This window comes from Mobula hypostoma, chromosome 4, assembly GCF_963921235.1.
Source record: "Mobula hypostoma chromosome 4, sMobHyp1.1, whole genome shotgun sequence".
NCBI classification, from domain to species: Eukaryota; Metazoa; Chordata; class Chondrichthyes; order Myliobatiformes; family Myliobatidae; genus Mobula; species Mobula hypostoma.
Genome location: NC_086100.1, coordinates 39,213,485 through 40,366,917, shown reverse-complemented (window position 1 = coordinate 40,366,917; position 1,153,433 = coordinate 39,213,485). Strand labels below are relative to the sequence as shown.

General features: G+C 41.3%; 8 protein-coding genes and 1 long non-coding RNA gene across 20 annotated transcripts; 5 read left to right on the top strand and 4 right to left on the bottom strand.

The window, feature by feature from the left end:
* The first annotated feature begins 36,563 nt into the window (after positions 1-36,563).
* On the top strand, positions 36,564-188,311 carry LOC134345273 (endothelin-converting enzyme 2-like). 5 transcript variants are annotated; one of them, XM_063045678.1, is made up of 20 exons: positions 68,208-68,387; positions 69,357-69,470; positions 76,167-76,253; positions 78,827-78,971; positions 84,962-85,177; positions 117,574-117,698; positions 125,336-125,482; positions 125,807-125,872; positions 126,616-126,804; positions 129,384-129,526; positions 150,660-150,774; positions 154,189-154,299; positions 156,092-156,190; positions 163,753-163,830; positions 167,367-167,470; positions 170,306-170,416; positions 170,516-170,583; positions 172,374-172,564; positions 178,622-178,717; positions 182,393-188,311. In XM_063045678.1, the coding sequence occupies exons 1-20, from the start codon at positions 68,385-68,387 to the stop codon at positions 182,567-182,569; spliced, it is 2,385 nt and encodes a 794-aa protein (XP_062901748.1). In that variant the 5' UTR covers positions 68,208-68,384; the 3' UTR covers positions 182,570-188,311. The 5 variants fall into 5 exon arrangements, with proteins under 5 accessions (XP_062901749.1, XP_062901748.1, XP_062901750.1 ...); XM_063045677.1 differs by lacking the exon at positions 68,208-68,387 and adding an exon at positions 68,398-68,495; XM_063045679.1 differs by lacking the exons at positions 68,208-68,387; positions 69,357-69,470 and adding an exon at positions 36,564-36,962.
* Positions 188,312-234,437: 46,126 nt separating this feature from the next.
* On the top strand, positions 234,438-573,138 carry mcf2l2 (MCF.2 cell line derived transforming sequence-like 2). 2 transcript variants are annotated; one of them, XM_063045674.1, is made up of 35 exons: positions 234,438-234,614; positions 332,501-332,584; positions 374,365-374,479; positions 381,520-381,610; positions 384,952-385,071; positions 398,477-398,593; positions 400,591-400,740; positions 404,574-404,698; positions 411,875-411,989; positions 416,283-416,402; positions 417,299-417,490; positions 417,581-417,772; positions 421,130-421,307; positions 426,311-426,414; positions 428,313-428,401; positions 454,863-454,929; positions 457,166-457,281; positions 461,264-461,333; positions 465,021-465,113; positions 466,006-466,098; positions 475,025-475,150; positions 479,697-479,918; positions 481,443-481,535; positions 484,105-484,183; positions 484,729-484,795; positions 495,641-495,750; positions 542,420-542,515; positions 548,079-548,153; positions 552,541-552,615; positions 558,430-558,510; positions 561,047-561,165; positions 561,430-561,542; positions 568,072-568,175; positions 568,513-568,670; positions 570,460-570,581. In XM_063045674.1, exons 1-34 carry the CDS (start codon positions 234,536-234,538, stop codon positions 568,527-568,529), a joined length of 3,687 nt encoding a protein of 1,228 aa, XP_062901744.1. In that variant the 5' UTR covers positions 234,438-234,535; the 3' UTR covers positions 568,530-568,670; positions 570,460-570,581. The 2 variants fall into 2 exon arrangements, with proteins under 2 accessions (XP_062901744.1, XP_062901743.1); XM_063045673.1 differs by lacking the exons at positions 542,420-542,515; positions 568,513-568,670 and adding an exon at positions 248,170-248,262 and having other exon boundaries at positions 570,460-573,138.
* Positions 435,159-450,419, bottom strand: b3gnt5a (UDP-GlcNAc:betaGal beta-1,3-N-acetylglucosaminyltransferase 5a). Of its 2 annotated transcripts, XM_063045676.1 has the most exons (3): positions 450,159-450,419; positions 440,496-440,632; positions 435,159-440,396 (listed from the first exon to the last, which is right to left on the bottom strand). In XM_063045676.1, the coding sequence occupies exon 3, from the start codon at positions 440,291-440,293 to the stop codon at positions 439,160-439,162; it is 1,134 nt and encodes a 377-aa protein (XP_062901746.1). In that variant the 5' UTR covers positions 440,294-440,396; positions 440,496-440,632; positions 450,159-450,419; the 3' UTR covers positions 435,159-439,159. The 2 variants fall into 2 exon arrangements, with proteins under 2 accessions (XP_062901746.1, XP_062901745.1); XM_063045675.1 differs by having other exon boundaries at positions 435,159-440,632.
* LOC134345271 (uncharacterized) lies at positions 532,916-598,335 on the bottom strand. Its single transcript, XR_010017646.1, has 5 exons — positions 598,256-598,335; positions 597,756-597,829; positions 584,469-584,556; positions 535,752-535,985; positions 532,916-534,469 (listed from the first exon to the last, which is right to left on the bottom strand). It is a non-coding gene; the product is annotated as an uncharacterized LOC134345271 (long non-coding RNA).
* Positions 598,336-601,132: 2,797 nt separating this feature from the next.
* Positions 601,133-643,197, top strand: lamp3 (lysosomal associated membrane protein 3). 3 transcript variants are annotated; one of them, XM_063045670.1, is made up of 6 exons: positions 601,133-601,287; positions 604,605-605,161; positions 609,684-609,800; positions 611,869-611,929; positions 616,988-617,161; positions 642,542-643,197. In XM_063045670.1, the coding sequence occupies exons 1-6, from the start codon at positions 601,248-601,250 to the stop codon at positions 642,676-642,678; spliced, it is 1,086 nt and encodes a 361-aa protein (XP_062901740.1). In that variant the 5' UTR covers positions 601,133-601,247; the 3' UTR covers positions 642,679-643,197. The 3 variants fall into 3 exon arrangements, with proteins under 3 accessions (XP_062901740.1, XP_062901741.1, XP_062901739.1); XM_063045671.1 differs by lacking the exon at positions 642,542-643,197 and adding an exon at positions 632,695-633,463; XM_063045669.1 differs by lacking the exon at positions 642,542-643,197 and adding an exon at positions 619,698-620,127.
* A 13,828-nt stretch (positions 643,198-657,025) lies between these two features.
* On the top strand, positions 657,026-737,419 carry mccc1 (methylcrotonyl-CoA carboxylase subunit). Its single transcript, XM_063045668.1, has 19 exons — positions 657,026-657,285; positions 684,756-684,799; positions 685,788-685,927; positions 696,318-696,413; positions 697,478-697,599; positions 703,203-703,350; positions 705,430-705,551; positions 705,806-705,917; positions 707,580-707,661; positions 710,215-710,342; positions 713,705-713,888; positions 714,029-714,138; positions 720,632-720,848; positions 720,934-721,020; positions 725,187-725,236; positions 726,400-726,537; positions 727,385-727,492; positions 731,871-731,942; positions 735,754-737,419. The coding sequence occupies exons 1-19, from the start codon at positions 657,227-657,229 to the stop codon at positions 735,868-735,870; spliced, it is 2,136 nt and encodes a 711-aa protein (XP_062901738.1). The 5' UTR covers positions 657,026-657,226; the 3' UTR covers positions 735,871-737,419.
* Positions 737,420-751,323: 13,904 nt separating this feature from the next.
* On the bottom strand, positions 751,324-789,685 carry LOC134345265 (uncharacterized). Its single transcript, XM_063045665.1, has 8 exons — positions 789,327-789,685; positions 788,320-788,478; positions 782,022-782,147; positions 778,236-778,376; positions 775,254-775,381; positions 763,001-763,133; positions 761,787-761,940; positions 751,324-761,121 (listed from the first exon to the last, which is right to left on the bottom strand). Exons 1-8 carry the CDS (start codon positions 789,670-789,672, stop codon positions 758,826-758,828), a joined length of 3,483 nt encoding a protein of 1,160 aa, XP_062901735.1. The 5' UTR covers positions 789,673-789,685; the 3' UTR covers positions 751,324-758,825.
* On the top strand, positions 789,273-873,295 carry dcun1d1 (DCN1, defective in cullin neddylation 1, domain containing 1 (S. cerevisiae)). 2 transcript variants are annotated; one of them, XM_063045667.1, is made up of 7 exons: positions 789,273-789,430; positions 811,388-811,604; positions 841,938-842,106; positions 845,167-845,297; positions 859,002-859,084; positions 864,204-864,300; positions 865,062-873,295. In XM_063045667.1, exons 2-7 carry the CDS (start codon positions 811,430-811,432, stop codon positions 865,139-865,141), a joined length of 735 nt encoding a protein of 244 aa, XP_062901737.1. In that variant the 5' UTR covers positions 789,273-789,430; positions 811,388-811,429; the 3' UTR covers positions 865,142-873,295. The 2 variants fall into 2 exon arrangements, with proteins under 2 accessions (XP_062901737.1, XP_062901736.1); XM_063045666.1 differs by lacking the exon at positions 789,273-789,430 and adding an exon at positions 795,156-795,618.
* A 593-nt stretch (positions 873,296-873,888) lies between these two features.
* atp11b (ATPase phospholipid transporting 11B) lies at positions 873,889-1,049,969 on the bottom strand. Of its 3 annotated transcripts, XM_063045662.1 has the most exons (31): positions 1,049,789-1,049,969; positions 1,026,077-1,026,193; positions 1,021,245-1,021,334; positions 1,019,360-1,019,440; positions 1,016,212-1,016,319; positions 1,012,435-1,012,563; positions 997,555-997,658; positions 997,378-997,425; positions 994,875-994,939; positions 989,712-989,793; positions 985,839-985,974; positions 976,478-976,675; positions 976,007-976,156; positions 973,780-973,952; positions 962,971-963,039; positions 962,170-962,243; positions 961,657-961,760; positions 953,563-953,744; positions 948,861-949,064; positions 947,390-947,543; positions 943,362-943,464; positions 942,395-942,540; positions 941,395-941,454; positions 934,401-934,528; positions 930,082-930,223; positions 929,176-929,241; positions 922,018-922,121; positions 917,306-917,471; positions 901,276-901,361; positions 884,665-884,798; positions 873,889-877,630 (listed from the first exon to the last, which is right to left on the bottom strand). In XM_063045662.1, the coding sequence occupies exons 1-30, from the start codon at positions 1,049,813-1,049,815 to the stop codon at positions 884,705-884,707; spliced, it is 3,390 nt and encodes a 1,129-aa protein (XP_062901732.1). In that variant the 5' UTR covers positions 1,049,816-1,049,969; the 3' UTR covers positions 873,889-877,630; positions 884,665-884,704. The 3 variants fall into 3 exon arrangements, with proteins under 3 accessions (XP_062901732.1, XP_062901731.1, XP_062901733.1); XM_063045661.1 differs by lacking the exon at positions 901,276-901,361 and having other exon boundaries at positions 873,891-877,630; XM_063045663.1 differs by lacking the exons at positions 873,889-877,630; positions 884,665-884,798; positions 901,276-901,361 and adding an exon at positions 913,612-913,822.
* Positions 1,049,970-1,153,433: the final 103,464 nt, after the last annotated feature.

Sequence of the window (1,153,433 nt, the reverse complement as noted above, 5' to 3'; positions counted from 1 at the left end):
AGCCATGGGAACAGGTGTGACCCCCAGCTATCCCTATCTTTTCGTTGGCTGCATGGAATAGTCCATGTTCCAAATCTTAATTCGTAACGCAACTGCATGCACACATGCTGAGCTTGTAAATTTCATCAACTTCTTTTCCAACTTCCATCCTGCCCTAAAGTTCACTTGGTCTCTCTCTGCCACCTCACTCCCCTTTCTCAATCTCTCGGCTGCAGTGATGCCCAGCTTTGCGCCTGTGGTCTTGTAAAATTTACTCAGCTTTGTGATGAACTGAGGCTGTGGTCTGCTCCAGCTGCAGTGATGCCTGGCTTCATGTTTGTCGTAAAGCTTCCATTCTGAAGCAATTTGCTTACTTGTATTGTTTGCACAATTAATTTTTTCCCTCTCTCTCTACATTGGGAATTTGACAGTCTTTTTTAAAATGGATTGTTTTGAGGTTTCTTTGTTTTGTGGCTGCCTGTGAGGAGACAAATCTTACATTTATATAATGTATATATACTTTGATAATAAATGTACTTTGAACTTTGAACCTACCTTTCCCCTCACCTCGCCTTACCTATTACAGCCAGCTTGTACCCCTTCATTTTTTAAATTGGGCTCCTTGGGGTTTCTGGTTTTGTGGCTGCCTGGTAAGCAGAAGAATCTCGAGGTTGTATAATTTATACACTCCTTGATAATAAAATGCACTTTGACTCCTATCATGCTTCTTCACCCTTCCTTTCCAGTCCTGATGAAGTGTCTCAGTTCAAAGCGTTGACTATTCAAACTTCTCCATAGATTCTGTCTGAGCTGTTGAGTTCCTCCAGTATTTTGTATGTGTTACTCATCTTGGTGAGGAAGAATTCTGGCCTCTGCAGCATCCACCTGTAGCAAAAGATCTCAGAGAGTTAGTGGACCACCATCTCCTCCATCTTCTTGGATATTCAGGCACAGCAGGTTATTGGCTTGGATGGCGCACATAGAGCCATAGAGAAGTACAGCACAGAAACAGGCCCTTCAGCCCATCTGGTCCATGCCTTAACCAGTTAAACTGCCTACTGCCATCGACCTGCACCCAGACCATAGCCCTCCATACTCCTACTACCCATGTACCTATCCAAACTTCACTTAAACATTGAGATCAAGCTTGCATGCACCACTTGTGCTGGCAGGTCATTCCACACTCTCACGAATCTCTGAGGGATGAAGTTTCCCCTCATGTTCCCCTTAAACTTTTCACCTTTTACCCTTAACCCATGACCTCTGGTTGTAGTCCTACCCAACCGCAGTGAGAAAAGCCAGCTTGCATTTACCCTGTCTATACCCCTCATAATTTTGTACACTTCTATCAAATCTCCTCTTAATCGTCTACATTCTAAGGAATAAAGCCCTAACCTATTCAAACCTTCCTTATAACTCAAGCCCTCCAGACCTTGTAAATTTTTCTCCTTGTAAATGTTCTCTCTACTCGTTCAACCTTTCCTAGAGGAGCAAACCATGAGAAGGGCCTGATGGACTCACACCTACCCCCACCCCTCTCGATGTACGTATTAATATATGAACCACAGACTGCTCTCAGCTACAGAAGTTGCAGGCAACCTGGGAGTCTGAATCAGCTTAAAAGCCGTTACATGGTACTGTTCTGTGCAATACTCTCCATATTATGCTTAAGGATTTCACTCAATGTGAACAAGTGCAAATGTCTGTTTCTCATAGTGGAGGAAATAGCACATAAAAGACAGAATAGTACAGGCCCTTCAGCCCATGATGATGTGTCAATCTTTTAACATATTCCAGAATCAATCTCAAACAAGAGAAAATCTGCAGCTGGGGGAAATCCAAGCCACGCACACGAAATGCTGGAGGAACTCAGCAGGCCAGGCAGCATCTATGGAAAAAAGTACAGCTGAAGTTTCGGGCTGAGACCCTTTGGCAGGTTCCTGTACTTTTTTTCCATCGATGCTGCCTGGCCTTCTGAGTTCCTCCAGTATTTTGTATGTGTTGTCAGGATCAATCTAATGCTTCCCTCCACATAGGCCACCATTTTTCTTTCATCTATGTGCTTATCTAAGAGTCTCTTAAAAGTCTCTATGTATCTGTCTCTACCACCATCCCTGGCAGCGCGTTCCATGCACACATCACCCTCTGTAAAAGAGATTTCCCTCTATACTTGTTGTGAGGTGCACCCAATCACGCCAGTTTCTGGGGTTCAGATGCTCTCACTCTCCGAAGTATGGATAGCTGCTGTGGCCCCTTTAAGAGTTGAAGAATGTCCCGCTAGTTGGCAATCATGTTTTGGGCACCAAGAATTCAGTATTTAAACAGCACCTGAATGGAGCCTCAGTACTCAATTGTGAGCCTTATTAGAAATATTGCCTAGCATTTTATTTATAGTCAGTTCTCATTCCAGCTTTATACCATGTCTCGATCCTTGCCTCGGGTTACTCCAGCATTTGGGTCCTAACCATTCTTACCAAGGTCTCTCATCACAATACTTTCCTCCAGTCACCTTAAAATTATGCCTCCTTGCGTTTGTCATTTCCTCCCTGGGGAAAAATGCACGAGCTGTCCACTCTATCTATGCCTCTTAACATCTTATACACCACCATCAGGTCACATCTCATCCTCTTTCACTCCAAAGAGAAAAACCCAAGCTTACTAAACCTATCTTCATAAGACATATTCCCTAATCCAGGCAGTATCCTGGTAAACCTCCTCTGCACCCTGTCTGGAGCTTTCACATCCTTCCATGAGGTGACCAGAACTGAACACAATACTCCAAGTATGGTCTAACGAGAGCAACATTACCTTGCAATTCTTGAACACATTTTCCTGACTAGTGAAAGTGAACAAACGATATGCCTTTTTAACCATCTAGGAACTTGTGCAACAACGTTGAGGGTTGTATGGATGTGAACCTCAAGATCTCTCTGTTCCTCCACATTGCTAAGAATCCTGCCTTTGACCTTGAACCCTGCCTTCAAGTTTGAACTTCGGATATGTATCGGTTCATACTTCCCTGGCATGAATTCCACCTATCAATGTCCTGTTATACGCCATGGCAACCTTTTACACTATCTACTACACCACCAACCTTCGTGACATCTGCAAACCTACTATCCCGCCTCTCCACTTCCTCATCCTAATCATTTATAAAAATCACAAAGAGCAGGATTTCAGAACACCACTGGTCACCAACCTCTAGGTAGGATACACTCCATTTACTACCACCCTCTGCCTCTGTATGCAAGCCAATTCTGAATCCATACAGCAAAGTTTTCCTGGATCCCATGCCTCCTGTCTTTCTTAATGAGCCTATCATGAGGAAACTTGTCAAATGCCTTACTAAAATCCATTTACACCACATCCTCTGCTCTACCTTCATAAATTTGTTTTGTGACTTCCTAAAATAATTCAATTAGGCTCATGAGACACAAAGCGCTCCTCACAGAGCTATGCAGACTATCCCTAATCAGACTATGCTTCTCCAAATGCTCATAAATCGTACCTTTAAGAATCTTCTCCAATAATTTGCCTACCACTGAAGTAAGAATCACTGGTCTATAATTCCCAGGGTTATCCCTACACCCTTTCTTGAACAAAGGAATAACATTTGCCACCCTCCATTCGCCCGGTACTACTCGGACAGTGAGGACACAAAAATCATCACTAAAGGCACAATAACACACATAAAAGTTGCTGGTGAACGCAGCAGGCCAGGCAGCATCTCCAGGAAGAGGTACAGTCGACGTTTCAGGCCGAGACCCTTCGTCAGGACTAACTGAAAGAAAAGATAGTAAGAGATTTGAAAGTAGGAGGGGTAGGGGGAGATCCGAAATGATAGGAGAAGACAGGAGGGGGAGGGATGGAGCCAAGAGCTGGACAGGTGATTGACAAAAGGGATACGAGAGGATCATGGGACAGGAGGCCCAGGGAGAAAGAAAAGGTGGGGGGGGGGGGAGAAAGCCCAGAGGATGGGCAAGGGGTATAGTCAGAGGGACAGAGGGAGAAAAAGGAGAGTGAGAGAAAAAGAATGTGTGTATATAAATAAATAATGGATGGGGTAACAAGGGGGAGGTGGGGCATTAGCGGAAGTTTGAAAAGTCAATGTTCGCGCCATCAGGTTGGAGGCTACCCAGATGGAATATGAGGTGTTGTTCCTCCAACCTGAGTGTGGCTTCATCTTTACAGTAGAGGAGGCCGTGGATAGACATATCAGAATGGGAATGGGACGTGGAATTAAAATGTGTGGCCACCGGGAGATCCTGCTTTCTCTGGCAGACAGAACGTAGGTGTTCAGCGAAATGATCTCCCAGTCTGCGTCGGGTCTCGCCAATATATAGAAGGCCATATCGGGAGCACCGGACGCAGTATATCACCCCAGCCGACTCACAGGTGAAGTGTCGCCTCACCTGGAAGGACTGTCTGGGGCCCTGAATGGTAGTGAGGGAGGAAGTGTAAGGGCATGTGTGGCACTTGTTTCACTCACAAGGATAAGTGCCAGGAGGGAGATAGGTGGGGAGGGATGGGGGGGACGAATGGAGAAGGGAGTCGCGTAGGGAGCGATCCCTGCAGAAAGCGGGGGGGGGGGGGAAGGGAAAGATATGCTTAGTGGTGGGATCCCGTTGGAGGTGGCGGAAATTACTGATCCGGAGGTTGGAACCGGAGGCTGGTGGGGTGGTAGGACAAGGGGAACCCTATTCCTAGTGGGGTGGCGGGAGGATGGAGTGAGAGCAGATGTGTGTGAAATGGGGGAGATGCGTTTGACAGCAGAGTTGATGGTGGAGGAAGGGAAGCCCCTTTCTTTAAAATCTCCTTCGTCCTGGAATGAAAAGCCTCATCCTGAGAGTAGATGCAGTGGAGACAGAGGAATTGCGAGAAGGGGATGGCATTTTTACGAGACACAGGGTGAGAAGAGGAATAGTCCAGATAGCTGTGAGAGTCAATGGGCTTATAGTAGACATCAGTAGATAAGCTGTCTCCAGAGATAGAGACAGAAAGATCTAGAAAGGGGAGGGAGGTGTCGGAAATGGACCAGGTAAACTTGAGGGCTGGGTGAAAGTTGGAGGCAAAGTTAATGAAGTCAACAAGCTCAGCATGCGTGCAGGAAGCAGCACCAATGCAGTCGTCGATGTAGTGAAGGAAAAGTGGGGGACAGATACCAGAATAGGTTTGGAACATAGGTTGTTCCACAAAGCCAACAAAAAGGCAATCATAGCTAGGACCCATACAGGTGCCCATAGCTACACCTTTAGTTTGGAGGAAGTGGGAGGAGCCAAAGGAGAAATTATTAAGAGTAAGGACTAATTCTGCTAGATGGAGCAGAGTGGTGGTAGAGGGGAAATGGTTAGGATAAATTCACTAAAGGCACAGTAATCTCTTCCCTCACTTCCCATACTAACCTGGGGTACATCCCAGCTGGCCCCAAGCGTCATAACCACGGACTCTGCTGCGGGGTCTATGCAGGTGGGCTGTGCTGCAGGTTTGGCAGTTGTGAATACGTACGTTCCAGCTAATTACTCTTTCATTATGGTCGTACTTAACTCCATTATTTTCATTGTCGTCTTGTTGAGACCTGGATAAAAGCAGGCTTACGCTTTCTGCTTACCTTCATCTTGTCAGAAAGAGAATTACCGGTTTGACTGATGCTAGAAAAGAGCAGTATTTGTGTAGTATTTAGAATAAGGGTTCCTAAAATTGTCATAGCCGGGGGTGGTGGTGGGGATAAGCTCCCACTACCTATAAAGTGCTCCAAATGGTGTGTGTCTTTAAGAGCCTTTGACAACCAAGTCCAACTCTTGGCCTTCACGCGTGGCTTAGCTACTAGGCCCAGTGGAACTGGTTCTACTGACGAGAAGGGGCAAGGGCGGACCACTGGCGCCTCAAAACCAGTTGCTTCAGGCAGGTGGGGCTCATCAGCCTTGGACGGAATGCCTCCCTAGGAGAAGGAAAACTCAAGCTTTAAACCTCCGCTGCCTTGCGGCCATACCCATCCATGGGAAAGGCTTCGGGAGTAAACCCCGAGAAAGAAATCTGGAGCCAGGGTCCCTAAGGCAGTTTGATGTTGCTTACAGCTTCACTCTGGCACCCTCTGTGATGACACTGGTTCGAAGCTGTATTGGCACTTGCCCTTCCCTTGGACTACATCAGTGACATGGAGAGGGGGAACCTTCTACATGAGCAACAGCTGGTTCTTTAAGTCTTCCCGCCCAGGGAGAAGACACAGTCCACCAGAGGCGCAAACCCATGATCTCCTGGGATCAACAGCTGCCTACTAGATATTCCTTTTAGCTGTGGTGTTGGCATTTTACTTTCATTCTGAGAGTTTTAGTTAATGGTTTGGATGGCCTAGCGCTTATTGTTACCCTTTCCCTAAAAATTTTGCGAAGTTCTCATTAAGGTCAGTGAACTGTCAACCTGCCAGTCTCTCTCTCTGTCTGAATTTGGACCATATCTGAAAATTCTCCAAGCAAGTTTTGACCCAGCAGAGAGAGAACAGCTGACATTGGCCCTGAGATTTCATTACCCAGTGTGAGCTGACTTTCCAAGCCCATCCTGGTCACTTTGGTGAGGATGTGCGTAAATAGGTGTGAATGGATGCACCCCCACTCAGCCTGTTCAACTCTCTATGGTTCTCCTGCTGCCCAGTTGTTTTGTTGCCAAGTTAAGGAGTATCTTTGACCTTTCAGTATGGGGTCAGGAGGTGGCCCACTGACTCCTGGACCTGCACCAAGACAGAGGGACGGTGAGAGCCTATATAGTCAAATTCTGCATGCTTGCAGTTGAGATGCGATGGAACAAGAAATCCTTCATCACAGCCTTCCAGCACAGACTGAAAGCAGGGGTCCGGCATGAGATTGCTGTCCATGATGAGCAGGACAGTCTAGATAGAGCATAGAAATACAACATAGAAATCTACAGCACCTTACAGGCCCTTCGGCCCACAATGTTGTGCCAACCATGTAGCTACACAAGAAACTGCCTAGAATTACCCAACCACGTAGCTCTCTATTTTTCTAAGCTCCATGTTCCCATCTAAGAATCTCTTAAAAGACCCTGTCGTATCCGCAATTAATAAATCAGGATGACCTGATATATTTGGCTGTTTGAGTTGATGACTGGGTAACTGAGTGTCAAAGGGAAAGTAGCCCTCCCTGTGGCCGGCTCTTTTCTCTGTCTCATCCAGAAACAAGAGTACATCAAGGAGGCATTGGTCTCGGGGTTTACCCATCTGTCAACCTCACCAGCAGGAGTGAACTTCTTTTTAGTGAGCAAGGATGGCCAGCTCTGTCCGTGCCTTGATTATCGGCCCCTAAACAACATCAGAGGGTTGCTACCCTCTTCCTCTGTTTGCCTCTGCATTTGAACATCTCCAAGGAGCAACCATATTCTCCATGATAGGTCTGTGCAATTCTTATAATCTGGCTCATATCAGAGAAGGGAATGAGTAGAAGACAGCTTTCAACATCTCCACTATCCTTTATGAGTGCTTTGTGATGCCATTTGGTCTGGCTAGCACCCCAGCTGTTTTTCAGGGCTTGGTCAATGGTGTGCTCAGGGACATCATTCGTTTTTGTGTGTTTGGATGACATTCTGATCTATTCCTGTTCTCACCAGGGACACTTTCAGCATGTCCGGCGGGTTCTCCATCAGTCCTCAAGTGTAACCTGTATGCCAAACCCGAGAAGTGAGTTCCATAAATACTAGGTGTCGCTTTTGGGCTATATACTTACCTCTTCCTGTGTTCAAGTAGATCCGGGTAAAGTTCAGGCAGTAACAGAGTGGCCTAAACCATCTGTGATCAAACAGGTGTGGTGTTTCATGGGTTTTGCGGACGTCTATAGCCACTTAATGCGAAATTTCAACTATATCATGGCTCCCATGAATGCACTCACCAGGAAGACTTCTGCAGGATTCTATGGGACAAACAAAGCTGACCAGGCATTCTCAGATGTAAAGCAGAACTTCATCGATGTCTGTACTGGAACTGAGCCATCTCAGGGCCCTTTTGCAGATAGCCAGCTGCACCCTTGTGCCTTCCTTTCCTGTTGCTTCTCTCCTGCAGAGTGTAGCTATGATTTTGGGAACTGAGAATTTCTGGCTGTCAAGGAGGCCCTGGGAGAATGGTGACACTGGCTGGAGGGGGCAGAGCATCCTTTTTCGGTTTGTACAGATCACAAGAACCTCTTCTACAGTTGGGAAGCTAAGACTTTACTCCCGTCAAGCCCTTTGGACTCTCTTCTTCACCCAGTTTAATTTCATCCTTGTCTAGTGTCTCAGCAGCAAGAATACCAAGTCTGATGTTCTCTCCCGGCAGTTCAATGGGTCTGAGAGCAATGTCGATTCATAGCCCATCCTTCCTTGCTTTGCATTGCTGCTCTGGTGATTCAGGAATAGAGGCAGAGGTGAGGGCCATCCGACAGTCGGATCCAACCCCAGGTGGGGAACACAACCCAAACTCCCAACTGGCTGTTTGTCCCTGCTATAGTGCACTTCAAAGTGTTAGAATGGGGTCACTTCTCCCACCTAGTTAGCCATCCTGGAATTCAACAGACCCAGGAGTTTATCAAGGGACAATTTTGGTGGCCATCTATCTCCCAGGATGTCCATGATTTTGTCTCTGCCTGTAGCTCCTGTGCTCAGAACAAGACATTGCACAGTGCCCCACGGGTCTGCTGTGTCTGCTGCCTCAGTGGATTGCATCACTGTGCTGCCACCATCTCATGGAACATTACCATTCTGGTCATTGTGGATCGATTCTCCAAATCTGCCCACTTCAGTACTCTCCCTTAGCTCCCGTCGGCTGGTGAGACTGCCACCTCATAGTTCAACATGTGCTCAGGCTGCATGGCTTCCCTCAGGGCATAGTGTCTGATTGAGGACCACAGTTCATATCCCACTTCTGGAAGGTTTTCTGTTCTCTGGTAGCAGCCATGGCCAGCATTTCATCTGGTTTCCACTCCCAATCAGCTATCAAGACTGAGGGAGTGAACCAGGAGTTGGAGACAACCCTGCGCAGCCTTGCCTCTTGCAGAACTACTTCCTGGAACTCCCAATTGGCTTGGGCAGAAATTGCCAACAATGACCTCCAGTCATCCTCCACTTGTATGCCCCCCTGTTGAGTGTGAGAAGGGATTCCAGCCACTGCTTTTCCCTGACCAGATCAGTGTGGGAATTCCTGCTGCTGTACAGCTGATCCAACACTTCAAGTGCACTTGGAGATGAGCCAGGGCTTCTCTGCTATGCACTCAAAACCAACATGCCCTACAGGCTGATTTGCTCTGCTGACAGGTGAGGCCTTTCAAGGAGGGAGAGAAAGTCTGGCTGGCATCAAGGGATCTTCCCCTGAAAGTCAAGAGCCGCAATTTGGCTCCACGCTATGTGGGACCATTTGTAGTGGAAAAGGATGTCAACAGGGTCTTGTATAGATTGCGCCTACCAGCATCAATGAATCAATGTTCCTACCAGCATCAATGTTCCATGATCCCCAGCCCACACTGGTTACCAGACCAAACATCCTGGCTCCAGTCACCCCACCTCCCGCTCCTCCTCTCTTGGTAGATGGTTCCCTGGTCTGTACTATGCAGCACCTCCAGGCATCTCGCTGGGTACAGGGCAAGGTCCAGCACCTCATGGATTGGGAAGGGTATGGTCCTGAAGAACGTTCTTGGATCCCAGCAGATGACACCCTGGACAAGTCCCTCATCTGGGACTTCCAGCAGGCACAGGTCTGAGGCACTTCGGGAGCTGCGTTGGTGGGGGGGGGGGGTCCCATCACAACCATAGACCCCCCCCCCCAGGCCTCTTCTGCTAACCATACACCCCCCCATCCCCACCCTCCACAGGCAAGTTCGGCAATTGCACTCGTGAAAAGGCATGTACCAGCTAATTACTCTTTAATTATTAATTTTCATTAATGGCTCCGTGTGTCTAAGTAGACAATGGATGCGCCGGGTTTAGGACTCAATTGGGTGTGGAACTGCGTCGGCTGTGGCTGAATAAGCCGATTCTTGAGCGGCAGTCCTTGGCACAGCTGCTGCACACGAAAGCTGATGACTGCGGCTGGGTTGTCACTGCCACAGCTTTCCTTCTCTCTCTTCTGTCCGACCACAATCAATTTCGTTTTTCCTCTGTATTGGTAATGCCTGTACATACAGCCTGTTGCCAGGTGCAGTGATTTGCAGCTGTCTCTTCCCAAGTGTCCACCCTGATATCAGCAGACTTAAGGTCACGTTTACAAACGTCCCTGTAATGCAGAAGTGGGCGCCCTATGGGCCAAGATCCTGCAGTGAGTTCTCCGTATAGGATGTCCTTGGGGATGCGACCATCCTGCATGCGGCAGACGTGGCCAAGCCAGCAGAGTTGTCGCTGCATGAGAAGGACATACATGCCTGCCATGCTGGCCTGGTCCAAGAAGTCCTTGTTTGGCATGAGGTCTTTCCAGGAAATGCCCAGGATCTGACGCAAGCACCGTAGGTGGAAGCTGTTGAGGCAGTGCTCTTGGCGTGTGTAGGTTGTCCAACTCTTGCTGCCGTAGAGAAGAGTACTCAGTACGCAGGCTCTGTACACTGCAATCTTGGTGGCTGTGGTGAGCTTGTTGTTTTTCCACACTCTCCTTGACAGCTTGGCCATAGCAGCGGCGGCTTTCCCTATTTGCCTGTTGAGCTCTGGATCGAGTGACAGATGGCTAGAGACTGTCGATCCTAGGTACTGTAGGTGAATTCATCTACCGCTTGCAGGGTGTGGTTGCCGATGCTGATGCTGGGGGCTTCGCTGACATCCTAGCCCATCATCTCTGTCTTTTTCAGACTGATGATGAGGCCAAACTCTTGGCAAGCATGTGCCAGAGAACTGACTAGCCTCTAGAGACTAGGCTGTATGTGTGACGTCAGGGCGGCATCATCAACGAAGAGTACCTCCTGGATCAGGGCCTGACGCACTTCGGTCTTTGCTCTGAGGTGTGCAAGGTTGAATAGCTTGCCGTCCGACCTAGTGTGTAGGTACACTCCATCATCAGATGTCCTGAAAGCGTACAACAGTACAAGGGAGAAGAAAATCCCGAAGAGCTTCGGGGCAAGGATGTGACCTTGCTTCACTCCGCTTTGGATGGGGAACGGCTCTGAGGATGATCCATCGAATTGCACTGTCACCTGCATGCTGTCATGTTAAGAGGCGATGAGATTCAGCAGCTTTGAAGGGCATCCGATCTTCTTCAGGAGTGTGAAGAGGCTTCTTCTGCCAACCAGGTCAAAAGCCCTGGTCAGATTGATAAAGGCAATGTACAAAGGCTGTCTCTGTTCCCGGCTCTTCTCCTGTAGCTGCCTGAATGAGAAGATCATGTCGACGGTGGATCTCTCTGCTCTGAAGCCACACTGAGACTCAGGGTAGACACGTTCTGCCAGAGTCTGCAGTTGCTTCAGAACCATTCAGGCAAATGCCTTGCCAATGGTGTTGAGCAGGAATATGCCTCTGTAGTTGTTACAGTCGTTTCTGTCTCCCTTATTCTTGAACAATGTGATGATGTTTGCGTCTCGCATATCTTGGGGAACTGATTCTTCCTCCCAGCACTGGCAGAGCAGCTCGTGAAGATGGCTTAGCAGCACTGGTTTCCCACACTGGATCACTTCTGCAGGGATGCCGTCTTTGCCTAGTGCCCTGCCGTGAGCAAGCGAGTCAATGGCCTTGCTGAGTTCTTCCTCTATTGGGAGTAGGTCCAGCTCTTTCATGACAGGTAGGGCAGGGATACTGGCAAGGGCTGACTCAGTGACCATGTTCTCAGTGGAGTACAGGTTCTGGTAGTGCTCGGCCCACCTCTCCATCTGCATGGCACGGTCTTTGATGACTTCACCATCCATGGACTTCAACGGAGCGACCTTGCTAGCAGTGGGCCCGAAGGCTTTCTTCATCCCCTCATACATGCCTTGCACATTGCCACTGTCGCTGCAGGTCTGGATGTTCTGACACAGGCTCTGCCAGGAGTCAATTGTGCAGCGTCTAGCCATCCTTTGAGCATTGTTTCTTGCCATTCTCAGTGCAGTGAGATTCTTCTCTGTCGAGTTTCTTTTGTAGTTGATCAGAGCTTCTCTCTTGGCATCGATGACAGGTTCCATCTCAGACAGGTGAGATTCAAACCAATCTTGGTTTTTCCTCTCCTTCTTCCCAAGGGATGACATGGTGGTGTTGTAGATGGTGCAACAAATGAATTGCCACCTCTCCTCCGTGGTTGTGGCTGTATTTGCTTTGAAAGCCTGTTCCATTTGGTCGTTGAGTTTCGTGCGAAGTTCTGGGTTTGCTGCCTTAACGGTGCGTGGGCATCCTTTCTGCTTGGAGTGGTGGATCTTCTTTGGTTTCAGTCAGACTTTGCTGCACACCATGGAATGGTCCATGTTGCAGTCTGCACTGTGTAAGCTGCATGTTAGAAGCATACTGTTGAGGGCAGCTCTTCTGGTGATGATCATGTCCAGCTGATGCCAGTGTCCGGACCTTGGGTGTCTCCAGGAGACTTTATGGCGAGGCTTTGTCTTGAAGAATGTGTTGGTGATGCACAGCTTGCAATAGGAGTTGGCCGTTGACGTTCATCTTGCCAGCGCCAAAGTGTCCAAGGCAGTCTGGCCATGAGCTGTGGTCAGATCCCACTTTAGCATTGAAATCACCAAGCAGAATGATGTGTTCAGATTCCGGTATTTTGCTGATGGTAGCATTGAGGTCCTTGTAAAGCTGATCTTTTGTTTCTTGAGGTGAGCCCAGCGTTGGAGCGTAGACACTCAGGATGTTCACTTTACCGGGCGACGTTGAAAGGTTGAGGGAAAGGATGCATTCTGACCCACCGGTGAGAGGAACTATCATGGATAGCAGGCTGTTCTTGACAGCAAAGCTGGCGCCATGCAGTCAGGGTTCCTTGGGTGGTCTGCCCTGCCAAAAGAAGGTATTGTTCCTCTCCCGCAGCACGCCGTCTGCAGCAAGCTTGGTCTCTCGCAGTGCTGCTATGTCGATGTCCAGCCTCCTCAGCTCAAAGTCAATGATTGTTGTTTTCCTGCTGTCGTTGATCTGCTGCAGGTCATCTGAGAGGCCAGGGCACATGGTCCTAATGTTCCAGGTGGCCAGTCGTATGACTGGTGGTTTCTTTCTTCTCTGTGGTTTGCCTGGTGCAGTGATAGCCGTCTGCTTTTCGATGCAAATCTAAGCGCCAAGCACCCATTGAAGCAGGCAGACAGTGGCGAATCAGCACCCAATTGTCCAGGGGCTGCCCAGATTGAGGTGGGCGGTAGCTGATCAGTGAGATGCAATGACCTCTCCCACTGTCAGAGGCAACCCGTAGCTCCTGTACCTTACGCCAATCAGGTTGGACTTATAACTCATAACTGCTGCCTCCCGTGTTGGTTTTGCTGCTTTGCAGCAGCACCGGAGTGACCTCTCCAGGGCGCAGACCTGGGCGATGAATATGGAGATCCTGGGCTGCCCAGACATCAAGATGCCCCTCTCAGCCTTGCGGATGTGGTCCAAAAGAATGCAAAGCAGTACATTTGGCATCAGCTTGGCTGCAGGAGCTGCCGCGAGGTGACTTGATACGTCATCCAACCACCTTAGGGGCTCCACTCCGATTTTGTGTAGGGTTTACTCCTTAGCCTTCTCTTCTCCCGAAGATACCCACAAGGCAGTGGGATCCTTAACCCTGGATAGGGGCCCATACCGGGTACTGTCAGCTGGAGCCAGCTGAGCCCGGGACTTGTGTAAGGCAGGGTCGTCACGCCCTGTAGTAGTGACATATGGAGCCACTACCCACTACCTATAGCCTCTGCCCACTACCTATAGCCACTACCCACTACTCTTTCATTATGTAGGTATTTAATTCCCTTATTTTTGTTGTAGTCTTGTTGGGACTTGAGCAAAGATGATACGATATTTGCCTGAATTCTTCTGTGAAATAAGGACCTCAGTTAATTGGCTGAAGAACTCGGGTTGTTCTTGGTGTAACGATGGATAGTGAGGTGAAATCAGAGGCATGTATTTAAATTAATGAAGGCAGAATAGGCATTTTGAAACTACTGCCATCAATGGAAGGGTCAAAAGTGGAGGAAAAAGATTTCCTACCTTGGTTCACCCAGTTGGACATTTTGGTTTAATTTGCATTCCCTGGATTTAGAAGTTGGTATTTCACAAATTCTATCAAAAAGCATGGTATTGCGGAGAAGAAGCTAATAAAAATGAAAACAGAAAGCTGGAAACAAAAACACAAGACATAGCTGAAAGATTCAAGGTACGTTTATTATCAAAGTTTGTATGCAGTATACAACCCTGAGATTTGTCTTTCTGCTGACAGTCATGAAACAGAGAAAAGCATGGAACCTGCTCAAAGAAAAATATCAAACCCCCAACATGCAAAAAAAACCAACTTGCACAAATGCAAAAAAAAAAAGCACCAAACACAGAATATAAAGCATGAAGCCACTAAGTCATCAAAACAGTCCAGGAACGTTCAGTTTCAGCTCATTCTAGCGCTGTGCTGTTTGTTGACTGCAGGCCTCAGAGCAAGTCCACCCCAAACAAAATCGCACAAAATAGCAACAGAAAATCGAGCAACCTGAAACCAGAAACAGATCATAATATGAACTATGGAGTCCAGTTGACAAACAGCATAGATTAAACCTTGCCCAATACTCCGGCAGCAGCGAGCAAGTGGGAGGGGGAGAGAGAAATAGAGATAGGGGGAGAGGGGGAGTGGGGGGAGAGGGAAGGGGAAGGAGGGAAGGGGAGAGGTAGAGAGAGAGGAAAAAAAGGGAAAAAGGGAAAGATATCAAACGCAGGGACCTTCCTCCGAGAGCAGTAAGCGAGATGGAGACCAGTTACTCGCGGGCGGGCGGCGCCAAACATCAGCTTGCATACACTCTCGTCCTCAATGTTTTCAATCTTCCTCGATCCTTTCATTGGAGAGATCGGTGAGAAGGAGGTGATCATGGGCTTGCGCCCCGTCTTCAGGCTGCACACTTTGCTCAAAACATCATCGAACTCCCTCGGAGACTGCAAAGTGCCAGATTGTTCAATCAACCTGAAAACACACCATCAAAATGTAGATCACAGGCCCCAGTAGTATCTGAATCATATTTGAAAGAAGAAGAAATAAAGGAAGCAAAAGAAATAGTTTCGTAAATTGTTTCATGAACTGGCTGAAGATTGTCACCTTTGGTCGCATTGTTCACTGGCGCCATCTTTTCCATATGACCCACACTGCATTCATTCATGGTTAATCTTTCACCTCAGCCCCCTTTTTTCTGTGCTGACTCTATATCCTTTAATTTCTAGAAAAAAAATTATCTTTTTCTTGAATAAATTCAGCAACTCAGCCTCAGGAACCAAAGATTCTTTACCTCAATGCAAAGAAATTCCTTCTCATCTGCTTCAAATGGCCAAATGCCAAATTGAAAGGAAGCATCGGCTCCATATGAGCATAAGGGTCTGAAAAAAGGCTCTAAGCGTAAATCAGGAAATTATAGGCTGGTGAGTCTGACATTAGTTGTGGGAAAGTTATTGGAAGGTATCCTAAGGGGCTGGATATATAAATATTTGGATAGGCAAAGACTGATTAAGGGTGGTCAACATGGTTTTGTGCATGGTAGATCATGTCTAACTGAGCTCATAGAACTTTCTGAGGATGGTACCAGGGAAGTGGATGAAGGCAAGGCAGTTGATATTGTCTACATGGACTTTAACAAAGCATTTGACAAGGTCCTGTGTGGGAGATTGGTCAAGAAAGTTCAGTCACTTGGCATTCAAACTGAGGTAGTAAATTGGTTTTTGTGGGAGAAGCCACAGAGTGGTAGTAGATGGTTTCCTCTCTGACTGGAGGCGTGTAACTAGTGGTGTGCCACAGGGATCAGTGCTGGGTCCTTTGTTGTTCGTCATCTATATCAGTGATCTGGATGATAATGTGGTTAACTGGATTAACAAATTTGTGGATGACACGAAGGGGGGCAGTGGGCAGTGAGGAAAGCTATCATGGCTTGCAGAGGGTCCTGCATCAGCTGGAAAAATGGTGGTTGAAATTTAATGCAGACAAGTGTGAGATTTTGCACATCAGACCAACCAGTATAGGACTTGCACAGTCTCACGAGTGTGGAATACAGGTCCATAATTCATTGAAAGTGGCATCACATATAGATAGGGTTGTGAAGAAAGCTTCTGGTACACTGGTCTTCATAAATCAATATATTGAGTTCAGAGGATGGGATATTGAAGCTGTTTAAGATGTTGGAAGTCTAATTTTCACTTGTGTGTAGTTTTGATCACCTACCTATAGGAAAGATGTAAACAAGGTTGAAAGAGTACCGAGAAAATTTACAAGGAGTTGCCAGGTCTGGAGGACCTGAGTTTTAAGGAAAGATTGAATAGGTTAGGACTGTACTCCTAAAAATGTAGGAGATTTGATAGAGGTATACAAAATTATAAAGGATATAGATAGCGTAAGTGCAAGCAAACATTTTCCACTGAGATTAGGTGGGACTACTGCTACCCAGAGGTCATGAGTCAAGAGTGAAAGGTGAAAAGTTCAAGGGGAACATGAGGAGAAACTTATTCACTCAGAGTGTCATGAGAGTGTGGAATGAACTGCCAACATAAGTGGTGCATGCAAGCTTGATTTCAACATTCAAGCAAATTTGTACAGGTACTTGAATAGTAGGGGTATGGAAGACTATGATCCCAGTGCAGGTTGATGGGAGTAGGCGGTCTAAATGGTTTAGGCATGAACTAGATGGGCTAAAGAGCCTGTCTTTGTGCTGTACTTCTCTATGACTCTTTGACTCCACATCTATATTCACCCCCTTCTCTGAAAGTCGACAGAGTATGGGCCCAGCCTGCTTAATCTATCCATTATCTCTCAAATAAATCTGGCACTCTCTGCTTCAATTATATGCTTCCACAGATAAGGAAATAAAATCTGTGTTATGTTTTGTAACTCCAAACATAACAAAACGGAGCCTTGCTGAAGGGTCTTAGCCCAAAACATCAGCTATACTCCTTTCTCTTGATGCTGCCTTGCCTGCTAAGTTCCTCCAGCATTTTGTGTGTGTTGCTTGGATTTCCAGCATCTGCAGATTTTCTTCTGTTGGTGATTGGTACCACGGGTAACTGGATTCATTTTGTGGAAATGATCTCCAATGATCACATACTGACATATATGTGATGGGTCCTTTGCTTTATTTTATTTGTCATAGCTTAAAATATTTTGTCATTATAATTTCATTCCAAGTTTATACTCGTGTGGCTAAATTATTGCTTTTGTTGAAATAAAAAATCATATCTATCCTAGACTCATTTATTTACTGGAAGTGGCCCTTGCATTGTGATTCCCATGCATTGTAGAGTAATATTGCTCTTATTTTATATTCACAGCTAACTCATTATGAGCCTACGGTGAGAAGGTTACATAAACTATAAAGAATGCTTAATCAAGCAATATATTTACCATATTACTGAAATATTAAATCCACAACACTTCTAGCCATAAACTCCAACTCAACATAGAATGTATCTCAACTTATATACGTATGTACTGTATATGCAGTATACTATATAATACAACTGCTATGTAGACATCTACAGTACAGTACATTTTAAATTGTCCCATTCAGGCCTAAAGATTTAATTGCGGTTGAGAATTTCTTACTCTAGTGGGATAATGTCTTTCCTGACGAGGTATATCACTCTGCTCGGCAGGAGAGACTGGTGGCTGTGAAACAATCTCAGGTTCTGGGGCCTCTCCCACTGTGGTTGTAGGAGTTGACTCTGGGACTGCAGGAAGAGGTTCTGATGGCTCTGGACAGCCCTCTTCTAAAACACTTGAGTCCGCTCTCCTCAACTGATCAATGTGTTGTTTCCAGGTAACATCAGACGCAATCTCCGCTGTGTAGAGTGGTCCAGTTCTGTCCTTAGTCTTTCTAAGTATCCACTTTTGATCATCTCTGTAGTCCCTCACCAGGATGCTTGTCCAGGAGTGAAATATCTTTTTTGAGGAGCCCTCAATTTGTCTCGGCTGTTTGTCCTGCATACTCCTTCTGAGACTGGGGTTTGAGGAGATCCAAGTGTGATCGCAAGGGACGACTCAGAAACAGCACAACTGGTGAGTTGTTAATTATGGCGTGTGGCGCATTGTGATATGCAAGGAGGAAATTGGCAAGCTTCCGATTCAGTGTCAGTGTAGTGTGTTCTGCTGATAAGCTAAAGAAATTTGGCCTGTCCCCTAAAACCCCCATTAATCTTTATAGATGCACTGTAGAAAGCATTCTTCTGGGGTGCATCACAACCTGGTACGGAAGTTGTCCTGTCCAAGACTGGAAGAAGCTGCAGAAGATCGTGAACACAGCCCAGCACATCACACAAACCAGTCTTCCGTCCTTGGACTCACTTTACACTGTATGCTGTCTAAGCAGTGCTGCCAGGATAATCAAGGACATGACTCACCCAGCCAACACACTTTTCATCCCTCTTCCCTCCAGGAGAAGGCTCAGGAGCTTGAAGACTCATACGGCCAGATTTGGGAACAGCTTCTTTCCAACTGTGATAAGACTGCTGAACAGATCCTGACCCGGATCTGGGCCATACCCTCCAAATATCCGGACCTGCCTCTCGGTTTTTTTGCACTACCTTACTTTCCATTTTCTATTTATGATTTATAATTTAAATTTTTAATATTTGCTATTAATTTGTACTCCAGGGAGCGGGAAGCACAGAATCAAATATCGCTGTGATGATTGTATGTTCTAGTATCAATTGTTTGGTGACAATAAAGTATAAACGTATTGCTTGCAGTGCATCCTTTAGACTCTGGATAAACCTTTCCACCAAGGCATTTGTAGCTGGGTGGTATAGTGCAGATGTAATATGTCTTATTCCATGCATTTTCAAGAATGACTGAAACTGTTTCACAACAGACTGTTGTCCATTGTAACTGACTAAGTGTTCTGGAACATCAGCCATTGAGAAGAGGCTTCTCAACACATCAACAGTGTGTGAGGCTGTTGTGAAGACTATTAGGAAAACTTGCATCCACTCCAACCAAGCAACTCATGGCCATGAGCGGTCCAGCGAAATCCACATGAATCCTCTGCCAGGGTAATGCAGGCCATTCCCAGGGATGAGAGGCGCCGATCTTGGCATCTTCTGGATGTGTTAGCATCCTGAACAGTGCATAGCAAGGTGCTCAATCTGCTGATCTATCCCAGGCCACCAGACAAATCTTTGAGCGAATGCTAACATTTTGACCATGCCGAGATGACTGGCATATAGCTCCCCCAACACGTTGGCTCTCAGCTTGGATGGTACAGCACTCTCATTTCGACATAGGGCAACCCCCATCAAGGGCAAATTCATCCCAGCACAGGTAAAAATAGGGGCACTGGGATCTCTGCTGCACATTCCAGCCATTTCAAAGATTCAAAGTACATTTATTATCAAAGTATGTATGCAGTATTCAACCCTGAGATTCATCTTCCCCACAGGCAGCCACAAAACAAAGGAAAACCATGGAACTGCTCAAAGAAAAACATCAACCCCCCTCCCCCACATGCAAATAAAAACAAATTGCAAAAATGTCAACAACAAGAATGAGTGAAAACACAGAATATAAACACAAAATCAAAAGAGTCCAGTCTGAGGCAACACACATCAAAGTTGCTGGTGAACACAGCAGGCCAGGCAGCATCTCTAGGAAGAGGTACAGTCGACGTTTCAGGCCGAGACCCTTCGTCAGGACTAACTGAAGGAAGAGTTAGTAAGAGATTTGAAAGTGGGAGGGGGAGGGGGAGGGGGAGATCCAAAATGATAGGAGAAGACAGGAGGGGGAGGGATGGAGCCAAGAGCTGGACGGGTGATTGGCAAAGGGGATATGAGAGGATCATGGGACAGGAGGCCCAGGGAGAATGACGGGGGGGGGGCGGGAAACACAGAGGATGGGCAAGGGGTATAGTCAGAGGGACAGAGGGAGGAAAAGGAGAGTGAGAGAAAGAATGTGTGTATAAAAATAAATAACGGATGGGTTACGAGGGGGAGGTGGGGCATTAGCGGAAGTTAGAGGTCAATGTTCATGCCATCAGGTTGGATGCTACCCAGATAGAATATAAGGTGTTGTTCCTCCAACCTGAGTGTGGCTTCATCTTTACAGTAGAGGAGGCCGTGGATAGACATGTCAGAATGGGAATGGGATGTGGAATTAAAATGTGTGGCCACTGGGAGATCCTGCTTTCTCTGGTGGACAGAGCGTAAGTGTTCAGCAAAGCGGTCTCCCAGTCTGCGTCGGGTCTCGCCAATATATAGAAGGCCACATCGGGAGCGCCCGACACAGTTTATCACCCCAGCCGACTCACAGGTGAAGTGTCGCCTCACCTGGAAGGACCGTCTGGGGCCCTGAATGGTGGTAAGGGAGGAAGTGTAAGGGCATGTGTAGCACTTGTTCCACTTACAAGGATAAGTGCCAGGAGGGAGATCAGTGGGGAGGGATGGGGAGACGAATGGACAAGGGAGTCGCGTAGGGAGCGATCCCTGCGGAAAGCAGAGGGGGGGGGGTGGAGGGAAAGATGTGCTTAGTTGTCGGATCCCGTTGGAGGTGGTGGAAGTTATGGAGAATAATATGTTGGACCCGGACGCTGGTGGGGTGGTAGTTGAGGACCAGGGGAACCCTATTCCTAGTGGGGTGGCGGGAGGATGGAGTGAGCGCAGATGTGTGTGAAATGGGAGAGATGCGTTTGAGAGCAGAGTTGATGGTGGAGGAAGGGAAGCCCCTTTCTTTAAAAAAAGAGGACATCTCCCTCGTCCTCGAATGAAATGCCTCTCCTGAGAGCAGATGCGGCGGAGACGGAGGAATTGTGAGAAGGGGATGGCATTTTTGCAAGAGACAAGGTGAGAAGAGGAATAGTCCAGATAACTGTGAGTCAGTAGGCTTATAGTAGACATTAGTGGATAAGCTGTCTCCAGAGATAAAGACAGAAAGCTCTCAAACGCATCTCCCCCATTTCACGCACATCTGCTCTCACTCCATCCTCCCGCCACCCCACTAGGAATAGGGTTCCCCTGGTCCTCACCTACCACTCCACCAGCCTCCGGGTCCAACATATTATTCTCCGTAACTTCCACCACCTCCAACGGGATCCCACCACTAGGCACTTCTTTCCCTCCCTCCCTCTCTCTGCTTTCCGCAGGGATCGCTCCCTACGCGACTCCCTTGTCCATTCGTCCCCCCCATCCCTCCCCACTGATCTCTCTCCCAGCACTTATCCTTGTAAGCGGAACAAGTGCTACACATGCCCTTACACCTCCTCCCTTACCACCATTCAGGGCCCCAGACGGTCCTTCCAGGTGAGGCAACACTTCACCTGTGAGTCGGCTGGGGTGATATACTGCGTCCGGTGCTCCCGATGTGGCCTTCTATATATTGGCGAGACCCGACGCAGACTGGGAGACCGTTTTGCTGAACACCTACGCTCTGTCCGCCAGAGAAAGCAAGATCTCCCAGTGGCCACACATTTTAATTCCACATCCCATTCCCATTCTGACATGTCTATCCACAGCCTCCTCTACTGTAAAGATGAAGCCACACTCAGGTTGGAGGAACAACACCTTATATTCCGTCTGGGTAGCCTCCAACCTGATGGCATGAACATCGACTTCTCTAACTTCCGCTAAGGCCCCACCTCCCCCTTGTACCCCATCCGTTATTTATTTTTATACACACATTCTTTCTCTCACTCTCCTTTTTCTCCCTCTATCCCTCTGACTATACCCCTTGCCCATCCTCTGGGCTCCCCCCCCCCATCTTTCTCCCCGGACCTGTCCCATGATCCTCTCATATCCCTTTTGCCAATCACCTGTCCAGCTCTCGGCTCCATCCCTCCCCCTCCTGTCTTCTCCTATCATTTTGGATCTCCCCCTCCCCCTCCCACTTTCAAATCTCTTACTAGATCTTCTTTCAGTTAGTCCTGACGAAGGGTCTCGGCCCGAAACGTTGACTGTACCTCTTCCTAGAGATGCTGCCTGGCCTGCTGCGTTCACCAGCAACTTTGATGTGTGTTGCTTGAATTTCCAGCATCTGCAGAATTCCTGTTGTTTAGAGTCCAGTCTTATTCCAGTTCAGCTCCGTGTTCATTATCTGTAGACCGACCCGATTTAAAACCGCCCAAAAAATCTAATGGCGCATTATAACATGATCTACAAAGTCCAAATCACAAACTGTGATGATTAAACCTTGCTCCAGCACCATCCTCTGAATGCACTGAGGGAGAGAGAGACCATTCCAATGCAGAGACCTTCCCTTGGGAGCAGCGAGCAAGAGGGAGAGAGAGACCATCACTCACTTTCACCAGCAAGAGGCTGGTAGACGGTGCTGAACACCTCCCTTCCTTCTGCACTCACCTCAATGATTTGAATCTTCCTCAGCACTTTAATCAGTGAGATCAGTGAGAAATAGAGTCGATCAAGGGCTCGTGCCCTTTCTCCAGGCTTCTGGGCCTCCAGGCCACATGCTTCTCTCATAGCCTCATGGGACTCTCACGGAGACAGCAAAGCGCCACGTTGCTCAATTGGCCAGAAAACACATCATGAAAACATAGATTACAAGGCTGAACAGTAGATCATGGGCTCCACTTGTAGCAGAACCACATTTAAAAGGAAAAGAAGATGTAAAAGAAGTAGCTTCATGAACCATCACCCCTGGTAACGTTGTTCACTGGCGCCATCTTCTTCCCACTATATTGGGTGGCCATATAGACCTGAGACAGTGTGGGGTCCTTTCTCATCTCCTTTTGGATCATCTCTGCATAAGTGGGAGACTTTCAATTTGCATTAGGAAGGATACATCAGGAGGAGTGTCCTCTTTTATAAATTTTTCAGGTGTTCGAAGGGTAAACTGGACAATCCAACAGCATTTCCATGATTAGTTGTCCTCTTGGATTGTGTCCTCCAAGAAACCGAGCCCATCTCTGCATTGTTGCTGCTGTTGATAGTAGAACTGTCAGTACCTCCAGTTGAACTGTCCTTTTGTGTGTTTCCCCCAGCTGCCAGTCTATGGTTTTGTATCGCCATGTGCTCCTGTCCACACTCTTGCTCTACTCTGGCCCCTGTATTACTGAGTACTCTCTCTCTCATCTGTTTCTCATTATTACCTGTATTGCTGCCATCTGTGTCTCATTGTGCTCCACCTATCATCTGCCTCTCTGTTTATTGCTCAATGTATTTCAGCCCTGTGTTTTCACCTGTTTGTTGCCAGATTATGCCCGTGAATTTTCCTGAGCCTTTCCAGCATTTGTTTGTGTCTCTCTGTCTACTCTGCCTGTATCCTGATTCTGGTTTTTGGATTTCTGTGGATGTTTGATGTCTGCCTAAACTTTGACACTGACTTTGTTTGCAGCTTGGGATTTGCTACTTAATTAATATCACTGTGTGCACAGTATTGGGTCTGTGATTGGAACCCTGCTCCAGTGCCCTGACAAGAATGCCTTTCTATGGACTGAAAATGGACCCTGGTATTGCTGATCAGTAATGAGGGTAAACTCTCTTCCAAATAAGTAATGGTTGAAATGTTTTACACCACAAACAAGACTTCTCTGTCAAATCTGTGTTTTTCTCTGCAGCAAAGGCTATGGGGTGTTCACTTCCATCACTCATAACATGTGATATAACTACACCCTATGCTTTAAGGTGAGGTTCACAGGCAAGCTTCACTAGACAGTGTGGATCATAATGTGTGAGTACATTGTTTGATGTCACCATTTCCTTTACCTTTTGGAAAGCCACCTCAGATTGCTTTGTTATTGCCATTTCTTCCTGATCTATAGTGATGATTTCAGTGGGTGGAGTATGGTAGCCAGGTTTGGCAGGAACCTGACAATTCCTTAAAAAGGGACCACAACTGTGACACATCCTTTGGCTTTGGGGAACACACCACTGCTTGAATTTTCTTAGTACACTTATGTAATCCTTGTGAGTCAATGGTGTGACTACTGTAAGTGATGCTTGGTTTAAAGAATCATACTTGTTGCCTTGTGCTTTGAGCCTATAATTTTCTAATCGTTATAATGTTGTCTTGAGACTTCAGAGATGTTCCTTGCCAGCCTCATCAGTAAAAATGACATAATCCAGGTAAGAGTGCCTGGGCAGCCTTGTAGTACCAGGGCCATAACTTTTCGCCAGAGTGCAAGTGCACATGGTACTCCAAAAATAAGCCTATTATAGTGATAAAGTTCTTTAAGCATTTATGGTGAGATACACATTGGGCTCTTTTTCCATCTCCATCTGTTGGTAGGCTTTAATTAAGTCCACTTTGCTGAAATGTTTTCTTCTCGGAAGATTTGTAAAGGTATCCTCTATCCCGGGCAGAGGTTATTAACCTACTTTCAGTACTGGGTTAATGATGACCTTACAATCACCACAGATCCTGATAGACCCACTCTTCTTGGCAACTGGAACCACTGGTGTTGACCATTGACTCTATCTTGGAAAGAATTCCTTCAGCTACATTGCCATCCAGCTCACTGGCTACTTTATCACAGATGATATAAGGAACCAGACGGGCTTTGTAAAACTTGGGTGAACATTTTCATTTAACATTATTTTACCCTTGATATGTTTGATATCCCCCCCCCCCCCAGTGCCATCCTTGAACAGTGCTGTGGCATTATCCAGTACCTTTCATTCACTTTCAGTTGACTCAATTGCAGGGGGTGTGGCATGCAAGTTGTGGATGGATCTCCAATCAAATTGTAGCTGACTCAGCCAATCATGCTCCTACTAAGCTGACCCTCCTGCTGTCATTTTAGTTAATTTGCTGTTCACTTCTGGTGTCAGCCATATTGCTTGTCTCTTGTTAGCTTTCAGATTGTAAATATAAAGGTAACTCATTCCTTTGTCACTCATTAGTATCAGATTTTTCATCAACAGTATTTGAAACAAACTTTATTTTTGTTTTTTTTTTCTCTTCCCTGTGCAGTTTATTTGTCTGCCCAACATTATCTTTGTACGTGTCATACTTTCTGCAAGTTTGACCCTTGAACCTGCATTGATCTGGTGTATGTGAGCCCTTGCGATAACAGTAACACAATCTGATTGCCCAGGCTGGTTTCTGTTTAAACCTTGCAAGATTGTTCACACTCACTTTCATTTCTGACTGAACTCAGTTGTATCTCTATCTGTTTCCATTGATAGTGATTTCAACCATTCTTTTAAATGTGAGTTAGGCTTCAGGTTTTGAATGCTTTCTTGTAAGATTCCATGAACTAAACAATCTCTCAGTGTATCATTAAGCCCACCACTGAACTGATAATGCTCAGACAATCTCTTGAATTCAGCCACATATGCTGAAATTCACTCCACTTCCTTTTGATTCCATCTATGAAATGTAGAGCATTCTGCAATCAACAATGGTTTCAGTTTAAATGTTCCTGCTTTACTTTCATGGTACCAGCAAAGGTCATTTCAGCTGGTTTGGTTGGAGCATTCAAACTCCTAAGTAAACTATATGCACTTCCACAAATTACATGCATCAAAACTGGCATTTGCTTTTCATTGGCTATTTCATTTGCTTTAAAATATTGCTCAATTCGCTCACTATGTATCAGCCAGTTATCAGATGTGCACTCAAATGCATCTATCTTTCCGATTATAGCCAGTCATTTCTGCCCTTCTTTAAAATTTATGATTATCGACTAGTACTCACTGTTTACGAACCCATGAATTTGTCCATTTTCTACCTTTTTTTAAACTCAAATGTCTCACTGCTCTTTTTCTTTCAAGTCAAACATCCTGCTGTGATTCAACAGGTGCTGTAAATAGTAGTCTTGGGTTTGTTTAAAACTTCCTCATCACCACTGTTAAGATTGTAACACCAAAACATACAACTAATCAAAAGAAAAACATGGGGAAACCATGTGCTTCTTAGTTTCGTTTTTACTTCAAGTGTGTCATACACTTATGATGCAGTAGTGTAATAACGTATCCCATTCACATACTTTTACATATAACCTTTAATGAATTGTATAAACAACAAAAATACTTGATCAAACAATATATTTACAATATTACTGAAATATTAAATGCACAACAAACTACATAACATCTCACCAGATTTCTACATAATTTGAGAAAGACATTGTATTCCCACACTGACATCCTCATGCAACAAAGGCCAACATAGAGGTTACCTTCTATGAATGGAATTGAACAATTGACATCTCGACGCTGTCATCTCAATAGATTCTTTCTCCAGGTTTGGCTGCTGAACACTGCACTCCAATTCTGATTTATAGCATGTCCAACATTATCATTATTGTACTGTTATCTATATAGAACTCACTCACTTTCTGTCCTTCATGGCTTGCTAATACCATGTATATCTTGATTTTCTGAGCTAATATACTTTCACTCTGCTGCCTTTATGGGTTGACTTTATTCTCAAAGTTACCCGTCTGTTCTAAAACAAGTGCCCTGGGATATTCCCAATCTTGATTCTTGGCAAATGTACCTTTTCAGACTTTTTAGATCGCATCCAGTTATTTCCATTTGTGTTATTAATTCATTTACATTGTTATGAATGCTATATGTATTCAGAAAGAGAGCTATTATTTTTTTCTCTGCTCTGTTTAACCAAAAGTATATTCTTAATGTTTGCATTCATTTTCTCCTTCTGACGTATTCTATCTATCTCATTTTGCTACTCAGCACTTCTTTGCTTTGCCATTTCTAAACTTTCTCTCATCAAAAGCTCCACCTGCAACTATTCCCCTGCCCGCACCAACCTATCCAATAGAACAACTCCTTATTTTCTCATTATGGTGTTAGTGTCTTGTGGAATATTTAATATCTAATATCTCTATGCTGTGATGTGGCAGACTTTAACATTGTAAATCAGCGAGTTTTTTTTATTGTCTTCATAGTGTCCTCTCTCACTGTGTGACACCTCTCTGCACTTTTATTGGGGGAGAGAGAGAGCCTGTGGTATGAAATTGTTGGGTGAACAATTAGATTTTGTTGTACTACAGATCATGGTCTTTGCGGCTTTCCTATTGCTTGGTGGGTAGAGGGTGTTGATGCGGAGGGGGGTGGTGATGCTTTGCTGCTACTTGTGTGTGGGAGGGGGGAGTAGGGGGGCTTTGGCATTCTAACATTTTTACTGTCACTCATTCTTTGGGGACTCTGTTTTTGAGGATGTCTGTGAAGAACAGGAATTTCAGGTTGTGCATTTTATACATTCTCTGATATTAAATGGAACTATTGAACTATAACTCTATAACACGATCTTTTTCGGATCAAAGTTCAAGAAGCTTTAATTTTATACAAAACAGAAGTCAGTCTTCGACGATTCTGTGAGAGCAACATCCCTAAGGTCAAATTCACAAATGCTTCTACACATCACATCCTCTCAGGGTATCCCATTTGTTCATTTCCAATTGCTATTCATTATGTCATAAGAAATAATTATAGTATCTATCAACTTTTGAGGTGGATTATATTGTCTTTATGTATATGTGTCCTTGGGTTGTTTTATCTAATACTTTGTTCACTCTATTTCAAGCCCCTTGAGCGTGTTAACTCTAGTCTGGGCCTCTTAGCTTCACCAATTCTAAGTCGCTCAGAATAGGCACACGATGTCAGCACCAATTCATATTCCTTGCCATGATGTGGTAATTATGTCTTATGATGGATTAATCATCTCTTGTACAATTTGTTCTTGTTTGCAACTTGATGTTCCTTAATATTTTAACCCCTTTTACACCACGTAAACTGAAATCCATTCCCATCACACCAATACTTGAGCCATGCGTTCAATTCTTTGATCTTAGTGATGTCACAGTAACTTGTAAGTGACTTTGGTTGTAATCCAGAGTATATCGTCTTTGTGGTGCTGCTTTTTAATTTAGAGTCCAGCTGTTCATATTCCTGTAGCAGAATCCCCTTTTTCTTGGAGTGGAATTTGAAACTGGAAGGATTAATAATCCAAAATTATTGAATTCAGTGTTGAATCCTGGAAATTTCGATATGCTGAGTCAGAAGCTAAGGTGTTATTCTTCGAGCTTGGTGTTGAATTTAGAGCAGGATAGGATGTCAAAGGCAGCGATGCCAGAGGGGTGTGGAATGGAGGAGTGTAGAAACTCATTGACACCCTTTCAAACTAAATGGAGATATTCTGCAAAGTTGGCTCTAAATTGGAAGAAATACATGTAAATTGTTGCTTCACCTGAAAAATATGCCTGGGTCCCTGGAGAACAGGCAGCCAGCAGTAAGGCAAACAAGTATTTCCTGTGGCTTCATTTGAAGTACCATGAGAAGAGTGGGATTAGAATACTGTAAAGGAGACATTCCCTTCAAAATGTGAAAGGAAGGAGGGGGAAAGATCTATCCAGTGTTGGTATCTCACTGGAGATGTTAGAACTTGTCGAGAATGATCTGCTGAATGTAGGATAATATAGATGGAACAAAGAGAGCCTTATCTTTATTCTGAATGGGGGGAGAGAGGGGGAGAGCAGAAGTGCAGGAAATGGAACATGTGGTTGAGAACTCTGGCAACAATAATTGTGGGAAAACTATAATTTTGTTAAAAGACATAGTGGAAGCACTGAGGAAAGTGCTGCCATTAGAGCTGATGCAATGAAAAAATAGGAACAGGAAGAATGAAATGGTTGTGAGTAAGCAGAGTTAAGGTAACTGTGGAATCTGTGACTAAGTACTGATTACTGGTCACTAATCCCTGCACCCCCCCCCCCCAACCCTTAGATGGAAATAGAGGCCAAGAAAGGGAATGCATGAGCTGGAGATGTGAGGTAAAATTTATAGTACAAGGAAAGCTGGCAGTAATAATGAAAACTTCTGAGCTCCTTATAACTGCAGAAAGCAGCACTACCATGTACCAGAAAAAGAAGAGTCATGGAGAATGTCAGAGTCACATTGAAACAAGGAATGTTCACCTTATTTCACCCCTTCCCCATTATAATGGTCAAATAGATAACTCACATGAAATTCCACATCTAAAACTAACGTACGATGTGTTAACACAGTAGATACTATTAATCATTTCTAATCATTCTTTCTGAAATTTTACTAATATTACATTTCTATTCTGTCAAATTTGCAATTTAAATTTTAATTGGTAACTGATGTAAAATAGGAAAAAATGCACTTGTAGTAAAATATAATTATTGAACAAGTGATGCAATAATCAAATTAGAGACAATGTCTTTGTAGCTGCAATATCTTCTGTCAGCTCCATAGGTGATCGATATTTCATTGATGTTAGATTTCAATTTCCTGTTTTGTTGTTCCACATCTCTATTATTTCTGTGTCTCATCAATATTAATAACAGATGGATGGCTGTCGAGTGAAGAACTTCATGCTATTTAAATGTCAACTGATAATGTCAGTAATAAACTTTGGCCATTCTAATGGAACATTGCACTATCTAAGTAGGTATTCTTTGTACGTTGGCTATCAAAGACCCTTTATATTTCTCAAGACGAATGAAATTTTCTACAGTATTGACCAATATTTATGCTTAAAAAGTCAGAGCGATTAGGCATATACTTCATAGCTGTATGTAGCACTTGCTGTAGGTAACTTAGTTGTCAGAGTTCACTAAGTTTCTGCACTTGTACTTTAGTTGCAAAATCCTTGGGACATTGTAATTGCTTGAAAGGGTAGGTTTGTTTGATATTTCACAGGTTTTATTAAAACAAAATGTGAACTAATAGTTACATACAAAAAGCAAATGGACCACGAAACTAACAATAATCTGCTTCATAACACTTCGTAAATTTTTTTTTTTGAAGAGATTCTGTCGTCGAATTTATTCAAATCGTTTATATTGTTCGTGTATTTTGATTGTCTTCAGTTTGGCGAGAGGCGAATTAGTGCGAGATATCCTCATGGTGTCGCTCTAATTCTTCCTGTTCAAGACGAATTCCAAAGACAATTCTGTTATAAAGAAGCTCTTTTTATTCCTAGCCGAGGGCCAAGCTATACTTTGCTGTAAAATCAAATCCACGTAATGTCCCTATATTAGAGAAGCAAAATGGCATATAACTAGTCAAGAAGAGAGTGTTTTATTATAATTGGCGATAAACTTTGCGCTTAGAAACAATGTACAAATCACATATCCATTTATGCTCATCAATAGCAAATGCAAAGGCTTCCAAGCAAAAACAATTTTACGCGTTGCTGCTGCCCTTCGAAAAACCGTCTCTTTAATAGTTTGATCCCAGACATGTTTTCTTTATTATTTGAATATGTAAAAATATTGGCTTCGTGGGCTACACATTCCTACAAGATTAATCAAGTACCGGAAGCTGCTGGTTTTTCCGCTACGGTAAAATAGAATATTCTCACATTAAATTTAAATATGGAAGCGGTGACTGCTCCCAAAGTCTGGTTTGTTCTTTTCAAATATGTTTGTAATTCAAGATAATTATCAATTGTAATTCAAAGGTTAACTAATTCCAAATTCGATTGACATGAGGTTTCACTGAACTTTGAACCTGTTCGATAAAGCTGTTCTTTTTTTACCCACCGACGTATCTGCTGTAAATTCTTCGCGATATTCTGAAAGGTCGAAATCAGTTGTTCATAAATTTGCAAAACGAATTACTGCATCACAGCAAAACTCATATTAATTTGCTGTGAACTGAATTGCCCATAAGTCAATTTATATCTTTTCCTCGGGCATCTGCTGCTAAATTAAATTATATAATTCTCCATTTTAAAGCTGCGTCATTAAAATATCACTAACTTGCAAAGGCTTCATTATAGTACTTATAATCTCTCATCTTTTCATCATGCTGCACACACAATACTCGAGTATTTCAGCTCAGTAGTGGCTTTAAAATGTAAAAGCTGCATTTCATAAGAGAGTGAATTAATTTTGTTTACGTGGGAATACGGGTTAGTATTTGAGAGATAACAATTAAATATGACTCTTTCCAGTGGTTTTATCATCAGCTCTGGTGCTGAAGTTTTGGATCAAAAAATTTCATTTGTTTTCAATTTGATGTTAATCCAGGTATGTACCTGGCTTTTTTTTCCACTTGCAATTGGTCTTTTAAGATGGAACATTATAACACATTTTCTGCAATAATCTGATTTATGTGTTTCAAAAGATATAAAACAATGACACAAAATGAGGCCATTCTATCTATAGTCCATAGGCCGGTCACAAATGGATTTCATGATATTTCTATCTCTCAACATGTAGTCTTGCAGATCATCACAAGCAGGTTTAATATCACTGGGCATATGTCATGAAATTTGTTAACTTTATGGCAGCAGTACAATGAAATCCACGATAAAAAACTGAATTACAGTAAGTATATGTATATTAAATAGTTAAATTACAATAAGTTTAAAGATTCACTTATTATCAAAGTATACAACTCTGAACAACTTCTCCAGCTAGCCACGAAACCAAGAAAGAAAGGAAGGCAATATGATCATCAACCCCCAGATCCCCCCTCCTTCCACAAAAAAGCCAAACAAAATGGAAGAGGCAGATTGACCCACAATCCCCCTCCCTGCACGAAAAGAAAGAGAAAGATTAGGTGAAAAACACAGAATATAAAAAAGCCTATCATCGGCGTAAGGTCGCATCTGAATTTCCAGTTGGTGGACGATTTCCCTCCACGCCACTCTGTCCCGACACTTGTCCACAACATCCCTAGTCTTCTCCACCTTGGTCCAATCCTTGATGTTATCCAGCCACGTTGTTCGATAAGACTGAAAAAAGTCTATAGTCCAGGTCCATATCCAAATCGCAGAAAACCTGAGTGACATTCTCTGGGCATAGTGGCAGGCTCTCCCCTCTCCAGTGGCAGGGCAATCCCACCGGTAATCAAAAGGCAGGCAGCCAGCACGTATCTTCCACATTCGCCGTGATGTTTCAATCTCCTTACATCGCTTTAATGGGCGCACAATGGAAGCTTTAATCAGTGAAATGGAGTCAAACATCTTGCACCCATACTACAGCCTGCTCACCATGAGGTTCGTGCATGCTTCCTGTGTCTCCCAGAATTCTCTTGGAGACTGCAGAGCATTGAAGCACCCAAAGATCTCTGAACTTCTGCACTTGCCTGGATGTTTTAATCTCCCTCGTCGCTTTAATCGGCAAAATGGAGTCGAAATTTGGCTTGCACGCCATCTCACAGCCTGCTTGCCATGAGGTTCATGAACGCTGCCTCTGTCTCCTGGAATCCTTGGAGACTCAGAGTGCTGGAACACCCCAAACGATCTCCAAACAGCAAATCACATCCAAGACGAAAATCAGACATAAAAGACGTAAAATGTATTCTTTCATGACCTATCCAGAAGATGTTGACCGAAGGAGCATTGCATGGAGGCACCAACTTGACCGGAAGCAATGCAAAAGACAACTTTTTTTAAAAATGTAGTTCATGGGTTCAGTGCCTATTTATAAATCAGATGGCAGAGAGGAAGAAGCTGTTCCTGAATTGCTGAATGTGTGCCTTCAGGGTGCTGTACCTCCTTCCTAATGGTAACAATGAGAAGAGGACATATCCTGGGTGATGGGGGTCCTTGATGATGGATGCCGCCTTTCTGAGGGACAGCTCCTTGAAGATGTCTTGGATACTACGGAGGCTGATACCCATGATGGAGCTGACTAAATTTACCAGTTTCTGCAGCTTATGTAGGTACAGCAGGCAGGGAAAAAGGCGAATGGTATGCTGGCATTCATAGCAAGAGGATTCGAGTACAGGAGCAGGGAGGTACTACTGCAGTTGTACAAGGCCTTGGTGAGACCACACCTGGAGTATTGTGTGCAGTTTTGGTCCCCTAATCTGAGGAAAGGCATGCTTGCCATAGAGGGGGTACAAAGAAGGTTCACCAGATTGATTCCTGGGATGGCAGGACTTTCATAGGATGAAAGACTGGATCGACTAGGTTTATACTCTCTGGAATTTAGAAGATTGAGGGGGGATCTGATTGAAATGTATAAAATTCTAAAAGGATTGGACAGGCGAGATGTAGGAAGATTGTTCCCGATGTTGAGGAAGTCCAGAACGAGGGGTCACAGTTTGAGGATAAAGGGGAAGCCTTTTAGGACCGAGATGAGGAAAAACTTCTTCACACAGAGAGTGGTGAATCTGTGGAATTCTCTGCCACAGGAAACAGTTGAGGCCAGTTCATTGGCTATATTTAAGAAGGAGTTAGATATGGCCCTTGTGGCTAAAGGGATCACGGGGTATGGAGAGAAGGCAGGTACAGGGTTCTGAGTTGGATGATCAGCCATGATCGTACTGAATGGCGGTGCAGGCTCGAAGGGCTGAATGGCCTACTCCTGCACCTATTTTCTATGTTTCTACGACAATCCTGTGTAGTAGCCCCTCCCCCATACCAGACAGTGATGAAGCCAGTCAGAATGTTCTCCAACATACAGCTGTAGAAATTTTTGAGTGTTTTCAGTGATAATCTAAATCTTCTCAAACTCCTGATGAGATATAGCTGCTGTCTTGCCTTCTTTATAGCTGCATCGATATGTTGGGACCAGGTTAGATCCTCAAAGATAATGACACCCAGGAATTGAAACTACTCACTCTCTTTACTTCTGATCCCTTTTTAAGGATTGTCTTACCCTTTCTGAAGTCCACAATCTGCTCTTTGGTCTTACTGACATTGAGTGCAAGGTTGTTATTACGACACCACTAAATTAGCTGGTATATCTCACTCCTGTGCACCCTTTCGTCACCATCTCATAGTCATAGTCATACTTTATTGATCCTGAGGGAAATTGGTTTTCGTTACAGTTGCACCATAAATAATTAAATAGTAATAAAACCATAAATAGTTAAATAGTAATATGTAAATGATGCCAGGAAATAAGTCCAGGACCAGCCTATTGGCTCAGGGTGTCCGACCCTACAAGGGAGGAGTTGTAAAGTTTGATGGCCACAGGCAGGAATAATTTCCTATGACGCTCAGTGTTGCATCTCGGTGGAATGAGTCTCTGGCTGAATGTACTCCTGTGCCCAACAAGTCCATTATGTAGTGGATGGGAGACATTGTCCAAGATGGCATGCAACTTGGACAGCATCCTCTTTTCAGACACCACCATCAGAGAGTCCAGTTTCATCCCCACAACATCACTGGCCTTAAGAATGAGTTTGTTGATCCTGTTGGTGTCTGCTACCCTCAGCCTGCTGCCCCAGCACACAACAGCAAACATGATAGCACTGGCCACCACAGACTCGTAGAACATCCTCAGCATCGCCCGACAGATGTTAAAGGACCTCAGTCTCCTCAGGAAATAGAGATGGCTCTGACCCTTCTTGTAGATAGCCTCAGTGTTCTTTGACCAGTCCAGTTTATTGTCAATTCGTATCCCCAGGTATTTGTAATCCTTCACCATGTCCACACTGACCCCCTGGATGGAAACAGGGGTCACTGGTGCCTTAGACCTCCTCAGGTCTACCACCAGCTCCTTAGTCTTTTTCACATTAAGCTGCAGATAATTCTGCTCACACCATGTGACAAAGTCTCCTACCGTAGCCCTGTACTCCGTCTCATCTCCCTTGCTGATGCATCCAACTATGGCAGAGTCATCAGAAAACTTCTGAAGATGATAAGACTCTGTACAGTAGTTGAAGTCCGAGCTGTAAATGGTGAAGAGAAAGGGAGACAAGACAGTCCCCTGTGGAGCCCCAGTGCTGCTGATCACTCTGTCGGACACACAGTGTTGCAAGCACACGTACTGTGGTCTGCCAGTCAGGTAATCAAGAATTCATGACACCAGGAAAGCATCCACCTGCATCACTGTCAGCTTCTCCCCCAGCAGAGCAGGGCAGATGGTGTTGAATGCACTGGAGAAGTCAAAAAACATGACCCTCACAGTGCTCTCTGGCTTGTCCAGGTGGGCGTAGAAACGGTTCAGCAGGTAGACGATGGCATCGTCAACTCCTAGGTGGGGCTGGTAGGCGAACTGGAGGGGATCTAAGTGTGGCCTAACCATAGGCCAGAGCAGCTCCGGAACAAGTCTCTCCAGGGTCTTCATGATGTGGGAGGTCAATGCCACCGATCTGTAGTCATTGCGGCCGCTGGGGCGCGGCGTCTTCGACACAGACATAAGGCAGGACGTCTTCCATAGCATGGGAACCCTCTGGAGACTCAGGCTCAGGTTGAAGACATGGCGAAGTACTCCACATAGTTGAGGGGCACAGGCTTTGAGCACCCTGGTACTGACACCATCCGGGCCTGCAGCCTTGCTTGGGTTGAGATGTTTCAACTGTCTTCTCACCTGTTCAGCTGTGAAGCCTACCATGGTGGTTTCGTGTGGGGAAGGGGTATAGTCATGAGAGCAGGGTGGGGGACTGTGAGGAGGGGTAGGAGGGGAGAGTGGAATATGTGTTGGTTGGGGGCCAACAACAGATGAATCATGTGGGGGATGGACAGGGGCCACAATGTCAAATCTGTTAAAGAACAGGTTAAGTTCGTTGGCCCTGTTCACACTGCCTTCAGCTGCTCTGTTGCTAGTTTGCCGGAACCCCGTGATGGTCCTCATCCCACTCCAGACCTCTCTCATGTTGTTCTGCTGGAGTTTCCACTCAAGCTTCCTCCTATATCTGTCTTTAGCCTCCCTGATCCTGGCTTTCAGGTCACTCTGTATTGCCCTCAGCTCCTCCCTATTTCCATCTCCAAACACCCTCTTTTTAGCGTTCAGGATGTCCTTAATGTCCTTTGTTACCCATGGCTTGTTATTTGAATAACAAAGGACAGTTCTTGTCGGAACATTGCAGTCCACACAGAAGTTGATGTAACCAGTGATGCACTCTGTGAGCCCATCAATATCCTCTCCATGTGGCTCACAGAGTGCCTGCCAGTCTGTCACCTCAAAACAACCCTGGAGCGCCTCATAAGCCTTCTCTGACCATTTTCTCACTGTCCTCGAGGTTGCAGGTACGTAGCAGGGTTTTAGATGCACCAGGTTGTGATCTGACCTTCCCAATGGGGTGAGGGGAGAGGAGCTGTATGCATCCTTAACGTTAGCATATATCAAATCCAGAGTCCTCTCCCCTCTGGTTGATCAGCTCACATACTGCGTGAAGTTGGGCAGTGTTCTAGCCATGGTAGAATCTGAGATTCTGCCAACAATAGTTGTATCATCAGCAAATTTATTGCTGGCGTATGGTTCATGTTGTTAAAGCTGAGCATCCTTCACTTACTCGAAATAGTTTTAAAGCATTAAAGCTGGAATTTGATATGTCTTTAGTAAATGAAAAATGCCCACTGTTTGTCAGGTATGATGGCGATTTTGAGGCAAGACATAGGGTGGGTTCCATTTCATTACTCTAGGTTCAACAGGAAAGTTGCAGATTTTTTTCAGAGTGAGTTTGGACTTTCGGATTTGCCAAATGAATAGCAAAAAATAGTACACTGGTCAGTTTGTAATACAAGCGCTGGCTTCGCCCTTGTCCGATCTAAATTGACTCAAGGGTCATAAACTCAATTGGCGATAGACTTCTCAGCACTTCCATTGACGGGTCAATACATCATCTGAATTTAGCTGCCAGCGTTCGCGGCTATTAATGAAGTGTAAAACAGTGTTGCGTTTTCATTTGAATAAATCATGACCAGAGAGTATCGATTAAAAAGCAAGTGCTTTTTTTTTTGCCCACCTGATGTTGCCGACTCTTTCCCAGCCATAACAGATTTCTTGTCATAGTAACCAATGCGCAATATGTGATTGGAAGAGAAGCTCAGCAGACTGCTGGGCCTCCAAGGCGCGGCCATCCTCAATCTTTGCACCCCAATTCTCACTCACCATCACGTCGCGTTATTTTTTATATATCTTTGCTTTTGTATATATAATAGATCCAGGACCACTTCTCATCGGGAGCAATTGTACGATAAGCCATGTCGGCGATTCTTGTTTATGTCGCTGAAATGCTTGCGGCTTGATAGATCAAGATATATTTCCAGAATGAACGTTGCGCTACAAAATCTCAACGATAACGTAAGTTCCACTACGGCTTTATAGCACATAAAATGTGATGCGATAGATAAAGTGAACGACGCGGACTATAGCCATTATGTGATCATGCATATGAAAGAGCAATTCACTTATGAAAATACCCTCAGAAATAAAGAATTCCAGCTTCTTGTGCTTCTAATAAGTATTTTAGCTCTTTATCTTAAACATTCATTGTTAGCACTATTTAAATAATTACGACTCCCATAAATGCGAAAGCAGTTTTATTGCACAAAAATGCTAACGAGATTTAATAGAAAAGTACAGTTAGTACGGGTTGATACGTTGTTTATGCTTTGGGCATGAAGAGGGTCCTTATAAATTCATTGTTAATGTTTTTTTTCTTTTCACAAACCATAAGGGACATTGTTGTAATGTTTGAACAAACGATAAGTTTTTTGAAATTATAACTATATTCATTTTGCTGGATCGCATATTTTTTCAATCCTACGTAAAACGGATCATTCTCGATGCTATATAAAAAAAACGAGGTCTGTTATCAATTTAGTTTGACACAATTCAATATAACTATTAGTCAAGATGATAATACACACTGTCAAATAAGCATCTTAATTACACGAATACACGTCTGTATATAAACGATCACAAGGTCTGGGGTTAATGGGCTCCAGGGTGAGTTGACGTGTACCATACCAATCACCTTAACGTTGCATTTATTTTGGTTAACGTTAATTGAAGGTCTCTGCTCCCTCGTTCATGACCAGATTTGTACTACGGGATAGAAGGAACTTGATGTAAAGTGAAGGTAGATTCACAAGTTACAAATGCTGGTAGTTCGTGTAACAGGTTACCATTTCCAGGGCTGCCATTTTATTGCTATTTAGAATCTCAGAACGGTTACTATAAAATGAAGACATATTAGCCATATCTAGTATTATTATGATCTGATTGCTTTTTGTCTAGGACTATAACACCTAAATAGTAATTGAATGGCTGGAGTAATTGCACAGGTTTAAGGATTTCGAAACGACCCCTTTTCAACTTATGAACATTTTGCAACTCATAATTTAATTCTCTGTACTTTCAATGCTTTGATTTATTTTTTCTTCAATGAGATTATCTTGAATAGTAAATAATTAATAACTTTTTGTAAAAAAAAAGACATGGTTTAGGAAATCATATATCAATGAAAACTTGGAGAAATAGCATATTGTAATTTCTGGATGAGCCTGATGCATTACATAAATAAATATTCTTAATAAATGTCTTACCATTTGCAGCCATACTTACTTAAGCCTGTCACCCCTACTGGGGCACAGGCTGCTGATAGCACCTTGCCAGAGTCCTCTGTCCTGGGTCAGTCTTTCAAGTTTTTGCTAGGTGCAGCCCATCTTCAAAGATCCTTCCCCTTCGAGGGATGAGGTCAGGAGCTTCTGTTGACATTTCCGTAGCTCTGAGTTTTTATGGGATGGGGTTGCTAGATCTGTGCCAACCGTCCTCCTTTTGTAGCTGGTCTTGGGACAGAGTTGTTTGTAACCATGCCTATACATAAATTTTAAAAATGTTTTATTATCTTACTGACTTGGAAAAATGAATTAATATAATATTCTCTTATAAGCAAAATACTGCCACTGGTACTTCAATACACAAATGCGTCAGGGTTTATGTGAATACGTGACAAAGATGCAAATTTGTCAGAGGAAGTGTGTTTGATTAATATTAATACAAAAATTTTCACTCCTATTGTGAATTAAATAAATTTAGAGAGAATGGAGCTCTATTCTGAATATCGTTAGACATGAGGTAGGATATATGATTAGCTTGGAAATAAAGTGCATAAATCCAGCAACAATAATACAAAAACGTCAATTCATATAGCTATTTTATTGAGTCAACGGTGTCTGCAGTGCTTCATGGTAGTATCATTAAACATGAAAAAAAGGGAATGTCAAATAGGGGAATATTATGATTGATGGTGATGTAATTGGCAAGAAATTTAATGCAGTGCTTTAAATCAGAAAGCAATAGCTAGAGAGGTGGAGAGGGTTTAGAGGAGAATTCTCAAAACCATAATCAGGTTTTTTAAAAAAATACTTCCTTATATGAGGCAAAATTGATATCTTAATTTTGTAACAAGCAACACACATCAAAGTTGCTGGTGAACGCAGCAGGCCAGGCAGCATCTGTAGGAAGAGGTGCAGTCGACGTTTCAGGCCGAGACAAATTCCTTTTTAAAATTGTAATGAGCACTTGGTGTCAAAGAAAACATTGACTCTTAAATAACAATCCATGAGAAAGATGAAGAAGCTGTTTGTTATATTTATACAATTTGGAGGAATTCCCTGAATGACATGGCAAATGCACTTGTGCTAAATATATGATAGCAAACAAGGAAAAATATTTCTGAAGTATTCATTCCAGTATGGTTTCATCTATTCTAATGGTGTTCTGTTAATTATATTAATATTGTCGATATAGGCTGCAACTGTGCATAAGAAGTGGAGGAACAGAGAATGTACTGGACAAGATGATGCTGTATTTCTTGAATGCTATTGAATGGAAACCCATTTGGGTAAATGGAGAGCATTATTGTTTGTCAGTTATTAAAAACCTTTGGGAATTAGGAGGCAAGGCTCAACCCCCAGCCTTTGACCAGTTTATCTAATCGTGTTATTTGTGGCTGGAGCAGTTATCTTTCTGATCAATGCTGGTTTCTAGGATGTTAATGGTGGGGGATTCAACATTTAGTATTGCCATTACTGTAGAGGAAACATGGTTAGGCTCTCACTTGTTAAAGATGGTCACAGCTTAACAATGACATGGTGTGAAATTGTTTGTTAAGTATCATGGACTAATGTCTTTAAGGAAGAAAGATTTTAGCTTGGAAAAATCATGATGCAGAATCATTTGTGTGGATAAGCAACAAGGGGAAGAGCAGATTAGTAGAGTGTCATCTTTCAAAATTAGATTCTGAAACGGCTTCTACCAAACAGACTGTAACGGTATCCACATTATAGTAGAAGGTAGGAAAGAAGAAAAAGACAATACCAATGAATACCACTGCCCTGTGGATGAAAGGTGTGAGTTTGTGTATAATTTCAGACATTATTGTCCAATGGCCTGAATGACATCCCTCGTGTTGAATGAAACATGATTCTGGAAGAATATTTTGCAAAGACTGAGTGCTTTGTTACCACTGTTGATTCTGGTACTTGGGTTGAGTTACATTCACTGTTCTGTTTTGTCCTGCTTGGATTTTATAATACAAGTTTGATATATGCAAGTTGCTTACTCTACACTTCAGAGAGCGGTTAAGAATCAAGCTGAGGTCATGTATAGACTAAGAGTAGCAAAATTGGCAGATCCCCCTCCACCCCAAGTTAGTTACCAGTTGGATTTTTCACCACAATCATTACACCGGAAAGTAAGTTTAGCTTTTTTTCCATATGCTCTGTTTTCTTCCCTCTCAACAAGAAACATTCAGAAAACTTATTCATTGGAATTTGAAACATAGTAGTTGATTAACATTATGGCTCTGGCAGTGATTTTGATACTGCTGGTGGTTTTGGGGAACAGGAAGTGCAGTGGGGTTTATCTTCAAAAATTGATACATTATTGGAAGCCCTTCCCTTAAGTTTTGAATGTAGATATCAGCTACTCAATGGAAAGTGATATTACTGTTGTATAAAATGTTATATTGATAATGAATAGCAGAACTAAGTCAACAAATTCAGGACACTAGATTCCTATGGAGTATTTGATTATGTGCTGGAAAATTTGGGATATCCCTGCAAAATGTCTTGTGTTCAGAGACTTGCAGTCTGAAGCTCTTGAAGCAGAGATTAACTGGTTTTATTCTTGTATGGTGTGGCTTGCTTGGAGGAAAGCTACAATGTACACTTATTATTAGGATTATTGTAAATGGTCATATTAATAATAGGCTCGGTTTTTCTGGAGCACGATGTTTTGCTCCATATTTTATTCTGACCTCAATTTCAATTTTTTTTGGTATGTTTGTTACTGGAAGTTTAAGCAGTTATTCTACAAAGTTAATGAGGCATCTAAGATCTGGTGAACAAAAGGACAAATTAATTATCCCCTTAAGAGACTCACAGCAGAAGGATGGTTACAGGTGACTTACTTTAAAATCAATTTATATTGTTCTCCAACAATAGAAGTCCACAACAAAACCTTCTAAAATGTGGATCACATCTCAGACTCACGCGCCTCTCAGCATTAGAGGCAGATATTGATGATGAAATTCATCAATATCTTCATTGTGTGACAAAACCAATGAATATCTGATGAAAAGGGTGTTTGAAGATGAAGACCTCAAACCTGTTACAAAATGCCTGGCCTATGGTACAACAATGACCCCTGCCTTTCATCTGCTTCGGAGACTTGGACTACCTACAGCAGGTAGCTAAAAAAAAACACTGGAGGGATTCACCAAAGTTGTGTTTGTAAAATCCTTCAAATTGACTGAGAGACTAAAGGATCCATTAGCATTTTCTTCTAGGTCAACATCATGGAATTAAGGTCCTAATGGCACTTTTGATTTGATTGGGCAAGCCACATTTTTTGCATGCCTATACCACACTCCTGGAATGGATGCTCTATTCTCTGTATGGAAACAAATTACATAATGGACAGAGAAAAAGGCTACAAGGATGTTCAGAATCATTCTTAGAAATAGGCAATATTTCAGGCACTGGATCACTCAAAACAGTGAATGATCATTTAGCATGACACTGAAAGCTTAAAGTCTGTGTGTCAGGATTATGCAGAAGCTCTGAGGAAATAGCAGAAGTACACCACTTCTGAAACTATGCTGTCCCATGCCCCATCTCTGGCAAAATTTGTAAGTCCCATATTGGTTTCATCACTGACCTTGACACCCCACAGAACTGGAATGGGAACATTTTTGTCGAGCCCCAAGGTCTGCCCAAGAGGGAGGTTGGAAGAAGGGAACTTGCCAAGAGAACTTTGGAATAGTCAAGCCCAGAGGTGATGGGCATAGATGAGGACTTCTGCAAGAGATGACCTGAAGCTTTATGGAGTCCAATACAAATCTGTGACAGTTAAATATACAAATGGTGTGTAAAATCTAATGAATTAAATAGTTTCCAAATTTTCACGAGCATTGCAGCAACTAGAAAGATAACTTAGTTTGATTGTATCATCTCTAAGCTTCTTCAGTCACTCAGAATCACTGGAAAAGGCTGATTATGGGATAGTGCATTTTGAATACTATTTCCAGTAATCTCATCAAACCTTCAATAAAAGTCTACAAAATCACCAATATTTTCTTATAAACACTAATAATGTTACACATTCATGTTTCTTCATAAATGCATGAATTATTTGCTGATTTATTTGTGCTTTGAAGCATCCTTCACCTTTTCCAATGCTCGTGAGACACAAAGTCACATATGAAACAATGTCATTCACATCTGATTTGACTTCCACAGAATTTGGCCCGAGGCAACAATCAACAATAATAGCCACAAAGGATGGTGAATCCTCTGACAAAGGCAAACTGACATTATTTAGTAAACATGTGCTGCCTAGTGAATAGCAGTGAGAAGACCCTTCACGTGTAAACAATCATTCTGGCATTTCTCTAATGCATATCATTACATACAGAAGATGACAAAAAGAAAGCAGGAGGACAAAATATAACTCAGTCACCAGAAGGAAATTTAGGCTCCTCAAAATGTTTATCACTAATTTAATCCAGAGCTTTGTAAACAGGAATGTGCATCTACTTGTACAGGTAATTTCTGATATCCATATCAATTACCGATCTGCCGAATGACTGTCGGCATACTATGAACTTGCTTGTTATGAGCCAAGCATTATTGCAGTGAAAGCCAGCTAGTTGTTAGAATCAGTGAACAACACCAACTCATGCTTGAACAATGTAAAGTTTACCCCGTACATTTTTAAACGTATTCCCACCTAACTTGCTGTACAAGTACATTTTCAATGATATACTGATATACCCTGCATAATTTTTTTGCGAATAAAGTTACCTTCTGTAATGCTGCATTTCCTTGTGAAGATTTTTATTCCAGTTTAAAAGTGTCTACAGACTGCTCGATGAAGAACAATGAAAGATAATGAACTAAATGTCTTAGTGGAAGGTTTGCACAAATTAGGATTGTATTCATTGAGGTCAGGGGAGAGAGGTACTTGATTGAAACATAGAAGAACATGAGGGGTCTTAACAAGACAGCTACTACTACGTTGACTCAGGCCTAGGGGGCTGGCGTTGGGACCTATCGATGCTCGTCACTAAAATCGAGGCGAGAAGACCGCAACTATTGGGGCACCGTCTACGCCACTCCGAGCTACCTGCCAGCCTAGTCATCATATGGGAGCCCAAGCATGGGAGGATGAACCCTGGGCTCCCTCCCAAGACTACGCTCCAAGAAGACAGCGGCGCGGCTAATGTAGATGAACTGAACACACCGATGAGGGAGAAGTGGAGAGTCCGTCATCGTGCCTGATGCCAGCTAACAAGACAAAGTCAAAGTAAATTTATTATCAAAGTACATATATGTCACCATATACTATTTTGAAATTCATTTTATTGCTGGCATTTACAGGAAAATAAATAGAATAGAGTTTTTGGAAGACTATACGTGAATAAAGACCGACAAACAACCAATGTGCAAAAGAAGACAAATTGTACAAATTATATACACTGAGACCATGAGTTAGAGTGTGCTTGATAGAGAGTATGTAGGTGGTAGAATCAGCTCAGTGTTGAGGTGAGTGAAGTTATCCACTCTGTTTCAGGAGCCTAACAGTTGAAGGGTAATAACTGTTCCTGAATCTGATGGAAGTAGTGAGAAGAGGTGGGGTAAAATATCTCTTTCAAAGGGACATAAATATGCTGGACATTGTAAGGCCAAAAGATTTCTTTCCTTAAGTTTACTCTATAACACAGCCTTTCTCAACCTTTTTTGCCCTGAGGAACCCTTGAAATAAGTTTCAGGTCTTGGAGAACCCCTGCGTAACAATTATATCTACAGCTCATGTTACGTTAGCGTGATCAGTAAGTTGTAGATATAATAATCCAAAAATAATTGTTAATGCTCCTTTGAGTAGAGAATGAATTTTAGTCAAACTTTCTTTGGAAAACAAAGTTTGTTAATCTTAGCTTACCTTTCTTGAAATTATTCTCTCTCTTTCCCTTTCATAAATTTTTAAAACTCATAAGGCCAACATAACAAATTTCTGATAAATAACTGGCTGAAGTCAAAATGGGATTTAAATAATCTAAAGGTAGGCTTGGTATATTTTATTTAAATAAAGGCTGTAAATTGATTTTAATTAATGCTACTTACAACATGAAAATTTATTGACAATGTTGAATAGTAATGTTACTGAAAACCATAAGCCAAAGAAATGTGAATAAAAATATAGCCCAAGATACAATTTTACACAAGACGTTGAAAAAGCATTTTCTTATTAACTGACATGATCAGGCTCAAATATAGGCCTAGCATGTGAAACACATGCTTGCTTTTTAATGCACAAATACTCAATTGTGGGTCAAACTCAAGATAAGCACACACAGATTTCACCTTCAGTGGAAATGAGATGATTTCTATCCTTGCTCTTGACGCAAGAAAAAGCTGGCTCACACACGTAAGAAGTTGAAAACTGCCGCAAAATGTTATCTGCTTTCCTATGAATGGCAGGATACTCTTCTTTCACAGAAATCCAGAACTTGCCCAAGGGCAGGTCAGCAAATCTCATCTTGAGTGCCACGACCAGACTGCAGTTCACAACATTCTTCCTCTTCTCTCAAAGACAAGTTCTTAGGCTGAGCAGAAGATTCAGAGAAAACTAGCTTTCATTGTAAAGATGGACTTTTTTTGTGTCTGTTGTTGCACTAGTGCAGTAAAATGACTCAGAAGATTGTAATTCTTCATCATTAACCTTGTCAGAATTGTCTGTAGGTCTCGGCCTAGAATCCTCCTCTTCCTTTTCACACCTCCTCTTCAAAAATTGCCACATTGCACCATCAGACATGTCTGTAAAACACAGGGGTTAATAAAATATCAAACATATATAAAACCAAGTAAACACGGTCCTACTGCACACTTCCATATTGGGCTGAGAGATCTAACGAGGTTGCTAATGGGGCTGCTTGGTCACTGACCACTACTGCGAGCGTGATACAAAAACAATGTTTTTATTCAAATCATGATCTCTTAGCGAACTCTCGTGGGACCCCAGCTGAGAAACCCTGCCATAACATCTTGGTTACTGTTTTTCTAGTTCTTCATTTCAGCTTGTATTCACTGAAATATAAGTTCCTTGTCGCCTTAGGGGTTTTGAGCTCTTGACCTTGGGTCAGAGCCCAGGTCTTTTGATTCTTATTGTAGTAAAATAATGCGTTTGCTTCCCTAACCAAAAAAAAACACACACCAGAATGTGTTCTTGATTAATGAAATCTTAATAATTTCTTGCTATATATAATGTGACACTCATTCTTCCCTTAGCATCAGTTTGGGAGTATTCTGGAGTTAGGTGAATACAGCAGATATTAGTTCAAACAAGAATAAACAGGCTGGTTCACAGACAAAGAGATGTGTTTTGCAAAATGGTGTCCATGAGAGATTTGTATAAGCATCAGCCAAACATTAAGACAGTGTGGTTCTGTCAATAGGCCTGCATCAAACCAGGCAACATGGGCTAAGTAATTTGCACCATTGTGACCTGAGTTCATGTTGGCAGACCAGACTGATGTCACTTAGCATATCAAACTTGGTCACAGGTATAGGCCATCTAGTTTTTGTGACCTCAGGATATTTGTGTACTCGGGACTTCCGGTAGAGCTCATGGAGTGAAGTCGTGTTCTTGACTCGCTCCATTACCTCTGAGTTTTTCTTCTTATGATCAGCTATATTTTAATTAACCATTAAGGCATCGACTTTTACAATATTTTGAAATAAATTGGGCTCTTTGATAATCGGATGCGTTTAAGGTCTGCTATGTCTAAGAATGGAAAAAACAGGAAGGACGACAAACCTCCGTTTAGACCGAAAGGTACCGATTTTCCTCCGACTGAACCACCGCTGACTTTGAAAGCTATATCGGAGCTAATTCAAAGGGAAATTTCAACCTCTGTTACGGAGCTGATTCGTGCGGAAATTTCAATTAATTTCCAGAAAATTGCTGATTCAATTGATAAGATACAAACATCTATTATGGAACATCAGTCGGCTATATCTGATCTTCAAAAATCCACGCAACAAAATGAACTCAAGATGGAGAAAATCGAAGAAACAATTAATGTAATGAAGAAGAAACTTGACTTTCTGACCTTTAAAAACTCTGACTTAGAATCCAGAATGCGACGGCAGAATCTTCGAATGATTGGGGTGCGTGAAGCTGTTGAATCTGATAACCCCATGAAGTATTTTTCTCAACTTTTAAAAGATGCATTTCCTACTGTATTTCCTGACCAACCACCGTTACTGGATCGTGTTCACAGAGTTCCATCATACTCGTCTAAGACAGATAAACCTCGACATGTCATCTTACGCTTTCATTACTTTTAAGACAAGGAGAAACTGTTTCGTTTCGTTCGATCTAAAGGTTACATTGATTTTTTGGATCTTAAGTTCCGATTCGTGGAGGATTTCAGTAAACCAATTCGGGATCAACGGGTTCGTTACAGATCTGTGATGTCGGAACTCTACAAGATGGATTTAAAACCAGCGCTGCTTTACCCTGCACGTCTAAGGATTCGTACGTTGGATGGAGCCCTCCGTTTTTTGAATCTCCATCGGATGCCCAGAGTTATCTGGATCAATTTTCACCTTCAACATCTTAATCGTAATTTTTAACTATCTCCGTTTGATCGGAGGTTGTGAATATGTCAGTCTCAATTTTCTTTTGCCTTATATGGGCAGAAAAGTTTTTTTTTGATTAATTAATATGGTTGCTAAACTTTTTTTCTATCTGCGTCATTCCTTTCTTTTTCCCAGGGGATTCTGGGTGGTTATTCCCTCACCGTCATTCTACGTATTTCCTTTGAGGCCTTAAATTTTGTAGTTTTTAAATCTACTTCTTTTTGTAGGTTTTCATAACTAGTTTATGTTAACAATTTCATTTCTTTTTTTGTTTGCTCATAGGGTCTGGGGTTTGTTGCGGTTTTTTTTAAATATTTTCTGGCTTTTTCTCTGTTATATTAAGTGTTTGTTTTAATTGATTTACCTTTTTTTATTCTTTTACTGTTTTATAACTAGCTGATCTTTTTTATATTTACACTTTTTTTAGGGAGCGTATACCGGAAGTCATGGGGGCAGTTTTAGTGCTTGCTTCTTTCTGGCTGGTCTGCGTTAGATTTAGCCTTGGGGTCAAGGGGTGGGGGGTGGTGGGAGGGGCTTCACGTTTTAGTTTCTTTCTTCTTGGGCTATGTACATTATTGAAGTATTGGTTGCGTTCTCCTTCCCGGTATCTCTTATTTGTTCTGTTCCCTTTCCGGGTTCATGGGTCGAGCCTATCGTCAATCCTCCTTGTTGCGGGTTGACTTTAGGGGTTATGGAGTCTATTATTAATTTTGTCTCCTGGAATACTAATGGTCTTAATCATCCTATTAAAAGGAAAAAAGTTTTTAAAGTGTTCCGGAGACTTAAAGCACAAATTTTATTTTTACAAGAGACCCATGTGCGGAGGGGGGACAGACTACGTTTTTTTAAATTCTGGAAGGAACAACAGTTTCATTCGAACTCCAATGCTAAAATTCGAGACGTCTCTATTTTTATAGACTCCTCAGTTAGTTTTATACAACATGATATTATTTCTGATCCGAATGGTAGATTTCTACTGGTCAGTGGTCTACTATTTAATAAAAAGGTAGTTTCGGTTAATGTTTATGCTCCTAATATGGACTGTCTGGAATTTTATAAATCATTATTCAATCAGTTCCCGAATTTGAATGAGTTTTCATTGATCTGGGGCGGAGATCTTAATACCTGTTTATCTCCAGCTTTGGACCGTTCGGCTCCTCTACGGACCTTACCTAATAAATCTGCAACTTTGATTAATCCATTCCTCTCTGATTCTGGGTTGACGGACATTTGGCGTTTTTTGCATCCTCAGGAAAAAGATTTTTCTTTTTTTTCACATGTTCACCATTCCTATTCAAGAATTGATTATTTCTTTATTGACTCTCGTCTTATTTCTTCAGTGATTAAATGTGATTATGACTCTATAACCATTTCGGATCATGCTCCACTTAAGCTTTCTATTAAAATTCAGGCCAATACACAAAATAATAGACAATGGTGTTTTAATTCGCTGTTGCTTCAGGACTCGGACTTTGTTAACTTTATGAATGAACAGATTGATCTTTTTTTTTACAATCAACTATACAGAGGATATTTCTGTGAACATTCTTTGGGATACTTTTAAAGCTTATATTCGTGGTCAGATTATCTCGTATTCTGCTGCTTTGAGGAAGAAGCTGAAGCAGGAGGAGTTGGTAATTGTGGACAAGATTAAGGAAATTGATAAGAAATATGTTATAGCTCCCTCTGAGGAGTTATATAAACAAAGAACTGAACTTCAAATGGAACACAGTTTATTACTTTCGTCCTCAATTGTAAACCAATTAAAGAAAACAAGAAGTGAATTTTATGTACACAGTGACAAAATTGGCAAACTGCTGGCTAACCAATTGAAGTCTAATTATGCTAAATCTCAAATTAATCAGATTTATAATCAAAATGACCAACTAATACTTGATCATGCGGGGATTAATCAAACCTTCTGTGATCTTTATTCTTCCTTATATCAATCAGAGTCTCCTCGAGACTCTAAATATATGAATGATTTTTTAGATAACCTAGACTTCCCTGAGATTTCACAGGATATGACTTCTATGTTAGATACTCCCATTACCACTGATGAGATTAAGAATGTTATTTCCTCTATGAATTTGGGGAAAGCTCCTGGCCCTGATGGGTTTACCGTAGAATTTTATAAATGTTTTGCACCTTCATTAATCCCTTGGTTCTGTAGGGTTTTCGAGGCTTCATTAAAATTTGGTAAACTTCCCGAATCTTTCAATAGAGCGTCAATCTCTCTAATATTAAAGAAGGATAAAGATCCTGCTCAATGTGCACCTTATAGACCAATGTCTTTATTAAATGTTGATTCTAAAGTTTTTTCTAAGTTATTAGCAAACAGATTAGAAAAAGTACTTCCTTTTATTATTTCGGAAGACCAAACGGGTTTTATTAAAGGTCGTCACTCTTTTTATAACATTCGCACACTGTTAAATATTGATTATACCCCCTCACAAAATGTTCCTGAGTGTGTTATCTCTTTAGATGCTGAGAAAGCTTTTGATAGAGTAGAATGGCCTTATTTATTTAAGGTGCTTGAAATGTTTAATTTTAGCTCGAAATTTATATCCTGGATCAAACTGTTATATCATTCTCCTGTGGCCTCGGTCCGTACTAACTCTCTAAGTTCACCTTTTTTCCCTGTTTTTCGAGGTACTCGACAAGGTTGTCCTCTTAGTCCTTTATTATTTGATATTCCATTAGAACCTCTTGCAATTGCCATTCGAGAATCTCCAAATATTACTGGGATAACTCGGGGCTTAAAGTCCCATAAAATATCACTCTATGCTGATGACTTACTTTTATATATTGCTAATCCTCAAAAATGCATCCCTGCTGTTTTAAAGTTATTAGCACAATTTAGTCTTTTTTCAGGTTATAAATTAAATCTTAGTAAGAGTGAACTTTTCCCAATTAATAAACAACTTCCCTTATATCATAATTTTCCATTTAAATTGATTAATAATTATTTTTCATATCTTGGGATTAAAATTACTTGTAAATACAAAGATTTATTTAAGATTAGCTTTTTACCCTTAATTGACCATATTATTCAACTTTCATCTAAATGGTTTCCTTTATATTTAAGTTTGATTGGTCGTATTAATGCAGTTAAGATGTTTTTTTTGCCAAAATTTCTATATATATTTCAGGCATTACCAATCTTTGTTCCAAAATCTTTTTTTGATAAAGTTGACTCAAAAATTTCTTCATTTATTTGGCAAAATAAAAACCCGAGACTGGGTAAAATACATTTACAGAAAGCTAAGAGAGAGGGAGGTTTAGCATTACCTAACTTTAGATTCTATTATTGGGCAATTAATATTCGACATATGAAATTTTGGTTACTTGACCAGGATATACTATCCATTCCTAAATGGGTAGCATTGGAATTACAATCTGTTCAGGGCTATACACTTGGCTCTATTTTAGGTTCCTCTCTTCCTTTTGATTTGAAACGCCTTAAACAGGTATCTAACCCGATAGTTAAATATACCTTACGTATTTGGTTTCAATTCAGAAAATTTTTTGATCTTAACCAATTTGGGCTAGCGATTCCTATTTTAGGTAACATATTTTTTCCTCCCTCTTTTACGGATCGTGCTTTTCAAATTTGGAAGATTAAGGGTATTTCACAGTTTTTGGATTTATTGTTAGATGGTTCCCTTATGTCTTTTGAACAATTATCTAATAAATATAATTTATCAAGAATACATTTTTTTAGATATCTACAAGTTAGAAATTTCCTAAGTACTATACTTTCTTCTTTTCCAATGCTTCCTCCTACATACATTTTAGATACTATAATTAACCTTAATCCATGTCAAAAAGGTGCATCGGCTATGATTTATAATATTATTATGAAACTTAGGAAAGCTCCATTTGATAAGATTAGGGTAGATTGAGAACAGGAATTGGGGTCTATCATTTCCGTGGATGACTGGGGGCAGATTTTACAATTAGTCAATACTTCCTCTATCTGTGCTAAACATTCCCTAATTCAATTTAAAGTTGTTCATAGAGCACATATGTCCAAAGATAAATTAGCTCGCTTTCATTCTCATATTAATCCTTTTTGTGATAGATGTCCGGGGCGGATAGCCTCTTTAACTCATATGTTTTGGTCTTGTCCTACTCTGGAAACTTTTTGGAGAGACATTTTTAATATTATCTCCAAGGTATTGAATATAGATATCTCTCCTCACCCTATTACTGCTATCTTTGGACTACCTAAAATTTCCAGTAATCTTTCTCCTTCAGCCCGTAGAATGATTGCATTTCTTACTTTAATGGCGAAAAGATGTATCTTACAACATTGGAAAGAGCTTAATGCTCCAACTACCTTTTTTTGGTTTTCTCAGACGATATTATGCTTGAATTTGGAGAAAATTAGAAGCAATCTTTATGATTCCTCACTTAAATTTGAACAGACCTGGAGATCTTTTATTCAATATTTTCATTTAATGTAATTTTTTTTCTCCTCTTTTTTTGCTCCATATTTATATACCCTTCCTGTTTTTTTTACTGTTTTTAATGGAGGTCGGGATTGAGGACGTGATTTTAAGTTTAACTCTGTTTGGTTTCAAGTTAGCCCATTGCTTTGCTTTGCTTTTAGTTAGTTGCACGGTGGTTTTTTTGGTTTTTTTTTTCCTTTTCTCTATTGATATATATATAAAAAATAGTATACTATTATGTTACCTTAGTATGTTATGTTTAAATTACATTGTTTGTAGTATTTTTTTTGTATTTCCTGTAATTTTATTATATTCTAACAGTGTATTAGTGCCTATATGGCTTACCTTTTTGTATACTTATTCAATAAAAAGATTTAAAAAGAAAGAAAGGATATTTGTGTACTCAAAGACGGCCCTAACAATATTAATTTTGGGTGTCTGGCTCTCTGTCTTCAGAAGATTTTAGATCATTTGTGTGAATTATTTTGCGTCAAAGGTGTTATAAACATTCAGAGGTATCTCCCACCATTGTTATGTAATTCAAATGAAGAGTTGTCAACCCAAAAATATTGAAGTGAACTATGTCATTATAACTTTTGAAACTGTATTGAATGACCTTTGATCTTAAGGGTATAAAAATGTGATGTACTTCTGGGTTTGTGAGGCTCTACTGAGAGGGTCTCCAGAAGAATGCCTGCTTGTTGTGATGAATAAAGACTTCTAGATTACTTGCTTCAGTGTCTCTCTGGTGACTTTGATAACAGTCATAACAGCATTAAGTCAAATGATAAACTTAGATAATTAGCAAGAGTAGAAAATACGCTGAAGGAGATAGATGCTGTATATAAAAATAAGCTGGACTGCAACGTGAGATAAAATGCTGGCTGAGTAGTGAACTCTATACATTGTAGGCAAAACTACAGGTTACATTAAGCAGCCAATGAAGCCAATCCTTGTAGTTTTTCATAAATTAATTATAATTGCAATTTATTATATGACATGGCAACTAAATACTCACTTCAAATAGTGTCTCTCCTTTGATGACACCTGCACCCCACCCATGTAAGGCAATTTCCAGGAAGTAATGCATTTTGCAATGAATTTGCAGTTGACAGACCTAAAAAGATTCAGTAAAGTTCACCGTGGGCTGGAATGTCTGGATTTTTACTTGCGCTTATTTAATACAATGTGTACTGCCTAGCAAACCCTTGCCAACTCTGTTGAACTTGCCATCCCCTCTCACTGACAATTGCCCTGCCTTGCTGTTGTAATTGGTTTGAAATGTGAAGTCATGTTTTTGAACCTTGCAAGTGTACCGTTGATACCTGTGAAAGGTACACACACCCCTCTCAAAATATATATTTTTTGCCAATCTCACAAGTCTGACAGCTACATTTCTTTACAGTTAATGAAAGTGGAAAAAGCCTTATTCTGGCTTCTGACCCCTTTCTAGTCCTGATGAAGTGTCTGGGCCTGAAACTTTGACTGTTTATTCCCCTAATAGATGCTACCTGACTTGCTGAGTAGGTCCAGCATTTTGTGTGTGTTGTTAAACAAAATGCCAATTTATTTATTTTATTTGGCTACAATACTGGAAACAGGGGAACATTGTAAAACATTGGTGAATTTGATTACTGCAACGTGTTACCTTGTATAATATTATGAAACATGTCATATTTGTGTATTCTCTACTAGATTAAAAATCCCTGCAAACGGTTATTGCTCAATTAATTCTACAACTACAAACAAGGGCAACTCAATATAATATTCAACTCAGACTATAATATTAATGGTATGACTCTTGGCAGTGCGGAGGAACAGCATGATCCTGGGATCCATATCCATAGGACACTCAAAGCTGCTGTGCAGGTTGACAGTGTTGTTAAGAAGGCATATGGTGTGTTGGCCTTCATCAACTGTGGGAATGAGTTCATGAGGTAATGTTACAGCTATATAAGACCTTAGATAGACCCCACGTGGAATACTGTGTTCATTTCTGGTCACCTCATTACAAGAAGGATGTGGCTTCTATAGGGAAGAGTGCAGAAGAGATTTACAAGGATGTTGCCTGGATTGGAGAGCATGCCTTGTGAGAATAAGTTGAGTGAACTTGGGCCTTTTCTCCTTGAAGTGACGGAGGATGAGAGATGACCCGATAGAGGTTCACAAGATGATGAGAGGCTTTGATAGTGTGGATAGTCAGAGGCTTGTTCCCAGGGCTGAAATGGCTAACACGAGGGGGCACAGTTCTAAGGTGCTTGGAAGGAGGTACAAGGGGGATGTCAAAAGTAAGTTTTTCACACAGAGAGTGGTGAGTGCGTGGAATGCACTGCCAGCAATGATGATGGAGGCGGATACAATAGGGTCTTTTAAGAACTCTTAGATAGTTATATGGAGTTTAGAAAAATAGAGGGCTATGCGCTAGGGAAATTCTAGGCAGTTTCTAGAGTAAGTTACATGGTTGGCAGAACATTGTGGGCCGAAGGGCCTGTAATGTGCTGTAGATTTTCTATGTTTCAATGGTTACTAGTAAAATAAAACTACATTTGATATTTTCTGCATCAGTATTATAAGCAGTGAGGTGGGTATTGGTGCAGTGTGTCTTCACTACGCCTGAGAGTTAGCTATTGTTAAGGGTTGTGTTGTGGGTAGATGTAGAAAGGCCTGAGGCTGTGTGTGATACCCAATTGGTCTGAACTGCATTCAAAATTATTCATCATCTGCACATATCTCAGATTAGTAATTAGCCTAAAATATGTCTTGATCATTTCTTGATTAAATATACATTTTGCTAGTTACAAGGAGCTCATTCACATCTGTCTGCATGATGTAAATACATTAAGTAGCAAGTTTCTCAAACTCTAGCTGCCTCTGTGCGGTATCTGCCCTCCCCATCCCACGAGTCAGTGACAGAGCCAGGGTACCCATCCCTTCCTGGGACCCCACTCAGCTTGAAGCCTCCAGATTCCCAAGTTCTGTCATGTACCAAACGATGATCCTGAATGACCTGGCGACCTGGATACTGCTCTCTGATCAGCCAGCTCTCCAGTCCCCATGTCCAAACCTCTCTGCCTCTTCACAGACCTCTCTATCGCATCCTTACTAGTCTTACTCTCATTTCACCACAGAAATAAAATGTGCTGCACAGAGACTTGCAACTAATTTTTATTATTTGTACAGTACATGGGTTATAGTGGATTTTGTGAGATGATCCATGTAAGTACCCCACCTAACTTTGTCTCCACTGAAACGGACAGAACCATAAGACAGTGACAAAGGACCCTCCATGTCTGAATTTCCTCTATTTGCTGGATCTGATGAAGTCGCAAAGTAGCTTTTATCAAGTGAAGATAGTGTTTGAATCGCTTGTCTGTTTAGTGGACTAAAACCAAAATCTGAATTTCAGCTCTGCACCCCCCTTTGGAAAGATGCTACAACTAGATAGATACCTAGGTCCTTTACAGCATAATTACTTGGAGAACAGCTCCAGTTCAGTGATAGCAAAAAGCAACCCCTTCTACCTTTGGAAGTGATTGGGTTATTAAAATCAGAAAGAAACAGCAGGAAGCACTTAGCTTTGTTTCCTTTTTAGGATTTATTTGCAAGGTAAGATATTTATTATTAAGTTTTCCATTATGATTTTCAGTACACCAGGGCTTGTTTTTGCTTCCTTCAATAGTTCACCATTCCCTAGTTTCAGACTAAGCCATTGACCCTGTTCATTACCCAGAGTTGTATTCAACTGGAGGTTTTCTGAAATTAAGCAGTCTTATTGCACTGGGGTATTTTGGTAGAGCCTGCATCACCAATAGCAGAAACCAGTGGCTGCTACAATGGCTCAGAGGTTCCAGCCCCCACTGGTGAGATACGGAACTATCTTCAATGATAGGTGAGTAGTTGAGGGGTTCGCAGTCCAGGATGCTGCAACTGACTATGCTAATCCAGCCAACACAGTTATACTTGATGAAAACTGGAAGCAGTCACAGGAGTAACTGCAGGTTGGATGTTGTAGTGTTTCAGCACTTATTCCAGAAAGACTACTGTATTGAACAAAATGTATTGATATTAGGTAACTCAAGATGACTTATTTTTCCTGTATTCTTTGTAAGGAATTGTAGCAATACTATTGTCACCAGGTTGAATTCAGTACTCAGCATGTATGAGGGTTCAGTATGTCTAAGGATTCATTGGCATGATCTTAATTGTACATTCGGATTTTAGGAACACCTTTAAATTTATTCCTTATTGTTAGCACATTAAAAGTTTAGAACTAGCTAAGCATATTCCTAAAATGTATTTTACTTGGTAAACTTTTGGAACATTATGATCAAAACATTAGATTATAAATAGTCCATTAAATCATTTTATTGCACCAACTGTTTTGGAAAATCGACCTCGTCATGGGCCTTGTACTTGATTTATCTACTTGCACTGTATTTCTCAGCAGGTAGACAAATATACTAACACTATATTCTGCATTCTGTTTTTTTTTGCCTTTTTGTACTACCTCAATGTACTTATAAGGCATTGGATCAGAAATAGGCTGTTTAGCCCTCTGAGTCTGCTCTGCCATTCCCTGATGGCTAAGTCTTAATCCCTCCCAACCCCATTCTCCCGCTTTCCACCTGTAACCTTTGATGCCCTGACTAATCAAGAACATATCAACTTTTGCTTTAAATATACCCACTGACTTGTCCTCCACAGCCATCTGAGGTAATGAATTCCACAGATTCACCACCCCCTGGCTAAAGAAATTCCTCCTCATCTCTGTTCTAAAGGAATGTCCTTCTATTCTGAAGCTGTGTCCTCTGGTCTTAGACTATCCCACTATAAGGAACCATCCTCTTCACTTCTAACCTATCTAGACCATGTATAGAACATAGAACAGTACAGCACATTACAGGCCCTTCAGCCCACAAAGTTGTGCCGGCCCTCAAACCCTGCCTCCCATATAATCCCCCATCTAAATTCCTCCATATACCTGTCTAGTAGTCTCTTAAACTTCATGAATGTATCTGCCTCTACCACTGACTCAGGCAGTGCATTCCACGCACCAACCACTCTCTGAGTAAAAAACCTTCCTCTAATATCCCCCTTGAACTTCCCACCCCTTACATTAAAGCCATGTCCTCTTGTATTGAGCAGTGGTGCCCTGGGGAAGAGGCGCTGGCTATCCACTCTTATCTACTCCTCTCATTATCTTGTACAGCTCTATCATGTCTCCTCTCATCCTCCTTCTCTCCAAAGAGTAAAGCCCTAGCTCCCTTAATCTCTGATCATAATGCATACTCTCTAAACTGGGCAGCTTTCTGGTAAATCTCCTCTGTACCTTTCCAATGCTTCCACATCCTTCCTATAGTGAGGCGACAGAACTAGACACAGTACTCCAAGTGTGGCCTAACTAGAGTTTTATAGAGCTGCATCATTACATCGCGACTCTTAAACTCTATCCCTCGACTTATGAAAGCTAACACCCCATAAACTTTCTTAACTACCCTATCTACCTGTATGAAATGACCTTTCTGAATGCATGCAAACAAAATAATTTTCACTGTATCTCGGTGCATGTAACAATAATTAACCAATTACAAACAATTGTCTTTCCTATTACAAATATTGTAAAATTATCCAAGTAGCCATCTGCTCCATTGTCTATCTATACAGATCTTCTTGTTGGTTTAATAATTTTTAGCCAACTGACTGCTGATGTGTGGCAACCTATCCCTCTGTCTAGGAACATCAAATTGTAACAGCATTTTCTTGCAAGATTATTTTTGAGCCAAATTGTGGAGAATACCAATTTGGAATGAGAAGACTTAGTAAATGATAGCTGACATGGATTTGTCAGAAGTAAATCACATCCAACTAACTTGATTGAGTTGTTGAATGAAATAATGGGCAGCTTAAGAAAGTAGTATTGTATTTTAATTAGTTGGGGGATCACCTTGTCAAGCACTTCTGCTCCATATGCAAAAAGTGGTATTTCCCAGTGGCCAACCACTTTAATTCCTATCCCCACTCTGACATGTCGGTCCGTAAGACATAGGAGCAGAATTAGGCCATTTGGCCTATTGAGTTTGCTCTGCCATTCAATCATGGCAGATCCTTTTATCCCCTCCTCCTCAGCCCCATTTCCCGGCCTTCACCCCGTAACCTTTGATGCCATGTCAAATCAAGAACCTATCAATCTCTGCCTTAAATACACCCAATGACCTGGCCTCCACAGCTGCACATGGCAACAAATTTCATAAATTCACCACCCTCCAGCTAAAGAGATTTCTCTGCATTTCTGTTTTGAATGGACGTCCATCTGTCCTGAGGCTGGGTCCTCTTGTCCCAGACTCTCCCACCATGGGAAACATCCTTTCAATACCTACTCTGGTCTAGGCCTTTCATCATTCTAAAGGTTTCAATGAGATCCCCCCCCTCATCCTTCTATATTCCAGCAAGTACAGACCCAGTGCCATCAAATATTCCTTGTATGATAACCCTTTCATTCCTGGAATCATCCTTGTGAATCTCCTCTGGACCCTCTCCAATGCCAGCACATCTCTTCAAAGATGAGGAGCACAAAACTATACGCAATACTCAAGGTGAGGCCTCACCAGTGCCTTATAAAGCCTCAGCATCACATCCCTGCTCTTGTATTCTAGACCTCTTGAAATGAAGGCTAACATGGCATTTGCCTTCCTCACCACTGACTCAGCCTGCAAGTTGACCTTTAGGGTGTTCTGCACAAGGGCTCCCAAGTCTCTTTGCATCTCAGATTTTTGGATTTTCTCCCCATTTAGAAAATAACCTGCACATTTATTTCTACTACCAAGTGCATGACCATGCATTTTCCGACATTATATTTCATTTGCCACTTTCTTGCCCATTCTCCTAATCTGTCCAAGTCCTTCTGCATCCTACTTGTTTCCTCAATACTACCTGCCACTCCACCAATCTTTGTATCATCTGTAAACTTTGCAAAAAAACCCCATCTATTTCATCATCTAATCTAAATCATTATATACAGCATAAAAAGAAGTGGTCCCAAAACTGACCCAGTGGAACACCACTAATCACTTGCAGCCAACCAGAAAAGGATCCTTTTATTTCCACTCCCTGCCTCCTACCAATCAGCAAATACTCTAACCATATTAGTAACTTTCCTGTATTACCATGGGCTCTTAACTTGGTAAGCAGCCTTCTGTGTGGCACCTTATTGAGGGCCTTCTACAACATCCACTGCATCCCCTTTATCTATCCTACTTGTAATCTCCTCAAAGAATTCTAACAGGTTTGTCAGGCAGGATTTTCCCTTAAGGAAGCCATGTTGACTTTGTCCTGTCTTGTCCTGTGTCCCCAAGTACTCCATCACCTCATCCTTAACAATAGACTCTCACATCTACCCAGCCACTGAAGTCAGGCTACCAGGTCTACAATTTTCTTTCTGTTGCCTTCCTCCTTTCTTAAAGAGTGGAGTGACATCTGTGATTTTCCAGTCCTCTGGCACCATGCCAGAGTCCAATGATTGTTGAATTATCATTTCCAATGCCGCCACAATCTCTAACATAGTTCATCTGGTCTGGTTGACTTATATACTTTTCGGTCTTTCAGCTTTTTGAGCACCTTCTCTCTTGTAATAGTAACCTGCACCCACTTCTCTTCCTTCACACACTACAACATCTGGCACACTGCTAGTGTCTTCCACAGTGAAGACTGATGCAAGATACTTTTTTAGTTCATCTGCCATCTCCTTGTCCTTTGTTATTATTTTTCCTGCCTCATTTTCTGGTTGTCCTATATCCACTCTCATCTCTTTTTTTTACATATTTGAAAAGGATTTTACTATCCACTTTGATATTATTTGCTAGCTTGCTTTCATATTTCATCTTTTCTCTTCTAATTATTCTTTTAGTTGCTCTCTGTAGGTTTTTAAAAACTTCCCAATCCTCGATCTTCCCACTAATTTTTGCTTTGTTGTATGCCCTGTCTTTTGTTTTTACATTAGCTTTGACTTTCCTTGTCAGCCATGGTTGTACTATTTTTCCATTTGAGTATTTCTTCATTTTTGGAATACACATGTCCTGCACCTTCCTCATTTTCCCAAAAACGCATGCCATTGCTGCTCGGCTGACATTCCTGCCAGCAGCTCCTTCCAATTTACTTTGGCCAACTCTTCTCTCATACCCCTGTAATTTCCTTTACTCCACTGAAATACTGCTATGTCAGACTTTACTTTCTCACTCTCAAATTTCAAGTTGGACTCAATCATATTGTGATCACTGGTTCCTAAGGGTTCTTTTACCTTAAGCTCCCTAATTGCCTCCGGTTCATTACATAACACCCAATCCACTATAGCTGATCCCCTAGTAGGCTCAACAACAAGCTGCTCTAAAAAGCCATCTCTTTGACATTCAACAAACTCACTTACTTGAGATCCAGTACCAATCTGATTTTCCCAATTGACCTGCATGTTAAAATCTCCCATGACGATCATAACATTACTCTTTTGACACGCCTTTTCTATTTCCTGTTGTAATCTGTGGTTCATCTCCCAGCCACTTTTGGGAGGCCTGTATATAACTGCCATCAGGGTCCTTTTACCTTTGCAGTTTCTTAAACTCAATCCACAAGGACTCAACATCTTCTGATCCTATGTCACATCTTTCTACTGATTTGATGCCATTCTTTAGCAGTAGAGCCATGCCTCTCCCTCTGCCTATCTTCCTATCCCTCCAATACAGTGCGTAACCTTGGACATTCAGCTCCCAACTACAACCACGATTCAGTGATGGCCACACATCATACCTGGCAATCTGTAGTAGTGCAGAGGTCCAGGGCCTCCTCTTTGGCCATGATGAGGCCATTCTCGGGATGGAGGTGCAACGCTTCATATTCTGTCTAGGTAGCCTCCAACCTGATGCAGGAACATCAATTTCTTCTTCTGGTAACTTTTTTCTCCCTCTCCCCTTTACCTCTTCTTTTATTCCCCATTCTGGACTCTTATCACTTCTCCACATCTGCTCATCATTTCCTTCTCCTCTTTCTTCCTTGGTCCACTCTCCTGTCCTATCAGATTCTTTCTTCTCTAGCCCTTGCCTTTTTCATCTACCACCTTACGGCTTCTTACTTCGTCCCCACTCCACCACCCAGCTAGTTTCACATATCACATTACTAGCTTGTCCTCCTTCCGCTCCCCCATTTTTTAAATTCCGGTATCTTACCCCTTCCTTTCCAGCCCTGATGAAGGGTCTTGGCCCGAAACCTTGACTGTTTAGTCATTTCCATTAATGCTGCTTGAACTGCTGAGCTCCTCCAGCATTTTCCGTGTGTCTTTCTGGATTTCCGGCATCTGCGGAATCTCTTGTGTTTGGCATTGAACTAGGGCTCCCAAAAAGCTGCCTCACTATTCGTTGTAGATTGTAAGCCGTGCTTTACTGTGATTATGGGAATGGAATTTAGAGGAAGTGGGTTGGGTGACAAACAAGTACACTAGTTGAAAAACTTTCTGTACATCTTAATAGCAATATTTGAACCCCTCCAAAAGGGCTTCTGCTCCTTTACACAATACTAAGCCAGCCCCAATCAAAGTCAATAATGACATCAAAAGGCATACAACACCTCCTTGTCTTTCTTGATTAACAGCAGTCTTTGAAACACTTTACTGCTCCATTCTCCTCTGATTTCTCTCTCATGTCATTCGGCTTGATGGGATTAACAGCTCTGCAAGTGCTTTCTGTTGCCTCAGTGTCTCCTCTTCAGTATATGTTTTTGCAAATGCTGCTACAGAGATCCTGCAGCTATCTAAATGAAGACAGTCATTGCATGTCTTAACTTGGAGATCTCTTGAGAGGTGGATTTATGTCTATGTTATGCTACAAGTGCTATGCTACATTTCTAACAGAAAAAAATAGATGAGGCCACTGCAAATTAGAGAGTAAATCAGATGGGTTCAGCTGTGGGTATCTGAGTCAGTCTATCTGATTACCAGTTGAACATTTTCACAAGTATTCATTCTATTAACAAACTCAAAGGGGTTTCAGTCATCTTTAGCTCAAGATATAAATTAAGTTTTAACAGAGGCACAGAGCAAATATCATTAATGTTTGATATCTTCTTTTTCTTTCATTTGTTGGTTCAACTTATCAGCAAATCCCAAAGCATCCCTAGAATGTGTGTTTTTTCCAGCTGAATGCCATAATCTGTTAGCTGTAACAGACCATGTTAGGTCTACCTCTCTGGATATTTTTGACAATCTCGAACGATCTCTAATGATTTAAACTGTATTTATAAAAAGCATGCAAAACAATGACATTTCTGCTCATCTGGTGCTTTGTCAGACAAATAATCTGACAATTTATTGACAATGTAGTCCAGGGAAGAGTGAGTGAGTGCGTGTGTGTGTGGGAGAGAGAGAGAGAGAGGAGAGAGGGAGAGGAGAGAGAGAGAGAGAGAGAGAGAGATCAGAATTGTGTTTATGGACAATATATCCAAGAGGCAGTATGTACATGTGAAACAGAATGGTAACCAAGGCTGTATCCATGGGAAACGGGAGTTAGTGGTGTGCTCAAGGGAAAAGAAGCCCTTATGCGTGATTGTGTGACTATAATTGAATGGAAAACAATGTGGCCAAGTTGTACAATCCCACTTTCCACACCATCTGTTTACATCCTGGGACAATTGAAACACACCCAATTCAAAATGGCATCAGACCAATATCAAAAACATTAGACACAGCTAAATAAAAGCTTGTTCTGCACCTAAAGAACAGTATGAGTAAAAGATCAAGGTCAGTACCTTCAAAATGGAGCTGGTGCAGGTTTAAACCATTACTGAAGCTGAAAAATGACAAGATATTTTGCAATATATTTATAACCAACACTTTTAAAATACATAATCCAATTATTTTCTTCTACAGAAGGATGCTGAACCTTCCATATGGGGTACTGTATTATTTCTAAAATTAAAAATATAAACCAGTGCAGAACAGGAACAGGTCCTTTGGCTCATTTGTTGTGTCAAACTAATTAAGCTAATGATGTCTGATTAAATAATTCCTTCTGCTAGCATGTGGTCCCTACGTCTCCATTCTCTGCAAAGTCATGTAGCTATCTAAGAGCCACTTAAACACCTTTATCATATCTGCCTCACCACCACCCTTGGCAGTGCATTCCAGGCACAAAACACTCTCTTTCTTAAAAAGACATTTGAACTTTCCCTGTCTCACTATAAATGCATGCACTCCAGTATTAGAGATTTAGATCCTGGATAGAAGATGCTGGCGTCTATCAAAGCCTCTCAGAGTTATAAACTCTTTCAGGTTGCTCCACACCCTCCCCTGCTCCAGAAATACACGGTTTGTCTAACCTCTCCTTATAGTAAATGCCATCTAAGTAGGTAGCATCCTAGTAAATCCCTCCTGCACTCTTTCCAAAGCCTCCACATTTATTCTATAATGGAGGGACCAGACCTGAAGCCATACTGTCGATGTAGCCTAACCAGAGTTTTATAAGCTGCAACTTGACTTCCTGAGTCTTAAACTTAGTGCCTTAATTAATAAAGGCAAGCATGCAATATTGCCTCTTTACCACTCTTTTGACTTGTGTGGCCTATCAAATGAAGTCTCAACCGGGGACCACTAAGTATTTTGTTGTATTGCTCATATTTAATTGCCCTTGAAAATATGGTGATGAGTTACCTTCTTGAATTGCCATAGTCCTTCTAATAAACGAACTCCACAATGCTAATGGTTGGATTTTCCTGGATTTAGTCTCACCATCAAGGAATGAATGGCAATATATTTCCAACTCCAGTTTTTACATGTGGTGTGGGGCAGCTATGAAGTAATTATTAACAATATTACAGGTGTCCCCCGCTTTTTGAACGTTCGCTTTACGAAACCTCACTGGTACGAAAGACCTACATTAGTACCCTGTTTTCGCTAACAGAAGGTGTTTTCACTGTTACGAAGAAAGACAGCGCGCGAAAAAGAAATCAACGCGCGATAAAAGGCAGCGTGCGTCCTGAGCAGCCACTCTCCCCCAGATTCGGATCGGCATTCTAGCCGGCATTGCTTAAACATGCCTGTGAGCAGACATTTGCAAGATGAGTTCTATGGTATCGAAAAAGCCTGAAAGAGCTCGTAAGGGTGTTACACTTAGCGTAAAACTAGACATAATTAAGCGTTTTGATTGTGGTGAACGAAGTAAGGACTGAGTGAGTTTGGCTTGTGGAAGCTGACGAAGATGATGTTGAAGAGGTTTTGGCATCCCATGACCAGGAACTGATAGATGAAGAGCTGATGCAATTGGAAGAGGAAAGGATAACAATCGAAACCGAATGAGTAATGATAAAGTATGACTTTAATTTTGAAAGGGTACATCGGTTTAGGGGATATTTGCAGGATGGTTTGAGTGCTTACAAAGAACTGTATGATAGAAAAATGCACGAGGCTCGGCAGTCAAGCAAGCCTTCCACATCAGCCACAGCAGACGATGAACCTCAATCTTCGACATCGAGGCAGGCATTCATAGGAGAAAATGAGCTGCCTGCTCTAATGGAAACAGACGACCAGATGACACCCCAGTGTCCCACCACCCCAACCCCCGGGCAGTGAACTGATACTGATTCGCGGAGAATGCAGCAGTAGCCGGGAGACACAGAGCACATCTTTAAGAAAAAAGCCAAAATAAACATGCTAATTAATTAGGTGCCGCCCAACACGTAATTGTCAGCCCAGATCAGAGGCGATGCAATCGGCAATTGGCACTGATCTGGGCTGACAATTACATGCCGGGCGGCACCTAATTAATTAGCATGTTTATTTCGGCTTTTTTCTTAAAGATGTGCTGTGTGTCTCCTGGTTACGGCTGCATGCTTCGCGGATCAGTATCAGTTCGCTGCCCAGAGGGTGGGGGCCACTGCACCACCCAGCCTGCGATGACTCAGTCTAACACACCATCATCAGTGTGCTCGGCGCTGTCCCGATTCCGGTAAGTGATACTACACTGTACATACATTATTTATACTTTGTATCGGCTGTGTATTTTTACATGTTATTTGGTATGATTTGGCAGCTTCATAGCTTAAAGGTTACTGGAGAGCGCTTGCACCATGTTTTTGCCAACAGCGCTTGCGTGAGATTTTCTGCCGATGGCGCTTGTGTGAGATTTTCGCTACGGAGAACAGTTCAGGCAATGATTGTGGGAAAGTATTTCTACTTTATATAAGCTGTGTATTTATCATATCATTCCTGCTTTTACTATATGATACTGTTATTTTAGGTTTTATGTGTTATTTGGCATGATTTGGTAGGTTACTTTTGGGTCTGCGAATGCTCACAAAATTTTCCCGTATAAATAAATGGTAATTGCTTCTTCGCTTTACGACATTCCGGCTTACGAACCGTTTCATAGGAATGCTGTACCTTCAGATGGCGGGAGAAACCTGTATAGAATAAACAAAGAGCAAAAAAAAAGACAAATGCTGGAAATCTGAAATAAAAACAAGAAACAATGGAAATGCCCTGTAGATTAGGCGATCGAGCAAAGAATCGAGTTAACATTTCAGGTCGAAGTATTTTCATTGATAAAGATTATCAGTCTGAAACATTAACTCTGTTTCTTTATCCATAGAAGTTGCTTGACATATTATGTATTTCCAGTGTTTTCTGGTCTTATTATGTAAGCATTTACATTGTAAATAGCCCCTCAATGGGAGGTCAAATTAAATTTCATGTGCAAATACACAAAATTATCTGAAAATAATCATCCTTATTAGATTCTGTGGGGCAGAAAAATAATGAAAATCCAATTTATAAACAAAAGATTCTGCAGATACAGGTGCACATTCCTTTATCCGAAATTCTGAAATCTGAAAAGCTCTGAAAACTGAAGTTTTTTTTGCTGACAGCTGACATCACTCAGGTGTGACGTGGCAGCACTAGCAGAGGCTGTCAGACGTCAGTTGTGGCTCAGCGCTTGTACTGGTTACACATGCATTTGCTGTTCACTGATATTTTGTGTTCACTGTTGACTTTGTGTTTAATTTCACTGTGAAAATGTCAAGAAGAGCTGCAGGTACCCCTATGGGTAACAATGAGAAAAAGAGAAGGAATCTTCTCTATCAATAACGCAGAAAGTGGAGTTATTGCAGAAGCTTGATCGTGGTGTGTCTGTGCGGCGTCTTACCGAAGAAAATAGTGTCGGAACTACTCTACCACTGTATATGATTTAAATAAACAGAAAGACAAGTTACTGAAGTTTTATAGTGACAGTGACAGTGACATTCTACGTTTATTCCAATAAGTCATTTACCATGTGTTATATTTGGTTTGTTTGAAGCTGTATATTTTTATGTTTTATTGAATGCTTTTGTTGGAAATAAAATTTCTTCTTGTCATTATTCCCTAAACAATACAGTATAACAATTATTTACATAGCATTTACATTAGTTATTAGGTATTATAAGTAATCTAGAGGTGATTTAAAGTATACGGGAGGATGTGCATAGGGTTGGTGCGCCGCCGGGTTCTAAAGTCCACTGCACTGAGACAGGTTAAATAAAGGACTTGAGCATATGTGTTTTTTGGCATCCGGGGGTGGGGGGGTCTGAAATCCGAAAAATTTTGAATGCCAAAATGCAACTGGCTCCAAGGATTTCGGATAAGGAATTGTGGACCTGTACTGGAAATCTTAAGCAACATTCACAAAATGCTGAAGGAACTCAGCAAGTTAGGCACCATCTATGGAGGGAATAAACAGTCGACACTTTGGGCTGAGACCCTTCATCAGAATCCGAAATGTTGAATCCGGTAAGATGGTGACATGCTTGGGCGCAGCGGCTTGTCTAGGTCCAACCAGCGGTGTAATTATTCATTCTTTTGTGCCTTTTTTCTGATCGCAAGGCACTGTTGGATATTGAAAACATCAAGAGTGGCAGCTCTACCCCACTAGCAAGTTGCTTGATAGCGATGGAGCTGGACTCGTTGCACAGCCTGCTTCAGCCACTCAGGGGAGAAGGCGTAGGAGGTGGTGCATGATCCAACAAGTGGTGAAAATAATTGGCTTGGATGTTTTTATTGTGATTGCAAGTCCCTGTTGGATATTGGTAATGTAAAATACTGCAAGCCCGATTCACTGGTTCATTGTTGAGACTGATGGTGTGTGGCCTCGGTTGTGGGCCCAAATCACTAGTTCATTGGCAAGACCAATGGCATGTGAGCTGTGTGGCCTTGGTTGTGGCATGGACCAGGCTCTCATGCCTTGGGGCCATCTGTTGCGGCTGCCAGGAAAGGAGACACTGGAGCTGGCTGTGTGTCGCTGGATTCCACACTGTGTTGGGGGCTGGCGCCTCCCATTGGTGCAGACTCTAGTGTTCAATCCCGAGAAGAGAAGCTCGATCATATTTGTCTGGCGCCTCCCATTGGTGCTGACCTCTAGTGTTTAATCCTGAGAAGAGAAGCTCGATCATAGTTGTCTGTGGCTGCACTTGCACGAGATGGGAAATTACTGCGGGCTGTTCTTGCTGAAACGTGGTTCCAAAATCATCCATGTACTATCAATTGACAAGCCATGTCGTTCATGGACTTGGGCTGTGTGTGACTGTTGCAGTTTTGCATGTTGCTGACAGAGGAATGCTGTTTCATTTGGCTGTTATCGTGTATAGCTGAAAGACAATTACAGTAAACTTCAACCAATTCCAATCCATAGAAGACCCAGTTTATAATTGCAGAAATCTTCCTCAGCTTTCCTTTTCACTGCTTATCTCTTCTCATATGAACTGTATTGGATGCAGTTTAATTTAATTGAATACATAATTGGTTATAGTGTAATAAATATGATAGAAAATATGTTCAACGTAAGTTGAGAAGGGTGAGTTCAAAGGAGATGTGCAGAACAAGTTTTTCACACAGAGTTGTGAGTGCCTTGAACGTGCTGCCACAGATGGAGGTAGAGGCTCTGAGGCACATGAATACACAGAGAATGGACATTGTGTAGGCAGAAGGGATTAGGTCAGTTAATGACTAGTTTAATTAGTTCAAAACAACATTGTGAGCTGGAAAGGCTGTTCCTGTGTTTCACTGTTCTACTTTCTGTGTAACTGAACTGGGATTTGGGTACTGTACTGCACCATTGAACTGAATTGAAAATTGAATGTAGTGCACTAAACTGAACTGAAAATAGTATCTTTGAACTAGGTAGGGAATTGTGTACAATATCTTAGAATTGAACAGGGAGTTGTATGGTTCAGTAGGATCGTTGAACAGAATAGGAAATTAGGCACAATATTCTAGAACTGAACTGAGAACAGTATCATGGAACTGAACTGGAGATGATACACATCCTTACCAAGTATGTAGTCCATGTGACATGTATGGTCTGTATTCCTCTCCAGTATTTTCCCTGTCGAACGATCGAAAACCCAGTCAACGTGGTGCTGAACAAAGCCTGTGTTTTATACCTATGCTCTCTGACACTGGCACACAACAGATAGGTTATCTGGAAATTGATTGGTCATGTCAATGGATCTGTATTTGTAATAAGATGCATTTTATTGTGTTAATAAAGCTTTAATGCTTTAAAAATAGACATTTACATTAAAAGATATACTGAACAGAGTGTGATATGGTAAAAGATTGATCTGATCACCAGATTAAAAAACTCAATTGAGCAAGTTCTTGGAATGTTTAGTTTAAATTTCACTCTTTGCTTATTTTATGTGCAAAAAAAAAGTACACGCGCCGAGCAGTCTCTATCGATTTCTGACCTACGTATCTCTCCAGTGAGCGCAACACCTCGCATTACCTTCCGCTTCCTCGAGTGCAATCTCCCTATAAGGCCAAGCTTGCGGTGTGCTAGCGAGGTTTGTGCGCCACCTCTCAGTCCATTGGATAAGAGCGGGAAAAGGAAGAATTTTTTTTTCTCTTCCTTCTCTCCCCTCCCGCCCCCCGCCACCCCGTTGCTTACACGAAATCAACGAAAGTCATTGGGCCGAACCAAACCCAGACCCTCTCTTGACACAATAGCTGGGAGCGAGGAATTTCTGACTTCCGCTTCGGGTCTTTGTAGCTGGTGCGAGTGTGGAATTGCTGCATTTGCTGCACTCGGAGTCCACAGGCACGGATCGAGATGGTGAGTGGAGCAGTCACATTCTACCTGATGCCTGCAACATTCACTCCCCGACATTTGCTGCTAATTTGTTGTCACAATTGAATTGAGATCACGAAAAATAGTTACATGGTGAGGGTCTATCGATCTCATAAACTTTGGTATATATCGTTAATATAAGCGTCGAATTTAAAAATTCTGGACATCAGCATTTTTCTCCTGTTTATTCTTTGGTGTATTTACTACATAACAAGCAGAAGAAAATTGTTGCACTGATTTCTATTGGCATCTCAGCGATAGGTAGAGAGTCAGTGAACTCTCGTGATTTTCTGGGAGCCCAAAGACGAACTCGGTGGCAGGCAAATTGTTTAATTCTTTTTGTCGTACCCATATTATGGGCTTGGCACTTACTTATCGTCCTTCGTATTATCGTCAGCTGGGGAGTACTTATTATTATCGCTTGTGTAGCATGCACCGCCTTTCCGCTTTAATGGTTTCAGCCCGCTTGACGATTCGGCCTGGAGGGAACAATGGCAAGCGGGTAGTGCGATATTTTCTGCAGCCGCAGTGAGCTCCCAACATTTCTGTTGAAGAACTTTCCCGAAGTGGTGTCGAGCGGTGGGCGGCTGGCCAAGTGTTTGTCCCCGTACCGGGCTTTCGGCATAGGCGCCCACCTTTTACAGCTGAGAGGTGGAGAGGGAGAGGAGGGGGCGTTGGAATGAGATCGGCTGCTTCCCACCACCCCTCCGGCTCGCTTTCTTTGTAAGTCTGCGGCGGCAGGAGTGATGTTTGCGGAATGCAGTCAGTGTCTAGGCGTGTGATCCGCTTCTTGTATTAGTAAGTGGTTACCAGCATTTCTTTCTCCCACAAATACAAATGGACTTGCTTTTCATGTGGGAAAACGCGAGGTGGGGCTGCGCGCAACAGTAGCTCCCTCCAACTAATTTAATTGTCAGAATTCACACATTGCTTTAATTTCCTGATGGTGACCAGGAAGACGACGGGCACAAGCTGATCCGCAGCTGTGCACTGTCAATCCCGTATCGTGCTTTGGCACCATTCCGGATGCAGCTGTCTTCAGAACGAAGTTTTGTGGAGCCGCTTATGGTAATACAGACTTATTGTTTGAATTTCCGTAATTTAACTAGTGTTACCTTGCGCAGAAATATCTACCGCTCGTTGATATCCCAGGCTTCCTAACCCCCTGCTGTTGATATTCTTGCTACTTTAAAATTTAAAACAAGGCATTCTGTTATAAATCACCATTTACATTTCGTTGGGAGACTTTTGAGATAATTTAGTTAGGCGCCAGGCTTAAGCATTTTTGTTCAGAAATGAATTGATCTTGCATCAGCATGATAGAAGTTAAGAAATTTATTATATTCAGCAAAAACCTTTCTGAAAAGTTAATTCCTTTCCGAAGAAGGGATCTCACAGTAACCCAGCTGGTCTAGATTTCTAAGTACAATGTCCAGATGAACCTGGAAGTAATAAATTCTACCAAATAACATCTATTTTTGAAAATGGAATGAAATTGGAAATGGGTAGGAACCTTATAAGTTTGGCTTGTTAAGGCCTGCCTTAAACAAATTGTAATAAACTTCAAGAAGAACATTTTTATCTCTTGAGAACTCATAAATTAGCATACATCTTCTGGCAAAATCAAACAGCGAAATAAAACTGCAGATGAAAATCAGAAATAAAAGCAAGACAATGCTTCAAGTACTTAGTAACACACACACACACACACACACACACACACACACACACACACACACACACACACACACACACCATGCTGGAAGAACTCAACAAGCCAGGCAGCATCTGATACAGACATAGAAAACTGCATGGCTCTTTGGCCCATCTAAACTGCTTAGTTTCATTGACCTACACCCAGATCCGTACCCCTCTCATCCATATTCCTATCCAAATTTCTCTTAAACATTGAAATCAAAATCACATCCCCCACTTGCGCTGGTAGCTCAGTCCACACACTCACCACCCTCTGAGTGAAGAAGTTCCCCTTAAACATATCACCTTTCACCCTTAACCCATGACCTTTAGTTGTAATCTCAGTGGAAAAAGCCTGTTGGCATTTACTCGTCTATACCCTTCATAATATTGTACACCTCTATCAAATCTTCCCTCAATCTTCTGCATTCTAGGGAATAAAGTTGTAACTTAGTCAATCTTTTCCTACAACTCAGGTCCTTCAGTCCCAGCAATGTCCTTGTAACTTTTCTGTGTACTTTTTCAGTTTTATTTAGATGACCAAAACTACACACAATGGAAAGGATATCTTGATGAAGGGTCTCAGCCTGAAACATTGACTGTTTATTCATTTCCATAGATGCTGCCTAACAGGAGTTCCCTCAGCATTTGATGTATGTTGCTGTGGATTTCCAGCATCTGCGGAATATCTTGCATTTATGATTTGCTGAAAATACTTAATTCAGGCAGCATCGGTGTAGAGAGAAATGAGTACCCTTGGATCAATGACTTTTAATCAGAACTAGGAAATGTAAGGAAAAGCCTGTATTAAATTGCAGAGAAGAGGTAGGGGGTGTTGGAGACCAAGAGGCTGAATAATGCAAATGGTGGTGGTGTCATCTGCAAGAGGATGGTGAAGACTTATTAATTGCAATTCATCTGAATAGAGGAGATGTAAGTTAGAGGAAGATGAATGAGACAGAGAGGAACACAGGCTGGAACTGTGTAGTACAGTTTAGAGTCAGTTATACAGCACAGGAATATGCCCTCTGGCTCAAATTATTCATGCTGAGCATCTGCGCTAGTCCCATTTGCTTATGTTTGGTCTATGTCCCTATAAACATTTCCTGTCTATGTAACTGCCCAAATAGCTTCTTAATCAAAAGTTTTAGATAAAGCAGAATTTGCTAGATGTATTTAGGAAGGGTTCCTGACAGAATGTGCTTTCAGGCCAACTATAGGAGAGGTAATTGTGAATAATGAACCCAGACAGATGACAGATCTCTCGGTGGGAGAGCATTTCAGATGCAGAGACCATATCTCCCTGACCTTTAGCATAGGAACAGATGATATGGGAAAGTATTTAATCGGAGGAGGGCCAATTATGGTGGAATTAGGCAGGTGTTTGGGAGGACAAATTGAGGACAGATGCTCTAAAGGAAATGCACATCAGAAATGTGGAGGCTGTACAGGGGCCACTTGCATGGGGTTCTGTATAGGTTTGTCAGGTAAGAGGATGCTAGGGCGAAGAAACCATGGCTGCCAAGAGAGATGAAACATTTAGACAAGATAAAGAAGGAAGTGTACTTATGGCTTAGGAAGCCAAAATCAGACAGGTCTCTTGAGATTTTTATGGTAGACGAGGAGCTTAATAATGGATTTAGGGGATTTAGAAGGGGCCATGAGAAAGCCTTGGTGAGCGGGATTAAGAAAAAAACCCCATTCCATATGTATGTGAAGAACAGGAGGATGACTGGAGTGAGGATATGACCACTCAAGGATAAAAGTGGAAACATGATCCAGAGGTGGAGAAGGTAAGGGAGTTCCATATTGATTTTTCACATCAGTGTTTACTGTGAGAGGGACCTTGATAAAGGTAAGGTCAGTGTAGGACAGGCTAATGTGCTGAGGTTAAGAAGGAGGCAGTGTTAGACAGTGGATGTTGGTAAGGCGTTTGTCAAGGGCTGTATACTTCAATAACTACAAACGGTACTTCAGTGCTCACCAGGCAGAGGGACTTTGATCACTATGAAGTCAGTGTAGAACAGACTAATGTGCTGGAATATGTCAAGGTTAGGAAAGATGATGTGCTGGAGCTTTTGAAAAACTTTTGGACAGAAAATCTACAGATGTTGAAAATCCAAGCAACGCACACAAAATGCTGGAGGAATTCAGCAGGCCAGGCAGCATCTATGGAAAAAGTACAGTCGACGTTTCAGGCCGAGACCCTTCGGCAAGACTGATAGATAAGTCCCTGGTGCTGGACAGGTTATCATCATCATCAGGTGCCGTGCCCAGTTTGAGCTTTGACTGCCATGGCCCACACACTCCTGTTTCGAGTCAAGTGGATCAATTCATTGGTATTCATTTCCAGTTCTCTGGCTGCTGTCTGCATCATCATTTGTCTTTGTCTTCCTCTTGCTTTCTTCCCTTCAATCTTTCCCATAATTACCATGCATTCTAACTCCTCTTTCCTAATCACATGTCCAATAAAGTTACGTTGCCTTTTCATGATCTTGTACATTATTTCTCTTTTTGTGTTTGCTCTGTTCATGACATCCTCGTTAGATATTGGTTTCGTCCATGATATTCTTTGCAACTTCCTCAAAAACCACATCTCTGCTGCTTCAATTTGTTTCCTCATGTTACTAGCTATTGTCCAGCATTCTGAGCCATATAACATAACTGGATAAAAGTAACATTTCAGTACTCTGAAGCGGGTTGTCATGCCTAGTTTAGTATTGGTCAGTATACTCTTCATTCTCGTAAAAGTGTCTTTTGCCATCCCTATTCATCATTTGATGTCCAAGTCGCACCTGCCATCTGATGTCACCCAGCTTCCTAAGTAGCAAAAGGATGTACTCCAGTTTATTATGGGACCCAAGGGAAGAGATTACTGTGCCTTTGGTGGTACTCTTTATCGTGCTTACTGGCCACAGGAGTAGTACCAGAAGACTGGAGGATGGTAAATATTGTTCAAGAAAGGGGTTCTTCTGGGAATTGTAAACAACAGTGGTGGTAAACTGATGGAGTGGATTTCATAAGGGCAGGATTTATGAGCATTTGGAGAAGAATAGTCAGCAATGGCTTTGTGAGGGGCAGGTTGTGCCTCATGAGCCTTTTTTAAGGAGGTGACAAAACAAATTGATAAAGATAGAGTGCTGGATGTAGAGCAGATGGATTTTTATTAAGCTATTTGACAAGGCTTCCCATAGTCAGCTCAACCAGACTGTCAGGAGGCATGGAATTCAGGGAAACTTCGCTGCATGGATTTGGAATTGGGTTGCCCAAAGAAGACAGGATGGAGCATGTTCTGCCTAGAGGCTGGTGACAGCTGGTGTTCCACAGGGATCTGTTCTGAGATCCCTGCTCTTTGTGATATTTTTTCATAAATGACTTGGATGAGGAAGTGTAAGAGTGGGTTAGTAAGTTTGCAGATGACACAGAGTTTGGTGGTGTTGTGGATGGTATATAAGGTTGTTGTAGGTTATAATGAGACATTGATATTTTGTAGAGCTCGGCTGCGAAGTGGCGGATGGAGTTCAGTTTGGAAAATTGTGAGGTGGTACATTTTAGAAGGTCAAACTTGAATGTGGAGTAGAAGGTTAATGGTAGAATTCTTAGCAGAGTGGAGGAACAGGGAACTTAGAATCCAAGTCCATAGATCCCTCAAAGTTGCAGGCCAAGTTGGTAGGATAGTTAAGAAGGTGTGTGGTGTGTTAGCCTTCATTAGTTGGAGGATTGAGTTCAAGAGCTGTAAGTTAATGTTGCAGTTCTATAAAACTTCGGTTAGACAACATGTTGAGAATTAATGTTCAGTTCCTCCATAAGTTGCTATCCTCAGCTCTCTTCTGTACTCCCTGTACACTCATGACTGTGGCCAATTTCTACTTTAACTGCATTGATACATTTATAGATGATACTGTTGTAATGGGCTGTATCTCCGATAACGATAAGGTGGAGCACAGAAGAGAGAAAGAGTGCTTAATAGCATTGTGTTGTGACAACAACCTTTGCATCACTGTCAGCAAAACAAAAGAACCAGTCCTTGACTTCAGGAAGGGGTTGAGGTTGAAAGCTTCAAATTCCTAGGAGTGAACATCACTGAAAGCTCATCCTTGCCCAACCACGTAGTTGCCATGGCAAAGAAAGCTCATCAGTGCCTGTAGTTCCTCAGGAGGCTAAAAAAATTAGCATGCCCCTGATGATCCATACCAATTTTTATCAATGTCTTCTGAAAGCATCCTTCCTGGATGCATAATGACTTGTTACGACACCTGCTTTTCATGTGACCACAAGAAACTGCAGAGAGTTGTGGACACAGCTCAGCATATCATGGAAACTAGCCTCCCCTCTATGGACTCTCTATACTTCTCAATACCTCAGTAAAGCAGTCAGCGTAGTCTCTTCCCTCTTCTGTTGAACAGAAGATGCAAAGGCCTGAAAGGTGAAAGCACGTATCCCTAATAGACAATAGGTGCAGGAATAGGCCATTCGGCCCTTCGAGCCAGCACCGTCATTCACTGTGATCATGGCTGATCATCCACAATCAGTACCCCGTTCCTGCCTTCTCCCCGTATCCCTTGACTCCGCCATCTTTAAGAGCTCTACCAAACTCTTCCTTGAAAACATGCAGAGAATTGGCCTAAACTGCCCTGTGAGGCAGAGCATTCCACAGATCCACAACTCTGTGTGAAAAAGTTTTTCCTCAACTCTGTTCTAAATGGCCTACCCCTTATTCTTAAACTGTGGCCTCTGGTTCTGGACTCCCCCAACATCGGGAACATGTTTCCTGCCTCTAGCTTGACCAATCCCTTAATAACCTTATATGTTTCAATCAGATCCCCTCTCATCCCTCTAAATTCTGAGCTCAAGAACAGCTTCTACCCCGCTGTTATAAGATCATTGAACAGTTCCTTAGTATGATAAGATGGACTCTTGAGCACACAATCTACCATTCATTTCTTTTACTTTACTGTTGACCTGCACTACACTTTCTCTGCAGCCATTGCACTTTATTCTGCATTGATATTGTTTTGCTTTGAAATGCCTCAGTGCACTGCATAGTGATTTGATCTGTGTAAACAGTACGCAAAAGAAGCTTATCACTGTATTGTGGTACATCTGACAATAATAAATCAATGCCAGTACCAAATCTGATTGCTTCATTAAATTAAAAAAAAATACAAGCTTTAGAGAGGCTGCAGAGGAGATTTACCAGGATGCTGCCTGGATTAGAGAATGTATCTTCTGAGGAAACATGGAGCAAGCTGGGGCTTGTCTGTTTGGAGCAAAGGAGGGTGAGAGGTAACTTGATGAAGATGTGCTACATCAGATCTGGAGTAACAATTATTTTTGCGTTCCTTTACACTTGTATACTGGAAATGATGTTAAACAATCTTGACTTCTTGGCATAAAATGAGAGACGTAGTAGAGTGTGCGGTTAGCTTTTCTGCTGGCCATTAGCTCTGTTCAGATACATCAAATTCAAACTAATTTGCAGTGGACTTGTGCAATAAGCTACACAAAAGAGAGGTGATGTCAAAAAATAGCTTCTTCTTTGCTGTTCGATTTCTGAATGTTCTATGAATTCAGGAACACTACCTTGTTAATCCTTTTTTTTGCAGTTTGTTTGTAATTGTGGTAATTTATGTCTTTGCGATGTACTGCTGCTGCAAAACAAGTAATTTCATGACCGTGATAATAAATCTGATTCTGAATACTGGTGCCAACCCTTTCTGGGCCATCAGTATTCCCAAAAACTTTTCACACAATAGATTATCATTTACAGTTCAAAGTACATTTATTATCATAGTGTGTGTACATTATGCAACCTTGAATTTCATCTCCTAACAGGCAGCCACAAAACAAAGAAACCCAAAAGAACCCATAAATACTTGTTCAACTTTTAACTTTTTATTTCCTTAGATAAATAACAGCTCTTTAACTCGAGCTGTTATTCATAGTTCCAAACACTGTATCCATTTGAGATGCGTCCTTTAAGTGTAGTGCCTTCAGCTTAATATATTGTTTTCTGTGCGAGATCACATTTATTTAAAAGAATGTTTTTTTTTATCCTTAATCTCACAGATGTCAAACTATAAGCGTGCAACTTTAGAGGAGGATGATGTCACAGATGCCATTGCAGACGGAAATGCCTCACCAGAAAGCATTGAGGTTTGTAGAATAGACTGGAATTAAAATGTTATTTCACTTAAACATTGTTTTATTAGGTTAGTGTTCATTTCCTTTCTTGTATGCATGTTGAAAGTTTAGGAAGTTGTGTTATGATAATACTGTTCCAGTTTTTGCAACAACAATATACACAAAAAGTACTGCTTTTGCTGTGGCGTAATCATGAACAGTCACATTGCCTTAATTTGTTCGCTATTGAGCATGAACACAGTTTCTTCTTTGATATATAATGGAATTCCATTGCGTGCAATTGTATTTCAGTCAAGAAAACAGGACAAACCTTAATCTGACAAACCAATAAGGATGTATTTTTTTCTCTACTTCACATGAGCTATTTTTATAGTGTTCTAAATTTGGACAAATTACTGACAATATATTTCTCTGTACTTGAGCTGAAATATATCAGTTTCCTGTTGGGGACTATATCCAGGTGACCCTTCTCACTGTGAACTTAGAATTGATGAAATGTTTAAGGGGAACATGAGCGGGAATTTTTTCACTCAGAGGGTGGTGAGAGTGTGGAATGAGCCACCAGTGGAAGTTTGATCTCAGTATTTAAGAAAAATTTGAACAGGTACAGGGATAGGAGGAATATGGAGGGCTATGGCCAGATGCAGGTCGACAGGACTAGACAGATTAATGGTTTGGCACATATTAGATGGGCTGAAGAGCCTGTTACTGTGCTGTAGTGCTCTATGACTCTACTCTATCGTTTGAATGAATCTATGTTGCACTCTTCAAGCAAGTAAATCCCTCTCAGAGGTGTGGTCCCCCCAGAATTGTACACCCTGCTTGTGGACTGAACAGGGCTTTACATAACAGAGATTCCATCCTTGTTCTGAGGCTTTGGTGAGAAAGGGCTGCATGTCATTAATTTGACAAAATTATTTTCTGAAAAAATGCATTATTGTTTAATAATCATGCAGGTCTCTTTAGACTGCTACTGCTTTCAGCTTTTTATCACTTAGAAAACTACTATGCCTTGCTTTTTTCTAGATTGAAATCTATTGGCTAGTTTTGCACATTCATTCAATTGTTTTACTTCTAAAACATGGAAGGAAGCTAATTTGTACCAAGTCAATGCAAGAATATTTCTGAAGTTATGGCATTGTCTTGACGTAAACAGAATGTAACAAAACAATAGTATATATATTATTGACATACAGTGTGGAATAGGCCCTTCCAGCCTTTCAAGTTGTGTCACTCAGCAATTCCCCAATTTAATCCTAACCTAATCACAGGATAACTTACAATGACCAATTAACCTACCAACTATTATGTCTTTGGACTGTGAGAAGAAACGCACGTGGTCATGGGGAAAATGTACAAATTATTTGCAGGCAACGGTGGGAATTGAACCTGGGTCGCTGGTACTGTAAAGTGTTGTGCTAACCGCTATGCTATCCCTGGCATGATTAGTGAATTGAGTGGTTGCAATAATGACTCAAGATTTTGGTTTCAAAAAGCTGTTGACAGGCATTTTCTTAAGAGTTTGGATTCTATGATGATGATACCACAACATGTAATAAATAGATCTGAAAGTTGGCCGTATATCCCTTACACCTGCTCCACAATTCAAGAATATTATGGGTAACCTTTTAATTTCACTGCAATATTCTTGAACTGATCTTGATTCTCTCAACATCCCAAACTCTCTTGATTTTTGTACTTGAATAATCAAGAGTAGCTCAGCCTGTGCAAATCTCTTGGGTTGAGAACTCCAAACATTTAGTGCTCCTTCGGTGAGGAAAAGAGCATTAAGTCTAGGAATACTCTCTGAATGGCCTTCCCTTATTTTGAACCTGTGACCTGTGGTTCAAGAAAAATTGTATCTGATGAGTGAGATGGGCCAAACACAGGCAAATACATCCAGCTCACTTAGGCACCTTAGTTGACATGGATGAGTTTAGCCGAGGGGCCTGTTTCTGTGCTGTGTAGCTCTAGAACGCCAACAATCTAGTTAGTCCCAATCCCGTGCATTCTCTCCACTGTCATCACAGGTACTTGCCTAGTTCCAAAATGAATGCTCCAATTGAGTACATCTCCACTGCTTCCTTGTGTTGCCTTAGGTCCTTTCACCAATCTCCTTCAGAATACGTCTGCTAATTCTTGAACCTTTTGTCAATGAAGACTATTTTTCTCTAGCTACTCTGTCGATACAGTGCACAATTTCAAATATATTAGCAGATTGGCTCTCAAACTGTGCTATTCCAAAGAAAGCAGCCCTAGTATCTCAAGGCTGTGCTCATAACTGAAGTCCCTGATGCTTTGGATAAAAGATCTTACGTGTTGTAGTTTCTTAAAAGAAATCAGAATTTTTATGTAGCTGCTTCCACAATAGACAAATTCAGTTAAAGATATCTTTGTGCTATGATTTTTTTTCTCTCTCTGCTTTGTATTTCATTGATACTGCATGGTGATACACATTAATTTCCTTACCACAAATGTAGCCTTTGGTAAAATGATTAGCTTTTAGTTTTGACGGTAGTTGATGTGATGAATCTTCATTTGTGCCGAAATGAAAATAACTATTTGTCTGCGTTTTTTTTTAATAGGTTGGATTTAGAAAAGGTAAATCACTTTCTTTGGGTCCAATTGGAAGAAGAACGCAGCTGGAACTGACCTTGTTAGTTGTTCTCTTTGTCGTGGTTATGGCCCTGGCTGGTTGTATAATCACTCTGGTGATAAACAATAACCAAGGTAAGATACCTTCTGCCCTCACAGTGTGTATGTACACAGTTACTCAGTGAGTTAAACAACTTATCAAAAATCACCCAGCAGAAGCTTTCTTCAGGGTTTTTAATGAGATTTCTTACTTTCCTTAGTTGTGAAAAGATACTGTTCTTTCAAGGGCAAATAAAGAGTGGATGGAGATGTCATTTCATCATGCTTCAAGTCAAATCAAAGTTAACCTGTGCAGGAAAAGGTATTTAGAAAAAAAAAACAACTTATGTAGAAGAAATGATGTTCTTACAAAATGAACTGAGCCTGTAGGGGCCAGAACATTCCCTGCCTGGCATCCATAGGATGTCAAACTTAACTATGGAAACTAAAAGTCAGATGATTATTTCAGTTTTTGGCAAAAGAATGGTAGTTTCAGAGACTGGCCTTTAATCATTCTTTGAAAATGCTGACCTCAAAGGGATACTTGCTTGTGGTAATGTCTAGTGAGCAGAGAGGTGACATTAAGTGCGCCCAGAATGACGATTCAGCAAGTTACCTCTGAAGTGAGTGTTCTTTATATGTCCTCTGACTTGCAGTAGCCTTTTAAAGTTAATTCACTAAGGGAACTTTGCTTAGGAAGTTCCTGCTTTGTAATGAACTGCACTTCCTCTGCGTAAAGCCTGTCTTTGAATAAACAAGAAAGATTCTAACCTTTGCCCAATTCAGTTGCTCTGCCTTGCAAGTTTGCTTACAAATGTGCCAACCATTGCAAAGGCTGCCATTGGCTATTCCTGTAAAGGAATGAGCAATACCGTGAGAGCTGGGCAATTGCTCTGGTAAGCAACTTCCAGTATGACAAAATGCTGAAAGCATGCACTGCCAAGTTAGAGCAGTGATAAACGAGTGATGTTGGTCGACACTTGACGTATTTCTACATCTGCCTCAGGATCAACCAGATTGAAAGTTGCTTGCAAATTGTGTTCTTGTTAATGATCAACAAGAAATGCTGGGCCGGTTAACCATGAAGAGAGGGAGAGCTGGTAAGCTTGGAGCCCTCTTGTGGCATGGTCTGCTGGGAGCATAGGAGCATAGTTCCATTTGGTCTTCTGAGTTGATTGCCTGGTACATTGGATCTTATTAAACACATAAACAAAGAATCTCCTTGTTTTCATTAAATATATGATCAATAACAACCTTGCTGATGGTAAAGAACTTGATATCACTTAGTTCTGTGTCCAGCTCTTTGGTTATCATCTTTGCCATCTCAACTGCTGGAAAAGCAACACTGAGTTCAAGTCTTGGTATGGTGAGATCTGGTTTGGGAACAAGCTTTGCCTTGCCCAGGATGAATCCAACTTCACTATATCCAGCAGAGTCTGTGACCTTCAGGTATACAGCAGCAGCCATAGTTTTAGTTGACACGTCACAGAAGACGCAGATCTCTTTCTTTTGGGTTGTAGATAATGGAATTGTTGTGTAGGTTCTTGGAATTTTAAGATCCTGATGTGAAGAACACCACTGCTCATGTTTCTCTTTGGGGATGGGACTCCCATGCACAGGTGTCTGAGGTCAACCCTCTTAACATGAAGCAACCCAGGATGCTGACTGGAGCAGAAAATCCAAGAGAGTCAAATAGGCTGTTGATAGTCTATGGTACGCCACAACACATAAAGGGTCTTTTAGTAAAAGATCAAGATTCTGTTGAGGTTTGGCTGGATCTTCAAATGGGAAACTTTGCATGATCTCAGCACTGTTGGATGTGATTTTTGTCCAGCCTGAGATTAGGCTTTGCCAACATGCCTGTGCTGCTTTCAGCATGCTGACTGCTTCTTCTGCACTAGAAAGTGATTTAAGATCATCAGCAACACAGAAATGCCTTTCAACATATCTCTGTGCTTTAGTCCCAAATTCTTTCTCTCCCTTGATAGCTGTACTCTTAAGGCCATGGATTGCTACAGCTGGTGAGGGACAGCTACCAAATGTATGAACTCTCATGCAGTACTCCAGAAACTTGTCCAGTTGGTGGTCATAAAGCCACAAGATTTATATACTTCCCCCATATATACACATACACACTCTTGTGTAACACGTAATGCTGGAGGAACTCAGTAGGCCAGGCAGCATCTACGTAAAAGAATAAACAGTTGACATTTTGGGCTGTGACCCTTCTTCATGACTGGAAAGGAAGGGGAGAAGTCAGTAAGAAGTTGCAGGGAGTGGAGGAAGAAGTACAAGGTGGTAGGTGATAGGTGAAACTGGTATGGGAGGAGTGGTGAAGAAAAGAGCTGGGAAGCTGATGGTGAAAGAGATAAAAGGCTGGAGAAGGAGGAATCTGATAGGAGAGGATGGAAGACCATGGAAGAAAGGGAAGGGAGAGGAGCACCAGAGGGAGGTGATGGGCAGGTAAGGAGATAAGTTGAGAGGATGGAAACAGGAATGGGGAATGATGAGGGGGTGGGGCAATTTGTGAAAATTCAAGAAATCTATGTTCATGCCATCAGTTTGGAGGCTACCCAGATGGAATATTAAGTGTTACTCCTCCAACCTGAGTGTGGCCTCATCATGGCAGTTGAGGAGACCATGGACTGACATGTTGGAATGGGAATGGAAAAGGGAATTGAAATGGGTGGCTACAGGGAGAGCTCACTTTTTTTTGTGATTGGAGCGCAGGTCTCATCAACTGAAAGTGAATTTTAAAAAGTACTGGATGATGCCACATCTGTCTTTATGCCGAATACCATGAACCATTGCCCAACAGAGGGCAAACAGGTGTTGGTGCCAAACTCTGACTGGACCAAGGAAGGACAATGCTGCTCAGAGGAATCGTGAAAGTGTCGAAAGCAGTGTTCCAACTACAACAGTTTTTGTAGGCAACATATCTGAGAAGCTTCTGATTTGTTAATCAGGCAGTTACTTGCAAAGTGTGGCTTTGTTTTAAGCCAGAATAGAGCTCAAGGAGTTTCAGGGAAGTTGCAAGCATCTGGCTTTTGTGAGTAGTTATAAACCAGAATCTACTCGGCGTGTATTAAGGTTATTGCATGAACGTCAAGTGGGGACATACAGCTGCTTCTAAAAGTAGATACAAAGACCAAAGCTCAGCTGGAAGATTGGAAGACCAAAAAGGAAGGAGTCAGTAGAGATATGAAAAAAAGGATTTGTCAGATGATGTGGATGAAGTAACCAAGAGGAGAGATCAGATTATAAAGGGAACAATCAAAGGATTAATGAGCGAATACTCCAGTAAACTAAGTGCACCTTCCCAAGATCATGATACACAAACTAGAAGAAGAAAAAGGAAGAAGAAAGGTGGCTACCACTGTCGGAACCACTTCCTGCAGTCCCAGAGTCAGACACCACAACCACCACGTAGGAGGCCCTAGAGCCTGAGACTGTTTCACCGCCAGAAGTCTCACTGGCCAAGCAGAGTGATTCCCCTTGGCAGGAAAGATGTTAGTCCACAAGAGTAAGAAAGTGTCCACAGGGAATAAATCTTTAGTCCCGAATGGGACAATTTAAAATTGACTATGCTGTGGATGTCTGTATGTGGTAGTTTTATTATATAGTATACTGTGTATATAGTTGAGATGCATTTTCTATTGAGTTGGAGTTTATAGCTAAGCAGAGAGGAATTGTGTATTTACTATTTCAGTAATCTTGTAATATAGTTTGATTAAGCATTCTTTGTTTAAATAATTCATTAGGGGTTATATGTATCAATACATGAATTATATAATCATCACACTACCACATGATAGGTGCATGCCTCGTTTAAAGTAAATGTTAAGTTAGAGTCACATTTTGGACTCACTTCTTTTTAATTAGTTTATTGCTTTGATGTTACAAAACATAACACTAGGAAACTGTAGAACATGTGCTCAATTTCTACCATCACTGCGACAGACTCACTTCTGAAGCACATGAGGACGCCAAGCAGACTGTCAGAAAGGTCTGGATCCTGCAAGAGTACATTGTTCAGTGATGTACCTTTTAACTGTGCATACGAATCAAAGACAATTAGTATATGTGCATGCCCCTGGAGGTGGTAAACACCAAATCTGGTCAAATACCAGTTTCCTATGTTGGAAAGAGTCTCTCCATCGAATGATCTTTCATTTCTTGTTACCTTCTCAATGTATGACTGAGGGACATGAGTCACTTGAGGGCCTGCTTTCTGTTGTTTGGTAGGAGTTGTTGTGGTGAGTGAAAAGGAAGGGAAGCTACCCAACTGTTTGACTTTATTCAGGATTCGAAGGAAAAGTTCATCTTTGATGGAAGGTGCCAGCTTATAATCATCTTCTGAGTGACAGAAGACTAGCTTGCCTAAATCTGGTTGAGCGGTAAGCATGTTAGGGCACTTGGTTTGTCTACCTGTAATCTTTTTTCCCATACAGCTTCTACTCTCATAGAATCTGCAATGACTTGGATGTCTTTTCTCCAGGACATTAGCCTTAAATGTGGGCTGATGAGCACCATCAAGATAGACTTCACCCACTATTTCCTAGCTAGTTAGGGGTCTGAGTTCAAGAGCCACAAGGTAATGTTGCAGCTCTATAAAACTGGGTGGACCACATCGAGTATGGTGTCCAGTTCTAGTTGCCTATTATAGGAAGGATGTGGAAGCTTTAGAGAGGGCGCAGAGGAGATTTACCAGGTTGCTGCTTGGATTTGATGAAATGATGAGTGGGCTAGGGCATTTCTCTTTGGAGCATAGAGGATGAGAGGTGACTTAATGGAGGTGTATAAGATTAGAGGTATAGATCGAGTGGACGGACGGTACCCTTTATCCCAGGGTGGAAATGGCTAATCCAAGTGGGCATAGTTTCAACGTGATTGACCGGAAGTGTAGGGGGATGTCAGAGGTTGATATTTCTTTACACAGAGAATGGTAGGTGTGTGGAACACACTGGCGGGGTGGGGGAATACGAAGGTGGTGGTATAGGCTGATAATTAGGGCTATTTAAGAGATTCTTAGATGGGCATATGGATGAAAGAAATGGGCTATGACCCATTCATAATTGATTCATTAATCCATGAATCAAAGCAGTGTTGGAGAGCCTTCTCACATTCTTTATTCCTGTAAACAACACCATTAAAAATGAGTCACTACTTTAGTTCTAAAACAATTTAGTTACCTGAAATACTTCGATTCATGGTTAATTTTTGTCTTGCCTGAGTGCTTAAAAGTTAAGTGCTTATTGCAAAATTTAAGTTTTTATTAATTTTGCAATTTAGAAAGATGGATCAAAAATGAACATTTCACAAACTTGACATTTATTGTAATTGAACATTATACTACAAATTAATGTTAAAATATATGTTATTAATACAAATTTCACCTCAACTTTCAAATTTTGTTTTCTCATCTTTGCTCTTTTGCTATTGAATGTCAATCATGGCTTCATAAGTACTTGCCATTGATTCAGGAGGTTGTATGCTCAAAGCCTGTTCCAGAGACTTGGGAACAGAATTAAGGCTGATGCTGCATTCAGCACTGAGACAATCCTTTGAATGAGATAGTGTCTAGTCTGTGCTTGAAGATGGATGCAAATGATCCTATTGAATTATTTTGAGTGTGAGTGGGGGAGTCATTCTGATGTGTTGACCAACATAGATCGATTGCTCAACATCACAAACAAAATAGCTGGATTATCTGTTAAATATCACTTTGTCCTTTGTGGGAGTTTGCAATTCACATTGGCTGCTGTATTTCAAGCATCACCATAGCAACTACTATTCAAAACTAATTTTTGCTGCTTCAGGCATTCTGAGGTTATGAAAAGTATAAAATAAACACAAGTCCTTATTGTACTTTTATTTCATTATGATTGATCAGTCTTCATTTTGTCCTTCTCTCTCAGTTAATTGGTTTAGTTGAATGATGCCGTGCATAAGGATCATGTTGCAATATTTCAGTTTTGTTTAACCACGCCTCAGGAAAAAGAGCAAAGTGACTCAAAAATTAGCTTTGGTTTGTAAATATTGATTTATGAATTTGTATGATGAAAATGTCATCCTTTTATTTGCAGATCCTTCGCATAAATATTGTCTGACTGAAACGTGCATTACTGTGGCTGCTAAAATAACAGAATCACTGGACCGCACAGTGGACCCTTGTCATGACTTTTATCAATATGCCTGTGGTGGATGGATAAAGAAAAACCCATTGCCAGACGGAAGGTCACGCTGGAATACATTTAATAGCCTGTGGGACCAGAACCAGGCCGTCATGAAGCATTTATTAGGTAAACAATTTAAAAAAAACACTACTAATCTTATTTTGACATCATGCATATTTGAACAATTAGTTGGTCTGTATGCTTATGACACACTGATATGTTAGCATATGATTTTTGTTGCCTTTTTGTTACTTTCTCATCTATGGTGTTATTTTTTTATCATTTAAAAGCATTTGTGTTTATTTTTCTATGATTTTAAAAAAAAGAAGGCTACTTGTTGGTATCATTATGTTCTGCAGTACTAACTACAAAGCATGTATTTTTATAAATCATTGTGACAGTCCCATCAGTTTCCTAGATCAATTTCAGTGCTTCTTTTATTAATTAGTAAATGATGGAACTGAACTGATTATAATGTTAGTTCTAGAAGTACAGTTTTTATGCTAAATAAAAAAAAGCACATAAATGAACCAGTTATTGTTAGCTCTCCCATGTGAATCAGAAGTTCTATGGTTTAGTGTCATTTAATATGGACAATTCAGAAATTGTGAACTTTGTCATTTGAAGTTTTCTGTAACTGATTTTAATTAAATATTACGTAATGAAGAGGAAGCAATAGCGGGATTATGAATACAGTAGATTCCTGTTACTTGGGCCATCAGTTCATTGGGGCAGCCACCTACTTGGGACAAATTTTACCGAAGGAAAACTTACAAAATTAGCTGGGCTTCCCTTCGTTTATCTGGGACAGGAGACTGCCACTGGACAGTTTCTAATTTGCGTTAGTCACGTGCACTAGTGTGGTGTTAAACCTAACACCATGCTTAGAGCAACTAAATAGCCTCAGTTGCGTATGTTTGTGTTCAAAAAGCAGAGGCTTTTGTTACTGATAGTTGGCGAGAAATAAGCAGTACGACATTTTGGAACTGTTTTGCTCACTGGAGTTTCAAGCATTCAAGCTTAGAGATGCCAGAAACAGCAGGGAGTGAAAATGAAATGAATTTACTACAGTTTAGGAACTACGAAGGAGTTGAAGGTGTCAACAATAATCTTGAATGTTAAGATGAAAGTGAAGCTTTGGAGGATACTTGGAAAGTATTGTATGAAGGTAATTCACTATTTGCATTAAGTATCTTTTGATTTTGTTCATTTACAGTCAATCAAAAGAACACAGCAGCATGCACTGGATGAATTTCTCCATCAATAGTTATTGGGAACTAATACACAGTTTTGTAGTTCTGTAGTAGTATTGGTAGTGTTTTAACTTGTTCTGTATTTCATTTAAATATATAACTTGTTACTCAGTTAAATGGTAGTTTGTCTTTTTTGTACCTTAACTTTTTCCATGAAATTTTGGCTAACTGGGCCAAAATGTACTGGTCCCAATGTTTCCGAATTGACTGGAATCGATTGTATATGGTAAAATATTCTGTGTGCAAATGAAGTCTTTTCACAAGCTATGTTCTGGCAACTGTGTTTATATCTTCAAAAGGGCATTCTTAACTCTTAATAGTATGAACATCATTGATTTGTTTCATGTGTTAATCTAAACAAGAGTAATAACTACTTCAACATTGTGTAGTTACAGTGGAATAATTTAATTGCAAAAGAAGTTGTCCTTATGACAAGCAATCCCTGCCAAGTTGGAGTGGCTGATATTTGTTGTGCAAAGAGTTATCATCCCCAAGGCTCTCAGGCATAAGAATATTTTCAACACAAAAGCTTTATCTGTACAGCTGATAAAAGGGCAGATTCAGTAGCAGTAGATATGCCAGTGATTTTCATGCTTTTGCTAATTCAGTTGTAAACAAGTTGAGGCTAATATTTGTCTGTTATTCATCCACTGAAAGTGGGGAGGAGGAGTCTTAAATGAGTTGATGTGGTGGTTGAGAAGGATGTGGAGAAAAAGGCACTGTTAAGATCTTTGAAATAATTGAGGAATGTTTCTAAGGTAAATACTGAACTATTTCTAGAGCCAGTAAGGGGATAAGATGTGATCAGTGCTGCATTCACTTGGAAGATCATGTCATTTTTCAAGAATTAACCTCAACCAGTTTTAGATTGTCAGAAGTCTAAACTGAATTTTGCTAGGAAAGTTCCTGTCTAGTTGAAATGGAGAACTAGTTTATATCTCTTCAACAAACTTGTGATAAAGTTATCTGGATTTGGTGACTGGATTAATACCAACTTGGCATTTCTTCCCATCTGATTCGAGGTTGGAAGATTGTAGGTAGCACTACAAATAAAGTATTTCTGAGTCAGCTTACTGGAAAGAAAAATCACTGCTGCATCATTTGTCGTCTTTGAGAGCACCTCCTAACTCTGCAATCTCATACCCTGAAAAACTAGAGGATGTATGGAAAAGCTCCCACTTTCAGGTTCTTCTCCCAGTTGCGCCACAAGCCGACTTGGAAACATTGCTATTCTTCCTTTACTGCAGTGTTTATATCCTGAAGCTTCCAGCTTAACATGTCTGAGGGAGCACTTAATTGATTGAAACAGTTCAAGAAGGTAGCCACACATCACCTTGTCAAGGAAAGTTAGAGATGGGTACTAATGCCCACTTTCTATAAAGCTACAATTTCATATTTGCTTTTAATTCTTTACAATTTCTTGAATCAGTTTTGAACTATCCCTGCTTAGCTGTGATTGGATGCTAATCAATTTGTGGTATGCGAGTTGCTCTTCAATGCTTAATAGTACTTGTGTACTGGAACTTCCAGTGTTTGATCATGAGTCTTCAGTTAACGATGTTAATAACTGTGTGCTTATGGACTCAGTAACTTCACTGTTTCCTATAGTTGCGTGAGTCATATCTCAAAGAATGATTGAACTGGATCATACCATATAGATCCAGGTCCCTAAATGATTTACCTACTTTAAATTCAACAAATCTGCAGTGGCAGAGTCCAGTTCCACTCGCTTTTGTAGGTATTCACTCTCAACAACAATAATTGGTTAGGCACAAAGAGAATCTATATTAACTGACAATTACCTGTATATTTTTTCAGTTTAAAATAAGTACAATACTAAATATCTGTGTGCACACTCAGTAAGTTTCTCTGACCCCCACTGATGAGTCAAAGAATAGAAAAAGTAGAGCCCAGGAACAGGAGTTTACTCTAGTCAGGCATTGCTTTTGATCCTGATATAATCTCTGTTGAGTCACCTACTTCTGTGGTTGGTCTCCAGAGTTTCTGCTATGTCTACACTCAAAACACTCTATTATTGTTCCCTTTATCATACTGAACTATTGTTTCAATTTTGTTGGTTATTTGGCCAGCCTATGTCTAGTCTCTGTCTGCTAGATCTGGCCCGAGGCTACAAGCAATGTTACTTAATTGTTCTTTCCCCGGATTTGTGCTCATGTTACTTTCTTTGTTGTTCCCTAGTCAGGCTAGGTTAGACCAGGTCAGTCAATCGCTGGGTTCAGGTTACTTAAAGTCACAGGCTGTTCTTTCCACTAATGTGCAATTTCTACCTAATTAAATAAACAGTTCATAAACAACTTAGTATTTGGAAATAATCTCTGGCTGAGCTGATTATCGATAGGAACTTCATTATGTCCTCTTTCAGTTGCTCTGAGCAAGAACCATTTCATAAAACCGTTCACGTAATGGTGACTGCAAGAACACACTCACAAAATGGCAGCCTCCGTTCCTTCCACCACATGGCAAGAAGTAAACAATCTAGATATTTTTGCTCCTCTATCCTCAAGTCATTCCAGTTAGATGTTTTGCAGTTTTAAATTATCTTATGACCAATTCTGCCAAGCCCCTGCTACATTTGTTAATAACTAACGTAACGTTTAAAAACATCATTTGTCTCAGTAAAGCAACCCCATTACACGTCTAACCTGCTCATTTTTTTTTACTATGATTAATCTGATTTTCAATAATGTTTGCAATAACTTGTTTTCTTCAGCATTAGTCAGAATAAAATTAAATCCACCATATAAATCTGAACTTCATAGGATGGCTTTATGTAGAATGGCCTACATTTTAAAGGCGGCTTTATGCACTTAAGTATCAGAAAGATTTAAGCAAAAAACAATTCTAGTTGGCTCTTCATTTGAAATCATCCATTTGAGATGAGAAATCAAGGGCTAAATTCTGAGCTAGTTTTTTAAATTAGCTTGTGAATGGCAGGAAGTTGATCTGGTCCTGTTAAATGAGCATTAGTCCGCAAAAGAAAGGAGCTTGTTGTTACATTGTCATTTTTGACACAGATTCAATTACATTCTGCCTGTTTGGTCATTAAAATGAATTAGATTTGACCGTTAGTCATGATTGGGTCATGGTTGCTGTTTGTTCCTTGCTAAAGCCTGTCACGTAGTCAAAGTTTATAATCATATACACAAGTACAACCTCAGGTGGCTTGTAAAACTTATTTGCAGCAGCACCATAGGCATGGAGCATTGCACAAATTGCATTCATAAGAAAGCCATAAATCACCTGCTGTTTTTTTTAAGCAGAAAGAACACAATTGCAGGAACACAGTTAGAACAAAAGTAAACTGAAGTCCAGTTTAGTGCAGAGTGATCAAAGAAGTCACAGAGTTGCTTGAACAGTAATAATTTGAGGTTGGTTCAGGAACTGAATGGTTGAAGGAAAGTTAACTCCTCTTGAACCTTGTGGTATGGCATGTCAGGCCTGTCCGCTGCCTGACCGATGGTAGTTACGAGGACATAGCATAGCTTGGATTGTGGGGACCTATAATAGTTGTTGCTATCACGAGGCATCATCTGCTGTAGATACTACCAAAGGTGGAGAGGAATGTACTGAACACCTTCTGTACTGAGAGCTGACTGCTGTTCCTGCACACTTGAATTGCCTTACTAGATCTTGATACAATCAGCCAGAATATTTTCAACAGTGTGTATGCAGAAGTTTGTTGGTGTTTAGTCACAAGCTAAACCACCTGATAAAGTAACAATGCTGGCACACCTAATAAAGTAAATATGCAGAAATACCATCCTTGTGATTACATCTGCGCTGTGTCCAGGCAAGTCAAATATTAACACCGAAGAAGGTGAAAAAGGTAACTTTCTCATTTCACCCACCACTGCTCCATCCCAAATGTAGACAGGCAGACGTTATCCCTCCCTACACTTCCTGAAGTCAACGGTCATCTCTTCAGTTTTACTGATGTTGAGTGAGAGCTGGTTACTGTAGCTCCAGGTGTCCAATCTTTCTCCAATAAGCTGAGTTATCACCCACTAGCACTTGTCTAATAGCAGTAGTGTTCTTGGCAAATTTCTCTATGGCATTAGAACTGTGGTAGCCACACATTCGTGCATGTGTGTATAGAGGGTAGAGTGTACTAAGAGAGAATTTGCAGATGCTGGAAGTCCAAGCAACACACAAAAAGTGCTGGAGGAACTCAGCAGGCCTTTTTTCTCTAGTCCTGCGGAAGGGTTTCGGCCTGAAACGTTGACTGTATATTTTTCCATAGATGCTGCCTGGCCTGCTGAGTTCCTCCAGCATTTTGTGTGTGTTACTTCATTTCTACTGACTTTATTTTGCCTTGGTGAATAGGATCAGTGTTTTCATTTAAATAAACTCATTTTGCCCACGATGAAAATACAATGATTAGTACAAGCAAGGCTTGACATAGGGAAGTGTAACTTAAGATGGTATTTGTAGTTACAACCTTTATAGTTACATTAATTTAAAGCTCTGCCATCTTAGTAAATGACGATCCGGTGAGCACCCATACAACACTACGGTAGTGTAGTGGTACGTGCGGGGCGTTCTGGAGTTCAGAGTTCAATTCTGGCACTGTTCTGTAAGGAGTCTCTGGGTTTTCCCTCTGGAATACATGGGTTTTCCGCGGGCACTCCGGTTTCCCCCCATGTATAGGGTAGGTTAATTAGTCATTGTAAATTGCCCCCTGATTAGGTTAGAGTTAATCAGGTTTGTTGGTGATTGGTGAGATGGCATGGCTGAAAGGGCCCGATGGGCTTACTCCTACAATGCTTAATTGTACAACTATTAACATTTCAGATAAAAACATCTCACTAACTGACACTACTTCCAGCTACAGTGTGATCTGGAATATGTTAAAATCTTTGCTTTTTGGATTTGTATTTTCGATTCAAGCTTGAGGAAATTAGATTTCAATAGTTAATTTAAATTAAAAAAAACTTGTTCAAAGTGTTGTTGTGACTTCAGTATAAAAAGAAAATGAGTGGTGTAAAAATCAGGATTCTGATTTGACCACATTGTATCAGCTTTTGCCAAAAGGAATTGGAGAGTGGATGTTGAATATGGGATTTTTTTTTCTCTCAAGTTTTCTCTGGCAATTGTGTTATGGCTGCAGATCATCTCTTGGCAGCTGTGAAGTTTGAACGTCAGTAAATCAAGCTTCCAAGATACAAACTTCCCATGAAAAACATGATCTTTTGCATGGCTGCTGCAAGATAAACAAATGAAAAATACTGTTTTTTTTCCATGCTTCCTTCATAATAGAAGTTTGCATTTCATATTTCTATCAAGCAGGCTTAAATATGCAGTTGCAGAAATGATTACTGTATTCAAGTAAAATTTGTACTCTCCAGAACCTGGTTCATGAAACTATCATCATACTCCACAAATGTTTTTGCCACTGTTTAATATTTCCTTAATATATTATATTTTGTTAATGTATATTTTCTTAATAAATGTTTTGAAGCTGCAGTAGATCATCTCTATGATAATGAATGCAATAAAATACATGCCCCCTGAATCACACCTAAAAACCTTAGTACGTCTGTTCATGTTTTGGAAAAAATGCCTTTGTCCTTCCATTTGAAGTTTCTATTGTTTACTTGCACACATAACGTGATAGCGAAAGAATGTTTATTGCATTCCATGGAAAAGGAAATGATTAATTGAATTTATCAGTGATTTTACTCAGATTAGTTAAGCATGGTGTGCTGTAAACTTGTGTCAGCGTGTTCTTGAGCAAAGTGAAAACTCATACCAAATCTACTTACTGTTTTAACAAAGTTGTAGGTGAACTTCCTTTTACATTTTAAATCATGCAAAGGGGAGACCGATTTGTCATGTTGCTTTCCATTTCATTGATTTTTATAATTCTGCTTGAGATTGAAAGTAAATGATTCTTTCATTTTAGATTCAGAATAACTTGCCACATGTACATTCAAACATGCAGGGAAATGTCCTTTGCATTAACAACCAACACAACCTAAGGATGTGCTGGGGAGCAGTCAGCAAGTTTTGCCATATATTTCAGCTTTGGCAGCAGCATAGCGTGCCCACCACTTTCACAGAATGATTCATGCAGCAACGGCAGCAAAACAAGCCCCATTCCTCCCTCTCACCCACATGTATGCACACACTGGCAGTCCTCCAACCACAGGGCAGGCTGACTTTGGCCTCCATTTTCCAGTGGACTCATAGACATTGGACTTTGGACTTTTCCAGAGGACTCTCAGACTTGTAAAACCAGGGCTCCAGCTAATTGGCTTTGACATCTGGACTTTCTATTGACCTTTGGGCTTCGATTTTCAGTATCACCCAGGATTTGCCGGTGTCAACAATGAATGAGGACTCTGAACTCCAGGCCTTGACCTCTGAGCCTGCTAATGTGCATACAAGGGGGCGGGGGGGGGGTCACAGGACCTCATTCTTCCGGCCTGATCTCAGAATGGGTGGACGACTAGCCGACCCAGAGGAGGGGCTGTCACCAGCCCTTGTCCCCACTGGCCTGTCAGCCCAATATCCTTAATTCCACAACCACATCCCTGGCCTTCAAGCATGGAGCAGAGGTCGAGACTTCAGCCTGACCTCTAAACACCACCCCCTCCAACATTCCTGTCCCTAAACCCCAACCTGACCCATAACTCCCCTTTCTGTCCCCAAAACCTTCCCTACGAACCAGAAGAAACACGAAATCTGAGCCGTGACCTCGATGGAGACCACAGCTAGGTCTGGAGAGCATTTTGACTGCTCCTTGTCGTAGTGCTGGCATGGCTGTCTGGCTGCTGTACTTGCTTTGTCATAAATGGCCACTTAAAAGAAACTTCGGCTATTTGCTGCAAATTAAAAGAATGTAAACCAAAAGAAGGATTGCAGTGAACAACATAATGTGATTTCGTGTTTTTCGATCATTGGAATGGGATGCTTACATATTATTAAGTTTGCTTCTTGTTGCTTTAAAATTAGACTCCAGTCATCCACCTATTCATTGCTCTTGTCTTTCTGATGTTTTGTAAAAAAATTATTCTATCCTGTAAATACCCACATACTTTACTATGTTCAGTGTGGTTTCCTCAACCTCAGGGACAGCTTACAGAATTTCTCTCCTTTAATTCTACCGCCAGTAAGAAAATTATGATTTCTCCCCAAAGTATCATGGTCAAGGATGTCTCTGATCGCGTGCACAGCATTCTGAAGTGGGAGGGTGATCAGCCTGATGTCATAGAACATAGAACATAGAATAGTACAGCACAGTACAGGCCCATCGGCCCACAATGTTGTGCCGACCCTCAAACCCTGCCTCCCATATAAGCCCCCACCTTAGGTTCCTCCATATACCTATCTAGTAGTCTCTTAAACTTCACTAGTGTATCTGCCTCCACCACTGACTCAGGCAGTGCATTCCACGCACCAACCACTCTCTGAGTAAAAAACCTTCCTCTAATATCCCCCTTGAACTTGCCACCCCTTACCTTAAAGCCATGTCCTCTTGTATTGAGCAGTGGTGCCCTGGGAAAGAGGCGCTGGCTATCCACTCTATCTATTCCTCCTTCTCTCCAAAGAATAAAGCCCTAGCTCCCTTAATCTCTGATCATAATGCATACTTTCTAAACCAGGCAGCATCCTGGTAAATCTCCTCTGTACCCTTTCCAATGCTTCCACATCCTTCCTATAGTGAGGTGACCAGAACTGGACACAGTACTCCAAGTGTGGCCTAACCAGAGTTTTATAGAGCTGCATCATTACATCGTGACTCTTAAACTCTATCCCTCGACTTATGAAAGCTAACACCCCATAAGCTTTCTTAACTACCCTATCCACCTGTGAGGCAACTTTCAGGGATCTGTGGACATGTACCCCGAGATCCCTCTGCTCCTCCACACTACCAAGTATCCTGCCATTTACTTTGTACTTTGCCTTGGAGTTGTCCTTCCAAAGTGTACCACCTCACACTTCTCTGGGTTGAACTCCATCTGCCACTTCTCAGCCCACTTCTGCATCCTATCAATCTCTCTCTGCAATCTTTGACAATCCTCTACACTATCTACAACACCACCAACCTTTGTGTCGTCTGCAAACTTGCCAACCCACCCTTCTACCCCTACATCCAGGTCGTTAATAAAAATCATGAAAAGTAGAGGTCCCAGAACAGATCCTTGTGGGACACCACTAGTCACAATCCTCCAATCTGAATATACTCCCTCCACCACCACCCTCTGCCTTCTGCAGGCAAGCCAATTCTGAATCCACCTGGCCAAACTTCCCTGGATCCCATGCCTTCTAACTTTCTGAATAAGCCTACCGTGTGGAACCTTGTCAAATGCCTTACTAAAATCCATATAGATCACACCCACTGCACTACGCTCATCTATATGCCTGGGCACATCCTCAAAGAACTCTATCAGGCTTGTTAGACACGATCTGCCCTTCACAAAGCCATGCTGTCCCTGATCAGACCATGATTCTCTAAATGCCTATAGATCCTATCTCTAAGAATCTTTTCCAACAGCTTTCTCACCACAGACGTAAGGCTCACTGGTCTATAATTACCCGGACTATCCCTACTACCTTTTTTGAACAAGGGAACAACATTCGCCTCCCTCCAATCTTCCGGTACCATTCCTGTGGACAGCGAGGACATAAAAATCTTAGCCAGAGGCTCAGCAATCTCTTCTCTCGCCTCGTGGAGCAGCCTGGGGAATATTCCGTCAGGCCCCGGGGACTTATCTGTCCTAATGTATTTTAACAACTCCAACACCTCCTCTCCCTTAATATCAACATGCTCCAGAACATCAACCTCACTCATATTGTCCTCACCATCATCAAGTTCCCTCTCATTGGTGAATACCGAAGAGAAGTATTCATTGAGGACCTCGCTCACTTCCACAGCCTCCAGGCACATCTTCCCACCTTTATCTCTAATCAGTCCTACCTTCACTCCTGTCACCCTTTGTTCTTCACATAATTGAAGAATGCCTTGGGGTTTTCCTTTACCCTACTCGCCAAGGCCTTCTCATGCCCCCTTCTTGCTCTTCTCAGCCCCTTCTTAAGCTCCTTTCTTGCTTCCCTATATTCCTCAATAGACCCATCTGATCCTTGCTTCCTAAACCTCATGTATGCTGCCTTCTTCCACCTGACTAGATTTTCCACCTCACTTGTCACCCATGGTTCCTTCACCCTACCATTCTTTATCTTCCTCACCGGGACAAATTTATCCCTTACATCCCACAAGAGATCTCTAAACATCGACCACATGTCCATAGTACATTTCCCTGCAAAATCATCATCCCAATTCACACCCGCAAGTTCTAGCCTTATAGCCTCATAATTTGCCTTTCCCCAATTAAAAATTTTCCTGTCCTCTTTGATTCTATCCTTTTCCATGATAATTATAAAGGCCAGGGAGCAGTGGTCACTGTCCCCCAGATGCTCACCCACTGAGAGATCTGTGAACTGACCCGGTTCATTACCTAGTACTAGATCTAGTATGGCATTCCCCCTGGTCGGCCTGTCCACATATTGTGACAGGAATCTGTCCTGGACACACTTAACAAACTCTGCCCCATCTAAACCCTTGGAACTAATCAGGTGCCAATCAATATTAGGGAAGTTAAAGTCACCCATGATAACAACCCTGTTATTTTTGCACCTTTCCAAAATCTGCCTCCCAATCTGCTCCTCTGTATCTCTGCTGCTACCAGGGGGCCTATAGAATACCCCCAGTAGAGTAACTGCTCCCTTCCTGTTCCTGACTTCCACCCATATTGACTCAAAAGAGGATCCTGCTACATTACCCACCCTTTCTGTAGCTGTAATAGTATCCCTGACCAGTAATGCCACCCCTCCTCCCCTTTTTCCGCCCTCTCTATCCCTTTTAAAGCACTGAAATCCAGGAATATTGAGAATCCATTCCTGCCCTGGTGCCAGCCAAGTCTCTGTAATGGCCACTACATCATAATTCCATGTATGTATCCAAGCTCTCAGTTCATCACCTTTGTTCCTGATGCTTCTTGCATTGACGTACACACATTTCAGCCCTTCTACCTTACTGTCTTTACACCGTTTATTCTGCTTCTCTTTCCTCAAAGTCTCTCTGTATGTTAGATCTGGCTTTACTCCATGCACTTCTTTCACTGCTCTATCGCTCTGGGTCCCATCCCCCTCGCAAATTAGTTTAAACCCTCCCGAACCATGCTAGCAAACCTACCTGCAAGGATATTGCTCCCCCTCGAGTTCAGGTGCAAGCCATCCAATCTGTACAGGTCCCACCTTCCCCAGAAGAGATTCCAGTGATCTAAAAATCTAAAACCCTGCTCCATGCACCAACTCCTCAGCCACGCATTCAACTGCCATCTCTTCCAATTCTTACCATCACTGTCACATATCGGTACCAATGAGGTAGGAAGAAAGAGTGAGGAGGTCCTGGAGAGTGAGTATAGAGAGCTTGGTATGAAGTTAAAAAGCAGGACCTCGAGGGTGGTAATCTCAGGATTGCTACCTGTGCCACGTGCCAGATGGTGGATGAACACGTGGCTGAGGAACTGGTGTAGGGGGCAGGGTTTCAGATTTCAGGATCATTGGGACTTCTTCTGGGGCAGGTGGGACCTGTACAAGAGAGATGGGTTACACCTGAACTACGAGGGGACCAATATCCTTGCAGGGAGGTTTGTTACTGCTATTGGGGAGGGTTTAAACTAGATTTACAGGGGGATGGGAACCAGAGTGCCAGAGCAGATAGTGGAGCGGGGGTGAAAATAAATGATGTTCAAAGTTCAAGCAAAGTCACAAATAGAAGGGTTGTGTGTGGTGGTAATAATCTTCTGAGGTGTGTCTATTTCAATGCAAGGAGTATTGTGGGGAAGGCTGATGAGCTGAGGGTGTGGATTGACACATGGAATTATGATATTATAGCCATTAGTGAAACTTGGCTGCAAGAGGGGCAGGACTGGCACCTTAATGTTCCAGGGTTCCGATGTTTCAAATGTGATAGAGGCTGAGGAATGAAGGGTGGGGGGGCGGTGGCATTGCTAGTCAGGGAAAATGTTACAGCAGTGCTCAGGCAGGACAGATTAGTGGGCTTGTCTACCGCGGCCATATGGGTGGAGCTGAGAAACAGGAAAGTTATGACCACATTAATGGGCTTGTATTATAGACCACCCAACAGTCAGCGAGAATTGGAGGAGCAAATCTGCAGAGAGATAGCAGACAACTGCAGGAAACATGAAGTTGTGATAGTAGGGGATTTTAATTTTCCACATATTGATTGGAACTCCTATACTGTTAAAGGTCTAGATGGGTTAGATTTTGTAAAATGTGTTCAGGAAAGTTTTCTAAATCAATATATAGAGGTAGCAACTAGAGAGGATGCAATATTAGATTTCCTATTAGGAAACGAGTTAGGACAGGTAACGGAAGTGTGTATAGGGGAACAGTTTGGTTCCAGTGATCATAACACCATTATTTTCAACTTGATCATGGATAAAGATAGATCTGGTCCTCGAGTTGAGGTTCTAAACTGGAAAAAGGCCAAATTTGAAGAAATGAGAAAGGATCTAAAAAGCGTAGATTGAGACAGGTTGTTCTCTGGCATGGATGTGATTGGAAAGTGCCTTCAAGGGAGAAATTTTGAGAGTGCAGAGTTTGTATGTTCCTGTCAGGATTAAAGGCAAAGTGAATAAGAATAAGGAACCTTGGTTCTCAAGGCATATTGGAACTCTGATAAAGAAGAAGAGAGAGATGTATAAAATGTATAGGAAATGGAGCAAATAAAAGAGATGTATAACATGTATAGGAAACGGAGCAAATAAGGTGCTTGAGGGTTATAAAAAGTGCAACAAAAAAAAACTTAAGGAAGAAATCCAGAGGGCTGAAAGAAGACATGAGGTTGCTTTGGCAGTCAAGGTGAAGGATAATCCAAAGAGCTTCTACAGGTATATTAAGAGCAAAAGGATCGTAAGGGATAAAATTGGTCCTCTTGAAGATCAGAGTGGTTGGCTATGTATGGAACCAAAAGAAATGGGGGAAATCTTAAATGGTTTTTTTGCGTCTGTATTTACTAAGGAAACTGGCATGGAGTCAATGGAAATAAGGCAAACCAAATAGTGAGGTCATGGAACCTATACAGATTAAAGAGGAGGAGGTGCTTGCTATCTTGAGGCAATTCAGAGTCGATAAATCCCCAGGACCTGACAGGGTATTCCCTCGGACCTTGAAGGAGACTAGTGTTGAAATTGCGGGGGACCTGGTAGATATATTTAAAACGTCATATCTAAGGGTGAGGTGCCGGAGGATTGGAGGATAGCTCATGTTGTTCCATTGTTTAAAAAAGGCTCTAAAAGTAATTCTGGAAATTATAGGCCAGTAAATTTTACGTCGGTAGTAGGTAAATTATTGGAAGGAGTACTAAGAGATAGGATCTACAAGTATTTGGATAAACAGGGACTTATTAGGGAGAGTCAGCATGGCTTTGTGCATGGTAGGTCATGTTTAACAAATCTATTAGAGATTTTCAAGGAGGTTACCAGGAAAGTGGATGAAGGGAAGGCAGTGGGTGTTGTCAAGATCCCGCATGGGAGGTTAGTTAGGAAGATTCAGTCGTTAGGAATACAGTGCTGGGTCCACTGTTACCTGTCATCTATATCAATGATCTGGATGATAATGTGGAAAGTTGGATCAGCAAATTTGCTGATGGTACAAAGATTGGAGGTGTAGTGGACAGTTAGGAATGTTTTCAAAGCTTGCAGAGGGATTTGGACCAGCTGGGAAAATGGGCTGAAAAATGGCAGATGGAGTTTAATACTGACAAGTGTGAGGTTTTGCACTTTGGAAGGACAAACCAAGGTAGAACAGACAAGGTAAATGCTAGGGCAGTGAGGAGTGCAGTAGAACAGAGGGATCTGGGAATACAGATACAACATTCCCTAAAAGTGGCGTCACAGGTAGATAGGGTCTTAAAGAGAGCTTTTGGTACATTGGCCTTTATAAATCAAAGTATTGAGTATAAGAGTTGGAATGTTTTGGTGAGGTTCTATAAGACATTGGTGAGGCCGAATTTGCAGCATTGTGTTCAGTTTTGGTCACCAAATTACAGGAAGGATATTAATAAGGTTGAAAGAGTGCAGAGATTTACAAGGATGTTGCCGGGACTTGAGAAACTCAGTTACAGAGAAAGGTTGAATAGGTTAGGACAGCAGTCCCCAGTCACTGGCCGCAGACCGGAACTGGGCCGCAAAGCATGTGCTACCAGGCCGCGAGGAAATGATATGAGTCAGCTGCACCTTTCCTCATTCCCTGTCACGCACTGTTGAACTTGAACATAGGGTTACCAACTGTCCCGTATTGGGCTAAATTGGTTTCTCCCATACGGGACTGCCCGTGTCCTGTATTTGCCCCACTAAGGTAGAGCGTTCCTATGAAACCTTTCATGGCGTAAAGCAAAGAAGCAATTACCATTAATTTATACGGGAAAAAATTTTGAGTGTTCCCAGACCAAATAACACTAACATATAGTAAAAGCAGGAATGATATGATAAATACACAGCCTATATAAAGAAGAAGTAATGTATGTACAGTATAGTCAGGAAGATTAAGCCAAAACTGATCTGTGGAAAAAAATCAGCATGTACGCGCAGGCGTACGTCACATATGCGCACGTCACACATGCGCACGTCATGCATGCGCACACAGGTGCCTGCACAAGGCTTCATGGTCATGGTAGGCTTTCCTGGGGTAAACACAAGTGTCCTGGGATTTGACTGCTACTTTTGTCCCTTATTTGGGAGTGAGGAAGTTGGCAACCCTAACTGTGAAAGACATGTTGAGGTGATTTTCACCCTACTTGAACAAACCCCCGCCCCCGTTCGGCTGGTCCGCAAGAATATTGTCAATATTAAACCGGTCCGCGGTGCAAAAAAGGTTGGGTACCCCTAGGTTAGGACTTTATTCCCTGGAGCGTAGGAGAATGAGGGGAGATTTGATAGAGGTATATAGAATTATGATGGGTATAGATAGAGTGAATGCAAGCAGGCTTTTTCCACTGAGGCTAGGGGAGAAAAAAAACAGAGGACATGGGTTAAGGGTGAAGGGGGAAAAGTTTAAAGGGAACATTGGGGGGGGCTTCTTCACACAGAGAGTGGTGGGAGTGTGGAATGAGCTGCCAGATGAAGTGATAACTTTTAACATTTAAAAAAAACTTGGACAGCTTCATGGATGAGAGGTGTATGGAAGGATGTGGTCCAGGTGCAGGTCACTGGGCCTAGGCAGAAAAATGGTTTGGCATAGCCAAGAAGGGTCAAAAGGCCTGTTTCTGTGCTGTAAGGTAATATGAACCTAATACTTCCTAATTATAAATGCTGTGTGGATAGAAAGTAACAGAATTCACTGTAACCCAATTGAACTAATAATTTCTGTGAGTTTACACATTTCAAAGGATTGATTTGTGCCTTTAAAAAAAAGATTCTTGTTTTAACGGATGCCAAGGTTTCTGAGATTTTGTTAAGACATGAATTTAGTCTGATGATTGGATCACCTGTTTTCCCAAGGCAATGAGCCTACTGCAAATGGTATTCTAAGGCAAATTCCTAACTAGTTCTGATCAGGCCTTAACTGAAAACAAACAGAAAACTTTTGCATCTCATAAAAAGAAATGGCATCTGAGTATGAGGGAGTATATTTTGATTTCCACTGTTTTCAGAAAAATCATGGATTAGAGGTTGAATCTGACACCGCATCAAACTAAGGAGCTGTAAATATGAGCAATTATTTTAACTGCAATGAATGCCAAAACGTACAAAAGAACAGGCAAACTAATGGGATTTCATATTTAGAAATTTAATACTATTCTAATTGATATTTGTAAGGTCAGATTACTGATTTAACTTGTAGTTGTTAGCATTTCATATACATCCTGTACCTAACAAAGTGGCCACTCTGTTTTATTTGTATTTTTTTGCTGCCAAAGCCCATCCACTTCAAGGCTGTTCTGCGCACCACTGTTGTAACACGTGGTTATCTGAGTTACTGTCTCCTTCGTGTCAGCTTGAACCAGTCTCCTCTGACCTCTCATTAACAAAGTATTTTCACCCACAGAACTGCTGCTCACTGGATGTTTCTTGTTTTTGGCACCATTCTCTGTAAACTCTAGGGACTGTTGTACATGAAAATCCCAGGAAATCAGAAGTTTCTAAGATACACAAACCGCCTGTCTGGAACCAGCAATCATTCCGCGGTCAAAGTCACTTAGATCACATTTTGTCCCCATTCTGATGTTTGGTCTGAACAGTAACGGAACCTCTTGACCACGTCTGTGTGCTTTTTTGCGTAAGAGTTGTTGCCACATGATTGCCTGATTAGATAATTGCATCAATGAGCAGGTGTACAGGTGTACCTAATAAAGTGGCCTATGAGTGTATATCCTCCTTTCCATCAATCTAAAGCTGGCAGCAGTTCTTTGAAAAGTAGTGTTTGGAAGCCGTTCTTTATCTGTAGCATGCAGTCACAAGGAGTGGTTGATGCAGAAATAGCTGTATTTTTAAAAATATGAAATCTGTTGCAAAGGAAGAGAGCATTGTGCATGGGATGTTCCCAGCAGAAACCATGTTGAAGGCTTGTGATTACCTGATGTAAACTGTACATATTTGATTTATAGATGACTTGCAAATTAAAACGATTAAATATACAGCATCCTGGAATTCCGGCATAGATGAAATAGTCCTTGGGTCTGCAGAGAGCCAGAACAGATCTTTAAACAGCAACTTCCTGAAAGTCACTTGTTCAAACCTGGTCAGTGAGGCATACCTCAGAACAAAGGGTCTTCCAGCCAAGAATTACAAATGGTTACCCATGCATTCACTGACTCTACAATCTTCAGGCAAGGAGCCTATCGTACCTGATATTATTAGGTAGTTCTATCTTGTACTGACTAAACATTAACTGGATGCACACAGAAATACTGCCTCATATGAAAGAGTAAAATCTATGTACAGTTTTAACAACCTATGTGAGGTTAGTTAAAGAATAAGTAGTCTTAAAATTTTAAATATTTATGAATCTGATATTTAATCAAAAGCATTTAAATAGTTAAGTCAATACCAATCAAAATAAAAATATTGAAACTTTAGAAAAGACTGGCTAATTCAATTAATTTCAATAGATAAATTAGATTAAATTTCTAAGAATTGAAAAGAATGGCGGCTTAGTGTGCAGATTTAATTTAGCAGTGTAATTGTTGAGGAATTGCAGGAAGTTGGCTCTGTGTTGAAGATAAATTGCATGTTGGCCTTTATAGGCAGAAGATTTGAGCACAAGGTTAAAAATGACCTTAAGTTAAGGACATGAAGCAAAAAGTCTTAACGTATGAATAGGAGGAGGCATTAACCTCCTCCATTCTCTAGAGTTCAGAGGAATGAGGGTTGGGTGGACCAGTAAGTAGTGTAGCGGCCATTATAATGCTTTACAGCACCAGCGATGGGAGTTTTTTCCCACCGTTGTCTCTGACCATTGTATGTTCTCCTGCATTCGCCCCCCCCCCATTCCAAAGCCATAAGAGTTAATGAGGTCTAGTCCATTGTGGGTATGCTATGTTGTTGTGGGAAGCATGGCAACACTTGCGGGCTGCTCCTAGCGCATCCTCGGACTGACCTGGTGGTTGACACAAGCGATGCATTTCGCTATGTTTCAATGTACATGTGACATATGAAGCTAATCTTTCTGATGTCATTGAAATGTACTGGATTATTAGAGAGCCTGGCGGAGTAAATGGGAAGAGAATATTCCTGCTAGCTAAGTAGTCCAGAAATATGGGTCACAATCTCAAAGTAGAAAGGTCATTCAACGTGCAAATGAAGAGGATTTCTTCAGGCAGACAATGCTTATTTTCCTTGCTTTCATTTACACAGGAGATAAGGATTTCATAACTTTCAGAGAAGTGCAAGAGTTGAGGGTCCTCCAATGCCACCTTCTGGATTCCCAACCCTCACACTTATCACACCTACTTGCCCTTGTATCATCTGCTCTAAGCACAGCTGTATGTCTTGGCATGGAATCACTATTTTAATAAAATTAATTGATCTTTTTTTTCAACTCTTTAAATGCAAATGTGCACCATTGCTTTATCTCATTGAACTCCATTAGTTTACACACTGGAGTGTGTATATGTATATACAGTGTAAATGTGTGTGTGATATATATAATATGTACTGTATGTATGTAAATATGTATGCATGATGCTGCAAGATGATTGTGGTGAACCACTTTGATGTTCTGTGGGCTACGTAGAATACTTCTAAATATAGCTCATTTTGAATTATTCTTGCTGCAATCTGCAGCACATAATTTCCCTTTAAGCAATGTACTTCTAAATCAACTTAATGATCTCACAGAGTTCACAATTTTCTGAAGGAATTGTTGGACCAAGCAGGTACAGCACCTGGAAGCAGACAAAAGTTCATCGCCATAGCTGAGAAGGAGGCAAAAGGTGGGGTACTCCAAGCCAGGCTGAAAAGCTGAGTGAAGAGCTCCTCTCTACCCAGCATCTTGTTAGTAAATGTGCAGTCACTGGAGAACAAAATTGAGGACCTGAGGGCAAGATTGCTGAATCGGAGCGAAATGAGAGATTGTTCTATATTTGAGTGAGACATGGCTTTCTTCCAGCATGCCAGTTACAGTGTTTGGACCTGTAGGCTTTTTGATTTACCAAATGGACTGAACTGCTAATTCGGAAAAGGCAAAATGTGGAGATGTGAGTTTCATTATAAACTCTCAGCGGTGCTCCAATGTGGTAGTTTAGTCAAACTCGTGTTCCCCCAACCTTGAACACCTAATGGTCAAATGCCAACCGTTCTATTTACCAAGGCATTTCTCCTCCACAATCGTAACTGCAGTTTACGTATCACCAGTGGCCGACTATAATCAAGTGCTTGAGATGCTGCATGATGCTGTCTCCAAACAAGAAACAGTCCATACCGAAGTATTTCAAATCATAGTCGCAGACTTCAACCAGGCTTATTTGGAAAAAAATCCTTGTCTAATTACCATCACCATATAACCTGCAACCCCAGTTACTCTCAGATAATGAATGCCTACCGTACCACACACAGACCGCAATTCAGTAAATCAGATCACTTGGCTGTACTTTTCCTACCTGCATATAGGCAGAGGCTAAAGAGCAAAGCTCCAGAAATTAGGACAATAAAGAGGAGGCTTACAGGAGGTAAAGGATCATCTATCGGATTGCTCTGAGTCAGTGGGTTGGGACATGTTCAAGGACTCATCTGTAGGTCTGAATGAATACACCATGGTTGTAAGGGACTTTATTGAAACAGTTGTAGATGAGTGTGTCCCCACAAAATCATTCAGTCTTCCCCAACCAGAAGCCCTGATTGAACCATGAGATCCAAGATCTTCTGAGACCCAGATCAGAGGCATTCAAGCCTAGTGACCAAGAACGTTTCAAGAGATCCAGGTATGATATCTGGCAAGCTTTCTTGCATGCCAAGTGGCAATTCTGGTCTAAACTTGAACCAATGAAGGATGCTCAGCAGTTGTGGCAGGGCTTGAATGCTATCACCTCTTATAAAGTGAAATCAAGTGATATAGATGACAACAGGGCTTCACTTCCAGATGAGCTCAATGCCCTGTATTCCCGCTTTGACTGTCAAAACGTGGAGGAGCCATCACGAACTCCCGCAGCCCCCGATGATTCTGTGATTTTAGTCTCTGAGGCAGATGTGCAAGCAGCCTTCAGGAGAAGGAACTCTTGGAAAGTAACTGGCCAAGTACTACAGACCTGTGCTGATCAACTGGCTGGAGTGTTCATTGATATCTTTAACCTCTTGCTTCAGCAGCCTGAGGTACCCACCCACTTCAAGCAGGCTTTTATTATACCAGTGCCTAAGAGAATAATGTGGAAACATGCCTCAATGACTATCGTCCTGTAGTACTTACATCCACAGTGACAAAGTGTTTTGACAGGTTGGTAATGAAATATTTTACCTCCTGCTGGAGAAATGGCTTTGATCTTCTCCAATTTGCCTACCGGCACAACAGGTCCACAACTGATGCCATTTCATTGGCTTTTCACTCAACACCGGAACATCTGGACAGCAAAGATCCATTCATCAGGATTCTTTTTATCAACTACAGCTCAGCGTTCAATACCGTCTTTCCCTGAGGACTAATCAATAAACTCAGAGACCTTGGCCTCAATACTCCCTTGTGCGATTGGATCCTCAATTTCCTCACTTGCAGACTCCAGTCAGTTCAGATTGGCAATGACATGTCCACAGTCTCCAACACAGGTGCAGGCTGTGTGCTTAGCCCCCTGCTCTACTTGCTTTACACTTATGACTGTGTGGCTAGGCTAAGCTCAGCTCCAATGTCACATTCGAGTTTGTTGTACGCCGAGTCAAAGGTGGTGATGAATCAGCGTACGGGAGGGAGATGGGAAATCTGGTTGAGTACTGCTGTAATAACAACCTGTTACTCAATGTCAGCAAGACCAAGGAGCTGATTATTGACCAGGAGAAGAAAACTTGAGACTCATGAGCCAGAGGTGGAGAGGGTTGGCAGCTTGAAACTCCTCGGTGTTTTATTTCAGACCTGTCTTAAGGCCCAGCACATAAGTGCAATTACGAAGAAAGCACAGCAGCACCTTTACCTCTTTTGGAGTTTGCAAAGGTTCAACATGGCATCTGAAACTTTGATATATTTCTGTAGGTGTGTTATAAGAGAGTATGTTGACTGATTGCATCACAGCCTGGCATGGAAGTACCAATCCCCTTGAATGGAAAATCCTACAAAAAGTAAAGGATACAGCTCAGTCCATCACAGATAAAGCCCTCTCCACCATTGAGCACATCAACATGAAATGTTACTGCAGGAAAGTAGCAACCATCACCAAGGACCCCCATAACCCAGGACATGCTCTCCTCGCTGCTGCTATCAGGAGGGTACAGGACCCTTGGGACCCACACTACCGGGTTCAGGATGTTACCACCCCTCAACCGTCAGGCTTTTGAACCAAAGGGGTTAATTACACTCAACTTCACTTGCTCCATCTTTGAAATGTTCTCACAACCTATGGACTTGCTTTCTTTTTTTTTTAATTTTATTTTCATTTGGATAAGGAATTCACAAATATCATGTACTTTTTTCACACATATAACCTTTTCCATTTTTTTATATGTATAAAACTACAATTATTTATACGTTCTTAAGTACACATTGAGATGATATAAAAGGAAAATAAACACTTAAATAGATAATTACGTACTGTGGTAAATCTAACCTATTAGGCTAAGTAATGGTATTAGTTGTTAAGAAAAATGGTAATAATAGTTTCCATATAACCCTTCTGGACCATTTCCACTGGTCCAAAATGTTGTATATAAGCCTATGTAACAACCATTGTAGGTGTTTATATCCTAATTTGTTCATGCTTGCTATGGACTTGCTTTCAAGGGCTCTTCATCTCATGTTCTTGATATTATTTATTTTATTCTTTCTTTTTTGCATTTGCACACTGTTGGGTGAATGTCCAAGTTGGTGTGGTCCTTCTGTTATGGTTATTATTCTATTATGGTTTATTGAGTATGCCCAGAAGAATATGAATCTCAGGGTTGTATGTGGTGACATATATGTACTTGAACTCCACACCCATTTGTTAATGCAGATACCTAATCAACCAATCGAGGCAGCAACTCAATGCATAAAAGCATGTAGACATTGTCAAGAGGTTTAGTTGTTGTTCTGACAAAATATCAGAATGGGGAAGAAATGTGATCTAAGTGACTTTGCCTGTGGAATTATTGTTGGTGCCAGAGAGGGTGGTTTGAGTATCTCAGAAACTGCTGATCTCCTGGGATTTTCACGCACAACAGTCTCTAGATTTAATGGAGAATTGTGTGAAAAACATCCAGTGAGCTGCAATTCTATCAGTGCACAAAAATGCCTTGTTAATGAGAGAGATCAGAGGAGAATGGGCTGATTGGTTCAAGCTGACAGGAAGGTGACACTGACTCATTAATCGTGATTTAAACAATGATGTGAAGAAGAGCATCTCTGAACCCACAGCACATTGAACCTTGAAGTGGATGGGCTACAGCAGCAGAAGACAACAAATATACACTCAGTGGCCACTTTATTAGGCACAGGAAGTACTTAACCGAGTGGCCACCAAGAGTATATCTTTAAAATAAAATTGGTTTTTTTACTCATGTAAGTCCACATTCCCAGTCATGACACTGGATGGCCTCTAAGCATTGTTGAACGAGTGAAAAATGTAGGTCATACATTGCTTTTTATGCAACAGTTTATGTTATTATTGAGTAAATTCAGTTGTGCACATCACATTTGTAAATATTGTAGAAGTTATAATTGTGGTAGGCTGCATTCTGCTTGAAAATGACTCTGTCAATTTCCTGACTATGAGACTTCAATAGGATGTTGAATTTACACTTCAAAACATGCACAGAACTATGTAAATATACATTTCATACAGAAAAGGACCCGCAGTTCAGTCCATTTTCCAAGTAGCTGTGTTGAGATGTTGGATAATGCCAGAAACTTAATATTCAAGTTTATGCCCTCCTGGTTTAAAACATTTTCAGTTGTGAATATATGTGAGCAATTTAATCAAATAATTTTCTATGATTTTAGAACATTCTTCCAGTGATTGACCTCTCTAAAAGTAGGTTCTGTTGTGCATGTATAGGTGCAAACTTTCTGAGCAACAGTGTCTTTTATCTATTGTCGTTGTTAGCAGTTTGCCACACTCTAGGTGATGTTCCAAATATGATCATGTATTCAGTGCTCATTCAGTAGTGTGTACAAGATCCCAGTGCTTTGAGGTCAACATAGGTGAATGAGCGGTTTCTGTGCAGTGGAACTTTGTATAGCAAGATACATTACTTTTCTGTGCTTTGATTGAGATGAATGTACAGTAGAAGGCAGGAAGATCTCCACGCTCTTCTAAAAAGTGTCTTGAGGTCTTGGAGCCTATCTACGACACAGAAACAAGTCTCTATCTTGTCTTTTATTCTTTAAAATGAACCTGTAAAGATCCCTTTGGACTGTAATCTCTGCCTTTTTGCCCTGGGGGTGGGGAGGGGGGATGGTAAGGAAACCAGACCGACAACTAAAGTGCATTTTTCAGTGTTTTCAGAATTGTGAGGAATGCTTTTTTTTACAAATTCTTTTGATATTCCTTCGTAATGATCTTTTACAAAGTTTTACTTGCTTGGGTATTAAAGCTATTCAACATACTAAGGGTGTTGTAATTTGTATATACTGCTGCTATTGTGATGTTAGCTTCAGCATATTCTTGGTGGTCATTAACAAATACGTTGACACCTGTTCCTGCCCTGTTTGTTACTCGTAGAGGATAAGTTAGTAAGGCTTGATTTTTTAAAGAAAATGTCAAGTGGCAATACAGTGCCTTGAAAAGGTGTTCAGCCCCCAGCTCTTTGATGACATAACTAAGTATTACAAACAGGAATTTTGATCAATTTAACTTGAGAATTTTTACTTGTGAAACACGTGCTCCCCCCCCCCACTGTAGACCCTAAAAAAAATCAAGGAAATTTGTAAAGCATGGAAAACTAAAAATTCAAAACCTGAAGTCTCAGCATTTCAAAAGTATTCATCCCCTTAGCTCAGTACTTGTTGAACCACCTCTCACAGCTATTACAGCCAGTGGTCTTTTTGGGTAAGTCTCTGTTAGCTTTGCACAATGTGATGGAGCAAGATGTGCCCATTCTTCCTCGCAAAATTGCTCAAAGATCAGGACTCTGTGGTTAGTGTTGTGTATCTAATATTTCAATAATATTTGAGTAATCTTGTGTGTGTGTGTGTATGTGTATATATATATATATATATATATATATATATATAAATAAAAAAAAATATATATATATAAATATATATGTTGATTAAGCCTCTTGTTCATTTACAAATGTTTGTAAATAATTCATTACAGATTATATGTATAAATACATGAATAACATACGTTAAGCTACCATGTGGTATGTGCGTGCTTTGCTTAAAGTAAACGCAAAGTTAGACCCGCATTTCGGACTCCAGTGTCTTCCTATGAATTAGTTCAATATTTCTTAGTTACAAAACATAACAGTTAGTAAGTGCTTTATTGTCATTGCTGAGATTGCAGTGCTAGTCCATTCAGTCCAAAGCAGCATACTGACAATTCAATTACTAAACACACAGTGACTAAGTGTTGAATAATGTCTGAGCTATTTAGAATGACATCTAAATTAGAAACAAACAACTCTTAAAATTAAAAGGAGCAGTGGCTGCCGCATCAAAGTGTTGCACATGCCCATGTTATTAAATACAATGATTAAATATGAAATAGCATCAAGAGCGATGCCTATGTATTGCACTTAGAGGTTGTCCATAGTACCTATGGACTATGGGTGGTGGTGGGTGCAGGTAGCATTATTCAGTTGCACGATATTCCTGGGGAAAAAGCTGTTCTTCAGTCTGGATGTTCATACAGAAGTGTTTCTGTACCCCTTGCTGAATGGTAGGAGATTGAATAGGTGATTACTGAGGTGGGCTGAGTCCATCGTGATTTTGCAAGAAAACCATAGACATTGTGAGTTATGAAATGCTTCCATATCTGGCAGTTGTGACCCAGTGATGTTCTGATCACTCGTTGAGCTTGTTGGATCTAGTGGACCATACTGTCACGCAGTAGGTCAGTATGCTCTCAGTTACACATTGATAAAGTTTTACCAGTAGGTCTTGGCGCAGGTTTGCGTTCTTTAAACTCCTGATCCTTCCCTACTATCAAGGAGATGTTGGTGGTCCAAGAGAGCTGCTCTGTGATGTTCACTTTCAGGAACTTGAAACTGAAGACTGTCTCCACTGCTTCAGCGTTTATGAGCAGTGGAGCTTGTTCATACCTTCTTGATTTCCTGAAATCAATAATCATTTCTTTGTTTTTTTTATGTTGAGTGAAAGGCTATGGTTATTGCACCATTCAGACAATGTGGACCTCTTTTCTCTGTATGCTGTTTATTTGTTATTTGTAATTAATCCAGTCACTGTGGTATCTTCTGCAGATCTGACGACAGAGTTGGTGCACAGTCATGGGTGTAAAGAATGGCTGACTGGGCCACTCAAGAACATCAGTTTTCTTATTTTGAAGCCACTTCTTGATTGCTCTGACAGTGTGCTTTGGGTCATCGTCCTGCTGAAGGACAAGCTTCCTTCGTTGGTTTTGTTTTTAACCGGGATCTCTCTGCATTTAGCAAAATTCATGTTCCCAGCAACCCTGACCAGACTTCTAGTCCCTGCTATTGAAAAGCATCCCTTTAATGCTACCTCCTTCATATTTTACAGTAGAGATAGTGTTACCTGGCTAATGCACAGTATTAGATTTATGTCATTTAGAGGAATTTCTTTAGCCGGAGGCTGGTGAATCTGGAATTCATTGCCACAGACAATTGTGGAGGCCAAGTCATATTTACATAGAAACATAGAAAATAGGTGCAGGAGTAGGCCATTCGGCCCTTCGAGCCTGCACCGCCATTTATTATGATCATGGCTGATCATCCAACTCAGAACCCAGCCTTCCCTCCATACCCCCTGACCCCTGTAGCCACAAGGGCCATATCTAACTTCCTTTTAAACATAGCTAATGAACTGGCCTCAACAGTTTGCTGTGGCAGAGAATTCCACAGATTCACCACTCTCTGTGTGAAGAAGTTTTTCCTAACCTCGGTCCTAAAAGGCTTCCCCTCTATCCTCAAACTGTGACCCCTCGTTCTAGACCTCCCCAACATCGGGAACAATCTTCCCGCATCTAGCCTGTCCAATCCCTTTAGGATCTTATACGTTTCAATCAGATCCCCCCTCAATCTTCTAAATTCCAACGAGTACAAGCCCAGTTCATCCAGTCTTTCTTCATATGAAAGACCTGCCATCCCAGGAATCAATCTGGTGAACCTTCTTTGTACTCCCTCTATGGCAAAGATGTCTTTCCTCAGCTTAGGGGAACAACACAGCCCCCACTAAACAAGGTGTGGTCTCACCAAGGCCTTGTACAACTGCAGTAGTACCTCCCTGCTCCTGTACTCGAATCCTCTCGCTATAAATGCCAGCATACCGTTCGCCTTTTTCACCGCCTGCTGTACCTGCATGCCCACTTTCAACGACTGGTGTATAATGACACCCAGGTCTCGTTGCACCTCCCCTTTTCCTAATCGGCCACCATTCAGATAATAATCTGTTTTCCTATTTTTGCCACCAAAGTGGATAACTTCACATTTATCCACATTAAATTGCATCTGCCATGAGTTTGCCCACTCACCCAACCTATCCAAGTCACCCTGCATCCTCTTAGCATCCTCCTCACTGCTAACACTGCCACCCAGCTTTGTGTCATCCGCAAACTTGGAGATGCTGCATTTAATTCCCTCATCCAAGTCATTAATATATATTGTAAACAACTGGGGTCCCAGCACTGAGCCTTGCGGTACCCCACTAGTCACCGCCTGCCATTCTGAAAAGGTCCCGTTTATTCCTACTCTTTGCTTCCTGTCTGCTAACCAATTCTCCACCCACACCAATACCTTACCCCCAATACCGTGTGCTTTAAGTTTGCACACTAATCTCCTATGTGGGACCTTGTCAAAAGCCTTTTGAAAATCCAAATATACCACATCCACTGGTTCTCCCCTATCCACTCTACTAGTTACATCCTCAAAAAATTCTATGAGATTCGTCAGACATGATTTTCCTTTCACAAATCCATGCTGACTTTGTCCGATCATTTCACCGCTTTCCAAATGTGCTGTTATCACATCCTTGATAACTGACTCCAGCAGTTTCCCCACCACCGACGTTAGGCTAACCGGCCTATAATTCCCCGGTTTCTCTCTCCCTCCTTTTTTAAAAAGTGGGGTTACATTAGCCACCCTCCAATCCTCAGGAACTAGTCCAGAATCTAACGAGTTTTGAAAAATTATCACTAATGCATCCACTATTTCTTGGGCCACTTCCTTAAGCACTCTGGGATGCAGACCATCTGGCCCCGGGGATTTATCTGCCTTCAATCCCTTCAATTTACCTAACACCACTTCCCTACTAACATGTATTTCGCTCAGTTCCTCCATCTCACTGGACCCTCTGTCCCTTACTATTTCTGGAAGATTATTTATGTCCTCCTTAGTGAAGACAGAACCAAAGTAATTATTCAATTGGTCTGCCATGTCCTTGCTCCCCATAATCAATTCACCTGTTTCTGTCTGCAGGGGACCTACATTTGTCTTTATCAGTCTTTTCCTTTTTACATATCTATAAAAGCTTTTACAGTCCGTTTTTATGTTCTCTGCCAGTTTTCTCTCATAATTCTCTCATATTTAAAGCAACAGTTGATAGCTTCTTGGTTAATCAGGGTGTCAAAGGTTACAGGGAGAAGGCAGGAGAATGAGGTTTAGAGGGATAATAGATCAGCCATGATGGAATGGTGTAGAAGCTTCGATGGGGCAAGTGGTCTAATTCTGCTCCAATGTCTTATGGTCTTGTGATTATTTTGCCACATATCTGTACTGAGGAATAATTACAGTATCCCATAACTTGTTCGTATATTTTGGTCAGAGGAAACTGGAGCATCATGGGATACATGGATGTTTCTCTGTTTGGCAATCAGTGGTGAGTGGTGCGCCACAGGGGTCGGTGCTGGGCCCTCATCTGCTTACGATATACATAAACGATTTGGAAGAGGGGACTGAGTGTAGTATATCTAAATTTGCTGATGACACTAAATTGAGTGGAAAAGCAAATTGTGCAGAGGATATGAAGAATCTGCAGAGAAATATAGATATGTTAAGTGAGTGGGCAAGGGTCTGGCAGATGGAATACAATGTTGGTAAATGCGAGGTCATCGGCTTTGGAGGGAAAAACAGAAGATCAGATTAAAATTTAAATGGTAAAAGATTGCAGCATGCAGAAGGACTTGGGAGTGCTTGTGGATGAATCCCAAAAGGTTGGTTTGCAGGTGCAGCAGGCTATCAAGAAGGCAAATGGAATGTTGGCCTTCATTGCTAGAGGGATTGAATTTAAGGGAGGTTATGCTGCAACTGTACAGAGTACTGGTGAGGCTGCACCAGGAGTACTGCGTGCAGTTCTGGTCTCCTTACCTGAGGAAGGATATACTGGCTTTAGAGGTGGTGCAGAGGAGATTCACCAGGTTGATTCCAGCAATAAGGGGGTTAGACTATGAGGAGAGATTGAGTTGCCTGGGACTGTACTCGCTGGAATTGAGAAGGATAAGAGGAGATCCTATAGAAGCATATAAAATTATGAAAGGGATAGATAAAATAGAGGCAGGAAAGTTTTTTTCCACTGATAGGTGAGACTAGAACTAAGGGCGAGGCCTCAAGATTCGGGGGAGTAGATTTAAGATGGAGATGAGGAAGAACTGCTTTTCTCAGAGAGTGGTGAATCTGTGGAATTCTCTGCCCAATGAAGCAGTGGAGGCTACCTCAATAAATATATTTAAGACAAAGTTGGATAGATTTTTGCATAGTCGGGGAATTAAGGGTTATGGGGAAAAGGTAGGTAGGTGGAGATGAGTCCATGGTCCGATCAGCCATGATCTTATTGAATGGTGGAGCAGGCTCGATGGGCTAGATGACCTATTCCTGCTCCTATTTCTTGTGTATCAGGGAGAAAACCGGTGTGATCACAGGAAGAACATATAATGCCCTCAAAGGTAGCACCAGGGTCAGGATTAATTGTGATTTTCTGGAATGCTGAGACAGCAACACTGACGCAGAAGGGAAATTGGGAAAGAGTTTTTATGCAGCACTTGGTAATGGTCTGGATGGGGAGAATGGCAGCAATAAACTTCCATGGCTATGGAAATGGTGCAGAAATAGGATTGAATAGATCCCTGTACAGAGAATCAACATAGGCCACATGATCTTAACCTGGGCTGGAAAGTCCGTATGGCTCAAAGGGTAGCAGCTTAATTTCCTGCTTGTGGTGACTGCTGAGTTTCTACTAGCACCTCCCAGGAACTCAGTCATTTCAGTTTGTTATCTTGTTCTGCAGGAGGGTTGTGTGTCTTTCCATGCCTGGATTTCAGCTTGTACCATGACACCTGTTCTGCCAACTCTGGTCTTAAAATGTGTTATGGAACAACCGTATCCTCATATGATCCAGGCATCTTGACAATTTCTGAAATTTAAATACACTTTCCTCTATGTTCCTTTCCAAGAGCTGTGCCCTGGAACATAGTTGAACCAAACACTAAAAGGATGTTGACAATGCCAGTTTCTCTTTGCTGCTACTTGGGAATTGAGAGTAGTGTTAGGAAAGCATACGTTCCTGTACCCAATTTTTTGACAGTACAGGTTTCCCCCGCTTTTTGAAGGTTCGCTTTACGAAACCTCACTGTTACGAAAGATCTACATTAGTACCTTGTTTTCGCTAACAGAAGGTGTCTTCACTGTTACGAATAAAATCAGCATGCGATAAAAGGCAGCGTGCGCCCCGAGCAGCTGCTCTCCCCCGGATTCGGAACGGCATTGTTTAAACACATTGCATTGAGCAGACGTTAGCAAGATAAGTTCTAAGGTATCGGAAAAGCCTAAAAGAGCTCGTAAGGGTGTTATACTTAGTGTAAAACTAGACATAACTAACAACATACATCAAAGTTGCTGGTGAACGCAGCAGGCCAAGCAGCATCTATAGGAAGAAGCGCAGTCGACGTTTCAGGCGGAGACCCTTCGTCAGGACCTTGAGTCAACTGCGCCTCTTCCTACAGATGCTGCTTGGCCTGCTGCGTTCACCAGCAACTTTGATGTATGTTGCTTGAATTTCCAGCATCTGCAGAATTCCTGTTGTTAGACATAACTAAGTGTTTTGATCGTGGTGAACGAAGTAAGGACAACGTGAGTTTGGCTTGTGGAAGCTGACGAAGATGATGTTGAAGAGGTTTTGGCAACCTATGACCAAGAACTGATAGATGAAGAGCTGATGCAATTGGAAGAGGAAAGGATAACAATCGAAATCGAATTCATTAGTGAAATGAACGTGAAGCATGAGATTTTCGCCACAATGATAAAGTATGACTTTAATTTTGAAAGGGTACATAGGTTTAGGGGATATTTGCAGGATGGTTTGAGTGCTTACAAAGAACTGTATTGTAGAAAAATGCGTGAGGCTCAGCAGTCAAGCCTTGCACATCAGCCACAGCAGATGACGAACCTCGACCTTCAACATCGAGGTGGGCAGTCATAGGAAAAGATGAGCTGCCTGCTCTAATGGAAACAGATGACGATGAGATGACACCCCAGTGTCCCACCACCCCAACCCCCAGGCCACGGACAGATACCGATTCGTGGAGAATGCAGCGGTAGCCGGGAGGCACACAGCACATCTTTAAGAGAAAAGCAAAAGTAAACATGCTAATTAATTAGGTGCAATCAGCAATCACCTCTGATCTGGGCCAACAATTATGTGTCGGATGGCACCTAATTAATTAGCATGTTTATTTCGGCTTTTTTCTTAAAGATGTGCTCGGTGCGTCCCGACTACCGCTGGACCCCTGCGTGCTTCGCGGCAATGTATCGGTCGGCAGCCTGGAGGGTGGGGGCCACTGCACCACCCCAACCTGCGATGACTCAGTCTAACACACCATCATCAGTGTGCTCAGCGCTGTCCCGATTCCGGTAAGTGATACAACGCTGTACATACATTATTTCTATTTTATATCGGCTGTGTATTTTTACGTGTTATTTGGTATGATTTGGCAGCTTCATAGCTTAAAGGTTACTGGAGAGAGTGTTTCTGCCAACAGCGCTTGCGTGAGCTTTCTGCCGAGAGCACTTGCATGAGATTTTCGCTACGGAGAACAGTGCCGGCAATGGTTGTGGAAAAGTATTTCTACTTTATATAGGTTGTGTATTTATCATATCATCCCTGCTTTTACTATATGTTACTGTTATTTTAGGTTTTATGTGTTATTTGGCATGATTTGGTAGGTTATTTTTGGGTCTGCGAACGCTCACAAAATTTTCCCATGTAAATAAATGGTAATTGCTTCTTCACTTTACGACATTTCAGCTTACGAACCGTTTTATAGGAACGCTCTACCTTCGGATGGCGGGGGAAACCTGTAGTTGTAGATTGTTTAAACAGTAGTGGGATGGTATCCTTTGTTAGTCACAGATGTTGCAAAGGTATTGGAAGGGTTATAGGGGATGGTATATGGCATCCTATTTGCCAGCCCTTTATCTCCTTCCTGCTGTGAATTGCTTGTAAAACAAGGAACATTTTAGGTCACTTTTACTTGTGGAGCATATGCTGCTTCTTAATGGACTCCTTGTTTTTAGAGGTGGTGTAATTTGCCTACAGTATATTTTAGAATGGAATAGTACGTCATTGTCTTTGCTCAAGATAACGAGATTGCGGTGCTACTCCTGTCCATGAAAAACATTTTTGCAGTGCATGCAGTATGGCTAAAAGAAAATTCCTTTATTTAACGTGCAACAAGTGACTTTGATAGTCAAATGCTATTGGCAAAGTGTATAGGACTATATACTTAAAGGAAGCCATTGCAGCTCTGTTCTCCAAAGTATGCCTCGACTCTACTGGTCTTCCTGCTACAACACACACATAATGGGCACACAATTAGTAATGAGGTTTACATCTAGGTTATCTAGGTTATTCATACTGAAGTACTTGGATTGTTGTTGTACTTTCTCCTTTATTTCTCCACATATGACCTGTGCCATGCAATTTCCTGGTTGGTGTTTATCCCTCAATCAAAAACACTGAAATATAGATTATTTGCTCATTATGATGTTGTTGTTTGCAATGCTGTGCTCAAAGGGATTGCCATTTCAACTTTGCAGCAGTGAAGTTCTTCAAAAAGTACTTCATTGATTATAATGTGCTTTGCAGTGTTGTGACTGTGGTATATAATTGATTTATTTTATAGTGGGTACATAACAGATATCCTAACAAACCTAAAAAGAAGTCGATCAATGTCTGTCTTAATATCTGTTAACTGTTTGGTAATGAAATCAGTTTTGAGGAATATTACCAAAATGGCTGGATTATCTTCTGTTAGATAATTACATGTTCATGAAAACTTACTGTTAACTTTTTTTAAAGTTTGTGTTTGTTTTTTTTTCCCCAAGAACTTTATTGCTGGTGAGAGTAACATGCATTCTTACTTATCATGCACCCATAACTTAAGCTTGTCACAGTTACTTTTATTTTTTCACACAGAAAACACCACTCTTAACTCGAGCAGTGAGGCAGAGCGAAAATCCCAGCGATATTATCTCTCCTGCCTGAATGAGCAAACAATCGAAGACCTTGGAGCTCAGCCTTTGATTGACCTTATTAATAGGGTAAGTTTTGCTTGGGACTGTTAAAAAGATTATTAAGTTATTGTTTCACTTGTAAGAATACTTTACTCTAGAGCTGTTCCCAGCCTGAGGTCCATGCACCCTTGCTTAATGGTATTGGTCCACAGCATAAAAAAGGTTGGGAACCCTTGTTCCAGAATAACACACAGAACATGCTGGAGAAACTCATCAGGTCGAGCAGCTCTGTGGAAATGAATTGACAGTTGATGTTTCAGGCCAAAACCATCCTTCAAAATTGGAAGGGAAAGGTGAAGATCCCAAAATATGAAGGTGGGTGGAGGGTGAGGAGGACAAGCTGGAAGGAGATTGATGAAACCAGGTGGTGGGAGAGGGCAGGGGGATGAACTAGAAGCTGGGAGGCGTTAGGTGGAAAAGGACTGGAGAAGAACAAATCTGATAGGAGAGGCGAGTGGATCATGGGAGAAAGAGAAGGAGGAGAGTCACCAGGGTGAGGTGATAAGCAGGTGAGGAGAAGAGATCAGTGGTAAAATGAAGAAGAGTGAAGTGAAAGGGGAAAAATTATTGGAAGTTGGAAAAATCAATGTTCTGTCAGGGTGGAGGCTACCTGGATGGAATATAAGGTATTGCTTCTCCAACCTGAGAGTGGCTTTATTGTGACATGTCAGAACAGGAATGAGGATGGGAATTGAAATAGTTGGCCACTAGGAAATTCTGCTTGTTGAGATGGAGCTAAGGTGCTTGACAAAACTCTTTTCAACTTAAAATTTTAATGTATACTGTTGAAGACTTTGATTCACTTTGATGTTGTTTAAAGATGGTAGAAACATTCATAACTAATAGCTTTGAAATATGAAGCAAAATTTATCTTTCACTATTTTATGCTGTTGAATTTCAGGGCTTACACAATTTTTCCACATGTGGAATCTGGATATGATTCTACTGTAGTTGAAGTACTACTTTCAAATTAAGGTGACAGCATAAAAGCTATCCACGAACTATATGCTGAGTGCTAACAAGATAAGGATTGGTTTGATTAATGTTGCATGTTTATATCGTTACTTAGGGTAAAGAGTTAACATAGGATGATCATTTTCTTCAGATGTATGCAGTAAAAGTTTGTATCGCAGTGTTTTGCAATCTCCCGTCCCCACTGCATGCAGTTAATTTTGGTCAGTTAGGATCTAAATCAGAATTAAATTAAGTCATTATGATTATAATTTGTATAAGGGTAGAAGTATATTATGTTGTATCTAGGCAATTTTGTTGCAAAGAACAGTGAATTTATTGAGGTGGTTACAAGTTTGTGCAGTCTGTTGCTAGCATATGGTAATATTTCAATTTCTGCTGGGATAGAAATACAATAATAGCTAATGTGGGAATTATATAAAAATAGCTAATAATAGTTAATGTGGGAAAATGCCCAATCGTTTCCATTCTAGCACAAAATATTGATATTGTCTAATGCAAGAGAAAAGATCAGTTAAGCTTGTAGTAGGCGTACTGATATAAGTGGGAGCTTATATGATCTAGGGTTGTTGTGAAGCCTGAGGAAGTTGAAGAGGAATTTTCCTGATAGTAGGATTGGTTTATTATTGTCACAGTAATGAGGTACAGGGAAAAGTTTGTATTGCGTACTGTTGATACAGATCAAATCATTACAGAGTGCATTGAGTAGTACAAGATAAAACAATAATTATTGTTTAAAACAATAATTATAAAAATTGCTACAGTTGAGAAAGTGAACTGCAGGAAGATCATAATGAGGTAGATTGAGAGGTTGAGAGTCTATCTTACTGTACTAGGGAATCATTTAATTGTCTTACAACAGTGGGATAGAAGTTGTCCTTGAACCTGGGGAAGCATGCTTTTGGGAGAGTGGAGAAGAAAGAATTTCAGGGGTGGGTAGTGTCTTTGATTATGCTGACTACTTTACTGAGGCAGCAAGAAGTCCATGGGGTGGGGGGAGACTGGTTTTCATGAGGTGCTGAGCATTGTCCACAACTCTGCAGTTTCTTGCAGTCATGGGCAGAGCATATTAACTATTCTTTTGCCGCTACCGGTGAATTACGTGGCTGTGTGTACAGGCTGAATGGACCTTGGCAGATCAAAAGCACGCGTATTTCGATTATTTTGTGAGTTTATTGTTCACTTATGGAAGCAAAGAAAACATACAAACATAGAAATTAGAAGCAGGATTCGGCCATTTGGCCCTTAAAGCTCGCTGCACCTTTCAACGTGATTATGATGGTTCATCTATGTATATCCGGTGCTCAAAGAAGAAATATTAATTCCTCCTTGAAACTATTTAATAATTTGGCTTCAGCTGCCTGTTGTGGCAGGGACCCATTCTCTAGAACAAATTTCTTCCCATCTCAGTCTTAAATACTTAACCCTTTTCTTTGACCCCTCCTCTGGATTCCTCCATCATCAGGAACATCCTTTCTGCTTCCAATCCATCCAATGTTATTAGAATTATGTTGACATGAACTCTCTTCAAGATCAGTCCTGCCATCCCAGAAATTCCCTGTGTTTCATGGTGAGGAGTCCAACAATACACACAATACGATCTCACTAAGGTCTTGTACAATTGCAGTAAGACGTCCCTACTCTTATCCTCCAATTCTCCTGCGATGAAGGCCAGAGCATTCCATTGCCTTTTTAATTTCCTGCTTCTCCTGCATGCTTAACTATAGTACTGACTGCAGAAGGACACCCAGGACTCGTGGGATAGGCAGAGACGCCGATCTATTGTCCTATAGGTAATGATCAGCCTTCCTGTTAGTGCCACTGCAATGAATAACTTCACATTTATCCACATGATATTCCCCTAATCTTTTCCTTTTCCTATCCAGGTGCCTGTGCAAATGACTTTTAAATGTTACATTTGTGCCTGCCTCTACCACCTCTGTGTGAAAGAATTGTTTTTCTGATTTCCTTTAAATTTCTCCTCTCTCAGCTTAAGTCTACCCCCTGGTTTTAGACTTCTCTACCATTGGAAAATGACTCTGACGTTGAACCCAATCTTTGCACCTCAATGTTATATACCTCTAAAAGGTCAGCTCAGTGAGTTTGTCCAAACTCCAGTAAGTTTATCCAACTTTGCCTGATAGCTAATACTCTCTTATACACTGGACCTTTCAGGTTGAAACCCTTCATCAGCACTGAAAAGAAAGAGGGATTAAAAAGGTGGGTTAAGGTGGGGGGAGTTTGATACACAGGTGGGAAACTCGCGCGTGACAAGGATGTGAGAAGCTGTAAGCTGATAGGTGGAAGTGTCTGAAAGACTGAAGAAGATGGAATTTGATTGGAGAAAGGATAGTGGTCTATGAAATAAAGGGAAGGGGATGAGGAGGGGGGACCCATGGGAATGTATGATTGATGGGCAGATCTAGGTTGTTGGGAGAGGAGAAAGAGGTGGGGTGATGGGAGGCTGTAGGATAAGAGGGGAATAAGAAGGAAATAGTGGGGGGGGGGGAAATGCAGGGGGAATGGTCACTGGAAGTCAGAGAAATCGATGTTTGGCTGTCAGGTTGGAGATTTACCGAGGTGGAATATGAGTGCTGTTCCTCTAATCTGTATCTGGCCAAAACTTTGCAGTAGAGGTTGCCACATTGGTGGGAAGTGAAATTAAAATGGTTGGCCAACAGGCAGTCCTAGCTGGTATGACATGAAGGTGCTCAATAAGCAACCCACGTTCTGACTGTACTCATCTTTGCTGTAACAGGGTTTGAGTACAAGTAGAAAAGCATTCTGTTGAAAGGAAATAGAGCTCTGGTGAGAGCAAACACAGAATATAGTGTACATGTCTGATTAACTGGCAAGGGGAAGGATATACTTGCAGTACAATGAAGATTCACCAGATTGATCCCCAGAATAAGGGCGAGAGTCCTACGGAAAGAGATTAATCATATTGGGCCTCTAGGGAATTTAAAAGAACAATGGGTGATCTAATTGATAAATACAAAATCCTTGAGGGGCTTAACTAGGTAGATGTGGATATTGATTGATCTTTCAAAATTAAGTGTCGACTGTTATCAGATTGAGAAGCTAGCCAGTCATATACAGTACTTCCAGAACAAGAGAGCACGGCAGTAGAGGTCCGCAGGCTTCTCAATGACGTCTCACTCCTCTGAAGCCCTGGCGTAAGATTATTGCTATAGATTGTTGTTGTAAGGCTCAGATTGTTTTTTTACCCCAGCGGTAGATACTAATATATCAGTTTTCCTTTGTGTGGGATAACAGAAGTATTAATTACTTAAGCAGCCAAGCTTTTAATTTGTAAATTCTGTAGTCTTTGGCAAATCTAAATAACTTCCCCAAGAATATCCAGAATGTCAGAAATAACAAGCCAATTTGTTCGTGTCATTTGAAGTATCACAGTACATTGATGTCTTTTTCTCTGCCTTGTCTCCACTTGTTCCTGAACAGATGCTTCTTGTTATCTGAAACAAGTCAAAGATGGTTTGGTATGGTGGTTTTGATTAATAGCTGTGCTTGAGACCTGCGCATAGACTGTGGCCCTTGTGAATGTGGTGTTTGCTTGCTGCGTGAAAACAGTTAATCAGTCTGGTGTCTGTAGCCAGTGCAAGCTGGCTAGTTTGTCTGTTTAATAGTAATTTCTTACATAAAAGGGCGTCGGAGAAGATGTGTAGGGTTGAGAGTGGGTGGAAAGCTGCATTCTAAAAAACACAGAAGCTGGCAGTAGGCCATCATTTTCTGGAATTTATTGAGGTACGACTAAGGGCAAGCAGCTGACTTGCTGAGGTGGTGCGGGCTGGCATTTTAAGTGTTAGTGATCCTGGAAGTGTTTGATGTATTCTTTGAGCATGTTTGAACTTGGGTTCTCTGGGAACTAGGCAGTCTTGGGGAAAAGCCATTTTGGGCCAGAAGGAGCAACAGTGCTTTTTTTTTTGCAGCTCACTGGGATTCCCACGGTTGTACCCAACTGCATGTAAATTTCTCTCAGCTTCCTCCATGGTCCTTTTAGGTTTAATTATTGCTAGTTCTCATAACGTGTTTACAAGAATTAGGGCATCAGATGAATTTGAATTGCAGGATTGGTTGCACAAGGAGTGCTCTGTATCCAGAAACACAAAATTCTGCAGATGCTGGAGATCCAGAGCAACACCAGAATGCTGGAAAAACTCAGCAGGTCAGGCAGCGTCGAGGAAAAGGAATAAACAGTCGATGATTTGGGTCAAGACCCTTCATTGGGACTGGATAGGAAGGGGGAAGAAGCCAGAGTAAGTGTGTGGGGGGGGGGAGGGTGAAGGAGTACAAGCTAGGTGATAGGTAAAGCAAGGAGGGTGGAGGAGTGGGGATGAAGTAAGAATTGGGGGAGGTGATAGGTTTAAAAAAAAGTAAAGGGATGGAGAAGAGGGAATCTGATTGGAGAGGACAGTCAACCATAAGGGAAAGGGAAGAGGATGGGGAGGTGATGGGTAGATGAGGAGAAGAGACTTGGGGGGTGTCAGAGTGGGGAATTGAAGAAGAGGGAAAGACGAGGGGGGAAAATGACCAGAAATTAGAGAAATTGATGTTTATGCCAACAATGTCCTTCTTGATTTTATACATTTCTCTCAGATCACCTCTCAGTCTCTTATGCTCTAGTGAATAGTCCTAGCTTGTCCAGCCACTCAATATAACTCAATCACTCAGATCCTATTAACATCCTTGTAAATCTTTTTTTTTTTTGCACACTTTCCAGTTTAATAATATCTTTCCTGTAGCAGGACAACCTAAACCAAACACAATGGCCTTAGCAGCACCTTGTACAACTGCACTAAGACCTCCCAAGGTTTGTAATCAATGCCCTGATTTATTTATGATGGTGAGCATGCCAAAAGCTGCCTTTACCACTCTGTGTACCAATGACTCTACTCTCAGTGAAGCAAGTGTTTGTAGTACAAGGACCCTCTGTTCTGTAACACTCCCAAGAGCAAGTCCTCCTGGGTTTGATTTGCCTAAGTGCAATACCTTACATTTGTCTGAATGAAACTCCATTTGCCACTCCTCCGCCCACTTACTTAGCTGAACAAGATCCCACTATACATTTTGATAAACTTCTGCATTGTCCACTATACCACCTTACGGGAAATCCTTGAAGCCCAATGGAAAAAGAAGAACATGATTCATGTCAGATGGTTCCCCAGTCATTTGAGAGAACGCTTTATCAATAGAACTTTCAAGTGAATGCCAGGACTTTTGTTGCCTGGTCATGTGAAAGGAACTCTCCATTAGATCTTCTGTATATAGCTAGAGTCACAATCCTTGTGCACACTGTCTTTGAGATAGCTATCATCTTGGTGAGAATGTCCTCCATCTTCTGGACTGTGTCTATACCAAGTGATGACATTGTCTTTGTCAAGGTTCATCTTGTACTTTATCCATGTTCTACAGGCTGTTCAGAGATGCATACTGAGACACACATTTACCACTGCTAGGTGATTATTATTTCAGTAAAATACGCACTTTGTTCTACTTGAGGCTTGGTCTTCCAGTGCAAGGGGATGTGTGCACCAGAATGCTGCTTACTGCCGCATACGCAGGTGCCGATATAGTTTTGATATGAAGCTTGGTACAGCCATTGCAAAAACAAGGAAAGGCTACAGTTTAGGGTCTTTGCTGCACTGGACACTGAAGTAGTGAGTCTGTGTAATAACCTTTCAAAATTATTGCTGATGGAAGGTCTGGGGCTGAAAAACTATGACGTGTTGACATTGCATAAATATTGTAAGTGAACGTGATTGCATGCTGACTGTAGACAAAGCATTGTTTTATAATATAAAGCAGTAACATTTATAAACAAAGCATTTTTATACAAAATACAATTACCTGCAGAGGTCATCTTGGTATTTTAGAATTTTACTGAAGTGTTTCAGACATCCCACCTCTCCCGGAACTTCCGGGAGTCTCCCGCATATTAATAGTGGCTCCCTGATGCCCGCAAATTATGTACAATATCACGGAAATTAATTTTTTTGAGAGCGAGTGAGAGAAAAGCAAGAGAGAGCACAAGAGCAACCGTGAGAGAGAGAGCGTGCGTGCGAGAGAGAGCGCCATTGCAGAGTGTTCCAAAAAAAAATAAAACGTACGTCACCCCAGACCACACTAAAGTGTGCCCCTGCCTAATAGGGGTCAAAATAATGACACTGTTGCTCGCTGCACTGTTTGCAACAGTGAATTTTCTATTGCCCATAGTGGGTTAAGACTGTAAAAGACATGTTGAGGTGAGTTTAACAGGTGTCATTTGTTCATTAGCATAACTAACGTTATTTAAACTAGCTGGCCAGCTGCTAAGAAGCTACTCTATTGCAGACATCCCACCTCTCCCGGAAGTCTCCCGCAAATTGATGGTGCTACCTCCCTGAAATGAGTTTTTGCAGGCTGGGATGTCTGGTGTTTAGTGACTGTCATTCCATTAAATTCAGTTCAGTATGCAAGGATGTTCCTTTTGTTGGCCCTTCTCCCAGTGGGAAACTAATGAATCATTTTCTGTAAAGAAACTACTGAAGTGCGTAATGACTGAACGATCAACATTTTTCAAAAATGTCTACATTTTACTCTAGCCTGTCAGTAGAAAATATGTAAAATTAAGTTAAAGCAGTGAAAAGAAATAGAATTACTGCTAATCATATTTATTTTTGTTTGTAATGCAGACAGGAGGCTGGAGTATCACAGGTCCTTGGGATAAAGACAACTTTCTTGAAGTGCTAAAAATAGTTTCTGGGACATACAGGACAAGTCCATTCTTCACAATTGATGTTGGTACAGACTCTAAAAGTTCCAACAGCAATATCATCGAGGTAACTGTTTCTTGTCTTTGAAGCAATTCAAAATGATAAAATATGCAAGATTTGTGAAGTTTTATTTAAATGTACATGCAAAGCATGTCATATAAGTTCACTCACTAAACTATGACGAAGTGATACCTTAAAACCACTTCCTAGAATAAGTTACCAATTCAGGAAATGGAGATATGAAGGGATGCAATGGATTACTAAGCGAACGACAATAACATTAAGTTGTAATCTTTTCTTTAGTTAATGTTTTTTGGATTTTATTTACAGCTCAATAAAGATTTATTTTAACCATCAAAGTGAATTTTTTTTGTAATTTTTGCCTTTCAGATTGATCAGCCAAGCTTGATTCTTCCATCTCGAGATTATTATCTAAATAAAACGGCAAATGAAAAGGTGATGCTTCATTTTAAATTTAATTTGGAGAGTCATTTTTATAATTTTTCATTATTAACAATTCTTAATAGGTTTAGGTGCCTGATGGTTCCTGAACCTGGTGGTGTAGGACCTGAGGCTCCTGTACTCCCTCCCTGATGGCAGCAGTGAGAAGACAGCATGGCCAAGATACTGGGGTCCTTGATGATGGATGCTGCTATCTTGTGGCAGTGCTCCTTGTAGATGTGATCATAGTGGGAGGACATTTCCTGTGATGTTGTGGAAGGTCCCACCAACACTAGATTCAATTACACTCATTCTGGTAAATTATTTTTTTTTCTTCTGTCCTTTGAATTGACCAGAGGTTTGTAGAGTAGCTGCTTGTGTCCATATCAAGGCATCTCTCTTGACGGCTTATCCGGCCAATGGTCATGGATCTAACCCTAGCGTATTGTAATGATAAACTTGCTTGCAGCAAGCCTCTCACTTATACTACATCAAATATACGCATCTTAAGAGGGTTTCCACTGCACGTGCAATACACTACAGGCAAATGAGCAAATAAAGCTCCAAGGGATTAACCAGATTATTACCTAAATGTGGAGGTATTGATGTTGTCTTTTCACTTCTCACCACCTCAGACTAGCTTAGGTGGCCATCTTGGTCAGTATAGAGAGTTGGGCCAAAGGGCTTGTTTTAACGCTGCATTCTGTGTTGTGCTATGTTGTGGTTCCCCTAACAACGTTCTGTTTTTTATTTTGTAGGTACTGACTGCCTATCTCAACTATATGGTTGAACTGTGTGTGCTTCTGGGAGGGGAGTACAATTCAACATGCACTCAGATGCAGCAAATATTGGAATTTGAAACTATTATTGCAAATATCACAGGTTCCCAGGATGAACGTAGGGATGAAGAGAAAATATACCACAGGATGACCATTGCAGATTTACAGGTACACCAAAGGCAGTACTTTTGGATTGAGCCACCTATTTTATGTTACTGTGCCCATCTGCAACCAGTTTGAAATCTGAGGGGTAATTGCTTCAAATTGAACCTTGAAAGTTTTATATTTGAAAGATGATTCTAAAATCTTTCCGATGTGATGCAGAATACTAATCATTTCTGTGAGGCTTCATTTTAATTGTATTAAACTAATGATGTAGTTACTCATAATGAAAGGTACCTCCACACTACTACTGCCCGTGGACATGATCTTTAATTATACTTCTGTTATAAAGCATCTACTAACAGGTCCAAACTGTTAGTCCTTTGCTTTAAGGTGCTTTCTCAGCTTCCGGAGATTCAAAATGTGATATTGTCTTAGATGCTGGCTGCAAACTGGCAAGATGAATTGGAGTCAACAACGACGTCATTTTCAATTAATTGTAATTCGTTTTCATTCTAGATTTAATAAGGACACAATGACACTGGTATTGCTCCCATTTTTATCTTCATAAAATGCTGTCATCAGGCATTTTATCCAGGTGATCTTCTGCTGGTATTGCCCGTATATGATCGGTGTCTTTCCCTTCTACATAGGCATTGCAAATCACCTGATGTGGAAGATATTTTGGGTCTAGCTTTACAAAATCACACAAGACTCACTTTACCCGTGCCCATCCATGCTTCAAGATCCCCTTTAACTGGAAGATCCCCCAAGATATTGAAGTGTTCTAAAAATACAACAATGCTCTAAATTTCGGCCCCTTCCTCCAAATGTTCATATAAGACTGGGATGAAATGCGGAATTGATTGAGATGACAGTATGTTCAATGGTTGATGATGAGAGTGTTTATTTATGGGCACACTATCCAGCAGTTAATAGTAGATTTACCAATGCTGATAGAAGCTCCATTATAAAATAATCCTCAGTAGCCCTGGCCTATTAAAATAATAGAAATCATAGGTTGATTCACAAAAGCATGGCTGTCCAGCACATAATAAATCAATTACCAATTATGCATGCCATGAGGTAAGCCTCCTGTTAACTCTTTCCTGACCCTTCTTTACCACCTCCATCTTTTCTTCTTGAATCCCTTTAGTCCAGACCTCTCATCATATCAAATACTAAGTGCTCGAAAGAGCATGACAGAGTGTTGCTGCAGTGCCTTCATGATTTCCTTCCTCTGAGAATTCATCTTATTATGAAGATAGGTGGAGGGGCAGGTCATGTTGAAGAAGCTGGGAAGGACTTGGACAGTTCAGGAGAATGGGCAAAGAAGTGGCAAATAGAATACAGTGTCGGGAAGTGTATGCTCATGCACCTTGGTAGAAGGAATAAAAACAGATTATTTTCTAAATGGGGAGAATAATTAAAAGTTCGAGGCGCAAAAGAGACTTTGGAGTCTTCATGTAGGATTCACTAAAAGTTAATTTGTAGGTTGAGTTGGTGGTGAGGAAGGCAAATACAGTGTTAGCATTCATTTCGAGAAGACTAGACTATGAAAGCAAAGATGTAATGTTGAGGTTTATAAGGCACTGGTGAGGCCTCACTTAAGTGTTGTGAGCAGTTTTGGTCCCCTTATTTAAGAAAGGATATACTGACATTGGAGGGTGTGCAGAGGAGGTTAAGGGGAATGGTTCTGGCAATGAAAAGCTTATTGTATGAGGAGCAATTGATGACTCGGGGCCTTTACTCGCTGCACTTTAGAGGAATGGGGGGGGGTGCGGAGGGATCTCATTGAAATCTATTGAATGTTGAAAGGCCCAGGTAGAGTGGATGCAGTGAGGATGTTCCCTATGGTGGAGAAGTCTAGGACCAGAGGGCACAGCCTCAGAATAGAGGGAAGCCCATTTAGAATGATGAGGAGGGATTTCTTTAGTCAGAGAGTGGTGAATCTGTGGAATTTTTTTTTACTACATGCAGCAGTGGAGGCCAGATCATTGGGGGTATTTAAGACAGGTCAATAGATTCTTGATTTGTCAGAACATGAAAAGTTGAGGGGAGAAGGCAGAAGAATGGGCTTGAGATAGAAATTGATCAGCTGTGATAAAGTGGCAGAGCAGACTAGATGGGCTGAATGGCCTAATTATGCTCTTATGTCTTATGGTTTTATGAACCTGAAAAGAAGAACAATGTAGATTAGCATGTAGTTATGTAGATGAGCAATTGAAACACAATAGCAGTGCCAGTCAGCATCGGGTTGTCGTACTTAGTGCATGCCAATAGTATCCGGTATTTCTGAGGAAGAGGGTCATTCTTCTTGCTGAGTTGCTGACACAAGGCAGCTTGTCGCCTACAAATGAAAATTCAATGATACAATTGGTATTCTGGTTGTCTCCAGACATCAAAACAAAGTCGTTCAGTTTTAGATAATTGAGCATAATTTATTCATCAATACATTAATAAAGTAAAATATGGTTAAAAGTATAAATGATGGTTTCAAGAGCTATTATCAGTATTTTTAACTTGGTTATCATTGGCAATAAGTTAATTTCTTAAAATTAACTTCAATTTTATTAGAAAGGATAGCAATTATTTAAAATGGTTACAAATGTTCAAATGTAGACTTATTTGTATTTTGTTCTCAGAATTTAGCGCCTGTCATCGATTGGTTGGACTATTTATCATTTGCATTGGCACCTCAGGAACTGAATGACACAGAACCTGTAGTTGTCTACGCCAAGGAATATCTGCAGTTGATGTCTGACCTTATTAATAATACCGACAAGAGGTAATACAGATAAAAGCTGCTTGCTGATTATAGAACTTCGTTTAATTCTGTTAAATTGGACCACATGTATGAATTGGCTAGCTACACTTGATTGCCATGGAAAGGAAAGGTATTGAGTTATTGAACTCAGCGCAAAAAAAGATTTTCAAGGAACGTACCAGATTTCAAACTTAAGCATAATGGGAAAGAATGAACAGACCAGGCTTAAAACAGAATGATTTAATATAGGTCTTAAAGATAATGCATCGCTGTAACTGTGATTTTTTTTTAAATGTGGAAAATGGGAAGCCCCGGGGGGCCCAAAAACCTTATAAAACCATAGGGACTGATAATTTGTATCACAGAGCTGTGAAGAAGATAACCAGGAAAATACTGGATGTGTAGTTATCATTTTCCTGAATTCTCGATTATGAAATAATTCCTGCAGAGAGAAGATTGGCAAAAGTTCAAGCATTATTCATAAAAGGAAGGAAAAACAAAAACCTTGAAACAACAGACTGGCTGGCTTGCTGCCAATCAGTATGTGCTAGAGGGGCTTGTAAAGGATGTGAGAACACGGGCATTGTTCAGTTAACAACAGGATTAGGCTCCTGAACGGAAATTTTGTTTGAAAAATGTCTGGAGTTTATTTTGAAGACATGACCTGTAGTTAAGAGAGAACCAGTAGATATGGTGTGCTTGGATTTTCAGAAAGCGGGGACTTCCGGTAGCGCTCATGGAGTGAAGTCGCGTTCTTGACTCGCTCCATTACCTCTGAGTTTTTTTTCTCTATGGTCAGCTATACTTTAATTAACCATTAAGGCATCAACTCTTACAATACTTTGAATTAAACTGAATTCTCCGACAACTGGATGGAACTTAGATCTGCTATGTCTAAGAACGAGAAAGACGGCAAGGATGGTAAACCTCCGGTTAAACCGAAAGCTACGGATCTCCCTCCGACTGAATCACCGGTGACTTTGAAAGCGATAGCGGAGTTAATTCAGAGGGAAATCTCAACCTCTGTTAGGGAGATGATTCGTACGGAAATTGCAGGCCCTGTTAAAGACCTGATTCATACGGAAATCTCAACTAATTTCCAGAAAATTGCCGATTTAATTGATAAGATGCAAACATGTATTGCGGAACATCAGTCGGCTATATCTGATCTTCAAAAATTCGCGCAACAAAGTGAGCTTAAGATGGGGAAAATCGAAGAAACAATTAATGTAATGAAGAAGAAACTTGACTTTTTGACTTTTAAAAACTCTGACTTGGAATCTAGAATGCGACGGCAGAATTTACGAATGATTGGCGTGAGGGAAGCCGCTGAAGGTAACAACCCCATGAAATATTTCTCCCAACTTTTAAAAGATGCATTCCCTACTGTATTTCCTGACCAACCACCGCTACTGGATCGTGTTCACAGAATCCCATCATACTCGTCTAGGTCAGATAGACCTAGGCATGTTATCTTACGTTTTCATTACTTTCAAGACAAGGAGAGACTGTTTCGATTCGCTCGATCTAAAGGTTTCATTGATTTTTCGGATCTTAAGTTCCGATTCGTGGAAGATTTCAGTAAACCAATCTGGGACCAACGGGTCCGTTACAGATCCGTGATGTCGGAATTCTATAAGATGGATTTAAGACCAGCGCTGCTGTACCCTGCACGTCTAAGGATTCGCATGTCAGATGGAGCCCTTCGTTTTTTTGATTCTCCATCGGATGCCCAGAGTTATCTGGATCAACTTTCATCTCCAACATCTTAATTGCTTTCTTTTTAATTTTCTCCGTCGATCGGAGGCTGTGAATTGGTTGGTTTTAACTTTTCTGTGCCCTATTTGGGCAGAAAAGTTTACTTTCGATTTCTTAATATGGCTACTAAACTTTCTTTTTAACTGCGTCATTTCTTTCTTTTCCCAGGGGATTCTGGGTGGTTACTTCCCTTTTGTCATCTTACGTATTTCCTGTGCGGCCTTAAATTTTGTAGTTTTTGTTTAAATTTTATTCTGTTTTGCTTTTTATAATCACTTTATGTTAATAATCCTATTTTTTTTTTGTTGCTGTGTCTATTCATGAGTTTGAGGTTTATTGTGGTTTTTTTTTAATATATATTTTCCGGCTTTTGTTCTGTTCTGTGTGTATTCTAATTGAGCTAACTTTTTTTTACTTATTTTTTTACTGTTTTACAATTAGCTGATCCTTTTCATATTTATACCTTTTTTTTAGGGAGCGTATACCGGAAGTCATGGGGGTAGTTTTAGCGCTTGCTTCTTTCTGGCGGGTCTGCTTTAGATTTTGCCTTGGGGTCTTGGGCTGGGGGGTGGCGGGAGGGGCTTCACGTTTTAGTTTGTTTTTCTTTGGGCTATATACATTATTGAAGTACTGGTTGCGTCCTTTTCCCCGGTATCTTTTGTATGTTCTGTTTCCTCTCCTGGTTTGTGGGTCGCGCCTATTGTCAATCCTCCTTGTCGTGGGTTGACTTTAGGATTTATGGAGTCTATTATTAATTTTGTCTCCTGGAATACTAATGGTCTTAATCATCCTATTAAAAGAAAAAAAGTTTTTAAAGTGTTCCGGAGACTTAAAGCACAAATTTTATTTTTACAAGAGACCCATGTACGGAGGGGGGACAGACTACGTTTTTTCAAATTCTGGAAGGGACAACAATTTCATTTGAACTCCAATGCTAAGATTCGAGGCGTCTCTATTTTTATAGATTCCTCAGTTACTTTTATACAACAGGATATTATCTCTGATCCGAATGGTAGATTTTTATTGGTTAGTGGTTTACTATTTAATAAAAAAGTAGTTTTGGTTAATGTTTATGCTCCTAATATGGATTGTCCGGAATTTTATAAATCATTGTTTGATCAGTTTCCGAATTTGAACGAGTTTTCATTGATTTGGGGCGGAGATCTTAATACCTGTTTATCTCCAGCTTTGGACCGTTCGGCTCCTTTACGGACTTTACCTAATAAATCTGCAAATTTGATTAATTTTTTCCTTTCTGATTCTGGGTCGACGGATATTTGGCGTTTTCTGCATCCTCAGGAAAAAGATTTTTCCTTTTTTTCACATGTTCATCATTCCTATTCAAGAATTGATTATTTTTTTATTGATTCTCGTCTCATTCCTTCAGTGATTAAATGTGATTATGATTCTATAACCATTTCGGATCATGCTCCACTTAAGCTTTCTATTAAAATTATGGCCAATATACCAAACAATAGACAATGGCGTTTTAATTCGCTGTTGCTTCAGGACTCGGACTTTGTTAATTTTATGAATGAACAGATTGAGCTTTTTTTTATAATTAACCATACAGAAGATATTTCGGTTAACACTCTTTGGGACACTTTTAAAGCCTATATTCGGGGTCAGATTATTTCGTATTCCGTTGCTTTGAGGAAGAAACAGAAGCAGGAGGAGATGGCAATTGTGGACAAGATTAAAGAAATTGATAAGAAATATGTTATGGCTCCTTCTGAGGAGCTATACAAACAAAGAACTGAACTTCAAATGGAACACAGTTTACTACTCTCGTCCTCGATTGTAAACCAATTAAAGAAAACAAGAAGTGATTTTTATGTTCACAGTGATAAAATTGGCAAGCTGCTGGCTAATCAATTGAAATCTAATTATGTTAAATCTCAAATCAATCAGATTTATAACCAAAATGATCGATTGATATTGGATCATGTGGGGATTAATCAAACCTTTTGTGATTTTTATTCTTCTTTATATCAATCAGAGTCTCCTCGAGATTCTAAATATATGAATGATTTTTTAGATAAGTTAGACTTTCCTCAGATTTCACAGGATATGTCTTCTTTATTAGATACTTCCATTACAATGGATGAGATTAAGAATGTTATTTTTTCTATGAATCTGGGGAAAGCTCCTGGCCCTGATGGGTTTACCGTTGAATTTTATAAATGTTTTGCTTCTTTATTGATTCCTTGGCTCTATAAGGTTTTTGAGGCTTCTTTGAAACTTGGTAAACTTCCGGAATCTTTTAATAGAGCATCAATTTCTTTAATACTAAAGAAGGATAAAGACCCTGCTCAATGTGCATCTTATAGACCAATATCTTTATTAAATGTTGATTCTAAAGTTTTTTCTAAGTTATTAGCAAATAGACTAGAAAAAGTACTTCCTTCTATTATTTCGGAAGACCAAACGGGTTTTATTAAAGGTCGTTACTCTTTTTATAATATTCGTACATTGTTAAATATCGTTTATACTCCCTCACAAAATGTTCCTGAGTGTGTTATTTCTTTAGATGCCGAGAAAGCTTTTGATAGAGTAGAATGGCCTTATTTATTTAAGGTGCTTGAAATGTTTAATTTTAGCCTGAAATTTATATCCTGGATTAAACTGTTATATCACTCCCCTGTAGCCTCGGTTCGTACTAACTCTTTAAACTCACCTTTTTTTCCTCTCTTTCGTGGTACTCGACAAGGCTGTCCTCTTAGTCCCCTATTATTTGATATTGCATTAGAACCTCTTGCAATTGCTATTCGAGAATCTTCAAATATTACTGGGATAACTCGGGGATTAAAGTCCCATAAATTATCACTCTATGCTGATGATTTACTTTTATATATTTCTAATCCTGAGAGATCTATTCCTGCTGTTTTAGAGTTATTAGCACAATTTGGTCTTTTCTCAGGTTATAAATTAAATCTTAGTAAGAGTGAACTTTTTCCGATTAATAAACATCTTCCCTTATATTATAAATTTCCATTCAAATTGATTAATAATTACCTTTCATATCTTGGGATTAAAATTACTTGTAAACATAAAGATTTATTTAAGACTAACTTTTTACCATTAATAGACCATATTACTCAACTTTCATCTAAATGGTTTCCTTTATATTTAACTTTGATTGGTCGTATTAATGCAGTTAAGATGTTTTTTTTTGCCAAAATTTTTATATGTGTTTCAGGCATTACCAATTTTCGTTCCTAAATCTTTTTTTGATAAAGTCGACTCTAAAATTTCTTCATTTATTTGGCAGAATAAGAATCCGAGACTGGGTAAAATACATTTACAGAAAGCTAAGAGAGATGGAGGTTTAGCATTACCTAACTTTAGATTTTATTATTGGGCTATTAATATTCGACATATGAAATTTTGGTTACTTGACCGGGATATACTATCTATTCCTAAATGGGTAGCATTGGAATTACAATCTGTTCAGGGTTATACACTTGGTTCTATTTTAGGTTCATCTCTTCCTTTTGATTCGAAACGCCTTAAGCAGGTCTCTAACCCGATCGTTAAATATGCTTTGCGTATTTGGTTTCAATTCAGAAAATTTTTTGATCTTAATCAATTCGGGTTAGCGATTCCTATTTTAGGTAACATATTTTTTCCTCCCTCTTTTACGGATCGCGCTTTTCAAACTTGGAAGACTAAGGGTATTTTACGGTTTTTGGATTTATTTTTAGATGGTTCCCTTATGTCTTTTGAACAATTATCTAATAAATATAACCTATCAAGAATACATTTTTTTAGATATTTACAAGTTAGAAATTTTCTAAGTACTATACTTCCTTCCTTTCCAATGCTTCCTCCTATATATATTTTAGATTCGATAATTAACCTTAATCCATGTCAGAAAGGTGCATCGGCTATGATTTATAATATTATTATGAAACTCAGGAAAGCTCCATTTGATAAGATTAGGGTAGATTGGGAACAGGAATTGGGGCTTACCATTTCTGTGGATGATTGGGGGCAGATTTTACAATTAGTTAATACTTCCTCTATTTGTGCTAAACATTCCCTAATTCAATTTAAAGTGGTGCATAGAGCACATATGTCCAAAGATAAGTTAGCGCGTTTTTACTCGCATATTAATCCTTTCTGTGATAGATGTTCGGGGCAGATAGCCTCTTTAACTCATATGTTTTGGTCTTGCCCTACTTTTGAAACTTTTTGGAGAGATATTTTCAATATTATTTCTAAGGTATTAAATATAGATATCTCTCCTCACCCTATTACTGCTATCTTTGGACTACCTAAAATTTCTAGTAATCTTTCCCCTTCAGCCCGTAGAATGATTGCATTTCTTACTTTAATGGCGAAAAGATGTATTTTACAACATTGGAAAGAGCTTAATGCTCCAACTACCTTTTTTTGGTTTTCTCAGACGATTTTATGTTTGAATCTGGAGAAAATTAGAAGTAACCTTTATGATTCTTCATTTAAATTTGAACAGATTTGGGGACCTTTTATTCGATATTTTCATTTAATGTAATATTTACCCTTCTTGTTTTTTTTTTCACTGTTTTAATGGAGGTCGGGATTGAGGACGTGATTTTAAGTTTAACTCTGTTTGGTTTCAAGTTAGCCCATTGCTTTGCTTTGCTTTTAGTTAGTTGCACGGTGGGTTTTTTTTTGGGGTTTTTTTTTTCTTTTTTTCCATTGATATATATAAAATCTAGTATACTATTATGTTATCTTGGTTTCTTATGCTTAAATTACATTGTTTGTAGTATTTTCTTTTTGGTATTGTTATCTTTTGGAATTTTATTATACTTTAACATTGTATTAATGTTTATATGGCTTACCTTTTTTGTATACTTACTCAATAAAAAGATTTAAAAAGAAAAGGATTTTCAGAAAGCTTCTGACAAAGTCTGTATAAGTCTTGTAGGCAAAATTAAAGTGCATGTTATTGGGTTTGATGTATGGATTAAAAATTGCTTAACGAATAAGAAAAAGTAGGATTTTTTTTTTTGAAGAGGCAAGCAGTATCTTGTGGGATTGGTGCATGGGTGTCAGCTATTGACCAGGTGGGTTTAACAAAAAAAGGCTTCAGAAATGAGTGGTGTTTTGTTTGTAGCTCCCAACAAATACTCCCATACAGAACTAATAGAGCAGAAATATGCACTGTGCACACTGCCAGTAAGTAACATTGTTTCAAGCCACTTAATGAACTACAGATCTTTGCAATTGCCAAACCGCCCAGGGAACTAGTGCAGCAGCTGGAACTTCAGGGAAGTTTCGATTGTATCAGAAAACATGGCTACTTGGGAGGACTGCAGGTAAAACCTCTCACACTCTCGCTGTCTGGATCACTCGCTCTTGCTCTCTCTCTCGCTCTCTCACTCTCACCCTCACTCTCACCCTCACTCTCACCCTCAACCTCACTCCCTCTCTCTCACTCACACTCCTCCTCCCTCTCTCTCATTCACACTCACACAGTCACACATTCACACTCTCTGGAAAATAAAATTGACGACCTCAGAACGACTGCAGTATCAGAGAGATATCAGGGACTGTTGTGTACTCTGCTTTACGGAGACATGGCTCACCATCAGCATTCTGCACACGATGCTTCAGCTGGTGACATTTGCCTCTTTATTAATTCATCGTGGTACACAGACCTGGTGGCTCTGCTCCCAGAATCAGAATCGGTTTCTGATCTAGGACATCTGGGAAGTGCCCTCTATTATATCTCTTGAGGGAATTCTCTGCCATTATCCTGATAGCAGTGTACATTACATACTGGCAAAGGTTAAGTTGGCACTGGAGGAGCTGAGTACCATGATCAGTCACAAGACAATGCATTCTAATGCCATCCTGATAATTACTGGTGACTTCAACAGACTAACTTAGATTATGAGAACACTCAGTCCTCTTTTATTGTCATTTAGAAATGCATACATGCATCAAGAAATGATACAATGTTTCTCTGGAGTGATATCACAGAAAACAGGACAGACCAAAGACTAACACTGACAGAACCACATAATTATACGTATAGTTACAGCAGTGCAAAACAATACCATAATTTGATGAAGAACAGACCATGGGCACAGTAAAAAAAAAAGTCTCAAAGTCCCGCGTCGATCGACTCCCGGGTCCCCGATAGCTGGCGGCAAAAGGGAGAAACTCTCTGCCACAAACCTCCAGGCACCATCAACTTGCTGATACCTTGGAAGCAGCCGACCACAGCCGACACTGAGTCCATCCGTCCGAAAACTTCGAGCCTCTGACCAGCCTCTCCGATACAGCCTCCCGAGCGCCATCCTCTGCGGAGCGCTTTCGACCTCTCCTCGGCTGCTGAAACACGCAAAGCCGAGGATTTCGAGGCCTTCAGCTCCGGAGATTCCGGTTACCACACAGTAGCAGCGGCAGCGAAGCAGGCATTTCAGAAATTTTCCAGACGTTCCTCTGTGCTCTCACATATATCTACATCAAATCAAACTTGAAGGGGTTTCTGATATTCCAGCACTAAAATGTCACCTGTGGAACCAGAGGAGCCAACCCACTTGATCACTGTTACACCTCCATGCTGTGCTATTGTCTCCTTCAAGGTGAAACCTAACTGCATACCTAAATGGCAATGATGCTTCACCCCCAAATGTGCTCAACACCTTTTATCCACACTTTCAAAGGGAGAATAACATTACACCTGTGCAAATCTCCATAGTATCTGGCGACTCTGTGATTTGTGTCTCAGAGTCCGATGTCAGAACGTCCCTCAAGAGCAAGGCATCGGACTCGGATGGTGTACCTGGTAGATTCTGAAAATCTGTGCCTGCCAAGTGGCTGGAGTGTTCAGGGACATCTTCAGTCTCTCACTTCTGCAGTTGGAGGTTCCATCTGCTTCAAAAGGGTGGTAATCTTACTGATACCCAAGATTATCAGGGGAAGCTGCCTCAATTTCAATAGCCCAGTATCATCCTTATCTATTGTGAAGAAGTGCTTTCAGAGATTAGTCATGACTGGAATGAACTTGTGCCTAAGCAAGGATCTGGATGTGCTGCAACTTGCCTACCACCAGAACAAGTCTATAGCACATGCTCTTCATTCAGCTTTGATAGAAAACAACAGCAAAACTTACATCAGACTTCTTTTAAGGGATTACAGTTCAACATTTAACACCATCACCTCCTCGGTACCAATAACGAACTTCAAAACCTGGGCTTGATATCTCCTTCTGCAACTGAATCTCCAACTTCCTTATTGGAGACCACAGTCAGTGCAGATCAGTGATAACTTCTCCTCGCTGATGATCAACACAGGCACACCTCAAAGATGAATGATCAGCCCCTGCACTATCTACGCTCATGACCGTGTGCCTCTGCACAGCTCAAATGCCATTTATAAATTTGTCAATGACGCAACTGTTGTTGGCAGAATCTCGGATGATGACGAGGAGACAAACAGGAGAGAGATAGATCAGCTGGCTGGGTAGTGTCGCAGCAATAGCCTCACGCTCCACATCGGTGAGACCAAGAGATGTCAGGAGAACACACACCAGTACTCATTGAGAGTTCAGAGTATGTCAGAGAAGGAAGGATGAGCAGTTTCAAGTTTCTGGGTGTCAACATTATGATTATGATTATGACAACACACAGTCCCCTTTTATTGTCATTTAGTAATGCATGCATTAAGAAATGATAAAAATGTTTTTCCAGAATGATATCACAAAAACACATGACAAACTGACTTAAAAACTAACAAAAACCACATAATTATAACATATAGTTACAGCAGTGCAAAGCAATACCGTAAATTGATAGAACAGACCATGGCACGGTAAAAGTCTCAAAGTCTCTCGAATGTCCCATCATCTCACGCAGACGGTAAACCTCCAACGCCGCCAACTTGCTGGTGCAGCATCCTGGAAGCATCCGACCACAGTCTGACTCCGAGTCCGTCCGAAAACTCTGAGCCTCTGACCAGCTCTCCGACACCGAGCACCATCTCTGCCGAGTGCTTCGACCCCGGCCCTGGCAATAGGCAAAGCCGAGGATTTGGGGCCTTCGTCTCCGGAGATTCTTGATCGCACAGTAGCAGCGGCAGTGAAGCAGGCATTTCAGAAGTTACTCCAGATGTTCCTCTGCGCTTTCACGGCTGTCCCCATCAAATCTGGATTGGTGCACGGCCCCTAGTTACACATATCGATATTCATTCGGAACGGCCGCGCGCACTGCGTCGCGTCACCATCTTCTCCTCCCTCTGTGAGAGGATCTACCTTGGGCCCAACACATTGATGAAATCACAAAAATGGCACGCTATGAGCTCAACTTCAGTAGGAGTTTGGGAGGTTTGTTATATCACCAAAGACAAGTTTCTACATGGTTATGAGGATTTGGACTGGTTGCATGGAGGCTGCAATCCACAGGATTGCAAGAGGCTGCAAAGGGTTGTAGACTTAGTCATCTCCTATCATGGGCACAACCCCTTCCTCCTCCCACCATCAAAGACCTCTTCAAGAGACGTGCCTCAAGAAGACAGTATCCATCGTTAAGGATCAGCACCACCCTGGACATGCCTTCTGCTCATCACTACCATCAAAGAGCAGTTACTGGAGCCTGAACCCCCAAATTCAATGCTTTAGGAACAGCTTCTTCCTCTCTGCTGTCAGATTTCTGAAATGTCCATAAATCCATGGACACTACCTCATTATTTAGCATGAATCAGATTTAATATTATCGGCATACGCCATGAGATTTGTTAACTTTATGGCAGCAGTAAAATGCAATCCATATAAATAAATATAGAGAAAAAGCTGAGTTACATTCAGTTTATATATGTCTATTAAATAGTTAAAGTCTGAGTGTGAGTCTGAGGCCTCTGTTGGTCAGTGTCGACCGTGGATATTGTGTCCTAGCTATTTAGATACACAAGCCTGGGCAGTATGACATGGAGAGCAAGCTGTTGCCCATGTAGCAGGCTCCCCCCCCCCCCGCCCCGCCCAATGCATCTGAAGAACACAAAGGAATGGCAAAAACTGATACAGTTTAATACCAACGGCATTGCAGGAGTTGCCAGCCAGTGTTTAACTCAAGGTAGGACTGACTTAGAGACTCCAGCTGCGGATTTTTCCCTTGGGTTTTACTCCTGAAGCCTTCCCCATTAGTGGGTATAGGCACGAGGCAGCGGAGGTTTGAGATCAGAGTTTTCCTTCTCCTAGATGAGCTGCAAACCACGGCTGACAAGTTGCATCTGCCAGAAACAATTTGTTGTCAGGTGATATAACCCACCTTTGCCCCTTGCTGGACTTGGTTGTCAGAGGCTATTCGAGGTGCACTCCATCGGGAGCATTTAAAAGTTAGTGGGAGCTTGTCCCCATTACCACCCACAGCTGAAGGAAGTTAAAATAAGCAGTGCAAAATAATAAAAATAAAAAAGTAGTGAGGTAATGTTCATGGGTTCAAAGTCCATTTAGAAATCGGATGGCAGAGGAGTGTTGCTGAATTGCTGAGTGTGTGCCTTCGTGCTCCTGTAGCTCCTTCCTGATGGTAACAGTGAGAAGGAGGCATGCCCTGGGTGCTGGGGATCCTTAATGATGGATGCTGCCTTCCAAAGGCACTGCTCCTTGAAGATGCCTTGGATACGACAGAGACTAGTACCCATGATGGAGCTGACAAATTGTACAAGTTTCTGCACCTTATTTTAATCTTGTGCAGTATCTCTCTTTCCTCCCCGCCCCCCACCATATAGATGGTGATACAGCCAGTGGGAATGCTCTCTCCATGATACATTTGTAGAAGTTTTCAAGTATTTTAGTTGACAAACCAAATCACCTCAAACTCCGAATGAAATATAGCCACTGTCTTGCCTTCTTTATAGTTGCATCAATGTGTTGCGTCCAGGTAAGGTCCTCAGAGATATTAACACCTAGGCACTTTTATTTTGTAAATTATAGTAATTTTGATGCCTTTCTTTGTACTGCTGCTGCAAAACAACAAGTTTTTTGACATACGGTATGTCAATGATAGTCAGTCAGCTTCGCATTCTGGTTCTGATTCTGATCTTGCTGCACAATGTGGATAGGTATGAAGTTATCTACCTTGATAGGGGCTGGCACATAATACAGGTAAATTGGTTTATTATTGTTACATGTATTGAGGTACAGTGGAAAAATGTTTATACAAATCAATTCATTACTGCAATCAAGAAAGTATTCATAGCAAGAGGATTTGAATACAGGAGCAAGGGTGTTAAAATTATACCGGACCCTGGGAGACAAAATTTGGTGTGTGGTGGGTAGTTTTGTCTTTCTTACCTTGGAAAGGATATACATGTTCCAAAGCTAGACTGTTTTCTGGGATGGAGAAGAGGTTAGGTTAGCTGGGTTTGTTTGAATGAGAAGGGATTTAATTGAAACATAGAAAGTCCTGATGGGACTAGGTAAATCAGAAGTGGAGGGATGTTATCTCTGGAAAGTATCTAGATTGAGGGATGTTTTCTCTGGCTGGTAATCTAAATTGAGGCTTCTAGTATCTTAGCCTTGAGTTTCAGAGTAAGAAAGTTAGGACTGAGGCTTAGTGCTGTACCTGTGGAATTTTCTACCACATTTTTAAGAAGGTAACGGATGCATTTCAAATGCAAAAAAAAATCAAACAGTAAAAGTAGAGAATATGATGTTCATACAGATCAACAGCGATTATATTGGCTGTTCTGTTTCTAATTTCTGTATTTTCATGAATGAATGATGATTTAGCAAGACATTGGTTGGTGAATGTAGAAGAAACTACACAGATGGTTGTGAGAATGTGGAACTTCTATTACAGGGTATAGATGAGGTGAATATTATTACTTTTGAAAGGGAAGGTTGGAAGGCATTTGAGGCAAAATGGAGAGCTATGCAGATAAATTTGGCAAATAAAGCATTGCATGGACTGGTAGTACCAAAATACCTTTTAATGCTGCAGGTTCAAGCAGTTCTATGAAATTACTAATGTAAATAATTTTGAATATAGAAGCAAGCTAAGTAAGGTTGCAGAGACAGAAATATTCTTAAGTTTTCACAGATCAAAGTCTGTAACTTTGCCTCTGGATGGATACTGGGGAGATTTTGGGGACATTTATCAAGAGTGCTGCAGACACAGGCCCCTTGGTATTTTTAAAGGTCCCACCCATCCATCCAGCATCCTTTGGCTTTTTACCATCAGGCAGGAACTCTCAGCCACATCATATGTGAAGTGTCACTGGTTAATCTGTTCTGTACCTTTATGATATTTAATATTAGTGCACTTTAGTTTGTTATTTATGTATGATTCATCTGTAGATTTTATCCTTCATAAGTTAGCATGTGTTATGTGTGTTCTTTGTCATACTGTGCTTTACACCCTGGTTCAAAGAACCATTATCTCGTTTCTATATACATTATATAGTTATATGTGTTATATACATGTATATAGTTAAATGGCAATAGACTTGACTTAAAAAGGCAAGGAAAACTCAGCTACTGTTCTGAAGATAACATAATGCTATTCTAGTTCATCAGAATTTTACTGGAGTGTATCTGTTTGTTTGATGTAGTCAGGAAACCCAGTTTCTTTCGGTATAGAACATTCACATGCTACCAGAAGCTTATTTCAAGTGATAAACCATCTTGTAAAGAGAAGTGGCACTCCCTTCAGCAGTATAAAGGTATTTGGGGGTATTGATAGAGATTGCTCATGAGGCTGTTCAATGATGATAAGCTGGCCTTGAGGCTCCATTATGGAGGAGGAAGGTATTGTCTTGGGGCTCAACAATGAGAAGGGAACTACTTTCTTCAAACAAATAATTACAACAGTGTTGGATACTGATGCTTCTGCAATCCAAAGATTCTTCTTCAGTCAGGAATGAGGCATAAAGTGCATTGCCTATGGCTGTTTTATTTATTGTTACAAGAGTAAAGAAGAAGTGTTGAGAGAACAAAGAAAAGACAGGGAAAAAGTAGTCATGGTCATCCATACTCTAACTAAAATTAACAGAAAACTTCAGTGATAACAATGAACCTATAAAGTAGCCAGATTCAAGTGGTGTGACACCTGCTATCGAAAACTCAGAATCTGTTTCTAGAAAGTACAGAAGCAACACTACCATAATTACTGGAAAATTCACTAAACAATTACAGGTGATTATATAAAAATACCAGGCAAGCATAGGAAAGTTAAACTAAAAGAAACTGACAATTCTACATCGGGTATTGGGAAAGCTGACGATTGTAACTGAAGGCCTTTTGTCAAATGCTTATCAGTACTGTACTCTGTAATATACTATCAAGCGTCTGATCATCCCGGGTCACTACAGCTGGAGCCTCTCAAAAGGGATCAATGTTAACTGCCTTTTAAGGTTTGGTATGGAAAAGCCAACTCTGATCTAGTTTAGGAGTGATCTATAGAATTTGATAAGATAGATGAAGAAAGGTTTCAAGGGGACATGAGCTGAAAATTAAATTCAGTGAGGAAGCGCTTGTACACAGGAACTCCACCAACTCCAAAACAATAAAGTCTTGTTCAACTAAAAGTTTCATGCTGGGATAGATGGTTTTGGATGGGCAAGGGTTTTGGAGAGCAAACAAAAACTGATCAGAGTACATTTCCATTGGATGGTAGCCTTGAGGGGCCTAATGGCCCAATTGTGTTCTTATGAAATGAAGTACTTGTGATCTACAGCACCTACCTAATGGTAGCAACTGAGCAGGAGAAAATAAAAAAAGCTATCTGAAAACGTAGAAATGCCTTGACAGTACATTGCTCAGAATAGAATACAGATTATACTGGCCTGAGTGTTTGAGCCTTTACATGCAGATTCAAGTCACATCATCAGTACTTTGTGAGGTTAGATTTTATTCTTTTAGTATACTAGTTGGCTGGATTTCATACCTGGCAAATTACATTTGTTTTGGTGTCTTAATAGCATTTTGAAGGCCTGATTTAAATTTATTTGTAAAACCCAATTCAAGTGATTGTATTTGCCTCTTGAATTAGCTGCTGATTTTAAAATGTTGGTCCAGAGTATTCTGTCCAAACTTTTCATGATTCATCCACACATTATCAAACTGTGCCTGTTGCTCCTAAAGCTGTTATCTTTAAAGAGCCCTTTCTTCTGTTTCGCCAAATCTCTTCTGGGGCAGGAAAACTGCCATCCTTACTGAATCCCATGTATTGCTGCAGACCTACAGCGATTGACACTTCAAGCCATTCGTCAGATTAAGGCTTCCCTGTTGAATCTGAGAAAGGACAAACCACATGGCAAGGATACTGCCACCAAATTCAGACATCAAAGTGCTCAGCTCAGTCAGCCCAGCAAAGTCCTGCTCACAAGTATAGGGGCATTAGTGACTAATTCGAGACAGCCTGGTCAAGCAGCAGCCTAATGTAATTATAGTTACAAAATTACTTCTTACAGATAATGTGCCAAACATTTTCATCGTACTCCCTTTATACTTCTTGCCCAATTATAATATGCAAGCAGAGGTAATAGTACAAAGAGCGAAGGAGTCACTCTGAGAGCCCTAATTTATTCCAGACTTGTAAAGACTCATAATAACAGGCTACATCCTCTCTTTAATATCACGCTTCCCTTCAATTAGTACTGATCGATACTGAGCGGCATTTGAAAGAAGCAATTGAAGTAACAGAGAGTGGACTGTAGATTGATTTCAGTGTTTGGTTGGTACAGTCATTGACCAGCTGTCCACGTCCTGAGTGACATAACTGCCAGACTAGTTCTGCAGTAGGTAGAGAGTGAGTTACCCACAGGATAGACCTAATCAACTTGGCTCTCAGCAAACTATCTGGCAGATATTTCCGACCTTGTCAGCACTGGTATGAGTCAGTGTAATGCAGTCTCTGTAGGAACCTAAATTACACTGAGGAAGCTTCACCTTGTGTGGAAGGCACACAGGATAGGATAATAATAGATCTGTCCTCTCAGAGATGGGCATCGGTGGATCATCAACAATAGGACTACACACCAGTTTGATCTGTGACCTCGTGGCCTGGCATATCTCTGACTCAACGTTTACATTCAAGCTGGCAGATCAATCGGGTGCGGAAGGGCATGTCAGGAGCAGCAACAGGTGTTCCTAAACATGATCTGTCAGCTTGGCAAAGATACAGTAGAGGGCTGCGTGCATTCCTCACTGCGTACTATTGAATAGCATGCAGTAGGCAGGGCTGAGTGATTTCTCAACCAACAGATTAATCTCATCTGTTCTAGCACAGTTAAGTAGCCAGTGCGAGAGGCAAAGCCTAAGATCTGCAAGTATGTCGAGGCTCACTATATGAATATAAGATCAGGCTTTAGTGAACATGTACAAGGAGACAAAATGAGTTGGTGCATGACACCTCACACCAACCTCACAGCATGGATTAATTTTTTGGATGCTGTGTTAATTGCATCTATTAAAGTGATGTGATGCTCAGCTTCTACAGATCTGAACCACATAGCTGACCTGATTTTTGTGCCAAAACAAAGTTTGGCATGCCTGTTCTTCACTTTTTTTAGACCTTGGCATTTAATGTTATTAATACATAAAATGAATCAATTCACATTTCAAAATATTAAACAAGTTGTACTTTAATTCATTCTTTTGTCAAGGTTTTATGTATTTACAATGAATACCTCCTTACTAACTGTTTCTACCAAGACGTTATTATATTTGACTTGACCATAATCTCCACGTAATTATTTTTTTCCAAGCTTGAGTAGTACATGTGCTTCTAAAATTTGTGCTCTGATATTCACAGATAAAGTATAAAGTATAAGTACGAAGATAGTTGCCTATCTGATCTCATGCTGGTAAAGGTCCTGCACTAACTGTGCATTTTCTCTTTTACCTTTTATTTTCCAAAGTGCAACACTTCACAGTTGGCCTGATTAAATTCTATCTGCAATTTCTCCACCAACATCCTGCTGGATCATTTTGCAATCTTCTACACTATCACACCATCATCAATTTTTGTGTCATCTGCAATTTTACTAGCCACCCATCTACTGTATATTTTTATCTATCATTTAGATATATATCATGAAAAGCATAGGACCCAATATGAATCCTTATCGTACAATACTATTTGCAAACCTTCAGCCAGAATAAGACCCACTGATCGCTACTGTCTGTCTTTTATGGGCAAGCCAATTCCATCTCCGAACAGTCAAGTCACTATGGATTCCATGCATCTTAATCGTCCAGATGATCTTACAAAGAGACACCTTGATGAAAGCTTTACCAAAATCCGTGTAGGTAACCTCCACAGCTCCATCTTTATCAGTGACCTTCATAACCTCCTTGAAAATCTCAATAAATTTAGTGGCCATGTCCTATCCTGCGCAAAGTTGTGCCAACTGTCCCTATTTATGTCACAGTTTTCCTAATGCTTATAAATTCTATCCCTAAGAATTCTCTTCAATAGCTTCCATACCACTTCAATGGCCTATAAATTCCCTTCCTGAAACAAAGAACAATGTTATCTACTTGCCAGCCTCTGCAGCTAGAGAGGACAGGAAAGATCTTGGGTCAATTCCCAACAATCTAAACCCCTGCCTAAGGAAGACGGTGAAGAACAGGACCTCCAAGATAGTAATCTCTGGATTACCCCCAGTGCCACGTGTTAGTCAGGGCAGCATTAGAATGATGTTACAGGTGAATGAGTGGCTGAGGAAGTGGTGCAAGGGGCAGGGTTTCAGATTTCAGGATCATTGAGTTCTGCTATGGGGAAGGTATGACCTGTACAGAAAGGATGGATTACATCTGAGCCCTAGGGGGACCAGAATCCTTTGTGGGCAGATTTATTAGAGCTGTTGGGGGAGGATTTAAACTAAATTTGGCTGGGGGATGGGAGTCGGAATGATAGGGCTGAGGATGGGGCATTTGGTGGCCAAGTAGATGCAATGTATAGTGAGACTATAAGGAAGGACAGGCAGATGTTAGGGCAAAATTGCAGTCAGTGGGATGAATTGAAGTGTAAAATGGGGCAGAATCGAAAGGGGTGATAAATATAGGACTGAAGTTGTTATATTTGAATGCATGCAGTATACAGAATATGGGAGATGATTTTGTAGTGCAGTTAGAGATTGGTAAGAATAATGTTGGCATCACTGAGTCGTGACTGAAAGATCATAGTTGGGAGCTTAACATCCAGGGATGCACCTTGTAATGAAAGGACAGGCAGATGGTAGAGGGAGTGGGGCGGCTCTGTCAGTAAAAAAATGGAATAACTTTTTAAAAGGGGTAACATACAATCAGGAGATGTAGAATCCTTGCGGGTAGAGTAAAAATACTCTGATGGGAGTTAAATACAGACCTCCAAACAGTAGCCAGGATACGAACTGCAAATTACAATAGAAGATAGAAAAGGCATGTAATAAGGGCAATGATATGATGCAGGTAGACTGGGAAAATCGGGTTGGTGCTGGATCCAAGGAGATGGAACTTGTAGAATGCCTATGAAATGGCTTTTTAGAGCAACATGAGGTTAAGTCCACGAGGAAAAAGGCAATTCTTGATTGAGTGTTATGTAATGAACTAGATTTGTTTAGGGAACTTAAGATAAAGGAACACTGAGGAGGTAGTGATCATAATATGATAGATTTCACCTTGCAGTTTGAGAAAGAGAAGCTAAAATTGGATGTATTAGTAATACAGCAGAGTAAAAAGAATTACAGAGGCACGAGAGGGAAGATGGCCAAAGTTTGATTGGATGAGGACACGATCAAGGATTACAGCAGAGCAGCAATGGCTGGAGTTTCTGGGGGCGATTCGGAAGGCACAAGATAGATACATGTGAAAGATTACATATTCTAAAGGGAGGGAACCATAGCTGTCAAAGGAAGGTAAAGAAAGCATATAAGGAAAAGACGGGGGAAATAATATAGCAAAAAATAGTGGAAAGCTTTTAAAAACCAACAGAAGGCAATTAAAAAAAAAGCAGTAAGCAGGGAAAAGATAAAACCTGAAGGTAAGCTAGCCAAAATTATCAAAGAGTATACCAAAATTTTTTTCCAGATCTATAAGGAGTAAAAGAGAGGCAAGAGTGGTTATTGAACTGCTGGAAAATTACACTGTATAGGTAGTAATGGGGGACAAATTTAATAAGTATATTATGCCAATCTTTACTGTGGAAGTCACTAGCAGAATGCCAGAAATTTGAGCGTGTCAGGGGCCAGCAATGAGTGTACTTGCCATTACTAAGAGAAGGTGCTTGGGAGGCTGAAAGTTCTGAAGGTAGATAAGTTATCAGGAACAGGAGGACTCTCCCCAAGGTTATGAATGAAGTAGTTGAATAGATTGTGGAGGCATTAGTAATGATCTCTCAAGGATCATTAGATTCAGGAATGGTTCCGGAGAAAAATGTCACTCAACTCTTTAAGAAGAGTGGCAGGCAGAAGAAAGAAAATTATTGTCTTGTTAGCCTGACTTCAGTGGTTGGGAAAGTGTTGGAGTCCGATATAAAGGATGAAGTTTCAGAGTACTTGGAGGCCCATGATAAAATAGGCAAAGTGAGCATATTTCTCTCAGAGGAAACCTTGCCTGGCAAATCTGTTGGAGTTCTTTGAAGAAATAACAGGCAGGATAGATAAAGGAGAGTCAATGGATGTTACACACTTAGATTTTCAGAATGCCCTTGACAAGGTGTTGCACATGAGGCTGCTTAACAAGATAAGAGCCCATGGTATTACAGGAAAGATACTAGCCTGGATAGAAAATTGGCTGACTGGCAGGAGGCAAAGACTCAGAATAAAGGGGGCCTATTCTGGTTGACTGCCAGTGACTAGTAGTTTTCTGCAGGAGTCGGTTTTGAGATCATTACTTTTAATGTTATATGCCAATAACTTGGATGACGCAATTGATGGCTTTGTGGCCAAGTTTGCAGACGATACGAAGATAAGTGGCAGGTCAGGTAGAGTTGAGGAAGCAGGGAGTTTGCAGAAGGACTTGTCAGATTGGGAGAATGGGCAAAGAAGTGACAAATGGAATATAGTGTAGGGAAGTGTATGGTCATGCACCTAGTAGAAGGAATAATCTACTTTCTTAACGGGGAGAAAATGTTAAAAATCAGAGGTGCAAAGGGGCTTGGGTGTCCTCATGCAGCATTCCCTAAAGATTAACTTGCAGGTTGGATTGTTAGTAAGGATGACAAATGTAATGTGAGCATTCATTTTGAGAGGACTAGAATACAAGGGCAAGGATGTAATGCTGCGGCTTTATAAGACATTGGTCAGACTGCATAAGAAGCATTGTGAGAGTTTTGGACCCCTTATCGAAGAAAGGATGTGCTGGCTGTAGAGAGGGTCCAGAGGAGGTTCAGGGAATGATTCCACAAATAAAGAGTTAGGTATGAGGAGCGTTTGATGGTTCTGGACTTGTACTGGCTGGAGTTTAGAAGAATGGGCGGGGGGAAGATCTGGTTGAAATCTATCAAATATTGAAAGGCGTAGATAAGGGTGGATGTGGAGAGGATGTTTCCTATAGCGGTGAGCCTAGTTCCAACGTTCTGTTCCTCACTGTTCTGGTGGACATTGAGGTTTCTTATATAACTCCATCAGAATGCACCTTCCTTAATTTTGAGTTCTACCCATACAGACTCTGTGGCTGAGCCTTCCGTTATGGTCCCTTCCAGCTGAGTGTTACTAGAATGGAGAATGAAAAAGAAAGCTGTGAGTCTGGTGAGAGTTGAGGGAGAATATGGGATAATGGTAGGATTAGCGTAAAATAATGGGTGTTTGATAACTCGTGTGGACTTGATAAGCAGAAAACCTGTATGCACGCTGTGTAACTCCTAGACACTGGGATGATTCTACACAAATGCACAGATGCATGGACTTGTTAATTGTTTAACTTAATGCAACTTGCCATGCATCATTTACTGTAAAATCAAGCTACAATTGTTCAGCGGACTGTTTCATTCCTTCACAAGTCAGATCTGTTATTTCCGTTCATAAATATCGTCAAGCACGTTATGGGAAAAGTGTGATTGAAACTTATGGTTCTAGCTGATTTTTTTCCAAACATATATTGCATGAGCATCCAATTTCTTGTCTGAAATTGTGGATATTTTCTTTGTTTTTAATTTCAATTATAAAGATTCCTTTGTGATTTACAGTAAGCAGATCACTCAGTACATAGTATAGAGACTACAATGTATTTGGTGGGAATTTGGCAAAGGATGTTACACATTACTATAGGTATGTAATGGCAGCAAGTGAAGGAGCCATTTGAATATTGATGTTATAAAATTAATTAAAAGGTAAAGTTTGAAATTAAATGGTTAAATAATTTCTTTGAAATGAATATTTTATTAATTTCAATATTAAGTATATTGTTGATATGGTTTGTAATTTCAAACATTGCATGTAAAACCTAAGTCAATATTTTTTATTGTTTTAAATCAATTAGCATTTTGAACAATTACATGATGTGGAATTTAGTACACAAAACAGCAGGAAACTTGGATCAGCGGTTTGAAAATGCAAATAAGAAATTTATGGAGGCTCTTCTTGGAACAAAGAAGGTGAGATTTCAAAGCTGAGTTGATATATTATTTTGCAGATAACGAGAATGAGAGTTTAAGCAATTTAAATATGAGAATTAATGTTTATATTTGCAGTTAGTCTTAATTTCTATAAATCCAACTTATTCTGTTGTTATTTTGGTTTGTTCAGAATAAAAATATACAATTCATTCTCATTAGCCTGACCACTTAGATGGTTCCAACAAGTATAATCAGCCTTATTGGAAATACAGGCTGTCCTTAGGATACACACACACTACGTACAAATGAACGCTCTTCATATTATTAACTTCAAAAGTCCAATGCACATAATTGCATTCATTCTTACTAGTTCCCTATCTCCATTTTTAGTAATTGTTCATTCTTATCAGTATTATGTTGACTTCGATGCTTTTCATTGCCAATAATATAAACAAGGATATGAAAAGATTTTTTCAGATATATAAAGAGTAAAAGAGAGGTGAGAGTGGCTATCGGACCACTGGAAAATGATGCAGGGGAAGGGGTAGTGGGGGACAAAGAAATAGTGGACAAACTCATTAATTGTTTTGAGTCTCTAGAAGTATGGAGGCTGTGGAAAACTCGAAGTATGCCAGACATTCAAGAGCATCAGGGAACACAAGTGAGTGTAGATGCTATTACTAAGGAGAAGGTGCTTGGGATGCTGAATGATCTGAAGGTTGATAAGTCACCAGGAAGAGAAGAACTTTTCCCCACGGTTCTGAAAAAGTAGCTGAAAAGCTTGTGGAGGCATAATTAATGATTTTTCAACAGTCACTAGATTCTGGAATGGTTCAAGAGGACTGGGAAATCTTAGGAGTACGAGTGTAGACTATTTTCTAGATTCACAACTCAGAGGTGCAAAGGGACTTGTGCAAAATTCCCTAAAGATTAACTTGCAGGTTGAGTCGGTGGTAAGGAAGGCAAATGCAGTGTTAGCATTCACTTCAGGAGTATGAGAATATAAAAGTAAGGATGTAATACTGAGGCTCTGTATGACATTGATCAGACTGCATTTGGTGTATCATGAGTAGTTTTGTGCCCCCTATCTACGAAAGGATGGTGCTTTCACACCAGCTGTGGAGATCATAACAGAATTATTCCATTTGAACTCTGAACAATAGTTGCAACCAGGTTTGTGTCTGTCATACAGGCAAACTTTTCATTGTGGATGTTCAAATAGCAGTCTAACCAAGTCATTCTGACATCTGCAGGCAATAGCACAATAACTTTTGGTTACCTTGTACTCTTATTTGCCACAATGCATGTCAAACTCATTGATTATAAATGATTGTGGATCTCCTTAACATTGAACTATATTTAAAAGCAAACAACAGGAATTCTGCAGATGCTGGAAATTCAAGCAACATACATCAAAGTTGCTGGTGAACGCAGCAGGCCAGGCAGCATCTATAGGAAGAGGCGCAGTCGACGTTTCAGGCCGAGACCCTTCGTCAGGACTAACCTGACGAAGGGTCTCGGCCTGAAACGTCGACTGCGCCTCTTCCTATAGATGCTGCCTGGCCTGCTGCGTTCACCAGCAACTTTGATGTATGTTACTATATTTAAAACTTAGTTTTACTTTCAAGAAGATTGTAATTCCTTTTGATTCACTTGCATATAGTAAATATATAACTAGTTTTAGTAAATGCTCATTTATAAGATTTGATATAACACTGGTACATTAATACTCAGCAAACATCACTGCATCCAGAAACATCCTGGATTATTATTATTAACATAGTGGAATATTTCTGAATCTAAAAACTGCATAACTTGGCATCATAGGATACTGGAGTATTTGGCCACCACCAAACTACTTTGGGAAACAGTCTGTTATTAAGTTTAACATCAGTACATTTTTGTATCTAAAATGTTGAACTCTTAATTAGAATAATTACTGAAACAGAAAACTTCTCAAAATAATCTGTCATAAATTTAGTTTTTCAGTTAGAACTGTTTGGGAGAATGGGTAGCAAGTGACATCATATTATTGTGTTTTATGATCTTACATATAAAACATTCCCTGAAGTTGTTTTCACTGCTGGCTAATGAGTTTCCAGATTTTTCAGATAGAAATAGGAGCATTTCATGCTTGATCTAACCTCTGAGAAGTTACAGATAAGGATACCATCTGTCACTTGCTTGTTACATAGAAACATTTGTAAGCCACAATAGTTCAGACCTCAGAGTAAAATAGCAGAAAGAAATACATTTTTCAAGTTTGAACCAGTGGCCATGAAGTCACACTTCATTATTCATTCAGCTTAGCTGTGATTTGCATACAAAATTTACAGAAAATGCCATCATAATTGTGGTGAAAATTTTTTACATTTTTTTTACAGTAGGATGGGATGACTTAAATTAATGAGCTTTAAAATGAGTTTTTAACACTAGAAATCTGGTTTTGGTATTTCTTGCTGTTTCTTTCTATGTGCAAATGCTCAGTATAAGAGCACTTAAGAGGCTAATTTGCGAGAAACTTTCCTGTGACCTGAACTTTGACATCACTGCTGGTGATTTATCTTCTCAGAGATGCACAAGTTCCTGAAATAGTGATATCATTATAGTAAGTTAACAGTTGTAGTTCATGTGAAATTTATTTGTTAAAATTTGTGGACAGGAATTTCAGCTTTACAGTGTTAAAATAGGCAGGTGGAACCTACAAACACTGACGTGAAGTATTGTCTTGGATTCACTAGCATCTTTATGCATTTTTTTTCTTTTCAGAAGGAAAGACAAATCTTTAAATCTTAATCAACAGGATATCAGTTTATGAAACTATTTTAAACGGTACCATTACAGCTTAGAAAGAATTGGATTTTACAGTGCATAGTGGCACAGTTAGAGAGCTGCTGTCTTGGCTCTGTTGATGTAGACTCAAAGCTCATCTCCAGAGCTGGCTGTGTGGAGTTTGCACATTCTCCCAGTGACCGCATTCTCCAAGTGCTCTGGTTCCCTTCCTATTCTCCAAGATATATTTAAAGTGGATGCTAATAGGTTTGATATTAGTAAAGCTGTCAGAGGTTACAGGAGTAGGCTGGAAAATGGGGTTGCGAGGGAAAATAAATCAGCCATGATCAAATGGGTCAATAGGCCAAGTGGCCTAATTCTGCCCTTGCGTCTTCTGGTCTAGGCTATGCAGGTTGGTTGGTTAATTGACTACTGAACATTGTGTCTTGTGTCTAGGAAAGTGGTAAAAACCTTAGAGATTTATAGAAATTTTTTGGCAAATATAAATGGGTTTCGTGTAGGATTAGGATAAATGGGTGCTTGATGGTTTGCATGGACTCTGATGCCATAGATTCTGTTTTCATGCGGTATGAGTGACTGTATAACTAACAATACATTTCAGGTAGCATTCATTAAGTGTACTGAACTAACAGTAATTTTGCTGAAAACTGTTCTCTTTAGTCCTGTGCTCCTCGATGGCAGACCTGCATTGGAAACACGGATGATACTCTTGGATTCGCCTTGGGTGCTTTGTTTGTAAAGTTTACATTTGACAAAGACAGCAAAGTAATAGTAAGTTGCTTATATTTCCATTTCCATTTAGGTGTACTGTGCAAAGAAAGATACCACTAAAATAACCTCATTAATATTTTTGAATTAATAACCTGCATATAAGTAAAACATCACTTTTTTTCCCAATTTACAGGCTTCAATAGATTAAATATCTAAACTGTATCATTTAATTTCTCTGAAAATTAAACACCATTGTTGCTGTATTGTGAATCCTGATTCATGTTTATTTTGAATTACTCCTGGGAATCCAATGTAAACATGAGCTCTCAAGTGTTTTTTTGGGGGGGGGTGGGGTTTGACTATGAGGAGAGATTGAGTCACCTGGTACTGGCTGGAATTCAGAAGGATGAGAAGACATCTTATAGAAACATATAAAATTATGAAAGGGATAGACAAAATAGAGGCAGGAAAGTTGTTTCCACTGATAGGTGAGGTTAGAACTAGGGGACAGACCCTCAAGATTTGGGGGAGTAAATTTAGGCTGGAGATGAGGAGGAACAGTTTTTCCCAAAGAGTGGTGTATCTGTGGAATTCTCTGCTGAGTGAAGCAGTGGAGGCTACCTCAGTAAATATATCTAAGACAAGGTTGGATAGATTTTTGCAGTCAGGAATTAAGGTTTATGGGGAAAAGGCAGGTAGCTGGAGATGAGTCCATGGCCAGATCAACCATAATCTTATTGAATGGCGGAAGAGGCTGGATGGGCCATATAGCCTGCTCCTGTTCCTATTTCTTATGTTCTGCATCGATAGGCTGAGATTCTCCAGCAATTATGAGGTGAATGGCCCTTCGTTTGTTCTTGTGCATAATTTCATTTTGATGCAATATTTAGTTATAGGTCTTGCACTTATCTTGAATTGAATTGGAGAATTACTAGGATTGAAGTAGGCAAACCACAATTTATGAATTTGGATTTAAATTCATATAGTAACTGGAAACTGAATGCAAATGAGGTCATACAAACATACAAATTGAGAATAGGAGTAGACCACTTAGCCAGTGAGCCTGTACCACCATTCAGTAAGAATATGGCTGTTTCGATTGTAATCTCATATACAGTGCACACTTCCATCAACTCCTGGTAACCTTTACTTACTAAGAATGTATTTACCTTTGTTTTAAAAATATTTAAATACTGTACATCCTCAACCCTTCAAAGTAGTCTCATGACATTGGAAAAAAATACTTTGCCTGATTTCTTTCTTAAAGATCTCTTATTTTTAAACACTGAGCACTAGCTCTGGAATCTGCAACAACAGGAGAATATTCTCACCATCTTAATCCTGTCAAGGCTCCTCAGGATATTGTGTTTCAACCAAATCCCCTCTCACTCTTCTAAATTCCATTGGGTACAAGCCGAGCATGTCCAACCTTTCCTGATAAGTCAGCCTATACATTCTTGGTTTAGTCTAGTAAACTTTATCGGAATTGTTTCCAATAAGTTAATACCTTGTTCAATAAAGAGACTAGCACTGTTCATAGTATTCCAAATGTGGCCTCACCGCTGTTCTATGTAACTGAACCATACTCTCTTTCTACTTTTAAGTTCAGTTCTACTTAAAGTAAAAAATAACATTCTGTTATCTCTCCTAAAATAAACCAAATGACTGCACTATTTACACATTAATTCCGGTTTTTAAATTGTTCTTATTTTATTGACACAGCACAGGGTAAGCCCTTTTGGCCTTTCGAGCCACAGAGCCCTACTGTTTTTTTTTAAATTTATGTGTTAACTGCATTAAACTAGGGGAGCAGTTTACCTTGTTCAATAACTTAGATGAATTTGCTTCCTAGGCCGAGAAAATGATCAATGAAATACGAGCGGCGTTCAAGGACGGCCTGGAAAAACTGACGTGGATGGATGACGAGACCCGCCAAGCCGCTGAGGAAAAGGTTTATTTATCTTAAGCTGTTTATGTTTCCAAGTTCTTGATATTGGACCAGAACACTGTAATTGAAGATTAGAGAAATCTTTAATGCACCGTGAACTTTATCTAAGTGGGGGGGGGGGGTGTTTAGTTATTTTCTCATTGAACTTTACAGTTCAGCTGCTCTTGCGGTCTTGTACTAGTGTTTGGTGTATGGATCTGTGCACCACATGCTGATGATGCCCAGAGTTAAGTACATTCCCTCTAAAGCTTTTCTTACTTGTCTTTCTGTGGAGCAGAGTTGATAAAACCCAAATTATTAGCTTAAAAATTGGTGCTGTAGTATTGCCCTCTTTATTTTTTTGTCAGAGTGCTCCACTTTAAAATGTTGGACGTGATCAGAGATAGATAGACACTATATTGGCCCCAAAGGAAATTACAGTGTCACAGTAGCATTACAAGTGCACAGATACACAAATAAACACATAGTAGAAGAGAAGGAAGAAAGAAGTTGCCTCAAGCAGTCTAACAGGAGGGGGTCATCACTTCCCCAGTTATAGGTTGACTCGTTATAAAGCCTAATTACCGAGGGTAAGAATGACCTCGTATAGCACTCTTTGGGGCAGCACAGTTGGCTTAGTCTATTACTAAAAGTGCTGCTCTGTTCAGCCAAGGTGGCATGCAGAGGGTGAGAAACATTGTCCAGGAATGCCAGGATTTTCCATGGGGTCCTTTGTTCTACCACATCCTCCAGTGTGTCCAGTTTAACTCCTATAACAGAGCCAGCCTTTCTGATCAGTTCAGTGAGCCTTTTGGCATCACCCATGTTGATGCCATTGCCCCAGCACACCACCACATAGAAGATTGTACTGGCGACAACAGACTGGTAGAACATGTGAAGGAGAGGCCTGCATACTCCAGAGGACCTCAGTCTCCTCAGGAAGTAAAGGCGACTCTGGCCCTTCATGTACGCAGCCTCTGCGTTGGTGCTCCACTCAAGTCTATCGTTCAGGTGCACCCCCAGGTACTTGTAGGTGCTCGCCATCAATAGTAACAGGAGGCAGTGCAGGCTTAGACTTCCTAAAGTCTTATCACCATCTCCTTTGTCTTAGTAATATTGAGCTACAGATGATTCAGCTTGCACCATTTGACAAGTCCTCCACCAGGGCCAGGTATTCATGCACATTCAGGATTTATCTTCAGATATGCCATGGCCGACGCCATGAATATGCTTTGAAAACATACACAATTTTCCCAAACCAGAAGCCCTGGATGAACCAAGAAATTCACAGTCTGCTGAGGGCTAGATCTGTGGTGTTCAAGACTGACGATCCAGAACCCTACAATAATAATAATAATAATAATAATAATAACAACTTAATTATTGGACACTTTTCATACAGATGATGTAGTTCAAAATGCTTTACAATGGGATAAAGTGCAAACATGAAAATAAAAGACAAAAAGATGTTTGTTAGAAGCAAGGTTAAATAAACAGTTTGAGCTGGCATTTGAAAGTGTCATTTGAGTCTGCATCCTTTATAGTTTTAGGTACTGAGTTCCACAGTTTAGGAGTGTAGTTCAAAAAAAGCAGACCTGCCAATAATCTTTTGAGGGAGATTGTTTAAATTTAGGAGAGAGATGGAAGAAGACTTGAGAGCTTGAGCAGAACTATAAAACAAAAGTGGTTCTGTGAAGTACTCCATTGAGAGCTTTAAAAGCAAGCAAGAGAACTTTAAAATCAATTCTGAAAGATACAGCAAGCCAATGCAGTATTGTTAGGACGGGAGTGATAATGCTCTTTCATCCATCTAAATGAGTTGATCAATAGATTGCTTTGGAAGGCCAGTAAAAAGTGCATTGCACTAATCTAGTCTATTCGATATAAAGGCATGAAATAGTTTTTCAGCATCAATACATGACAGAAGCGAACATACCTTTGCAATATTTCTAAAGTATAGAAATGCTGCTCTTTCTTTATGTAGAATTTAAAATTTGAATCGGAATCAAGAATAACAGAGAGGCATGTTACTTCTGATTTTATAAGGGGAGCCGGGTTCCTAAATATATCAAGAAGTTTATCTCTTTTGGCTTTGGGACCAACTAGAAGTATTTTAGTTTATTTTCATTTATTTTTAGGAAATTATTGCTCACCCATTTGCTTATTAGATAGGCTGGTATCATCATCACGCTCAACTGGATGTACAATTGTGTGTGATCTACATAACTGTGGAAATCAAGTTTATAGTTTCTAATGATGTCTCCTCAGGGGGGCATGTGTCAGGAGAAAAGTAGGGGATCCTGAGCAACACCAAATGGTACATTGTATCTCTTAGAAAAATGGTCTCCAAGACAGGCTAAAATATTCTCTCTAAGATACAGTATATGAGCAAAATCAATTAAACACACTACCAGAGAGGCCAACCCAGTTCTCAAGGTGATCTCAGAGAACGCTGTCAATTGTGTCGAAGGCAGCACTAGGAGAATTAGAACCGAGGCCCTGTTCGTATCAGCGCTGAGCTTAAGGGTTGCCAGATGCTATGGGGATGACATCCAACAAGAGGTGGTATCCGTCACTAATGACCCTCACCATCCAGATATGCCCTCTTCTTATTACTACCATCAGGGAGGAGGTACAAGAGCTGAAGGACCCACATTCAAAATTTCAGGAACAGCTTCTTCCCCTCTGCCATTAGATTTCTGAACAGCCCATGTTATTCATCTTTTGCACTATTTATTTATATCTGTAATTTTTAATGTCTTGCCCTGTACTGGTGCTACAACAATGTATGTCAATAATGCACCCAAGTCTAATTCATCATCTGAACTTCCTTGTGATCTCTGTGGAGGTTCTTTAACTGAATGTGTTTGTGTGACAATGGTAGGAGAATATCTTATACAGTGTTCTTGCAGTATAATAAAATAAATGTTATGTCTAAGATGTCCTAGATCTAATTTCTCTTAGACTTAAGATGAATCAGATACATGGAAATAAGGAGATATTGGGCAAAAAAAAACTGTTGCACAAGTCCAAAAATTAATGAGCTTTGGACCCTTATGGGAATTATATTCCTCATCCATTTTACCAGGTGCTATAATCCTAAAGGTATTCTCTTAAACACCACTGCAGAATGTGGAGCTCCAGGGACAGGTTACAGAAAGAAGAGGAGAGAGGCAGGATATAGTAGGGACATAGTTTTCAAGATTTCAGCCTTGCCCCACACTCACAAAAAAGAAACTTAACAGATTATAATGTCCTTCTGAAAATCTTTGTTGGGCAGGCAGCACCAAATAGGTAAATAAGGTAGGTTCTGCTCGTACTGCATGAGGAATGAAGGCCACAATTGAACTCTGACATTAAGTGTATACCATTTTAGGCAGCCTAAGGGCAATTGTGTACTGCTTGAGAACATTGTTGTGGTTGATGCATCTGCAGACGTTTGAATAACTTATCCAATTTGGAAATGGAAAAGCCAACAATGGATTATAGGGTCATTCAGTTCTATGCTCTTGTTGGGTTTCTCAAATTCAGGAGGCAGTTAAGACATCAGCAACTCAGTGTGCTCTTTAGATAACCCTTAAACTTCCTAAGTGGAAAGGGCGACCTCTCTTTCAATGTGCAGAACATGTGAATGCATGACATGTGAAGTATCCTCAGTGTTAGTGAAGGGCGAACTTAAAGTTTGGAATATGCTTTCCCCTTCTTGAGCTCTTCAAAGAAGACACACACATTCTGATGCTTCATTGATTTCAGTATCCTGTTCCTCTTTAAATAGCTACCAGTACGTTCATCCTGACTGCTAGATCATCCAGGGTCATAAAAACTAATTTCAGGATGTATATTGTATACATTTCTTGGACATTAAATGTACCTATTGAACCTCACCTTCCAGTTTCAAAGAACTGCAACTGGGTGTTCCTCATAACTGTGTGTGTGTGTGTGTTAGTTAACAAAACCTGAACCTCATAATGAACCTTCAGCTGTTCCAGTAAGTGACAAGCTGTGAATAATTGATGCTGTTAATTTGCAAAGCTTATAGTTGCCAGGACCACAAATGTTAAGTAGCTAAACAAATGTGATTTCTGCAAAATATTTCAAGAAGCGGTATTTCTTTCTGGAAATTCTGATCTGTATATATCTTTAATTGTAATTAAAAATACTGGAATGGCAAGTTGCACAGTAGCATAGTGGTTAGCATGACATGATTGGAGCTCGGGGCATCAGAATTCAGAGTTCAATTCTGATCCCATTTGGACATCTCTCTCAGGAGCATGTGTGCTTTCTCCCATATTCCCAAGCTGTCAGTCGGTTAATTGGTCATTGTAAATTGTCTTGTGATTCAGCTAGGGAGGAAGTGTTCTCATTGAACAGCATATTTTCTTATTTTCTTCCATTTGTTCAGTTGCTCATCATCTTAAAAAGTCATGGTTTTACTATGCCAGTGCAAGTGTGCTGACACTTGCGGGCTGCCCATTGCATACTCTCGGGTATGTTGGTTGTTAATACAAATGATCTATTTCACAATATGGTTTGATATATACATGAGAAATAAATTTGAAACTTGTATCTTGAAATCAATTGCTTTCTCTAGCGTGAAAGTGGAATCTTGCACTTTGACTCTTTGATAGTAATGTTTGAGGATAATGAGACCAAAGCCTCGCTGTAAATTAGCTTTCCATTTGAGCAGGTCTCTGCTAGCACATATAAACAAATCAGCATAGCTTGATGGCGAGCAAATAGAGAGGAGAGTCGGATTAATCAGGAAGCATTCATTATTATATTCAATTTGGTAATCTCCCAGGTTTCTAACTATCTTTTTCAGCAATGGAAACAAATAACAGAGATGATGGTTGTTTTCCCTTTTATTCCTTGTTTTTTTTGTATTTGTTCAAGATACTTTTTTTTCCCTGCAATACTTCACTTAGTGATTTTGGTTGCTATGCAACATGTAAGACAAGCTGAAGTGGCCAAGTAGCACGAAAATAGGGCATCAGAAACCAATCCAAGCATCTTGCAATGGTGAGCAATCTGCGTTTTCTGTCTCTTTTCAGCTAGTATAAACAATTCCTGAATTGGGGCTGAAAGAGGAGAAGAGAATGAACAAACTCGTTTTGTGTTCATCTCCAGCCATGAGTAATTGAACACTGGGTTTAAATTTTATTTATGAGAAACAAAAAAAGTCAAAAATGTGCTAACCTATATGTTTTAAAAAATGATAGTTTATTTCAAAATTTTCCTTTTTTCCATCACTTAATGGCTTGCTTTTGTGCTGCATTACTCTATAGCAGTGACGTCAGTGTTCAAAGCAAATTTATTTTCAAAGTACATATTTGTCACCGTATATTGAGATTCGTTTTCTTGTGGATATTCGCAGTAAATCCAAGAAACACAATAGAATCATTGAAAGATCATACCCAACAGGATTGGACAATGTGCAAAAGACAACAGACTGCAAATGAAAAACAATAATAATAAATAAATAAGCAATAAAACTCAAGAACATGAGATGAAGAGTCCTTGAAAGTGAGTCCAGTCTTTGTGGGAACAGTTCAGTGATGGACCAAGTGAAATTATCCCCTCTGGTTCAAGAGCCTGATGGTTGAGGGGTAAGAACTCTTCCTGAACCTGGTGGCTCCTGTACCACCTTCCTGAGGGCAGCAGTGAGAGGAGAACATGGCCTCGGTGGGGTGGGTGCTTGATGATGGATGCTGCTTTCCTGCGACTGCATTTTGTGCAGATATGCTCAATGATGGGGAGGGCTTTACCCATAATGGACTGGGCCATATTCACTACTTTTAGAAGGCTTTTCTATACAAGGGCATTGGTGTTTCCATACCAGGCCGTGATGCAAACAGTCAATAAACACTTCACCACACATCTATAAAAATTTGTCAAAGTTTTAGATGTCACGTACGATCTTCACAAATTCCTAAGGAAGTAGAGGTGCTGCTGTGCTTTTTTCCATTATTGCACCTGCATGTTGGGCCCAGGACAGATCCTCTGAAATAACACAGGAATTTAAAGTGGCTAACCCTCTCCGCATGTGATCCTCTGATGAAGAATAAATAAATAAGCAATAAATATCGAGAACACAAGTTGTAGAGACCTTCAGTGTGAGTCCATAGGTTATGGAATCAGTTCAGTGTTGGGGTGAATGTACTTATCCTCTCTTTCACAAAAGCCTGATGGTTAAGGGGTAATAATTGTTCCTGAACCTGGTAACATGGGACAAGAGGCACCTGTACCTCCTTCCTGATGGCAGCAACGAGAAGACAGCATGACCTGGGCGGTGAGGGTCCTTGATGATGGACGTTACTTTCCTGCAACAGCGCACCTTGTAAATGTGCTCAGTGGTGGGGAGAGAACAGCCCTGCTTTATGGGGTTGGTTGCACGTGCATCACTTACTGGAGGTAGAGCTCGGCAGGCTGCAATTTGTCCTTTAATATCTGCCAGTCTAGCATTTATGCTTGTTTTGGACTTCAGTTGTTTAATTGGTCAAAGGAATTAGGATGGCTTGTGTGCATCTTGTATACTCAGTGGTTAACCCCTTGTAATAATACCATGGATTATAGTAACTCACTCAGCCTACTGGCATCGTGGAAATAATTGTGAACACAAGAGATTCTGCAGATGCTGCACATCCAGAGCAACAAACACAAAATGCTGGTGGAACTCAGAAGGTCAGGCAGCATCTATGGGGAGGAATAAACTTCCTTTTTCCCAGGGCTGAAATGGCTAACACGAGAGGGCACAGTTTTAAGGTGCTTGGAAGTAGGTACAGAGGAGATGGCAGAGTTAAGTTTTTTACGCAGAGAGTGGTGAATGCCTGGAATGGGCTGCCAACGAGGGTGGAGGGGGTGGATACAACAGGGTCTTTTAAGAGACTCCTGGGTAGGTACATGGATCTTAGAAAAATAGAGGGCTCTGGGTAACCCTAGGTAATTTCTAAAGTAAGTACATGTTCAGCACAGCATTGTGGGCCGAAGGGCCTGTATTGTGCTGTAGGTTTCTCTGTGTTCTATAAACAGTTGACGTTTCAGGCCAAGGCTCTTCATCAGGACTGGAGAGGAAGGGGGAATAAGATGAGAAGCTGGGAGGTGATAGATGGGAAAGTTGAAGTTCTGAAAAAGAAGGAATCTGATAGGAGAGGAGAGTGGACCATGGGAGAAAGAGAAGAAGGAGGAGCACCAGAGGGAGCGGGTGAGCAGAAAAGAAGGGGTAAGAGGGAAGCCAGAATGGGGAATGGTAAAGGAGAGAAAGGGGAGGGGTGAGAAATTACCGGAAGTTAGAGAATTCAATGTTCAATGCTCATGCCATCAGTTTGGAGGCTACCCAAATGGAATATGACATGTTGCTCCTTTAACCTGAGAGTGACCTCATTGTGGCAGTAGAGCAATCCTTGCTCCGACATGTCGGAATGGGAAGTAGAATTAAATGGAATTAATTGCTTATTCTAGTTCCCATGGGGTTCCAGCAAATGGAGATTCATCTTTTAGAACAAGGATTAACTTCTTTTAAATGGTTACTTAATAATATATAAATCTCTCTTCTGATGCATGTTGCATTTATTCCCCTTTTCTGGTAGGCCGATGCCATTTATGACATGATTGGTTTTCCAGACTTCATCTTGGATAGTAAGGAACTGGATGAAGTTTATGATGGCGTAAGTAAATAAAACCTAAATGGTTACTGTTCATGCCTAAAAGTTCATACTGTTCATACCTAAAACCTGAAAGTTACTGAAAAGTAAAGAGTCAGTGAATCTGATATACAGTACTTAAGCATTTCAAGAGCCATGTTCTGCATTATTGACCCAGAAAGCCTAAGGTCTAATGTGCATTTGAGGCGAGTAAAACAGTTGAAATTCATGTTGTGACCTAACATCCTTTGTAAGGTTTCAAGTGTAGGATCTGCATCTAAATAATATACTTCATCTAGAGCAGGGGTTCCTAAACTGAGGTCCATGGACACTTGCTTAATGGTATTGGTTCACAGTGTAAAGAAAAGGTTGGGAACCCCAGATCTAGACACACGTGCAGTTAGAATAACTGGACTGATTTTGGGGACAGTGATGAGTGTTGCTGCTAATTATTAGCACAAATTTTAAACTTTGATGGCTTTCTCCTTGGTATCAGAGTTTTTTTTCAAACCACTCTTTGAGAATGACACCTCTGATTGGAATGCTGAGGGAGACAGATATCCGTCTTATAAAAAAGAGTGGGGGGAAGTAGCATTACTGGTCAGGGTTAGTATCACGGCTATAGAAAGGGAGGACGCTGCAGAGGGAGTGTCCACTGAGTCAGTGTGGGTGGAAGTCAGAAATAGGAAGGGATCAATCACTGTGCTGGGAGTAGTCTGTAGGCCCCCAAGTAGCCCTTGGGACACCAAGGAGCAGATAAGCAGGCAGATTTTAGAATGGTGCAGGAAATACAGGGTTGTAGTTATGGGTGATTTCAACTTCCTTCATATTGACTGGCACCTCCTGACTGCAAGGGGGATAGATGGGCCTGAATTTGTCAGGTGTGTTCAAGAAGGATTCCTGACAGAGTATGTGGACCAGCCAACGAGAGGAGAGGCCATACTGGATCGAGTTCTGGGTAATGAACCTGGTCAGGTGGCAGACTTCTTGGTGGGGGAGCATTTTGGTGAGAGTGACCACAACTCCCTTCGCATCAGCATAGCTATGGAAAAGAATCAAAACAGACAAAATGGGAAAGTGCTTAACTGGGGAAGGGCTAACTATGAAGGGATGAGGCAGGAACTAGCGAGAGTAAATTGGAAACAGATGTTCAAGGGTGAAAGCACAGAAGTAATGTGGAGGAAGTTCAGGGACCACTTGTGCTGGGTTCAGGATAGATTTGTCCCACTGAGACAAGGAAAAAATGGTGGGAAAAGGGAACTGTGGCTGACGAAACACGTGAGGCAACTCGTCAAGAGGAAGAGGGAAGCATATATTAGATATAAGAAGCAGGAAGCAGGAGGGGATCGTGAGAAATATAGGGTAGCCAGGAAGGAGCTTAAGAAAGGACTTAGGAGAGCTTGAAGGGGATATGAGAAGGCCTTGGCATGTAGGATTAAGGAGAACCCCAAGGCGTTCTATAGGTACGTGAAGAACAGAAGGATGACAAGAATGAAGGTGGGGCCGCTAAAGGATAAAGAAGGCAACATGTGCCTGGAGGCAGAGGAGGTTGGGGAGGTCCTAAATGAATACTTGGCTTTAGTATTCACAAGTGAAAAGGACCTTGATCAGGGTGAGGTTGAAATAGAACAGGCCTGTGTGCTGGACAATGTGGAGGTCAAGGAAGAAGAAGTGTTGGATCTTCTTAAAAACATCCAGATTGATAAGTCCCCAGGACCGGACATGATATACCCCAGGTTGCTGTGGGAAGTGAGAGAAGAGATCGCTGGAGCAGTAGCTATGATCTTTGAATTCTCTTTGGCTGCAGGGGAGGTGCCGGAGGATTGGAGAACGGCAAATGTAGTTCACTTGTTTAAAAAAGGTAATAGGGAGAATCCTGGGAACTCTTGACCGGTGAGTCTTACGTCGGTGGTCTGCAAACTATTGGAAAGGATTCTTAAGGATAGGATCTACGAGCATTTGGAGAAGTACAGTCTACTCAAGGATAGTCAACGTGGCTTTGTGAAGGGAAGGTTGTGCCTCACAAGCCTAATTGGTTTTTTGAAGAGGTAACAAAAGAAATTAATGAGGGTAGGGCGGTAGATGTGCTCTACATGGATCTTAGCAAGGCATTTGACAAGGTTCCCCACGAGAGACTCATCCAGAAAGTCATGAGGCATGGGATGAGTGGAACCTTGGCTGTTTGTATAAAAATTTGGCTTACAGGAAGAAAGCAGAGGGTAGTAGTGGAAGGAAAGTATTCTGCCCGGAGGTCAGTGACTAGTGGAGTGCCACAAGGATCTGTCCTGGGACCCCTGCTCTTTGTGATTTTTATAAATGACCTGGATGAAGAGGCAGAAGGATGGGTGAGTAAGTTTGCGGATGACATGAAGATTGGAGGAGTTGTGGATGGAGCTGTAGGTTGTCGAAGGTTACAAGAGGATATAGACAGGATGCAGAGTTGGGCAGAAAAGTGGCAGATGGAGTTCAATCCAGATAAGTGTGAGGTGATGCATTTTAGAAGAACAAACCAGAAGGCTGAGTACAGGGTTAATGGTCAGTTACTTAAGAGTGTGGATGAACAGAGGGACCTTGGGGTTCAAATCTATACATCCCTCAAGGTCGCTGCACAAGTTGATAGGATAGTTAAGAAGGTCTATGGGATGCTAGGCTTCATTAATGGGGGATTGAGTTCAAGAGTAGAGAGGTCATGTTGCAGTTCTACAAATCTGTGGTGAGACCACACTTAGAGTATTGTGTTCAGTTCTGGTCACCTCATTATAGGAAGGATGTGGAAGCTATGGAGAGGGTGCAGAGAAGATTTACCAGGATGTTGCCTGGACTGGAAAACAAGTCTTATGAGGCAAGGTTAGCAGAGCTGGGACTTTTCTCTTTGGAGCGCAGAAGGATGAGCGAGGACTTGATAGAGGTCTAAAAGATTATGAGAGGCATAGATAGGGTGGATAGCCAGTACCTGTTTCCCAGGGCATGAATAGCAAACACCAGAGGGCATATGTACAAAGTTAAGGGAGTGAAGTTTAGGGGACATACCAGGGGTAAGTTTTTTATACAGAGGGGTTATGGGTGCCTGGAATGACTTGCCAGGCATGGTGGTGGAGGCCAAAACATTAGGGGTATTTAAGAGCCTCTTGGACAGGCACATGGATGAAAGAAAAATAGAGGGTTACGGGGTAGTGTGGGTTTAATACTTTTTTAAAGGAATGTATGGGTTGGCACAACATTGAGGGCCGAAGGGCCTGTACTGTGCTGTAGTATTCTAGTGTCTAGGGAGGACATCATACACTGTTAGTGACTGAATCTGCCACTGCCAACAATCGGGCAAGGTAGTGTCACCAAATTATTTAACAGAGCTAACTGCATTGTTCTCCTAGTTTAGGCTGATGGGATGGGAACACACAGTATACCTAAGGAGTAGTTACTGCAGAGGTTTCTTGCAGGATCATGTATGTCAGAGCAAATTGGAAAATAACCATTAAAGTTCAGTTCTTTTTAAATATACATGATTTTTTAAACACAATGATCATCTTCCAATAATCTCTATCTTTCCATTGTTACACCAGTACGAAGTATCAGAAGATTCATTCTTTCAGAATATGCTGAATTTCTACAACTTTTCAGCCAGGATTATGGCAGACCAGCTTCGGAAAACACCTAACCGAGACCAGTAGGTGTTCTGACGTTTCTGCTCACCTTGTTTGTTTGTTTATTTGTTTATTTATTTTTTGTGATACAGAGCAGAATAGGCTCTTCCAGCCCTCTGAGCCGCGCTGCCCAGCAACCCCCCGATTTAATCCTAGCTTAATCACAGGACAATTTAGAATGATCAGTTAACCTACCAAATGGTATGTCTTTGGACTGAGGGGGGAATCGGGAGCACCCAGAGGAAACCGACACGGTCATGGGGAGAACGTACAAACTCCTTGCAGGCAGTGGTGGGAAAATACTGTATTGTAATATAATGGGGAAAAATTGAAGGTAGAGGTCTATACTTTATGATTTTCTTGCACAGTTTTAATTAAACAAACTGTTCAGGTGATGGGATAGATCATGCGAGACCAGAGCCACAGCCCAGACTCATAATGCCCATATTTGCCTTTTCCAAAACAAGCTAGCCTTCTGCACCTAAAATGCATCTATTGTTTAATGCTTAAAAATATTTTAACAAAGTAAATAAATGTGATTATAAAACACATTAAAATGTTAAAAATAGTTGAAACCCTTGATGAACTTGGAATCGTGGCACTTCTGAGGTATGTGAAACAAGTTATAGATGAGGTCTTCCCATGGAAGTCTCTGATAATGAGGCAAGTGGGTCTCTCCCCTCCTACACACACACACACACACACACACACATTTTATAGGAGCACCATTGAGTGCCCCGCCAAGCTGCATCTCCACCTGGTATGTAAGTAGCCAAGCATCAGATGGCAAGTCCCTACAAAGGACTGTGAGAATGATTGAGAGGATCATAAGGGTCTCCCCACCATCCTTCGGGGACATTTATCAGCAGCGCTGCATATACAGGGCCCTTAGTATTATTAAGGATCCCACTCATCCATCCGCCATCCTCTTTGACTTTCTACCATCAGGAGGAGACTCTGAAGCATAAAAACAAGAACGGTCAAGATGAGAAACTGATTCTTCCCCCAGGCTATTCGGCTTCTGAACTCCCTGCCGCATCGCATTTGAAGTGTCACTGTTTAATCTGTTCTGTACCTTACAATATTTAATTGATGCACTTTAGTTTGGTTAATTATGTATAATCCATCTGTAGATTTGATCCTAACTTTCATAAGCTGGGACTGGACGAGATGTACCCCAGGCTACTGTGGGAGGTGAGGGAGGAGATTGCTGAGCCTCTGGCAATGATCTTTGCATCATCAATGGGGACGGGAGAGGTTCCAGAGGATTGGAGGGTTGCGGATGTTGTTCCTTTATTCAAGAAAGGGAGTAGAGATAGCCCAGGAAGTTATAGACCAGTGAGTCTTACTTCAGTGGTTGGTAAGTTGTTGGAGAAGATCCTGAGAGGCAGAATTTATGAACATTTGGAGAGGTATAATATGATTAGGAATAGTCAGCATGGCTTTCTCAATGGCAGGTCGTGCCTTATGAGCCTGAGTGAATTTTTTGAGGATGTGACTAAACATATTGATGAAGGAAGAGCAGTAGATGTAGTGTATATGGATTTCAGCAGGGCATTTGATAAGGTACTGCATGCAAGGCTTATTGAGAAAGTAAAGAGGCATGGGATCCAAGGGGATATTGCTTTGTGGATCTAGAATTGGCTTGCCCACAGAAGGTAAAGAGTGGTTGTAGTGGGTCATATTTTGCATGGAGGCCGGTGACCAGTGGTGTGCCTCAGGGATCTGTTCTGGGACCCTTACTCTACGTGAATTTTATAAATGACTTGGATGCGGAAATGGAGGGATGGGTTAGTAAGTTCGCTGATGACACGAAGGTTGGAGGTGTTGTGGATAGTGTGGAGGGCTGTCAGAGGTTACAGCGGGACATTGATAGGATGCAAAACTGGGTTGAGAAGTGAGAGATGGAGTTCAACCCAGATAAGTGTGAAGTGGTTCATTTTGGTAGGTCAAATATGATGGCAGAATATAGTATTGTAAGACTCTTGGCAGTGTGGAGGATCAGAGAGATCTTGGGGTCTGAGTCCATAGGATGCTCAAAGCAGCTGCGCAGGTTGACTCTGTGGTTAAGAAGGCATACGGTGTATTGGCCTTCAATCGTGGAATTGAATTTAGGAGCCAAGAAGTAATGTTGCAGCTATATGGGGCCCTGGTCAGACCCCACTTGCAATACTGTGCTCAGTTCTGGTTGCCTCACTACAGGAAAGATGTAGAAACCATAGAAAGGGTGCAGAGGAGATTTACAAGGATGTTGCCTGGACTGGGGAGCATGCCTTATGAAAACAGGTTAAGTGAACTCAACCTTTTCTCCTTGGGGCGACAGAGGATGAAAGGTGACCTGATAGAAGATGATGAGAGGCATTGATGGTGTGGATAGTCAGAGGCTTTTTCCCAGGGCTGAAATGGTTGCCACAAGAGGACACAGGTTTAAGGTGCTGGGGAGTAGGTACAGAGGAGATGTCAGGGGTAAGTTTTTTATGCAGAGAGTGGTGAGTGCGTGGAATAGGCTGCCAGCAACGGTGGTGGAGGCGGATACAATAGGGTCTTTTAAGAGACTTTTGGATAGGTACATGGAGCTTAGAAAAATAGAGGGCTATGGGTAAGCCTAGTAATTTCTAAGGTAGGGACATGTTCGGCACAACTCTGTGGGCAGCAGGGCCTGTATTGTGCTGTAGGTTTTCTATGTTTCTAAGTTATTGTGTGTTATGTATATTACAGTGTTTTACACCCTGGTTCGGAGAAACTGGTTTGATGGTATACATGTATATAGTTAAATGACAATAAACTTGACTAATTACATGCTGTAAAATCATGATTACGAACAGATGGAACAACTAATCCTGTAATTTTGTGTATAGATGGAGCATGACACCACCTACCGTCAATGCATATTATGTGCCAACAAAAAATGAGATCGTCTTTCCTGCCGGTATTCTGCAAGCACCATTCTATGCCAGAAATAATCCAAAGTAAGTACTTCCATCGACTTTTTTGTGAGGCGGCATCTTCATTAAATCTCCATTATACCAAGATTGAACTTCTGATGTTTCTTTTTGATTTGACTGCAGATCTCTGAACTTTGGTGGCATTGGAATGGTAATGGGCCATGAATTAACACATGCCTTTGATGACCAAGGTACAAAAAAGATTGAAATTCCAAAAAATTACAACTTCACAATTCTGTCACTGAAACTTTGCAGGCCTAAACTTGTATCTCTTACCAGGGCTCATCCTAACTAAGACAGGGATTATTTAAGTATTAAGATAGATACTCTGGCTCAGTGGACCTCTATTGTTTTGGGGCAATTTACTTTCTTTATTGGAATGGGACAGGCCAAGCTCGTGGAAGATTTGCAGAATAAAAATCAAACATTACTCAGCTTCTGCTGAGTTGGAAATTATATTCCAATTGCAGTTGGCCTATCTGGTATGATTTACCATAGTGGGGTGCACCTGCAACTGGGCTTGAGAAGAGATTTGTATTTATTCCTTGAGAAGTAAGAGATGTAATGGTGACACCACTGGATATAGTTATAAATATAACAAAAGCAGAAAATTCTGGAAGTGCTCAGCAACCTTGGAGAGCAAAAGCTGACTTATTATTAGAAATTATTATTATTATTAAAAGCAAACTTCAGTTCAATTACATATACTGTATCATAGAACCATAGAAATGTTACGGGATGAAAGGAGGCTATTCATCAAGTCTCTGGAATCTTGTCAGTCTCATTTCTCATAAATTAGCAAATTCTTCCCATCTAGTAGCTAACCAGTTATCTTTGAAGGCTCCGATTAATTCTCATTTTCAACGCATTTGGAGGCAGTGAATTCGAGGTCGTAATTGCCCTTCACATTAATAAATAATCCTCTTGTAAATTCTACCAAAAGGTTTAAACTGATCATCTCTGACCCTCAAGCCAGCATCTACATGTTTCAAAAGTCTTCTCAACCTTCTGCAATAAATGGAGAATGTCTAATTCTGCAGCTGAAATCTCCCATACACCCAGCAACTTTACCTTTGAATATAATGTTTCACATAGGTGTGCGGGGAGAAGTTTTCCTCTGACAGAAATTCTCATTGTAAAGAAGATGCTAAATTTGGCAATCGGATTCTGCCAAGTTTTCTGTCGGTATTTTTAACTTGTGTAGCCCCCCTGGCAAGCCTGAGGCTCGCTCAACTCACTGTCGTCTAGCGGAAGCAGCCTTTGGCCCCGCCAAACTGGGTAATTAAGTTTGTGTGGATGCTGTGTGATGTACCCCACCCCGCCAAATAACAGACAATACACCATATACAATTAAATGAATTACAGTTTATAGATATTACTGGAACTATATAATTAATAAAGATAAAATATAAAAGGCGCCACACTTATCAAAGTTCAATCTCTTCGTGCACAAACAGTTGGAGCTCTAGTAACGATCCTCTCTTCACCATTCGATCCCCTCTGATCACCTCGACCTGACGCCTGGGACCAACCACGGTGGTCGACCAGACGCTCCACATGAGTCTGTCTCCGTCTCCTCTCCTCGCCGAAGACCCTGGACCTCGGACTCCTGCTCGGGGTCCGACCCCGTTAACCGGTTCACAGCACCTTGTCCATCCTCTAGCTGTCCATCATGCCTTCTGCCCAAAAACCCGCGCATCACGATATTACAGACACATTAGAAAGAATAACATCTATCCCAATTAGTGCGTTCACTCTCTTATCAATAACATAATCCAAACAAGCTGCTAGTAGGAGAACTTTCTTAGCAGTTAGCATAACAAAGAAGCCGTTTTAATTATAACATAACAAAGAAGCCATTTTAATTAGTCTACGCAGTAACATAAAAGAACAAACCCCTTACACTTGCATAAATGAAGAGAAATTATGGGCCACAGTGTTATATTGGCTATATAGTGTTATGTAACATTACCTTATGCAGGTCGAGAACATGACAAGGATGGCAATTTACGACCATGGTGGCAAAATTCTTCACTTGAAACTTTTAAGAATAAAACCGAGTGTATGATCCACGAGTACAACCAGTACACTGTAAATGGAGAACATATCAAAGGAAAGCAGACACTGGGTGAAAATATTGCCGACAGCGGAGGCCTCAAAGCTGCATATCACGTAAGTTGATCTTTTCTTTAAATATAGGCATACAGATGTGCGTCGCTTAACGTCCACAATATATTCTGTGAAATCGGACGTTGTGTGATTTGGACGTTGCGTGAACACTATTATATTATAATAGCAGACCTATATGGAGTACTGTAGTGTACCTGTATTGACTAAATAGCCAAGAACTTACACTAAAACTGTATACTGTACACTATAATACGTACATACACTATAATTTTTATTTCATTTTAACCTTTTTAGCTTTTTTCACTTTTTAAACTTTTATGTAAACACTTTCTTAGCCTATATCACACACAATTTATCAAAGATGATCAGGATCATCCACATCGCTGTTCTCAACTTCCTCATAGTGTTCCACTGGAAGAGTTTCAGGTCGAATAACCTGCGTTTGGAAGCCATGATGCACTTTACGGTAATATTTTCGAAAGAAAATTGAACGGAGAGATAATGCTACTACACTCGAGACACGCGATACACAAGATTGGTTACGTCCGCTACATCATGTTCTCCGATCAGGACTACGAACGTTTATGCGATCGGACGTTGTCCGAATGGACGTTAAGAGGCGCACACCTGTATTTGAAATTGTGTTGATAGCTGGCAAATAAAGTGGGCCAGAGCTGATATGGATAGTGCTGTTAGGGGAACTTGTTCCTTTTGAACTTGGTGCAAGCAAAGACTTTTCTTCCAACAGTGTGAAACTGGGAGGTGTGGGGGGGCGGGAACAGATTGTATTGGATCTTGAGTGGGTGGACTAAGGTAAAGACGACTAAACTCTTAATGATGTGCAAACTGTAGACTGTGGTATATAGATTATATAGCAAAATGGATTAAAACCGACTGCTTGGGAGAGAAGCATGAATATGGTGTAGACAAGACTGTGAGGAAAAAGATAGGATCAAGTGAGGAGAGAGAGAGGATTAGTAAGTGAGACTGATGTTGGATTGAGGGAGTTGGGTCAACAGTAGAAATCGGTTTGAGGAAGATCAGCTGGGAGAGGGGTGTATAGGAGTTTAACTGAAGGGATGCAAATGGAAAAAAGGGCTAATGGTCAAGATGCCCTGAGAGAGCATTGCATTGAGGTTGGACGTAAGGGGCACCTAGAGAGGTAATTGAGGAGCTGGCCAAATATACGATCAGCTCATCCGATGTTGTTGGCAGGTCAGGGGATGGAAGAGTCTGCAGGGGAGCAAACACTAAGAAAATTATTTCAAAGGGGATGAACTGGGAGATGATGAAGTTTGAGCCCTAGACTTCCTTTAACTTGTGCTGAGGATAGCTTCAGTCCCTCAGTTAAAGGCTATAGCAGAGAACGTTGCTGTTCATACACTTAAGATACGGAGAAGGATTCTGTACAAGCAATATTCAAATATTCAAAAGGATTCAAAGTACATTTACTGTCAAAGTATGTATACAGAGTACAGCTCTGAGATTGATCCTCCTGCAGGCAGCCACAAAACAATGAAACACCATGGAACCCATTCAAGAAAGCATCAAACACCTAACGTGTGAAAAAAGAGCAAATTGTGCAAATGGCAAATATCGAGCGAGCAACACATAGAATATCAAACATCAGACCAAGAGTTCAGTCTTGTTCGGTTTAGGGCTGCTCCATTAGCTGACTGCAGGCCACAGAACCATTCTTTGCTGAAGCGCCCCAGTCCGCATCGATTGCCCTGATGAATCTGCTCAAGAAAAGAGTAAATGGAATCTTGGATCATGTGCAACATGAACCTCAAAGCCCCCAAAACGAGTCTTCAGCCTCGCTGATCAATCCATGCGACGTGAAACCCAAGACTCCTGCACCTTCATCCAACAGCAGTTAGTGAGAGGAAGAGGAAGACTGGTCAGCCGAGGCAGGCAGTGCCTTGCCCGACACCTCAGTGGGAGAGAAGCAGTGGAGTTGATCACGGGCTCGCACCTGGCATTCAAGCCGTGCCCAACCTCACTGAACACCCTTGGAGACAGCAAAGCGCCAAGATCGCTCAATCAGCTCAAAAACATGCCACCAAAATGTGAATCACAGGTTCCAACTGTGCGCAGCTTGGTAGTGAGATCATATTTGAAAGAAGTAAAAGCAGTAGTTTCGAGAACCGTCTGCAGGAGTTGCTGATGGTCGCGTTGCTCACTGGTGCCATCTTGAAGAAGGTGTCAGAGTATGTTTTGATACCATTTTATGACTGTTGTTCTCAGTAGCCTCCAAGTGTATTTCAGTGATCTGCACAGAGGATCCAGAAACCATTTCCTGTGGACTGCTGCACTAAGTGCTTGACTGAGTTCTTGATAAAATTCTGTTGCGCAACACTGGAAAATGCTGTATGATAATGAACTTCTAAGCCAATCAGCGTGATCAGTACCTAAATCAGTTTCAGAAACCATTTCATAAAGTACCATCCTAAGTCATCTATTTTTGAAAGAAGACTTCATTGGCTGAAGGGGAAGATCAGACATTTGTCTGAAAGGATTCACTGCAGAAAATAGTGAAGTACTGCTTTCTTTGGGTGGAGGCGGGGGGAAGAACCGTCAAATTTTTAATAGCTTGGTTAGCAACCATGAAGGGCAATACACAGGGATAGAAGCTCCCCTTTTAAAAGTAATAAAAACAGAATGTATCATAGGTGTACATCTACAGCCCTTGTATTGAAATCCTGGTAGAATGTAATTAAGGATTGTAATTGGTGGCAGTATCTGGCCATATATCAGCAGAAATATTGCAAGTATTTAGGGTGGTGACTTACGAGGAGGAGAAGATGGCGCGACGCAGCACGCGCTGCCTCTCCAGTGATGAATATTTGTTATTTGTCAAGTAGGCTGCCGTGCACTATTCTGATTTGATGGAGGCAGACGTGAGAGCACGGAGGAACATCTGGTGAAACTTCTGAAATGCTTGTTTCATTGCTGCCGCTACTGTGTGATCCGAAATCTCCGGAGGGGAAGGCCCCAAATCCTCGGCTTTGCTTGTTGCTCGGCGGCTGGGGTAGGGTTGAAGCGCTGGGCAGAGATGGTGCTCAGTGTTGGAGGCTCGAAGCTTTCGGACGGACTCAAAGTCGGACTGCGGTCGGGTGCTCCAGGATGCTGCATCGGCAAGTTTGCGGCGCTGGAGGCTCATGGCAGGGAGAGTTTCTCCCTTCTACCGTCTGTGTGAGATGTTGGGGCTATTGGGACTTTGAGACTTTCTTTTTACCGTATCCATGGTCTGCTCTTATCAAATTACGGTATTGCTTTGCACTGTTGTAACTATATGTTATAATTATGTGGTTTTTGTTAGTTTTCATCTTGGTCTGTCCGGTGTTTCTGTGATATCATATTGGAGGAACATTGTATCATTTTTTAATGCATGCATTTCTAAATGACAATAAACGAGGACTGAGTGCCCTCATAATCCAAAAAAAATGAATTCATAGAATTTTATCTGCTCACCGGAAATCAGGAATCTGATTGACAGAGCCAGTGTTGCAGTTGAATGTTTCAAAGACCGAAGGACATCAGTGTCATACAGCCTACTGGGCCAGCTGATGCCAACACAGCAAAAGTGGACAAGATGATAATGGAGAAATCAACATCTGCCAGTCTATGAAGTCAGACTCCAGACTAATATAGACCTTAATACAGCACAGGAACAGCTTCTCCGGCCCATGATTTGAACTGAACCAAATGAAATTCCTAACTAAACCAACCCCTTCTGCCTACACAATTCCTCCATTCGCTGCCCTGTCAGGTGCCTATCTAAGAGAGTCTCAAATACCTCTGTAATATTTGCCTCCACGATGACCCCTGGCAGTGCATTCCAGGCACCAACTACTGTCTGTGTATAACAAAACAAAAGCAACTTGCCCCACACATCACCTTTGAACTTACCCCCCTCACCTTAAATGTATACCCTCTAGTATCAGAGGGAAAAGATATTTCCTGTCTATATATACCTCTCATAACTTTATAAACTTCTATCAGGTTTCCCCTCAGCTCCTGCCGTCCAGAGAAAACAAGTTTATCTAACCTTGTACGGTAATGTAATTAGTGGAAATGTACACAGTTCACAGCCCCTGACATTGAGTTGGAGTTTACTTTAAGAGGCTGGTCTGATGTGATGATGCATTATGCGAAGTTCTGTTACTGCACTTTGTGTTCAGTTTTTGAGGTACAATAAATGTTGCCATTTTTCATAAACAAAAAGTGCTTCACATTGTTTTATTTGCAAAAATCTATGTTGGTGACCTTGATGCTCAGGAAGATTCCAGCATTATTGAACACGTCAGCCAACCCAGTCGCTTTGAAACTCCTTGTTTTGTATTTAAAGAACTTTTCATGCAGGAAATGCCTGCTCAAGTTGGCATTGCCCTCATTAATGCACCCGTGAAGGACTATCGAGAGCTTGTGAAATGGCTGATGGTCTACATTCAACCAGCAACAATGCATAATTACTCCTCATTTCACTGCCTCAGTAAGCCAGCGCATCAAGGCCTCTGACATAAGCGCACAAAATTACCACTACTAACTAATACTGTGAAACAGACACCACTGGGCCTGTGTTTTTACCATGCTCGCTCTGGTACGAATGCTAGGAAGTGTTGACCGCCTTGCAACTTCGAAAGTGCCAGCGCATTGGGACATTAGATGTTAGATGTCTGCGAACACCGTGGATTCCAGCTGCCAGGGGCGTCTGCTGTTCATTATGGACACCCTTTCAGGCCGACACTTCCTATGTGACACAGGTGCTCAAGTGAGTGTGCAACCGGCGTTGCATATTGATGAGAAGGCAAAGAGTGACAAACCCTCACTCCAGCGGCAGCAGGATCCTGACTTGTGGGACATGATGGGTGACGCTCTGCTTCAGCAGACGATGTTACACATGGGACCTTGTACTGGCTAAAGTGGCTAGACCTCTGCTCGGTGTAGATTTCCTGTGTGTCCAAGGACTGCTGGTTGATTTGAAGAACTGTCAGCTTTAGGGTTGTTACCCTGCTCCCTCAGTAAGTTCCTCACAATGATTCTGTCGAGAGCATGCACCACCGCATGTGAGCTTACTCGATCACTGGGTGAATTCCCAGACCTCACCAAGCCCACATTCTCCACTACAGTCATAAAACATGGAATCGAGCACCACATTTCCACAATTGGCCCACCAGTCCATACCCACACATGCAGACTGGACCCAGAAAAGCTGGCAACTCCAAAGGCAGATCTGGTCAACGGTGAAAGACCCGGCATTGTACGACAGTTTAATAGCCCCTGGAATTCACCCCTCCATGTGGTCCCTAAGTCCGGTGGTTCCCATTGATGTGCCGATACCGACGTCTTAACGAGGTCACCGCTCCCGATCCACACCTGATCCCACAATCATCTGTTCTATCTTACCCTGACTGGCACTGGCACCAGGAATTACTACCTCCAAGGTCCTGCTTATCAGGCTCTTCATTAGCTCCCCATTCTTACCGTGCATGACCTCTTTCCCCCTTTCTCCCCATGTTATTGGTATGAATGTGCACCATGACATCAGGCTGCATACCTTCCCTTTAAAAGTGTTCTGCAGCCGGTCTGAGGCATCATCAACCCTGGCACCCAGGAGACAACACCCTATCCTGGCAGCTCTTCTGCTTCCATAGAATCTCCTGTCTATTCCCCTGAACTATTGAGTCTCCTATAATTATTGATCTGCTTGACGTTGCCCTCTTCTGCTCGGAGCCAGCCACAGTGCCACTGACATGACTGTTCCTGTTATGGACATTCCCTCCAAAGGGGTATATTATTGCTGAGAGGAATGGCCACGGGGCACACTTCACTGTCTGCCCTCTCTCCTTTCTTGATTTAGTAACATATAAACTGATTAGAAGCTAGACTGGTGGGAATAATGTCTAGAGGTGTGGATAAAACATTTATGCAACAAATATTTAAGAATCTTGGTGGGGAAAAGGGAATGGGAAATTGAACTGGAGAGTGGCAGGTGAATAAAATTTTCCTGACGATGAGTTGGCATTAACCTTAATATGTTTAGTGAATTTTGACCTACTTTACTGCAACCTTAATCATGTTTCGTGCAATTTTCAGGCTTACAAAGCTTGGGTGAAACGGAATGGAGAAGAGAAACTGTTGCCTGCTCTTGGGCTGAACAACCACCAACTCTTTTTTGTAGGATTTGCACAAGTAAGAAAAACTGAAAATTCAGATAGATTGGACGAAAATTACTGGTTTTATTCTTTATTTTTAAGGACTTTGGTTGACTGATTTCAAAGTTAACATTGAATATAAACTTCTGAAACATTTTTTGAAAATGGAGGTCACTTCAGAAATTGGCCTCAAATAATGTTTGCAGTTGTTCTGTCAGCTGTCTGAATTGGGATAAGGAGGGTGTTTGTAGAGTACTTACTATTGTGAGTAACGTGGGAGTGAGATACTAAAAGGCATTGCCAAAGTTAACACCACTGTAGTTACTCACCTCAGCTACTCCAGTAGGATGTTCTAAACCTGAAATGGAAAAGGCAAAAGTAACAAGCACTGTGTCCACCTCCATCTGAAGGTTTCCCTCCATGTCATACACGTTGTGCCTGGGAAACACATAGCAATCCTGTCTATATGTTCCCTTGTACAGTACTGAGCAAAAGTCTTCAGTATATTCAGTAAGAGTCTTCACCAAAAGGCGTTCGATAAGGTGCCGCACAAGAGACTTATAAATAAGACACGGATGCGTGGAGTCAGAGGAAGTGTATTGGCATGGATAGTGGATTGGTTAACCAATAGAAGGCAGAGAGTTGGTATAAATGAGTGTTTCTCCGGTTGGCTGTCAGTGGTGAGTGGGGTGCAGCAGGGGTCGGTGCTGGGCCAGGAGCTGTTTACCATGTACATTGATGATTTGGAAGAGGAGACTGAGTGTAGTGTAGCAAAATTTGCTGATGACACTAAACTGAGTGGAAAAGCAAATTGTACGGAGGATGTGGAGAGTCTGCGGAGGGATTACAGATAGGTTAAGTGAGTGGGCCAAGGTCTGGCAGATGGAATACAACGTTGGTAAATGTGAGATCATCCACTTTGGAAGGAATAATAAAAGAGCAGATTATTATTTCAATGGTGAAAGATTGCAGCATGCTGTTTTGCAGAGGGACTTGGGAGTGCTTGTTCATGAATTGCAAGAAGTTGGCTTGCAGGTACAACAGGTTATTAAGAAGGCAAACGGAATGTTGGCCTTCATTGCTAGAGGGATTGAATTCAAGAACAGGGAGGTCATGCTGCAACTATACAGGGTACTGGTGAGGCCACACCTGGAGTACTGTGTGCAGTTCTGGTCTCCATACTTGAGGAAGAATATACTGGCTTTGGAGGCAGTGCAGAGGAGGTTTACCAGATTGATTCCAGGGATGAAGGGGTTAACCTATGAGGAGAAATTGAGCCACCTGGGACTGTACTGTCTGGAGTTCAGAAGAATGAGAGGGGATCTTATAGAAACTTACAAAATTTTGAAAGGGATAGATAAGTTAGAAGTAGGAAAATTGTTTCTATTGGTAGGTGAGACTAGAACTAGGGGACATTGCCTCAAGATTCAGGCTTTTTCCACTGAGGCTAGGGAGAAAAAAACCAGAGGACATGGGTTAAGGGTGAAGGGGGAATAGTTTAAAGGGAACATTAGGGGGGGGATTCTTTACACAGAGAGTGGTGGGAGTGTGGAATGAGCTGCCAGATGAAGTGGTAAATGTGGGCTCACTTTTAACATTTAAGAAAAACTTGGACAGGTACATGGATGAGAGGTGTATGGAGGGATATGGTCCAGGTGCAGGTCAGTGGGACTAGGCAGAAAAATGGTTCTGCACAGCTAAGAAGGGCCAAAAGGCCTGTTTCTGTGCTGTAATGTTCTATGGTTTCTATGGGAGAAGATTTAGGGTGGAGATGAGAAACTGTTTTTCCTAGAGAGTGGTGAATCTGTGGAATTCTCTGCCCAGGGAAGCAGTTGAGGCTTCCTCACTAAATATATTTAAGAAACAGTTAGATAGGTTTTTACATAGTAGGGAATTAAGGGTTATGGGGAAAAGGCAGGCAGATGGAGCTGAGTTTATGAACAGATCAGCCATGATCTTATTGAATGGCTGGGCAGGCTCAATGGTCCTGATGGCCTACTCCTGCTCCTATTTCTTATGTTCTTATACATAAAGAGAAATTCTGTACAGTGAAGATGCTTTGCCTTCTGTGGGCAAGCCAGTTCTGGATCCACAAAGCAATGTCCCATGCCTCCTTACTTTCTCAATAAGCCTTGCATGGGGTACCTTATCAAATGCCTTGCTGAAATCCATATACACTACATCTACTGCTCTTCCTTCATCAATGTGTTTAGTCACATCCTCAAAAATTCAATCAGGCTCGTAAGGCACGACCTGCCCTTGACAAAGCCATGCTGACTATTCCTAATCATATTATACCTCTCCAAATGTTCATAAATCCTGCCTCTCAGGATCTTCTCCATCAACTTACTAAACACTGAGGTAAGACTCAGTGGTCTATAATTTCCTGGGCTATCTCTACTCCCTTTCTTGAATAAAGGAACAACATTTGCAACCCTCCAATCCTCCGGAACCTCTCCCGTGTTGGACCTGGGCTCTACCACCACCTCGATTCGGCCCACTCGTGCCACACTGCAACCATACTGCACTTTCGAGACTTCAGTTTGCACCAGAAAAACTCCAGGTTGTACAGGCATTTCGAAAGCTCGACTCAAGGGAAAGTTACAGGCCATTGATGGCAGTGAGAAAAAGTGTGATTAATAAAGTAATTAATAATTGCTTTTGCTGCCAGTAAATCATTGCTTTGCTTCACTGGTGACATCTTAAACTGTATATGTTATTTAACTAAATACTAAAATTTCTCTAACATTTAACTTTTTGGAAAATTAATGTTTGGAAATCTAAAATTTGCTCTTTTCTACTGACACACTAATGCAGAGGACAAAAAATAAATATCTAAAACAAAATTTATATTAAAAATCTAGGGTACCTAAGATTTTTGCACAGTACTATATATTTAAATACCGGAACTTCCTATTCAATTGCATTGTGAAAGTGATTTCATAGAAACACTGCAGGCATTTCAGAAATTGCCTTGCCACATTGTAAGGTTATTTAAGGATAGACGGTAAATTCAGGCATTGCCCTTAATGCCCTCATCTGCAGGTTATTGAAATGGAATAGAGGTAATAGTCAAAAATTTTGTTTTTTGCAATGCAGGCAAATATTTGCTAAAGGTATAAAATAGTTAAGCGGTGCAGATGGGACAAAAGAAAGTGAATCTTGGAGTAAAACAAAGTTGCTGTTTATGGGAAAAGTCTTAAGACTTTTCTCAACCAGAGGTATCAGAGGATAAGGGCCAAGGAGGAATATGTGAAATCAAATCATGGATCATTGGTGGTCATAAATGAGAAAATCAGCAGATGCTGGAAATCCAAGCAACACACACAAAATGCTGGAGGAACTGAGCAGGCCAGGCAGCGTCTATGGAAAAGAGTACAGTTGCCTCTTCCTGCTGAAGGGTTTTGGCCCGGAATGTCGACTGTACTCTTTTCTATAGATGCTGCCTGGCCTGCTGAGTTCCTCCAGCATTTTGTGTGCGTTGTTCAGTGGTGATGTTGCATAAGAGCACATGCTCAAAGGATTACTTCTTCAATGATCCCGTAGCTTTAAAATTTGGCTGCCAGTGTGATAAGCAGTTTAATGAAATTGGATTGCTAGTTATTTTAAATGATCTTCTATTTAGTTCTTCTATTTAGAGTGGTAGAATTTATACTATTTTGGTCATTTACAGGAAATTAATAGTAATTGATATAATTTTATTATCTCACAGGTGTGGTGCTCAGTGCGTACACCGGAGAGTGCACATGAAGGCCTTATTACTGATCCACACAGCCCAGAAAAAATTCGGGTTATTGGAGCATTATCAAATTCCAAAGACTTTGCTGAACATTTCAATTGTCTCCCGGGAACCCCAATGAATCCTGGAAAACAGTGTGAGGTGTGGTAGTTGTGAATACAAAATAATGGAATTTTACACTGGATAATATTTACAAAAAAATTGGAACAATAGTATAGTGCAACACTGATCAGAGAGGAAATTATAATAAACGAAGACATACAATATATTGTGCACTTTTATAACTAAAATGTAAGATTACTTAATGTTATAAACACATAGTACATGTTTGGTGTATCACTAGCCTATGGGATACAAAGGCTAAGCTTTTAAATGGGAGAACAGTCTATAGCTGCTTTCTGAGGAAAGAAGTTGGAATAATTTGATGTATTTTACAAAAAAAATACATGATCCAGGGTATGGGGTGTAGATACAAGCTTATTTCCTACGCAGATTGATAGTGTCCATATCATTACAGAGTACCTTGAAGCTGTGCTTTTTTAATTGAACTGAAACTTTTAGCTTATTTGGCACACTTGGGGATAGATTTTAAAATATTTTCAAGTTTTAATCTAATCATGGAATGCCATTCAGAAACCAGAATGATAAAAATGAATCGTACCTGTTCCTTGTGAATTTGATATTACAGCCTGAAACTGAATAACCATCTAATGCATCGTGCAGGCGGTTTGTATTTTATCTGTTGGTACGTTAACAGAGTATTAAGTTTTGAATTCTACTTTTCTCATTACCTGTCCTTGCTAATATAGCAAGAAAGTGCAAGCATTCAACTGATTTGCATAACTGTAGTAGTGGATCACAGGTCTTTGTACAAATGCTCAATTTCAGATTATAAGGGGGGGGAAAGCAGAAAAGAAAATTCTGTATTTAAACGTAAAGCTGTGGCATATTTAGCGCCCAAAGTCAGAATTGTACTTTGCTGACTTAACAGCTAAAAAGAAATAGCAATCTCGGTTACAGCTAAAATGTCAGCCCAATCTGTGCAAGGTATTACCTCATGTTTTTAAATGCTGTTTGAAAAATATATTAAAAATGGGAATGCAACCAAAATAACAATGTCTAAGGAATCCCTGCAAATTTCAGTTTAAATTAACAATTATGGAAAAGGATTTTTGAAGAGTAGAAAGGCAATGGATAGTGTTTGGTATTTTAAATATAATTATAGAAAGGAGAGGAGTGGAAAAGTTTACAGACCAATGAGATATTTACTGTTACTTTGCCTTGCTAGGTAAACCTATTCTTCAATCGCAGCTTACAATGTGCATGGGCATCACCAGTTATCTCTTACATTGTTAAATGCAACACTTCATCACAAGCTTTAGAACTTCTGGAGAAGTCAACTTATTTTCAAGACCTAGCAGGGTCAAAGAAAGTAAATAGTACTTTGCTATAGACATCATTAGGATAGTTCACATGATGTTATTGAAAAGGAATACCGTGGTAATAGGTGTGGGTGGAGATAGCTATTTAAGAAGTGTTCTTTTGTAATTCATTCCCAATCGTGTGCATTACTGCTTAGATGTAACTTGTAAGAGCTACTTTCAAGTTTATACGAGGATTGATAACTTGTTGGTTGGCACTTACTCTTATTCCAGTGCCTTTATGTGTTTTACCATGGTAATATGGAGAGTTCTGAGTAATTTTGGCTGGAATTGTGCTTTAATCTATGATATTACCCCTTACACACAAGGTTGATGTTCCTCCTTTTTCTTCTGCCATAGCTGTGGAGATTTAGATCGTAATTGTTCATCATGTATGACTTGCCTAATCTTTGGTCATCATGTCATGAATGTTTTATGTTAATTTTGCTGCTAAATACTTATTTCTAAAGAACCAAAGATGTATAACATCAAAGTGATTGACAGTTTATGTCAAAGGAATGATGGAGGGCCAAGAATGAGCAACAGAAAATCAGAACATTAAGTTCTTAAGAGTGATGTCCTGTTTATACTGACTACAGATGTTCAACTTTAGATTGAAGGACCACTCCGCTGAGACTCCTACCTTTATAAGAGAATCCCTGCTTACACTTCTATGTCCCCACCCCAGCCCACTCACTTGCTCTTTAGAGTGCAGAGTGGAAAGAGCAACACCTCAGGCAGTTTAAAATAACCCATAAAGTAGTACAGGAAAGGCTTTCCAGTGTGATTTTTGGTATTCTGTCCCATTCTTAGTTATATGAAAATGTCATTTCCTGGAAACTTTCCACAAAGATATAAGCTCACCTTCTGGTTTTTGATGTGTCATGATGAGAAAATTCCATTGTATTACACAATTTGTATGACCCTGGCTCCTTTGCCCTAAGGACAGATAATGTAATTTTATGCACCCTCACAATAAAATGTCCTTGTTAGTGCTTTTCTTTAGGGGAAGGTATAGATGAATGTAGATAACAGTTTTACATATCTAACAATTCTACACTGTGAAATTACCTTTTTGTAATCACGGGTATAGGTTATTTAGAATCATAGAGCACTGCAGTACAGAAACAGGCCCTTTGGCCTTACCTAGTCCATGCTAAACTTTTATTCTGCCTAGTCCCATTGACCTGCACCTGGACAGTAGCCCTCCATAACCTCCCATCTGTGTACTTATCCAAACTTAAATGTTGCAGTTGAATCCGTATCCACCACTTCCGCAGGCAGCTTGTTTCACACCTTCACCACCTTCTAAGTGAAGAAAATCACCCTCATTTTCCCCTTAAATATTTTACCTTTTGCCCTTATCCCAATCTCAGCGGATAAAGCCTGCTGGCATTTTCCCTATCTATACCCCTTTTAATTTTATATGCCTCCCTCAGATCTCCCCTCATTCTCCTATCATCCAGGAAATAAAGTCCTAACCTATCAACTTTTCCCCATAACTCAGGTCCTCAAGTCATGGTAACATATTTGTAAATTTTCTTTCAACCTAATTGACATCTTTCCTGTAGTTAGGTGACCAGAAATGCACACAGTACTCCAAATTACACCTCACCAATGTCTTATACAACTACAATATACCCTCCCAACTCCCGTACTCAATACTTTGATTTGCAAAGACCAATGTGCCAAAAGCTCTCTGTATGACCTTATCTACCTGTGACGCCACTTTCAAGGAACTATGGATCTGTATTTCCGGATCTCATGCTCTACTGCACTCCTTAGTGCCCAACGAACCACTGTGTATGTCCTTCCCTGGTTTGTCCACCCAAACTGCAACTTGTGTCTGCATTAAATTATGTCTTGACATTTTTCAAGCCTTTTTCAGTAATTCACCAATAGGTCAATAGTAATGAATTGTTTGTAAACAATTCACTGCCGTTGGATATTAGGGATCTTTGATGAACAAGAAAAAGTAAATGAATTTCTCATGCAAGAAAAATCAGCAAATCCGGTAAACATTTGAAAAGATTTAAACAATGGGTGAAGCTGTGCTGAGCGCACAACAGGGGAAGTTACCAAAGCTGTAGGCTAGTCAGTGAACCAGTAATCAAGTTACTGTATATCAAATTTTGTAACTAAACACTGCATCTGGAGGAGGAAGGAAAGGCTAATGGGCTATTGGCGGGCTTTATGACTGAGTTGCAATAGCAAGTTCTGAATTTGGTACTGCAAAGTCTTCAGTGATTTTGGCTCATAATGTTGATCCAATTCAAATCCAAATGGTGGACCAAATCAATCCATGCCTAAAGTCCTGTACTTTACTAAGGAGATTCAATCTATGTGCAGGACTGAAAATTTGGCAATCCCCTTGGAGCAATATGGTGTTGAACAGAGATTAGATGGTATCAGTCTGAAGTGGATCTCAAACAGGACCACAATGTAGCCAAGTCCTCACCTGCCTGCCCCTTCAACCTTTTTCAAAATCATAAAGATGATCTTCTTTCTCCTCTTTTTGGAGTTTTTTCTCAAACCACTGGGAAACTCAAGTTTTTTTTAACCAGTTGGCTTTTGCAGGAGACCATCAAGGATGAAGGTATCTCGGAAATAGTTTATGTGGATGCTTTGAACACTCCCTGTCTTTTCTATTTAAGCTTTCAACCCAAGATATATCACCTGAGACTGGTTTTCAGTGTGACAACCACCTTCTTCCTCCATTTTCCCTCCCTCCATTTTCTTGTCTCTCCCTCCATTTTCTTGTCCAATTTGTCCAAACATATATTTGGGTCAAAGTCCTATGGACTGTGACCTATTCTCATGGAATTGTGCCTTAACTTTGTCCCTAATGGCTAAACTTTCCACCTTAAATTGTATTCAGTTTAGTTTTCTATTCTCCCTATTGTTAACAATCTGAAAAATCAAATATTCAAAATAGTTACAGATGACTATTTTTACTCATCAATATTTTAAGCAATAAATAGGTTAGATCTAAAGCAGATTGATTCAGTAGTTGTATATATAAATGTTTCTATTTTCATTCAAATGCTAATATCCTACTGCACTTCTTAATATCCACTTTTTGAGATCCATGCTTGAAACAAAATCTTACTTCAAATCTTACTTGAAAGCGTAACATGATTGTTGGACATGTAAGCAAGTTTTAAGATACATTTGAGATGCTTTTGAAATATCCTATGATTGAAAGACTGAAGTTGAGCAACTAATATCAAAGTAATTGACTAATTAAAAAATACCGAACCCAAGAATGTAAGCAGTAGGAGTGGAAGTAGGCTATTCAGCCACAAGCCTGCTTTACCATTCATAAGAACGTGGCTGATCTAATACTGGTTTCAGCTCCACTTTTTTGCCTGTTCTCCATTATCCCTGAGCTTCTACAGATCAAAAGTCAGTCTATCTTGTCTGTTAATATATTCAATGATTTAGTCTCCACAGCTCTCTGAGAAAAGATGTTCTTCAATAATCCCAAGTAAAATGCATAACCCTTATTTCTAAAACTAGATTACCCATTGAAAGAAAGCATCCACTCAGCATACACCTTCTTAAGTAAACTCATAACCTTATGTTTAAATAAAATCAGCTCTCATTCTTTTAAACTCCAAAGAGTGTGGGCCCAACCTGCTCAATATTATTCTTCAGCCAGCCTGTTCCTTCCAGGAATCAACTGAGAAAACATTCTGAACTACCACCAATTCAAGTATATCCCAACTAAAGTAAGGATACCAAAACTGTACACAGCTTTACACCAAGTATGGTCTCATAGCCCTGCATAGATGTAGCAAGATTTTCCTGATTTTACACACCATCCCTTTTGCATTAAAGGCCTGCATTCTTGCCTTAATGATTACCTGCTGTACAGCATGCTGTTTTCTTGTGTTTTCTATATGAGGACACCCAGATCCCTCTGTATATCAGTATTTTGTAATCTCTCACTTATTCTGCTTTTCTACCTAACAAAGCAGAAATACAGAATAATTTAATAGATCAGCAATTTTTAAAGTGAACACTTTTCAAGAGGCATTTTTTTGATTGATCTTAAAATTAGAATGGTATTATGAGGGTTTGTGACATGATTAGTAAGCATCAAATACCCAAGTTTTTCACTTTTTTTTTCCAAGTACATAATCAAGATGTATCTGATTTAGGCAATGTGGTGTTTGTATTTAACTCTGGAGAGGCTGAAGATTTAGAAAATGTCATATTTATATGATACTATTATACTAATAGCTGAGACATTTGAAATCACTAATTCATTACCTCTTTGGGCAACTACTCTTTGAATCCATCCGGTTTCTTTTGAAAATGTCATATTGTCAGAAAAGCCTTATCTTGAAGAGAAAATGTTGACTGCTTCAACTTCTGTGGAAAAAAACTATGTGGAGTGTCATTAAAGCAGTATTTATGTAAACATTAATAAAGCACTCTAAATATCACAACTGTGTTGATTATTGAAAAGTAATTTTTGCCATCCAGAGACACTGCATGGAAAATTAAAATGCTGCATTTAAAAGCTACTTAAAAGAGAAGGCGCGTGGACATATTGTACTTCTCCAGAGAGTTTAAGAAAGATGAATAACATTAAACAAAACAGCAAATTTTATATGTTACTGTTACATGTTATTGCTGCGGCAAAATATTCTTCCACTGCTCGTGACAGTATTCTCTGACACAATGGAATCAAAAGTACCGAAAACATTTAGTAAGTCAGTTCGCATCCATTGAAAGAGAACCACAGTTAATGTTTGAAAATGAAGATGTTTTGTTGGAACTAGGAAAGAGATGAAGAAGTAATTTTTTGACACAGAGAAAATGATGGGGGAAATGGAAAATCTGGTCATACGAGTTAATCATGCAGTTGGGGATTGATTTTGCCTCACTGAGGATGATTTTGTTTTCTTGGGTATCACAAAGAGGTGTAATCCCTCTTAACTACCATATTTACCACTCAACCTGATCTTATCCCAAATATTCCATTTCCTGCAATTTAGTATAATGCCTGTTTTGCAGAGATTTTTTTTGCCTGCATTTTCTGTTTTTAAATGTCAGATTTCTGTTACTTGCAATTTATTTTTGATTTTTGTTTTCTGGCATAGTTAAATATTTTCTTGAATATTCGGTTTTGGAAAAGATAATGGAATGAATCTTACTTTACAGTAAAATTAGTTAATATTAACTAATGGACTAAATATTGTTGCTGCTTAAAATCCATTAGGAATGGTATGTCCATAACTTGATACATTTGAATGTTTGATGCTGTAGCCCTCTGGTGGACATTTGAACAATTACAAAGTACAGTAATATGAAAACACAAGACGCTGGAAATATTCAGCAGGTGAGGACACATCTGTGAGCAGAGAAACAGTTAAATTCCAGATTGAAGACGCTTTTCTGAAATGGGAAGGAGAGAAAACAAAAGGTTTAAGATACATGGAGGTGAAGGGGGGGATATCTCTGAAAGGGTAAAACCAGGGTGACCATGAGGATACGTTGTAAACAGAGTTATCTGATCAATGAATGAATGGGAGCAAATGGAGAGTGAGCAAACTATATAGGAATTGTGAAATGCAGAATAGGAAGATGTGACTGCCAAACCAGGCTGGGCATATCCTTTGGGGACCTAATACAGGTGATCCACAAAGCAGTTACCTAATCTGCATTCTCCTCTTATGTAGAGGAGACTAGTGAATCAGTGTAACGAATGCAAGTGAATCACTGCTTCACTTGGAAATATTGTTTGGGACCTCGGATGATGTGAAGGGAAGAAATGAAAGGATGTGTGTTGAGTCATCTGCAGTAGCAAGGGAAAATAAGGAGGGTGGTTGCCGGGAACCATGGAGTTGCGAAGGGAATCATCCCCATGAGCTGCTGAAAGAGGAGAAGAGCAAAAAGATGTGCCTATTGCTCAAATCTCTGAATAAGGCAAATTGTGGAGAATAATCTGTTGAATAACCCACCCAGTCTCTTGTCAGTTACACAGACACACAAGAGATTCTACAGGTGCTCGAAATCCAGAACAACACGTAAAAAATGCTAGAAGAGCCCAGCCAGTCAGACAGCATCGATGGAAAGGAATAAACAGCCAACACTTTGGGCCAAGACCCTTCTTCAGGACCTGCAATGAGTCTACTCCCTTCTCCCCCCCTCCCGCTCCCGTCTCCATCGTATTTGCTCAGGAACCTTTTCAAACAGATACCTTGAAATCTTTCCATGTCCTCTCCTTCAGCATTGTTAGCAAAGCTGTGATGACATCTCAGCAACCTCTCAGTCCTCTTTTGTTGTCCTCTGTCCATCAAGACAAGGGTAGAGTTGCTCCCTGTATTTTACTGATCATTTTTCACAATTTCCACCAATGGGTAGACAATATTTTCCTCCCATCCACCCTTCCCTTTGCTTTTCAGAATGTCAGAGTTGTGGAATCATAGGACACTACAACATGGAAACAAACAGGCCTTGTGTCCCGTCTAGTCTGCTGTCTAGTCCCATATACATGCACCAGACCATACTGTAACTCTCCATACCTCTCTCATGTATCTATCCAAGCTTCTCTTAAATGTTATAATTGAACCCACGTCTACCACAGCAAAGGGGGTGCTGTTGTAGTGTGGCGGATTGATCGCTACCTTGCCGAGGCCAGGCGCCAACCCATGATGCCTTCTCTTTCTTACCCCTTGCAAAGGATCCCACCCTGGATCATCAGGTCACTATCTCCTGCACCATCACCACCTTCGTCAACTCTGGAGATCTCCCATCCACTACCACCAAACTCATAGTTCCCTTACCCCGCACTGCTCGTTTCTACCTCTTACTCAAGATCCACAGACCTGACTATCTGAGTTAGCTCACTGCTTCTGCTTGCTCCTGCCCCGTTGATCTTGTGTCTGCATACCTTGATTCAATTTTATACCCCTTGGTTCAGTCCCTTCCTACGTACAGCTGTGACACTTCACATGCTCTCCATCTCCTCAACAACTTCCAATCTTCTGGCCCTAACCGCCTCATTTTCACCATGGATATCTGGTCCCTATACAATTCTACCCCCCGCCTGCAGAAGGCCTTAAAGTTCTCCACTTCTTTCACAACTTCTGCTCCACTACCACCATCTTCTGTCTGACAGAACTGGTCCTCACGTTCAACAATTTCTCCTTCAGCTCCTCCCACTTTCTCCAAAATCAAGGTGTAGCCATGGGTCCCAGCCATGCCTGTCATTTTGTTAGCTAGTCAAGTCAAGTCAAGTGGCTTTTTATTGTCATTTCGACCATAAACTGCTGGTACAGCACACAGTAAAAACGAAACAACTTTCCTCCAGGACCATGGTGCTACATGAAACAACACAAAACTACACTAGACTAAGTGAGACAATACCAGGCTACACTAGACTACGTAAGACAACACAAAAACTACACTAGACTACAGACCTATACAGGATTACATAAAGTGCACAAAACAGTGCAGGGCAGTACAATAAATAATAAGACCATAGGCACAGTAGAGGACAAATTACAATATAATAATAAATGATGTAGATGTCAGTCTAGTCTCTGGGTATTAAGGAGTCTGATGGCTAGGGGGAAGAAACTGTTGCACAGTCTGGTCATGAGAGCCCAAATGCTTCGGTACCTTTTGCCAGATGGCAACTCTACATAGAACTGTCCATGTTCCAAGCCTTCCCTTGTAATGCCTTCAACTTTCCTGCACTGCATTGGTGCTGATTCATGCATCAATATTGAGCTCATCAATTTCATCGTTTGCCTCCAACTTCCACCCTGCCCTAAAATTTACTTGGTCCATTTCTGACACCTCGCTCCCGTTTTTCAATCTCTCTGTCTCCATCTCTGGAGACAAACTCTCTACCATCATCTTTTATAAACCTATCCTGACTATACCTCTTCCCACCTTGTCTCCTGTAAAAATGCTATTCTCTTTTCTCAGTCCTTCGTCTCCTCTGGGTGAGCTAGTCCTTCCCTGGACATCAGAGATGTCCTCCTCCTACAATGAATGGGATTTCCCTTCCTCTGTTGTTGATGCTGCCCTCACCTGCACCTCGTCTATTTCCCAGCCCTCTGCATTCATCCCATCTCTCTGCTGCTCTGACAGTAGTGGAGTTCTCCTTGTTCTCATTGACCGTCCCATGAGCTTCCGCATCCAAACCATCATTCTCCACAACTTCCGCCATTTTCAACGCGATTCTACCACCAAATACTTTTTTACCTCCCCACCCCACTCCCACTTTCCACAGGGATTGCTCCCTCCATGATCCCCCTGTCGATGCTCCCCACTAATATCTCTCCAGGCACATAGCCCTGCAAGTGATACGCCTGCCCATTCACCTCCTCCCTCACCTCCATTTAGTACTTCCAGATGAGGCAACACTTCAACTGTGAATCTGTTTCAGTTGTCTGCTGTATCAGGTGCTCCCGATGTGGCTTCATCTACAAAGGTGAGACCCGACATAAATTGGGGGACACTTTGTCGAGCATCTCAGCTCCACCTGCTATCCTGGTGGCCAACCATTTTATTTCCTATCCCCAATCCTGTTCCATCATGTTGGTCCGTGGCCACCTCTTTTACCTCAATATGGCCACTCTCAGGGTAGAGGAGCAACACCTCATATTCTTTCTAGGTAGCCTCCAACCTGCTAGTATGAACATCAATTTCTCCATCTGGTATTTTTTTTTCTTTTCCTCTCCTCCTTCCCTCTTCTTCAATTCATCACTCTGGCCTCTTACCTCTTCTTCTCACCTGCCTATCATCTCCCCCAGTGCCAATCCTTCTTCCTTCCCTTTCTCCCATGGTCCACTCTCCTCTCCTATCAGATTCCTCCTTCTCCAGCCCTTTTCCCACTCATTTGTCTTCACCTATTGCTTCCAGCTTGCCCTCCTTCCCCTCCCCTCACCTTTTTATTCTGCAATTATCCCTTTTCATTTCCAGTCCTGATGAAGGACCTCTGCCCAAAACGTTGCCATTTCCACACATGTTGCCTGACCTAGCAAGTTCCTTCAATATTTTGTGTGTGTTGATCTACTGGCAGTTTGTTCCACACTTGTGCCACCCTCTGAGTGAAGAAGTTGCCCCTCAGATACCTCTTAACTATTTCACCTTTTGACAGGTTCAAAGGAGGTTCACAAAAATGATTCTAGCATTGAATGGCTCGGCATATGAAGAGTTTGATGGCTCTGGGCTTGTATTCACTCGATTCCAGAGTGTCAGAAGCTGAGGACTGCTTTATAGTGTGTGATTTACAGGAATGTCTCTCAACAATAAACATCTAACTAACCTCAAAGCATGCAGACTGCCTTAGCAGTGGCCTTTAAGGTTTTGGGACAATTAATCACAATTGAGGCTAAGCACAGTAACCTAAAAGATTAATGAGGAGCAATGTACTGTGCAAGAGAAAATCAGCAGAGGCTGGAAATCCAAGCTGTTGTATCTGTGCACAACTACATGTCAATTAAATAAAAGTACACGTGTGGGAGAAAGCTTTAATTGGTGTATTCACATTGCAGCGAGAGAGAGAAAAAATACGCAAACGTAGACATCAGCACCTGCGCTGAAAACAGATCAATACAAAGTGCTGAGGGGTATCAGTGCTCTAAAAGAAATAGATCCATACCTTACACTTCCTCCCAATTTAGGTTAATGCAACATAAAACTGTATATGTACAAAACGTTCAATTTCCCTTTCATAAACCCATATTCCAAGTAAACATGGTTTCACAATAACAGTCCATAATTAACTTCACAGTTCTAAAGGTTCAGTCTTTTGGGAGGCACTCTGTTTCTTTCAGGATAGCAGCTCTGGGCCTGTGGAGTGGTATCAGGTCTAAGACAATGTTCTCGGTTTCCTGTCTCACATTGTTGTCAGTGACATGATCATCACTGAGAGGTAAATCCAATGACTGTAATGCATCTGTCATTTTGGATACAATTGACTCAGGTGTGTTCTTTGGTTGAGCATCCAGTATCTGGTCCACATGACGTCTCCATGTCTGATTTCCAACATCCCCTGTGTACATCAGTGGTCCAGTTCCTGCAGCTATCCTATCAGGTTTCCACTTGTCTTGGAAATCGCACGCTAGGACTTACTGTCCAATCTCAAAGCTCCTTGTTGCTTCACTTGGCAACTGGCTGAACTGTTTATTCTGTACTTCTCTCTGGAGGTCTCGTTTCAGGAGGTCTGTGCAAGATCTCAGATACCTGCTCATGAACAGCATTGCAGCTGTTTGATTTGTCACTGCATGAACAGAGTTCTGATACCCAAAGAGGAAGTTGACTATGTTGTGCTGTAGAGAAATGTCCTCCTTGTCCATCACTTTAATGTACTTATTGAATGTTTGGATAAACCTCTCAGCTAACCCATTCATTACTGGGTGGTGAGGAGCTGACTTGAAATGTCTGATACCATTTTTCTTCATGAACAGTTGGAGTTCTTCTGACGTGTATTGTGGTCCATTGTCACTCATAGTTTGTTCTGGTAAGCCATTTCTGGCGTAGATAGTCCTCAGAGTGGAGACAATCTTTGCTGGGGCGTTTGACTTCATTGGTATAATCCCCAGCCACTTTGAATAAGCATCCACAGCAATCAGAAACATGGAATCCCTGAATAGCCCAGCACAGTCAATATGTACTCAAAGTGAAGACAGCCACTCCCACAGGTGCAACATTGCCCGTGGGAGTGCATTTTGAATTTTTTGGCATCCTGAACAGCTTTTGGCCAAGTCTTCAAACCATTTATCTATTCCTGGGCACCATGCATAGCTCCGGGCAAGACTCAACATCTTGACTGTACCCAGACGTCCTTCATGCAGATTTTCTAACACTCTGATGCACAGTTTACATAAGAAATAGGAGCAGGGGTAGGCCATTTGGCCCATCGAGCCTGCCCCGCCATTCAATAAGATCGTGGCTGATCTGTCTATAAACTCAGCTCCATCTACTTGCCTTTTCCCCATAACCCTTAAATCCCTTACTATGTAAAAACCTATCTAACTGTATCTTAAATGTATTTAGTAAAGAAGTCTCAACTGCTTCCCTGGGCAGAGAATGCCACAGATTCACCACTCTCTGGGGAAAAAGTTTAGAGGGAACCACAACACGAGATCCACACATCAGTGTTCTTTGACATATTGAGAGTTGGTCTTGTCTCATTGAGAACTCTGGAACCATAGAGTTATTGTGAGCTGGCCATGGTGATTTCATAGACTTTTGACAACATCAGATCACTCCTTGTTTCCATTTGTATTTTGGGATTTTTAACCAGCAACTGATCGACCTTTGAGGTGTGAAAAACTTCTGCTGGGTCACAGTATGAAGATTTGTTTTTCCTTCAGTTGCCTATAGTGGAAAGCGTGACAAGCCATCAGCATTGCTGTGTTGTTTGGTACCCCTGAACTCTATCCCATAAGAGTGGGCTCCTAGGAATAATGCCCAACGTTGAACTGGGTAGTAGTCATCACTGGCATTCCCTTCCTGCGATTGAAAATGGATGCAAGGGGCTGGTGGTCTGTCGCTGGTGTGAAATGTTGTTTGTAGAGGTAGTGATGGAACTTCTTTACTCCCCATACTATACTAAGGGGCTCTCTGTCGATCTGTGTATAGTTGCATTCTGCGCTCGTCAGTGATCTTGAAGCAAACACAATCAGGCATTCAGATCCATCTTTCATAACGTGTGGCAAAATGGCTCCAATGCCATAAGGGGATGTATCACACACCAGTCTGATGGGCAGGGATGGGTCATAATGCGTGAGCAGTTCATCAGATTTTACTAGTCCCTTTGTTTCCTTGAATACTTTTTCACTTCTTTCTGACCATTCACACTTTGATCCTCTCCGTAACAGTGCGTTCAATGGGTGCAGCACTGTAGTTTGGGAGAAACTGGTGGCAGTAATTTTCAAGGCCCAAGTATGATCTGAGTTGTGACACATCATCGGGTTTGGGTGCCCGCAGCACTGCTTCAGTTTTCTCTTGTGACTTACGTAAGCCATGCTTGTCAACGACACGTCCACAATATGAGATTTCATTCTTGAAAAACTCACATTTCTCTCTCATTGCGTGCAGTCCATACTCACTCAGCCTGGTAAACACTTTACCAAGATTCAGGAGGTCTTCATCATTTTTGCCAGTCACGATGAAGTCATCAAGGTATCTTCAAGCACTTTGTCCATTGCTGTTTGCCAAATTGCCGAACCTGATGTGATGCCAAATACGAGATGATTATACTGGAACAGTCCCTTGTGAGTGTTGATTGTGAGGAATTTCCTGCTTGAATCCTCAATCTCCACTTGCAAATAGGCTTGTGATAGGTCAACCTTTGAAAACGTCTCCCCGCCTGCCAAAGATGCAAAAATGTCTATTATTCATGGCAGGAGATACTGCACAGTAAGTAGAACCAGGTTGATGCTCACTTTGAAATCCCCACATACGCAAATGGCTCTGGCCTTCCTTTTCTTAATTACTGAGACGATGGGCATGGCCCAATTGCTCCACTCAACTCTGGAGAAAACTCCAGATGCCTCCAAGCTCTGCAGCTGAGCATCCACTTTAGGACATGGTGCGTAAGGCACTGGATGTGCTTTACGGAATCTTGGTGTTGCTGCATCATTTAGTTCTGGTCTTCATGTCTTTAAGTTTACCAATACACTTCTCAAACACCTTATTAACATTAGGCAGCTGTGACAGTCTCTGGTTAGTGCTACCATTTGGGCTGATGTTGCCTGTTGATGTCACATTGAGAGCTTTGATTGAGTGCCAGTCTAGTTGGATTTTTCTCAACCATTCATATCTGAAAAGTTCTGGCCCTCCACTTTTAAATACATAAAGCTGTTTTGCCTTTGGCCTCCATATGTCGTATTTACTTTCAGTTTGCCTGTGGGGAACACTTTTTTGCCTGTGTAAGCCTTTAGCATCGCTGAGGTCTTTTCTAATGGTATCTTAGAAAACAGCCTGTTGTAGTCAGCCTCTGGAATTATGGGCATAGCTGACCCCCTTAACCTGCTTTATTTTTAATTTTACACCAGACACATATTTTGTGACCTGCTTTGGTTGTACTATGCAGTTCTAGGCATGACTGTCCACCTTTGTCAGATCCTATGTTGTCTGATTCTGTTTTACACTCTGTAACTTTATACATTTGCTTAGTTTTGCATTTGAGACTTTTCACTCGGTTGTGCTTTTCGTCTGACTTGCACCTTCTCTCTATGTGACCTTGTCTGCGACGCTTTCTGCAGACTTTTTCTTTGAACCAACAGTCATTTGCATCATGGGGAGATTTGCCACATCTTTGGTTTTTTGCACCATTCAGGGACATTTTGTACATTTCACATTCTAATCTCCTTTTCTGTAGTTTTGCTGCATCCTTTGCTGCTGTTTCGAATGACATTGCAATTGTTAATGCCCATTCTAAGGTTAGGTCCCTTTCAGACAGTAGCCTTATTTGAGTGCTTTGACTATGCATGCCACATGCAGGCCTGTCCCTTAATGCATCCGGAAGTCCACCTCTAAAGTCACAGTACTGGGAAAGTTTGCAGAGTTCTGCAATGTATTCAGAAAGGCTTTTATCTTTTGACTGGTTCCTTTTGTAAAATCTAAACCTCTCAGCTATTACCAGAAGTTTAGGGTTCAAGTGATTTTGTAAAATTGCAACAATTTCATCATACTCTTGGTTACTGACTTTTCAGCGGTTACTAAGTTGTATAAGAGACTGTACGTCCTTGGGCCCATTAAGCTAAGAATTGTAGACGCTTTTATTTGCTCCTCCAAGTTCACGTTACAATACGGTTCAGCCCTCTTGATGTATGACTCCCAGCCTTGAGTAGCACTATCAAATTCGTCAATTTTTCTGAATAAAGTCGTAGCCACATTATTTTCACTTTAAATTCAGTGTGTCTTTCACTGTTACTTACGCGTCTTTCGGCTTTCTTGTGCAGTTTAACTCTCGCTGTTTCATCCCGTAACTATCGGTGCAGTTGGTGATATTTCCTGACATTCGGGTTTGTACTCGTTGCCAATTTGTTGTGTCTGTGCACAACTACGAGTCGATTAAATAAAAGCACACATGCGGGAGATGGCTTTAACTGGTGTATTAACCCTGCAGCGAGAGCGAAAGGGAGAGAGCACAAAGTGCATGAGCAGTCAACAGATCAATACATATTGCTAAGGTGGAGGGGGTAGGTGGGAGTCATTGCTCTAAAGGAAATAGATTCATGCATTACACAAACAACACACTCAAAATGCTGGAGGAATTCAGCAAGCCAAGCAGCATCTATGGAAAAGAGTAAATGGTTGACATTTTGGGCCAAGACCCCTCAACTCTTCATCAGGAAGTCCTGATGAAGGGTCTTGTTCTGAAATGTGGACTATACTCTTTTCTATAGTTGCTCCCTAGCCTGCTGAATTCCTCCAGCATTTTGAGCAATGTACTGTAACTAAGTTAATCCCTTTTTGCTCCATTCGCTATTAGAAATTGAGATGATTTTATTCGTTCTCCTTTAGCCGTGATCATTAAGTAAATAATAAAGCAGTTCTTTAAAAATGCAAAACTGTTTATTGAATTATTATTTTTGGTTCCCCTTTCTACCTTTGGAAGATTGAATGGAAAACCCATGGCTCAGATCACATTAACTGCTACATAGCTGAACCATAGAGAACTGCCAGTTACCTGCAGGGAATGCATCAACACATTCCAATCTTCCACAGAACACAGAATCCTGGTCAGATGCAGTCACCTTTAATCTCTTGTTCCGCTCTGGGCTCACCATCGAATCCAGGGGCATTCCATAACTTATTGAGGAAGGGGCTGGATATGCTTCATATCAGGCCCATGAACTTTGACCCTGCCATTATTGGCCCATCTAGCCCAGCCCCATCCATATAAAGGGGCCTCTGACCTTCATTAAGATAAATTATGGTAAGTGGTTTGGTTCTTTACTTTATGTCAATTGATATTTTTTTAAAGTTAATTTATTAATTAAATATTTTAAGTGACTTTATTGTTTTTAAACTTATAACTTTTTTTTGTTAATATTTACATTTTTTCAAGTGCCCCATGATCAAAGACATTTGGAAACATTGAAAAGGCCGGCAAACTATGGCATATTGGCCTGATTTGGAATTCCTTTCCTAATGAAACACATTTTCTCCTTTGAAACTGAAAATGTTCTGCAGCTCAGCAAGCATGGCTGCAGAGTTTGCAGCTAAATTCCAGAGCTCAAATAAAAAGGCTGTCCAGTAATGATGTGTGTAAAAAAACAGTAATAAAATTGTCCCTCAGACTTCATAGTTCATGGGAAAGCTTGCATTGTGACAGAGGGGAATTCCAGAATCTGTTAACTACATCCAGCAGTGATTATTTACATGCAGTAAGGCAATCAACAGGGGTTTGTGAAAGATTCTGCCCCAACCATAAAATCTAATTCATGTTCTCTGAACTGTTACAAAATTAAGCATACCCTATATTTACCTCTCTGCATCTCCTGAGACGGTCAGCCACTGTATCTTCTCTTTGTCTCCCTCCAATAACTACTTCAGTAAGATTTAGTTTCCCTCTTGCTCCCAAACCTCTGGGATCTTCTCCCTTAGACCACATGTTTGAGTCATCTACTGGATGCCTTGTGACATCATCCACAGTCTCTAATACATCCCAAAGCATCACAGCTGTATTCTCCATTTGTTTTATGTATTGCTATTCGAATTGGATCCAGAATCAGGTTTATTATCACTGACAGATGTTGTGAAACCCAATTTCCCTTTTCCCACTGTTCTCATTTAAAGAGATTTTCATTGAAAAGATACCCCTATTTTTATTTATCGCTTTAACCATCAGTACACCTTTTACGTGCTCATTATTTCTTCTCTCACCATCTGGCTTTTCCTCTTCAATGTATGTTCGTCTGTGTGTGTGTGTGTCTGTCTCTCCCTCCCCCTCCCCCTGTCCCAAACCCTCCCCCACTCCCCCACTCCCCCCTCCCCCCTCCCCCCCCCCACCTTATCCTGTATTCCCTGTACCTGATCGGCTCCTGTACTCTGCCCTCTTCCTGGTGGTCAACTTCGACTCTACTGTGTGTCCTGAACTTCCATCTTTTTCCTTCCACTCTCATTCCCTTTTCATTTACATGTACCCCTTGTTACCCCTTGTCACTGCTTGGCATTTATTTACACCAGCCTACTTCTATCCTGGTTAATTCACCACCCTGAACTCTCACTCCTCTTCTTGCCTTGCCATCAGCATTGATATTACTAGCTCTGTATATTGGATACAAAGTACAAATTATAGGAAATCCAAAGGAAAAAATTTAAAATGATGGAAATAAATAAACAAAGATTTTCACTAACAGTCAGCAGATCAGGCAGCATTAGCAGAGGCAGAAAGAAAGCTGACATTTCAGGTTGATGAATTTTCTTTAAAATTTTATGACAAAATGGCATCCAGCAGAAACATACGTTCTGCCTTTCTCTTCATGCTGGCTGAGGATTTCCAGCATTTCTGTATATTGGTGTTTGCAGTTCGTGGTGAGGGCTTCCAGCATTTCTGTATATTGTTCGTGGGTCCAGATACATCTCCATTGTCCGCCCCAGAATCAAACTATGCTGGATTAGAACTGAAATGATTTATGCTTATGCAAATGTATCTAAGATTAATTTAAAATGGTTATTCAGCATATGTATTTGCAAAAGCATGGAGAACAAATTGCAGGCTGTAATGGAATAAGTTCACTGGCAAAACTTGCCATAATTAATCTGCATGGAATTAATTTATGAGTGTACAACCTATTTGTGAATGTATTTCTGACATTTCACAAATCTAACTTTGAAGTAACCTATTTCCTTTTAAGTGCCTACCATTTTTTTAAAGGGTGTTTAAAAAATTTGGATATGGAATTAAGAACAACTGCATTAAAATCAATTTAATCATATTTATTCTGCAACATGTAGTTATCACAACATTGATCTTTGAGACATCAGTTTAGGAAGGTGATTTCAATATATATTATTATTTGCATATTATAAATAAGTAATGCTAATTGCTGAGAAAAGCAAAATATATTGCAGATTCAATAAGTCTGTAACTTGGATAAATACTGAATATAGTATTATGTATTAGAAAAAGATCTGTTCCGGCTTGATAAGGCAACTAGAGAAGTCTTTCTATGAATACTTCTGCAGGTAGTTGAACTCCCTGCACTGACAGATACTAACTTGTTATATTTCAATCAAAACAGCTTGACCAGTTTGTTTACAGAATGGGGGAGCTTTAGTGGGATACAATGCCAATAGGTGAAACCTTCAATTCCAAAGAAAGTAATGGATTTCACTTGACAAAATAGTTGATAAGTAGTGACCATGGATTTAAGTTACTAGGCGGAAGGATTAGAGAGCAGTTGAGGTAAACAATCACCCAAGGGGTAATGGGCATCTGAAACTCTCTGCCTGAAAGAGTGGTGGTGACAGAAGAGGCAGCAGAAAGCTGTACATTGAATATGTACCTGGATGAGCATTTGAAAGGCTACAGACTGAGAGTTGAATAATGTAAATACAGCAGACCTCCATCACTTCAGGACCCCCAGGACATTAGCGCTATTGGTCTTGCGGCTTTTCCAGACTATTAGGTGTTACTCCATTTAGTACTAAAAAGCACTTTTAACGTGTCTTCTGTAAAGCTATTACACAGTTGTTTGATGAATTCTCCAGGGAACTTATGGAGAGTTTGTGGAGAATGTGAGACACAGGCTCTGGTCAATGTAAAGGGAGCACAGGAAACAGGGCCTCGATATGTTTGAAAAGAATGCAGGAAAAGGCGCACTTGTGAGTTTAAAGGGAGCGATGGCAACCGGGCCCTGCTGTTTTTAAAGGGAACAGGGGAAATAGGTTACTGATAGGTTTGCAGAGACCATGGGGAACAGGGCTCTGGTGAGCTTAAAGAGAAAGAGTGCAAAATGGAGCACAGGACTTGTGGCCCTTCCTATGGAGTTCTGAAGGGAGTGCTGGAAATGGGTGCTGGTGAGCTAGATGTCAATCTATGGTCAGTTCCAGCAATCAGGTAGTGTTTTACAGTGGCTGCATTTTTGACTAGCATAGTTACAACTGGCCATATTTCGGCACAGAAAATATCCATGACAATGTCTGTTGTTCAGACGTCCAAATTCTTATGTGTCCAAAAGCGGTCATTGGTTACTTTGTCTGAATGTTGGACTGAGGAGGCTGCAGTTGAAATACACCAGCGTACATTTCTTTCAATTTGATATTAAAAATAAATTTTTTAAATATTACCAAACAAACTTGGACAGTAGAAAAAAAGACTGCTCTTAATATCAATTCTAACTGTACAAGCTTCACCTTGCAAAAATTCTTTGATAAAAATGCACTTGAAAAAATTATTCTTGTAAAATGTATGTTTACTTTTTAGCAATACCTGATATTTGTTCAACTTGCTGCATGCAGCATCAAATTCCCTGTATGTGTCCACGTACTTGGCGATAATAAAGGATTCTAATTCTGATTCTGATGCTTCATGGCAACTTGCTTCTGATCTCTTCCATTGATCTTTCTAATTTTCTCAATGAACTACAGTAATAAGGATTGAATTTGATTTGTAGTTAGATTCTGTCATATCACAAGTAAGTCAATTAATGATAATATTATTAAATATAATCTGATACATGCAGGGCATCATCACATGGAGAAACAACAGGAGATAACCTTGCTCACAAGGCTATCTGGCAGTCAGATGCCAAAGGAGAATTAAGCACTGCCACTGCCCGTCCTGATGAGCATTCATCTATCTGACTCAGCCTTTGGTGTAATCACCTCCGTGAAACCCCTGTTGATAACACTCTCTGCCTCTCTCTGCTCCTCAGTGAGTCCAATCAATCCAGGAAGTACGAGTAGAGTGGCAAATGGACACACTTCCTGCAGACAGAATCATCAGGCACACTTGACCATACCTTGCTCTCCCACCTCTCACAGGAGGAGCATACCATTTCACTGACTGCCAGTGAATTGGAAGACTTGAGCAAATGGAAAAGAAATGTTACATTGCTGTACCTTGCCGTTACTCGCTCTCCGCACCCCACCCCTGGGTGAGGAATAAACTCATATCTCTGGTCTTTCTGTTTATTGCTTTTACCATTTATTTCAACCTTCTTGAATCCAGAAAATGGTGGTGGCTCTAAGAAGCAGTACGCTTTTGCTTCAAGGAGCTGTCTAATCAATACTTGAACAGTTAGGCACCTCGATACATCCTGGCTAGTGGCAATAGAGAGGTGGCTGTCCAAAACGATGAGGAATAACTTATCTGGCCTTGATGCTGCGCTGGACACTGTTTACCCAATGTCCTACTGCTGGCAGGTCAAAGTACTTGCTGAGATCAGTTGTGAGCTCTCTTAATGTACAAATCAGGATCCTGCCTGGCACATTTCAGGATATAACTGCATGTTCATCAGTTTCTATTTGTGACTCAGCTGTAGAGAGACTCAGAAAATGGGAGTCTGTTTTCCATTGATCTGAAAGAGGGTCTTCATTCCTTTGAACTGCACAGAAACAATCTGACCTGTACATAGGTAACCTTGGCTGTTGCTTTTCTATACATACGTCCAAAAAAACCCTTCCTCTCTGGAACTTACCAGCTGCTGTGTTCGATATTCAGGAGGTGAGCTGCTCTGAAATGCTCGTTTTCTGTCACTACCCTTCCTCAACAGAGTTCTATACACTGATGATTTTTACCTGAAGTTTCTGCTGGAGAAATCCGTTTCTCTCTACGTCAATCTCATGACTGCAAAGTGTTACCTCTGTGTGAATGTACAGTCTTTCTTCTCATTTTCTCTTCCTCTCTGCCTCAGAAGACTCAGAATGGTGTTGTAACCATGTGGTAGTGGTGCCATCTACCACATGAAGCGACATTTCTCTTGGGATCACAGGTCCAAACAATGACCAGAGATTTTGGAGTATTTTAATGACGGTCACTGGATAGGTGAGGGCATTCTGGATTAAAAAAAACTCCCACAGTGCATGGCATGCCGAAAAAAATAGCATGCTATGAAATGAACTGAAATTCTCTCTTTCATTCCATGTGATTTTATGTCAATGTGCTAATTGTAAGGCTCTGGGACATGACCAGCAGGCCACCAGCGATACATTACACAGACACAAAGGCTCAATCTTTCCCTCTTTTCCTGGTTTACCACCTGCTATGTTGTGGGAAAAACTCAGTCTTAGCTTTAATAATGAAGGGCCAATCTCTGTACTATACTCTCAACTGATGTCTTTGGGAGTTCAAGATCTAAATAAAACTAAGACTAGGTGGGAGAATGACCTTGGTATGGATCTGGCTGAGGAATACTGGGTAAAAGCATTGAATAGGGTTCATTCCTCGTTAATAGACAATAGACAATATGTGCAGAAGTAGACCATTCGGCCCTTCGAGCCTGCACCGCCATTCTGAGATCATGGCTGATCATCTACTATCAATACCCGGTTCCTGCCTTGTCCCCATAACCCTTGATTCCCCTATCCATAAGATACCTATCTAGCTCCTTCTTGAAAGCATCCAGAGAATTGGCCTCCTCTGTCTTCTGAGGCAGCGCGTTCCACACCTCCACAACTCTCTGGGAGAAGAAGTTCCTCCTCAACTCTGTCCTAAATGACCTACCCCTTATTCTTAAACCATGCCCTCTGGTACTGGACTCTCCCAGCATCTGGAACATGTTTCCTGCCTCTATCTTGTCCAATCCCTTAATAATCTTATATGTCTCAATCAGAACCCCCCTCAATCTCCTTAATTCCAGCGTGTACAAGCCCAGTCTCTCTAACCTCTCTGCGTAAGACAGTCCAGACATCCCAGGAATTAACCTAGTGAACCTACGCTGCACCTCCTCCACAGCCAGGATGTCCTTCCTTAACCCTGGAGACCAAAACTGCACACAATACTCCAGGTGTGGTCTCACCAAGGCCCTGTACAAATGCAAAAGGATTTCCTTGCTCTTGTACTCAATTCCCTTTGTAATAAAGGCCAACATTCCATTAGCCTTCTTCACTGCCTGCTGCACTTCACCTTCAGAGACTGATGAACAAGTACTCCTAGATCTCTTTGTATTTCTCCCTTACCTAACTCCACACCGTTCAGATAATAATCTGCCTTCCTGTTCTTGCTCCCAAAGTGAATAACCTCACACTTGTTCACATTAAACGCCATCTGCCAAGTTTCTGCCCACTCACCCAGCCTATCCAAGTCACCTTGAATTCTCCTAACATCCTCATCACATGTCACACTGCCACCCAGCTTAGTGTCATCAGCAAACTTGCTGATGTTATTCACAATGCCTTCCTCTAAATCATTGACGTAAATCATAAGCAGTTATGGTCCCAATACCGAGCCCTGTGGCACCCCACTAGTCACCACCTGCCATTCCGAGAAACACCCATTCACTGCTACCCTTTGCTTTCCGTCTGCCAGCCAGTTTTCTATCCATGTCAATATCCTCCCCCCAATGCCATGAGCTCTGATTTTACCCACCAATCTCCTATGTGATACCTTATCAAATGCCTTCTGAAAGTCAAGGAACACCGCATCCACTGGATCTCCCGCGTCTATCTTCCTGGTTACATCCTCGAAAAACTCCAATAGATTAGTCAAGCAAGATTTGCCCTTGGTAAATCCATGCTGGCTCGGCCCAATCCTATCACTGCTATCAAGATATGCCGCAATTTCATCTTTAATAATGGATGCTAGCATCTTCCCCACTACTGATGTTAGGCTAACAGGGTGATAGTTCTCTGTTTTCTCCCTCCCTCCTTTCTTAAAAAGTGGGATAACATTAGCCATTCGCCAATCCTCAGGAACTGATCCTGAATCTAAGCAACATTGGAAAATGATCACCAATGCATCCGCACTTTCCAGAGCCACCTCCTTTAGTACCCTAGGATGCAGACCATCTGGTCCTGGGGATTTGTTAGCCTTCAGTCCCATCAGTCTACTCATCACCGTTTCCTTCCTAATGTCAATCTGTTTCAGTTCCTCTGTTACCCTATGTCCTTGGCCCATCCATACATCTGGGAGATTGCTTGTGTCTTCCCTAGTGAAGACAGATCCAAAGTACTTATTAAATTTGTCTGCCATTTCTCTGTTTCCCATAACAATTTCTCCCAATTCATTCTTCAAGGGCCCAACATTGTTCTTAACTATCTTCCTTCTCTTCACATACCTAAAAAAAACTTTTGCTATCCTCCTTTATATTCCTAGCTACCTCATTTTTTCTCCCCGTATTGCCTTTTTAGTTAAGTTCTGTTGCTCCTTAAAAATTTCCCAATCATCCGTCTTCCCACTCACCTTAGCTCTGTTATACTTCTTTTTTAATGCTATGCTATCTCTGACTTCCTTTGTCAACCACTGTGGCCACTTTCCTCCCTTTGAATCCTTCCTTCTCCGGGGGATGAACTGATTTTGCACCTTGTGCATTATTCCCAAGAATACCTGCCATTGCTGTTCCACTGTCTTTTCTGCTAGGATATCCGACCAGTCAACTTTGGCCAGCTCCTCCCTCATGGCTCCATAGTCTCCTTTGTTCAACTGCAATACTGACACTTCTGATCTGCCCTTATCCCTCTCAAATTGCAGATAAAAACTTATCATATTATGGTCACTACCTCCTAATGGCTCCTTTACTTCAAGATCATTTATCAAATCCTGTTCATTGCACAACACTAAATCCAGAATAGTCTTATCCCTGGTCGGCTCTCGTACAAGCTGCTCCAAAAATGCATCCCGTAGGCACTCTACAAACTCCCTATCCTGGGGTCCAGTACCAACCTGATTTTCCCAGTTCACCTGCATGTTGAAATCACCCATAACTACTGCGACATTTCCTTTGCCACATGCCATTGTTAACTCCCTATTCAACTTGCACCCAATATCCATGCTACTGTTTGGGGGCCTGTAGATAACACCTATTAGGGTCTTTTTGCCCTTACTGTTCCTCAGTTCTATCCACACTGACTCTACTTCTCCTGATTCTATGTCCCCCCTTGCAAGGGACTGAATCTCATTCCTCACCAACAGGGCCACCCCATCCCCTCTGCCCACCTTTCTGTCCCTTCAATAGCATGTATACCCTTGTACATTCAATTCCCAGGTCTGATCCCCCTGCAGCCATGTCTCCGTTATCCCAACAACATCATAGTTACCCATTCGCACCTGAGCTTCAAGCTCATCCGCCTTATTTCTGACACTTCGTGCATTCAGATATAGAATTTTTAACCCATTTCTCCTCTCTCTGTTTAAATCGCTGCCTATTGTGCATAACCCAGCTCCCCGAACTCTCACCGGGCTGTACGCCCCTTGAAATTTGTTGTCCTTCTTAAATTTACTTACTCTTTCTGCACATTTAACTCCATGCTCCGTCAGACCATCCCTCTGCACATGTATCCTCCTTATCACTCGTTCCGCCTCACCTTTCTCTACACTTAATATCCCGGAACCATGTAGTCCCCACCTGTCCTTTATACTTCATCTCGCTATCCTCTCTCACATTCTGGATCCCTGCCCCCTGCAAATTTAGTTTAAACCCCCCCAAGCAGCACTAGCAAACTTTCCTGCAAGAATGTTAGTACCCCTCCAGTTCAGGTGTAAACCGTCCCGTCGGAACAGATCCCACCTTCCCTGGAACAAAGCCCAATTATCTAAAAGCCTGAAGCCCTCCCTCCTGCACCATCCTCTCAGCCACGTATTGATCTGTATAATCCTTCTGTTCCTCGCCTCACTCGCACGTAGCACAGGTAGCAATCCTGAGATTGTTAACCTGGAGGTCCTACCCTTCAGCGTCGCACCTAACTCCCTGAACTCACTACGCAGGACCCCCTCACTCTTCCTACCCACGTTGTTGGTCCCTACATGGACCACAACATCTGGATTCTTGCCCTCCCTCTTGAGAATAACCTGCACCCGATCTGAGATGTCCCGGACCCCGGCACCAGGGAGGCAACATACCATCCGAGACTCCTGATCTCCCCCACAAAATCTCCTATCTGCCCCCCTGACTATAGAATCCCCTATCACTACCGCTGTCTTCTCTTCCCTCCTCCCCTTCTGTGTCAAGGGTCCAACCTCAGTGCCAGAGACAGGACCACTGTAACTTGTTCCTGGTAGGTCATCCCCACCAACAGTATCCAAAACGGTATACTTATTGTTGATGGGAATGGCCACAGGGGTGCTCTGCTCTCTCTGCCCGCTCCCCCTCCATCTCCTGACAGTCACCCAGTTGCCTACCTCTCGACTTTTCATATGCTCATCATGTGCTAGATTGGGGCTCATACAACTTAAAGTTTTACACAGGGTACATTTAAGTAAAGCCAGGCTTGCTGACATGTATCCCGGGACAGATGCTGGCTGTGACAGGTGTTCCTTCTCTCCAGCTGGTTTAGTGCATGCAGTTTGGTCTTGCCCTCGGCTTGCTGGCTATTGGGCACTGGTTTTTAAAATTATCAGTGAGGTTTTGGGGGTGACACTGAGACCTTGCCCACTTATAGCTGTATTTGGTGTGGCAGATGATGCTTTGTTTAAGTGCAAGCCCATCAGATATCATTGCATTTACATCGCTATTGGCCCGTAGGAGAATCTTGCTGGTCTGGAAATCTGCCACTCCCCCATCAGCTGCTGCTTGGTTAGAGGACATAATGTTTTTTCTGAAATTAGAAAAGATTAAATTCACTTTGAGGGGGTCTGTGAAAAAGTTCTATTCGAAATGGAGACCCTTCTTGTCATATTTTGGGAGTCGTAAGGAATCACCTACTAGTTGAGGGCATTTGATTGTACTTGGGAAGTTGCCTCTGTTTTAACATGCATATTGTTTACCTCTCAGGGTGGATTATGAATTGTAATATGAGTGTATTTTGGATCATCTGACATGTTATGGATGTGTGTGGGCCTTCGTCTTGAAGTATTGAGGGGGTATGGCTGTGATATGTCCGTACTTGTATTTGTGAATTGTTGTATTGTAAATACATTAGTTACCATGGTATGTTCGGGGAGGGTGGGTGAGGGGAGTTTTGTTTAGGGGTAAGATATAAAAGCAAAATGGAGGAAAATGTAATCCATTATGTATTCTGTATTGTGTCATTCCTTCAATAAAAATAAAAAGGAAAAAAACAGGCTCAATCTAGCTTTAATTGCCTCCTAACTGTCATTGAACGGTCTCAATAGAGTGAATGTGGAGAGGATGCTTCCAATAGTTTTCAGTCTAGAGCAAGAGGGCACAGTCTCAGAATACTAGGACATCTCTTTAGAAGAGAGATGAAAAGGAATTTCTTTAGCCAGAGGATGGAAATCTATGTAATTCATTGCCACAGATGGTTGTGGAGGCCAAGTCATTGGGTATATTTAAAGTGGAGATTGATAGGTTCTTGATTAGTAAGGGCATCAAAAGTTACAGGGAAAGGCAGGAGAATGGGGTTAAGAGGGATAATGCCTCTACCTTAAATACACCCAATGACCTGGCCTCCATGGCCGCCTGTAGCAACAAATTCCACAGGTTCACCACTGTCTGGCTAAAGAAATTTCTCTCATCTCCATTCTAAATGGACGTCTTTCTATTCTGAGGCTGTGCCCTCTGGCCCTGGACTCCCCCACCATAGGAAACATCCTCTGCACATCCACTCTATCTAGGCCTTTCAACATTCTATAGGTTTCATTGAGATACCCCCTCCATTCCTCTAAATTCCAGAAATTAAAGGACTAAAGGCCCAAAGCCATCCAATGCTGGAACCTCCTCTGAACCCTTTCCAATGTTGGCACATCCTTTCTTAAATAAGAGGCCCAAAATTTCTCACAATACTCCAAATGAGGCTTCACCAGTACCTTATAAAGACTCAGCATTACATTCTTGCTTTTATATTCTAGTTTTCTAGAAATGAATGCTGACATCACATTTATCTTCCTCACCATTGGGGTGAATTCTATCATATTATGATCACTGTCTCCTAAAGATTCCATTGCCTTAAGTTCCCCAATCAGAACCGGCTCACTACACACACGCCAATCCAGAATAGCTGACCCTCTAGTGGGCTCAACCATAAGTTGCTCTGAAAAGCCATCTTGTAGGCATTCTACAAATTCTGTCTTGAGATCCAGCACCAACCTAGTTTTCCCAAGCTACCAGCATATTGAAATTCCCCCATGACTTGTAACATTACCCTTTTTCAATGCCTTTTCTCTCTCCCATTGTAATTCAGAACCCATATCCCAGCGTTTGGAGGCCTTTATATAATTCTCATCAGGTTCTTTTTATCCTTGCAGTTTCTTAACTGTACTCACAAGGATTCTACATCTTCCGATCCTATGACACTTCTTTCTAAAGATTTGATTTCATTTTTGCCAATAAAGCCACGCCACCCGCTTTGCCTACCTGCTGATTTTTGATACATTGAGCATCTTCGGATGTTAAGCTCCCAACTATAATCCCTTTTGAGCCACAATTCAGTGATATCCATAATGTCATTCCTGCCATCTGTCACCCTTCTTGATTTTGTTTCTCTTTTATTCTGCAACTCATCCCACAGACAGCAATTTTGCCCTATCACCTGCCCTATATATTACCACTTAACAGTTGACTGGTCAGATAGTTTCCAGGAAGAAAAAAAAGTGTTACTGAAATGTGTGAAGACTTTTCAATGCCACAATATAGGAAAAAAATGTGATTGATAAACTTTCTCTCTGGCTCAACCTACTGCATATTGCACGACATAGCTGTTATGCCACATATTAAACTTCACAGACCATGCACTTTGTACCACTCTCTGTTCCTAGGTTTTGTCATGTTGGCCACAAGGCACACATGATATGAACTGTGACTAGATGTACATTTATATCCTGTTCTCAAGCAGTAGAAAATTAATGCTGTGTTGTCAATAATGTATATTTATAGAACAACAATATCTAATATTTAGCACATAGATTAACTAAAATACTTCAAAGTGTTAAGATTGTACTGTATATATTTTGGAAAAAATGTTGTTGTGAAAAGAAAGCATGAATCATGAATGCCAGCATTATTGTCACAAAATATCTCATACTCCACACTATTTCTGTTTATATGGTTTTTAATATTCATTATGAATTACTGCTAGTTCAGGCATATAGGTGATGCCACCAAGATAGTGATCTAGAAAACAGATGCAATGTTTTGAAAGTCATAAAGACAATTGTGCAGAGCAGGCAATGATAGATCAGACAGTGAAAGCAGACACACATGTCTACTACCTGGTGAAGTGATCTGCTGTATCAGTGGTGCCTGGCTTAGATTCTTCAGAGATGTCAGGCATGATTTGCATTGAGGAGTTTGGTGGCAGGAGAGACCGAGAGATGAGAAAATTCATAAGTCACTGAACTTACCTTTGAATGTTAATTTTAAAGCTCAACTGACTGTATAACTTCATGTAGAGTCATAGAGCAGTACAGCACAGAAGCAGGTCCTTTGGCCCATCTAGAACTTGCTTTACTCATGTTCTGACGTCCCATCATCATGCATCTGGACCAAATTTCTCTTAAATATTGAAATTGAACCCACATCCATCACTTTTGCTGGCAGCTCGTTCCACACTCACACCACCCTCTGAGTGAAGAAGCTCCCCCTCAGATTCTCCATAAATATTTCTCCTTCGATCCTTAACCTATGACCTCAAGCTCTAGTCTCACCCAACCTCAGAGGAAAAAGCTTGCCTTCATTTACCCTATCTCTACCCCTCATAATGTTGTAGACCTTTAATAAATCTCGCCTCATTCTCCTGCACTTCAGGAAATAAAACCCTAATCTATTCAACTTTTCCTTGTATCTCAGGTACCCAAGTCCTGACAACATCCTAGTAAATTATCTCTGTACTCTTTCAATTGATGTCTTTCCTGTAAGTAGATGACCAAATCTGTACCTCCGTAAATATATGTGAGGCTACCTTAGTAAATATATTATAGACAAGTTTGAATAGATTTTTGTATAGTAGGGGAATTAAGGGTTATGGGGAAAAGACAGGTAGGTGGAGATGAGTCCATGGCCAGATCAGCCATGATCTTATTGAATGGCAGAGCAGGCTTGATGGGCCAGATGGCCTACTCCTGCTCCTATTTCTTGTGTTCTATGTTCGCACAATACTTCAAATTAGGCCTCACCAATGTCTTACACAACTTCAACATAACAACTCTTGTACTCAATACTTTGATTTATGAAGGCTAACGTGCCAAAAGCTCTCTTTATGACCCTGTTTACCTGCGAAGTTATTTTAAAGGAATTATGTACCTGTATTCCCATCTGCCATTTTTCAGCCCATTTTCCAGCTGGTCCAGATCCTGCTACAAGCCTTGATAGTCTTCTTTGCTATCCATTTCACTCCCAATCTCAGTGTCATCCACAAATTTGCTGATCCAGTTTACCACATTATCATCCAGATTGTTGATATAGATGACAAACAACAACAGACCCAGCACTGATGCCTGCGACACTTCACTAGTCACAGACTGCTTGTCAGAGAGGCAACCATCTACTACCACTCTCTGGCCTCTCCCATGAAGTAATGTCAAATCCAATTTACTAACTCATTCTGAATGCCAAGTGAATTAACATTCTTGACCAGCCTGCGACACAGATCTTTGCCAGAGACCTTGCTGAAATCCATGTAGACATCGCCCAGCGCCTTGACTTCATCAAAAAACTACATGCGAATAACTTAAGTCTCATGCAAGCTTTACTTCCTTTATATATTGAAGCCATTTAGTGCATATGTTTAGGCTTCATTAGTTTGTATAATGTGGTAGCTGTTGTATAGATTGTTGTATCCAGACACTGATGTTTAATCGAAAATTACAGCCTTCATTGAAGGATATTCTATTCATGGTTCTATTGCTGCCCACTTGCTAATGCATACAGCATTAGCAATACTGCAGCAATACATCTATAATGCTTACAGCAGCACAAAAAAAACGCATTGGCATTAGGTGCTCAATCAATAATTTAAACATAGGTGGTTCAATATAACCTCTGTGATTTGGTAACGAACATCTCTATTTATGAACCCTTGCATCCCAGCAATTTCCCAAGATTTATGCACGTATACACTCAGCAAGGATACTGTTCCTGCTTGCCACTTTAATCTGTGTTGCTCCTTTTAATTTTTTTTCTATCACAATGCATGGCTTCATCTTTTTCTGTACCTCGCCTCCACCTATTTGTGCAATCTATAAGTCCACCTACCTCTTCCTGCATCCTCCTCACTCCTTCAACTTTTACGGCATTTGCAAATTTTGGAATCTCGCCCACAAAAAAACCGAATTGTTATATATGACTCTGCTTTCTTATATTTTTATTAATCAATTCTGTCAATAACTCCTTCCCCCAGATTGAAGTGAAATCTATCTCCACTCCAGAATTAAGATCACACAAACCCTAGTCATGAAATTGCAGCATGCAGATGATGCCTAAATATGTACCTACCCTGAAACCAAGTGCCAAGTCATAGTTGACTCCTTCATTAGTCAGAAGGATGATACTTACATTACAAATCCAAAAGATAGAGTTATAGAATCATAGCAACACACATCAAAGTTGCTGGTGAACGCAGCAGGCCAGGCAGCATCTATAGGAAGAGGCGCAGTCGTATATGCTGCCTGGCCTGCTGCGTTCACCAGCAACTTTGATGTGTGTTGCTTGAATTTCCAGCATCTGCAGAATTCCTGTTGTTATAGAATCATAGATCACTACAGCACAGAAACAGGCCCTTTGGCCCTCTGGTGTGTGCCGAACCATTACATGCCTTAGTCCCATTGACCTGCAGACCCAGACCACAGCCTTCCATGTCTATCTCATCGATGTAGCTCTTCAAATTTCTCTTAAATGTTGAAATTGACCCTGCATCCACCACTTGCCCTGGCAGCTCATTCCACACTCTCACCACCCTTCTCCCCTTGGGCTCCCCTTAACCATTTCACCTTTTACCCTTAACCCTATCGCCTATAGCTGTAGTTTCAACCTCAGTGGAAATAGCCTGCTTGTATATACACTATCTATATCCCTCATAACTTTGTATACCTTTATCAAATCAATTGAAGTCAAGATGGCGCCATTGAGCAATGTGACAAATGGTAATGTCCTGCAGACAGTTCCTGAAACTACTTCTCCTTCTCCTTCTAAATATGCTTCTACTACTAAACTGCATGCAATTGGAGCCAGTAATTTACATATTGATGATGAGTTTTCGGGACAACTGACCAATCTGCCGTCTGTGAGGTGAATTCTGCAAATTTGAAAGCAAGGTTGTGAAGGAAGTGTGCAGCCTAATGGCAGAGCGTGAACCCATGATTGGCTCCGTTACTCGCTGATTAAAACATTGAACAAGATTGTAACCGATGAGGACAAGAGTGTAAGGTGAGCAGGTGTTCAGTGCCATCTGCCTGCGTTTGACTGGTCTCACTCGCTCTGCTGGAGGAAGGTGTGGGAGTCTTGGGCAAAGTTTAATCAGTGCTTCTCATGGATCAGACTCATTTTTAGAGGACTCTGTGTTTCATGTTATATGAGTTTCTGGTTTATTTTTTCAATTGCTATTTGTGTGATTTTAAGCAGGGCGCTTTGACGTGGACAAGCTCTGTGGCCTGCAGTCAACAAACGACACAGCACTAAATTGGACTGAACTGAACTTTGCTAGACTGTTTGAAGGACTCTGTGGTTTGATCTTTAATATTCTGTGTGTTATTTGCTTGTTTTTTGCTGGGTGCATGATTTGTTTTTTTTTGTTAGATGTTTGATTTTTTGTTTGAATGGGTTCTAGGGTGTTTCTTCGTTTTGTGGCTGCCTGCGGGGAGATGAAACTTAGAGTGAGGTACTGCATGCATACTTTAATAATAAATAGACTTTGAACCATTGAAATCTCCTCTTAATCTTGTGTTTTCTATGGAATAAAGTCTTAACCTGTTCAACCTTTCTCTGCACCTCAGGTCCTCAAGTCCTGGCAACATCTTCGTAAAGTTTCTCTGCACTTTTTAATCTTATATACATCTTTCCTGTAGATAGGTGACCAAAACCACATACAATACTTCAAATTAGGCCTCAGCAAACTCTTACACAATTTCAACATAACATCCCTGTGTTAGAGTTATTTTTGGGTTTACGTCATTCACACTTAGAAAATGGCTTTGGCCACCAGTCTTGTGTAACAATGCACTTCCTAAAAGCTGTGCATATCAGAATCCAAGTCCATTTGTGACAATGCATTTCCTAAAAACTGTGAAAACCAGCCCAGACCTGCTGGCATCTGTCAGATGAATGTAATCAGGTGTTAAGTTTTATATGTAGCTTCAAAAGAAAGCATTGTCTGTACTTTGTAGATATGGAATTGTCCTTTGTGTGTGTAGCAAATAAATATCGAGCCCCACGTTGGGCAGCAGACCTTTCCACCAAAAGCGTCTCTGTCCGTATGATGCCTGCTGAACCTTGTTTTGTTGAATAAAGAAGCTGCTTTGTATCTACCAGTAACTCTCTCTCTCCAGTGATTTCATTCACGCCACAACACCCTGCTCCTGTATTCAGTACATCGACTTATGAAGCCCAATGTGCCAAAAGCTTTCTTTATGACACTGTTATTCCCAGATCCCTCTGTTCTACCACACTCCTCAGTGCTCAACTCCTCATGGTGTAATTCCTACCTTGATTGATCCTCCCAAAGTGCTAACTTCACACTTGTCTGCATTAAATTCCATTTACCATTTTTACCCAGCCCATTTTTCTTTCTGGTCCAGATACCACTGCAAGCTTTTAAAGTCTTCCTTACTATCTACTATACCCACGCCGCCGCCCCCCCCCCCCACCAATTTTGGTGTCATCCACAAATTTGCTGAACCGTTTTACTACATTACTATTCAGATCATTGACATAGATGACAAACAACAATGGCCCCTGCAGCCCACCACTAGTCATAGACCTCCAGTCAAAGAGGCAACCATCTAAACCACTCTTGGGCTTCTTCCACAAAGCCAACGTCTGATCAATTTTATTACCTCATCTTGAAAGCCAAGTGACTTAACCTTCTTGTCAAATGCCTTGCTAAAGTCCATGTAGGCAACATCCACTTCCTTGCCTTCATAAAGGTAATCTAACAACCTGTCAATGACACACAACACCACTTTCCACAATTTTGGAAAACTCTTGGAAAACATAGATCTTAGGCGCAACCTCTCAACGAAGGCAGACTGTGACGATGGAATTCACCACAGCCCTCAACTTAGCATTCAGCTGATAGAGGGCCAAGAACAACTCCTCAAACCTGGCACCAAGTTCATAATCTACCAAGCTGCAGTAATTTCTGAATCATCTGCATTATGAATAATCAACTGTAAGCATTGCAGAGAGTTGGAGGCATATCATCAGAGCTCTATGCATAATCCTCTAAGTTGATTGGAAGAGAAGTTAGGCCAGTGTCATTGTCGCCAGCCAATCCCATGCCCCAGCATCTAATCCGGATCAGCCAGTTCTGGTGGGCCAGTCACATTATTTGCGTGATCAAAGCTAGACTCCAAAACTCCGAACTTCTTTTAGAGATTTCTAGGAGGACAAGGAAAACATTTTGTGGATATTCACATTACCTCCTTGAGAAAAGATAACATACTTACTAATATATGGGAATCCATGGCCCCTGAATGCTCCAAATGGAAAAAGTACCTTCAGGAAGATATTAATCATCTTAAGTTTTCATGACAGGAGAAGCGTCTATCACAGACAGCCCACCTGTTCTCTTCCTGCCCCAGCAGAGTCTGCAGATCCTGCACAAAACTCTTCAGTTGCCACAGACCCAGGTGGAACATGAGCCAGAGCAAATCATCGTTCAGCACCAACGACTATCCAGGAAGAAGGAGAATCTGTGTAGACTTTGATAAACCATTAGCCAGCAATAATTGCTACCAGATGCACAGTGGGCGGGAGAGACTGCAGAAAAGGATTCATGATTCATCATTTTCCAATCAAAATCTGGCAGGTAAGGAACAGCCTTCTCTGATGTGGTATTTGTACTGAAATCATGTGTTTAAATCATTAAAAAGAAGAAGAAAAAATAGTTCATGTGAAGGGTGGTGAAGTTTTGGAATTCTCTACTTTACAGGACAGTGGAAACTCAATCATTGCCTTCATTGAAGTGATTGCTAGATATTAAAGGAATTAAGGGAAAATAATGCTGGCTAACAGTTGCATCAAACATATTGTTATTGAGTGATTGTTCTCCTTATGAAATGATTGAACTTATCTATACTTTTCTCAAACAGTCTGTGAAACAAAAATGCAAGGAAAGCTCATGCAGTATGCTGCCTGCATCCAATTACAAGCGACTTGTTTGTAGACAATGAGATGTTTAACTAATGCATAATTAATTAATGTTTTAGAAAAGCTAACCATAATTGGTTCAACATGATTCTACCACTGTAAATGAGTTACTATTTTTTTTATTGTGTGTGTATATGTGTGCGTGTGTATATATATATATATATATATATATTTAAAATTTTTAATTAAATAGTAGAAACTAATGGTGACTAACTGGTAATTACATTTTTAAATTTACTTGGAAACATTGGATGAATAACATGGATTAATAGTCAATGGTACATGAGCAAAGGATGTGTGGGTGTAGTGTTAGCCACACGACTAACACCTTAGATCTCTCTTTATTCTTAAAGATATGTACTTAAATCAGAATCACAATCTGTATTTGTGTGGGATCTTCATTTCCTTAACACGTTTCTCAAACCAATGGCATTACATCGTGTCTACAAATTATAGCTTGTGGGTTGAACTGTCTAATGTCAATACCACGCTTTAACAAAAAAGAAACGGTAATGTGGGAAAGGGAAAGGAGATGGTTGTATGTAGAATCATTTCACTGAGGTAATGAAGAACTGAGCTCGAAACTGGAAACAGAAGAAGGAACACAGAATGTTTTGCTCCCTGCGCCCCATCTGCATCATCATTTTGGGAAGATCACATGTAACCTCATGCTTCCATCGTATTGACCTTCAGTATCCATGGCACAGGTATAATTATTTCCTGTGATACTGATTGTTCTCAGACTGCTAGGTGATAGAGTAAAGAAAATAATACCATTAGAAATAAATCATCATCAACATAGTAATTGTTACAAATAAGATTGTAATTGTAGCAATTCAGAGGTGAGATCCGATTTCACTCATTGCTCGCGATGTTCACTCCTCTCTGCAGGGCGCTGGAGCCTTTCACTGTGCAGGTGTCCCCCGCTTTTTGAACGTTCGCTTTACGAAACCTCACTGTTACGAAAGACCTACATTAGTACCCTGTTTTTGCTTTCAGAAGGTGTTTTCACTGTTACAAAAAAAATTCAGCATGCGATAAAAAGCAGCGTGCGCCCTGAGCAGCCGCTCTCCCCTGGATTTGGAATGGCATTCTCGCCAGCATTGCTTTAACACGAGCCTGTGAGCGGTCATTTGCAAGCTGAGTTCTATGGTGTCAGAAAAGCCTGAAAGAGCTCGTAAGGGTGTTACACTTAGCGTAAAATTAGACATAATTAAGCGTTTCGATCGTGGTGAATGAAGCAAGGACAAAGTGAGTTTGGCTTGTGGAAGCTGATGAAGATGATGTTGAAGAGGTTTTGGCATCCCATGACCAAGAACTGATAGATGAAGAACTGATGCAATTGGAAGAGGAAAGGATAACAATCGAAACCGAATGAGTAATGATAAAGTACGACTTTAATTTTGAAAGGGTATGTAGGTTTAGGGGATATTTGCAAGACTCTTTGAGTCCTTACAAAGAACTGTGTGATAGAAAATTGCTTGAGGCTCAGCAGTCAAGCAAGCCTTCCACATCAGTCACAGCAGATGACGAACCTCGACCTTCGACATCAAGGTGGGCAGTCATAGGAGAAGATGAGCTACCTGCTCTAATGGAAACAGACGATGAGATGACACCCCAGTGTCCCACCACCCCAACCCCCAGGCCGCGGACAGATACTGTACCGATTCGCAGAGAATGCAGCAGTAGCCGGGAGACACACAGCACATCTTTAAGAAAAAAGCCGAAATAAACATTCTAATTAATTAGGTGCTGCCCCACACGTAAATGTCGGCCCAGATCAAAGGCAATGCAATCGGCAATTGGCTCTGATCTGCACCGACAATTACGTGTCGGGCAGCACGTAATTAATTAGCATTTTTATTTCGGCTTTTTTCTTAAAGATGTGCTGGGTGCGTCCCGGCTACCGCTGGACCCCTGCGTGCTTCGCGGCAATGTATCGGTTGGTGGCCCGGAGGGTGGGGGCCACTGCACCACCCAGCCTGCGACGACTCAGCCTAACACACCATCATCACTGTGCTCTGCGCTGTCCCGATTCCGGTAAGTGATACTACACTGTACATACATTATTTCTACTTTATATCGGCTGTGTATTTTTACGTGTTATTTGGTACAATTTGGCAGCTTCATAATTTAAAGGTTACTGGAGAGCGCTTGCACCGTGTTTTTGCCAACAGCGCTTGTGTGAGATTTTCTGCCGATGGCAATTGCGTGAGATTTTCGCTATGGAGATCTGTGCCGGTAATGATTGTGGAAAAGTATTTCTACTTTATATAGGCTGTGTATTTATCATATCATTCCGGCTTTTACTATATGTTACTGTTATTTTAGGTTTTATGTGTTATTTGGCATGATTTGGTAGGTTATTTCTGGGTCTGCGAACGCTCACAAAATTTTCCCATATAAATAAATGGTAATTGCTTCTTTGCTTTACGACATTTCGGCTTACGAACCATTTCATAGGAACGCCCTACCTTCGGATGGCAGGGGAAACCTGTATAGGATCTGTTTGGGGAGATGTGAGTTAGGCATCTGAATGACATGACCTATCCGTCAGAGTTGGTGTTGCTTTATCGTGGTGGAAATACTGTTCATGTTGGCCTCTTCTAGTACGTTGGTGTTAGTGCGTTTGTCCTTCCAGCTGATCCTCAAAATCTTTCATAAGGTTTCAGGGCTTTCAGGTGTGTACTGTCAGTGCTTCATGATTCACTCCCAGATAGTAATGTAGAAAGGATAACTGCTCTATAGACCACAAGTTTTGATTGGACCTGTAGGTCAGGATCTTGAAGGACTCTTTTCCTCAATCATGCATATTGCATAGGCTCCCCTACACTGGTCAGGCAGTGATTGATCTCTGAGTCAATGTCTCATCTTGAAGACAGAATACTGCCAAGATAAGGTAAGTGATCCACACAAAATGCTGGTAGAACGCAGCAGGCCAAGCAGCATCTATGGAAAAGAGTACAGTCAACGTTTCGGGCCGAGACTCCTCATCAGGACTATAGCATCCTGAATAAAAGTCTTGGCCCGAAAAGTCAACTGTTTACTCTTTTCCTTAGATGCTGCCTGGGGTGCTGATTTCCTCCAGAATTTTGTCTGTGTTGCTTTGGTTTCCAGCATCTGCAGGTTTTCTCTTGTTTAGGGTAAATGATTTACATTTTTAAGGGTGATATCATGAACTTTTACAGGGGGCTGGATAAATGGCTGGATGGACGGTGGCCGATATAGGCCATGCGTCTCTTTTATATTCAAAACAAGATCCAGGGCTCTATGCCTTGGCAAAGGCTTGTGGGATACTTTGAATGTCTTCTTCAGCGTGGGTTGTGATGCCATTGTCATCTACATAATAAAGCTCCATGATAGTTATGTCATGTCTTCAGACAAATCATGTCTTCAGACAAATTTGCATCTCTTTTTGTCGATAAATAATTGTTATACAAATTCAAAGATTCAAAGTACATTTATTACAAAGAATGTATAAGTTATACAACCTTGAGATTTGCTTGCTCACAGGTAGCCACAAAGCAAGAAACCCAAAAGAACCCAGTTAAAGAAAAGAAATAAAAAGAGCAACACCCAGTGTACAAAAGAAAGGTAAAAAAAACTCAAATCGTGCAAACAATTGAAGCGAACAACAACAATTACGAACCAAATTGAGTCCTCAGATCCGAACCCCGGAATAGGCCCAAATCCTCACTTATCGTAAGACCATAGGGCATAGGAGCAGAATTAGGCCATTCAGCCCATCGAGTCTGCTCTGCCATTCCATCAATGCTGAACCCAAATCCCACTCAACCCCATAGACCTGCCTTCTCACCATATCCTTTGATGCCCTGACCAAACAGGAAACTATCAACTTCTGCCTTAAATATACCCATGGACTTAGCCTCCACAACAGTCTGTGGCAGAGTATTCCACAGATTCATGACTCTCTAGCTAAAAAAAAAAATCCTCTTACCTCTGTTCTAAAAGGTCACCCCTCAATTTTGAGACTGTGCCCTCCAGTTCTGGATACCTCCCGCATAGGAAACATCTTCTCTATGTCCACTCTATCTAGTCCTTTCAACATTCAGTAGATTTCAATGAGATCCCCCCACATTCTTCTAAGTTCCAGTGAGTACAGCCCCAAAGCTGCCAAACGCTCCTCATATGTTAACCCCTTCATTCCCGGAATCATCCTCGTGAATCTCCTCCGGACTCTTATCAGTTCATCATATTAGGGGACAAAATATGATTAGGGGCTACCAGTGATCACGATATGATTGAGTCCAACTTGAAATTTGATAGGGAGAAAGTAAAGTCTGATGTAGCAGTATTTCAGTGGAGTAAGGGAAATTACAGTGGTATGAGAGAAGAGGTGCCCAAAGTAAATTGGAAGGAGCTGCTGGCAGGGATGTGAGCAGAGCAGCAATGGGATGCATTCCTGGAAAAAATAAGGAAGGTTCACAACATGTATATTCCAGAAATGAAGAAATATTCAAATGGCAAAATAGTACAACCATGGCTGACAAGGGAAGTCAAAGCTATTGGAAAAGCAAAAGACATACAACAAAGCAAAAATTAATGGGAAGATAGAGGATTGGGAAGATCTTAAAAACTACAGAGAGTAACTAAAAAAATCATTAGAAGGGAAAAGATGAAATATGAAAGCAAGCTAGTAAATACTATCAAAGTGGATAGTAAAAGATTTTTCATGTTAAAAATAAAAGAGAAATGAGAGTGGATATAGACCGCCAGAAAATGAGAAGAAATAATAACGGGGAACAAGGAGATGGCTGATGAACTAAATGAATATTTTGCATCAGTCTTCACTGTGGAAGACACTAGCAGTATGCCTGATGTTGTAGTGGGTGAAGGAACAGAATGGGGTGCAGTTCCTATTACAAGAGAGAAGCTGAAAGACCTAAAGGTACATAAGTCACCCGGACCAGATGAACTGCACCCTAAGATTCAAAAAGAGGTAGCATTAGAGATTGTAGCAGAATTAGAAATGATCTTTCAAAAATTATTGGAGTCTGGCATTGTGCCAGGTGACTGGAAAATTGCAAATGTCACTTCACTGTTTAAGAAAGGAGGAAGGCAGCAGAAAGGAAATTATTGACCAGTTATCCTGACCTCAGTTGTTGGGAAAATGTTGGAGTCAATTGTTAAGGATGAGGTGATGGAGTACTTGGTGACACAGGACAAGACAGCACAAAGTCAACAGGGTTTCCTTCAGGGAAAATCCTGCCTGACAAACCTGTTGGAATTCTTTGAGGAGATTACAAGTAGGATTGATAAAAGGAGAAGCAGTGGATGTTGTATTATTGGACTTCCAGAAGCCTTTAACAAGGTGCCACACATGAGGTTGCTTATCAAGTTGCCTGTTGTATTACAGGAAAGTTACTAACGTAGTTAGAGCATTGGCTGATTGGTAGGAGGCAGCAAGTGGGAATGAAAGGATCCTTTTCTGGTTGGTGTTGAGACCGTTTCTTTTTATGCTGTATATAAATGATTTAGATGATGGAATAGATGGCTTTGTTGCCAAGTTTGCAGATGAAACAAAGATTGGTGGAGAGGCTGGTGGTGTTGAGGAAACAGGTAGGATGCAGAAGGACTTAGACAGTTCAGGAGAATGGGCAAGAAAGTGGCAAATAAAGTACAATGTTGGAAAATGCATGGTCATGCACTTTGGTAGTAGGAATAAATGTGCGGACTATTTTCTAAACAGAGAGAAAATCCAAAAATCTGAGATGTAAAGGGAGTTGGGAGTCCTTGTGCAGAACACCCTGAAGGTTAACTTGCAGGTTGAGTTGGTGGTGAGGTAGGCAAATGCAATATTAGCATTCATTTCAAGCGATCTAGAATACAAAAGCAAGGATGTGATGCTGAGGCTTTATAAGGCACTGGTGAGACCTCACCTTAAGTATTGTGAACAGGTTTGGGCCCCTCATCTTAGAAAAGATGTGCTGGTATTGGAGAGGGTCCAGAGGAGGTTCACAAGGATGATTCCAGGAATGAAAGGGTTACCATACAAGGAACATTTGATGGCTCTAAGATTGTACTCGCTGGAATTCAGAAGGATGAGGGGGATCTCATTGAAACTTTTTGAATGTTGAAAGACCTAGACAGAGTAGATGTGGAAAGGATGTTTCCCATGGTGGGAGAGTCTAGGACAAGAGGGCACAGCCTCAGGATAGAGGGGCGCCCTTTCAAAACAGTGATGTGGAGAAATTTCTTTAGCCAAAGGGTGGTGAATTTGTGGAAATTGTTGCCAGATGCAGCTGTGGATGCCAGGTTGTTGGGTGTATCTAAGGCAGAGACTGATAGGTTCTTGATTGGACATCAAAGGTTATGGGGAGAAGGCCGGGAAGTGGGGTTGAGGAGGAGAAGAAAAAAGGATCAGCCATGATTGAGTGTCGGAGCAAACTCGATGGACCAGATTACCTAATTCTGCTCCTATGTCTTATGGACTCAGAGCACAGCAGCCGAGGCAGTCTTCATAGCCTTAGCACCATGGAGAGCAGATTGATCATTGCGGAGAGCGAGTGAAATCAGTTCTTGTCCTGGATCCCAACATCCTGCCTTTTCACTCTGGACTGGTGATTAAACTGACCAAACAATGGTACAGGTTTCCCCCGCCATCTGAAGGTAGAGCGTTCCTATGAAACGGTTCGTAAGCCGAAATGTCGTAAAGCAAAGAAGCAATTACCATTTATATATATGGGAAAATTTTGTGAGCATTTGCAGACCCAGAAATAACCTACCAAATCATGCCAAATAATACATAAAACCTAAAATAACAGTAACATATAGTAAAAGCAGGAATGATACGATAAATACACAGCCTATATAAAGTAGAAATACTTTTCCACAATCATTGCCGGCACAAATCTCCGTAGCGAAAATCTCACGCAAGCACTGTTGGCAAAAACACGGTGCAAGCGCTCTCCAGTAACCTTTAAACTATGAAGCTGCCAAATTGTACCAAATAACACGTAAAAATACACAGCCGATATAAAGTAGAAATAATGTATGCACAGTGTAGTATCACTTACCGGAATCGGGACAGCACAGAGCACACTGATGATGGTGTGTTAGGCTGAGTCGTCGCAGGCTGGGTGGTGCAGTGGCCCCCACCCTCCAGGCCACCAACCGATACATTGCCGCGAAGCACGCAGGGGTCCAGCGGTAGCCGGGACGCACCCAGCACATCTTTAAGAAAAAAGCCGAAATAAACATACTAATTAATTACGTGCTGCCTGACACGTAATTGTTGGCCCAGATCAGTGCCGATTACCGATTGCATCGCCTTTGATCTGGGCCGACATTTACGTGTGGGGCGGCACTTAATTAATTAGAATGTTTATTTCAGCTTTTTTCTTAAAGATGTGCTGTGTGTCTCCCGGCTACTGCTGCATTCTCCGCGAATCGGTACAGTATCTGTCCGCGGCCTGGGTGTTGGGGTGGTGGGACACTGGGGTGTCATCTCATCGTCTGTTTCCATTAGAGCAGGTAGCTCATCTTCTCCTATGACTGCCCACCTTGATGTCGAAGGTCGAGGTTCGTCATCTGCTGTGACTGATGTGGAAGGCTTGCTTGACTGCTGAGCCTCGCGCATTTTTCTATCATACAGTTCTTTGTAAGGTCTCAAAGAATCCTGCAAATATCCCCTAAACCTATGTATCCTTTCAAAATTAAAGTCGTACTTTATTATTACTCATTCGGTTTCGATTGTTATCCTTCCCTCTTCCAATTGCATCAGCTCTTCATTTATCAGTTCTTGGTCATGGGATGCCAAAACCTCTTCGACATCATTTTCGTCAGCTTCCACAAGCCAAACTCACTTTGTCCTTGCTTCGTTCACCACGATCAAAACGCTTAATTATGTCTAGTTTTACGCTAACTGTAATAACCTTACGAGCTCTTTCAGGCTTTTCCAACACCAGAGAACTCATCTTGCAAACGACTGCTCACAGGCTTGTGTTAAAGCAATGCTGGCGAGAATGCTGTTCCGAATCCGGGGAGAGCGGCTGCTTTTTATTGCGTGCTGACTTTTTTCGTAACAGTGAAAACACCTTCTGAAAGCGAAAACAGGGTACTAATGTAGGTCTTTCATAACAGTGAGGTTTCGTAAAGCCAACGTTCGAAAAGCGGGGGGACGCCTGTACTCCCTGTAGAAGGAAGGTCTGTGAGCCTCTGGTGGGCAAAGGGAATGCTTGCAAGGTAATGTAAAAATCAGCCTGAAGACATTCAACATTACAAGTAAAAGCTGAGAAGACATTGCACTGAATAGGAAGAAATCTGTTCAAGAGGGAGCAGCACTACATGAGAGTGATCTCCACTGTGCCACAGAGAACAAGCAGGAGCTGTGAAAGGAGAGAATGAATAACCAAAAGATCCAACCACTGACCACAGTCACCAGTTACTCGTGTCCACACTGCACCAGAATATGTGGATCTCAGATTGGCCTCCACAGCCACCTGAGGACCCACAAATAGCCATCTCCTTAGAACATCTTAGTTGACTCAAGTGATCGAACTACACTGCTACAGCTGTAACTCCAAGAAAAGTGCAGGGAGAGCATCAACCTCTGTACATTGCTTTCTGAAATTTCACAAAGATCTTTGACTGCATGAATGGAAGGGGGTTCTGCAACATCTTTTCTAAAATTTGCTGCCCAAATATTCATCTTGCACCTTCTTCACACACACTGTAATCTTAACCAATGAGCTAAAAGCAGACCTAATCTCAGAACATGCCTGTGTTCAGGTAGGCTGCTTCATCACCAGTAGTTTCCTTAGTTGTTTTTGCTATGATTCTGCACTTTATTTCTGAATTGTTTCTAGCTGAAACTGATACAGTCAAATGTGGAATTATTCATCATACTTGCTCTCTAGGACAAAGGTTATCTCAACTTTTGAATTGCCATCCTCTAGGGACACATGCCCACATGGACACTGGAAGGCTGAGTTCCAAGATGTTGCTGGCCTTTGGCTGAAGCACATGAGAATAGTCCTTACAATTAACACCTGCAAGGCCAAGGTCCTCTACAAACCTTCCACTCACTGTAAAATACTGCCTCGATAATAAAAATGTAGGCTAGATGTCAGAAAATATAGACCATTTCCTATATCTCTGGATCCGTTTCTCCGAAGGCCGAGATCAACAAAGGAACTCATCATCACTTCATAATGAGTAAGAGTGCTTGAGATCCAAAAACAGCACAAATTCAGGACATCCACTGCCGCTTCTGTGGGTTATGAGGTGACAGATGAAGCTTCTGCAGGTTTGACCATAGTTGCAACCAGAGATGCTTGACAGGAGGACCATAGGTTCTGTGAGAGCTTGTGTGTTCCTTCCACCATTTTCAGTACCATCCTGAATTCTCTTCTTCTGTTTTGGTTGGTCACTGGGCAGTGAGTCAATGAGTACATAAGGCTTTTATATCCTTTTTTTAAGCATATTTTGAGGGATCCTTGTCTTCCTACTGATCTATTAATGTGTTCTGAGTCTGCTGTCAGCAAGTCAGGATCAAACGTGGTTCACTGGCCATGTAAGATCACAGTACTACCAGCTGCACCACAGTAACTATATCTTGAAATAATATTTTAAGGTTTAATTTTACAACCTCTGATATTATAATGTCAGTGTATGTGGGCAATATACCAGTGGGTATAAGGACTGAATCAGAGCATTACATTTAGAATTATGTCAGCCCAGAGGCTAGCTATCTAGAGCTCCCAACATGTTAACCCACGATATTGCTTTTGCAAGATAATCAAGAAGGTAGATTATGACGCTGAACTGGAAGTGATAAGGTGGGGAATGGAGAGGGCTGGTAAACCCCACATTAGAGATTGGTTATTGGTAAAGAAGCTCTATTGACAACATCTTCATCAATTAGCTAATGACTGAAAGCAGACAGATTGGGTAGTAATTAGCTTGACTTCCATCTTTCCACAAAGATCTTTCAACGTCTCAGTCCCTTTAGCTATCTGTGCAGACAATTTGATTTTCCTTTTCAAATTGCATTAGTGCAACAATTTCCCAGTTTCGGCAAAGGATCCCAGACCTGAAACATTGATTCTGTCTTTTCCTACAGATACTGCTTTAACCTACTGTGTGTTTACAGCCTTTTTTGCTTTACTTCAGATTTCCACCTTCTGCAGTTTTGTATTTATTTTCAATCCAGCTCTGTTTTTGTATCAGTGGAGATGCACCTTTCTTAATTATGTTGTTCAATTGCTTTGCTTTCTCAAATTCCAGACCCACAATTTAGAAGGTAGCGCTCCTGAAATCCAAAAAGAATTGAAGTTCTATGGGAATACTGGAGGAGAGGAGAGTCCAGGATATAGCAGTCATTATAATAATGGTTAAGATAGTAAGCAAGAAGGATAGCATTAGTATAGATGCTAAAGGTATAGAATGGAACAAGGCCAGCTGTGATGGAATGAGGCTGGAGCCAACAATGGAAAAATATTGACAGAAAAACATTGAAACTAAAGTAGATAATACTTTAATATTGATCTACTTTAATAATAAAGTAGATCAATTTAATCAATCAATCAGAACAGATTAGCTTGTAATGATATACCATGGATTACCAAGAAATCAAGCATAAAATTTAATGTTAAGTAAAAGCACGCTGATAATGTAAGTAATAGCGAGGGGATGGTATAAGAGGAATGAGATCAGTTTAGGAAAGAAATTAAGCTGACATTAGGACTGCAGAGATAACACACAAAATAAAATACAAAAAGTAAATAAGAACAATAAATCATAAATAGTAATTGACACACAAGATATGAAAAGAAATAAAGTGAGAAATGTAATGATTCTGGCAGCAGGATACCAAGTATGGTCTTACTCATAAGAGTAGAAGTGGAGACGGAATCTACAACCACTAGAGATGACAGAAATACTGGATAATCTTCCCTTTATGTATTTCCTGTTAATAGTTCTTTCCCCAGCTAATCTGAGTGCCTTCCAGTAAGATAGCCGCACACTTGGACGCAGCAGCCACACTGGGTCCAATCAAAGGTGCACTTGTTCATCTTGTATGTCTTTTTGTTTACAATCGCAAGTCACTGCTGGATACCAACAACATCAAGTTCTGCAGGACTATCCCATCAACAAGTTGCTCAATAGCAGTGGAACAGGACATATTGCGTCCCGTTGTTGTGTTGTCACCTGGACTTGTGTAGCATTAGACAGTACGCAGTGCAACTGTCTATCCTGGACATTTCTATTGTGGTCGCAAGACCCTGTTAGATACTGGTCATGTAAAATACTACAAGTGTGATTCACTGGTTCACTGCTGAGACCAATGGCAGAGAGCTGCTTTGCCTTGGTTGTGCCAAGGATCAGGCCTATGCTGCGGAGTCACCTATTGCAGTCATTCAGGAGAGGAGACAATGAGGTGGTGCTGCCCTCTGGTGTTCTCTTGGTGCTGCCCTCCAGTGTTCTCTTGGTGCTGCTCTCCAGTGCTTGCTCGATGCTGCTCTAGTGTTCACTTGGTGCTGCCTTCCGGTGTTTGCTTAGTGCTGCCCTCCATTTTTCACTTGCTGGAAGAACAAGCTGGACCAAGACAACTCACCATCAATCTAGCTATGCCACACAGGGACTTGGGCTTATGACTCTTTATTTCTTTTCTCTTTGTGACTGCATGTTTTTCTGAAATCATAACCATATGTGCTCTTTGTGCTATGTGCCGCGCGCTGTTGGCAACGTGTTTTGCACTTTGGCCTGGAGGAACGCTCTTTTGTTTGGTTATATTCATATAAGGTTGAATAATAATTAGACAAACCTGAACTTTGTGACTGGAGGGTTGTTAAGATATGTTCCATATTCAGTCCCTTGCTTTTTGTAATATATAGTTTAAATGTGATGGGCTCTGTAAACAATTTTGCAGATGGAAGAAATAGTGAGCAGAAAAGGTCAAATGCAATCTAATCCAGTGAAGTATGAGGTACTGTATCTGGGGAGGTGCAACAAGGGCAAGGGAATATATAATAAATGAAAAAAATGGTCACCTTGAATTGTACACCCATAATTCTTTAAAGATGGCAGGGTAGGTCATATGCTTATAAAGGCATGGCCATCCTTTTTCAACGGAGACCAGAAGTATAAAAACAGTGATGCCATGCTAGAACTGTATCGAATGTTAGAACTGCATAGAATTCCTGTCACTACAGTACAGGGCAGATGTGATTGTATTGAAGAGGGAGCAGTGGAAAGTCATGAGGATATTGTGGGTGCTGAATATAGCAGATAACAGAGAAGACTGCATACACTGGGGTTGTTTACCTTGGACGGGGTTAACTGAGAAATGATGCGTGTAGAGTTATGAAGAACTAGAGAGAGTAAATAGAAAGAACCCGTCTCCATTCACCAAAGGTTCAAATAGAAAAGTACATAGAGTTTTAAAAAATGGTCTAAGGATGTTAGGATGGGAAACAGCTGCTTCCCCCAGGCCGTAACTGCCTGCCACCATGTATGAATCTGATCTTCATGTATGAGGTGCCCTTAGTGTTATACTGTTTACGTTTCAACTTGTATCATGCATGCACCTTACTATTTGTTAACTTATTTCTGGTAATATTACTTTATGAGTTATCCGTGTGAATTATATGTACTGTGTTGTGCACCTTCATTTGGCGGTATACACATGTACTATTGAATGACAATAAACTGAACTTGAACTTGAATCATTACTAGTAGTGCAATTTAATGCCTTTCTGTGCTACTAATTTCACTGGCTCTATTTTCTTAGTAATATTAATTTCCTTTCATTCCTCACCTTCAGTAGATTATTGCTTTCTTAACGTTTCTGGAAATATCAAGTGCCGGAGGGCATAGGTTTAAGGTGAGTGTGAGAAAGTCTTAAGGAAATTTATGAGTCTTTTTTTTACACGGAGTATGATAGGTGATGTGTACCCAGAGTGCACTGCAGATGCGATGGAAACACCTCAGAGGCATTTCGACAGGCGTATGATCAGGCAGCAAATAGAGGGATAGGAACCATGGAATGAGTTCAGTTTGGCATTATGGTCACAACACAGGCAGGATGGGCTGGGTGACTTGCTCCTGTGCTGGACTGCTCCGATTCAGATTTATTTATCACATGTACATTGAAACATACAGTGAAATGTGACATTCGTGTTAAAAACCAGCACATGTAGGCGCCACACATTTTGGCGCCAACATAGCATGCCTCCAATGTTCCACAGAACAACACAAGCAGCAACAACAAAATAAATCTATTGCTCATCCTTCCCACCCCCCCACTCACCCACTCTATCCTCTTTTGAGGAAGATTTAATTGCTCCATCAATTCCCTGTTCCCTGTTGTAAATTCACTCATTTCTAGCTATACTGTAGCTATCCCCACACTTATCTTTTTCATTTCACACATGTATCGAAGTTTGTATAGTCCACTTTTATGTCCCTTGCGAGTTGCTCAGCTAGGATTGTAAATTTCCAAATCTGCGCTTACAAAAAAGAAATGATGCAGAAGGATTTTGTATCAAGCATAATAGAGAAGACAAGGAGGGAAAACACATCCTCACCATAAGTGCAGAGAGGTAAGTTGTACCTGTGTTCAAACGGTGTTGCTCTGAGGATAGCAAAAGAAATGGTGGAATTGTCATCGAGTTATAGAGCATGGAAACAGGTCACAATTGTATAAGTAGGGACGGCACAGTAGCACAGCAGTTAGCTGTAAGATCGGGATTCAATTCCTGTCGCTGTCTGTAAGGAATTTGTTTGTTCTGCCTGTGACAGCGTGGGTTTCCTCCCACATTCCAAGGGCGGTTAGGTTTAGTGCAGCGGTCCCCAACCACCGGGCCGCAAAGCATGCGCTACCGGGCTGCGAGGAAGCGATATGATTTGGCGATATGAGTCAGCTGCACTTTTCCTCATTCCCTGTCATGCCCACTGTTGAGCTTGAACACACACGAGGTCATTACCCACGCGTCATCCATGTCAGTGCGGGAAGGAGATCAACTCCTCGAGCTTGCAAATGATGACGGGCTGGAAAGTATGTTTGACATAACATCTCTGCCGGCAGTCTGGATCAAAGTCAAGGCTAAATATCCTGAGATAGTCAGGAAAGCACTGAAAACATTGCTTCCATTTCCAACATATCTCTGCAATGAATGCAACGAAAACTAAACTGCGGAATAGACTGGACATAAGGAACCCCCTTCGAGTATCGCTGTCTCCCATCACCCCTCAATGGCACCGTTATGTTGCAGGAAAACAAGCCCAGGGCTGCCACTGATTCAGCGATATTGGTGTGTTGCAATGATTTTATATGTTCATACGGGGAAAATATGCGCTGTGTGTTTAATATCCAAACGTTACTTAAAATGTTATGATGCTATTGACTTATATAACCATTTAACAATTACAGCATGGAAACAGGCCATCTCGGCCCTTCTAGTCCGTGCCGAATGCTACTCTGACCTAGTCCCACCGACCTGCACTCAGACCACAACTCTCCATTCCTTTCCTGTCCATATACCTATCTAATTTTTCTTTAAATGATAATATCGAACCTGCCTCTACCACTTCTACTGGAAGTTCGTTCAACACTTACTTCGAGCTCCCCTGATAATTGACTTATCACTATATTCATGCAAGGAAAGTATGCGCTGTGTGTTTAATACTAAATTCATTAGATAAACCCTTTTAGAAAGGAAATTGAGTGTATTAGCCACTTATCACCGATATTCGGGCCGTGATTAACACGCCCCCTCCCCCCCGACCAGAATCGCCAAAAACGATTTATAGAAAAAAGCGTACACGCATGCGCAAGTCACGCATGCGCACTGGTGCCCGCGCAAGGCTTCATGGTCATTGTAGTCTTTACGGGGTAAACCGAGAGTATTCGACTGCTACTCTTGTCCGTTGGCAACCCTACCACCACCACCCCCCCTGCTGGTCGGCCGGTCCGCAAGAACATTGTCAATATGAAACCGGACAGCAGTGCGAAAAAGGTTGGGGTCCCCTGGTTTAGTGAGTTGTGGGGATGCTATGCTGGCACTGGAAGCATGGGAACACTTGCGGGCTGCCCAGTGTAATCCTTGCCAATTTGATTTGACAAGTTTTGCCGTATGTTTTGATGTGCATGTGACAAACAAAGATTATCTTTAGATTTTCAGCATGGTTGTGAGAAAGAACTAATTAGAAGACAGTGGGAGAAGATTAAGTGTCTTGGAATTTCAGGAGGGTAGAAATTAAATAGCAGTTAAAGATGGATTCTGGTTTGACAAGGTAGTTTTCTTAGTTCTTCTGATAATATGCACATCAATAATTTAGATTTAGAGTTAGGAGGACTGTTGTCTACATTTTCAGATGATACCAATTCCCAAAGAACCTGCAGGTAGTTGTGGGTGCCTCTTAAATACCATAGGTGTGGTGGATGTGCTTCCTAGTGCATGGTCCGCACAGAATGTTTGTAGGTATCTATGAATTAATTCCACAGAGGAGGCGTCAATTTGACAATGAGTGTAAGTTGATATCAACTGTGCATGCTCTATGTATCTTGAACCTCGGTGATTGACATGTATGGAAACATGAGGGTCTTGTTATTATGATTGGAAACATGACTGGAGTCTTGCTAAGGCTTAATAAGGCATTGGTCAGACTGCACTTGCAGTATTGTGGGCAATTTTGGACCCCTTATCTAATAAAGGATGTGCTGGCTTTGGAGAGCATTCAGAGGAGGTCTAAGAGGATGATCCCAGGAATGACAGGATTCACATTTGAGGAAAGTTAGATAGCTCTGGGTCTGACCTCGCTGGAGTTCAGAAGAATGGGGAGGGGGTGATCTCATTGAAACCTATTGAATATTGAAAGGTCTAGATGGAGTGGATGTGAAGAGAACATTTTCTTTACTGAGGGAGCCTTGACAGAGGGCACAGCCTCAAAATAGGACGTCCGTTTAGAACAGAGACGGGGAGGAATTTCCTCAGCCAGATTGAGGAATTCATTGTCACAGACGGCTGTGGAGGCCAAGACATTGGGTATATTTAAAACTGATGTTTATAAGTTCTTGTTTAGTGAGGATATCAAAGGTTATGAGGAGAAGGCAGGCGAATGGGGTTGAGAGGGATAAAAAAAATCAGCCATGATGGAATGGCACTGCAGACTCAATGGGCTGAATAGCATAATTCTGCCTCATGCATTATATATTAAACAGGCTATCAGGTCACAATTGCATTTTGAAATCACTCTTAAGATAGGACACAATTGCGTACTGCTTAAAATGATCGTGTCTGAATTTCAACAGTAAAGATTTAAAATTGCTCACTCCAGCACAGATTTGTTCTCCTTCCCTCGGTCAGCATCATTTTACACAGGGATTTCAACTATAATCCTTTCCGCCTTTTGAGCCACTCAACTACAGGATTTTTGTAGGGTAGTTGCATTTACTTCCTGACCAACTTTACAACATCTGTTTGCATTTCTGTTATTTAAATCACATGCTGGTATGCTAATTGGCACATCAGTGACTGATGCATTGATTTCTGCTGTCATTTCAAAAACAAACCCTCGGGGTATTAGAGTCAGGTAGCAGCTGTTTCTCTGGGACTGTAGGAAAACTCTCAGCGACATCTATTCTTCTTGGAGGCCTTGACTTTTGTGGCTTTGCGTAGCTTGTCCATTTGGATTCTGGCAGGTAAGGGATACCCAAATAATACTGGATATTTTCAGCACTCAACAAAAGCAGCAGCAGATGGGCATTTGTTAGCCGAAAATGTTTAATTGTTGTTCATAAAAAGGGAAGTCCGGAGGGAAAACAGTGTGTTAAGTTGATGAAAGATTACCTAAGACTAAAAAGGTTCTTTTCAATGAATCCAGTGTAAACATGAATTTAATTCCAATCCAGCTGTAAAGCAGAATGCTTAAATTGACACAACTAAAACCTGCAGGCCAATAGCTTTTGAAACGCTTTTGCAGTTCCAGTCCTGTGAATCCATTGCTCCGGGATTTGATTTGAAGTCCTGTCACCCAGCATCTCCCGTGAGGCAGGTAGCTGCACACTGATTTGCTACTTGAGCCTGACTCAGTGTTAGTAGAAATGAGCAGCAAGCGGCTTTAATGCAGAATTTCATGTGCTTTGTCCTCACATTTCAAGAAAAAAACCTAGATGCTAAGTGTCCTTGGCCTAACCCTATATTTTTTTCTTTAAAAATAGGAATGTATTGAATATATTGAAGATATAAAAAATAATCTTGTCTAAAATAACTGCATCAGCTCCTGTATCTTGAATGGAATATTGCTGCTGGGAGTGGCACTTGCCTTTGTGTGTTTGAGACGCTTCCATCGGAGCAGCTGTAGATTTGGAGCTGAGGACTGAGATGCTCCTCTGTCTAAGGGAAGAAGAAATGTCACATCAAGAGCTCACACAGCGACTGGTCAATGTCATTACTCATGTTGGTAAGAAACAATTGAATTGTTTAAATTTATTTAGCTCTATGGCAAAGTGTCTGCAGGAGCATCACAGATAAATGCATTTCAAACCTATAGGCTGAAAAATAATATTTCTGCAACATTTGTGAAATTATAGGCAGGGAAGAACATTGGGAAGTATTCGCAAGACATTTAAATGTAGTTGGAATAATTTTTAAAATCAATCAATCTGGTATAGCAGCACAGAGGGGAAAAAGCGTTCTGGTTAGTAATTTCTGGTTAATAATTGAAATACTTCCTGCCATTTCAAGCAACTTGTGCTAACAGAATAAAGATTTATGACTGAGGTATTAGGTTCACAAATCCCGGTTGTTAGTGGACAGTATTTAGAAAAGAAAACTGCTTTGGTGTCATTACTAATCTGCACTTAGTCAAGAGGGACCATAGGGACAGAATAGATAAAAGATGAATGTTACACTGATGCCTATGAGTGAGATCATGGTTGCAACATCTATGTGATGAGAGATTAGATATCTGATCTTTGTTTGCTTTGATTTTGTAGTTCATTATATTATTGGTTTTAAGGGAGAAATATGTCCTGGTTACTAGTTTTTTTTTCCATAATGAATAAGCACATAAAGAATTTTTAAAGGAATATTGTTTCGTGTTTATTCATTTGTCCTTCAAATGATACTGATTTTGAGTAAAAAGACGTTTGCATTTAATTTTATTTATTAAGGTAACACTTAATTAGTTCAGCTGTTAGTTTTCTTGTCTCCTGAAACAAAACAATAGATGGTTGCTAACAACCAGAAGACAATTACCTCATTGGGGGATTCAAATGATGTCATATGAGATAAAGTCACTTATTACACTGTCCTTTGAGCTGTAATATTGGAATATGGTCAGTAGCATTGGTTACAATTTGTATATTTTCTCTGTTCACTAATAGAAATTAAAAAGGCAATATTATATGTTCATACACATAATCAGAGGAAATAGTTAATAATGCAACCTTCCCATAAATTTCCATCTGTTGCTGAAATTATTTTTATGAACTGTACCTTGTGCCTTTTGTCTACGGTGTGGGAAGCTCATGGTTAAAATTTAATTTGTGATTGTGTTGACAACTTCTACACATGTTAAGAGTGCCGTGATGTTTGAAAGGGTCGCCAATAGTTTACTGATCATTAAATCATCTAGTAGCTTGCCCACAGTAAAACAGGGTTATGAAATCCTGTCTCAGCTGGGGAATTTCATCGCATAGATCATAGGCATATAGGTGACTTGTGTATGTTACTGACTTGGGGGCATATTCAGTGTTTAAGTGAGATAATATAGAGTGTTATCATACAAGGAATTACTCTTGCACATCCATAATGCAAGTTGCTGCTTTTTGTTCATTTTGCAGTTGGGTTCCTGTGAATAGGTGAGAAGAGAGAAAAATGGCACAATATTCTTCAGATTATAGCAAGTAGTAAATTATTGGTAGAAAATGTTTGAGAGGACATTTTAGAAGGAAGCTGTGACCACCTCTGCAACAGCACTGAGGCGTATTGTTTAAAAACCTCACCTTTGAGCCAGAAGGTTTCGTATTCACACTTCACTCCAGAGACTGAAGTGCGTATGTTATGCTAGGAGTTCATTGTAGTGCTGAAGGTATACAATGCTATTGTAAATTCTTTTGTATGAGGTGAAAAGAACATGGATCATTCTGAAGAGGAACTGGAGAGTTTTCACAGTAATAACACCCATCCCTGAATCAGCAGCATCACTAAAATGATGATCTTGTCAGCTCCTTTATTCCCATTGCCTCATACTTGTTATGTACTTTCTGATAGCCCGTGTCATGGTGGGTGTTTCTATTTTTTTTACACACACAAAATCTTTCTCATTGATTTTAAAAAAAAACATGATTCAAAATAAATGAGCATCTTATATAAAATGGAAATGCTAGAAAACAGTATAGCCCCTTTCACTGAATTAGCCACAGCATATTTTATCAAATATATTACCCTAGTGCAAAGCCAAATATCAACACTACAATTTCTCTTATTATTTTTGAAATCCGTCTTTCTCAGCTGGTTGAAGAGGGCTTTTACTGCACTTTTCATGCTGAATGATGCAATCAAAACTAACACTAAGGTGCTAAACAAACATGGCTTGTATAGAAAATGGGAAAAATATAAGTATCATAACAGATTTCAGTCTTTTAGACCTGTCAAAATTAGTTTTTCCCCGCCAAATGAAACTGTTTAATATAAACCAATGACAATGCTCTTTCAGTATGAAAGAGCCAGAAATTCTGAAATGTTAGATATTGCTTTGTGTTCCCACCCGGGTTCTGACAATTGTTGGTCTACAGTATGTTTACCAAAGTATTCTTCAAATACCATTGCTGGTTCATCAAGAGCAGATGAGCTGCATGAAAATCTGCCCGAAAGATTGAATCATATTTTTGCAGGTAACTTATTTGATGTTGTAACTGGTCATGCATGGTAGAAATGATTTATGTTTATACTTTTAAACTGCACTTGAATTTTTTTTTAACCTGACAAATGCTTCACATATTTTAAATTTTATGTACAAATTTTATAGGAATTTGTCAAGTACCTTGCCTTAAAATTAAAACGTTTTTAAAAAAAAGTGATAAATTTGATGAGATAAGTGAGGGATTTTTGAGCATGTTTGCAATGTTCGATTAATTCAAGCTGTGCATTGTGTGGAGATGAAAGCGTAGATTAAAGTTTGGTGATTTTAAGTGAACACTGGATGCTGCTATTTCCAGAATTATTATTTTCTTTTAGCCTGAATATACACTTGGTGACCACTTTACCAAGTACACCTGTGCTTCTACTTGTTAATGGTCAAGAGGTTTAGTTGTTGTTCCGAGCAAACATTGGGGTGGTTTTAGTATCTAAGAAACTGCTGATCTCCTAGGATTTTCATGCACAGCAGTCTCTATAGTTTACAGAGAAATGTGTGATAAACAAGTTCTCTGGGTGAGATTGACATCCCTCATTAACAAGGCAGGGGAGAATGGCCAGACTGGTTCAAGCTGACAGTAACTCAGACAAACCATACATTACAACAGTAGTGTGAGCGCAGAACACGTCAAACCTTGAAGTGGATGGGCTACAGCAGTAGAAGACCACAAACATACACTCGGTGACCACTTTATTAGGTACAGGAGATATCTAACAAAGTGGCCACTGAATGTAATACTTATAATAGTTTCAGCTTGAGCATAAAGTTTAAGGAGCAGCATGGATATTCCTCTGACCTGAATGTCAAGAGAGCTCTGTTCAGAAATTAATATGCAGCCCCGTTAGCCATATTATTTAGTCCATGCAATTATTGGCGATAGAAATCAAATCAGTGTGATTTCACTCTGTTGCGTGCTTTCACTCTACCTTATTTGTTGAAACTCAAGCTAGTTTCTCATGTTGGAGAAGTGGGGGGTGATGCATGAATTTTACTTTGGGGGGCCCACTATGAGTATCTTTATCAGTTACTCAGTTCAGGCAGCTGTGAGATACCTGCCAGCCTTGATTCTGGGGCACAGAGGGACCACATCCTTCACTACCTAGCTGACTCTGACATTAACAGACATCCCACCTCTCCTGGAAGTTCTGGGAGTCTCCCGCATATTTATAGCGGCTTCCTGACGCTCGCAAATTATATACAATATCCCAGAAATCGATTTTTTTTTTTTTTTTGAGAGTGAGCGGGGGGGTGGGGAGAGAGGGAGAGAGAGAGACGTAGTGAAAGAGTGACAGAGAGAGCATCCTGATTGGTCTCTCTTTGTGCTAAGTAGACCTATCAGTTTTCTCTGTGGATGGGCTTTACAGTCTCTGTCTCTGTCTCTCTTTCATTGTCCATCAGTTCAGTTTAGTGTCCTGCAGCGCCATGACAGAGTGTTCCAAAAAAAAAACGTACGTCACCCCAGACTACACTAAAGTGTACCCCTGCCTAATAAGGTTCAAAAATAATGACCGTGTTGCTCGCTGCACTGTTTGCAACAGTGACTTTTCTATTGCCCATGGTGGGTTAAATGACTGTAAAAGACATGCTGAGGTGAGTCCTGGATTGTGTCTGAACTAACCTTGAAGGACTGGTGCCAAACTACATAAGTTTTCCAGTTGATGAGTTCTGAGGGAAGCTGTCCAGAGTAAAATCTAAGAGCACAGGGCAGTTGAGATTCAAAGAGCTCTGCCAGTTGATGAAGCTGCTTTTGGTGCTGCCAAATTCTAATTGTGATGTAGAAAGGGCATTCAGCATGGTGCGTCACATTAAGACAGAATTCAGAAGTCAGCTGTCTCACAAAACACTTGTGAATCTGATGTCTTGCAAGATTAACAAATTCATTGACACAGACTGCTATGAGGTTGAGACTTCCCGTTGAGACCTCCCTGAAATGAGTTTTTGCAGGGTGGAATGTCTGCAATAAAGGAAAGAATTTCTAACTACAGTTCTGACAAATGGTTAATACTGAATCATAATGGTACAATATTAGTGATTATTACAAGCAGGACTTGGTAGTTCTGTTGGGAAGCTAACTAGCTATCCTGCTCAATATTCTGTAATAGCTGCGACTCTCCCTCACAACACTGAATGTGGCTGCTGAGAGGCTGCCAACCTCTTACTGAAAAATATAGATTTAGGGGCAGAATTAGGCCATTTGGCCCATTGAGTCTGCTCCTCCATTCCATTATCCCTCTGAACCCCATTCTCCTGCCTTGTCCCTGTAACTTTTGATATCCTGTCTAACCAAGAACCTATCAATCTCTCTCTATAAATTGTGGTGCCCTATTTTATAACTACCCTTTGTGCCAATCTGAAATGGTTGTAGTTTATTTCAATTGTGGATCGGCAAGGTGTTAAAATGGGGTTACCAATGATGCCGTCTACAAATAACTTGAATCCATTGCCCACACTAATCTATTCTTCAACATCTGATCATTGTAAGAACAAATTGGTCCACACTCTTTCCTGAGCCAAGAGTTCACTTTAGAGGCAGTTGTCGTCTGACTTTCTGGTTCACCCGCATGTGAGAAAACTCTCACAAATCAGTTTTGTGATTGTTCCTGCTTTGAATGGTTGGCAGAATATCAGGAAAATGCCACAAAACCTCCCTGAAATTATTGGAAAAATGTTGGCATTATTCACCAAGCACAAGTTTCCCAGGGTTTTATCAGTAATGACTGTTGTAGATAATAAGCTTAATTTTTTCCATTTTTAATACTATAGTGTAATAGATTTTATAACTGTGTGTGATAACACAAACCATGAGTCTAACAGTATGAATCTTCATGTTCTGAGCGGTGCTATTCATAAGTGCACCTTCAATATTTCAGTAGTAAGAAGGAGATATTAGAGACCACACACAAATTGTTGAGCCACATCGTGTCACGTGCAGAGGAACAGTCAAAGAACACTCTTCTCAGTTTCACTTCTATCATCCAAGATCCTGGATTTTCAAAAATGTAGAAAGTGGAAGGGTAATAGTTGAACGAGCTCCCACTCGGTGGCATATCCTTAAAGTATTCCATTTGAACTTTGGAGTAGCATACTCTGTGGTCATTCACAATACCCCTACCTACTTCATGTGGTTATGGCAACATGGTAGCCTATTGGAATTCTATTATCTTGAAGCACTGAGTGACTTGCCATCCTATTTACAACAGTCAAGAGATCTTAAAGGGGTCAAGCTACCACCATCTGCAAATGAACCAGAGCACAGAAAATGAGCACAAGGTAGTTACAGGTTGGCAACGCTGTGAGAATCTGACCGGATCAGACTACATAAGAGAGCAGGTCTTTAGCAGTGGGATTCTTTTAGTAAAAGAAAATGAGGTTGAGATTCTGGATTGGCTGAAAACTGATAAGGGGAGGATACTAGAAAAATTAACTGAATTAGGAAGCGCACCTAATCCAAATGGATGTATCCTAGGTTGCTGAATAAAGAGAAAAACTCAGGGAGTCTGCCGACAGATTAAGGGATGGTGTTTGAGGATTTAAAAAGTTGTTCAAAATATTATCTAGCTATAAACCCAGCAGTTGGATAACACCAGTCTCAGTGAAAGAGAAGTTCTGGAAACAGAAATTGGGGACAGTCAATTGGCTGTGCAGATTGAAAGCCAGCATGGAATTGCTAATGACAAATCATACCTAATTAACTTGATAGTTTTCAAAAGTGAGGTGACAGAGGACCCATGAGAGAGATGTAGATGATGAGTATATACAGTATACTCTTTCAAAGGGTATTTGATAAGATGTGGTGTAATAGATTTGCAACAAAATTGAAGGATATAGAATGAAATGAAGTTTGCTTTTGTAATGGAGGCAAGTACAAGAATGGAATTCTCTAGCAGTTGGTTTGAGGCCTTCTGCCTCTTTAAAATAAGGATTTGTGTGGATGCATGGAGCAAAATTGTCTAAGCACAGAATTTGGAGCATGGTGAACAATGGGGAGGATATAGACGGGGTGGTGGAATGGGTTGGTAGGTACCAGTTAATACAAGAAATGGTACGTCGTCAACTTGGATAGAAAGAACAAGAAGCTAAACTGGTGGAAACACAGAAACATCTACATTTCAAATCTGACCAGTAGACAGTTCAAATTGCAAACTAAAGCCAATTACTTTTCATTTCAATTTGTGTTAAGTTTCATTATACAGCTGACATCTTATATTTGAAATATTTCCTAGCTTTATCTTCAGAATTGGTGAAAATCAGTTTTTACATTTAACTGTTTAAACATGATTAGAAATGTAGGGTTTGCTGTTCATTTCCTGTCTGGTATAGGGACACAGATCGGGAACAGTGCAAAGGGAAGAAAGTCATCTTTGATTGCAAGGTAAACACTTGCAGCTGCTGGTTTTACTTGCCACAGAAATTTGAATTTATTGAAATCTAATGTGTGGAGGTGAGTGCAGTTGATGGACAAAATTCTCACACATGTTATGACCATAAGGAACTTTTTGCCCTTAATCCCAAGAGATTTGTTCTCAGCTGTACTAAACATGCAATAATTTTGAATCTGAAATCTGTTTCCAATTGATTTCATTGAACTAAATTTTGATAATGCAGTTTATAGTGCGTCTGACTAAGAACTGCTTCCCAGCTGAGAGTGTCTTTTGCTAATTGTTTTGCAGGTGTACCTACAATAATGTGACTTGGGTCTAAAATAAAATTCTCTTTTCACAGGAACTTTAGACATTCATTCTATGTGTTAAAGTAAATTGCACTTGGGTCAAATTCTCATCTTTTAAAAAGCATAATTAAAAATATAAATCTACGTCTTCTGAGCTTGGTTATTTGGTTCAGCGTTAGCTTTTTCTCGGACTGTTGCTAACTGCAAATGAAACATTGTTTTAATATCTAGCTCTCAGCATAAGCCCTAGAATGGATTGTCAGAATGTGATGATGAGAAGGGAACTAAATTCAACATTGCATTTTGTGATTAATCCATGCCAATGAATGCAAGAAGCATGGTAATTTGTGGTAATTAACATGATTAATGTTCAGCTCGTACAATTTGTTCTGTTGTGTAATTATGTCTTTCTTGAACTGGCCATTATCGCGATTGGCTGGACTCATCTGATGCTTGTCTGTTCAGTTTAATGCTAACCAGTATTTTATTTAAAGGAGGAGATGCTGGCAGCCATTTTACAAATCATTCTCATTTGAATATCATTAAACAACAGTGTAGGCAGGGAGGGAGCAGTCTCTAAAATTGTTGGGTCTTGTCTTAGAGGACGTGAACAGAGAAAAATATCCTTCATTAATAAGAAACCAGTAAATTCTGTAGGTTTGTTCTCAGAAGGCAGAGAGAGCAGCCAATACCAGGAAGCCAATATCAGAATTCAAAATTTGAAGTTCCTAATGCAAGGTCACAAAGAAGTTCAATGGACTCACTGGGCTAGTATAAGAGATTGGATCTTAAAATGTACCATGAGCTTCAGTCACTTCTTGTTACCCTAACCCTAAAATCCACCCAAATCTGAGAGCATCATTCATATCATTTAATTGTATATGGCAACCTGCGAGTTATTGCAAACACCTTCAGCTCCAGTTTGCAGTAAGCCAGGTGGATGAAAGTTTATTGCTATGGTCATCTAGATAGCAATTGAGATGCCAGTCATCTGGTCCATTCTGCACTTTTGGTTGTGGCTGCTGCAGTAAGGGAGATTTCAGTGTAGGCTTCACTGTGGAAGCATACACATTTCTCCCATAACTTCTTACCCGGGCTCCATACAGGAGAATTTTTCCCTTAACACCCAAGATGAATAGACATGCGGTTACTAATGACCTTTCCTTCTCCTCATCCCTTCTCTTCTAGCAGCTCATTTGATCTGCATCCCCTCCAAACAGTCCTGCATTAGGAACACCAACTAATACAGTAATACCTAAAGTCTTTCTTCAGTACCTGGCATTCCTCTCCCTGTCGACTCCTGCAAAACAAAACAACTGCTGTACATTCCGGTGTTACCTGTGATACTGGTGTGCTTGAGCTGCAGGTGCCAGTTTAATACCCAGCTGGCACCAGCACCCAGGCAAGTTTGATAAACTTGCAGAATTTACAACTGTTTTTAAATGATAGGTAACTTAATTGAAATGCAACATTTAGAAAGCTATAGCAAAAGATGGGGAAATGGGAATCGGTGTCTTTTCAGAAAGCTGGCACAGTTGTAATGCCTCAATATTATTGCATTCAGACCAAATGAGTATACCCAAAATGTGGCTAAACATTTTGTACTTTTCTATTAAATTGTTAAGGATTTTGACATTTCCATCCATTCACTGGTTCCTTTCCACTTGATGTAGAAATCCACTTCTCTGACCTTCTCTACCAAATCCTTTATATTTAAGAATCTTTCTATTATTTTTTTCCTTTGCCTTCTTTGCTGTGAGGGGATCAACCACAGCCTTTCTAATTTCCTATTGTTGAAATTCCTCAATCTTGGCAATCTTCCCTGCATCCTTTCCGAGTCTGTAAAATTCTTTGTGTTATTGTTTAAGAAAAATATCAAAGTGCTGTCCCAGACCAACTATTGAATGAGTGTGATTTCTTTGTTTCAGTAGAAAATTTTACAAAGCTAAGTGCTATTATACATTCTTATCTGCTGTATCAACTTGTGTTCTCCTCAACTAGTATAAATAAGATTGTTTTAAAAAGTCTGCTTCCTGCTTCATTGTGGTGCTTGGATACAACTGTTTTGGTGAGTTCCTTCTCGCCCAGCTTGAATTATGTAATGGTGAAGTGTTGCCTATACTACCTGCCATGAGATTTCACTTCAGCTATTCTGATGGCACTGCACATCCCACCCCAGGAAGACGTGAAGCCTACATTAGTGAATGATGTATATTCCATTGTCAACAGCCTTGAAACAGGATTGGCCGCCTTCATCATTGCTAGTGACTTTAATGAGACCATCTTCAAGAGTGTGTTACGAAAAAAGTACCAGCATGCCTCCTGTCCTTACTGGGGTTCAACTACCCTTGACTATTGCTATGCAACTATCAAATATACCTACTGAGTCAGCCCTCTGCCCACATCAGATTCCGCTCTTCCTGTCTGCACACAAAACAGAAACTGTTTCAGATAACTGATGATCCAGTACATAGAGTTGCACAATGCTGGTCTGAGGAAATAGATGAGCTTCTATGCAGCAGTTTTTTTGAGATGGTCGACTGGCCCACATTCAAAGACTCAGCAGCCACCTTAGACGAGTGTGTCACGACCATCACGGACCTTACCTGCAAATGTGTTGAAGACTGGACACTCAGGATGAACTGGGAGATCCACTCCCTGCTGAAGTCTGGCATTGAGGTGTTTGAATCAGACAACCCTGACCTTCACAAGGATTGAGCTCTCTGGGATGCCAAAAGGCAATGCACATTCAAAATCAAGTCCCAGATCAGCCCTCAGTTGTGATATGGTATAATGGGCTACAAAGTAGGGTCAGGCAGCATCATTGATGAGCCTAATCCATTCTATATACCTTCTTAAATAAAAGGGGATTGGAATGTCACCACCCACCCTGACACTTTCCAATGCACCTGAACCCACAGACACGGATGTGAGTTCAGTCTTCCAAAGAGTGAATCTGTGGAAATTATCTGGCTAGTGTTACCAGCTGTGTCCTTAAATCCTACACAAATTCTGAGGGTATTTCCATATATTTTGAAGGTAATTCAACAATATCTGCAACACCATTGTGGTCCCATCATTTCTCCAAATACTTTAAAGTTATTGGACATAAGGTGATTGATTATGCTCTTCAATAGTGCTCTGAAAATGCGGCATCAAGATTTAATTAATTTTAATTATTGGTATGATAGTCTAAACATTTGGAATAGAAAATACTAAGAAAAAAATATTCTCAGTTTTTTTTTCATAATCTAGCAATAATACATGTAGGGAACAGGTTTATTTTTCTTGGGGAAGGCCCTAGGGTGACGTAATGCATCTGTTACATAGTTGAATAGTGACATAAGAGTCAAATTTTCGAAATTAATTTACTTATTTCAGGGGTACAATGATGGTGTTTCAAACAAAACATTTTGTAATTGGTTTATAATTGTCATTATGTACTGAGGTAATATGAAAAACTTGCTCACTGTTAATACTTATCAATTCATTACAACAGCACATTGGGGTAATAAAAAACAAAAAGAGTGCAGAATAAAGTGTTATAATTACAGGGAAAGTGTGGTGTAGATAGGCAGCAAGGTGCAAATTCATAACAAGTTAGTTGTGATGTCAAGATTCCATTTTATCATACTAGGGAACCATGAAATAACCTGATAACAGTGGGTTAGAAGTTGTCCTCGAGGCTGGTGGTATGTGTTTTCAAGCTTTTATATCTTCTGCCAGATGGGAGGGAGAGAAGATAGAACATCCAGGGTGTGGGGGTTATTTAATTGTATTGGCTGCTTTACTGAGGCAGTGAGAAGTTTAGACGATGTCCATTGAGAGGCAGTTGGTTTCGGTAATGTGCTGAGCTGTGTCCACAACTCTTTTTCAGTGTCTTGAGGTCAAGGGCAGAGCCTTGCCATACAAAACTGTAATGCATCTGGATAGGATGCTTTCTGTGGTTGCATTGATTTATTTATATTTTAAAAAAAAAACTAATTGTGGGTGTCAAAGAGGATGTGTCAAGTTTCTTTAGCCTCTTGGGTAAGTAGAGGCATGGGTGTGCTTTCTTGACCATGCCTTCAATGTGGTTTGATGAGGAAACACAATTGGTGATGTTCACTCCTAAGAACCTGAAGCTTTCAGCCCTCTTGGCCTTAGCATTATTGATATAAATAGGAGTATGAACACTGCACCTTCCCACTTCCTGAAGTCAATAACCAATTCTATTGCTTTGCTGACATTGAGTGAAAGACTTTTGTCATGATGCCATTTCATGAGGCTCTATCTCCTTGTACTCTGACACATTGTTATTTGAACTGTGGTTCACCTTGGAAGTCTCACCTGCAAACTCCTAGATGGTGTTAGCATGGAATCTGGCCATGCAGTCATGAGTGTACGTGGAATAAAATAGGATGAGGATGCAGCCTTGTGAGCACCAGTGGAGAGGATAATTGTCTATCCTTGCTGATTGCAGTTTCTGGGTCAGGAAGTTAAGGATCAGGTAGCATAGGGGGTGTTGAGTCCTTGGTCTGAGTTAGGAGATGAGTTTCATGTGTCTTCAAGTTATTTTTAATCAAGACAATTAGGAAATAACCAATCGTTAAATGATTTGGAAAAACAAGTAATTTTAAAACATTCAAAAATAATGATCCGAAGTCAGATATTTCTACATCACTTGTTCTAGGTTCTTTGGATGACTGTATTTAGTATTTCAGCAACATTTGAATAATGTAAATTTTCTGATTCAGCATACCTTGTTTACACAATTTATTATGGTCGTATGTATGACGTATGTAAATGGTATGTGTTATCCTGCCACTGTGTCAATAGTGCACACTTCTTTTAAGGTTAAAAACAAATGTACACAAATTGTTTCCTGGTACCATGTTTTATTTATTTTGATTAGTTTTGTGTTTCAGTTACAAAACATAACAGCAAACAGTTAAAAGTGCTGTGAGATGTTAGCATTTTTAAAAAATACACCATGTTTTCTTTGCAAGAGAGAAATGGTTGAGTTAAATCAAGGCAAAAAACAGACATATTCACAGGTTCATAAATGGAGAGTACCAGGTGATAATCATAAACTTTTTAAAAAAAAAAGTGCAGAAATAGCTGGCTATGTCAGAAAGATAAGACACATTTGATTGCACAACTGATAACTGGTTCATGTATGCTGAGCAAATTGAGCAGTACTTTGAAGTAAATGAAATAGCCAATGAGAAGTGAGTGCCAGTTTTGCTGAGTGCATTGGGTTTAAAGGCATACAGTTTGCTTAGAAGTTTAATTGATCCAACCAAACCAGCTGAAATTAGCTGTTCTGATATCGTGAAATTACTTCAGGAACATTTAGAACCAAAACCATTACGAAACCTAGTGTTCCGCAAATGGAATCAAAAGGAAGGGAATCCATTTCAGCATATTTGGTTGAATTAAAGAAATTGGCTGTTTAGTGATGGGCTTAATGATGCACTGAGAGATTTATTTAGTTTGTGGAATCTTACAAGAAAGTATTCAAAAATGGCTCCTAACTGAAGCACAACTTGCTTTTAAAAGAGCAGTTGAAATATCTGTATTAATGCAAACCAAGATGCAATTGGGTTGCAGTCAGGAGTGAAAGTGAGCGTGAATAAAGTTGCAACATCTAAACAAACCTGCCTGGCCAAACGGATTGTGTTACTGTTGTGGAAGGGGCTCACATACGTCAGACCAATGCAGGTTTAATGTCAAAAGTTGCATAAAATGCAACAAATTAGGGCACATACAAAGAACATGTGGTGCAGACAAAAATAAATGGACTACACAGGAGAAGAAAAAGATAAATAGTTGTAGTTTTTAAAAAGTGCTAATCTTCATGCAGTTGATGAAAAATCTGATAACAGTGAGACTGACACTGGACTGAGTAGCCTTGAGATTTACAATGTGAAAACTAACAATAGACAAGCTACAAACAACAGGAATTCTGCAGATGCTGGAAATTCAAGCAACACACATCAAAGTTGCTGGTGAACGCAGCAGGCCAAGCAGCATCTATCGGAAGAGGCGCAGTCGACGTTTCAGGCTGAGACCCTTCATCAGGACTAACTGAAGGAAGAGTGAGTAAGGGATTTGAAAGCTGGAGGGGGAGGGGGAGATGCAAAATGATAGGAGAAGACAGGAGGGGGAGGGATAGAGCCGAGAGCTGGACAGGTGATAGGCAAAAGGGGATACGAGAGGATCATGGGACAGGAGGTCCGGGAAGAAAGACGGGGGGGGGGTGACCCAGAGGATGGGCAAGAGGTATATTCAGAGGGAGAAAAAGGAGAGTGAGAGAAAGAATGTGTGCATAAAAATGAGTAACAGATGGGGTACAAGGGGGAGGTGGGGCCTAATAGACAAGCTATATGGAAATCACTAGAAGTAAATGGTAAATTTATTAAATGGAGTTGGACTCTGACTGAGCTATTTCTGTCATTCCACAAAATGAACTTGGCACTTCAGAGATACTAAGTGAAGCCTACAGATATCCAGCTAAAAACTTATACAGGGCAAAAGGTAACTCCTGTGGGAATAACATTTCTAAGAGTGAAATACATCAACTGACAAACCACATTGGGCTTGTATGTGGTTACAAACAGAGGGCCAGCATTGTGGGTACATGAATGGTTGAGAGAACTACAATCTGATTGCAGATTTATCCATTTACATGCCACATCCCCTGCAATGGAGCCAAGTGAATGTGATTTAGGTAAGATGATGATGCTGCAACTCTCTCCATGCTGTATACCATGAGTTGTTGCCCAACAGAGAGCAAACCAGTGTTGGTGTCACCCTCTGTGCCTCTGATAGGAAAGCATATTGGACCAAGGAAGGACCATGCTGCTCAGAGGAATCATGAAAGTAATGAAATCTGTGGTCTGCCTCCAGCAGCTTTTGTAGGCAATGTATCTGAGGAAGCTTCTGATATGTTAAACCAGGCAGTTACTTATGAAATATGGCTTGGTTTTAAATGGAAGAGTGTTTAAGGAGCTTCAGGAAAGTTGCAAGCACTCGGCTTTTGTAAGTATATAGAACCAGAATCTACTTTTGCATGCGTTAAGGTTATTGCATGAACTTCAAGTGGCGGGGGGGGGGGGGAAACAGCTGCTTGTAAAAGATGCAAAGACCAAAGCCTAGTTGGATGAATGGAAGGCCAAAAAGAGTCAATGGATGCACAAAAACAGGATTTGTCAGATGTTGTGGATGAGGAAACCAACAGGAGAGATTGGATTGTAAAGGGAACATTAGGAAGATTAATAAAATAATACTACAGAGAATTAAATGCACCATCCCATGATCAAGATGCACATCTAGATAGAAGAAAAAGAAAGAGGGGGATGACATAAGTGCTTGCAGGAAACTCGCATGAAACCAGGAGAAGGACAAGTTGGAAAGGAGAGGGGAGATACAGAGAAGAAACACAAGCAAGAAAAAGGGCAGGAACGAGAGCGTGATGTGGGTTCAGGACTGAATTTGAGACCGTGATAGAAATCGTGAGAGAACTGACGATAAGGCAATGAAGCGTGACTGAGAAAGGGATTGAGAGTGGGATGAAGAGAGAGAAAGAAGCCGGGACCAGAAGAGAAGCAAGGATCAATGAAGATGCAGAAGGAAAAGCAAGAAAAGGAGAAGAAAAAAATGAATGTCCTGAGCTTTCAGATCAATTTCCTGCTGTCGCAGAGTCAACTTCAACAACCACCAATCCCAGAACCTGAGATTCCTTCACAGCTACAAGTCTCGCGTGCCAAGCAGAGATTTCTCCCACCCCCCATCAGAAAAAACATTATCCCACGAGAGTAAGGAAGTGTCTACAGCAAGTAAAAACTGTTGATGTGGCATAGATCACTATAGCCTTGGAATGGTCTTGAAGTTAGAAAGTTGAGAGTGATGTGACACTCACTCGTGAGGCTAGGTTACAAGCCACATGAAGCCATAGGCTTCAAGGAATATAGCCTGAGCATTGGCCTTTTAGAATGTTGGACGAACATGTGGCATTAGTGAAATGTACTCGTAGAACAGCCATCTGCTTCAGGCCGTGCTGGAGATAAGTTTGGGACGCTACTCTTGACATGCCAGTTGTGTAATGGCATCAGCACAGGACTTCGAAGTGAATAGTCCTGGGTTCGAATCTGGCTGGTCCCTTGCACGCGTTTCATCCATGCTGGGTAGGGTGTCGAGCTGATTCTTAAAAAGAACAAAATGCTAAGGAAGTGGCAAAAAATGCTGCTCATTGTGCCACAAGGTGTGAAAAGGAACAACACTCTTGACATATTTATGGAAATCTCCCAACGGATTTGGGCACACTGTTGGTATGCTCAGAAGTGCGCCAGTTTTCAGCTGCATGGATTGTGTGAAAGGTTTTCTGGGTAATGAGTCTTGTGTAAGACTCCCAGCATCTACAGTTTTGTTTTGTATTTGTACAAAGTTGTGACCACTGCATTATATTTTGGGCTATTTGGAAAGGAATAAAGACTCAAAACAAAAAAAAAACTCTACCAAGATGATTATCTATCACTTGGTCATGACTAAAAAGTTAACATCGTATCAGAATAGTAGCACTGTCTTTGATGGTCTTTAACACAGAAACTCTGAGCTTTGGAACCAAGGATGCCTTTCACAATATTTATCACAGTTAATTTAAAATAACAAATTAATATCTGAGTCGCAGTAAGATTTTGAATCATGCTGTGTAATTACAGCACACTGAACACTAGAAAACAGCAAAATGAAGAAAATAATTTTCACCTGTGACTTGTAAATAGTGCATCCGAACAACTGAATCACAAATAGGCTTGACTGTTTTGGTCTGTGTTCCCCGATGTTTACAATAAGTGTTACAATATTTGTATCACATGTTGTAATCCAAGTAAATCAGGGCCAAATTTGTTACTTTTTTAATATCAGAATTCAACAGTTGCTGAAAAATAGTAAACAACCAGCACTCTGCTCTCTGTTCCTATACTCAGACCTGGATATTTCAAATAAACTAATTATTTCCATAATCTGGCCATTGTTGTGAACATTTATGTGTCCCTGAGATATGGGGAGATAAATAATCATTTCTTAACAGGTTGCTTGAATACAATCTAAAGATGAAACAAATGTTGATGGCTGAGTTTCACACTTATTGAATGTGAAATTTTAAATTGAATTCACTCCTAAATACACTAGTTAATACACCATGAGGAAAGAATTTCTTTTTGGGCTGAGCTACAACATAACAAGTGAGTTTACCATTTCTTCACATTTGTTGACCAAAATTCCAAAATTGGCTCAGCACGGAGGCATGGTAGCTTTACCCCAGCTGTACTCAAATGATAGGGGTTGCCATCTTGGTGGAAAAAATAAGGTAGATTTTTAATGTTTTGATTAATATTCTGTATCAATTTATACCAGCTAAATATTTCTAGAGATCATTTTTAATGACCCTGTACTGGCTATTTTTAACCATTTTTAATTAAGGAAGGTATTTAGAACCGTGATGCCAAAATGGCAGCAGGACTGCAGCGGCAAGGTGCCGACTTTGATTAGGACCGTGATGCCAAAATGTTTGGGGCAACTCGGGGAATTGAGTGCTGAATGAATGTGTAGAGTAAGCTGCGGTAAATATACTCTGGCTGGTTTTCTTGAGATTTTTTCCTAAAGCCTGAACAGTAGGATAGTATTAGTCTTAACTATGAGTATTTAAGTACATAAAAAAAAATAGACATGTAGATGTTTGTAATAATGTGGCAGTAAAGATTATGTAATCTTTGTCCTGCAGCAAATACAGTAGTGCTAGAAAGTTTGTGAATCCTGCAGAATTTTCTCTATTTATACATGAATATGACCTAAAATGTGATTAAAATCTTCATGCAAGTCCTAAAACTAGATTACAAGAATGTAATTAAATGAATAACACTAAGAATGTCATACTTTTTTCATTGAAAAAAATGATCCATTGTTACATGTGTTTGTTGGAAAAAGTATTTGAACCTTTGCTTTCAGTAACTGGTGTGACCCCCTTGTACAGCAGTGACTTCAACCAAATGTTTCCGGTAACTATTGATCAGTCATGTACATCGGCTTGGAGGAAGTTTAGGCCATTCCTCCTTACCAAACTGCCTCGTCTCTGGGATGTTGGTGGGCTTCCTTGCATGAACTGCTTGCTTTGGGTCCTGCCACAACATTTCTACAGGATTAAGGTCAGGACTTTGACTTGGCCATTCTAAAACATGAATTTTCTTCTTTAAAAACCATTCTGCTGTTGATTTACTCTGGTCTTTGCATCATTGTTTTGTTGCATTATCCGGCTTCTATTGAACCTCACATGATGGATTACAACCCTGGCATTCTCTTGTAAAATGTCTTGATACAATTTTGAATTCATTGTTCCCTTGACGATTGCAAGCTGTTCCATGCCCTGAGGCAGCAAAGCAGCCCCAAATCATGATACTCCCTCCACCATGCTTCACAGTTGGGATGAGGTTTTGGTGTTGGTGCACAGCGCCTTTTTTTTCTCCAAACATAGCAATGTGCATTTCTGCCAAAAAGTTCGATTTTTGTCTCATCTGTCCACAGATCATTGTTCCTGAAGCACTGTAGAACATCCAGGTGGTCTTTTGCAAACTTGAGACTTGCAGCAATGTTTCTTTTTTGAGAGCAGTGATTTCCTCTGTGGTGTCCTTCCATGAACACCATTCTTGTTCAGTGTTTTTCTTATTGCAGACATGTGAACAGAGACCTTAGCAAGTTCTAGAGATTTCTGCAGGTCTTTAGGTTCATTTTCACCACCTTCAGCATTGCATGTTGTGCTCTTGGTGAGATCTTTCCAGGATGCCCACCCTAGGGAGTGTACCAATAGCACTGAGTTTCCTCATTTGTGGACAATTTCTCTTACTGTGGACTGATTTCCACTCCCATCTTTAGAAATGCTTTTGTAGCCTTTTCCAGCTTCATGCGTCTCTACATTTCTTGCCTAAGATCTTCTGAAAGTTGTTCTGATTGAGGCATAGTGCACATAAACAGATCTTTCTTGAGAAGATCAGGCCCTGTCAGTAACCTGACTTTGTTTGTCTTTTTTGTGGGGCAGGGCACCTCTACAATCCCACCTCCAATCTCATCTCATTGATTGGAACACTTGACTCCAAAATAGCTGTTGTAGAAGGCATTACCCCAGAGGTGCACATACTTTTTCCAATATTATACAAATTTGTTGGATGATTTTTCTCAATAAATAAACAAGTATAATTTTTTGTGTTATTTATTTAATTGCGTTTTTAACTTTAGGACTTACGTGAAGTTATGATCACGTTAGGTCATATTTGTGCAGAAACAGAAAAATTCTACATGGTTCACAAACTTTCTAGCACTACTGTGTTATAATGTGTTAAGTACCCAGGAAATTATAGACCAGTGAGTCTTACTTGAGCAGTGGGCAAGTTGTTGGTGAAGATCCTGAAAGGCAGGATTTATGGAGCATTTAGAGAGTCATAATCTGATAAGGGATAGTCAGCATGACTTTGTCAAAGGCAGGTCATGCCTTACAAACCTGTCTGAATTCTTTGAGGATGTAACAAAACAGATTGCTTAAGGTACAGCAGTGGAGGTAGTGTATATAGATTTAAGTAAGGCATTTGATAAGGTTCCCATTGCAAGGCTCATTCAGAAAGTAAGGAGGCATGGGATCCAAGGAGACCTTGCTTTCTGGATCCAGAATTGGCTTGCCCACAGAAGGCAAAGGGTGGTTGTAGACAGGTCATATTCTGCATGGAGGACTTTAACTAGTGGTGTTTCACAGGGATCTGTTCTGGGACCCTTCCTCTTAGTGATTTTTTTTTTAAATACAGGTATCCCCAGCTTTACGAAAGTTCGCTTTACGCCACTTCGCTTTTATGAAAGACCTACATTAGTACCTGTTTTTGCTAACCGAAAGAAATCCGAAGAGGATTTTCACTTTTACGAAAAAAGCGCCCGCTTTAAACTTGTGTTTACCCCGAGAAAGACTACAATGACCGTGAAGCCTTGCGCGGCCAGGTGTGTGTGCATGTGTGTGTGTGCTGACATTTTTTCTATAAACCGGTTTTGGCTAAATCTTCCCGATTCTGATAAGTGAAACTACATTGTACATACATTATTTCTACTTTATATAGGCTGTGTATTTATCATATCATTCCTGCTTTTACTATACGTTAGTGTTACTTTAGGTTTTCTGTGCTATTTGGTAGGTTATTTTTTGGGTTGGGAACGCTCAAATTTTTTCCATATAAATTAATGGTAATTGCTTCTTCGCTTTATTCCATTTCGGCTTACGAACTGTTTCATAGGAATGCTCTACCTTCGGATGGCGGGGGAAGTGTGTGTGTGTGTAAGTAAGTGTGAAGTGGTTCATTTCAGTAGGTTAAATTTGAAGACAGACAAAATATAAATGGTAAGTCTCTGGGCAGCGTGGAGGATCAGCGAGATCTTGGACATAGTTTCAAAGCTGCTGGGCAGGTTGTTAGTGTTGTTGAGAGGCATATAGTGTGTTGGCATTCATCAACAGTGGGATTGAGTTCAAGAGCTGTGAAGTAATGTTACAGCTATATAAGACCTTAGTTAGACCCCACTTGGAGTACTGTGTTCATAACTAGTCACCTCATTAAAGGAAGGATGTGGATACTATTGAGAGAGTGCAGAGAAGATTTACAAGGATGTTGCCTGAATTGGAGAGCATGTCTTATGAGAATAGGTTGTGTGAGCTTGTCCTATTTTCCTTGGAGTGGTAGAGGATGAGAGGTGACCTGATAAAGGTGTATAAGATGATGAGAGGCATTGATTGTGTGGATAGCCAGAGGCTTTTTTCCAGGGCTGAAATGGCTGACATGAGGGGGTATAGTTTTAAAGTGCTTGGAAGTAGGTACAGAGGGGGATGTCAGAGGTAAGTTTTTTCACACACAGTGGTAGATCCTTGGAATGTACTGCCAGTGATGGTGGTGGAAGTGGATACAATAGGGTCTTTTAAGAGACTCTTAGATAGGTACATAGAGCTTAGGAAAGTACAGGGCTATGCGGTAGGGAAATTCTAGGCAGTTTCTAGAGTAGGTTGCATGTTCAGCACAACATTGTGGGCCGAAGGGCCTGTGATGTGCTGTAGATTTGTGTTTCTATGTTTCTTATTTATTTATTGAGAAGCAGAGTAGGCCCTTCTGGTCCTACGAGTCGTGCTGCCCAGCAATTCCACAATTTAATCCTCATCCAATCATGGGACAATTTACAATGACCAATTAACCTACTACCTGGTACACCTTTGGACTGTGGGAGGAAACTGGAGCACCCGGAGGAAACCCACGCAGTCACTGGGAGAATGCAAAACTCCTTTCAGTGGCGGGAATTGAATCCGGATCTCCTGTACTGCAAAGCACTGTGCTAACCACTATGTTAAGTTTCTTCTGGACTTGAAGTTTATGGCTCTTACCTCTGACTTACTGTTAGAGGATTAATCTAATTCTAATTGTTGCATTTATTGCAAAATTGCAGGGCAGATTGTTGTATTTGCTTCTTGTAGGTAGTGTTTTTTTTGGTATTACTTCCAGTAAGGGGTATGGGATAAGGAAAAGAAATGAGCACTGAGGTACTGCAGTGATTTTATTGAACGGTGGACCAGGCACGAGAGCCAAGCAGCCACCTGCTTTTATTTCTTACGGTCCATTATGGGGGGAAAAATAGCACTTTGAAGGTTACCTGATTTACTGTGCTCCAGTTTCAAGCATTTGCAGTCTCTTGTTTCCCTATTGTGTGGCTTAGATGCAAGGCAAGTAACAAATTATAGGAGTACACTAAATCCTCCTTGCAAGGTAACTGCCAGTTCTCTACCAGAGGAGGTCCTTCACATTTCTCTGTGCAGAATCCTGGCTTTGCTTTGTCAAGACAGCTGCAGGAAATTGCCAAGAATATCTCAGCATAGGTCTCTGAGCTGAATAAAATGGCATTTCCTAAATTTCAGAGAATTTGTCTGTTTTTCAGTTTTTTTTGACTCCAAAATAAATGAGTTGAATTCTCGAGCCTTCAGTGTAAGGTATTTGGGGATGGCAGAGTCGTGTAGCAATTGGCTTCACACTATTACAGCAGCAGTGACCAGGTTCAATCTCGCTGTACGTTCTCCCTGTGTCTGCGTGGGTTTCCTCCGGGTGCTCTGGTTTCCTCCCATAGTCCAAAGACATGGTGGTTGGTAGGTTAATTGTTCACGGGGTGTAATTAGGCGGTGTGGGCCCTTTGGACCAGAAAGTCCTGTTACCATGCTGTATCTCTATCTCTATCTCTAAATAAACAATAATAAATAAACTCATTTCTGGTATAAACAGCTTTTGCTTTACAGTTGTAACAGCATTGTGAGTAAAAACTGCAGCTGATTAATCATGATTTCCATAACCACTGCTATTCATGAAGAATGACCTCTCCTGCAGCTTTCTGTCTATGGCATTCTAAGGGATCTTTATGTGATACTTAAAAATGTATTCGCAAAGATTTTTTAAAAAAATTGTGGATTTATGTAGGAACTTGGGACATTTCAAATCATTTTTAGAATCAATATAATTCTTTTGATGTATGAATAATGTGGATGAGAAATTGCTTATGCATTACTGTCACTTAGGACAAAGAGAAAATAACTGAAAAATTGGTTTGAAAATAACAGCCTCTAATCATTATGTATGCAAAAAGCTTTTGGAAACTCAGTACCATTTTGAGAAGTGCTCCATATCTCGACTGTCTGTCTGACCCATTAAGACCCATCTGTTTTGCACCTGCTACAGGTTTTCCCAGATGGGTGTTCATCTGTCAACCATATTTAGCAGGAGGTCATCAACCAGGGTGCTGCACACAGACAGGAAAAGTAGGGCTATCCATGAAGTTACAGTTCTGTCAGTTATGCTTCCTAACAGCATATTATCAGGGATTTGGGCATATCTGTCTCGGTGGAGGGCAATTTAATAAAATTAAACCTGCACAATATGATTTGGTTAGACATTTCTATTGTCTAATAGACTAAGGAAATGTATCTTGAGGGTTATAGTAATTTCAGACTTATGAATATCAAGTTTATCATATTTCAGTAGCAAGGAGATGGATGAGGCTGACTTTCTCCAGAGTGTTAATTTCAGAGACCAGACCCTAACTTAATGTTGTGAATACTGACTGATTCATCATTGTCCCTCAGATGAATTATCCTTTTTTAGCTGAACTGCTTTGTACCTCGCTATAAATGCCTGACCCAATATTCTTTAAAATGATTCAGTTTAACAGTACACATTAGCAAAGCAGCCTACTTAGCAGTACACATATCTCAAAGTCAAAATAAAGTTTATTATCAGAGTACATACATGTCACCACATACAACCCTGAGCTCCTTTTTCTGAGGGCATACTTAGTAAATCTATAGAACAGTAACTGTAAACAGGATCAATGGACAATAAACTATGCAAATATAAATAAATTGCAATAAATAATGAGCTTGTAATAACAAGATAAGCATTCTTAAATGAGTGTAATTATCCCCTTTTGTTCAAGAGCCTGATGGTTGAGGGGTAGTAACTGTTATTGAACATAGTGGTGTGAGTCCTGTACCTTCTCCCTGCTGACAGCAGTGAGAAAAGAGCATGGCCTGAGTGGTGAGGATCTTTGATGATTGATGCTGCTTTTCTATGGCAACAATTCATGTAGATGTGCCCAATGGTTGGGAGGGATTTTCCCATGGTGTACTTGGCTGAATTCACTGCCTTTTGTAGGACTTCTAGCTCAAAGGCATTGGTGTTCCCATGCCAGCCTGTGATGTAGTCAGCTAGCACACTTTCCACTACAGAAGTTTGCCAAGGTTGAACATGACATGCCAAAACTCTGCAGAGTCCTGAGGAAGTAGAGGACGTAAAAACAAAACAGCCATGTTCCTGTTGTTGCGTTAAGAGCAGACTTGGCTGATACGGATGGCGCTGTCCATTAAACCTGCTCCACCATAGGCTAAGATTGTGGCTCAGCCTCTCTCCCAAATGCTATCCTCATTTTAATTCTCTTCTGACAAAATCCTGTTAATAGTAAGGGAACCTTACATTTTGTGCTGATCTGTTTGTTGATTCCGATGACTGACTGGTTATAGCAAAATTAGCTGGAAAACACCATAGACAGATTGTTAATCAGCATTGCTCACAGCTTTTGTGTAGCAGTTAGGCAGCAAGCCATCTGTTAATGAGTAAAACCAGACCTTGGGCAAATAATGAAGGTAGGTGCATCAGCTTAAAATCGGTTGTGCGTCCAATCAGCTGAAACTGACAGGATTCTCTGAAGTTTGGCCTTCAACGTTAGCTTCATTTCTGTCTCCAAGGATCTGTGGAATATTTCATCAAATTCATGTTTTCATTTCAGAGTTTCAACGTCTGCAGCATTTTTGCTTCAACTACATTCTCTGACTCCCCATTTTTTTCTTGGTTGAATTGCAGATTGCACGTTTCAAAAATGCTGCTATTAACCAATAGGCCTTGTAACAACAGGCCTCCTTATGCTCCGAAATCAAGCACACTTGTGGAATGTTCAAAAGCCACATTACATCAGGACAATCCAAGGGCAGCAAGTGAGACACTATCAATTTGATGAATGTGAAGCCACAGCCCCTCTGCTGGGTTACTGACCAATTATTATCTATTAACAAACATTGAATACATTTTAGATTACATGAAAAACTAGTAAAGGAATGTTATTTAGTTATCTTTTTGGATTCTAGTTTTGAAAGATGGTTGCTATTGCAATTTTGGCCTTGTTCTTACAATATCTTTCAAGTCAGTTGAATTCTAAGCTTACTGTTTAGATGTGTTAGTAAATCTTTGAGGAATTCAGGTCTGCCAGCAATGCCTTGCTCAATTGGATGGAGATGCATGAGTCTATAGCTCTTATGATTTGGATTACAGTGCCAGGTACTTAACTACGTTCTTCCAGTAAAAATGAAACACTGTGATCTGCATTTGCAAAATGGAAAGAATTGAATATGAATAAGTAAAACCTTGGTATACATTGGTTGACACCTTAATTCCACAGCAAGTGCAGGAGCTTGGGTGTGGTTCCAACGCAGAACCTTCTTTCGCAAAACTATGGAAGATATAAAATAGTCCATTTTTAATCTGGGATTGAACAATTTCTGTATAAAGATGGCCTTTGTCGAAAGAATATCCTTAAGGATTTCTGATTTTCCAGCAAAGCTCACTCTTTGACCCTAATCGAGATACTTGCCTTTGTGTCTCACAAAGAATAGTGTACAATGGGTTTCCAACATGCTGAGTAAAGATTTTTTTCCAAGTTGTATTAAGTAACTAATGGTTATCTATTCTAATAAATGTACATCTGTTTAATATATAAATCACCTTTTTAACATCTATGGTCTAGCACGAACAAGCTTCAAGAGTACACTTTGAATCTTCCTTCTGGAATTAATTTTACTCTTTAATATAATGTTTCATAAAAATCCTAGCATATTTGAGAACATTTCTAGTGGCCATATATAGGAATCACAATGATTCCTCAACTTGGACTCTTATGTTTACTTTGTGCTGCTTTTTCTATTTTGAATTGAGTAACTTTCTGTGTAAAAGTAGTCATAAAATTCTGAATTATGACAATGAATTCCTTCTATATCATCTTTGTACATTTTGTGATGTTTCTTATAACTGTACCCTCACAAATGTAGTCAGAGCAGTGAAAGAGAATTGTGTCTGTAATATCACTGTATTTTTTTTTGTCTAGCATCCTATATGTTGAATATAGTAGCTTTAAATGGAGTGCTTTATAATGTTAGAATTTTAATTAAGTTATTCTTTCTAATTGAAATTGTATTTACTTGCTGTATTCCTTGAATTTGTGCTGCAAGGCTTTATGTAGAGATTTGGATAACATTTTCCATGATCTCTATGCAAATCATGCATATTCCATGGGCAGGGATCATTAGTTTTGTCTCCGATATCTTGCTGTTTCCATGGAGATGACTGCAGTCACATTTCAGTGAGTTCTTCAGTCCTTGTCTGCCAATGCAGTAATGCTGATGTAGCTGCACTGGAAATACGGAAGCCCAGAATCAATGATGGAGGGAATGCACCATTTCATAAATCAAGATCCATCCATCCTTCCACCCACTTAGCCATGTCCTGCCTCGTATGGAAGAGTGTGGTCCCCACATTGACCTCATGAGTCACCTGCGAGTCCAACGTGCAGGTGGAAGCAAGTCGTCCTCAATCCTGAGGCATAGCAGATTAAGAAGATCAGATTTTTCTTCAGCATTGTTCAGATAGCCAGATGTTTATTTCCAAGTAGCTGCTGCAGGATTTTCCTTAATTACCCTTGTGTGAAAGAACAATTCAAACCAGCACAAGCTTTGTGAAAATTCTAATCAAGTACATTGGAACATTTTGACAATTGCCAAGTCATCTGATTTAGCCTAGAAAGATGTGTGTTGCTTCACCATTTTGGTTTAGCCAGGAGTACATTGACCAGTGTTTCTGCCCATAACTGATGCTTTCCAAATGTGTTTATATCAAAAATGACTGAATGTGGATTTCCATATGAATGGAAGTCCCACCAAGCACAGTCAAGTAAAGAATGGACTGATGTCCTAAAAAGGTGACTCCAACTGTATTGCAATATTATTGCAAATATCTGACCACATGCTTGGTATGGGGAATAGATGTTTGGTTAGGGAGAGTATAGGACAATGCATAATGTTCAGAGATCAGAGCTTAGAACTTGTTTCTCTGGAAGTATTTGTTAAGTTAATTGAATTTCAAGTAATATGAGAGTATAGGTGTATTCTTCCTTAAATAAAAGAGCAAAAACTGCACACAATACTCCAGACGTGGCTTCCCCAGCATCCCGTACAGTTTTAACAATGCTTCCCTATTTCTAAATTCCTCCCCTCTAGCAATAAAGCCAATAATGCCATTTGCTTTCGTAACAATTCAATGTATCTACCTGCTAGGGTTTTGTTGGGATTTGTCCACAAGAACACCTGAATTCCTCTGAACTTTGCTCGTGTGCAATTGTTTTCCATTTCGGAGTCTAAAAACAAATAATTTTCTGAAGCTCATGACAAAGGCATGAATCGAAATTCCCTTGCTATTATCATCCTATATTTTCCACCAGAGGGCTGTGTGCCCTTGGAAATCTTTTCCTCACAGGGTGGCAGGTGTAAAATGGGTGAATATTTTGAAAGCAGAGGTAGATGCTAGACTCTAAGCAAAGGGTGTAAGGTTACTGGGGTCAGCAGAATGTGAAGTTGAGTTTACACTGTGATCACCCATGGATTTGTTAAATGGCACAACAGGGAGGGCAGCTGCTAGTGGCTTTTTTTCCTGCTCCTAATTTGTTTGTACAAATGTTAATACTTCAGTTACTTTGGATTAGAACATAAGACATTAGGAGTGTGATTAAGCCATTTGGCCCATCAAGTCTGCTACGCTGTTCGATAATGGATGATTTATTATCCCTCTCAACCCCATTCTCCTGCCTTCTCCAGTAACCTTTGACGCTCTTTCTAATCAAGAACTTAACCCCTGCTTTAAATGTATCCAATGAATTGGCTTTCATGGCTCTTTGTGGCAATGAATTTCACAAATTCACCATCCTCTGGCTAAAGAAACTCCTCCTCCTCATCTCTGTTCTTGTAGTTGTAGGCTGTGCCCTCTGGACCGAGATCTCGCACTTTGCGAACATCCTCTCCCTGTGCATTCTATCCAGGCCTTTCAATATTTGATTAGTTTCAATGCGATTCACCACCCCCACCCCCACCCTCAATTATTTTCAACACCAGTGAGTACAGGCCCACAGCCATCAAATGTTCCTCGTGTTAACCCTTTCATTCCCAGGATCATTTGTGAACCTCTGGACCCTCTGCAGAGGGGGCACATGCCAGCACATCCTTTCTTGGGGCCCAAAACTATTTGCCGTACTCCAAATGTGGACTGACCAATGCCTTATAGAGACTCAGCATTACATCCTTATTTTCATATTCTAGTCCTCTCTCGCAATGAATGCTGACATTGCTTTCACCTTCCTTACCCAGACATCCCACCTCTCCCGGAAGTTCTGGGAGTCTCCCACATATTAATAGTGGCTCCCTGATGCCCGCAAGTTATATACAATATCACGGAAATCAATTTTTGAGAGCGCGAGAGAGAGTGAGCGAGAGAGCGCCATGGTAGAGTGTTCCAAAAAAAAAAGAAAATATAAAACGTATGTCACCCCAGACTACACTAAAGTGTACCCCTGCCTAATAGGGGGTCAAAAATAATGACAGTGTTGCTTGCTGCGCTGTTTGCAACAGTGACTTTTCTATTGCCCATGGTGGGTTAAGACTGTAAAAGACATGTTGAGGTGAGATTAACAGGTGTCATTCATTCATTAGCATAGCTAACGTTATTTAAACTAGCTGGCTAGCTGCTAAGGAGCTACTCTATTGCAGACATCCCACCTCTCCTGGAAGTCTCCCGCAAATTGATGGTGCTACCTCCCTGAAATGAGTTTTTGCAGGCTGGGATGTCTGATCACCACTGCCCTCGACCTGCGAGTTGATCTTTAGGGAATTGTGCAGTAAACTCCCAAGTCCCACTGCAACTCCAATTTCTGAATTTGCTCCCCATATAGTAAACTGTCTATGTCTTGATTGAATTTGTGCTTTCTGATTGCATTTTATATTTCCTAATTGAATCCAATGGGAATGAGATGCTCTATTTGATGAGAAAATACAATACCCAATTACATTCAAAACTTTAAATACTGTGGAGGCACCAGAGTCTGTAGGCTGAGAAATGAGTGTTTGAAATGACTGCAAAAATGAAGCTGCTTGATATAATTTCAATTCAGATTCTAATAAAATAAATTAAAATATCACATTTTCAAAAATGAAAATAATTAAATTTTGTGAGCAAGAGTAGACTGGATAAAATAAAATTGTAACATACTCTATAATATTATTAACCTCATCCGCCTGTAGTTCTAAAATCCTGAGTGGTATGTAGTGGTTATAATCAGAGCTTAGGTTCTGATAGGCAACTGGTCCTCATTTTGTAGATGCAGACAAAAAGTAAAATGCTGTGGAAATGTTCAGCAGGTTCAACATATAGAGCATGTATGCTATCAAAATGGGCCTTGATTACTGGAATTATTTGACTCTCTATAAGAGCAATAGATACAATGAGTTAATTAAATTGTTTGTCCCCTAGTGTAGCCTGTTTGGATTATTTGTCATGGTTTTGGTAAATCCCATCTGCACACCAGATGAATTTGGGTATAAACTCTACCTCAGTGTTTGAACTAAGCAGCCTAGATTTTCTAATTTAGCCATGGAAATGAGGCCGGATCCTCTGCTGTTGGGGGCCATGCCTCTTTTTAAGCACTTTATTGAACTGGTCCAGCTGTAGCTTCAGAATGAAAAGATGAAGAATTTCATTTACTACATCTCTGACAGTAATTTTATGCACTGTCTCTGGACAGCATGGCAGAGCGATGCCACAAAGTTGTGCCACTGCCTCACGTCTTAAGACATCATCAGAACAGAGTTAGGCCACTTGGCCGTTGAGTCTACTCTGCCACTCCATCATGGCTGATTTATTATCCCCCTCAACACCATTTTCCAGAAACCTTTGACGTCCTTTATCTTCACTGACCTGTGATTGATCGTGATCTCTGATACTGCCCCTTTGTGGAAACCCACGTTCTCCCCAGGACCAAGGGTGCTCTGTTTTCCTTTGTCCCTCTGATATGCTATTTGGTAGATTTACTGTAAAGGCTACTGGAAATTATCCCTGGAGTAGGTGGGTTGTAGAGGAATCAGGGTCCATTTGATAGCATTGTGATATTAGGCTACAGGGGAGTAAGTGGAACTGCCATGAAGAGCTGGCAAAGTCTTGTAAAAATCAAACCAGAGCAGGAGTAGGCCATTTGGCCCTTAAACCTTCTTCACCACCCAGCAATACTTGCTCTTTCTCCCTGTATTATTAATCTCTTTTGGCACTGTGCTTGACAGAGCTTATTGCCCTCTGATATGCCTGCCATACTGTGAGGAATATGATATATATAACATAAGCAAGGCACCAATTAAACAAGATCCATTCTTCCACTAAGTTTAAAAAAAAACATTTCACAGGTTAAATACTGAAGTCATCCTTCACTAGTGTAGCTGGCCTCGTATCAGTCATTATGGGGATCTGCTGCACATTGCATTGCTTTGTAGTTTCAGATGATAAATTTTCTCCTGCAAATTATTTCCATCAAGTTTAATGTTATTCAAATAAAATTCAATTGTATGCTGGGTGGAAGAGAACAAGGTGTATTATTTTTAGTAAAATCTATAAATATTAATGACCATATCTCCTTGTTGAACCTGGTATGGAGTTATATTGTATGAGTTAATTTTTTTACCCTTTTTACAGTAGTGAACTGTACTGATTCTGTGACCTGAGTAATGAATTGTATGCATATATTAAGAATTAAATTGCTTCTCCAATCCAGTAATGCATAATATTTGTTATTGCATTATAACATTATTTTAGCATTTTGTCCAGTGATGAATCATTATTGACACTGGAGATAGACTTGCCTTGTATTTCAACTAATATATTAAGTGATTACCTCAGCTTTTTGGTGCACACAATCAATTTGTATCATGTTGTTTGATTTATAGTGTTTAGAATATTTGATGGCTTTATAATTTTATATAAGGAAAATGATAGAGTTTTGTCCCAAAACAAGCCATGGAAGTTGACAAAACTGGCTATCATTCAACTAACAGCTCATAAAAAGGAGTATTTGGGGCAGATAAGTCCATTAATGCTGTATCAGACATCATTAAGAGAGCATGGACCACTCTCTGGGAATAGAAATGTGATGATAAAAGCATGCCAAATGTTAGGGGGTTTATAATGACAGAAGGCAAAATACTGGATTTTGTTAACAATTTTAGGACTTAGTGCCATTATTTTTACAAAGTGTTAAATGGAGAGTTCAATATTTTCATGTTGCCTGTTGATTGACTGACCTCATTGAGCTTCAAACATGCACAATGCTAATTTGAGTAGGGTATTGAAGGACTATGGATATCAGCAAAAGGCAAAAATTCCTCAGCCGCAATGTATCGGAGTTCATCACTCTCTAGGTCTGACTTGTATGAAGCAATTGAAAATTCTGGATTTGTATAATTACCTTGGCTAATTTACCAAATGTCTACCATACAGTAGAAGTCGTACTATTGCATAGCATTAATTTTAAATGCCCTGCTCCCACTGGTTTGTTAATGTCACATGTACCACGAAACAGTGAAGAGCTTTGTTCGCATGTCTTCGCAACAAATCGTTCAATACCCAAGTACATTAAGGCAGTACAAAAGGAAAATCAGTAACTGAATACAGAATAGTTTGAGCCTGGTGGTATTTGTGTTTTTGAGATTTTATATGTTCTGCCCAGTGGAAGGGGAAGAAGAGAGGATAGCCTGGGTGGTAGTGGTCTTTGATTATGTTGGCTGCTTTTCCGAACCAGCTGCAAGTGTAGACAGGTTTAGTAGAAGAGGGGAGGCTGGTTTTCATATTAGGTGGAATGAATGTTCATAACTCTCTGCAATTTCTTGCAGTCTTGGGAAGAACAATTGCCATTTCAAGCTGTGGTGTGGCCAGAGAGGATGCTTTCTAGTTGGTGTTCCTATCTGCCCATCATCCCTCCCTAATAAGGTTTTGTTTGTCTCTTAGAAAACCCTTTGGCTCTACCAGTCATCTCCCAGTGTCCGTTGCTTATCTTGACCCCTTCCTATTCGACCCGGCTCTCCCTGTCCATCAACCCCTCTTCACTTGGACAGGGGCCAATGGGCAAATAAAGGTTAATGCAGGTCTATTGCTTGCCAGCTCCTGCCTTGCTCGTCCCATTCTCCTCTTTATACAGACCATCTTTCCCTACCTTCCTGTTGTAGGATACTCCCACATCTGTTTGTCTCTGCAGATTGAAGGAGACTTGGGTCAGAGAAAAGTGCAGGAAGAAAAGGATTTGGAGGAATCATTTTTGAGTTTGAGCTTTTGAGGCCCGAAACGTCGACTGTGCAAATCTCTCACTATCTCTTCTTTCAGTTAGTCCTGACGAAGGGTCTCGGCCCGAAACGTCGACTGTGCTTCTTCATATGGATGCTGTCTGGCCTGCTGCATTCCAGCATTTTGTGTGTGTTGCTTGAATTTCCAGCATCTGCAGATTTCCTTGTGTGTGTGTGTTTTGAAATCTGAACTGTTTTTGTTGAAGGAAGCAGTGGAGCTGTGGGTCAGGGCAGCTTTGAAATAGAATGATTTGATGGTGTTGCAGAGAGCAGTCAAGAGTATCCGTTTGGCTTTGATCTCTAGATGTAGTGAAAGAAAAGTAGAGAAATAGCACCTTACTACCTCCATCCTTGACACCACTGATGTTCTTCACCAATTTGGGCCATTTCCAGTTCTGCATTATGGACATCTAACTACTCCATTTCTCCAGACAAAACTAGAACAGTACAGCACAGGAACTGGCCTTTTAGCCCACTATATTGCACTGAACTAAGTGAATTAGTAATTGGCTGCCCAGTTAAACTAATTGCTTCTCCCTACACAAGATCCATGTATTTCCCCATTCATGTGTCTATTTAAGAGCCTCCTGTACATTTCCATTGGATTTGCCCCCATACAGCCCCCAAACAAAATATTCCAGGTATCTGCCACTTTTTTTTTTGAAACTTATCCTGAACATCATCTTCGAACTTAAATGCATGCTCTCTAGTATCAGACATTTCAAACCTGGGAAAAGATTGTGTTCACTCTTATCTATGCCTCTCATAATCTTACCATAGAAACCATAGCACAGAAACAGGCCTTTTGGCCCTTCTTGGCTGTGCCGAACCATTTTCTGCCTAGTCCCACTGACCTGCACACGGACCATATCCCTCCATACACCTCCCATCCATGTATCTGTCCAATTTATTCTTAAATGTTAAAAAAGAACCCGCATTTACTACCTCATCTGGCAGCTCATTCTATACTCCCACCACTCTCTGTGTGAAGAAGCCCCCCCTAATGTTCCCTTTAAACTTTTCCCCCCTCATCCTTAACTCATGTCCTCTGGTTTTTTTTCTCCCCTTGCCTCAGTGGAAAAAGCCTGCTTGCATTCACTCTATCTATACCCATCATAATTTTATATACCTCTATCAAATCTCCCCTCATTCTTCTACGCTCCAGGGAATAAAGTCCTAATCTATTCAACCTTTCTCTGTAACTGAGTTTCTCAAGTCCTGGCAACATCCTTGTAAACCTTCTCTGCAGTCTTTCAACCTTATTTATATCCTTCCTGTAATTTGGTGACCAAAACTGAACACAATACTCCAGATTCGGCCTCACCAATGCCTTATACAACCTCATCATAACATTCCAGCTCTTATACTCAATACTTTGATTAATAAAGGCCAATGTACCAAAAGCTCTCTTTACGACCCTATCTACCTGTGACGCCACTTTTAGGGAATTTTGTATCTGTATTCCCAGATCCCTCTGTTCTACTGCACTCCTCAGTGCCTTACCATTAACCCTGTATGTTCTACCTTGGATTGTCCTTCCAACGTGCAATACCTCACACTTGTCTGTATTAAACTCCATCTGCCATTTTTCAGCCCATTTTTCCAACTGGTCCAAGTCCCTCTGCAGGCTCTGAAAACCTTCCTCACTGTCTACTACACCTCCAATCTTTGTATCATCAGCAAATTTGCTGATTTTATAAACCTTTATTAGATCTCCCCTCAGCCTGCACTGCTCCAGAAAAAGCAACTCCATTTTGTCCAACCTTGCCTTTTAGCACACCTCCTCTAATCCAGGCAGCATTCTAGTAAGCCTTTTCTGTTCCTTCTCCAAAACCTTGACATCCTTCCTATATTGGGGAACAAGAACACCAGACCTGGCCAATCTAGAGTTTTACAAATCTATAACATAACTTCCTGAACTTTGAACTCAAATGCTTAACTAATGACTTTAAATATGCTGTGTGCCTTTTCTGCCACCCTATCCATCTGTGTACCACTGCCTTGGAGCTATGGACATGAATCCCAAGATCTTTCTGTACATTAATACTGTTTAAACATCTTGACATTAACAGTGTAGAGTCTCTTTACATTGAGGGTTTTTTCTTCTTCCTTGAAGAAAGGGCTGACCAGTCCTTATCTACTTTCAGCTGTCTCATCACTGGTCCTCGTCTTTCACCAACCAACTTCCATATTCCATGAGACCATAAGATATAGGAGCAGAAGTAGGCCATTTGGCCCATCGAGTCTGCTCCACCATTCAATCATGGGCTGATCCAATTCTCCCAGTCATCCCCACTCCCCTGCCTTCTCCCCATACCCTTTGATGCCCTGGCTAATCAAGAACCTGTCTACCTCTGCCTTAAATACACTCAATGACTTGGCCTTCACAGCGCTCGTGGCAACAAATTCCGCAGATTTACCACTCTCTGACTAAAGTAATTTTCTGCATTTCAATGGACGTCCTTCAATCCTGAAGTCCTAGACTCCCCTAACATGGGAAATAACTTTGCCATATCTAACCTGTTCAGGCCTTTTAACATTCGGAATATTTCCATGGGATCTCCCCCACCCCCCACCATTCTCCTGAACTCCAGGGAATGTAACCCAAGAGCTGCCAGATGGTCCTCATATGGAAACCCTTTCATTCCTCGGATTATCCTCCATAACCTCTGTCACCTATATCAGAATTCTACTGCCTGCACACCCTCACCTCCCCTTTCAGCACTCCAATGCGAAAAGTTCCCTCTGCAGTTTCCTTATTCACCACAGTAGGACTACAGTACAAACCCTTTTTACTACTTCTCTTCCTGTCATTTAAGAAGGGCTCACAGGAGATGCAGACATTTCCCTACTCTTCCTCCAAATGAGTGTATTGCATTTGGTGTATCAGTGTGATCTTCACTCTGTTGGGGAAGCAAAAGCAGATTGAATGCTAAAGTTGGGCTTGAATGTGACAAAAGTACTTTCACATTTGGATATTTTTAACTAGCTTTCTTATCCGTGGCCAATGAAGAGACAATAAAGGATCTTTGTTTAATTGCAATTGAGCAACTTCACTGAGAATGCAAGGATTTGGAGGTTAACTAAATGTCACATTGCACTTTCACATAAAAATGCCTGTTTGGGTACAAGGAACTTCTAAGAAGAGGTATTTTTTCTTAAATATACACTCAGTGGCCACTCTCAGATACAGCAGTTGTACCTGCTTTGGTTCTCTGCTGCTATGACCCATTCACTTCAAGGTCCAATGTGTTTGTGCATTCAGAGATGCTTTTCTGCACACCACTGTTGTAATGTGCAGTTATCTAAGTCACCGTTGCCCTCCTGAAAGCTTGCACCAAACTGGCAATTCTCCTCTGGCATATCTCATTAAAAAGGCATTTTTTGCCCACAGAACTGCTGCTCACTGGCTGTCTTTTGTTGTTTTTTTTTGCACCATTCTTTCTAAACTCTAGTCTGTTGTGTGTGGGGAAACCCTCCAAGTGATCAGCATTTAATGAGATACTCAAACTATCTCGTCTGACACCAATAATCATTCCATGGTCAAAGTCACTTAGATCATATTTCTTCCCCATCCCGATGTTTGGTCTGAACAACAACTGAACCTCGTGACCTTGTCTGCACGCTTTACGCTTCTACCAGCTAGCTGACAGGAGTGTTCAAGAACATCTTCAATCTCTCACTACTGCAGTCGGAGGTTCCCACCTGCTTCAAAAAGGGCAACGATCATATGTGCCCAAGAAGAGCAGGGTGAGCTGTCTCAGTGACTATTGTCCAGTGACGCTTACTTACGGTGATGAAGTGCTTTGAGAGGTTGGTCATGGCCAGAATCAACTCCTGCCTAAGCAAGGACTTGGACCCGCTGCAATTTGTCTACCACCACAATAGGTCTACAGCAGATACTGGAGCAAGATTGATTTGCGGGTTGGGTGGTGTCACAGCAACAACCTTGTACTCAACATCAGTAAGGCCAGGAAATTGATTGTGGACTTCAGGAAGAGGAAGCTGAGGGAACACACACCAGTTCTTGCTGATGGATCAGTTGTGGAAAGGGTGAGCAGTTTCATGATCCTGGATGTCAACATCTGAGTTCTATCCTGGGCCCAATATGTATTGATGCGATTACAAATACAACAGCAGCTATATTTCATTAGGAGGTTTGAGCAGAATTGGTATGTCACCAAAGACACTCAGATGTACCACGGAGAGCATTCTAACTGGTTGCATCAACATCTGGCATGGAGGGGCCATTGCACAGGATCAGAAAAAGCTGCAGGAAGTTGTAAACTCTGCCAACTCTATCATGGCACTAGCTGCCCCAGCACCCTGGACACCTTCAAAAGACAATGCCTAAAAAAGGAAGCATCATTCATTAAGGATCCCCCTCACCCGGGGAATGCCTTCTTCTTATTACCACCATCAAGAAAAAGATACAGGAGTCTGTAGACACACACTAAACATTTCAGGAACAGCTTTTTCCCCGCTGCTGTCAGATTTCTGAATGGACAATGAATCCCTGTACACTACCTCAGTACTTATTCCCTCTTTTTGCACTACTCTCTTGCTGCCACATGATTGGCTGATTTAGACATTTGCACTAACAAGTATCTGTACAGGTGTGCCATATAAAGTGGTCAATAAGTGCATTTTGTTACCTGAAGTGATAGTGCAACGAGAATAACATGATATAAAGTGAGATAATAATCCACTTGCCAATGAAAATCAATTGGAGGCCTCTACAGTTTTCACAGTTGCCTATTTATGTTACTTTTACCAGAAAATTTATAAAATTTACCCATTGATTAATCACGGAAAGATGTCCTCTCCATAGTTAGACTTGATTGAGGCAAAATATTTATCACAGCACTTTTAAAATAGTGCTTGAGCAGTTCATTAATTCCCATCTGGATGAATTTTTGAAGTAATATCTAGAAATTAATTTTCTGAGAGAGAAATTTTAAAATATTGTTAGAATCAGAGGCAGACCTTTCTGAGAGTGTGTGCCTAAATTGGGGATAATCTAATAAAATTCTCTTGTTTGCCATGAAAATTTTCTCTCGAGATTATTAATGAACTAGTAGCAATAACTATCAGAATGGGTTTATTATTTCATGAAATCTATTAACTGAGCAGCAATACAATACAGTACATGAAATAGAAAGAAAAAATTAAGTAAATCAATTATAGCAAATATATAAATAAATTAAAAACAGTGCATAAACAGAAATAGTATATTAAAAAAAATGAGGTAGTGTTCATGGGTTCAATGTTCATTTAGGATTTGGATGGCAGAGGGGAAGAAGCTGTTCCTAAATTGTGTGTGTGTCTGTGTGTCTGTCTGTGTGTGTGTCTGTCTGTCTGTGTGTCTGCCTGTCTGTCTTCAGGCTTCTGTACCTCCTTCCTGAAGGTAACAATATAACAATAAGAAGAGGGCATGTCCTGGGTGATGGGGGTCCTTAATAATGGACACTGTCTTTCTGAGGCATGGCTCCTTGAAGGTGTCTTGGATACTATGGAGGCTAGCACCCAAGATGAAGCTGGCTAATTTTACAACTTTCTGTAGCTTCTTTCGGTCCTGTGCACTAGCCCACCTCCAGACCCCTACCCCCACCCCCAAAACCAGACTATCAGAATGCTCTCCATGATACATCTATAGGTGTTTGAGTGTTTTAGGTGACAAACCTCTTCAAACTCCTAATGAAATAAAGCCGCTGTCTTGTCTTGTTTATAGCTGTATCAGTATGTTGCGACCAGATTAGATCCTAAGAGATCTTGACACCCAAGAACTCGAAATTACTCACTCTCTCCACTTCTGATCCCTCTGAGGATTGAGCGTGTCCCCTTGTCTTGCCCTTCCTGAAGTCCACAATCAGTTCTTTCATCTTACTGATATTGAGTGCAAGGTTGTTGCTGCGACACCACTCATCTAGCTGGTATATCTCGCTCCTGTACACCCTCTTGTCTCCATCGGAGATTCTACCAGCAATGGTTGTATAATCAGCAAATTTGTGGATGGCATTTGAGCTATACCCAGCCACACAGTCATGGTTATAGAGGGAGTAGAGCAGTGGGCTAAACACACACACCTGAAGTGTGCCAGTACTGATAGTCAGCGAGGAGGAGATATTGTCACCAATCCGCACAGATTGTGGTTTTCTGATTAGGAAGTCAGTCCAATTGCAGAGGGAGGTACAGAGGCCCAGGTTCTTTAGCTTATCAATGTGGAAATGATGGTGTTTAAATGCTGAGCTATAGTCAATAAGCAGCAACCTGACATGGGTGTTTGTATTGTCCAGGTAATCTAAAGCTGTGAAGAGCCATAGAGATTACATCTGCCATAGACCTATTGTGGTGATAGGCAAATTGCAGTGGCTTCAGGTCCTTGTAGAGACAGGAGAAGGACATGGATGATAGCGAGCTCAAGATGCAGTATGCTATATGACATGTCTATATCAAAGAGGGACTATTGAAGAGCATTAAAGTATCTTGGGGACTTGTTGGATCAAGTTGTTGAGAGAGGCAAATGAAAAGATCTCTGGGTCTGACAGATCTTTATGTCCTCTTTAGCTGCAGGCAAGGTGCCAAAAAACTTTAGAATAGCCAATGATTTCCTGTTTAAGAAAGGCAGTAGAGACAACTAAGGAATTATCAGCTGTTGAGCCTAGAAACTATTGGAGAAGATTCTTAGTGACAGAATATACTTGCATCTAGAAAAGCATTAATTGAGCTTTAAAGAAGGTGATGAAGAGGGGTAATGACGGTAGGGCTGTGAATATTGTGTACATGGACTTTAGTAAATCTTTTGAAAAGATCCCTTATGGAAAACTAACCAAAAAAGATTAAGGCATTTGGGATCTTTGGAAACTTGGTAGACAGGATTCAGAATTGGCTTGGACATAGAATAGAAAGGAGGACTGTTATTCTGATTGCAATTTTGTCATCAGTGGTGTTCTGCGGGGATCAGTGCTGTTACCTTTGTTGTTTGTGATGCATTTAAGTAAATTATTTAGACAAAAAGTGTCGATGGGATGATTAGTAATTAATGTTTGCATAAACATTGGCGGAGTTGTTGTATAGTGAGGAAAATTGTCAAAGGATTCAACAAAATATGGACCAGTTGGAAATGTGGGCAGAGAAATGGCAGATTGAGTGTATTATGGATACCTTTGACTCGTTGCACTTTGGGAAGTCAAATTTAAGTAGAAATTTAGTAAATGGAAGGATCCTTAGGAGCGTTGATATACCAAGCAGTCTTGGGTTGCAAGCCCCTAGATCCTTGAAAGCAGGAACACCAGTGGTAAGGAAGGAGTGTGGCATAGTTTCTTTCATCAGTCAGGTGCTGAGTACATAAGTTGGAAAGTCATGTTGCAACAATATAAAACATTGGTTAGACCATATTGGAGTATTGTGCGCCTCATTACAAGAAGGATGCGGAAGTTTTGGGGAGCTTTACAAGAGGTTCATGATGATATAGATTTTATTGGAGAGTATTAAATATAAGAAAATCTTGGGCAAACTTGAACTGATTTTTCTGGAATGATGGAGGTTTGACACAATTATGTAAGATTATGAGAGGCATAGATAGGGTAAATAGTCTTTTTCCCAGGATAGAAAAAGCTTTAAGGTGAGAGGGCAAACGTTCAAAGGAGATTTACTTGGCAAGCTTTGTTTCAAACACAGCATGCCTGGAGCATGCTGCTCGGGGAGGCATACTCCTCTATGGGATAGTGAATAGGCATACTCATACTCTGCATCCAAGTCATGTTTAAATGGCATCTAGACAGGCAAATGAACAAGCTGAGAATTGAGAGATTTGGATTATGTGCAATTCAAATTATTATAATGGTTAACAGAGCCATCATGGACCGAAAGGCTGTATGGTTTCCGTACTCTTCTGATTTCCCCAGCATTGGATTTCCTGAGTAGACTGCAATATTGCTTAAAGCCTATCTAGTTGCAGAAAGCAGGTCAGATGTGCAATCATTATCACTTATGAGTTCTTTTCCCCTTCATCCAAATTTCCAAAATGCTGCAAAATGATGAAATGTTGCTACATTCTTGGGGGTGGGGGGGAAGAATGCATCTACACTTGCAAAGTGCTGAAGTGAATGACAATCTGCAATGCCATGTATGCGGCCATTAGAAATTCAGCCTAATACACAGAAGTTCCTTTGCATCCATTCCCTTTTCAGGTTGGAGAATGGCTGGAAATAAAAGTAATCAAACGTGAACAGGTTGGTACAACCACTGCAGTTAAGTACACCTAATGTTGCCCAGAAATACCGTGTTTTATTTTGCAGAATTACTGCAATTAAAAACCCTGTGTTTTATAGGATGAAGGGTAATAATGACCATCTCCCAGCTGCTTGTGGTTTTTTTGGGGGGGTGAAGGAATTTTGACTAAGCACTTCAGACTGAGTCATCCCTGTAACCGTGAAACATTTTCCACATCAGAGTCACAATGGATGATATTATTCTTTATTTTGAAGCAACATGGGACAATACTGTACAGGGATCCGCTGTAGTTGGACACTGCTAGATAAGACAATATCTTGAGTTCATCCTCCTCCAGGCCTGTGCCCACTCTCCATAGCATTGCTTACCCCATTTTCTCTGAGCTGTTAACTTGCGATATCTCAATCGTTATCAATCACTAATTAGCTAGATAGGAATTGCTTTGATCCTTGTGGATAGGACTGGGCAGTTTTCTACTCTGTCACATAGAGAAGGCTATTCCTGAACACACAGCTAGTTCTGGAACATGAACTCAGCACCACATCTGGGAGTTTTGTTCTGGCCTTGTACACCTTGCTGTCTCAGGGGCTCTTGATATTGTGAATTAATTCTCCTCTAAATACATTTCAATTCTTGGCTGAATTACACAAACAGAATTTTTTCCCCCAGAGTAGAAATGTCAAATATTAGAGGGCATGCAATTAAATCGAAAGGGGGGAAGTTTAATGGGAATGTGCAGGTTAGTGTTTGTTCTTGCAGAGAGTCATAGGCACGTAGAACAGGCTGCCTGGGCTGGTGGTGGAAGCAGATATGGATCATGTGCAGGGATGTAGTTTAATTTGGCATGGTGTTTGATAGACATGATCAGCTGGAGGGGCTGTTCCTGTGCTGTATTGTTCTATGGGCGATATGACCCCAAGAAACTTGATTGTTTCTGTCAATAATGATGTTACCCACTTATGAGTGGGTGCCATCGAGTGAGTCATTCTGCTTTCCATCATGTACTTAGTTTGGCACTTCAAACTTGATCATAACTGCAGCTAAGATAAGAATGACGCATTTGTTCTAATCTCACAATAACAGATATAAATTTAAACTAATGTCACCATCGTTTCTTTGGGTTCTGAATTAATATAAAAGTTATTTTCAAAAAGAAACTAATCCCAAAGGACTGCGCTAGAAGAGCAAACCAGTTCTGCTAATATGCATGGACTCCATTTGGATGATGCCGCTGGGCTGAAGTAGTTGACTGATAACAAGCTCGTAAATGCTGGAGATGATTAATAATTCAGACTATCAATCAGAAACATATTTTATGCACTATAATGCTGACACAGGCATCTGTTTCCAAATCATGCACCAAGGCTGCTAACATTATTTTGCAATCTGTTAAACCTTGAAATAGCTTATTAAATATCTTTGCAAAGATCATACAAAAGATTGATCAGATACATGATTCTGTCTTTTTGATTTGACCATGCTTTTGACCAACCAGAAATGAAGTGGAGGCAAGATTGATATTCTAGATCAGGCCACCTACATGTTTCCCAGACAGATGAAAGTTGGCTTGTTAATTCCCTTCTGAGAGTTGTTCATCTAGTAGTTTTGGTAATTCCTTTAAAGAAAACTGGGCATAGGAATTGGCTCATGAGTTTCCTTGTTTCAAAGGAACATTTAATGTCAGAGAAATGTATACAATACACATCCTGAAATACTACTACTTTGCAACCATCCACAAAAACAGAAGAGTGCCCCAAAGAATGAATAACAGTTAAATGTTAGAACCCCAAATATCCCCCCTCCCTCTCGTGCATGTAGCAGCAAGCAACAATTCCCCCCCCCACCAGCAAAAAAAAGCATCAGCACCCGCCATCGAGCACTCAAGCGTGAGCAAGGCAACAGCAAAGACACAGACTTGCAGTACTCCAAAGACGACAGTGTTCACCCGGCATTTGACATACCACAGGCTCTCTCTCTCCCCCTAATAAGGGAGAAAGAGGTGTCTCCATTTCACAGCGGGAGGGGAGACATAATAAACAACTCGCTGGTTTACGATGTTAAAAGTCTGTTGCGTCGCTTTTTCTGAGCTCTATGCCCAAAGATCTTCCATCTCCCACGACACACCAGTCTTCTGCTTGGACACTGACCTCTGATCCACCTGCCTCCAAGCCACGAGATCTCGGTCCTCCGAAGGAGAGCAGAGCTCCTAGGCTGAGCCCTTGGCCGTGCTGAACATTGGCCAGTTGTGGGTCCCATTCCTGCACAGAACCGTAGTCAGCGTGTAACTCCAGGTCAGGGTCTTCTAAAGAACCCTGAAAGAGAAAATTAGAGATATTAAAGATGGAAATAGAGCTGTTTCCAAAGATGCAAGCAAAGGAGTGGCCGTTAGGCACCATTAACCCTCCTTTTGATTTAAGACACATAAATTTAAATATTATGTTTTGGCTGGACTTCACAGCTTGTTATTGTTAATTATTTGGACATAACTTTTACTAATAATCTATTATAAAGAAGTACAGCAACAGTGCTAATTAATTTCTAAAACTGCAAGTGCATTTCACTGAATTGATTGCTTTGAACATTTGGTTTTACTTTTCTTGAGAGGGTGGCCCGCAGTATCATTGCAAATCTTTGACACTATTATAAACTCCAAAAGAGGCACATGTAAGATACCAAATTGCTTCAGTTTCCCTTTTGGTCTAACTCCTATTTCAGTGGATTCACTGTTTATACATGCTGGCATTGAGAAGGATCCTCCTTCTCAGAGTCTTTACACCCAGCCAGTGTGTTGTCACTCTCATAATTTGCTCTTGAGGCTGCAGGGAGGAGACCAACTTCTGTCTCCCTCCAGAGTGTGCTTTTTCCAAAGTGCTTGCAAAGAAATGTTGTGGTTTTTGTTGAGGTTCACACCTAAATGACAGAAAGCTCTGTGATCTCTGGGCTGTTCCTCGGGAGACCTACTGAACCAAACACCTACTGCCACTCAGAAAGATGTACTTTGGTCTGCCCAGAACGAACTGGCTTCCAATGCAAGAGCCTGCCCACAACTAATTTATTTTTCAGATTGGCATATTTCAAAGTGCAGTAGTACCTGCTAATGGATTTGTTGAAGATTGTGCAGCTTCTGCCAAGGTTCTGTGGGTCTGTCCCGTTACTGAAGAGTCTGGGTAAAGTACATGAACCTCTCAGATGTATTGCTGGCAGAAAAAAATTAATGCCACATTGATACAATATAAATATTAAAGGCAACTGTAATGACATAGTGGATTACAACAAATGAATGCCCAGTTTTATGAATCAAGTGTTTTTGGAGTTGGCATAAATTGATAATTTCTTCAGAGATGCGCCCTTAGAAATATGATGCTGATATTAGTCAATGTATTGAAGATAATGGAAGGAATCTTGCAATGCCCTAGAGTGGGTGGGTGTGTGTGTGTGCTGAGCAGAGACTGGAATCATGTCATGAGATTAAAATATGACTTGTTATTGTTAGGTTGCATCTGGAATTTCCAGTTGGCGGACGATTTCCCTCCACACTGCTCTGTCCCGACACTTGTCCACAACATCCCTAGTCTTGTTCAGCTTGGTCCAATCCTTGAAGTTATCCAGCCACGTTGTTCCTTGCCTTCCTCTTCCTGTTTTTCCCTCCACCTTTCCACATAGCAAGTCTGACAGGATGTTATCTCTCTGCATAACTTGTCCACAATAAGCAACTTTTAACTTCATGATCTTCGCCAGCAGTATCCGTGGTCTATCAACTTTGGACAAACCCTCTCATTTGAAACTTTCTCTGTGCAGCTGACCTTCAACATTCGTCGATAGCACCACATTTCAAAAGCATTAATTCGTTTCATGTCATCCTTCTTCAGGGTCCATGTTTCTGATCCATACCTCAGCAATGACCATACGTAACACTCGAGGAAGTGGATTCTACTCTGGAAGTCTACCTACCGATTGCATAGTAGATCTTTTAGCTTCATGGACTGGGTCTTAGCCATACCTATTCTACTTCTGATCTCAACTTCACATCTCCCGTCATCTGTTGGACAACTGCCAAGATAATCAAACTTTCGCACCTGTTCAATGTCTTGTCCATTCACTTGTAATGATACCATCATGAATGAGTCTTTAGTGTTTGTTTTGCTTACTACCATCGATTTTGACTACAAAGCTAAATAATCAACACACTATCAAATTCATCTGCTGTCCCATCCCACCAACATTCATTCATATAAGAAATGGTTGCACTGCCACCTACAGTGGAGATGAAAAACAGACCCAGTAAACCAAAGAGGCTTATCTTAATACAATAAATCTAATGACCCTTTGTTTTCCTCAGTACTTCGCCTAACAAGAGAAAAGATTTTGGTGATTCTAAAATATCGGAAGATGAAATTGACCACAAATAATTAAATTAAATCTTAGGGAAAAGACAAGGAATTATATTTTTATTTCCAGGTAGTTTTAATCTACGAGCGATAAGATTGTATTGAAGTGCCATCTGTATGAACAGGAAGCTGGCCATCTGTGTTGTCTGATACGCAACTGTTGGAATAGTGGCACAGCAGATTACAAGTCAGAAAAGGGAGCCAAAAATAATGCGGAAGCATTTACTATTTTACATTGTCAAAATCACTGTATGTTTTCAATTACCTACGTTCAACTTGATTAACAAAGCTTCAATTTTGACAGTATACATGTAATTAAAAATCTATTGGCTCTGCAAGTATTAGTGATGGATAACACTTGAATAAAATTTGAACATGCTTTTTATAGGTCCAAAGTGATGGCATTTGATAATTCAAGCACTTACTAATGATAAATCGACATTTGAACTTAAATTGGTTAAAATATTTTAATGTAGTTACATTTTATCAATGAATTATATGCTTAGAGAATTGTGAAATAGCTCAATATTGGAAGTCCAAATTGACCATAAGTAACTTGCAAAACTTCTTGTGGGGGGGAAAAATGGCTGATAACTACATATGGCTCTAATTTTTTAGAAAGAGATAGAAGCAAACAGGAGAACAGCTAATTATCCTCGCAGCACTAACCAATAAGCTGTCGGTGAGATTTCTAGTATAATACCTGACCTTGGCTAAAGTAGTGAGAAATCAGATGCCTGTGAAGGATTGTGAGCATTTCCCTCAAATGGTTACAATAAGCAAGGATGTAAATTCTGGGAGGTATTAATGACCTACCAATATTGCCAACATGATCATGTAATTGAGGACTTGCCTTTTAATGTTGTCCGATTTCTGAAGGGGAAATGAAGTTACAAACGTGCCGACATCTGGCATGCACGCAAAACTGTATGTATTTACACACTTGTTTAAAAGCTCTTTTGTGGTGTATTGTGTTGAATTTTGTAAATTACAACATGGATTGGTATTGGTAAAGTTTTTAGAAATGTAACTTTGTGACGTGTAAGAAAAGAACGATTGAAGCAGTTTATTTATGTTGCAAGTTTGGAGCTGAAATTAAATTACGTGAATAGGTAAGGAAAGGTTTTGCCTATGGCTCTCAAATAATCTGTGAATTTCTGCACCAACAGTACTAGGAAGATTAAGTCTGTGTCTTTGCTGTTACTCTGCTGCACGCTTGAGTGCTCGGTGGTGGGTGCCAATGCTTTTTTTTTGCTGGTGGGGGGGGGTGGGATTGTTGCTTTGCTGCTGCTTGCGTGTGGGAGGGGGAGCTGGGGGGTACTTTGGGGTTCTAACATTTAACTGTCATTCATTCTTTAGGGGGCACTCCTTTGTTTTCACGGATGGTTGCAAAGAAAAAGCACTTCAGGATGTATATTGTATACACCTCTGACATTAAATGTACCTTTTGAAAACTTTGGGGTTTGTGAAGTTATTCAGATGTTGCAGAATAATCTGTGGTTGGGTGGTAATGTCTGATGGTCTTAGTAATTATGTTTAGCTTTGACTTATTAGCATTTATTAAATTGGTCTTAAATTGTGCCAGCTTGTATTACTGTTGAATTTCCAATAACTTTCCCCAATAGCAGTTTCCATATGTAACAAAACAGCAAAAAGATTCCTTTAATATGGGTAAATGCTACATTAGTTTTATAAGAAATGATAATAGTGATAGTAATAGAAACAGATTGTTACAGAGTCTAGTGATTCTATTGTTGATTGTTCAGGAACTGTGATTTTTTTCCCCCCCTTTGTCCTCCATCTTCCACCTATTCCAATGCACAAAATTTGCCTTGTTAAATGTTTGACTTCCAATGTTAGGTAACACTAGTTAATCATTAGGAAGAACAAAACAATCAGGATGCCTTGCAAGCATGGGTTGGAAGCTATTAATTCCACACCTTGCTACCGTCTGATACTGAACGTGGCTGCAGCCTCAGCCTTCTATTTGACCCTTTGAAACTTGTTGGCTGCTCAGTAACACACATAAAAAATGCTGGTGAACGCAGCAGGCCAGGCAGTATCTATTGGAAGAGGTACAGTCGATGTTTCGGCCGAGACCCTTCATCAGGACTAACTGAAAGAAGAGATAGTAAGAGATTTGAAAGTGGGAGGGGGAGATCCAAAATGATAGGAGAAGACAGGAGGGGAGGGATGGAGCTAAGAGCTGGACAGTTGATTGGCAAAAGGGATATGAGGCTGGAGAAGGGAGAGATTCATGGGACGGGAGGCCTAGGGAGAAAGAAAGGGGGAGGGGAGCCCAGAGGATGCGCAAGAAGTTGTAGTGAGAGGGACAAAGGGAGAAAAAGAGAGAGAGGAAAAAAATAATAATAAATAAGGGATGGGGTACAAAGGGGAATATTCCATCTGGGTAGCCTCCTACCTGATGGCATGAACATTGACTACTCTAACTTCCATTTATGCCCCACCTCCTGTTCGCATTTTTTATGTGTGTTGCTTGAATTTCCAGCATCTGCAGATTTCCTCGTGTTTGCAGCTGCTCAGTAATATTATCTACGTACACGGCTTATCTTCCCTTGAAATAGTAAAAGTCAATTCTGTTGTAAACATAAAAATTTCCACAACTCTCTGCAGAAGTTTCTGAAGATTTGCTGATATGTTAATTAAGACATTTCCCTCCATCTAAAATGATCAAACCCATATTTTGAGACCCTGAGTCACAATTCTACAATCCCAAGCAAATGGAAGGATTGGTCTAATTTTTACTACCCAGTCTCCCTCTTCTAGTCCAAATGTGGGACAGCTGCCTTGCTAGCCTGAAGCATCCCTGACCCCAGATGCCTGAGTGGCCATTGAGCTGACAACTTTAATAATGAGGAATCCTGGCCCCAAAACACTAATGCAAGCCTTGACAGCTGGCAGAGCCCTTTCTCCAGCTTTTTAATTTCAGTCCTTCCAAAACATTTAAAAATATTTATATTAACTGTATAGTTTAAAGAAGTATTAAGAGGCAAGCTAAAATAAATTTAAAATGTTAAACAAAAGCAAAATATTTAAGATGAGAAAGAAACTTGCTATCCCCTTTATTTTCTTTTTGTAGCCCCATAATCCACTTTGAAATTGATTGGGGTCTCCTGGTCTCGTGGTCTCTACCATGTTTGTCCTACATCAGGATACAAGCGGTTTCCCAAAGGTCACATGGGGAGATCCCAACACGCATGCCTTGTGAAATCCACCACGAAAGCGAACTGGCAAATTACATGTTCCAGATTTACCATAGAACCATAGAAATTACAGCACAGAAACAGGCCTTTTGGCCCTTCTTGGCTGTGCCGAACCATTTTCTGCCTAGTCCCACTGACCTGCACACGGACCATATCCCTCCATACACCTCCCATCCATGTATCTGTCCAATTTATTCTTAAATGTTAAAAAAGAACCTGCATTTACCACCTCATCTGGCAGCTCATTCCATACTCCCACCAATCTGTGTGAAGAAGCCCCCCCTAATGTTCCCTTTAAACTTTTCCCCCCTCACCCTTAACTCATGTCCTCTGGTTTTTTTCTCCCCTTGCCTCAGTGGAAAAAGCCTGCTTGCATTCACTCTATCTATGCTCATCATAATTTTATATACCTCTATCAAATCTCTCCTCATTCTTCTACGCTCCAGGGAATAAAGTCCTAACCTATTCAACCTTTCTCTGTAACTGAGTTTCTCAAGTCCTGGCAACATCCTTGTAAACCTTCTCTGCAGTCTTTCAACCTTATTTATATCCTTCGTGTAATTTGGTGACCAAAACTGAACACAATACTCCAGATTCGGCCTCACCAATGCCTTATACAACCTCATCATAACATTCCAGCTCTTATACTCAATACTTCGATTAATAAAGGCCAATGTACCAAAAGCTCTCTTTACGACCCTATCTACCTGTGACGCCACTTTTAGGGAATTTTGTATCTGTATTCCCAGATCCCTCTGTTCCACTGCACTCCTCAGTGCCTTACCATTAACCCTGTATGTTCTACCTTGGTTTGTCCTTCCAACGTGCAATACCTCACACTTGTCTGCATTAAACTCCATCTGCCATTTTTCAGCCCATTTTTCCAGCTGGTTCAAGTCCCTCTGCAAGCTCTGAAAACCTTCCTCGCTGTCTACTACACCTCCAATCTTTGTATCATCAGCAAATTTGCTGATCCAATTTACCACATTATCATCCAGATCATTGATATAAATGACAAATAACAATGGACCCAGCACTGATCCCTGTGGCACACTACTAGTCACAGGCCTCCACTCAGAGAAGCAATTCTCTACCACTGCTCTTTGGCTTCTTCCATTGAGCCAATGTCTGATCCAATTTACCATCTCTCCATGTATACCTAGTGACTGAATTTTCCTAACTCACCTCCCATGCGGGACCTTGTCAAAGGCCTTACTGAAGTCCATGTAGACAATATCCACTGCCTTCCCTTCATCCACTTTCCTGGTAACCTCCTCGAAAAACTCCAATAGATTGGTCAAACATGACGTACCACGCACAAAGCCATGTTGACTCTCCCTAATAAGTCCCTGTCTATCCAAATGCTTGTAGATTCTGTCTCTTAGTACTCCCTCCAATAACTTACCTACTACCGATGTTAAACTTACCGGCCTATAATTTCCTGGATTACTTTTCAATCCTTTTTTAAACAACGGAACAACATGAGCCACTCTCCAATCCTCCGGCACCTCACCTGTAGACAGCGACATTTTAAATATTTCCGCCAGGGCCCCTGCAATTTCAACACCAGTCTCCTTCAAGGTCCGAGGGAACACCCTGTCAGGTCCCGGGGATTTATCCACTTTAATTTTCCTCAAGACAGCAAGGACCTCCTCCTTTTCGATCTGTACAGTTTCCATGATCTCGCTACTTGTTTCCCCTAATTCCATAGACTTCATGCCAGTTTCCTTAGTAAATACAGACGCAAAAAACCTATTTAAGATCTCCCCCATTTCCTTTGGTTCCGCACATAGGCGACCACTCTGATCTTCAAGAGGACCAATTTTATCCCTTACAATCCTTTTGCTCTTAATATACCTGTAAAAGCTCTTTGGATTATCCTTCACTTTGACTGCCAAGGCAACCTCATGTCTTTTAGCCCTCCTGATTTCTTTCTTATGTATTTTCTTGCACTTCTTATACTCCTCAAGCACCTTATTTACTCCCTGCTTCCTATACATGTCATACAACTCCCTCTTCTTCTTTATCAGAGTTGCAATATCCCTTGAGAACCAAGGTTCCTTATTCCTATTCACTTTGCCTTTAATCCTGACAGGAACATACAAATTCTGCACTCTCAAAATTTCTCGTTTGAAGGCTTCCCACCTACCGATCACATCCTTGCCAGAGAACAACCTGTCCCAATTCACGCTTTTTAGATCCTTTCTCATTTCTTCAAATTTGGCCGCCTTCCAGTTAAAAACCTCAACCCTAGGACCAGATCTATCCTTGTCCATGATCAAGTTGAAACTAATGGTGTTATGATCACTGGAACCAAAGTGCTCCCCTACACAGACTTCCGTCACTTGTCCTAACTCGTTTCCTAACAGGAGATCCAATATTGCATCCCCTCTAGTTGGTCCCTCTATATATTGATTTAGAAAACTTTCCTGAACACATTTTACAAACTCTAAACCATCTGGACTCCTAACAGTATGGGAGTCCCAATCAATATATGGAAAATTAAAATCCCCTACCACCACAACTTTGTTTCCTGCAGTTGCTTGCTATTTCCCTGCAGATTTGTTCTTCCAATTCTCGTTGACTATTGGGTGGTCTGTAATACAATCCCACTAATGTGGCCATACCTTTCCTGTTTCTCAGCTCCACCCATAAGGACTCAGTAGACAAGCCCTCTAATCTGTCCTGCCTGAGCACTGCTGTAATATTTTCCCTAACAAGCAATGCTACTCCCCCACCTTTCATTCCTCTGCCTCGATCACATCTGAAACATCGGAACCCTGGAATATTAAGCTGCCAGTCCTGCCCCTCTTGTAGCCAAGTTTCACTAATTTCTATAACGTCATAATTCCACGTGTCAATCCACACCCTCAACTCATCCGTCTTCCCGCAATACTCCTAGCATTGAAATATATACACTTCAGAAGATTTTTACCACCACTCACAACCTTTCTATTAGCGGATTTGCTTGAACTTTTAACAACATTTATTTTCACCCCAGCCACACTGTCAGCTCTGGCACTCTGGTTCCCATCCCCCTGCAAATCTAGTTTAAAGCCTCCCCAATAGCACTAACAAACCTCCCTGAAAGGACATTGGTCCCCCTGTAGTTCAAGTGTAATCCGTCTCTCTTGTACAGGTCCCACCTGCCCCAGAAGAGGTCTCAATTATCCTGAAATCTGAAACCCTGCGCCCTACACCAGTTCCTCAGCCACTTGTTCATCCTCCAGAGCATCCTATTCCTACCCTCACTGGCACGTAGCACAGGTAGCAATCCTGAGATTACCACCCTCGACGTCCTGCTTTTCAACTTCCTACCAAGCTCTCTATACTCCTCACTCTTCCTTGCTATGTCATTGGTACCGATGTGCACCACGACATCTGGCTGATCACCCTCCCACTTCAGAATGTCATGCAATCGATCAGAGACATCCTTGACCCTGGCACCCGGGAGGCAACAAACCATCCTGGATTCTCTGTCACGACCACAGAACCTCCTATCTGCACCTCTAACTATCGAGTCCCCTATCACTAGCGCTCTCCTCTTTCCCCCCTCCCTTCTGCACTGCAGAGCCAGACTCAGTGCCAGAGATCCGGCTACTACAGCTTGTCCCAGGTAAGTCATCCCCCCTCCAACAGTATCCAATGCGGTATACTTGTTGAGGGGAATGTCCACAGGGGAACCCTGCTCTGCCTGCCCTTTCCTCTTCCCTCACCTGACAGTGACCCAATTTCCTGTGCTCTGCTCCTTTGGCATAACTACCTCCCTGTAGCTACTATCTATAATCTCTTCATTCTCCCGAATGATCCGCAGGTCATCCAGCTCCTGCTCCAGTTCCCTAACGCGGTTTGTTAGGAGCTGCAGCTGGATGCACTTCTTGCAGGTGTCATTGTCAGGGACACCGGAGGGCTCCCTGACTTCCCACATCCTGCAAGAGGAGCATTCCAACATCCTGCCTGGCATTCTCTCTACTCTAAACTATCTGAAGAAAAAAACTTACCAGAACCTACCCTGGCCTCTGCCTGTTCTCGCCGAAGCCTGTTGAGCCAAAGCTGTCCCACTCTGACTCAGTCCACTCCGATGATGGCCGCTACAACAATGGCCACTATATATGGTGGTCTGCTTTTAAACCTTGGCGCACTACGTCACGCGCCTGTGCAGTGCAGACCCTTCTCCCCCAGCAGTGTTTAAAAAAAAAGACTTTTTCTACCCGATTTCTTCCATTCGCTTCTTCAGCTGCTTGCTTCGACTGAAACAAGAACCGTTGAAATTTTCTCTTTTTAAACCTTGGCGCACTACGTCACGCGCCTGCGCAGTGCAGACCCTTCTCCCCCAGCAGTGTTTAAAAAAAAAACCGACTTTTTCTACCCGATTTCTTCCATTCGCTTCTTCAGCTGCTTGCTTCGAAGTTTTCCGAAGTTACTATTATTCAAACTGCTAACACTTTAAAAACAAGATCACAGCCATTATTCACATGCGAACCCCGTCAATTTCTATTTTGTAATGAAATAGCCTCTCATTTCCTAGCCCGAGCTGAGGTCTTGCTGCTGAAAAGTTGAAGTGGCAAGTGATCAAAGCAAACGGTTTCATCTGCATATTTCCTAGGAGAGACCATGCATTGGCAGTGACTAGAATTAGATGTAGCATTTTATTTTCCCTCCCAATGTGAAAAGGCTGACACCATGTTTGTGATCTACTTCAAAACTGACAGTAACTTCACTGGGGTTTGGGTATAAGCCTGATAATTTTGCTTTAAGGAGCCTATTTTTTTTTTTTTTAAGTCAATACTTTCCATGAGATGAAAGACTACCATATGAGGGGAAGAGTGATCAAATTGGGCTTTTAATCATTTGGAGTTGAGAAGAACTGATGTAGTTCAGCAGAGAACAATGCAGATGCAGAAAATCTGAAATAAAAACAAGAGATGCCAGAAAACCTCAACAAGTCGGATAGCACCTGTGGAAAGAGAATACAAACTGATATTTCGGAGAAATCCTGAGGAAGAGTCTCGTCCAGAAATGTCAGCATTCGTTTCCATAGTTGCTGCCTGACCTGCTAAGTTCCTCCTGCATTTTGTGTGCCTTGCTTAATATTCCAGGGTCTGATGAACTTTGATACAAAATGTCAAATCCTTTGGTTTTTCACAGATGCTGGCTGTCCAGCTGATTGCAGTTGGAATTTGTTATTTAAGGTCTGATTTCCTGGTGGAGGCTGATGGAGTAACAGCAATCTGCCATTGCTCTAACTTTAATTATCTTACTATTTCCAACCTGTCTTGAAACTTTTTTTAAGTGTGATATTCTTTCATTATGGCTGGAAGGAGTGCCAGAGGTCCTACAAAGGATGATTTTCCTGCCTGTTTGGATTCTATTATGGAATTGCTGCAAAGTCATACAGAAGAAGCCTCTGAGAAGTTTCAACAATTCAGCACTGAATTTAAATAAGTAGATGGTAAATTGGACTCTATTCAACAAACTCTTAATGAATACAATAAATGTATTAAGAATAAGGAGGAAAATTCGCTGGTTCTGGAAACAGAGGTTGATGAATTGCAGAAGCTTTGTGAAAAGCAATCGAAGTCCAATGAAAAGTTAAGACAGAAGATTATCGATCTAGAAAACAGAAGTAGAAGGAACAACTTATGGGTTCTGGGTCTCGAAGAATTAATTGAAGGTAATCATCCTATGGAGTTTTTTGCAAACTTTTTGCAAGAATTATTTCCGGAGATCTTGATGTCTGTGCCTATGATTGAACGAGTTCACAGACCCCCTGTGTTTAGATCTCCTAATGTTCAGAATCCAAGATCAGTAATAATCTGCTTTCATGAATTTAAAACAAAGGCACTCTTAATTCGTGAATCTCGTCGAAGAGGCATGATTGACTATAATGGTCGCAAGATTAGAATTGTTCAAGGTTATTCGCCTGAGGTTATGTAGGAACATGTTAAATTCAAAGAAGTTATGTCCGAGTTTTTTAATATGGGTTTCAAGCCTTCCCTTCGCTACTCAGCCCGACTCAGAATTACACTTAAAAACATTTCTTTCAAATGGTTCCGTTCGACTATTGAAGCACAGAAGTATTTAAAATCCGAAGGCTAACAGTTTAGTTTCTCCTTACATGAAGACACAAGATTAAATGAGAAACTTTTAGTTCGCAAATCCCGTCGAAGGGGCATGTTTGGTTATAGGATGGAATGTTAAGATTCTTGAAGGTTATTCGCTTGAGGTTATGCAGGAGTGTGCTAAGTTTAAACGAACTCTGTTGGAATTTTTTTTAACAAGGGTTTTAACCTGTCCTTTGGCTACCTAGTTTGATTGAGAATCTCATTAAAGATGGACACTTCGAATGGCTTCATTTGAATGTTGAAGCACAAAGATTTTTTAAAATTTGAAAGCTAATTGCTTAGTCTGTTTTTCCATGAATATATAAGATTAATGTTTAATGTCTATCTGTATGAATAACTGTATCGTGGTAAACCTTTGTAACTAATTTCCTTTCGTATTTTTTAATACTGTATTTTTGATGTACGAGAGCTGACTCTCTTGTGTGGGTTTTGTTTGGTCTAGGTTAGAATATAAATAACCTTGAAACTAATTGGAGCGATCACCAAGTTTTTTGGGGGGTTGTCAGTAGTTTGTAGATGCTGACTTTCTATTGCTTGGTTTTCCTTCTTTGGGAGGTGGGTGGGGTTATGGTTTTTTTCCCTGGAAGCTGTTTTCAAATTTTTAGCCAACTTGTTGCTTGGTTACACACATACATGTGTCCCCAGCTTTTCGAATGTTCGCTTTACAAAACCTCACTGTTACGAAAGACCGACGTTAGTTCCGTGTTGCGAAGAAAGGCAGCACGTGGGGAAAAGCAGCGCGCGATAAAAGGCAGCACGCGGAAAAACCCCGAGCAGCCGGTCTCCCCCGGATTTGAAACGGCATTCTCGCCGGCATTGCTTAAACACGTGCCTGTGAGCAGCCGTTAGCAAGATGAGTTCTAAGGTATCGGAAAAGCCTAAAAGAGCTCATAAGGGTGTTACACATAGCGTAAAACTGGACATTAAGCGTTTTGATCGTGGTGAACGAAGTAAGGACAACGTGAGTTTGGCTTGTGGAAGCTGACGAAGATGATGTTGAAGAGGTTTTGGCATCCCATGACCAAGAACTGATAGATGAATAGTTGATGCAATTGGAAGAGGAAAGGATAACAATCAAAACCGAATGAGTAATGATAAAGTACAACTTTAATTTTGTAAGGGTACGTAGCTTTAGGTCATATTTGCAAGACGGTTTGAGTCCTTACAAAGAACTGTATGATAGAAAAATGTGCGAGGCTCAGCAGTCAAGCAAGCCTTCCACAGCAGACGACGAACCTCGACCTTCGACATCGAGGCAGGCAGACATAGAAGAAGATGAGCTGCCTGCCCTGATTGACGATGAGATGACACCCCAGTGTCCCACCAGCCCAACCCCCAGGCCACGGACAAATACCGATTCGCGGAGAATGCAACGGTAGCCAGGAGGCACTCAGCACATTTTTAAGAAAAAGCTGAAATAAACATGTTAATTAATTACGTGCCGGGTGGCACCTAATTAATTAGCATGTTTGTTTCAGCTTTTTTCTTAAAGATGTGCTGTGTGCCTTCCGGCTACCGCTGTACCCCTGCATGCTTCGTGGATCGGTATCGGTTCGCTGCCCAGAGGGTGGGGGCCACTGCACCACCCAAACTCTGACGACTCAGTCTAACACACCATCAGCAGTGTGCTCGGCAAGCTGTCTTCCCGATTCCCGTAAGTGATACTACACTGTAATACATTATTTCTACTTTATATCGGCTGTGTATTTTTACGTGTTATTTGGTATGATTTGGCAGCTTCATAGCTTAAAGGTTACTGGAGAGCGCTTGCGCTGTGTTTTTGCCAACGGCACTTGCGGGAAATTTTCGCTACAGAGAACAGTTCAGGCAATGATTGTGGAAAAGTATTTCTTCTTTATATAGGCTGTGTATTTATCATATCACTCCTGCTTTTACTATATGTTACTGTTATTTTAGGTTTTATGTGTTATTTGGCATGATTTGGTAGGTTATTTTTGGGTCTGCGAACGCTCACAAAATTTTCCCATATAAATAGTAATTGCTTCTTCGCTTTACGACATTCCGGCTTACGAACCGTTTCATAGGAATGCTCTACCTTCGGATGGCAGGAGAAACCTGTAAAAATTGTAGGTGAATGCAGCAGGCCAGACAGCATCTATAGGAAAAGGTACAGTCGATGTTTCAGGCCGAGACCCTTCGTCAGGACTAACTGAAAGAAGGGCTAGTAAGAGATTTGAGAGGGGGAGGGGGAGATCCAAAATGATAGGAGAAGACAGGAGGGGGAGGGATGAAGCTAAGAGCTGGAAAGTTGATTGGCGAAAGGGATATGAGACGATCATGGGACAGGAGGCCTAGGGAGAAAGAAGTGGGGGGAAGCCCAGAGGATGGGCAATGAGTATAGTGAGAGGGACAGACAGAGAAAAAGAGAGAGAGAAAAAAAAATAATAATAAATAAATAACAGATGGGCTCCGAAGGGGAGGTGGGGCATTAACGGAAGTTAGAGAAGTCAATGTTCATGCCATCAGGTTGGAGGCTACCTAGACAGAATATAAGGTGTTGTTCCTCCAACCTGAGTGTGGCTTCATCTTGACAGTAGAGGAGGCCAGGACAATTAGATCAATGAAATATCACTGTACTTTCTGCAGATAATTGCAAACAGATGGATCAACCCATTTCTTATGAGGAAATAGCTGAGGCTATACAGGTTTCCCCCGCCATCCGAAGGTAGAGCGTTCCTATGAAACGGTTCGTAAGCCGGAATGTCGTAAATCGAAGAAGCAATTACCATTAATTTATATGGGAAAAATTTGTGTGCGTTCACAGACCCAAAAATAACTTACCAAATCATGCCAAATGACACATAAAACCTAAAATAACAGTAACACATAGTAAAAGCAGGAATGATATGATAAATACACAGCCTATATAAAGTAGAAATACTTTTCCACAATCATTACTGCACTGTTCTCTGTAGCGAAAATCTCACGCAAGCGCTGTTGGCAAAAACACGGCGCAAGCGCTCTCCAGTAACCTTTAAACTATGAAGCTACCAAATCATACCAAATAACACGTAAAAATACACAGCCGATTTGAAGTAGAAATAATGTATGTACAGTGTAGTATCACTTACTGGAATTGGGAAGACAGCTCAGAGCACACTGATGATGGTGTGTTAGGCTGAGTCGTCGCAGGTTGGCTGATGCAGTGGCCCCCACCCTCCAGGCCACCAACCGATACATTGCCGCGAGGCAGGCGGGGGTCCAGCAGTAGCCAGGAGGCATCCAACACGTTTTTAAGAAAAAAGCCGAAATAAACATGCTAATTAATTAGGTGCTGCCCAGCACGTAATCGTCAGCCCAGATCATTGCTGATTGCGTCGCCTTTGATCTGGGTCGAAATTTACATGTGGGGCGGCACCTAATTAATTAGCATGTTTATTTCAGCTTTTTTTCTTAAAGATGTGCTGTGTGCCTCCCGGCTACAGTTGCATTCTCTGCGAATCGGTATGGGTCCGTGGCCTGGGGGTTGGGGTGGTGGGACACTGGGGTGACATGTCATCATCGTCTGTTTCCATTAGAGCAGGCAGCTCATCTTCTCCTATGACTGCCCGCCTCGATGTCGAAGGTCGAGGTTCGTCGTCTGCTGTGGCTGATGTGGAAGGCTTGCTTGACTGCTGAGCCTCGTGCATTTTTCTATAATACAGTTCTTTGCAAGGACTCAAACCATCTTACAAATATCCCCTAAACCTATGTACCCTTGCAAAATTAAAGTTGTACTTCATCATTGCAGTGAAAATCTCACGTAGTTGCTTCACTTTCGCTATTGCATTCAGTTTCGGTTGTTATCCCTTCCTCTTCCAATTGCATCAGCTCTTCATCTATCAGTTCTTGGTCATGGGATGCCAAAACCTCTTCAACATCATCTTCGTCAGCTTCCACAAGCCAAACTCACTTAGTCCTTACTTTGTTCACCACGATCGAAACACTTACTTATGTCTAGTTTTACGCTAAGTGTAACACCCTTACGAGCTCTTTCAGGCTTTTCCGACACCATGGAACTCATCTTGCAAACAGCTGCTCACAGGCACGTGTTAAAGCAATACCATTCTGAATTCGGGGGAGAGTGGCTGCTTGGGGCGCATGCTGCCTTTTATCGCGCACTGATTTTTTTCGCGCGCTGCTTTTTTTTTTGTAACAGTGAAAACACCTTCTGAAAGCAAAAACAGAGTACTAATGTAGGTCTGTCGTAACAGTGAGGTTTCATAAAGCGAACGTTCGAAAAGCGGGGGACACCTGTACATTCATTACACTTGGGGAAGGCTCTGGGTCCAGATGGATTTTCTGGAGAATTTTATAAGGCTTTTTCTTCATTAATTATACTGCAGTTGTACTTAGTATTTTGGATTCTTTCAAATTGAGTGGTTTGCCTCCATCTTTTTATGAAGCTTCTATCTCACTTATCCTAAAAAAGAACAAGGATCCAACTGAATGCTCTTCATATAGGCCAATTTCATTTCTTAATGTAGATACTAAAAATCTTTCTAAAGTTCTGGCTCGTAGTATTGAAAATATTTTACTTATTATTTCTGATCAGACTGGATTTATTAAAAACTGACATTCCTATTTTAATATACGCCATGTATTAGATGTTATTTACTCTCCTTCTCAGGAGGTATCAGAATGTGGAATATCCTTAGATGCTGAGAAGGCCTTCGATCGGGTTGAACGGAATTACTTATTTAAAACCTTAGAAAAATTTACTTTTGGACCAGATTTTATTCAATGGATTAAATTACTTTATTTATCTCCCGCTCGAGTTCTTACAATTTTCAGAATTCTAAACCATTTAAACTTCACCGTAGAACTAGACGAGTCTGTCGGTTAAGCCCTCTGCTTTTTGATCTAGCTTTAGAACCCCTTGCTATTTCTTTTTGAGAATATAATGATATCTGTGGTATTTTGAGGTATCACCCACAAAATCTTGCTTTACACTGATGATATACTACTTTTTATCTCTAATGTTGTGACCTTGTTACCTTGTGTACTTTCTTTACTCTCCCGTTTTAGCCAGTTTTCAGGATATAAATTGAACCTACATAAGAGTGAATTATTTCCTTTTAATTAATTTGGTACCAATTAATACTAATCTCCCTTTTATAATTGTAAGGAATCAATTTACTTATTTGGGTGTAACAATCACTAAGAATTACAAATACCTGTTTAAAGAAAACTTTCTTACTTTATTGAAGCATGTAAAAAAGATTATTATTAAATTGGTCACCTCTTTCAATATCGTTGATTGGACGAATTAATTCTATTAAAATTAATATTCTACCTAAATTTATTTACCTTTTTCATGCTTTACCCGTTTTTATTCCTAAATCCTTTTTTGACTCTCTTGAATCTATTTTTCCCTCCTATATATGGAAAAATAAACATCCTCATTTAAATAAAGTTTATCTTCAAAAACCTAAGAAGTCTGGAGGTTTAGCCTTACCTAATTTTAGGTTTTATTACTGGGCAGTTAATATACAATATCTTATGTTTTGGATATATATTAATCGTGTGAACTGTCCAGTATGGGTTTCTTTAGAAGCTAATTCTGTTAATACATTTTCTATTATTTCTGTTCTTGGATCCTCACTTCCTTTATTTGTAAGTAAACTAACATAATTTAATAGTCTGAGGATCTGGATACAATTTAGAAAACATTTTGGTTTATTGAGATTTTCCCTTTCTAGTCCCATTTATTCTATTCTTTAAACCCTCCATGACTGATTTAGTTTTTAAAGAATGGGGCAGGTTGGGTATGAAATGTTTTTGGGATCTGTTTGTTGGAGGATATCTTTTTTCATCTAAGCAATTGTCAGCTAAATATAGCCTACCCAAAACTCACCTTTTTTAGATACAGTATCTACAAATTAGAGACTTTCTAAGATCACAATTATGCACATCTCCTATAAGCCCAGATAAGAATTTACTAGAGGTAATTTTTAATTTGACACCCTTTTATAATGGTTCAATGTCTAATATTTATGGTATGATACTGGAGTCGAGGAATGTTCCTTTAGACAAAATTAAGTATCTCTGGAACAAGACTTACAGACATCAATATCTGATGAAACTTGGAATGAAATTTTTTAAATGGTTAATACGTCATCTCTATGTGCTTGCCAATCCTTCATACAATTTAAGGTGGTACATAGAGTCCATATAACTAAAGATAAGCTATCTCGTTTTTATTCGGATACATCTTCCTACTGTGACAGATGCAATAATGGAGAAGCTTCATTAATTCATATATTTTGGACTTGTCCATGTCTTGAAAAATATTGGAAGGAAGTTTTTCAAACTTTTTCTTTACTTTTCAAAGTCAATTTTAAGCCTAATTCTCTGACGGCCCTATTCGGTATTGTTGCAGGACAAGATATCAAGCTGAAGACATCTGATTTACATATTTTAGCCTTTAGCTCTCTTATAGCTAGGAGGGCACTTTTGTTTAAATGGAAAGATGTTTCTTCTACTCATGCTCAGTGGTTATGCGATGTTATGTCATGCTTAGATTTAGAGAAGATTCGTTGTTCAATTTCTGAATCTCGTCAAGACTTTCAAACATTGTGGGGACCCTTTCTGAATTATTTTCAAAACTTTCAAAACCCTTAATTCGTTGTTTAAGTTTAGATGTTGGCTATTATTAATTTTTATTATACAAGAAGGTATTTTACCTTTTCTGCTTAATAAACAGCTTCAATCTTGGTAGGGGTTAGCTTTTTTTTTGTAAAAAATTAGTATATTTCAATATAACTTTGACTAACCGACATGAATTTGGAGTAATGAGATTGTTATTATGAATAGATATAATGTAATTGGTAGTTTTTTTTATCTTTATATATACTTTCTTGTACTCTATACTTTTATGTAGAAACTAAAACTAATATTGAAAGAAAGGTCTTCAGGGGGCTTGTCAAAAAGATAAAAAGACTGTTTCCTCCAATTGAACTTAATCACAATCAAATATAGGAGCAGGCTTGCACCATTCAACCCATCGAGTCTGCTCTGGCACTTCATCGTGTCTGATCCATTTCCCTCTCAACCCCATTCTCCTGTCTTCTCCCTGTATCTCCTCATGCCCTGACTCATTAAGTTTCTGTCAACCTCTGCATTGATTGTACCCATGTAACGGCCTTTCCCCAACTGACCCCGTTGCCGGGTGAATAGCCGTCGACCCCGCCAAACAGTGCAAATGCTTTGGTGCGGATACAGTGTGAGGCACCCAATGATCAGCCACGACACAAATATCAAACAATATACCAAGTGCGAGAAAAGAATTATACCTTGTAGCAAGTTTTGGTGATGGGTTAGTAGCAACAACTAAAAGAAAAGGCGCCACATAAGTAACTTATCAGTCTTGTGCACATAATATCTTAACACGTTGGAGCTCACGCCTCCGATTCCATCCACAACATCCTTCCGAGACTCTGGCCACCATCTGAACCCCTGAGGTCCGGTACCTGCCGCCCTGGAACCGCTGTCCGTTCCCCGCACGCCCATCCTCTCTGCTCGCCTCCCAAAAAACCCACGCTCCTCAACTCAGCACACGCGTACAAGATAACATAACCTGACTTCCATTGGCTAGCAAATGAATACAATTTCCATTATCACTAAGTATAACCCAAACAAGCTGTTACAGGGAACCCCTTGCTCAGCAGTTAACAGTATGAGAAGCCATTTTAGTATAAATACTTCAGAGAAGCCATTTTGTAATAGGCAATTAACAGGTAACAGTCCAGCTAATATTACTGAGAACCCTAATTCTCCCCCCACCGAAATAAGTCATGCCCTCATGACGTTCAGATAACTCGCCATCCCTTCCTGCAGAACACACAGCCCACTCCACATGCAGAAAGCAGTGATCCAACTCCCCAGAACAGTAGAGATCACACATTGTTCCCCGGGTGCTACATAGGCCAACCTCTCTGGGGGTTTTCTACTTCTCTGAGACCTATGTACCCCCTCGTCTAACTCTTCCGCTTCAGACACTACAGGGGACCCTTTGAAACTACGAGGCGAACCCTCCCCCGAGCGGTCACCGAAGCCCCTTTGCACCTCAGAACCCTCTATCTCTGGTTCAGACCCTGCATCCTCTCCTTCAGTGCCCTCACTAGCCCCGTCTAACCCAGTGGGGGAAAGGCCAGGAGTCTCTTCTGCCATCACGGGAGCATCAGCGAATGGCAGAGTGAACCAACCATCCCAGTCATCATCCTCCAAGTCAGTATACCTCACAGGGGCAGGGCTTGGGCCCGTCTCTCCCAGGGTAGGCATGTTCTCCACCCTGCGGGGATGCAGGGTCCTGGTAGTGGGTGCAGCCTCATCAGGCTCCCACTCTACCTGCACATCTTGCCCCAGGGGCAACAGGTGATTCTGATGGAGAATCTTGACAGGTGCCTTTCCATCCTCAGGCCGTACCTGGAAAACCGGTAGCCCTGGCATCTGACTCTCCATGACATAGGGCGTGGCTGCCCAGCGAGCAGCCAGCTTGTGTTTTCCCGGTAATCCCAGGTTCCTGATGAGGACTCGGTCTCCCGGTAGGAGTTGAGAGAACTTTACCTTCTGGTCATACCTCCTCTTATTTCCTCGATTCTGCCGGACGGCTGCCTCCCCAGCCAACTCGTAAGCTCTTTTCAGTTCTTGCCTCCTATCAGACACATACTTCAAGTAAGGTTTCGGCGACACCTCACCCGCATCAGTCCCAAAACAAAGGTCAGTGGGCAACCTTGCCTCGCACCCAAACATAAGGTAATAGGGCGAGTAACCAGTAGCTTCGTTGCATGTACAGTTGTAACAGTGAACCAGATGCCCAATATGTCGACTCCAACGATTCTTTTTGCTGATCACCAGAGTCCCAAGCATGTCCAGCAGTGTCCGATTGAACCTTTCTGGCTGGGGATCGCCCTGTGGATGATAGGGTGTGGTCCTCGATTTCTCAACCCCCAGCATGCCCAGTAACTCATAGATGAGCTTACTCGCAAAGTCTCATCCCTGGTCACTATGTATTCACTGAGGAAGGCCATCATTCACAAAATACTTCTCCCGTTGCACTTTTGCCACTGTAGTCGCCCTCTGATCCTTGGTAGGACAGGCTTGAGCATACCTGGTGTAGTGGTCTGTGATGACCAAGACATTCGCTGTGTTGCTGGTATCGAGTTCTATGGCCAGGAAATCCATACACACCAGGTCCAAAGGCCCTGCACTCTGCAAGTGAGACAAAGGGGCAGCCTGCCCGGGCAGTGTCTTTCGGCGTATGCAACGAATGCAGGACTTGCAGTACTCTTCAACCTTCATCCTCATCCGGGGCCAGTAAAACTGATCCTTGAGCAATCCATAGGTCATTTACACACCCAAATGTCCAGAATCATCATAGAAGACCTTCAACACAATCTTCCAATACTTCTCCGGCAGGACCAGCTGCCAACACCGAGTTCGGTCCAGGGGTGACATTACCCGGTATGACATTTGGTTCTTCAACCTCAACCGAAGCCATTCTCTCAGTAACAAGGACGCTGAACAGTGCTTAGCCTTCTCCGCCCATGTCACATCCCCCTCTTCCACGGCATGCCAGACAGGGACAATGTCCAGGTCATCTCGCTGCGCAGCGGCCACTTCCCCAGGGCTTAACCCCGGCAGCTGCGTGGTCTTCAGAGCAGTCATGTCACAGTACACTAGAGGCAGAGTGTCATCGGATGCCCCCAGTGAGTCCACTGCTCTATCTGGCCTCTCCTTGTCCTTAGCCTGCACGGTGATAGCAAACTGAAACATGGCCTTCACCCCGGATGCAGGAACACTCTCCCACTCCTCGTCCTTCCCCAACTCCTCACGGCCCCGTCGGGACAGCGCGTCCGCGTCGACATTCCGGCTCCCCGGCCCGTACGTCAGGCTGAAATCGTATACAGACAAGGTTGCCAGCCACCGATGGCCTGTGGCATCTAGTTTTGCCGAGGTCAGGATGTAGGTGAGCGGGTTGTCCGTCCACACCTCAAACTTGGCCCCGTAGTTATAGACACTCAGCTTTTCCACCACCACCCATTTCAAAGCCACTCCAACTTGTGAGTGGGATAGTTTCTCTCCAAGGGTGACAAACTCCGGCTGACAAATGCCACAGGCCTCAGGCCAGTGTCCTGATCCTGATATAGAATGGCCCCTAACCCCTCATGACTGGTGTCAGTATGTAGCACATGGGGCAATCGGGGGTCCGCAAACGCCAGTACCGGCACCTGAGGCAGCATCTCCTTCGGTGACTGGTCATCCCATCTCTGTCCAAAGGGCTCTGACAGGTTCAAATATTATCCAACCTCCCGTCCTTTCCTCCCCTTCCCCCTCTGTCCCAGGGGAGGGTAACCACGCAGAAGCTAGTTCAAGGGATGACTCACCTTGGCATAGCCCTTCACGAATCTCCGGTAGTATCCACAGAACCCCAGGAATGAGCGCAGAGCACTCACGGTCTGGGGCCTCGGCCAGGTGGTCACTGCTTCGATCTTAGCCAGGACGGTCGCTACACCATTCCCCAAGACGATGTGTCCAACATAGCCAACAGACGTCTGGCAGAACTGGCACTTGTCCAGGGAAAGCTTCAACCCTTCCTGCTTCAGCAGGGTGAGCACCTTGATTAGTCTCGCTTTGTGTTCTTCGAAGGTGGATCCAAATACTGTGAGGTCATCCAAATACACTAGTACTTTGAGCAGGTTCATATTTCCCACTGTCTTCTCCATGAGCCTCTGGAAAGTGGCGGGGCCCCCATATGCCCTGGGGCGTCCTTTCAAACTGGTAAAATCCCAGAGGGTATATGAAGGCCGTCTTCTCCTTATCGGCCTCACTCATCGGGATCTGGTAATACCCACTCCTCAAATCCAACATGCTAAACCACTTCGCCCCACTCAGACAGGCCAGCGCGTCTTCGACCCGGGGGAACCGGGTACTGATTAGGGGCCGTGTGCCTGTTCAGTGTTCTATAGTCCACACACATACAAACCTTCCCATTCTTCTTCCGGGCCACTACAATAGGAAAAGCATAAGGGCTTCGGGACTCCGTGATGATCCCAGCCTCCTTAAACTTGTCCAAATGCTGCCGCACGTCTTCCACAGCTGCAGGGACCAGGTGCCGTGATTGTTCCCTAAACAGAGTATCCTCAGTTACCCGTATGGTGTGGCGAGTGCTCCTGGAACAACCCACATCAAACTCGTCAAGGGGAAAAAAACATCTGTCATCGTCAACATCTTCTCCACCAGCCTCCGCTTCCGACCCTCCTGCACAGGTGATGCCCCAAAGTGAAAAGCTTCAGCGGTCAATTTAAGCCTTATTCCTGACAGCTCTCCCCAACTGGCCTCACGGGGGCGCTCTGCATCACCGTCACCGGGAACAAATGCGCCAGAGGCATCCCTCGCGTAAAGGTGACCGCCCATCAGTCGTGTTCCTGGCGATCACCACGAGCCTGTGCGCCTGTACCACCGAGGGCCTCTGCAACTCGGGTCTCACCAGCACCCCAGCAGGGAATCTTGACTCCCCCTCGATCTTTCGGGGTGCCCACTAAAAGGGCTTCAACCTCAGGCACCCCCGGGAATCTCGGGATCCCCATCACTCTCGCTACTTCACCCGGCCATACCACCCTGGGCTTCGACTGGACACACCACACAGTGCCTCGCTCACACGCCGTGTCCAGCCCAGGGCGACCCCATGCTTCCTCAAAAGCAGCTCGGAACACTGGGTCTCCAAAAAGTCTTCACCCGCCTTCTCCTTGCAGGCTCCCAGGAGCCCCCGCACAATAGGGGTGTTGGTCCCCACCAGAATTGACACACTCCCAGTCTCACCGGGGTCTGGGCACACCAGTACCAGGGCCTCGTGAGCCTCAGACACCCCCACCTCAGCTTCCAGGAACTCCAGTTTCACAGACAAATGGCCATCGTACGGGTAATCACCATCACTGATGCCCCAAATTTCCAGTGCACTGAAAGGTGTTGGGGGTAAATGCGCCAGATACTGATCGTAGAACGACCAGTACAGTAATGTGATGTATTTTTCTTTTCTTTCAAAAAAGTAAGCTTTTATTATAAATCAAGCTTTGCTCTTAACAAATGTTCAACTAACTCAAGTAGCCCTCGTGAACTTAAGTAAAAAACAGATACGCTGAGTGGTTTCAATTGCGCTGAATGATTAGATACAGTTGCCTTTATGATTCGATTTTATTGCTCTATTTGGAGAGATGCTTGAAAGATTTTGTCGTACACAATGCCATACTCTGCTTGGGTAATCAGGGGTGAGTCATTCTCTGCAGTTCTGAAAGTAGGATCAGGGATTTAACTTGCCAAATTAAAATTCTGAGCACGATGAATTGTGAAATGTTTTATCAGTTTACGGAATGGATGCAGGAGTGGTTGGCTTTGGGAAAACATCCAGGTGCGTATTTAAGTTTAGTTTTAAATACTGATGGCAAGGAAGTAAAGAAAATTTAGACACTGAGTGCAATTCAGTCGTTTTGTTGATCTGATGTTTGAGTTTGCGGCTTTAACTAAGTTCGTATTCTCCATTTTACAAAGTAAATCGATAAATGGGTATTTTGGCTTTTTTTCCAAATTAGATATACATTTTGACTTTTCTTGATAAGTGCATGTTTTATTTCATTGATTTTTGTTTAGAATAAGCTATTTTATAACCAAATTTTGCTCTTGTTACTGAAGGCAGTTTTGTTGACCTCATGCCATAAATGTTTTATGAGCTCATCTGCAGAGCTCGTAAATGATGATCCTTTATCTTGTGGGAATGATCCTCTGAATCACCTTGTGATGCTGTTGCTATAAATGGAAATTGTTTCTTCTGGCACTTCCTTGTGGAAGTCTGTGTCATCTGCAGCTGGATCTTCAACTTCCTCACAGACAGGACCCAGGCTGTAAAAATAGGGGACAAGCTCTCCTCTACAATCACTCTGAGCACCGATGCCCACAAGACTGTGTACTCAGCCCCCTGCTGTACTCACTGTACACCCATGAATGTGTAGCCAAGTTTCCATCAAACTCAATATATGTTTGCTGATGACACAACAATATTTCGGGTAATGATGAGTTTGAGTACAGAGAGGAAATTAAGAACCTGGTGGCATGGTGCGAAGACAATAACTTATCCCTCAACGTCAGCAAGACGAAGGAATTGGTTGTTGAATTCATTAGGAGTAGCGGACCGCACGACCCAATTTACATTGGTGGTGCGCAAGTGGAACAGGTCAAAAGCTTTAAGCTCCCTGGGGTTGATATCACAAATGACCTGACTTGCTCCAACCAAGCAGAGTTCACTGCCAAGAAGGCCCAACAGCGCCTTTACTTCCTGAGAAAACTAAAGAAATTTGGCCTGTCCCCTAAAACCCTCACGAATTTTTATAGATGCACCATAGAAAGCATTCTTCTAGGGTGCATCACAACCTGGTATGGAAGCTGTCCTGTCCAAGACCGAAAGAAACTGCAAAAGATCGTGAACACGGCACAGCACATCACGCAAACCAATCTTCCGTCCTTGGACTCACTTTACACCGCACGCTGTCGGAGCAGTGCTGCCAGGATAATCAAGGACACGACCCACCCAGCCAACACACGTTTCGTCCCTCTTCCCTCCTGGAGAAGGCTCAAGAGCTTGAAGACTCGTACGGCCAGATTTGGGAACAGCTTCTTTCCAACTGTGATAAGACTGCTGAACAGATCCTGACCCGGATCTGGGCCATACCCTCCAAATATCCGGACCTGCCTCTCGGTTTTTTTTTTGCACTGCCTTACTTTCTATTTTTCTATTTTCTATTTAAGATTTATAATTTAAATTTTTAATATTTACTAATTTTTACTATTTTTAATATTTTAAACATTTAATATTTGTAATCCAGGGAGTGGGAAGTGCAGAATCAAATATTGCTGTGATGATTGTATGTTCTAGTACCAATTTGGTGACAATAAAGTATAAAATATAAAGTATTTGCCGGCAACAGTATGGCTTTCAATCGTTCAGATAGAAAATAATCCCCGTGGAACTCCCATTTGCAAACAAGGAAGCCAAGGACAGGAAATGTAAATACTGTTTAATTTATCTAATGATTTTCAATGTAGAAAAAAGGGTTGAGTTTTCATATTTTCATATAAATCTATTACGTTAGCGTCCGTCAATGGCATTGAAGTACCACTCTTTTGATATGGAAAATTTCAAAGCCAGAGAGGTAATTCAATAATAATTGTTCATTATGCTGTTTAAGACACTCATTGCTAAGAGCATTTGCCTCAACCTTTTCAGCTGTCTTTAGTACGGAATTACCGAATTTTACTGGCTCTCTAACCCTCATTCCCACACTCTCCTACCACGTTTTCCGACGGCTGGCCAATTGCACCCTCCCAGAGTGAAGCCAGCCTATACTCGCCATCATCCGGGCTGCGTTCTGTATGCTGATCATCTGTCACCGTGCCCTCCCCCCCCCCCGTCCCAGCAGCGGTGTTTACTCAACCCCCCCCACCCCCCCGGGTCCCAGCAACGGTGTTTGCTCATCCCCCCTCCCCCCCCCCCGGTCCCAGCAGCGGTGTTTGCTCATCCCTCCCCGTGCCCCCCCGTCCCAGCAGCGGTGTTTCCTCAACCCTTCCCCCCCTCCCCCCCTCCGTCCCAGCAGCGGTGTTTGTTCATCCCTCCCCCGCCCCCAGTCCTAGCAAGCGTGTTTGCACAACCCTCCCCCCCACCCCCCCGGGTCCCAGCAACGGTGTTTGCTCATCCCTCCCCCCCCCATCCCAGCAGCGGTGTTTGCTCATCCCCCCCCGTCCCAGCAGCGGTGTTTGCTCATCCCTCCCCGTGCCCCCCCCGGTCCCAGCAGCGGTGTTTGCTCAACCCTTCCCCCCCCGTCCCAGCAGCGGTGTTTGCTCATCCCCCCCCGTCCCAGCAGCGGTGTTTGCTCATCCCTCCCCGTGCCCCCCCCCCGGTCCCAGCAGCGGTGTTTGCTCAACCCTTCCCCCCCCCCGTCCCAGCAGCGGTGTTTGTTCATCCCACCCCTCCCCCCCGTCCCAGCAGCGGTGTTTGCTCATCCCTTCCCTTGTCTCTCCCCGCCCCCGTCCCAGCAGCGATGTTTGCTCATCCCTCCCTGTGCGCCGCCCCCCCCCCATGTCAGAAAGCCTTCTGACGATCTTCAGCTGGGTCCCTGGTGCTGTTTCAATAGGTACATTTAATGTCAGAGAAATGTATACAATATACATCCTGAAATTCTTCTTGGCAAACATCCATGAAAACAGAGGAGTGCCCCATAGAATGAATGACAGTTAAATGTTAGAACCCTGACACCCCCCAGTTCCCCCTCCCATGCATTAGCAGCAAAGTGACACCCCCTCCCCCACCAGCAAAAAAGCATCTGCACCCTCCACCAAGCACTCCATCGCGCAGCAAAGCATCAATAAAGACACAGACTTGCAGTACCCCAAAGACTATTGGTTCACCCCGTAATTTGACATACCACAGGATCTCTCTCTCCCTAATAAGGGAAGAAGAGGTGTTCCTGTTTCACAGCGAGAGGGGAGACGTAACAAAACAACTGGCCGATTTATAGTGTTAAAAGTCTGTTGCGTCGCTTTTTCTGAGCTCTGTGCCCAAAGGACTCAGGTCTCTGGGCACACAGCCAGCTCGCTGCTTTCGATCTTCCATGTACTCCCTCGACACATCAGGCAGCGACACAAACCTCGAATCCGCCCGCTTCTAGAGCCACGAAAATCCGGCACCCTGAAGGCGCGCTATTCTTTCAAGCCGCGTCCTTGGTGTATTGAAAAGTGGCCAGTTGTGAGGCCCTGACAGCGGGTTCCATTTCCACAAAGTAACGAAGTCAGCTTGTAACTCCAGGTCAGGGTCTTCAAAAGAACCCTGAAAAGGGGAAAAAAAAGGAGATATTAAAGATAGAAATAGAGCTGTTTCCAAAAATGTAAGCAAAGGAGTCGCTGTAAGGCGCCATCATCCTAAGCTCTGGTCTGGTAATATAATTTCTCCAGTGCCCTGGTTGCCATGATCTCTCAATATATCATTGGCTCTAAACTGTCAGAGCCTGTCTTCCATGCTTTTCCGAAACTTGCAGGGCTAGTGTCAACATTCATTTCTCCACCCCCTATGCTTCTCTGACTAGACTTCTTCAAGAAGGGCAAAGTCGCCCAGAGTATGTAGACACCGTCCCCTGTAGGTGCCTCTCCGAGTTGCATGCCGTCTTAAGTTTGAAATATAATTGCTGGTTCTGAATACTGGAACACCTTCACAGCACAGTGGGAATAAGTTCAGTCGGAGGACCATAGTGGTTAAAGGTACAAACTATCATCTCCTGAGTGCAACAGTGCTCAGATAGCAGAAAAGAGAATAAAAATTGAAAAATAATCCATGCTGTTATAATTGCAGTAAATTGCGAGGTGATTGAATATATTTGAGACCTGTCTTTATAAGTACTGTATTGCTAGGCTCCATTGTGTGAACTAATTCACTGGGCTTGCCTTTGTGGGACTTTCCATTGCAGTGAAGGGCTTCCATGTTCACAGCTGTCCCTGCTTATCCCACTTGCCAAACCCCCATCCTACCAGGTTGAATGGAGCCAGAGGAAAAAATTGTAGTGTAGAGATAGGCGACGCACACAAAATGCTGGAGGAACTCAGCAGGCCAGGCAGCTTCTATAGAAAATAATAGGTAGTCGGCGTTTCGGGCCGAGACCCTTCATCACGACTGGAAAGAAAGAGGGAAAAATTGGAGTAAGAAGGTGGGGGAGGGGAGGAAGAGGTGCAAGGTGATAGATGAAACTGCGAGAGGGGGTGAAGTAAAGAGATAAGGGGCTGAAGAATGGGGAATCTGATAGGAGAAGACAAGATAATGGAAGAAAGGGAAGGGGGAGGGACAGAAAGCCATGGAAGAAAGGGAAGCTTCCCCTTCCTTCAGCCGTTTATCTCTTTAACCAGTCAACTTCGCAGCTCTTTACTTCACCCCCTCCCCATTTCCAGGTTTCACTTATCACCTACCACCTTGTACTACTTCCTCCTCCCCTCCCCCACCCCTACCTACTTACTTTGACTTCTTTTTCTTTCCAGCCCTAATGAAGGGTCTTGATCTGAAACATCAGCTGCCTGACCTGCTGAGTTCCTCCACTATTTTGCGTGTGTTGCTTTCGATTTACAGCGTCTGCAGGTTTTCTCTTGTTTCTGATTAAAATAGGTGAATTGAGTTGACCTTGAGGACCCTGGGATCCCTTCATGGCTCCGTGGAGCTTGGAAACAGTTTGCAAGCTTGATGTATACAGCTTGGGATTCAAAGCTGAAGATTTAATATGACAACAAACAAGCAAATTATGGCTTTACAGTACTTTGTAGCAAGTTTGTTATATTATCATTGGTCTCTAATTTCACAGTAGAACTTTTGGCCTGCATGTGCATTATATTATTAGTAATATAATTTCAGTAATATCTATTTAGTAAATGGTTTCACGATGTGCAGACAACACACACGATACATATATCTTGGCTACTGGATTCTAACAACAGGACCCAACCTTGTTTTGAGTTCTAGTCAGGTTGGAAAGAATGACAAAGTGCAGTCCTTGGGCCTGATTGGCTCTTTAATAATGCTGTATATACTAAGTACTAGCATTTACTCCTACACTTTCGAGCCAGGAAAACTGACAAGAGCTGACTGTTATAGGTTCACCTCAGGCTTGCATTGTTTGTGGTTAAATTTGATTTGGATCAACCATGGTCTGGGTTGCACATATGTGGATCTCCAATGTGATTTTCCAGGCAGCATATTGAATTATAAAATATTTGTGCAGCACTTTGCAATACAGTGTCATTTTAAATATCCAAGATTAAATTCTGGATGCTTTACAGAGTAGCGCTGCTTCCTGTCACTGATATGTTACAATGGAAGGCTGGAATAATAACGCTGAACAGCTACCACAACTATTATATAGCAAAAAAAGATTGTACTTGTTTTCCTGTCAATGTATTCTGCAAAGATACTGCCAAGGTTGTATTGGAGAAGAGGAAGGAAATTTAAAATGACGAATTTGCTTCTAACTTGGGAAATAAAAATTGAAAACCAGGTCAGCTTTTTTTCTTTAAGTTCAGAGAGAAAAAAAACTTTGGCTTTCAAACTGCTCCTAAGTAAGTACTCTGCTTCTGAATTCTCTGGATTCTTTTTGTTTTCAATCAGCCTCTTGTAAAGTAGCATAACTGTGATTACTGTGCTCATCTGTGAGATTATCATTTTTTGTCACTTTTCCATGTAAGGAAAATGTTTAGCCACATTTATGGATCTGTTTGTGTTCAAATTCTCATAAAATGTTCCAGGTAGGATGAGTATTATATTGTTTTTGGATTGCTTGAAAATATATTATTGGCTTAGTGCTTTCAACTGCAGTCTGTTTAACCTTACAGAACCTTAACGACTTAGAAGTTTGAGTAAATTGTGTTGCATGTTTCATGCAGAAGTCTGAGACACAGGATCCATGGAAACTTGGTGGTGTGGAGTCAGAATTGGCTTGCTCACAGAAAGCAGAGGGTAATTGAAGATTGAGCCTAGTCAGCCTGGAGGTTGTGCCCAGTGGTGGTCTGCTCTGAGACCCCTGTTCTTTGTGATTTTTAAAAAAAAATATATAAATGACTTGGATGAGGGAGTAGAAGGGTTGGTTAGTAAACTTGCAGATGACATGAACGTTGGTGGTGTGGACAATGAGGAAGTTTGCCTTAGGTTAGTCATAGTCATACTTTACTGATCCCGGGGGAAATTGGTTTTCGTTACAGTTGCACCATAAATAATAAATAGTAATAGAACCATAAATAGTTAAATAGTAATATGTAAATTATGCTAGTAAATTATGAAATAAGTCCAGGACCAGCCTATCGGCTCAGGGTGTCTTACCCTCCAAGGGAAGAGTTGTAAAGTTTGATGGCCACAGGCAGGAATGACTTCCTATGACGCTCTGTGTTGCATCTCGGTGGAATGAGTCTCTGGCTGAGTGTACTCCTGTGCCCACCCAGTACATTATGTAGTGGATGGGAGACATTGACCAAGATGGCATGCAACTTGGATAGCATCCTCTTTTCAGACACCACCGTGAGAGAGTCCAGTTCCATCCTCACAACATCACTGGCCTTACGAATGAGTTTGTTGATTCTGTTGGTGTCTGCTACCCTCAGCCTGCTGCCCCAGCACACAACAGCAAACATGATAGCACTGGCCACCACAGACTCGTAGAACATTCTCAGCATCATCCGGCAGATGTTAAAGGATGTCAGTCTCCTCAGGAAATAGAGACGGCTCTGACCCTTCTTGTAGACAGCCTCAGTGTTCTTAGGCCAGTCCAGTTTATGGTCAATCCCGGTTACGACAGGACGTAGATAGGATGTAAAGCTGAACAATGAATCTGAAACCACAGACTCCAGCAGCAGCTTCTGAGAACTTGTGTTTGAAAATTTGCCTTTAGTTTGATGGGTTGTTTCTGGTTGGCTGCACCATTTTCTCTGTAGCTGCTCCACCTGCAGGTGACATGAGTGTGCAGTACTGTTAGTGGCACACACAAAGTATTTGTAGGAAGATGCCTTTGCACTGTGCATGGCAGTTGGTTTTGCTTCCTGCAAAGCACCAATGGCACAAGAACTTACTAGCTGGATTGAAGTATGATGCAGCATCTCTAAAGCTTGGAGATGTGAGAGATTTTGTTTAATTTATCTCTTCAACTAATTCTCAATGTTGCTAGAAAAGATAAAAATAATTTAAACTATTTATAAAAGTATTTAGGAAGTTGCCTGTAGAACCAACTGACATTACTTTAAGGAGTTTTATTCCAGATTACTATTGAAGTTTCTACAGAAAAGCATGGAGAATCAGAATTATTGTCACTGACATAGGGTGTGGAGCCTGTTGTTTTGTATCAGCAGTACAGTATAAGGATATAAAAAATCTATAAATTATAAAAAGGAATAGTGCAAAAAAATAGAATAATGGGGAAGTGTTTGAGGATGCTTGGACTATTCAGAAATATGATGGTGACGGGGAAGAAGCCATTCCAAAAATCATTGAGTGTGGGTATTCGGGCTCTTGTACCTCCTCCCTGATGATAGTAACGAGAAGAGGGCACGTTCCAGATTGTTGGTGTCCTGAATGTTGGTTGCCACCTCCTTGAGCGACTGCTTCTTGATTAACTCCTTGACGATGGGGAGGGCTGTGGCTGTGGTAGAGCTCAACTTTTCCAGGGTTGGCATCATCCCCTTGTGTGCCTTAATGACTGTCTCCAATTCAATCGTATCCTTCCTGTAATATGGTGACTGTAGTAACTGAACTGCTGCGTACTTCTGGCACTTATCTCCAGGACTAACAAAGGGTGGCATCCCACGTGTCATTTTAATCTCTTATTCACCTGCTCTGCTACCTTTTGAGGATATGTGGATGTACACTCTGGGGTTTCCTCGTCCCTCCAGGTCACTGTAAAGTACCATGTAATGCATGCTCCCTTATCTTTTTCTGCACCAATGGGTACCCTTATAGTGTACCTTTCTGCCAAATGACTAGACATAAGAAATGGAGCAGGAGTCGGCTCTGCATCTTGCTCCTGCCTTGCTCTTCAGTAAAATAACAGCTGATCTTTCCCCTCAGCCCCACTTTTCCTATTATTGGTTTAATATCCAAAATTCTATCAGTATATTATCTTTGTACAGCCTAAACTTTGCTGGTACTGGACTACACGACCATTTTTTTTTGTATCATCTGCGAGCTTCTTTACATGCATTAATGGGATCTTACAAGTTGCAATTTTTGATTGACAAACCATCTCTCTAACACCATCCTCTCCTTTTAGTCGGCTTATTTTTGGATCCAACTTAGCACTCTTATTTGTATCCCACCATACGTATATTTGATATAACTTGTGTAGAAATGTATCCACTTTTAAAAGCTTCAAAACCCTTAATTCCTAACTTGTATGTTTATAAATGTATTAGAAGTTCCACATGTCCTTAAGGGCAACATCTATTATTTCTTTTCTGGCAGTACTATGGTTTTATACGGATCATGTGAGATTTCAAAGGTTCATTTTATTGTCAAACTATGCATATACAATACAACTCTGATATTTGTCTTCTCCAGTTAGTCATTAAATGCAGAAAAACCACAGGCGTTGTTGACAGTAAAGACATCGACTCCCCCACTCCCCATTGTGAAAAAGGAAAGGAAACAAAACTTGCAAGCCCCAAAGCCCCCCACCCCCTCCCTTGCACAAAAAACTTACAGGTTGCCCACATGGAAAACGGCAGCTGGACCATCAAAATCACCAAACCCCTCACTTGAAAACGAAACAGCGACAGTAACATCAAACTGCCAACCCCCTCCCTCACAGAAAAGAACAGTGACAATAGCATCAAGTCCCCTCTCTCACGTACAAATCTAACAGCTAGTCCACACAGGGAAAAACTCCATCAAGAACATCAGACCCCAAATCCCTAATTCCCACCCCTCCAGGAATGATGAGTCTGAGTACAGGAAGGAGATGGAGAGCTTGGTGACTCAGCACCATGGCAACAGCCTCTCTCAGTGTCAACCAAATGAAAGAGGCGGTCATTTACTTCAGAAGGGGAGGCAGTGCACGTGCTCCAGTCTGCAACAACAGTTGAGGCTCAGAGCACTGAGAACTTCAGGTTGCTAGGTTTGAAGATCACCAATATTCTGTCCTAGTTCAGTCACAGGGATATCACTGGCAAGACAACTTGCCAATGCCTCTATTTCCTTAGGAAGGTAAAGAAATTTGGCCTACCCATGTTGAATCTTACCAATTTTTATTGATGCACCATAGAAAGCATTCTGTCTAGATCCATAGTAGATTGAGATGGCAACTGCCCTGCTTGTGACTGCAAAAACAAAACCGCAGAAGGCTGTGTTCACAGCTCAGCACAGCACAGGAACCAAGCTCCTCTCTGGGGATTCTGTCGATACTTGTTGCTCAGTAAAGCAGCCAGCTTAATCAAAGGCCCACCCACCCCAGACATTATCCTTCTCTCCTCTCCCATTGGGCAGATGCAAAAGCCTGAAACAATATACCACCAGGCTCAAGGATGACTTCTATCTTGCTGTTATCAGATTCTTGAACACATTTCTTGTACAATAAGATGGACTCTTGGCCTCACTGTAACGTGTTACAATCTTGCACGTTATCATTTATCTGCACAGCACTTGTTTCAGTAACTTTTACATTTTATTCTTATTATTCTTGTTTTGCCTGGTTCTGCCTCAATGCACTGAGTAAGGATTTGGTCTGTGTGAACAGTATGCAAGATCATCTTTTCACTGTATCTCAGAACATGTGACAATAATAAACCAAAATCAATGCATTAAAAAGGGTTTAGAAAATAAATATATGCATTTGTGTGCTTATAGATTACACATATAACAATCAAGAGCAGAAAAGAAGGTATCTCTTGCCAAAAACATTCTTACAAAAACATGAAGCAACAGTAATTTTAATGAACACTTACATTCCAACTTATTTCTAAGTTAGTCCTGACGAAGGGTCTCGGCCTGAAACGTCGACTGCACCTCTTCCTACAGATGCTGCTTGGCCTGCTGCGTTCACCAGCAACTTTGATGTATGTTGCTTGAATTTTCAGCATCTGCAGAATTCCTGTTGTTATTTCTAAGTTATTATGTTTAAGATAAGTTTAGAAAATTGCCTAAAATTGTTTTGAGATAAAATCAGACGGGCTAGTGTAAACAACATTCCCAGTGTAGCTTGGCAATTGGTGTATTTTTCTGCTGTCACTGACAAACTGTTGACGTGTGGGCTTTTGTACAATTAGTACAACAGGTCAAACTCTCCAGCAAGTTTCTTTAGCTCAGTGGCCTAGTTATGGGGAAGGGCATCCATTTGGAAAATTCTGTGTGGTTCACTCCCTGAACTACCTGCTAGATCTGATCAATCTGCAATGTGATACATGTCTTTCAGCATTGTAATTTTGGATAATATAAACCAGAAGACAGAGTTCAGAGTAAATTTATTACGATTAAGTACTGCAATGTCACCATATCAACCCTGAGATTCATTTTCTTGTGGGCAATCACAGTGAATACGAGAAACACAATAGAATCAATGGAAGACCACAGATAACAGCAATGTGCAAAAAAACCAACAAACTGTGCAAATACATAAAGATAAATAAGCAATAAATATTCAGAACATGGTATGAATCGTTGAAAGTGAGTCCATAGGTTGTGAGAATACTTCAGTGATAGAACAATTGAAGATATCCCCTCTGGTTCAAGAGCCTGATGGTTCAGGGATAATAATTGTTCCTGAACATGTTGGTGTGAGTACTGAGGCTCCTGTACTTTCCTCCTGATGGCAGCAGTGAGAAGAGAGCATGGCCAGGATGGTGGGCACCCTTGATGATGGATGTTGCTTTCCTGCCATGACGTTTCATGTAAATTTGCTCAATGGTGGGGAGGGCTTTACCTGAATAGGACTGGGTTGTATCCACTACTTTTTTGTAGGATTTCCTTTTCAAGTGCATTAGTGTTTTCATATCAGGCCTCGATGCAGCCAGTCTATATACTCTCCACCACACATCTGTAAAAGTTTAAAGTTTTAGATGTCATGCCGAATCTTCGCCAACTTCTGAGGAAGCAGAGGTGCTACTGTGCTTTCTTCATAATTGCACTTCAGTGCGAGGCCCAGGACAGATCCTTCGAGATGATAACACTGAGGAATTTAAAGTTGCTGACCCTCTCCACCTCTGATCCCCCTGATGATGGCCAGATCATGGGCATCTGGTTTCCTCCTCTTGTCAATAATCAGCTCCTTGCTGTTGCTGGTGATGAGTGTGAGGTGTTGCTATGGCACCACTTAGCCAGATTTTCAGTCTCACTCCTGTATGCTGATTTGTCACCACCTTTGATTTGGCCAGCGACAGTGGTGTTGTTGGCAAAGTTAAATACAGCATGGAGCTGTGCTTAGCCTTACTGCCACAAGTATAAAGCGAATAGTGTGCTGAGGAAAATTGTGGAGGAGATATTACCAATTCGGACTGACTGGGGTCTGCAAATGAGGAAATCGAGGATCCAGTTGCACAAGGAGGTAATGAGCCCTAGGACTTCAAGCAACAGGAATTCTGCAGGTGCTGGAAATTCAAGCAACACACATAAAAGTTGCTGGTGAACGCAGCAGGCCAGGCAGCATCTCTAGGAAGAGGTGCAGTCGACGTTTCAGGCCGAGACCCTTCGTCAGGACCTCGGCCTGAAACGTCGACTGCGCCTCTTCCTAGAGATGCTGCCTGGCCTGCTGCGTTCACCAGCAACTTTTATGAGCCCTAGGACTTAATTAGTTTTGAGGAGATGATGGTATTGAGTGCTAAACTGTAGTCAATGGAGAACATCCTGATGATGTATGTACCTGTGCTGTCCAGATCTTCCAGGATTGAGTGAAGAGCCAATAAAATGGCATCTGCTGTTGACCTGTTGTGCTGGTAGGCAAATTGGAATGAATCCAAGTCGTTTCTCAGGCAGGAGTTGATATGTTTCATCACCAACCTTTCGAAGCACTTCATCACTATGGATGTTTGTGCTACTCTGGATAATGGTCATTGAGGCAGATCTGTTGGGTTTAGGAGGATATTAAATTTTGACTTCCAAGTTGAATTCAGAATGTATTCTTCTGAGCCTACAACATTTTAAAACAATTATTTCATACAACTCTATCCTTATGTTTTCAAGTCAAGCAAAACCAGAATCAGTAATACAAATTATAAATGGTTTTTACCTTGTAAGATCCAACAATTACCAAGATGCTAAATTAACTTTGTACTTTCTGCAATTCTGTGTACTACGTGCAGATTATAATTAATATTAGGGTCTAACAACTGTTTAACATCACTATTTTGTAAATACTACTTGTTATGAAAGAGATTTTTGTCTTCTAAGATGTCTTGTCTCAGAAGAGGATCATCTTGTGGTCTGAAATATGGTATCGTAATGAGAAATGTCTCTACTAATTTTTGTAACATGCTACATACGTTACAAGTGTTTAGACTGCTTAGATAACTTCTCACAAAGACATATAATATTTTTCTTCATACTCTGGAATATATAGTGTATAGTTTTCCTGTCATCACTGAAAGAGTCTCTTCCAATCTGCATCTTCTTTGGAAAGCATAAATCTATTTGAGCCCTCTAATGCTGATGGCAGTCACATATGCTTTACAATGGCAAGCAGTGAGAGATCCAAATGACATTATCATGCATGGACAAGGTGGGGCAGTAGCCATTCTAAATCATAATAAGAAATGAACCACAGATAATTTATGAAGAATATGACAAATGATAAACAAAGGGAGGGAATAGCATCTCTGTAATGTTAACCAGGAGACAGATTTTGTAAATGAAAACTAATGGGTGAGAAAGAACATCTAAGATAGAAAACCAAAATAATGATGCAAACAAATTTACATAAATCTTCCACAACAAGCATGCCTGAGAGTTTGATTTAAAATCTTAGCCTGTGCAGAAATCAACTGAATTCTTGAAGTATAAACACTAGACTCTGCAGATGCTGGAAACTTTGAGCAATATGTGCAAAATGCTGGAGGAACGCCACAAATCATTCAGTACCTATGGAGGGCAATAAACCTTTAACATTTCAGGCCGAGACCCTTCATCAGAAATGGAAAGGATGGGGGCAGAAGCCAGTAAAAAGGTGGGGGAGGAGACGGAGTACAAGTTGGTGGGTGGTAGTTGAGTCCGGGTGAGAGGGAAGGGCGGTTGGAGAGATGAAGTAAGAAGCTGGGAGTTGATAGTTGGAAGAGGTAAAAGGCTGAAGAAGAAGGAATCTAATGGAGGACAATGGGCCATGGAAGAATGGGGAAGAGGAGGGGAACGAGAGGGAGGTGATGGGCAGGTGAGGAGAGCAAAAGAAGTTAGAGGATAACCAGAATGGGGAATGGAAAAAGAAAGGGCTGAGGAGTGCATAATTACCCCCTCTCTTCTCCCTGCTGTCATGACCTACCCATCAAATCTCTCTGGTTCCCCACCACCTTCCCTTCCCTTCCCTTCCATGTTCGACTGCTCTCTCCTATTAGAATCCTCCTTCAGCCTCTTAACTCTTTCACCGATCACCTCCCAGCTTCTTGCTTCATTGCCCCCTCTCCCACATACCAGCCTTCCCCATCACCTGGTTTCACCTATCGCCTACCAGCTTGTGCTCCTCCCCCTCCCTCACCTTATCCTGGTTCCTGCCCTCTTCCTTTGCAATCCTGATGAAGAGCTGGAAAGGAAGGGGGAGAAATGTTGACCTGTTTATTCGCCGCCATAGATGCTGCCTGATTTGCTGAGATGCTCCGGCATCAAAAATGCTTCTTATATTTTTTTCTTTATTTTAACTGAAATGAGAAAACACCACAGAAATATTTAGAGTATAAATTGTCAGCACTGTTAAAAACATTTTATAAATATCACTTTAAAATGCATGAATAAAACCTATTTGTAGCTCATAATCCTGATAATTAGCAACTTGAATTCCCATTCTTGGGTATTGGATGTGCTTTACCTATGAGTGGCTTTCTCCGAATTACAGCCCTGCTTATAGGAATCCATGTTAAGTGGAATAACAGTTTGTAAAAACTGTTAAGGTGAAGGGCAATAAACAAATTAGCAAACAATTGAGGTGGATGGTGTACTTTTCCAATCCCACTGCAGTTCCAGCCTGTTAAGTGATAGGGATTTCAGAGAGGATCTGTTTTGACAGATTCCTCAACCCAAAGTCCAGAATCAACGACGTTTCTTTAAAAAAAATCCCGCATCCCATTTGTGTACTGGAAATGACATTAAACAATCTTAGAAAAAAAGAGGTAAATGACAGATAAAGCAATAATGACTATAAACTCTCTGTAGTAATATTGCTCGTCTTTTCACTTGAATGGTTGATGAAGACAAAAGCCTTTAATTTGCCTTTCTGTTTAAGAAGCTGCCTCACTGCATGGTCCTGGAAAATGCAGAAATTTATAAGATGTATGAGGGTACAAAAATGTTACTTGGTTGTGCTTCATTATGCCAGTAATTTCAGCAGCATTGTGATTAACCATTTCTCCTACATTTTGGGTCTGTCTCCCTTCAGACAGTTTTCCCACAGGCTGGATAAGAATCCGTTGTTGTCTGGCTGTGATCCAAGAACAATGGCAGTCCAGTCACAGTCAATCAGTAAAATGCCTAACCTCTTCATATCAGGGGCATACATGTCCTACGTAATCATTGCTTGAATCATAATGAAAATATCACTTAACACTAGTTTGTAAGTAAAGGGACATAATTGTTAGTGGTTCTTTTAAATAGTTGAAGGCTTGTAAAGTATTTCTTTGCTAGGAATAAATGTGTTGTAGCTATTAAGACATTACGGTGCAACATATTTTAATGGAACAAAAGGAAACATTTTAGGAATTCTGAAAAAAAAACAATGCTGAAAATTATAAGTAAATTAGGCTGAATTTGTGGATAGAGACATTTAGTATGGCTTTCAAAGGATTTGAGCTAGTACATGGAAAATATGGATTTAATGAATCAGAATCGGGTTTAATATTACCGGCATGTGTGAAATTTGTTAACTTGTGGCAGCAGTACAGGAGCAGGCTTCTGCGACCCCTTCCTAATGGTAACAATGAGAAAAGAGCATGTGGGGGTCCCAAAGAGATGGTTTGGGGAGGGGTCCCAGTGATCGACCCCGGCTTTTTTGAGGCAGCACTCCAGAAGATGTCTTGAATACTGTGGAGGCTAGTGCCCATGATGGAACGGACTAATTTTACAGCTTCCAGCAGCTTACTTCGATCCTGTGCAGTAGCGACCCCCCACCCCCCATACCAGATGGAGATGTCGCCAGTTAGAACGCTCTCCATGGTATATCTGTAGAAATTTGTGAGTGTTTTAGGTGACATCCCAAATCTCCTTAAACTCCTAATGAAATATAGCTGCTGTCTTACCACCTTTATAGCTGCATCAATATCTCTGAGGACCTAACCTGGTCCCGACATATTAACACCCAGGAACTTGAAATTGCTCACTCTCTCCACTTCTGATCCCTCTGAGGACTGGTGTGAGTTCCCTCATCTTACCCTTTCTGAAGTCCATAATCAGCTTTTTGGTCTTACTGATACTGAGTGGAAGGTTGTTGCTGCAGCACCACTTAACTAGTTGGTATATCTCACTCCTGCACGCCCTCATCTCCATCTGACATTCTGCCAACAATGGTTGTATCATCAGCAAATTTATAGATGGCAGTTGAGCTGTGCCAAGCCACACAGTCATGGGTGTGGAGAGAGTAGAGCACTGGGCTAAGCACACATCCCTGAGGTGCACTAGTGTTGATTGTTAACGAGATGGAGATGTTATTTCCAATCAGCACAGTTTGTGGTCTTCAGGTTAGGAAGTTGAGGATCCAGTTGCAGAGGGAGGTACAGAGGCTCAGGTTCTGTAACTTCTCCGTCAGGACTGTAGGAATAATGTGTTAAATGCTGAGCTGTAGTCAATAAACAACATCCTGACATAGGTATTTATCTTACTAAGTTTTTTTATTTTGGTTGATCCAAAGGTCTAGCCTCATCCGGCAATAGATCGTTTGTTTCTGAGAACCAGTGATGCCAAATATTACAAGGCGCATTGGGGTAGTTATGTAAGTGCTTGTGTTATTTCACACCCAGGATAGCTGCTTTAGTGACTTTGTAATGGAATTAAAAAATGTAATTTTGTTTCAGATCATGAGTGCGATTGCAAATAGACAAACTGATGGTAAAGGTCTAACTTCAATAAATGCTGCAAATTATGAAAATTTTAGTGTAGCGTTAAGGCTCACAAAATGTTTCTGAGGTCAATAAATGTCAATTGTGCTGGTACTGATTGACAAGAATATGTAGATGAATAGAAGGATTTTTACTTTAGCACTCTTCCCAGTTTGCCAATGCACGTAATAAGAAGCTGGAAATTCCACTCTCAATTTTTATTTGATGAAGTTTATGAACAAAGAATATTTAATTAATGAATTTAGCCTTAATGAGAGCAGTGAAAAAATCTCACTGAGGTTCTTGGGTGGGGTCTGGGAGTGGGAGAAAACAAAATGAGAGGCATGGGGTGTCACCCTCTGAACTTTGCCCCCTTTAGTCCAGCTTAATTCTTTTGCTGTCTAGTTCTGAATTCATGGTTGTTTTTCTGTCAGCCTATTCATCTTTGTAAGTTCGGCAATACATACTCCAGGAGCATTGCTTTGTTCATGCTATTTGAAATGGCCATTCTGCCCTGGTCATAACCATCAAAAGAAAATGCAAATTTCTAATAATTTTCTAATTTTGTTCTTCATTCAAATTTCCTTTCTTCCTCCAATCCCCAATTCTTCCAGTGGCCACCAATGGCAAAAACTTTGAATTATCTGAACTCCTTACAGCTGCACTTTCAAATTCCCAACTACAGTATTTCTTGATCACCGTGATGTCTCTATAAGCTGCTGAGTTGCTAAATTATACCATTATTTGATGTATTTTATGCCCTTTGTTACGTACCCCGTAACTGGGTTGCCAAACCAGCAGAAATGGACCACTCAGTTGGAGTCTGGATTACTGGAACTAAGAAAGTTTTATTAAAGAAATAAGCAACACAGTACTCTAATCAAAAGGATAATAAATGCAACAGTTCAGCAATGATAAACACACATGTACACAGAACTAGGATAATAGGATCAATCAAGCTCTATCGCCGTCTAGGGGTAAATGACCAGTTTCAAGTGACGCAAAGTTCAGTTCAATTGAGTTCAGTTCAGTTCGCAGTAATCGCTGTTGTACCGTTGGGGGCGGGGGGGGCGGGAGAGAGAGAATGAATGAATATTCAAATCGGATTCCAAACAGACCTTCGATATTCCTCGCAGTCAGCTTTCAGGCGAGCCCTTTGTAATGTCTTCTGAGGTCACGGACTGTGACCCCTCCGTTCCAGATACGATCGTTCTTTTGCGGTGAACCCAGCACCCAGGCAAGGGCGGACACACACACCAAGTTCCCGCTGATCCGTACCTTTCCACCCTGTGCATCTATGGCTGGTCCCGCGACCAGACCTCCAACAACTCCCACCAACTAGTCGGGGGGGCACACCGCTTTCAGGGTCTCGTTACCTTGTGGAGTCGTGTGTCGTGTCTTAGCGAACCTGCCCCTTTTTATCCCCCTGCTGGGGTATCGCCTGTCCATCACACTTCAAACAGTTCAGGGTTCAAAAGGAGCCGGTCTTGACAATACCCAGACTGTTGTCTCCTTCCGTTAAACATTTCCTTCATTAACATTTCCAAATGCTGCTCCATTGTCTTACTTATCTCTCTCTCTCCTGAAGACAGGTGGCAGATCAACTGTTGATCCCAGGGTTCAAAAGGAGCCGGTCTTGACAATATTCAGACCGGTGTCTCCTTCTGTTAAACTCTCTCGTCTCTTCATTAACATTTCCAAATGCTGCTCCATTGTCTTACTTATCTCTCTCTCCTGAAGACAGGTGGCAGATCAACTGTTGATCCCACTGGTGCTAGCACAGGACAGTTAACATCTTAGTCTATGTGTACTTTTGTAACCCTCTTTCGTCACACCTTGTCCCTGTCTCACCTTGGCTTTTCATCAGATTTTAAGAAATGAAAAGAGGGATAGACCTCTTTCTTCTTCCAGCAAACAATCAGTTGTTATCTAGGCTAAGGTTCCCAGCACTCAGCTCAGTATAGAGTGATTTTTACCACCACTCTCTGTTCAGTCAGTGAGTCAAGTCAGAATCGTGAAGTTCTTGGAGCTGTAGCTCCACAAACCTCTGCCTCCTGTAGAAGACAGATCTCGGTTATAGACCTGTCTTGACAACTGGTCTTGTTCTTGAGGTGCACCTGCTGCAGAAATCCCCTTCTGTCTGGAAAGACTTGAATGACTCGAGTTTTGAGGCGCTGTGTTGTCAGCAATATCTCCTGGGAGGAAGTTGTGTTTTAAGCCTGATCATTTCTGACATTCCTGTGGTTATCCCTTTGCCAGTATTACAGATGTTTAGGCACAGCCATCCACCAACTCTCAGGACACAATCTTCAAGTACTGGATTGAGCTTGAAAATATAATTATTCCTCTTCACACCTTCTCCCCTTTGCAATCTCAAATTCATCTGGAAATCTGGATTTCCATTTCAGCCTTCCTGGGCTCCTCCACTGAGAGACCATTTCGGCCATTCTGAACTTTGACCTTCTCAATTTCTCAACCCAAAGAATACCCTTCATCCAAGTCAGACTGAGTAAGAATAAAATTCAATTGCATCCTCTCATGACTAAGAAAAAAAGAGCAGTTTCTTAACTGGCCACTACTTCAGTTGTCCATCGAAATCCGATGACGATGTCCACTCCTTTAACGGTGAGATCTCTGATACAGGATCCAGTCCTATCCTGGACCCACAAGCTCTATTGCAGGTGGGACATGTATATGTGGTAGTGGTGGCAACCATGGCTGCATTTCTCCTGGCTCTCTTCTGCTGTCTTCTGGTTGCTCTTTCCATCTCCAGAATACGAACCCCGTCCTTACACAGCTGTTGCCAAGTGGCACGGTCAGCAGCAACGTCCTCCAGGTCCTCTGATCTGATCTTGTATTTCCTTAAAGCATTCTTCATCTGATCCTTATAGTGCTTCTTTGGCCCTCCAGCTGAGCGTCAACCATGATGTAGCTGGCCGTATAACACTCTGAGGGGTAGCTGACATGGGGGCATCCTTATCATGTGCCCTAGCCACTGCAGCTGACACTGGGTGATCATGGCCTCAATACTTATGCAGTGAGTCTTCACAAGTATTTCAGTGTGAGGCACCCACTCACGCCAGGTAATTCCCAGGATGCGCTGGAGGCAGCTAGCCATTACTGTCTTCCTTAAACAGCTCCAGTATGAGAAATGCATGTTACCACAATCAACTCCTCTTCACTCTGCACAACATTCATTGTTTTAAAAAAAAATCCTCTAGACTTTCGGATCGTCTGGCAGAAGTTCTCCAGAACCATCGGGATTCACAGGCCACCCTCTTTCAGGCTGAAGAAAATACTGAGCTCCTGACACCCATGTCTTATTTTTAAGGAAAGCCTTCACCTTCAACCCTCAACCCTCTAGAGACCAAATCTGCAGGGTTACTTGAAGTGTACGTACCTCTATCGAGATGCTTGTGGGACCTTAAGAATTTCTGAAACTCTGTTAGTAACAAAGGTTCAGAACCTGCTTATTACCAAAATAGTCTAAACTTGGATTCACTCATGCCACTTTTCTAGCTGCACCACTCGCTTGGAGCATCAGCTATATTTCAATTCAGGGCTGTCCACACATCCACAGCGCTTGTACCAGACCAAACTAACAGCGTTCAATTCAAATGTCGGCAACTGGAATATTTCAGCACTTCAGTAAAACAAAGTGACAAACTCTCAGCCAAACAATACACCATTGAGCAAGTGGTTCCCAATGGCTGAGCAGTGCTGGCCACTCTAAACTGTGTTCAGACCACAAACACGCAGCACGAATCTACAAAAGGTCATGACTTGCCGCAAGCTGCTTTGGCCTCTCGGTGTTGTGATTCCAATTTCGCCAACAGGTCTGGGCAATCCTTCGTCTATGGTGTTTGTTTGGTATAACTATTCTGTTGACAAAATGTGAAATTTACTTTAAAACAACCAAAACCACTCGGGGTTTACACTGTATGGCGCACTGCACAAATAACCAAGTTCTAAGTCAAAGAAAGTATGTTCAATTAAGAAACCAGCAAAGATGAACAATCTTGTAACTATAAAACTAACATAACTACAAACAACAAAATAAGCAGTCTAAGCATACTTAAATGTACTTGAGCATTAGATTTTAAACATGAGCATAAAACGGTCAACAACAAATATCATTCCACTGACCACCTCCTCGCTCTAACCAGACTGAAACTGACTGAAGACAAAACATAAATGCGTTTTGAAGATGTAGGGGAGAAGGAAGAAAATGCTAACAAAGTTGTTTTCTCCATTAGGGATAAGCAGAGAGTAAGAGGTGGAGAGTTTCTTAAGTGCACCTATTTTAATGCTAGGAGCATTGTAAGAAAGGTGGATGAGCTTAGAGCATGGATTGATACCTGGAAATATAATGTTGTGGCTATTAGTGAAACATGGTTGCAGGAGGGGTGTGATTGGCAACCTAAGTATTCCTGGATTTCGTTGCTTCAGGTGTGATAGAATAGGAGGGGCAAGAGGGGCAGGTGTTGCATTGCCTGTCAGAGAAAATATAACAGCGGTGCTCTGGCAGGATAGATTAGTGGACTTGTCTAGGGAGGCTATTTGGGTGGAATTGAGGAATGGGAAAGGTATAGTGACGCTTATAGGGGTGTATTATAGACCACATAATGGGGAGTGTGAATTGGAGGAGGAAATTTGTAAGGAGATAGCAGATATTTGTAGTAAGCACAAGGTTGTGATTGTGGGGGATTTTAATTTTCCACACATTGAATGGGAAGCCCTTTCTGTAAAAGGGTTTGGAGGAACACACATCAAAGTTGCTGGCAAACGCAGCAGGCCAGGCAGCATCTCTAGGAAGAGGTATAGTCGACGTTTCGGGCCGAGACCCTTCGTCAGGACTAACTGAAGGAAGAGCTAGTAAGAGATTTGAAAGTGGAAGGGGGAGGGGGAGATCCAAAATGATAGAAGAAGACAGGAGGGGGAGGGATGGAGCCAAGAGCTGGACAGCTGATTGGCAAAAGGGATATGAGGGGATCATGGGACAGGAGGCCCAGGGAGAAGGAAAAGGGGGAGGGGGGAAAACCCCAGAGGATGGACAAGGGGTATAGTCAGAGGGACAGAGGGAGAAAAAGGAGAGAGAGAGAAAGAATGTGTGTATATAAATAAATAACGGATGGGGTACGAGGGGGAGGTGGGGCATTAGCAGAAGTTTGAGAAGTCAGTGTTCATGCTATCAGGTTGGAGGCTACCCAGACGGAATAAAAAGTGTTGTTCCTCCAACCTGAGTGTGACTTCATCTTTACAGTAGAGGAGGCCGTGGATAGACATATCAGAATGGAAATGGGATGTGAAATTAAAATGTGTGGCCACTGGGAGATCCTGCTTTCTCTGGCGGACAGAGCATAGGTGTTCAGCAAAACGATCTCCCAGTCTGCGTCGGGTCTCGCCAATATATAGAAGGCCACATCGGGAGCACCGGACACAGTATATCACTCCAGCTGACTCACAGTTGAAGTGTCGCCTCACCTGGAAAGACTGTGTGGGGCCCTGAATGGTGGTAAGGGAGGAAGTGTAAGGGCATGTGTAGCACTTGGTCCGCTTACAAGGATAAGTGCCAGGAGGGAGATCAGTGGGGAGGGATGGGGGGGACAAATGGACAAGGGAGTCACATCGGGAGCGATCCCTGTGGAAAGCAGAGAGGGGGGAGGGAAAGATGTGCTTAGTGGTGGGATCCTGTTGGAGATGGCGGAAGTTACGGAGAATAATATGTTGGACCCGGAGGCTGGTGGGGTGGTAGATGAGGACCAGGGGAACCCTATTCCTAGTGGGGTGACGGGAGGATGGAGTGAGAGCAGATGTGCATGAAATGGGGGAGATGCGTTTGAGAGCAGAGTTGATGGTGGAGGAAGGGAAGCCCCTTTCTTTAAAAAAAAGAGGACATCTCCCTCGTCCTGGAATGAAAAGCCTCATCCTGAGAGCAGATGTGACAGAGACGGAGGAATTTTGAGAAGGGGATGGCATTTTTGCAAGAGACAGGGTGAGAAGAAGAATAGTCCAGATAGCTGTGAGAGTTAGTAGGCTTATAGTAGACATCAGTAGGTAAGCTGTCTCCAGAGATAGAGACAGAAAGATCTAGAAAGAGGAGGGAGGTGTCGGAAATGGACCAGGTAAACTTGAGGGCAGGGTGAAAGTTGGATGCAAAGTTAATGAAGTCAACGAGCTCAGCATGCGTGCAGGAAGCAGCGCTAATGCAGTCGTCGATGTAGCGAAGGAAAAGTGGGGGACAGATACCAGAATAGGTTTGGAACATAGATTGTTCCACAAAGCCAACAAAAAGGCAGGCATAGCTAGGACCCATACGGATGGTTTGGAGTTTGTCAAATGTGTGCAAGATAGTTTTTTTGCAGCAATACATAGAGGTACCAACTAGAGAAGGGGCAGTGTTGGATCTCCTGTTAGGGAATGAGATAGGACAGGTGACGGAGGTATGTGTTGGGGTGCACTTCGGGTCCAGTGATCACAAGACCATTAGTTTCAATATGATTATGGAGAAGGATAGGACTGGACCCAGGGTGGAGATTTTTGATTGGAGAAAGTCTAACTTTGAGGAGATGTGAAAGGATTTAGAAGGAGTGGATTGGGACAATTTATTTTATGGGAAGGTGTAATAGAGAAATGGAGGTCATTTAAAGGTGAAATTTTGAGGGTACAGGATCTTTATGTTCCTGTTAGGTCGAAAGGAAAGGTTAAAAGTTTGAGAGAGCCATGGTTTTCACGGGATATTGGAAACTTGGTTCGGAAAAGAGAGGGATCTACAATAAATATAGGCAGCTTGGAGCAAATGAGATGCTGGAGGAATATAAAGAAGGTAAAAAGAATCTTAAGAAAGAAATTAGAAAAGCTAAAAGAAGATATGAGGCTGCTTTGGCAAGTAAGGTGAAAATAAATCCAAAGGGTTTCAACAGTTATATTAATAGCAAAGGATTAGTGAGGGATAAAATTGGTCTCTTAGAGAATCAGAGTGGACAGCTATGTGTGGAGCCAAAAGAGATGGGGGAGATTTTGAACAATTTATTTTCTTCAGTATTCACTAAGGAGAAGGATATTGAATTGTGTAAGGTAAAGGAAACGAGAAGGGTAGTTATGGAAAGCATGATGATTAAAGAAGAGGAAGTACTGGCGCTTCTAAGGAATATAAAAGTGGATATGTCTCCGGGTCTGGACAAGATATTCCCTAGGACCTTGAGGGAAGTTAGTGTGGAAATAGCAGGGGCTCTGACAGAAATATTTCAAATATCATTAGAAACAGGGATGGTGCCGGAGGATTGGCGTATTGCTCATGTTGTTCCATTGTTTAAAATGGGTTCTAAGGGTAAACCTAGCAATTATCAGCCTGTGAGTTTGACGTTAGTGGTGGGTAAATAGATGGAAAGTATTCTTGGAGGTGGTATATATAAGTATCTGGATAGACAGGATCTGATTAGGAACAATCAACATGGATTTGTGCGTGGAACGTCATGTTTGACAAATTTTATAGAATTTTTTGATGAGGTTACTAGGAAAGTTGACGAGGGTAAAGTGGTGGATGTTGTCTATATGGACTTCAGTAAGGCCTTTGACAAGGTTCCACATGGAAGGTTAGTTAGGAAGGTTCAATTGTTAGGCTTTAATATGGAAGTAGTAAAATGGATTCAGCAGTGGCTGGATGGGAGATGCCAGAGAGTGGTGGTGGATAACTGTTTGTCAGATTGGAGGCCAGTGACTAGTGGTGTGCCTCAGGGATCTGTACTGGGTCCAGTGTTGTTTGTCATATATATTAATGATCTGTATGATGGGGTGGTAAATTGGATGAGTAGGTATGCAGATGATACTAAGATAGGTGGAGTTGTGGATAATGAAGTAGGTTTCCAAAGCTCGCAGAGAGATTTAGGCCGGTTAGAAGAGTGGGCTGAAAGATGGCAGATGGAGTTTAATGCTGATAAATGTGAGGTGCTACATTTTGGTAGGACTAATCGAAATAGGACATACATGGTAAATAGTAGGGCATTGAAGAATGCAGTAGAACAGAGGGATCTGGGAATAATGGTGCATAGTTCCCTGAAGGTGGAATCTCATGTGGATAGGGTGGTGAAGAAAGCTTTTGGTATACTGGCCTTTATAAATCAGAGCATTGAGTATAGGAGTTGGGATGTAATGCTGAAATTGTATAAGGCATTGGTGAGGCCAAACTTGGAGTATTGTGTACAGTTCTGGTCACCAAATTATAGAAAAGATGTCAATAAGATTGAGAGAGTGCAGAGGAGATTTACTAAAATGTTGCCTGGGATTCATCTCCTAAGTTACAGAGAAAGGTTGAACAAGTTAGGTCTTTATTCTTTGGAGCGTAGAAGGTTGAGGGGGAACTTGATAGAGGTATTTAAAATTATGAGGGGGATAGGTAAAGTTGACGTACATAGGCATTTTCCATTGAGTGTGGGGGAGATTCAAACAAGAGGACATGAGTTGAGAGTTAAAGGGCAAAAGTTTAGGGGTAACATGAGGGGGAACTTCTTTAATCAGAGAGTGGTATCTGTGTGGAATGAGCTTCCAGCAGAAGTGGTTGAGGCAGGTTCAATGTTGCCATTTAAAGTTAAATTGGATAGATATATGGACAGGAAAGGAATGGAGGGTTATGGGCTGAGTGCAGGTCGGTGGGACTAGGTGAGAGTAAGAGTTCGGCACGGACGAGAAGGGCCGTGATGGTCTGTTTCTGTGCTGTAATTATATGGTGATAGTGTCAAAGGTCAGCTAGATTTGCAGGGGGAGGGGAACCAGAGTGTTAGAGCAGATACTGAGGTGGAGGAGGATAAAGGTCATGAGAGAACTGCAAGTATAGTACTTGGAGTAAAGCCAGATCTGACAAATAAAGAGGCTTTGAGGAAAGGGAAACAGAATAAATTAGTAAGCTAGAAGGGCTAAAGTGCGTGTACTTCAATGCAAGAAGCATCAGGAACAAAGGTGATGAACTGAGAGCTTGGATACATACATGGAATTATGATGTAGTAGCCATTACAGAGACTTGGTTGGCACCAGGGCAGGAATGGATTCTCAATATTCCTGGATTTCAGTGCTTTAAAAGGGATGGTGGGGGGGAGGAGAAGAGGGGTGGCATTACTGGTCAGGGATACGATTGCAGCTACAGAAAGGTTGGGTAATGTAGCAGGATCCTCTTTTTGAGTCAATATGGGTGGAAGTCAGGATCAGGAAGGGAGCAGTTACTCTATTGCAGGGGTCCCCAACCTTTTTTGCACTGCGGACTGGTTCAATATTGACAATATTCTTGCGGACTGGCCGATCCGGGGAGGGGGGAGGAGTAGGATTGCCAAGGGACAAGAGTAGCAGTCAAATACGTTGAGCTTACCCCGAGAAAGACTACAGTGACCCTGAAGCCTTGCGCGGGCACCAGTGCGCATGCGTTGTTACGAGAATACACATAAAATTAAGATGTTTGCTGGCCTGGGCTAGCATCAATGGCATCAGCAGTTGGTCTGCCACCTGCCCTCAGGGGAAGGAGAGATAAGGAACAATGGAGCAGCGTCTGGAGATGTGTAATGAAGGGATGTGGGAGAGAGAGCTGTCTGGAGCGGCTCCCCCCTTTGAACCCTGAACTGTTTGAAGTGATGGACAGGCGATACCCCAGCAGGGGGATAAAAAGGGACAGGTTCGCTAAGACAGACACACACGCCACCCGAGGTAACGAGACCCTGGAAGCGGTACGCTTCTCACGAGTGGGTGAGAAGTACCAGACAACGCCCGGGGTGGAAAGGTACGATCAGCGGGAACCCGGTGTGTGTCCGCCCTTGCCTGGGTGCCGGGTTCACTGCAGAGGATCGACCGCATCTGGAGGAGGGGTCACAGTCGGTGACCTCAGGTGACATCACCAAGGACCCGCCCAAAAGTTGCTTGTGAGCCATCCCGCTGGTCTGTGAGTGAAGCCGTTCTGAATGATCAGTTGTTCCTGTTCTCTCTGTCTCTCTTCCCCCACCTTGTCCATCGCCATGGCAACGATTACTGCGAACTGAACTACTAACTGGACTGAACTTTGAGTCATTTTGAAATTGGTCATTTACCCCTAGACAACGATAGAGCTTGATTGATGCTGTTATCTTACTTCTGTGCACATGTGTGTTTATCATCACTGAACTGTTGCATTTATTATCCTTTCGATTACTGTGTTGCTTGTTTCTTTAATAAAACTTGCTTAGTTCTAGTACTCCAGACTCCAACTGAGTGATCCATTTCTGCTGGTTTGGCAACCCAGTTACGGGGTACGTAACAGCGTGTACATGCCGATTTTTTTTTTCCACAAATCGTTTTTGGCCATTCTGTGATTCTGTTCGGGTTGAGGGGGGGTTGTTAATCACGAACGGAATATGGGTGATAAGTGGCTAATACACTCAATTTCCTTTCTAAAAGGGTTTATCCTACGAATTTAATAGTAAACACACAACACATATTTTCCTCGCGTGAATATAGTGATAAGTCAATTTTCAGGGGAGGACAGGGGAGCTTGAAGTAAGTATTGAACGAACTTCCTGTAGAAGTGGTTGAGGCAGATTCGATATTATCATTTAAAGAAAAATTGGATAGATATATGGACAGGAGAGGAATGGAGGGTTATGGGCTGAGTGCAGGTAGGTGGGACTAGGTGAGAGTAGCGTTCAGCACGGACTAGAAGGGCCGAGATGGTCTTTTTCTGTGCTGTAATTGTTATATGCTTATATAAGTCACTTATAAGTCAATAGCATAATAAAATTTTAAGTAACGTTTGGATATTAAACACACAGCGCATATTTTCCCCGTATGAACATATAAAATCATTGCAACACACCAATATTGCTGAATCAGTGGGAGCCCTGGGCTTGTTTTCCTGCAACAAGACGGTCCTATCGAGGGGTGATGGGAGACAGCGATACTCGAAGGGGGTTCCTTATGTCCAGTCTATTCCGCAATTTAGTTTTCGTTGCATTCATTGCAGAGATATGTTGGAAATGGAAGCAACGTTTTCAGTGCATTTGTGGCTATCTCAGGATATTCAGCCTTGACTTTGATCCATAATGCCGGCAGAGATGTTATGTCAAACATACTTTCCAGCCCACCGTCATTTGCAAGCTTGAGGATTTGATCTCCTTCCCACGCTGACATAGGTGATGCGTGGGTAATGACCTCGTGTGCGTTCAAGCTCAACAGTGGGTGACAGGGAGTGAGGAAAGGTGCAGCTGACTCGTATTGCCAAATCATATCGTTTCCTCGCAGCCCGGTAGCACATGCTTTGCAGCCTGGTACCGGTCCGCGGCCCGGTGGTTGGGGACCGCTGCTCTATTGGGAGTATTCTATAGGGCCCCTGGTAGGAGCAGAGATACTGAGGAGCAGATTGGAAGGCAGATTTTGGAAAGGTGCAAAAATAACAGGGTTGTTATCATGGGTGACTTTAACTTCCCTAATATTGATTGGCACCTGATTAGTTGCAATGGTTTAGATGGGGCAGAGTTTGCTAAGTGTGTCCAGGATTCCTGTTACAGTATGTTGACAGGCCGACTAGGGGGAATGCCATACTAGATCTAGATCTAGTATTAGATAATGAACCGGGTCAGGTCACAGATCTCTCAGTGGGTGAGTATCTGGGGGACAGTGACCACCGCTCCCTGGCCTTTATAATTATCATGGAAAAGGATAGAATCAGAGAGGACAGGAAAATTTTTAATTAGGGAAGGGCAAATTATGAGGCTATAAGGCTAGAACTTGCGGGTGTGAATTGGGATGATGTTTTTGCAGGGAAATGTACTATGGACATGTGGTTAATGTTTAGGGATCTCTTGCAGGATGTTAGGGATAAATTTGTCCCGGTGAGGCAGATAAGGAATGGTAGGGTGAAGGAACCATGGATGACAAGTGAGGTGGAAAATCTAGTCAGGTGGAAGGCGGCAGCATACATGAGGTTTAGGAAGCAAGGATCAGATGGGTCTATTGAGGAATATAGGGTAGCAAGAAAGACGCTTAAGAAGGGGCTGAGGAGAGCAAGAAGGGGGCATGAGAAGGCCTTGGTGAGTAGGGTAAAGGAAAATCCCAAGGCATTCTTCAATTATGTGAAAAACAAAAGGATGACAGGAGTGAAGATAGGACCGATTAGAGATAAAGATGGGAAGATGTGCCTGGAGGCTGTGGAAGTGAGCGAGGTCCTCAATGAATACTTCTCTTCAGTATTCACCAATGAGAGGGAACTTGATGATGGTGAGGACAATATGAGTGAGGTTGATGTTCTGGAGCATGTTGATATTAAGGGAGAGGAGGTGTTGGAGTTGTTAAAATACATTAGGACAGATAAGTCCCCGGGACCTGACGGAATATTCCCCAGGCTGCTCCATGAGGTGAGGGAAGAGATTGCTGAGCCTCTAGCTAGGATCTTTATGTCCTCGTCATCCATGGGAATGGTAACGGAGGATTGGAGGGAGGTGAATGTTGTCCCATTGTTCAAAAAAGTTAGTAGAGGTAGTCTGGGTGATTATAGACCAGTGAGCCTTACGTCTGTGGTGGGAAAACTGTTGGAAAAAGTTCTTAGAGATGGGATCTATGGGGATTTAGAGAATCATGTTCTGATCAGGGATAGTCAGCATGGCTTTATGAAGGGCAAGTCGTGTCTAACAAGCCTGATAGAGTTCTTTGAGAATGTGACCAGGTATATGGATGAGGGTAGTGCAGTGGATGTGATCTACATGGATTTTAGTAAGGCATTTGACAAGGTTCCACACGGTAGGCTTATTCAGAAAGTCAGAAGGTATGGGATCCAGGGAAGTTTAGCCAGGTGGATTCAGAATTGGCCTGCCTGCAGAAAGCAGAGCGTCGTGGTGGAGGGAGTATATTCGGATTGGAGGGTTGTGACCAGTGGTGTCCCACAAGGATTGGTTCTGGGACCTCTACTTTTCGTGATTTTTATTAACAACCTGAATGTGGGGGTAGAAGGGTGGGTTGGCAAGTTTGCAGACGACACAAAAGTTGGTGGTGTTGTGGATAGTGTAGAGGATTGTCGAAGATTGCAAAGAGACATTGATAAGATGCAGAAGTGGGCTGAGAAGTGGCAGATGGAGTTCAACCCAGAGAAGAGTGAGGTGGTACACTTTGGAAGGACAAACTCCAAGGCAGAGTACAAAGTAAATGGCAGGATACTTGGAAGTGTGGAGGAGCAGAGGGATCTGGGGGTACATGTCCACAGATCCCTGAAAGTTACCTCACAGGTAGATAGTGTAGTTAAGAGAGCTTATGGAGTGTTAGCTTTCATAAGTCGAGGGATAGAGTTTAAGAGTCGCGGGGTAATGATGCAGCTCTATAAAACTCTGGTTAGGCCACACTTGGAGTACTGTGTCCAGTTCTGGTCACCCCACTATAGGAAGGATGTGGAAGCATTGGAAAGGGTAGAGAGGAGATTTACCAGGATGCTGCCTGGTTTAGAGAGTATGCATTATGATCAGAGATTAAGGGAGCTAGGGCTTTCCTCTCTGGAGAGAAGGAGGATGAGAGGAGACATGATAGGGGTATACAAGGTATTAAGAGGAATAGATAGAGTGGACAGCCAGCGCCTCTTCCCTAGGGCACCACTGCTCCATACAAGAGGACATGGTTTTAAGGTAAGGGGTGGGAAGTTCAAGGGGGATATTAGAGGAAGGTTTTTTACTCAGAGAGTAGTTGGTGCGTGGAATGCACTGCCTGAGTCAGTGGTGGAGGCAGATACACTAGTGAAGTTTAACAGACTACTAGACAGGTATATGGAGGAATCTAAGGTGGGGGGTTATATGGCAGGCAAGGTTTAAGGGTCGGCACAACATTATGGGCTGAAGGGCCTGTACTGTTCTATGTTCTGTGAAGTTGGGTGGGAAATTTCATTGCCGACGTCAATCATGGAAGTTGAGAAATAGAGACTGCAGATGGAAATCTGGAGTAATGCACAAAATAGTGGAGAAATTCAGTGGTTCAGGCAGCATCTATGGAGGGAAGTGAACAGTCAACGTTTTGGGTTGAAAAACTGCATCAGTACTGGGGAATGAAAGAGGAGAGGGACCTGGTAATGGTCTGCTCTGAGCACAGGAGTATTCTTAACCAAGTTTTAAAGAGCTGCACTGTGGTGTTAAAGGGTTTAAAGGTATTTGTAAAGTATCTGAGACAGCAATCTATTGGAGATTAAGAATGTTTTTTGTTACTTTTTCATTCTTAGTTATTGCCCCACCCTTGCCATCCGTCTCCCTGTCATGGTCTCTCGTATCACTCACTGACCACTCTTGATTCCTTTCTTCCATGCCAGTTCTTTAGCCAATCATTTCCAAATGCTTCCTATTGTTTTTGTACCCCCTACCAGTCTCGTTATCTCAAACTTCCCAATTGTCGACAGTTTTGCCCATCATTTGACTCTGCTGTGTTCTGTGTCACTTGCCTCTGTTTCTTCTTCTTCAGATTTCTCCCAAACTGCTCGGTGTTTCCAGCAGTTTCTGTTTTAATATCTCCTTTGCACTCCCCAAAGGATTCCCCTCTGAAAGGACGGGAGAATGTGGAGGACTAGACTTTGTGTGTGCTTGTCTGTGTAAACGCTATTGTATTGCACATTTTGCAATGGGTTGGCATGGTAGAACATCAATCACTAGGCCTCGTTGAACACTGGTGTGGGTTCCTGTACAGTGACATTTCCAACATAGGTGCACTGGGTCATAGGTGTCCAACAATTCTGTATCAGTTCTAGTGTTCTGTTGCCATCTGTTGAAGTATTTCTTGGGGCTTATTCCCACCTCTGTAACATTGACCAGCTCTGTCACAGTGTTGGCTTATTTTCTGCTGAACCTATGATCCACCCCTTTGTTATTCTACAACTAACATTCCCAATGTTGTGCTGGCCTGTCTCCCATCTTTTCCCTACAGAGCCTGCTGCATGTGCAGTTTCCTTACTTAAGTAGGGCTAGCTGTATATTTGAGCACCGGCTGCATGTTAAAATTCCCCTCGTCTCCATGAGCTTCCTCCCATCTCATATTGGTGTCCCTCGAGATCTCTACACTGGTTAATCTCTGTCTTGTGCACTCCTGAGTTTATCATCTCCCTTTAAAGCCTTGCCTTCAACCACCTAGGCTTCCCGCTTAGCCTCTCGACCTGCCTGGGTCCTTCCATCCTGGAATGACTTGTGGTAAAATGCCTTGTGATCTTGCGTTCTGTTGGCGACATTGAACAAAGTGAGTTGCTGTGGCTGTCACGCTTCACTGCTTTGAATCTCAATTTTACTGAAGTTTAAATCACAAGGTAGCACAGTATAGTCTTTGTACTGCTCTTCACATAATCATACTCTTGGTCCTAACAGGGTAATTATGTTGATTTCCAGCACAGTTAGAATTAAGAACTGAGACAACAGTAGTGACTTGTTGGACTGTGTTGAATGATTCATATGAGGAACCTATAATTGTAGTGTTTGTGGTTATATATGGATGGATATTAATTTGTATGCACAGTTTAAAAGGCATAGCCATATTCTAACTTTTAATGTTACTTAGAGCACTTTTCTGCTGGGGATAAAATGGCTGCAGATGGAAAATTGGAAAATAGGTACAGGATTGAAAAAAAATCTGACCTTATGAAGATAGCAAATTCTTATAGTATGCAGAATGAATGTTAATTACAATTTAACTGAGAATAAAAGATAGTGTTTGTTTTCATCAAAGAATTAGCGGTCAAACTAAAGTTGATTTACTGAAGCTGACCGAATTCCAAAATAACTTTCAATGTATGAGGTTGAATGAACTGAAGATTCCACAGCTTTCATAACCGAACTGCTGAGCAATGCGAGAATCTTGTGACTGAAAGCAAAGAAGCATCTTGGGAATCCATACCAGATATAGTGCTCTGAGTATTCCAATTACTCAACAATGTAACTTTGTTTCAGTTCTGAATTTGACTCACCGGATTACTCTGTTACTCTGCAGATGAGATTATGCAACAAGAAATAAGACCCCTACTTGCAGTTGATATCATCGAGCAACTACATAAACAGTTTGCTATCCTATCAGGTAGGACATAAGCAGTTTTTTCTTTTTTTTTATAAAAGTACATGTTGTTGCCTGGCATATAGGAAATATTTCTTAATTTTGGGTGTTTATATAGAGGCTTTTAGCTAATTTCATGACCTGCTTTTCCTCAATGGTCAACTCTTGAAGGGGGTTGTATTTATTTGTATATAATGAAAATATAACAATGACTGGACTGTGCTTATTCTGCTGTAATTATATCCTATTTTGTGATCTACATTAAGTTATCCCTATTAACATAAAATAGCCATTGCTTAACTAACTGAATTACAGCAAATACAGACGTTCTTGTCTTCTCTCCTTGTAGTTAACCCTCTCAGTTCTAGTATAACTCTGGTCCTTGACCTTCAACATTCCATTAACATTTCTGATTATTTTCTGTACTTGTACATATGTTAATGAGTTATGGTCGTCAAACCCAAGTCCCTTGGGACTTTTACTCCTTACAGCATCCTGCCATTAGACCGCACTGGAGCACTGCGTACAGTCCTGGTTGCCCCACTATCGGAAGGATGTTGAAGTTTTGGGGAGGGTGCAGAAGAAGTTGACCAGGTTGCTGCCTGGTTTTGAGGGCATGTGCCAGCTTGAGAGGCTGCGTAAATATGGTTGTTTTCTCTGGAGCGCCAGGGCTGAGGTGAGACCTGATAGAGGGTTACAAGATTATGAGAGGCATAGATCGTGGACAGACTGTTTCCCAGGGTTGAAATGTCTAATACCAGAGGGCATGTAATGAAGGTGAGAGGCAGTAGGTTCAAGAGGGATATCAGGGGTAAATTCAGAGAGTCATGGATGCTTGGTATGGTGCTAGAGACAAATACAGTAGAGACTTATAGGAGACATTTGGATAGGCACATGGATGTGCGGAAGATGGACAGATGTGGAGATGGTGTAGGTAGGGGGGATTAGTGTTTGGGGGTTTTTGATTTGCTTTTTAGCTGGTTCAGCACAACATTGTGGGCCGAATGGCCTGTTCTTGTACTGTACTGTTCTAAGTAACAAACTTTTTCTTGGGTTTAATCAAACGGCTTCACATTTGTTTGCATTGAAACTCATTTGCTACATTTTAGCTCATTCACACAATCTACTAATAGTTAGCAGTTAACTACATAATTTAATAGTTCTTTTTCAATCTTTTTATTAATTTTAGAATATATAAACAAAACATAGCAATTATGCAAATAATAGGAGATAAATTGTTACACTTACAAACAGTAATCGTAAAGTCCAATATTGAAATTTGACAAAGCTCCCAATCATATAGAACTAACAATGGATAATACAAATCAAAAAAAAACTTTAAAAAATCATGAAAAAGAAAAAAAAACAAAACCAAAAAAAAAAATCCCATCCCAAAAGAAAGACAAAATTAATCAACTAAACTAAAAGACTTGGGTAAATCTAAGAACTTAAAAATGAAAAAGAAGAAAACCTTAGTGCCGACGACTCCATTCCCCTCCAACAGTAATACAGAGAAATAAAATAAGTTTGGAAATAAAGATATTACATTAAGTGAAAATGCTGAATGAATGGCCTCCAAGTTTTTTCAAACTTGATGGAAGGGTCATAAACTGCACTTCTAATTTTCTCCAAATTCAAACACAGCATAGTTTGTGAAAACCAATGACATACCTTAGGAGGGTTAATCTCTTTCCAATTGAACAAAATAGACCTTCTAGCCCTTAAAGTAAAAAATGCAATCATCCTTCGTGATGAAGAGGTTAAATTATTTAAATCTATCATTGGTAGTCCAAAGATAGCAATAATTGGATGCGGTTGTAAGTCTATATTTAAAACTGTTGAAATAATATCAAAAATATCTTTCCAATATTTCTGCAACAGGGGACATGACCAAAACATGTGGGTTAAAGAAGCTATCTCGAAATGACATCTGTCACATATTGGATTAATATAAGAGTAATAACGAGATAGTTTATCTTTGGACATGTGAGGCCTGTGCACTACTTTAAACTGTATCAACGCATGTTTAGCACATACAGAGGATGAATTCACCAACTGAAGAATTTTTTCCCATTTCTCAGTTGGTATATTAATCTCAAGTTCTCTTTCCCAGTCAGCTTTAATTTTATTAGAAGCATCAGGACATAAATTCAAAATTATATCATATATGATTGCTACAACACTTTTCTGAGAGAGATTTAAATCTAAAATTTTTTCCAATCTAATTGCCTAATTCTCAGTGAATATTTTTCACCATTGCCAAACCAAAGTCAGTGGTTTTCTGACCCATCAGCCACCTCATCAAATAATATTTTAAATATTTGCTGCCTTAATACAGTCATATTCTGTCAATTTGACTGTCATCCCATTTCTGTCAATTATATTCTACATTAAGTTTCTTTTAATATTTAATATTTTTGCATTATCCCCCAGATTTTTTTGATCTTTTTCAATGATCCTGAATATGTATTTTTCTTTCAAGTTTATATTGTCTCTTGTGTCACAGTTTAACTATGGATTTCTTTTTCTTGACAGGTGGTGTTCAGTAGTGGGTAGGAAACTGATTCACGGTGCCTATAAAAAGTATTCACTCCCCCCACCCCCAGAAGTTTTCATGTTTTGTTGTTTTACAACACTGAATAACAGTGGATTTAATTTGGCTTATTTTTTGGATACTGATCAACAGAGAGACTCTTGTGTGTTGAAGTGAAAACAGATCTCTACAAAGTGATCTAAGTTAATTACAAATATAAAACACAAAATAATTGATTGCACAGGTATTCACCCCCATCAAGTCAGTATTTAGTAGATGCACCTTTGGCAGCGATTACAGCCTTGAGTCTGTGTGGATAGGTCTCTATCAACTTTGCACATCTAGACCCTGAAATTTTTCCCCATTCTTCTTTACAAAACTGCTCAAGCTCTGTCAGATTGCAAGGGGATTGTGAGGGAACAGCCCTTTTCAAGTCCAGCCACAAATTCTCAATTGGAATGAGGTCTGAACTCTGACTTGGCCACTATGTCGTTTTTTAGCAATTCCTGTGTAACTTTGGCTTTATGCTTTGGGTCATTGTCTTGCTGGAAAACCAATCTTCTCCCAAGTCACAGTTCTCTTGCAGACTGCATCGTGTTTTCCTCCAGGATTTCCCTGTATTTTGCTGTATTCATTTTACCTTCTACTTTCACAAGCCTTTCAGGGACTACTGCAGTGAAGCATCCCCACAGCATGATGCAGCCACCACCATGCTTCATGGTAGGGATGGTGTGTTTTTTGACGATGGGGTCTTTGGCTTACACCAAACATAGCATTTAGTCTGATGTAAAAAGCTCAATTTTTGGTTTCATCAAACTATAGAACCTTCTTCCAATCGACTTCAGAGTCTCCCACATGCCTCGGGCAAACTCTAGCTGAGATGTGAGTTTTTTCAACAGTGGCTTTCTCTTTGCCACTCTCCCATAAAGCTGTGACTGGTGAAGAACCCAGGAACAGTTGTTGTATGTGCAGTCCCTCCCATCTCAGCCACTGAAGCTTGTAACTCCTCCAGAGTTGTCATAGGTCTCTTGGTGGCCTTCTTCACTAGTCCCCTTCTTGCACAGTCACTCAGTTTTTGAGGACAACCAGCTGTAGGCAGATTTACAGCTGTGCTATTTTCTTTCCATTTCTTGATGTTTGACTTAACTGTACTCCAAGGGATATTCATGACTTGGAAATTTTCTTGTATCCATCTCCTGACTTGTGCTTCTCAATAAACTTTTTGCAGAATTGCTTGGAGTGTTAATTGCCTTCATGGTGTAGTTTTTGTCAGGTGTTACGTACCCCGTAACTGGGTTGCCAAACCAGCAGAAATGGATCACTCAGTTGGAGTCTGGAGTACTAGAACTAAGCAAGTTTTATTAAAGAAACAAGCAACACAGTAATCGAAAGGATAATAAATGCAACAGTTCAGCGATGATAAACACACATGTGCACAGAATTAAGATAACAGCATCAATCAAGCTCTATCGTTGTCTAGGGGTAAATGAACAAATTTCAAAGTGACTCAAAGTTCAGTCCAGTTTAGTAGTTCAGTTCGCAGTAATCGTTGCCATGGCGATGGACAACATGGGGGAAGAGAGAGAGAGAACAGGAACAACTGATCATTCAGACACTGCTTCACTCACAGACCGGCGATTTTGGGCGGGTCCTTGGTGATGTCACCTGAGGTCACCGACTGTGACTCCTCCTCCAGATGCGGTCGATCCCCTGCAGTGAACCCGGCACCCAGGCAAGGGCGGACACACACCGGGTTCCCGCTGATTGTACCTTTCCACCCTGGCCGTTGTCTGATACTTCTCACCGACTCGTGAGAGGCGTACCGCTTCCAGGGTCTCGTTACCTCGGGTGTCGTGTGTGTCCTGCCTTAGTGAACCGGTCCCTTTCTATCCCCCTGCTGGGGTATCGCCTGTCCATCACTTCAAACAGTTCAAGGTTCAAAGGGGGAAGCCGCTCCAGACAGCTCTCTCTCCCCCGTCCCTTCATTACACATCTCCAGACGCTGCTCCATTGTTCCTTATCTCTCCTTCCCCTGAGGGCAGGTGGCAGACCACTTGCTGATGTCACTGATGCTAACCCAGGCCAGCAAACATCTTAATTTTATGTGTATTCTCGTCACACTTCCCCCCTTTAAGGATTTTTACCAGGAGGTAAAAATTACAAACATGAATACATTATTTGATACATACACAAATATACATCTTTATCAGCTATTTGGCTAACACAGCGAGTTTGAAGCTGTCAACACCTTGACAGACAGTCATCACATTTTCAGGTGAGGCATCCCTTGAGTCGACTGGGGTGATATACTGCGTCCGGTGCTCCCAATGTGGCCTTTTATATATTGGTGAGACCCGACGCAGACTGGGAGACCGCTTTGCTGAACATCTACGCTCTGTCCGCCAGAGAAAGCAGGATCTCCCAGTGGCCACACATTTTAATTCCACATCCCATTCCCATTCTGACATGTCTATCCACGGCCTCCTCTACTGTAAAGATGAAGCCACACTCAGGTTGGAGGAACAACACCTTATATTCCGTATGGGTAGCCTCCAACCTGATGGCATGAACATTGACTTTTCTAACTTCCACTAGGCCCCACCTCCCCCTCGTACCCCAGCTGTTACTCATTTTTATGCACACATTCTTTCTCTCACTCTCCTTTTTCTCCCTCTGTCCCTCTAAATATACCTCTTGCCCATCCTCTGGGTCACCCCCCCCCCGTCTTTCTCCCTAGGCCGCCTGTCCCATGATCCTCTCGTATCCCCTTTTGCCTATCACCTGTCCAGCTCTCGGCTCTATCCCTCCCCCTCCTGTCTTCTCCTATCATTTTGCATCTCCCCTTCCCCCTCCAGCTTTCAAATCCCTTACTCACTCTTCCTTCAGTTAGTCCTGACGAAGGGTCTCAGCCTGAAACGTCGACTGCGCCTCTTCCTATAGATGCTGCTTGGCCTGCTGTGTTCACCAGCAACTTTGATGTATGTTGATCACATTTTCTGTTCCTTTTACACGTGTTATTAATAATCCCTTAGACCAGGCTCCAACTCAGCAAACTTCATAGTGGCCAAAAACACTGATGAATTGCGACCAATGTAACCTCTCATTTGGCTTTTTCCCGGACCACAATAACAACGGTCGTCCCATTCCGACTCAGTTTTCTCTCGCAAGGGCTTAGTAGGAGGGGGACGGGTATTGACCGCAGAGTTATTGCAAAACTTCCTGCAGTACCCCACCATCTCCAAGAGCCTTCTGAGGGCCCTCTTGTCTGTCGGGGTTGGGAGGTCAGTGATAGCCTGCACTGTAGCTTGCATCACTGCCAGCTGCCCCTGTGTCACCACAATTCCCAGATACGTGACCCTCGTGTGGCTGAATTCATTTTTTTCAAGTTTCACTATCAAGCTGGCTTCAGACAGCCGTATTAAATTGCCAATACACACCTCTGTGTTCATCAGCCCTTTAGTCACTGAATTACTCATTATATATCGGTGTTCTTTACTAGGCCGCCCTATTGTAACAGACATCACCCAACGTCCCAGTTCTTTGCATTTCCTCGGGACAATCAAACACACGGGTGCGAGTCGTTTAATTACTTCTTCTAAAGATTCGCTTTGTTCGGGGATTAAGGGAGAGAACTTATCAGTAGACCTGGCCAAAACTTCTCCCATCTGATCGATCCCATACTAATCTTTTCAAAATGTTTTTTTCCTCTTATCAGGGGGCCCCTAGCTTCATTGATTTCCACGCTAACACCGACTAGGTTTGTTAGCATATCAAAAGCCGATGACCGTCTCAGTTCGCGTCGGTCATGATCAATAACATTCTTCTCCCTGGGCAGCCGGTAAATCTCTTTCATGATTCCACCAACTGTTTCCTCCAGCACCGCAAAATGTCCACCGGGGGGTACCTCATGGGCCATGTTAAAAACCTCATCCCCATAACTCTTTTGCACCACCCCCCATTCCTCATCTGCGGGTACTGTACTTGATTTCCCTTTTAGCACTTCCTCCTCCGCACAATAGCCTACTAGTTCCCTTGTCAAGGCTGTGTCAGAGAGAGCGGTCTCTGCCAAAACCATCAGCCCCTCGTCTCGCTCCTGCGTCTGCACAAATTCTTTCCTGGCTACTGCTACGTCCGTCCCAGCTCCCTCACTACCTCTTGTCTCACTACACCCCGTCACATACAAGGTTGGCAGAAATGTTTCAGCTAAATTCACTATCGCGGGCTCGTGATGAACCTGTGAGTCCATGGGCGGGGCCTCAATGCTGGCAGGCTGACCTGTCAATCTCACAACTGGGAACACGATTCCTCCGGCGATGTCATTACCGAGCAAGACTTCCACGTCTTTCATCGGTAATTCGGACCTCACCCCGATCGTGACTAGTCCAGAGACCAGGTTGCTTTGTAAGTGTATCTGGTGCAAAGGGACTGACTCTGTCCCTTCCCCAACACCTTTGACCTCTACCTCCCCAGTCTGGGTCTCTGAGCTAAACTCTAATATACTCTTCAGTATTAGTGACTGACACGCTCACGTGTCTCTCCAGATCCGCACTGGAACTAGTTTTAACCCCTCCTTCACTGACACCAATCCGGCCGAGATAAACCTCTCGAGCCCTTCCTGGACTTTTTCAGACCTGTCCTTCCCTAGCGGTTTGCTTAACAGCTCGATACAGCCATTCAACATTGCCGTTTTTCCTTTTCCCGTCTCTTTCTTTGGGGCAAAGCACCTGGACGCAAAGTGTCCGACTTTCCCACAATTATAACAGACGACCCCAGGAGACTTCCGACCAGACTGCTCCCGGTCTACCTTATCCTTTTCACTAGTCCCTGGCTTACTTTCTGACTTTTCCGGCGGACTCTCCCCGCCGTCCTGACGACCCTTTTGGTAGCCTTTACTCGGGGCAAACTTCATTTTATGCGTCAACGCATACTCATCCGCTAACTTAGCAGTTGCGGCTATCGTGGCTGCCTCTTTCTCATCGAGGTAGGGTCTCATACCCTCAGGGACACAACCTTTAAACTGCTCAATCAGGATCAGCTGTAGCAGTCTGTCATAATCCCCCTCTACCCCCTTCGAGGCGCACCAACGCTCACAATATGTCTGCATCTCACGGGCAAACTCCAAATACGTGCGGTCCCACTGCTTCCTCGCATTCTGGAACCTCTGCCGGTATGCCTCCGGGACCAACTCATAAATCCTGAGGATGGCCTCTTTCACCACCTCATACCTCTGGGCATCTTCCGCGGATAAAGCGGAGTAAGCTTGTTGGGCTTTCCCTTTCAGTACACTCTGAAGTAAGACAACCCACTTATCCCTCGGCCAGTCCTGACTTATAGCCACTTTTTCGAAGTGGAGAAAGTACCGATCCACGTCGGTATCGTCAAATGGGGGAACCAGCCTAACCTCCTGGGTCACCTGGAACCCTCCACCTTGGTTCGGCATGAGCCCCTGCTCGGCCCTTATCTTTAACTTCTCCAGCTCAAATTCCCTTTCCCTCTGTTTCCCTCTCTCTTCTCGCTCCCATTGCCTCTCTTTCTCCTCTCTCTCTAACTGTCTCTCTCTCTCTTTCTCTTTCTCCCGCCTTTCTAACTGCTTCTCTTCGTGTTCTAACTGCCGTACCCGGAACTCGTGCTCGAGTTTCAGTTTTTCAAGCTGTACCTGTACTGCGTCTCCAGCAGGTTTTTCAATAGACACCACCCCCAGCTCACCTTGGGGAAACACACCTTTAGATACATAGTGCTCTACAATAGCTCTGTGTATCTCCTCTCTCCTCATTGTCGACTTCACCTGAGCAAGATTCAACCGTTTGGCCACAGCTACCAATTCCGATTTCCTGGCATCCTCTACTGCCTCCAAGGTCGGCGCCTTTATAAATTCCTCAGCCTCCATTTCTGCTGTTTGTCTTTTCTTTCTTTCAGGAATTTTAACCCAATCAATTTACTCCATCCCAAATTTAGCGTTCAAAATCACGGACGAGAACCCCACTTATGTTACGTACCCCGTAACTGGGTTGCCAAACCAGCAGAAATGGATCACTCAGTTGGAGTCTGGAGTACTAGAACTAAGCAAGTTTTATTAAAGAAACAAGCAACACAGTAATCGAAAGGATAATAAATGCAACAGTTCAGCGATGATAAACACACATGTGCACAGAATTAAGATAACAGCATCAATCAAGCTCTATCGTTGTCTAGGGGTAAATGAACAAATTTCAAAGTGACTCAAAGTTCAGTCCAGTTTAGTAGTTCAGTTCGCAGTAATCGTTGCCATGGCGATGGACAACGTGGGGGAAGAGAGAGAGAGAACAGGAACAACTGATCATTCAGACACTGCTTCACTCACAGACCGGCGATTTTGGGCGGGTCCTTGGTGATGTCACCTGAGGTCACCGACTGTGACCCCTCCTCCAGATGCGGTCGAACCTCTGCAGTGAACCCGGCACCCAGGCAAGGGCGGACACACACCGGGTTCCTGCTGATCGTATCTTTCCACCCTGGCCGTTGTCTGATACTTCTCACCAACTCGTGAGAGGCGTACCGCTTCCAGGGTCTTGTTACCTCGGGTGTCGTGTGTGTCCTGCCTTAGCGAACCGGTCCCTTTTTATCCCCCTGCTGGGGTATCGCCTGTCCATCACTTCAAACAGTTCAAGGTTCAAAGGGGGGAGCCGCTCCAGACAGCTCTCTCTCCCCCGTCCCTTCATTACACATCTCCAGACGCTGCTCCATTGTTCCTTATCTCTCCTTCCCCTGAGGGCAGGTGGCAGACCACTTGCTGATGTCACTGCTGCTAACCCAGGCCAGCAAACATCTTAATTTTATGTGTATTCTTGTCACACAGGATACAGGCTCATCAGCCGTTGAGCCTTCCAGATACAGGTATATTTTTACTACAATTAATTGAAACACATTGCTGCACACGGGTTTCCAAAATCGGATCTCAATTTAACTAATTATGTGACTTCTAAAACCAATTGGCTGCACTGGTGATGACTTGGTGTGTCATATTAAAGGGAGTGAATACTTATGCAATCAATTATTTTGCATTTTATATTTGTAATTAACTTTGATCACCTTGCAGAGATCTGTTTTCACTTGGACATGAAAAGCATTTTTCTGTTGATCAGTGTCAAAAAAGCCAAACTAAATCCATTGTGATTCAGTGTTGTAAAACAATAAAACGTGAAAGCTTCTGGGTATGGGGTAGGGGGAGAGGAGGTACTGCATATAAGATCAACAGTTCCTACTGAACTCTGTACTCTGAATAATCAGCTTCTGCCAATGGGTAAAATAACAATCTCTGTCTCACAGAACACAGAGCAGTAAAACACAGGAGCAGGCCGTATGTCTCATGATGTCTGTGCCAACCATACCGTCAAATTAAATCCCACATTTGCCTGCACACATCCCTCTATTCCTTACCTCTGCTTGTTCAGCTGCCTGCCTAAATGCCTCTTTAATGTTGCCTATGGTAGCTGTTTCCACCAGCCTCCTCTGCATCCTCACCAAAGTCTGCATATCTGTCCTGTAATGTGACAAATGCAATTGTGCACAGCAAACCAGGTACAGCTTAACTGAAGTTTTACAGAGCTGCAGCATGCCTTCCCAATTTTTATGCTTGGTACTCCAACTAATGAAGAAAAGCATGCCATAAACTGCCTTTATCACTCCATCTACTCATGTTGCCACTTTCAAGGAGTATGGACCCGTACTTTAAGATCCCTTTGTGTACATCAATACTTCATAGAGCCCTACCATTGACTGCATACTTTACTATTGCATTTGACTTCCTAAAGTAAAAAACATTGCATGTATCTATATTAATCTGCTCTTTCTCTGCCTGTATTTCCAATTGATCTATGTCAGACTATATCCATTGACAACCTTCCTCACTATCTACAGCCACTAATTTTTTTGTTGTCTATAAGCTCACTAGTCAACTTACCTACATTTTTCATCCAAATGATACAAAAGAGGCCTGAGTGGTGATTTTTGCAGAACACCATTGCTTACAGACCTTCAGCCAGAGTAACATCCTACCACCACGAGCCTTGGTTGTCTATGACCAAGCCAGTTTTGAATCCAATCTACCAAGACACTATGTGCCATAACTTTCTGGGTCACTGAAGACCACGAAGACAGCATTTACTGCTTTCTTTTCCTCAATCAGCTTTGTCACCTGAAGAATAAAGTCAGTTAGGTTCATTAGATATAACCTCTCCACGTACAGCTCTGGCAATCCTTATAAGTCTATGCTTTTGCATACCTGAGTAAATCTTAATCCTATGTATCTTCTCCAATAACTTCCCACTCGCTGATGTAAGGCTCACCAACCTATAAGTTGCTAGATTTGCTTTGTTCCTGGGCTATTTGCTCTGGCTCCAGGCATCAACTCCCTCTTTTGGTCCAACCCTTAATACTCTGTTGCTCTTAACATGCACATTGAATGTCATGGTGGGATTTTTCTTGGTCCTACTCAGCAACGTCATTTTGAGGCTGCTGTTAACTCTTATGATTTCTCGTTTATTTCCTGCTTCCTTTAGATTCCTTTTCCTTTTTGTCTCAATTTCCAACGTCTCTGATCATCATCCAGGATTTCTAAACATTGCTGTCCTTTTCTGTCTTCACAGGAACACGCTAGTCCTGAATTCACACTGGCTAGCCTTTAAATGATTCCCGCACGTTAGACGTGGATTAACCCAACAACCTCGTCATCCAATCTACTCCCCCCAGTTCTAGTCCAATATTGTTGTAATCGAGCCCTTACCAAATTTAGCACTTTGCCCCCACCCCCCATCTTAGAAATTCCATCTTATCTATAGCTATCTGAAAACCTGTGGAATAATCTTCACTGTTCCCAAAAGGCTGTCCCACTGAAAATCTGGTAACCTGATGAGGTTCCTTTCCCCGTACAAGGTCCAGTACCTCACATTAGGTTGGAATATCTATATGGAAATGATATCCCTATTCATATGTCCCTGGCTGGAGTATCTATATAGAAACGATATCATTATCCATGTGTCTCTGTTTGGAATATCTACATAGAAACATTATCTCTCATCAGCAAAGTAAACTTTCCCTTCAGCCCAAGTGTGTATTGTTTCAAAAAATCCTCCTGGATGCATCTAAATCCATGGTAAGTTAGCCACAGTAGTGTTACCAGTTAACATAACACTTTACAGCACTAGTGACTTGGATTCAATTCCCTCCACTGTCTGAAAGGAAGTTGCACGTTCCCCCGTGACTGCATGGATTTCCTCTGGGTGCTCTGGTTTCCTCCCACATTCCAGAGGCATATGGTTAGGGTTAATAAATTGAGGGCATGTTGTGTTGGTGCTGGAAGCATGGTGACTCTTGTGGGCCGTCCCCAGCACGTTTTCAGACACAAACAGTGCCTTTCACAGTGTGTTTTGATACACGTGACAAATAAAGCTAATCTAAAACAAAAGGCGTCAAAGTCAGCCTTGCATAACTCTAGAATTCTTGTGTTTAGCTTTTTTTATGTTTCAAATGACACATTTATTGGCCTAGGGTTTTGAGGCCAGTTATTTAGAAGGGCTGCCATACACTTCTGTGTTCGTCCATCGTCAACGTCGATGAGGACCTTGACACCATTATGATGGTGTCGAAACTAGCGCATGATTTGGATTTAAGTGAGGGAGAGTTGCGCAGTGTCAGCCTCACTCTCTCTTCCCAGTTCCCATCGGGATCCAGTGGCGAGACAGATTCGAGACGGCTGGAGATGGGACTAGGCGCAGTGGATGACCAGGATGTCTTCTGTGTCTTGTCCTGCTCTACACGTTCCACGACGCTTGCAGAGACCGCCGCCTTGGCCATTGGACCTTCCATTGGTCTCGTCCGCTCAATCTACCGGAGTCTGTCTTCACATGCTGGGATAGACAACTCCCTATCTCACTGAGGGTTTGAGACCCGTCGGCTACCTTCACCTGGTTTAGCTGGCTTGTCGAAGCCGTTGCCCGGGGTATGGCCACTGTCGCATGCAAACAGTTACAGGGAGCCACAGGTGAGGGCTGAGTGCCACGTGGGGACTAAAGGTGGACTAACTGCTTTGAAAAGGACGTGTCATGTTCTCCCACCAGAGGTGCTACCCTCCCTGATACCCCATACACTTCTGTAATGCAACAGCAGTCCCTTTAGTAGCCACATGGTAGCTTTAACATGGAGACATCTCTGACTTTTCCAAGGCATGAATAAAATGGAGGCAAAACTTAAGCCAGAAAATATTAGGAGTGATGACCAAATTATTAGTCAGAGAGGTGGGTGGTACAGAACATGAATACATTGACTCATCCAAAAACACATCCTGTGGATTCTAAAGGTGAAACATTTTAGAACCATGTGTTGAAACTAGGAAACAGATTGATTTTTCCTTTGTGAGGATTGGAAAGTATGTGCGGAAGTGTGAAGGCTTAGCAAACAAAGTTCTGGAGTATGTGATGCAGGCAGCAAGTCATGGGATGATGGGCAGAAAGGCCATGGATGTAATGGACCCAGTATGGGCAAATGGGACTAGTGTAGATGGGTATTATGGTTGATGTCAACTTGCTGGGCTGAAGGGCCTGTTTCAGTTCTACATAGCTCTGTGGCTCAATATATATCCCCCAATCAATGTCACCATGAATGTGATCATTGTCAACACAATCATCAGCTCATTGCAGCTGATCCTGTATTGCAAGATCATTACGATTCAATGTTTCACGGCTATAAGCACATTGAACCTCTCAAAGGCGCCATGTAAATACATTTATTTTGTTTTTATCCCGTGGTAATGTGTAATTTTAATGTGAGATCTGCTGTAAAAATGAGCAATAAAACTGAGATTTTATTTGTTGATCAGCACATGGTGGATTATTTCACAGCTTCACTGAGTTACCAGGGTCTCAAATTGTTATGTGGAGAAGGAAAACTAACAGTATTCAAGCTGATTGCATGCATTTTTAAGAACCAAAACCCATTTTCAAACCTGGTCTAATTTTCCTGTGGTTGTCAACATGGTAAATGCTCTATATCTCAGAATATAATTGAAATCAGTTTGTTGCAAGAAAAAGTACCAATGATGCAGATTCTGTAAGAATTTTTTCAGTAACCTCAAAATCCAACTAAAAGTGAAATTGAAGCTCCATGGATTTTTTTCCTACTTTTGTTAATAGTTCATTGTTTACACTACAATGAAATCTTTGGGAGGCTTGTTCACTCCTGGGAGTGTACGTCACACAAAACCTCACATGGTCCCAGAACACATCCAACACAGTCAAGAAAGCTCACCAACGTCTCATCTTTCTGAAAAGAGCAGGATTCTGCTCATTCGTACTGGTGTTGTTCCATAGGTGCACAGCAGGGAGCACCCTAACAAGCTGCTTGGTGTGGAAACTGCACTGCACTGCACTGTGGCAGACAGAAAGGCTGTACAAGGGGTAGTCAGAACTACCCAATGCAACATTGGCATCAACCTACATGTCATCAAAGTCATGCAGTATATACAAAAGGGTGCCGGGAAAAGGCCAATTTCATCATGAAGGATCGCACATATATTGCTCCTTGACTGTTTCTTCCATTCCCATCAGGAAGGCATCTGCATAGCATCCACACAAGGATTACCAGGCTCAAAAACAGTTTCTTTCCCCAAACAATAAGACTGATCAACACCTCCACCCACTAACTCTACCACTACATTGCGACTTCTCATTAGTCAACTTGTGCTCATCTTTGAATCACTTTATGGACATACACAAGATAGCTGATATACATAAGTTGATTGTATTTATATTTATGTGCTTTTTATTATTAATGTGTTCTATATCTTTAGATGTCTTCACACACATCTACACTCACCCCATCCTCCTGCCGCTCCACCAGGGATAGGCTTCCTCTGGTCCTCACCCACCACCCCACCAGCCTCCACATCCAGCACATAATTGTCCATAACTTCCGCCATCTGCAATGGGAACCCACCACCAAGCACATCTTTCCCTCCCCCCTCCCCACTTTTTGCCTTCCAAAAGGATCCCTCCCTATATGACTCCCTTGGCCACTCGTCCCTCCCTACTGATCTCCCATCTGGTATTTATCCTTGTAAGTGGAATAAGTGCTACACCTGCCCCTACACCGCCTCCTTCAATACCATTCAGGATCTCAGAGCCCTTCCAGGTGAGGCAACACTTCACCTGAAAGTCTGTTGGGGTCATCTACTGTTTCCGGTGCCAAGCACCTACACTCCATCCACTAGAAAAAGTGGGATCTCCCAGTGGCCACCCATTTTAATCCCACTTCCCAATCTGATTTCAACATGTCAGTCCATGGCCTCCCGTACTGTCGTGATGAGGCCACACTCAGATTGGAGGAACAACACTTTATATTCCGTCTGGGTAGCCTCTAACCTGACAGCATGAACATCGACTTCTCAAACTTCCAGTAATGCCCCTCACCCTCACCAATCCCTATTCCCTTTTTCCCCTCTCACCTTATCTCCTTACTTGCCCATCACCTCCCCCATGGCCTCCTGTCGTCTCCTATCAGATTCCCCCTCCCCCAGCCCTGTATCTCTTTCACCAATCAACTTCCCAGCTCTTTACTTCACCACTCCACCCCCTCACGGTTTCACCTATCACCTGGTGTTTCTTCCTCCCCTCCCCCACCTTCTAAATCTGACTCCTCATCTTTTGTTTTTCTCTCCAGTCCTGATGAAGGGTGTCAGCATCTCTGGAAAAGATGATGTTTCAGGCTGAGACCCTTCAGTTGGACTCACTGTTGAAGTCCTACTGACCCTGCTGAAGGGTCTCAGCATGAAACATCATCCTTTCCAGAGGTGCTGCCTGGCCTGCTGAGCTCCTCCAGCAGTGTGTGTGTGTGACTTGGATTTCCAGCATCTGCAGATTTTCTCTTGTGGGTGATGGGTGAAGGCAGGTGAGGGAGGAGGGTATGATGTGAGTAGCTGCAGGATGAGGGGGGGAAGCAGGTGAGGGGGAGGAGGGTATAATGTGAGTAGCTGCAGGATGAGGGGGAGGCAGGCTGAGGGGGAGGAGGGTATGATGTGAGTAGCTGCAGGGTGAGGGGGGAGGCAGGTGAGGGGGAGGAGGGTATGATGTGAGTAGCTGCAGGATGAGGGGGAGGCAGGCTGAGGGGGAGGAGGGTATGATGTGAGTAGCTGCAGGGTGAGGGGGAGGCAGGTGAGGGGGAGGAGGGTATGATGTGAGTAGCTGCAGGGTGAGGGGGGGAGGCAGGTGAGGGGGAGGAGGGTATGATGTGAGTAGCTGCAGGGTGAGGGGGAGGAGGGTATGATGTGAGTAGCTGCAGGGTGAGGGGGAGGAGGGTATGATGTGAGTAGCTGCAGGGTGAGGGGGAGGAGGGTATAATGTGAGTAGCTGCAGGATGAGGGGGAGGCAGGGTGAGGGGGAGGAGGGTATGATGTGAGTAGCTGCAGGGTGAGGGGGGAGGCAGGTGAGGGGGAGGAGGGTATGATGTGAGTAGCTGCAGGGTGAGGGGGAGGCAGGTGAGAGGGAGGAGGGTATGATGTGAGTAGCTGCAGGGTGAGGGGGGAGGCAGGTGAGGGGGAGGAGGGTATAATGTGAGTAGCTGCAGGGTGAGGGGGGAGGCAGGTGAGGGGGAGGAGGGTATGATGTGAGTAGCTGCAGGGTGAGGGGGAGACAGGTGAGGGGGAGGAGGGTATGATGTGAGTAGCTGCAGGGTGAGGGGGAGGAGGGTATGATGTGAGTAGCTGCAGGGTGAGGGGGGAGGCAGGTGAGGGGGAGGAGGGTATAATGTGAGTAGCTGCAGGATGAGGGGGAGGCAGGTGAGGGGGAGGAGGGTATGATGTGAGTAGCTGCAGGGTGAGGGGGGAGGCAGGTGAGGGGGAGGAGGGTATGATGTGAGTAGCTGCAGGGTGGGGGGGAGGCAGATGAGGGGGAGGAGGGTATGATGTGAGTAGCTGCAGGGTGAGGGGGGGAGGCAGGTGAGGGGGAGGAGGGTATGATGTGAGTAGCTGCAGGGTGAGAGGGGGAGGCAGGTGAGGGGCAGGAGGGTATAATGTGAGTAGCTGTAGGGTGGGGGGGGAGGCAGGTGAGGGGGAGGAGGGTATGATGTGAGTAGCTGCAAGGTGATGGGTGAAGACAGGTGAGGGGGGAGGAGGGTATGATGTGAGTAGCTGCAGGCTGAGGGGGAGGAGAGTATGATGTGAGTAGCTGCAGGCTGAGGGGGGGAGGCAGGTGAGAGGGAGGAGGGTATGATGTGAGTAGCTGCAGGGTGAGGGGGGAGGCAGGTGAGGGGTGGAGGGTATGATGTGAGTAGCTGCAGGCTGAGGGGGAGGAGGGTATGATGTGAGTAGCTGCAGGGTGAGGGGGGGAGGCAGGTGAGGGGGAGGAGGGTATGATGTGAGTAGCTGCAGGGTGAGGGGGAGGCAGGTGAGGGGGAGGAGGGTATGATGTGAGTAGCTGCAGGGTGAGGGGGGAGGCAGGTGAGGGGGAGGAGGGTATGATGTGAGTAGCTGCAGGGTGAGGGGGGAGGCAGGTGAGGGGGAGGAGGGTATGATGTGAGTAGCTGCAGGGTGAGGGGGAGGAGGGTATGATGTGAGTAGCTGCAGGGTGAGGGGGAGGCAGGTGAGGGGGAGGAGGGTATAATGTGAGTAGCTGCAGGATGAGGGGGAGGCAGGTGAGGGGGAGGAGGGTATGATGTGAGTAGCTGCAGGGTGAGGGGGGAGGCGGGGGAAGAGGGTATGATGTGAGTAGCTGCAGGGTGAGGGGGGAGGCAGGTGACGGGGAGGAGGGTATGATGTGAGTAACTGCAGGGTGAGGGGGGGAGGCAGGTGAGGGGGAGGAGGGTATGATGTGAGTAGCTGCAGGGTGAGGGGGGAGGCAGGTGAGGGGGAGGAGGGTATGATGTGAGTAGCTGCAGGGTGAGGGGGAGGCAGGTGAGGGAGGAGGGTATGATGTGAGTAGCTGCAGGGTGAGGGGGAGGCAGGTGAGGGGGAGGAGGGTATGAGGGGAGTAGCTGCAGGGTGAGGGGGGAGGCAGGTGAGGGGGAGGAGGGTATAATGTGAGTAGCTGCAGGGTGAGGGGGAGGCAGGTGAGGGGGAGAAGGGTATGATGTGAGTAGCTGCAGGGTGAGGGGGGAGGCAGGTGAGGGGGAGGAGGGTATGATGTGAGTAGCTGTAGGGTGGGGGGGAGGCAGGTGAGTGGGAGGAGGGTATGATGTGAGTAGCTGCAGGGTGAGGGGGAGGAGGGTATGATGTGAGTAGCTGCAGGGTGAGGGGGAGGAGGGTATGGTGAGTAGCTGCAGGGTGAGGGGGAGGCAGGTGAGGGGGCGGAGGGTATGATGTGAGTAGCTGCAGGGTGAGGGGGAGGAGGGTATGATGTGAGTAGCTGCAGGGTGAGGGGGAGGCAGGTGAGGGAGGAGGGTATGATGTGAGTAGCTGCAGGGTGAGGGGGGAGGCAGGTGAGGGGGAGGAGGGTATGATGTGAGTAGCTGCAGGGTGAGGGGGAGGAGGGTATGATGTGAGTAGCTGCAGGCTGAGGGGGGAGGCAGGTGAGGGGGAGGAGGGTATGATGTGAGTGGCTGCAGGGTGAGGGGGAGGAGGGTATGATGTGAGTAGCTGCAGGGTGAGGGGGAGGCAGGTGAGGGGGAGGAGGGTATAATGTGAGTAGCTGCAGGTTGAGGGGGAGGCAGGGGAGGGGGAGGAGGGTATGATGTGAGTAGCTGCAGGGTGAGGGGGAGGCAGGTGAGGGAGGAGGGTATGATGTGAGTAGCTGCATGGTGATGGGTGAAGGCAGGTGAGGGGGAGGAGGGTATGATGTGAGTAGCTGCAGGGTGAGGGGGGAGGCAGGTGAGGGAGGAGGGTATGATGTGAGTAGCTGCAGGGTGAGGGGGGAGGCAGGTGAGGGGGAGGAGGGTATGAAGTGAGTAGCTGCAGGGTGAGGGGGGGAGGGTTGAAGGAGGAGGAATCTGGAGAGCGGAGCAAGGGAATGAGGTGATGGGCAGGCGAGGAGAATAGAATGAGTAAGAGGAGAGCCTGAACAGGAAATGGAAAAGGAGAGAAGAGGGAGAAGGTAGCAATCACTGGAAGTTCAACCTTAGGCAGCTACAAACCTGTCAAAAGCTGTCTTCAGAAACATTTAAAAGCAATTAAGTATCAGTCCAACAATTTAAAAAAGTTTAAACCTGATTAAGAATTAAAACATTACTAAATACAAGAACATTTAACTAAACTCACTTTGTACAATATACAATATGTAAATTAACTTCTGCCTCTTGTATCCATTCTGATGTGCAACAGGATCTGTTGTGTACTTAATATTTTAGTAATATTTAAGTAATCTTGTTTATAGCTCTGGTTAAGTTATCTATTGCTATGCTGTGAGGGGAGGGGATTTATTTCAGGAGTTTTCTGTAAAAGCGATGTGTCCTGCTGGAAGGAGTGCTTTGGCTTCGACTAAAGATAAGGAGCCATATTGTCCAACTTAGGAAAGTTGTGTCAGCCAATCAGGATTGTGGGATGCGAGAGAAACCTCTGGAGAGCTGGGGGGAAGAGTTTTCTGAGTACAGTAGTCTGGTTTGGGGTCTTTTGGTAGGAGGTGCAGAGGGAAGAGTCCCAGGGGAGATGCCTGGAGGATCCCATCTGAAGGGGCAATCCGATTACACGGAGTGAATTGTGAGGCAGAAGATTCCAAGAAGGGAAGTTCTACCTGTAGTTGGTGATGAGAATTCAGTGCCATGAACAAAGCAATACACCAGAGACTACAAAAATGAACTCCAATGTTTATGTGCACACTTAGACTGGTTTAACGGTAATGGGCTCTTTTATATTTCTTTTTCTTTCTCAGCTGTGTGATAAAGTTGAAAATTGGTAAATATGCTTTCTTTCTAATTTTATGCTGGTGTAGGGTCGGTCATTTCTAGGCTACCGATAACTTCGTATGGACAATACTTACACAGCACTCACGTAAATTGAGAACATCCTGATGCTTCTGTTTGGTTGAACCCCAAATCACACTGATCCTAGACGTGTATTTCATATGAAAAGAGGCTTTCTTACCATGAGTCATGATGCTGCTAGCATGGTTAGCTAATGAGCCAAGTCTGTGTACGAACCCCGGTGAGGTTATAAATTATACTGTTTGATTAAGCATTCTTATTCTTTTATGTAATGCATTTTGGGTTAACACGAATAAATACGTGATCTACATACATCATTGCACTACCACGTGATATGTGCGCACTTCACTTAAAGTCAAAGTTGCACCTGCATTCGGACTCTCGTGTCTTCCTTTGAATTACTGTAATGCTTTGAAGTTACAAAAATAACATTGTTTACCGGGTATTTTTAAAATGGACCTGAGATGGCTGCTGATCTGTGGAGCGAGACGTTCAAACTTTAAAAAAAAATATAAAGCTGAGAGGAACAGTTGATTTGGAAAAAAACACATGCAGAAATGACAAGTTTTTTTTAAAAAGGCCTTAAACAGAAGAATTCAGGGTTCATAAAGAGTAGGTACTGGATGATCATCACACAAAAAAAATCAGAAATGGCTGGCTACATCAGAAAGATTGACGAGTTTGATTACACAATCGGTAATTGGCTCATGTACTGAACAGTATTTTAAAGCAAATGAAATAGCTGGTGAAAGGTGAGTGCCAATTTTGCTAAGTGCATTGGTTTAAAGGCATATAGTTGCTTTGAAATTTGACTGTTCCAATAAAATCATCGGAAGTGAGTTTTGTTGCTATTGTGAAGGTAATTCAGGAACGTGTAGAACCAAAGCCATTGTTAATTGCAGAATGCTTTGGGTTTCGTAAGTTGAATCAAAAGGAAGGGGAGTCGATTTCAGTGTATGTGGCTGAATTTTAGAGATTATCTGAGCATTGTCAGTTCTGTATGGGGTTAATGATAGAATAAAATTGTTTATTTTGTGGAATCTTACAAGAACGTACAAAAATGGCTCCTAACTGAAGCACAACCTGCATTTAAAAGAGCAGCGGAAATCACTGTTTCAATGGAAACGGCTGACAGAGAAGCAATTAAGTTGCCACCAGGAATGAAAGTGAGCATGAATGAAATTGTAACATCTAAATGGAAACAGTTCTGGCCTAACAAGTTGTGTTATCATTGTGGCAGGGGCTCACACACACTAAACAAATGCAGATTTAAAGGTGAAACTTGCAGAAAATACACCAAAGTAGGTTGCACTCAAAGAGCATGTTGGGCAGACAAAAATAAATGTTCTGCGCAAGGAAGAGAAAAAGATGGAAGTTCAAGTTGCAGTTTCAAAAAGGCATTAATCTGCATTATGTTGATGAAAAATCTGGTAGTGATAAGAGATAGATAGATAGACTTTATTAATCCCGAGGGAAATTTGGTTTCATTACACCCGCACCAACCAAGAATAGAGCGTAAATATAGCAATACAAAAACCCCCAACAATCAAACAACAAAATGCAAACTATGCCAGATGGAAAATAAATCCAGGACCAGTCTATTGGCTGAGGGTGTCTGACCCTCCACGGGAGGAGCTGCACGTTCGATGGCCACAGGCAGGAACGATCTCCCGTGCCGCCCAGTGTTGTATCACGGTAGAATGTGGCCGAAGTCCAACAGTAAAAAGTTCAATATCCAGTCTGCAAACACGTTCCTCGATCGTAATATACTCCGGATTGCACCATCTGTTGGTAACCAGATCAGTAAGCACCCAACTCCTTTACGCTTACCGCTCTCAGTGCACTTCCGGTCAGCCGGAATGGTATTACCCACCGAACGGTATTACAGAGTGGGACAGAACTGCGCAGCTTGAGATTAGCAGTGTGAAAATTAACAATAGACAAGCAATATGGCTTATGCCAGAGGTGATCGGCAAATTAATTAAAATGGAATTAGACACTGTTCCAGTCATTCCACAAAATGAGTTTGTATGGTATTTCAGTGGTATTAATCTGAAGCCTGCAGATATCCAACTAAGGACTTAAACTGGAGGAAAAGAAAACTCCTGTGGAAAAGACATTCATAACTGTGAAACACAACAACCAACAAGCCACATTAGGTTTGTATGTGGTAAACTCAGGAGGGCCATGATTGGCTGAGACAACTGCAGTTGACTGGAGATCCAGCCACAATTTGCATGCCACATCCTCTGCAGTGAAGCCATATAAAAGTGAATTAAGGAAGATTACAACAGTATTCAAGAATAGCATTGGAAAACTCAATCATATCAAGAGTAAAATAGACTTAAATGAAAATGTGACACCTGAATTTTACAAAGCCCATCCTGTTCCTCATACCCTCATGATAAAGTAGCCAGTGAATGGAAGCTGAAGGATTCTTTCCAAGGTTGAGTAGAACCCAAGGGCAATGCCAGTGGTCCCAGTAGCCAAGAGGAATGGGTCTGTTTGGATCTGTGGTGATATCAAGTTACCATCAACCCAGTACTGAAAGTAGATCAATATCCTCTGCCCAGGAAAGAGGATACCTTTGCAAAACTTTTTGGAGGAAAACACTTCAGCAAAGTGCACTTAGCTGAGGCCCATTTGCAAATGGAGATGGAAGAAGAATCCAAAATGTTTCTCACCATAGACACTCAAAAGTCTTTATCACTATAATAGGCTTATTTTTGCAGTAGCATCTGTGCCTGCGCTCTGGCAGAAAGCTATGGGCCATGTGCTGCAAGGCTGCCCAGGCACTCAAGGATGCCTGGATGACATCATTGTTACCAGTAAGGATGATGAGGAACATCTCCAAAACCTCAAGACGGTGTTGAATAAATTAGAAGATTATGGAGCATGACGTGACAAGTGTGAATTCTTTAAACCTTACTGTGGTGATATGATTGACACAGAAGTCTTGCACAAGTCTTACATAAGTGTGCTGAGAAAATTCAAGTGGTGGTGGATACCTCAAGCCCGAAGGATGTGTCACAGTTGCAGTCCTTTTTAGGATTTGGTAACTGCTATATCAGGTTCCTGCCAAACCTGGCTACTGTGATTCACCCGGGAACTCATTATTACAGATCAGGAAGAAATGGCAATGGACAAAGTAGCATGAGATAACTTTCAAAAAAGTAAAGGAAATGGTGACATCAGACATTCTAACTTCATCAAACTTGCAAGTTCTGCTTTGGCACAGAAAGAAGAAATTTGGCACTTGTCTGGTGAGATTCTGGGAATTCAGCAATTCCCCAGTTCTGCCTGTTAGTTTTATTATTTCTTATTGCAGTAAGTATTTTCAAAGCAGTTGGAACTTTTGAGTGAATTACTTTGGAAACCAAACTTTTTTCACTGTGTGATTGCCTTTTTTCTGATCTTTATGATGCCTTGAACTCTTGGATCTCTTCAAATACAGCATTTGTAATTGCTGTGGTTAAAATTGCCCCTGTTGAAGGTGATCATTGGCAGACAGCGTCACAGCTGGAGTTTAAATAATGGTGAAGGTTCTATTGGTGGCAAAGCTATGGTTAGTTAAATCTCCATTTGGCTTGGCCAGATTTGTCAAAATCTTAAACTGTTTCTGACTTTCATAAAGTTTCAAGAGTTATTAAAGATTACTAAAACATTAAAACACTTAAATATTTTGAATAAATTCTAAGATAACAAAAGTGTCATCTTTGCTCTCAGTCATTTTCCTATTGAACTCGTAGATATTGAACAGTATAGCTCAGGAACAGGCCATTCAGCCCACAATGTTGTGCCACACCAGCTAAAAAGCAAATCAAAAACACCCAAACACTAATCCTTCCTACCCACATATGTCCATATCCCTCCATCTTCCATACATCCACGTGCCTTTCCTAACATCCCTTAGAAGCGTCTAATGTATTTGCCTCTACCGCCATACCAGGCAGCACATTTCAGGCACCCACCACTCTGAGTGGGGGAAAAAACTTGCATCTCACATCCCCCTTGAACCCTACCCCCTCTCAGCTTCAGTGCATGCACTCTGGTATTAGATATTTCAACTCTGGGTAAAACAGACACTCCCTGTCTGTTCTGTCGATGCCTCATAATTTTATCATCTATCAGATCTCTCCTCAGCCTCAGCCGTCTCAGAGAAAAAGCCTGTTTATCCAGCTTCTCATGATATTATTAAGATAAGCTGTGCGATCCAAGAAAATTATTTTTCCTTTGTACAGCTGGTTGATTTTCATGAATTCACGGCTATTGAAACACATTCACTTGCTAATTTACATGAAAAGATTACAGTATTTCACCATCTGGAGTATATTAAAAACAAACATTGGTTTTGGAGATTTATCTTCACTGAGAAGTTCACACCTCAGGAAATTGCAAAACTATTATGACTTCAAAGCCAGGTGTCCCATTATAATCTCATGTCTTTCAACTGCTGCATGGTGTGTTACTCAATTCATGATTCTAACTCAAAAGTTAAAATTTATATGAACACACATTCATATTTTACATATTCAGAGTTTAACTAGCGTTGTTTCCCTTAGGATTTGAAGTTAGATCAATATTGAATTTTGGGAGGATTACTAAGAAATCATAGAATAATTGTAAGGTTACAAAAAAAGTTACCAAAACAATCTCATTTATTTCACTTGCCATCTGATATGGAGCCTTTGCACTTTCCCAAATACTTCTTTTTAAAATACTCCTTTTTTGCATATTTGCTTATTCTCCCTGTGAATTCATGGTTAAAAGGTAGGGTCATGGTAGTTAGAGACCGAAACAGACCACTTGGCCTATTGAGTACATTCCAACCAACGGGCACCTGCTTACACTAACTCACTTTATTCTCCCTATATTCCCTTCCACTCCCTCCAGATCCACCCACTTACCTTTCTTATTTACTGATCAGTGGTGATGAAGGGTCTTGGCCCAAAATGTCAACTGTTTACTCTTTTCCATTGATGCTGTCTGACCTGTTAAGTTCTCCAGTATTTTGTTTGTATATCTTCACTGTAGAATCTTTTAAGACTATAAGTCATGGGAGTAGAATTAGGCCATTGAGTCTTCTGTGCTATTCAATTATAGCTGATATTTTTTCTCTCCCAACCCTATTCTCCCCCCTTCTCCCCATAATCTTTTTATGTCCTTACAAATCAAGAACCTATCAACCTCTGTTTTAAATATACCAGGTGATCCTGCCTCCATAGACACCTGCTGCAATGAATTTCACTGATTCACCACCCTCTGGCAAAGAATATCCTCCTTATCTCTGTTCTAAGGGGATATCCTTCTCTTTTGAGGCTGTGCCCTCTGGTCCTAGACTCTCCCACCATTGAAAACATCCTCTCTATCTCATCGTCATCATCACTGTGCTATGTTGTATGATGTGGGCGGTCATGGTCTTTGACTATGATTGTTCTTAGCAAATTTTTCTACAGAAGTGGTTTGTCATTGCCTTCTGGGCAGTGTCCTTACAAGACAGGTGACCTCAGCCATTATCAATACTCTTCAGTGATTGTCTGCCTGGTGTCAGTCTTCGCATAACCTGGACTTGTGATGTGCACCAGCTGCTCCCATGGCTTCACATGACCCAACTGGAGGGCTAAGCAGGTGCTGCACCTTACCCAAGGGTAACCAGCAAGCTAGCAGAGGGCAGGGGTGCCTTACACCTCCTTTGGTAGAGATGTGTCTCTACCCTGCCACCCACCCACTCCATCTAGGCCTTTTGAAACCATAGACCCAAACTTACCTGTTATCTCAAGCAAGCTAAATTTAGTCACAGGGACTACAACACAGAAATTTGCTCTTCTGCTGACAGCCATTTTTTTAATACTAATCCAACTCTGAACTGTTTTTATTCGTCCCCACATTCCCTAAAACTTGTCATCATCTCCCACCAAGATTTAGACACCTGGAACAACTTACAGTGACAGCCAGTTACCCAACTAACTTTGGACACTGGAGGAAACCTGAGCATCCATTTGAACAAGGAAGAGAGTACAAACTCCACATGAACCGTACCAGTGATTGGAACTCAACCTGAGCTTCTGAACCACGAGACAACAGTTCGAACCATTGTGCTGCTAATTCTGATTTTCCTACCGTTTTAAATTAAAATGTAAATGACTAATTATTGATAGTGATATCTGTGGATTAGAACAGTGTGAATGTGATAGTTCTAATGACATCCTGACATTGAACTAACCTTGTGCGAGTCCTTTTAAACTTAAGTTTATGCTTATTGCTATCATAGGCGTACATACACAGGGCCATGGAAATTGGCATAACACAAAAGAGTCCAGCACTCTCTGTAGCCTCTTGCTTTGGAGCCTTCCTGCTAGGTTATAATGCAACAAAATGCAAGTTAGGGTCAAAAAATTTAATGTACAAGTCTAGACAAAGTTTGGTGTCTGCACAATCAATCTAAGGTGCAGATGGGATTACTAATCATATTAAGCAATGTGTTCACCGACTATGCAGCAAAAAAAGCACAGCAGCGTCCCTTAAGCCTCAAGTGACTGAAGAAGTTTGGCATAATCTCTCAAATCCTCAAGATCTTCTACAGCGGCACCATTGAGAGCACCCTGACTGGCTCTATCACCGCCTGGTACGGAACTGCACCAACCTTGATCGCTGGGCACTGCAGAGAGGGGTATGGACAGCCCAGCGCATCTGTGGATGAGAACTTACCTGTATTGAGGACTTTCCAGCAGCAGGTACAGAAAGAAGGCCTGGAAGACCGGGGACACCAGTCACCTCAACCATAAGCTGTTTCAGCTGCTTCCGGCTGCCGAACGGTACCACAGCATTAACGCCAGGACCAACAGGCTACAGGACAGCTTCTTTCTACAAGCCAAGAGAGTTATAAATTCACATGTCTGTGCATTGCTACAGAGTCATGATGTACAGATTTTTACTCCCTCAACTTGTGGGACGGATGTATGATTTATATAAATTCAAATTACTGAAAGGAGTCTAGGATTAAGTGGAGAAATGAAAAATAAATTCTCTGAAAAAATAAATTTGAGTAGCAGTTGAAATAAATCACTTTGAATTCTTCTAATTCTCTTTCTACTGTCATTTTTGACCATCTCCTGAAGAGTAATAGGTACAAGGTACTGTCATCCACTCAATGCCACCGACCTGGAAATACCCAGCTCTCTGTTCAATCTCTTTGCAACATCTGTTAGCAGATGAGCTGAGTTCCTTCCTACTAAGCAATAGGAAATCTAGGACTAGGCAAGTAGACATTTCTTCCAGGAATATACTGCAAGTTTCATTTCCTAGCCAGTAACACCGTCCCTCTCCCGAGCAGCTGTCCATTACTGATGTAAGCAGGTGATCAATTACCAGCCAGCTACAAGACTAGGTCAAAGGCTGACATTTTGTAGTGAATATCTCATACCTTTGTCTCTCAAAACATGTCCTTTACAAGCTGGAATAGACTCCCTACACCTGAAAATGCAGCTCCAACATTAAATTATAAGAGGCTTAAGACAGGGCAGAGAGTCAAATTCTGCCCCCCCCCCCCACCGCCCACCCCAGGGTGACAATGTCAAATACTAGAGGTCATAGGTTGAAGATGAGAGGGGGGAGTTTAAGAGAGATTTGTGAGGCAATTTTGTTTTTACACACAGTGGAAGGTGCCTGGAACATGCTCCGAGGGGAGGTGGCAGAAGGATGTGCAATAATAATGTTTAGACAGGCGGGGAATGGAGGGAGATGGTGCTGGTGCAGGCAGCAGGATGATTTAAGCTTGACGTTATGACTCATACAGCCATTGTGGGCTGAAGGTGCTGTTCCTATATCAAACTTTGCTGTGTGAAGAAGTTCATTAACCTAGCTGGAGCAGCTCACCTGATTAGTATTCAGTACACTACGTAGAGTATTTACTTACTGGACTGTTGCTCTGCAAATCCAGGGTATGTCATCTCCAGGAAGGTACAACAAAGTTTTTGGAAGATTCCATTGATAGCATCTCATAGATTAATAAGCAGGCATGTCAGAACCTGAAAGCTACTCCAAAACCTCACTTAAGTACATACTTTATACTTTATTGTTGCCAAACAATTGGTACCAGAACGTACAATCATCACAGCATTATTTGATTCTGCACTTCCCACTCCCTGGATTACAAATATTAAATATTAAAAATAGTAAAAAGTAGTAAATATTAAAAATTTAAATTATAAATCATGAATAGAAAACAGAAAAATGGAAAGTAAGGTAGTGCAAAAAAACTGAGAAGCTGGTCCGGATATTTGGAGGGTATGGCTCAGATCCGGGTCAGGATCCGTTCAGCAGTCTTATCACAGTTGGAAAGAAGCTGTTCCCAAATCTGGCCGTACGAGTCTTCAAGCTCCTGAGCCTTCTCCCGGAGGGAAGAGGGACAAAAAGTCTGTTGGCTGGGTGGGTCGTGTCCTTGATTATCCTGGCAGCACTGCTCCGACAGCGTGCGGTGTAAAGTGAGTCCAAGGACGGAAGATTGGTTTGTGTGATGTGCTGCGCCGTGTTCACGATCTTCTGCAGCTTCTTTCGATCTTGGACAGGACAGCTTCCATACCAGGTTGTGATGCACCCTAGAAGAATGCTTTCTACGGTACTTCTATAAAAATTCGTGAGGGTTTTAGGGCACAGGCCAAATTTCTTTAGTTTTCTCAGAAAGTAAAGGCGCTGGTGGGCCTTCTTGGCAGTGAACTCTGCTTGGTTGGACCAAGTCAGGTCATTTGTGATATTGACCTTGAGGAGCTTAAAGCTTTTGACCTGTTCCACTTGCGCACCACCGATGTAAATTGGGTCCTGCGGTCCGCACTCCTTCTGAAGTCAACAACCAATTCCTTCGTCTTGCTGACGTTGAGGGTAAGTTATTGTCTTCGCACCATGCCACCAGGTTCTTAATTTCCTCTCTGTACTCAGACTCATCATTACCCAAGATATGGCCTACAATTTTTGTGTCATCAGCAAACTTATATACTGAGTTTGGTGGAAACTTGGCTACACAATCATGAGTGTACAGTGAGTACAGCAGGGGGCTGAGTACACAGCCTTGTGGGGCACCGGTGCTCAGAGTGATTGTAGAGGAGAGCTTGATCCTTTGATCCTTCAGTGTCACTGAATCAAATTGTTGAAATCCCCCACCCAACAGCACGGTGGACGTAATAAACACACGCTGACTGCCAATTTCCCAGGGGCAATGAACATTGTACAATCAATGCTAGACTTGCTGGAGATGACCCACAAATAAATAATGAAACGTCGGACTACCATTTCCCACCAATGTCAAACTGCTCCCTGGCTTCAGTTCATCCCTGCGGGACTAGGATACTCAGCCCCTCGAGCTTGCTACAGTACTATACCATGCCATAAAGAACATGGGGGTGGGGGTGGGGTCTGGAGTCTCTTACCGCAGCCCCACTTTTGCACACTGCCCCCATGACCCTTGATCCCCATAACACTGAACAATCTATCAGTCATTGCCTTGAACGTGGTCAGCCTCCACAGCATTCTTGATCAGAGATTTCCAAAGTGTCACCACCCTCTTGGCGAAGAACTTCCTGCTCATCCCTCTGCGGTCGGCCCAATTCCTGACTGGAGAAAACTTTCTATCCTTCACAACTGTGTGATGTTTAGTTTCAGATGGCGCTGGTCAAGCTGAGTGACTACTTATTTGCAGCAAACAAAACAAGGGAAACTACTGAGTACCTTATTAATAATGCTTTATTTATAACCATCATGGCTAACAATGGAGAGTTGCGCGGGGGTGGGGTTGAGGCAGAGTCGAGGTGTCCCCGAGAGCGAGGTAAGACCCGACGTTCGATCAGTTTAAGTACTGGACTGAATTGGAAAGGTTGGGTGTGGGCTGATTCATGGTGTTGGGGTCCAGGCCTTAGAGCAGTCCAAGAGTGAGAAACAACCCAATGTTTGGATGATTTGAGCGCTGGGCAAGATTGGGAAGGTCAGGGTGTGGGACCGGAGGTGAGGGGTGGGCTGGTTCTGCTTACAGCTCCATGATATTTACTGGACTCATCACTGACCTGCAGCTGTGGTCTGCTCTGACTACAGTGATGCCTGGTTTTGTGTTTTTCATAAAACTGCAGCTCTGAATGTTACTTGTTTGCACAATATCTTTAATTTCTCTCTGCATATTGGGTGTTTGATGGTCTTTTTTTGAATGGGTTCTATTAGGGTATATCTATTTCGTAGCTGCCTGTAAGGTGACGAATCTCAAGGTTGTATAATGTATACATACTTTGATAATAAATGTACGTTAAACTTTGAACTTTGATTGGGCAAAGCTCTGCTGTCAGTGTCCTAACTTGCACAAAGCCCATTCAACTCTGTGCTAACTCGCTTATAAAAATATGCAAGCAAAAGAAATGAATGGGATCAGGAAGAGGCCAATTTCATGAGGTCAAAAGTTTCCTATTTTCTCTCCATATTCCCTGATCCTATAATACTTTAAATGCCTGTCACTTTCTGCCTTGTGAATATTCAATAAATTTGCAACCGCATCCTATCATAGGACAACCTGGATTTCCACACAAGCTCCAGGTATTGACTAACCAATGTTTTACAAATTGCAACGTGATATCCCGGATTTTATATTCTATAGCCTGATCTATGAAGTCAGGGACAGTGTGACTGCCTTCTTCACCAGGCTATTGAACTCTGATGTAACTTTCAGAGAACTTAACTTGAATCTCAGCATCTCTTTCTTCATCTACATTCCTTAGGTCCTTTCCGTTTACTGTAGATGTCCAACCCTTATTTGACTTCCAAAATGCATCACCTCGCTCTTAGCAGGATTATATTCCATCTTCCTCAGGTTCATTTACGTTTGTACATTATGGGGGTGGTCATGTATGATAGATAGATACTTTATTGATCCCAAAGGAAATTACAGTGACACAGTAGCATTACAAATGCACAGATATCCGATATACAAATATTAGGAAAAGTACCAAAGAATAAAATATAAGGTGCCTTTAACAATCTAACGGGGGGGGGGGGGGGTCATCACTTCCCCGGCTATCGGTTGACTGATTATAGAGCCTAATGGCTGAGGGTAAGAATGACCTCGTATAGTGCACTTTGGAGTATCAAACTTTGCTTTGTCTATTACTAAAAGTGCTCCTCTGTTCAGCTAAAGTGGCATGCAGAGGGCGAGAAACTTACCCCTGACATCTCCTCTGTACCTACTCCCCAGCACCTTAAACCTGTGTCCTCTTGTGGCAGCCATTTCAGCCCTGGGAAAAAGCCTCTGACTATCCACACCATCAATGTCTCTCATCATCTTATACACCTCTATCAGGTCACCTCTCATCTTCTTGTACACAACCTCTGTGTTGGTGCTCCACTCAAGTCTGTCATCTAGGTTCACCCCCAGGTACTTGTTGGTCCTCCACATCCACATCCTCACCATCAATAGTAACAGGGAGCAATGCAGGTTTGGTTTTCCTGAAGTCCATCAGCATCTCCCTTGTCTTACTGATGTTGAGCTGCAGACGATTCATCTTGCACCATTTGACAAAGTCCTCCTCCAGGGCCCTGTATTCATCCTCCTGTCCAACCTTTGTACACCCAACTATTGCTGAGTCATCAGAGAATTTCTGCCAATGACATGACTAAGTATTGTATCTAAATTCCGAGGTATACAGGGTAAACAGGAAGGGGGACAATACAGTTCCCTGTGGGGCCCCAGTGCTGCTTATAGCCATGTCTGACACACAGCTCTGAAGCCGCACAAACAAATCAGCGTTGATAATATACCCATTGCTGATTAAGCAAGAGAATGATGTAATGGTAAGAAGGTGTGGAATTGTAGGTGGAAGGGGAAGTGGAGATCGTGATATATGTCTCAGACAGATTCCTTGCGAAGAGCCTGGGTAGAGGGTACTGCCAGCTTGCTCTCATTTTTCTTCTACCGTGGTCCTGCCCTACGCCTTCAGGGCTTTTCCACAGAGCTGGAAGCAAGGCCTGCCTCTTTTAATGGCCAGATTATGAAACGTACAACAGAACACCACAAATTCTGACATTTGCCCCCCGAGGACCGCGCGGCTCCCCCAGAATAGTCCACTGTAGTTTTTATGAGATGGATTTCACTGTGTGTGTGTGTGTGTACATGTGAACAACATTCCTCCAGACCACAGTGCACCCACAATACATATATCACACACAGCACATAAAACAAAATCTTACCACAATAGGTGAATAAAATATTATTCAAAATGCATGTGAAGAATGCAGCACAGGTAAGCAGTAAACACTCACCATCCTAGTGATGGGATCTCAGTGGTGACAGAGTATTCATCAGTCTCACAGCCCGGGGAGGGAGCTGTTACCTCGACTGGCAATCCTAGTCCTGAAGCTCCTCTACCTCCTTCCTAACAGTAGTGGGTCAGAGAGACTGTGGGATGGGTGATAGGGATCCTCAACAATGTTTCAAGCACTTTGTCTGGTAAATGACACAAGTAGGGGGGCTGGGAGACCCCGGACATCCTCCCGGCGGTTTTTGCTATCCTCTGAATCAGCATCAGGTTTAGTATCACTGGCGTATGTCGTGAAATTTGTTATTTTGGGGCAGCAGTACACTGTAATACATCATGAAAACTATAAATTGCAATAAGAGATATATTAGAAATTAAATTAAATTAAGTAAATAGTGCAAAAAGAGAGGAAAATTACTGAAGTAGTGTTTATGGGTTCTTTGTTCATTCAGAAATCTGATGGTGGAGAGGAAGAAGCTGTTCCTGAAGTTGTCTTCAGGCTCCTTTACCTCCTCTTTGATAGAAGCAGTGAAAAGAAGGCGTGTCCTGGTGATGGGGGTTCTTACTGATGGACGCCACCTTTTTGAGGCATTGCCCTTTGAAGGTGTCCTGGTTGCTGGGCTGCCAGTGCCCATGATGGAGCTGGCTGAGTTTACAACCTTGTGCAGCTCTTTCTGATTCTGTGCATACCACCCCCCCCCATACCAGATGGTGACGCAACCAGTTAGAATGCATGATACATCTGTAGAAATTTGTGCGTGTCTTTGGTGACACATCAAATCTCCTCAGACTCCTGATGAAACATAGCTGCTGTCATGCCTTCGTTATAATTGCATCAACATGTTGGATCCAGGACAGATCCTCAGAGATGTTGATACCCGGAACTTGAAATTGCACACCCTTTCCACTTCTGATTCCTCGATGAGGACTGGTATGTGTTTCCTCGACTTCCCCTTCCTAAAGTCCACAAACAGTTGCTTGGTCTTACTAATGTTGAGTGCCAGGTTATTACTGTGACACCACTCATGATTGTTAAAGATGTTCTTCTAGCTGGGCTGCACAATCCCTCTGCTCCTGAGCAAGTATGTTGACTGGCCCTGCAGCTTTGCGTGCAAATCTAAACCCCTAGCAAATTTAGTTACTGTGTGCTGTCTTCATCAATGTTGCTGGAATGTTATGATGAGGTTGTATAAGGCATTGGTGAGGCCGAATCTCAAGTATTGTGTTCAGTTTTGGTCACCAAATTACAGGAAGGATATTAATAAGGTTGAAAGAACGCAGAGAAGGTTTACAAGGATGTTGCCGGGACTTGAGAAACTCAGTTACAGAGAAAGGTTGAATAGGTTAGGACTTTATTCCCTGGAATGTAGAAGAATGAGGGGAGGTTTGATAGAGGTATATAAAATTTTGATAGAGTGAATGCAGGCAGCCTTTTTCCACTGAGGCAAGGGGAGAAAAAAACCAGAGGACATGGGTTAAGGGTGAGGGGGAAAAAGTTTAAAGGGAACATTAGTGGGGGGCTTCTTCACACAGAGAGTGGTGGGAGTATGGAATGAGCTGCCAGACGAGGTGGTAAATGCGGGATCTTTTTTAACATTTAAGAATAAATTGGACAGATACATGGATGGGAGGTGTATGGAGGGATATGGTCCATGTGCAGGTCTGTGGGACTAGGCAGAAAATGGTTTGGCACAGCCAAGAAGGGCCAAAAGGCCTGTTTCTGTGCTGTAGTTTTTCTATGGTTTCTATAGTTGCTTTTTCTACTTTGTCTGGAGACAACTGTTATGTGGTGGTGGAAAGGGGAAAAGAGAATTATCTTTCTGCATCTCTTCTGTTTAATGAGATGGATGGTGTTAGGACAGACGTGTAAGAAATAGAAGCGATCTGGATGAGGGCTCTTCTCATGCATAGTAGTGGGGGTCAAAACTCATTTTCTGGAAATATAAAAGGATATTTAATTAGTCCTAGAATGGAGAGCCTCTTCATAAGAACAGATGTGGCGGAGGAACTAAAAGAAAGGAATGGTATCCTTGCAAGAGACAGGGTGGGAAGAGATGTAGTCAAGATAACTATGGAAGTCAGTGGGTTTGTAGAAGACGTCAGTGGATAATCTGCTTCTTGAGATGGAGATAGAGAAATAAAAAGAGTGGGAGAAATGTGTCAGAGATGGATCAAGTGAATTTGATGGCAGGGTGGAAATTGGTAGTGAAGTTGATGAAACTGATGAGCTCTGCATTGGTGCAGGAAGCAGCACCAATTTAGTCATTAATGTAGCAGAGAATGAGTTGGGGAATGTTGCGTGTGTAGATTTGGAACATTGGTTGCTCCACATAGCCAATGAAAAGGCAGGCATGACTGGGGCCCATGTCGGTGCCCCTGGCTACACCCTTGGCCTAAAGAAACATAGAAACGTAGAAAATAGGTGCAGGAGTAGGCCATTCGGCCCTTCGAGCCTGCACCGCCATTTATTATGATCATGGCTGATCATCCAACTCAGAACCCAGCCTTCCCTCCATACCCCCTGACCCCTGTAGCCACAAGGGCCATATCTAACTTCCTTTTAAACATAGCTAATGAACTGGCCTCAACAGTTTGCTGTGGCAGAGAATTCCACAGATTCACCACTCTCTGTGTGAAGAAGTTTTTCCTAACCTCGGTCCTAAAAGGCTTCCCCTCTATCCTCAAACTGTGACCCCTCGTTCTAGACCTCCCCAACATCGGGAACAATCTTCCCGCATCTAGCCTGTCCAATCCCTTTAGGATCTTATACGTTTCAATCAGATCCCCCCTCAATCTTCTAAATTCCAACGAGTACAAGCCCAGTTCATCCAGTCTTTCTTCATATGAAAGACCTGCCATCCCAGGAATCAATCTGGTGAACCTTCTTTGTACTCCCTCTATGGCAAGGATGTCTTTCCTCAGATTAGGGGACCAAAACTGCACACAATACTCCAGGTGTGGTCTCACCAAGGCCTTGTACAACTGCAGTAGTACCTCCCTGCTCCTGTACTCGAATCCTCTCGCTATAAATGCCAGCATACCGTTCGCCTTTTTCACCGCCTGCTGTACCTGCATGCCCACTTTCAATGACTCGTGTATAATGACACCCAGGTCTCGTTGCACCTCCCCTTTTCCTAATCGGCCACCATTCAGATAATAATCTGTTTTCCTATTTTTGCCACCAAAGTGGATAACTTCACATTTATCCACATTAAATTGCATCTGCCATGAGTTTGCCCACTCACCCAACCTATCCAAGTCACCCTGCATCCTCTTAGCATCCTCCTCACTGCTAACACTGCCACCCAGCTTTGTGTCATCCGCAAACTTGGAGATGCTGCATTTAATTCCCTCATCCAAGTCATTAATATATATTGTAAACAACTGGGGTCCCAGCACTGAGCCTTGCGGTACCCCACTAGTCACCGCCTGCCATTCTGAAAAGGTCCCGTTTATTCCCACTCTTTGCTTCCTGTCTGCTAACCAATTCTCCACCCACACCAATACCTTACCCCCAATACCATGTGCTTTAAGTTTGCACACTAATCTCCTGTGTGGGACCTTGTCAAAAGCCTTTTGAAAATCCAAATATACCACATCCACTGGTTCTCCCCTATCCACTCTACTAGTTACATCCTCAAAAAATTCTATGAGATTCGTCAGACATGATTTTCCTTTCACAAATCCATGCTGACTTTGTCCGATCATTTCACCGCTTTCCAAATGTGCTGTTATCACATCCTTGATAACTGACTCCAGCAGTTTCCCCACCACCGACGTTAGGCTAACCGGCCTATAATTCCCCGGTTTCTCTCTCCCTCCTTTTTTAAAAAGTGGGGTTACATTAGCCACCCTCCAATCCTCAGGAACTAGTCCAGAATCTAACGAGTTTTGAAAAATTATCACTAATGCATCCACTATTTCTTGGGCCACTTCCTTAAGCACTCTGGGATGCAGACCATCTGGCCCTGGGGATTTATCTGCCTTCAATCCCTTCAATTTACCTAACACCACTTCCCTACTAACATGTATTTCCCTCAGTTCCTCCATCTCACTGGACCCTCTGTCCCTTACTATTTCTGGAAGATTATTTATGTCCTCCTTAGTGAAGACAGAACCAAAGTAATTATTCAATTGGTCTGCCATGTCCTTGCTCCCCATAATCAATTCACCTGTTTCTGTTTGCAGGGGACCTACATTTGTCTTTATCAGTCTTTTCCTTTTTACATATCTATAAAAGCTTTTACAGTCCGTTTTTATGTTCTCTGCCAGTTTTCTCTCATAATCTTTTTTCCCCTTCCTAATTAAGCCCTTTGTCCTCCTCTGCTGAACTCTGAATTTCTCCCAGTCCTCAGGTGAGCCACTTTCTCTGGCTAATTTGTATGCTACTTCTTTGGAATTGATACTATCCCTAATTTCTCTTGTCAGCCACGGGTGCACTACCTTCCTTGATTTATTCTTTTGCCAAACTGGGATGAACAATTGTTGTAGTTCATCCATGCAACCTTTAAATGCCTGCCATTGCATATCCACCGTCAATCCTTGAAGTGTCATTTGCCAGTCTATCTTAGCTAATTCACGTCTCATACCTTCAAAGTTACCCCTCTTTAAGTTCAGAACCTTTGTTTCTGAATTAACTACGTCACTCTCCATGTTAATGAAGAATTCCACCATATTATGGTCACTCTTACCCAAGGGGCCTCTCACGACAAGATCGCTAATTAACCCTTCCTCATTGCTCAAAACCCAGTCCAGAATAGCCTGCTCTCTAGTCGGTTCCTCGACATGTTGGTTCAAAAAACCATCCCGCATACATTCCAAGAAATCCTCTTCCTCAGCACCTTTACCAATTTGGTTCACCCAGTCTACATGTAGATTGAAGTCACCCATTATAACTGCTGTTCCTTTATTGCACACATTTCTAATTTCCTGTTTAATACCATCTCCGACCTCACTACTACTGTTAGGTGGCCTGTACACAACTCCCACCAGCGTCTTCTGCCCCTTAGTGTTACGCAGCTCTACCCATATCGATTCCACATCTTCCCGGCTTATGTCCTTCCTTTCTATTGCGTTAATCTCTTTTTTAACCAGCAACGCCACCCCACCTCCCCTTCCTTCATGTCTATCCCTCCTGAATATTGAATATCCCTGAACGTTGAGCTCCCATCCCTGGTCACCCTGGAGCCATGTCTCTGTGATCCCAACTATATCATAATCATTAATAACAATCTGCACTTTCAATTCATCCACCTTATTACGAATGCTCCTTGCATTGACACATAAAGCCTTCAGGCGCTCTTTTACAACTCTCTTAGCCCTTTTTAATGCTTGCCCTGGATTTGTCGGCCTGCCACTTTTACTTTTCCCCTTTGTACTTTTTGCTTCTACGCTCACTTTACACCCCTCTGTCTCTCTGCACTGGTTCCCATCCCTCTGTTGTGAACTAACCTCCTCACACCTAGCCGCTTTAATTTGATTCCCACCCCCCAACCATTCTAGTTTAAAGTCACCTCAGTAGCCCCCGCTAATCTCCCTGCCAGGATATTGGTCCCCCTAGGATTTAAGTGTAACCCGTCCTTTTTGTACAGGTCACACCTGCGCCAAAAGAGGTCCCAATGATCCAAAAACTTGAATCCCTGCCCCCTGCTCCAATCCCTCAGCCACGCATTTATCCTCCACCTCATCGCATTCCTACTCTCACTGTCGCGTGGCACAGGCAGTAATCCCGAGATTACTACCTTTGCGGTCCTTTTTCTCAACTCCCTTCCTAGCTCCCTATATTCTTCTTTCATGACCTCATCCCTTTTCCTACCTATGTCATTGGTACCTATATGTACCAGGACCTCTGGCTCTTCACCCTCCCACTTCAGGATATCTTGGACACGATCAGAAATATCCCGGACCCTGGCACCAGGGAGGCAAACTACCATCCGAGTCTCTGGACTGCGTCCACAGAATCGCCTATCTGACCCCCTTACTATCGAGTCCCCTATCACAACTGCCCTCCTCTTCCTTGCCCTACCCTTCTGAGCTACAGGGCCAGACTCTGTGCCGGAGGCAGGGCCACTGTCGCTTCCCCCGGGTAAGCTGTCCCCCCCAACAGTACTCAAACAGGAGTACCTGTTGTTAAGGGGCACAGCCGCCGGGGTACTCCCCATCACCTGCCTTTTCCCCTTCCCCCTCCTAACCGTGACCCACTTGTCTGCCTCCCGTGGCCCCGGCGTGACCACCTGCCTTCCACTCCTCTCTATCACCTCCTCGCTCTCCCTGACCAGACGAAGGTCATCGAGCTGCAGCTCCAGTTCCGTAACGCGGTCCCTTAGGAGCTGCATCTCGATGCACCTGGCGCAGATGTAGACGTCCGGGAGGCTTGGAGACTCCAGGGCCTCCCACATCCGACACCGAGAACAGCAAACTGCCCTCACAGTCATAATGCCCCTCTCCTCAAATAGCAACAGAAAATGAATGTCAAACCTTCCTCGCCTCGCCCGCTTCCGCCTAAGCCCGGTGAGCCGAAGCCCTTAAGTCTTCACTCTGCTCCCGGCTCACTCCGCAGCCCGCAAACTACGCTGCCCGCTCTCTGAGGCTCTGTTCCTTTTAAATCTGCCGCGCTGCACTGCCCGACGTCACACGCCTGCGCAGTCCCGCCTCTCAGAAAGCCGTTGGAGAAAAAAAATAACGAAAATTTCAAAAATCTCTTTCTCGGCACTCCCACTCAGACTCTCAGACTCCTTCTTCGAATCAAATCCGAAGCAGGATGTCTGCCCTTTTAAATCTGCCGCGCTGCACTGCCCGACGTCACACGCCTGCGCAGTCCCGCCTCTCAGAAAGCCGTTGGAGAAAAAAAATAACGAAAATTTCAAAAATCTCTTTCTCGGCACTCCCACTCAGACTCTCAGAAAGTGGGAGCAGCTGTAAGAAAAGTTGCTGAGGATGAACACCTGTAGTGGGGGATGGTGGAGAGGAACCAGTTGTGTCTATTATCCAGAAAGAAGCAGAGAACCTGGAGGCCTTCCTTGCGGGGGTGGGGGGGGTAGTATAGTCATAGTCATACTTTATTAATCCCAGGGGAAATTGGTTTTCGTTACAGTTGCTCCATAAATAATAAATAGTAATAGAACCATAAATAATTAAATAGTAATATGTAAATTATGCCAGTAAATTATGAAATAAATCCAGGACCAGCCTATTGGCTCAGGATGTCTGACCCTCCAAGGGAGGAGTTGTAAAGTTTGATGGCCACAGGCAGGAATGACTTCCTATGACGCTCTGTGCTGCATCTCGGTGAAATGAGTCTCTGGCTGAATGTACTCCTGTGCCCACCCAGTACATTATGTAGTGGATGGGAGACATTGACCAAGATGGCATGCAACTTGGACAGCATCCTCTTTTCAGACACCACCGTGAGAGAGTCCAGTTCCATCCCCACAACATCACTGGCCTTACGAATGAGTTTGTTGATTCTGTTGGTGTCTGCTACCCTCAGCCTGCTGCCCCAGCACACAACAGCAAACATAGCACTGGCCACCACAGACTCGTAGAACATCCTCAGCATCGTCTGGCAGATATTCAAGGACCTCAGTCTCCTCAGGAAATAGAGATGGCTCTGACCCTTCTTGTAGATCGCCTCAGTGTTCTTTGACCAGTCCAGTTTATTGTCAATTCGTATCCCCAGGTATTTGTAATCCTCCACCATGTCCACACTGACCCCCTGGATGGAAACAGGGGTCACTAGTACCTTAGCTCTCCTCAGGTCTACCACCAGCTCCTTAGTCTTTTTCACATTAAGCTGCAGATAATTCTGCTCACACCATGTGACAAAGTTTCTTACCGTAGCCCTGCGCTCAGCCTCATCTCCCTTGCTGATGCATCCAACTATGGCAGAGTCATCAGAAAACTTCTGAAGATGACAAGACTCTGTGCAGTATACAGGGAATGCTCATCCATAGTGAAAATTAGACAGTTGGGGCCAAGGAACTGCAAGTTGTGGAAATCGTAGAGAACATGCGAAATGCTATGGATATAGGGAGGAAGGGATTGAACCAAGAGGGACAAGATGCAGTTGAGATATGAGTTCCCTCTACCTTGCAGAGGCTAGGCAGTAGCTCTTGGGCACCTCCTCTTGCTTACTCCTGAAACAGGACCCCACTGAGAAGCATCACCTATTGCCTCCCACACCATCACTGATCTCAGCACCCTCAGAGCCCTCTCCACTACAACAACTTGTTCTCTAGACCTGCACTGGCCATTTCTACCTCTGACCCAAGATCTACAAACCTTACTGCCCTTGTATACACATGGATATCTGTCTGCTTCTGTCCTACTGAACTTGTATCCTTGTATCTCAACTCCATCTTGTTTCTCTTGGTGATCCCAGCAAAGTGACTGCCTCTCTTTTACTCTAAATGCAACCCATGTGGCATTGTTAGACAATCCCTCCAGAATATCATCTCTTAGCATTGCTGTGATGTTCTCCCTAATCAATAGTTCAACTCCCCTTCCTCTTTTGCATTTCCCTCTGTCATATCTGAAACTTCTATACCTGGAACAATGAGCTACCAGTCTTGCCCTCCCCTCAACAATGTACTAACATATGCTTTAAACTCATTTATCCCTTCACAGTTTGTCAATCTTATGAAATCTCAGCTTGAGAGTTCTGTAGCCATAGTCATAGTCATACTTTATTGATCCCAGGGGAAATTGGTTAAGGTGCTCAGTTATTGCTAGAAACATGTGTAGTGAGAAAACTGAAGGATGTGGCAATGGAATGGGAAAGTACAGGTGAGGTGGAAGGTCATCCATGTATTGTTTAGAGACCCAAACAGCTACTTGCCTTATGTTCTTACTCAGGTAGCATTCCCATGATGCTTTACAAGTGCCCATTGCTCAAATGTAAGGCCAGAGTGGCATCAAACTGGAAGGGTACCTTGTTCAAATCCAATCCTGTTCTTGCCTGCAAGGCATGCATCCGGCACCTGATGTTATAAAGCAGCTAGATGCAGGAATTCTGCAGATACAGTGCCAGGGTTTGTTGATGAACACAGGATTCTTCAGCAGCAATGCACATTAGGAATGTTGTACGATGAGGGATTCCACATCTCATCTTATCAGATGATGTTTCTGTATTTGTGCTGGCACCATGCACTAAGGAGATACAGGATAATCACAGACTGCCTTTACATTGTTACATTTATGATAGGATCATTCATTTTTATTGTAAGGGCTTTGCTTTCCATAAATAGGTTTGTGCCAACAACTTCTGTCAGGTAAGGTTTCTCCCCAGTTTTGTCAAATTGAAAGTTTAAAATATTCTGATCTGGCAGACAGCATCAGAAGAAAATTGTGGAAGCAGACAAATCCTGATTTACTGTCCACATCCTGTAAAAGATAATGGCATTTTTTTTAATCTGTGAGAATGACTCAATTTTTCCAATTATGATCCAATTGCGATATGAGCCCTCACCTAGTTTTTTAATTGTTCTCTCAGGGTACTACCACAAACATTGTGTTTGGGCTTCTGAAATCCTACTTTAATCACTGCTGTGTCATTAAGCACTGTTTTGTGGTTGTCAGTTGCCATCTAGTCTCTCATCCACTTGACCTTCTTCTTGTGTGTGTCTGGAAGATGCTGAAGAGTGAGCCCTTCTGTGAAGAACAGTGTAGTTGTTGGGCTGCTCAGTCAACAAACAGTCACACACAATGATCTTGAGTGGTTCTGGGCCAGTGAAGCCCATCTGCAGATTACACGGTTTTCTTGTGGGTAGCAGCTGTCCAGACTTGCTGCCTGAGGCAGGATGTTTGACTGTGTTAAAGCTAAATCAAATCATGTATTTTTAATATGGGCCAGACAACAGCAATCTGAACAGAGACTGACTAATTTTCTCATTTTTAGCCCACAGAACCGCAGGCCAGTTAATAGAAATTGACTGAAGTTTCTGCTGAGTTAACTAATAATTGCAGACTGAAAGCTGAAGTTGTAATCTACATTATGGTCTACGAGTGAATCACTGGGAGAATGACAATGATTTATATGATAAACTTTGTTATGTGAATCATTGCAATTTTTTTCTGCCATGTACTCTCTAACCCAAATATTTTTCACACAGGGGGACGAAGCAGAGATGGTGCACCAATCATCACTTTTCCAGAACACACTGCCTTTGGGGACCTTTCTGATGAGGATTTTCTTAACGTTGTAACATACTTGACCAGCATTCCAAGGTAGGCTAAGCTGTAAATAATATAATCATATAATACCTTGTAATTTGCACCCTAAATGATAGCTTTGAGCTAATATATTATTTATTATACTACAGGACGATTCACATTATGACTCCTGGGGAATCTCAGCCTATCAGCACAGAATCTTGACCGAGAATGTTAACTATCTCTCTGCCTCCACAGATGCTGCCTGATCCACTGAGATCTTCCAGTAGATAGTTTCATGCTCCACTTACCAGCTTCTGCAATCTTTTGTGTTGCCAGGATCATTTAAATGGGAGTAGTTTACTGTATATCTAACAAATCAGCACCAAGAAAATACCCATTCTTAAGAGTGTGTGATGGTAAATGTGGAGGGGAACGTCGACTCAGACCATGAGAGGCCTGCGTCGGGCTTACAAGGCGCAGATTGGAAGTCTGTGTGGGGCGCCACTCCTCGCACAGACTAGAGCAATGTGTGATTAAATGCCTTGCTCAAGGGCACAAACATGCTGCCACAGCTGAGGCTCGAACTAGCAACCCTGAGATAACTAGTCGAACGCCTTAACCACTTTGGCCACATGCCCAGCACAATGAGGGAAGGAAGATTAGGGTGTTGGATTGTAGGAGGAGGTGGAAGTGGAGTCGCAGATCCCCATAAAATACTGGAACAGGTTTCTTGTGAAGAACCTGTGCAGACAACTGTGACCAGCTTGCCCTCTGTGTTCTCTTCTTTTACTGTGGTCCTGCCCCAGGTCTTCAGCTCTTTCCTGTAGAGCCGGAGGCAACGGCTACCCCTCTTGATGCCCAGGTTTTGAAGCATACACTAGAACATTACAAATGCCGACAGCTGTCCCACTGAGTACACATTCACAGTCCGATTGGCAGGACTGCTGTTTCATGTGAGGGCACGGATTTCACAGTGTGCAACCTGTGGATGTGAGAATTGGCTGTACAGGGATCATTAGCTGTGTGGGAGTCAAAAGCCTTTGCTGCCTCTAACCACCATCTGACTTGCTCTGCCTGGTGAAACACAGGTGGCATAGCATTTGAAATGGAAATGTGATCAATGCAGGTAGGGGATTGGGCAGTGATTTGCATTATTTTCTGCCACTGTTGTTACAAAAGCTGTAGGACTTTCCTACTATTGACTTAAAGTGACAGTTCACTCTTCTGTGCTCTCTCCTTCCAAAGGCGAGTGCTGTCAGCTTCTGAACCAGTGGCTGAGAACCTGAAGTCTGGTTACTACATGCTCTCTTCACCAGCCTTTCCTTGAGTTTCTTACATTACCTGTTGGATTGTGGTTCTTAAGTGCCTTATCTAAAATAGGGTAAACATTATGTGGTGGCAGAGAGAGAGGGGATTATCCTTCCCATCTTTCATCTCATAAAGCAGAAGAGAGTATGGAATGAGAGAGAAATGGGAATTTGGAAAAGAACTAGGTGTGAAGAGCAGAAATAAAATTCAGTGGGTCAAGCAACATCTGTGGAGGTGAAGGGATGGTTGATGTTTTAGGTACAAATCCTGCACCAGGACTGAGAGTTTAGAGGGAAGATGGCCAGTTTTTAGAAGCCAGAGGTAGGGTAGAGATAGAGGGCGGAAGGTAGAACCAGATGAGGGAGGGATGGTGGGCAGGTGAAGCAGGTAGGAGAGGGAATAGGAAAGGAGAACAAAAGGAGAAGAAAGAAGAAACTCAGGTAGATAGGTATGTAGTTGCTAGGTAGAATCAGGCACTGGAAGGTAATGGCAGGGGTGAGGTGAACAAAGGTGCATGGACTGCTGGGAGTGGAAAAGGAAGATGGGGACTCATGATTAACTGAATTTAGATAATTCAATATCCATACTGTAGTTTACAGACTACCAAAGCAAAATTGGAACGACTGGTCTCACCCTGGCAGGGGAGAAGGCGGAGGGCAGGCAGGTCAGTGTGAGAATGGGAAAGGTAAGAGGAGGCGAAATGATGTATAATTCGGAGCACCCACTGGCCATTGTGAACGGAGTGCTGGTGCTGTGGAAAATTTCACCTGGTCTGTGCTTGGGTGTGGTGGAGGTCATATGGCCAGCACTATATACAAGAGGAGGAATCACCTGCATCTCCTCCAGGCTGGAGAAAATGCATGTGAATCTCTTCCCTGCCTGGGAGGGCTATTTAGGTTGCTGAACAGTGGTGGAGGGACAGGTTGCAGAGGAAAGTTCCAGGGCACATGAAGAGTTGGGGTAAGAAGTGAAGAGCAGTCCAGGGAGATGTATAGAAAGGATGATCTCTCTGGAAACCGGAAGGAAGTTGTGACTGGTGATGGGACGCTGCTGGAGCTGGTAGGAATGATGAGGGGTAATATACAGAATGCAGTGGGGTGAAAAGTGAGAACCAAGGGAACTCTCTCTGTTTTGTCTGGGGAAAAGAGGCGCAGTCAAATCAGACATGGAGTAAATGCATACAAGAACTCTATCAGCTATAGAAGAGGGAAAGCCATATTTCTCGAGAAGAAGGGCATTTCAGAAATCCGAGAGCTTCTTGGGAACAGAGACAGTGGAGATGGAGAAACTGAAAGAATAGGATGGTGGTCTTATCAAAAGCAGGGTGGGATGGAATATATTCTAGCGAGCTGAGGGTTTGTAATGGATAATTTGTCCAGTGAGGTAGAGACAGAGGTATAGAGAAAAGGAAGAGGGATAATTCGGGTGAATTTGTGGACAGGGTGGAAGTTGGTAGCAAAGGTGATAAAACTGATGAGCTCCACAGAAGTGCAGGAAACAGCATTGATATGGCAAAAAAAAGAATTAGGATGTCAGAGTAGGACAGTTCCTTGTTGCAACCAAAAGACAGGTGTAGCTGAGGCCTGTACATCTGCCCATGGCTACACCTTTCATTTGTAGAAATTGGTAGGAACTGAAAGAGAAGTTGTTGAGGGTAAGAACAAGTCTGGTCAGACAGATGAAACTTAGTGGTGAGGTCCTGAACATAGATCTTTGGTAAGCAGGTATAGGGTGGTTGCGGAACGTGAAAATGCTGCTGTTTTCAATGATTTCAGATACGTGGCTAGCCAAGCCCTCAACAATGAGCATTTCAGGAACCAACACCATTGTTTCTGAGGGGTTTAAAACATCTATTTGGCTCCTGTATTCATCAACTTTGCAACACCTTGTCATGCAGTAGATGACTAGTAGGTCAATAGCTGTGAATAATCTTGGTGATGTAGCTGCTGTGGTCTTACCAGTCCACATTAGAGGTCTGAGGTGTCGATACAATGCATTGAGCGCCACTCAACCCAGGGTTAATAGGAAGGTATATTTGATAATAAAACCATTGAATTTGACCGTCTCAATAGGATTAGTGAAATTCAGCGAAGAACCTTCTGGACCTGGCAAAAAATAATCCCCTCTCATTTCCTTCCAGTGTAATGATATCATTAATTGACAAGTCGCTTGCTTGTGGATCAATGGTCATGTTAGGTGTGCACCACAATCAACCAAGTCGGTTTACCATTTCTTTCAAAGTTACCCATCTATACAAAGTCATACAAGAGGATTACAGTTTTATGTGTAGGAAGGGCTCTCAGACCTATGGTTTTGAGTACATTGCTTGTAACTTCACAGTTCTTCATGATTTACTTACGTACAGAACAAAAGAGGTTAAGTACCCCCCCCCCCGTGCTATGAACTCTTGGTAAATATGGCCAGCAACCACAACTCCCTAATCATTGAATATGTTCATTACATCTAAATAATTTTGGAAAAGTTCAAAAATATAGAGTTGGCTGTGAAAAAAAGCCTTCCATTTAATGTGATTGCACTATTCATAGCAGCAGCTGCAAAAATTCAGGTGTTGCTTTGCTACAGAACAATAGAGAATGAAAACCTTCCTATTGAATTAACAGGAAAACAAGCAATGTATGGAAATAATTGTACCTGATTCTCTCTTTTCTGAGTCACAATGCTTAATTTATTTTTAATCCAAGGATGAAGGATATTCATTTGTGAGTCGAATAAAAATAGGCTTTAATTTTCATGTACCTTTTTAATCATTTTGATTAAAGATTGTAGTTTATTAGTTAAAAATAAATTTTGAGTTAGTATGAAGTTGTTAAGCTTTATGTTCACATAGAGCATTAAGTGATCATTATGAAAGGGAACTTTATTCTGCAATGTTTCAAAGAGGAAGAGTTAATTGGCCTAGAACAGACGATGACAACATTATCTGTATCCACAAGACTGTTTGCTACAGCCGATTTGTGAGTAATAAGAGCTGGTGAGGCAAATTGCAAGTAAAATTATCCCAAACCTTTTCTGTTGAATAAGGATATGTCTGCCCATTTTGCCAGGAAATACACAACAACAGTTGAAAAGGAAATTAGAAGGCCTACCTTTAGCAACACACAAAGTGTGGCCGGATCTCCACAGGTCAATCAGCAGCTATGGAGGGGAATAAACAGTTGATGTTTTGGGCTGAGAGCCTTCACCAGGGCTGCATGCTTACCTTTAGTACAAGTTTCTCTCTCAGAATTGTAAACTGAGGAAGAATTAACACCTTAACACTTGCTAAGGCAGGGGAAAACAATAGAGAAAGAGGATAAGGAGAACAAATTGGAAACCAGAAAGGATTGACAAAAGCTCACCTATCTGTTTGTTTACTTATTGAGATACAGCTTGAAGCAGGTCCTTCTGGCACTTTGAGCTGCGCTGTCCATCAATCTCCTAGTTTAATCCTAGCCTAATCAGGGGACAGTTTGCAATGACCAATTACCCTACCAATCGGTAGCTCTGTGGAATGTGGGAGGAAACCAGAGCAGCTGGGGAAAACCCGGGCAGTCACTGGGAGCATGTACAAACTTACAGGCAGCGGCAGGAATTGAACCTGGGTCATCCGCACTGTAAAGCATTGTGCTAACTGTGCCACCCTAAATTAAATTTCAATTTTTCAATAGGTACGTTCAATGTCAGAGAGATGTATACAACATACATCCTGAAATTCTTCTTCGCAAACATCCACGAAAACAGGGGAGTGCTCCAAAGAATGAATGACAGTTAAATATTAAAACCCCAAAGCCCCCACCAACTCCACTCTCCCACGCACAAGCAGCAGCAAAGCAACAACCCCCCCCCAACAAAAGAGCAGCGGCACCCCGCATCGAGCACTCAAGCGTGCAGCAAAGCATCAGTGAAGACAGAGACTTGCAGTACCTCAAAGACTACTCATTCACCCGGTAACTCGACATATCGCAGGCTCTCATTTTCCCTAATAAGGGGAAAAGACATTTTTATCAAGGTGTGCAATGAAAGTTATAGAAATTGACAAAAAGAGATTTAAATCAGTTATGTATTTGAGTGATCTGAATATAATTTGAACATTTCATGTTCAAATCAAAGCTTTAATCAAAGACAAGAAAATTCATTGTCAGAAATGCTTCTCTCCACTTCAAAAATATAATAATCATATTAAAGCCAAGTTGCCTCAGTTATATTATAGACAATAGACAGTAGGTGCAGAAGTAGACCATTCGGCCCTTTGAGCCTGCACCACCATTCTGAGATCATGGCTGATCATCTACTATCAATACCCGGTTCCTGCCTTGTCCCCATAACCCTTGATTCTCCTATCCATAAGATACCTATCTAGCTCCTTCTTGAAAGCATCCAGAGAATTGGCCTCCACTGCCTTCTGAGGCAGCGCGTTCCACACCTCCACAACTCTCTGGGAGAAGTTCCTCTTCAACTCTGTCCTAAATGACCTACCCCTTATTCTTAAACCATGCCCTCTGGTACTGGACTCTCCCAGCATCTGGAACATATTTCCTGCCTCTATCTTGTCCAATCCCTTAATAATCTTATATGTCTCAATCAGATTCCCCTTCAAGCTCCTTAATTCCAGCGTGTACAAGCCCAGTCTCTCTAACCTCGCTGCGTAAGACAGTCCGGACATCCCAGGAATTAACCTAGTGAACCTACGCTGCACCTCCTCCACAGCCAGGATGTCCTTCCTTAACCCTGGAGACCAAAACTGCACACAATACTCCAGGTGTGGTCTCACCAGGGCCCTGTACAAATGCAAAAGGATTTCCTTGCTCTTGTACTCAATTCCCTTTGTAATAAAGGCCAACATTCCATTAGCCTTCTTCACTGCCTGCTGCACTTGCTCATTCACCTTCAGAGACTGATGAACAAGTACTCCTAGATCTCTTTGTATTTCTCCCTTACCTAACTCCACACCGTTCAGATAATAATCTGCCTTCCTGTTCTTGCTCCCAAAGTGAATAACCTCACACTTATTCACATTAAACGCCATCTGCCAAGTTTCTGCCCACTCACCCAGCCTATCCAAGTCACCTTGAATTCTCCTAACATCCTCATCACATGTCACACTGCCACCCAGCTTAGTATCATCAGCAAACTTGCTGATGTTATTCACAATGCCTTCCTCTAAATCATTGACGTAAATCATAAGCAGTTATGGTCCCAATACCGAGCCCTGTGGCACCCCACTAGTCACCACCTGCCATTCCGAGAAACACCCATTCACTGCTCCCCTTTGCTTTCTATCTGCCAACCAGTTTTCTATCCCTGTCAATATCCTCCCCCCAATGCCATGAGCTCTGATGAGCTCTGCAGCTACTTATTTGTATGTGTTACAGATGCTCCTATATACACCTCTTGTCACTAAAATTATTTTTTGCCAGTATTCACTGTCATTCATCAAGGTTGGGTGCTAGTATTGAGTTACCATGGAGTACACATGGAATTGTATCCCAGTAAGATGTCAGTGCCCCCAGGGAAAGAGAGAGAGGGCAGGAGAGATATTCGACAAGAAGATAATTGCATGGTTGACAGTGCTATTTTGCTGAAATATAATTTAACTGGAGAACTGATGAGAGAACATGATCCGTGCCTAAATATAGATTTTTGTTTTCTGATCATTCCTAATCTGTACACATCTCTAAATATTTTGTCAAATGTTCATTGTTGTGAAGTAATTCAAAACATTTTAAAGCGATTTGGCTAAGTATATTCTGCACACTCTTAAAGACCTTTGATAACTCTGATAATCTGCGATGATTTTATTATAGTCTAGATGCCGCCAGTATTGGATTTATCATAATTATTGACAGAAGAGGAGACAAATGGAGTTCAGTCAAAGCATCATTAATGCGTATAGCAGTGAGTAAAATTTGCATTATTTAAGTTAATTTAAATTAATTTAAATTATTCATTACATTTATATCAAGAGCTTGCACTTTTCCCAGAAATACGAAAAGGCCTATCTCTAAAGCAATTCTTTATTTTTAAGAAACTTCAATTTTGTGCAACATTCAAGTATAATAAAAAGATATCCAAATTATTATCACTATTTGTTAATCAACAAGCTAACATGATAATTAAATATATAAAAATGAGTGGGTACATCCTTTGTAAATGTCAAATACTATTTTTGGAACTTATATTTATTACTATAGTGATGGGAATTGAGCTGCTTTGCATTAAGTTCAAAGTAAATTTTTTTTATAAGAGTGCATGCATGTCGCCATATTCATTTTCTTGCAGCCATAATCAGTAGATACAAGTAACACAGTAGAATCAGTGAAAGACCACACCCAACGGGACAGACAAACAAATGTGTGAAGGAGAACAACCTGTGCAAATAAGAAAGAGAAATAATAATAAATAAATTTTGAGAAGATGAGATGAAGATGAGCCGATAGGTTGTGGGGAGAGTTCGGTGATGGGGTGAGTGAAGTTGTGTGGAGTTATCTCCACTGCTTCAGGAGACTGATGGATCAGGGGTAATAACGGTCCCTGAATCTGGTGGTAATGGTCCTGAGGCTTCTGTACCTTTTACCTGTTGGTAGCAGTGAGCAAAGACCATAGCCTGGGTGGTGGAGGTCCTTGGTGATGGATGCTGCTTTCTTGCGACTGAGCTCTGTGTAGATGTGCTCGGTGGTGGAGAGGACTTTACCCGTGATGGACTTGGCTGTATCCACTACTTTTTGTAGTATTTTCCATTCAAGGGCGTTGGTGTTTCCATACCAGGCCATGATGCAACTACTCAATAAACTCTCCACCACACATCTATAGAAGTTTGGCAATGTTAGACATTATGCTGAATCTTTGCAGACTTCTAAGGAAGTAAAGGCGCTGCTGTGCTTTCTTTGTAATGGCACATGTGTGCTGGGCCCAGGACAGATCCTCTGAAATAATTTGAGCAAGATAGCATGTGCACAGCATTATTTATGATTGTTGAGTTGTTGAAGCTGTGGCATTGGAGTCTGACCAAGGCAGCTTGGAATAGGTAAGTCAATTGAACAAAGGTAAGGGTGAGAGTTGAAGTGGTGAATGGGTGAGAGTGGAAATGGTGAATGGCTGATGCAGAACAACAGTAGGGGAACGTTTCAAAGATGGAAGTGGGTTGTCTTTGTGATTAAGGGGATAGGGAACTGATAGTCAGTATATTGCCAGTTCTAATGCAGAGTCAGGTGAAAACTGACGTCAGTGGGGGGATAATGACAGGCACTGAACTTGCATAGAAAAATCTGAAGATAACAGCTTTGGCCTTGCTAGACTTAAATGTGGTTTGTTTAAGGCCAATTGGTGGCGAAGGGGTGTGACAATCGTTTACTGATTCCATGTTGATGCTAAAGGCTGATTTGTGAGATAGTGGTGGGAGATGGTAAGATGAGGAAGTGACTGACAGACTGACGAAGAACCATATTAGAGGATTGACAAAAAAAGAGAAGGGGAAGGAATGATATGGTTAGGTCTACCAACCGTTGAAATGTGGTGAGTTATAACAAGTTCCACATGAATAGAAAGTGTGCATGGAGCAGGCCAGATTCCAACCCAGGACCACTCATCTTGAAGCCCATTGTGAATGCCACTACACTACCAGCTGGCTGATACATCACCAGAGCTTGGTGTTGTTATTTGATAATATTCATACTTGCCTTCAGATTTTTTGCTGTATTTTCTATGAGATGTTAATACATACTGCAACATAGTGATAATCAGAAAGAGGTGTAAATAAAGAATTGAACAAGAATGTGAATGTATTTAAGAATATGAATGGATGGTTTCAAAAAGTTGTGGAAAGTGAAAAATTGATCAAGATGCCAAAATAAGATTAGATTAGCATGGCACAATGATATTAGGAATATTGAGGAAAATGGACATGATCTAATGGCTTCTTATGCAAGTTTCAGTATTTTTAACTCAACAGTCGGCATGTTTTTTTGTTATGTTTTAGGGCTTTAGTTAGCAAAGAGAGTTATAGCATTTGAAACAAAGATATGTGTCAATTGTGTCGAATATTTTCCCCCAGTAGAGTCATTCTCTTACCTTTTTCAATTATCTTTTTGCCTAAACTTTCTTCATATCATTCACTTTATTATTGTCATTTCCTTTTATTCTGTTTCCCCTTTTTTCTGGGTTTATTGCTTAAACTGCTGAATTCTTTGCATTGTTGACCAGAAATAGACAAATTAGTCAGAAAGCAGCACATTAACGAGAAACACACAAGCTCAAAGCTACATTGAGTTGTTTTCAACCTGGTCTGATCAAATCTATTTGGACTAGTATAAAAATTTTCCCTACTTGTTAACCATTTTTCATAAATGTGATTTGCATGAATGTCATAATGACACATCATTGGAATAGAACTTTTACAGAAAATCAAGATTTAATATAATATTCAAATATATTGGGTCTTTATGTTAAAGTTTACATTAAGGTATAATGGTAGAGAACAAAACTTCATTTTTCTGTAACTGAGAACTTACTGCATAATGTGTTACATTTTTTATCAATACATTTTATAGAGTTGATATTAATAGGAAATTGAACATGATTCAGCATGTTTTTCTTGGCGATTTTTAACATTGCACTTTCCATCATGGTATCTTTCTTGCCAAGCAGCCTCCCAGTATAACCAAAGCTGTTTTGCATTTGCTATTAGAAAACCAACAAATACTCAATGATGAAGTCATCAATCAGAAACGCTTTTCCACAGATGCTACCTGACTTGCCAAGTATTTTGAAAATCTTCTTTCACAGGTTTACTGTGTCTATCTTGTTTTGTTTTTAAATATTAAGTGAAGCCTTCAAAAGGTTAGCAAGGCTTGAAGGAAAACACTTCATCCACTCCTGACACTTTCATATGCATTTCACATCCACCTATCGTTATCATCTGCTTCAAAGTATTGCTGCTGATTCCTCTCCCTTTATTGCCCACAATCAACACCCAATTGCCTCTCCATCCATTGCTCCCTTCTGTCTCGTGTGGTCTCATGGGTCTTATCATGTGTTTAGATATGAATAGACTGGACTTCATCCCTCTCCACCCAATGTGATTGCAAGACCTTTATGTTGTAGACAAGGATGAGGACTGGAAGCATCCAAACCACTCTGATCCTATTGACTTCATTGGCAAATGTTGGCCCAGTACCAATGTTTGGCATTCATGAGGCTATGATGACCGAGATTTTGGCGTCTCTCTCATTCTCCTTTAGGGAGCATTTCCAGGGAACCTGCAGCTTGTGTTTGTGCTACGGCCTTCCCGGTTCATCCAGCGGACCATTGCAGATATTGGTATCAAGCTTCAGCGAGATGACTTTAAAATGAAGGTACCGGTAAGCATTGATTTTAATTTTTATTCCTATAAACTCGCAAGTGTGATATTTGTGGCAGTTGGAGGTCTTGCATAGAAAGAACAGCAAAGAAGTAATCCACTTGGACCACTCAGTCTGTGGCTTGTAATTACTGCTTCTCATGAACTGGCTGCCACTCTATCTATATCCAACCCTGCCTGTATTTACTCTTATCCCTTTCCCTAATGTACCTACCTAACTTTCCCCAAAGGGCACGTGTAGTTGTCTAGTTATTCTTTTCCTTTTTATGATGTTGGTTAGAGCTCAGGAGAATAATAGTCCATATGATAATAAAAGAGTCCCGGCTTTTAATTTATATTGATCAAACAACTGTTGCCCTAAACTTCAGTTACTTTTAAGATAATGGAAAATTGTCATTATGTAAGCTAATGATGAATATGTTTGAAGCATCAAAAAGGATAAATAAATGAGCATGTTTAGATTCATTAATAACGGTTTCATAAATTAAGCTGCCGATGGGCAAAACTTTGTACTGTATACAAGTTTATTTTAGGCAAGACACTTACATAAAATTAGGAATGAATAAAATTATTATATTGCAATGGACTAAATGGGAACAGAGGCCCAATTTGATTAACTTGCCATCTATAGCTACACTTTTCCTTGATCTAATGTTGAAAAATTACAATTATTTGACAATCTATAATCTGTTCAAAATATCTATAGATACAGTATATCAGCATTGTGACAATATCAGACATCAACATGTCTTGTCAGAATTAGTCATTTTACACAAGTAATCCAAAATACATCTCTGCATCAGAGATGATCAAATTAGTAATCTGATCAATTATTAAGCATACCTTGAAGGCAACATACACATACAGTATATGCATTTATGCACAATAAATGTTACAAATTTAGTGAGAAAGGAGCGGGAATCATATGCAAGTTTAGGAAAGAAATTGAACGGGGCCTTTAAGGAATATAAAAGAAGCAGGAAAGAGCCTTTGAGGAAAGAGAAGCAGAATAAACGGTGTAAAGACAGTAAGGTAGAAGGGCTGAAATGTGTGTACCTCAGTGCAAGAAGTATCAGGAACAAAGGTGATGAACTGAGAGCTTGGATACATACATGGAATTATGATGTAGTGGCCATTACAGAGACTTCGCTGGCACCAGGGCAGGAATGGATTCTCAATATTCCTGGATTTCAGTGCTTTAAAAGGGATAGAGAGGGCGGAAAAAGGGGAGAAGGGGTGGCATTACTGGTCAGGGATACTATTACAGCTACAGAAAGGGTGGATAATGCAGCAGGATCCTCTTTTGAGTCAATATGGGTGGAAGTCAGGAACAGGAAGGGAGCAGTTACTCTACTGGGGGTATTCTATAGGCCCTCTGGTAGCAGCGGAGATACAGAGGAGCAGATTGGGAGGCAGAATTTGGAAAGGTGCAAAAATAACAGGGTTGTTATCATGGGTGACTTTAACTTCCCTAATATTGATTGGCACCTGATTAGTTCCAAGGGTTTAGATGGGGCACAGTTCGTTAAGTGTGTCCAGGACGGATTCCTGTCACAGTATGTGGACAGGCCGACCAGGGGGAATGCCATACTAGATCTAGTACAAGGTAATGAACCAGGTCAGGTCACTGATCTCTCAGTGGATAAGCATCTGGGGGACAGTGACCACTGCTCCCTGGCCTTTAGCATTATCATGGAAAAGGATAGAATCAGAGAGGACAGGAAAATTTTTAATTGGGGAAAGGCAAATTATGAGGCTATAAGGGTAGAACTTGCGGGTGTGAATTGGGATGATGGTTTTGCAGGGAAATGTACTATGGACATGTGGTCGATGTTTAGAGATCTCTTGCAGGATGTTAGGGATAAATTTGTCCCGGTGAGGAAGATAAAGAATGGTAGGGTGAAGGAACCATGGGTGACAAGTGAGGTGGAAAATCTAGTCAGGTGGAAGAAGGCAGCATACATGAGGTTTAGGAAGCAAGGATCAGATGGGTCTATTGAGGAATATAGGGAAGCAAGAAAGGAGCTTAAGAAGGGGCTGAGGAGAGCAAGAAGGGGGCATGAGAAGGCCTTGGCGAGTAGGGTAAAGGAAAACCCCAAGGCATTCTTCAATTATGTGAAGAAAAAAAGGATGACAGGAGTGAAGGTAGGACCGATTAGAGATAAAGGTGGGAAGATGTGCCTGGAGGCTGTGGAAGTGAGCGAGGTCCTCAAAGAATATTTCTCTTCGGTATTCACCAATGAGAGGGAACTTGATGATGGTGAGGACAATACGAGTGAGGTTGATGTTCTGGAGCATGTTGATATTAAGGGAGGGGAGGTGTTGGAGTTGTTAAAATACACTAGGACAGATAAGTCCCCGGGGCCTGATGGAATATTCCCCAGGCTGCTCCATGAGATGAGAGAAGAGGTTGCTGAGTCTCTGGCTAGGATCTTTATGTCCTCGTTGTCCACGGGAATGGTACCGGAGGATTGGAGGGAGGCAAATGTTGTCTCCTTGTTCAAAAAAGGTAGTAGGGATAGTCCAGGTAATCATAGACCAGTGAGCCTTATGTCTGTGGTGGGAAAGCTGTTGGAAAAGATTCTTAGAGATAGGATCTATAGGCATTTAGAGAATCATGGTCTGATCAGGGACAGTCAGCATGGCTTTGTGAAGGGCAGATCGTGTCTAACAAGCCTGATAGACTTTTTTGAGGAGGTGACCAGGCATATAGATGAGGGTAGTGCAGTGGATGTGATCTATATGGATTTTAGTAAGGCATTTGACAAGGTTCCACACGGTAGGCTTATTCAGAATGTTAGAAGGCATGGGATCCAGGGAAGTTTGGCCAGGTGGATTCAGAATTGGCTTGCCTGCAGAAGGCAGAGGGTCATGGTGGAGGGAGTACATTCAGATTGGAGGATTGTGACTAGTGGTGTCCCACAAGGATTTGTTCTGGGACCTCTTCTTTTCGTGATTTTTATTAACGACCTGGATGTGGGGGTAGAAGGCTGGGTTGGCAAGTTTGCAGACGACACAAAGGTTGGTGGTGTTGTAGATAGTGTAGAGGACTGTTGAAGATTGCAGAGAGACATTGATAGGATGCAGAAGTGGGCTGAGAAGTGGCAGATGGAGTTCAACCCAGAGAAGTGTGAGGTGGTACACTTTGGAAGGACAAACTCCAAGGCAGAGTACAAAGTAAATGGCAGGATACTTGGTAGTGTGGAGGAGCAGAGGGATCTCAGGGTACATGTCCACAGATCCGTAGTTAAGAAAGCTTATGGGGTGTTAGCTTTCATGAGGGATAGAGTTTAAGAGTGGCGATGTAATGATGCAGCTCTATAAAACTCTGGTTAGGCCACGCTTGGAGTACTGTGTCCATTTCTGGTCTCCTCACTATGGGAAGGATGTGGAAGCATTGGAAAGGGTAGAGAGGAGATTTACCAGGATGCTGCCTGGTTTAGAAAGTATGCATTATGATTAGAGATTAAGGGAGCTAGGGCTTTACTCTTTGGAGAGAAGGAGGATGAGAGTAGACATGATAGAGGTGTACAAGATAACAAGAGGAATAGATAGAGTGGATAGCCAGCGCCTCTTCCCCAGGGCACCACTGCTCAGTACAAGAGGATATGGCTTTAAGTTAAGGAGTGGGAAGTTCAAGGGGGATATTAGAGGAAGGTTTTTTACTCAGAGAGTGGTTGGTGCGTGGAATGCACTGCCTGAGTCAGTGGTGGAGGCAGATACACTAGTGAAGTTTAAGAGACTACTAGACAGGTATATGGAGGAATTTAAGGTGGGGGCTTATATGGGAGGCAGGGTTTGGGGGTCGGCACAACATTGTGGGCTGGAGGGCCTGTACTGTGCTGTACTATTCTATGTTCTATGTTCAAACAGGGAATGGGAAAATCTAAAAGGAGCAAAATAATGTTAGAGAGTCAGATTGATGAGAATCCCAAGGCATTTTATGCATACATTTAAAAACAAATAGGGAGAGGACAAAGGGAAAAAAATGCCTGGAGCTAAAGGAAGTGGATGAGGTGCTAAACAAGTATTTCATGTTGGTATTCACAAAAGAGAAGGGCGAGAGCAGGGAGAGTTATGTTAACAATCTAGGCCATGTTGCTATCAAAAAGGTGTCTCTTTGCGTCTATTCAATAACATTAAAATAGATAAGTCTCCGGGACCTGATTGTATCTATCTCAAGTACTTGAAAGAAGCAAGAGAGGGGATTGCTAGGGCCTTGACAGAGATCTTTGTATCCTCTTTATCCACAGGCCAAGAGAACTGAAGAATAGCTCATGTTGTTCCTCACTTTAAGAAACCAATAAAAAACAAACAAATTATAGGCCAGTAAGCCTTATATCAGTGGTTGAAAAATTATCGGAGAAGACTCTTGAGGACAGGGTCTACTTGCATCTGGTAAAGCATAAATATATGAGTCATAGTCATACTTTATTGATCCCGGGGGAAATTTGTTTTCTTTACAGTTGCACCATAAATAATTAGTTAAATAGTAATATGTAAATTATGCCAGTAAATTATGAAATAAATCCAGGACCAGCCTATCGGCTCAGGGTGTCTGACCCTCCGGGGAGGAGTTGTAAAGTTTGATGGGCACAGGCAGGAATGACTTCCTATGACGCTCTGTGCTGCATCTCGGTAGAATGAGTCTCTGGCTGAATGTACTCCTGTGCCCACCCAGTACATTATGTAGTGGATGGGAGACATTGACCAAGATGGCATGCAACTTAGACAGCATCCTCTTTTCAGACACCACATTCAGAGAGTCCAGTTCCATCCCCACAACATCACTGGCCTTACGAATGAGTTTGTTGATTCTGTTGGTGTCTGCTACCCTCAGCCTGCTGCCCCAGCACACAACAGCAAACATGATAGCACTGGCCACCACAGACTCGCAGAAAATCCTCAACATCGTCCGGCAGATGTTAGAGGACCTCAGTCTCCTCAGGAAATAGAGACGGCTCTGACCCTTCTTGTAGACAGCCTCAGTGTTCTTTGACCAGTCCAGTTTATTGTCAATTCGTAGCCCCAGGTATTTGTAATCCTGCACCATGTCCACACTGACCCCCTGGATGGAAACAGGGGTCACTGGTACCTTAGCTCTCCTCAGGTCTACCACCAGCTCCTTAGTCTTTTTCACATTAAGCTGCAGATATTTCTGCTCACACCATGTGACAAAGTTTCCTACCGTAGCCCTGTACTCAGCCTCATCTCCCTTGCCGATGCATCCAACTATGGCAGAGTCATCTGAAAACTTCTGAAGATGACGACTCTGTGCAGTAGTTGAAGTCCGAGGTGTAAATGGTGAAGAGAAAGGGAGACAAGACAGTCCCCTGTGGAGCCCCAGTGCTGCTGATCACTCTGTCGGACACACAGTGTTGCACAGCCTGCAAATATAATTGATGAGACTAGGACAGTGGTAACATTGACTTTAGTAAAGCTTTTGACAAGGTTGCTGATGGTAGGCTGATCCGGAAGATTATGGCACATGGGAAGCATGGAGACCTGAGAGATTGGATGCAAAATTGGCTTGGCCATTGAAGTCATGACTGGACGTCTGTAGGCATTGGTGTTTTGCAGCGATCAGTGTTTGGGATGTCTGTTGTTTGTGATCGTATTGGCAGAATTGTGGATAGTGAAGACAATTGTGAAAGGACACAGTAGGATATAGACAAGTTAGAGCTGTGAGTAGAGAAATGGTAGATGGAGTTTAAACCTTGCAAATGGAAGGTATTGCACTTTGGGAGTTCAAATGTAAGAGGAAAGGGATAAGATAATGGTGGACACAGAATTATTGATGCACGAAGATATTGGGGTGCATGCACATAGCTCCCTGGAAGTGGCAACAAGTAGACAGAATGATAAAGAAGGCGAATGGCATTCTTGCCTTGATTGGCTGGGACGTTGACTATAAAAGCCGGCAAGTCATGTTGTAGCTATATAAAACTTTGGCAAGGGCACAGCTGGAGTCTTGTTCTGGTCACCACACTACAAGAAGAATGTAGGGCTTTAGATAGGGTGCAGAAGTTGTTCATCAAGATGTCAACTAAAGTAGACTTTTAGCTGTAAGGAGAAGTTGGACAAATTTGAAATATTTTCTCTAAAGCACTGGAGGCTGAGAGGTGACCTGATAGGGATGCATAAACATATGCAGGGAGGCATAGATGGGATAGCTAGTCTTTATTGCAGGATGGAAAAATCAAAATACCAAAGGGAAATAGCTCTAAGGTGAGAGGGGAAAGTCTAAAGATGATTTACTTGGCAAGTTGTTGTTTTCTTTTAAACACAGCGTTCGGTAGCTGGGGTGTGCTGCCAGAGTAAGTGATGGAGGCACAGTTGATAGCAGCGTCTAGGAGGCTGACATACAAATAAGCCAGGAATGGAGGGATACAGACCATGGGCAGATAGATGGCATTAGTTTGGATTGGCATCATGCTTGGTACTGGCATTGCAAGCCAAAGGACCTTTTATTGTGTTCATTGAGAATAAAACCATAAGGAAAAATTAAAGGAAAAACACTTTACATGGTATCATTAAGTTTAAGAATTATTGCTGGTTACTTCATTGATGTCATCTAGGTACACCTTAATATAATCCAAAAACTAGGTACACCTTAATATAATCCATATGGTCAATTATCTTGTGGATATTTTTGTGATATTCATAAAACACAAAGTGACTAATAAAGAAAACAAATACAAAAATGTCTGTTTCTTTGTGTTGGGTGAAATTCTTATTAACTTGATTTGTAAGGGATATTTTATGGAGTCAGCAGTTAGCTTCTATATGCAAAGCTTAAAATCCTTAAACTTTATACCAGAGGGGAATTGATCTTTTGATGCTAGCAAACATCAGAAAAAGATTATTACTCTACAATTGTGTTGTATACACCAAGACAAGCAGCCCAACTTGTTTTGAGGTGGAACTAGTAAAAGTGAATCCTATTGTAGTATCCATTCCAACTTCGACATAAAAAATGGGCTGGGTTTGGCCTTCGATCCTCCTTCAGTTTGGTGACCTACCATCAGACACACAAGTGGACATGCCAAGGGTGAAGTACCTGTAATAAGCTGCCAATTTAACAAAAGTGCAACACAGCAAACAAAAACAGGCTAAAAGTGTCTGAGCTATGTGCCTTTAGCCAAGATAGTCAAGTGAAGCTGCCTTTCCACAAACACAAGATCGGCCTCTCCCATCCCAGCCATTAGGATAGCTAAAGGCCAGATGTTGTATAATGAGTGTCTCCTCCCAAAACTTTTCTGTCACCCAAGGCATGTCACAAATGAGCTGGCATGAATGAGCTTGCTTGAATGGAGAATACTGTAAGAAACATTGTACTATCTAAGCAGTTCAATTGATCAGCCGTTCATTCACAATTCAATGCAGTGAACAGCATGCACCGTGTATAGAGCATGCCACAGCAACTCACCAGTCTACTCCAGCAAGGATTTCCAGATCACAAACTCCACCTTCTACAATGGGGAGTATAGGAAAACATCTGCAAAGAGCAGCATAAGCACACTGCCACCCTCAAGCTGCCATCCATTTCACACACCAGCCTGACGTCCATATACACGCAGTGGCCATGTTACCAGATTAGAATCTGGGTTAATATCACCGGCATATGTTGTGAATTTTGTTGTTGTTCAGCAGCAGTGCATTGCAATACATAATAATAAGTGACAGTAAGTACGTGTAAAAAGAAAATTAAATAAGTAGTGCGGAAAAGAGGCAAAAGTACTGAGGTAGTGCTTAAGGGTTGAGTGTTAATTCAGAAATATGATGGTGCAAGGGAAGAAGTTGTTCCTGAAATGTTGAGTATGTGTCTCCAGGCTCCTTTACTTCCTCTTTGATGGGAGGAATGAGAAGAGGGTATATTCCGGGTGATGGGGGTGGGGGGTGCGGTCTTTAATAATGGATGCTGCCTTTTTGAGGCATTGTCTTTTGACAGTGGCCTGGATGCTGGGGAGGCTAGTATTCATGATGGAGCTGGCTGAGTTTACAACTTTCTGCAGCTTTTTCTCATCTTGTGCAGTGGCCCCTCCGTACCAGATGGTGAGGCAAGCAATCAGGATGCTTTCTTTGGTGATTTACCAAATCTCCTCAAATCTCCTGATGAAATATAACTGCTGTTGTGGACTGCTCATCCTTTCCACTTTGGATCCCTTGATGAGGATGATGTGTGTTCTCTTGCTTTCCCCTTTCCTAGGTCCATAATCAATTCATTGGTCTTACTGATGTTGCGTGCAAGGTTGTTACCGTAGGTGTACATTGTACACAGGTTCATTAAGATATCTGCATTATCAACCAATCATGTGGCAGTAACTCAGTGTATAAAAGCGTGTTGACATAGTCAGGAGGTTCATTTGTTGTTCAAACCAAACATCAGAACGGGGAAGAAAGGTGATCTAAGTGACTTTGATTGTGGAATGATTGTTGGTACCACACAAGATGGTTTGAACATCTCAGAAATTGCTGATCTCCTGGGATTTTCATGCACAACGGATTCCAGCGTTTACAGTGACTGGTATGAAAAACAAAAAGCATCCAGTGAGCGGCAGTTCTGTGGGCAAATAGCCAAACTGTTTCAAGCTGACAGGAAAGCGACTGTAACTCAAATAACTACACATTACAGTTACGACATTGATATGCAGAGGAGCATCTCTGAATGTATAATACGTACATTAAACCTTGAAGTGGATGGGCTACAGCAGCAGAAGACCATGAACATACAGGAGGCACCTAATAAAGTGGCTTCTGAGTGTACATTGCCATCTTTTTAATATTTTGGAACTTCATAACTAACAGCATTGTTGGAGCATCTTACCACATACACTGTGGCCATTCAAGAAAGCACCTTATTGTCATCTTTTCAGGGCAAGTAGTATGGACAATAAAAGTATTTTTTGTCAGAAGCTCATCACAAGTTCTGCAGGAACTTGCTCAATTGGCAATGACTTTAAACACTGTCAGTTAAAATGTCTTTCATAGAATCACATGGGTGAACAACATATTTGATAAGATATGAAAGGGAACTTTGTTTCTATTTTAGTGCAGGTTTAGATTCCTTTGGGGTTTATTCCAAGTTGTAAATCACATTTTCAGTTGTGGAAATGCACATGACTATGCATATTATTTCTCAAAATACTTACTTTTTCAGGAAGTTGGTTGTACTTTCGCTCCCTTCTGTAAAATGTTGGAAATAAAATACATTATTTTAAAACCCTAAAATACATCTTAGAAGAATACTATGTACATACATCTATTGATGCTTCTGGACACATCTTCAGTGATGTTCCTGGAATCATCGGGTGTTTCGAGTCTTTGAACATCATATAACCTCCTCCAGGTGACCCAGACGGGCTGATCAGACCCCAGCTTGTGTCCAGATGGCTAGCTACTTATGACTCCATGGCTCCCCTCTTTTGAGCCACAGCCATCTTGAGGCCCTCTCTGCTGCATTGGTGGTACTGCAGGTGGCTCTCCTCTTCCTCTCTCCCTCGATGCCCAAAATGCTGAAGGCGCTAACTAAAGAATGGGCTATGAATCCCCTACAACCAAGCTCCACTGGGAGACACCTCGCTCTCCATCCAGCCTGTTGACAGTTGCTGACCAGTCCTGCGTACTTGGAGAGCTTCCTTTCAAAGGCCCCTTCCAAGCTATCTTACCATGGGACCGTCAGCTCTAGCAGCACCACTTGCTTAGTAGACTCAGACACTAGGACAATGTCTGGTTGCAGGGTGGTGGCTGCGATACGGTTGAGGAACTTCAGCTGCCCTTTGAGGTCCACCAACAGCTGCCAGTCCCTTGCAGAGGTCAGAATGCCTGCAGCTGTTCTTTTGGCAGGAATTGGCTGCTCCCCAGCTCTGACAAACGCAATGGTCTGCTTGGAGGGTCAGGACCGCTTCGCCCACTCAACTCCTGCACTGACAGCTTCAGTGATGATCTTCAGGACCTGATCATGCCTCCACCTGCACCGTCCCTCACCAAGTGCCCTTGCACAGCCGCTGAGGATGTGCTCCAGGGTTCCTCGCTTGGAGCACAGTGGGCACGCAGATGACTCTGCCTTGCCCCATGTGTGCAGGTTTGATGGGCTTGGAAGCACATCGTACACTGCCTGGTTGAGAAATTGGATGCGGTATGGTTCGGCTTTCCAAAGCTCAGCCCAGGTCACTTTCCTCTCAACCACATTCTCCCATCTTGTCCAAGCTCCCTGTTGCTTCATTCCCACCGCCTTGCAGGCTCTCGTCTCCTCCACTACTGTTCTCACCTCCTCCTGAACTAGACGACACCTTTCCTTCCCTCTGGTGTCCATTTGGGGAGTTGGAAAGGATCCTAGCCCAGCTCGGCCTTGTGTGACCACTCCCACCAGCCTCCCGTGATGCAACTTCGTCTCTGCCTCCTGAACAGCTTCCTCTGCCCTCCACTTCCTGCCAGTACTTACTTGGATCCCTGCTCTAGCCACCTTCGGGTCACTTGAGTCCCCATACTGTAGCACTTCTCTGGCTCCGGGTCACTTGAGTCCCCATACTGTAGCACTTCTCTGGCTCCTGTTACCTCGAATTCTTCCTCCAAGGATTTGAAAGGCAGTTGCAGTTTGTTGTGGTGTCCATAGAGTGCGATGCTGCTCAGGCTCTTTGGCAGCCCCAGCCATCTCCTGAGATGGTTGCTAACCCTCCTCTCTAAGGTTTCGACTGTCGAGATCGGGACTGCATAGACGAGGAGGGGCCACAGGATTCTGGGAAGAATGCCATGCTGATACACCCAGGCTTTAAACTTCCCAGGTAGGCCAGACTTGTCCACAATTTTCAGCCAGCCATCCAACTCGGTGCAGGTTGCCTGAATGGATGTTGTGTCCCTTAAAGAGCTGTCAAAAACTTTGCCTAAGCTCTTGACTGGCTTTTCTGTGATGGTTGGGATGGCTGTGCCTGCGATGCTGAACCGGAACTTGTTCTCCACCTTCCCTTTCCTCAGCACCATCGATCTTGATTTGGCAGGTTTGAAACACATCCGGGCCCACTCCACCAGCTTTTCGGGCCCTTGCAGAATCCTCCGGCAGCCTGGGACTGATTCTGTGGTGACTGTGAGGTCATCCATGAATACCCTGATAGGTGGTTGCCGTTGAGCGGAGTTCATTCTGGGCCCTCTGCACTCTGGTTCAGCAGACTTAGTGAGCATGTTCATGGCTAGGGAGAACAGTGTCACTGAGATAGTGCACCCTGTGATGATGCCCATCTCCACTTTGTGCCAGGTTGATGTGATTGCTCCTGAAGTGACCCTCATCCTGAAGTTGCTGTAATAATCAGCTGCACCAGCTTGTGAGGAATGGAGCCATATGCATTTGCCAGGTCGAGCCACAACACTGACAGGTTGCCCTTGTTCTCTCTGGCCTCCCTGATGAGCTGTGTCACCACACTGATGTGCTCCAGACAGCCCGGCATCCCTGAAATACCACCCTTCTGGACTGATGTATCAATATAGGTGTTCTTTGCTAGGTAGGTGCACAGCCGGTTAGAAACTGCACTGAAGAAGATCTTCGCCTCGACACACAGCAGGGAGATGATGCGGAACTGATCTATCTGGGTGGCATTTTCCTCCTTCGGAATCCACACCCCTTCAGCCACTCTCCACTGTTCTGGGATCTTCCCCCTTCTCCAGAAGATTCTCAGGATCTTCCACAGACGCAGCAGGAGTTTGGGGCAGTTCTTGTACACTTTGTACAAGGTGTTGCTTGGTCCTGGAGCCCAGCTTGCCCTTGCTTTGCAGACGACCTCTCTGACTTCCTTTAGTTGCAGCTCTGACATGTCGAACTGCACATCCGGTTCAGGTGGGGCTATTAGGATGTCGCACTCTCCCAACTCCTGCTGTCTTTCAGGATCATTATATATCTTCTTCAGATGTTGGTCTATGTCTTCCTGCGAACAAGCCAGTTTCCCACTGCGCTTCTCCCCCAGCAACTCCTTGGTGAACTTGAAGGGGTTGGCGATAAAGGCAGCATGTTTTCGAGCCCTTTCACGACGCTGCCTCCAATGCCACTCTGCCCGGTGGAGGACCCTGATCTTCTTTCGTAGTATGCACATCAGCTGGGCCAAGCCAATGCGCTCCTCTTCTCCTGCCTCCTTGTATTGGGACTTCAGCGCTTTCATCTCCTGCCTGATGTTGTGGATCCTCAATGCTCTTTGGTTCTTCGAGTAAGATGTTTTGGAGCCCTCTTCTCCGAACCGTTCAGCTACGATACTGACAATAATTGTTGTCATGACTTGCAGCTTCCTATCAACCCTTCGCCGTTGCCTCCAGAATTTGGTTAACATCTTCAACAAACTGCTTCCACAGTGAAGTCCTGTTAGCTGCAGGCCATTTGATCCACCTCCTGTCAGACTTCATGTTCGAGGGATTAGTTTGCAACACTTGGAGGTTCTGGGCACTATGGGGTGACTCCGGGCCTGGCCCCTCCTTCATCTCACCAGGTTGGACACCTGCACGTTGTGCTGCTCCTGCTCCCGCCAAACATTTCATCCTCGCTCGGTGGATCTTCAAACCGCGATTGTTCTTGCAGATTTTGCCACATGCACACTGCTTCCTTATCGTCGTTTGTTCATTGCCTGGGTCTGATGTCGTTGTGTCCATCCGACTGGGGTGCTGATCCTCCCCCCGTCTCGGGCACCCCTGGGGGTATCTTTTCCTTAGATTCTTTGTAGCTTTTGTGGGGGTCCTCCTCTCACAGATTGGGTTGCCAGCCCGTTCTGCCCTGGTTGCCGTCTCTCCGGGCTGTCACTGACTCTCCAGTCGTCACCACTCTTTTCGCGGTTGTCACCCAGTCTTTCCTGGTTGTCACTGATTAACTCAGGGTGTAAGCTGTGTACATACATCTATTGATGCTTCTGGACACATTTTCAGTGATGTTCCTGGAAGATCCTTGCACATTATTGTTTGAGCTGACTGCAATCTCCTAAAAGAAATAATCTGACCTGAACAAGCAAGAATAAACGTATAGAATGTTAGCATGAGCAAGGATTATCTGTATTTACTGCAAGCTCATGTAATTCAAGGACATTATGGATATCTAGCATACACACAGACTTACTAAAATAACCATAACAATTAAGAATGATACTGTAAACAGAAGTTGTAACTTCTGTCCTTTGGTGTCTTGGATCTTTTTATCTTTCATAAAACTGGACAAATATTTATGATTTTCTGTGTACTGTACTTCAAAGTTCATTGTAGAATTACAGGTTTGTATAATATTTAATTTATTTGCTCTAAATTATCATTATAATGGTATAACATTCATCTGACAATTGGTGCATTCTGACAATTGCTTTGGATATTCATTGTTACGATATTCTAGGAACAGGTAAGGATGAATTGATAGCTCAAAAAGCTCTCTGTTGAATCTGTTCCAGATCATCATGTTAAATACTATAGCGGACCTGCACAATTACATTGAGAAAAGTCAGTTAACAAAGGACTTGGGAGGCACTCTGGAATACTGTCATAATCAGTGGATTCACCATCGAACTGTAAGTGCAATAACCAATTTTTTTTTCCAACCTTTCATTCGTCTATTTTTAATTGTCTATCTGAGGTATTGATTTTTAAATTGGAGGTATTAAATTGCCAATTGCAATATTTTAACAAATTTTCCCAAAATATGAAATCTATTAATAAAACTGGCCAAAGTACCATCAGTTTGAATTGGTAAATAGGGGTGATCATTGTCACAGTCTGCAACTTAGAAAGCAGTACCTGTACTCTGAACCGTCATCTCCTTCTGTTTCTTGGTCTCAGGCCCACCAGTTTAGGAAGGATCAGCAGAATGTCCATGCTGAGAATTCCGGAGAATATCTGCATTATTTGCCATGAGTCTTTTCTAGCAGACAAGTTGTACACCATAACATCTGCTCTTCATTCTGTTACCGAGAATATTCTCACTATTATCTTAATGAAAGTAAATTTCAAATGGAATATTTAAATCTGTTCTAATGAAAAATTGAGTATGTTGACATTCATGGTAAATGGTTAATAATAGTTACAAATGTCATACAGAATAACTTTATATAATAAAGAATAGGGCCACAGTTTTTCTGAGATTGTACCTAGTAAAGGCTTCAGTTGTATTCAACATCCAATTAACATTAAATAGTCATAGTCATACTTTATTGATCCCGGGGGAAATTGGTTTTCATTACAGTTGCACCATAAATAATAAATAGTAATAGAACCATAAATAGTTAAATAGTAATATGTAAATTATGCCAGTAAATTATGAAATAAGTCCAGGACCAGCCTATCGGCTCAGGGTGTCTGACCCTCCAAGGGAGGAGTTGTAAAGTTTGATGGCCACAGGCAGGAATGACTTCCTATGACGCTCTGTGCTGCATCTCGGAGGAATGAGTCTCTGGCTGAATGTACTCCTGTGCCCACCCAGTACATTATGTAGTGGATGGGAGACATTGACCAAGATGGCATGCAACTTAGACAGTATCCTCTTTTCAGACACCACCGTGAGAGAGTCCAGTTCCATCCTCACAACATCACTGGCCTTACGAATGAGTTTGTTGATGTTGGTATCTGCTACCCTCAGCCTGCTGCCCCAGCACACAACAGCAAACATGATATCACTGGCCACCACAGACTTGTAGAACATCCTCAGCATCGTCTGGCAGGTGTTAAAGGACCTCAGTCTCCTCAGGAAGTAGAGATGGCTCTGACCCTTCTTATAGACAAATTGTATACTATTTACAACAAGTACACCATGTATACATGAAAATTAAGATTCTATCATTTTAACAGTTAATTTTCAATGACAAAATGTTTAGCTTATTTACCACACTTATCATGGCTAGGCTATAGGACACAATTTTCTCCAGGTTTAATAGGCAATGATTAGGCTAATACAGCAAATTCCTCAAAAAAGGGTAAATGAGATTTTTGTAAAGTTAATGGAGTGTGTAAGTAGCCAGAATCTTATGAATATTTTTGTTTGACTGTGTACTTGGTCCTTACCTACAAATAACATCGTACTGCACTTGCCTTATCATTTTAAACACAAAATTGTGGCTGGATTTCTCATTTTCTTGGAGAAAATATTGATTAATACCAAGCTGCTCCAGAGCCACACATCGTGTAAACTGGATTGTGGAAGAATGGCAGTTTGCTTTCATTTCCCAGTTTGTGTTCAGGCATCTTTCTTAGTGACCTGTCACTGTAACTTTGCAGGTAAAAGTATTGGCAGACGGAAGTCTTAATGTTCCACTACTGTGCAAGATGTTGTCACTTTGCTCCTGTTAATTGCACCAGCTGCAAATGAAAATTCTAGTTCATTTTGTTATTTGTTATTCTGCATGTTGTTTTAACTTGGTTGCTACAACATGTTTTCCTCCCAAGATTAATTTTCAGTTAATGAGTTGTTAAGCAGTTAGGTTGCAATATTAAGGGTGTGTGTATCTACACCTTCTTGGTTTTTAATATGTATTGGGTTTATGATTTCTACAAATTCCAAAATATTTGATTGCAGACCATTGAAGACTTTGCAATGACGGTGAAGGTGACAGCACAGTTGTTACAGTCGTTTGGCACCGAGCTTGCAGAAACTGAATTACCCAATGATGTCCAGTGTACTAAAGTGCTGCTCACCACTCACTCAGAAAAGCACAATGATCTCAAGGTAGGTAACATTATGTGCTTATTAATATACTTCAGTATCAATGATACAGTTTGGGGGCTAACGGTAATAACTCAGGAGGATGTGCACGTGGACAGCAAGGTGACACTTAGTGGTATTGTTATCTCATTTGGCAATTTTACGGGAATTGTTACATTCCAATGCTTATGCCTTCAATTAATAACTGATAGCGGAATATCATGGGCGCCAAATTACCCAGAGACCGGAGATTTCACCCAGTCAGCCAAAATGTGACTTCATGTCCACAACCACTTGGTTGACCCTCATTTCTAAATGTAAGTTGTATTAATGTGCTTTGCTGAGGGCAATTAGGGATAGGCATTCAGTGCTATTTTGCTGTCCGTGCACATACCCTCTGAATAGTATTAAGGATAAGATAAACTATTGAATGAATTGGACATTGTGTACTTTGAGGGAAACCTGTACACCTGCTTGTTAATGCAAATATCTAATCAGCAAATCAATGCCTGAAAGCATGCAAACATGGTCAAGAGGTTCAGTTGCTGTTCAGACCAAGCATCAGAAGGGGCAAGAAATGTGATCCAAGTGATTTTGACCGTGGAATGATTGTTGGTGCCAGACAGGGTGGCTTGAGTATCTCAGAAACTGCTGATCACCTGGGATTTTCCACACACAATGGTCTCTGGAGTTAACTGAGAGTGGTGTGAAAAACAAAAAAAAATTAATAAGCAGCAGGGAAAATGCGTTGTGAGGTCAGAGGAGAATGGCCAGACTGATTCAAGCTGACAGGAAGGCAACAGGAACTCAAATAACCAGGCTTCACAACAGTGAATGTACAATACATTAAATCTCAAAGTGCATGGACTACAGCAGCAGATGGCCATGACCGTACACTACAGGAAGCTCTGAATAAAGTGGCCATTGAGTGTAGTTCTGTATTGAAAATTATTAATTGTTTCTTAAACAATGATTGAGTAAAAATCTATTTAACATCAAAAGGTTCAAAGGTTCATTTATTAGCAAAGCATGTATCCATATACAATTCTGTTTCATGGCTATCTGGAGAAGACAAATTTCAAAGAAAGAACATGAAAGTCGTTCAGAGAGAAGCATCAGACACACACACACACGAATCCAATCATCACTCCCAATACCCCCTTCCACCCACACAAAATGGAACAGGAACATTGACCACCCCCCTCCCCCCAAAACAACCACTCCCCCGCACAAATAATTAACAGAACATCAACCCCCAAGCACCCTCCCCTCCCACAACAAAACAGAAAAGGAATGGGCAATAAAAACACCCTGAATATAAAAACCGTAAGACTGAAGAAGTCCACAGTCCATAAACTCAGTAGTCCAATTCATAAACACAAAACCACAATACCATTGTCCGATATCACCAACATTAATGATGTGTCCCAGTGCATCTTAGGATGTATCACGGCATCTGGTAATATCAAAGTCTATTGTCTTTAAAATGAGGTGGCAGCTAAGTGTCAATCGCATCAGTGGCACCATTTGTAGAATCAGCTGTTGACACGGTTGAAAGAGAGGGACACCACATGAGGCAGAGATGCCTACCCACCTGCACCCTGAGCCACACTGTGATAGGCTACTCACAGATTCCTTCTTCGTCAGTGATCAAAAGGATGGCAGTCAGCTCTGAACTCTCACTCAGTTCACCTCGATGTCTCAATCTTCCTCGATGCTTTAATCAGTGAAATGGAGTCAAACATTGTGCCCCGTCTCAAAGTTTCTTTGCATCAAGGCTGTCTGAGTACGCACTCACTTTCCAGAATCTTCTCGGACACAGCAGAACACTGGATCTCCAAGCTGCAAATCACAGGCTCTAACAGTCCCAGAAACAGATTTAAGGTGAAAAACAGACGCAAGAGTAGTAAAAAAGAATTTTTTGTGCGCTATCTGGAAGATGTCGACCAAGCGAGCATTGTACACAGTGCTATCTTGACCGGAAGTCATTACAGCATAATTAGCATTATAGCACAACTAAAAATGACTTTATATGTGTAACAGAACATTGAAAATGTAGCATAATGTTACACTGAGGTTTCTTGTGTAGTGTGATACCATATTTCAGTCAATGATCTTGTAGAGGAATGGTTAAGTTACTTGAATAGCAACCAGGATTCTGGACAATTGATTAAGTCAAGTCTTTAAATGAATCTGAAATACAGGTTGACCACCAAACATCTGGAGTGATTGGGTCTTGTGCAGTGCTGGATTAGTGATTTTGCCAAATCACAGGTGATTAAATAAATAAACACCTCTAACCCACTTAATGATCATCTCACCCTTCTAGCTTTCATTGTTTTCCTTATGCACATCTGATTTTTTGATTCGCTGTCTGGAGTAACTTTTCTGTTTGTTTCTTTTTATGATAAACTGTGCGAGAGCTGATCTTATACAAGTCACACAGCCTTCCATAGACACACCACTGTTTTTTCCAGAACTTCCACCTGATCTTGTATAGATAACCTATGGTGTTTGTATTTTACATCACGAGAAGCACTTCCTTTATTCAATGAAGACATGACTGGTTCTAGATCAGCACAGATTATAGAAATAAATGCAGAATAACAGAGGAATGACTTGCTTCTTTTAAAGACCATGGCAGCAGCTGATTCTGCAAATAGTGCACCAAAACAGTGGTGAAGGGTTAATGTGACAACACGGGGAATTTGAAATTAGATTGGCGCAAGTTATGTCCAGACTAGCAGTGGAAACAAATTACTGATTACCAGATTTAAGGTGGTTGACCTGTATTAAATAGGAGCTAGTTTCATGAATGATGGACATAAATCAGCCCCACCATTACTGGAAAAAACCCTCCTTAAGCACCATCTTTACCCAGTTTGGTATGTGAACCCAGATCCAGCAAAGTGATTGACACCTAGACCCCACCTCATTTCAAAGTCAACAGATTTTGACGTTACCAGATGCTGAGATATGTCCTAGAATGTGCTGGGACACACCATCAGGGATATAAGCTGGGGTCATCAGGTGTTTCGGATCTTTCAACATCAGACACTGTCATCCAGGCGACCCAGGCAGGGTTGACCAGGCCCTGACTTGTGTCCCATCAGTATTGGCCCACATGTCACACCTCTTGATCCATAGCCATCTGGACGCCCCAGCTTGTATCCCAGCACCATCAGTCCACGGGTCACACCTCTTGATCCATGGCTATCTGGAGGCCCCAGCTTGTATCCCAGCACCATCAGTCCACGGGTCACATCTCTTGATCCATGGCCATCTGGAGGCTTGCTCCGCAGCCTCTGTGATGGTGCTGATGGCTCTTCCCTTTGCAGCCCTCCTTGATGCCAAGGAGAAAGTGGGTTGTGCAGAGCAAGGCGCCTCTGTACCCCTGTACCCCACCCTATAGCCTTGCATCATGCCCTCCATCTACCTTTGACATTGCTCTACCAGCTCCTGGTACTTGGCCTTCTTGCACTTGAATGCCCAAGGAACTGTCCATTCTAGCACCTGCTTTGAGCTTTCTGACAGAATGACCATGTCAGGCCTCAGGGCTGATGATAGCAAGTCATTAATTTTAGACATCTTTATAGGAAGTTAATAATATAAAGCCATGTAAGTGGTTATTAAAAAAATAACAAATCCAAACATTCAACAATTCTTTAAAAAAGTGATTGGTAATACTTCGCTGTCTTGTGTTTAGTGTCATACTATTTACTGTACATTCCATTGTACACATTGCAAAAACTGCAAAAGATGTATTCAGTGATGTGCAGTATCCTTTGTTGCTAATGATCACAAGACCTCATTTGCTAAGTTAAAGCAATGATTAATAAGCTGTTCTTGTTTTTCAGGATAAACTAAAATCAGCAGTTACAGAAGGTAATACTTTACTGGTACATATTAAGGAGCCAGTTACTAAAAATCCTAATTATAATCTGAATTCTGATGAACTGGAAAATATGGCTACTGTTGAAAGGTTAGTGGGAGACTTCATGTCAGATTTTTTTCTTTATAACACAATCTCAAAAATGCATTATATAAGCAATATAAATAACTACCAGTGAACCTGAACTGATCGTGTTTATGTAAAATGGATAACTGTTTTACACAGCAGACTAGATAATCAGGATGCTTCAAGTGACTCCACATTAGAAATAAGTATACAACATTCATTTTTTTTTAAAGATAAAATGTCAATGTTAACATTAGTCTTTCTTGTATATTAATTACTTTTTGACCTATTACTAAAATTAACTGACCAAAATACAACACCTTGCATTTGCCCAAGTTAAATTCCATCTGCCATTCCTTCCCCCACTCCCCAAATGATCGAGATCCTGTCATAGTGTGTACCATTGTTCACTACACCACCACTTTTGGTGTCATCCTCAACATAGTCATCAAATTGTTAATATAGATGACAAACAACAATGGACCCTGCATCGATCCTTGTGGCATATAACTGGCCACAGTTCTCTAACATGAACAATAATCCTCTGACCCCTTGCATTTGGTTAGATGATCCTGCATCCCATGTGATCGGATTTTTCAGACTAGCCTATTACTTGGCATGTTGTCCAAAGCCCTGCTAAAATCTAAGTAGACAGTCAAATTTATGACACACAATTTCCCATACACAAAGCCGTGATGACCAATCGTTATTAGTCCTTGCCTTTCTAAATGTTGGTAGGTCATGCCCTCAGGGCCCCCTCCATTAACTGATGTTAGACTCCCCAGTCTATAATTAAAGGCACGGCATTAACCACTTCCAGTACTCAGAACCTCACCTGTGGCTAAAGATGATGTAAATATGATATCTCTGCCAGAGGTCCTGCAATTTTTTCCCTGCCTTCTCACAGTATCCTAGGATACACATATCAGGCCTTGGAAATTTAGCTACTTTAATCCGCCTTCACACTGCCAACACCTCTTTTGTAAAGTGAATCTGTTCCATACATCATTATTCATCTCCCTTAATTCCTTATCCTCCATCAACTTTTCCACAGTAAATACAAACAAAAAAAAATTCGTTTAAAACCTTGTTTGTTTCCTATGACTCCACACATAATTGACAACTTTGTAGTTTAAAGGTACCTATTCTCTCTCTAGTTAGCCCTTTGCCCTTAATACACCTATAGAGTCTCTTGGGATTCTTCATTACCTTGTCACCAAAGCTATCACATGTCCTCATTTTGCATTCCTGATTCCATTCATAAGCATATTCCTACATCTCTGATACAGCAAGAGCGTTGCTTGATCTCAGCTGTCTGTACCTGACATATGCTGTCTTCTTTTTCCTGACCAGTGGGTCAACAACCCTCATCATCAAGAGCTCCCTAATCATAGTCGCTTTGCCCTTCACTCTAGCGGGAACGTCTTGTCCTTCAGCTCCCCCTGTAGTGGTAGTGAATAGTGTTGTTCCTGTGCTACTCAGGTAGCCACTTTCACACGGGAGCAGTTCACAAATGGTACAAGTTGGGTTATCAATAAAGTTCCTGCTGGTGTCCTGTACAGAAACACTTCTCACTCACTGCTGGGATGACATGCCATCGAGAAGCTGAACCTCACTGCAAGGATGGATTCGCTAAACAATGTTCAGTTACTGGAGAAGCACCCGGAATTGTTCACAGACAATGAACGAAGTGTACCTTCTCCAGCTGAGGCTAGGCATAATGCTCTACTGTTTGATCACAGTAAAGCATCTACCACCGTCGCATTGACGAACAAAATCAAAGCTGAACTTGAGAGAATGGAGGTGCTTGATATCATAACTAGAATGAATGGACCTCCTGGCTGGTGTTGGAGAAACTGAACCAGGCTGGAATCATCCTGAACAAAAAAAAAGCAAATTTGCAAAGTTGGAGGTGAAGTTCTTAGGCCACCAACTCTCCTCAGAGGGAGTGCAACTAGATTCAGACAAACTGGCAGGAGTTCAGAACATGGAACAACCTACCAGATGAGAGATCTGCAGTTTCCTTGGCGTGGTAAACCAGCTGGGAAAGTTCATTCCAGATTTGGCAGAGAAAACGAAGCCACTACATGACCTCCTCTCGCAGAGAAACATTTGGACCTAGGATGCACCACAGCAGAAGCCATTCTCATCACTTAAAGCAGAGCTCATCTCTCCACCAACATTGGTGTTCTTGGATCAGAACAAAGTAACCAATGTCTCAGCAATCACCTCTTCCTTTGGCCTAGTGGGGACTGCTCATGCAAAACTGCAGTGGTGAATGGAAATCGGAAGCATATGTAATCAAAAGTACTGACTCTTACTGAACAGTGTTACACCCAAATTGAAAGGAGACACTGGCTCTCGTGTGGGCTTCTGAATGCTTCAGCTGCTACTTGATAGGCACTAAATTCAAGTTCCTCCTTAAAACAGATCACAAACCATTTGTCAGCCTCCTCAGCTCGAAACACTTGGATGAATTACTTCCACATTCAGAACGTGATTCAAGATTCAGAATGAGGCTTCTGTGATACTGTTATGCCTTTGAGCATGTCCTCGGCAAATCTTTCACAACCCCAGACACTCTGTCGAGGATGTCGTGCAAAAACGAGTGGACAGAAGGTGACTCCAACATCTAATAGCTCAGGTACATGAAAGCTTTCCTGCATCACAAAGTAAACTGCATGAAATTCAGGCCGAGTTGAAAGAAGTCCAAATCTGTGATTATGTGCCTGCTGTTCTAAAAGGAGCTCATGAATTCAGACCTTACTGGCTAGAAAGAGAGAAACTCACCATTTTTGCTGCTAAAGGGCTCCAGATTTGTCATCCCTGCTTCTATGCACGCCAAAATTGTCAGTCAGGTCCACCAAGGACATCAAGGCACCGAAAAATGTCGCCTAAGAGCAAGGCAGTCCATGTGGTGGCCTGGTCTGAGCACACATCTGGGAGATTATGTAAAGCAATATGAAGCATGTGAAAAGCTGCATAAAAATCATGTGAAATCTCTCTGCCCCATAGAATTCCCAGACTTCCCATGGCAAATTGCAGGCACAGACAATTTTGAGCTGAAAAGAGACAAATATCATTTCAATGTGGATGCTACTCAGGGAATGTTGAGGTGTCCAAGCTGTCCTCTACGTCCTCAGCAGCAGTTATACAGCACCTGAAATCTGTATTTGCTCACCATGGAATACCAGAGACACTTGTGTCAGACAATGGTCCCCAATTCAGCTGCTCAGAACTCAAAGCCTTTGCTAGGGACTGAGAGTGCAAAGACCAGAAAAGTGATCCAAAGTGGCCACAGAGAAATGGAGAAGTGGAAAGAGCAGTGCAAGCTGTTAAGTGTCTCCTACTGAAGGCAAAAGATGACTACAAGACACTGCTAGCTTATCGCTCCACTCTTCTTGTGAAGTTACAGTCCAGAGGTGTCAATGGGTTGAAGACTGAGAACAAGCCTGCCAATTCTTCTTTCCCTTCTCCAACCTCACTTACCGCACTTACACAAAGCGAGTAATTTTGAGACAACACAGCGTGAGAAAATGAAGAACGTGTGTAATCTCAGACACAGAGCAAAATCTTTGTCGCCGCTCAGGAGTGGTGAAGCTGTTCGGGCTTCAGACCAATTCACCAAAGGAACATTTATCTGTCCCACCACAGAGATATACTCCACAGTCTAGTAGCTTAGGACAAGTGACCAAAGAGGCAGAATAATCCTCTCACTTTGCCAGTGTTCAGGTAGTCTGCCCTGACCTCCATTAGATACAGTGATTTCTAAAGAGTTCTAATGTTGAAAACATTTCACAAAATGAGAAGGTTCTTTTTTTAAAAAAAAAAGAATTGGTGCAAAAGTAAAAGGAATTGAGAAAAGTAGAGAGACCATTAAAAACAAAGAAAGATTGTTATAATGTTGGCAATTTTTTATATTTATGTAAGGAGCGCAAGATACATGCGATGGGTAAAGTGAACTGAATTAGAAAGCCTACAGCACAATATAGGCCCTTTGGCCCACAAAGTTGTGCCGACCATGTCCCTATCTTAGAAATTGCTAGGGTTACCCATAGCCATCTATTTTTCTAAGTTCCATGTACCTTTCCAAAAGTCTCTTAAAAGACCCTATCGTATCTGCTTCCACTACCGTTGCTGGTAGCCCATTCCACACACTCACCATTCTCTACATAAAAAACTTACCCCTGACATCTCCTCTGTACCTACTCCTGAGCACCTTAAACCTGTGCCCTCTTGTGGTAACCATTTCAGCCCTGGAAAAAAGCCTCTGACTACCCACACGATCAATGTCTCTCATCATTATACACCTCTATCACATCACCTCTCATCCTTCGTTGCTTCAAGGAGAAGAGGCCGATTTCACTCAACATATTCTCATAAGGCATGCTCCTCAATCCAGGCAACATCCTTGTAAATCTCCTCTGCACCCTTTCTATGGTTTCCACATCCTTCCTGTAGTGAGGCAACCAGAACTGAGCATAGTACTCCAAGTGGGGTCTGACCAGGGTCCTATACAGCTGCAACATTACCCCTCGGCTCCTAAATTCAATTCCACGATTGATGGAGGCCAATACACCGTATACCTTCTTAACCACAGAGTCAACCTGCGCAGCTGCTTTGAGCGCCCTATGGGCTTGGACCCCAAGATCCCTCTGATCCCATTTCAGCGATTATAATTTCAATGCAGTTCTATAGACAAGAGGTACATACCTAGTTTTTCTCTTTTTTCCAAGAAGGGAAGATGTAGAGGGAGTTACTAGTGTTATTCCTATGTTTCTCTGTTAGCCACTCCCATGTGGGAGGAGTTCACATACTGTACAAGCAGGATTGGCCATAAGGTTCAGCCGAGTACCCTGCATGCTGGCATCTTGGTGTGCTCTGCACTATCCCTCAATAACAAACACAACACTCCCCATCTCACTTTCAAAAGCCTCCCACTTGCCAAATGTCCCTTTAGCTGCAAACAGCTTCACCAACTCAACCTTTGCAACTTCTTGTCTCCAATATCTGCCTTGCCCCACTTTAGGAATTAAATTTATGGATTAGTCTCATCTTTCTGTAATTTCATGCTGAGAAATTTAGAAATTTCATATTGATTCCAAGATGAGAAATTAAAAGTTATATTAGACTCCTTCCATTAGTTACTTAGTTCATTATGGTAAAGACGTCAGGTGGAGGCTTGGGAAAGTCTCAGGCCCAGGAATGGAGAATTTACACAATATAATGGAATTTTGACAACAGAGAGATCCAATTCAGGGAGGAAGGACAGGGTGAAAATAGTATAATGCTGTTTAAATGGGGAAAGCAAGTGTTGGACATTATTGTAGTTATCATTCTCCTGGTTTTTTTTTCCAATGCTGCCTCAGTTGTTAATAATGAAGTTTCTTAGACTACTGAAGCCCAATAGTATTGTATGAAATTACATTAATCATAGCATAAAACTTCATTTCATCAACATATTTTTCCCTGGAGGATTTTGCTTAAGTGGCAGCTCAGAACTAGAATTGCAAGACCACGAAGACATGGGAGCAGAATTACGCCATTTAGCCCATTGAGTTTCCTCCACCATTCCATCAGGGCTGACTTATTCCCTCTCTACCCCATTCTCCTGCCTTCTCCCCAAACCTTTGATACCCCTACTAATCAAGAATCTAACAACCTCAGCAAGTATTCTGCTCATTCAAAAGTTTGAACTTTAAAAGCAAAATCATTTTTTTTTGCAAAGGAATTTATGGAAATCTCCAAAACTCAATCACATTATTTTTCAGTTTATTTTCTTTAATATTTATTGTGGCTGTTTTGTTGGTGGTGTACCTCATCATAAGTTTTTGAAATGTACAGTACGACCACTCTTCTACACATATATAGATTTCAAACTTAATGGATACAGAGCATGGAAGCAGGTCCATCCACCCACTGAATTTATAGCAACCATCAAGCACCCAATCACACTAATCCCATTTATTCCCCCACACTCCCATCAACTCTTTTCAGATACAACCACCTATCTACACACTGGAGGCAATTTATGATGGTTAGTTAACCTACACGTGTTAACCTGCATGTGTTTGTGATGTGGAACCCACATGGTCACAGAAAACATGCTAACTTTACACAGACAGCAGCAGGGCTAAGGATTGACCTATGCACTGTCTCTGTGAGGCAACAGCTCTGTTATTTAATGATAATATTAAGTAGACCAATTTTTCTTGACCCCAACATTGGTTCAGTGGTATATTTTGTTCTCTTTAATGAAGATACCTGTCTCACTTCAGCTGAAAACATTAACATTATTAAGATTTGATGCAGTAGGCACTATTTTCCTTAAAAATCCATTCAAGTGGGCCAATGATGCATGGCAGTAATACATGATAGAACATTCTCAGTATACAATGCCAGATGGTGTGTGTTAATAAGCACCTCAACCAATACAAGCATCAAAGCCAGAACTAATCCTGTTAGTCATTAAACACATCCTCATGTCCTTCCCAGCATATCATGGACTTTGATTAAGAGCAAAATGATTGACCAATTTTCACCCCACCACAATCCAAAACTTACTAATCATGCATGAAAACTATTTAAGTAGTGCTCTAGTTACCCTGCACACTGGGATCGTGGATAAAAACCCATGGATAAAAGTCTTGCCAGTTGACGGAAATATTCTAATCTTACTTCAATTGCTTGCATTTTTTTAAAGCAGCTTTTAAATGTTATTCCTAATTTTACATTGGAGTTCAAAGTAGGTATATTTACCATATGAGACTACCTTCTGATTCATTTTCTTGCAGGCATTTACATGCAAAATAAGAAATACAATAGAAATTTATGAAATACATAAACAAAGCCTGGCAAACAATGTGCAAAAGACAGATTATGCAAATAAGAAGAACAAATAATACTGAAAGTTAAGTTGTAGGTTCATGTGTTGTGCAGTCATTGAAAGTGAGTCTAGATTGTGGGAGCACTTCAGAGTTGTGGTGAGTGAAGTTATCCACAGCGGTTCAGGAGCCCAATTGTTGTGGGATAACAGCTGCACCTGAATCTGGTGGTTTGGGACCCAAGACTCCTGTACCTTTTCCCTGATGGTAGTAATGAGAAGAGAGCTGGGGTGTATTTAATAACTTGTGATATATTTAAAGTTTATTGATGCTTAAGTTGTAATTTTATTTTGAATTGTTAAATGCTGCACAATAGGTTACTGATACAACTGGAAGAAACTGAAAATGCCTTTGACCAGTTTTGGTCCAAACACCATCTCAAGCTTGAACAATGCCTACAGTTACGACATTTTGAACAAGACTTTCGAGAGGTACTTTTCAGCATGTGCATTTATTGTATGGTGATTTATACAGATTTTAAACATCAAATTACTTGCTTTATTTCAAATGAAGTATCAGGAAAGGACCACAAGCTTACATCTCAGAAGGTTGACACTTTCAGTTCCAGTGATGTGAGCTCATTGGTCTAGATTGGCACTCCAGTGAACCACTGAGGAGACTGTTGGAACACAAGAGATCCCATCACTGGAACAAGTTAAAAGAAAGTTATTTCAGCTATCTCAGGTAGACACAAAAGATTCCTTAGCTTTATTTGAAACAGGAGTGTCATCTGTCAATTAACATTCAAACATTAACCAAAAACCAGAATTCAGGATGAGAGATGAAAGTGACTTCCCATGGCATCATAGAATCCTGATCAAAGTTTATGTTAAATCAAGGGAAAGAATCTCTACTGGCTGCAGCTGTGTGTGAAAGAAGATGGTTGAAGTTGTAGAAGACCAACCATCTCAATTTCAGGACCTTGCTAGAGAAAATCCTCAGCCCCACTGCTGATGCATCAGTGGGAAAATCAAAGGGAATGTTTGATGGTTTTCAGTGTTCAATTCCATTTTCAACTAATTTAATAAGGAAGTAGTATATACCAACATGCAACAAAACCTTGATGCAGAAATACAAAGCAACGACAATCTTCAAAGCATATCTAACCATCTCGATGTACAGTGACATCACCACATGTCCCATTGCCATCTTCCTAGGGTCACCATAAATCAGAAACTTGGATTGATCAGTCACAAATTAATATCGGGCTTCAAAGGTAGTTGGAAGCTAGGTAACCGGTGGTGAGTTTCTTGTTTTCTAATTCCAGAAGGTCTTCACACAGGGTCATTTTGGGAAGAGTTAGATTTCCATCTAGACCTCTGCTTGAGAATTGAATCAGTGTCAAATACTTATCCAGATCTTTATCTAAAGGCGATCATTTTCCAGTGTGATGAAAGTCTTCAGACAGAATGGTCATGGTTGGACTCACAAACCTATTAGCCCGCATATTGGTAGTGGTTGCCTATATATGTTAGATTGATTTTAGAGTAGGTTAAAAGGTCAGCAGAACACAGTGAGCCAAAGAGACTGTTGCATTGTAACGTAGAATGCTGTGTTGTAGCATTCTATGTTCTAGCTACATGATTCTTTTTCACATTTTCCTGGAAAACTAGATGCCAATAAAAAAATGTCATCCAATTGTTAAACCTTTAGAATACTTAATTATTAAGCTATCACATTTCATAGCAAGCTATCACTTTCAGGATGAAAATAACAAGTGCTCTTTAAGTTGTTGGATAACAGAAGTAGGCGATGTTGCTTAGGCAGTTAAACAATGCAAATAAAACAGGAAACAACAAATATCTGATTTCAAAGGATTCAAAGGCAGTAACTAGAACTTTACACAGCAGAGAATAAATATGCCTATACTCACCTAGGTCTTTATCAAAGGACATTTAATAAATTGGTTGGATTAGAACTAATTATCTGCATGATTGAGTCAGCAATTATGAGCCGGCACCTGCTTAAAGTCTTTACGCTATGCAAAATATAATCAGCTACTACATGCATCTCTCTAAAGGGAGCACCATCATCATTCTCTACATGAACCTGAAGGGTTCTGACCAATTTTACATTCAATAAATAGGGCTTTTTTGTCCATGTACTTAATATATTCACAAAGATTCTGTTTTAATATACTGCTCAGAACATTCTGCATTTCTAACATTAAAGGTGATGTCTAAATTTTCCCCATCTTTCCTAAAATATAGCAAAAAGTTTTATGAATCAAATGAACTCTAATCACTTATATTAATTGTTTCATCACTACTTAAATCTTTATCCCTAGCAAAGAACTTGCAACTCTTCCCCCACCCAGTCCAGTATCACTCAATCTATGTTTAATAGTTTAATGAAAGGATTTTTATGTGATTATGAAAAGGGATAGATAAGATAGAGGCAGGAAAGTTGTTTCTACTGGTAGGTGAGACTAGAACTAGGGGACATAGCCTCAACATTCGGGGGAGTAGATTTAGAACAGTGATGATGAGGAACTGCTTTTCCCCAGAGAATGGTGAATCTGTAGAATTCTGTGCCCAATGAAGCAGTGGAGGCTACCTCAGTAAATATATTTAGGACAAGGTTGGATAGATTTTTGCATAGTAGGGGAATTAAGGGGAAAAGGCAGGTTGGTGAAGATGAGTCCATGGCCAGGTCAGCCATGATCTTATTGAATGGCGGGGCAGGCTCAACGGGCCAGATGACCTACTCTTGCTCCTATTTCTTATGTTCTTGTACCTCAGTATGTTAATAAAAACTGTTTAAACTCTTGATTCCTGCTGCGAAGCAAAAATTTCCTACTGGCAAGCCTGCATGACTACAAAATGCATTGTTATGCTTTTTATAAATTTATTTTGATTTTATACTTTAATTACACAAAGTTTTGCACAAAATGCAAGATTATATTGAACACTACAGCACGGTCCAGGCCCTTTGGCCCATGATGTTGTGCTGACCTTTTAACCTACTAAGATCAATCTAATCTTTTCCTCCTACAGTCCTCCATTTTTCTATCATCCATGTGCCTAAGTCTCTTAAATGCTCTAATCTACGTACAGTTTCAAAAGGCAAAGATACAAGAGGAAATTTTAACAATAGAAAAAGAAACAAAATCCACATCCATCTACTCAGTTCCTTTGCTTGCCTCAGACATTTTTAATATAAATGGAATTTTGCCTTTTTTCCTTTATTTTGAATGGCAGTCAAAGCATTACTGCAATTGATGAAAATTGGTTTGCTTTCAAGTGAACAATATATATGAAAACTTAAAGTTCCAGGTGATGATTTTGTTATCAGTAATCTTTATTATGACTGTTAGGCTTTCCAACTAATTCTAGCATAATCCATTAGTGCAACAAAGACAAGGATATAAATACATTGGATGGAAATGCAGATGGATAGGTAAGTACATTTGCAGATGATTCAAAGATCAGTAGAGTTGGGGACAGTGCGCAGGGTTATCAAAAGATGCAGCATATTGATAATTTTTCAGATAGGGATGGTGAAACGGCAGATAGGGTTCAATCTGAGCAAGTGTGCGATGTTGCACTTGGGAGGGTAGGTGTAAGGGGAATGTGTATTGTTGATAGCAAGACACTAAGGAGCATTATGTACAGAGGTGCAAGTCTATGCATGTAGGTAGGGTTGTAAAATGGCACATGGCACGCTTGCCTTCATTTGACAGGACTGAGTGTAAGAGTAAGGAAGTTATGTTGGAACAGAAACTTTGGTTAGTTTTGCTCTTGGAGTATTTTACATTTGTGTTTACTCCATTACAAAAAGATCCGACAAGTTTGTTGGAACGGTTGGAGAAAAGATTTATCAGGATACTGACTGGGTTAGATTTTATGAGCTATAAGGAGAGGTTGGACAAATGTGGGTTGTTTTCTCTCAAGTATTGGAGGTTGAGGGGAGACACAAGAGAAGTTTATAAAATTGAGAGGCATAGATAGGGTAGAGAGTCAGAAGATTTCATCTCGGGGTAAACATTCCAGTTAGCAGGAGACATGCATTTAAGAGCATGAAGGGTTAACAATGTGCAGGGCAAGTTTTGTTCACATCACTTTTTTTTATTTGAACACATGCATGCACGTACATGACTTGGAGAGCACTGCCAGGAGAGGAAGTGAAAACTGATATGATAGTGGTTTTTAAAGGAGTTGTTAGATACATGAATACGCAGAGGGAGGAGAGACATGGATCACATACAGGTGATCTGGTTAAGAGAGACTTCATTTATATCAGCAGAATATTCAGATCAGATATTGTAGGCCAACGGACCTGTTTCTGAGCTTAATTGTTCTATGTTCCCTGTTTTTTGCAAGGAGATTCCAAAAGTAGGGAATACAAATAGAGTATCAGAAATCTATGTTTAATTAAGTAGCATTGTATTTTATTACAACACAGACTTGTTAAAATTTTACACTTTTATAATGTATTGAACACCAGTTGTCTCTCCTCCCTATTTCTATAACTGCAACATAGGTGTTTACCTTGCAGTTACAGATATTAAAATATGAGATTATTACCCTAGCTAACCATGTAGTATTATTTAAATACTAAACATTTTCTGTGAATACAGTGACTCAATGGGATATCAGTTTGGAGATCCCAACTCATCCCATGGGCCACTGTGAATCAGAAAAATATTTAATATGTTTTCTAAATATTCTGACAAAATTGCAATGAAGAGCAGGAATTTAGATAAAATTGTCATCTTCTTGCAGGTGAAGACCATTCTGGATTGTCTGATGGAAACACAGGCAACATTCACTGATATTGGAGACAGTGTGGTGTGTGTGGAACACCTCCTAAAGGAACTTCAACTTCAGGAGCAGAAAGCACAGGTAAATGATACTAAAATACCCTTCAGAATCAACAAGTGAACTTTCTCTCCCATAATTACTCTTATGAAATCTATAATTCATACACAAATCACATACTTTTTTTGAAAATAAAAATCAGTCTAGTAGCCATTGATTTTCCTGCATTCACGTATTCAGGCAGGAAAAATAATTCACGTTCCAATAATTTCCTCTGGCAGCAATTTAGAATCCCACATTTGTCTCAAGCTTGCCAAATGCTGTCATTTTTATAATGATACCTAGTAATGATAGATTAAATCTCACTAATACTATCATAAACGTCTAATACTTCTTACATTTTTTTTTAATGTAATGCTTTTAGACTTTTTGCAAATGTTGCATTATAATAAGAGTAAACTCCGAAGGCACAAATCTATCCGTTGCCATTCCTTTCCAAGGTAACTTGTCTCCTTTTAAGAAGTGAAGTTGAAGTAGTTAGATTTCCCCAATTATATCTGTTCCATGGAGAAATCCTATCGAACAATAACTACAGTTCTTCGGAAATCTTTCACAAACTTTCCTCTTTTCAAAATAACAAAAATAGATTCCAAGTTTCAGGATGGAGATAATTCATTTTAATCAGTCGGTACAAGTCATTTGCAAAACACATTGAATGACTTATCAAATCAAGTATTCAGTGTAATATTCCAGGAAGAAATTTCTTTCACAAGCATATTAGAAATAAATGCCACATCAATGACAAAATAAAAACTTTAAAGTGAACTACTTTCATTCCTATGATAAAGTTAGAGCATCATACAAACATATGAATCATTTTTCTATTTCTATCACATGAAATTAAATTATTTTAATAAATCTGCTTTTAAAATATCTCATATGCTGTGACTTGTTATTTTATTTGTTGCTTACATTTACAGGAATCCTTAAGAAAGGCACAATCTTTAGCTCAGCATGGAGACCAGCTTATCCAAAGCAACCACTATGCCATTGATTCCATCCGACCAAAGTGCAATGAACTTAGACGTATATGTGACGATTTTACCAATGAAATGAAGAAAAAACATGATGTTCTTGGAAAATCACTTGAAGTCCATAGGCAACTGGATAGTGTAATTTGTTTGTTCCAATGTTCAATGATTAAGCACTTCATTGTTTATTGATATTCCTTCCTCAGTTATGTATATGTTTTCCTTTTAAAGGCAAAGGAGTGGTGCGAAACAGGGATCTATCTCCTAGCATCTCAAGCAGTGGATAAATGCCAGTCACAAGAAGGAGCAGAGGCAGCACTCCAGGACATCGAGGGGTTTCTGGAAACTGCTGCGCACCACAAGCTAACTAACCCTAAGGAGTTGCATAAACAATTTGAACTCTTTCTTACCTCAGAAATTAAGGTAAATGCGAAATACCATTGATTTGAATAATACAAAACAGGGCATTAAATAGAATATTCTGGGGAAAATTAAATGATAAAGACCAAATTTGTCCAGAGGAATTTTTCCATTCTGAACATTACCATAAATCAATCTAAGACAACACATTTTAGTTCTGAATATAAAATGTCCAATACAATACAAATCTGTAGGATATTTTGTGCTTGATCAGTGGCCATCGTCATTAGTGTTCACAGGAAGTTGAACGGTTGAAAAGAATGAGCACAAAGGCTCAAACGCTTTTTTTTTAATAATTGCGTCTATAAACAGTGTCTAAGAGAAGGGAGTTTGACAGTTGAGGGAAATTTCTTCATATTAGCCTGGATTATTGAAAGGGAAAATAGTGACAACAGATGTTGCAGGTTTCTACAAAAATAAGTGATGTTACTGTTCTTGCTTTGGGAGAGAATAGCAGAAAAAATAATGACATGCCAGTATAGCAGAAAATATGAAAGTCAGTAACAAAAGAGTTTCAAGACCACAAAGAACAGGAGAGAGATCTGTGCAATTCATAGGTTATTACAGACGTTAAACCATTAGTTCTTAAATTGCTAAGTAATTAAAACCCTGGCAAATATATCCACGGATTATTGGTAAATTGGTTCATTATTGTCATATGTTCCAAAGTACAATGAAAACTTGCATACCATCTATACAGATGAAGTCATTATAAGTGATTATTATGCTTCAATACCTGATTCCAGTGAAACTTCATATAAAATTTGATTCCTATAATTCCTCACTTTTGTAATCTAGTCTTCTTTAACTTGAGACCAGCATTCCATCGGCTTTTTTTTTGTACATGTGTATAAGCTACACGGTTCTGTACTGTGGGCATGTGGATAAAAGTCATGACTTTTCTCCAACTACCCCTAAACTCTCATTAGGAAATTAGTCCAATGTATTTCTCAGCTACAAGTCACCTTTCTACACAGTGAAATCCATTTTGTCTGTCTGAGTCTTTGCACATTTTAGTTTGCTTTCTTATAGCTGTTCAAAGTGAATTTTAATATCAAAGTACATGTATCACCATATATCACCATATACAACCTGAGATTTATTTTCCAGCGGGCATACTCAGCAAATTTATAGAATAGTAACTATAACAGGATCAATGAAAGATCAACCAGAGTGCAGAAGACAACAAACTGTGCAAGTGCAAATACAAATAAATAGCAGTAAATAACGATAACATGAGATAATGAGATAGAGTCCTTAAAGTGGGATCATTGGTTGTGGTAACATCTGAATGATGGGACAAGTGAGTGCAGTTGTCCCCTTTTATTCAAAAGCCTACTAAATGGTTGAGGGGTTCTGCAAAGGTTCAAAGGTACAATTTAACGTCAGAGAAATTAGTGAACCTAGTTTCTCTGTGAGTGTGATCCTAATTGAAGGCACTTAAGATAAAGTTACAGAGATGTTAGGACTGCATTGTAAGTAGCTGATAGGTGGTGACATACCCACCCACTCTGTTCAGGAATGGGTTTTCCAGCCTGACAAAGATAGCTTCTTTAACCCCTCTTTCAAATTACCTGGCCTCCCTGTCCAAAATGTGCACACTGTTATCATCAAAGCAGTGTCCTTTGTCCTTTAGGTGTAGATATACAGCTCTGTCTTGACCCGAGGTGTTAACCCTCCTATGTTGGGCCATCTGTTTGTGAAGTGGTTGTTTTGTCTCTCCGATATACAGATCTGTGCAGCTCTCATTGCACTGGATGACATGTACAGTATTGCTGTGTTTATGTTTGGGTGTAGGATCCTTGGGGTTGGTGAGTTTCTGTCTGAGTGTGTTTGTAGGTTTGAAAAATACAAGGGATTTGGTGCTTGTTGAAAAGCAGTCTCAGTTTCTCTGCAACTCCAGCTACATATTGTAAGTAGCTGATAGGTGGAGTTGTACACCACCCCCTCTGTTCAGGGATGGGTTTTCCATCTCCTTACCTCTGTCTGTCGGGCAGACGTCCCTGCTGGTTTTTGTTGCTGTCTTGATGAAGGCCCAGTCAGGATAGCTGTGAGCATTCAAGGCTTCTCTCAAATAGTTGTGCTCCTTGACTTTAGCTGTAATGTTGGTGGGCAAATTCTCGGCGTGGTGATGTGGTGTTCTGATAACCCCCAACTTGTACAGTATTCGAATGGGTGATGAGAGACAAACCGTAGATACTGATGTGTGAGTTGGTTTCCTGTAAAATTCAATGTACAAACGTCAATTTTCTTTGATAAGTATTGCACCATCTAAAAAGGTCAAACTGGAAAACCCATCCCTAAGCAGAGGGGGTGGTGTACAACACCACCTATCAGCTACTTACAATGCAGTCCTAACATCTCTACCTCAGCATCTCCACAACAGCTCACACCTCCATTCATACAAAGATGACTAATGACCCTCTCATTACTTCTACAACTCTTAATGTGATTGCTGTCCCTTTAAACAACTCACTGAGTTTATAAACCAGAAATTTCCCACCATGGATTAGAACTGAAAAAGCCTCTCGGATGAGTGGCGAAATGTCTTCTAGACAACACAGCAAGTCCAATTGCCTTGATTTACTACTGTTTGATATTCTGTTAGTTCAACTCCTCTCATTTCTCTGCATTTTATTTCTTCCTCATGTATAGAGTACCCATTAATTCCTTTGATTCTAATTGCTATGCTCATAGACTTAGAAACCACTTGCATTATCCTATTTATCTTTGGGATGTGGAGGAAACCCACAAAGTATCATGAGAATGTGCAGTCTCCACATGGATGAGGTCAGCATTGCCATCCTGTCGCTAGAGTTAAGAGGCAGCATCACTAACTGCAGTGCTATTGTGCCACACTGGCATTGGTCTGCTATTACCAGTACAGTGCGTTACATTGAACTGTGGGTTTGAAGCAACTATGGAGGTTTGCCCAAAAAAACTAACAAAATAGGTAGTGGTGGTGAAGATGTGAAAGCAAAGACCAATCCTGTGGAGCTGTGGCAAAGTAGAGGAATAAAGGTTAGATATAATTTTAGGTAATGAGGAAATGGAAAAGGAAAACAGAAATTAAATGCATGATGTGTTGACAGGATGGTGAAGAGAGTAAGGAAGCAGGCAGAGGTGCCTTTGTTAATTAAGGGATTAAGGTCTCAAAGCTTGAGGAAAGATGCCAGATTGATTGATTTACCAACTGATTGACAAACTGTGGAAAACATAATGGAAATTAGAATTCAGCATATTGGAGTGGCTCGAGGATGAAAATAGAGTATGGGAAGAAAAGGAGCCAAATGTGAAACAGGCAAAAAGTTCCTGATGGAAAGCAATAATCACAACTTTAATATTGTATTTCTGTTCCAGACTAAAATACAGGCGCATCTCGAAAAGCTAGAAAATGTTTATGAAATGTTTGAAAAACGTCAGGCTAGTTTAAAGAAACTAGCAGCGAAACAGACTCGTCCAGTTCAACCTGTAGCCCCACGACCTGAATCATCTCCAAAACGTTCCTCACCAAAACCAGTTAAGGCACCTGTACTCAGTAAGTGAGAAATAAGTCCTATGTTGTCAAATTTTGCCAATTGACTAATGTGCAGTAGTTGTGTAGAGTTCAAAAACAGAGTGAACTAAAGGCTTATAAACAACATGTATTTTGACATTCAATTCCACCATCTGATTAACAAATGAAATTTGTTGTTAGTGAAATTTATTATTAAGTGAATTAGCTGATTGCTTTCATATCCTATAAGCATAATGTCGGTATTCAGTACAAGGGCACTTTCCAGCAAGTTAGTAATATGATTTTATTTAAAGCTACAGGGTCAAGACAAGGGTGGTAGGCACAGGCTACAACCTCTCTGAGCGCAAAAACAATCACTGAAGGATGAGTGCATTTGTGTATAATGTCTTCTAAGATGCCCCTTCAAAAATAGTACTTAATTTAAATTCCTGTATACTCACTTTTACCCCTCTAATGAACAGAAAATGAATGTTAATGAATTGCTAATTATTTTACTCAGTGAACTTTTTTAGAGAATATTTTAGATGATCTGCAATATGCAAGTGTTATTTAACTCTATCTGGAATACAGTCTTCAACTTTAGCTTTGTAACTTTGTTCTGTGACAATGTTATCTCTGTTACACACACAAAAAAAAACAGATGAATTCAGATGCTGGAAATCGGATAAGAAAAGAAATCCCTGAAAATACTCAGCATGCTTGGCAGTATCTATGGAGAGTTATTGTGTCAGATTGATGATCTTTAAGTTGTAGTAGAGTGACTGAAGGGAACACCCACTTGGATGTGACCTCAAGTCTGCATCCAATCACAGACACGCCCTTTGTTCTTCTTGCTCCTTCCCATCTTTTTTTTTAAAAAGCCCGAAACATCTTTGATTAAAATTAAAATCAAAATGAACCTGCAGGTACTAGAATTTAGAAAACACGAAACACAAAACACTGTACACTCTCCGCAGATCAGACAGCATCTGTGCTAATGGAACAGGGTTAATTAACATTTCAGATTAAAAACCCTTCAGGACTGGGAAGGAGGGGGGAGCAAGTTCATGTCAATGGAGGGAGGGATGCATAGGACAAAGGAAATTTCTCCCATGATGCAAGATTAGTGTTACTCTGGGCAAACCCTGTCAGCAAGGTAATCTCTTTAGTAATTAAACAGGGAGTAAAGAGAGAATGTGGTCAGGTGTTCATAAAAGCTATGAAATGAGAACAATTAGTAAGTGAAAATATGAACAAAGGAATAGCAGAGTTGCAAACTACAGACATATTCAGCATGTCAGTTAGTACTAACAGAGAAAAAAATTCCAGGCCTATATCACAAATGGATTGTCTTGCATGCTCTGATACACACGGGGAAGAATTACCTCAAGTTGTACAATTCAACAGCAATTTACTTGCAACTGTAAGCACTTGGTATTCTCTTCTACAGTACTGTAATCAAACGCATATTGAATGATCACTTTGTGATGTGTCTGATGTGATCATTCCTAATGCCTACCACTTTGATTTCCCATCTCGTGCTCATTCTGACCTCTTGTACTGTCACAAGCCTAAAGTAAAGCATCTTGTCATCAGTACGGGCACTGTGTAGCATCCTGGGCTCAGTGTGAAATTGTACATTGTACACAAAGTAATTTCGGCTAACTTACTTTGTCGACTGCGTCTCAGTGATAGACTAGATCATTCATTTGTGATATTGGCTTGGATATTTCTTCTCATTAGCACCAGTTGCCCACCTTTTGGGTTCTCGCTCTCTAACACTGCTCATTTGGTAGCTGCTTAATGAAGGATCATGCCTTTCTTCTATGGCAGTCCTAATTAACTTGCCCGCCAGATATCTCATTTATAGGGGCACCCTGGTATCACCTGCTCAGAGAGAGGGTCCCTTCATCCTATACATTCAACCTCACCAAGCCCAGAGCTTGATACTAACTTGCTGTCCTCTCCAGTTCTATTGAACTGCCATATCAGAACTTCATCTCTTTCTCTCTCCATAGATAACTTAGAATTCATAATAAAGGCATTAAAGTTCAAAGTAAATTTATTATCAAAGTACATGTACGTCACCATATACAACCCTGAGCTTCATTTTCTTGCGAGCATACTCTATCCAATAACCAGAAAGGAATCAATGAAAGACTGCACCAACAGGGCAGACAACCAGTGTGTTAAAGACAACAAAAAAGAAAGGTGATGGAGCAAGTGAAGATGAATGAAGCTATTCCCAGTGCTTCAGGAGCCTGATGGTTGAGGAGTAATAACTATTTCTGAACCTGGTGGTGTGAATCCTAAGATTCTTCTACCTTCTTGAAGACAGCAGCAAGAAAAAAGCATGACCAGGCCGGTGGGGCCCTTATGATGGATGCTGATCTGAGTAGATGTGCTCAAAGGTGGAGAGGACTTTACCCATGATGGACTAGGCCATATCCACTACTTTTTGTGGAATTTTCCATTCAAGGGTATTGGTGTTTCCATACCGTGCCCCGATTCAACCAGACAATATACTCTCCACCACACCTCTATTGAGTTGTAGATGTCATGCCAAATCTTCGCAATCTCCTGAGGAAGTAGAGGTGCTGCCATGATTTCTTTGTAATTGCATTTATGTGCAGGGTCCAGAACAGCTCCTCTGAAATGGTAATACCAAGGAATTGTAGTTGTAGACTCCCTCCACCTCTGATCCCCTGATAAGGACTGACTCACAAATACTGGATTGAGTAAAATTACATATCCTTTGAGTACTGAGACATTAATGTAGTAGCCCTTTTCTTTCAATATATTGTTGAAGTGCAAATTGCTACATAAGTCATTCATTATCAAATTATAAATGAAACTAATATCTAAAATGCTTCCTATTAGCTGTGTGCACATCACAGTAGATTTTTAATTCTAATGCATTGAAATTTAACAATTATGGTCATTTCCTTCCTGTATCTTTACTGAAAGTAAAATTCTAATATGAAAAAGAGCCCAAGTATAAGGAACAATCATCAATGAGTAGCTCAATATAACTGACTGGAGATCAAAATTTCCATGGATTTTATTAGACTATAAGACATAGGAACAAAGGAACAAAATTAAGCCATTTGCCTCATCGAGTTTGCTCTTCCATTCTACAATTGCTGATTTATTATCCCACTCAATCCCATTCTCCTGCCATCTCACTGTAACCTTTAACACCCTGACTAATCAAGAACCTATCAACATCTGCTTTCAATACACCCAATGACTTAGCCTCCACAGCTGCCCGTGGTACCGAATTCCACAGATTCTCCGCCCTATGGCTAAAGCAATTCCTCATCTCTATTCAAATGGGATGTCTTTCTATTCTGAGGCTGTGCCACAATAGAAAAGTTCCTCTCTACATTTACTCGATCTACTGTAGGTCTTTTCTACCACCCGATCAACTTGCACTGCAACTTTATGGACTTAATACCAAGATTCATTTGTTCTTCCACACTGCCAAGAATCCCAACATTAACCCTGTATTCTGCCTTCAATTTTCACCTTCCAAATGATTCACTTCACTTTTCCAGATTGAACTCCATCTGCAACTTTTCAACTCCTCAACTCAGCTCTGCACCCTATCAATGTTCCTTTGTAACCTATGATAATCTCCTGTGCTATCCACAATTTAACCGCCATTCCACTTCCTCATCCCAATAATTTATGAAAATCACAAACAGCTGGGGTCCCAGACCAGATCTCTGCAGAACACCACTGGTTACCAACCTCCAGGCAGAATACACTCTATCTACTACCATTCTCTGCTTTCTGTGGGCAAGCCAATTCTAAATCCAACATAATATAACGATCTTGGTGTTTCCAAGACCTTTCGGCCGAAACGTCGACTGTACTTTTTTCCATAGATGCTGCCTGGCTTGATGAGATACTCCAGCATTTTGTGTGTGTTGCTTGGATTTGCAGCAGCTGCAGATTTTCTTTTTGGTGTTTCTAATACAGCTTTGTTTCACCAGCGCCCAGAAAAACTATTCTACTTTCCCATTCTTTCATTCATTCCAGCTCTCTATTTCAAAGTGACAGTCAGCATGAATTTGTTTAAGGATGGTTGCATCTGATAAGTAAAAAGAGTCAATGAGGAAATCTTTTCACAAAATCTTCATTGCAACTTGGTTACAAAAGTAGAAGCTCATGGGATTGGAAAGAGTGTGGTAAACTCAACTGCAGGAAGCAAAAGAGTGTGATCAATGGGTTATTTGAATGAAAAGCTTACTAGTGATGTTCTCATACTTTGCCAACATTCCCAATTGCTCATTGCATTGTGGATCGATCTTTAAATTCTTGAGAATAGAACTGAGTAGAAAGTGTCTAATAGTAAAGGTTTATCTCCATCGCCTGCTATTTGAGAAACAGGAGAACACTACACAAGACAGCCTTACACAAATTGCAAATGCCTTGTTAATGCTGGAAAAACACCACATTTCTCTACTTTGTGCTTTATTTGGTAGGCCCTGTGTTGGTCAGGGTAGACCATGGATGTTGCATTCTAGCTGTCTACGTTGACTATGCAAGCCAGGGCAGTACGATATGGAGAGCAAGCTGTACCAATGCAGCAGGTCCCCCTCTCCACGCAGCCGATGAATCCAAAGGAACAGCAGAGACCGATACAGTTCGGCACCAGTGGCAGCACAGTAGCCACCAGTCAAGTGTTGAACTCAACATATGACTGCCTTAGCAACTCCAGCTCCATATGTTTCCCTCATATTTTACTCTCAAAACCTTCCCTATCAGTGGGTATCACTGCAAGGCAGTGGAATGTGAGATCCGAGTTTTCCTTCTCCTGGATGAGCTGCCAAACACAGCTGACAAGACCTGTCCACCAAAAGACTTATTTACACCTGTCATATAACAATATATCAGATGAAGACCACTTTGCATTCTATATTTTTTTTAAAAAGGCAAGGGCACCGTTATATCTATGTAAAGAACAAATCATCTGCATCTTGCATTTGCCAATATGACGGGAACACCATTCTCATCAATTTTTCTTTATTATTCCACAGCTCCCAGTAGACGGAGTTTAGATAACATTAGCAATTCAAAACTGCCAGTTGACACAGAATTAGCGAAGAAACGAAACGTGAAGAAACCAAAAGGAAACTTAAAAGTAAGCAAATACGAGTTTGCCTTTATATGAGTTATAGTCATAATCACTGGACATATATTTAAACATGCATGAAAGGATGTGATAAAATTGTTTAAATGTTATATTCTGCTTAAACTCAAAATATTTTGTATTTTATTTTGAGCAAGGTGTTGTTAAGAGGAATTTTTGATGCAGTACTAATTATTGCTACTATAGGCTCAGTAGATCAGAGTAATAGCTCTTAATATTCACATTTCCCTTTGATTTACCAAAATCACAGTTGTTGATTTGGTTCCTTTAGCTGGACATTTAGTTTCCAGTTGTAGAAAAATGTAGCTATACTTCTCAACAAGCCTGTATCAGATATGCAACTATATTACCTAGAGACTGGCTGTTTCAATGAAGACTGTAGCTAAATCTCTTTTTTTAAAGAAAGGAGAATTTTCATTTGCCTTGGTGGTAAGGTCATCCTAGGATTTAGGGGGAGGGTGGGGGAGTGTTAAATAACAATAGTAACCTTCTAACATTTCAAGTTCATGTTTAATTGTCATTCAACCATACATAGCTAAATGAAACATCGTTCCTCCGCAGCCAAAAGTGCAAAACGCAGTGCATGCAGTTATACCCAGCACATGTAGTTACAATAGCACGTCCAGTCACAAAATAATTTTAGCACAAGTCCCTGAGTGGCTCATTCCACACTCTCATGGCCCTCGAGTAAAGTAGTTTTCCCCTTAAACTTTTCACCTTTCACCCTTAACCCATGACCTCTAGTTATTGTCCCACTCAACTTCAGTCGAAAAAAGGCTGCTTGCATTTACCCTATCTATACCCTTCGTAATTTTGTATGCCTCTATCAAATCTCCTCTCAATCTTCTACGTCCCAAACTATTCAATCTTTCCTAATAACTCAGGCCCTCCAGACCCAGCAACATCCTTGTAATTTTTCTGTGTACTCTTTCAACCTTTCCTGTAGTTTGTGAACAAAACGGCACACAATACTCAAAATATGGCTTCACCAATGTCTTATGCAACTTCAGCATATCATCTCAACTTCTGTACTCAAATACTTTGATTTTTAAAGCTTTATTTACAACCTTCTCCACCTGTGACACCGTTTTCAATGAATGGTAAACCTGTATTCCCATATCTTTGTTCCACTGCACTCCTCAGTGCCCTTTTGTTCACTGTTTAAGACCTACTGAGGCTGGTCCTACCAAAGTGCAACACCTTTCACTTGCCCACATTAAATTCTATCTGCAATTTTTTCAGTCTATTTTTCCAGCTGGTCCAGATCCCTTTGCAAGCTTTGATAGCCTTCCTTGCTGTCCACCACACCCCCAATCTTGGTATCATCTTCAAATTTGCTGATCCAATTAACATGTTCTCATCCAGATCGTAGACATGGATGACAAACAACAATGGACCCAGTATAGATTCCTGCAGAATTCTCTAGTCACAGACCTCCATTCAGAGGCAACCCTCTACTCGCACTCTCTGGCTTCTCCTGCAAAGCCAATGTCTAACCTAATTTACTACCTCATGCTGAGCAACTGAGCCTTCTTGACCAATTTCCTGTGTGGGACCTAGACAACATCTATTGCCTCGCCTACATCCACTTTCCTGGTAACTTCCTTGAAAAACCTTTAAGATTGGTTAGAGATGACCTACCACAAGCTATGCTGACTATACTTAATCAGTCCATGTCTATCCAAATACTCATTTATTTTCTAAATTATTTCATATACTAATGCCTTATGTTGTTGAAACTAATTTAGAAAATTTTCTAAATTAGTTTCAACAGCACAAGGCATTAGTTGAAGTTCAGTGCTCAGTGATATCAGATGAATGGCTTGCAAAGATTTCACTGCATTTTAGTGCAGTTGCATATTTTGCCTTTCCCATTCCTTTCATTTTAGATTGAAGTGATGCTTGAAGCCAGTCAAGGGGGATCCAGTCCCATCCAAGTGACAACTGAAAGTGAAGAGAACCTGTCTACTAGGAGGAGGTAAGATGCCCGCTCACAGTTCTTTATGTCTGCAAATGAATTACCAACATCCTTGCCTAAGAATGTACATACTTGCCCTAGAAACATGTCCTACAAATAAAGATGGAAAATTCAAAGTTGAGCATGATGGAGTAATGTTCTGAATTGTGTATTTCAGGGCAAGAAGTGCTGTAGGTAAGGCAAGCAAACTTGATTTCAATGTGCTGGTTATCCATGCTATATGTTATCGTAACCATTACGGAGACTTGGTTGCAGGAGGGTCAGTTCAATGTTCTGGGTTACATTGTTTTAGACATGATAGAGCAGGAGGGATTAAAGAGAGTGGGGTGGCATTATTAGGCAGGGAAAATGCCACAGCAATGCTCAGAGAGGACATACTTGAGGGCTTATCTACTGAGGCAATTTGGGTGGAACACAGGAATAATAAAAGGATGACCGTGTTGATGGGACTAATGGGACAAGAGACAGTGGGATTTAGATGAACAAGTTTGTAGGGAGATTTCAGACAATTGCAGGAAATACGTACAATGTTGCGATATTTGGTGATTATAACTTTCCACATATTGACTGGGACTTCCCATACTGGAAGAGGACTGGATGGGATAGGGTTTGTAAAATGTGTTCGGTATAATCAATATGTAGAGGTCCCAACTAGAGGGAGAATAATACTGGACCTCCTCTTAGGGGATGAGACAGGGCAGGTAACAGAAGTGTAGGGGAACATTTAGGATCTAGTGATTGTAATTCCATTAATTTAATGGTAATTATGGGGAAGAATAGGATAAGAAAGATAGAATAGGTCCTAGGATTAAGATTATATTTGGAGAAAGGCCAATTCTGATGGCACCAGAAAGGATCTGGAGGGTGTGGATTGGGATAGGTTGTTTACTGGCAATGGAATGTTTGGTAAGTGACAGGCCTTCAAAAGTGGAATATTGAAAGCACAGAGTTTGTTAGAATAAAAGGCAAACCTCATGGGTTTAGGGACCTTAGTTTTTGAGGGATTAAGAATGAGATACATGGCAGGTCTAGGCAGCAAGGAACAAATGTGGTACTTGTAGAGTATAAAAAATGCAAGAGAACACCCAAGAGGAAAATCAGGAGGGCGAAAAGAAAGTGTGAAGTTGCTCTGACAGACATGCTGCATAAGAATCCCAAGGACTTCTTACAGATATATTAAGAGCAAAAGGATAGTAAGGGACAAAATTGGTCTACTTGAAAGTCAGTGTGATCATTTATGCGTGGAGCCAGAAGCAATGCAGAAGATCTTAAGTGAATTTTTTGCTTCTGTATTTAGTTGGGAGACAGACACAGGGACTATAAAACTGATGCAAAAAACTGAAGTCAAGGACTGTATCCAGATTACAGAAGGTGCATGTTGTCATGAGGTGAATTAGGGTGGAATAAATCCCAAGGTCTGATGAGGTGTTTCCTCAGAACCTGTGGGAGGCTAGTGCAGAAAAAGCAGGGGGCCATGGCAAAGATATTTAACATGTCCACAGTCACAGGCGAGGTACTGGAGGACTGGATGGTAGTTCATGTTGTTCAAGGAAGTCTCTAAGAATAAGCCAGGAAATTATAGGCTTGTGAGCCTGATGTCAATCATGGGTCAATTATTTAATGGCATTCTAAGGGACAGAATATACATGTATTAGTACAGATAGGTCCAGATTAGAGACAGTCAACATGGCTTTGTGCATGGCAGGTCATGTCTAACCAATCTCAAAGTTTTGCAAGGTTACCAAGAATGTTGTTGAAAGAAAGGCAGCACAGGTTGTTACATGGATTTTAGCAAGGCCTTTGACAAAATCCCGCATGAGAGGGTAGTTCATAAGGTTAAGTTGCTTGGAATTCAGAATGTAGTCAAATGGATTCAACATTGGCTTAGAGCAGGGGTTCCCAACCTTTTTTTATGCCATGAACCCCTATCATTACCAGAGGGGTCTGAGAACCCCAGGCTGGGAACTCCTGGCTTAGATGAAGTCAAAATAGTGTATGATGCTTGTCCGTCTGACAAAGTCTGTGGTTTATGGTGTAGCGCAGGGGTCAGTGCTGGGTCCATTGCTGTATATCAGCTACTGTATATTAATGATTTTGATGATAATGTGGTAAACTGAATCAGCAAATTTACAGATGACACCATTGGGGATATGGTGGACAGTGAGGAAGGCTATCATGGCTTGCAGTATGATCTTGACCAACTGGGAAAATGGACTGCAAAATGCCAGTTAGAATTTAATGCAGACATGTGTGAGGTTTTGCACGTTGGGAGGACAACTACTAATACCTAGTGAATGGTAGGGCAAAGAGGTGTGTGGCAGGAGTCTGGAAACACTGATCCGTAATTCCTTCAAAGTGGCATCACCAACAGCTAGGTTTGTAAAGAAAGCTTTTGGCACATTCATTCATAAATCAGGACACTGAGTACAGGAGTTAGGATATTATGTGAAAATTGTGTAAGATGTTGGTGAGGTCAGATTTGGAGCATTAGAACATAGAAAGCCTACAACACAATACAGGCCCTTCGGCCCACAAAGCTGTGCCGAACACGTCCTTACTTCAGAAATTATCCAGAGCTACCCATAGCCCTCTATTTTTCTAAGCTCCATTTACCTATCCAGGAGTCTCTTAAAAGACCCTATCATATCCACCTCCACCACTGTCGCCATCAGCCCATTCCATGAACTCACCACTCTCTGCGTAAAAAAAAACTTACCCCGACATCTCCTCTGTACCTACTTCCAAGCACCTTAAAACTGTGCCCTCTTGTGGCAACCATTTCAGCCCTGGGAAAAAGCCTCTGACTATTCACACAAGCAATGCCTCTCATCATCTTATACACCTCTATCAGGTCACCTTTCATCCTCCATCACTCCAAGGAGAAAAGGCCTAGTTCATTCAACCTATTCTCATAAGGCATGCTCCCCAATCCAGGCAACATTCTTGTAAATCTCCTCTGCACCCTTTCTATAGTTTCCACGTCCTTCCTGTAGTGAGGCGACCAGAACTGAGCACAGTACGTCAAGTGGGGTCTGACCAGGGTCCTATATAGCTGCAACATTACCTCTTGGCTCCTAAACTCAATCCCATGACTGATGAAGGCCAATGCACCATATGCCTTCTTAACCACAGATTCAACCTGCATAGCAACTTTGAGTGTCCTATGGACTCTGACCCCCAAGATCCCTCTGATCCTCCACACTGCTAAGAATCTTACCATTAATACTATATTCTGCCATCACATTTGACCTACCAAAATGAACCACCTCACACTTATCTGGGTTGAACTCCATCTGCCACTTCTCAGCCCAGTTTTGCATCCTATCAATGTCCCGCTGTAACCTCTGACAGCCCTCCACACTATCCACAACACCTCTAACCTTTGTGTCATCAGCAAATTTACTAACCCATCCCTCCACTTCCTCATCCAGGTCATTTATAACAATCACAAAGAGTAAGGGCCCCAGAACAGATCCCTGAGGCGCACCACTGGTCACCGACCTCTATGCAGAATATAACGCGACAACAGCCACTTTTTGCCTTCTGTGGGCAAGCCAATTCTGGATCCATAAAGCATGTCGCCTTGGATTCCATGCCTCCTTACTTTCTCAATAAGCCTTGCATGGGATACCTTATCAAATGCCTTGCTGAAGTCCATATACACTACATCTACTGCTCTACCTTCAACGTGTTTAGTCACATCCTCAAAAAATTCAGTCAGGCTTGTAAGGCACAACCTGCCTTTAACAAAGCTGTGTTGATTATTCCGTATCATATTATGTCTCTCCAAATGTTCATAAATCCTGCCTCTCAGGATCTTTTCCATCAACTTACCAACCACTGAAGTAAGACTCACTTGTCTATTATTTCCTGGGCTATCTCGACTCCCTTCTTGAACAAGGGAACAACATCTGCAACCCTCCAATCCTCCGGAACCTCTCCCATCCCCATTGATGTACAGTTCTGGTCACATACCTACAAGATACTACTAAGAGTGAAAAAGTGCGGAGAACAATTGCAAGGATTTTGCTGGGACTTGAGGACCAGAGTCATAGGGAAAGTTTGCATAGATTGGGACTTTATTCCCTGAAGCACAGGAGAATGATTGAATACCTTAGAGGTATACAAAATAATAAACTGGTATAGATAGGGTGAATGCTTGCAGTTATTTTCCCTTTATGTTGGGTGAGACTAGAACTAGAGGTCATAGGTTTAGGGTGAAAGGTGAAATATTTAAGGAGGAACTTTTTCAATCAAAGATGGCGCAAGTGTGGAATGAGCTGCTAGTGAAAGTGGTAGAAATGAGTTCAACTGTAGCATTTTGAGAGAAGTTTGGATAAGTACATGGATGAGGGATGCAGTCTGGGCGTAGGTTGGTGGGTTGAGCCAGAAGACCAGGCTGGCATTGACTACATGGGATCAAGGGTCTGTTTCTGTGCTATAGTGCTCGATGACTATGAATCTAGCCTTTTCAATTCCAGTATACCAGGATTGTTATACAAGGATAGTCAAGGTCAGCACAGATGAATCACAGCTGATCTCATTGAAAGGTACACATTTCTGATAAACTGGATGTAGGAAGGGAACTTTTCTTGACTGGACTGTCTAGAATCTTTGATGGGTTGAGGGGTAAAACATTTAAAACTGAGGAGGCAACGCTTCTGAGGACTGGTATCCTTTACTTCATAAGGCTGTGGACACCAAGTATTTCAATATATTTGAGCAGGTGGATATATTTCTGGACAGTAAACATAAGGAGAGAGCAAGTATGTTGGTATTGAAATTCACTACAAGTTGGAAAGGGTGCAAGGTCTATTTGTGCTTTTTGCCATTTCTATATTAATGTGTACTGCAAAAAAAGAGGCATTTGCAAATATTTTGTGCAACAATACACAAAAGGCAGATGGGAAAATATTTCGGAGAAAGATCCCCTTTACAAACAAAGCATGCAAAGAACTATTTCTTACCTTTTCAAATGTTAGACTTGATTTCTTTCAGTTCTTCATCCAAATAAGATGATTCCAATTTCAACTTCTGCTCCAGTTTCCCGACAAGAATCTGGGCTAATGTACCAGTGTATGAATGACACATGTGATATGATTGCCACATTTTAGATGAGATGTTAAGTTTAGGCCAGACATGTGTAGTTCCAACCACAATTTCACATTAAAGCAACAAAACTTTGACCACGACCATATTTGCTGTTTCTGCAACATCACTCTTTTTCTGAAAACTTAGCCTGTTTGAGCAATCAGGCTTATTATCACTGGCACACATTGTGAATTTTTTTTTTTTGTTTTGCACAAGACACAAAACCTAAGTTACAACAAAGTTGTGAAAAATAGAAATAGCAAGATAGTGCTTGTGGTTTCATGGGCTATTCCGAGATCAGATGGCAGAGAGGAGGAAGCACTTCATGGACTGAAGTGCTTTGGGGCATAGTGAAGTCATGTGATAGAAATACAAGTCTTTTTATTTAGCTTTGTTAATAAAGAATGATTGTCAGAATTGTTTTTAAATTTAAACACCATATTGATCATAAGGATGCTTATAACACATCACCTCATACTTTAAAAAGGGCTCATAAGCACATCAATATGTAGCGACAACATTGTAATGACAAACTTACAGCCACAATTACAGAGCTAAATTTTAAAGCCACAGACACTTCAAATTATACATTGTAAAGTCTTCACTGCCCAGCATTTGCAGCAAGAGGGGCATCATGTAACAGAGCAAAACAATGAAGATATTAAAAAAATCTAAATTGGTCAGACACCATTCTTTAGAATTTGACATTTTGCACAAATTTATTCAGGTGTTGTTTATTTTTCCCCCTGGTGTGCTGGATAGTGTTCTAAGAACTCCCACAAAGCCAAGTAATTCACGTAAGAATTTAAAGGACCAAAGTTTTGGGGGTGGGGTAAGAAGAGTTGCTGGAGGGAACCTGGCTACAATCATCTATCCCCATTTACCACCATTTTATGTATATTGATGCGTTGTTTCTCTGGAACCAAATTTTAAAATTTGCTTCCGCATTACACCAAGCACCTGCACGACTCTTGCCTTCCAATTCCTAGAAATCATTCTAACTATCCAATATCTATACCAATTTCAGATGAGTGGCAGTTCCCAATTTTAAAAACAGCTAGTGACAGTCCTCACTCCACCAGCCTGGGCTCCTGGCTTAAATTCCTTCCACCCTCAACATCTTTCAGCCTCAGACTAAATATTCACTCCCCATCTCATAGTAATGTTGTGCTTGGTATTAAACTTTATTCGGTAGCATATCTAGGAATGGTTCTCTATATTAGAGGCACTGTAATTAAGGTAAAACAAAGCTAATCTGTTCTCAAAAGATCCATTTGTGGCACATTGACTATTGTCTACCCTTGCAATAATTGTACCTCAAAATAGAATCTCCCTTTCATTTACATTTTTAAAAATTTACATTTTATAAAATCCAACAGCACATGATCAGTTACCCCATTAAATTGACCACAACATCTGGATCTCAATTCTGCTACCACTGGTTCCATTGTTATAGTGCAGTTGTTTCCCCAAATATTGTTCCCTCCCACTTATCCCGGTCTTCAAAAGTTGGAGCATTTGTCAGCATTCCCATTCCTGTTAGACAACATGTTTTCCTTCTCTAAAACTTAAAATATTTTATCACTTTAAAGTATGTCCACTTAACTGGAGAGAAAACATGCACTATTTGTTTAGCATTAACTATTTATGCAGAACTTTGAACTATTAATTAGAACAAAATTTGATATTTTATATAACTTTTATTTATGTCCAGTTCATAACATTTGAAAAAAGTCAAAATACAAAAATATATTTTCTAGCTGAACTAGAAAATTTAAACAGGTGCAAAACTAGCATGAGGCTTCCAAAAAGGACTTCTTAACAAAACATCAAACCCTTTCATAAATACAAGGCTTATAATTGAGTAAAAATTCAATGAGGTAAAGTACACATTTCCAAACATAGCTATACAAACCTTTAAATATGCCACTGCATTTCAGAAAATTTAAGTGACTACAAAAACTGTTTTGGCTTAAAAACTCAAAATTTGCTATTTTAACCTGAATGGTGAAACAGTTTGTGCAAGATAGGTTGTAAGTACAAAATTAAGAAGTGTAACCAATTCTACTAACAGTGCAACCTCTAGCCCTTTCTAGCTAAATAGTTTAAGGTACAGAAAACCCTATTCCTTTAACAGCAAGATATATTAAAAATGTACACTGCAGAGTATGATATTCAAGTCTTTTAGGACATCCAAGTTTTCAATAGTTTAATTTTTAAAAAACATTTACGGTGGTATTTTAGAAAATGCTAAAATTGTTACTTTAATTGCACCTCAAATGTATTCATATTAAAAATTCAGAATAAATCCTATTACTTAATGTATGGGGTTGGGGGGGGGAGAAGAAACAGGATACCATCCTAACAGAACTTGTGATTTTTCTTTCGTGTTGCATTTACAATCTATTCGAAGTGTTATGCTGAGCATGTGGAAATGATTGTGGCACTTGGTAACTGAGAGCTAGAAAATTATAATCTGGGAAAATAATGTAGACTTACTAATGTAACATCCACTAGATGAATAAATGAGCAATTCTGAAGAACAAAATTGTTCTGGCAACCATTGGTATTTGAAGAGACATGAAACAACACTGCAACATTTCCTCAAAACTGCCCAACTCAAAAAGTTCATCCATTACAGACAAACGTGTTTTCCTATATCCTACCTTAACTTCATGTCCCAAGTGAAAATGCCAATTCATATACAATTAATGGCAAGTTTGAAGGATTGAATTACTGTACAATGACTGGGTGAAGTCTGTCCACATTCATTTAAACAAGCATTCTCAATTTCCTCAAAAAAAAAATCAATTGTAGTTGGTCAAGCGAGTTTTCGTTTTTTTAAAATCAAGAAAATTAATGATTATTGTCTTTAGTAACTACAGGTTTATTTTTGAATCATTTTTAGCCAAAGATGAAATTTCTGCTCTACATTCACATCCAAGCTTTAAGAAACCACATCCAAATAATTTTAAATAAACTTTTTATGCAAGTACAAAGCATAAATTCTCAATTCAACTATGACTAGCTTTAAAACTAATCTACAGTGCTTTTAATTATGTACATACAAAATATGAATGTTGGATATTTGAGTGGGTGGTGGTGGGGGAATCCCTTAGTACACCTTCTCTTCTCCAGATTTTTTCACTGCAGTTCATGGAATCATAATTATCAATTGCTCAGAATCCCAATGCCAGTGGGTAGTTTGTCCTAATTAAGATTTTACTGTATAAATAATAACCTGTAGGGATTGTTTAAAGCTCACATGCCTTAACATGCCTTAAGCTACAGGTTCTCTTTTGATTCAAGAGGATCAACTCTAACTTTTTTTTCCCCTTAAAGAGTATATTTGCAAACCAGTTAATATTTGGGGTATACATAAAGCTGATGCTGTGATAAGAAGCCAAGTTCAGTAGCACAAATGCAAGGAACTGGTTTCCTGGAGCTAAAATAAATGTTCCAATGAAGCAAACTTTGTCAAGCTAGCAAATGGCACATCAGTCCTCCAGGTTTATAAATATGGTCATCAGTCCAGTTAACTGACTGATTGTTGTGTCAGGTTGAATTATCTCACCCAACTTCACTTGACCAAATGCAAAACCAGGCATTGGGACAAACCAGTATTTAAGGTTTATAAAAGGAAACCATAACATTCTTTTAAGTGTTAAGTTACCTTATTAAATACAGTACTTATTAATATTCTGTAAAATCTACAGCTACAGCAAAACAGAATCCAAAAAAATATGATTTAACCTAAATTTCTAAAGACTTGTACAAAGCTACTAAAAGGAACAATAACATGCTAATTTATACCTTAGAAGGTGTTGAATGCTTGCAAATGAATTGTGGTTTTGGAAAAGCAGGGATTCATCATTTCATGCTTTAAATTGCAGAAAATCATTAGACTAATTAATATTGTTTATGCATGGTGCCAAGCTGTCATTTCATTGCACTCTATTTCATCACTCTGAAAGTGAAAGGCAAAAATTACAGTAACAGGATGGAGGATAAAGGCTGTATACGAGAGGAAGATACACTATTTATCAGAACTGGATACAGATTCTGTTAATTGGAGCTACAGAAATCAAATTTTGATCGGAAGGAGCTTGGTGCTAGTGTAGGGATGAGATAATTAATGGGTATTAGTACATATCTAATGTATAATATATTTTAAGAATTGTACATAAACTATCTAATAAAATCGAAACAGGAATTTTAATCAGCATAGTTACTTGTGTTATCACATTATGTTTGAACTTCAAAAGATCAGATTTTAAATTAGTTTGATGTAGAACATGCAATGTTATTGTATACACAAAATCAAAGCAAAAATTGTGGCAAAATTTTTAAAACAAGCTAAGCTATGCAAAACAAGCAATACAATAAACTAGACAAGGTGGCTGTTTAACAACTTCCACACTTATTTCAAAAATTTAGTAGTTCACATTCCTGGGGTGTGCATTACTTGGAACACACATACACTTGTCAGTATAGACAAAAACTAGCTCAATTCAAACCACAACTCTTCTGCCATTATCAACCGCACAGGATCGATGGCATTTGAGATGAAGTGAATGGTTTATTTTCTCATCAGTGAGGAGGGATCAGTGATATAATAGAAGTGATATATGGAAGAAAACTAGCAGAGTTACTGAATACTCATTTTCTTAAAAAGTAATTCCTTTTAGTTGAGACAAAAGTTAAATTTCATCTTCGCATGTAAACCACTGGCTCAAATTTGCAAACAAAAGATTCAGAGACTTATCAGAAATATTTAGCTATCATTTTACTGCATTTGAGCAACAGCAACAAAGGCAACAGAATATTTAGGAATTTTAGAATTGCTTTTTTTGCAATGTCTTAAAAGCCCTGATTTGTAAATGCCATGCAATTCATCTGAATACTAGTTTGGATTGCATTTCTTTCCCAAGATATATTTGATGGATGTTGATATACCTGAAAGATTAAATAAATTTTACTTTAAGAAAAATTACAGCATATTTGATTCTCAAGGAACCAAAATGGTTGAAAAACATGGTGGGAGGGGAGAAGGTTTGATTTCATGTAAAATTGTCTCAACAGTAAACTTCTGTTTCAAAAAAAAACTACAATTGAAAACAGGTGTTTATTTCATACCAATCTCCAAGAGTATTTCCGACTTAGGAAAATTGCTATGAGGTGCATAATGTAGTAACAGTCGAGTGCTATATTTGGCATTTTTAAACATTAAACAATATTTAATTATAATTAAACATGTTAAAATGTGCACATATATTTAAGAATTTGTGGACTAGTTGGCAAAATGCTTCATGGCAAAGTAATCAAAGCTGGCTAGATGCTATATTTGTCTGCATTTGATCACTGCTCACCATTTTCCCCAACCGGATCTCTGCAGACATGCTTCTGGAGAATTGCACCAGCAGAAATTGGTAAAAGTCTTCATTTACTTCACGGATCTTTTTGATTTCTTATTTTGTAAACTGATTATGGTACTTGCACTTATTGAAAATCTAAATGAACAGTCAAAAAATGTTCCAAGTGTAGTTATAAGTCAATTTGTTCTCAATTAAACTTTTCCATTTTATGTTTTCAATTTCTTTACTCTTACCCTATCCCATTCAACCATAACAAATTCAGTGCTGTTTTTACTTAATGTGAATAAGTGCATCAGGAAAATGCAGCAATACAAGGATATGTATCTACATAGTAAGGCTTGCAGAGAAGAAACACTTTGACCAGTCGACAGTAAAGTTGTCCCCAGAATCCAGAGGTGAGAGAAGTCACTTTTGCATGTGTAGCCTCCCTCCACAACTGGTTGATATCTTCTACATGCCCATGGGAGGTCATCATTTGGTTATAAATACATGGATGATATGGGGTCTTCCCTTCACCAGCAAAATATAGATGTTGTTGTGGTGATACTCCCATCTTTTTGGCACAAATCCCCATAAAAACATCATCAATATAAAGGCTGGTGTTTAGAGTCATTAAGGCTTCATAGACTTTGGCTGCAACATCCTGGGACACAACATAAGCAGCACCTGCTGTATAATCTGGATATGAAGGCCACTGATACATTTCATATGGAACATAGTATTTACTTCCTTTGTTTCTGACAGGGGGTGCACCCCTGTGTACTCGACCTATCCAGAAATTACTGGTTTCTTTATCCAGCTGTTGTAGGTAGTTTGCGAGATTCGGAGTGTGTACGAAAACATCATCATCGCAAGACATGACAAATCTAGCATTTTGGCAGAAAGTATTTGCCCACTTGAACTGGAATATTAGTTTCAATGTAAGGTTGTGAAAATCATCAACAAAGTCTTGTTGGATAAGGTCAGAATACTGCTGATCTTCTATCAATAACTTATGTTGTACAGTCTCTCTTTGGGAGAGATCTTTATGTACTCCCAAAACAAAAATTACTTTAATGGAGACCTTCAACTCTGAATTTATATATTGTTCATTGCCCCATGTCTGACGAATAGCATCCCGCCGAGGACGGTTTTCAGGAGAGGATTTCACAAACAAAAGGAGTAAAACATCCTGATCTTTGCATTTGTTTTCATGGGTGATCAAGTACTGGTATTTATGAAGATTAGCTGCCGCCTTCTTGTTTAGAGTCAAGCTGTCATTCAAAAAATTGTACTTATTGATGAGATATCTGTAAGAATAAGACCTCAAATGACTAATGATATTTGCATCTAGCTGCTCCCAATACAGTAGAATAAAGCAGCAGGAAAAACAAGTGACAACTAACTGAAGAAACTGGCGTTTTCTTCTTCTGTACACTGTAGTCATCTTGAAAATTTTATTTGACAGTCAAGCAGAGTCAATACTTGTACTCTTTGTTTCTTGAGATTTTGATGCCGTCTTGGATAGCCGATATAACTAAACAGATCTACTGTGAGAATGTTACCCAATAAACAAAATTAGCTGTTTGACTTGTAAAAATCAATGAGGCAACTTTCTATTATAACAGATTTCAAATTCCAGTACTTACTCCCAGGAAGTAATGTGGCTATGTGATAGAATGTGGGAGGAAATCAAAGATCATCCAAATCCATAATCTTCATCTTTGGTTGTGATTATTAATGACTGTATATTATTCTCCTTGCTTATTCCAACACATCATTGAACCTGTCAAGTAAAGATCAGCACAAATTCATTTAATTAAAGAACTTGAAAAAAGTTGAAGTACCACCTATACAGTACTGAAGACACTAGCAATCTGCCTGATGCTGTAATGTGTGAAGGAAGAGAAATTGGTGCAGTTACTATTACAAAAGAGAAGATGCTCAAAAAGCTGAAAGACCTAAAGTTACACAAGTCACCTGGACCAGATGAACTGCACCATAGGGTTCTGAAAGAGGTAGTATTAGAGATTGTGGCAGAATTAGAAGTGATCTTTAAAAAAATCATTGGAGTCTGGCATGATGCCAGAGGACTAGAAAATTACAAATGTCACTCCACTCTTTAAGAAAGGAGGAAGGCAGCAGAAAGGAAATTACAGATTAGTTAGCCTGATGTTAGTGGTTGGGAAGATGTTAGAGTCAATTGTTAAGGATGAGGTGACAGAGCACTTCGTGACACAGGACAAGATAGGACAAAGTCAGCATGGTTTCCTTAAGGGAAAATCCTGCCTGACGAACTTGTTGCAATTCTTTGAGGAGATTACAAGTAGGATAGATAATGGGGATGTACTGGATGTTGTATATTTGGACGTTCAAAAAGGCCTTTAATAAGGTGCCACACAGGAGGCTGCTTACCAAGTTACGAGCCCATGGTATTACAAGAAAGTTACTAATATGGTTAGAGCATTGGCTGATTGGTAGGAGGCAGGGAGTGGGAATAAAAGGATCCTTTTCTGGTTGGCTGCCAGTGACTAGTGGTGTTCTGCAGAGGTTGGTGTCGGGACCACTTCTTTTTACGCTGTACATAAACAATTTGGATGATGGAATAGATGGCTTTGTTGCCAAGTTTGCAGATGACACGAAGATTGGTGGAGGGGCAGATAGTGTTGAGGAAACAAGTAGGCTGCAGAAGGACTTAGATTAGGGGAATGGGCAAGAGAGGCAAATGAAATAAAACTTCATGGTCATGCATGCATGGTCATGCACTTTGGTAGTAGAAATAAATGTGCAGACTATTTTCTAAACGGGGAGAAAATCCAGGATTCTGAGATGGGAGTCCTTGTGCAGAACACCCTTAAGGTTAACTTGCAGGTTGAGTCAGTGGTGGTGAAGGCAAATGCCATGTTAGCACTCATTTCAAGAGGTCTAGAATTCAAGAGCAAGGATGTGATGCTGAGGCTGTATAAGGCACTAGTGAGGCCTCACCTTGAGTATTGTGAACAGTTTTTGGCCACTCATCTTAGAAGAGATGTGCTGGCATTGGAGAGGGTCCAGAGGAGGTTCACAGGGATAATTCCAGGAATGAAAGTTATCATACAAGGAACATTTGATGGCTCTGGGTCTGTACCTGTACTCACTGGAATTCAGAAGGATTGGGCGGGGTGAGGGGGTGGAATCTTAATGAAGCCTTTCAAATGTTGAAAGGCCTAGATGGAGTAGCTGTGGAAAGGAGGTTTTTCAAGGTGGGAGAGGCTAGGGCAAGTGGGCACAGCCCCAGGATAGAGGGACACCCTTTCAAAACAGATAGAGAATTTTCTTTAGCCAGAAGGTGGCGCATTTGTGGAATTTGTTGCCACATGCAGTTGTGGAGGCCAGGTCACTGGGTGCATTTAAGGCAGACATTGATAGGTTCTTGATTGGACATGGCATCAAAGGTTATGGGGAGAAGGCCAGGAACTAGGGTTAAGGAGGAGAGAGAAAAAAGGTCAGCTATGATTGACTGCCTTAGCAGACTCAATGGGCCAGATGGCCTAATTCTGCTCCGATGTCTTTTGGACTACTGGGAAAAAGTAGGTCAGTGCAGACTCTGACCCATTACAAACGAACAAAGCTTCAGTTTTTTTCTTCCTGTTTCAATATCTGTTACATGCAGTTACAGCAATGCTCATTCACTACAAGGAAGGTTACACACAAGAGATCTATACTTTCACATTTAACTTTAAAATAAACCCATTTTTACTTTAGATAATGCACATTGAAACAAACAAAAACAGAAAATAATGGCAGATGACAATGCTTTACATGCCTTCCTTTTTACTTTGTTCTACCTGTTAGCTGTCAGCACCTAGCCTACTGCTTTGGAGTTATTTTATTTTAGTCTTTTTTTAAGTCCATGAAGTTGCACAGAAATACCTTGAATATTTATCCACAAAAATGGAACTGCTTCTCACGTACAAATGGGAGATTTCCATTTTAGCATAGCAAAGTGGTAAGCCAGTTCACCAAAAGAATTGAACCAGACTGAACTACTTCAGGAAGTGCTGCTGAACTAGCTGGATTACAGTTGTCATTGTCCGGCTATACCATGGAAATAATGGGATGCAAAGCTGCTAAAAAGCTGTAATGTAACAGCAATTTTGAAAACCAAGCAGAAAGTGGGATAAATATCAACAATATTCCAGGCTCATTCATCACAATCGATGGATGGGTCCTGCCACTCGGGTAAAAAAAAACTTGAAACTGATTTCCAAAGTTGTCATGCATTTAGTCAAGTTGTCACTGTGCTATGACATCCCAAAGGCTAGAACAGACTAGAATTAACAATCCCAATAATCATTAACACCATATAATTGCTGGTGCCATTCTGCAGCTTTCTTGGATTGATACACATTAATAACATGACAAAGACAAATCAGAAATGGTTTATTATTGTCACTTATACCAAGTGAAAAAAGCTAATCTTAAATACTGTTAATACCTAATGTACAGTGCTTTGAGGTGGACCAATGAAAAACAAAGCAAAATAAAGTGTAACAGCTGCAGAGAAAGTGCAGTGCAGCTAAACAATAAGGTGCAAGATCATAAGATAGATTGTGAAGTCAGAGTCTCTTTGCATACAAGAGAACTATTTAATAGCCTTATAACAGCAAGACAGAAGCTGTCCTTGAGCTTTGTGTTACATGCTTTCAGGCTTTTGTTTCACTGGCTGATGGAAGAGAGAACAAATCAACTCCTGTCTGAAGCGTGGCCTGGATTTGCTCTAATTTGCTTACTGTCACAACAGGTCAACAGTAGGTGCTATTTCCCATTGGCTGTTCTTCACTCAACACTGGAAAATTTGGACAGTAAAAGTTGGGTACGGCAAGATGCTCCTCGTTGACCACAGCTCAGCACTCAACACCATCGTACCTTTAAAACTAATCACTGAGACCTAGATCTTATTACCTCCTTGTGCAAATGGATCCTAACTTGCAAACTCCAGTCAGTTTGGATTGGCAATAACATCTCCACGATCACTATCAGCACAGGTGCACCACAAGGCTGTATGCTCAGCCCCCTTCCTCTATTTGCTTTTTACTTATGAATGGGAGGCTACATATAGCTCCAATGCCATACTTAAGTTTATTGACAACACTACTGTTGTTGACTAAATCAGTATATAGGAGGGATAATGAAAATCTGGTCAAATGGTGCCACAACAACCTCTCACTCAACATCAGAAAAACCAAAGAGCTGACTAACTACAGAAGGAGGAAACCAAAGGTCCATGAAGCCAGTCCTCATTAGGGGATCAGAGATGGAGAGGGCCAGTAACTTTAAATTACTTAGCATAATCATTTCAGAGGATCTGTCCTGGGACCAGCACACGTGCCATCACAAAAGGAGTCCTCTACTTTTTTTTTATATAAGAAGTTAGCAGAGATTCGGCATACCATTAAAAACCTTAAACCTCTACAGCTGCACAGTGGAGAATATCCTGACTGGATGCTTCACAGCATGGTATGGAAACAAACTGCCCAAGCACAGAAAATCCTACAAAAAGTAGTGGTTACAGCATAGTCTAGCACAGGAAAAGTTGACCTCTTCATTGAGCACATCTACAAGGAGTGCTACCACAAGAAAGCAGCATCCATCAAGAGCCCCCACCATCCAGGCCATGCTCTCTTCTCACTACTGCCATCAGGGAGGTACAGCAAGCTTAGGTCCCATACCACCAGGTTCAGGAACAACCTTCAACCATCAGAATCCTGAACCAGTCTGGATAACTTCACTCACCTCAACACTGAACTGATTCCACAACCTATAGACTCACTTGCAAGGACCCTACAACTCATGTTCTTAGTATTATTAGTATTTGTTTAATTATTACTTTTTTTTGTATTTGCAGTTTGTCTTTTGCATGTCGTTTATTAGTCTTTGTATGTAGTCTTTTTTTTAAAAAAAAGCTGATTCTGTTGTATTTTTGTCCTGTGAATTAATCTCAAAGTAGTATATGGTGACATACAAGTACTTTGAACTTTTTGAGAGAATATTCAGGGTGGGTAGGGTCTTTGATTATGCTGGCTGTTTTTCTGAGGAGGTGAGAAGTTTAGACAGAGTCCTTAGAAATTTATGCTGCGTCCACAACTCTTTGCAGCTTCTTGTAGCCACTTGCGGAGCAGTTGCCTATTAAGCTGCCAAGGGTTGGCAGAGGCATGCCAAATTTCTTCAGCCTCCTGAGAAAGTATAGAGGCCTTGTTGAGCATTCTTGGCTTTAGTGAAGTGGCTGAATCAGAACAGGCCTTTGGTGATGTTCACTTTTAGGAACTTGAAGTTCTCACTGTTGAACTACTCCCTTACTGAAATCAATGACCAGGTCTTCTGTTTTGCTGACATTGAGAGAAAGGTTGTTGTTATGTCACCATGTTACTGAGCTCTATCTTCTTCCTGTAGTCTGCCTTGTTATTTGAGATATGGCCCACGATGTTGGTATCATCTGCAAACTTATAGATGGAGTTGGAGCAGAATCCGGTCATACCTGGAGTAAAGGTTGAAGACCCAACCCCGTAAAGCACTATTCTGTAGAACAATCTTGGTGAAATTTTGCTAGCTATCCTTACTGACTGGTCTATTGATCAAGAATCCAAGGATCCAGCAGCAGAGGGAACCGTCGACTAATAGTATTGAATAGCAAGGCTGTAGTCAATAAACAGGTGTCTTTACTGTCCAGATGCTCCACAGATGAATATGGAGCTAGGGGAGATGCTAATAACTATAGATCTCTTTCAGTGGCAGGCAAACTGTAGTAGATTGAAGTTGTTTGGAAGGCTGAAGTTGATGTGTGTCATGATCAGCCTTTCAAAGCACTTCATGATGACAGATGTCATAGCCGCTGAATTATTCTTAGATACTAGGATGATAGTGGCCTTTTTAAAGCAGATAGGGACCACAGATTGAAGCAGGAAGAGCTCAGAATGTCTGCAAATAACCCCACCAGCAGATATGGAAAACTTTTAGATCTGCAGTGATAACTGTGGGTTCAGGTGCACTGGGGACTATTGGGTTGAGTGGTGACATACACCTTCTCTTCTGTTCAAAAGGTGCACAGTATGTGTTAAGCTCATTGGGAAGGGATGTGCTTTTGTTGGTGACATTGCCAGATTTGTTATGTAGCCCATTAAAGCATGCAAGTCCTGACGGTTGGCCTGGGACCCGATTTTGGACTGATTCTGATGATTCTCTTCAGAGCTCCATCCTAGAATTGCCAATTTCTGCCACTGCCTCAAATACCTTCAAAACATGATCCCTTACAGCTAATGTACTCAATTCAGATGTCACTCAAAGCACCTGCCAAATTTAATGCTCTTGCATCAGCCAAATGTTGACAATAACTGAATACACATTTCCTCACAGAAAATATAATTAATATTTAAATATCCATACATCTAAATTAACACCATAGCTCCAAATGGGACATTTTTCCTGACAGTATTCAACATTCAGAGAATTAAAGTAAAAAAAAAGTACAAAAAAAACTACTCAATCCCAAATAAATTACAACTTTATATAGAGGAAAGCCAGGAAGGAGCTTAAGAAGGGACTTAAGAATAGAACGAGATGACATTGGATTAAGGAAAACCCCAAGGCATTCTACAGATACATAAGGAACAGGATAACTAGAATGAAGATAGGACAGCTCAGTAATAAACAAGGAACACATGCCTGGAGCCGGAGGCGCAACTCAGTTTTCACTAGTGACAGGGGCTGTGGCGGATGCGAGGTAGCCTAGAACAGGATAATATGCTGCAACAGGCCAATGTTGAGAAAGTGGATCTATCTGATTTTTCAAAAACATCAGGATAGATACATCTCTGGGTTCGAAGAGGATATAATCCAGGTTCCTACAGGAAGAGCTTGCTAGAGCATTGACCATGATCTTTGCGTCCTCACTGGTCACAGGAGTAGTACCAGAGGACTGAAGGATGGCCAATGTTGTACCTTTGTTCATTAAAGTTAATAGGAATAATCCTGGGAATTACAGACCAGTGAGTCTTATGTCAGTTGCAAGCAAAAATATTGGAGGAGATGCTTATGGACAGGATCTAGATGTAGTTGGACAAGTATAATCTTATTAGGGGCAATTAACATGGTTCTGAATCAGGGTAGGGCATGCCTCACAAACCTGATGTTTTTTTGAGGAAGTAACAAAACAAAAACCAGATGATAGTAGATGGAGCATACACTGCTTATAAGTCTGTGACTAGTGGTGTTCTTCAGGGATCTGTTCTGGGACCCTGCTCTTTATGATTTTTATGAACGATTTGGATGGGGAAGTGGAGGGGTGTTAGCAAGTCTGCAGATGACACAAAGACTTTTGGTATTCTGAATAGTGTGAAACATTGTCATAGGTTAGAAACTGGACATAGGGAGGATGCAGAACTTGGCTAGAAATGGTTGATGAAACTCAATCTGGAATAGTGTGAAGTGATACATTTTGGAAGGTCGAGCATAAAGGCAGAGTAGTAATTAATGGCAGATTTCTTAGAATCCATAGATCCCTCAAAGTTGTTGTGCAAGTTGATAGGGTGGTTAAGAAGGCATATGGTGTGTTGCCCTTCATTACTTGGGGGAATTGAATTCAAAAGCGACAAGCTAATGTTACAGCTCTATAAAACTCTGCTTAGACCACACTGAGTGTTGTGTTTAGTTCTGGTTGCCTCATTATATGAAAGATATGGAAGCTTTAGAGAGTGCAGATGAGTTTTACCAGGATGATGTCTGGATTAAAGAACAAGTTTTATGAGGAAAGGTTGAGTGAACTAGGGCTCTACTCTTTGGAGCAAAGGAGGAAACAAGGCGACTTGATAGAGATGTATAACACCATAAAACGCATAAATAGAATGGACGAATGGACAGCATGTGCCTATTTCCCCCAGAGTGGCATGGCTAATAGGAGAGGATATTTCAAGGTGATTGGAGGAAGGTATAGTTGGTGATGTTAGAGTTAGGTTTTTTTGTACACACTGTGTGCTAAGTCTGTGGAGTGCACTGCCGAGGGTGGTCACAGGAGCAGATTCATTAGGGATGGTCACAGAAGCAGATTCATTAGGGAAACTTAAGGGACACTTAGATAGGTACATGGACGTAAAAAAAAAATGGAGGACTACGTGGGAGGGAAGGGTTACGTCGATCTGGGAACAGGTTAAAAGGTCAGCACAGCATTGTGGACCAAAAGGATTGGTACTGTGTTGTACCGTTCTATGTTAACTTATTAAACACATGAATTTAGAGCAAGTATAGGCCACTCAACCCCTCAATCTTGCTGTTCTATTTATCAAGAACACAGCTGATCTAACTCAACTCCACATTCACATTTTTCTCCAGTAACATTTCAACCCTTATTAACATCTACCCATCTCCACTTCCAATAATATTCAAGAGAGATTTCTTAAACTTTCACAATTTTCAGGGAAAAAACACTTCATCTAACTTAAAATGTGCAAACCATTAATTTAAATCCCTATTCTAGATTCTTCCAAATCCATCCTTGAACAAGTCCACATCTGAGATTTGGAGGGTGCTTAAAGGCCAACTGAACAGAGTACAGGACAGGCATGTTCCAGTAAAGGCAAGGGTGGCAAGGTAAGCAAAGCAACTGGAGCTCCTGAGGACTATAAGGAAGCCAAAAAAAAAACTCGAGAATTCAGAGATCTTAGTTGGCCTTGAAGTCATTGGCAAGTAGGATTAAAGCGGTTGCCAAGGCATTCTATACATACACCAAGAGCAAGAGGATAACTAAGGAGAGGGTAGGACCACTCAAGGATGACGGAAGGAACATGTCATTGGAGGAGGAAGATTACAGTGTGGTAATAAATGAGTATCACTATTTAATAAAGGAGAAAAATTTGGAGGACAGCACGTTCAGTGTGGAGCATGCTAATATGCCACAGCATTTTGAGATGAATAATGAGGTACTGTTGAGTCTCTTGAAGAACAGCAAGGAGGCTGAGTTCCCAGGGCCTGATGGTATATATCCCTAGTTATTGATGGTGACAAGTAGTGAGATTTCTGGAGCCTTGACCAAGATCAAGGCTTTCCTCTGTATCCCAGAGGATTTGCAAGTCACTTATATTGTTCCATATTTAAGAGAAAAAGGGAAAATGCTACAAATTATGGACTGGTGGGTCTCACGGCAGTGGTAGGGAAGCTGAAGATGATTCTTCAAACATTACAGTACAGTACAGCTCAGGAGCAGGCTCTGTGGTGAAATTAAATTAGTAATCAAATGTCTAACTAATCCCTTCTGCAGACCTAAAAGCCTCTTGAACACCTCTATGGCATTTGCCTCCACCACCACCCAGTTTAAAAAAAGTTATGAGGGGTTGGGATAGGATAGATGAGCATTTGGGAAAAACACATCCCTGAATAAGGTCGAGTGGACTTTCTTTTACATTGGGACTCTTATCATTGCATAGGCCTAATCAGGGGGTTATATTCAAGACTGCACAACTTTGGTAAGATTCTCCTTGAACCACTCTCGCCAATGGATGCTGAAACCATAAACACCGTATACACTTTGGACTCATGTTAAACTACTTTAAACGACTTAATCACAGGATTTGGGGTCAAAGGCTGAATTACTTGCCTATTATTGAACGAACTAACTAATAAGATATGTTGAAATCCGGTCAATGTTCTGGGCTCCACGAGACTCTCCCCATCATCTGTATGGCATTGCACATCTAAGTCCTATGGGATAGAATATACCAGGAGATTTCGAAGAATGAGCACCGAAAGATCGGTGTAGTACTGTGGATACAGACAGTACTGACCGTCTGATGCTAAACGTATAATGCAGTTCACCAAATTGACGCACAGCTCCTCACAAATTTGCACAGGGTTCACTAAACTGCGTACAACATTAAAATCCAATGACTACATATTTGTTTATGGTAGCTTAATATAAAGTTGCTGATTGCGTTAATTCAGAAAGCAGTTAAGGACGCGAGCTTGGAATTCACATCCGCCAGATCAAATTAAGGACGGCAGATTTTCTTCACTCAGACTATGTTCACCAGATGGGATTACACTCTGGTTTAAAACCATTAATACTGAAACAAACGATAATTAAGTGAATGTTACAGTTGCGGTGGAATTTTCTTTCACCAATTTCTGGGGGAAAAATTGTATTAAAATTTGAGTACAAGGAATGTACCACGAATTAAGTATTAAAATTACTTGTAGCACTGACTGTGCGCTCTACAAGGGATTATTCCAATCTCCGCCAACCGCAAAATTCCCATGAAGCCCCATAATAAAATATAGAGGCATACCAAAACTGGAGTGAATGCAACACTGTCACCATTCGCGACGATCTCGCCCTATTTAACTTCGAGGTTTCCATACAGTCGCAGCAACTTCGACAGCTCTTTCTGTTTCAACACGACAGAAAGAGGGGAAAAAAAGGCGGATCCAGAAACAAGGAAATAAAGTTAAATCCGTACTCTGGAGCCGACTGCCAGCGCCAACACCAACCCCGAACGTTCCTGGAACTACTGTACGACTGGCATCGTCCCAACTCTCACTGAGTGAACTCCCGCCCCTGGCGCCTGAGGGAAAATGGCGTCAGCCGCTGGACGGAGTCTGCGCGGCCGCGTCCAATCAGCCGGCTCCGGCTTGCCGGATGTTGGGCTGTCAGCCGGAGCGCTCTGGGGAGGTGCGTCTAGGACTGCGATAGTGACAGGCAATGCAGAAAAATCGGATTGTAAGAAAAAGCAGACGCGGCCCAGTCGTTCCTCCGCGCCTGCTACGTTCGCAGCTGACTTTTATCTCAATGCTGCTTTCCTGTGCGGGCCCCATTGGCTTCAGTTCCACAAATAAATGAAAAATCTCTCGGATTTCTTTCCTGTGCGTGACCTCCACACCTTCTTCTCAGCACTTTTCTGAAAGCCGGTACTTTTATTTTGGGACTAGCCTCTGGTAGTAAACTCATTACCTCTGCGAGCCAAATTAGGTTCTGCACATTTCACTTTTCCCAATGTGACAAACCTGTTCATTAAGTTCGTAAATAATTCCAGTAAGCTTTCATTATTCTTGTACTTAAATTATTTTCACTAAAAATCAACACACCACTTGTCTTCCTAATTGGTTTTTGTACTAGCAAATCAAAGTTATAAGTAAATTTAGTCTCAAAAGACATACATGTCGCCTTAAACAACCCGGAGATTCATTTTTTTGTAGCTCTACACAGTAATTCCAAGAAACACAATAGAATCAATGTTGGATGACACCCAACAGGACGAACAACTATTATGCAAATGACAGCAGACTGTGCAAATCCAAAAGAAAAAATATTGAGAATATGAGATGAAGAGTCATTATAAGTGAGCCAATTGGCCTTGGGAATAGTTTAGTGATGGGGCGAGTGAAGTTGAGTGAAATTACCCCGCGCGGTTTAAGAGCCTGATGGTTGAGGGGTAATAACTGTTCCTGAACCTAGTGGTGCAGGTCCTGAGGCTCCTGTACCTTCTTCCTGCTGGCAGCAGTGAGAAGAGAGCATGGCCTGGATGGTGGGAGTCTTTGGTGATAGATATTGCTTTCCTGAGACAGTGCTCCATGTAGATGTGCTCAATGGTGGGGGAGACCTTACCCATGATGGGCTGGGCTGTATCCACTACTTTTTGTAGGATATTCTGTTCAAGGGCAATGGCGTTTCCATACCGGGCTATGGTGCAACTAGTCAATATACTCTCCACCACACATCTGTAGAAGTTTGTCAACGTTTTGGATGTCATGATGAATCTTTGCAAACTCCTATGGAAGTAGAGGCACTGCTGTGCTTTCTTTGTAATGGCACTTACATGCTGGACCCAAGAATCATGTGTCACTACTGAACACAACTTTCAAACTCTTACCATTAAAAAAAATCTTCTACTACCTTTCAAACTTTTCCACTAAAGCGGATGACCTCACATTTTTAATCATGCGCCATGTTCTTGCCTGTTCACTTTGCTTGCCTATACAGTTCCTATAAAAATTATTCACTCCCCCCACCCCCCCGGATGTTTTCATGTTTTATTGTTTTTGCAACATTGAATCACAGTGGATTTAATTTGACTTTTTTGACACTCATCAACAGAAAAATTTCACTTCCGTGTCAAAGTGAAAACAGATCTCTACAAAGTGATCTAAATTAATTACAAATATAACACAAAATAATTTATTACATAAGTCTTTGGCAGCCAGAGTAGACCATGGATATTGCATAGGAACTGTCTAGGTACACAAGCCTAGGCAGTACAATATGGAGAGCAAGCTGTTGCTCATGTAGCAAGCTCCCATTCTCCACACAACTGATGAATCCAAAAGAATGGCAGAGACCGATACAGTTTGGTAGCATCAGCGATGCAGGAGTTGCCAGTCAGCATTGAACTCAATGTAAGACTGCCCTAAGGACTCTTTCCCTCTGGGTTTAGTCCCAAAGTCTTCCCCTTCATCAAACACACACCATCCCTACCATGAAGCATGGTGGTGTGAATACTTTTTGTAAGCATTGTATCTCCATGCAGCTTTTCCTCATAACCCACTCAGTGTTGTATGATCAACAAAATGTATATTAAAGACACAATTATAAAAGTCCATCAATCCGTGAAGGCCTATTTTTCAACTTTGGAGCAGATTCTAACATTTGAGCAACGTGAATGATTAGTTGAATATTGGTATCTCCTGCTTGGTACATATCAGAATCAGAATCAGGTTTTAATATCAGGAGCTTATGTCTACAAACTCCATTATGGCATATTACTACAAACTCCATTAAAATGTTTGCAAAAAATCTGAACTGACGTGCAAATTGACAGGGTGGTTAAGAAGGCGTATGGTGTGATATGTTCATTAGTCAGGGAATTGAGTTAAAGAGCCCGGAGTTTATGTTGCAACTCCATAAAACTAGTTAGACCACAGTTAGAGTGTTGTGTTCAATTCTGGTCACAACTTAGGAAGGATGTGGAAGTTTTAGACAGGGTGCAGAGGGAATTAAGAAGGATGTAGTTTGGACTAGAAAACATGTCTTACGAGGAAAGGTTGACTAAGCAAGTTTTTTTTCTCTTTGGAGTGAAGGAGGATGAGAGGTGACTTGATAAACGTGTGTAATGTACTGTAGATATAGTTGACAGCTAGCCCCTTTGCCCCCGTGCTGTAATGTTCCATAGTTTATAAGACCATAAGACAAAGGAGCAGAAGTTGGTCATTCAGCCCATCGAACACTACACTACAGAATCATGCTATAGTGCCTATGGCTCAATGAGTCTATGTAATAATAATATTTAAATCTGTATCCCATGTTATACAAACGTATTTTGCCACTGGAACCCAGAATAGGGAGATCCATTTGAATTTTCTCAAGGATTATTTGATTACAAGAACTAGATGAATGTAACGATGGCAACTATGAACAGCAACCCAACTCTTTTGAATGGGGGCATTGATCTGTAGAAAAATCAAACTACATGAATTCTTTCAACTCCATTCAATTTATGTGTTAACATTTAACACAGATTTTAATGTTTCCAACATTTTTTTCTTTTTGTAATTGAATAGCCTTTATAAATCTAATCCTGAAAGAGTGAAAATGGAGGACACAAAGTAGCAACAATCAAGGGAAGGAGACAAGGGCATTGAACGAGCATCACAGGCACTTATAGGGCTAGAGACAGAGACATAAAAGGAGAATGAAAAGTGTGTGATTTGGGTCACTCATTATCCAGAATGGACTTACTGACCCAGCCTTTACTGACCCAGCACATCACTTCCTTGAACTGCAGTCAATCTGGTGAAACACTCCCATGGTAGAGTGGGGAGAGGGAGTCTGATGGCAGCATATGATAACTCTTGCCGTAGATGAGCTACAACCGTTACTTAAGTGGACTTTCATGATCCATTAGGTAAAGAACTCCACAATTTAGACTTAATGACAACAAAAGAAAACATGATTTATCTCCAAGTCAAGTTAACATGAAATAGAACATACAGTTTGCAACATTCCCATAAGATTACAGAGAGAAAGTAATTTTAAAAATGTTTTACTACATTATACACGTCTGGGCACGTGGCCAAGCAAGGCATTCGACTAGCGATCTGAAGCTTGTGAGTTCGAGCCCCAGCCAAGGCAGTGTGTTGTGTCCTTGAGCAAGGCACTTAATCACACAGTGCTCTGCGATGACACTGGTGCCAGGCTGTATGGGCCCTAATGCCCTTCCCTTGGACAATATCGGTGTTGTGGAGAGGGGAGACTTGCAGCATGGGCAACTGCTGGTCTTCCATACAATCTTGCCCAGGCCTGCGCCCTGGAGAGTGAAGACTTTCCAGGCGCAGATCCGTGGTCTCGCAAGACTAACGGATGCCTTTACTTTACATTATACAGAAAAAAAATGGTTACTAATTACATTCAATTCTTGAGCAATAGAGATAAAAATGCACTATCATTTAATAAATATATTTGTTATCTATTGTTTTTGTTTCATTTTCTAAAGTCAGAAGTATAGGATTTCCTTTTAACTCTCATTGTCATAATGAGGGTGAATGAAATCACTTCTGGTAACAGAAGTATGCATTTAGTGCTCATTTCTACTGTTACATACAGTATCAGTTTGTAAGAAAAAAAACTATCTGAAGAGAGGTTAAAGATTAAATGTTTCTGAATCTGAATCTGAAATAAAATTCAAGAAAGTTACCATTTCTGTTAAAAAGGCCAGTTTCTGACCATATCTGTTTATAACTCAATCTGACCAACATATTTTTGTGAATTGTTAAAAAATTATACTTTGAAATGGGTTTGTTTCATTGAAATTATATACAAACGGTAATAGCACTGAATTTTAATGTAAAATCATTTAATTTGACTTTATTACGTTTAAATTGTGCAATGAGAAACAGTATGTAATGTAGCAATGACTAGGGCTTGTGCCTAAAATAACAAAATATACCTGTGATACACAAATGCTAAAGCTGAAATTTATTGCAGAGCTTTTGTTTCTCAGGCATATCATGAATGAACTGATTGACACAGAACGGGCATATGTAGAAGAACTCCAGAGCATCATTGAGGTGAGGAAATCGTGCTGTTCAAAATTTTGAAATCTCTTCAATTACTGTTTGTTTATTTCACTTCCATTCTATTATGGCATATTTTAGTGTAAAGGAATATAAAATAAAAATCAAAAATACTTGGTGCATGCTGACCGGATGAATTCTGGAAAGGTCTGCACACAAAGGCTTGCCCAGTAACAGACAAATCTTTGGACTTGTTATGTCCCAGAGGCAAGAACACAAATAGAACATTTTTTGACTTGTCAGAAACAGACATTTAATATATACTTACAGGTGCTATCAATGTCTAGTCAATAGAGGTTCTTTTTTAAATTAATTTGAAGGTGCGTTACAAAGCTGTGTGCTTAGCCTCCTGCTCTATGCGTTTTACACTTAGGACTGTGTTGCTAAGCTCAGCTCCAAAGCCATATTGGTTTGCTGATGACACACTGCCATAAACCAAATCAAAGATGATGATGAATCAACATACAGGAGAGAGACTGAAAATCTAGCTGAGCGGTGCTGCAACAACCTCTTACTCAGTGTCAGCAAGACCAAGGAGCTAATCAGGAGGACAAAACCAGATGTCCGTGAGCCAGTCCTTATCGGTGGATCAGAGGAAGAGAGGGTCTGCAACTTTAAATTCCTCAGTGTTTTTATTTCAGAGGACCTGTCCTGGGCCCAGCATGTAAGTGCAATTAGGAAAAGAGCAAGGCAGCACCTCCTCTTCCTCAGGAATTTGCGAAGATTCAGCATGACATCTAAAACTTTCACAAACCTTGATAGACATGTGGTGGAGAATATATTGACTGGCTGCATCACAGCCTGGTATGGAAACACCAATGCCCTTGAAAAGAAAATCCTACAAGAAGTGGTGGATGAGGCCCAGTCCGTCACTGGTAAACCCTCCCCACCATTGAGCACATCTACATGGAGTGTTGTTGCAGGAAGGCAGCATCCATCATCAAGGATCTTTGCCACTCAGGACATGCTCCCTTCTCACTGCTGCCGTTGGGAAGAAGGTACAGGAGCCTCAGGACTCACACCACCATGTACAGGAACAGGTATTACCCCTCAACCATCAGGCTCTTGAACCAAAAGGGATAACTTCTCTTAACTTCACTTGCCCCATCACAGAAATGCTCCCACAATCCATGGACTCACTTCAAGGACCAGTTTTCTCATGTTCTAGATATTTATTGCTTATTTATTATTATTTCTTTCTTTTTATATTTGCTCAGTTTGTCGTCTTTTGAGCACAGGTTGTCTGCCCTGTTAGTGTGGTCTTTCATTGATTCTATTATAGTCACTGGACTTATTGAGTAAATGCCTGGAAGAAAATGAATCTCAGGGTTGTATATGGTGACATATATGTACTTTAATAATGAAGTTATCTTGAACTTTTGAACTCTTGTTCAGGTTTTAAATTAAAATCTTCCTTACTGTGTACTTTTCAAATACTATTTAGGTGTATCATGCACCACTATTGGGAAAAAGCAAGCTTACTACCATTAATAATCTGTCAAATTATAAATGTGAGAATTTTATAGAGAGATCATATGCATAAGAAGTATTTAATGTTTTCCTTTATTGCTGAGGCATAGAACTTAAACATAGGTAGATTCTGTTAGAACTGTCATAAAGTATGTAGAGTAGCTAACAATACAGAAAAAATAAATCTAAAAAGGTTCTTCAGAATATATTGTGTGAATAGAACAATGCATCATAGATTCAAAATAATGAAGGACAAAAATATCACGTATTCAGAAAGGAAACCTGCAGATGATTAAGATCTGAAATGAAACAGAAAATGCGTGCTCTGTTTGGTATCTGTGGAAAGAACAACAGAATTAATGTTTTAGATTAATTACTTTCCATCAGATCATTCTGATACATAGAAAACACCAGGCAGGATTAGCAACTGAGTGGAGAACAGAGATGCTGGAACTATTTCAAATACAACTGGATGAGCTGACACTCCTGCAAATTGACATGGCAGTTAAATACATTAAAAATATATATACTGAAATTATAGGTGATAAATGTTTAAGATTTCATTCCCTGCAGAACATTAGTTTTTCCGACAGCCTGGAACCTGTCCTTCTTATTATCTGGTGCCAACCCACAAATCATCAGATCATCAGATAAAATTTCCTTGCCAGGATTGAAATTTTTTCAAATGACTGAATAATTAATACAGTATTATAGGTCACTGTATATTGGCAATTATTTCATTAACTTTTTTCCTTTGCAGGGTTATGCTATGGAAATGGACAATCAAGAGCTGGCTCATCTGATCCCAGCTGCACTTAAGAATAAAAAAGAAATCCTATTTGGAAATCTTCCAGAAATCTATGATTTTCATAATAGGTGAGTGCCATTTTTTATTCTTTATGAATATCTAAGTGAATGATAAAACTAAGTTGTGCCTTATTTCAAAACACGAATGCAAAAATTCAGAAGGCAAAATTCATTTACACTACTGACTGTTCTGCTCATAAGGTATCATGACAGTTATAAGTTGTGATAGAAAGATAGGTGCAGGGGCAGGTCATGTTGAGGAAGCAGGGAGTCTGCAGGACTTGAACAGATTAGGAGCATGGGCAAAGAAATGGCAGACGGATTACAATGTCTGGTCATGCACTTTGGTAGAAGGACAGTCAATAGGGAGTGAATTCAGAAAATGGAGATGCAAAGGGACTTGGGAGTCCTAGTGTAGATTCCCTCAAGTTTAACTTGCAAGTTGAGTCAGTGTTAAGGAAGGCTAGAATATAAAAACAAGGTTCTAATGTTGAGGCTTTATAAAGCATTGGTCAGACTGCATTTGGAGTATTCTGAGCTGTTTTGAGCCCTAAATGTAAGAAAAGATGTGCTTGTATTGGAGAGAGTCCATAGGAGGTTCATGAAAGTGATCTGGGAACGAAAGGGTTAATGTACGATGAATGTTTGATGGCTATGGGCCTGTACTCACAAAAGTTTCGAAGAATAAGTGGGGATCTCATTGAAACGTACCGAATATTGAAAGGCCTAGATAAGGTGGACATGGAGAGGAGGTCTCCTGTAGTGGGATAGTCTATGACCAGTCGATGCAATAGAAGGATGTCCCCTTATAACAGAGATGAGGTGGAATTTATATAGTCAGAGGGTGGTGAATCCGTGAAATTTTCCAGATGTCTGTAGAGGCCAAGTCAGTGGGTATATTCAATGTGAAGTTTGATAGGTTCTTGATTAGTAAGGGTGTCAAAGGTTATGAGGCAAGGCAGGAGAATGGGGTTAAGAGGGAAAATAAATCAGCCATGATCAAATGGCAAAGCAGACTCAGCGGTGCAAATGGCCTAATTCTGGTCTTATGACCTGGTCACAGGTGAGGACCAAGAGGATTGAAGAGTAGCCAATGTTTGTTCTTTGTTTAAGAAGGGCAATAGGGATAATAGAGACCATAAAAACCAGAAAATATCGGAGCAGAATTGGGGCATTTGGCTCATTGAGTCTACTCTACCATCTCATCATGGCTGATCCATTTTCCCTGGAAAAATCTTGGAAATTATTGACTGCTGAGCCTCACATCGATGGTGGGGTAACTAGTGAGGAGGATGCTTAGGGATAGGATTTACTCATATTCGGAAGAGCAGGAGTTTATTAGAGATAATTGGAATGGCTTTGTGTGAGGCATGTCATGTCTTACAAGCTTGTTTGAGCTTTTGCAGGAGGTGTGAAGATGATTGATGGAGGTAAAGCAGTGGATATCATCAAAATGGACTTTGGTAATGACAATGTCTTTCATAGTAGACTGATCTTGAAGATTAACATTCATGGAATCCAGAATGATTTGATAAGATTGGATTCAAAATTCACTTTGCCATAGAAGCCAGGAGGTATTAGTGGGCAACATACATCAAAGTTGCTGGTGAACGCAGCAGGCCAAGCAGCATCTGTAGGAAGAGGTGCAGTTGACGTTTCAGGCCGAGACCCTTCGTCAGGACTAACTGAAGGAACTGTAATTTCTTCGGCTCTTATTTTTGTTGTATGTTTAGGTATTAGTGGGAATGCTTTTAGCCTGACTGCCAAATGTGAGGTGCTTCACTTTAGGAGATTAAATCAAACCAACTGTACATTATTAAGGACATTTTCTTTATCAGTGTTGATGTGCAGAGAAATCTTGGGGCCTGAGTCCAGAGCTCCCTGAAATGACTACACAGGTTGGCGGGGTGGTTAAAAAGCATATGGTATAACTGATCAAGTTCAAGAGTCGGGGAGACATGTTGCAGCTTTATAAAGCTCTCATTAGGCCTCATTTGGAGTATTGCATTGAATTCTGGTCACACCACTGAGGACCATAATATACGTTTCTGAACGGCATAAACAAAGTTGGCAGCTGGTATATTTTTCCAGAAATGCCTTAATACTAGAAGTCATGCAATTAAGATGAGAGAGGATAATTTCAAAAGAGATGTATAGGACACATTTTTTTTAAAACACAGAGCGGTAGATGCCTAAAAGGCAAAAAAAAAATTTGAAATATAATTCAGTATTTTCATGCTTTCATATTAGTTTATTATCTGTACATTTGTGATCCCTTAATCCCTTCATGACTCTGCTTCAAAGGAGTCATGTTATCCAAAGAGTGTATAGCCACCAAATTACACCATGTCTCACACTTACTTATATGATATTCACTTAACAATTACATGCTCATTTTGAAAGTTTATCCACAAGTTTTTACATCTGATATCTATCCTCAAATTCAGCCATATCCACAGCATCTATCATTAAGAACTCTCACCATCTGCGGCATGCCCTCTTCTCATTACTACCATCTGTGGCATGCCTTCTTCTCATTACTGCCTTACATTCAGGCCAAGACCTTTCAGCAGGACTGTGAATGAACAGTTCTCCCTGCACCAATCCTAATGGAATAATATGTTCTATATTTACCTATACTCTGTTTTTAAGCCAAGTTGGCCTATAGGCATATATGCAAAATGAGAAAAGGCTATGCAAACCATTATTCACTGAATATGTCATAAAGGTTTCAAAGATACATTTAATGTCAGAGAAATGTATACAATATACGTACTTTTTCTTCGCAAACATCCACAAAAACAGAGGAGTGTCCTAAAGAATGACAGTTAAATGTTAGAACCCCAAAGCCCCCCCCCAGCTCCCCCCCACACATAAGCAGCAGCAAAGCAATGATCCCCCCTCCCCCACCAGCAAAAAGAGCATCGGTGCCCCCCACTGACCACTCAAGCATGCAGCAAAGCAACAGCAAAGACACAGACTTGCAGTACCCCAAAGACTACTCGTTCACCTGGTAATTTGACATACTACAAGCTCTCTCTCTCTCTCCCTAATAAAGGAAAAAGAGATGTCTCCATTTCACAGCGAGAGGGGAGACATAACAAACAACTCGCTGATTTACAATGTTAAAAGTCCATTGCGTCACTTTTTCCGAGCTCTGTGCCCAAAGTACTGGGGTCTCTGGGCACACAGCCAGCAGCCAGCTCACTGCTTTTGATCTTCTGTCTCCCACGGCACGCCGATTTCCTGTAGAGGCACCGACCTCGAGTCTGCCCACCTCCAGAGCCAGGAAACCCGAAACTCCAAAGGCGAGCTAATCTTCTAGGCTATGTCCTTGGTATATCGAATAATGGCCAGTCGTGAAACCCCAAGAGCGGGTCCCATTCCTGCAAAGAACTGAAGTCAGTGTGTAACTCCAGGTCAGGGGCTTCAAAAGAACCCTGAAAGGGAAAAATAGAGATATTAAAGATGGAAATAGAGCTTTTTCTGAAGATGCAAGGAAAGGAGTCGCTGTTAGGTGCCATCGTCTCCTAAGCTCCACCCCTAGTATTATATACCCTATATTATATAGTAACGTATATGTCCAGTTACCAAATAACACTTTATACTACTGAGCTAATACAAAGCAAAGTACACTTATTTCTGTTTCCCAATCACCTTCGCATTTTAACCAATATACAGTAAAGTGCAAAAATCTGAGGCACCCTAGCTATATATATGTGCCTAAGACTTTTGCATAGCACTGTGTGTTATACAGCATACAATTGTGACTATCAGTTTATGGAGTAAATTTTCACCTTCCGATGGAGAGGTCTACCCCTCTTTATGGAGCCTGATGTAAATGAGATATAAAGGAAAGTTAAAACACCTAAGATAAAATATGAAATCTGAAATTTCTCAACAATACCTGGGAAAATTTTTCAAAAAAGGTTATGGTTTAACTGAGCCTAATGCATTTTGTAGATGACATTCATCTGTTTAGAATATAAATGAAACCACTGTGGGATGATCTTTAAGCCTTTATCATTTCACAATTTTTATTCATTTTAAGGATATTTTTGAAAGAGCTTGAAAATTGCGTGGAGAATCCTGAGCTAGTGGGAACATGTTTTTTAAAGCGAGTAAGTAAAGCATTTTAGATTCTAGCAGATAATATTAAGTCATGACTGATGCATAATATATGTTAATTAGCTGAATACTGTTGGATATTTTCTCTTTCAGTGAGCTGAATGATCTTTTTCTGTATGGTACGGTTCTATGGTCTATGCATGCAGGAAACTGGCAACAGACTGCCTATTTGGTGTAGAACCTCCTTGGTTTCCGTTTCCATTGGCTCATAACAAATTTTTGATTCTACTAAAATGGTACAATACTCATATTTTCTCAAACTTCCCACAATGTTTTTGTTTTGTGAGTGCAATTCTCTATTTCAAAGTGTGCCAAAAAAGAGGGATTGAATTCCATGGAGCAAACCTCTTCCTCGGTGTAGAAGACAGGAAATAGAAAAGCTGGCTAAAGTTGCTGGGATTCTGGGAAGTGGGGGCAGTGTCTTCATTAGTTTTCTACGCTGGGGTGATGTAATGGAGAGAAGTGACCTTGGTCTGATATCAAGTTGTATAATCAAGTGAAGCTTAGAAAGAACGAAGGGCAAAAAATATTAATAGAACTTACATATGGGCCATTAAATCACAGCTGTCATATACCTGTATGTGGAAAAATCAGGAAATGAGACATGAGTAATAGAAGTGATGGAATCATTATGGAAATCTTAACCTATGTATAGACAGGGAAAATCAAATTTACTGCAATAATTCAACATGCTTTTCTAAATCAATATGTTCAGGAAAGAACTACGGAAAGGCCGCTTTGGAGCTGGTTCTAAATATTCAAAAGTGGCTGGTGGACAGTCTTGATGTCAGGGCCTTTTGCGAAGAGTGACCTCAGTATGGCAGAACTTCACACAATTTTACACACGGCTCAATATTGAAACAGATCTTAAAAGCTAAACAAAGGAAACCATGGAGAATTGAGAGGGGAGTTGGTTGCAGTTTTTTTGCAGAAATACATTGAAAGGCGTGATATACAGGGATTGTTTGTCCATCGTCATCGTTGATGAAGACCTCGACACCATTGATGGTGTCGAGACTAGCGCATGATTGGATTTAAGTGAGGGAGAGTTGCGCAGCGTCAGCCTCACTCTCTCTTCCCAATTCCCATCTGGATCCAGTGGCAAGACAGAGTCGAGATGGCTGGAGATGGGACTAGGCGCAGTGGATGACCAGGACATCTTCTGTGTCTTGTCGTGCTCTATACGTACCACGACGCTTGCAGAGACCGCCTTCCATTGGTCTCGTCCGCTCAATCCGCCGGAGTCTGTCTTCACATGCTGGGATAGACATCTCCCTATCTCACCGAGGGTTTGAGACCCGTCGGCTACCCTCACCTGGTTTAGCCGGCTTGTTGAAGCCGTTGCCCGGGGTGTGGGCGCTCTCACATGCAAACAGCTACGGGGAGCCACAAGTGAGAGCTGAGTGCCAGGTGGGGACCAAAGGTGGACTAACTGCCTTGAAAAGGACAGGACATGCTCCCTCACCAGAGGTGCAACCCCTCCCTGACACCCCTACAGGGATTAGTTAACATAGAAAGACAGGAACAAGTTGCAAAAAAAAATACCCACAACACAAAAACCCAAAGGAAAGTTTATTTATCTTGCTGACCAGAGAAAATAAAGATAATTTTACATTAAAAAAAGGTTAGGATGCTTCCATAAATAACAGAAGGTCTGAGGATTATTAATGTTTTAGAATTCACAGAGGAAGACCAAGAAATTTATTACTAGGGGCAAGATAGAATATAGCTGTAGATTGAAAAATACAGAAAAACAGTCCGCAAGAGCTTTATGGGTGCATAAAAATATTTTTGAACATGTAATAAGGCCAATTGTGGACACCTTATAGAAGAGACAAACGAATCTAAAATGGTCAGTTAAGAATTAAAAGTTAAATTAAGTAATTGTATAGCAACTGGATGATCTACACAAAATAAGCAAGCTATATTAGAGTATTAAGGGTCTAGTGGGAAAGAGAAATTGAAGGAACAAAAGTATCAGTCAAAAAATAGTGCTGGAGAAGTTAGTGAACTTGATGGCTGATAATTTGTAAGGACCTATCCCAGATTGTAAGGTTTATATCACAAAGTTTTGAAAGAGTTGAGTTTAGAGGTAGGGAAAGTCCTGGTTATCATCTTCCAAGGTTCAACAGATTCTGGAGTTGTTCTATGGATTGAATAGTAGCAAATGTGACCCCCATATTCAATTTAAGAGGAGAGAGAGAATAGGAAACAATAATGTTAGCATCGTGGCAGTGATGGAGGAAATGCTGGAATCTATAATGAAGATTTAAAAAAACACAGTGGAAACAGTGTTCAGTTTGAGCAAACTCATTATGAATTTATAAAGGAAAGAATGCATTTGATTAATCTGTTAGTGTTCAGTTAGGATGAGGCTAATCAAATAGTTAAAGAGGAACCAATGGACGTACTATGTTAGACTTTCTGAAGTTGTTTAATAAGGTCTTCACAGGAAGTAGATTGCAGCGCATAGAAACAAGAATGATAGAACAGTGCAGCTCAGGACAGGCAATTCGGCCCACGATGTTCTGCCGAACCAGCCATGATGGACCAACATGCATTGAGAATTGGTTATTCGACAGAAAGTAAAAAGCAAGAATAAGTGTTACTTTCTCAGACAGGTAGGCTGTGACTAGTGAGGTACGAGAGATATTGATGCTTGGACCTCAGCTTCTCAAAACCCATATCAATAATTTGACAGAGAGATGAACTATCACTGGCTAGATGTAGGGAGGATGTTTCTCCTGACTATACTGGAAAGGCCTCTTAGAACTGAGGTGAAGAGAACTTTCTTCACTCAGAAGATGGTGCATCTTTAGAATTCTCTATCGTCAATGTTCATTAAAAACAGTGATCAGTAGTTTTCTGGGCATTAAGGGAATGAAGGGATATTGGTGTTTTTCTGGAAAATGACATTGAACTCTACATTATCGCAAACCAGTCTTGAAGGCCAAAACAGCCTAGTCCTGCTCCTACTTTTTATGTTGTTGTGGAGGATCTGGGTTCATAAGCAGCAGTACGAAACAGGACCCGGAACAATTACTTACAGTGTTTATTTGCAACTTTCTCAAAGAACTTCAGCACTGAATCCCTTCCAGCTGCTCAACTACAGGAAAATCTAGAGGATCCGATCATGATAGCCATTGATCCTGTTGTAGCCTCGTCCAACCTACATCCTTGGTAGCGAAAGAGAACAGCCCTGAAAGCTCAGTGATTCTGTCATTGGGGAAAATCCCTCAAACACTAACACCATGCTGGAAGTGACTACCTAATGCCTGAACTTCTGTATCTGTCAGGGCAAACAATCTGTAGACTCTAATCTCTACACTATTATCAGCAAAATTGTTGACTTTGTCAGGATTGAACAAAGCTGCATTAAATCAATAAGTAGATAAGGAAAAATTGGAAAGTGTTTGCAACTGCAGAGGATGGAGCATACGGAAGTACTTTCAGATACAAGGGACCAGATCCACCTCAAGGTAGCCAAGATTAACTATTGAAGAATGGAACAAAAATCTCAGAATTCTTGTCAAACGAGAATGCTGTTGCTGCTCTGTATCTAAGTTACTTTACTTCACTAGTTATTCAAATTAAGTAACAGACTACCTTTTCTCAAACTTAGTTACTTTCTAATGTTGTTTCTGCTTTTATTACAAAGAATGTTTCTATTTCTTTTGTAGAAAGAGGAGTTACAAATTTATGAAAAATATTGTCAAAACAAGCCCCGTTCGGAAGCCCTCTGGAGACAGTGTGGAGATTGCCAATTCTTTCAGGTCAGAATTTTGTATTATTCATTTTTTTTTTAAACATGGAAACATATTCAAAACAAAGACATTGGTTTTTGTGCAAACCGAAATGGTATCTACTGTGTTTCTCTGAGATGCGCTGGGTCTCCTGCTGTTTGTCATATATTAATGATCTGGATGAAAATATAGGTTGTATGATTAGTAAGTCTGCAGAGGAGGTTTGTGAGGTTGATTCTGGAATGGGGGGAGGGGGGGTTAAGCTATGAGGAGAGATTGAGTTGCCTGGGACTATACTCGCTGGACTTCAGAAGTATGGAAGGGGACTTTTAGAAACATTTAAAGTTATACAAGGGATAGATACGAGTGGTAAATGAGCCTAGGAGGCATGGCTTCAAGATACAGGGGAACAGATTTAGGACAGAGATGCTTTTCCCAGAGAGCACTGAATCTGTGAAATTCCCTGCCCGACCAAGCAACAGAAGTTACCTCACTAAATATACTTAAGACACAGTTAGAAAGACTCTTGCATATCAGGGGAATTAAGATTTATGGGAAAAAGGGCAGATAGGTGGAGCTGAGAGCACAGCCAGATCAGCCATGATGTTATTGGATGGTGGAGCAGGCTCGACAGGCAAGATGACCGACTCCTGCTACTATTGATGTTCTTATTTTCCTTAAATCTGATTGGCTGAGCACTGGTCCTCTTCATTATCAGTTCAAATCCTAAGTGCACAATAGCCTTCATTGTAATCCCCTTTTCATTTTAAAGATCTAATGATGCTTCTTAAAATTCTGTTTCTTATTCTGTGCATGGCAGTGTGTAATTTCTTATTATGTCATATAAAATAAAGCTAAGTAGGCAATCTTAAATATAACAGAGTGTCTTTAATGGTTAATTATTTTGTATTTTTTTTATCAGGAGTGCCAGCAAAAACTGGATCATAAACTGTCATTGGATGCCTACCTTTTAAAACCTGTTCAGAGGATTACAAAGTATCAACTTCTCTTAAAGGTAATCAGGATTCTTGAAAAGTGGGAAGATTAACAAACTCAAACAAGTTGTCATCATCAGTGATCACTCGTAGTTGAGTATGATTCTTCTCCTGGTGGTTGATCTGGTCACTTGTGGGTCTTGAGGTGACTGAAGAGGCTGATCCATGATCCACAAGTCCAACTGCAGTGTTGGTAGGTGTAGGTCATTGAAGTGGTGGTGGATGTAGCTGGTTGGGCCTTTTCCAGTCTCTCCTTATGTTGAAGGCACTTAGTCAGAGCACCATGGTGGAGGTATTCCTCGAGCTGTGCAGTCCCCTCATAGACAATCCTTCTCCAATTTTCTCTATTCTGTCCTAGTTTCTCCCATCTATCCAGGTTGATGTGGCACTTCCTCAGGGGGGTCTTGATATTGTCCTTGAACCGCTTTTTCTGCCCTTGGGGAGTGTGCTTTGCATCCTCGAGTTGGCCGAACAGGAGTTGTTTTGGGAGGCGGGAGTCAGGCATACGGATGATGTGGCTGACCCATCACAATTGGTGATGAGTTATGACTGTGGCTATGGAGTTAATGTTAGCTTCCTCCAGGGTTCTATAGTTAGTACGCCTGTTCTTCCAGCTAACTCTCAGAATCTTTCAGAGGCATCTTTGGTGGTAAGTTTCAAGGGATTTATGTGCCTAAATCCATGAATCCACTCCATATTGCAAGGAGGGGAGAACTACAGCTTCATAGACCAGAAGCTCAGGGTTGGTCTTGATATCCCGATCTTCAAAAGCCCTCTTTCTCAGCCTGGCAAAAGCTCCACTTGCACAGCCTAGTTTGCAATTTATTTCAAGGTCAATGTTGGCTCTTGAAGAAAGAAGGCTGCCACGATTTGGGAAATGATCAGTGTTCTCCAGAGGGATGTTGTCAACTTGGAGGTTTAGGAGCTTGATCTGGAGCAGGTTAGTGCAGGACTTGGATTTTCTTGATGTTTGGGTCAAGTCCCAGCAGCTTGTATGCTCTGGCAAAAGCATCCATTATGCACTGCAGATCCTCCTCATTGGAGCTCCATGATGGAAGTAGCTGACACCTTGCTCTTTGCCTTGAGCCTGTTAGGGTTAAAGAGCCCCCCTTCTATACTGTAGAGAATCTGGACTCCTAGTGGGAGGTCTTGGCCTGTGAGGTGAAGAATGGTTGCAATGAAAACAGCAAATAGAGTTGAGGTAATGATGCATCCCTGTCTGACCCAGGTCTCAGTCTTAAAAGGTGCAGCTTCAGAACCACTGTTGCTGATGACTGTTGCACTCGTATCATTGCGTAAGAGCTGCAGGATCCTGAGATATTTCTCCGGGCATCCGATTTTGGATAGTACCTGATAAAGGGCAGGACGATGTATGCTATTGTGGATAACATGAGAATTTTGTGTACTGCGCCCTCAATGTAAGTTGAATGCACATAAATTTCACATTAATAATACAAGGGAATGATTAAAAGATTTTTGACTTCCTACTGCAAGTACTGTAGTTAAAGATTTGCCATGAAGCACTATATAAATTAATGGGGAGGAGGTTTGGGAGGAGGTATTGGAGGCCTTAAAGTGCATTAAAGTAGATAAAATCCCAGGGACTGACCCAGTGCATTCTTGAACATTGTGGAAAGTTATAAAACAAATTGCGGAAGACCATGCAGAGATTTTTGCTTCATTTCTGGCCATAGGTGAGGTTCTGGATGATTGGCAGGCATCTAATGTGATACCATTGTTTAAAAAAGATAGTCAAATAAGCCAGGGAGCTTCAGGCCAGTGAGTCTGATACCAGCAGTGGGTAAATTGCTGGAGGGGATGCTGAGGGGCAGGATCTACAAACACTTGAAGAGACAGGATCTGATTCAGGACTGTCAGTATTACTTTGTGTGTGAAACATTGTGTCTGACAAATCCTTTGGAGTTCTTTGAGAAGGTAATCAAGAGGGTAGATGGGAGTAGGGCAGTGGATTTTTTAAGATCTTTAATGAGGTCCCTTGTGGCAGGCTGGTCCAGATTGTGTGGGATCCTGGAGGAGATGACTGATTAGATTCATAATTGGCAATAATTGATGGTGGATGAGAAGGTTGTTTCTCAGACTGGAGTTCTGGTGTGCCACAGGAGTTGGTATTTGGACTTTGTTATTTGTAATTCCTATAAATGATTTGGATGTACGTCTACAAGGCACAATACAACTTAAATAGCTGGTGTTGTAGACAGTGCAGAATATTACAAAAAACTCCGTTGGGGTTTGATCTTGATCAGCAATGTATGTGAGTTTCAATTCAGATAATTGTGAGGTATTTGGTTTCAGGAGGCTAAATCAGGGTAGGACTTCAGTGGAGAGGGTGATGGAACGGAAGGACGTAGAAATGCAAGTGCACAGGTCCCTGAAGGAGGTGTCTTGGGCAGACAGGGCGCTGAAGAAGGCATTCAGCATGCTGATCTTCATCCGTCAGAACACTGGATATCAGATTTGGGAAGTCATGTTGCAGTTATGCAAAATGTTGGTGAGACATCGCTTGTAGGGATAGGGTGCAGTTTTGGCCACCATGTGATAAGAAAGGTGTAATTAAACTAGAAAGGGTGAAAACAAAAAGATTTACCCAGATGCTGTGTAAACTTTAGGCCTGGGAGGTTGTGTAGACAAGGACTATACCTTCTGGAATGTAAGAAATTGAGGGGTGAGGTGTATGGGTGTATAAGATCATGAGGGATATAAGATCATGAAAGCACAGAAGTGAGGTGCTAAAGACAAGAGTTTAAGATCAGAGGCAAGAGATTTAAAAGGGACACCAGAAGCAGCTTCTGACATGAAAGGTGGTGAGAATTTAGAGTGAGTTGCCAGAAATAGTGATTAAGGCAGGCAAATTAGCAGCATTTCAAAGGCATCTAATTAAGTACGTGGAAAGGAGAGGTTTACAGAATGATGGGACAAACAGACAGAGGAGACAGGCTTGCTGGTAGTGCAGTCGGTAGGAATCAGTTAGGCTGCAGAGTCTGCATCTATGCTGCAACTATGACTAAAGCACTCTTTATCACACTTTTCTATCTGTAGTTCTCCACTATTCAGTTTACAGCATTGAACAAAACTATCATGTGCCTTTATCTAATGCTACTAACACTATTTCATCTCAGTTGTAAGTTTATCTAACTTCTCTTTAAAGATCATATATTAATATGTGGCAGATGCTGAAAATCTGAAATAATAAATATGTTGGAAATATTTACTAGATTGACCAGCAATTGTGGAGAGGAAAAGAATTAACATTTCAGGTGAATTGTTTTTCATTAAACAAATAGATAGGGGACACACTTTAAGATAAAGAGGTAGTAGAGAAGGGCATAAAGAAATAAATATTTATTTAACATTGCATTTTTATTCTTCCTGTAAAGCGATTGTTTCATTCCTTTATGCGAATCAAAATCAAGTTTATTATCACTTACATACATCATGAGATTTATTGTACAAGACATTAAAATTGCTATGTCACAAAAAATAAATAAATAGTTCCAAAGAGAAAGAGAGGAATTTCTGTTACAAATCTCCATCACTCATTTTGTAATTTGATTTCTCTTAACCTTCACTCTATCGCACAGACTTTTTATATACTCCCTCCTTCTGACTTTTAACTTTTGTTCCTGAATTTTAAGACATGATTCTTCTGACGAATGGTGATGAACCTGGGATTATAATGTGGCTATCCAGCAGTCTGGGATCGGTCCAGAACGCGCATGAAGTTTCTGTGGTTTATACATTCTCCCTAGACTTTTCCCAATTGCTCTGGGTACCTCCCAGAAGCTAATTGCATGCTGGTCAGTACATTAGCTGGCTACTGTAAATTAACCCTATTGCAGGTACCTGATAGGAGAATCAGGTTTGAGTTGATGGACATGTGGGAGACTTCTTTGCAAGAAACTTAGTGGCAGAAAGGAATTGATGGAATTGTTCAAAGTGCTAGCTTTAACCCAATGGGCCAAATGGTCTCCTTCCATTTCATAAGAAAATAAAAGAAAACACAACAACAAACAAAGGCACAAGCTTTTGATTAGTGAGTGAACCTTGTGGAGAATTTATTTTCCGGGAATTTGGGACATTGCATGATCTGCACTAAAGATTTTCTTTATTTTTAATATGTTAGGTACGTATTTTTCCACTGTTAACAAATGTTAATATTTTTGTTGTTTATGAAAATTAATAAATTTGTACATGATTTGTTATTAGAATAACTGTGAGAGAAGTTTACCATATGATGCATATGTGGTTCGCTGCATTACTGGTATGCGACTACATAGATTTGCTACCTCGTGGCTTCAGGAACCTGCGCCCACTCCTGACCTCCAGTATTGTTTGTGTGCAGCTTACACATTCCCTCAGAGACCATGTGTGTTCCCTTCATGTGCTCTAGTTTTCTCCTATCTCTCAAATGGTGTGCTGGTAGGCTAGTGAGTGACTGTAATTTGCTCATACTGTCAATGCACGGTAGGAAAGTAGGAGGAGAGGGAGAGCTTACGGACACGTGAGAGGGAATAAGTTGCAGAATAACAAGTGTACGAAGGGGATGGATAGGATTGCTCTGGGAGCAGCTATAGACTCAGTAGACTGAATGACTTCCTTTTAAGCTTATAGAAACATAAAATGCAAATTTTAAAAGTAGACAATTTGTCCTAACTAATGTTTACCATTGTTTAGGATACTCAGAAAGCTACTCCCATTCCGAAGCTTATTATAAAACCCGCCGATAAGTGGGGTGCTGTTGTAGTCTGGCGTACTGACCTCTACCTTGCCGAGGCACAGTGACAACTCGCGGATACCTCCTCTTATTTACCCCTCGATCGTGACCCCACTAAGGAGCACCAGGCCATTGTCTCCCACACCATCACCGACTTTATCTGCTCAGGGGATCTCCCATCCACTGCTACCAACCTTATAGTTCCCACAGCCCGCACTTCCCGTTTCTACCTCCTACCCAAGATCCACAAACCTGCCTGTCCAGGTAGGCCCATTGTCTCAGCTTGCTCCTGCCCCACCGAACTCATTTCTGCATACCTCGATACTGTTTTATCCCCCCTTGTTCAATCCCTTCCTACCTATGTTCGTGGCACTTCTCACGCTCTTAAACTTTTCGATGATTTTAAGTTCCCTGGCCCCCACCGCTTTATTTTCACCATGGATGTCCAGTCCCTATATACTTCCATCCCCCAACAGGGAGGTCTCAAAGCTCTCCGCTTCTTTTTGGATTCCAGACCTAACCAGTTGGATTCCACCACTCTGTTCTATCTAGCGGAATTAGTCCTTACTCTTAATAATTTCTTCTTTGGCTCCTCCCACTTCCTCCAAACTAAAGGTGTAGCCATGGGCACCCGTATGGGTCCCAGCTATGCCTGCCTTTTTGTTGGCTTTGTGGAACAATCTATGTTCCAAACCTATTCTGGTATCTGTCCCCAACTTTTCCTTCACTACATCGACGACTGCATTGGCGCTGCTTCCTGCATGCATGCTGAGCTCGTTGACTTCATTAACTTTGCCTCCAACTTTCACCTTGCCCTCAATTTTACCTGGTCCATTTCCGACACCTCCCTCCCCTTTCTAGATCTTTCTGTCTCTATCTCTGGAGACAGCTTATCTACTGATGTCTACTGACTCTCACAGCTATCTGGACTATTCCTCTTCTCACCCTGTCTCTTGCAAAAATGCCATCCCCTTCTCGCAATTCCTCCGTCTCCGCCGCATCTGCTCTCAGGAGGAGGCATTTCATTCTAGGACGAGGGAGATGTCCTCCTTTTTTAAAGAAAGGGGCTTCCCTCCTCCACCATCAACTCTGCTCTCAAACGCATCTCCCCCATTTCACGCACATCTGCTATCACTCCATCCTCTCGCCACCCCACTAGGAATAGGGTTCCCCTGGTCCTCACCTACCACCCCACCAGCCTCCGGGTCCAACATATAACTCTCCATAACTTCCGCCCCCTCCAATGGGATCCTACCACTAAACTCATCTTTCCCTCCCCCCCCTCTGCTTTCTGCAGGGATCGCTCCCTACGCGACTCCCTTGTCCATTCGTCCCCCCCATCCCTCCCCACTGATCTCCCTCCTGGCTCTTATCATTGTAAGTGGAACAAGTGCTACACATGCCCTTACACTTCCTCCCTCAACACCATTCAGGGCCCCAGACAGTCCTTCCAGGTGAGGCAACACTTCGCCTGTGAGTCGGCTGGGGTGATATACTGCATCTGGTGCTCCCGATGTGGCCTTCTATATATTGGCGAGACCCGACGCAGACTGGGAGATCGTTTTGCTGAACACCTACGCTCTGTCCGCCAGAGAAAGCAGGATCTCCCAGTGGCCACACATTTTAATTCCACGTCCCACTCCCATTCTGATATGTCTATCCACAGCCTCCTCTACTGTAAAGATGAAGCCACACTCAGGTTGGAGGAACAACACTCTATATTCCGTCTGGGTAGCCTCCAACCTGATAGCATGAGCATTGACTTCTCAAACTTCCGCTAACGCCCCACCTCCCCCTTGTACCCCATCCGTTATTTTATTTATATACACACATTCTTTTTCTCTCTCTCCTTTTTCTCCCTCTGTCCCACTCAATATACCCCTTGCCCATCCTCTGTACTTCCCCTCTCCCCCTTTTCTTTCTCCCTAGGCCTCCTGTCCCATGATCCTCTCATATCCCTTTTGTCAATCACCTGTCCAGCTCTTGGCTCCATCCCTCCCCCTCCTGTCTTCTCCTATCATTTTGAATCTCCCCCTCCCCCTCCCACTTTCAAATCTTTAACTAACTCTTCCTTCAGTTAGTCCTGACGAAGGGTCTCAGCCTGAAACGTCGACTGTACCTCTTCCTAGAGATGCTGCCTGGCCTGCTGCGTTCACCAGAAACATTTATGTGTGTTGCTTGAAATTGCAGCATCTGCAGAATTCCTCATGTTTGCGTTTTTATACTCCCAATCCAAATGCCTCGTCTTCATTTTCTCAGCACAGCCTTCTCCTTCATTTACTGTGATCATCTAATTTCCTTTGAAGGCATCTAAGATATCAGGTTTATTATCACTAACAGACTGGATGTTGTGAAATTTGTTGCTCTGAAGCAACAGTTTGGTGAAAGACTAAAATCTCCGTTAAGTTGCTGAAATAAGCAGTGTGGCTGCTTGAGATCCTGGAGCCTGCATACCAGTCAGAATATGTTCCTTCATACATCTGTACAAAATTTGCAAGAGACGTTGGTGACATATCAAATCTGCTCAAACTCCTGAAGAAATATGGGTGTATTAATATGTTGGGCCCAGGACAGATCCTCTGAGATGCTGATGCCCAGGAACTTAAAGCAACCCATCCTTTCTACTGTAGACCCCTAAATGAGGATTGGCATGTGTTCTCCCAACTTCCCCTTCCTGAGGTCCACAGTCAATTCCTTGGTCTTACTGATATTGAGTGCAAGGTTGTTTTTGTGACACCACTCATCCAGCTGAACAATCTCACTCCTGTATGGCTCCTTGTTGCCATCTGAGGTTCAGCCAACAGCAGCGGTGTGATCATTGAAATTATAGGTGATGGTTGAGCTGTACATGATTGTGGAGAGAGCAGAGTAGTGGGCTAAGCAGTTGCCTCAACTCCTTCCTGTGGAGGCATACTACTTTCAAAAAAAGAAGTTATTTATGCACTCTAAACCACTCTCCTAAGACAGAAAGCATTGAGGGAATAAATGGATCTTTCTTAGTTTGAGTGGCTCTAACTTGTGGGGTCACAAGGACAGGTGTATGGGCTCAGCTAGTCAAAATCTACATCAATGATTTGGCTGAGGAACAAAATATCATAAAAGACTGCGAATATGACAAAGCTCTTTGAGCTTGTGGGAAGCAAGGAGAATAAAGTGAGGCTTCAAAGTGATATTGACAAGCTGAGTGAGTGGACAGGATGTTTAAAAAAAAGGTCATTCACTTTTGTGTACAAAAAAAGAGCAGGGTATTTTTAAAGGGTAAAAAATTTAACCAGACAGTGGTGTGAATGTGGAATTTATTTCCACAGGTGGCTGTGAAGGCCAAGTCACTGGGTTTATTTAAACTGGAAATTGATAGTTTCTTGATTGGTAAGAGTGTCAAAGATTATGAGGGGAAGTCCGGAGAATGGGTTTGAGAGTGAAAATAAATACGTTGTGATCAAATGGTAGAGCAAACTTCATGGCCTATTTCTGCTCCATGGTCTAAATTAGGTGATGATATTTAAAGGGACCCAGGTGTTCTGCACATATTTCATTAAAAAGGCCATGTAAAGGTCCAAGTGGTTAGGAAGATGAATAGAATGTTGGTTTTGTTACAAATTGACTTGATAGAGGAGCAAAGATGCCTTATTGTATTTACATAACACCTTAGTGAGGCAGCACCCGGAGTACTGTGTAGAATTTTGCTCTCCTTACCTAACTACGAGGTGTTTGCCGTTGAAGTTACAGCAAACATTCAGTAAACTGGTACCCAGGGATGACAGACTGAGTAGACTATGCCCAAATATTCCAGAGTTTAGACGAATGTAAGGAGATCGAATTGAATCTTTAAAAATTTCAACATGGCTCGAAAGACTGCTTGTATGGAGGCTTCCTCTGGCTGAAGAGTCCAGAACCAGGAGTCACTGCCTCAGAGCAAGACCTAAGCTATTGGGGTTCAGAGAAGGAGAAATTTCTCTTTGCAAAGGGAACAGGCATTTCGGCATTCTCTACCTTGGAGATTTATGGAGTTCTGTATATAAGAGAATGAGGAGATGTGGATTAGTACAAAAAAATGACAATGAAGTTATAGCTCTGTGATCCTAACAAATCTCCATCCAAAATGGCCTATCCTTGCTCTTATTTCTTATGTTCTTATTTTCTTGTATCATGTCCAACAACTAATGTACTTAGTTATGACTGTCCAGTAAGATTAACTGATTGATTTTCACCAGGAAATGCTGAAGTGCAGTAAGAATTCGGAAGGCACCGCTGAATTGGAGGAAGCACTGGAGACAATGATTAGTATAATTAAATCAGTAAATGACTCAATGCATCAAATTGCCATTACAGGATTTGAGGTAAGAGAAAACAATACCCAGTTTATTTCAGTTTTGAGTACTTTATGTAATCCTGAGCATTGCCCCACAGTTGATATTCTGTTATTGATTGATCACTGATATTATTACTTCACAAACAATTAGTTACTTTTTTGGTACTAAATGCCAGATATAATATTATGTAATGTCCTTTGCTGTCTGTTTCTAATATTTACTATTAGAAATATCTGATCATTCATATTTGTGAGTATTGAGCTTCCAGCTGTTCTGTTATTTGCATTATTTATTTGTAATTATTGGATAATTCAAATCTTACTTACATCAAATACCACACAATCATAGAATGGTTGCGAGATGAAGGGAGGCATTTGGCCCTCTGAATCCCAACTAGCTCCATGCAACAGCAATCCAGTGCATGCCATTCCCCACTCTCTTCCCCTAGTTCTGCAAATTCTATCCTTTTAGAACAGGGGTCCCCAACCTTTTTTGCACTGCGGACCGGTTTAGTATTGAGAATATTCTTGTGGACCGGCTGACGGTGGGGTGGCGGGGGGGGGGGGCTGGGCCGGGGGGAGGTGGGGTTGTTAATCACGACCGGAATACAGGTGATAAGTCAACTATAAGTCACTTATCAGTGGCTAATACACTCAATTTCATTTCTGAAAGGGTTTATCTAACGAATTTAATATTGAACACACAGCGCAGATTTTCCTCACATGAATATAGCGATAAATCAATTATAAGGGGGTTCCTTATGTCCAGTCTATTCCGCAATTTAGTTTTCATTGCATTCATTGCAGGAAACCCGACCGCAGAGATAGGATGTTGGAAATGGAAGCAATGTTTTCAGTGCTTTCATGGCTATCTCAGGATATTCAGCCTTGACTTTGATCTAGAATGCCGGCAGAGATGTTCTGTCAAACAGACTTTTCAGCCCACCGTCATTTGCAAGCTCGAGGAGTTGATCTTCTTCTCGCGCTGAAATGGATGATTCACCGGGGACATCCGCAAGTGGGACACGGACCCATTCCTTTGCACATCTTGGATCATTTGCGGTTGGGAAGTAACGCTCGAATTCTGTGGACAGAGGAGATAGGTGATCGCGCACCAGCTGTGAGAAGGACGGTACAGCCTCAGTCTCTCCCAAAATCCCAGCTAATGTTGGGAACATGTCAAATATGCCCCTATCCACTTGCCGTTCCCACAATTCCAGTTTGGCTTTGAAAGCAGACACTTTATCTGCCAACTTGAAGACAGTTGTCATTCTCCCCTGAAGTGACAAATTGGATTTATTGAGCAGGTTGAAGGTGTCACACAGATAAGCGAGTTTTGCGATACACTCCTTGTCACTGAAGTGTGCTGCCAGTGGTGACTTCTTGCTTGAAAGAAATCTCTGTAGTTGCTCTCTTATCTCAAAAACTCCGGCCAGGGCTCTCCCGCTTGATAGTCACCTGACATCAGTGTGTAAGAGAAGGCGTTTGTGCTCTGCATCCATTTCCTCGCAAAGCTGCTCAAACAGACGTGAATTAAGGGCTTTTGCATTGATGTGATCGATAACTTCAACAACATCACTCAATACGCTGTTAAGATCAGGTGACATTTTTCGGCTAGCCAGCATTTCGCTGTGTGTGACACAGTGTGTAGACTGGCATTCTGGAGCAACCTCTTTGACTCGGGTAGTGAAACTAGACTCGTTAAACCGTTCCAACAGCTGTGCTTCGATGTCCTCCACTATGTCATCAATTCTCCTTGAAACTGTGGTAGCTGAAAGAGAAACCTGTGCCATCCTGTTAGCTGCAGCTTCTCCCAACAGTTCACGGCACATGTCCTTGGCAGCAGGCAGAATCAATTCTTCACCAACAGTGAAAGGCTTCTTAGCCTTAGCAACATGGCTAGCTACTAAGTACGACGCTCTCAGAGCAGCAGCATTTGTGGAGGTGGTGGCTCTCAGCACTTGCTTCTGTTCCATTTGCTTACGTTTTTTCCACTCAAAAAACTCAACGGGTTTGTCTTTAAGTGCAGGGTGCTTGGACCCAAGGTTCCGAAGCAGTTTTGAGGGCTTCATTACCTCATTAGACAGCTTGTCTCCACATATCGCACACAGGGGGCTTGGAACGTGTGAGTCACTGGTGGCAATAAAGCCATATTTTATGTACAACTCATCGTATTTTCTGTTAAAGGAAGCTTTCTTTTTTTTTTGCAGTCTCGGCCTCAGCTGTCTCTGCGTTATCATCATCGTTAGGCCTTTTATGTCCCCTACCACCTCTTCCAAAGAAACTCCCAAGTGACGTTTGTTTTTTACTCATCGAGTAGTTGCAGGTTAATGACCGACTGATGACTTCGTGTGAGTAATGACCTCACGTGCGTTCAAGTTCAACAGTGGGCGTGACAGGGAATGAGGAAAGGTGCAGCTGATTCATATCGTTTCACATCGCCAAATCATATCGTTTCCTTGCGGCCTGGTAGCACATGCTTCGCGGCCCAGTGGTTGGGGACCACTGTTTTAGAAGTTATTCAGCTCACTTTTGAAAGCTACCATTGAATTTGTCCTGGGTCAGTGCATTCCAGGTCCTCACCATTTACTTTTCCCTCCCTGATGAAATCATCAGTAATATTAAGCTATAGTCCAATGTTTGAACTGGGCTAACAGTAGGGATTTTAGTCAAGTGAGAATTATTTTGGGGAGATTTAGAATTTAATCGTTTTAGGGTCTTAAACAGCTAGGGTTAAGAGTTCTTCTACATTACCTTTGACTTCTTGCATGAATATAGCCATCTGAGTGAGTGAACAACTGGTTTGTGATTCACCCTGATTAACTTCCACCTGTATGTTTATACTTAACAAATAGAACTCCCAGCAGGTTTAACTAATTGCAATTATCATACTAATCACATTAGTTATTTCCCAAAAATGCATTATATTGAAACTCCTTTAATAACAATGTTTCAATGTTGTCAATGGAACAGATCTTTTCCCAATTATGGGAATCTGGAGGTTAACTTCTTGTAGTTCTCACAGCTCATCCATACTCGCAGGTGCACCCAATATTTCATTAAATTTTTTCTATATATTGGAAAACTGCGGAGCCTGCAGCATACTTGTTTAGAATCCAGAAATATCTGCGGTAAGTGCTTTAGTGCCAAAGGATCCATTGTAGGATGAAGTTCCGGGGTTTTAGAGTAAACCAGTTTATAACACATTAAATATAAGCTGACTAATCTGTTGCAAAATACTTAATGCTCAAATAATAACAACAATCTCCATTTGGGTAGAATGCTTTGTAACACATTGCAAAATGCTTAATGGGAATGTTTTCAAAAAAAAATTGGTACTGAGCTGGGAGTGTTATATTAAGGTAAGTAACAAAGAACTTGTTGAAGACGTAGCTCTCAGGGAGCAGTTCAAAGGAGGAAAAGAACTCAAAGTTTGGGAGACAGAGTGGTAGGGGAGATGTGGTAGAGTTCTAGAGTTGATGGTTAAAGGTATGGTCCCAAATGGTGGAGAAAGTAAATTTAAATATGGTGAAGAATTGGGGGATTTCTGAAGGTGGTAGAGCCAATAGAGATTACAGATGTGGGTGATGACACAAAAGGATTTGTGAAAATTAAAATCGAGATGCTACCTAACTGTGCAGATAATGGTCTGTAACCACAGATATCATAGGGAAAAAGGCCATGGCAGGACTCGGGTTGTTTCAGATAACGCGTGCATATGAAGCGTAGAATGAGGAAGGATGGCTGGGAATAGTCAGCTTTAGAGGTCTGGTTGCAGATACCTTGAGGTAAAGGATCAGTCAGACAATGTTATGAAACAGATTATTTTACTGCTGGTGTGCTCATCTGGTTCAAAGCTCCTCTTAAGGCCAAATGTGAATATAATTGTTAAAACAAATGTTTATTCACACTGGATGTGATTAATCGTGCTGTTTAAGGGTGTGCATCTTTATGTGGATTTTGAGATCCTCTAGTAATTAGCAAAATGTTAAATGCACGTTACATGTTATTACAACAAAAATCAGATTGTCTCTTCTATTGTCAGTAATATGCTGTCACTGTAATAATAAAAGTGGTATTTTGTCAATATGCAACTGACTTGTTCTTCATTTGTTGGAGATCATTTAGGCCAAAATGGTTGTGAAATCTGCGCTTATCTCCACCACATCTTCTATCCTTTCCTTTGCAAGTTTGTTTATTTGTCATTCAACCATAAACATCACTACTGTCAAACAAAATAGTGCTCATCCAGTCTGATAATAAATTGCTGCCATCCTAAATGTTATCCTAATGTCAATAGCTGATTGCATACTTTATCCTATTGACATCTCTAGTTATTTTAATGCATCCTCATTTACTTACAAGGCTGAACTCTTTAACGTTGTATGAACAATTGCATCAGCAAGGTTTCTGCCTATTCAGCACGCTAGTTAGAACTCGGTGCTTGGCAATCTCATTGAAAGCTGTCAGAGTGTTCTCCTTCATTTTATCTTGTTGAATTTTCTGAAATTATCATGTACTGTCTTATCCTGTATTAATTTAGATTCTGCTTTGGAAATGTGTTATTTTCACAGGGTAACTTAAATGATCTTGGGAAACTCTTGATGCAAGGATCCTTTAATGTGTGGACGGACCACAAGAAGGTTCACAGCAAGGTCAAAGACTTGGCACGGTTCAAACCAATGCAAAGGCATTTGTTCCTATACACAAAATTACTATTGTTCTGCAAGAAAAGAGAGGAGAATGCAGATGGGCATGAGAAGTCTCCCTCATACAGCTTTAAACATTCGCTGAAGGTACACAATAGCATTAGAGTCCAGGCAAAATTACTGCTATGTTCACCCTCTACTGCCAGTCCATTATATAAAGCTCTACACATTCCTTGACCCTAAGTATCCATTTGTCTGTGCTCCTGGTACTTTCTTTCATTGTCAATTAGTCAGTTGCCTGAACTCAACATGAGGCAGGGGACATTTTGTGCATTGAATTCCCCTCTCTTGATATTGTCTTATGCAATGACAACTTTGATACTCCATAAGTTGGTAAAGCTCAAGGCAGTAACTGGAGCTTTGTGTAATCAAGTCCTATCTAATTCCCAGGCTTCCTGCTGTCATGGGTCTGGAATGGGAATCCACAATTTTCTCAACAATAACCTGCAGTATATAGTCATAGTCATACTTTATTGATCCTGGGGGAAATTGGTTTTCGTTACAGTTGCACCATAAGTAATAAATAGTAATAAAACCATAATAGTTAAATAGTAATATGTAAATTATGCCAGGAAATAAGTCCAGGACCAGCCTATTGGCTCAGGGTGTCTGACCCTCCAGGGGAGAAGTTGTAAAGTTTGATGGCAGGAATAACTTCCTATGACGCTCTGTGTTGCATCTCGGTGGAATCAGTCTCTGGCTGAGTGTACTCCTGTGCCCAACCAGTACATTATGTAGTGGATGGGAGACATTGTCCAAGATGGCATGCAACTTGGACAGCATCCTCTTTTCAGACACCACCATCAGAGAGTCCAGTTCCATCCCCACCACATCACTGGCCTTACGAATGAGTTTGTTGATTCTGTTGGTGTCTGCTACCCTCAGTCTGCTGCCTCAGCACACAACAGCAAACATGATAGCACTGGCCACCACAGACTCGTAGAACATCCTCAGCATCGTCCGGCAGCTGTTAAAGGACCTCAGTCTCCTTAGGAAATAGAGACGGCTCTGACCCTTCTTGTAGACAGCCTCAGTGTTCTTTGACCAGTCCAATTTATTGTCATTTCATATCCCCAGGTATTTGTAATCCTCCACCATGTCCACACTGACCCCCTGGATGGAAACAGGGGTCAACGGTACCTTAGCTCTCCTCAGGTCTACCACCAGCTCCTTAGTCTTTTTCACATTAAGCTGCAGATAATTCTGCTCACACCATGTGACAAAGTTTCCTACTGTAGTCCTGTACTCAGCCTCATCTCCCTTGCTGATGCATCCAACTATGGCAGAGTCATCAGAAAACTTCTGAAGATGACAAGACTCTGTGCAGTAGTTGAAGTCCGAGGTGTAAATGGTGAAAAGAAAGGGAGACAAGACAGTCCCCTGTGGAGCCCCAGTGCAGCTGATCACTCTGTCGGACACACAGTATTAGCCAGATATGCTAACCAGATCTTTCCATCTGAACTCACATTGCTACAACTGATGTTGGAGTCAAAGAATAATATCTATAGAAGTTATTACAGAAGGGAAAGAAAACATTCTATCATGATCTAAGTATGATTTTGATGGCGCTAATTAGCCCTGCAGCTAACAATGTATATGTTATGCTTTCAGATGAGTGCTGTTGGTATCACAGAAAATGTTAAAGGTGATATTAAGAAATTTGAGATTTGGTACAATGGCAGAGAAGAAGTATACATTATTCAGGTAATAATGAGCAATGTTAAAATTTACATTTTGTTTGTGTTGTATTATTTAGAGCAGGAGAATAACTTTCGTGCTAATTTCAACACCAAAAGAACTTATGTGTGAAGGTTGAAATCAATGGAACATTATGCTGTTCCTTACAGTTCAAACCCTGAAAATATTCCAAAATCTCTTCCAAGTATGCTCTATCCCTCTGCTTAAATCTCGGTAGAGAGACAAAGGAAGTGGAATCTTGAAGGTGGAAGGTTGGATCTGAATAATGGCCTTTAACCCTGAGTATAATTGGATGGCATGCACAGCTGAGAGGGAGGAGAGGTCCAAGACTTGTGTAAGTCTGGATCAGCAGTCCTACGGTTTCTAACACACCAGGAAACAATTTTTCAAAAATTATAGCAACACACATACTGTAAAATGAGCTCAGCAGGCCAGCCAGCATCTATGGAAAAGAGTAAACAGTCAATGTTTTAAACCAAGACACTTCATCAGGACTTTTGGGACTTCATCAAGTCATCAGACCCTTCATGAAAGGTTTCAGCCCAAAATGTTGAGTGTTTACTCTTTTCCACAGATGCAGCCTGACCTGCTGAGTTCCTCCAGCATTTTGTTTGTGTTGCTTGGATTCCCAGCATCTGCAGACTTTCTCGTGTTTGTGCTTCAAAAATTGTAATTCACTTTCCTGGACTTGGAAATTTTGCTGTAGTTTAGCCAGGCAGCAGAGCCATAAGTTCTCTCAGTTAATCTTGAATTGCAATGAGGCAAACTCATTGTTATTATGTCATTGATGTCTTTATAACAAATAAGACCGTAGGACACAGGAGCAGAATTAGGCCTCTTGGTATGTTGCCTCTGCTCCTCTATTTGATCATGGCTGATTTATTTACCTTCTCAATCCTATTCTCCTGCCCTCTCCCCATAGTCCTTGAAGCTCTTTCAAACCAAGAACCTATCAACCTGCATTTTAAATATGCCTAGTGGGATGGCCTCCACAGACATGTTGCAAGGACGTGGCTGGGGACGGACCCAAGTGCAGGACACAGATGCTGAGGCAGAGTCGTTAGGCGTGAACGGGGAGCCGATATCCAGGAGACGATGCAAAGCTTGGAACTAACAGTTCCCAGGAATAAGAAATAAGGTTTACTCTCACAAGAGTCAACCAACGAACTGGCGGCTTCTTGCTGTGGTCACAGGGTTTTTATCCTGCCGTTTCTGATGGGAAGCAGGTGCGTGTAGTTAGTGGTGCCCGGGAATGATTGGAATCTAAGTGAGGTGATTGAGACCCAATTCTTGAGGCAAATGGCAAGCTGGGGGATTGCCAGAAGGGACCATGACAAGATGTCTGTGGCAATGAATTCCACAGATTCACAACCTCTTACATGAAGAGTTTTCTCCTCAGCCCATCCCAAAGATGTACGGGTTAATATGTCACATCAGTGTAATTGGGCTGTGCCGGCTTGTTGTGCCAGAAGGGGCTGTTACCTTGCTGTATCTCTAAATGAACAAAAATTAAAGAGGCATCCTCCTGTTCTGAGGCCCCACTCTCTGGTCCTAGACTCTCATACATTAATCCTTTCATTCTGAGGATCATTCTCGTAAACACTCCTCTGGACCCTCTCTAATGCCAGCACATCTTTTTTTAGGTGAGGCTCAAAACTACTCACAATACTACAAATATGGTCTGACCAATGCCTCAGCAAAAGTCAGCTTTACATCCTTGCTTTTATATCCTAGTCCTCTCAAAATGAGTGCTAGCATTCCATTTACCTTATTACCGACTCGATCTGCAAGTTAACTTTCAGGGAATCCAGCACCAGGACTCCCAAGTTCCTTTGTACTTCTGATTTCAGAAATCGCTCCCCGTTTAGAAAATAGTCTACACCTTTATTCCTTCTGAGAAAGTGCATTGCCATACACTCCCCTACACTATAAGAAATTAGGGCACTCTGGGAATCGATTTCCCTTCCACTGTAAGTAGTGGGTTACAGACTGACAATGATGCTATGAGTAATCCTGGCTTCTTCAGCTTGACCCTGGAAGGTGAAGCATTTGAAGAGAAAACAAGGATATTGGCCACAGCACAGATCTTGATGAAGCATATGCCAAAAGAGAGAGAGGACAGATACAATTTGCTGTAGGTCAATTGTCAATTTGTAGTTGCATTTAAATAAATTTATTTTTAAATAAGTTAAAATTTTCAGATTTTAATATAGTACCTTGGGCCTTTGAATAATTTATTTGAAAAGAGTTGAAATCTTGTATACCTTCTGTGTACTTAAATTAACATAGATGAACAAATATTAGGAGGAACTGTGGGAGGGGTTGGTGTCAGAGTTGGGGGTGGATGATACTGTGGAGGTTTGGCCATGTTAGATGAGTGCATTATTCATATGTGAATTTTTTTTAAATGGCCGACAGAGTGTGTGGGCAGCTGGAAAAGTATTTCCCAAATGATTTCCATCCCAATTTGCCAGTCATATACAATAAAACTGGCATAACCCAGTTAGAAAATCTTGTGCAGTTTTCAAGCCATTTGTTTGTTGGACTCTAATTTGAAATCAATACCTGCTTACAGGCATCATCGGTAGAACAGAAGAATCTATGGGTTTCTGAAATACGGAAAGTACTAACAGGACAATTGCAAGCCTACCGAGGTAAATTATAGTGCCAACCAGGCTATTGATGTTTATTTAAAAATGTTCAACTCTAGTTACCCCTATAATACCGGATATTTCTTCCAAACTTTCCTATTATCTATCATTACATTTCAATGTGTGCAGAAATTCCAATGTCAACAGTTGTCACGTGGCCAGGAATAAACAGACCTTTAATTTCAGAAGTGCAGTGCTTATTCTAGTTCTATTATCACAATCTAAATGAAATATCTGTAATTATAGTTTGATTTGATCTGTCTGGGATATTAATGGGCACAGTTATAATAGAAGTGCAAAGCAGGGGACAAGCACACCCCTTGGCAATGCATGCTTAGTTGTTGTAGCCAAAAAAGCAGAAAGTCAGGTCCCTTCCATATAAAGGTAGGCATCTTGTCCAGTTCTATTCAATTCTCTATAGGCAATAGTTTTTGTTGCAGGAGCAGGAAAATCTGGACTATGGATGGAAAACTAAAAGATGCCAAGAACATTTGTTTAAAATCGTAACGTTATGTATAATTACACTTTTTTTCTTACCTGTATGACAGAAGCAAGCCAGCTAAACCAAAGGATCCAGGAACATGTTTATCAAGCTCCACTGACCACACCGAACAGGTATCTACTGAGGAACTAATACTGCCGTGTTTTTTTTACCTTTCCAAGTGACAAGCTTTCTCAAATGGTGATATTTAATATGTAGATCACAATCACAGCTGCTATGCAAAGTATCTGTGAGCGTAAAGGAATTATTGAAACTATTCTGTATTTAATATTTCGGTAGTAGTAGTATTACAGAGTAATATTGTACATATATTGTTTGATTAAGCCATCTTTGTTGTTTGCATAATTCATTATGGGTTATATGTTAACTGCATGAATAGCACACGCCTCACTAAAATGTAAAACAAAACTAGTACACGTTGTTTCCCAGCTCCATGTATTTCTTTCGATTAGTTTTAAGTTTGGAGTTACAAAGCATAATAGTGGTGATGAGGAAGTTTTAAATGAACCCAAGACAACTACCTACCTGTTGAAGCACAGTGAGACATCCAACTTTTTAAAAGAGCACAATACATGCTTCTTTGGGAAGGGACAGAGACAGTTGAGTTTTACAAAAAAAAAGGCAGAAAATGGATGAAATCCACGGGTTCATAGACAGTGAGTTCCAGGTGATGACATTCATAAAAAAAGAAAGAACAAAAATGGCTGGCTACATTGGGAAGTTAGATGTATTCAATTGCACAATAGATAACTGGATTTTGTATTCTGAGCAAACTGAGTAGTATTTTAAAGCAAATGAAATAACCAATTAGAACTGAATGCCAGTTTTGCTGAGTGCAATAGGTAGAAGAACATACAGTTTGCTTAGAAGTTTGACTGCTCCAACCAAACCAACCGAAATGGGCTTTGATAATATTGTGAAAGTAATGCAGGAACATGTAGAACCAAAACCTTTGCTGATTGCAGAATGCTTTGGGTTTCATAAGCAAATGGAAGGAAAGTCCATTTCATCTTACGTGGTTGAATTGAAGAAGTTGGCTGAGCGTTGTCAGTTCAGTAATCGGCTTTATGATGAGAAAAAATTTAATTTGCGGAATCTTACAGGGAAGCATTTGGAAATGGCTTCTAACGGAAACCTAATTCACATTTTAAAAATCAGTTGAAATAAATGTATTATTGGAAAGAGCAGACAGAGTTGCAGTTTGTGTTGCAGTAAGGAATGAAAGAGAGCGTGAAGAAACTTGTAATGTCTGAACAGAAACCAACCTGGGTGAACAAATGATGTTACAATTGTGGCAGGGGCTGACATACACCAGACCAATGCAGGTTTAACTGCAAAACTTGCAGAAAATGCAATAAAGAAGGACACGTACAAAGAGCATGTCAGGCAGACAAAAATAAATGGACTGCACAGAGAAGGGAAAGAGAGAAAGTGAGGTTGCAGTTTCAGAAAGACCACTAATCTGCAAGCTGTTGATGGAAAAATCTGATGAGAATGGCATAGGACTGGGTAGCCTTGAGATACATAATGTGAAATTCAACAGGGGACATGCAATATAGCTTGCACAAGAAGTGGACAATAAGTTAATTCAAATGGAATTGGGCACTGGCTCAGCTGTTTCAGTCATTCCACAAAATGAGTTTGAATGGCATTTCAAAGATATTAAACTGAAGTCTGCAGATATCTTGGAATCTGTACTGGAGAAGTTCATAACAGTGAAATACAACAACCAAGAAGCTACATTGGGCTTGTATATAGTTAAAAGAAGAGAGGAAGTGTTGTGGGCATATGATTGGCTGAGGCAACTAATACATGGTTGGAGATCCATCCACCTATTGGATACCATATCTCCAGTAATAGAGTCAACTGCAAGTGAATTAAGAAAGGTACTGGATGATGCCACAGTAGTGTTAAAGGATGGCATTGGAAAACTCAAATATATCAAGGGTAAAATAGTGTTAAATGAAAATGCCACATGCAAGTTTTATAATGCCTGTCCATGATAAAGTAGTGAGCTAGATTGCATGGAAGTTGAACGAATTCTTTCCAAATTTAAGTGAAGCCCATGGACAATGCCTATGGTCCCAATAGCCAAGAAGGATGGGTCTGTCAGGAACTGTGGTGATTTTAAGGTCATCATCAACCCAGTACTGAAAGGAGATCAATTCCCTCTTCCCAGGATAGAGGATATCTTTGCAAACCTCTCTGGAGGGAAATCCTGCAGCAAGGTGGATTTAGCTGAGGCCTACCTAGAGATGGAAATGGAAGAAGAGTCCAAAGTGCTTCTCACCATAAATACTCACTAAGGGCTTTATTGCTATAATCTTATTTTTGGAGTAGCATCTGCACCTGCACTCTGACAGAAATCTATGGATCAGGTGTTACCTGGATGACATCATTGTTACTGGTGGGGATGACAAGGAACATCTCCAAAATTTCAAGACAATGTTAAAAAGATTAGAAGATTATACATTCAGAGCATGATGCAGCAAGTGTGAATTCTTTCAACCAAGCTTCACTTACTGTGGCCACATGATTGTTGCACAAAGATTATGCAAGTGTGCAGAGAAAATTCAAGCAAAGGTGAAAGGATGTGTCACAGTTGCAGCCCTTTTTAGGATTTGTCAATCACTGTAACAGGTTCCTGCCAAACTTGGCTACTGTGATCCACTCCCTGAACTCATCATTACAGATTGGGAAGAAATGGCAATGGACAGAGCATTGTGAGGTGTTTTTCCATAAGGTAAAGGAAATGGTGACAGTAGATGCCATACTCAAACAATATGTTCCACATCATCCAGTGAAGCTTTCCTGTGATGCCTCACCTTATGGTTTAGGTGCAGTCATGTCACATGTTGAGTGATTGAAGTGAATAACACTTAGCCTTTGTATCATGGCCCCTTACTGTTGCAGAGGAAAAAAAATTATGCACTGCACATATTGACAGAGCTTTGAGTGTGGTTTGGGGTGTAAAACATTTACACCAGTACTTGTACAGGAGAGAGTTTATCCTTATTACTGATCATCAAGCACTAGTGTCCATCTTTAATCCACAGAAGGGGTTCCATTAACAGCAGTGCAAACCCAGAGATGGGCTCTGTTTCTTGGAGGACACCACTACAAGATCGAATTCAAGAGGACAACTAATCATGGATACACTGATGGATTGTCCTGTTTACCCTTGAAAAAGGACATATCTGAAAAATTAACAAAAGAGGACACTCCTCTAGATGTATTCTCCATAGTGCAAATTGAAAGTCTCCCTATTATGGCAGAGATGACCCAAAGGGAAAGCAGAAAAGACCTCACATTGTCTCAGGTCTACATGATATCACAAAATGGCTGGAATGTGCAGCAGAAATCTCAGTTTCCCCATTTTTACCAGCACCAGGATGAACTTGCCCCTGACAGGGGTTGCCTCGTGTGCGGACGGACAGTTGTTGTACCAGCCAAGCTGAGAGCTAACCTGTTGGAGAAGCTACAATGCCAGTTATCTAGGCATGGTCAAAATGAAAGCATTGGCTCGGAGCTTTGTCTGGTGGCCTGGGATAGATCAGATCGAACAGATTGCCAAGCACTGTAGGGGATGCCAACACATCCAGAGAAAGATGTTCAGAGCTACCAGAACCACTTCCTGCAGACCCAGAGTTAACTCCTACAACCACCATGGAAGAGGCTCCAGACCTGAGATTGATTCACAGCCACAAGTCTCACCCACCAAGCAGAGTGACCTCCCCCTCCCCGTTAGGAAAGACGTTATTCCACAAGAGTAAGAAATTCTTTTCAGCAATTAAATCTTCAGGCCTGAATGGGACAACTTAAAATTTACTATGCTGTGCATGTCTATCTAGTAGTTGTTTTAAAACTTCCGGGGGGGGGGAGGGGGTGTATACTTTTTATAGGCACTATGTAATTTGAGATGTATTCCGTATTGAGTGGAGTTTGTAACTAAGCAGAAAGGAGTGATGTGTATTTAATATTTCAGTAATATCGGAGTAATATTGTAAATAGATTGATTATGCATTCTTTGTTTACATAATTTATAGTGCGTTATATGTAAAAGTACATGACTGGCATACATCATAATGCCGCTGCATTGTAAGGGCATGGCTTGCTAAAAGGTAAAACCACACTAGTACATGTTAATCCTGGCTCTGTTTTTCTTTCAATTAGTTTTATGTTTGGAGTTACACAACAGAACAGAAACCCCGGTCCTGTTGCAGGGTTTTGACCCAAAACATTGACAATTCCTTTTGTCCTACAGATGTTACTTGACCTGCTGAGTTTCTCCTGCAGATTGTTTGTCGCTAATTTTACAGATTGATGAAATTTCATCAGAATTAACCAGTTCTAATACAAATTTGAAAGGCTGGTTATTTGGTGATTTAAAAGTTAAGTTGTTTTGGAAATTGAGATGCACATTTTCAAAACCATTCTGAACTCTGGAAGATTGTAAATTGCTAAAGATGGAAAACTCAAAGAGGGGACTGGATGGAGAATTAGAGTATTAGGCACTTAGAAGCTCAATACACAATTACTGAACAGAGATGTGCTGCAAAGTGACTGCAAAAGTGCATTTTGTTTTCCGGTATAGAAGAGGTCCCATTCTGAGACCAAATGCAGTACATGGATAGTAAGGGTATGGATGGGTTTGGTCCAGATGCAGGTCGATAGGACTGGATAGTTTGAATGGCTTGGCATGGACTAGATGGGCCAAAGAGTCTGTTTCTATGACTACACTAAAATAGAACTTTCAAAGATTTTGTAGTATCCTGAAGATGACATAACTGGAAGAAAAATAGAGGGAAGGGTTAGATTGATCTAAGAGTAGGTTAAATGGTCAGTACAACTGTGTGGGCCGAAGGGCCTATACTGTGATGTATTTTTCTATGTTCTGTTACAAAAGAATCTTGTACTAAATACTACTTATCATGAGGATTAGTTTATGATCTCTTTAGGGATAGACAAGGTTACGTTAAGCATACTGCATAACCTAGTTCTGACAGAAAGCAGACCTTCTGGACTTCCTGCTGAAGTCATATCAGTCAAAGCAGAACTTATTCCTGTTCTATTCGTGTAATGTTCGAAAACACTCTTGGCTCTCTGGGCGTCGCCATGTGCCTGCTAAATTATAAAACAAAGCACCAGAGAACTTTGATCTCTGAATTTGAACCAAAAGGAACAATAAAGCTAAAGAAACATTTCCACCTAATTACAAGCTGAAAGCTGATTGACATCCGCCTAATCACTGATATTGCATAAGAATATCAGATGATATAAAACAGATGTGGATCAATCAGTCCTTTGAATTGTATTCACCGCTTACTAAGATCATGCATGATCCAATCAGGATTTCAACGTAACTTTCTTACTTTCTCCTCATACCCCTTAGACTTTAAATGTCTGTCAAAGTCTGTGAACACATTCAATGACTCCACCTGCAGTGCTCCTTAGAGTAAGTAATACAAAGATTCATGATCCTCTGAGAGGAGTTCCTTCTCATCTCTCTCGCCTTTATTTCAAAACTCCAGTGAGGATAGGGCCAGCCCGTCTAACCTTTCATCAAATCTTTTTCAAACCAGTAAGTCTTCTCTGTACCTGTCTTCAATGCAAGTACATCCTTCCACAAATTTGGAGACAATCAGAACTATATGCTGCACCTCAACTGAATGTGACCTTGCTGGAGCCCTGACAAATTGGACCAAAACATTCCTACTTTTATAATGCATATCCTTTGAGTAAAATTCAACAAGTCGATTACTTGTTGTTCCTGCAGAATTTTTTGGTGCTTTATATATTAGTGCCTCCCCCTACCCTACTCCACTCCAATTGAGGTCTCATTCCATTTTTAGTTTTTCTTTATTTCAAGGTTGATGCCTCTCATTTTCCCACATCATGCTCCGTTTGCAATTTCAAACACATTCATATAATCTCTATGTGACCCATTGCAGGATTTCGTATCTTCCCCATCATGCTCGCCCATCTATCTTTGTGTCAACGGTAATTTGAGCTGTAGTACTTTCTTCATTAATCTGAATCCTTTCCAATATATTGCCCCCAAAATCATGTCCAGTAGGCTTTAAAATGGTACCCTATTGAACAAGAAACTGATCTGATTTTGAAATTGAGCAACAAAAGTACTTTTTGGAAACATGATGTTCATTTATTTTTATTGCCAATTGTCCAATTCTTTATTGGATGAATGTCAACAGCAAACACAAGTAGATCTTACCTCAGATTCTCACCCACTGCTTCCTGAGAGTAATTACATGCAAGAATGTGAGTCTGTTGCTCATATTTTCTTCATTAAATTTAATATTCTATATTTCAAAACAATTATTTGAGGCTAAAATGAATATAAAACTAAACTCTGTACTTTTTCAGGAATGCAAAATAAAACCTAAACTGTGTCCCAGAGCTAAAGGATGAGATTGATTGACAGACATTTTTTTTTTTCTTACTCAGATCACAAAGTTCATTCAATGACCTTACTGAGATTAATTAATGTTGTGTTGATGTCAGTACCTCCAGTTGAACTGTCTTTTTGTGTGTTTCCCCCTAGCTGTCAGTCTGTGGTTTTGTATTGCCATGTGCTCCTGTCCCTGCTCCTGCTCCACTCCGGCCCCTGTATTACTGAGTAATAAGATCCAATCGCAGACCCAGTACCGTGCACACAGATATTAATTGAGTAACAAATCCCAAGGTGCAAACAAAGTCAGTGTCAAAGTTCAGGCAGAGATCAAAACATCCAGAGAAATCCAAAAACCAGAATCAGGAAACAGGCAGAGAGAGTACAGATACAAATGCTGGAAAGGCTCAGGAAAATTCACTGACACAATCTGACAACAAACAGGTGAAATATGCTGAGCAGTAAACAGAGAGGCAGATGATAGGTGGAGCACAATGAGACACAGGTGGCAGCAAAACAGGTAATAATGAGAGCAGATGAGAGACGGATTACTCAGTTATACAGGGGCTGGAATAGAGCAGGAGCAGGGATGGGAGTACATGGCAATACAAAACCACAGACTGCCAGCTGGGGGAAACACACAAAAAGACAGTTCAACTGGAGGTACTGACAGTTGATTTGTTAGTTCAAAAAAAAAGGGAAAAGCTGCATGATTGCTGGATCACTGGATGGTTGAGATTTCCAAGGAGTGGTGCAGAAATAACTATGGTTCTAGGTCCACTGTAGTAGCTTTCGTGGAATGTCTGTTCTGTTATAATTAAAGAGATAACTGGCATGTGTTTGAATCTATAAACTGAGAAAGACTAGAAAAGAAGCAGGTTTAAGTTAAAGGGAGAAAGGGCAGGAGGGCACAGAACTGAAGGAATGGTCTGCAAATGGTAGAGATGGAGAGATTGAATGAAGAATTGCTGAAGGAGGGTGAGAGGAATAGTTCAGAACAAATAGGCATCACTATAGGAAGGATGTGGAAGCATTGGAAAGGGTACAGAGGAGATTTACCAGGATGCTGCCTGGTTTAGAGAGTATGCATTATGATCAGAGATTAAGGGAGCTAGGGCTTTACTCTTTGGAGAGAAGGAGGATGAGAGGAGACATGATAGAGGTGTACAAGATAATAAGAGGAATAGATAGCGTGGATAGCCAGCGCCACTTCCCCAGGACACCACTGCTCAATACAAGAGGACATGGCTTTAAGGTAAGGGGTGGGAAGTTCAAGGGGGATATTAGAGGAAGGTTTTTCACTCAGAGAGTGGTTGGTGCGTGGAATGCACTGCCTGAGTCAGTGGTGGAGGCAGATACACTAGTGAAGTTTAAGAGACTACTAGACAGGTATATGGAGGAATCTAAGGTGGGGGCTTATATGGGAGGCAGGGTTTGAGGATCAGCACAACATTGTGGGCCAAAGGGCCTGTACTGTGCTGTACTGTTCTATGTTCTATGTTCTTAAATGTGTTTCAAGGAGCTGCAAGTTGGTGGACATGCAAGGTATTTGAAGTACCAGAAGAATAGAGGACAAAAGAACTAGAAGTGAAAGCAATAAACTGGCTTATTACCTGAAACTGAGGTGTTGAGCCTGAAGTGATTATGTGGCACAGCAGAGATGAAGTCCTGCTCCTCAAGCTTGTGTGAAGTTTAGTTGAAACAACATATGAAACCAGCGTCAAAGATAATGCCATAACAGATTAAAATGAGAGGCAACTGGAAGATCGCTGTCTCTATTGTGGGCGGCTTCTTACTTTGTTGTATACCTCTTTCTGTTCCTTCCTTTTTATCATAGTGCAATTCATTTAATCTTCTCACTAAGCTAAACATCCAATGAATATATACACACAAGTCACTGCAGGTGCTGGAACCTGGAGTAAAATCAAAATGCTGGAGGAATTCCATGGGCAAAGCAGCACCTGTGAAGGCAAAGGAATGGTCAACATTTCATGTGGGGACTCTAGCTCAGGACTTACTGATGCAGAGACATGATGAATATCCACTACAGATGCTGCTTTACCTACTGATTCAAAGTATATTGTTCATCCAATTAAGTGGATGGTTTCCTGTACCTCAACTCGATGTAAGATGCAAACTATTTGTATATTATGTATTGCTCTTGACCTTAAATTGTTTTCAAATCAGAATCAGGTTTATATTACTGGCATATGTCGTGATTTTTGTGGTCTCTGACAGCGGTACAATGCTATACATAATAATAGGAAAATAACAAATTACAGTAAATATACAGATTAAATAGTTAAATTAAGTAGTGCAAGAACAGGAATTTTAAAAAGTAGTGAGGTAGTGTTCATGGGTTCAATGTCCATTCAGAAATCAGATGGCAGAGGGGAAGAAGCTGTTCCTGGATCTTTGAATTGAATTGACTTTATTTCTTACACCCTTCACATACATGAGGAGTAGAAATCTTTGTGTTACGTCTCCATCTAAATATGCAATGTGCAATCATAGTAATTTATAATAAATACAACAGTCAATATAACATAGAAATACACTCAAATCAGCATGAATTAATCAGTCTGATGGCCTGGTGGAAGAAGCTGTCCCAGAGCCTGTTGATCCTGGCTTTTATGCTGTGGTACTGTTTCCCAGATGGTAGCAGCTAGAACAGTTTGTGATTGGGGTGACTTGGGTTCCCAGTGATCCTTCGGCCCCTTTTTTTCCACACTTGTCTTTGTAAATGCCCTGAATCATGAGAAGTTCACAACTACAGATGCGCTGGGCCATCCGCAACATTCTCTGCAGAGTCCTGCGATTAAGGGAGGTACAGTCCCCATACCAGACAGTGATGCAGCCAGTCAGGATGCCCTCAATTGTACCCCTGTAGAAAGTTCTTGGGATCTGGGGGCCCATTGCCCACCATTCCATCATGGCTGATTTACTATTCCCTCTTAAATGCATTTTTCGACCTTCTCCCTGTAATCCTTGATGTGCTGACTAATCAAGAATTCTATCAACCTCTGCTTTAAAAGTACCCAATCTCTTGGGTATTTTTAATTCATTGCCACAGTCGTCTGTGGCAATGAATTCCACAAATTCACTCCCCTCTGGCTAAAGAAATCCCTCCTCATTTCTGTTTTAAATATAAGACCAACCTTATTTATTTGAACAGAGATGTGGTTCTCATTTGTCCTTGAGTTCTCTAATCTTTTCCACTTGAAAATAACCATGTATTTTGAACCCATGAAACGTTGGATGTAAATCTGCATTCTGTGCCTTGAGGAATATTATAATTCCTAGCAAAATTTTTGAGGATGCTATATTCCTCACAGAATTATAGACGTTTTCGAGTGAGTGGTGAGATGCAATTTACTGAAGCGAACACTCAAATTACCAAGTATCCTCTAATACAGCGGTCCCCAACCACCGGGCCGCAAAGCATGTGCTACCGGGCCGCGAGGAAACGATATGATTGGGCGATATGAAATGATATGAGTCAGCTGCACCTTTCCTCATTCCCTGTCATGCACTGTTGAAGTTGAATCCCCCCCCCCAACCCCCGTTGGCCAGTCCGCAAGAACATTGTCAATATTAAATCAGTCCATGGTGCAAAAAAGGTTGAGGACCCCTGCTATAAAACAGTGAACTGCAATAGGAGTCAGGTGAAAATCTATATGTAAGCAGAGAGACAAGTGACTGCAGATGCTGGAACCTGCATCAAATAACAAACTGCTGGAGGAATCTTGCAGATCAAACAACAGCTGTGGGCTGGTTGGCATTTTGGGTCAAGATCCTGCATTGGAACTGACAGTCTATTAGAAAGTTGGCCATTATATAGAAGGGGTAGGGTCTTTTTAGGTGATGGGTGAAACCAGATAGGGGTGGGGGTGAAGGGGGGGTAATATGCAGATGGGGCTAGGTGGAGGGGTGGGGGGAGGAGGTGAAATGTTGGGACAAAGGCTGATAGGTGGAAATAGGTAAGTGAAAAATATAGTTTAGATGGGAGTAGGTAGGTAGGGGTAAATGTAAAGACAAGGGCTAGAAGTGTCAGGTGCTCATACCGTTGTGTTGCAGATGGCAGAAGTGGAATATGCATTGTTGTTCTTCTCAGTTGTGTTTAGCCTCACCATAGCAGTGGAGGAGGCTGTAGACAAACAGATTGGTCTGGGGGTAGGAAGGTGGGGGGTTGTTGAAGTGATGTTCAGCCAGCAGCTCAAGATGGTCGTTGCAGTGTGTAGGTGCACTGCAAGACAGTCACCTGGTCTTGGTCTTGCCAGTGTAGAGAAGGCCATATTGCAAGCACCGAATGCAATTGACCAGGTTAGTGCCTGTGAATCTCAGCCTCATCATGTAAGCAGCCTCTCCTAGTGAATGGGTGAGTCGGCCCAGCGGGGTCAGATTCCTAAGTATCAGGATGACAGGGCCAGAGAATGGAGAACAGAATACCAGATGAGCTTGCAAGTTCAGTTGTAATGACCAGATTTAAACCTAATTACAGTCATTACAATATTCAGCTTTCAGTAAGTTACATACTTCTTTCTCACAGATACATGAAGAAATCATCTTTACAGCAACAAGACAACAAGGGTGAAACATCTAGTTCAGAACTAAACAAGCAACAAGAGAACTCCAGCTTCAATAACAGACAAAAGAGAGGTATTACATTTTACATGTTTCATTTTAATTATCATACAGAAGTTATCCAGAGTTTGAATAACTTTGAACTGCTGTGAGTAAATGATGGGGTGGGAGGAGAGAGATGCAGAATTTCAAATCTAGACCTGAAAGTTCATCAGGTAATTACTTAGTAGTCGACTGGATAGCACACTGATACCGCCTCACAGCCTCAGCGGCTGACTGTGTGGTATCTGTGTCCTCTCTCGGTGACTGTGTGGGTTACCCCACCATTCCCTTCCGCATCCTAACATACGCTGGTAGGTTCACTCTGTATTTAGCCCAGTGCACACTGGTGCCAGGAGGGTCGAGGGAGATGAATGAGAAAGAATAGGTTGCACAATGAGCCAAGCGGCCTCTAGTTTTGTTGAGAATATGTGTGTTTGCATCCTGTAAATCTTAACTTGCGTACTTTTAGACTGTTCCACGTTTGGCACCATTACTGAACTTTGAACTTTCAGATGAACCCTATTTTGTTTAATTTTATTACTTCTGGGACTAAGCTAAGGAAACTCAGATACATCATCCTACCTTTCTTCCTGGAATGATTGGAACAAGTCAACCCATGAGTTTACCCTTCATATCACCATCACTTCAACACATTTCACCGGGGTAAATTGTGAAATCTAACGGCAGCTGCTTATGGTTAAAGTAGTGACTGTTTATGTCCTTTCTTGTAATTTTTATTTTCAGGAACAATGGTTCATTCTACGCTCAATGGTAGAAATGGCATTTAAAAGCCAGCTACAGAATTGGCTTATTCAGAGTAAGCTCATACTCAACAATATGCTTTGCATAGCCCTTTTCCCAGTGGAAAATTGGTAGTGTGAATGTGAACTGAGTCATAGTACTTGAGCGATTAGGTTACTGCGGCAGAGCTGCTGCTTCTCATTCCAGTGACCCAGGTTCAATCTAGGGTTCTGATGGTCTGTGTGGAATTCATACATTTTTTTGTATGACCATTCTCAGCTGCTCTGCTTCTCCCCCACCCCACCCCCAGATTCCAAGACATGTTGGTTGTTTGGTTCATTTTCCACTGTAAATTGCTCCTGTAAGTAGGTGAGTACTAGAATCTGGGCAAAACTGCTGTGTACGTAGGGGGTATAAAATGGGATTTGTGTTAATGGGTGCCTGGTGGTTAGTATAGACTGAGTGGGTTGAATAGCCTTTTTATGTGTTGTGCGACTCTATGACTCTAACAAAGAATTTCTGACTCACCAGAAATTGAGACTGCTTAATTAACATGCTTATATTTCCCTTTTTCACTGCTCAAATAATGAACCATTAAATTTATTGGTCAGAACTGGATATTTTAATCCACCAAAAGCATCTTGATCAAGTTTCCTGTTTTTCAGCCGACATTTAGTACACGGTACTTCATTTTGAATATATGGGGGTGGCGGATATGAAATAGTGGAGTGGCTGCTAGGGAACCAACCAACAGACCATCCTGTGGGTGCAAAAGCGTTTCCTTTTGATCTGCCTGTACACTCCATCACAGACCCCAATGCCATCATGAATATTCCAAAGCCTAAATCTGCCAAGCTCGGAGTCGCAAACAAAATCAACAGGATGGACTTTGCAGAGAGGTGATGGCGGTTATGCATCTAATTGTCATCCATTATGTGTGTAATTGCCAGCAAATTCAAGATTTACAAAATGATTATGTGAGCTCAATAAGCTTGCTAACAGCTGTTAGTGGTTTTAGGAATATACTCCAATGCACAGTAGAAAATATGCTCACAGCAACTTCCAGCAACTGTGCAGAATCTAGTCTGATGATCTCTTCCATGCTGAGCTGCCTGTCAAAGATTTCTTTACCATCATTTTGTTTTAACCATCATTGTGAAATTTGTACATGGAAAGATCAGATTAAGAAAAGCCTGAGAACTATGTACAGCGGCTGCAAAATATCCAGGGTGTAGCCAGTCGTTGTCACTGTGGCTTTTCTGCTAATCCCGTTTATAGCCATTGTGAGATACAGACAATAACCCTTCCATGTAGTTGAGCATTTTCCTCTCATCAGTCACTGCTGTCATCCAACAACATTGAACTCAGCAATTATGGTTATATGGTAAATACGAAGCTGCAGTTTGCCTCTGCAAATATGCATTTAGTGAAATAAAATAAGTTACTGTCTAATATTCCAGAAATGATGAAGCTTTGTGAACTCTCTTAGCTCTTAGAAAGCATATTTAAAATATGCAGGGTTTTGTTTTCACTGTCTGGATTGTGATGTGGCAAGGCAGACTGCATTCCTTTGAAACCTTCATGATTTTTATTTTGTTAAAAGTTATTAAATGGAAATAGGTGGAGTTCTATAATAGGAAGCAGATGTTTGCCATTACAAATTACACTGAGGATGAAAATCTACCTTAGACTGTCAGATGATGTGATATTGATTCTTAACTGCAAATGAGCTCAACTAAAAATTAGACGTTACACTAATCAATTTAGCAAACATCAGTGGAACTAAAAATGCTTAACCTGTGTTTTTAATTAAAATAAAAATAACAAAACATAACGACAATTATAAACTCGCTTAATATTTGTGTAACGCACTGTAAGGTTTCACTGCTAATGTAATGGTTTCTCTGTAGCAGCAATGTCTGGATTATGACCAGAGATAACGGGGCTTTGGAAAGGGGGGAGCTTTCCAATGAGAGGGATGTCGTTCGTTCTAGTGGGTCTGGGAACAGGGATTTCGCAGTCTTTTACTGGGGAGAGATGAGGAGAGAAGACGCGAATGAAGAGAAGTTGGTTGACCAACAGATGGAGTGGACTTGGAGCGAGAGTCCGAAGGTCAATGACGCTCGGAGGAGGTCGATGGTGGACGAACTGCTTTATCAGTGAGCTCCAACGTTGCACATTAGACTGTTTCATGAGAATGGGCCCTTTTTTTTGTTTCTTTACTAACCATATAGTCAAATTAAGAATTATAATGCTCAATCATTTAATTGCGTATTGTGTACTGTTTGTTATTTTGTGGTATTGATTTGTAACAGGGGACACATTGCGCAGCCTCCACACAAATAAGACTTCTTAAGTTTGGCTGGATCGAGGGCTATCTTCTCCTAGATTAAGCTGCTAGCCGAACCGAGAGTTACAATTGTGGGGGCTGGTCCAGGATTGATTTTGTTGGATGCTGTGTGATTACCCTGAACATTGAACCTGTGGGGTAGATATTCGTACTCTGGATGAATTGTTAATTCGCCTGTTAAGTATTGTTAAAGTTGCGATTGTGGGCGGAGGTTTGATAAAATGGTGGGCGCTGACGTAGTGGTAGCTGGGGGCAGAGATTTCAAAAACAGGGTTCTGTCGTTTCTGAGGAGTGAGGGGAAGGAGTGGTCAGATTTGGAATATCTAATTAGTCCCCGTCTCCCAGTGAAGAGTGAGAATTCTGAGTTAGTATCGGTCCTTACCTCTTTGGTAAATAAATGGAAAAATGCCCTGGTTCAAAGTCCCAGCTATGGTAGGCTCTGCTTATTCTCTGGAATAACACCCACCCCTAAAGGGGAAGAGGAGTATGAAGCTTGGGTGGAGCTCAGTTGCTAGATGAGTGGCAATGCTCTGAAGACGTAAAGCAACAGGGATTGGTTGAGAGTTTGAGTGGGCGGGCTGCTGACGATGTGAGAGCCGTCAGGTTGAGGTATCCCATAGCAACAGCTGTCGATTATTTGCAAGCACTGGACAATGTGTTTGGTCCGACTGGAAGCCCAATGGAGCTCATGGTGGGGTTTCAGAACATGCGTCAGGAGAAGGGGGAGAAGCTTTCTGCTTTTATTTTTCGGCTAGAGAGGCAGCTAAATCGCTTGCAGTGCAGAGCGGTCAGTCAGACGGCTGAGGTGGATCAGTTAAGAATGGACCAGATAGTCAGGAGCGTCCAGTCCCATGACCGGATTGCGTGGGGTCTCCGACAGTCTAGTAAGACGCGCCCCCCACCCCCCCCATCTTTTGTTGAGCTGATCATAGAGGTACAGGAAGAGGAGAACGTGGCGGAGGTGCGGGAGGACTCCATCAGCAGGGTACAGTCCTCAGTAGTGGTCCCCTGCAGTGAAGTGACCACAGATAGCCTACCCCGGGGAGCGGTAGAGGAGATAGCAGCAGAGTTGAGAACGGAAACACGTCGGCTTTTATCAGCGGGTTTGAGCCCCCCCCCCCATATGATGGAGCTGATGGAGGGGGCGGATCCCCCAAGGGGACGAACAATGCGGAGGGCTGCTGGCAGTAGGTGTCACGCTAGAAGGAGAGTGAGGCCCCGGGTACCTCAGCAGGGAGAGTCGTTGGGAAAGCTTAGAGGAGACCCAGTGAGGGAACACGTTCCCAGCAATGTACCAGGAAACCCCCAAAAGCAAAAGGCCCAATTCCTGAAGGCTCAGTGGGTCCGTGCTCCAGTGTGTCTCTACAAACAGAGGGTATTTCTGCTAAAGCCATACTCGACACTGGGTCTCAGATCACATTGTTGTACGGTTCGTTTTACACCCGGTATCTGAAGCATTTACCATTGACCCCATTCAGGGCACTGGAGATCTGGGGGCTTAGTGCTGGTGATTATCCATACAATGATTATTTGTCAGTGAAATGGGAGCTCTCGGAGGCCGATGTGGGAGTGTCTGAGGTTCTTGATACATTAGTGCTGGTTTGTCCGGACCCTGTTGAGAAGGGCAGCGTTTCAATTCTGGTGGGGACTAACACCCCTCTTGTGAGGAGGCTCATGGGGGCTGCAAGGAACAGGCTGGTGAGAGATTTCTGGGAACATTATCCGTGCACCCAGGGTTTCGAGCTGCTTTTGAGGAAGTCCGTGGCCGATACCAAATTTAAACGAGGGACTATGTAGTTCACCAGTTGAAGCCAATGGCTGCTTTTGAGGAAGTCCGTGGCAGATACCAAATTTAAACGAGGGACTATATAGTTCACTCAGTTGAAGCCAATGGTGGCACAGCCTGGGGAAGTAGTGAGAGTGATGGGGATCTCCATATTTCCCGGAGTGCCTGAGGGCAAGGCCCTCTTAGTTGACGCTCCGGAAGACCACGAGGGGGGGGTTGGGATTTCCTACTGAGGTATTGGTGAGGCCCGAATTGCAGAAGCCCTCAGTTGTACAGGTGAGCAGGATGACAGTGATTGTCAGGAACACAATGAAGAGGGAGGTCATCCTCAAGCGGGGGATGGCTCTGGCACATTTGTTCCCAGTGGCGGTGATGCCTAGTGTTCCTGTGAGACACGCCAGGGAGAAACTATTGGAAAAGTGGGGAAGGTTGACCACTGAGTCATTTAACTTCGGGGACTCTCTGGTTCCTGCGGGTTGGAAGAGGAGACTGGTAGAGAAGATGTTGAAGCTGGAAGGTGTCTTTTCCACTGACAAGTTTGATGTAGGTTATTCCAAGAGCACGCGTCACACTCTCTTGGTGACCAAGGATACCCAGTTTAGAGAGCAGTTGTAATGACTGGCCCCTTCAGAGGTGGAGGATGTTTGGCAGCATTTGTGTAAGTTGAAGGAAGCTGGGATCATCACCGAGTCCCAAAGTCCCTATGCATTCCCTGTAGTAGTGGCCTGAAAGAAGAATGGGAAGGTACTGATATGTGTGGACTAAAGGACTCTGAACAGGCACACCATCCCTGACCAGTATGCGGTCCCGAGGATTGAAGACGCACTGGTGCCTGAGTGGTGTGAAGAGGTTCAGTGTGCTCGACTTGAGAAGTGGATATTACCAGATCCCCATGAGTGAGGCTGACAAAGAGAAAACGGCATTTATATGTCCCCAGGGATTTTTCCAGTTCAAAAGGATGCCCCGGGGCATCTTGGGAGTTCCTGCAACCTTCCAGCGAGTCATGGAGAAGACGGTGGGGGATATGAACTTGCTTGAGGTATTAGTGTATCTGGATGACCTCACAGTATTTGGATCCACCTTGGAAGAACATGTAGCGAGGCTGCTGAAGGTGCTGGGCTGCCTGAAAGCTGAAGGGTTAAAACTTCCCCTGGACAAGTGCCAGTTCTGCCAAACGTCTGTTAACTATGTTGGGCACATAGTCTCACGGATGGGGTAGTTACAGACCCAGCTAAGATCGAGGTGGTTTCCACCTGGCCAAGGCCCCAGATTGTGAGCACTCTGCGCTTGTTCCTCGGGTTCTGTGGTTACTATCGGAGGTTCATGAAAGGCTACATGAAAGTGAATCATCCTTTGAATCAGCTTCTGTGTGGTTACCCTACATTGAGGAAGAAAGGGAGAGGGGGAAGGGGGACAGGAGAGTGGAGAGTATCTTAGCCCGTCAGAGCCCTTTGGACTGAGGTGGGATGTAAAATGTGAGGAGGCCTTTCAGTTGCTGAAGGAGCTGCTGACCCAGGCGCCTTTGCTGGCTTTTGCGGACACCCGATTACCATATGTACTGCACACGGATGCCAGCCGAGAGGGTTTAGGGGGCATCCTGTATCAAGGTCAGGACACTGGGTTGAGACCCGTTGCATTTGTCAGCTGGAGTCTGTTGCCCTCTGAGAAAAACAATCCCACGCACAAGTTGGAATTCCTGGCGTTGAAATGAGTGTTGGTGTATAAGCTGAGTGACTACCTCTACGGGGCCAAGTTTAAGGTGAGAACGGACAATAACCCCCTAACTTATATCCTGACCTCGGCGAAACTGGATGCCACAGGCCATCGGTGGTTGGCAGCGTTGTCGGCCTATGATTTCAGCCTGAAGTACTGGCCGGGGAGCAGGAACATTGATGTGGATGCTTTGTCCTGACGAGTGCACGAGGGACTGGAGAGGGACGAGGAGTGGGAGAGCGTTCCTGCCCCGGGGGTGAAGGCCATGTGTCAGTTTGCCATCACCGTGAAAGCAGAGGATAGGAGGGACAAGATCGAGTGGTGGATCAATTGGGAGCTTCTGATGACACCATTCCCCAAGTTTACTGCAACCTGACTGCTCTGAAGACAAATCAGCTGCCGGAATTGAGTTCTGGGGAAGTGGCAGCTGCTCAGTGAGACAACCCGGGCATCGGTATCATTTAGGCAGTGGTCGAAACCACTACACCAGATATGCACAGGATTTTCCTACCAAGGCCCAGAGAGTGTCCTAAGTGTTATGGGAGAAGTATTTTATTTATTATGGCCTCCCCGGCAGATGCATAGTGATCAGGGACGGGATTTTGGGAGTAGGCTCATCCATGAGTTACTGGGCATGCTTGAGGTCGAGTAGTCGAAAACCATGCCCTATCACCCGTAGGGTGATCCCCAGCCAGAGAGGTTTAACTGGACCTTGCTAAACATGCTCGGGACCTTGGAGATCAGCAAGAAGAGCAGGTGGAGTCAACATATTGGACATTTGGTCCACAGTTACAACTGGACCCAAAATGAAGCTACCGGGTACTTGCCATACTATCTGATGTTTGGGCACAAGGCAAGGTTGCCCATTGACCTTTGTTTTGGGACTGACGAGGGCAACTTACCACCAAAGACTTATCTGAAGTATATGTCTGACATGAGGAGAGAGCTGAAAAGGGCTTATGAATTGCCTGGGGTCACGGCTGCCAAGCACAATCAAGGAAATAAGAGGGGATACGATCAAAAGGTGAAGTTCTCCCATCTCCTGCTGGGATACCAGGTCCTCATAAGGAATTTGGGGCTACCTGGGAAACATAAGTTGGCAGACGGTTGGGCGCTAAGCCCTATGTGGTGGAGAGTCAGATGCCAAACCTACCAGTTTTCCGGGTGAAACCAGAGGATGCGAATGGAACTGCCAAGATTCTCCATCGGAACCATCTGCTGTCCTGGGACAAGAGGTGCAGGTAGACCCAGAGCCCGACTTGGAGCCTACACCTAGTAGGAGGACTCTGCGGAAACGCAGGGTGACTGCAGGGCCCATAGCAGGAGAGGTTACCAAGATGTGTGGTATATGCTGCCTTTTGCTAACTCCCTATTGATTGAGAAAGAGACTTCCAGCCCTTCTCCCGCTGAGTCAGGTGAAGTGGGAGTGGGGGGCTATCTGTGGACAGGCTGGGTTCCAGTGGGACCCTGCAAGGGATGAAGTGGGGCTTGGCCACGGGACCAAGGGGTCAGAGTTGCCAGTGGGCACGAGTGATAGGTCGGGGGAGGCCTCGCCAGCTAAACCAGAAGTATCCCTAGTAGTGTCTGAACCTGAAGAGTTAGGTGAGGGGTGTTACGTACCCCGTAACTGGGTTGCCAAACCAGCAGAAATGGAATGCTCGTTGGGGTCTGGATTACTAGAAACTAATAAAGTGTTATTAAAGAAATAAGTAATACTGTACACTAATCGTAAGGATATACATGTAACAGGTTAGCAATGATAATACACACAGAACTAAGGTAATAGGAATCAACCAAGCTCTATCACAGTCTAGGGGTAAAATGATCAGTCTTAAGTGAAGCAGAGTTCAGTTCAGTTTAGTGCAGTTCGCAGTTATCGCTGTTGTCGTACCATTGGGGAGAGAGAGAGAGAAAGATGTAGTTTGGTTTCAGGCAGACCTTTTGATGTCTTCTAATCCCACTGTGGTCACCGACTGTGACCCCACTGTTCCGGATATGATCGTTCTTCCACGGTGAACCCGGCACCCAGGCAAAGGCGGACACACACCCCAGGTTCCCACCGATCGTACCTTTACACCCTGTCAGCCTCTGGTCGGTTCCCGCGAACCTGTCCTCCAAACTCCTTCCAACTTGTGGGGGCACACTGCTCTTTCCAGGGTCTCGTGGTGTGTCCCGTGCCTTAGCAAACCTGCTCCTTTTATCCCCCTGCTGGGGTATCACCTGTCCATCAAACCTCAAACAGTTCAGGTTCAAAGCAACCGGTCTGTTAATATCTGATTTGTGTTTCTTTCCCGTTAATCCCTCTCTTCTCTCTTATTAGCATTTTGAATGTTTCTCCATTGTCTTTCTTATCTCTCTCATTAGCATCATCGGTCCGGTACCCCTGCTTGGCATCACACATGATACCCCCACCCTTAAAAGGATTTTTACCGGGGTAAAAATTATGGGCATGAATGCACATTATTAGATACACACTAATATACAGGTAGTCATCAGCTATTCTGCTAATACAGAGAACTTTAGTTCTAACACCTTGACAGACAGTCAGCAATCACATTGTCCGTTCCTTTTATATGTTTTATCTTAATATCAAATTCCTGTAAGACCAGGCTCCAACTTAGTAAGCCTTTGTTTTTATCCTTCATTGTGGCGAAAAACACTAATGGATTGTGATCACTGTAAATTATCAGTGGTTTCCGTGCCAGACAAATATAAACCTCAAGATGTTGTAATGCCAGTATGATTGCCAGTAATTCCTTCTCCACAATGGAATAATTTCTCTGATAGACATTAGACTTCTTAGGAAAATAAGCCACTGGGTGGTCAATCTCCTCTTTGTCTGTCTGTAACAGCACCGCCCCGGCCGCTTTGTCGCTAGCATCTGTTGCTAGGGAGAAGGGTTTTGAAAAGTCAGGCGCATTCAATACAGGGTGGTGACACAGAATCGCCTTCAGACTCTCGAAGGCTTGTGACAAAGGTCGTTCCACAGAAACTTCGCATTCTTCGGCAAGAGCTTAGTAAGAGGGAGGGTAATATCCGCAAAGTTTTTGCAAAACTTCCGATAGTACCCCACCATCCCCAAGAACCTTCTCAGGGCTCTCTTGTCCGTCGGGATGGAAACTTCAGAGATAGCCTGCACCTTAGCCTGCATCGGTGCCAGCTGCCCCTGTCCTACCACATCACTTTTCGAGAGGTTCACTGTCAGGTTGGCTTCAGACAGCCATTTAAACAGTTCCTCTACTGCCACAATGTGCTCCTCCCACATGTCACTCCAGACCACTAAATCGTCAATATACGCTTCTGCGTTCTTTAACCTTTTTATCACCGAATTAATCATCCTTTGGAAGAACCCTGGGGCGTTTTTCATGCCAAAAGGTAAAACATTATACTCGTATAACCCGGATGAAGTGACAAATGCTGAGATTTCTCTAGCCCAGTCGGTTAAAGGAACGCACCAGTACCCTTTCAGCAAATCGATCTTTGTGATGTACTTGGCTCTCCCCACTTTATCGATGCAATCGTCTAACCTTGGGATGGGGTAAGCATCTGTTTTTGTGATGGTGTTCACCTTTCTGTAATTTGTACAGAATCGTATGCTCCCATCGACTTTCAGGACAACCACACAGGGAGACGCCCATTCCGGTTTGGATGGCCTAATAATACCTGTGGCTAGCATGTGTTCAATTTCTTTCTTCACTAGCTTGCCAAGTTCATCCTATAGGGGTGTTGCTTAATAGGCTGATCTGATGTGACAACAACATCATGTACCGTCCCCTTGCATCGCCTCGGGACATCCGGACATACATCTGCATGCTGGTTAATTAGCTTTATCAGCGGCTCGCTCTGTTCAGGGGTTAAGTGAGAGACCTTATCAGCAAAGTTGGCCAAAACAATAGAGTTATCCAATCTGGTCGGCACCTATTTATCTTTTCAAGATGGGTTTTCCCCTTATCATTTGGCACCCCAGCCTCATTAATTCGTGATACACCAGCTAGATCTGCTTTCTGATTGTGGTAAGCTTTTAACATTTTAATGTGTACTAATTGGGTTGGCTTACGCCTGTCCGGCGTTTTGATAACATAATTCAAAGAGTCTATCTTTTTAATCACTTTGTACGGACTGTGGAATCTCGCCTGGAGGGGGTTGGTTACCACTGGAAACAGAGCTAAGACCCGATCGCCCACTTGAAACACTTGTTCGTGGGCACGTCTATCATACCACTGTTTCATTTTAGTTTGGGAGTGTCGTAGATTTTCTTTGGCAAGGTCACAGATCCTTTTAAGCCTCTCACGAAATTTTAAAACATAGTCAATCACATTGACTTGTACTGCCGGACTGGATCATTGCTCTTTCAGTAAGGTCAGGGGTCCTCTGGGCCGATGACCGAAGACGAGCTCAAACAGGCTGAACCCCTGTGACTCCTGAACCGTGTCCCTTACAGCAAATAACAGAAGAAGCAAGGCATCATCCCAGTCCCTAGCGTTCTCTTGACAATAAATTTTAATCATGGTCTTTAATGTTGCATGGAATCTTTCCAACGCCCCTTGGGACTCTGGGTGGTACGCAGAGGCCAAAATCTGCCTTGCTCCCATCTCATCCAACATCCGTCGGAATGTGTGAGATGTGAAGACACTCCCCTGGGCAGCCCCACCTAGTGAAAAATTTCACAAGCGCCTTTACCACTGCGGGAGCCTTGACGCTTGCCAGGGGCACCACCTCCGGAAAGCTGGTGGCGGCGCACATCATAGTCATCACATACTCTCACCCACCCGCAGTTCTGGGCAGGGGACCGACAAAATCCACAATTATTCGGGAATAAGTTTCCCCGAAAGTGGGTATTGGTCGAAGGGGCGCTTTAGGCAGGACCTGGTTCAGCTTTCCTACCACCTGACATAAATGACACCATCTACAATATTCAATAATATCCTTCCTCATGTTCGGCCAGTAAAACTCTTTCATAATTCTATCGACTGTTTTCCTTACCCCGAAATGTCCACCGAGGGGTATCTTATGGGCCAGGTTAAAAATCTCGTCCCTATAAATTTTCGGCACTACCACCTGGTGTACCACCCCCCACTCCTCATCTGCGGGCACAGTACTTGGTCTCCACTTCCTCATCAGTACTCCCTCCTTCACATAATAGCCCACTGGCTCCCTTTTTAATTCTGCTTTGGAGAGAGCTGTCTCCGTCAAAACCATCAGCTCCTCGTCTCGTTCCTGTGCCTGTATAAGTTCCTTCCTCGCTAATGATAAATCTACCTCACTTTCTTCCGCTCCACTATGCTCCTTCTTCTCACTTTCTAACCCCTCCTGGTACAAGGCTGGTAAAAACATCTGAGCTAAATCTACATTCGCTTCGGCAGCCTTTCTGGACATGCGCCGAGTTACTGCGCAAACGGGATAAACCTGTGAGTCCATGGGCGGGTCCTCAGTCCTGGCAGGCTGGCTTGTCAGCTTTACTGCTGGTACACATCTCCACCTGCAAGGTCGTTACCGAGTAAGACCTCCACGTCTTCCATCGGTAATTCAGGCCTCACCCCTATCGTGACCGGTCCGGAGACCAAGTCGCTTTTTAGGTGTATCTGGTGCAAAGGTACTGCTTCAGTCCCTTTCCCAATGCCTTTTATCACACTGACCTCCCCAGTCTCAGTCTCTGAACTAAAGTCTAACACCCTTCTTAAGATCAATGACTGACAAGTCCCAGCATCTCTCCAGATCCGTACTGGAACTGGGTTTGACCCCTCCTTCACCGACACCAATCTGGCCGAAATAAACTTCTCGCGCCCTTCCTGAACTCTATCAGACCTCTTCTCCCCTAGTGGTTTGTTTGCCGGCTCAATACAGCCAGTCGGAGTCGTCGTTTTTCCTTTCCCCGTCTCCTTCTTTGGGGCAAAACACCTGGACGCAATGTGACTGGCTTTCCCACAATTATAGCATACGACCCCAGGAGACTTCCTACCAGACTGCTTCCTGTCTTCCTTATCCTTCTCACTAGTCCCTGACTTGCTTTCTGGCTTTTCCGGCGGACTTTCTCCGCCCTCTCAGCTACCCTTCTGGTAGCTCTTACTCGGGGTAAACTTTGTGTGTTAACGCGTACTCATCCGCTAAGTTAGCAGTTGCGGCTAAGGTTTCTGCCTCTTTCTCATCTAGATAGGGCCTCATACCTTCAGGGACACAACCTTTAAGTTGCTCAATCAGTATTAGCTGTAGCAGTTTGTCATAATCCCCATTGACCCCTTTCGAGGCGCACCAACGCTCACAATACATCTGCATCTCACAGGCAAACTCTAAATACGTGCGGCCCCACTGCTTCCTCACATTCCGGAACCTCTGCCGGTATGCCTCCGGGACCAACTCATAAATCCTGAGTATAGCCTCTTTCACCACATCATACCTCTGGGCATCTTCTGCTGACAATGCCAAGTAAGCTTGTTGAGCCTTCCCTTTCAGCACGCTCTGAAGCAAAACAGTCCACTTATTCCTCGGCCAGTCCTGACTTGCAGTGACTTTTTCAAAATGTAGAAAGTACCGATCAACATCGGCCTCCTCAAATGGGGGAACCAACCTAACCTCTTGGGTTGCCCTGAACCCTCCACCTTGGTTCGGCATTTGGCCCCTCTCTAACGTCATCCTTAACTTCTCCAGCTCAAACTCCCTTTCCTTCTCTTTCTCTTCTCGTTCTAGTTGCTTGACTCGGAACTCGTGCTCGAGTCTTAATTTTTCCATCTGCAGCTGCACTGCTTCTCCACCAGGTTTGCTCATGGACACCACCTCCAGCTCCCCGTGGGGAAACACACCTTTAGATACATAATGCTCAATGATAGCTCTGTGCATCTCCGCTCTCCTCATTGTCGGCTTCCCCTTAAAAAGATTCAACCATTTTGCAACAGTCGCCAATTCTGATTTCCTGGCATCCTCTAATGCCTCCAAGGTTGGCGCCTTTAGAAATTCCTCAATCTCCATTTCTGCTGTTTGCCCTTACTTTCTTTCGGGAATTTTAACCCAATCAATTTACCCAGTCCCAATTTTGGTGTTCAAAATCCCGGACGAGCCCCCACTTATGTTACGTACCCCGTAACTGGGTTGCCAAACCAGCAGAAATGGAACGCTCGTTGGAGTCTGAATTACTAGGAACTAATAAAGTTTTATTAAAGAAGTAAGTAATACAGTACACTAATCGTAAGGATATACATGTAACAGGTTAGCAATGATAATACACATATATACACAGAACTAGGGTAATAGGAATCAACCAAGCTCTATCGCAGTCTAGGGGTAAAATGATCAGTCTTAAGTGAAGCAGAGTTCAGTTCAGTTTAGTGCAGTTCGCAGTAATCATTGTTGTTGTACCGTTGGGGAGAGAGAGAGAGAGAGAGAGAGAGAGAGATGCAATTTGGTTTCAGGCAGACCTTTTGATGTCTTCGCAGTTGGTTTCAGGCAGACCTTTTGATGTCTTCGCAGTTGGTTTCAGGCAGACCTTTTGATGTCTTCTAATTCCGCTGTGGTCACCAAATGTGACCCCTCCGTTCCGGATACAATCGTTCTTCTGCGGTGAACCCGGCACCCAGGCAAGGGCAGACACACACCCCAGGTTCCCACCGATCATACCTTTACACCCTGTGAGCCTCTGGTCGGTTCCTGCGAACCGGTCCTCCAAACTCCTCCCAACTTGTGGGGGCACACTGCTCTTTCCAGGGTCTCGTGGTGTGTCCCGTGCCTTAGCAAACCTGCTCCTTTTAGCCCCCTACTGGGGTATTACCTATCCATCAAACTTCAAACAGTTCAGGTTCAAAGCAACCGGTCTGTCAATATCTGAATTGTGTCTCTTTCCCGTTAATCCCTCTCTTCTCTCTTATTAGCATTTTGAATGTTTCTCCATTGTCTTTCTTATCTCTCTTATTAGCATCATCCGCCCGGTACCTCTGCTTGGTGTCACACATGACAGGGGATACAGAGGTCTCAGAGAATTAGGAGACCACCGGATAAGCTGGGCTACGTAGCACCAGGGGAACAGAGGGTGACCCCTACCATGTTGGGGAGCTATATCACTGCCTTTTACACCTGGGTTGGACTTTATGTTTTGCAGGAAGGGTTGGTGAATTATCTCAACGTCATGAGGACATGACTAAATTTGGTGGGGAGAGTGTAATGCGTTGTAAGGTTTCACTGCTAATGTAGTGGTTTCTCTGTAGTAGCAATGTTTGGGTTATGACTAGAGGTAACGGGGCTTTGGAATGTGGGGTTATCCAATGAGAGGGATGTTGTTTTTTCTTGTGGGTCTGGGAGCAGGGATTTCACGGTCTTTTGCTGGGGAGAGATGAGGAGAGAAGATGCAATTGGAGGGGGTTGGTAGGCCGCCAGACGGAGTGGACTTGGAGCGAGAGTCCGAAGGTCAGTGACGCTCGGAGGAGGTCGATGGTGGACGAACGGCCTTATCAGTGAGCTCCAATGTTGCACATTAGACTGTTTCATGAGAATGGGCCCTTTTTTTTGTTTCTTTACTAACCATATAGTCAAATTAAGAATTATAAAGCTCAGTTGTTTAATCGTATATTGTGTACTGTTTGTAACAGGGGACACCGCACAGCATCCACCCAAACAAGATTTCTTAAGTTTGGCCGGGCCAAGAGCTGTTCTCCCCTAGATTAAGCTGTTAGCTGAACCAAGCGTTACATTTGCATTGTAAATTTATGTATTAGTCAGCATTCACTATAAGAGACCACATTTTCTGATCTCAGTGCTTTTTAAGATTATAATGATTGATAATTCTCTGTATTGTAACCTGGGATCATGAATATCAAATAATGTTTCTGCAGCTGGATTTTAGTCTGGTTAATAGCCTTCCTACTTGTCTGAGTTCATTGTTATCCTAAATATAAAAAAGTAGTACATAAAAGTAACATCTGCAAGTACTTATTGAACTGTAGTTACTTAGTGTTTTACTAGACAACGGGGTGACCTGTTGGGGCACCCTTTGAGAGAAACGTAGTGCAGTCTGATGTGACCAGAATGAACATTGAATTTCCCTGACTGCTATTGCTATCGTTTTGCTTTGGAATTTAAAGAAGAAAAACTCAGTTTATTAAAGAAGAAAGATGCATAGCAAGACAAATATAACTCCTTCTCGTTTAACAAAGGACATTTTTGATGACAACATATCTGGTTGATCTGCCACCCTTCAAGAATACTCTAATGTTTTCATTTCTTTTTCCCTGGCTTAAAGCCACATACGGCTGCCCATGCAGGAATACTGGTTTCTCCAGAAAAATCAACACATTCTCCATGGTTTGGCCTTGTGCCTTATGTATAGTCATAGCAAAGCATGACTGTATCGGGAACTGGCTCTGCTGAAGAGGGACATCTTCCCCTTCTGATAAACTGAGTAATTCTTGGGATCATGACAATGCCATTTTTGAACGTACCAATGTTTATCTTTGCTACGATGAGATTGTCGTGCAGTTCTTCCGCCATCATTTGCGTTCCATTGCAAAGCCTTGGTGGATCCAAATTCCTTATTGAAATGATAGGAGATCCCCTCTTCAATTCCAGTTTATGTGGTGGCAATCTAGAGAGTTCGACTGAATCAAGGAATTATGTAGGAAAATGAGTGGCGTTAGCTCTTTCACTTACAGCATTGAAGGAACAGTATTCTTTCATGATTCCAGAGAAGTGTCTAATGCACGTGAAGTTTATTTTTCACATCATTTCATTGACAGAATCCAAGATAGAATTCCTCTAGAACAGTTCTGCAGGATTGTCTAATGTCGGATAGATAAAATCAGTACATTCTTCCATAGTTTTTGCTGGCAGAATCATATCTTCAGGTAATTCGATTTCATCGTTTTCATTTTTCTCAATCTTGTCTTCTCCAACATCCAATAATAACTCAGAATATTGTCCTTCTCCCTTACTCAATCTCAAGTTTCTCTTCAATTGAAACTTGATGAAGCTTCTCCATAAGTAGGATTTTTTTATGCATGATTTCTCCACATCCCTCATTTCACAACTGCTAGAAGCTGACAGAAATCGCCACAGCAAACGGTTAAAATACCCCCGAAGGCCTCATTCTTGCCACATACATCACGAGGAGTCCAGTCCACAGCTTTGAAGAGTCCAGTCCACAGCTTTGAAGCTCTCCCTGCTAATCATGGGGCACTCATCCCAGACAATAAGCCTTGCATTTCAGAGTAAATTTGCAGTATTGGTGTTTCTATCAATGTTACAAAGGGCATCGTCATTGACTTTGAGGGGTATATTGAATCTTGAATGCGCTGTCCCACCACCAGGCATCAATGTTGCTGCAATGCTGGATGATGCTACAGCAATAGCAACACCTCCATCTCCCCTAACTTTAGCGAGGATCAAGTTGATGATAAATGTCTTGCCCGTTCCTCTTGGTGCATCAGTGAAAATCATTGAAGAGAGATTCCTTTTCCTTTCCAAGCAGTCATACACACATTCATATACTTCTCTTTGCTCATTATTCAATAGGGGCTCCTTCTGTGAAACAAATTCCTGCTGTTCGTCTCTGTTGTATTGCAATTCACGCAATAATTCCAGGTTGCCAGCACTTTGAGTAATTGTATCATTTCTTGGTGTCAGCAAGTTATATTCTTCAAGTGTTTTGCCCAAGTTCTGAAGTTTTTCTTGGAAATACAGAAGAGCTTGTCCAGGATGCCTCTTCTCATCCGGACTCTTTGATCCTGGAGTCGTGTGGCCCTGGCCTCATCCGATTCTTGTGCTCTCCCTCTCCTTGCCACTTCCCGATGACTTTTGGTGTAATCTCTTTCCATGCAGCATAATTAGGCTGACCATATCTTTTATCCAGCATTAAGGTAAAAAAATATGAAGCAGTAACACCAAAGCCTCCAGGATGCTGATTTCTCTGAATGATGCGGTTGGCACTCTCCTAAATGGACATGATGTAGTCACTGCTGTCCTTTGACTGCAGCAAAGGGTATGATGGGTGTTTCAAAGTACTTCATTACAAAAAGATTTGATTATCTCTTATTGATGAGTTGCAGTTTGATCTGTTCCAATCCTGCACATGCTGAGGGTGATTAGCAGAATGTGACCGCTCGAAATAGAGCTGCCCTGCCCTTTTGCTGCGGTTGGTGTCGCTGCCGTGAGTATTCTGAGGCGCTGCTGAGGCTGGCCGTGCGCCTGCGGCATCGTGTCGTGTTGCGGTTTCCATGAAAACTGGAATCAGGTGTGGAAAGCGGGGCCTGTTGACGAGTGAGCAATTTTGTACGAATATAACCCTGACCTTTGCATGCATTCTGTAAGTTAGCGCATTTTAAGTCCACTTAGTCAAAAAAAGTGCCGCTGTAATGCACCATTTGAGCTAATTTGAGGACACAAACAGACAAACCGACAAACAGATGAACAGAATGAGAATTTTAGTAATGTATAGATAGATAGACTTTGTAAAAACAAATCATTTTACATAGTGATTTGATATTAGACTACATTTTCCGCTGATATTTAGCTTGACTGGAAACCTATAGTTTCATGTACCATTCTCCATGCTCTGCGGCATTACAATTGAAGTTTGTCTGCTTAGAGCAGTCACTTGGAATTTCTCTCACATGTGGACCGATTTCTGAATGTGAAATGCATCTGAATGAAAGGAAATATACCTTTGTAAAATCCATCCTTTTTTCAGAAAGTCATACAGGACGGACTGCTCCGAACAATAATTTATGATATTGTATTAAGTGTCTCAGTGTAGTTAAAGCCTTTGAAACATAAGCAGTATTTGAGAGGAAGAGTTGTAACCGTCAAGGTTGTCTGGCAATTTGTGAAGAAACTCACTGTCCTCAAGTAGTTCCTTGGTTTGGTGAACTGACAAATGATCTGTTTTCAGAATAAAATGCATTGATGAAGTATTTTAATAATGTGTGTTTAAAATTATTAAAATCCTGGACGATTTAGAGCTACTCTAGACTTCATAATACCTGGCAGCTGAAGAGAGCTGAGAAGAACTGGATCCTTCAGGGAAGTACTACAGTGCAGTTTGTGCATAGAACCAGAGTTTCTTGTCCCATACCTGATCACAAAGCTCAGCTGCTTCCATCCTTGCAATTGAAAAACCATTTTTAAAAAATCCAGTCTGTACTTCCCCCGCTCAGTGAGCAGACCGCGATGTTCGACTCACATTGCAGTGATGCTCAGCATGCAGTGCTCCTCTGACCCCCCCACCCCCACCCCCAGTGACATTACAGTGCTGTTCAGCATGCAGTGCTCCTCTGACCCCCCCCACCCCCACCCCCAGTGACATTACAGTGCTGTTCAGCATGCAGTGCTCCTCTGACCCCCCCACCCCCACCCCCAGTGACATTACAGTGATGCTCAGCATGCAGTGCTCCTCTGACCCCCCCACCCCCACCCCCAGTGACATTACAGTGCTGTTCAGCATGCAGTGCTCCTCTGACCCCCCCCACCCCCACCCCCAGTGACATTACAGTGATGCTCAGCATGCAGTGCTCCTCTGACCCCCCCACCCCAGTGACATTACAGTGATGTTCAGCATGCAGTGCTCCTCTGACCCCCCCACCCCAGTGACATTACAGTGATGTTCAGCATGCAGTGCTCCTCTGACCCCCCCACCCCCAGTGACATTACAGTGATGTTCAGCATGCAGTGCTCCTCTGACCCCCCCACCCCCAGTGACATTACAGTGATATTCAGCATGCAGTGCTCCTCTGACCCCCCCACTCCCAGTGACATTACAGTGATGTTCAGCATGCAGTGCTCCTCTGACCCCCCCCACCCCCAGTGACATTACAGTGATGTTCAGCATGCAGTGCTCCTCTGACCCCCCCCCCACCCCCAATGACATTACAGTGATGTTCAGCATGCAGTGCTCCTCTGACCCCCCACCCCAGTGACATTACAGTGATGTTCAGCATGCAGTGCTCCTCTGACCCCCCCACCCCCACCCCCAGTGACATTACAGTGATGTTCAGCATGCAGTGCTCCTCTGACCCCCCCACCCCCACCCCCAGTGACATTACAGTGATGTTCAGCATGCAGTGCTCCTCTGACCCCCCCCCCCCCAGTGACATTACAGTGATGTTCAGCATGCAGTGCTCCTCTGACCCCCCCACCCCAGTGACATTACAGTGATGCTCAGCATGCAGTGCTCCTCTGACCCCCCCAGCCCCAGTGACATTACAGTGATGCTCAGCATGCAGTGCTCCTCTGACCCCCTCCACCCCCAGTGACATTACAGTGATGTTCAGCATGCAGTGCTCCTCTGACCCCCCCCACCCCCAGTGACATTACAGTGATGTTCAGCATGCAGTGCTCCTCTGACCCCCCCACTCCCAGTGACATTACAGTGATGCTCAGCATGCAGTGCTCCTCTGACCCCCTCCACCCCCAGTGACATTACAGTGATGTTCAGCATGCAGTGCTCCTCTGACCCCCCCACCCCCAGTGACATTACAGTGATGTTCAGCATGCAGTGCTCCTCTGACCCCCCCACCCCCACCCCCAGTGACATTACAGTGATGTTCAGCATGCAGTGCTCCTCTGACCCCCCACCCCCACCCCCAGTGACATTACAGTGATGTTCAGCATGCAGTGCTCCTCTGACCCCCCCACCCCCAGTGACATTACAGTGATGTTCAGCATGCAGTGCTCCTCTGACCCCCCCACCCCCAGTGACATTACAGTGATGTTCAGCATGCAGTGCTCCTCTGACCCCCCCACCCCCAGTGACATTACAGTGATGTTCAGCATGCAGTGCTCCTCTGACCCCCCCCCCACCCCCACCCCCAGTGACATTACAGTGATGTTCAGCATGCAGTGCTCCTCTGACCCCCCCCACCCCCAGTGACATTACAGTGATGTTCAGCATGCAGTGCTCCTCTGACCCCCCCCACCCCCAATGACATTACAGTGATGTTCAGCATGCAGTGCTCCACTGACCCCCCCCACCCCCAATGACATTACAGTGATGTTCAGCATGCAGTGCTCCTCTGACCCCCCCACTCCCAGTGACATTACAGTGATGTTCAGCATGCAGTGCTCCTCTGACCCCCCCCCACCCCCAGTGACATTACAGTGATGTTCAGCATGCAGTGCTCCTCTGACCACTCCCCCCACCCCCAGTGACATTACAGTGATGTTCAGCATGCAGTGCTCCTCTGACCCCCCCCCACCCCCAGTGACATTACAGTGATGCTCAACATGCAGTGCTCCTCTGACCCCCCCCACCCCCAGTGACATTACAGTGATGTTCATCATGCAGTGCTCCTCTGACCCCCCCACCCCCAGTGACATTACAGTGATATTCAGCATGCAGTGCTCCTCTGACCCCCCCCCCCCACCCCCAATGACATTACAGTGATGTTCAGCATGCAGTGCTCCTCTGACCCCCCCCACCCCCAGTGACATTACAGTGATGCTCAGCATGCAGTGCTCCTCTGACCCCCCCACTCCCAGTGACATTACAGTGATGCTCAGCATGCAGTGCTCCTCTGACCCCCCACCCCCACCCCCAGTGACATTACAGTGATGTTCAGCATGCAGTGCTCCTCTGACCCCCCCACTCCCAGTGACATTACAGTGATGTTCAGCATGCAGTGCTCCTCTGACCCCCCCACCCCCACCCCCAGTGACATTACAGTGATGTTCAGCATGCAGTGCTCCTCTGACCCCCCCACTCCCAGTGACATTACAGTGATGTTCAGCATGCAGTGCTCCTCTGACCCCCCCACCCCCAGTGACATTACAGTGATGTTCAGCATGCAGTGCTCCTCTGACCCCCCCCACCCCCACCCCCAGTGACATTACAGTGATGTTCAGCATGCAGTGCTCCTCTGACCCCCCCCACTCCCAGTGACATTACAGTGATGTTCAGCATGCAGTGCTCCTCTGACCCCCCCACCCCGTAACATTACAGTGATGCTCAGCATGCAGTGCTCCTCTGACCCCCCCCCACTCCCAGTGACATTACAGTGATGTTCAGAATGCAGTGCTCCTCTGACCCCCCCACCCCAGTGACATTACAGTGATGTTCAGCATGCAGTGCTCCTCTGACCCCCCCCCACCCCCACTCCCAGTGACATTACAGTGATGTTCAGCATGCAGTGCTCCTCTGACCCCCCCACTCCCAGTGACATTACAGTGATGTTCAGCATGCAGTGCTCCTCTGACCCCCCCCACCCCCAGTGACATTACAGTGATGTTCAGCATGCAGTGCTCCTCTGACCCCCCCACCCCCAGTGACATTACAGTGATGTTCAGCATGCAGTGCTCCTCTGACCCCCCCACCCCCAGTGACATTACAGTGATGTTCAGCATGCAGTGCTCCTCTGACCCCCCCACTCCCAGTGACATTACAGTGATATTCAGCATGCAGTGCTCCTCTGACCCCCCCACCCCCACCCCCAGTGACATTACAGTGATATTCAGCATGCAGTGCTCCTCTGACCCCCCCCCACCCCCAGTGACATTACAGTGATGCTCAGCATGCAGTGCTCCTCTGACCCCCCACCCCCAGTGACATTACAGTGATGCTCAGCATGCAGTGCTCCTCTGACCCCCCCCACTCCCAGTGACATTACAGTGATGTTCAGCATGCAGTGCTCCTCTGACCCCTCCCCACCCCCAGTGACATTACAGTGATGTTCAGCATGCAGTGCTCCTCTGACCCCCCCACTCCCAGTGACATTACAGTGATGTTCAGCATGCAGTGCTCCTCTGACCCCCCCACTCCCAGTGACATTACAGTGATGTTCAGCATGCAGTGCTCCTCTGACCCCCCCACTCCCAGTGACATTACAGTGATGTTCAGCATGCAGTGCTCCTCTGACCCCCCCACCCCCAGTGACATTACAGTGATGTTCAGCATGCAGTGCTCCTCTGACCCCCCCACCCCCACCCCCAGTGACATTACAGTGATGTTCAACATGCAGTGCTCCTCTGACCCCCCCCACTCCCAGTGACATTACAGTGATGTTCAGCATGCAGTGCTCCTCTGACCCCCCCCACTCCCAGTGACATTACAGTGATGTTCAGCATGCAGTGCTCCTCTGACCCCCCCCACCCCCAGTGACATTACAGTGATGTTCAGCATGCAGTGCTCCTCTGACCCCCCCACCCCCAGTGACATTACAGTGATGTTCAGCATGCAGTGCTCCTCTGACCCCCCCACCCCGTGACATTACAGTGATGTTCAGCATGCAGTGCTCCTCTGACCCCCCCCACTCCCAGTGACATTACAGTGATGTTCAGCATGCAGTGCTCCTCTGACCCCCCCACTCCCAGTGACATTACAGTGATGTTCAGCATGCAGTGCTCCTCTGACCCCCCCCACCCCCAGTGACATTACAGTGATGTTCAGCATGCAGTGCTCCTCTGACCCCCCCACCCCCAGTGACATTACAGTGATGTTCAGCATGCAGTGCTCCTCTGACCCCCCACCCCCACCCCCAGTGACATTACAGTGATGTTCAGCATGCAGTGCTCCTCTGACCCCCCCACCCCGTGACATTACAGTGATATTCAGCATGCAGTGCTCCTCTGACCCCTCCCCACCCCCACCCCCAGTGACATTACAGTGATGTTCAGCATGCAGTGCTCCTCTGACCCCCCCCACCCCCAGTGACATTACAGTGATGTTCAGCATGCAGTGCTCCTCTGACCCCCCCACCCCGTGACATTACAGTGATGTTCAGCATGCAGTGCTCCTCTGACCCCCCCCCCAATGACATTACAGTGATGTTCAGCATGCAGTGCTCCTCTGACCCCCCCCCACCCCCAGTGACATTACAGTGATGTTCAGCATGCAGTGCTCCTCTGACCCCCCCACCCCCAGTGACATTACAGTGATGTTCAGCATGCAGTGCTCCTCTGACCCCCCCCCACTCCCAGTGACATTACAGTGATGTTCAGCATGCAGTGCTCCTCTGACCCCCCCACCCCCCAGTGACATTACAGTGATGTTCAGCATGCAGTGCTCCTCTGACCCCCCCACCCCAGTGACATTACAGTGATATTCAGCATGCAGTGCTCCTCTGACCCCCCCCACCCCCACCCCCAGTGACATTACAGTGATGTTCAGCATGCAGTGCTCCTCTGACCCCCCCACCCCCAGCCCCAATGACATTACAGTGATGTTCAGCATGCAGTGCTCCTCTGACCCCCCCCAGTGACATTACAGTGATGTTCAGCATGCAGTGCTCCTCTGACCCCCCCACCCCCAGTGACATTACAGTGATGTTCAGCATGCAGTGCTCCTCTGACCCCCCCACCCCAGTGACATTACAGTGATGTTCAGCATGCAGTGCTCCTCTGACCCCCCACCCCCACCCCCAGTGACATTACAGTGATGTTCAGCATGCAGTGCTCCTCTGACCCCTCCCCACCCCCACCCCCAGTGACATTACAGTGATGTTCAGCATGCAGTGCTCCTCTGACCCCCCCACCCCAGTGACATTACAGTGATATTCAGCATGCAGTGCTCCTCTGTCCCCCCCACCCCAGTGACATTACAGTGATGTTCAGCATGCAGTGCTCCTCTGACCCCTCCCCACCCCCACCCCCAGTGACATTACAGTGATGTTCAGCATGCAGTGCTCCTCTGACCCCCCCACCCCAGTGACATTACAGTGATATTCAGCATGCAGTGCTCCTCTGACCCCCCCACCCCAGTGACATTACAGTGATGTTCAGCATGCAGTGCTCCTCTGACCCCCCCCCACCCCCACCCCCAGTGACATTACAGTGATGTTCAGCATGCAGTGCTCCTCTGACCCCCCCACCCCCAGTGACATTACAGTGATGTTCAGCATGCAGTGCTCCTCTGACCCCCCCACTCCCAGTGACATTACAGTGATGCTCAGCATGCAGTGCTCCTCTGACCCCCCCCACTCCCAGTGACATTACAGTGATGCTCAGCATGCAGTGCTCCTCTGACCCCCCCACCCCAGTGACATTACAGTGATGTTCAGCATGCAGTGCTCCTCTGACCCCCCCCTCCCAGTGACATTACAGTGATGTTCAGCATGCAGTGCTCCTCTGACCCCCCCACCCCGTGACATTACAGTGATGTTCAGCATGCAGTGCTCCTCTGACCCCCCCACCCCAGTGACATTACAGTGATGTTCAGCATGCAGTGCTCCTCTGACCCCCCCAGCCCCACCCCCAGTGACATTACAGTGATGTTCAGCATGCAGTGCTCCTCTGACCCCCCCCACCCCAGTGACATTACAGTGATGTTCAGCATGCAGTGCTCCTCTGACCCCCCCACCCCAGTGACATTACAGTGATGTTCAGCATGCAGTGCTCCTCTGACCCCCCCACCCCCAGTGACATTACAGTGATGTTCAGCATGCAGTGCTCCTCTGACCCCCCCACCCCCACCCCCAGTGACATTACAGTGATGTTCAGCATGCAGTGCTCCTCTGACCCCCCCCACCCCAGTGACATTACAGTGATGTTCAGCATGCAGTGCTCCTCTGACCCCCCCACTCCCAGTGACATTACAGTGATGCTCAGCATGCAGTGCTCCTCTGACCCCCCCCCCCACTCCCAGTGACATTACAGTGATGTTCAGCATGCAGTGCTCCTCTGACCCCCCCACCCCCAGTGACATTACAGTGATGTTCAGCATGCAGTGCTCCTCTGACCCCCCCCCACCCCCAGTGACATTACAGTGATGTTCAGCATGCAGTGCTCCTCTGACCCCCCACCCCAGTGACATTACAGTGATGTTCAGCATGCAGTGCTCCTCTGACCCCCCACCCCCACCCCCAGTGACATTACAGTGATGTTCAGCATGCAGTGCTCCTCTGACCCCCCACCCCCACCCCCAGTGACATTACAGTGATGTTCAGCATGCAGTGCTCCTCTGACCCCCCCACCCCCAGTGACATTACAGTGATGTTCAGCATGCAGTGCTCCTCTGACCCCCCCCCACCCCCACCCCCAGTGACATTACAGTGATGTTCAGCATGCAGTGCTCCTCTGACCCCCCCACCCCAGTGACATTACAGTGATGTTCAGCATGCAGTGCTCCTCTGACCCCCCCACCCCCACCCCCAGTGACATTACAGTGATGTTCAGCATGCAGTGCTCCTCTGACCCCCCCACCCCAGTGACATTACAGTGATGTTCAGCATGCAGTGCTCCTCTGACCCCCCCCACCCCCACCCCCAGTGACATTACAGTGATGTTCAGCATGCAGTGCTCCTCTGACCCCCCACCCCAGTGACATTACAGTGATGTTCAGCATGCAGTGCTCCTCTGACCCCCCCACCCCAGTGACATTACAGTGATGTTCAGCATGCAGTGCTCCTCTGACCCCCCCCACTCCCAGTGACATTACAGTGATGTTCAGCATGCAGTGCTCCTCTGACCCCCCACCCCAGTGACATTACAGTGATGTTCAGCATGCAGTGCTCCTCTGACCCCCCCCACTCCCAGTGACATTACAGTGATGTTCAGCATGCAGTGCTCCTCTGACCCCCCCACTCCCAGTGACATTACAGTGATGTTCAGCATGCAGTGCTCCTCTGACCCCCCCCCCACCCCCAGTGACATTACAGTGATGCTCAGCATGCAGTGCTCCTCTGACCCCCCCACCCCCAGTGACATTACAGTGATGTTCAGCATGCAGTGCTCCTCTGACCCCCCACCCCAGTGACATTACAGTGATGTTCAGCATGCAGTGCTCCTCTGACCCCCCCACTCCCAGTGACATTACAGTGATGTTCAGCATGCAGTGCTCCTCTGACCCCCCCACCCCCAGTGACATTACAGTGATGTTCAGCATGCAGTGCTCCTCTGACCCCCCCACCCCGTGACATTACAGTGATGTTCAGCATGCAGTGCTCCTCTGACCCCCCCCCAATGACATTACAGTGATGTTCAGCATGCAGTGCTCCTCTGACCCCCCCACCCCCAGTGACATTACAGTGATGTTCAGCATGCAGTGCTCCTCTGACCCCCCACCCCCACCCCCAGTGACATTACAGTGATGTTCAGCATGCAGTGCTCCTCTGACCCCCCCACCCCCAGTGACATTACAGTGATGTTCAGCATGCAGTGCTCCTCTGACCCCCCCCACCCCCAGTGACATTACAGTGATGTTCAGCATGCAGTGCTCCTCTGACCCCCCCACCCCCAGTGACATTACAGTGATGTTCAGCATGCAGTGCTCCTCTGACCCCCCCACCCCAGTGACATTACAGTGATGTTCAGCATGCAGTGCTCCTCTGACCCCCCCACCCCCCCACCCCAGTGACATTACAGTGATGTTCAGCATGCAGTGCTCCTCTGACCCCCCCCCCCACCCCCAGTGACATTACAGTGATGTTCAGCATGCAGTGCTCCTCTGACCCCCCCACCCCCAGTGACATTACAGTGATGTTCAGCATGCAGTGCTCCTCTGACCCCCCCCCCCACCCCCAGTGACATTACAGTGATGTTCAGCATGCAGTGCTCCTCTGACCCCCCCCCACCCCCAGTGACATTACAGTGATGTTCAGCATGCAGTGCTCCTCTGACCCCCCCACCCCCAGTGACATTACAGTGATGTTCAGCATGCAGTGCTCCTCTGACCCCCCCCCACCCCCAGTGACATTACAGTGATGTTCAGCATGCAGTGCTCCTCTGACCCCCCCCACCCCCAGTGACATTACAGTGATGTTCAGCATGCAGTGCTCCTCTGACCCCCCCACCCCCAGTGACATTACAGTGATGTTCAGCATGCAGTGCTCCTCTGACCCCCCCACACCCCAGTGACATTACAGTGATGTTCAGCATGCAGTGCTCCTCTGACCCCCCCCCACCCCCAGTGACATTACAGTGATGTTCAGCATGCAGTGCTCCTCTGACCCCTCCCCACCCCCAGTGACATTACAGTGATGTTCAGCATGCAGTGCTCCTCTGACCCCCCCCCCCCCACCCCCAGTGACATTACAGTGATGTTCAGCATGCAGTGCTCCTCTGACCCCCCCACCCCCAGTGACATTACAGTGATGTTCAGCATGCAGTGCTCCTCTGACCCCCCCACCCCCACCCCCAATGACATTACAGTGATGTTCAGCATGCAGTGCTCCTCTGACCCCCCCACCCCCAGTGACATTACAGTGATGTTCAGCATGCAGTGCTCCTCTGACCCCCCCACCCCCAGTGACATTACAGTGATGTTCAGCATGCAGTGCTCCTCTGACCCCCCACCCCCAGTGACATTACAGTGATGTTCAGCATGCAGTGCTCCTCTGACCCCCCCACCCCCCAGTGACATTACAGTGATGCTCAGCATGCAGTGCTCCTCTGACCCCCCACCCCCACCCCCAGTGACATTACAGTGATGTTCAGCATGCAGTGCTCCTCTGACCCCTCCCCACCCCCAGTGACATTACAGTGATGTTCAGCATGCAGTGCTCCTCTGACCCCCCCCCCCACTCCCAGTGACATTACAGTGATGCTCAGCATGCAGTGCTCCTCTGACCCCCCCACCCCCCAGTGACATTACAGTGATGTTCAGCATGCAGTGCTCCTCTGACCCCCCCCACCCCCACCCCCAGTGACATTACAGTGATGCTCAGCATGCAGTGCTCCTCTGACCCCCCCCCACCCCCAGTGACATTACAGTGATGTTCAGCATGCAGTGCTCCTCTGACCCCCCCCCACTCCCAGTGACATTACAGTGATGTTCAGCATGCAGTGCTCCTCTGACCCCCCACCCCCAGTGACATTACAGTGATGTTCAGCATGCAGTGCTCCTCTGACCCCCCCACCCCACCCCCAGTGACATTACAGTGATGTTCAGCATGCAGTGCTCCTCTGACCCCCCACCCCCACCCCCAGTGACATTACAGTGATGTTCAGCATGCAGTGCTCCTCTGACCCCCCCACCCCCAGTGACATTACAGTGATGTTCAGCATGCAGTGCTCCTCTGACCCCCCCACCCCCACCCCCAGTGACATTACAGTGATGTTCAGCATGCAGTGCTCCTCTGACCCCCCCCCCCACCCCCAGTGACATTACAGTGATGTTCAGCATGCAGTGCTCCTCTGACCCCCCCCACTCCCAGTGACATTACAGTGATGTTCAGCATGCAGTGCTCCTCTGACCCCTCCCCACCCCCAGTGACATTACAGTGATGTTCAGCATGCAGTGCTCCTCTGACCCCCCCACCCCCAGTGACATTACAGTGATGTTCAGCATGCAGTGCTCCTCTGACCCCCCCCCCCACCCCCAGTGACATTACAGTGATGTTCAGCATGCAGTGCTCCTCTGACCCCCCCACCCCCACCCCAGTGACATTACAGTGATGTTCAGCATGCAGTGCTCCTCTGACCCCCCCCCCACCCCCAGTGACATTACAGTGATGTTCAGCATGCAGTGCTCCTCTGACCCCCCCCACCCCCACCCCCAGTGACATTACAGTGATGTTCAGCATGCAGTGCTCCTCTGACCCCCCCACCCCCACCCCCAGTGACATTACAGTGATGTTCAGCATGCAGTGCTCCTCTGACACCCCCACCCCCAGTGACATTACAGTGATGTTCAGCATGCAGTGCTCCTCTGACCCCCACCCCCACCCCCAGTGACATTACAGTGATGTTCAGCATGCAGTGCTCCTCTGACCCCCCACCCCCACCCCCAGTGACATTACAGTGATGTTCAGCATGCAGTGCTCCTCTGACCCCCCCCCCCACCCCCAGTGACATTACAGTGATGTTCAGCATGCAGTGCTCCTCTGACCCCCCACCCCCACCCCCAGTGACATTACAGTGATGTTCAGCATGCAGTGCTCCTCTGACCCCCCCCCCCACCCCCAGTGACATTACAGTGATGTTCAGCATGCAGTGCTCCTCTGACCCCCCCACCCCCACCCCCAGTGACATTACAGTGATGTTCAGCATGCAGTGCTCCTCTGACCCCCCCACCCCCACCCCCAGTGACATTACAGTGATGTTCAGCATGCAGTGCTCCTCTGACCCCCCCCCACCCCCAGTGACATTACAGTGATGTTCAGCATGCAGTGCTCCTCTGACCCCCCCCCACCCCCAGTGACATTACAGTGATGTTCAGCATGCAGTGCTCCTCTGACCCCCCCACCCCAGTGACATTACAGTGATGTTCAGCATGCAGTGCTCCTCTGACCCCCCCACCCCAGTGACAGTGACATTACAGTGATGTTCAGCATGCAGTGCTCCTCTGACCCCCCCACCCCCAGTGACATTACAGTGATGTTCAGCATGCAGTGCTCCTCTGACCCCCCCACCCCCAGTGACATTACAGTGATGTTCAGCATGCAGTGCTCCTCTGACCCCCCCACCCCCAGTGACATTACAGTGATGTTCAGCATGCAGTGCTCCTCTGACCCCCCCACCCCAGTGACATTACAGTGATGTTCAGCATGCAGTGCTCCTCTGACCCCCCACCCCCAGTGACATTACAGTGATGTTCAGCATGCAGTGCTCCTCTGACCCCCCCCACCCCCAGTGACATTACAGTGATGTTCAGCATGCAGTGCTCCTCTGACCCCCCACCCCCAGTGACATTACAGTGATGTTCAGCATGCAGTGCTCCTCTGACCCCCCCACCCCCAGTGACATTACAGTGATGTTCAGCATGCAGTGCTCCTCTGACCCCCCCACCCCCAGTGACATTACAGTGATGTTCAGCATGCAGTGCTCCTCTGACCCCCCCCCCCCACCCCCAGTGACATTACAGTGATGTTCAGCATGCAGTGCTCCTCTGACCCCCCCCACCCCCACCCCCAGTGACATTACAGTGATGTTCAGCATGCAGTGCTCCTCTGACCCCCCCACCCCCAGTGACATTACAGTGATGTTCAGCATGCAGTGCTCCTCTGACCCCCCCACCCCCAGTGACATTACAGTGATGTTCAGCATGCAGTGCTCCTCTGACCCCCCCCCCACCCCCAGTGACATTACAGTGATGTTCAGCATGCAGTGCTCCTCTGACCCCCCCACCCCCAGTGACATTACAGTGATGTTCAGCATGCAGTGCTCCTCTGACCCCCCCACCCCAGTGACATTACAGTGATGTTCAGCATGCAGTGCTCCTCTGACCCCCCCACCCCAGTGACATTACAGTGATGTTCAGCATGCAGTGCTCCTCTGACTACCCCCCCCCCACCCCAGTGACATTACAGTGATGTTCAGCATGCAGTGCTCCTCTGACCCCCCCACCCCCAGTGACATTACAGTGATGTTCAGCATGCAGTGCTCCTCTGACCCCCCCACCCCCAGTGACATTACAGTGATGTTCAGCATGCAGTGCTCCTCTGACCCCCCCACCCCCAGTGACATTACAGTGATGTTCAGCATGCAGTGCTCCTCTGACCCCCCCACCCCCAGTGACATTACAGTGATGTTCAGCATGCAGTGCTCCTCTGACCCCCCCACCCCCAGTGACATTACAGTGATGTGATCAGCATGCAGTGCTCCTCTGACCCCCCCACCCCAGTGACATTACAGTGATGTTCAGCATGCAGTGCTCCTCTGACCCCCCCCCCCAGTGACATTACAGTGATGTTCAGCATGCAGTGCTCCTCTGACCCCCCCACCCCAGTGACATTACAGTGATGTTCAGCATGCAGTGCTCCTCTGACCCCCCCACCCCCAGTGACATTACAGTGATGTTCAGCATGCAGTGCTCCTCTGACCCCCCCACCCCCAGTGACATTACAGTGATGTTCAGCATGCAGTGCTCCTCTGACCCCCCCACCCCCAGTGACATTACAGTGATGTTCAGCATGCAGTGCTCCTCTGACCCCCCCCACCCCCAGTGACATTACAGTGATGTTCAGCATGCAGTGCTCCTCTGACCCCCCCCCACCCCCAGTGACATTACAGTGATGTTCAGCATGCAGTGCTCCTCTGACCCCCCCACCCCCAGTGACATTACAGTGATGTTCAGCATGCAGTGCTCCTCTGACCCCCCCACCCCCAGTGACATTACAGTGATGTTCAGCATGCAGTGCTCCTCTGACCCCCCCACCCCCAGTGACATTACAGTGATGTTCAGCATGCAGTGCTCCTCTGACCCCCCCACCCCCAGTGACATTACAGTGATGTTCAGCATGCAGTGCTCCTCTGACCCCCCCACCCCAGTGACATTACAGTGATGTTCAGCATGCAGTGCTCCTCTGACCCCCCCACCCCAGTGACATTACAGTGATGTTCAGCATGCAGTGCTCCTCTGACCCCCCCACCCCAGTGACATTACAGTGATGTTCAGCATGCAGTGCTCCTCTGACCCCCCCACCCCAGTGACATTACAGTGATGTTCAGCATGCAGTGCTCCTCTGACCCCCCACCCCAGTGACATTACAGTGATGTTCAGCATGCAGTGCTCCTCTGACCCCCCCACCCCAGTGACATTACAGTGATGTTCAGCATGCAGTGCTCCTCTGACATGACATTACAGTGATGTTCAGCATGCAGTGCTCCTCTGACCCCCCCACCCCAGTGACATTACAGTGATGTTCAGCATGCAGTGCTCCTCTGACCCCCCCCCACCCCCAGTGACATTACAGTGATGTTCAGCATGCAGTGCTCCTCTGACCCCCCCCCCCACCCCCAGTGACATTACAGTGATGCTCAGCATGCAGTGCTCCTCTGACCCCCCACCACCCCCAGTGACATTACAGTGATGTTCAGCATGCAGTGCTCCTCTGACCCCCCCCCACCCCCACCCCCACCCCCAGTGACATTACAGTGATGTTCAGCATGCAGTGCTCCTCTGACCCCCCCCACCCCCACCCCCAGTGACATTACAGTGATGTTCAGCATGCAGTGCTCCTCTGACCCCCCCACCCCCAGTGACATTACAGTGATGTTCAGCATGCAGTGCTCCTCTGACCCCCCACCCCCAGTGACATTACAGTGATGTTCAGCATGCAGTGCTCCTCTGACCCCCCCACCCCCAGTGACATTACAGTGATGTTCAGCATGCAGTGCTCCTCTGACCCCCCCCCACCCCCAGTGACATTACAGTGATGTTCAGCATGCAGTGCTCCTCTGACCCCCCCCACCCCCAGTGACATTACAGTGATGTTCAGCATGCAGTGCTCCTCTGACCCCTCCCCACCCCCAGTGACATTACAGTGATGTTCAGCATGCAGTGCTCCTCTGACCCCTCCCCACCCCCAGTGACATTACAGTGATGTTCAGCATGCAGTGCTCCTCTGCCACCCCCCCACTCCCAGTGACATTACAGTGATGTTCAGCATGCAGTGCTCCTCTGACCCCCCCAGTGACATTACAGTGATGTTCAGCATGCAGTGCTCCTCTGACCCCCCCACCCCCAGTGACATTACAGTGATGTTCAGCATGCAGTGCTCCTCTGACCCCCCCACCCCCAGTGACATTACAGTGATGTTCAGCATGCAGTGCTCCTCTGACCCCCCCACCCCCAGTGACATTACAGTGATATTCAGCATGCAGTGCTCCTCTGACCCCCCCACCCCCACCCCCAGTGACATTACAGTGATGTTCAGCATGCAGTGCTCCTCTGACCCCCCCACCCCCAGTGACATTACAGTGATGTTCAGCATGCAGTGCTCCTCTGACCCCCCCACCCCCACCCCCAGTGACATTACAGTGATGTTCAGCATGCAGTGCTCCTCTGACCCCCCCCACCCCCAGTGACATTACAGTGATGTTCAGCATGCAGTGCTCCTCTGACCCCCCCACCCCCAGTGACATTACAGTGATGTTCAGCATGCAGTGCTCCTCTGACCCCCCCACCCCCAGTGACATTACAGTGATGTTCAGCATGCAGTGCTCCTCTGACCCCCCCACCCCATGACATTACAGTGATGTTCAGCATGCAGTGCTCTCTGACCCCCCACCACCCCCAGTGACATTACAGTGATGTTCAGCATGCAGTGCTCCTCTGACCCCTCCCCACCCCCAGTGACATTACAGTGATGTTCAGCATGCAGTGCTCCTCTGACCCCCCCCACCCCCAGTGACATTACAGTGATGTTCAGCATGCAGTGCTCCTCTGACCCCCCCACCCCAGTGACATTACAGTGATGTTCAGCATGCAGTGCTCCTCTGACCCCCCCACCCCCAGTGACATTACAGTGATGTTCAGCATGCAGTGCTCCTCTGACCCCCCCCACCCCCAGTGACATTACAGTGATGTTCAGCATGCAGTGCTCCTCTGACCCCCCCCACCCCCAGTGACATTACAGTGATGTTCAGCATGCAGTGCTCCTCTGACCCCCCCACCCCCAGTGACATTACAGTGATGTTCAGCATGCAGTGCTCCTCTGACCCCCCCACCCCCAGTGACATTACAGTGATGTTCAGCATGCAGTGCTCCTCTGACCCCCCCCCAGTGACATTACGTGATTTCAGCATGCAGTGACATTTACAGTGATATTCAGCATGCAGTGCTCCTCTGACCCCCCCACTCCCAGTGACATTACAGTGATATTCAGCATGCAGTGCTCCTCTGACCCCCCCACCCCCAGTGACATTACAGTGATATTCAGCATGCAGTGCTCCTCTGACCCCCCCACCCCCACCCCCAGTGACTTACAGTGATGTTCAGCATGCAGTGCTCCTCTGACCCCCCCACCCCCAGTGACATTACAGTGATGTTCAGCATGCAGTGCTCCTCTGACCCCCCCTGACCCCCCCACCCCCAGTGACATTACAGTGATGTTCAGCATGCAGTGCTCCTCTGACCCCCCCACCCCCACCCCCAGTGACATTACAGTGATGTTCAGCATGCAGTGCTCCTCTGACCCCCCCCACCCCCAGTGACATTACAGTGATGTTCAGCATGCAGTGCTCCTCTGACCCCCCCACCCCCAGTGACATTACAGTGATGTTCAGCATGCAGTGCTCCTCTGACCCCCCCACCCCATGACATTACAGTGATGTTCAGCATGCAGTGCTCCTCTGACCCCCCCACCCCCAGTGACATTACAGTGATGTTCAGCATGCAGTGCTCCTCTGACCCCCCCACCCCATGACATTACAGTGATGTTCAGCATGCAGTGCTCCTCTGACCCCCCCACCCCCACCCCCAGTGACATTACAGTGATGTTCAGCATGCAGTGCTCCTCTGACCCCCCCACCCCCACCCCCAGTGACATTACAGTGATATTCAGCATGCAGTGCTCCTCTGACCCCCCCACCCCCAGTGACATTACAGTGATGTTCAGCATGCAGTGCTCCTCTGACCCCCCCACCCCCAGTGACATTACAGTGATGTTCAGCATGCAGTGCTCCTCTGACCCCCCCACCCCATGACATTACAGTGATGTTCAGCATGCAGTGCTCCTCTGACCCCCCACCCCCACCCCCAGTGACATTACAGTGATGTTCAGCATGCAGTGCTCCTCTGACCCCTCCCCACCCCCAGTGACATTACAGTGATATTCAGCATGCAGTGCTCCTCTGACCCCCCCCAATGACATTACAGTGATGTTCAGCATGCAGTGCTCCTCTGACCCCCCACCCCCACCCCCAGTGACATTACAGTGATGTTCAGCATGCAGTGCTCCTCTGACCCCCCACCCCCAGTGACATTACAGTGATGTTCAGCATGCAGTGCTCCTCTGACCCCCCCCCACTCCCAGTGACATTACAGTGATGTTCAGCATGCAGTGCTCCTCTGACCCCCCACCCCCAGTGACATTACAGTGATGTTCAGCATGCAGTGCTCCTCTGACCCCCCCACCCCGTGACATTACAGTGATGTTCAGCATGCAGTGCTCCTCTGACCCCCCCCCACCCCCAGTGACATTACAGTGATGTTCAGCATGCAGTGCTCCTCTGACCCCCCACCCCCAGTGACATTACAGTGATGTTCAGCATGCAGTGCTCCTCTGACCCCCCCACCCCCAGTGACATTACAGTGATGTTCAGCATGCAGTGCTCCTCTGACCCCCCCCACCCCCAGCCCCAGTGATCAGCAGCATTGTACTGTACTTCAAATGTGCTTCACATAGGATACAAAATAGTATCGCACAGTACAGACCCTTCAGCTCACGATACTGTGCCAACCTTCCAACCTACTCTCAGGCCAATCGAACCCATCCCTCCTACATAGATTTTCAAGATCTGGATGTTATTGGCAAGGCCAGCATTACTGCCTGGCCCTCAAGAAAGTGGCAACTGGGCATATCCCTGTTCTGATGGTGAATGTACCCGTGCCCTCTGGTGCTGTGGAGGAGAGTATTCCTGAATTAAGAGCCAATGATGATGTAGGACCAGACATAGTTACAAGTCAGGACAGAGGAACTTCGAAGAGAATGAGGAGGTAGTGATATACCTATGAGGCTACTGTGGTTTCCATCACTTTGCTAATGACCGATGTAAGGGGTTTCTTCTTTTATGTTACTTCTAGGAGTAATAAAATGGCTTCTTTGCGATGTTAACTGCTGAGACAGTGGTTCTCTCTCTAGCAGCTTGTTTGGGTTATATTACTGATAAGAGAATTGTATTCATTTGCTAACCAATTGGGATAGATGTTATTCTTTCTCGTGTGTCTGTAAGCTATTGTTTTTGCGGGCTTTGGGGCAGAGAGAGGAGACGCAATGCTGTAAGCTGGGCGACGGAACGGACCCCGAGTGAGAGTCCGAGGCCCAGGGTTTTGGGGAGGAGAACCGAAGAGGAAGGACGTGCTGGACGCGCTCTGGTCGACCACCGTGGTTGGTCCCAGGCGGCGGGTTGAGGGGGTCGGAGGAGATTGAATGGTGGAAAGAAGACTCCTTTCATTGAGCTCCAATGGTTGTGCATGACGTGGTTGAACTTTGATAAGATTGGCGCCTTTTACTTTCCTTTTATATTTTATCTCTATTAATTACATAGTTCCAGTGATATCTATAAAGTGTAATCATTTAATTGCATGTGGTGTATTGTCTGTTATTTGGCGGGGTGGGGGTACATCACACAGCATCCACACAAACTTGATTACCCAGTTTGGCGGGACCGGAGGCTGCTCCCCCTAGACGACAGCGAGTTGAGCGAGCCTGAGGCTTACCGGGGGCTACACTGAGAACTGACTAATTAGGCTTGTCCCAGTTATTAAGTGGCCTGGCAAATGTTCCACATATGATTAGATGCCTGTGTTATAACCATACAGGAAAGGTCATTCTGGAGTGCAGATCTTCAGTGATCAGACACAGATCTCCAACTGCCTTAACTGAGACTTAACTGCCTCTTCTGTCATCTCAGTTGTTTCTCTTTTTTTTTGGCCCCACACTTCAATCCAATTCCCCGCTGCAGATTTTATCAGGGACAAACTGTCATTAAGCACTGGTTGGGGAGGAGGAGGAAATCTGATTAATGTTTCTTGCTGCAGGTCTGCAAGCGTAAATTCTAGATAAACCCCGTAACTGGGAGATTTCAAATTAAAATACAAGTCCTTCAGAGGTCAACTAGTTCCCCAGAGTTTTATTCTTACTCTTCTTGAACAATTAATACAATCAGACTTAGAGAATCAGGTTTAATAGCATGGGCATGTGTCATGAAATGTGTTGTTTTTAGGCAGCAGAACAATGCAATACATAAAAAAACTATGAATTACAGTAAGAAAATGATATGCATGTATAATTAAGTAGTGCAAAAGAGCAAAAAAGAGAAAAGTGAAGCAGTGTACATCGGTTTATTGTCCATTCAGAAATCTGATAATAGAGAGGAAGAAGCTGTTCCTAAAACATTGAGTATGTGTCTTCAGGCTCCTGTACCATTTTCTTGATGATAGGAATGAGAACAGGGCATGTTCTGGGTGATGGGGTCCCTTCATGGGATGCCATATTTTTGAGGCATCTCCTTCTGAAGGGGTCCTCGATGCTGGGGAGGCTGGTGCCCATGACGGAGCTGGCTGGGTTGGCAACTTTCCGCAGCTCTCCCCAATCCTGTGCAGTGGCCCCTTCATACCAGATGGTGACACATCCAGGTAGAATAGTCCCCACGGTATATCTATAGAAATTTGCAAGAGTCTTTGGCAACGTACCAGGTCTCCTCAAACTCCTAATGAAATATAGATGCTGTCGTGCCTTCTTTGTAAGTGCATCAATATGTTGGGCCCAGATAAATTCTCAGAAATGTTAACACCAACAACTTGAAACTGCTCACTCTTTCCACTGCTGACCACTGCAGACTGTTTGTCATTAAACTCATGACCCTTGGGCATCTGCTTAGGCTTGTAATTCTGTAATCGTATAGTACTTAAGCACTTCTTGACGAGCCTGTTGTTAAGTGTTTGGGCCTGTCGTTGTTATATAGCTAATGATATCCGGTAAAACTATATGGGCCCGCAATCTTGCTTCCAGTGCAAAAACAATGAATGATTTAGGTTTGTACAATGAGAGAAATTCAAAACTAGTTAAATAAAAAGAAAGAGACTTCAGAGAGGTTTATAAATATTATTTGCAGATCTAAAATATATTTCCATGTAGTTATTTTCTCTTACAAGATGCAAAGAACAATTTCTAACAGTTAACTAATCGTGCACTAGTATTTTTCCACAGTTAATACCAAATCCACTATAGTTGCTATGTTTTAAGGATTAAGTTATATTATTGAAAATCAAATAACGTGCTTATGAAACTAGAGTGGATATCCAGAAGAGTACAGAATTCAAATACGCATTGTGGATGAATCTAACTTTGATTATCTCCTTTCCTGTATTCAAATTTGGCTTGCTACAGTTGACTGGAAGCTAATATTGAGTTACTATGTTGTTCATTAAGTCTGCTTCGATGCACCTACATGGAGAATATGCTGATGACAATATATTCAGTACTGACAGTCTTCGGTAAGCTTTGTTTGCCTACAGCACTGGATTTATTGCCATTCTTTTATTTGCCATACATCAGCAAGATCTTTGACGATATTATAAAGCAAGAAGCTAAGTGTAAAATAAGCAAAAGAATTATATCAATCCAAATGGAAAATGAAATCAGTAACAAATATAATAAAGAGGTGCCACAGTAGAGTAGTGGTTAGCGTAATGCCGTCATAGCACTGGTAACCCAGGTACAATTCCATCGCTGTCTGTAAGGAGTTTCTACGTTCTCCCTATGACCACACGGTTTCCTTCAGGTGCTCTGGTTCCCTCCCTCAGTCCGAAGATGTGCAGGTAAGTCGGCCACATGGCTGTGTTTAGGTGATGTAGGCTTGTAGGGGCTGTATCTCTAAATAAAATAAAAAATATTAATAAATCACAGTGAAACTATGAGATGGCTCAGTCAGTTCTATGAATGTAAGTCAAGGCTCTCTAAGAAACCAATGAGCATACAAATTAAACATTTAAATCAATGAAAAAAATCTGAGATTAAAGCTAGCAACAGAGAAACACTTGGATTGCTGTAAAAACCCATCAAGTTCACTCATGCCTTTCATGGGCATTACCTACCTACCTTTCTCACCCAAAACAAGAGTAGAAAAATGGTGGAAACGCTTAGCAAGTTGGGCAGCATACGTGGGAAGAGAAACTAAGCTAATGCTTATGTCAAGGGTGCTTCATCAGAACTGGTGAAAATAGAAAGCAGCTATGGCATTTGCAGAAGTGTTGAACTCCTTCCTCCCCTTTGTTAAGTTGGTAGCATCACATTTTTGATATCAGTTCTTCACTTGCTTGGTTTGAACCACTTCATTCCATCTCACAAAAAGGAGTAACTTTGTGCCCAGTGATTCTCGGAGACAAAGCCCAAAAATGGGGTGTGGACAGGAGGAACGGGCTATGTTGCTGCTGGGGTGGCTCTTTATTTGCCACCACTGGTGTGACTTTTAGGGTGTATTATGTTCACAGAAGCTTATTGAATACATACCTTCTCTCATGGAGCCCCCCCCCCCACAGAATTACAACCCCACTTTATTAATTCTTTGGCAGGAATATTCACCTCCTCTCCTTGTACATTTCCACCTGGAAGTCCACCATAATACTGCAATACATAGGAGGGAGCGGCTTACATGAAATGAAAAATAATATAGAGGACGAGGAGGAGGAGGGACTAGTTTTTAATCTTAGATTGGAGATTGCAAAGGTGAGGATAATTTAGAGTACGAAAAAGAGGTGAAGACCACCCATGTATTCCTGGCCTTTGCGGTCTATTATACTGTAAGACTCTAGAATTTATTCTAAAGCCCCTTGCTTTTTGTTCCTGAGCACTATGTTAGATACTTCTACTTTGGAGATGCTACAATTGAAGATTTGCAAAACTTAGAGTTCAAATATTGCGGAATAGGAAAGGTGTGAGAGGCCAAGAGTTTCAGTCTCTGGACCTAAAACTCGTCCCACAATGAATCAGAGGCCATTTGTGAAACAGAGCACCCATAGGCAAGCTGTGAATCGTGAGCAAATTGTCATGACATTTTGTATTTGGCTCCTCATTTGGAGCAGCAGAGATCTTTTACCCTTTTCAATGATACCTGAATATTAGCAAATTAGTATTAAGGAAATCTTATTGGAATCACCTGGTGTTTTCCTCTGTGGAATTAAAGATAGAAGTTCCGATGACAGTAGAGAACAGAATACACAGTTTCCAATATGCAAACCTCCATACAGGTTGACTTTTTCTGGATGTAGTATATTCTCACAGAACAGTGATCTTGCTAACCAGTGGGAATGAAGTTCTTGGGCTTGAGGATTGATGTATCCTTAAATATCTATACTTCTGAAATCAGAAGTAGTGGGGTGAGGTGTTCACTCTGCATAAAACACAAGAACAAAGATTGAATTGCTTAGTAATACTAGCCCAAAGATTTGAACTCGAGTCCAGCTGCTGTTGTAAATTCCATACTTTTCTAATGTAAACAACAGGAATTCTGCAGACGCTGGAAATTCAAGCAACACACATAAAAGTTGCTGGTGAACGCAGCAGGCCAGGCAGCATCTCTAGGAAGAGGTGCAGTCGATGTTTTAGGCCAAGACCCTTCGTCAGGTGTTTTTATTGTGTAGAGTGGATTAATGTATTTAAAGTGTTTTATGATATTTGCAGAATGTTGAAATCATATTTAACTATTCTTTCTTAAAAAAGGACTTGAGGAAATTGATTTAAATTCTCATTGACTTTTAGATAACCCAGAAGGGTGATTATTTAAAAGAAACACATTATCAGTGACCTAAGGACTTCAGCTCCTGGGTCTCACCTGCAAGTTGAAAAACAATAGGATTGGAGCTTTGAAATAAAGCAGAAATGCAAAACTGTGAAAGTGCTCAGCAGGTCTGGCAGCAGCCCTGGAAGGAGAAAGAGCAATAACCTTTCAGGCCATTTTTTCTTCTGTTTTGGATGTTGGTGCTCAGTTTGTGGTCTATAGTAGGCAGAAAGCTGTTGGTGGTGGACAAGCAAGCAGAAGATAAATTATGAAGTGGGGGAAGGAGGAAGAGTTAAGGCAATCAGTGATTCTTCACCTCTCCACATATCTCATTTTAGCTCCACAAAGCAGAAATTTTCACTGACTTCAGGGGGCCCGGATCACAAGATTCTGAACTGGTTTTGTCACTCAAGCCTTGCTTGGTATCCATTTGGATCACAGTAGTCTAATATAATGCATTGATATATTATTGATATATCATTGGGGATGGTTCAAACAACTTTGGCAGGAGGATGGGAACTGGAGTGATGGGCTGAGGATGGGACAGTAGATGTAGTGTGTAGTGAGACTGTGAGGAAAGACAGGCAGATGATAGGGCAAAATTGCAGTCAGTTGAAGTGTAACATGGAAGCAATGCAGAAAAGAGTGATGAACACAGGACTGAAGGTGTTGTATTTGAATGCACACAGTATACACAATACAGCAGATTATTTTGAAGCGCAATTAGAAATTGGTAAGTATGACATGGTGGGCACAACTGAATTGTGGCCACTGTTCTCTTTAAAATGCATGTTCACACAGTAACTGAAATGCTCCCACACATGTAGACATTGTTGCTGTGCAGCTGGAATTATCTTTTATGCAATGTTTATATAATTTTGAAATTGTTAATATAATTTGAAATCAATGTTAATATAACTGTGAAATACCCTGTAATTGTTAATGAGTATGAACCATATATTTTCTAAATAATAAATATACCACAACCTTTACTTTGAAACACTTTAGAGCTTAAACGTATTTATATTGTCAGTGTTTCAAGTTATAACACTGTTACAAATAGTAACAATAAACACAGAATGGAAGCCCACAGCTCATTGGCCAGCCCGCTGAAAAACTTTACAAAACATGAAAGATTTTTTTGTTGTACCATATTTCATTATACCTTTCAATTAACAATAAAATGAAAAGTCTGTGATTTTTCAATTTCATTCCAAATTTTCTGTCACTGAACCTTTCTCTGTGACTCAAAAGGGAAGGGGCAGGGCAGTAGAGAGGGGTAAGAAAATAGATGAGGCATGCTGTGATGATAGGAGATTCATCAGTTAGGGGAACAGAAAGCAGGTTCTATGGGCAAGAACGAGATTCCAGGATGATACGTTGCCTCCCAGGTGCCTGGGTCTGGAACGTCTCAGATCAAGTCCTTACCATTCGTAAGTGGGAGGGTGAACAGCTAGAGGGCATGGTCCATGTAGGTACCAATGACATGGGTAGGGAGAATTAAAAGGCATATAGTTCAGGGAGTTAGGTGCTAATTTAAAGGGCAGGACCTGTGGGGTTGTGATCTCAGGATTGCTACCCATGTCACGTGCTAATGAGGCCAGAAGTAATAAGATGATGCATGCATGCAGTGGAAACCTGCATCAAGGAGCACAAGAGGTGTATCAATTTGGATTACCTGGAGAAAAGTGGTGGTGTCAGAACACTGCATTTGCAATGGTCATAGGATTGACTTCAACAGCATCGGACTACTGTGCCATGCCAGTGATTTTGGGGACCTTCTGGGACCAATATTGAAATAAAACTAGAGGAAAAGAATTTTAACAAAGACACATGTCTCACTCTAAGAACTGGAATTAGATTGTAAACAAGATGGGACAGCAGAAACCTGACTTTAGCCGATGGTTCAATGTTTCTATTTAATATCAGAGAATGTATGCCGTATACAACCTGAAATTCTTGCTCTTCACAGACATCCACAAAAACAGACAAGAACCCGAAAGAATGAATGACAGAAAAATATTTGAACCCCAAAGCCCCCTCCCACATACAAGCAGCAGCAAAGCATCAGCCCTCCCCCACTTACACAGCCAGAAGGATCAGTGCCCGTCACTCACCAAGCAAGCAATATCAAAGCCCCAAACATGGGACCATGATCAGCAGTCCAGCATTCCACTAAAACTATTGTTCAACATGCCACAGTGTGTGTGCGTGTGTCTGTCTGTCTCTCTCACACACACACACACACACACACACACACACACACACACACACACACACAGACCCTCCCCCCAGAGGTATCACCACAGTGAGAGAAGAGACCAACAAAAAGAGCTGCTGTTACGATGTTACAGTCTGCTGTGTCACTTTTATTCCAAGTTCTCCGACTCAAGATTCAGCAGTGAACTCTCCCTCACCATCGAGAAAGAGAGAGAGAGATCACCCAAGTACCAAGGCCTCCGACAGCCGATCCACTGTTCACGATGTCCTGTTTCTCCTGCAATGTCTCAGTCAGTGGCACTGCCCTGGAATCCGCCTATCCACAGGGTCTCAGAGCCTCACCCCAAAGGCATGCGTCTTCTAGACCGAATGCTTGGGCTATCAAAAAACAGCCAGTCAGTGAGCTCTGGGAGCGGGAACCATCTTCGTAAAGAACTGCAGTTTGAGTGCAGCTGTAGATCACACAAGCTGCCAGGAAAGTGAATGAAGGCAAGGCAGTTGATGTTGTCTAAATGGACTTTAGTAAGGCCACGTGGGAGGTTGGTTAAGAAGGTTCAGTCGCTCGACATTCAGGACAAGGTAGTAAATTGGGTTAGACATTGGCTTTGTGGGAAGAGCCAGAGAGTGGTAGCAGAGAGTTGCATTTCTGACTGGAGCCTATGACTAGTGGTGTGCCACAGGAATCGGTGCTGGGTCCTTTACAAAATTATGAGGGGTTTAAATAGGGTAAATGCAAGCAAGCTTTATCTACTGACGTTGGGTGGGACTACAACCAGATGTCATGGGCTAAGGGTGAAAGGTGAAAAGTTTAAGTGGAACATGGGATTTTTGAGCAGCTTGTGGCCCACTAAGGGAAAGGCAATTCTGGACTGGGCATTGTGTAATGAATCAGATTTGATTGGGGACTTAAGGTCAAGGAACCCTTAGGAGGCAGTGATCATGATATTATAGAATTCATTCTGCAGATTTAGAGGGAGAAGATCAAGTCAGATGAATCAGTACTACAGTGGAGTAAAGGGAATTACAGAGGCATGAGAGAGGAGTTGGCCAAAGTTGACCGGAAGGGGACACTAGCATGGATGTCAGCAGGACAGCAATGGTTGGAGTTTCTGGGAGCTGTTCAAAAGGCGAAGGATAGATACACTGCTAAGAAAGCATATTCTAAAGGGAGGATGACGCATCTGTTTTTGACAAGGGAAGTCAAAGACAGCTTAAAAGCAAAAGAGAGGGAATATAATCAGAAAAAATAGTGGGAAATAAGAGGATTGGGAAGTTTTTAAAAACCAAAGGCAACTAGAAAAGCTATAAGGAGAGAAAAGATGGAATATGAAGGTAAGCTAGTCAATAACATGAAAGAGGATACGAAAAGGTTTTTCAGATATATAAAGAGTAAAAGAGAGGCGAGAGCAGATATCAGACCACTGGAAAATGAGACTGTATAGGTAGTAATCGGGGAACAAAGAAATAGCAGATGAACTTAATAAGTATTTTGTGTCAGTCTTCATTGTGGAAGACACTAGCAGTATGCCAGAAATTCGAGAGTGTTGGGGGCAGAAGTGAGAATGGTTGCGATTACTAAGGAGAAGGTGCTTCGGAAGCTGAAAGGTCTGAAGGTGGACAAGTCAGTTGAACCAGGTGAGCTACACCCCAGGGCCCTGAAAGAGGTAGCTGAAGATAATGAAGGCATTAATACTGATCTTTCAAAAAGCACTAGATTCTGGAATGGTTCTAGAAGACTGGGAAATTGTAAATGTCACTCCACTCCTCAAGAAGGGAGGAAAGCAGAAGAAAGGAAATTTATAGGCCTGTTAGCCTGACTTCAGTGGTTGGGAAGATGTTGGATTTTTTTTTATTCGGGATGAGGTTTCAGGGTACTTAGCAGTACATGAGTAGACTAAAGTCAGCATGGTTTCCAGAAGGGGAAATCTTGCCTGACAAATGTGTTGGAATTTTTATAGAGGAAATAACAGTCAGGATAAACAAAGGTGAGTCAGTGGATGATATTTACTTGGATTTACAGAAGGCCTTTGATAAGTTACCACACATGAGGCTGTTTAACAAGGTAAGAGCCCATGGTATTATAGGAAAGATACCAGCGTGGGTAGAAGATTGGCTGATTGCTGGAGGGAAAAAGTCAGAATAAAGGACACCTATTCTGGTTGTCTGCCGGTGACGAGTGGTGTTCTGCAGGGGTCTGTGTTGGGATTGTTTCTTTTCATGTTATATGTCGACAATTTGTATGATGGAATTGATGGCTTTGTGGCCAAGATTAAAGGTGATACAAAGATTGGTTGAGGGGCAGGTAATGTTGAGGAAACAGGGGATTGCAGAACAATTTAGAAAGATTAGAAGAATGGGCAAAGAAGTGTCAGAGGGAATATAGTGTAGAGAGGTGTATGGTTATGCACTTTGATAGAAGCAGTAACAGTGTAGACTGGGGAACAAATTCAAAAATCAGAGGTGCAGAGGGACTTGGGAGTCCTTGTGCAGGATTCCCTGAAGGTTAACCTGCAGGTTAACTCAGTGGTAAAGAAGGCAAATGCAATGTTTTGAGTGGATTAGAATATAAAAGCAAGGTTGTATTGCTGAGACTTTATAAGGCATTGGTCAGTCATTGGAGTATTCTGAGCAGTTTTGGGCTCCTTATCTAAGAATAGATGTGCAGGCATTGGAGTATGTCCAGAGGAGGCTCACAAGAATGAATCCAGGAATGAAAGGGTTAATGTATGAGGAGCTCTGGACCTGTACTTACTGGAGTTTAGAAGAATGAGATGGCAACTCATTGAGAAACCTATCGAATATTGAAAGGCCTAGATAGATTGGATGTGAAGAGATGTTTCCCATAGTTATGGAATCTAGGACCACAAGGCACAGTCTCAGAGTAGAGGGACTTCCATTCTGAACAGAGATGAGGAGGAAATTCTTTAGCTAGAGGGAGGTGAATCTGTGGGAGACGTTGCCACAGATGGCTGTGCAGGCCAAGTCATCAGTATATTTAAAGCAGAGATTGATAGGTTCTTAATTAGTCAGGACGTCAAAGGTTTCCAGAGAGAAGGTGGGAGAATGGGATTGAGAAGGATAATGAATAAGGCATGATGGAATGGTGGTGCAGACTGGACGGACCAGAAGGCCCAATTCTGCTCCTGTGCCTCATGATCTACTCGACGATTCTACCAAAGCATCTTGCACTGCAATGAACACACATTCATATCCAGCAAAAAAAATCCAATAGGAGTAGGGTGGAAAGAGTGGAGCTTCCTTTTTGTGAACTGTTCAATCCATTCTGTCTTCTGGTGTGATTTTAAAATGTGTACATTTGTAGTTGACTGGTAGGCGAATTGTTACCATGTAATTACCAAAAATTTTAGAGCAATTCAAATTGAATTCTTGACTGTAAAAATACGGGTTTATTTTTTGTTAGAAGTTCATAATTCCTTCAATTAGTGATATTTTCTTGTGGCTTCAGTCAGAAATCCACATTAATATTAGTATCTTAAAAAATTATTCTCCTCCATTTATTCACAGCTCACTTACAATTTATATGTTCATCCCCATTTTAAAAATTTGAGTTAATGTGCTAGATAAAATAACACACAAGCACAAAATCTGAGCCATACTGACCTGTGACCTGTACCTTCCACACTTACTTTCAAAACAAACTTAACTTTTTTTTGTTCATGTGCTGCTGCTGCTGATTTATTGATCTGGAAGGGACTAAGAAATGCTTGAGAAATGTATAAGAGTTACTCAATTAGGAAAAGACTTGTATTGTGCACTTACGGATAATTCAGTTTTCCACCTTATCTCTTCCTCTTCCTCTTTCCTAGCTGATGTCCCTTCCAGTCATAACCTTGACCGTTCATCTCTTGCTAAAAAGAGATTTACATTGCAGGGCCTTTCCAATCGCAGACCTCTGCAGCAAGGTAAAACAAATAAGTGCAACAAGTTTAACTTCACTGTCCATCCTATTTTTCATGGTTCTCCGCCATTCCAAGCAAACAACTTGTTCTTATTCCATACTATCTCCATGTGTAGTTTCTGATATATTGAATTGTGTTTCGTGTCTGAGGTGTGTGTGTACCTAAATTTTGTCATCCAATTTCCATCAGACTTCTATTGATTGTTTTCTAATATCTCCACAGTGAGCATTGCTACTGTGTTTTCATAATTCTAAACGTTGAACAATTGACTGTTAATCTTGGTACTTTCTCTCCATTGATACTAGCTAAATGGAACAATGCAAAAGTAGTGTTGTGTGTACAGATTTCAGAGAAATCTTTTATTTTGCTTTAGTTGATGAACATTTATGGAGGAAATTTTCAAAATAAGTTGAGATGGTTGTGCAGAATGATGGAATATGTGGATGCTAATGCCTTGCTCACAAAGAAGACATCTCTCTTTCCATAAAGCAAACCAACTGGACTGTCAAAGACCAAATCTTTCCTGTCACACTGCATGAGGTGGGATTGACGCATTACACATTTCATTTCTCTCTGCCACATTTATTCAGCCTTGTTCAGACTACTTGGTCACTCCTACTCCTCAACCAGTTGCTGATCTTCTGGTGCTGTGTCCCTTGCAATTCCTCATTGACCGCTACCAGGCTCTCTGCTGCTGGAAGTACTGACCTAGCAAGATAGACTGAGGCAACAGCAGATGTAGAAATACTATCTCATTAAAGTACAGAAAGCTAGGCAATGTACATCGGGGCATCACAGTAATGTAGCAGTTAGCGCAGTACTATGACGGCTCAGGGCGTCTGAGTGTTGAGTTCAATCCTGGCATTGTCTGTACATCCTCCACATGGGATGCTTTGGTTTCTCCTCACCCCACACACAATCCAAACGTGTACCATTTAGTAGGATAATTGGTCATTGCAAATTGTGACTGATTAGGATAGGGTTAAATCGGATGCTGTTGAAGGTTGCTGGGCAGTGGAGCCTCTTCCTCACCTAATCTCTAAATAAGTAAAAATAAATGTTCCAGAGTCTGCTGCTGTGGTATTACGTACTGCTGTTCTGGACTTTCTATCCTGCAAGTGTTTGCAGTACCTTTGATCTTTTCCAGATTTTCACTTATTTACAAAGTAACGTTTTTCAAATTTTGGAGTAATTTTGAAGACAATTCAATTTCAGCCATTTAGAAAATAGACTGGATGTTGAAAGCCATTTTCCTCTGGGAGGCATGTATCTCTTGGTTGAATATTTCAACATCGACCATGTAATTTATATAATCCAGGTGCTGTTCTTCATTTTCACTCAAAGTAACAAATGTCCATTCTAATCAGCTGCAGGGTATACACTAAAAACAAACGAATCTTTCCTTTCCCTTTTCAAATTGTGGCTGATGGGTCATGTCCTTCCATGGGTGGTCATACAACAGAACCAAAAAGTGAAACGGACTTCCTTTAAAGTTAGCTGTGAATCACAAGACTAAGTAAATGAAGGATTATAGCATAAAAAATATAAAACACTGAGGATATGAAAATGTTTATGAATTGCACAATCTGCCTAATGCCAGTGAGGCAGATCAAATATTTAAATCTGCATTCGTTACTTAAGCATTCCAATAGTCCTATCATTTCCACTGTAGCAATGTAGCATTATAAAGTGTTATTGTGTCAGAATACAATGGTGATGATCAAAGAGCCAAAGCCAAAAGACCAAGTTGTGAATTTGGGTGTTCATCTGGCAAGTCTCCAGCTGATGACAAACCAGACTGCCAGTTCCAATATGAACAGTCTTTGTGAATTTAGCCCATTGTTCTGCCTAAAGATTTTGAGACCAGTTAGTCCTTATACTGTGTAACAATCAATTTACTATGCAGCTAAATTAACTTTCAGCTACTAATATGTATATGGGCTTTATTTATTTGTGCTCTGCTTTAAAACTTAAATTCTTTCTTTTTTCAATCTTTTTATTAAAACTTAAATTCAAATATAGACACCTGTGTATTTTTTTTTAGGCAAAAAGCACATTTATGGTACTTTTGTACATCTTTCATGTTGTTTTGTTAGAAAGAACAAAATACTCTTTTGCATATTGTCTCAGAGCCAACTCACAAATCAGTATGTTAATATAACAATTCAAATTCATCAAGCGTATAAAAATACCATGTCAATGAGCTGTTCAGAAAAAGAGTTGATAAAATATTTTAAAATTAGCCCTGCCTGACTCAGATCTACTAATGGAGCAAATGCTGCAACAGCAGCCCTTGCTGTTCTCAAAGGTAGTGGCCTTTAGGGGTATGGAATAGATAGACAAGACAAACAAATGGCAAATGGAAGGGAAAATGACAAAACCTCTAATACTGAATTGCAAATCATTGATAATCCCCAAGACGTAGGAGATCTCGAGATAGACTGTGGATTTTTCAGATCCTTTTATTTCCTACCCAAAGGATCATTCATATTTTTGTGTATGCCCCTCCTGCCTTATAATATTCTTATATTTGCATTTTCTCATCACCTTTGGATATTAAAAAGTTCATTAAATGGTAGTCATGATACTGCTTTACATCAGTAGTTGTCATCTCAGAACTACTGTATATTTCACAATAAGAATGTTTTTAAATCTATTAAGTAACTCTCTTCATAGTCAATATGCATGATGGAATTATGATAAATATTTTCCACAACAGGCACCTTATAAATGCAATTTTATTTATTCATGTTTCTTTTTAAAAAATTATAGCTTTGGAAGAAAATACACATTCCAAAAATACTCTTGAAAATAATTTGACAAAGAACAATAAAAGTGATTGCTCCAGGTGTGGTTGGATACAGCTGCTTGTCTGATAATGATATTCTGCTATTTAATTTGAAAGGGTAATGTCTCAAGCTAGAAAATGCATTTGTTAAGATATTTTCTAGGCTTGCATTACTTTTCATTGATTTAAGCCACACTTAGTATTAATTTTCTCAGACACAACGTTTTTCAAATCAGACCTGACGGAGGATTTACTCTTTGATTACACGTACAATCATCTGCTTCAGAGTTGGATAAAGGACACATCCTACTTGTTAAATTACATGCTAGGCTTTTGGAACATGATTTTATCTCCAGAAAAATGTGAACTTAAAACAAAGTGCCACATATGTTATTAATTATTTCACATTTAGAAAATAAAACCCTCATTTTATATTTTTATAATTTAGCTTGTAATGTTTATTTTATGGCAGCTTTTATTTCCAGAGACAAGAATTGTAAGTTATAGGTGATGGTAGGATACAAATTGTTGAGGAATTCAAGGTATGGTTACTGGATTGCATTTGAGTTGGGGTATGGCTGTCTAATTTTCTTCCTTCATTCCTCGCCTTCCCCTGCTCCTTTTCTTCTCTCCTGATGCTCCTGGGCTTCTGCTTATTCGTGTTTACGAGTTCTTTTTCACCTCATGATAGTGCAAGTCATGCAATAATATACTTTGGGTGTGTTGAATATGCAAAAGATTTTCTGAAGCAGTCTAGGTAGAGAAGTATGGATTCACAAAATCAAGGAGTGCTCTTTTAAATATCTTGTGACATTTTTGTTCTCATTGTATGTATCATGTGCAGGTGAACACGTGTTGTGCACCAGAGTCATATAGCATTTCATCAATGGATGCCCATTGCCAGCAGTTAGTTTGACGTGGCAAGGGGCATGGTGTTGAAGTAAAACATGAGCATTGACTACATACTGTATGTTCAGTTATGCAAGGTTAAGTGGTGGGGCTGAAACCAAATCAGCACGTGTTCTTCATCATCTGTGATTCTTGATTGGAAAACATACCTGTCTGTCATTCTCCACTTGACAAGAACGTAGAACGGTACAGCACAGGAATAGATTCATCAGCCCATGATTTTATATTAAACTAATTAAATTAGTAATCAAATGCCAACTAAACTAATCTCTTCGCCTACACATTGTATATTTCATTTCCTTCACATTCATGTGCCTAAGAGTCTCTTGAAAGCCCGATTATATTTGCCACCACCACATGGAAAGCAACACACCATTCTTGTGTGTCTTCCTGTCTGTCCCCCTAACCCAAGTCTCCCATCACTTTTGCTCTGCCCAACTTGACCCTTTCCAGCTGGGCTTCAGAGCCATCCACAATGCCACAGACCTGGTTGTTACTGCTCTGCCCCGATAGGTTAGCTCCCCCCAGCAGTCTCCAACAGGACATACTTGTGGCCACAGGAGGATCCTACACTGATACCCACTTCCATAACTCTCCTGATGATGACCATCTGAAGCCTGAACCTTGGGAGTGACCACAGCAGTAAAAGTGTCATCCATGAATCCCTCAGCTTCCTGGATAATCCTGAATATGTCAAGGTCCAGCTCCAGTTCCTTGACCACAAATGTAGTCATAAGGGAGACATGAGGTTCCCTGACTTCCCACAACATTCAGGAGGAGCATTCCACTGCCCCGACTACCATCCTGCCTACATTGAATCAAGGACTAAGGATAAACAACAGAATAAAACCTTACCTATTTCTGCTCACAGAAGCCTTTTTTAAGGAACTGCTCTCACTGCCCACATCCAGACCACCTACTCCACCTCTTCACATCAAAGCCTCGTCTCCTCACAATTACACTGGCCTACTACAACAATGGCTGCGCTGCCTGACCCAGGTTTCTTTCTATTGGCTGTTGTTAATTAGCTCATTAGACATTCAACTACTAACAAACAATTTACAAGTGCCTCTTTTAGAGTTTTTCTAAGTGAGACTGGCCAGCAAGTTCCAAGACCTTCCTCTTTTAAACTCCTGTGCCTATTGCTCCAAGTCCTGGCTCCTCTTAGTGAAACATATCAGCAAGTCCTGAGACCTACCTATCATATTGGGTTATCTTAACTATGCATTTGCCATTTCCCAGGATTTCTTCAGCATTTCATCGGAATCATTCTTTGCTTAGATATCAATTTACTTTGTATTTAAACCTTGATGAGTATTAATAATGTACAATCATTTCATTATCTTCACTGTCAAGGTCAAAAAGAATATTCATTCGTGAACTCTGAGAAAAGCAGTTAATTCTAGCTCACTCATGGATTTTCTCCATGGTGAACCCTCATTTAATAGATCTATCTATTGTTTTCTTTGGTTTGAAATTATATCTTTCAAATGTTGAGTCTACGTTGTGTGAAGAGTCTAATGCTAGAAAGTAGCAATTATATTATTAATTTCTGTGTAAAGATTTAGCTCGATCAAGCTCTCCTTTGTCAAAGCAAAATGTTAAAAGAGAACAACTGTATTTGAGAGAAATAAATCTTATCATGGCAAAGGAAAATATTGTAAAATATGGGTTTTGAAATTTCAAGCAGGTTTCTAAAACTGGCGGGAGAAGACAAAATGCCTTTGTTGATCAACAGTAAGGAGCCCAGACAAAGTTTTGCAATTTGACATGGTGTATCCAAACACTGCTTTATAATTATATTCCTGCTGCTGTTTCTAACCTGATTCTCTTCTAATTTCAACATGCATTGATGTTCTGTGTTCCCAGAATCACAGTCTAAGGAACCAACAGTAATTCGTCGTATTTCCTTAGCTTCCTCCTTCAGTTCTTCACACAGCAAAGGTACGTTATAATTACCATTGCATACTTCTATTCCCAGATTTAGACTATGTTAATTAACTTCTAAAATCCAGTATAGACTTTACAAGAGAATGCTAAACTGTTTTTTATTTTTGCCATAACATGTTTTCCTTGTCTTCATGTATCTTGCTCTGTCTTACTAAATCAATGTATAATTGGTAAGACAATCTCCTGAGCAGAACACAAGCTTGATTATATTAAAATCCAGTTCCTGCTGTAAAGTTCAAATGCTGGAAACCAGTGTCTCAGTGTGTGTTAGCTGAGACTTTGAACAAGTGACTGTTAGTACTCGGCTGTTCTGTGATCAGATTGAGAAAGTGCACTATGATCTGTCTGTTTGCTAAAACTGAATTGGACCTTAATCAATCAAATCAAACTGTCAGTCGAAGAGAATTACTATCAAGTATGTTGTCTAGTTCCACAGTCCAGAGTCACCTGTGGTTTAATAATGAACTGAGTGACCTACAGTGTCAGGAAAATATAAATACATTTGATAAAAAGACCCAGAATGTATTCATTAACCCAATCTCATACACTTTTAATGAACTTGTGTCTTTACCTTTTCACAAATAGAATTTTAAAATACTGTACACATCAGATTTTTGCTCACTTCAGCACTTTCTTCACTTTAACAATCAAATCAGTTGCAGCAACAACTGTTTGGGTCAGATAGCACTGCTAATTAAATTTAATTTTGTGTTTACTTGAAGCTGAATTGTTAAACACAGGTAGCATAGATGAAGAATTGAAAATTAGATTTAAGTCATTAAATGCTCACAGTTATTTACTCATGGATACACATTCTATATATTCAAACCATAGATAAATTCATGGCTATTTCCTGTGAGCCTTCTCCAATGGAATGACTACAAGAATCCTGAACAGATACACATTGCCCAAGTAACACTAATACCATATGGCTATAATCAGTAAACCACTTTTTGGGTTTTTTCCTTTTCCCTTTTTCATTTAAAGGATGTACATGCCGTGAAGGCCAAGTCAATGAGTATATTTAAAGCAGAGATTGGTAGATTCCTAATTAGACAAGGTATGAAGGGATATGGGGAAAAGGTAAGAGATTGGGGCTGAGAGGGAAATAGATCAGCCATGATGAAAAGGTGGAACAAACTCGATGGGCCAAATGGCCTAATTCTGTTCCTATATCTTATGGTCTTATGTTACTGGCAATGGTGGCATTTATTGGCCAAGTTTATTTGCCTCTAACCCAGCAACTACGTGCTAACCAACCAGGTGAGCCTGGAGTCACATGTAGTTGGACAAGAACTTGCTAAGGGAATGCACATTTCCTTTCCTAAAGGGGATTATGAACCAAGTTATTTTCATCGCCAGCCTTTTTATTTCTTAGTGAGATCCTTGATTTATTCCATTACACGGTTAAATTTGTTCCTCTGGATCAACACTCCAGAATTATGACTGTAAATTTAGTAACCTCGCCATTAGATAATCACCTCTCCTTGCTCATCAAAGGCATCACAGATCCGAGAGGGATTTCACCCGCTTTCTACGTTCACACTCAACTTTGAATTTAAATATTCAATTCCAATTGTTATTCTATCTTAGATCAGCTAAACCAGATGCTCTTTTATTTGGGTTTTAAATTTATCCAAATTTCAATTTAGATTTTCACACATAAAGTTGTTAATAAAACTGGTGTAAACTGTGCTAGAGTCTTGTTATGTCAGGGTCTTTATCTGCAGCATGTGCTTTAAGCAGAGGTTGGTCAAATGTGAGTTGTTTTCTCTGGAGCAGTGGAGATTAGAGGATTATAAGTTTATGAGAGCATAGATAGTGTAGAGAGACAATATCTTTTCCAGGTGTTGAAATGTTTAATACTGGAGGGCATGCATTTAAGGTGGGGGGGGGGTAATTTCAAAGGAGATGTGAGGGGCATTTTTTCACACAGAGAATGGTGAGTGCCTGCAATGCACAGCCTGGGGTGGTGCTAGGGACAGAAACATCTGAGACTTTTAAGAGATGTTTAGATGGGCACATGAATGTGAGGGAAAATAGAAGGATACGGGCATTGTGTAGGCGGAAGTGAGCTAGTTTAGTGAGCTGTTTGATTTCTAATTGAATGGGTTCAGCACAACATTGTGGGCAGAAGGGTCTGCTGTGCTGTAATGTTCTATGACAATATGCATTGTATTTCGAACATTAATGTTGGCAGTAATTCGTGGAACTAAATACAGACATTCACAACACTGTTGTATGAGCTGTACACTTAGTAACTGCTCAGAATCCAGTGTTAAAACGCACAAGTAAAGATTGAAGCCAACCTCTATCATCCAGATTTGCACACCTCAGGTCAACTGGCATCGTGAATCTACTCCTGTTCTACTCATACAAGATTTGATGCAATATTAATGCCCTATTTTTATCTCTAAGGTTTGACCTACCATAAAGCTTAACCCAAGCTTTGCCTCAATGTTAACTGGCTGTTATGGTCAAATACACTCCTGGAAATCCATACTATTTATCATCTGAATCTGATATTTGAAACTAAATAGCCTGTAGCTAGTGACCAGCCAACACGTAAACATTTAAGTCTCAATGCCTGGTTATCCAAATAGGTGCCCTTAATTATTGTTTGCAAGTTAATTTGTAGCAAGGGTAGGCCAACTGGTCCCACGGGTTTACTCAAACATGTAATAACCCTCATTGTTAAGACAGGACCACATTCATGTTTACCTACAAAAACCTTTCATTTCCTTGTGTATCAGGAATCAAACAACTTCAAAGGTTCTCATGTCAGCACCCAATGAGGAAGAGATTTCCATAGCTTTATGACCCTCAGTATTGAAGCAGAAGAGATGAAAAATATAAAAAAGATAAAACAAAGTTAAAAAAAAAAGTTCTCTTAATTCTGCCATTCCTTTTAGTCTGTATGTGAGAGTTGGGTGAAGTTCTGAAAGTACCCTTGGTAAATGAAATATCCATGCCAAAAAATTGTGATGAGTTCACAAATGTCTGTACCTAACCCATTCCTAAGCTAAAGACACCCACTTAAAACAGGAATTAAGTGCTTTGAGTATACAAACCAGAGTGTGCCTCCTCATCTACTATAAGAATCTGATACTAAATACTGCGTATTTTCTGATATTTCTGATTTTTATCGGATCATCAATTGTCAAGTATAGTCGGTCTGTGTTTTTAATATTGAGAAGCCAGGGTGAATAGGAACACAATTTTTCATTACAATATTGGCATTGGTGGTTTGCCCTTGTTTCCCTGATATTGTCAGTGTACCAGCATCACAATGCATCTGTATTGTGGTTGGTGTCCAAGGTTTAGTTTCCAGTGAGCTTGAGTTGTGGATATGTGACTTTTTTGATAACTACTTCCACCTTGTTACCAATTTCTTAACTCTTGGTGGAGCATTAGAAACAATGACCGGGATTTGCCATTTATTTGATTTGCTGAGTTATTCTTCAAACAATAAAAGTAACAAAGAATTGGAGATAGGAATGTACAGTATGTGTGAACAATTACATTGGTTCACAGGTTCATTTTATAATCTATGTACGCAGAATATAACTCTGAGCTTTGACTTCTCCAGATAGCCATGAAATACATCTTTGATTACCAAAGATTTTTACAGATGAGATAACATATGGTCTCCAGATCTCCCGTGAACTTTTCCTACTAGGTGCCCATATTAAGCTACAACAGCTGAACAGTATATAAATTCAAAAGACATTTTTTGCTGCGGCAGATTATGTTATGCCTGCTTTTACAGCTAGGTAACTGAGGTGAGAAGAAGCAATTTGCCACTGCTGTTAATCTTGACTGAAAATTAAGACCATAAGATAACGGAGCAGAATTAGGCCATTTGGCCCATCGGGTCTGATCCACCATTCAATCATGATTGATCCTTTTTCCCCCTCCTCAACCCTGTTCCCCAGCCTTCTCCCTGTAACCATTGATGTCATGTCCAATCAAGAACCTATCAAGCTCGGCCTTAAGTACACCCAACAACCTGGCCTCCACAGCTGCCTGTGGTAACAAATTCCACAAATACATCACTCTCTGGCTAAAGAAATTTCTCTGCCTCTCTGTTTTAAATGGACACTCCACTATCCTGAGGCTGTGCCCCCTTGTCCTAGACTCCCCCGCCACGGGAAACATCTTTTCCACATCTAGACCTTTTAATATTTGAAACATCTTCATGAAGAAATAAGTTTCAAACATAATGCGCAGACATTCGAACAGATATCTCTCTTAGTTCTATGTCAAACAGCTTAAATACATATTGCTGATTTATTTGTTTGAAGGAATAGATAATAATGGAATACATTCTGGAGTGATTATTTTAGGCTGTTTTTAACATGTTTTCGTGCCTCTGCAACAGGATCACTTTCTGGCCCAGATGTTAAAGCTAAAAGATATGAAATAAAGAGTGATCCAACCCCACTGGGATTTGAAGGTACAGCTGCATTTGATGTGGGAAATTGCATGCTGCATATTGAGCTTATGTTCTTATTTTGGTCAGAGTCCTCCATTTAATTTGTGTCGTGATCATGGAAGAGTTAACTTTTGCATGCTGTGTTGTGTTTTGGGTGTTCATGCCATTTTTCTTATGACTGTCTCTCTCAGTTGTTCTTGACTTGGGTGGTTTAATCAGCCAAATTTGCTCTATGTGAATCTCATTTATATAAGTAATTCCAGCTTATACTATCAGCAGAAAAAAAATACTTTGAGAGGCACGGTGAAATACTTTGGCTACATTGTTCAAATTCCAAAAAAGTTTATAGTCTCTCATTTGCAGTTTAGACATGCGATTAATCATTTATTTGGATGAATAAATCATCTTCAGAAGATCTTACAGGACAACATTTATTGTATATCCATTTTACTAAGAATCATAATTACATACAAGAGTCTGTGGGCATTTTTGGTACATGCTGAGAAAAACATAAACTCAACAGAAATGCATACTCTGTTGGAAAATGAAGAAGTTGCTCTCAACTTGACTCTGCTCGGTTTGAATTCCACAGTATGCCCTTACAGTTAAAAAAGGACTAAACATGATAACAAAAGTTACCAGAGACCTGGTGAATTAATTTTTGCAAAAATAAGTTTAGAAACGTTATTACCTTTAGAGATTTTTTAAAAGAGTCAAACAGGAGCAACAAATATTTTCAAAGTTGCTGATGAATGCAGCAGGCCAGGCAGCATCTCTAGGAAGAGGTACAGTCAACGTTTCAGGCCGAGACCCTTCGTCAGGACTAACTGAAGGAAGAGTTAGTAAGAGATTTGAAAGTGGAAGAGGGAGGGGGAGATCCAAAATGATAGGAGAAGACAGGAGGGGGAGGGATGGAGCCAAGAGCTGGACAGGTGATTGGCAAAAGGGATATGAGAGGATCATGGGACAGGAGGCCCAGGGAGAAAGACAAGTGGGGGGGGACCCAGAGGATGGGCAAGGGGTATAGTCAGAGGGACAGAGGGAGAAAAAGGAGAGTGAGAGAAAGAATGTGTGTATAAAAATAAATAAGAGATGGGGTACGAGGGGGAGGTGGGGAATCACCGACCACACCATCACCGACTTTATCCGCTCAGGGGATCTCCCATCCACTGCTACCAACCTTATAGTACCCACACCTCGCACTTCCTGTTTCTACCTCCTACCCAAGATACACAAACCTGCCTGTCCTGGCAGACCTATTGTCTCAGCTTGCTCCTGCCCCACCGAACTCGTTTCTGCATACCTTGACACGGTTTTATCCCCCCTTGTTCAATCCCTTCCTACCTATGTTCGTGACACTTCTCACGCGCTTAAACTTTTTGATGATTTTAAGTTCCCTGGCCCCCACCGCTTTATTTTCACCATGGATGTCCAGTCCCTATATACCTCCATCCCTCACCAGGAAGGTCTCAAAGCTCTCCGCTTCTTTTTGGATTCCAGACCTAATCAGTTCCCCTCTACCACCACTCTGCTCCATCTAGCGGAATTAGTCCTTACTCTTAATAATTTCTCCTTTGGCTCCTCTCACTTCCTCCAAACTAAAGGTGTAGCTATGGGCACCCATATGGGTCCTAGCTATGCCTGCTTTTTTGTTGGCTTTGTGGAACAATCTATATTCCGTACCTATTCTGGTATCTGTCCCCCACTTTTCCTTCGCTACATTGACGACTGCATTGGCGCTGCTTCCTGCACGCATGCTGAGCTCGTTGACTTTATTAACTTTGCCTCCAACTTTCACCCTGCCCTCAAGTTTACCTGGTCCATTTCCGACACCTCCCTCCCCTTTCTAGATCTTTCTGTCTCTGTCTCCAGAGACAGCTTATCCACTGATGTCTACTATAAGCCTACTGACTCTCACAGCTATCTGGACTATTCCTCTTCTCACCCTGTTCTTGCAAAAACACCATCCCCTTCTCACAATTCCTCCGTCTCCACCGCATCTGCTCTCAGGATGAGGCTTTTCATTCTAGGACGAGGGAGATGTCCTCCTTTTTTAAAGAAAGGAGCTTCCCTTCCTCCACTATCAACTCTGCTCTCAAACGCATCTCCCCCATTTCACGTACATCTGCTCTCACTCCATCCTCCCGCCACCCCACTAGGTATAGGGGTCCCCTGGTCCTCACCTACCACCCCACCAGCCTTCGGGTCCAACATATTATTCTCCGTAACTTCCGCCACCTCCAACGGGATCCCACCACTAAGCACATCTTTCCCTCCCCCCCTCTGCTTTCTGCAGGGATCGCTCCCTACGCAACTCCCTTGTCCATTCATCCCCCCATCCCTCCCCACTGATCTCCCTCCTGGCACTTATCCTTGTAAGCAGAACAAGTGCTACACATGCCCTTACACTTCCTCCCTTACCACCATTCAGGGCCCCACACAGTCCTTCCAGGTGAGGCGACTCTTCACCTGTGAGTCGGCTGGGGTGATATACTGCGTCCGGTGCTCCCGATGTGGCCTTCTATATATTGGCGAGACCCAGCGCAGACTGGGAGATCATTTCGCTGAACACCTACGCTCTAACCGCCAGAGAAAGCAGGATCTCCCAGTGACCACACATTTTAATTCCACATCCCACTCCCATTCTGACATGTCTATCCACGGCCTCCTCTACTGTAAAGATGAAGCCACACTCAGGTTGGAGGAACAACACCTTATATTCCGTCTGGGTAGCCTCCAACCTGATGGCATGAACATCGACTTCTCTAACTTCCGCTAATGCCCCACCTCCCCCTCGTATCCCATCTGTTACTTATTTTTATACACACATTCTTTCTCTCACTCTCCTTTTTCTCCCTCTGTTCCTCTGACTATACCCCTTGCCCATCCTCTGGGTTCCCCCCCGCCACCCCTTGTCTTTCTTCCCGGACCTCCTGTCCCATGATCCTCTCGTATCCCTTTTGCCAATCATCTGTCCAGCTCTTGGCTCCATCCCTCCCCCTCCTGTCTTCTCCTATAATTTTGGATCTCCCCCTCCTCCTCCCACTTTCAGATCTCTTACTAACTCTTCCTTCAGTTAGTCCTGATGAAAGTTCTCGGCCTGAAACATCGACTGTACCTCTTCCTAGAGATGCTGCCTGGCCTGCTGCGTTCACCAGCAACTTTGATGTGTGTTGCTTGAATTTCCAGCATCTGCAGAATTCCTGTTGTTTGCAACAAATATTTTGTTTTTTTTTTCAAAGTTCAAAGTGAATTTATTCTTGAAGTATGTATATATCATCCTGAGATTCATTTTCTTATGGACATACTCAATAAATCTATAATAGAATAATGACTATAATAGAATCAGTGGAAGATAAATACATGACAATTTGAGCATTTAACCATTGTGCAAAAGACAACAAATTGTGCAAATACAAAAAGAAAGAAATAAAAATAATAAATAAATAAGCAATAAATATTGAGCACATGAGATGAAGCATTCTTGAAAGTGAGATCATAGATTGTGGGAATATTTCAATGATGGGGCAAGTGAAGTTGAGTGAAGTTATTCACTTTGGTTCAAGAGGCTGATGGCTGAGAGGTAGTAACTGTCCCTGAACCTGGTGGTGTGAGTCCAGAGGCTCCTGTACCTTCTTTCTGACGGCAGCAGTGAGAAAAGAACTTGTCATGGATGGTGGGGGTCCCTGTTGATGGAAGCTGCTTTCATGCAACGTTTCATGTAGATGTGCTCAATGGAGGTGAGGGCTTTACCTGTGATGGACTGGACTGTGTCCACTACTTTTTGTAGGATTTTCAATTCAATAGCTTTGGTGTTTCCCTACCAGGCTGTGATGCAGCCAGTCAATATACTCTCCAAAACTCATCTATATGCGTTTGTCAACGCTTTAGATGCCATGCTGAACCTTTGCAAACTCCTAAGGAAGTAGAGGCGTTGCCCTGCTTTCTTCATAATTACACTTACGTGCTGGGCCCAGGGCAGATCTTCCAAATATAACACCAAAGAATTTAAAGTTACTGACCCTCCCCACCTCCGATCCTCCAGTGAGGACAGGCTCATGAACCTCTGGTTTCCTCCTCCTGAAGCCAATAATCAGCTCCTTGGACTTGCTGGCATTGAGTAAGAGGTTATTGTTATGGCACCACCCAGCCAGATGTTCAATTTTAGCCTGGGATGATTGTATAAAATTAATTCGCAATTTGTCAATAATATATCCATAAGCCAATTCTAGAAGCCATTGGTTAATCTGGTTATGCCAAAATGAAGAGGAATGTCAATAAAAAACAGAGAATATGCATTCTGATTGATTAGGAATTCATTCTTGACCAGCAGTAAGAGGGTGAAAATAAATTACTAAAGTAAATGAGAATTGAAGTTAGAAATATGCTCATAAAGCCCTGATTATGCAAATAAGAATGAGGAATAATCAAAAGGTAACATTTTTATAATGTCTAGAATCATATCCCTATATCCACATCTGTAAGTAACTGTCTACAAGAACAAGATGTGTAATCATAACTGCAGGACCAACATTAGTTATGTCGGCTTTGATGCTCACTAAAGTTTGCAGGGAGCTATCAATTTTGTTTTGCTCTTGGAGATTTTTTTATTCAGGTTCATTCTCTGGAAATAAGAAGTTAAAATAGGAAATGATGGAAGAACTGAGCGTCTATAGGGAGGAAAGCACCATTAGTGAACAGCAGGACCTTTGGAATGGTAGAAATTTACACGGTTGAGATTGTAGGGCTATAGTGTGCCCAGCTGCACAATTAACTACTATTCAAAATGTTTTCATCAAACTTCATGGCAAGAGTGTCAAAGGATAATTTCAGGTAGATGAAAGAGGGAAATTAGCATGACAAAACCCATTCACACATCCTCTGGGCTATCTTTGATGGTTCATTTGTCCCAGTGCCACCCCTTACAGTGGCCCAAATATCTTACATGGATTCATTCTTAAGGTCATGAAAACATGGTCTATGCAATCACGAGGAATTCTGCAGATGCTGGAAATTCAAGCAACACACATCAAAGTTGCTGGTGAACGCAGCAGGCCAGGCAGCATCTCTAGGAAGAGGTACAGTCGACGTTTCGGGCCAAGACCCTTCATCCTGACGAAGGGTCTCAGCCCGAAACGTCGACTGTACCTCTACCAAAAACATGGTCTATTCCTTCTTTTGCATTGTGCCATCCAATGCATCTCTGCAGATACTAAACAGCTAACAGTTTTATTTTTCCAACAACTGTGATTTTATCAGCTCCTTTGGAACCAATTTCTTCATTCATGTAAACTACAGCTACCAAAAGCGTTCAATTCCACTCCTCATATCCTATTGGTTGACACATAGAACAGATGAAAATATAAACAAATAAACCTGTTTCAACTCCTTCCTGACAACTGTGAACTGCTTTAAGCTTCCTGTTTAAAAAGATTAGAAAATTAAATAAACTTCTGGGACAATATAATTGATAAGGTCTTTAGAATTGTTGTAGTGTATCCAGCAATTAGCAGCCAACTTCAACGAGTAAAATCTGAATCTAGTCTCTGAAATTTTAGCAGTATTTTAAAATGTGTAAAAATGAACAACCATTAATATAAATGTCAATTGGATAAAATGGATAAACTGTCGATTCATTTTAAATTAGCACATGCATCCATTTACAATCTAAATGCTTTGTTTCAGTATGAAGGTGGCATAAACTCCTAGGTACCTCACCGCTCAAGTTATGCGACAGAGTTGTCTCTCTGTGCCAGTTTACCTATTACTCTGATGCTGTTATAGTAACTTACGATAAACATTAACTTTATAATAATGCATCTGCTCCTCTTGCAGATCCACTGTCCGACCCTTTCATGACTGTAGCAAAGCGTCACAGCACAACCAGCTATGTAACAAGATCAGTTTCACAGACAGGTAAAGCAGATCCAGGGACATGACTGTCTGAGCAGCTAGTTTATTTTAAATGCTGCACATAAGACCATATGGAAGTGTGTTTCAGAAGCTCATTATTTTCTTCTTTTCCTTTTTATTTTTAAAATTTGGATGTCAACTCTTGCAAACGTACTAACGATGTAGTAATTAACATTATTACTGAAAATGTTACCACAGTAACCGGTGCAATTAAATTTGCCAATATAGAAAAATGGTCACTTCCTCCTTCCTCCACCACCGCCGTTCTGCCTCTTCCTCAAAATGGTACTCACAAGTATTTCACAGTTTGCTCCTCCCAGTCAGTGGTTTTGATGCCTTGTGGATAGTTTTGAGGATGTCTTTGTACTATTTACTTTGGTCACTTTTGAAGTAGAGAAAGCTAGAAGAGAAGCTAGTGAGGCAAATTTGTTCTCAGGCATTCAGATGCTGATGCTCAAGAGAAGTGCTTCAGTACCGGTCGATGCAACTTCATGGAATACACACATATTGATCCGCTGATGTAATATAAATTACATAGTTCAATATATATTGAATTAACAATACTATTGGTACCTGTACTGTAATATGTACATGGCTTTAGGCACGGGTCATAACCAATTTCTGATAATATTTAAAGTGAGCTGTGTTATTGCAATGACTCATGGTGACTATTTGCAGGATATGTCAAGATTGATGCATTGGAGGGCATTGTAAAGAATCTGCCACACATTAATGCTTAAATGCTCCATGCAGCAAAGTGTTAAAGGCTTCACTTAGAACATATTGCCTTGTATAAGTATGTTTGACTAGGAGAACACACATCATAATATAATGGTCTCTGTTTTATTATTTTGTACATTATTATTGCACATTGGTAAATTATTATTGTGCATATTATTATTCTGTACTTTATCCTTAGTTAAGTCTGCACACTGCTAAGTGTGTTTTTGAATGTTGCTGCAGTAATGAAAGAAATTCCCACTCAGGATCAATAAAGTATTTATTATTATTATTATCATTGTCATCAAATGAAGAAAATTGATGTGGCTTAGTCAGAGTCCTGACCGTAACCCAATCGAACATATCTGCCAAGAGCTCACCACCACTCTGCAACTAACTTGGCACAGTCTGAGCAAGCTTGCAAGGAGGATGGGGCAAATCTTGCTCCACCACATTGTGCAAAGCTAAGAGAGACTTATCCAAAAAGACTACTGACTGTAATAGCTGTGAGAGGTGGTTCAGCTAAGTAAAGGAGCGGATGAATACCTTTGAACTGCTGACATTCAGTATTTGAATTTTTAATTGTTCATGCTTTATAATTCTCCCTGTTTCGGGGCTCCACCTTGAAAAAAGAAACATGTGATCCACAAATAAAAGTTCTCAGTTAAATTGATCAGGATCCCTGGTTGTAATACTCATTTATGAGAACCAAGGGTTGGAGGTTGAATACTTTTACAAGGCTCTATTGTATTTGGTTTTAACATTTTTAAATCAATTTACAATGCCTGAGGGATGGAGAAATGGCATCATTTGGATAGGTACAAACTGTTCTATTAACTCTGTTGATTATTTTACATTCCATCTCAAGCATCTTGTTTTTTTTTGTTTTTGCTTCCTTTCTCCCACACTCAATTTGCAGAACTCCTTTGACGGAGCATTGTATGCCAAGGAAATTGACCACATATTTGGACTCAGTGTGAACATTTTAAACTCAGCTTCAAAAATAAATTAATAAGTTGGCCCTTGCCGTATTGTTGATTGCTATAAACAGTACATCCTCAATTCAAATTAAGGTTTTACAGTTCCTCAGTCGTATTGGACTGTCAACAATTCAGCAAAATGCATTTATATTGCCTCTTTCATATTGTGATATAAAAAGGGAATGTCACAGGTGAAATGTCTCCAAAACTTGTAACCAAGGAGATGTTAAGGTAGGAGACCGAATGCTTTGGCAAACATTAAAGCTTTATGGGTGTGGCAGCAGAGAGTTAAATTACTAAATTAGTATCAAAAGACCTGGACTATTTATCTTGAGACAAGTTTAAAATCCCCATCATAGCAACTAGGGATTTTAATTCAAACAATTAAATCCATCTGAAATAAAATCCTGGTGTAATTAGTGATAATGAAAACTACCAGTCTGTCATTAGTTGGGTTTGGAAATATGGGATCCCCAGCGGCCTAGTTTAGATGTGATTCCCAAACAACAGTCAAGGAGGTAACTCCTAACTGTCCTCTTAAATGGTCCAGTATTCCATGCTCAGCTGATTTAAGGATAGGGAATAATTGTTGGCCCAACTATTGGTACAAACATCCCATAAATGAATAAATAGCACAAAACTTAAGGAGCATCCAAAAGGAGGAGAGAGAGGCTCAGGAAACTGTGTGAGCCAAAGGAAATGCAGGACCTGCGTGGGCCACAAATGGCAAGTTCTCGGAAATATGTTTTTTATATTATAAAGATGTTTATAAAGTGCAAGTCATTATTGGCTGTATCGACGAACAGGAATTTAGATTTTAATCTTGCTTGTAACTTCAGGCTGGCCATGTAAAACAATCCCATCATTGGACACCTCAGAGGATTTTGAAACAATTCCTTCAAGTATGGATGAGTTTTCCAACTCGTCAGATATGGATGAAGAAATATCAAGTAGAACTGTAAGAATCTTTTTACCTTAATTGAGGGCAAGGTTGAATAGTCTACTTATTGTGACATTTATCGGAAAAAAATGTCATTTTTTTAATGACTTCATTTGAAATGTTCTTGAATGGCTAGCATTATTTTCTATTATTACGCTGAATTGTTTGTGTAACCATTTATAAAACTGCATTCTATTTTCTTGATGTTACACATTAGTTTTGAAGTTTTTAAATCTGACAGTTCGGGTTCTATTTGCCTGTTTATATATTTTTTTGTTTCAGACTCCAAGTCTATTCCGGGTAGAGGGCATTTGTGAATCTAATTCCACTGAGGAACTTGCAGTACAAAATGGCGAAGTGGTTGAGATGCTGCAAGAGGGAGAAGAGGGAAAGTGGTGAGTTCAACCAGAGCTAGAGGAAGGAATGGATGACGAGCAGTGACTGAAGATTCTGTTAAACCTGAGGATATGTTATACATACTGGGTCTATATCTTCTTGAGTTTAAAAGGGTTGGCCTCATCGAAACATACAAAATCTAATAGGTTTCGGCAGGGTGGGTATACTTTTGATACATACCCCAGTGGGGCTGTTTAGAACCAAAGATTACAGTCTCAGTAAAATGAGCTGGCAAGTCAGGACAAAAACGGGAATGGGTATCTTCCCACAAAGGGTCTTTGAAATCACTTATGCAAGGGAAACCATGGAGGGTTTTGAAGCTGAGTATGTTTAAGGTGGAGACTGGTATATTTTTCGATATAAAGGAAAATGAGAAAAATAGAATTTGTGCAGGAGCTTGGTGTTAGGTAAAAGATCAGCTATGATCTTATAGAATGGTAGAATAATTTTCCTGTTTTTATTTCCTAAGGTTTTATGGTCCTCTGAATCAAGCTTTCATTTAGCACTCTGTGGTTCTTTTCTGTGCATTCATTCAAACACAGATTTCACTAGACAGTGCTATAATATACATAGCAGCATCAGTCATGGCAATTAAAAATTAAGTTTAATATACTTGCTGGCAATTTCCTGCACCTCCCTGAAATTATGTAGCATTCCAGATTGCTTTAAAGTTGCTACAATCATTCCAGTTCCCAAGAAATAGAAGATCATTGAACTTAATGATTATAGGCCAGTCACTCTGACTTCAGTAGTTATGAAAACCTTTGAATGTCTGATGTTGGCCTACCTTAGGTCTGTTACAGATCCTCTTCTTGACCAACTACAGTTTGCTTATAAAGCAAATCACTTAGTTGAGAATGTAGTTAATTCGAGCATTCTTGAACATTTGGACTCCCCCAACACCTATGTGAGGATCTTGTTTGTGGATTTTAGCTCCACCTTCAACACAATTGTTCTGGAGTTGCTCCACAGCAAGCTAACCCAGTTGGGTGTACCCTACCGTATCTGTCAATGGATTACGAACTTCCTGATGGGAAGAAAGCAGTATGTAAAGCTGGAGCCCGACTTGTCCAAACTAATGTCTTTTCCCAGGGTTGTGTTCTTTCACTCCTCCTGTTCTCACTTTATACAAATGACTGTACCTCCACAGGCAAATCCATTAAAACCCTGAAGATTGTGGATGACACAACTGTAGTTGGTCTCATCTCTAATAATAACGTGACCTGCTATCAGACAGAGGTAGAGTGTCTTGCAGCCTGGTGTGCTCATAACAACTTGGAGCTTAATGCTATCAAGACAGTGAAAGTGAGGATTGACTTCAAACAACAACCCTTACATGCTCCCCTTTGGAAATTAATGGCCAGGCTGTGTCTGTGGTTGAGTTAGGGGGACTACAATTACCAATACGTTTAAGTGGGAAAAACACATTATGCTCATCACTAGGAAATCCAGCAGAGATTGTTCTTCCTATGCCATCTTGGGAAATTTAACACCTCAGGGCCTATCCTGGTGAGTTTTTACTCGGCCATCATTGAAGGTGGTGTAGCCACCTCTATCATCACTTGGTTTCCCACCACCTCCTCCCTCTCCAAGTCCAGGTTACAGTGAGTGGTTCATTCAGTGGAGAAGATAGTGGGCTGATAGCTACTGACACTAAAAGACCGGTTCATCGCCAACTGAATAAAATACTGCTCACTCCATCCCCGTAGAGGTTCACCAAATTGCCATCGGGGAGACGCTACAAGTCCATCACCACCAGGACTACTCAAAATCTCCAGGGCTACTTTCCTGTAGCTATCCAGTTCTCAACAAAAATAACTCTGGTGTGATACCCTAACTGTCCCAGTACAACATCCATTAAATGTTTTTTCCTGCTCTCCTTGTTCTGTTGATAATTATTGAGTCTGTTCATATGTTCACATTTATTTAAGTTTGATTATTGACATTTGTGCATGTGACCATTCTACTGAATGCTCATGGCTGTTTGCACTATTGTCTCGTTAATAGTTGGTTGCTCTTGTGCTGTCTGCTATGGTATTGTCCTGTGTTTTATGCTTGGCACCAAACCACCATCAATTCTGGTATGTTTCACATACTGGCAATAAAGTGATTCTGATTCTGAAGGGGCAGACAGCTAGAGAGCAAAAGGGATGAAGAATGGAACGGAAGGGACTACAACTTTTAGATCTTAATGGAGGAGGTGGAGAGGAGGAAGAAAATCCTGAGGCCACCTAAATTTACACTGAAGAGCAGTTAACTGAAGGTGGTCACTTAACTATCCTTGTGAAGTAACTTACCCAGAACATCAGACCATAAGGCCGAAAGACACAGGAGCAGAATTAGGCCATTTGGCCCATCGAGTCTGCTCTGCCATTTGATCATGGCTGATTCCTCAGATTCACCATCCTCTGGTTAATGAAACCCCTACTCATTTCCACTCTAAAAGGATGTCCCTCTATTCTGTGCCCTGTGATCCTAGACTCCTCCACTATAGGAAACATCCTCTCCACATTCACTCTATCTAGGCCTTTCAGCATTTGATAGATTTCAATGAGACCCGCCCCCCCATTCTTCTAAATTCCAGCAAGTACAGACCCAGAACCATCAAACACTCCTCATATGATAAGCCTTTCATGCCCAGAATCATTTTTGTGAACTGCCTTTGAACCCTCTCCAATGTCAGCATATCTTTTCTAAAGTAAGGGGCCCAAAACCCCTCACAATACTCCAAGTTAGGCCTCACCAATGCCTTATACAGCCTCGGCTTTACGTCCTCGCTTTTATATTCAAGTTCTCTCAAAATGAATGCTAACATTGTGTTTGCTTTCCTCACCACTGACTCAACCAACAATTTAACTTTTAGAAACTCCTGCATGAGAACTCCCAAGTCCCTTTGCATCTCAGATTTTTGAATTTTCTCCCCATGTAGAAAATAGTCTACACTTTTATTCCTTCTACCAAAGTGGATGACCGTGGACTTCCCGACACTTTATTCCATCTGCCACTACTTTTCCCATTCTCTTAATCTATCTGTCCTTCTGCAGACTCCCTGCTTCCTCAACAGTACTTGTCCCTCCACCTATCTTCGTATCATCTGCAGACTTGGCCACAGACCCACAATTCCACCATCCAAATCATTAACATAACACATGAAAAGAAGCAGTTACAACATTAGTCCCTGCTGAACACCACTAGTCACAGGCAGTCAATCAGAGAAAGCTCCTTTATTCCCACTCTTTGCCTCCTGCCATTTACCCAATACTCCATCCATGCTAGTATCTTTCCTTTAATAACACAAGCTCTTATCTTGCTAAGCAGCATCACTTGCGGCACCTTGTTAAAGGCCTTCTGAAAATCAAGTACACAATATCCACCAATTCTTTGTCTATCCTGTTTGTTACTTCCTCAAAGGATTTCAACAAATTTGTCAGGTAAGATTTTCCCTTGACGAAACAATGCTAATTTGGCCTATTTTATCATGTGCCTTCATACCCTAAAACCTCATCCTTAACAATCAACTCCAACATCTTCCCAACCACTGAGGGTCTGGATAACTGGTGCGTTCCACCAGCATTTTGTGTGTGTTGCTTAACTGGCCTATAATTTCTTTTCTCCTGCCTGCCTCCCTTCTTGAAGAGTGGAGTGGCATTTGCAATTTTTCAGTCCTCTAGAAGCGTGCCTGAATTTAGTAATTATTGAAAGATCATTACTAATGCCTCTATGATCACTTCAGCTACCTCTTTCAGAACCCTGGCGTGTAGTCCATTTACTCCAGGTCACTTATCAACTTTCAGACCTTTCAGCTTCCCAAGTACCTTCTCCCTAGTAATAGCAACTATATTTTCTGCCCCCTGACACTCTCAAACTTCCAGCATACTGCTAGCGTCTTCCATAGTGAAGACTGATGCAAAATACTTATTTAATTCATTCACCATTTCCTTGTTCCCTCATTACTGCCTCTCCAGCATCATTTTCCAGCAGTTGAATATCTACTCCAGTCTCTCTGTTACTCATTATATACCTGAAAGAAAATTTGTGGGTATCCTCTTGCTGTTATTGGCCAGCTTACTTTCATATTTCATTTTTTCCCTTCCTCATGGCTTTGTTAATTGGCTTCTGTTGGTTTTAAACGGTTCCCAATCCTCTACCTTCCCACTAATTTTTGCTGTTTTATATGCCCTTCCTTTTGGATTTATGCTGACTTTCACTTCCCTTGTCAGCCACAGTTGCATCATTCTGCCTTTAGAATACTACTACTTCTTTGGAGTGTACCTATCCTGTGCCTTCCAAATTGTTCCAAGAAACTCCAGCCTTTGCTTTTCTGCCATCATCCCTCCTCGTGCCCCCCTCCAATCAACTTTGAACCAGCTCATCTCTCACGCCTCTGTAATTCCCTTTACGTACTACATTGTAAGACTGATACATCTGACTTTAGCTTCTCCTTCTTAAATTGCTGGGTGAATTCTATCATATTATGATCACTGCTTCTTTGGGGTTCCTTTACCTTAAGCTCCCTAAGCAAATCCCATTCAGTACACAACACCCAACTGATCCCCCAGTGGGCTCATATGCACACAGCTCTAAAAAGCCAACTTGTAGGCATTCTATAAATTCTCTCTCTTGGGATGCAAAATCAGCACCAACCTGATTTTCCTGATATACCTGCATATTGAAATCCCCATGACTATCGTAACATTGCCCTTTTGACATGATTTTCTATCTCCCGTTGTAATTTGTGGCCCACACCCTGGCTGCTATTAAGAGGCCTGTATATAACTCCCATTAGAGTCTTTTTACTCTGGCTGTTCATGAGCTCCACCCTGAATGATTCTCCATCTTCTGATCCTATGTCACCTCTTTGTAAGGATTTGATTTCATTTCTTACCAACAGCACCATGGCACCCTTCTGCCTACCTGCCTGTTCTTTCAATACAATGTGTATCCTTGGATGTTAAGCCCCCAAGTATAATCTTCTTTCAGCCCACAACATCATGCCTATCAAACTCTAACTGCACAACAAGGTCATCTATCTTATTCTGTATACTGCATGCTTTCGAATGTAACATCTTCAGTGCTGTATTTATCACTCCTTCAAGCAACAGTACCAGACTCAGTGCCGGAGACCCAGTCACTGTGTTTCTCCCCAGTAGATCTTCCCCCAACAGTATCCAAAGCAGTATACTTATTATTGTGGGGAACGGCCACAGGGATACTCTGCATTGGCTGCTCATTTCCTTTCCCTCTCATGGCAGTCACCCAGGTACCTGCCTCCTTCAATTTAGGGGTGACTACCTCCCTGTAGCTCCTATCTGTTACCTCCTCAGTTTCCCAAATGAACTGTAGCTCCAGTTCCTTAACGTGTTCTCCATGGAGCTACAACTTGGGGTACCTGGTGCAGATGTGGTTATCAGGAGGCTGGAGATCTCCCAGAATTCCCACATGTCACACAAAACACAACACAGTGAGCCACTCTCACTGCTCTGACAAAGAATGAAGAAGGAACTTACCAGATACTTACCTCATGCAAGTCTATTCTCACCAAAGTGTCTCTGGTCCGCTCACACAGAGGCCGCTCTGCTTGACCTGCCTTATTTATATTTGACCTTGCTAATGCATTGCTATTTAATGGGCCATCAGAAAATGCCAAAAGCCCATGAGTGCTCCTTTTTAAATCTCACTCACAGGCCTGTGAGTTTGGGGCAATGCTATGGGAAAATTCCATGACTCACCAGATAAATCAAGGGTTTAACACCGGAACTACAAATTACTTATGCTGCAATGACCCTAATTATATCTCCTCCTCCACAAAGGCCTGGCCATCTGAAACCAAAAAGAATTGAACCATTCACCCTTTGCATTATTATCACTAAGCATCTCTTTCAATCAATGTCCTGAGCCATTCATACTGTGCTTACAAACACAGGCTGGAGGCTGGGTACTGGGTGAATTTCCCCAGGTACTCTAAATCCATTTTCAAGGCACAATCAGGAATTTGATGGAATACTCTCCACATACCAGGATGAGTGCATTACCAAAGCATTTCAGGAAGTTCAGTGTCATATTCAGGTAATGCAGCATGCTTGACCAGCACCCAACTCATCACCCTAAACATTCCTACAGAATACACTGTTGTTACAGTGCCCAGGCATCTTCAAACTCTCTACCTCACCACCAAAACGGACAAGGGTAGAGGAGGCAAGAGAACACCACTAACTCTTCCAAATGCTCTCCCTGGAGTGAGATAAATGACAAATGCTCCTCATGGCTGAGGCTCCTACTGAAGTCTCATTCAGATGCATTTTCTGGAGCTCAGAAGAGAACCACAAAAGCGAGTGCCTTCAAAAATGGGTGACAATGATAGGCCTGGTCAGTGACTGAAAATAAACTTCTACTGCAAAATAAGTAAACTAGCAGGTACAATCAAGTAACCAAAATTACTTCCTTTGTTTCAAACCTAGTACAGAATGTCAGGATCTGCATGTTCCCAAACAGGTTGCAGGAATTATCTCTGTGTTTTGTGTGTTTCAGTCAAGTAAGAAGTCTGGTAACTTATAAAGCAAGATGGATTCCTTCCAGCCTTTTACAACCAGTTGGCTCAGAACTAAACCCGGATCAGACTGATAATAATTCAGGTCAGAACCAGAGTTCTTATCTAATTTGTTAGGGGGATCATGCCTTCAGAATACAGTTAATAATGTTTAGGGAGCTAATTCACTTAATAATCAAATGTAATGGTAAAACAATTTAATAGATTAGTTTAACTTTATGGTGAGTAACAGTGTTCCATGGCGCTGACTTTGATATTGTCCACTGGATTATTTGTATCAGGTAAGGTTTGGGTATTTAAATTAGATAAAAATCTAGGTTGAAAACTTCCTTGAGATTATCTTCAAATTCAAATTTCAAATGGTTCAATTTAATGTCAGAGAATGTATATAGTATACAACCTGAAATTCTTACTCTTTGCAGCCATCAACGAAAGATGAAACCCCATAGAATGAATACTAGAAACATCAGAACCACTCCCCCCATCACACCAGTAGCAGCAGAAGCAACAGCCCTCCCCGACCCCTCCACCCCTTATGTTGCAACTTTCATCTGAAATTTTACCATAAACAACAGAAGAGGTGACAAACAAATTCCTGTATCTTCATTTTCTGCTTGACTGGTTTCACTGGAAAAGGTTTGGCAATTCTTTTGGAGTTATATCAATTGCCACGCTCCACCCAACAGTGGCAACTAACTGAAATACTGTATATTGCAAGGTTTTCCCCCAATTTATTGACTTCACTGCCAATCGGTTGGGGATAGACCAAAGGCTATGACTGATCCATAAAGTTTATTAAAAGCAAACAACTCGCTTAAGGGGGAGAGTTTATGTAATGAGCAGAAGGCCCAGGGACTACAACTACAACTCCCTAAAAAAACAGGATAAGGTTCTGCAAAAAAGTATAGAGATGATAACATATGAATTGTGTGCATGAAATCAGCCCAAGTTATTTACCACTATATAAGCATCAAATTTGATTAATGAAAGAGTTGCCCAACCATCTCCTTGTTGTCTAGATCCAGAGTTATCATTAGATGTGGGTTTTATTCTTGTTAATGCACCCTTGCTATGTGGATCAAAGGAAAGCTGGTGTATTCTTGTTTTCCTCTTCTGCAATGGTTCCTGTGCGGGACCAATAGCCAGGAGACCTATTTAATTGATGGTTGTCTAATCAATGAGCTATTGAACAAACCAAGCTAAGTGGCAATATGCCATTCTCTGGCTGTGCCAAGACAGCATTGCAGGCAGAAGGAAGTGAACACATTAACATTGTTTACATGACCCTGGAAATTCACAGGATGGGCACACATCTAATTCTTTGCACTTCCCCTTCTTCCAGTAGCACAGTAAGTAAAAGTGCCATCCTAGTTACTTTCCCAATCAACCCAGTTAGTCCCAGGTTTCATCACAGGTCTGTCCTAGATCAGTTAGTTACTACTGGAACTGCTGTTGAGATGCTTTAGCTGCTGCTGCAGGTGGGGGAAAAATAATTACTGTTCTAAGAATCTCTTGTTGCAGATGTTAGGTGAGAATAACATTGGGTGTAACAACACTACGCGTTTATGAAAATGTACCTCATTATATGAGGTCCAAAGGGACTATAAGAAATGTGTACCACATTTCCTTGCTTTACTATCTCATTTCAGTTTAGAATAGAATAGAACTTCACTGTCATTGCTCAAGACAACAAGATTGCAATACTACTTCAGTCTGTGCGAAGAAGACATTTGCAATGCATGCCGTACGGTTTACTTTCTTTAAGTCCCATATTTACATGTAACATGACTTTGATAGTCCCAAACACTCTGGTTTCTGCCCTCCTCCTTTTCAGTCCTGATGAAGGGTCTCAACCTAAAACGTTGACTTTTTGTTTTCCTCCATAAATGCTGCCTGGCCTGCTGAATTCCTCCGTAGCTTACAGTGTGCTGATTAAGAATAGAAAAATATGTTCTTTTTTCATAAACAACAGGAATTCTGCAGATGCTGGAAATTCAAGCAACACACATCAAAGTTGCTGGTGAACGCAGCAGGCCAAGCAGCATCTCTAGGAAGAGGTGCAGTCAACATTTCAGGCCGAGACCCTTCAGGGCCTGAAACGTCGACTGCACCTCTTCCTACAGATGCTGCTTGGCCTGCTGCGTTCACCAGAAACTTTGATGTGTGTTGCTTCTTTTTTCATAAGATCTCTTTAACTTTTGATCCCTTACAACTTTCTTGAACACCTCTACTGCATCCTCTCTTGACACATCCTACCTGTGTTTGGTCGGAAGAGCTGCGGTCCCACTGCTGCATTGTGCAGTACAGGCAATGTAAATGGCGACAAATGTGCTTTCGATGAAGCATTAAACGACATCTTCCTTTTTTAGATTTTTACAGTGACATGTGTACAGCAGCACTTGCTGATAGTGAAGACAAGGAGAGTGTGCACCTCGAAAGCTATTCTTCAGGGACCAGGACCGAAAGCTGATCTTGTTCTAACCTTACTTTGTCCCTCAAACTTCAGGCTTCTGTCAGGCCTACAACCATCAAGGTTCTTGGAATACCTCAGTAGCTGGGCACATGAAGTGAGAAAGTACCGTGTTACTGCTGAAGATTTGCATAGCTGTGTGTAAAGAATTGAGTTGCTTTGTTTGTAATGGATTCATTTGTTCATGACAAGTGCTCCTCAGTGGTATAACAGGATGAGTGTTAGCAGGGGCCATGTTCTGAAGACATATGCAAATCTGTTTTATGCAGTTAATGTTTTGGCCTTCCACTAATCTATATTGCTTGATGGAACAAACTAAATTAAATGCAGTTAATAAATCTGACTTGGAGGTTTTTGACATGTCATGATGAACCAAGCCAGTACTTCATGCTTTAACTTTTGTTACAGTGCTTCCACAAGCACACAGATAATCTGTTTGGTCTGAGCCCTGTGGTATTTCAGGTCACGCGATGTGAGCAAGTACAGAGATACCAAGAAAAGAGGCTAAACATCATTATAGGTGGGTACACTGATGATGCGAAGTGAAAAGAATTTTCTCAGGAAATAGTTTCTGCTCCTCAGAGGATGTGTGCTCGTCTGTACTTTGTTAGGTGGCTGTGCTTTCGTGCAACTCTGCTCAACTAATAGTGGCCTTTAGCTACATCCTTGAGACAACCGCTGTGGGGAGAAAGAACACCGAAAGAATTGCATGAAAAATGACAAAACAATACAGCCAGTAAAAGATGTTCAAACTGCAGATGATACTTCATTTAAAAGTACTGTATGGAAGCAGTAAAATGGTCCATGCTGCATGTTGTAATTGTATTTTATTGAATATTTTAACAAGATCCTTATACTTTAAGGCAAACTTACTTCAACAATTTTGAAAGGTATAATGAATCTTCTAAAGATTGATCAATGTGAAATGTTTTGTGTACCTTTATCAGAGACTGGTGTCAATTTATGTGAGGGGTGTTTCTGTTTACAGTATGATTTGCAGGATTGGAAGCTAATGCTTGATTATGACTAAACGTGAATAAAAAGAAGAGAGCATTGGTTTACTATAAAGTTCAGACAATGAAATAAAATAACTAGATTATTTGATCTTGTTGAGATGAAGTATGGAGAAGAGATATGATGAAATTTCACAGGAGCATAGTGATTAGCATGACGCTTTACAATACAGGCAAACTGGGCTCAATTCTCACCATGACCTGTAAGAAATCTGTACGTTCTCCCCGTGGCTGTGTGGGTTTCCTCCGGGTGCTCCAGTTTCCTCCCACATTCCAAAGCCTCACCAGTTGGTAGGTTCATTGGTCATTGTAAAATTGTCCTCTGATTAGGCGAGCATTAAATTGCAGGATTGCTGGGCAGTGTATATTGAAGCGCCAGAAGGGCCTACTCCTTACTGAATCTCAATAATAAAAATGTCAGAGCATAAGAGACTGCAGTTGGTGTTTATTGAGGATGTTGTGTCCAGAAAGGTAAGCAGTTATAATGTTTATTCTAAGGAAATGCCGGTTTGCAATGGAAACACTAAAGTTTTTAATCAGTAGATAGCATTTCCCTTTCAGTTTGCCGTTTGTAGTCACACTCTGCAGTTAACTCTCAATATTTCAGTGACCAATGTCAACACCATACATTGAAAAGCTTCTTTGAAGCAAACTTAACATGGGCGTTAAATCTATAAAACATGCCATAACCTATGAAAGATGATGAAGATCATAAACTTGGAACTCTGAAATAAAAAAAACAAAGTGCTAGAAATACTCCGTAGTCTGAACGGCATGTGTAGAAAGAGAAATAAAGTTCATGTTTCAGGCTGATATCCTTTGATGAGAATAGGAAATGGGGGGGGGGGAATGTTAATTTTAGGTTAGAGAGAGTAGGAGGAAAGGAATATTCCAGAAAGGTGAATGAGTGCATCGGTGGAAGTAAACGAGCTGCACCTCAGCTCAAGGAACTCACATTATCTTGATGTGGGATGGAGGTACTGAGGGATTGTTCATCCATGGTGAAGATAAGACATTTATAGCTAAAAGATCGGAAACCTTCAAATTGGCAGAGGGATAGGTAAAATGTCACTGACGTGAGTGGGAAGAAAATGGATCAAGTAGAAAGGATGAAAACTAGGACAGAAGAAAGAATCTTGGTGGGTAGGACAGGCTATAACAATGGGTTTGCCTGGACTGTCCTATTTATGGAATTTGGGCAAGAGTAGGGGGTTGGGAGATTCTGGAGGCCCAACCCTAGCCCTCCTCCTATTCACCCCTCCTCCCCATCTTCTCAGCACCTTTAACTTGTGTTCTTTCCCAGTTCTGCTACAGAATTTTCAACCTAAAATATCAGCTCTAATATCATAACTCCAGATGAGGCAAGTTATAACCAATGTTTGTGATGGCAGTAGAAGTAGCAGTGTTTTCTTTGCCTATTTATGTCCAGGTCAGTCACTGTTCATTTACAAACCCAGTGCAACTTGCAAAGTGCAAATGCAGCCTTGACTCTCATCAGTCCATGTACTCAATCTGCTAGAACGTTTTGTTTTGTTTGTAAATGCTCTCACTTCTGGTGTACTGACCCAAGCTCTGGTCACAAACAAAAGCTGTGAGTAATTTATAGCATGAGCAGCAACCGTCCCGGCTGTCTCACAACTCCATGACCAGATCTGATGCTGCTTTCCAATGCTGCAAACGTAGCGTAACTACTTTCTCCTCTCGATAGTGTGGATTTCTCCCAGATGCTCTGGTTTCATCGCAAGTGTTGAAAATGTACCAGCGGGGGAATTTGCTGCTGTAGGTTGTCTCTCACTCAGCAAGCAAATGGATGCTGATACAGACTAGCTTTACTTGAAAGTATCCTGACTTTTGATAGGTAGGATTTTAATGCACTGTGATGGAATAATAAATCATAGTGACAGCTTGGCAAACCCTCCGGCTCTGTGTTTTGCACACCCTCCAAAATGACATTACGTGGTACTTCCTGCTCTATCACAGGAACACTCTTTTGACACACACCCTTTTCTGGTACAAGTTGCTACCTAGTGTAGATATCTACGAAGTTAGCTGCGGAGACAGACATATTAACATTAGCTTTAAAACATTATGCAGAGAACCAATTAAAGTTTGGAATGCACACATGCGATTAAAATTAAAACCTCATGAAGATAGGGTAGATGCTGAGTGGCTGTTTTGGCAAATGAGGAAGACTAAAATTAAGGGTTGTTTATTCAAAATAAGAGCTCAGCAATTTATGAGGCAGTTGAGGACGAATTTCTTCTCAGAAAGCTGAGGAGGCGAAATCATTAAATTTGGCCAAGGCTGAGATAATATCAGGAATTCAGCTTTTCCTGCAAGTTTCCTACCATTGTACCATACTGGCTTGTGCTACCTCTGGTTAAGATGAAATTTTGAAAGATCAAGTTTTGTTTATTTATTTAGAGATACGACACAGAACAAGCCCTTCTGGCCCAGCGCCTGGCCTATTTAACCCTGACCTGGTCACAGGACCAATTAGCCTACTAACCAGTACGTCTTTGGACTATGGGAGGACACTGGAGCACCCAGAGGAAACCCACGCGTTCACAGGGAGAACATACAAACTCCTCACAGAAGGCACTGGAATTGAAACGTGAACACCGACACCCTGAGCTAGAACAGCATCGTGCTAACCGCCATGCTGCTGTGGCACCCATTATGAGGAGCAGGCAGAGAAGTTGGCTGCATGCTCCCAGCTCTTCTATTCTCAAACAGACTTCTGGCAACCAATGATTACAAACCTATATGATTTTCGAATGTTCACTTAAGGAAATACACATAAAATTGGGTGTTTTTCATGCCACATTGCTTGTTAAGCTGTCAGTATGATTTGGAGTTCCATTAAAGATGCACATAAACCTCGTGTAACAAAGGGTCAGGCTTTCAGGATATACTCCAGTAAGTCCGCTTTGTGTGTAGTTTAAACATCTGTTCAGCATGACTGTGATGGAGAAAGAAGCAATAAAAGCTGCTGATAAGGATGAGCAGCTTTGGGTACTTCCCCATTAGGCTGTAAGCAAGTGAACGCCCCAAGGTGGTGTAACAAGGGCCTTGCTATATCCAGGCCGTACTGTATTATAGTTTGGTCACATTTACTGGGTATTTTAAGGGAAATATTTCATCACATAATATGGGCTATACCTTTGTCCAAAAAAAACTCTGATTCTGTGCAGGAGATTAGAAAAACACATTTCTTTGCATTGACAGCATTAAGATATGAATAAAGAACATTTAGTTTCAGCTGAAGTGGAAGTGATTAGCTTGCCAGTGGAATTAGTTCTCATTTCAGTAAGTTCAGCATCTTATTTATAAAAACGCTGAATTTTACAAGTGCATTGAGTCGTGTTACCAAACCAGTAACCCAGAAAGCTGAATTAAATGTTTAGAAGTAAGCTTTCAAATTCCACTACAGTTGAAACTCAAGTACATAAATTCAAAGCGAAAAACAACTATGTTCGTGATAAAGCGTCTGCACTTATCTCCTTAAAATAAGGAACTCTGCACTCCTTATCTAGTGCAGCTTCATAACATTAGCCACTTCTCTGATCTCTCTTTAGCTTAGAAGCTGTTGTACTCCACGCAGCAGTGCGCTAAACAGTAGAAATTCAAAAAAAAATAAATATCCACCAGCCGTAATAGCTGTAGCTTCAATAGATCTTTTATCACTATCGTCTCTCCTCCAGGGGTTTCACCCTGAGGTTTTCAAGTAAATAGGATAGAGATATACACTACTAATTCCACTTTTTACAGTTTATATCTTTAGTTTCTAATAGTTTGCTGCATTTTTCTTGCTTGTCTGTGCCTGTGTCAACAACACCTCGTACTTGCATAGCTTTTTCCCCCAAATTATCTTTTTTTTAAAGTTTGGTAAACCTCATCTTCATTCCTGCACAGGTTGAGCTTTCTAACATTACATATTTGGGTTTAATTAACCTGGGTTACATTAGCATTAACAGGAAACCATTTGCCCATGAGAGAAACTTCTAATATATTATGGTTACATCAAGTATCTCCATACTAAATGTAATAAACATCAGAGCTGAAATTTCATGAATTTGAATGTGGAAGCTATTGTATTAAGTCTGGACCGGTAAAGAGTTTAAGTCAACATTGCTGGTTCAAGAGATTGTGTCTGGATTGCTAACAGAAGCTATGTTAGGCTTGCCAACATCAGCCATGATTGTCAGCAGAATATTAAGGAATTTTCCAAAAATCCTTTATACATATTCAGTTATACTTGAATCATAACATTGCATTTTCAAGGCATCATATGTAGATACAGTATATGCAATTAATTTGGAATAGTTTAATTTAATCATGTGGGTAGGGATAGGCAAGTTATCACACAGTACAATTTCACACACCTTCAAAGACAATAAATGTCACAACAGTTCTAAAACATAGCCAACCTTTGAACCCAACAACAATTAAGAATGAACTTTGAAAAGGGGGGGGAGGTCTGAAGTGATAGGAGAAGACAGGAGGGGGAGGGATGAAGCTAAAAGCTGGAAAGTTGATTGGCAAAAGGGATACAGAGCTGGAGAAGGGGGGGTGGGATCATGGGACAGGAGGCCTAGGGAGAAAGAAAGGGGGAGAGGTGCCCAGAGGAAGATGGAGAGCAGGCAAGGAGTGATTGTGAGAGGGAGAGACAGAGAAAAAAAAGGGGGGGATAATAAATAAATAAATATGGGATGGGCTAAGAAGGGGAGGAGGGGCATTAGCAGAAGTTAGAGAAGTCGATGTTCATGCCATCAGGTTGGAGGCTACCCAGATGGAATATAAGGTGTTGTTCCTCCAACCTGAGTGTGGCTTCATCTGACAGTAGAGGAGGCCATGGATAGACATAACAGAATGGGAATGGGATGTAGAATTAAAATGTGTGGCCACTGGGAGATCCTGCTTATTTATTTATTTATTTATTTATTTATTTATTTATTTGTTCTCCTCTCACCCCCCCCCTTCTCTCTCCCCTCCCCCTTTCTTTCTCTAGGCCTCCCATCCCATAATCCTCCCCCTTCTCCAGCCTCATGTCCCTTTTGCCAATCCACTGTCCAGCTCTTAGCTCCATCCCATCCCCTCCTGTCTTCTCCTATCATTTCAGATCTCCCCCTCCCACTTTCAAACCTCTTACTATCTTTTCTTTCAGTTAGTCCTGACGAAGGGTCTCTGCCCGAAATGTCGACAGTACCTCTTCCTATAGACGCTGCCTGGCCTGCTGCGTTCACCAGCATTTTGTGTGTGTTGCTCAGTGGTTCCACTTGTTCATCTGCAGGTGGAGCTGCAGGGGTTATCTTTATTGTTCTTTAATAATAAACAGCTTTTTCCTTGTTTTTAGTGATCTGATATCCATATGTACATTTGAGTGTGCCAACAGCAATTTGAATATTAAAAAAACTGAAAGAAAATCACTGCCATGGTTTTGCATGGTCTGTTTATACACATTAATATTACTCATAGAGGAAACTGACCTAATCTGCTCCATTGTCTTCTTGTGAGGGATTGAAAGTTTAACTGGCTCTGTAGAAGTAAATTATTTTACAGACCTCCAACAAAACTCTGCTCTGTTGTTAATGTCGATACACAAATACGGTTGCCTGCATTATTGTAAATGAGTGATATGTTACTCACTACTGGGAAGGAAATTCACTTCCTCATTTTCTTTCTGCAGGATTTTTATGCTCCCTCAACTGGTAAAGAACATCAGCAGTATAACAATAGATTAGACTTGTCTGCATTGAGACATTTTTATCTCACTCACTTCAGAATGAACAAGTCTTAGCTATTCACAGAAAGCGAGCTTTCTTTAATTCCATTTGCATGAACCACACTATTTAAAAGGCCAACATTCAAACTGCATGTTCATTGGCTCACTTAGCTCTCTGGCCTCCTGGTGCCTTAACAGTTTCACACAAGGAATTCACGTGCTAACTCTTGGCTTCCTTCATGTGATCAATTGAAACAGCAAGGTCCCAGGAGCCCATTGTTTCTGAGTGTATGGCAGACTTTGGTGCCATCTGCTGTTGAAATATAAAATTGTAGGGAAAACAAAACCTTATGCATCAGACAATTTGTTTATATATAATTGTGTCTTTATATATTTTAAAAACTCTGTTGTTAAGCACAACAGTATGATTTGCCAGTTCTGTGATCCAAAAGGTTAACACAAGTCCATTGTATATATAGGCAGCAAGGCCTCTGGAAATGCTTGTGATCTCAGGCAGGATGCAATGTGAATTCATTTGTTTAACTTTGCTGGATGTGATGGGCATGGATTTCAAGTACCAGAAATGGTGTTAGCTAGAAGGCCAAGCCCTGCTTTGGCTTTAGTTGAAAGACCCGAACTCTAATGGGCTCATGAAATCTCAGGTGTCAATTTTCTTCTTGCTATGTGTGCTTATCACTGATTGTCCTTCATTCCACACTTTCAATATCCACAGGAAATCTTGGTATATCACCTAAAGTGCCCGTAATTTCCAACCACCATTCATGTGCTCACCCAAATCCAGTTCCAATGATCCAACTTCACTATTCCCTGCAATCCTACGCACTAACTATACACCACCACCATCCTCCCATATATTTTTCCATTATCTCAACTCTGGAATGAGAAGAAACCCTGGTCTCCCCATCATGATGGGAGATATGGAGGAAAGGACTTTCCTAAAACACCAGTTGCCTTGCACAATTTTTAGTACATAACAATTTCTAGTTCATCTAGCATAGCTCCAAGCATTTGAACAATATTTTCAATTTCCATTTAATAGACAGCCTAAACTGCTAATCATTTGGTTTGCATTTGAAAAGTTACATTCAACAGCATTTTGATTTTGTACTAATATTTGTTTTGCTTGCTAATCCTGTTTATCACAGCATTTTCAAATGCTGTGGATTCCTCCTCCATGCTATTGCTGTTTTACACCTTTTAAAAATCTAACCACTTTAAAATGTTTCCCTACTTTCATTTCCAATTTTTACACATTAAGTTTTATTCTGCATCAGAACTTGCTAAATTATTTATTCAATTTTATTACGATTTTTCATAATAGCTGTTTGGATCATAAATTAAGATGGACAGTGCTTCACATCTAATGCTCACATATATATAACAAACAACACCTACTGTAATTAATTTAGGGATTGCCTTGGACTTTCTTTTAGATTCAGTACATGTGTTACTTTTACAAAGGCAACAACTCTATCTCTTGCATTTATCAGTCCACACTTACTACTAAGTATCAAACAGTATTAACCTGCAGAATATATGTCGATCAACCTATTATTCAATTTGCACATGACTTCACACAGCTTTCTCCATTTTTTTTCAGGTGTTTGTAAGGTGCAATCATGCTTCATTTATAAATATAACTTTTGAACATATACACATTTTATTGTGAAAAATTGCAAAATCATGACAATTTTCAGTGAAAGCTCCTTGATACAGAACCATCTCATCCGGTGGTCTGTGATTAGGAGTTTCAAGATCTTCTGGTATTTTGGTTCTACCATGTGCCTTGAAATGCAGCATTCAAATTTTTATATAACTTTAGAACGTGAAAGGAATATCTGCATTTCATAAACATTTAAATCAACAATCTAATTTTAAAGAAGTATCCCGTAAGTGCTGCCAACCATCTTTTCTAAACGTAAGAACTACAACAAAATCCAGACAGGATGAGATTTCTTACACCTGTGTTTTCATGTCACTGGGCTGTTAACTTACACAAGTGCCAACTTTTAGAGTGGACATTTACCATTGCTGCAAAGTCAAAAATTTCATTTTTAGATTTTTATCCTATCACATCACTAGAAATCCATAAGTTTGAAGATAAAATAAAATCTACTTAAACCTCCATTTTCCTAATAGGCAATGATCTCTCTTATATTTGACATGTCTCAAATACCTCCTCCAAAGAAAAATAGTTTATTTATAGAATCATTTGGAAAAGTCAGGATAACAAAGAAGAATGGAGTAAATAAATAATTTAAAACACATGCAGCCTTTTTGTCAAATGCTTTGATTAGGATGAAGTTTTCTTTTGTATTGAAATGATACTTAGCATCACTAAACCTGGGAGATTTCAACAAAGCTTCAACCGTAAGTGACACTGAGCCATACAGGGATAATCAGAGGTGGAAACAAAGTCTTGTCTTTAGGAAGCTCAGAGGATTAGGTGGGAAATTCCACAATTTTAGACTTTGGCAGTTGAATTGACAGCTGAAGAATGCAGCAATCAAAATCAGGATTTACAAGTGTTTCCATAGCGTAAGAACAGATGAGAGAATTAAAGGGCTGGGGGAGATAAGAAGAGCCAAGGTAACAGAGGGATTTTAAAAAGGATCGAGCTTTTGAAGATATAGGGATTGCTTATCAGAGCTAGTGCAGAGTGAGAACCAAAAGGATGAAGGAAGAGCGTAAAACAGGGCAAGGGGAATTGGATTTTTGATGGCCTCAGGCATCACTATAAAGTCCGCCAGGCAATATTGGGGTATGGATGAGGATTTCAGCAGCAGGTGAAACGAAGAGGGCAGAGTCAGCTGATGTTATGGAGATCAAAACTGATGGCCTAGGTTTATAGTTGAAAGTGAAGCTCAAAATGAAATTTGGTGCAGGGGTCCAATCAACATGGCCCATCCTCAGTCAAGTGACTATAAGGTGGAGGGAGCTGGTGGACTAGGGAATATAGTTTGTGGTGGGGAGCAGAGATTTTGGGAAATGACCTCCTAATGCAGGGTTTAATGTGAAACGATGACAGTCCTTTCCTCTCACAGATACTGCTCAATCCACTGTTCCTCCAGAAGACTGATTTTTTTTTGGCTCAGATTCCACCATCTACAGTCTCTTGTGTCTCTATATTGGCATCTCTGCTAAGAGAATGCTGTCCCTCGTGGATTAAAATGTTGTATAATCTTGCTGGAGGGATATTGTCTTTAATGGTGATTGAATAATGAATGATAATCTAATTGTGATGCGATCTGGAGCAGCCTCGTGCATGGTCTGAACAAATGAATAATTTATGTACCTTTCAGGAATGTCATCCATTAACAAGCAGACTAACATGCAACTTCCTTGCAATTTAAATAATTTTCAGTTTGTTTTCATGTATTTTCTCCAAGATACATACAGTATTCCCATTATCATTTATCCTGGAAAGAATGTTGATTACCCAAATGCAAACAAGAGAAAATCTGCCGATGCTGGAAATCCAACTAACACTCACAAAATGCTGAAGGAACTCAGCAGGTTGGGCAGAGTTTATGGAAAAGAGATTTCTCATAGATGCTGCCTGGCCTGCTGAGTTCCTCCAGCATTTTGTATGGATTGATTACCCCAAATGATTTGGTCCTGCGCCATAGATAGTTTGCGTGTTTGACTGGCAATATTCCAATATTTGCATAATTTTTTCTTTCACTTGTAACCAGGTGAGTAATTGCAGGTCCTATATTATCCAGGATAAGCAGGTGCGGAATATGGTTTTGATTGCTTGCATGACAGCAATATGAGGTAATTGGCCACAGGTAATGCTCACCTACTGATATTTGGTCTCTTTAAATCCAAGGTGAGTACTAATGACACTTAGTAACATGCCACTGTGACCTTTCAAGTTTCCCTGATTGCCACCCTAGGCCTTGAAATGCCTTGTTGAAATGTCTTACTTGAACAGGCTGTGCAGTGGTTATAGTTTTGCATCTTGATCTTTCATCCAAGACAGCAAGGAACACAGTAGCAAACATTTTAAAGGTAGTTAATTAGAGAGAAAAGAAAACTGTAAATTTGCCTGTGTCATTTTGGCACAGACACTGTGTCAGCATCAGTTATGGTACAGTTGGCATCTTACCTTATTTCCTTTACAAACCTGGTTCTATTTTTTTCAGTAGAACCAAATGCATGGTAATCAATACTCTGGTTCTCAGTAAGTGTGACCAATCAAGGCTGAATTTCTACCTCATCCTCTATATATGTTTGACCAACAAATTAACTTTTACCACGAATGCCTGGACAATTCTATCCCTGTAGTGATCTCATAGAGGCTAGGTGGGAGAATGCTGAGAAATCCCACCACTAGGGGCAAAGTGAAAGGAAGGAATGTGTGAAACAAATAAAACTATTTTACACTACATAGTAAGAATATATAATTGGTTAGATGCCCTATTTATTTGCATGACATGATACAGTAGCACACAAGCACTGTATCATCTGTTGGCATTTTGAGCGTATTCCATACTTACTGTTTGATCAAGGTATTGGAAGTTTGGGAAGCATCTGCTACATGCAGCTTTGGGTGACAGTAACATGGATGCTTTTCGGTTTCATTTTATGAAATGGGCCTGAGTCTCCACGTAATCCAAATGTCCCAGCATAGAATTATCCCAAAGTGTAGCCCTAAACTCATCAAAGAAATGTTATAGATCTGGTTGCTATGTTACAACTTGTCACTAATTTGCAAAAAATGCCAACCAACTGGCTCTGACCAAAGTACTGCCATTTTTTTTAAACCAAGTTCATCCTTGCAGCATAAAATCAACATTGCCAGATGCTTTCCCTGCTTGTTAGTTACAATATTTCTGATTGTCTGTCAGAAAATGTTATTAAGCATCTGCAGCATTTAATATCATCCTTTATTTATATGATAATTATGCAAATATAATCACCATTCACTCAACTTTGCACAAGTTTTTTTTACGCTATATCCATTCAGAGTAATTTAGGCCCAAAATGTTCTGCAGAACTTCTAACTCCAGTATCTGCAGTCTCTTGTGTCTCTGAGATTTTTACTAGTTCAGTTATATTATTATGCAACAATTTCTCGTGTTGTCTGTCTGATCCAAATGTATTAAACTAATGAGATGTTTATATGTCAACCAGATTTATTAAAGATATTGGTGACCAATAATTTTTCAAAAGGGATCTCATGATCTTAGGAGAAACCATGTTTGTTGATGTTTATTTATGCATTTAATACCTCTGTTATTCATCTTAAACTGAAAACTGCACCATTTTCCACACCATTTGTATATGTATGTTTAAGTACTTGTATGTTATTAGATACTTTAATACTTTCTGAATTGTATGTAATACTTTGAAAGCCTGGAGTCCTGCTGTAGAAATGGTGACGTATTTATCACCTTGACAATCTCAAGGTTTTCTTTGCAATCTTCAAGTCGTACAATCTGTTTTTTTGTATATCTAATCTATATTGACACCAAATACAAATCATTGTTAAAGAATTTACGTCTACATTTTTAAGCCAAACATTGTAACATTAATAGTAAATAAATTCTGATTATTTAGCTTGCTTGTGACTCAATTTAAAAGAAAGTCAAACGAGAACAAAAAAATCAACTGATATGCTTTGTATAATTCTGATGCAACATATATACCCCTACAATAGAAACATATCTCTTCAGCAATTTATTAAAAACTGTGTGGGGGAATATTGCAAAGTCCCACCATCAGGTAGAAATTGAAGGGAAGAAAAGCATGAAGCAATTCAAAATAATATGAAAAGGGTAAGTGCTAATTTTAAACACAAGAAAATCTACAGATGCTGGAAATCCAAAGCAGCCCCTTCATCAAAATTGGAAAAAAGAGATCAGAAGTTAGAGTAGGAAGGTGAGGAAGAAGTAGGTGATAGGTGAAACTAGGTTTTGGTAGGGGAGGGAAGAAGTAAAGAGCTGGGGTCAGTTGGTGAAAGAGGTAAAGGGCTGGAGAAAGAGGAATCTGATAAGAGAGGACAGAAGGCCATGGAAGAAAGGGAAGCTGGAGAAGCACCAGAGAGAGGTGATGGGCAGGTAAGGAGATAAGGTGAATGAAGGAAATGGGAATGGGGAATGGCGAAGGAAAGGAGGGGTGAGGAATTACCAAAAGTTCGAAAAATCGATGTTCATGCCATCAGGTTGGAGGCTATCCAGATAGAACATAAGGTGTTGCTCATCAGTAGAGGAGGCCATGGACTGACATGCATCTGCGGAATAGGAAGTAGAATTGAAATGGATGGCTGCCAGGAGATCCCACTTTTTCTGGCAGACAGAGTGTAGGTGCTTGGTGAAGCGGTCTCTTAATCTACATCGGATCTCACCGATATACAGGAGGCTGCACCGGGAGCACCGGATACGGTAAATGATCCCAACAGACTCACAGGTGAAGTGTCACCTCACCTGGAAAGGCAGTTTGGGGTCCTGAATGGCAGTGAGGGAGGAGAGGTAACACTTGTTCGCTTGCATGAATGAGTGCTAGGAGGGAGATCAGTGGGGAGGGATGAATGGACAAGGGAGTCATGTAGGGAATATTAATGGAGAATTTCATTGTTTCAATGTTCATATCAGTGTTCCAGATTTAATGAAACCAAGGACCAGGTGGACCTGGTTAATGAAGATCAAAAAATCTTTGTTTTAGCTGGAAATCTAAAACAAAGAAAATAAAACCAGAAAATGATGGATACGCTCAGTGAGATGCATCTGTGGGATGAAAAGCAGATTTTCAATCTGATTAACTTCTTGGATCCTGGAGTGATGTCATCACTTACCTACAAACTAGAACTTCACTCCTTGCATCCAGGTTAAAGGGGTATTATATCAATACAGACTGTCCCAGGTTATGAGCGCATGATTTAAGAGTCCCTTTAAAAATGAATGAGCTTCCATAACATCATTAAATTAAAAAGTCCAACATACAGTACTTTGGTACCTATGAACAGCACAATGTTTCCTTGTCCTCTCCACTTTTACTATCTGGTCTTTCTTACCACTCTCCTGTGCTTTCCATGTCATTCATTACAAGACTGTGGAGATGTGGTTACCAAATCAAGTGAATTTTATGTATTTTCCAACTAATGAACAAAATTGACTTATGGACATCTATAAAAAAGAAACTTACTGTTTAGCAGGGACGATCTGTAGGTACACTGTTAAAAGTCATCAGCAATGTTTTCTCCAAACTTTGTGAACAAGAGATCCTGCAGATGCTGGAAATCCAGAGTAACACACATAAAATTCTGGCATAACTCAGCAGATCAGGCAGCAGCTACAGAAATAATTAAACAGTTGACATTTCAACTATGTACATGTATGCTATATCATAGATTATAGGATATAGTCTGTATATGTTATGCTACTATATTCAGACTACATACTACATAGCTAATTTAAATTGTTCCATTCCGGTCCAACGGTTTAATCACAGTGGAGAATTTCTACCTCTTGTGGGATAATGTCTTTCCTGACAAGGGGCAGGGGTGGGGCACGCTCTGCTTGGCTGGTCAGACAATCTCAGGTTCTGGGGCCTCCTGTGCTGTAGTTGTAGGAGTTGACTCTGACACCACTCTAGTGGTTCTGCCTATATAGCGGTATCCACCTTCCTTTTTCAGCAATTCTCTCTGCTCTTCTCAACTGATCGATGATCGATGTGCCGTCTCCAGATGACATTGAATTGAATGATCTTTATTGTCATTATACATAGGTACAATGAAACTCTGTTTGGCTTCCTCTCAGGTAATTAAATAAAGCGGTAGATAAAAACAAGACAGTAATAGAAAAACAGTATTAAATAGATAAGTAGCAGAAAATAAGTTGCAGCAGCACCGGAATATCACAGTAATGCACAAAGTGCCATTAGTGCAAGTATTGGAGTCCTGTGTGTGCACGTGTGTGTGCTCACAGTTTCAGTCATTGTTCTGTGGGAGTGGTGTGATGGAGGCCACAGGTCTGGGATAGAAGCTGTTCCTCAGTCTATTTGTTCTGGCTTTTAGCGTCCTGAAGCTTTTGCTGGGCGGCAGCAGGTCAGACGGGGAATGGCCGGGGTGTGTGGTGTCTCTGGTTATGCTGATTGCTTTCCTCCTGAGTCTGCTGGAGTAGATGGTGTCCAGTCCTGGGAGCTCCATCCTGACAATTCACTGGACCGCCTTCACCACGCGATGCAGGTCTTGTCGCTCAGCGGCTGTGCAGCTGGCATACCACACTGTGGCGCTATTGGTCAGGATGGTTTCAATTGTGCTTCTGTAGAAGTTAAGCAACAGCTTTTGTGGGAGTTTGGCCTGTTTCAGCTTTCTGAGGAAGAAGAGTCTTTGTTGTGCCTTTTTTACAAGCAGCGAGGTGTTGGTGGTCCATGTCAGCTGTTTTGACAACATAACTCCAAGGAACTTTAGGTTTTCCACACTTTCCACTACCTCTCCATGTATATGGAGGGGGTGTCCTCTGCCCTTTGATCTCCCAAAGTCAATGATCATCTCTTTTGTTTTAGAAGTGTTAAGTTATCCTTACACCACTCTGTCAGATGATCCACCTCAAGCCTGTAGGCTGTTTCATCCTCGTCCGAGATCAGGCCAACCACTGTGGTATCATCTGCAAATTTAATTATGGAGTTGGAGGTGTAGATGGGGGTGCAGTCATGTGTGAAGAGTGTGTAGAGCATAGGGCTCAGCACACAGCCCTGCGGGGTGCCTATTTTTAAGATGAGGGTGGCGGAGGTGTGCTTACCAATTCTGACTTGCTGTGGTCGGTCTGTGAGGAAGTCCATAACCCATGAGCACGGGGAGGAACCAAGGCCAAGAGTGTTCAGTTTGCTGACCAGTTTATGGGGGATGACTGTATTAAATGCAGAACTGAAGTCCACCACAAGTAACATCCTCACATAAGTGTTCTGTTCCTCTAAGTGAATCAGAGCAATATGGATTGCATCCTCTGTGGAGCGGTCACATCAGGCACAATATCCACTGTGCTGGAGGGTGGTCCTGTTCTGCCCTTTATCTTTCCGATTACCCACCTTTGATTGAACCTCCTTGTCAGAGGAGCCCTCAGTTTGTCCCAGCTGTTTGCCCTGCATACTCCTTAGATTGGATTAGAGGAGATCCAAGTACAAGTGTAAGAGCTGACCCAGAAACAGCATATCTGGAGAGTGGTTGGTTGGAGAGCGTGCTGTATTGCGATAGGCAAGGAGGAAATTGGTGAGCTTCTGATTCAGTGTCAGTGTAATGTGTCCTGTTGACATTGCTCACAATACATTCTTTAGACTCTGGACAAAGCTTTCCACAAAGCCATTTGTAGCTGGATGGTACAGTGCAGATGTAATATGTCTTATTCCATTCATTCTCAGGAATGACTGAAACTGTTCCGCAGCAAACTGTAGTCCATTGTCACTGACTATGTGTGCTGGAACACAAGTCCTTGAGAAGAGGCTTTTCGACACACCAACAGTGTGAGAGGCTTTAGTGGAGGCCATTGGGAACACTTCTGGCCACTTTGTAGCTGCATCCACTATTACGGAGAGATTTGTGCCCGTGAGCGGTCCAGCAAAATGCACGTGAATCCTCTGCCAGGGCAAAGCAGGCTATTCCCAGGGATGGAGAGGCACTGCTCACGTTGGCATGGCAAGCTACTCTACCTACTGATCTGTCCCAGGCCACCAGACAAAGTTTTGGGCCAACACTTTCATTTCCCTTTTAAAGATACCTTGTTGCCAATGTCATGTTTTGTAACTTCAAAGCATTGAACTAATTCAAAGGAAGACACAGGAGTCTGAAACGTCAGTCTAGCCCCAGGTTTACTTTAATCGAGGTGCATGTATATCACCTGGTAACGTGATGACATGCAATTCCCATATTTATATATATAAAACCCATAATGAATTGTTTAAACTATTAAAAATACTTAATCAACCGATATATATAGATACCAGATTAGTCAAACATTCCTTAAATATTACAGAGTAAGAAGGTGGGGGAGTGGGGGGAGGCCAAGTTAGAAGGTGATAGGTGAAGCCAGGTGATGGGGGGGGGAGTTGATAAGTGGAAAAAGGAAAAGTGTGGAGAAGAAAGAATCTGATAGGAGAGGAGAATGGATCGTGGGAGAAAGGGAAGGAGGTGGGGCAAAAGGAGAAGATGATAGGCAGTGAAGAAGAAGAGGTAAGAGGCCAGTGTGGGGAAATCAAGAAGAGGGAGGGGAAACAAGTTAGTGGAAGTTGGAGAAGTTGATGTTCATGCCATCAGGATGGAGGCTACCTAGACAATATGTGAGGTGTTGCTGCTCCAGCCTGAGTGTGGTCTCATCGTGGCAGAAGGAGAGGCCATGTTGGATTGGGAATGGGGGTAGAAATTGAAATGGCTGGCCACACGGGAATTCCTCTTTCTGTAGATGGAGCTTAGGTGCTCAATGAACCAGTCCCCTGATCTACATCAGGTCTCACCAATGCAGAGGGGACTGCACCAGGAGCATTGGGGTACAGTAGATAGCCCCAGCAGACTCTCAGGTGAAGTTTCCCCTCATCTGGAAGGACTGTTTGGGGTCCTGCACCTGCGCCTTCACACTCCTGATTGTTTTTTGTCAAGCCTCTCCTCCGGCTTGTGGCCACATTGATGGGCCATCAATGCCGTCTCAGTTCCTGGTGAGAGGGCACATGGTGAACTGTGGCCAGGGAGGGCCAGACGCGAGTCTGGCAGTTCGGGAGCCGGGGTTGGATCAGACTTCGGCTGGCATCTCATCCACAGCCATCCCGACCTGGGTGGTCTTGAGTTGCCATTGCCTGATAGAGCCCTTGAAGCACGCAAGCCTCCACACGATGTCAATGTGTTGATCCAGGTCATGGACAAAACAAAACTGTAGGGCAGCAGGAAACATGGAAAGAGTTTTATGATTATACTGTTTAAGTTTCCATGGAACAGAATCTCTTTACAGATCCTACTTCAAAGCAGCCCCAGCAACAGACCAACCTTCACACACAATCCTCTTCCCTTGTTTATTTTAATATGATTATATTAAACATTATATTATATTATTACTATAATAAATTATAATATTAAATTATTATATTTATTATCAGAATAAACTCCGGATTCTCTGTTTGTGCACAGAGCATGGAGCAACGCACACAAAATAGTGTCGGAACTCAGCGGGCCAGGAAGCATTGATGGAAATTAATATACAGTCGACATTTTAAACTGAGATCCTTTATCAGGACTGGAAAGGAAGGGAGACAAAGCCATAGTAAGAAGGTGGGGGGAGAGGGAGGAGGACAAGCTAGAAACTAATAGGTGAAGACAAGTGGGAGGTGGAGGGGGATGAAGTAAGAAGCTGGGAGGTTATACATGGAAAAGGCAAAGGGCAGGAGAAGAAAGAATCTGATAGAAGAGAGAGTGCATCATGGGAGAAAGGGAAGGAGGAGGGGCGCCAGGGGTGGTGATAGACAGGTGAGGATAAGAGGGAAGAGGCCAGAGTAGGGAAATGAAAAAGAGGGAAGAGGGAGGGGAAAAATGATCAGAAGCTGGCGAAGTTGAAGTCCAGGCCATCAGGTTTGAGATTACCAAGGTGAGGTGTTGCTTCTCCAACCTGCGAGTGGCAGAAGGGGAGGACATGGACTGACATGTCGGTATGGAAGCAGGGATAGGGGTTGAAATGGTTAGCTGCCAAGAAATTCTGCTTTTTGTGGATGGAGCTGAGGTGCTCAGCATGGCGGTCCCCGAGTTTAAGCTGGGTCTCATCAATGTGGAGGAGCCGCATCGGGAAAACTGGGTACAGCAGACAACCCCAACAGCATTGCATAAGAAGTGTTCTCTCACTTGGAAGGACTGTTTGGGGCTCTGACTGGAGATGAGGGAGTCGGAGAATGGGCAGGTGCAATACTTCACTTTTACAGGAAACAGTGTAAGAGTCAAGAGAGCTGTGGGAATTAGTGGGTTGATAAAAGTAGATCAGTAGACAGTTTGTCTCCAGTGATGGAGACAGAGAGATCGAGAAAAGGGGGAAGGTGCTAGACATGGACCAAGAGAATTTCAGAGTGGAAGTCAGGGGCAAAGTTGATGAAATGAATGATCTCAGCCTGGGTGATCCACGAAGAGAACACCTGCCACACGAAACAATAACAGTTTTATTTCATTCAGTGGGGCTCAGTGTGGTGTGAGGGCCCTTGTCAGAGTGAATCATTGATAGATGGAGGGTAGGGAGTGGCATTAGGAAGTTTGCAGCAGGAAGCTGCCAGGTTACTGTGCAGGTCAGGAGGACGAGACCTAGGACTGGTGATCTCAAAGTCACAGAAACTGGGAGTAACGACGATCGAGAAAGTCATTTAATGTGAGGAGATATCACATTCCTAGCTCACCAATTAATGCTTTCCTTGTAGCCTTGATTTGTCTGAGTGTGTCTGCAATGCAGAGAAACAGAGAGATCTCTAACACTCAACAAACCAATAAAAAGTGCAGGCCATGATGTTAGAGGTGATGCACTGTCGTAGTCATTGGAAATGTTATTCTTGGTGACATGGCAAAATTTTGAAGGAACACTATAATTACTTCTGTAGTTTCTATTCCTAGACGGTTATATTTATTTTGATTTCTTCCCTCTTACTTTTACTGTATTTTGCAACACAGCGAGAGGAAGACGGATGATATGAAAAGCAGTAAGCATTGAGATGATACAGCCATAAAAACAAGAAAGAAGACAAATTATCCACTTTTACCATGATGATGATTTTGATGATTGCTCTCACAATATCTTCTGTTTCGGCCCTACATGTCTTACTTCTTCACCAAATTACACAATTCTTTTCTATTCTCAGAAAACTATAGTTCTGATTCTTGCAAGCTTTTAATCTTAGCCATAGTTTTCCTCCTGTCCAATTATTCTTATTCAAAATAAAATATAATTTCCACAATATAGACGCAGTCAACAAAAACATCAAAATCTGTTTGACATAGATAAACAACCCCCCCCCCCACAGAGCTAACTGAGCACATGGTTTCATATCATTTGCAAACTTACACACTGAGTGCTCAACGCCCATGCATGAAGCATTAACTGAAGATAGTGCATCAGAGGGTGGTGCAAGGAATCCAGTGCAGACTCCATGTTATTACGATGAAACTGGTGTGTCCTATGCCTGATGCAAGATCTGGTATTGGTGCAATGAACTGAATGCAGAGTCTGGTTCAATGCACTGAATCCAGTACAGACCCTGTTTCTTTTGCCAATCACCTTGGAAGATTAAAACTGAATTAAAATTCCAAATTGAAGAAAACAAAACACGATACAAATCTTCAGGATCAAAATTTCTTAACCGCTGCTGATCATTGGCTTCTCTTTCCTATGCTAACTTCTCCAGTATTGGTGGCTGGAAAGTTGGACCTCAGGAACTGCATACATTAAAATCAGCTGTACGTAACAACGGGAAGATTGCGATATGTGTCAAATTGTGATGGCAAATTTTGATGCCATGAATACATTTGAGAAGTCATAATTTATTCCACAAAGCTGAGTATTCTTCATATAACCATATAAAAATTACAGCACAGAAACAGGCCATCTTGGCCCTTCTAGTCCGTGCCGAACTCCTACTCTCACCTAGCCCCACCGACCTGCATTCAGTCCATAACCCTCCATTCCTTTCCTGTCCATATAGCTGTCCAGTTTAACTTTAAACGACAACATCGAACCTGCCTCAACCACTTCTGCTGGAAGCTCGTTCCACACAGCTACCACTCTCTGAGTAAAGAAGTTCCCCCTCATGTTACCCCTAAACTTTTGCCCTTTAACTCTCAACTCATGTCCTCTTGTTTGAATCTCTCCCACTCTCAATGGAAAATAGCCTATCCACGTCAACTCTATCAATCTCCCTCATAATCTTAAACACCTCTATCAAGTCCCCTCTCAACCTTCTACGCTCCAAAGAATAAAGATCTAACTTGTTCAACCTTTCTCTGTAACTTAGGAGATGAAACCCAGGCAACATTTTAGTATATCTCCGCTGTACTCTCTCAATTTTATTGACATCTTTCCTATAATTCGGTGACCAGAACTGTACATAATACTCCAAATTTGGCCTTACCAATGCCTTGTACAATTTCAACATTACATCCCAACTCCTATGCTCAATGCTCTGATTAATGAAGGCCAGCATACCAAGAGCTTTCTTCACCACCCTATCCACATGAGATTCCACCTTCAGGGAACTATGCGCCGTAGTTGGCTTCCTTCATGAGTATTATCCTAGAATATCTGAACCAATGTTAGGAGCCTAATGTCCAAAGATACACAGTGTATAGGAAAGATAGGAAGGTAGGCAAAAGGGGTGGTGTGGCCCTGATGGTAAGCAACGATATCAAATCACTGGAAAGAAGGGACATAGGAACAGAAGAGGTAGGATCCTTATGGGTCGAATTAAGAAATGGCAAGGGTAAAAAGACACTGATAGCAGTTCTATACAGGCCTCCAAACAGCAGCTGGGATGTGGACTACAAGTTACAGCTGGAAATAGAAAAAGCATGTCAGAAGGAAAATGTCAAGATAATTACGGGGGATTTTAATATGAAAGTGGATTGGGAAAGTCAGGAAGGTACTGGATCTCAGGAGAGGGAGTTTGTAGAATGCCTACAGGATGGCTTTTTGGAGCAGCTTGTCCATAAGCCCACCAGGGGATCAGCTGTTTTGGATTGGGTGCTGTGTAATGAACCTGAGGTGACTACAGAGCTAGAGGTAATGGAACCCTTAAAAGTAGTGATCATAATATGATTGAGTTCAGTTTCAAATTTGAAAAGGAGAAGCTGGTATCAGGTGTATCGATATTTCAGTGGAACAAAGGAAATTACAGTGGTATGAGAGAGGAATTGGCTCAAGTAAATTGGAGAAGTAAGCTAGATGGAGAGACGGTAGAGCAGAATTGGATGAAATTCCTAAAAGAAATAAGGAAAGTGCGGGAAAAACATATTCCAAGAAAAAAGAAAATCATGAATGGAAAAATGGCACAAATGTGGCTAACGAGAGAGGTTAAGGCTAAAATAAAATCAAAAGAGACGGCGTACAAGGAAGCTAAAATTAGTGGGAAAAATGAGGACTGGACGACTTTTAAAAACTTACAGAAGGAAACTAAGAAAGTCATTAGGAAAGAAAAGATGAATTATGAAAGTAAGTTGGCAATTAACATTAAAAAGAATACTAAGAGTTTTTTTAAATATATGAAGAGTAAAGGAGTGACACGGGTAGATATAGGACCAATTGAAAATGATGCTGGACAAACTATAATGGGTAACAAAGAGATGGCAGAGGAACTAAATGAGTATTTTGCATCAGCCTTCACAGTGGAAGATATTAACAACATACCTGATAGCCAGATGTCTCAGGAAATAGAATTAGGTACAGTCAAGATTACTAGAGAGAAAGTGCTTGGGAAGCTAAGTGGACAAAGAATAGATAAGCCTCCCGGACCAGATGAGGTGCACCCACAGGTTCTGAAGGAGGTGGCTTTGGAGATTGTGGAGGCATTGGAAATGATCTTCCAGGAATCAATAGACTCTGGCATGGTTCCGGAGGACTGGAAGGTCGCAAATGTAGTTCCGCTGTTTAAGAAAGGAGGGAGGCAGCAAAAAGAAAATTACAGACCTAGTAGTCTGACATCAGTAGTTGGAAAGTTATTGGAGTCGATCCTCAAGGACGAGGTTATGAAATACCTTGAGGTGCATGACAAGATAGGCCCAAGTTTCATGGTTTCATCAAGGGAAGATCCTGCCTCACCAACCTATTGGAATTTTTTGAGGTAATCTCAAATAAGATTGACAAGGGAGAGGCTGTGGATGTTGTGTATTTGGATTTTCGAAAGGCCTTCGATAGGGTGCCGCATAAGAGGCTGCTTAATAAGATGAGAGCCCATGGAATTACAGGAAAGATATTGGAATGGGTGGAGCATTGCCCAACAGGCAGAAAGCAAAGGGTGGGAATAAAGGGATCCTATCCTGATTGGTTGCCGGTTACTAGGGGTGTTCCGCAGGAGTCGGTGTTGGGGCTGCTTCTTTTTACAATGTATATCAATGATTCAGATTATGGATTAAATGGTTTTGTGGCTAAGTTTGCGGATGACACCAGGATAGGTGGAGGAGCAGGAAATGTTCAAGAAACGGAAAGGTTGCCGAGAGATTTGGTCAGTTTAGGAGAGTGAGCAAAGAAATGGCAGATGAAATACAATGTTGAGAAATGTACGGTTGTACATTTTGGAAGAAGAAATAATTGGGCAGATTATTATATAGATGGGGAGAAAATTCAAAAATCGGAAGTGCAAAGGGACTTGGGGGTCCTCGTGCAGGATACCCTAAAGGTTAACCACCAGGTTGGATCAGTAGTAAGGAAAGCGAATGCTATGTTGGCATTCATTTCAAGAGGAATAGTGTATAAGAGTAAGCAGGTGTTGATGAGGCTCTATGGGGCATTAGTGAGACCTCATTTGGAATACTGTGTGCAGTTTTGGGCCCCCTATCTTAGAAGGGATGTTCTGATGTTGGAGAGAGTTCAGAGAAGATTTACGAGGATGATTCCTGGAATACAAAGGCTAACATATGAGGAGTGTTTGTCAGCTCTTAGACTGTATTCATTAGAGTATAGAAGAATGAGAGGGGATCTCATAGAAACATTTTTAATGTTGAAAGTGTTGAACAGAGTAGATGTGGAAAGCCTGTTTCCCTTGGTGGGTGCATCCAGGGCAAGAGGCCACAGTCTTAGAATTAGAGGGTACCCATTAAAAACAGAGATGAGGAGAAATTTTTTTAGCCAGAGGGTCGTGGATTTATGGAATTCATTGCCACATACAGCTGTGGAGGCCTGATCATTGAGGGTGTTTAAGGAGGAGATTGATAGGTATCTAATTAGGGTATCAAAGGATATGGGGAAAAAGCCGGAAATTGGAACTAGATGGGAGAATAGTTTAGCTCATGGTGGAGTGGCGGAGCAGACTCGATGGGCCGAATAGCCTACTTCTGCTCCTTTGTCTTGTGATCTTGTGTTTATGAGTAGTGATCTAGTGTAAATGGCTTTGATTCTAATTTTCCAGCTACAAGAAACCTTTGCAAAAGGCAACATTTACGCAAATTTATTTTGTAAAAGTGCAGTTCTCCCTTTTTGTGACAACATTCAGAGCCAAATCTGAAATTCTCTAAAATGCATGATATCCACTCTGAAAAATGTCAGTGAAAGAAATTGGTTCCAACAGTTATTGATTATTTGGACGTTTTAAGCCTAAATGCACTCAGTGACCACTTTATCTGGTACAACTGTACACCTGCTCATTAATGCAAATATCTCATCAGCCAATCACGAGGCAGCAAATCAATGCATAAAAGCATGCAGACATGGTGAAGAGGTTCAGTTGCTGTTCCAGCCAAACATCAGTATGGAGAAGAAAAGTCATTTAAGTGACTTTGACTGTGGAACGATTGTTGGTGTCACACGGGGTGGTTTGAATATCTCAGAAACTGCTGATCTCCTGGGATTTGCACACACAACAGTCCCCAGAGCTTACAGAGAAACTTGCAGAAAACCCAAAAACCATCCAGTGAGTGGCGCTTCTGGGGGCAAGAATGCCTTGCTAATGAGAGAGGACAGAGGAGAATGGACAAACTGGTTTGAGCTAACAGAAAGGCGATGGCAACTCAAATAACCACACGTTGTAACAGAGAGGTACAAAAGAGCATCTCTGTACACACTACACGTGGAACCTTGAAGTGGATGGGCTACTGCAGCAGACGGCCACAAACATACACTCAACGGCCACTTTATTAGCTACAGGAGGTTCCTAATAAAGTAGCCACTGTGCGTATTTCCATTAAAAATTTTCATTGCTGCTGAGTTTACACATTAAGCACCTTGCCACCAGTCTTCCAATTCCCTTCTTTTCTGATGTTGCTACAGGCCCATGATAAGTTACTGGTGTAAAAGAGTTCCCAGAATATTAAGTTTCCTAGAAGATCCGTAATTAGGTCTTACAGTTTTTTTTTTGTATAATAATCAGGCTTGAATATTACAGCTACAGCAGAAAATAAGTACTTACCTTATTCTATTCACCTCCTGGGTTTGTGCATGCACCATGAAAACACTGACCTTATAAAATCACTACTGAAATTCAATAGCATCATAACAAAAGACTCATGTTTAACTTGCCAGGTACCTTATTTTCTGACCAACTAATTCAGTGTGACACAATCAAAACTGAAGCATATTTATTCAGCAAAGTGAACAAGGTTAAAGATTACAGCAATCAGGTTGTCACTGATAAAACAGTGAATTAAACCCTGGCCCATCATTTTCCTTAGTGCAAATGTAAGATGGATAAGTCAATGAAATTTCAGCAATGAGGTCCAGTTTACATCTTCGTTGATTTGCGAAACTCCCAAAATATTGTAAATAGAAATGATAATGGACATCTTATCCTGGAGAACAATGGTAAGGCCACATGCTGTTTTCATATCAGCCATTAGGTTTTAATTAGTTTAAGGTATTATTCCAGACTATCTTAGTATGTTTTATTAATAGATTTCAAAAGCTGATATGAGCTCTTGTGAACGTATTTTAGTTGTAATTTAATTCTTGGTTTGCAATTTTTAGCTTATGCATGTGATGTGCATTGAAAGAATAAAAACAAGGATGGACCTATTTGTCTTTAAAGCTTCCAAATGAGAATGCTGAGTCACAACAGAATGTGTTCAAACTTGTCAAATAATTGGGATACATCCTTTGTTTAATGATAATGTATCATGGCAGAAGATGGTTTGTTCATTACTTATTCGTCTGCATCAGGCAATTTGCTGACAAATTCTAAGAACATTTATAAAAATAGTGATTAAATTTAGCTCGTAAAAGACATGTTATTTGATGGTGAGTTCCCAGTGCCATTACTCATGAACATATCAACAAATACCCAGCTGACATCAATATATTCCAGAGTATCCAAGAACAGGTAATACCTGCTAATGCATCGCCTAATTCATTAGCAAAATACTTCATATCTTAGGTGGTCCTTCATGATCGAAGTGACGTGATTCCGCTCCAGTTCTGTGAAATGAGAAGTGATGGATGAGGGCGACTGGGAACCACAGGTTCTGCCACAGATGGGTCAGGAAGAATCCAATGGGCAATGGGACTGATAAGGAAACTGCTTGTGAAGTAGTGTGTTCAGGGGAGAAGGTTTAGGACGGAGATGAGGAGAAATTGTTTTTCCCAGAGAGTGGTGAATCTGTGGAATTCTCTGCCCAGGGAAGCAGTTGAGGCTTCCTCGCTAAATACATTTAAAAAACAGTTAGATAGATTTCTACATAGTAAGGGAATTAAGGATTACGGGGAAAAGGCAGGTAGATGGAGCTGAGTTTACGGACAGATCAGCCATGATCTTATTGAATGGCGGGGCAGGCTCAATGGGCCGAATGGCCTACTCCTGCTCCAATTTCTTATGGTCTCATGTGAATATTGAATTCACGGCCTATTCTCCAATATATTTCCCTGAGATTAATAATTTAGCCATAGAAGTGTGCCTCCTCAGACTATACAAGTTCAGTTATGAACGCGTTTTGTAGATAGACTATTGAGTTTTTGGTGAATTTGGTTCTGGAGTGCAGTCACTATAGCATGAAGCAAATCCCATCAGTCCTAAGATCAGATCTGCTCCTATGGGAAGTTTGGTGGAGATGAGATGTGACATTGTGGTGAGAAATACTGACAATAATACAGCCACATTTGACATTAGATTCTGTGAAATTAGTTCTGTTGGTTAGTATCATGCCTTGCATGAGCATATTTAAGATGGAGATGAATTCCTATGGGCAGCCAAATTTGAACAGAGTGTTCCGCAGCGCCTGCTTTTTAAAATATTCATTCAAGGGATGCACATTTTTCAGGTTGAGCCAGTATTTAGTTTTCCATCCTTAGTTGCCTTTGAGAAGATAGTGGTGAACTGCTACAGCCCAGATTGTTATTAGGGAGGGAGCTCTGGGATATTGCCATGGCAACAGTGACCGAACAATGATATATTTCCAATGCAGGATGGTGTGTGGTTTGGAGGGCAATTTCCCATATTTTTGCTGTTCTAGTCCTTCCAGCTGACAGAGGCTGTGGGTTTAGAAGTTTCTGTCTATTATATATGGCTCCAGTTCAGTCAAAGATTTTAGTGAGGTCAGTGAAGGTCATATATAGTGGCTGATGTCAGACCATGCCTTTTTCTTGTAGATGTTCCACAGTGAAGATCATATCTGCAGTGCCTTTTGATGGACAGAATTCATACTATGGTTCTTGAAGCAACTCTTGGGCCACCGAGAGGATGTGTTTAAGGAGGACCTTGGCAATTACTTTTATGAGGACAGCAAGGAGAGCTCTCAGTAGTTACCACTCAGACTTGTCACCTTTCTGGAAGGTGGTCAGGATTACATACCTCTGAGGCCCCTGGTATCTTCTCCACTTCCCAGATATGGACAATAGGATTGCAGCTTTGTGACCGAAGCTCTCCTGTTGAGTTTGAGGATTTCACATGTTAGTATCGTCAAAGAAGCCTGCAAGTCTCCCTTTTCTCACTTCTATCTTCTGGGAGAAAATAGAACATTGAGCAGTGCAGCACAACACAGGTCCTCCAGTCCACGGTGTTGTGTTGACCTTTTAACCTACTCTAAAATCAATCTAACCCACCCCTCCCAAATAGCCCTCCAATTTTCTTTCATCCATATGCCTATCTAAGAGTTTCTTAAATGTGCCTAATATACTAGCACCCCTGACAGTGTATTCTATGTATATATAAAAAAAACTCTCATATTAGTCATTGCCCTCCTGGAAAAAAGGTGTTTGCTGTCTACTGATCTTTGCCTCTTATCATCTTCTACATCTGTATCAAATTGCCTCTCATCCTCTTTCACTCCAAATAGAAAAGCCCTAGCTTACTCAGCCTTTCTTCATAAGGCATGTTCTCTGATCCAAGCAGCATCCTGGTAAATCTCTTGTGCACCCTCTCAAAAGCTTCCACATCGTTCCTGTAATAAAGTGACCAGAAATTAACACTATATTCTAGGTGTAATCTAACCAGTAGGGCTGCAAAATAACTTTGTAGCTCTTGAATTCAATCCCCCCAACTAATGAAGGCCAACACACCCTAAGCATTATTTATCACCCTATCAAGTTGCAGAGCAACTCAGGGATTTATGGGCATGGACCCCAAATCCTTCTGTTTCTCCACACTTTCTTTCCATGAACCTTGTACTCTGCCATCAAGTTCGACCTTCAAAAATGTATCATTTCACACTTTTCTGCATTGAACTCCATTTGCCAGTTTCTGTGCAGTATTGTCTCTGTGATTCTATGAATGTGTGTCTTAATATCCTATCACGTGTCATATTTTGTGTGACTACTCATAGCAATTGTTTGATATCAGTTTGCAGATGAGAACTTGCTCTCTCTCAACTGTCAAACTTTCATTACAGAAAAAAATTTATAATGATAGCCATTGTATTTAAATGACCATCACTCATATGTTCCACATAAAGCAAGCAGCCAAGTGTGGTGCCTTGTGGATCTCCACTGAATAAAGATTTCTGATCAAAAAACACTCATTTGTCCACATTCACTTGAACTCTATCAGCCTCATCGTACTAACAAGGATGCACTTCTGATTGAACTCACTTCACAATATGAATGTTCTAGGATAGGACATTTGATGATGCCATTCTGTGTTCTGCTTTCGGTGTTGATAGGAGCATTCTGTTTACCCCAAACTATAAAATTTTATTCTCTTCCATTCCTTCCAGTAAGACAAGTAAATTTTTAACAACATATGGATGGATTTCAAGTTGTTTTTACACTATTTTTGGATGCTATCCTCTCTCAAGTCAGCTGTTTGCTCTGGATGTACGTACAGCATTCCTAAATCTTACATAGGCTTCCTTTCTCTTCTTGATTCAACTTACTACCAATCTCAGCATCCAAGGCTTCTTTACCTTGCAATCCTTGTCCTTCTTTCTAAAGGATGTCACATAATGTCTATCTAGGGAAGTTGAAGTCTTACACAATGGCAACCTTGTTGGTTTTGCACGTTTCCCCAAATTTGCTGGTATATCCAGTGCTCAATGTTGCAGTGGTTTCTGGAAGCTCTATAGTGCTTTTGAGCGATTACCTTTCATTATACTCAGCAGAAGGGCCCTCCATGATGTCACCTCTGATTGCAGCTGTGAATTTGTCCCTGATTAGTTGTGTGACTTCCCTTCCTCCCCTTTTGTGAAAATGATTGCCACAGGCGGCTGTGCAGGCCAAGTCATTGGGTATATGTAAGGCAGAGGTTGATAAATTCTTGAATAGTCAGGGTATGAAGTGATATGTGGAGAAGACAGGAAATTGAGGCTGCTAGGGAAAATGGATCAGCAGACTTGATCAGCCAAATGGCCTAATTCTGCTGCTATATCTTATGGTTTTTTTCTTAAAATCTCCCTTTCTCTCCCAAAACATTGAAACTGGGAATACTAATCATTTCAGCACCTGCAGATTTTCTCTTGTTTGTGATATTAATCATCCAAACTTTTCCCTCTCTCAACCATGTCTCTGTCTTGGCCTCAACATCATAGTTCCATGAAGTGATCAATGGTCTAAGTTTACCTCCCTTACTATTAATCCTCCTTAAAATAAATACACTTCACCCCATCTATCCCATGGTCCTGTCTGTCCTTCTTTATATACTTCCAGGACATGACACCTAGCTTCTCAATCCCTCCACTTTTTTGGCTCCTATTAGTTTGAGAACCTGCCCATCCACACTTAAGAAGAGTTAAGTCCCCACTGCTTTCAGACTTCTGAAATAATCACCTCTTTCACACACTCTTCCTTGTGACGCCACCACCTATCCATCCTCTCTACCTTTCCTGGTTATTCTATTATTGTCACTCTAGCATTTCATTTTTAATTATTTCAAATTGCAATTGCAAGCTGTCCATCATTTTGCTTTGAGCTTGTTATTATATTTATTGCTGCTATTTATTACTACTATGTATACATGTTACTCCTGTGAGCTTCATGTAAACAAGGAATTTGTTTGAGCTTCTATGGACTCGGTCTATAGCAGTAGGTCCAAATTTTTTTGGGATACCACCTTGGGTCCCAAACCAGATCCCCAGCTGGCCATTGCGTAGAAACTATAAAGATTTTTTTTTATTTACGATGCACAAAGAAAGAAAATAGAAACTGCAAATTAAAAGCAGTGACAAATAATTGCAAGAATTATTCAGATCTATTTAAGGCTACAAATAAAATTGTGCCTTTATTTAAATAGAGTAAAGACACAGGCTCAAGAACAGTTTCCACCCTAATGGTATAAGACTATTGAATGATTCCCTGGCATGATAAGATGGACCCTTGTCCTCACCATCTACCCCATTATGATCTTGTACCTTATTGTTTATCTACACTGCACTTTCTCCGTAGATGTTACACTTTATTCTGCATTGTTTTTGTTTTGCCTTGTTCTACCTCAGTGCACTGTGTAATAATTTGATTCGTATGAACAGTATGCAAGACAAACTTTTCACTAGGTCCCAGTACACACACCGATAAACCAATTCCAATGTTGTTATACTCTAGCGTACATGACAAGAAACTAATCTAAAGTAACGCTGGAAGGAGATAGGTTTAGTGTCACATCATCGTAAGACACAGTTAAAGATTAGTAGGTAAATTGGAGAAATTCGTTGTCGACCAAGTCAGTTGCATGTCTATTTCAGCAATGCAACCCTAGCAAGTGAGAATTGGCTGGCTCATATTCGACCTCATTTCCTACCTGTCCCCACCCTTTCCATACCTCGTGACTTGAGTGTTTTTATTGCTACGCAAGTAGTTAAGAGAGAGTAGGTTGCAAACGGGAGTTTTTGATACGAGTAAACTGTACCTGAACATTATGAAGAACTTGGTCGCGATTGCCGCCTTGGCTCTGTTGGGTGAGTCTATTCAAGCTGCTTTAAGTTCCCATTTTTTTTTGAGTGCTGTGGCTCCCGTTCCTGGAGTGGGATCAGTAGAGGCGGCCTTCGCCGGGGGAAACGGGTTGCTGGATTTCTTTGGTGATGGGGGTGGGGTGGCGGAAGCAACGGCTCGAGGTGAAAATCCTGTAGGTGCAATTTGTTCATTGTCTGCTGAACTGAAGTCGTACCGCCGGGGAGGACTTGGGTCAGTTTAGTGGAGGAATGCGGAAAACACCAACATTTGGAGGCTCCTCTCCTCACCTCCCTCAAATTGGTCTGTACGACATTTTATGAGCCACCGAAAAACCTTTTAAGAAAGTATTGGATTTTGTGTGGTGAAGGAGCAGTTAATGTGCAGTATACGTGATCGCTGCCGAAGAATATTTCCAAGAACCCGGCAGCCACTTGCCCTTCTGCAGACTCACCAAGTCTTGGTCTAGAGTGGGTCGGTGGTGTGGTTCTAGGTGAATAAATTAGTAATACATACTTCATCCTTTGCGTTTATAGAAATACAAGCCTGTTCAACAGTCTTTGTTTATGAACGAGTTGAGTGTATTGTAGTTGTATCTGTAACGTTTACATAAGATCTTGAATTAACTTCCAATTTTATCTTGGTTGAGTGTTTTTAATTCTCCATCCCTGTACATTTAGGGGCAAAAGTAATTTCCTCTTTACCAAATAACTATTGTGTAATTATTTTAAAGTTTGAAATATATTTGCTGAATCATATCCGTGGCAACATTTTTACTTGTACTTCCCTGACAAAGCCACTTTTCCTAATTAATTGTACTATGAAACACACAAAGTGCTGGAGGAACTCAGCAGATCAGGCAGTATCTGTGAAGAGGAAAAAACAGTCGATGTTTCAGGTTGCAACATCGTGTCAGACTGGAAAAGGAGGAGTGGGGGGAATACCAGAGTAAGAAGATTGGGGGAGGGGAAGGAGTACAGGATAATTTATGTTCATTTCTACCTTCTCCCTTTTTCCATTCCCCATTCTGGTTCCCCTTTTGCCCCAACTCTTCCTCCTGCCTATCACCTCTCTGCAGGGCCCTTCTTCCTTCCCTTTCTCCCACTGTCCACTCCCCTCGCCTATCAGATTCCTTCAGGCCTTACTACTGCCATCTGTCATCTCTAGGTTTTCTGCTTCATCTCTTCTTCTCCCCACTTCCTTTCCTGACCTACTCACCTTCTCCCTCACCTGATTTCACCCATCACCTGCCAGTTTGTATCCCACTGATTTCAGGCTTGCCTTCCTCTTCTCTCTCCCTCTCCCTTCCCCCCCCCCCCCACTTATCCAGTCCTGATGAAAGATCTGGGACTGAAACATCAGCTGTTTATTCTTCTCCATGGATGCTGCCTGTCCTGCAGAGTTACTCCAGCATTTTGTGTGTGTTGCTCTGGATTTCCACCATCTGTAGAATTCTGCTCATTATACCATGATAACTATTAAGGGAACAGATGCCCAGGAACATGCTAACTGCACCATCCTGATTTGGTTGTGAAATTTTGTTTCCTGCCACACTCATCGTAGCCTGTGATCCTTCCTTTCTCTGCAGCTTGTGACCCTTCTTTTCTCTGCTTGTGCAAACCTTCTTTATCTTAATCAACATTACATTTGTATTTGCGTAACCTTGACTGCATGCTCATTGTGTAAAATGGTTATTGTTTTAACACAGAAGCAACTACCCCTCTCTATTCCCTCTCTGCTGCTTTCCCTCTTTAGTTTTAAAGATGGTTGCAATTCATTGGCTTTTAGTATAACTTCAACAGATCGTCATCCTGGTTAAGGGTTTAAATAGACATTGTCTAACCATCTTTTTTAGAACAGAAGTAACTTAATTATAAAATGGATTAACAACTGGTCCAGCAATACGTGGTACAGCAATTTTTGGATTTATAGGGTAGATTTAACAGATTGTAATCCCATATTTATCTGACATTAAATACAGGTTTCATTTTCCTCTGCCTTAAAGATTTTCCATCTTAGTTTTCTGTGTATTAAATTTGAGATGCAGCTACTTTCTCAATGCTTTCTTGCATTCACTTTCCCATTTGGTGCTCTTTATACCTTCCTTTCTCCAGAGAACTAACTCTCGTTTCTTTCTTTTCCTACCATCAGGGTGTCTGTTTCCTAAGAGAAAACTAGAACTAATAATTCATGAACTGAAAATGGGAGCAGACATAGACCATGTGGTTTCTCAGGCTAACCCTATTATTCAATATGATCATGATAATGTGCACCAGGACTTGCCTCCTGTTACCCTCTGTTCCCAGAATAAGGAAACTCCCAATGATCTAGCCATTGTAACCTTTAGCCCTAGGCTAAAGACAGCAGCCAGTGATCAAAGTTGTATGAAGGTTTCATTCTTGCTTAGTATTCCACGAAACTTTTTCTTGAGAGTTGTGTAGTAGGAAAGATTAAATGCTGTTAATTACACTAAATCTGTCTAGAAATGAATTTGTTTTGAAGACCTTTAGGGTTTTAGGAATTACAATAACATCTTAGACTGCAGAGTTCAGTGCTTTGGCAGAACAGTTTGCCTGTGGTTGGAAAAAGCAAATGGTTAAATTGTGACTGCTGTACACAAGACTAAACTGGATGCTTAGCCTTCAAATTACTTGGTCTATGACCATCCCTATATTTTAGGTTCCATATTATTAATAAGGGCTTAATTAGACTGCAATAGCATTTTTAAACATCTAATTTTCAAACTCTAGCAATTTCATTGTAAATGAACAAAGTATGAGTTAAAACACCAGTACAGCTTTTTGCTGGAAACTTTGAGTTATTGACATTCCTCAGGAGTGGAATCTTCACCAACCAGTGTACTATCTGTGTACTTAATTTTTTTTTTGAAAGTGCTTTTCAAAAGAGGATGATGATTGGCACTGAGGAGGGGATAAAAGGATAGCCAGAATTGAGTGGCGGAGCAGACTCGATGGGTCAATGGCTTAATTCTGCTCCTATGTTTTGTGGTCTGGTAATTGGAGGAGCAGTTTCTGGTGTGGCATTATTGGGTCCCAAATTTGCCAGTCAAAAGAATTTCAACCTCTATTGTGCTGGTTCATAAAATGTCTTGTGTTGCACCAATATTTAGGAAGGTTTTGTTTTCTGTTTGGGGTTTTGGTGTTTGCGTGCTACTCGACTGCTGAAGTTTTTATCAGCTGGGGTGTGAATTCAGTCTTTGCCCAGCAGGAATTACTAGATAACATTCTGAAGCTTCCAGTTTGGGAGCAGTTCTGCAACAACCAACTTGTGTGCAGCAGCGATTAATTTTTGTTTCTTCTTGCAGTGCCGTTTATAAGTTGTGCCAGAAGTGCTGTAGTGACAAATCCAGTTCAAACAACATTTAACCGAAACTCATTTTATGCGGCAACTGTGTCTGTGACCAACACGACCACTGCAAACCAAACGGCGACTGTGCCTGTGACCAGTGTGACGGCTGCAAACCATACGACTGTGCCTGTGACCGATGTGACCACTGCAAACCATACGACGACTGTGCCTGTGACCAACACGACTGCTGCAAACCAAACGGCGACTGTGCCTGTGACCGATGTGACCACTGCAAACCATACGACGACTGTGCCTGTAACCAATGTGACGGCTGCAAACCATACGACGACTGTGCCTGTGACCAACACGACTGCTGCAAACCATACGACGACTGTGCCTGTGACCAACACGACTGCTGCAAAGCATAATACAACAAGTACACCAACTGTACTCCCTACACTATCACCGACTGCTACAATCCCAGTAACTGGCTTCTACAATGTTTCTTTGAAGAATACTATTTGCATCAAGATGGCCATTGGAATACAATTAATTGTTGCCACAAAGTCTGAAGTAAGTTATATTCATTTTATGCCTCTATTCTTTTACCAGAAGTTGAAAGGAGTTCCTTGAAACAAATGATTGGTGCAGATTGGATGTGTTAAGCAGAGTTAACCAATCAATATCATTACACTGCTCAAGTTCTTAAGAGACTAGTCATAGTTTAGTACAGTAATGGCCCCACAATGTCCATGCGAAGCAAGTGCCTATCTGAGCTGGTTCCATTTATCCACATCCAAATCCTTTGTATCTGTGTACTTAGTTGCCTCTTAAACTTTGTAATTGTACCTGCCTCTACCACTTCCATTGGCAGCTTGTTCCATCTATCTCTCATGCTGTGTGTGAGATGTTTTGGCCATGTGTTCCTCATTTTGAGACCATGCCCTCTAGTTTTCAACTCCTTTGTACTAGGAAATAGCTGACCATTCACCTTATTGATGCCCTCACAACTTTATACTTCAGTAACACTTCCCCTACGCTCTGGAGAAATAAGCCTGCTAAGGACCTATCCAGCTACTCAAACTTGAGCTCTAAGTTCTGGTAAAATCCTTGTGAATCTTGTCTGCACCTTTGCAACTTGCAGAGGAACTTGTGGTAAATGAACAGGTTAGTCATCTTCCTTCACCTTTCCACAGGCACCTTCCCCTGCCCCCCCCCCACCCCCCCACACCCAATGAATTGTAAACAGTGTAAACAATGCTACCTTTCTTCAACCTAATGAATTGGGATCCTTCCTGAGATCATCTGTCTAACTACAAGTTAGAACCAGATTCCATAAAGACCATGAGCTGGAATTTGCTGAGACAATGAGAAAAGTAATTGCATCCTAAACCGAGTTGCTCTACAAGTCTCACTACTGCAAGTTCAAATGCATATACCTCCCATAATCAGGCTGTTGAAAATCCAGTTGGAAGGGACAACCTAACTAGTTTTATGGGTTGGTAATGATTTTCCCAACTTTGTCCTGCAGCAGATTTCAATACCAATTGTAGCAGTGATAATGAAGCAGAAATGAGACTAGTCGGTCACTTACACAAGGAAATCTGCAGATGCTGGAAATTCAAGCAACACACACAAAAAATGCTGGTGAACGCGGTGTGGCCTTCTATATATTGGCGAGACCCAACGCAGGTGGGGAGACCGTTTCGGTAAACTCCTACGGTCTGTCCGCCAGAGAAAGCAGGAACTCCCAGTGGCCACACATTTTAATTCCATGTCCTATTTCCATTCTGATATGTCTATCCATGGCCTCCTCTACTGTCAAGATGAAGCCACACTCAGGTTGGAGGAACAATACCATATATTCCGTCTGGGTAGCCTCCAACCTGATGGCATGAACATTGACTTATCTAACTTCCGTTAATACCCCACCTCCCCTTCGAATCCCATCCCTTCATCCCTTATTTATTTATTTATTATTATTTTTCCCCTTTTTTCCTCTTTTTTTTCCCCTCCCTCTGTCCCTCTCACTATAACTCCTTGTCCTTCCTCTGGGCTCCCTTCCCACTTCCTTTCTCCCTAGGCCTCCCATCCCATGTCCCTTCTCCAGCCTTGTATCCCTTTTGCCAATCAACTTTCCAGCTCTTAGCTCCATCCCCTCCTGTCTTCTCCTATCATTTTGGATCTCCTTTTCCCCCCTCCCCCCCCAACTTTCAAATCTCTTACTATCTCTTCTTTCATTTAGTCCTGACAAAGGGTCTCGGCCACAAGTAGTTGTCTGCTTCCTTTTAAATGGAGAGCGCTGAAGGTGGATTGAACCAACACGGCTGATATTGATGATTTTATTGATTGGTAATGGTATTAGTTGTCTCCAATAGCGTTTTTGTATTGTTGTGGTGTTGGGTTTGCTGTTTGTGAAGCTCTGAATGTAAATGAAGATTTTAAGCCCCTATCTGATGCAGGTTGCTGCATGTACCCTCAGTAAAGAAGTTATACTGCAGCCGCCTACTCTTCAAAGGCTAGATCATTTCCCTGTTTATTTTTTTCGGCTAGCTCAGCAGCCAATACCCACTATTTAAGTGGTGCCCTCTTCGCTTCTTCCCCCCCCCCCACTAACAAGGAGATGCTTCCAACTAACAAAATAGTTTCAACATACAGTTCATTTATTTTGTGTGATACATGTTTAAATTTAGATAAAATTCTTGAAACATATTTGAAGCTCAGGTCTTCAAACTTGTGCTACAAACTATTTCTAAACCAAATGATTTTTTCAAACATGGGTACAATTCCTTTAAACTAAAGATATGTCAACAAGTTGTAGAAAGAATGTGTTGTCTATTACAGAAATGGAAGGCAGAAGAATAGATTCTAATCACCCCATCTTTCTGTCATTCTTCTTATCTCTTGACCATTCCTAACAAGCTTGTTTGCTCTTACATTTGTACTTTTTTGGCTACTTAATGAATTCACACGTATATTTTTCAGATACCTTTGGGGGAAATTCCCACAGATGGTCCAAAAGCTTCTGAGAACAGATCCTAAACACCCAACTTTAATGCTGTGAGGGCTGACTGAGTACACAGATCTCCCAATTATTGATAGATCAGCTATTTGATGTGCTAAGTGATAGTACTGGTCTGGTCTGTAAGCTTCCTTGAACTAAATAACTTAGCCAATGTTGTCTGGATTGATGCAGACCCAATTAACAAAACACCATTGTCTTAAGTCGTCTTCTGAGTAGCCAACCCTGAGCTGTGGGCCAGCAGCGTGTGCTCTATAGACTGTGCTGTTTGCATGCAGAGTTGTCCTTTAACTTGATTCTTGTTTACACCAAGAAGCTGAGCAAGGAACATCAGTTCTGGATTTAACATGCTCAAAAGGAGTTCTTTGACTCCTGGAAGAGTCGGCTGCTGTGTTAGAATCAGTATCAGGTTCAATATCATCAGCATGTGTTGTGAAATTTGCACATTGCAATACATAAAAACTGAATTACAATAAATATACATTAAAAATTTATATTAAAGTAGTGCAAAAAAAGTAACGTTCATGGATTCAATGTCCAATGGCAGAGGGGAAGAAACTGTTCCTGAATCATTGAGTGTGTCTTCAGGCTTCTGTGCCACCTCCCTGATGGTAACAAGGAGAAGAGGGCATTCTTGGGTGCCGTCTCGATGATCGATTCCACCTTTTTGAGTCTCCTCATTGCTCCTTGATGTCCAGGATGCTGGGAGGCTAGTGCCCATGATGGAGCTGACTGATTTGCAACTTTCTGTGGCTTACTTTGATCCTGTGCAGTGCCCCCTTCCTTTGTATCAGGTGGTGTACAACCAGTTGGAATACTCTCCACAATTTCAACTCTCCATAGAAATTTGTGAGAGCCTTTAGTGATGTACCACATCTCCTCATCTCCAAATGAAATATAGCTGCTGTCGTGCCTTCTTCGTAGCTACCTCGATAAGTTAGGCCCAAGATAAATCCTCCATGTTGACGCCCAGAAAATTGCTCACTTTTTTGAGTTCTGCTCCCTTGGAGGACTACCATGTGTTCCTCGTCTTGCCCTTCTATGGTCCATAATCAATTGTTTGGTCCTACTGACACTGAGTGCAAGATTATTGCTGTGACACCACTCAACTAGCTGATTTCTCGCTCTGGCACACCTTCTCATCACCATCTGAAATTCTGCCAACATTAGATGTGTTGTCTGCCACTTCAGATGGCATTTGATCTGAGCCATGGATGTAGAGAGGAGAGCAGTGGGCTAAGTGCATCCTTGAGGTTGCGCCAGTGTTGATTGTCAGCGAGGTGGTGACATTTCTGATCTGCACAGACTGTGGTCTCCCGGTTCGGAAGTGTTTTATGCTTCTGTTCTAAGGGCCCTGTGGATAAATTGTTCAATGGGAAAAATAATTTTTTCATTTGCACATTCACATTTGATGAAGCCTAAAATGCTAATTTTCTTGTTGCTTGTTATTTTCCCCATGACAAATGTCAAAAATCAATCGTAAAGTTTAGGTACACGTCCTCTGAAATTACTGTGTTTTTAAATTGTTTTATCATCATGAATAAGATGCTGAGATCTACTTTGTGCAGAATCCTTCATTGAACTTTTGCAGTTTTGATTTGGCTCTGGATGCAGGTAACCATAGCTCTGTGTGCCGATTTCTGCAAAGAGCTGATTGTCTTGTCCACAGCATTATTTTGTCACTTATTGACTCTACAGCAGTGTACCCGTGAAATTTTGTGATTGCAATATCACAAAGCTAATGGCAAATTGACAGAATTGGAAAGGGTGCTCACTGAAATTTATAGCAACAATTTAAAACCCTCCTTTTTTTAAAAAAAAAGCGCTTAAGATTGTGATCTAAGTCCAATGAAAAGCTGAGCAACCATGGCACTAATCTAAAATAGAAGTTTTTGTATAATTGCAGTTGGTATATGTGAATATAGTTCTAATTAAACCAACAATACAAAACACTTTCACGTTGTTACCCTAGTCTGTATTTATCTCTATAGTATCCTGGTATGTTAATTTCAATTTTTTTGAACAGAAATGCCAATGAAACAATGTCAAGCTGCAATCATTGTCTTTTCACAGAATTTGTACTTCAATGTTCCGCCGAGCAAAACGGTGGTTTCAGGGAAGTGTGGAAATGTTACTGCTTGGATTAATTTGCAGTTTAATTCTGGATTTGTAAACTTCACCTTTGAGAAGGTAAGTTAATGTAATTAAATGCATCTGACTTTAGTGGGCCAAGGAAAACTGGTGGTCCATTGAAGGATGTCAGAAGATTTATAAATGATAAACTTTTGTATCTATTGTTTGCAAGTTTGTTCCAGAAAGGCCATAGAATAGTTGAAGATACAAGCTTTAATTAGTTTCGTGACTTTCCTGGACTCTAGTCTAAGCGGTAGTGTAGGTCAAGGCTTTAGCAGTTCAAGTGAAGGGCTTGCTTAGTATGTCTTGTGATAGCAATGGTCTTACAAATGGTTCAATTTAATATTAGAATATATACAGCAGAAACCTGAAATTCTTACTCTTCACAGACATCCTCAAAACAAGAAACCCCATAGAATGAAGATAAAGATCAGAACCCCAAAGCCCTCCTTCTCTTGCTCCATCCCCCACCATGCAAGCAATTACAAAAGCACCCCCCTTCCCAAGAGACCTTAATCTAGAGTCAATCATCAACTAGTCCATAATCCAGCATTTTGATATGTTAGACAGGCTCCCCCCCCCCCACAAGGGGGGGGGGAGGGAGAGAGAGAGAGAGATATTGCCCCAGCAATAGCAAAAGGGGAGACCACAACTCACTGTTCTGATGTTAGTCTTCCATGACTCGATGACTGATAGGCTGTTGCCCTCTCTCAGAAGGGTCAATGGAATACAGGGGCCTCCCTCCGATAGCAGTGCACGCCGCCTCTCTCGCTGTTTTAGTCCCCTACAGTGCTTCAATTCATGAAATCAGTGAGGAGCCAGGTCATCTACAGGTCAGTCCATGCAGGTGCATGTCTTCCAGGCCACGTCTGGATATAACGAAGTGTCAGGGCGCACGGCTGGTCCAAAAACCCACCGGCTTGCAAAGAACTATAGTTTGAACTGTGGAACACGTTCTTTTAGAGAACCCCAAACACCAACAAAAGTAAGACAAGAGAAGAATGTGCCATTTTGTGGACCAATTGGAAGAAGTAGCCTGGTCTACAGAAAATCTCAAAAAATAAGCCTTTGGCTCATGCAGGCAGATCAAGATTTCAACTATTTAAATCCATTTGTCTGCATTTGGCCCATACACCTTTCCTATTTCTATACCTGTATAGGGCCTTTTTAAATGTTAATGGACCTGCCACTTCCTCTGATGGCTCATTTCATATTCTGAGCACATTCTGGGTGGAAAAAGTTTCCCCTTGAGTCCATATTAAATCTCTACCCTCTCACTTTAAGCCCATTTCCTACTGCTTGGGGTGCGGGGTGGAGGAGACCTCATATCTTTTCTATGCCCCTCAATTTTATAGACCGCTAATTTAAAATAGATACTCAATTTGGCACAACTGTCACACTGAGTTATCAGAAATACGCTTTTTAATGATGCCTTGGTGTTGTGGATAATGAAGGTTGTCAAAGGATACTGCGGGGTGTAGATCAGCTCCATATATGGGTGAAGAAATCACAGAGGGAAGTTGGTCTGGGCAGGTGAGGTGTTGCAGTTTGAAAAGACAAAAATGAGGGCTAATGTAGAACAGAAGGCAGGACACTTGGAACATTGATGTAGAGGAATCTTGGGGAGGGGGGTGGGGTCCAAATTCATATCCCCTTGAAAAGGAATGTTTTTCCACCTTAGTAGTGAGTGCCTAGAACATGCTTCCAGAAGTGGTGGAAGTAGTCATGATATTCATTAAAGGTATGACTACAGGCAGGAGAACATTTAGGGAATGGAGTGATGGATTATGTAGGTGGTTAAGTTTAACTTTGCATGATAGATGCAGACATTGTGTGTCAAAGGGTCTGTTCTTGGGCTGTATTGTTCTTTATTGAATATGGCATCTTGCAGACAACTTATTCATATTCTTTTTCCATTGCATGTTATGTCTCAACTCAAGCAATTAGCTTTAGCCACACAAATGGCTGAATGAATTGGGTGAGGCTTAACTCTACGTTGAAGACAGACCTGGACTGACCAATGGCTGGTGGTATTGATTCTATAGGCCTAATTGTCCCTGTATGTAGAGACACCTGTGCTAACTGTATTGTTTTAAACCTTCCAATAACTATCATCTGCTTGCAGGATGGGAACCAGTATTACATCAGTGGAATAAGAGTTACTCTGCATTCAACGAATAACCTGGGTAACTTGCCGTTTTATTTACTGTGAAAGTTGAATATTTGAAATAAGATTTTGTTTATAATGTAGTTTAAAGTTAATTCTATTTAAATTGCACTGTTTTGTTACACTGAGAACCTTCATCCTCTGCTTTGAACTTGCCCTGACGTTAGGATGGCTGGAAGGTTCAAGTAGGGCAGGTAGTTGACTGAATTCCAGCTAGGAAATGTTTGATTATAAGCTCATCCCTTTTTTTAAAAATCACTTTCAAATGGATTAAGCTCGCCAACTCCCAAGTCATTGACCTATTGAAGGAATAGCTGTAGATCCAACAATAATCCCAGCTGAACCTGTCACCTGCCTGTCAGAACCAAGTGCACTGGAAAATAGTAACATAGTAGTTCATTCAGATTTCATATTTTGTAGCTTTGGTAGAGCATTTTGCTTCAGCATTTTATATTTGAGTATAGTTTATTGCCAACATGTAAAGGTTCATTTTATTAATGTATGGAGAATACAACTCTGAAATTTGTCTTCTCCAGATAGCCATAGAGTACAGAAAACCATAGAAGTAGTTGAAAAACATCAAATCCCCCCCAGAAAAAGAAATAAAAACTTGCAAACCCCAACCCCTTCCTCGCACACAAACTAACATACCTCCTAAGCCCCAGCCCTCCAATCATCAGCAAGAAAGAATGGGCATGAACACAAAAATAGAGCTGAAAGGGGGCAATGTGAACCACAGTTAGTCTGAACTACAAGATGCTGTGAAAAGTGCATCTTGCAAACTGTGCATTCAGAGCAAATCATTACAAAGTGCATTCAGGCAGAACAGGGGAAAACAATAATCAGAATAAAGTGCAAAAGCAACAGGAAGTGCAGATAAGCAAAAAGATGCATGATCATAATGAGGTAGATTGAGTGTATTTTATTGTACTAGAGAACCATTCGATAGTCTTACAACAATGGTGTAGAAGCAGTCCTTGAACCTGGTAAAACGTACTTTCAGGCTTTTGTATCTTCTGCCTGAGGGGAGAAGAGTGAATCTCTTTTGGTGGGGGTGGGGATTAATTGTGTTGGCACCTTTGCTAAGGCAGAGAAGTGTAGAGTATATTTTTCTAAACTATTTTGTAAAATGTGCACGTCTGTGCTTTTGTTATCCAATACATTTAAGTTTAACTGGAAAAATTTAATCAACTGAATTCAGCTACTTCACTATCCTAAGCTTGATTTTAGACTTGCTTTAATATTCTCTTTAAACATAAGTTAGGGGTTCCTAACTTTTTTAATGCCATGAACCCCTACCATTAAGCAAGGGGTCCGTGTTCCCCAGGTTGGGAATCCCTGACTTAAGGGAATGTATAAGATGCAGACATTCTCTATTAAGTAGTTAAATTACTATACACTTTGGGTCATTTTTAAAGTTAATGGCAGAATTGATGTTAAAACATGGCACATTTAGTAGACATAACAGATGAATTTTGACCTCTAGATTTCTGAAAGAACTACATTTAAAGATGGCGCCGGTAACTGGCGACTTTGCGCGTGCTCTCCTGAGCGATCTGCCCTCTCCGCTATCCTATACCCAAGAAACCCTTCTAAACCTCCAATTTAGCAAGATCAGTATCAACAACACCCTGGCGAAGCTACTGACCCAGCTGGAGACCCCCGCGCCCGAACTGCTTCTTAAACTCCGGACCACACCTGGACCCAACCAGCGAGGCCCACCATGTTTCCGGAGACCCGCGGTCTGCTACCGTGCCGGAGCGCTTGGAGACACAGCCCATTCTGACCAGCACCTCTCTGGAGCAGAGGACCACACAGAAGTGATGGCAGAGACCTCAAGGTGCCCCAGGCGCTTCCCCGGAGCGACCACTGTAAAGCCCCATTGGTGGCCATCCACAGCTGCCGGAAGTGAGGCCTCCGCCGCCAACCTCGGAAATCGAGCCTGAGGCTCGGCTGGAGCGAAAGCTTCCGCAACCGTGACTTGGCTTAAGGACTTGTTTCAGCCAGGAGCCCGGCCATCTGGGAATTAGTGTCGGCATTGGGGCCCAACCCAATTGACAGCCCAGGCCCCTGGCGGCTGGAAGTGGCAGCAGAGCATCCCCTGTCACTGGGCCCGACCCGGAGCACCAGACAATGTGACCTGCTAATCGATCCCGGCGGGATGCATCCACCAACCGCAAAGAGCTGACAACAACAACACACTGCATCGATGGAAACCTGGAAGGATGCACTACTTACTGAGAAAGTGTGGGAAAAGAGCTGGGCTGCTGGTCAGGTTGAAGCTGAGGGGCTTCAGGGTCCCTATGCCCACCATCCTACTGGCTAATGTGCAAGCCATAGAGAACAAGGTGGATGATCTTAAAGGGAGACTCACCTACTGCAGGGAGATGCAGAACTGCTGTGTATTCTGTTTCACCGAAACCTGGCTCTCCCCTGCCACCCCTGACTGTGCCATCCTACCGGAGGGATTTTCGATCCATCGGATGGACCACACGGCGACTTCAGGCAAGATGAGGGGAGGTGGTGTCTGCCTACTGACCAACACTGCGTGGTGCTCGGACACAGTGGCACTGACAAGCTCCTGCAGCCCGGAGTGGGCTCTGAACATACTGTATGCCAATATCAGTGAACTTGAGACCAGATATATGGAGGCTTTGCTCATTATAGCCGGGGACTTTAACCAGGCCAACCTCAGAAAGGCGCTGCCAAAGTTGTACCAACATGTCTCCTGCCCCACTAGAGGCCCGAATATACTTGACCACTGCTACACAGCAGTCAAGGATGCCTACCGTTCCGTCCCATGACCTCACTTTGGAAAATCGGCCGTACTCCTCCTTCCGGCTTACAAACAGAAACTGAAGCGGGAGGTCACTGTGTCAAAAGTAGTGTCACGTTGGACGGAGGAAACGGATGAGGTTCTTTGAATCGGTGGACTGGTTAGTATTCAAGGACTCGGTAGCTAACCTCAATGAGTATGCCTCAGCTGTCACAGACTTTATTTGGAAATGCACGGAGGACTGTGTGTCTTGCAAGACGATCCGGGTATTCCCTAACCGGGAACCTTGGATGAATTATGAGGTCAAGTCCCTTTTAAAGGCTAGAGCTGCGGCTTTTAGGTCCGGGGATACCAGTCGCTACACGGAATCCAGGTGTGAACTCTGGAAAGCCATTAGGGAGGCCAAGAGGCAATACTGAGCCAAGTTGGATGCTCAGGCTAACCAGAGGGATGCCAGTAGACTATGGCAGGGTCTAAATGAGATCACTGGGCACAAAGAAAAGGCTGGGAATATCAGTAACTGTGGCGCTTCTCTTCCTGACGAACTTAAAGTATTCTACGCAAAATTCAAACAGAAGAGGAGCGTCCAGCTCCCTCCGGATGAACCGGACCTGGTGGCACCGAGATTCATCGTCACCGAGGAGGATGTTAGAAGGGCCTTCCTGAAGATAAATCCAAGGAAGGCGACGGGCCCAGATGGCGTCCCAGGATGGGTTCTCCGGGCCTGTGCAAGCGAGCTAGCTGGAGTGTTTGCTGACATCTTCAACTGCTCCTTGCTTCAGTCTAAGATCCCCTTGTGTTTTAAGAAGGCAACGATAATCCCAGTGCCGAAGAAGAGCAAGGTGGCATGCCTGAATGACTATCAACCTGTGACTCTGACATCAATTGCTATGAAGTGCTTCAAGAGATTGGTTATGGCACACATCAACCACAGCCTACTGGTCAACCTCAACGCTTTTCAATTCGCCTACCGGAGCAACAGGTCAACAGCAGATGCCATCTCTCTGGCCCTACATTCCTCCTTAGAACACCTGGAGAATAAAGACGCATACGTAAGGCTCCTTTTCATTGACTACAGCTCTGCCTTTAATACCATCGTTCCAAATAAACTGATTCCTAAGCTCCGGAACCTGGGCCTTAGCACTCAGATCTGCAGCTGGATCTTCAACTTCCTCACAGACAGGACCCAGGCTGTAAAAATAGGGAACAAGCTCTCCTCTACAATCACTCTGAGCACCGGTGCCCCACAAGGCTGTGTACTCAGCCCCCTGCTGTACTCACTGTACACCCATGATTGTGTAGCCAAGGATCCATCAAACTCAATATATAAGTTTGCTGATGACACAACAATTGTAGGCCGTATCTCGGGTAATGATGAGTTTGAGTACAGAAAGGAAATTAAGAACCTGGTGGCATGGTGTGAAGACAATAATCTATCCCTCAACGTCAGCAAGACGAAGGAATTGGTTGTTGACTTCAGAAGGAGTAGCGGACCGCACGACCCAATTTACATCGGTGGTGCGCAAGTGGAACAGGTCAAAAGCTTTAAGTTCCTCGGGGTCAATATCACAAATGACCTGACTTGGTCCAACCAAGCAGAGTTCACTGCCAAGAAGGCCCACCAGCACCTTTACTTCCTGAGAAAACTGAAGAAACTTGGCCTGTCCCCTAAAACCCTCACTAATTTTTATAGATGCACCGTAGAAAGCATTCTGCTAGGGTGCATCACAACCTGGTATGGAAGTTGTCCTGTCCAAGACTGAAAGAAGCTGCGGAAGATCATGAACACGGCACAGCACATCACACAAACCAATCTTCTGTCCTTGGACTCACTTTACACCGCACGCTGTTGGAGCAGTGCTGCCAGGATAATCAAGAGCACGACCCACCCAGCCAACACACTTTTCGTCCCTCTTCTCTCCGGGAGAAGGCTCAGGAGCTTGAAGACTCGTATGGCCAGATTTGGGAACAGCTTCTTTCCAACTGTGATAAGACTGCTGAACGAATCCTGACCCAGATCTGGGTCGTACCCTCCAAATATCCAGACCTGCCTCTCGTTTTTTTTTGCACTACCTTACTTTCCATTTTCCTATTTTCTATTTATGATTTGTAATTTAAAATTTTAATATTTACTTATTTTTACTATTTTTAATATTTGTAATCCAGGGAGTGGGAAGCGCAGAATCAAATATCGCTGTGCTGTCCGTTCTAGTATCAATTGTTTGGCGACAATGAAGTATAAAGTTTATTGTTGCCAGTTTTAGGCCATTTTGTGCTATTATTTTTGTTCTTGTTTTACAGACAAAACTTACCATGGCATTGCAGATAATATTAAGTTGTTTAATGCTGAACTTGGACACTCCTACAAGTGCAAAAGCAAGAGGGTTGTACCTTTTTCAACTGATTCTTTGCAGATTTTAATGGTTAACACTCAAGTCCAGGCGTTCAACATCTCTGGTGGAATGTTTGGTAAAGGTAAGAAACTTGAACATTTCCTGCCTTGCAGTTTTGTTTTCCAAGAAATTTAAACCCCTCTTCCCCCCACCCCCGGACATAATTCCCCATTGGGGAAAATCAGGGACAGCTTAATTTTTTTTATTGATGAAAAGATGGTATTAATGCTTTCCTTCCTTAGTACTGGAAGATGTGCCACCTTTTCAATACTTGTATAGAATATATTGATTTGTTGAATTAAACAGATTACTGAATTCTGTTTGAAACCAGCATTATCTGTAAAAACAAATGCCGTTCATACAAGAACAAACCTTGAATTGCAGAATCTGCAGAACTGGATTTCCAGTATCTTGTTTCCTGATCTGAGTCCTTCCAGCATTTTGTGTGTTGCCTTGAATTTCTCTGAAACCTGAAACGCATTGATAGAGCTTGCAGGGCTGGATTGACATTTTTGGGATTATGGAAAAAGACTAATCTCTGGCATAAAGAATTGCAGAAATTCTGGTATCTTATCATTTTTATACTTGGGTCCCATTTGAGCATGATCCCTTGACTTGGATAAGAATCTGAATAAAATACTTAAGTCCCTCTGATTTGCGACTTAGTGTAGGAAGGCTTCCCCTTGTATTTCAGATATACCTCACTGATATTTCAGTGTAGGAAAGTAGTGAAGTATTTTGATATCAGAATTGCTTGTCCAGGTAGAACATGTTAACAACAAGTCTACAGATGCTGGAAACCCAAAATACACACAAAATGCTGGAGGAACTCGGGAGGTTGGGTAGCATATGGAAATGGTTGATATTTTGCACTCTGGCCCTTCATCAGAGTGTTGTTTCCTATGTTACAATACTATCTTTAAAAATGGAGGTTAACAGTAGGTCATTATTTACACAAATTGGCCTTAAGTAGAAGTACTTTTAACTTCTGTAATCCAAAGTAGTCAATAGTTACCCCTGCTCTCGGAATTCTACTAAATGTCAAGATGCTAATTTGATTGCGTTGACCCTATCAAAAGTTGGAATATAACCAGTCTAGAGTTTTCAGTCAAGTTGGTTTCTGGGAAATTAGTATGTGGTGTATCTGATTCATATAGGATTTTGCTTTTTAGCAAGATCTTTATTAATGGATTGCAGTAAGTTTGCTAAAGCATGCAGACAGGTGCAAATCAAATGTGCTTGGCAGTGTGCTAATTGGTGCTACTGCCTCTGCTCCAGGGATCCAGGTTTGATCTGTCTGAGGGCCAGTGAAATTTTCAAATGTGACCTTGTGGGTTTTGATTGAATGTTTCATTTCCTTCTACATTCCTGATGTGTTTACTGACTAATGGAAATTACCCCATCATGGAGGAAGTGACAAAAGAATCAAAAGGGAATTGATGCACTTCAAGGTACTAAACTGCAGGGAAACACAAGTTTCCAGGAGAAATGGGTCTGATTTTACTTGGGTAGAAGTCAGTGTGGACACATTGGGTTTAAGGGTTCCCTTTTGTCTTGGTATGTCAGACCCTTAAAGGCACAGTTAGTAAGGCTGTAGGACAGGGTTGGTGAGCCTGTGGCACGTGTGCCCAAATTGAAACATGCAGACATTTTTGGCATGCAGCATGTGGTGCTGCCTCTTGTTAAACATCACCCATAATAAAAAGATGTGTAATGCTTATCTGTGAAACGGTACCTGAGCGTAAAAGCCAGGACCAACAGGATCTAAGATAGCTTCTTCCACCAGGCCATCAGACTGCTTAAATCATGCTGATACAACTGTATTTCTATGTTATACTGAGTATCCTGTTGTACATACTATGTATTTTTACTCGTGTATATGAAGCATGTAAGTAGTAAAGTTGATTCAATTCTTTACTGTCAAATGAAGCAGCAAATGATTTTTCTAACAACCCAGGTGCAGATTATATTTTTAAAAAAACAACAACAATTTGAGATATTTTCACAGGAAATGTCTCACACCAGCTTGGTACTGCACATCAATTTGGAAAATACTTACAATATTACAATAACATTTAGAAGTGTTATTTTTCAATTGTCTTGTTAAAAGATTAAATTTTGAACAGGTTTTCAAAAATGCTTCATTTCTTTCAATCTGTTAGACTCTTATTAATAGTAAAACAATGAAAACACAAACAGGACCATTCCTTTTACCTTAAATCCATAATTATTGCTAATAACTAATGACAATCTGTTCAAAATTACCAAGGCACGTGAGAGTTTAAGATTATTGCCAATTTAGGCACCCTGTCAGAGGGCTACAGTCTGAAACTCTTGAGCTTTGCTTTTTTCATATTTTTCAATATAATTTAAGAACATTTCATCTTAACTTGATTACTCAGTCTCAATTCAGTAAGCTGGCTTTGCATAAACATTGATTTGTCACTTTGCTGTCCTCTACCTTTTGTTACTTGGAGCATGTTGAGGTTTTGAATCTGCTGTTTTACAATTATAGTATAATCTGCATTGTACTGTAATTGCAGTATTTGACTGCAAAATGTGCATGAGTTAATTTTTTAATTCCTCTGTTGATAGTTGATTTTTGACTTTCCTTGTAGAAGAAAAATGCGAAGTAGATGCCGAGAGTAAAGTAATTCCAGTGTTAGTGGGAATTGCTTTGTCAGGACTGGTCCTAACTGTGGTTGCTATGTATACAATTGATAGAAGAGCGAAATCTGAAGGATATGAAGCTCTATGAGAAATTGAATTTTTCAAGAATAGTCTTGGGAATGAAGAGAAATTCTACCAATTGCCTTCCTTAATCTACAGCACTTGTAACTGAGTTCCTTCAATTGACTTCTGTTCAATATTAGAGAAATTGTTTTAAAGGTTTTATGATTCAAATTGTGACCAGAAATGTGATCAAGTGTTCTTGGCAAGGAGAAACTATTTTGAATTGTATATAGATACTAATGTGAGTTTGTCTGTATTTCTGATCTATTTAAATAAAGCATTTTACCACAAGTCTGGGGGAGGGGGAATTGCTGGGAGTTAGTGCATTGCACGACTATTAACACATTTAATCACATAGCAAAATTAGTGACGGAAGTTTGCTATGCTTGTTCTGTATTCCTTCAATTCCTAGCCCTTCCTAATATCAAAGAATTTCAATTTGTAACTGACTTGAGACAATTCACCTTGGGGGAGGTGGATAGAGGACTGTGGAAGGTACCTTTCTAAAAGGCACAGTATTAATGTAAAGTGGCAGGCCAGTAGTACAAAGCAGTTTTAAAATGTGAAGGACTTGGGTAAACTATAATTTTTAGGTTAAATAGACTATTTGGAAAGGCGTGGACAAATGGGTCGATAAATCCAGACAAGTTTGAGGAGTTGCACTTTGAGAGGTCAGATGTAGGAGGAGCATGCCATCCTTGGTAGTGTTGACATAGTGGGATCCTGGAGTGCAAGTAGACAGGATGTTAGAGAAGGAATAGGGTGTACTTGCTTTCATTGCTCAGAGTGCTGAGTCTAATTTGGCAAGTGCTGCAGTGGCAAAACATCGGTCAGGCTGTATTTTCAAAAATTCAAAGTACATTTATCAATTATATATGGGATATGAAACTGGAGATTTTTCTTCCCACAGCTTCAGAAAATGGGGAGACTGGATGAGTATGTTTTTTAAAAAAGGCATCGGTGGGGTAGGCAGTCATTTGGTCTCTTCCCCCCCCCCCGTAGGCCCCCCCCTCCCCAGATGCAAATATCAAATACCAGAGGACTTGGCTTTGTGGTAAGAAAAGTTTAAAGGAGATTTGCGTGATGGTTTTTCCAAGTGGTAGAACAAGCTGCTAGGGAAGGTGGGGGAAGCAGATGTTGGCAACATTTAGTTATTTAGACTAATGTGAATGACCAGGACATTGGGCGACATGGACAGGCAGATAGTCAATTTAAATTGACATAGTCTGCTCAGACATTGTGGGCTGAAGGCCTGCTCCATGTTCTAAAAGATTGCTTTTTATTTGTGCAACTGAAGTATTTCAAGCCCAACAAGGAACTTGCCCTTAGTAGGGAAATGCCCATAATCAGCCAATTTGCAGCTGTTACAGAATCTTTCATCTGAGTATAAACATTCGACAATGGAAGTAATGCTGCTGACCTTGCCCGTTGAAGTGTTTACATTATTCAGGTCATTGGCATTTGTTTTGCACCCAGTAGCCAAAATAATCTTTAAACTCTTAGGCTACGTCCACACTAGACTGGATAAATCCGTAACCGAAGCTTTTTCTCTTCGTTTTGACCCTCCGTCGACACTAAAACGGCGTTTTCCTCCCCTGAAAACAGATGTTTTCTAAAACGCCCTGCAGAGTGTGTAAGTTTGAAAACGCCATTTGTGCAGAGCAGTGTGGGTGGGGTAAATGGATATTTTTAAAAACGCTGTCATGACGTGCCGGAACAAATGGCGGCAGCACGGCATTTTATTGTTTTCTTGAACCCCCCCCCCCACACAACCTAACAACTTCAGAACAGACGGCAATGAGATGGAAGCCAGAGGAGTTAGAAATGTGCTCACCAAATACTTTGCCCCTTAGCTTACTGAATAAATAAGTATACTCACTTTGCCCTGTTTTCTGTCCTTGCTTGTATAAAGGTGGTTTACCTATTTATGCAAGTGCTTCTCTGACAATAGATGTGTAACAACCTAATGTAACATTGTATGGAAATACAAGAGAACACTGATGCAGACATGTTTTATACATCTAACAAGATGCTTTACAAGGCCCCTCCCACTTTCAAATCTCTTACTAGCTCTTCCTTCAGTTAGTCCTGTCGAAGGGTCTCGGCCTGAAACGTCGACTGTACCTCTTCCTAGAGATGCTGCCTGGCCTGCTGCGTTCACCAGCAATTTTATGTGTGTTGCTTGAGAATTAGTTTTTCAATGTTCGTCATCAGCTGGGTCATACTGTCCATGAACTCCCCTTCGCTTGTTTTCTGTGTGTCCTGTGCATGCCCAGTAGGAGGAAGTTTGCCCAAATATCCGTTCTAATGTGGACAGTGATGTTTTTTTTAAAAGCACTTGGTGTGTATGCCTATTGTTTTTACGCGAAATTGGCATTTTCAAAATTATCCGGTCTAGTGTTGACATAGCCTAAGATCTGGTCCCTTCTGCATTAATTCTTGATCATATTGGAGAGAATACTGGTGATAATGATTAGGATGGAAAAAAACTCAAGATTTTATGGCACTCCCTTAATGCAAGTACCTTGAGTAGAGGGAGTGTGAATGCTAACCAAATATTCTCTCTCTCCTCCCCCCCCGCCCCCCAAGCTTTGGCATTTATATGTAAAACTTGAACATTGACAGACCATATACAACTGAATTTCTGTTAGGAAGACTTTGCCCCATGGGGGAAGTTTCAAGAGGCAGTTGGCTAAAATCAAATTCCTTCTTCCTCCAAAACTGACATGATTAAGGGCTGGCCCAGGAGCAGAGGTCCCGGGTTCGAATCAAGTCGGATCCACTCCCGTGTACGCTTTCCATCCATGCCGGGTTGAGTGTCGAGATCGCAACTCGACCTCATTAAAATAAAAAGGGAAAAATACTGTGAAAATGTCTGTGCACGCCACACAGTCTCTCTCTCGCTCTGCACCTTGTAAAAAGCCATGAAAAAGACATCATCATGGACGTACACGCAGACGCACGCGTGTAGGCACACACCAAAAAAACACATGATTAAATTGATACAGTGGCTTGTTTTAGAACACAGAAATCTACAGCACATTACAGTCCCTTTGGCCCACAATGTTGTGCTACTCTACTCTAGAAACTGCCTAGAATTTCCCTACTGCTTAGCCCTCTATTTTTCTAAGCTCCATGTACCTATGTAGGGGTCTTCAATTGGAAACTGTTCTAATTTTGCTTAACATCCTGTTGCTAAACAGAATGAGCGGATTGAGCCATTGAGGTGGAATTTTGAGATGGTGGTTGGATAATGGCAGTGAAGATTGGGTGCAATTGGAGTGGGGGAAGGGTGAGTGAGTGGGTAAAATGTGTGGGTAATGAATGGATGAAACAAAGCGGATAGGGTGTGGGAAAGGGACCAAAAATAGAGAGCCAGAGGAAAGTTGGGGTGGGGAGATAGGTGTGGGTTACCTGAAACTTGCCAACTAAATGTTCTTGCTATTGGGCTGTAGACCACTCAGACAGAATGAGGTATTGTCCTTCTAGCTTTGTTGGGCTCGAACCTGGCAGTGGTCTAGGCAGAAGACGGACAGTTCAGTGCAAAAACCAGAAGGGTAATTGAAATGGTAGGCAACGGGGGGGCTCAGTTCATTGGACAAATCAGCTGCAAACTGGTGCTAACTGCCCTTCATCTTTCCCTATTATCACCTTATTTATCTGATTTTTAGCACTGGTACTTTTAGTGTTCCTACTTCTCCATCTTGGCTGTCCCCACTTCACTCTCCCCTCCTACCCAGCACCATTCTGCCCACTTTTCTCTCTCATTATCCACCTGCCCCGATTCCAACCTTCTCCTACACGGTCTGTCTTCCTGTTGTCCTTTACCCTTCAGTCAGAATCACCACCAGCATGCTAGATTTATAACCTTCTGCAGCTTCTTTCGGTCCTGTGCAGAGGCCCCTCCAGAGGGTAATGCAACCAGTCAGAATGCTCTCCATGGTACAACTATAGAAGTTTTTGAGTGTCTTTGTTGACATGTCAAATCTCTCCAAACTTCTAATATAATGCAGCCACTGTCTTGCCTTCTTTATAACTACATTGATATATTGGGACCAGGTTAGATCCTCAGAGATCTTGACACCCAGGAACTTGAAGTTGTCCTCCAATTGCCCATTGGCCCCTGTCCTGCCATTAACCCTCTTCTCTGTGGGCTATCTTGTCTACATCTTGCTGCACGGTTCTGACTTGAAACTTCCTGTACCCCTACAGACACTGCTTGATTCAAAGTTCCTCCAAGATTGTTTGCTGTCTCTTGTGTCACTAACTTTCCTGAACTTGTCTTGGAGTGTGGGCAAGTGTACTATAGCCATTTGAATAGTAGTAATGTTTGGAAAATGCTGAAATTCCATTGTGATAAAGACTACTGAAGCATACCTAATCATTTGTTAGCCTTTCACAGAAGGCAAAAGGCATTAACAAACTTTACAATTTGAGGATGTAACTAGTAAGATGTATATAGGGAACCTTTGTAATTGTGGAAATGCATATACAATGCAATTTCTCTGGTTATGGCATAAGATGGAGCCATGTGGATTTACCATAAACTAGTCACTTTCATCTAGCTAATTAATTTTGGTGCAGGATCTTATTTGCAATACAGTTCCACTCATTGCTAGATAATATAACTTATCTAGGTGATTATACAAAAGGTGAGTAGGAATGTTACAAGGACACGCGCAAAGAGAAATGAGTGGGTACAATGGCAGATGGGGTATATAAGAGTTGAGTTTCAATTTTGGTAGGAGGAATGGAATACTTCTTAAATGAAGTTCATTAACTGTTCAGATTAGCCTGCCATTCTTGGTGGGCTGCAATCATCATGAGCAGTCGTTTGTTGGTAATGCAACACAAGCTTTTGAAAAGAGCTCGGGGCCTTTCAGAACTATTTGGCAGGCTGTAGTTGTAATTTCTTGGGCACTTGCAAGGGGCCAATAAAAATGAAGGGAGGGGCCATTGGGGGATGGGCCATTCGGCTTTGAGCACAGGCTGGAACGCAAGTGTGAGAAATTGGAGGTGTAACGGGTGTAGGCAGGATGGTAATTAATGCAATAGAATGCGCCTCCTGAGATGTGGGATTGCAGGGTACTTAATGGTCTCCCTGGTGACTACATCTGCGAGAAGTCCTTCCAACTGAAGTTCCTGATTGAGGCCAAGGAGCTGGATGTACTTGAGACCATCCAGAGACTGAAAACCTCATAGATGAAACTTTTTCTGGGGTGGTCACACCCAGAGCGCAGGCCTCAGTAGTAAATGAACAACCACCAGGAGATGTAAGGGGAGTAGGCAATCAATGCAGGATTCCTCTGTAACCACTTTTTTAAGCAACAGGTATACGCCTTTGGAAACTGCTGGGGGACTAACCTTTCAAGACCTGACAGCAGCTAAGCCAGTGGGACTGTGGCAGGCTCTGGTGTTCAGCAGGGAAAGGTAATGTCAGGCGGGCCAAAAGTGGTAAGAGATTCAATAGTAGAGGGAGAGACGGGAGATTCTGTAGCCACAACAGACACCAGGGTTGTGTGTGGCCTCCCAGGTGCTAGGATCGAGGATGTTTCAGCGGTGAAGATGATTATCAAGAGCAACCAGAGGTCAGGGTGCACATTGACACGAGAGATGAGGGGAGAAAGGGGAAAGAGCTCCCTGTGTAGGGAGAATAGGGAGTTGCGGATAGAGTCTGAAGAACAGGACCTCCAAGGTAGTTGTCTTTGGGTTATTCCTGGTGCCATGTACCAGTCAGGGCAGGAATAGGATGATAGTACTGATGATCTGATGCAGGGGGTATGATTTCAGGTTCTTGGATAATTGGAACCTTTTCTGGGGCAGAGGTGACCTGTACAAGAGGGATGTGTTACACCTAAACTAGGGGGGAACCAATATCCGGATTTGCTAGATCTACTCGGGAGGGTTTAAACTATTTTGGCAGGGACATGAGAACCAGAGTACCAGGTCAGAAAGTGGGAGGATGGACAGGAAGGTAGACATCAGGACTAGTTTCAAAACACAGGAGCAAAGTAATAGATATAATGGGACAGGTAGCCTGAACTGTTTGTATTTTAATGCACAAAGAGGTTGTAAAGGTTGAACTTGAGAGCATAGACTGGTACATGGAACTATGATGTTGTGGCCATTGCACAGACTTCGTTGAGAGAGCAACAGGAGTGGGTGCTTAATGTCCCAGGATTTCAATGTTTTAGAAATGGAGATGAGAGGTGGGAAGTTGCACTAATCAGGGACAATATAACAGCTGCATTTGAGGGGACATAAAGGAAGGTTTGTCCACTGGGTCATATGGGTAGAAGTCAAAAATGGGAGGGGTGCAATCACTCTGGGATTGAATGACAGATCCCCCAATAGCCAGTGGGACATTGAGGAAGATGTATACAGGCAGATTAAAGAAAGGTGTGTAAAAACAAAAGGGTTGTTGTCTTGGGGGCTCCATTTCCTTAACACAAACTGCAGCCACCTTTGAGCAAGTGGTTTAGATGGGGTAGAGTATGTTACGTGCATCCAGGAGGGTTTCTTAAATCAATATGTAGATAGTTCAACAAGTGGTTGAATGGCAGAGCTGCCATCAGAATGACCTACTTCAGTTCTGCCTTGTTCAATTATGTAGTTGAATACTAAAATCAAAAATGGTCTCTTGGTGTTTAACACTTTAAAGGAGTTGACAATTGTTAAAATTTTTTAATGTATAAATAAATACTTTTTGTTAATGAGTTATTGAAAGCAGACCCCCCACGTCTGAAAATTAAAACTACAGATGCTGGAAATTTGAGGAAAAACAATGCTGGAAATATTCAAGTCTGGTAGAATCCATGAAAAACAGGCTATTTAATACTTTGGGTCGAAGATGTCTAGCAGAGTTTAAATTATGTTTAATCAAACTAGTACATGGATGTTTAAGGCCAACTGATTTTGGGAGTTGGACTATTGATCTCTGAACCTATTCCAGTGTTTCCCTAAATAAAAGAGTAGTTATTACTCGGGGTTATGAATTTGTTTTAAAATAGGGGAAATAAAAACTATGCTGAAGATTCTCTGAGCAACGTCTGCTGAGCATTTACATGAGTCAAAACCCTTCCTTCAGCACCAAGTTCGAAAGCAGTCATTTTAAGCTGTAGGAAATGGATAGATGAAGGGAAAGAAGGAAATCTGAAAGTGTAAGGCAAGCAATTGATCATTAGCTGAATATCAAAATATCCTGATCCTGGAAACTTGAAATAGAAACAATAATGGAAGCCTTCTGCATATACAACATCATCTGTGGAAAGAGTATTCCTCAGCATTTTGGGAAATGCAGAATTCTGATCTGCTATTTGATCATCTGGAAATCCTCATGGTTCAACATCTACCAAAGCAGGTGGAGGCAATTTCCAATCCTTGGGTTCCTACCCTTTGTATGCTGTGGACCCTGTGCTTAATGGGATTGGTCCATGGCATACAAAAGTTGGGAACCCTGCTTCATTCTAACTAAGTCTCTTGTTCCAGCACATTCCATTCTCCAGATGTTCAGTTCCCCTGCTTTGAATCACACATGGAGCCCCAGTTTCTGCACTCTTAAACATGCCTGGTTGGTTAGGCTTTTTCTTACCAAATTCACATGAAAGACATTGTTTACCAGTTTTAATAAAAAGTGCACTTAGTTGTGTTGCAGTATCAATAAATTTGCTGGAATTTGTTTATTGTCACTAACTGGGGTACAGTGAAAGCTTCTCTCGCACATTGCTTGTACAGCCCAGATCATTACATGGTGCATTAGGGTAGTACACAGGTAAAACAAATTGTGCAGAAAAGGGCAACAGCTGCAGAGAATGCAGTATAGGTAGACAAGATGTAAAGTCATGAGATGTTCTGGAAGTCTGCCTGTTGAGCACAAGTTCTGAGTGCTGAATTCTTCGAGTTTTATTTTATATAGATTGGCTTAAGCTGCACAGACTGCCTGGAACAGAGGTTCCCAACCTTTTTTATGCCATGGATCAATACTATTAAGGAAGGCATCTGTGGACCCCAGGTTGGGAACCCCTGGCCGAGATCAAAACTGGGGAGAATAGTACGTGGCAATCTTAGGTTAAGATGAGTTCTGGAGAACCCAACAGGTTGGGCAATATGTAGAATCTGCCTGTTGCTGTTAGGCCTTCACACCATTTCAGTGATTTTCTCCCCATTATTTCTACACAAACTCACTTGACAATCCCATTCTTTCACTAGTATTCCCTGTATCCCGTTCTCCTAAATTCCCATCTTTGCCCCTGGATTCTACCATTTCCCCATGCAATAGGGCATTAGAGAATGGACAATTAACCAACAACATTCTTAATAAAGTGAAGAAAGGAAATGAGTTCTGCTGTTTATACATGTGTGGGATTTTTGAATTGAATAACATGGGCGATCATTCATAGGCGGAGTGTCCACAAGTCAGGTATTCCAAATCTGGGGACTCCAATGGAGAGGAGTCCCCAGATTTGGAATAGTTTACAGTGATGGCAAACTATCTGCTCAGTGTAGGAGGCTACTTAAAGGATTTGATTTGGAAACTGATGAAAGAGTCTCTTGTATTGATTGTTGTACAATGATACATTATCAATTGAGGTGGTTAATTTAAGCATCAACTCTTTCTTTTCTGCCTACGATAAAATCAGGATTATCTTGTCTGTAGACTATCCACACCCAAGAACATCACTATAAAGGGAAAAGTTTCCTGAAGGTAGAGATCTCCTCATGGGATTGAAAGGGGTGATGGTAGGAGAAGGGTTGGTACAAGACAGACTGTCCATAATGCACGGGTTACTTGGAGTCGCTCTTTAAGAATGGGCATGCATTCATTCAAGGCAGAAGGAACAAACTTTCCTGAAGATTATGTCTTGAAGATTCTCCTCAAAGGAAGAAGTTTTAGAATATTTTTAAGGCTATTGTAGATGGATTTTTGATAAGCGGTGGATGAAGGTTTAAGATTGAATGGAGGTGAAGCTTTTGTCAGATCAGCCACGATCTTACTAAATGCTGGGGCAGGTACAACGGGCTAAGTGGTCTACGCCTGCTCCTAAACCACATGTTCATAGGGGGGAGAGAGAGAGATTGTTTTTATTTGTCATCTGTACTGTACATTAAAACATAACAACCAATACAGTCTGAGAATGTGCTTTGGGCGGGGGGGGGGTCAAAATCTACAAGTATCCTGACACTTCTGGAACCAACATACTGTATCATGTCCACAACTGACTCACCCTAAGCAGAACATCTTTAGAATATGGGAAGAAACTGGAGCACCTGGAAGAAATCTGTGTGGTCACGGGGAGAATGTGCAAACTCTCTGTAGAGGTGGGAATTGAACCCTAATCGCTGGCACTGTAAAGTGTTACACTAACTACAATGCTACCATGCGGCTTCCCAGCAGACTGATTAAAATCCAGGCCCGATCTCTTATGGGGTACCTGTGGGATGAATTGAGGCTTCTAAAAATAAATGGAAGCAAAGGATTCTAGCTGAAAGGGGAAAACAAAGGAAATTAATGCTATAAAGAATAAATGTCATAGCCTTAAACAAAAATGTACAGTGAGTTTGACTAAAGAGCTATTCCCCATTACTTGAAGTCAAATTGCAGCATAGGTAATATGGGGTAACAAGAAACTGAAGTTCACATTCTGCAGATCTAATCACTCTGGCTGAAGTTACATCTGTAATTTTGTTGGGGAGGGTGGTGGAGTGGTAAAGGGTATGTAGTTCAGAATCAGGTTTATTATGACCGGCATGTGATGTGAAATTTGTTAACTTAGCAACAGCTCAATGCAATACATATTCTAGCAGAGAGAGAGAAAAAAATAATAATAAATAAACAAGTACATCAATTACTTATATTGAATAGATTTTTTTTTAATGTGCGAAAACAGAAATACTGTACATTAAAAAAGTGAGGTAGTGTCCAAAGCTTCAAAGTCCATTCAGGAATCGGATGGTAGAGGGGAAGAAGCTGTTCCTGAATCACTAAGAGTGTGCCTTCAGGTTTCTGTATCTCCTACCTGATGGTAACAGTGAGAAAAGGGCATGCCCTGGGTGCTGGAGGTCCTTAATAATGGAAGCTGCCTTTCTGAGACACTGCTCCCTAAAGATGTCCTGGGTACTTTGTAGGCTAGTACCCAAGATGGAGCTGACTAGATTTACAACCTTCTGCAGCTTCTTTCTGTCCTGTGCAGTAGCCCCTCCATACCAGAGTGATGCAGCCTGTCAGAATGCTTTCCACAGTACAACTATAGAAGTTTTTGAGTGTATTTGTTGACATGCCAAATCTCTTCAAACTCCTAATAAAGGATAGCCACTGTCTTGCCTTCTTTATGACTACATCGGTATGTTGGGGCCGGTTTAGATCCTCAAAGATCTTGACACCGAGGAACTTGAAGCTGCTCACTCTCTCCACTTCTGATCCCTCTATGAAAATTGGCATGTGTTTCTTCGTCTTACCCTTCCTGAAGTCCACAATCAGCTCTTTTATCTTACTGACGTGAGTGTCAGCTTGTTGCTGTGGCACCACTCCACTAGTCAGTATATCTCACTCCTGTACGCCCTCTCATCACCACCTGAGATTCTACCAACAATGGTTCTATTGTCAGCAAATTTGTAGGTGGTATTTGAGCTATTCCTAGCCACATGTTATACAGAAAATAGAGCAGTGGGCTAAGCACACACCCCTGAGGTGCGCCAGTGTTGATAATCAGCGAGGAGGATATGTTATCACCAATCTGCACAGACTGTGGTCTTCTGGTCAATTATAAACCTTCAGGTTATTCCATTTTCCAGATGTTCTTTTTCCCCTAACATTGCATTTATAATGAATTAAGCATGCAATTACGTGAAGGTTCAAAAGTAAAATACTCCAAATACTGGAAATCTTAAATAAAAGCAGAAAATGCTGGAAATGTTCTGTTCATTAGGCCAGGGGTCCCCAACCTTTTTTGCACCACGGACCGGTTTAATATTGACAATATTCTTGCCGACCGGCAGGGTGGGTGTTAATCACGACCGGAATATAGGTGATGTCACTTATGAGTGACTAATTACACTCAATTTCGTTTCTAAAGGGCTTTATCTAATGAATTTAATATTAAGCACACAGCGCATATATTCCTCGCATGAATATAGTGATAAGTCAATAATAACAGTGGTCCCAAACCTCTGGGCCGCGAAGAATACAGCGGTACAGCGGTAACCAGAACGCACCCAGCACATCTCTAAGAAAAAAGCGGAAATAAACAAGCTAATTAATTAGGTGCCGCCCGGCACGTAAATGTCGGCCCAGATCAGAGGCAACACAATTGGCAATCGCCTCTGATCTGGGCCGACATTTATGTGCCGGGTGGCACCTAATTAATTAGCTTGTTTATTTCAGCTTTTTTCTTAAAGATGTGCTGGGTGTGTTCTGGCTACTGCTGTACCGCTGCATTCTTCGCAGCCCGGAGGTTGGGGATAACTGAATTATAAGTCAATAGCATCATAACATTTTAAGTAACGTTTGGATATTAAACACAGAGTGCATATTTTCCTTGTATGAACATATAAAATCATTGAAACACACCAATATCGCTGAATCAGTGGGAGCCCTGGACTTGTTTTCCTGCAACAACACGGTCCCATCGAGGGGTGATGGGAGACAGCGATACTCGAAGGGGGTTCCTTATGTCCAGTCTATTCCGCAATTTAGTTTTCATTGCATTCATTGCAGAAAACCTCGCTTCGCAGAGATATGATGCTGGAAATGGAAGCAACGTTTTCAGTGCTTTTATGGCTATCTCAGGATATTCAGCCTTGACTTTGATCCAGAATGCCGGCAGAGATGTTATGTCAAACATACTTTTCAGCCCACCGTCATTTGCAAATTGAGGAGTTGATCTTTTTCCCGCGCTGACATGGAGGATTCACCGGAAACATTCACAAATGGGTCACGGACACATTCCTTTGCAAGTCTTGGGTCACTGATGACCTCATTTGCGTTAAAGTTCAACAGTGGGCGTGACAGGGAATTGAGGAAAGGTGCAGCTGACTCATATCATTTCATATTGCCGAATCATATCGTTCCCTCGCGGCTCGTGGCCCGGTCGCACATGCTTTGCGGCCTGGTGGTTGGGGACCGCTGCATTAGGCAGTGGCTATGAAGCAAGTAGTAGTTAGAGGCAAGGATATTACTCATTTTCTGGGAATCCTACATCAGGAGTTCCCAATTTTTAATACACCATGGACCCCAGGTTGGGGACCCCTGTGCACCAGGAAATTTGGGACTCCGGTATAAATGCAGAAGTCACAATCTGGTTAGTGGAGGTGCTTGTTGAGATTCATCAATGTGCATGCTAGCTTCTGATTGAAATCTGGCACAGTATGTAAGCCCCATGGGTTTCAGTAGGAAAGGAGCAAAAGAATAGGATAAGTTTTTAATTTGGGATTTTCGTTTAATATTTTCAATTTTTAACTTCGTTTTTGATTTTTTTTATTTTTGGAAAGGTATGTAATTTTAATTTTAATAGTCATAACTCTGAATATCAAAAAGCATTGAAAAATTAGGAAAATTGAAAATCAGAAAATTCTAATAAGAAATAAAAGAGATTTGTTTGAGAGGTTTAGAGCATAGCAGATGATAAACAAGGGCCAGGATTTAGCTAAAGATCAAAAGTTTGTAGATGAATGATGAGACTACTGCTAGGGTGTTTTGTGATGCAGTAGTAAGGACTAGCTTGCCTGGCTTAAGGACAACCCGTGTGATGAGTACCCTAGTCAACAGTATCTGGGCACAGTGTATTGGGTTGGTGCATTTTGGAAGGTCATTAAACCAAAACGTTTACTTCATATATTTTTAGAAATAATAGAATGGTGCTTTACTCTTGTCTTTTCTTTTTATAGCAGAGGAATGTTTTGTGGACTATGGGAGAGTTACTCATATCATAGCAGCAGTTGTTGCTGTGCTGATCATTATCATAATCGCTGTGTGTTTGATCTATCGACGGACCCGAGCTGCAGGCTATCAGCGAATCTGAGGAGAGAAATGAGGTTTTGTTCAGAAGATGCTTTTTGGTTTACTTTGCCTCTCATTAACATTGATGGTGCGAGCCTTGGCCAAAAAACAAATTTTCATCTCATTCGGTGCCCCTGGAGATTGCCATAGACATGCATATAGAAATATTGGTGGAGGACTGGAGTTCCATTTCAAGCTGGGATTTTCAGCTTTTGTACTTTATACTTCCTGCATTTCTATCTTCAGAAATGATTAGTAATTAAAATCATATAGCTTAATGCCTTTGTTTGTTGTGACTCGGTCATTCTCTGTTTAAAACCAATTTTATTGATGTTCATTTTGAACATTTTCACTTACTCTTTGCTGAAATGTAAAAAAAACAAATTAATGACTGATCACACTGTCTTATGTTTCAGTACAAAATTTCTTTCTTTAAAAAATATATTGTGAATAATATTGAATCCAGATCTATCAGAAATGTCAAACTCCAGTAATTATTTTATGCATTTTGAAATGGGCCATGTTGCAGTCAGTTTGCTGTTGTTTGTTGTTTAAAATTGCTGGTTGAAATACATTAGCTTGTATATGTTCTGGAATTGCCTGAATATAGAAGCTGGAAAAAATCTTAAATAAAAAAAAGTTAGAAATACTCAGCAAGTCAGCCTTCAACTATGAGGGACAAGATCTCTAATTCTGCCTCTTGAACATCCCCGTTTTACTCATTTCACCACTGGCAACCAGGCCCTCTGGTGCCAAGGCATGGGAGGGAGGACAGAGGGCAAATTCTCTTGCGCACAGTGCCTCAGTGCCCAAGAAGAGTAGGATGTGATCTGCCTTAGTGACTATCGTCTAGGAGCATTCACATCTACTGTGATGAAGTGTTTTCAGAGGTTGGTTATGACTAGAATTATTTCCCATCTCAGCAAGAATCTGAACCCATTGCAATTTGCCTATTGCCACAATAGGTCTATGGTGTCCTCGATTTCATTGGCTCTTCACGCAGCCTTGGATCCCCGGGACAGTACAATTACCTATGTTAGGATGCTGTTTATTGACTACATCTCAGTATATAATACAATCATTCCTACTGTTTTGCTGGAAAAGCTCCAGAACCTGGGTCTCTGTACCTCCGTCTGCAACTGGATCCTCAACTTCCCAACGAGAAGACCACAATCTGCATGGATCAGAAATAACATCTCCAGCTCACCCACAATTAACATGGCACACCTCAGGGATGTGTGCTTAGCCCACTGCTCTACTGTCTCTACACCCATAACTGTATGGCTAGGCACAGCTCAAAAGCCATCTATAAATTTGCTGATGGCACAACTATGGGTGGCAGAATTTCAGATGGTGATGAGAAGGCGTGCCAGAGTGAGAAATCAGCTAGTTGAGTGGTGTCACAGCAACAACCTTGCATTCAATGTCAGTAAGACCAAACAATTGATCTGATTGTGGATTTCAGGAAGGATAAGATGAGGGAACACACACCAGTCCTCATAGAGGGATCAGAAGTGGATAGAGAGAGTAATTTCAAGTTCTTGTGTGTCAATATCTTTGAAGATCTAACTTGGACCCAACATATCAATGCAGCTACAAAGAAGGCAAGAAAGCAGTGATAGCTCATTAGGAATTTTAGGAGATTTTGTGTGTCACCTAAATCACTCTTAAATTTCTACAGTTCTACTGCGGAGAGCATTCTGACTGGCTGCATCACCGTATGGTATGAGGGGGCTACTGCACAGGATCGAAGTAAGCTGCAGAGAATTGTTGACTTAGTCAACTCCATTATGCGCACTAGCCTCCGTACGTCCCGAAAGGTGTTTCAGAAAGGCGGCGTCCATCATTAAGGATCATCATCACTGGGGTCAGGCCTTGTTCTCATGGCTACCATCAAGAAGGAGGTACAGAAGCCTGAAGGCACACACTCAACCATTCAAGAACAGCTTCTTCCCCTCTGCCTTCCGATTTCTGAATGGATATATCATTCAGATACATACATGAGCACAAACGTCGCTCATTATCTGGCTCTGCTACCAGCCGCGGGACTCGGTGAGAAGGCCAGCTTTCATAAACAATATACGTATCGGGTCAACGTGAATTGGGGTTCAGCCAAACAGGGCCATCATGATGTTCCTAAATTTAAAGAAACCTTGATTTCAGCGAATGCTGTGAACATACTGCAAAAACACAATTGTCGGTCGGCAAGAAATAACAGGTCATACACAATTTAAAATTACAAAAAAAGAGTATTTACAAGTTTCAGCTTTATCGAACAGTAAGTAGGAAAAAGAAAGTAAGAAGATTAAAAGGGTCCATTATAGTACACCAGTCCAAATATGCACATAAAGTTGGAGTTCGTTCTGGAGTTGTCTTTTCACTCACACGGTCTGCATGAAAGCGCACACCACATTCTGAACTTTGCTCGAAATCCATCTTGAACAAACGGGCGCTCTCTCAGGAGTATTGGCCCTTCCCTGAGGCCATTCATCTGCAGAAAGCACTTTGTGCAATGGGGATGCTCCTTCCCATGGCATTCGCTGCCATCTTCCCTCCTGTCCTCTCCACAGCTCCTGCCAAAAAACTTCGAACCACCCTGAGGTCCATCATAAATCTCTTTCCACCCTGCTCTCAAACTTCTTGATTCCGCCATCCTAATTGGCTGACACAACATTCTTAAATGGAGCAGCAGGGCTTCTTATTTCTAGCCAAAACCAAAACACTACCAGCAGGACACACTGTTTTTGCACATGCTGCTAAACTGAAATACCTACAGCATAACAGCAGAAATTCTAACCAGGGCTTTACAACTGTCTTATCTGCTCAGCACCAGTCATGACTGAACCTGGCAGGACTAACAAGTTTTAATCTGATATCTTGGTTCTGGAATTGTTTACATCTAGCTGAAGCATGATGCTTTTCCTGTTTAACAAGCACATACTTTACATAGCAAACACAAAAAAACCTGTGAAATCTGAAAATCCAAAGCAACATGGCCAAAATGCTGGAGGAATTCAGCAAGCCAGGCAGCATCTATGGAAAAGAGTAAACGGTCGACATTTCGGGCCAAGACCCTTCTTCTGGAAAGGGAGAGGAGAAGTCAGAGTAAGAAAGTGGGGGGGGGGCGGGGAGGGGAGAATGAAGTACAGTGTGGCAGGTGATAGGTTAAACCAGGAGAGCGGGAGGGGTGAGGTAAAGAGCTGGGAAGTTGATTCATGAAAGAGATAAGCGGCTGGTGAAGGGGGACAGAAGTCCATGGAAGAAAGGGAAGGGGGAGTGCCTCCTGTACAACGGTGATACCCAGTGTAGACCGGGAGAAAACTTGGCAGAGCACATTCACTCCGCCTACCACAAAAAGCAGTATGACTTAGTGGCCACCCATTTCAACTCTAATTCCCATTCCAACATGTCAGTCAATGGCCTCCTCTACTGCCACAAGGCAACACTCAGATTGGAGCAGCAGCACCTTATATACCATCTGGGGAGCCTCCAACCTGACGGCATGAACATTGATTTCTTGAATTTCCGGTAATTGCCCCTCCCCACCCCCCTCACCATTCCCTAATTCTATTTCCTTCTCTCACCTTTTCTCCTTAACTGTCCATCATCTCTGTCTGATGCTCCACCCCTTCCCTTTCTTCCATGGCTTTCCAGCCTTTCCTGTCAGATTTCATCATCTCCAGCCCTTTATCTCTTTTGCCAACTTCCCAGCTCTTTACTTCCTCCACCTTCATACTCTGCCTTCTCTTCCTTCCCATTCCTGATGAAGGATCTTGGCCCAAAACATTGACTGTTTTCTCTTTCCCATAGATTGCCTTTTCTGTTGAGTTCCTCCACCATATTTTACATTGTAGCGTCCATAATTGTCCCTCAGATATCCCTGCTACAGCTCCTGGCAAGTTCTGCTACATTTCTTTGTCTTGATGGTGATTTTACAGTGAGAGATATACTGGAATAGCAGGTTGTAGATTATAACAAAATATAATTCTGATAAATTCTAATCAAATTCCAAGGTTGAGGTAAAGAGGTAAAGACTAGCTTTATTTGTCGCGTACTTCAAAGCATGCAGTGAATTGGTTACAACGATAGTGGCTGCATTGTTCATCTTTAGAAATTCAGTGGAGTTTAGAATCATTCCTATAAAACATTGGTAAGGTTGAACTTGGAATATTGAACACAATTCTTGTCACCCCATTACAGGAATAATGTGGAGACTTTGAAGAGGGTGCAGAGGAGGTTTACCAGGATGCCACCTGGATTAGAGGGCATGAGTTACAAGGAAAAGCGGGACAACCCATGTTGTTTACTCTGGAGTCAGAAGCTGAGGGGAGAGCTGATAAAAGTTTATAAAATCATGAGAGGCAAGGATAGAACAGACAGAATCTTTCTCCCCAGGATGGGCATGTCAGCTACGTGCAGTGAAGTTGAGAGGGGATGGGAAAGTTTAACAGAGATGTGAAAAGCAATTTTATCTTTTGACACAGAGAATATTAGGTGACTGGAACTGACTCCCAGGTGGAGTGGTGGAAGCAGATATGATAGTGGTGTTCAAGAGGCTGTTAGACCCATGAATATGGAGAGATAGGGATCCTGTACAGGCAGAGGATAATTAGTTTAATTCAGCATCCGTTTACCACAGACCTTGTAGGCTGAAGGGTCTGTTCCTGTGCTGTACTGTTCTATAGCAAATGTTCCTTGATCAGATAACTTACTTTTTTGCTTACCTGTTTCAGAACTAGCTGTTTCTGTTATTAATACATCAGTGTAATTTAGGTGCAATTTTTCAATCTAACCTGATTCTAAATCACAAAGTGGTCTCACTTTGTTCCACCTATCCCTCACCCACCTTCTCTACAACTGAAAATTGTTTTCTTTCTTCTGCAACTGAGGGTCTCAGACCTGAAACATTAGCTTTTACTCTTTCCATAGGAGCAGCCTGACCTCCCAACGATTTCTACAGGTATATTAACAGCAAAGGATAACATTGGTGTTCCTGAAAATCACTGTGGTCATCTATAGATGGAGCCAAAAGAAATGAAGATCTAAAATCAATTTTTTGCATCTAATTTTACTTGGGAGACAAACAAAGATTATACAACTGAGGCAGAAGAGTAATAAGGTCATGAACCATATCCAGATGACAGAGGAAAATGTGCTTACTGTCCTGGGGCAAATTAGGGTGAATAAATCCCCAGGGCCTGACAACATGTCCTGTCAGTCCTTGTGGGAGGCTAGTGTGGAAATTTCAGGGGCTCTGGCAGAGATATTAGCCATGGATGAGGTGCCAAAGGATTGGAAGATAGCTAATGTTGTTCAAGAAAGGCACTTAAGAATAAGCCAGGAAATTATAGTTCAGTGAGCTTGACGTCATTTATCAAGTTATGTTATTTGAATGTATTACAAGGGACAAGATATATAGGTATCTGGAAGAACAGGACTTGATTAGGGGCAGTCAGTAAGGAAATACGTTGTGTCTAACCAAACTTGTTTAACGTTACCACAAGGTAGATGACGGAAAGGTAGTGGACATTGTCTACATTGACTCCAGCAAGGCCTTATAAAAAATCCCACCTGGGAGGTGGACCACAAGTTTAAGTCATTTAACATTCAGAATAGAGTAATCAATTGGATATGACATTGGTTTAGCAGTGGTAGTAGATGATTGTCTCTCTGACTGGAGGCATGTGATTAGTGGTGTGCCTGGAAGATTATTGGTGGGCCTGTTGTTGCTTATCTATTTTAATGATCTAGATGATAATATGGTAAACTGCATCAGCAAATTTGCAGATGATCACCAAGATCGGAGGCATAATGGAAATCAAGGAAGACTTTAAAGCTTGTAGTGTGATCTTGACCATAAGGGAAAATGGGCTGAAAAATGGCAGATGGAAGTGTGAGATATTGAACTTTGGGAGGACAAACAAAAGTAAGACTTACATAATGAATGGTAGGGCTCTGAGATGTGTGGTAAATCCTATGGACCTGGGAAATCAGTTGCATAATTCCTTGAAAGAAATATCACTTAGATGGGTTAGTAAAGAGAGCTTTTAGCACAATGACCATCATAAATGAGGCCATTGAGTACAGGAGTTGGAGTGTTATTTTGAAGTTGTACAAGACATTATTGAGCCAAATTGAGAGTATTGTGTGCAGTTTTGGATCACACCTACAAGAAAAGTATAAATAAGCTTGAAGGAGTGCAGAGAAAATTAACAAGGATGTTGCTAGGACAGAAAAGGTTGAATAGGTTAGGACTTTAATTTCCTGGAGCGCTGGAGAAGAGGAGAGATCTTATAGAGGTATACAAAATTATGAGAAAACCGCTACAGAGAATGTTGTACAGATAGACAAGGTGCAAAGTCATAAGATGGTCTGGAAGTCTGCCTGTGGAGCACAAGTTCTGAGTGCTGAATTCTTCGAGTTTTATTTTATATAGATTGGCTTAAGCTGCGTGGACTGCCTGGAGCAGAGGTTCCCAACCTTTTTTATGCTATGGACCAATACTATTAAGGAAGGCATCTGTGGACCCCAGGTTGGGAACCCCTGGTCGAGATCAAAACTGGGGAGAATAGTACGTGGCAATCTTAGGTTAAGATGAGTTCTGGAGGACCAAACAGGTTGGGCAATATGTAGAATCTGCCTGTTGCTGTTAGGCCTTCACACCGTTTCAGTGATTTTCTCCCCATTATTTCTACACAAACTCACTTGACAATCCCATTCTTTCACTAGTATTCCCTGTATCCCGTTCTCCTAAATTCCCATCTTCTCCCCCGGATTCTACCATTTCCCCATACAATGGGGCATTAGAGAATGGACAATTAATCTACAATATCCTTAATAAAATGGAGAGGAAATGAGTTCTGCTATTTATACATATGCAGGATTTGTCAATTTAATAACATTCATATGCGGAGTGTCCACAAGTCAGGTATTCCAAATCTGGGGACACCAATGCAGAGAGAATTAAATTAGTTTACAATGATTCCAAACTATCAGCTCAGTGCGGGAGGCTACTTAAAGGATTTGATTCAGAAACTGATTGAAGTCTCTTGTATTGATTCTTGTACAACGATACATTATCAATTAATATAATATGTTAAACATAAAATAATCTGCAGATGCTGGGGTCAAAGCAACACTTACAAAAAGCTGGAGGAACTCAGCAGGTCGGGCAGCATCCGTGGAAAAGATTGGTCGACGTTTTGGGCTGGATTCTGACGAAGGGTTCCGGCCCGAAACGTCGACCGATCGTGCTGAGTTACTCCAGCTTTTTGTAAGTGTTAATATAATATGTTTCTGGTTAACTTGAACAATAACCCTTTTTTTTTCTGCCTATGATAAAATCAGGATTATCTTGTCTGTAGACTCTCCACCTCCAAGAACAGCACTATTGAGGGAGAAGCTTCCTGTAGGAAGAGGTCTCCTCTTGGAATTGAAAGGGGTGGGGGTAGGGGAAGGGTTGGTACAGGAACATTTAAAGACAGACAGTTTTCAAGGAACACAGCCTGTCCGTAATGCATGGGTTACTCAGAGTCACTCTTTAAGAATGGCACTCATTCATTCAAGGCAAAAGGGACATTTTTTTTCTTGAAGATTATGAGTGTTGAAGATCCTTCCCAAAGGAAGAAGTTTTAGAATATTTTTAAGGCTATTGTATATGGATTTTTGATAAGCTATGGATGAAGGTTTAAGATTGAATGGAGGTGAAGCTTTCGTCAGATCAGCCATGATCTTAGTAAATGCTGGAGCAAATACAACGGGCTCAGTGGTCTATGCCTGTTCCTAAACTACATGTTCATCGGGGGGGGGGCGGGGAGAGAGAGAGAGATTTGCTTTATTTGTCATCTGTACTGTACATAAGACCTGGCTGGTGGCATAGTGGCATCAGTGCCAGACTTCAGAACGGAAGGTCCTGAGTTTGAATCCAGCCGGCTCCCCTGCACGCTTTTCATCTGTGCTGGGGTACGAGCTAGTGATCTCTTTGGAAATTCACCCAGCAGAAGGCAATGGCAAACCACTGCTGTAACCTACCTCGTACGCGGTTCCCCACTACGTCAGAGAGGCATGGAGGGAAATAGTCCGCTAACCGGAGGAACTCTGGATGCGATGTACCTTTCCTTTTACTGTACATAAAAACATCGACAACCAACACAGTCTGAGAATATGCTTGGAGGGGAAGGGGGGTCAAAGTCTGCAAGTATCCCCATGCTTCTAGTACCAACATAACACGCTCACAACTGACTCACCCTAACCAGAACGAGCACCCAGAAGAAATCTGTGTGATCACAGGGAGAATGTGCAAACTCTCTGTAGTGGTGGGAATTGAATCCTAATCGCTGGCACTGTAAAGTGTTACACTAACTACAAAGCTACCATGCGGCTTCCCAGCAGACTGATTAAAATCCAGGCCCGACCTCTTATGGGGTACCTGTGGGATGAATTGAGGCTTCTACAAATAAATGGAAGCAAAAGATTCCAGCTGAAAGGGGAAAACAAAGGAAATTAATACTATAAAGAATAAATGTTATAACCTTAAACAAAAATGTACAGAGAGTCTGACTTAAGAGCTATTCCCCATTACTTGAAGTCAAATTGCAGCATAGGTAATATGGGGTATCAAGAAATTGAAGTTCACACTCTGCAGCTCTAATCAGTCTGGCTAAAATTACATCTGTAATTTTGTCAGGGGGGTAGGGTATGTAGATAAATCAATTATAAAACTTAAGGTTTTTCCATTTTCCAAATGCTCCTTTTCCCCTAACATTGCATTTCTAATGAATTAAACATGCAATTATGTGAAGGTTCAAAAATAAAATACTCCAGATACTGGAAATCTTAAATAAAAGCAGAAAATGCTGGAAATGTTCTGTCCATTAGGCAGTGGCTATGAAGCAAGTAGCAGTTAGCAGCAAGGATATTACTCATTTTCTGGGAATTCTACATCAGGAGTTTCCAATCTTTATTACATCGTGGACCCCTGTTCTAGATGGTGCACCAGGAAATCTGGGACTCCAGTATAGATGCAGAAGTCACAATCTGGTTAGTGGAGGAGCTTGTTGAGATTCATCAGTGTGCATGCTAGCTTCTGATTGGAATCTGGCACAGTATGTAAGCCCCATGGTTTCAGTGAGAAAAGAGCAGAAGAATAGGATAAGTTATTAATTTTGGGCTTTGGTTTAATATTTTCAATTGTTTGTGTGTATTCTTTTTTGTTATTTAATTTTCATGGTTATAAATCTTTGAATATCAAAAAGCATTGAAAAATTAGGGAAATCAAAAGACTAAAAATTCTAATAAGAATAAAAACAAAAAAATGCTGGAGACACTCAGAAGGTCAGGCAGTTTCTGCGGAAAGAGAAATAGAGAATATTTTCAGTTCAGGCAGTTCTCATGAGTTCTGTTTTTGCTTCGAGAGACGTAAAGCAGGCGGCAGACAAGGTCCAGGGTTTAGCTAAAGATCAAAGATTTGAAGATGAATTGTAAGTCTACTGCAAGGGTGTTTTGTGATACTGAAGCTCATTGCAACTCAGTAAGTAGTGGTTCACCTCAAGGACTAGCTTGCCTGGCTTATGGACAACCCGTGTGATGAGTACCCTACTCAGCAATATCTAGGCCCAGTGTATCAGGTTGGTGCATTTGGGAAGGTCATTAAACCAACACATTTACTTCATAAATCACTTTTGTTTTAAAGAAATAATAGAATGGTGCTTTACTTGTCCCTTTTTCTTTTTATAGCAGAGGAATGTTTCGTGGACTATAAGAGTGTACTTCCTATCATCTTTGGAGTAGCTCTTGCTGTGCTGATCATTATTACAGTCGTCGTGTATTTGCTCAGTCGACGGACCCGAGCTGCAGGCTATCAACGAATCTGAGGAGAGAAATGACGTTTTGTTCTGAAGATGCTTTTTGGTTTACTTTGCCTCTCATTAATATAGATGGTGTGCGTCTTGGCCAAAAAACAAATTTTCACCCAATTCAGTGCACCTGGAGATTGCCATAGATGTGCATATAGAAATATTGGTGGAGGACTGGAGTTCCATTTCAAGCTGGGATTTTCGGCTGTTGTACTTTATACTTTCTGCATTTCTATTTTTAGAAATGAGTAGTAATTAATATCATGTAGCTTAATGCCTTTGTCGTAACAGTCTTTCTCTGTTTGAAACCAATTTTATTAATATGCATTTTGAACACTTTCATTTACTATTTGCTAAAATGTTTAAAAAAATTAATAACTGATCACACTGTCTTATGTTTCAATACAAAATTCCTTTTAGATAAATGCATTGTAAATAATATTTAATCCTGATCTATCAGAAATGTCAAACTCCAGTAATTATTTTATGCATTTTGAAATGGCCTTGTTTCAGTCAGCTTGCCGCTGTTTGTTGTTTAAAATTTTAGCTTGTTCATGTTCCGGAATTGCTTGAATGTAGAATCTGGAAAACAATCTCAAATTTAGAAAAATAAATTTTTAAAAAATAAGCAGCAAGTCAGCCTTCAACTATGAGGGATAGAATCTCTAATTCTGCCTCTTGAACATCCCTTTTACTCATTTCACCACTGGCAACCAGGCCCTCTGCTGCCAAAGCATGGGGATGGGGGGAGGGCACTTGCCCACAGCGCCTCAATTCCTCAAGCTTTCATCTGGCCCCCTGATGATGGATGCCCAAGCAGACTGAAACTTGGAGCAAGGTGTCACTTACCTTCTGGACCTCATTCCGTGCCTTGCAGCCTAATCTTCAGTTAGGCTGGTCTCAAAACAACATTTGGCAATAAAAATACTGACACAGAAAAATAAATATCTGAGGCTGTGAGGAACTGTTAAGTGGCACCTCACCGCCAAGCTAACAACCTTCATCCAAAAGAGGCTGCAGAGTCTCCTCAACAACTGGACTACCCTAATACCTGTTGTAATTGGCAATAATGAAGCCTGGCTTCTCTGTCCAAAAGGACCACGTTTCGTTCACTCATAATAACTGGGAACCTCTTAATTAACTGGAAACACAAGTGTCCTTGGTTTGGAAAGTCTACCCCATGGAGGATGGAGGGTAAGTAACAGGTCCGTGGGTATATGATGTCCACAGAAAAACTAACCTACAGACAAGATAGAGGTTGGGAACAATGTAAGAGGTCTGGGCTGTCTATGACCTAAAGTCTTATTCTGCTGAGGTCCAAGAGTGAGATTACCTCATAAAAGACACTGAGATGGTCAAATACATGAGAAACTCAGCAAGTCCAGGAAGCCAAAACATTGACTCTGTATTCCCTTCTATTGATGCTGCCTGACTTGATGAGTTTGCCCAGCATTTTGTGAGTGCTACTGCAGGAGGTGTGGGTAAAACTTTGATAAACTAGAGAAGGATTCTGCACTTGGGAGCTCCTCGTCTTCAACCCACAGCAAAATATCTAGTCCAGTCACTGCCACCCCAGACTGACAAGTCATCAGAGAAGTTGATGACAACCAAAAGACAACAAGGACTCTAGACCAGAAAATCTTGCATGTTATAGAACTGGGGGAAAAAACACGGATGTCAGGCACCAATTTACAATTTGATCTCAAGTCTACGAGGAGGTAGACATGTTAAGAGACTCGAATCCCGAGGATTTTCAGAAAAAGGTGACAAATCTCATCATGGCGACTACTGAGGGATCACCCTACTAACATTCAAAGGGGAAATCATTGCCAAGGTCCTCCTCTTGATGGCAAAAGTGATGTTCCCCAAATCTTTGTGTTTGATTATGGAATAGCTTTTCAATTCCGTTGGCTGCAGAAACTCATTTCCATCTGCTACACAATGAGATGCAAGCCATGATTTAACGGAAGAAGAATCTTAAATGCTGCCTGGTATCAAATATGGCTGCATCATCTCCGAATATTGCTTTCTATCTTTCTCATCCATTCCACTGCTGGAGTGGAGTTAATCTACAGGACAAAAAGGGAAATTGTTTAACCGTTTCACCCAAGAGGCCACAAAACTACATTGGAAGTATATCATCCTTGATCCCCAGGAACTGCCTAATATGAATTAGATGAGTATTAGCAGTCTGGGTTGAGTTGCCTTCTGTTTATTACCTGTCTTTGGCCTCACTGCTTCCCGTTTACTGTCTTAACTGCTCAGCACTAATCAACACAATGTGACAGGACAATGGAGTTTTAATCTGATATCTTGGTTTTGGAATTGTTTAGATCTAACTGAAGCATGATGCTTTTCCTGTTTTAGCAAGCACATATTTTACATTGTTGCCTCCATAATTGCCCCTCAGATGTGCCTGGCAAGTTCTGCTACATTTCTTGGTTGTTTGCCTTGATGGTAATTTTACAGTGAGAGACGCTGGAACAGCAGATTGTAGATTGTGATAATATCATTCTGATTTTAAAAAAACATCAAGAAATTCCAAGATTGCGTTAAAAGGTAAAGACTAGCTTTATTTGTCGTGTACATCAAAGCATACAGTGAAGTAGTTACAAAGATAGTGGCTGCATTGTTCATCTTTAGAAATTCAATGGAGTTTAGAATCATTCCTATAAAACATTGGTAAGGTCAAACTTGGAATATTGTGCACAATTCTTGTCACCCCATTACAGGAATAATGTGGAGGCTTTGAAGAGGGTGCAGAGGAGGTTTACCAGGATGCCATCTGGATTAGAGATAATGAGTTATAAGGAAAAGCTGGACAAACTTGGGTTGTTTACTCTGGAATGTCAGAAACTGAGGGGAGAGCTGGTAAAAGTTTATAAAATCATGACAGGCATGGATAGAATAGACAGTCAGAATCTTTCTCCCCAGGATGGGCATGTCAGGTACTAGGGTACATGCACTGAATTTGAGAGGGGATGGGGAAGTTTATTGGAGATGTGAGTAGCAATTTTATTTTTTGACAGAGAATATTAGAACTGGCTTCCTGGTGGAATGGTGGTAGCAGGTATGATAGCAGTGTTCAAGAAACTCTTAGACCCATGAATATGGAGAGAGATGGATCCTGAACAGGCAGAGGATAATTAGTCTAATTCAGCATCACGTTTACCACAGACCTTGTAGGCTGAAGGCTCTGTCCTGTGCTGTACTGTTTTATATCAAATGTTCTTTGATCAGATAATTTGACACTTCCTACCCTATCTGTGTCAGGACTAGCTGTTTCTGTTATTAATATATCAGTGTAATTTAGGCTCAATTTTTCATTCTAACCTGATTCTAAATCACAAAGTGGTCTCACTTTGTACCAGCTATCCCTCACCCACCTTCTCTATAACTGAAAATTGATTTCTCTCTTCCCCACCTGAGGGTCTCAGACCTGAAACATTAGCTCTTTCTCTTTCCATAGGAGCAGCCTGACCTCCCAACAATTTCTATCAGTAGATTAACAGCAAATGACAAAATTAATCTTCTTAAAGATTACCGCTGGATGGAGCCAAAAGAAATGGAGATCTAAGGTCAATTTTTTGTATCTGTTCTTACTTGGAGGGACAAAAACAAAGATTATACAACTGAGGCAAAAGAGTAATGAGGTCATTACTCTTTCTAGATAACAGCAGAAAAGGTGCTCGCTGTCTAGAGACAAATTGGGGTGTTGCCAGGGTCTGACAACATGTCCTGTCAGTCCTTGTGGGAGGCTAGTGTGGAAATTGCAGGGGCTGTGGCAGAGATATTAGCCATGGATGAAGTGCTGGAGGACTGGAGGCTAGCTAATGTTATTCCACCATTCAGGAAAGGCTCTAAACCAAGAAGTTATAGGTCAGTGAGCTTGACATCGGTCATGGATAAATTATTGAAAGGCATTCCAAAGGACAAGATAGACAGGGCCTGATTAGGGGATGTCAGTGTTAGAATAATTTTTAGGTTTAGCACATATAGCAAATAATTTTAGCCACCACCTTTCAAATCTAAATATAGATTATAGATTACATTAAAAATGTAGCTCTGAACAAGAGATTCCTAAAAGCTGTGAATCACAGACCAGACAATGCTGATTAAAATTAACCTAGAAGTCTGTGGTGTGGGTGCGAATCAGGAGGTGTGAAGCTTGTGTGTTGTTTCGAAGAAAGCATTGTGGGTGCATTGTAAATATGGAATTGTCCCTTGATGTCATGCACATAAATGTCAGGTAGCATTGGGCCAGCTAAATCTTTACCCTCAAAAGGGTCTCAATATGATGCCTGCTGTATTTTGATTTATCAAATAAAGAGGCTGCTTCAATTCTACCAGTACTTTTCTCCAGTGATTACATTCACACAATTGGCATCAGAAGTGAGATACCTTCCGACAACCCATCATGTGGCCAGCAATTTCAGCAGTCTAAGTGGGTGAGTATTTTTAAAATTAGCACTCACACTTGAATCTGTTCAGGTCGGTGGTACATGGGAACGCAAGGTAACACAAACGTGGAGAGCTGAACTGGTAGATATAAAAGTAGCGTACGCATGTCATGTGTGTTTATGTAAGAGACAAAACTCTGTGTTAATTTGGTGAGATGGAGCCACCAGTTGCAAAGGGTGGTTACTGACGGTTCGGGACGCCAGAGTGAAGGCGTATATACTTGTTTGGAGAGTTACATTTTAGCGTATGCGTTTTGCAAGTGAGATGCAAAGGAATATAGCAGGCATCATGAGATTAGATGCATTTAAGTGGCAGAATGCAGAATACATACTCTGCGGTTCTAGGTGCGTACTGTTTAACTTGTATCCGTCATTTATGGTTTGCATTGTGTGGAGACATTTCAGAGAGAAGCTTACCCAGATGTATCTGTCAAGTTGCCACCCACTGAGGTCAGGCAATGTCAGGTTGAGAACCCTGATGATCCAAGCCAGCCCTTGGCTCTGATTATAACTATTTATAAGCCCTTCACCCCCAGGGAGAAATAGAGTGTTTTGTCAGAGTTGCCCTCTCTTAAAGTCGCATGTTGCAATTCGGAATTCTGGTGCAAGCGCAAGGGAGTGGTTGAAATTCACTAGATCTCCCTAATATGTGGGACAGTATTGTCCAGGAGGTGCAGGATGGTACATGAGTAACTACCGAGAATGCCAGCAATGAAGATAGATATCACGCTTTTAAAGAGGAAGTGAGGCAGTGCCTGGGTGGGAGGGGAGAGTGACTGGGGAACAATAATGACAGTGATTCAAGGAGCTGATGAGACAGCCATGGATCATGCAGAACATAAATATTGAGCATATGAGGAGTATTCAGGGTTGGGTAGTCCAGGGAGGGATGACCAAGTCTTCCTGAAAATGATGAAAGAAGGCCTGAGCTCAGCCCACCTGGAAGTTTTAGATTTAGGGATAGTGGTGGGGTCGACCTACTCTGCGATAGTTTCATGGAAATTAGGTGTGCAAGAGAAATCGTAAAGTGGCTATAGTGGGTGCAGCTGCTATGACGTCACAGAGGGTTTGCTTTGTGTGCCAGCAACCAGCACAGCTAGCAAAGGATTGCCAGACCAGGCATAAAACAGTAAAGCAGTTGATATGCTACAGCTGTGGGTTGCTTCAGTCTAAGATCCCCTCGTGTTTTAAGAAGGCACCGATAATCCCAGTGCCGAAGAAGAGCAAGGTGGCATGCCTGAATGACTATCGACCTGTGGCTCTGACATCAATTGCTAAGAAGTGCTTCGAGAGATTGGTTATGGCACACATCAACCACAGCCTACTGGTCAACCTTGACGCTTTGCAATTCGCCTACCGGAGCAACAGGTCAACGGCAGATGCCATCTCTCTGGCCCTACATTCCTCCTTGGAACACCTGGAGAATAAAGACGCATACGTAAGGCTCCTTTTCATTGACTACAGCTCTGCCTTTAATACCATCATTCCAAATAAACTGATTCCTAAGCTCTGGAACCTGGGCCTTAGCACTCAGATCTGCAGCTGGATCTTCAACTTCCTCACAGACAGGACCCAGGCTGTAAAAATAGGGGACAAGCTCTCCTCTACAATCACTCTGAGCACCGGTGCCCCAGAAGGCTGTGTACTCAGCCCCCTGCTGTACTCACTGTACACCCATGATTGTGTAGCCAAGTTTCCATCAAACTCAATATATAAGTTTGCTGGTGACACAACAATTGTAGGCCGTATCTCGGGTAATGATGAGTTTGAGTACAGAGAGGAAATTAAGAACCTGGTGGCATGGTGCAAAGACAATAACCTATCCCTCAATGTCAGCAAGTCGAAGGAATTGGTTGTTGACTTCAGAAGGAGTAGCGGACCGCACGACCCAATTTACATCAGTGGTGCGCAAGTGGAACAGGTCAAAAGCTTTAAGTTCCTAGGGGTCAATATCACAAATGACCTGACTTGGTCCAACCAAGCAGAGTGCACTGCCAAGAAGGTCCACCAGCACCTTTACTTCCTGAGAGAACTAAAGAAATTTGGCCTGTCCCCTAAAACCCTCACGAATTTTTATAGATGCACCGTAGAAAGCATTCTGCTAGGGTGCATCACAACCTGGTATGGAAGTTGTCCTGTCCAAGACCGAAAGAAGCTGCAGAAGATCATGAACACGGCGCAGTACATCACACAAACCAATCTTCCGTCCTTGGACTCACTTTACACCGCACACTGTCGGAGCAGTGCTGCCAGGATAATCAAGGAAACGACCCACCCAGCCAACACACTTTTCATCCTCTTCGCTCCGGGAGAAGGCTCGTAGGGCCAGATTTGGGAACAGCTTCTTTCCAACTGTGATAAGACTGCTGAACGGATCCTGACCCGGATCTCGGCCGTACCCTGCAAATATCCGGACCTGCCTCTCGGTTTTTTTGCATTACCTTACTTTCCATTTTTCTATTTTCTATTTATGATTTATAATTTATATTTTTAATATTTACTAATTTTTACTATTTTAATATTTAATATTTGTAATCCAGGGAGTGGGAAGCACAGAATCAAATATCACTGTGATGATTGTACGTTCTAGTATCAATTGTTTGGCAACAATAAAGTATAAAGTAAGTATCAGAACATGGTTGGAGGCAGTGTCCAATAAAAAGAAAAGAAAAAGAAATGCAAGTCATGGCAGACACATAATCTCTCACCCCATTAGTCCCTAGTTTGACCAATCTGACTGTCAATCATATCATAGAGCTGGTAAAGATGGCTTTTAGATCAGGAAAAGATGCGGCGCTGGCGCTGGTGACCTACGGATGTACACCTGTATAGGTATATCAATGACACAAACACGAGGAATTCTGCAGATGCTGGAAATTCAAGCAACACACATCAAAGTTGCTGGTGAATGCAGCAGGCCAGGCAGCATCTCCAGGAAGAGGTACGGTCGACGTTTCGGGCCGAGACCCTTCGTCAGGACTAACTGAAGGAAGAGCTAGTAAGAGATTTGAAAGGGGGAGGGGGAGATCCAAAATGATAGGAGAAGACAGAAGGGGGAGTAATGGAGCCAAGAGCTGGACAGGTGATTGGCAAAAGGGATATGAGAGGATCATGGGACAGGAGGCCAAGGAAAAAAACCCAGAGGATGGGCAAGGGGTATAGTCAGAGGGACAGAGGGAGAAAAAGGAGAGAGAGAGAAAGAATGTATATATACAAGTCAATAACAGATGGGGTACGAGGGGAAGGTGGGGCATTAGCAGAAGTTAGAGAAGTCAATGTTCATGTGATCAGGCTGGAGGCTACCCAGACGGAATATAAGGTGTTGTTCCTCCAACCTGAGTGTAGCTTCATCTTTACAGTAGAAGAGGCCGTGGATAGAAATCTCAGAATGGGAATGGGATGTGGAATTAAAATATGTGCCACTGGGAGATCCTTCTTTCTCTGGCAGACAGAGCGTAGGTGTTCAACGAAATGATCTCCCAGTCTGCATCGGGTCTCACCAATATATAGAAGGCCACATCAGGAGCACCAGACGCAGTATATCACCCCAGCTGACTCAGGTGAAATGTTGTCTCACCTGGAAGGACTGTCTGGGCCCTGAATGGTGGTAAGGCAGGAAGCGTAAGGGCAAGTGTAGCATTCTGATATGTCTATCCATGGCCTCCTCTACTGTCAAGATGAAGCCACACTCAGGTTGGAGGAACAACACCTTATATTCCGTCTGGATAGCCTCCCACCTGATGGCATAAACATTGACTTCTCAAACTTATGCTAATGCCCCACCTCCCCCTCGTACCCCATCCATTATTTATTTATCTACACACATTCTTTCTCTCTCTCTCTCTCCTTTTTCTCCCCCTGTCCCTCTGACTATACCCCTTGCCCATCCTCTGGGTTTTTTCCCCCCTCCCCCTTTTCTTTCTCCCTAAGCCTCCTGTTCCATGATCCTCTCATATCCCTTTTGCCAATTAACTATCCAGCTCTTAGGTCCATCCCTCCCCCTCCTGTCTTCTCCTATCATTTTGGATCTCTCCCTTCCTTTCCCACTTTCAAATCTCTTACTAGCTCTTCTTTCAGTTAGTCCTGATGAAGGGTCTCAGCCCGAAACGTCGACTATACCTCTTCCTATAGATGCTGCCTGACCTGCTGCGTTCAGCAGCAACTTTGATGAGCATTGTGTGGGAGCTGGCAATGCAATACGTTAGTGAACATGGGCATCGGTTTTGATAGCTGACCTGCCCTTGCCAACATCCAGATAGGCTATTTATGTTACAGGTGTAACAGGAAAAACAGTGAAAGCAGAAAGTAACGAGTTGCAGATATTTGAAATTGGTGGGACGCAGCTTCCAGTGTACTTCTGGGTCTGTCCAAATAATGAGAGTACTATCCTTGCAATAGCCATTCTAAGGGAAGCAGGGGCCATTATCGATTCAGGAAAGGGAGAAATAATATGGACAAGCCAGGAGCAGTGAACACGTTCAACCTACAGAGTACAGAACGTAGTCAGCATAGCTGCAGCTGCTCTGATTATTAGAGACTGGAGCCGGGACGGTGTCTGTGGGTTACTTTGTCAGCAATTCCCAGCAGTGTGGGCCAGACGCAAGCAAGATGGTGATCGAGTAAAGATAAAGCCAATTAAAATAGACCCCAATAGGCAGTGCCTCATAAGTACTGATACCCTGACAGCTGCCCACAGGACAGTAACAATAGTTAGGGACACAAATGATCCCACGAGCACCATCCACAACAGAGGGGGAGGCACACGAGTGTCAAAAGGAAATACAGCTGGAGGAAGATATCAGTGTGAAGGAGATTTCTCTGGAAGGGGAAGCAGAGGAAATTTTTAGAGCTGGGTCTTTGAGGTACATAGACAGGAAGCCACGGACTGGGTGGGCCGTGATGAAGGAAACAGCTGAAGAATTAGTTTCAGGACCACTGACAGCGGGTTGATCAGCTCAGGGGGCAGAACTGTGGCACTGATAGAAGCACTGTGCAACAGTAAAGGCAGACGAGCAAATGAATATACAGACAGCCGGTATGCCTTCGGGGTGGTGCACGACTATCTGATACCATGGGAGCGACAAGGATTTGAAACCTCAACAGGGCCAGGTATTGAGCACAGGCATGTAATACAAGAACTGCTGGAAGCAGTGAGTCTGCCAGCAGAGGCGGCAGTGATTAAAGTAAAAGCTCACCAGAAAGGGGAGAGTACAGAGCAGAAGGGAAACGAGTGGGCAGGCATCAGTGCAAAGAAGGCAGCAGAGGTACGGGAAGCAATTGAAATTGCGAGTGTGCAGGAAGAAACGACTGAAGCCAGTTTAGTGGAACTATATGAAGAGGTGGAGGCAGAAGAGAAGGAAAAGTGGAGGAGAGAGGGAACAAAGGAGGGCCAGGTGGGAGCTGGACACACGGGGAGGAAGGAGTCGCAGTGGCCCCACCGTGTATTAGAAATACTACTGAGGTCGTATCACGGAGTGATGCCTCCGGGAAGGCAGAGCATGATTGTGTCCCTCCAGCAGGACTGGTGGTGGCTGGGGATGTTGAGAAATTCTACTGCCCTTGTATCATCTGTACCTGACAAACCAGCCACAGCGGAGGAGATCCTGAGTAAACATCCAGATGGACTTCACGGGGCCCTTGCTAAAAAGCAGGAGGAAAAGCTACTCTCTCGTAATCATGGATCACTTCACCCGGTGGGTAGAGGCTTTCCCAACAAGGGACTGCACCACCAGCAGGAGTGGTAGGAAAGATGAACTGAACAATCAGAAATGCCTTAGCCAAAGCTATAGCTGAGACAGGAAAGACATGAGTTGATGCATTACCAGGAATCCTGATGGGATTGCAAACAATCTCAAGCTGCACACTGGGTCTCAGCCCTTATGGATTATTGGTGGAACAACCAATGCAACTCCCTTACGGGGTAATTATGGGTTGTAATTACAGGGCTTACAGGGATAGAATGACATAGTACGTGAAAGACCTTTGTAACCAACCTAAAGTGTTGAAGGACTGAGCAAAACAACAGAAGCACATTGCTGATCGGAGGGAGCCGGAGGGAAAGGAGATGGCCTCCCACAGCCGGGTGACCAAGTCACAGTGAGGGTGCTATCTGAAAGGGCAAGGATTGCTCCCAGATGAATAGGACCGCAGATGGCAACTTCTAACAAGTGACATTTGTGTCTGTGTGCAGACTTGGCAAGGCAGCCAAGTGGAAACCATGCAGCTCACCTTCTTGTTGCTGCTGCAGACAGAACGTGGGATCAAGTGTACCCAGTAACCAAGTATAGAGAACCTAAGAGATGAACACCAGCTGGCCACACCAAACCTGACCACAGCTGATGAAAACACACCCACAACAAACTCGAAGGCAGAAGACATCAAGAGCATGAGAGAAACCTGTGAATAGCATGCTGCAGTGTAATGGTAACAGAAAAGATATTGGGGAAAATAGATGGGGAGGGGTTTAAGTTAGAGAGAGCAGGTTCCACAACTTCAATAGCATAGCGGACTGAAAAAGATTGCACACGGCATCTGCAGAGTCACCCCCAAGCCTGAGTGGGGAGTGAATACAAATGAGCTGGGGCCTTTCAGCGGTGGGGGCCAGTGATCGACTGGACAGTTTGGACAGGGTGCCAATGGGAGATGTCCTTGCAGTCATTCACATAGAGACCACCCCAGCTCCTTCCTGTGGGTTGATGAGAGGGCCTGTGAGCCTGATACATTTACCTTGCTGGTGCCCCTGGAAAGAGAGTTTTAGCTACGAGAGAATGAAGGGGTGAAGACAAGGAATGTGATTAAACTGCAATTGGCCAGCAGAGGAAGAGAACAGCTAATCAAATGAAGCTGCATTTCTAAAGACTGTTGTTCAAACTTCTGGAGCAATCACTCTGGTTAGCATTTTGTAGACAGTCATTAGGAATGATAGGGTAGATGTAGATGCACATAGAGTAATTGGGAGGATTCTGAAGCAGGGAATTTCTGCTGCCCTATTTGAGTACATTCTGCTTAAGGTTGGCCTTTCCTGGTACAGGATGCCTGCTGTATCTTGTTTTGTCAAATAAATAGGCTGCTTTACATCTAACAGTACTTTTCTCCAGTGACTTCATTCACACAACAGTCAGTAAGGCCATACATTGGGTCAAACCAAACTTTTTTACAAAGAGGTTACCAATTATGTGGATGAAGGAAGGTGGGTGGATATTGTCTACATGGGTTCTTGTTTAAGCCATTTAGCATTCAGGATGAAGTAATCAATTGGATATGACACTGGTTATCTCTGAATGGAGACGTGAATGACCAGTGGTTGCTGCTGAGATTGGTGCTGGGGCCGCTATTGCTTATCATCTAAAATTAATAATTTAGATGTTAATATGGTAAACTATGGTAACCAAGATTGGAGGTATAATGGAAAACAAGGAAGACTATTAAAGCTTGCAGTGTGATCTTGACCATAAGGGAAAATAGGCTGAAAGATGGAAGTGTCCATTGTTGAACTTTAGGAGGACAAACTAAGGTAAGACTTACATAGTGAATGGTAGGGCTCCAAGATGTGTGGCAAAAACCTATGGACCTGGGAAATCAGATCCACAATTCCTCGAAAGTGGAATCATTTAGATAGGTCAGAAAACAGCTTTTAGCACAATGACCTTCATAAATGAGGCCATTCAGTACAGGAGTTGGGGTGTTATTTTGAAGTCGTACAAGACATTATTGAGCCAAACAGAGTATTGTGTGCAGTTCTGGCCACACCTACAGGAAAGGTATGAATAAGCCTGAAAGAGTGCGGAGAAAATTAACAAGGCTGTTGCCAGGACTTGAGGGCCTGAGTTATAGGGAAAAGTTGAATAGGTTAGCACTTTATTCCCTGGATCACTGGACAATGAGGGAAGATCTAATAGAGATATACAAAATTAAGTTGTTAAGATAGGGTGAATGCATGCAGGCTTTTTCTCCTCAAGTTGGGTGAGACTACAACTAGGGTGAATGGTGAAAAATTGAAGGGAAATCTGGGGTAAACCTCTTCACTCAGAAGATGCCACAAGTCTGGAATGAGCTGCCAAAAGAAGTCATAGATGGGGGTTCAATTGTAAGCTTGGGTAGGTACATGGATGAGAGGTGTTTGGATGGATATGGTCCAGGTGCAAGTAGATGGGACTAAACAAATTGGATTGGAATGGACTAGAGGGGCCAAAGGGCCTGTTTCTGTTCTGTTGTGTTGTGCTCTATGACTCCATACATCCAAGATTTTGCTTTTGTCATAAAAGTTTCTGCTTGACAACTTCTGGTCAGATTTGGGCACTACCACCATATATGCCCAGCTGTCCCTCATGGAGGTCATCATGTCCTGTACAATTTTCACTTAAGATTTTTCTTATGAATGCTGTTGTGTGCCTGTGATGCTGCTACAATCAGCTTTTACATAGACCAGTAGAGCACAGGACAGGTCCTTCGGTCCAATATTGTGCCGAACCAAATAAATTAATTAAAAAGGATCTACTGTATATGTGGATGGATGGGGTGTCAGGGAGGGGTAGCACTCTAGTGGGGGTAACATATCGCGTCCTTTTCAAGGCGGTTAGTCCACCTTTGGTCCCCACCTGGCACTCAGTTCTCACCTGTGGCTCCCCGTAGCTGTTTGCATGCGACAGCGGCCACACCCCGGGCAACGGCTTCGACAAGCCGGCTAAACCAGGTGAGGGTAGCTGACGGGTCTCAAACCCTCGGTGAGATAGGGAGTTGTCTATCCCAGCATGCGAAGACAGACTCCGGCGGATTGAGCGGACGAGACCAATGGAAGGTCCAACGGTCACGGTCAAGAAGGCGGTCTCTGCAAGCGTCGTGGAACGTGTAGAGCAAGATGAGACACAGAAGACGTCCTGGTCATCCACTGCGCCTAGTCCCATCTCCAGCCGTCTAGACTCTGTCTTGCCACTGGATCCAGATGGGAATTGGGAAGAGAGAGTGAGGCTGACGCTGCGCAACTCCCCCTCACTTAAATCCAAATCACGCGCTAGTCTCAACACCATCAATAATGGTGTCGAGGTCCTCATCGACGTCAACGATGGACGAACAACAACAACAAGTGCATATATGACATATAATTCTTCTCCGGCTTCTAGGTTTCGATTTTAGCCGCCGTTTTCATGACAAACTCCCCCATCTTCATCAGGGATGATGTCTGGGCACGTCTAGTCCGGTGGTATTTATACACGCAACTCCCGTCGTCCGTTCCTCCTGATTGCTTATTCTCAGTCAGTGAGATTTCCACTGTCCGAAGTTGCTTAAAATCATATTCCAGTTCTTGATTAGAGCGAGACCTTAATCTTTGTTAAAATTCTTATTCTCTAGTCTTAGGGAGTATATACATCATCGGACTAGACGTGCCTAGGCATCATCCCTGATGAAGACGGCAGACTTCTCATCGAAATATGTTAAAATCGAACCTGTACCTGGCTAGAAGCCTGAGAAGAATATATACGTCAAAAAATTAATAATCAAATGGTAAACTAACCCCTCATACCAACACAATGTCTATATCCTCATATTCGTATGACTATATAAACGTCTCTTGTATCGGTCTCTACCACCACTCCGGGCACCCTCCACTCGGTGTAAAGTACCTGCCCCTCACATCGCCTTTGAAACTATTCCCTCTCACCTTAAATACCTGCCCTCTGGTATTAGACATTTCAACCACTCTTTCCACTTAAGCATACAATAAACTCGACGTATTCTTCCCGACCGCGGAGTCACCTCTGCCGTTCGAACTGAAGGTCACGTTACTCGCAGAGTCAAACCAGGCGGGCATTAGGACCTTTAGGCGAGCCCCTCCAAATTCGATTGGCTGCATGGTTTCTACTGTTGGAAAGCGATTGGCTCGTTCCCAGGGACCGCGCTACGGGTCGGCTAGAGGGACGAGAAGACTGTCGGGAATTTTGAGCGTGAAAAAGCACAAACTCGTACATCTATTTTTCGGTTTCAGATAATAATCAACTCCTGATGAGCACAGCATCATAACCACGGAGCAATTTGGTTTCAGATATCTTTAATTTGGAATTGCAATAGGAGGTCCTTTTCTCTTTGTCCCTCCCTATCAAGTTTCAAGCATGGCGGCGGTGCTGGTGAATAAGCTAATGCTGCGCTGGCTGAGGTGGAACCTGAAAAAGTGAGTGTCCGGGGCTCTCGGTCAGCGGAGTTGGCAGAGGCTCCAGGTGCAATATGAGTGGCTGTCTCAGGTTTGCCCAGCTGCGGGCCGCCGAGCTGCAGATCCAGCAGAGATTCTGCAGATGTTGCAAATCCTGAGCAACACAAAGTGCTGGAGGTGCTCAGCAGGCCAGGCGGTGTCTGTGGGTGGGGTGGGGTGGGGGAATAAACAGTCGACATCTCGGGCCGAGGCCCTTCATCTAGACTGGATAGAAAGGGCGAAGGAGCCGGAATAAGAGGGTGGTGGGAGGGGGAGGCGTACAAGCTGGCAGGTGAACCGGGTAAGGGGGAAAGTGGAGGAATGAAGTGGAAGCTGGGAGATAGATGATAGGTGGAAAAGGTAAAGAGGTGAAGTAGAAATCTGATAGGATAGGAGAGTGGACCATTGGAGAAAGGGAAGGAGGAGGGGTACTAGAGGGAAGTGATGGGCAGGTAAGGATAGGAGAAGGTGCAAAGAGGGAGACAGAATGAGGAAATGGAAAAAGAGAGGAGGAGAGGTTGGAGCAATTACTGGAAGTTAGAAATATCAATTTTGATGCTGTCAGTTTGGAGGTTACCCAGATCGATTATGAGCTGTAGTTCCTCCAACCTGAGAATGGCCTCATGGCAGTGGGAATGGGATGTAGAATTAAAATGTGTGGCCACCGGGAAATCCTGCTTTCACCTCCTCCCTCACCACCATTCAGGCCCCAAGCAGCCCTTCCAGGTAAGGTGACACATCACCTGAAAATCTGTAAGGGTCTTCTGCTGTATAAGGTGCTCCTGGTGCAGCCTTCTCAACATTGTTGCGACCTGATGTAGATTGGTGGGGGATGTCAAGCAATTTCACTCTGTCTGCCACAGCAGGCATGGTTTCCTGGTGGCCAGCCATTTTAATTTACCTCCCATTCCCTTTCTGACATGTCAGTCCATGGCCGCCTCTACTACCATGAAGAGGCCACTCTCAAGTTGGAGGAGGAAAGCCGCACCATCTGGGTAGCCTACAACCTGACAGCATAATCATCAATTTGTATAATTTCCAATAATTCAGTCCTCTTCTCACCTGCCCATCACCTCCCTCTGGTTCCCCTTCTCCTTCAGTATCTCCCATGACCCACTCTCCTCTCCTATCAAATTCCTTCTTCTTCAGCCTTTTCTACCTATCACCTTTCACCTTCTTACTTCATTCCCCCTCCCCCCCCTCCACCAGCCCACTCACCTGGCTTCACCTATCACCTGCTGGCCTGTACTACTTCCTCTCCTCCCAACTTCTTCCCATTTCCTTTCCGGTCTTGACAAAGGGCCTCAAACTGAAGCATAGTCTATTTATTCCCCTCCATAGATGCTGCCTGATCTGCTGAGTTCCTCCAGCATTTTGTGTCTGTTGATCAAGATTTTCAGCAGCTACAGAATCTCTTTTGTTTTTGATAGAAGAGGACAGTGGATCGTGGAATAAAGAGAAGGGGGTGGGAAGCCAGAGGGAGGTGCTGGGTAGGTCATGAGGTCCTGTTTTGTTTCCCTACATAGATGTTGCCCAGTAGTTTGTGTGAGCTGCAGATTTCCTTATCGTTGCTCTGATGTGCTTGGGTGCCAGGCTGCAGGTCACCCTAGTGTGGTTATGGGTTTCCTAGATGCCAGGCTACAGCTTGCCCAGATGTTTGGTTGGGACTTGCCTTGGGCCAAGGCAGAAGAAAGGAAATTATAGATCAGTTAGTCTGACTGCAGTGGTTGGGAAGATATTGAGTCAATTGTTAAAGCTGTGGTTTCAGGGTACAGTACTTGGAGGTATATGATAAAATAGGCTGTAGTCTGCATTGGTTTCCTCAGGGAAAATCTTGCCTGACAAATCTGCTGGAATTCTTTGAAGAAATAACAAGCAGGATAGACCAAGGAAAAGTAGTTGATGTTGTGTACTTGGATTTTCAGAAGACCTTTGACAAGATGCCACACATGAGGCAGCTTAACAAGCTACAAGCCCATGGTATTACAGGAAATATTCTAGCATGGATAAAGCAGTGGTTGATTAGCAGGAGGCAAAGAATGGGAATAAAGTGAGCCTTTTCTGGTTAGCTGCTGGTGACCAGTAGTGTTCCACAGGCATCTGTGTTGGGTCTGAATCTTTTTTACGTCACACCTAGGCTGTCGGAAGCAGGTCGTTGGGTGACAGTCAGAGCGGGGAAAGCGAAGGTGAGCAGACAGGTAGTGCAGAGCACCCCTGTAGCCATTCCTCTGAATAATAAGTTTACTATCCTGGATACTGTTGGCGGGGACGACCGACCAGGTGTGAGCCATGGTGGCAGGGCCTCCGGCACTGAGTCTGACCCTGTGGTGCAGAAGGGTGGGACGGAGAAGAGGAGAGCAGTTGTCATTGGAGACTCTATAGTCAGGGGAGCAGACAGGAGATTTTGTGGACGTGAGAAGGACACCCGCATGGTTTGTTGCCTCTCGGGTGCCAGGGTCTGGGATGTCTCTGACCGGGTGCACAACATCCTGGTACGAGAGGGAAAGCAACCAGAAGTCGTGATACATGTTGGGACCAACGACATAGGTTGGAAGAGGGATGAGGTCCTGAAGTGTGAGTGTTGGGAATTAGACAGAAGGCTGAAGAACAGGACCTCAAGTGTGACATTCTCAGGATTGCTGCCAGTGCTACGTGACAGTGATGGTAAGAATTGGAGGAGATGGCAGTTGAATGCCTGGCTGAGGAGGTGGTGCAGGGAGCAGGGTTTTAGATTTTTGGATCATTGGGATCTCTTCTGGGGAAGGTGGGACCTGTACAGATTGGATGGGTTGCACCTGAACTCGAGGGGGAGCAATATCCTTGCAGGTAGGTTTGCTAGCATGGTTCGGGAGGGTTTAAACTAATTTGCAAGGGGGATGGGACCCAGAGTGATAGAGCAGTGAAAGAAGTGCATGGAGTAAAGCCAGATCTAACATACAGAGAGACTTTGAGGAAAGAGAAGCAGAATAAACGGTGTAAAGACAGTAAGGTAGAAGGGCTGAAGTGTGTATACCTCAATGCAAGAAGCATCAGGAACAAAGGTGATGAACTGAGAGCTTGGATACATACATGGAATTATGATGTAGTGGCCATTACAGGGACTTGGCTGGCACCAGGGCAGGAATGGATTCTCAATATTCCTGGATTTCAGTGCTTTAAAAGGGATGGGGGGGGGAGGGTAGGAGGGGTGGCATTACTGGTCAGGGATACTATTACAGCTACAGAAAGGGTGGGTAATGTAGCAGGATCCTCTTTTGTATCAGTATGGGTGGAAGTCAGGAACAGGAAGGGAGCAGTTACTCTACTGGGGGTATTCTATAGGCCCCCTGGTAGCAGCAGAGATACAGAGGAGCAGATTGGGAAGCAGATTTTGGAAAGGTGCAAAAATAACAGGGTTGTTATCATGGGTGACTTTAACTTCCCTAATATTGATTGGCACCTGATTAGTTCCAAGGGTTTAGATGGGGCAGAGTTTGTTAAGTGTGTCCAGGACGGATTCCTGTCACAGTATGTGGACAGGCCGACTCGGGGGAATGCCATACTAGATCTAGTGCTAGGTAATGAACCAGGTCAGGTCACAGATCTCTCAGTGGGTGAGCATCTGGGGAACAGTGACCACCGCTCCCTGGCCTTTAGCATTATCATGGAAAATGATAGATCAGAGAGGACAGGAAAATTTTTAATTGGAGAAGGGGAAATTATGAGGCTATAAGGCTAGAACTTGCGATGTTTTTGCAGGGAAATGTACTATGGACATGTGGTCGATGTTTAGAGATCTCTTGCAGAATGTTAGGGATAAATTTGTCCCGGTGAGAAAGATAAAGAATGGTAGGGTGAAGGAACCATGGGTGACAAGTGAGGTGGGAAATCTAGTCAGGTGGTAGAAGGCAGCATACGTGAGGTTTAGGAACCAAGGATCAGATGGATCTATTGAGGAATATAGGGAAGCAAGAAAGGAGCTTAAGAAGGGGCTGAGGAGAGCAAGAAGGGGGCATGAGAAGGCCTTGGCGAGTAGGGTAAAGGAAAACCCCAAGGCATTCTTCAATTATGTGAAGAAAAAAAGGATGACAGGAGTGAAGGTAGGACCGATTAGAGATAAAGGTGGGAAGATGTGCCTGGAGGCTGTGGAAGTGAGCAAGGTCCTCAATGAATACTTCTCTTCGGTATTCACCAATGAGAGGGAACTTGATGATGGTGAGGACAATATGAGTGAGGTTGATGTTCTGGAGCATGTTGATATTAAGGGAGAGGAGGTGTTGGAGTTGTTAAAATACATTAGGACGGATAAGTCCCCGGGGCCTGACGGAATATTTCCCAGGCTGCTCCACGAGGCGAGGGAAGAGATTGCTGAGCCTCTGGCTAGGATCTTTATGTCCTCGTTGTCCATGGGAATGGTACTGGAGGATTGGAGGGAGGCGAATGTTGTCCCCTTGTTCAAAAAAGGTAGTAGAGATAGTCCGGGTAATTATAGACCAGTGAGCCTTACGTCTGTGGTGGGAAAGCTGTTGGAAAAGATTCTTAGAGATAGGATCTATGGGCATTTAGAGAATCATGGACAGGGACAGTCAGCATGGCTTTGTGAAGGGCAGATCGTGTCTAACAAGCCTGATTGAGTTCTTTGAGGAGGTGACCAGGCATATAGATGAGGGTAGTGCAGTGGATGTGATCTATATTGATTTTAGTAAGGCGTTTGACAAGGATCCACACGGTAGGCTTATTCAGAAAGTCAGAAGGCATGGGATCCAAGGAAGTTTGGCCAGGTGGATTCAGAATTGGCTTGCCTGCAGAAGGCAGACGGTCATGGTGAAGGGAGTACATTCAGATTGGAGGATTGTGACTAGTGGTGTCCTGCAAGGATCTGTTCTGGGACCTCTACTTTTCGTGATTTTTATTAATGACCTGGATGTGGGGGTAGAAGGGTGGGTTGGCAAGTTTGCAGACGACACAAAGGTTGGTGGTGTTGTAGATAGTGTAGAGGATTGTCGAAGATTTTAGAGAGACATTGATAGGATGCAGAAGTGGGCTGAGAAGTGGCAGATGGAGTTCAACCCTGAGAAGTGTGAGGTGGTACACTTTGTAAGGACAAACTCCAAGGCAGAGTACAAAGTAAATGGCAGAATACTTGGTAGTGTGGAGGAGCAGAGGGATCTGGGGTACATGTCCACAGATCCCTGAAAGTTGCCTCACAGGTGGATAGGGTAGTTAAGAAAGCTTATGGGGTGTTAGTTTTCATAAGTTGAGGGATAGAGTTTAAGAGTCGCGATGTAATGATGCAGCTCTATAAAACTCTGGTTAGGCCACACTTGGAGTACTGTGTCCAGTTCTGGTCGCCTCACTATAAGAAGGATGTGGAAGCATTGGAAAGGGTACAGAGGAGATTTACCAGGATGCTGCCTGGTTTAGAGAATATACATTATGATCAGAGATTAAGGGAGCTAGGGTTTTACTCCTTGGAGAGAAGGAGGATGAGAGGAGACATGATAGAGGTGTACAAGATAATAAGAGGAATAGATAGAGTAGATAGCCAGCGCCTCTTCCCCAGGGCACCACTGCTCAATACAAGAGGACATGGCTTTAAGGTAAGGGGTGGGAAGTTCAAGGGGGATATTAGAGGAAGGTTTTTTACTCAGAGAGTGGTTGGTGCGTGGAATGCACTGCCTGAGTCAGTGGTGGAGGCAGATACACTCGTGAAGTTTAAGAGACTACTAGACAGGTATATGGAGGAATTTAAGGGGGGTTATATGGGAGGCAGGGTTTGAGGGTCGGCACAACATTGTGGGCTGAAGGGCCTGTACTGTGCTGTACTATTCTATGTTCTGTGTTCTATATATCAATGATTTGGATGGTGGAATTGATGGCTTTGTTGCAAATTTTGCAATGATAACAAAGACAGGTGGAGGAGCAGGTAGTTTTGAGGAAACAGAGAGACTACAAAAGGACTTGGATTAGGAGAATGGGCAAAGAAGTGACAGATGTAATGCAGTGTTGGGAAGTGTATGGTCATGCACTTTGGTAGAAGAAATGAAAGGGTTTACTGTTTTCTAAAATGAGAGAAAAAATACAAAAAACTGAGATGCAGAGGAACTTGGGAGAACTTGTGCTGGATTCCCTGAAGGTTAATTTGCAGGTTGAGTCAGGAAGGCAAATGCAATGTCAACATTCATTTCAGGAGGACCAGAATATAAAAGCAAGGATGTGCTGTTGAAGCTTTATAAAGCACTGGTGAGGCCTCACTTCGAGTATTATGAGCAGTTTTGGTCACCTTATCTTTAGAAAGGATGTGCTGAAACTGGAGTGGGTTCAAAGAAGGTTCACAAAAATATTCCAGGATTAAACTACTTGTCATGTGAAAAGTGTTTGATGGCTCTGGACCTGTATTCACTAGAATTCAGAAGAATAATGGGTGATCTAATTGAAACCTATCGAATGGAGAAAGGCTTTGGTAGAGTGGATGTGGAGAGGATGTTCCCTATGATGGGCGAGTCTAAGACTCGAGAACACAGCCTCAGAATAGAGGGGTGTCATTTTAGAATGGAGATGAAGAGAGTGGTGAATCTCTAGAATTCGTTGCCACAGCAGCTGTGGAGGCCAAGTCTTTATGTATATTTAAGGCAGAGGTTGATAGATTCTTGATTGGTCAGGGCATGAAGGGATACAGGGGGAGGACAGGAGATTGGGGCTGAGAGAGAAAATTGGATCAGCCACGATGATATGGCAGAGCAGACTCGATGGGCTAAGTGGCCTTAATTCTGCTCCTGTATCTTATGGTCTAAGTTGTAGCTTCCCCAGGTGCTGGACTCTGAGTTGCTGAAATGTCGGGCTTTGGATTAGCCTCAGTACTAGGCGGTGTGGGTCCCCAGGCTCTGGGTGCTGTAGTGCAGGTTCTCTATATATCACACCATAAGCCTCCAGGTCTTCAGGATTCTTGGGCACTGGTCCCTGCCTCCGATTTTCATTGCAATGTGGTGGGTTTGCATTTGTTAACATTGGTGCATGGTAGTGAAACAAACACTAGTTTATACTCTTAAAGCTTCCTTGCCCTGTTGATAAAGTTTAAGGGAATGGGGGATTCTCAGATTCCTGTAAACAATGGATTCAGTACTGACTATGTCTGTGACTGCAGTGTGTTTGAATAATGTCTCACAGCTGCCTTCTTTGGAGCAAGGTAAGGGTCAAAGTTCGCCCAGATCCACATAGATGTCTCTCGGCTTTTCACACCTTTTGATTTTGACAAAAAGCAGTACCTGATGGAAATTAGACAGAACATTCATTTCTTAATTAAAGCACAAATTTGACGGATGTTTTTATCTTTGTAATTAAGTTGTGGCTCCAGCAAACCAGGTAGGACATTCCTTTCTTTAATTAAGATGGCTGGAGTGTCTAACAAATGGATTGTACTTTTGTATCAAGTCCATTGACCTGACCGGAATAGTTATCAAACTGATTGTCCTCTGTATCAATAGTCCATTGACTTGACCGGAATAGTTATCAAACTAATTGTTCTCTGTGTCAATAGTCCATTGACTTGACCGGAATAGTTATCAAACTGATTGTTCTTTTGTGTCGGTGGCCTTATAACTTCTGACAATTCTGACATAAGGCAGTGAACTTGTAGAACCACCGAGGAGATGAGAAAGGTTCTTTCCCTGATGTCAGGTCCAACTTCACTCACCAGCTGAGCTTGAAGAAATAAACAGGTGAAAAGATAAGTAACGATCTTTTTGTGCTGTCGTTATTTGATCCAGCAAAGTTACGTTTACATTTGGTGCCGTGACTCGGATCCCAACATAGGGAACGTCTCTCTGGGCTGAGTAAGTGACAGGGAACTTGGATTGAACACAATTTGAGTGGCAGGCGCCCCAAGGTAATTTACCTCTGGCTACTCCTCGTGTCCGACCGAGCAATTTTGCCCCTCGCCCATTGGGACTGGTACCTTAATGGGATCGGGCAACCCGTTTGGATACAGGATTTAAGGTAAGCAGTTGTCTCTTTTACATTGCTGCGGGTATCAGGATATGGCTGGTTGAAATTTGTAATTAATACAAGACTGGCAGCCCCATTAAATTCTCACCTTGGCAGCAGAAATATGGCCTGTTGAAATTTAATGAGACAAGTTCAGGATAAAGGAGGAAAGATCTCCAGAGTACGTGAGAGTTGTTTTTTTTTGTGAGTATTAACGGAAAATAGGCTGGCAGTTTTTGTGAGAATTAAAGGCTGCAGGTGACATTGGGTATTCTGTATTTGTTCCTAAGGAAAGAATCGGGACTGGGGACCCTGGTCAGGAGAGGCGGCCACTGCTACCTGACGAATTTGACCTTATCAGCTGCCTCCTGATAAGACAGCCGGTTGAAATTGGTAAAGGGGGAGGCAGGCTGGCTAAATTTCTCACCCAGTGGCTTGTGCCTAAGCCCTTGTGTTGTGTATTTTGTATCTGTAAGCTGTCTGTCTCGTTGGTTTGTCTGTTTCGTGCATTTGTGATTTTGGCTACTTGCTTTACTTTGTACAGCACTTTGATCAACGTGGTTGTTTTTAAATGTGCTATATACTTGACTTGGTAATTAAGAACAACTGATAAGGGCAATAATTGGACAGGCCCTTGATACATCTATGTGTGAACGAATACCAGGTAAGAAAAGGACCTCCGGATGTTAAGTGCAGTGCTAACAAAGAATCTAGAGAAACAGTGTGGCCACCAGGGGAGACAAGCAGTAAATTTAATTTGGGAAACGAACTGCAGTAAAACGTGGAAATTATTGATTAAAGAATGGATAGGTAGAGCCTATACTAAATGGAATGGTACCTTACTGGCCAGCTGGAGGAATAATGCATGTGATAAAGGGATAGAGGTAGGTATGGCAGAAGGGACTCCCAAGAGTTGGGAGACACTGCAGGCAGAGTGGAGTGCTAATGGGTAGAAGGGAGAAGAAAGAGAGAACGAGAAACAAAGAAAACAGGCAAAAGCAGATGTGGACAGACAGGAAGGTTTAAAATTGGCAGTGCCGCACACGAAGATCCAGGGCCAATACGGGATCCCGAACCCATATCTGGCATACCGACCCTGTTTAAGGACAGTGACCGCGATGAGGATTGGGCACCCACCTTATTCCCCACCTTACCAGAGGCCGAGTGCACCCAGTGCTTCCAAACCCCAATCCTCCCAGTATTCAGGTATGGTAGCCGCTCAGGTAAAACAGCAGCGGCAGGGAATGGAAGGCTCCCTATACTCTGAGATCCAGAAAGGGAATATCGGGGATTATTCCAAGACAGGGAAGGAAGAATCCAATAAAACCCCAGAGTTAAGGGCTCCACAAAGACAATTGCCTACCCAAATGCTGCCCAGTCCATGAGCAGCTGAGCAGGGATAGCCCTCAGTAAATCTTGTATGCACCCTGGAAGCCTCAAGAGATGGTAACGATCATGAATCAGGCTCCCGATAGAAAAGAAAAACCAGCACAGTTTGCTTGGTATGTCCGCAGTACTATACAAATGTATAACGCGACCCCGCAAGATTTATTTTGTCTTTGTTGCATGACTTTCTCATCTGATGAGGGGCGGGAATGGAAGGCAGAATTAAGATACCAAACTTATCAGGAGTTCCGGCGGGAATCCATAATGAGAATGAACAGACAGACTGGATTATTCAAGCCTTGGACAGGGCTCTGCAACAGCCTGTAAATATCACTAAACTACTTGAATGCAAACCTAAACCTGGGAAATCGGGAGTGATTTATGGCCTGCTATGGCACTTTCGCAGGAGACCAAGCCTTTAATAATGGGAATCCGTTCCCCCAGTTTAATGCCCCACTACTCAAGTGTTTACCAACTAAATTAGCCAACAGGATTAAAACTAATAATATGGTTTGGCCTGACAATGACCGAAATGGAATGCGACGAGCTTTGACATATTACTGGGACCCAGCTTTTGAATCCCGATCAACCCGAAGGGAACTAACATGAAAGGTGAATATGTTCAGCAGGAAGAAGGATGCTTCCTACCGTGAGTTCCACCCCTCAGGAAGAGCCCAATATAATATTGCAAGATGCTGCAATTCTAATTCCGTTTATGATTGTATAGGAAAAGGGATAACAGCTATCAGACGCTATAATCACTCCGGGTTCGAAGGCACAGAACGTACATATTCATGTACCCAGCCACTGCAGGTGAAATTCCAAGGGGACGCAGTGTGAGGTTTAATTTACAGTCACCACCAGTCTGAGGTGTAATCCAGCAGAATGAGACTTGCTCTGTCCATTGGAAGTCGAAATTCTATGCACGGACAAGGGTATCACCCTGGGACTAGCGAACAACCGACCGCCCAGTGGTGGGCACTTAATTTGGACTCCACTTCGTTTGAACCCTCTCTGCCAGAGACAGACCCTAATGTAACTCTGTGCTATGATCCTACAGTGTGCTCAACTGAGGAAAAGCAGTATTATGCACCCCTCAAAGGACAGAAGTTCCCAGTCACGGTGATTGGAGAGGTTAAAGGAAGAGGGGGCAGTGCATCACTGGCCGAAGTTCCGGGTTTCCTTTGGCGACAGACAGGACTGGTGGTTCCCCATACCACCGTTAGCCTTTGCCCTGGGTTCAAGCCAAAGAGCCAGGGTTCCTTGCCTACACCCTGACGAAACAAGCCTCCAGCACCGAGGGAGACTGGCGGGATTTGGCCGCGGGCCAACTCCGATACTGGAAGGAGTCAGAGGTGAAGACGGGACATCTGGTAAGACACTCTTTTAATATTGACCAAACCCAAAACGTTGTACCCCATCTCTGGGCAATTTCAGGCCATGAAGTCAGTCACACCAACTGCACCCCCAGCCCCGAGATCACCGTGAAAGAAGGACAGACTCTCCCATCCCTTCCACAATACCCCCTCAAGCCCGAGGCAACGTTTTATGAGGATGGAAGCTCTTTTGTGGATCCAGAGGATAAACGATGTTCTGGCTATGCGATAAGTGACGACAGTGAAGTAATTGAGCAAGTCTCCTTTGCAGCAGCTGTCTCCGCCCGGAAGGCTGAGCTACTTGCTCTGACTCATGCCTGTATCCTAGCAACAGGCAGCGTACTCAGTTCTGATTTTGAAGAATCCACCACTGAACCAATTCTTTGTAGAAGACCTTAAAAAAGAACGCCAAGTCATAAATGAAGATGACTTTGAAGAGGGAGTCCACAACTATTTGGAACAAAATAAAAAGGGCCTGAATGAGGGCTTCAGTGGAGGAGCCAAAAGAACAAGCCTAAGCTGGAATCCTCTTTGATTAACGTTTCGAATTTAAAATGAAAAAGCCTGTGGAAAAGAAATCTCAAACAGATTGAAGTGCAGACTTTTACATAGACTCCCATTATGCCCTGACTACAGAACTCGGGGGATTCCTGACTTCCTCTGCCCCCCCTCCCATTAGTATTGCTACCTTTGTAAACAACTTACTCACCGTTCTACAACTACCTCGAGTTTTGGCTATTACTAGATGTGCAGCCCATACTGTACTGGGGAATCTGATGAGATATTTAAGGGTAATGCTCAGGCTGGTGCAGCAGCAAAACGGACAGCCTTGGACCCCACACTTTTGGTCCCCTCGGGAGCCTAACAAGTTCTTATTAGACTAAAAACTAAGGACGGGTATGCCAGATATGGGGGGAAATACGTAAGTTCTAGGGGGACGCCCCTGAAGGAGAGCGCAAACTACAGTCCCAAATGGGTTGCCACCTTGAACCTCGGACCAATTTATGGGTGACCCCTGCAGGACAGGTTTGTGTTCCCTCTGTGTTCTTATCTATCTTGATAGATTATGTAAATAATTGTACACACTTGGGCAAGGAGGGAATGGTTAATATCTTGGTGGCGGTGGCACCCTGATTTCCGGTTGAAAAGCGAGCCACAGCATGTGAAAAAAAATGAATACTGGAAAGGGAATGCCTTGTGTTTCTGGAACTACCCCCTTGCCTGGTGGACCTTTTTCTTGTCTGCAACTTTAAAGTTTAAGAGAATGGGGGAATTCTCAAGATCCCTGTAAACAATGGATTCAGTACTGACTATGTCTGTGACTGCAGTGTGTTTGAATAATGTCTCACAGCTGCCTTCTTTGGAGCAAGATAATTAATGGTAAGGCACTGAGGAGTGCAGTAGAACAGAGGGATCTGGGAATACAGATACAAAATTCCCTAAAAGCGGCGTCACAGGTAGATAGGGTCGTAAAGAGAGCTTTTGGTACATTGGCCTTTATTAATCAAAGTATTGAGTATAAGAGCTGGAATGTTATGATGAGGTTGTATAAGGCATTGGTGAGGCCGAATCTGGAGTATTGTGTTCAGTTTTGGTCACCAAATTACAGGAAGGATATAAATAAGGTTGAAAGAGTGCAGAGAAGGTTTACAAGGATGTGGCCAGGACTTGAGAAACTCAGTTACAGAGAAAGATTGAATAAGTTAGGACTTTATTCCCTGGAGCGTAGAAGAATGAAGGGAGATTTGATAGAGGTATATAAAATTATGATGGGTATAGATAGAGTGAATGCAAGCAGGCTTTTTCCACTGAGGCAAGGGGAGAAAGAAACCAGAGGACATGGGTTAAGGGTGAGGGAGGAAAAGTTTAAAGGGAACATTAGGGGGGACTTCTTCACACAGAGAGTGGTGGGAGTATGGAATAAGCTGCCAGATGAGGTGGTAAATGCGGGTTCTTTTTTAACATTTAAGAATAAATTGGACAGATACATGGATGGGAGGTGTATGGAGGGATATGGTCCATGTACATGTCAGTGGGACTAGGCAGAAAATGGTTCAGCACAGCCAAGAACGGCCAAAAGGCCTATTTCTGTGCTGTAGTTTTCTATGGTTCTAAAGTTTGCCTAGATCCACATCAGATGTCTCTGGGCTTTTCACACCTTTTGATTTTGACATAAAGCAGTACCTGATGGAAATTAGACAGAACATTCCTTTCTTAATTAAAGCACAAATTTGACGGATGTTCTTATCTTTGTAATTAAGTTGTGGCTCCGGCAAACCAGGTAGGACATTCCCTTTTTATTTAAGGTGGCTGGAGTGTCTAACAAATTGATTGTACTTTTGTATCAAGTCCATTGACCTGACCGGAATAGTTATCAAACTGATTGTCCTCTGTATCAATAGTCCATTGACTTGACCGGAATAGTTATCAAACTGATTGTTCTCTGTATCAATAGTCCATTGTCTTGACCGGAATAGTTATCAAACTGATTGTTCTCTGTGTCAATAGTCCATTGACTTGACCGGAATAGTTATTAAACTCATTGTTCTCTGTATCAATAGTCCATTGACCTGGCCGGAATGGTTATCAAACTGATTGTTCTTTTGCATCAGTGGCCTTATAACTTCTGACAATTCTGACATTGGGCAGTGAACTTGTAGAACCGCCGGGGAGATGAGAAAGAGTCTCTCCCTGATGTCGGGTCCAAGTTCACTCGCCGGCTGAGCTCGAAGAAATAAACAGGTGAAAAGATAAGTAACGATCTTTTTGTGCTGTCGGTATTTGATCCAGCAAAGTTACGTTTACATGTTTGAGGGGTGGGGAGAATTAGCTGGGGCTGTGCCGGGGTATCATGGACTATTCAGAAATCTGTTGGCAGATGGGAGAAGCTCTTTCTGAATCTTTGAGTGTGGGTTTTCATGCTCCTTTACCTTCTTGATGGTAGTAGTGAGTTAAGGGCTCTGAGTGATGGATGCTGCCTTTTTGAGGCACTGCCTGTAGAGGATACCCTCAATGATGGAGTGGGTTGTGTCCATAATGGACTTTGCTGAATATACAGACTCTGCAGACTCTTGTGATTCTGGAGTCCCCTTACCGGGCTGTCAAGCACCCTGTCAGAATGCTCACCACCATTCAGCTGTGGAAATCTGTAAGCGTCTTCGGTGATGTACCAGGCGTTGAGGCATTGGTTTTAAGACTGCTTCTTGTTTACTGTGTTTTGTTTTTATTAAAATTTAAAAAAACTAAAAACATTGGTTTTTACATAAAAGCAAATGTAATAGAAATGGGGTAAACTATTCAAACCCTTAAACCTGCTTTATCATTTAATAAGATCATGACCATAACTCTACATTTCAAACTTACCTATGGTAATCTTTCACTTCAGATTTATCAATAATCTATCAATTTCTGCCTTTATATTCAAAAGTTTCTGTTGCCCTCTGAGGAAGGAAATTTCAAAGACACAGTTTTTAGAGGGGGTTTAAAAATTCCCCTTTCCGGTCAAGACCCCTCAGGAACTTTTAAGTTTCTCTAACTTTGGAGGTTTTTGCTGAGATCTGTGGGTTCACCACATCATGGGCAAGTATCTTCTTCTGTTGGTTTCTCACATCATGCCATAAAAAGGGACTAAGTAAAGGTAACGGAGAATTTCCTTGCTTTTTTCCAAATATAGTCATATAATAGTGTTGGTGGAAATCTGGTTTAAACTTTCATCACAACATTGGCATTAATTTAGCCAGTAGAACAATGGAGCATGGTAGTATGGTATTAATACTGGACCAAGCTATTTGACTAGTTGATGTTAAGTTTTTGTTGGCAGTGTGGGGCACCCAGTAAATCAAAGCTAAAGGGATCACCTTAGTCAAAGTTGCATCATTCAGTAAAGTTAGGCAAGTGAGCTCGCTCTCTTGAATTGGAATGAGTTTATTATTGACTCATGCACCGAGGTACGTACAGTGAAAAGCTTGTCTTGCATTCTGCTCTCGCAGATTAATTCATTGCTCCGTACATTGAAGCAATCAAGATAAAGCAATAACAGAATGCAGGATAGAGTGCAGTGCGGGTTGGCAGTAATGTGCAAGGGCATAACAAGGTAGATTGTACAAGGAAACCATTCAATCTCTTAATGCTTTCTTTCAGGCTTTTGTTATCTTTTGCCCGATGGGGGAAGAAAGAATGTCTGGGGTGAGAGGAGCCTTTGATTATGCTGGACTGCTTTACTGAGGCAGCAATAAGTAATAGAAAGTATGGAGGAGAGGTTGGTTTCTGTAATGTGCTGAGCTGCATCTATAACTCTCTGCAGTTTCTTGCAGTCACGGACAGTTGCCATATCAAGCCATGGTGCATCCAGTTGGGATGCTTTCTGTGGTGGTTTGATAACTATTGGTAAGGGTCAGCGGGGACATGCCACATTTCTTTAGCCTCCTGAGGATGCAGAGGCATTGGTGAACTTTCTTGCCTTTGGTGTCTATGTGGTTGGACCAGGATATATTATTGATGATGTTCACTCCTAGGAACTTTAAGCTCTCAACCATTTGATGGAAACAGGAGCATGTGCAATCCCCTCTTGCTGAAGTCAATGACCAGCTTTTATTTTTTGCTGACATTGATAGAAAGTTTGTTATCATGACACCATGTCACTAAGCTCTCTATACCCTTCCTGTACTCTGACTGTCACTTCTTGAGATTGGCCCACTATGGTGTATCATCTGTAAACTTGCTAATGGAGTTAAAGCAGAATCTAGCCACACAGTCATGAGTGTGCTGAGAGTAGAGTAGAGGGCTCAGGATTCAATCTTGTAGGGCACCATTCTTGAGAATAATTGTGGTGGAGATGTTCCGTACAGTTTGCAGTCTATTGGTCAGGAAATCAAGGATCCAGTTACAGAGTGCGGTTTTCACTTCCAGGTCTTGGAGTTTGGGGTTGAATTATAGAGTTGAGGGCAGAGCGGTTGTCAGTAAACCATCGTCTGATATAGGTGTCTTTATTGTCCACCTGCTGCAGAGATGAGTGTAGGGCCAAGGAGATGGTATCTGTTGTCAACCTGTTTTGGCAGTAGGTCTACCGAGATACCTGCTCCAGAGCTGAGAGTAGGGCCAGGGAGATGGTGTCTACTGTAGGCCTGTTTTGGCAGTAGGCGATTGCAGTGAGTCCACGCTATCTATCTATCTATTTATTTATTGTGCTGCATCGTGGAATAGGCCCTTTGGCCCCTCAAGCTGTGCTGCCCAGCATTCCCCAATTTAGTCCCTGGCATAATCACAGGACAACTTACAATGACCACTTAACCTACCAACCGGCATGCCTTCGGACTGTGGGAGGAAACCGGAGCACCCAAGAAAACCCACGCGGTCATGGGGAGAACGTACATACTCCTTACAGACAGTGGTGGGAATTGAACCTGGGTCACCTGTACTGTAAAGTGTTGTGCTAACCACCACACCACCAAGCCACTCTGGAAGTGGTTGTCTAATTGTCTAGAAGGCTGGAATGCATACCATAACCAGCCTTTCAAAGCACTTCATGATGGTGGATGCAGGAGCCACTGGGCAGGAGTCATTAAGGTGTATAACCTTGTTTTTCTTAGGTACCGGGATGATAGTGGTCTTCTTAAAACAGGGGCAACCTCAGATCGAAGCAGAGGGATTAAAAATGTCTGCAAATAATCTGCATCTACGCAGGATCTAAGGACGTGGCCAGGAAGATCATCTGGGCCAGATGCTTTCCATGGGTTCACTCTCCAGAAGACTGATCTTGCATCCACAATGGTTGCTGTGGGTTTAGTTGCATTGGAGGCTGTCAGGGTGGGTGGTGACATGCCAATCCTGTTATGTTCAGAACACACAAGGTCATCGGGAAGGGATGTGTTGTTATCAGTGATGCTGCCTGACTTAGTTATGTAGCTCATTATAGAATGTAATCCTTGCAACAACTGACAGCTGGTTGCAATTTGATTTTGGACTGAGACTGTCTCTTGCCATTTCTGATAGCTTTATTATGTGTAAGTTACTGGAAATATGCTTTATTTTTACCAATCATAAGATTTTTGACAGCTGGAACAACCCTGTGACTGTCAAAGCAGGTTACCTATAATTTCTTCAAATAGCTATCTAAATGTACTAAATGCTGTGTGAAATACAGAGTGTTGCAAGTGTAGAATCAGAAACTCTGATTCTTGCTGCCCTGTGAGATTTACTTATCTCTGCACTAAGCCAAGGCTGGGGCCTGCAACTAACTGTGATTGCCAACTCACTTCCGTGAACTTCAAGTCTGAATGCTATTTGCTTTTATTGTTTGCACAATTTGTTTTGTTTTCTCTCTGCACATTTGGTGTTTGACATTCTTCTTTTCTTTTAATGAGCTCTATTGGGTTTCTTTGTTTTGTGGCTGCCTGTAAGGAGACGAATCTCAAGGTTGTATAGTTTAGACACTTTATTAATAAATGTACTTTGTACTTTGATTATGTGAAAGAACAAATAGACTTGCGTGGTTAAAGAGATTATTATTTGTGAAAGTAAAATTCCACAGAAGTACCTTCCAATGAAAGGGGTCAATAATGTATTCTAAATAAATGTGGATTATCTGTAAATGTATGGTATAATTTTGCTCCAAAATAGAGAATGTAATCCTCAATTACAAAGTTATTTGTACCAAAAAAGACAATATTAAGAGTAATGACAATTAAAAAAACTGAGTTTAACTACTTTAAGTAGCCTGTTCTTTAACTACTTAAGGTTTATTTCATCAAAAACGTATAGAGGAGATCTTTCATGTAGAGAAGATCTTAGGGAGAGATGGGGTGAAACATTTTGCCAACATCTTCATTGTGAAGAAGCTGATGCCAATGCAGGGTACAGGGGGGTTTGGCTGCATAATTTGATAGGACAGAAATAGATAATAGGAAGGTTCTTTAAAAAAACTTGACAGTCTTTAAAGTAGAAAGATGACCTGGCTCCGATTGGATGCATTCTAAACCCTGAAAGTGTAGACTTTGCAGAGACTTGGGCCAATATCTTTCCCTTCAAGTGCCAGAGACCTGCAGGATTACTAAAGTTATACCATTCACTTAAAGAAAGAGGGAGATAAACTTGACAAAGATGGTCATTCAGCCTAAAACAGTCCTGGAGAAACAGACAATAATCCGGGGCAAAATTAATTGGCATTTTAGCATTCAAAAGCTAAAATATTGAACATTAACATATATCTATAAAAAAAAACTGATCAGATTTCCCTGTGGATTGTGCTGTTTTCTTACGGCCTATTACCATTACCTGTCCTCAACAAAGAAAATTTATTTAATCTCTCTGTCCAATGCATTTCTCTGTGACTATTATAGCGTCTCCTATTCCTTGCTGAGTTCTCAGGTATAAGTGACATCCCAATTATTGTACCGGGGATAGCTACTTGAACCTCGCAAATTGAATTTCTGTACCAATAACAGTATCAGAGCTACTTTGATCAAAGTTACTAATGGCATCCACAGTGATTTTTGACAAAGATAATCTATTATTCTTTGGCTTTCTTGTCTTTTAAAACTGGTCACACTGCCCGATGCTACTCTCTTCACTGGATCACACTGCATTTGCTTGCTTCTTTCCCTAGCTACCCAGCCCATCTACAGAATTATCATTTGTGTGGTACGGTGGCATAGCTGGTAGAGTCTTTGCATCTCTTTGCCAGGTGTGGAATTTGCCTTTACTCCCTGTGTCTGCGTGAGTTTCCTTCAGGTGATCCACTTTTCTCATGCATCCCGACTATGTTAGTTGGCCGCTCTAAATTTTCTCCAGTGTGTGGGAGAGTTAGTTGATGATGTGGGGAGAATAAAGAATGGGTTTAATGTGGAATTAATGTAAATGGACGGATGACAATTGGTGTGGGCTGAAGGACCTGTTTCTCTCCGGCATTTCCCTACGACTCTATGACTCTGGGGCATCTCTCCCTGGGATTGCTGTGATGTGTTTAGTGGTCGTGCAAAAACACAGCCTTGTCTCCCCTATTTCACATCAATGTGCTTGTCTTCAGAAGCGTCACACCAGAACCAGGAGTTGCTTTCCATATGTACAGTATGCTGAAAGCAGCAAACTTTACCACAGCATCACTTCTCTTGACTGTTATAGTCATAGAGCACTACAGCACAGAAACAACCCTTTGGCCCTTCTAGTCCATGCTGAACTGCTATTCTGCCTAGTCCCATCAACCAGCACCGGGACCATATCCCTCCATACACCTCCCACGCATGTACTTATCCAATTTGATCTTAAGTGTTGGAAATCAAATCCACATCCACCACTTACACTGGCAACTCATGCCACAGTCTCACCACCCTCTGAGTTCAATAGCTCCATCTAATACCTGACAATGTATTAATATACAACCTGAAATCCTCCTTCTTCATAGACATCCATGAAAATAAAAGGGTACCCCAAGGAATGAGTGACAGTAAAAATGTCAGAACCCCAAAGCCCCCTCTCCCCCCCCACACACACACACACACACACACACACACGCAGCAGCAGCAAAGCTTCGACCCTAAAGGCTGATTTATACTTGTGTGTACGGGCTATGCCGTAGGCTTGATTTATACTTTTGCGTAGCCCTACGCCATAGCGAGCATGCATAGTTGTGTCTGCGTCGCTCTGCAATTCACTGCCAAAATGCTAGTTGGCGGTGGGGTTCCTGTGCCACTGTGTTGAGTTTCTTCGTGAGAGACATGGACGAGGAAATGTATTTCAAATACTTTCGGATGTCGGCAGGTAGATTTGACGATTTGGTTCATCGTCTCCAACCATTTATTTCGCATGAGTGTACAGACATGGCGGAGAAAAGCAACCGGAAATGCGATGCTACCAAGCGAACCAATCACAGTTGTTGGGGTCTGCGTCGCCGCAATGTGTGAGTTACATTTTTGGGGAGGTGCACGTCACCCTATGGCGTAGGGTACACGGTACCTACGGCGTACGTTTGATGCAGAAGTATAAATTGGGCTTACTTCAGCAAAATGTATCAGCACCCTCCACCCACCGAGCATGCAATAGGAAAACCCCCGATAAAGATTATGTTCTGCAGTCCAACAAACTAATCATTCACCTGACAATTTGACGTACCACAGACGTGATCCCTTCCCCCTCCCCCTTCCCCCTTCCTCTCTCTCCCTCTCCCCCACCCTCTCTCTCCCTCTCTCCCTAATGAAGGAACAGAGAGGTGTCACACAATGAGAGGGAAGGCTAACAAGACAAAAACAAAATGTGCTGATTTACAGTGTTAAAGTCTGCTGCAACACATTTTTCCCCCCAAAGTTCTCCAACTTGAGAATTAGCAACAAACTCTCTGCCACCTGCGAGAGAAAGAGCAATCTGAGTACAGACCCCCCCCCCAACAGCTGATCCGCTGTTGCTGATGCTCCGTTTTCTCCTGCAACGCTCTGGTCGGCAGCACCAGCGTAGAAGCAGTTTGTCCCCAGGGCCCGCAAAGTCTCAGAGCCCTGAAGGCGCATTCGTCTTGTAGGCCGTGTCTTTGGGATATTGAAAAACAGCCGGCCAGTGAGCCCCAAGAGCGGGAACCAGCGTCATAAAGAACCAAAGTTTGAGTGCAGCTGTAGGTCAGGATCTCCAACAGAACCCCATCCACCTTGCAAAGGAAAAAGAGAGACGTTAAAGGTAGACATTAAAGCTGTTTCTGCAGATGAGCTTGAAGGAGCTGCTGTCTAGCACCATCGTAGCTCCGCCTCCCCTTTATTAATGAGTGAAGAAGTTATCTCTCATATTCCTCTTAAATATTTCACCTTTCGTCCCTAACCTATGACCTCTAGCTCTAGTCTCACCAAACCTCTGAAAAAAGTCTGCTCACATTTACCCTATCTATATCCTCATAGTTTTGTATATCTCTGTCAAATCTCACCCCATTCTCCTACACACCAGGGAATAAAGTCTTAATCGATTCAACCTTTCCCTATAACTCAGATCGTCAAGTCCTGGCAACGTCCTTTCTCTGTACTCTTTCAAGCTTATTTACATCTTTCCTGTCGGTAAGTAACCAGAACGGCACACAACTGTCCAAATTAGGCTTCAGAGTGTTGGGGTGAGTGAAGTTATTCCTTCTGATTCAAGAGCCTGATGCTTGGGGGGTAATCTCTGTTCCTGAATCTGGTGGTATGGATCCTGAGGCTCCTGTACCTCCTTCCTGATGGCAGCAGCGAGAAGAGAGGGAGTGCTATTGTTCTGTTTTGTTGTGCTGCTTGTGTTGTTCTGTTGAACATTGTAGCTTTGCTATCTTGACGCCACTTGTGGGCTGCATCTTTAGGTTCTGTCGGCTGTTAACACAAACAATGCATTTCACTGTATGTTTCAATGTACATGTGATAAATAAAAGCCCTCCTTTGGGCCCTATCTACCTGTTATTGCCACTTGCAAGGAATCATGGATTTGTATTCCCACATACCCCTATTATATCCCTGCAAGCTTTGATAGCCTTCCTCGCTGTCCACTATATCCCCAATCTTAGTGTCATCTGTATATTTGCTAATCGAATTTTAGTCTCACTCACATTATCATCCTGACCATTGATATAGATGACAAGCAAAGGAAGAAGTAACAGTCTCTGTGGTACACCATTAATCACAGGTCTCCAGTCAGAGTGGCAGTCTGTCCCTTAGAATACCTTCCATTAATTTACTCAGTACTGATATCAGGCTCACCAGCCTATAATTTCCCAGTTTATTCTTAGAGCCTTTCTTGAACAATGGAACAACTTTAGCTGTCCTCCAGCACCTTTCCTGTAGCTAAGGGGATTTTAAATATCTCTGCCAAGGCCCCTGTAATTTCTGCATTAGCCTCCCACAGGGTCTGTGGGGACACCTTGTCAGGGATTTTTGCACGATAATTTGGCTCAAGACAGCAACACCTCCTCTTCTGTAGTCCATGTATGGTCCATGAACTCACTGCTGTTTTGCCTCAGTTCTATAGTCTCTGTGTCCACCTCCTGATGGAAAAAAGTGCATTTAAGATCTCCCCACCCTCTTTTGGGTGACCATAGATGACCACGCTAATCTTCAAGTGGACCTATTTTGTCACCTGCTATCCTTTTGCTCTTAATATACTTGTCGAAGCCCTTGGGATTCTCCTTCACCGTGTCTGTCAGACCAACCTCTTTTAGTCCTGATTTCCCTTGTAAGTGTTCTTTTGCATTTCTTTCTTTCTTTCTTTTTAAATCTTTTTATTAAATAAGTATACAAAAAGGTAAGCCATAAAGGCACTAATACACTGTTAGAATATAATAAAATTACAGGAGATATTAATACAAAAAAAATGATACAAACAATGTACTTTAAACATAACATACTAAGGTAACATAATAGTATACTAATTTTTATATATATATATCAATAGAGAAAAGGGAAAAAAAAAACCCCCAAAAAACCACCGTGCAACTAACTAAAAGCAAAGCAAAGCAATGGGCTAGCTTGGAACCAAGCAGAGTTAAAAAACTTAAAATCACGTCCTCAATCCCGACCTCCATTAAAAACAGTTTAAAAAAAACAGGAAGGGTATATAAATATGGAGCAAAAAAAAGGAGAAAAAAAAATTACATTAAATGAAAATATTGAATAAAAGATCTCCAGGTCTGTTCAAATTTAAGTGAGGAATCATAAAGATTGCTTCTAATTTTCTCCAAATTCAAGCATAATATCGTCTAAGAAAACCAAAAAAAGGTAGTTGGAGCATTAAGCTCTTTCCAATGTTGTAAGATACATCTTTTCACCATTAAAGTAAGAAATGCAATCATTCTACGGGCTGAAGGGGAAAGATTACTAGAAATTTTAGGTAGTCCAAAGATAGCAGTAATAGGGTGAGGAGAGATATCTATATTCAATACCTTGGAGATAATATTAAAAATGTCTCTCCAAAAAGTTTCCAGAGTAGGACAAGACCAAAACATATGAGTTAAAGAGGCTATCTGCCCCGGACATCTATCACAAAAAGGATTAATATGAGAATAAAAGCGAGCTAATTTATCTTTGGACATATGTGCCCTATGAACAACTTTAAATTGAATTAGGGAATGTTTAGTACAAATAGAGGAAGTATTGACTAATTGTAAAATCTGCCCCCAGTCATCCACGGAAATGATAGACCCCAATTCCTGTTCCCAATCTACTCTAATCTTATCAAATGGAGCTTTCCTAAGTTTCATAATAATATTATAAATCATAGCCGATGCACCTTTCTGACATGGATTAAGGTTAATTATAGTATCTAAAATGTATGTAGGAGGAAGCATTGGAAAAGAAGAAAGTATAGTACTTAGGAAATTTCTAACTTGTAGATATCTAAAAAAATGTATTCTTGATAAATTATATTTATTAGATAATTGTTCAAAAGACATAAGGGAACCATCTAAAAATAAATCCAAAAACCGTGAAATACTCTTAGTCTTCCAAATTTGAAAAGCACGATCCGTAAAAGTGGGATAAAAAAATATGTTACCTAAAATAGGAATCGCTAGCCCAAATTGGTTAAGATCAAAAAATTTTCTGAATTGAAACCAAATACTTAAGGTATATTTAACTATCGGGTTAGATACCTGTTTGAGGCGTTTCAAATCAAAAGGAAGAGAGGAACCTAAAATAGAGCCAAGTGAATAGCCCTGAACAGATTGTAATTCCAGTGCTACCCATTTAGGAATGGATAGTATATCCTGGTCAAGTAACCAAAATTTCATATGTCGAATATTAATTGCCCAATAATAAAATCTAAAGTTGGGTAATGCTAAACCTCCATCTCTCTTAGCTTTCTGTAAATGTATTTTACCCAGTCTCGGGTTTTTATTTTGCCAAATAAATGAAGAAATTTTTGAGTCAACTTTATCAAAAAAAGATTTTGGAACAAAGATTGGTAATACCTGAAATATATATAGAAATTTTGGCAAAAAAAACATCTTAACTGCATTAATACGACCAATCAAAGTTAAATATAAAGGAAACCATTTAGATGAAAGTTGAGTAATATGGTCAATTAAGGGTAAAAAGTTAATCTTAAATAAATCTTTGTATTTACAAGTAATTTTAATCCCAAGATATGAAAAATAATTATTAATCAATTTAAATGGGAAGTTATGATATAAGGGAAGTTGTTTATTAATCAGGAAAAGTTCACTCTTACTAAGATTTAATTTGTGACCTGAAAAAAGACTAAATTGTGCTAATAACTCTAAAACAGCAGGGATGGATTTTTGAGGATTAGAAATATATAAAAGTAAGTCATCAGCATAGAGTGATATTTTATGGGACCTTAAGCCCCGAGTTATCCCAGTAATATTTGGAGATTCTCGAATGGCAATTGCAAGAGGTTCTAATGCAATATCAAATAATAAAGGACTAAGAGGACAACCTTGTCGAGTGCCTCAAAAAAGAGGGAAAAAAGGTGAGCTTAGAAAGTTAGTACGGACCGAGGCCACAGGAGAATGATATAACAGTTTGATCCAGGATATAAATTTCGAGCTAAAATTAAACATTTCAAGCACCTTAAATAAGTAAGGCCATTCTACTCTATCAAAAGCTTTCTCAGCATCTAAAGAGATAACACACTCAGGAACATTTTATGAGGGGGTATAAACAATATTTAACAGTGTGTGAATGTTATAAAAAGAGTAACGACCTTTAATAAAACCCGTTTGGTCTTCCGAAATAATAAAAGGAAGTACTTTTTCTAATCTGTTTGCTAATAACTTAGAAAAAACTTTAGAATCAACATTTAATAAAGATATTGGTCTATAAGGTGCACATTGAGCAGGATCTTTATCCTTCTTTAATATTAGAGAGATTGACGCTGTATTGAAAGATTCGGGAAGTTTACCAATTTTTAATGAAGCCTCGAAAACCCTACAGAACCAAGGGATTAATGAAGGTGCAAAACATTTATAAAATTCTACGGTAAACCCATCAGGGCCAGGAGCTTTCCCCAAATTCATAGAGAAAATAACATTCTTAATCTCATCAGTGGTAATGGGAGTATCTGACATAGAAGACATATCCTGTGAAATCTCAAGGAAGTCTAGGTTATCTAAAAAATCATTCATATATTTAGAGTCTCGAGGAGACTCTGATTGATATAAGGAAGAATAAGAATCACAGAAGGTTTGATTAATCCCCGCATGATCAAGTATCAGTCGGTCATTTTGAATATAAATCTGATTAATTTGAGATTTAGCATAATTAGACTTCAATTGGTTAGCCAGCAGTTTGCCAATTTTGTCACTATGTACATAAGATTCACTTCTTGTTTTCTTTAATTGGTTTACAATCGAGGACGAAAGTAATAAACTGTGTTCCAACATTTCTTATACTTCTCAAGTACCTTATTTGTTCCTTGCTGCCTATGCGCCTCTTTCTTCGTAATTATTGCCTCAACATACCTCAAAAACCAAGGTTCCCTAAAGCAGTTAAACTTGCCTTTTATTCTAACAGGGACCCACAAGCTCTGTACTCTCAAAATTTGAAGGCCTTCCACTTACCAAGCAATCCTTTTGTGGAAAACCTGTCTCAGTCTACGCTTGCCAGATCCTTTCTGATGCCATCAAAATTAGCCTTTCTCCAATTTAGAAACTGAATCCGAGTGCCAGTCCTATCATTCTTCATAATTATCTTGAAATGAATGGAATTATGACCACTAAATCCAAAGTTTTCCTCTACATACACATCTGTCACCTGCACATGATAGGAGATCCAGTATTGACCTCCATATATTGATTAAGAACACTTTCCTGAACATGCATTCTTCACAAACTAAACCATCCAGGCCTTTCAGAGTACAGGAGTCCCAGTCAATAGTCGAAAGTTAAAATTGCTTACTATCACAACCTTACTTTCCTTACAACTGTCTGTAATCTCTCTGCAAATTTGCTCCTCTAAATCCTACTGACTATTGGAAGGTCTGTAACATAATCTTATTCCTCATTTCCATCCTCACAGCCTCAGTAGACAAGCCGTCCAGTCTGTCCTGTCTGAGGAGCACTGCTGTGACTTATTTTCCCTGACTAGTAATTTCACCCCTTCCTCCTCTGTTATGTCTGAAACAGCACCTATCTGGTTCTGTTATAAGTATTCAATTATATTCTTTGTCCTAAATCAGGTAGTAGAAGAGTAGATAACTTCTCTAGCTAAACAATTAGGAAGGCCGAGCCATTGTTTTCAATTCCCATCGCAAACTCTATTCTCTTGTTGCTAACTTCTCCTGTTTCTCCACGGATGGCCTAAACTTGAATCCTACTTCCCTCAACAGTGCCATATCTGATTCAGTTCATTAATTTCTGCATAAGCCTTTCATAACCCTATTGACAAGATGCAACCTGTCTGGGGCACATTTCCTATCTGATCGGGGAAGCCTAACCAAACAGCCCTTTGCAGCCACTGACAAATAATTTCGCTTTCCTTTCCATATGCCATGGAAATCCCAGTTTGCTAACATATTTGCCAGGGGTCTAAACCCACCTGAGCCCAGAATACAGAATATCTCAGGCTTTTCCAGCTTTACTTTTTCTCTTAAACATTCCACGCAGATCTAGCCAGCTCTACCAAAGTATCCTGATTCAGAGGCTGTTTTAGATCAGGGAGGATGTTAAATAAAAGAAATGGCTCACAAAGTAATTATAACTAAGTTACCAACAAAAGAAAAGTATTTAGTAAAACACCTAACAAAGACAAAAAGTCTCATGCCCTTCTATTTTTTGATGAATTCTGCTTGGACAGGGATCACGTGTTTGGAACATCGAGTACTCCAGACCAGCCAATGTTCAAATGTCAACCCTGAGATTCATTTTCTTGCAGGCATTCACAGTAAATACAAAGAAACACAATAGAATCAATGGGAAACCACTCACAGCAAAGACAAACAACCAATGTGCAAACAACAACAAACTGTGCAAATATAAAAAAGAAAAAACACAAAATAATATAATAATAATAATAAATAAATCAATCAATAAATATCAAGAATGTGAGTTATAGAGTCCGTGAAAGTGAGTCCATAGGTTGTAGGAATAGTTCAGTGTTGGGGTGAGTGAAGTTATCTCCTTTGGTTCAAGAACCTGAGGATTGAACTTGGTAGTGTGGGACCTGAGGCCCCTGTACCTCCTTCCTGATGGCATCAGTTAGAAGAGGGCATGGCCTGGATGGTGGGGGTCCTTGATGATGGATGCTGCTTTCCTACAACAGCGTGCGTCTTGTAAATGTGTTCAATGTTGGGGAAGGCTTTAACCATGAATGGGCTGTACTTTATCTGCTACTTTTTATAGGCTTTTCCATAAAGTCCGTGATGATAATCCTACCATAAACAGGACCGCTTATTTCCACTTCTGTAATGTTCCAAGACTCTGCCCTCTCTCCAGCACTTTGTGTGTGTTCTCAGGATTTCCAGCATCTGCAGAATCTCTTGCAAATCTTTTTTTTGTGTTAACTTTGCTTGTTTTCTGTAGTAGCAATACTTTTAACAATCATAATGAAATTAGATAGATTTAAGAAGCTTATTTTTTTGCGATATCTGCTCAAACTGACTGCTTGTATGAAGAGTCTGTGCAAGTCAATTTTTTCCATTATTATACTTGTGAATTTGTTGGCTTGTTATTGATTAAATACAGTCCTATAACTTTCTAAATGAGGATTTTAATTAGCCTGACAATTTAAGAAACTGTAACTTTAAGTAAGTCTATTAACTTTTCTCCTTGAAATTTTGCAGGCAATGGTCTTGTGCGCGAACATGCATAAGGAATGCTACGACAGGTATCTTTTTTCTTTTGTGCTTGCTTCCATCACTGCTAATTCGAGTTTACAGCCATTTGTAGTTTATGTTTGTCCTCCAGAATAATATGTCAATTCCATACTATTCAGAAGAAATTCACATTAATGGAGGTACAAAATGGACTCTTTCAACTCAGCATGATTCACAGTTAATGTAGTCAGTAGTAAAAAGTGTAAACATTCAATGAACAAAATAGGAAATGGTTAGAAATGTTGCTGAAAGGTATTGCAACAGTTGATAGATTTAATTATAAGCATTATGAATAGATATCATTAGAATATTGGATACATTCCAGAAACTTTATTAGGGCAAACAGATTTACGTTCAAATGCAGTGGACCCTTGTAAGAACCTGATTGCCACATGGCAGTTCCAACAGTATTTTAATATCTGCTTGCTGATGTAACGTTATTGCTCACGTCTGACTTTAAAAGAACTCACTTTCACATCCTTTTTCAATTAACTCTTGTTGCGAGTGTCAATCCCGTTTGTGATATATTTTGTCATTTCTTTGTCAGATGTTGGGGAAGGAATTGTGTGGAGCTGAAATGAAATGTACTATTAGTATCTAATCTGAATTTTCAGCATTGTTGTGACTAGAGTGGCACTATCCGCTATGTAAATATCTAGTTATTGTTTGTTGGTATCAGGTAACACTAGATAACAGCCCTGAGATTACCCGGTCGGTTTCACTTCACAGCAATTACCAAAATTAAGTGGTTTTTATTTTGTTTTGATGACAGCATGTGTTGCTTTCTTCATAGAAATTGTCAGTGATTGTTGTGAAATAAATTCTGAGGTTGAAGTGTAACCTGTCACATTGTCATTCGTAGATATTCGGATTCAGGATAATGCCTAGTGAGCCAAAATTACCTTTTTCTTAATAGTGTAATATCTATCTACTCTATATTTAAATATATTATACAAGGAAGTCCCTTAAAACTAAACCGATCCTTAATCTGTTAAACAGGCAGTTGCAGAATAGAGAAAGTCCTCATTGCAAATCGAGGCGAGATTGCCTGCAGGGTCATGAGGACAGCGAAGAAGATGGGTGTTCGTTCTGTGGCAGTTTACAGTGAAGCGGACAAAAATTCCATGCATGTCTCAATGGTAAGTCATGATATTAGACCACACAGAGCAGAGGATGCTTCACGTACGCATTTATGCTTGTTTTGTATTAATCCAGTGAACCAGAGTTACATCAGCTCTTCAGAATATAGGAGAAAGAAGAACTTAAAATTCACAGTAATGGAGCTATAAAATGAACTCTTTCAATCAGTCCATTGCATGATTCTCTTTTAATCTAGTCAATATTAAAAGGTGTTTAGTGATTAGCCAGTATGACCATGCAGTAACACAGAAGCTGAATATTCTTTCCAGAATTATTTTCAAATTATTTTGACAGCTGATGGTATAAGATATTTACAGTAATGATATTAGGTACTGCATTCATGAGTTGGAATCATAGAAACATAGAAAACCTACAGCACAATATAGGCCATTCGGCCCACAATGCTGTGCCAACATGTACTTACTTTAGAAATTACCTAGGATAATTTCAGGGCTGAATCCCTTTACTCCTATACTAAACCCATCCAAGGAAACATATGTTAGTTAACAATGTATCTCGCCTGGATAGCCTACCCACTATTCCTTAAACCTTAATGCCCGGTACCTTGTGATATAAACAGTCAACTATAAAGAGGAGAAATTAAAACATGATAAGCACTGACCTAGTAGAGGAAAGCAGTCAGGTTTCTGGTTCTGTGACTTGGAAGGGAAGAGGGGAGAACAGGCCAGCAGTGGGTAGTGGTTAAGTAGAGAAGGAGGTGTATAGCAAGTGTAGGCAGCAAGGAACAATTGAGGCACTTGAGTGCAAGAAATACGAGAGAACATAAGAGAGAGGTTAGGAGGGCTAAAAGAAGGCATGATGATACTCTGGCAGACAAAGTGAAGGAGCATCCCAAGGATATATTAATTTATATCCTACTTAGAGATCCCACCCTGCAAAAACTCATTCAGGGAGGTAGCACCATCAATTTGTGGGAGACTCCCGGAACTTCCGGGAGAGGTGGGATGTCTGCAATAGAGTAGCTCCTTAGCAGCTAGCCAGATAGTTTAAATACTGTTAGCTATGCTAATGAACGAATGACACCTGTTAAACTCACCTCAACATGTCTTTTGCAGTCTTAACTCACCATGGGCAATAGAAAAGTCACTGTTGCAAACAGTGCAGCAAGCAACACTGTCATTATTTTGACCCCTATTAGGCAGGGGTACACTTTAGTGTAGTCTGGGGTGATGTACGTTTTATATTTTCTTTTATTGGAACACTCTGCCATGGCGTGCGCGCGCTCTCTCTCTCGGCTCTCTCTCTCTCTCACTCTCGCTGGCTCTCAAAAAAATTGATTTCTGGGACATCATATATAACTTGCGGGCATCAGGGAGCCACTATTAATATGCGGGAGACTCCCGGAACTTCCGGGAGAGGTGGGATGTCTGTTAAGAGCAAAAGGATAGTGAGGAACAAAATTGGTCCACTTGAAGATCTGCGTTATCAGCTATTCATGGAGCTGAAAGAGATGATGGAGATCTTCAATGGATATTTTGCATCTGTATTTATTCTGGAGACAGACGCAGAATCTATAGAGCTAAGGCAAAAGAGTAGTGAGGTCGTGGACTATACCTGGATTGCAAAAGAGGACATGGTTACTGTCTTCAGACAAATTAGGATAGGTAAGCACCAAGGGCTGGAAAAGGTGTCCCGTTGGACCTTGGAGGAGGCTAGTGCAGAAGACGCTGACTTGGAGTTACACATAGTTTTTGGTTCTTTGTGGCGGTGGGACCCGCTCCCAGAGACTCACAGCCAACCGCTTTTCGATATCCCAAGGACGCAGCCTGGAAGATGAGCGCACCTTCGGGGTTCTGAGCTTTTGTGGCCCTGAGGACAGGCTGATTTTGAACTAGTGAAACCGACTGAAGCATCGCGCGAGAGAACGGAACATCAGAAACAGCGGATCAGTGGAAGCTGTGTACTCAGCAAGTTGTTGTTCTCGTTCTCTCTCTCTCTCTCTCTTTCTCTCTCTCTCTCTCTCTTTCTCTCTCTCTCTATCGTTGATGGGTGAGACATTGGTGCCGATTTGCGGGTCACTGAACTTGGGAGAAAAAGTAGCATCACAGTCTTTTAACACCGTAAATCAGCGAGTTGTTTTGTTACGTCTCCCCTCTCACTGTGAAAGGAGACATTTCCTTTTCCCTTTATGCTTAACGTCCACGATACGTTCTATGAAATCGGACGTTTTGTGATTTGGATGTTGTGCAAACACCATATTATATACTTAGCAAACCTATATGGAGTACTGTAGTGTACCTGTATTGACTAAATAGCCAAGAACTTACACTAAAACTGTATACTGTACACTATAATACATACATACACTATAATTTTTATTTCATTTTAATCTTCCTAATTTTTTTCACTTTAACTTTTATGTAAATACTTTCTTAGCCTATATCACACACAATTTATCAAAGATGATCGGGATCATCCATATCACTGTTCTCAACTTCCTCATAGTGTTCCACTGGAAGAGTTTCAGGTCAAATGACCTGCGTTTGGAAGCCAAGATGCACTTTACAGTAATATTTTTGAAAGAAAATTAAACAGAGAGATAACACTACTCCAGTCAAGAGAAACGCAATACACAAGATTGGTTAGGTCCGCTACGTCGCGGTCTCCGATCGGGACTACGGACGTATATGCGATTGGACGTTGTCCGAATGGACATTAAGCGGCGCACACCTGTATTAGGAAGAGGGAGAGAGCCTGGGTATGTCAATCTGTTGCGTGAATGATTCGTTTTTGTTGTACTGCAGATCATGGTCATTGTTGAGGGCTTTGCTGTTGCTTGCTTGGCGGGTGGACGGTGCTGGTGCTTTTTTGCGGAAGTGGGTGGGGCTGAAGGAGGGCCATTGCTTTTCTGATGCTTGTGCGTGGGAAGGGGGAGTGGGGGGGTCTTTGGGGTTATAATGTTTAACTGTCGTTCTTTCTTAGTGGCACCCTTCTGTTTCATGGATGGTTGCAAAGAAAAAGAATTTCAGGATGTATATTGTATACATTTCTCTGATATTAAATTGAACTATTGAATGTGTGGGGGGCCCTGGCAGAGGTATTTAAAATGTCCTTAGCCATGGATGAGTCGCTGGAGGGCTGGAGGATAGCTAGTATTGTTCTGATGTTTAAGCAAGGCTCAAAGAATAATCTGAGAAATTATAGACTGGTAAGCCTAACATCAGTAATGGGTAAATTATTACAATGTATTCTAAGGGACAGTATACGTAAGTAAATAGAGCCTGATTGGGGATCATCAACATGACTTTCTGTGTGGTAGGTCATGTCGAACCAATCTTTAGAGTCTTTTTGAGGAGGTTACCAAGAAAGTTGATGAAGGAAAGTCAATGGATGTTGTCTATATGAGAGTGGTGGTAGATAGTTACCTCTCTGACTGGAGGCCTGTGACTAATGGAGTGCCACAGGGATTGGTGCTGGGTCTAATGTTGTTTGTCATCTATATAAATGATCTGGGTGATAAATGTGGTTAACTGGATCAGCAAATCTGAGGTCAACACAAAGATTGGGGGTGTAGTGGACAGTGAGGAAGGCTATTGAAGCAGAGGGATCTGGATGAGCTGGAAAAATGGGCTGAAAAATGGCAGATGGAATTTAATGCAGACAAGTGTGAGGTGTTGCACTTTGGGAGAACAAACCAGTGAAAGGAGGAGCATTGACAAGTGCAGTAGAATAAAGGGATCTGGGAATTCAGATCCATAATCCCTTGAATGTGGTGTCACAGGTATATGGGGTTGTAGAAAGAGCTATTGGCACATTGTCTTCATATAACAAAGTACCGAGTACAAGAGTTGGGTTGTTATGTTGAAGTTTTATAGGATGCTGGCGAGGCCTGATTTGGAGTATTGTATACTGTTCTGGTCACTTTATCTAAAGATGTCAATAAGATTGAAAGAGTACAGAGAAAATTTACCAGGATGTTGCTGGAACTTGAGGACCTGAATTATAGGGAACGGTTGAAGAGGTTAGGACTTTACTTCCTGGTGCGTAGGAGAATGAGAGGAGAGTCAATAGAGGTATATAAAACCAAGAGGGGTATAGACAGGGTAAATGCAAGCGGACTTTTTCCACTGAGGTTGGAGGAGACTGAAGCTAGGGGGTCATAGGTTAAGGGTGAAATGTGACATATTTAAGAAGATCCTGAGGGAAAACTTTTTCACTTAGAGGTTTTTGCAAGTGTGGAGGGAGCTGCCCATGGAAATGGTGGATGTGGGTGTGATCGCAACATTTAAGAGAAGCTTGAATGGGTTTGGAGGTGGAAGGGGAATGGATATCTATGGTCCAACTGTGGGTCTATGAGACTGGATAGAATAACATGGGCTGGAAGGCCTGTTTTTGTTGTATGACACTCTGATTCTATTAGAAATAGGTAAAGCACTCGAGCTTATTCTTCTGTTGAAATTAATAAGCAATGGTAGGAATAGACCATTTAGCCTTCAAACCTACTGCGTCATTTATCAAGAACCTGACAGGTCTTCTACTCTGGTGCCATTTTCCTATCATCCACTTATCTCTTGTTACCTTAATATGCAAAAATCTAGGAGTCTGTGTTTTAAATTAATCCTACGATTGAGACTTTATAACCTTGCAGGGTAAAAATTCTAAAGGTTCTTCACCCTCTGTGTGAAGAAATTTCTCCTCATCTCGAACTGTAATGGACCCCTGATTCTGGGCCCCTCCACCAGAGAAACCATGCTCCTTACGTTTAGCCTATCAAGTGTAATAATTATGTAAGTTTCAGTTAAATCTCCTCTCATCCAACTGGAGTTTAGACAACACATGCCTGGTCTTTTAGACAGCACATGCCTGGTCTACTCAGTCATATGGTGGGTTCATCATAATCAGAACCATACAGTAATTCCCACAGCTGAATTATGGACCACCAACAGCAGACATGTAAAAGCCCTGGAACAATGCTACCAAAGAACCTTATGAAAGATGATCAGCTGGAAGGACAAATGCACCAATGTACTGGAAGAGGCCAATGTGAACAGTATTTCCACCACGATAAAGCAACACCAACTCTGATGGATAGGCCATGTCATTCAGATGCCTAACTCAGATCTCCCCAAACAGATCCTTTACTCCCAGTTGAAGGAAGGTCAGCAAGCATCTGGTGGGCAAAGGAAATGCTTGAAGGATAACGTAAAAATCAACCTGAAGAAATTCAACATTACATGTAACAGCTGAGAAGACATTGCACTGAATAGGAAGAAATCTGTTCAAGAGGGAGCAGCACTACATGAGAGCGATCTCCACTGTGCCACAGAGAACAAGCAGGAGCTGTGAAAGGAGAGAATGAACAACCAAAAGACCCAACCACTGACCACAGTCACCACTTACTCGTGTCCACACTGCACCAGAATATGTGGATCCTGGATCAGCCTCTAAAGCCACCAGAGGACTCAACAATAGGAGAAGATCTTACTCGACTCGAGTGGTCGCACTACTACGAGTCCAGAGAAATTTTTGCTACAATATCTCTCACAAATACACAAGAAAATAAGAGCAGCCATTGGTCACCATGCCCTCATCTTCGCTGCCATTCAGCGTAAGACCACCACTAATCAACACTGACTTGCCCATTCCTCTCTATGGCAAATGTAACTTCCTTTCGGTAAGGTGGCCAAAAGTTTACAGATACTCCAGGTCGAATCTCACTTTATATTATTGCAGTGAGGCATCTTTATCCTGTACTCAAAATCTTTCAGTAGAAAGTCCAACATCCCTATCTGCTTGTTATATCTGCATATTGGCTTTCAGAGACTTATTTGTACAAGGTCATTTTGATTTCATCATTATAAAAGTACTTTGCTTTTCTGATTGTGCAGCAAAGCACATAATTTCACTTATGGCACGTTATATTGCATCTGTCATGTTCTTGTTCACTCACTCAGCTTCTCTATAACCCATTTGTACGTCCTCCGCTCTATTCACAATCCCAGATTCTGCAAACATGGGTATATATACTGTAACATTTGGTCCCCTCAGCTATATCATTGATGTAGATTGTGAATAGCTGCAGTATCCCATCAATCACAGCTAGCAACCTGAGAAAGATCCTTTTATTCCCTCTCTTAGCTTTCTGTCCAATAACCCATTCTCAATACCTATCATTATATTACCTGCCAGCTTTTTGTCTCTAAAGTTATTGACCAACCTTTTGTCCGGGACCTCCCAAATGCACCACATCTGCTGCTTCCCCTTTTCCAATACGAGTCATGTTCTCAAAAGAACTCTGTAAGTTAGTCAAACATGATTTTTCTTACATAAATCATACTGATAGTGCTCGGCCCTATTTCTTCAGTGTTCATATGGTAGATTCCAGTGTTGAATCTTCTACTAATGTTGGACTGACAGGTCAGTCGCTGTCTGCTTTCTCCCTCTCCTTTCTTTATTACAGGGGTTACATTTGCTACCCCTCAATCCTCAAGAATAATTCTAGCATCTATGGAGTTTGGGAAGGTTATAACCAGAGCATTCATAATCTCCATAGCCAACTGTTTCAGAACTTGGGGACATAGATTTTTGGGCTTTTGGGATTTATTGATTTACAATCAAGCGTTAGGTTATGGCTTTGTGTGTAAATCCAATGAGCATTCATAACAAGGTGGATGAATTAAAAGTGCAGATTGTTATTAATGAGTTGGGATCACAGAGACATGCCTCCAGGGTGACCAGGGATGGGAGCGCAACATTCGGGGATATTCAATATTCAGGAGGTATAGACATGAAAGAAAAGGAGGTGGTGTAGTATTGCTGGTTAGAGAGGAGATTAACGCAATAGAAAGGAAGGACATTAGCCGGGAGGATGTGGAATCGATATGTGTAGAGCTGCATAACACTAAGGGGCAGAAAACGCTGGTGGGAGTTGAGGCCACCTAACAGTAGTAGTGAGGTTGGGGATGGCATTAAACAGGAAATTAGAAATGTGTGCAATAAAGGAACAGCAGTTATAATGGGTGGCTTCAATCTACATATAGATTGGGTGAACCAAATTGGTAAGGGTGCTGAGGAAGAGAATTTCTTGGAATGTATGTGGGATAGTTTTCTGAACCAACATGTCGAGGAATCAACTAGAGAGCAGGCCATTCTAGACTGGGTATTGAGCAATGAAGAAGGGTTAATTAGCAATCTTGTTGTGAGAGGCCCCTTGGGTAAGAGTGACCATAATATGGTGGAATTCTTCATTAAGATGGAGAAGGACATAGTTAATTCAGAAACAAAAGTTCTGAACTTAAAGAAGGGTAATTTCGAAGGTATGAGACGTGAATTAGCTAAGATAGACTGGCAAATGACACTTAAAGGGTTGACGGTGGATATGCAATGGCAAGCATTTAAAGATCGCATGGATGAACTACAACAATTGTTCATCCCAGTTTGGCAAAAGAATAAACCAGGGAAGGTAGTGCACCCGTGGCTGACAAGGGAAATTAGGGATAGTATCAATTTCAAAGAAGAAACATACAAATTAGCCGGAAAAAGCCGCTCACCTGAGAACTGGGAGAAATTCAGAGTCCAGCAGAGGAGGACAAAGGGCTTAATTAGGAAAGGGAAAAAAGATTATGAGAGAAAACTGGCAGGGAACATAAAAACTGACTGTAAAAGCTTTTATAGATATGTGAAAAGAAGAAGATTGGTTAAGACAAATGTAGGTCCCTTATAGTCAGAAACAGGTGAATTGATTATGGGGAGCAAGGACATGGCAGACCAATTGAATAACGACTTTGGTTCTGTCTTCACTAAGGAGGACATAAATAATCTTCTGGAAATATTAGGGAACCGAGGGTCTAGTGAGATGGAGGAACTGAGGGAACTACATGTCAGTAGGGAAGTGGTGTTCGGTAAATTGAAGGGATTAAAGGCAGATAAATCCCCAGGGCCAGATGGTCTGCATCCCAGAGTGCTTAAGGATAAGTAGCCCAAGAAATAGTGGATGCATTAGTGATAATTTTTCAAAACTCCTTAGATTCTGGACTGGTTCCTGAGGATTGGAGGGTGGCTAATGTAACCCCGCTTTTTAAAAAAAGGAGAGAGAGAGAAACCAGGGAATTATAGACCGGTTAGCCTAACATTGGTGGTGGGGAAACTGCTAGAGTCAGTTATCAAGGATGTGATAACAGCACATTTGGAAAGCGGTGAAATCATTGGACAAAGTCAACATGGGTTTGTGAAAGGAAAATCATGTCTGACGAATCTCATAGAATTTTTTGAAGATGTAACTAGTAGAGTGGATAGGGGAGAACCAGTGGATGTGGTATATTTGGATCTTCAAAAGGCTTTTGACAAGGTCCCACACAGATTAGTGTGCAAACTTAAAGCACACAGTATTGGGGGTATGGTATTGATGTGGATAGAGAATTGGTTGGCAGACAGGAAGCAAAGAGTAGGAATAAACGGGACCTTTTCAGAATGGCAGGCAGTGACTAGTGGGGTACCGCAAGGCTCAGTGCTGGGACCACAGTTGTATACAATATGTATTAATGACTTAGATGAGGGAATTAAATGCAGCATCTCCAAGTTTGCAGATGACACGAAGCTGGGTGGCAGTGTTAACTGTGAGGAAGATGCTAAGAGGATGCAGGGTGACTTAGATAGGTTAGGTGAGTGGACAAATTCATGGCAGATGCAATTTAATGTGCATAAATGTGAGGTTATCCACTTTGGTGGCAAAAACAGGAAAACAGATTATTATCTGAATGGTGGCCGATTAGGAAAAGGGGAAGGTGCAACGAGACCTGGGTGTCATTGAAAGTGGGCATGCAGGTACAGCAGGCAGTGAGAAAGGCGAGTGGTATGCTGGCATTCATAGCAAGAGGATTCGAGTACAGGAGCAGGAGGTACTACTGCAGTTGTACAAGGCCTTGGTGAGACCACACCTGGAGTATTGTATGCAATTTTGGTCCCGTAATCTGAGGAAAGACATTCTTGCCATAGAGGGAGTACAAAGAAGGTTCACCAGATTGATTCCTGGGATGGTAGGAGTTTCATATGATGAAAGACTGGATCGACTAGGCTTATACTCGCTGGAATTTAGAAGATTGAGAGGGGATCTTATTGAAACGTATTGTGACGCCTAACCAAGCTATCAGACGATTGATGCTAATGAGAGAGATATGAGAGACAATGGAGAAATGTTCAAAATGCTAATGAGAGAGGAGAGAGAGATTAATGGAAAAGAAACACAATTCAGCTATTGACAGACAGGTTACTTTGAACTGAACTGTTTGAAGTTTGATGGACAAGTGATACCCCAGCAGGGGGATAAAAAGAGCAGGTTTGCTAGGCATGGACACCACGAGATCACGAGATAACGAGACCCTGGCAGAGTGGTGTGCCCCCACAAGTGGTGGGAGTTTGGAGGTCCGGTTCGCAGGAACCAACCATAGACTCACAAGGTGTAAAGATACGATCAGTGGGAACCTGGTGTGTGTGTCCGCTCTTGCGTGGGTGCCGGGTTCACCACAGAAGAACGGTCGTATCCGGAACGGAGGGGTCACAGTCGGTGACCACAGCAGGATAGACATAAAAGGGTCCGCCCGAAACCAACTGCGAAGAACATCAAGGGTCTGCCTGAATCAAACTGCATCCCCCCCCCAACAGCACAACAGCGATTACTGCGAACTGTACTAAGCTGAACTGAACTCTGCGTCACTTAAGACTGATCATTTTACCCCTAGACTGCGATAGAGCTTGGTTTGATTCCTATTGCCCTAGTTCTGTGTACATGTGTGTATTATCATTGCTAACCTGTTGTATTTATATCCTTCCGATTAGAGTACTGTGTTACTTGTTTCTTTAATAAAACTTTATTAGTTCCTAGTAATCCAGACTCCAACGAGTGATCCATTTCTGCTGGTTTGGCAACCCAGTTATGGGGTATGTAGCAATATAAAATTCTAAAGTGATTGGACAGGCTAGATGCAGGAAGATTGTTCCCGATGTTGGGGAAGTCCAGAACAAGGGGTCACAGTTTAAGGATAAAGGGGAAGCCTTTTAGGACTGAGATGAGGAAAAACTTCTTCACACAGAGAGTGCTGAATCTGTGGAATTCTCTGCCACAGGAAACAGTTGAGGCCAGTTCGTTGGCTATATTTAAGAGGGAGTTAGATATGGCCCTTGTGGCTAAAGGGATCAGGGGGTATGGAGAGAAGGCAGATACAGGGTTCTGAGTTGGATGATCAGCCATGATCATACTGAATGGCAGTGCAGGCTCGAAGGGCCAAATGGCCTACTCCTGCACCTATTTTCTATGTTTCTATGACATAGAGACTGCTGCTCAAACATGTTTGGACAACTCAGAAATACTGGTGGTTACAATAGAATACAGTACAGATATTTGACTCTTTATGATCTTTTATGATTGTTTAGGCTGATGAAGCATACCATATAGGTCCTGCAGCATCACAGCAGAGCTATCTAAATATGGAAAAGATCATCCAAGTCGCCAAGCTAACAGAAGCACAGGTAATCTTGTTAAATTATGGTTGGGTTACCATTGAGAAAGAATGTTTGAAATTCATGTATTCCTTGCTTTAAAACATAGAACATGGAAGAGTTCAACACATGTCCAGTCCCTTTGACATAGTGTGATGCCAGTCTAGTTAATTCCATCTGTTTGCACGTGATCCATATTATTCTGTCCCTAGCTACACCTTTTAAACATTACTATCATATCTGATTCTGTCACCACCCTCGCAGTGCATTCCAGACACCTCTTCCTTCTCAGGAGGCTAAAGAAATTTGACATGATCTTATTGACTCTCTCCACTTGTTTATAGATATACCTTAGAAATCATCCTAAGCAGATGCATCAGAGCTTGGTATGACAATGGCTATGTCTGAAACTGCCAAAAACTCTGCTGTTGATAGTGTTGTGGACACAGCTCAACACATCACAGAAATGAGCCACCCCTCCATCTATACTTCTTGTTGTTTCGTTAAAGCAGCCACCATAATCAAAGATCCTCCTACCCCAGACTTTCTCTCTTCTCTCGTCTTCACCCCTCCCAAATCGGGCAGAAGATACAAAAACGTAAAAGCGTGTACTGTAATGTTCAAGGACAGCTTCTAACCCACTGTTATGAGATTTTTGAATGGTTCCCTTGTAAAATAAGATGAAATCTTGACCTCTAATCTACCTCTTCCTTGCCTTGCACCTTTTTTGTCTGTCTGCACTGTGCTGGCTCTGTACTTGTAACACTTTATTTTAATCGTGTCATTGTTTTCAGTCCTGCCATTCTATGGCCCCTGTGTCTTCGTAATTGCAGTAGATTTATAGTATATTAACAGGCTTAGGTGAATGGAATTGCTTTATGTATTAGCCATTCTGTATTGAATGGTACTCTTCATTGCAATAATCCCTCTGTTCTGCCAGCTTCAAGCTCATAAAATCTTATAATGTAAAAATGCCCATTCAGTTTGATCGTCACTATTTCAGTTTGTTTAATGATTTTTAAAAAAATATCACTTTATTAACTTTTAGTTTTGAATTTTGACGCAATGTTGCTGTTGTGATCTGTTTCTTGAAGGCCATTCACCCAGGCTATGGATTCCTTTCAGAAAACACAGAGTTTGCAGAATGGTGTAAAAAAGAGGGCATCATTTTCATTGGCCCTCCTTCCACAGCTATTAGAGACATGGGAATCAAGAGGTAATGAATTAATCTCTTTGTGGTTCTTCAAGCTGTTAAGACAAAAACTTTGGTGGCTAAGTGATACCTGTACAATTTAGTTTCAGAAGTTTATAGTAACAATGTTGATTAAGAGTAAGAACAAGATGCAATTAAATTTATCTAACAGGGGAACAGGAATTTGTGTTTATTGCATTGTCTTTTATAGCAAATGAAATGAATGTAAAATGGTCAGTAGGTATTTATTGTTTGTCACAGTTGTTTTGACATTGGAAAGATTTTAAAAAAGATTGTATTTTCCATTAAAAAAAACTGATTGTTTAACAGTTCACCATATTTTCTCTTCAAAGTTCAAAGTACATATATAACCCTGAGATTTGTTTTCTTACAAGCGTACTCAGTAAATGCAAGAGGCATTATAGAACTAATGAAAGATCACATCCATCAGGATGGACAAACAACTTATGTGCAAAAGACAACAAATTGTGGTGCAAGTACTAGATAAAAAAGAATAATGATAAATAATTAAGCAATAAATATCAAAAACATGAGATGAAGAGTCCTTAAAAGTGAGTCCATAGCTTGTGGGAACAGTTCAGTGATAGTATGTGAAGTTAAATGAAGTTATCCCCTCTGGTTCAAGAGCTTAGTGGTTGAGGGGTAAGAACTGTTCCTGAACCTGAAGGTCGGAGTCCTGAGGCTTCTGCACCTTCTTCCTGATGAGAAGAGAACATGACCGGGGTGGTGGGGATCCGTGAAGAAGTATGCTGCTTTCCAGCAACAGCACTCTGTGTAGATGTGTTCAGTAGTGAGGAGGGCTTCGCCTGTGATGCACTGGGCGGTATCCACTACCTTTTGTATGGTTCTCCATTCAAGAGCATTGGTGTTTCCATACCAGGCTGTAATGCAACCAGTCAATATCCTCTCCACCACACATCTATAGAAGTTTGTCAAAGTTTTAGATGTCATGCCAAATCTTTGCAAACTTTAGGGAAGTAGAGGTGCTGCTGTGTTTTCTTCATAATTGCACTTACGCCCTGGGCCGAAGACAGCCCAAAATTATTACACCAAGGAATTTAAAGTTGCTGTCCCTGCTCCTCCTCTGATCCCCCAATGAGGACTGGCTGTTGGATCACCAGTTTCTTCCTTCTGAAGTCATCAGCTCCATTTAGTATTAATACCATTTAACAATAATTTTTGAGATTATGAAGATGGGTTTCAAAGAATAGGGGTTTCCTTCCTCCACCATTGATGTTGCCCGTTCCCAAATCTCTTCCATTCCTCGTACATCTGAGCTCACCCCAACCTACTGCTACCTTAACTGTGATAAAATTCCACTTGTCCTTGCCTACCACCCCATGAGCCTCCACATCCAGCGTATCACTCTCCACAATTTCCACCATCTCCAAAGGGATTCTACCATCAAACATATGTTTACCTACTCTTCTCTCTCCGCTCCCTCTGTGACTCCCTTGTCCATTCACCCCTCCCCACTAATCTCCCACCCAGCACTTAACCCTGCAAGCAGCTAAGGTGCTACACCTGCCCATTCACCTCCTCCCTCACCTCCATTCAGAGCCCCAAACAGCCCTTCCACATGAGGCAGCACTTCACCTGGGAATCTGCTATGGTCGCCATTGTGTTTAGTGGTCGCGATGCAGCCTCCTCTACATTAGTGAGACCCGTTGTAAATTGGGGGACAGCATCATCAAGCACCTCTGCCTCATCCGCCAAAAGCGGAATTTCCTGGTGACCAAACATTTTAATTCCAGTTTCCATTCCGGCATGTCAGTCCGTGGCCTCCTCTTCTGCCACAATGAGCCCTCCCACAGGGTGGACGAGCAACACCTTATATTACGTCAGGGTAGCATCCTACATGATGGCATGAATATCAATTTCTCCTTCCAGTGAAAACTTTTCCCTCTCCTTCCTCTCTCCTATTCCCCAATCTGGCCCTTTACCTCTTCTCACCTGCCTATCACCTCCCCCTGGTCCTGTCCTCCTTTCCTTTCTTCTATGGCCCACTCTCCCCTCTGGTCAGATTCCCTTTTTTCCAGCCCTTTGCTTTTCCTACCCACTTGGCTTCACCTATCACCTTATAGTGGCTATCCTCCTCTCCCTCCCTCAGCTTTTTACTCTGGCATCTTTCCCCCCCCCCCCCCCCCCCCCCCAGTCCTGAAGCAGTGTCTCGGCCCAAAACATCGACTGTTTATTCATTTCCATCGATGCTGCCTGATCTGCTGAGTTCCACCAGCATGTTGTGTGTGTTGCTTTGGATTTCCCACATTTGCAGACTTTCTCATGTTTATGAACATGGATGATGTGTTTTCTGCAGAACAGAACAATGTTCTGTTTCCATACACTTTAAGCATTGGTGCCCAAAGGCAACTTAGAGCAGAGGTAGCTGTGGCACTGATTTTCTCCTCTCTCTGATATGTAGATATTCCTTGTGTATAGAAGAGCGCCACCTGCTGCAACAGTTGGTAATTTTCCAAATGAATTCAGCCACCCTAATGAAGATTAACAGAAATTCACTCATTGTTGTTTGTGACAAAAGAGTTAATAATTGGCTACAAAAGTTCCCATTTCTAGGTTTCTGTGATGATCAATCCAAAAAGAGGAATCATAAATCACCGATAATCCTGAAAACATCTTGTAAGAAATTTGGATTAAACTTTTTTTTCAATGACAGAGTTATGAGAACTTGGAACAGGGAATAGTTGAAGCAAATAACATGGATGTTATTAGGGGGAACTGGGTAAGTTTCTGAGAGGGGAGAACAGAAGGATGTACAGGGTGGAGAAGATAATCATCTGAAACATAAAACCAGCAAAATTAAATTGGGTGAGATTGCCGTCATTCTGAAGCTTTGTATTGTGGGTGCATAAAGTAATTCTGCATAAAAACTCTTTCAGCAAACAGAGATTTTCATTATTATTGATAAAGGCTGGATTCAGATCAAGATTATAGAACTGAAAAGAAGCAATATTGAACTTAATGTGCTCAGGGAATTAGATACCATGAGACATTCTGATCCAAACTAGCAGCTCGGAATTTACGTACCATTGAGTCCTCAGACACATTAGCAGTACTAGAGTTATATTTCAATGTGTAATATAAGGCACCACTTTCTAAACAGGAGCTCAATTCTCCGTCGATGAAGTATGTAAAAAAGAGTACCAGGTCATACCGGGCACATTATGAATAAGGATACTAGTTTGTTGAAGCTACAACACAGGACTGGATATAGATTAAGCCATGCCACAAATGATCAATCAGTGCAGAGCTACGTTGTCCTCCCAAGTTCACTCATAACTGATGGTAGACAATTGAACAACTACATGAGGACATTACATGAACTTTACCCTTCTCAGTGAACCCAGCATGAGTATCAAAGAAAAAGTATTTGCAATCTTCTTCAGCCAGAAGTGTTAAGTAGATTATCAATCTTGTATTCCTCCTGAAGTTATCGCAATCACAAAAGTTATCCTTCAATCAACTGGATTCTCTTCACATAGAACGACTAAATGCACTATGTAACAAAGTCACTGACTAATTTCTTCTGTGACACAGAAGGTTTGTGTTGCTCATTATCAGAATTACAAGCCAAGCTGATTAAATCAAAAATTGCCAACATATGCCCGGATGACAAATTGTGGAACAAATCTGATCTGTCTAATTAGCACCTCATGATTCCACCATTACAGTAAACTGGGAGGGTTACTATTTTTAGGTCAATCAAATGACAGTACCACACTCATAATTTGGATTTAGTTCAAATCCCTGAGTTCCGGCGAGGAAGCGACCTGAGATGAATTTATTGAGTGTTGCATCAATTAGTTTTATTAAAGTTGAAAATCAGTAGAAATCCACTCGCTGAAGCCGTACCATGCACAAAACTAAGTGGTAATGGTTTCTGGAGGGTTGTCCTCTCCTCTCCACCAAAGGGTGTTTTTGTATGAGTTCCTCAAGGGAATCTGATAGGCCCAGTAATTCCATCAATGACCTTCCCTTCAACTTATGATCAGACGTGGGGATGCTTGCTAACAACTAGAGTCCTCAATTCAATTATTAGCTTCATTGGCTGCTTGAGATTTCTCCTACCAAGAATGACACGGGCAGCGGTCATGTGGAAACAATTCCTTCTTCTAGGTTGTACATCATCTCAATTTGGAAATGTATCATTTTTCGCTGTTGCTGGGTCAAAGTTCTAAAACTCCTGACCCAAGCAGCAACATGGGAACACATTCACTACAAAGACTGCAGCAGCTCAAAGAGTGATGCACTGCCACCTCCCTAAGGTGCAGCTAACCCATGAATAATTGCCGAGAAAAAGTGACTCTAAACCCAAACTAAATTTTACCTAACTTGCTATTTGGGAGAGAGAGAGAAAATAGTAACCCTCCCAGTTTACTGTAACGGTGGAATCATGAGGTGCTAATTAGACAGATCAGATTTGTTCCACAATTTGTCATCCGGGCATATGTTGGCAATTTTTGATTTTATCAGCTTGGCTTGTGATTCTGATAATGAGCAACACAAACCTTCTGTGTCACAGAAGAAATTAGTCAGTGACTTTGTTACATAGTGCATTTAGTCGTTTTATGTGAAGAGAATCCAGTTGATTGAAGGATAACTTTTGTGATTGCGATAACTTCAGGAGGAATACAAGATTGATAATCTACTTAACACTTCTGGCTGAAGAAGATTGCAAATACTTTTTCTTTGATACTCATGCTGGGTTCACTGAGAAGGGTGAAGTTCATGTAATGTCCTCATGTACTTGTGTGAAAGTTCAAAGTAACTTTATTACCTATATGTCACCATATACAACCCTGAGATTAATTTTCATGCAGGCATGCACAGTAAATCCATGAAACACAGTAGAATCAATGAAAGACCACACACAACGGGATGGACAAACAACCAATGTGCATAAGATAACAAACTGTGCAAATACAAAAGAATGAATAAATAAACAAACAAACAGATAAACAAACAAGCAAGCAAGCAATTAATATCAAGATGGAGAGGTAGAAAATGCTTCTTGATATCATCAGGACACTCTTCAGATATGGGAATGAGGAGATGGTTTTGGAGTTAGAAAGAAAAGCTGTGACCTAAAAATGCTTGTTGCTGATTTGGGGTGAGTTTAATGAGAAGGGTTTTATTTCTTTAGCAATAATATTTATTGTCTGGAAAAATAAAATATATGAATGTAGTGAAAAGCTGAAAGAAAATTTTGAGGTGGGGATACCTCATTGCTCTAACCTCACAGTGAAAGCACAATGTACTAAGACCATAATACAGAGGAGCTGAATTAGGCTGTTGGGTCTGTCAAGTTTGCTCCACCATTCCATTATGGCTGATTTATTATCCTTCTCAACCCATCCTCCTGCCTTCTCCCCGTAACCTTTGACACCCTTACTAATCAAGAACCTATCAACCTCTGCTTTAATTATAGCCAAAGACTTGGCCTCTGCAGCCAACTGTGGCAATGAATTGCACAAATTCATCATGTAATGTTCCATTATTTAAGACTGCCTTCACATTAAAATGATCTGGGAAGTCTTTACTGAGGTATAATGCATAAAATAATTTTTCTTTTAATAATTTTAATTTAGTACATCAAAGGCCATAATGTCAGCTGCTGGAGTGCCAATAGTTGAAGGGTATCATGGTGATAATCAGTCTGATCAACAGTTAATGGAAGAGGCCAGTCGGATTGGCTACCCCGTGATGATAAAAGCAGTCCGGGGAGGAGGTGGCAAGGTAAGAGGTTCGCTGCTTGCGTGAATGGAAGACCTGGTCATTTGGATCTGCAAATGCTGGAAGTGCAATAAATGCAATTTTAAAACGCATTTCTGAAGAGAATATGCTTGTCATTGGCTGGAATGTTTTAGTTTGTTCAGGAACCAAATGGCTTTCTGGACAGCTCCAGAGGGCAGTTCAGGGTCATTTACATTGGTCAGTCTGCAGTGATACATAGACCACACTGGATTAAGGTTGCAGGTATTCTATCCGACAGTGGATAGGTTTTTATGACAGTGTCAATTTCATTGATGCTGTCAGTGAAGATATGTAGTTTTTTTTAACTCAGATTTATTTCATTTCTGATGTTATGAACTCAATATGAACACATGCCTCTGGAGCATTCATCCTAGACCTCCAACAACTTAACCATTATGCTACCATACCCCTATAGTTACATTCAATGATAATTTATCAAAAATATTATATTTAGTGTAGCAAAGTTGTTCATTAAATTTTAATTGATTTGTCTACAGAGTAAGCTCAGGGTCACTATTTGCATTTGGAGTCATCTACTGCTCTCTGCTTTTTGTATTCCAGTTGTGAAGTTTTAACATGAGCCTCTCTGGTATAACTGTCACTTGTCCCATTGTTGCAAGAGCAACAACGGATATCAGACAGGTTTATGTTATAAACATATTTGCATCGATTACCTGTAATGTAGTGTCTAGATTTTTTTTAAATCCTTAAATTGGACAAAATTCAGAACTTAAGAACTGCAAAAGAAGGGGGTTTGATTAATTGAAAACCATGTGTATATTTATCTCTTTATTCAGCTGTCATATTGTGTTTTGTTTGGAAATAAAGGATTGGTTACATAAGAAAGCAAGAGTGAGCCATTTTTACTTACTCTTTGTACACCTAATAGTTAGGTTCTGCAGAAACCAAATGCTAACAATTCATGGTGAGTTTTAAACACATGCTTATGCACAAGACTCCATAGTATTCTAGTTAAGGCATTATTTAGATCATGTACTTTATTTCTTAGACAATGTTTTCATTTGATTAAGATTATGATCCAAGAAGTCTAATACACCATAGTTTTGAAGGTAAAAGTTAGAAATGTAATGTATGGTGTTGGAACTATGGAGCAGAGGAAACAATCTGGCAGTGTCTCAAACGCAGTGCTTAACTGTTTTTGGTCATTGGAAAGGTTCAGGCAGGATTTTTAGGTACGGGTATAAAAATCTAATCTAATAGAGCTGAATCTGAATATTGCGTTCAGTTTCACTCCCTCTCTGAGTCCCGGAGCATGTGAAAGATGAATAATGACATTAAACAGAACCCTTTCTGTCCTGGAAAAATTACCTTGTAAGATGCCGAATAGAAATTATTCTTCAGCAGCACTTTGAGTTAAGATGCAGCTGCAAGAAACAGAACATAGATATAAACCCATTAAAGGCAAGTTAGGACTTGTACATTGAAGCAATTCTGTACATAAGGAGTTTTGTGCATATGTTAACCTGAAGAGCAGGGATAACATTTCTTTGATGGAGGCTTCAGTGAGGGTCTCCGTGGTATAATTAGTTAGGTGAGAGAAACAGTTTGCTTTATCTTTATCTTTGTAATCTTAGGTAGATTGTAAAGAATCATGTGTAAGTTTCAATAGAGCTGTGATTTCATATGCAGGAACCAATTCATCTGTACCCATCACAGGTTGCAATACTGAGCATTAAGTCTGTAAGAAGTCCTCTGCTCCACTGCTTGACTCTAGATACATTTAATATCTGCAATGTTTATTGCACAAAGTGAAAATCATTTTTGTGCAGTTAAGTATCACTGAGTTGTCTAGTCTTATTTACTGTGGCATAAGTCATGTTCTCTTTGGGTTAATGTTGCAGCTGGTTCTTTCATTCATGTTATTTGTGATTTATTGATGGGAAATTACCTCCACGTACAACATTTAAGGGACAGCATCTATTTAATTATACAAGTAAAAATGAAAATACACTCTGTCACTAGTGAAACGTGTTGCTTTTTAAGTAATCTGAATAAGTACCAGATTTATTCTTTGATTGCTGATTTGATATTTATGTTCAGGGTATGCGCATTGCTCAGACAAAGGCCGAGTTCCTTGAGCAACTGGAATCTGCACGAAGAGAAGCACAAAAATCCTTCAATGATGATATTATGTTGCTAGAAAAATTTGTAGAAAATCCAAGGTATGTGGCTTCCATTTAGAAATAATAAATTTGTGTACCAACTTTGAATAAAATTTGAAAATTCTCCTTGGCATACTGTTCAGTTTAGATTTTAAATATTAGACATCATCAGCATTCTTGTAAAAAAAAATGGGTTAAATCTAGCAATTATTCAAAACTAGTGTAACATCTGTGGAAATGTACAGTAGATGTATGTGATTCATGTGTATCGTGTTCTTGTGGCTGATAAGTTTTTGGTTTTCTGTTTGCTGCAGACATGTAGAAGTACAGGTGTTTGGGGACCAGTATGGCAGTGCTGTTTATTTGTTTGAAAGAGACTGCAGTGTACAAAGGAGGCATCAAAAAATCATTGAAGAAGCACCTGGGGTAAATTATTTCCGTAAATGGAAATTTCTCTCTGAGCAGTTTACTAATCACAGGGTGGCACTTCTGTTAGATTACATTGTATTTTTCAATGGAATTCAATTGAAAATCAGCCAGACCAATGGAACACGTTCACTAAATTTTAAGCACAGTTTATATTAAATAAAATAGAGTTGCTGGAATCTTTCACAATCATTAAAAGAAAACACAGATCAATGTGGCCCAGCCTGTGGAACTAGCCAGCTTTGGTTGAGGTAATCACCATTGGGAGCTTCCATTAACTACACCCTTTGCAGCATTAGAGAAAGCAATTTTGTTTCAGCACAGAGGCACCTAAAGGGGTGTTTCAGATGGTTTAAAATATGAAAAGTACATGGTAAAACTCGCATATTGTACCTACTAGAATTTTACATATTTTCAATCCTTTAGAAACAAGTTACTCAAAATATCTTTAATTTTATTAGGATAGATTCAAATTCTGCTCTGTTATTCAAACTGTCACTCTTAAATATATCAAGAAGTATTTTTGAATGAACGTTTTATCTTTTATCGTGTTGCCCTGATATTTATGTTGGATTTTCTATTCAACAAGCTGCTTCTTTGTGACCAGAAACTTGAGGGGAAAAGCACACTTCTCAGAACTGCAGAATAATTTCTGCAGAATTCTTACAAGTAACAAAAATTCCATGGAATGTTGTTGCGCCCTTGGGGGAAACCAGTTTCTGTCCCATTAAAGGAAAGCGAAGTGGAAGGTACAATCTTTACGGTTCACTTGCATTAATGCCCATGGAATAGTCTCAGTTGCAGGCTTGTGATTGGTCAATCTGCATTCCTTCCTCTACAAATCCTGGGTGTGGAAAATGAAGTCAGTTAAGAAAAACTTACCTATTAAAGGAATTACATCCTCAGAAAAAAATGTTTTAAAAATGAAAGTACTAGTTCTCTAAGTTGTTTTTAAGTACAATGTTTTATTATGGATGTTTTGCAGAGAAATTATTCATGTACTCAAACTCCATGAGATTCTGCATTGTAAAGTAATATGTTTTGAAGTAATTCATTATAGTTCTAATCTATATTTTTACACTGTTAACAATGCTGGAAAGTCCAGCAAAGATATATTATCCATCCCCACATGCAGGAAGATTGCATTGCTTCTGGAGAAGGTCGTTTCTTGAACTCCTGAATTGTGTCCTTCAGCACAATTGGTTATTATTCCTTTTCAGAATTAAGTCAACTTTGTTAATGTGGTACTGCAAACACATGAAATTCAATGAACTTGTTTAATGGTCAACTCTGCTAGTAGTACTTATTTATTTATTATCAGTTTTCTTTTTAAATGCTGTTCAAATTCTCAAGCTCCCTATGTAATTTGGCCTCAGCGCCACTGAGTTGTTAGTTGAGTCTTCTGCATTACTAGCTCAGAAGAATAGTATTACTTTATTTTAAAATAAAAACATATCAAAAACACTTGGCAGACAACACAATTTACAAAAAGAGAAATAGAGTGAATGTTTCAGGGAAACAGCTTTGGCAGCTTTATGATTTTCTATTGTACTATTGTACCTGTGTGTGAACTTTTGTTAAGATAAAGTCTAAGAGTATAAAGTTTCTGTGGATAGAAAAATATAAAGACATTCTCTGGCATTTGCTGTTTTAAAATTGTAGCCTGGAATTAGCCCTGAAGTGAGGAGAAGACTTGGTGAAGCTGCAGTCCAGGCAGCTAAAGCTGTTAATTATGTTGGTGCTGGTAAGTAAACACCAAAGGTTACAATGCTGACCAGTCTGTTGCCTATGTAGAGCCAACATAGATGTAATCGAAACTCTGCACCCCAAACCTTGCTGGTATCCTTCTGCATCATTTAGTTAAATTTTCTAACCTGAGATTCTTCTGTTCATACAACTCTATTTAGGAACTGAGCAGAGAGGAATATGAACAGTTTCAGCTCGCATTTAGATAATGCCTTTAACATTCCATATGGCTTCTCAGGGACATTATCAGTGAAACTGTGACTAAGCCAAATAAAGTGGTATTAGGACTGAAGATCAAGAATAAAACAGAGGGAAGGTTAGGGAAGGGTATTCCTTAACTTGGGAACTAGACAGCCGAAGGTGTGAACAGCCGAGAACAGCCACCATTGGCAAAGTCAGGGTGAGCAAGAGACTGGAGTTGAAGAATGACAGCTGCTTTCGAGAGATGGAGGAGGCTTTGGCACTAGGAAAGGACAAGAAAATGTAAGGATGCTAAAAGGATATCTGATGGCATCTCATTGTAGGAGGTAGAGATGTTGGAATATTACTGAATGTAAAGGCTATTGGTATGAAAAACAAGGACAAGGGGACCCCTATTTTTGCTTGCGGGGGAGTTGCCTTTTTGAGGATTGGTATTAGATGTCATTAAGTATCTCACAAGTTAATGACCTTAAAGTTACTGGATAAACCAGAGATTTTGTTCTGACTGTGTTGCTCGTGTGATATTCATGCAAAAATGAAAGGCTTGAGAAATGAATGTAGCTCCGGAATTCCCTTCTGTTTAAATATTTAGTCAACACGGTTTTTATGGCAGAATATTTAAACAAGACATAAGAAGGGTATCAAATTCAAAGATGAAAATAAATAACTTTGAGGTCCAGTCTAGAAAACCAGTGACCCATATAAATTTAAGTATCTGTAACTAACTCCCAGTTTATACCACTGAGCCACCCAGTGGAATATTTTTCCACGTCTTGGAACCTCTGCAGCCTTTTTCTCACTGTCTTGGCTAAAATTCTTGTAAATCTTCACCTTCTGATAAGCAATCTTAAATTGGCATCCAAGTTCTGTCTCCAAATGAAGCCCTCCAATTAACACGACGGCTGTGTTTACTGCTCCTTGAAATCTGTACCCTTAGTGATCTGACGTACAAATATACTATTGGATGTCATTAAGTGTGTTGAAATTAAGATTAAACAGTTTTGTACTTTCTCCAGTACCTTACAACTTGTGGAATCTCAAGTTGATTTTTCTTCCTTCTGGAATTATCACCCTGCTTAGAGGTCTGAGGTTGGCAATCATTCAATCAATTGCACCCAGTGTAGTATCTTTTCACTTTTACTTTTGCAAGAATGAAGTGCACGTTATTGTGCACAAAAGCTTGACTTTATAATAATTTTTCAACAATGATTGTTTCAGTATTAGCAGGGAATTTTATCTGTATAATGCATATCTGGTAACTGGGGAAAGTAATTTAGAATGCACGCTGCTTCCACTAATTAATTCTTCCTGTAACACACTCCATTAATGAATTTTGACTAACTGAACAGGGGTGCATGAGGTTTAAGTCAAAAAGCAACAGACGCTAAAAATCTGCAAGTAAAACAAAATGTTGGAAGTATTCAGCAAATTAAAAACAACTGCGGGAAGAGAAGCATGAGTTAATATTTCAAGTTGAAGACTCGTTCAACAAATTTCGCAACGTGTGCTTGTGATACTAAACCTGATGTTGAATATTCCAGCAATTTCTGCTTTGATGTTAAAGCTTCATGCATGCACTGCCCCCTTTGACAGACTGGATTATACATGGTATTCTACACAACAGTGAAATCACACCAAAAGATCTCGCTGTCTCACAATCCTTGGATAGTTCCCAACAAAAACACTTTGCTGGGATTTGCTGTACATATTTAACAGCACTTCACAGGCAGGAAGATTTACTTTATTTAGTTATGCAGTTAAATGGTAAGCGCACTGAATGAGTCAGATAAATTTGTGTTCAATTAGCTTTATTTATACATTTCTCTGTGTGAACCTGCATTCAATAATTAGATCAATTGATGACATGGGGTTATATTAGTCAACGTTGTTCTCTTTGATGGAGCTTCTCTTTGCCATTTGTGTGTTTGATAAGTTTTTGTTGAATACAAGAACGAAAAGTTAAAATATTGCAAAACAAACACAATCAAATACAGTGTTTCTGCTCCTAATTTACAATATCTGTTAATGTATTCCTTAAAAATAACTTCAATATTGTCCTCAGTTTGTCTGCTGCTCTTTAGCCTTACTTCATAAATATTATTTGCTTGCTTACACATTTCTGCAAACTGGTGTGATATTAATTGTGGAAAATAATGATTATTGCTATGCTTTTGCAAATATGAATAAGTAAACTGAAGATGCTGTGTTACTTTTTAGGTCGAAGTGCATTATTTACAAAATATTGATTAGCATAATGAGCAAGAGCCATGTGCTTCTTTTGCAAGCAGTGGTCAACATCAAATACTAAGTTGTCTAGAAATGCATTTTAATCATTATTTTTGGTTTACAGGGACTGTGGAATTCATCATGGATTCTCAGCATAATTTCTATTTCATGGAGATGAACACAAGACTACAGGTGGAGCATCCGGTCACTGAGATGATAACAGGAACTGACCTTGTTGAATGGCAGCTCCGGGTAGGTGAGAACAGATGGTCACTAGGTCTACGGTCTGTTGGGCTTAAACCTAAAGGTCAAGACTACAGTAGAGCTGAGAGGAATGATAGTTAAATGTTTTGGTCTTAAAGCATAGCTACATCAATGAACTGGACATGCTCTAAATATCCAAAGGTTTCTGGTTTCGTTGTTGTTTTGCAGACAAGGTGCTTTGCCTTTTCAATACAAGGTCACGCACAGTCCTTTATATCATTTAATCAACCATTGATGTGGTGGTATCAAGTATTCAAAGAAGTCATAACACCTTGAAGATTTAGACTTGTAACAAAGAGACTGAATTTGTTAATTACATGTTTGTAATTCAAGCAATTACATGTTTGTAATATCTAGCAATAACACTTTTCACCAGGAACCATTTTTGCAAACATGTTTGACAATAGTTGATAATGATAACTCTCCACTGCAGATTGCTTTAGAATGTATTTTTTCCACATTAATCTCTCATCACAAAAGAAACCTTTAGAAGTATCACCATGGTATCTCAAGTTTTTTATTCTGTATTTGTTTCACTGAGGGAATAGCTTTCACAACCCTCCAATCCTGTGAATTGCAAACAAAACCCCTTTTTATTTGTGGAACAAGTAAAGTGGTTCTGTGTGGATGTAAACTAGCTTTTTACAAGAAATTCCGAAGTAGCATTTTCGGTATATCATACAACAAGCTAAAGAAAAAAAAATTTACTTATTTTTAACCCCACTTTAAAGGCAACTATTAAATTGATATAAAGTAGCCTTAAATAACCTTGTGAGCAGTTATGGGCTCCTATCTAAGAAAGATGTGCTGGCATTGGAGAGGGTCTACAGGAGGATCACGAGAATGATGCTGGGAATGAAAGGTTTAATATATGAAGACTATCCAATGGCTCTGGGCCTTTACTCACTGGAATTGAAGAAGAATGGGGTGTGGGATCTCATTGAAATCTATCAAATATTGAAAGGCCTACACAGAGTGGACATAGAGAGGATGTTTCCTGTAGTGAGAGATTCTAGGACCAGAGTGGCATAATCTAAGGACGTCCCTTTAGAACAGAGATGAGGAGGGATTTCTTTAGCCAGAGGATAGTGAATCTGTGAAACTCATTGCCAAGGACGTCTGTAGAGGACAAGCCACTGGGTGTTATTTAAAGTGGAAATTTATAGGTTCTTGATATTAGGGATGTCAGAGGCTATGCAGCAAAGGCAGGAGAACGGGGTAATAAAATAGACCGTGATGGAACGGTGGGGCAGACACAATGGGCCGAATGACCAATTCTGCTCCTATGTCTTATGGTCTTAAATGTTATTATTTTAACCATGTAATGTGAAATATAAGTCAGAACTGCAAAATAAAGTTTATCTCATTCTCATATTGTGATCTTCCTACTCCGTGCTGACATTCGTACTCTGTGTTGAATTTTAAATGCTGATTTGAATTTCTGCGAATTTCTGCTACAAATTTAATTCAACTTAACTGTAGGGCCGAAATTGCAAGATAAAATTTTGTATTCAAATTAGCATGTCTTGATATAAAATGTAAAAACGATGGGTATTCAGTTCCACGTTTTGATTTCAATTTTTTAAAATTGTGTCACTTTAAGCCAATTCAGAAGCCATTGAATGGGAAACATTGTTCTGTACATTTACGGGCACTGGTAACCCAGACCAGATAAAGGAGTCAAGTCCACTTCCCTATAGTGCCTTTATGGAATGAAATTGTTGGATCTTAGAATAGTGATGATGTAATTTATACAAGCCACCACATTTAAATTGACTTGACATCATTATCTAGATTGCAGGATGATACAATGAATACTATACTTCTGGATCTTGAAAAATGTGAGAGAAATTGATGAAAGGAATTCAGTGTGACACATGATCTTTAATATGTGCTTCAATCTGCACAGAGGCATTGCATGATGCCAGAGCCTTTAGCTTACCTGTAACGGATAGTTGTATGTAGTGAATAGTCTGTGGCCCCAGCACACAACAGCAAACATGATCGCACTGGCCACCACAGACTCGTAGAACAGCCTCAGCATCATCCGACAGATGTTAAAGGACCTCAGTCTCCTCAGGAAATAGAGACGGCTCTGACCCTTCTTGTAGACAGCCTCAGTGTTCTTTGACCAGTCCAGTTTATTGTCAATTCGTATCCCCAGGTATTTTTAATCCTCCACCATGTCCACACTGGCCCCCTGGATGGAAACAGGGGTCACCGGTACCTTAGCTCTCCTCAGGTCTACCACCAGCTCCTTAGTCTTTTTCACATTAAGCTGCAGATAATTCTGCTCACACCATGTGACAAAGTTTCCTGCCGTAGCCCTGTACTCAGCCTCATCTCCCTTGCTGATGCATCCAACTATGGCAGAGTCATCCGAAAACTTCTGAAGATAACAATACTCTGTGCAGTAGTTGAAGTCCGAGGTGTAAATGGTGAAGAGAAAGGGAGACAAGACAGTCTCCTGTGGAGCCCCAGTGCTGCTGATCACTCTGTCGGACATACAGTGTTGCAAGCACACGTACTGTGGTCTGCCAGTCAGGTAATCAAGAATCCATGACACCAGGGAAGCATCCACCTGCATCGCTGTCAGCTTCTCCCCCAGCAGAGCAGGGCGGATGGTGTTGGACGCACTGGAGAAGTCAAGAAACATGACTCTCACAGGTCTCACTGGCTTGTCCAGGTGGGCGTAGACACGGTTCAGCAGGTAGACGATGGCATTCTCAACTCCTAGTCGGGGCTGGTGGGCGAACTGGAGGGGATCTAAGTATGGCCTAACCATAGGCCGGAGCAGCTCCAGAATAAGTCTCTCCAGGGTCTTCATGATGTGGGAGGTCAATGCCTCCGGTCTGTAGTCATTGAGGCCGCTGGGGCGCGGTTGAGGGTAGCAGACACCAACAGAATCAACAAACTCATTCGTAAGGCCAGTGATGTTGCGGGGACGGAACTGGACTCTCTGACAGTGGTGTCTGAAAAGAGGATGCTGTCTAAGTTGCATGCCATCTTGGACAGTGTCTCCCATCCACTACATAATGTACTGGTTGGGCACAGGAGCACATTCAGCCAGAGACTCATTCCACCGAGATGCAACACAGAGCGTCATAGGAAGTCATTCCTGCCTGTGGCCATCAAACTTTACAATTCCTTCCTTGGAGGGTCAGACACCCTGAGCCAATAGGCTGGTCCTGGACTTATTTCCTAGCATAATTTACATATTACTATTTAATTATTTATGATTTTATTACTATTTAATTATTTATGGTGCAACTGTAACGAAAACCAATTTCCCCCGGGGTCAATAAAGTATGACTATGACTATGAATAACAATACATTGACTTATCTTCAGGTTGCTGCTGGCGAGAAGCTTCCTATGTCACAGGAAGAACTCTCTGTCAAAGGTCATTCATTTGAAGCAAGAATTTATGCTGAAGATCCAAACAACAACTTTATGCCCGGAGCAGGTCCTTTGCTGCATCTGTCCACGCCTGTACCAGATGCTTTTACAAGAATTGAGACTGGAGTCCGACAAGGTATTGGAAACACACAGATGATATAATCTATTTGTACACAAGTACTGCCCAACTTGAATATTCCAAGCACTGCCTTTATTACAGAATCTTGTAAGTCTATTTCGAAAGTAATAGGTTTTTTTACTCATATCTTTTTTCAGGTGATGAGGTTTCTGTGTATTATGACCCAATGATTGCTAAACTGGTGGTTTGGGGACATGACCGCACAGCAGCACTAAATAAATTAAAATATTGTTTGCGTCAGTACAACGTAAGTATTCTGGCAGTCTTTGCTGTGAGAGACCTCCATGATCATTGGTATGTTTTAATTTACCACTGCTAGGGGAAGATAATTTGGTGTGAGATCTTATTTACACAAACCCACTTGTTCATACTGTGATTTTAAAAAGAGGAAGAGGAATAACTTTCAGACAAAGACTTAACTGCAATCCCTATTCTTTTTTACCAATGGTTCACATCGTTTCCCTATTTAATTTCACAGCAGCGTCGAAGTATGAACTCTGAGTTATTGCCAAAAAGTACTGTAGAACAATAAGTCAGTGTACAATTTGATGCATAATTTAGCAAAGACAAATTTCTTCACAGCTGTTAAATTTAATTAGCAAAACATAGCAAATCCTGGATTTTAAAAATTCTGAAGCAATTGAATTTTATGGCTTAAGATGATGGTGTAGAATAGTCACCGGTTTTATATTTCGACATCTATATGATTGGTGGAAAGCTGAGGGCCAAAATGCAAAGTGTATTGATGATTCAATGGTGGATGCAAAGGCAAGTGACTTCCGGCTTGTCTCGGATTTTGATATTGTGTAGAAGTCTTAAAGGTGAAAAGGTCTGAATGGCTGATAGATGGTTCCCAATGAATTCTTCAGCTGATTTTCAGCTCAACCTGTCTATTAATTTGTTTGTACTAGTATAAACAAATATCACTTTTAAAAAAATACTGGGCCTTGACATTATGTGGATTTAACAAATAATAATAAATAATTATGTTTATCTTGATGAACTTCTCTGCAAAAATCTAGATTTGGGGTAACAAACTTCCCCTCTACCATGCTCCAATTGTATAATTTAGACCTGTGCGAAAGGATCGAGAGAAAAACGTGGATATTTTTGTTCCCTGAATTTGGCTTAAATGTGATGTAAATAATAAGCCATGTTTCTTGGATAAATCTTCAATAGAATGACACAGACTTTAAAATATTGTGAGCAGTGTTGTGCCCCATATCTAAGGGACAATTTATTGACGTTGGGGAGAGTCCAGAGGAGGTTTACAAGAATGATCCCAAAGATGAAGTACCTCATATGTGAGGAGTGCTTGATGGCTTTAGGCTTGTACATGCCGGAATGTAGAAGGATGGGATGTTCTCCTAGTGAAACCTACCAAATACTGGAAGGCCTGGATACAGTGGATGTGAACAAGATGTTTCCACTTGTGGGAGAATCTAGCACCAGAGCGCACAACTTCAGAATAAAGGGATGTCCCTTTAGAACGGTAATGAGGAGAGATGTCTTTAGCCAGAGGGTGTTGAATTCAATGCCAAGCCACTGTGGAAGCCAAATGATTAGGTATATTTAAAGTGGAGATTGATAAGTTCTTGATTAGTAAGTGTAGCAAAGTTACGGGGAGAAGATCAGAGCGTTCAGAGAGGCGGGACTGCGCAGGCATGTGACGTCGGGCAGTAAAGTGCCGAAGATTTAAAAGGACAGAAATCCTGCTTCGGGTTTAATTCGAAGAAAGAAGTCTGAGAATCGGAGCGGGAGTGCGGAGGAAGCCAGTTTTGAATTTTTCGGTTTTTTTTTACCATCGGCGTTCAGAGAGGCGGGACTGTGCAGGCGTGTGACGTCGGGCAGTGAAGCGCGGAAGATTCAAAAGGAACAGAGCCTCATACAGCGGGCAGCGTAGTTTGTGGGCTGCGGAGTGAGCTGGGAGCAGAGTGAAGGTTTAAGGGCTTTGGCTCAACGGGCTTAGGCGGAAACGGGCGAGGCGAGGAAGGTTTGGTATTCATTTTTTGTTGTTATTTGAGGACAGGGGAAGTATGAGTGTGAGGGCAGCTTGTTCTCGGTGCTGGATGTGGGAGGCCCCTGAGTCTCCAAGCCTCCTGGCCATCCACATCTGCACCAGGTGCGCCGAGATGCAGCTCCTAAGGGACCGCGTTAGGGAACTGGAGCTGCAGCTCGATGACCTTCGTCTGGTCAGGGAGAGTGAGGAGTTGATAGAGAGGAGTAACAGGCAGGTGGTCACACCGGGGCCACGGGAGGCAGACAAGTGGGTCACGGTTAGGAGGGGGAAGGGGAAGAGTCAGGTAATAGAGAGTACCCTGGTGGCTGTGCCCCTTGACAATAGGTACTCCTGTTTGAGTACTGTTGGAGGGGACAGCTTACCCGGGGGAAGCGACAGTGGCTGTGCCTCCGGCACAGAGTCCGGCCCTGTAGCTCAGAAGGGTAGGGAAAGGAAGAGGAGGCAGTTGTAATAGGGGACTCGATAGTAAGGGGGTCAGATAGGCGATTCTGTGGACACAGTCCAGAGACCCGCATGGTAGTTTGCCTCCCTGGTTCCAGGGTCCGGGATATTTCTGATCGTGTCCAAGATATCCTGAAGTGGGAGGGTGAGGAGCCAGAGGTCGTGGTACATATAGGTACCAATGACATAGGTAGGAAAAGGGAAGAGGTCCTGAAAGGAGAATATAGGGAGTTGAGAAAAAGGACCGCAAAGGTAGTAATCTCGGGATTACTGCCTGTGCCACGCGACAGTGAGGTGGAGGATAAATGCGTGGCTGAGGGATTGGAGCAGGGGGCAGGGATTCAAGTTTTTGGATCATTGGGACCTCTTTTGGTGCAGGCATGACCTGTACAAACAGGACGGGTTACACTTGAATCCTAGGGGGACCAATATCCTGGCGGGGAGATTTGCGAGGGCTACTGAGGTGACTTTAAATTAGAATGGTTGGGGGGTGGGAATCAAATTAAAGAGACTAGGAGAGAGGAGGTTAGTTCACAACAGGGGAATGGGAACCAGTGCAGAGAGACAGAGGGGTGTAAAATGAGGGTAGAAGCAAAAAGTAGTAAGGTGAAAAGTAAAAGTGGCAGGCCGGCAAATCCAGGGCAAAAACCAAAAAGGGCCACTTTTCAACATAATTGTATAAGGGCAAAGAGAGTTGTAAAAGCGAGCCTGAAGGCTTTGTGTGTCAATGCAAGGAGCAGTCATAACAAGGTGGATGAATTAAAAGTGCAGATTGTTATTAATGAATATGATATAGTTGGGATCACAGAGACATGGCTCCAGGGTGACCAGGGATGGGAGCTCAACATTCAGGGATATTCAATATTCAGGAGGGATAGACATGAAAGAAAAGGAGGTGGTGTAGTATTGCTGGTTAGAGAAGAGATTAACACGATAGAAAGGAAGGACATTAGCCGGGAGGATGTGGAATCGATATGGGTAGAGCTGCATAACACTAAGGGGAAGAAAACGCCAGTGGGAGTTATGTACAGGCCACCTAACAGTAGTAGTGAGGTTGGGGATGGTATTAAACAGGAAATTAGAAATGTGTGCAATAAAGGAACGGCAGTTATAATGGGTGACTTCAATCTACATATAGATTGGGTGAATCGAATTGGTAAGGGTGCTGAGGAAGAGGATTTCTTGGAATGTATGCTGGATGGTTTTTTGAACCAACATGTCGAGGAACCAACTAGAGAGCAGGCTATTCTAGACTGGGTATTGAGCAATGAGGAAGGGTTGAGGAAGAGCAATCTTGCCGTGAGAGGCCCCTTGGGTAAGAGTGACCATAATATGGTGGAATTCTTCATTAAGATGGAGAGTGACATAGTTAATTCAGAAACAAAGGTTCTGAACTTAAAGAAGGGTAACTTTGAAGGTATGAGACGTGAATTAGCTAAGATAGACTGGCAAATGACACTTAAAGGGTTGACGGTGGATATGCAATGGCAAGCATTTAAAGATTGCATGGATGAACTACAACAATTGTTCATCCCAGTTTGGCAAAAGAATAAATCAAGGAAAGTAGTGCACCCGTGGCTGACAAGAGAAATTAGGGATAGTATCAATTCCAAAGAAGAAGCATACAAATTAGCCAGAAAAAGTGGCTCACCTGAGGACTGGGAGAAATTCAGAGTCCAGCAGAGGAGGACAAAGGGCTTAATTAGGAAAGGGAAAAAAGATTATGAGAGAAAACTGGCAGGGAACATAAAAACTGACTGTAAAAGCTTTTATAGATATGTGAAAAGAAAAAGGTTGGTTAAGACAAATGTAGGTCCCCTACAGATAGAAACAGGTGAATTGATCATGGGGAGCAAGGACATGGCAGATCAATTGAATAATTACTTTGGTTCTGTCTTCACTAAGGAGGACATAAATAATCTTCCGGAAATAGTAGGGGACAGAGGGTCCAGTGAGATGGAGGAATTGAGGGAAATACATGTTAGTAGGGAAGTGGTGTTAAGTAAATTGAAGGGATTAAAGGCAGATAAATCCCCAGGGCCAGACGGTCTGCATCCCACAGTGCTTAAGGAAGGGTCTCGGCCTGAAACGTTGACTGCGCCTCTTCCTATAGATGCTGCTTGGCCTGCTGCGTTCACCAGCAACTTTGATGTATGTTGCTTGAATTTCCAGCATCTGCAGAATTCCTGTTGGATGCATTAGTGATAATTTTTCAAAACTCTTTTGATTCTGGACTAGTTCCTGAGGATTGGAGGGTGGCTAAGGTAACCCCGCTTTTTAAAAAAAGAGGGAGAGAGAAACTGGGGAATTATAGACCGGTTAGCCGAACATCGGTGGTGGGGAAACTGCTGGAGTCAGTTATCAAAGATGTGATAACAGCAGATTTGGAAAGCGGTGAAATCATCGGACAAAGTCAACATGGATTTGTGAAAGGAGAGTCATGTCTGACGAATCTCATAGAATTTTTTGAGGATGTAACTAGTACAATGGATAGGGGAGAACCAGTGGATGTGGTATATTTGAATTTTCAAAAGGCTTTTGACAAGGTCCCACACAGGAGATTAGTGTGCGAACTTAAAGCACACGGTATTGGGGGTAAGGTATTGGTGTGGATAGAGAATTCGTTGGCAGACAGGAAGCAAAGAGTGGGAATAAACGGGACCTTTTCAGAATGGCAGGCGGTGACTAGTGGGGTACCGCAAGGCTCAGTGCTGGGACCCCAGTTGTTTACAATATATATTAATGACTTGGATGAGGGAATTAAATGCAGCATCTCCAAGTTTGCGGATGACACGAGGCTGGGTGGCAGTGTTAGCTGTGAGGAAGATGCTGAGAGGACGCAGGGTGACTTGGATAGGTTAGGTGAGTGGGCAGATTCATGGCAGATGCAATTTAATGTGGATAAATGTGAGGTTATCCACTTTGGTGGCAAAAACAGGAAAACAGATTATTATCTGAATGGTGGCCGATTAGGAAAAGGGGAGGTGCAACGAGACCTGGGTGTCATTATACACCAGTCATTGAAAGTGGGCATGCAGGTACAGCAGGCGGTAAAAAAGGAGAATGGTATGCTGGCATTTATAGCAAGAGGATTTGAGTACAGGAGCAGGGAGGTACTACTGCAGTTGTACAAGGCCTTGGTAAGACCACACCTGGAGTATTGTGTGCAGTTTTGGTCCCCTAATCTGAGGAAAGACATCCTTGCCATAGAGGGAGTACAAAGAAGATTCACCAGATTGATTCCTGGGATGGCAGGACTTTCATATGTTGAAAGACTGGATGAACTAGGCTTATGCTCATTGGAATTTAGAAGATTGAGGGGGGATCTTATTGAAACATATAAAATCCTAAAGGGATTGGACAGGTTAGATGCAGGAAGATTGTTCCCGATGTTGGGGAAGTCTAGAACGAGGGGTCACAGTTTGAGGATAAAGGGGAAGCCTTTTAGGACCGAGATTAGGAAAAACTTCTTCACACAGAAAGTGGTGAATCTGTGGAATTCTCTGCCACAGGAAACAGTTGAGGCCAGTTCATTGGCTATATTTAAGAGGGAGTTAGATATGGCCCTTGTGGCTAAAGGGATCGGGGGTATGGAGAGAAGGCAGGTACAGGGTTCTGAGTTGGATGATCAGCCATGACCATACTGAATGGCGGTGCAGGCTCGAAGGGCCGAATAGCCTACTCCTGCACCTATTTTCTATGTTTCTAAGATCAGAGAATGGAATTGAGAAGGAAACGTAAATCAGCCGTAATCAAATGACAGAGCAGACTGAAAGGGCCAAGTGGACTAATTCTGCTCCCTGGATTTATGGTCTAAAGACGTACTCTACAGACCAAAGTTCTGGTTTTAAGTAGCATCTTATCTGAATTTTGGAGTTCACATTAGTATGAAAACCTATAATCTGAAGAATTTGTGCAGAAGTTATAATTCATCAATTCATCTTTTTTGAATTTATTTAGAAGGTGGATGATTGTCACTTGTTGTGTTTTTATGACCTGCTGAGTTCCTCCAGCATTTTGTTTATGCTTTGCTCTATGTTTTATGGAATTTATATTTTTATGTTATATTTTAATTTCACATTTTAAACCAAGGTTGGATCTACAACTATACTGATTTTATTTACTGAACTATTGCTGCTGTGTTTTAATGTTATTTATCATTCAAATTGAAACTCCATCAGTGAATTCAGTCATTTCAACTTTATCTGTTTAAGAATGACTGACTGGAAGTTCTGGATGCACAAGTCCGTTGAATGTTGATTGATTCTGTTTCTGACAGATTGTGGGCTTGAACACAAACATAAATTTCTTGTTCAACCTGGCTGCTCATCCAGAATTTGAGGCTGGAAATGTACACACAAATTTTATCCCTCAACATTATGATGGACTGTTCCCAGCGAAGGAAGCTACAAGTAAAACTGCTCTGTGTCAGGCAGCACTTGCTCTAATACTACAAGAAAGGATTCAAACAAACACTTTCAGAGCACTTTCACATGGTAAGAGCATCTTGTAATTTGCATGTTCAAACTTACATAAAATTCTATCATGCTTACAGCTACTATTTTCTGAATAATCTTACAGATCCATTTTCACCATTTGCACACAGCAGTGGAAGAAGATTAAATATTGTGCACAGACGAAATCTTACATTGCTTGAAGAACAGAATAGTAAGTAATATCTGACCAGCATAACTGTTGGTGTAGATTCTTTAGTCTCAGATCATTATTTATCTTTTTTGTGGATAATTTTCAGATTGTCTGCTCCCTAAGGGCAGAAGACCCTACGGGACGTAATAAAATAATACTTTATTATACTAGAGCTAGTCAAAGTTCGAAATAGCATTATAAGAAATAATCCTGATAACACAATTGCTTGTGCTCAAAAACAGGCACCATGGCAGCATAGAGCCATTCCTCTCCACCGATCTGAGATGTCTGACTAGACACAGGTTTAGTGGGCACATTGTACTGTCAAAATCTTTGGTAGTTCAATTAGAGTGTAAAATCAGAATCAGTCTTATTGTCACTGTCTTAAATGGCAATACTCCCTAATTCTTCCTCCACTACAGTGGTGACTGCATTGGTGCTGCTTCATGCACCCATACTGAGCTCGTCAATTTGATCAACTTTGCCACTAACTTCCACTCTGCCCTTAAATTCACTTGGTCCATTTCTGATACTTCCTTCCCCTTTCTCGATATCTCTGACTCCATCTCTGGAGACAAGCTGTCAACCAGCATCTTTTATAAACCTACCGATTCCCACAGTTATCTTGACTATACCTCTTCCCACCCTATCTCCTGTAAAAATACTATTCCCTTTTCTATCTTCTTTGCCTCCACTGTATCTATTCCCAGGATTCCTTTCGAGGACATCAGAGATCTCTTCCCTCTTCAACGAATGAAGTTTTCCTTCCTCCACCATTGATGCTGCCCTCACTCGGATCTCCTCCATTTCCCTAAGCATCCACGCTCACCCCATCTTCCCGCTGCCTTAACAGTGAAAAAGTTCCTCTTGTTCCAGCCCATAAATCTCTGTATCCAAAAACGTCCTCTGCAACTTTCACCATCTGCAAAGGATTCCTGCCACTAAACCTACCTTTACTTTCCCTCACCCCCCAACTTTCCCCAGCAATCGCTCCCTCCCTGTGATTCCCTTGTCCATTCATCTCCTTCCCTGCTCTTAACCCTGCAAGCAGCTGAAGTGTTACACCTGCATTCACCTCCTCCTTCACCTTCATTCAGAGCCCCAAACAGTCCTTCCACCTTCCACTCCTCCTTCTCTTTCTCCGATGCTTCACTCTCCTCTTCAATCAGATTCCTTCTTCTCCAGCCCTTTACCTTTCCTACCCACCTGACTTCAACTATCACGTTCTAGCTAGCCTTCCTCCCCTCCCCCATATCTCTCTTTTATTCTGGCAACTTCCCTCTTCCATTTCATCCTGAAGAAAGGTCTTGACCCAAAACATCGACGCTTTATTCATTTCTATAGATGCTGCCTGACCTGCTGATTTTCTCCAGCATTTTGTGTGTGCTGCTTGAAATTTGTTGATTGTAGCAGCTGTAGAGTGCAAAGACAAACTTTCACTATAAATTACAAAATAAATATATAGTGCAAATAAAAAGGAATAGTGAGGTAGTGTTCATGGACTGACTGGAAATCTGATGACAAAGGGAAAAAAGCTGTTCCTGTTTCATTGAGTGTGGGTCTTCAGGATCCTGTACCTCTTCATTACCTGTAGGATCCTGTAGTAATGAGAAGAGGGCATGTCCCTGATGATGAGGGTCTTTAACGATGGATGTCTGATGTCATTTTCTTGAGCCATCGCCTTTTAAAGCTGTCCTTGTTGGTGGGGAGGATGGAGCTGGCTATGTTTGTAGCCCTCTGCAGCTTTTTCCTATCCTGTGCATTCTCACCATGTAAGACAGTGATAATAAACCTGATGCTGATTTTGATTCAGTTACGGTAATTTGGGATTATAGGATTCACAAATCACTACCCAAAAATTTGAGACACAGAATAAAATTTGCTGTCACAAAAATCAAGTAAAAAAAATCAGCAGGATTTTTGACACAATACTTGGTACATGTGCAGGTGATACAGCTTCACATATTGGAAAAATTTCAATCTAACCAATTATCTGGGAGTGCACACCACCCACATTCTCCCAACCTTTCCTCAAATACTCTCACACTGAAGGCTAAGACATCATTTACTTTCTTGTTTGCTTTCAGTGAATGTGTCCAAACATATCTGGGCCCTTTGAATATCATTACTCTGTCTTTCAAATACTGTTTTATGCTCCAGAGTAGATAGTCTCACATATTTCCACATTATATTACATCTTCTACATTCTCGTCCAATCGTTCAGTTTCCCTACATTCCCAAGCATCTTTCCATCCTCCATACTGACATTCCCATCTAGTTTAATATCATTGGAAAACTTATAAGTAAACCATTTGGTCCGCTCATTGATTTAGAAACATAGAAACATAGAAAACCTACAGCAGAATACAGGCCCTACGGCCCACAGAGTTGTGCCGAACATGTCCCTACCTTAGAAATTACTAGGCTTACCTATAACCCTCTATTTTTCTAAGCTCCATGTACCTATCTAAAAGTCTCTTAAAAGACCCTATCGTATCCGCCTCCACCACTGTTGCCGGCAGCCCATTCCACGCACTCACCAGTCTCTGAGTAAAAAACTTACCCCTGACATCTCCTCTGTACCTACTCCCCAGCACCTTAAACCTGTGTCCCCTTGTGGCAACCATTTCAGCCCTGGGAAAAAGCCTCTGACTATCCACACGATCAATGCCTCTCATCATCTTATACACCTCTGTCAGGTCACCTCTCATCCTCCGTCGCTCCAAGGAGAAAAGGCCGAGTTCACTCAACCTATTCTCATAAAGCATGCTCCCCAATCCAGGCAACATCCTTGTAAATCTCCTCTGCACCCTTTCAGTGGTTTTCTATCCTTTCTGTAGTGAGGCGACCAGAACTGAGCACAGTACTCCAAGTGGGGTCTGACCATGGTCCTATATAGCTGCACCATTACCTCTCGGCTCCTAAATTCAATTCCACGATTGATGAAGGCCAATACATGGTACGCCTTCTTAACCACAGAGTCAACCTGTGCAGCTGCTTTGAGTGTCCTATGGACTCGGACCCCAAGATCCCTCTGATCCTCCACACTGCCAAGAGTCTTACCATTAATACGATATTCTGCCATCATATTTGATCTACCAAAATGAACCACCTCACACTTATCTGGGTTGGACTCCATCTGCCACTTCTCAGCCCAGTTTTGCATCCTATCAATGTCCCGCTGTAACTTCTGACAGCCCTCCACACTATCCACAACACCCCCAACCTTTGTGTCATTTAGATTTAGTCATATGCTGTTACTTCTGGAGTCCATCCAACAATTCCAGCAGTACTTGAGTAGTCACAGCATACCACACCGAGAAATATGTATTCCCATTCTTGGCTTTCTGACTGAAATGCATTTTTTATATTCTCCTCCAATTCCATCTGCTCTAACCTTATTGACCAACCTCCTGTTGGAACCTTATTAAAAACCTTTTGAAAAGTTAAATACACCATGTCCACTCATTTCCTCATCATCAATCCTACTATTTGCATTCTCAAAGAACTCCAACAGATCAATCTGACATGATTTTCCTTTCATAAATATATGTTGACCCTGTCCAGACCTACTTCTCATGGTTTTTGCTGTTACATCCTTGGGTATGGATTACATTAAGATTGACATCAAGTCCTGATGAACAGTCTCGGCCCAAAAAGTTTATAGTTTATCCATTTCCACAGATACTCTCTGACCTACTGTTCCTCCAGCATTTTCTGTGTTTCTTGTAGGTTACATTATTTTCTCTACTACGAAATTTGACTAACAGGTCAATAGCTCACTGTTTTATTTTTCCTTCTTTTCATAAATAGAGTTATATTTGTTACTTTCTAATCTGCAATTCCAGAATCTTTTGGATTATGTAAGATGACCTCCACTATCAGTATAATAACAGTCATCTGTTTCAAAACTCTGAACTTGTTTTTATATCCCAAACTACATACAATACATGCTACAGGATGAAGCTAAAATATACACCCTAGTAGTCATAATCACATTTCCCACAATGTACAAATAATACAACTCCACACAGCTGAATCTAAAAGTGTAGTACTTTATCAGAAAAGATATATTTTATTCAATGAGCATTGGCTTGACATATATAATTTTAAAATGCATTACCATTGCAGAGTTTAATATTTGTGTTTGTTTCTTTTGGCTTCCTTCCCCCAACATCCTAAACAAGGGATGAATATTGAAGTTGCATATAACAATGATGGGACTTATAGTATTCAGGTGAGCTTATAATTGAGAGTTTTTGAAAAGCAATGTCAAGTTAGACAGATTTTTCTTCAGTTGGTACAGTTGATGGGTATAAAGTGCTTCTTTCTCTTTGCATTTACCCATTCTATTTCTCTATCTTCCCGAGAGGCCTTATAATTTTCTCATTCTTCCCATTCTGAGAGTGGTCAAGGCTAAATCTAGAGCCACATTTGTGTTGTTATTTTTTGTGTGTGTAGATAGACAATGAGCATTGGTGGAATGATCTGCCCCACCCTAGGAGCCATTAATATGGCATCCATAAATGAACTTTCAAATAAGTCAAGTTATGTGCTGTTAGCACTGACTAATCAATATAATACAAATGAAGTGTAGATCTTGAATCTTCCTGCTTTGTAAGACTATGATAATGCAAGTGTTGAATTTACCCAGTGGGACAACTTAAAGCAGCTTTGAGGTTTTGGAGCTGCAATTTGTTGTTGAATGATTATTCTAAGAATTAAATTGCTTTTTTTATTGTTTACTTTAATTCTTTATATATTGATTATGACTTTCCTTGTAGAATTGATGTCAAATCTGGGGCCAAAATTAATTGGTGTCATTTTTAGAGAATCTTAACTTTGATCTCCTCTCCCGAAATCTTTTAAATCTAAGATTAATAATTTTAAAATTGTAATGGGATTTGGGGTTTTAGTTAAAGTTGTTTGTTATCTACCTAAAGTTAGATTGCCAGTTGTATAGTTAAACATACTAGCAACAAACAGCAATATTTTGTTAAGAGTTTTGGCAACTGTTCAACCATCCAATATCCTAATGTAATCATTATTTTTGATAAGTGCATTAACCTTCCTTTTGGAGTTAGAAAATGATTTTTTTTAATATTTATGATCTTAGATGGATAGGGAAGAACGCAACATTGAGATCCAGTAGCAGCCATGTAATCAAATATTGTAGAAAGAACCATTTGTCATACTTTAAATGTGATGACTCTTTGCTAGAATAATTCAAACTCAGACTCTTCTGATTCTGTGAGTGAATGATTCACTATCAAAATGGAAGAACAAATGAGATTTGTGGGTTAATTCAAGATAAAATTGGAATTGTTAAATGGTTTGTTGTATCAATCTCTTGAAACATAAGAGGTTAGATTTAAATTTGAAGTTTTGCTTGTACCTCAGATTGATGGACAGGATTTCCATGTATTTGGGAAACTTAACACAGAGGGAGATGCCACATATTTGGAGTCTTCAGTAAATGGGATTCTTTCAAGATCTAAAGTGGTGATCACAGACAACAGCGTTCACTTGTTTTCAATGGTAAGAGCTACTTCTTTCAATTCTAGTCTATATATTCCCCCACCCCACCCAAGTCCGCAAAAAGGCATCAGCACCCTCCACCTACCAAGCGAACATTAGCAAAGCCCCCAATAAAGACCATGATCTGCAGTACAACAAAAACTAATCATTCTCCCAACAATTCAACATGCTACAGTCTCTCTCTCTCTCTTTCTCTCTCCCCTCCCCCTAATAAAGGGAAAAAGACATGTCCTTTTTGCATTATTTTTAGTTTAACTGTGCGTGTGTGTGTGTGTGTGTGTGTGTGTGTGTGTGTCTATAATGTACATCCAGAAATTCTTTTTCTTTGCAGACATCCATGAAAACAGGAGTTTCCCCAAAGAATGAGTGACAGTAAAAATGTTAGAACCCCAAACCCCTCTACACCCCCCGACACACAAGCAGCAGCAAAGCAACAACCCTCCCCCACCCCCACCCCCACCCACTTCCACAAAAAAAGCGTCAGCACTGTCCACCCACCAAGCAAGCAATAGTAAGACCCCTAATAAATATCATGATCTGCAGTACAACAAAAACTAATCATTCTGACAATTCTACATGCTACAGGCTCCTTCTCTCTCTCTCTCCCTATTAAAGGCGTCCCCTTTCACAGCAAGAGGGGAGACATAACAAAACAACGCGCTGATTTACGTTGTTAAAAATCTGTCGTGCCACTTTTTTTTCCAAGTTCTGTGACCTGGGAATCGGCAACAATCTTGTAACCCACCAGTGAGAGGGAGAGAGAGAGCACAACTTGCCAAGTTCCAATTCTATATTCCAGATATAATTATTGCAGCATATGTTTGATGGTTTTTGATCTTTATTTTAGGAAGGGACTGCACAGTTCAGTAGACCTGTGCCAAAATACTTAGTTGGAATTGATGCCTCTGGGGCTGAGGGAGCAGCAGTGGCACCAATGACTGGAACTATTGAAAAGGTAACGTTATGACTTTGAATTGATAAGTTGTTCTCTAAGTATCATTTAAGACAGGGTTAAAGTGATCTACATTACTTTCCATACTGAACCGCCAGAAAAAATGCATTTTCTAGACTATTTTCCAGAACTGGCCACAAAGTTATTATGAAGAGCTGTTGGCTCCTATGAAACTAATTCCCTTTATGAATTGGTTCCTCCAGGAACTGCAAGGTATGAAGCAAGCAATTTCTATAATATATTGGAAAGTATTCTGAGGGACCAGATATGTAAGTATTTGCATAGACATGGACTGATTAGCGATAGTCAACATGGCTTTGTGGGTCATGTCTAACAACCTTAGGAAGCTTTTCGAGTAAGTTACCAGGGAAGTGTATGAAGGCAAGGCAGTGGATGTTGTCCACATGGACTTTGGCAAGGCCTTTGACAAGGTGCTTCTTGGGAGGTTGATAAGGAAGTTTCAGTCGCTTGGCATTCAGGATGAGGTAGTAAATTGGATTAGACATTAGTTTATCAGGATTAGCCAGAGAGTGGTAGTAGATGGTTGCCTCTCTGACTAGAGGCCTGTGACAAGTAATGTGCCACTGGGGTCAGTGCTGGGTGTGTTGTTTACGTAATCGGTATGATCATGTGATGAACTGGATCAGCAAATTTGAGGATGCCACCAAGACTGGGGCCATAGTGACAGTGAGGAAGGCTATCAAAGCTTTCAAAGTGATCTAGATCTGCTGGCAAAATGGGCTGAAAAATGGCAGATAGATTTTAATGCAGGCAAGTGTTAAGGTATTGCACTTTAGCAGGAATAAAAACAGGGTAAGATTTACACAGTGGATGGAGGCCACTGAGGTGTGTGCTAGAACAGAGGGTTCTGGGAGTACAGATCCATAATTCCTTGAAAGTGGCGCCACAGGCAGATAAGGTCATAAGGAGACCTTTTGGCTCATTGGCTTTCACAAATCAATGTACTGAGTACAGGAGTTGAGATGTTATGTTTAGTTGTACAAGACGTTGGTGAGGTCATCATTTGGAGTATTGTGTGCAGTTCTGGTCACCAGTCCACAGGAAAGATAGCAATAAGATTGAAAGTGTAGAGAAAATTTAGAAAGGTGTTGCCGGGACTTGAGGACCTGAGTTTTCGAAGAGTTGAATAGTTTAAAACTTAATTGCCCGAAGCTTAGGAGAATGGGGGAGGGGTGATATTTGATAGCGGTATTACAAAATTATGAGGGGTATAGATAGGGTAAATGCAAGAAGGCTTTTTCCACTGAAGCAGGGTGAGACTAGAACTAGAGGTTATAAGTTAAGAGTGAAAGGTACAATATTTAAAGCTTCACTCAGAGGGTGGGTGAGAGTGTGGAACAAGCTGCCAGCGGAAATGGTGGATGTGGGTTCGATTTCAACATTTAAGAGAAATTTGGATAAGTACGTGGTTGGGAAGGGTATGGAAATCTATGGTCTGGGTGCAGGTTGATGGGACTAGGCAGATTTATAGTTTGCACAGACTGGACTGGCTGAATGGCCTGTTTCTGTACTGTAGTGTTAAATGACTTTATGATTCTGTATAGAACGTAGTGTATATGCAACTCTGGAAAAGACCCTTTAACCCAGGATGTTGTGCCAAGCTAGTTAAAACCCTAACTAAACTAGTCCCTTCTGCCTATACAAGTCAATAATCCCTCTGCATATTTATGTGTCCATCTAAAAGCCTTTTGAACTCTTTAACAGAGCAAAATGACCTAAATATTTTATAAGAATGTTAACATTATATCCTTTTTTTTTGTTTTTTTATATAGTGAAGTGTTTTTTTTTCTTCATTTAAAATTCAATTTTTTCTTTCCTCTTCATCTTTCCTCTTCATGAACTGATAAGAGGAGAATTGCTGTTTTCTTTTTTTTATTATATATTTTATACTAGCTTAACAATATGTATGATTTTGATCATGTCTACCTTAATCTTGGTTTGTATTGTTATTGATATATATATGTTTGAGATAATTCTCTTGTTTGTACTTATGTTCCTTTTAAATCAATAAAAAGATAATAAAGAAAGAATACTAACATTATATCAAATCACGTAATGAGATACTAAGGCAAATGACTATATCAAAATACTAGGTTTTAAGGAGCAATTTCAAGGAAGCATTAGCTAAAGGTAGCAAACGTTATGGAGTTTATATCCCTTTGCAGCCAGATGCACACCCACTTTCTGTGCAACGTCCAAAGTCAGGGATGAGCATGAGGCTAAGGTTGGAGGCACGTAGATAGTTAAAGTGCTGGGGACTGCAAAGGGTCTTGGACATTGTGAAAGATGAGGGAATGAAGGGATTTGAAAACAAGAGTGAAAATGTTTAAGTTGAGGAGTAATGCTTGAACTAGACATTGCAGTGGTTGAAGTAGCTAGACTTAATAAACTACAAATTAATTTGTGATTAGTTGCTTATACTGGAATCAAATAAAATGCAGTCATTGGAATCACATGGGCAGAACTCTGTGTTTATAAAAGAATTTGATAAAAATACTAGACATTTTTAATTTTGGTCAAGGTGACAAATTGTGTCCAAGGTCCATAAGTGAAGTTAGCTATTGAGTCTTTTTAGCATTCCCAGCATTTGCCGAAAGTGGGTTTAAACTCACTTTCAGTTATGTGAACTTTAGAAATGCAGGGCTGTTGGGAAAGGTTGGATTGGTTGCCCTTCCATAGAAACTTCTGATAATTCTATTCCTGTGCCATAACTTGAACTAATTTTACCACAATTTCTTGTGATATTTCCTTTGATTAATTCTCTACCTTGTGTTGGCGTGGCCAAGTGGTTAAGGCATTTGTCTAGTGATTTGTAGGTCTCAAGTCCGAGCCTTGGCTGAGGCAGCGTATGTGTCCTTGAGCAAGGCACTTAACCACACATTGCTCTGTAACAACACTGGTGCCCTTGAGCAAGGCACTTTACCACACATTGCTCTGTAACAACACTGGTGCCAAGCTGCTTGGGTCCTAATGCCCTTCCCTTGGATAACATCGGTGGCGTGGAGAGGGGAGACTTGCAGCATGGGCAACTGCTGGTCTTCCATCCAACCTTGCCCAGGCCTGCGCCCTGGAAACCTTCCAAGGCACAAATCCATGGTCTCATGAGACTAACGGATGCCTAATTCTCCAAATTAGTCATGCAAAGGTCATGAAATTTGCAGCCTTACTTCTCAGGAGGAAATTATTGGGAAATAATCAGCTTTTGCAACAGTCCAGTAGTTTTTGGTCCTATTTATTCACCACCTATCCTATAAAATGCCTAGCAACATAGCATAAAGGGAAAGGTTGTATGCAAATAGTAGTTGTTAGTGAGTGAATTAGCTTGTTGATTTTGTACATGTATTGGTTGTTGTTTCCAATTGAGATTAAATGACAGGCTGATTCCTGACATTCACCTCAACAGATTATAATTGTTAATAGATATGAAAGAGTAATTACCATGTTTGTTGACTGTTACTGTGTACTTTCAGATTCGTCCTATTGTAATGAGTGCTATAGTGAAACGTGTTCACTCCAACCTGTAAAAAAATATATATATTATGAAGAAAGATTACCATTGTGTTGGATTTTCTTCAGGTTCTACCATCCACACTTTGCAAACTGTGATTAATTCAGTTTTGTTGTGCGAGGGGAGGGCGTTTGGGGTTGGTATTCTGTTAGTTTTGTGCGGAGGAGGGATTTTCCGGTGGTCGATGTTCCTGTTTAGTTTTATGCGGGGGGAGGTTTGTTTCAGGGGTTTGACGATCGGGGTGCCTTTCTTTTTTAAACAGTGTGGCGGGGTGTGTTTAATGTTTCTTGCTGAATGACTTCCATGTTTTTTAAGTGGTGGAGCAGACTTGATGGGCTGAATGGCCTAATTCTGCTCCTGTGTCTTATGGTCTTACATTCTTTCTTTGTTTCGTGGCTACCTGGAGAATACAAATTTCGGAGTTTTATAGAGACATATGCTTTGATAATAAATGAACCTTTGAACCTTTAATTCCCTCAGGGAATGGGGAAGGGGTGGTGTTGGGTTTCATTTTAACTGAAAGGTAATAACAGACTGGCACAATGTATCAGATCCTGCAACTTCATAGAGAAATGTACAGAAGGGGATCTTTATCACTCTGCATAAGACAATGGCATTTCTGGCTGAGTACTCACAATGTCTTAGATTAGATCACGTCACATATTATGGTCCTAGTAAGGTTTCATGCTTTGATAAGAGACATCTGAAAGATTAAGACTTTTGGAATGCAATATAACAGCTGTGGATATATTGAGTGGAAGAACAAATAACACATTTGAAACTGGTACTCCAGTTGCATTCTGCGCTGTGGACACAGACACTTCTGGCTAAATTGCTGTTCGTGCTTTTCAGGTGTTTGTTAAAGAGGGTGACCACGTGCAAGCTGGAGATCCGTTAATGGTAATGATAGCCATGAAAATGGAGGTGAGGAATCCTGCCATCTTCGTATCCGTTTATTATTGTCACATGTACTGAGACACAGTTAAAAGCTTTGTTTTGCATGCTGTTCCTCTAAATCATCAAACTTTACAACTCCTCCCTTGAAGGGTCAGACACCCTGAGCCAATAGGCTGGTCCTGGACTTATTTCCTGGCATATTTTACATATTACTACTTAATTATTTATGGTTTTATTACTATTTAATTATTTATGGTGCAACTGTTGTAACGAAAACCAATTTCCCTGGGGTCAGTAAAGTATGACTATGACTATCATTCCAAACAAAGGTGCATTGAGTAGACAAATGAAGTGCAAGAGCCATGACAGATTGAGAGTTCAACTTTATTATACAAACTTCAAGGTTAAAAGTGAATTTATTCTTAAAGTACATGTATATGTCACCATATACAACCCTGAGATTCATTTTCTTGCGGGCATATACAGTAAATCCAAGAAATATAACAGAATCAATGGAAGACCACACCCAGCAGAACAGATAAACAAACAATGTGAGAAAAACAACAAACTGTGCACCTACATAAGAAATAATAATAATAAATATGCAATAAGTATTGAGAACGTGAGATGAAAGTGAGTCCATTCATTATGGGAACAGTTCAGTGATGGGGAGAGTGAAGTTATCCCCACTGGTTTAAGAACCTGATGATTGAGCATTAATAACTGTTCTTGAACCTGGTGGAGATGGTCCTGAGGCTCCTGTACTATCTTACTGATGGCAGCAGCAAGAATAGAGCATGGGTGGGTAGTGTGGATCTTTGATAGTGGATGCTGCTTTTCAGCGACAGATCTCTGTGAGGGTATGCTTAATAGTGGGGAGGGCATTACCCATGATGGCCTGGGCCGTGTCTACTACTTTTTATAGGGTTTTCTGTTCAAGGGCTTTGGGGTTTCCAATCAGGCACGATGCAAACCGGCAATATACTCACCACCACACAAGAGATACTGTACAAGAGGTCTATTCAAGTGTTCTTATAACAGTGGGATGGAAGTCGTCCTGAAGCCTAGAGATACAGGTTTTCAAATTTTTGTATCTTCTGCCACATGGCAGGGGAGAGAAAAGAGAATGATGCAAGTGGGAGGGTTCCTGGATTATGTTGGTTACCGACCTGGGGCAACTGGAAGTGTGGATGTGGTCATTAGAGGGGAGGCTGGATTTTGCCATTGACTGGGCTGTGACCACATCTTTGCAATTTCTTCTGGTCCTGGGCAGAGCAGTTGCTATACCAAGCTGTGAAGCATCCATGAAGGATACTTTCTAAGGTGCATCCGTAAAAATTGATGAAGCTCATCAATGACCTGCCATATTTCTTCAGCTTTTTGTGAAAGTCGAGGTGCTGATGTGTTTTCTTGGCCATGGTTGGATCAGAACAAGCTATTGGAGATATTTACACCTAGGAACTTGAAACTCTCAACAATTTCTATCTAAGCATCATTGAAATATACTCTGCCCTGTTTCCTAAAGTCAATGACCAGCTCTTTTGTTTTGACATTGAGTGTAAAGTTATCTTGTCTGGCTTATCATTGTTTGAGATCTGGTTCACTACGGCTGTGACATCTGTGAACTCATAGATGGAGTTAGAGCAGAATCTTGCCACACAGTCATGAGTATATAGGGGATAAAGTAAGGGACTAGTGTTGAGGATAATCATGATGGAGATGTTGCTGCCTGTACTTACTGATTACATTTTCTCTACACACTGTCAAGCTTATTGATATCTTTCCTGTAGGTGTGTGACCAGAACTATATACAATGCTTCAAATTTGGCCTCACCAACATTTTATACAACTTCAGCATAATAACCAACTTAATGCCCTGATTTATGAAAGCCAATGTGCCAAACATTCTCTTTACAACTCTATCTACCTGTGATGCCACTTTAAAGAATTATGGGTCTGTATTCCCGATCCCTTTGTTCCACTGGACACCTCAGTGCCTTACCATTCACTGTAAGTCTTACCCTGGTTTGTCCTGCCAGAATGAAAAACCTCACGCTTGCCTGCATTAAATTTCATCTGCCATTTTTCAACCCACTTTCCCAGCTGGTCCAGATCACTTTGCATGCTTTGATAGCCTTCGTCACTATGGTGTCATACTCAAATTTGCTGATTCAGTTTATCACATTATCAGCTAAGTTAGAGAGACAACAATCCTCTACCATTTTCAAGCTTATCCTGCTAAGTCAACTATGAATCCAGTTGATGACTTCATCCTAAATGCCAAGTAACCTATCCTTCTGGACCCGCCTTCCATCTGGAGCTTTCTCAAAGGCCTTGCTAAAGTCAATGTTGACAATGTCCGCTGCCTTTCCCTCATCAACCTTCTTCCTAGTTTGTTGAATAGGAAGCCAAGGATCCAGATCCAAGGGGAGGTTCTGAGTTCTCAAACAGTACCTATTTCCTCAGTAGTATTTCATTATATTCAGACTTTGGAATGTTAATTCCTTAATTGTTACTGAAGGAAATATTTACGTCATATAATTCTATAATTGATTACATTGCAAGCAAATATTATCTTGCATACTGAGATGGAGGGTTTACGTCCAGACTATGTCTGGGGTTAGGAGCATAAGAATTGCAGTAGGCCATTTGTCCCCTCAGGTCTGTACTATCAATAATTAAGATATTGATTGATTGGTGAACTTATTCTGTACATATTTGTTTAATGCTTTAGATAACATAATTTCCAAATCTCAGATATCAGATTAACAAATTATTCTCCATCAACCACAGTTCTGGAGTTTAATGTCTGCAACCCTCTATGTTTCCTCCATTCACTGCTGAAAGATGTGTCTGCAACTCTTAAACTGCCCAACAGTCTCTACAACCTACAGAAATAGATGCTATCTATTTACTCTTTGAATACTTTTTCTTCCTTGGGAGAAACCCAGTAACATAAGCCAGATCTTTAGAGGTGTCATGAAGGAATTGGATGTTTAAGTCAACATGTACAAAGTTTAATCATGAGTTAATTGAAACATCTTGAGTTAACAATGTCTGGTTACATTATGATAATCAGTTTTATAAATTCTCCAAATCACTCCCTTAGTTTACTGTTTTTGCAAAACTTTCCTAAGAAAAATCAATGAAAGAATAACAACAAAAAAGTTTTATGGTCATGATAGCAAACATAATCTGGATATTTCTAAAGTATGATATGCTGTGTCTAAGTTGTAGTCATTCATCTGTCTTGCCACATTACTGTTTTTTTAACATTGGGGAAAGCATAATTTACAAAATAAGCATTTTAACATGTTTGTGTTTATAGAAGCAGTAGAGAAAAATGAAAGTGGCTGCATTTAAAAAGAAAAAAAGTGACATACATATTTGTGTTGAAATGGGTATGGATTAAATTGAGATTGATATTTACTACTGCAGTCTTCCTGACTACAAAGCAGCAATTGAGGCAAATAGAATGATAAATTATATGACAACACTAGTGAACAAGTGTGAAATGTATTGGTATTTAAAGTGTTTGCTGGTATAAAGGATAGTAAATTTAATGGAAATAGTAAAGCTACAATACAGTTAGGGCCTGATTACAGCAGTGGATGAGAAGGCACAAGCACAGCCTAATGAGTAGCTCATTGAGGATTGACGCCAACATCTCGTCAGTTAGATGTGATGTATTGTGAATAGAGTAGTGGAAACAAACATCTGGAATACAGTTAAAAATGTAATGTACCTGGGTGGATGAACATAGACAGGATGAAAGACATTTTTACTCTGCAAATTTCAGAGAATGGCGATAACGAATTGTTTTGTTTTATTTTTGCAGCATACAATAAAAGCACCAAAGGCCGGGGTAATTGAGAAAATCCTGTACAAAGAAGGCTCTCAAGCTAACCGACATGCCCCACTGGTAAAATTTATGGAAGAAGTTGCCTCACAATGAATTCAACTCGGTTTCTTTTGGTTAATATGCTGCAAAAACTGTGTTTTACAAATACCTTCTGTTTCCTATGCCTGGAGAATGTTTGTAGTTTGTTTTATTCCATGTGTTATTTGGAACATGTGCAATAAGCAAAATTTATAAGCTATAGTCAAAACAATCTACAATAATACCCAGAGTGCAACAGTAGGTAGCATTTGTTAGTTGCATGGTAATTAGACAATGAATTTTGATAATAAAAATACTTGATCAACTGAATCTTGAATACCTGGGAAAATAGTGTTATATTTTGATCTGATGACTACCTTTAACTTCTGACAGTAAACGTATTTATATTAGCCATTATATATAATGTTAATTGGCTTGTCACACTACAGGATTTCTAATTGTTAGTAATTTTTTGTATAGATGTAAATGTCACCATGCTAAATTTAATCTTAAATCTTTAACTTTGGAAATATGTACAAAAACTTCTTTTCTCAATGTTACTACTTGTACTCCACTTTATCTTGAGGTAATTGGATGATTTTTATCTTTACTGCATATGTTTAATACACTATGATCGGAGCATCTGACCATTATAAAAACCCTTTGATTTTTATTCCATTGGTTCAGCACAAAGTGCTAAAGACAGAAAAAAATGCCCCAGAGAGTCAAGTTATCATTAAAGAGTTTGCATGCTCTTAGAAATTAATTGGACCACTTACAATAGTGATATTTTATGCCATTAGCACATCCTATATTGATAATTGGATGTTAAATGGAATGCTGCTCATTTCCTCTAGGCTACTCAGATCCATAATGTAGAGAGAATCCGATGGAGCATTCATCAAGGAATGCAGGGAAGTTCTTTGGCTGCTTGGATGGGTCAGAGGTCAAGTTAGTGATTTCCAATGCAGTCAACAATTAAAGAGGTGAAAGCAACAGCTTAAAAAATAAGCCTAACTAGTCATAGAAAAATATTAATTTATAGCATGTGCTTTATTCAATAACAGGAATAGGTGTAGATTTATTTTTTAATATTTTTATTTTGAGATATGGCATGACCCTTCTGGCTAAATGAGCCCCTGCCACCCACGTGACCAATTAACCTCCTCACTTCAGAGCAACACATACAAAATGCTGGAGGAGCTCAGCAGAGCAGGTGGCATCTTCGGAAAAGGGTGATGGCCTGAAACGTCGACTCTTTTCCGCCTGGCCTGCTGAGATCCTCCAGCATTTTGTATGTGTTGCTCTGGATTTCCAGCATCTACAGATTTTCTCGTGTTTGTGAACCTACTAACTTGTGCATCTTTGGAATTTGGGAGGAAAGCAGAGAACCTGGACTAAACTCACATGGTCACAAATTCCTTATAGGCAGGGGTGGAATTGAACCTGGTTTGCCAATGTTGTAATAGCGTTACATTGTCCACTATACAACCGTGCCACCCTAGTGTGCTCCTGACTTGCCCCTCTCGAAGTCCACAATCAAATCCACAGTCCTGCAAACATTAATGAATCAGGTTTTGCTATTCTGCATGTTTACAAATTATATTGAAAATAAACTCATTTTTTCCTCATTGATCTTGACTCTAAGTAATTGATGAAGCTACTTTTGTGTAAGTTGGGAATAGAAGCAAATGCAAAATGAGCTATTTAACGTGAAATTTATTCATAGAGCATAAAGATATTAGAGCACAGTGCAAGCTCTTCAGACTTGATGTTGTGCCAACCTTTTAACCCTTCCCTCCCACGTTCCTTCAATTTTTTTTTATCATCCATGTGCCTATCTAAGAGACTCTTATCTATCCTTAATGTATCTACCTCAACCATCACCCCTGGCAGTGTGTTCCATACAACCATCACTCTCTGTGTGTAAAAAAAAATCACTTGCCTCTAACTTTCCCCCTTTATTTTTCTCCAATCACCTTAAAAATATGTCTTCATATCTTAGCCATTTCTGCACTGGGGAAAAAGTCTCTGACTGTCCACTTGATCTGTGCCTTTTAACTTTTTGTACACCTCTTCAAGATTCAAGGTTGTTTCATGTCATTTCCAGTGCACAACTGTAAATCCAATAATTGTTACTCTGGATACAATGCAGCATAAAAAAAACCCAACAGGATAAGGAACACAATAAATATAAATACATAAGATAGCTATATACATGGGTTGATTATACATACATAAGGTGGCGCTAGGTACAGGAGTGTCTTACATAAAGTGACTGGCAGGAGATGTTAAAGGAGATGTGGTGGGGTGGGTTAGTAATTCTATTAAGTCACCTCTCATTCTTTGCTCCAAAAAGCCCCAGCTAACTCAGCCTATTACATATCCTCCAATCCAGGCAGTATCCAGGTAAATCTTCTCTGCACCCTCTCTAAAGCTTCCACATCCTTCCTATAATGATGCAACTGGAACTGAACACAATACTTGTAGTGTGGTTGAACCAGCGTTTTATAGGGCTGCAACATTACCTCCAGAATGCAATCCCTCAACTAATGAAGGCCAACACACCTTAACCACCCTATCAAGTTCAATCTGTGGCCAGACAGTCAACGGGAACATGAGAAGAAGAGGCGGCTTCACACAGGTCTGTGAACGAAGATTTTTTAAAAAGCAGCGCTTCATGGGCAGTTTTCAGAGTTTGAACAGCAGCTAATCAGTGAATGGGAGCATGCGAAGAAGAGACAACTTCACACAGGTCCACGATTGAAGATTGAAAAGGTAGCATTTCACAGCAGTTTGAATGGTGGCCTGTCAGTGAATGGGATTCATTAGCAAGGGCGAATAAAAATGAGGCAGGAACAGCAGCAGCAGGAGGAGGAGGAGGCAGGTAACTGGGTGACTGTCAGAAGTAGGAAGGGAAATGGGCAGCCAGTAAAGAGTACCTGGTAGCCATTCCCCTCAATAATAAGTATATCGTTTTGGATACCGTTGAGGGGGACGATCTATGGTGGGGGGGGAGCTGCAGTGACTGGGTCGATGGCACTGAGTCTGGCGCGGTGGCTCGGAAAACGAGAGGTGACGAGGACTGCAGTAGTGGTAAGAGATTCCATAGTCAGAGGAATGGAGATGAGAATCTGTGGAAGCGATAGAGGCACCCAAATGGTATGTTGCCTCCCAGGTGCCAGGGTCAGGGATGTCTTGGATTGGGTCCACGGCACTCTAAAGGGAGATGGTGAGCAGCCTAGAAGCTGTGGTACATATTGGCACCAATGACATAGGTTGGAAAGGCGAGGTGGTCCTGAAGAGAGATTTTATGCAGCTAGGTAGAAAGCTGGAAAGCAGGACCTCCAGGATAGTCATCTCTGGTTTGCTGCCCAGTGAGGATAAGAATAGGAGCACTTGGCAGATGATGTGTGGTTGAGGAACTGGTGCAGGGGGCAGAGGTTCCGATTTCTGGACCATTGGGGCCTCTTCTGGGGAAGATATGACCTATACAAAAGGGATGGGTTACATTTGAACTTGGGAGGACTACTATCCTTCCAAGTAGCTTTGCTAGAACTGTTCAGGGGGGTTAAACTAATTTGGCAGGGGGATGGGAACTGGAGAGGTAGGGCAGAGGATGGGACTGTTAGTTTACAAACAGAAGCACTGTGTAGTGAAACTGCTAGCAAGGAGAGGCTAATGATAGGGCAAAATTGCAGTCAGTGAGAAGAGTTGCAATGTAAAGAGTATAGAATGAGCTGCCAGCACAAGTGATGCGTGCAAGCTCAATTTCAATGTTGAAGAGAAGTTTGGATAGGTACATGGATGGTAGGGATATGGAGGGCTATGGTCTCGGTGTAGGTCAATGGGGGTAAGCAGTTTAGAATCAGAATCAGGTTTATTATCACCATGTGTCGTAAAATTTGTTAACTTTAAAGGGTTTTGGCTTAGGTTAGATGGGCTAAATGGCTTGTTTCTGTGCGGTACTTTTCTATGACTCTTAAAGGGGGGCCAAAATCAAAAAGGGTGATAAATACAGGACTGAAGGTATTATCGTGAAATGCATGCGGTACAGGAAATACGGTAGATGAACATGTAGCACAGTTAAAAAGTGGCAGGTATGACTTTATGAGTATCACCAAGTCGTGGCTGGGGGAAGATTATAGTTGGGAGATCAACACCCAATGATGGATACAGATTGTATTGAAAGGACAGGGAGGTAGGCAGAGAGTTTTGGGATGGCCCTTCTGGTAAAGAAAATTCAAATCCTTAGAAAAGTGACTGGAAGGTGTAGAATCCTTGTGGGGTAGAGCCAAGAAACTGCAATGGTCAAAAGAACCTGATGTGGGTTATATACAGGCCTTCAAACAATTGCCAGCATGTGGGCTCCAAATTACAACGATAGATGAAAAGGCTTGTCAAAAGGGCAATGATACGATAGTCATGGGGTGATTTCAAAATGCAGGTAAATTGGGAAAATCAGCTTGATGCTGGATCCCAAGATAGGGTAATTTGTAAAATGCCTAAAAGATGGCTTTTTAGAGCAGCTTGTGGTTGAGCCTACTATGGTATAGGCTATTCTGGATAGGGTGTTGTGCAATGACCAGAATTGATTAGAGAGTTTAAGGTAAAGAAACCCTTAGGGAACAGTAATCATAATATAATAGAACTGACCCTACAATTTGAGATGGTTAAGCTAAGGTCAGATGTATCAGTATTACAGTGGACTAAAGAGAATTACAGAGGCATGAGCGAGTAGCTGGCCAAAGTTGATTGGAATGGGACATTAGCAGGGATGATGGCAGAGCTGCAATGGCTGGAGATCGGGGAGCAATTTGGAAGACACAGCATAGATAGATCCCAAAGAAAAATAAGTATTCTAAAGGCAGGATGATGTAACTGCGGCTGACAAGGGAAGTCAAAGCCAACATAAAAGTAAAGAAGAGAGCATATAATAGCACAAAAATTAGTGGGAAATTAGAGGACTGGGAACCTTTTAAAAGCCAGCAGAATGCAATTAACAAAGCCACAAGAAGGGAAAAGATGAAATATGAAGCTAAGCCAGCCAATGGCATTAAAGAGGATACTGAAAGTTTCTTCAGACATATAAAGGATAAACGAGAGTCAAGAGTGGATATTGAACCACTGGAAAATGATGCTGGAGAAGTAGTAATGGGAGACAAGGAAATGGCGGATGAATTGAATAAGCATTTTGCGTCAGTCTGACAACACTGGCAATATAACAGAAGTTTGAGAGTGTCATGGGAGCAGACATGAGTGAAGTTCCCATTACTAGGGAGAAGGTGCTTGGGAAACTTAAAAGTCTGAAGGTAGATAAATCACCTGGGCAAGATGGACTACACCCCTGGGTTCTGACAGTGGTAGCTGAAGAGATTGTGGAGGCATTAGTAATGATCTTTCAAGAATCAATAGATTCTAGCATGGTTCCAAAGGACTACAAAATTGCAAATATCATTCTAGTCTTCAAGAAGGGAGAGAGGCAGAAGAAAGGAAGTTATAGGTCAGTTAGTCTAACCACAGTGGTTGGGAAGAAGTTGAGTCGACTATTAAGGATGGAGGTACTTGGAGGCATATGATAAAATAGGCTGAAGTCAGCATGGTTTCCTTAAGGGAAAATCTTGCCTGACATATATGTTAAAATTCTTTGAGGAAATAAAGTGTAGGATAGACAAAAGAGAATCAGTGGATATTGTGTACTTGAATTTTCAGAAGGCCTTTGACAAATTAAGAGCCCATGGAATTACAGGAAAGATGCTAGCATGGGTAGAGCATTGGCTGGTTGGCAGGAGGCAAAGAGTAGGAAATAAGGGAGCCTTTTCTGGTTGGCTGCCATTAAGTAGTGGCATTCCACAGGGACTGGTGTTCAGACCCCTTCTTTTTATGTTATGTATCAATGATTTAGATGATGAAGTTGATGGCTTTGTGGCTATGTTTGTGAATGACACGAAGATAGGTGGAAGGACAGCTACTATTGATGAAGCAGAGAGGCTGCAGAAGGACTTAAAACAGTTTAGAAGAATGGGCAAAGAAGCAATAGATGAATTACAGTGTCAGGAGGTGTATGGTAGAAGAAATAAAAGCATAGAGGTATTTTCTAAATGGAGAGAAAATTCAAAAATCTGAGGTGCAAGGGGACTTGGGAGTCCTCATGCAGGATTCCCTGAGAGTTAATGTACAGGTTGAGTTGGTGGTGAGGAAGGCAAATGCAATGTTAGCATGCATTTTGAGAGGACTAGAATATAAAAACAAGGATGTAATGCTGAGGCTTTATAAGGCACTGATAAGGCCTCACTTGGGATATTGTGAGGAGTTTTGGGCCACTTATCTAAGAAAGGATGTGCTGACATTGGAGAGGGTGCAGAGGAGGTTCCAAGAATGAAAGGGTTACCATATGAGGACTGATTAATTGCTCTGAGTCTGTACTCACTGGAATTCGGAAGAATGAGTGTGGGGGGAGGGGAATCTCATTGAAACCTATCGAATGTCGAAAGGCTTCAGTAGAGTGGATGTGGAGAGAATGTTTCCTATGGTGGAGGAGTCTAGGACCAGAGGACACAGCCTCAGAGTACAGGGGTGTCTATTTAGAACAGATGGGCAGGAATTTCTTTAGCCAGAAAGTGGTGAATCTGTGGAATTAGTTGCCACAGGCAGCTGTGGAGGCCAAATAATTGGATATATTTATAGCAGAGATTGATAAGTTCTTGATTATTCAGGGCATGAAGGGTTATGGGGAGAAGGCAGGAGACTGGGGCTGAGAGGGAAAATGGATCAGCCATGATGAAATGATGCAGCAGACTAGATGGGCCAAATGGCCTAATTCTGCTCCTATATCTTATGGTCTATCAACTTGCGCAGCACCATTGAGGAATTTAATGATGTGGACCCCCAAAACCCTCTATTCCTCTACACTGTTAATAATTCTGTCACTAACTCTGTAATCTGCCTTTAAATTCGGCCTTTCAAAGTGAATCACTTCATACTTTTCAAGGTTGAACTCCATCCGCTATTTCTCAGCCCAGCTCTGCATCCTGTCAATATGCCGGTTTAACCCTCAACAACCTTCCACCCAATCCACAACATAACCAACCTTTGTGTCATCTGCAGACTTACTAACCCACCCTTCCACGCCCTCATCCAAGTCATTTTATAAAGAACACAAAGAACAGAAGTCCCAGAGCAGGTCCTTGCAGAGTGGACAACCTGTGAGATTGCATCCCCTGTAGACCTGTTGTGGTAGTAGGTGAATTGTAGTGCACCCAGGTCCTTGCTCAGGCAGGAGTTAATTCTCGTCTACCGATGTGCCACTGCTGACAGTTGTTGAGGCAGCTCACCTGCTGTTCTTCAGCACCAATATGATCGCTCTTCTTTTGCAACAGGTGGAACCTCAGACCGCACCAATGAGATGTTGAATATGTCCTTGAAACCTTCTCGCTAGTTGGTCAGCATAGGTTTTCAGTGCCTGGCCAGGTACACCATCGGGACCAGGAGAATTCACCCTCCTGAAGGATGTTCTGGCATTGGCCTCTGAGACGGAGATCACAGGGTCACCAAATGCTGTGGGGATTTACACAAATGTAGTGCTATCCTCCCTTTCAATGTGTGCATGAGGCGCATTGTGCTTATCGAGAAGTGAAGCATCAATGTCTGTTTTGCTGGTGTTTCACCAAGTAGGAGGTAATAGCACACATACCCTGCCACAACTGCTGTGCATCCGATTGTCTCTCTAATTTAGTCTTTCAGAAGACTAAGCCTGTATTTCTCCCTGTTACTCTTGATAGTGAGGACGTGGGTGTGGTGAAGACCTACAAGTACCTGGGGGCGCACCTGGATGACAGACTTGAGTGGAGCACCAACAGTGAGGCTGTGTACAAGAAGGGCCAGAGCTTCCTCTACCTTCTGAGGAGACTGAGGTCCTTTGGAGTACGCAGGCATCTCCTTCACATGTTCTACCAGTCTGTTGTTGCCAGTACAAGCTTCTATGTGGTCTGGTGCTGGGGCAGTGCCAGCAACACTGGAGATGCCAATAGGCCCAATAAACTGATTAGAAAGCTTGGCTCTGTTATAGATGTCAAACTGGTCACACTGGAGGCTGTGGTAGAACAAAGACGTTCTGGAAAATCCTGGCAATTCTGTTTCTCACCCTCTGCAAGCCACCTTGGCTGAACAGAAGAGCACTTTTAGTAATGGACTAAGACAAGTGCGCTGCTCCAAAGAGCGCTGAATGATGTTGTTCTTACCCCTGAGCCATTAGGCTCTTTCATGATTCAACCTATAGCCTCCTGATAGACTGTTTGTGGTAACTAATTTTTATTCTTTCTACTTTCCTTTGCATATTTAGATCTGTGCACTTGTAGTACTACTGTGATACTGTAATTTCCTTTGAAATCAATAAAGCATCTGTCTATCTAATTTCACAGCAAATCACCTTCTTTTCACAATGACCACATTCCAGAATCTTAATTTAGAAATTCTTGTTAGATAAAATTAATACTACATATTTAAATGAATGGCAAATGTTGTCACCAATGTTTATTAATTTTTCAGACATTTATTAAACTAAGATGTACAAATGCATATTGTCTAAAGTGCTGCACGAGTTAATAGGTGGGAGTAAATGTTAAAAAAAAAGGAATGGGTCTTCTAGGATTTTGCTCTTATGAAGCATTCAAAGACCACACCTTTTGTCATCGCTTCATTTTTTTCATTACTGTGCTTGGATTTGTTAGTTTTTATTTTCCATTGATTCTTTCTTCTTCCACTCTTTCAAAATCTATTCTCCACAGCCTGCCCACAATCTGAGAGTCTTGATGAAGTTGCTGCCAGATGTGGCTGATCTTATGTAAAATACGCTGATTATGTCTGATTCTAATGCAGCAACCATAAGCATGCTCCCTGCATGTATTTCAGTTCAACTATTTAGAAAAGAAAACATGGCTTTTATCGTACTTTATTTCTCCCATCCCCGAAACACACCTGTTATTTCCTCTTCTTAATCCATGTACAAGGTCAAATTACACAGCACAGCCTAGGCTATGTCTATACAGTACATGGCTACTGCTCTGAAGATGAAAACTGGCACTGCTCATTGTTTCATTATTTTTATTACTGAACCTGATAGTTTTAAATTAGCAGAGAACCTTTTGCTGTTGTTGTGTATTCAACAACTAGGTGATATCGAACAAAATATATTCCGATAAATATTCATGGAATATTTTAACTTGGTTGTAAGATGGATTCTTTCAATGCAAATGAGAATTAAAGTTCTGCAAAATTTCATTTGTGAGAAGCAAAGCTTGCTAAGACCAATGTGGCAATTGTACAATCAACGTCACAATTTAGACAGCGTCTAAACAAGAAGATTGATTTGAGAATCCACAAGTAGTCGAGGCTGTCGTTTCTCCTTTTGAAAATCAAAAACTGCTAGTGCTGGAAAATGCTGGAAACACTCAGCAGGTCAGGCAACATCTATGAAAAGAGCATTCAGGTCAAAGAGCTTTCATCGGACTCTTTTATCTTTTGAATCTGCACCTGCAGAAAATTTCTAATATGAACAACCAGGGTGATTGCACATTTGCTACCTTACTCTGTTTCAAAATTGTCTTTTATTGTGCTTTACTCACTTAAATGGAATTATTTCACCTTTTTTGACATCTTTCACTTTTTTTTTGCCTGGATGTCATATTCAGGATCTGAATTGGATAGATTTGTTTCTATATATACTTTTGCAACAATATGTTTGCAGAATTGATTTTGGTGTAATGATGTAACTGGGGGCTGGGAGAAGCACAACACTAGTTGCTTTCTAGGATTTGGAAATTTCTATCTCTTACTTTTCTAAGTGATGCAATATACTTCTTTATATTAACTATAACAGTTTAATGATTTGGGGGAAATGATAGGCCTTTAGTGGTTTCTTCAGTTTTGTATTTATTTGCTTATTTTTGGTCTATGGCTCTCAGTTACAAGTGACTACTAACCCATTGTCACAGTCATTTTGCTTTTTGCCTCAGTTCACTAATCTGTGACTTGCAATGCCTCCATTTGCAGCTGTGGGGAAAAAAATTGGGCAGGTGCACACAAAGAAGGCACTCACTCTAGCTGCTCTAAATGTTTTATATTCCTGTGACCAAAACACTTTAATTTCTGTGGTCAAAGTAAAGTCACCTACATCTACTCACTCTGAGGAACATCCAATGCCATTTTTGATATCATTTCAGAAAACATTTTGCAACCTCAGCAATTTGAACTCTGCTGCCATGCCATCTCCAGGAGACATCTTCAAGTTCTGCTATAAGGGGGGCATTGAATATGTGTCTAAATTTCAACATTTCAAACTCAAAACATTTTTTGAAAGAACTTGACTTGTGAGGATCAGTGGTCAGAGTGGTATGCTAACTAGTAATGCTTGGGCTGAACTGATGTTTATATCCTAAAAGTGATGAACCAGACAATAGTCAACCCAGCTCACACTTTGTGGATGCACTAAGAGTTGTTGGCTTCATGTCCCTCACGGAGTTGCCAGCATTGCTGCCTGGGATATACTAGGACAACTCAGCTGTAGGTGACAGAAAGCAAGCCCTTCCCCTCCCCTCCAGCATTCTAAAAGTATTATTGAGCCCAGTAATGGAGTGGGATGCCATATGCACCTGTGTCTGATCCCTATTGTATAGTCCAGTGCACAAGTTCAAAAGCCCGGAACACACTGATGCAGGTAGTACCACCAATTCCATTGGTTCTCTGCTGACTGTTGGCTAGCCACCTCCTCAATCCTGTTCATTGATATAGCAAATGTAGTTGTAGAGAAACAAATGGTGCCAAACTCTGTTATAGAGTCATTTCTATCCGAATTGCCTTACTGGATACTTAAAGTAAACTAAAGAGCTTAAGCACTTTTGTGGTTATACAGTCATCTGAAATGCTACGGTAAGCCTTAGCACTTGAAAGAAGTCAGCAGAAAGCTCTTTTTCTTTTTTAACCAAATCTTTATAATGGCCTTTATAAATCAAAGTATTGAGTATAAGAGTTGGAATGTTATGGTGAGGTTGTATAAAGCATTGGCGAGGCCAAGTTTGGAGTATTGTGTGCAGTTTTGATCACCAAATTACAGGAAGGATATAAATAAGGTTGAAAGAGTGCAGGGAAGGTTTACAAGGATGTTGCCGGGACTTGAGAAACTGAGTTACAGAGAAAGGATAAATAGGTTAGGACTTTATTCCCTGGAGCGTAGAAGAATGAGGGGAGATTTGATAGTGGTATATAAAATTATGATGGGTATAGATAGAGTGAATGCAAGCAGGTTTTTTCCACTGAGGCAAGGGGAGAAAAAAACCCAGAGGACATGGGTTAAGGGTGAGGGGGGGAAAAGTTTAAAGGGAACATTGGGGGGGCTTCTTCACACAGAGAGTGGTGGGAGTGTGGAATGAGCTGCCAGACGAGGTGGTAAATGCGGGTTCTTTTTTAACATTTAAGAAAAACTTGGACAGGTACATGGATGAGAGGTGTATGGAGGGATATGGTCCAGATACAGGTCAGTGGGACTAGGCAGAAAAATGGTGCAGCACAGCCAAGAAGGGCCAAAAGGCCTGTTTCTGTGCTGTAATGTTCTATGGTTCTATGGTTCTGTCTCAGACACTTATGGAAGCGTTTTTCTATCCAGTGTCAGACAGGTTCTTGAGCATTTTTAGTTTTCTCCACAGGTCCTAATGCAATGCATTTCTTTGATGTTCAGTAACGGTTCACTTCAAGCTTTGTAATCACTGCATAATTTGCTGATTGAGTCAGTGCTCTATAAATAGCATGGGGACATTTGGAGTTTTTTTATAGTAGTTTTTGTTGATGCATGTCTCAAGTATTTAAGAATCAATGTGAGGTTGTCAGTCTCAAGTTCCATTTTAAGGCATTCATTAGCATTGTGGAGCATTCTTATCACAAGTCAAGCAGTTAGAGAAGTCTGCTCCTTGATTTGCGCCACATTGTCAAATTGAGTTGGTCAGAAAACAGAATCCTACGATAAGGAGGTACGGAAGCCTGAAGGCACGCACTCAGTGATTTAGGAACAACTTCTTCCCCTTCACCATCCTATCTCTAAATGGACATTTAACCTATGAACTCTACCTCACTACTTTTTTATTTCTGTCTTTTTAACTACTTGCTTTAACTTAACTACTTAACAGACATATTATATATACTTACAGTAATTCTGTTTTATTTCTCTATATGTATCATGTGTTTCATTGTACTGCTGCTGTAAAGTTAACAGATGTCATGATATATGCCAGTGATATTAAGCCTGATTGTGATTCTGAATAAGCATGAGGAGTTTTCTTTGAAGTCAGTGTGGTTAAACTGCTTGTGTAAAGATGTGTGACACAAATACACAATGTAAAGATCACACCATGAATGGAAGGGTGTTGAGGTGTGTGGTAGAACAAATGGACCTAGGAATACAGATCCAATTTCAAGATTCCTTAAAAGTAGAGCAGGTAGACAGGGTCATAAAAAGAGCGTTGGGCACGTTGGCCTTCAGAGTACTGAGTCCAGGAGTGGGGATGTTAAGTTCAAGTTGTATAAGTGATTGGTGAGACCTAATTTGGTGAACTGGTAAAGTCTTGGTCAGTAATGTACAAGAACAATAAGATTGAAAGCGTACGGAAAAAATTTACAAGGATGTTGTCAGGACTTGAGGACTTCAGCTATAGGGAAAGATTGTATGGATCAGATTTCATCCCTTGCAGCACAAGGAAATGAGGGTATATTTGAAGACGTATACAAAATTATGAGGGGTTAAGATAGGGTAAAGGCAAGCAGGCTTTTCCCAGTGAGGTTGGGTGAGATTACAATGCGAGGGTAAGGTAAAGCGTGAAATATTTCAGGGGAAACTGAGGGGGAATTTCTTCACTCCAAGGGTAGTGTGAATATGGAAGGAGCTGCCAGCAGAAGTGGTGGATGTAGGATCGATTGTAATATTTAAGAGAAGTTTGGTTAAGTACATGGATGGGAGGAGTATGGTCTAGATGCAGGTCGATGGGACTAGGCAGACTATCAGGACATCACGGCCTAGTTATGCTGAAGGGCCTGTAATGTGCTGTGGTGCTCTATGTGATATCCTATTGATCAACCTTTATTATTATTAATCCTCATGACATTCTCTTGGATTGGGCCTGCATGTTTAATAAAGGGTAATTTAATAATAAGGCAAAGAAGAACAAACAGTTCTGAAAGATTAACCTGACATCTGGCAAGGAATTGTTGAGGTTGCGCAGAATATCCATCAAAATTAGTAGACGGAGGGATGGAGGAAGATGGAAAATAATAATTTGTATTGGTAAAGGGGAAGGTATCACATATATTATGCTTTACTGCAGGAATCATCAGGAGGGGAAATGGGGTAGGGCAGCCAGAGCTGAGTACCCCAGTGGCTGTTCCCCTTAACAAAAGGTATACCGCTTTGGATACTGTTTGGAACAGAATAACCTAACAGAGGAAAGCACAATTGGTCAAGTCTCTGGCACTGAGGGGGAAGAAGGGGCAAACTGTAGTGATAGGGGATGCATGGATTAGGGAAACAGAAAGGAGGTTCTGTGGACGAGAATGAGGCTCTCAGATGGTATGGGTGCCAGGGTCTGGGATATCTCAGATTGAATAAACAGCATTCTTAAGTGAGAGGGTGAGCAGCCAGAGGTCATGGCCCATGTTGGTACCATTGACATGGGTATGAGGGGTGACGAGGTCCTGCCAAGTGAGTTCAGGGAGTTAGGTGCTAAATAAAAGGACGGGGCTCGGTTATATGATCTCAGGATTGCTACCTGTGCCTCTTGATAGTGAGGCCAGAAATAGGAAGATAACACAGTTAACACATTGATAAGGAGATGGTGCAGGAGGGAGAGCTTCAGGCTTTTAGATCATTGGGCTCCCTTCCAGTGAAGGTGGGACCTGTACAGAAGGGGCGGTTTGCACCTGAAATGGAGGGGGGATTAATATCCTAGCGGGAAGGTTTGCTGGTTCTGCACAGAAAGCGGGGGTGGGGGAGGGCTAAACTAGAGTTGCCAGGGGAATGGGAACCAAAGTGCCAGAAAAGATAGTGGAGTGGCTGTGAAGAATGATGTTCTTAAGCCTACATCAAAGTTAGGAGTCAAAAGGTTCAGCGTCATGGAACTGATGTTCCAAGCTGGACATATTTCAATGCAAGGAGTATTGTAGGAAAGGCGGATGACCTTATGAAATGGATCAGAAGGTAGAATTACGATATTTAGCTGTTAGTTAGACTTGGTTGCAAGAGGAGCAGGACTGGCAGCTCAATGTTCTGGGGTTTCATTGTTTTAGATGTGATAGAGAGGGAGAGAATAAAGGGGGAGGGGTGGTGTTTCAAGTCAGGGAAAATGTTACAACAGGACAGACTAGAGAGCTTGTGATTAGAGGGTGAGGCTTTATGGGTGGAACTGAGGAGTAAGAAAGGTATAACCATATCAATAGAATTATATTATAAATCACCCAACAGTCCACAGGATTTAAATTTGTAGAAAGATTGCAGACTATTGCAAGAAACATGAGATTCTGTTAGTAAGTGATTTTAACTTTCCACATATTAACTGGCAGTCCCATGATGTAAAAGGGCTGGGTGGGAAAGAATTTGTCAGATGTGTTCAGGAAAGTTTTCTTGATCAGTTTCCCATTTAGAGAGAGTGCAATATCTCCTATCGGAATGAGACAGGGCAGGTGGCAGAAGCTTGTGTAGGGGATCTCTTTGCATCCAGTGATCATAATGGCATTTGTTTCAGCGTAATTATGGAAAAGGGTGGATCTGGTCCACGAGTTGAGATTCTAAATAGGAGAACATTTTGGTGGTATCAGAAAGGATTTGGCAAGTGTGGCTGTTTTCTGGCAAAGATGTACTTGGTAAGTGGGAGGCCTTCAAAAGTGAAATTCTGACAGTACAGAGTTTTTACGTTCTTGTCAGAATAAATAACAACTGCGTTCACCAGCAACTTTGATGTATGTTGCTTGAATTTCCAGCATCTGCAGAATTCCTGTTGTTTAGGTTTAGGAAAGCTTGGTTTTCAGGTATATTGAGGCCCTTGCTAAGAAGAAGGAGGAGGTGCATATCATTTATAGGCAGGTAAGAACAAATGAGGTACTTGGAGTATTAGAAATGCAAGAGAGCACTTAAGAAGGAAATCAGGGGAGAAGCCAGGGAGTGGTAGTAGATAAAAGCCAAAGAGTGGTAGCAGGCCTTGCTTACTGGAGGCCTGTGACTAGTAGTGTGCTGCAGTGGATGAGGGTTTGATTTCAACATTCCAGAGAAATCTAGAAAGGTACATGGATGGTAGAGGTATGGAGGGCTATGGTCTGGGTGCAGGTCAATAGGAGTAGGCACAGACGGGCGGAACGGACTGTTTCTGTGCAGTAGTGTTCTGTGATTCGATGAAAATTATTGTAAATTTATTTTTAAAAACTGATTTTAATCAAAAATAAATCAATGTAAAAACAATTAAATACAATAGAATTTTGAGCAGTTTACCTATTTATTTGATTCCAATTACCTTTAGCCAAGTAAATATACATTTTCATTTTTATATTATCAAAACCTGAATATTTAAACATAAGTTTAAAAACTCTTTTGAATATCTATACCCATAGAAAATTAGTCGTGAGAAAAATGATGTGATATTTTTACAAGTTCTTTATAAGCTGTAATTTTTCCATTATTCCAGATTATGAAGGCAAATGATAGGGTTCACTCAAATAATATTTACTTGTTGCTTTGATGATTTCATTTCGGGAACTTATGTTCTTAGAATGTTTCTAGATATTTAAATGTTACTTGGGAAAAATCATTAATATAGTATCTAAGACCTTACTGTTGAAAATGCAACCCACGGTTCATAGAACATTTCTAAGCACGGATTAATGCAGCTGACATAGGAAATATTGTGTGGGTAGTCAGAGGCTTTTTCCCAGGGCTGAAATGGTTAACGTGAGAGGGCACAGTTTTAAGCTGCTTGGAAGTAGTTACAGAGGAGATGTCAGGGGTAGGTTTTTTTACACAGAGTGATGAGCAGGTGGAATGGGCTGCCGGCGACATTGGTGGAGGCAGATACGATAGGGTCTTTTAAGAGACTCTTGGATAGGTACATGGAGCCTAGAAAAATAGAGGGCTATGGGTAACCTGAGGTAATTTCTAAAGTAAGTACATGTCTGGCACAGCATTGTGGGCCGGAAGGCCTGTATTGTGCTGTAGGTTTTCTATGTTTCTATTGTGAGGTGTAAATGAGAGTTTGCTTAATGATGTTTAAATGTTAAAAAATATCACATTATAGGAGTGGGGGGGGGGTGTTGCTGAGAGATAACAGTTGTAGGCTTTAGTTCCTAACAGAGGATGGCATGAATAAAAAAATAAAAGGTAATTCAGATTCAAGAATGGAAGAAATGTAACATTCTTGAAAGAAGTGCACAGGACTGGAGAAAAAGGTGAAATAGTTGGCCAGTAATGTAATGAGAACAGAATTGAGATAGGAACAAAAGGAAAATGAATGAGGGCAGATTGGAATAATGCAAAACCAGGGAAAATGAAGAGAAGGTCTTAGGAGATGTTTGGCTTTGTTGCTGAGAGGAAGGAATGACGAAGAAGTTCCATGCATTGCTCATCCCACCGGATATTAGGGGTAAGAAAAGAGATGATGAATTTAAAGTAGATCAAACTAAGGCAGGTAGCGGGGGATGTGGATCTCCCTGCTTCACTGGATTCTCCAGAATCAATGGGATCTTTAGTATGGGTGAACTAAGTCAGATGTTTAATGGTTAAAATGGTTATTCAACTGCGCATAATGAAACGTGGTGCTCTCTCAGTGTGCTAGGGTGCATTGTTATACTTTGAATCTTTGCATATGGTCAGCGCTGATAATAGGAAACATAAGCTTTGTTGTTCCTTTCTGTTTCCGTGTAGACTGCTGTTGGTGCAGTATTTTAAAAGTCAAATTATTTGAACAAAGTTATAACTTGATATGGAAATAGGGACAATGACCATGTTAAAAACAACTGGAACTATCAGTAGCTAGAGATAGTGTTGAAGTAACTGTCGTCACTGATAACAAAATAAAATAAATAAAATCATTGAGCCCAGAACACACACACACTCTTAAGACTCAAACATTCTTTTTTATTTTACTTGTGCACAAGGAAAACAGCATGGGCCCCTGTCACCCACGCTGCTCTGAAGTCTGAACAGAGTACTGCTACTTTTGTATAGAATTGACTTATCTGTAACGGATATTAATCATTGTAAATTGTATATCTTTGAATTCCTTACTGGCAAGATCAATCGCCATTCACAATAGAGATGTTAAAGTCAATCAAAGCTTCAAGAAGACAGCCGATGTTTTGAACAACTAAGGCTCTATGTTTTTCTTTACTAAATTTTGAAGTTAGTAAAGAAAAACATAGAGCTTTAGTTGTTCGAAACTTCCTCTCTATGTCCACTCTATCTAGGCCTTTCAATATTTGGTGGGTTTGAATATGATCCCCCTCATTCTTCTAAACTCCAGCGACTAAAGGCCCTAAGACATCAAAACCTTCTCATATGTTAACTCTTTTATTCTTGTGATCATTCTCATCAACTTCCTCAAGATCCTCTCCAATGCCAAAGCATGCTTTCTTAGATATGGACCCTAAAACTCTCTAAATGTGGTATGACCAATTCCTCAGCAAAAGCCTCAGCATTGCATCCTTGCTTTTATATTCTAGAGACTTGAACTGAATGCTAACATTGTACATGCATTCCTTACTAGCAACTCAGTCTGCACTAAATTCCCAAATCATCTCTGATTTTGGAATTTACTCCCCATTTAGAAAATAGTCTATCCCTTTTAAGGTGCATGACCATGCACTTCCCTGTGTTGTATTCTACCTACCATGTCTTTGTCCATTCTCCCAATCTGTCCAAGCCCTTCTGCAAACTTCCTACCTGCCCCTCCAGCTAACTTTGTACTATTCACAAACTCAGTTCCAAAGCCATCAATTCTGTCAACCAGATTATTAACATATGATGTGAAAAGTAGTGGATCCCAACCCCGAACCCTGAAGAAATCCTATAATCACTGGCAGCCAGCCAGAAAAAGCTCCCTTTACTCCCACTGTGCCTCCTGCCAGTCAGGCAATCTTCTGTCCATGCTAGGATCTTTTCTGTAATACCATGGACTCTTATCTTGCTTAACAGCCTCATGTGCAGCACCTTCTCAAAGGCCTTCTGAAAATCCAATGTGCCCTTAAAGGAAATCTTGCTGGCTTTGGTCTATTTTATCATGTGCCTCCAAGTTCCTGAAACCTCATCCTTAATAATGGACTCCAACACCCTGTTCACTAGTGAAGTCAGGCTAAATGGTCTATAATTTCTTCTCTTTTGCCTCTCTCCATCAGTACCCTCCCCACCATCAGGGGCATCCTCAAAAGGTGGTACCTCAAGAAACAGCATTCATCATTAAGACCATAAGACCATAAGACAAACGAGCAGAAGTCACCCATTCAGCCCATCGACTCTGCTCCGCCATTTTATCATGAGCTGATCCATTCTCCCATTTAGTCCCACTCCCTCGCCTTCTCACCATAACCTTTGATGCCCTGGCTACTCAGATACCTATCAATCTCTGCCTTAAATACACCCAATGACTTGGCCTCCACTGCCGCCCGTGGCAACAAATTCCATAGATTCACCACCCTCTGGCTAAAAAAAATTGTTAACCCTCTCATTCCTGGAATCATTCTAGTGAATCTTCTCTGTACCCTCTCCAATGTCAGCACATCCTTTGTTAAATAAGCAGACCAAAACTGCCCACAGTACTCCAAGTGAGGTCTCACCAGCGCCTTATGGAGTCTCAACATCACATCCCTGCTCCTAGACTCTACTCCTCTAGAAATGAATGCCAACATTGCATTCGCCTTCTTCACCACCGACTCAACCTGGAGGTTAACATTAAGGGTATCCTGCACGAGGACTCCCAAGTCCCGTTGCATCTCAGAACTTTGAATTCTCTCCCCATTTAAATAATAGTCTGCCCATTTATTTCTTCTGCCAAAGTGCAGAACCATACACTTTCCAACATTGTATTTCATTTGCCACTTCTTTGCCCATTCTTCCAATCTATCCATAGAACCATAGAACCATAGAAACTACAGCACAGAAACAAGCCCTTTGGCCCTTCTTGGCTGTGCCGAACCATTTTCTGCCTAGTCCCACTGACCTGCACACGGACCATATCCCTCCATACACCTCCCATCCATGTATCTGTCCAATTTATTCTTAAATGTTAAAAAAGAACCCGCATTTACCACCTCGTCTGGCAGCTCATTCCATACTCCCACCACTCTCTGTGTGAAGAAGCCCCACATAATGTTCCCTTTAAACTTTTCCCCCCTCACCCTTAACCCATGTCCTCTGGTTTTTTTCTCCCCTTGCCTCAGTGGAAAAAGCCTGCTTGCATTCACTCTATCTATACCCATCATAATTTTATATACCTCTATCAAATCTCCCCTCATTCTTCTACGCTCCAGGGAATAAAGTCCTAACCTATTCAACCTTTCTCTGTAACTGAGTTTCTCAAGTCCCGGCAACATCCTTGTAAACCAAGTCTCTCTGCAGACTCTCTGTTTCCTCAGCACTACCGGCCCCTCCACCTATCTTCGTATCATCAGCAAACTTAGCCACAAAGCCATCTATTCCATAATCCAAATCGTTGATGTACAATGTAAAAAGAAGTGGCCCCAACACAGATCCCTGTGGAACACCACTGGTAACCGGCAGCCAACCAGAATAGGATCGCTTTATTCCCGCTCTCTGTTTCCTGCCAATCAGCCAATGCTCTATCCATGTATGTAACTTTCCCGTAATTCCACGGGCTCTTATCTTGTTAAGTAGCCTCGTGTGGCACCTTGTCAAAGGCCTTCTGAAAATCCAAATATACAACATCCACTGCATCTCCCTTGTCTAGCCTACTTGTAATTTCCTCAAAAAATTGTAATAGGTTTGTCAGGCAGGATTTTCCTTTAAGGAATCCATGCTGTGTTCTGCCTATCTTGTCATATGCCTCCAGGTACTCTGTAACCTCATCCTTGACAATCGACTCCAACAACTTCCCAACCACCGATGTCAAGCTAACAAGTCTATAATTTCCTTTTTGCTTCCTTGCCTCCTTCTTAAATAGTGGAGTGACATTTGCAATCTTCCAGTCTTCCGGAACCATGCCAGAATCTATTGACTTTTGAAAGATCATTGCTAATGCCTCTGCAATCTCCACAGCTACTTCCTTCAGAACACAAGGGTGTATTCCATCTGGTCCAGGAGATTTATCTACCTTTAGACTATTCAGCTTCCTGAGTACTTTCTCTGTCGTAATTGCGACTGCGCACACTTCTCTTCCCTGCCACCCTTGAGTGTCCGGTATCCTGCTGATGTCTTCCTCAGTGACTCGTTGAGTTCCTCTGCCAGCTCCTTATCTCCCATTACAATTTCTCCAGCATCATTTTCTATCAGTCCTATATCTACTCTCACCTGTCTGTTACTCTTTATATACTTGAAAAAGCTTTTAGTATCCTCTTTGATATTATTTGCTAGCTTCCTTTCATAGTTAATCTTTCCCCTGTTAATGACCTTCTTAGTTTCCTTTTGTAAGCTTTTAAAAGCTTCCCAATCCTCTGTCTTCCCACTAATTTTTGCTTCCTTGTATGCCCTCTCCTTTGCTTTAACTTTGGCTTTGACTTCTCTTGTCAGCCACGGTTGCATCCTTTTTCCATTCGAAAATTTCTTCTTTTTTGGAATATACCTGTCTTGCACCTTCCTCACTTCTCACATAAACTTCAGCCACTGCTGCTCTGCCGTCCGTCGCACCAGTGTCCCTTTCCAGTCAACTTTGGCCAGTTCCTCTTTCAGGCCACTATAATTTCCTTTACTCCACTGAATTACCGACACATCAGATTTCAGCTTCTCTTTTTTAAATTTCACAGTGAACTCAATCATGTTATGATCACTGCCTCCTAAGGGTTCCTTCACCTCAGTCTCTCTAATCACCTCTGGTTCATTACACAATACTCAATCCAGTACAGCCGATCCCCTAGTGGGCTCAACAACAAGCTGTTCTAAAAAACCATCTTGCAGACATTCTACAAATTCTCTCTCTTGAGATCCAGTGCCGACCTGATTTTCTCAATCCACTCGCATGTGAAAATCCCCCACAATTATCATAACACTGCCCTTCTGACAAGCCTTTTCTATTTCCTGTTGTAATTTGTAGTCCACATCACTGCAGCTATTTGGAGGCCTGTATATAACTGCCATCAGGGTCCTTTTACCCCTGCGATTTCTTAGCTCAAGCCATAAAGATTCTGCACCTTCCGATCCTATGTCACCTCTTTCTAATGATTTAATATCATTTCTTACCAATAAAGCCACGCCACCCCCTCTGCCTACCGTCCTATCCTTCTGATACACCGTGTATCCTTGGATGTTCAGCTCCCAGAGACATGCATCCTTTGGCATTCCGAATATGCCCTCTCCTCATTGCTACCATCAGGAAGGAAGGACAGGAGCCTGAACACCCACAATCACCGTTTTGGGAACAGATTCTTCCTCACCCATCAGATTTCTGAACAGTCATGAACAATACCTCACTATCCCTCTTTTGCATTACAGTATTTATAAATTTGCTTGTTTATTATTCTAACATAATTTTTCTGTCTTGCACACTACTGCTGTCACAAAATAACAAATTTCATGGCATATGTCAATAATAATAAAATTGATCCAGAGTATATTATTTATAGAATATCTTGTGACTGATAATGTAAATAAATGTTATATATGTTTGCTTTAAAATGCCTTTCTATGTGTTCCCCACTTGTGTAGTAATTAGCCTTTTAAGAACAACAGTGAGATCTTATGAGATTATATTTTTACCTGATCTGTACTCAGTTCCCTCTGCAGCCTGGAATAAATATGTTACTTCTGGTAATCCTCTTCTAATCTAAGAAACTATAGTGGTTGTTGTGTGCACCAGCCCCTCGTGGCGCTGAGTTGCCTGCTGCAGCTGGCCAGTGGAGGAGATGTCAGAGATGGTGTATGAGAGAGCAGAGGCACATGGGCACGCTGGAGTCCATGCTGCGCTGGGGACTGACCCTCTCCTCGGTGCTGTTCTCCAGTGTTCGCTCGCTGGAAGACAAGCTGGATTGCATTCCTCTGCAGCTGCACTGGTGCGCTGAGAAATGCTGTGTGCTTGTTCTTACAGAAACATGGCTTCAGGACAACATCACATGCACAATCAAACTGCAGGCCATGACACTCATGGACTTAGGCTATATTTTTGTGACTTATTCTGCGATTGTAATTATAATTGTGTGTGACTATTGGTCCTACGTTTTTTCACCCTAGCCGCAGAGGAAAGCTGTTTCATTTGGCTGTATCCATGTGTATGGTGGAATGACAATTGAACTTGAATAATACGCACTGACAGCACAAGTGAAAACAGCAATCAGTGACCCTGAATTTTGCTGCTTGTCAGTCATATATCTAAGAAGAGAAACACTATCTTTACACTACATATTTAAATTAAATTTTGAAGTAAATTGATCCAGTGTTGATGTAATGGCATTGAGAAGGTTTTCTCAGAGAAAATGATTTTGGCAAATCTAATTGTAAAGGGAATGCAGAGGGAAAGATAATACATAATTTTTATTGCAATGTGATCTGCAGTTGATTGACCAATCTAGTTATCAGTGATAAATGGTATTGCATCACATCTGCCCGACAAGATTATTGGTAAATGTATTCCGTTGTAAACACTGCTTTAAATCGATAATTGGAATGAAGGCATTGAGAGCTATGACCCATAAAAAACTGCTTTAAAGGATTTTTATGCAAGAAGAGTTTCAGTAAAAATATAAATCTTGAATCTAAAATTACCATTTCCTTGGTGTATATAAAACGCTAAAATATTAAATGACCTCATATTACAGATATAACAAAATCCTTTATATTGTGTGGATTTTTAGGGGGTAAAAAAGCTTGATAATGGTGGTGAAGAAATTTGTATGACATCAGTGGCTCTCAATAGTACTCTACGGTTAGATTTTGAAGTGACTGAAGGGTCAGCATAACTATATGCCTTGTACTTCCATGATTTTGTTTTGCAAGAAGCTGTGGGACTTGTACATTGGTTCCATGCTGAGGCTGCACTTTCAGTGTTGGATTCAACAGCAGGGTAGGACTTTCGTTCATATCCATAATGTTCAGCTACACTAACTGATTCCTCAGGCTGACAGCAGATGTCGGGATAACCACCTTCTCTTTCAGTCATGACAACAGGCTGCGATCTTGGTGGAATTCCTTTTAGCTTTTGTTTCTTGTATAAGTCTGTACGTGACTCAGAGTTTCTAGTTTGTGAAATTGTTGCCTCTGCAATTTCTAGCCGTGATTTTGGAGGCTGCTGCTCTTGCACAATTGTGAGTGACACAGCTGTGTTGACTGAGTCACAGGCGTGCTGGGAGATATTTCTGTACAGATTATCCCCCCGTTCCTCCGCTTTTGACTCACTCTCTGGCAGTACTTGAGTTCTGGTGGAGAATGCTGACTCTGAGCTTTGATGAATCTTCTTCAGCTTTTGCTTTTCACAGGAGTCAGTGAATGGCTGCAAACCTCCGATTTGTGAACTGGCAGTTTTCTCTGTGTTTATATTCTGAATTTGCAGACGTTGGTCCTCATTGTATTTCATTTGATTATCTTCTTTCTTTCCTATTAACCTATTTTGAGGGAAGATTGGAATTTTAGATAGGTCAGTCTCGGAATTTTGTGTGGCCCCTTTCACTGATTTATTTTCGCTCAAGTAGACAATTGGTTTGAAGCTCTTCATTTCTGACATTGAATTTTCCACCTTTTTTGACAATGTTCGTGGAGAAAGCCCCTTTGTCATGGCATTGTGATCTTTATCATCAATAGCAAACTGATTAGACTGATAGAGCATGTATTTGTACTCTTCATCCTCTTGAATGTTTTCATGCTGTTTACCATTTGGCAATATTGGAATTTCTGTAGAGAAGTCGTCTTTTGGCTTTAGCAAAATATTTTTTTGTGTGGGTTTCTTAGATGTGTCAGAGAATAATTCTAGGCTGGATGTTGATGATTTTGTTGTTTCCTCTGTACTACCTTTCACTGTTTGTGGTGGATTTCCCTCTGTGTTATCTTCAGTGACCTGCAGTAGAGAGTGAGGAAAATCAATAACTTCATTGGTATCTCTTCTTGGAGGACTCCTTTCAGATGGATTTAATTCTGAAATACTTAATGAAGAGCCTGTAATTAATTTGTGTGGAGGATGCTTCTGATCTAGACTTGCAGCAACATTTTCATTACTGTTTTGAATCTCATTGTGGATGGTCGATTTAGTCGATTTATCAGCTGGGATTTCTGTATCTGAGTATAATATTTCAGCAACAGTTTGCACCGATGGTTCGGGTAAAGTAACTTCGTTCTCATTGGAAGAACCTAGTTGCATGTCCACATCAGCTTCTCTGGCAGACTCTGAAAATGTGTCATTGGATTTGTCTGTAAGAAATGGCTGCTTCCCAGCAGATTCCAGAGAGTCTGAACAAAGCTCTGTGGTACTGTTTTCCATAGTGGACTGTTTAAGAGTAGTATCTTCATTGTTAAGAACTGTAGGTTCACATTCTTGCTGAACCCCCAAATCTATAGTTTTGTGCATTTTGGTAAAATTATCTACCATGGAAAATTCAGGACTGGGACTGTGAGGTTGTGGAGCTGAGGCATCATTTTCAGTAGTTGGTTTTCCCTGACTACCATCTACCTTTTCAACTTCTGGCATTTCACATTTCTGTTCTGCCATCATGTCCAAACCATTATGCACTTCAGTGAAGTTGGTGTCTCTTTTGCCCACTGTGGGAAGGTTCTCTGCAACACCTTTCACATCTGCAGCAGTGTTAGATTCTCCTGAAACTGTTTTTGTCTTGGATACAGGAAGTTCTAGCTTCTCCAGTTTATTCTGAAAACCAGTCTTTGTAAACCTTGACTGCAGGAGCTGAAATTTAGTTGGTCGAAGCTTTCCTTCAGTTTTAGATGCTTTTTCTTTAATGCTGTTCTGCTTTGTAGCAATTGTATCTGTTAACCCGACAGACTTGTCAGTACTTGTTTCTTTCACCTTTTCCAGATGAGCTATGTAATTGATCAGATTGTTAATTTCATCAGATGTGCGCTTGTTCACGAACGTTCTGGCAATTTGACGCACATCTATACTCTCATCCCTCTGAGTGCAATCTGCACTGTGACATAAGGATCTGCAACAAAATAATGAATGACTGACTAACTAGATTTGAACAAATGAAAAATAACAAAAAATGGATGAGAAGTAAATGGTTAGCAGAAAACAAATTACATTGCAGGAAAATGTAGAAATAGCAGCAGAGAAAGTAGAACAAACTATGGCTTTTTCTGCAAATAACCACAAATAAAAGAGTTATTAGAGATGGGATTGTTAGTGATATTAAGGCAACTTAAGCAAGTCTATAACATAGTAAATAAACATTCTTGAAAATGTAACTAACATCATCAGCAAGAGAATAACGCTTTTTCCAGGCTTGTTTTATTTCATTTCATGCGGTTAACTATTGTTTATTACCTTTCGTAAGTGTTTTATGGGAATTTACACATAATGTTACTTTCTTTTTGATTGTTAATATCAAATTTTAAATAAAACATTTGCTATCCTGAAGGATATATGTAAATATGTGCCCAGGGTCCTAAATGGAAAATACTTAACTATAACGCAAATAAGAAGTGAAAATGGATATTATCCATCAAGGAAATCCAATAAGGTTACCTGTTAAAACTGCTGTAAATTACTGCACCAGCTGACATATATACTGTATGTGCAATAAAAAAGGGTTTTTTTTTTTGGTTTTAGCTTCAGACTTCGAATGATTTCCATGTCAACCGGACTTACCTATCTGTGGTAGCAATGTAGTACAGCTGTCTCCCCAATAGTTCGAGGTGGCCTCTGAACTCCAAGTTCTGGTAAAGACTTATAGGAACACTGTCAAATCCATAGAGAATCCCATAGAGAGAGCCTGCAATGGCACCTGTCACAGCACTCTCTCCTATCAGAGGGAGCATAACGAAAGCCATAACATGAAGTGAATAATACTGTTGTGCAAGTAATAGAGTTTTTTATGATTACGGTATGTCTTCTAAGTGAGGTAATCAAGCCATTCTAGCATAGATTATTTTGTGGTTATATTTAGATTTGGCAATTGCTTGCAATTGATTGTCATTAAAATATTTAATCCATTTTGGAGTTCTCATATTTTCTAAAGGAAGTAAAATTTCAATATTGATTATTAACTAGGGCAAAAGACCATCCCAAACTCTGCAATGCACCAAGAAGGAGTTAATTTTAGATTCAAAAATAGATAATTTGCTATCTTTGGACTACCTAAAATTTCTAGTAATCTTTCCCCTTCAGCCCGTAGAATGATTGCATTTCTTACTTTAATGGCGAAAAGATGTATTTTACAACATTGGAAAGAGCTTAATGCTCCAACTACCTTTTTTTGGTTCTCTCAGACGATTTTATGTTTGAATTTGGAGAAAATTAGAAGTAACCTTTATGATTCTTCATTTAAATTTGAACAGATTTGGGGACCTTTTATTCGATATTTTCATTTAATGTAATATTTTCCCTTCTTGTTTTTTTTTCACTGTTTTTAATGGAGGTCGGGATTGAGGATGTGATTTTAAGTTTAACTCTGTTTGGTTTCAAGTTAGCCCATTGCTTTGCTTTGCTTTTAGTTAGCTGCACGGTGGGTTTTTTTTGGGGGGTTTTTTTTCTTTTTTTTCCATTGATATATATAAAATTTAGTATACTATTATGTTATCTTGGTTTCTTATGCTTAAATTACATTGTTTGTAGTATTTTCTTTTTGGTATTGATATCTTTTGGAATTTTATTATACTTTAACATTGTATTAATGTTCATATGGCTTACCTTTTTTGTATACTTACTCAATAAAAAGATTTAAAAAGAACAAAAATAGATAATTTGTCAGTCCCTCCTTATTTATACTTGGAATGTTTTATTGCTGTAATCAGTTAGCTCAATTTGAAACAAAATGATAGTCATTTAGAAGATATTTATTCAAAATTGTAATCAATTCTTACCCCTATGAAACATGGCTGAATAACACAGCTTCTCCCAGTCAGTACCAGCAAACAAGAGTGCATCATAAGCAATCAGTGTTGTTTCAAGGCCTTTATCCTTTCCAGTTGATTCCGAATGCCAGCGCCTGAACAGCTGTCATATTTATATAAAAAAGTCCAGCTGTCATTTTCAATCAGCAGTCTATTTCAATGTTGACACTTATTCATAGTAACCTAATATGATGCAATAAAATTTACCACAGTAAATACTTCTTTTTGTTTTCTATTTTAGAAAGCAATAAAGAACATCTACAGGTATCAAATCTATCAAAGGTGCAAAAGATTTATACAGTGGTTATGAATTTAAGATTGTAGGCCTAGAAATTGGATCCCATTACTTCATACATTGAAAAACTAGTGCAAACACCCATGGTTGTGTCATTCCAAAACGGAAATCTGCCACGTGCACATTTGGGTTGTTTTCCATGATCACCTGATACTGATACTGGGAACATTCTAAATGTAAATAAAATGAAGCACCAGTTTTAGTCTCCTGGGTGAAAGTGAACTTTGATTGACTGCAGTATGTTCACTATCTGTTGTGATCAGTTTCTTCTTCACTTAAGAGTCAAACCAATGGGCCTTAAAAAGACCACTGGAACTGCTACCTAAACAGAATTATATAGCTTGAAGCAGGCTATTTCATCCCAATTTATGGTGTCTATTTGAGCTAGTTCCATTTGCCTGCATTTAACCCATATCCCTCAAAATTGTTTCTAACCATGTACCTGCCTAAGTGTCTTTTAAACATTGTAATTGTACCTGACTCTACAGCTTTCTCTGGTAGCTCACCCCATATACACATCCACATTTGTGTGGAAAAAGTTGCCCCTCAGGGCCCTGCTAAACCTCTCTTTTCACCTTAATTCTATGTCCTCCAGTAGCACATTCCACTACCTTGGGAAGAAGACTGTAACCAATCACCTTATCTCTGCCCCTCATGATTTTATATACCTGTATAGGTATATCAATGACGCAAACACGAGGAAATCTGCAGATGCTGGAATTTCAAGCAACACACATCAAAGTTGCTGGTGAACGCAGCAGGCCAGGCAGCATCTCTAGGAAGAGGTACAGTCGACGTTTCAGGCCGAGACCCTTCGTCAGGACTAACTGAAGGAAGAGCTAGTAAGAGATTTGAAAGTGGGAGGGGGAGGGGGAGATCCGAAATGATAGGAGAAGACAGGAGGGGGAGGGATGGAGCCAAGAGCTGGACAGGTGATTGGCAAAAGGGATATGAGAGGATCATGGGACAGGAGGCCTAGGGAGAAAGAAAAGGGGGAGGGGGGGAAAAGCCCAGAGGATGGGTAAGGGGTATAGTGAGAGGGACAGAGGGAGAAAAAGGAGAGAGAGAAAAAGAATCTGTGTATATAAATAAATAACAGATGGGGTACGAGGGGGAGGTGGGGCATTAGCACAAGTTTGAAAAGTCAATGTTCATGCCATCAGGTTGGAGGCTACCGAGACGGAATATAAGGTGTTGTTCCTCCAACCTGAGTGTGACTGTCACAGCTACCTGGAGCCTACTGACTCTCACAGCTATCTGACAGCCTACTGACTCTCACAGCTATATGGAGCCTACTGACTCTCACAGCTATATGGAGCCTACTGACTCTCACAGCTATATGGAGCCTACTGACTCTCACAGCTACCTGGAGCCTACTGACTCTCACAGCTATATGGAGCCTACTGACTCTCACAGCTATCTGACAGCCTACTGACTCTCACAGCTATATGGAGCCTACTGACTTTCACAGCTATATGGAGCCTACTGACTCTCACAGCTATATGGAGCCTACTGACTCTCACAGCTATATGGAGCCTACTGACTCTCACAGCTATATGGAGCCTACTGACTCTCACAGCTATCTGACAGCCTACTGACTCTCACAGCTAGCTGGAGCCTACTGACTCTCACAGCTATATGGAGCCTACTGACTCTCACAGCTATATGGAGCCTACTGACTCTCACAGCTATCTGACAGCCTACTGACTCTCACAGCTATATGGAGCCTACTGACTCTCACAGCTATATGGAGCCTACTGACTCTCACAGCTACCTGGAGCCTACTGACTCTCACAGCTATCTGACAGCCTACTGACTCTCACAGCTATATGGAGCCTACTGACTCTCACAGCTATATGGAGCCTACTGACTCTCACAGCTATCTGACAGCCTACTGACTCTCACAGCTATATGGAGCCTACTGACTCTCACAGCTATCTGACAGCCTACTGACTCTCACAGCTATCTGACAGCCTACTGACTCTCACAGCTACCTGGAGCCTACTGACTCTCACAGCTATATGGAGCCTACTGACTCTCACAGCTATATGGAGCCTACTGACTCTCACAGCTATCTGACAGCCTACTGACTCTCACAGCTACCTGGAGCCTACTGACTCTCACAGCTACCTGAACTATTCCTCTTCTCACCCTGTGCCTGGCAAAACTGCCATCCCCTTCTCACAATTCCTCCGTCTCCACCGCATCTGCTCTCAGGATTAGGCTGTTCATTCCAGGACAAGGGAGATGTCCTCCTTTTTTAAAGAAGGGGGCTTCCCTTCCTCCACCATCAACTCTGCTCTCAAACGCATCTCCCCCATTTCATGCACATCTGCTCTCACTCCATCCTCCCGCCACCCCACTAGGAATAGGGTTCCCCTTGTCCTCACCTACCACCCCACCAGCCTTCGTGTCCAACATATAATTCTCCGTAATTTCCACCATCTCCAAAGGGATCCCACCACTAAGCACATCTTTCCCTCCCCCCCCCCGCTTTCCACAGGGATCGCTCCCTACGCGACTCCCTTGTCCATTCGTACCCCCCATCCCTCCTCACTGATCTCCCTCCTGGCAATTATCCTTGTAAGCGGAACAAGTGCTACACATGCCCTTACACTTCCTCCCTCACCACCATTCAGGGCCCCAGACAGTCCTTCCAGGTGAGGTGACACTTCACCTGTGAGTCGGCTGGGGTGATATACTGCGTCCGGTGCTCCCGATGTGGCCTTCTATATATTGGAAAGACCCGACACAGACTGGGAGATCATTTCACTGAACACCTACACTCTGTCTGCCAGAGAAAGCAGGATCTCCCAGTGGCCACACATTTTAATTCCACGTCCCATTCCCATCCTAGTATGTCTATCCACGGCCTCCTCTACTGTAAAGATGAAGCCACACTCAGGTTGGAGGAACAACACCTTATATTCCGTCTGGATAGCCTCCAACCTGATGGCATGAACACTGACTTCTCTAACTTCTGCTAATGCTCCACCTCCCCCTCGTACTCCAGCTGTTATTTATTTATATACACACATTCTTTTTCTCTCTCTCCTTTTTCTCCCTTTGTCCCTCTCACTATACCCCTTGCCCATCCTCTGGGCTTTTCCTCCCTCCCCCTTTTCTTTCTCCCTAGGCCTCCTGTCCCATGATCCTCTCATATCCCTTCTCCAATCAACTCCCCAGCTCTTGGCTCCATCCCTCCCCCTCCTGTCTTCTCCTATCATTTTGGATCTCCCCCTTTCAAATCTCTTACTAGCTCTTCTTTCAATTAGTCCTGACGAAGGGTCTCGGCCTGAAACGTTGACTATACCTCTTCCTAGAGATGCTGCCTGGCCTGCTGCATTCACCAGCAACCTTTAGGTATATCAATGAGGCTACTTTGACGAAAGTGCATTTTCAGAATGAGTGAAGTTTGCTGTGAAAGCCTGTATCACTCGTATAACTTTTGAAATTAGGCTACTGATTAAAAAGCTTCAAATTCACATTATTATCACTGAAACAAGTGCATGTACAATGCTCCATGCCTGTTATAACTACATCAAATAAGGGAATAATAGAAGAAAAAAAAATGCAAAATTCAAGGATTCCTCTAAATGCTTATGATGCGGTAGTCACCTTTCCAATTACACTGGAAATAAAGGCTTTGTAAACTGAAAAACAGGTATTAAGCAAACCATCATGAAACATGTAAGATTATTAAGGGATTGGTCACGCTAGAGGCAGGAGACATGTTCCCGATGTTGGGGGAGTCCAGAACCAGAGGCCACAGTTTAAGAATAAGGGGTAGGCCATTTAGAACGGAATTGAGGAAAAACTTTTTCACCCAGAGAGTGGTGGATGTATGGAATGCTCTGCCTCAGAAGGCAGTGGAGACCAAGTATCTGGATGCTTCCAAGAAAGAATGAGATAGAGTTCTTAAAGATAGTGGAGTCAAGGGATATGGGGAGAAGGCAGGAACGGGGTACTCATTGTAGATGATCAGCCATGATCACAGTGAATGGCGGTCCTGGCTTGAAGGGCCAAATGGCCTACTCCTGCACCTAATGTCTATTGTCTATCATCTGGGAGATGAAGTTCAAAATGAACTGTGTTGGGAGTTAATTTTGTAGAAACATAAAAACATAGAAATCTACAGTACATCACAGGCCTTTTGGCCCACAGTGTTTTGCAGACCATGAAACCTACTCTAGAAACTGCCTAGAATTTCCTTACTGCATAGTCTGCTATTTTTCTAAGCTCCATGTACCTAGCTAAGAATCTCTTAAAAGACCCTATTCCATGCACCCACCACTCTCTGTGTGAAAAACTTACCCCTGATGTCCTCCTTATGCCTATTTCCAAGCACCTTAAAACTATGCCCCCTCATGTTAGCCATTTCAGCCCTGGGAAAAAGCCTCTGGCTATCCACAAAATCAATGCCTCTCATCATCTTATCACCTCTCATCCTCCGTCGCTCCAAGGAGAAAAGGCCAAGTTCACTCAACCTATTTTCAGAAGGCATTCACAAACTTGGCCACAAAGCCATTAATTCTGACATCCAAGTCATTAACATATAACATAAGGAAGCGGCCCCAACACAGACCATGGATTTCAAAAAGGCACATTCATTCCAGGTTAACTAATGTTGTGGTAGCATAGCAGTTCATGTGATGTGATTATAGCTCAGGCATTTACAGCGTTCTGAGTTCAATTCCAGTACCGTCTGTAAGCAGTTTATATGTTCTCCCCGTGAGCCTCATGGGTTTCCTCCAGGTGTTCTGGTTTCCCCCCACAGTCCAAAGACATACCAGTTAATAGGTTAATTGTAAATTGCAAATTATCCTGTGATTAGGCTAGAGTTAAATAACAAGGTTGCTGGACAGTGTGGCTTGTTGGAACAGAAGGGCCTATTCAACGTTGTATCTGTAAGTAAACAAATAAGTACATTTTTTAAATGATATATCTCTCTTCACTCCTATGTGTAGTAAAAACACCCTTGATAGCCTAACTTTCCTGCCTGTTTGAATAGCTTAACGTTTTTTTCAATTAATCTATTCACTGTAAATTTAGCTTAATAAACTCATTCATCTCACAGTACATCAGATCTCACTGGGCACACAAGCCATGCACTGCATCAGAACGGTATGCTCATTTGGCAGTGACTCAAGTTTCTACACCGGGATGATTAGTGAACAACAGCATATGATCTCCAGTGAAGCCCTAATTCCCTGGGTTAGTTTTTGGGTATGGAAATCAAGTAGGGTGCCCTTCCCTTGTTCACAACTCAATGTTCACATGTTACTTTGTAGTTGTGAAACTCCCCTGTATTTATCCACTTTCAGCACTCAAGAGGCGTGAACATCTGCAGTTACAACAGCTAAGGAAGGGAGAAAGGAAGCTAATTTTAAATTGCTTTTAAAGCTTTGAAGTGCTACAAAGTACCAGCAAAAACATATTTATGTATTTTTGTAGTATATTTAATAGCATTGGTAACTTTAGCCTTGCAATTTACAAGTTTAAAAATAGTGTGCCCCATAAAATAATCAACCCTTGTCAGAGGGGTAAGACAGGCTGTGATATAAATGTTGTTTGGAAGTGAGTGAAGGTTGTAGCTATTCATACACCTCATACCTCTGTGTTTTATGTCCGTTTTTAGAAATGTACTCTCATTCACCAGCCATCAGCCAAGTCACAATGTTCTGCTCATGTTCTGATTAACCTGCCTCACGTCTATATTGATGTCAGCATACACTGCTTGAAAAGCTACTGCCATTGTGACAGCTTGCATAAATCTAATTTCTTGCAGAGTACATTGGCTCAGATTTCCTGCTAGTAACCACGCTCTCCATGTTTCCCAGCATGGATGACGTCACCCACCTCAATACCGGCCTGATTTGGCAACACCACTCCCCGCCCCCATGAATTCACTTTCAAGAACTCCACTACTCCTATACCTAGTATTATTTTTGTTCTCTTCATTTATCATTATTTGTTTTTTTTTGTATTTACGCAGTTTGTCTTCTTTTGCACATTGGTTGTTTGTCTGTCTTTGATGTGTGGCATTTTTCATTGATTCTGTTACATTTCCTTGTTCTGCTGTGATTGCCCAAAATGCAAGAAAATGAATCTCAGGGTAGTATATGGTGACATTTACTGTATGTACTTTGATAATAAATTTACTTTGAACTTTGAAGGAAGTTCTGAGCTAAAAAGGGCCTTACATGTGTAAATTGTATCTCTGTGCATAAAAACCAGAGGAGCATTTTCTAGCTTATGTTCAGAAACATTCAAAACCTCTAACAATCAAACTATCAAAACATAATATATTAAAAAGTTAATTAAACATTTAATTACATTTAATGACCTAATATTTAGGATATATTGATAACATTATTGCAATGAACAAGTAATGTGAATTAACTCTCACTCAGAGCAATGACCTGTATAATATGTTTGGGGGAATGCAATACTTTTTTCAAAAATATTATTTTTAGTTAAGATGGAAAAGAAGGATATTTTGGCTCATCTAGCAAAGCCAATTATTTTTCAAAATACAATTAGACAATATGTAAGAATTTTAGAGATATATTTTGAAATGTTTAAATAATTTGTATTTGCCTACTGCCTTATTTAATGATTATTGATGATAAAGATGACAGGTAGTGTTGAGGAAGCAGGACTTGGACAGATAATAAGAAGGGACAAAGAAGTGGCAGATGGAATACGGTGTAGGGAAGTGTATGGTCAAACACTTTGTCAGAAGGAATAAAGGCATAGACTAATTTCTAAATGGGGAGCAAATTCAGAAATCAGAGGTGCAAAGAGAGTTGAGAGTCCTTGTGCAGAATTCTCTAACGGTTAACTTGCAGGTTTAGTTGTTGGTTTGTAAGGCAAGTGCAATGTTAGCATTCATTTCAAGAAGACTAGAATATCAAAGCAAGAATGTACTGCTAAGGCTTTGTAAGACCACACTTTAAGTGTTGTGAGCAGTTTTGCATCCCTTCTCTCAGAAGGGATGTGCTGGCATTGGAGAGCATCCAGAGGAGATTCACAAGAGTGAACCCAGGAAAGAAAGGATTAACGAATGAGGAGAGTTTAATGGTTCTGAGATTGTACTCGGTGGAGTTTAAAGAATGAAGGGTATCCCGTTGAAACATAGAATGGAAGTGGAGTGGATGTTTCCTATAGCAGAGGAGTCTGGGACAAAAGGGAAGAGCCTCAGAATAAAAGGACCTCCCCTTAGAACAAAGATGAGGAGGAATTTCTTTATCCAGAGGGAGGAGGATCTGTGGAATTCATTGCCACAGATGGCTATGCAGGCCATGTCATTGGATATATTTAAAATGAAAGTTGATATTGGGAGAAGGCAGGAGAATGGGGTTGAGGGGGATAATAAACCAGCCATGATGGAATAGTGGAGTAGCCTGGATGGCCCAAATAGCCTTATTGTGCTCCTATGTGTTATGGTATTTGAAAACAAAGATGAGAGAGAATTTCCAAGCTCCATCCACTGTTTGCTCCCGCACCCCAAAGACATGCAGATTGGAATGTCAACTGGCCACTGTTAATTGCCCATAGTGTGGATGCCATGTGGTGGAGCAAACTTGATGCGCCAAATGGCCTAATTTGGCTTCTATGTCTTATGGTCTATTTCTGACTACAATCATACAAGCAAACATGGCTTCCTGACTTTGTAACTGCAACAATAGTGAAACTGTCACTCTTCATATTAATATACTGTGAAACTAACAACAAGTTATGAAGTCTACACCTGTGTAGATAAATGCAGAAAGTTGCTGTCAATGATAACATGCTGTCAGAGAATTATCTACAGTAGCTGTTCAATTTCCTTAATTAAATCACTGTTGCTTGACACCAGAGAATCATTGTATTGACACCAGAATGAAATTAATGTTGGCATACCCATGACTCAGCAATCGTTGTATCTCAGGGGTATGCACAGTACTGTACACTCAGTGACCACTCTATTTGGTACACCAGTTATTATTGCAAATATCTAATTAGTATCAGCTCAATGCATAAAAGCTTCCAGACATGGTCAAGAGGTTCAGTTGTTGTTCAGGCCAAACATCAGAATGGGGAAGAAATGTGATCTAAGTGATTTTGACCATGGAATGTTAGTTTGTGCCAGATGGGATAGTTTGAGTATGGCAGAAACTGTTGATCTGAGATTTTCATGCACAACAGCCTCTAGAGTTTACAATGAATGGTGCAAAAATCAAAAAAAAAAATCCAGTGAGTGGCAGTTCTGTGGGCAAAAATGTCTTGTTAATGAGAGAGGTCAGAGGAGAATGGCTTGGTTCACACTGACAGGAAAGTGAGAGTAACTTCAATAATCACACTTTACAACAATGGTGTAAAGAAGAGCATCTCTGATTGCACAAATCAAACCTTGAAGTGGATAGACTATAGTAGCAGAAGACCAGTAATGTATACTCACTCAGTAGTCACTTCGTTAGGATCTGAGGGTACCTAATAAAGTGGATGCTGAGTGTATCTTTAAGCTCAGTGGTGAGAGCTAAAATTTCACTGCTGACTACAAGATATGGCACAGAGGGAAATGTATGCTTTATCTGAGGGTGAAAGGTTAGCCAAGAAATAAACAAACTTACTACACCTGAAAAATCCAAAACTCCATATTTTTTAATTGGACAAAGATAATTAACTTAGAAAAGTTTTATAAAACTCAAAGGCTTTAAGGTCACTTGGACATATCCCTTCCATTATGAATGAACCTGCAAGCAACTCAGCTACTCATGCAAAACCCATCTAGGATCTATAATCCATCTCTAAATTAGATTGAACAGTTTTACTTTCTCTTCATTTCCTTCATTCATGATAGCAGAAAATTATGCTGGAGAAATGTCATATTTCATCAGTGGAACTATTCTTAACATTAGCAAGTTGTTTGGCAATGCAGCTAAGCTCAACATTGTTAATGCCAGGTGACTGTGTCTACTTTCAACCAGGGAGATGGGAACCTATATCAAAATCCCAGCGACACAAAGGCCGATGATGATGCTTCTATGTTGCCCATTCAGAAGAAGCCTGGAATTTGATCAATAATATTTCCATTGATCCTCAGTGCAGTTTGGTTTTAAAGGAGATCTTAGTTGACAGAAATATCTTAATCTTATAGAATTATTTTAACTTAAGTAAGGATTAGTCATTGGCAGTATTAATGGAAGCATATGGAGACTGGAGCGCACAAAACACATAAATGCTGTGACAACAGAAGAATAATAAATCTTACATCTTTCATTGTTTTCTTCCTGATGCTTCTATGGTGAGCAAGTTTTGGTGCAAACAAAAATGTTCACAAATCAACAGATAGAAACAAAATCACTTTCAATTCAGCATTGATTCTTTGTTAGCTTTTTCATAATGGTTTTTGATAATAAAGCTCGGTGTTCTATGTAAAAATACTTGTTATTTTGAAGGGTCCCTTGTCCAATATATTTGAGAGCTAGGGAGTGAAGAAGTCAGGAATATTTTCATCCCATTTTATCACTGTAGTATTGCAATGAATGTTCAAATTTTGGATTCAAAATAAAGTACAATAGTCCATGCTACAGTAGGAAGAATATCTGCCCATACCAGTTTCAGGTTTATTAACACTGACATATGTCGTGAAGTTTGTTGTTCTGCAGCAGCAATACGATGCAAGACATAACATTTACTGTAAGTTACAAAAACAGATGAATAGTGCAAAAGGCAAATAATGACATAGTATTTATGGGTTCATAGACTATTTAGAAATCATGGGGGAAGAAGCTCAATCATGTTTAAACAGATTTTTGAATTCTGTGGAATTTCTAGCCAAGAAACCCACACTTTATTTATATTTATTTTTGGGATCTTTGTATTACTGCCAATACTAGCACTTACTCCCAATACATCATTGCCTTTTAGAGAGCAGCGATGAAGATATGTCAGGGTATTTTGGGACTTGAAGAGGGGCCATCAGGTGTTGGTATTTCCATGCACCTGCTGCCCTCGTTCTACTCTGTATTAGTGTTTGCAAATTTGGAAGGTGCTGCCAGAGTAGTCGATATAAGTAACTAAAGTGCAGTTTAAGCACAGGTTCCACCCTTAATCTCCTCCTTACTCATTTCCCTGATGGCCATGGCTTGCTGATATTGTATATGGCTCTCATATCCTAACAGCCACAGATACATTCCTATTTTAGTTTGGTTCTTGGACAAATTGACTGTGCTTCTGAGCCTTCCTCTGATTCTCCAGAGCATGCAGTGATAACTTCTGTGGCCTCAGTTTCCTCCTCCAATTGAATATAATCTCTTGTAATGCTTACAATATTAAAGATCCTCCATAGTACAATTTTTGCTGACCAGCAATTACTTTATGAAAGAATATTTATTTGAAGTTTTACATGCCATTACTTATAGAAAATCACCCTCATAAATTTTGAGAAGAGGAGCCGCTGTTGTGTTTGGATGCACTGACACTTATATTTATTACAATAGCTCCTGTCAGAGCAAAAACTATTGAAACCAACTATATATATTTTATAAAGACTTTTCAAATTCAGTGCAAAGAGCAAGATCCTTAAAGGGACTAGCATAAATCTATCCATCATCTTGCTACCATGTAAGGTTTCATATTCTTGTGACAGTATGAAGCATGTTCTAATTCTGGCATTGAGAAAAGCAGTTGACATATTATTGCACTTAGACGTAACAAGCTACTTGAAAATTATTGATATATCCAGTCATGCTTCGGGCGAGAGAAAATAGATATAGGTTCAAGACCTGCAGGTCGGGTGTTAAATCACATTTAACAGAAATGATTGGTTACTCGAATAATTCAGAGGACTAAGATTCCTTTGCAATTATCATCTTTCATTCCCTCAAGGAGAATTCAGATATTTGATCTATCATGAAGTCACTTATTCAGAGATAATTCACATGTGTGCAGATCTATATTGTAATATAACAAATTAGTTATCTAATTAAGTACTTCTCTTTTTCAGGTCTCTTTGTTTCTGCCTTATATGGGCAATGCCATAGGTTTAATTGAGGTTTATGATTGCACTGGTCATTTTTCAGAGTCAAAAAAAGTGGGGCTATCAATAAAAAGTGCAGAATTTTTTGACAAAGCCATAATTTATTCACTTACGTAGTCATTGAAATCTAAAAAGGAAGGTTCTGGGTACTAACATTGCCAATAATTTTTCACAAATAAACCTTTTTATCAGTTATGTATAATACTTCCAACTTGATTCATTACAAGTAAATGGTTGTATCTGACAGCTTTTCTTTTAATATCTTTATCACATAGTTACACTGACTAATAAGTTTATAAATAGTTTAGTGTGTTTATATCTTGGACTCCTTTCATACTACACAATTAGTGCCTTTATCATTTCAAATGAATTTTTCTATTCTATAATTCCTGGAATTTTTGATGAACCTAATTGCTTCACAAACGTTACAAATGGATAATTGTTTTAACTTATTCCCAGCAAAAGTCAAACAATAATAAACTTACACAGAGGTAAAATAGGACTGAGAAAATTCATGGGACTATTTTATATCCCCATTGTTATTTTATAACAATTGTAGATACCACTGGATGCCTTCCTGAACTGGGGTACAGGGTTTCCCCACCTGGGGTCCATGCACCCCTTGCTTAATAGTATCGGTCTACGGTTGGGACACCCTGGGGTAATAGTGCTGCAAACATTTACATTCAAACTAAAAAAAAAATCTATATATAGGGTTTGATATTACAATGAATATGAGGACAGTTTTAAGCTAGGGAAACATGAAACACTGCAAAATCTGGTTTACAGCTGTCAAATTCAATACTCAAATATATAGGAATTTGGACAGCTGTATTATTAAATTTCTTTTAATATTAGGGATAGATGCTTCTTCTTACAAACATATTTCACCCTCATTTTACCTTGTTTCGTTCTTCAATATTATAGGTTTTAGGAAAAATTGCCTTATCACTTCCATTTTTCTCAATTCCTCTCTGCTGAAGGTACAATTGCCATTTGGTTTCAAAAGAGAACCAATTCTCACGGTAATCTATAAAGATGAACACATATAAACATGCAAACCACATTTAGAATGTGTACATAGCAACAACTTGGAAATTCAGACCTGGATAAAGAGATATTGATTATACTTTACATTCTTCACACACCCTCTACTTATTCATCTCTGCCCCATCATTACCGACACAGCTTTTGGATTTCTCTCTGCTTTCTGTATTTTTCTTCCCAAATATAATTGTCTTGCTATCTTTTACATTTCTTCAAATTTATTTCTAAGTTCTCTCTCCTAATTTTTCCTCAATAGCTATTATTGTTATACGTGTTTTGTTCTGGAATAGGATAGCTTATAAGCAGCATGGTATTATTTTTAACACAGTTCTATCATTATACAACTGTTCCATTACAACACATAGTACATAGGACCTGTATTAACTTAGCTCTAAAATCCCGCCACCCTTCTGTGATGAACGCAAGTCATGTCCAAAAGCTGCAGCAGGACTGACTGAACTTGGAATGTTCCATCTCAGCCCTTCAGGAGCTGGGCCAACAATACCAAACCAACTCAATATGGCATAACATTTCCCAATGTCTTTCGAACAACAAAAATGAGAATGAAGTAAGAAATCAAAGGCCAGTGTTTTTGCTCTATGAAGGTTGGTATTTGGACACCTTTTTTTTTAAACCTTCTAGCCCTTCACACACAGAGTGAAAGAGAGCTAATACTTGTGGCCAGTAAAATGATCAGTCACATACTCTGTTAGCCATCACTCAGCTTTTACAGGAATAGCTATGAAAATATTATTTAATAAACCTTTTTAGTTATATCAACACTTATGATTTCTATTTAAGTTTCCATTGTTAACAGGGATGAATTAACAATATTATATCTTATAGACATAATTGCCAATCTTTACAGGCATCAGTTCTCTTCTATGTCATGGATATTTATTCAGACAGCAGCAGCCTTAGCTCTGTGGCAGCATTCTTACCACGGGCTTTATGGGTCACAAGGGCTTTGTAAAAGTGAAGCATGCAAGGAAGTCTAATACTAAAATTAAATAATGAATCCCTGAATGGCCACATGATGGAGGGATGCCATTCAGCTTATCAGGTCTGTACTGATTCTAAGCAAAATCAGCGAAGGTAGTCCAATCCCCCACAGCTCCGCAAATCTATTCCTTCCAGCTCCCTGCTGTAGACTACAACTGAATGTGGCTTCACTCTCACTCGTAGTGTACCCACATATTCTAACCATTAATTGTGCAAAAAGGAATTGGCAAGGGAACCAAAAGTGATATGAGGACAATCACCAACATGCTTTCTCCTCGTTTCCTGACCCCTTTGTGAATGAGAATAGTTTCTCTTTATCTACTCTGTCTATGCTCTTCATGATTTTAAATATATCCATCAGATTATATATTCCTCCTGTTCCAAAGAGAATAACTCAACTTCTCCCGTCTGTCCATGTAACTGCAATCACTCATTCCTGCAATTATTTTGGTAAACCTCTCCACCATATCCTGACCAAAGCCTTTACTAAAATTTTTACTAAACTGTAGCATCAAGAGCAATACTCCAATTGTCATGAAGACGCATTGTGAATTCCTTGATCTTGTACTCTTTACTCTTGTTACTAAAAGGTTTTCGAGTTTGCACTTCATTAAGAAGCAGTAGGAAAGACTCAGAAAGCTAGTGCTAAAGGGAAAGCAAGGGCCATGAGTTGACTGTTGGAATCAGATTGGATTTTGAAGCTTTGGACACTACCTCACTTCTTTAATATACGGTATTTCTGTTTTTGCACATTTTTAATAATCTATTCAATACATGTAATTGATTTGCTTGTTTATTTATTATTATGTTTTATTTTATTTATTATTATTATTTGTTTTTCTCTCTCTGCTAGATTATGTATTGCATTGAACTGCTGCTGCTAAGTTAACAAATTTCACGTCACATGCCGGTGATAATAAACCTGATTCGGATTCTGATGCTTGATTTTCCTCTGGATAGAACATAGAACATAAAACGTAGAAATCCACAGCACATTGCAGGCCCTTTAGCCCACAATGTTGAGCCGACCATGAAACTGCTTAGAATTTCCCTACTGCATAGCCCTGTAGTTTTTCTAAGCTCCATGTACCTATCTAAGAGTCTCTTAAAAGACCCTATTGAATTCACTTCCACCACCGCCGCCAGCAGTGGATTCCACGTACCCACCACTCTCTGTGTGAAAAACGTACCCCTGACATCTCCTCTATACTTACTTACAAGCACCTTAAAACCATGCCCCCTCGTGTTAGCCATTTCAGCCTGGGGAAAAAGCCTCTGGCTATCCACACAATCAATGCCTCTCATTATGTTATGCACCAGTTTCCTCCGAAAGTGTGGAAAGGGTAGCTTGAGATTTAGGCAGAATTGATGGATATATGAGGGAGATTTGCTTACAGGAAGATAGAGGGGGGAGGAGGGGTAGCTGCAATTGAAGGGAATGCTCTGACAGCTGACCTGGACTTGATGGACTGAATAAGTCCTGGGAAGTATACTACACAGAGCATGAACACATTTGCCATAAAAATACAGAGATGACCTACTGGCATGACCAGAGCATAACTAAATTGTGCATATATGTACAATACATGAATTTTAAATTGGTGTTAAATCCATATCTATTTCTTTATTTATGAAAACATAAGTAGATGAGTCAAATTATGAGATTTTAAAACAGAGAGCTGTTAGTAATCTCAGTGTTCTTGAACGCAAAGTAAGTAGCAAGATGTTTTCACAATGCTTATTTTTGTAACGCTTTTGATTTATTTTAGTTGGGTTTATAAAATGTATTGTAGAAATATGTTGAATTTGATTTAAGAAATGAAATTGGAGATTACCTGAAAAGTGTTTCATCTTCCTTTCACAGTATTGTTCTGCAGTTGGCATCAGTTCCACCATCCTCCATCCCCACTGAGCAATAGGCTTCCCTTGAATGGCAAATGATGTGAAAAGTGCTGTACAGAAAGTACCTAGAAACCCTACAGATGAACATGTTCAATGTTAATGCTTTGGATAATAAATAAGAACCAAACTGAATTCTTTGCATAATTAAATAACAATTTGCTTTTTCCTTGAAATTGTTTTTTTAAAAAATGAGCTAATTATGTAGTTCAAAACACCATTCTGTTTCATTGTATCAAAAATCAGTGCAATCAGATAGTCCTCCTTCCTTTATTCCAAAGCCCAAATGCTAGTCAAGTAAAGGTACAGAATAATTTAGCAACTGGTATCCAGGACTGAAACAAACAAAACCCTGCATACCTAAACGAAATACAAGTCCAATTCGAAAAGGCGAGGATGTTTATTTCCCTCTTTTTAATCATTTTCACTTTTATGTCACTTCTAAATGTCTTACTTGAACCATCCACCGGTATGTACACAGGTGTCAAGCAGAAGACAGAATCTAAAATCTTAGTTCCAATTTAAGAACTAATAATAAGGTGGTCCTAGAGTCAAGAAGGAATGAACAGGCTAGGTATTTTCCCTCAAAAGGTATGAGAGATGGCAAAGTAAGGGAATTATAAAATTCTCGGCTACTCAGTATAATTCATTTGGCACAAAAAAGGGACGAGTAGAGTATAGTAGTAGCCTTGGATGCAGAAAAAGCATTTGATAGATTAGAATGGGATTTTTTATTTAAAGTATTAGAAAAATATGGGTTAGGAACATCTTTTATAAATTGGATTAAAATTTTAAATTCTAACCCTAAGGCTAAAGTAGTGACAAACTCTCAAATTTCAACACCATTCCAGTTAAAAAGGTCAACTAGACAAGGTTGTCCATTATCACCTGCTTTATTTGTACTGGCGATAGAGCCATTAGCAGAACTAATCAGAATTGATCCAGATATTATGGGTTTTAGAGTTAATCAGGAGGAATATAAAATTAATCTTTTTGCCGATGATGTTTTGATTTACTTAACAAACCCACAACATTAGTTACATAAATTATCTTCTAGATTGGATGAATATGGGAAGGTATCAGGTTATAAAGTAAATTGGGATAAAAGTGAAATTTTACCTCTTACTAAAGGAGACTATAGTCAATATCGGCTAGCAACCCAATTTAGATGGCCGGTAAATGGTATAAAGTATTTAGGTATAAGACTTGATAATGATGTAAAGAATTTATATAAATTTAATTATTTACCACTATTGAAAAAAATTCAAGAAGATCTTGACAAATGGATGATACTACCAATAACATTAGTAGGTAGAGTCAATGTTGTAAAAATGAACATATTTCCTAGATTACAGTATTTGTTTCAAACATTACCAATACAATTGCCACAGAAATTTTTTCAAGAGTTAAATAAATATGTGAGAAAATTTCTTTGGAAAGGTAAAATGTCAAGAATATCATTGGAAAAATGGACATGTAAATTTGAATTAGGAGGGTTACAACTTCCAAACTTTAAGAATTATTATAAAGCAAATCAACTTAGATTTATTGTATCCTTCTTCGATGATCGAAAACCAGCATGGATTAAAATAGAATTAGACAAGATAGGAGAAAATAGACCTGAAGATTTTATATATAAATGGGAATCTAAATGGATACGGGAAAAGAAAGAATCTCCTATATTAATACATTTGATTGATCTATGGAATAAGATAAATGTTGATAATGAAATACAGAAATCTTTATTAGCAAGGAAACCTTTGTTCCAAAACAGACTTATTCCTTTTACAATGGACAATCAACTTTTATATAATTGGTACCAAAAAGGGATTAAATTTATAGGAAATTGTTATGAACGAGGTATATTGATGTCATTTGAACAACTAAAGGATAAATACAAAATATCAAATAACACTTTCTTTTGTTACCTTCAATTAAGGGTTACTTAGAAGGTAAGCTGGGTCAAACAATGTTTTTGCCAAAACCTAATGAAATTGAAACTTTAATTCAAAAAGGGAAAAGTAAAAAATTTATTTCTTGTATGTATAATTTGATTCAAAAACAGACAATTAAACAAGGAATCCATAAGTCAAAACAAAAATGGGAAACAGATCTGAATATTAATATTGATGAAACAAATTGGTCAAGACTCTCTCTTGACAGTATGACAAATACAATAAATGTTCGACTTAGATTAGTACAATATAATTTTTTACACCAATTATATATTACACCACAAAAAATAAATAGATTAAATTCAAATCTATCCGATAAATGCTTTCGGTGTAATCAAGAAATTGGTACTTTCTTACATTCTACTTGGTCTTGTTTTAAAATTCAACCCTTTTGGATAAATTTAAGAGTCTTATTGGAACAAATTACTGGAACTCAACTTCCACATAACCCTGTATTATTTCTACTAGGTGATATTGAAGGGATAAAGCTGAAACTTAAATTGAATAAATATCAGAAAGAATTTATAAAAATTGCATTGGCAGTAGCTAAGGAGACTATAGCAGTTACTTGGAAATCTGATTCGTATTTAAGTATGAATCGTTGGAATAATGAAATGTCTAGTTCTATTCCACTCGAAAAAATTACTTATAATTTAAGAGATAAATATGTAACATTTTTGAATATTTTGCGCCCTTATTTACAAAAGATAGGATGGCATATTTAAGTGCTCCGATAAAGACCTTGGTCCCTTGGGGAAAGTAACGAATAAGTATACCAAATTTATTTTGAATTCCATGGAGCATGTGGAAACCTTCCAATACCCAGGCGGCTCTTCTTTTTTTTTTCTTCTTTTCTTTTTTAGGTAGGACTTTATATGGGGGGGGGGAGGGTTAAGGGGAGGGGGGAGGGTTAAGGGGAGGGGGGAGGGTAGATATTATCTTTTCATGTATTCTTTTTGAAAACTCAATAAAAATTATATTTTTAAAAAAATTATGAAAGCTTTAAACCAATAGACATAGGGAGCGTTTCCATTTGAACAAAAGCATAACTAGAGGCCATGACCAAGAGGCTTTCGACAAGCATTACACAAGGATGTTCTAAAGGATCACCTTCACCCACAACATGAAAGTGTTTGAAGTGAAAAGTATTACATATTTAAGGGATGACTGGATAAATATAAGAGGGAGATGGAAAAGTCAAGCTAAGCAGGAGAACGAGAGAGTAATACGGTGCTATCTAGAGTGAGATAAGGAATAAGAAAGGCGGGTGCTCAAGTAAGGCACAAATAATGAGATGAATAGTTGGGTCAAACAGCCTGCTTCTCTCTTGTTTGTAATTTTAAGTAACATACACAACAAAACATAGACAAGCAGGAGTAAAAATGAGTTGGACACAATACTATATCAGTTGGAATTAATGATTCTTGAATTAATTATCCCTAATTGTTTCACTTATGAAAGCAGAGTTCATAACTGAGCTATTTACATCAATAAAGTACCTCTGTTTAAAGCATCTACATTCTATGACATTACTCAGATGATTTAAAAAAGCTAACATAAGGATATTTTACTACAATGTAATTTTTTTCGTTGGAAACATTAAAGCTGTTGTCTGACTGCACTCATTCTACATACTGTGAATGTTATTTTGGGAAAATCTGAACAGAGTTCTATTACGGTTTCTGATATTATCATGGAGCAATACCCTTAATATCATCCAGGTAGAGGTCAGGTATTGCCAGCAAGGTATTAATTCAAGCATGTTACCTGCTGGATAACTGTGTGTCATTCGCCCACATTCAATGCTGGCTTGTAGGAGGTCATTTAGTTGCTCAGCCTTTGAGTAGCACATACCGACGCACATAGTTCTCGCTGCTGCTCCAAATTTAGGTTCTGTGAATTGACGTGTGACAGAAATTAAGAACGGTGCTTCAAATTCCACATGACCTCAGTACATGCCAAAGCAACTACGAGGAACACTGGTTATTTTTTATTTTTCAAAAGTGCAGCTTTTACTTGACTTATGGTTCGTCTGTGTTCTTGCTTTGTATTGCTACTACAATCGTTAATTCAAATTAACCTTTGGTTATTCTCACCAATTTAGATGTTAAATTTTATTCATAAATGAATAAGGCTTATTTAATAATCTCATGATAAATTCAAACCTATGCTAATGCATTCCAAATGTGTTGGCCAAGTTCTATGACAATTCTGTTACGTTCAAGTGTGAAATTTTAAACCTATCAGTTTGTGGCTTTAGCTTTCAAGAATACCTAACTGTAACTTCACAAAATTACTGAATGCATCAGACTATTTCCACTAAATTATTCAAAATTCACCAAAACATTCATTGTTACTAATACAATTTGTAGTCCTACATCCTGAAATAATTCGGAACTTGTTTTGACATGCTCAAAGTTCAAAGTAAATTTACTATCAAAGTACATATATGTCACCACATACGATCCTGAGATTCATCTTCGTACTCAATAAATCTAATAACTATAATGGAATCAATGAAAGACCACACCAACAGGGTGGACAACCAGTGTGCAAAAACAAACTGTGCAAATACAAGAAAGAAAGAAGGAAAAAATAATGAAGCAGTGAATATCAAGAACATGAGATCAAGAGTCCATAGGTTGTGGGAATAGGTCAGTGAAGTATCCCCTCTGGCTCAAGAGCCTGATGGTTGAGGGGTATTAACTGTTCCTGAACCAGGTAGTATGAGTCCTGAGTCTCCTGTACCTTCTTCCTTATTGACAGCAGTGAGAAAAGAGCGTGACTGAGAGTGGATACTGCTTTTCTAGAACAACATTCAGTGTAGAGGTGCTCAATGGCGGGGAGCACTGAGCATCCCAGTGCTCTATAACCCTACAGTGTTATGTCAGTTTTTTAGCATTTAAGTAGTTTTTTGCCTGTAAGAAAAATTTAGAGTATTTTGCATCTCCCATAACCTCAAAGTATTTTCAAGCAACATACATCAAAGTTGCTGGTGAACGCAGCAGGCCAGGCAGCATCTATAGGAAGAGGCGCAGTCGACGTTTCAGGCCGGGACCCTTCGTCAGGATTTTCAAAGTATTTTCTATGTATTTATTGACATTAGATACATTTAAAATATTTTGGCCATGCCCTATGTTGTGGTGTAAAGATCATAGCAGAATTTTCTAATTTTCTCAGATTATTATGCATAGCTATAAAATATAAATCTAAATACGCTGCCCCTTCCCTATCTCAACCTGCCGACTTCCACTTGAAATAACCACATGGAAATTACGCGGTGGAAAGAAGTCACTTAGCTAACATCATTATGGAGAAAAGGCCGAGTTCACTTAACCTATTCTCATAAGGCATGATCCCCAATCCAGACAACATCCTTGTAAATCTCCTCTGCACCCTTTCTTTGGATTCCACATCCACCCTGAAGTGAGGTGACCAGACTGAGCACAGTACTCCAAGTGGGGTCTGACCAGGGTCCTATATAGCTGCAACATTACCTCTCAGCTCTTAAACTCAATCCCACAGATGATGAAGGCCAATGCACCGTATGTCTTCTTAACCATAGAGTCAACCTGCGCAGCAGTTTTGAGTGTCCTATGGACTCGGACCCCAAGATCCCTCTAATCCTCCACACTGCCAAGAGTCTTACCATTAATACTATATGCTGCCATCTTATTTGACCTACCAAAATGAACCACTTCACACTATCTGGGTTGAACTCCATCTGCCACTTCTCAGCCCAGTTTTGCATCCTATCGATGTTCCACTGTAACCTCTGACAGCCCTCCACACTATCCACAACACCCCCAACCTTTGTGTCATCAGCAAATTTACTAACCAATCCCTCCACTTCCTCATCCAGGTACATAGCCTTTTCTCCTTGAAGCGACAGAGGATGAGAGGTGACCTGATAGAGGTGTATAAGATGATGACAGGCATTGATCATCTGGATAGTCAGAGGCTTTTTCCCAAGCTTTCTATGCTGAGAGTGGTGAGTGCATAGAATGGGCTGCCAGCGGCAGTGGTGGAGGCAGATATGATAGGGTCTTTTAAAAGACTCCTGGATAGGTACATGGAGCTTAGAAAAATAGAGGGCTATGGGTAACCGTAGGTAATTTCTAAGGTAAGGACATGTTTGGCACAGCTTTGTGGGCTGAAGGGCCTGTATTGTGCTGTAGGTTTTCTATGTTTCTACGTTTCTATTATGTAGCCTGGATCATTCTTGAATGAAAAGGTAACACACACAAATTGTTGGAGGAAATCAGCAGGTCAAGCAGCACCTATGAAAAGGAATAAAGAGTCGACGTTTCGGGCTGAGACTCTTCTTCAGGACTGGAAAGGAAGGGAGCAGAAGCCAGAGCTGGGGAAAGGGAAGGAATACAAGCTGGAAACTAGGTGAGGGGAAGGTAGGTGGGAGTGAAGTGAAAAGCTGGGAGGTGATAGATAGAAAAGATGAAGAGCTGAAGAAAAAGGAACCTGATAGGAGAGGAGATTGCACCATGGGAGAAAGGGAAGGAGGAAGGGCGTAAGAGAACAGTGACAGGCAGATGAGGAGAAGACAAGAGGTAAGAGGGGAGTCTGAATGGGGAATTGAAAAAGAGAAAAGGAGGCGGGAAAGAAATTTACAGAAGTTAGAGAAAACAATGTCCTTGCCGTCAGTTTGGAGGCTACCCAGACGGAATATGAGGTGCTGTTCCTCCAACCTGAGAGTGGCCTCATCAGGGCAGTGGAGAAAGCCATGGACCAACATGTTGGAATGGAAGTGGGGATTGTAATTAAGATAGCTCAGTTTGTTAATACTGCTTGTTGCAGACAGAACAAGGGTGCTTGAATAAAAAATTTTCTTCTACTTTCTATACTAAACTTTCTTTGATTTATTCTTGATCCTACATTTTCCTTTTTTGTCCTATAGCTGTTGTAAACAATTTGCTCTTAATTCAAATTTTGTATGCTTCCATAATTGTAAAGACATTATTATTGCCTTTAATTCTCACCATTAACAAGCAAAATAAAAATCAAAGTACTTCTTCATGCTTTTGCAATAATAAGTGACACCCTGATCATTCTGTGTTATTCATTCGTTATGTGTCATGCCATTTGATGTGGGCAATCGTGGTCCTTCCATGACCATGATTGTTCTTGCCAAATTTTTCTACGTAAGTAGTTTGCCATTGCCTTCTTCTGGGCGGTGGTTTTATAAGATGGGCGACACCAGCCACCCAAACAACCATCCACTACCTGCCCCATGGTTTCACGTGACCCTGACTGGGGATGGGGGCTAGGCAAGTACTACATCTTGCCCAAGATAGACAGAAAATTTAAAAATTTTGTAATAATATCTAATCTTGAACTATACATATCTCTTATGATAAAATAGCTTGATTAGCTTTCTCTCACTGCCTGATATGTGAATTACTGTCTTGAGATTCCCTTATTGTTTGCCTTCACTATTTCCATTCCGATGCTATTATGTTTTTTTATCAAACTATATCAACATTACACTTAGTGATACTGAAGTCAGAACTTGGTCCATTCCTTTGACTTATCAATAGCTTCCTTTAACTTCTATTTAACTATACTTCCTATTTTGGTGTTATCTGGTAACTTCAATGACATCCCCTTTTGGCTAATGTCCAATTCATTTATTTGTGTTATACTTACAGTGAACAAAGAATCTCTGGGTTGGATGTGGTGACATGTATGTACTCTGATTATAAACTTTACTTTGAACTTTGAAGTACCCCAGAACTGGATCTTGAGAATTACCAACGCTTACACTCCTCAAGTCCTACTCTCCTGAACAAAGTTAATGCTATTTGGTAGTTATACTCCTTAAAAAATCTCTAATAATTGAGAAATGACCACTTCTATGTAATAAAAAATGAAAAAAATTATCCCATTAATTAAAAATACATTTACACCATATCCATTAGGCACTGCTGTCTATTTTGAGATCTATGTTAACTCAATACATCATCACATCATCATTTCATTCTTTGCTAAAGCCTTTGCATTTCACTTACATTAAACTAACTACTCTAGATTACATTGCATTAGCAATGCAACTATTTCATCACTAGTCCAGATTTGCACTGTTGGATCTTTCGTGACTACATGAAACAGTGTCAGCCAAGCCACTATTATAGAAAGTTAGTTCTTTTTCAATGGGAAACATTTCTCTGACCTGCTTCAAAGTTTGCATTGACTTAAATCTTCTATTTTTTTGCTGAGAATTTATGGACTTTATTTTGTCCCTAAATTTATCTCCAACATCCATTATCTTATGACCCTTCTCCCAGTCCCTCTTGGTGGTATATGCAATGGTGCAGTACCTGATCTCTGTTGTTATCTGTGAAGAGTTTGCATGCTCCCTTTGTAACAGTGTAGGTTTCATCCAGATGTTCCAGTTCCCTCCCATATGTCAAAGACATTGTGATAAGTTAATTCCTTACTGTAAATTACCCCTTGGAGATTATTGGCACAGTTATTCAGCATATAGAAGGCCATTTGGAACAACATACCCATGCTAACCAAATTGCCTTCCTGAACTAGCTGCATTTGCCTGTGTTTGGCCCATATCTCTCTAAACCTTTCCTATCTATATAACAAGAAATGATAAATCAGAGTTGGTCATGTGTTAAAGAGAATAAGTTGTAGAATTATAGAAAAGTAGGGGAGTGGGTGAGGGACTTATAGGATTGCTCCCCTGGGTGCTGACATGGACCCAATGGTCTGCATGGGTTCCATCTATGTCACTATAAATATATTTTGTACTTCCAGTCCATTATCTCTCTTTAGATTCAACATTTTCATGAAAATCATCTTCTGCTTCTACATTTATTAGTGTGTCCAGTTCCTAATCAGTTGCAGTACTATTCTAAATACATTGCTTGCTAATATTGTAAATGGATCATTCTATTTGGGCAACATACCCCTCCTGTTTGACCTTCAAAAAGCATTCCAAGCCATTTCTGTCTCACCAGTCACCATTCAGTCTCAATTTCTATATCAACAAGGTGTTTAATCATATTGTCACAATCCAAAGTCCTGTTCACCTTTCCTATAAACCTCTGCACAGATTCCATCTGTTCTCTGCCACATTGTCAATATCAAAGTCACCTTTAATCAAAGACAAGAGATGTTCTCTGTAATTCATGACATTTTCTGTGGCCAAGGTATATTCTCTGCACTTGTTCATAATGTTCAGTGCTTTTCCCCTTTATGATTTAATGTATCCTTGAGCAATATTGCAGAAGATTATTCCCACCACATGAAAGTTCTTAGTTTGCCTTTCATTTTGACCAGAAAATGCATGACTAAGTATTTTCATGAGCAGAGTGCAATAAAGCTTAGATTATCTGATGGATAGCTGTGCTTCCCTGATGACTAATTGATCATGTATTGATACACCATATATATTCACCCATTCTTCACTGTGGGCAATTCATGCATGGACAACAATAAGTATCCTGACTATTCTTGTCTATCTTGGTAAGAAAAAATCAGAAGAAAACACCTTTAACATTATATCAAATACATGAAAAAACAATTGGGATAGCTCTAAAACTAATCTCACTTTAGAATTGGATTAATGACTGTTATGTGAATTAAATCTGCCATTCTGAATATTACTGGTTTGTACTGCCGATTTTTAATGTGTAGGAACAGCAATCCATCCACAATTTATAGACTGATATACCTACTTAAACCCTCCAAGGACCACAACCTTGTCGGGTTTGGAGGCTTGAGCGCCTTAATAACCCGGAGAGCTAACGTTGACTGGAGTCAGCGCTCTATGCTCTTGGTAGGGTCCCCCGTGTCAAACAAGACAAAGGGTAGAGGCCAGACTAAGAGTGGTTCCCCGGTCCTTCAGGTTCGGGGGTACAGCTCAGGTCTAACAACCAGGACCGGTGAAAAAAAAGGAACAGCAATGAAGAATCCTTCCGCATCTGTGTGTGACCGCACACGCCAAACAGAGATGGAGAACCTCCATTGCTGCCCTCAACTCCAGCGGCGTAACTGGCAGTATCTATACATGCTTGCAGTGAGATGGAATGATTTTCACCTTTTCTCTTTAAAGCTGTGCATCCTTTGGAGGAATAGATTTTTGTCCGGAGTTCGGCTCCTTCTGATGCTGCTTGTAAATGACGATTCTGATACGTATGCAAAACCAGGAGATATCTTTTTGCAGCTTGGTTGCAAAATTCTTGAATAGAATCCCAGGCTGAAAGAACAACACAGGTTTCCATTTCCCATTAGCATTAGGGCAATCTTGCGGTGCAGCGTAATATCTTCAATCAAATGCACGGAATGCAATACAGTACAGATCGTTCAACTCTGAGATAGGCGTAACTAAAAGAACTGAACATCCTGGAAATATACCCATAGAGTCAGAGCTTTAACCGAGAATCCACACTTTAAAAGTTTACTTCATTTCTGGCTCTAGTGTCGATGTAACTGCTATATGCAATATATTCAACACATTGACTTAGACATACATATCAACCTTTAAAGTTTGGTTTCGAAATGTTGGTATCTCCAGAAAAATAACTGGTAAAATCCGATACACGAGCTGCTACTATCGTCACCATTTCTGGTCTACTTTACAAACACTTCAGTGCGTTATCTAGAACGTTGAAATAGAGTTCGGTATTTTGAATCAGTTCGATAATTATTTTTATATATCCGAACGTGGACAAAAGAGAAAAAAAATCATCCTTTAGGAGCTGTGTGTTTTGTTTTGAACTGGGTCTTTAATAAATGTGTTGAACGCACTGGAGAGTTTGTGACATTCGGCGACGTACTGCTGACAGTTAAAGTAGCAGGTTAAAAAGCAAGAGGCGGAAAGGTCCAGGAGCAGTGAAACCGGACGCACGCTTTTTAACTCATGTGTTTTTACATTTAACAGCACACGAAGATAGTTTGAGCCATGGAATCGTGTGAACGGACGGTGTTCACCGGCGGGCAGCGATACGTCTTGCCAATGTCAAGCCTCTGATGGATGACAATACTTAAATTAGCCTGTTCGGAAAGAAACACATAACCAATTATAGGACTGGACAGAAAACTCACCAGAAGCTAACGCTTCGGCAGTCGCCATGTGCATCAGAGTATCAAACGGAGCCCTCCACTGAAATGATTTCATTGTGTCTATCTCTGCTAATAAATCAGAGTCGGTAAGTTTTAATCCAGCTTTGGAGCACTGGTGGGTGACATTGTTATAGCCTATGGCATTCCCGAGTGCGCCAAGGACCATGGCGGCCTCGTACTTCTCCATTTTACCAACCCCCAGAAAGAACCCTGAGCGCCAAGTCAGTTTCCTCGACTGTGTCGAGTATCCACGCCGAGCACTAAGTAGTGTCAGGTCTCCCAAGCCACGCCCCTCATCTCCTTTCACGCGAGTTACGATTTTCACCATTAGTGACTTGAAACTTCCTGATTAAGTAGACTGTGTTAAAAAGCAAACATGTTTAAAGTTTCAAAGTTACCCACAGGGATTCGCCGTACACAAATAAATACCGCAAGTTGCATTCAACCTGTAACGTTGATGGATCAAACCACCTATCTTCACGTTAGAGGGAGAAACATTCGGTTCACTTTGAATATTAGTCTAAAAGTAGCGAAGTATTTTATATACAATATTTTACCTGTGATTATTGACACTACTTCATTAAAGTTCTGAAACTTTCAAACGGGTTCTCAAGACGCCGGCTCTCATTTCAACCGTGAAACAGGGCTGCTGCCACAGAAGAGTTTTCTTTTTCACAATCCTTACTTCTTAATCTCTGAAAATCAGTGGTAATCTGCAGCAAAGGAGTGCTGTTGTAACAAAATACTAAAATAGCGTGGCAAATGCTATATTTGTAATTTACACTTCAATTTATCTGTAAAACGGAGAAATTATTGTCTGAATTATCCAAGTGTTAAAGAGGCAACACCTAATTACTTCAATAGAACTTACGTTCAGTTTTTATGGTTGCATCGAAATCCTCAAAATAAAACGCCAGAGGAAGTGTAAAAGGGATTTCCTTTATGAGCAACCATACAGAGAGATATTTACATTTAGGAAGATGCATTTTCTAAAAGCGGATTCTTTTTCTCCAAATAACAACACGCATTAAAGATGGGAATAAGATTATTTTATAAGTAAAATTGTGATGCATTTCTTCAGCCTTATCTAGATTCAGAACACGATGATACCGATCTTTCAACATGCCTACTGAAGCAGCAAACCAGAACGCGTCCGCAAGAAAACCAACCGGGTCTCAACCTTTCCTGCCCAGCATCAAGGACAACCCTGTTGCTATTTGTTTCATCGTCTTCCCAGAGCTGGTTTAATGACTGCTAAACAATTATAGTTTTGCTTAAGGCCATAAGACAAAGGAGCAGAATTAGGCCGTTCGGCCCATCGAGTTGGTTCCGACATTCCATTATGGCTGATTCATTTTCCCTCTCAACCCCATTCTTCTGCCTTCTCCCCGTAATCTTCAACGCCCTGACTAATTAAGAACCTATCAACCACCACTTTAAATATGCCCAATGGTCTGGCCTCCCAAGTCTCTGTGGCAATGAATTCCATAGATTCACTACCCTCTGACTAAAAAAAGTTTTGTAACAAGAAACGATGGTGAATTGAGCAGTATCAATCTTGCTGTTCATTTGTTGAATAATGTGAGGTCCTCCGTTAGTCGGAGTCGATCGCGTGGACGGTCAGAGGCGTTTTCCGAGGGCTGAAGTGGCTAACACGAGAGGGCACAGTTTGAAGGTGCTTGGAAGTAGGTACAGAGGAGTTGTCAGGGGTAAGTTTTTTTGCGCAGATAGTGGTGAGTGCCTGGAATGCGACGGTGATGGAGGCGGATACAATAGGGTCTTTTAAGAGACTCCTGGATAGGGACATGGAACTTAGAAAAATAGAGGTTTATGGGTAACACGAGGTAATTTCTAAAGTAAGTATATGTTTGGCAAAGCATTGTGGGCCGAAGGGCCTGTATTGTGCGATAGGTTTTCTATATTTCTCCATGACCATGGATATACAGTAGCAGTTACGTGATGTGCAATCACTGACGTACGATATGGAGAACAAGTTGTTGTCCATGCAGCACACTTCTCCTTTCCACGCAACTGATAAATCCAAAGGAACGGCAGAGACCGACCTAGTTTGGCACCAGCTCCGAGGCAAGGTAGCAGAAGTTTGAGATCGGAGTTTTCCTTCTCATAGACGAGCTGGAGACCATGGTTGACGCGCCCCATCTGCCCGGACTGCGGAATAAAAGCTGGAGAAATCTTAACATGTTTGCTTTTGAGTACCAATATCCCGATAATGAATGATTGATTATGTAATGCTGCCCATAGATCCTCCAATCGACAGTTTAGTGATTGTGTTTAGAGATCATTTATGATGTTTAGCAGCAAAAGTGGATTGTGATTTCAAAATCATAGCTTTGAGAATGCAAATTCTGGTAATTTCTTACAAAGTTCAAGTTCAAAGTTAATTCCTAAATTTCACTTGATTTATATATAAAATATACGTCGACCATCTAATGTGGAATCTGGTGCAGAGCGCAAGTTATGTGCTGTATAAAGAATTACTGTACATTTGATTTGAAATTAACCCAAAATTAGCAATATCCACGATAGCTGACGAACTACATCATTCGTTTTTGCAGAGGACAGAATGCACTCATTTCAGTGAATTCCTGGCCATTGATATCTATTTTAATATTTCACCTACGTTTTGAAAAGACCGATCGTAATCGTTATTTCCAATATCTAGTTCGATGCAAGATGGAAACAAACAAATGTATGCTATTTGTGATGTGCCTTTTATGCATATTCTCGATATTTTATTAATTGTGTGTTATGCCATTTGTCATTCTATAAACTTCGTAGACTGCAGTTAGCAATGAATAGAGTCACGGATTCATAGAGCACGACAGCACAGAAATAGGCCTTTCGGTCCATCTAGTCCGTGCCGAACCGTTAATCTGCCTAGGCCGTTTATCCGCACCCGGACCATCGCCCTCCATGTCCCTTCCATCCACGTGCTTATCCAAATTTATCTTAATCATTGAAACCGAAATCGCACCCACTACTTTCCCTGGCAGATTGTTCCACACACGTACCACCTTCTGAGTGAAGAATTCCTCTCCTCAGGTTCTGCTTAAATATTTCACCTTTTGCCCTAACCTATAATCCCTAGTTCTAGTTTGTCCAAACTCAATGGAAAAGCTAATTGCACTTACCCTATCTATACCCCTCGTAATTTTGTATACCTCCATCAGATCTCCGGCCATTCTCCAGCGCGTCCGGAAACAATGTCCTGACCTATTCAACTTTTCCTTATCACTCGGGTCCTCAAGTCCCGGCGAACATCCTTGTAAATTTTCTCTGTACTCCTTCAGTCGTATTGATATCTTTCCTGTAGTTTGGTGACCAGAACTACACACAATATTCCAAATTTAGCCTCACCAACGTCTTAAACAACTTCAACATTACATCCCAACTTCTATACCCAATACTTAGATTTATGAAGGCCAATGTGCCAAAAGCTCTCTTAATAATCCTTGGTATGTGTAACTACATTTAACTACATTATCATCCAAATCATTAAAATAGATTGTAAACAACAACAGACCCAGCGTCACTCCCTGCGGCACACCAGTAGTCACGGGCTTCCCGTTTAGGGAGGAAACCATTTACTATCACTCTCTGGCTTCTCTCAACAAGCTAATGTCAAATTCAATTTAAAACTTCAATACTGAACTTCAAGATTGAACCTTCTAGACCAGCCTCACATGAAGGACTTTGTCGAAACCTTTGCTGAAGTCCATGTAGACAACATCCATTGAATTTTCTTCGTCGGCTTGCCTGGTAAACATATCTGTAAGATTGGCGCGACACGACCTACCACACGCAAAGCCATATTGACTATCCCTAATTCAGGCTATGTCTATCTAACTATTTATATAACCTCTCCCTTCCAATAATTTATCCACAACTATAATTTCCTAGCTTATTCTTAGAGTATTTCTTGAGGAACGGAACAACTTTAGCTATTCTCCGGTGCTCCAACACCTCACACATGGCTGGATTGGCTTGTATGAATGTCAAAGAAGGCCCAGAATTACCCGCATACGTGAACATAAAAATTTAAGGGGATATCAAAAATAGAAGGGCACTTTAAAGTGAGAAGACTTTTTAATAGGATCTGAGGGAGAGATTTTTTTTTACACAGAGTAGTTAATCTCAGGAACCTGCTGGTAGAGAAGCTGTGTCATCTGATACAATCATCACATTCAAGACACATTGAGTTTGCCATTTAAATAGGCAAGGTATGGTGCTCGACAAAGTGTCACCCAACCTCTCGCCGATGTAGAGGAAGCCCCATTGGGAGCACTGGATGCAGTAGGCAATCTCAACAGATCCGCAGGTGAAGTGTTGCCTCACCTGGAAGGACTGTTCGGCGCCCTGAACGGAGCTGAGGGAGGAGGTGAATGGGCAGGTGTAGCGCTTCTGCTGCGTGCAAGGGTAAGTGCTAGAAGGGAGATTAGTGGAGAGGGATGAATGGACAAGTGTATCACGGAGGGGGAGATCCCTGCGGAAAGCACAGAGTGGGTGGGGGAGAGTTAAAGATGTGTTTGGCGGTAGGGTCTCGTTGAAGTTGGCAGAAGTTGCGGAGAATGTGTTAGATGCGGAGACTCATGGGTGGTGAGTGAGGAGATGGGGTAAACGCGGATGTCCGGGAAATCGATGAGTTGCGGTAGAGGGCAGCATCAGTAGCGGAGACAAGGAATGCTGCATTAAAATATATTATAAATTTATTTAGGCGATTATAGTCTACTTCGTTAGAGTTCAGTGAAATTTGTCTGAAAGAACAATGATCTTTCACCCTTTGTCGTAACTAAACAATACTGATATTAATTGATGAGCGACACGACTAAATTTAACAAACATATGACAGCCAAACTCTGAGGTCATGGAAGGCGCTCACTAGGTCAAGTATTAGGTATGCTCACATTATTTAAGCAAAATGTCGCTGCCATTATTGAACTCCGATTCACTGACGCTTCCATAATTGCTACATAATTCACCAGATCTGCTTTGATAAAGTTAGCTGTTACTTTCGAACGCATCTGCGGGCCAACGTGTATAATTGGATTAGCTGAGCTTCAGCAACAAGTATATGTTTTAGCATTATCTATTCTACCTGAACCATGTTTTATAACAGGTAATTGTTGTTTTATATTATTATGGCAACTCAAGGAAACTGTAATCAACTAATGAAATGAATAAGATCTAATGTATTGCATAAACTAGACGCTCAAATAACTACTTTCATGAAAAAAGTGATTATACTTTATCCCCAGGCCGGGTGAGGACGTGTGTGGGGGAGGGTCGCTTTCAAAAGATGATCACTATTATATAAATAATTTTTACTTACGTTCGTGCACAAATCATGCCGTTCTTAAGCAGACTTGGCATTTTTGTAGCTTTACTTTAATTATTAAGTTTTAAGGGAAAACCAATGCGAGGTCTTGATCCTCTAGAAAATTTTACAGCATAGTTATAAAAAATGGGGCAAGGAAATCCTTAACCCATACTCAGGGTTTCACGAACACATATGGTTAACACATGCTGGGCAGCTGTATCCCACCTTCTCATTCAAAAGGATCAGTACATGGCATGAAGGAGACTAGGGATTTGGTAGTAGATCTACAACGTGGGTCGCAGCGTGAATATATACAGGAACCCAGCTGAAGCTTACTGAATGAGATTACACTTTCTGCAACTGGCCATTTATTCAAATATTTTAAATTTCCCGTGCTTGCGCTAATCGCCGACGTAGAAAGTCCCTCCCACGGTCCTCTGACGCATGGAGGACACTGGAGAATTTTTCCTTCCTTTTGCGTGTTGCTAGCTTTCTGTGTGTTTGTGGTGGAAATATAGGGAAAAAAATCCTTTCACCTAATTCTCCTCCTCTAAATTTCCCTTGCAAAAAAATGTCAAACCAGCAAACTTCACTCCTCCTCTCAGGAAATAACCTGTTCTAAAGAGTTTGCTTTGTAAGCGACCTGCCAGCGTCTTGCTGCTCGAAGGAGGGCTGGAGTAACGGTGCTGGTGCAGAGTGAAGGCGAGGAGGAGTTTGGTGTGGAGGTGAAGTTTAGCTCAGCCCCCGCCCCGTGGCCGCACCGCCCGGGCTGCAGGCAGCGAGCGAGCGAGCGGCTCTTACAACTTTCAGTGTGTGCCGTGCGGGGGGAGTGCGCTGCACTGCGCATGAGTGTCACCCACGGTGACTGTTAATTGTCCGTATTTTTTCCTTTTTTTATATATTATTTTTTATAAAAGGCCCGAGCGCTTGAAGATGGTGAGTGTTTCATGGGAGATCGCGGTCGTTCTCAGCCTGGGTTTGGGTGCTGGGGGGCAGGAAGAGCTGTACAATCTCGACGGCGGCCGCCCGCTCCAAGCCCGAGCCCGAGCCCGGTGATTCGGCCTCCGCCGGCGCCTTCCCGGTGGAACGGCCCCGGCCGCCGAGCTTTGGAGCGCGGTGCTCGGCCTCGGTTCTGGCTCGGAGTGACTGGCTCTGCTCGCTGCAACCGCACTTCACTTCGGCTGGGCAGGAAAGTGGCTGGCGCCATCCTCACTCGAGGGCCGCTGCTTCTGAGGCCTAGATGGACGGATGTATGCTGGTTGGGTTTCCATCATTTATTTTAAACTAATTGGTTGCCCGGCCTTTTTCGCCATGACTGAAGGTTGGGTTCACGGGCTACTTTTCGAATTCAGTGTTGTTTTTATTTACTGTATTTTCTTCCTGGGTAAAGTACTGGGTTTCTCATGCCTTTTGAACGATCTGTTCCTTTTTTTTTCCGCCTTCCTCGTCTCAACTGCGTCACTGCAGAGGGTTTCTTGGGCTTTACTCTGATCATAAATAGAAATAGTCAGCTAAGGTTTATTAATGTTTGTCATAGCTTATCGTTAATGTCAACGTTTGGAACAGTCACTGATAAATTTAGCTCTTGATACCGTTTTAACTTTAGTAAAGGTATCGGAATAAGTATTGGCCATTTTTGGTTTTCCTGAAGTTCTGTTGTATACATTTTTATTTGTTCTTATAAGAGATGTTCGTTACTTTTTTATTACATTACTTTTTTTGCGATTCGTCAAACAGGACTTTATTCGAACATTGTTAGCAGTGTTCCTTTATGCTGGACTTGTATGGTGAATGAATGAGGTTTACAATGAAAACCCTTTTTTGTTGAAACAGATAGGAACAAGAGTAGTTACGTTTCATTGAATTTTTGTATTTATTTGTATATGTGCAATTTTGTATCTCCTTTAGAGAAAAACACCAACGGGGAAAAAGCAAAAGAAAATTATTGTAGTTTTAAAATTCTATTTGGTCACAAGAATATAATGTAATGTTTTAAAGTTACTTGGTACTCCCGGGCAACCTTCATCCTGAAAAATAGCAGGCTGAACAAGACTTGAACTTTTCTAAGGTGATAAGAGACAAAAAGCTTTATATTCTATCCAGAAATTTTGGGTTGGTTTTTTAAACTTAGAACTTTTATAAATATTAACATATTGTAAGGTTAACATGGTTTGAAAGTATAGTATTCTGTTCACTTGTTCATTTGTTAGCTTACTGGTCATTGATTTTCCTAATTGTTTTGGGTGCTCTCACTTCAGATTTCATATCAAAATACTGAGTCTTTGTAGTTTAAACTGCCGTAAGACAACATGGAACACGTGATAGTAGCCTTTGCTACTATTCAGCATTTGAAATGCTTGTTCTTTATGTGCATCAGTCTGCATTGTATCTGTCTAAAATTACATTGTATTAAGTTGCTAAGACAGTCCTTTCTGAACAGCAAAGGGGCCATATCTATGCTGACCTTTTTTTTGCCTACTTCTCTAACATGTCTAAACCTGCAATTTTGCATCATCCTGAAGACTGGGTGGGTACTACCCCTTCTTGCCTGCAATTTGATTTTGGTGGATATCACTATTTGTCCATGAGTAGAAAATCGTAGGACTCCTTGGTTAATTTTTTTTTTAAGAGTGCTTTTACTACAGAGTGCAATGGCCAACTACTGGCTAAGTTAATGATATCTATTAGTATTCCAAAAAAAAGTAAAGTTGTTTTGAAACTTCCCCAATGTGAGATTTGGCTACTCGTATGTTATCAACAAATAATTTGGGCTTTCTTACTGATAGAAAATACATAAATAATTTACAACATATTTCTTGATTGTATTGCTGCTTTGTATAATTTATTGGGAATTGCAGTTCCCAAGAACATACCAGTTTGATATTAAATTATTAGATTTCCCGTTATTTTTGGTTTTTCAAATTTAGGAATTACCTAACACTTGGTAACAAAGTGGAAAATTTCTGCTTTGTTCCTCAAATTCTGACCTCATGATTTTGGATCTTTAAAATATATCCCAACGCTTCTGGTTTGTTTACAGAGCAGTTATGTCCAGTTTGGCAAATTAGAATGCAAAACTTCTTGCATCTGTAGAAAGTGATCATTAATATTGATCTTTAACTCTGGTTTTTAACATTCTTTTCTTTCCCAGGATGGTCTTAGTTTTTATCCTGGTCTGAGTTAGTTGATCTCAGCCAGGTTGCAGTTTGGGGTCCTACAGTTGGTTTGAGCTGCTGGGTTAGAGAGGGCAGACATGCCGGGGTACCTGCTCCTGACTGCCACCTAATCTGGAAGCCCGTGTTTGTGGACACTGGGTAAGGATATCTGGATTGGAATCAGCTATAATGCCCCCCGTGAATGCACAGTATGCTGACCATGCTATCAAGTGATTCCAATGATTAATCGCTATTTGGAAGAGGTACTGGTGAACACTATATGTGTGACACCATGCTGAAGCAATTAGTCAGTAAGGGCCTACAATTTGCTAAAAGGGGAATAATTTAAGTGAAGGAGTTATGATTGGGAAGAAAATCTGATATATAAAGTTATAATTGGATTAGAAAAATGAATAATTGGAACAAATTTGTTAGTTCATTGAAGAGTGAAATCCTTTGCTCTTGAAAATAAATATTCATTTTTTTGTCCCAATAACTACCTTGATGCTGCTGTCAAATTTTGAAGAAGTCTGTATATAAAAGAACAGGATATTCAGGTGGATAATGCATATATAGTTTACAGTTTTGAATAATAGGTATGTTTTTCAACATGCGAGCAGAAAGAGAAATTCCATTAATTTTGAGCTTTCCTGCCGGAAATTATGGTGTCACCATAGTGTGCAGCTATGATATCATTCTGTGTCATGCTTGATTGTAATTTTAGTTGTTTTTATTGGACTCTAAATAGACTTTTTGTGTGGAGTTGAAAATATTTGTGTCTTATAAATTGATTTCTGTAAAGGTTTTGAGAATTTCATGGGACCAATTTGATTTCCATTCAGCATTTGAATAGAAAATTCTGATCTATACAGAGGATATCTTAATGTTTTTTTGGAAATTGAGTCAGCTACGGTTTAACTTTGAAGACCAGTATACTAGTATTCGAAGGTTGACTTACTGACTGGATCAAACATTTTAAAATGGACTTTCTTTAGCTTTGTAGAGAAATTCTAATTCAAAGCTAATATTACTTGACCAATTGATTAAGGATTTGGGATTTAGGTGCAAGTTGTTGGTCATTTGAGTACAGAAGTTGTCATCTGAGTACAGAAGTTGTTATAGTTTCTTACCTCTTGAATATAAAATACTTGTTAAATTATGATGCTTAGTTAAACATTTTACATTCTGGAAAAATTGTGAATTCTGAACTCTAAATGATCTAAGTCTATTTGCCAGATACACTGCATCTTGGGTTTCAGTACAAAAATAGATATAGTACTCTCATTGGGATGTGCAGGATCAAATCTGTTTTTGACATTGGAATACTATTTTTAGTTTCGAATGGAGAGGGACAAGAACGAATGAAGATATGTCTGTTGCAAATGTTAGCATGGTGCATTAGTAATTGTGTAAATATTTGGGTAATATTTCTGTTTAACTCCGTGAATTAGTTGACATAGGTCATACTTTTATTTTAATTTTTTTTTACTGTATTTATTGAAGTAATATATGTTGAGCCATGACAACAATAAGCTGCTGTTAATTTGTATTACACACACAAAATGCCTGAGGAACTCAGCAAGTCAGGCAGCTTCTGTGGAAAGGAATAAGCAAGCCAGAATAAGAAAGTGAGGGGTGGGGAAGATGTATAAGCTGGGTTCTTCCCTCTTCTTTTTCAGTCTTGATAGGGGTCTCTGCCGGGAATATTGACGGTTTATTCCCCCTCCATAGACGCTGCCTGACTTGATGAGTTCCTCTTGCATTTTGTGTGTACATGGTTCAAGATTTGCCAGCCTCTGCAGAATCTTGTGTTTTAAATTTATATTATGCTTTTATTTGTTTTGAAGGGATTGTTCTACCCACCGGATACTTGCCTCGACTTAGTACGTGGGCTGCTTAATATATGACATGGATTTTCAGGCTTAATTCATCCAATGTGGTGTTCATCTGAGCAATACTATTTTTGTTGTCTTTTATGCTGCACTCTGACTTGTAACTTATTGCATTATTTTAAGAACTAGTCTTTGCTAGGTTATCTTTGTCCACCTGTTTCGCTTTTGCGGGCTTTGCTTCTCTATGGAGACATTTTACTCTTGAATTCTGATCTGTTCTGGCTTATCTTCCATGCTCTTGAATTATCTCAGCAATCGGTTTGTTTCTGTAATTGCTGTTTCTCTTTCTTTTGTTGGACCAGAGGGAGTAAGTTTCTTAAGCTGTTGCCTAATTTTGTCTTCTCAAGCTCCTTTGAGCTCTTCCCTATTTGCTGAAACACCACCTAAAGGCTATTATTTTAACATTCTTACAGAACAGCTTTCAGACCCCACCAAATCTATGCCGACTATTCTTACTCTAAATTTTATTCTCCCTAGATTCTCACTATTCTGCTCTGCCATTCCATCATGGCTGATTTTACTATTCCACTCAACTCCATTCTCCTACCTTCTATCCATAATCTTTGACACCTTTACTCATTAATCTCTGGTTTAAATATACCCAATGAGTTGGCCTCCATAGCTGTCTTTGACAGTGAATTCCACATATACATCACTCTCTGGCGAAAGAGATTCCCTCACTGTAGGAAACATCCTCTTCACATCCAATATTCATTAGGTTTCAATGAGATTTCCCCTCCTCTCTCCTCCCCTCCCCCCGACCCAAACCATTCTTCTAAACTCTTGACAAGTACAGGCCTGGAGCCATCAAATGCTCCTCATATGTTAACCCTTTTATCCCTTTGATCATTCTTCTGAACCTCTAATGGAAGCACATTCTTTCTACTTGCGTACTCTTTAAGTGTATCTGAGCAAATGCCTTGTAGAGCCTCAGGATTACCTACTTGCTGCTATATGCCAGTCCTCTTGGAATGAATGGCAGCAATGCAATTGCCTTCCTTACTACTGCTTCAACTTGCAAGTTAACCATTATGAATTTTCTCTCCCATTTAGAAAGTACATGGAACATAGAAATTTACAACACATTGCAGGCTGCCTAGAATTTCCCTAGCGCATAACCCTCTATTTTTTCTAAGCTCCATGTACCTATCTAAGAGGCTCTTAAAAGACCCTATTGAATTCACTTGCACCACGGTTGCTGGCAGTGCATTCCACACACTCACCACTCTCTGTGTGGAAAAACTTGCCCCTGACATCCCCTTGTTCCTATTTCTAAGCACCTTGTCTCCTTATATTAGCCATTTCAGTCCTGGGAAAAAGCTTCTGGCTATCCACAGGATCAATGCCCCTCATCATCTTATACACCTCTGTCAGGTCACCTCTCATTCTCCATTGCTCCAAGGAGAAAAGGCCAATTTCACTCAACCTATTCTCATAAGGTGCTCCCTCCAATCCAGGCAACATGCTTGTAAATCTCCTCTGCACTGTCTCTGTAGTATCTACATCCTTCCTGTTGTGAGGTGACTAGAACTGAACACAGTACTCCAAGTAGGGTATGACAAGGGTCCCGTATAGCTGCAACATTACTTCTCGGCTTCTAAGCTCAATCCCACGATTGACAAATGCCAACACACCATAGGCCTTCTTAACAACACTGTCAACCTGCGCGGCAGTTTTGAGTATCCTGTTGACAGGGACCCCAAGGTCTCTCAGATCCTCTGCACTGCCAAGAGTCTTAACATTTATATTATATTCTGTCTTCGGATTGGACCTACTAAAATGAACCACTTCACACTTATCTGGTTTGAAGTCCATCTGCCACTTCTCAACCCAGTTCTGCAACCTATCGATGTCCGGCTATAAACTCTTGACAACCCCCCAGACTATCCACAACACCCCCAACCTTTGTGTCATCAGCAAACTTACTAACCCACCCTTCTACTTCTTCATCCAGGTCATTTATAAAAATCACAAAGAGAAGGGGGTCCAGAACAGATCCTTGCGGAACACCACTGGTCACCGACCTCCATGCAGAATATGAACCATCTACAATCATCCTTTGCCTCCTGTGGGCAAGCCAATTCTGGATCCATAAAGCAGGGTCTCTTTGGATCCCATGCCTCCTTACTTTCTGAATGAGCCTTGCATGGAGAACCTTATCAAGTGCCTTACTGAAATGCATATACACTACATCCACTGTTCTATCTTCATTGTTTTGTTACTTCCTCAAAGAATTCATTCAGGCTCGTAAGGCACGACCTGCCTTTGACAAAGATATGCTGACTATCCCTAATCATGTTATGTCTCTTCAAAAGCTCATAAATCCTGCCTCTCAGGATCTTCTCCAACTTGCCCACCACTGAAGTCAAACTCACTGGTCTGTAATTTCCTGGGTTATCTCTACTCCTTTTCTTGAACAAGGGAATAACATTTACAACCCTCGGTACTTCTCCTGTCCCTATTGATGATGCAAAGATCATTGCCAGAGGCTTAGCAATCTCCTCCCTCGCTTCCCACAGTAGCCTGGGTATATCTCATCTGGTCCCGGTGACTTACCTAATTTAATGTTTTTCAAAAGTTTCAGCATATCCTCTTTCTTAATGTTTACATGCTCAAGCATTTCAGTGCATTCTAAGTCATCCCCACAATTACTAAGGTCTTTTTCCCTGGTGAATACTGAAGGTATTCGTTAAGTATCTCTGCTACCTCCTCTGATTCCATGCACACGTTTCCACTATCGCACCTGATTGGTCCTATTCTCACATGGCTCATCTTGCTCTTCACATATTTGTAAAATGCCCTGGGGATTTCCTTAATCCTGCTCACCAAGACCTTCTCATGGCCCCTCCTGGCTCTCCTAATTCCATTCCTAAACTCCTTCCTAGCAACCTTGTAATGTTCTGGAGTTCTAACACTACCTAGTTTTTTTGAAGCTTTCATAAACTTTTCTTAACTAGATTTTCTACATACTTTGTACACCATGGTTCTTTAACTCTACCATCCTTTCCCTGCCTCAGTGGAACATACCTATGCAGAACTCCGTGCAAATGTTCCCTGAACGTTTGCCGCATTTCTGCCATGCATTTCCCTGAGAACATCTCCCAATTTATGCTGTCAAGTTCCTGCCTAATAGCATCATATTTCCCCCTACCCCAATTAAATGTTTTTCCAAATTGTCTGCTCCTATCCCTCTCCAGCACTATGGTGAAGGAGATAGAGTTATGGTAACTGCCTTCAAAATGCTCTCCCACTGTGAGATCTGACACCTGACCAGTTTCATTTCCCAATACCAGATCAATTAGAGCCTCTCCTCTAGTTGGCTTATCTACATATTGGGTCAAGAAACCTTCCTGAACACACCTAACAAACTCCACCCCATCTAAACCTGTGAAGGAGATGCCATCAATATAGATTATGAGGACATGTAGTCCTCTTTTATTGTTATTTAGTAATGCATGCATTAGGAAATGATACAATATTCCTCCGGTGTGATGTCACAAAAACACAGGACAGACCAAGACTGAAAAACTAACAAAACCACATAATTATAACATATAGTTACAACAGTGCAACAATACCATAACTTGATGAAGAACAGGCCATGGCACAGTTTAAAAAAAAAGTTCAAAGTCTCTCGAATGTTCCATATCTCTCACAGACGGGAGAAGGAAGAAAACTCTCCCTGCCATGCCTGACTCTGAGTCGTCCAAAAAATCAATATTAGGAAAGTTAAAATCTCCTATCACAACAACCCTATTGCATCGTTCCAGAATCTGTCTCCCTATCTGCTCCTTAATATCCCTGTTACTATTAGGGGTTCTATAAAAAACACCCAGTAGAGTTATTGCCCCTTTCCTGTTTCTGACTTCCACCCACACAGACTCAGTAGACCATCCCTCCATGACTTTCTCCTTTTCTGCAGCCGTGACACTATCCCTAATTAGCAATGCCACGTCCCAACCTCTTTTACCCCTCTCTGTTCTTTTTGAAACATCTAAAGCCTGGCACATTCAGCAGCCATTCCTGCTCCTGAGACATCCAAGTCTCTGTAATGGCCACAATGTCACAGTTCAACACTCTTAAGTTCATCCGCCTTGTTTATGATATTCTTTGGATTAAGATAGACACATCTCAAACCATCAGGCTGATGCTCTAACATCTGCCTATCCTTCCTCACAAACTGTTTCTACTTGTGCTCCAACCTCCCCATCCTCTGCCTCTTTACTTCAGTTCTCTCCCCCCCCCCCCCGCAAATTTAGTTTAAGCCATCTCCAATAGCAGTAACAAACCTCCCTGCCAGGATATAGGTCTTCCTCAGATTCAAATGCAACTCCTTTTTTTTTACAGGTCACCCCTGCCCCAGAAGGGGTCCCAGTGATCCAAAAATCTGAATCCCTGCCCCATGCTCCAATCCTTCAGCCACGCATTTATCCTCCACCTCACTCTATTCCTATACTCTCTGCTGCGTGGTATGTGTAGCAATCCCGAGGTTACTACCTTTGAGGTCCTGCTTCTCAGGTTCCTTCCTAGCCCCCTGTATTCTGCTTTCAGGACCTCCACCCTTTTTCTACCCATGTTGTTGCTACCAATATGTACCACGACATCTGGCTGCTCACCCTCCCATTTCAGGATATTGTGGACGCACTGAGAAACATCACAAACCCTGGCACCTGGGAGGCAAACTATCATCCTTGTTTCTTTTTTGCGTCCACAGAATCTCCCATCTGTCCTCTAACTATAGCGTCCCCTATTACCACTGCCCCCTCTTCTGTTACCTACCCTTCTGTGCCACAGGGCCAGACTCCGTGCCAGAGGCATGGGCTTGTTGTTTCCCCCAGGTAGATCCCTCCCGCACCCCCCTCCCCAAAAGTACTCAGAATGGAGTATTTATTGTTAAGGGGGACAGCCACAACCTGATGGTCACCCACTTATCTGTCTTCTGTGGCCCCGGGGTGACTGCCTGCCTATAGCTCCTGTCTATCACCTCCTCACTCTCCTTAACAAACCAAAGGTCATTGAGCTGCAGCTCAATATGCCTGGTACAGATGTGGCCATCAGGGAGGCTGGAAGTCTCCCAGACATCCCATATCTGACACCCACACAGAAAACTGGCCTTGCAGTCATACCCACTATTCTAATGCGCAAGGTCCTGCGAGATGCTCCTCTTTTAAACTCTGCTTCCCAACCTATGCAAAGCTCTCTCTCTCTTTGAATCGATTAGTCTGCTGCTATTGTGCATGTAAGTTGTATGACTTTATTTTTTTTATTTTTTTCCCAAAGTGCATGACTGTACACTTCCCTACACTGTTTTCCATCTGCCACTACTTTGCCTACTCTCTTCATCTGTTTGAAGTCCCTGCAGGTGCCCTGCTTCCTCAACTGTACCTGCCCCTCCACCTATCTTCATACTATCTGTAAACTTGGCCACAAAACCAACAATTCTATCATTTGAATCAATGACATATTACACAAAAGGAAGTGGTCCCAACACTGAACGGTGGTACTTCTTTTGCCTAACTCATTTGTATCTTATCTCCAGGCCTGCAATTCTGGTCCTTGAGTATCCCCAGATTTATTTGTTGTACCGTTTGTGGCTGCTAATAGTCTTAATTTCTGCCTTTGTTTCTCCTCACAACCCCGTCTTTGACTAAACTTTTGCTCATCACTTCTAATGTTTCCTCATATCGATTGAAGTCTTATTTAGTTGAGTAATTTTGCAGAGGAATCTATGAGAATATCTTATTAATTGAAACCACTGTTTGTGGCCAGACATTTTTTTTGTAGTATGTTGGGACTGATTGCCCTAGAGTCCAGGCTGTTGAAGGCCTTTGAGCTTTTTACCAGAAAGGTTGCAAATAGTTCAAGTTAAAATAATTAAAGCTAAGATAAATTTGATAGTATTAGAAAATGGACATAACAACAATAGATTAACTCACTTTCATGATCAGCAATCAGAAATAATTGGAGTTGTACTATATATGCCATTCATTTTAGGTGTAAAGCTGAGGATGTTTGTTTATTCCATAGTACTGAGTTCAGTACTGAAGCAGGAGGTCAGATATGCCAGCATCTCAGCTTGAGTTTTTCTATATTGCAGAGGCATGAAAGTCAGTGTTGAACTGTCCCATGAAGAAAATGTAGCTGGATATTCCCATGTGACTCAAAATGCTGGAGGAATTCAGCACGTCAAGCAGCATCCATGAAGGGGAATAAGCAGTGGATGTTTTGGGTCTTGATGAAGGGTCTCAGCCCAACACACTTACTTTTTATATCCCTCCATAGATGCTGCTTGACCTGTTGAGTTATTCCAGCTCCTTGTGTGATACTCAAGATTTCTGCACAATCTCATGTTTATGGATATTCTGGTGAAAGATATACTTAGTCTTGTTACAATGCCTATAAACAGTGTTCACTCCCCTCCCCCTGAAAATTTTCATGTTTTATTGTTTTACAACATTGAATCACAATGGATTTAATTTGGCTTTTTTGACGCTGATCAATAGAAACAGAATCTTTTGTGTCAAAATGAAAACAGATCTTTCAAAGTCATCTAAATTAATTACAAATATAAAACACAAAATAATTGATTGCATAACTATTCACCCCCCTTTAATATGACACACTAAATCATCACTGATGCAGCCAATTGGTTTTAGATGTCACATAATTACTTAAATGAAGATCTGTTTTTGGAGACTTGTGTGCAGTCAAGGTGTTTCTGGAAGGTCCACCTGCTGGTGAGTCAGTATCCTGGCAAAAACTACACCATGAAGACAAAAGAACACTCATAAGCAACTCTGTGAAAAGGTTATTGAAAAGCACAAGTCAGGAGATGGATACAAAAAATTTCCAAGTCACTGAATATCCCTTGGAGTACAGTTAAGTCAATCATTAAAAAATGGAAAGTATATAGCACAGCTGTAAATCTGTCTAGAGCAGGCCATTTGCAAAAACTGACTGTGCAGGAAGAGAACTAGTGAGGGAGGCCACCAAGAGACCTATGACAACTCCAGAGGAGTTACAAGCTTCAGTTGCTGAGATGGGAGAGACTGTGCATACAACAACTGTTCCTGGGTGCTTCACCAGTTGTAGCTTTATGGGGGTGTGGCAAAGAGAAAGCCACTGTTGGGGAGGAAAAAAACTCACATGAAATCTCAACTACAGTTTGCCAGAAGGCATGTTAGAGACTGAAGTCAGCTGGAAGAAGGTTCTATGATCTGATGAAACCAAAATTGAGTTTTCTGACTATCAGACTAAGTGCTATGTTTGGCATAAGACAAACAGTGCACGTCAAAAACCCACCATCCCTATTGTAAAGCATGGTGGCTTCATCATGCTGTGGGGACGCTTCATTGCAGCAGGCCCTGGAAGGCTTGAGGGTAGAGGGTTAAATGAATGCAGCAAAATACAGGGAAATCCTGAAGGAAAACCTGATGCAGTCTGCAAGAGAACTGTGACTTGGGAGAAGATTTGTTTTCCAGCAAGACAATGACCCCAAGCATAAAGCCAAAACTACACAAGAATGGCTGAAAAACAACAAAGGTAATGTCCTGGAGTGGCTAAGTCAGAGTCCAGCCCTCCATCCAATTGAAAATTTGTGGCTGGACTTGAAAAGGGCTGTTCAGTTACAATCTCCATGCAATCTGACAGAGCTTGAGCAGTTTTGTAAAGAAGAATGGGGAAAAATTGCAGTGTCCAGATGTGCAAACATGATGGAGACCTATCCACACAGACTCAAGGCTGTGATTGCTGCCAAAGATGGATCTACTTTGTACTAAATACTGCCTTGAAGGGGGTGATTTCTTATGCAATCAATTATTTTGTATTTTACATTTGTAATTAGTTAATTTATCTCACTTTGTAGAGATGTGTTTTCACTTTGACATGAAAACAATAAAACATGAAAACTTCTGGGAGTGGAGGATGGGGGTGAATACTTTTTGTAGGCACTGCATTTTCTATACCTTGAAAGTTCAATTTACATAATTCAAAATTTGTAATTGTTACAGAACATACAGTACTGTTGGCTGACAGTGTTGTGTTAACCTCCTAACCTACTCCACAATCGTAATTCTTTCCCTCCTACATGGCCCGGAACCCTCCATTTTTCTTTCATCCATGTGCCTATCTCAGAGTCTCTTAAATGTGCCTAATGTATCAGACTCAAATCTTATGTTAATATATTTTTTTGGTATCGATTGTGACTTTGGTGCTGGTCTGTATTTGGATGAACTGACTCTTGATATTTTGTAGGTGGATGAACTGAGTGCTTAGCAGTTGTCTTTCGCTACTCACTTATTGTTATCACAATTCATCCAATGACACAAAGTATGACATCTAGTGTTAAAGGTTTCCGTCAACTCTTGCTGTTCCAGATGACATCAGTGATATGAGGCGACAAGAGCTTATTTCTTCATTCTGCATTAAGTAGGGCTAAATGAATACTTACTTTCGCTAGCAAAAAAAAATAAGTTGCTGGAAGAACTCAATGAGTCAAATATCATTTGTGCAGGCAAAGGATGGTCAACATTTCCAGCGAGACCCTGTATCATTCTGTTGTAGAGCCTTGAATTGAGACTGCTTGACCCACTGAAGTTCAAAGTAAATGTATTAGCAAAGTATCAAAGTCAGCATGAGCGACATTTTCTTGTGGACATTCATAATAAGTAGAAAGAAACACAATAGAAAAAATGAAAAACTGCACAAGACAGAGATTGATAAACAACCAGTGTGTAAATACAAGAAAAAAATAATAACAAGAAAAATAAGTAATCAAAAAATATCGAGCGCAAGCTGTATTTACACGAGAGTCTTTGGGAAAATATATATAAGAATCGAGAGTCTTTAAAAATGAGTCCATAGATTATGGAATCCGTTCAGTGTTGGGGTGAGTGAAGTTATCTCCTCTGGTTCAAGAACCTAATGGTTGAGGGGTGATATCTGTCCCTGAACCTGGCGGTGTTGTGGGCCTTGAGGGTCCTGGGCGTCCCTCCTGTTGGCAGGAGTGAGAGAGATCATGGCCTGGATGATGGATACTGCTTTTCTGTGACAGTGTTCCTTGTAAATGTGCTCACTGGTGGGGAGGACTTTATCCATGATGGAATAGGCTATATCCACCACTTGTAGATTTTTCCATTCAAGGGCATTTCCATATCAGGCTATGATGCAACCAATTGGATATCTGGCAACATTCACAATTTTGTCAGAGTTTTAGATGACATGCGGACTCTGTGCAAACTTCTAAGTAGAGGCGCTGCCGTGCTTTGTAATGACAGATGCTGGACCCAGGATAGAACCGCAGACTGATAATGCTAAGGAATTTAAATTTGCTGACTCTCTCCTCTTCTCATTCCTCCAGTGAGGACTGGCTCATGAGCTTTGGTTTCCTCCTGTAGTCAATAATCATCTCTTGTTTTGCTTTGGCTTTTCCAGCATTTAACTTTGGCCAGAATTTCACCATCTGCAGTTTCTTGTGATTCACTGCTTTTCCATATTTGGCTTTCCCTAGATGATTGATTTGTGGTGGCCACTGTTGAGGATTTCCTGCTTATTATTTGCCTATCGCACCAACAGGTCAACAGAGGACGCCATCTCTGCAGTATTTCACTCTGCCCTGACCCACCTGGACAGCTCCAACTCTTATATCAGAAGGCTGTTCATTGACTTTAGTTCGGCATTCAATACTGTAATTCCCTCCAAACTGATCACCAAACTTCGCCAGCTTGGTATCAGCTCATCCCTCTGCAATTGGACCTTGGACTTTCTGACTAACAGACCCCAATCAGTTAAGTTAGACAACCTCTCCTCCTCCACTCTCACCCTGAATACCGGCATGTGTCAAGGCTGTGTGCTGACCCCTCTTCTGTACTCCCTTTTCACCTATAACTGCCTTCCTGTACATGGTTCTAACTCCAAAATCAAGTTTTCAGACTACACCATGGTGGTTGGCCTGATCAGAGGGGATGATGAGACGGCCTACAGGGATGAGGTCCAGCACCTGACCGCGTGGTGTGCTGACAACAACCTGGCCCTTAGCCCCCAGAAGACCAAGGAGATCATTGTGGACTTCAGGCAGGCTAGGAGCCACACAGGTCCCCATCTACATCAATGGAGCTGTAGTGGAGCGTGTATCAAGCTTCAGATTCCTTGGTATCCACATCTCCAAGGATCTCACCTGGTCCCTGAACTCCTCCATCCTGAACAAAAAGGCGCAATAGTGCCTTTATTTCCTGCGGAGTATCAAGATACTGTCGGACTTTTACCGCTGTACCATTAAGAGCGTACTCACTAACTGCATCTCAGTGTGGTATGGCAATTGTCCTGTATTGGACCGCAAAGCACTCCAGCATGTGGTGAAAACTGCCCAACGGATTATCAGCACCCATTTGCCCACCATTGAGACCCATCTACTATAAACGCTGCCTGGGTAGGGCAAAAAGCATTATCAAGGATGCACCTCACCCTAACCATGGACTTTTTATTCTCTTCCCATCCGGTAGGCGCTACAGAAGCCTCTGCTCCCGCACCAGCAGGCACAGGAAGAGTTCCTTCTCTGAGGCTGTGACCCTGCTGAATCTCACATCACAGCACTAAGCAGTATTGCACCCATATTGTACTGTCTCAGTACTTTTATATTTGTGTGCTGTAGCACTTACTTTTTATTCGCAGTTATTTTGTAAATAACACTATTCTTTGCATTTCTGGTCAGATGCTAACTGCATTTCATTGGCTTTGTATCTGAACTTGGCAAAATAACAACAAAGTTGGATCTAATCTAATCCGATAGGTGATATAATTTGGATGGTGCATTTGAGTTTTCCAACTTCTAATAGAACAATATAAGGGGCTTTATAATAATGTGACTTAAACCAAAGAAACTTGGTTAAGGAAAGTAGATGTAACCCTTGACCTTTTCCTGATTTTTATTCTATGATTATTACCTTAGCACCTGTTTACAAGGTTTCAATGAGTAGAATTCTAAATACTTAGTTTACAGATATAATGTCACTGAGTGCTAAAATAATGAAGAACAAGACTAATAATGAATTAATGTTCAGTGGTATTTTGTTGAAGATATAGTGTTTATTTTGCAGAATTTGTAATTCAGATACTTGGCTGAATAATTCAGAAACTTGAGTTCAGGCTGCCACCTGGAAATTTAAATTCAGTGAAGTCAATAAATCTGATATAAAAAGCTTATATGAGTAATGATAATGAAATTCCTGATTTGCTCTCTCACATCTGATTTGCTAATGCCCTTTACAGAAAGAAATCCCAGCAGGACCATGGTCTCATTGACTTTTAGCAACCTTCTGAAATGTCCTTGCCTACCACTCAGTTTATTCACAACCACAACAAAGAACTGTTGGAGTTTTTTTTAAAGGAGAGTTACTAATCTGTCTTAAGGGCAGTATGGGGATGAACAATAAATGCTAGACCACCAATAATACCTGCGTCCTACAAATAAATACATTTTTAAGAAAAGATACTGGTTGTCTATTTTAAAACTACAACTTTTGGATGGAGCGGTCCTTTTGGCTATGATGTGTTGCAGAACTTGATTATGCTTATATATGTAAATATAAGCATATTTGTGATATTTGGGAAAAGTACTCCTATAGACTAGGCACTGTAACATGTTCCTTTTTTGTTTTGTAGAACAAGCTGAAGTCCTCACAGAAGGATAAAGTGCGGCAGTTTATGGTCTTTACACAGTCCAGTGAAAAAACTGCAGTATGTTGTTTATCACAGAACGATTGGAAATTAGATGTTGCTACAGACAATTTTTTTCAAAATCCAGAACTTTATGTTCGAGAAAGTCTGAAAGGTTCATTGGATAGAAAAAGATTAGATCAGCTATACAATAGATACAGAGGTGAGTACGTTTTTCTTCGTATTTGTTAAGCATAAATTTAAATACTGAGAGCTTAACTGATTTCAGAGCCTCACTGAATATCTTTGATTAATCCACGCTTTTCCTTTGTGATCTTTATGAAACTATTCAAAATAAATGTTATGTCCTTTATGGCTCTAATGGGGCTTATTGTTTTGGTAAAGGAAGTCCTCAGTGTATGGACTTGTGATTAGTGGTGTGACTTAAACAATATACACTTGGTTGAGGAAAGTAAATAACCTACTGGAATTTGTTCTTTTCTGTTGCATGAATATAAATTGTGTAACTGAACCAGCTTAGCCACTGCTTACATGATTTCAATAACTTTCACAATCCATCGGATTGAATACACTGGAGTAATAGATTATACATCATATCTACGATTCAACAAAAACTTAGAAAAACTTGCAAGAAAACATTTAGTAAAAAAAAGTCAATTCGTGTATTCTCCTGGGAACTAATTGCTTTGGAACATAGTAGCCAGTGACTTGATGTAATAGATTGCACTGGTATAGAACATAGAATGCTACTGTGCCGTACAGGCCTTTCAGCCCACAGTGTGAGCTGACCCCTTTAACCTATTCTGAGATCAACTGAGTCCTTCCCTCCTACATAATTCAACACTTTTTTTTAGCCTCCATGTGCCTATTTAATCATTTCTTAAATGCCCTAATGTATTTGCCTCGACCACCACCCCAGCAGGGTGTTCCACACACCCACCACTGTCTGTGTAAGGAACTTGCCTCTGACACGTCCGCTATACTTTTCCCCAACCACCTTAAAATTATACCCGCTTGTGTTAGCCATTTCCGTCCTGAAAAAATGTCTTTGGCTATTTATTTGGTCTGTGCCTCTTGTCATGTACACCTCTAGTGCCTCTCATCCTCCTGTCCTCCAGAGGTAAGAGCTCTAGTTCGCTCAACCTACCCTCAGACTTTCTCTCTAATCCTGGAAGCATCCTGGTAAATCTTCTGTGCACCCTCTCTGAAGCTTCTACATTTTTCCTATAATGATGTGATCAGAACTGAATACAATATTCCAGGTGTGATCCAACCAGAGTTTTATAGAGCTACAACATTACCTCATGGATCCTGAACTTTCTCCCGTGACGACTGGAGGTCAACACACTATAGGCCTTCTGAACAACCCTATCGACTTGCACAGCAACTTTGAGGGATCTATGGGTGTGGACCCCAAAATTCCTCTTTCTGCCAAGGATCATGCTATTCACACTGTATTGTGCCTTCAAATTCATCCTTCCAAAGTGAATCACTTCACTATTTGGCCTTCATAAATCAGGGCATCAAGTACAGGGGTTGGGTTTCTTCCAGTAAGAGGGCATCATTCAGTGGTGACTGTTTGAGCGCGGCTCCGATGGGAATCATCAGGTATTCCTGTTTACGATTACTACAGTTGAAATACACAGTTACAGTCATGCATACTTCAGTAGGCAGCATCATTTTAAGATGTTTAAAACAAAACTTTTGATACTCAAAATTGAAGAATCTTGGACAGCAGAACCTGGCTATACTCATGTACTCAGTTCCCCTTTAAGAAAATGGAAGCAAGGATGCTGTGCTGATCTGCAGATAACAATTGAAACACAGATGCCTTCAACTTCCACTCCTGACTATCCAGCTGGGAAACAGTCTCTGGAAAACAAAGTTGAAGACCTCCACAGGGACATCAGGGACTGCTGTGTACCCTGCTTTGTGGAAACATGGCTCACACTGGCAATTTTGAATGCAACACTGCAGTCCGTTGGCTTCACCATCCTCCACAAAGACAGAACTTCTCAGTCTTTTAAAGGCAGAGGAGGTGGAGTATACTTTATAATTAACTCATCGTGATGCACAAGCGTAGTAGTTGTGTCTCAGTCCTTCTCACGTGACCTGGAACAGAAAGTAGTCAGATGTCGTCAATTTTATCTGTCAAGGGAGATTTTGCCATCATTCTGGTGGCAGTGTACATTCTACCTCTGGCCAATATCAGACAGGTACTGGAGGAACTGAGCAACGTAATCAGCAGGCATGAAATCTGCACGCTGATGCCTTTTCTATCATTGTGAGAAACTTCAACCAGCCTACCTTGAAGTCTCTGAACAACTGCCACCAACATTTGACTTGTGGAACCAGATTGGCCAATACTCTTGACCACTGTTATATCACCATCAGGAACACTTACTGTGCCATCCCGTGCCCACACTTTGGAAAAGACTGATCACCTGGCTGTACGCTACTCCCTGTGTCTAGGCAGAGACTAAAGACCGCAGCACCAATAGTGAAGACCAAGAAAGTATGGTCAGGAAGACCTAGGAGTACTTGCAGGACTGCTTTGAGTTGGTGAATTGGACAATATTCAGGGATCTGTCTTTGAGTCTGAATGAATACGCCATAGTGTCACCAACTTCATCAAAACCTGTGTGGATGAGTGAGTGTCCAAACCAAAAGATGAACCAAGAGATTTTTAGTCTGCTGAGGGCTAGATCTGTGGCTTTCAAGATCAGTGAACTACAGCTATACAAAGTCCAGGTATGATCTACAGAAGGCTATATTATGGGTGTAGAAACAATTTGATTGAAGTTAGAGATGGAATTGGATGCACATCAGCTCTGGTAGGGTTTGTAGGCCATTGCTTCCTTCAAGGTGAAACCTAACATCATGAATGTCTGTGATGCTTCACTCCCAGATAAGCTTCACGTCTTTTATGTATGCTTTAAAAGGGAGATTAAAACTACACCTGTGCTAATCCCTGCAGCATCTGGTGAGCCTGTGAACTTTGTCTCACAGTTATAAGTTTCAAGAGGGTGAATCTGTGCAAGGCGTCATGCTCTGATGGTGTACCTGGTAGGGCTCTGAAAACCTGTGCCAACCAACTGGCAGGAGTGTTCAAGGATATCTTCAATCTCTCACTGTGGCAATCGGAGGTTTCCACCTGTTTCAAAAGGGTGACAATCATGCCAGTGTCCAAGGAGAGCAGGATGCGTTGCCTCAACAAATATCGCCCAGTGCCACTCACATCTACTGTGATGACGTGCTTTGAGAAGTTTGTCATGACTAGAATCAATTCCTGCCTCAGCAAGGATCTGGACCTGCTGCAATTTGCCTCTCGCCACAATAAGCAATCTCACTGGCTTATCACTCGGCTTTGGATTACCTCGACATCAGTAATACCTATGTCAGGCTGCTGTTTATTGATTTCAGCTCAGTGTTCAACACAATTATACCTTGCGTACTAATCAACAAGCTCCAAAACCTGGGCCTCTGTGCCTCCCTCTGTGATTGTATGCTCGACTTCCTCACTAGACCACTGTTAGTGCAGATCAAAAATAACATCTCCTCCTCACTAACAGTCAACACTGGTGCACCTTAAGGATGCATGCTTAGCCCACTGCCCGACTCTCTACACCGTCAACTATGTGGCTAGGCACAGATCAAATGCCATCTATAAATTTGCTGATGACACAACTATTGTTGGCAGAATTTCAGTTGGTGATGAATGAGATAGATCAGCTGGTTGAATAGTATCGCAGCAATAAGCTTGCACTGTGTCAATAAGATTAAGGAATTGATTGTGGACTTTGGGAAGGGGAAGTCAAGGGAATACATATCAGTCCTCATTGAAGGTTCGGAAGTAGAAAGGGTGAGCAGTTTCAAGTTCCTGGGTGTCAGCATCTCTAAGGATCTATCCTGGGGCCAATATATTGATGCAATTACAAAGAAGCATGACAGCAGCTATATTTCATTAGGATTTTGAGGAGAACTGGTGTATCACCAAAGATATTCACAAATTTCTACAGATGTACCGTGAAAAACATTCTAACTACCTGCATTACTGTCTGGTATGGAATGGTTACTGGATAGGTCTGGGGAAAACATTACATAACTTTGTAAACCCCGCCAGCTCCATCATTGACACTTGCCTCCCCAGCTTCGAAGGACATCTTCAAAAGACAATGCCTCGAAAAGGCAGCAGTCATCATTAAGGACACCCATCACCTAAGACATGCCATCAAGGAAGAGGCACAGGAGCCTGAAACAACACACTCAACGTTTCAAGAATGGTTTCTTCTCATCTGCTATCAGATTTCTGACTGGACAATAAACCCATGAACACCACCTCAGTATTTTTTTTCCTCTCTTTTTGCAATATTTATTTAAGTTAATGTTTTAATATATATTGTAATTTATAGTTCTTAATGTATTGTAATGTGCTGTTGCAAGAAGACAACAAATTTCATGACATATGCCACTGATATGTTGTTATATTGAAGTTGTGTAAGATTTTGGTGAGGCTAAATTTTGAGGATTGTGTGCAGGAAGCTTGAAAGAGTGCAGTGGTACATGGATGGGAGATGTATGGAGGTCTATGGTGTGGGTGCAGGTAGATGGGACTAGGCAGAAAACCAGGCCAGCATGGACTAATGGTCTGATGGGCTTGTTTCTGCGCTGTCGTGCTCTGTAACCATTAATTGAAACAATATCATCAGTTGGGAAACATAGACTATAATGTGCATGATTTTGGGATTGAGGGAGAGTTTTTCACAATATGAGTACATCTAGATGTTCTTAAAGCAAAAACATTTTTTGGTTTGGTTTTACTTTTATTCTTTAAGTTGACATGTGGCTTAAGTATGTATGGTTTATTGGTGGGTGGGATGCATCTCACTCAGACAGCTGTTGTGAATTTGAGCTTGGGTTGTTATGAACATGATCATGACAATGTGAATTCCTGTATTCTCAATTATTTTTTTGTTGATATTTTTCCTGTGCACAGATGTTAAATGGGGCACGAGGCATCAATAATGTGTTTGCTTTGTGAAACATATTGCTGAGGCCTCATACCTGAAATGCACTGACAACCATTGGCAGAGAAGATGGGGGGTGGGGGGGGGGGTGGAAGAACAGTAATTAAATGTTTGTAAAGATCTCCTGTATTGAGATGTTCATAAACTGTTGGGAGGCTGTAATGTATTTCTAAGAAATATTTAAACATGAGGGAATAATTTAAAAAAACAATTGGAAATAATAAAAATAGAACATCTTCCTCCTAATCTCCTGGTCTGAAATCCAATTCAAACAAGTCCTCCACTAGGTCTGACTGCCACAGGATTAGAGATACAAATTTTCCAGTGTAATGCAGTGAAATCCTTGCAAAAATATACTTTTGCAATGCGTGTGGACTTAGGGATTCTTGGGCACCTCAAAGTATTCTGGAGTGAGTGCATTACTTTCGAAGTTTATTTATCATTAGGTCATGGAGGTCTATGGTGTGGAAGTGGGCCATTTGGCCTATCACTCCCATTCTGACCAGTGGGTGCTCCTGTATACTAATCCCCTCTCCCAGCACTTGGCTCATTTCTTCCTATGCCAGTGTGATTTATGTGCTCGTCTAGAGAATTCTTAAATGCTGTCAACATCCCTGCTTCCACCACTCTCGGGCAGTGCATTCCAGGTACTTGTCTCTCTGGGTGGAAGAATGTGAACTGCTTTTTGCTGAAGAGTTCCAAACTTTTAGCAACCTTTGTCTATAGAATATTTCTTAACTTCTGAGAAGCCTGCATCTAATTTCTAATCTATATGCCCTATAAATATAGTCATTCTCTAATTTATGTAACTAGTTATTTTCAATTTACTATAGGTTCAGATTGTATCAGTTTGTCCCTAACCTTTTAAATTGTCAGAAATACAAACTAGTCTAATTAATCACTACTTGTAGTTTAACTTTTGTATCTCCACTTGTTTTTTTTTCAATTGCTAAATAGGTTTGTTGGTTATCAACTTATCAGCGCTTGGTCTTAACAAAATCCTCTTCAGTATTGAATAGCTTTATTAATTTTATCCTTAGCCATCTCTATGCCAGGCCAAAAAACCCCACCCAATCTTTAATTTGGTAGTCTTTTTATGTAAATTAAACACTTAATTACTCAAATTCTACTAAAAAATTGCCAACCTTCCTAATGAGTGTTGCCTATAACACAATACTCTGAAACCCAACCAGTTATTAATAACTTCCTTCCCTTTATGCTTTCAAACATTATTACTTTCAAATACAGTAGATTCCAGTTAACTGGGACATATCGGGATCAATACATTTTGGCCCAATTAAGCAGCTGCCCCAATTAGCCAAAGTTTCATAGAAATAGTTAATGTTATATAAAAGATGAATTACCTTTTAAATGAGTAACAAATTATGTATATAAATAAAATACAGAACAAATTAGAACATTACTACTACAGTATTATAAAATCACTAGTTTTTAATATTTATTGATAGAGGAATTAATCCAGAGTACACTGCCATTTTTTTTGTTTGTAAATTAACAAAATCAGCACAGATACCTCGTGCAGCTAATGGCTGCCTTCATATCTTCATTTCTTCAAATCTTCATTTTCATTGTAACATTCAAGATGATTGTCAATACCTTCAAATTCTCCGTAGTCCCAACTCGTTGAAGTTGTGAAATTGCTTAATTTTTACTCCCGACTGTTTCTGGCATCCTCAACACTGAATGCTCGAAACAGTGAGTAAAATAGTTCTGAATTGTCTGACTGTTTATTACTCACTGTCAGTGACAAAAATCACAAAACATGTACAACTGGAGCTATTTAAAAACTGTTGCTCTAAACACAGTGTAGTGTTTAAAAGCCAAGCATGACTGATAGTTAAAAACTGTTCAGCAACAGTCTCCTGTCCCTATTAAGTGGCGTAGTATCCCAAATAAATGAAGGGAATTCCACCTATATTCTCTCAAAAACCAGAAACTAATTCCCAAATTAGTGGCTACCCCAATTAATGATGGCCCAATTAACCAGAATTCACTGTATTTGTGTTTCTGTGAAATGTCTGATCTGTTTTTGCCTTGCCTTTGAAATGTAACAAAAAAGCAATTCTGTTACGATATTTGGAAACAATGTTTCCTCTTTCTTTAATCTATTCCTCTTAATGTTTCTGTAAATTCTACCCGCCAGTACTGTTGTGCAGCAGTCTGAATGGTGGGAATGAACTTGATGTTAGCAAACTTAGCAAAATCAATTTTGCGATTAGTTTCAAGGTGGAGGAATTGTAGTAAAAAGCTATTGAAGAATTTCGATAGAGGTGGCCGTGTAGAGAAATCTCAGGAAATGATGACATTATATGTTCCTGCAGAAGTAACCTTTTATTACTTCCTGGCACTTTGTATAACATATCTGGTCCTACAGTTAGTGGAATAGATGTCTTGTGAACTTGGGTATTTGACTCCTTGCTGTAATACTCTTTCAGAGGTATTGGTTTTCTTAGTTTTCTAATTGAGGAAGGGGAAGATTTTTGGGGTTAGATGAGGACTAGAGAGGAGAAGGACGATGAACATATTTGAGCACTTAATTTTTTATGCATGAATTCAAATTATTCATAAAGTAAATCTGATCATTTTTGGTGTCATGAAAGGCATAGATAGTTTTTAATTTTTAAAAAATCTTTCCCTCTGAGTTTTGAGTAATTAAGTTGAGAGGACATAAAAGCACTTATTTGAAATTTGGCTGGACTATTCAGAACAAAAATCAACTTCCAAATAGCTGTCGGTTGACACTAATGTGTAATTTTTCCTAAATATGCTATGCTGCTTATAAAGCTTAGGAAATGATAGAAAAACTTGCACTTAAAGATCGCTTCTACCATGGCAAGGACATATGGAAAAATACATTCTAGTTTCATTACTTTCAGACTATATCAACCATACAGATGTTTTCTGCAATGTTGAATTTTCAGTTCTGTGTTTCGTTTCAAGATTCAAATACATTTATTGTCAAAGAATGTATAAATTATTCAACATTGAGATTTGCTTGCTCACAGGTAACCATGAAGCAAGAAACTCGAAAGAACCCAATGAACAAAAAAGAAATAAAAATAAAAAACCAACACCCGATGTGCAAAGAGCAAGGAAAACACATCATGCAAATAATTGAAGCGAATAATGACACTCTGAATTGAAAATTGAGTCCTCAGATCTGAACCCCAGAGTAGGCCCAAAGCCTCGCTTACTAGTTCTTCATATTTCATTAGACCTATTAATACACATTTGACAATCACAGCAATAGATTTTGCTTCTCTTGAGCTATGCATTTTTGGTATGGAGAGAGAGGCAGGATTAGAAATGTATACTCACAACATGCTGGAGGAACTCAGCAGGTCGGGCAGCATCCGTGGAAACGATCAGTCAATGTTTCAGGTCGGAATGTTTCATGTTGCTTTGATCCCAGCATCTGCAGTTTATTTTGTGTTTAGAAATGTATAACCTCATTCATTGTTTTTTTAAATCGACTTCTAAACTTTCTTCCAATAAGTAATCCAGTGAAATCCATTGTAATCAAGTGGAAAAAAGAAATACTTGGAATTTATGTAAACACAGAGAGCTATATTTTTTGCTGATGGGATGCAAACCTAGATTAAAGGTTTCTTTATTATTTGCATTGTTTTTCCAAGTTCTGAAATGCTTAATTATTTCTTCAGAAAATGATAGGCACGGTAGGGAATTGAGATTAATTTGTACACATATATGAGGTCTAGAAAGACTAGTATAATATATTCTGCAAAGTATTTTCAACATAAATGAAGGATGAATGTTAGGTAAATTTTGTTCTGATTTTCTGAAAAGCTTGAAGTAGTTTTCAATTTCTGATTTTTTTTTCCCTTTCCAAGTGTTTCTAATTGATGAACTGTTTGGACATTATTTTCCATTTTAAATATTTTTGCCTATTGCTTCTAACTCGCCAATAAGCAAGTTGTGATATACTCACTACATGGGTCCTAAGCTTTTGATATACGAAACTTGAGGGATGTTGGAGCAGAGTCAATCCTGGACTTGTGCTGAAAAGGAATAGCATTAAATTTGAAGATTGGAGAAATTATTCAGAAGCTTCATATTCTTGTTCAGACTTCAGCTTCATGAAAAATATATAATATTTTTAAAATTGGAAGGCATGATACTATGAAGTGTAGGAAATTCATTCTTAAAAACTAAGTAATATGTAACTGAAAATACATTAATAGAATTGGATTGAGTTAACACTGATTCAGAAGAATATGCATATGTATCTGGTTTTGTTGATGGTAAATGAACAAAATTGCTTCGTGTTTATCCACGAGCATTAAAGTGATGGAATTGATGGTCAGTATTAGAAGTAAAAAAACATGCTATTTGAGATGGGTGAATTATAAAATCAAGTGTGCGTTCTTTAACCAGCCAGAGTGAAGAATATTCTAGGTTTGCGGAGCCTAAATCATAAAGATAGAACTTATCTCTAGGTAGTCGGTGTACCCGAGTGAAGAAAAATAAGATTGAGAAAGAATTGGGTTATTTGAGTTCCTTGCTTTGTGACTGCCTATAAGCAGACAAATTTCAAGGTGTATAATTTATACGCAAACAACAGGAATTCTGCAGATGCTGGAAGTTCAAGCAACACACATCAAAGTTGCTGGTGAACGCAGCAGGCCAGGCAGCATCTGTAGGAAGAGGCGCAGTCGACGTTTCAGGCCGAGACCCTTCGTCAGGAGTTAGGAGACGAAGGGTCTCGGCCTGAAATGTCGACTGCGCCTCTTCCTACAGATGCTGCCTGGCCTGCTGCGTTCACCAGCAACTTTGATGTGTGTTGGTTGTATAATTTATACATTGTTTTATAATTGTGCTTTGAATCTTTGAAATAGAATTCTGAACACAGAAGCTTCAACAGAAGTACAGTTGGATGAACATCATTACATTTGTTTGTCCTAACCATCTTGTGTCAATATTCATGTTCCATTTAAATCTCCTCTCTTCATGTCATGTCTAGCTCTTATCAGCATTCTCTCTTCCTTTCTCTCTCTCGCTTATCTAGCCTGTCCTGAAGTACTTGTTTATTGCTTGTTGCAACCACACCCTTTGCTGGCAAATTCTGTGTCCTCAACCCCCCGAGAAAAGAAGTATCTTTTGAATTCCTTATTTAATTTTTTGGTGATAGTCTTATGCTGGCTTTAGGAACTCTGCTCTTCCCTCCAAAATGAAAATGTGGATTTATGTCATTGTGATCAGAAACTTGCATATGTTTAAGGATTTTCAATAAGTTGCACCTTAATTTTTAAAAAGGCTTCCGAGCTTTTGTAGCCTCACTTTTCTTCATTCCCTGCAGTGTCTATATCTCCTCACTGTAGTATGGTGACAAAAATTGCATGTGATACGTAATGTTTATTATACTCAGATTTTCTTCACTCCTTTAACTCTGAAGTGATGTGATTTTACTCATCAAATGTATTTGTTTTTAACTCTGCTTAATATCACATAGCAATGAGGTTCACACCAGATTGTGAAATACCATTCAGTACCTTACATTTTTTTGTAATTTATTTTTTTATTGAATTTCATCATCAAACAAACATTTCCATAAGATGTATTTCAGATAGTGTACATATATAATATAATCATATTTGTCACAAATCTCCACATAATATTTGAGGTATACACTTATAGAAAGGAGAGGAAAGAAAGAACAATCGAAAGAAGAAAACTATGTACAGAGTAGGGAGTGATTTTTTTTTACAACATATTGACTTGTGAGAATAAAATCAGGCCTATGTAGCGAAACCATTTTTTCCAGTATGAATAAAATTGTTCCAATTTATGATTAACAGATGCTGTTATCGTCTCCATTTTGTAAATGTCCATTGTAATTTCCATCCATATATTTAAAGTTGGGCTTTCCTGTGATAACCATTTCCTGGTAAGGGTCTTTTTACTGGCCACCAACAGTACATTCATTAAATATTTATCTCTTTTCAACCATTCTTGAGGTTTATACCCAAAATATATGGTCTTCCTCTGTAAGGGTATTTCACATTTAAAGATGTCTTGTAGGGCATTATGTATCCCACTCCAATAGTCTTTGATAATGGGGTATTCCCAGAAAATATGGTTTGCATTTTGATTTCCACAATTTCTCCAGCAAATGGGGGTTACTATCATAATGAGATTTCTGAGAGAGTGTAATAAAATATCTTATCAAGTTTTTCCACCTGAACTCCCTCCATTCCTGTGAACTGGTACACTTCCATTGATACCTCCATATTATTGTCCAATCTTCCTCAGATATTATTCTCTCTCCTTCCTTCTCCCATTTTATTTTAAAGTATGAAGTGGAATGTGTTTTAAGATTTGACAAGCCCTTATACTGTTGTCTGAGTTGTATGCTTTTCTAAATAGTTCTATCAGACATGTACTTGCCTTGGTCACATTTTTAACCGTCCTGTTAACATACTGTCACATCTGTAAATACCGGTAAAAGTCTTGTTTTCCTAATACAGGTTTCCCCTGCCATCCGAAGGTAGAGCGTTCCTATGAAATGGTTCGTAAGCCGGAATGTCGTAAAGTGAAGAAGCAATTACCATTTATTTATTTAGGAAAAATTTGTGAGCGTTCGCAGACCCAAAAAGTAACCTATACCAAATCATACCAAATAACACACAAAACCTAAAATAACAGTAACATTTAGTAAAAGCAGGAATGATATGGTAAGTACACAGCCTATATGAAGTAGAAATACTTTTCTACAATCATTGCCGCACTGTTCTCCGTAGCGAAAATCTCACGCAAGCGCTCTCGGCAGAAACACTCTCTCCAGTAATCTTTAAGCTATGAAGCTGCCAAATCATACTAAATAACACAAAAATACACAGCCTATATAAAGTAGAAGTAATGTACGTACAGTGTAGTATCACTTACTGGAATTGGGAAGACAGTGCCGAGCACACTGATGATAGTGTTAGGCTGAGTCATCGGAGGTTGGAGCCGATACTGATCCGCGAAGAATGCAGCGGTACAGCAGTGGCTGGAACGCACCCAACACATCTTTAAGAAAAAAGCCGAAATAAACAAGCTAATTAATTAGGTGCCGCCAGACACGTAAATGTCGGCCCAGATCGGAGGCGACGGCTTTTTTCTTAAAGATGTGTTGGGTGCATCCCGGCTTCCGCGGCAATGTATCGGTCCATGGGTTGGTGGTGGGACACTGGGGTGTCATCTCATTGTCGTCTGTTTCCATCAGGGCAGACAGGTTATCTTCTGTGTCTGCCTGCCTCGATGTCGAAGGTCGAGGTTCATCGTCTGCTGTGGCTGATGTGGAAGGCTTGAAAAACGACAGTGTGTTTGACTGCTTAGCCTCGCGCATTTTTCTATCATCTCATGCAGTTGCTTCACGTTCAGTTCCTGGACAACTTCACTCTCGGTCTGTTCGCTACCGCATTCGGTTTCGATTGTTATCCTTTCCTCTTCCAATTGCATCAACTCTATCAGTTCTTGGTCATGGGATGCCAAAACCTCTTCAACACCATCTTTGTCAACTTCCACAAGCCAAACTCACTTTGTCCTTACTTCGTTCACTACGATTGAAATGCTTAATTATGTCTAGTTTTACGGTAAGTGTAACACCCTTTTGAGCTCTTTTAGGCTTTTCCGATACCTGGAACTCATCTTGCTAACGGCTGCTCACAGGCACGTGTTTAAGTAATGCCAGCTAGAATGCAGTTCCAGGGGAGGAGCTTGGCTGCTTGGGGCGTGCGCTGCCTTTTTTCGTGTGCTACCTTTTTCCGTAACAGTGAAAACACCTTCTGTTAGCGAAAACAGGTAACTGATGTAGGTCTTTCGTAACAGCGAGGTTTCGTAAAGCGAACGTTCGAAAAGCGGGGGACCCCTGTAAGTGTTTCTCTTTGAGCATTTTAAAACTGAACAGTGTTCCTTCTTTCATTATGTTGCAAATAGCTGTTATTCCTTTAGCTGTCCATTCCTTAAGTCTAGCATCCAGTTTATTCAGAGTAAAATCCGAGTCATATGCACACCATCTAAGAATTGCAATGTCTCTCTCTAGTTTATATTCCCTTTTATAATAGTTTTCCATATTTTAAGAGTCCATTTCGCTCACGGGTGGTCAATATTATTTATGTAACTATGTAGGTTGTTAACAGCCAAAATTGCCTGTATGGGGATGGGAAAGTATCCTCTCCTCAATGTTTTTCCATTGAACGTCATATGATAGGTTGCTCCAGCATATCACGGCTCTCAACTGTGCTGCAAAATAACACTCTAAGATAAGGTAGGTCCCATTCTCCCCCCCCCCCCCTTTTTCTTGGCTAATTGCAAAGTTTTGAGACGAACCCTAGGCCTTTACCTTGCCATATATATCTTGATAGCATCTTGTTCTATTCATTGAATTGATTTTGGTTAATCTCTATTGGTAGGGTCTGAAAGGGATATAGTAGTCTGGGCAGTATATTCATTTTAATAGATTCAATCCTTGAACTGAGCCCAATAAAAGGAATTAGGTTCCATCTTGTTATATCTTCCATAATTTTTTTAATATATAGACTGATAATTGCATTCTGATAATTTTGCCAAATCTTTTGGCATAATGATGCCCAAATATTTGACAGACTTAGTACCTCACATTTTGATGAAATTATTTTACTCATTAAGTATACATTATCTTATTTGTTGCAAAGCTCCATATTTTTGACTACATACCCCTCTTGGAAGTTCTTTTGATTCCAGAATCTAAGTTGTTAATATGGCAAGCAACTATGATTACAGAACAACTTTATAGAGCCTCACTTTGTACCTCCTAACTGCTATTATTTATTGCTTCTGTCAGCTGTCTGTTTGGAAGCCTTTGAGTTTTCTGTTGTCCTATATCTTAATATGTTCTGGCAGTTGTTAATCTATTATCTTGCAGCCTATGGAAGGCTGTTTATAAATCCAATTATGTCAATTGCAATCTTGCTATCTAATATTTCTGTAGATTAGATTCAAAGTGTTCAATTATATTGAACAAGGAAGGTGATGCTTCTGAAATATATACTGCATTTTCTTTAATTTTAGTTTCTAAGTGTTTTGTTTGACATCATGAATTGATGATAATATGTATTATTAATTAAATATACTGGGCAATATATTTTTCTAAAGTACGTGTGTTATAGTAGTTATTCATCAGTCCTGTGGCCAAAACACTTCCCTACTGGATCTCTAAATATATGGTAAAATCCCTTTCTTATTGCTTTATTCTTTTAAAATGTCAATTTGCAATCCACCTGGACCATGATAATGGGGAAATTCACTGAGGAAAAAGCATAGAAAAAACAAAATATCTTTAATAATGAGGAGTTGGTAACTGTGATCTTGGTGTGCTCATTCACAATTAAAATTGCTTGTGTTAGGAAAGAAAGCAATTAAAAAATCAAATTTGTATTTTGATCTCCCTATTCTAAAGGATATGGAGTATAAAATTAAGGAACTCTTGCAACGTTTGTAGACAACTGCTTGTGTATTTGGAACACTGCATAACTTTGGACTCTTGCCCTGGAATTGGTGCAATGGTGATTCAGTACACTGATTCCTGTGTTTTGGAGAATGACTCAGAATGGTCTTTCCTTGATAGTTTAGTAGAATGAAGTATGATCTCATGGCTATGTGTAAAATTTTGAGAATAAGTGACAAATTGTTGCTGAGAGCATTTCCTGTGTCTGGAGAGCCATGAATTGAAAGGTTCACTATAGTCCTTGGGAGAAGAGTTAGTCATTTAGGAGATGAGAAGTTTATAATGCAGTGAACCAGTAGAATTTATGGAGAATATTCATGGTTGAAATCAGTTAAGTGTTTGAATATTGTTGGAAATGGAGGATTTGGGATCAAGCATCTATGTGGGCGAAGCAATGGATCAGCCATAATCAGGTTGAGCAACTACAATCTTGAGGCTGTGTGCTCTACAACAGCTTTGATTTCATATGGATTGGGTGGCAGGGAGAGGGGTTGTTTGTCCTAAGTTTGAGTAGTTCATGTAATAAAAAAAACTATGTTAAATTTGGCTACAGTATCTCTACATTTTCTGATAGATATATCTGTAATCTGTCTCCCTTGAACTCTATCATAAATTGATAGAAAATTTAGAATACAGAAATATGTTAGAGCTAACTGGAAAAATTGCTCCCCAACTACACTTGCTTGCAATTACTAGATCCGTAGTCCTGTAAGTCATAGTTCTTCAAATATGTGTCCAATTATTTTTGAATTTGGGATTAAGATTTTTGCTACTATCAGCATTTCAAGCAATGAATTCCAGATCATTAGCACCAAGATGAAAAAACATCCTCTGTTCCTTTCAACAACGCCTTTAAATCTATGCCTATTCTTGTTTGACCCTTTTATAAAAGGCTTCCTGTTAGTTCTTTAGGAGCTTCTCTGGTTTATCCAATCTAGTCTCAATCATACCATCAGAGCAACATCTTTGAAAACCTCCTCTACTAAGTAATTGTTCTTGTAATGTGGTGACCAGACTGCCCTACTCAATAGTAGCTCAACTGGTATTGAGGAAATGATCATTCGATCAGACAGTAGCTGTAGAAAGATGACAGTTAACATCTCAGATCTTAGACCATTGATCTAGGCAAGCGATCAATAGAAAACAGCCCTTCTGTAGCAGGGTAAGACCAGGGTTTCTAAGGCAATCCTGATGTTTATGGAATGCTCTAATTCAGGGGTCGTGAACCCTTTTGAAAGCAAGTGCCCAAAATGGCGGTAGTCCAAAAAGTTCGGTCATGTGCAGAGATTATCATTGATCAACGAATTAATAACGATAATTATGGACTTTTATCAGTTGGGCACCACCTCAATGTAACGGATAGCGCAATGGGATTGCAGCTCGGTGTTGCAGACTTCAGCGTGTAATTCTGGTGCTTTTCTGTAAGGAGCCTCTTTATCCTCGTGGAATGTGTGGGTTTTCTCCAGGCCCTTCATCTTCCTGCCACACTCCACAAACGTACCGGGTGTGTTAATTAGTCATTGTAAATTAAGCTCAGATTAGTTGTGGTCGTGGGGTTGTTGGGGAGGTATGGCTGGAAGGGCCTACTTTGTGCTGTATTGCTAAGTAAATTTTAAAAAAGTTTAACATTTCAGATCAAAAAAGGTCTTCCATTGGGTTCTTCAGAACTAGACAAGTAAGGAAACAAGTTAGGTTGAAATTGCACAGAAGATGGCAGTGGGCTAGATGAGACAAAAGAAAAATCAGTTGGGCAAGGTCCCGGTTGCTAAGGTGATCCTGATGTTTTACGGCACCATTCAGTTAATATTCTAATGGAAGGCGAGGAACAAAGTACAAAGGAGTTCCTTAAGGCTGTTGCTGAAACTAAAAACGAGTTCAGAGCTGGCAACGTCTCTGGAGAGAGAAGAACTCGGGTAATATAAATCAATAGCCTTACTTCTGAACCAGCCAGTATTAATATAAACAAAAAAAGTGAGCTATCTCACATTCAAAGTAAATTTATTATCAAAATACTATGTCACCATATACAACCCTGAGATTAATTTTATTTGAGGCATACTCAGTAAACCCATAATAGAATAGTAACTAATTAAAATCAGTGAAAACCATACCAACTTGGGTGTTCAACCAACGTGCAAAAGACAACAAGCTGTGCGAATACAAAAAGAAATAAATAAACAATAAATATTGAGAACATGATGAAGGATCCTTGAAAGTGAATCAATATGTTGTGGAAACATTTCTGTGCTGGGGTGAGTGAAGTTAATCCCTTTTGGTTCAAGATCCCGATGGTTGAGGGGTAACAACTGTTCCTGAACCTGGTGTGGATCCTGAGGCTCCTGTACCTTTCTGATGGCAGCAGTGAGAAAAGAGCGTGGCCTAGATGGTGCAGTTCCGTGATCATGAATGCTGCTTTTCTGCGATGTTTTGTGTAGATGTGCTCAATGGTGGGAAGGGCTTTACCTGTGATGGACTGGGCTATGTCCATTAGTTTTTGTGGTACTTTTCGTTCAAGGGCATTAGTGTTTCCACAAAACTCTGTAATGTAGCCAGTCCATATACTTTCCGCTACACGTCTATAAAAGTTTGTCAAAGTTTTAGATGTCATGCCGAGCCTATGCAAACGCCTTCTGAAGTGGAGTCGCTGCCGTGCTTTCTTCGTAATTGCACGTGCGTGCTGGGCCGAGGACAGGTCCTCCAAAATAATATTGAGGAACTTTTAAGTTGCTGACCCTCTCCACCACTGATTTTCTGATGAGGACTGACTCGTGGACCTCCAGTACCCTTCTCCTGAAGCTGCATTAAGCCTGAATAGGAGGAGGAGTGCAGTCCTTTTACCTTCATTGCTTCCCGCCATCCGGGGACCCAGTAAGTCCTTCCACCTGAAGCAGCAATTTACATGAACTTTTTCCTATTTATCGAATTACATTCAGTGCTCAGATGCAGTGTTCTCCATATCAAGGAAATCAAATGCAGTTTGGGGCACAACCCTTCAATATGCAGGGGTGACTCTGAGCCTCCACAGATGTTGCCTGACCTTTTGAGAGTTTTCAGCATTTTTTCTGTTTTTATCTAGCATCCGCATTTTTTTTAAAATAGTGGATGTGTAATTCTACTATAACTTTCTCATCATTCTCATTTCTTCCTCGAACCCCCGGGAATGCTTTCCAGTCACAAAAATGCCTGCCAGCCTTGCCCTTTGTTTACTGCTACACAACCAGCTTTGGATCAGCTTTGACACTCTTGGATGCCTGGGCTTTGAATTTTGTTCTAAATAGATGCTTGAAAAAGCATTGCAAAACTCAATAGATGCTATCAATCACACTACCCTTATCTACTCTCCAAAAGTCAGGCTAATCCAACATGACCTCTTAAATCAATGTTAAACATTTGAGTACATACAAGTTTGCATCCAAGTATTTTTGAAGTATGATTAATTATTTAGAGTAACTTTCTTACTAATTACAGTTGCTGCCTGTAGTTTTGTCTGCATTAACAGATTTGATTTTTAATCACTTGCCTACCATAGGAGATTTCCATGATCATTTTGGTAGCGGTATGCATTCCACCTCAGGCCAATGTCAGTCAGGCTTTAGATGATCTGAGCAATAGGATCAGCATGCATGAAACAGTGCACCCTAACGCCTTCACCATCGTTTTGGGGGATTTTAACCAGGCCAGTCTGAAAAAAATCACTAAGCAATTACCACCAACAGATCACTTGCAATACCAGAGGAAACAACGCAGTGGACCATTGCTACACCACTGTCAAGAATGTCTACCATGCTATTTCACGCCCTCATTTTGGGAAGTCTGATCATCTGTCTGTACTTCCACTCCCTGAGTTTATGCAGGGACAGAAGACTGCAGCACCAGTTGTGAGGACCAAGGGAAAGCACAGGAGCGCTTAGAGTAATGCTTTGAATTGGTGGACTGGACTGTATTCAGGGATTCATTGTCGAATCTGGATGAGTATGCTGCAATTGTTACTGACTTCATTAAAACCTGTATAGGATGAGTGTGTGCCTACAAAGATTTGCTGTAATTCTCAAACCAAAAGCTGTGGATTAACCAAGAAGGTACGTCATCTGCTGAAGGCTAAATCTGTGGCATTTAAGGCAGGTGACCCAGGTTTGTAATCTATAAATTTGTTGCTAGAACCTCAGATGAAGATAAGAGGGGTACAGGAGTGAGATATGCCAACCAGTGCAGTGGTGCGGTGGTGTCGCAGCAACAACCTTGCATTCAAAGTCAGGAGGATGAAAGAGCTGATTGTGGACTTTAGGAAGGGTAATTCTAAGGAACACATACCAATCCTCAGAGAAATCCGAAGTGGAGAGAGTGAGCAATTTCAAGTTCCTGGGTTTCAGGATCTCTGAGGACCTAACCTGGTCCCAACATATCGATGCAGCCATAAAGAAGGCAAGACAGCCATTATACTTCATGAGGAATTTAAAGAGATTTGGTATGTCAACAAAAATGTCATCTATAGATGTACCATGGAGAGCATTCTGACAGGCTGCATCACTGTCTGGTATGCGGGGGGGTGGGGGGGGACTTCTGCACAGGACTGAAAGAAGCTGCAGAGGGGTGTAAATCTAATCAGCTCCATCTTGGGTACCAGCCTACAAAGTACCCAGGATGTCTTCGAGGAGCAGTGCTTCAGAAAGGCAGTGTCCAGTATTAAGGACCTCCAGCACCCAGGGCATGCCCTTTTCTCACTGTTACCATCAGGTAGGAGGTACAGGAACCTGAAGGCACACACTCAGTGATTCAGGAACAGCTTCTTCCCTTCTGCCATCCGATTCCTAAATGGACGTTAAACCCGTGAACATTACCTCACTTTTTTAATATATGTTATTTCTGTTTTTTGCATGATTTTTAATCTATTTAATATACCTATGCTGTAATTGATTTATTTATTATTTTTCTTCTATATTATGTATTGCATTGAACTCTGCTGCTAAGTTAACAAGTTTAACGACACATGCCGGTGATAATAAACCTGATTTTGATATGTTGTTACTATTTTATGTTCCTTTGCACTTTGCTCTCCATATGACTAGGACCTTTTTCCATGCTTCCTAAGATTTCCCTCACAGCAGTCACTATCTGTTATTTTCTCATATTTATATTTTTTTGATATAGTAGAAGGAGTTGATTTGAACCTTAAGTTTAGCCAGATCTTGGGTCAATTCCACTGATTAACTGATTTGCCTGTAAGTCATCTTCTCTTGTACAGCATTTTTAAAAATTTTTCTTTCTAGTGGTATATATATTTTTTCAGATCTTGAATACCTTTTAAAATGCTTCAGAATCAGATTTAATATCGCTGGCATATGTCGTGAAATTAGTTGTTTTGCAGCAGCAGTAGATTGCAAAACATAATTAAAAAACTATAAATTACAATTGTGTGTGTATATATGTATATAATAAGCAGTGCAAAGAGGAGCAAAAAAATAGTAACATGGTATCCATGAGTTCACCGTCCATTCATAAATCTGATGGCGGAGGGGAAGAAGGTGTTTCTGAAATGTTGATTGTGTGTCTTCAGGCTGCTATACATTAGAAAATAAGAAATAGGATCAAGAGTAGACCACCTGGCCTGTTGAGCCTGCTCTGTCTTTCAATAAGATCATGGCTCATCTGGCCATGGATTCATCTTCACCTACCTGCCGTTTCCCCATAAATCCTTAATTCCCCCACTATGCACAATCTGTCCAGCTTTGTCTTAAATATATTTACTGAGGTAGCCTCCGCTGCTTCATTAGACGGAGAATTCCACAGATTCGCCACCTTCTGGGAAAAGCAGTTCCTCATCATCATCGTCCTAAATCTACTCCCCCGAATCTTGAGGCTATGTCCTCTAGTTCTAGCTTCACCTATTAGTAGAAACAACTTTCCTGCCTCTATCTTGTCTGCCCCTTTCATAATTTTATGTTTCTATACGATCTCCTCTCATTCTTCTGAATTCCAGCATGTTCAGTCCCAGGTGACTCAATCTCTCCACATAATCTAACCCCCTCATCTCTGGAATCAGCCTGGTGAACCTTCCCTGCAAAGCCTCCAAAGCCAGTACATCGTTCCTCAAGTAAGGAGATCAGTACCACCTATTTGATGGTAGCAATAAAAAGAGGTCATGTCCTGGGCGATAGGGTATTTAATGATGGATGCTTCCTTTTTGGGGCATTGCTTTTTGAAAGTGACCTTGATGCTGGGGAGGTTAGTTCCCATGATGGAGCTGACTGAGTTTACAACTTTGTAGCCTTTTCTGATTCTGTGCAGTGGCCTCTCCATACCAGGTGGTGATGCTCTCAAGATTTATCTGTAGAAATTTGCAAGTGTCTTTAATGATACACCAAGACTCAAATTCCTAATGAAATATAGCCGCTACACCCCTCCCCTCCTGTCTTCTATCATTTTGGATCTCCCACTTTCAAGTCTCTTACTATCTCTTCTTTCAGTTAGTCCTGACGAAGGATCCTGGCCCGAAACGTCAACTGTACCTCTTCCTATAGATGTTGCCTGGCCTGCTTCGTTCCACCAGCATTTTATGTATGTGTCACTTGAATTTCTAGCATCTGCCAATTTCCGTGTCTGTGAAATACAGCCGCTGTTGGCTTTGTATTTGCATCATTATTTTGGACTCAAAATTGACCTGTAGAGATGTTGACACACAGGAATATGAACCTTCTCACCCTTTCCACTGCTGATTCCTTGATGAGGATTAAGGAATCAGATGTTCCCTTGACTTCCCCTTCTTGAAGTCCACAATCAGTTCCTTAGTCTTACTAATTTTTAGTGCAAGGTGGTTGTTGTGACACCAGTCAACCAGCTCCTGTATGTTTCCTCATCACCATCTGAAATTCTGCCAATAATAGTTGTGTTATCAGCAAATCTATAGATGGCGTTTAAGCCACAGTCATGGGTGCAGAGAGAGCAGAGCATTGGACTAAGCACGTATCCTTGAGGTGCGTCAGTGTTGATTGTCAGCGGAGGGGGGAAGGCATGTTATTTCTGATCCGTAGTGACTGTGATATCCTGGTGAGGGTGTCAAGGATCCAGTTGCGGAGGGAGGTACAGAGGTCCAAAAGTGTTGGAGCTTATTGATAAGAACTGAGGGTATGATTGTGTTGAACACTGAGTTGTAATCAGTGAACAGCAGCCTGACATAGGTATTGCTGCTGTCCAGGTGATTCAGGTCAAGTGGAGAGCCAGTGAGATTGCACCTGGTGCACAATCAGGGCCTGATGCCTTGTGTGTGTTCACCCTCTTGAAAAATGTTCTGATGTGGTCTCTGAGATGAAGATCACAGGGTTCCCAGATACTGCAGGGATTAGCACAGGTGTAGTTTCATTTTCCCTTTCAAAACATGGATACAAGGTGGTGATTTCATCTGGGAGAGAAGTATTTCAGCCATTCATGATGTTAGGTTTTGCCTTATAGGAAGTAATGGCTTACAAACCATTGGCCCGACTTGGATTCGAACTTGGGAGCCTTCGCTCCGGAGTCTGGCGCTGATGCCATTGTGCCACCAGCCAGCCTAATTACAGTGCTGAATTGTCATCACCAATTACCGGTAGAGCTTCCAACCTTGGGCTCCTTTGTCTTGCAAAGCATTCCTTGCAATTGTGTCTTCCCATTGGATCAAATCCTGTGGGTGTTTGTCTTGATCTTCTCTTCATCACATCTCCCACTCAAAGACCATGAACCAGACTACTGTCCTTCAGAAAACTCTTCCCAACAGCTCTCTAGAACCTTCTCTCGCTTCCCACAATCCTTATTGGCTACTCACATTCTTAAGTTGAACAACGTGGATCCTTATCGTAGCTGAAGCCAAAACACAGTTTCCAGCATGGCATACTGCTTTTACAGAAAACTGCTAATATAAACAATCTCACAGCATAGCAGTAGAAATCTTAACCAGGGCATTCCAAATGCTTAAATGCTCATGTGACATTCATTCTCCAGGCAGTGGAAGACTTTGAAGCATTTGACTTAGTAGTAGTTTCTGAAGGTGCCTAGTCATCAGTCTGTGCAGTGAAATCATGTTGAATTTCTTAGTATTGTGCGTTCACTCTTCTGCCCGCATTCTATTGATTCAAAACCCGTAGTTTTACAACCAAGTCAGACTTTGGAGTTCAGGTAATGCTTTAGAAATGAGTACAGAAAAAGATTGATGCTTTTGTAGTACTGAATAAGATGTTGAAATTAGATGTGTCAGTATCGACATGAAAGGTCTTAGGACAAAATTTTGAAGGCATTGTTCACTGCGTCTGGGAAAACATTTATCCATCCACTAATGTCACTGAAACTCATCTGACCGTTATAGCATTGATGTTTTTGTGTATGCAGATTGACTGCTGTTGTTCTTGCTTTCTAATAGTAAATATATTTCTAAAATGTTCATTTGACTTTACTGTGCTTTGGGATCTTCAGAGATCACGAATGGTGCTGTATAAGTGCAAGTTTATTTTTAACCATTTTATAGAAACATAGAACATAGAGAACCTACAGCACAAAACAGGCCCTTCAGCCCACAAAGCTATGCGAACATATCTCTACCTTAGAACTACTTAGGCTTTACCCATAGCCCTCTATTTTTCTAAGCTCCATGTAGCCATCCAGGAGTCTCTTAAAAGACCCAATGGTTTCTGCATCCACCACCGTTGCCGGCAGCCCATTCTACGCACTCATCACTCTGAGTAAAAAAAAAACAAACAACTTACCCCTGACGTCTCCTCTGTACCTGCTTCCAAGCACCTTAAAACTATACCGTCTTGTGCTAGCCATTTCAGCCCTAGGGAAAAGCCTCTGACTATCCACACGACCAATGCCTCTCATTATCTTGTACACTTCTAACAGGTCACCTCTCATCCTCCATTGCTCCAAGGAGAAAAGGCCTAGTTCACTCAACCTATTCTCATAAGGCATGTTCCCCAATCCGGGCAACATCCTTGTAAATCTCCTCTGCACCATTTCTATGGTTTCCACATCCTTCCTGTAGTGAGGCAACCAGAATTGAGCATAGTACTCCAAGTGGGGTCTGACCGGGTCCTGTATAGCTGCAATGTTACCTCTCGGCTCTTATGTGGGGTTTGTGCTCTGATCTCACAAACCAATGCATTCTGATGACACCTACTCTGAAAGTTTTAATGAATAAAACTCAGTAGGGTTTTTCATTATGAGTTCAAAAGTGACTGACGTTAGAGCTTTTTATGCTTATAAGAAAAACTGCAAAAATTGTATGTTTTGATATTATTGTTATTTACATTTGCTACAATGTTTTATTATATCAGCTAATAATGAAATTCTACCTTATTAAAGTAAAATGACTGGTACTCCCACACGAGCATGGAAGCCCTTAACTAGCTGGATGAGCTCTGCTGCCAATTTCCTGGCTATGCTCTAACATTGCAGTTTTCCAGCAGTTATGTTATACCTTCTGAGCCTGTGCTGGAACTACAAACCCGTCCATTTTTGTTGGAATATAGTGCTGCAGGGACATTAATTGAATATACTATAATGTTTTGATCATTTTAATTAAGATCTCTGAAGATTTTTTGTTTACCATGTTTTCTGAATGTTACGGTAATTCAGAAGCACTCACTGTCCTCTGCATGTATGACATTTGGCTAACCTGAAGCATGGCTTTTTCTTTGGAGCTGTTTTGTGGGCAGTCCTTGTTCTGGCCTGCCTATGTAATGACATCCTACTGTACAAGGTTCTGCCTCTGCAGACGGCCTTCAACAGGAATGCTTAGTATAAACAGGTTGCTGATGGTGGATTTGAAAAGGTGAATCTTTACCCACCACACGGCAAATCTGCTTAAAATATTATGTAGTGTAATGAACTTGAAATTCTACTGCTGCCTTCGCTGCCTTTTCTTACAGATTTTCATTTGCTAAATCTCAGATTATTTATTTTATCCATTGCAGATACAAGCTCAGAAATGCATACTGTAGGTGACACCCATGATACAAGAGATTATTTTCCTAGAAAATGGTTCTATTCATGATTTTCTAAAATGGGAACCTGCATCATTTGTGCATGTGTGAAGAAGCAGAGTTGAAATAAAATCCGTTTAATTACTTACTTTTGTTTCACGTAACATCTATGAGAAAATTGCTTTCTTGTTCACGTCAGCAACTTGTTATTTCTGCGGACGTGAATGACTGATATGATTTTTGATTTGCCACACACCCAATTTATCTTTCATAAAAACAGTTTATAAAAAGCTGCTGGTATGGTCTTACTGGGAGCTTTGTTAATATTTGATTTTGAATTTTCATCATAATGATCCGAAAGAGCACTGGAGGATAAACTCTGTTAACGTTTGTGATGACAAGTTAGATTGTTGGAATCATTGGACAAAGAACTTAACTTCCTAAAACAAAAAAAAATTGTCAGTGTGATTTCAGGAGGAGTACTGGATTGTAGGAGAATGGGAAATCTCATCCTTTCATACAGATAGTTATTGACATTTTGACAGTGTGAACTTGCAATGATTGTGATACAGACCTTTTAAAAAAAAAGTCGGTGGTTTTCATAGAGACTGATTGCCTGTCGAAGGGGGGTATTGCCTGATTTATGTTTACTGTGTCCTTACTATTTTGTATGCATATTTTAAAGAATTTTACTGCTTACCATATCTCTGAGTGAGCTATAATTGGGGTGCGCACTGCCTCTTGGATCGTGAATAGGTGGTTGTAGCTGTTAAGAACATTACTACCCAGTTGGGTTTGGTGATTTTTTTTGCCATCGGTACCAGATAATGACTTCAAAATCACACATGTTCTCTGGTGGCCTGCGCTGGATCAAGTTTTTACTTCCACCATAGTACAGCAGCCTTGTGAGTGCCCAGTACTGTCCTCGGAATGGCTTTGACAGTCACTGAGCCCTGCTTCTGGGGTCATGCACTGCCAAAACTGTCAGTGAGATTGAATGTCTTTGACAACCAACTTGAATACAAAGGTATACATTTTATCTGTAACCATTCCTCCATTATCAATAGGTTAGGTTACCTGGAACAAATTCAGTAGACACAATGCTAATGTTGAACAACTGCAAATCAGCAGGATATTTGAACTGCCCTGTTGGACTTCACAGGAGTCCACCAATGCAGTACCTGTATCCTGTGCAGTGGAACTTGGTGAGCTGCTGTGGAGTTAACTGCATAAAAACTGCTAGATCTGAATTTTCAGTGGAAGATCTTCCTCATTACTCAGATATTTATTGTGGCTTACAGTGATTCAGCAGATTTATTGATTATCAATATAAAGTGTGATTTTTAAGAAAGTATGGGAAACAACTCTGACACTTCTGCAATACTTGCAATTTAATATATTCAGATGAAAGAAAGTTGTTCAGGCATTCGTAGATGTACTTGTTCCTAAAGTTTGCAGTTCTATAATTTTGATGGGCAGCTATGTCAAAGATATAGAATCCTGGGACATTTCTTTTCTTTTTAAATCTTTTTATTGAATAAGTATACAAAAAGGTAAACCATATAAACATTAATACAATGTTAAAATATAATAGAATTCCAGAAGGTATCAATACCAAAAAAAATACTACAAACAATGTAATTTAAACATAAAAAACCAAGATAACATAATAGTATACTAAATTTTATATATATATCAATGGAAAAAAAAAGAAAAAAAAAACCCCAAAAAAAACCCACCGTGCAACTAACTAAAAGCAAAGCAAAGCAATGGGCTAACTTGAAACCAAACAGAGTTAAACTTAAAATCACGTCCTCAATCCCGACCTCCTTTAAAAACAGTGAAAAAAAACAAGAAGGGTATGTATTACATTAAATGAAAGTATCGAATAAAAGGTCCCCAAATCTGTTCAAATTTAAATGAAGAATCATAAAGGTTGCTTCTAATTTTCTCCAGATTCAAACATAAAATCGTCTGAGAGAACCAAAAAAAGGTAGTTGGAGCATTAAACTCTTTCCAATGTTGTAAAATACACCTTTTCGCCATTAAAGTAAGAAATGCGATCATTCTACGGGCTGAAGGGGAAAGATTACTAGAAATTTTAGGAGAATCCTGGGACATTGATGACTAGTAGATTATTTTTAAAGTGGTGACTTTATAGGTGAAGTATGCATTAATGGCCAATGCAAATGATAAATTATTTTGGTATCTTATACAGTTATGGACTTTTGTTACCAAATTCCTAAAACAGCTAAGAACATACCGGAATATACTCCAGCTTTTATCTTTGCAAGTAATTTATTCTGATTTGAAAAAATTCAAGGGATGTTGAGTTTGCAGGCGGAGCCAGCAGTTAATTGCTCAAATCCTGATTTGTGCTTGAGGAAGTAACAGTGAACTGCTGCAACCCTTGTGGTTTAGGTTTACAAACAATGCTGTTAGTGATTTTTGATTCAGTGAAAGAGCAACAATATATTTCCAAGTCAAAATAGTGTGTGGCTTGGAGGGCAACGTCCAGTGCTGGTGCTCCCGTGCTTTTGCTGCCCTTGTCCTTCTAGCTGGTGGAGTTTGTAGCTGGAAGGTGCCATCTCAGTTGCTGTACTGCATTTTGTAGATGGTACAAACTTATCTCATTGGTGGGGTTAGCAGTTGTGGATAAGACACCTATCATGCAATTTGTTATGTGCTATATCAGGGGTGGCGAACCTTCTTAGAGTGCGTGTGTGCTCATGTTGGCAGTAATCTTCTCAAATAATTGTGTGCCGTGATAACTTTGAGCAGAGATTATCATTGATGAATTAGTAATGATAAATATAGAATGTTATAAGGTAAAGAATTAGCTTATTTATAGTTTTAGTATTAATAAAAGTATGACAGATTAAAAACTTGAAGCATTTTAGAAAACTTGTTAAAATGATTAATATTAGTCTTTCAAAAGAGATAATTAGAAAAAATAACATTTCTAAATGGTTGATGTTCCTCACTAGAAACGTGAGCATGAAATTATAAGCTTCGCAGCATATTCATAAAAGATCAAAGAAAGGACAATAAACACGTCTTACTCAGTGAGACTTCTTTTGCTGCACTAACGATGACGAATATCTGCTTGTAATTGGTTGTTTTGAGAGCTATGCACATAGCACTAGCCTATTCCGATAATTGGACTTGACTAAGTTCATCACTGAAAACAATGACTTGCATGAATAATCATGAACGTCCAGTATGCACTCACAAACGACAGACGAATGTAAGAGCGAAGCCAATCCCCACTGGTCACATATCAAATATTGATTTGTGCACCTAGTCTGAAAGGATTTCAAAATGTATCATCCAACATCATGTGTTCTTGCCACTGTCTGGTTAGCATCAAGATGATCAATATGTATCTTTTTATGGGTAGGTTTAAAATATTGAGGAGCATCACTTTATGCTGCGTTCCAGCAGAATTTTTTGCGCAGGTCATCAGTTTGCCACACTTGGATAGTATTGATATTGAATGTTATTGAAGTTCTGTTTATTCAGGCAGGTGGTGAGCATTTCATTGCACTTCTAACTTGAGCCTTGTAGTTGACTGTGGAGAGTTAGAGGTGAGTCACTTGCCGCAAGATTCCTAGCCTCTGACCTGCTTTTATGGATACATTGTATATGTAATTTTTATAGATGCACCGTAGAAAGCATTCTTCTAGGGTGCAGCACATCACACAAACCAATCTTCCGTCCTTGAACTCACTTTACACTGCACGCTGTCGGAGCAGTGCTGCCAGGATAATCAAGGACATGACCCACCCAACAAACTTTTTGTCCCTCTTCCCTCCGGGAGAAGGCTCAGGAGCTTGAAGACTTGTACGACCAGATTTGGGAACAGCTTCTTTCCAACTGTGATAAGACTGCTGAATGGATCCTGACCCAGATCTGGGCCGTACCCTCCAAATATCCGGACCTGCCTCTCGGTTTTTTTTTGCACTACCTTACCTTCCATTTTTCTATTTATGATTTATAATTTAAATTTTTATTATTTACTATCGATTTGTAGTTCAGGGAGCAGGAAGCACAGAATCAAATATCGCTGTGATGATTGTACGTCCTAGTATCAATTGTTTGGCGACAATAAAGTACTGCTGTAGCTACTTCAGTTTCTGGTCAACGGTAACCTTCCCAGAATGTTGATAGTGGTGGAGAATTTGATGTTGGTAATGCCATTGAATGAGAAGGGGTGATGGCTGTATTTTCTTCTGTTGGATATCAGTGGTGCCTGGTACTTGGGTAACAATATTTGTGCCACATATCAGCCCAGGCCTGCATGTTATCCAGGACATGCTGCACTTGCATGTGGACTCCTTCATTATCTGAAGTCATGGATAATACTGAACATTGTGCAGTCATCAGCGAACATCCCTTCTTGTGACCTAATGATTGAAGAAAGGTCATTGATGGAGCAGCTGAAGATGATCAGGCCTTGGACGCTATGCTGAGGAGCTCTTACAGAGATGTGGCTGAGATGACCGACAGCCAGCCACTGCAACTACCTTCCTTTGGGTGATGTCTGCTTACAGCCAGTGGAATTCTAATCCTAGTATCTGATTTAGCTTATTTATAGCTATAAGTAGTGACTATATTGCTTCAAGATGTGGTCATTGATCCAAATATGTAGCATACCAGTGCTTTACTTTCACTTCCTTGTGCTGTGACAAATGTTTACATGTGTACCAGAAGGTCTGACATATCTCAATCCATTTACTAAATTTGAAGGATTTTCTGAAAACTGCAAGTTCTTTTTGGCTTTGGATGAAGGGGCAGTGGGAGGGAGATATGTGAATCATCTGTGCTGAGGTTGGGGTGGATGAATATGCACAAAATAAATGCATAGGGGACCTCATTTCTGGCTTGAAGAACTAATTTTGTGATATTAGCTACAAGAACAGATTAATCTTGGCACCAAGGTAGTTGATATTTAATAACAATTTTTACAATTACATTTATATTGCTTCCATGCCACTAAACTTCTCACACGGGAAAAAAAGAAAATAACAAAGGCTTTGGAGTCTACAGATAGTGTGGTGTCCAGAACTTTAAAATTGTTGAATTGTTTTTCTTCCTCTCTGACTAAACTTGCATTCCCCTTTTCCTGCAGGTAACCTGACATCAATTCACCATAATTCTTTCTCCATGCTCCCTGTTGCTTTTGTTTTACCTCATTATTTCAGGAGATGGCCATTTGACCTTGATGTTCTTCAATGTTCTTGATACTCTGTTATGAATTTATCCTTTCAGCAACATGCATATCAAAATGATCTAAACAAGTTGGAATGGGTGGATGATTTAATTTTGATTTCACCTAGTATGAAATGTCTTGCTGTACAGTAAGACCACAGTTCACTGAAAATAATCAATTGTTTTTGTATGTGGTGTTGTAGAAATCAGAATAAACTTCATAGTGTATATGTTTTTTTGTGTGTAGGTTGATCAATGTATTTGGAAACTGCTGATAAATTTTCAACTAAAAACACAGAACTTGCTCTAATATTGTATCTTATTTTACTTTGTATTTTAATGTGTACATGGAATTAATTTTAAAATGCATTCTCTGATGTGTAGTTAATTGTTGCAACTGTTTTGAGTTGTTGTAAGACGTGTAGCTACTTTATTCCTGTTACTGTAGCATCTGCCAACCCTATACTTCAGATTCCCGTCCCTAGTCCAATTTTATTGGTTTTCCTTTTGTACCTTGTATTCCACTGAACAGATCTGAAGCACAGAAATTCTCTCCATAAAGTTTTCTGCATCCTTGTTATGATTCCTGTAAGATTGTCCTTAACATCTACCTCTTTGACCAGGCTCCTGACATCTTAGGGGGCTTGGTGAAAGAGTTTGCTTAATTAGTCTTGTGAAGTTATTTTCTGGGCATAATATTAATGCATGTTGAGTTTTGGTTGAGGAAGTAAAGTTATGTGCTGAAGTAAAAGCAGAATTCTCAGTCTGCTGGGTCAAATTATATAGCAATCCTTTTTGGAAAAATAACTCCTGTTTATATGTGTATTTTTATTTACTTTCAGATCCGCAGGATGAAAATAAAATAGGAATAGATGGTATTCAACAGTTCTGCGATGATTTAGGATTGGATCCAGCTAGTATCAGTGTGCTGGTCATCGCATGGAAATTTCGAGCAGCCACACAATGTGAATTCTCGAAACAAGAGTTCATAGATGGTATGACAGATTTAGGGTAAGTAACATATTTATATTTGTGTAAGTGTTGATAATTTAGTTTATTTATTCAGAACTTAAACTTTAACAGTAGAGAGACAACAAAAGAACATTGTTGATGCTGACCTGAGTGCGAGACCTTGTTGTTCGTGCCTATTTCAGAGCTTACCCAACGATTAATTGAAATAAATACTACTAGCACACATTTGTGTTAGACAGAACTTGAAGACATTTTCCCTGGCAGTACCTGTCACTAAGTCAACACTGTACAAGGAACTGATCCTGAAATTGCTTGCATCCTGAATGGTATGGGAGTACTTCATCAGTCCTTTGTTGTGCGACCTCTGCTTTTTGACACCAACATTGTGTATAAATTTTGAACAACCACACACCGAGTTCTTGAAACAAAGTTCTATTATGGTCAAGCAGGCCTTTAGTTGGTGTACCCATTTGATGGCGAGCAACAGTACCTTTTAAGTCAGGTATCATTCCCATATATAGTATAAGCAGATGAGTGAGTGAGGCCTCCATCAGTCAGGGTCGACCTTGGATGTTGTGTCCTAGCTGTCTAGATATGCAGACCTGGACAGTACGACATGGAGAACAAGCTGTTGCCCATGCAGCAAGCTCCCCCTCCTCATCTGATGGACCCAAAGGAATGGCTGAGACCGATACAATTTGGTACCAGCAGTGTCGCAGGGGTTGCCAGTCAGCATTGAACTCAATGTTGGACTGCCTTGGGGACTCCAGCTCTGGAATTTTCCCTCAGGGTTTACTCCCGAAGCCTTTGCCATGAGTGGGTATAGCCGCAAGGCAGTGGGGGTTTGGGTCCTGACGAAGGGTTCCGGCCCGAAACGTCGACCGATCTTTTCCACGGATGCTGCCCGACCTGCTGAGCTCCTCCAGTGTGTTGTGAGAATTTTCCTTCTGATAGCTGAGTATTTATCGTTTAAGTAGTTAAGAAGTACTGCTTAAGAACTGTTAGGAAGTTTTTATTAGTACGTCTAAAACATTCCTTCTGATTTCTTTGTCTTCAGCTTTCTATAACCTTAAGTTCAAGTTATTTCCATATAACAAAAAGGTTAAATTGAAGTTGGTGTAAAATATCAAAACCTATATAGCTCAACCAAATTGGCAAAAATCTCCAGTAATAGTTATTCAGATTTGTTATCTGCTTGTGCATGAAAAATGGAGTAACGAAATATTCCTAAATAAATTACCTTATTAAGTAGCAATTTATCTTGCAGGCAACATTTTAAAATTGTTTTGGTTCTCATGAATTCTTTGTTCAGTTGCATGTTATATTTATCCACGACACTTTTTTTTTCCTAAACGCCACTGAAAGCTAATATTGTGATATAAGACTTCTGCATTTTAAAGTTCTTTTGCTCTTATTCATTAATTAAATGCATTGGCACTGCAAAGATTACACTGGCGAGACTGTGATGCTTTGCATACTAAATATACTTTTTTATGGCAGTGATCACTGAAATCTTCAGCCTCTTAAGTTCCTGTTGGAGGTGTGCTTTTGAACCATCTGTACAACCTAGTGTTTTTATGATATCCTGAAATATTTGGTGAATTGGACTCTCAAGAATGCACTTGTGACTGCATCAACTATAGATGGAGCGGACTGAAGTGTGGGGCCTGCACCCGGGAGTGGATAATGAACTGATGTTTGGCTGATTGAACTCCAAGCTAGATTAAAAAGATTAAGGCGTTGAGGCCAAGGGTGGAGGACCGATGTTCAGCTCACTACTCTGAGAGGCTTTACTTGCCCCAGTGCTGAACTGACCCTGTAGCCATCGGCACTCGCCTCAGTGCAAAACCAGGTTCCGCAGCTGCGGCCTGCAGCCATTGGACTCCTGGACTGGCTGCAGCGCGGAACTGACAACGCGGATGTGGACTTGCTTTCAGGGACTCTGCCGTTCATGTTCTGTGGACTTTGTTTGCTTTCCTTTTGTTTGCACTTTTCCCACTTTGTGGTGTGGGTTTTTCATGAATTCTATTTCTTTGTTTTGTGGCTGCTTGTAAGAAGATGAATCTCAAGGATGTCTATGGTTTACGTACATTGATCATAAATATACTTGAGCTTTATTCACTCAGTTTCTCTGATTTACAATGAGAGCCATTTCATTGTGACGTGCAAAGTTTTTGGCTGTTGGCAGAGTAGAGGTTTGTCCTCTTAGTGGAGAGTCAAAGAGTAAGATAATACTGTGGTCATATTGAACTGGAGTGCCATGTGCTAATCATATCCCTATGTTCTTTATTCTGTGTGGTCAGATGTGCGATTCATTTTTCAGAAACAAAATATTCAGCTGTGTTCTTGAAGTGTTGTTTTGCACTCATTTAGTTTAATTGAAACAACAAATGTGGATTTTGACCCAGACAAGTTTATTGCTAACTAAAATTTGTTGATATCTTGGCAACGTACACTGAAGATAGACACGTGCCTCTGTTTATGAAAGCTTGCATGCACATTTGATAAATCCTGCACCATTCCAATTTAAGTATAAAGAACCGAATGCACATTCGGAATTATCACACTTTGCTTTCCCTTCCTCTTTTTAGACTTCTCATTTTCTGCCTTATTTTTATTTGTCTTTAGTGGTGGAAGGAATTGAAATTGCACAAGTTTGTACTTCATGTTTACTCCATTAGCACCACTGAAGCATAAAACCAGTCAAGAGAAATCAGTAATTCACTTGTTATGTTAAGTTAGCATCTAATAGTCTGAGGGTTTACAAATGTTCCTGGGACCTTGTGTTGCTCAGAAACTGAATTTCAGTTTTTTTTTTGCATCCTTCATCCTGACATGGTGTCTTTTTGGGTAATAGTGCAACTTGTTCTTTTAAAGTTGGTGAACAGGAAAAAGCTAAATGATTTGATCCTTCCCTGAAAATTCATTTTACAAAAAGGAAAAGTAAGTATTAAATTGGGTCTTATCAAAGTCAAGTGAAGGTGTTAAGATTTTATGTTGAAGGGAAGAATAAGAGAAATTTAATATGAAAGTAGGACTAGAGGAAGCATTGACTGTTACGATACACTGTTAAAAATAATGTTTCTCTTATTGATTAAGGTGTGACAGCATAGAAAAACTGAAGGTCCTACTGCCTAAATTGGAACTAGAATTAAAAGATCAAGCAAAGTTTAAGGATTTTTACCAGTTCACGTTCAGCTTTGCAAAGAACCCAGGCCAAAAGGGCTTAGGTAAGTGCAATCTAAAAGATATGTTGACTTTTCAAAAAAAAAAAATTCAGTAATGCAGCCTTTTGCTGGAAAGAAAAAAAATCCTAAGAGAATACAGAATTGCACTGTGATCAAGATGTGATGTTGGAATCACATGGTTAAGCAGAACCTGCTTGATTATATGGGGCAGGAATTGTCATAGGACATGATTCTAGCAATTTATAGGTATATGTTGCAAACATATGTATTTGTATTTTGGTAGTTATGGTTGGTTACCTGACATGGCAATATTGGAAGGTAAATTAAATTAAGTTACTATTTTCTTTACTTTAACATTGTCCAGGACACAATTTAAAATTGGTTAATCAATGATATTTTGAAAATCAAATTTAGTGGTTTTTTGTTAAATTCTGGAACTTCTGCATGTAAGGTTAGATTTCACCAAAACATTGGCAACAGCTGCCACTTTTGTAAATTATACGAAATTTTATAAGATTACTGTATATTTTGAGTCCATATCAACATGAATAAAGCAGCATAAATTTATCACAGAACAAATCATATTGCAAAAACACCTCCCACCCATCACTTTTGGGCTGTTGTTCTTTGTATCATATTTATCAAGAATAGAATAATTTGAAAAAAATATATAAAATATTAATGCAAACAAGTGTGGGGTGCTGCACTTCAGAAGGATCTACCAGGGTAGCCTTACATAGAGAATGGTAGGGCACTGAGGAGTATGGTAGAAAAAGAGATCTGGGAATACAGGTCCGTAAGTGGTGTCACAGGTAGATGTGGTTGTAAAGAAAGCTTTTGGCACATTTGGCTTCATAAATCAATGTATTGAGTACAGGAGATGTGATGTTGAAATTGTATAAGACATTGGTGAGCCCTAATTTTGAGTGTTGTGTGCAGCTTTGGTCACCTACCTACAGGAAAGATGTAAACCAGGTTGAAAGAGTACAGAGAAAATTTACAAGGACGTTGCAAGAACTGGAGGTCCAGATTTATAAGGAAAGATTAAATAGGTTAGATAGATTAGGACTTTATTTGTTGAAACGTAGAAGACTGAGGGGAGATTTGACAGAGGTGTACAAAACTATGAGAGGTTAAATAGGGTAAATGCAAGCAGGCTTTTTCCACGGGTGAGACTACAACCAGATGTTATGAGCTAGGGCGAAAGGTGAAAAGTTTTAAGGGGAACATGAGGGGAAGTTTCTTCACTCAGAGGGTTGTGAGAGTTTGGAACGAACTGCCAGCACAAGTGGTACACACCAGCTCGCCAGCTCAGTTTCAGTGTGTAAGAGAAATTTGGCTTGGCATGGAGGACTGTGGTCCTGGTACATGACAATGGTTTGGCATGGACTAGAGGGCCAAAGGGCCTGTGCTGTACTTTTCTATGACTCTTAATATTGACTTTGGGTACTTTACCTGTAGCAGATATTGCCTCACTGAATATTACAGCAGTTTGGCATGTAGGAAATTGTGCATCCAGAACCAATTAACTTGTGGAGCAGAGAACTAGGCTTTACGCATTTTAGATTTCACTCATGGACATCTATTTAGGAGAAGGTCTTTCAACTAAATTGATAATTAGGATACACATCCCTTGTTAACTTCCTTCTGGACTTCAACAGAAGACTACCAGGGATCTATAAATATTTACTGAGCTCTTTTAATAGCAATATTAGTGAAGTACTCTTTTATCCTTTATCCATGTTGACATAATGGTAAATACCCAGAAATAGTAAGAATAGATTTGAAACTGATGTATGGCATTTTTGTTTTTGGAATTAGACTGCTCAAATGTGATATTCCAGACTCTTATCCAGCTGTTTCATTACCTCAGAGGTCATGTAAACTCAAGCTAGTGTAAACCCATCCTTCTAATCTATTTGCCCACAGTCTGAAAAATCTCCCCAAATATATCTGCACCCTATTTATTTCCATGTCTGCAGACAACACAGCAAATCTAAAGGAAGCTTGGCTGCCAGATAATGAGGAATAGGGAGGAGTGTGGAGGCAGACCCGCAGGACCTTCACAGGCAGCAGAATTCAAGAGGGGCAGAGCTAATTTTTCCAAGGTATAATCATAGCTTAACTAGCAAATATTTAAAAATAGAGTGATTACAATTTATGGCTCTACAAAATTGGCATGTGACATTAAATTAATTTGAGGTTTTTATTTTAATCCTCCTTGTGATCTTTGCACACAAAATTACTGCATTAATCAATTGACAGGGAAAGAGAAAATGTTGGAAATGTACCAAAAGCCCTTCAACTGTAAAGGGAAGAGGCACGTTAAAGATTTGTTTGAGGTAACCTTGTCACAACTGATTCAGATGAACACGTGGATTGCAAAACTGTTTGGATTTGATTTATAATTCTTCCACTTCCATCAACTGTGAGATTAAAGCTGTAATTAGTCATGTGCTAAAACTGCATACAAATAGTTAAAGATTCCTTTAAAAGGTTGAGTTTTCATAATTTCTTGATTTTAAAAAAAGAAAAAAATTGCTGCAGGAATACTAATGTACAAGTTGAAATGTCAGTTAGTCTGAATTTGAAAGAACTTTGATATATGACAACTTGGATTGAATGGTCTGTACAGGAGAAAAATGTTGTTTGATTGCAGAAGCAATGTGCACCAAACTTTATGCTCTGTAATAAGCATTTTGTCATTTCAGTGGCCTACACTTTTAATTCAAAATCCTAGACATAACATGGAAGTACGATAAAAATGTCCTATTTTGATTGGTTAGAGGAAAGAGATGGTAGTGCTTAAGTTTTTTTCCCTGGCAGGATGGTAAATATGGAATATACTTAAATCTCTGTTTTATCCAGTGATGGAAGGTTCACCAGGAGTAGGTGTTTACCAATTTGACTTAAACTTAGAATCTATTAAATTAAGTTTTTCTACAATTAAGATCCCTCATCTTTTTTACAGAAAAATCATGTGACTGTAAAATAAGCTTAAGTTAACATTGGCAATAATGCCAGTGTTCATGCAGTGTGACTGTTGTACACCCTCCACTAATGTGTTGTATTCGTAAACTGGTACGCTTTGAATGAAGGAATGTGATTATTTTCTTATGACTTCCAACTGAGTCAAATAGCATGGGGATAAAGTATCCCTTCAGTACAAGGATGAGGCAGTAACTGTAAACCTTTACGGTGAATTCGTAGCCTCTTGGGTGGCTAAAGAAAACCATTAGAATATCCTTCCTTCTATTCATGGGATGCATTCTATAGATTTTGCATTGTTTGATTTCATTGTAAGTGAAAAAGAAATGTGTACCTTTTTGGAGAACCCAGAACATTCTACCTTAGAGGCTGGCATTTTATGGAGGACTGAATATTCTGAAGACTGATGTTTACATTATTTATATTTTGCGGTTCAGATAAATAATGCTAAGGTGTATTGTTTTATTATCAAAATACAATGACATGATTAAGGTTCTAATATACAAATTGGTTAATGGTAAATTCTGATATTAATAGAACATAGAATAGTACAGCACAATACAGGCTCTTTGGCCCACAATGTTGTGCTGACCCTTAAACCCTGCCTCCCATATAAGCCCCTGACCTTAAATTCCTCCATATACTTGTCTAGTAGTCTCTTAAATTTCACTAGTGTATCTGCCTCCACCACTGACTCAGGCAGTGCATTCCACGCACAAACCACTCTCTGAATTAAAAAAAAACTATGTACTTCCCACCCCATACCTTAAAGCCATGTCCTCTTGTATTGAGCAGTGGTACCCTGGGGAAGAGGCGCTGGCTGTCCACTCTATTTATTCCTCTTAATATCTTGTATACCTCTATCGTGTCTCCTCTCATCCTTCTTCTCTCCAAATAGTAAAGCCCTAGCTCCCTTAATCTCTGATCATAATGCATACTCTGTAAACCAGGCAGCATCCTGGTAAATCTCCTCTGTACCCTTTCCAATGCTTCCACATCCTTATAGTGAGGCGACCAGAACTGAACACAGTACTCCAAATGTGGCCGAACCAGAGTTTTATAGAGCTGCATCATTACCTTGCGACTCTTAAACTTTTTCCCTTGACTTAGGAAAGCTAACACCCCATAAGCTTTCTTAACTACCTTATCTACCTGTGAGGCAACTTTCAGGGATCTGTGGACATGTACCCCCAGATCCCTCTGCTCCTCCATACTACCAAGTATCTTGCCATTTACTTTGTGATCTTGTAGCAGGGTGCTACACACAGCGCTAGAATAACCACACGGAGTCGATGAGTTGGAGTTGCGATGAAAGAGATTTATTCAAACTTCGCGGCCTGCTTTAAAGCCTTCCCGTTCCAGCCCTCCCTGGGGGCGGGACTGCTGTGGGGAATGCATATTCCCAGACCCTTCCCGCATGCGGGATTTTCCCCCTGCTGGTGAAGATGGCCTGGCGCCCTTTTTGGGGCCGGCCCTCTGCCTGCACGCGCTGTTGTGAGCCGGTCCGTGTGTGCTAGAAAGTGGGTCACCACATAACCCCCCTCCCCCCAGAACCGGTGATACATCCCCCAATGTCCACAGTCTGGATCGGCCTCTGTTAGGGAGGTCTGCCCCTGCACCGCGGTGCCTGAGCCTGGACTGGCTGTGCCAAGTCCACATGGGCCGGTTTGAGTCGGTCCACCGTGAAAACCTCCTCTCTCCCCCCAATGTCCAGCACGAATGTGGACCCGTTGTTCCTGATCACCTTAAACGGCCCCTCGTAGGGCCACTGTAGTGGTGCCCGGTGTCCGCCCCGTCGTACAAAAAGAAACTTACAGTTCTGCAGGTCTTTGGGTACGCAGGTCGGGCACTGTCTGTGCTGTGAAGTGGGTATGGGGGCCAGGTTACCGAGCCTCTCACGTAGTCTGTCCAGGACTGCTGCGGGTTCTTCCTCTTGCCCCCTTGAGGCTGGTATGAACTCTCCTGGGATGACCAGGGGTGCGCCGTACACCAACTCGGCCGACGAGGTGTGTAGATCCTCTTTGGGCGCCGTGCGGATTCCGAGCAGGACCCAGGGAAGCTCGTCCACCCAGTTAGGCCCTTCCAGGTGGGCCATGAGAGCCAATTTCAGGTGACAGTGGAAATGCTCCACTAGTCCGTTCGACTGTGGGTGGTAGGCAGTTGTGTGGTGTAGCTGCGATCCTAAAAGGCTGGCCATAGCCGACCACAGGCTGGAGGTGAACTGGGCTCCCCTGTCGGAGGTAATGTGGGCTGGTACCCCGAAGCGTGCTACCCAGGTTGCGATCAGTGCCCGGACGCAGGATTCGGAGGTGGTGTCGGTGAGCGGGACTGCCTCTGGCCATCTGGTAAAACGGTCTATCATAGTTGGGAGGTACCGCGCTCCTCGCGACACTGGCAGGGGCCCCACGATATCCACATGGATGTGGTCGAACCTCTGGCGGGTGGGTTCGAACCGCTGCGGTGGAGCCTTGGTGTGCCGCTGCACCTTGGCCATTTGGCACTGCATGCATGTTTTGGCCCATTCACTGACCTGTTTACGAAGCCCATGCCACACAAATCTCTTGGAGACCAGCCGGACGGTTGTCCTGATGGAGGGGTGCGCTAAGTTGTGAATGGATTCGAAAACCCGCCGGCGCCAGGCTGCTGGGACGACGGGGCGGGGTTGGCTGGTAGCTACGTCACATAGTAGGGTCCTCTCACCTGGACCTACAGGGAGGTCTTGGAGCTGTAAACTGGAGACTGCAGTCCTGTAACTGGGGATCTCAGCGTCTGCCTGCTGTGCCTCTACCAGCGCTGCATAGTCCACCCCCTGGGACAGGGCCTGTATGGTCAGTCTGGATAGTGCGTCCGCCACGACGTTGTCCTTTCCCGAGACATGCCGGATGTCTGTCGTGTACTCGGAGATATAGGACAGATGTCGCTGCTGGCGGGACGACCAGGGGTCGGACACCTTCATGAACGCAAAGGTAGGTGGTTTGTGGTCTGTGAACGCGGTGAAGGGCCTACCTTCTAAGAAGTACCTGAAATGCCGGATTGCCAGGTATAGTGCCAATAGCTCCCGGTCGAAAGCACTGTATTTGAGTTCAGGTGGTCGTAGGTGTTTGCTGAAGAACGCCAGGGGTTGCCAGCGACCCTCGATGAGTTGTTCCAGCACTCCACCGACCGCTGTGTTGGATGTGTCCACAGTGAGGGCAGTAGGAACGTCCGTTCTGGGGTGCACTAGAATCGCAGCGTTTGCCAAGGCTTCTTTGGTTTTAATGAAAGCGGCTGCGGCCTCTTCGTCCCAGGTAATGTCCTTGCCCTTACCCGACATTAGAGTGAACAGGGGGTGCATGATTCGGGCTGCTAAGGGGAGGAAACGGTGGTAGAAATTCACCATACCCACGAATTCCTGCAGGCCTTTGATTGTGTTGGGTCGGGGGAAGTTGCGGACCGTGTCTACTTTGGCGGGCAGTGGAGTTGCCCCGCCTTTAGTAATCCTGTGGCCCAGGAAGTCGCTGGTATCGAGTCCCAACTGGCATTTGGCTGGGTTGATTGTAAGGCTGAATTCACTCAGGCAGGAGTAGAGCTGGTGGAGGTGGGACAGATGCTCCTGCCGACTACTGCTGGCTATGAGGATGTTGTCCAAATAGATGAATGCAAAGTCCAGGTCGCGTCCCACCAAGTCCATTAACCGCTGGAAAGTCTGTGCGGCATTCTTTAGACCAAATGGCATTCGGAGGAATTCGAAAAGTCCGAACGGGGTGATGAATGCTGTTTTGGGGATGTCGTTCGGATGTACCGGGATTTGATGGTATCCCCGGACGAGGTCTACCTTGGAAGAGATCCTTGCGCCGTGTAGGTTTGCTGCAATGTCTTGAATGTGTGGCACAGGGTAGCGGTCTGGCGTTGTAGCCTTGTTCAGTCTGCGGTAGTCACCGCATGGTCTCCAGCCCCCCGTTGCCTTGGGCACCATGTGCAGGGGGGAGGCCCATGGGCTGTTGGACTGTTGTATGATCCCCAATTCCTCCATCTTCTTGAACTCCTCCTTCGCCAGTTGGAGCTTGTCCGGGGGAAGCCTTCGAGCGTGGGCGTGGAGGGGTGGTCCCTGGGTCGGGATGTGGTGCTGTCCTCCGTGTCTGGGCATGGATGCCGTGAACTGCGGTGCCAGAACTGATGGGAAATCTGCCAGGACCCTGGTGAATTCGTCGGACAGCGTGATGGAGTCCAGGTGTGGGGCTGGCAACTTCACTTCACCCAGGGAGAACGTTTGAAAAGTCTTAGCGTGGACTAGTCACTTCCCTTGCAGGTTGACCAGCAGGCTGTTGACTCGCAGAAAATCCGCCCCCAGGAGTGGTTGGGCCACGGCGGCCAGTGTGAAGTCCCACGTGAAGCGGCTGGAGCTGAACTGTAGCCGCACCGTGCGGGTGCCATAGGTTCGTATTGTGCTGCCATTAGCGGCCCTCAGGGTGGGTCCCGGTTCTCTGTTGCAGGTGTCGTAACTCATTGGAGGTAAAATGCTGATCTCCGCTCCGGTGTCGACCAAAAATCGGCGTCCCGATTGCTTGTCCCAGACGTACAGGAGGCTGTCCTGATGGCCAGCCGCTGTAGCGATCGGCGGCAGCTGGGCCTTGGCGTTTCCCGGGAATTTGCATGGTGGTCTACAGCGGCGGGCCTCTGTGCCCCACTGCTGGTGGTAGAAGCACCATTGTTCGTTGGGCTCTGCTGCCGGGTCTGGTCTGTCGTTGGGCACGCGGCTTGGTGATCTGTGCGACGGACGCCCCTCTCTCCTTCTTGGCATTCCACAACACATCTGCTGGGGCCGCCACCTCCCGGGGGTCGCTGAAATCTCTGTCGGACAGCAGCAGGCATGTGTCCTCGGGCAGTTGCTCGAGGAACGCCTGCTCAAACATGAGGCAGGGTTTGTGTCCTTCAGCTAGGGCCAGCATTTCGTTCATTAATGTCGATGGCGGCCTGTCTCCGAAACCATCCAGGTGCATTAAGCGGCGTGCTCGTTCGCGCCGTGAGAGTCCAAAAGTCCTTATGAGCAGGGCTTTGAATGCTGTGTATTTACTGTTCTCCGGGGGCGACTGTATAAAATCCTTAACTTGTGCAGCAGGCTCTTGGTCGGGAGAGCTCAGCACGTAGTAGTAGCGAGTGGACTCCGAGGTTATCTGCCGAATGTGGAATTGTGCTTCTGCCTGTTCCAACCACAGACGGAGTCTCAGCGGCCAAAAGCTTGGCAGTTGTAAGGAAACTGCGTGAACAGATGTGGCGTCGGTCATCTCTGGCCCAAATATCGTTTGGGCCGTCGGGGTCACCAAATGTAGCGGAGTGCTACACACAGCGCTAGAATAACCACACGGAGTCGGTGAGTTGGAGTTGCGATGAAAGATTTATTCAAACTTCGCGGCCTGCTTTAAAGCCTTCCCGTTCCCACCCTCCCTGGGCGGGACTACTGTGGGGAATGCATATTCGCAGACCCTTTCCGTGTGCGGGATTTCCCCCTGCTGGTGAAGATGGCCTGGCGCCCTTTTTGGGGCCGGCCCTCTGCCTGCACGCGCTGTTGTGAGCCGGTTCGTGTGTGCTAGAAAGTGGGTCGCCACACTCTGCCTTGGAGTTTGTCCTTCCAAAGTGTACCACCTCACACTTCTCCGGGTTGAACTCCATCTTCCACTTCTCAGCCCACTTCTGCATCCTATCATTGTCTCTCTGTGATCTTTGACAATCCTCTACAAAACCACCAACTTTTGTGTCATCTGCAAACATGCCACCCACCCTTCTACCCCCACATCCAGGTCATTAATAAAAATCACGAAAAGTAGAGGTCCTAGAACCGATCCTTGTGGGACACCACTTGTCACAACCCTCCAGTCCGAATGTACTCCCTCCACCATGACCCTCTGCTTTCTGCAGGCAAGCCAATTCTGAATCCACCTGGCCAAACTTCCCTGGATCCCATGCCTTCTGACTTTCTGAATAAGCCTACCGTTTGGAACCTTGTCAAATGCCTTACTAAAATCCATATAGATCACATCCACTGCACTACCCTCATCTATGTGCCCGGTCACCACCTCAAAGAACTCTATCAGTCTTGTTAGACACAATCTGCCCTTCACAAAACCATGCTGACTGTCCCTGATCAGACCATGATTCTCTAAATGCCCATAGATCCTATCTCTAAGAATCTTTTCCAACAGCTTTCCCACCACAGACTTAAGGCTCACTGGTCTATTATTACCCAGACTATCCCTACTACCTTTTTTGAACAAGGGGCAGCATTTGCCTCCCTCCAATCTTCCGGTCCCATTCCCGTGGACAATGAGGACATACAGATCTTGGCCAGAGGCTCAGCAATCTCTTCCCTCGCCTCGTGGAGCAGCCTGGGGAATATTCCATCAGGCCCCGGGGACTTATCTGTCCTAATGTATTTTAATAACTCCAACACCACCTCTCCCTTAATATCAACATGCTCCAGAACATCAACGTCACTCATATTGTCCTCACCATCATCAAGTTCCCTCTCATTGGTGAATACTGAAGAGAAGTATTCATTGAGGACCTCACTCACTTCCACAGCCTCCAGGCACATCTTCCCACCTTTATCTCTAATCGGTCCTACCTTCACTCCTGTCATCCTTTTGTTCTTCACATAATTGAGTAATGCCTTGGGGTTTTCCTTTACGCTACTCGCCAAGCCTTCTGATGCCCCCTTCTTGCTCTCCTCAGCCCCTTCTTAAGCTCTTTTCTTGATACCCTATATTCTTCTATAGACCCATCTGATCCTTGCTTCCTAAACCTCATGTATGCTGCCTTCTTCTACCTGACTAGATTTTCCACCTCACTTGTCACCCATGGTTCCTTCTCCCTACCATTCTTTATCTTCCTCACTGGGACAAATTTATCCCTAACATCCTGCAAGAGATCCCTAAACATCGACCACATGCCCATAGTACATTTCCCTGCAAAAACATCATCCCAATCCACACCTGCAAGTTCTAGCCTTATGATGTCATAATTTTCCCTTACCCAATTAAAAATTTTCCTGTCCTCTCTGATTCTATCCTTTTCCGTGATAATGCTAAAGGCCAGGGAGCGGTGGTCACTGTCCCCCAGATGCTCACCCACTGAGAGATCTCTGACCTGACCTGGTTCGTTACCTAATACTAGATCTAGTATGGCATTCCCCCTAGTTGGCCTGTCAACATACTATGACAAGAATCCATCCTGGACACACTTAAACTCTGCCCTGTCTAAACTATTGGAACTATTCAGGTGCCAATCAATATTAGGGAAGTTAGTCACCCACGATAACAACCCTGTATTTTTGCACCTTTCCAAAATCTGCCTCCCAATCTGCTCCTCGGTATCTCTGCTGCTACCAGAGGGCCTATAGAATACTCCCAATAGAGTAACTGCTCCCTTCCTGTTCCTCACTTCCACCCATACTGACTCAAAAGAGGATCTTGCTACATTACCCATCCTTTCTGTAGCTGTAATAGTACCCCTGACCAGTAATGCCATCCCTTCTCCCCTCCCTCCCCAATCCTTTCAAAGCACTGAATTCCAGGAATATACTGAGAATCCATTCCTGCCCTGGCGCCAGCCAAGTCTCTGTAGTGGCCACTACATCATAATTCCGTGTATGTATCCAGGCTCTCAGTTCATCACCTTTGTTCCTGATGCTTCTTGTATTGAAGTACATGCACTTTAGCCCTTCTACCTTACTACCTTTACACTCTTTATTCTGCTTCTCTTTCCTCAGAGCCTCTTTATACGTTAGATCTGGTGTTACTCCATGCACTTCTTCCACTGCTCTATCGCTCCGGGTCCCGTCCCCCTTGCAAATTAGTTTAAACCCTCCCGAACCATGCTAGCAAACCTACCTGCAAGGATATTGCTCCCCCTCGAGTTTCGGTACAACCCATCCAATCTGTATAGGTCCCACCTTCCCCAGAAAAGATCCCAATGATCCAAAAATCTAAAACTCTGCCCCCTGCACCAACTCCTCAGCCACACATTTAACTGCCATCTCCTCCAATTCTTACCATCACTATCACGTAGCACTGGCAGCAATCCTAAGAACGCCACTCTTGAGGTCCTGTTTTTCTGCCTTCCTGGGAGGCAACAAACCATGCAGGTGTCCTTCTCACGTCCACAAAATCTCCTGTCTGCTCCCCTGACTATAAAGTCCCCAATGATGACAGCTCTCTTCTCCGTCCCACCCTTCTGCACCACAGGGTCAGGCTCAGTGCCAGAGGCCCTGTCACCATGGCTCACCCCAGTCGGTCGTCCCCGCCAACAGTATCCAGGATGGTATACTTACTATTCAGGGGAATGGCTACAGGGGTGCTCTGCACTACCTGTCTACTCACCTTCGCTTTCCCCCCTCTGACTGTCACCCAACGATCTGCTTCCAGCAGCCTAGGTGTGACTACCTCCCTGTAGCTCTCATCTATGACTGCCTCATTCTCCCTTATGAGTCGAAGGTCATCCAGCTGCTGCTCCAGATTCCTTACACGGTCTTCCATATCGTTCAGCCATATGCACTTCTGGCAGATGTGACTGTGGGAGAGGGGCGTTCCTCCAAGACTGCCACATCTCACATGAGAGGCACATCACCATCTCAGGAGGCATTGTAAAGCTTAACTGGGAGCAAGCTCATCTTCCGCCTCTTCTTGTCAAAGCCTCTTGAGTCAAAGCTCCACTCCTTCACTGGCTCACTCACTTACTGACCGCTCCACTTGAGATACCTGTCTATTTATTTAGTTGAGCTTTTCAAACTGCTTGGTCACCTGACCTCGATTGCCCAGTCAGCTGCTTTCTGCTCATACTGAGCTATTCAAATCTTGATTGACTTGATTGCATAGTCCAACTGCCAAAATTGCCAGAATCTCTTGAGTCAAAGCCTCAAAGCTCCAGTCCTTCACTGGCCCACTCACTCACTGACAACTTCCCAGAAAAAATGAACCTAATGGACAATTTTGCCATGAATTAACAATAAAATAAGATTGAAGAATTGAGTTAGACTGATAACATACAGTTTCTAGCAGCTTAACGTTATAGTCCAAAACAATTTGCAAACTTAGTGCCTGGGTTGCAAAGAATAATTATGACCTGAAGTAAGTTGAAGACTTGGATGTGATGTAGAAAAAGTAGCGGGAAATGTAAATTAAATGTGGCCTGAATATGTGAATGCTCAATATACCAACATGTGTTTAGAACCTTAATCATGTCAAAAAGGATCTAGTGCTTTTTCGGTGTATATGACGAATAAACTCTCTAGGGCTTCCAGTTGGGTACAGGTATCGATTGTAACCGTTTTGATGATAAGCTGCCATCTTCATCAGGGATGATCCCTAGGCATGTCTAGTCCGGTGGTATTTATAGCCCTGTTATCTGGCCCTCCTCATTGGTTTAGTCCTCATCCAATTAGGTTTCTGCTGCCCCACCTTGTTTACAATCAAATTCCAGTTCTGACTTGGAGCAAGACCTTTGTCTCGGTTGAAATTCATTTCCTCTGGTATATTTTAATGGCTTCCTTCAGGCAGCCCAAAAAGTCATTGGCACCGTGCAGTAATATTGTGCCGTCAAAGTTAATCCTGTGGCCATTCCAAATGCAATGTTCTGCTACTGCTGATTTCTCCGGGTAACCCAAATGGATACACACCTGTATTCCAAACTTTCCTGTAAGACCAGAGGTAAAAAGGTCTTGCACTAAGTAAGAACTGGAGTTCGATAGTATAGCAGAAACCTGATTGGATGAGGACTAACCAGTCAGGAGGGATAGACAATGGGGATATAAATACCACAGGACTAGACATGCCCAGGCATTATCCCTGACAAAGATTTTGTCCTCGAAACATTGTTTAAAATTGATACCTGTACCTGACTGAAAGCTTCAGAAGAGTTTATTCTTTAAACTTGTCATTGTATTTTGGTAACAAAACTTCCAGTTAGTGTAAAAGATAAGAGAGTACTTGTATTAAGCAGCTGCTTCATCTCAAAAGATTTTCATAGAGAGGGGATGTAGTTATGAGTTGGAAAACAAAAGCCAATCTCTTATTTAATTGTTGATGTTAATAAAGCAACATGGTAAAATTAAACACAAATAGAACTTTCAAGTACATAGCCATAAAGGCAGAGACTAGATCGCTATTGAAACTTTCCTCTTTCTGCTAATGAACATTTTCAGTGGTTAATATTCAATTTTATTCAGCCATTTCCATTTGATTTTATGATAATTGATGTTTTGACATTTGGTGTAATGTGTCTTCACTCACCCATGCCTCTTTGGTTTGGGTTGTGTAGTATTAGGTTCATACTGAATTGCTTTGTATTTTTTATTCTGAAAGAAAATGTATATTTAAAAAAATCAAGCATCTCCCTTCATAACATTGAGGTTAAAGGGGCCATCAAGTCATGTGTGATCTCTTGCAAAATACTTGGCTTTAATCAAATACTTAATGAAAACAGTATTACCTGTGTGTCTGTGGGGCAGGTTGGGGTTTTAGCCACCATTATTACATTTTAAAATAACTTGCTATATCTGCAGGCATTTTTCCACTGATCGGAATGTTGAGACGACTGCTTCAGATTCTCCTATTTTTCTATCCCTTCTGATAAACTATAATTATAATAACTGCACCAAATTAAGGAAAATGTGTACAAGAATGAAAATAAAATAGCTGTAACACAATGTACAACTTTCAACTTTGGGTGTGATTATTTAAAATTTCCAGTAGCTACTGAAGATGTATTGAATATTTTATTTTCCAGATTTAGAAATGGCAATTGCTTACTGGAATTTAGTACTTGCTGGGCGATTCAAATTCTTAGATCTATGGAATAAATTTTTATTGGTAAGTACAAGTATCTATGTTTCCAGCCTGATTCTGATTTGTTTGTATTTGAAAGTTGATGTTTCTCTGGGAAAATACTGAAGAAGTTAAATGTAGTTTATGTGGTGTAGCTATCAGGCTGCAGTCAAAATACCAGAGCTCAGTTGTCTCATTTGTGCCTTTTCTGGCTCTCTAAAAGTTATCTAATTTTAACAATTCCCCTACCTACTGCATTTAAGTTCTTCCTTTTTAAAACATTTATTCGCTTCCCTTGGTCAGTAATTATTGATTTTGCTTACTTATTCATTAGTTTTTTAATGTCCTAAAGATGCTCTGTGTTAATAGAATTTGGTCTAACTTTGCCCTATATTTATGAGTTTAAAATTCTTTATTTTGCTTATTGACACACTGACTAGTAGGAGAATCGTTGTTTTACTTGTTTAAAAAAAAGTCCTTATCCTACATGATATCCCTTTGTGTATAATTTAATTTCTTAACCCTTGCCTACCCTCATTTAGTAATTTTATGTCGTGTTGAATATAATATCTCATTTTGTACATGGAAGCCAATTATGCTGACCATTTTAATCTCATATCTCCTGAGTATTTCCTACTCTTATGTCAAAACCTGCTGGATAAGTAACTAAATTACTGAAAATTACCCCTAGTGAAGGTGGTGATAGGAGATGTAGAAGCAGATTTAAGAAACCTGAAGGAACTGCACCTGTTGCGTACTACTGCCTTGTGTGAAAGGACAAGCAGCTCAGTGTGGGCCCCTGGTGTTAAATCCAAATGGGCATGAGATACGATTGTTAAATGAAGCAGCAAACCAGAAGATTAGAAGCAGTTTAGATTTCAGCAAAGGAGGGTTTAAACCAAAAAAAAACTAGCACAAATTAGAATGAAAGTAAACTTGCGGGGAATTTAAAAGTGCATCATAAAAGCTTCTATAAATGTATGGGAAGATAACAATTAGTAAAGACAAGTGCAGCTTCCCTGCAGTCAGAAGTGGGAGAAAATTTCTATCCAGTTCTGTGAAGACAGAACCAAACGAACCTACCAGAATGATAGAGAACAAAAAGTCCAATGAGCCAAGGAACTAACAGAAGTTAGTATTAGAAAGAAAATAGTGCTGAGAAAATTGGTCCCTGAAGGCAATAAATCCCAGAGCTAAATAATTTGCATGCTAGAGCACTGAAGGAGGCAGCCATATTCATAGTGTTTGCATTTGTTACTATTTTTCAACTGCTATAGATAATGCTATTGTTCTTGCAGATTGATGTTTAGTGAAACAATCTTGCCATTTAAAAGTGAGAATTTTTTTAGATATCTACAAGTTAGAGACTTTCTAAGATCTCAATTATGCACATTTCCTATATGTATTTCCTCGGATAAGAACTTACTAGACTAGGTGTAATTTTTAATTGGACACCTTTTTATAATGGTTCAATATCTAATACTTATGGTATGATACTGGAGACGAGGAAAGTTCCTTTTGACAAAATTAAGAATCTCTGGGAACAAGACCTACAGATATCAATATCTGAGGAAACCTGGAATGAAATTTTTAAACTGGTTAATAAGTCATTGCTATGTACTCGCCATTCCTTCATACAATTTAAGGTGGTACGTAGAGTCCATATGACTAAAGATAAGCTATCTTGTTTTTATTCGGATATATCTCCCTACTGTGACAGATGTAATAATGGAGAAGCTTCATTAATTCATGTGTTTTGGACTTGTCCATGTCTTGAAAAATATTGGAAGGAAGTTTTCAAACTTTTTCTTTACTTTTCAAAGTCAATTTAAAGCCTAATTCTCTGACGGCCCTATTCGGTATTGTTGCAGGACAAGGTATCAAGTTGAAGACATCAGATTTACATATTTTAGCCTTTAGCTCTCTTATAGCTAGGAGGGCACTTTTGTTTAAATGGAAAGATGTTTCTCCTACTCATGCTCAATGGTTATGCGATGTTATGTCATGCTTAGATTTAGAGAAGATTCGTTGTTCAATTTCTGAATCTCGTCAAGACTTTTGTGGTGACCCTTTCTGAACTATTTTCAAAACTTTCAAAACCCTCAATTCATTGTTTAAATTTAGATGCTATCATTAATTTTTATTATGCGAGAAGGTATTTTACCTTTTTTTCCCCTCCTTAATAAACAGCTTCGGTCTTCGTAGGGGTTAGTTTTTGTAATAAAATTGTAATAGATTAGTATATTTCAATATAACCTTGACTAACCAACATGAATACGGGGTAATGAGATTGTTATTATGAATAGATTATAATGTAATTGGTAGTTGTTTATTTTTTGACCTTTATATATACTTTCTTGTACTCTGTATTCTTTTATGTAGAAACTAATAAAAATATTGAAAGAGAAAAGTGAGAATAATTGGGTAACTAGAGTGCCAAGCCTAACATTAACAATATACAGAAAGCTGTAATAACAGGCGAATTGTAAAATATCAGTGGGTTTTGACAATGTTAAACTAGATTTCTGAAAAGGAAATTTTGTTTGGCAAACATACTTGGGGGTGTAATTGTAGAATAGGAGAGGGAACCAACAGATCTGACAGTAACCAGGCCTGGGTTGACAGTTGGCAAGTATTATTTGCACTACATAAGTGCAAAACAATGACAATATCTAAAAAGAGAAAATCTATCTATAATCCCCTGACAATCAATAATGAACTGAATTTCCCACTATCAATAGCCTGAGAGTTACAGATGCACCTGGAATTCACTACCTGAGAGATTGGTTGAAGCTGGATTATTGACAGCATTTAAGAAGTGTATTATATAAACTAATGAATTAGAAAATTATAGAACAGATACTGGGCAACAGGGTTAGTATGGAAGGGTGCCCACTGGTTGGCATGAATGTGATGGGTTGAATGGCCTGTTTCTGAGCTGTATAATTCTATGATTCTTTAAAGATAAAGATTAGCTTTATTTGTCACATGCACATCAACAATACACTGAAATGCATCATTTTTGTGTCAATGATCAACATAGTCTGACTGTGCAGGGGGAAGCCCACGAGTCTTGCCACACTTCTGGTCCAACATGGCACATCTGCAACTCACTAACCCTAACTATAGGTCTTTGGAATGTGGGAGGAAACCTGAGCAGTCAGCGGAATCCCACGCAGTCATGAGAATGTACAAACACCTTACAGGTGGTGGCAGGAATTGAACCTTGATTGATGATCGCTGGTGCTGTAAAGTGATGTGCTAACTGTTACGCTACCTTGCTGGCTAAACTGTTGATGTACGCTCAGTGACACCACTATTAGTTACACCGTCTCAATATGCAAATACCTAATCAGTTAATCACGTGGCAATGACTGAGTGCATAAAAACTTGCGGACATGGCCAAGAACTTCAGTTGTTCAGAATGGAGGAAGGAATGTGATTTAAGTGACTTTGGACTGTGGAATTGATTGTTGGTGCCCAATGGGCTGGTTTGAATATCTCAGAAACTGCTGGTCTCCTGGGATTTTCATGCACAATAATCTTCAGCATTTACAGAGATTGGTGTGGAAAAACAAACAAAAAAAAATCCAGTGAGTGTCAGTTCTGTGGATGAAATTGCCTTGTTGGAGAGGTCAGAGAAGAATGGCCAGTTGACAAGGTAACAGCAAGTCAAATAATCACACATTACAACAGTGATGTGCAGAATAGCATCTAAGTGCACAACATATCAAACTTTGAAGTGGTTGGGCTACAGCAGCAAAAGACGGCAAACATGCCTCCCGTACTAGGCACTGAGTGTAGATGGTGAATAGTGGGGTCTTGAGTACCAATACCTGCAGTACCAGAATTATCAGTTTGTCAACCTAAGAAGGATGTGTTTATTCTTACTCTGCTTTATAAATGCAGTAGTGTATTAACATCTTCTAATTCTATGAATTCTAACTTTGATTAATGTCATGGGACCTTATTTCAAAGATTTCTAAGAATCTTATTGTACCTCAGACACTGGTTCTTCATCTATTCTTCTAATCGCATCCTCAAAAAGCTTCAATTCATTAATCAGCCTTTATTTTCCTTTCATAAGTTTAAGGTAAATGCCTAATTATATTATTTTCTAAATGTCTTGGTATAATGCTTGTGGTCAAAGATCTCTGCATTTTCTCAACTGTTGATGCCAGAGTAACAGGTTAATGGGTCCCTATTTTCTCGCACTTTCTGAAATGGTGTGGCCTTATTGCCATCAAATCTGCAGAGACCATTCCAAAATCTATAAAAATTTTGAACATGCTTCTTTGGATTTATCAGTTTACGAGTTCATTTTCTTTCCTCTTGCTCTGGATGCCTGGCTCTCTAATATTTAGGGCAGTTTGTCTTGCATGAAATGGATATTAAGCATTTATTTAATTCCTCTGGCAAAACAACCATAAATTCAAACCTACTCAAAAAGAAATGGTATAATATTAAGTTGATCTGCACTCTCCTCTTATGATGCTGGTTTATGCGTACACTTATTTGCTCCACACTTTTGTCTATTCAAAATGTATTCTGCTGTAAACATTTTGACTTCATGGTTCATTGATCATAAATTAAAATAAAACTAGTTTTGAATTAATTTCACTCTCATTTTTAAACTAAATATCCTTACAAATTAGAACTCGGGATTAGTACTGAAACACTGTATTGTTCCTTCCAGTTTGTGAGATGGCTTCATTGCTAACTGATAGTTTGTATTTAACATCATTCAGAGAGGTTTGGGTGGCGGCAAATTTATTCTTGTTGTAAAATGAATATATCCATTCTGTCAAAAAATAGTGTATGTGAAGTCTTGCACATAACTGCAAAATTAAAAGTAACCCTGGTGTAAATTGATACTGTATATTCTGATATACTGTCCTTAATGTATTGTGGCGGTCTCACTGAAATTGTAGATCAAAGTCGTACAGCACTGAAATGTACCTTTCACCAACTGTAACAATTGACCACCAAGCACCCTTCTACACTTTTGATAAGAGCTACAGTGTTTTTATTTTTTTTTCAGATAATTAGGATTAGATTAGCTTGCTAAAGCTTTTGATAAATTGCAGAAAATTATTTTTGTAAATGTAACCTGATTGTGTTTTAAGACTTAATGCAATAAAAAAAATGTTTCATTTGCCTGCAGGAACATCATAAAAGATCAATACCTAAAGACACCTGGAACCTTCTGTTAGACTTCAGCTGTATGATTGCTGATGACATGTCCAATTATGATGAAGAAGGTATGCATGTATGGGAGAAAGACTCAATGGTATTTCTTTAAGCTGCTTTGAGCTATGTGCTTATGACTCACTCGGTATTAAATCCATTTAATTTTTTAATTTGTGATTTGTGCAGTGTATTACTTGAGAGGTAAATGCCCACAGTAAGATGAGCTCTTTGATTTTAAATACCAAGGGTAACTAGCTTAAACATAATTTTAAAAAAAAGGCTAGTGAATGTTTCAGCAAATTGTATGACGCAAGAACTTTAAGCTTAGTTTCACTTGTGTTAGTAAAAGCTGCTGAACTTTTAGAAGCCCACTACATTAATTACTTTACATTATAGTGAACTCTGGGTTAATTCATTTAACACTGGTTTAAGTTTAATCATTCAAAGGCCATACATGATTCAATGGCATAGTTGTTTAATTTAAGAGAAGTGAATTTTATTCATCTGAATATATTCTTAACAAATCAGAGTCAAACAAACTAGACGTGCCAGAATTTATCTGGAGTGCCTGCAGGGAAAATCAGCTTTTATATTATGCAAGGATTGACTGTAATGCATAAAGTTGCATCCTGCATCTAACTTGTGCAGTAGCTGATCTGTGAGTGCTTCCTATCGTGGGCTGGTGGAAGCTCCATTTCCTTGATGTACAAGTCACTATACTCAGAATATGTGTTTGCTAGACGTTTCCATTAAATAGTCATATTAGATGAAGAAAAATTTGTTTCTTTGAAAGGATGGAAAAATACAAATGCAATTTTTTGATGTGTTTCAGGAGCATGGCCAGTCCTTATTGATGACTTTGTGGAATTTGCACGACCACAAATCACTGGGACAAAAAGTACAACTGTGTAGCATTGGGAGCCTTGTTGCAGAATGTACATGATGTGTACAGAATGAAAAATACAGCAAATAATGCACAGTCATTTCACAATTAGTTACTAAAAATGCAGATCAATGGATTGAAGTGAAGATCAAACCTTTCATTCTATCTGGAGGATTGTTAACACCAAAAAGGACTTTTCTTCAATCATATCGTATTCATTTAATGGTGGTTTGGGCTTCTGTCTTAGTCAGGACCTCTATGTAATTTCATCAACAATGAGTGTGAGTTCCGTCTGTATACTCTTTGGGATCCTGTACCATTCATCTTTTATCCGTTTGGAGGACTTTTCTGAAAGGATAATTTTATAGTGCTTTTCGACATCGAGCACATTGCTGCCTTCAGTTAGGAACTGAACAGCATGCTTGGACACAGGAAATCCGTATTTGAAATGGAATCAATTCAACCTTAGTACTATTTAAATTATGTAAGCAGGCAGTTAAATCATCACAGAATCTTGCTTTAGCTAATCTTTGGCCATTTTGTGTTCTATGGCAGACTTCTTGTCATAAAGTCTTATTTTTCTATGAAGACTACATCATACTATGCCAATGTACCAAATTTGGTCCTGTTCCATAATGAACATGGAATTAGAATGGTGCAGTTGTACAACTGAGTTCTGTGGTAAATACTGTTTGTTTTTTTTTTGACAAAAATAAAGTTACTCTTCCATTCCCCTTCCAATGCACTGCTTCCCTTTCCAGCTGATGTATTTTCTTAGGTTGCATTTAATCCAAGAAGCATCTTGTCACCATTCTGATACTGAATTTTGCAATCTTGAATTTTGCCTTCTGATGTTTGCCCTGAAAGGTATTTCCGGTTTCCTTTCCAGCTGCAAAATACTCAAACTATTGCTGAATTAGGTTTTGACTAAATGACTAAGTTGTTGACTGAGAAACTAAAATTGCTCTGCTCTTTTCAACTTGAGCAGGCCTTTGCCACATTTCACCTAAGGGAAAATAAGTGGTTGACCTTACCTTTTTTATATACAATAAAATTAATGGAAACGTGACTAGAAATACCTCCGTCTTTTCGTTGGTGTTTGGAGCCGTTTATTTTTCAAAGTCAAGTTAAAAATGGTCTATATTTAAAATTAAAGACAATTATTGTACACCTGCTTTGATTTTGCATCCCAGCTCAGTTCATTATTTTAACTTGACATTTATTCAGAGAGTAAGAAAGAATTGGAAATCTGTTGGTGTGAGATGGACTTTGATGCTTGTGTGCTTAGCTTGGTTTTATTACTCCCTGCATGGAGTGAGCTGTAAATTAGAGGATCATGAAATGTTTTAAAGAAAACTAATCTCTAAGGTCAATGTTGAGGTGAGCCTTTTATGTCGTTACATTTGCTTAAAACATGTGGAGTAATCCATTTATGTAGCTATCAAAATCTGCTTATTGTAAATGGCTCCCATGTTTGTAGAATGCATTATTCAGGTAAATCTGAGAACTTTAGGATATTATAATGAGGATATATATCCAAAATATGAATTTCATAATTGGGCCTTCAAAAGAAATGTCCTATACCAATTTTATTTGGGATTTAAAATCATTTAATAAACTTTAGATGTTCTTATGTTAAATGGCCATCTGATGCACTTGACTTAGATTCAGTTTCAACATACCTCTATGATTCCTGAACTTGTGTTACATCGGTTTCTTTCATTTATGATATTAGTGATTGCAAATTTGCTACCTGCCCAATTAAGTTTTGACTTCACCCACTTAATTAATCCAAGTTAAAATTATCAATCAGTCTTGATGACTAAATGCACTTAAGTAGTGGGGGGGAAAAATGTGTTGATTTTGATGCAAATTGTGGAATGCCTAAATGCAGCTCTTATTTGAGCAGTATGTTGTAAACCTAATGATTCAATTAGTACATTTCTGAGGCTGTTTTTTGAAACTGAACTTTTTTTATATTACTTTACCTCAGTACTGATAGACCAGAGAATCACTTTTTAAAATAAACTTCATTAACTTTTCATTCACTAAATCATAATGTAAAGACATGTAAGTGATTATTGAAAGCTGGTCATTTTAGAAAATCAATTTAATTTTAATTTGGAAATTATACTTCCAATAATTTTCTTTTGAAATTGCATGGTACATTTCAAAGTGCAGTTCTACTGATTTTATTGCAGTGACACTAAGCAGATGGAGCCAATCCTTATCAAGATATGTATATGAAATATAGAAAATGCAGTTTTGTTGTGCAGGTTTCTCTAATTTGGTGTTTATATTGTGCAAACATAATGTATTTGAGTACTGTATAAACTACGGAGTGAGTTGGAACTCCAGTCATTTGCACATGAGATCAGAAGATTCGTAAAATGGCTAAGTAGTTAAAATGAAGTTGTAAAAACAATGTAAACTAAGTAAATTTTGCAGCTGTTAAGCATTGATTTTTGGTTATCGCTCAAATTTAGGTACTTCTAATGCCAATATAGTCTTTTAAATCAAGACATTAAAAATAAATCACTATTTAAAGTGGTAGATTTGGTTTCTTACTCACCGTTGCAGTCCACTTGCCTGCTTTCAGCATGCACTTCGGCTTTGGAGAAACTCAGCATACCTGCACAATTGATTTACATGAAGTACACATGTATTCAAATAACAGTCCAAACTTCTGCGTGTGCAACAAAACTGGAAATGAACACAGCTAAGGTAATTAATGGCCACATTTTATTATTTGTGTTTTAGTTGTGAGACTTCATAAAGTCACAATTGCAGTGATGGATTTCTTCTTCACAATGCCAATTAGTAGTCGTTAATATTGAGTATTTTCTTCAGTACGTGCAAATCTTCCTTCTATAGCATCTTTTATGCACATATTTACCTGAGACATCTCATGGGGAGTTGAGTTGCATCCCTCTAGAATGCCCTACTGCTGAAGAAATGTCAATTTTAATTTTAATATTGGTCCAAACAAAGCAACGTGCATGGAGGGGAGCAAGTTGCTTGGTGAATTGTTGGTGAGTAACTAATGGTGCAATTTTAAACAGGATTTAGTTTTGCTCTCAGGTTGAAGTGGTTGCCCTAAAACTTCATTCACTGCTATTTGTATGCATGGCTGAACATTTCTTTGTTACGTCTTTTAAATGATCCTCCAGCTTTCGACTCAAAATGGAGATGTTTTGTAGTTTGAAGCTTCTCACATGCCTTGTGGGAAAACTGCGTGCAAGATTTTTGGGAATAATTTTCAAATAAACGAGGAAGGTACTTGTACATATATAATTACATTCTTGCATGCCAGGCCTTGTTTGGAGAAAATGCACTTAGGCCTTTTTTGGTGTGTTCTAAAAATGAGTCTGATCCTTGAAACTATAGAATGAAATTTAAAAAAACAAATTAAGTAACTGTACATTTTAAATTAGTTGATAGCCTTGGGAAGACAGATTTGTAATTAGTAAACATTTATTTCTATTTTGTTTCCCCATGCTACATCAATACCCAGCAGAGAGTAGGCAGTGGATCTTTCAGATCTTCTCAGGTTCTTAAATTTTCTATTAATACATTAACTTAGCTTAAAAGTTTTGGTCGTTCCCATTTACGAACTCTTTAGTAACCATGCTTAGTGTGACATATGTAGGAATGTGTGAGTATGTTTTATGCCTCTCCATTCTAAGATTCAATCCCCCTTAGTTGCCCATTAAGATGGCACTTTGGTTGTTCATTAGTACTGTTCTCTGCATTTGTAAACAGTCCTGGTGTAACTAACTATTGCACTGAGCCATTTGTAGTGATTCGAACTTGCTCCAAAGCTGTTAACTAGCTTGGAATGTAATGTCCTTCTGTAAATGGAAATCACATTTTAAGTTACTAAAATGATACACAATGATCAATGATGGCTTAAAACTGCCATAGAACCGGTTTTGCTGTTGAAGGGATTAATGTTCCTCCTTCTGATTCAGTTATAACTTTAATGCATTATTTCAAGATGATGAGATCTGAATTTTGGACTTTTAAAAAAAAAATCTCCCTATTAGTTTTCTCATTAGATGATTAAAGTATCTTTCTGTAGATGCAAACAATAAAAGTAACTTTCTTTATTTAAAGAAACACTTGTACCTGTTGACCCATTAAAGAATCATCTGCAGTGTTTATGTAGTGTGCCAAAACCATTGTCTTTTGTTGCTTGGCATTGAATAAACCAACATGGTTTGGTGTATTTTTGTCCTGTTTGGCCACATCCTTGAATATGTTAAGGCCTGAAAATGGCCTGTTCCTTTTGTAGTATTTAAGGAATGTAGAGAATGGAACACTTGTTCAAGTTGAACAATTGTTAACTATGAAGTCTCCATGGTTATGGGACAGGGAAACAGTATTGTAATTCAGGCCTAATATATAGTGCTTTGTACGTATTGCAATTCTGTACACTTGTAGGTAGCATATTTTAGAGTATTGAGAGCGTGTTTAGGAAGAGCTTGTTTAAATGATTGTCATGTAAATTATGTAAAATTATCTCTATGGGCAAATGTATTGTAAATTAAACATGATGAAAATCTACAGGGTCCACTGAAAAATGCCAATAAAAGGGTTTTAAAACAATTGACTTGAAGTATCCAGTTGCCTGTTTACTATGAATTTAAAACACTCTTAAAATTCATTTTTATCATATATGTTACTTTTAAGCTAAAAGCCCAAAATAGGTCATTGTGGCCATTTGCTTTACCTGACTGTTCTCTTATTTCTAATCACTTCCCTGCTTCATTTTTTGCATATTTATTTTCTCTAAGTCTTGATTAGTGTAGGAATAGTGTTTATTTAGGATCAATAAGATTTACTTTTTCTTTCCATAAGTTTCAAAACTAGCTCCAATAAATTTGTTTCTTGAATGCTTCAGTGAATTGCTGTAGTAACTTTTTCTGGGTTGCTCAGTCATGCTTTAGGGAGGTAAAGTAGTTTTGTTGCTTTGCTTTGAATTTTAAATGTGCTCCTTGATTGTGAGTCATACGGCTGAAACTATTTTATAAATTCCTCATCATCATCACAAACACTTCAATTGGATCACGTCAGTCATTTTTCCAAGGAAGCATGCTGAACATATCCATTTCACTGGAGATCAATTTCTTGATGTCAGGCATCAGTTTGCTTTTATTCTCCATGGCAGTGATGCACTTTCTGTAAATGGTTACCAAGATGCTTTCTCACTGAGAACTTGCTCAACAGTCCAACAAAATTTCACTTGCTAGGCTAATGTTGTACAATAATTTGCCATTTTTGTGTCCAGGTAAATACTATTAATTATCTCATTTATCCATTGTGGTTCATGACCTCCTGTGTTTTAACTGGAACTTAGCTACACGTTCTTTCCTCAGTTCATGTACCTAAATTGAATTTCCAATTATTTAACATGCTGTAATGCATAATTTGGTTACACTTTGCTTGATCTCTTTCTGGGTTGTAAGAAACAATTATGTGCAAGAAACATTGATACAGAAGATAGAGGTCATTAAGTTCATGTAGTCTGTGATGTGCCAGTCTGATTTTTGTATTTGAGGAGATGCCATCTTTTGAAATTAAGCATTTAAATTGAAATACATAGTGAATGTTTAGATAGAAATAAATGACTTAACAGTAATGGTAAAATGATTTGGTTTTTAACAATTATCCTGCGAGCATAATCAGAAATTGATTAGAACAGTTACAGCCCATGAAAAGGCCCTTTGGCTCCTGATGTACTGAACTAATTGAACTAGTAACTAAATGCCAAACTTACTTAATCCCTTCTACCTATACAATATTCATTCTCTGCAAGTTCACATGCCTGTCTAAGAGACTATATTGTATTTGTTTCTAGCAAACATATACAGAAGGATATTGGTCTCCTCGTTCAAGTGTAACCCATCCTTGTATAGGCCAAACCTTCCCCAGAAGAGATCTCAATGATCCAGAAATCTGAAGCCATGTTCCCAGCATCAATTCCTCAGCTACAGACTCAACTGCTAAATCTCTCATCCTCCTGTTACTCTCATTGGCTCATGGCACAGGTAGCAATCCAGAAATTACTACCCTTGAGGTCCTGCCGTCATCTTTCTACTTGGCTCCCTATATTCTCTCTTCAGGACCTCATCTCTTTTCCTAACCTATGTCACTGGCACTAGTACCTTTTAGAATGCTGTGGAGTTAATCCGAGACATCCCAGTGTGGTGTCACGCATCCATAGAATCTCCGGTCTGTCCCTCTAAGTATTGAATACCCTATTATTACTGCACTCTTCTCCCCATTCCCTTCATAGTCACAAAGCCACATTCAGGTCAGAAAGCTGGTTGCTGCAGTTTTCTCATGGTAGGTTGTCTTCCTCTTCCCACCCTTCCTTAAAATCAACAGGATCAAAAACAGTAATTTGTAGTAAGGGGAGTGGTCAGGGGAACTCTGTAATGCCTGCCTCTTCCCTTTCCCTATCCTGACAAGTTACCCAGCTACCTGCCTCCTGCAAATTGGGTATGACTACCTTATTTTTCTGTATGAGCTGGAGGTCATCCAGCTGCACCTCAATTTCCATAACATGGTTGTTAAGGAGCTGCAGCTGGATGTAATTTGTGCAGCTGTAGTTATCAGGGAGACTGGAGGTTTCAGAGTTCCCACATCTCACACGAAGAATATACCACTGCCCCCAGATCCATTCTAACAGCAGTAGATAGGCAGCAATAGACAAAGAAAGAAACTTAAAGCTTAAGGCAAAGGCTCAAGGTTTCGAACTAAAGCCTGGAGCTAACCGTTCTAACACTGGTCCACTACAAGGGCTGCTCCCAAAATGGCCACTCACTTAAACCTAACTTCCTTTTATTGGTCTTTGCAAAGTGCATAATAAGAGGCCCAGAAAGTTGTTCTTAAATCTCGTGACATCAATAGTGACAGTAACCCTTACCCGCTGTAATCCATTTCTTCATCCACAAATAATCCATGTTACCACTTCCACTGATAGTCATACCCTGAAAGAACTCCCAACAGATTAGTCCCATGTGGTAGTCAAACACAAAACTCAGCGGGTCAGGCAGCATCTATGGAAAGGAATAAACAGTTTATGTTTCGGGCCAAGAGCCATTGACTCTCCGTAGATGCTGTCTGATCTGCTGAATTCCTCAAGCACTTCGTTTTACTCTGGATTTCCAGCATTTGCAAAATCTCTTTGCTTAAGGCTGGCATAGCTGGGAAAGGCTGAATGGGGAAAAGCCTCCCACTACCCATTAAATGCTCCCAATGGCGGGCATCTTAAATAGCCACTGACTACCAGGTCCAGCTCCTGGCCTTCATGTGTGGCTCAGCCTCTAAGCCCGGTGGAACTGTATCTACCAACAGGAGAATGGGCAAAGGTGGTTTACCTGCACCTTAAAACCAGTCACTTAGGACTGCTGTGGCTCATCAGCTCATCTAGAAGGAAAACTCTGACCTCAGACCTCTGCTGCCTTGCAACTATATGTGCCCACGGGGAAGGCTTTGGGAGTAAACCCTGGGGGAAAGTCTGGAGCTGGGGTCCCTAAAGCAGTCCTGTGTTGAGTTTAATGTTGAAAGGCAGCTCCTGTGATTAGCTGGTGCCAAACTGTATTGGTCTCTGCAGTTCCTTTGGATTCATCAGCTGTATGGAAAGGGAGAGTTTGTTACATGGGTGACAGTTTGATCTCCATATTGTACTTCCTGGTTTATATCAATAATGTAGATAGCTAGGACACAACATCCATGATTGACCATGACCAACAGAAGGCCTATCTATATACTGATTTGCAGTCCCATTTGATTTTATTTTCATAAACTCATGTTCATTCTGCTTTGTCCTATTCTTTTCAAGCTGTTCTGCTATTACATCCCGGCCAAGTTTATTGCACCAAGAACTATAGTGACTGCAGACATATTACTGCCATTTTTGGATGAGTGCTTCTGAACCCATTACTACCACCCACCATGCATTATCTATGACTGCCAGTAGTAGTAATGCTGATGTATATTTGTCTTGTATATGCACTTCTGTAAACTTGTACATCTACAGAATACTTTTTAAAATCTGTTAATGTTGTGCTAATCTGATATGTAATGTGTTTTGCACCTTGGCCCCAGAGGAATGTTGTTTCATTTTGCTGTATACCAGTGTACTGTTGAATAAACTTGAACTTTTAGTCTAGTGATTGGGGTGCTTCTGCTTCTCTGCATCATCTTCAAGATGGAAAAAATATTGAATTATTTTTGATTACTCAAGCAAGGAAACAGCAAAATGCAGTCTCTTAATTGAACATGAATTCAGTCAAGTAATTTCATGAATTACTATCTCAATTTTAAGATGATTTTTATGTCATTGAGGAATATCTTTCACCACTAGATGGCATTCAGTGGCCCAACAGTACTTGCCAATGTGAATTGAACTGACTTTACTCCTCATGTATGCGAAGGATGTAAGAAATAAAAATCTTTGTCTCTGTCCAAATGTGCAATCATAGTAAGTTATAATAAATAGAACAGTCAATGTAACAGAGAGTACACTCAAATCAGCGTGAATTAATCAGTCTGCTGGCCTGGTGGAAGAAGCTGTCGCGGGGTCTGTTGGTCCTGGCTTTTATGCTGCGGTACCGTTAAGGTAAGGGCAAACAAGTCTCCTTGCAGAAGGCAATGGAATTTAAAATACTCTACACAAACACCAATATTTTGGTTCAAAAACAGGGTTAAGTAATTGGATCAGCAGAGGAAGGCAGTTTATCTTATTCCATAATTAGAATAACTTTGTAACTTAAGGTATTTTGAGTCCAAAAATAAGGAAAAACATAACTATTTTCTTCTCTTTATTGATAAATATGAATGTAACTGTTGTAGACAAAGTTCCACCACTGTAGAATAGCTTCAGACAACTCAAAGTAACAATTTTAATTTTAAAATAATGCAACTCCACAAAATGTTGACTAGTGCCCAAAATCCACACTTTTTATTACTCAGTGAATTGTACCAGAAGTATCTGCATCACTTATAAGCCAAAATTATCAACTGTCACAAACAAGGTGCTTTGAAGTTCCTACAACCTCCACATGTAATTATTTGTCAATATAGCAAAAAATTACTTCGAACCAAGCTCTGTTTATGTTTCTATAATACAAGAGCTTACAACAGACTGAAAAAAAGGTCAGGATTGAGGTGTACAAAAGCCTTTAAAGCTTTGATTTGTTGTATTTAAATATACTCTTTCTCTTAAATCTCACTTAAAAGGCATGTTGTTCAGATTTACTCAATCCACATCTCAAATCATTGTATGTTTAAAAAAGGTATAAATGTCAATTTTTGGTATAAAATTAATTTCAGCATTGAAATCCATGCAAGGCCAGCAATAGATCCAAATCTAACTTGTTTTGTGGAATCGTAACTTCTCCTTTTCCCACATTGGGTGAGCATCCATGATTTTGAACTTTCTTCGAGAATGGATAAATGGATACTGTATTGTGGAAAATGGTTTCTGGCTTTACATTGACATTAGGTAACTGCTCTTCATTGTTTTTTTTAAAGCATCTCCTGTTTGTTTGACTGAGTAGAACTTGGGACAGTTTACTCAAAATGGATAGTCCAAACTGAGTAAGTAGTTTCAGGAAGCAAGGATACAGCTAAAAAATCATTCATTAATAGGTAATAAGGCTTTCCCCAGCATTTCAACCCCTCCCCCCACACCAGTGAATGTTGTCAGACAAAACATTCCAGTTAAATATGAGCAATACACACCAAATGCTGGAGGAACATAGCAGGCCAGGCAGCATTTATGGAAAAGAGTACAGTCAACATTTCAGGCCAAGAACCTTCAGCAGGACTGGAGAGAAAAAGATGGAGTCAGAGTTGGGAGGTAGATGGAGGGGAGGGAGAAGTATAAGGTGATATAAGTGAAACTTTGGGGGGGGGGGAAGAGAGAAGAAGAGGGTGGAGTAAACAGTCAATATTTTCTAGTGCTGCCAAAGGGTCTTCCTAGATGCTGCGTCTGGCCTGAGTTCCTCCAGTATTTTGTGCGTTGCTTGGTTTTCCAGCATCTACAGATTTTCTCTTGTTTGCAATTAAATGTGATACATCCTGTACTCAATTAATAGTATTTTGCTTCCTTTTATTCTGGAATTATATTCAAACCAGTTCCCATGGAAGTATAAACTGTAAAAATGTCTTTCAACTGGTGAATATGTGCAGTAGCATGAACTGAGATGTGATTAATCAGAGTATATACAATACTATGTGAATTATCTGTAACATAACTATCTGTTAACCAAGGGATATGTGCAACCCTACTTGTGTTAAATTACCTTTTTTTTAAACTGATTTCACAAAAGTTGGAAACATTAAAATTAAATAACTGGGAAATGTAATTCCAGGTTGTGTACCCTTTGTTCGAATTCGGGAAGTTGTTTTGAATGCTGACATGATGCACAGCTCTCTGTTCACCACCGACAGTTCTGAGAAGTGACCTCACAAATATAATGAACAGAAGTTAACAAAAATTAGAAAAAACACCAAAGTGAAAAATGAATATCTCAACTGTGTACTGAAAGAATGGTCGTCAGTGTCGGACTGAACGTATGCCACTTAACAGTATGCCAATCATGAAATGAGCAAAGATCTATCACAACAAACTGAAAATTGAAGGTAATTGTGAATATTCAGCAGGCTGGTTGTAGAAATTTGAGAAAAGGCACAGCATTAAATTTTCAAAGATTTTAAACTATTTTAAAGTCTGCTGATCATGAAGCAGCAGAGAAATTCATTGATATGGTTGTGAAGATCATTGCTGATGAAAATCTAACACCAGAACAAGTCTACAATGCTGATTGTCTTTAAACCTTACAAGAAAAAAAAGTAAAATACAAATATAGTGTGCTGTAACCTTTTAATCAAAACATGGCAACGTAGCTGGAGACAAAGTCTGGGTTGTCTGTAGTTGTTCAACAGTTGAATCCGGTATTCTCCCAGTGCTGCTTTTGTTGTCCTGTGCACACATTTTCATTAAGGGATACTCAACCTGTATAAAGTTTGAACCCCTGCAGAGAAACTCAAGTGATAAACCAAATGAGAATGGAATTTCATTTTATCAATATACATTACTTGGAGAATAATATGCCTTTTTTTGAATACCAATTACTTGCTGTGACAATAGTTCAGTATAGCTGGTGTTCATTACTTAGTTTGAGCAATACTGTACACTGTTCTCCAAAAACAGATATACATTGTTTACAAATTAGCTTGGCAATTGCCAAGTTTGAGACATGCAATTGCATTCATTACAGTTGGCAATACTAACTTGTTTATACAAGTAATGTAATCTTATATAAAAATCACTGAAATCTGTGTGATGCAAAAATTAAACTGATGTTTGTAGATGACTAAGGGTTGATTTATCTAGAAATTTATATTCTATATAAGAGCAGAGAACAAGTTTCAGAGGCTAAAATATTCTAACCAGAAGAAACTCAGAAGATACACCTCTTACCCTTAGTAACTTGAACCAACACTTAGAAATCCAAATAGTGAATTAGTTTCCTAATCTGTCCCTGTACTTTAACGTATCCAAATCTCCCATAGAATGCAATCACCAAGTACTTGAAGCTTAGGCAAACTCCAGAGCTATCTGACAGATCACTTCTACAGTCACCATTCTGATTTTCCATTCATTCATTTTAACTTCTTCCCGAATTGCAACTTCCCGGCCATCACTTACATGTCCAGTTTTGAAAAGCCCATTTTTAAAAAAAACTTTTAAATTTAAAAAGTTGATCAACATCTCTTAAAAATATATTGCAAGATGTCACCTTTTTCTTTTACTGTACCACTGTGTTGCCTCCTAATACATCTCCATCGCAAAACATGGGTTAACCATTCAGTTAATTACTGACTGCGATATGCAACAGGGAGAGCAATTAGAATGGAGAAGGTACTACCAGATTGAGGTTTACAAGAATGTCAGATGCATGAAATTCCATTTCCTTGAAGTTACTTGTTTGTCTAAATAGCTACCTTGCATGTCAAAAAAATTAATTTAACATTAGTGCAGATCGAGTCCAAAAGTGGATGTACCATATGAAAGTTGTTATCCCATTCTCTGTCTGAGAAAGCAAAAATAGAAAAATATAGCTTCAGAAATAGATCATTTGTAAAAAGAGGAAAATATGGTAAGTTACAACTATTTACAAATAAATTACAATCTTTATTGTCATTAGGGTCCTTGCTTCTTCTAAAATGCCGTACCTTATTTGAGTGAAAATAGGGCATTCATGCAAATAAACATAAATGTATGGTGGCCAAGGGCAGATATTCACATAAATATTTTTATTCTCCCCTTTGACTCAGAGGTAAAAATTGGAACTGAAAATCAAAAACTCTAGAAAGACATAGCATCCACCATGCCTTCACTCAACCATTAAATCCTTGATGCATGTGAAGGGCCATCCATTGACGAGAGTGCCAAAATGGTTGTGTCATTCGTGCAGTAGGGATCCAAGTCACTCCAAGATCTAAAACAAAAACAAAATTTTTGACAACGTGACATCTAGAGAGCATTTGTAGGTAGAAATAATGTAGATTCATACTTGGCTTACAATCTTAGACACATTTAAAATTATATCCTAAGTTCTTACATGTAAGTATCCAAATAAAAGGCTATTAATCAGCTATGTAAATGTTAAGCACATTAAATAAGCATTGCCTTTATTGAGGGAATCAAACAGCAGTTCAGGCTGAGACCCCTCATCACGAAATCTGGTGAAGACCGTTTATTCCCCTCCATAGGTGCTGCCTGACTTGCTGAGTTCCCTCAGTTCTGGATTTCCACCAACTGTAAAATCTCGTTAAATATGCATTTCAATTTTAATATTAATATGTTTCAGTTAAAATGTAAGGGATGTTCAATCCTTCATAACAGTATTTTAGTTCCAAAAATGTCTAGAGCAGTAGGACATTTTGTTCTACAAATCAGAATGATGAACTCTGGACTAAAACACACGGGCCCAAATCTTTGTGATGTGGTTCTCCCACCTGTACTTATCCAGTCTGGACATGGAAGGCCTGTGTTGCTGGCCCAGAGCACCGTGTTCCAGCGGTGAAGCCGAAAGGCGACTGGATCCCTAGCACTGTAACTCACCCTCTCTTTTGTCACCAATCCACAGCCCAGCCCATGATGCGTCGTAGAATGAATGAAGCCCCAGATTTAAAAATTACTATTAGAAAAGTTGACTGAACTTAAAAAATCTGTAAGTCACTGGAACCCAAAGGAATGTATCCTAGGATTGTGAGGGAAGTTTGAGAAGAAGCTGCCATGGTAATCATAACCTTTCAGTATGCTTTGTCTACAGAGTGGTATCAGAGGACTGCAGAATGTTACCTTGTTCAGTAAAGAAGTACAAACCCAGCAACAGGCCAGTCAGTTTAATGAGAAATTCTGCAGATGCTGAAAATCCAAAGCAACACACACAAGATACTGGAGGAACTCAGCAGGTCAAGAAGCATCTATGGAAATGAACAGTCGACGTTTTGGGCCAAGACACTTCTTCAGTTTAATCTTGGTGTGAGGAAAGCTTTTACAAACATTGATCCAAGACAGGATTAAATAGACAGCTGGAGGAGATTGGATGGTGTAGGTTTGTTAAGGGTAAACTGTTCAACCAAAAAGGCTGAGGAGAGATATGGCAGAAGTATTTATACTGATAACAATCTGAACAGAGTGGACAGTGAGAGGCCATTCTTGTTGGTGGCAAAACCAAGGACCATTCAGGTATAAAATGAGAAGTGAATTAAGAATTAGACTGACATGAAGAAAAACTAGTTAATAATGTGCCTTCGGAATATAGAGTTCGCTTCCTGCAGTTGTGGAAATGGAGGCAGGTTGCCTTGGTGGCCTTCAAGAGCGAACCGGAAAATCTATAGTGAGGAAAAATATGCAAAGCTATCGAGAAGGAACTAGTGAGTTGTTCTGGTAGAGAACTGACACAGACATGTATGGGCTGAGTGTTCTACTGTTCTGTAACTGCTCTATAATTTTATAGAGAGGATCAGGATCCTCAGCCAGAGTTTGCTTCTCCACTAGAGACCAGCAGTGAATTCCAAACCCCTCAGTGCTGCCACAACTAGATTCAAAAGCCCTGGATTCAACACCCTCATTTCCATTTGAAACCACTAGCATTCACCAGTAAGGTTTAGTCATAGTGACAGCAGAAATACATTTCCAATAACAGAGGGTGAAACTCTCAATCTCCTACAATTCCTTGATGAACTACCTGGACATTTCCAAACTTTCGACAAGAAAATGATATTCAACAATAGAAATCCATATGATCTTTAGGTTTTCAAAGGACAGAAATCTGCATTTCATCAAAATGGCTAACCTTTTAATTTATATGGAGTAATCTCAACGAAGGCCCAAAGATCCCGAAACCATCAAGATTGAAAGGAGAAGAGAAAATAAGACAAGTTAAACAATGCTAAAGGTAGAAATTAAAACCTGTAGATAGCAGGAGAATCGAGATAGACAGTCTTCCATAGATTTGAGGTATGAGACAGCTTAAACAGGACATTGCAAAGACTTAATTGAAACACATCAAGAGAGTATGTAACAATCAGAATCAGAGTAAAAGTAATTTAGAGAAAACACCCACAATTGTTATAAAGTATTAAAAGAACACCAGGTAGGAAAAGAATAAGCTGGCCTAAATTGGCTACGTTTTCCAGTGCCTATGTTTCTAATCACAATAAAGGGTTAATGCAGCAAAGTGTTTCCAAGGTAAGAGATCATGTGTGATCTGATTGAAAGGAAGAGCAGACACAAGGGGCTTACTCTATTTCCACTTCTTGTATGTTCTGTGCAGGGGCGTATCTACGGAAAATAGCGCCTATGGCAAGCACTGAAATTGCGCCCCTGTCCAAACATCTGACACCCATCTTTTAGATAACTTTACCATAATATCAGCTCAAAAATACAAGTCAAGCTCGTTAATCTTTTAATTAACAAATTATGGCACTACATGAAAATTATACCTGCACCTTCCTTGCTTTCACTGATGCAAATTGGTCTATGATGTGATCAAAGTCAGTTTTTTCAGTTTCCTCTCTTTCTACACTCAGCAGAGCAAGATCACAGAGTCTGCCTTGACCCATGGAGGATCTCAAATATGCAAGTATTAGTTTTAACTGCTGAATGATCTCTCACAGCTGGCGATGGAAACTGCGATGGTTAGCATTATTTGAATAGCAATGTGAAGATTGGGGAAGATATTCTCATCTCCATACTGAACAATAAATTCAAGCAGCTCTTATGGTCTTGATATTTTCATGTTGACCGGCCTTGATAGCAACATTCTGCAATCCAAAATTTCTTCATATAGCTGCTGTCCATCAACATCAGAGCTGTACAATTCGCCCAAATTTTCGCACTTCTTCTTTAAGTCATTACTGTCGGCACCGTTACACAGTCCCTCGACATTGAGAAGGAACCCAAACTTGGCGGCAGTGTCGTGCAAACGAGCGAACCTTTCGTCCATTTCTCTGTGAAGATGGTCAAGTATTCCCTCCATGACTCTTTCCATTTCCTCCTTAGCTCTCGAGTTCTCAAGAGCCATTCGTTTCTTTCGTCTCTGAAGTCTTTCAACTTCAATATTCCATTCTTGAGACCGACTCCTTCAAGTGACTCACTGACCAACACTTCTCTTTCATCATAAAAATGATATCTGAGGGCTTTCAAATCCAGGGCAGCATCGTGGAAGTCTATGCTGGGATCCTGAAGCCTCTTTTGAATACGGTCAATGCAAATGAGTACTTTCTTCCAAAATCCTAGCAAAATTAGAAAATCGTAACTCAACATGCGGTTGTACAGCTGCCTTGTGTCGCTTCTTGTTTCACTGGTCTTGTTTTCATTGTCTAGCATGTCCTGGAGAACTTGAAGTTTCTCCTCAAGGTACTTGTTGACGGGCTTCACTGCTTCTATCCTTGCACTCCACCTGGTTTCGGACTCCGACTTAACAACCACAGGCATGGTGTTTTTGAGTTTTTCCCAGCGCTGTGATGAACGAGAGAAAAACACGTAGAGAGATTCGATGGTTCGAAAAAACGTGACCATCATTGTATCCTGCTTGGCTGCATGTACACCCACCAAGTTGAGTGAGTGATTGTCGCAATTCACAAACACTGCCGGGTTGTTTCTCTCACTTATTCTTTGATGAACACCACATCTGTGTTCAGCCATCACAGCAGCGTTGTCATAGCACTGTAGCTCCATTTCGTCCTTCTCTAGCTATTTCAAGATGTCTTCAACCAAGCTCTCAGTATCCTTCTGGCTTATCTGGACAAAACCAAGGAAAGACTCCCTAACACGGACTGTTTTCCTCTCAAAATCACCTTCCACATACCTCACTACTTCTGACATCTGCTCACGGTGTGCCTGATCAGGAGTCAAGCCGAACATGAGACCATAGTACTTGGCTTTATGAATGCTTCTCAGTAAACTGTGGCGAACAGTGGATGCCATCATGTGGATGAATTCGTTCTGGACACTCGGTGAAAGATAAGATGTGGATCCAGGATGGCTTTCCAAATGAGTGAGGTGTTCTTTTATGACAGGGTCAAAGATGGCCAGTAGTATCAGTAAGCCAAGGAAATTTCCCACATTGGAGTCATCGCCTAGCTGAAGTGACTCCGTGTCCTTGCAAAGTCAGGTTCTGAGTCACAAGGAATTTTACGCAGTGAAGGATTAATCCTTTTAGATGCTTTCCACTGGTTGAATCCATTTTCCTGCTCCAATGAGGATTGATGGTCTGACCAGGAATAGACCAGCCATGAGCGAGTCACTTCCTCACCACGACTATTTCCCAATTTCCTCTTGAACCAAGTTTTGTTAATTGAGCGGTTATTTGTTGGTTGGAAAGGCCCCTCATTGTTCTGGAAATACTTCGAACCCAGCTTTATTATTTCTGTTCTCAAATCTTCAGGCAGAATTGCTTTTCCAGTATCCTTGTCGAACTTCAGAAGTCCAATGTCATGCTGTTCAGTCACTTCTGGTATGACAGCTCGAGGCTCTTTGACACCATCTGGTTCACTAGGTTCAGTGTCGTCAGGTTCAATCTCGTCAATAAACTCAACATCACCACCACCACCACCATCATCTTCCCCTCCTGTAATGTCCACGTTCTCTGTGGCAGCCTCACTCTTAATCTCGTCATACTCGGATTTATCTGACTTGACTTCCTCCTTGGCTTGTGACGCATTTGTACTTGAATCACCTTCGGTTTCTAACAAACTTGTAGCAAATGCAGGCGACTCCATGGAACGTGTTGAACTGCTTGTTCAAGGCTTTTCAAATAACGGCATGAAGAACTTGCTCGACTTCTTGGCTTCCTCCGCCTCCAACTTTCGTCTCTTCCGTCCTTCAGCTCCACTTTCCTCCTTATTTGTGAAGAAACGTTTCATGGTCTTCTCACACAATGCTCTGAAATAAGGCCATCCTCGTGCTTCTCACCCATGATAATCAAAGACAGATCATACATCTGAAGAAAATTCTTTTTTCACTATCCGAGGATGGCTTGTCTGACTTTAGTAGAAACTGCTCAGTGGCACCCCCCTTCAAGTGGTGCCCAGGGTACATGTCATACCTGCCTACCTTAGATACACCACTGGTTCTGTGATCAATTTTACACCTATTCCACCTGAAGATGTAACTATGCATAAATTGTTCAGTATTCATTAATTCCAGTAGTTCAGTAACTCAATAAATCCTCAGACTATTTAAAAAATAAATTTACTTTTATACAGTCTCTGTATCAGAATTGGCCTGTGTTGACGCAAAGTCATACTACAATATTAACTCAATTTCTCCAACCTTTACGGTGCCCTGAACTCCCAATTCTTTCTTTTCCAGATGCTCCTTGACCTACTGATATTTTATGTTTTTACTCTAGAACATTTACCGTCTGTTCTATTCAATCTCAATTAGAAACAGTACATTACTCCCTCCCAAAGTGGTAAGACATTTTGGGTCAGTGGCAACACTAATATTAAGTGCAAATTTATCTCTTGCAACTTGGGCACATAACCTAGGCCAGATGAGTCACTGTTGCATTAACTGAAAAGCCTTCCTGCATGCATGGCATGAAAAGAATTCCAACTTTTGTCCTAGATAAATATAAAAGACCTCTTTATACTTTTGAAAGATGAATTCCCCTACATATCAAAGAGAACTGAGACCTTGCTGCATTAAACTAACATCTATTCTTAATTATATTTCAAAAATAAAGCAAGGGATTTTATAAAACTTATTTTATAATCAAGTCTGTCTGTATCCAAGTCCATTACCTCCAATTTAAAATTGGGCTTTGAAAGTTCAATCAACTGGCAAAAAATAAAAACAACTCATTTTTTGAAAAACGAAAGAATACATTTTTTTGACTGGTTCCAGAACTGAGAATCTAATCAAAATACTGACAAAGAATAAAAAAGAAAACCTTTTCCCCCGACTTGTGTATACTTTCCAAATATTTAAAATGGGCTAAATATTACAAAACTTACCACAAAGAAAAAGGTTAAAAACATCTGACTGTTTTACAAAGTAAATTCCTGTCATAAAATTTAACAAATTTTACACTTATAAAATTGTTTTTGAAACAAGCTATTTTTAAAACCACGTACAAGGAGTATAATGACAATTTTAGCAAACTACAAAGGCTTAGAAACCAATGAGGATAAGAATTTGAACAGGAGGTGAAAATTGACTCAGTGATCAATTAGTTGACAGTTTCAGGGATTCTCAATCACTGTGATAATGAAAATGGCAAATTTAGTACCAGCAGATATATCAAAACCAAAATCGATTTCAAGTTTAGAAACTAGACTTGCTTGAGCATCACCCACTCTATCTTCTAAAGTTTACTTTGCAATTATTTTAGAAGAAAACATGTAACTTGGAGTGATAAGTCTCTCATTGCTTGGTTCAATAACCACATTGACAGTGATTTAGAAGCCTCTATAAATTTAAGTGGTATGATCTATAAGTGAGAGTGAACAAATACACTAACAAATTCTTAAGCATTTACCACACAATGGTGGGGTTTAGGGAGTGCTTTTAAATTAGGATTCTTATTCTGAGGGGATACCCACAACATTTTTGTCAGGTAAAAACTATTCATTAGCAGAAGAAAGCAAGCTCAACTTAGAATCCATGACCCTGTAAAGAATACAGAGTTTGAAAAGCTCCCAGGAGTTTGACACCAAAACAATACAATTTCTAATCACATTGTAAAGAACATTCCTACTTATACCCAAGAAAACAATACAAAGTACCGTATCAAAATACTAAATTATTTTCTCTTACTGCTGAGACCAAGCAGCCAGTCCAAAACTTGATTACAAATTTACTGTTTACTGAATGTTTAAAAAAAATTTAAGAACAGATACAGCTTGTTATGGACCATGCCTACTGCTGTTCTGCAAGTCAACAGCCACAGCAGGCTCATGTTCCTGTTTGTAAGAAAAATATTTGCAGCAGAGTCTATTAAGAGAAATTCCACACCTGTTGACTCGCAAGGAATTGCATCTTCCCATTATTTGGTCTAATACTCTTCTAAAAGGTGAACATCCTGTTTCTCCGCTTGAGTAACAGCAAAGTGATTCCATGCAGGTGACACCAGATTTGGTCTCCAAGAACTGCAGACAAATGAAACAAAATATATTTAGTTGCAAGGAGTAGTGTCCAGTTACATACTATAAGATTTATAAATGTAACCTAAAATTTATGCCATTAACACTGTGATCTATTTGCTCTATTAAGATATTTATCATTTAGATCTATACTGAAATTCAACTTAATAAAATTGATAGCAATGGAAAATTTTCAAAATTTTAAAAATCTCTTGCAACTACCATTCAAGCTATGATATAGACTACATCTTGGCAAACCGAATTCTAAGTTGGGCCCTGTTGTGAAGCAAATTATTTTCATGGCTGTAAGAGGAAAGATCAGGGTGATGAAAGATCAACTTAACCATTTTGAATTTCATCTTACTAACAAGTATTTCACATGTAAATCAGTCTACAGAGTATATTTCGAAGATGAAATGCCATATACAAATGTTAACTGAATAAAATGAACGTGTTATAAAAAATGTTCCTCTCAGTACTTGAAACATGATCATCTTTCATTGCAGAATTCACCAAGTAATATTATGCACAAGACACAACAGAACAGGTATTATTATACACTGGATATAGGACAAAATGTAACCAATTCATGAGAGAAAGATCTTAGCCTGGATTGACTTTAGTTTAGTGGGTTGATTTTGTAGACTGTGCTTCAGCCCATCTCACGGTCAACCATGGAAGCCCAAGTAAACTGGAAGTCAAATGCTGCTGTACTCAACTTCATGCTCTGTCACTGGCACTGGACCAACCAGCAAGTCACTGGCAAAGCATGGGCTTAATGATGAAAGCCCTCCACAATTATGCCAAGATGGGTCCATGCAAGAACAGCAACCTGGCTCATTTGAATTGGGTCACTGACTCTGTGGAGAAAAGGTTAAGTGGTCAAAAACAGAAATTTACAGGCCCTTTGGCTCACAATGTTGTGCTGACCATGTAACCTACTTCAGAGACCGCCTAGAATTTCCCAGCGCATAGCCCTCTATTTTTCTAAGCTCTATATACTCTTGGGCTAAGAGGCTCTTAAAAGACCCTATTGTATCCACTTCCACCACCACCGCCGGCAGTGCATTCCACGCACCCACCACTCTCTGTGTGAAAAACGTACCCCTGACATCCCCTTTGTACCCATTTCGAAGCACTTTAAAATTATGCCCCCCTTGTGTTAGCCATTTCAGGCCTGGGAAAATGCCTCTGGCTATCCACACAATCAATGCCCCTCATCATCTTAGATACCTAACTTTATGGATTTTATTTAAGTGCTGTTTAAGACATGTTTTTTTTTAATGATATAGTTAAATCAATTTTAACAGTTTTAAAAACATCAAATTAATCATCATGGTGTCATTTCAAGAGCGGGACCTCAGTATTTGACACAGAAGGCCTTCTTGAAATAGACCCTGCTCTGTCTTCGAGAGCATCCTTCAGGACAGAGAGGAGGTCAGCCCACCAAGACCGCAGTATTTGGAACAGGTTAGCCTGGGTTAGTATAATGGATGACGAGTATGGGCAGTGGCCCGGACATTTGTCAACTATATCAGTGGATTAATGCTTATGACTGACACACGCCTCTAACATCATTTTTCTGATCCAACATCCAATAATTAAAGTGAATCTGTATTCTTCACAAAGAAGCCGCTGTTCATTGAGGAGGAGAAGCCAGTTTATAGGGAGTAATCACATATTGCAACAAGGACAAATGTTAGAAGAATCTCAAAATAATTATTCAGATTAACTCAAACTTGACATACAATGAGGCAGATGTTCTGATGGACCTGCCAGTCATTTGCCCCAAGTGGGCAATTCCCAAGGAAAGATTGCAGGTCAGGAATTTTGTGGCAGCAGAGCTACTGCACTGCCTGTCTGGAAGAAGCAGCACAGGATATCCTGCAGATGCTGGAAATCTTGAGCAACACTCTCAAAATACTGAAGAAACTGGGGTCAGGCAGCGTCTACGGAAAGGAATAAACAGTCGACATTTTGGACTGGAAAGAAAGGGGGCAGAAGTCAAGATAAGAAGGTGGGTATAGGGGAAGGAGTACAAACTGGCAGATTAAAAGGTGAAACCAGATGGGCGGGGGTGGTGGGGGAAGGTGAGTGGGTGGATGAATTAAGCAGGGAAGAGATAGGTGGAAGAGGTAAAGAGCTAGAGGAGGAGCATCTGATTGGAGAGGACCATGGAAGAAAGGGAAGAAAGAACAGAAGTGAGAACTTCTCTACATCTTCCAGCTCTCAGAATGGAAAATCCACTTGCTGAGCCCGGACCAGGCAAACTTCATCTACACACAAGGAGACACCTGAAATCAATGGACAAATTATTCACCAGCAGAAAAGGTATAAAAAATTTGTATTTGTTAGTTTAAATACTTTATAAATAGTAAAGTATTTTTCAAACTTTTTGACCGGTGCAGAGTTATTGTGATCATTAAAAGACAATTTGCATACATTTAGTCACAAGGAACTGTAGATACTGGAACGAGAAAAAGTGCTGGTGGAACTCAGCAGGTCAGGCAACATCTGTGGATGGTTGACATTTCAGGTCAAGATCCTACACCAGGGCAGTGGTAAATGCAAACATTAATTGATAAACAGGAGGTTTGCGAACCAATCAGACAAAGTTCTGGTGAGTAGGAAGAGTTTGCAGGACCTCATGGCAGCCAAGCTGTTCTTGTCAATGCAACAGGTCCTGTTCCACTTTACGCCCATACAAAACACTGATCAGGCCAGACTTGGTATGTGTACTTTCAGTCACCACAGTACAGTATTAAATGCAAGAGGGTTCAGCAAAGATTCACAAAGCTACTACTTGGACTGGCAGGCATATATTATACAAGGATGAGTCTATTTGCTCTGCAACAAAGGAAACTGAGATGTAGCATGATAAAGGCATATAAAATTATGAAAGGCATGGACAGAGTAGATGGTGTCCATTTCCATGGTTGGTGTGTCTAAAACTAGAAAACATAAGGTTATGGTGAGAGGGAGAAGGTTTAAAAGGGTAAATTTTAGTTGGTATCTAAATGAGCTTCCAGACCTGGTGGTGGAGGCAGGAACAATGTTCAAGAGGCCAACACTGAGATGGAATTAATGAAGGCAAGGATCATGGGTATAGATAACTGGCAAATGGTTGGCAAAGAGGTGGGTCAAAGAACCTGTTTTATACCATACAATACTATAACTAATGTACTGGTAGCTGTAGGTTACTAAATCCAGGGTCATGCTAAAGAAATATCAAACTGTGTACAGTTGTAATGTAATTTTCTTAATCATGTATTCCAGTCTCTTAAAAATAAAGACAAATATAGAATTTGATTTCCTAATTGTCAGATATACTTGCAGGGTAATTTTGTTTTTATTTTGTGGACTAGCTTATCCAGATCCCTCTGCACAGTAACTAAAGAAATCCTTTTGATAAAGTGAATAATCTCATATTTTACACCAAATTCCATCTCCTACCTCTTGCCCTCTGCTCTAACCTGATTATATTACATTGAGATTAAGAGAATGGGCAAAGAAGTGGCAGATGAATATAACGTAGGGAAGTGTATGGTCATGCACTTAGGCAGAAGGAATAAAGACATAGACTATTTTCTAAACGGGGAGTGAATTCAGAAATCAGAGCTGTAGAGGTTTGAGGGAGGCCACGTGCAAAATTCCTTAAAGGTAAACTTGCAGGTTGAGTCAGTTGTTAAGGAAGGGAAATGCAATGTTGGTATTCATTTCAGGAGGACTAGAATATAAAAGCATGGACACAATTCTGAGGCTTTTCAAGGCTTTGGCCACACTTGGAATATTGTGAGCAGTTTTGAGCCCCTTATCTAAGGAAGGATGTGCTGGCATTGGAGAGGGTCCAAAGGAAGTTCATAAAAATGGTCCCGGAAATAAAAGAATCAGAATCAGGTTTATTATCACCAGCATGTGTTGTGAAACTTGTTAACTTAGCAGCAGCAGTACATAGATAGAAAAACAAGTAAATCAATTAAAGTAAATACATGTATATTAAATAGATCAAAAAAGTACAAAAACAGAAGTAATTATATATTTAAAAAGTAAGGTAGTGTTCATGGGTTCAGTAATCAGATGACACGGGGAAGAAGCTGTTCCTGAATTGCTGAGTGTGTCCCTTCAGGTTTCAGTAACAATGAAAAGGCATGCCCTGGGTGATGGGGGTCCTTAATAATGAGCATTGCCCTTCTGAGGCATGGCTCCTCGAAGATGTCTTGGATACTACATTACTACATGAGGAGTGTTCGATGGCAGTGGGCCTGTACTCACTGGAGTTTAGAAGAGTGTGGGGTTTTGGGGGGGGGGGGGAAATCACATTGAAAGCTACTGAATATAGAAAGGCCTAGATAGAGTGCACATGGAGCGGATGTTTCTTATAGTGGGGTTTCTAGGACCAGAGCGCGCAGCCTCTGAATACAAGGCCATCCCTTTAGAACAGTTATGAGGAGGGATTTTCTTTTTCGCCAAAGGTAGTGAATCTGTGGAATTCAAGTCATTTGGTATATTTAAAGCGGAGGTTGAAAGGTTCTTGATTAGTCAGGGCATCAGCGATTATGGGGAGAAGGCAGAAGAATAGAGTTGACAGGGATAATAAATCAGCCATGAAGGAATGATGAAGCAGATTTGAAGAGCAGAATTAGGATATTCGGCTCGGTCTTGTGGACCTCTTCAAAGGTCACTTTTCCAATTACCAATGTATCATTAAAGAAACCTTTGCATATGTCTCAGCTAAGTCAGTGGATAGAAATGGCCAAGGGCTAAACACTGAACAGCCTGCCAACTCAAAACCATCTCCTTCCGGTTACCAGTCCTCTATCCATACGCATCAAGTACTCCTAAAAGCACACAATTATTCAAATTAACAAATCCTGTCTTAAAATATAAAGTTCAGCTACCTTATTTAGACCACAGCAGAGGCAAGGGGCTCTGTGGTTCACTCCTAATCCATGTATTCAAATGTAGATCTCTACTTTTGGAAGTTTATTCATGAAATAAATCTCTCTCTGGAATGATGGGCTCCAAATCACCCTACCTAGCTGATTCTGCAATAACACTAAATCTCCATTTAGTAACGATTTAGTCTCAGATTTCTTTTTTCAAAGAACGAAAATGTTCCTCTTAATGAAACCATTTCATATGCTATTCAATAACTTAAAGAAAAAGAGTACAATTTGTTGATAAATGTTTAATAATAGAATTACCTGCTCAACCAGTCTGTTCACACTATTATCAATAGACTGTTTAATTTTGAGAACCCAACAAAATCCAAGTGGTGTCACTAATCCTCAAAACTTCCTGGCATTGACTTTCTTTTCACCGTTAGCCCAAGGTACATAATGAGAAAAAGACTTCAAAATGCTGGAGAACTCAACAAGCCAGGCAGCATCTATGGAAAAAGAGTACAGTTGACGTTTTGGGCCGATACCCTTGAAGATCTCGTTGCTTGGATGTGTTTTTGTGTGGGTTGCTTAGATTTCTGGCATCTGCAGATTTTCTTTTGTTTGTGATTCACCATATCAGGTTGATTAAATATCAAAAATAAAAGGTGTCATTTCATTTACAAGTCTTCACACATTTGGACCTATATGTTTGTTTCAATCTTTCTTCTGAGATGTCTGTATTATGCAGAAATAGCAGCACGATGGACAGGTGCAATTGAGCTTCCAGCCTAGTTAGATATCCTCCTTGCAATCTACTTTCAAGAATTATTTGCTCATCTTCCCAATAGCTATAGGAGCATCTTGGCTTTATTTTTAATAATTTCTGCTTTTTTTTCCTGTCAGTTTCTTCTAAAATCTCTTGTTATTTTATCTATGATAAAGGCTTTACAGTAAAGTACAAATGTTGATTCTAATAAAACATACATAAAATGCAGATTACATCATTTCAGCATGAACTTTTGTAGTTAATAAAACTACACGCTGAAATGATGTAATCACAAACAAGACAAAATCTGCAGATGCTGAAAATCTGAGCAACATTTACAAAATGCTGGAGGAACTCAGCAGGCCAGGCAGCATCTAGGAAAAGAGTACAGCGACATTTCAGACTGAAGCCCTTAAATCAATTTGGATTTTTGGGGTGGCCCAGAATTTTTTATATTGGACATTGGATGCCACGGTGCTATTCAGTGACATCAAGGGAAGAAATCACGGAGGCCCTTGTACAGATATTTGCTTTGTTGTTGCTACTGGCAAAGTTCCAGAAGACTGGAGGGTGGCTAATGTTATTTTATTGTTCAAGGGTAACAAGGGCAGGCCAGTGAGCCTGACTTCAGTTGTAGGGAAGTTACTGGAGGGAATCTGAGGAGCCATCACATGGATAGCTAAAACCTGATCTCGAATGGTCAGCAGGGTTGTGTGTGGGACAGATATCTAAGCAGTTAGATGGAGATTGGACAGTGCACTGCATATTACCAATATGGACTTAACAGCCTTTGATAAGGTCCTGCATTAACAGCCTGATCTGGTAGGTTTGGTTACGTGGGGCGCCAGTGAGGTGGATAAACAATTGGCTTGATGATAGGAAGCAGAATGTGCTGGCTGAAGGTTGAGTATCTGACCCAAAGCCAGTGACTAGTAGTTTGCCCCACGGGTTTGTGTTGGGACCACGTATTAATTACTTACGTAAAGGATTTGGATAATGACTGTACGTGGAACGATTAGCCAGCGAGATGGATTCACAATTGGTTTGGTGATAGGAAGAAGCGGGTGATAGCTGTATGTCAATTATCTAACAATTTGCAAATTCTTGAAGTGCATGAGAAAGAGGAATTTATAAAATCATGAGGAGTATAGATAAGGTGGACGGTCACATCTTTTCCTCTGGGTTGTACAGATACAAGACGCAAGAGATAGGGATCAGAGAGGCAACTTATTTATACAGCGGGCAGTGAATACCAGCAAGCAATCGAGGTGGGTACAATTGCAACATTAAGAGACATTTGGATAGATACATGGAGAGTTATGGGCCAAAAGCTGGCAATTGGGACTTGCTGGGAGGATGGTGTGGTTGGCTCAGGCCAGCTGGCAATTGGGACTTGCTGGGAGGATGGTGTGGTTGGCTCAGGCCAGCTGGCAATTGGGACTTGCTGGGAGGATGGTGTGGTTGGCTCAGGCCAGCTGGCAATTGGGACTTGCTGGGAGGATGGTGTGGTTGGCTCAGGCCAGCTGGCAATTGGGACTTGCTGGGAGGATGGTGTGGTTGGCTCAGACCAGCTGGCAATTGGGACTTGCTGGGAGGATGGTGTGGTTGGCTCAGACCAGCTGGCAATTGGGACTTGCTGGGAGGATGGTGTGGTTGGCTCAGACCAGCTGCACCAAAGGGATTGTGTCGATGTTGCACTACTCCATAATTCTATAACAAATATTTACAAGTTGTCATTACTAGCTCAACTAATCTTGCATGGACAATGGGACAAAAGGAATTAAAAACTAAAGCTCAAACTATGTCAATTCTGCAAATTGGAAAACCTTACAATGCTCCAGTTATTTAGCTTGTTACTGCCAAACACAATCCATTCATGTGTCAAGTATTTTCTACCCACTTGGTAGATGTGATGGATTCAATATCACAATTCTGAGCTAAGAAATTGCTGGGCTGCCTGAATCTCATTCTTCTTTTAGATGAAATGTAGGTTCAAGTTGGTTAGATCATTTTCCTCCTAAGAATGACTGACAAGAATTCTATTTTCCCTAAAAATACACTAAGTGATTAAAGTTATCCATAGCTGACTTTACCCTAGTCTTCTCTTTCTATGAGCATCAGGACTAAAGATATCCTGGATGTGACAGGGCATAATGTCTGCTCTTGCACATAAATACATTGCCTAAAATCATATTGCATACAAATCCTTATAGACATTACTGAACTTAAAATGCATCATCTCCCCAGATAAAATGGAAAAATGGAAAACATTTACACTGCTTCTGTGTTAGTAACTTCTATGCATAAAAACTATTCTCTCTCTTCAAAAAGACTGGCAATAGAGGAACTTGGCAATCATCCTTACCCCCTATACAGCACAAGGCATTGCTAAGTGGTTAAATAACTGGACTAGCAACCAAATTTCTGAATCGTTTATCCAAACACTAGTTTGAACCCTCCCTTTGCAGTTGGAGAATTTAAAATTCAATTCAGTAAAAATCAAATCTAGTGGTTAGGGGTAAAAAATCTGACTGCATTTGCAACTCTGAAACTTTGTTATAACACTATGGCTCATTAAAATCCTTCAAGGAAGGAAATCTGCCACTGTTCACCCTGCTTTATTACAAGTGACTCCAGATCTAACCATGCGATTTTAACCAACTCCTCCGTTCAGGGAAAGTTAGGAATGAGCAAAAATGTTAATCCCTGAGAATGAATTCAAGAAAAAGTCATAAATTTTTGTTTGAACTAGGATGGTTAATGTTTCCCGTGTCAACAGTTCTGACAAAGTGTCGCCAAATTAAAACAGCAATTGTTTCTCTTTCCAGAAAGCATCTAATAGGTTCATTTGCTTTCAAGCATTTATGGTTTTATTAATTTCATTTATCTTTTGAGGGTGGTTGCTGAGCAAGATTCGAGGGAAGAGTTGGTTCTCATGGAGTTGTAAATCAGGCAACATTTGTTCCACTTTTTTCCAGCCACTGAACACTTGGGATATCAGAGAATTGAAGCTGAAACTGGTCTGATGCTCAAAGGTTGAGAGGATGTATGATTGGTATGAAAAAGCATACTTGAACTAAAACTGGCAGGATAAGGCATATATATATAAAAAAAATCAAAGGAGGTTAGAGGAGGAAATGTGATGGAGAGGCTAAATGCAGGATTCCAAAGTTTTGGTTCAAGATTTCCAAAGGAATTAGGGAATGGCAGATGTTCAGAATGGACAATTCTCAGTAGAAGAGGATGGAAAAAGGTTCAGATAGAAAATGGCAAAGTCAGGAAAGAATTCTAATAGAAGGATGAGTTCTTCAAATTAATTGCGAACTTGCAGCAGAAGTCAATATAGACTGGTATGCTGCTACATGTAAATGGGAAGGTCCAACTTAGTTCTAAATTTATTGTGGAAGGAGAAAGTTAGTAGGAAGTCATTGGGAGGCAAGTGATATTGGGAAGCAGTTGATGGCAGAGACTGATGAAATTTTGGAGGGCAAGTTGTAGAAGGAGAATAAATGGGAGTTAGAAACTTAGTTGTGGACCAAGGCAGCAGGCTTTCTGGTTCAGTCTAAGATGGTAACCTGGAAGAAGAGGCTGGCATTTAATGGCAAGGGACAGAATTCTGCCTTTAGCATCTTTTTCAGCACATTACATTTTTGTGCCTAGGGAACTTTAACTATTTAGGTACAGGGTGTAAAACACATTTTTTTTAAAAAAAGGCTGCATTTTGTGGAAGTAATGAAATCAACCCCTGCCATTGCACTATACGGTGATGTGAGTTTTACAGTTTCAATACCTAGTGTTAACACAGAAATCAATGTTACTGTCATTAATTCAGCCTGTTTTAGTTAGGGAAAATTAGATAAAAATTTAAGATAATTCTGCTTTTAAAATATAAAAAGAACTCTCTTGCACTTTGGGGAGTGGTACAGCTGATAATGTTGCTTTTTTATAGCCCCAGTAAATGGGTTTGATTCTGTCCGTCACTGATGTCTACGTGATTTCTGATTGCATGGGCTATCCACAATGTTCCACATACTGACATGCTCATTGGTAGGTTAGTTGCCTACTGTAAATCATCCTTAATATGTGGGCAGAAAGCCAATAAAGGGAATGAAAAAGGATAAGATTTGGGGGGGGGGTGAGGGGGAATGAGTGGTAAGGGACTGCTTGGGATCTAGCACAAAATCTCTATCATGACAAAACAAATGGGATTATAGAACATAATATCTTTTAAAAATGTGTAATAAAGCAAAATTACTACTTTGCATATTGACTTTAAGAACTTTTTTATTTTATATTGTATTGTAATCATTTTACATTAAAACTTTTTATTTCATTTTTAAGCAAGTGTTTGATTCAAGACTTATCACATGTACATCGAAACATTCAGTAAAATGTGTCGTTTGCATCAACTGACACACTCAAGTGTATGCTGGGGGCAGTCCATGGTATGTCTTGTGTAAATCAGACATGTTCCTCAATTTAGCACAGCATTTATTAGTTGTAATTGCATTCTGCTTCCAGACTGTCAACAATTTCTTATCAAGGTAACTGAGTGCTTCAGCACATTAACATATTGTAGTGTATCTGGGAACTGAGCACTGTTTTGATTCACTGTAACTGCAAATTCTGGACCTCAAGCTATCATAAGATCTTTTAAAGTTTTTTTTTGTTCTGTTATTGTAGCTGCAGCTAGTGCAAAAGGCAATCTTTCATTTACTTGGAGGTAATGTTTTGTAATTTACTTTCCTCAATGAAAGTAACTCACTGAGAGAGACTGTGATGGAACCCTTAGTATTAAATCATAAATTAGGATGGTGCAGCTCTAAACTATCAAACTTCTTTTCAAATGCACTGTTGAAGGTATCCTGAGTGGTTGCGTTATGGTCTGGTACAGCAATTCAAACACACAGGGACAGAAGCAGCTGCACAGAGTAGTGGATTCTGCACAATACATCAGAGGCACATCCCTCCTCACCGTTGGTAGTATCTACAGGAGGCACTGCCTTAAGTAGGCAACATCTATCAAAGATCCCCACCATCTGGGCTCTCCTATTTTCTTTCAGGCAAGAGGTACAGAATCCTAAAGTCTTGGTTATAGGACAGCAATTTCCCTTCAACAATTTAGTTTTTGAACCAATTAGTAAAAATCTGATCGCTGAAGTTTTTAGCAACACTGTGACCACTTTGCACTATAATGGATCATTTTTAGTCCTAACTATGTTCTTTGCCAGGTAAAGCTGTAGCTTAAACCAAGAATTAAGTAATGTCATTATGGCATTATCAACTAAAGCAATAAAACTAAAACCATTGATTAGAAAAATTATATCTTATAAAACAAGTTTAAATAGGAATGGAAGGATGAATGGCAGTTATAACTGCTGTTCTTTGCTCAGTGCAAAGAACCAATTCTCAAAGAACCAGTTCTTGAAATAAATGCCAACATTGCATTTGCCTTCCTTACTACTGACTTAACTGGCAAGTTAACTTCTGCGGACTGACAAGTTCCTTTGCACCTCTGATTTCTAAATTTTCTCTTAGTTTAGAAAAATAGTCTCCACCTGTATTCCTTCAACCATAGTGTATGACCATGCACTTCCTTGCACTATATTCTATTTGTCACATTTTTTTGTCTATTTTCCTAATTTGTCTAAGTCCTTCTGAAGATTCAATTGCTTCCTCAACTTCCTCAATTGCTTCCTGCCCCTCCGCCTATCGTTGTATTGTTTGCAAACCTGGCCACTAAGCCATTAATTTCATCATCCCAATCATTGACATATTACGTGCGAAGCAGTTCCAACACAGACTTCCATGGAACAAGACTAGTCACCGGCAGAGAAGACCTTTTTATTCCCGTTCTTTGCCTCCTGCCAGTCAGCCAATTTTTTATCCACCTATCTTTCCTGTAATACTGTGCTCTCTTCTCTTGTTTAGCAGCCTCATGTGCAGCACCTTCAAAGATCTTCTGAAAATTCAAGAGAGTCTGTTGCTAGGATTAACAGAATGGCCAGAGGTGAAATTAATTTCAGTGACAAGCAGGCTGAATGACTCCCAGGCTTTAATCTATACAATGTATCCTTCTTACATTAAGTAAAGAATTTTAACAAGGTATGTTTCTGTGAGAATGGAGACCTCAGCAGAACACTGAAGTGGAAATGGAGGCAGAGGAAAAGTGAAAATTCACCAGACTAGTATGTTGGACATGCAGTACTCCACCTTCCCTTTCCCTCTATAATTATCCACCACCGACTGACTGAAGTGAGAATTACAGTGGAACTTTAGCATGACCCCTTGACTCGGAATTATTTAAACACCATTACACAATTATATAATTATAACAATGCTTTTAACATTGAACACGCCTCTAGCCCTATGACAGTTTAATCAGATTAGAATCTTTGCTTTAGGCACACCTGCACCTGCTCCAGGTATGCTCTTCTACGTTCTTTAATGAATCAAGATTGGTCAACTTGCTTGTTCATAAATCTTGGACCGTAGGATGTGCCATTTCAAATTTAATTTTGAGGCGAATAACAATTTTTCTAGTCATGACATTTTCAAGGATACATAGTTTTGACCTGTGGATTTGCTCTGATTCTCTCTATTTATCATTCTAATGAGTATTGAAAACAGGACTATCACCACCAAATCGATTTAGCAGCTCCTCTAACTATACCAGTGCATTTATGATAAATGGATCAGCGAGATTCAGGGTAGGCAGGTTTTACCTCAGTCAAGTTTGTCTGTGATGTAGTGCAATTTGTTTTTTAAATAACACTGTGTCTTTATAACCCTCAGTGGCATTCAACACAGGAGCACACAGCAGATTCCCATGGATATGACTGACCTGATACTTCAAAACAGCATAGGATCCCAGATGGTGCTATGCCTCTGGACTGTGCAGGGGAGGGGGGCCGTTATGGCGCAAATGATCTGCTCACTTTCCCACTTCAGCATTTAACCCCTTTCACAGCAAGATTTCATTTAGTCACATCGAATTCATCAGAACTAGAATTAGATGCAATGCAAGAATAATATGAAACAAATGCTTTTGTTTTCAATTCCCTGAAGTTACATTAGCAAAGATGGGCACAAATGGTGCAAGAAACCCATACAAGGCCAAGGGAGCACACTTCTGAAAACATAACTTTCCAACAGCCTGAAAAAGTTGAGCAGTTCCATTGGGCAAAATGCTTTTACTTCACACTGCAAACCTGCAAAATAAAGCTTTTCTCAAATTGTAGTACCCAACCTCTGGGATCCATCTGACCAGCTGTATGCTTAAAGCTAAATATTACAAATCAAAATTCTGCACCTAACAAACACCAAGACTGCATTCAATCATGTTGCGATATCAATTACAAAAGAGTGATCAAGGAGAAAGTTAAACATGCAAGCTACAAAATTGATGTCCTTGAGTTCCAAGAAGTAAAAACGTGTAGTGTTTGGTCTAGGGTTTAAATTCAAGCTACTTCTGAACAACAATCTGACCCTATTCTGATTTATGCTAAGGTAATCAAAAACAGGGAGAGAATTGTGCTTCAATGGTACTAGGGGCATATTAGTACTTCAGCAGATTTTCCTCACCTTGACAATTGTTTGATTTATGTTTCATACTAAAAGTTTCAAAGACAACATGAAAGGATGAGAAGAAGCCCAAATGATAAAAGCTATAAACCAAACAAGAGCCACAGAGAGAATGGTGGATGTTTTTGCTGATACACCTGTCATTGAGAATCTATTTAAACACTGCCAGGAAGAATAAAATAAACATGACCACAACTTGACACCCACCTTCAAGTCTAAAATCCATGAGAAAATGGAGTGGAAAACAGAACAATCATCTTTGACGTAAAACAAACAAAAATCTGGGCCAAAATGTATGAATGATTGTATTAAAATTTTTAGAAGGATGTCGTCAAATGAAAGTCACAACGGTAAGATGTATGATGAGTACACTTTATGCAAAAGTGAATCAAGAGCAATGATTAAAATGTTACACACGATAATATCTTTCTTAACACTTCATAAAAAATAGTAGATACATCAAGGAAAATTTAATTCATTTATGAATTTAATAAAAATATTTAACCGCTAATCATCTTTTTAAACAACAAACTTCATGTTGAAATAAAATGAACACACCTAACTCTGGTAGTAGGTGAATGGACTAAAATAGTCTTTACAGAGTCCTTCAAATACAGTTTGAAAACCATATGAAGCATAACACTAACCACATGAATAAAACTTTTTGGAATGCATGTCAGTGCATTTAATTAAAGAAATACCGAAAGACAAAGTATTTGATGATACAACATAAATAGCTCAAGCAGAAGCAATGGGCAATTAAATAATTCCATTCTACAAGCTTTTATGAAGAGTAGCCACATACAGCTATGAGCAAAATTATGTAATAGGTCCATGCAAAGTAACAAAAAAAAAGGTACCACAGCTAATACTGGACATATTAAGCATGCATAGGTGGACTTGGTTAAGGTGGTTTCCAATAATTTTCCATTAATATCAATGTGAATGAAAATATTATGACTTACAAATTGATGCAGGAAAAAAATAGTTTAAAACCTTGCCTGATGATATTTTAGGAGTATTAGTTTTATAACAAAAGGCTACCATCTGTATAGTTCACCCAAATCTAAACTTTATAACTGCAAACAGTCACTTCCATTAAATATGTAACCAAACCTCTTGAAAATGGCACACTTTAAAAACTGGATCATGTGGTGATGGAAATTATTAAAACACAACAGATTAGAACCAATTAGATGCAATTAAAATTATGTTATTGTTATTTTGAAGTCTTCAAATTCACGCAAAAATCATTACCTAGTCATTTGTCTGCCAGTTACAACTTCATTATTGACTCAAGTGCGGCTTCCAGACACACTAAACTCCCAGCTTTTATACCAATTTGTACACATTATCCTGTCTTCATAGTCTTTGACCGAAATTGTTTAGGTTATAAAGAATATTTATATAGGGTGACATTACAAAGCACTTTGTCAAGGTGAGACACATCATTGATTACTGAGCAAAGAATGGGAATTGCAGAAACTCTGGCTATAATTCTCCAAAAAGTGGCAGTGGAGATCAAAAGGATTTCAAACATTTATGTGTTTGTCCAAAAAAGAACAGGTTGAAGGAAAACCTGTGGGTCAGACAGCTAATTGCGATGGTGCAGAAACTTTAAAACTAATACAGTAATGTAAAGCTAAATGGTCATTTAAGTAGAGACATGAGCGACTGCAGATGCAAGAAATAATCATTTAAGAATATTAAATGAAAGTTTACATATATTTCTAATGGTGTTTAATGGACTTATTTGAGCAATTTGTCAAAGTAACGGGGTGAAGGATGACAATGTTGGCTGGTATTTCAACAAATGTTTATTAAATTACATACAATTGATTTGTTTTGTAAAGAATGCAAAGTGGTAAATATTCCCTTCTCAGGTTGCATGCAAGAGCATTTCTGGTGGTTAGGCTTGGGACTACTGCTCTTTTACATTTATGTTAATGATCTGAAATTGGGTGTACAGAATACAAGTTCAGAGTTTGCAGGTAAAATGGAACTTGAAAATTTATCAAAAAGATGGAATGGAAAAACTTTACGGGAACAGACTGAGAAACACAATGGACAGATAACATTTAATTCAGGTGTGAAAAGGCTCATTTTTAAGACTATAAACTAAATCATGCAATTTAAAAAGGAATGGCGGACTAGAAAGGGATTTTTTATATTGCTGGGAGAGGTGGCAAATCCTTAGAAATACCCAGTACACTCCAGTATTTAAAATAGAGCATTTATGATTTGGATTGTTTTCTCCGATGTATGATTTTTTAAATGACATTGTATGTGAAACCAATGGGAGAGAATATAAAGGACATCTACTGGACTAGTAAACAAGTCTCAGTGTAAAAGATGAAAGTTCTGTAGAGAGATCAGAGGAACCAGGATTTTTCTTCAGCAGCCAAACAAATTGAAGGCAAATTTGAAAAGCTTTCAAGTTGCAGAAAAATATGTACTCTGCTCTGGACCTAGGATAATAGTTATAATATCTAGCAGCAATGTGTGGGAACTATTTCAAAGTACAGCCAGTTGTTCAGAGGGCAATTGATACAGTTCAAGGCTTTTTTTGTTAAGACACAGGAAACAATTGCTATGGCACTATATAATTATTGCATCTTTGCCCTACAAGATTGTTCGAATAAGCAATTGAGGGCGTGGAACTCAAAGTAGAAAAACGTGGAAGTGGAAAAGGGGAAGTGAAAAAAGAGAAGCACCCTTTTCAGTTAAAATACAAAGCATGGTCAAATAATAATTTACAAATCTGAATGCTAATCTCTGTAAATATAGAATTCTATTTAGGAATTTCACAAAAATTCAATATCTAAAAATTCCATATTTTTGAGAAAAGAGTAAAACCACTACGCATGTCCATAACCTATCAATCACAATGTATTGTACACAACTAAATACGTGTAAAATATTGGAAATTTTTAATTCAAATGAGGTATTTTAATAGATATAAAATGAAACAATGATATGTTTTATTTAAAAATTAACTTGAACTTTTCAAACCAGTTAAATTCTTAAAATGTACCAATCCATGCAAGCTTTCTACTTCACTTTGCTTTCTCTTAACAGGGTGGCAGGAAGTTCCTCGAGCATGTTAGGCCATTTTCCTGCATGCACGTAACAAAGTCTGCTCCTCCACTCTACCCCACAATGTTAATGAGCTCTCTTCTTTGCCTAAGCACTGGTTAGTCCAATCACATTTGCCATGCACATTACTGAGCAGCTGTCACTTCTACTCTACCTAATCTTGCTCAGTTGATTCCTGGCCCTTGCCAATGGCTGTAGAGCGATTCTGTCATCCCCTAAAGCAATTTTGTTGTTGTACATCTACAAAGGAACAGAAAAGGGATGGAACACACAATACATAAGTATATTTTTAGTACATTTTGCCAAGACCACAAAAAATCTCAGAAAAAACATGTCTTTGTAATGCTGACTTCTCATTAAATTATCTTCCAATATTGACATCTTGGCTGTTTACAATGTGACGATAGACAAGATTCAAGCTGCCCCAAACATGTCTAGACTACATTACTAAACTATACTAAGCTATTCTTAGCTGGTCATTGCAGTACATACAGCATTTTAATGTTGACTTGTATTTTTTGTCATGTCACTGGCTGGATGCAGAGCTGAATGTAACAGAGGTTAATTACTTCCACACATTAAAAACTATAATGAATCTTTCTTGGAACAAGAGAACAAGCTGAAGAATTGCTTCACTTTAGAGTATCACTCTGGTTCATGATATGGTCCATGCTAAATATATATTGTGATCTGGGATGGCTGTTATCTGCTACCTCAACAATGCTGCAATAATGATTGTTTTCCTAGCTTTCAAGAATATCTCTCTGCATTTTAAACATATCATTGGCATTAATTTTGCAAAACAGAATTCCAGGACAAACTTTGAGAACAAGTTTTCAACATCCTCATAAATTGATGAGAGTAGTATTTTGTTACTCAATATAGCCAATTAAAGGATTCAGGTCAGATTTCACACAATTGTTAAAAAATAATATATATATATATATAAAAAACAGCTTCAGTTAACTTAGCTGTCTGAATACTTTCTTCAGCTTTGGTCAGATGAAAATGAAGAGTTAAGTTCTCTGATTTACCACTTTGTGTTAAACCAAATCAGAGACAAAAGAAAAACAGAAAATGCCGACAACACTCAGAATTAAATGTAGTATCACTGGCATATGTCATGAAATTTGTTGTTTTGTGGCAGCATCACATTGTAATACATAATAATAATGATAAATTTCCCATAATATATTTATCTACAATAAGATTATATTTTAAAAAGTAGTGCAAAAAGAAAAGTACTGAGGCAGAAATCTGATGGTGGAGGCTGTGTGTTCAGGCTCCTGTATCTCCTCCTTGATGGTAGCAATGAGAAGGCATGTTCTGGGTGATGGGGATCCTTAATGATGGATGCTGCCAGTTTCCAGGCCAGTAGGCCGGGCAGCATCTGTGGAATGAGAAAGTTACCATTTCAGGTTCAAAGCCTGACCTCAAAAACATTGACTGTTTCTCTTTCCACTGATGCTACCTGAACTATTGAGTGTTTCCAGCATTTTCTGTTTTTATTTCAGATTTCCAGCATCTGTAATTTTTTTTCCAGTTAGAGATGACCTCCATGACCTAGTTGTAGTCACTTAATAATGCAAACTATTAAATTGAACATATACCTCTTAGATGACCGCTGGTGGTGGTACAGTCTTAGCAATTCTACAAATTGAGAGTTGTTCATCCACTTAAATGACCGTGAAAGAAAGAGTACTCTAACCATTTCCAGTCTTGGTCAATGGTCTTTAACTTGGCCATCTAATAATTCTTCTACATATGTAGTTAAGTCATATGTAATTGAATAGGTAACAAACTCAATTTACTTTTTGAAATGAGACAAAATTAAGCTGGCCACAATAAAACAAAGACCTTGTGAAGAAAAACAGATTATTGTTAAAATTCATCTCCCAATCAGCTGCATAAATTCAGTGAAGATATCACTTGATTAAATCATCTTTATTCTATGTAGTTAGCACTTTCATTGGCATTGCTTACACAATCATAACATTGAAGAATAGATAAACTAATAATTCCCTTGACATTGTTTGAGCCATTTATTAGCAATTATTCACAACTCATTGTTTATGTGCCCACTATACATTTCAATTCTTTAGAAAGGCTATTTATCTAGCTCCATTAATTCTCTGAACAGATCTGAAACTTTTCTATTGTTGCAAGTTCATGCAGTTCTTTATTATGGAATCTACATCCACCACCGTTTCTAGATGACTAAGCAGTTCCACATTAATGTTACTTATGACAAATGACCTAAAATCTATGTCTTCTAGTTAGCAATCTTTTGCTACAGGAAACAGTTTTACTCTAGTTAATCAAAACTCTTCACAAGTTGAGCCCCTTTCCTCAAATCTCCGATAAACCTCCTGTGTCTGAATGAGAACAACGGAATTTCATAAGCATAACCAATAATTTCTTGTACCATTCTAATAAATTTCTTCTAAACAATCCTTGAACCAACATCCTTCCAAACGTACATTTAGTATTAAACATTGGGAAAGAATTGTAGTTCAAGGCTCAAGAAGGATCAAAAGGACTTGAGGATCAAATATATGCAGAGGTATGAGATGGGTTGAGTTACAGGTACAGAGTGCATGTCACCATGTGGAGTCCAATCATGCTGGGATTCCTCAATATCATGCAGTCTTAGTACAATATTGAGGCCCTCATTTATTTCTGGAGTCCTCCCAGTACGAGAGCAAAAAGAAGGCATTTATTTTGCTTATTACTGGTTTACTGTTGACTTGTAGATATTATTAGAATTATATTAAGTGTGCTGAACCTCAAAGACATTTACTCATCGAGTCAAAATTTTGGCAGTTCTGCAGAAAGCAAAAGCTTGACCCTCAACTTTGATTTGTGTTAAATTCTGCCAGGGAATTCGAGGGAGGGACTTCAGCAGTAAACACCCAAGGCCATGCAGCAGCTCTCTGTGCACTTCCCAGATGTGCCAGTTCAACAACCTGGTTTGTTATAATGGCCTGGGTAAATATAGGCAGGTTGGGGACCTTATCCAGCCGAATTTCATTAGCCAAGCTGAGGTCAATACAGTCCCAGGCGTTTTTAAAAATTGTACCCATGTGATTCACATGCAATTCTTCAAAACAAAATGCATCACTTTGCATATCTCTAAATTTTACCAGTCTACATTGTCTCAAGGCCTTTCACTTCTGTCACTAGCTGCCGTGTTTGTGTTGCCCTTTCTGTTAACGCTGAAATTATGGGCATTCTTGGGCATTCACATACATTCAAATCAATGGCTCTGGTATTGCTTCCAGGAGATGGGGCCAGAATTTGATGCCAGCAATAAGCTGCAATTACTCAATAAGTTACTGGATCTGGTATGAATTCAAAATTTTACTCTCTGCCAGAATCAAGTTCTGGCCAGAGTCATAAATGGACAGCACCAGGGCCTTGTTCAACATTGTCTCAAGGCAGGGCCCCACCCTCAAAATAACTAAAGCAAATCTGACTTTCTCCCCAAGCCACAGGCACTCCCAGCTGTCAGGCCTAATGACTGACTGTTTCTGATTGTTCCTTAACATCTGGAAATATTCAAAGCTTTTTAAAACTATACTAACATGTCTTAATCATTTACAAACAATAAAAATAATTATCACATTTAAGTGAATTCTAAAACACTGTAAATTAATTCTTAATCTACATACTCACAGCTGTTCCCCTTCATTGGAAGGGATGTGCTCACTGTCTTAGCTCTAGGTCTAAACTGGCGCAAGTTCAGCAGACAGATTCCCCAGGCTAAATGCTAGGAAATTGCAGCAAATGCTGTTCGACTCTACAGTACAAGGAAGAGGTGGGAAAACCTCAGCTGAGATTTCAAGTTCCACATTTTAGTGTTCATATGAGAATTCCAAATCTGATGGCAGCTATATATCAGCAATTTAGTTTGAACTATTGACATCACCCAGCAAGTTCCTCACCTATTCTAAATAAAACAAATCAACCCAGTGGGCTGGCACCTGCTCCTTCATGAATTCCATATCCACAGTGCTTTTACCTCTGTAATCCCATACATTTTAACTTTGCTAAATCTATTGTGAAGTTTGTTAGCAAATGTCTGCGAAAGCAAAACATTAATGCAGAACATTATCTGCGCAACCCTCTATAACTCAATTAACTTAAACATGATTTGTCTTCAGCAAATCCATGCTGATTTTCTTTTGTTAGTCCAGACTTTCCGAATTTGCCCTGATTGTATCAAAGATTACCTACCACAAAGCCAAGTGAGGTTGATCCCCCTTCATTTTCATGCAGGAAGCAATATTCCCAGTCATCAGGCATTATCTCCATGTCCTCTGGGATTGTTGCAGAGCATTCCCAACTTCAGCTTTTTCTTCATTGATGATCTAGGATGTGTCACATGCAGAGTAGGGAATTGCTCTACTTTGAGCACTAGCAATCTTCTGACTTCCCTTATTCTATGAGTCTATGTGACACTGCAGGCTTAGTTGCCTTGGGAACCACAAAGATAACCACTGATCTAGTAATTAACATAATGACAGCTTTGCATATTTGAACAACCCAGGAATTGTAAATATTCACTAATCAAATATTGAAAAAGGCAATTTAATATCTGCCCTTTTCACCATTATGTAGCTGTATTGACTTGAGTACCATTTAGTTATTTTCATATTTAATTTTACCAACATTTTTCCTTGACGGAGAAAGCAACAATTTGACCCACTGGGTCTATGCCAGTTCTCAGAGCAATTCCATCGATTCCATTCCTCTATTTAGGATAAATTAAAAACAGACATCTAATTTCCTTGCAATTCATTATCTCAGACATGCCCCCTCATTCTTCTACCACCCACCACAATAGAGGGTAATGTACCAATTAACCTAGACCAACACAGCTTTGGAACGTTAGGGGAAACTGGATCACCTGGGTGAAACCCTTGTGATCCTAGCAGGAGTGTGCAAAACCACACAGAAAGCACTGAAACCTAGTTTGCTAGAGCTGGAGAGAGACAATGATGAAACGGTTAGTGCAGCTATAGTACAGAAATTGCAAGTAATAAACTGGCCATTCCTCAGGAAGCTTCAGGTGAACAGCAACTAAAGTTCTACATCTTCATGGTTATGACAAACCTTAGAATGCAAAAATATATGTAACTCACTCTCTCCTTAGAATTTAGGAGATTCGCTTAAAACCCTAGACATGAATGTGACTAGATGGAATGCTCAAGCTAGTAAGAAAAACACAATGCTTTAGGTTAGTGATCTATGCAAACTTCTGAAATATGGTCAACTAATCATTAACCCAAAATGTTAACTGAAATTGCACAAAATGTTAAAAATACAGTGCTTTGTAAATGTATTCAGCCTCTAACCCTTTGTTCACATAAATGGGTATTACAATCAGGGGCTTTTGATCGATTTACCTGAGAACTTTTATTTGTGAATCACATGCTCCCTTTTTCAGTGGAGCCCAAAAATACAGGGAAAATTGTCCTGACGAAGGGTCTCGGCCCGAAACGTCGACTGCACCTCTTCCTGGAGATGCTGCCTGGCCTGCTGCGTTCACCAGCAACTTTTATGTGTGTTGCTCAAATTCTTAAATGTTAGCATTTCAGAAGTATTCATCCCCTGTAGCTCAGTACTTACTGAATCACCTCTCTCAGCTGCATATTACAGCCAGTAGTCTTTTTGGATAAGTCTCCATTAGCTTTGCAGAACATAATGAAGCAAGATTTGCCTATTTTCCTTACAAATATATCTTAGTCAAGATGGCACTAAATGGCGACTCCTTTGGTTGCATCTTTGGAAACAGCTCTACTTCCATCTTTAATATCTACATTTTTCCCTTTCAGGGTTCTTTTGAAGACCCTGACCTGGAGTTACATGCTGACTTTGGTTCTTTGCAGGAATGGGACCTGCTCTCAGGGTGTCATGACTGGGCGCTATCCAACATGCCAAGGGAGCGGCCTAAGAGTTTTGCTTGCCTTTGGAGGCCTAGGATCTCGGGGCTCTGCAGACGGGCAGATTGAAGGTTGGTGTCCCAGACCACTGTGTCATGGGAGCTGAAATATCTTTGCCTATGTGCCCTGAGACTGAGAACTTTGGGCACAGAACTGGGAAAATGTGATGCAATGGACTTTTAACGACGTAAACCAGCGAGTTGTTTGATCGCTCTCTCCTCTCGCTGTGAAACGGAGACATCTCTTTCTCCCTCATTGGGGGAGAGACAGAGAGAGAGAGCCTGTGGTATGTCGAATACTGTGTGAACGCATAGTCTTTGGGTACCGATGCTTTTTTTTGGCTGGTGGGAGGAGGGGGATTGTTGCTTGCTGCCGCTTACATGCTGGAGGGAGGGGAGCTGTGGTGGGGACTTTGGGGTTCTAACGTTTAACTGACATTCATTCTTTGGGAAACTCCTCTGTTTTCGTGGATGGTTGCAAAGAAAAAATGCATTTCAGGATGTATATTGTATACATTTCTCTGATATTAAATGTACTTTTCAAAATTCCTCAAGCTGTAGTTGGGGAGAGGTGGATGACAGAAATCTAGAGGTCTTGCCAGAAATGTTTGATTAGGTTAAGGTCAGGACCCTGAGCCACTCAAGGACGTCAATTTTCTTCATTTGAAGCTGCTCCATGGCTGCTCTAGCAGTGTGCTTTGGGTCATTGTCCTACTGAAAGATCAACTTCCTCCCCAGTTTAAGCTTTCTGGCTGATTTTTTTTATCTCCGATCTCTTTGTATTTAAGCAGCATCTTTCTATCAATCCACACCAGATTTCCAGTCCCTGCTGCTGAAAAGCATCCATATAGCATGCTGCTACCTCCACCACACTTTATAGAAGGGATGGTGTTACCTGGCTAATGTGCAGCATTAGACTTGTGCCACATATACTACTTAGTGCTGAAGTTAAGAAGTTCCACTTTAGTCTCATCTGACTACAAGACATTCCACACCTTTATAGTATCTTCTAAGTGATGCTTTGTGAAGACCTTACGGGCAAGGGTATGCTTTTTTTTTTAACCACTCTTCCATAAATAACCTTTTTGTGCAAGACCTTAGAGATTGTGGAGCCATGAACTTCATCCCCAGTCACAGCCACCGATTTCTGCAACTCAATCAGAGTGACTGTTGGTGTCACAGAAGCCTCTCTTACAAGTGCCATTCTTCTCCTGTGACTAAGTTTAGAGGGGTGGCCTGACCTAGGCAGCATGGCTGTGGTTTCATATTTTTCCCACTTTTTTCATGATGCATTGCACTGAGCTCCAAGGTATGTTAAGGGACTTTGAGATGGTCTTGTACCCTTCCCCAGATTTGTGCTTCTCTATTAACATTTCCATGACTTGCCTTGCAAGCTCTTTTGTCTTCATTTTGGTTTGGTTTGTTGAAAGTTTACCATACTGTCGGACCTTAGAGAGGGGGGTATTTATTCTTATGAATTCAGGTGATCCTCCAACTTTCTGCATCAACAAATTGGGCAAGTTGGTGAAATAATATAATGTAGCTGAGGAAAGTTAGTACAGTGTTACAAAAGGGGTGAATACTTTTTCAGCCTCAATTTGATTTTAACTTTTAGTAAATTGTTGACAGGTTTTAGAATTTTTCTTTTGATTTGATATGATGCATAATATTTCGTAGATTAGCTCTAAAATCCTACTTCAATATATTTTAAATTTAGAAAATGAGACAGTAAAATGTGAAAATACTTGGGTGGGCTGAATACTTTTCCAAGGCACTGTAGTTCAGGTCATTAATCACGTATGAAAAAACAGAATTAGCATTTTGAAAGGTTAACTCTGACTCTCTCCACAGAGAATTCCTGACTCATGCATTTTATAGCATTTTCTGTTTTACTTCAGATTTCCAGCATCTACAGTATTTAGTTTCTGGAATAGATGTTGCTAGATTTGCCCACTAATCTCCTATGTGGGCCTTTATCAAAGGCTTTCTGAAAGTCCAGGTACACTACATCCACTAGCTCTCCCTTGTCCATTTTCACAGTTACATCCTCAAAAAATTCCAGAAGATTAGTCAAGCACGATCTCCCCTTCGTAAATCCATGCTGACTCGGACCTATCCTGTTATTGCTATCCAAATGTGTCGTAATTTCATCTTTTATAATTGACTCCAGCATCTTTCCCACCACTGACGTCAGGCTAACCGGTCTATAATTTCCTGTTTTCTCTCTCCCTCCTTTCTTGAAGAGAGGGACAACATTAGCCACCCTCAATCCACAGGATCTGATCCTGAATCTATAGAACATTGGAAAATGATTACCAATGCATCCACGATTTCTAAAGCCACCCCCTTAAGTACCCTGGGATGCAGACCATCAGGTCCTGGGACTTATCAGTCTTCAGACTCAACAGTCTATCCAACACCATTTCCTGCCTAATATAAATTTCCTTCCGTTCATCCATTACCCTAGGTCCTTTGGCCACTATTATATCTGGGAGATTGTTTTCATCTTCCCTATACACACACACACATATTAATATTATATATATATATATTATTATATATATACATACACACACACACATATACATATATAAAAAATAATATAAATTAAATTAAATAAGTCACGTAAAATTAAGTAGTGCGTTTTAGGAACAGCTTCTTCACCTCCGCCACCAGATTTATGAATGAAAATGAAAGAAGTCAAACAGAAAAGAGTGAGATAATGTACATGGGTTCATTGTCCATTCAGAAATCTGGTGGCGGTGGGGAAGAGTTGTTCCTAAAACATTGAGTATGTGTCTTCAGGCTCCTGTACTTCCTCTTTGATGGTAGCATTAAAGAGAGGCTCAAGGTTCAGAGGTTAATAGCCTTGGAGTTCAGAGTTAAGTCCATTTTCTTTTGAGATATACAACTTCTCAAGTTGTCAGCTGACAACTTAAAGCAAACTTTTCTGAAGCCAACAGTTAATTTTCCCAGTTTCTGTTTGACTTTGTGATACTGCTCACTTCACAATTTCAAATGGAATTGAAGAAGTTGACCTTGATATCTTTGGAAGTCTTGAGAAAAATTGACAGCACAGGAACAAGTAACATTTGAAAACTGAATTCAGTTACAGAGGGGGGAAAAGCAGGACCTTTAGAATCAGGAAAATTGACGATTGCATAGGCAATGCTTCATGCAACAATTTTGGAATGTAAAGACAGTAAGTTAGGGCGTGAGTGCTGGAGGTGGATAAAAGGAGAAGCAGGAACCGTATAGCTTACCACTAAAATTGATACTGAAAGTTTACAAAGCTATAAGGATTAGATTCAACCAGAATAGATCTGCACAATGAAAATGCAGCATTTGCTGAGGGACAAGACTGTTGCTGACCTTATACCAAACCATCGTGCAAGCTTGATCTAAGTGATTAATAGTATCTGGATGGCATCAAGAGGAGCTCACATGCACTCCTTGTGAATGCATCGGGTCTGCTCCCACACCCCCCACCACTAAATGCCGTTTCTTCCCATATACAGGTGTCCCACGCTTTTTGAACATTCGCTTTACGAAACCTCGCTGTTACGAAAGACCTACATTAGTTACCTGTTTTTGCTAATAGAAGGTGTTTTCACTGTTACGAAAAAAGGCAGCGCACGGAAAAAGCAGCGCGCGAAAAAAGGCAGTGCGTGCCCCGAGCAGCCAAGCTCCTCCCCTGGAACTGCATTCTAGCCAGCATTGCCTAAACACGTGCCTGTGAGCGGCGGTTAGCAAGATGAGTTCTAAGGTATCAGAAAAGCCTAAAAGAGCTCGTAAGGGTGTTACACTTAGCGTAAAACTAGACATAATTAAGCGTTTCAATCGTGGTGAACGAAGTAGGGACAAAGTGAGCTTGGTTTGTGGAAGTTGACGAAGATGACGTTGAAGAGGTTTTGGCATCCCATGAACAAGAACTGATAGGTGAAGAGCTGATGCAATTGGAAGAGGAAAGGATAACAATCGAAACCGAATGCAGTAGCAAATGGACCAAAAGTGAAGTCGTCCAGGAACTGAACGTGAAGCAACTACGTGAGATTTTCGCTTCAATGATTGCAGAAAAGTATTACTTTAATTTTGAAAGGGTACATCAGTTTAGGGCATATTTGTGTGCTTAGAAAGAACTATATGATAGAAAAATGCGTGAGGCTAAGCAGTCAAGCATACTGTCATTTCTCAAGCCTTCCAATATCAGCCACAGCAGACGATGAACCGCGACATTCGAGATCGAGGCAGGCAGAGATAGGAGAAGATGAGCTCCCTGCCCTGATGGAAACAGACAACGATGAGATCACACCCCAGTGTCCCACCACTCCAACTCCCAGGCCGCGGACTGATACATTGCCGTGGAGAATGCAGCAGTAGCTGGCATGCACCCAGCACATCTTTAGGAAAAAAGCCGAAATAAACAAGCTAATTAATTAGGTGCTGCCCGGCACCTAAGTGTCAGCCCATATCAGAGGCGATTGCTGATTGTTGTGCTGATCTGGGCCGATATTTACGTGCTGGGCGGCACCTAATTAATTAGCTTGTTTATTTTGGCTTTTTCTTAAAGATGTGCTGGGTGCGTCCCGGCCACCGCTACACCACTACATGCTTCGCAGATCGGTATTGGTCAGCAGCCTGGAGGGTGGGGGCCACTGCACCACCCCAACCTCCGACAACTCAGCCTAACACACCATCATCAGTGTGCTTGGCGCTGTCTTCCCAATTCCGGTAAGCGATACTACACTGTACATACATTATTTCTACTTTATATAGGCTGTGTATTTTTATGCATTATTTGGTATGATTTGGCAGCTTCATAGCTTAAAGTTTACTGGAGAGTGTTTTTGCCGACAGCCCTCGCGCCGTGTTTCTGCCGAGAGCGCTTACATGAGATTTTCGCTATGGAGAAGAGTGCAGCAATGATTGTAGAAAAGTATTTCTACTTTTCTGTGTATTTATCATATTATTCCTGCTTTTACTATATGTTACTGTTATTTTAGGTTTTATGTGTTATTTGGCATGATTTGGTAGGTTATTTTTTGGGTCTGCCAACGCTCACAAATTCTTCCCACATAAATAAATGATAATTGCTTCTTTGCTTTACCACATTCCAGCTTACGAACCGTTTCATAGGAACGCTCTCCCTTCGGATGGCGGGGGAAACCTGTATTGGATAGAATGTTAACTGGGCACTGTAAATTACATCCAAGAGTGATTGTATACCAGAATAATCAGGGGCTGATGAGAGAAAAAAAAACAGGTTACTGAAAATGTTTGGCAAATGGGGATGATGGAATTGCTCTGAAAACTGGCATAGATTTAATAGGCTGGAAGGCCTAATATCAGGAAAAATATGAAAAATATTGTGGATTTATAAATAAGTGAAAATTGTGATATAATGGAAAGCAGAATTGAAAAGCTACACACAATCATTCAAGACGAAATTCTATAGTCAAATTATATACAATTAATTTGTTAATTATACAGCAAATTTTAAAAACATCACCTATGTCTTTAAATAGGATAAATTGAGCCAACTTAAGTCATAGCAGTCATCATCTATGGAAATGAACAATCAAGATCTTGGTTTCTGGCCAAGATCCTTCTTCAAGACTGGAAAGGAAGAGGGAAAACACCAGAACAAAAAGGTGGGGGAGAGGAAGGAGGACTAGCTAGGTGTTAGGTGAAGCCAGGTTCCCACCCATCTGGCTTCAACTATCACCTTCTAGCTAGTCCTTCTTTCCCTTCCCCAACTTCTGTATCTGGATGTCTTCCCCCTTCCTTTCCAGTCCTGCAGAAGGGTTTCCACCTGAAATGTTAACTATTTATTCATTTCCATAGACACTGCTTGATCTGATGAGCTTCTCCAGGATTTTGTGTGTATTGCTTTGGATTTCCAGCATCTGCAGAATTTGAGTTTAATTTAAAATATATTTCTTTCCTGGCACTTCAACTTCTTCCTTCCTACCCACGTCCAAATCAAAAAGAGGAAAGACTGTATTTTCTTTTAAATATAAAGTATTTTGACATTGAATACTTTCAGTGTTAAAGATATTTCTAATTCAAATCAATTTTGAACCCAAATAGAAGGAGAATGATTCTGTCAAGATTTACTGGAACACCCAAATTAAAATAGGGCAATGTCAACGTTGTGATTGTGAACAGTTGTATCTGCTAAAAATTGATTGCTTTGATAACTAGTTCTAACATCACTGGAAACTTAGCAAGATTTCCGGACTTGTCCTGAAATGGTTTCAGAGCAATGATACAAACACTGCTTTTAAAGGTTCATTATAATTAATGAAACATTCAATTCTCACATTGTTTCTGTAAAGCCTTTAAGGCATCAGAAGTAATGATGGCGCTGCATTTAAAACGTGTTACTCATGAATCTTTTTGCATTGTGTGCATGCAAACAATTATATCTGGCTAAAAGAAAATATTGATATATAGACAAGTTGCTGCTACTTCAAGTCAACATTTATTAACCTGAGTTGAGAACAGAAACTAATCTGTGGTTACAACAGACTGAGTAACTATTAAGTTAATCGTATAGTACTTTTCATCTAATGATCTAAACATATATTCATTTTACAGAATATCGTTTTCTTATATACAAAAGCAGAATGAAACGAAACCAGCTTACAACCACCTGTAGTTATTGTATGGGGAGAGAGCAGCTAAAAATTCTTCTACTGCTAGAGGACTATCCGGACGGTTTGCATCCGATTTTACAGAGCAGAGCAATCGCAATCTGGTTGAAAAAGTAACGCAAAGTAGATAAAGATGGAAAATGCTCAGTTATTTAATTGTATAAATTAAAAGTAATTCTGGATAATTTAAAAAAAAATTCCAACTGAACTTGCACATTTTTCTTCTTTTTAAAATAGTTATTTCAGTATTTCCTATATAGTTTGCGATTCCTGTTGCAAAGGGCAAAGGTTTTCCTGGTAACATTAAACAATGAAGCGTAAACTGAATTATTTTCTCCTTATTCAGGTAAAATAATTTGCTTCAACTCAGCTCTGCCGCCAATATTTCTGTCAAAATCAATAATTTGATGCAAAATTTTGTTTGCAAGAATCAAGTTCTTCAGCTTCTATTGTTGACACTATTTTAGGAAACCTTACATAAATATCTTCTCTAATAATCCAAATTTCTAAAAATGTATTGTTAAAGTAACAATATCTTAAGAACATTTAATATTAATTACCATCTTAAAATCTTAACTGTGTTTGGTTACCCACCAAATCATATGGGACTCATGTGTCAGGAATATGTAAAGTTAAGCAGCTGCCTACCTGGAGAGTCCCTGTTCCTGAATGTCTATGACTAGTACAATAATATAGGGGTCAGTACTGGGACCACCCGCTGTTTATGATATACATGGATGTGAACATAGGAGGTATAAGTTAGTAAGCTTGAGAATGAAATAATTCTCAAGATCCTTTTTGGATCTCCCCCTCCCCCTCTCAAATCTCTTACTAGCTCTTCCTTCAGTTAGCCCTGACGAAGGGTCTCGGCCCGAAATGTCGACTGTACCTCTTCCTAGAGATGCTGCCTGGCCTGCTGCGTTCACCAGCAAATTTTTTGTGTGTTGAATGAAATAATTATTGGTTTTGGGGATGACAAGAGGTTGTTTGAAGATAGTGCTCGATATAGATTAGTTGGAAAGTTAGGCATAGCTTTATCAGATGGAATTAATCCCTAAAAGTGAGAGGTGGTGCACTCTGAAAGGTCAAAAAACTTGACTTTTTAAAAAAAAAAATACAAAAGCATATACTTAAGACAGCGGTAAGGAATTTTGATGAACAGAAAGATCTAGGGGTCTAAACTCAGTTCCTTAAAGTGACTACAGGTGGTTAGGTTGATGGAGAAAGCATATGGTATGCTTGCCTTTATAGGTTATGGCATGGAAAATAAGTTGGGGTATTATATTTTAGCTTTAAAACAGTTTAGGCTGCATTTGGGAGTGTTCTGATCGCAACAGTATAGAAAGAATATATAAGGTTGTATTGGATTGGAGATTTTAGTAATGGGGAAAGATGGGTAAGGCTGGGTTTGTTTTCCTTGGAGTGAAGAAGAATCAGAGATGACCCAACAGAAGGAGATTCATGTGCAAGATCTATATCTCTTACAGTACAATCTCATTGGGCTACATGCACTAGCTGATTACAAATTCTGAACTAGTGGAAACAACTTTAGAAGTATTGTCTGAAGTGACCACACAATTTCTTTTAAAACACGGTTTTCAAAAGGCAAGCACTACACAACAGAGTGAATCACTCCATGGTTGAATATCCTTTTCAGCTTAGCTCAGTATTCAAGTCACTTACAAGGGGTGCATATTATCATTAAGCTTATTCGTTGCCCATAAATAAATGAAAATGGAAAAAAAATCAAAAAAACCTGGAGGTGCTGGGAAACAAATTAATATAGAAAATGCTAGGGGGAGAAAACTGAGCACAAGAGACAATATCTGTAGAAAGCAAGACTGTCAATATTTCATGTTTGAAACTTTAGTAGGAATGTGGAACATATAGCCATTTTGCTTTCAACTTGTTTCACTATTCAATAAAATTATGGCCAAATTCCACTATTATCTATCCTGCCTTCCCTCCATGTCCTTAATCTTCCTGAGCAGAAACTTTCAGACTTAAAATGAATTGTCATTTAAAGATTGCAGTTCCACCACTATTTGCATCTACCAGTGTTTCCTAACTTCAATACAAAAAAAAACTCTAGCTCTAATAAGGATCTTCTGAAGGTTAATTATAATTGCAATGATTTTTTTTATATTAAAAGGCAAAGACTAAGTGCAATTATCTCATTTTTGCACATACATTTTATGAAACTTTTCAGAAATGATAATTTAGGATTAAAGCATTACTTAAAGTGAATTACTATAACATTTTTCTGTAAAATCTAACAGTGTAGAAGTACGAATTTAAATGAAAGAAAACATCTTCTCTGGATATCTCACATTTTCCATGAGCACAAAATAATCCAACTAAACTAAACTATTTCACCCATCTGAAAGTTAACTTTCACTCCTGGATGATTATTAATGGAAACTATTCTTTAACCAGCAAGTGCCTCTCATAGAAACAGGTGTTAACTGCAGCCTTCCTTGACATACTGCATCACTTCAGTTCAGCCAAAAAAAAATCACCCAATACAGGTCTCTTGGGTTGACTATTACTCCAACATAAACAACAAAAATCCATGTTATAAGCATTGAATATGAACAACAATTTCAATTTGAATTCATAACTGCTTAGTCACAATGTAGCTAGGTCCAAGTTGAAGTAGATCACTTGCACACACTACAATCCAAATCCACATTAAATGTCTGCAAGATCTTCAGCATATTTCATTTACTTTTAAGTTCTGGTAAATTGTGTGACATGCACATTTTAAAGACTCAGCTCATTATTTAAATCTGCAGATACTTAAATGTTTTTCATTAATAGCTACATAGGAGAAAAGCAATGCTGGCTGTCACTAATATTGCATAAAATTTCATAAACAAAAAATCTAACAAGCGGTTTTGAATTTTATTCTAGAAATACCAATGACATCCTTCAACATGACAATAAGAATGGAAACAAAGTTTTATCATCTCTGTAATATTCAAGGTGTATATCAATACAAATCAAGGTGACATAGTTAGTAGGTTATTAAGTAGTCTGAATTTAACAAGGTGATTAAAATATTAGAGTCACACCTATACAGACTTACAGCTGCTCTTATTATACCCTATAAACTCATATCTAATATTTATTTTTAAGGGTCCTGCTAAAACTTACCTTATAAAATACCTGTTTCAAAATAATCTTCTGACATTATTATATACAGTCACAAGGATCCACAGCGTATACTATTTAAATTATAAACTAGATACATTGAGAAATGATCCACACGCATGCAATGAGAGGCTAAATACTGGTCAAAATAACAACTGATCTAAAACCTTTCCTCATCGTTTAGCAAACTACTTTCAACCTATTAATGCTTTGTGTGTTCAGCTACATTTTCATACTGTAGTTAAGAATAATCTGACCATGAATACCACGTAATATCTAATATGAACTGCAACTGACATTTTTATGAAGTTATACAATTTCATTGAGGACATAACTTCAATTACTTTCTAGTGATTTCTGGAAAAATTTAACTCAATTTTAATTGCAATACACCTAAAAATGGCATCCTTGCTGAAGTAAGTGGCACCTACCTGTGATCTTTGTGCCAAAGTAGGTCGTGTATGTCTCCAAAATACTTTCCTTAGGACATCAGGAAACAAACAGGTAACTACTATGACGATAATGCCAAGCCAGACTGAAGCACTGGACAACAAATGACTGAAGACTGCATACATGCTTTGTAATTGCAAAAATGGCCTGGAAAGAGGAGACAAATAAAATACATTTTGACGCACAATACTTGAACTAGACCATAACCTCGCTAAATCCTCTCCAATGTTACAGAATTAAATATCTAAACTTGCATTAAGAATGAACTAGAATTACAATGACAGCAACTGTGAGGTTATTGGTGCCAAATGCCCTCTTTAAAAGTGAAAACAAACAAAAAAAAAATCGGTTCTTTTACTTTATTTTAGCCATGACATGAAAGATTATAAATATTAATATAGAATTTCTAAAATGACAACAGAAAAAGCAGAGGCGGGTAGGAAAAATTAAAAAGGAGGGCAAGGAAAGAGCTGATGTTAAACAAATATTTTCCATCTTCACAGAAAGCATAAATGCTTGGGAGCATAAGAATTCAAAATGTCTGCGGAAAGCATGTAACAATGTATATAACACTGTGGATTATACGAGTCTGTGGTGGTCAGTGCGATCATGTTTGCTGTTGTGTGCTGGGGCAGCAGGGTGAGGGTAGCAGACACCAACAGAATCAACAAACTCATTCGTAAGGCCAGTGATGTTGTGGAGATGGAAATGGACTCTCTGACGGTGGTGTCTGAAAAGAGGATGCTGTCCAAGTTGCATGCCATCTTGGACAATGTCTCCCATCCACTACATAATGTACTGGTTGGACACAGGAGTACATTCAGCCAGAGACTCATTCTACCGAGATGCAACACAGAGTGTCATAGGAGGTCATTCCTGCCTGTGGCCATCGAACTTTACAACTCCTCCCTTGGAGGGTCAGACACCTTGAGCCGATAGGCTGGTCCTGGACTTATTTCCTGGTATAATTTACATACTACTATTTAACTATTTATGGTTTTATTACTATTTAATTACTTATGGTGCAACTGTAATGAAAACCAATTTCCCCCGGGATCAATAAGGTATGACTATGACTATGATTCCAGTTAATTGGGTCATTGGTTAATCTGGGCAGCTGCTTATTTGGGACAAATCTTAAAGAACAAAATCGAGAAAATAGCTGGGATTCCCTTTATTAATTTGGGACACTATGCCACTTAATTGGGGCAGGAGGTGGTCAGTCACATGCACTTGTGTGGTCGTTAGACTCTACACCGTGCTTACAGCCAAAAGTTGCAAGTGCTTGTGTTATGTTACTCATTTGGCCAATGGATGCCAATTCAAAAAGCAGTGATTTTGGAGTATTGTTTTTTCTATTTTAACTAAAAACATTTTTTTGCCATGAAAAGATTTAACCCTCGATGAAAAAAGAGATCACCCTATTGGACCAAATTAAAAGCTATCTGCCTAACAGCACTCTTCGTTAGCTGGCAGAGATAACTGGAGTGCCGAAATCTACAATTGTACACTTGACATCAGCAAGATAAACGGCGAGAAGAATGGCTATTGCTCGAGGGACACCAGGAACATCCCAAAAACGAAAGTATGAAGGTAAAGATCCAGGTGCTGAAGGCATTCTCAATCAATGATTTTACATTGTAACTGGATGAGGTGTGTGTGTGTGTGTATACACACCAATAATTAAAAAAAAATAAGTCAGAGGAGCTAGTTAAGAAGCTGAGTCATGAAAAATTTAAAGCAACCGATGGATGGTTGTCTCCATGGAAATGTAGGCACTACATCAAATTCAAAAAGACACACATGAGAAAGGAGGTGCTGATGCTGTAGGTACGGAAACGTGGAAATCTACAGAATTCTGTCTTGCTTCAAAACTTTTGTGCAGATATCTATAATGCTGATGAAAGACGACTTTTTAAAAAAAAATTGTGGCACACCAGATAGTTCCTTTTGCTACAAACATGCAACAGTATCAGGTTCAAAGAAAACAATGGATCACATAACTGCTGTGTTGTTCAAGTACGTCAGGAATTGATAAAAATAAGTAGTTGGTTATTGGGAAAAGTGTTAAACCTCGATGATTTAAGGGGCTAAGAGTAGATAGTTTACCAACCAAGCACTATGCTAGCATATACTTGAACTCCTCTGAGAGTAACCTTTATGAACAGCTTTATAATACTGCAGTAATACTGGTAGTGTTTTAATTTGTTCTGTATTTCCTTTAAATATATAATTTGTTACTCAGTAAAAATGGTAGTTTGTCTTTTTTATGCCTTTTTAACTACTTCCACGAAACTTTGGATAACTGGGACAGCCGCTTAATTGAGCCAAAGTGCACTGGTCCCGATGTCTCCAAATAGCCAGAATCCACTGTATTCCCAAAATAGAAAAACACAAAGGATTTTTATAACTGCAAACAATTCTGCTGGTTAATTTGATTTTTGAGTTCTGAGAACAGAAGCTATTGTACTCTATGTGTACTAGTGACAATTTCCCTAAAATTTCATGTATTCTGGAGTACCACCTGTGGATTGGCTGGTAGCAAATACACAAGCATTATTGAATGAGGGAAAAAAATAAAAAGACAACTGAAATCAGCTGATAGGAGAATGCAATAGTTTTTGATTCTATGCTGTAACTCTAAATAAATTAACATGTGATACCAGAACACACTGAAAATCTCAACATAATAAGTTTATAAAAAGGAGAGCTTTAAAGAAAGCTAAGTTTTTTCTGGATATAATTAATGGAAGAGGTAAGGAAGAATTTGTGAATAAAGCATTTCTGGATCAATAGGTGATTAACAGAGGTTGTTATAGGAGGAATCTCAGGGTTGGGAATAATAGATTTAACATTAAGAGAACTGATAAAATCACAAAAACTGGATGAGAAATAAAAAGCAAAAGAAAATTTGCAGATGCTAAAACTCCAAGCAACACATACAAAATGCTGGAGGAACTCAGGCCACACAGCATCTATGGAAAAGAGTAAACAGTTGATGCACTGGGCCAAGACCGTTCTCCAGGAATGGAAAAAAACCCTACAAAGTCAGAGTAAGAAGTGGGAGGAGGGGAGGAAAAAATACAAAGTAGTGGGTGATAGGTGAAACTGGGAGAGGAATAGGAGTGAAGTAATGAGCTGGGAAGTTGATTGGTGAAAAACAAAGAACTGGAGAAGGGAGAATCTGATAGGAAAGGACAGAAGGTCATGCAAGGAAGTGAAGGGGAGGAGCACTAGAGGGAGGCGATTGATGGGTAGGTAAAGAGATAAGGTGAGAGTGGGAAATGAGAATGAGGAATGGTATGGGGGGAGGGGGCACAATATCGGAAATGCAAGATATCGATGTTCACACCATTAGATTGGAGGCTACCCAGATGGAATATAAGGTGTTGCTCCTCCAACTCGAGTGTGGCCTCATCGCAGCAGTAGAAGAGACCATGCACTGACATGTTGGAATGAGAATGGGAAGTAGAATTAAAATTGGTGGCCACTGGGAGATCCTGCTTTTTCCGGTGGATGGAGTGTAGGCGCTCAGCAAATCAGTCTCCCAATCTAAGTCAGGTCTCACCGATATACAGGGAAATAATAACGTTTGCTTTCACAATGTCAAGCAGATTGCCTGAACACCTGGACCCTCAGCTGTTAAAATTTAACAGTTAGGATTTTGAGGAAGGAGCCAAATATGACAGATGAAAGCTTGCTGATGAAACAAAGTTAAGTATGAAAGTAAATTGTATGGATAAGGAAGTATGAAAACTGTGATCAAAAGTGGGCATGAAAAAGGTTTGGTGGCATGAGTCTATGCTTTCTAGAATTTATGAAATATTATTGACAGGGGGTTATATCCTCTGGCTAAAGAATCTTGAATTAGTATAAGTATTTATCTATTTAGTAGCATGTTCATGAGAAAATCCTTGACTAAGAAAGTTGTGAATATGAATGTTAGGAAATCCCTAACCCCATGGACTACAAATGCTCAATTTCTGTGTATTTTCAAATGTTACTTTGAGCCTCTACAGAATGTTTTCATGTCAGTTTAATAGTTGTAGGTGATGACATCCTGCTTTGTTGTCTGATCATTTGGATTGATTTGATTGGCCTGCTTACTGTGAAGCAATCACAGATTCATAATATTTCTTTCAGTTCGGAATTTGATATACAAATTATCTACTTCCAAATGACTGTTCGTTGTTGAAATATTATTAGCAGCAAATGAGAGAAATGAGGTACTGTAGGCCCATTATTGGAAATAAAAAACAAATTTAACATAAAGGCATCATTAATAATTTAAAGCCTTATAGTGGCATAAAATCTAGCCATTCCTCACCCACACTCTCTGCAACTTAAAACTGGCTTTGTTTTCTCTTTCTCAATTCTAACAAAAAGTTTTTAACCTGAATTGTTAACTCTGCTTCTTTCTGCAGGTGGTACTTGAACTAAGTGTTTCCAGGATCTTATAGAGTCATAGAGCACTACAGCACAAAAACAGGCCCTTCGGCCCATCTAGTCCATGCAAACAATTTTCTATTATTTTAGATTTACACATTAGCAAGATTCACATCAAAGATATGGCACTTTCTGACAACTGAAATTTGTTTTCACCTTATTTGAACATCCATATTTGAAAATTTTATAACAGAACATACACTTAACAAAAAGAAAAGTTTTTATAAGCTACAACAACCACACTTACCAAAGTGCTGCTCCATAAACCAAAGAGAACACAAAGTAAAAAATTATTGAACCCCACACAACAAAATGGTTTATCCAGGTCCAGTAATGAGTCTCTACTCCAAGCTTATTTTCATTTTTAGCAGGAGAAAAGGAGAGAAAGAAGAAAGGGTTACTGGGGTAAACAACATCATAACCACCAGCTAGGCTGGGATAAAATACTAGGTGAACTGAATCTTACAATAAGTTTCAATGCAAGCAATAAAGAATCAGTTAAATAAATTGGTAAATGTTCCAATTTTCACATTAGAAACTTCTGATAAGGACTTGCCTTTAACAACATTCTGAACGGATAAGGTACTCAAAGTGCACGGGAAAATATAAATCTTTGAAGGTATCATTATGAAACTTCTACTTTGTGCAACATCAATTATTTCAGAAACTGCAAGAAATTCATGGCTTTTTAACCACCACTTTCAAACTACATAATCAAAAGTATCTGAATTCTCCTTCAAATGGAAATAATTTCTCCATAAAACAGAGTTTATTAAATAATGTCAATGGCCAGAAATTCAAGCCAGTTACTAGTAAATCCAAAAAGGAAAGTAAATCCCCACTCAGAAGAATATGAATTTGGAACTTGATATCGCAGCAAGTGGTTGCAAAAGATTGCTTAGATGCTTTTCAAGGAAACTCAGTAGATGGAGAAAGAGGGAGAAGATGGGCTTACAAAGTTGCTTGCTTTGTAAGTAATTACATGGACTGCTCCTAATCGATGAGTGGGAGCGCAACAAGAAGCTACATTTTCCCTTAGGTTCACTGCCAAAGATTAAAAAGTCAGAGCTTCACAGCAGTTTGTCGGAGTTAGACTATGCCCAAATCAATGAACAGGATTCCTTAGAAAGGGTGAATAAAAATCGGGCAGGAGCAAGCAGAGCAGCCACTTTGTGAGTGGGCCAGTGTTGGAGTGCCTTTGGCTCTGGCTCTAGCTCATCCGGCTTGGGCAAGGCAAGTTTCTTCTTCTTTATTCATCTGTTAGGGCTCAGTGAGAATGGCTCCAGAGGCAGTGTATTGTTCTGTGCGTAAGAGATGTAGGAATTCTGGGGGACCTCCAGCCTCCTGGACAACCACGTCTGCACCAGGTGCACCAAGCTGCAGCTCCTCAGAGAACACGTAAAGGAACTGGAATGCAGCTCTGTGACTTTTGGCTTATACGGGAGACTGAGAAACTGACAGATAGGAGCTACAGGGAGGTAGTCACCCCTAGGTTCCAGGAGACAGGTAACTGGTTCTCTGTCAGAAAGAGGAAGGGAAATGGGTAGCTAGCACACAATACTGCTGTGGCCATCCCTTCAATGTTTCCTACTTTGGATACTGTTTCGGGGAAGGGGGGTGGTGACCTATTAGGGGGAGCTGTAGCAATCAGGTCTCTGGCACTGAGTCTGGCGCTGCGGCTCAAAAGAGAGCAGAGGCGAAGAGGACTGCAGTGATGATATGCAATTCCACACTCAGAGGAATAAAGATGAGATTCTGAGGGTGCGATAGAGACACCTGGATGGTATGTTGCCTCCCAGGTGACAGGGCCAGAGATGTCTGGATCAGGTCCACGGCATTTTAAAGGGGGAGGATGAACAACCAGAAGTCGTGTTACATATTGGCACCAATTTTGTAGGTAGACAAGGTGAACAGGTCCTTTAGAGAAATTTTAGGGAGCTAGGTAGAAAGCTGAAAAGTAGGAGCTGCAGGGTAGTAATCTCTGGTTTGATGCCTGTGCCATGCGCCAATGAGGGCGATAGAATAGAATGAATTGGATGAATACGTGGCTGAATAAGTGGCTCAGGCGGCAGGGCTTCAGATTTCTGGATCACTGGGATCTCTTCAGATTTCTGGATCACTGGGATCTCTTCTGGGGAAGGTACGACTTGTACAAAAGGGACAGGTCACACCTGAACCCAAGGGGGACCAACATCCTTGCAGGCAGGTTTGCTAGAGCTGTTCAGGAGGGATTAAACTAATTTGGCAGGGGGGTGGGAACTGCAGTGATATGGCTGAGGATGAGGTAGTTTGATTTACAAACAGAGGCAGTGTGTGGTCAGATTGCTAACAAGGCCAGGCTGATGACTGGGCAAAATTGCAGTCATTGGGATGAGTTGCAATGTAAAAGGGGGACAAAATCAAAAAGTGTGATGAATACAGGACTGAGTTATATTTAAATGCACACGGTATATGGAATAAGGGAGATGAATTTGTAGCATGTTAAAGATGGGCATGAATATTGTTGTGGGCATCACTGTATTGCAGCAAAAGAAGATTATAACTGAGAGCTTAACGTCCAAAGTATTGAAAGGAGAGGTAGGTAGGCCGAGAAGGTTGGGTAGCTCTGTTACTAAAAATTGAAATCAGATCATTAGAAAGTGGTGACATAGAATTATAAGTTGTAGGATTGATGTGGGTAGAGATAAGGAACTGCAAGACAAGAGTAAAAAGACCCTGATGGCAGTAAAATACACAACAAACAGAGGTAAAGAGGTGGCATACAAATTACGAGAGAAAGAAAATGCATGTCAAAAGAGCAGTGCTGCTACAGTCGTGGGGGATTTCAATATGCAGGTAGATATGGAAAATCAGATTGGTGCTGGAAGTTTGCCTATGAGATGGCTTTTTAGAGCAGCTTGTAGTTGAGCCTACAAGGGGATCAGCTATTCTGGATTGGGTGTTATGCAAAGATTTGGAATTCATTAAAGAGCTTAAGATAAAGGAACCCTTAGCATCCAGCGATCATATGATAGAATTCACTCTTCATTTTGAGAAGGAGAAGCTAAAGTCAGATGTATCAGTGTTACAGTGCAGTAAAGGGAATTATAGAGGCATGAGAGGAGCTGGCCAAAATTGACTGGAAGGGAGCATTAGCAGGAAAGATGGCAGAGCAGCAATGGCTGGAATTTCTAGGAAGTAATTCAGAAGGTGCAGGATAGATACAACTCGAAGTAGCAGCATTCTAAGGGTAAGATGATGCAACCGTGGCTGACAAGTCTGACCAGTGGGAAGTTAGAACATAGAACAGTACAGGCCCTTCGGCCCACAATGTTGTGCCGCCCCTCAAACCCTGCCTCCCATATAACCCCCCACCTTAAATTCCTCCATATACCTGTCTAGTAGTCTCTTAAACTTCATGAGTGTATCTGCCTCCACCACTGACTCAGGCAGTGCATTCCATGCACCAACCACTCTCTGAGTAAAAAACCTTCCTCTAATATGCCCCTTGAACTTCCCACCCCTTACCTTAAAGCCATGTCCTCTTGTATTGAGCAGTGGTGCCCTGGGGAAGAGGCGCTGGCTATCCACTCTAACTATTCCTCTTGTTATCTTGTACACCTCTATCATGTCTTCTCTCATCCTCCTTCTCTCCAAAGAGTAAAGCCCTAGCTCCCTTAATCTCTGATCATAATGCATACTTTCTAAACCAGGCAGCATCCTGGTAAATCTCCTCTGTACCCTTTCCAATGCTTCCACATCCTTCCTATAGTGAGGCAACCAGAATTGGACACAGTACTCCAAGTGTGGCCTAACCAGAGGTTTATAGAGCTGCATCATTACATCGCGACTCTATCCCTCGACTTATGAAAGCTAACACCCCATAAGCTTTCTTAACTACCCTATCCACCTGTGAGGCAACTTTTAGGGATCTGTGGACCTGTACCCCCAGATCCCTCTGCTCCTCCACACTACCAAGTATCCTGCCATTTACTTTGTACTCTGCCTTGGAGTTTGTCCTTCCAAAGTGTACCACCTCACACTTCATCTATTGAACTCCATCTGCCACTTCTGCATCCTATCAATGTCTCTCTGCGATCTTTGACAATCCTCTACACTATCTACAACACCACCAACCTTTGTGTCATCTGCAAACTTGCCAACCCACCCTTCTACCCCCACATCCAGGTCGTTAATAAAAATCACGAAAAGTAGAGGTCCCAGAACAGATCCTTGTGGGACACCACTAGTCACAATCCTCCAATCTGAATGTACTCCCTCCACCACCACCCTCTGCCTTCTGCAGACAAGCCAATTCTGAATCCACCTGGCCAAACTTCCCTGGATCCCATGCCTTCTGACTTTCTGAATAAGCCTACCATTTGGAACCTTGTCAAATGCCTTACTAAAATCCATATAGATCACATCGACTGCACTACCCTCATCTATATGCTGCTTACCTCCTCAAAGAACTCTATCAGGCTTGTTAGACACAATCTGCCCTTCACAAAGCCATGCTGACTGTCCCCGATCAGACCATGATCCTCTAAATACCCAGAGATCCTATCTCTAAGAATCTTTTCCAACAGCTTTCCCACCACAGAAGCAAGGCTCACTGGTCTATAATTACTTGGACTATCCCTACTATCTTTTTTGAACAAGGGGACAACATTCGCCTCCCTCCAATCCTCTGGTACCATTCCCATGGACAACGAGGACATAAAGATCCTAGCCAGAGGCTCAGCAATCTCTTCCCTCCCCTTGTGGAGCAGCCTGCAGAATATTCCATCAGGCCCCGGGGACTCATCAGTCCTAATGTATTTTAACAACTCCAACACCTCCTCTCCCTTAATATCAACATGCTCCAGAACATCTACCTCACTCATATTGTCCTCACCATCATCAAGTTCCCTCTCATTGGTGAATACCGAAGAGAAGTATTCATTGAGGACCTCGCTCACTTCCACAGCCTCCAGGCACATCTTCCCACCTTTATCTCTAATCGGTCCTATCTTCACTTCTGTCATCCTTTTTTTCTTCACACAATTGAAGAATGCCTTGGGGTTTTCCTTTACTCTACTTGCCAAGGCCTTCTCATGCCTCCTTCTTGCTCTTCTCAGCCCCTTCTTAAGCTCCTTTCTTGCTTCCTTATATTCCTCAATAGACCCATCTGACCCTTGCTTCCTAAGCCTCATGTATGCTGCCTTCTTCCACCTGACTAGATTTTCCACCTCACTTGTCACCCATGGTTCCTTCACCCTACCATTCTTCATCTTCCTCACTGGGACAAATTTATCCCTAACATCCTGCAAGAGATCTCTAAACATCGACCACATGTCCATAGTACATTTCCCTTCAAAAACATCATCCCAATTCACACCCGCAAGTTCTAGCCTTATAGCCTCATAATTTCCCCTTCCCCAATTAAAAATGTTCCTGTCCTCTCTGATTCTATCCTTTTCCATGATAATGCTAAAGGCCAGGGAGCGGGGATTGGGAAGCTTTTAAAAACCAACAGAGGGTAACTAAAAAAAGTCATAACGAAACAAAAGATGGAAAACTAAGGTAAGCTAGCCAATAATATTAAAGAGGATATAAAAAGTTTCTTCAGCTATATAAAGAATAAAAGAGAGGCGAGACTAGATATCGGACAAACTATATATTATGCATCAGTCTTCGCTGTGAAAGACAATAGTAGTATGCCGGAGGTTCAAGAGTGTCAAGGGGAGGGCAGAAATATTTGAAGTTGCTATTACTAGGGAGAAGGTGCTTGGGAAACTGAAAAGTCTGAAAGTAGATAAATCAGTTGGACCAGATGGTGTACACCTCAGGGTTCTGAAAGAAGTGGCTGAAGTGATTGTGGAGATATTAGTAATGATCTTTCAAGAATCAGTAGATTCTGGAATGGTTCCAGAGGAGTGGAGAATTGCAAATGTCACTCCTAGAAGGGAGAGAGGCAAGAAGAAAGATAATTATACACCAGTTAGTCTGACTTTAGTGATTGGGAAAATGTTGCAGTTGATTGTTAAGGATGTGGTTTCAGGGTACTTGAAGGCACATGATAAAATAAGCTAAAGGCAGCATGGTTTTCAAAAGGGGAAATCTTGCCTGACAAATTTGTTGGAATTCTTTGAAGAATTAACAAGCAGGATAGATAAAGGAAAATCAATGGATGTTGTGTACTTGATTCTCAGAAGGCCTTTGACAAGGTTCCACACGAGGCTGATTAACAAGTTAACAGCCCATAGTATTACAGGAAAGATACACTGGATAGAGCACTGGCTGATTGGCTGGAGGCAAAGAGTGGGAACAAAAGGAGTCTTTTCTGACTGGCTGCCGGTGATTAGTGCTGCTCCACAAGGGTCTCTGTTGGGACATCTTTTTACGTTATATGTCAATGATTTGGATGATGGAATTGATGATTTTGTGGCCAAGTCTGCAGACAATACCAAGATTGGTGGAGGCGCAGGCAATTTTGTGGAAGCAGAGAGGTGATCGGAGGACTTGCACAGATTAGGGGAATGGGCATAGAAGTGGCAGATGGAATACGGTGTCAAGAAGTATATGGTCATGCACTTTGGTAGAAGAAACTTGGGAGTATTGAGAGCTGTTTTGGACCTCTTACCCAAGACAGGATGTGATGACATTGGAGAAGGTTAATGAAAATGATTCTGGGATTGAAAGGCTCATTATATAAGAAGCAATTGATGGCTCTGGGCCTGTATTCACTTGAATTCAGAAGAATGAGGGGTGACATCATTGAAACCTATCAAATGTTGTAAGGCTTTAATAGAGTGAAGAGGATGTTTCCTATAGTGGGCAAGTTTAGGACCAGAGGACACAGCCTCAGAATAGAGGGGCATCCTTTTAGAATAGAGATGAGGAGGCATTTCTTTAGCCAAAGAGTGGTGCATCTGTGGAAGCAGGTGGCTCTGGAGGCCATGTCACTGGGTACATTTAAAGCAGAGCTTGATATGTTCTTGATTAGTCAGGGCACAAAAAGATACAGGGAGAAGGCAGAAGATTTCAGCCATGATGAAATGGCAGAGCAGACTTGATGGGCCAAATGGCCTCACACTGCTCCTATATCTTATAGTTAAACAGATGAGACAGGTGGAAGCAAACTGTCTGCAGTACAGGCACCAATGTCAAGGCTCTCAAGGCCACTGGGGATTTGTTTATCTGTGTCATATACCCAACTGAATTAATTGAATACTTACTGAATTAAACACTTTAATCTATATTTTATGAACTTCAAAGTATTTTTTAAATACATACAATAAAAATTAGTAATGTTAGTGTGAAGATGACACATTCACTCAATCATGACATTGAATGAACTTAGCAGAGGAGACAAAGCACATTACTAGTGAATTTCAATAAGTGGGATCATTGTTTTAGCTTCATTTCAGCATTTTGCACTTACCTTTAATGTAACAGTTATAAACATAACTGTGAAGACGAGAAAGCCAAATGCCCAATTTCCAAACATCTAAAAAGCAAGAGTTAATATATAAAAACTTATATCCTGCAAATGGCTCAAAGAATGCAAATTAATGACTAAGGAAGTGATCAACTGATAAAGCATTTCTCCTCTGTAAACTTCAGCAACATAATATTAAAGAGATTGGAAAGCAATGCGGACTATGATATTTATTTAGATATATATTGCCTTGTATGAAGCTAAATTTCAAGTTTAATTTTGCATGCAATTTTTAATAAATAATTCCACAATGAAACTGAAAAATCACCTTAATATTAATGTTAATTCTAAAGGCAGAATGAACAGTAAATAATGGGAGTCAGCAGCATTAGATTATACAACCATGGTGGAATTGCACTCTGAACAAAAGCAAAACTCTACATGTCCAGAAACAGTTACACAGTTCAATTAAAAGAGCAAATAGGCCAGTTTTGCATGCATCTTGAACTTCAAATATAGAGCTAAACTGTTGCAGTTAAATGGGAACTATAACTTATGAAATGAAGCATTACAAGATGATCTCATGAACATTGCATGTGACTTTTTAATATGTTCAGAGATATGAAAACATTGACGTTTATTTAAGCTAAGTGACCAACTGACCAAATGTATAGGTAAAGAGATGAGATTGTGCAGTGCCTTATGCCAGCTACCTTTGTTATTTGACTATCACCTCCCTGCTCAGTACTTCCAGTATTTTACCCACCCATATGGTTAGGTATGCTACTGCAAATAGGTCTGAGAATGCTCAATTATTTACACAGCTCACAATGTAACTGAGAAAGGCAGCAAAGTGTATAAGAATAAAAGTTTAAAAAAAAGATGCAAGAATAAAATTCTAAGTCTTACCTGACCATTTCCCATCATGGAGATATCTTCTCTTCCCCTCAGAAGATAAGCACCGAAGAAAAATATAAAGGCATGACAAAATCCTAGTAGAGTCCAATACAGAAATCTTCTCAGAGACAAAACCTCATTTTTGCTAATCTCCCTGTTAAAATAAAGAAATATCACTCATGCTAAATACCTCATACAAAATATTAAGGCTAACTTTAAATTAACTGTATAACCTATTCATAGAAATCACTCACATTATGACCTTAATTAAATACACAAATAGGCCAGAGTTTGCTGTAAGAAAAAGACAACAATCAGAACAGACTAGAAATTCAATACATCACTAGGAAGAGGTACACAAAATGTGAATTAGTACAAAATGCTGCATGGTTCTGAGAGTGAAAAAAAAATACAAAAGCAAAATTAAGATCTTTATAAGTCATTATATACAGATGCACTATTAAAACAAATTAAGCTCTTTCCATGAAGTTAGAGCTGCTTTTTACTGCTTTAAGGACCCAATTAGTTGGCCCTGCTTATGTTTCAAACAGTCTTCCAATATAAAACCTATAAAATGCCTAAATCAAAACAAGTTACATAAAGGATAAGGAAGAAATAATGGGACTAATTAAGGTCCAACCATGTGTGGAGAGCAGGATGTATGCAAAAATCTAAATAATAACTTTGTTGCATCTTCACATGCTGTGGATAAGATAGATAGACAAGCACTTTATTGATTCCAAAGGAAATTGCAGAATCACAGCAGTATTACAAACGCACAGATATACAAATAACAAATTTTAGAAGGAAAGTAAGAAAGAATAAAAAAAGTTCCCTCAAACAGTCTAACATGAGGGGCCATCACTTCCCTGGCTATTAATATAGAGCCTAATTACCAAAGGTAAGAATGACCTCGTATAGCGCTCTTTGGGGCAGCACATTTGGCTTAGTCTATTACTAAAAGTGCTCCTCTGTTCAGCCAAGGTGGCATGCAGAGGGTGAGAAACATTGTACAGAATTGCCAGGATTTTCCATAGAGTCCTTTATTCAACCACAGTCTCCAGTGTGTCCAGTTTGACTCCTATAACAGAGCCAGTCTTTCTCATCTGTTTATTGAGAGTGTTGGCATTACCAGTGTTGATGCCATTGCTGCAGCACGCCACCACATGGAAGATTGAACTGGTGACAACAGACTGGTAGAACATGTGAAGGAGAGGCCTGCATACTCCAAAGGACCTTAGTCTACTCAAGTAGTACAGGCAACTCTGGGCCTTCCTGTACACAGCTTTTGTGTTGGTGCTCCACTCAAGTCTGTCATTCAAGTGCATCCCCAGATACTTGTAGGTCCTCCACACCCACATCCTCAGTAGTAACAGGGAGCAGTGCAAGTCTGGTCTTTCTAAAGTCCATCACCATCTCCTTTGACTTTCTAATGTTGAGCTGCAGATGATTCAGCTTGTACCATTTAACAAAGTCCTCCATCAAGGCCCTGTATTCATCCTCCTGTCTTCCCTTCATACACCCAACTATTGCTGAGTCATCAGAAAATTTCTGCAGATGACATGACTCAGTTTCATACCTAAAGTCCAATGTATACAAAATAAACAGGAAGGGAGCTTATACAGTCTCCTGTGGGGCCCCGGTTTTACTTATAGCCATGTCTGACGCACAGCTCTGAAGCCGCACATGCTGTGGTCTGCCAGTCAGGTAGTCCATTATCCAGGATATAATGGAAGTGCTGAGCTGCAAGGAACAGAACTTTTCCCCCAGCAACGAGGGCTGTATGGCACTGAAGGCACTCGAGAAATTGAAAAACATGATCCTCTCAGTGTAGAAGGAAGTGTGTGAAATATTTAACGGTATAAACATTGTAAGAGGTGAAGAATTAAGGTATGAGTGTCTTAAAGGTGAAGTCTTAAGAGAAGCTTAGATAAGTGCATGGATGGGAGGGAAATGGATGGCTATGATCCTGGTACAGGTCGATGGGATAAGCATTTCGGCATGGACCAAATGAGCTGAAGAGTCCATTTCAGCTCTATGACTAAAGTTGGCAGACCTGGAAAGAAGATAACTCAGGCTGTTAAAAGTGACAAATTAGGAGGTTCTATTATTTTCAATCCACCCTGACTGTGAGTGGTGCCAGATGATTGCTAATATTGTATTTTTTTTTTAAAAAAGGGGAAGGGATGTACTTTTTTTTTAAAAAAGGGGAAGGGATAAACAGAATAATACAGGTCAGTTAGTTTGATTTGATTGATGAAAAAAAATCAGCATCATTTCCTATGCCCCTTCACTCCTCCAGATAATTTTCCTATTTTAGTCTAAATGGTCAGTCAACTGATATTATTCTGGAGCAAGCACTCCTCGCTGTCAACCACGAGCACAAGAATGGTTTTGTACCGTTCGCAAACTATTTTATAATTTTTCTCCGTACTAAAATCTAAATCATTACTATATTCTCTGAACAGCAAAGGTTTAATTGTGAGCCCTTTGGAATTTTGCTGATTATGGCCACAAAAACATCCACTACTATTACCTTTGGTTTCTTGTAGCTGACCCAATTTTAGGATAAGTCTTTGCTCGGAAAAGCATGACTAATCAAATTTCACAAAGGATGTTCATGCCCGATTCACAATTGAATTTTTCTTGAGATGGTGAAAGGAATAAAGAGGGGCGGCGTGGTGGCGTGGTAGCGTGGCAGCTAGTGTAACACTTTCCAGCAGTGATCACGGTTCAGTTCCTGCCACTGTAAGGAGTGTGCATGCGTTTCCCCTGGGTGCTTCAGCTTCCTCCCGCATTCCAAAGGCATAAAGTCAGTACAGGTTACTAAGTTGTGGGCATACTACGTTGGCACTGGAAGCATGGCAACACTTGCGGATTGCCCCTCAGCACATCCTTGGACTGTGCTGGTTGTTAACACAAACTATGTTTCACTGTACATGTTTCGTTGTTCCAATGTCCATGAGACAAATAAAGGTAATCTTTAAAAAAAAAACTTTTACATTGATCTTGGCAAAGCTTTTGACAAGATCCCACAAAGCATGCTGGTTTAAAAGGTAAATGCCCATGGGATCCTTGAGTGGTAAGTGGATCCAGAATTGGCTTAGTTGCATGAGGTCAAGGATAAATATTAACTTTTTTTTAAAAAAAGAGCTTAACGTTACTACCAGTAAGGCTCCATCAGGGAAATTCATTTCAGGATTTGTGCTGAAGCCTTATCTCAAAGTACACTAACTTGTATGTAGTGAATTATCATGCTGATCATAAGAATTGTACGAATTACATTGTTAATGCTACTGTACGTAATTCAAACTAAAGATCAGCAGATGAAATGGAACTCACAACTCACTGACAGGATCTTGGTCCAGTAAATTTTTGATTATTTTAATACATTCATCTTTTAGTCTTCATAAGCATTATTAAAAACTGAACTTTTTCTTCCTTCACCAAGAACTGCTCAAATTCTACTTTATCTTTACTGCCTTCTACACATTGTGGAACTTGTTTTACCACCAATCTAGTTTCCTGTTTAATTGGGCCTTTTGTTTTCTCCCAGTACCTGAAACAACTAGAACCTGGATTTTGCAGTTCTAATGATGAGAAAGCTGTCCCAGTTAACCTTAATTTGTGCAATGAAATTGAATCTAAGTTCTGGATCAATCCAAAAGAGAAATTCCAAAATTTTAAATGACTCTTGGTTTCCAAGCTATACCCACCAGTCAAATTGCAAAGTTGAAGAGAATTTCAAGTATTTCCAAATGAATCTCACTATAGAATATCCCTCCTTAAGATATTACACTTGGTTGCATGAACAACAAGTTTTTTAACAGTATATTAAGTCACAATTGCTCCTTAACCTTGCTGATGACAGTAAAATATTGTGTGTCTGCTGTATGAGTTTGAATGAAATTACAATTATTTATTCAATCTATTCAAAATTCAATGCTTTTAAATTTGAAGTATTTTGAAATATTTTTAAACTCCCAATGTGATCTAGTCTACATTTATCTTACATTTTTGGAAAATATCTGAAAATTACAAATTGTTCACTGTCGTATGAAAGTTCTTCCATGGCTTAGCTGCTCGACATTTAGGTATTACTTAGATATTGAAGAAAATAATGACATCATGGAACATGTAATCCATGACCCAAAAGTAACAAGATCTTTATGGACAGGTTTCTTCTAGGTCAGTTGCTAGGATCATTACTTTCAATCAGAGTGCAAAATCTTTATAATTGGAATATTTTTTCCACTCCAAAAATTCAAACAAAATTCAAACTCACTTCTTGCATGGAAACAAATGAAAAGGAATAATCAAATTCAACCTACTTGTACAATGATGGCTTGCTCTGTAGTACCCGAGGATGCACATCTTGTTCAAACAAACTGTACATGAGGATGGGTAAGGAAGTGAAGCAAATGTTGTACAACGTCAAATAAGCACCGTCATACAACGTCTGCAAGAAAAATATATTAATGTGGTACTTTGTTTAAGTGTCTTTTCATCCAATAGATAGGTACATACATATCTGCAAGCCATCCACCCATCTATCTGATTATATGAAGGGTAGCCTGCATTTTAGAGCAAAGGTGAACCATCCATGTTCATTTTAATTACCCTATTCAAATGAAATTAACTGCAGGATCTAAAAAATTGCTATCAGTGTTTTGCTGCTAAGCAACAGTCAACTATACAACATTCAATTCTCTGGAGTTCAGTTGGGAAAAACTCAGGATAATGACTCAACACTTATTTCCAATTTCATAGCTTCAGCCTCTAACATTTAATATTGATATCAAAATCCTCAATCTTGCTTTCAATCGCTCCACTGTCTTAACTTCCACATCCAAACTCCTTTAGCAAAATAAACCAAAAAAAAATCTGTATTTCACCAATTCTGACTTTATGCTGTCTCAATTTCTTCCATTCAGTTAGTGCTAATGTTACTTCCAACTGTTCAGTTCCTAAACCTGTAATCATATATTCTGCTAAAGATGCTTAAAATTTCCCCTCTGACTAAGCAATTGACTTAATATCCCTGTAGTTTACTACCATATTTGAACTTTTCTAAAAAATATATTTAACACCATATTAAATATGGTATTTCCACTCTCATTTCTGCCCTCCAACATCAACCCTTTGTTAATGCCTATGAATGCAAGATGCTGTTATGACATGTACATGCCAAAATCCTAAACAATAATTATTCTAGCAAATAAGGATAATTAGTGGGAATTTGTAGCTTGATCCCAAGATAGACAAAGATTCACAGGATTAAAGCTTTTCTCCAAAAAAAGCAGTCTTTGACTCAGAATCTGTGAAGAGGAAAAATTCATTTTTGCTATAGTAAGAATGAACAGGTTTTGAATTTGGCTGGAACTGATACATAGAAGAATCAAAATAATGTTTTATATGTCTATCGCTAGATGATATCCTTACTAATCAATTTACATTGAATGCAATCTTTAGATCATCTAAATTTCCAAATATCTCTATGAAATCATTGATGCTTTTTTTTGTATTTGGCATTTAATTCAATTTTCTCAACTTGTTAGAAGCAGAAATTCTGTACCCTATGCTACTCCTACAAAACTCACAGAATTTTTATTTGTACATTCAATTAGTCTCAACCCTGTGATTGCCCACTTTAAAGTGATCTGTTTAGAAAATTTTCTTAACGTTTATTTTTGTTCTCTTGCTTTTTAAATTATTTCCCCGTGTTTTAATAATTCTTTTAGTAACCTTTCAGTATCTGTTTTCTTTATTTGAATATTAATTTGAATTTTACTTAAATCTTACATCCATCCCACAATGTGAGGGAGTGAAAACCTTTGCAATATGACTCCATTGTACTGTACAGACATGTGAATTTATAAGTCTAATGGCTTGTAGAAAGAAGTGTCCCATAGTCTATTGGTCATGGCTTTTATGCTGCAGTACCTTTTGTCAGACAGAAGCAGCTGAAACTGTTTGTGGTTGGGGTTACTGGTGTCCCCCATGATCTTCCAGGCCTTCTTTACACACCATCTGCTGTAAATGTCCTCAATGGAGGGAAGTTCACATCCACAGATGCACTGGGCTGTCCGTACCACACTCTGCAGTGTCCAGCAATCAAGGTTGGCGCAGTTCCTGTACCAGACGGTGATATAGCCAGTCAGGGTGCTATCAATGGTGCCTTTGTAGAAGGTCTTGAAGATTTGGGGGCTCATGCCAAACTTTTTCAGTTGCCTGAGGTGAAAAGATTTTGTTGTGTTTCTTTTGCCACACAGTCGGTGTGTATAGTCCAGGTGAGATCTTCGGTGATGTGTATACCAAGGAGCTTGAAACTACTCACACTCCCAAGTGCAGTCCCACTGATGTTGATTGGGGTGAGCCTGTCTCCATTCCTCCTGTGATCCACGTTCAGCCCTTTTGATTTTTGGACATTGAGGGAGAGGCTGTTATCTTGGTACCACTGAGTCAGCATGTTAACCTCTCCTCTGTAGGCTGTCTTGTCACTGCTAAAAATAAGGCCGATCAAAGTCGTGTCACCTGTGAATCTGATCAGCAGATTGGAGCTGTGTGGGACAGCACAGTTGTGGGTGTAAAGGGAGTAGAGGAGGGGGCTCAGAACACAACCCTGGGGGGCACCTGTGTTGAGGGGCAGAGGTGAGGGAGCCCATCCTTACCTCCTGTCAGTGATCCAACAGGAGGTCTAGGATCCAGCTGCACAAGGCAGGGTGCAGGCCGAGGTCTCTGAGCTTCTTGTCACGCCTGGAGGGAATTATAGTGATGAATGCTGAATTGTGGTCCAGGAACAACATTTTAATGTATACATCCCCCTTCTTCGGGTGAGTGAGGTCAGTGTGTAGTGCTGTGGCTATAGTATCATTGGTGGACTGGTTCCGTCAGTAGGTGAATTGCAGGGGGCCCAGTGTGGGTGGTAGCATGCTGGAGACGTAGTCTTTAACCAGTCTCTCAAATCATTTGCTTAAAATTGAGGTGAGTGCGACAGGGCGTCAATTGTTGGTTTTCTTAGGTACAGGGACAACGATGGACGATTTGAAACAGGAGGGCACTATACACTGGGAGGGAGAGATTAAAAATGTCCATAAACACATCCAGCTGTTCCGCACACACGTTGAGGACCTGCCCTGGAACGCTGTCCAGCCGTGCTGCCTTGCAACTGTCGACACGTTGGAATGTTCTATGTACCTCAGCCTCAGCGATGACCAAGGAGCAGATGTTGTCGGCAGCTCTCCTCGGGGGTTCAGTCTTATCAACCCCGAATTGGGTGTAAAAAACATTTAGCTCACTCAGGAGTAGGGCGGCAATGTTGGCTGTACTGCTGCGTTTCCTCTTGAAGTCCACAATAGTGTGCAGTTCTTGCCATATGCTGTGTGTGCCATTGTCATAAGAGTTGTGACTGGATTTTGTCTGTGTTGCCGTTTTGCCACCTTAATGGCTCTATGTAAATCATAGTGGTATCTCTTCTCCTGTTGTCTCTGGAGGTGAAGGCTTTATCCTTTGCACTGAGAGCAACACACACTGAACTATTTATCCAAGGCTTCTAGTTTGGATAGACCTGGACCGATTTTTGGGGAACAATGTCTTCAATGCACTTCCAAATGAAGCTTGTGACCATTTCCTCGTATTCAGAAACTTGAAATACCTCCCAGGTGACGCTATCAAAGCAGGCTTGTAACATCGATGTTTTTCAGTATTCACCACTCCCACCCTAAATATTCTAGCCTACCACCAAATCATATTGATTGCTTTTTCTTCCAGTGACGCTATTCTTCAGCCAACCAATCTTCCTTGTGCAGACCTTATAATTATATACATTTTATTGAGAATCATGAAATATTTCCACGAATGACTGTTACTAATTATCTCAAACAAGAGAAAATCTGCAGATACTGGAAATCCAAGGAACACACACAAAGTGCTGAAGGAGCTCAGCAGGCCAGGCAGCATCTATGTGTAAGGAGTTTCTTCTTTTATGTTACTGCGTAGGCTAATCAAAATGGCTTCTTTGTTATGTTAACTGCTGAGAAAGTTCTCTCGCTAGCAGCTTGTTTGGGTTAAAGAGGGAGTTGTATTCACTTGCTAACCAATTGGGATAGATGTTATTCTTTCTTGTGTGTCTGTAAGCTATTGTGTTATGTGTTTTTGAGGAGAAGGTGTGATGGGGAGAGAGAGTGGACGCGATGCTGTGAGCTGGCTGACGGGGCGGACCCCGAGCTGGAGCCCGAGGTCCAGGGTCTTCGGCGAGGAGAGGAGACGAAGACAGATTCGTGTGGAGCGTCTGATCGACCACCGTGGTTGGTCCCAGGCAGTGGGTCGAGGTGGTCAGAGGGGATCGAATGGTGAAAACAGGACCGTTACTAGAGCTCTGAACTTTGATAAGTGTGGCACCTTTTACTTTCCTTTTATATTTTATCTCTATTAATTATATAGTTCCAGTAATATCTATAAATTGTAATCATTTAATCATATATGGTGTATTGTCTGTTACTTGGCGGGGTGGGGTACAATCACACAGTATCCACATAAACTTGATTACCCAGTTTGGCAGGGCCGAAGGCTGCTTCCCCTAGACGACAACGAGTTGAGCGAGCCTGAGGCTTACTGGGGGGCTACATATGGAAAAGAGTACAGTTGATGTTTCGGGCTGAGACCCTTCAGCAGCACTGGAGGAAAGAAAAATGGAGTTAGAATTAGAAGGTGGGGGGGAGGGAAGGGAGCAACACAAGGTGATAGGTGAAACCGGTGGGGTGGGTGAAGTAAAGAGTTGGGAAGATGATTGGTGAAAGAGACACAGGGCTGGAGAAGGGGTAATCTAATAGGGGAGTACAGAAGGCCATGGAAGAAAGAAAAAGGGGCAGGCAAGGAGATAATGTGAGGGGGGTAAAAGGGGATAGGGATTTGGTGAGGGTGAGGGTGACGGGGCATTACTGGAAGTTCAAGAAATCGATGTTCATGGCCATCGGGTTGGAAGAAACCCAGACGGTATATAAGGTGTTGCTCTTCCAACCGGAGTGTGCCTCACTGCGACAGTAGAGGAACCAATGGATGGACATTTCCAAATAGGAATGGGAAATGGAATTAAAATGGGTGGCCACCGGGAGATCCCGCTTCTTCTGGCAGACGGAGCGTAGGTGCTCAGCAAAGCAATTTTCCAATCTATATTGGGCCTCACCGATATACAGGAGGCCACACTGGGAGCACCGGATACTACAGATGACCCCAACAGACTTTCAGGTGAAGTGTCACCTCAGCTGGAAGGAATGTTTGGGGCCGTGAATGGTAGTGAGGGGGATGGTGTAGGGGCAGGTGTAACACACGTTCTACTTGCAAGGATAAATGCTAGGAAGGAGATCACTGGGGAGGGATGAATGAACAAGGGATTTATGCAGGGAGTGATCACCATGGAAAGCACAAAAGTGGGAGGAGGGGAAAAGATGCATTTGGTGGTACGATCCTGCCAGAGACGGCAGAAGTTACAGAGAATTATGTGCTGGACACGGAAGGCTGGTGGGGTGGTAGATGAGGACAAGAGGAACCCTACCCCTGGTGGGGTGGCAGGAGGATGAGGTGAGGACAGACATGTGCGAAATGGAAGAGATGTAGTTGAGGGCAGTGTTGATGGCAGAGGAAGGGAAGCCCCTTTCTTTGAAGAAGGACATCTCAAGAGTCTCAGCCCGAAACGTTGACTGTCCTCTTTTTCACAGATGCTGCCTGGCCTGCTGAGTTCCTCCAGCATTCCATGTGCGTTACTAATTATCTGTTGTTTTATGTTTCTATTTACTTTCTCATTCCATCTTAGCTAATTCAGTCCTTATAGCTTTAAGGTTTCAAACGTACATTTAATGTCAGAGAAATATATACAATATACATCCTGAAATGCTTTTTCTTCGCAACCATCCACGAAAACAGAGGAGTGCCCCAAAGAATGAATGACAGTTAAGTGTTAGTATTCCAAAGTCCCCACCCAGCTCCCCTCCCTCCTGCGCATAAGCGACCCCAAGTAATGATCCACCCCTCCCCCCACCGGCAACAAAAAAGCATCAGCACCCGCCACCAAGCACTCAACCCTGCAGCAAAAACAGCAAAGACACAGACTTGCAATACCCAAACACTACGCATTCACCCGGTATTTGACATATCACGGGTTCGTTCTCTCCCTAATAAGGGAGAAAGAAATGTCTCCGTTTCACAGCGAGAGGGGAGACATAACAAACAATTGCCTTTAACTAAAAAAACAGTTTCAGATCCAAATTCTATGTTATGATTACCAGAGTATTTTTTATACCATGTGATCATTAAGTAACCCTGGCTCATTCAATATGTCAACTCTGTTTCCTGGTTGGTTCTATGTCATATTGCAAGAACCTAATCCCAAATACACTCCAAATTCATCCTCAGGACCATTGGTTTTGCCTATTAAAGTCACCCATGGGTATTATGTGTACTGTTTGTGAAGGCTACAGTTAAATCTTTGATGTACACTACAGTGCAACTATTATTAGGAAATTCATATATGATTTCCACCAGTAACTTCTTACTTCTAAACTTATTCTACATCTTGATCTTCCAAGAATTTTCACTACCATACTGATTTCTTTCTTTACCATAGCTACCCTACTGCTTTATTCTTCCCCCAATACCAAGCTCTGTAGAATATTTATTCAACTTGCGACTTGATTTCTTTAACGGCCATCAGGTTATCATACCCTAATTTAAAAAAAAAAAAAATTGTGTCTTGGATTTAGCCATGTTGTTAAGAATGTTATGCACCTTACATTTATATTCATTCTCTCTCTCTCTCTCCTCCTTTTACTCATGCTGGTTGCTATCACATTTCTATTGAGCATCTATTCAACAAAGTAAAAATCTGACCAGGTAAAAAATTTCACAAAAAGCACGACAAATTCAATCCAAGTAATTACTGCCTAATCAGTCTACTCCTAAGCATCAAGAAATGCAATACTTCGTCAACAGTGGTATCAAGCAAAACTTACTCATCAATAACCTATTCACCAATGCACAAACTACACTTCTCAACTCCAGACCTCATCACAGCCAAATAGCTGAAATGCCATGGTGAGGTGAGAGTGACTGCTATTGACATCAAAAAAGCATTTGATGGAGAATGGCATCAAACCACCCAAATACAAACTGAAGTGAATGGGTATCAAAGGGAAAACACTCCAGATTTGGATTTTAATAAGTGCTTCTTCCTTCAAATTGTATAAATCCTTTAGTGACAGAGATAGTTAATCTGCAGAAAAAGACAATATACAGCATCCAGAAGTTCAATATAGAAACAGTAATGCTTACCTGTTGTGAAAACATACAGAAGAACTGGTATAAAAACTGAGGCGTGATAAAACAGACATTCTGAAAAAGGTGAAAGTATAATAGTGTCATGAAGCTTTAAAACAATGCACTGTTGTCAATAATAAAATGATTGCAAAGAGTCCATAAATAAAAAATAATGAACCATGAAGAAATTGATTTACAGCAGAATAATTCAATTTCATTGTTGACATTATCTAGCTCTTCAAGATTTCATGATTTGATTCCTGGTCTATGCCAAGGTTCCTCCATGAGGACTGCAACCTTGTCATGGTTTGGAGGCTTACGTGCCTCAGTGACCTGGAGAGTAATGCCGGCTTTATGCTTTGGCTCTTGGTCACTCATGCCAAACAGGTCAAAGGGTAGAGGACTAAGAGTTGTCCACTAGTTTGGGTTCAGCTCAGGGCTAACAAACTTGACTGGTAAAACAGAAGTGTTACAGAAACAGCAATGAAGAGTACTTCCATATCTGAGTTTGATGGTATTCCTGAGTCCCCATCTGGAACCTGCATGACTGCTAGTAGTAAAAATTGAGCCACTGACACTATGAAGCAAGTCCTGAAACACTGCCAGAGACGGAGGACTTTCATTGCTACCCTAAACACCAGCAGCGTAATGGGCAGTAGGCTATGCCAGGATTACTTTCACTGTTCTGACCAGCAGCTGGAGCACTAGCACGTAAAAAGTTCCCACAATTCGTTCATTTAGACATCACTTATTTGGCTGCTAATGGAAAAGAGACTAAATAGACAAGAACAAAATTAAATTTAGTCAGAATGCCTTTGCTTTCTAAAAGAATAAAAGGCATCACTGTCTAGGTACAGAGAATAATAGTATTATACCTGTATGTATAGGTATTATACCTATATGATACATGAATGATGGAATTAGTGAGAATGGGGTGGCAAGGAAATGGGTTAAAACCTAGTCTAAATTAAGGCTATTGTTGCCAACTGGTAAACAGAATAGTCAAATAACATACCTTATAAAAAAAGTATTGTACAAGATGTGATATTCTAATATAATAGAAATGACCATGGACAAAAAGTAATTTAGTGAGGAAGCAGAATCTTGCTATGGCATAATCACTGTTTCTCACTGCTTGTCGGCCTTCTTTACCCATGATTCCTGTGGAAAGACATTAAGGCAGCTTTTAAAGACATTAAGTTTTCAGAAATCTTTGAACTTTTACAATAGCTATTTAATAAAATCTACATTGTAAACAAAAAGAAACTCAGGTCTATAAACTGGCATTCTAAAGTAAGAAAATGCTCCGTGAGGGTGCAAAATGCAACAGAGGCTGAGAGTGCTGTTGTTAAAGTGCAAGTCCATGATAGCCAAAAGCTCTACCATTAGTGGAGTGAGAAAGCAGATAGATAGAAATCTGAAACACAATCCAGAATGACAAAACCAGATTATTCAAGGAATTATATCAACTTATTCATAGTCCTAAATTCAGGTTGATGACAGCACTCAATTAACCCCCAGGTAGTACTATACCCAATCCAGTAATCCGCCTCATATTATTGGGCAAGGATTCAGAGATGATTTGAGAACATCTCCAATGTGTTTTCCTGTGAGCCAGATTCAACCTGTTTAATTTGGAAAAGCTCACACCTTTATAAGTGGTTGTAATGCAAACCAAATCATTGGTCCAGAGTTTAATAAGCTTTAACTTCGAATGGCAAATGAAAAATATTAACTCAGACATCAAGTACCTGAAAGGTAATGTTAATTAGCTTCCAGACAAGGAAAATAAGTTGAACTGCTTAAAATTTCCATTCACTACTTTTACGACAAACATAAATCTTTTAAAAATTTCACTGTCTATAGACATTTGGATGGTATTGTATTATTCTAATTCATCTCACATACTATACACTTTCTGCTTTATCTACTTTGAGCTCAGAAGGATCAATAAGGTTAAGTTGACAATACTGTTCACATACCTATACCAATATTTGCTTCCAGTATCATGCTGACATCATTTGCACCATCACCAATTGCCAAAGTAATTGGCTTGGTTGGCAACGTTTTCAAAAGTCTGACTACCTAAAATATGAAAAGTAATTTGCATAATTTCATGTCTCTATACACAAGAGATGTACAATGAAATTCATAAATGAAAAATTTCAAAGTAGACTAAAAATCAAATATTAGATAATACACATTTTAAATTAAATCTCTCAAAGTGCATTCTTCAACTTAGGCTGATACTCCAAAGTAATACTGATGTGTTTCCATTTTTGGGAGTTGTCTTTCAGATGTTAAAATAGTAGCACACAAGTTTTGCTAAGAAGTCTACATTTATAATCTAAACCACTTTCAACTGCCAGTTTTGAGTAACACATTTACAGTTACATTTTGGGGAGTTATCATTACTCTATTGAGAGCCTTTGAGCCTCTTTCCCAACTCACACTATTCTACTTTAAAGCCAGCTAGCAGCTCCACTCATACATTTCTTAGGCTACTTTCTATCTTGCCATGCATCTCATTATCTCCTGTGCTCTTGGGCCTCTTCTGGTAGGGTGTAAAATGTGTCTTTTGGATGGACTAATCAAATGAACAGAGAAAGTTGTTGTCAAAAGATTACAGCAAGATATAGATCAGATGCAAGGTTAAGAAGAGTACTGGCAGATGAAATTTAATCTACACAAATGAGGTGATAAATTTTGGGAAGTCATATAGGACATACATAAAAATATACGGCCGTAAGGAATATTGATGAATAAAGGGACTTTGGGGTTGAAGTTTATTGCTCCCCAAAAGCAGCAACATAGGTACCAAGCGTGGTAAAGGAGCACATGGCATGCTTGCCTCCATTAGATAATACGGAAGTTACAGAACTCTGGTTAGTCTGCACTTGGCTTTGGTTGCCAAACTCTAGGAAGGATGTGGATGCACTGAAGAATGCGAGAGAGATTAACCAGGACGTGGACTGAACTGGAAGAGTTCCATTATAGGGAGAGACGGGATGTCTCGATTCTCCATGGAATGGAGAAGGCTGAACAGCGACCTGATAGAGGCTTATAAGGTTTATAAATGGGACAGATACAGTAGATAGCCAGAAGCACACTCATAATGCTGGAGGAACTCAGCAGGCTAGGCAGCATCTATGGAAGAGAGGAAACAGTTGGCGTTTCAAGCCAAGACCCTTCACAAGTCCTGATGAGGGGTGTCGGCCTGAAATGTCAACTGTTTACTCTTTTCCATAGATGCTGTCTGGCCTGCTGAGTTCCTCCAGCATTTTGTGTGCATTGCTTAGATTTCCAGAATCTGCAGATTTTCTCTTATTTGAAGATAGCCAGGATTTTTTTCCCCCAGGGTAGGGATACAAAAACAAGACGACACAGGCTTAAGGTGAAAGGACAGATTTGGTTTTTTTTTGCACAGAGAGTGAATGGTATCTGGAATGCACTGCTAGAGGAGTTGGTAGAGTCAGACACAATTACTATGTTTAACATTTAGAGAAGCACTTCAACAAAATAGATAGGGTAGGAACATAATGCAGGCAAATGGAATTAGTGCAGGTGGGGCTGGCATTGTTGTTGTGGGTTGAATGGCTTGTTTCTGCACTGTGACACTATAATCAGGAGTTACAAGTCCCCATTGAATCAAGGGACGAAATACAGAAAATTAAGATGACCACTGTGACACTGCTAATCATAGGGATCAATTTCAACCTTGGCAGTAATAGTCTTTCTCCTTTGATAGATTTGTCATATCTAGCCAAAATAATGAAAAGTTCAGGTATAATGTATCCAGTGGATTAAGCTCTTCTTTCACTGCGTACAGCTATTCTTGAAACCCCTTGCACTCAGTGTTTCATATTTTAGCCATCCCAAAGCATTTAACAGCAAATGAAGTACTTCAAGTGCAGACACATCTATAACGCATCAAGCATGGCATAAAATTTACACGTACCTAGTTCCAACAGATATGCAACAACCAAGTAATTTCTTTCCATAATGACGACAGATATATAAATACATTAATGCCCCACAATAACAATTCTGAAAAATTCCCTTCATTCTATCCATTGCCCTCCATCACCTTCTCAGCTGTCAAGATTAACCTGTTTTGCTTCTTTCTTAAGTCTGATGAAGAGTCTTAAACCTTAAAAATTGTTTCTCTTTTTAACTTTAGATTGTTTGGCTCAGGAAGATTCTGGCCAGATCTTTTTGCATGATCTGGAGCAAGGAAAATTGGTGAATCAATGAAGTGAATAAATTAAAAATCCATATCCAGGAATTTTAGCGGTAAGTGCGCCAGTATACGACACCCTCAACAAGTCTCTGCAACTAGATCTTGGACTACTTGATGGTAAGACTTCAAGTCAGTCGAGGTTGGCAACAATAACTCAAGCTCCATCACGCTGAGCACTGGTGACCCCAGTGCTGTGCTCAGTTCACTGCTGACTCACAACTGCACTGTCAGATCCAGCTTAAACCACATCAAGTTCGCTGATGATACAATCAAAGTTGGCCTCATCAACAATGATGAGTCAGCATACAGAGAGGAGATAGAGAGGCTTGTCAAATGGTGCAAGAACAACCACCCGAGTCTCAATGTAGACAAGGCAAAACAGATGAAGGGGCTTCAGGAAGGCACGATCATTCTCTGTTGCACATCAATGGCTCTGTCGTGGCCAGAGTGAAGAGCACCAAGTTCCTCGGTGTGCACATACGGATGATCTGACCTGGACCCACAGCTTTTCCTCACTAGTCAAGGATCTACACTTTGAGGAGACTGAGGCCCCCATTCTAACAATTTTCTACAGGAGCACCATCAAGATTGTTCTGTCTGACTGCACCATTGTGTTATATGGAAACTGCAAGGCACCGGACTGCAAGATTCTACAGAGGACAGTAAAAACTGCCGAGAGGGTCACCTGCCTCCTGACTTGTGACTTATACTTTTATACTTTATTGTCGCCAAACAATTGATACTAGAACGTATAATCATCATGCCGATATTTGATTCTGCACTTCCCGCTCCCTGGATTACAAATCGATAGTAAATATTAAAAATTTAAATTATAAATCATAAATAGAAAATAGAAAAATGGAAAGTAAGGTAGTGCAAAAAAACCGAGATGCAGGTCCGGATATTTGGAGGGTACGGCCCAGATCCGGGTCTTACCAGGAGATTGCATCTGAAGTTGTGGACCCCTTATCACTATCACTCATCCCAATCTCTTTAACCACTATTGTCAGGAAAGATGTACAGAAGCTTCAGGACTAGGACTGCCAGACTGGGTAACAGCTTCTTGCTTCGGGATGTGAGACCTGCCACCACCAAGGTCTTGCCACCAGGACAGTGAGATGTTTACCTATTACTGTACTGTTTACCTGCACTGCATCCTATGTGCATTTTGAATTATATTTTAACTAATTTATGGTAATATTTTGGTTTATGTGCTATGTAATATGTATTTTGTGGGTGCACTGTGGTCCGGAAGAATATTATTTTGGTTGTATGTACATTTTGTATAATCAGATGGCAATAAACTTGAACTTGGTTTTGCAGAAAAGAAGAAATTCAATTCTCCCAGGTACCATATGACGCTGTCCTGACTTTCTTAAGCTACCTGGGAGGCCTAATTACAGCTCTCAACTAGGAGTTACCAGTGGGGATCTGCTATCAGGTGAAGGCTAATTTTGCCTCTCCCAAGCAGCAAGACCAACAGGAATTATTATGCTGGCATCCCAGTTAAGATTAGGAACCAAACTGGATGGACATTGATTCTGAATTCATCAAACATTTTTTCTCTACTAAACTATCAAGAAAGTAAAATGTTAAGTTTTAAATTTCATTCCAGTAAACAACATTTTCAAAATCAAAATTTATTGGAGGATAAGAAATAACTAGTTCAGTCTCTTCAAAAAGAAATCTACTGCATTTCAATAAAGTATCAATAAATATTTTACAAGTGTGGAGGTTGAAACTAACTACATTTCTGAGTAGTCCACTTACTTTTGCTTTTTGTAGTGGTGCCATTCGACAACATAACACAGCACTGCAGCTTTTGCTAATTTCCATGAACAAATCTTCATGTCCTCTGAGTGCAAGTGAAAGGCTGCTTCCATCTACAACTAAGCCATGTTGCACCACGTGATCATGTTTCACTCTGTAATGATAAATCATTTGTTGAACTGCAAGCTGCAGGTTTCTAAGTTTGCGCCAGAAAGTCTCTTGTACAGCTAAACTACATATATAATCAAATAGTGCAATGGCTGACCTGATCCAAAGTATTAAAATGCAAGATACTTAGCTACATTTGTCATTTAATTTACTTGATAAAAATGACGACGTTATGTTTCATTGATAAAATGCAACCCTTTGTCATAGAATAAAAGTCCGGTTTATAAAATATTACATACACACAAAAGCATTATCATTCGTCGATAAGATACAGGAGCATAATTAGGCCATTTGGCCCATTGATAAAACCATGCTGTTATCAGTCACATTCTACTACCTTTTATGGAAATGTTTATCCAGAGGACAGCTAATATTCCAGTAGTACCAGGAAGAACTCTTTTGACTGCTTAACCAGTAGTTGATATAGATACTGTAAGAATTTTGATAGCCAAATGGTTCAGAGTAAAGCCAAAAGCATGGATACATTATGCATTGGTAGCATTGTATTTTCATCATTACCTTCCCATGCCTGCAATTTTCAATGAATCCAAGGTTGATTTCTTCTTATCTACAGTCAGTTATTATGCACACACTGAAGAAAGAGCTTTGTCTCCCCACCACATTTCTTACCACCTGTCAGCTTATACCTGGCCTGATGTCCTGGCCATCACCTTCATGCTACGACATGGATTGAAGATGCACCCTTATATCGAAGCTTTATGCTCAGGTAGTACTGAACAATAAGCACACTGTGTACTATTTGACGATGAGTTCAACCTTTGTTCCTGAACATTTTTAAACATTCACTCCCACCTTAATTTGGGTATCTGCTGGAAAAGACCTTAGCCATGTATTTAGCACACAGATTAAACTGTTGCAGTATTTCCTCGATGCCCCATCCTCACTTTCAAAATGTTGATAAATAATCTGCAGCCTATCCTTATATTAAAAATGCTCATGCTTATATTTAAATCTCGGCGTCCTCTCAGCCCCTAATTTTCCAGCCAAACTCTGCTCTCATGCTTTACATCTTATTTTGGCTTAATGATTTTTGCCTGATGATTTTCATGAACTATCACAACAGGTTTCTCTCTCAAAAGGTGCTAAATAAATGTAACTTCTTACAGAATTTATTAAAAAATGTTAAGAAAAGGTATACAAAGACAAATACAATTCTTACTAAGACTTTAAAATATCAGTATTCAGGAAACAATAAATTGACTTTTCTAGAACTAATTCAGTGTACAATTAGAAAATGCACAACTACTTAATTTATAGATCTCAGAAAAAAGAACCTGATTACCTGATAACAAGCCTGCGAAGCTGCTCAGCACATTCAATGTCAGATTTCTGATTAGTAAGCTCCAAAATATTCATTGTCTTGTGAAAGTGCCCACTGGATAAACACACACTAATTGCAGTTTCTTGTTTATCACCTGTAAGAACCCACACTTTGATGCCTGCTAATTTAAGAGCCTCAATTGTTTCAGGTACTTTGTCTTGCAACCTGGAACAAGATTCAAAGATACGAAAATACTTAATATCAAGTAGTTGTTAACTTTTGCCACAGAAATGGCTGTTCAATGCATCAACAAAATACATGGGGAGGCAGAATGGGCTCAGAAACAAGTTCAGCTTGATATGTGTTGGTCAAATGCACTGCATGTAATTTCCTAGATTTGCATATGAAAAATAATTACTTGTCTGAAGTTCCAAAACTCCATACTTTCATGGAAACATACCTATAATGAGTCCTCATCCTCTGGAGACAAAAGGAAAAAGGGGGCAGGTGAAAACAGGTAGAAGAAACATCAAAAGTTATGTTTGAATTACTGTTGCTTAGTGAATAATAAGACACCCATCTATTGACGACGTTTTTCAAAAATGTATGCAATCCATTTTGTTGTTTTAGCAGTGACTCTTACCAGGTCATTATTGTTTTCAAAACACCTGAAATTTAAAGTTTAAATTCCAGCAGGACTCACAGTAATGTAGTGTAGCACACTGAGTAATGTAACACAATTAAATTTTGTTTTAATGAAGGAAAAGTGTACAAAGGTGATCTTAAACTGGGGGCACTCTGGTCCCAAAACACTAATCATTTGTATTTTTATAAATCTGTAGAAACTTTCTGTTGGACAATAAGAAAGTAAACTTCAGATATTTATCACTTCAGGAATTATGTGAAGATTCCAGACAAGGTGAAGGCAAGATTCAGGTACAAAACGACTGGACATTTGATTTGGAGTACACTAGCATTGGCGAGATAAATAGAGAGAAGCTACAACCATTAGTTGATCCAAAAGCCAGGGGATTACAGATTTAGCATTAAGTTAACAAATTTCACGTCACATGCTTCTGATAGTAAACCTGATTCTGAAGAAAAGTGCAGGTGCCGAGGTTACCTATGGTTGGTTGGTACTGTCTGAAACAGTGGAAAAAAGTCAGTAGAAGAAAAAAGTCAGTAGAAGAGAAAAGTCAGGGCTTTCAAAAGTGAACTGAATAAACAGTTAGAAAATCAGTCGTAGAGCCCAAACAACAGGCACAGGAAAATGTGTCTGATCAGCATTAAGTTGATGTTTCATATGGCTTGTTTCTGTTGGAAGGCATATTGCTCAAGCTTCACATGCATAGTAAAACATTTAATGGCAGAAGTTATAAGTATGATGGAGGTAACATAGGAACTAATTTGGACAACATATGCATTCTGTAATGTGCAGTTATTTAGTAGCCTCTATGAACAAAATAAAGTACTGAGAACTCTTTAACTTTGCAGATCAATGAATAACTCTATAATCAACATTTTTCATTTTAAGAACCTCAACTTAAAATCTTAAGTATTTAACCAATTACTTTTTGAAAACCCCATGTGAGAGCTATTCTTTTTAGAATACCAAGCTCACACAATTGCATGCTTAGTATTTTAAAATGAATTACTTTCTGGTTTGGTTTGCAGATGGAAATTGGGTAAACACTAAAGATTTTAAGTTAAAGTTTTTAACTGAAAAATGTTGATTATAGAGTTATTCACTGATGGAAATCTGAAGCCCATCATTAAGTGACCAGCAGAATATTTCAATGAATTGCTTCTGCTTTTATTGGTTGGGGCCACAAATGTGTTAAAGATGTCAATGTCCAGAAATGCAATTTTTTCATAGACAGAATCATACTGCTAACAAATGCTTCTTCCACCATTGGCGCCACAGTAGCATAGCAGTTAGTGTGATGCTATTATAGCTCAGGGCGTTCCAGAGTTTGGAGTTCAATTCCGGCACCGCCTATAAGGAATCTGTATGTCTTCCCGTGGAATGCATGGGTTTCTTCCGGGTGCTCCAATTTCCTCCCAGTCCAAAGACATGCTGGGTAGGTTAACTTGTAATTGTAACTTGTCCTGTGATTAGGTTGGGGTTACTGGGGCAGTATGACTCGAAGGGCCAGAAGGGCCAACTGAGCACTGTATCACTAAATCAAAACTAAGAAATATTGCATTAAAAGGAATCATAACAGCAGCTCAAAGATGCTACTCACAAAACAGTTGACTTTGGTTCAAATTGCTCAAATAATGTATTACAATGAGTTCAATAACTATCACATAAAATCAATGTAAATTCACATAAAATATTATAGATCATCTACAATTAAAATGTCTTTATCCTTCAATGATACACTTTCAACATTTACACATAATCAGAAATTGCTGTTATCACAGGAAGTTACCAGAAACACAGTTACTTGAACTTTCATGTTCTGAAGCTTGGGACTTGTCTCTTTACTCAAGGACCATGTCACTTTGTTAAGCTTTACTCTTGTACATAATTAAAGCAGCAATACAATCTACAGGATCACAAATAGTATCGATATTTTATAACAAAAGCTACTAAAAAGAAAATTGGGACTGGTTGGTATGATGCTTTATATGTAGCCTAAAACTGAGAGAAAAAGAAAGTGAACACGAGGAATTCTGCAGACGCTGGAAATTCAAGCAACCCACATCAAAGTTGCTGGTGAACGCAGCAGGCCAGGCAGCATCTCTAGGAAGAGGTACAGGTACAGAAAAAGAAAGTGCTTGCTTATGTGCAACTATTTTCCTTAGATTAATTGAAACATAGAAAATCTACAGCACATTACAGGTCCTTCGGCCTACAACCTACTCTAAAAGCTGCTTAGAATTTCCTTACCGCATAGCCCTCTATTTTTCTAAGCTCCATGTACCTATCTAAGAGTCTCTTAAAAGACCCTATTGTATCTACTTCTACCACCTTTGTTGGCAGTGCACTCCACGCACCCACCACTCTCTGTGTGAAAAACTTGCCTCTGACACCCCCCTTGTACCTTCTTCTAAGCACCATAAAACTATACCCCCTCATGTTAGCCATTTTAGTCCTGGGAAAAAGCCTCTGGTTATCCACATGATCAATGCCTCTTCATCATCTTATACACCTCTATCAGGTCACCCCTCATCCTCTGTCGCTTCAGGAGAAAAGGCCATGTTCACTCAACCTATTCTCACGAGGCATGCTTTCTAATCCAGGCAACATCCTTGTAAATCTCCTCTGCACTCTCTATAGTATCCACTTTTTTTTTTGGGTGTAACCACCTGCTCAAAAGTTGCATCTATCAATTACTCTGCCTCCCGAATGATCCAAAGTTCATCCAACTCCTTAATGCAGGACTTGGCTGCACTTCCTGCAGGTGTAGTCATCAGGGAGACTATCAGGTTCCATGAATTCCCACATCCTACAGGAGGAGCATTCCACTGCCATATCTGCCATCCTGCCTGCACTGTACAATGGGCAACCAAGAGCAAATCTTCTAACCTGTTTCTTTGTCCTCAGCCTCTTCTCGTCGATGCCTCGACGCTCCTAGTCTCACCACTGGCCTACTCCCAACAATGGCTGCCCCGCTTGCCACTTCTGTAATTTTATTTAATTTGCAGTGCTCTGCTCTCCATGTTGATTGGACCACTGGAATGTTTGAACACCTATTTTGTAATATTCTTACAAAATAGCTCTTCCAAACTATATTAACCTATAGTGACAGTTTTTTTGGGCCATTTAACAACGACTTTTCATGTTGTTCCAGACAAATCTTAAGAAATAACCTTAAACTTAGTCAGGCGTCAGTGAAACCTTCTTGAGCTCACCTTTATCAACTCAAACTTTTTCCAATATCTATTAACGTTTAGTGTAATTATAGTTTCAAAAAGCTTCCCAAAACTAAGCTTAAGCTGACAGATCTACATTTGCTTGGAATATCCTCACATCTCTTTTAGAAGGGTGTAATGTTTGTCCTTTTTCAGTTTTCAGGCACTTTGCAAAAGGGTTTATCATAATCTTCCAGTCCTCCCTACATTTGAGATCTTTACCTTCAAAGCCCAAGATACAATGGATCCAGACTTGTTTTACTTTAAGCATAGCAAGTCTTTCTAGTGCCTCCATCCATTATCACAAACTCTTGAAGAGAAACAGATTGCCAATACTTGAAGAATTATCCCTGATTTTACTCTGATACTTCGTCACAACAGTATGCAAAAGATCATCTCACAGAGCCCAGAATAACAGCAATTCCTGACAGTACAGGTACCTGAATTTTTAAACAAACATGTTGGGAATTGGTTAGCATGAAATATGCCATTCATTTTACTATACAACTGTCAGATGTCAATTTATCTCTTTATGCAAAATCTGCCGTTTATATTCTTCATCTTCAGATTTGCATAAACTGCAAAGCCGATAAAATGATTTTGAAAGACTCTAAACCCGAATTCAAGACCTTAAACATTCTAGTATATTGGTATATCTTTGAATTCAATTCATATAACGTAAGTACTAACACTGCAGAATAATGAAGTCAGAAATGTCTATAGTAATGTACATAATTTTGAACTACAGAATTCTCTCATCGCATTATCAAATTACTCAAAACACTAAATATTTGCATAATTAGCTTTAATATAATGAAGAAAACGTTCATAGACTAACAATAATGTCAGATCATAAACATACTTGTCCTCTATTCCAGAAATTCCCAGCAGGTGGAGGTCTTTCTCAATAATATTGAAAGTATCTGCTACAACTTGCTCACGATGGTGCAGAGATGTCCTGGCTGCGAGCAGCTGAGATTCTATTTCTTTATACTGTTGCTTGGATAGAAATTTGCAGGCTATACAGAGCGTTCGTAATCCTTTCTAGAAACAAAATACAAAACAGAATTTATTTTTATGTAGCAATATACACATTTTCAACATGTTCCAAAGCCTTACAAAAAAAAAGATATTTGTTGTAAAGCAAGGGGAACAGCAGATGATTGGGTACAATAGTACCACTGCAACATGCTTGACCAGAAGCATTTGAGCAGCCTAGCTGAGACTGAGGGTTCTTTTTCTAGAAGCAGTTAGATGCTGCGTATACTCATTTGAACGGGTAGCATTGGTTGGTCAATAAATCACTTCAATGTTAGTTTGACTGATATCCTTAAGCCTCTGAGATGGGAGTTGAATCCATGCCTTCTAACTTCCATATGCATGCAAACTATCAAAAAGAAAAGAAAGCCAAAACAAACTGCCAATGTCTAGTGTCGAGTTGTTAACACCAGCAAGAATTAAGAAAGAATCAAAGGAGAAATGAACACTTAAGATCAGAGAGTCTGAGAAAGTGTATGTGTAAAGAGCAGCTGCAGAAATATATGCAAATTCCAGCAGTATTTTATAGGCAAACAAGTCGTAAGAGGGTAGTCATAGAGGTGTGGTACTTACTGATGTGACTTGCACAGGGAAGCGAAAGGCACTAAATGAGTATTTAGCATCTGTATTTGAGGGGAGAAGGTACTTCCAAAATAATAGTGAAGATAACTGGGACTTTAGATATAATACATTAAAAAATTCATAGCATGAAGGTATTAGGAAAGGAATTAGGTATATCACCAGACCGAGACGGGATTTATCCTAATATCCTGAGAAAAATATGAGAGCAAAAGGCTATGCACTGTCCATAATCTTTCGTTGTTTTTTGGATACAGAAGTGATGCTGGAGGACCGGAAAATGACAACCGTAACTCCCTTGTTCAGAAAAGGACTGTCAGTTGTGGAAAAACATCAAGAAACATTAAGCTATAACAGGTTAAAAATCACCAGGTGGAAAATGGAATAAGACAAAATAGCATGCATCAATTAAAGGGAAGTTGTTTTTAATCAAATTAATAGAATTGACAAGAGCAATACAGCTAATGTAGTGTACATAAACTTTAGAAGGAATTTTAAAGGTGCTGTATAACAAAATTATCAAAAATAATCACTTGCCATAATCAACTAAGTAACATCCAATAGTGTGTTATGGTGACTTTTTTTTAAAAAAGACTGGAGGGAGGTGAACAGTGGCATTCCACAGGGATCAGTGTCACAGCCATTGTTTTATTTTTACTTAAGCAACCACATAAATTTGGAAGTATTTGAGTGGTAATTTCTACATGTCCAGTATTGTGAACTATGAGAGGACAGTGATACATTGCATTAGCATGTAAACTAATAAGACAAAAATGCAGCAGATAAAGTTTGAAGGAATTCGAGAATTCACATTTTGGTAGGAGTACCAAAATAAGAGCAGTAACAGGCCATATGGCTCCTCAAGCCTACCTCCTATTCAATAGGATCATATCCGATATGTCTCTGGACTACCTCCTCTTTGTGCCAGTTCATCACCATGCCGATTACCCTGAAATTTCACAAATTAAACTACCTCCTCTTCAAATACCTCCAATTGGGTAGAATATTCAAGAAATTCATCACTTGCTGAGAAAAAAGTTCCTTCACACCTCAGTTTTAACTGAAAGCCCTGTTACTTTATAATTATGTTACTGGGAGGGGAAGCAATATAGAATAAAGAATACCAATCTACCAGGTGGCCCTGACTGGAGTATTGTGATCCATTCTGCTTGCCTCATTATAGGAAGGATGTGTAAGCATTAGAAAGGATCAAAACGATGGTTCCTGGCATGAAAGGCTACAGTTACAAGTATAGGTAGGATAGAGTTATTTGGGGTTGCTTTCCTTTGAGAGATCTGATATAAATATATAAAGTGGGTAGTGGGGGAGGCTGTTTCTGTCGGAGTTGAGGAAACACGTACAAGATAATGGGGAAAGTAATTGAGAAAAAGCTCCATTTTAAAAATGCAATGTATTCTCAGAATTTGGAATGTACTGCCTGCAGATATGAGGAAGACAAATTCTGTGTGGTCTTTTACAGTATATTGGATAAACACATGGCAAGACAAAATTTACAAGGCAGAACAAACAGGGAGTGGAACAAATTAACTATTCTGGTCAAAGAGCTCAAATGGACAAGCTGAATGGCCTCATTCTGTACTGTACCGATTTAATGATCAAAATTTAAATTAATGACTAAACTCTGAAGTTACAAGTGTTTAAAAATTCCTAGTTTGCAATGTTGTTAGAATCCTTTAGCCTGGACCCCAAGTTTAAATTAAGAGCCATACAAATCGAATACATTCTCGTCTGAAGAATATTAACAATCTAATATAAAATTAATTTGGGTCATCTCTGTATGATTTTGAAGGTCATGCACTTGTTGAACAAACTATTGCTAATTTAAGCAATTAGCACACGCCAGCTGGTACTCATTTTAAAACTCACTTAGAAGATACAGACATTTGTATAATTAATAGTGAAGTAACATAGCTATTAGAAGTCAGGGGTATGTTGGAGCAAGACAGAGGATTTTGCTAATTTCTCACAGTTATACCCGATTTGGGAGGAACTTGTTAGCAATGAATGCCCAAAATGTGTAAACCAAAATAATTCACAAATGCCACACATAGTGGCAGTTATTGTGCTAATCTATGTAAAGGATCATTGCCTGTGGAAAACAGAACAAAAATAATTTCAGTGTAAGAAAAAAGGCAGCAATGAATAGGTGCAATATTTTAGTTTTAAATTACAAACCTGCTAAGAACATGCTCAACTTTCCCAAGCTGTTCTAGTCCAAGAAATATTTATTTAGCAAAACAGCATGGAGTAGGTCCATTCAACCCTTTGAGCCACCCCAGCAACCCCACAACCCTTATTAACCCTAACCTAATTACAGGACAATTTACAATGACCAATTAGCCTACCTGGTACGTCTTTGGACTGTGGGAAGAAACCAGAGCACCCGAGGAAAACCCACACATTCCTTGGGAAGGACCTAAAGACTCTTTACAGACAGCGCCAAAACTGATCTCCAAACTCTGGAACAGCCTGATCTGTAATAGCGTCATGCTAACTGCTATACTACTGAGGCACCCCACACAAATCAGATGTTACAACTGCTAAGTGAGCAGAACAAACTATAGCAACCATTAAACAAAATTACCAACCAATGTCAACCACCTTCATACACACAGCAAAAAACTTTAGTAACCATGCTGTTCATGTGCTTACCTACTCCATAGCTTTTACACCAAGAGAGAGAGAAAATATAGACCTCAATATTAAGAGTGGCTATTTTAGCCAGCACAAAATTTAATCAAAATTGGAAAAAGGGCAAAATTGGAGATAAATCTCCGGTGGCATTAGGGGTCACTACATTTATGACATGTGAATACAGAGTCCAGAATATGTTAGCTATTGGGGTTTACTGACAATACTCCACTAATGAAGCGTAATGAGGTCTAGAAGTGGAAATTGGTTGCAATTACCAGCAGGTACTTCTTTCGTCAGGAGAGAAGCGTCTATGAGAGTGAAGGGTAAGCAATAGTGAAATATTTTAATTAATTCAGTTTACGGAAATGTTTAGATGTTTGAATATGCCTAGGTATTTTCTTTACATTAAAGTAATTGTTTCATTTATTTTGAATAGTTTTTAATAGTTCAAGTTTCAGGGCTGTACAAAAGCATTTTCTAACTGATAGCTGTTTAAACCTCTTGGCATTATCCAAGCCAGTTGTGACCGTTATGTGTTCTGGCTATATAATGGGATTATATTGTGCACAGTCTTGTACCAGGAAGCCCCTTGAAATGTAAAAATGGAATGGCTTTAGGTGGCGAATCAAAAGATAACAAGTGCTGTCAGTTTACTACTAGAATTAATTTTGGCCCTATGCTTCTACGGTAAAATATACTGATGAAAGTAGAGAAGTGATTATCAAGCTTCAGCTTGGTGTACCACTTGGATGCTTACTCACTTTAAACAAGTAAAAAAAATTACAATTTTGTAAAGGTGCCAGAAAATGAATATTTGTGCTGATATTTATTTTACTTGATTTATCTTAAAGCACAAGAACATCTAGACAACAGGGAGAAAAACTGATTCTTCTGGCATTGGATGTGGGATTTTAATATACAGATAACCCATGCCCATTCGTTGCATTGCACACAAACATGCTAAATTAGCATTACAGGAGCATTTAAACAAATTCTCGCATGCCCAAACACTCCCTTCACTGCCCAATGCTACATGCATTAATGAGTGCCTAACACTGCAAATGGTTAGCACCATTTTAAGGAAACCCACTCTTCTTTGGGGTGCAATGAAACTATGAAGGGTAGCAGTTTTCTCAAAAGTTATTTCAACACAAGACTGACATAGGAGCAGAATTAGGTCATTCAGCTTATTGAGTCTGCTCCACCATTTTCTCTCTCAACCACATTCTCCTGCCTTCTCCCCATAACTTTTGAGAACCTTTCTAATCAAAAAGCTATCAACCACTGTATTAAATACTGTATATCTAAGAGTTTGCATCCACAGCAATATGTGTCAATGAATTCCCCAGATTTTCCATCCTCTGGCTAAAGAAATTCCTCCGTGTCTTTGTTCTAAACGATGCCCTTCCATTCTTAGCCTGTGTCCTCTCATTCTTGATGCTCCCGCTACTGAAAACGTCCTCTGTACATTCACTCTATCTATGCCTTTCAATATTCAGTAGATTTTAAATGAGATCCCCCCCTTGCCTCATTCTTCTGAACTGCAGTGAGTACAGGTCCAGAGCCATCAAATGCTCATACATAAACCCTTTTGTTCGCGGGATCATTCTTGTAAACTGCCTCTAGACCTTCTCCAATGTTAGCACATTATTTCTTCAATATGGGGCCCAAAACTGCTAACAATAATGCAAATGTGGTCTGATCAATGCCTTATTAAGCCTCAGTATTATGTCCTTGCTTTTATGTCCTCTCGAAACGAACGTTAAATTTCATTTGCCTTTCTTACTACCGACTCTACCTGAATCTTACACTATGACTCCCAAGTTCTCTTTCACCTCTGATATCCGAATTCACTCCCCGTTTACAAAATAGTCTATGCCTTTACTTCTTTTACCAAAGTGCATGATTGTGCACTTTCCAAGACTATGTCAATTTAGCACTCTTTGCCTATTCTCCTAATCTGCTTCCTCAACACTATCTACCCTCTAACCTATCTTGTATTGTCCACAAACTTGGCCTTAAAGCCATAAAATTCATCATCCAGATTATGTTAAAAGTAGCAGACCTAAAACTGACCTCTGTGGAACACCACTAATCCACCAGCAACTAACCAGAAAAGGCCCCTTTATTCCTACTTTTGCCTCTTGCTTGTCAATCTTCTGTCCATGCTAGTATCTTTCCTATAATACCATGGCCACTTATCTTGTTTAGCAGCCTCATGTGCAGCACCTTGTTAAATGCCTTTTGAGAATCCAAGTGAACATCCACTGACCCTCCTTTGTCTACCCTGCTTGAAATTTCGAGTTGCCTGTTTTTTTCTATCTCCCATTGTAATCTGTATCCCACATCCTGGCTACTGTTCAGAAGCCTGCACAGCACTCCCATTAGGCACAGTTTTTACCCTTGCAGTTTCTTAACTCCATCTCCAAGAATTCTATGTCTGCTGATACTATTTCACTTCTTTCTAAGGACTTGATTTCATCTTTTACCAACAAAGCCATCCCCTACCTTTGCTCACCTGCCTGTCCTTTCAACATTACGCTAATCCTTGGAATTTAAGCTTCCAGCTGTGATCTTCTTTCAACCACATCTCAGTGATACTGATGTCATCTTCCAATTTCTAACTGTGCTATGTACAGTAAAATATAACACCCTCAGTCCAGTATTCATCAGTTTTAAAATTTTGTCTCCATGTTGCCTAAGTTAAATACTTATTCCGTTCTAATTTTTTGTCTTGTTCTTTATTTCATGACCTCTCCTGTACTGGCCTTCCCTTTTCCTTTATCCATACTTTTCCAAACTGTTGAACCCATCCCCTAGTATTTACTTAAATCTCTACCCTCATCCTTAGTTATGTGATTGGCAGGACACTGGTCTCAGCATAGTTGAGATGAGTCTGTCCCACTGGAACGGCTTCCTCTTTCCCCAATACTTATGCCACACATTTAACACTGTACCAATTTGGTTGTGGCTGAGGTAACAATCCACAGATCATTATCTTTTTGCATTTTAATTTAGTCCCTAGCTGCTCAAATTCCCTCAACAGAACCTCTTTCCTTGTCTTCATACATCATTGGTACCATGGCAATTGGATGCCCCCCCCCACCCATTCCAAATTTCTCTGCTAGACAGATGAGACGTCCCAAACCAGGGCACCAGGAAGATGATGTATCCTTCTGGACTCTCAATCCTTGCGTTAGAGAACCGTGCTATTCTCCTGACTACAATTATCCCCAATTACAACTACTTTTCTCTTCTCTTCTACCCCACCCCCCACCCCGAATGGCTCCCTTAATCACATTCCCTTTTTGCTTCCTACAGTCCCAACTCTCATCTCACAGGAAGCAACAATCTCAGACCTGTTGGGCAAGCTCAAGGGCTGAGGCTCCTCCAGCACTATGTCTTGGATCCCCCTACCTGCCTCACTCGCAGTCACACCCTCTTGTTCCTGGACACAGACTAAATCTAAACTAGTTAATCTAGTAGGTGTGACTGCCTCATGAAACAGTGTCCAGGTAACTCTACCCTTCCCTGATGCGTTGCAGTGTTTGAAACTCAGATTTGATCCCTGATACTTTGAACAATCGCTATATACGAGAGGATGAGCAACAAGATTGTCCACTTATCATTGAAGAGTTGCAGTGCTGCTTAATGTCAAAATATTGGTGTAGAAATTTAACAATTTGTCAAACTGTTACCTTCAAATGACAAGTTACTGGATGACTAACTTTACCCACTGGTCAAACTGTTACATCTACATCACCTACCTAGCAATTTCAATTAATCGGTACTCAACCGTATACAGTAATGGATATGCTTTATAGCATCTTTGCACGTGCAGAACCAGTACAAGCCTCAAACTCTCAACTTAGGGCTTCACAACCATGAAAGTGACGTTATTCAAATAACACAACAGTCACTTAGCATTTCACCGTAACTGAAGTGCAGAAGAGAAGGAATCAGGAAGGGACCGGAAAACAAGCAGATTCACATGCTTTAACCTCCTTGGGAAGACTGCAGTAAGCATAGCTAATCCATACTCACCCATCCAACTACTTTCTCATGTTGCAAACTCTCACTCTGAAGTTGCAAATGTTTAAGTACACAATATTTTTCTCCTCTCCCCTCAGCATATCTCAAATATTGCTCCATTGTTCTTCAGATAACCAAGAATGGGAACTTTCAACGGAGGAAGAGAACACAGTGAAGATGAAGAGATACAGTTACGTTGTCTTGCACATGCAGCTATAACTCAGACACTGACTCAGATAGTGGTTGCACTTGGATTTGGTTATACACAGGACTAAAGTATACAGGGACAAGAATTGCGGTCGAGTTAAAGATTTGGGAAAAAAACAGTGGATGCCATTTTGTCAGAGTGCATGATATTGTTTATATTCTATCAGCAGCCTGGTAGGAACCAAATACATCAAAGGTTAACAGGCAAAGGGATATTGATATCCATATGGGTTGCAGTTGTGCAGTCAGCATTTGGAAGATAATCTGTCTACTCCACAAATTACCAATGGCCTTGAGTTCCACACTAATCCTTTTACTAAGATTGCCTCCAGAATTCAAGTGGCAGCTCTTATTTGAGTATTAGGAAGTTGTTTAATGCAAATAAATAGGAATTGCAGAGCCCAAGTTCACAATCCATAATTCTACAAAAAGATGCAAAACTTACCATAGCAAGTTCATCCACATGTGCATTCATCACAGATACTGCCCCTGATTTTACTAACGGAATGATGGAGGATTCTGCCCCTTTAGTGAACATTACCAGTTTTCCTGAAACAAATTAGATGTTGTCACCTTTTAAAAGAAGAAATATTTCTATGTACATTTACTGAACGACTACACATTCACTAACAATACATTATGTATGTATGCAAATCTTCTAAAAGGTCAATAAAATAAAATGAGCAACTGGGGAAATCATGCTATTAAAATGTATGATCAGACCAACTGCTTAACTGGAAGTTAATTAACCATAGGATTCAATGCCAACAAGGGTTGTCATCTACTAACAAAGACCAGTAATGAAAGCTCTTTGATCTGAAACGTTAGCCGTTTCTCTCCCCATAGATGCAGCTCGATCTGCTGAGTATTTCCATAATAATTAAATATTTTAGCTATTCCATGTATTCACACATTTGGTGCTCTCAAATTCATCAGTTAGAATGCAACACCAATGTACCTTCTGGTGATTCAACAATCACACTCATTCGCCTGCGATCTGCATCAAACTCTAAAACATCAAGTAGTTTGTATCTGCAAAAAGGGAGAAAGCAAAAAGAAAGTAATAGGGAATTAAGGAGTTTTTAAACTTAGATATATATCTGAGACTTGTCTTTTTAGTTATCATTTCTGCTTTTATCTCATGTTCATACAGTGGCATATATATTTCAATGAGCTAATGAATAACCTTTCACCAGGGCTACCGCCACACTGGGAGTTTCAGTACTGATAAGAATATGGTGGCTGATAATTGAGTAATGATAGAAAACATTCATAGAATCCATGTAAGTGGAGGCTTGGTGCCAATACTGCAGTGTTAAGATATTTTAAGTATACTAACATAGTAATCTTGGGTTTCTGAAACTTAATTATTATAGTGAGAAATTCAACGCCATTCAAGACAGTTTCGGGAACAACCCAATTGGCCTTGGGAGACAATATTATTACAGTAACATAAGCTGGAAGCCAGTTTGATTGCAATCCAGACACTTCTATGGGTAAGATGTGTCTGCATGCAGATATTGGACAGATATAGAATTGGGTATTGTAATACCTATAAATAGCCATCTGATAATGATTATCCATGCAAAACATGACCATGAGAATGTGATACCAGTGAAACCATAAAATTGAGGAAATACAGTGAGAAAAAAAAACCAAAATGTTCATTTCGAGACTTGAGAAACCAGAATTTAAAATTTTGTACTACCATTTGAAACAACACATTAAGGTCATCTGCACATCTGGAGTTTTATGTTACCTTTCAGTCTTTCCAAATGTGCTAAGTATTACACTATTGTCATCAGATCCTGCAAATGCAACTCCGATCCTACATAAAAGGAAAGTAAATATGTTATAATTCTCTCAATAGACCATTCATTTAAAAGAAAATAGTACAGGGGTCTGAGAAGCAACATTAGAGGTGCATGTAAATAACAATGGAAAAACTCACCAACCTAGTTCAGCAAGCTATGCTTCCTAACAGACTGAAAATGCATCAAAACCCCCAGATGAAGGGAGTTTATGATAATTCCTCAAAATTAAATTTTAAATAAATGACTTTTTTCAGACCATTGAACAAATGTAATACTGCTGTAGTAATATTAAGTTTCTAAAAAAAAACTATTTAAAGAACTTATTTCTCAACTGGTTTGATGTATTACTGACTGCAGCATTGAATACAAATAACAACTGAATCACAGATTTAGTACCCAACCCATCTCTATTGCATTATTCTCTCAAAGATTAACGTGATACACCACATTATGCCCCTAGAAGTAATGGTAATCAGGTGTCACCATTTGATATATAGAATTAAAATTTGGTGATCCCCATTGAGACTTGGCATGTAGTGAAACCAGTATTTGGTTCCAAAATTTAAGATCTTGATCAGATATCCTCCAGTTCTCACATTATACATCAAAATTGATCACACCTAGAAGACTGTAAAAGTACCAGCACCTTTGCAATAATATTTCCGAATGAGTTAGTGGTATTAAGAAAAAAAAGTGAAAGCTAAAAAAGGACAAAGACTTCTGCAAGTGTTGGAATAAAAAGGAATCCAGTTAGGTGGAAATATCTCTCCCCAAAAGAAGGATGACAATACTATCCGCCTGTCTTAGACTTGCTAAACTGCCAATCAGAACAAAAGGAAACTAAGTGCCCAAAAACTAATGCAGTTTAGGAAACACAAAATGACTTTTATAAAAGGCAACAACAAAAACATCAGCTTTATATGACGACAACAACGTAATATCGAAGATGGATATCTTTTATTCGGTGAGCTAGGTTACAGTTGGATTTTCCAACAGGACTTATTTTTAGTCTTTCATTCGATTTAAATTGACAATATTAAGCTTCTGATTTTGCTTTGAGCTGTCTGTAACTTGATACAAGCTATTTGTATCTCCACTGTTATACAAACAGACGAATTAGGAGTAGTAGGCCACTCGGCCCCTCAAGTCATCTCCACCCCTTAACATAGATTATGACTGTCATATTACTTCTGATTGCAAGTCCAACTCCATAATCTTATTTATCCAGTAATTTCTCACTCTTGTTTATCATCTATCTACCTTCACCTTAAAAATAAAAGTTTCTCTTCTACAAAAGTTTAAGGAACTAGAGTTCAAAACATTCATGATCTGAGGTAAAAATTTACTATCTGTGCCTCTGAGTTGGACAATCAATGTCAGGGGTGCATAAAAAGAACTACCCTTCAATAAGGACCGTGATCGAGATTTAGAAAAAAAACATGGAAAACCTATAGCACAATACAGGCCCTTCGGCCCACAAAGTTGTGCCAAACATGTCCCTACCTTAGAAATTACTAGGGTTACTCATAGCTCTCTATTTTTCTAAGCTCCATGTCCCTATTCAAAAGTCTCTTAAAAGACCTTATTGTATCTGCCTCCACCACCATTGCCGGCACCCCATTCCACGCACTCACCACTCTCTGCGTAAAAAACAGAGACATCTGACATCTCCTCTGTACCTACTCCCAAGCACCTTAGACCTGTGCCCTGTTGTGGTAGCCATTTCAGCCCTGGGAAAAAGCCTCTGACTAACTACATGATCAATGACTCTCAGCATTTTATATACCTCTATCAGGTCACTTCTCATCCTCCGTCACTCCAAGGAGAAAAGGCCGAGTTCAGTTTTTAAAGGCAGAGCTTCGCGGCAGTTTCTCCGCGTTGAGGAATGACCAATCAGCAAGAGGGATTCATTAGAAAGGGCCAATGAAAATAACTCTAGTACAAACAGAACAGCCATTCTTTTAAGTGTGTCAGTGTTTAAGAGTGGCTTTAATTCATCTGGTTTGGGTGAGGTTAAATATCTTGTAAATTATTCTTTCTGTTCGTATTTGTTCATTTCTCATTTGCTAGGGCATTGTAGTTTAGTGAGAATGGTTCCAGGGGCAGTGTATTGTACTCTATGGGTTGTGGGAAGTCTGAGAGACCTCCAGTCTCCCAGACAAATACATATGCACAAGGTACACTGAGCTACAATTCCTGAGAGAACATATTAAGCAACTGGAGCTGCAGCTCTATGACCTTCAACTCATTCAAGAGAATCTGGAGGTGAAAGACAGGAGCTACAGGGAGGTAGTCACCCCTAGATTGCAGGAGACAGGTAACTGGGTGACTGTCAGGAGGAAGGAGGAAAATGCACTGCCAGTGTAGAGTACAACTATGGCCTTCACCTCAGTAATAAGTTTTCAACTTCAGGTACTATTGAGGGGGATAGCCTACCAGGGGAGCCACAGTGATCAGGTCCCTGGCACTGAGTCTGGTGCTGTGGCTCAGAACAGCAGAGAGGTGAAGAGGACTGCAGTGTTGATAGGTCATTTTATAGTCAGAGGTACAGAGATGAGATCAGATTTATCAGTATTACACTTGAGTAAAGGGAATTACAGAGACATGAGAGAGGAGACGGACAGAATTGACTGGAAAAGAACACAGCAGGGATGACGGTAGAGCAGCAATGGCTGGAATTTCTGGAAACAATTCAGAAAGCACAGGGTATACAAATCCCAAAGAGGAAGTAGTATTCTAAAGGCAAGATGACACAACCGAGGCTAACAAGGGAAGTCAAAAAAGCCAAAGATTGGGCATAGAGTAACAATTAGTGGGAATTTAGAGGATTGGGAATCTTTTAAAAATCAACAAAAGGCAACTAAAAAGTTATTAAGGTAAAGATGGAATATGAAAGTAAGCTAACCAATAATATCAAAGAGAATACCAAAAATTCCTTCAGATACATTCAGTGTAAAAGAGAGGCAACAGTGAATATCAGACCGCTGGAAAGCGATGCTGGAGAGGTAGTAATGGGTGAACAAGGAAATGGCGGATGAACTGAATAAGCCTTTTGCATCAATCTTCACTGTGGAAGACACTAACAGTATGGTGGAAGTTCCACATGTCAGACGTCATGAAGTTACCATTACTAGAGAGGAAAACAGAAGTCCGAGGGTAGATAAGTCACTTGGTCCAGATTACGTACAATGCAGGGTTCTGAAAGAGGTGGCTAAAGAGATTGTGGAGGCCCGAGTAATGATCTTTTAAGAATTATTAGATTCTGGAATGGTTCCAGAAAACTGGCAAATTGCAAATGTCACTCCACTCTTCAAGAAGGGAGAGAGGCAGAGAAAGTAAATTATAGGCCATTTAGTCTGACCTCAGTGAAAGGCAAGATCTACCTACTAAATCGTTTAAAAACAACTCAGATTGTACTTCCAATTTGAGGCCTTTTATTTGGGTGAATTGTATTTGAATTACACAAAATACTTTTGTCAAACTTTCAAATTAATTCAAACAAGAAAACACTGTAACTAGCATATCAAACAGGCCATAGCTGTCTTTCTTTAAGAATATTACAATACTTCACACCTCTAATTCTAAGTTTCATTATTTAATTTTATTTCAACACGAAAAATAAATGAATAAAAATTGACTGTTCCACTCAGTGTGATGACTGGGGCTGAATACTTTCTGCTAGTTCCCTGAAATTTGGCTCATAACTACAAACAGCCAGTCTGAGAGTCTGTGAGGTGTGGGGTTGCCAACTGTCCCATATTCCACCCGCTAAGGTAGAACGCTCTTACGAAACTTTCGTGCCAAAATGCTTTACGCCGAAGAAGCAATTACCATTAATTTATATGGGAAAAAAAATTTGAGCATTCCCAGACCCAAAGAAATAACCTACCAAATCATATCAAATAACACATAAAACCTAAAATAACACTAACATATAGTAAAAGCAGGAATGATATGTTAAATACACAGCCTATATAAAGTAGAAATAATGAAAATTACGCCAAAACCATTTCGTGGTGTAAAAAAAAAAACGGCACGTACATGCATGCGCACACAGGTGCCCGTGCAAAGCTTCATGGTCATGGTAGTCCTTCTCGGGATAAACACAAATGTCCCGGGATTCGACTGCTACTTTTGTCCGTTATTTGGGAGTGAGAAAGTTGGCAACCCTAGTAAGGTGTCCGTCAGTAAGTCAGCTCCTGTACTTAGATTTAATAATTTTCATCTGTGAAAATGCAATTTCACATAGATAAGTTGACCTGAAGTAGGCACTGACTTTTAGTGGTATAAAACCAACGCGCACACCGTGCATTGCTCGGCCCCATCAGTAGTAATTGCCACGAGTTTATGAATGGGATGTCATTTTCACGAACATATTTTTTTAAACTCATTGTAAATATCCTCACCTCTCGTTCTTTCCTTTAATTGCAAAAGATTGAGGAAGTCCTCCTTTGTTGTAAAATCCTGGAAAACCATTCTGACAAATACAAGCTGAGCTGTCGCATTACATCCAGGGATTCATCGAACTGTCGTGAAAAATATTCACGTCCTCCGATGGTGACTCTACCCTCCTTGCAGGGCCAAGCAGTATATTACATATTGCGGTTGTGATGCCGTTTTTGTTTTTAAAGTCATTAAAAACAGTCTCTGTGGTAATGATCATTGCTTCCTTGAATAAATCGCCATTTGTAAAAGGCTTCTTGTGTTTAGCCAAAAGGTGACTTACACGAAATGATGCTTCAATAGCAGCCTTATTTTGAGCAGCATGTTTTGTGGAAAACAATTGCTGGGCCTTCAACCCCGATTTCAGCTCAACGTTCCAGGCACGAATTGCGCTGGAGGCGGGGTAGGTGTCTTTAAATTCCTGGTGGCTGGTGTTGCGGTGCCGCTCCAGATTCCCTCTTTTAGTCAGTGCTTGTGTTTGGTGGCACAACATACATACACACTTGTCTTTCACCAAGGTAAATAGAAATTCCTCTTCCCATTCTGGATGGAATTTGTATGTTTTCACCTTCTTTCATGGAGCCTCCGCTATGCTATCAGGATATCATGAGCGATTGCCGATTGCGTCGCCTCTGATCTGAGCCGACATTTACGTGCCGGGCGGCACCTAATTAATTAGCTTGTTTATTTCGGCCTTTTTTTCTTAAAGATGTGCTGTGTGCATCCCGACTACCGCTGCACCACTGCATGCTTCGCGGCCCGGAGGTTGGAGACCACTGCCATATTGATGTTTGCGACAGTCAGTACTTTTATCTAATCTGATTGGTCACTTTGATGCAGCACAGGCTACGCTGAAAACGCGGTGCATGGCTGGGGTGCTACACACATGTGCACTGGGCAGAAAGAACGGAACTAAACCCCCGCAACCCGGAAACAATCTCTCTTTACAAACGGCTTTTTAGCGAAAATATTGCTATATTACCATTATCCTAATTAGTATTATTTACTTTTATAATGCTCACATTACAACAGTATTTGTGTATTTATTTTTGATTTTTCTTCGGGATCTACTGGGAAAGTCTCAAAGATCAACCGGTCGATCGTGATCGACGGGTTGGCAACCCCTAATCTATAGGATGATCAGGAATTTACTCAAACTTTGATGTACACGCCACCGAACTTTTCAAAAGGTGCAGACAATCCATTTTGAGGGACTGTCTATAACAGCTTCAAAAACCTGGAGCAGACTCAAAATGTGTGTGGAAATTATCCGTATTACTTTCATTTCTAGCTTTCAAATGCAAAAACCTACCAGAAGTTTCACTATTGAGTGATCTATCAGGGGGAAAGTTTTGTAAGGGGGGGTGTTGAGAAGCAGGGTGGTGCTGGTGGCACGAGGGAATTATCCAAGGCAAATTAGCAGCACAAGCTATAATACATCCTTATCTTGGTAGTGAAAAAATTACATGGAAGTAGCATGTAGTCTGGATCTAGATGAAAAATGTATACAATCTAACACAGTTGATGCAGTCTGGATCTAGATGAAAAATAGATACAAGCTAACACAGTTGACAACTTATCAGTTTCATTTTCTCCCTGTTCAATTTAAGCTCCTGTGCAAAGCAATAAAGAATAAACAAAGAGAACTGAAAAACTGAAGGACTGGGGTGGGGCAGTTTCATTTCTTTACTGCTTTTCCCAGAAAATGGTGTGTTGCCTCCCAGGTGCCAGGGTATGGGATGTCTCAGATCAGGTCCAGAATATCCTGAAGGGAGAGGGCGAGCAGCCAGTTGTCTTGATACATGTTAGTACCAATGACATAGATAGGAGAAGGGAGGAGGTCCTGATGAGCGATTTCTGGGAGTTAGGAAGGAAGCTGAGAAGCAGGACCTCCAGGGTAGTAATCTCGGGATTGCTACCTGTGCCACGTGCTAGCGAGGGCAAGAATAGTAGGATCAGGCAGATGAATGTGTGGCTGAGAGACTGGTGCAGGGGGCAGGGCTACAGATTCTTGGATCATTGGGATCTCTTCTGGGGGAAGTATGACCTGTTCAAAATGGACGGGTTATACCTGAACCCGAAGGGGACCAATATCCTGAAGGGAAGGTTTAACACAGCTGTTAGAGAGGGTTTAAACTAATTTGGCAGGGGGATGGGAACTGGAATGATAGAGCAGAGGAAGGGGAAAACATAGTCATAGTCATACTTTATTGATCCCGGGGGAAATTGGTTTTCGTTACAGTTGCACCATAAATAGTAATAGAACCATAAATAGTAATATGTAAATTATGCCAGTAAATTATGAAATAAGTCCAGGACCAGCCTACAGGCTCACGGTGTCTGACCCTCCAAGGAAGGAGTTGTAAAGTTTGATGGCCACAGGCAGGAATAACTTCCTATGACGCTCTCTGTTGCATCTCGGTGGAATGAGTCTCTGGCTGAATGCACCCTGTGCCCAACCAGTACATTATGTAGTGGATGGGAGACATTGTCCAAGATGGCATGCAACTGAGACAGCATCCTCTTTTCAGACACCACCGTCAGAGAGTCCAGTTCCATCCCCACAACATCACTAGCCTTACGAATGAGCTTGTTGATTCTGTTGGTGTCTGCTACCCTCAGCCTGCTGCCCCAGCACACAACAGCAAACATGATAGCACTGGCCACCACAGACTCGTAGAACATCCTCAGCATCGTCCGGCAGATGTTAAAAGACCTCTGTCTCCTCAGGAAATAGAGACGTCCCTGACCCTTCTTGTAGACAGCCTCAGCCTCAGAAAACAGAAATACATCGAAGATGGTGAGCAGTAAAGATGTCAGGAAAGACAGGCAGGTGATGGAGATTCAAACAAGAGGACATGAGTTGAGAGTTAAAGGGCAAAAATTTAGGGGTAACATGAGGGGGAATTTCTTTACTCAGAGAGTGGTAGCTGTGTGGAACTTTCAACAGAAGTGGTTGAGACAGATTCGATGTTGTCGTTTAAAGTTAAATTGGACAGCTATATGGACAGGAAAGGAATGGAGGGTTATGGGCTGAGTGCTGGTCGGTGGGACCAGGTGAGAGTAAGAGTTTGGCATGGACTAGAAGGGCCGAGATGGACTGTTTCCGTGGTGTAATGGATATATGGTTATAAGTTGGCAGCCATTGGGATGAGTTGCAGTGCAATCAAAGCAAAAAGTACCAAATACTGGTCTTAAGGTGTTATACTTAGAACAGCTTGATGTTGAGCCCACCAGGGGATCGGCTGTACTGGATTGGGTATTGTGTAATGAACTGGAGGTGATTAAGAGAGATTGAGGTGAAGGAACCCTAGGAGACAGTGATCATAACATGATTGAGTTCACTGTGAAATTTGAAAAAGAGTAGCCAAAATCCGATGTGTCGGTATTTCAGTGGAGTAAAGGAAATTACAGTGGCATGAGAGAGGAACTGGCCAAAGGTGACTGGAAAGGGACAATAGTGGGAAGGACAACAGAGCAACAGTGGCTGAAGTTTATGCCAGAAGTGAGAAAGGTGCAAGACAGATGTATTCCAAAAAAGAAGAAATTTTCAAATGGAGAAAGGATGCAACCGTGGCTGGCAAAAGAAGTCAAAGCCAAAGTTAAAGCAAAGGAGAGGGCATACAAGGAAGCAAAAATTAGTGGGAAGACAGAGGATTGTGAAGTTTTTAAAAGCTTACAAAAGGAAACTAAGAAGGTCATTAATAGGGAAAAGATGAACTATGAAAGGAAGCTAGCAAATAATATCAAAGAGGATACTAAAAGCTTTTTCAAATATATAAAGAGTAAAAGACAGGTGAGAGTAGATAGAGGACTGATAGAAAATGACGCTGGAGAAATTGTGAGGGGAGATAAGGAGATGGCGGAGGAACTGAACGAGTATTTTGCATCAGTCTTCACTGAGGAAGACATCAGCAGTATACTGGACACTCAAGGGTGGCAGGGAAGAGAAGTGTGCGCAGTTACAATTACGACAGAGAAAGTACTCAGGAAGCTGAATAGTCTAACGGTAGATAAATCTCCTGGACCAGATGGAATGCACCCTCGTGTTCTGAAGGAAGTAGATGTGGAGATTGCGGAGGCATTAGCAATGATCTTTCAAAAGTCGATAGATTCTGGCATGGTTCCGGAGGACTGGAAGATTGCAAATGTTAAGAAGGGGGCAAGGAAGCAAAAAGGAAATTATAGACATGTTAGCTTGACATTGATGGTTGGGAAGTTGTTAGAGTCAATTGTCAAGGATGAGGTTACGGAGTACCTGGAGGCATATGACAAGATAGGCAGAACTCAGCATGGTTTCCTTAAAGGAAAATCCTGCCTGACAAACCTATTACAATTTTTTGAGGAAATTACAAGTAGGCTAGACAAAGGAGATGCAGTGGATGTTGTATATTTAGATTTTCAGAAGGTCTTTGACAAGGTGCCACACATGAGGCTGCTTAACAAGAGAAGAGCCCATGGAATTACGGGAAAGTTACATAAGGGATAGGGCATTGGCTGATTGGCAGGAAACAGAGTGGGAATAAAGGGATCCTATTCTGGTTGGTGTTCCACAGGGGTCCGTATTGGGGCAGCTTCTTTTTACATTGTACATTAATGATTTGGATTATGGAATAGATGGCTTTGTGGCTATGTTTGCTGATGATACAAAAATAGGTGGAGGGGCCGGTAGTGCTGAGGAAACAGAGTCTGCAGAGACACTTGGATAGATTAGAAGAAAGGGCAAAGAAGTGGTAAATGAAATACAATGTTGGAAAGTGTATGGTTATGCGCTTTGGCAGAAGAAGTAAACGGGCAGACTATTATTTAAATGGGGAGAGAATTCAAAGTACTGAGATGCAAAAAAAAAGTTCTGAGATGCAACGGGACTTGGGAGGCCTCATGCAGGATACCCTTAAGGTTAACCTCCAGGTTGAGTCGGTAGTGAAGAAGGCGAATGCAATGTTGGCATTCATTTCTAGAGGAATAGAGTATAGGAGCAGGGATGTGATGTTGAGGCTCTATAAGGCGCTGGTGAGACCTCACTTGGAGTACTGTGGGCAGTTTTGGTCTCCTTATTTAAGAAAGGATGTGCTGACGTTGGAGAGGGTACAGAGAAGATTCACTAGAATGATTCCGAGAATGAGAGGTTTGACATATAAGGAACGTTTGTCTGCTCTTGGACTGTATTCCTTGGAGTTTAGAAGAATGAGGGGAGACCTCATAGAAACATTTCGAATGTTAAAAGGCATGGACAGAGTGGATGTGGCAAAGTTGTTTCCCATGATGGGGGAGTCTAGTACGAGAGGGCATGACTTCAGGATTGAAGGGCGCCCTTTCAGAACAGAGGTGCGAAGACATTTTTTTAGCCAGAGGGTGGTGAATCTATGGAATTTGTTGCCACGGGCGGCAGTGGAGGCCAAATCATTGGGTGTATTTAAGGCAGAGATTGATAGGTATCTGTGTAGCCAGGGCATCAAAGGTTATGATGAGAAGGCCGGGGAGTGGGACTAAATGGGAGAATGGATCAGCTCATGATAAAATGGCGGAGCAGACTCGATGGGCCAATTGGCCAACTTCTGCTCCTTTGTCTTATGGTCTTATGGAAATATTTTGCAACCATTATACTGAAATGTCAGTTAAGGTTTAGTACTTAGTTCTATATGAGTGGAATTAAAAAAAGTCAAACTCAGGCTACTCGGAAATCAGTATTGGATGAACTTGTATTCAAATAGCCTTACAATCACTTGAGTCAGCAACACATGTTTAAACACAAGATTACATTTTAAGATTAATGACTGTACGCTATGACCACATACAGAAATACTGACAATGAGCTCAAATACATTTGCACATTTTTTAGAATGCATATTTTGTATACTTGAAATTTACTACTACTTCTTCCTCCATAAGTGGTTATTAGTTATAACTAGCACAAGTGGAATCACTTAAAGGTGTCAGATTTCACAGAGTCCAAAAACTTCAGTATGGGATAACCCATTAGAATTCACCCTGGATATTACTGGCATTATAGATATGAAATTTACTGGATGAAGCAATACATTTACAGAACACCAAGCTTCTGGTTATCAGTATGCCAAGCAGAAGCATCTTCATTTACTGTCACAATGAGTCAAAGGTCCAAATAACTAAAAGTGAGAACTACTTCTACACCATATTTTACACAACAATAACACAATCAGTAAGACAGAGGTCTGATGTGATTCCAAATTGTTGAAATCAGATTCAATAAGATAAATTCTGAATCAAGGGAAAAATATCAGATTGATAGGTTCAGTAAATACGTGCGAGGAAATAGAAAAATAGCTTACCTTCTGGCAGCTTCCACCAAAGCCTTCTCATCTGGTGAGGCAGCATAGTATTGTATTTTGGATAAATCAGTAACAACACGCTTTGAAGTAGATCTGTGCATCTCTTCCAAGTCACTAATATGCACTGTGTGGCACAGGGATATTGCCTTCAAGAATAGCACCTCTTCATTAGTCTAGGAAATGAAACATAAAAACCATAAAACAATTGACACGAATTCAAACAAACACTTTAGGGTATCAAGTCTTTAAACATTGACATTTACTGGATTACTTCATCTTGCCTAGTGCCTACCAAAGCACATTAGCCAATTTACATCAGTAACAGGAATAAATAACTAATGCGAATCATCCAGAGTTTGATCTCGGTTCAAGTTAATCTCATTCACTTCTGCTACAATTATCTGAAGGACATATTATGAGAGCTTAGTACTGAGGAGCCATCTATCCCTAATCATCAACCAGCAAGTCAAAATTGCAGCAAATCTGCATTTGTCAGCTCTGAACAATGACATTAGATTCTAGTTTGTCTAAATAGACTGCCAGAAATTAATGTCTGGATGTATACAGGAAGAATGGGCACTAGGGTGAAGAACGTTCTGTATTATTATAAACATAATCTAATATGTAATGGGGTAAATACCAAGGAGTGAAAGCAAAAATACAGGTACCATTGAAAGCTATCGAACAGGTGGCATTTTGTTTTTGAGTGAAATTTATTTAAATTTTAATGACAAATTTAAATATTATCATTGCATGTTAAGCCCCCCAATTTCCAAAAAGTGGGCCAAGACATTGTTTCATTTTATGTTCAGCATCATTCAGTGGAGCAAGAGGCTTTATAACAAAACTAAGTACTAGCATTAGCCTCTAACATCCCTAGTCTATGTTAACTGAGTTTGCCTAGGATAATGAGTGTGCGAGACCACTGACTGTGGAAAACACATACCATTCTATATATGATTATAGACTATAAACTTAACGTAGCCGCAAAGCACAATGGGATGCTTGACTGAAGAAATGGGTTCAATTATTCAGTACAGGTTGTTTAAAATACACCAGCCAACATTCATTGTGCTAAAACCTTGAAAAATCAAGACTACAGATTTAATATGCATATACACGCTTGTATGTATACATACATACATATATATACACATACACACATGCCACATTAGTTTCGGTTAAGCATTAATTAACCATCCAAGCCATTCGCCTTTAATTTTGTATTGAACAAATAAAGAATTGTTTGATTTGTACTTTCAGCCTACCTATTCCACAAGACCTTAAACAGAGAGTGTAGAAGTTCAAGTAGATGGATGAGGCAACTAAGATTATGCAATAAATTCTGGTTTTGCCAATGAAATCTACATTCCTGAACATTAAAAGAGAATTTTGGCATAGGTCCTTTGGGTCAAAGAATATGTTCCCATGTTATTTAACTCATTGACAAACTTCAGTCAAACATTAATGCCTTGTGGTTAATTGGAAAAGATCAGGGTCTAGGCAAATGATCCTTGCCAATAATAGCCTACAACATAAACATAATGACAAATGGCTCTGCCTAGAATAACTGAGCTTTGGTGGACTGCTTTGTGGAATGTCCACGTTAAGTCTGCAAGCATAATCAGATTTCAGGGTCCTACAAAGAGGTGCATCCTGGTACAAAAATTCTCCACCTCCATTCCACTCTGACAACATTTCAAAGAAGCTCAGGTTAATGGAACAGCAACCATAATGTTCCTAATTCAATGCCACTGATTATTCTGTTATTTCCTCTGACACTTCTTTTGACCTATTAATGGTCTCTACTTACCCTATTCCACTTGGTTTTGTCAATTTTTCTTGCCTTCAGTTCATATATCAACTTGTTTTCCCTCACCCGTCACATTCTCTGCCACCTTTCTGGTTATGTGAAAAAGTATCAAGTTCCTCCCCCACCCAGTATGGATGAAAGGCTAAGCTGGAACATCAACTTCTCTTCATTATTGTTGTTTAATCTGTTTATCTTTTCCAGCATTGACTTTAATTTCACAGTAGCACTTGTTGTGATTTGTTGTGATGAGAAGAGTTGTAATTGGCTAAGGGGTTGCCTAATAGAAAATGTTTTTATACTGATACTACATTCAAAAATCTAGACAAGCATTTGTCAACTTGAGAAGCATCAAAATACAACTGTAAATGAAAAATTGTGTCTTAATAACTTTTAGCCAACAAAATTGGAACTTACAAAAGTTTGTCTGTTAATTTCTCCAGTCACTCCTTCAGGGACCAAACTGCCATTCATATATTTGTACTTAATGCCATTAATAGAGCATTCCCTGAATTTCATTTCATTTTCAGTCAGTGTTCCAGTTTTGTCTGTCAATACATACTCCACCTAAAGGATTAAAATCATTGTTATGCATATTCCTGGTTAATCAGTACTCTTTAATGCAAATAATGCAAGACAGGAAAGACGATTTCCAAAAACTTCCCCATCTTAATCCAACCACAAGTAGTTTCAACTGTCTTGGATTGCGAGGAATGGTGCACGAGCACAGAAAATAATTGCAGGAGTTTAGTAAGTAACTTAAATGGTATTCCCAAACTACAGAACTATTTGCAATTGTTCTCTTTGGTTATATTCAACAGAAAATTTGTGGCAGTGTAAACACCCAAACATAAATCACAAACATTTGTTTAAAATGAAAATTCTCACCTGTCCAAGTTCTTCATTAAGGTCAGAGGTATTAACCTGTGCCCGCTGACCGGAAAATTCATGGTATAAATCAAGATCCCACACAATGAAAAAGGATCCCAAGAATTTTTGCATCTCAACGGTAACATAAAGTGAGATTGGAATGATGTAATTGTATAGCACCATGAAAGCCAAGAAATCAGATATCCCTGTCAAAATCTACAAATAAAATAATTTTGTGTCAGTTAATTATGAAGAAACTTTGAGAATCATGCGCAAATCTCATATTTTCAAAATGCACAATTACTCACTTCATATTTGCTCATTTGAAGTTTTACTGAAATTGAGAAGTTAATCAAGATTGGTGCAAAAGTAGTTAATTTGGGTCTCAAAGACAATCTGACAACTCCCAGTCAACAGGAGCCAAAAAAATGTCTACTGCACAGAATTTCACCATAACTGGAATTTATGAAGACACACATGACTGGAAGATCCAAGAGCTACTCAATAGCCAACACAAGGGATTCCCAGATTTGAAGCACCATCATGCCTCAAGCAAAGAAACAACTCCACGGACAGGTGAAGGCATAGGTTCAGCAGAAAACCAGGGACCTACAGCACAGATGGTGGACAGAGAAGGCGCAGGAGACTCAACAGATTACCAATGACCAAAACATTCAGTTTTTAAAGCACTAATGAAACCATGGTCCATCACTCTAGGCTCTGATAGTCAAGAACAACGGCTAACAAATCAAAGTCAAAGGCAATAGGGAAGGAACATTTCAAAGAACTTCTCAAATGCAGTTCTGACTAAATACGAGCAGACTTGACTAACTCCTTCAGCAACCTTTCTAGGCTGCCACTCCTGATAAGCAAAAATTTGAGAAGGCCATTTTCAAAAAGTAGCAAGGACTTGGAAGCAGACAATATCCCTGCTGAAATCCCAACACTCAGTGGTGAATTCACCCTCATCTTGTAAGAGGCGGCTATTCTGGGACACCTTTAAGAAAGGAAACAAAAGTGAACAGAGTGGGCTCCATGCAGTTTGCCATAAGGCATGTCGTCTCCAGGATCCTGCTCAATCAACCTCCTTCAGTGGCTGAAGTACTATCTTTAGAATCACCGTGTATTCTGTCCATCTAAAGGTACAGTGAAAATTATCTTTACCTTGTCACATCACCAGGAGAAACGTAGAGAGCAGCACAAGCCAATGTAAATGTCTTAAAAAAAACCTTTGACAACATCTACCGGGAGGGACCATGGGACAAGCACACACTTCAAGTTCTCTGGTTACTGTAATATGTCTACATCTTTATTGCTTAATGGCAGCTTGCAAGTTGTGATATTAACCATTGAATCTAAAGCAGAACCACTCTCAGTGGAGATTAGCATCAAATATGACTACATTATTTTATATCTTTTGTGCCAAAGTGTTGCATCTTATCCCTAAAAAAATTGCCATGTTTTTCCACTTACTGCAGCTACACTCTGGAAAGCAAGGCTACTCAATAGTTGAGCTGCAGAAGACCGATGCAGCAGGCTGAGTTTCAAACCATCACTGACATTTACACAGAAGATAAGAGAATGGGCAAACAGTCAACATCTGTATATAAAAAAAAACAACAGCAGCCAATACTCTTCTTCCTCTTGCTCCCAATCGATGGCTTTGAGCTTAAAATGGCTATATATAGTACCAATGCTACTGTTTGCATTTTTCTTGGAGATATCAGCTGGTCATTTTCACTATGGCTTTAGACAGAGAGAACCAAAGTGATACGAAGTAGTTCTTCTGCACTATCTTGTTATCTGATGATAATGATTCATGGAGACATCAGGAAAACATGAACACTTCCTACATCTTGGAAGCAACCACTCAGCAAGACAGATGTTGATGATGAAATTCAACATTGCCTTCAATGCACCACTGTCTTTGGTCATCTGGAGAAAAGGATATCCAAATATCAAGATCTCAGATCTGGCACAACACTCACTTCTCAAGACTGTAGTGATCCCCGCCCTCCTACACGCTCCTGAGACTTGAACAACTTACAACAGTCACATCTGGAATAACACCAGCATCACTGCCTTTGCAAAGTCCTTCAGTCACTGGAAGAACAAGCAAACCAATATCAGCACTTCCCCAGAACAATATTCACTGTATCGAGGCTCTTGTTACTCTCAGCTACATCAAGCAGGCCACACTGATTGCATGCCTGGCACAAGAATCCCAAAGCAGAAATCACTCTGTGCACCATTATGGGAAAGATTACCAGGCAGAGAGAAAAAGATCCAAAGCCCCGTGAAGAAATACAGTATTAATGCTCATTTGGGAATGTTTAATCCAAAATCACTTCAAAAGGAAATGGCTGGTATTGAGAAATTTGAGGCCACAATAAGGAACAGATAGAGTCGCTGAGCAGGCAGCAGACAAAACAAATCAAGACTTCCACCTGTCTCAACTATGGAAGAGCCTGTGCTCCTACATTGGTGTTATTAGCCACCCTGAAATCCACAAACTCAAATCAATATCATCCTTGAACCAGAGGAACAGCCTAAGTTTATGCAATGGAGCTGGCATTTAAAGCACATGTTGTACACAGTCAAATTCATATCAATGGAGGCTGCAGCTTGAGTGTTAAACAGCTACAAAGAATACAGGATTCGAAACAGACATTTACACAAATCGTGAAAGATTTAAAAAATAATAGAATTTTACTATTTTGAAGCCATTTGTAATAAGAAAATATTTGTCACTTAAAATAATCATCTGAAAATTACTATATTCAAAACAAATATGAATGCATTTAATATTAAAAATATTAAAAGTCAAGAGCTATACAACTTGTCCATGCTAACTGAAGTCCCTACCTGAGCTGATTCCATTTACCAGCATTTGGCCCGTAATTGTCTAAATATCTGAACTGGAGCTGCAGCTCGATGACCTTCTGCTCATATGGGAAAATGAGGAGGTGAGAAATAAGAACTACAGGGAGGTAGTCACTCCTAAATTGCAGAAGATGGGTATCTGGGTGACTGTCAGAAGAGGGAAAGGGAATAGTTAGCAAGTGCAGAGTACCGTGGCCGCTCCCCTCAATAGTAAGTACAAGGCGATCTGATCTCTGGCACTGTCTGTCTCTGTGGCTCAGAGGGAGCGGGTGAAGAGGAGTATAGTAGTGATGGGGGGGGCGGGGTTCCTTAATTAGAGGAGCAGACAGCAGATTCTGTGGATGTGAAAGAGACAGCTGGACGGTATGTTGCTTCTCATGTGTCCAGGTCAGAGATGTCACGGATCGGGTCCACAGCATTCTAAAGGGGAGGTGAACAACCAGAACTTGTAGTACACATTGTACCAATGATATAGGTAGGAAAAGCAAGGAGGTTTTAAAGAAAGGAAGTGAGAGAGAGTTAGGTAGAAAGCTGAAAAATAGGACCTTCGGGGAAATTATCTCTGGTTTGCTGCCTGTGTCATGCGCCACTGAGGGCAAGAATAGGATAATTTGGCAGATGAATGCATGGCTGAGGAATTAGTGCAAGAGGCAGGATTTCAGAATTCTGGATCTTTGGGATCTCTTCTGGGGAAGGTATGACCTGTACAAAAGGGACAGGTTACTCCTGAACTTGAAGGGGATCAATACCCTTGTGAGCAAGTTTGCTAAAGCTGTTCAGGAGGGTTTAAACCAATTTGGCAGGGAGGATTTGAACATGAGTGATGGGGCCGTTGGTATACAACTAGATGTAGTATGTAGTGCGATTATGAGGAAAGACAGGCAGATGATAGGGCAAAATTGCAGTGAATGGTAGGAGTTAAAGTGCCACAGGGGTCAAAATCAAAAAAGGTTATGAACACAGGACTGAAGGTGTTATATATGAAAGCATGCAGTATATAGAATAAGGTATATGATCTTGCAGTGCAGTTAGAGATTGGCAGGTATGATGCTGTGGGCATCACTGGGTTGTGGCTGAAAGAAGATTATAGTTTGGAGCTTAACATCCAAGGATACTCCTTGTATCGATAGGATAGGGAAGTAGGCAGCGGGGGTGGCATGGCTCTGTTATTAAAAAATTAAATCAAATCTTTAGGAAAAAAGTGACATAGGATTGGAAGATGTAGAATCCTTGTGGGTAGAGTTAAGAAACAAGGGCAAAAAGACCCTGATGGGAGTTGCAGGCCTCCAAACAGTAGCCAGGATGCAGGCTACCAATTACAATGGGAGATAGAAAGAGCATGTAAAAAGGGCAAAGTTGCCATAGTTATAGGGGATTTCAATATGCAGGTAAATTGAGAAAAAAAAAATCAGGTTGGTGCTTGATCCCAGTAGAGGGAATTTGTAGAATGCCCACAAGATGGCTTTTTAGAGCAGCTTATGGTTGAGCCCACAATGGGAATGGCAATGCTGGATTGGTTGTTATGTTATGACCCAGATTTGATTAGGGAATTTAAGGTAAAGGGACCTTTAGGAGGCAGTGACCTTTATATGGTAGAATTCACTCTGGAGAGGCAGTAATAGGGGACAAAGAAATGGTGGATTTTGCATCAGTCTTCACTGCGGAAGATACCAGCAGAATGGCAGAAATGTGAGGTCAGGCCGGAAGTGAGTGCCATTGCTATGACTAAGGAGAAGGCGCCTGGAAAGCTGAGAAGTTTGAAGGTAGAGAGGTCACCTGTACCAGACAGACTGCACCCCAGGTTCTGAAAGAGGTAGCTGAAGAGATTGTGGAGACATTAATAATGATCATTCATGAATCACTAGATTTGGGAATGGTTTTGGGGTACCAGAAAATTGCAAGAGCCATTCCACTCTTTAAGGAGGAGGGAGGGAGGCAAGCAAGCAGGAGAAAGGAAATTATAGACCATCTATCTTCAATGGTTGGAAAGATGTTGGAGTCTATTATTAAGGAGGAGGTTTAGGGTACTTGGAAACATGTGACAAAATAGGCCAAAGTCAGCACAGTTTCCTTGAGGGGATGTTTTGCCTGACAAACCTGTTGCAATTCTTTGAGGAAATAACAGGCAGGACAGACAATGCAGAGTTAGTGGATGTTGCTTATTTGGATTTTCAGAAAGCCTTTGACAAGGTGCCATATGAGGCTGCTTAACAAGAGCCCGTGGTATTACAGGAAAGATACTAGCATGGATAGAAGATTGGCTGATTGGCAGGAGGCAAAGAGTGGAATAAAGTGGGCATTTTCTGGTTGGCTGCCAGTGATTAGTGGTGTTCTGCAGGTGTTGGTGTTGGGACTGCTTCTTTACACATTATATGTAAACAATTTAGATGAATCACTTAATGGCTTTGTGGTTAAGTTAGTGGAGGATACGAAGGTAGATGGAGGGGCAGGTAGTACTGAGGAAGCAGGGTGTCTGCAGAAGGGCTTAGACAAATTAGGAGAATGAGGGAAAAAAAACGGCAGATGGAATACAGTGTTGGGAGGTGTACAGTCAAGCACTTTGGTAGAAACAAGAAAAATGTAGACTATTTTCTAAATGGAGAGAAAATTCAAAAATCCAAGGTAAAAAGGGACTTGGGATTCCTCGTGCAGTATTCCCTAAAGGTTAACTTACAGGTTGAGTTGGTGGTAAGGAAGGCAAATGCAATGTTAGCATTCATTTTGAGGGGACTAGAATACAAAAGCAAGGGTGTATTGCTGAGGCTTTAAAAGGCATTAGTCAGACCACATTTGGAGTATCGTGAGCAGTTTTGGGCCCCTTGTCTAAGAAAAGATGTGCTGGCAGCGGAGTGGGGTCCAGAGAAGGTACACGAGAATGATTCCAGGAATGAAAGGATTAACATATGAAGAGCATTTAATGGCTCTGGACACTGAAGTTTATTAGAAAGGGGGGGGGGGGGTAATCTCATTGAAACCTATCAAATATTGAAAGGCATAGAACAGTGGATGTGGCGCACGTTTCTTATAGTGGGGAAGTCTAGGACCAGACAGCACATCCTCAGAATACAGCAGGAGTTCCCAACCTTTTATATAACGTGGACACCTACCAATAACAGAATGGTCTGTGGATCACAGGCTAGGAAACCCTGGAGTAGAGCGACATCTATTTAGGACAGAGATGAGGAAAAATCTCTTCAGCCAGAGGATGACGAATCTCTGAAATTCATTGCCACAGACAGCTGTGTAGGGCAAGTCATTGGGTATATTTAAGGTGAAGGCTGATAGCTTCTGGATTAATCAAATGTTATGTAGAGAAGGAAGGAGAATGGGGTTTAGAGGGATAATAATTCAGTCATGATGGAATTGTGGAGCAGACTCAATGTGCTAAATGACCTAATTCTGCTCCCATGTCTTATGGTCTAAATATTTCCTAGCCATGTCTTGAAGCCTTCTAAATGTCGCAAATGTATCTATCTCTACCACTTCAACCAACAACTTGCTCCATATATCCACTAACTTCTGCAAGAAGTTACTCCTCAGGTCACCTTTAAAGTTTTCCCATCTTAAAACTATGCTCTCTAGTTTGAGCCAACTCTATTCTAGGAGAAAGATTGACCATTTATCCTTCTCTTGATTTATATACGTCTACATCACTATCACTATCTCAGTGTACCAAAACTATGACCAGTTTGCACTATAATGAACTTTTTTTTGTTCTAATTGTGTTCATTCTTATACATTTTATGTTTTTCTGGTGAATGTTGTCTCTCTAATGCTATGAGCCTGTGATTCTGTTGCAAGTTAAGTTTTTCATTCCATTTGTGCATATGACAATGAACTCAACTTTTGATTCAAGGTCACCTTTCAATGTCCTGTGTTCCAGGGAAACAGCCCCAGCCTACCATGTCTCTCCTCATAACTCAAGTTGTTCAGTAATCGCAGCATCATGTAAATTTTTTTGCACCCTTTCCAGCTTAATGACATCCTTCTTAAAGTGTAGCAACCAAAATGATCTGAAAAACATTTATGCTACCTCAGAATATATTTTCCCTCTCTCTCAACTTACATAATTTTATTTTTTATTGTATTATGTATAATTTGTTAATTTTATTTATGTTACTTGTATTTGTCATTTTTGTAATACACTGTACTGCTGCATAAAGCTTATTAAATCATCTTCATTAATCTTCACTGTCCACATTATCACTAGTTTTGGTGTCATCCACAAATCTAAGTATAACCATATAACAATTACAGCACGGAAACAGGCCATATCGGCCCTTCTAATCCTTGCTGAACTCTTACCCTATCCTAGTCCCACTGACCTGCACTCAGCCCATAATCCTCCATTCCTTTCCTGTCCATATATCTATCCAAGTTAACTTTAAACGACAACATAGAACCTGCCTCAGCCACTTCTGCCGGAAGCTCATTCCACACACCTACCACTCTCTGAGTAAAGTTCCCCCTCATGTTTCCCCTAAACTTTTGTCCTCTAATTCTCAACCCATGTCCTCTTGTTTGAATCTTCCCCACTCTCAATGGAAAAAGACTAACCACATCAACTCTATCAATCCCCCTCATAACTTTAAACACCTCTATCAAGTCTCCCCTCAACCTTCTACGCTCCAAAGAATAAAGAACTAACTTGTTCTACCTTTCTCTGTAACTTAGATAAAACCCAGGCAACATTTTAGTAAACCTCCTGTTCTCTCTCAATTTTATTGACATCTTTCCTATAATTCGGTGACCAGAACTGTATACAATACTCTAGATTTGGCCTTACCAATGCCTTATACAAATTCAATATTATATCCCAACTCCTGTACTCAATGCTCTGATTAATAAAGGCCAGCAAACCAAAAGCTTTCTTCACCACCCTATCCACATGACATTCCACCTTCAGGGAACTATGCACCATTATTCCTAGATCCCTCTGTTCTAAAGCATTCTTTAACGCCCTACCAGTTACCATGTATGCCCTACTTTGATTAGTTCTACCAAAATGTGGCACCTCATCTGCCATCTTTCAGCCCACTCTTCTAACTGTCCTAAATCTCTCTGCAAGATTTGAAAACCTACCTCATCATCCACAACACCACCTATCTTAGTATCATCTGTATACTTACTAATCCAATTTACCACCCCATCATCCAGATCATTAATGTATATGACAGATAACATTGGACCCAGTACACATCCCTGAGGCACTCCGCTACACACCATCCTCCAACTTGACACACAGTTATCCACCACTACTCTCTGGCATCTCCCATCTAGCCACTGCTGAATCCATTTTCCTACTTCCATATTAATCCCTAACGATTGAACCTTCCTAACTAACCTTCTGTGTGGAACCCTGTCAAAGGCCTTACTGAAGTCCATATAGACAACATCCACCATTTTACCCTCGTCAACTTTCTTAGTAACCTCATCAAAAAATTCAATAAGATTTGTCAAAAATGACCTTCCACGCACAAATCTATGTTGACTGTTCCTAATCAGACCCTGTCTATCCAGAAAATTATATATACCATCTCTAAGAATACTTTCCATCAACTTACCCACCACTGACATCAAACTCACAGGTCGTTAATTGCCAGGTTTACTCTTAGAACCCTTTTTAAACAATGGAACCACATGAGCAATATGCCAATCCTCCGGCACCATTCCCGTTTCTAATGACATTTGAAGTATTTCTGTCAGAGCCCCTGCTATTTCTACACTAACTTCCCTCAAAGTCCTAGGGAATATCTTGTCCGGACCCAGAGATATTCCTTAAAAGTGCCAGTACTTCCTCTTCGATTGCCATCATTTCCATAACTACCCTATTTGTTTCCTTTACCTTACACAATTCAATATCCTTCTCCTTAGTGAATACTGAAGAAAAGAAATTGTTCAAAATCTCCCCTAGATCTTTTGGCTCCGCACATAGCCATCCACTCTCATTCTCTAAGGGACCAATTTTATCCCTCACTATCCTTTTGCTATTAATATAACTGTAGAAACCCTTTGGATTTATTTTCACCTTACTTGCCAAAGCAGCCTCGTATCTTCTTTTAGTTTTCTAATTTCTTTCTTATGTTACTACATTCTTGCCCAAATCATTACCATAGATGACAAACATCATGGACCTTTACTATACAAGCACTGTTCACAGGCTTCCAATCTGAAAAGCAAACTTCCACCTACCACCTTTCGACTCTTACTCCAAATATATTGGCCACATCATGAGAAGACCGAATTCCATGGAGAAGACTCTCATGTTAGGTAAAACAGAAGGTAAAAGAAGAAGAGGACAACAGAGGCTATAATGGATAGATAATATTACTCAGACAATGCATGTGACCGTGGGGGATCTTAGAGAGGCAGTTTCCAACAAGAAGGCTTGGTGTGCAGGAGTCCGTGAGGTCACGAAGAGTCGGACTCTACTAAACGACTGCATAACAACACCAAGTACAAAATAAGATGAAGTTAAAAATGTATTCATACTCACTTTGCTGCTGTTTTTTTCCTGTACAGTTCTTTCATTATATGGTGATTCATACAACAAACTATATTTCAAGATAGTGCTGATAACTGCTTCAATCACAAGAATTCCCAGGAAGACTATAAGAAAGGTGTTCATGGACCTATAGTCGGAGATAAATGTGCAAGTATCTTATAAAGTTTCTCTTACCTGGCAAAATTTACATCAACTCAATTTCACAGATAGATTTTCAAATTTTATATTAACAAGAACTGTTTAAGAACTTTATATAGATTGCAGTCAGCTTAAGAAATAGATCCTAAAATTGATCATGGTTGATTTTCTACATTGGGTAAAAGTAAAGGCATCCGTTAGTCTTGTGAGACCATGGATCTGCGCCTGGAAAGTCTTCACTCTCCAGGGCACAGGCCTGGGCAAGGTTGTATGGAAGACCAGCAGTTGCCCATGCTGCGAGTCTCCCCTCTCCACAACACCAATGTTGTCCAAGGGAAGGGCATTAGGACCCATACAGCTTGGCACCAGTGTTGTCGCAGAGCAATGTGTGATTAAGTGCCTTGCCCGAGGACACAACACGTTCCCTCAGCTGGGGCTCGAATTCACGACCTTCAGGTCACTAGTCCAATGCCTTAACCACTTGGCCACGTGCCCACATTGGGTATGTAGTGGAAAACTGGAAACAATAATTCTGACTTTCAGGCACATTCTTTTGTCCCACCGGGTCAACATTTTCAATTACAATCTCCTGCGCACATAAACAATGAAAACACCTAGTCAAAATTTTTAATTCATTCACAAAATAGGTAAAGGATGCTCAAGGTCCTCCAAAAAAAAGTTAGAAAGCTTGAAATGGGAAGATTCTCAGTGCAGCCTACTAATAAGCACATAACTAGGTAGGGAAAACAAATTTGTGGCTGGTGAAATGGCTCAGGAGACATTAAGACTTGGAGACCCCTGAACAAAGTACACCTCAATAAGACTGGAATAAGTATCTTCACTCTGAGGTTTACTTGTACTTTTGGGGACGAGGAAATGCAATTTTGGTCCCCCCCCCCCCGCCATTAATAGAGGCTGGTTTGCTATTAGTAACCTTAATAGTTATAAAATGTGTTTCTAACTGCACATTAACTACATTAATTCATTTGGTCTTTCTCTGGGGATATCTTTTATCAATTTCTCCCCCCCTATTCTCTGCTATTGATATCCTAACTCGTTTTTCCTCTTTCCCAGTTCTGCCAAAGAGTCTCAGACCACTAACAGCTTCTCCTCCACAGATGTGGCCCAACTTGCTGGCCTACTCCTATTTCTTAAGTTCATTGATTGCACACATTCATAAACTGTGCAACCGGGTCCTTGGATGCTCAATATCTCCATTTCCTCATTTTACCGCCCTCTCCGCTGCTTCTCTGCGCCCAGCTCACCCATCAAAGCTTTCTGCCCAAAAAAATGTTCTTCCCAAGTGAAGTTTCCCTTATCAGTAGGGTTACTAATGAAAATCTGAGAAGTTTAAAAACTACAATTTCACATAATATGATTAAGCAAGTGTTTTTGTTCCTTATTTGTTGCCCCAAGCATTGCACATTAATGGACATGAAACTGATCTTTTGGCCCAGAGCAGAAATACAGTAACTGAAAGTTAGAATATGCAATCTAAGTTTGTGTTTTTTTTTGTGAGAATAGAGAAAATTAAATGTCTTCAACTGAATGCTTTCAAGATTAAAAAAAACCCAAACTTCACACTTTAGAAATAACATTCAGTTTACATGAAATATAATCACCATTGTATTTTTATACATTTTGTTTTCTTGAGTTCTATCCATTTTCAGAAAAAAATAAGTGTCTGGAGGTTTAAAAATGCAAACAACAGGAATTCTGCAGATGCTGGAAATTCAAGCAACACACATCAAAGTTGCTGGTGAACGCAGCAGGCCAGGCAGCATCTGTAGGAAGAGGTACAGTCCACGTTTCAGGCCGAGACCCTTCGTCAGGAAGAGTTAGTAAGAGATTTGAAAGTGGGAGGGGGAGATCCAAAATGATAGGAGAAGACAGGAGGGGGAGGGATGGAGCCAAGAGCTGGACAGGTGATTGGCAAAGGGGATACGAGGGGATCATGGGACAGGAGATCCGGGGAGAAAGACAAAGGGGGGGGAACCCAGAGGATGGGCAAGGGGTATAGTCAGAGGAACAGAGGGAGAAAAAGGAGAGTGACAGAAAGAATGTGTGTATAAAAGGAAAAATAAATAACAGTTGGGGTACAAGGGGGAGGTGGGGAATTAGCGTAAGTTAGAGAAGTCGATGTTCATGCCATCAGGTTGGAGGCTACCCAGATGGAATATAAGGTGTTGTTCCTCCAACCTGAGTGTGGCTTCATCTTTACAGTAGAGGAGGCCGTGGATAGACATGTCAGAATGGAAATGGGATGTGGAATTAAAATGTGTGGCCACTGGGAGATCCTGCTTTCTCTGGCGGACAGAGCGTAGGTGTTCAGCAAAGCGGTCTCCCAGTCTGCGTCGGGTCTCGCCAATATATAGAAGGCCACATCGGGAGCACCGGACGCAGTATGTTACCCCAGCCGACTCACAGGTGAAGTGTCGCCTCACCTGGAAGGACTGTTTGGGGCCCTGAAACCACACCTTATATTCCGTCTGGGTAGCCTCCAACCTGATGGCATGAACATCGACTTCTCTAACTTCCGCTAATACCCCACCTCCCCCTCGTGCCCCATCTGTTAATTATTTTTATACACACATTCTTTCTCTCACTCTCCTTTTTCTCCCTCTGTCCCTCTGACTATACCCCTTGCCCATCCTCTGGGTTCATCCACCCACCCCCCCCCCGTCTTTCTCCCCGGATCTCCTGTCCCATGATCCTCTCGTATCCCCTTTGCCAATCACCTGTCCAGCTCTTGGCTCCATCCCTCCACCTCCTGTCTTCTCCTATCATTTTGGATCTCCCCCCTCCCCCTCTCAAATCTCTTACCAACTCTTCCTTCAGTTAGTCCTGACGAAGGGTCTCGGCCTGAAACGTCGACTGTACCTCTTCCTAGAGATGCTGCCTGGCCTGCTGCGTTCACCAGCAACTTTGATGTGTGTTGTCTGGAGGTTTAAACTGTTTCAGTACAGCATGGGGATAAAAGGCAAATATTTGGTATTAGGCATGGGAGTTGGTGTCCACGGAAAACAGTGGACAATGGTGCACAGATAGTCACATCCTCGAACATCTCGAGAGCTCTTAAGAAATTAGTGACTTTCAATTTCAGACTCAGTTTAGCATCTAGTTTAAAACCGAGCTTGACTGTGACTTAAGTTTGCAGAGATCTACAGGATTATTCTTTACAGAGCAATTTTTGCAGAGTACAGCAGAAATAGTTAAAGAAACTACTCAACTAGAATAATTTACGAAGAATCTTTAAAATTACAATCCTCAAATGAATTGGTAGCAGTAGAAGTCAGAACACACTTAAAGTTATTTTCACTCAGGCAGGAAAATAATAACTATCGCGCAATGAAGATTTCCAGTGTTAAACTTTAATACTTCACTGAATAAAGCATTGAAATGCTTTATGTTAAGAGTGCTGCATGAGTAGAAGTTGGTGGAGATTGGAATGTGACAAGTTCCTAGATAGGTTGAACCGGAATACTAAACAACAAACTAAATTCAAAAAGCAAAAAAAACTGAGATAAAAACATGTGCATGGACCTTTCAAGGTAATTGACTTTCTTTCTCTGCAGATGCTGTAAGACTGACTGGACATTTCCAGCATTTTGTAATGACAAACTAAACTTACTGAATGGCATCTTCACTTAATTCCATAATCCTGGTTTGGTCATTTAAAAGAAAAATGCTCACCCTTGTTCTTAAAGATCATGAAAATGAACTTACTTTTCCACAGAGGAACGTTTTTGTGATTTACTCTTGTAATTCAACGCTATTTTAGCATCCATTCCTGTGTAAACAGCCACACCTGAAAATCAGAAGCAGAGTTAACTGATGCAAAAATAGGAGAATTCATGAATGTATAGGTGCTGTCAGCAATTCTCTCAAGGTATATTTCCATGTTAGTAATAGCACTGATACACCATATTCACCTAACTCAAAGTTTCCTAAATAAGGTGAAACTGGTGAGAGCCAAAGCATTAACATATAATAAAATAAAATTAATATCACGGACAATTAGCCAATATAATATCTTTCTACCAGAGAAAATCCCAGTAAATATTGTGATTTGTAAATACCTGTCTATTTTGCTTGCTATTTGATATTTGCAATTTACACTAATTTAAAATGAAAGTTCAGTTTGGGCACTCCAATTGAATGTGTTCTGTTTGCATGAGTTTCTAATTAAGAAAATTCATGTTTTAATTAAAAGGTCAACAACAGCCAATTTTCTCCACTTGGATTTCACAAATGGCCCTTACAATAAATAAAGCAAAATATGAGGGAGGATTTAGAATTCTTATTTCAGGAGGCAAACATGATGTTCACAACTGTAGTCACATTTATCCTAACAAAGACCAAACATATTTTCTGTGCATTTCAAATTCTCCTCTGGCCATAACATTCTTGTTTTTATTTTTGATGACATGTGTTTCACATAATTCAAGACTTATTGCAAGCATTTCTTACTCCTCTTTGCATTCTAACTTTATGGTTCCTTGTTTCAATTCTCAGAGCCTCAAAGCGAGGAATCTCATTGATTTATTGATCATCTTGTTCAAAAACTTTACTGACCAAATCAAATATAAAACACCTCATGTTTTGGCAAGTTTGTGTAATTTTAAAAAAAAATGACTGGGAAATGCTAATGTTCAAAGGAATGCAGATATTCATGTACACAAGTCATTGAAGAGAACATAAAGCTACTATGAAATTTGGAAGTCAAGTGATATGTTTATTTTCAATTCAACAGAATTTTTAAAAAGGGGTAGAATGTTCTGCTGCTGTCATACAAGGTCTTAATGAGTCCACGCCTGAAGTATTGTGTACAATTTTGGTAAAAGATTCACCCAGCTAGATCTGAGGATGGAGGGTCATAACAGGGGAAATCATGTAGACTTGGCTTCTGTTCTCCAGAGTTCAGGAGAATGAAAGTGATCCTCAATGCAGAATACAGAAAATTCTTGGGAGAGCTCAACAAGGTGGATACAGTGAGTATTTCCCTGGCTGTGGCTCCTAGAAACCACAGAAAAACTACAGCACAGAAACAGGCCTTTTGGCCCTTCTTGGCCATGCCAAACCATTTTCTGCCTAGTCCCACTGACCTGCACACAGACCATATCCCTCCATACACCTCCCATCCATGTAGCTGTCCAATTTATTCTTAAATGTTAAAAACGAACCCGCATTTACCACCTCGTCTGGCAGCTCATTCCACACTCCCACAAGACCTAGGAGACATGGTTTCAAGGGATATGCATTTAGGAACTAAATGAAAATAATCTTATTTACACAAAGTTGGAGAATCTTTGGAATTCTGTGCCCTGAAGTACTATGAAAACTTTGCCACTGCAATCAAAACAGAGACTGAGACATTAAAGGAATATATTCTCTCCATTTCTTGGAGTGATTATAACTTACTAGTCATGGTCTTTTATCCAAGTTTATTACTAATAAGAAATTCAGATTTTTTCTGAACATGCAACATATATTTTTGCAGTACATTACTAATTGCTGTGGTTAACTGTCTAAAACTTGTCTTACTTTGGAATAATTGCATAGAAGATAACCAATGTACTTTATATACAAATTCAATGCATTTTATATCAGCATATTTGATTCTGTAACACCATGACAACCTTGTCCTGAAATTTGCATTGCTTCTTTAGATCTTCTAATTCTTCGTCTAAAATGCTTCTTCGTAAATGACTTCATGAACTTCAAATAGTATTAGTTGTAAAATCAAAGTGACTTTTGTCAGAAATGATCAAAGGATAAAACTTCTACCAATTTATTTATGTATAGTTATTGTTTGAAGTGGTTTCCTTAAGGTTGTTATAGCCAGGGGTGGTAATGGGGACAAGCTCCCACTACCTATTAAATACTCCCAATGTACTCCTTTGACAACCAAGTCCAGCTCCTGGCCTTCATAGAAACATAGAAAATAGGTGCAGGGTAGGCCATTCGGCCCTTCGAGCCTGCACCGCCATTTATTATGATCATGGCTGATCATCCAACTCAGAACCCCGCCCCAGCCTTCCCTCCATACCCCCTGATCCCTGTAGCCACAAGGGCCATATCTAACTCCCTCTTAAACATAGCCAATGAACTGGCCTCAACAGTTTCCTGTGGCAGAGAATTCCACAGATTCACCACTCTCTGTGTGAAGAAGTTTTTCCTAATCTCGGTCCTAAAAGGCTTCCCCTCTATCCTCAAACTGTGACCCCTCGTTCTGGACTTCCCCAACATCGGGAACAATCTTCCTGCATCTAGCCTGTCCAATCCCTTTAGGATCTTATACGTTTCAATCAGATCCCCCCTCAATCTTCTAAATTCTAACGAGTACAAGCCCAGTTCATCCAGTCTTTCTTCATATGAAAGTCCTGCCATCCCAGGAATCAATCTGGTGAACCTTCTTTGTACTCCCTCTATGGCAAAGATGTCTTTCCTCAGATTAGGGGACCAAAACTGCACACAATACTCCAGGTGTGGTCTCACCAAGGCCTTGTACAACTGCAGTAGTACCTCTCTGCTCCTGTACTCGAATCCTCTCGCTATAAATGCCAGCATACCATTCGCCTTTTTCACCGCCTGCTGTACCTGCATGCCCACTTTCAATGACTGGTGTATAACGACACCCAGGTCTCGTTGCACCTCCCCTTTTCCTAATCGGCCACCATTCAGATAATAATCTGTTTTCCTATTTTTGCCACCAAAGTGGATAACTTCACATTTATCCACATTAAATTGCATCTGCCATGAGTTTGCCCACTCACCCAACCTATCCAAGTCACCCTGCATCCTCCTCACTGCTAACACTGCCACCCAGCTTCGTGTCATCCGCAAACTTGGAGATGCTGCATTTAATTCCCTCATCCAAGTCATTAATATATATTGTAAACAACTGGGGTCCCAGCACTGAGCCTTGCGGTACCCCACTAGTCACCGCCTGCCATTCTGAAAAGGTCCCGTTTATTCCCACTCTTTGCTTCCTGTCTGCTAACCAATTCTCCACCCACACCAATACCTTACCCCCAATACCGTGTGCTTTAAGTTTGCACACTAATCTCCTGTGTGGGACCTTGTCAAAAGCCTTTTGAAAATCCAAATATACCACATCCACTGGTTCTCCCCTATCCACTCTACTAGTTACATCCGCAAAAAATTCTATGAGATTCGTCAGACATGATTTTTCTTTCACAAATCCATGCTGACTTTGTCCGATCATTTCACCGCTTTCCAAATGTGCTGTTATCACATCCTTGATAACTGACTCCAGCAGTTTCCCCACCACCAACGTTAGGCTAACCGGTCTATAATTCCCCGGTTTCTCTCTCCCTCCTTTTTTAAAAAGTGGGGTTACATTAGCCACCCTCCAATCCACAGGAACTAGTCCAGAATCTAACGAGTTTTGAAAAATTATCACTAATGCATCCACTATTTCTTGGGCTACTTCCTTAGGCACTCTAGGATGCAGACCATCTGGCCCTGGGGATTTATCTGCCTTCAATCTCTTCAATTTACCTAACACCACTTCCCTACTAACATGTATTTCACTCAGTTCCTCCATCTCACTGGACCCTCTGTCCCGTACTATTTCTGGAAGATTATTTATGTCCTCCTTAGTGAAGACAGAACCAAAGTAATTATTCAATTGGTCTGCCATGTCCTTGCTCCCCATAATCAATTCACCTGTTTCTGTCTGCAGGGGACCTACATTTGTCTTTACCAGTCTTTTCCTTTTTACATATCTATAAAAGCTTTTACAGTCCGTTTTTATGTTCCCCGCCAGTTTTCTCTCATAATCTTTTTTCCCCTTCCTAATTAAGCCCTTTGTCCTCCTCTGCTTAACTCTGAATTTCTCCCAGTCCTCAGGTGAGCCACTTTCTCTGGCTAATTTGTATGTTACTTCTTTGGAATTGATACTATCCCTAATTTCTCTTGTCAGCCACGGGTGCACTACCTTCCTTGATTTATTCTTTTGCCAAACTGGGATGAACAATTGTTGTAGTTCATCCATCCATGTGTGGCTTAGCTACAAAGCTCGGCGGAACCATTTCTACTGACAGGAGGGGCAAAGGCGGGTTACTGGCGCCTTAAAACAAGATGCTTTGGGCAGATGGGGCTTGTCAGCCGTGATTGGCAGCTCATCTAGGAGAAGGAAAGTGCTGATCTCAAACCTCTACTGCCTCACAGCTATACCCACTCATGGGGAAGGCTTTGGGAGTAAATACCAAAGGAAAAATCCAGGGTTGGAGTCCTTAAGGCAGTCCTACATTGAGTTCAATGCTGACTAGCAACTCCTGCAATGCTGCTGCTACCAAACTGTATCGGTTTCTGCCGTTCCTTCGGATTCATCCGATGCGAGGAGACGGGGAGCTTGCTACATGGACAACAGCTTGCTCTTCATATCGTACTGCCCAGGCTTGCATATCTAGACAACTAGAACGCAACATCCATGGTCAACTCTGTCCAATGGAATCATCAATATATGTTTGAAATGTATAGTCATACAGTAACAGAACAAAATCTTCCTGGGATACATAGAAAAAAAGGACAAGTACTGATAAATTTGTACTGATATATAGACAAAAGGCAGAATGCAGCACACTTTGTGAAAGAGAAATGTAGCTTTCGGAACCTCATAATTATATCAAAAACAGATATAAACAGTTCATAGCCAACCAACAAGATTAAAGTAAGTTTAACCTCTTGAAAACATGTAAAGGCTATGCTTGTTGGCCAGTCTGCTGATAACTGGACAACTATTAATAAATATTTTCATGATAATTTCCAAACAAATTTGTACTGCAATTTCCTAAATTGTTAGTACAGATTCTGGTCAAAATTTAACTTGATTAAAACACAAATAGAAATAAATATTGGTACCAAAAACTTGGCTGGTATTTTTCAAACTTGCTCCTTTAAGTAGAAGGTTTTCTGGTCCCAGAGGCCTGAGGAAACAGAGGTTACGCTTTAGCAAAGCTCCAGTCCAATTGTAAAAGTTTGCCTCAAGATTACACATTGAAAAACAGAACAGTACAGAAGAACAGCTCTTGTGGCACACAATGCCAAACTAATAATTAAAAAGCTAAGCAACACACACAAAATGCAGGCCAGGAAACATCTATGGAAAAGAGTACAGTTGTGTTACGGGCCGAGACTCTTCAGCAAGGCTGGAGAAAGAAAGATGACGAGTACAGTTAAAAGGTGGTGGAGGGGGTGAGGGAGGGAGAAACACAAAGTGATAGATGAAACTGGGAGGGGGAGGTGTGAAGTAAAGAGCTGAGAAGTTGATTAGTGGAAGAGATACAGCATTGGAGAAGGGGGAGTCTAATAGGAGAGGGCAGAAGGCCAAGAAAGAAAGAAGTGGGGGGGGAGGAACACCGGAGGGGGGTGATGGGCAGGTAAGGAGATAAGGTGAGAGGGAGAAAAAGGGGATGGGGGCATTACCAGAACAGTGGGGAGGGGGGCATTACCAGAAGTTTGAGAAAGCGATGTTCATACCATTGGATTGGAGGCTACCTAGAAGGAATACAAGGTCCTGTTCCTCCAACCTGTAGCCTCATCACGACAGTAGAAGAGGCCATGGATAGACATATCAGAATGTGAATGGAAGTGGTACGAAAATGGGTGGCCACTGGGAGATCCTGCCCCTTCTGGCCGACAGAACCTAGGTGCTTGGTGAAGCAAGTCTCCCAATCTATGTTGGGTCTCACCAATATACGAAAGGCCACACTGGGAGCATTGGACACAGTATATGACCCCAACAGATCTACAGGTGAAGTGTCGCCTCACCTGGAATGACTGTTTAGGGCCCTGAATGGTAGTGAGGGAGGAGGTATAGGGGCAGCTCCACTTGCAAGGATAAGTGCCAGGAGGGAGATCATCGGGAAGGAATGAGTAGACAAGGGAACTGTGCAGGGAGCGATCGCTACAGAAAGCAGTAAGTAGGGTGGGAGAGAAAGATGTGCTTGGTGGTGGGATCCCGTTGGAGATGGAGAACATTGCGGAGAACTATATGTTGGACGTGGAGGCCAGTGGGGTGGTAGCTGAGGACAAGAGGAACCCTATCGCTCATAGAGTGGTAGGATGATGAGGTGAGAACAGACGTGTATGAATTGGAAGAGATGCGGTTGAGGGCATCTTTGATGGTAGAAGAAGGAGAAGCCCCTTTCTTTTAAGGAAGGCATCTCCTTTGTTCTGGAACGAAAAGCCTCATGCTGAGAGCAGATGCAGTGGAGGTGGAAGAATTGAGAGAAGGGGATGGCGTTTTTACAAGTAACAGGGTATAGTCCCAGTAGCTGTGAGAGTCCGTGGGTTTATAACAGTCATCAGTAGATAAGCTGTCTTCAGAGATAGAGACAGAGACCAAGAAAGGGGAGGGAGGTGTTGGAAATGGACCAGGTAAATTTGAAGGCAGAGTGGAAGTTGGAGGCAAACTGGATGAAGTTGATGAGTTCCGTGTGGGTGCAGGAAGCAGGTCGATATAGTGTAGGAAAAGTGGGGGACGGACACCACTATAGGTTTGGGGCATAGATTGCTCCACGTAGCTGACAAAAGGCAGGCCTTAGCTGGGACCCATGCGAGTGCCCAAGGTTACACCTTTTGTTTGAAGGGAAGTGGGAGGAGCCAAAGGAGAAATTATTAAGAGTGAGGACAAGTTTTGCTAGATGGAAGAGAGTGGTGGTGGAGGGGAACTGGTTGGGTCTCGTGTCCAGATAGAAACTGAGAGCTTCCTGGTGGGGGATGGAAGTATATAGGGACTGGTCATCCATAGCAAAAATAAGATGATTTGTTTGTAATTAAAAAGTTAAACTAAAATCCCTTCTGCCTACACAATATCCATATCCCTTTTAAAATAAAAACATTAATACAGTATTCTATTTATGTTCTGAAAGCAGCTAAATATGACAACTCAGTTCCTTCTTCATGGATGCAAAAGGCAAAACAATGTAAAATCTCCACAGTTGTACCTGCTCTGTCTGAAATCACTTAAAAGAAATCTTAATTGGTGACTGAACTTTGCTGGATGGCATTATTTCAGTTGCTTAGTAAATAAAGTGCAAATGAAAAATATCCATTAAGTACTTTTCTTTATAGACAATGTGTTTAAATTCATGACTATTTTCTCCTTCAAAGTTTTGTTTTCACTGAATATTTCCAAGCTTGCTAGTTGGCCTTTGACAATGTAATTAAAACAAAAAACACATTTCACTCTCTCCAGTAGCGAGAGAACAGCAGTTCCCAACCTAGGAACCCCTCAGTTAATGGTAGGGGTTCATGGCATAAAAAAGGTTGGGCAACCCTGCTGTAGAGAATTTACAGTCATATTTGGCAAGGAGCAGCTTCACTAGTTTCATTGAAAAGTGGATGATATACATTTTCATACCTCACTATGTCACCTTGTGTTCCTTTTATTAATATCTGACCAACAAATCTGTAAAACAGGCAAAAGTTCATAGTTAATAGGAGGAAATAATTTCACAAATGAAACTAAAACTTGCTACAGATGTTAACTGATATACACAAATTCCAGATATTAATTTACAGAGTACTTTGATCTCACCTATATAAATCTGGCTCAGGTTGGTGACAGGTTATAACAGCCCTCAGTTGGTCCAGTTGAAAAACCGACTGCAACTTTGCTATTTCTGGAATTGCACGATGGGTCTAAAGAAAGAGAGCAAAAATTTAAAAAACGTCAACGATATCTAGTTCCCCATAAAATACATAAAATCAACTAAAAAGGGAAGTTTAGTCTCAATTTCCTTACCGGTTATAATGAGGATGTCTACCCATTGTCTCCATCTACATTTCTTTCACAATTTAGTAAGATAATTTTAATAAGATTACTCTGCCAACTTTAATACATTCATACTGAGGTCACATAGCTGTGATCCAATTTTAGCTTCCAATTCAACCCTTAAAGCCGTTTTCAGTTAAGCAAATGTTATTACTTTACATTCCTTGAAGATTTGTTTGAAGTATACTTTTACTTAAAGATTTGTCATCTTTCCAAATTCCTCCACAGGTTACAATACATTTTTAGTGTATAAAGTTTAGTGTAACAGCTGTGGAGGTTGGTTTACATCTTTACTGCATAAATAGGCCCTTCAGCTCACTGCATTACTGTGTCTGCAACTGAACATCATGCCTATTTATACTGATCTCATGCTACATTAATTCTACATCCTTCAATGCTCCCTTTGTTCAAGTACTATCCAGCTGTCTCTTAAACGTTGTACTGTTCCTGCCTCTACAATCACCTCTGGAAACTGATTCCAGATACCAGCTACTTTGTGAAAAGTATACTCAGATCCCCTTTAAAGACTGTCCTTTCTCCAGGGTTGACTAGAGGGTACAGATAAAAGAGGAGAGATTAGAGGTAACTTCTATACACAGACAGTAGTGAGGACCTTTAACTGGCAGAGGCAGTGATTGAGACAAGTACAATTACAACATACAAGCATTTGGATAAGTAAGTGGAGGAGGGGCTTGGAGGTTTCTGGGCCAACAGCAGGCAACTGGGACTAGCAAGGAGAATGTTGTAGTTGGCAAGAACCAGTTGGGTCAAAGGGGCTGTTTCTGCAATGTATTACTCTAAGACTTTCCTCTCAAAATGAACCTCTTGTTCTCTGTTTTTAGGCGCCATTACAAATGGAGACATTAGCAATTTATCCTATCCATGCCTCTCACTAATTTTATATACTTTTATTGTCACTTCTCAGCCTCCTTGACACCAAGGAAAATAGACCTAGCCTATCCAATATCTCTTGATAAATGAAGTCCTTCAGGCGACATTCTTGAAAACCCCCGAGAATCTTTTCTGCACCCTCTCCAGCATAATCACACTTTCTATGTAGTGTGAACTGATTTCGGATACCAGCTACTTTGTGAAAAATATTCTGAGATCCACTGAATCACTAAGTGAGTAATAAAGGAAGGGAAGTTGGATTATGAAAATAAACCAGTACAAAATACAAAAAATGGATAGATGTTTTTATAATTATATAAAGCAGAAAAGGGTGGCTAAAGTGAACGTAGGTCCCTTGGTCGACGAGAAGGGGGAAAAAGGTATTGGGTAATCAGGAAATGGCAGAGACTTTAAATAACTACTTTGTGTCAGTCTTCACGATGGAGGACAAGTCCAACATGCCAAAGAGAAATGTTAGGGATGTATTGGGAGGTGAGGACCATAGCTATCACTAAAGAGGTAGTACTGAGCAATCTTATGGGCCTGAAGATAGACAAGTTCCCTGGAACTGATGGAATGCATCAGAGGGTAGTGAAAGAAATAGCAGAAGTTATAGCAGAGGCTTTGATGATAATTTACCAAAATTCTCTGGACTCTGGGCAGGTCCCGGCAGACTGGAAGACAGCGAATGTCATGCCACCGTTCAAAAAAGGATGTAGGCAAAAGGCAGGTAACTATAGGCCAGTCAGCTTAACATCAGCAGTTGCTTGAAGGTATCATTAAAAAGAAATAGTGAGGAATCTGGAAAGAAATGGATCCATCAGGTAGACATAGTATAGATTCAGCAAAGGCAAGTCCTGTTTGACGAACTTATTGAAGTTCTTTGAGGATATAACAAGTGCAGTGGATAGAGGGGAACAGATGGATGATATTTACTTGGATTTCCAAAAGATGTTCGATAAGGTGCCGCATAAAAGACTTATTCATAAGGATGCATAGAGCTGGGGGTGATGCATCAGCATGGATAGGCAGTTGGTTAACAAATAGAAAGCAGAGAGTTGGGATACATGGGTGTTACTCTGTTTGGCAATCAGCAGTCAGTGGTGGGCTGCAGGGGTCGACATTGGGCCCACAACTGTTCATGATATACATTAACAATCTGGAAGAGGGGACCAAGTGTAGTGCATCCAAGTTTGCTGATGATACTACATTGAGTGGAAAAGCAAACTGTGCAGAAGATACGGAGAGTTTGCAGAGAGATATAGATAGGTTAAGTGAGTGGGCAAGAGTCTGACAGATGGAGTAAAATATTGGTAAATGTGAGGTCATCCACTTCGGAAGGAAAAATAAAAGAGCAGATTATTATTTAAATGGTAAAACATTGCAGCATGCTGCTGTGCAGAGGGACTTGGGGATGGTTGTGCATGAATCACAAAAAGTTGGTTTGCAGGTGCAGCAGGCTATCAAGAAGGTAAATGGGATGATGGCCTTCATTGCTAGAGGGATTGAATTTAAGAGCAGGGAGGTTATGCTTCAACTGTACAGGGTACTGGCAAGGCTGTACCTGGAGTAATGCGTGCAGTTCTGGTCTCCTTATTTGAGGAAGGATATACTGGCTTTGGAGGCGGTGCAGAGGAGGTTCACTAGGGTGATTCCAGAGATGAGGGGGTTAGACCATGAGGAGAGATTGAGCCGCCTAGGACTGTACTCACAAGAATTCAGAAGAATGAGAGGAGATCTTATAGAAACATATAAAATTACGAAAGGGATAGACAAGATAGAGGCAGGCAAGTTGTTTCCACTGGTAGGTGAGAATAGAACTAGTGGACATAGCCTCAAGATTCGGGGAATAGGGTTAGGACGGAGATGAGAAGGAATGGCTTTTTCCAGAGAGTGGTGAATCTGTGGAATTCTCTGCCCAATGCAGCAGTAGAGGCTATCTCACTAGATATATTGAAGACAAGGTTAGATATATTTTTGCATAGTAGGGGAATTAAAGGTTATGGGGAAAAGGCAGGTAGGTGGAGATGAGTCCATGGTCAGATTACCTATGATCTTATTGAATGCGGAGCAGGCTCAATGGGCCAGATGGCCTACTCCTGCTCCTATTTTTTATGTTCTATGCTGCCTAATGTCTTAACTTTGTGTAAGCAAGGTCTCAGCCAATGAAGGCGAATATTCATCTGCCTCCTTCGCTACAGTCTACCCACATTGCCAATTTCAAGGAATTGTACCCCAATGTCTTCCCAGGTCATTAAGAATCCTGAGCTAGTGAGGAAGATTCTTCCTGTTGTTAAAGTAGGATTTGGCTGCATAAATAGTACATTGAGGTCAGAATCACAATCAAGTTTATGACATGTGACACGAAATTTCATGTTGACATGTGACATGAAATTTGTTAACTTAGCAGCAGCGGTTCAATGCAATACATAATCTAGCAAAGAAAAAAATAATAAGATAAAACATTGTAGCTGCCCACACACGCGGGACTTGAACCGCCATAGGGAGCAGCAGGCAGACACGGGGTAGTGCGTTTGGAACTACCCGCTTGGGGCGGACCTTCCGGGGACAGTCTGACATCACGTCCGCTCCGCGGATCACAGGGGCCCATGGGAGGGGAGATTTAAGTGCGCATTTTTGAATCAGTAAAGGCATTGAGTTCAGTTCTCTGCCTCGGCGCGTTTCCTTAGTAGCACGCTTGCGCACAACTACATTGGTGACCCCGATGTTCCAGACGACATCTGGACCCAGCGACCAGCCATGAGTTCGAGCAACTCACACAGCATGGTCTCTCTGAAGCTCCCGACTTTCTGGGCCACTCAGCCCCACGTTTGCTTCGAGCAGGCTGAGGCCCAGTTCAATATCAGAGACATTACAGCCGACGCCAGGCAGTACTACTATGTGGTCAGCACGCTCGACCAGGAGACGGCAGGCCGGATCATCGACTTCCTACGCCAGCCACCAACGGAGGACAGGTGCACTAAGCTTAAGGTGCTCCTGATCCGTACCTTCGGAATCTCCTGCCGCGAACGGGCCGCGCGGCTCCTACACACGGATGGCCTGGGCGACTGCATGCCATCCGAGCTCATGAATGATATGCTGGTACTCGTGGACGGCCATAAGCTGTGCCTTTTATTTGAACAGTTGTTCCTCGAGCAAATGCCAGAGGACATTCGCCTCCTCCTCGCGAGTGAGGATTTCAGTGACCCACACAGGGTCGTGGCTAAAGCAGACGTCCTTTGGCAGAGCAGCCTCCATTGGCCTAGACACGATCTCGCGCCCCAAAGCCCAGGCCCCGCAACCGAAGCCGTTGAGACCCACGGGGGAGAAAGATGAAAGTTCGGAACAATGGTGTTTCTATCACCAAAGATAAGGCTCAGGTGCGTGCTGCTGCCATCCACCGTGTGCTTTTCTGGGAAACGCCGGGGCCAGCCCTCGCTAGTGGCTACGACGTCTGGCCACCAAGACAGCCTCCTGTACCTCTGGGACTGACACTCCGGGCGGCGCTTCCTGGTGGACACCGGGGCCGAAGTCAGCATACTCCCCCCCTCGAACATGGACACTCGTACCGCAGTCCCAGGCCCCGAACTCACCGCTGCAAATGGCACCAGTATTCGGACGTACGGCCCGCGAACTACCTCTCTGCATTTCAGGTCCAGCCGTTTCTCTTGGACTTTCACATTGGCAGCGGTGTCACAGCCACTACTAGGGGCAGATTTCCTACAAGCCAACTGCCTCCTGGTTGACCTAAAAGGCCAGTGTTTGGTCCACGCCGAGACTTTCCAGCTATAAGAAGCCAAGCTACCAGCCCTCCACCTGGATTCTGTGACCCTCTCGGGTAATGAATTCGCCAGGGTGTTGGCGGAATTCCCTTCCATAGTCACCCCGCAGTTCTCCACGGCCGACCCCAAGCACGGCGTGCAGCACCACATCCCCATGCAAGGATCGCCTCTGTACGCCCGAGCTCGTCGGCTCCCACCTGACAAGCTCCGCCTCGCCAAGGAGGAGTTCCATAAGATGGAAGAGATGGGAATCGTACGCCGCTCAGACAGCCCGTGGGCATCCCCCCTGCACATGGTGCCCAAGTCCGCAGGAGGCTGGAGGCCCTGCGGAGACGACAGAAGGCTCAATGACACCACAACCGCCGACAGATACCCGGTACCCGACATCCAGGACTTCATGGTGAACCTGCATGGAGCGACCAACTTCTTGAAAAGCGACCTGGTCAGGGGATACCATCAGATCTCAGTGCACCCCGACAACGTGCCCAAGACACCCGTCATCACCTCATTCGGCTTGTTCGAATTCCTGAGAACGGCTTTCAGTCTCAAGAATGTAGCCCAAACTTTCCAAAGGCTCATGGACTCGGTGGGACGCGGCCTGGATTTCATTTTCATTTACTTGGATGATATCCTGGTATCAGTTCGCACCAAGAGCACGTGGCACATTTGCGCCAGCTCTGCCAATGCCTGAGTGACCACGGACTGGCAATCAATCTGGCGAAGTGCCAGTTCCGGCTGACGGAGATCGACTTATTGGGCCACAGAGTCAACCGACATGTCCGGTAGGGGAACTGCGCCAAGGTCCAGGCCATCCGCCAGTTTCCCCAAGCCCAGCACGGTCAAGGGCCTGCAGGCGTTTGTAGGGATGGTCAACTTTTATCACCAGCACGAATCGTGAGACCCTTGTTCAGCCTGATGGCCGGCAAGGCCAAAGAAGTGGCACGGGACGCAGAGTCCACGGAGGCGTTCGAGCAGGCCAAGGAGGCGCTGGCAAAGGCCGCCCTCCTAGTGCACCTAAGAGTTGACGTACCCACAGCATTCACAGTCGACACTTCCGACACGGCAGTCGGCGGAGTCCTGGAGCAGCTCGTCCAGGACCAGTGGTGACCACTCACTTTCTTCAACCGGTACCTATAGCCACCGGAGGTGAAGTACAGTGCTTTCGACAGAGAGCTGCTAGCACTCTACCTGGCTGTCTGGCATTTCCGGTACTTCCTCAAGGGAAGGGAGTTCACCGTGTATACGGACCACAAGCCCCTCACCTTCGCACTGGCCAAGGTATCGGACCCATGGTCGGCTCGGCAGCAGAGGCACCTGTCCTTTATTTCAGAATTCATTACGGACGTCCGCCACATCGCAGGGAAGAACAACGTCGTTGCCGACACACTGTCTCACCCCTGCCTCCACTCAGCAGGCATATCGTCCTCAGGAATAGACTACGCAGCACTGGCGGAAGCACAACGGTCGGACACTGAGGTCCCGGCTTACTGCACCACCGTTTCGGGGTTCCAGTTGGAGGATGTCTCCAACGGCCCGGCAGCGGATCGACTCCTGTGCGACGTGTCGACCGGCAAAACCCGACCCGTGGTACCAGCAGCATGGAGGCGCCGGGTGTTCGACACGCTGCACAAACTGGCCCACCCGTCTATACGGGCGTCTTACCAAACTGGCAGCGGACAGATTCATCTGGCACAGTTTGCGCAAACAGGTCGGACACTGGGCCAGGACCTGCGTACACTGCCAGACCGCTAAAGTCCAGCGGCACATGAAGGCTCCTCTCCAGCAGTTCCAGCCAACGCACAGGAGGTTCTAACACATCCATGTGGACATCGTTGGCCCCCTGCCAGTCTCCCAGGGTGCCAGGCATATCTTTACCATGGTAGACAGGTTCACCAGATGGCCGGAAGCCATACCGCTCGTAGACACGTCCACTGAGTCCTGCGCCAGGACTCTCACTGCAAACTGGATCGCCAGGTTCGGCCTCCCAACGGACATCACCTCCGACAGAGGGGCACAGTTCACGTCTGGTTTGTGGACAGCACTGGCGCAACTCCTGGGCACCCAGCTGCATCATACCACAGCATACCATCCCCAGTCCAACGGTTTGGTAGAGCGATTCCACCTGCATCTCAAGTCGGCCCTGATGGCACACCTCAGGGGCCCCAACTGGACAGATGAGCTTCCCTGGGTCCTACTGGGCATCCACACAGCCCACCAAGGAGGATATGGACACCTCCTTGGCGGAATTGGTCTATGGCGCTCCCCTGACGGTCCTAGGCGAGTTCGTACCAGAGGCCCGAGGTTTGGAAGAAACTCCAGCAGCGGTGCTAATGAGGCTGCGGGACGAGGTAGGGACCCTGGCACCAGTCCCAACCTCCAAGCATGGTCCCACGCCATCCTTCACCCCAAAGACCTCTGAGACTGTGAGTATGTTTTTATTTGCAGGGGCATGCACAGGTCACCTCTACAGCAGCCATACGAGGGACCTTTCAAGGTGATCCGGCACAACGGAACTACGTGTGTCGTGGAGGTGGGTGGCCGGGAAGAGACTTTTACAGTGGACAGCCTCAAACCGGCGCACTTGGACATTGAGCAACCAGTGAGGGTACCCGCACTGCGCTGGCAAGGCCGGCCACCCAGGCAAGCCACAAGACTGGGGGCTCCACCTCCCCCGATGGACGTTTCTGGGGGAGGGATGGTGTGGCGGCCCGCACATGTGGGACTCAAACCGTCATTAGGAGCCGCGGGCAGACACGAGGTAGCACGTTTGGAACTACCCACTCGGGGTGGACCTTCCAGGGACAGTCTGACATCACGTCCGCCCCGCGGGTTGCAGGGGCCCATGGGAAGAGAGATTTAAGCGCACGTTTTTTAATCAGTAAAGGCATTCTGAGTTCAGCTCTCTCTGCCTCTGTGTTTAAGTAGCGCATTTGTGCGCGACTACAAAATAGTAAACAAGTAAAACAATTATGCATATTGAATAGACTTTAAAAATGTGCAAAAACAGAAATACTGTATATTTTTTAAAAAGTGAGGCAGTGTCCAAAGCTTCAATACCCATTGAGGTATCGGATGACAGAGGGGAAGAAGCAGTTCCTGAATTGCTGAGTGTGTGCCTTCAGGCTTCTGTACCTCCTACCAGATGGTAATAGTGAAAAAAAGGCATGTCCTGGGTGCTGGAGGTCCTTAATAATGGACGCTGCCTTTCTGAGATGTTGTAGAAACTTTGTAGGCTAGTACCCAAGATGGAGCTGACTAGATTTACAACCTTCTGCAGCTTCTTTCGGTCCTGTGCAGTAGTCCCTCCATACCAGACAGTGATGCAGCCTGTCAGAATGCTCTCCATGGTACGACTATAGAAGTTTTTGAGTGTATTTGTTGACATGCCAAACCTCTTCAAACTCTTAAAAGTATAGTCGCTGTCTTGCCTTCTTTTTAACTACATCGAAAAGTTAGGACCAGGTTAGAACTTCAGAGATCTTGACAACCAGGATCTTAAAGCTGCTCACTCTCTCCACTTCTGATCCCTCTATGAGGATTGGTATGTGTTCCTTCATCTTACTCTTCCTGAAGTCCACAATCAGCTCTTTCGTCTTACTGACATTGAGTGCCAGGTTGTTGCTGCGGCACCACTCTGCTAGTTGGCATATCTCACTCCTGTACGCCCTCTCGTCACCACCTGAGATTCTACCAACAATGGTTGTATCGTCAGCAAATTTATAGATGGTATTCGCACTATGCCTAGCCACACAGACATGAGAGTAGAGCAGTGGGCTAAGCACACACCCCTGAGTTACACCAGTGTTGATCTTCAGTGAGGAGGATATGTTATCACCAATCCACACAGACTGTGGTCTTCTGGTTAGGAAGTCGAGGATCCAATTGCAGAGGGAGGTACAGAGGCCCAGGTTCTGCAACTTCTCAATCAGGATTGTGGGAATGATGGTATTAAATGCTGAGCTATAGTCGATGAACAGCATCCTGACGTAGGTGTTTGTGTTGTCCAGCTGGTCTAAAGCCGTGTGAGGAGCCATTGAGGTTGCGTCTGCCACTGACTTATTGTGGTGAGAGGCAAATTGCAGTGGGTCCAGGTCCTTGCTGAGGCAGGACCTGGTAGTGAAGCATTGCTGCCATTCATACTATTGGGTTTTGCTTTGTAGGAAGTAATGTCTTGCAGACCCTGCCAGAGTTGCCATTCAGTTCAGAGCGTCAGTTCAATTTAACATTGTGTCAAATCAGTGCTGTAGGGACCAATGTAAACTAACATATACTCAGCAGTCTTCTGGCTTGTGCAATACAGTACCTAGTTCAAAGTAAATTACTTAAGTATGTATATGTTACTATATACTACCTTTAAGATTCATTTTCTTTTCGACATTTACAAGCTAAAAAAGAAATACAAAAGAAGTTACTAAAAACCATGAAGTTAAATGGGTGTGTTCAACAACTTGGAAAAAATTATGGATAATGTAAGAGGACAGAAAGTGTTGGGAAGGTTGCTGAAGTCTCCAGAATAAAGAATAAAACTAAATGCTTATAAAGGGATTAGAATTTCACTTCAGGCAACACGGAGACAAAGCTGTAAAGGAGAGCGGTGAGTTCTGAACTGATGAGCATTATATTTGAATACACGCAGTATACACAATAAGGTAAAAGACTTTGTAGTAGTTAAACACTGGGAGGTATAATGTTATGGGCACCATAGAGCCAAGTGGCCAGTCCCAAGGCTATACACACAGAACTCATGCAAGAAATCATCATTCAATAGCCAAAGTGGTAGTTTTATCCAACTATGTGGTAAAAATAGAACTGCCATGCTGACCTAACTTCCAACTAGCCAAATATACACATTGCTTCATGTAACACTGTACAGATGTAAATACACGAAAACACTTTTCATATCCATCTCAAGGTTGTATAATTTATGCATACCATAGAATCATAGAACACTACAGCACAGAAAACAGGCCATTCGACCCTTCTAATCTGTGCCGAAACTTTATTCCACTAGTCCCATTGACCTGATCCCAGTCCATAACACTCCAGACCTCTCCCATCCATGTATCTATCCAATTTATTCTTAAAACTTAAGAGTGAGCCCGCATTTACCATGTCAGATCATTCCACACTCCCACTATACTGAGTGAAGAAGTTCCCCCTAAACCTTTCCCCTTTCACCCTAAAGCCATGTCCTCTCGTATTTATCTCTCCTAAGTGGAAAGAGCCTACTCGCATTTACTCTATCTGTACCCCTCATAATTTTGTAAACCTCTATCAAATCTCCCCTCATTCTTCTACGCTCCAAGGAATAAAGTCCTAACCTGTTCAATCTTTCCCTGTAACTCAACTCCTGAAGACCCAGCAACATCCTAGTAAATCTTCTCTGCACTCTTTCAATCTTACTGATATCCTTCCCATAGTTAGGTGACCAGAACTGCACACAATACTCCAAACTTAGCCTCACCAATGTCCCATACAACCTCACCATAACATCCCAACTCCTATACTCAATACTCTGATTTATGAATGCCAGGATGCCAAAAGCCTTCTTTACAACCCTGTCTTCCCTGATGCCACTTTCAGGGAATTATGTGTCTGAACTCCCAGATCCCATTGTTCCTCGCACTCCTCACTGCCCTACCATTTACTGTGCATGTTCTATCTTGATCTGAGCTTTCAAAATTCAACACCTCACACTTGTCTGCATTAAATTCCATCTGCCATTTTCTGGCCCATTTATCCAGTTGGTCCAGATCCCTCTGCAAGCTTTGAAAGCCTTCCTCGCTGTCCACAACACCTCCAATCTTAGTGTCATCAGATTGGGAACAGGAATTGGGGCTTACCATTTCTGTGGATGATTGGGGGCAGATTTTACAATTAGTTAATACTTCCTCTATTTGTGCTAAACATTCCCTAATTCAATTTAAAGTGGTTCATAGAGCACATATGTCCAAAGATAAGTTAGCGCGTTTTTACTCGCATATTAATCCTTTCTGTGATAGATGTTCGGGGCAGATAGCCTCTTTAACTCATATGTTTTGGTCTTGCCCTACTTTGGAAACTTTTTGGAGAGATATTTTCAATATTATTTCTAAGGTATTAAATATAGATATCTCTCCTCACCCTATTACTGCTATCTTTGGACTACCTAAAATTTCTAGTAATCTTTCCCCTTCAGCCCGTAGAATGATTGCATTTCTTACTTTAATGGCGAAAAGATGTATTTTACAACATTGGAAAGAGCTTAATGCTCCAACTACCTTTTTTTGGTTTTCTCAGACGATTTTATGTTTGAATCTGGAGAAAATTAGAAGTAACCTTTATGATTCTTCATTTAAATTTGAACAGATTTGGGGACCTTTTATTCGATATTTTCATTTAATGTAATATTTACCCTTCTTGTTTTTTCTTCACTGTTTTAATGGAGGTCGGGATTGAGGACGTGATTTTAAGTTTAACTCTGTTTGTTTTCAAGTTAGCCCATTGCTTTGCTTTGCTTTTAGTTAGTTGCACGGTGGGTTTTTTTTTGGGGGTTTTTTTTTCTTTTTTTTCCATTGATATATATAAAATCTAGTATACTATTATGTTATCTTGGTTTCTTATGCTTAAATTACATTGTTTGTAGTATTTTCTTTTTGGTATTGTTATCTTTTGGAATTTTATTATACTTTAACATTGTATTAATGTTTATATGGCTTACCTTTTTTGTATACTTACTCAATAAAAAGATTTAAAAAGAAAAAAAGAATCTTAGTGTCATCAGCAAACTTGCTGATCCAATTTACTACATCATCTAGATCACTGATATAGACAACAAACAACAATGGTCCCAGAACACATCCCTGAGGCACACCACTAGTCACAGGCCTCCAGTCTGAGAAGCAATCATCCACTCCCACTCTGTCTTCTCCCACACAGCCAATTTCGAATCCAGTTTACAACCTCTCCATGGATACCTAGTGTCTGAACCTTCTGTACTAACCTCCCATGTGGGACCTTGTCAAAGGCCTTACTGAAGTCCATGTAGACAGCATCCACAGCCTTTCCTTCATCTACTTTCTTGGTAACTTCCTTGAAAAAGTCTAGAAGATTCGATACACACAATCTACCATGCACAAAACCATGCTGACTATCCTTAATCAGCCCTTGGCTGTCCAAGTACTTGTATATCCGATCTCTCATAACATCTTACAATAATTTACATACTACTGATGTTAGGCTTACTGGCTTATAATTACCTGGTTTGCTTTTGGAGCCTTTTTTAAACAACGGAACAACATGAGTTAGCCTCCAATCCTCCGGCACCGCACCCATGGCTAAGGACATTTTAAATATTTCTGCCAGGGCCCCTGCAATTTCTACACTAGTCTAAGGTCTGAGGAAATATCATGTCAGGCCTAGGGGATTTATCTAGTTTCATTTGCTGTAATACAGCAAGCACCTCCTCCTCTTTAATCTCTATATGTTCCATGACACTACTGCTCATTTCTCTTCCTTCCATATACGCTATGCCAGTTTCCTGAGTAAATACTGATGCAAAAACTGTTTAACATCTGCCCCATCTCGTGAGGCTCCACAGATAGACGACCACTCTGATCTTCTAGGGGACCAATTTTGTCCTTTACTGTCCCTTTTACTCTTAATATACTTGCAGAAACCCTTCGGGTTTATCTTCACATTATCTGCCAAAGCAACCTCATGTCTGCTTTTTGCCTTCCTGATTTCCTTCTTTATTATTTTCTTAAATTTTCTATACTCAAGTACCTCATTTGTTCATTGTTGCCTATACCTGCTATATACCTCTCTCTTTTTCTTAACCAGATTGCCAATATTCCTTGAAAACCAAGGTTCCCAAGCCTGTTAACTTTGCCTTTAATCCTGGCAGGAACATGCATACTCTGCACTCTCAAAATTTCGCCTTTGAAGGCCTTCCACTTACTGAACACATCCTTGCCAGAAAACAACTTATCCCAATCCACTCTTCCTAGATCCTTTCTCATTTCCACAAAATTGGCCCTTCTCCAATTTAGAACCTCAACTTGAGGACCAGACCTATTCTTATCCATAATTAACACTGATAATAAATGTACTTTGAATTACCTATTAGATTAAGATTACAATCAAGTAGAGCTAATTCTCCATGCTAACATTTGGAGCAATAAAAGTCAGCTCAAAATAGACATACTAATAAAAAGACTACTCACAATAAAGCAGAAAATATTGGAAAAACTGAGCAGGTCAAGAAGCATCCTTGGAGATAGAAAGAGTTAACATTTCAGGTTGATTAATTCTCATCAGAAAACAATCACTACTGATGCTAGTCTGCAAAACGGTTTCAGAACAAACCAAAGGAAGCAAAACACTCATTTTCAACTAGCCAACAACTCAGTAATCTTCCATATTTAACAACAGTTGTAAGAAGCAGGTTAACATTTACTGGGATATTTCACCATCCAATACCAATGGAAATCAAGCTGAATAAATCTTAATTGAATATATACTATCCTTACGCATTGGATAGTGAAGATAACCTTTGCAGGGCCAAAACAGTCGTTGTTCATTGGACTTATGGTCAGCACAATTGAACAGGATCAAACAACCCATCACCTTACTAATTCACAATCTTGTAAAGTGATGCTTTGAAAATTACTGTGTATAATTCTGGTTGCTCCATTACAGAAATGATGTGGAGGCTTATGAAAAAGGTGTTGAAGAGGTTTACCAGTTTGCTGCCTGTATTAGAAGGATTGAGTTAGAAGGATAGGTTAGACAAACTTAGGTTGTTTCCTCAGGAGCACCAGAGGCCAAGGGGGAGACCTGATGGAAGTGTATAAAATTACGAGAGATATTGAAAGGATAGACAATCAGCATCTTTTTCCCTGAGCAGAAATATCAAGTACAAGAGGTAAGAGGAAAAAAGGTTAAAGAACCTGCAGAGGGTAAGTTTGGTTGGTACGTAGCTGAAACTGGCTGCTGAGGGTGGAGTGGAAGCAGAAGTTTTAGATACATGAATATACAGAGAATGGAGGGATACACTAAAAGGGAACTTGGACTCTACCACATGAATAGCAATCATTGGTCACTCGCAGGATTTTACAACACCAGCATTAGTTGTACTTGGTATTTCGCATCCTTTGAGCCCAATACTCCAGCTCTGCACCAAATCCTACAACACAAGTTTATCTGAGTTCATATCCTATTCCATATACATGCTGTGTCCAATCTTGCAACAGCTGCAGTCCCAAGTCCAATTTTTCCCCCATTCTTGTCTACAACTTCCACCATTGCCATTTACTTCATTTCCACTGCTCCAGCTCCATCAGCAATCTGGTCATCTTCCAATTCCACCTATCCAAACTCTTACGATTCTCACCTCAGTACCCTGGTTCCACTCCAAATCATTACCAGGCTAAAAGTGTGCAACGCTAAAACGTCACATGCACTTCCTATTTGCAACTGGAGATAGCAGAGGGAAGGAAGGGTAAGACATTAGTTAAAATAGCTATTAGCGCTCTGATAGCCGTTGGTATCTACTGCACCGTCTTGGAACACAAAACAAACATTTAAGCAATCATCATAAATTAAGTATTGCCAAGTTGACCACTTTTAGTTCATAAACTTGTTTTCCACAAAAATATTCTATTTAAGATTACTGTTCTTATCGACTCCATAATAGAATACAGGTCAGAAATCTGAAATTCAAAGTTACCATAGATGTTCCAATGCAAATATTTGAATTTCCACCCGTGGATCTGAAAAAAGGTTACTTAGGTTCTGTACCCACATGAAAACAAAATAAATTAATTTACAAGGCAGACTTAGAAAGAAATGTGAACACTCAAGAAAATAATTTTTTACTCTAAAGGGTTTTATACAGAAATGTCATCTTAAATCATTGCCTCTTGCCGTTCATAGCCCAAGCCCAAGCAAAAGCAAAATATATTTCTCATGCAAGAAAAAAAATCCTGACCTTCAGATTAGTTTCTCCATCCAAACTTGCTGTAGTGACGTAGCATGTCCCATTTGCTCGGTCAGATGACAGCAGCACTAAATCTGTTGGAAAGGTTTGATCTTTTTCTATTTTGACGATATCACCAACCTATAGGTAAAAATAAAAGGCTGCCTAGTAGTTTGAAGGAAACCAATTTAAAGCTCAATATTACCTTTGGAGTATGCAGGCCTCTCCTTCACATGTTCTACCAGACTGTTGTCACCAGTACAATCTAGATAAATATACATGGGATCTATGGTAACTTGCAAATTTGGATTTGCAACTGGTTTGACCATGAAGACAAAGGATGGAAGGCTGTTATTCTGACTGGAGGTCCGTTATCAGTGGTGTACCACAAGGATCATTGCTGAGACTTCAGTTTATGATATATAGCAATGATCTGGATGAAAATGTCAATGATGTATTATCAAATTTGCAGATGAGACCAAAATTGGTGGAGTTGTAGAAAGTACAAAGGACCATCAAATAATACAGTGGAACATAAATCAGTTACATATGTGAGCAGACAAGTGGCTGGTGGAATTTAATCCCGGCAAATGCAAGGTGTCGAATCAGAATCAGATTTCCTACCACCGGCACGTGACGTGAAATTTGTTAACTTAGCAGCAGCATCTGAGGTCAAGTAGAAGGAGGGAGTATATAGTTAATGGTAAACCCCTTAACAACATTGAGGTATAGTGGAATCTTAGGGTTCAGGTCCATTGTTCATCGAAAGTAGCTATGCAAGTGAATAAGGTGATAAAGGAAGCACTTGGAATACTTGCTGTCACTGGTAGGGTATAAAAGTAAGAAAGTCAAGGACTTTGGGACTCACGAGCAACAATGAGTCCCAAACTGCAGGCTACATAAAATTTAATTTCAGACCACTTACAGTAGTATGCGCACATCAGGTCGCCCCTTTAGAGGAAAGTTTCAGAGATTGCAGAATAGAAAAAAAATTACTAGGATGCTGTTTGGATTAAAGGGAATGAGTTACAAGGGCAGACTGGACAAATTTGAGTCATTCACCTTAGAGCACATTATGAGAGGCATAGATAGGGTAGACAGTCAGAATCTGTTCCCATGTTAGAAATCATAACCAGAAGGCATGCCTTTAACGCTTGTGGGGAGGATGTTTAAAGGTTCTGTGAGGGCGGGAGGGGGGAGGGAGAGCAAAGTTTTTTAAGAAACACAACAAGTGATAGTTGCCTTGAGTGGGTTACCAATGATAGTAGTAGAACCAGATAGTCATCTAGAATTTAAGAGACTTTCAGACGACAGGTAAATATGAAAGGAAGGGAGGCATATGGATGATAAACAGGAGGAGGGCCTTTAGTATAAGTCAGCATCAAGATTGGCACCACAAAGGCTGAATGGTCTAATCAGTGCCGTACTGTTCTATCAGACAAATGGGAGAGGATATATGGAGTGAGCTATCAGAGAAAGCTGTAGAGTCCAGTACAATTACAATGTTTAAAAGACATTTAGGCAGGTACATGGATAGAGACAATTTAGAGGGATATGGGTCAAATGGAACTAGCTTGGGTAGACATTTGTCTCCATAGACAACTTGAGCTAAAGGGCCTGTTCCCATGCTCTTTAATTCTCTTACTGATATGAAAAAATCTTCCAATTTCACACTTGAATGGCTTAGCTTTAATTGTAAAATACTGCACCCTAAAGTAAATAGCTTGATTTAAAAAATTCATATACATTATGTAAGGTAATGTATATACATAGTATAGGTATGTAGTGTGAGCACGTGGCCAAGTGGTTAAGGCATTGGACTAGCGACTTGAAGGTCGTGAGTTTGAGCCCCAGCTGAGGCAGTGTGTTGTGTCCTTGAGCAAGGCACATAATCACACATTGCTCTGCGACGACACTGGTGCCAAGCTGTATGGGTCCTAATGCCCTTCCCTTGGACAACATTGGTGTCGTGGAGAGGGGAGGCTTGCAGCATGGGCAACTGCTGGTCTTCCATACAACCTTGCCGAGGCCTGTGCCCTGGAGAGTGAAGACTTTCCAGGCGCAGATCCATGGTCTCGCAAGACTAACAGATGCCTTTATTAGTATAGGTAACTCATACTAAACTTCAGATGTCTTGTGTTGATATCAGCAACTAATGTGATAGGGCTGAAGTAATCGAATTCTTTATATTGGAATGAAGTGAGGGAAGACAAATCTAATGCCTTTGCTATCAAATGCAACCCCACAACCCAAGATGGAGATGCACTCGAAAATAAAAATATTGAGTACAGAGGTTGGTGTTGAAGGGACAAACTTATATGATCAATTTCCCTGGAACTGTCCATCAGTCAGCTTTTGCATCTGTCTTAATAAAACCAATACTTTCCCAATAATGATTTTTCCCACTTCCAAGGTATAAGCAACCCTGATTCCCTCCTCTTGGCAGGATAAGTATGACAATCAATTCTGAGGGATACTTTGAACTTTCACATGTATAACACAGTTGACACAGCTTTGTAAAGATCTATTTGGCCAATTTGAGGTGGTAACATGACGGGTGAAGTCAAGGAGTTACTACATGTGGTGTAATTCACATGGATTTTAGCAGGACTTTTGACAAGGTCCCATATAGAGAATTGGTCACAAAAGTTAAAAACCCTGGGGACATAATGGAGAATAGCAAATCAAATTCAAAATTGGTGCAAAGGGTGTGCTGTCCTTCAATGGCAAAGGCATAGACCACAAAAGTGAGGTTGTGCGAGGGTATACACGCATCACCTTGCTATACACAACACACCCTCACAACACCTTGTTTGTGGTCTTCTGCTGCTGTAGACCCATCCACTCCAAGATTTGAAATGTTGTGTGCTCTGAGATATTCTTCTGCACACCACCTGAGTTGCTGTTGCCTTCCTGTCAACTTGAATCAGTCTAGACATTCACCCCGATCTCTCTCATTAACATTTTCACCCAGAGAACTGTCACTCACTGGATTTCTTTTTTGTTTTTCACACCATTCTCTGTAAACACTAGCAACTGTTGTGTATGAAAATTCCAAGAGATCAACAATTTCTGAGACACTCAAACTATCCTGTCTGGCCCCAACAATCAAAGTCACTTAAATCATATTTCTTCTCCATTCCAATGTTCGGTCTAAACAATAACTGAACCCCTTGACTATGTCTGCATACTTATATGCATTGAGTTGCAAACACAAGATTGGCTGATTAGATATTTCCATTTGGGAGCAGGAATACGGGTGTTCCTAATAAAATGGCTACTGAGTGTAAATTTTAAAAATATAAATTAAATATAAAGTAAAATAAATAAATAAATACACAAAATGGTTAATTACAAATTAAATGCTGCATACAGTTCTAGTTATATTACAGGAAAGATGTGTTTCCACTGGAGATGAGGGAATCAAAAAGTAAAAAACTGCAGATGCTGCACCTCCAAAAGCAGAAAATGCTAGAAATAACCACAAGATCAGGCAGCAACTGTGCACAGAGAAACAATTGCTATTGATGAGCTTTAATCATGATGAAAATTTGGAAATATTGTAAATTGCAGAGAAGGCTCGAGGGAACAAAGTAATATGAAAGATTGAATGACAAAAATGATGTTAACTGATATCACTTCTTAATTGCAGGTGATCAGTCTGGAAGAAATGTAAATATTGCTATACTAGAGATGAAGAGGAAACAACAGATTTAATCTAAAATCATCATTGAAAGATGTTGCACACATCTCAATGTCACTTCACTACCAAAACTATGACAGACTTACCCTTATGTTTTGTGATCTTGTCTGGACAAGTCTACCACTCCGAATTACATACACAGGGGTGTTATTTACTTCATTGTCTGCTTTATGCCGTAACCAATCTTCATAACCCTAATGAACAAAAAGCATAATTAACAAAAAATATAATTTCCTTCCAAGTTAAATTATACGCATTTTTAAGCATTTAACAAATATAAGGTTTACACTATTAAACTAACATGCTATCAATAATCTGTTTTAAAAATTGTCTCCTCTTATACCTGCATATTTTGAAATGAAGTAATTTCCATTATAATGGTACATGGTTGATCTGCAGTTAACTTTCATTTTCTTTAAAAATGGAGATAACTACATACATTTAGCTCGGAAATGTAGGGACAGCTATTAATTTACACACCGAAATGTATTCATGGTTCAATTTAGCAGCTCACTTTTAAGTGTTTAAAAAATGAAGTTACTTCTCAAAATACAATGTACACATCTAAAAGCGATTAAGTAGCAATACTCTCAAATTACAATATTAAGGCCACACCTTAGATGAAACTAACATGACTTTTCTCATACTACTTTCATGGTTTGGATTGCTAAACAAAGCTTTTTATAAATAAGGTATTTAATCAAATAGGTGAAACTGAAAATACACTAATCTTTGTTAAAGCAATGCACAATTTATGTTCTTGTCCAAACAAAGAATCAGGATTTTGACAACTTGTATACCAATCTGAACTTGTGCTATGCTCCATATAGAACAGTACAACTCTGATGTGAAGGTGATGCAGATTTAGACTCACAGGTAAGAGTCATACTGCATGGAAACAGGCCCTTCAGCCTGACTTGTTCATGGAGACCAACATGTCTATCCAGGTTTGTTCCATTTGCCTGCATTTGACGTAAAAATCACTGAATCCTTTCTATCCATGTACCTGCCTAAATGCATTTTAAACATTCTAATTGTACATAACTCTACAGTCTCCTATGGCAGCCCACTTGGTATACCCACCACCATTTGTTTGGAAAATGTTGCTCATCATTTGAGGAGAGGAGAATATGGCGGCGCGACACAGCGCACAGCGGTCACTCCAGTGATGAATATCTGTTATCTGTCAAGTAGGGTGACGTGCACAATCCTGATTTGATGGAGGCAGACATGAGAGCCCAGAGGAACATCTGGTGAAACTTCTGAAATGCCTGTTTCGCTGCCGCTGCTACTGTGTGATCCAGAATCTCTGGAGGGGAAGGCCCCGAGTCCTCAGCTTTGCTTGTTGCTCGGTGGCCGGGGCGGAGTCGAAGCGCTCAGCAGAGATGGTGCTCGGTGTCGGAGGGCTGGTCGGAGGCTCAAAGTTTTTGGATGGACTCAGAGTTGGCTGTAGTCGGGTGCTTCCAGGGTGCTGCACCGGCAAGTTTGCGGCACTGGAGGTTCATGGCAGGAAGAGTTTCTCCCTTCTACCGTCTGCGTGAGATGATGGGCTATCAAGACTGAGACTTTTTTTTAACCGTGCCCATGGTCTGCTCTTTATCAAATTATGGTATTGCTTTGCATTGTTGTAACTATATTTTATAATTATGTGGTTTTTGTCAGTTTTAGTCTTGGTCTGTCCTGTGTTTCTGTGACATCATACTGGAGGAACATTGTATCATTTTTTTAATGCATGCATTTCTAAATGATAATAAATGAGGACTGAGTGTCCTCATAATTTAATCTAATCTAATCTAAATGCTTACATTGCGGTCGTCATCTATCTACTTACAATGGAAATAAAGGCACTGAAAACTGAACAATAGGTATTAAATGTTATAATCTAGGGATCAAGCAAGAGATAAAACTTAAAGCAAACAGTGTTGGGATCTTATTCTGGCAACAACGGTTTCAAAAGTCCAAAGTTCAAAAGTTCAACGTAAAATTTATTATCAGAATACATACATGTCACCACATATAACCCAGAGTTTCTTTTTCTGTGGGCATACTTAACAAATCTATGAAACAGTAACTGTTTTATAGATAAGCATCAGGAACTGTTAATTGTAAACAAACTGTGGAAATAAAGATATAAATAAATAGCAATAAATAACAAGCATAAATGAATCATTAATGAATGCAGCTATCCCTTTTGTTCAAAAGCCTGATGGTTGAGGGGTAGCAACTATTCTTGAACCTGGTGGTGTGAGTCCTGCCTGGGTGGTGAGGATCTTTGCTGATGGATGCTGGTTGCTGCTTTTCTAAGGCAACGTTTCAAAAATACACATCATACATCTATTTACTTCAGCTTAACTTACCTTAAGATCATTTAAAAATAAATGTTTGCATAAATAAAAAAGGTAAACTGAAATGCTTAAATACAGCTAGCTTGGTTTAATGCATCTAACAAAAAAGCAGATTTCAAAGAGCATCTAAAATACATTTGACATAAAAGTTCTTGTAATTTGACATCATTTTAAAAAGGTTAGCCACTGCCAGCAACTGTTTTAGACTTCACACTTAAAAGTCTGGATGATAAAGATCACATGCAATTGTACTCTGTTCAATAAGGCACTGCAGTGGGAGAGATTAAAGGAATACATATGGTTCACTGTAGATCACACCTTGGTATCAGCCCAACTTAATACATGGCAATTAAAGTCAACTACTGCAAGTCAAACAACTGAATGTAACAGAGAAAATGGCATACAGAATCCCTAGACTGTCATTGATCATTTTCGATTTCAAATCTGATTCTAAATTCTGAAAATACAATCCAAATCAAGCTCGTCAGATTAAATGCACATATGCAATTGTCAAAAAACCAGTATTTATTCTGAAAATAGAAAATGCACAAGGCTGAAAATCGTTCGATTCTGGTCATTGTTAAGGGTGGTCCTGCAGGTAAAACAACTTAATCTATCCTTGCACACCATACCAAAGTAGTAATCTGTAAAATTTTCTCCTTAAACTGAATTAATAAGAACCAAGTGAAGAACAAGACAGAAAAATCAACTAGTTACACAAATATCTTCAAGAACAGAAGAACTACTCTAAGTGGTTAATCCAATAGCTACATTATTAAGTTAGAAACTGCTTATAACATGGTATAACCAAACTTTAAAATAAAACTTTACAAACGTAGTACATTGCTTTACAAAAGCTAATGCTTTGAATATTAATTTTACTCCTTACCTGTTTAATTGCAGTTACTGTAATTACAAAGAACAATGGCAGACCACTGGTGAAGGGACTTGTTGGAGTATCTATCATTAACTTGAAAATGAATGAATACAATTCCATAAATTATGTAAACATTAATATATACATGTTTTATAATATTACTGGAGCACTTAGTACAATACAATAGATTAAACAGCTGTCGATATCATGTCAACCGTGCCCTGTATAATTTACTTTCACTATAATGAAAATTATCAAGAAAATTAATTATTGGAGTAATACTTTCCACTGGCACTAATTTCATTTGCCTTTCCTGCAAAATAAAATGTTTTGTTTTCCAAAACCTTTACTAATAGCAACATTTAACTTTACTGATGGATCTTTCATATTACAATAAACAGATACGCCAGAACAATCAAATCAATTACATCGGGACTACTTTAAAGTGCACAGATTGTTAGAGTAGAATAATTTTTCAAGATGCCTTTCCCTCTAAGGAGGGCTGGCTTGTTGTGGGCGCATCTAGCTGCTGAAAATTCTTATCATATATTGGTAAGAAAAACTTGCCAATGTGCATACTACTTACCGGAAATATGCTGTAAATTTGACAAAAAATTCTAACATATCATGAATGTTCTGGTAAACTATTGCAAAGCAAAAGGAGTTAATGTGCCAGTTCCATGAATACTAAACTCTGCAATGGGTGGCAGCTGTTTTCTTTTTGACCAGAGCCTTAGGGGCAAAAAAATTAACACTGGATATATTATGTGCTACGAATGTAAAGTTCAATCTATGCTTCTTTCAAAGCTTAATATAATCAGAATACCTTCTACCACAACTCAAGAATATTAGCCCTAACATCAATATATTGGAAACATTGTTCTTCAATAATATAATTTTATATTTTCCCCCAGTAATTATTAACCTAACATTTCATTAAATAGAAAATTAAGTTCAAGAAGATTTATATTACAAGTGAAGGCAAATTTGAGAGATTAATTCATCAATTATCACAATTAGTTTCAGCATTAGAAATCACATAGCATGATGTCAGACAGCTTAAAATAGTGAAATAAGAACAAAAGAACATTAGGAAATAAGCACAGAAATTGCATTCTTTCTTGGGCAAGATGACCAATACCCCCATTATGAACTTACCAATGCCCTAAAGAATTGCATTTCCTTACTCGTGTACTTTGAGTTTCAATAAGGTCCCACATCAGTAATTAACATGCAAAAATTAAGCACATTGATACTAACATGGATGGAGAACTAGTCAGCAGAATGAGCACTAAAAGTAGGAATAAAATGGTCTCTTTTGAGTGGAAAGCAGTAACCAGTAGAGATCAGCATTAGGATTTATGAGCATATTAAATGCAATACATGCCTATTCCCTAAAGAGTGACATAAAGGTTAGCAAGAGCGTAAAAGATAAGAAAGCAGAGAAACTCCAGGCTGATATTGACACATTGAGGGAATAGGCAAAAATGTGCAGGCAAAGTAGAATATGGATTCCACTTTGTTGACAAAAAAAATAGGGCAGAAAGTAATTACATGAAGTGATACATCGTGAATGGTGAAGGTACCTTAGATGCCTCTTGTACCAGTCACTGAAAAGAAAAAGCAGGTGGTTTTTAAGAAAGCAAGTGGAATGTTGGCCTTTGTAGAAAAATATTGTTTAAATGATGTTAGCATTCAGAGATCTGGGTATTTTCAAAAATGAAAGTCAGCATGGACTGACAGCAAGCAATTAAAAAGGCAACTAGAGCACTGAAGTGGAGATGAAATGAAGCACGAACTTAAACAAGACCAATTTATAATTTAATATTGTTAATTCCAAAGCAGGAAGAAATTTCAACCCATGATATTCATCACATTTGGTTTCAGATAAACTTACTTGTACAAGAAAAATTACAAGAAAGTAGAAATTGGCTATTCTTCTGAATTGTTCAAATAAATTTTTAGGGATAAAATTCCAAATTGTGTACTGCAAGAAGAAAAAAAGAAAAAATAAGTACACATGTAACACAAAAGGATTCAATACAAATATAAAATAAATTCTATCAAATTAAAAGATACCCAATTATCTGAAATTAGTGCTCTTAAATTTGGTGTCAAATTACAATATTTATGCTGGGTGGCAGGGTGGAGATTCGTCTCTACCAAAGGAGGCAGAAGGAGCTCCTTCTCTCTGCTAGTCTGTGGGTCACCCTTGAGCAAAGTGTAGCCCTGGCTTAGCAACCATCCCCACCTCCCCCCGCCACCCGCAGGTCACGTGAAGCCACGGGTCATATGAGCAGCTGGTGCATATCATAAGTCTTGGTTATGCGACCACTGATGACAAGCAGACAATCTCTAAAGAGTATTGATACTGGCTGGGGTCACCTGTCATGTGAAGACACTGCCCAGAAGGTGGCAGTGGCAAACCACTTCCGCAGAAAAAAATTACAAGAACAATCATGGTCATGGAAAGACCATAATCACCCACGTCATTCGACATGGCACATACCAAATGAATATTTATGCAAATCAAACTAATGGCAAAGCACTGCATGAGCCGATGAGTTTGTGACCTACCCTGGCTTTGTAACAAGTCACCTTTAAAGGGAAAAAAAACACCGGATTCTTATCTATAACCCAATTACAAAACAAACTTCAATATTAAGATATGGTAGTAAAATGCTTTCAAGGTTACCCAGATTCCAAGAAATTGAAGACAATTTTGCACTGCAGTTGATTATCTTGTACTTAATCATCTAACTAAAAAGAACCATTGTTAAAGGTAAGTAACTTCATGGCATTTCATTTCAATGATATCATGCAAATCAATCTTTTAGTTTACTTGTCAATAACTTGTGTTCCATGAAATTTCTGCACACACAAACCTGCAACCAGGTAGAGTAAACTCTGATAATCTAATACTCTCTAGACTTATCGTGCTAGACTGGAAAATTTTCTGCACTGTCAAATATTACTCCCATTAATACACCTGGACACTTTTACAACAGGAATTCTGCAGATGCTGGGATTTCAAGCAACACACATCAAAGTTGCTGGTGAATGCAGCAGGCCAGGCAGCATCTCAAGGAAGAGGTGCAGTCGACGTTTCAAGCCAAGACCCTTCGTCACTCTTCCTTCAGTTAGTCCTGACGAAGGGTCTCGGCCTGAAACGTCGACAGCACCTCTTCCTAGAGATGCTGCCTGGCCTGCTGCGTTCACCAGCAACTTTGATGTATGTTGCCTGAACACTTTTAATCAGCTTTTAAAAAAAAACAAGTTACACAGCAGTATCAAAGCCTCTCAGAGGTTTCAGTAAATTTAAAGAGAATCTGGAAGACAGGCCCTGCCAAGTTTACAGGTAGAAAAGGAAACAAAACCAAGTGACTTAGACCCTGAACCATTGTGATTTCTAAACAATCCACTGATTGCACACAGCAATTTATGGCCTAGTATTCACCCATTCCATTTAAAAATGAATATTATTTAACAATGGTGAAAAGACCTGAGTTTGCCTATAAAGAGCAATGGAGAGAAAAATTCCTTGGTTCTAATTCTGCATACTAATCTACCCTGAATTTTCATTGCTGTTCCATGGTTCCCTGGTGATGCTAAGGCACCAAACATGCTACAAGCCCTTTTACCCCTCTTAAGCAAAAGTGAAAACCTTTTGTCAATCCAAGCTTTTGATCATTCATTTATTTCAAATATCTTTGGTGGCACTAAGTCAGATCTTACTTACTAATGTTTATGAAACAAAGTCTCACTACTTTACACAAATGTAAATCATTGTCATTGCACTGAGCGTCATTTTTTAACATTACTAGCCTACTCTCAGATTTCAACAAGTATGTCCAGGAGACCTGAATCCAAACATTATTCAATAAATGTCGTAAGGAAATACATTTGTGTATTGACAGGCTGGAGGAAAAAGAACATCTTATTCGGAAAAGGCTCTTAGGTGGTCCAACAAAAGGTATTTAAAATTGTGTGTTTGATAGGCAAAGGAAATTTTTTTTGCCACATGATTAAGAGAGACACTTTCTAGGAGCCCAAAACTAGGGAGTATAAATATAAGCAAGTAACAATAAACCCAAGAAAGAACTTAGGAGCAACCACTTTTTTCCAGAGAGTAGTTAGAATGTGAAACCTGTGATATTCGAGACAAATACCTTCATGCTTGTAAAGGCACATGGCTATATTTAAAATATATTAACGCATGACAAAGGACTGAATACATCAACAAAGTTTGATCAAAGAGAGTAACAGGGATAGTAAACACAAGAGATTCTGCAGATGCTAGAAATCTAGAGCAACACATACAAAATGCTGGATGAACTTAATAAGTCAGTATCTATGGAGGGGAATGAACAGCTGACATTTCAAGCCAAGTCCCTTCATCAGGTCTGGAAAGGAAGGAGACAGAAGCCAGAATAAGAAAGTGGGAGGAGGGGAAGGAGTAGAAGCTGGCAGGTAACACATGAGACCAGGTGAGAGGGAAGATGGGTTGAGGAAGGGGAGATGTAGTAATGTCAGAACGGCAATGGGAAGTCAAATTGAATTGGGTAGCCATTGGGAGATCCTGTGGCAGACAAAGGTACTTGACGAAGTGGTCCACCAGTCTCTGTTGGGACTCACAAACATAGGAACCACACTGTATCTCCCATCATCAGGCCAAGAGGATGAAGGAGCAACACCTCATTTCCCACATTCTCCTTACCTGGTCTCATCTATCATCTCAAACACGAGGAAATCTGCAGATGCTGGAATTTCAAGCAACACACATCAAAGTTGCTGGTGAACGCAGCAGGCCAGGCAGCATCTCTAGGAAGAGGTACAGCTGACGTTTCGGGCCAAGACCCTTTGTCAGGACTAACTGAAAGAAGAGCTAGTAAGAGATTTGAAAGTGGGAGGGGGAGGGGGAGATCCAAAATGATAGGAGAAGACAGGATGGGGAGGGATGGAGCCAAGAGCTGGACAGTTGATAGGAAAAGGGATATGAGAGGATCATGGGACAGGAGGCCTAGGGAGAAAGAAAAGGGGAAGTGGGTGAAAACCCCAGAGGATGGGTAAGGGGTATAGTCAGAGGGACAGAGGGAGAAAAAGCAGAGAGAGAGAAAAAGAATGTGTGTATATAAATAAATAAATAAATAAATAATGGATGGGTACGAGGGGGAGGTGGGGCATTAGCAGAAGTTAGAGAAGTCAATGTTCATGCCATCAGGTTGGAAGCTACCCAGACGGAATATAAGGTGTTGTTCCTCCAACCTGAGTGTGCCTTCATCTTTACAGTAGAGGAGGTCGTGGATAGACATATCAGAATGGGAATGGGATGTGGAATTAAAATGTGTGGCCACTGGGAGATCCTGCTTTCTCTGGCGGACAGAGCGTAGGTGTTCAGCCAACCGGTCTCCCAGTCTGCGTCGGGTCTCGCCAATATATAGAAGGCCACATCGGGAGCACCGGACGCAGTATATCACACCAGCTGACTCACAAGTGAACTGTCGCCTCACCTGGAAGGACTGTCTGGGGCCCTGAATGGTGGTAAGGGAGGAAGTGTAAGGGCATGTGTAGCACTTGTTCCACTTACAAGGGTAAGTGCCAGGAGGGAGATCGGTGGGGAGGGATGGGGGGGATGAATGGACAAGGGAGTTGCGTAGGGAGCAATCCCCGCAGAAAGCAGAGGGGGGAGGGTAAGATGTGCTTAGTGGTGGGATACCGTTGGGGGTGGCGGAAGTTACGGAGAATAATATGTTGGACCCGGAGGCTGGTGAGGTGGTAGGTGAGGACAAGGGGAACCCTATTCCTAGTGGGGTGGCAGGAGGCTAGAGTGAGAGCAGATGTGCGTGAAATAGGGGAGATGCGTTTGAGAGCAGAGTTGATGGTGGAGGAAGGGAAGCCCCTTTCTTTAAAAAAGGAGGACATCTCCCTCATCCTGGAATGAAAAGCCCCATCCTGAGAGCAGATGCGGCGGAGACGGAGGGGTTGCGAGAAGGGGATGGCATTTTTGCAAGAGACAGGGTGAGAAGAGGAATAGTCCAGATAGCTATGAGAGTCAGTAGGCTTATAGTAGACATCAGTGGATAAGTTGTCTCCAGAGATGGAGACAGAAAGATCTAGAAAGGGGAGGGAGGTGTCGGAGATGGACCAGGTAAACTTGAGGGTAGGGTGAAAGTTGGAAGCAAAGTTAATAAAGTCAACGAGCTCAGCATGCGTGCAGGAAGCAGCACCAATGCAGTCGTCGATGTAGCGAAGGATAAGTGGGGGACAGATACCAGAATAGGTTTGGAACATAGATTGTTCCACAAAGCCAACAAAAAGGCAGGCATAACTGGGACCCATACGGGTGCTCATGGCTACACCTTTAGTTTGGAGGAAGTGGGAGGAGCCAAAGGAGAAATAATTAAGAGTAAGGACTAATTCCGCTAGACGGAGCAGAGTGGTGGTAGAGGGGAACTGGCATCTATCATCTGCCAGCTTGTGATACTTTCCTCTCTCCCCACCTTCTTCTTCTGGCTTCTGCCCCCTTCCTTTCTAGTCCTGAAGGATCTAGACCCAAAATGTTGACTGTTCATTCCCCTCCACAGATGCTGGCTGACTTGCTGAATTCCTCCAACAGGAGTAATAAGACCGGCATAGCTTAATGTAGTAAGCAGAGAATTGTGAAGTAAATTTTCTAAATACTGTTTTGAAAAAGATTAAGGTAAACCACTGGTTTACATTCCTGATTACCTTGGATGATATTATCTTGTTGTCTGGAAACTTCTGGTGAACAAAATGAGTGTGCTGAGGGAAGTGATTGGAAACATATATTGTCCTTGTGGGACTCTGATGTGGTGGGTCAAATCCCTGCAAGATAGGAGACATTTGTCAGTGATATTTTTAAATGTCAATTAGAGATTTCAACATAAAATTTAAATACCCACAAAAAAAGTATCCAAACTTATTTTCCCAAAACTAATTATGAAAGTCATCACTGTGGTATCTCAAAGGAAGAAGTGTCACACCATACCAGGCAATGCTAGTGCCTTGGAAATAAAGACTGAAGACTTAAAGGCAAGAGGAAACAGCTGACAAAATTCAATGTGCATTTTTAAAATTAAAAATAATTCAACTAATTTATTGAAGTTTACGCACACAGTAATGCATCTTCAATCTCTGATGCAAATATGCTTGCAAGCTCCTGTAGATGTGGTTCTGTCCATTGCCTAGAAGTTGACACACTGCTCAAAAGTTAACCTAATCAGCATATAATTTTAGCATGACAATTCGGACTTGTACAATATATGCAATTAAGTTAAACTTGGCAGCTTTCATTACTACCCAGCTTGGGATGCAAATATTTAAAACATAACTTTACGATTAACTCATCATGGTGCACAGATGTGTTAGTTCTGTTTAAGTCCTTTCTCGCCACCTGGAACACCTGGCAGACAAGTGTAGTCAATTCTACCTGCTGGGGGAGTTCTTCACCTTCATTCTGGTAGTGGTGTATACTCCAACGAGGCAGACATCAGGATGGCACTGGAAGAGCTGAGCACTGTGATCGACAATCATGAGACAGTGCAGCTTATGCCTTCCTGATCATTGCAGGGGACTTCAACGAGGCTGGTTTGATAATTCTCTGACGAACTACCACCAACATGTCACTTACAGAATCGGAGGAGCCAACACACTCACTGTTATGCCACCATAGAGAATGCTTGCCATCGCAAGTCTTCACTTTTGCAAATCTGATCACTTGGCTGTATCTTTAGTCCCAGCATCCCAGCATCTAGGCAGAGACCGAGAACCACAGCACTAATGGTGAGGACCACAAGTTGTGGTCAGGGGAGGCAGAACAGCAGTGAAAGGATTGCTTTCAATCGGAGGGCTGAGTGTCACCAGCTTCACCAAGACTTACAGTACGTGAATGAGCATGTGCCTTTGAGAACATATCAAGTGTTGCCGAACCAGAAGTCCTAGATGAATCAGGCTATTTACAGTCTACTGACAACTAAATCTGTAATGTACAGGACTGGTGGTCCAGAATCCTACTAGCCCAGATATGACCTGCATAAGGCCACCGTGAGAGTGAAAAGGCAATGCTATGCAAATCTGGAGACACAATCAGGTGCACGTCGAGAATGGCAGGGTCTGCATACTATTATTTTCTATAGGGTGAAGCAGCATAGGTGGCAGTGATACTTCCCTGTTGAGCTCAACACCTTTCACGGACGCTTTCAACCGGAGAAAAACATTCCACCTAAGTGAATCCCCTCAGCATCCAATAACACTAATTTCTCGGAGATTGATGTCAAAACATCCTTCAAGAGGATGAACCCTTGCAAGACAACAGGCCCCAACAGAATAACTGGCCAGGTACTGAAAACCTGTGCCAATTATTTGACTACAGTATTCAAAGAAATCCTTAACCTCTTACTGTTGTAGTCTGAGATTTGCACCTGCTTCAAGACGACAGCAATCATCTCAGAGCCAAGGTAGAACAAGGTGATATGTCTCAATGACCACTGATTGGTAGCATTCACATCCACTGTAATAAAATGCTTCCAGAGGCTGGTTATGTCTAGAATTAACTCCTGCCTGAGCTGGAACCTGCTCTTATTGCAATGTGTCTACTGCCACAAGTCTAGAGCAGATGCAAACCCACTAGCTCTCCACTCTGCTCTGGACCACATAGACAATAACAAAACACACGCCAGGTTTCTGTTTATCGATTACAGCTCTGTTCAATACCATCCTCCCCTCAGTATTACTTACCAAACTTCTAAACCCAGGCCTCTGTATCTTCCCTTGCAACTGGATCTTGACATCATTATCATTACAGATCAGTAAAAACATCCCCTCAAGAGCAGACAACACGAGAGCACCTCAAGGATGTGTGCTTAGCCACTGCTCTACCCTTGCTACATTCCTGACTGCGTGACTAAGCACAGCTCAAACACCATCTATAAATTTGCTGATGGTAACACTGTAGTTAGCAAAATTTCAGATGGTGATGAGGTGTACAGGAGCAAGTCAGACTGGTGGTCGAGTGGTGTCACAACAACAACCTTACACTCAATGGCAGAGAGACCAAGGTACTGATCACAGACTTCAGGAAAGCAGAAGTCGGAGAACACACACCAGTCCTTATTGAGGGATCAGCTGCGGAAAGGTTTAGCAGCTTTGGGTCCTGGGTGTCAACAGTCCAACACACTGATGCAATCATCAAGACACCAGCAGCTCTACTTTATTAGGAGTTGAAGGAGATTTGGTTTGTCACCAAACACTTGTAATTGCACAGGATTACAAGGAGCTGCAAAAGGTTGTAGATTCAGCTAGTTCTATCATGGGCATGGTCCTCGCCACCAGAGGCCATCTTGGAAAGATGATGCCTTGAGATGCAACATCCATTACTGAGGATCTTCACCATCTGGAACATGCTCTCAGGAGGAAGTACAGGACCTCGAAGACCTACACTTAACAATTCAGATACAGCTTCTTCCTCTCTGCCATAAGGTTTCTGAATGGTCTATGAACCAATGCACACCATCTTATTCCTTTTTTTAGGCACTATTTATTTTATAATGTAGTATTTCAATGTCTTTGCAGTGTACTGCAGCAAAATTTACATCATATAAAACAATGAAAATGAACCCGATTCTATTAAGGAATGTTGAGAGACCTTGGAGTACAAAAAACAGTTTGCTAAAAGTGGCTATACAGGTGGTTAGGGTGGTGAAGTAAGCACATCACATACAAGCTTTCATAGGTTGGAGACACAATATAAGAACTGAGACATGTTCGGCTACATATGGAGGATTGCATTCATTTCTGGTTATCACACTATAAGGAGAATTTAGTTGTGCTGGAGAGAGTGCAGAAGGGATTCCTAAGAATGTTGCCTAGATTAGAAGCTTTGTGGGGAGAGACTGGAAAGGCTGAGTTTATTTCCTCTGGAGCAAAGGACGCAGAGAGGTAACCTGAAAGGTGTATGTCAAATTATTAGTAGCATAGATGGTTAATTTTTTATCCCCTATGGTCCGGGTAGCAAAAGCCATTTCTTTAAAGTGAGAGGGAGAAGTTTTAAGTGGATTTGAGGTTAAAGATTTTTTTTTTATATACACATAGAAAGTGGTTGATATCTGGAACTCTGCCAGAGCAAGTGTGGAGTTAGACTTAATCATGATGTTTTAAAGACATTTAGGTAAGCGCTTAAATAGCCAGGATATAAAAACATACAGATCTAATGCAGTCAAATAGCATTGATGTGGATTGGCAAAAAGATTGCCATGGATTGAATGGCTTATTTACGTACTGTACAACTGTATACTTCTAACCGCTCACAACTAGTTTTATCCTACGAAATTGTATAAATAAACCTTATCAACAGATCCCCTTGCACCCTTTGACTTCACTTTTACCACTGTGACACAAAGGCAATTCAGTCACTTTGACATACAACCATGGAAAAATAACACGTAGTTCATTTGGCCCTTCTAGCATCCTCTACCACCCAAACATTTTCCAACTCACTACGATATTCCTTGTTTTTCCCTACCCCTTGATAGTTTTTGTATCTAGAAACCAACCAACCTTATTTTTAAGACATATCCAGTAACTTGGTCACAACTGCCTTCTGCTGCACTGAATTCCATAAGTTCATCGCCTTCTGAATGAAGAAATGTCTCCTGATATCAGTTCTACAAATCTCACTCTGCATCCCAATACTAACTCCAATCTATCAGTTTTGTCAGAATTTACATTTCAATGAAATCCCTTTTAATGCTGTAAAGATTGTTGTAAATCCAATTTCTCCTCCTACAACAGTCCTGTTACCTCAGGAAACATTTGCTGTACTCTAAGGCAAGAATATCCTTTCTTGGCTAAAGACACTAGAAATACACACAGTACTCCAAATGTGATTTCAAAAGGATCCAGTATAATTGCTGCAAGTTACCTTTGTTGCTGTAATTAAAACATTCTGCACAGTAGATGAACACATACTTTGCCTGCTGCACCCACATATTTGCTTTCAGTAACTTGTTTGAATAGGATCTGGGTTCCTTTACACACAGTTCCCCAATCTATTACCGGTAGAATAATGGTGGTTGTCTCTCTGTGTCTGGGGAAGACTAAACATTGTGCAGTCATCTGTGGATACGCATGTGGCTTCAGAGGCCAAAGGCCGAAGCACACATGCGGTTGCAGGTTGGACATGGAATAACGGTTGTTAGAACAGGTGCATACACAGCTTTGTGGTGTCGGTCTCATGCTGCTGCAAGGCGCTGATTTCGGTCATCCTCAAGTTGTTGAGGCTGGAGGTCTGCCTATTTGATGTACGATTTCAGACTGTCTTTGAATCTTTTTTTGGGGCAGCCCTGATTGCAACTGCCATGCTCAAGCTCACTGTATAGCAGCTGCCTGGGGATCCTTGTTTCACCCATGCGGATTACATGGCCAGTCCAGCGCAGCTGGGCCCGGAGGATCCCTGCCTCAATGCTTGTGCTGTTGGCTCTGTCAAGGACTTTCTGGTTGGTGATTTGGTCCTGCCATCGAATCCTCATGATCGACTGCAGAGAGCACATGTGAAACTGCTCCAGCTGTTCGATGTGCCTGTGGTACAGGGTCCAGGTTTCGCAGCCGTACAGGAGAGAGGTGAGGACCACAGCCTTGTACACCTTGAGCTTGGTTGAAATCTGAATGTCCTCGTGCTCCAGAACTTTGACACGGAGTTTCCTGAGTGCCTGACTGGCTTTCTGGATCCTTGCTATGATCTCCTTGTCAAGGGATCCTGCACTGGAGATGGTGCTTCCTAGATACTTGAAGCTCTCCACATTCTTCAGGACAGTGCCGCCGATGATGATGCATACTGGACTGGGAAAAATAATGGATTCTTCACATTATACATCTAACATACATTTGCCCAATTGCACAATTTGCCTAAATCATCTGAAAGCTGCGTTCCCCTCACAGCTCACAAACTCAAACTGTGTGTTTATTTGCAAACTTAGACACATTTTATTTGGTTATCTCATTTAAGTCATCAAAAGAAGATTGTGAATAGTTGCGAATTCTATGGTACCCCCACTAATTACCAGCTGTCACCTTGAGAAGGTCCCACTTTATCCCTACTCTATTTCCTATCTCAACACATTTTCAACTGAGGCAAATTTATTATTTTTGATTCTATAAACTTTAATTTAGCACACAGTATCACCATATGGCACTTCAGCAAAACTCTTCTGAAAATCCAAATACAACATTCATTGTTTCTTCCTTACCTATTCTACTTGCTACATCCTCAAAATACTTATGTTTGCCAATTTCCCTTTCATAAATCCATGATGATTTTGCTTAATCCCATTGTTATTTTCTGTGCACTCCTATCATATCCTTTATAATGAACTCCAGCATTTCCATCACAAGGTTAAATGGTATGTTTATTGTTTTCGTTTTCCTCACAGTTCCAGTGAACCAGGATTAATCCTGACATTGGGTGCCGTCTATGTGGAGATCGCACATTTTTAATGTGGCCATTTTAGTCTGTGAGCCAGGACCCCAAATTTGGGCCACTGGTACCATGGGGGGGGGGAGGGGGGGAGGAATAATTCTTATGGTGATTTTTGGCAAGGTATACACCCCTACTGCAAGAAAATATGTGATACCATTACAGCGGTGGTAGCTTTCTGTGCGTTATCACTCGATTTATAACCCCATGCCAAAACACACTTTTCAAAACTATACATAGCACAGGATAAAGCATTCTACTTCAAACTGATGGTTCTTAGTCTTTGAAAATTGGTGGGAATATAGCTCAGACTATATGCTTTTCAGAAAAGTTATTAAAATTAGCATCTCTACAAATGTCATCTATTACTGACAGTGACAACACAGTGACTATACATGACATAAGATGTACTTCTGTTTTCATGTTCTGTTTCACATTTATATCTTGTATATCACCATTTATACATACATTTACAGTGGCATGCAGAAGTTTGGGCACCCCTGGTCAAAATTTCTGCTACTGTGAATAGCTAAGCTAAGCGAGTAAAAGATGAATTGATTTCCAAAAGGCATAAAGTTAAAGATGACACATTTCCTTAATATTTTAAAACTTTTTTATTTCCATCTTTTACAGTTTCAAAATAACAGAAAGGGGCCTGAAGCAAAAGTTTGGGCACCCTGCATGGCAGTACTTAGTAACACCCCCTTTGGCAAGTACTACAGCTTGTAAATGCTTTTTGTAGCCAGCTAAGAGTCTTTCAATCCTGGTTTGGGGGATCTTCGCCCATTCTTCCTTGAAAAAGGCTTCTAGTTCTGTGAGATTCTTGGGCCGTCTTGCATGCACTGCCCTTTTAAGGTCTATCCAGATTCTCGATGATGCTTAGGTCGGGGGACTGTAAGGGCCATGGCAAAACCTTCAGCTTGCGCTTCTTGAGGTAGTCCATTGTGGATTTTGAGGTGTGTTTAGGTTCATTATCCTGTTGTAGAAGCCATCCAAAGTTCTATTCAAAAGGTTCAAAGGAACATCAAAACCAGGGGTCCCCAACCTTTTTTACACTGCGGACCGGTTTAATATTGACAATATTCTTGTGGACCGGACGACCCGGCGGGGGGTGGTGTAGGGTTGCCAACGGACAAGAGTAGCAGTCAAATACGTTGTGTTTACCCAGAGAAAGACTACACTGACCATGAAGCCTTGCGCGGGCACCAGTGCGCATGTGTGACTTGCTCATGCGTGTACGTGCCGATTTTTTCTACAAATCGTTTTTGGCTATTCTGTTTGGGGGTGGGGTGTTAGTCACGACTGAAATATAGGTGATAAATGGCTAATACACTCAATTTTGTTTCTAAAAGGGTTTATCTAACGAATTTAATATTAAACACACAGCGCATATTTTCCTCGCATGAATATAGTGATGTCAATTATCGGGGAGGACAGGGGAGCTTGAAGTAAGTGTTGAACAAACTTCCAGTGGAAGTGGTAGAGGCAGGTTCAATATTATCATTTAAGGAAAAATTGGATAGGTATATGGACAGGAAAGGAATGGAGGGTTATGGGCTGAGTGCAGGTTGGTGGGACTTGGTGAGAGTAGCGTTCAGCACGGACTAGAAGGGCCGAGATCGCCTGTTTCTGTGCTGTAATTGTTATATGGTTATATAAGTCACTTATAAGTCAATAGCATCATAACATTTTAAGTAACGTTTGGATATTAAACACACAGCACATATTTTCCCCGTATGAACATATAAAATTATTGCAACACACCAATATCGCTGCATCAGTGGGAGCCCTGGGCTTGTTTTCCTACAACAAGACGGTCCCATCGAGGGGTGATGGGAGACAGCGATACTCGAAGGAGGTTCCTTATGTCCAGTCTATTCCACTATTTAGTTTTCGTTGCATTCATTGCAAAAAAAACTCCGCTTCGCAGAAAAATATTGGAAATGGAAGCAATTTTTTCAGTGCTTTCGTGGCTATCGCAGGATATTTAGTCTTGCCTTTGATCCAGAATGCTGGCAGAGATGTCAAACATACTTTTCAGCCCGCCGTCATTTGCAAGCTCGAGGAGTTGATCTCCTTCCCGCGCTGACATGGATGATGCGCGGGTCATGACCTCGCGTGCGTTCAAGCTCAACAGTGCGTGACAGGGAATGAGGAAAGGTGCAGCTGACTCATATCGCCAAATCATATCGTTTCCTCGCGGCCCGGTAGTATATTCTTTGCGGCCCGGTACCAGTCTGCGGCCCAGTGGTTGGGGACTGCTGATCTAAACAAACCTGATGCATTTTCGAAACGAGTCCTGTGGACTGATGAAGTTAAAATAGAACTTTTTGGCCGCAATGAGCAAAGGTATGTTTGGAGAAAAAAGGGTGCAGAATTTAATGAAAAGAACACCTCTCCAACTGTTAAGCACGGAGATGGATCGATCATGTGTTGCAGCCAGTGGCACGGAGAACATTTACTGATAGAGAGAAGAATGAATTCAATTAAATACCAGCAAATTCTGGAAGCAAACATCACATCGTCTATAAAAAAGCTGAAGATGAAAAGAGGATGACTTCTACAACAGGATAATGAACCCGAACACACCTCAAAATCCACAATGGACTTCCTCAAGAGGCGCAGCTGAGGGCTTTGCCATGGCCCTCACAGTCCCCTGATCTAAACGTCATCGAGAATTTGTGGATAGACCTCAAAAGAGCAGTGCATGCAAGACGGCCCAAGAATCTCACAGAACTAGAAGCCTTTTGCAAGGAAGAATGGGTGAAAATCCCCCAAACAAGAATTGAAAGACTCTTAGCTGGCAGCAAAAAACATTTACAAGCTGTGATACTTGCCAAAGGGGGTGTTACTAAGTACTGCCATGTAGGGTGCCCAAACTTTTGCTTCGGGCCCTTTTCCTTTTTTGTTATTTTGAAACTATAAAAGATAGAAATAAAAAAGTTTTCTTGCTTAAAACATTAAAGAAATGTGTCATCTTTAACTTTATGCCTTTTGGAAATCAGTTCATCTTTTACTCGCTTAGCTATTCACAGTAACAGAGATTTTGACCAGGGTGCCCAAACTTTTGCATGCCACTGTATATCACCTTTGCAGTAGGTGCTTTCTTCACCAGCAATGTTAATGTGATTTTTTTTCTGTTTCAAGTACTGTGGTGGTGGGATAGTCCTGCACAATAGAGGAGAGAGAAGAGTACAGTAGATTTAGATCTGGAGTAGCTGAATCACTTTGCTTCAGAATGGAGAGCCATAAGCACAAAGAATCTATTAAGCAGTGTATCATACACCAGAAAACATCAAAAGAAGATGATGACCATTTGGTTAGTCCTCAAAACTATGAATACTGAAAAACATTACCCGAAGCTGCCAAGGTGAGAAACTATGCCCCTTTCTTAGATGTTGCTAGAGAACTTGGAGGAAAAAGTAGTCCCAAGAATCTACAATCACCCAAAATGCCGAAGCCTCTTCACCATGAAGAGAGACTTAGAGACTCTGAAAAGGAAAGCCAAGCCAAGGAAAGCATTACTGATGAAGCTGGTGAGAATACCTGTACATCAAAAGGGCCAAGTAGAAGATCTTCATCAGAAATAAGGTTGTATGATCAAATCTGCATTTTTTGTAATAAAGTGAAATTTCTGAAGGGCTCCAAGACACATGAAAAGCTTACACAAGCTGTACAACTCAGAGCTGACCAAACACTACAGGAATGTGCAACCCAAAAGGAAGATGAAAAGATTCTAGCAGTAACAAGCAGAGACATAGTTGCTGCAGAGGTTCACTATCATGTTTCATGCTTATAAGGATTATACCAGAATCAAGAAAAAGGAACCTGAGTACAAACAGGATGATGGTGAAACAGATGGTGATGAACTGTATAAAAGGATTGAAAGGGAAGCCTATAAAGACCTTTTCAAGTATATCAGAACTGATATCATACCCAACAAGATGATTGTACAAGTCACTTCTTTGGTCATGAAACTTGAATTTTTAATGCTATCTGGTGGAGTTACACTCCCGCAAGATTCTACAAGGAAGCACACTCATAGGAAACTGGAATCTGAGCTGGACAATTCAGTAGATATTTTTTCAGATGACAAAGGAAAATTGTTAATGGTTCCTGAAAGTGTATCATTAAGGGGTGTTGTCTTGGAAAATCAAACTCCTCAGAGGGAACTCAAAAGTTTGGAGGGCCAAGGCAACCAATTTTGACAAGATCATAGATTAGACTTCATCACATATCAGATCAATCATTAGACAGGAGATGATGGTGACTCCCTGGCCATTCCATCCATCTGATGTGAAAGATGGTGCTCATACCTCCATACTGGAAGTATATGTAGCAGGTGCACATTTGGGTCCACAGCCTCTCCCAACCAGGGAACACTGTGTCCAAGAAACCAAAGAAGCTGCTCTTCTTGCCTGCAAGAAGAACCTGGTGTGGACACTTGCAAGGCAAACAGATCCAGAGAATCAGACAATCCCAAGCTGGACTGGTTTTAATATCAGCACCAGGGACCAAGAACCAATCTCACAAGATATTATTGGGTATCTGCTAACCATCAATTCACCAGCCACAGAGTTGACCACAGTATTTGAAGTCCTGAACCAATCAGAGCTAAGCAGGAAGGAACTTCATCTAGAAACAATTGTGATGGTCATGCATCAAGCACTCTATGCAAAAGCCACTGAAATTGACTGGAAGCACAAAGGGCGCTTCTCCAACATTCTTCTCAGGATGGGGACATTCCATACCATATGTAATGCCTTAGCCATCCTAGGAAAGCGATTTCGGGATGCTGGTCTAAAGGACGTATGCATAGAGGTTGGAATTGTCGCAGAGGGGTCCATCAATGGAGTCCTTGATGGTAAGCACAACAATCGTGCTGTCAGGGTCCACAAGTAGATCTGTGAAGCACTGATGAGACTCGCATGGGCAGAGTTCACACCGTGGGTTGAGGACAACGTTCCAGAGAGGAGTGGGATGATCAAACCATTCTTAAACCATGTGAATAACATGGCCAGTGACTTGAACCAACAGAAGTTGAACAATCTGCTGCAAAGTCCACTCTTAGCTGAGCTGATAACCCTGTGGACAGACTTTCCGGAACACCTCCGTCACAACAATGGAGAGCTATCCGCATTCTGGATATCATACATTGACATGGTAGAGAACATAGTACTTGGGCTTCTGCGCACCTCTCGTTGCACCTCCATGCTATAAGAATCATGATCCCATGGTGCTTTGCCTATGAGAAGATGAATTATGCCAGGTACCTGTCCCCTTACTTTGCTCAGATGATGAATCTCCCAGAAAAGAATCCTCTGTGTATGAGGCCTTCAAGACAGGCCAATTCTCAGGAGCAGTTGTTAAGTAACAACCCCTTTGAGCAGATCCCTGTGGACCAGGCTATTGAAGCCACAGTGAACAAAGACACACAAACACCTGGAGGCACATCACGGTTCAGTCTGAATGCTGGAGTTATCAAGCGTTACTACATAACAGCTGAGCACCACAGTGCATTCCTGGGACAGTTAAGGGAGATGGTGCAAGGCAACAAATCAGAGCTTTGTCATGTGGAGCTACAGCGGCCAAGAATCCAGAAAGATGAGGAAGCAGTTTCAGCAATAGTTAGCCTCATACATGAATGAGTCAAACCATTTGCAGAGAAGCGGGACCTCATTAGCATCTCTACGGCAAAGGCAGCCCTCAAGGACATTGCCTCCGACCTGATCAAGGCATATGAGACTGGTGAGCAATGCTATGCAACCTCCAAGGATGAGAGACTGGAGGAAGATCCACTAGCAAAGAAATTCCATTACCCAATGAAAACCAACAAGCTGAAAACATTCAGGGATATATGTAAGGAGAGAGAGAAGTGAAATCAAATGGGAGGGCGATCATCTTGAAAGCAAACAGGGTTTTGCTTGGACGCATCATAGCGATGGCACAAGGTCAACCCCTTGGACCATTGCCCTGGGCCCTATCCACACCAGAAGGATTGCTGAGAAAGACAAATAAAGCTACTTTAGCCACAACCTTGCAGAAAAATGTAGCAGTAGAAGAGCAACTCCCAGGAAACTTGCTACAGTGGTTGATGGAATGAACTTGGTCCAAAGAGTGAAAGATGATCAAGTTACTTTTAGAGATGTTGCCACAACAATTCTGGGTATGGCTCTGAGGGAAGGCAGTCAGAGTAGCAGAATAGATGTTGTGTTCGACACATACAAGGAGAACTCTATCAAGAATAGTGAAAGATCTCTACGGGGTGAAGAGACTGGTCATGAGTTGCAAGGTATCACAGGCACACAGATGGTGAAGCAGTGGAGGAGCTTCCTGACCAAAATCAATAACAAAACTAGTCTCATTAGCTTCATAGTCCATGAATGGAGGAAGGCGGAGTACAGAGCAAAGCTACAGGAGAAGATTCTGTATGCAACTGTGAATGACAAATGTTACAGAATCACATCTCAAGACAGTGAGGAGGTGTCAGCTCTTCAGTGTCAACAAGAAGCAGATAGCTGCCTACTTCTCCATGCTGCCTATGCCACAAGAGAGGGATACCAATCTGTAGTGATCTGCTCAGAAGACACAGATGTCTTTATCATTTTGTGACAAGATTGAGGCCCCATTGTTCCAGAAGTGTGGCACTAGAACCCGTACAAGGCTTGTAGACATCAGGAAGGTTGTTGCCACTGTTGGCATACAGGTTTGTAGGGCTCTCATCGGGTTGCACGCATATACAGGATGTGACACTGTAAGCGCTTTTGCAGGCAAAGGGAAGACAAGTGCCCTAAAACGTCTGATCAGCAACAGGGAAACTCAGGACACATTCTTAGAGTTGGGTCAGGAATGGGACCTTCTCCCAGAACTGATGGACAAACTGGAGGCATTTACATGTCTCCTGTATTCCCCAAAAGCATTGACCACCAAGGTCAATGAGCTCAGGTATCACCTTTTCTGTGCCTAAAACGGTGAAATCGAAATTCATCAACTCCCACCACGCAAGGACTGCTTAACAAAACATGCACAGCAAGCCAACTGCCAGGCTGGTATAGGGGAAGATGTTTGGAGAAGGACCCACAACTGCCAAGCCCTGTTGGCAGAAGATGGAAGATAGAGGGAGAAGAGGAAGCTGAACAGTTGGTGGTGCACTGGATGGAAGGCCAGCCACCACCCGATGCCGTCCTGGATCTACTGGCCTGCAATTGTCCAAAAAAATGTTCACTCCTAAGATGTATGTGTGTTGCAAATGGCCTCAGGTGTACTGACATGTGTAGACTGGCAGACTGTGAGAACCAGGCATCCACCTCAGAGAGTGTGGAAAGTTCAGATGAAGATGTGAAAGACGGTGGAAAACTTGAAAAATTATGATTATTAATAGGTATGGAAAGCAGACTTTGATTAAATATATTCATTTTACAACCAAATGTGGCCTAGGTTATGGCCGTGTGGAACCCCACATTTGAATTATTGTAGTGTAATTCTATATGCTATGATAAAAGCTTAAGATTGTTTTGATTTGATACAACATGGAAAATATGACATTGATAAAACTCCAGAAATCTCTCCAAATGAGTTTTTTCACCTTTTGGCGGGTCGGGTAACATTTTCTGCTGTACTGATGTTAATACGGAATATATACAAAAAGTGATTACTTATTTTAATTCCTGAATAAATTCTCTACAAATCCATGTGATTATGTGTGTCCTAGGGTTTTTTATTGACTTTTCCAAAATAAACAAATATTTTTCTAAAAATGAAATGATTCACTCTGCTGAAGTTGGGCACTGTACTCTGAGTGCCACCAACAACATAGATTTCAATGTAGAATTTTATAACAACATTTGATGAAAAGTGTTTGAACTCAGCTATCATGGTGACAAATTTCAAGGTTGAGGGATCACCGATGACAAAATAGCACTAGGTTGAATATATATATTGTACTTTATATTGGCCACTTTTCAGAAATGCTATTTTAGGGTAGTGTTATAAAATGCATGATAGCACACAAAAAGTTACCACTGGTGCAATGCTATCACATATTGTCTAACTCTGTGAGAAGCATACCTTGCCAAAAATCACTATGAGCATTATTCCCCTCAAATGGTACCACCAACCCTACTGGCTCATGGACTATTTGAGCTTCCGCAATGATCTTCATTTTACTGTTACATTCCAGGTTGGTAACTTAATAAGCCCCTAGTGTGAAGGCGAACGGCAGAACCTTAGCAGTTTCACGGACTGTGAGGGGAAAAAAATGGGATAAGCGCAAGATTCAGGTAAATGGCTGTTTGATGGTTAGTGTGGAATTGGTGAGCTAAGAGGACTGTTTCCATGCAGTACGACGTTTCAATTAAATAATGGGGTTATCCTATAATCTGCAACATTTGTTCCCTAATCCCTAATGGCAACTCATTCATCCACTATTCTGTAGTAGTTCTTTTAAAATACTGGAATGGAGATGTTCAAACTCGTGATTTATCAGATTTTAGTGTCTTTTTTTGTATGCTTTATTTTTAAATAACACTAAGACAAACCTATATTGATTTCTTTGCTTACTGTGACCACACACCAAAATCTGCATTGTCTATTAGTTCTGCCTCATTGAGCTAAAATGAGAATGCTAAACTTAAATGCAGAGAAAGCAACCCATCACAATTTCCCTCAGTTGTATTCAGCATACTTCCTCCAACTCACAGTATGTATAAGCAGCCCACTGGTTGTGATGAAATAAGGGTAGTTTTTAAATAAAATCTTACATCAATACAGCAACATTTTAAAAATGGAAAATACCCAAAAACAGTTCACAGGAGAGACCTCATATAACATTTAATCCAAGGACCAATCAAGACAGGTAACATATCACATCAGAGATGTGCTATAAAAGGCATGTAGAAAGAGCAGGGACGAGGCCCTATGGCCTTGCACATCATAGCTCTATGTGCACATGCATTTATACTTTGATAATCAAGTTTTCTGCTTCTGATGCCCTATCAAGCACCCAGATCCCACAACTGGGAGAATTTTTTTATTGCCATTTTGCCCTCTAAATATTTCAAATCTATGCCCCTTAGTTTTTGATTTTTCTACAAATGGAAATTAGTCCCACCCATTTCCTATTTGAAACCCTATTTCATAAACCTCAAAAAACTGTATTCCTTCAGTCTCATCTGATCCAAAGAAAACTCCTCTTAAGTATCCAATCTTCCTTTAAAACTGAAAATTTCCAGCTCTTGCAAACTCACAAAATCTCTTCCCCTTTCTCTTCAATGCAACAGTTTTCCCATAATATGGTAACTAGAATTGTCTGTAGTACTCATACTGTGGTTTAACTAGTGCATTTGCAGTACTAGCCTAACTTCCTGACCTTTTAATTGCAAGCCTTTTTAGTCATACAATGAAATTAATCTAATAGCTTGAGGGCAAATATATTCCAATAACCCTCTTCCTTCAAACCTTTACTCTCCCACTAACTATATATTCTTTTGTGCTGTTGCACTCCCAAAATGCACCATCTCAGTCTGCAGGATTGAATTCCATTTACCACTTTTAATCTGAACAGATTGGAGAATATACCACACAGCAACAAACAACTGGCCCATCTACCCTGATCTAGCATTATGCCATTCCTCATTCAAATCTGTCAACATAAACCTCTATCTCCTTCCGCTGTGAATACTTGTTCAATGCCATTAAATATGATCTAATTCAATCACTACTTTCACGCCACACTTTGGATAAAGAATTCTTTGCTGAGTTTCCCATTTGATTGCTTGAGTATATAGTGAGAACCTCTAGTTAAACTCATTCCCAGCAGTGAAAACAATTTCTCTACATCTACTCTATTAAACCCTCATCATTTTAAAGACCTCTATTAAGTTAACCCTTGGCCTTCTTCCCTGAACTGGACAAAAAGAGACATGGTTAATTCGTCTTTTCCTGATAAATCCACTGCCAACCAAAGTTCAACATCGGTTTAGCATAACTTTCCTGCTTCTCAAATCTTGCTCTTTAAGAAATAAACTCCAATCCTTTATTTAATTTCTCTATAACCATATTAACCTATCATCCAACCATTAGACATCATAACAATTCAATATTGGTTAATTTGTAAAAATATGAGTGACATTTTCAATAAAGTTAACAAAAATGCATACTGTTATGTGAAATGTGAAGACTGTACCAAACTTTGAATAATATTGCTTAAAGTTATCATATAAACAAGGTCAGTCTCAGGCCTGATCTGTGGTTCAATCATAGAAATGGATGAGAAGAAATCAATGGCTAACAATTAAAGTAGTGAAATAACAAATTCCAAAGGTATTGCATGGAAACAGGAATGCACTCCAATGTGTTGGCACCTGCATCATCAACTTGACAATTAATCCAATTTTCAGCACATCTATGAAAAATAAGCAGCTTGTGTGCACCACATAGAAATGTGCAATTAAGAGTAAATAGCTTGGGGGTGGGGGAGGTAGGGGGTGTTTGGGAGAAGGAAAGTTTAAAACTTCTTCAAATTAACATTGACCTATTCCTTTAGACATGATAATAAAGCCTGGTTAGGTTGCCAAAAGAATGTGAACTCAGATTCTAGTTTTGTATCTATCACCCCCACACTGCAGCATCAGTGCAGAGGAACAAAAGAATTAAATCAGAAAAGTTTGGATTTTGTTTTGAACTTAATAAACCTCAATTTTGCTACTTCAGTAGTTCATAAAATGGATGCCATGTTGCAGTCACATTTACACTGAAACAAATCATGTTTAATCTTCTGCTATCAACCGTTGCCTTCAAAGCTCTCCTTCAATAAAGATAACATTTACATGTTGCTGTGTATGGTTTAAGAGCCTCTCAAATGTCTAAAAAATAAAATTGATCAGAATAACTTCATTGAAAAAAACAATACAACATATGTTTGCATTTTCAAACAAAAATTGACAATGTGTGTGATGGCATTGAGTTTGCTAACCACAAAATTCTAAACTCAATGAAGATCTTAAGCCTTATCCAATATAGTTATTGGTATACTCATGGAGAACTGTTCACTGCAGAAATCAAAGGCAGAGGAATGGATTCTAGTTCACCCCGCCTTTTCTGACATTCTTCTCATTGTTTTATTAATCATTCCTAACAAGTCTGACTGCTCCCTTACATTTATACCTTTTGCCACTTGGGTGACGTCACACACGTGATATTATTTCAGCTATCTTTTCACAAAGGTGGCTTCTGGAAACAGTTTCCAGAAACCCAAAATTAATGTTGTGAAGCTGATTCTTTCAGTACACAAACCTTCCAACTATTAATCAATCAGCTATTTGATTTGCTAAGAGATAGTATCATTCTAGTCTGCAAAGTTCATTGAACTAAATAACTTAGCCAGTGTTGCCTGGTTTGATACAGGACAAGTAACAGAACACCAATGTCTTACAATGCATCTTTTGAGCAATCATCCTCGTGCTGTAGAATCCAGCGGTCTTGTGTTCTATAGACAGTGCTGTTTATTTGCAAAGCTGTCCTTTTACTCAAAAACAACTGTTTGATCACTAGAAGTTCACAACTGCCATGTTTAGAAAGCTAAGCTTGACATAAAAGCTCCCTAGCCCCAGACAGTGAATGCCCATCACATGGACAGTGTATTCAAAATGGTATTTCCCAGATCACCATGAATCAGTGATTCGATCATAGTTTAAGAGGATATATCATCTCACCAACAACAGACTACATTTTAGGAAAGGGTAGCAGTTGGTTAGGTGAATACAGCTGTGTACATACATCTATTGATGCTTCTGGACACATCTTCAGTGATGTTCCTGGAATCATCGGGTGTTTCAGGTCTTTCAACATCATACAACCTCCTCCAGGTGACCCAGCCGGGGCTGATCAGACCCCAGCTTGTGTCCAGATGGCTAGCTACTTATGACTCCATGGCTCCCCTCTTTTGAGCCACAGCCATCTTGAGGCCCTCTCTGCCACATCGATGGTACTGTGGATGGCTCTCCTCTTCCTCTCTCCCTCGATGCCCAAAATGCTGAAGGCCCTAACTAAAGAACGAGCTATGAATCCCCTACAACCAACCTCCACTGGGAGACACCTCGCTCTCCATCCAGCCTGCTGACAGTTGCTGACCAGTCCTGCGTACTTGGAGAGCTTCCTTTCAAAGGCCTCTTCCAAGCTATCTTCCCATGGGACTGTCAGCTCCAGCAGCACCACTTGCTTAGTAGACTCAGACACTAGGACAATGTCTGGTTGCAGGGTGGTGGCTGCGATATGGTTGGGGAACTTCAGCTGCCCTTCGAGGTCCACCAACAGCTACCAGTCCCTTGCAGAGGTCAGGATGCCTGCAGGTGTTCTTTTGGCAGGTATTGGCTGCTCCCCAGCTCTGACAAAGGCAATGGTCTGCTTGGAGGGTCGGGACCGCTTCACCCACTCAACTCCTGCACTGACAGCTTCAGCGATGGTCTTCAGGACCTGATCATGCCTCCACCTGTACCGTCCCTCACAAAGTGCCCTTGCACAGCCACCGAGGATGTGCTCCAGAGTTCCTCGCTTGGAGCACAGTGGGCACGCAGATGACTCTGCCTTGCCCCATGTGTGCAGGTTTGATGGGCTTGGAAGCACATCGTTCACTGCCTGGATGAGAAATTGGATGCGGTGTGGTTCGGCTTTCTAAAGATCAGCCCAGGTCACTTTCCTCTCAGCCGCATTCTCCCATCTTGTCCAAGCTCCCTGTTGCTTCATTCCCACCGCCTTGCAGGCTCTCATCTCCTCCACTACTGCTCTCACCTCCTCCTGAACTAGACGACACCTTTCCTTCCCTCTGGTGTCCATTTGGGGAGTTGGAAAGGATCCTAGCCCAGCTCAGCTTTGTGTGACCACTCCCACCAGCCTCCTGTGACGCAGCCTCGCCTCTGCCTCCTGAACAGCTTCCTCTGCCCTCCACTTCCTGCCAGTACTTACTTGGATCCCTGCTCTAGCCACCTTCGGGTCACTTGAGTCCCCATACTGTAGCACTTCTCTGGCTCTTGTTACCTTGAATTCTTCCTCCAAGGATTTGAAGGGCAGTTGCAGTTTGTTGTGGTGTCCATACAGTGCGATGCTGCTCAGGCTCTTTGGCAGCCCCAGCCATCTCCTGAGGTGGTTGCTAACCCTCCTCTCTAAGGTTTCAACTGTCGAGATCAGAACTGCATAGACGAGGGGGGCCACAGGATTCTGGGAAGAATGCCATGCTGATACACCCAGGCTTTAAACTTCCCAGGTAGGCCAGACTTGTCCAGATTTCAGCCAGCCATCCAACTGGTGCAGGTTGCCTGAATGGATGTTGTGCCCCTTAAAGAGCTGTCAAAAACTTTACCTACGCTCTTTACTGGCTTTTCTGTGATGGTTGGGATGGCTGTGCCTGTGATGCTGAACCGGAACTTGTTCTCCACCTTCCCTTTCCTCAGCACCATCGATCTTGATTTGGCAGGTTTGAAACCCTTCCGGGCCCACTCCACCAGCTTTTCGAGCCCTTGCAGAATCCTCCGGCAGCCTGGGACTGATTCTGTAGTGACTGTGAGGTCATCCATGAATGCCCTGAACGGTGGTTGCCGTTGAGCGGAATTCATTCTGGGCCCTCTGCACTCTGGTTCAGCATACTTAGTGAGCATGTTCATGGCTAGGGAGAACAGTGTCACTGAGATAGTGCACCCTGTGATGATGCCCATCTCCACTTTGTGCCAGGTTGATGTAATTGCTCCTGAAGAGACCCTCATCCTGAAGTTGCTGTAATAATCAGCGATAAGGTCTCTGATCCTGCTGGGGACGTGATGTTTGATCAGTGTCAGCTGCACCAGCTTTTGCAGAATGGAGCCATATGCATTTGCCAGGTCGAGCCACAACACTGACAGGTTGCCCTTGTTCTCTCTGGCCTCCCTGATGAGCTGTGTCACCACACCGATGAGCTCCAGACAGCCCGGCATCTCTGAAATGCCACCCTTCTGGACTGATGTATCAATATAGGTGTTCTTTGCTAGGTAGGTGCACAACCAGTTGGAAACTGCACTGAAGAAGATCTTCGCCTCGACACACAGCAGGGAGATGATGCGGAACTGATCTATCTGGGTGGCATTTTCCTCCTTCGGAATCCACACCCCTTCAGCCACTCTCCACTGTTCTGGGATCTTCCCCCTTCTCCAGAAGATTCTCAGGATCTTCCACAGACGCAGCAGGAGTTTGGGGCAGTTCTTGTACACTTTGTACAAGGTGTTGCTTGGTCCTGGAGCCCAGCCTGCCCTTGCTTTGCAGACGACCTCTCTGACTTCCTTTAGTTGCAGCTCTGACATGTCGAACTGCACATCTGGTTCAGGTGGGTCTATTAGGATGTCGCCCTCTCCCAACTCCTGCGCTCTTTCAGGATCATTATATATCTTCTTCAGATGCTGGTCTATGTCTTCCTGCGAACAGGCCAGTTTCCCACTGCGCTTCTCCCCCAGCAACTCCTTGGTGAACTTGAAGGGGTTGGCGATAAAGGCAGCACGTTTTCGAGCCCTTTCACAACGCTGCCTCCAATGCCACTCTGCCTGGCAGAGAACCCTGATCTTCTTTCGTAGTATGAACATCAGCTGGGCCAAGCCAATGCGCTCCTCTTCTCCTGCCTCCTTGTATTGGGACTTCAGTGCTTTCATCTCTTGCCTGATGTTGTGGATCCTCAATGCTCTTTGGTTCTTCGAGTAAGATGTTTTGGAGCCTTCCTTCTCCTCTTCTCCGAACCGTTCAGCTGCGATACTGACAATAATTGTTGTCATGGCTTGCAGCTTCCTATCAACCCCTCCCTTCGCCGTTGCCTCCAGAATTTGGTTAACATCTTCATCAAACTGCTTCCACAGTGAAGTCATGTTAGCTGCAGGCTACTTGATCCACCTCCTGTGAGACTTCATGTTCGAGGGATTAGTTTGCAACACTTGGAGGTTCTGGGCACTATGGGGTGACTCCAGGCCTGGCCCCTCCTTCGTCTCACCAGGTTGGACACCTGCGCATTGTGCTGCTCCTGCTCCCGCCAAACACTTCATCCTCGCTTGGTGGATCTTCAAGCCGCGATCATTCTCGCAGATCTTGCCACATGCACACTGCTTCCTCATCGTCTTTTGTTCATTGCCTGGGTCTGATATCGTTGTGTCCATCCGACTGGGGTGCTCATCCTCCCCACCTCTCGGGCACCCCTGGGGGTATCTTTTCCTTAGATTCTTTGTGGCTTTTGTGGGGGTCCTCCTCTCAGAGGACGCAGATTGGGTAGTATGTACTGTATTGCAGAGCAACAAATTTCACAATATGTCAGTAATAAAATCTGTAATAGATATATAAAGTTGAAGTGGGACTTGTTCTTCTCCCCAATGAATTCTTCAGCTAAAAACATTAAGTTGAATAATAGAAAACATTTATCAAATGCAAGGGTTCCTAATTTTTTTTTTAAATATAGCTGTCATACAATTTTAATCTCAATTAGAATTCTGGCTACCTTTCGGCATGCAAAAATGACAAATTTTTTTTGATTGAGCAATAATGATGAAATATAATTATGACCATAGAATTACTAACGATCACGAGACGAGTGAAAAACAATTTGATGGGGAAACAATTTTGGTCTCTATACATAGGAACACTAAAAACAGTAGGACTTATTTGATGAATTCTTACAAAACTTCTTTTTCCAGTTAGAGATAGGAGCCCGAGATAAGTGAATCAAGGGTTGATTATTATGACGCAAACAACAGGAATTCTGCAGATGCTGGAAATTCAAGCAACACACATAAAAGTTGCCGGTGAACGCAGCAGGCCAGGCAGCATCTCTAGGAAGAGGTGCAGTCGACGTTTCAGGCCGAGACCCTTCGTCAGGACTCTTGATTATTATGACAACTGGATTGTCTAATGATTATCAGATGGGGAGAGGTCAGTATGATAGGAATGTTCAAAATCATACAATGGTTGGGAAGAATAAATAATGAAAGACTCAATGCTCATTCCAATGAGCATGTCAACTGTAATTTGTATTCAAGATACCACATAACACAAACAATAATTCATTACTACCTAGCTATGATGTCAAGCTATGCGAACATTTAAAGTGAATTGAAATGGTAATTAATAACCTGTTAGGTTTACTAGGTTGCCAATAAAATGTAAATTAAGAGGCTCTTAATAGATAAAAGGGTAAATAAATTAGCTTTGAGAACATATGTAGATGCTAAAGAGATCACTGAACTTGGCCAATGCATCCAATGTCTTTTTGTGATTTCTGAATGCATCACAGGAAGTATAAACAATTTTATTGAGCTAAATTAATTTTAAAGTAGTGATTTAAGTACATACTATCATACTTCACCCAAGCATATCTGTTTATACAACATTAAAACAAGGATAGCCAATTACAAAGCCACAGCACCACATGCTTACAGCTATGTGATTTTAAACTATCACTCAACACATACCCACCCACCATTTATATCCTATTTACTATCATTAGGAAAGAGTTGTGTTATGATATAGCTGTCATAGTGTATTACCAAACTTTAATGTGTCAAAATGTAAATTCATGATTAACTGCTAGGGACTCAGACAACCACTATTTTCCACCGAAGTGTCATATCCTGCTTTCAAACCCTGCTTTATTTAATCTGTTGAAACCATACAATTGATATGAATTATTTCCTATATTATGTCCTGCAGAAAATTAACTTTTGAATCAGAATCAGGTTATTATTACTGACATATTGTGAAATTTGTTGCTATGCAATACAGTACATACAAAATACTATATTACAATAAGAGAATAAATAGTGCAAAAATAGAGCAATACAGTGAGGTTGTGTTCATGGGTATATGAATCATTCAGAATGCAAAGTTATTTTCCAAAACACTGAGCTACAAGTTTAAGTTTACACAGGGCTGTTCAGTCAAAATGCCTGTAAACACTTCCACACAACAGGCTTGTGGAAGTAGAAAGCACAGAAAAGATTTAAGATGCTGCTAGGAGTTGTGATGTTAACAATGGCAAACTTCAGAAAAATATTGATCAAAAATGTAATAGGTATTAAAGATTGGGAAGCCAATTTAAAGAGGATTTGGTTTAGAGCAGGGGCTCCTAACCTGGCGTCCACAGACACCTCAGTTAATGGTAGGGGGTAATGAAGACATTAAAAAAAAGGTAGGAAACCCTGGTTTAAAGATATTGAAGAACAATGTACCAGGAGTGAAGGATGGTGGGCTTAGTCCTGTCTTTATCTATGGTGCTGTTTGTGTCATTTTGCTGCTATATGTTCCTGCAACTTGTACTTCCACAAAATAGACTGCTCTCCAACAAATTTACACTTCAAAGAGATGAGAAGCATCACGAATGCAAAATGTTTATACGCAAAAAACTGTATTTGGAAGCCAATAGCACATTTGTCACGTCGAATCACAATCCTGGGCAGTTTGATTTGGCATTTTAATATGTAATGTCACCTGCTGTCAGCTAAACTCAAGTTATTGTAATTATATTGTATTGCAACTGTGAAGTGAAAGCATTTCATTACCAGTCTCATAAAGTGGTACATGACAACGGAACAATATCAAATAAACCCTTACAGAACCTCAGTGACGAAAACAGCAGCAGGTGTTGGTAACCGAGCTGAGATTAACGATCAATGATAACCATGTTTAATTATCTCAGGTTACCTGTAATAAACTTAAGAGTCTGAGAGAAATTATCTATCTTGTTGCAAAGGTCCACCACCAGGAACTACACAATCCGTGTGAGAAGCCATTGCGGTTCCACTCGCTGAATGGCAAGTGGTAGTTTGTACAACTCTCCAGTCTAGGGCCAGGCCCTTTTAAGCCCCGGCGAAAGTAGGAGCAGCGCTCCAGTCGGAAGCAACACCCTAGGGTTTCAGCCTCGGCTCATCCCACCGACAGCCCTCACAAGCCAAACCTACCAGCTGCTGCCGTATCCAGCGAATCATGGCTCAACATAAAGCCGGCAGGAGACACCGTGCCACCGACCAACTCCACCGGTTTACTTTCCTCGACGACAAACCCGCACTTTAACCCGCGTATACAGCCTGCAGCCCGACGCCAGTCTCTTCCCACATCATCAACGCGCCCAGCCCGGCCTGGCCCGCCCCGCCCCGCCCCGCACCGCACCGGAAACACATAACGTCAGCACACTTCCGTCAGGGGACCAATGGGCTGAAGCGTCGCTGCAATCCCCTCAACTGCGTTGTCCCCCGCTCTTCGCTGCTTGGCGGCGGTTGGACAGTGCAGGACATAGAATTACTCCGTTACAAAATAGTCCCAAAGAGGAATGACGAGGTATTGTTCACTGATCGCTCAGAAATCTGATGGTGGAGGGGAAGAAGCTCTTCCTAAACGTTTCTGCGTCTCCAAGCTCTTGTACCTCCTCCCTCGTGGTAGCAGTGCAAAGAAGGTACTGTATATCCCGAATGGTGAGCGTCCTTAATGAGGGATGCCGTCTTCTTGAGGCACCGCTTTTCGAAGTGGTGGGAAGGCTAGTGCCTAAGAAGGAGTGTGGATTTGAGCTTGGGGTGATCATGGAACTCGTTTACGAGAATGACTTTCTATGTTCTCGTAAAAAATGCCTCACCCAGAAGACGACTTTGGAAGAGATGATCAGAACCCTAGTCAAAAACGTGAGTTATAACGTGAAGTCAAGGAGCCGAGTGAGGCAGGATAGTAAAGGGGGCAGTGGTGGTCTAGTGAAAACCAGGAATGTACAAGAAACAGACATGGAATCCCGAATCTTGAAGGAAAGGAAATGTGGGTCGCTAGACAGGGAAGAATTTATTATAGAGAATAAAGAAAGGTAAAGGAATTACCATTGGATATACATGTGACAAAATAAAGGCAATATTTAAACAACTCCTTTGTGTCTGTCAGTATTTATTTTCTTCCATGAAAACAGAAGTACCAGAGAACCAAGTGTCTAGTAGGAGTGAGGAACTGAAATAAATAAATATTGCCAAAGCACTGGATAAGCTATTGAGACTAAAATCCGATATGTCAAGAAGACTTGATAATCCACATCTTGGAACTTTGAAGATAGTGAATGTTCCTGGGACTCAGTGGTAGTAAATGCTGCCCTCTATAAGGAGAGAAAGCAAAGTACTGACGTTTTAACTTAATATCAATGGCGGGGAAGATGCTACAGTCTAAAGTATGTAGTAACAGAATAGCTGAAAAGAAGAATAGAATTGTCTGGGATCAGAGTGGATATAGAATCATGAGTCATACAGAATGGAAACAGGGTCTTTGGTCCAACTCATCCATGCTGACTGTGATGCCCAAAGAGCCAGGTCCCTTTGCTTGAGTTTGGCCAACGGCCCTGTAAACCTTTCCTATCCATATATTTAGTTATTTATGTGGGGAAAATCAGTTTGATTGATTTGCTGGAGGTTCTCTGATATATTTGGATGTTTGGAAGGGTTTCGATAAGGCGCCACATGGGCGGTTAGTGAGCAAGATTAAAGCATATGTGGTTGAATGTCATGTACTGATCTGGATTGAGAATTAGTTATTGAACAGAAAGCAAAGACTGGGAATTATTATTTTATCATTGACACAGTGAAAAGTTTTGCATGCATGCCATCCAAACAGATCGTTTCATTCATGAGATGCATTGTAGCACCTCTGGCCAGCTTATTGTGCTCCACCGAGGAGCAGCTTCTCCACTTTTGGTCCCCACCTGCCACCCAGCTCTCATCTGTGGCTCCAAGTAACTATTTTACATCCGACAATGGCCACACCCCCATACATCACTTCGGGGGGACGGGGTGCAAACCAGGTGAGGGTAGCAGGAACCTCCAACCCCAGAGAGACAGGGATATGCCAACCCCAGCATGCGAAGCCAGTTCCAGCGATCCAGGCGGATGAGATCAACTACAAGACTCAATGGTGAAGAAGGCAGTGCTGCAACGCTTCGTGGAGAATGAAGAGCATTTCAAGGCACAGAAGGTGTCATGGCTATCCACTGCAGCCAAGGAAGTCTTGTGATGATTTTTCATACCATTAGACCAAGATTTTTAAGGCCGAGAGTGTGGAATTGCCCCACTGCAACAGCTTTTTCACTATAAAACTCCTGCAGAGGCTTTTCTTCACGCAGCTCTTTCGATGAGCTGCACAGACAAACGGCATCGTTGGGAACAATGGACAGCCAACACACAGTACTAAGTGAGGGAGACATAAAAAAGCAGAATATAATGTTACAGTCAGTGAAAAAAGGTGCAGTGCAGGCAAACAATTAAGGTGCAGGGGCCATGATGAAGGCGACTGAGCGATCAAGACTTCATCTTTATCATATAGGGGTGCACTCAAGCAAAACAACAACATGGAAGTGGTCCTTGGGCCTGATGGCACACGCTTTCAAGCCTTTGTATCTTTTGTATCTTCTTTCAGATAGAAGAGGGGGTGAAGAGAGAATAACAGGGTGAGAGGCATTTTTGATAATGTTGGGTGCTTTCCCAAGGCAGTGTAATGTGTAGACAGGGTCATTCAGGGGAGGCGGGTTTCCACGATAGGCTTCGTTCGCAACTCTGCAATTTCTTAAACAGGAGAAAATCTGCAGATGCTGGAGGGACTCAGAAGGCCAGGCAGCATCTTTGGAAAAGAGTAAACAGTCGATGTTTCAGGCTGAGACCCTTTGCTCGGTTAGTAGGCTTTGACTAATGGCACAGTTTCAGCTATTCACAATTTGTTCAAATTTTTAGCTGAGGAGACCAAATGGAACCTCCAGGTTTGCTGATGATATAATATTATATGGATTGATAGTAAGAAGGAGGAGGATATAAAGGGGCTTCAAACTGATGAGTGTGTAAGAACAACATATGCTATATAATATGCAAAGTTTGGAAAAGCAGAGTATTTTTGAAATAGGGAGAGGATATGTAATATTGATGTCTGAGGGATCTATGTGACTTTGTGCATTATTCACTAAAAGCCAAATGCAGCTTTTCCAGGCAAATAGGGAAATAAGTTATATGCTGGTCATTATTACAAGAGCAGTTGAGTAGAGAATTAAAAATGTCTTCGTGAAATATTAAGTGCAGTTTAGTCTCTTTTATTAGAAAAAACATATACTGGGTATCCTTGGGTTCCTTCTGAAAATCTGACCTTGCTCTTAGGTATAGTACTTGAATCTCTTCACTGGAAAACAATGCAGGGATTACCTATAAAAAAAGTCAGTGCCTTCTCCAAACTCTCCTTCAGGTAAGATCAGATGTTAATAACCCCAAGCAACCTTTTGAAAGCATACACTCCCTTTCATAAAGCTGCCGATAGTGTTTTCTGTAATTAGCAGATCAGCTTTCCTCTGTCACTTCAGACAAACATTAATCACAGTTCACCTGCTGGTAACCTCCTACTCTGGCCTTCCCCAGTCTACACTTTGCAAATCATTCCCCAAGAACTGTCATGGCTTAAGATTTCACTTTATGATTTTGGGGGAAGTTGTAATATTCGGGTATTCCCTAACCGGCAACCTTGGATGAATTATGAGGTCAAGTCCCTTTTAAAGGCTACAGCTGCGGCTTTTAGGTCCGGGGATACCAGTCGCTACATGGAATCCAGGCGTGAACTCCAGAAAGCCATTAAGGGTGCCAAGAGGCAATATGGAGCCAAGTTGGAAGCCCAGGCTAACCAAAGGGATGCCAGTAGACTATGGCAGGGTCTAAATGAGATCACTGGGCACAAAGAAAAGGTTGGGAATATCAATAACTGTGGCGCTTCTCTTCCTGATGAACTTAACGTATTCTACGTAAGATTCGAACAGAAGAGGAGCATCCCGCTCCCTCTGGATGAACCGGACCTGGTGGCATCGAGATTCATCGTCACCGAGGAGGACGTTAGAAGGGCCATCCTGAAGATAAATCCAAGGAAGGCGACGGGCCCAGTTGGCGTCCCGGGACGGGTTCTCCGGGCCTGTGCAAGTAAGCTAGCTGGAGTGTTTGCTGACATCTTCAACTGCTCCTTGCTTCAGTCTAAGATCCGCTCGTGTTTTAAGAAGGCAACGATAATCCCAGTGCCGAAGAAGAGCAAGGTGGCATGCCTGAATGACTATCGACCTGTGGCTCTGACATCAATTGCTATGAAGTGCTTCGAGAGATTGGTTATGGCACACATCAACCACAGCCTACTGGTCAACCTTGACGCTTTGCAATTCACCTACCGGAGCAACAAGTCAACGGCAGATGCCATCTCTCTGGCCCTACATTTCTCCTTAGAACACTTGGAGAATAAAGACGCATACGTAAGGCTCCTTTTCGTTGACTACAGCTCTGCCTTTAATACCATCATTCCAAATAAGCTGATTCCTAAGCTCCGGAACCTGGGCCTTAGCACTCAGATCTGCAGCTGGATCTTCAACTTCCTCACAGACAGGACCCAGGCTGTAAAAATAGGGGACAAGCTCTCCTCTACAATCACTCTGAGCACCGGTGCCCCACAAGGCTGTGTACTCAGCCCCCCGCTGTACTCACTGTGCACCCATGATTGTGTGGCCAAGTTTCCATCAAACTCAATATATAAGTTTGCTGATGACACAACAATTGTAGGCCGTATCTCGGGTAATGATGAGTTTGAGTACAGAGAGGAAATTAAGAACTTGGTGGCATGGTGTGAAGACAATAACCTATCCCTCAACCTCAGCAAGATGAAGGAATTGGTTGTTGACTTCAGAAGGAGTAGTAGACCGCACAACCCCATTTACATCAGCGGTGCGCAAGTGGAACAGGTCAAAAGCTTTAAGTTCCTCAGTGTCAATATCACAAATGACCTGACTTGGTCCAACCAAGCAGAGTTCATTGCCAAGAAGGCCCACCAGCGTCTTTAGTTCCTGAGAAAACTAAGGAAATTTGGCTTGTCCCCTAAAACCGTCACTAATTTTTATAGATGCACTGTAGAAAGCATTCTTCTGGGGTGCATTACAACCTGGTATGGAAGTTGTTCTGTCCAAGACTGAAAGAAGCTGCAGAAGATCGTGAACACGGCGCAGCACATCACGCAAACCAATCTTCGGTTCATGGACTCACTTTACACCGCATGCTTTCGAAGCAGCGCTGCCAGGATAATCAAGGACACGACCCACCCAGTGAACAGACTTTTCGTCCTTCTTCCCTCTGGGAGAAGGTTCAGGAGCTTGAAGACTCATACAGCCAGATTTGGGAACAGCTTCTTTCCAACTGTGATAGGACTGCTGACCCGGATCTGGGCCGTACCCTCCAAATATCCGGACCTGCCTCTCGGTTTTTTTGCACTATATTACTTCCCATTTTTCTATTTTCTATTTATGATTTATAATTTAAATTTTTAATATTTACTAATTTTAACTATTTTTACTATTTTTAATATTTAATATTTGTAATCCAGGGAGTGTGAAGCGCAGAATCAAATATCGCTGTGATGATTGTATATTCTAGTACCAATTGTTTAGCGACAATAAAATATAAAGTACATTCAGTTTACAGACAGCTCTTCTGTACTTGTCATAGAGGAACTGCACTGAAAGTGCACTAGATTAGTTACAGGTTTGCTATAATAGGAGAGATTTGTTAGATTAGGACTGTAGTATCTTGAGCAGGGGTGGTGATAATCTAAAAGAAATCTCTCGTGTGCCATGATAATTTTGAGCAGAGATTACAATTGATTAATGAATTAGTAAACAGTCAGAAATAGGTGAATTGATCATGGGAAACGAGGACATGGCAGACCAATTGAATAACTACTTTGGTTCTGTCTTCACTAAGGAGGACATAAATAATCTTCCGGAAATAGTAGGGGACCGAGGGTCCAGTGAGATGGAGGACCTGAAGGAAATACATGTTAGTAGGGAAGTGGTGTTAGGTAAATTGAAGGGATTAAAGGCAGATAAATCCCCTGGGCCAGATGGTCTGCATCCCAGAGTGCTTAAGGAAGTAGCCCAAGAAATAGTGGATGCATTAGTGATAATTTTTCAAAACTCTTTAGATTCTGGATTAGTTCCTGAGGATTGGAGGATGGCTAATGTAACCCCGCTTTTTAAAAAAGGAGGGAGAGAGAAACCAGAGAATTATAGACCGGTAAGCCTGACATTGGTGGTGGGGAAAATGCTAGAGTCAGTTATCAAAGATGTGAAAACAGCACATTTGGAAAGCGGTGAAATCATCGGACAAAGTCAGCATGGATTTGTGAAAGGAAAATCATGTCTGACAAATCTCATAGAATTTTTTGAGGATGTAACGCAGAGTGGATAGGGGAGAACCAGTGGATGTAGTATATTTGGATTTTCAAAAGGCTTTTGACAAGGTCCCACACAGGAGATTAGTGTGCAAACTTAAAGCACATGATATTGGGAGCAATGTATTGATGTGAATAGAGAATTGGTTGGCAGACGGGAAGCAAAGAGTGGGAATAAACGGGACTTTTTCAGAATGGTAGGCTGTGACTAGTGGGGTACCGCAAGGCTCAGTGCTGGGACCCCAGTTGTTTACAATATATATTTAATGACAGACGAAGGAATTAAATGCAGCATCTCCAAGTTTGCAGATGAAACGAAGCTGGGCGGCAGTGTTAGCTGTGAGGAGGATGCTAAGAGGATGCAGGGTGACTTGGATAGGTTAGGTGAGTGGGCAAATCCATGGCAGATGCAATTTAATGTGGATAGATGTGAGGTTATCCACTTTGGTGGCAAGAACAGGAAAATAGATTATTATCTGAATGGTGGCCGATGAGGAAAATGGGAGGTGCAACAAGACCTGGGTGTCATTGTACACCAGTCATTGAAAGTGGGCATGCAGGTACAGCAGGCGGTGAAAAAGGCGAATGGTATGCTGGCATTCATAGCAAGAGGATTCGAGTACAGGAGCAGGGAAGTACTACTGCAGTTGTACAAGGCCTTGGTGAGACCACACCTGGAGTATTGTGTGCAGTTTTGGTCCCCTAATCTGAGGAAAGACATTCTTGCCAGAGAGGGAGTACAAAGATTGATTCCTGGGATGGCAGGACTTTCATATGATGAAAGACTGGATCGACTAGGCTTATACTCTCTGGAATTTAGAAGATTGAGGGGGGATCTTATTGAAACGTATAAAATTCTAAAGGCATTGGACAGGCTAGATGTAGGAAGATTGTTCCCGATGTTGGGGAAGTCCAGAACGAGGGGTCACAGATTGAGGATAAAGGGGAAGCGTTTTAGGACCGATATGAGGAAAAACTTCTTCACACAGAGAGTGGTGAATCTGTGGAATTCTCTGCCACAGGAAACAGTTGAGGCCAGTTCATTGGCTATCTTTAAGAGGGAGTTAGCTATACCCTTGTGGCTAAAGGGATCACGGGGTATGGAGGGAAGGCTGGTACAGGGTTCTGAGTTGGATGATCAGCCATGATCATACTGAATGCCGGTGCAGGCTCGAACGGCCGAATGGCCTACTCCTGCACCTATTTTCTATGTTTCTATGTTTAAACAGTAATGATGGACTTTATTGCTTATTTGTGTGTTTATTGTTTTACTATTAATAAATTTTAACACACACTTTGAAATAAATGAAGCATTTTAGAAAACATGTTCAAAGGTTAATATCTTAAAAGGATAATTGAAAAATAACATGATCTTTAATTGTATTGTAGTGTAACCATTCACTAGCCAAACCAGATCTGCAAGGATTTCAAAATGTTTCATCCAAGATCACATGTTTTTACAACCATCTATCTGGTACCAAGCTGGCTTGAGACATTGCCTATGTAAACATCTCATTGGTCTTGGGTTGTAAAAAAAATTTTCACTGCTTCATTTTATGTTGGGTGAGGTATAAAGAATCTGGCGTGGCACTGCATACTATGTGCCAACAAAATTTTTGCTCATGCTGTTTTGGACACGTGTGCCACAGGTTTGCCACCCCTGCTCTAGATGAACTTAAATAAAAATGCTCTTTCCAAAGATGCTAACTGAACTGGGTATTTTTCAGCATTTTCTGGTTTTACATTAGAAATAAATTCAGTATTTTCTGTCATTCCTTTAAACTCTATATATCAGAAGATACTGAATTTATTTTTAATCTTATGGAACTCAATAGGATGAATTTAGGGACAACTCCATAACCACAGTTCACAGTTTCAGAATGAGGGATAGACTATTTAGTATTGAGATGAAAACTTCTACATACAGATGATGATGAATCATAGGAATTCTCTACCCTAGAGGCTCACTGAGTTCATTCAAAGATAGATTTCTGTGTATTAAGCAGATCAAAAATATGGAAATGGTGCAGAAAATTGGCTCTAAGGCATTTGGTCAACCATGATGTTGATGAATGAAAGAGCAAGTTCAAAGAGCCATATGGCTTCTTCTAGTTTTTATGTGACTGTAGCAGTAGGGTGCAGTGTGTCATGGAAGATCTGATATTAAAGTAAAGTATGCAACCTTTTATCAAATATATTTTGAATTCTAGAATCTGCAAGTTTTTGCTTTTCACTTGGTGGAAGATCATCACCTGAATGTTAACCCGCCTTGTCTCTCTGCAGATGCTGACTGATGTCCTAAGTACTTCAAGCATTATAAAATATGATGGAATTTAAATAAAAGAATTTTGCTAATGATATTTCACATTTTATCAAAATCTTGCTTGTATGTCATTGTGCTTATTTCATAGTTTGTATAATATTTAAAATATTAGCTAAAACTTGTGCTTCTCTGGTCTCTAATTTGAAATCTTTGAGATTTGAAGAATATGGAATGGTGTTGGTTGAGGTCTATAAACAAGCAGTGAAATTAAGGAAGAGGACCCAGTGGAGCTTCAATTGTGACACTTTGATTCCAGAAAAGGAGCTGATACTATGGAAAGCTCAGAAGGGAATCTTGAAGCAACAATCTCAAAGGTGTGTTAGTCACTGTATAAACAAATAGACCTCAATAGATTGGAGATGTGGAAAAATTGAGGAGTATCTTATGGTGTGTTTTGGTCTGGGACAGTTTTATCACAATATATGTGGAAGAACTGTAGAATATATGTGAATAATGATCACAAGCCACCTGAGATCATTGTTAGTGCTCCCTCTAGATCACCAAAAAGTTTGCAAAAATTGCTTGTGAGATTGCATTAGTTCCTGAATGTTTTTGGAACATAATATTGACAATACCCTTACCCTGACAGAAACTGCTCAACTGGCTGACTTCCTCCGGAAGATTGTTTGTTGCACCAATAAACAACTGTTAAAGGCCAGGCAAGGATATGCATGCAGTCAACAGATGTGTGCAAGCACATAGCAAAGATGCAAGAGGTCTCAAGGGTACTGAATTTGGTGCAATCAGCATGGCAAGAAACATGCTCTCATATTGATGTGGGAGATTGTGAAAGATACCAGACAAGAAAATGATTTAGCCCAGGTGGAAAGGGACATGACATGGGCCTGTCTTAAGACGTACTTACAACTGAGATTGAACTGGGCATTCAGTAGTTGATCTTCAAACGTAAAAGGGTAATTTTTTCCCAGACTAAAAAGGTATGATGTGATCAAATATGTTCATTTCCAGAGTCTGAGAGTGAATGATTGCACAGCACAGCGAGAAAAAGTTTCTAATGAACCTTGAAGGTTCATTATCCAAAACGTTGACTGTCCATTTCCCTCTATAGATGCTGCCTGACTTGTTGAGTTCTTCCAACTTTATGTGTGTTGCTCCAGACAACAACAACTATACTATTCTTGTGGGTAACTGTGGACTATATTTTAAGTTTTTGGGAGAATGTGACGAGCTCCTAAGTAAGTAAATATTTTCTCTCAATCTGGAGTGATAACTATTCTCTCCCAGATCTAAGAAATGAACTTTGGACCTTTGCAGCTTGGGAATAATTCTCCGTTAGAGTGAAGGAATAGAGAGTGATGGCATGGAAACAAGCTTTTCAGCCCACCATGAAGTACTATTCCTGTCCTAAACCCTTTTGTATACAGAATGGGTTGCTATACTGGCAATTAGGAGTTACCTGATGGACCAAATTGCCTGTGTCATAATAACAAAGTTGAATTACGTATGGCTTATGTAATGTTGGGTATTTGTCCATTTAACAATCGCACCTTGTGATCTGATGCTCTCTGTATGTAGTTAGCTACTGAATATTGAACTGGCTGGAACCATTTGAGACTGCTGGAAGTAGTCTAACAGAAACATAAATGCTCCAAATTCATTTTTTCTTAATAAAGCATTTTTTTACTGAAACTTCCCAAATGTCCTCTAGAATCTGAAAGAGATTGCGGATACACTAGTAACGAGAGGCATTGATTGTGTAGACAGCCAGAGGCTTTTTTCCCCAGGGCTGAAATGGCTAACACGAGGGGGCATAAAGGTGCTTGGAAGTAGGTACAAGGGGGATGTCAGAGGTAGATTTTTTCACACAGAGAGTGGTGAGTCCATGGAATGCACTGTCAGTGAATGTGGTAGAGGTGGATAGAATAGGGTCTTTTAAGAGACTCTTAGATAGTTACATGGAGCTTAGAAAAATAGAGGGCTATGCAGTAGGGAAATTCTAGGCAACTTATAGAGTAGGTTACATGGTTGGCACAACATTGTGGGCTGAAGGGCCTGTATCGTGCTGTGGAATTTCTAATATATGCTTTGACTTAATTATATCTATCATCCATGTATTTGATACAACTTAAATGAAATCTGAGCATATAATTAAATAACTGCTGTGGAGAGTGGGGGGCATGCAATCAATAACTTATAATTGCCTCATTATTGGAAAGATGTGGAAGCTTTAGAGAAGGTGTATAGGAGATCTACCAGGATGCTGGCCAGATTAGAGAACGTATCTTATAAGGAAAGGTTGCGTGATCTAGGGCTTTTCTCTTTGGAGAGAAGCAGAATGAGAGGTCACTTGATAGAGATATATACGAAGCATATATAAAGGGGACAGCCAGCGACTTTTTCCCAGGATGGGCCAATACCAGAAGGCATCCTTTCAAGGTGAATGGAGGAAAGTTTAGGGGAGATATTGGGGGTAGGTTTCTTAGACAGACAGTGCTCAATGAAGGGAATGCACTGCCGGGGGTTATGGTAAAGGCTAATACTTTAGAGATATTCAAGAGAGTCTTAGATAGGCATATGGCTGAAAAGAAAAACTGAGATTATGGGCTAGGTAGGAGGGAAGAGGTAGATTGATCATGGAGTAGGTTAAAAGGTTGTCATAACATTGTGGTACTGTTCTATGCTATAAAAATCATACTGATTTGTGAAAAATAAATAAGCAAATAACCTACATAAATGTAGCTTCAACTTCAACTGCACTGTTTTCAGGTTATTTTCCGTTGTTGTTTCCATGAAAAATCTTTGTCATTACTTTGAGTGCAGCGTCGGGACAAGATGTAGTCAAAGAAATTCTAAAATTCACCGTGTATTGTTTCAGTACATTGTTATCCCACAGCTCTTCTAACTCAAATAAGGTATCCACATCTTGCATTTGGGAGATTTCCCAGTTCAGCCTCTGCCAAGGTAACTTGGTGTAGTCACACCAATCTCCATGAAAATGAATGTAAGATATCAGCTCTCACATGAGAAAATTAAGTAATTATACTTCCATTATTTATCTAAGTTAGTTTCAGTTATTTTAATTGTGTTTTAATGCAGGACATGCTCTTTTGTTATCTAAAGCTTAGAGGATTACATCTTTAACAACATTTTTATTTTTAGCATGCCCTTTAAACTGGGTGTGAAAGTGGTTCTGCGATTTCAGCTGGCTGTCTGCCAAGATGAGACCTGTGCTGTGCTAGAGCCATACTGAAAAATAAACAACATAGCTCAGAGGCAGGAAGCGAGTGGTATTGATCAACTTAAAATTTGGACATTGTAGCCCAGCAATCATCAGAAGGCTTAGTCATAGTCATAGTCATACTTTATTGATCCCTGGGGAAATTGGTTTTCGTTACAGTTGCACCATAAATAATTAAATAGTAATATGTAAATTATGCCAGGAAATAAGTCCAGGACCAGCCTATTGGCTCAGGGTGTCTGACCCTCCAAGGGAGGAGTTGTAAAGTTTGATGGCCACAGGCAGGAATGACTTCCTATGATGCTCTGTGTTGCATCTCGGTGGAATGAGTCTCTGGCTGAATGTACTCCTGTGCCCAACCAGTACATCATGTAGTGGATGGGAGACATTGTCCAAGATGGCATGCAACTTGGACAGCATCCTCTTTCCAGACATCACCATCAGAGACTCCAGTTCCAAGACACCACCGTCAGAGAGTCCGGTAGAGAGTCCAATAAAGAGAATGTTGAACATAGAACGATACAGCACAATAAGGGCCCTTCAGCCATGATGTGACAACCTTTAACCTACTTCATCATCAACCTAACCCTTTCCTACTACATAACCCTCCATTTCTTTTTCATCCATGTCCTTAATGTATCAGACTCAAATGTTATGTTAATGGATTTCTTTAGTATCAACTGTAACTTTGGTGCTGGTCTGTATTTGGATGAACTGACTCCTGATATTTTATAGGTGGATGAACTGAGTGCTTAGCAGTTGTCTTTCGTTACTCATTTATCGTTATCACAATTTATCCAATGACACATTGTATGACATCTAGTGTTAAAGATTTCCTGTCAACTTTTGCTGTTCCAGGTGACATCAGTGAAATGAGGTGACAAAAGCTTTTAGCACTAATTCTTATTCTTAAAAGATTTCTTATTTTCCCTGGTAAAAACTAAACTGCTGGAAGAACTTGGCAGATCAGCTAGCATCTGTGCAGGTAAAGGGATGGTCAACATTTCCTGGTTCTAGCTATCTACTCTGTCCATGCCTCTTATAATCTTACATATCTCTATCAAGTCACCTCTTATTCTCCTTCGCTCCAAAGGAAAATACCCCAGCTTGCTCAACTTTTCCTCATAAGACATATTCTCTAATCCAGGCAGCATCCTGGTAAATCTTGCCTGCACCCTCTCTAAAGCTTCCACTCACTTACTGCCCATTACACCACCGGCATATAGGGCAGCAATGAGAGTGTTCATGGATTCCTTCATCATGTCAGTAGATTCCTCTCAGTTTTCACCACTGTCAGTCATGCAAGTCCTGGGTGGAGGCTCAGGAATACGATTGCACTCAGATGTAGAAGAATTCTTTATTGCTGTTTCTGTACAATTTTGTTTTACCACTTGGGGTTGTTAGCCCTGAGCTGAACCCCCCGAATCTGGAGGACCGGTGGACTACTCTTAATCTGGCCTCTACCCTGTGATTTGTTTGGCATAGGTGACCCTGCCAAGAGCTAAAGCATAAAGCCCTGACTCCAGCCAACATTGGGTCATTGAGGCATGCAAGCCTCCAAACCATGACAAGGTTGTGGTCCTCTTGGAGGTCGAAAGCTTTCTCATCCTTCCTAATATAAGACAACATGAGTATTATAGAACTGCAACTTTACCTTGTGGCTCTTGAACTCAATTCCCCTGACTAATGACGACCAACACCTCATATGTTTTCTTGCTCAGCAAATTTGAGGGATCTGTGGACATGGACCCCAAGATCCCTCCGTTCCTCCACAGTGTTAACACTCCTGCCAGTAAACTTGTACTTGATCATTTGATCTTCCAAAGTGTATCATTTCACACTTTCCTGGATTGAACTCCATCTGCCACTTCTTCACCCAGCTCTGCATCCTGACTATGCCCTATGCCCAATGACAACCTACACTGCCCACAACACCACTGACCTCCATGTCATCTGCAAACTTACTAACCCACCCCCCCCTTTCATTTCCTCTTTCAAGTTATTCATAAAGATCACAAAGGGCAGGAATCGCAGAACAGATCTCTGCGGAAACCACTAGCCATCGGCCTCCAGCTTGACAGTTATTCATTGACTTCAGGCTCCTTAAATCATTATGCTTCAAGAATGAATCAATCTGTCTCCTTCCCTTTCTTCTATTCAATTGTTAAAATGGCTCTGTTTACATAACTTATTTATTAATCCTCAGTCATTTAGTTTATGTTTGTTTTTTGTACCTCGCAGTACAAAGGCTGATGTATATATACTCAAGTCTTCAATCTCCAGGACTCAGTGCTCATTCTTTTTCTAATCTTCTGCACATGCATTCTGTAGTTTCCCAGAGTTGGCAAATTACCATGGTGTTCCCCTTGCAAACTCATCAGGCAATCAGGCGTAGCTGTAGCCACTCAAGGGGCTGCTTCTAATCGAACTAAGACATGGTGTTGTTGTAAATTAATGATCCATGTGAGAAGGCTTCTTTTTTCTGGAAAGGTACCAAATCATTTTCTACATTTCAGTTTGTAGTCTGTCATATTTGTGCAGCAAATACGTCCATTTTCACTTTTGGACTAAGCAAGCCAGAGGCTCTGCCTAATGAAAGGAAGATCGCAGGATTATAACTGCATTAAGAGCTTCTATAGGTAGAAAATAAGGAAGAAACTAGCACAGTTGATGCATTTGAGGATGGGACTGGAGAAGTATTAATTAGAACTAAGGCAATAACAAAGAAATTGATGAAATGTTTTATGTTTGTCTTTATGAAAAATCCAGAGGTAGAAAGAGAAGAATAATTAAACGATCATAATTGGTAGAGAAAAGAACTAGACAACTAATGGAAAAAAAGCCTGAGAAGTCCCCTGGACCTGATGGCCTGCATCCAATATTGCTAAGTGAAGTGATTGCTGTGATAGTGCATGCAGTGGTTGTGACCTTCCAAAGTTCCCTAAGTTCTGAAAAGACTCCAGCCAAGTAGATATTTTACATGTAAAACCCTATTCAAGAAAAGAAAGAGGCAAAAGGTATGAAATTGTAGATAAATTAAGCTGAAATCTTGGCCAAATGTTGGTATCCATTATTAAATAGGTACTAACCAAGACATTTAGAAAATTGTTATACAATGAAGCAACATCAATGTGGTTTGATAAAATAGAAATCGTGTTATTCTTTGAGGATGTAGCTAGTAAGATAGTTGAAGCAAATAGATAAACCAATAGTTGTAATGTATTTGGATTTGCAGAAGATATTTAATGAGGTGCCGCACATGATATTACTGCATGAGGTTAGAGCATGCAAGTACTGGTTGAAGCATTTTACACCCCAAACCAGATTCAAGGCCTCTATCAATCTATCATGATTTTTCTCTGCAGCAGTGAGAGGATGTGATGCAAAGCCTATGCTGTGCTCACTTCCATCACGTAACACGTGACATGACTGTACCTATACCATAAGGCAAAGCATCACAGGCAAACTTCACTGAATGATATGGATCATAATGTGTACGTACAGTGTCCGGTGTCACCATTTCCTTTACCTTTTGGAAGGCCACCTCACTGCATTGTCCATTGCCATTTCTTCCCGATCTGTAATAATGAGTTCAGGGGGTGGATCACAGTAGTCTGGTTTGGCAGGAGCCTGTTATAGTGATTGACAAATCCTAAAAAGGACTGCAACTGTGACACATCCTTTGGCCATGGAACATCCACCACTGTTTGAATTTTCTCAGCACGCGTTTGTAATCTTTGTACATCAATGGTGTGACTACAGTAAGTGATGCTTAGTTTAAAGAATTAACACTTGTTGTGTCGTTCTCTGAGCCCATAATCTTCTAATTTTTATAATGCTTGATATTCTGAAGATGTTCATTGTCATCCGCACTGGTAACAATAATGCCAAACAGGTAACATCTGCGCGATAGTTTTCCGCAAGAGTGCAGGTGCAGATTGTACTTCAAAAATAAGCCTATTATACCGAGAAAGCCCTTTGTGAGTATTTGTGATGAGGAACACATTGGACTCTTCTTTCATCTCCATCCAAAGATAAGCCTCAGCTACATTGACTTTGCCTCCAGAAAGGTTTTCAAAGATATCCTCTATCCTGGGCAGAGGTTATTTCATGTGCCTTGATTTTGCTAATTTAACCTTTCATTTGGGATTCTACTGATAATTTACTGAAAATATATGTAGATCCGTGTTATTCTGTTATGAGGGATGAGGACAGCAACAGTGGAAGTAGCTGGAAAATGCAAAATAAAAATGAATGAATATACCAGGCAAATAAAATATTATATGGACTTGCAATAATAATTTAAAAGAATGCCCTATCTATAGTGCTGCCAGTGTGAGAAAGGTTTGAGGAGCAAGAATGCCCTCTAGCAGTCAGAAGCTTGAATTGGAAGTATGCAGGAACAACAATTAACTATTTAAAAGCAATGCAGTTACAGTACACACAGCTGATAGTCGAGCACATAAAAGGAAATAAGTACGAGAAACAAAAATGCCTACAGATTTAGTTAGCTGATTGCTTGGGGATCTACATGTCTGGCTTTGGAAGGCTCTTGCCTCTGACCGTCATGTTACTGTACTTGATCAATATTGTGGGTGCACTATTATCAGTAATTCATGAAGAAAATCTATCAAACATTTTCATTCTTTGAAAACTAAAGGATGGGTTAATAAAATGTGGGTGTATTGAAGAGAATTGCAAGAACAAACTTGAATCTGAAGCTAGAAATTTATTTTTATTGCTCTTTAAAATTACAACTATTTTGGTTTCATGGTGGTACAGCTTAATTGAATATATAAAATATTACAACATAGGTGCACTATTTTGGACATTCTGAAAGAAAGAGCAGGGCCAATTATTATTTTTCGACACCAGAGTTAAAGGTATTTACTATCCAGATTTTTACACAGAAAGTGGTGAGTGCGTGGAATGGGCTGCCGGCAGTGGAAACGATAGGGTCTTTTAAGAGACTCCTGAATAGGTACATGGAGCTTAGAAAAATAGAGGGCTATGGGTAACCCTAGGTAGTTCTAATGTAAGGACATACTCAGCACAGCTTTGTGGGCCGAAAGGCCTGTATTGTGCTAACAACAGGAATTCTGCAAATGCTGGAAATTCAAGCAACACACATCATAGTTGCTGGTGAATGCAGCAGGCCTGGCCTGGCCTGCTGCGTTCACCAGCAACTTTGATGTGTGTTGCCTGTATTGTGCTGTAGGTTTTCTATGTTTCTACCACATGAGTGAAAGGTTCACTTTCATTCTTGATTTGCAGGACCTATGTTGAAGATTCAATAGAGTCTTGTAATCATCGTAAAATTTATTTGCACTAAAAGAAGTATACAATGATGACCGGTCACAGGAAGAATGGATAATTTTTAAGAACCTGGGCAAGGAGAGTGAAATAAAGATTGGCACACACAATGAGGTCTAATGTAATTTTGATTCAGAGCCTGGACTGGGCTCGTAGTCAGCGGGAGAACAACCGGTGATGGAGAATGATGAAATATTTTCAGTAGGTTAGAGTTTATGAGTTGAATGAATTAGAGGGTGGGAACCTTGGAAGTTGACATTAGCTACCAAATATTAAAAGACTTAGATTGAATGGATGTGGAGGGGATGTTTCAAGTAGTGGGAGAGTCTAGGATCAAGAGAGCACAGCCTCAGAATAGAAGGATCTCCCTTTAGAACAGAGATGAGGAGGAATTTCTTTAGCCAGAGGGTGGTAAATCTGGAATTCATTGCCACAGACACTGGAAGCCAAGTCATTGGGTATATTTAAAGCAGTGGTGTGGTTGATAGATTCTTGATTAGTAAGCATATTAAAGGTTATGGGGAGAAGGCAGAGGAATGGGGTTGAGAGGGGAAATAAATTAGCCATGATCAAATGGTGGAGCAGAATCAATGGGCTAAATAGACTAAATCTGCTCCTGTACCTTATAGTGGTATTATCATTTTAATGTCTATATGAGGGGATGCTACTGCACAGGATCATAGTAAGCTGCAGGGAGTTGTAAAATTAGTCAACTCCATCATGGTACTGACCTCTGTAGTGTCCAAGACATCTTCAAGGAGCAGTGCTTCAGAAAAGCGGCTTCCATCATCAAGGATCCCCACTCCCCAGGATATGAGGGAGGTACAGAAACCTGAAGGCACACACTCAGCGATTCAGGAACAGCTTCTTCCCCTCTGCCATCTGATTTCCAAATTGGCATTGAACCCATGAACACTACCTCACTACTTCTTTTAAAATTTCTGTCTTTGCACTACTTATCTTAATTTAATTATTTATATACATATATATACTTACTGTAATCCTTTTTTTCTATATTTGTCATGTATTGCATGGTACTGCTGCTGCAAAGTTAACAAATTTCACAACACCTGCTAGTGATATTAAAACTGATTCTGATTAACATCATCTTTTTCAGAGTCTAATATGAGGCTGATTATTAAAGCTTTTGAACCATAACATAAGTTTAGAATCAAATTTTGAACTGAAACCCAAGTAATAAAGATCTAAGTGGTAACCAGAATGTGCATTTATTTTAGGGTCTTTTACAAAAATTTTATGTGCAAGTTGAGAAAGAAGTGGCCAGCTGTGTGGGTTCCCTGTGTCCCATCCAAAGTATGGTATATGCCAAAATGAATATCTTAAGTGTAATTTCAGAACTAGTGCTTCTAGTTTTGTGAGCTCTGCATTCACAATTCCATGGCTTTTGCATGGATTTCTGCAATATGATTTCAATCGTATAGCTATGATAGTGCAAGTCCAGAATAATAGGGCATAATCTTAATATAGTATGTGAAATGCTGTATTTTGTTCATGGATGATGTTAGAAAACTCAAAGTAAAGGATAGAGTATTTTCTGGAACTTACTGCTGACTTACCCCCACTGTTCTCTGTATCACCCCAATATGGAGAAAAACTGTGAAGTTATACTTTCGTTAGGTAGTGATGTTGAGAGTAATAACTCAGGCAAAGTTTAGGTATAGATCAACCATGATCCAACCAGAACATGTAAGAGCTGTGAGAGACTGTTCCTCTGCATACAGTATGCTCCTCCTCATCGATAAAATTGATAACTCCCCTTGTGAATTTCGGTGGGTCAACAATTCAGAATAAGAATCCTAGCTGGTTTTCCTTTTGTTCATCCATAAAATGGTAATATTAATTGTAATGCACTTGATAAGATCAGCTATCTCACCACAAACTTGGAACTAAATATGTTTAAGCACATTTATAAATTGTAGAGCGTAATGAACACAAACTCAACATCAAATTCAATTACTGGAATTTTTTTATACAAGAAGTGAGAGGTCAGTTCCCATCCATCTTCCAAGTTATTTCAATGCCATTTGGACAGGTTATATAATGTGTTGTGGGTAGCGTGATAGCATAGTGGTAAGCATAACGCTTTACAGTGTCAGGTGTAAGATTGGGATTCAGTTCCTGCAGCTGTCCATAAGGAGTTTGTACTTCTCCCCATGGCCACGTGGGTGTCCTGCTGGTGCTCGGGTTTCCTCACACATTCCAAAGACATAAGGTTAGTAAGTTGTAGGCATGATACATTGTCACCAGACGCATGGCGACATTCCTGGGCTGCCCCTAGCACATTTTGGACTGTATTTGTCATTAACGCAAACACACATTTCACTGTATGCTTCGATGTACAACCAACAAATAAAGCTGAACCTAAGATCTTTAAATCTAATATTTCAATAATTATGGCAATGAATATCAGTCTTCTTGAAATTCCAGGTCAACTTTGATCAAAAGACGTGTGTGATTACAATTCTGTTTTGTAATCATTTTATTATTTGCCAGGTACTGATGCATATATTACTGTCTGAAGCATTGTGTTTGGCTTGAAATCTGTCTTGTTTAATTATGAGAATGGGCATTGGTGACACCAATATTATATGGAAATGTTTACCAACTGCCTGTATTGCTAATGAACATTGTAATATTCTCTGGTGATCCTTTGCCTTTCACTGATAAGGGACAGACACAGATGCTTGAATGTTTAATGTTTCATTAATAATTAATTATAAGCACATCAATGAAAACAGAATTGGTACTTTGTCGCTCATATCTGCAAGTTGCCAAAACAGCTTTACATTTGGAAGGGCTGTGATATTCCCAATTGTTTACATGAATATTTGTTTTCTTAAATAGCTTCTATGTTCTTTGATGAGATTTATTTTCCTAATTCCCACACTCCTCCACAGCAGCCCATCATGAAAGGTGGCAAAGGTAGACTATTGCTAGGCAGGGATGTTGAGAGTAATGAAACTAAGCCCAAGTTAAGGTATAATCAACCATCATCTAACTGAATTGTGTCAGAGGTATGAGAGGCTGTTTCTCTGCATATGTTCCTCCTCATTTCTGAAAGTGGTAGCTCCTCAGATGTGTTTCAGTGAGTCAGGAATAGGAAGCCTAGCTAATTTTCCTTTTGCTAGCTGATAAATGGTAATATTAGTTGTAATGCCATCATTCCACTAGATGAGTACAGCAACCTCACCACACACTAGGAACTCAATGTGTTTTGGCATTATTATAAATTATAGGGCTTACCACCATTTTAATTTTATTTTTCTTTTCTTGTTCTCTTGTTTTCTTGTTCAAAGTGCCTTGTGAATTATAAGAGTGTTGCATCTTCATTAGTTTTGTTTGGAATTAAATGGTAACAATTTGCTAACGATTTCCCAATATCCTTGCAGGAAGGTTTGCTGTGCTAGGGATTTTGAACTAGAGTTGCAGGGAGATTGGAACTAGGGCATCTAGTGGAGTGGTTGTAGGGAAAGTAGATATTAAGCCTACATGCAAAGCCAGGATCTGAAAGGCTGAGCATGGTAAGACCAATGTTCTGAGTTGTGTCCATTTCAATGCAAGGAGTATTGTAGGTAAGGCAGATGAGCTTAGGGCATGGATCAGCATATGGAATTATGAAATTCTAGCTATTAGTGAGACTTAGTTGCAGGAGGAGCCAGACTGGCAGCTCTGTGCCAGGGTTCCATTGATTTTGATGTGATAGAAGGGGAGGTGTTAAAAGGGAAGGGGTGGCATTACTCTTCAGAGAAAATGTCACGACAGGCTGGAGGGCTCGACTACTGAGGCGATACAGGTGGAGCTGAGGAATAAGAAAGAGATGACCATTTTAATGGGATTATATTTTAGACCACCCAATAGTCAGCAAGATTTAGAGGGGCAAATTTGTAGAGAGATAGCAGACAGATGCAAGAAAAATAAGGTTGTGATGGTATTGACTGGGACTCTCATACTGTAAAAGGCTGGATGGGATAGAGTTTGTCAAATGCATTCAGGAAAATTTCCTTAATCAATTTATAGTGGTGCAACAAGAGAGAGGGCAATACTAGATCTCCTATTAGGGAGGAGACAGAGCATGTGACAGAAGTGTGTGTAGGGGAACACTTTGGAGCTAGTGATCATAATACCATTAGTTTAAAGATAATTATTGAGAATAGGACTGGTCCTCATGTAGAGATTCTAAATCAGAGGAAGGTCAATTTGATAGCATCAGAAAGCATCTGGCTGGTGTGGATTGAATAGTTCTATTTTCTGGCAAACGGGTGCGTGATAAGTAGGAGGCTCTCAAAAGTGAAATTTTGAGAGTGCAGAGTTTGTATGTTCCTGTTAGAATAAAAGGCAAAACTAACGGGTTTAAGGTCCAACAACACACATCAAAGTTGCTGGTGAACGCAGCAGGCCAGGCAGCAACTCTAGGAAGAGGTACAGTCGACGTTTCAGGCCGAGAACCTTCGTCAGATTTAAGGTCCCTTGGTTTTCAAGGGATATTGAGGTCCTGCATAAGAAGAAGGAAGTGTATAGCAGGTATAGGCAGGAAGGAACAAATGAAGTACTTGACGAATACAACAAATGATAGATAACACTTAAGAGGAAAATCAGTAGGACTAAAAGAAGGCATGCGGTTGCTCTGGTATACAAGGTGAAGGGATCCCAAGGGCTTCTACCAATAGTTAAAAAAACAAAGGGATAGCAAAGGGTAAAACTGGTTCACTTGAAGATCAGTGGGGTCATCTATGCATTCAGCTGGAAGTGGTGGTGGGAGACCTTAAATGGATATTTTGCATTTGTATTTACTCAGACACATTCTATAGAACAGAGGTAAAACAGTGGTGAGGTTAAGGACTGTATCTGGATTACACAAGAGGAAGTGCTTGCCGTCTTGAGATATATTAAGATACTTAATGTTGTTCAAAAAAGGCTCTAAGAATGAACTGGGAAATTGTAGGTTGGTGAGGCTGATGTCAGTAGTGAGTAAATTATATGAAGGTATTTTTGAGGAACTGGAATATAAGTATTTGGATAGACAGCCTGATTAGGGATAGTCAACTTGGCTTTGTGCATGGTATGTCATAACTAACCAATCTTAAAGAATTTTTCAAAGAGTTACCAGGAAAGCTGATGAAGGGAAGGCAGTCAAAGTTGTTGACCTGGACTTTAGGTCCCACGTGGGAGATTGGTTCAGGAGGTTCAGTCACTTGGCATTCAAATTAAGTAGTAAATTAGATTCAACCTTGGCCTAGCAGGAGAAGCCAGGGAGTGATAGCAATAGTTACCTCTTGGACTGAAGTCTGTGACTAGTGATAAGGATCAGTGCTGAGTCACTGTCGTTTATTACCTATATTAATGTTTTGGATGATGATGTGGTAAAACTGGATCAGCAAATTTATGGATGACACCAAGATTGAGGTGTAGTGGACAGAAAGTGTCTCCTGGCAACTTGATTAGTTATATCCAGCTTGGAAGCAAACCAATTAACCAATTGATCCCCTTGAGATTCCCTTGCTTTTTCTCACACATCAGATGTCTGACAGTCTTTTTTAATGGGTTCTGTTGGGTTTCATTGTTTTGTGGCTGCCTGTAAGGAGACAAATATCAAGGTTGTATATAATACACATACTTTGAACTTCGATAATACCAGATAAAAGAGATTCGGCAGATGCTAGAAATCTTCAGTAACATACTGTCAGTACCTCCAGTTGAACTCTGTCCTTTTCTGTGTTTCCCCCAGCTATCAGTCTGTGGTTTTGTATTGCCACGTGCTCCTGTCCCCACTCCTGCCCTACTCCGGCCCCTGTATTACTGAGTACTCCGTCTCTCATCTGCTTCTCATTATTACCTGTATTGCTGCCACCTCTGTCTCATTGTGCTCCACCTATCACTATCACCTGCCTCTTTGTTTATTGCTCAATGGATTTCAGTCCTCTGTTTGCACCTATTTGTTGCCAGATTGTGCCAGTGAATTTTCCTGAACTTTTCCAGCATTCGTATCTGTACTCTGTCTGTCTGAATGTTGACTCTGCCTGTTTCCTGATTCTGATGTTTGTATTTCTCTGGATGATTTGATCTCTGCCTGAACTTTGATGCCAAGTTTTTTTTGCACCTCGGGATTGTACTCTGTCCATCTGAATATCGACTCTGCCTGTTTCTTGGTTTTGGTTTTTGGATTTCTCTGGATGTTTTGATCTCTGCCTGAACTTTAGCACTGACTTTGTTTGCACCTTGGGATTTGTTACTCAATTATTATCACTGTGTACACAGTACTGGGTCTGCGATTGGATCCCTGCTCCAGCATCCTGACACACACATAAAATGCTGGAGAAACTCTGCATGTCAAGTAGCATTTATGGAGGGAATATTGTTCAAAGTAAATTTATTTTCAAAGTACATACTGTATATGTTGCCATATACAACCTTGAGATTTATTTTCTTTGGGCAATCACAGTAAATACAAGAAACACAAATAGTGGATGGACAAACAACCAATATGCAAATGAAAAAGTGTAAATGAAAAAACTTAATAAATAAGCAATAAATATTGTGAACATAAGATGAAGACGCTTGAAAGTGAGTCTGTAGGTTGTGGGAACAGTTCAGTGATGGGGTGAGTGAATTTATCTCCTCTGGTTCAAGAGCCTGACGGTTGAGGGGTAATAACTGCTCCTGAACCTTGTAGTATGAGTCCTGAGGCTCCTGTACTACTTCCTGATGGCAACAGTGTGAAGAGAGCATGGCCTGGATAGTGGTGGTCCTTGCTGATAGAGGTTGCTTTCCTGTGACAGCGTCTGTGTAGATGTGCTCAATGATGGGGAGGATTTAGCCCATGATGGACTAGACCATTTCCACTACATTTTGTAGGCTTTTCCATTCGAGGGCATTAGTGTTTCCATACTAGGCTGTGATGTAACCAGTGAATATACTCTCTATCGCACATCTATAGAAGTTTGCCGATGTTTTAGGTGACAGGCAGAATCTTCACAAACTTTTAAGGAAGTTGTGGTGCTGTTGTGCTTTCTTTGTAAGGGAAGTTGCGTGCTGTATGCAGGACAGATCCTCTGAAATGATAACGCTGAGAATAAAATTGGGGTCTGCAAGTGAGAAGAAGAACTTCAAAGTTGTATACTTTGATAATAAATGAAACTTTGAACCTTTAAATGTAAAGTTGCTGACCTTCTCCACCTCTGATGCCCTGATGAGTACTAACTCATGGACATCTAATTTTCTCCTCCTCAAGTCAATAATCACCTCATTGGTCTTGCTGACAATGAGTGAGAGGTACTTGTGACACCACTCGGTCGGATTTTCAATCTCTCTCCAATATCTGATTCATCACCACCTTTGGTTTGGCCAACTCCAGTGGTGTCATCAGCAAGCTTAAATGTGATATTGGAGTTGTGCTTAGCCTCACAGCCATAAGTATCAAGCAAGTAGAGCAGGACACTAAGCACACATCCTTGTGGCCCACCACAGTGGATGGAAGAGATAGATAAATGTTATTGATCCCAAAGAAAATTACAGTGTCACAGTAGCATTACTAGTGCACAGATATACAAATATACAAATATTAGAAGAGAAGTAAGAAAGAATAAGAGAAAGTTACCTCGAACAGTCTAACAGTCTATCACTTCCCTGGCTGTATGTTAAATCATTATAGAGCCTAATTGCTGAGTGTGAATGACCTCATAGCACTCTTTGGAGCAGCCTAGTTGTCTTTGTCTATCACTAAAAGTGCTCCTCTGCTTAGCCAAGGTGGTTTGCAGAGGGTGAGAAACATTGTCCAGAATTATCAGGATTTTAGGTAGGGTACTTTGTTCTACCACAGCATCCACTGTGTCCAGTATAACTGCTATAACAGAGCCAGCCTTTCTAATTAGTTTATTGACCCTGTTGGCATTACCCATGTTGATGCCATTGCCCCAGCTCACCACTGCATAGAAGATTGTACTAGTAACAAAGGACTGGTAGACCATGTGAAGGAGAGGCCTGCATACTCCAAAGGATCTCAGTCTCCTTAGGAAGTGAAGGTGACTATGGCCCTTCCTGTACATAGCCTCCATATTGATGCTCCACTCAAGTCTGTCATCCAGGTGCAGCCCCAGGTACTTGTAGGTCCTCCACATCCATGTCCTCAGTAGTAACAGGGAGCAGTGCAAGTTTGGTCTTCCTAAAGTTCATCACCATTTCCTTTGTCTTACTGATGAAGAGCTGCAGATATTTCAGCTTGCACCATTTGACAAAGTCCTCCACCAGGGCCCTGCATTCATCCTCCCATCCTCCCATTATACACCCAAAAATTGCTGAATCATCAGAGAATTTCTGCAGATGACATGACAGTGCTGTATGTAAATTGTGAAGTATACAGGGTGAACAGGAAGGGAGCCAATACATTCTCCTGTGCGGCTCCAGTGCTGCTTATAGCCATGTCTGACACACAGCTCTGAAGCCACACAAACTGTAGTCTGCCAGTCAGGTAATCCATTATCCAGAATGTAATGGAAGTCCCAACCTGCATTGAAGGGAGCTTTTCCCTCAGCAATGAAGGCTGTATGGTATTGAAGGCACTTGAGAAATCAAAAAGACATGACCCTCACAGTGCTGCCCTATTATCCAAATGGGAGTAGGCTCTGTTCAGCAGGTAGATGACAGCATCGTCAGCTCCAATGTGCTCCTGGTACGCAAACTGCAAGGGATCAAGGGCTGATCTGACCAGGGGTTGGAGGTGAGCCAGGACCAGTCTCCCTGCATTTTCATGGTGTGTGAGGTAAGGGCCACTGGACCGTAGTCATTCAAGGACTTTTGGTTGTCCCTTCTTGGGTACTGGGACCACCACACATGATGTCTTCCACACGGTCGGGACTGTTTTCAGCTGAGACTCAGATTGAAAATCCCCTGGAGAACTCCACACAGCTGCTCAGCACACTCCTTCAGGACCTTGGGGTTCACACCACTTTGCCATGTCTGAGTTTCCCCAGAGCCCTTCTCAGTTGCTCAGTAGTAAAGGAGAGTCCACGATGACTGGGGAGTTGGTGGAAGGTGGGTTCCGGGGGAGGTGAAGATTCGGACGATAGCAGTTGATAGATGGAGGTGTGGATGACAGGTTCAGGGCAAAGAGGGGGTGTAGACATTGGTAGTCTGTGTTGAAATGGAGGGGGGAGGAGGGAGAAGGGGAGGTGTTGGTGCTGAGGGAGCATGGGTGCCTCGGCACCTGGTCTGGTGTGCTGAGGGGTGTGTGAACAGGAGGGCAATTGTCAAAAGCTATTGAAGACTTGGTTTAACTCATTAACCCATTCAAGGCTGCATTCCAAGGCTCTGCAGCTCGGCTGATTGAAGCCAGTGATGTTCTTTGTGCCTCTCCACACCTCCCGTGTACTACTCTGCCCAAGCTTGTTCTCCAACTCTCTTCTGTATTCCTCTTTAGCCACCTTGATCTTCTCCTTTGCTGGACAATCCATTGAGTCAGACTACAGAACATAAGCACAACAGCACAGTACAGGCCCTTCGGCCCACAATATTGGACCAACCTTTCAACCTACCAAGATTAATCTAATTCTTCCCTCTTCCATTTTTCTATTATCCCTGTACCTAAGAGTTTCTTAAATGCCCTTAATGTATTTGCCTCTACCACCACCTCTGGCAAGGTGTTCCATGTAATCACCACTCTCTGTGTAAAGAACCTACCTCTGACATCTCCCCTATACTTTCTTCCACTCATCTTAAAATTATTTACCCTAGTATCAGCCATTTCCACCCATGGAAAAAGTCTCTGGCTATGCACACAATCTATGCCTCTTATTACCTTGTACACCTCTATCAAGTCACCTCTCATCCTCTTTTGCTCTAAAGAGAAAAGCCCTAGCTCACTCAGTCTATTCTCATAATACGTGCTTCGTAATCCAGGCAGCGTCCTGATAAATGTCTGCACCCTCTCTAAAGCTTCCACGTCCACACCTTCTCTATAGCTTCACTGTTTGAGGTTGCGAGGAGCAGAGTGACATCTTGCAGGGCGAGAGCCGTTAGAAAACTAAGTCTTGTTGGTGTTGAGTCACTGAAGCATCAAGTGAGAGAATGACATCTTGCATGGCAGCAGCCATTTGAAAACTGCAAGTCTTGTCGGGAGTGAGTCACTGTTTGAGCCAAATAAAAGAAAGCAGGTGTAAGGGGGGCACCGTTAGAGTGGTCTGGCTTTGAGTCAACATACTTGGACAAGCACAGATGCAGGCTAAGTAAATTTCCAGAAAGCTTTCTCTCTGTTAGCACATAGATAGTGTGCTGAGAATGGGTCCAGAATTAGTGACATGGTAAGATTCATGAATAAAACATACGTGAGTCATTGTATGTGCTTAACAAAAGCCGCAGCCTTGAACAAACCAAAAGTAGTCTCCTTGTACTGACATCATTACGTCAGTCACTGTCTCTTAAAGTGAACTTGACTCAACACTTGTGAATTATGTAGAATAGTTTCTATTATGAACAATATGTGTCATTTGTCACCTTACACAGGCCCCTGCCCCACCCCCACCCCCAGAATTCCCCAAAACCGCCATCCAGCATTGCGAGTTTGTCTGGAGCTCGTACGAGCCACCAGGCTTGGGTCCAAAGTGGTTTGATTGAAGTAGCAGAAGGTGCCTCTGTCTTGACCAGGGGTGTGCTGACACGCACGTGGTCATGTCGTGATGCGGGGGTACGGTAGTAGAACTATCTAGGCCTTAGAGGCCCGATTTAAGCCGATCGACAGAAATACATTCAGGTTTACCCTTCCTATCTACAATAAAAGTCTTTTTACCCTATTCCAAAATGAAGAATAGGCCATCGTAAGGGGGCTTAAGGGGATGTTGATGTGCATCATGGCGGACAATGAACGAGGTAGAAGGTAAGTCAACTGGAACTCAAGAATGCTGTACATGATGGGAGGTAGGAATGGGTGTAAAAGAATTGAGTTTACTCAGGAAGGCGGAATGTTGCTGAGACACCAATCAGGTGGTCATGGTATCAGGAATAAAATCTCCTAGCGCTCGTACCGGCTGCCCGTACACCAACTCAACTATGGAGGACTGCAGGTCCTCTTTTGGAGCCATTTTGAGCTCCAGCAGGGCCCACAGGAGACAATCATGCTGACACTTGTCCATGAGGGAGGGCTTCACAGCAGCCTTTGAGGAATGATGAAGCTGCTCACACAGCCATTAGACTGTGGGTGATGCACTGCAGTTTAACACGGAGATTCTACACCATTGTGGCTCAGAGATCTGATGTGAATTGGGGACAGCAGTCAGAAGAAATATCAGATGGGTGCCGACATACAGGACAGGACAGGTGGCACGCTGCTTCAGTGGATGATGTTGCACATGGGGCTTTGTCTTGGCTAAACTTGCTAGACCTCTGCTTGGCGCAGATTTCCTTTGTGTCAAAAAACAGTTAGTAGATCTTAAGAACTGCCGGCTTGTGGATGCAAAGGACATTGGATCTTTTCCCTGTCTCCACGATAACCCTGTCTTGCATTTGCACCACCACGTGTGAATTCACTTGCCTGCTTCATGAAGTCCTAAACCTCACCATGCCCACATTTTCTACTACAGTCACAAAGCATGGGATTGAGCACCACATTTCCACAACAAACTTGCTGGTCCTCACCCGTGCGTGTGGATTGGACTCTAAAAAGCTGTCCTATGCGCAGCTGAATTTGCTAACATGGAAATGCATGGCATTATACGCAGGCCAAATAGCCCTTGGGCTTCACCCCTCCACATTGTCCCTAAACCCAATGGTGTTTGCTCTCCTTGTGATGATTACCACCACCTTAACCAGGCCATCAACCTGATTATTATCCAATTCCGCACATTCAGAACTTTGCGGCACATTTAGCCAGAAAGATAATTTTTTTTACCGAAGTGGTCTAAGTCTGTAATAGGTGAGCTTTCAGAATGACATATGTATTTATCACATACAGGTGGGTCTTCTAGTAGACTCCCCACTCTGGCTGCAGTGGAACTACGTAGCATTGCTATGATGTGGTAAAATTTAGTATTGTCCGTGGTGATTTCTCACAGCACGAACTGGGCTTCTGCCTTTGCAAACCACGTGGTAGTGTGCTACTCCCAAAACTCTGGCAGTTTCAAAGCAACTGCGCTGGTTAACATGTCGTTGTTTAACTCTGGAATCATTTTGTTATGTGCTTAACAAAAGCTGCAGCCATTTACTTTCATTACGAACATACCAAAAGCAGTTGCCTTACACTGACATCCTTACATCCGACACCATCTCTTAAAGTGAACACAACAACTCAATAACAGTGTTTGTGTATTATGTAGAACAGTTTCTACTATGAACAACATGTCTCATCTGTCACCCATTATATTACCCTACAGTTTGTTCCATGTTGAGATATGGGAGACCTCTAGTCTCCCTGATAACTAGATCTGCACGAAGTGCACCGAGCTGCAGCTCCTTAGAGACCATGTTAAGGAACTGGAGCTGCAGCTCGATGACCTTCGGCTCATACAGAAGAACGAGGAGGTGATAAATAGCAGCTACAGGGAGATAGTCACCTCTCTAAGTTGCAGGAAGCAGATACCTGGATGACTTTTAGGAGATGAGGGGAGGGGAAGGGAAGAGGAAGCTAATGCGGAGTATCCCTGTGACTGTTCCCCTCAATAATAAATATATTGCTTTGGATATTGTTGGGGGGAGAATGACCTATCAGAGAGAAGCTGCAGCAACAGGGGTCTCTTGCCCCGAGTCTGGCTATGTGGCTCAGAAGGGAAGTGGAAGGGAAGAGACGAGCTGTAGTGATAGGGGATTCGTTGATTAGGGGAAAAGAAAGAAGGTTCTGTGGACGAGAAGGAGCTTTCCAGGTGATTAGTGCCCCCCGGATTCCAGGGTCAGACAACTCTTGGATCTAGTCTATGACTTTCTTAAGTGTGAGGGTGAGCAGCCAGAGGTCATGGTCCATGTTAGTGTCATTGATACTAACATGGGCAGGATGGGTGATGAGGTAGTGTAAAGTGAGTTCAGGGAGTTAGGTGCTCAGATAAAGGACAGGACTTCCAGGGTGGTGATCTCAGGATTGCTAGCTGTACAACATGTTAGTGCAGCCAGAAAAAGGAAGATCATGCAGTTTAACACATGGCTAAGGAGTTGGGGCAGAAGGGAGGGCTTCAGATATTTGGATGATTGGGCTGTCTTCCGGAGAAGGTGTGAACTGAACGGAAGGGATGGTGTGCACCTGAAACGGAGAGGGACTAATATTCTAGTGGGAAGGGTTGATTGTGCTGCACATGTGACAGGGGTGGTGGTGTGGGTTGAACTAGAGTTGTGGGAGGATGGGAACCAGAGCTCCAGAACAGATAATAGAGTGGTTGTGGAGAAAGATGTGGATTAGCCTACATACAAGGTCAGGGATCAAAAGGTTGAGCTTGGTGGAGCTAATGTTCTGAGCTGTGTATTCACCAATGCAATGAGTTTTATAGGAAAGGTGGATGAGTTTAGGGCATGGATCAGCATGTGGAATTACAATATTGTAGCCATTAGTGAGACGGTTGAGGAAGGGGTGGGATTGGCAGCTCAATGCTCTGGGGTTCAGTTGTTTTAAACATGATGGAGCTGGAGGCATTAAAGGGGAAGGGGTGGCCGTACTCAGTCAGAACAGACTGGAGAATGCGTCTAGTGAGGCTTTATGGGGAGAACTGAGGAGTAAGAAAGGTATGACATACCGATGGGACAGTTTGTGCCTTTAATGGCAGAATGAGGTGGTGATAGATAGGAGCTACAGAGAAGTAGTGACCCATGACTTGCAGGAGGCAGGTAGTCTGTGTGACTTTCAGGAGAGGGAAAGGGAATAAGAAGCTAGTGCAGAATACCCCGTGGCCATTCTGCTCAATAAAAGGTAAAGAGGAGTAAACTGTAGCGAGATCACAGTCTGTTGCAAGAAGCATAACGTTGTGATAGTAGATTTTCATTTTTCTGGGACCCTCACACTGTAAAAGGGCTGTATAGAATAGAGTTTGTCAAATGTGCTTAGGAAAGTTTTCTTAATCAGTACAAAGAAGACCCAACTGGAGAGCGTGTGATACTAAATCTTCTATTAGGGAATAAGATAGGGCAGGTGACAGAAAATTGTGTAGGGGAACACTTTGTATCTAGTGATCATAATGTCATTAGTTTCAATGTAATTATGGAAAAGGATAGGTTGAATCGTCTGGTTGAAATTCTAAGTTGGAGAAAGGCCAATTTTGATGGTATCAGAAAGGATCTGGCAAGTGTTAACTGGGATAGGTTGATTTCTGGCAAAGGTGTAATTGGTAAATGGAAAGTCTTTGAAAATGAAATTTTGAGAATACAAAGTTTGTATGTTCCTGTCAGTAAGACAAGCGGGATCTGGGAACATAGATCCATAATCCTTGAAAATGGTGTCACAGGTAGATAGGGTCCGAAAGAGAGCCTTTGGTACGTTGACCTTCATAGATCAATGTATTGAGTACAGGAGTTGGGATGTTATATTGAAGTTGTATAAGACATTGATGGGGGGGGGGGCTAATTATGTGCAGTTTTGATCACCTATCTAAAGGACAGATGTAAATAAGGTTGAAAAAGAGCAGAGAAAATTACTAGGATTTTGCCAGAACTTGAATACCCGAGTTAGAGGGAAAGGTTGAATGGGTTAAGTCTTTATTCCCTAGAGATTCGATAGAGGTATACAAAATTATGAAGGATATAGATATGATAAAGGTAAGCAGGATTTTTCCACTGAGGTTGGGTGAGACTGCAACTAGAGGTCATGGGTTAAGGGTGAAAGGTAAAATGTTTAAGGGGAATATGAAGAGGGACGTTCACTCAGAGGGTGGTGAGAGTGTGGAACAAGCTGCCAGCGCAAGTGGTGGATGCAAGCTCGATTTCAATATTTAAGGGATTTCCATAGGTACATGGATGATAGGGGTCTAGGTGCAGGTTAATGGGACTAGACATATTAATGGTTTAGCACAGACTAGATGGGTTGAAGGGCCTGTTTCTGTGTGATAGTGTCCTATGACTATGATTTCTATCCTTCCTGGTACTGAGGCAAAAAGAACTGAGGATAATATTCCAAGTATGGTTTACCCATTTTTAGAGCTGCAACATTATTTCACAGCTCTTGAACTCAATCCCCTGACATTAGGCCAACATACCAAATGCCTGATACCATCCTATCAGCTTGTGCTGCAACTCTGACAGATCTATGGATGTGTTATGGATCCCTCTGTTCCTCCACACTGCCAAGAATCATGCTAATGGAAATACACTGTTGATGTTTCTGGCCAAGACCCTTTGTCAGGACTGGAAAGGAAAGGAGCAGAAGCAAAATAAGGTTGGGGGTGGTGAGAAGAACAAGCTGGCATGTGTGTTAGTCAAGATCAGGTGAGAAAGAAGGTAAATGAGAGGAAGAGTGGTGATGATGTGGGGATCTGGGAGGTGATATGTAGAAGAGGTAAAGGATTGAAGAAGAAGAAATCTGACAGGAGAAGACAGTGGAATAAAGAGAGAGAGAGAGATGATGGGAAAGTCATGAAGGTGGCAGAGTAGAAGAATGGATGAGGGAGCCACCAAATGGGGGGGAAGAAAGCAAAATAAAAAAAACAAGAAGGATGTGGGGGAAACAGGTGAGTGGTTACTAGAAGTTAGAGAAATCGATGTTCATACAATCAGATTGGGTACAACCCAGATGGCAGCAGAGGAGGCCATGGACGATTATGTTAGTGTTGGTTTCTCGAACCAAGATGGCCACTCCCCTCTGTTCACCTCCCCCCCCTCACTACCTTTGTGTTTTTCTCTCTCATTTTGGTGGCCTTCTCACCCCTTTTCTTCACCTCCACCACTCTCATGGTCTACTGGTCACTTCTCTTAGTTCATTGCCTCTTTCCATTTATTCCATTGTCCTCCTCCTTCTTCAGCCCTTTACCTCTTCTGCCCATTACCTCCCAGCTTCTCACATCATCCCGCTTCCTGATCCATGTACCTTCCCCTTCACCTGGTCTCAGCTATCACCTGCTAGCTTGTAATTTCTCCCCTTCCCCCTACCACTTCACTCTGGCTTCTGCCACCTTTCTTTCCAACCTTAATGAAGGGTCTTGGTCCAAAGCATTGTTTATTTGCCTCGTTTATACTGCCTGAGCTGCTGAATTCCTCCAGCATTTTAATCCCAGAGATGGGGCTAGAAATTCATTCACACAAGTAATGTGTGTGATTGAAAAATGGATTAAGCAGAATATTTTTCTCTCATTTATGGATATCTTAGCACTAATTAGAGCACAAATCACTAACTTAAAGGTAACAAAATGCTAATTTCCTTCATTGATGCTGCCTGATCTGTTGCATTTTGTGCGCATTACTCTAGATTTCCAGTATCTACAGAATTTCTAGAGTTTATGATGTGCACTAATTTAACTCACTCATTTTTGTTGGATTTTAATTCTTCTTGGCACTTTTTCCAATGTAAAATGTCTCAAATTATGTCAACAGTGCAAAATGCAAAATACATCCAAAGTAAGATTTTCAACCTCACTGGTTTGAAAGATAACCAGTTTTTATTAACCTAATTTTTTGAATAACCAGTTTTTATTAACCTAATTTCCTCTGAAACCTTGCTATTTAAAGGGCCAAAACTCAAACTTTATTTTTTGTCCCCATTGATCTCTGACTTCTATTAACCTTATATAACCTCATATGGACACCTTGACAGGGTGATGTTAAGCTTCATGTGCAAGGCAGAACACACGATGAATATAAATTTTGATTTCTGCATTGCTGTTTATGTTGGAAAAATATGTTAAGAAGATTGAAAATACTGCTGAAAAATAAAGAGTTCAATAGTCACAACACACATCAAAAGTGCTGGTGAACGCAGCAGGCCAGGCAGCATCTCTAGGAAGGGTCTCGGCCCGAAACGTTGACTGTACCTCTTCCTGGAGATGCTGCCTGGCCTGCTGCGTTCACCAGCACTTTTGATGTGAGTTGCTTGAATTTCCAGCATCTGCAGAATTCCTCATGTTTGCGTTTTTAAGTTCAATTGTCATATTGCTACAAAGGCACTGAGAATTGTGTGCAAAATACACTACTCTGGATGAATCCAATTTTCAAATGTACTGTATAGCATAGGGTTCTTATAGTTGCATTAATGAATTTTGAGTTCCATCTCTGTAGATCCATGAGATCGTTGTTTGGTCAGCATGTTTTGAAAGGGGGCATACCAAACCAAATTGCATAACAAGTGGACCAAATCAAATCATAACGTACTTAAGGGTATGGATGGCTATGGTCTGGATGTAGATTGATGGGACTAGGTAGTTTAAATAGTTTGGCATGCTCTAGATGGGTTGTACTTTCCTATGACTTTATAAGTTTCGATTGTAACTTATCAATGAGCATATTTTGTTAGCACTTATGCTGTTTAGTTGCTAGATCAATGCTTATTAATGACCATCTTAGATCAGGCAATATATAGGAAAGTGGTACAGTAACACTCCAATAATCTGGCACTCTTGGGACTTTGCTGCTGTCACATTAGCAAACTTTAAGGATTTATTGAATGTTACTCCTATTGATACTCAAACACACTTTGATTTCACTTTCTTACATGTTATGTTGCAGTATAATACATTTTCCTGTGAGCCCAGTGTGTTTAAAGGGATCAGGAAATGTACAACTACTCTGGATCTCAGCTGTAGCCACAAACCTTCCCATGTTACTGACTCGTGACTTTCCATTTCATAATCCCCTCTCTGCAATACAGCCAACTCCAAAATCACTCAGAACCACAGCCTGTGGCTGCACAGTTTGCTTGCACTCAGGACCCTGGCTCCTCTCCCTGACTAACGAGTAAGACCAATGTTGAATATCAGAACTGGCAAACAAACAGATACCAGGAGCCTGTTTAACTTCCTTTATTCTTGCATTTGTACATGATGTATTTTACCAATGTAAATAAGTATCATTTATGTTATCATAAAACAGATAATGGTGACAAAAAACAGAGTACAAGTGACCTCCATGTTGTGGGGATGATCCTTACTATGACTTTCTATAAAATAATACATATCATGACTTTCTATAACACAATCACACATCTGTGCATTGAGAGAAAATAGAAGTTGTATTTATGTGAGAAGAAGTAAATAGATTGATAATTGGTGTATTATCATCATGTGTACCAAGATACAGTGAGAAACTTTTTTTATTCATTAGCGGGATGTGGGCGTCGGCAGCTAAGCCAGCATTTATTGCCCATCCCTAGTTGCCCTTGAGAAGGTGGTGATGAGCTGCCTTCTTGAACCGCTGCAGTCCCTGAGGTGTAGGTACACCCACAGTGCTGTTAGGGAGAGAATTACATGATTTTGACCCAGTGACAATGAAGGAATGGCGATATGTTTCCAAGTCAGGATGATGAATGACTTGGAGGAGTTTTCCCAATTGATGGTGTTCCCAGGTATCTGCTGTTCTCGTCCTTCTAGATGGTAGTGGTCGTGGGTCTGGACGGTGCAGAGGGAAGGTTAGATTTCATGATGGACCAAGCTGTGCCCACAACACTGCAATTTCCTACAGTCTTGAGCAGATTAGTTACTGTACCATGCTGTGTTGCATCTTGATAGAATGCTTTCTGTGTTGCATCTATAAAAATAAATACCACAAAGATGTATTTTTATTTCATATTTTATATTTCATAATTTTTTAGCTAGTGGTTTGTGAATTCTATAAGAGTGAATTTCTGTTACCCAAATGGCCGTAACAGGAGCGGGTGGGTTGCTCGTAAAGTAATACACCAAAACCAAAATGAAAATTAACGTCAAATTATTGAAAATCCTGGGGTTCTATGGTAAACAAAAATAATTTCAAAAACATCATATCACAAATAGGAATTTAAAATGTATGACTGAATTCAAAAAAGGAAATTCAAAAATTCATAAAATATATATCTCATTTTTCTGGAAACTGAAAGTCCATAATATGGAGGTGATCTATAGACACGATGATTTCTACTCTATCCTGTATTTGTGGTCAAGGGAATCAACTTGACTTTTCATATTCTGAACAGAGACTTCAGTTCAATGTTTAAGAATGGATTCAAGAACAAAATAATAATCATTGAAATTTGAGGTTTTCTATTAGAGCAAATGTGATAGTGGACACCTGGCTCATACACTTAGTGGTCACTTTATTAGGTACACTTGTTAATGGGAACATTCAGTCAGTCAATCATGTGGCAGCAACTAAATGCATAAAAGCATGCCGACATGGCCAAGAGGTTCTGTTATTATTTAGATCAAGTATCAGAATGGGGAAGAAATGTGATCAAAGTGACTTTGACTGTGGCATGTTTGTTGGTGTCAGGCAAGGTGGTTTGAATATCTCAGAAAATGCTGATCTCCTGGGATTTCCATGCAAGGCAGTCTTTACAGTTTTCAGAGAATGGTGTGAAAAAACAAACAGAAACATCCAGTGAATGGTAGTTCTGTTGGTGAAGCTGCCTTGTTATTGAGAGAGTTCAGAGGAGAATGGCCAGACTGGCACAAGTTGACAGGACGGTGACATTAACTCCAATAACCACATGTTACAACAATGGTGGTCGAAGAGCATCTCTGAATGCACATGTCAAACTTTAAAGTGAATCCACAAACATATTCAGTGGCCACTTTATTAGGCTGCTCCTGTACACAAGAAAGTGACCACTGCGTGTATAAATGAAATTTGTCTGAAACCATTTCATGTAAATAGATCCGCAAATATTTTGTCTATCTCATTACTTAGTATGATGTTGTTGCTTTTCAACTTCATGCCTGATATCAGCTTTGTTTTGTCAATCTCTGTAAGCAGAACATCCAATACTGTACTTAAATGGTAGTAGATCTTTACTCATCCAATAATTAAACAATTTTCAGGATCTATGTATCAGTTGAGTTCTAAGCTACAAAGGGCTGGACTTTTGTCAACAGTTCTGGTGGGAACTGGTGATGCTTAGCTGTTGAAACTGAAGTAATTTATGGACATCTGTGCAATATACAAAGTTGAAATGTACTGACAAGCTTAGGAGACCATGACAGTCAGTTTTCTTAGAGGTCGGATTTTCAAGGAAATCTAGAAACAAAGCCCGTTCTTACAAGGAATCCTTAGCATTTTGTGATTCAAGTAGAGCAGGGGCCTAAGCATACAGCCTTGGGGGTGGTGCACCTGTGCTGATGGAGATCATGAAAGAGATGTTGCTGTCAATCCCAACTGACTGACAAGTAAAGAAATCCAGGATCCAATTGTACAGGGAGGTATGGAGGCAAGGTCTTGGAGCTTATTGATTAGTTTTTAGGGGATGATCGTATTGAATGCCGAGCTATAGTTGATAAAGAGCATACTGATGTATGCATCTTCACTCTCCAGATGTTTCAGGGTTGAGCAAAGAGGCAATGCAATGGTATTTGCTGTGGACCTGTTGCTCTGGTAGGCAAAATGGAGTGGATTCAAGTTGCTTCTCAGGCATGAATTAATATGTTTCATTACCAACCTCTCAAAACACTTCATCACTAAAAATGTAAGTGGTAGTGGGTGAAAATTATTGAGGCAGGTCACCACTTTCTTCTTAGGCGTAGGTATAGTTGAAGCCTGCTTGAAGCAAGTGGGTACTCCAACTGCTGAAATGAGGGGCTAAAGATATCTGAACACTCCAGCCAGTTGACCAGCAGAGCTCTTTAGTACTGTGGTACCCTTTCTGGGCTGCAAGCTTTTTGTGGGTTCATTCTCCTGAAGGCTGCTCACATATTAGCTCAGAGACTGAAATCATAGCATTATTGGGGGTTGTGGGAGTTCATGATGGTTCCTCCATGTTTTGATGCTCAAAGTGAGCATAGAAGGCATTGAGGTCATCTGGAAGCAAAGGCTTTTTGTCACCTATGTTGCTTGATTTAACTTTATAAGAGGTGATAGCATTCAAGCCCTGCCACAACTGCCAAGCATCCTTCGTTGATTCAAATTTAATCCGGAATTATCACTTCGCCCATGAGACAGCTTTCCAAAGATAGTACCTGGACTTCTTGTAATTTTCTTGGTCACCAGATTTGAATGCCTCTGATCTGGCCATCAGCAGATTGCGGATCTCATGGTTCATCCAGGGCTTCTGATTGGGGAGAATTCGGAATGATTTTGTGGGTACATGCTTGTCTACAACTGTTCTAATAAAGTTTGTGCCAACCATGGTGTATTCATTCAGATCCACAGATGAGTGATTGAACACAGACCAGTCCACCGACTCAAAGCAATCCTGTAGCCGCTCCCTGCCTCCCACTACCACCTCTTTGTTCTAATCTCTGGAGCTTTGCTCTTTAGCCTCTGTCTGTATGCAGGTAGGAGAAGGACAGGCCAGTGATCCAATCTACTGAAATGCTGTCTGGTATGGAAAGGTAAGCATTCCTTATCTTGGTATAAAAGTGGTCTAGTGTGTTGGACCTCTGGTGTTAGAGATTGTATGCTGATGGTAATTGGGCAGGGTTCTTCAAATAAGCTTGGCTAAAATCCCTGACTATAATTTGAAATGTGTTGGGATAAACTGCTTCTTGTCTGGAGACAGCATCATGCAGTGTCTCAGGCGCTTGATTATAGTTGGGCGCTGGTGGTACATAAACTGCGGTCAGGGTTATGGAGGAGAACTCCCGAGGTAAATAGACAGACGCCTTTGACCATGAGGTGTTCAAGGTTGGGGGAACATGAGTTCAACAAAACAGCCACATTGGAGCACCACCAAAAGTTTATCATGATACACACACCTCCACATTTTGCCTTTTCCAAATCAGCAATTCGGTCCACCCTATAAATCGAGAAGTGTACGGATCTGTTGGCCGTATCTGGCATGCTAGGAGTAAGCCACATCTTGTTCAAACACAGAACACAACAATCTCTCATTTCCCTCTAATACCGCCCCTTTGCCCTCAGGTCCTCAGTCTTGTTCTCCAGTGACTGCACATTTGCTAACAAGATGCTAGGTAGAGGTGGCCTCATCCTTCTGCATTTCAGCCTGGCTTGGAGTCCCCCGCTTTGCCTTGCTTCTGATCATGGCAGTGAACCTTCGTTTAAAGGTGTTCTACCTGTTTGGTCCACTGAATCCTACTGAAGATCGTGAAATCTGCAGATCATTAAGTTGATTTAAAAGTACATTGCTTAAAGGGTAATTACATGCTGCAGATTGCAATGAGAGTAATTTGATAGAGGTATATTTAGAAGTATTGTACGTATCCTGCAGAATGTCACCCTGGTTCACTGGTGCCAGCTTGTCTCCCAGTTCTCCCAGTTAGAAACTTCCTCTCTCAAAACTAGTAAACAAAGAAAGCAGCCAATTTTAAGTCTATTTGTTCTTATGAGCATTAGATATTGTTGTCAATCTAGAGTCGGACTGTGGTTGGGTTTTCTTCCTTCTCCCGTCTGCGTGAGATGTGGGACTTTCGAGAAACTTTGAACTTTTTTACTGTTCCAAGGATTGTTCTTCAGTATTGTTGCACTGTTGTAACTATATGTTATAATTATGTGGTTTTGTTAGTTTTTTTCAGTCTTGGTCTGTCCTGTGTTTTTGTGATGTCACACCAGAGGAATATTGTATCATTTCTTAATGCATGCATTACTAAATGACAATAAAAGAGGACTGTGTGTCCTCATAATCTAACCTAATCTAAACTACAATCCCAGGGAATTTGCTGTCTTGATGTGTGTCAGAGGATTTAATGAAACTACTTGAAAATTATATGAAACTATGACTGAAAAATAAATTTTGACAAATTATTTAGAAAGAAAAGATACTGCAAATGCTCTGTTTTGAAACATTTGAACTTTAAGGCTGGAATGTTCTTAGATTTGTTACATTAACGGCTAACATTCTTTCTCCACACAGATGCTATCTTACCTGCTGAGTATTTCCAGTCTTTTCTGCAGCTACTTTAATTATGTAGATTGGCTGAAATTTTGCGTTTTCAAGCATAGATGAAGCTCGTGGAAATAACCTAGAACCCCTTGTGGTTCAGCAGTTTCAATATGAATAGCTAGGTCATTTAGCAAATTAACATATTAATTTTGCTATGATCCTCCAGGAATCAAAATCCAATGCACATTAATTTTGGCCTGCCTGATCACGTTGTTACAAACACAGCAGATCAGCAATTTTATTCACAGAAATGTGCAATTCCCAAGCATTACATGCATTCAGGTAATGCTATTGGAAACAGTACATTGATTTACAGTGCCAACCAAGCAAAAATATTGGCAAATATCTTTGATTTTATTTTCGTGATGAATCGTAATGCTGCAGCAAGACTTAAATCATAGTATGACATCCCTACAGCTTGTAAGGCAACATATAATTGCAGGAAGATGAGTTGGGAGAAACAGGCAAGAAGATAAGGGAGAAAAGAGTAAGAGGAGAATGGGGAGGAATGTAATTCATATTTTGTTTTTAATTCTGATTACATGTGGTACCAGGAATATAATGAATCAAAAAGAAACATGAAGAACAGTGACTGTTTGTTGGTCTGCCCTTTCACTGTGAAATGGGTGACACCTCTCAGCCCCTTGGTGGTGGGTGAGAGAGAGAGAGAGAGAGAGAGAGAGAGAGAGAGAGAGAGAGAGAGAGAGAGAGAGAGAGAGCCTGTGACATGTTGAACTTTCGGGTAAACAATAGTTTTTATTGACTACAGATCATGTTCTCTCTTTGGGGGCTTTGCTGTTGCTTGGTGAGTGGTAGGCACTTACACTTTCTGCTGAAGTGGGGAGTGGGGAGGATTGATGCTTTTCTGCAGCTTGTGCAGGGGAGGGGGAAGAAGGGTTTTGGGGTTCAATGTTTTCCTGTCGTTCTTTCTTTTGTGGTTCTTCTGTTTTTTGTGGATGTCTGCAAAGAGTAAGAATTTCAGGTCGTATACTGTATACATTCTCTGATAATAAATGGAATAATTTGAAATGGGAGGAGTTTGGTTATTACCCTCTCTCCAACACCTTCTATGTTGCATATATCATATATCATATATATATACATCACACAGTTACAGCCACCACATTAGTTAATCTAATTTTAATCATTATGTTCTCTACAGATTTAAGATTTCTGCAGGTTTTCTGAGAACTTTTAATTCCAATTCCAATGAGAGAATACAGGAGAATATGGCTATAAGTATGTTCCAGAAGTGGAGTCAATGGAGACTTTGGAAAGAGTCTGCACTGAGTCAAGAAGTAATGCCCTCCTCAATTTGAATTTCTGTTTCTACAAAATCCTTTCAAACCACGTACTTACCATTTTCACCACATATTTCTAATATTCTATTTCTAAAAGTCAGATTTGGAGGGTGCTGTTGACAAACAAATATTTCCATAGTGTTTAAATACGTTCTTCCATAGTTTGTCATAATTTTGTTTCTGTATTTATTGTTGTTTTCTGCTTTCTCATCAAAATGAGGCTAATCTAAGAAGTACAATTGTGTTTGTGTCATGGTCCGGTCCGTTGACTCCTTGTTTCAGTCAATTTCCTTCTTCCCGTGTTCCACTGGGCTCCTTGATTAGGGCACCTGATCTTTATTTGAATGGGTCAGCATAAAAGCGCCGGCTTTCATCTACTCGCTGCTGGTTCGTCACCTCAGCAGGGTGGCTATGCTTGTTCTGGGCTGCCGAGAATGAGTCGAGTCGAGAACCTGTCATCCGCTATTCCTGCTTTGAGTCAAGAGGCTGGTTAGTCACCATAGCCAGGGCGGTGATGAGTCTTCCGAGCCGCCAAGAATAAGGGTCCATCTTCATGAACTTCTCCTTGTCAAAATATGTTTTGTCTGTTGTTTGTTTTTGTCATTTCGTTTCCTGCTGAGTGGGTCCAGCCATTTTGCCGCTGCTCCAAGCCAGGATGCGAGTGGTCTGTCATTGTTTGTTTTTGTCATTTCGTTTCCTGCTGAGTGGGTCTGGCCATTTTGCCGCTGCTCCGAGCCGAGATTCGAGTGGTCTGTCGTTGTTTTGTTTTGTTGGCTCCGAGTCCCAGTCCAAGTCAGGGCTCTGAGTGTCCAGTCCAAGTCCTGGCTCCGAGTCCAAATCAGGTCCAAGTCCGTCTCCGTGCCTATGTCCTGCACTTGGGTCCACTTCCTCAGCCGCCATTTATAACAGTTTGTGCTATGTGCTTCATAGTATACTTAATTTCTATAGATATTTGAGTTTTGCACTCAAGAACAAATGTGAAGTTCTATGCATTTAATAATTTTATTAAATTTTCCCTGATTCCACCATCATTAAACTTCACACAACGCACAGTCTAAGAAGTGCTGTTCATCCGGTACCAAAACAAATCCTTCATGGGATCAATGTGCTCTCTAACAGTGTTGCATAATTTATGAGCCATTTTGTAGTTCTTCATGATTACTAAGGACTTCAGGCTGAAATAATCCTTTAACACTTGTACTACTTCACTAAACGGTACACCTTTTGCTTTCTTTGTTTGGTATTCAAGGATTTGCCAACACACTGTATATTTCAGAATCTACCTTGTTAAATAAAAAAGCTTTCCTATGCTCTTTTTTAACATTTTCTTGTGGTACAGGTACATTGTCATGATTGCACTGTGTCAGTTGGCGTAAAAATAAATTCTGTATGTTTTATGTATGAGTGGAGAGGTTCATGCCCCAATATATACGCCAAGACTTTCAAAGTTATCAGGTTGAGTCTGAGCCGCCATATTGTCTTCCTCATCTGATGCCATTCCAGCCAAAAATGGAAGACACGAAAGTTCCAACTGTTTCAATGCCCATTTAATTTAATGGATGCATTTCTGACTGATTAAAACAATGCCTTTCTTAATACATACTCCTCATTATTTGAATACTGTATTTTCCCTTCTGTGGACCAGAGGTCTCTCCACTGTCAGCACTATAAATTTTTAATAACTTTTTTTCCATATGAAGTAGAATGTCAACATTTCTTACCTTAAACTGCAGAATTAAATTAAAGTCAATCTCATTAATGAGTCTGGAATCATATAATCCAAAACTGGGTAAGGATTTCAAGTTTTCTTTCCTGGAACATATCGTGAACCATTTTAATGGGTTTTTACAATGAGCTAGTAGTTTCATGGTTACTGTTAATGAGAGTAGTCTTCTTGTAATCTTCCAGATTTTTTGAATTACCTGATTTTATATTTGCCAACTCCTACTGTGAACTTTAAAGCTCATGTTTCTGGATTAATCGTCCAGACTTCTGACTGTAGATCCAGTTCCCATCTGTTGATCTCTTCATGTAAACATTCTTAATATTCTTATTGCCAATTTGTAATGTATGTGTAGGTTGTTATTCTTACTAAACACAACTCAAGGAATTTAATACGTAATTAAGAAAGACAGAGAACGGTTAAATGAGGTGCATCTTATTTATTCCACTCTCTTAACCACTCAGTGATGAATATCTCATGCACATTTATCATAGATAGGAATATAGGTTAGCTTAATGACCCTGGTTAGGCTGGATTCAGGGGGGGTCCCACCACGAGGCCTTCAGTTGTTGCATTATGTCTTTCCGCTCACTCTTGCACAACAGATTCTCATAACAGGGAACGTGGAACAAGAGAACAAAGACATGAATCCAAGGAAGTCTGGCTACTTTGCTTCCTTGGTCCAAAGTTAGAACAAGACATGGATAAGGATACACGCATAGGAAAGTGAGAATTGTGGCTTGGACCAGGATTACATAGCTAGTAATAGCTTACATGCTTCCCTTTAAGAAGGCCAACAATGACTTCCTTTTTCTTGTCAGCTTTTCATCCAACTTGGCTTGAAGACCTGTTGCTCATGCTTCTACTGTTACCCTGTAATTTGATCAACTGAGACTGCACTACCTCTTGGATAGAAGTCTTACTGAGCCCCATATGCCCAGCCTTTCCATAAACCATTAGCAGTTATTCATCCTCATTTATTTTGATGGAATCAGTGTTTTATTTTCTTGGTACCAGTACATAAGGCAGAAACTCTCAGGGGTCACACACATAGACCAAGATTATCAAGAACCCTTGACTAACACCATGCCACTCAATTTTCTAACAAGTGTCACAGTTACATCTCATGGAGAATCCGGATATTCAGCCTGCAGACAAAACATAAATCACCCACTTAGGATCCCCAGCAGGTGAAGACGCCACAGAAGAGGCAAAAAGCGTCTGATCATCAAACTGTCATGCATTCATTAATTCCCAGCTGAGGGCATGAATTCTGTTCCATGGAGTCAAGCTTTTAAAGGACGTTTTCACAAAATGAGAGATTGAAAGAATTTATGTAAATTCTTCCAAACCTTTTTTTCTCTGAAAACATCTTTCTTTTAAAAATCAACTTGTAGCAATTATCATGGAGCATTCCACATCAGTCCTGCACAGCACTTACCTAAAGAGCAGCACTGGGCTCTGATTATCCATCATGTGTATAAGTAACTTAAAGATAGGGAGAAAGAATACTGACAAATAGAGAATTAGAATAAAACATAATAGTCAGATTTTTTTGTTGCCACTTTACTCCTTAGAATGTTGCTTCCCTGCACAAAATATTATGCCTTACAAAGGGCCTCTCATACAGTTGGCAGCTTATCAGAAAATTACAGACTCACAGCCTTCAATTTTCTAGCTTTTGACATAAATGGACAAAACATTACTGCAGAGCACCAGCTATTTTCCAGCAAGGTGCTCCCTATGTCCAAAGCCCTGCTAGTTGGGTGGAATCTCTGAAACTATAACCTTTTACTTGAGGACAATTCCAAAATACTTGATTGCTCCCTGGTACCACAGCCAAATGTCCATCCTTTATGGGGGCCTCGTGTGTGCAAGCACCAATGCCTCTAATCTTTGAAAGCCATTAAAGTTAATCTTGAGAACACCTAGGAGTTTTTAGGAAACTACTCTTTTGCTCCATGTGAGCTGATTAAAAAGATCACATTTTTGATTAATGTTGATGTTCCCATTTGATAATAAATTTTTTGAAAAAGAATTTAATGCATACATGCCGAATAAACCTGTTAACGGCAGATGACCCGACTCCAGTTGGTAGTGACGGTTTCCTCCTCGTTGTTAGGTTACACATGGCGTCCCTTCAGAATGGCTACAAGGTGAAGAAAGTCAATCCGGCCCTCAAAAGGGCCGATGGAGAAACCAGGAAACATAACAACAAGGAGGAACCTTTTGCTACTGCCTGTCTTCCCTATATTTCCACGGATTCTGGAAGGGTCGCCAGGATTCTGAAGAAAGACTGAATTAATATCACCCACAAAACCATAAGAAAGCTCAAATCACAGCTTATGTGGGTCAAAGATGGCTTGGGACTCAGGTCGCCTGGCGTTTACAGGATTTCCTGTAAATGTGGAGCAGCGTGTATCGGCCAGATGGTATGCACTGTGGAAACGCGCATCATGGAGCACAGGAGGTCTATCTGTTTGGCTTACTCAGATAAATCAACGCAGCAGAATACTGCATTTAGAAGGGCCATAGGATTGACTTTGATGGCACAAAACTACTGTGCTATGACAGTGGCTTTTAGGACTGCCTGGTAAAAGAACCCATTGAAATAAAAGTGGAGGAAAAGAATTTTTACAAAGACGAAGGTCTCACTCTAAGTAAGAACGGGAATTTGATTGCAAGCAAGGTGGGAGAGAGGAATCCTGTTTGGGTGTGGATGAATCAATCAGGAGGGACGGACTATGGGGTATAAATACCACTGGACTATACATGCCCAGGCATCATCCCTGATGAAGGTGGCAAAGTTTGTCATGGGAAATGATGGTTATAATCGATACCTGTATCCAGCTGGATGCCTGAGAAGAGTTCAGTAAATTGTTTATCCGGCTAGAATTTAATAGCTGTTACTCTAAAAATGAACGATGCCCCGAAGTGTCATTTCATGGCAAATATGGAATGCATAGGCCAAGTCTGCAAGAATTGACTGTTGGAATTCGCTTTCATTTCAAATGTGACTTTGTTATATATTTGACAATTAATCCTACACTCATGAAATAAGATGGTTTTGCTATTATTTTCAGCCCTGTTTGATTGTAAGTGCCGCTGTGAACATTTGCCCACCGTCATTTTGATATCCAAGTAGAGGAACACAAATGGGTACTGTTTGCCACCTGCTGGATCCTCCGTGTAACAACAATTTGCAAATAAAAATGAACAGGCATAATCAGAATCAGAATCAAGTTTAAGATCCCCGGCATACTGCACCTTGTGATACGTGTTCCTTTGCGGAAGCAGTACATTGCAATACATGATAACAGAAAACCTACAAATTACAATAAGAAAATGAATATGGTGAAAGTAGTGCAAAAAGAGAGCAAAAAAGAGAAAAAAAATAGTGAGGTAGTGTATGTGGGTTCATTGTCCTTTCAGAATTCTGCTGGCGGAGGGGAAGAAGCTGTTCCTGAAATGTTGAATGTGTGCCTTTAGGCTCCTGTACCACCTCCTTGATGCTAGTAATGAGAAGAGAGCAGATCCTTTTTTTTGAGGTAAAATATGTTTATTTTCCCATGTACATTCCTCTAAGTGTGTATATTATGCATCTCAGATCTTAGGTACTAAGTTGTGAATTCAACAAGGGTTTCCATATCCCAAAGGACCCAGTATTGGCAGATTTAATGAGCTGATATCACTCATTACCCATTGGCCATATAAAGGGGATCTCTATGATGAATGCAGCTTTATTGAGGCTTCACCAGAATTCAGGCTTTTCCAGTATTTGATACTTTTTCACATATTTAAAAGAAAAAAATAAACGTGGCAACAATGAAGTAGATATCTTGCTTTTAATTTTACTCAGCGTCACAGGAATATATCTTCATATTAGCATTTGGCACTTAGTATGCTCTAGCAGTTAAGTACACAGGATGCTTTTCAGAGTCTAAAAACAATAGTTTAAAATAAACAATAATCAGGGACAAGAGACAATGTTTAGCAATTTAAATATAATAGACCTGCTGACATACTAAAGTACCTGTACTAGAATGTATGGAAATGATGTAATCTCATTAGTCTCCAAGCAGTACAAGAATATTTCCTATGTTAAATTAAAGCCCATGTTAAGTTAATTGATTTAATTTGAATACTGTAAAACACTAATGAAGAGATGTGATGGATTGAGTATTTTTGCCTCTGGATTCAGGAACAGAAATCCAAAGCAACACACCAAATGCTGGAGGAACTCAGCAGGTCGGGCAGCATCTATGGAAATGAATAAACAATTGACATTGCCCTTCTTGAGGACTGGAAAGGAAGCTGGAAGATGACAGAATAAAAAGATGGGAGGGAGGGAAAGGAGATAGCTAGAAGGTGATACGTGAGACCAGGTGGGTAGGAAAAGTAAAGGGCCTGTGAAGAAGGGATTTGGTAAGAGGTTCAAAGGTTTATTTTATTGGCAAAGTATGCATGTACAATACAAATCTGATATTTGTCTACTCCAGATAGACCCTGGGTGTTGACGAAAGAAAAGACATCAACTCCACCACACCCCTCCCCCCACGAAAAAGAGAAACAAAACTCGTAGACCCCAAAATCCCTCTCCCCGCAGCAAAAATCAACTACATTAACAATCACTGACCCCCTACACATAAGAATCCCGACTCCCTCACTCGCGGAAAAGAGCAGAGCAAACCACCAACTCCCCCTCTTGCACACAAAAGTTAACAGATCACCCACTCGTCAATTGTCCACAAGAAAGAACATGCCGAACAACTGAAGGGAACCAACATTAAATACAGGCCAATTATCACATAAATCTCGGAAGCTGGGGAACGTCTTTTTGAATGCGTACGAGGAGAGCAACCGCATGAACTGAGTCCTTCCGTAAAGAGTGACCACCGACCCGGGTTCTAACTGCTGACCATCTGTGTTGGGAGCCATCGCTAACCCCATTCATATCCACCTCGATAGGAGAGGAGAGTGGACCATAGGAGAAAAGGAAAAGAGGAGGGGAGCCAGGGGGAGGTGATAGGCAGGTGAGAAGTAGGGGGACAGAGTGGGGAATAGAAGAAGAAAGGAGAGGGAGGAAAAATGTTTTATCAGAAGGTGAAATCGATATTCATGCCATCAGGTTGAAGGCTACCTAGATGGAAAATAAAAACGTGTTGCTCCTCCACCCTGAGAGTGGCCTTATCGTGGCACAAGAGGAGGCCACGGACCGACACGTCAGAACAGGAATGGGAGTCGGAAATAAAATGTCTGGCCACCGGGAAGTTCCAGTTTAAAAAGGTTTAAAATATCTCCATTTTGAAACACAAGTCTTTTCACAGTGATGTAATTGTTTATGTCAAAAATAAAATCCAACAGAAAATCTCACTAGGAATTAACCAAATTCTGAATGGTCTCCATCTATACGGAAGATGGGAAAATATACCGGTTGCCGTGCTACAAATAGGGGTAGGTGCGCGGGGATGTAATGCTTAACTTCAATGCATTCAATGACAATGGAAGAGTATGTCTGCCAGAGAAAAAAAACTAGATATGTGATGTTCTGGAAAGGAAACTAAAGGTTTCTTCACAAATAATCAGTAATATGCATTTTGATTTTTTTTCTCCCCAGTGTATGATTTTACAGGAAACCCGCACAAAACCTGGCAGTGACATTTTAATGCCAGAATAGAAGAGGATTATGGTTGATGTAAAAGAGTTGGCCCTGTTGAAAAACAGGCTCCCGACCCCATGAGTTTTGCAAGTAAGAATTTGAACTGGTGGTTATTGAAAAATAACAGATATTCAGTTTTTAAACTCTAGATGGTATTTACCAATTTTTTTTTAAAAAATCAACACCATTCATTTTGTGTTCAATCTCAGTGAGATAAGGAAAAGCAGTTAACTTACAACGAGTTTTTATTTTGTAGAAGATTCCACTTTCAAACCCCTGCTTGTAGGCGAGACTGAACTGGCCAGTATGAGAGTTGCAGTGCAGTTTAAATCTTGATGCAGTAAGGGGAGCTCTGAGCTTTTAAATGAGTTCTGATTGCACTACTGTATAATGTTAAGGTTGCCAGGGCCGTATTTAGTCCAGCCTTCGTGGCAGCTAAATACAAGGTAAAGATTTCGGGCCATGTTTGCTATAGTGGGATATGAAAACTATATCTAAGATTTACCTGTGTCCACTTAAGTGTAATGATATTTTGCAACACTGGTTGCAGAAAGTGCAAACTAATAATAGCGTATTGAACCAATATCACCAACTGGGTTCTGAGAGAAAAGGGAGAAAAACAACGGCATTTTCTTTTCAAAACATACTTGAAGATTGAAAGATTAACGTTGCAAAACTGAGAAATAAATGTAAATAAAATTTACAAATTTGATTTTATAATCATATCGGTTACGTTCAAAGAGTAAGAAGAATAATGAAAAATCAGACAGAGTGAAAAAAGGTCAGGAATCAAACTAAATAAGATGTTAATCTAAAATATACAGTTTTAAGTTCTTAAAGAATTAAAATTTGTATGTGAGACTCCATTGCCTGTTCAGTACTGCTAAGTATGCCATGCCTTAGAGGAAGTGTGTTCTGCATACTTCCACTGTTAATTTCTGTCAAATTACAAGCAAAAATCTGTAATTAATTTTCAGTAATGAAAAGATTGACTGCTAGTAATTAACAGTTATGATGTTGTTGAAAAATTACTTAAACTTCAGGTGACGTTTGCTCATGCCTATTATACAGAATTAGCATCTCACTACTGAAATGTGATAGTGAACTAGACGGATGCTAGTTTATTAGTCTTGCAGTTATTTTAAAAATTATCCCATTCAGTCCAAATCTGCTTCCTGCTTTCTTCCTAAGTCTTTTGATATTTCTGGAATAAATGTGATTAAATCAGGTTCAGAGCTGCATGTTTCTGTAATCCATATCCTTTTGTAAGAATTTAGTTTATAACATTGTTGCATATGTTTGTAAAGAAAGCATGGTGATGTTAGCTATATTGTTACTGGTGGAACTAGTACACGCACAAGAAATGGTTCCTTGGCTTTGACGATGACAGAAATGGCACCACTGGGAAGCAGTGAGTTATGGAATGATTGTGAGGATCTTGGCACCATGTACTCTGGACACTGAAGTTCTAGATGTGGCTGAAATTACGTTTGCTAAGTTTTTTTGTAGTGCATTGAACTCTATAATATAAATACAGTAATATAATAGTTTGCTGTTTTACATTTGAAATGTCAACTTTCGAATCAATCATTTCAAAAACTGAATTATACCATTGAGCCTTGTGATTTGTGGATAATTCATGGTTGGCATAAGGCAGCGGGAAAACAATTTTTTTGCGTGTCTGGTGATTAGAAAACAAGTTTCATGAAAGACTTTGATTTTATGCAAACATGCATATGAAAAGGACAACCGCAGTACCATCTTTCATCTTGCAGTGTATGCACCTGCAGAATCTAATGGGAAAGAGCCATCCATGCTGGGTGTGTTTTGCTGGTGTGTCTGGACAAGCCTACAGTCCAATTGATTAATGCATGAATGACTTTAACCAATGAGGACACAAACCCAAATCAAGTTGAAAGAAAAACTGGTTAAGCCTGAATATTTATCAGAATATCTGTTTGAATAAGTTGCAAATAACTAGAAAACACATGAATTCTTATTCATCATAGATTGCTTTCTTACTAGTTTACCAATGTGAAATATTACTCTTAGCTGGACTTTAAACCCAAAGCGATGGGTTTAAAATTCAATTAGTTAATCTTGACTCTAAAACAGGAGCTCTGACTTATTCAAAGCCATAACTATCAATTCACATCACACAGTAAATGAATTGTTGTTAGAGAAATCACATTGCTTAGCATCCATTCTAGTTGAAGAATCACCTGAGCTGAAAAAGTTACCTTCATGTGATCATAGTTTTGGAAAAATGCCCTGGAAAATCAGTTTTTATCTTGCCTCCTAATCAATTTCTCTTTTATGGTGAAAGGGTCTTTTATCAAATGGAGTTCTCAAGATGTGTACTGCACTCCCACTTGCTCTAACCCCATGAATCTTTGCTATCATTCTATTTTCATATTTCTTAAACTACTTTAACTGCTTTTGTTCAACACTGACATCATCATTGAAATATCTTACTGGGATGAATGTCTGAGTCTGTGATGTGACAACTAAATGATATAACACATTGTGCCAAATTAATAACCTTGTGGTCACTGTACAATTTGGCTCTAGCTGTTTCCCTTTGAACTCCTTTGTACTTTTACCTATACATAAGTAACACATTCTACCTGCCACTTTTACCATTGATCTCCTTGGTCTAGAATTTACTGAAAAACATCGCTGAAAATTTATCAACTTTTAATTTTAAAATCAATTCCTCAGTCTAAACGAAAAAAAAGTATTCCTTTTGAGTGTCTTACATATTTAGGCAACATATATTCAACTGATGTCTTAAAACTCTTTGTAACATTAAAATTAAATGTCCATCAAATGTTATTAATAATATATAAAAATGCTAATTAGTATTTCACCAACAAGTTAACACTGAACACCGATAGAATGAGTGATGCCATAATTACCTTGAAAGGAATCTTTTGACCCAGACAAATGCATTTCCTGTTCTCTTATCAGATTGTTTACTTTTAATGAGGATGCAAGTAAATGGTATGCAAATATTTCACAAAGGTAGAATAGAGCATCCTCATACAAGCTACCCTTTCAATGTAGATAAAAAGGTGTTTAAATATTTTATCTACTTTGTAATATATCAATGCTTGTGGTAATATGTTGTATCAGGAGTATAATAAGTATCTGAGAGCAGCTTTTAGAGAATGAGAGACTTAGCTGAAGTACAAGGAGGCATATTTCAATTTATTTTTTATTTTAAATTTGGTGTGGTCTGAGAGTGAAGTAGAACTGAAAATAATCTGATTCACATTGTGGCAGGACTAAAGAACTGCAGAATGAAATGAACAAGAAGCTTTGCACAATCTTGAGTTCCTGCTCCCATTGGTACAAGAGGAAGAATTGCATGAGGGTTATTTTAATATCATGAACTCCCTGGTGGGCATCTGGTGAAGCTGGCATTAAGCGAAAGAAGCTACTGACATGTACAGGAAGGTCTGGTCTAAAAAGCTTTCAAATAAGGAAAACAACCGTCCAAGTCTTGTCCCCCAAAATGTTTAAAGAACATGATTGTTTACAGCTTGCCAAAGTGTTTTTTTTTAATTTACTGCTAAAATGTACTATACACATTACTGAAGTTTGTGTTTTGTGATTACTGAATCAATAATTTTGAGGAAGTTATGACCTATTAGAAAAAATTGGAAACTTTGTTCAATTTAAACTAGAAACAAACACACATTGAAATATTTTGGCCAACATATTTATTTTGTGGATTGAGTAGCAGTAATATCATTACTGAATAAGGTTTTGTATGGCTATTCACCTTATAAACAACCAGTATTATAATTATATACTGGAATCTGGTCACAGTGAATATGAAATGAAATGAAATGAAAAAAATACATTAATATCTCAATTCATAGAATTTTCTTTTCGTTTTTTAAAATTATTCTTGTTTATAGTGAAGATTCTTTTAATAAAATTATCCTTAGTTTATGATGCATATTCTGCTAAAATTATTAATTATAGGTAAGCTGGTGCTAGTGTTTTCTCATCACGCATTAGATTAATTTCCTTGACTGACAGAAACCAGTGAATCTGTGATAAAGTACTATTTATTGACAGTGTCAGTTCATTACATATTTTAAACGGCAGTACTATAATAATCTCCTGTTTTATTTCAGTCAATTATTTGATAAACTAATTGGAACATGGGGATTTTTCCCACTGTCAACAAAGCATTCCAACTCATGATAAATGCACTGACTGACATAAAATAAAGATAGAGACATTGAGCGTAGAGGTTCTTCCAGATCATTGCATAATCCTCCTGGCATATGTATTTGATATACTTGACGCATCACCAAGTTAAGCTGATGGTATTTCTTTGTTGAGGGCCTACTCGGCCAAGATGCCATTATTGTTTGGTGCAAATCCATCTCAGATTCTTTTTATTAAATCAAAGTTCTGGCTTGCACACAATTTTATGGTTTCCCTTTTCAATATGTAACCTGCATATATATGCTATTCCTTCAAAGTATGTTCTAAGATGTAGCTGCAAGTCTATAATAAAATGAAGTGTTTGTCAGTACAGCCAAAATCTTCTTTTATGTTTTTTACAGAGAAAAATATGAGTAGCAATATAAACCAATACATCAAAAGTCTTTAGGGATTAAACCAGAATTCACTTTTATTTGAAATACTAAGAATTCATACTTCTCTGTCTTTATATCTGTACCAATACTTTAGCAAAATTACTCTAAATGTGCTTATAAATCTTACTGGTATGCTAAAGCAACGGAAACTGCATTCATTTCTGAATGTCATCTTGAATTTTTTTAGAGGCACAGAAGTATGAGAATTAAATACAAATTTAAGTGTTGTTCTAGGGACATTTTAAGTTTGGGCTGGTTAAATACAATCCAAACATTAGTCCTATAAACACAAATAAAATACCAGTAACTTGTAGGTCAAGAAACCTCATACTGCATTTTATTTCTAACCTTTGTGCACTACCAGTGATCCATGAACCAAATGGATGCGTCAGCTAATGGGCTCTGCTGACTACTTTGACACACAAGACAGCTTTTGCACAAGAGTAGAAGAATGTTCAAGCTGCTTCTTGTCAGAAATTCTCATATGTACTGGATATTTTGAAGTTAATACCATGGTGTTTGTGGAAGTTTAGCTTTTGGAATCTAGTAGCTGTCGGTAGGTAAATCCTACCAGGTGGTCGCGAGGTCCCAAAAAAAAAAATCAGCATTTGGAGCTTTAAACCAGGTTCCTGTTGGTCTTGGATGGTTGCATCTGAGGAGCTCTCCGTGACATTTAGCTGAACAGAGACTGTCTAGTGTTACAGCAAGAGATAATCGACCTGTATTCAGTAGCTATCATTTCCACTGACCCAAAGGAAGGAACAGTGTGCACACCCGTGTACTATAACAGAGAAGAGGGTATCAGTTGGCAATTAGGGTGAGTTTCCAGTACATTTAGTCGACAGAGGAGGGAATGACCAGTGCAACATGGCTTATTGCCAAACAAATGTGACTTGATGCATGAAAAACGCCACACAAAACCCATCTGGACAGTAATCAAGTCACAACTGGTGTAATAAAGAGGCGAAAGCATGGCAATGCACTTAAGAAAACAACATTCTTCATGGCGAGTGGAAGATATTGGCTTAAACTCTGCAGAAGACGCTGACTGTCACATCATATCTGGAGTTGCAAACAGAGTGTTTGTAGTTTGGCATATGAAGGTCTAATGACAGAAGGAATGGCAAAGGTATAAGAAGGGAACAAGATGCCACAGAAGAGGCATGGGCAGCTTCTGATACAAAGAAGGAAAAGAGGCATTCATGATGTCTGACTTCAAATAATGATGCAGCATCACAAGTGGAGACAATGAATGATATATTACTAAATGCTGGTCTTTTAATTATTCTAAACTTGCTCTACAGCTTTGGAATTCAAAACACTTTGCCTTCATCAGCAGGGTTTTAGTTTTAATAACTTCTGTTTTAAAAGGCATGTCATTAAAATTTGCTTCCAGAGCTTTTGAAGTGCAGACTCTGCCCGGGGACTCCTAATAGAAACACAATTGACTTACGTTCCAAAGAAATGTTGTGGAATAAGAAACAAAAACTTCTAAGATAACTTTGACATTCACTTTTATAAAATGTTCTTGTTTTGGGATAATAACTTCTGTGTGTTACTCTCATGGTTGCTGACCGTGCTGAGTGTCACTGTGTTATACTCTGCAGAGAGGAGAAAGGCAACTTCATGTTTATTTAAAACAGGAAGTTTTAACCAAAGTCATGGGTACACATTTTGAAAGGTTTATCGTGCTGTTGGTTTTAAATAGGTCAAGTTGTTTACCTTGTGCATTTTAAACTACAGAAGGAAAATACAACATCCTCACCTGACTGCACTCCGGCAATGTAAAAACATCTTAAAATTCCTGTTAGCCCAACTCCCTAAGTATTTGCCACAGGCACACAAGAACAGACCAAGTGACATATTCTAAATTTTACTCCTGTGCTTGAAATATTTGTTGGCTATTCCGTGGTTATTCTGTGGCTATTCTGACGGTGTAGTCAAGACAAGCAGATTGATGTGTAAGGAAATCAAGAATATTCATTCATGAGGTATAATTTAGTTGCACAACTTAGTGTACCTTAACAATGGATAGAAATAAGATCCAGATATACATAATGAAAATCTAGTAAAAATGTGAAAATGATGATTGGAAAATTAAGACTGCAAAATACATTAAAAATAGCACTATGTGCAGCTCTGAAGAGGCCATTCATCTCATGATGTTGCAGTAACCGTGATGCCAATTTATACCAAATATTCTCCTCCTGTGCATCAGCCATATACCTCCATTCTCTTCATATTCATGTGTCTCTCTAAAAGCCTCTTAAACTCCAACAAACTGGCCACTGCCACTTTTATCTCTAATAACACATTCCTGACATCCATCACTCTCTGCTTAAAAAAAAATTCCCCTCATGTCAATTTTAACCTTTCCCCCTCTAACCCGAAAGCACGCCCTCTGGAGTTTGACATTTCTACCCCAGAGAATAGATCCTGACTCCCCACCCTTTCTATGCCTCTGATAATTAAAAAAAAACTGTATTGGGTCTCCGCTCAGCCCCAATGCTCCAGGGAGAACTATGCAAGTATGTCCCACTTGTCCTTATAGCCGTACCCTCTAATCCATCTTGGTAAACCTTCTAGACTCTCTCTGCAGTCTCCATATCCTTCCTATAATTGGGTGGTCAGAACAGCACGCAATACTCCAAGTGTAATCTGACTAAAGTTGTATGTAGCTGCCGCATCATTTCCTTACTATTATACTTAGCACCCCTAAGAATGCTATACACTTTCTTTGCCACCTCATCCACCTGCATTGCCTCTCTCAGTGAACTACGGACCTGGACCCCAAAATCCTTCTATACCTCAGTGTGATTAAGGGACTCACCATTAACTGTACGTGGCCAAGTGGTTAAGGCATTCATCTAGTGATTTGAAAGTCGCTAGTCTGAGCCTTGGCTGAGGCAGCCTGTGTGTCCTTGAGCAAGACACTTAACCACACATTGTTCTGCGATGACACTGGTGCCAAGCTGTATGGGTCCTAATGCCCTTCCCTTGGACAACATCAGTGGTGTGGAGAGGGGAGACTTGCAGCATGGGCAACTGCTGGTCTTCCTTACAACCTTGCCCAGGGCTGCGCCCTAGAAACTTTCCAAGGCGCAAATCCATGGTCTCATGAGACTAACGGATGCCTATATAAAATTAACTGTATTCTTTCTCTTCCTATTTAATCTCTCAAAGTGCCACACCTCACACTTCCCTGGATTAAACTCCATCTGACACTTCTTTGCCCATGTCTGTAACAGATCAAAGTTCCACTGTATTCTTTGATATTCCTTTTCACCCAGAGCTACAGCGATCTTGACATCAGCTAGAAACCTGCAAATTCACCCATCTATATTTTCATGCAAATCATTAATCACAAGCAACACAGGTCCCAGCACCAACCCTTGCAAGACAGAAATGGTCACAGACCTCTAGTCACAATAATAGCCTTCTACCTCTAGATCTGTCTTCTTTGGATAAGCCACTTCCAAATCCAAACTTGTGATTCACCCAGGATCCCATGCATCTTTATATTCTGAATTGACCTACCAGGGGAGATCTTTTCAAATGCCTTCCTAAAGTCTATGCAGATAATGCCCACTGCCTTACCCTCATTTGTCACTTCACCAAAAATCTCAAACAGCCCTGCAAAAATCCATGCTGATTGTCCCTAAACAGGCCATCCCTTAACAAATGAGAATAATCCTATCCCTCAGTATCCTCTTCAATAGCTTCCTTAGTGCCAACATAAAGCTCACTGGTCTATAATTACCTGGATTATCCTCTCAAACAAAGGCATAATATTTGCTACCCTCCAGTTCACTGGGATCTCGCCTGTGAGGACACAAAAAAAATCAGTCAAACCACCCCCCCCCCAAACAATCTTCTCTCTTGCTTCTTTCAATATCCTGGGATATATGCTATCAGGCCCTGGGGACTTACCCACTCTGATACTTTTCTGAACATCCAGCAATACCTCCTTAATATCATTATAAGGCTGGTAGTTTCTTTTAAGCTTCATTGGAATATATTCCCACATGAAGTTATCTTTTTCAGACACTTTCCTTTTGACATCTTGCACAGAATCTCAATTGTCATTGGCATCTTCATATACTGATAAGAATAGATAGCACAACAAGCCACAGTGGCAAGGGGCAGTGACCTACCACCGGACAGCTGCATGCACCAAGTTCACCACGTCCCTGTAGACCAGGAGCATATATATTTATATTGGAGGTTAAAGGCAAAGGCACAATTGAGGAAGCAAGACAATGCAATATATGTGATTAAAACACAAGTTTAAAAAATCATGAGGTGAATTTGCCCCTCATGATTACTCAGTCCCCACTCTCACCCAACAAATCTTTAACTCCCTTAATAACTAAAAATCTATTGATATCATCTTGCATATACTCAATAAATGAACCTCTACAGCCCCACTGTGTGGAGAAGTCTAAAGAGTGACTGCGCTTTGGATAAAGAAATTTCTCTTTATCCTGATCTATTTTGAGTCCATCACTGAGAAAGACTGGGTAAATGGAAATTGAATCCTGACAAAACATTTGTGCTGTACAATATGACAGTTGTTTTATTTTAAATGTGTTTAGTAAAATCTGGAAGATTATTCTGACCCTTTAGAAGTGGTTATACTTTTGGTCCCTTTTTGGATTATGTCTTATGTGAAAGGTATGTTTGTGATCTGGTAGTTGAATAAATACGGCCAAAGCTTTAAAATGCCTTTCATTTAGAGTTGCATGCCAAATGACTGCATTGATGGAAATATCATTGAAGAATGTCAGAGAATTCCATCCAGAACAGCTGACTGATATAGCTGTAATCTATAGTTGGAGAAAAGTAGCAGAGTCCAAGGCTGTGAAACTACGTCCATACTGAATTCATGAGGCCAGTTCAGCCAGTTATGAACATTGAACGGCCATGACTACCTCAATTTTTAGTGTTTAGAACATCAAGTGCTTCAGTTGCCAAAAGAAAGGCTGCATTTCTAAAGCCTCCAGATTAATGTCTAAGACAAGCAAATAAAGCAATATCGGTCGCTACTTGAAATTGAAAACAGATCTGTATAGTTTGGCAGCTCATTTAAACAATGAAGAACACAGATTCTATGTGAGCAGTAACAGCAACAAACAGACAAAATATTCAATAAAGTTATTAATTATAGATGAATTAATACAACTGCAGACTACTTGGTAATGAGTCAAAACGCATAACCTGGCAATTTACACCACAAACTATTGACAATATTTTTAAATTAATAAGAAACTACTCTGTGGCATTTCACAATTATTAAAGCAAATAGAGGGCCAAGTGCATCACAACAGACAACATGATTGATGCAAATTTTAAACCTTAATGGGGAAGATTTGGCTGAGATAACTCAAACTTGACTGAAAGAACACTCTTGGCAATGGTACTGTGTATCAAGCAGTAGTAAATCAAGGCAACTGGACTTGCCGTGTTGTCTAGAAGACCTTTCGCCACTCATCCAAGAGGCTTGTTCTGATCCATGGTTGGTAGTTTTCCGGCTTATAAATCGTTTAAAGGCATAGCAATCACATGAGGGTTAGTAAGAACAAGAGAAAATCTGCAGATGCTGGAAATCCGAGCAACACACACAAGATGCTGGTGGCCTTTACAGAGACTTGGATGTCTCAGGAGCAGGAATGGCTGCTGAATGTGCCAGGCTTTAGATGTTTCAAAAAGAACAGAGAGGGGCAAAAGAGGTTGGGACGTGGCATTGCTAATTAGGGATAGTGTCACGGCTGCAGAAAAGGAGAAAGTCATGGAGGGATGGTCTACTGAGTCTGTGTGGGTGGAAATCAGAAACAGGAAAGGGGCAATAACTCTACTGGGTGTTTTTTTTATAGAACCTCTAATAGTAACAGGGATATCGAGGAGCAGATAGGGAGGCAGATTCTGAAAGATGCAATAATAATAGGGTTGTTGTGATGGGAGATTTTAACTTTACTAATATTGATTGGCATCTCCTTAGCGCAAGGGGTTTAGATGGGGTGGAATTTGTAGGTGTGTTCAGGAAGGTTTCCTGATGCAATATGTAGATAAACCAAGTAGGGGAAAGGCTGTACTTGATCTGGTATTGGGAAATGAGCCTGGTCAGGTGTCAGATCTCTCGGTGGGAGAGCATTTTGGAGGTAGTGACCAATACTTTATCTCCATCACTATAGTGCTGGAGAGGAATAGGAGCAGACAATTTGGGTAGGGGGAAATATGATGCTATTAGGAAGGAATTTGAGAGCGTAAATTGGGAGCAGATGTTCTTAGGGAAATGCAAGGTAGAAATGTGGCAAATGTTCAGGGAACATTTGCATGGAGTCTGCATAGGTACGTTCCATTGAGACAGGGAAAGGATGGTAGAGTTAAAGAACCATGGTGTGCAAAAGATGTAGAAAATCTAGTTAAGAAGAAAAGAAAAGCTATGAAAGGTTCAAGAAAGTAGGTACTGTTAGAGATCTAGAAAATTACAAGTCTGCTAGGAAGGAGCTTAAGAATGGAGTTAGGAGAGCCAGAAGGGGCCATGAGAAGGATTTGGTGAGCAGGATTAAGGAGAATCCAAGGCATTCTACAAATACGTGAAGAGCAAGAGGATGAGCCATGTGAGAATAGGACCAATCAGGTGTGATAGTGGAAATGTGTGCGTGGAGATAGAGGAGGTAGTGGAGGTACTTAATGAATACTTTGCTTCAGTATTCACCAGGGAAAAGGACCTTGGCAATTGTGGGGATGACTTACTGTGGACTGAAATGCTTGAGCATATAGACATTAAGAAAGAGGATGCGCTGGAGCCTTTGAAAAGCATTAAGTTAGATAAGTCACCAGGACCAGATGAAATATACCTCAGGCTACTGTGGGAGGCAAGGGAGGAGATTGTGGAGCCTCTTGCGATGATCTTTGCATCATCAATAGGAAAGGAGAAGTACTAGAGGATTGGAAGGATGCAGATATTGTTCCCTTGTTCAAGAAAGGAACTAGAGATAACCCAGGAAATTATAGACCAATGAGTCTGACTTCAGTGGTGGGCAAGTTGTTAGAGAAGACCCTGAGAGGCAGGATTTACGAGCATTTGAGACATAATCTGATTAGGGATAGTCAGCATGGCTTTGTCAAGAGCAGTTCATGCCTTACGAGCCTGATTAAATTCTTTGAAGATGTAACAAAACACATTTATGAAGGTAGAGCAATGGATGTAGTGTATATGCAGTTCAGTTTATATTTCAGGCCAAAACCCTTTGGCAAGACCAGAAGATTTAAACTTCTTCAGGGTATAAACTGTACTCTTTTCCTAGATGCTGCCTGGCCTGCTGAGTTCCTGCAGGGTCATTAAGAGTTATAAACGTAAGAAGATAAGTCCAGGTCCCGAGTCCATGTCCAATGTCGTTTCTTCCTGACTCCCCTTGCTTTCTTGATCAACCTTGTCCTGTTCCTAGTACTTCAGTGTCTGTGCCTTGCATTTGATTCTGCTTCCAACACCATCTTATGACAGGGGTACGTTACCACCTATCAGCTACTTACTATGCGGTCCTACCATCTCTCTCCCGGTGTCTCCACAACAGTTCATACCTCCATTCAGGTAAAGGTAAGATGAATAACCCTCTCATTACCTCCATGACTCTTTTAATATAATAAATAACACAAAAACATTATATTTGTTCATTTACTTATTGAGAAAAATGATTCAATATTACATGTATTTATGGAGAAAGTATGTTTGCTTTCATTAACTGGTATGACCCCCTTGTACAGCAATAACTTCAGCCAAACATTTCTGGTAACCGTTGATCAGTCCTGGACATTGGCTTGGAGGAATTTTAGGCCATTCCTCCTTACAAAACTGCTTCAGCTCTGGGATGTTGGTGGTCTTCTTTGCATGAACTGCTTGATTTAGGTCCTTCCACAACGTTTCTATAGGATTAAGGTCAGGACTTTGACTCAGCCATTCCAAAACATGAGTTTTCTTCTTTTTAAACCATTCTGTTCTTGATTTATACTTGTCTTTCAGATCATTGTCTTGTTGCATTATTCAACTTCTGTTAAGCTTCAGGTGACAGACCCTGACATTTGCCTGTGAACTGTCTTGATACAATTTTGAATTCATTCTTCCCTTAACAATTGCAAACTGTCTAGGTCCTGGGGCAGCAAAACAGCCCAAACCATGATGCTCCTTCCACCATGTTTCACAGATGGGATGAGGTTTTGGTGTTGGTGTGCAGTGCCCTTTTTCCTCCAAACATACCGATGTGCATTTCTGCCAGAAAGTTCAACTTTTGTCTCATCTGTCCACAGAACATTGTCCTAGAAGTGTTATAGAACATTCATATGGCTTTTTGCAAATTTGAGACGTGCAACAATGTTTTTTTTTGGAGAGCAGTGGACCTCTGCGGTGTCCTTCCATGAACACCATTCTTGTTCAGTGTTTTTCTTATAGTGGACACATGAACAGAGACTTTAGCAAGTTCTGGAGATTTCAGCAGATCTTTTGCTGTTCCCCTTGGGTTCTTTTTCACCTCCTTCAGCATTGCACGTGTTCTCTTGGTGTGATCTTTGCAGGATGCCCACTCCTAGGGAGAGCAGCAACAGTACTGAATTTCCTCTATTTGTAGACAGCTTCTCTTTCTGTGGTCTGATGAACACTCAGATCTTTAGAAATGCTTTTGTAGCCTTTTCCAACTTCATGCATCTCTACAATTCATCTTCTAAGGTCCTCTGAAAGTTGATTTGATTGAGGCATGGTTCACATAATCAGATTTTTCTTGAGAAGAGGGGGATCTGTCAGTAGCCTGACTTTGTGTTTCTTTTTTATAGGGCAGGACACCTCTACAACCCACACCTCCAAACTCATCTCATTGATTGGAACACCTGACTCCAAAATAGCTTTTGTAGAAGGTATTACCGCAGACGTCCACATACTTTTTCCAACAAATATATGTAATATTGAATCATTTTTCTCAATAAATAAATGAACAAATGTAATGTTTTTGTGTTATTTCTTTAATTGGTTACTCTTTATCTAGTTTTGAGACTTACATGAAGATCTGAACACATTTTAAGTCATATTTATGCAGAAATAGAGAAAATTCTACAGTGTTTGCAAATTTTCTAGCACCACTGTATGCTGTAAGTACAATGATAAGGCATGTGATAGTAAACAGATACCTATCACTTTCACTTCTTCCACACTCATAGAGAGTAACTATGTGTATGCACAAATTGAAAGGGAGGCACCTAGAATCAAGAAATTCCTTCAGTTTGTTCTAGTCAGCCCCTTTAACCCAAGGGGCAGATCATAAGCTGCTACTAGTAAATAAACAACAGGAATTCTGCAGATGCTGGAAATTCAAGCAACACCCATCAAAGTTGCTGGTGAACGCTCCAACCTGATGGCATGAACATTGACTTCTCTAACTTCCGCTAATGCCCCACCTTCCCCTCGTACCCCATCCGTTATTTATTTTTATACACACATTCTTTCTCTCACTCTCTTTTTTCTTCCTCTGTCCCTCTGACTATACCCCTTGCCTATCCTCTGGGTTCCCCCCCTCCTTGTCTTTCTCCCTGGGCCTCCTGTCCCATGGTCCTCTCATATCCCCTTTGCCAATCACCTGTCCAGCTCTTGGCTCCATCCCTCCCCCTCCTGTCTTCTCCTATCATTTTGGATCTCCCCCTCCCCCTCCCACTTTCAAATCTCTTACTAGCTATTCCTTCAGTTAGTCCTGACGAAGGGTCTCAGCCTGAAATGTCGACTGTAACTCTTCCTAGAGATGCTGCCTGGCCTGCTGCGTTCACCAGCAACTTTGATGTGTGTTACTAGTACATAAAACAAGTTTTTATTTCTATTATTGCTAGTATCAGCATAAAATTTAAAAAAATTATTTACTGGTTTCAGTAATTCCTAAATCAGTGATAATCTCAATGACAACATCAGTAACACAAAGATGGAATAAACTTCTATTGCAATACCAGAGAGAGACAGGAAATCCAAGTCGAATGTGCTTGTGAATGCTCTATCCTGATTACCATATGAGAACTTTTCTGTTACAAATGTAAGGTAATCTACAAGTTAAACACAATGAAGAGTAAGTTCCACAGACTTTGTCTGAATTTGCAGACAAAATCCTGAAAGGCTATGTTTCGGAAGGTTCTATGTGTAGACATTGGAAGGATGGGCAGAGTTTGACTAGTATACAGGTGAGGAACTAAACCTGTTCCATAGTTGTCACAACAAGCTGTCGTGTGAACAGAGCTGCATCAAGTGGGTTCATAGAGTGATAATATTTACTACGTTGAGAGAGCAGGTTTTGGCTGTACACAAAGAGTTTGTCAGCATGAAAGCAATTGCAAGAAGGAGGACCTATGAAACCATCAGCATGTAAATACAGTATCTGTAACTTGTAGAAATAACTCACCAAACATTAGTTAAAAAACAGAATGTCACTCTTCTGCTACTGATCCATTGTGACAAAAAGTAAATTGAACTGAAGCAATTGGATTCAAATATCCATGTTCATCATAAGTACTTCTGATGGCATCACAGCCCATGCCTTCTCCCCACCCTCCCACCACCCCACCAGGGATAGGGTTCCTCTTGTCCTCACTTACCATCCCTGTAGCTTCTGCGTCCAGCACATAATTCTCCGTAACTTCCACCATCTTCAGCGGGATCCCACTGCCAAGCATGTTTCCTTCTCCCTTACTTTCCAAAGGGATCACTTCCTACACGGTTCCCTTGTCCATTCATCCCTCCCCACTGATCTCCCTCCTGGTACTTATACTTGAAGCAGAACAAGTGCCACACCTGCCCCTATACCTCCAACCTCATTACAATTCAGGGCCCCAACAGTCCTTCCAACTGAACTGACACTTCACCTGTGAGTCTGTTCAAGGTCATCTATTGTGTTTGGTCTCCTGGTGCAGCCTTTTGTATATTGGTGAGACCCGACGTAGATTGGGAGACCGCTTCGCCAAGCACCTATGCCCCATCTGCCAGAAAAAGCGAGATCTCCCAGCGGCCACCTGCTTCAATTCTACTTCCCATTCCCATTCTGATATGTAAATCTATGGCCTCCTTTACTGCTGTTATGAGGCCACACTCAGGCTGGAGGAGCAACACCTTATATTCCGTCTGAGTAGCCTCCAACCTGGTGGAATGAAAATCGATTTCTCCAGTAATTGCTCCCCCCCCCCCAGCTATTCACCATTCCTATTCCTGTTTCCCCCTCTCACCTCATCTCCTTCCCCCTTCCCTTTTTTCCACAGTCATCTGCCCTCTCCTATCAGATTCCCCCTTCTCCAGCCTTTTATTTCTTTCACCTACCAGCTACCCAGCTATTTACTTCATACTCCCCCTCTCCCTGTTTCATCTACCACCTTGTACTTTTTCCTTCTCATCTTTCTTTCCAGTCCTGAGGAAGGGTTTCAGCCCAAAACGTTCACTGTTTACTCTTTTCCATGAATGCTGCCTGACCTGCTGAGTTCCTCCAGCATTTTGTGTGTGTTGCTTGGATTTCCAGCATTGGCAGACTTTCTCTTGTTCATAACCTGTATGTTCACAATAGATCTAATCTCAAGACAGAGCGGTAGCTAGCAAGGTTGGATAAATGCTTCAATGTATTTCTCAATTTATCTCGCTGCAGTGCTGAAGCTCACCTTAAACACTTTCCCTGTGAAGTGGTGCTACCTTCTAGGACAATGTAACACCGTTAATTCTGCAGCAGGCCAGGCAGCATCTCTAGGAAGAGGTACAGTCGACGTTTCAGGCCGAGACCCTTCATCAGGACTAACTGAAGGAAGAGCTAGTAAGAGATTTAAAAGCGGGAGGGGGAGGGGGAGATCCAAAATGATAGGAGAAGACTGGAGGAGGAGGGATGGAGCCAAGAGCTGGACAGTTGATTGGCAAAAGGGATATGAGAGGGTCATGAGACAGGAGGCCCAGGGCCCCAGACAGTCCTTCCAGGTGAGGCGACACTTCACCTGTGAGACGGCTGGGGTGATATACTGCGTCCGGTGCTCCCGATGTGGCCTTCTATATATTGGCGAGACCTGACGCAGACTGGGAGACCACTTTGCTGAACACCTACGCTCTGTCCGCCAGAGAAAGCAGGATCTCCCAGTGGCCACACATTTTAATTCCACATCCTATTCCCATTCTGACATGTCTATCCACGGCCTCCTCTACTGTAAAAATGAAACCACACTCAGGTTGGAGGAACAACACCTTATATTCTGTCTGGGTAGCCTCCAACCTGATGGCATTAACATTGACTTCTCTAACTTCCGCTAATGCCCCATCTTCCCCTCGTACCCCATCTGTTATTTATTTATATACACACATTCTTTCTCTCTCTCTCCTTTTTCTCCCTCTGTCCCTCTGACTATACCCCTTGCCCATCCTCTGGGTCCCCCCCCCTGCTTTTCCTTCTCCCTGGGCCTCCTGTCTCATGATCCTCTCATATCCCTTTTGCCAATCACCTGTCCAGCTCTTGGCTCCATTCCTCCCCCTCCTGTCTTCTCCTATCATTTTGGATCTCCCCCTCCCCCTCCCACTTTCAAATCTCTTACTAGCTCTTTTTTCAGTTAGTCCTGACGAAGGGTCTCGGCCTGAAACATCGACTGTACCTCTTCCTAGAGATGCTGCCTGGCCTGCTGCGTTCACCAGCAACTTTGATGTGTGTTGCTTGAATTTCCAGCATCTGCAGAATTCCTCGTGTTTGCACTGTTAACTCTGATTGCCTTTGATCTCCAAGCTCAGTTACTAAGCTGCAGTATACAGCCAACACTGGTCTATGCACATTTTTTGACGCTAACCTTCAAATCATCATAAGTTTCATTGTGTTGCCGTTAAGGCATTTATTTGACTTTGTTGGGTCTACGCTTTAAATGTTTTGTTGGTAACTATTTTCTAGTTAAAGTGAAAGGTTGATGATTAAGTTACAATATAACAAAGGTAAATTCATTGTCTATGGTATATTGCAGCATGTGATGACATCACCTCTGGTTTCACCACGTCTTAACCGGTTCGGGAAGGTGTGAAGGTGGGTGTCATGCGTGCAGCACGATCATGAAGAGCTCCGTTTCTACCCACAAAGAAACATTATAGAAGCAACACCTTTTCACCATACCATGTTAATGTGGAAAAGTGCACAGTAACTAGTTAACCTGACTACGACTCTGTCTTCATTGGCACCGGTTTAACTTGCTGTTTAGTCAGAGTTTCAACACACTGCACGAGAACACTACATTCATTTTAGTGCACAAGGAGATGTATCTTACGTTTCACATCTGCGAAGGTCCTCTATCAATCCGTCCCTGCTGTAAAACACTAAAATGGTGGCTTGGTAGCATAACGGTTAGCACACTGGTATATAGTGCCAGCGGTTACCGACTGGGGTTCAATTCCTACGGCTGTCTGTAAGGACAGGCTGTCTGTACTTTCTCTCACGACCTTGCACTTTTCCTCTGAGTGCTCTGTTTTCCTCCCACATTCCAAAAGATGTACGGGTTAGGATTAGTGAGTTGAGGGCATACTATGCTGGTGCTGGAAGTATGGCGACACTTGTGGGCTGCCCCCAGCATAATCCTTGAACTGTATTGGTTGCTCATGATAAACAATGCATTTCACTGTATTTTTTCGAATTTTCTGTGTACATGTGACAAATAAATCTAATCTCTAACCTCTTCACAAGTTCTAAGATCCTAAGAGGTCTTGACAGGAATGATGCGGAGCAGACCTTTCCCCTTGTAAGTGAATTTAGAACCAAAGGTGGCTGTTCAAAATTTGGAGATTACTTATTTAAGGCAGAGATAAGGCAATTTTTCTCTTTTCTTTTGAAGGGTAGGGAGTCTTAGAAACAGTCTTGATCAAAGGCAGGAAAGCAGAACCTTTGAATTTTTTTTAAGACGGAGGGGATAAGCAAGGTATGAAAGATTACGTAAACACGAGAAAATCTGCAGATGCTGGACATTCAAGCAACACACACACAAAATGCTGGTGGAACACAGCAGGCCAGGCAGCATCTGTAGGAAGAGGTACAGTCGACATTTTGGGCCGAGACCCAAACGTCGACTGTACCTTTTTCTGTAGATGCTGCCTGGCCTGCTGTGTTCCGCCCGCATTTTGTGTGTGCTGTGTGAAAGATTACCATGGGTAGGCAGGAGTGTGGAGTTAAGGTTACTAAACGCTGAAGCAGGCTCTTGGGACTAGGTGACCTTCTTATGCACACTATGAACCATAGGCAGGGATAACTCAGCATAAAACATTGTTTGGTTCATTTATTGCTGCAGTATAGAAGATCAGCATACATTTTTGTTGGGTATACACCATCAGAAATCCCCATTAAGAAAAAACCATGAGTCTCGATCAAGCAAACTAGGCTTCTACAGCTAAACAAAATAGATGAGTCAACACCAAAACTGTGACATTATTCAGAACGAATATAGTTTCAACCAAAACAAATGCATTTGTGTTCTCAATCCACCAAGCAAATGGAACTCATACAAGTGAAAAGCTTGTAGAGGTTTGTTAAATCATGAATTGTATATTTGCATTTGACATCAGAATCCAGATCACTGTAAGATATGAATCACGTTTGCATGATGAACCACTAGATTATGGTATTGCGCATCCAGAGCAAATGTCAGGAAATTAAGTACCTAAACAATTCTGACATTGAAAAGAGAACTTTCTTGAGTTCAAGTTCAATTCCAATTCAGAAAGATAGGTGGTTATCATGATTGTTGTGTATTTAATATTTCAATAATATTGTAAATATATTGTTTGATGAAGCATTCTTTGTTATTTACATAATTCATTACCAGTTATATGTATGAAGTACATGAATTGCCTACGTTATTACTTCCCTACGTCATAACTGAGAGTCTCACTAAAGTGAAACTAAGTGTGCACGTGTGTTTTGGCTCGTGTATTTTTTTTCAATTAGTTTTTGGAGTTACAAAACAAAACAATGGTAATGAATGAGTTTTAAATGAATCTGAGATGTCTACCTATCTGTTGAAGTGCAGCACATTTATTTTTTCTTCATAAGGGGACAAAGTGGTGTTCAGGTAAAAATAAGAAACCACAGCACATTTTTTTTCTTCATAAGGGTGAGTGAAAAATGTTCGAGTTAAGAAAAGGCAGAAAATGGACGAAATTCATGAGTTCATAAACAGTGTGTACTGGGTGATAATAACAATAAATAAACAAAGCAGAAATGTCTGGCTACATTGGAAAGACAGGTGCGTTTGATTGAGCAGCAGATAACTGGATCGTGTTATATTGAATGAATTGAGCAGTATTTTGAAGCAAATAGAATAGCCGATGAGAAACAAGTGCCATTTTTGCTGAAAATACAGTTACTTAGCAGTTCAACTGCTCCAACCAAACCAGTCAAATGAGCTTTGCTGATATCGTGAACATAATGCAGAAACATTTAGAGCTGCAACCATGTTGATTGCAGAACGCTTTAGATTTCATAAGTAGAATCAAAAGCAGGGAAGTCCATTTCAGCTTACGTGGCTGAACTGAAGCAATTGTCTGAACTTTGTTGGTTTCGTGATAGGCTTAGTGATGCACTGAAAGATTGTTTAGTTTGTGGAATCTTACAAGAAAGCATTCAAAACAATTCACATTTAAAAGAGCCGTTGAAATTGCTGTACCAATGGAAACAGCAGACACAGGTAAAATTGAGTTGCAGTCAGAAATGAAAATAAGTGTGAAAAAAAATTGCAATCGCTAAGCAGAAACCTGCCTGGCCAAAAAAATTGTGTTACCATGGTGGCAGGGGCTCCCATTCACCAGATCAATGCAGGTTTAGTGGTGAAACTTGCAGAAAATGCAACAAATTAGAAAAGAGTATGTCAGGCAGACAAAAATAAATGGACTGCACAGGGAAGATAAAAAGACAAGTTGCAGTTTCAAAAAGAGTACTAATCTGCATGCTGTTGATGAAAAATCTGATAATAATGAGGGTGACACAGGACTGTGTAGCCTTGAGACTTGCTACATGAAAACTAACAAGAGAAACGCAATATAGCGTACACCAGAAGTGAATGAAAATTAATTAAAGTGGAATTGGACACTGACTCATTTGTTTCAGTCATTCCAGAAAATGAGTTTGAACGGCATTTCAAAGATACTGAACTGAAGCCTGTGGATATCCAACTGAGAACTTATACTGGAGGAAAGATAAGTCTTGTGGGAATGTTGTTCAGCACAGTGAAATACGACAACCAACAAGCCACATTGGGCTTGTATGTGGTTAAAAAAATCGAGGACCAGCTTTGTGGGACTGTGATTTGTTAAGACAACTGCAACTTGATTGGAGATCCATCCACCATTTGCATGCCACATCCCTTGTAATAGAGTCAACTGAAAATGAATTAAGAAAGGAGCTGATCATGCCATGGTAGTGTTCAAGGAAGGCATTGGAAAACTCAAACATTGCAAGGGTAAAATAAGGTTGTCAAAATGCCACTGCAAGTTTTATAAAGCCCATCCAGTTACTTATACCATCTGTGATAAAGTAGACACTGAGCCAGATTCCATGGAGGCTGAAGGAATTTTTTTCTAAAGCTGAATGGAGCCCATGGGCAATGCCTGTGGTCCCAGTAGCCAAGAAGGATAGGTCTGTCAGGAGCTGTGGTGATTTTAAGGTCACCATCAACTTGGTACTGAAAGTAAATGAACACCCTCTGCCCAGGATAGAAGATATCGTGCAAACCTCTCCGGGGGAAACACTATAGTAAAATGGACTTGGCTGAGGCTTATTTACAGAGGGAGATCAAAGAAAAGTCCAAAGTGTTTGTCACCATAAACACCCACAAAGGTGCATCTTCACCTTCACTCTGGCAGAAAGCTATTGTCCAGGTACTGCAAGACAGTCCAGGCACTCAGTGTTACCTCAGTGTGACATCATTGCTGCCAGTGAGGATGACAAGGAACACCTCCAAAATCTCACGACAGTGTTAGAAAGATTAGAAGATTATGAGCTCAGAGCATGACACAACAAGTGTGAATTCTTTAAACCAAGCATCACTTACTGTGGTCAGACCATTGATGCACATTGATTACACAAATGTGCTGAGAAAATTCAAGCAGTGGTGGATGTCCCAAGGCTAAAAGATGTGCCATAGTTGCAGTCCTTTTTCGGAACTTGTCAATTACTATAACAGGTTCCTGTCAAACCTGACTATTATGCTCCACCCCTTGAACTCATTGCTACAGATGGGGAAGAAGCGTGAGTTGACTTTCCAAGGGACAAAGGAAATGATGACATCATACACTGTACTGACACATTCTGATCCACATCGACTAGTGAAGTTTGCCTGTAACGCCTCGTCGTATGGTATTGGTGCTGTCATGTCATATGTTATGAGTGATAGGAGTAAACACCACATAGCCTTTGCATCATGTTCACTGCAGAGAAAAAATTACATATAGATTGACAGAGAGGCCTTGAGTCTAGTTTGGGGTGTGAAATGTGTCAACCAGTACTTGTATGTGACAGAATTTACCCTCATCACTGATCATCAACCAGTTTTGTTCATTTTCAATCCACAGAGGGGTGTTCCACTAAAAGCAGCAGCACAAATGCAGAGAGAGATGGGCTCTGTTTCTTGGTGGACACAAATACAAGTTTGAATTCAAGAGGACAACTAATTGTGGAAATGCCGATGGGTTGTCCCATCTATCCCTGGAAAAGGAAATAATAGAAGAATCTACAAAAGAGGACACTTCTCTTGACATATTCTCCATAATGCAAATCAAAAGTCTCCCTATTGTTGCAGAGATGATCCAAAGAGAAACCAGAAAAGACCCCCACACTACCCCAAATCTACATGGCAAACCAAAATGGCTAGAATGTGTAGAAGAAGTTTCAGGTCACCCATTTTTACCAGCGCCAGGACGAAAGCGCTCCTAATAGGGGTTATCTTAGGTGGGGGTTGAGAGTTGTTATACCATCAAAGCTGAGAGCTGAAGTATTGGAGGAGTTATGAGCATCCCTGACAGAGGTTGTTCCAGTACTTGCCACAGTTCTTCTGCAGTCCCTGGCTCTCTCATTGCTTCTGCCTCTCCAGGCAATCCCACACAGCCTCGATGATATTAGGGTCAGGGCTCTGTAGAGGCTATACCATTTGTTGCAGAATTCCCTGTTCTTCTTTTCACTGAAGATATTTCTTTATGACCTTGGCCATGTGTTTGGGGTCATTGTCCTGCTGCAGAGCGACATTGGGACCAATCAGATATCCCCTGATGATGTTGTGTGATGGATGAGAATCTGATTGTACTTTTCAGCATTGAGAATTCCGTTTATTCTGACCAGATCGCCAATTCCGTTTGCAGAAATGTAGCCCCAAACCTGCAGCGAACCTCTGCCGTGCTTCACATGGCTGCAGACACCCATTCACGTAGCGCTCTCCAGGTCTTCTACAGGCAAACTGCCTGGTGTTGGAGCCACAAATATCAAATTTTGATTCGTCAGTCCAGAGGACTTGTCATTGCTCAGCACCCCAGTCCTTGTGATTGTGTGCGAAGGTGAGTCTCCTGGCTTTGTTTCCACTTTGGCAGCAACTCTTCCATGAAGACAACTTCTGACACAGCTTACCCAGACTGTAGAGGGGTGTACTTGGGTTCCAGTGGTTTATGTGAGTTCAAGGCTGAGAGCAATGCCAGGTTCTTCTGATTTAGAAGGGACATCAGTTTGATGCATCTCTCGTCTGCTGTGCTCAGTTTCTGGGGCTGACCACTATGTTTCTGGTCCTCAACCTTGCCTGTTTCTTTGTGCTTCTTCAGAAGAGCTTGGACAGCACATCTTGAAACTCCTGTCTGCCGTGCAATTTCTCCTTGGGAGAGACCTTGCTGATATAGGATGACTGCCTTGTGTCTTGTTGCTATGCTCATTCTTACCACGGTGTAAGAATTGATGGTTTGAAGTTTAAACTGTCAGATCTGCCACATCCTCACCTTTTAGTTTGGTTGTCCCTCACCCATTTGGATTTCTTCTACACCTGTTTCTATTTCAGTTAATCGGTTTAGTTCATTCAACTCATGGCATTGATCATTAGCACCTCTTTGTTACCTTTGTTTAATCATGCACTACTTTATGTTTTTGAGTTGAGATCCATTCTATATAGAATTGGGATTTATAGCTAAGCAGGGAGGAGTATTGTGTATTTGATATTTGAGTAATATTATAAATATATTGTTTGATTAAGCATTCTTTGTTTTTTTCATAATTCATTTCAGTTAATATGTACAAAGTATGTGAAAGGCAAACGTCATTACACCACTGTGACATTCTGTAATTGAGTCCCTTACTAACGTGAAACTAAGTGTACACGTTCATCCTGGCTCCTGTTTTCTTTCTTTCAATTAGTTTTTTGGAGTTACAAAACATTAACACTGATAGATTTCAATGAAGCCATGGTACTCATTCCTGCTGTACCTGGCCCCCAAAACAACATATCTTAGAAAGGCTTAAGAAAATTTAATTGGAATAAGGGGAAATATGAAGCCATCAGGCAGGAACTTGGAAACATAAATTGGGAACAGATCTTCTCAGGGAAATACATGGCAGAAATGTGGCAAATGTTCAGGGGATATTTGAATGGCATTTTGCATAGGTACGTTCCAATGAGACAGGGAAAAGATGGTAGGGTACAGGAACTGTGGTGTACAAAGGCTGTTGAAAATCTAGTCAAAAAGAAAAGAAAAGCTTACGAAAGATTCAAGAAACGAGGTAATGACAGAGATCTAGAAGATGATAAGGCTAACAGGATGGAGTGTAAGAATGAAATTAGGAGAGCCAGAAGGGGCCATGTGAAATCCTTGGCAAGCAGGATTAAATAAAACCCCAAGGCATTCTACAAGTATGTGAAGAGCAAGAGGATTAGACATGAGAGAATAGGACCAATCAAGTGTGACAGTGGAAAAGTGTGTATGGAACCAGAGGAGATAGCAGAGGTACTTAATGAATACTTTGCTTCAGTATTCACTACGGTAAAGGATCTTGGCAATTGTAGGGATGACTTACAACAGATTGAAAAACTTGTCAGCATGGCTTTGTCAAAGGCAGGTCATGCCTTATGAGCCTGATTTAATTTTCTGAGGATGTGACTAAACACGTTGATGAAGGTAGAGTAGTAGATGTAGTGTATATGGATTCCAACAGGGCATTTGATAAGGTACCTCATGAAAAACTGATTGAGAAAGTAAGGAGGCATGGGATCCATGGGGACCTTTCTTTGTGGATCCAGAATTGGCTTGCCTACAGAAGGCAAAGAGCAGTTGTAGACGGGTCATACTCTGCATGGAGGTCGGTTAACAGTGATGTGCCTCAGGGATCTGTTCTGGGACCCTTTCTCTTTGTGATTTTTATATATGACCTGGATGAGGAAGTGGAGGGATTGGTTAGTAAATTTGCTGATGACACAAAGGTTGGGGGTGTCGTGGATAGTATGGAGGGCTGTCAGAGGTTACAGTGGCACATCGATAGGATGGAAAACTGGGCTGAGAAGTGGCAGATGGAGTTCAACCCAGATAAGTGTGAGGTAGTTCATTTTGGTAGGTCATATATGATGGCAGAATATAGTATTAATGGTAAGACGTGGAGCTTGGAGGATCAGAAGGATCTTGGGGTCCGAGTCCATGGGACACCCAAAGCTGCTGCGCAGGTTGACTCTGTGGTTAAAAAGGCATACGGTGCATTGGCCTTCATCAATCGTGAGATTGAGTTTAGGAGCTGAGAGGTATGTTACAGCTATATAGGACCCTAGTCAAACCCCAGTTGGAGTATTGTGCTTGGTTCTGGTCACCTCACTACAGGAAGGATGTGTAAATTACAGAAAGAGTGCAGAGGAGATTTACAAGGATGTTGCCTGGATTGGGGAGCATACCTTATGAGAATAGTTTGAGTGAACTCGGCCTTTTCTCCTTGGAGCGGTGGAGGATGAAAGGTGACCTGACAGAGATGTTTAAGATGATGAGAGGCATTGATCGTATGGATAGTCAGAGGCTTTTTCCCAGGGCTGAAATGGCTAACACAAGAGGGCACAGTTTTAAGGTGCTTGGAAGTAGGTACAGAGGAGATGTCAAGGGTAAGTTTTTAAACAGAGAGTGGTGAGTGTGTGGAATAGGCTGCCAGTGACGATGGTGCAGGCGGATATGATAGGGTCTTTTAAGAGACCCCTGCAGACTCATGGAGCTTAGGAAAATAGAGGGCAATGGGTAACCCTAGGTAATTTCTAAAGTAAGTACATTTTCGTCACAAGGTTGTGGGCTGAAGGGCCTGTATTCAGCTGTAGGTTTATGTTTCTATGTTTCTAAAATACCTTTCCGATTAAACTACAGTGGTCCCTTTAAAAACTGCTCAACATTTTAAACAAGCAGTGCTCTTGTGAACTCTACAAGCTCCAACAGTTCCCATCTGAAGACTAATCAGACGGTGGTATATGGCAGGAAATCTACCAGCATTTTCTGTGAGGGTATAAAGTAGTGGTCAGTAGAGGAAAATCCCATTTATGGTTTCAAACTTTGTTCACAGCATCAGTAAAAAATATCAGATCTTGATAAAACTGCCACTGTAAGCTTCTGATTATAATCTATCAAAGTTAATCATTTGTACTAGTAGATGTGAAATGTGCTGTTACAGGTGAAGGTTGTGAATTAGTTTCACATCTTTGAAACACTGTCAGAAATTTGTATGCTAACTAACTACAAACTTAGTAGAAAAGATTTTAAGCAATAGTTTAAACCAAAAGAAGGAAGTTAAATATGAATTAAATATTCTGGTGAGGTCCTATGACATGAACTTTCTGTGATTCAATCTGTAAATGTAGATTTATAAGCTGCACAATGTCATACCTGTTCATAACGTTTTTCAAATACCGCATGAACTGTAACTCAGTGTTGGCAAAACCTTAAAATGGCTGCATTTCAATCGGTGAACAAAAACAACATGCAAATGTGCTGCAAGTAATGCTGTAAGTGTAAACACCACAGAACATTTGAAATCAGAAGAATGTGAAGAGATGGGGGAGCAGAAATAGCAACAGCTAGAACAACATACCATAACTGTGGAGCAAATTGCCCACATAAAGGGGGTCAAAGAGCAGAGCTGCATGAAAAGAAATCATGAGGGCATGTGGCAAACAAAATCATTTTGTAAGGTAGTGCTGTGTTAAGCCGTCTGATTGTGCCAAAAAGCAGAGAACAGTTCAAATTTTCTAGACGGAGCATTGTAAAGCTACACGAACAACAATGAGAATCATTAAAGTGATATCAATTAATTCTCTAGAAAGTATAAGCATGCATATGAGAAATACAATGTCATAATAGTCACATCTAAGGTATTCAATGGTCCTGTGAAGATTGTGATTTGGCCCATCAAGTATATTGGTGCGATTTAAAAGCAAATGGGTAGGATGGCACAGATGGCATATGTCATGCTTACCTTGGTCGGTGGGGGCATTGAGTATAAAAGGCAGGAAGACATGTTGCAACTTTAAAACTGGTGAGGCCACATATGGAGCATTGTGCGCAGTTCTGATCGCCGCACTGTAGGAAAGACATGGATTCTTTAAAGAAGGAACAGAAGAGGTTCACCAGGATGTTACCTGGATTGGAGTGTATTAAATATAAGAAGAGGTTGGACAAACCTGGATTTTTTTTTTAGGAGCATTCAAGACTGGTAGGAGTATATGAAATTCTGAGAGGGATAGATAGGGTAGATAGAGGGGAGTTCTTTCCCTCTCTGAATGTCTTAAGGTGAGAGGGGTAAAGTTTAAAGGAGATTTACAAGGGAGGTTTTTTTTTCCCCACAGAGAATGGTGTGTGCTGTCAGACAAGGTAGAAGAATCAGATAGAATAGCAATGATTACAAGGCATTTAGACAGACTCTTGTATAGGCAGGTAGTTGGGGGATACAGACCACAGGCTAGCATATAGGCTTCCTTTATATTGACATCACGATCAGTACAGATATGATGGGCTGAAAGGCATGTTGCTAGGCTCTGTTCAGTGCGTGTCTTGGAGCAGAACATACTGGTTGAGGTAGAAATAATGAGATCGGGAGAAGCTGTCAGAGTAGCACATTTTGTAGACTGTGCTGATGATGTGTTTATGGGAGTGGGTTGTGTGGGCTGCTCAGTCCTAGATGAGCGCTGTTGGAGGTAGAGCATTTCACCATGCTCCTACCTTGTGAATCACAGGTGATGGAACAGGTTCGGAGTATCAGGAGTGGAGTCACTTACCACGTAATACACACCCTCCAAAGTCATGGCATTTGCATTGCTGATCCACTGGAGGTTCTGGTCAATGGTGACCTGTGGGATTCTGATATTGTAGGGTTCATATATAGTAATGACATTGATGTCAAGAGTAGGTGGTTAGACTCTCACTTGATGGAGGTGGCTATTATTTGGAACATTTGTAGCACAAATGTTACTTGACACTTATTAGTCTGTCCCTGAACGTTGCAAGGCAACATTTAACCTGCCCCCACTGATCACAGAGCAGGCAGCATGCCAACTTACTGCTGCCTTATTATTGTGACTTCTGCATGCAACAAGCACTAACCATACTATTAATTAGAAACATCAGCAGACTGAAATAGTAACTTGCTACTACCAGTTAAGACTAGCCCACACTGCCTGGAAAGGAGACAGCCATGCAGGCATTGAATCGGATCTGCGAGCTCTAAAGAAATGTACAAGTTAGAAAGTTTCCAGATACTGCCTTGATGGAGGACATAGCAACATGTAGCATCTTCCATACCTGGAGACTCCTGGATGGTAGCATAGAAGGCAGTGGGAGAAGATGCCCTTGATTATCAAATCCTGAGAAAGAATTACACAAGTAGTTTAAAGGCTCACATTGTCAAAACTGGTTGGTGCAAATGCCATGTCCTACCAGCTGGCTACTAGCTTGAGCTGTTGCTAAATTCGCCACACTCCATCAGGTTCTGACCAACAACCTTCCATCAATACTCTTCTTCACTGCTCTCTTCTGCTGCAAGCCTCACACCAACATTTTACACACAACCAACTTGTCAGTAAGGTCAGTGAAACAAATTACATAATTTGTACATAATTTGGCACTCTCCCATGGCAAAAGGATGAATATACTCATGAAAGTTGGTTACCTGAACATTAATTCTGTTTCTCAGCTGCTGTCTGACCTGCTGTTCACTTCCGTCATCTTCTGTTTCTGTCTTGCAGACCCTGCTCAGAAAACAATGTAGTCAAGACCTGAGTCACAGATAAGAAAACGAATAGAGATTGGATGTATGTACATGCTAACAGGTGATAATAAAGATGCAGCCTGAGAAGAACATGATATGCTTGACCAAAAGCAATTCTTTTCATTCAGTAAGGTATCACATTAAGTTGTGGTAGAAGTTTAAGTCCTAAGGTATTAAAGATGGCATAGAATTGTGGAATAATAGTTGTATAGCCCAGATACAGGCCATTCTGCCCAACTTGACTATGTTGACCAAGGTGTCTACCTGAGTGAGTCCTATTCACCTGTATTTGGTCAATATTCCTCTAAGCTTTCCTATCCATGTACCTGTCTAAATTGTTTTGGAATGTTGTAATCTGACCTGCGTCTACCACCTCCTCTGACAGCTTGATCCCTATATCCATCACTTTTTGTGTGGAAGTCCTGCCCCTCCAGTCCCCTTTAAGCCTTTCCTCCCTCACCCTAGACCTCTGCCCTCTGGTTTTACACTTCTGTTTTAGAGAAGGGTAGAAGGTGCAGAGTAAAACTAAAATATTGGCAACGTGTGTCACTTCAAAAATAGGAGTATCAACTATTATTGATAATTCCAGAATGAGGCTGTAGCCAATTATCATGTGACGATAAGGCTGGTTAAATTACATCCTCCTGCAGTTAACTGTTTATCAACCTATGTAAAGCTAAACACATTTATGTAACATTCTGGGCTTTATAGGGATTGGAGTCCCATTGAATTACCAGATAGCAAAAGAAATAAGAAATTATTGACTATTCTGACATTTTGCAAGACATGGGTCAGCATAGTGATATATAAACCCAAATGCTCACCTTCAAAATAAATTTAATTCTCTTATTTATTCTCCTGACTTTTTTTATCTGCATGTTGTCATTGCCTTGTATTGTCAATATCTGAATCTACACCAAGTTGCTGTTTACCTACTAAACGTACCAACATGGAATACTCAAGATGGCAAATGATGATTAATTGATATAGTTATGATATGTTTGTATTATGATGGTTCAGGACCCAGCACTGTAGCAAGCTTATGATGCTTCTGGCATTGAATGCTATAGTTTATTATGGTTTTGATAATTTCATTTGGATCTTAGGATCCTGTTGAGTGGTTAAGCTGTGATTAGATGCCAGTCTCTGCAGACTAAGATTTTCAGCATTGCTGGTGGTAAAGTTTTCTTTCATGGTTGCTAGGGTGTCTGATCTGACATCATCAGAGACCTCCTGTGTTGGCTAAATGTAATGTAAAATATCTTTCACATCTGTTATTACCTGTATGCAGCTTAATCCACCACCTCTTTGTTTTGCTTATGGCTAAGTGCAAGAGAAGAATGTGGAGATTTTGTCAGAAAACACCTGCGGCCTTTACAGTCCCGTGGCACAGCAGCGATGCTTGAAAAGTTGTGGCCTCCAACATTGTCTGTGGAATCTGAGATAAAATTAGCTTCCTACAAGACCTAACAAACACTTCAAAATATCCATAACTGTGTTAACATACAGGTACTGATGATATTTAAAGAATTAGAAATTTCTGCTTTGTATTTGATTAGCAATGTCACCCTACAACTAGAAAATTCTAAATCTTTGTCCTTTATTTTTATTCTGTCAACTTTTGCAGAAAAATTTCAGCACACAGTGTTCACGCCAAGGCATTTTACAAGATCCCACCACAATCTGTGTGGCCTTGGTATCAGTAATTGTGAGGCAACCACTGTATCTTATCAAGAAATCAAAGACATGTTGTACATGCCTGCTTATTCTGATTGAAATCACATACTTCACCCACATTTGGACTGCAAGACTATCGTGCTTCACAGGTTCTCTCAAATAAAATAAATCAAAAGCCCTTAATTTACTTCTACTGCCTCCTCAGATGTAAATCCTTTGGCATCACAACTGTTCAAATGCCTTAAACTATCACAATTTAATAATTTTATCATTCTACTAAAAATGGTCTAACCTTCATTAATTAGATCGGAAAATGAAAATTAAATTATGTAAAGCACTGTAACAGGAGGGCAGTTTATTCAACTTTATTAAGACTGGTAAATTCTAATAAGCTACAACATTCCCCAAACATCCCCACTTTTATGGTGGTTTATATAGGACCGTAAGTATCAAGCAACCTCAGAACTGACTTAGTTTTCCCTTTTTAAGAAATCTTGCTGGGTGTACTTTCAATTAATAATGTACACATTTTCAGGAATGTGTTTCTTTTTCTATACAATATTCAAACTGTCCATGTTATGAAACTTTTCTCAGTGTTTCAAAAGAGTAGATTTTAAAGCAATCTGCATGATAATGGTTAATAAATTCTGAAAAAATATATATGGACACAATGATTTATTGCATTGAGATCTTCATAATTTGATGATATGGGAGATGGTGGTTTTGTATTATTCACAGGTAAAAAGGGTGCATTGAAATGTGCATGACATTGGTCTGTTCTCACAAGCCTCCAAGCAATCAGAAATGTGGAGGAACTTGTGTGCGAGAGAATGAGCAGAGTGTGGGGGTGGAGGAAAATTGGGTAAAGGAAACCTGATAAAAAGGATGGAAGAAATAATCAAAACACAGGATCCAGGAATTGATTGAGTTCAGACTGTTTGAAGGAGCACTTAAAATTGAGAAATAGGAATTCTTACAGAGATAGAATTTATGACGAAGGACAATAGATAAGCATTAATCTCTATTTCTCTTTTCATTCTCATCCAAAAATTTTGTTCAGTTTTTATTTTACATCTTAGAATCATTGCTGAGAACATATTTTCATCAGAAATATGCACAGGGTTTATAGGTTTCTGTCAGTGAAATGGTTAAATCATGCTGGCTTATCTCTTAAATGGATTAGTCCTTTTTTAATGACATTTCATAGGACCGGATTCTCCAATCCACTGAGAAAGTTGCTCAGTGATTGCTATACCAGAATGTAATTCAGTCTAGATTTGGTTTGTGAACTGCCTGTTAGAAATGCTTATAATTTTGATATTCAATTCACCTATTGTGCATATTTAAAGTAATTACAGGTGCTTTCACATTAAAAATATATGTTTCATGATGGAGCTTTCCAATTATTCCCTTAAGCAATAATAATCAAGAAAAGCCTAGAATAATCATCATTTCTGCACTATAATGTCAAAGAATACTACTTAAAATTGTAAAATAATATATTTTTAATGCGCAGAGCATTATAGTTGGATTCCTTGTAATAGTGCTAAAATTACACAGAAATTAAGAAGAGCATAATACAACCCTTTACCAAGCTCAGTGACAAACAGCATTAAATGAAGGCTAGTACTTATTATATTCAAAAGCAAATAAATATTTAGAGTAACTAGTACATAATAAATAAATTATTGCTCTTGGCATCCGCTTTATTTTGAAGTTGAGACAAATAAAAATAGATGTGATGCTTGATGTTTTGGGAGCAGATAATACTGGTATGATGAGCATGCTGTGGTTACACAGTTGTGTTAGCCCATGACCAAATGTTGCTGAACTCATCAAAATGGAAGAAGATGAAGTAGGTATTGCCACAGCAAACATGACACAGATGAATTACATTGCAAACATTTGTGTAAGGTATTCACTTGTGAAGATATTTGGACTAAATGCACTGAACTCACCTTTTCATTTCGACGATATTTTAAGAACTTAGGAATAAAATGCACAAGGCAAATTCAGCTGGGTACAGCAGTCAGGATCAGAACTGTTCTAGCAACATGAATTTATACAAATTGATTTAGGTTTCCTCGAGCACCAAATGATGTGCAAGAAAGAAAGGAAACGGAAGCAGGAACAGTTTACCCTCAAGCCTGCCCCACTATTCAATATGATCATAGCTGATCTATGGTGCTCTCAACTCCTCTCCATTGCTATTTCCTTGATCATTTATTTATCTATCTCCACATAAAGGATAGTTTGTGAACCACCATCACTACCTTGTGAAAGAAGAAATTACTACATTCCTCAGTTTTAAATGACCAGGCCCATAATTTGTAGCTATATCCTTGTGTTTGTGTTTCTCCCATTAGTGAAACCACCTCAACATCTACCCTGTCCAACCTCCATAGGACTTTATATATTTGAATGTGTCACCCCTCTTACGTGTATGCCTTCATCCTTGCCTCATGTCGGCAGATCTTTAGCCACCCAATTCTTCAGGCCATATCTGACACTCACAAATGTTATTTTCTTTCCGGAAGACCTACCTCCAACCACCTACATTTAGCTTCAGACTAATCAGTGCCCACCAGCTTTTCATGCATTTTGATCTGAGTACATCTTGTGGGAAGTTACCAGAGCCCACATTTCCACTCCTGTTTGGGGGATAAAACTAGATGTAAAAGGCTGATCCATAACTAATGACAAGTAGCACATTAAACAAGTTATGGACAGCCCAGTAGCATAGTGGTTACGGCAACACTTTACAGCACAGTGATCATCGATCAGTGTTCGATCCCAAAGCTGTCTGCAGGGAGTTTCTACAAACTTCCCATGACTATGTGGGTTTCCTCTAGGTACTCCAGTTCCTTCACACATTCCAAACATATACGGATTAGGGTTAGGTCTAGTAAATTGTCTGATTACTACGTTGGTGTGGAAGCAAGGCAACACTTGTGGGCTGCCCCCAGCACATCCTTGCACTGTTGGTCATTGATGCAAACTGCACATTTCACTATATGTTTTGATGTACATGTGACAACAAAGCTAATCTCTTTAAAGCTATAAGGGAAAATGTACATTTTTCCCATACTGTAGCTATATGGTATTTTTTGTTTAATTAAAGAAAATGAAATGGGTATATGAGATTCAATCTATAAGACAGGAACAAAATCTCATTTTATATCCTATTAAAGATGTTTTAGTATAAAATTATAAATTGCTGGAAAAAATTCTCACCAATTTCAAAGTCAGAAAGTTGACCACAAGGGGACACTCTATACTTATTTTTGTTTATGCCGATCTGCAGTATGCCTCTCTAGAAAATGATTTCAATTTTGCTGTGGTTAACTCCTCATTTGAGCTTATTATGCTGATGGACATACTAACTGCTTGTGCCCTGAAGGGAAACATATGTCCTCATTAGCTGTAGTGGTCTTCATAAATCATATTATTATTATTTGAACAAGGTTTAGTCAGGTTTTCAAAATATTTAATTTAGCTGTGTTATCTAAATTCAAGTTAACATGATAGTTCACGATCTTTTTTACAAGAATACTTTCCTTTTAAAGCTCACTTTATTTCCCTAACTGCAACAGGGTTGAAACAAACATGAATAGGTAGAGAGTAATGAATAAGTATTTTGTGATTCAAGTTATAATATTACCAATTTAAATCTAAATATAGTGATTAATGTTGATCGCTTAATCATATTATAGTGTGACTACACCAGAAACCTCAGAAGCCATAGGGTATTATAGATAAAACAATAACCATTACAACTGACACTAAATCCTGTAATGATTAATTGCAGCCCAAAATTACTTCAGTATTTCACCGTAAATAGTGTAAAACAGAAGGGAGGGTTTTAAATTCAGGCCATGAGTTTTGGGGAGCTGAGGTCTTTCTGCTCAAGAGTACTTGTAGCTGGCCTTTACCAAATTTAACAGCCTAGTTTTGGCCTGCATTTTCCAGAGAAATGCCAACAACCCTAAGTGTGTATATTCCAAACTTGGATGCAGTTGGTTGCCAGGTTTACCAATTGTACTCAAACGTTCAACTGCAGTGAAAGAGGACGAGGTTGGAAGTAAACCCATTGCTTCTTCAGCAGTTTATTTCTCTCCTTTCATTTTAATGAAAGGGAATATCTATGTATAATCAAGATCTCAGCATTTTCATGGGTTTGGCAATAGGATGAGAGTCACACTCAGTAGGCCCTGTCCCAGCAAGAAATTTGTAGTAAGATGACCTTATGAAATCTTCATTTACTTAGAGTAGGACGAAGGATCTCGGCCCGAAACGTCGACTGTACCTCTTCCTAGAGATGCTGCCTGGCCTGCTGTGTTCACCAGCAACTTTTATATGTGTTGGTCCTATTTTTCCTTGAAGGGTTTGAATCACCCCTGCCCTTCAGTGACATTTCTGACTTCCTTTAGAGGTGTTTCACTTTCCTTTCTGGTTTTACTGGGGACATTAAAATGCCATTTCGACTCTCTGTCTACGTTCAAGGGAAAACCCTTGGCTCCCAAGCAATGTCATCCATTAAGAAAGATGTGAGCAGAAAGAGACAAAATTCAGCTCAGCTACATTAACAATGGGCTAGTTTTACTAGGCAGGCCTTTTAAAATTAAAAAAGACTAAGGTTTTACATATTTGAACTAAAGATTGACATTCATGCGACTTCCTTACCTTTTAGATCTTGACTCAATTCACACAAGTTGTTCAAAATGTGCCCAAGTCTTACATATCACTTTCCTTTTGAACTGTTGATGAAATCGTTCTGTGGTGTTCCCTCTCTAATGATTGTAATTCTTTAAAGATCTAATCAAAGATATACATATAAATACTGTATATAGCATGTATGTAAATACTGTACCAGAAACTCCACTGCAATCTACTATAACCTTGTTAAAAAAGAATGCAAGACATATTGATCAATACATATCTTATTGATATTGGTCTGACCATATTGATGTGTTGGTCATTTATCATTGGCTTGTACAGAAGTTACTAGCCTCTAAAGCACCAGTTCCCAAACTTTTTTATGCTATGGACTTCTATCATTAACCAAGGGACCAGGGGTCCCAGGCTGGGAGCCCCTGCTCTAAAGAAACCATGGAAGCTTCTCAAAACTGTTTAAAATTTAATTTAAAATGCAATATATGTATGTCATTATCGGATAAACTGAGTATGAGTTACACTTTTGGCACAGAGTATTAGTAGAATGAGTTACACAGCAGGATGAAATGCTATTTGGCTTAATAGTCCGCGTGCCAGTTGTGTGATATCCAATTAGTCCCTCTTTCCTGTTCTTTTCCCAATAACGCTGCAATTACTTCATATATTTATCCAATTCCTTTCAAACATTTACAATCAAATTAAATTCCATCACCCTTTCAAACAGTATCTTCTGGATCATGAGCATTTATGGAACTATCTGTTGCTTGGTGTTACACCTTAAAAATGTGTTCTAATGTGAGCAGAAGGTTCCTAAAAATTTACTCTGTCAAAACCTTTCATGATTTTCAACGCTGATCAAATGAAAAGACTTGAATCTTAACCTTAGGAGTTTAGAAGGAAACAGACCCAGCTTCTCTAGTTTCCTCTGCCCTGATATCATACATGGCGGCAATTAGCTTTAAGGGTGTAGTGGGTTAGGGTAAATTAGGATAGCTCAAGATATTCACCTGCCAAAACTTCTTTTCTTACTAAGGAGAAATTGCTATGTATCTATTCAGTTTGTCCTAGGGAATCAGTGGTAAGAGAGGGGAGGGAGTATTGGGGTGAGGAAAGGTGGCCACACAAGAACCAACTAATAACTTTCAAGAATCATGTCTAGGCTTCATGACAGGCCCCAGCTGCTAACAAATTTTCCGTTACCACTTCTTACTATCTTTAATTGGATTATTTCTTTATTACTAAATTTGTGCATTTTTGTCAAATATTCGCTTGTTCTTTTTTGAAAGTGAAAAGAAGCTTTGAGCTGCATTTCCATGGACATCAGTCAACATCTGTCCTTCTCTCCAGTGCTCTGCTTTCTTCTGATGTGAAGCAGCAGGCTCTCAACATCTGTGCACATAGTCTATTGTTCAGTGTTCACGAATGGGAGGTTTGACAATTGTACTTCTTACTCTCTCAGGGAAAATAGAAACTGATTAGAGGGCCCTGCCCACCTAGGATAATCTTTAGCTACCTTTTCCATCCATTATAGATTAAATCTGACAACCTGTAAGCATATAACTTTGCTGAGTTGCTGAAATAGTGGCTGTACCAGGCAGTATTTTCTTAAGTTTAAGTTATCATTTTCTGTGACAACACTCCGTTTTCAAGGTGAGACATATGCAAAAGGTAATCAGTGTAGAGAATTTTGAACTTGGCTGTATGTATAGGCTACTGTGATTCCTCGTGTGGTTCTGATGACCAAGTGGAGTGAGGAAAAAGCAAAAGAGGAGCTCTGATAAAGGAAATCAGTCATGTGCCCTCAGTCCTTGAAGTTCCATCATTCACCTCCAAATTCAACATTGCATGGCAGCTGCAGTTTGGGGTGTTACGTGTTCTGGCATTTGGCCACTCCCTTCCCTCTTACAACTAGAGAAAGCACACATCCCGGGCTGAAGAGTTGATAGCTCAACACGTTACTGACCAGGTCATGACCAAGAGTGAGACTTCTGGGTCTTGATATGAATGATAGAGGAAACAATAGACTCTTCCACAGGTGGTGCATTAATTGTCTGAAGGAGCAGGTGTCCGGGTAAATTGTGAGATGATGCATTCCTTCTGCCATTTCTGCTGGACGTCCATGTACTTCCAATGCAAGGAACTGAAGTTCTTAGCACCATCCCAAATGCTCTGACTCCATTTGGGTCATGGATTCCTCAGAGCTACAACTAATATAGGGGACATAATTTTAAGACAATTAGAGGTAAGTACAGGGGGGATGACAGAGGTAATTTTTTTTACACAGACGATGTTGAGTGCATGGAATGCCCTGCAAGGGTTGGTGGTAGAGACAGATACATTAGAAACATTTAAGAAACTCTTTATTTGGAATATGGATGATATAAAACTGGAAGGCTATATCAGAGGGAAAGGTTGGATTGATCTTAGAGTAGGTTAAAAGGTCTGCACAATATTGTGGGATGAAGAGCCTGAACGATGCTGGAATGTTCTATCTTCTATGAATCAGTGATGATGTTATTCTTTTCAAAGCAGGCCTTGACAAAATCCTAGAGAGTTTTCCTCTGACCAGCTGGTAATTTTTTCCCAAGACAAGGCTTGGAGTAGACTGTTAATTTTGGGAAGCTGGTGTCCAGCCCAGTGGGTGTAAAATTGACCCATTTCTGGACAGGGTAATGCCGATTTGCTTATCCACTTTATTAGGTACACCTATACACCTGCTTGTAATATCTAATTGGCCAATCATGTGGCAGCAGATCAATGCATAAAAGCATGCAGACATGGTCAAGAGATTCAGTTGTTTGGACCAAACATCAGAATAGGGAAGAAATGTGATCTAAGTGACTTTGACTGTGAAATGATTGCTGGTGCCAGATGGAGTGGTTTGAGTATCTCAGAAACTGCTGATGTCCTGTGTTCTTCATGCATAACAGTCTCTAGAGTTTACAGATAATCTGTGAAAAACAAAGAAAAAACATTCCAGTGAGCGGCAGTTCTGTGGGCAAAAACACCTTGTTAATGAGAGAGATCAAAGGAGAATGGCCAGACTGGTTTAAACTGACAGGAAGGTGAGATTAACTCAAATGATCATGAATTACAACAGTGGTGTACAGAAAGCACAACATATTAAACTTTGAAGTGCCACAGCAGCAGAAGAGTACAAACATCCACTCAGAGGCCACATTATAAGGTTCATGAGGTACCTAAAAAAGTGGCCACTGTGCATATATCCTCATATTCTATTTAGTACAATGCTTATAAACAATATGCTCATTAGGACACAATCAAAGTGAAATTTATTGATTCCTGGAGTAAAACATCCACGTTCTCTGAGCCTCTCAGGCTTACCAAGGATTTAAAAGTTATGAATAAATCTGAACCTATTAGACTGACTTTACAATTAACACACTACGTGAGAATGGAACTGGATGAAATATTCTTTTTAAGAATGTGTTCGTTGTTTCAGATTGCATTAGCCAAATGCACACTTGATTCATAGGAGTCTTGACTCTAAGTCACAAAATAGTGGGTTCAAAACCCAATCTGGAGATTGGAGTAAAAACATCACCGCGGACACTCCAGTGAAGAGCAATTAGAATGCTGCAATTATTGAATAAAACCAGAGACATTGTCTGTCCTCTTGGATATATGTAAAAGTTAACCACTTGATATGTTGGAAAAGAGAAATGGAGTTTTCATTCAGACTCTTGGCCAAACTTAACTTCCATTTGGTGCTTTGTGTGTAGTCCTGGTCCCTACTCTACCGGAAGGATATGGTTGTGCTGGAGAGGTTGCAGAGGAGACTCACCAGGATGTTGCCCAATTTGGAGGACATTAATTATAGGGAGAGGTTAGATAGGCTGGAAGAAAAGATGCTGAAGAGTGACCTGATAGAGGTATGTAAAATTATAGGAGGTATCAATACGGAAGATGGTCAAAATCTTCTTTCTATGTTAGGGGTGTCAAAAAAACAAGAAGGCACAGGTTGATAGGAAAGAGTTTGAAAGGTGATTTCAGCAGGATAATTTTTTTACATAGAGAGTGGTTGATATCTGAATATTGTATGCCAGAGAAACTGTGGAATCAGGTAAAATCATAATGTTTAAATGGCATTTTGATTGGCAGTTAAGTAGGGAGGCCACATGGACTAAATGCAGACAAATGGGATTAGTGTCAATGAGCAAACAAGTCAGCATGAATATGGGGATCTGAAGGGCCTCTCTCCGAGCTATACAGTTCTATGACTCCATGAGTCCATAATCAAAGTTAATAAAAACAGATAATCTAATTGTCACCTTAGTATTTGTGTGCAGAACTGTGTACAGCGCAATCTTGATCACACTTTAAAGTAGTTTATTTGCAATCACTTTAGGACATGCCGAGTTTGTGAAAAGCACTATATACAGTAAATGCAAAACAATATTTTTTTGCTTTAGTTGTAAGATGCATGCCTCAAAACATTGAGGTTTTCTTTGATATTAATAAACCTCAAAGTTTGCACATCATACACCTACTCACTCATGCCCTTTTGGGATTTCACCAGGATCACCAGGAGTGTATGGGGAGATGTGGTTTTGGAGTGTATGGGGTGTCCAGAGAGGGGTAGCGCCTCTGTTGCAGGGTCTTGCTGGATCCATTTTGGTCAGCTCACTCACCGTTGGTCCCCTGCTGGGCACTTAGCTCTCAGCTGTGGCTCCAAGTAACTGTTTGCATGTGACAGTGGCCACATTCTGGTACACTGCTTGGACAGGTAGGATAAACCAGGTGAGGATGCCTGATGGGCCTCATACCCTGGTGAGATAAGGACATACCTGTCCTGACATGTGGTGTCAGCTCTGGTGCATTAGGTGGATGAGATCCAATATCCAGGAAGACAGTACAGAAATGCTTCAGGAAGAGCGAAGGGCATGATAAGGCACAGAAGTCATAGTTGTCCCTGTAACAAGAAGGACCCCATTTGTGACAACTACTTGTGTCACTGGATCTGGACATCTGAGATCAAGAGAGTGGAACTGCTCCAGTACAACAGTCTTCCCACTTGAAAAACTCTTGCACAGGTTTCTTTGTGCAGTTCACATCATCTAAAAATGCACCTCAGAAGGATTGCATAAATCTAACCGTCATCATCTCATTCAATGGACAACCAATCATTTGGCTCCAGACCTCATGATAATCTTAGCCAACAATAGCATCATGTTTAGAGTTGAGATATAAGTGACTAGCTTTGTCATCAAGCCAGCATATGAACAGGATGACCATGAGTGCAACAAGGTAGCCCTGATAAAACTGAAGTTTATTAGCATTCAAAAGAGAACACAGCACATGTTGGGCTTGTACCTCGCACAACACAAGGTGGATGTGGTTGTTGGAGATCAATCATCCCAACTCAGGATGTCACTGTATGAATTACTTATGGTAGCATCATAGACCTACCATCACCTACTTCTTCATTAATGAGCTTTCTTTCTTCATGAGATTAGATGTGGCATTGATTGCAGAATACCTCAGCAAATGAATCAACCTAAGCCTGTTTGAAGCATCATCTAGACATCGCTTAGCCATGGACAAATAAGGTCCATGTGACAAAAGTGATCATATGCAGAATGAGAGAATCTAATCACCCATCCTTTTAATGGCACTACCATTGCTGAGTCCACTACCATTAATATCCTGGACATTGCTATTAATTAGAAGCTCATCTGGACTTGTCACATTAGTACAATGGCCACCAGAGCAAAATGGAGGTTGAATATCCTGTGGTGAGATATTCATGTCCTGATGTCACAAAGCTGTTTCGGCATCTACAAGACGCATGCCATGAACGTGCTATAATGCTCTAGGTATTAAAAACAGGATTAACTTAATTTGTCACATGCACGTTGAAACATTGAAACATACAGTGAAATATGTCATTTGTGACATCAAATCAGCGAGGATTTGCTGGGGGCAGCCTGCAAGTGTATCATGCCCACAACTCACTAACTCTAATTGTTCATCTTTGAAGTGTGGGGTGAAACCGGAGCACCCGGAGGAAACCCACACGGTTACGGGAAGAAGGTACAAGCTCCTCACAGACAGAAATAGAATTGAATTCAGGTTTGTTATCACTCACATATGGCGTGGAATTTGTTGCTTCATGACATATGACAGCGGTAGGAATCGAACTCCAATCCACCTGCCTGAATGAGTGCAGTGCCAACTACTCTCAGGACTGTCAACTGTCTTCAGGACAAATAATCCATGTAGACCACCAAACAAACCAAACCATCTTTCCCCTCACTGCAAATACACAGTGACTGCAGTGTGTACCTCTTACAGAATCCACTGCAGTACCTTGTTTAGAGTACATCAGATCACTTCCCAAATCCATGACCTCGAGCACTGAGGAGGATAAGAGATGAGTGGGTATTAGAGCACTGCCTCCTTCAAATTCCTTTCCAAATCACATGCCATCCTGAGTTGGAGATGTATCACCATTCTTCATCATCGGGGCTCAAAACCCTGGAACTCACTCCCCAACGGTAAAGTGAAAGCACCTGCACCTGGAGGACTTCAGTAGTTCAAGCAGGCAGCTCACCTCCATGTTTTCTAGGGCAATTCAGGACAGTGACAACCAGAATCCGAAAAAAAAAAGAGATAAAATCATGCCTACAAAAAGATAGTGGAAGAAATAACAACTTTTTTGAATGTATAAAGTGATAGGCAGAAGAATGAAGTAATAGAGATGTACAATTTTCAGTTAGTTTTATTGCGCTTCACTTTAATCATCTCAGTTGATCTTGTTTTCATTTAACAGTATTATACTTTATTGGGTGTTCCTCTTTAACTGAGTGGAAATCAAGTACCTGAAATATTTGATCAATACAATTTCAAATATAGCTAGCCAGAGGCAGGTGAACTTAAGAAATTGCATGCAGGTGTACAGTAACAATCGGATGTGCAGATTGATGTTTGGTAGAAACAAATTGTGGTTAGCAGCCTGCGTGACTGCAGTAAGAGAATTGACTTTATCGGCTGCTTTGTACTTAGACATTCTTTTATTGTTCGCTTGTTTGCTTTTATTTTTTTCCAAAGACCATAATCCTCTCCTAGTACAAACGGAAATATTGATGGTTTAAAACCAAGGATACAAAGTTTAACAATTACCCCACTTTGTAAATTCAACCTCTAATGAAAGACAAAATGTTGCAATGGTAGAAATTTCATTTGGCTCTTATACAGAGTATCTAAAGACATGTAACTACAAAGATCTATGAACCTGTGTCCTTAAGGTATTGCAAATATCAACTCACGAAAAGGTCAATATGGATTTTGTGGAAAAAAATCAGTTATATTTTTGGAATCGCATTTGTCATTTCTTATTTATTTAACCTTTGAAATATTTCAAAAATATAATGTATACATATTTAATTTCTGGTAGTATATATATTAAATTTATTTCTCTCTCAGCACCCCTATCACATTAAATGTTACAAAGTACCTTTTGTTACCATTAAGCAAGAGTTACATGAAAGAAGATAAAACTATCAAGCCAACAGGCAAAAACATGTCTTATTGGCCAAGTAGGTCTTTTCTAAGATTAACATTACAATTACTTCACCTTTCAATTGAAACAACGTTCTTGTAAAGCTCTCTGGATTTCCATTTACTGTGTCATTTTGCAGGTAACATCAGTGTATATAATAAATATTTCTTTACAATATAGAAGGTGGCTTACAATATACTGCAGAATATATATATATATGACAGTATATAGAAGTCTATGTCTCCACTCTGAGCAATCCCATTTCTCCACAAAACACCCTGTAACCTATTCCTTCTCAGATGTCCTTTAACTTCCCTTTGATTCTCCTACCATTCATCTAGTCTATGGATAATTTACAGTTACCAATTAACCTACAAACCAGCATGTCCGGGATGAGGGAGGAAACTAGAGCACTCGGGAGAACTCACAAAGAACTTTAAAAATATCAGTAGTGGTGTAAGCAATAACCCCTTGAAGGCTCAATGAGTTCACAACAATAATTTGCAACCATTTAGCACTTCTACCAAGACAAAATGGCTCAATACTTCCCAGCGGCTCGCTTTGGAAATAATATTGATAAAGAAAGACAGAAAAGTGACCAGAAGTTTAGTAGATTGTTCAGGGCATCTCAAGGAGAAGTGAAAAGGGGAGAAGTGAGAAGATTTGGAGAAAGATTGCTGGAGTATCAAGCCTAGAGAACTAACTGTACAGCTGACCAGTGCTGCAGCAAAGGAAGCTAAAGAAATCAGGACTGGAGATAAGTGGAACTTTCACAAGTCTGAAAAAGGTGACAGATATCAGGAGGAGGAAGGTTTTGGGGGAATTTGAACATGAGAGAACTTATATTTAAACTGAATAGTTTGGGACCAATGAATAACTGTTACACCAGCTAGTATTCAGACATTAGCCTGGCATTAGCAATGTCATTAGAGAAGCTCTACATTTGATCCAGTGACATTGGATTATGGAAAACCAATCAGCCAATGGACATAGAGTGATTGTAGGAGCCATATCCAACAGTAGGAACCATATCAGAACAGCCAGCCCATTGAAAACCCATGTACATATAATAGACCAACTGGGAAAGCTGACAAAAAAGTTTCTTTTTCACAGAGAAAACAAATAGTTTCTACCTTGTATTTAATAACTAATAATTTTAAAGATAATTTAATTGCTTGGCCTTCTTCTTGTGTATAAACATGTAGAGGTTTTAACCAGTTGTGATACTAATCCTTAAGCACAATCAGGTATAAATAACACTTTGTGTCTATGTTTGCTTCCGCTTTGTTTTGGGCTGTTAAACAATTCTTACTTCAGAGGGTTTTGCCACTTGTCTCACTTATCTTAAAAAAACCTGATCTGGTCAATCATCTGCTTTTTAAAGGAGAAGCCAGATGGCAAGATCTTTTTACAACATATTAGTCCAATCATCCACTGAAGATCTGTCATCCTGAGCTGTGAGAGGTGCTGAAACAGTCCTGGTATTATAGATCTCAACCGTGCTACTTCAACCTCAAAACCCTCTCTTCCATATTCTCAGGTTACCACATGGACACTGAGTGAACTGCTTATATTTTACTGCCTGCGAGATTTAACATCAAAATGACATGGAAAAAACAATATTTTCTAAGTAATTATCTGAACACTTCTCTAAGTTGTCTTTCATTCCTTCTTTCCTCCCTTATCTTTTAAGTGCTTATGAACATCTCACCTGAAATAAGCCTGCATAAAGACAGGAGCAAAGGGAAGTGAGAACTCACTGCTGCAAGTACTACAGAAACAAATAACTTTTAATACACATACTGAGTGTTCTGTGCACTGTTATTGCTGTAACAGTGCAAAGGGTCAACCGGGCAATGGAAAAATAAAGAGCTGTCTGAGCAGTGGAGTCTGAGTCCTGGAATCCAAGAAAGCCTGATTTTAACGTTAGTGTGTGCAAGACTGAAGTTGGAATTTGTACTCATTGTAGTTCTTTCATTTGTGACTGATTGATTATGTTTTTAAGGCTGCAATGTCACAGATGTTAACCTATAAGGCACTTGCCAATGAGACAAATTGTGTCAGATTGCTTTTTGACCTGTTTGCACTGTTCCAACGGGGCCCGCTGTAAGCCTGAAGGACAGCACCTCAACTTCTATTGAGGCATATTGCACTCTTTTGGACTCAGTATTCAAGTCATCAATTTCAGATGACCCACCTTCCAGTTTTGTATTAGACCTGGCCTGTCTTGCTCTTGATTGTCAATTCATTATGTTTATTTTTTCTCTCTCTCTCCCCATTGACACATCTCACTTGCTGGGCATTTCCTATGTTTCTGACCTGTTTGTTACTACTTTTACATGTCCCTCTGATTGCTTATTTGTTCTCTTTCCACCCACCTCTCTAAGTGCCCTCATTTATATATCAACCAATTGGTTTCATCAACACTTTATTACATGGCAGTCCTGGGACCATTCTATTAGGGGTGTTCATCTTGTCCTGTCCCATCCCTTCCCTAACTTATTTACTATTTAAAACTAATTTAGATTTTCTCTCCCATTCTGGTGAAGGGTTTTCACATTTGCTGCCCGACATGCCAAGTCTTTACTGCATTTTCTGATTTTATCTTTATGTTTATTTCTCCCGCTTCATTAACAAGCTCAATTTCCTCTTAATGCTAAACATTTCTAATCTCTAAACAATCATTCACCAGTATCTTGGACTGTCTAAGCCTTGAACTTTAGAATTCCCTGAAATACAGTATTGTGCAAAAGTCTTAGGCATCCTAGATTCTTTATATCAGGGGTTCCCAACCATTTTATGCCATGGACCCTTAACTCAACTGAGAGGTCCGTGGACCCAAGGTTGGGAACCCCTCTTTTATCTGGTTCCAGATGGTATGACCTCCACAGAGCCCTGACCTCAGTATCATCAACGTTTTCTGGACTTATCTGGAGAGACAGAAGCAAGTGAGACAGCCAAAGTCTGTGGAAGAACTGTGGCAATTCTCCAAGATGCTTGGAACAACTGACCAGCCTATTTTCTTATAAACTGCATGGCAGTGTACCTAAGAGAATTGATGCGGTTTTAAAGGCAAAAGGTGATTACACATTATAATGATTTGATTTTTTTTTACTGTTTACAGCTCCTTCCAGTATTTTTTGACACTTAGAAATGTTCAATTGATTACTTTTGAAAGCATCTTTGCATTACAGATTTTTTTTACATGTGCTGAAGACTTTTGCATAGTACTGTATTTGGATTGAGGACTGGAAGTATATTGTCATCTGTAATCATGGACTTTTTTGATACATTTTCATTATTTGATCAAGATGAGGTCTAAGCAATGAAATTCTGCATCCTGCAGTATTTTGCTGAACAACACTATGGAAATACATCATCCAAGCATTACCTGATTCAAAGTGGTGTTGGTATTGGTTATTATTGTCACATGCACCAAGATACAAAGTAAAATTTGTCTTGCATACTGTTCAAACAGATCAAATCATTACACAGTGCATTCAGGTAGAAAGAGATAAACAGTAACAACACAGAATAAGCTGTGTAAAGCTACGGGCAGAATGCAGAACAAAGCTACAGAGTAAGTACTGTAAACAGCTAAATGCAAGATCATAGTGAGGTGGAGTCCATCTTACTGCACAAAGTTCAAAAGTTCAAAATTCAAAGTAAATTTATTATCAAACTACATATATGTCACTGTATACAACCCTGAGATTTATTTTCTTGTGGGCATCCTCAATAAATCCAATAACCATAATTGAATCAATGAAAGACTACAGTGTGATCAGTGTGCAAAAGACAACAAACTGTGCAAATACAAAAAGAAAGAAAAAAAACCAAGAAAATACAATAAATAAATAAGCAATAAATATTGAGAACATGAGATGAAAAGTCCTCGAAAATGAGTCAAGGACTCATTCAAGGACTCACAAGGTGAGTCAAGGATTTGTGGTAACAGTTCAGTAATGGGGCAAGTGAAGCTGATTGAAGTTATCCATCTGTTTCAAGAGCCTATAACTGAGGGGTAATAACTGTTCCTGAACATGGTGGTGTAATTCCTGTGGCTCCTGTACCTTCGTCCTCATGGCAGCAGTGAGACGAGAGCGTGACCTGGGTGGTGGGAGTCCCTGATGATGGATGCTGCTTTCCTGCGACAGTGCTCCATGTAGATGTGCTCAATGGTGGAGAGGGCTTTGCCCATGACAGACTGAGCTGGATCCACTATGTTTTGTAGGTGAGAGCTCCATTCAAGAGTTTGATAACTGGGATAAGTTTGAAGTACAAAGTTCAAAATAAATCTTTATTATCAAAGTACCATACACAGTACTGAGATTCATTTTCTTGTGGGCATACTCAACGAATCTGTAGAAAAGTAACTATAACAGAATCAATGAAACACCGCCTAACTAGCTGTCCTTGAGCATAGTAGTATGGACTTTCAGACTTTTGTACCTTCTCCCTGATGGGAGAGGGGGGAAAAAAGAATGTCTCGGGTGTATGAGATCTTTGATTATGCTGGCTGCTTTACCGAGGCAGCAAGAAGCATAGACAGAGTCACCACCATCTTCTCAATGGGAATGACAGATTGGTGGTAACTACTGGCTTTTCCAGTGAAATCCATAAATAAGAAATGACATTTCTTAATATATGTTAAAGCCTTTCACAAAGATAAAATGGAAAGGCTGAGAAAAATGAAGTATTACATTTTGATGGGAAGGACGAGGAGAGACAATATAAGCTATGGGCATAATGCAAAATGGGTTCAAGAAATCCGATCATGAGATAGTCATGCATTGTTTCTTGATGACAGCAGGTAGTTTGAGAAAAAGCACATGGGATCCCGACAACACACATCAAAGTTGCTGGTGAACGCAGCAGGCCAGGCAGCATCTCCAGGAAGAGGTACAGTCGACGTTCCTGATGAAGGGTCTCGGCCCGAAACATTGACTGTACCTCTTCCTAGAGATGCTGCCTGGCCTGCTGCGTTCACCAGCAACTTTGATATGTGTTGCTTGAATTTTCAGCATCTGCAGAATTCCTCGTGTTTATGGGATCCCGAGTCATTTTAAAGTAGAGGCATTGAGTACTAGAGCATGGGAATTTTTATAAAACATCTGGGGTATTCTGTTACAGTTCTATACTGCACACCATACCTTGGAAAAGATGTTAAGGCTGTGGAGTGAGTACAGAAGAAATCAACTCGAGCAATTTTACTAGTAATTTGGATATACTGGAGAAGCTGGGGGTGTTCTTGGAACAGAGGTGAGGGAACCTGATCAAGGTATTTGACATCAGGAAGGATATAGAAGAAGATTTGGAGATGAACGAATAGGGTACATAGAATGAAGGTAATTGGCAAAAGATCCAGAAATAGCACTGGGACAATTAGGTTTTACACCAAGTGGTTAGGGTTTGGAATGGCAGTGTAGGTGGATTCAGTGGTATGTTTGGAAGACAGCTAGTCAGGTATATGAAAAAGATTGCAGGGCTATGGGGAGAGGAAATGGGAGTGTAAGTAATTGGAATGCTCTTACAGGGAATTAGAATGAATGTAAGGGACCAAATTTCCTTTTTTCTGTGGTGACTATTTAGTGATTTTGCAGGTACAGAAAATACCGTATTACATGTTTTACTCCTTTTTTCCCATTGTGCACATACAATAAATTAACAAAGAGCTCATTAATTTTATTAGTCATTGAGTAAAAGAGCACTACAAGACAGAAACGGGCTCTTCAACCTGTCAAGTTCGTGCCGAACTGTTGTTCTGCATAGTTCCTCGACCTGCACCTGCACCATTGCTCTCTATACCCCTCCTTCTCTTAAGTGTTGTAATCGAACCTGCATCCATTACTTCTGCTGGCAGCTCATTCCACACCCACACCACCCTTCGAGTGAAGAAGCTCCCCCTCAGCTTCCTTTTATTATCATGAGGACAGATATTTCTGGCCAACATGCACACTGGCCTTCTTTGGTGGTTAAACACCAACTTCTAATACTGAGGAATAAATAAGGTACAGAGATTCGCAACATGTGAAGCAGAGTTTAATGCTGCCAGAAATAGTACAGAGCAGACCGCAACTTTATAGACAATAGACAATAGGTGCAGGAGTAGGCCATTCGGCCCTTCGAGCCAGCACCGCCATTCACTGTGATCATGGCTGATCATCCACAATCAGTATCTGGTTCCTGCCTTCTCCCCATTACCTTTGATTCTGCTATCTTTAAGAGCTCTATCCATCTCTTTCTTGAAAACATCCAGAGACTTGACCTCCACAGCCTTCTGGGGCAGAGCATTTCATATATCCACTACTCTCATTTTGAACTTTCATTTCATAATCCTGATTATCCCATAATTTATGACTTTTTCTTTTACTAAATTGTTAGAAACAGTATTTTAAAACCTGAGTCATCAGGAGCTATTAATTCAAAGCACATGGTTTAGAATTATCAAGAAAGTAAACATAAAAAAATGTTTTTGACCTTGAATTATAAATATACCATATTTTTGCCAGGACCCTCCACTATTCCTTGAGCACTTGTTTTAACACGACATTTACTTTCCGAGAACCCTTCCATTAGCCCCTCTAGGTTTGGTTCATGATCTTTTCAATTTAGAGCATTTTTATCACTTGGATCAACTATATTATCCTCAATGACTGTAATTCCTCTATATTAAGGGCACAGATTATAATCATCTTCTAAAGCTAGCATATACTTAGGTGCTGCACTGGCCCTTACATATCTATTAGAGAGGTTAATCTGTCTTCATCATCACATTTTCAGCAATGCTTGAATTAACATTTTAATTTCTGCACATTTGTGTCTGAACTGCCACTTCATTAGCCATAGGCTGTACTGACTCCAGCTTGTTGATAACCTGCCCTAAATTAACCTTTGTTGAGACTGCATGTGCTCTTATGCCAGAATGGAATAGATGGTAATTCTTGACTTATGGGCTTCCGTCTGATTCTCATAAATGGACAAAAAATATTAATTTATACCACTGATTTTGGAAATATTTCCATAAGGATTCATTATTTCAGGGGTTAAAAGCAGGAAAACTGCCAGGTTAATACTTATCCAGATACAAATGTTGCAAAAATGACATCTGCAGAGAAAACATTTGTAGTTGCATTATTATCTTTTTAGAGCACCTATTTGAGACACAGTCCAAGGTTAAACAATAAAAGTGGTACAACCAAAAATTGGAGACAGTCCCAGGGATTCTTGGTACAGGGCATGCAAAGAAACTGGAGCTGAAAGCTCTAACCTGCAGAGGGTCAGGTACAGTACATGGAGATTACAGTCTGTTCTCATGTAGAAGCAAATTCAATTAAAATTAAACCCAAAAGAACTGCAACTGGATAATTGCATTTTAAGACTCAAGGTATTTATTCTACTGGAGAGAATGTCATTTTCACTACTCAAGCAAGTGACAATTCATTCAAATGAAAAATAATAACTATAATACACTCCAGTGGATTATCAATTAATGCTGTCAGTACCTTGTAGCTTTTAGGAACAATTGACAATACTGCTTCAGGGATTATTGCTTCAAGAATTGTACTCTAACAAAACCAATAACATATCTTACCAATGACTGGTGATCCTTTAACTTACAATAATCACTGGCCCACATGTTTGGAAAGCAATGAACTGTCTTGCAATTATTTTCATGTGCATTTTTGATTCAAGTGGAAAACAGTTGGCAAAGCTCTTCAAACTGTATGCGTTCAGAATATTTTTTCATACATCACCCAACATCCAGGTCAAGGCAAAATACTTAAGAGATTGCCTTATACTGGTGATTCCCAACTTTTTTTGGGTTACCCCCCCTTGGCTCCCAGACCACATCCTGAGTGTCTCCCTCTCCCTTTCTGACCATTACATAAAAACTATTAAGAATTTTGATTTACAATGTACAGTGAAAGAAATTAGGAACTGAAAATTTAAAGCAGTGACAAATAATTGCAAAAATTATTCAAATCTATTTAAAGCTACAAATAAATTATTTCTTTATTTAATCACAGTAAAACAAATTTCAACAATTTTATAGTGTACATTATTAGTCCAACTATTCACTACTTCATTGCTTTTTCACATTTCAATGAGACGGATGGGCTTGGTACAGTGATATCTGCTTCTCAACGTCAGGCTGAATATCATTCAGAAGGAGTCTCAGATCTCCACGTTCTGTAATTTGCTGTCTATTTCATTGCTTTGGAAGAAGTTGGGTGACTACACTGAAATGGCACTCTCCTAAGTACAATGTTTGAAAGGCAATGAAGAACATCTTGACCTAGTGTTCAGGGATTTTTTTCTGCAACCAAAAGTCCTGATATTAATTTTTGAACCTTGGCTTCAACTCAAAGTAATTTTGTAGTGAAATCAGTTCTTCCTCCATCCTTCCTGTTAAATCCTCATTACAAGTGTCCAGGAATGGATTTATTGCACAATCTGGAATTTGGATTGAGAGAAGATCCTGAAATCTCTCTGACATGTCTTTATTCAGCTCTCCCAGGTGAGCACAGTATACTTGAACATCATCATTGGTATCCTTTCTTTCTCTTCCAACTCAGAGAGGCTCAGAAACTGGAAAAGGTCACGACAACCAATGTTGCATTTAAATGGGGTGAACTTGGACAGAAATGTTGAAACGACTTTTTTGACCTCAATAATTTCCTTGCAATCGAGATTGATTTTATTAAACTTTGTGAATACTTCTGACAAATAAGCAATGTTATGCCAAATATTCTTGAGTTGATTACTGAATGAAGCATTCATGTCGTCAAAGAATTTTAGCACAATTTCAAAAAGTGCATAAGAGCATCTCAGGCAGTTTCCTTTTGCAAGGCATCTGTGTATAACAGCAACCATTCAAACTGTTCATCATTCTCAAAATGATACCTCTCAAAATAGTTGAGAATTGAGAGCATGGCACTTGATTTTATTTACTGCTCTGATAACAGTATTTAATGATTTATGCAGCTGATCACTTAGGTTTTCTGTGACAAGGCGTTATCTGTGAATTACACCGTGAATGGTAAATATATTAGGAACAGCTTTTTTCAAGAAAATAATAAAACATGGTGGTGTCCTATCATTGATGGTGCCCCATCTGTTGCAAAAGCAGGAATGTTGGTGAACAGAAAGTTCTTCTCTTTGAAAAATTGCTCAGTGGCCCAAAATATTGACCTCTCCTTAGTATCTGTGTCTAGTCCTCTTGCAAATAACAACTCTTGAACTGTGCTTTCATCTTTTATGACGTGAACATAACCAAGAAGCAAAGATTCATTACCTGGCAAAGTTGACTCATCCAACTACAGAGTAAATTCTGTTGTCCTAAGTATGTTGTGCAAAGTGTCTTACACATTCCCAGACATTTCATCTTTTTGCCTTTAAACAGTTTTGTTGCTGAGCAGAAGCTTTAATTATCTGGCCTGGTGACTTACGCAAAACTGTACTCAAGACCTCCTTTACTGTTGGCAGAATCAGTTCTCCAATTACATGGGGGTCTCTATATTTAATGATGAACAATGAAATATTGTATGAAGCAGCAAACCAAGCTAAGTTCTTGTTTGCTTTATCAGAGTGTATTCTCTTCAAATATTCAAGGAACCTGGATGGTTTCACTGCCTCATTTAAAATAACCTTTTTCAACAACAAACACATTGGCTGTTGTTGGAGCTCGGTGCTGGTATAAATCCATATTTTATGTACTCCACAATATACTGTTTACACTTCTTTTTTGTTTGGTCTGCTTCTGCCACTTTCATTATGGATTAATGACTATGGTCAATCGCCTACTGTTCATGTCCAACCTCAAGTGCTGCGATCAATAAAGGGAAAGATTATGGCATCATCATAGCTCAGGCAAAATCTGACTCTCTGCCCGAAGGTACATAAAGTGGGGCAGCAATATCTTGGTTGGGCTGTGGGCTAGAGAAATGCCGTAAAGACCATTTGACAGGGATGATTCTGAACGTTACTGCATTGAATGCCATATCCTAATTCACAGGAATTGCTTCACTGTGTGATTAGAGTATAGGAATTGTACTAGCTAACACCGTTAGTGAACAGCAATAGTGTGTGGGCAGGGCCTGGAAATAGCACAACTTCTTATGTCAAGATTTCTCATGATATGCCAAATACAGAAGTGTCACATTCCTTTTCAACAACTATAACATGCTTAGAGCAAAGTCTAAGAGAACACTGGCTTAGCAAGAAATGAGGTGATTATGTGATCATTGTGATCAATTATGAGGCACTGAGGATCAAATGCTTATAATAGGTACTTAATTACATAAATTAAGCAACTGCCCCCCCCCTTGCTACCGAGCACCTTCCCACTGCCCTCTTTATCTTTATCACCCCTTAGAAACCCCCAACTCCCCCAGGAGGGCATTATCACCCACTTTGAGAACCACTACCTTATACCACTGCCCTTCCCGTTTATACTATTGCTTTTTATTTCTGGATTTAAAGTGACATGAAGTGGAACGAAGCCTGTTTGTATCAATGGCTCCCTAATGAGTTGCATTTGGAGCTGTAACTGCATTATAAACTCACAGGGCACATTTTGCAGCATTTTAAAAAGCTGCTGCTGCTGCTGTGTCGTTGAGGCTTTTGCATCTTTCTGTCTGAGTTCCAGCTACAGATGATCAAAGTGAATAGGAATGTATAGACATAGACATTTGATAATTAAGGAAGAAGTTCTGAAATTCTGTTCTAAAGCATAATTACTGTTGTAGCATTGGAACCTCAGACACTATTAGAGAAATGATTAAAATTATAATCTTTACAATATTACATCTGTTTAAAAAATCATTAACGTATATCGCCATTTGCCTTCTGCCATCTGTAATGTGGCTGATAATTTAATTATTACATCTCCTTCCCGTGAATGTGATAAGAATCGTTAGTCTTATGACAAGGACAGGGACAGCTTGAAACTCTGCACACTTACTGCGACAATGTCCTCATCATCTTGTTCTCCGAAATGTTTCTTCTGCTCTTTCTCGAGATCACTGCCTGGGTTTCCCCATTCACTCATTGCCAAGGAAGGTTGTAGTCTTTTGCTACTCAATGGGACTCCAGTCTATTGCCCTGGTTAAAGATGTCATTGACAGGGTATGTCAGGGCAATGCGAAGAGCTAATTAAACGAGGCTTAGCTATTAAGCTTGAAGGAACTTCACATGTTTCTAGGTATTCCCAGATGGCTTCATTTATTTATATCCTCTCTGTGCATAAATGACAGTTCGATGTGGTCAGGGGCAAGAGGAAAAGTTGAATCTATTGTTATGTTGGTTCCCTGAAATAATTGCAGAAAACAGGGACAGAGAACTGGGCATCACGAGACCCAGCAGCAGTCCTGGCTTTTCCAAGGAAAATGACAGTGACTGCCCACTTTCTTAAACATGGACAATTACATTGCAACACCACGTTACTGATGCAAGTCAATGCTATCATATTACTGCGCATATTATTTTAATACATATTTGGCAAACAACATTGGAGAAGACAGTGGATGAAGAATTTGAATGTGAAATACCCTGGAATTTCAGTTCCTCATTTTTCCCTGGTCAGTTGCCTTGGAGATTCTGCCCATGGTGGTGTTGCATTTTTGATGACAACCAAAGCCTGCAGTTGACAAAGACACAGGCAATCTCACTGGAAATATTTAAAACTAGTCTAAGATTCGGAAATGATTTGCAATGAGTGAATGTTTGTCCCATCTGCATGAGGTTGTTCTGCAGTTTTGAGTGGGTAAGTGAATCCTTCTTTATGGAAGTTTCTTGATGATCGTTTGTGGTGAGGACTAGGCTGTTATAGTCATAGTCATAGTCATACTTTATTAATCCCGGGGGAAATTGGTTTTCATTACAGTTGCTCCATAAATAATAAATAGTAATAGAACCATAAATAGTTAAGTGGTAATATGTAAATCATGCCAGTAAAATATGAAATAAATCCAGGACCTGCCTATTGGCTCAGGATGTCTGACCCTCCAAGGGAGGAGTTGTAAAGTTTGATGACCACAGGCAGGAATGACTTCCTATGACGCTCTGTGCTGCATCTCGGTGGAATGAGTCTTTGGCTGAATGTACTCCTGTGCCCACCCAGTACATGATGTAGTGGATGGGAGACATTGACCAAGA

Excerpts from the sequence above, each read along its gene's own strand:
- LOC134345273 (XM_063045678.1), top strand. Across the intron at positions 125,483-125,806 it reads CCAACAGCAATATCATCGAG|ATTGATCAGCCAAGCTTGAT; the intron begins GTAACTGTTTCT and ends TTTGCCTTTCAG. Across the intron at positions 129,527-150,659 it reads ATTAATAATACCGACAAGAG|CATTTTGAACAATTACATGA; the intron begins GTAATACAGATA and ends TAAATCAATTAG.
- mcf2l2 (XM_063045673.1), top strand. The coding sequence starts at position 234,536 with ATGCTCCTCTGTCTAAGGGAAGAAGAAATGTCACATCAAGAGCTCACA. Across the intron at positions 416,403-417,298 it reads TTCAGGAGCAGAAAGCACAG|GAATCCTTAAGAAAGGCACA; the intron begins GTAAATGATACT and ends TTACATTTACAG. Across the intron at positions 481,536-484,104 it reads AAGAAGTATACATTATTCAG|GCATCATCGGTAGAACAGAA; the intron begins GTAATAATGAGC and ends ACCTGCTTACAG.
- b3gnt5a (XM_063045675.1), bottom strand. The coding sequence starts at position 440,293 with ATGACTACAGTGTACAGAAGAAGAAAACGCCAGTTTCTTCAGTTAGTT.
- lamp3 (XM_063045669.1), top strand. The coding sequence starts at position 601,248 with ATGAAGAACTTGGTCGCGATTGCCGCCTTGGCTCTGTTGG. Across the intron at positions 601,288-604,604 it reads TGCCGCCTTGGCTCTGTTGG|TGCCGTTTATAAGTTGTGCC; the intron begins GTGAGTCTATTC and ends TTCTTCTTGCAG. Across the intron at positions 605,162-609,683 it reads TTGTTGCCACAAAGTCTGAA|AATTTGTACTTCAATGTTCC; the intron begins GTAAGTTATATT and ends GTCTTTTCACAG.
- mccc1 (XM_063045668.1), top strand. The coding sequence starts at position 657,227 with ATGGCGGCGGTGCTGGTGAATAAGCTAATGCTGCGCTGGCTGAGGTGG. Across the intron at positions 710,343-713,704 it reads TTGTTGAATGGCAGCTCCGG|GTTGCTGCTGGCGAGAAGCT; the intron begins GTAGGTGAGAAC and ends ACTTATCTTCAG. Across the intron at positions 726,538-727,384 it reads GCGTTCACTTGTTTTCAATG|GAAGGGACTGCACAGTTCAG; the intron begins GTAAGAGCTACT and ends TCTTTATTTTAG.
- LOC134345265 (XM_063045665.1), bottom strand. The coding sequence starts at position 789,672 with ATGGTGAAAATCGTAACTCGCGTGAAAGGAGATGAGGGGCGTGGCTTG. Across the intron at positions 778,377-782,021 it reads GACACACAGTTATCCAGCAG|GGTTTCTAGGTACTTTCTGT; the intron begins GTAACATGCTTG and ends GTTCATCTGTAG. Across the intron at positions 761,122-761,786 it reads TACATTGCTACCACAGATAG|ATCCTTATGTCACAGTGCAG; the intron begins GTAAGTCCGGTT and ends ATTTTGTTGCAG.
- dcun1d1 (XM_063045666.1), top strand. Across the intron at positions 811,605-841,937 it reads GCTATACAATAGATACAGAG|ATCCGCAGGATGAAAATAAA; the intron begins GTGAGTACGTTT and ends ATTTACTTTCAG. Across the intron at positions 845,298-859,001 it reads CCCAGGCCAAAAGGGCTTAG|ATTTAGAAATGGCAATTGCT; the intron begins GTAAGTGCAATC and ends TTTATTTTCCAG.
- atp11b (XM_063045661.1), bottom strand. The coding sequence starts at position 1,049,815 with ATGATTCGCTGGATACGGCAGCAGCTG. Across the intron at positions 1,016,320-1,019,359 it reads CAGTAACTGCAATTAAACAG|GGTTATGAAGATTGGTTACG; the intron begins GTAAGGAGTAAA and ends TTTGTTCATTAG. Across the intron at positions 922,122-929,175 it reads TTATAACTGTTACATTAAAG|CTTGGAGTAGAGACTCATTA; the intron begins GTAAGTGCAAAA and ends AATGAAAATAAG.